This window comes from Pleurodeles waltl, chromosome 6 (assembly GCF_031143425.1).
Source record: "Pleurodeles waltl isolate 20211129_DDA chromosome 6, aPleWal1.hap1.20221129, whole genome shotgun sequence".
Classification (NCBI taxonomy): Eukaryota; Metazoa; Chordata; class Amphibia; order Caudata; family Salamandridae; genus Pleurodeles; species Pleurodeles waltl.
Window position 1 is genome coordinate 1,042,522,414 of NC_090445.1, and position 1,153,433 is coordinate 1,043,675,846.

General features: G+C 46.3%; 1 pseudogene; it reads left to right on the forward strand.

The window, feature by feature from the left end:
• Window positions 1-990,327: 990,327 nt before the first annotated feature.
• LOC138302301 (small nucleolar RNA SNORA35) lies at window positions 990,328-990,450 on the forward strand (annotated as a pseudogene).
• The last annotated feature ends 162,983 nt before the right edge of the window (window positions 990,451-1,153,433 follow it).

The window sequence follows — 1,153,433 nt, forward strand, 5'->3', positions numbered from 1 at the left end:
CGTTCGCCCCGTGCCCGCTCGCACACCAAGGCGGGCATCTCCTTCGCCCCAGGCACCTCAGGCCCTGCCCCAGTTACCCCTGCTGCCCTCAGTGAGGAGGTCATTGACCTCCTCAGGACGCTCATTGTTGGGCAGTCTACCCTTTTGAATGCCATCCAGGGGGTAGAAAGGGAGGTGCACCGGAGCAATGCATACCTGGAGGGCATTCATTCGGGTCAGGCTGCCCATCAGCGATCGTTCAACGCTCTGGCCTCAGCACTGACGGCAGCCATTATCCCTGTCTCCTGCCTCCCTCCTCCAACTTCCTCCACCCAGTCCCACTCCCCTGTTCCTCTGCCTATCCCAGACACACCTACAGACCAGCCTGCACACACCTCAACACCCAAGGGCAGCTCATCCAGACATAAGCACCACACATCACACAAGCATTCGCACAAGCAACAGCCACGTGCAGACATTCCAACAGCCACTGCCTCCTCTGTGTCCCCCTCCTCCTCGTCTCCCTCCTCCCTCCCTGTGACGTCTCCACTCACACTTGCATGCACAACATCATCAGCCACTACGTCCATCACCAGCACACCCACCAGAACACTCTGCACACGTGCAGTCACCACCCCCACTGCCATTTACACGTCCCCTGTGTCCTCTCCCAGTGTGTCTGTCACCCCCTCTTCCAAACCACACAAACGCAGGCAGCCACCCACACAACAGCCATCCACCTCACGACAGCCTCCGTCACAAGCACCTGCACCCAAAGACACCACACTTGACTCTCCTACAACCACATCCTCTTCCTCCACTCCCATACCCACTGCACCTACCCTTCCCACTGCTCCTAAAAAGTTTTTCCTGTCCCAAATTAACCTCTTTCCATCACCTGACCCACCCCCTCCATCTTGTAAGAGTCCAATCAGCACCTCAGCCACCACAACCCCTGGACCTACAAGTACCATAGTACAAGGATATTGGAGTCCACCACCTTCAAGGGCAGCTACATCGGCCAGCAGTAAAGGGCCAGCCAGCCCACCCCCTGGGAAGAAAACCAAGAAAGGCAAGGCCCGGCGCGAGAGGGCAGAGACGGCAGCCTCCAAAGGCACTACCCTGGCACCGTCAGGATGCGGGGTGCCACCTGGCACATCTACAAAGAGAGGCAAGGGCCACAGAGAATCACAGAAGGATGGCAAGGGCAGCATGGCCGACAAGTCAGTCAGCAGGCGAGCTGCCCAGGAGGGCCCCACCAGCCCCATTCCGGGTGTGAAGGAGGACACCCACGGGCCCGGGACTCCAGCACAGGAGGGCCCCGCAAGCGAGAAGTCGGATGGCGAGTGAACTCCATATATTGGCCGGATATGGTGCCCTGGAGACACATGTCAAGAACCGCTGAACAGGGCCCTTCAAGACAAGCACCGCTGAACAGGGCACCGCCGTCTCAAGAACCGCTGAACAGGGCCCTTCAAGACAGGCACCGCTGAACAGGGCACCGCCGTCTCAAGAACCGCTGAACAGGGCCCTTCAAGACAGGCACCGCTGAACAGGGCACCGCCGTCTCAAGAACCGCTGAACAGGGCCCTTCAAGACAGGCACTGCTGAACAGGGCACCGCCGTCTCAAGAACCGCTGAACAGGGCCCTTCAAGACAGGCACCGCTGAACAGGGCCCTTCAAGACAAGCACCGCTGAACAGGGCCCTTCAAAACAAGCACCGCTGAACAGGGCACCGCCATCTCAAGAACAGCTGAACAGGGCCCTTCAAGACAAGCACCGCTGAACAGGGCACCGCCGTCTCAAGAACCGCTGAACAGGGCCCTTCAAGACAAGCACCGCTGAACAGGGCCCTTCAAAACAAGCACCGCTGAACAGGGCACCGCCGTCTCAAGAACCGCTGAACAGGGCCCTTCAAGACAGGAACCGCTGAACAGGGCACCTCCGTCTCAAGAACTGCTGAACAGGGCCCTTCAAGACAGGCACCGCTGAACAGGGCACCGCCGTCTCAAGAACCGCTGAACAGGGCCCTTCAAGACAAGCACCGCTGAACAGGGCACCGCCGTCTCAAGAACCGCTGAACAGGGCCCTTCAAGACAGGCACCGCTGAACAGGGCACCGCCGTCTCAAGAACCGCTGAACAGGGCCCTTCAAGACAGGCACCGCTGAACAGGGCCCTTCAAGACTAGCACCGCTGAACAGGGCCCTTCAAAACAAGCACCGCTGAACAGGACACCGCTGTCTCAAGAACCGCTGAACAGGGCCCTTCAAGACAAGCACCGCTGAACAGGGCACCGCCGTCTCAAGAACCGCTGAACAGGGCCCTTCAAGACAAGCACCGCTGAACAGGGCCCTTCAAAACAAGCACCGCTGAACAGGGCACCACGGTTAAAGAACCGCTGAACAGGGCCCTTCAAGACAAGCACCACTGAACAGGGCACCGCGGTCTCAAGAACCGCTGAACAGGGCCCTTCAAGACAAGCACCACTGAACAGGGCACCGCCGCCTCAAGAACCGCTGAACAGGGCCCTTCAAGACAAGCACCGCTGAACAGGGTACCGCCGTCTCAAGAACCGCTGAACAGGGCCCTTCAAGACAAGCACCGCTCCGCTGGGCCCTTCATCTCAAGCACCGCTCCGCTGGGCCCTTCATCTCTGCACCGCTCCGCTGGGCCCTTCATCTCAAGCACTGCTCCGCTGGGCCCTTCATCTCTGCACCGCTCCGCTGGGCCCTTCATCTCAAGCACCGCTCCGCTGGGCCCTTCATCTCAAGCACCGCTCCGCTGGGCCCTTCATCTCTGCACCGCTCCGCTGGGCCCTTCATCTCAAGCACCGCTCCGCTGGGCACCGCCATCTCAAGAACCGCTCCGCTGGGCCCTTCATCTCTGCACCGCTCCGCTGGGCCCTTCATCTCAAGCACCGCTCCGCTGGGCACCGCCATCTCAAGCACCGCTCCGCTGGGCCCTTCATCTCAAGCACCGCTCTGCTGGGCCCTTCATCTCTGCATCGCTCCGCTGGGCCCTTCATCTCAAGCACCGCTCCGCTGGGCCCTTCATCTCAAGCACCGCTCCGCTGGGCCCTTCATCTCTGCACCGCTCCGCTGGGCCCTTCATCTCAAGCACCGCTCCGCTGGGCCCTTCATCTCAAGCACCGCTCCGCTGGGCCCTTCAAGTCAAGCACTGCTCCGCTGGGCACCGCCGTCTCAAGCACCGCTCTGCTGGGCCCTTCATCTCAAGCACCGCTCCGCTGGGCCCTTCTTCTCAAGCACCGCTCCGCTGGGCCCTTCAAGTCAAGCACCGCTGGCCCATTGGCAGAAGGGGCAGGCCCGGATCTGTGTCGGGCAGGGCTGCACGATGCACTCTGGGCACCATGCCTCCTCCAGTACCAGTGGAGTCTGTAATCCACTTGAGAGACTGTGGCTTTGCACTCCCAAGGATGTAACAGTGGGCAAGCCACCCACTGTAGAGACTTGTGAGACTGTGGCTTTGCACTCCCCAGGATGGCACAGTGGGCAAGCCACCCACTGTAGAGACTTGTGAGACTGTGGCTTTGCACTCCCCAGGATTTAACAGTGGGCAAGCCACCCACTGTAGAGACTTGTGAGACTGTGGCTTTGCACTCCCCAGGATGGGACAGTGGGCATGGAGGCCCCTCGTGGATCTGGCGTCGTGGACTCATGTGGCTGAGGTGCCTCCCCTTCCCTTCCCCTTGAGGTGCCTGTAGTTTTTCTATCTGATGCCCCTGCATCTCTAATGGATTCGGGTCTCCTGTGTGGGCTTTGCCCATGTGTTGAGGCCCATTGGCCCACTTACAATGACTGGAACCCAATTTGGACAGGACAATTTACATATGTGTATATAGTTATAGATGTTGGAATTTTTTTTTTACTTAGCCTTACAATGTATTTGAATTTCATGATCATTTTATTTTGTCTTTGCATTCTTCCGGGGGGTTTGGGGGGTGTCACTCTGAGTTGTTGCTCTGCATTGATGTGTAGGAAGTTGTGGGTGAGGGTGGGTGTGTCGCGTATGTGTGTGCCCGTAATCTTTTCTCCTCCCCCCTCCCCTGTGTCGTAGGTGCAGTACTCACCGTTGTCTTCTGCGCCGGCGTTCGTGCTCCTGGTAGAGGAGCAGGTAGACAATAGCTGGTAGGATGTGTAGTTCTGGTTCCATGCTGTCCAGATTCCTTGTGGAGTGTGTAGAGGTGAGTGTTTTCCCGTTCGTAGTTTGTTTCCGCCGTGTTTTTATCGGCGGGGCTCCCGCCCTGGAAAAGGTGGCGGATTGGTGAGTTGTGATAGGGTGGGCGGTACATTGTCTCCCGCCTATCTGTTGGCGGTGACCGCCGCGCTGTTTGTTTGTCCCACCGTGGCGGTCGGAGTGTTAAAGTGGCGGTCTGTGTTGGCGGTTTCCGCCAGGGTCAGAATTCAATTTTTTTGACCGCCTGCCTGTTGGCGGGTTGGCCTCCGCTTTAACACCGACCGCCAGGGTTGGAATGACCCCCTATGTTTGACCATGGAAGTGGGCCCACAGCTCCCCTAACGCCTGTCCTGAAGCAGGCATTGAATAATGGACCTAAGCAAGCTTAGAACCATTATTTAGGCCCACCTCCCCCGTGCACCTTTTTTGCACAGGAGGATAAATAAGGTGCTAGGGGCGTTGAGTTATTTTTTGGACGGGAACACCTACCTTGCATCTCATTGCCGCAAGATGGTTTTAGGCATCCAAAAAATGACTTTAACTCCAATATTTTGACGCTAGACAGGTCTAGCATCAAACAATAAATATGGAGTTAAGTTTGCTCTGAATTTGCATTAAAAAAATGACGCTAATTCAGCGCAAAGAAAGTATGAATATGCCCCTAAACCGTACCTTTGGATTCTGTTTCTTGAAAACAAAAACTATTTTACAGGGTCTTCCATAGACTGTGTTTTATTTTTAATTATGTATTTATTGGCAACGGATTCCAAGGGAACAATTTTGACAAAAATGTCCATCTCAAAAGCAGTCTGCCGCTAGATTGACAGAGGAAGGTCCTTCGACCCCGATTAATGTGGTGGCTTGGGCACCAAAGTTTAAATGGCCCTTATTAGTATAATACTAAACTGAGTGCTATATTATAAAGAAATGTATAGGCAAATATATAGCAGCCCTTTAGCACTTCCGGTTGGCTCACTAAGGGCAGCATCTCCAGTGGGTACTGGGCAAAGTAGTTGTGGGCCCAACAGAGCACTCTTCTTTCTGCATGCTTATTATCTTTCAGATTAGCCTTGGGATGCAGGAATCATTCATATTGCGTAACAATATAACGTCTCAACCTTTAAATCAAAAAGGCTGATCGTACAGTCACTCTTTCAAAGAATTGCAGAAGAAAAACAATAACAGTTAAATCTTACAATTGAATAAATTATCAAACCTCTGTAGCATCAAAGGGCAGTTACATCCTTCCAATTTATCCATCAAATCAAACTTTTGACAGGTACATGTTTCTATCCACAATTATGATCTTAAAATAAGGTTGGCATTCTAATAACAAAAAAACAACATATTTTACATCAACTGATCGTATTGGCATTGTCAGCTTTTGCCATAGCATCCGCCTAATGAGCCATCACCTAGCTTCGGGCCACAGAGAAGCTGATGCACATCTGTCTACAGTGGTTACAGTTGCTATGGATGAGTATATTTTTTATTATTTCAAAAGTATAAGAAAATGGCCAAACTTTCGAATGAAAAAGACAATGCGAAGAGGCAAGCAGTTTTTGTTTCCTACTTCTAACTGATCTTGCAAAGCAGCATTTTTTCGTAATGAGATGTGATTTCACTGGCACTCTATTATGACATCATTAAACGAATCACAGTGGGGGGTCATTGAAAAGATCTGCGAAACCCAATTACACAGCAGTTCAAGTCGATGAAAGTTTTATTTCGGGTTTAATTGGATACACATGGAGACTCCTTTACGCTCAGCATTCTTCGCAGCACCACTCCCACACTTGTTGTCAGTTCTGGTGAAAAAATGTGCTGGCTTTAATAAGGTCCCCACTCCTTTTTAAATCGTGACTCGTCTTGGACTTGGTAGGTTTAAGCACAACTATAACATTGCCAAAGTCGTTCTGCACTTTTTTAGACTGAAAGGTAACTAGATACCCTTGTGCGTTACTTTTAATTATCTGCAATTTACAAACTCAGGAAGCCAAACATTTTTTTAAGGTCTGATCACTTTTATTTGGTGTTTTTGCATTTTTGGTGCTCCTGTGATCCATCATATTCTTGTGCTCAAGTGTGTAAGCACCAGAAGTTCTGGGGTTCAAATGTCCAATGTAAAAGCAAAAGAGATGAACGGAGGTGAACAGATTTATTTTCATATCGAGTGGATATGTGCACATATTGCTTTACAGTAATTTAAAAAATAGCTATGAACTAGGAAACGCTGGATTTTTCATGGAACATGTCCTTTTAATAACGATTTCTATTTTCGAGATGGGACCCATAGCTGATCAGGTTCACTTGCTGTTTAGTAGCTAGCCAGCACTTTCTAGCACGATAACCTCGGTCTTACGACCCACTGAGAAGATGTAAATTGACCTGGCTTTGTAAGATGTGTGTGACACGTCTCCAAGAGTTTTGGTGAAGGGGTACCCTGCCTACGTTGTGACAGTGTGGGTGAGCTTGCCTCACCTGCCAAGGAAGGCTAGACTGCAATAGTTTTGATGAGTAAAGATGGATGTGGGACGGTACCTTGTACCTAAAAAAACATGAGACAACGGTCCAGGCCAACTCTAGGTATCATATAGGAGTGGGTGAAGAATTCTGCTCCACCAGCGGAGTTTGCTCAGTTTTGTGCACTCTGCGCCGAGCGTGAAGTTCTGAAAAACTATGCAAAGTGGATTTTTTTCTCTCACGACACTTGCCAATGGTAAGTTGGCAAGTACAAGAAATCGATGTGTTGGCGAGCACCAGCACGATTTCGGAACGTGGGCACTCACCGTAGGTCGGTACCTCCCACGTTGAGAAAGCTACCCCTCGCACTGAGGCAGCTGCCTCTTGAGTGGACAACCCTCTGGATCTCCGCATGATGCTGTTCGCACTGATTTTACAGCATAGGAGAAACTCCTTGTACTAAAAATCAGCACAAACCGCGTGACTCACTCAAACTCTGCTGCTCAAGGAACTCCGCATAGTGTGGCACAGTTTCTTCAGCACTTCACTAGTTCTGTGTAGCATAACTCTGCAAACTCAGTCCAGGCCTAGTATCAACACACTAAAAAGTGAGCAGTTGTGGTTGATGACCATGACATGCGGAGCAACAGAGGAAGCAATAAAAAATTAAGTGAATTTAATAAATTTCAACAAAACTGTTCTGCTCACTTTGTGAAAAGGTAAGGATGAACAGTGATTTTTAGTACAGATCTGTATGTATAATGTACATACAAGAATTGTTTCTTGACAGTTGATTCTAGTAGAGTGTATTTCACCACACTGCAATCATGGCTCTGTGCCTGGCAACATCTTGAGATTCTATTGGATCCTCAAGCAATGCTCCAGTCCTAAACATGGCACCAGCGCTGCTGTGTTTTCCCATCTCCTTCCCCATTTTATCTATTTTGCTGATGAGGTGGGGCATGCTCAGCACCTCAGAGAAATTTAAGGAATGCTAGGGTTCTCTGGTACATACGTAAGGGGATTTGACGTGGGATAGGGCAGCAAGTCACCTTGCTGCGATGCCCTAAGCCAAAGTGAAAGGGCAGGACTACACTGTATTTATGTAATACGGTGCATTACTTCTTCTTCCCCCCTGCGCTTGAGCCATTTCAGCAGCCTAGCAACAACACAGCCACCCTTGCACATGGAGCAAGGGTGCCTGTGTTGTTGGCTGGATTGTTTTTTGTGCAGGAAGTGTGACCTTCCTGCACAGAAATAATCCTTGGAGGCGTTTTCCTCTTTCTATGTGTGCTGCAGAATCCAGCATGCCTGGAAAGAGGACAAAACAAGGAGAAAAACAAATATTTCTCCTTGTTATGCCTACCCTGGGGAGGCATATGATTTTGATGCTTTCCCAGGTTTACAAGTCCTTGTAAATCTGGGAATTATCCAAACCCTTGGGAATTGCATGCAAAAACGCACTGCAACACCCATGGAACGCCTGTCTGGCACATAGTAAGGCAACACAGTGACTTGTGCTGCCTTGCCTTACTCCATATTTATTACGCCATTCAAAGCTACACAAAGTGGTTTAGTGTGACCGCATGGATATGGTTAAGAGATTTGTACCACCACTGAATCATTAAAAGTGAGACAATGGCAACGCAAGCCTCTCGTAAATGTGCACCTCCAGGAATAAACCTCTCCAGCCAAAACTTGACACTGTGTTAAACAGTTAAAACTAACTTTCTGACTCAAAACCGAGCCTGATTCTTACCCCTTCTTCTAACTCTTTGGCTAGCTACCTAGCCTATTCAAGCCTGTTGGGTGCTTGTGTGCAGATAAGAGCAACATGCTTCGACAGAAATCCCCTTAAGGATGTAAAAGCACATATTTGGAAATTACTGTGCATCAAGTTCTAATAATGTATTCAACAAGACGTACAGGTGATTTATTCCTCGCAATAATGTTACAAGCCTTGCATCTTTCAGTAAAAAGTGATGGGGGACAGGCTCTCTAATGATACTGTTGGAGCAGATATGCTTATAAGAGAATATTCTAATGATTTGTGTTAGAAATGGGGTTTTTGGTTGGTAGTCAGGTTGCCCTCTGTCAAAGCAAGAACCCTCACTCTAGTCAGGGTAAGTCACACACAATCCAAAATCAGCCTGTGCTCATCCTCCGGTAGCTTGGCACGAGCAGTCAGGCTTAACTTAGAAGGCAATGTGTAAAGCATTTGTGCAATAAATCATACAACACCATAGCATAACACCACAAAAATACACCACACAGTGTTTAGAAAAATATATAATATTTATCTGGGTATCTTCAGGTCAAAACGATCAAAGTTGCAATATGAATTTGTAAAGATATCACTGAAAAGTGATATAAAGGGGGTCATTCTGACCCTGGCGGCCGGTGGCCGCCAGGGCCACCGACCACGGGAGCACCGCCAACAGGCTGGCGGTGCTCCCGAGGGCATTCTGACCGCGGCGGTTCAGCCGCGGTCAGAAAGGGTAAACCGGCGGTCTCCCGCCGGTTTACCACTGCCCGTTGGAATCCTCCAAGGCGGCGCAGCTTGCTGCGCCGCCGAGGGGATTCCGACCCCCCCTACCGCCATCCAGTTCCAGGCGGTCCGCCCGCCGGGAACCGGATGGCGGTAGGGGGGGTCGCGGGTCCCCTGGGGGCCCCTGCAGTGCCCATGCCACTGGCATGGGCACTGCAGGGGCCCCCGTAAGAGGGCCCCTACAAGTATTTCACTGTCTGCTTGGCAGACAGTGAAATACGCGACGGGTGCAACAGCACCCGTCGCACCTTCCCACTCCGCCGGCTCGATTACGAGCCGGCATCCTCGTGGGAAGGGAGTTTTTCCCTGGGCTGGCGGGCGGTCTTTTGGCGACCGCCCGCCAGCCCAGGGGAAACCTCAAAATACCCACCGCGGTCTTCCGACCGCGGTACGGTATTTTGGCGGCTCCCGCCGGGCGCGCAGTGACCGCGTCCGGCGGGAGTCAGAATGACCCCCAAAGTGTCTTAAGTCTTTAGAAAGTAAACAAAGTCTCTTTCAAACACAAAGTACCTGGTTTCTGGTGGAAAATCTCATCAGAGGGCCACATGAGAAGAGGTACGTGGAAAACTGGTGTGTGCGTCAATTTCTCCTCGGCACACACGGACTTGCGTTGTTATTTTCCACGCGGGGAGTCGTGCGTCGTTTTCCGGCGCGCGGACAGTCTCCTTCTGTGGTTCGCGGGGAGTACCAGATGTCCCGGGTCTGTGGTGGATTTTCCTGCTTGTTTTCCGGCTGCGCGTCATTCTGCGGGGCTGCGCGTCGAAGTTTAGATCTCACGGCAGGCGTCGCGTCGATTTCTCCTGGGGAGTCGGGCGGCGTTGTCCTTGCGAGGCCGTGCGGCAAAGTTTCGGTCGTCCCGAAGGCGTCGCGTCGATCAGCATCGGTGTGCGGCGTTTTTCTTGCCGCGGAACAAGCTGTGCGTCTAAAATTTCGGCGCACGGAGCGTCCAAGAGGAAGAGTGAAGTCTTTTTGGTCCTGAGACTTCAGGGAACAGGAGGCAAGCTCTATCCAAGCCCTTGGAGAGCACTTTTACAGCCAGACAAGAGTTCAGCAAGGCAGCAGGCCAACAGCAAGGCAGCAGTCCTTTGTAGAAAAGCAGACAGGTGAGTCCTTTGAGCAGCCAGGCAGTTCAGCAAGGCAGCAGGCCAACAGCAAGGCAGCAGTCCTTTGTAGAAAAGCAGACAGGTGAGTCCTTTGAGCAGCCAGGCAGTTCTTCTTGGCAGGATGTAGTTTCTGGATCAGGTTTCTTCTCCAGCAAGTGTCTGATGAGGTAGGGCAGAGGCCCTGTTTTATACTAAGTTGTGCCTTTGAAGTGGGGGTGACTTCAAAGAGTGTCTAAGAAATGCACCAAGCCCCCTTTCAGTTCAATCCTGTCTGCCAGAGTCCCAGTAGGGGGTGTGGCAGTCCTTTGTGTGAGGGCAGGCCCTCCACCCTCTCAGCCCAGGAAGACCCATTCAAAATGCAGATGTATGCAAGTGAGGCTGAGTACCCTGTGTTTGGGGTGTGTCTGAGTGAATGCACAAGGAGCTGTCAACTAAACCTAGCCAGACGTGGATTGAAGGGCACAAGATTTTAGTGCAAAGAAATGCTCACTTTCTAAAAGTGGCATTTCTAGAAAAGTAATATTAAATCCGACTTCACCAGTCAGCAGGACTTTATATTACCATTCTGGCCATACTAAATATGACCTTCCTGCTCCTTTCAGATCAGCAGCTGCCACTTCAACAGTGTATGAGGGCAGCCCCAATGTTAGCCTATGAAGGGAGCAGGCCTCACAGTAGTGTAAAAACGAATTTAGGAGTTTTACACTACCAGGACATATAACTACATAGGTACATGTCCTGCCTTTTACCTACACAGCACCCTGCTCTAGGGGTTACCTAGGGCACACATTAGGGATGACTTATATGTAAAAAAAGGGGAGTTCTAGGCTTGGCAAGTACTTTTAAATGCCAAGTCGAAGTGGCAGTGAAACTGCACACACAGGCCTTGCAATGGCAGGCCTGAGACAGGGTTAAGGGGCTACTGAAGTGGGTGGCACAACCAGTGCTGCAGGCCCACTAGCAGCATTTAATCTACAGGCCCTAGGCACATATAGTGCACTCTACTAGGGACTTATAAATAAATTAAATAGCCAATCATGGATAAACCAATCAATAGTACCATTTACACAGAGAGCATATGCACTTTAGCACTGGTTAGCAGTGGTAAAGTGCCCAGAGGTCAAAAGCCAACAACAACAGGTCAGAAAAAATAGGAGGAAGGAGGCAAACATTTTGGGGATGACCCTGTCAAAAAGCCAGGTCCAACAATTTGCATATACATACAAATGAGAAATAATGACAAACAAAACTAATAATTGAAAATAACGTGTAATGAGTAAAATGTGCCCACTGGGAGTGGTCACCATGTATGTTAACAGTGCTAAACTAATGTGAAAATATAAGAATTGTGTATTAATATGTCATAATTGCTGATATAATCTATGTTTTATGATGCTTCGTATCCTTAACTTAGCCGAACTAGAGGCCTGGTAGGCGCTGGTCCTTGCTTCCTTAACTGTGGAGATGCGATGAGCTGCTGAGGACTGGAATTGGAGAAAAGGACCTTGAACTGTACAGAGTTCAGATGAGCTCTGCTAGAATTTTCTGCAATGTTCTGGATGATGTTCTCATTGACAGAAGGAGCAATCATATTAATGGCACTTGATGCGTGAATCGATGCAAACAAGTGGTAAACAAAAACTATAGGTTAGAATCATAACCCTTGATGAGGTTGACCAATTAGCAATTTGTGGGACGGACTGAAAGACCCTAATAAAAAGTCATGACACAAGAAGGGAATTCAGAGCGGAGAGGCGAAAGTTGATGACATTGGAAGACGCTGTCCGAAGTGCTGATAATTGAGCTTACTTTCTGTGAGCCTGATACTTGCTGATGACTGATGACCTGGAGACGAAGACTGACTTGTTGCTGATCTATCTTGGATAGATAGCTATAAAATGTTGACTGACCAATGTGTACTTTTTCTTCTAAGTACCAACTGCACTGTTTTTAAAATGTTTTTCTCTCTTAGATAGATTTTTCCAAATTGACAATTTTTGACTAAATTGTTTTTGCATGAAGGCCCACATGCTGATGCTAATTTGAGATAGGTAGGCTGACAAGGGTGACTTAAAGGTGACGGTTGACTGACTGACTTGCATTGCTGAATTATTCAATGTTAAAGGATGTGCTGACTTATGATGATGATCGTTTTTCGCTTATCAATAACACTTGGTGAAATTGTTGCTCATGATGCTAATAAAGTTTGATTAACAATAAAAGTCAGAATAAAGGTTTTGATTAGAATTGTAACTAATAGGGAATAAAAATGATTAACATTTTTGAGAGTGATGGTATTTTTTCTTGTTAGGTAAAGTTTCTTAATGGTGTTTATTCTTCGATTATGATGTTTATTGATGTTCCATTGGTTACTGCTTAACTAGGATACTCTATGCGATCCAAAAGATTAATCGACCTATACGGGTCCCTTTGTAAGTTTACTTACTAAGGACAAGGCGCGCTAGCAATACTAAGACACTCATTAGGAAAAGGTGAGCTAGCTTCAACCATGTGGATAACGGGGTTATCACCAGGCACAAGAGACCACCCATACAACGGTCTGTGACTGAAGGATTGTAGGAGGCTGGCCTGGCTTATAGTGGGTACCTTGTGGTACTTACACCCTGTGCCAGGTCCAGTTATCACTTATTAGTAGAATAGAGGTGTTTCTAGCAGCTTAGGCTGATAGAAGGTAGCTATGGCAAAGCACCTTAGGCTGAACTAGGAGACATGCAAAGCTCCTACTATACCACTTATATCATATAGCACAATATCATAAGAAAACACAATAATCAGAGTTACTAAAAATAATGATACTTTATTTTTATGACAATATGCCAAAAGTATCTCAGAGAATGCCCTCACTTAGGAGGTAAGTAATATACACAAATTATATGTACACAAACCCAAAACAGGTAAGTTACAGTAGGAAAAGTAGTGCAAACAATGTAGAATCACAATGGGATACAATAGGTGAACATAGGTCTAGGGGCAACACAAACCATATACTCCAAAAGAGGAATGCAAATCACGATTGGACCCCAGACCTATGGGAGGTTGTAGAGGGTCGCTAGGACTGTGAGAAAACAGTAAGGGTGTCCAAGATACCCCACCCCAAGACCCTAGAAAGTAGGAGTAAAGTTACCCCACTACCCCAGAAAGACACAATAGTCGTGATAGGGGGACTCTGCAAGAACCACAAGCACCAGCAAAACACTGATGACGGATTCCTGGACCTGACGACCTGAAAAGGAAGGGGACCAAGTCCAAGAGTCGCTATAGTGTCCAGGGGGGGCAGGAGCCCAGGAAACCCCGGATGAAGGTGCAAAAGGGCTGCCTCTGGGTGGAAGAAGCCGAAGATTCTGCAACAACGAAAAGGGCTTGGAACTTCTCCTTGGGTGCCCATCAAAGCATTTCCAGAGGCTGGGGGAGGCTACACCTCGTCAGCCCTTCACACCTATTTCCAAAGGGAGAGGGTGTAACACCCTCTCTCAGAGGAAATCCTTTGTTCTGCCTTCCAGGGCCGGGCTGCCCAGACCCCAGGAGGGCAGAATCCTGTCTGAGGTTTTGGCAGCAGCAGCAGCTGCAGTGGAAACCCCGGAAAGGCAGTTTGGCAGTACCCAGGTTCTGTGCTAGAGACCCGGGGGATCATGGAATTGTCCCCCCAGATCAATTCCATGATCTTAGACATGTTACAAGGCCATGTTCGGAGTTACCATTGTGACGCTACACATAGGTAGTGACCTATGTGCAGTGCATGCGTGTAATGGTGTCCCCGCACTCACAAAGTTCAGGGAATTTGCCCTGAACGATGTGGGGGCACCTTGGCTAGTGCCAGGGTGCCCACACACTAAGTAACTTGGCACCCAACCTTCACCAAGTGAGGTTTAGACATATAGGTGACTTATAAGTTACTTATGTGCAGTGAAAAATGGCTGTGAAATATTTCACGCAGGCTGCAGTGACAGGCCTGTGTAAGAATTGTCTGAGCTCCCTATGGGTGGCAAAAGAAATGCTGCAGCCCATAGGGATCTCCTGGAACCCCAATACCCTGGGTACCTAAGTACCATATACAAGGGCATTATATGGGTGTACCAGTGTGCCAATGAGAATTGGTAAAATTTGTCACTAGCCTGCAGTGACAATTTTAGAAAGCAGAGAGAGCATAAACCCTGAGATTCTGGTTAGCAGAGCCTCAGTGATACAGTTAGGCACCACACAGGGAACACATACAGGGCATACACTGAGCACTGGGGTCCTGCCTAGCAGGATCCCAGTGACATAAGTGCAAAAACAAACAGACATACAGTGAAAATGGGGGTAACATGCCAGGCATGATGGTACTTTTCTACAAGGATGTTTCGGGACATGGAGAAACTTCACCAGCAGAATCCTCGGCCAGACGCTTCCAGTGCGAGGGCAAAACAACATTAACATGAAGGGAATTTCAATTCAATTATGGTCCTGTCTTCTTCAATCCAAGAACCTACACAAGACTTATGGATCAAGCTGTGGAAGTCTGAAAAGTCCCAAGATGTACATCATCATTCTGTGTATCTCGAACATGGTGAAATGAACGGGAAGACCTGGTGTGTGGGCCAATGCAAGTGACAGCGGCACTGATAAGAATTAACATTCCTTAAGAATTGGCCGCATTACCCCTTTCCTGTGAATAGGCATTATTCTCACCCTCCAATTGCTGTTCAAGTGAGGTGCGGATACTGTTCGCTTGGCCATATTAACCGACCTTCCTGTCTGCCTGCCTTGCCTCAACAAAACTCAAAACCTTGAAATCAGGTTGTCCTTTTTTGTTCTCAATGAAAACCATCAGGCTTGCTTCCCAAATCATCAACCTTGCTCTTACAAACAAATACAATGATAGTAAATACTGCCAAAACTATTTAGAATTAGGGATTTTTTAAATATATTCATCTCCTGGAAACAAGCGACTACTCACCTGATAATTGTAATCACTTCCACAATTACCATTTCTTTATTCAGCCCATCAATGCTGTTAATACTTCGTTAAATTGATATCTCTGCCCCATTGCTATCTTGGAATAATGACTCATCATTCTCGCCTGACAGTTTTTTTAATTACCACTCATTGTTCCCACACAACTTTCCACGACCTCCAACTTCCACCTCTCCTGTAAACTATCTACCTCAGCAAACTCCCCACCCCAAATGAGTCATCTTCAAGGTTATTACAAGGCAGCCAAGAGGAGTTCAAGTTTGACTTTACTTGACTCAACTCCCAACCCCTCACGCTCCCAAAATGAAAGAAAAGCAAGAGAGGAAACAATACTAAGCAGCAGCATTTTTAAATTTCGACTACTAAAATAGACTGAGAATATAAATCCATCAACACTATACATATGCAGATTGTGGTTTAAGTGACTAAGCGTACTTATTCATCATGAGCCTAATTTACTTGATATTATAGAGGTAGTCACCTGCTCTCATCTGCTATCACCTCTTAAGAATTTCTTCAGAATGCAGAGGTGAAGATAATGCTTTTGTTTTGCTAAATATTTTTGACTTGTCAGGTTCTTAAAAATATACCTGAGTGTCTATTGCAAAAAAAAAGCCTTGATGAGTGTGCACCCGTGCAATCATATTGAGCAAAAGACTTGGTAAAGTCCACATTCACTGTGGAACAGAGGCGAGTGCAATCATAGGCAACTTTGTGTACTTTAAAGTTGTCCTGGGCCACACAGATGGGTCTTTTAGATTTTTGACAGGTATTGAGGAAGATGAAAGTAGCTGATTGATGAAACCAGTGCAACAACTCCAATTGAAAATCAACAAGCCAATTAGGAAAAGGCCTGATTATGAAGCTATTTGTTAAAGGGCCTGTTTCAGATTGCTTAGAAGTATCTCTCTGCTTGTCCCAAACACCAGCCTTTTGATAGGTGTGCTGTAATAAGTTGAAAAACCTCCTGGAACACACCCCACCTTTGAACTCCAAGCCCCTCAATTAGTGTACTTATCCAGCGCAGGAATTGGTAGATTATGGACCTGGAACTCTGTCAAGGGACCGATCAAGAAGGAAAAGGGTCAGTTGAATTCACTAAGGGTGTAGGTAGATTGTCAACTAAAAGATCAGGAACAGAGTATGCTGAGAGTTCATAATCAAGCTTGTTTTAGCATAGCATCGTTATGTTCTCTCCTGTGGCCTGATCTGTTCTAAAATGCTTGGATCTTTGATTTCTTCTTAAGTAGCTCTACCACAGAGCATGGCATCTCCTTAGGCATCCAGCCGCCTGAGTAGTGGTAGGGCCAGAAAACCCTGCTAGCGCATTGTGCTGCCAGGCAATCCCATTCCTTTCAAAATGAATCAATTGATGAAGGTCTGGAGCACATAAAAGGTATACTTCACGCACCATCTAGGTGAGACAGACAGGCAGAAAAGTAATAGAGTGCCACCTCCATTATCCATGGGCTCAGAGAGGCATCATAGGAGGCTACATCATTGAATGTACAACCTTTAAAATACAAAATGAGGTCCATTGCAACCTAGAAAAGATGAGTAATGCTTACTTGTTCTGTTATACCAGCCACCTTTGACAAGATAGACCATGCAGGCTGCATCATACACTGGGGAACTGCATTGGTCTTCCAGGTACGATTTTGAGATTCATTAGATCATACACTATGTAGTGAGAACTTGAGTCTTCACCTTGGGCTAAGCCAAAGTGACATGCTGGTTTCTGGCAGAACGTCATCCTAGGCCCCTCCTTACTCAATTTATATAACTAACTGCTGTCATGTTTGATTCTAAAGAATGCTGTAAAAACTGCAACAATATAATGCTTTACGGACATGAGAAAATGCCTTTCTCATGTTGTAAAACTAGATGATGCATAACATTCTATTTTTAAAACTCAAGAAAACTGAATTCCTCCTCCTTACTCCTCCTCTGAAGGGCAACTGAGTCCCTTTATAACAGGCGCCATGAAATTTGAAGGAATCATCTCTACATGTCCCTCCGTTAAAAACTCTGGAGTACACATTTGACTCTGCCATCATGTATATTACACACAAAAGCATATGGTGAAAAAGGCATACTTCCATTTTATGGCCTAAAAAAGTAATTGTCTTTTTTCCTGAGCCGCTGAAAACAGCCTTCCATTCACTGATCACTGCTAAGAAATACTTTTAGGAATGACAAAAATGTAGGTGTCTTTGCCTCACTCAAAGTGGTACTTCAACCAATTGCAAGGCATTTCACCACTGTAAGCAAAGTAAGCACCTCATCCCCATGTCGCTAATCTTCTACTGGTTCTGCATCAAACCCAGAGCATAATTTAAAAAATGCTTTTTCTACCCTAGAAAGCCACACGTGACAACACCCCTAGCCTACCTACTTTCCATTTCCAGTGGCACAGCGCGGAGGACTTACAACAAGGCTACTCTTCTTCTCAAAGTGTTTGAATTTAGAACCTCCTCTGTCTGGAGGCAATCCACCTCCCAGGCTGCTGCCATGCTCTAAAGCTCACTATCCTTAGTATTAAGAAAAGTAACATCACTCACCAATGATAAGAAAAATCTCAACACTAATCTGATCAGAAAATGTACCAATGAAAACAGTAAAATGGTTTATGTGATAGATCCTCTACCAAAGTATGGCCATTGCGTATAGACTTGTTTTTACATATGGGTGTCAAAATGGTTCAACCTGATTTCCTTTGTCTGATGAGATTTCTAATAAAATATACAAGTTACAAATACGGCCTGCACTTATTTTAACTCAACAATATTGATTACCAATATATCTCACATTCACAACCATGTGAACGTAAAAATGTAAATCTTTTCAATCTTGTGGTGTTGATACATGTGTGAGTCAATATTCTTGACCTCATTATTGTGACATACTGCTCACCCAATAGCATGATGTATAGTTTGTTGATTTTGCTACCACCTTAATTCTCAATAGCTGTGTTTGGGAGAGATGGATTCCTAACAGGGATAGTCATTAAAAGTGTGAGTGAATTGGTACCAGAACAGCTGAGGACATATCTACAGGGAACAGAATTTACAGACTGAAGCAACAGACTGGTTGAACATCTAATCTTTACTAGTGAACAGTTCAAACTTGTGTGTGATGCGCAAAGACATTTTGCAGATTTACCATACCAATCAAACACATAGGCCCTCATTACAACATTGGCGGTAAATCCCGCTTACCGCCGTGCAGAAGACCACCAACACACCGCTACGGTGGCGGAGTTCCACTACAGCTATTACGACCCACAGCCCGGAATCTGCCAAAATCCAGACACCCACACAAGTCCGCCACACCAAAGGCCAGTGATAAAAAGGCGATAACAAAACCACACCATCACGCCAACAGGAATACGCCCACACTATCACGACCCACAAATCCACGCAGCGGTCTTTCAACTGCGGTATTCCATTGGCGGTACACACTGCAGCGCTCAAAATACACACACATTTACAAAACACAACTACATTGGACAAAACGAAATACACACACCTGATACACATACACACACCACTCCCACACACTCAATACAATATAAAACACACACCCACATCACCCACAAACCCCTACGACAAAAATTGAGAAAGAAGCCCAGAGAGAGACACCACCATCAACAACACTAGCATCCACAGGCACACAACACCATCACTCACACAACATCCACGCACCTCAGACAACACACACAAAAACATCCCCTCACACATCACAACCGACACCACCTCACACATCACCCACACCACACCATGGCACCCCAGGTTCTCTGAGGAGGAACTCAGAGTCATGGTGGAGGAAATCGTCCGGGTAGAGCCACAGCTATTCGGATCACAGGTGCAGCACACATCCATAGCTAGGAAGATGGGCTATGGCGCAGAATCGTAGACAGGGTCAACGCAGTCGGACAGCATCCAAGAACACAGGATGACATCAGGAAGAGGTGGAATGACCTACGGGGGAAGGTGGGTTCTGTGGTCTCAAGACACCAGATTGCAGTTCAGAGGACTGGCGGCAGACCCCCACCTCCTCCCCCACAACTAACAACATGGGAGGAGCAGGTCTTGGCTATACTGTATCCTGAGGGCCTCGCAGGAGTAACAGGAGGAATAGACTCTGGTAAGTCAAATCTTAACTATAACATCCCCCACCCTACCTGCATGCTATCACATACCCTACCCTCACCCTGACCCCCATCACTCCAACACCTCACAAATGTCCCACTATCACAACCCACACATCCCAACACCAAGCCCTGCATGCAACACCAAAGCATGGACACCCATCACCAAAGCATGTCCACTACAGATACCCACACAGATCCCCAAACCAATCATCACACAAGGTCATACACAAGAATGCAAGCACTGGAGTACAAGGTCACCCACCCATTGCACACACAGATGCAATAATCATGCCTTTACACCCCTGCAGGACCCCTTCCCAACATCATCGGACAGGAGGTTCCAGACATGTCCATTTCCCCCACAGAAGAGGCCCACAGTGATGACAGCAGCTCTGTCCAACTGGATCAAAATGACCAGCCCGGCCCATCTGGGACCTCGGGACAGTCAGTTCCCCAGACACTGGCACAAGCCACTACAGAGCCTCCCCCCTCAGGAAACACCAGCACAGCACCCACCCAGCGGGTCCATACCTCTGTCCCCAGGACACGTCAAGCAGCAGTGTGTCCACCACTACAGGAAACCCAGTCAAACCCACCAACCCAAGAAAGTCAGGGACCTGGGGGCAGTGGGCGCACAGTTCAGGGGACAGAGGCACAGGAAAACAGGGGAACTGGGAGGACTGCTGTGCGACAGGGGGAGGACAGGCCCAGGGAATCCACTCTCCACGAGACCCTCTCCAACATCATGGGAGCGTACCATCATTCCCAGGAGACGATGGCAACGGTACTGGCCAAGTTTCAGGAGACCCAGCGGCTGCAGGAGGAACAGTATCTGGGGATCAGGGAGGAACTTAAGTCCATCAACACCACCCTGGTCACCATTGTCCGCTGGATCCCCGCCGACACTAGAAAAACCGTGACCCACGCCCTCGCCACGAGCCGCCTGGACTACGGCAACACCCTCTATGCTGGGACCACCGCCAAGCTCCAAAAACGCCTGCAACATATTCAAAACGCCTCGGCCCGCCTCATCCTCGACGTACCCCCAACAGCCACATCTCCGCACACCTGAGACACCTGCATTGGCTCCCAGTCAGCAAAAGGATCACCTTCCGACTTCTTACCCACGCACACAAAGCCCTCCACAACAAGGGACTGGATTACCTCAACCGTCGCCTCAGCTTCTACGCCCCCACCCGTCTCCTCCGTTCCTCGGGCTTCGCGCTCGCTGCCGTCCCTCGCATCCGCCGCTCCACTGCGAGTGGGAGGTCCTTCTCCTTCCTGGCAGCCAAGACCTGGAACTCCCTCCCCACCAGCCTCAGGACCACCCAGGACCACTCCGCATTCCGGAGACTCCTAAAAACCTGGCTTTTTGGAGCAGCAGTAACCCCCCTGCCCTTTTTCCCTAGCACCTTGAGACCCGCACGGGTGAGTAGCGCGCTTTATAAATGTTAATGATTTGATTTGATTGTAGGGGTACTGAAGGACATTGTGAACACCAGGAGGGACACTGTGGCACAACAAGGGGCCCCTGACACTAACCTGGATGATGAACATCCCACCACCTCCGCTGGCGCTAGTGGACAGGAGGCACCGCCACAGGACCACGACACCAGCACCCCACCCCCTGCAGATGGAGAACCACCCCGCAAACGGAACCTGAGATCCAGGACAAAGACAGAGAACAATGCCAAGACCCCCGCCAGGAAATGAGCCCCCCATTAATGTCATCCTTCTGTCCCACTTCATCACTCTGTCCATCCATCAACTGCCCTAGCTCCACTTCCTATGCCCTTTTGGAAAATTCACCTGTGAAACAAATAGACTGGACTCTGCCATGGACAATCCTCCACCATCACCCCTGCCCATTTTACAACCCCCTCTACTATTTGTGCACTGAAATAAACACCCTTGAATCACAAAACAAGCTGGAGTCAGTCTGTGCTTTCACAAATGTGTATTTGCAATAACTATGGAATATAGCAATGTCGATTGTATTGTCAACATACCGATGTAAACAGGTCTAGTCTATGAGGTAATATAGCAGAGGTCACACAGTGGGACCCACATCTGTGAAATGGACAGGCAAAGTGACAAGTCAAGGTCCATCACCCTGGGTGAAAGTGACAGACATATGATGGGTCTAACAATTGTGTGAGAGGTGTGAGGCAGTGACATCTTCTTACCTGTGTCTCACTGGAAGTATTGCTGGATAACGTTGTTTCTGTTGTCGATATCCTCTTCTTCTGCCTCCTTTTCTTCACTGTCCACAGGCTCCACAACTGCCACAGGACCCCCATCTGGACAATCCTCCTGCAGAAAAGGCACCTGTCATCGCAAAGCCAGGTTGTGCAGCATACAGCAAGCCACGATGATCTGGCACACCTTCTTTGGTGAGTAGTAGAGAGAACCACCTGTCATATGGAGCCACCGGAACCTGGCCTTCAGGAGGCCAAAGGTCCTTTTGATCACTCTCCTAGTTCGCCCATGTGCCTCATTGTAGTGTTACTCTGCCCTTGTCCTGGGATTTCTCACTGGGGTCAGTAGCCATGACAGGTTGGGGTACCCAGAGTCACCTGCAAATGTCGAGGGACAACTGTTAGACACACACTAACCCTTAGGGACAACCCCAGACCCAGACAACTAGTCACAGGGTACAGGGTCCTTGTCCTCACCTATTAGCCACACACAGTGCCTCTGGAGTTGCCCCATCACAGAAGGGATGCTGCTATTCCTCCGAATGTAAGCGTCATTCACTGATCCAGGAAACTTGGCATTAACATGGGAGATGTACTGGTCGGCCAAACACACCATCTGCACATTCATCGAATGGTAGCTCTTCCGGTTTCTGTACACCTGTTCACTCCTGCGGGGGGTACCAAGGCCACATGTGTTCCATCAATGGCACCTTTGATGTTGGGGATATGTCCCAGGGCATAGAAGTCATCTTTCACTGTAGGCAAATCCTCCACCTGAGGGAAAACGATGTAGCTGCGCATGTGTTTAAGCAGGGCAGACAACACTCTGGACAACACGTTTGAGAACATAGACTGGGACATCCCTGATGCAATGGCCACTGTTGTTTGAAAAGACCCACTTGCCAGGAAATGGAGTACTGACAGGACCTGCACTAGAGGGGGGATTCCTGTGTGATGGCAGATTGCTGACATCATGTCTGGCTCCAACTGGGCACACAGTTCATGGATTGTTGCACAATCAAAGTCTGGAGGTGACTATTACGTGTCTCTCATCCATTGTCGACAGGTCCACCAGCGGTCTGTACACCGGAGGATGCCGCCATCTCACCACCTGCCCCAGCGGACGTGCCCTATGGAGGAAAACACTGAGCAGAGAGTCAGCCAACACTGTGGTATTACTAAATGTCATTAGCAAACATTTGTAAATCTGCAACGTGCCTGTTACTGTGTGTATGCAAGCCCTAGATAGGTGTGATGCAGTTAAGATTAATGCCATGTGGCCCCCCGAAATGGCGGCTGCCTGACCTGTAAGGTTGGACAAGGGGATATGAGGTAACTGCGCTGGCGTTCTACACTGTCAAGGTAGGCGGTCGAAGACCGCAGCGCAATCCTGCATTGGTTAACATTGGACCCTGTGGGTCCCAGGAGCCAATGACGATGTACGCCGATGGTGACGGTACACACCACCGCGGACGTGACCCGCACGGGTGAGTAGCGCGCTTTATAAATGTTAATGATTTGATTTGATTGTAGGGGTACTGAAGGACATTGTGAACACCAGGAGGGACACTGTGGCACAACAAGGGGCCCCTGACACTAACCTGGATGATGAACATCCCACCACCTCCGCTGGCGCTAGTGGACAGGAGGCACCGCCACAGGACCACGACACCAGCACCCCACCCCCTGCAGATGGAGAACCACCCCGCAAACGGAACCTGAGATCCAGGACAAAGACAGAGAACAATGCCAAGACCCCCGCCAGGAAATGAGCCCCCCATTAATGTCATCTTTCTGTCCCACTTCATCACTCTGTCCATCCATCAACTGCCCTAGCTCCACTTCCTATGCCCTTTTGGAAAATTCACCTGTGAAACAAATAGACTGGACTCTGCCATGGACAATCCTCCACCATCACCCCTGCCCATTTTACAACCCCCTCTACTATTTGTGCACTGAAATAAACACCCTTGAATCACAAAACAAGCTGGAGTCAGTCTGTGCTTTCACAAATGTGTATTTGCAATAACTATGGAATATAGCAATGTTGATTGTATTGTCAACATACCGATGTAAACAGGTCTAGTCTATGAGGTAATATAGCAGAGGTCACACAGTGGGACCCACATCTGTGAAATGGACAGGCAAAGTGACAAGTCAAGGTCCATCACCCTGGGTGAAAGTGACAGACATATGATGGGTCTAACAATTGTGTGAGAGGTGTGAGGCAGTGACATCTTCTTACCTGTGTCTCACTGGAAGTATTGCTGGATAACGTTGTTTCTGTTGTCGATATCCTCTTCTTCTGCCTCCTTTTCTTCACTGTCCACAGGCTCCACAACTGCCACAGGACCCCCATCTGGACAATCCTCCTGCAGAAAAGGCACCTGTCATCGCAAAGCCAGGTTGTGCAGCATACAGCAAGCCACGATGATCTGGCACACCTTCTTTGGTGAGTAGTAGAGAGAACCACCTGTCATATGGAGCCACCGGAACCTGGCCTTCAGGAGGCCAAAGGTCCTTTTGATCACTCTCCTAGTTCGCCCATGTGCCTCATTGTAGTGTTACTCTGCCCTTGTCCTGGGATTTCTCACTGGGGTCAGTAGCCATGACAGGTTGGGGTACCCAGAGTCACCTGCAAATGTCGAGGGACAACTGTTAGACACACACTAACCCTTAGGGACAACCCCAGACCCAGGCAACTAGTCACAGGGTACAGGGACCTTGTCCTCACCTATTAGCCACACACAGTGCCTCTGGAGTTGCCCCATCACAGAAGGGATGCTGCTATTCCTCCGAATGTAAGCGTCATTCACTGATCCAGGAAACTTGGCATTCACATGGGAGATGTACTGGTCGGCCAAACACACCATCTGCACATTCATTGAATGGTAGCTCTTCCGGTTTCTGTACACCTGTTCACTCCTGCGGGGGGTACCAAGGCCACATATGTTCCATCAATGGCACCTATGATGTTGGGGATATGTCCCAGGGCATAGAAGTCATCTTTCACTGTAGGCAAATCCTCCACCTGAGGGAAAACGATGTAGCTGCGCATGTGTTTAAGCAGGGCAGACAACACTCTGGACAACACGTTTGAGAACATAGACTGGGACATCCCTGATGCAATGGCCACTGTTGTTTGAAAAGACCCACTTGCCAGGAAATGGAGTACTGACAGGACCTGCACTAGAGGGGGGATTCCTGTGTGATGGCGGATTGCTGACATCATGTCTGGCTCCAACTGGGCACACAGTTCATGGATTGTTGCACAATCAAAGTCTGCAGGTGACTATTACGTGTCTCTCATCCATTGTCTACAGGTCCACCAGCGGTCTGTACACCGGAGGATGCCGCCATCTCACCACCTGCCCCAGCGGACGTGCCCTATGGAGGAAAACACCGAGCAGAGAGTCAGCCAACACTGTGGTATTACTAAATGTCATTAGCAAACATTTGTAAATCTGCAACGTGCCTGTTACTGTGTGTATGCAAGCCCTAGATAGGTGTGATGCAGTTAAGATTAATGCCATGTGGCCCCCCGAAATGGCGGCTGCCTGACCTGTAAGGTTGGACAAGGGGATATGAGGTAACTGCGCTGGCGTTCTACACTGTCAAGGTAGGCGGTCGAAGACCGCAGACCAATCCTGCATTGGTTAACATTGGACCCTGTGGGTCCCAGGAGCCAATGACGATGTACGCCGATGGTGACGGTACACACCACCGCGGACGTGACCGCCATTTTCTGTCGGTTCACTCACTTAATACCTGACCTTCGACAGGAGAGGACCAACACTGCAAGTGCTGCTGTGACCTCAGTCTGGAAGCGACAATGGCTCATGTGTCTGGGGAAAGGGCCCCTGCCTTCACTTCGGAGGAGTTGGAGAAGTTAGTGGATGGGGTCCTCCCCCAGTACTCGCTACTCTACTGTCATCCAGTCAAACAGGTGAGTACACTGTGAGCATGCTGCATGGGCAATGCCTGGTGGTGTGGATGGAAGATACATGGGGGGGGGACTGAGGCCTGCATGTGCGGACGGTGAGTGTATGTGCGTCAGGGCAAGGGTGGGAACGTGGGTCAATGACTGTGACAGTCCGGACAGTTAAAGATTATCCTTTTCCCCTGTACTATTCCTCTAGGTCAGCGCCCACCAGAAGAAGGATATTTGGCATGCCATCGCCAAGGACGTCCGGACCCTGGGGGTCCACCATAGACGGAGCACCCATTGCCGTAAAAGATGGGAGGACATTCGCCGCTGGAGCATGAAGATGGCGGAGGCCCAGCTGGGGATGGCCTCCCAACGTGGGAGGGGTGCCCGTCGCACCATGACCCCCTTGATGTTCTGGATCCTGGCCCTGGCGTATCCGGAGTTGGATGGGCGCTTGAGGGCATCACAGCAGCCACAAGGGGGTGAGTACCGTCTCATCCATCTGACTCTGCGCGCATTACAAGGTGTCTGGGTGGGGGAGATGGGCAGTGGGTTACCCTAGGCCAGGGTGAGCTTTGTAGGCAAGGACCCTTAGTGAGGCAGGCTATGTGGCACCCCAACCCCACCAGTGGCAAGAGCCATCTACACCTAGTCAGGCTCCTGTGACTTCGATGTGTGCAGCAATTGGGCACAGGCCTTGTACCCCATGGGCATGTGATTAATCTAGGAACTCTAAGTGCATGGCGTAGTGCAGAGGGCTGCTGTGTCTGTAGTGTCCTTCAACAGTAGTGGTATTGCATGCACTTAACATGTATTTCTTCTATCTTCCCCCCACCCTTTTTGTGGTCTCCCTGTTCTTGTGTGCAATAGCATCATTAGGCAGAGGAGCAGTGGCACCGGAGCAGGAGGGAGCTGCATCCCACTTGGCCCAGGAGGGCGAGACAACGGAGTCTGAAGCCACCAGTGGGACGGAGGGTGAGGGGAGCTCCACGGCGGGGACATGAGGTGACATCAGCAACAGCGACTCCTCCTCTGATGGGAGCTCCCTTGCGGTGGTGGGCCCCTCTGTGCCCCCTGCATCAACAGGTACAGCCGCCACCCCCCCACCAGCACCGCCCTCCCAGCAGCCCCTCAGCGTGTGTCCTGTGGCTGCTCACCCAGGAGGGTGGGCATCTCCTTCGCCCCAGGCACCTCAGTCCAAGACCAGTAAGCCCTGCTGCCCTCAGTGAGGAGGCTATTGACCTCCTGAGATCCCTCACTGTTGGGCAATCTACCATTGTGAATGCCATTCAGGGTGTCGAGAGGTATTTGCAGCAAACAAATATATACCTGGAGGGCATTCATTCTGGTCAGCAGCCCAACAGAGAAAATTTCAGGCTCTAGCCTCAGCCCTGATGGCAGCCATTGTCCCTGTGTCCAGCCTCCCCCCCTCCAACTTCCTCCACCCAGACCCAATCCCCTGTACCTCAGCCTATCTCAAGCACACCATCAGACCAGCATGCACACACCTCATCACACAAGGGTGGCTCTGGCAAACATAAGCACCAGACATCCCACAGCCACTCACACAAGCATCATTCCCATGCAGACATACCAATATCCACTGCCTCCACTATGTCCCCCTCCTCCACGTCATATTCCTCCCTCCTTGTCTCATCTCCACTCACACCTGCATGCACAACATCTTCAGCCACTACCTCCGTCACCAGCACGCCCATCACCACACACCGCTCACGTGCACTCACCACCCCCACTACCATTCACACATCCCTAGTGTCCTCTCCCAGTGTGTCTGTGAGCCCTCCTCCCAAAGAACACAAACGCAGGCACACACCCACCCAACAGCCATCCACCTCACAACAGCCTCCAGCCCATGCACCTTCACCCAAATTCAGCAATCGTACACCTCCTACAACCACTACCTCTTCCTCCAATCCCAAACCCACTCCATCTACCCATCCCAGTGTGTGTAAAAATGTTTTCCTGGCTAACGTTGACCTCTTCCCTATACCTCCCCCCCGTCCGTCCCCTAGGGCCAGGCTTTCCAGGTCCCAATCCAGCACCTCAGCCACCACATCACTGGGCACAGTGGTCCCAGCAACAGCAGGCTTTTGGAGTGCGCCAAGCATCAGGGCAGCCAGTGTGCCACGGAGAAAGGGCAAGGACATTCCGCCACCTGCGAAAGTAAAAAAGTTGCCAACATCCCGGAGGGAGAAGGCGAAAACACCTGCCACCAAGGGCTCAGGGAAATCAAAAGGGGATAGTGGCAAGACAGCTGCGATACCATCCAAGGTGGGGAAGGGCCAGAAAATCAAGGGCAGGTCAGGAGAGGGCATGGTGGCACCGACTACGGGACCAGTGTCACACCTTCTGTCCACGTCGACGCTAACCGGTACGGCGGAGAAGACCGCCACCTGCACCGCAGTCCCTGAGCCCGCCACCAGCACCGCAGTCACTAAGCCCGCCACCAGCATCATCGACACTGAGCCTGCCACCACAGAGCTCGCCACCAGCACCGCCACCAGCACCGGCGCCACAGAGTCCGCCACCAGCACCGCCACCACAGAGCCCGCCGCCAGCACCGATGCCACAGAGGCCGCCACAATCACCGCTGCCACAGAGTCCACCGCCAGCACCGATGCCACAGAGGCCGAACGCAAGCACTGCGGCTACTGACACCACCACAAGCACCGCCAGCGGCCCCGCGACGTCCTGAGCCAGTGGCACCACTGCAGACATTGCTGCCATCCCCAGTGGTCAGTCGACCGAGCCTGGTTTTCAGTTCCAGGAGCCTGGGCAGCTTCCATGATGCAACACCTTCAGTGGAGAAAGGCATCCACTACCTCTGTCCCTGGCAGGATGAAGCACTCTGGACACAAAGCACCCTCCAGAACCAGTGGAGTATCACATCCACTACCTCTGTCCTTGGCAGGATGAAGCACTCTGGGCACAAAGCCCCCTCCAGAACCAGTGCAGAAAGGCATCCACTACCTCTTTCCTTGGTAGGATGAAGCACTCTGGGCACAAAGCCCCCTCCAGAACCAGTGGAGACTGTTATCCACTTGAGAGACTGTGGCTTTGCACTCCCCAGGATGAAGCAGTGGGCAAACCACCCACTGGAGCGACTTGAGAGACTGTGGCTTTGCACTCCCCAGGATAAAGCAGTGGTCAAACCACCCACTGGAGAGACTTGAGAGACTGTGGCTTTGCACTCCCCAGGATAATGCAGTGGGCAACCCACCCACTGGAGAGACTTGAGAGACTGTGGCTTTGCACTCCCCAGGATAAAGCAGTGGGCAAACCACCCACTGGAGAGACTTGAGAGACTGTGGCTTTGCACTCCCCAGGATAAAGCAGTGGGCAAACCACCCACTGGAGAGACTTGAGAGACTGTGGCTTTGCACTCCCAGGATAAAGCAGTGGGCATGAAGCCCCCTCGTGGAACAGTGACGTTGTGCACTCATTCCATTCCCCCTGAGGTGCCTGTTTCCTTTCGATCTGATGCCCCTGCAGTGTTCTCTCCGTTTGATGTCTGGTATCGAGTGTGGGCCTCACCCATGCATTTTGGGCCCAGTGGTCCACGGACAGTTATTGGTGCACTATTCGGACTTGTGTAGTTGGTGTACATAATTGTATATACTGTATTTCAAGTTTTGATTACTGTTTTTTTCATGATTACAATCAATCAACTCATTTCCTTTTGTCCTTGCGTTCTTGAAAGGGGGTGGGGGGTGTAAATGTAATGTTGCAGCATGTATTTGTGTGTATGGTGTTGTGGGTGAGGGTGGGGGTGGGGGTGTTGCATGTGTGTGTCACTCTCTTTTCCCTCCCCCCTCCCCTGTGTTGTAGGTGCAGTACTCACCGTGGTCGTCACCGCCGTCTTTGTTGCTCCTGATAGAGGAGCAGGAATACCATCGCAGGGAGTATTTGGAGTTCCGGCTCCATGGCATCCTGGTTCCTCGTGGGGTGTGGAGAGGTGAGTGTTTTCCCTTCCAAGTCCTGTTTCTGCCATATTTTTGTTCGCGTTGGTTCCGCCCCGGAAAAGGTGGCGGATTGGCCCCTCATAATAGTGTGGGCGGTACATTGTCTTCCGACTTGTCTGTTGGCGGTGACCACCGCGCTGTTTGTTTGTACCGCCGTGGCGGTCAGAGTGTTAAAGTGGCTGTCTATGTTTGTGGTTTCCACCACGGTCGTGATTCCATTTTTTTTTTCCGCCGGCCTGTTGGCGGTATTACCGCCGCTTTAACACCGACCGCCAGGGTTGTAATGAGGGCCATTTCACCAGGAAAGAGTGCCAGGATCGACAAAGAGCTGTTCTTGGATGGGGATGGCAGGTGGATTCTAAGAAGGTGGAGGAAAGTAAGGAGAAGGTGGTGATGATGTAGAATAAGAATGGTAATGTGTAGGTGATCATGTCATGTAAATGTTTTGAGGATGACCTGTAATGTGAAGCAGTAAAGGATGCTTAAGAAGTAGAGTACAAATTATTGTAAGCTCTTTTGCATTAGGAATATTGGGGAGGATGTATTGTGACCAAGAAATCACTGACTATCACAGGTTGTTGATTATAACAACAATATAATATGGGAGCATTTGAGTGACAATGATTTTACAGAAGGTGATGTGATTTCAGAGGAATGCTTTGACGAGTTGAACAAATTCCAAAAAGGACAGATGGCTAACAGTTGCTCAAAAATGTGAGACTGTCAGCATGTGCAGAATGTTTCATGTGGTGAGTCACTGTAATCATAGCCTTCGCTATGAAACAGGTCATGCCCACATTGCCAAGGCACACTTGCAGCTTAGTGGGGGAGGGCGTGCATAGGCCTTGAGACTGCAAAATATGCACCCAACACCAAAGCATCTCCTACCTCGCTACCTCGCTACCAGTGCCAATAGGGCAGTGGAAGCGAGGTGGTGATGGCCTGATCCCATATTTCTCTGCAACCTCATCTACGTTGTCTGGAAAATCAGCTTCATGAAAGCTAATGACAACAGCATTTTGCTTAGCCTGAGCCTTCTCCCCTTCTACAGGCATCACTGAATGCCACTTTATTTATAACTTTAACATAAAAAGTGTATTTTAGTTTGTTTCACTTTAGCATCTTTGACTACATCACTGCTCTGAATGGCCTTTCTGCTGTGACAATATTATTAATGACTCAAGTTATCTTGTTTTTTCTTTATACACCTTTTCTTTTGTAAAATGAGCTACATTATGGTCTTTTAACCCATACATAAAAGAAGCTGATATACACAGTACTTTCTGATCTGTTTGAAGGTGCTTGCAAATGCAAAGTTTAATTGAAAAGGAATTTCCTAGAGTCACATCATTTGCTCACACTAATAAACTGGATTTCAAACCAGGTGTCCTGATTAGACATTATGTAAGTCAGATTCTGAAAGGGTATCATATTATTTCCTCCTTCAGCCTTGATGTAAATTTTATTAGTGACTCAAATGCAAGTCGATTGTCTTGTGCTTCCTCCACAAGGCCAGTATTATTGTTATAAATGGAGCAATACTATGGCATATTATACTATAAACCTCTGAGGATGTTGTAAAGTGCACATCTGGAACAGAACTATTTCAAGGTGCTCTCAAATCTGATAACCACTAACAAGGATGCAAAGAGGAGAAAAGTAATTGTCCGGGGTCACTCAGTGTAGTCAAACTGGGAAGCTGCAATTGAAATCAGGGTCTCTGTTTCTGGGCCCCACTTCTAGTTGTGCCCTTGGTCCAATAAAAGCTTCTGACTGGCCTGAGTAGCTAATATGTGTGCTTCAAAAATATCCTTGTTTTTTATGAGATGTTCATGAGATGAAGCAACAGCTACAGCTTGGGCAGAAACAGTGCAATTTTCAAACATCTAGAGAATAGGTCCAGCTAAGGCAGCTAAGGTAGCACAAGATTTTTCCATCACAGGACAGGTCTAACTAAAGGAAGCAACAGTGCAAGGTTCTCTGACTAGCAGGGCAGGGATGTATGGCAGTTGCAAAGCAGGCTCTCACAGAAAGCAGTGAGTGCATTCTTACATTTCCTGCATTTGATAGTTGCCGATTGCAATATATCAAATTCTACCTCCCCAGGGTGTCTTCTAGCTGTGCTGGTGTCAACCTTTAGATGCAACAGGACAGGGTTGCACAAGGTTTCATCCTCTCAGAACATGCACAATTCTGGATAATGCAGAACTCTAGAGCAAGTGCTTTATTCACTGAGGAACATATAGGAGGATGAGTAAGTGAATATGCAAGTCCTGACAACCATTCTCACTTAGGTGATATTCCACATCAGAACCCTGAAAATCCTGCTGCTATCTCTCAGAGCGTGAGGGGCATATATGTAGGAGCCACTTGTGCCGCAGCTGCATCACTTTTTGTAATGCAGTGGCGGCGCATTCCTTGCAACCATATCTATGAGGCCGTGCAAAGCCACTTTGCGTAGCTTTAAGTGGCTCAAAGATATTGACTAAAGCAAGGCAGTGCAAATTGCTGCTTTGCCTTACTTTTCATTGCAGTGGGTGTTTACATGCAATTTTAATGAATTTTGACGCATTCCCCAGATTTATCAACCCTGCCAAATACGAGGATGTGATGAGACCTTACGCCACCCCAGGTGAGGCATAACAAGGAGAAATATTTGTATTTCTCCTGTTTTTCTCTATGTGTGCTGTGTTCTGCAGCACACATAGAAAGAACAAAAAGCCTCCCAGGATTGTTTTTGTGCAGGAAGGTGTCCCTTCCTGCACAAAAACAATCCTGCATGCAACACAGATACCCTTACACCATCATGCAAGGTTACCTGCGTTGGTGCTAGGCCACCCATTGTGTGCCAGTGCAGAAGGGAAGGACAGGAATGTTCCATATACCTTAAATTTGGAGCATTCCTGCCCTTCCCAAGTGATGCAGTGCAGCACAGCAAGGCGACTTCTTGCACTGTTATGTGCCACTTTTTTGTAAACCTGGCCCCTGGTGTTTGTCTTAATTCTTTGGTTTTGCATGCATTGAGACATTGCAATAACCTAGTAGGTGAGTGTTATTTGGAGCATCGTCCCCACAACTAACTATGCAGTACATAGGTACACAGGTGTCAACCTCTTTAAAAAGGTTTTAAATGCGTGTGCATCAGGTTCTGTGCAATCCCAGCCCCGCGCAGCACTTGTTTGAAGTTTTGAGGGCTGCCAGTGTGCTCAACATAATCATTTGTTTGGTTCTATTCCATGAGTTAAATGTTCTGAAAAGGCCAGAATATAACACTTTGGATACAATGGCCCTCATTACAACCCTGGTGGTCGATGTTAAAGGGCCGGTAATACCCCCAACAGGCCGGCGGTAACAAAAATTGAATCACGACCATGGCGGAAACCGCCAACACATACAGCCACTTTAACACCCCGACCGCCACGGCGGTAGCAACAAGCACCGCGGCGGTAACCACCAACAGACAGGCGGAAGCCAATGTACCACCCACTCCATTACAACCCCCCATCCGCCAGCTTTTCCGGGGCGGTACCAACGCCATCAAAAGCATGGCAGAAACAGTGCTTGGAATGGAAACAACTCACTTCTCGACACTCAAGGAAGAACCAGGATGCCATGGGGCCCGAACTACAGGTGTTACCCATGCTGGTGTATCTTCTCATCTATCAGGAGTACCAACGGCGGCGGCGACAACCACGGTGAGTACTGCACCTAGCACATAGGGGAGGGGGGAAGGAAAAAGAGAGTGACACACACACAACACCCCCCCACCCCTCACTCCCAACACATACAGACAAACACATGCAACAACATTACATATACACCCCGTAACTCGCAGGAATAACGCAAGGACAAAAGGAATGGAGTCAAATGAGTGTTATATTAGAAATTGTCAGAAATACGTTATAAATTCAAAAACACTATTTACAAAATATACAATATGTACAAAAGGTGGTACAATGTCCACTCAAAATGTCCGTGGACCACTGGGCCCAAAGTCACAGGCCAAGACCACACTTGACTCCTGCCTCAATACGGAGAGAACACTGCATGGGAATCAGGTCGAAAACACACAGGCACCTCAGGGGGACCGACAAGGGGGGAGCATCTCAGCCAGAAGATGGGACAAAGCCACTGCTTCTGGAGGGGGCTACATGCCCACAGCGATGTCCTGGGGAGCGCAAGGCCACAGTCTCTCAGGTCTCTCAAGTGGATGGTTTGCCCACTGCTTGATCCTGGGGATTGCAAGGCCACAGTCTCTCTAGTGGATGCCTTTCTCCACTGGTTCTGGAGGGGGCTTTGTGCCCAGTGTGCTTCATCCTGCCAAGGATAGGGTGAATGGATCCCTTTCTCCACTGGTTTTGCAGGGGGCTTTGTGCCCAGTGTGCTTCATCCTGCCAAGGATAGGGTGAGTAGATGCATTTCTCCACTGGTTCTGGAGGGGGCTTTGTGCCCAGTCTGCTTCATCCTGCCAAGGATAGGATGAGTGGATGCCTTTCTCCACTGGTTCTAGAGGGGGCGTTGTGAACAGTCCGCTCCATCCTGCCAAAGATAGGGTGAGTGGATGCATTTCTCCACTGGTTCTGGAGGCGGCTCTGTGCCCAGTGATGCAGCACTTGGGGGGTGGCAGGTCACAGTCCCTCACCTGGGTGTCAGAGCCACAAGCTTTCCAGGATGCATGATAGTCCATGGAGGCAGGGCTAGAGTCCATCCGGCAGTGGCTATGGCTGCACAGTGTTGGTAGTGCCAGTGCTGGTGGGGGTACTGCCAGTGGTGGGCGGACGCTCCAGTCCCTCTCCTGCAGTCTTGGACAGCTGCCCACTGGGGCTTATGCTGCTGGCAGTGGTGCTACTGTCAGCAGGCAGGGCAGGTGGCGGTGCTTGCGGCGGGGCTTGCGGCGGGGCTTGCGGCGGTGCTTGTGGCGGTGCAGGTGGCGGTGCTGGCCGCGGTGCCGGTGCTGCAAGTGGTGGGGGGAGGCTCCATCCCTTCTCCTGCAGCCTCAGACGGCTGCCCACTGAGGTTGCTGCTGCTGACAGTAGTGATACTTGCGGCAGTGCAGGTGGTAGTGCAGGGGCAGTCCTTGCGCCGGTGCTAGCAGCGGTGCAGGTGGTGGTGCAGGTGGTGGTGCTGGCTGTTGTGCTGGTAGCCACTAGGCCTTCACCTGCAGGCTTGGACGGCTGAAGTGCCTTGGCTGGTGTTTTGTGCCCCTTCCTGCCCTTGGCAGCTGGTGTTGTCACCTTGGGTCTGGTAGCTGGAGTCTTTGAGGTGGCCGTGCTGGGTGGTTGTGGCTCCTTCCCCTTGCTGGATCCTGTCCCCTTCTTCACCTTGCCAGGTGGCGAAATGGTCTTTGCCTTGGCAGGGGTTGGTGCCACACTGGCTGGGCTGACAGGTGCCCCCTTTGAGCCTCTGACACCTCCAGGAACCAGAGCGGACATGGACTTGGTGGCTGAGGTGCTAGGCTGGGTTTTGGACACCCTGGCCAGAGGGGAAAGACGGGGGAGGGGTAGGGAAGAGGTCAATGTTTGCCAGGAAAAGCTTCTTAGGGACATTGGGATGGGAAGAGGGTGAAGGTTTGGGAGTGGAGGAAGAGGCAATGGTTGTAGGAGATGTCAGTCTGTTGTGTTTGGGTGCAGGTGCATGAGCTGGATGCTGTTGTGAGGTGGATGGCTTTTGGGTGGGTGGGTGCTTGCATTTGTTAATTTTGGAGGAGGGGTCACAGACACAGTGGGAGAGGACACAAGGAACGTGTGCATGGATGTGGGGGTGGTGACTGCCATTGAGGGGTGTGCAGTGATGGGCATGCTGGTGATGGAGGTAGTGGATGAGGACATAGAGCATGCGGGTGTGAGTGGAGACGCTACTGGGAGGGAGGTGGATGACGAGGAGGAGGGGGACACAGTAGTTGCTGGTGTGTCTGCATGGGGATGGTGCTTGTGTGAGTGCCTATGAGATGAAGTGTGGTGCTTGTGTTTGCCAGAGCCACTTCTGTGTGTTGATTTGGGTGAATGCTGGTCTGAAGGTGTGCTTGGGATAGGCTGGGGTTGAGGGGATTGGGACTGGGTAGAGGAAGTTGGAGGGGGGAGGCTAGAGACAGGGACAATGGCTGCCATCAATGCGGAGGCCAGAGCCTGAAATGCTCTCTGTTGGCCTGCGTCAGAGTGAATGCCCTCCAGGTATGCATTTGTTTGTTGCAAATGCCTCTCGACACCCTGGATGGCATTCAGAATGGTTGACTGCTCAACAGTGAGGGATCTCAGGAGGTCAATAGCCTCCTCACTGAGGGCAGCAGGACTGACTGAGGCAGGGGCGAAGGAGATGCCCACCCTCCTGGGTGAGCGGGCACAGGAAACACGCTGAGGGGCTGCTGGGAGGGCGATGTTGGTAGGGGGGGTGGCGGCTGTACCTGTTGTTGGGGTGGGCACAGAGGTGTCCGCCACCACCAGGGAGCTTCCATCGGAGGAGGAGTTGCTGTCTGTAGTGTCCCCTCCTGTCTCCGTTGTGGTGCTCCCCTCACCCTCCGTCCCACTGGTGCCCTCACCGTTGTTGGATTCGGCCTCCAGGCCCATGTGAGATGCAGCTCCCTCTGTCACCGGTGCCTCTGCTCCTCTGCTAGATGATGCTAATGCACACACGGACAGGGTGACAAAACAAAAAGGGGGGGAGACAGAGGATACACTTGGTCAATGCCAGCAACAACACTACCGTTGGCATACACAACTCACAGGGAACAGCTCTATGCACTATTCCATGCACTACCAGTTACAATGTTAGTCACCAGCCCATGGGGTACAAAGCCTAACGCCATCAGCTGCACATCTGAAATAGGGTCCTGACCAGTAGTAGATGCCCACCAACACTATTGGGGTTGGAGTGCTTCAGACCCTGCCCAACAAGGGCCCTACCCTGCCATGTTCGCTCTGGCCTAGGGGCACCCACATTCCACATCCCCACCCAGGTAAAACCTTAACGCGCGCTAAGTAATGAATCTGACTTTGTACTCACAGCCATGTGGCTGCTGTGATGCCCAAAAGCGCCCATCGAACTCCGGATAGGCCACCTCCAGGATGCGGAACATCAGGGGGGCCAGGGTACGACGGGCACCCCTTCCTCATTGGGAGGCCAGCCCCAGCTGGGCCTCAGCCGTCTTCCTTGCCCAGCTGCACTGGTCCTCCCACCGTTTGCGGCAGTGGGTGCTCCGCCTGTTAAAAACCCCTAGGGTCCGCACCTCCTTGGCGATGGCACGCCAAATACCCTTTTTTTGATGTGCGCTGACCTGCAGGAAAAAGACAGCAGAAAAGGGATTAGTCATACCGTCCGGACCGTCACACTCATGGCCCACCATATCCCTCCCATCCCCTGACACACATACAATGACCACGATACATGGAGCACTCTGGCCAGGACGCCTCAGCCCCCCCCACATGTGGCTTACACACACATCACTCCAAACATTCATGGCCCACTCATCATGCTCACAGTGTACTCACCTGTTTGTCTGGAGGACCGTAGAGTAAAGTGTACTGGGGTAGGACCCCATCCACCAGTCTCTCCAACTCCTCCACAGTGAAGGCAGGGGCCCTTTCCTTAGACACATGAGCCATTGTCGCTTCCAGACACTGGTCACAGCAGCACTTGCAGTGTAGGTCCTCTCCTGTTGAAGGTCAGGTAGCAAGTGAGTGAATAGATAGAAAATGGCGGTCACATCCGCAGTGGTGCGTACTGTCACCGCCTGCGTACATCGCCATTGGCTCCTGGAACCCATAGGGCCCAAAGATAACCAATGCAAAGTTGTGCGGCGGTCATCGACCGCCTACTGCAACAGCGCACAAAGGCAGCGGAATTACCTCATTTCCACTTGTCCCTCCTCACAGGTCAGGCAGCCGCCATTTCAGGGGGGCGCAGGCCATGGCACCTAACTGCGTCACAGCAGACATTGGCACAGCAACTGACTCTCGGATAAACATACTGGTTCTGTAAATGAAGAAATGCATCATTATTGCAATAGATGTGTAAATATGACCCTCTGCTCACTGTTTTCCTCCACAGGCTTCAACCGCTGAGGATGAATATGAGATGGAGACATCCTCCAGTGTACAGACCCCTGGTGGACCTTGCGACACTGGAGGACAGACACATTGTACTAACATACAGACTTGATAGGGCCACACTCCAAGAACTGTGTGCCCAATTGGAGCCAGACCTGATGTCAGCTCTCTGCCAGCCCACAGGTATCCCCCCCTCTAGTGCAGGTCCTGTCAGTGCTCCATTTCCTGGCAAGTGGTACCTTCAAAACAACAGTGGCCATGGGATCAGGGATGTCTCAGCCAATGTTCTCCAACGTGTTGACAAGAGTGTTGTCTGCCCTGCTGAAACACATGCTCAGCTACATACTATTCACCAAGGTGGAGGATTTGGCCACAAAGAAAGCTGACTTTTATGCCCTGGGACATATCCCCAACATCATTGGTGCCATTGATGGTACACATGTAGCATTTGTTCCCCCCTCCCCCCTCGGAGAAATGAACAAGTGTTCAGGAATAGAAAAAGTCATCACTCTCTGAATGTGCAGATGTTGTGTTTGGTGGACCAGTACATCTCCCATGTGAATGGCAAGTATCCAGGCTCTGTGCATGACGCCTTTATCTTGAGGAATAGCAGCATCCCATATGTGATTGCCCAACTCCAGAGGCACTGGGTGTGGCTAATAGGTGAGCCCAAGTTCCCCACCAAGCACATGTTGGTGTCTGGGTATGGTGTTGTCCCTAAGGCTTGGTGTGTGTCTAATAGGTATCCCTTGATGTTTGCAGGTGACTCTGGTTACCCCAACCTCTCATGGTTACTGACCCCAGTGAGGAATGCCAGGACAAGGGCAGAGGAACATTACAATGAGGCACATGGTCGAACAAGGAGGATAATTGAGAGTACCTTGGGCCCCCTGAAGGCGAGGTTCCAGTGCCTCCATCTGACAGGTGGATTCCTGTACTACTCACCCAAGAAGGTGTGCCAGATCATCGTTACATGTTGCATGTTGCACAACCTGGCCTTGAGATGCCTGGTGCCTTTTCTGCAGGAGGATGAGCCTGGAGATGGTCTTGAGGCAGCGGTGGAGCCTGTGGACAGTGAGGAAGAGGAGGCAGAGGATGAAGATGTGGACAACAGAAGTACTATCATACAGCAGTACTTCCAGTGACACACAGGTAAGACACTGTAACTTCACTTATCATTTCTGTTGGACATTGGACATGGCAGCATGATTTCCCTATGTCTATGGCCACTTACTGTACCCTTTGGCATCTCTATTTTCAGATCTCTGTGCCCCACTCTGGCTCCTGGTGTGTTTACTGCTGCCCACTACAGGTCATACCAATGTATATATAACTGTACATATGAGTTGAAATGTTTTCAGATTGTTGTATTAATACATATTTAAATCAATTGACAGAATCCAGATTTGTATTTGTTCCAATGGTGTTTATTTAAGTGCTAATAAGTAGAGGGGGATGTGCAATGGGCTGGGGTGATGGTAGAGGAATGTCCAGTTAGAGTCCAGTCTCTTGGTATCACAGGTGCATTGTCAAAGGGGGCATAGGAAGGGGAGCAATGGCAGTTCAAGGTGGACAGGGTGACAGAGTGGGACACAAGGGTGACACTCAGGAGAGTCTTATTTCCTTTTGGGGGTCTTGGCAATGTTCTCTGGCTTCTGCCTGGATCGCAGGGCCTGTTTGCAGGGTGGTTCTCCTTCTGCAGGGGTTGGGGTGCTGGCGGCCTGTTGTTCCAGTGGTGGGGCCTCCTGTCCACTAGCGCCGGCGGAGGTGGAGGGCTGTTCATTGCTGTGGCTAGTGTGAGGGGCCTGTTGTTGTGCCACTGCCTCCCTCATGGTGTTGGCCATGTCAGCCAGCCCCCCTGCAATGGGGACCAGGATGGTGTGGATGTGTTTAAGGTCTTCCCTGATCCCCAGGTACTGTTCCTCCTGCAGCCGCTGGGTCTCCTGCAACTTGGCCAGTATCTGGCCCAAGGTCACCTGGGAATGTTGGTATGCTCCCAGGATCCCTGCAAGTGCCTCGTGGAGAGTGAGTTCCCTGGACCTGTCCTCCCCCTGTCGCACAGCAGTCCTCCCAGCTTCCCTGTTGTCCTGTGCCTCTGTGCCCCGAACCGTGTGCCCACTGCCACTGACCCCAGGTGCCTGATTGTCTTGAGTTTGGGGGTTGCCTGGGGTTCCTGTAGTGGTGGACACACTGCTGATTGACGTTTCCTAGGGACAGTGACATGGGCCCGCTGAGTGGGTGCTGTGCTGGTGTTTCCTGGGGGGGGAGGATCTGTGGTGGTATGGGACTGTGCTTGGATACCCGACTGTTGAGAGGTCCTTGATGAGCCAAGTTGGTCATCATGATCCAGGCATGCAGAGCTGCTGTCATCACTGTGGGCCTCTTCCGTGGGGGACTGGATGTTGGTATCACCTCCTCTCGGGTGACATTGAGTGGGGTCCTGTGGGGATGTAAATGCAGTGTTATTGTGTCTGCGTGTGCCATCTTGTGCATGGGTGTGTTTCCCTGTATGGCTGTGATACCCCTGGCAGCTTTGCCTTGTGTGCATGTTGATTTTGTGTGCTAGGTGATTCTCTCGAATGGGCATGCTTTAGTGATGGGTGTCCATGCAGGTTTGTGATGGGTGTCCATGCATAGGTGTTGCATGCAGGGCTTGCTATTGGGGTGGGTGGGTTGTGATAGTAGGGTATTTGTGAGTTGGTGAAGTGATGGGGGTGAGGGTAGGGGTAGGAGTTTGTGATGGCATGCAGGTAGGGTGGGGGATATAGTAGTAAAGATTTGACTTCCTAGAGTCCAGTCCTCCTGCTACTCCTGCGAGCCCTCAGGATGCATTATTGCCAAGACTTGCTCCTCCCATGTTGTTAGTTGTGGGGGAGGAGTTGGGGGTCCACCACCAGTCCTCTGTAGTGATACCTGGTGTATTGCAACCATGGAACGCACCTCCCCCGTAGGTCGTTCCACCTCTTTCTTATGTCATCCCTTGTTCTGGGGTGCTGTCCCACAGCGTTGACCCTGTCAACGACTCTCCGCCACAGCTCCATCTTCCTTGTAATAGACGTCTGCTGCACCTGTGATCTGAATAGCTGTGGCTCTACCCGGATGATTTCCTCCACTAAGACCCTTAGCTCCTCCTCTGAAAACCTGGGGTGTCTTTGGGATGCCATGGATGTGGTGTGAGTGGTATGTGTGAGGATGTGTGGGGTGATGTGTTGGGGTGTGTGCAGTGAGGTGCGTGGATGGTGTATGGGTGATGGCTTTTTTTTGTGGCTCTGATTGAGTGGGTGCTCCTGGCTTGTCTCTCTCTATTTGCTATCTTTTTTTTTTTTAAAGGGTTGTGGGTAATGTGTGTGTGTGTTTTATAGTGTTGTGGGTGTGTGCATGTGGTGTGTGTATGTGTGTCAGGTGTGTGTGTTTTGAATTGTTCAATGTGGTGGAGTTTTGTTAGTGTGTATGTATTATGAGTGCGGCGGTGGGTACCACCAATGGTTTACCGTGGTTGAAAGACCGCCGCGGTGATTCGTGGGTCCTGATACTGTGGGCGTATTCCTGTTGGCGTAACGGTGTGGGTTTTGGTACCGCCAGTTTATCACTGACCTTTGGTCTGGTGGACTTTTGTGGGTGTCTGTATAGTGTCGGATTTCTCTGTGTGTGTCATAATACCCATAGCGGTATACCGCCACGGTCATGGTATGTTGGCGGCCGTCAGCACGGCGGTAGGCGGCATTTACCACTAAGGTTGTAATGAGGGCCAATACAACAATCTAATAAGTGTGTCCCGTGCTTTAGCTATTATAGTTGCAGTTACTTAATAGTTCAAAATAAAAATTATGGATTTGATGGTGTACATAAGTAGCAAACTGTGCGAAATATAAAATTCCGAAATTATCACCGTAAATGCATTCCATTCACATCTACTTATCAAAAGTCCGTTGTCGTTTTAAATGATTAAATCTAACGTGGATTATTTGTGAATGTAAGGCTTGGAAACCTGAACTAATTACTCTGAATGTCTGGCCTGGAACATTATGATGAAAAAGCATACGATGTACAAGACATTTTTCACCCGACAAACAGCAGGGTCATTCTTGCTTGACATGCATTCTCAAGAGGCCCACAAAATGTAGCATTTTATGACATTAATTACATTTGTTTGATCATTTTGATTATTCTACTTACATTTTCTCTTTTACTAGAGCAAATCACTTCAATTAAGCAAGAGGAAAGTCTGGCAAAAAGAGGTATAATTACTTATTCAACGAGGTTCCCGTTTCCATGCCAAAGTATTTAGCTGAAAAGGACATTTAACGTGTATTTAGCTGTTCATCCAGAAAGTACATATGTCAATGTAAAGTAACAAAGCAACGGAATGAAAAAAGAAGACACTCAGAGAAATTTCATGAGCTAAATGTGTCACAGAAAATGTGTGACCTTTGGAGAGTGCGAGTAAGAGCGATTCGTGGAAATTAGAAATGCTTAAAGTGTAACCACTCATAGAAATTAGGGCATCACTTATATAGATAGAACAATAGCGTGACATTGGCGTCCAAAGCTGTTTCTATTATGATTTAGGTGTTGCGGCCTGAATCAAGGGATCCCAGTCCCAGGGGTCTCAGGTTTATGCTTATTGGTTGAGTTAGGGACATGGTCTGCAAGCGCTCCGGAGTCAAATAGATGCAGTGGAGACACTTTAAAGCGGACATTAGTGGTCACAGTGTGTACAAAATTAAACGAGCACTGCCATTTAATGTCAGCCTTTTCCTCACATAAACCTGCTTCCCCTGGGGCCTTGAGGGGACATAGATCTTTAGTGAGCACATAAGGTGAGCTGGGGAGTATAAGACATCCCCTGAATTGTACTGTGCTGCAAGGATTTGCCATTAGAGTGAGCAAATTCAGCACTCAAATATGTCACCTCTTGGGAGGTACTCAGTCTAGAATACTGTGCTTATCACTGCAACTGGGCTGACAAGCAGTGAGACTCAAGATCAGGAGATCTTAGGCTCCCCTCAGTACTTGAAAGTACAACGTCTCCAGTGCTACCCTGCACTATCCTGTGTTAAATATTAATTCAAGAGGGTAACGAATTGTTATAATTCTTGATAGACGGGCTTGTGAACGTTAGGAGAACGTTCGTGGAACAATAAACCAGTCTAGGAGGCATTTTTTATTTTGGAAAGAGCTACTCATTCTATCACCAACAGCAGAATTCGCTCCAAAAATGTACAGAACATTTCGTCACATTGCTTCCCAGACTCCCAAGAATAACATTATCCACATCTCTATAGATCATAGTATCCATGTATCTCAACATGAGCCATTCTAGGGTCAGACTTTGTAAAATATCTAGGTCAAATTTATTCACCGGACCCTTGGTGAGAGGAAACAGGCATGGCTAGGTTCTGTTTACCTTCAAGCCACAGACCTTCCCTCAAAGGACGTCCACAACAATGAGGTATGTGAAGAAAACGTCCTCTATTTCTAGGAGAGCAAAAGTACATTACCGCTGCACCCTCACTGAAAGTCAACTGACAAACATTGCATTTCATGGGACCAAACACGCACCACGTTCCTTGGAATGCATTGCTTCACGAAGAGATTCCAAACCCAACAATTCCAAACCTGTCTAGTTCATTTACCAATTGGAATAACCCTCGCATAGCATCTTACATAAATCAGCATAAAAGGAGATTGTTTTGTGCGTAGATAGTCACTTATGGTTATGCCAATGTGTCTGCCTCATTTTGGACACATGACATGCCAAAGGCTTCAAGACAGTAAGGGCAACAGAGAGCAGCCCTGTCGAGTGCCAATTTGGACACCACAAGTGTTAGCTTCCAGTCGACCAATTTTCATCCCTGTGTGGAATTAATTTAAAGCACTTGTATCCACCACATTACTGTGTTGTCAAATCACATGATGTAGTGCACCACATAGCAATATCTCAAATCAATCATGTCAAAAGCTTTCTGTTTATAGAGGACACTGGGAATAATGTTCCTGCTGTGTAGAAGCCCACTCTGGTCAGTGTGGGTCAGGTGTGAGAGAATATGTAGCACTCATCAGTCATAGTTCAACATGGAGGGCCGGGAATATGAACCTGTATCACCTGGGTTGCAGTCCACTTTCATTAGCATCTCTATGGTGGCCTCTATGCCTGTGGGGGGGAACACATTCGAATATTTTTGTACAGGTTAGATGCTTAATCATGCTTTTTTTTTTATTCCATTGGTAGTACGTCACAGTCCAGCATTTTTCAGGTTGCAAATTGAAAATATAAAATTCTAACTCCTCAGGATAATTTCTAGCTGTGCTGGTGACAACCTTTAGAATGCTGAACTGTGCACATACTGAATTACCTTCCTCACTATGTCTGGCCTTTATGTATTCTTGATGATCATACAGAGAGCATCTTTTGCACTTCTTTTATAAGAGCACCTCTTGCCTTAAGAACATCTGGGGCTCAATATGTTTGAGTTGCCCTTCGTGTTCAAATTTCATCTGGCCAGCTTTCAAATTAAGGTGCTTATTTACAAGCGCCGTGCGCCACTGGTTTGTCACTTTTTATATGGGAAAAAGTGACGCACCTGCAGTTCAAGGGGCTTCTAAATAAGCCCCTAAGTATTTCAAGCTGCCAACGATTCAGAATGTTTCCTAGCAGGGGATCAGGAACCTATCCAAAACCATGTTAATGACACAAATATCCTGAGGTGCGGATGCTTGGCTAAGCATCTCAAAATATGATCTAGGTGAGTGACTTGCCCAGAATTAGGAGAACACAATCCTATCATATGTAGGGTCTTGTAGACAATTTGGCCAGATATACAAACAACTCTATCCTCATGATCTACCAGCTGGCTCTTTACTCTTTAAGAGACCTCAGGGATCATCTAAATGAGAACCTAGTGTATGCAGAATAAGCCATGAAGAATATCTGCCCCATCTATCTGTGCTGTTCTGTTCTTTTTTTTGCAAGATCATTCTATGGGCACCTCTGCATTTCAAGTAGAAATTTTCTTGTTGCTATTTAGTCACATTTCCCAAGCCCCTGATGTTCCAAGTAAGCAGTGTTTATGCCCTGGTTTTACTCAGCTGAATCTATGATGGAGTTGTACCTGTTAATGTTCACCAGAAGCTGTCTCTAGTGAGTGGATCTTTTACCACTTATTCAATGTGCTTGGCATTTTTGTTTAGAGAAGGACACCCTCCTCTCTCTTTCCTGCATTCCATTATGCCTAAACTGAGTATTCTGTAGTGCGCCAAAGTGTGTTAAAATGTGCACTGCAGGAAACTGTGTTACTTGTTGAAGAGGGTGAAACGCTAGTCTGCAGCAACCACAATTTTTGACTGGGTAAAGCATGAACAAACCTCAAATTAACCTGTGCTTAACCCTCTGGTAGTTTAGTGCAAAAGCAGTCAGACTTAACTTAAATAAAGTACCTTATATCCTGGTTGCGTAGCACTGCAAGGTAAGCATCGAGGACACGTTGCACATGAGGACCAGTGTCAAGGATCCATAGTGAGGCTGTGGTTCCAAGGAGCTCTGGGGCTGCATTGAGAGGTCCTGTGTCGAGGGTGTGTCAGGCAGTGGCAGTTCCGAAGACCTGCAAGATTCTGTGTTGTGGATATGTCCGGCAGCGGTGGTTCCAAACCAATGCTGTAATGTGTTGTGCTGTGTCGGTTCTGCTTGGACCACAGCTGAGCTGACAGAGCACCTTTGACCCAACTTCCAAGGGCCCATGACTTGGGGGCAAGGGTCACAGAGTTCCAGTGTTAGGGGCAAGTGAGTTGGAGCTTTTTTCTGTCCATGAGGCTCTGAACAGGCAACCAGCCAACTAGCCCTTAGAGCTAATCTGGTGGTCTTGGGTCAAGATTCACGTTGATTCCTTTGCACTCAGGCAGCAGAGTAGCAGTCCTTCTTACAGCAGAGCAGCACAGCAATCCTTCTGATTCTTCCATAGGTCCAGAGGTGTACTGAAATGTTTTGTCTAAGGGTCCAGTATTTATACTTGTTGGTAGCTTTAAAATACAAGAAGGTTCTGGAGGTTTCCAACCCAGTGGTGTTTGTAATTTCCTGTTATTCTACCCTTGCCCCAGCTTGTCTGGGGGCACAAAAAACTAGGTGAAACATTTTGTGAGTGTGCTGAGGCAGAGCCTTTGTGATGTGTTAGTGGGTAGGTGACAGCTCCTCCCCTATTAAGTCAGAGATGGCCCATCCTGCCAACACCCACTCCCCCTTTGTCTCACTCTCCTGGAGTAATACACACAAGCCAACTACCAGCTACACCTAGTCATGTGACCCAGGCTACAAGCTGTAAAGACCAAATGGTTACCACAAGAATAAGCCAGCTTTTTAAAAGCTGCATCTACAGAATTGTAACTTAAAAGCCAACTTTACCATTAAAGAGGATTTTAAATTTGAATGTATTTGAATAAAACACAATCTTTCTACCTGTTCTCAAACAAAAGTATAATAGTAGATCATGTTATCATATTGGAGTGGTAGACCTTGCAGTCAGTAACCGGACATGTCAAACTCAAAAGTACATGTCCATTTTTAAAATACACTGTACCCTATATGTTTAGGGCCTACCTATATATGTGTATTAAAAGTGTCAGGTAAGCCTGGCAAAATATTGATTTGGACCAGTAGATTTGGCAGGTTAAAACTGCACAAAAGCTGCAAAGGCAAGCCTGACACATGTTTTAAAAGGCTAATAAATTTGATGGCTCAATAATTGTTGATGGCCTTATACTAGTGCTTAATTTACAGGCCCTGTGCACATGTGGGATCAGTTTTCAAGGAATTTAGAAGTAAACTAAATGTGCCAATCAGGTGAAGGCTAATTTACTCTGTTTTGAGAAGTGAGTGTGATAATTTTATCACTGGTCATCAATGGTATAGTGCACATAGTCGTAAAGCCAGAAAAACTAATTTCAGCAAACAGGAGGTGAGTAGGCAAAATATTTTGGGGAAGATCACTGAACTGGCTGCTCCATTATAAATGGCTTGGCTTCAACAGTAAACAGTGTACTGCATTGCCATATTTTATCATCACAATCTATGCATCTATGAGCTGTCATTTAGATTACAGCCTTCATTAGATTTAATTCAGTTTTACAAGTTTTTAATTTTGGAATGAGGTAAGCTTTTCTTGAAGAAGATTATTTTCTATGTTGCTACCCCTGATAACAGGTTTTATTTAGGCCCTGGAGTAGAACTCTGCTCTGGCAGCGGCATTTGCGTAAACCAGACATTTTGCACTACGCAGAGTAGCGCGGAGTTCCTGAATTCTGCATTTCGGCTTGGAACGGAGTTTGTTCACACACACAAGACTGGGTTTTGGCGCTCTCTTGCCTGCTACACAATACTCCTGGACCATAAGCGAGCACGTGCAAGACTTTGCATTCAATCTCAATGTTTCCGCCTGTGGGCGCGAGATTTTATGTTCACTCATGGTGCTTCCAGCCATGATGGCAGCAAAAACAGTGCTGCTCGCAAGCGCAAATGCATCTGGAGAAGATTTTCTACTCCAGATAAATCTAAATTTAGTTAAAAAGTGTTTTTTGAGTGGATTTTCTTCAATTGACCCTTCCAGTTGTTTTTTAGATTCAGAAGCCTTTTTTTCAAACAGGAAGGAAGTACCCCAGAGACTCCAACTTCCTGTTCCTGTCCAGAAGGCTCCTTCCAGTACTTTTTCCATCTCCTGGTCACTTTTAACTTGGATTTCAAGGTGGAAAGATCACCCTCTTTACCCCCTGGATCTACCTTTGGATTTAAGGGCTTTGTTTTTGTGAAACAACACAAGTAAGTTAAAAAAATTATTGAATAAGTATGTTGTCTGTTTGCTTCGGTATGTACCAGCATTTAATTGTAATTTAATTTTACAATTGTGACTGACAGCTAATTTGTGCATCCTGCCAGTGTCCGTAAGCCATAGGCTTGCATGTGTTCTTTGTCATGCCTCCCTGCTCCTTGTTGTTGTATGATTATGTGTCTGGCAGCCATTTTGTCCATCCAGCCAGTGTCCCTTTGCTATAGGCTTGCATGTGTTCTTTGTTTGCCATACATCCACTTTGGACATCCAGCCAGTGTGTGTTTGCCATAGGTTTACATTCAAACGTTGTAATTATTGATCTCTTTTTTAATTTAATTGCTTATTTCATGTCTTTATTTTGTTTTTTTATTTTATTTGTTAATTTCAATTCCTATTTTGATTTTTGATTTTAATCTTTAATTTTATTTTTATTTCTTGTTTTTGTATTTACATTTTTTATTTAGTTTTAAATAATTTTATATATTTTAATAATTATTTTAATGTTATTTAGTTCTTCCTTTTGCATTGATCCACCCATCCACATCCATTTCTCCATCCATCCACCAAAGACACACCAGCTGCACTACAGCATTCGGTTTCTTTAGGTGTATAATAACTCCACTTCCTCCTGGACATTCCGGCTGCAGAGCACTGCAGACAAATCAGCAGCATAATTCATTTTTTTATAATTATTCCATTACCCATTGGGCCACCTTGCCGCCATAGTTTTTTTAAACGATTATTCCATTTACCCATGCACCTCTCTCTAACTATCCCAGGTGTCCCCTTTAAAACAGATGGAGATAAACTAAATAGCTACATATGCATGCTGTACTGCCTGTATTGAGATTACATTTTAGGTGTGGTTTGACCTTAAAATGTTTGTTTAAATTGATATTTGTTACATAAGTACTCAACCACACTAAGATTGCATTTGTAAGTACTATTTCAACCTGCCACAATGCCATGTTTCACTAACTACGCGTTTTTCTTGCTTGGTTGCTTTTAGGTGCCTAAGAGACTGCCTGCCAAAGTACTGCCAAAGAGGAGGCTTTTCTGTTATTTTGGTCCTCCAAACTCTTCCGCTTGTGCATCTTAGTGCCACTGCTAATTTAGAGTTTAAGATGGCCCCAGATAAAGTTCCTCCCAAGAAAGTGGCCATTGAGAAGATGCAGCTTTCCACCAGTGTCATGCCAGCCACAACCTTTTTTTGGCTGATGTGTGCCTGCCCCACTCACCTCCGGGGAGGAACGTAGGAGCAGCACTCTCGCATCAACAGCATCAACAGCACTACCCCAACCTAAGCCCAAGGCTATGTCTGTCAGTGAGGCAGCCACTGAATGCAAAGTGGACAGCAGCTGCAGCCATCATAGTAGATCTTCCCGAAGTTGGACCAGAACAGGACGTTGAGGTTCCTGCTGAGTAAGAACCTCCTCTTTTAGAATCAATGGCTCCCAAATCACCAGTAAGAAAAAGGAAGGGTACTACTCTACTATTTTCTCCAAGCACCACTTCTGATGATGATGATAAGGACATGGAGTGGACCCCGGCAGAGTCTCAGATACACTAGGAGAGACCAGGAAAAATAAAATTTCCAGAGAGCCTTAGAATCATGGAAGGGGGTAATGATGAGGAGGATGTTGACGATGAGCCAGTCATTGTGGAAGCTGGCACAGAGGAGTTCTAATTTTACTATTCAACCTGCTTCTAGGGATGTGGCACAGACAGCTCCTATATTTGTATGGCCTCAGGAGAGACCCGCACCAACCCATACCTCAATAGAAGTATGCACTGGTTCTCCTTCAGGCATTGGCCCAATAAGAAATTACTTCTCCCCAGTTTGGGACTTTTTACAATTAGCAAACAGAAGCAGGACATTGCAACATGCTCCATTTGCCACGCAAGTATTCATCGAGGTAAGCTTGGTTCACACTATGGTACTGGAGGCCAGATGACCCATATGAAAAAACATGATGCAATCTGGTAGGAGGAGCACCTCAAAAAAATGCTTAATGTGGTTGCGGTGGTGAAGGTGAGGAGAGCCAGGAAGCATCAGCTACAGCTGGTCAATTCACGGTGGAAGGCGAGGAATAAGAGAGTGATATCCTTACACAAAGCAGCCTTGTCCCCAGCTGTGTGCCAGAATCACTTGCCTCAGCGATCTCACAATGGCCAAGGAAGACTTAGAGTCAGATGGAGATACCACAGTATGTGGTGACTGCACCACAATGCATATTGAGTCTGCCACCACCTACATCTCAAAAGTCATCTGCATCAGTGGCCCCACAACAGAAGAAAATCAATGCTACCATCACAGGCATGGTCAGGCAGGAAGGGCCTCATGACTGCAACCACCCAATGGCTCGTTTGTACAATGGGAAGGTGGCAAAAATGTTAGTGCTGGACCTACTCTCTTTTTCTTTTGTGGAAGAAGTTGGATTCTTAGAGTTTGTGGCAGCCCTCTGCCCGAAATGGAAGTTTCCAAGTTGGACCTATTTTGCCACAGTTGCTGTTCCAGCGCTGCATCACGATGTGCTGTAATTTGTTAGACAAACTTTGCAGCAAAGTGTTGTCCACACTATCCACCTAACGACACACATGTGGACCAGTTGTCAGGCGAATGACTACATGTTCATCACTGCACACTGGATCTCTTTTGTGGGGGTAAAGCAAAAGCTATCCACAGTTCTTGGCCCTGAAGAAATCTTTAAGAGCATTTGGCGGCATGCAACAGTAGCCAGGTTCACGATGGAGAAATCACACACAGCTGCCAACATCTTGGATGAATTTAATAGCGAGGTGTCTGAATGGCTGCACACCAGAGGTCTCTGAATCAGGTTTGTTGCAATGGGCAATGGCAGTAACATAATCAAGGCCATGGCAGACAGTGGCTATTTCAGGGTTCTCTGTTTGGCACACTGCACCAACCTGGTTGTGCAAGATTTTCTCAAAAAAGAAGACATAATCCGCAACATACTGACCACCTACAGAGGAATCTGCATTCATTTCATCCATGTTTTTAAAGTCTGGAAAAAGCTGCAGATTATTCAGCGTGGTAACAGAGTACCAGTTATAGCCCTGATACAGGAGGTGCCAACATGTTGGAACTCAACCTGTTATATGTTGCAACGTTTGTTTGAGCAGTACAGACAGTTCAATGACTATGTCATTCTAAGAGGAGGGGATGCAATTGGGAAAACTATGACCATGGATGCAGACTATTTGGGGCCTAGTCAAATGACTGATACACATGCTGCTCCCTTTTGAGGTTTTCACATGGGAAGTTAGCAAGGAGGACAGTATGAAGGGCCAAGCTATCCCCTTGTTGAATCTGCTACAGGATCAGCTAAAGAAGGTGACTGTAAGGTTCACACTTGGAGGTGTGAATGAAAACCCGAAGTGCATGCTTTGGTTGAGAGCCTAAGCTATTGCTTAACTTGTAATGCAAGGCTACAAAATGACATTATCTTGTCCAAACAGTACATATCTGAACCTTACTTGATGCACACTACAACAAAAATTCTTTCCTCTTTCATTCCTTTTTCTGAAGGGGATGTTTCAAAATACAAGAGATGGATTGTTGCGCAAGCCAGAGAACTGGAAGAATGGCTGAAACTTAGAGTCTGAGGTGCAACCTTCAACTTCCAGAGAGGGTAGTCTTGTCTCACAGAAGCCAACACCACCAACAAGAACTCCAGCAACAGTAGCATCATGAGAATTGGATGCAGCCTCTGCAATGGCTTTGTTTCAAGTAGAAGATCCTAGGTCCAGTGCAGAGGTGATGGCAAAAGAGTTTGAGCAAGTAGCAGCACCAATGACACTTTGGAGGAAGTTCCAGGGGGTATCTGCATGACCCAAAATAGGTGTATGTGAATCAAAACCCATTGGTATATTGAAATGGGAATATCTGCCAGTGGCCAGAGCTCAGCAGGCTGGCAATAAATTATCTGGGTTGTCCTGTACCCAGCATGTCTGCTGAACATGTGTTTCGTGCAGCTGGTGCAATTGTTACAGTGAGAAGGACCAGTCTCTCACCTCTAAACAGGAGAGTTTCATAATAGTCAAAAAGAATCAGCATTTTATACCACCAGATTACACTGTTCCCAAAACACCACAGGAGGATGAAGAGGCTGAACGGTCAGAATCCAGTGTCTTTTCTGACCAACTTCTGGGTGAACCACCTGAGTTGGTGGACAAACTTTACTTCCTAGAATAACTATGTCATTGTCACCATAGAACTCTTTAATTATTTTTCATTGCATTCTTTCTTTCTTTCTTTCTTTCTTTCATTCTTTCTTTCTTTCTTTCTTTCTTTCTTTCTTTCTTTCTTTTTCTTTTTTTCTTTCTTTCTTTCTTTCTTTCTTTCTTTCTTTCTTTCTTTCCAGAAAAATGCTAGTTCATCAATATGTTTGTGTCAGAGTTATGCTGCCCCACTACTTTTCAGTCACATATCATTATATGGCAGGATTAGAGTTGAGCCCGTGTGCAGTGAAGAAGCCCCCATATTCCTTTCCGGATATAGGAGACCAGTCCTGCCTCCCTCACATGCCCTTGTCTATCTTTTGTTGACATCACCTAGCAGGGCTGCCACAGGGGATCATTGATTAAAAGACTTCCAGCAACAATTCCACATTCCAATGTGTTGCTACTTGCTACCAATGAAGGAGATAATATTTTGTTCAACCGCATGCTTGGATTGGAGGGGGTAACTACTAACTATTGCACAAATGATTGTTGATACATTGATTGATTGTGAGTGATGATTGATGATGTATGTGGTGACTTACAGTGAGTGAGGGAGTTCAACAAATTAGTAAAATTGATTCTGATGATTTGCAATGTTTGTGGGCTGATGGGTGATATTTTTTCCTGAAAGTGATTGGTCTATTAAACATAGTGAAATTTACCTGAAGGGTCCACTTCTTTTTTCTGTTTCCTCAGACCTGACCAGTCACCTTAGTTACCAAACACAAATATACACAAAATAGTCTGTTCTGTTTCTCTATTTCTTCTTCAACAGCAGTGCACTTGACTACACAGATCTACCTTGCTTGGTTTGGGACTGGGACAGAGCTCCTCAGAATCATGAGGTGATGGATGGAAGGTCTCAGGGTGGGACTAACTCATCAATTAGAAAGTTATTGACTTCAAAGAGAAACCAAGAAAATGGCAAAGACGCTGAGGCTTAGTACTCACTCAGCTCTGTGGACTGGAGAGAGGGGTGTTGTTAGGAAATGTTGCTGAGTATGTGTTTGCTGCAGGCTGGCTCAAACGTCAAACTTCTCTCTTGTTCTTGCTCTGCATCTGAGACTTCTTGGTACACTCCTGACTCTTCATGCAGCTTATATTGCTTCATTTTGTCCTTCTCCTTTACTCTGTGATACAGTTACACTTATTTTCAATATGCAGGCCTTCTCCTAGTCCTTTCCTGCATGAACAAAACTTGATGAAACTCAAGACTCGTGCTCGCCTACCAGACAGGTTTACCCAGCAATCACCCAAGAGTGACGGCCATTCCAAAACGAATGGAGATGCACTGCCTAATTTGGCAATACAGTATCATTTTCCTTTTAACAATCATATTTGTTATAACTGGGTAGGTTAAATTCCGTTCTCTATAATTTATATTTTTAAAACCTAGAAGACATAACATTTAGACATGTACTATCTTGGGTTTCTCTGGAGCAGAAAAAGGGCCATTCACAATGCATTTAACTGAACGGTGTCATACTCATTCCTTCATAATTTCCTTCCACAACAGATTGATGATGGAGTGCTGCTTTGTGCCCAGATAAATATTCTCATGGTTTCTTTTGTGTAGTGTCTTTCCTATCCATTCATTAAGCGCTCTTACCTTCTTCCCCAGGCTGTGCGATTTATTGAGATGTGACTTAATTTTGCAGTATAAATGGATCACACACTTGCTGTGGCAGTTGTGGTGAAAGTGACACCAACTAACAGCATGACCTTCTATTACCTGAGCGATATCTCACAACAGCCCCATCAACATCATAACTAAGGCCTGTTATATGTTTGTTGTGTAAATGATTAACCCTGTCCAAACACTCTTGACTCTGGGCCAACTTGTCCTGGCTCCTTTATTTCATTTTTTAAGTTTAATTTTTAAATACTAGCTCTCCACCATTGCACAGAAGAAGTTGATAATGCTAGTTTGTATTATCATATCACATCTTCTTTGTTGTGTGTCAAATACTGTCATTGTGGTAGTCTGGTCTCAGTCTTCTTAAAGTTGTGATATAACATGACCCACTAACTCTCCGTTGTTTTCAATCTAGTTGACAGTGATGGATAATCCTTTAATTCATTCTGCAGTTAGAGTTCGCCTGGGTGGGAGTGGTACCTTCTTTGTTCCCTGTTAGTGTGCTATCCTGCTACTACTACTACCTACCACCCCCTTAAGATGCCACTTTAGGAAAAACCGTGCAGTTAGAAGACTCCCTCACTTCACCAATCAGGTAAGAGAAGAATTATGTTGAGTACTTAGCAATTAACTCCTACTGAAAAAGACATCTGTCTGTGTGTATCTAGGTTTTTGAAGGTAAAATAGGCAATGACAATCATCCCCTAGTGGTCAATGTAGTTGCAGAGGGGAGTAGTACAAGAGTGTAAGTGAATGACATACACTTTGTTTAGTAGATTTAAAAAACAGGCTACACTAAAAAAAAACAGTGCAAACTAAAACACCAAAATAAACATTTGAAGTATAAATCAAGTAAAATAAATTATCCCATTTTAATTTTTAACAAATACAAAAGTCTAAAGTGAAGCCCAGTCACAACTCCCCACCCTCTCTACCCTCAACAAATTCCTCCAACCAAAACCAAAAATTAAAAAAGGGCTTAGAAGAGGGCATTGTCTACAGGGGTCTGGAGCTGGTCCAGGCACTGCTCCATGCTCTGTAGTCAGCTATCAATGCGGTTGAGCCACTGCAGGACACCAACTTGGAATATCCTGTCTGAGGGGGTAGCAGCGGTGACAGTCAAGGACCCTGACAGCTGGCCACGGCATTGGCGATGTAGGGGCCAGGAGGCTATTGCTGGCATGCTGCTGGGCTGGGTCCTGGGTCTGAGACAGCTACTTTAGCTTCTTCCTCCTCCAGGACCACCAGCTGCCAGTATTTTCCCTGGATGTTCCCCAACCTCTGATGCAGCAGACAGGCCGCTATCTCCTTCCTGGTTGGTGGTTGTCCAGCAGGAGTAGCTATACCGAGATAAACAAAAATAAAAGAAAGGCAAAATGTAAATAATGGTCTGAACAAAGTCTGAAAAAAGACTTCTTCAAAAGTAGGTAGTGGGTGGCACAGTAGCACTACATGACTGATGCCCTAGGGACATTGTAATTTGATGTGATTATGATTAGGAGAGTCACAGGGCCAATTATATTTGTTTACCCACACATGCTCACATAAAAAGCACTGAAAAATAATTAAGGCAGGATAACCGCAGATTAAAAAAAACAGTGATTTCTCTTTTTTTTCTTTAAAAAAAGCTTTTCTAGTAACTAAACAAACACTTTTAGTGGAAAAATAAAAATTAATTACCTCTCATTTATGAGTAAGGCATTATGCACAATGAAGTACAAGTTGTTGTGACAAATTAATGGAGGCATGCTAGCCAGCGATTCAAATACGTTGCTACTGTCTGCAGCTGGGGCAGCTATAGTTGACAATTATCTATCTTTAATTCCAATGGCCCTGCTGTTGCCCAAATACATTTCATTTAGTCTTTACTTTAACTCCAAAGAGGCAGATGAATAAATAAGATATGTCACACGTCATGTATAAAATGCAGATATATTATTTACCCTTTCTGCTGTAAGTAGACAGTTGGCAAAACGATACCCTGCACTGCAGGGAAAGGAACAGACTATATAGATTGTATTTGACACTTTGTCACAGAGTATCCCTTACACCAAACTTAAATCAAACACTTAGTAGTCCCATTTTACTCACTGGCCTCGCCCATCGCCACAACTTTTTTCAACAAATTAATTCACTGGGCACTAAGGAAAGGAAGCTTGACTTACTCTACTGCAGAGTAAGGCAGAGGAATTAGGTGGGTAGGTAGAGCTTTTGCCATGGAATAGAAAGGTTTTAATAATCATCGATTCATCATGTGCCTAAGATTTGGCTTATTCAGTTACTTTAAAGACAAAAGGATAAGGGGAAAAATCTGAACAAACATAAAATAAATCTGTTATGGTAAACCATAAAATATATTTTGGAAACACTTTACATATTCATAAAAATGTGGCACATGCCAAGAATTGATTTTTCAGTTTGTTTGATAGGGTGCGATGAAAGATTATTAGGAAAGAATGAAGAAGTGAAGTACTAAGAAGTGAATGAGTGGGCAAAGGGAAAACAAAACACTTTTTGGGGGTCATTCTGACCCTGGCGGTAATTACCGCCATGGCGGAGGTCGGCGGTAGCACCGCCAACAGGCTGGCGGTGCACCGCTGGGCATTCTGACCGCGGCGGTTCAGCCGCGGCCAGAAACGGAAAGTCGGCGGTGTACCGCCAACTTCCCGCTGCCCTTGAGAATCCTCCATGGCGGCGGAGCACGCTCCGCCGCCATGGGGATTCTGACACACCCTACCGCCATCCGGTTCCTGGCGGTTCTCCCGCCAGGAACAGGATGGCGGTAGGGGGTGCCGTGCGTCCCCCGTAAGAGGGCCCCACGGAGAATTTCAGTGTCTGCTTTGCAACTGCACCCGTTGCACCTTCCCACTCCCTGGGAAGGGTGTTTCCCGCTGGGCTGGCGGGCGGACTTTCGGCGGTCGCCCGCCGGCCCAGTGGGAAAGCCAGAATGACCGCCGCGGTCATTTGACCGCGGAGCGGTCTTTCGGCGGGAACCGCTTGGCGGGCGGCGACCGCCGTCCGCCGCGGTCAGAATCACCCCCTTTGTGTGTTTGGTTTGCCATGCATTCAAAACTCTGTAAATGCCACATTAACTGAAGCAGAAGCACATTGCACAGCCAACACTGCAGGCAATTATTGAACCATTCTGCACTTCTTCAGTCATAGGTGACAAAATGCCATGGGCTGGAGGGAGTTGATGAATAACGATGATGGATGGGTTACATATCTGCCTGTTTTAGCAAATACAATGAGTGAATGGATAGAACATAATTAAAATATTCCACACTTTGAACCATAGCTTTGATAACCATAAAACATAAAGTGAAGTAGGTGAGCAGCATCCCCCTCTACAGAAGAGCTCCCTTGTTTATTCATCCAACCAACTATTCAATCATCCTTTCATTCTTCCCACTATATTATTGACCCATGGCCACTATGATTTAAGCTTTCACAGTGTATTATCCATCCATTCAGTATCCATTAGCCACCCTTTCTTTCAATCATCCTTTCACCCATCCATCTATTTACCCAGTACTCAACCACACATCATTTCACACACATGCATCCTTTATTTTTGCTAATTTCACCCATACTTTCTTTTAACTTTGTGTTCTATCCCGTTTCCATCAAGCCATCAGTCATATATATGGCGAGGCATAATTGTGAGTCCTCAACTGTGTTGCCTTTTTTTATGTGCTTTTAAATGTGTATTATGCTTATTTTAGTGCACTTTGAATTTTAATGTGAATACTGCTGAAATTTATATGAGGTTGAGTTTGGGCCTGTAAGAGCCCGCCCGTCCTCCATTATCCTCCATTGTCACTCCATTCTGTGGTTTGAGGGACACAGGTTAGCAGTCTAGTGCTGCCTTTCACGTGGGGGGTGCTTTCCGGGGGAAGGGGCTATAATTACTAGGAATGATGCGGGCGCGCAGTGAGGCATAATTGTGAGTCATCGACTGTGTTGCCTTTTTTTATGTGATTTTAAATGTGTATTACGCTTATTCTAGTGCACTTTGAACTTTAATGTGAATACTGCTGAAATTTATATGAGGTTGGGTTTGGGCCTGTAAGAGCCGGCCCTTCCTACATTGTCCTCCATTATCCCTCCATTCTGTGGTTTGAGGGAGACAGGTTAGCAGTCTAGTGCTGCCTGTCACGTGGGGGGCGCTTTCCGGGGGAAGGGGCTATAATTACTGGGAATGATGCGGGCGTGCAGCGAGGCATAATTGTGAGTCCTCGACTGTGTTGCATTTTTTTACGTGCTTTTAAATGTGAATTACGCTTATTTTAGTGCACTTTGAATTTTAATGTGAATACTGCTGAAATTTATATGAGGTTGGGTTTGGGCCTGTAAGAGCACGCCCTTCCTCCATTATCCTCCATTGTCGCTCCATTCTGTGGTTTGAGTGAGACAGGTTAGCAGTCTAGTGCTGCCTGTCACATGGGGGGGGCGCTTTCCGGGGGAAGGGGCTATAATTACTGGGAATGATAAGCCCGTCCACGCACGGTCGTGGACGGGAGACTGTTCTTCCTAAGAAGTCGGTGGTTACAAAACCAGAGGTTTATGCATTGATTAATGCACGGTCATTGGCAAAACATAAGACTGAAATTGCGGAGATGATTATTTCTAAACAAGTGGACTGTCTGTTTATAACTGAAACCTGGGCGAAGGCAGACTCTAACCCGGATTTTATTGAAGCCTCGCCCAGTGGTTATTCCTTTTTTAGATGGGATAGGCTAGTAGGCATGGGAGGGGGGCTTGCCATTATCTGTAAGTCTGCTCTGTCTTGCCAGTGGGAACCGGCCAGTTCTCCGCACAAGTCTTGTGAGGGCTTGTATTTCAAAATTCGCCATAATAATTGTATTTTGATTGAGGGCCTATTGATTTATAGACCACCAGGCTCAGCTACTTTATTTATGTTAGACTGGCCCTCTCTTATCGAGCCATTGATTGCAGCATCTAATTGCATTATTCTAGGAGACTTCAATTTACACTTTGATAATGTTCAGCTCCCCCATGTTAAAGAGTTGGTGAATATCATGGCTTTGTTAGATTGGATTCTCTCAGTTACCGTGGCAACTCATCAGGCAGGGCACATTCTTGATGGAATTTTTGCCCGCCCAGAGGATCTGATGACGGTGTCCAACATTCCCGTGGCCTGGTCTGATCATCACCTTCTTTTGTTTAAAAGTGTTAAGTGGTTCCCCAACCAACAGATAAAATCAGGCAACAAATCTTTGCGGTTATGGAATAAAATTACCGAGACTCAGCTGGGCCCGACACTAAAGGAAGGCTGGAAGGTAGCGGAGAATCTTCATTTGTCTGCCCTGGAGGTGTTTAATTCAGGTTTAGCCCTCGCTATGGAGAAGTTGGCCCCGGTGATAGTAAAGCCGGAGGGCAGGCCTAAGAAAACTAGCTGGCCCTGATTTAATAGTGATTTAAAGGTGCTTCAGAGGAGGTACCGTCAACAAGAAAGACGATGGAAGTTAAATCCTAGTGAGACAGAGAAGGAGAAATTAAGAACTGTTTTAAAAATGTATAAGGCAGCTTGCTTTGAGACAAAATCAGCCTTTTTTTCTACTAAAATTAAGAATGCATCTAATGCGCCTAAAGAACTATTTAAGGTAGTTCGTTCTCTAATTACACCTCCTGCTCCCCCTACCACCTCACCTAATTCTCAAGCAACTTGTAATCAAATTGCGGTGTTTTTTTAAAACAAAATCCGGCAAATGCATGTAAATTTCCCCTTGACGGATTTTTGGATAGACCCTGTGGACTCTCCTAGTCAGGGTACTCCCCTGCTTACTTGTTTTCTGCCGTTGTTGCCGGATAGGATCAAATAATTTTTAATGGGGATTAAATCTTGCTCACCCCTGGATCCCTGCCCTCCCAGCATTTTGCAGATGATTGCGGAACCTGTGGTTCAGAAATTAGCTATCATTTTTCAAGAAGTTCAATCCTTAGGGGTCTTTCCTTCTGCGTGGAAGCAGGCCACTGTTATTCCCCTCAAAAAGAAGCCCGATCAAACTGTCTTTGAGTTAAGCAACCTGTGTCCTATTTCTTTGCCACCGACATTGGCTAAGATATTTGAAAAACAGATTAATCATGAACTCGCCATGTTTCTTAACCAGGCTGGAGGCTTTGATCAGTCTTAACATGGGTTTAAAGGGCTCATAGTACGGAATCAGCGCTATTAACTACATCTGACTCCATCCGGAAGTTACTGGATGAGCGGCAAGGCGCTATTCTTGTGCTATTGGATCTTTCTGCGGCATTTGATACCATCTAACCTGCGATCTTGGTCTCTCGCCTTCATCAGGCTGGAATAAGACATTCTGCTCTTAAAATTCTGGAGTCTTTCTTAAGTGATAGATCTAATATTGTAAGCTGGGAAGGCGTCAAAGCACCAGCTTTTCATCTGCCATGTGGCGTACCTCAGGGCTCGGCGTTGAGTCCAACGCTCTTCAACATCTACGTGGCCCCCTTGGCAAGACTTATCCGATCTTATGGTTTTATCCCATCCTCTTATGCTGATGACACACAACTTATCATTCCGGTGTCTAGGATCAATTGGGAGGAAGTGGCGGATCGGTTTAATAATTGTATGCAGGATATTAATAAATGGATGAGACAGAACTGGCTTAAGCTCAATACAAATAAGACGGAGATTGTCTTCTATGGTTGCTGTAAGGAACTATGGAGTTCACGATGGTGGCCGGATGAATGTGGGCAACTACCTGTCCCGTGCGTATCTACTAGAAACTTGGGAGTGATCTTTGATGACTCTCTAAGCTTTAAACCTCAGGTTAGTGCTATAGTCAAATCTAGTTATTGGACATTGAAAGTTTTGAGAAAAATTCCTCCGTTCCTGAAGCAGGAGGAAGGTTATGTTAGCATTGATTATGTCCAGATTGGATTACTGCAACTCTCTGTTGTTGGACATTGATGAGAGTTCCTTGAGGAAACTGCAGTTAATTCAGAATAATGCAGCTCGTATGATTCTGGCACTTCCACGCTTAGCTTCGGCTTCCCATAGCTTAAAGTGTCTCCATTGGCTTCCGGTTGGCAAGAGGATTATCTTTAAAGCCCTCTGCCTAACCTTTAAAGCCCTATATGGGAATGGTGCTGAATACCTGGCCGATAGGCTTAGGTGGTATCGTCCAGGACGAGTCCTAAGATCAGACAATTCCTACCTGATTCAGGTTTGTCAAACGTGGAGAGTCAGGTGGGGAGATAAAGCTTTCACAGTGGCGGCGGCCAGATATTGGAATGCTCTTCCATTAGACATTAGGAAAGAACACAAATTTGCGATATTTAGGAAGCGAGTGAAAACTTGGCTGTTTCCACGGTAGGGTGATTGGCCCTCGGTCGCCCTCTTGTTATTTCTGACCTCGAGCGCTTCGATGCTAAGCCCGGAACACGCTATATAAATTCTCACATACATACATAGATATATATATGTGTCCTTTTCCTGAGTTGCAGATAGAAGAGGCCATAAATAACCCTGCCACCACTGTTGATGTAATGCGCAGGGTTCACGATCATGATGACACCCTTGTAGCTAGTGGGTAACAGTAATTGTCAATAAGCAGGCAAAGAGACTTACCACTGCCTGTCACTGCAACTGCAACTGCTTCTTACTCAGCTCCATCTGGTTCTGCAGCGGAACTTCAGCCGGCTCCACTGTTGTTCAGTGCGGCTAGAAAAATACTTTTTACAGTTTTTAATCAAAAAAATGCAACCACAATACATTGTTACAGGTTGATTGGCACTGCAGTACCTTCTATCAAGAATATCACTGTGGGCATTTTATTGGTCCACAATCTTAGAAAAGACAGGTAGTCAAGCCAACCGAACACTTTGCATAGTGGAGGGGCAGAACTATAGCCCATGATGATGATGACTCGGAATCATTGAAGTGCAATGAAGGGGTGGAATAAAAATTGTCAATGAAGGACAGAAATAAAGATAATGCAGGGATAATAGGATTTAATCAAAATTGGGTAGGGGAATCGGAAAAAAAGGAGACAATTAAAAAAAAGTAAACAAGGCAAAATGAAAAGTAATATAATAGGTGCAGAGGTAAAAGTTGGGGAAATAATACTAATATTAATTAATAGGACTTACTGGTATGAGCAGATCCTGGAGCACTGGCACTGTTGTTCGGCACCTCCCCAGCTCCAGCCGGACCCGTCTCTGTGATGCCCCTCTTTTTGTCCTTGGGTGCTGATGTAAGAAATAAAGAAGATTTAAAAAATTTACTAGTGGTACAGTTAATCTCAACAGAATTATTACAACAAGAAATGCAGTAACATAGTACTAGTACGATTGATTATCATTGAGTTTGCTATACTCTTAAAATCCCTATTCCAAATTTTCTTAACAAAAACTAAATTTGGAACTAATGCATTGCAATGAATGATCTTTGATTCTATTTTCATTTCTCAGTCCCCTTCATGGACCAACTCAGTTTCCCTTTTTTGCAATGCAGAGATGCATACTAGTATTACACATCGAAATTGCTTTGGACTGTACGAGCTAGATAAAGAAAGTCACAGAGAACGTTAACTCAATGATATCATTAATTCACTATGGTGAACGGAGGATAGAAGAGTATGCTTTGTGATGGCTCCTTAAATAATTAGCCAAAGCGAGCGCCAACTAATATAATTAGGTAGCGCCAAGCACTTGCCTGGCTCAAACTGGATCACATAATAATATTCTTAATGTAAACTAAACACAATTTACATATGAGTGTGAGCAGCAGGCTATTAGGAATAAAAGTAAGCATCGTAGAAACCAAACAGAACAAATAATGTAATTCATACTCACTGAGCCCTGGAATCTCAATGCCTAGCAGGTCGAGCAGATCCTGCTTGAGGTCGATGATGTCCGCCCAACACTGCATCAACTGCTGGGTGGTGCGCTGGTCCTGGGTGGTATGTCGGACCAACTGGCGCATGCTAGCCCAATGCAGCTGACGCTTCTGCAGGTGGTAACAGTCACCAGGCATGCCACCTACTGCCAGCAAGGATGAGAGGTTAGGTTACACATAAAAAAAACAGGGCTGGTACCTCCTTCTCACTAGAGATTGACTGAGACTGCACCCCTTGGCAGTGCTGCCACCCACAAAGTAGGCGGCTGCTGCTGGCTGTCTGGGGGGGCCTGGTGCTGCTGCTCCCTCTTCGCCTGTATCGCCCTGCTGTGCCATGGTGCTGGGTGGTGGGGTCAAGAAGAAATAGTTGGAGAAGGAAGGAAGAAAATAAATAAGAGAAAAATAAAAATAAAACATAAAAATAGTCAGCCACAAAAAAGACATACTATTAAAAGAAATAAAAATGAGGGGTAGATTAATTAGAAGGGTGAAGGATTTAAAAGATTAATGAGGGATGAAAAACAGGCCCAGCACCATAAACAGAGCAAAAAACAAGATGGATGTGCCTATGCGAACCACGTGGTGCCATTCACTTGCAATTTTGAAAGCAAGATCATACCTCGCATCGTATTTGACCTAAAATGCAATGCGGAACGACACGGATGAGTTTTTTTTGCTACTTCTCAGATTTACGTGTAGCGCGACTCCAACCACTCCACCCACCCCTAGTTTTATTGTAATTAACATTGTTCATTTCAAATCTCATTCATTGTAAATGCATCTACAGTAAGTGCATTGATTCTTTACCACTAAATGTTCAATGCATGTTGAATAATTCATTTTTTTATTTCTTGGTATGTATAACTTATGTATGCCAGCCCTCAATGGCAAACAATGGCATAGACTGTATGTTTTGATTCACCATTAGTAATGTTTTGAGTATTACCAACACAGAATTTAACACAAAATTTGTGGCCTGTTCTAAATTGTTTACTGACTGACCAAAACCCACAGTGGTGGGAACTTGAACTTGTTGAAGGGCTGGTGCAGTTGAGGATTTTTTTCTTCTGTTTAATTTCTGTGAGTTCATACCAGGGAATCCTAAAATGGTCTGTCTACACAGTGCTGTGATAGGTTTGATTATGGTTTCTCTAGTGTGTCCAAACTGTGCCATATCTCCTTTACTATTTTCTCCACTTGTGTTTTTCTTTCCTAGGTTTGATGATAAAGGTGAATACCTCAACGTATTCCTTGGAGTAGTCAGTGCTGCAAACATTTTTGGTGGTCCATTTCCCTCCTCCTGATTCATTGGTTTGCATACCTAATTTTTTGTTTGTCCAGCAGTTAGAGCACTGTTGCTTTTGCACGTTTTTTCATAAACGATTCACTGAAGATGCAGGGAAACATTTTTTTGTTTTGCATTTTGTATAGCTTCCGACATTTAGCCATCAACAGGAGTACAGGGTCCTTCCTGTTTCCCTTTGTTGAAGTTGGTTGATTCCTCTGTCTTTCCTCTGTGTTAATCTTCCCTGAGCTGGTTATTGCTCCCAGGGCTCACTCTCTTGTTATCCTATGACCAGTGTTTAATTTGTAAAAGAATGTGTGCCTGTGCCTGAAGCTCAGTTCAGAAGCCTGCAGGTGGTGCAGTTAAAGGTGAGAATGCCGACTGTCAAGGCTGGTAGTCTTAAAACACATGATGCCTCCTATATCACAACCAGATACTCTCTGTTCCTATATTTTACTTTTGCTGGTCCCGTCTATAACCCTCTGTGACAGGTTTTCAGTCTTTCTCTTCCTCCTTCTTTCCAATTGTGTGCTTTTTCCCAGTGCTTAACTTGTTAAATAATAAGTGCAGAGCCCAAACTTTTGCTCAGAATTTGCCACTGGTGCTGCAGAAAGTCATGGTGCTGAATACCAAGACTGCGTAGTCCTGACTTGTCCTCATGCATCTTCAATTCATCAGCAGACACTTCTGGTTCCCCAAACTCACTCCTACACATTCTATTTAGGCAATGATTTCTCCCTTGGCCACAGTTTTTTTTTTCTTCTTCTCTTCATACAACCTTTTGTGTTTTTCTCCCTCTTGTTCTGGGTCACAGTCTGCTGAGGAAAAACAAGTGATTGTGCACAAATGTAAGTGGACGTGGGCTCCACCTGCAACTACTGGTTCAAATTAAACACTTTTCCCCTCTCTTGCTCTAGTTAACTGTTAGAAATGGGGTATTTGGTTAGCAGTCAGGTTACCCCCTGTCCAAGCAAGGACCCTCACTCTAGTCAGGGCAAAGGATAATCACCCTCAGCTTACCCCCGCTCACCCCCTTGGTAGCTTGGCACGAGCAGGCAAGCCTTACTTCAGAGTCTAGGTGGAAAGTATTTGTACCCACACACACAATAACTCAGTGAAAACACTACAAAATGACACAACACAGGCTTAAAAGATAGGAAATATTTATCTGAACAAAACAAGACCAAAACGACAAACATCCAACATACGCAAGTTAAGTTATTAATTTTAAATGCAAACGAGTCTTAAATCCATTTGTAAACAGGAAAAACACTGTTAGTGTTGAAAAGTACCTGGGTAGGGTAAAAATAACGCATGGGCGAGTGTGCGTCGAAAAAGTTTAGCGATGTGTCGATTTCTCACCCGCAAGTGAGACCGTGTGTCGTTTCTCCTTCTCCGGTCGAGTCGACGTGTGTCATTTTTCCTCTCCACAGGAGAGCAAAATGTCGATCCAAGCAAGCACTCGGGTCCATGCAGGTATTGCATCGTTTTCCCACACCCTGCACAGCAAGGTTTGCGTCGAAAATCCTGCCACACGGTATCAGCAAAACCGCGCTGTGTGGGTTGCGATGTTACCAGTCTCTGTTAGCGGTGTGGTACGTCATTTCTCCAGCCGCATGCGTCGATCTTCCAGCCATGCTGCAGGTGGAGCGTCGATTTCAGATGCGAAGCCGGCGATGCATCATTTCTTCAGCTGCGTCTCGGACGTTGCGTCAGAAATTTGCCCGCACAGCGGTCTGTGTGAGGATTTTCAATTTTGGTCTGCCAGCTTCACCTGGCAAGGCCCCAGGAACTTGGCAGGGCAGGAGGCTCAGCAGAGAGCCCAAGTGCTGACAAGCGAAGTCTTTGATGGCCATGAGACTTCAACAAGAAGAGGCAAGCTCAGGACAAGCCCTTGGAGATTTCTTCACAAGCAGGAATGCACTACAAAATCCACTCTTTGTCCCCTTTCACCAGGCAGAAGCAGCAACTGCAGGATAGCTCCACAACCCACAGTCACAGGCAGTGCAGCACTTCTCCTCAGCTCTTCAGCTCTTCTCCAGGCAGAGGTTCCTCTTGATGTCCAGAAGTGATCTAAAGTCTGGTGTTTTGGCTGCTCTTTTGATACCCATTTTTGCCTTTGAAGTAGGCTTACTTCAAAGGAAAGTCTCTCTTGTTTGTGAAATCCTGCCTTGCCCAGGCCAGGACCCACACACACACCAGGGGGTTGGAGACTACATTGTGTGAGGGCAAGCACAGCCCTTTCAGGTGTGAGTGACCACTCCTCCCCTCTCTCCTAGCACAGATGGTTCATCAGGATATGCAGAGTACACCCCAGTTCCCTTTGTGTCACTGTCTAGAGAGAGGTGCAAACAGGTCAACTGTCAAACTGACTCAGACAGGGAATCCACACACAGGCAGAGTCACAGAATGGTTTAAGCAAGAAAATGCCCACTTTCTAAAAGTGGCATTTTCAAACACACAATCTCAAAATCAACTTTGCTAAAAGATGTATTTTTAAATTGTGAGTTCAGAGACCCAAACTCCACATGCCTATCCACTCCCAAAGGGAATCTACACTTTAATCAGATTCAAAGGCAGCCCCCCATGTTAACCTGTGAGAGGGATAGGCCTTGCAACAGTGAAAACCAAATTTGGCAGTATTTCACTGTTTGGATATAAAACATGTTTGTATATGTCCTACCTTAAACATACACTGCACCCTGCCCATGGGGCTACCAAGGGTCTATCTTAGGGGCGTCTTACATGTAAGAAAAGGGAAAGTGGGTACACTTGCCAAGCCGAATTGGCAGTTTAAAACTGCACACACAGACAATGCAGTGGCAGGTCTGAGCCATGTTTACAGGGCTACTATTGTGGGTGGCACAACCAGTGCTGCAGGCCCACTAGTAGAATTTGATTTACAGGCCCAGGGCACCTCCAGTGCACTTTACTAGGGACTAACTAGTAAATCAAATATACCAATCATGGATACACCAATCAACCATACAATTTACACAGAAAGCATATGCACTTTAGCACTGTTTAGCAGTGGTAAAGTGCTCAGAGTTCTAAAGCCAACAAAAACTGGTCAGAAAAGATAGGAGGCAGGAGGCAAAAAAATTGGGGATGACCCTGCATAAGGGAAAAAGTCTAACATTAACTAACTATCAGATTTAATGTGGCTATCAACTTCGCAAAAATCAACAAGAGTGGACAGATTTTCAAGGCCATGGTGCCACCGGAGGGCACTTTCAGTGGCGCTCCATTGGAGCTTTTCACTGCATCATATGTACAAGGAGGCGTTAAGCCACTTTTTATGGCTTAAAGCCTCCCTGTAAATATGGACCCCCAATGCAGTTTTTTTAATCAGAGGGGCGTGCAATGGGTGTTTCTGTGGGCGTTCCACCACTACACCCATTGTTTTTCATGCTGACCCAGCTTTACCAGAAGGTGTAAATCTGAGGCAGCGCCAAAAACTAACGCCACTCCAGGGGTGGTGTTAGCATGGCACAACGAGGAGGAATACTTTTATTTCTCCTAGTTTTTTTGCTTTTTCTATGTGTGCTATGTGCTGCATTCCACAGCACACATAGAAGGAGCAAAAGGCCATGAACGATTATCTACGTGCAGGAAGGTGTAAACTTTGGTACTTCTATGTCTGCTGCATTTTGGAGCAGAAATAGAAGTGCTATATCCCCATTATAGATTGTTAGGGACACCTTCTAGCTTAATTCAGTGCAAGCGCAGGGGGAAACACAGGGGTGCGCCATATTCCTGTAAATATGGTGCATCCCTGAATTTCAATAGTGGTGCAGCGCCGCTATTTTTGGCGCAGCACAGCACTCCACCACTTTGACGTAAATCTGGACTCAAGTACATTTCCAAGACGGCCGCTTTGTCCACAAGCGACTTGAGTTCATCTTGAAATTCTAAATAATGATGTTTTACTGGGTGATGGTAAAAATCTCTGAATGTAGGTTCCTACTGCTGAAAGAATAAAGAAAATATGTGCCACACAAGGTTTACAATTGAGAAAAGCAAGCTTCTGGGTCCTGCTTGTTTTCCTCGGTTCTGCTCCTGACCATCTGTGATGACCAGTAAGTGGGGGGTTATAGCGGCCAGAATTGTTTATTCTGGCTCCCTCCACCCTGAACTGAATGACAGCTTTGCATGAATTTGTTTTTGGATGAAATATGCATATTTAACTGTCCCACAAACCTCTGTCACCTAAGAAAGGTTACAAAAATACAGTGAGAGAAATCACATTATTTTGTGAAATAAGTAACATTTGTGAAGGCATTACAAACAGAAAGAGGGAGAGTGTGTGTGCGGTTTTGTGTGTGTGTGTAAAACGTCCTGGCGAAATCTGACAGACATCTCACCATACCCAACTGCCCAACTATTTATCTTAACCCCTTCGCTGCCAGGCCTTTTCCCCCTCCTGTGCCAGGCCTTTTTTTGCCTATTTGGGGCAGTTCGCGCTTAGGCCCTCATAACTTTTTGTCCACATAGGCTAACCAAGCCAAATTTGCGTCCTTTTTTTCCAACATCCTAGGGATTCTAGAGGTACCCAGACTTTGTGGGTTCCCCTGAAGGAGGCCAAGAAATGAGCCAAAATACAGTGATTTTTTTTTTTTTTTTTTTTAAATGGGAAACAGTGGCTGCAGAAGAAGGCTTGTGGTTTTTCCCCTGAAAATGGCATCAACAAAGGGTTTGCGGTGCTAAACTCAGCAGCTTTCCAGCTTTCAGGAACAGGCAGACTTGAATCAGAAAACCCAATTTTTCAACACAAATTTGGCATTTTACTGGGACATACCCCATTTTTGCAATTTTTTGTGCTTTCAGCCTCCTTCCAGTCAGTGACAGAAATGGGCATGAAACCAATGCTGGATACCAGAAACCTAAACAATTCTGAAAAGTAGACAAAATTCTGAATTCAGCAAGAGGTCATTTGTGTAGATCCTACAAGGGTTTCCTACAGAAAATAACAACTGAAAAAGAAAAATATTGAAATTGAGGTGAAAAAAACATAAATTTTTCTCTACGTTTTACTCTGTAACTTTTTCCTCCAATGTCAGATTATCGAAAGCAATATACCGTTACGTCTGCTGGACTCCTCTGGTTGCGGGGATATATAGGGCTTGTAGGTTCATCAAGAACCCTAGGTACCCAGAGCCAATAAATGAGCTGCACCCTGCAGTGCGTTTTCATTCTCTACCGGGTATACAGCAATTCATTTGCTGAAATATAAAGAGTAAAAAATAGCTATCAAGAAAACCTTTGTATTTCCAAAAAGGGCACAAGATAAGGTGTTGAGGAGCAGTGGTTATTTGCACATCTCTGAATTCCGGGGTGACCATACTAGCATGTGAATTACAGGGCATTTCTCAAATAGATGTCTCTTTTACACACTCTCCTATATTTGGAAGGAAAAAATGTAGAGAAAGACAAGGGGCAATAACACTTGTTTTTCTAATCTATGTTCACCCAAGTCTCCCGGTAAAAATGATACCTCACTTGTGTGGGTAGGCCTAGCGCCGGCGACAGGAAACGCCCCAAAACGCAACGTGGACACATCCCATTTTTTTTAAAGAAAACAAAGATGTTTTTTGCAAAGTGCCTACCTGTAGATTTTGGCCTCTAGCTCAGCCGTCACCTAGGGAAACATACCAAACCTGTGCATTTTTTAAAACTAGAGACCTAGGGGAATCCAAGATGGGGTGACTTGTGGGGCTCTGACCAGGTTCTGTTACCCAGAATCCTTTGCAAACCTCAAAATTTGGCTAAAAAAACACATGTTCCTCACATTTCTGTGGCAGAAAGTTCTGGAATCTGAGAGGAGCCACAAATTTCCTTACACCCAGCGTTCCCCCAAGTCTCCCGATAAAAATGATACCTCACTTGTGTGGGTAGGACTAGCGCCCACAAAAGGAAATGGCCCAAAACACAAGGTGGACACATCAAATCTTTTCATAGAAAACAGAGTCTACCTGTGGATTTTGGCCTGTAGCTCAGCCGGCACCTGGGGAAACCTAGCAAACCAGCGCATTTTTGAAAACTAGAAACCCAGGGGAATCCAAGATGGGTTTACTTGCGGGGCTCTGACCAGGTTATGTTACCCAGAATCCTTTGCAAGCATCAAAATGTGGCCAAAAAAACACTTTTTCCTCTCATTTCGGTGACAGAAAGTTCTGGAATCTGAGAGGAGCCACAAATTTCCTTACACCCAGCGTTCCCCCAAGTCTCCCGATAAAAATGATACCTCACTTGTGTGGGTAGGACTAGCGCCCACAAAAGGAAATGGCCCAAAACACAACGTGGACACATCAAATCTTTTCATAGAAAACAGTGTCTACCTGTGGATTTTGGCCTGTAGCTCAGCCGGCACCTGGGGAAACCTAGCAAACCAGCGCATTTTTGAAAACTAGAAACCCAGGGGAATCCAAGATGGGTTTACTTGCGGGGCTCTGACCAGGTTATGTTACCCAGAATCCTTTGCAAGCATCAAAATGTGGCCAAAAAAACACTTTTTCCTCTCATTTCGGTGACAGAAAGTTCTAGAATCTGAGAGGAGCCACAAATTTCCTTCCACCCAGCGTTCCCCTAAGTCTCTCGATAAAAATGGTACCTCACTTCTGTGGGTAGGCCTAGCGCCCACGAAATGAAATGGCCCAAAACACAACGTGGACACAACATATTTTTTCACAGAAAACAGAGGTGTTTTTTGCAAAGTGCCTACCTGTGGATTTTGGCCTCTAGCTCAGCCGGCCCCAGGGGGGGGCAGAAATGCCCTAAAATAAATTTGACCTCCCACCCACCCCAAACCCCCCCTGCCCGGAAGCGACCCTTGCCTACGGGGTCGCTCCCCCTGCGTGACATTGGCGCCAAAAAACAAATCCCCGGTGCCTAGTGGTTTCTGCCCCCTTGGGGGCAGATTGACCTAAAATCGTCCAATCTGCCCCCAAGGGGGGCAGACATGGTCTAAATACAATTTTCCCCCAGTGGAGCGACCCTTGCCTAATGGGTCGCTCCCCACCTCTAAAAACACAAACAAACAAAAAAAAAAAACACAAACAAAAAAAATTGGCCTGCCGCCTAGAGGTTTCTGCCCCCCTGGGGGCATATCGGCCTAATAATAGGCCGATCTGCCCCCAGGGGGGGCAGAAATGGCCTAAAATAAATTTGCCCCTCCAACCCCCACCCCCCCCCGGGAGCGACCCTTGCCTACGGGGTCGCTCCCCGGGCGTGACATTGGCGCCAAAAAACAAATCCCTGGTGCCTAGTGGTTTCTGCCCCCTTTGGGGCAGATTGACCTAAAATCGGCCAATCTGCCCCCAAGGGGGGCAGATGTGGTCTAAATACAATTTTCCCCCAGGGGAGAGACCCTTGCCTAATGGGTCGCTCCCCACCTCTGAAACAACAAACAAACAAAAAAAACAAAAAAAATAAAAAATTGCCCTGCCGCCTAGAGGTTTCTGCCCTCCCTGGTGGCAGATCGGCCTAATAATAGGCCGATCTGCCCCCAGGGGGGGCAGAAATGGCCTAAAATAAATTTGCCCCTCCAACCCCCACCCCCCCCGAGCGACCCTTGCCTACGGGGTCGCTCCCCGGGCGTGACATTGGCGCCAAAAAACAAATCCCTGGTGCCTAGTGGTTTCTGCCCCCTTTGGGGCAGATTGACCTAAAATCGGCCAATCTGCCCCCAAGGGGGGCAGACGTGGTCTAAATACAATTTTCCCACCGGGGAGAGACCCTTGCCTAATGGGTCGCTCCCCACCTCTGAAACAACAAACAAACAAAAAAAACAAAAAAAAAAAAAAATTGCCCTGCCGCCTAGAGGTTTCTGCCCTCCCTGGTGGCAGATCGGCCTAATAATAGGCCGATCTGCCCCCAGGGGGGGCAGAAATGGCCTAAAATAAATTTGCCCCTCCAACCCCCACCCCCCCCGAGCGACCCTTGCCTACTGGGTCGCTCCCCCTGCGTGACATTGGCGCCAAAAAACAAATCCCCGGTGCCTAGTGGTTTCTGCCCCCTTTGGGGCAGATTGACCTAAAATCGGCCAATCTGCCCCAAGGGGGGCAGAAATTGCCTAAATATAATTTGCCCCCTAGGGGAGTGACCCTTGCCTAAGGGGTCGCTCCCCACCTAAAAAAAAAAAAAATGATCCCTGGTGCCTAGAGGTTTCTGCCCCCCCTGGGGGCAGATCGGCCTAATAATAGGCCGATCTGCCCCCAGGGGGGATCAGAAAGGCAGGCAGAAAAGGCCTTCCCAAAAAAATGCCCCCCATGGGAGCGACCATTGCCCAAGGGGTCGCTCCCTTCTGTCAATTTCACACAAAAAAAAAATAATCCCTGGTGTCTAGTGTCTTTTGAAACCCTGGGAGAGACTTCAAAGGGAAGGAAATACATTTCCTTCCCTTTGAAGCCCCTCCGGCCTCCCCCACGTGATTGAAAGAGAAATGCTTTGCATTTCTCTTTCAATCGCGTTGGAAGCAGAGCTTCCAGCGCGATGGGGGAGGCCCCTGTGACAAATCAGCGCGCGCTCGCGTGCTGACGTCACGGGGGGGTGGGGGGGGTCGGGGGTGGAAGGGGAAGGTGTTCCCCTTCCATCCCTGCCTTGGGGGGGAGGGGGGTGCACAGGGGGGAGCCAAAGTGCAAAACCTTTGTAGGCGAATCCAAAGTAAAATTGTCAGAGTAAATTGCCAGAGGCCCACTGGGGCGGACTAGTATTTAAAGAGACTAATCATGTGCTTGTAATTAGACAAGCTGAAGCCATGCCCGTCTTTTCAGTAAGAAAGAGATGCCTGGAACACCTCCAGCACTGGCTGCACCTACGAGGGTGAAACACTTTTATATTTTTCTCTGCTGAAGAAAGGATTGACCTTGAAACACGTGTCCAGACATGATTTTATAACTTAAGGCCTGGAATAATGAAACTGCTTAAAGAATTCACTGTGAGTTGCTGGCTTGGCTTTTTCTTCCCGTTTATATAACCTGTTTGGAGTGCGCTTTCACATGAGGACAACTTCGTTTTTGACATATATATATATATATATATATATATATATATATATATATATATATATATATATGTATATATATATATATATAGAGAGAGAGAGAGAGACATACATACATACACAACATTGAAGGCCATAGGCCAGCCCAAATTCAACAAGTGCAACATGCACATATTGCACTTGTATGTTCCCCTGACTTGACTCCTGACTGCCATGTGACCTCCACAGGTAGGGGCATCCAGGGGGCAGGCAGCCACCTCAGGGATTTGGGGGGCTGGAGGGGGAGGGGTTTGGGCTTAGGATTGGCAGTGGGAAATTTGGGTTTGGGAGGGGGGCTTAGGTCGAAGCTTAGGGGAGGGTTGAGAACTCTTGGGAAGGGTAGACCACCCACCTGCGTGCCAGTGAGTGGTACACAAACCTGAGATGACTTTTGGCAGCATTTACAGCAACCCCACAGACAAGGCTGCTGTCTGCTGATGAAGGGCTTACCCTGAAACACATGTTCAAAGATTTACAGCACTTGCTGCACCTACTAAGGTGAACAACCTTAGTTTACTTTATGTATAAAAAACAAACTTGTACTGCATTTACTATGATGCACTGTGGCCGATGGCATGCTGGAGTGTGAGGCAAGGTGCTCCCTTTCTGGTTTTTCAACCAGAAGTAGATGACTGCCATCCCGCCTCCTTTCTTGCTTTATCTGTGGGGGTGTTATGGGCTCCAATGCCTATGTGTGAGTTGTGGATCCAGACTGATAGATTGTAATGTGCACAGTACAGATTTTTTCTGCTTTCTCGTGTATTGTTACAGCAGATGCTAACACACACTGCTGGTAAAGACTTTTCAGATGTGAGGTATGTTTCGTGCAATTTCCTATCGTCTTTTCCTTTCACTCACTGATTTAGCTACATCCTGTTTGGCTCTGCAACCTAGGCTTAAGGGATACTGTGTCAGAACCCAATGGGAATTGCTGACAGACATAAGAGGTGTACCTGACAGATACCTGGTAATATGAGATTAGTTTCAGTGGGGTGGTACCTTGATAGTTTATCCTTCATAAGAGTGGAGTGGTAAATGCTTAGTCCTTTTCTTTAACCTGTGGGGTTGAGGAGTATGTAAAATTGTGTATAACGTGCCAGGTGAAGTTTCTGGCACATGTGTGAAGGTTGGGTCATGGCCTCTCACTTCACAATGGGTGGAGTACTTTGTGATGGCCATGGGACCTAGCTGTGTTTGTGTTCCACCTTTGCAGTCCAAGGTGCATGCAACTTTATACTGACACAGGTGATTGACAATCCTACAGGTATGGGGCCAATGTTACTGTATGTTTTCAGTATTGGGTTCCTCTGTAATGATCTTTGTGTGTTCCATGGGACATGTGATTTAGTAGCTATGGTATTGGTATTTGAAGAGCCTATGCATAGTGATACAGAGGACCTATCTGTGTGCCACAGCTTGTAGATAGTTTACCATGTGCCTGACTTCTGTAACCGGTGTATGTGTTTTTGTTATAGCATAGCTTACATCCAGGTGGTACCCTCTGTCATACTCTATTTCCTGAATGCAATACTGACTATACAATAATGTAAACCTGGATTTCAGCCTCTTAGACATCTGTCCTGTGACATGTATGTTGTAATGTGTCTCCTGCTGAGGGAGCCTCTGTATGATGAGCATTACACTGGCTATTTGATACATGAGGCATGACCAGACCACAGTTGGCAAGCATGGCTATTGTACATGTATTGTGAAGGACACATACACAGTTGCTGTGCTCAAGTGTTATTTATTGTGCTTGTCAAAAGACTATCAGTGACATAAATACTAAATAAATGAACATTAAAGTGATGGTTGAAGTCATGGTGGATGATTACATCAGGGTAGCTGCTACACCAGTTGGTTACACAAGTCCATTGTCCTTGTTGAATGGGAAAATGGAGTTGAGTTTCAGAACAGTCAACAGGGTCAACAGGGTGTATCTGTGGCTCACTTCCTGGCAGTGGGTTTGGCCTTGGCATCTGCTCTTGCTGGATGTCTGGATGGATGTCTGTATGTATTGCCATGTTTGGTGGGGGGTGGTTCTTCAACTACAGAGGGAGGGGTGTCTGAGGCATGGCCTTCCAGTAGCAGGGCCTCCATTCTACTAGCTGCTGTAGATGTAGAAGAGCCATATGTAACATTGCTAGGTGAAGGGGACTGCTGTTGTGTTGAGAAGGTACTCATGGTGGTGTTGATGCCCCTTAGCCCCGTTGCAATGGTAGCCATGTGTGCATTTTGTGCCTGCCACTGGTGCATGACTTCCTGGTAGTGTTCCCTCTGCAGCCTTTGATTTTCCCCTAACATGCTGATGATTTGGTCCTTCCTGTCTTGGACACTTTGGTAAGCTTCTAAGACTTGGGTGATGGTTTCCTAGTCGGTTGTGCCCCTTTGAGGACCCATTCTTTGGCCCACAACATCCCTCCCACACACCCTAGCCCTACATGCCTGTGCCCCTGGCATACTGTGCCCACTGCCAGTGGTTTCAGGTCCATCATTGTCAGGAGTGGAAAGGTTAGACTCAGATACCTGTACTGTGGGGCACACAATAGATTGAACAGTCCGTGGGACACAGGTTTGGGGGTGAATGGTTGCCTATGAAGTTGATGCTACAGTGTTGGGAGGTGTCAATGTGGGCAGGGTGAGGCTGAGAGTCGTTGACTGACCAGATGTCCCAGATGGGCAAGTTTGTTCCTCAGTGTCCAGACATCCAAGAGTGTTGTCCTCACTGGAGTCTTCATCCTCAGGGGGGCTGACAGTATCAGGTATCCATGGTGGCAATGGCAAGGTTACCTATGGAGTGCGAGAGACACAGAGTTCAGGTTAGAATATGTGTTTGGTTGCTTTTGTGTACGATGCAGGCAGTGGCTTGATATGAATCCCTGCAATGACATTGGCAGCTGCTGCACATCATACCTTAGTTGTACATACAAGTCTGTGACTTGTTTCCTTTACTTTAAGTTGGGAGCGGTCATACTATTTGGGTACACATTTTAGTGCAGATGCAATCTGATATGTCTGCTATGTGACATGACTATTTGGCTATGTTGTCAAAACAGAAAAGGAGGGCTTGTGTGGTGGGACATTTTCTAATGGTTCCTGTGCACAGTACTCGCATAAAAATCATAAAAGAATGGATGCACAGTTCCACAATGGAGGTGATTGATCTCAACCCAATCTGGGGGAAATCAACCGGGTGGTGAGGAAGCATGCACGACTAGTCAATTGTGTGACATGAATGTTGTGGGTACTTACCATACTCCAGTCCCCCAGGTATTCGAGTCAGGCCCTCAGGATGCAGTATGCCCAAGACCTTCTCCTGCCAAGATGTGAACTGTGGGGGAGGAGGTTGTGGCCCACCACCAGTTTTCTGCACGGATATCTGGTGCCTGGATGCCATTGAACGCACCTTCCCCCATGGAGGACTGCCTACAGAATTGACCCTGTCAAATATCCTTTGCTACAACTCCATTTTCCTGGCAATAGATGTTTGTTGGACCTGTGCTCCAAACAGGTGTGGCTGTACCCTGACAATTTCATGCACAATGACACTCAAAGTGTCATCAGTGAAACGTGGATGTTTTTTTGGGGACATGGTAGTGGTTGTGTAGACGGTGTGTGGGGGTGTTGTGAGTGTAAGGGTGCAGTGTTGGGTAATTGGTGAGGTGTGGGTGCAGCGATGTGAGTTGGAGATGGTAGTTGCGGATTGTGTGTGCTTTTGATGTGTGTATTTTGATAGTTGTGCTAATGGGTGTGTGATGAGTGAGATATGTATGTGTGCCTATTGTGTCCAAGTAGAATTCGTTTCAGATTTGGCTTCTCAGTGGATGTGATTTGCATTCTGTTTGCAAAGGATTGTGGGTTGTGCAGGGGTGTGTTATATAGTGCAGTGAGTAGATTTATCAGGCGTGTGGATGTATGTCAAGTGTTGGGTATTCAAACTATCCAATATGGTGTGGTGTTCTGCAGTGCTTCATTTGTAAATAAAGACGTGCCGGTGCTCAAAGCCCTTCTCTTAAACACGAGGCTGCTGTAATTAAATCTCCCAGCACTGAATACTGAGGCAGCGTAATCCTGAAGGCACCTCGGGCATCTTCAATCCATTTACGGCCACCCCCGCCCCTTCAGCTCAACCTGCAACTTTTTACTTTCTCCCTTTATGACGCTTTTTAGTTTTTCCTTCTTCCGTCTTTCCCATGTGTCTTTTGCTTGCAGCAAATCCTTAAGGCAGAAGAATAAGCCCCGGCCCTCACAAATAAGTGCTGGTGCTCAGCACCGGAAACAACAAGCACAAATTAAGCACTGGTGTTCTGGCAGAAGTGAGTTGTGACCTCCGCCACCGCCAATGGTTTTCTGCCATGGAAGAACTGCTGTGTGACTCATAATCTGACAGGTGGATTTTTATCGGGCTGGCGGTGCTGGTGATGGGACTGCCTACTTTCCATCCTCTAGTGTCCTGGCGGCTTCCAAAATTTGGCTGTTTTTTGCGGGCCTTCACAATGTGAGTCGTAATACAGCAGTCAGATTACTGCCAACATGGCAGTCTTTTGGTGCCCACCACTGCACGGTCTTGCCAAAAGACCTCCAAACTCATAATGAGACCCATATTGTTTAGTGCAATAAGTCAGGTTTTGTGATAGATTTGCCAGTAAAGCATCAGAGGAAGTCACAAACATTTTAAAGGTGAAGAAAAAAGAAAGAAGTGGAAAGAGGCAGATTAAAAGAGAAAGAGAGACCCACAAACAAATATGTGAAAATGTATCATACTCCTCTGCACCCACAATTCCTCCATTTCTTTGTGCATAGTATTTTAGCACTAATGCTCCGATCAGAAGAATGGAATAACGCAAAGACTGCAACACACAATCAAGCAATTAGATTAACATTAAATTACTCTTGTTTTGAAAACAAACGCATTGCAAATGGTGTGACAATGAATCACCATAACTGTAATTGCAGGATAGTGATAGCACCAATTACCGCAAAGATTAATAACTTTTGCATCAAAGTGAAATCGCCACTTTTGGCAATTTTAATTGAATTATAATGAAAACAAGCTGCTTCGGAAAAGCCTTTTTATGGACAAAAACAAATATGTATCACAAACCCCTTGACATGGGAGAGAAATGTGTGGAATTCGAGACCATGCCGTTTAAATCAAATGCAAAGACAATGAGTTTTAAATTGGTTACACCATGTGTTGAGATTTCTACTGAATTAATCTTTGTTTTGTGTCAGCAAAATTTACATTATGTATGCTCTTTGCAATTGAACATGTTTGGAGATCGAGCTTTATGGAATCTAGCCACTTGTTTTGATCTATGCTCTATCTCAAATACAAATATAAACAAACATTCTTTAAGCCAATAAATCTAGATTAGTTAGTGAACACATAATTATATAGAACAAATTACAGGCACACATAATTAACATTACTTATGGGCATTTACTCCAGCTTTCTTCACGTGTGCACACGCACACAAAGAACATAAACAAACAACCACTGCTACCGGCATACATGCACACACATAATGGCCAAACGGAAATGTATTTCGTGGTGAACGCTTTGTAAATCAATTGAAGAAAGAACAAATAAACACGCATATCTTCTTTTTTTAGATTTGCTAGTTACCCCACATAAAACTGCTCTTCTAGTTTCAAGTTTATCAAAGATCGTTGACTTTCTAAGCTGCGAAGCAATGGCATCTGCCTGTACCTTCCACTGTGGTGTAAATTGGCCCAAGTGGGCCATACCTGTGATGGAAGTAGGTTACAAGCTCCTTCGAAAATTGTGGACACCAGCACATATTACTTTTTTTACGAATTAAGCACTGAAAATAGCAAATACATATATAAACCTGAAATAAATGAATACACACTGCAAGCAGACAAAGGGAATGACACATAGTTTTCTTGCAGGCACTGTCATGACTTGCTAATGCAGAGAAATAATGCCCCGCATATTGTGCACGCCCCTGAAATATTGAAATGTTTGATAAGTTTATTTTCAGAACTGCCCATACAAGACATGGATTTTAGCCATATTTTAAATTAAAAACTGTACTTTAAAAAGAGTCATTGGGTCGTTTTCAAAAACGTTTTTTTGGAGATCTTTCTCTCATCCTTTTTGAGAGCTTCCGTCTCGGCACTACACCCAGTTAGTGCAATTTTGTGCTGGCATGGAGACATTTTGAAGGGCTGCTTTTACTTCCTGCTCGGCCATGATTTTTGGAAATTACTTGACAACATGACTGAAGCAGAAATGTAAATGGAGAAGTAGGCAAATCAATATGTTCTGTTAGATTTTCGTTTTACTTCAACATATGGAATTTACCTTTTTTATTTGCTGAGCCTATGAACTGTGTAATGCAACATTCAATTATATTCATAATTCAAAAAGGTTATTTCTTTTTCATATGAGAGAAAAAATGCATGGCTGATATTTCTGTTCAAGCAAAATGAGAGATAAAATGGCCCACCATATACAACTTTCCCCCCAGATATTGGGACAGGATGGGCCCACTAACAATTAGGTCTCCACAGATGTTGGAATAGGATTGGCTCCACAGTGCTCTTTTGTACCCGAAGCAGCAGGACCAGACGGATCAGAAATCACTTCACTCCCAAAACATGCTGGGGCAGCAGATGCAGGAACATAATGACCCCACAATGCAATTCTGTCGACACAATAGCAAGAACAGATTTGATCTACAGTGCTCTACTGTCCCCAAAGATGCAGGGACAAACTATGGCGAGAGTGCATTTCTGTCCCCTCAGATGCTAAAACAGAATGAGACCACAACGCATTTCTATCACCAAAGATGTGAGGCTAGATTGAGACTCTACTGCACTTATGTCCCTGCAGATGGTTGCATGTGGCAGACTGTGTCTAAAATAGGCTTCTGTCCCAACAGAAGGCACTCGCAGGCAGCAGAATCAGAAATACAATGAAACTCTCACTGCATGAGGTCAAGAGGGGAATATGTACCATGCAGAAGGCCACAAGCCTGGTTGGCCTCCAAACTCCTGGAAAGTGGAGACTTAGAAGCAACCCCCAAACAAAATGACTGGAAACATCAAAAGAGCCAGAAAGAAGAGCCTGGTTTATCACAACCAGAATGATTAGACAAGAAATTACAACAAATACCTGGCCCTCTAGACCGTGGAGCTGCATTAGCCCAGAAAAGAGGCCAGGCCTCAGAGGCAATACCTGGTCATAGGAATAGCAAATAATATGCACGCCAACAGCAAATAAAATGCACACCCCTGGAAAAACCTGAACCCGAAAACAAGCAAGGTCTTCCCAGACCACCAATGAAACAAAAAAAGTCACACATAGTTGCACCTAAGTTGTTTTGCAGATTTGGGTCCTAACACAGCAGCACCTACTGCCAATCAGAAAAGCCTGCCTTGTGTTTAACAGGCTGCTCTTCGCCAAGGCAAAGAACAAGCTCCACTCTCTCTCAACGTGCTGAATGGGGACAGTGAGTGAAGTATTAGACAGTGGTTGCAGGCTACTCAGTGCACAGCACAATAGGACTGCAGATTAGGCGATAAGAAGTCCGCTTTCACACTCTGGGAAGAAAATCTGCAACTTCTGCTTCAGGACAGACAATGTGCACTCTCCACTGTCCTTGCACCTCTCCATGTGAAAGGCTGTACTGGATGGTACTATAAGTAACCAGTGCTCAAAGCTCAGAGGAATCGTTTAAGATGCAGTTTGACTTAGTTGACAATGTCTCTGTACCCCACCTGGGAATCGAACAGCTAGGATGAGCTTCCCGTTGTGCGTTCCTCTGCTTTAATGTCAGTGGAACCGATTCACCAAGATCTTTACAAATCTAAATACAAATAAAGATTGCAAATAGTACTATTTTTCAGGGCAAAATCCTACCATTGATTCACACGTAAAACTCTTCGTAAATCAGGCCAACTAAAACACATTACAGACAAGGCAACGCCTTATACTAAATACTCTTGAATGCCAAGAGGCTAGACCCATATACTGAGCATGGCATCTGGAATTGGAAAAATCTAAATCTTACATTGTACCTTTCCCTCATCCACTACATTTAGAACATGATAAAGCAAATAAGTAGAATCACTTTTGTATGAAAGTCTCCCAATATTCGTTTTCTCGGGTACTGTCTCTGCTCTGTGGCTCCTTATTTCTGTTACTTGTTCAGTCACGCAGAAACAACCTTTGTCTGAATTTTACTACAGATAGTTTCAAAGGCGTCACTAATTTGTGTATCTCCATCTCACCTGCTGCATGTTTCGCCTACCTTACACCAACAACTTCTCAACAACACTTGGGGGCATATTTATACTCCGTTTGCGCCGAATGTGCGTCACAATTTTTGACGCACAATCTGCGCAAACGTTGCCCCATATTTAAACCCTGACGCCCGAGCCCGCGGATGATAAAAATCCGCAATGTGCGTCATTTTCTGGATGCGGCAACCCGCCCTGCATTAATGATATGCAGGGTAGGCGTTCCCGTCCAAAAAACAACGCACACAGCCGTGCGCCGTATTTATGCTTCCGGGCAAAAATGACTCTCGGCCGGGAGGCGGAGCAAAAAAATGACGCAAAGCCTGATGTGCGTCAAAATTTAACGCCTGGGTCAGGGCAGGAGTTAAAATGGGGCAAACACACCTGTATTTAATCAGAACACACAGAACAAACAGCAGAGCAGCAGAGCAGCAGAGCAGCAACAGGGAGACATGGAGGTGATTTGTATCCAGCGTGCACGTAGACGCAGAGCCCTGCAGCAACAACAGCAGCTACAACAACAACAGCAGGGACCCCAAAGGCAGCGCAGAAGGCAGGAGAGGATATTCCACCCAAGAACAACCCTGCATGGCCTCAGGGAACACGACATCATACAGAGGTACCGGTTGAACTGGCAGGCCATTCAGCAGCTGCTGAGAAATATTGAACAGCAGTTGGCCCCAACTTTGGTGACACCCCACACCATCCCAACAGAAACAAAGCTGCTTGCCGTACTTCACCTGCTGGCAAGTGGCTCGTTTCAAACAACTGGTGCCCTGGTTGGTGGAATATCACAACCATCATTCTCCGCATTTCTGCCAAAAGTACTGGATGCCATCATTCGCCTGACACCCCGCCACATCTGCTTCCCTAACACACTGCAGAAGCAGCAGGAAACAAAACAGGGGTTCTACGCCATCAGTGGCTTCCCACACGTCCTTGGTGCAATCGACTGCACACACGTACGCCTTGTGCCACCTGCTGCAACAGAACACCTCTACCGCAACAGGAAGCACACACATTCAATCAACGTGCAGGCCATAGTCGATCACCAAGGATTGATCAGCAACATTGTGGCTAAATATCCTGGGAGTGTACATGACGCATTCATCTTCCGTCACTCTACCATCAACCAACACTTCCAGGATGGACGGTATGGCAATGGACTACTTGTTGGTAAGTACAAAAATCCAACTTATATACACACTGCACAGCAACCCTCTAGGACACACAACACATACACCACAATAGCAACACCTAGCCAGGAACACACTGAGGTCCTCACATCACTAGCCATATTTCTTAAGTCACCATTGAACCTGTCACACATTGGAATTTACTCTACAGCTTAATGTGAAGACATTAATGAGTGTGTTTGCCTAAATGTCACCTTGCAAATTGTAAGTGTCACAATAACCTGTACATTAATACATTGCATAAGTCTTAAGGTATGGGATGTCCAGGGTACTTTCATATGAACGTGTTAACTGCACTTTCATTTTTAACTCTGCATGGAAGTATCATCTCACCCCCAGTGAAGACACACGGACACGTGTATCACAAGTCACAATGCTAGGGAGGGCACACTGTACTGAAAATCCCAAAACATACTGCTGACAAACGGTTAGCTAACAAACACTTGCTCAGCCAAGGAAAAAACTCAATGCAAATGTTTTAGCCTACAAGTATAGGTTGTCACATTAGTACACAAAAAAATCACAGACAACACAAGACAACTACTGCCATCAAGGTCCGTACAAGAGTGCCTCCTACATCTACATGATCCCATTCTGTGTTTTTCTTTCAGCTGATCAGGGGTATGGCATCCAGCCTTGGCTAATGACACCATTTGGGAACCCGACTACTGCTGCAGAGCGGGCATACAACGACGCCCATAAGAGGACACGCAGCATTGTTGAGCGGACCTTTGGGATCCTCAAGTCAAGGTTCCGCTGCCTTGACATCACTGTCGGTAGCCTACTATATTCCCCAGAGATGGTCTGTAGGATCATACTCACTTGTGCCATATTGCACAATATTTGTGTAAAAAGGAACATTCCCCTCCTCGAACCAGACCCAGACATGCCTGAAGACTACGAAGAGGAGGATGCTGGCCTGCAACAGGAGGGGGAACAACCAAACACGGCTGCTGTAGTGCGTAGGCGCCAACAGATTGTAAATAATTTCTTTTAATAATTTCTTATATCAACACTTATTGCACAATTGTAAAGAAACACAGATAACAAACACCACATCATGGTTTGGCCTATTCATTTCTGCCCACCTTTAGTTTGAAATTGCTGAAGAAGAATGTCGTCTCATTGAGCAATAATGACATAACACTCATCACACAAAAAATATACACCACAAATGTCTGCACAGAGGCTATGATGTTTCATGATACATTACCATCCACAGAGGCCAACAGGAGTACAAATGTGGCAATGACACATGCCTGATCCAGACACCTGAGACATTCTCTCACTCAGCACAAAAATGTAGCTCATTTGAAAGTCTCATTACACGTGTTCAGTGACAGGGTGGGACCATCCATGTGTACGTGACCATGTCCTCAATGGCTTCTCTCAATTTTTGCTACAAACAATGCCCAATTGGAACAAGATTAGCTGCCACTAACTCATGAGGAGACCTTGAAGTTACAGTGACAACATACACCCAGACAGTTGATAGTGGATCTACATTGGACCACACATATAAACATATGCCATCCAGTCAACCAAATATTTGCAAGCAGCCGATCACAGTAGTGTCCCAGTTCGAACCTAGCAGGAAGAATGAAACATGCCACTAAGCCAGGTAATGCATAAAGGGCCACATACATCAACAACCTATTTGTCATCAGCACATGAGGAACGCCGAGATTTAGCAAAAAATTTCAGTGCAAAATGGTATGTCAGATTGCTCCAAATAATCAATAGGGCAAACGTCAAATGGGCAAATGGGATTATTGAATGGCTAACAGTGAATCATACCCTATGGCCTTCCATGAGCCTGCTGCTGCTGGTTTAGCATAACAGAATAAATGAAAGCCGTGGATAAATTAGCAAATCTGAAAGGGCAAACCCTAGGGTGCTGGGGGCCTAAGTCCACCTCTACCGCCCCCCAAATATACAAAAATTATGTACATGTGAAGTAAACACATGCATAAGGCGCATGTGTGGCCTACATGTCAAATGTAAAACACATATAAGATACACAAAATCATTATTAGGACATGGTTAGCCCCATAAAAAGTGTAAGTGACAATTGCACTACCTGTTTGGACTATAGATAAATGGATTACTGTGATACATGTGGACACATTTTTGCTAAGGAATACATCCTGGTATCCCATTCATCATTTGAAATTAGCCATCAGCAATTACCCAAAATATGTGTACAAATATGGGTAATAACCATTTTGAGCAATCATTAATCTTACACTGTGAATGCCTTCTATACATCCAATAAGGGACATGTGTCATAGCTAACCACAAATGTGTATCACTTAGCACCTTTTGTTCATGACAAAATTCCTTTCACAATTCGAAAAAATTAAGACATTTTTGTCAAAATGCGTCATATTTCCACGCATACAGCATGGGCGTCATCATTTTTTGACGTAAAGGAGTGCACAGAATGCAGAGTCAAAAAATATCCTATTAAAAATAATAGATTAATAAGCTGCATTACCTGGCCACCATATTTTCTATGATGCGTCATATTTCCACGCATACAGCATGGATGTCATAATTTTTTGACATACAGGAGTGCACAGAATGCAGAGTCAAAAAATATCCTATTAAAAATAATAGATTAATAAAATGCATTACATGGCCACCATATTTCCTATGATGCGTCATATTTCCACGCATACAGCATGGGCGTCATAATTTTTTGACGTACAGGAGTGCACAGAATGCAGAGTCAAAAATAATTTTCATATTTGGTTCTCATATTTGCCAGCGAATTACATTTCAACTCTAGAACTGTAAACTCAGCCTCACACAAATGTAAGGGAACAATGTAGAAATTAGTTTTGACTCTGCATTATTTGCACTGTTATGCGTCAAAAAATATGACGCACAATCTGTATGCGTGAAAATATGAAGCATAACGGAAAAATTAAAACGGCGGCCATTTTATGCAGGATGTGATGTAATAGGATATCCTGTTTACAGAATCTGTACTGTGAGTGTACTTTCACTTTCAATTTGCAGTCTCAGATTATTCTAGACTGTGTGGCTGTGTGAAAAGTGTTGTCCTGTGTTTTAGTGCTTTTGTGTCCAGTGTACCTTCTCTATTGTGCTTTTGTGATCATTGTCTTGTTGTCTAATATTGTCTGAGTCTGTTTTGTATACTTTTGTCAAATCCAGTGTTTCTTTCTTTTGTCTGTGGGAGTCTGTTCTGGGTAGTTTAAATTTGGGGTTAGTTGGGCTATTTTTCTTAAGTTTTCTTTTTCCTTCACTACTCTACCTTTCCCCATTTCCCCCTTTTCCTTTTTGTTCTAAATTTTTCACCTTTGTAATTGTAAAGATGTCAGGTAGGCCACGGCTTGCCAGGATGGGTGAGGAGGAATTGGGGGGATTTATTAGGCTTGTTTGCCATTTCCTCCCACTCATGCTGGAGGCTGGGGGCCGTGTGATACAGGGGTATCACACGGTGGCACGTAAAGTCCAGTGGGGGAAGCACCGCTGGGCTGATCTGATATCCAGGGAGCAGGATCTGCTTGACCACCTGGGAATCAGGATTGGTGGCCATGTTGGTGAGTACAAATCAATTACATGTGAATAATTGAAAGCTGTGTGGGGACATGTGATGATTGCTACCCAATCTGCTAGATAAGTAGCTGACTGTGTGTAATGCTAGGGAAACCTACTGGGTAATTGTTGCACAATGTGTAGGAAGACAAATGCTAGCAGTCAGATAGCTCATGTTTTCAACACATACCGGATGCCTGTAGCTGTATGTAATGTAGTGTTGCCTTTGTGTCAGACAAGCGACACGTTAATGCCTCTATTTGAACTCTACAGGTCATAATTGCCAGTGAAAAAGGGATGTTGAAACATCATACCTACATAATTAGACGCCATAGCTAGACAGAAATTTGTAAAACCATTATGATGCTATAAATGAGTGGTGCCTTCACGTCAATTGAAGTTAGCTATGTTGTCCACACATATGTCACATTTGTGTCTGGTTGGTGTTTGTTGAAAATGACCACATAGCCTGTTTGAGTTTGAGGGGTCATGAGTCCTCAAGTAACCAGCTTTTGGATGTCTCTCTGGGATGCACACGATGAGATGAATGCACCCCGATATTGTTGGGGCATACTAATGGAGGTGTATCTTTGACACCACATGACTGTCCTGGCCACTGCATGTGTGTAGTATGGTGTGTAACTGTAGCAGGAGACTCATCCAATGTAAATGTTGATTAAGAAATCTGCCATGCAGTATGAGCATGTGTCAAAGTGTTTCATTACGCATGTCATATTCTCACTTTGTCATTGTAACTGCAATTGTTTGTCAGTGCACGCAGTCTGAGTATATTCTTCCATCCATGCTTTACAGGTGGACCTGCACCGTACACTGTGGGAGAGGTGGCTCATTTTGAGGACCCCGACACCTACAGTGAGTGTGGCATGAGTGCTATTTTTATTGTTTGCTAGTGATGCATGATGGACTACTGTGTGTTCAACAGAATTCAAGGTTTGATGCGCTGCCCGTTCATTGGTATTGTTGCATTAGTGGGATTTCAAATATCACTTCAGTTTCTGTAGACCAATGCTTATCCATCTCTCAGATTTAGGGGCTGTAGGTCATTCCAGTCGGCCCCGCTATGGGGAGTGGGATGAGTCATGTGGAATACACTGGTTAATGTAAGAGTTGCTCTGGGACTTGGCTTGGACTGAGTCTGCATTTCAGACTGACATTCTCCCAGATAGCTTCTGCAAAAGGCTTGTCTTAAATATGCAGCTTCCTAGTTGAGGATGGACTGAGTACACTGTAGGTTGGATCTTCCGGGGGCATGTACTTCCACAAGTTGAACTAGAAGTGTGTGAGACTAGAGTGCAATGGCCTAGGTGTTCATTCTACTCATGATCATGGGTGTTCTTGCTCCTCTGTGTGTGTGTTTAAATATGCCTCAGTGGTAGTATGTGATGTTGGCCTGAGTCAGTGCATTTTGACATGCGTGGACCTTGGATAGGACAATGTTTGGCTGACTCCAAATTGTTGCTAGCCCTTCATTGGTGTTGTGTGTGGAGGCAAATACTTGTTGACCTTTCTATACACTCCTGGATGTGCATTGAATCTGGGATTGTTGGTTGTTCTTCCCACCCCACCCTCAAAGACTGCCATGTGATTGGGAATAGGGTACCTAGGACTGTAGCAACCAGTATGTTACACATACTTGTGACCTTTTGCAACTTTGTTTAGAACCTAGTGTACCCATTGGGTTATGGCACATGAGTTCAATATTTGCAAACAACAATTTACAAATGGCATTGAGTGAGGGTTGTGATAGTTATCACATAGAGTGACATATGTAGTGCAGTCAGTATGCGGAAGAGGTTCAGCCATAATGTCAGCTGCATTAGCCATTATTTGGATGAGAAGTTTAGGCAGATGTCACCCATCATGTAGAGACATGGATATGCTAGGTGTGAGATGGCCTTTTGTATGCAGGCTTCACATGTACTTCCTCTGAGACTTTCAATGAACTATGTTGTGACAATCGCTGTAACAAATACAGTACAAGTAATGTGCAATTGACCCATTGTGCTATTCCACCCAATGCATTTCCTATGGTAAATAGTTGCCATATCTCTTCACAGCTGCAAACATGAGTGCCGCAGAGAGACACCAGTTTGAACGGCGTGCAATGCGATACCGGCACATCCTGCAGGTGCAGTCGGGGTTCAGGAGGATGGCCCGCAAATACCAAGCCGATCGGGCCTCCGGGGCATGGTGGGCCTCACCACAGGGTGGCCCGACATTGCCCACAACAGCCACCACCACCACATCCACCAGGTCTCCCCAAGTGGCCCCAGCAATGGCGGGGACAGTTGACCCTGCCTCGTCAGCACGACCTGGACCCAGCCATTTCCAACACGCAGGACAGTCCAGTGGGCATACAACTACTGCCACACCGTCCACCTCGGCCAGCACACAGACTGCAGCAGCCCCTCCTGTAGACCCAGCGGCATTCCTGGCATTAAGCCGTAAAATGGACAAAGTTATTTCAAAGGTGGACAAGCTAAGCCAGGATGTGGCATATATTAAGGGTTCGGTCCATCAGGCGGACCCTACGGAGGGCCAACCTCTAGGACTTTTGGCATGTTTTACATTTACCCCTCCCCTCTCTCCTCTTTCCTTTTTGTACTGATAGTTGGGTTTTGGGGATTAGTGTTAGGTTAGTGTAGGTTGTTAGCTTAGTTAGTGTTAGGGAGGAGGGTGGGGGGTCCTTATTCTTTATATTTTTCTTTTTTGTGTGGGTGGGTGGGGGTCAATGTTGGGATTCCTGTTTGTTAATAAAAAAAAAAAATATATATATATATATATGATTGTTTAGGATAGGATAGTATGTGTGTAGGTTAGTATGTGTTGTCCTGCATGTGTCCTGTCTCATAATGGTGGGTGGGGGGTTGATGTTTAGATCGATTCGTTATATGTGTAGAGTAAGTTTAGCTTAGGTTAGTTAGGGACAGTTGTGGGTTAGGAGTAGTCAGGTTAGATCAGTGTAGGTATGACTTTTCCCTTAGTTGCCTCTGGTGTGAATACATAGGAATAAACATATAGTTAACCCTTTGCATTATGCGTTAACTGCTACTTTATCATGGCCTTGACATCAGTGTAGGTGAATGTTTGTCTATGACATTTGTGTCCTATGCTACCCACCACAGAAAATGGAGGTTTAACATGGCAGCTACCCCTGTGCTAACTTGGTAAGTATCCACCATTTGGGAGACCCACCATTGGTAGTTTACATCGATCACCAAGGATTTGTGTTGATGAGTAGGTATTCTACATCACAAAGTGTGCTTCCAGACTTGGTATTGTGGGTAATTTATTAGGTCGGACTGCAGTGTGATGTTCAGGGAGATCTTTGTAGATGAGGTGTTGTTAACACTCTTGTCTTGTTGCCTTCATTGCTGACCTAGATCATGTGTGTAATAATTCAGCATGACTTCCCTTCATGGAAGTATACTCAGAAAGGGTGATTGATGCAGTGTTTATTTGTGTTTGCTTAGATTATGCTGCATAATTTCATGTTTTAGTATTGCATGGTGCCTACATTTATCAGCCACCATTAGTTGACTTGAATTGCTATAGATGGAGCATTATTCTGTCCAACACAGCATGATTGTGTGTGGTTTGTCCCTTCATCAGTTATTCTCCTCAGGATGGTAAGTCTATGATGCAATCCTGGCCACTGCACAGATGTATCAGACTACATGATGTCAGGACAGTTGTATTGACAAGCTACATGGTTGTCACACAGGCACTTTAGAGTTATCTACTGCACAGTTGATGTGTCAAATAACACAGAGACATATTAGGTGTGCAAGTGCTATTTATTGATAGGTGCTGTAGTGCAAAATGTCCATTGTCCATGTTTGCTGAGTCGGTTCTGGTGCATTCTTACATGGTGATCCTACAGAAGGGGTGTGGATGATGCTCCTGACATGCTGGGGTGATGTCACAGACAGTGCAGAGGGACAGGATTTGGCGAATAGTAGGAGAGAGACATTCACTGACAATGGTGACAAGTAATACAGTGGTTAGCAGAACAGTCATTGAGTGTAGTTGTAGTGAGACTGGCATTTGACAAAACGTAGGACCTTGGTCAAAGTAGGCCATGGTGCAGGGACTAGTGCTTCCGGGTACTCTTGCGTGAGAATGTGATCTGTTCCATGTCTTCTTCTTCTGATGTGTGTGTTGCCTGGTTTGTCCTTGTTGTTGTTGGTTGTGAAGGGGCAACACACACCTCAGTGTTAGAAGACGTGGAGTCAGACATCCCGGCGGCTGCTCCCTGTGAAGTTCTTAAGGGCAGTACTGCTGCAAGGAGGGCCTGCTGGTTTTTGAGAGTAGCAGCCACATCACGATGGTAGGCAGCCAGTTCGGCCCTGAGGGGTTCAATGTTGCATTCGTGCACGCGTTGACTGGATTGCAGTTGTAGGTGTTGTGTCAACTGTATTACAGCTGTGCTGATTTCCTTCTGTGTTTTCGCACGTTCCTGCAAGAGAGATGTTAGGGCTTGCATAGCAGCTGCCTGATCTGCAAATGGCGTCATGCACGAACGCACCCCCTCAAGGCTGGCTGCCATATTTTGCATCCCCACCCGCACCTCCTTGGCCAGGTCCCGCTGTACACCAACTACAGTTCTTTCAAAGCTGGTGCCAGTGTCGTCAGAGTCCTCAGCTGTGTTGGAGCTGGCAGGTCTTACAATTGGGGTGGTGGGTGGGTCTTCTGTGATGGCTGCTTGTTCTGTGCTCCTCCTTGTGACTGAAGGTGGGGTCTGGAGGGTTTCAAGGGCCTTTTGGATGGTCTCCTGGGAAATATTTATTGGCTCGTCATCCATGTCATCAGGTAAATCAGGGACAGGCATATCGGCAGGAGATCCATGTTCCTCTGCACTGAAACAGGGTACAATTAGTGTGTCTGTGTTGTGACAATTTTGCCGTAACATGCAAGCCTTTTGATGACTTTACTTTGTGCTCTGATTTGGTATTGGTATCTGCTGTCCTTCATATGGGCATTGTTATAGGCCTATGGCCCACCTGTGTGTCACATGTATGATATAGAGTTATCAGACTTGTCTGCCTAATCGCCTCTAGGTGTTGCTTTGTACCAATTAGGGAATAGCCATCTTTTTGTCCTACTCGTCCCTCCGTGTATATCTATTCTTATGGTGAGACCTTTTGTCGCGTGGGCTCTCATTATCCTAAATGAGACTACTGGATTTCTAGGCAGCAGGATCGATAACGTTGAGGGGGACTGAGTCTGACCCACTTGTAAAGAACTCTGTCACCCTAAATCTGGTTTTTGCTCCGGCTAACTAGCAGTGCCTCATTTCTCCCACGGGGAAGAAATGATTAGGCAGCCGAGCGCATGACATCTTTGGAACTTCTCAGGGAAGTCGTGGTCACTCAGATCCAAACCAACTCTCTCATTTACAATATGATCTCATATACAAATGACAAAGACAGTATAAGTTTTATATAATGTTTTCATAAAACGACTGTATTTTAGATAATAAGGCGTGAGCCGCAATGACCAGAACAATACAACATAGTAGGATTGAAATAGTCACCAGGAGAGTAAAACATAAGAACAAAGCTATCATAGTGCCTAACAGTTTCTACTCTCCCTCTGCTTGTTCTATTTAGAGCACAGCATGTTAAGCTTCTAGCTTGCCTTTCCAAATCACTGGGGAGACATCAGCCCTCATACCTGAGCAAAGGCCTGTGATCTGGTTCAACATCTGCAACGAGGCAGTCAGCGTCTAGTTGTGGTTCTGTGGTCGGAATCTCCCTCTTGCGTGTATTGGGACAAGGAAGTGATTTTATAACTAACATGTCATCGTGATCACAAAATGTAACTACGCAGGAATGCCAAATCTAAACTCCTACCACGTCTATCGGCAATGTACCAGACTGTATCCTTGACTGAAGCACAGAGTGAATATGTTATGGAGAACTCCAGTGCTGAAGTAGGCAAAACAGTGTGATATGAATAAAAAACAACACCGTAGAACTGGCTATTTGAAAAATAACATTACGAAGCCTATTTAAAAGCATTTAGAGCAAAGTGCACAGAGGCTCTAAGCTGTCAGCAAATGAATAAAATACATTCAGGACAAAGTGCACAAAGGCCCAAAGCCTGAAGCTAATGCGCAAAGGATATGTAAAACTAACCACACTACACTTTAACTGGCTGTGGGTGTTGTGATTGCCCTGGCAGCACACTTGCCTTTCAGGACCTGCACCAAAATCTTTTTATTCACATTGACCTAATTGTAATTGTTATGTGGCATATCCTATGCATGGCAATGTTACGATGTGATATGGATGTAGACATTGTTGATGTTTCCAGCTGATGTTGGGTAATGTGTGTTTAATTGGATTGCCCTGTTTATCGTATCAATGTCCTATTTGGTTCTCAGACTGTGCAGGTGTGTTTCAATGACCAGTTGCATGTGTCCCCTCCTCAATGTTGTTGTCTGAGCAGTATGACATTAGTGATGTTGCCTTGTTAGCCAGGCACGTGAGGGACCCTGACGTATGCAGCATGTGTGTGTCCTTAGTGCTGTGTGGCTCCTATTGCTGTTTACTTTGGATGATGTATGTGTCAACTATGGGCATTGGCATTTGAGTGTACTGGTGCCTTTGTCTTATTTCTGGAAATAGTTGCAGATGTCATCCTCACCCCCTAATTTAGGTATGTATGTTCCATGGGGAGGTTCCTGCCATTAGCTACTATAGCTGCACAGAGATCAGAGGTGTTAGTGTCAACTGTTGTCGCAGTTACATTGCAGTTGTTGTTTTGGCTACTGGATTACTGAGAGGGACCTAGTTGATGTAGGATACATTTTGACTGACGAGTGCCTGGATGTAAGTTTGACGTAGTGGCCTTCCCACCTGTCGCGGCTTTCCCTTAGCTCCATTGTTGTCATGACAGGATGGCCCCATGGGACTGTTGTTGGTGCTGTGTTTTGTCGTGCCCCAGCTTCTGTCTATGCTGTGAATGCCCCCCTGCCGTGCCCCTTTACCCATGCCACTTCATATATATGCTGACTTACATGCATTGTGTAGTAGGTATTCCCCACCCCGGTTGCAGTTATCATTATTGCATTATAATTCCCCATGCGACTTACCCTGCATGTGCGTTGTCTTGTGGTAGTCTGCGCTGTCCTGTCCTTGAATCACTGTGACGATCTCCTCAGGGATGACGGCTGCGACCATCTCCTCCATGTGGTCCAGGGCCTCCTGGTGTGCTGGACTCCCACCTCCAGTCTGCAGTGCTGCCTTCCTGTTCCTGGCCATTTTTTCCTTTGTCCTACGTTTGCAGTCATGCCAGCGTTTCTTACACTCGGTGACTGTTCTGCATTCTTCAGCCACACTGTTGATCTTGTCCACAATTTGTTGCCATATGGCCTCTCTCCTGCTGATTGGCAACTTAGAGGTGATGAACAGTTGGTGCTGGTGTTCCGTCACCTCTTTAACCAGGATTTCCTGCTCCTCTGCACTGAAGCGACACTTTCTTTTTTTTCTATATATGTCCTGGTTCTTGTATGGATCATCCTGGCTGGTCTGCTGTCATCTTCCTGGGGTCTGTTGTGGCATCTGGGATCCATTTTGGCTCTCCTCTGCTGAAAGGGCAGTGTTCGTGGGTAAATTTGACACTATTGCGTCAAAACAAACGGCGCTTTCCGGGTTGCGCTGACGTAAATCGACCCACAGTCATTTGCGTCGCGTTAACGTTGGTTTCCTTTACGACTTGACGCCGCTGTGTGCGTCACAAAATAATGACTCCCACCTGTTGGTTGCGCCGCCGTGCATCAAAGTATAAATTTGACGCCCGCACGGCGCATCGAAATGGCATTAGCCGGCGGTAATTTTTTTGATGCAAAACTGCGCTGTCGCAGCTTTGCGTCAAAAAGTATAAATATGGCCCTTGATATCTCATCCGACACATCCCACTAACTGTGCAAGGCTAATTTACCCTGGTTCGTGATCCTCGTTGCTACAGCATGGCCGACTCATTTCACCTCATTGCAAGCACCACTCAGTACTAGTGAATGCCTTACTCAGCAGTACCTCATATTCAACCCATTCTACTGACCACCATTGCATGCCTCGCATCAACCAAGCTGGTGTCCCACTCACCCCTGTTGCAGACTTGACTGAATGTCACACTAACCATATTACATATTGAGTAAAAAAGAGGCATTGCGCCTGTGTATCTGTTCGGGGGTAGTTAGATAGTGGTGGCCTTCATCCAGGTGCAAGCATGTCAGTGAAGGGTGTGCTTCAGCCTGCCTGCACTCTGGCAGCCATGTACTATTGCTGCTTGAGGCTTGACTTGCGGGGACCCAGGCAACCGATTGTCACACAGTTCAAAGGAAATTAGAGGCTTTCTGACAGCACTGGGACATGAAATAGCCATACTTGGGCAATCAGGGCATTTGCTATTGGCATTCAGGGCAGAGCAGAGAGAACATCAGCCAGCCAGTCACATACTTACTGCATGTCACCATACCCACCACTAACTCACACTAACTTGGGCCCATCAATCACTCTCAGTTTTGGACAGTCTTGCCCTGTTCCTGAATGTCCATCACTGTCACTACCAGTCTTGTTAGTCTGAGTCACTTCCAGTTACTGTCAGTTTGTTAGTCACTGTCCATCTCACACAGAGCCATTCTCAAAAACTCAGGGGCATATTTATACTCTGTTTGCACCGAATTAGTGTCATTTTTTTTTACTCTAATTCGGTGCAAAACTAACTCCATATTTATACTTTGGTGCTAGACCCCTCTAGCACCAAATTTATGGAGTTAAAGTCATTTTTTGAAAGTGGAGACCTACTTTGCCTTAATGAGATGCAAGGTAGGCGTTCCCACGCAAAAAATGACTCTATGGCCTTAACGCCATATTTAGGGGCATATTTATACTCTGCGGCATATTTATACTCTGTTTGCACCGAATTAGTGTCATTTTATTTTACTCTAATTCGGTGCAAAACTAACTCCATATTTATACTTTGGTGCTAGACCCATCTAGCACCAAGGCCCTGATTTAAACTTTTTTTGCACCGCATTAACGACATTTTATGACACAAAAGTGGCGCAAACTTACAAAATATTGGCCCTTATTTATACTTTTTGCTGCAAAACTGCACTAACTCAGTTTTGCACCAAAAAGTTTAGCACCGGCTTGCACCATTTCTGTGCACCAGCCGGGCACTATATTTATGGAATGGTGCAATCCGGTGCAAAGGGTAGGCTAGAGTTTTAAAAAATGACTTTAGTCGGGTGGGGCTGGCAGTATAGAAGAAGAGGGTTTAGCACCAAAAAATGGCTTTAGGCAGGTTAGAGTAAAAAAAAATGACTCTAACCAGATTAGCGTCATTTTATGGTGCTAAACCTACCATGCCACATGACTCCTGCCTTAGAAAAGGCAGGAGTCATGCCCACCACCCCAGTGGCCAGCACAGAGGACAGGGGTCCCCTGGGCATGGCCATTGCACCAGGTGCCATGTATGGGGGCCCATTTCAGGGCCCCCTATGGCACTTTTAAAAATAAAATGCACTTACCTGTACTTACCTGGGATGGGGTCCCCCATCCTCGCAGTCCCTCTAGTGTGGGTGGGGGTGCCCCTAGGGCCTAGGGAGGGCACCTCTGGGCTTATTCCATGGTGTTCCACCATGGAAATAGGGCCACAGGTCCCCTAACACCTGCCCTGACCCAGGTCTTAAAAAATGGGGCAAAGCAAGCTTTGCCCCATTTTTTGACCCCTCCTCCCTCCCTTGCACCATTTTTACATGGGAGTATAAATATGGTGTTAAGGCCATAGAGTCATTTTTTTTGCACGGGAACGCCTACCTTGCATCTCATTAAGGCAACGTAGGTTTCCACTTCCAAAAAATTACTTTAACTCCATAAATTTGGTGCTAGACGGGTCTAACACCAAAGTATAAATATGGAGTTAGTTTTGCACTGAATTAGAGCAAAAAAAAAAATGACGCTAATTCAGTGCAAACAGAGTATAAATATGCCCCTAAGCGTCAAAAAATTATGCTAATCTGGTCAGAATCATTTATTTTGACTCAAAACTGCCTAACGTAATTTTTTTTTAAGCTAGCCTACCCTTTGCACCGGCTTGCACCATTCCATAAATATGGTGCCCAGCTGGTGCTAAAAAATGGTACAAGCCGGTGCAAAACTTTTTGGGGCAAAACTGCCTTAGTGCAGTTTTGCACCAAAAAGTATAAATAAGGCCCTGTTGCAGTGACATTCTTAATGCACCTCATTTGGTCTCTATCACTCTGTCAGTGTTCCTCAGTCTCAGTCAGTCTCAACCTCGGTCAGCCTGTCACTCTCAGTCTCACCCTCAGCCTGTCTGTCACTCTCAGTCTCTACAAGTTTCAATCACTCCAGTCTCGCACAAGCAGATCTCAGCCACTCTCAGTCTTTTTGTTACTCTCTTATTTTGTCATCATCACTCTGCCTGCCTCCATCACTCTCAGTGTGAGTCTCGTCAGCTGCCTCACTGTTACTCTCAGTTAGGCTTCATTACTTAGTCTCAGTATTGCTGCCACTCTCCATTTCACTCAATGTTGCCTATAGCCATACTAAGGAACTCTGTCACACTATACTGTGCCTGCTTCTCTCTATCTTTCTCGTGACATTACCCCACTAACCTCTCTATCTCACCCACCTGCTGCTCCTTCTGGCTCACCCTCAGTTTCTATGCTTCCCTTAAAACCCTTCCCTTCCCTTCCCTACATCCCCCCATAATTCTCCCACTGTCTCAACCACCTCACTTCACCTCACAACCCTCTTCTGCTTCTACCTCACCATCCTCTCTGGCCTCCCCCTCCTCTCCTCCAATTCAACCTCCTCTCCCCTGCCTTGACCTCCTCTTCTCCCTCTGCCTCGACCTTTGCCTTACCCTACACCTCGGTTCCACCACTCCCAATACCCCTTATCTCTATCCTCATCAAATCCCATGAGCTCCCCCTGCCTTGACCCCCTTCTTGTCTGATCCGCCTCTAGTCCTTCAGTAGCTTTAACTCGACTTCATGCTCCTCTCCATCTATTCTCGACTTCCATTTTGACCTCTTCCGCTGCCTCAATCCTCCCTCCATCTTGCCCACTTCTCCACATCATCCTCCTCTCCCTTCCTATCGACCCCATCTTGATCCCTTCACTTCCGGCACCTCTTGCAACCTCAGCCTTGACTTTTTTTCATTCCCTCCACCTTGACTTCCTTTTGCTTCCTATGCGTAGACCCCCTCCTCCTCGACTAGTATTCTCCTGCCTGAACCTCCACCTCCCCATCCCTCTAATTCACCTTGTTCCATTGCTCCATTCACCTACTGTCCCTTCATCTGATCCGTTGCCTTTTCTCCCTTCAACTCAAGCTTCTTCTCTCCTCCTACCTCCATCCTATCTCAATTTCACCTTGATCACCTGCTTCCTTCTGACTCTTCTCTTCCCCCACTCAATCAGACCTTTCTATTGTTCTCTCTCTCTTTCTGTCACACAGCATCATCCATCTATCTCTCTTACCTCCTCTTCACTCAAGCCTAACTCCACCTCTTCCTCTCCTCTCTTTTTCTAACCTTCCTTTCGCTCTCTGTGCCTCAGCTTCATTTGCTCTCTCCATCGCAAACTCCTCTCTCCCTCCACTTCACCATCATCTCTCTACTTTACTCTTCTTTCACCTCTGTCCCCTCACAATTGTCCCTCTCCACCTCACATCCTCCCTCCCTCACCACCCTCTATCTCTGTGTCTCTCCACCTCACAAACCTTGCCATTCTTTTTTTCTTCATCACTCTTCATGTTACTCATTTAACTTAACCCTTCTCTGTTCCTCTCCACTATGACCTCCTCACTCCTGTGCTCTCTTCTCACATCCTCCTTCTCCCTTCGTACACCTTACCATTCTCTTTCCCTCTACATCACCCTTCTATCTTTGCATGCACTCCAGCTGCCCAGTCAGTCAAATCTTCCACTTTCCATGTCTCTTACAGCCACTGATGCAGTGTGTTGGTGAGGAGGAATTAACAAGAGGCAGAGGTAGCCCCTGGGTCTGCAGCCTACCAGTGTCAAAGTTTTGCTTCATACTTGTTTCCAAGATCCTGCAGCAACAGTGCTCATAGAAGAGGAGTTTTAGACTACTTCAGGGTTATTTGTTCTGTATCTGGAATTTGGGCATCTCCAGAGAGGGCACCACTACAGTTTGCATCCAAAGACAAGGCCATCCATAGGTCCATGGAAGATCCTTGAAGTCCCGCTCCTGTCCTGTCCCTGAGCCAGACAACAGCCAGGGTGCAAGTTATTTTGGGCTAATTAGATCCCAAATATATGGGGACAATAACCTTTGTGAAGTGGTAAAGGTAGAATAAAATATGCATCCAAATTAGCTGCAAACAACTTTTAGGCATTGATCCTCTACTAACATTAGTTTTAGCAAAAATGCATTAAGAGGTGGTCTTGCCATGATCGATGATGGCTGCCTGATAGAGAGACTCCGCAAGCTGGATGGCAAATGAGGATGTTGGTGGTGCTCCATGAACTGAGGGGATACTGTGACTCACCCCCCCACATCTCCCATGACAGTGACATTACTCTGCCCACAACCTCAGGCCTGCTGTAGCCCTGTGGCTCTTGTGGTGATCTTGCCGGCCACCATCCTGAATCTGGGCCTCCGGCAGTGAAGAAGCTGCAGGCTTAATTTTCATTGTGACTGAGCAGCCCTTGCCTCGTGCTTACAGAATGTGTCCAGGGGATGTGGGTCACCCTGGTGAGAGAAGATCGCCTGTCAACTGCATCCCTTGAACGGACTGACACTAGGGCATCTTGGCGGCACCTGGCTCACCCCCTCACTCCCCCTGTTAGTAAGGAGGAGCCCCAACTGCTGAACCAGAGTCTCTGCCGATAGCGCTGCATCTGCCATGACCCCATGGACTGCCATCTGGGGCCCGGGCCACCAGCGGTGAAGGACACCACAGATTTACCCACAAACATGGCTGGAAGGCCCTAACCTGGCACCTGAAGGGTATGTCCATAATACAGACTGCAGCCATGCCAGCCTCTTGCCAGATGCAAAGGACCAACAGGAGCCATAAGCTCAACCCCCACCTTCACAAAGATTGCACCAGGGTCCATCCTGCCCCACCCTACCTCACCAACCTGCAATGTGGGCCTTAAGGATGATGGATCACTGAAAGTCACAGCAGAAGGACACTGCAGGGACACATGGAGCATGGGGGCCTCCCATCATATCCTGACACTCTGCTGAATAGCAGGTACCTAGCCCACCTGGGCCCAACGATGCATGTGTCACCTTCCTGGTACAAGATTTAGCTCTATACCCCCTTAATCATGGCCTGAAAATGGCTACTTAATGGACCCCCCCAAACTCACCCACAGCTACTAGGACACAGAAGGAGGAAAGAGGCCAGTTTATCCCTGACCTTCCAGGATGGACAAGTCATTTTGTGTTACAGCCTCCTCATCATGCCTCACCGGAGACTCTGAGATGAGTTCTGTCACACCGCAAGGGGACCCACCCCCTTGCCTTCAAATGTCCACCATAAGCCACCCCGCCACAAGTGACCCCCCACAGTGGGCCATTGTTCTGCTACCCCCACGCTACTGGGCTCAGGACCAAGACACCAATTTAGCAGGGCCCCTGCCAGTTACTCTATCATCTCTCCACTTGCTGGTTCCAACTTTCGGAACATTGGATCCCCATTGCGGTGCTGCACCTAGACCCCAGATCTCCTCAGGAAACCATCTTGGAAACTGAGACTCAGTACAATTATCCAAAAATCAGGGGCATGCCACTGTGTCTGACTAGACTATGCTCCACACTAACCACTACCAGGCAGTGTGCAACCCGCTAAGCTGCCCATGTCTCCCACATTTCACAAAGGGACAGATTACCATTGAGGCAGAATTCCAAGTTGACGATGCCGGTGGACAAACCTACTGGTAAATATGCCCCCCATCTACTTTTCTCAGAGGCCCTCTCCCAATAATGATCCAGGTCTCCCAACAGACATTAGGCAGAAAATTACAACAGCCAGCAAGCTGCTAGAGGGCATGGACACCAGAATCTCGGATCTTGCTGCAGAATCCCGATTCAATCATACTGATATTGGCGGATTGCAAGACAGGGTGACAGGAATGTAACACCGCCTCATGACCCTAGAGGACAAGCTCAACAACACCCTGGACAGAGACCTAGAACTCCAAAACCTCTGGAAGAAACTAACGGACATCAAAGATAGAAGCTGTTGAGACAATGTCTGCTTCTTCAGGTTTCCAGAGTGGGTGGAAGGTACGGACACCAGTGCCATCCTCAAAGATATCCTTTCCACCCTTACCAGTCTCACTTCCCCAACCTTGGAGTTCCAACGGGTGCACAGGATGGGCCCCACACGCAAGGATCAACCTGGGAGAACACGCTCAGTTTTAGGCTGCTTCCTAGGACACCAACAAGTGCAGCAACTTCTGACTGCTGCCCACACCCATAGACTGCATGACTATGAGGGCCTGAAATTCATATTGCCCCTGACTTCTCCTGTGGCACTAATGACAAACGGAAAGTGTTCTGGCCCTTGACCATAATTAGGGCAACTAGACATTAAGACCCTCATTACGACACCGGCGGTCAGTGATAAAGTGGTGGTAATATAGGCTGGCGGTAACTGCCGCCAAATTATGACCATGGCAGTGATATCTCCGATAGACAGCCAATGTACCACACCAACCGCCAGGACACCACGGCGGTAGTCTCCTACAGCCAGGCGGAAGACAAAGTACCGCCTACCATATTATGACCCTGCAGACCACCACTTTTTACGCCATCAAAAGCCTGCGGAAACAGAGCACAAAAGTCAAAGGACTCACCATTGGAGACACAGGGAAGAACCATACTGTAAGTTTTCCTGATGATCTTCTATGTTATGCTCCACCTGGAACACCAATGTCGGCGAATACGACGACGGTGAGTGCAGCCGCCTAGCACACAAGGGAAGGGTGGTGGAAAAAGAGAGTGACGCACAACACACACCCGACACACACCATACACACAACCATATGCATTACAAAAACAAATTGATCACGAAAATCTGCAGAATAATGCAAAGGCAACAGGAATTTATGAAAATGATTGTAATCAGTCCAACAAAAAATTCAACAATGCGATTTACACATTAAACAGATTGGCACACGTGTATAAAGCAGGGACACTGCCCAGGCCATAGTTCACAGGGCCCACATGGCCACAGGGCAAAGTCCAAGGCCCCACTTGATTCCTACCCCAATACAGAGAGAACACTGCAGGGGCATCAGTTGGCAAATAGGCAGGCACCTCAGGGGGGGGGGGCACCTCAGCCTGGTTCTGGAGGGGGCAACATGCCCTGTGCTTGGTCCTGGAGAGTGCAAGGCCACAGTCTCTCAAGTGGGTAACTTGCCTACTGGTTCTGGAGGGGGCAATATGCCCTGCGCTTGGTCCTGGAGAGTGCAACGCCACAGTCTCTTGAGTGGGTGAATACACCACTGCTTCTTGAGGGGGCAGGCTGCACAGCATCCCTTGGAGGCTGGACTATATGGCATCTGCAGGTGGTGACGGCTGCACTGTGTTTGTTGTTGTTGTAGGTTCCTGCTCAGCCCTTGCACCCTCCGATGGCTGCACTGTGGTGGTGGTTGTGGGAGACTCCTGCTCAGCCCCTGCTCCCTCCGATGGCTGCACTGTGGTGGTGGTTGTGGGAGGCTCCTGCTCAGCCCCTGCACTCTCTGATGGCTGCACAACCATGGCTGGCGGTAAGGGCTCCGTGACAGCTGCTGGTGCAGGTTCCTTCTCCTTCTTTGTAACTGGTGCATTCTCCTTTCCCCTTCTTTGTGGCTGGTGCAGGCTCCTTCCCTTCTTTGTGGCTAGTGCAGGCTCCTTCCCCTTCTTTGTGGCTTTTGCAGGCTCCTTCCCCTTCTTTGTGGCTGGTGCAGGCTCCTTCCCCTTCCTCTTCTTTTTGGCTGGTGCAGGCTCCTTCCCCTTCAGTATTTGTGGCATGGAATCCTTTCCACCATGAGTAGGTGCTGCTACCACTGGGCCCGTGGGCTGTTTGGCTGAGGTACATGGCTGGGTCCTTGCTACCCTGCCCGTACATGCAGGATGGGGGTAGGGAAGAGGTCAATCTGGGAAAGGAAAAGCTTTTTAGGGACATTGGGGTGGGGAGAGGGAGGAGTAATGGGAGTGGAGGATGAGGAAGTGGTTGTTGGAGGTGCTTGATTTGGGGGCAGGTGCATGGGCTGTATGCTGTTGTGAGGTAGATGGCTGTTAGGTGTCTGAGTGCTTGCGTTTGTGTACTTTAGGAGGGGGGACAGACACAGTGGGAGAGGACACAGGGGACGTGTGCATGGGTGTTGTGGAGGTGTCTGCCAGTGAGGTGTGTGCTCTGCTTGGTGTGGTGATGATGCTAGTAGTGGATGATGATGTAGTGCATGCAGGTATGAGTTTGGATGCAACTGGGTGGGAGGAGGAGGAGGGGGGAGACAGTGGAAATAGCGGATATTGTTGTGTCTGTAAATGAATGGTGTTTGTGCAAATGACTGTGGGATGAAGTGTGGTGCTTGTGTTTGCCTGTGCCACTCTTGAGTGTTGTCTTCTGTGAATGCTCGTCTGGCTGTGTGCTTGGGATGGGTTGGGGTTGAGGTGAATGGGACTAGGAAGTGGAAGTTGGAGGGGGGACGACTGAAACAGGGACAATGGCTGCCATCAGAGAGGAGGCTAGAGCCTGAATCGATCTCTGTTAGGCTGCCAATCCACAGTGAATGAGCTCCAGGAATGCATTAGATTGGTGAATCTGGGCTGCCAGCCCCTGGATGGCATTCACAATGATTGACTGCCCTACAGAGATGGATCTCAGGAGGTCAATAGGCTCCTCACTCAGGGCAGCAGGGCTCACTGGGGCAGGACCTGAGGTGCCTGGGGCGAAGGAGATGCCCACCCACCTGGGTGAGCGGGCACAGGCAACTCGCTGAGGGGCTACTGTGAGGGCAGTGCTGGTACAGGGGGTGGCGGCTGTACCTGCAGCAGCGGTGGTCACAGAGGTGTCCGACAACACCAGGGAGCTCCCATTGGAGAAGGTATCAGATTCTGTATTGTCCCCTCCAGTCACCTCTGTGGTGCTCCCCTCACCCTCTGTCCCACTGGTGCCCTCAGCATCGATGGACACTGTCTCCAGGGTCCTGTGGGATGCAGCTCCCTCTGTCACCGGTGCCTCTGCTCCTCCACCAGATGATGCTAATGCACATAAGGACAGGATGACAAAACAAGAAAGGGGGGAGAGAGACAAAGGATACACGGGGTCAATGAGTGCACCAACACCACAGTTGGCGTATACAGCCCCCTCACACACAGGGAACAGGCCTATGCACTATGCATTGCACTACCAGTAAAATTGCTACTCAACAAGGAAGGAGGAGGGGTACACACCTGGGAGCCACGCAGCCCTGACCAGTAGTGAATACTTGCAACCTAGGTAACCATGTAACCAGTATTCCCCCTTCAGCCACCAGAGGACCTATGCTGCAATGTCTGGCCTGGCCTAGCAGCACCCACTGACACACAATCACTACCCGGATACCACCCCTCCAGCCGTGAGCTTCAATGATGGCCACTGTACTCACCCCCTTGTGGCTGCTGTGATGCCCTTAAGTGCCCATCCAGCTCAGGATAGGACACCACCAGTATGCGGACCATCAGGGGGATCAGGGTCCAATGGGCACCCCTTCCTCATTGGGAGGCCATCCCCAGCTGGGCCTCCACAGTCTTCCATGTCCAGTGTCTCAGGTCCTCCCACCATTTCCGACAGTGGGTGTTCCACCTGCCATAGACCCCCAGGGTCCACACATCCTTAGTGATGGCACGCCATATACCCTTCTTTTGATAGGTGCTGACCTGCAGAGGTAATACAGACAGGAGAACACCATTAAACAAACAGTCCAGCCAGTAACACAAATGGCCCACCATACCCGTTTCCATCACCATTGACACACACATAGCTCTGCACACAACGTGCATACCGACAAGAGGACATCCACCCACCCCCTCACACGAGGCCTTCACACACACAACTCCATGCATTCATTCCACATGCATTGTGCCCACAGTGTACTCACCTGTTGGTCTGGAGGCTCATACAGCAGTCCGTCATGGGGTAGGACCCCATCCACCAGTCGCCCCAACTCTTCAGACATGAAGGTTGGGGCCGTTTCCCCGGTCACACGGGCCATGGCAGTTTCCAGCCACAGGTCACAGAAGCACATGCAGTGTAGGTCCTCTCTTACGGAAGGTCAGGAAACAAGTGAGGAATATGATAGAAAATGGCAGTCATGTCCGTGGCAGTGTATACCGTCACCGCCGGCGTAGATCACCATTGGCCACTGTACCCCATAGGGCCCAATTATAACCAATGAGGAATTGCACAACGTCAGCAACATTACCTCACTTCCACCTGTCCCTCCACACAGGACAGCCGGATGCCATTTTAGGGGTGGGGGGAACAGGCCTATGGATTAATGCTGCGTCACAGGATAAATAGGCACATACTTCACAAATTACACTGTCCCATAACATGTTTGCAGATTGCGGACTGCTGTTGTGGCTCCATTGTTCATTTTGTGACAGCCTTCTCACTCTTTTGTCCCTTAGGTACCTATTGCTGCAGATGAATAGGAGATGGAGACATACCCCAGTGTACAGACCCCTGGTGGACTTGGCTACACTGGGGGACAGGCACATTATCCTCACCTATAGACTGGACAGGGCCACAATCACAGAGCTGTGAGCCCAATTGGAGCCTGCCCTGATATCTGCTATCCATCAGCCCACTGGGATCCCCCCTCTTGTGCAAGTGCTATCAGTTCTCCATTTCCTGGCAACTGGTTCTTTCCAAGTGACAGTGGGCTTGGCAGCAGGATTGTCACAGTCAATGTTCTCAATAGTGCTGACAAGAGTGTTGTCTGCCCTGATAAAACACATGTGCAGCTACATTGCATTCCCCCAGGTTGAGGATTTGGCCATTGTAAAGGCCGGATTCTACGCAATGGGACATATCCCCAATATAATTGGTGCGATTGACAGAACACATATTGCATTTTTCCCTCTCCGCCAGAATGAGCAGGTGTTCAGGAATTGTAAGAGTTTCCCCTCCATGAATGTGCAGATGGTGTGCCTGGCGGACCAGTACATCTCCCACATCAATGTTAAGTATGCTGGGTCGGTGCATGATGCCTTTGTCCTGAGGAATAGTAGTATCCCAAATGTGATGTCCCAACTACAGAGGCACAAGGGGTGGCTAATAGGTGAGTCCTGGTTCCCACCCAGTATATGTTAGTGTATGCCTATGGTGTTGGCCATAGAGGATAGTGTGTGGATAAATGTTGTTCCTCAATATTGGCATGTGACTCTGGTTATCCAAACCTATCATGGCTGCTGACCCCTGTGAGAAATGCCAGAACAAGGGCAGAAGAACGTTATAATGAGGCACATGGGCGAACCAGAATGATTATTGCAAGGACCTTTGGCCTCCGGAAGGCCAGGTTCCAGAGCCTCCATCTGACAGGTGGATCCCTGTGCTACTCACCAAAGAAGGTCTGCCAGATAGTAGTGGCATGCTGCATGATGCACAACCTGGTCCTCAGACGCCATGTACCTTTTCTGCAGGAGGAGGAGACTGGTGATGCCCCTGTGGCAGCAGTGGACCCTGTGGACAGTGAGGATGAGGAGGCAGAGGATAAGGATGTGGACAACAGACCATCTGTGATCCGTCAGTACTTTCAATAACGCACAGGTGAGACAGTGCAACTGTACATCTCAATGACTTTGGTTGTATTCTGTGTGGCATTGGCATGCTGGTAGTTCCCACTTCTTTGCCCACTTACTTTTACCTCTGGATATTCATTTTGCAGATGATGGTGATTTGGCAAATACTCTTGGTGTGATCACAACAGCCAGCTACAGGTCATTAATTTTATGCTCATTCTATGTACAGTTCATTTGCAATGGTTGTAGGTGTTTCAATCAATACATATTTGAAATACATGACATACTCGAAGTTTTTATCAAAGGGTGTTTATTGTAGTGCTAATATATAGAGGAGAACGTGCAATGGGATGGGGTGATGATGGAGGAAAGTAGTATTGTTCCAGTCTGTTTGTAGCACAGGTGCATTATCCATGGGGACAAAGGAAGGGGAGCAATGGCAGTTCAAGGTGGACAATATGACTGAGTGGGACACTCAGGAAAGTCTAATTTCCTGGCGGTGGTCTTGGAAAGTGTCTCTGGCTTCTGTATGGATTGCAGGGAACGTTTGCAGGGTGGTTCACCTTCTGCAGGGGGAGGGTTGCTGGTGGCCTGTTTGTCCTGTGGTGGGGCCTCCTGGCCACTGGCGGAAGTGGAGGGCTGTTCAGATGACTGGCTAGTGGCAGGGACCTGTTGGTGTGACACTGCCTCCCTCATAATGTTAAACGAACAAGTGATGGACGGAATGCTGAACAATGTCAAACATTCACCTCCAGTACAGAGATCTGGGCCTAAATCCATCGTTTTTTTGCCAACCATGCCATTCCAGTTTGGACCCAGCTATATGCAAATCAGTCTTGACCCTGTTCCCCATGGGAACAGCCCAGCCCGAACTGTTAAGCCAGGACCTCCCTGGACTGGAAACAAGCATCCTAGGACCGGTTTCAGGGTATTACCCTTCATCAGCCAGGCTAGCTTGACTCCAGTGGCATGGGGAGCAAGGGACCTACGTTTGGGCATACCCTCCCCACTTGGGGCAGCAAATGCAAAAAGAACAAGTGATGGACGGAATGCTGAACAATGTCAAACATTCACCCCCAGTCACAAAGATCTGGGTTTAATCCATCGTTTTTTTGCCACCCATGCCATTCCAGTTTGGACCCAGCCATATCCATATCAGTCTTGACCCTGTTTGTCATGGGAACAGTCCAGCCCGAACTGTGAAGCCAGGTCCTCCCTGGACTGGAAACAAGCATTCTAGGACCGGTTTTAGGATATCACCCTTCATCAGCCAGGCTAGCTTGACTCCAGTGGCATGGGGAGCAAGGGACCCACGTCTGGGCATACCCTTCCCACTTGGGGCAGCAAATGCAAAAAGAACAGATGATGGACGGAATGCTGAACAATGTCAAACATTCACCCCCAGTACAGAGATCTGGGCCTAAATCCATCGTTTTTTTGCCACCCATGCCATTCCAGTTTGGACCCAGCCATACGCAAATCAGTCTTGACCCTGTTCTACATGAGAACAATCCAGCCAGAACTGCCAAGCCAGGTCCTCCCTGGACTGGAAACAAGTATCCTAGGACCGGTTTCAGGGTATCACCCTTCATTAGCCAGACTAACTTGATTCCAGTGGCATGGGGAGCAAGGGACCCACATCTGGGCATACCCTTCTCACCTGGGGCAACAAATGCAAAAAGAACAAGTGATGGACAGAATGCTGAACAATGTCAAACATTCACCCCAGTACAAAGATTGGGGCCTAAATCCATTGTTTTTTTGCCACCCAGGCCATTCCAGTTTGGACCCATCCATGTGCAAATCAGTCTTGACCCTGTTCCCCATGGGAACAGTCCAGCCCGAACTGCCAAGCCAGGTCCTCCCTGGACTGGAAACAAGCATACTATAACTGGTTTCAGGGTATCACCCTTCATCAGCCAGGCTAGCTTCACTCCAGTGGCATGGGGAGCAAGGGACCCAGGTCTGGGCATACCCTTCCCACTTGGGGCAGCAAATGCAAAAAGAAAAAACAGGAAAAAAAAACTGATGGATTTAGGCCCAGATTTCTGTACTGGGTGTGAATGTTTGACATTGTTCAGCATTCTGTCCATCACTTGTTCTTTGCAAGCTCACCAGTCTATAGAACGGCCCTCTTTTTCACCACATGGTAGATGGACAGGGGGTTGATGGACTCTTGGTGGACACTTCACCCAGGGGAGAGAGATTATTCCTTTTTTCAGTACTGTATGACCTACACCTTTCTTTGTACACTAGAGGTACATAACCAAATATATAACATCAAGTACCTTTCCAGGACTCTGTCAGACCATAACCCGGTTCTATTAAACCTAAACTGAGAGGACTCTTGTACTCTAATCCCAATGTGGAAACTCAAACCAGAAGTCTTGGAGGAACCTGTATACAAAGACCAGATAGATCAGAGTGTCAGACATTTTTTCGAAGAGAATGCAAGAACAGCATTCACAACGGGGAGGGAATAGGATGCCCCAAAGGCTGTGTTGCAAGGGAACTGCATCACAGAAATTATGGGCATCAGATGCATCCTATTAAATGAGGTCTCAACAGCTGAAGCAGGGGAGAGACATCCAGTACAAGATAGACCGATGGCCCTGACCTCCAACCGGCCCTCCTACTAGCTAAAGACAAAGCAGCAGAACAAATTGAGCACCTTCGCTGCTTCCCTTATTGAACATACATGATAAAAGCCTGTGCAGAGCAAAATAAATTGGGGCAGCTTCTGACATGGTTGGCTAACCGGACTAGATGAGGTACTTCTATAGTTGAGCTCGACACTGACCTACATACAAAGTTATCTAGGCAGGTAGACATTAATTGGGAATTCTACACATACTACTCAACACTTTATAGGAGCAGGTCAGTAACTGCAATGGGAATGGAGGAGTCCTACCTTACAATGTTGAACCTTCCAACCATTACCCCTGAAAAGGCTACGCAATTGGGAAGCGATATCACATTGCAGGAGATAAAGGCAGCTACAAGGCACCTCATGAGGGGGAAAGCACCGGGAACAGATGGCTTCCTAGTAGAATGTTATGCTACCTACTCCAAACTCTTATCTCCAAAACTGGTGCACGTATACAAGAAGGCCAAAGCTGTAAACATTAATACCACTCATGCTAGATACCGTCTCACTCTCAGGCGGGGGCGGCTTGAGGGGCAGGCACTGGATGTGTCTCTGGATGTTCTCCAGTGCAGTTGTTACCTGTGCCAGACCCTGCACAACATCCTGTCAGCAGTGAAACATCTCAGTTTGGATTTTGACAGGACATCTTGCCAGGCTTAAGGTAGCATTGGCCAGGCCGTTTACTGCCCTAGAGAATGTGTCTCTGCACCCAATGTATTATCTATGCCGCAAACTCTGCAGTCTGTGCTCCCGCTCCACTGTGTTTGCCACTGCTCCTTGCTCTTCTCCACTGCCTTGATCAGGCGCTGCAACTCCCTGATTACCCCACTTATTTTTTTGTTCTGCAGGTGCTGTATTCCTCTCTCCAGTCCACCATAGATGGCTGGTGCTACTGCAACTCCTGAAATGTGCATAGTGTGCAGGCCTGGACTCAGCTGTGGTGTGCTCCCTTGTGGAGGACTGGTCACCATCACTGTTGGGAAAGGTGGGCAGTAGTGAGTACCTGTCCTGCCTGTTGGGATGGAGGAGCATGGTGTAGGTGATGGTGCCATTGCTGGTTCGAGCTGGACATCACTCCCAATAGCAGGTTCTGTAACATCTGTGCTGGGATCTGTGGGACATATATGCACAGATTATTTAAACATAAATGTAATTGATGTATTTGATTTGGGCACAACAATGTAGTGATGTTTCTATATGTGTGTAAGAGGTTTTGGAGATGTGGCTGATTGTTAGATATGGCCATAAATATACAGTACAGCAGGCTGGTAGAGCACACCACAACTCCCATGGTGCATTGGCTGGGTGGGTCAGACACCTGAATGGAGTAGCTCACACTTTGATGTATGTGCTTTGGTATGACTAACAGCATGGCCTGGATGGAATATGAAGGTATATTACTTACTCTTGTTGGTGCCTGCTGTGAGGGAGGTGTTGATGCATCCAACACCAGTGACACTCACTGGTTCCGTGGACTCTTAATAAGGAACTCCATGGCAGTCAGGGGAGGGCTTTGTGGATGGTTCTCCACCTGTCGCATGCCTCTCAGACATCTAGCTGGCCAGAATTTCCTTGGTCCTGGAGTGAAGGTCATACCATCTGTTCCTCAGCTCAGGTATAGTCCGCTGGGTGACCTCAGAAGAGTCCACTTTCTCCTATATCTCCAGGCATATTTTGTTTTTTTGGGCCTCAGGAACAGAATAGGAGGCCTTGCCTAAAAGCTGGTCCATTGTGGAGACGCATTCATCATTTAGGACATCAAGCTCCCTCCCGGAAAACTTGATTTTCATTTTCCTACTGCCTCTAGCTGCCCTGCTATCCTCTACAGCCATGGTGTGGTGTGCTTTTCCTTCACTGTGCCTGCAGCAGTGTGTTTGGGCCACTCCCTGCTTCCCATAGGTATGTCAGGCCTCTGCGGAGTGTCCTCACCCTGTGAATCCCTCCCATCTGGGCTTTGAGGTTAATTTTGGGCTTAATTTCTTAAATTATGAATTCTTATTAAGAAATCGTAATTTTGCGATTTATTAAATAACAATTTCCTATTTGCGATTTCTACCCTGCAGAAATCGCTAATAAGAAATCACTAGCTACGTGCATGGGAAATAGCGACTCGCAAAAAGCCATTTCTATGGAGTTGCAAATTTAGGATTTTGTACATCTGGGCCTAAATGCTTGGATACATTGTCAAGATTCTATATGCTCATGCACTGCCTAGTATTTCTTATTTGGAACCAATAAAATCTGTTTACAAAAAAAACAGTATGGCAAGCATGTGAATCATACACCTTTGTCTTATGTAACGTTTTCAATACATTGATTTACACATGTATGATTCATTGTCTCCATCTGTGTGTGTGATGTTAAGTACTCCAACACCCTACGCTGCTAAGAGAGGCACTACAAAACAAATAAAATACATTTGACAAAGGGGCTATGGAGAGATGAGAGGCACTGTTAGAGAGAGATGGTGAGGGAATCATTGAAGAGCCCCAATACAGATTGCTGTATTCTAGTGCACTGTAGGGTCATCATTTACTATGCTTTATAAACTGCCATCAAAGAAAGTGCCTAGTTTATGAAACAAATACGTCTTCACTAGTTTTCTGAAGACAGATTCAGAAGGAGCAAGGCAGAGATAGGAAGGCAAAGAATTCCACAATTTGTCAGTCAAAAGGGAGAAAGAATGTACTCCTCTTCTTGCCCTGCTAATACTTGGTGCAAAAAGAAGTTTTTGTCCATTGGACCAAACTGATCTCTCTTGAAGATAAGGCAGCAAATCTTACCTCAGGTAGTCAGGGCATCTCTGTTCACAGTCCCTTTGGATGAAGGTGAGAATTTACTTTAACTACCAATAGGTAGCCAGTGTTGACTGTGTAGAGGAGCTGTAACTGAGGCACATATGGGAATCTTCAAGATCATTCAGCTGCCCCATTCTGAATAATCTGTAAACAATGGAGCAGATAGTCTGTTGAGCCCAAATTCAGGCTATTTGCGTATTCTAGTTTGTATGATACCAAGGCATGAATTACAGATTTGCAACAATGCTCCAAAACCAGAGGGTCAATTTTCTGACCGTTTTCAGGGTGAGGAAGCAACTGCTAGACACTGCCCAGGGTTCAAGTGATAAATTAGGATCAAATTTAACACCTATGTTTCTTACCACAGAAGCAGGGAAGGGGTGGTACCCTAATTTGGAAGGCCACAATTGCAAGAATCAGGATGATGATTAGTCCGAAACAAACAACCTCGGTTTTATCTGAGTTTAATTTGAAGCATTGTACACTCATCCAGTCTCCGACTGCCTTCAGGCAGTCCCTAAACAAAGTCAGGGCACCCAACTCCTTTTTCTGGAATGAGAGTATCAACTGCATGTTGTCTCCATAGGAGATCATTCTTATGTCCCATGCCTCCACTAGTTTGGCCAAAGTAGCAAAATAGGTATTAAAAAGCGTTGGGCTCAAGGCCGAGTTCTGAGATACCCCACAATCAAGAGGTTTGGCTGAAGCTGTAAAGGGAGGAAGAAACACCCTTTGAGAACGGTCCTCCAGGTAGGATTTCAGCCATGCTCAAGCGATACCTTGGATAATCACTTCCCAGAGTCTAGCCAAAAGGACAGAATGTGAGACCATATTGAAGGCCGCTGACAAATGACGAAGGACAACTATGGTCACCAAATCCTGGTCATGATTGACTATAATGAAGTCAGAGACCTCCAAAAGAGTGGATTCCGGGCTATAGCCTGCACAGAAACCTGACTTGGTGTCATGGAGTAAGTTGTTTTTCTCCAAGAAGCTAAAACATTTGATGGTTAATCTAATTTTCCAGAATTTTAATGGCAGCTGGAAGCAAGGAAATCAGGTGAAAATTGCTGAGCTTTTACTTTAAAAGTGGGAGAAGCATAACCTGCTTCCAGCTCTATGGCACCATTGCTGCTTCCAGTGAGGCATTCATCAGTTTAAGAAGGATAGGGTAATTAAAAGTGCAACCCAATTCAAAATATCTGGGGGACATGGGTCTAATTGAGACCCAGATTTATCACTAGTCAAATGGGTAGGCACTTCCTTAAGCATGACAGGATCAAACTTGGCTAACAAGGGGCCTGAGTGAGGGTTTCTGTTGGTGATCAGGAGTGAAGCTCGATGTGCAATAAATTTATCATAGATTAATTGAATTTCATTAGAGAAGAAATGCGAAAGTTCTTCACACATTGGAGCAGGAGTCACACAAAAATATTAAAATTAAGAAAATAATGTTGTTACGAACATCCTTTTCCTACGTTTGTTCAACTGTACAGGTGTGTTTAAACAGTGCTGGTTCTGTGCTGGTTGACCCATTGGTAGAGTTTATGGCAAAACAAGCTTAACTAAGCCCACAGCTACTAGAACATTGTATGACAGGTGTTGTAAAGGATTTCTATCTTATAATTGGCCACCTACATCTTTTTTTGCATGGCCAATTCTTCCATCTCGTTTAGCAAATGCTGGGTCTCTTTTTCTCATACCGGCTCTTTATGCCTTCTGTCAGTTGGAATAATATTATCTCATTGCACTAAAAATGTTCATATCTCAATCTCTATTATGTGATCTATTAAGCATCGGACTTGCGTTCATTTTATGGAAAGCTACAAGAAGTAGGCTTGTCCAAAAATGTTTAGGTGCAAAGTTATAGTGGTGGCTGATAAATATGATCAAACCTCACAGAAATAAGTTTAACGAGGTATGCCTACCATCTCTGTTTCTCTAATATCTAAGGGCCAGATTTAGTTTTCAGAGTACTGCATTTACTCCATCAGGGAGAAGGAGTAAAAGAATCTCGCACCATGAAGGAGATCCATCTCCTGAATGTATCTGCTGGCCCAGGAGACACCTCTAGTGATTAACAAGAACCACCATCACAGCTGCTTCTGTCAATAATTTAAAAGACTGACAGACAGATCTGTCAAACATGGTGGACACCTGTCAAACTTTGAACAAGTATTTTGTTTCTTCAAAAATAAAAACCCAAAGTGGGATTTTGTTTTTGAAAAATCAAAATGTAATCATCCCATACCATGTCCCTTTGGACCACATTTTTCATGGAATTAGGGGGGATTCAAAATTGGTGATTCTGCCTGCCATTCTAAATGGGACGGTCTGTTCAATGGTCAGACCTCTGAAGGCCCTTCCTCTTTTGGGCCATCGGAGGAGTTTGTCAGCAGACGGACCCTAGGTTTGGTGGTGAGGGTACTCCATTCCAATGGTGACAGAGTAACCTCTCTACCAAACTTTCAATCAGCTGCTGTGTGCCTTGTGTACAAACTCTTCAGCTCTATTAGGGCTGATGGTAAAAGGAATGGTGTTGTGTCACTTTGCCTACCCATACTAATACACCTTTTATAGGCTTTAATCCCAGGGCTTAAGTTATCAAGATCATGCTCTTTGGGCCTAATTATGAGTTTGCCGGTCCTCAGACCCAAATATGCGTGGTAGCTGTTGGACCGCTAAGGTTATAGTGGTCCGACCACCACATTACAAGGTTGTCAGGCAGCCCCGCCAACCTACCACCATCTCAGATGATTACTACCTGTTTCTCTGCTAGCCTTTTCATGGTGGTTTCACTGCCATGAAAAAGCTGACTGAGAACATGTGCAGGGGGCCACAGGGGTCCCCTTGTCCAGCACCCTCGTAATACACAATGTCTGCTCTGCGGGTGCTGGTGCCTCCTGCGGGTGGCAGCATTGCCGTCGGCTTGATTGCGAGCCAGTGACAATTCTGGAGCCTCTTTCCCACTGGGCTGACCGGCTAAAACCTTGGTTTCCACCGGTCAGCAAAGGGAGAAATTCTTTGGGTAGTATGTGACTGTATCCATGGTGCATTGATAATAATATTCATGATGTGTACTTGCAGGTTGTGCTTCCTTCCAATTTGTATTTTAAATTCTGATATTTCTGCCTGTTCTCAAAATGTATTATTCTCTGTTTCTCACATGATGTAATGACTATTTTTATTTTTTTACATTTTTCATAGTTTTGTTTTATAGACTGAATATTCCCTTCTCCAGTAATACCTATGCTAGCTAAAATTCACCTCTTCTTTAGAATACATAATAGGCACAAGGTAGGGGCTACATATGACTCTGGAGCAGCACAATTTTGGCTGCGTCCCTACTTGTTACAAAAGTAATCTAACAATGTAATCAATATCATATATACTTTGTGCCTTAACCTTATTAATGTAAAACAATTCAGCATCAAACTGCAATATTGAAGGTGCAGACACTTTAGAAACTAATATCATCACTGATACGTGCAATTGTGGTTCTCTTCCATACTCACACTTGTATTCTGAAGTATTGCATTTATTGAAGGATCAATGCTCATGCTTTGCGTTTATCTAATATTATGCATATGATCATAACCAAATGTTTAAAAGTGCATACTAGTTTTGGCTTGTTAAGTTAGAGAAAGCAGGCCTACATTTTAACAAGTGAAATGTGTTTTCTTTATTTTACATGATTTTCCTTTGCAGGAGCACATTATTCATGCTTAGCTAGTGATAGGAGCATTGTGTATTATAGATGGAGAGGCTGAGCGAGAAGAGCTAGGCATAACAGGATGATCTGGTGTGCCCACTATTTATTGTCGATCTGGGAATAAGAACATCATGATCGATCTCTTCATTAGTGTTCCGTGGGATGGGAGAATCACTCCATGTTGTGTGTGCTTTCTGCAAGAAGGAGAAAGAATTGGTGTTTCAATGACATGTTCAGAACATACGGATGCCCCTGGAACTTTCCACGTTAATTTAGTGTTCACACTGTTAGAGTAATGGCAGAGTTCTTTTAGACTCCGAAAGGTGCAGCCCTCTTAGACCCTGGTCCTTACATGGGATAGCTTCAGGCTAACACTAGTTTATTTAATTGTTGAAGAATTCTACTGAAGTCTTTACAATGCTGACACCTGTCTTTGCTCTGTCCTGAGACATTTAAATGTAATGCTTCATAGTCTAGAACTCAGTTAGATGTTTCTGTTTTTATTCATACTGCATTGAAGATATTTGAAATATTTCATTGATTGGCAATTCTTGTTCCTTAGTTTTTGCATTGCTGTGACTGTAATTCTTTTATTACTTATATTGAAGAGACTTAGCTTGCTTTAGCATTTCAGTTTGCCAATTCTGATGTTATACATTTATAATCTGATTTTGATATGCTTACATATTGGAATTGAATACTCATTTTTAATAAACCTACTAAATTACAATACAGATTCATGGTCCTCTTTCTGTAGCCAAATTGGCTTTACAAAATTGTAAATGTGAATTTAATGCTAACTCCTTTGTCCCCCAACACTCTGAAAAGATCCACAGGAAGACTGACCACAGTTCTCATGCATGCTGGAACAACTCTGTGGTTTTGCTGGCTGTTTGTAGCCAGATTTCGAGGATACTGCACTGCCACTGTCTTTAAACAGGATTTATCCAAATACTTATCCTGTACTTCAAACCTACCGTATCTAATTTTTTAGTGCTTCTGATTTAGACAGTTATTGGCACTGAGATTCATCAAGAGGAAGTAATTTGGTCAGAATAATGAAAGCTAGAGAAGACAAGATATGATTTCAGATCACCTAGAGAAATGGATGTGTAAATATCCTGGATGTAAATGTAGTAAAAGTGTAAAACTCTGCAACTCACCCATAGGTAAAGAATCAGGATCTTGCTTTTTGGAATCTGCTTACATAGTAAATGTTTTGCACACAACAGCTACTTATCTATTTTGAAAACAAAATCTACACGTGTCTGAAACCATTTCTTTGAGGCATTTTCTTCTATGATGTGTGCTGCAGATATTTTTCCTTGCCAAGCCGTCCCTGGGAAGGCACAGCATTCTGATGCATTCCCAGGTCTATCACTCATGGTAAATCTGGAGAAGCACCAAAATCCATAGGTGGATGTGTGGGAACATCCACAGTCCACCCACATAACACCTTCCTGAGGCAGGGTAATGCAAGGCAGCAACTTGCACTGCCTTGGCTTACTCCAGAATTTCCAGGCACTGCAGGGCACACAAGGTTGCCTTCCATGGCTTGTTAAATCTCATCTAGGTTTTGTGTCACCATTGTGTTAAATATGGCCCTTATTGCAGCCCTGTGTGCCTTCGGGAGGGTACATGCAGGAATTCACAGACTGTCAAGGAACACCACTACAAATTAGTGCAGTTACAAACTGCAACCCAAAATGTTGTATACCCCTTCTAGAAGTGGACAGGGAATGCCCCTTTTTAGAGTTTGCAGTATAGAATGAGCTATACTTTCCAGGTATTTAAGAGCGATGCCAAAAACTCTTTTAGGTTTCTTCAAATCCCCAATGAGGTAAGGTAAGATCTTGCATACATGACAACGGAGGTCTTTTTTAACCCCAATAAAGATCAGGTTGACCCGAGGCTGTATGTTTCTCTAAGTTCTGCTGTCTTCACATTCCCTACTACTGTGAGTCAGTGGCTTGAGGCTCTTTGGGGCCACATTTTCTAATATTTCTATTATTCTATACGCAAGGTGTAGCTGTGTTGCACGAAGAGAGCAAAAACAATCCATATTTACAAAGATATGTATCATTTCTGTTCTCCTTACACTGGCGCCCTACGTTAAGCCTAGCTCCAATGCAGCCAGCCTTGCACTATAGTGCAAATGTGCTTGCATTACGGGCAGGGATGTTTTGTGCAGAAAGGGTCAGCATTCTGTAGAAAACAATCCAAAGAGGCATTTTTCTGTTTCTTTGTGTGCTACAGAATGCAGTACAAATGCAAAGAGGAATTAATAAGGAGATATAAACATATTTTGTCCTGTTATACCTCTCTCTGGTAGTCACACCATTTTGGTGCAAACCCATGTTTGAAAGTCTTTGTGGCAAAAAGGACTTTATGTCAGGACTGCGCTAAAAAAGTAATGCAACACGGATGCAAAGTCATAATAATTCTGGACCTTGATTTTCGTTCAAATGGCCACTCTGCCCAGGTCTGCAGTTAGATTAAACTAACTTTTTTAACAACAAAAACGACAGTCATTTTATCTTTTAAACTATCTAAATGAATACTACCACTGTGTAAGAGATCTCTTTATGATAGAGAGCGTTCATGCACCGGTTGCAGCAATTTTTACATGACTTTCTTTTCTTGGTAAATGAACATGTTTATTGCAGAGAAAGTGGGATTCATCTACGTGCTCCAAGTAGGTTGGTAACTAAAAATTAAACAGAAATTTCTGAAAACCATGAAATAAAATAAAATAGGAAGATTGAAAGGAAACAGAAGGCAATAGGCAGATGGATTAGTGATGCGAATAAATGAGAAGAGAGAGACTGGAGTCCAAAGGCAGATGGCGAAAAGAAGTTAGGTGGATTTGCAAATGTTTCTGTTGTCATGCACTCCATCACGCACTGTACCCGGCATTTGATATGCAGTACAAAATGTGTAGGGAGCCTGCATCTCAAATGTCTCAGTAGTTCAATATATATGAGCTTGCAATTACCCATAGAATCTTATGTTTTAATATCTATGATAGCCAATTTAAAATGTTTTAAGAATTGGGGTTTAGTGATGTTGAAGCCTGATGTCACCTGCAAGTGACTGTTGCGAAAAAACATCATCAGCACTTACTACATTTAGCAAGCTTAATGCAACAAATATGCAGAACCAAAATTTGCCTGAAATATGCACAATTATCCTGCATCTGTGTTTTTTTCAGCCGTAAACATTGGTTTATGGCCAAACATTGCTAATTTATGCCTGCTAGTAATTCATAAAGTAATTATTTTTTAAAAGAACTTCCTATTGGCATTTTATCATTACATACATATGGGTGCATATTAGTCTTGGGTTCCGTGTTTTAGCATTGTTTCTTTAGACGCTAAAACGGCACTGACCTATCTCCATATTTATATTTTGATGCTAGACCCCTCTAGCGTAAAAATATTGGAGTTAGTGTCATGTTGTGGATGCTGTAAACTACCTTGTGCTAATTAGATGCAAGGTAGGCATTCCCGTCCACAACATGACGGTAACTCCCTAGCACCATAATTATCCTCCGGCACAGAAACGACACTCACAGAGGAGGCGGACCCAAATAATGGTGCTAAGCCTGCTTAGCGCCATTATTTAACGCCTGGGTCAGACCAGGTGTCAGGGTACCTGTGGATCCATTTCCATGGCCAAATACCATGGAATGGGACCACAGATGCACACCCCAAGCCCCAGCAACAACCCCACCCACACCAGAGGGACACCAGAGGATGGGGGAACCCATCCTTAGTAAGTACAGGCACTGGGTCTTATGGCCTTGCCCAGGGGACACTGGTCCCCTGTGCTGGCCATTGGGGTGGTGGGCATGAGTCCTGTCTTTACTAAGATAGGAGTCATATTTGGGTACTTATGCGTCAGGAAATGATGCTAGGCTGGTTAGCAGCATATTTATTGCCGCAAACCAGCCAAGCGTAATTTCTAACCCACTATCATTAGGTCCCTACTGCCATCTCCCCAGCTAGCGTCCTTTTTTTAAATGTTAGCCATTCCTTAGCACCAGCATGCATCAATCCAATGAAATGGTGCACGGCTGCCGCTATGGAATGGTGCTAGCAGGCGTTAAGGAATTTGACCCAAAACTGCTTTAGCGCAGTTTTGCATCAAAAAGTATAAATATGCACCATGGTACGATAGGAGAATTGCATTGTCAAAGAATTATCTATGGAAATGATCCTCTCCAAAGCCTAGCTGCTACCACATTTATTACTGGGGATTTCTTTGCCATGAGTGGCAAGGAATCTGCAGTAGTAGATACTATTCAGCAGATGGAAGTGTGCTTTAGAAGGTGTGGTTTGCCTTGAAAGTTTGGAAAAGGCTTATAAACATGGACATTTATTGGCATTCTTAATCTTCAGTCAGACGTCTACCCAGAGTTTGGACAAAATATTGGAGAAAAAATAGTGTATGGTCAAATATTGTGTCAAGAATATTGAGGACAAAAATACTGTGAAAGTAAGTTTCAATGGGTAGGCAAAGTTTTCTTACACTTAATTGCACATGTATGTACCTTGATGATATATACATCTACAAGGCACACAGATGTAAAGTAAAGAATAGTAAATCTATACTTACCAATACTTGCCTATTTGCACTTGCCTTCTCAATATTTTGATCCTCGATATTTTTAACTGGATATTCTGACCACACAATATTTTTTTCATTGACATTCTGTCAGACAACCGCATTTATCAATCCCCGGATTTGCTGACAGTGTGGTTGTAGACCCTTCCTCACTGGGGAAATGTTATGATCAGAGACCGTTTAAGGCATAAGGGAAGTGGCCATTTGTCTAGGGCCCCACTTTTCAAAGGCCCAGCTGGCAAAGTGAAAGTTCTTTCTTTCTATCTCACCTGTCTATTTCTGTGCCTCACCAGCAAGTCTAAAATTCCCGGGGGAACCGTAATCATGACAATATTCACACTCCTCGTACAAATCAAACCAACAACACATGTAATCATATACCACTAGAGAGGTTGAAAACATATATGGCTTTTATGCATTATCTTTTGTACAAAATTAAACATTTCTTCACATTTAAAATATCATATATGAAAATAACACCATTAAAATTGCAGCTCATACATAGTAAAAAATTTAATTGCCGCTTGACACCTCTACCAATTAGGTCACTGGGTTTCTATGCGTTCATTTAACATGTAGAGATCGACCAGTGCATTGTAGATCACGTTCTCAACAGTTCGTCGATGCGTTTCGGTGGACAAGTTTATTACTAATCAAACCTCATCCAAAACAAAACGCAAACATAATTGAAAATAAGGGTTAGATAATTATTGAAAATGAAACAAAACAGCAATTATAAAAAGTAAAATGCAAAACATATTAACAAATAATTAACTAACAACCTCTCTTTCAACTGTAAAATAAACAAGGGGTAACAATAAAACTATATATATTTTCTTAGCACATAAAACTAATACTACCATGTTTTCTTTTCCAATAGTTAAAAATAACACGCAGAAAACTAGAACAAACTTATGTTTCCACATATCACCAAAACATCTAATATGCAAGTAAAAATGTACAAACTAATTCCCAATTGCATACATAATTAGTAAGAACAAAGCTGGTATCAAACAATAATAAATAATTTAATATTGTATACCCCACAGATAAAATGTCAAACAGAGCCACGTACATAAGACATGAGAAAGGAGCATTATTATTATGGAAGGGTAACTACTAAACATGACATATTGAAAAATGTTAGAAAGCAAAATCAGCCCCAACATAACAGAAATTGAAGTAAGAAACAAAGTGCAGGAACTCAAGTTATCTTGTACCAGCTTACAAGAGCCTACTGGCATCATTTAAAAAATGTAATTCCCAATTATTTTTGATCACACTATATAGCAGTTTCCACGAATGCCCAGTTTAAAAAGGCTCATACCAGAACTAGGAAACCAACAAGAGAAATACCTGCAGCTCCAAAAAGTTGCAAAGTATATAAACATCCCTGAAAACCTACCCTTACCGCACACATATGATACTTTTATACTACAATGGTAAAAATGAAATAATAATATTTATATATGCCACTGAGAATAGCCTACTAAAATCTATCAATGCATGGTCCCACATGCGACCTCGGTTGGTGGCATGTTCAAACTGTGCCCTCCACGATTCACAAAATTCCAGCTAATCCATAGCAGAAAAAAATATTCCACCCTTATTCTACGCACTTTTACTAAATCAAAAAGTACAATAACTACTAAATGAAGAAAAGACTAAGGGCCAGATGTAAGAAGCAGTTTTCAAAACGCAAAGGGGCAATTCACAGAATTGGCCCGTTTGCGACTTGAAAACTGCTTTTTGGGATGTACAAAGCCCAAACTGCGATTCGGTAACTTGTTACCGAATCGTAGTATGGGTTTTGCGATTCGGTATTAGGAAGGGGCATGTCAAGGGCGTCCCTTCCTAATACCAAATCCAAATGGTATGGATGATTGTTTTGTGATCGTGAATGCGGTCGCTAAACAATTACAGTTAGCACCAGTTTCAAACTGCTGCTAACCCATTCACAAAGGGGAAGGGGTCCCAATGGGACCCCTTCCCCTAAGTGAATGGCAGCAAAATATTTTGTCAGAGAAGGCAGTGGTCCCACGGACCACTACTTGCTCAGAAAAAATAAAAAGAAAACTTTTCATTTTTGTTTTTGAAATGCATCTCGTTTTCCTTTAAGGAAAACGGGCTGCATTAAAAAAAAAAAACAGCTTTATTTAAAAGCAGTCACAGACATGGTGGTCTGCTGTCTCCAGCAGGCCACCATCCCTGTGAGGGCGGCCATTCCCAATAGGGTCGCAAAATGCGTCCTACCGCATGAATATTCATGAGGTAGGTCATTTGCGACCCCATTGTGAATCGCAAACAGTGTAAAGTACACTGTTGTACATCAGGTTTTGCAACTCGCAAATTGCGAGACTCTAAGACTTGCAGTTTGTGAGTCGCAAAACCAGATCTTTGTACGTGTGGCCCTAAAACTGGTAATTACAGTCCTAAAAAATAATTAGAAACCATTATTAAGCAAAGATTTTCATCTTTTTAAAAAACATATCAACATACAGCTATTTAAGGATGTTACTACCACTTTCCCCACATTCTAGTATCTGGAAGATCTGGAGACCCCTAAAAATCTGCATTGATAAATTAAAAAATTGTGAATTTGCCCAAGAAATTGTAAAGAAAACCCAATTGCCCTAGCATACATCCCTGTAAATGAAATAGCAAAAATATTACAACCTATTGATGAAATAGAATTATGTTACAAACAAAGGCAGGAGCAGTAGGCATCCTTATGGACTTTGAAGGTCCTTAGGTTGGAAGACGGCAATGTTCTGGTCATAGACATCAACCTAATATCACAAACCATGATGGAATATTTATGATAGTACCATGGCACAACAGACAAACCCCAACAATACAGTGAAAAGGTGCTACAACTCCTTCCAAGAAACTCCAGGGGGAACTTGCCTTACATGATATCAATTTTTAGAAATGTTAAAAAAGGAACAAAACTATGAAGAACAAAGATTGGAACAATCACAAATCCAGCTAAAACTGAAAGTCCCAAAATAAAGCAAAGAAAAGCAAAACCTGTTACAAAGGAAATTCCAGTTCTTTGACAACATTCAAGGCCCACTCTAATTAGAGCCCAAATAATCAATTAAAAAACACACTCAAAAACTACTCTAAAGAAAGGTAACAATTACTACATATGTATAAATGTTATTCTGGTCAGGGACAGAATAAATTAATCCCAGCTCAACCCTTGATAGCATGGCAATGAGCAGTTAGGCTTAAATTAAACTGTCCTAATCACGGACAGTGAAAGGCATGGCCTGTGCTGCCACACCCGATGCACTGTGACATTGCCAACGGCTTGATTAAGATCCGGTGTCAATGTTGTGGTGAGTTTACCGCTTGCCCAGCAGGAAACTCATAATAGGGCCAGCGGGCGGAGAACCGGAATGGTGTTTTCCCAACCCAGAGTATAGTGGGCAGGGAATAAGGGCCAAAATGTTTTTTTAGCGCATAGAAACTAAAAGCGCCAATCTGGACCTCTGGTCGCACTCTACCGGGGAAAAGTTCAAATTTGAGGCAGACCACAATGGAGCTCTGCTTGGCTACAGTGAGGGGCAGGCCTTGTTAAAGTTTTACCTTTGGACTTAAAGGGTCATTACGAGTTTGGCGGTCTGGCCTCTGTGGTTGTGGCCACCAAAAGACCAGAGTGTTGGCGGTCTACAAGACCGTTGTGTTACGAGCTACACAGCCAGGACCGCCAAAACCCAGCAAAAAAAACAACACTGGAAGGGCTCTGGAGGGTGGGAAATAGGAAGTCCTACAACCAACACCATCAGCCTGTCAACTAACCAATGGAACTATTACGACTCACAAATCACAATGGTAGTCCTTCCACAGCAGACATCCAATGGCAGCGATCACCACAGTAATACACAACACCCTATTGGATAGATTTAAAATCCACACAGCTGACACACATCCACACACCTGTCACACCTACAAACTGCACTATACAACTCACCCCTTCACACAACACCATCCTTTGCTTCTACATGCCACACACAGAAGCCAGAGCCCAAGATCAGAGACACAGTACCATATATTAGGCCACCCTCCAACTTTCACATAGCAACTATCCTACACCCGGACAACTCCCCCACCACACAAAATAGCAAAATAGCACCTCTACGTTTCATTTACTATCGGTCACCCCCTCACAACACAGCACCTACATCCCATCATCCTTTTTCAGTGTTGTCCACCACCACAATGTCACCACAAAAACATCCCTGTTTCACAGACAAGTTATGAGTCATGGTGTCTGAAATTATCAGATTAGAGTCGCACTTATTTGAAGACCAAGTTCAGCAGACCACAATTGAAAGGAAAATGGAAATGTGGTAAAGAGTAGTTGACAGTGTGAGCTCTGCAGGCAGCTCCCGTGCACAAGGGAGGATATCAGGAAGATGTGGAACAACGTCAGGAGGAAGGTTCATTCCATGTCAGCCAGGCACCAACTGACGGTCCTAAACCGGTCCTCAAGACTGGCAGTGGTCCCCCACCTCCACCCCCACAGTTCACATCATGGGAGGAGGTCTTGGCCATTCTCAATTTCTGCATTCATATGTCAGTTCTTCATAATTGAAAGCAGGTGTCACTGACATATAAGGAGATCAAGCAAAGTTAATCTGTACTTGGCCAAGAGCATATCTACCTGTCAAATTTGGTTGCACATGTTAGTTTACCTGTAACTGTCTGTTTCCCACCTCCAACAGGTCTACTTGCCACTGGGACCGTGGAAAGCACTCCCGAGACAGCCACTTCCCCCTAGATGAAGCACTCAGTGAGGAGAGCACTCATGGATGTGTGGATGTTGTGGATGGCTTTGGCCCATTTGGGCAACCTGGGAAGATGACAACTGTCAGCCTTACTCTGCCAACATCGCCTCCTCCCAGCCCTTTTGCAGCCACATACTGGGGTGACAACTCCAGCATTATTTCTTAGCTCACATTCTTCCTAATCTCCTGTGCACATGCAAATAAACACAACTAATACACTAGGCATGATAGTCATTTTTCATCTATGTGAGTAGTTTCATCTGAATCCTTTTCATGCTCACAATTGACTCAGCAGAAGGATATGTGAGAATGGATATGTCATAGGTAGTGTCATGCTGAGGACCAACACCATGGCAAAAGTGGACAATCACCAATCTCTATTCATTCTACTATGCAGCACAAAGGCTGACCAAATGTGTAGAGTGTCATAGTCAAGTATGTCTAAACTTGAAATTCTTCTGCCTAGGTGTCAGTAAGTAACAGCCCACAGATCACTGAAGTAAGGGAGATGTCAGACTGTGTCCCTCCAAATAGGCTCACAGATTGGTGGAAATTGTCACCAGCTAACTCTTATCACGTTTTTATACAATGCCTACCAAAGATACCCTATAATACAGACAGAGGACAGCACAACAGTCCCTAATCAGATAACCTTTCACTTACAAAGATCAGGCATCTGAAGGCATGCTACTCATCTATGTTCAGTGTTGACACACATGCACAGTGGCCTGCAATGAGGAAACACAATTAAAGCTACATAGAAGTCAAACAGGATGATTGTTAATACAATGTGAAGGTTGAGTGAATGGATTGCACAGGATGTGGCAAAGGCACATGATCACACACATGACACAAAAGGACCTATACACCATGGCAAACAAGTCTACTGTATGAAACATATTTCTGGCAACCTACTGTCCTGACAGCCTAGGCATGGGACTCATACACCCCAAAAAAATGTAACACAGTACCTGTATCAATCCACGTGCACTTCACATGTCAGACCAGCTAAAGCCACCTGCCATAGACACAACTCAGAAATGTCCACATGAGGATGGCATTGTGAAGAGACCTGGAAGAAAAAAGTGGTAAACAAAGAGTTTATGCAGCTAAAGGCTTACATGACATGGCATTTCTTTATTTGCATCCAGTCGAACTGCTAGCTCCCCCTCACCTGAGGTGTATGGTATCTGTCACATCAGGGCAAGGGTGTGAACCACCTCAGGGCAGGCCACAATGATCTGACAAGCTTTAGCAGGTGAGTAGAGGAGGGATCCACCAGACTTAATGATGCTACAGAATCTTGCCTTCAGGAGTCCAAGAACCCATTCCACGACACACCATGTCCTTTCTTGGGCCTCGTTGAAGAGGACTTCCACTGGCGTGGTTGGGTTCCTCACTGGTGTCAACAACCCGGGATGGTTTGGGGAGGCAGAGTCCCATGTAAGGAGTCATGACATGTGTGCAAACATGAGTCCAGGGCATCACCACATTTGGCAACAGACATAGCATAAAAACACACATGACATATGTAACGTAGTAACCAGCCAGGCCCTATATGAGTACAGTAATGACATCAGCTGTGGGATAGCGCTGTTCCACATGACAAAGGCATCATGGACTGAACCTTGGTACCCTGCACATACTTGGGAAATGTAGAGGTCCACCAAACAAATTTCTTGGCATTTATGGAGTAGAAATTCTTTCTATTCTGATAAATCTGTTCATGCCATGTGTGGGAACCAAGGTTACATGGGCACCATCAATGGCTCCCACTACATGTGGGATGCGTGCCAAACCATAAAACTCTGCCTTCACGTGGGCAAAATCCTTATGTTGTGGAAATCGGATGTAGCTGTCCTGGTGTTTTAACAATGCAGATTGTATAGCCTTCAAGACCAGACTGAACATAAGCTGGGGCATCCCTGCAGTTAGTGCCACTGTATTTTGGAATGAGCCTGTGGCCAGGAAGTACAGCACTGACATGACTTGTATAATGGGTGGTAAGCTATCTGGATGATGAATGGCAGGCTTCAGATCTGGCTCCAACTGGCAACAGAGATCCTTGATTGTTTGCCTATCCAGGTGCTAGATGTGAATTACATGGCTATGTTCCATGGTCTGCAAGTCTGCTAGTGGACGGTACACAGGAGGTTGTCTAACCCTTCTCATTCCATGGTAAGTATGTGAGAAAAAATAAGAAGGAAGGTCTAACACTTATTGTGGCCCTTGTAAGTGACACGACATGTCACATGAAAAAATGTGACATACCATTTGATACAGTGAAAACATGATACACAGCACATACCAATGGTAAAAGTGGCACATTACTTACATGTCATCCCCTAGCCTCAATTAAGATATGTATATATAAATGAAAGCTCCAGCAAGACTATGTGATACTGACATCAAGAAAGTCCTGTGATCAAAAGCCCAAAATATATTTTTGCCCATGGCTAAGAGGGTGGTGACTGTGCCACCAAAGATTTCTGAAACTTAGCAGGACAACGTGACAACATGTTCCTTAAATCTAGACAAATATACATCTTTGGGCAATACCAGCACAATGTTTCCTACCTTGTGAAGCATCAAAAATGTACTTTATGGACCATCGAAAGGCTTTAAAATGGCAACTGTCTGATCTACTACACTGAACAATAGGAAACGACCGCGACCACCGGCGGAAGTCGTCATGGTGGTAAGCAGATGCTACAGCGGCAGACATTGTCATTGGAACACATGGCTGTCTGTGGCGGTCTTCGGCCAATGGCAATGTCCGCAGGCTGTGACGATCATGTACGTGGCAGATGTGACTGCCATCTCCTCACTAATCTCTTACTCGACTCCTGACACTGCTGCTAGCAAGTCCTCCTCAACCTGAAATGCTATGTACTGCCTCTGGGATAAATCAAGCCACATCTTACAGGTGAGATGGCCCTTGCCTTCCCACCAGAAGAGCTGGAGAAGCTGGTAGATGAGGTCCTACCCTGTATGAAGAGCTCTATTGTGCACCAGAGGAGCAGGTAAAAGCTCCATGTGCACATATGTTTCTGTAGCTCGTCTAAGCTTTAATTTTTATTAGCCTAGGCTTTTGGGCAATATGAATGTGTCCTTAAAGCCCTGTAGGTGCTCTCAGTGTGCTTAAATGGTTGAGTTCCTGGGCATGTACCTATATGAAGTGACAGGTTTAGAGTCCTGAGACATTGTGGAGAGTGTGCAACAAGTGTTCTCTGACCCACCTTTGAACTGTTGCACATGGTTAGCTGAGGTGCAATGCCAACCATCACCAGGTAAATCCCATCATCTTATGTGCTTGATGTGTGGACATATGTACTAACGTGAGAACAGGAGGTGTTGATGCATGTTGTTTTCTGGTTTCTCACCATATTGTGCCCTCACTGTATGTACACATACATCTGTGGCCACATCTGGCATTATTGTAGTGTTGTACAGAAGCCAACTATTGGCAGTCTATGGTCCTAAGCTCTGCACATTGACAGTCATTGGGAATTGGCAATGGGATACATAAAGTATTGTGATGCATCAAACATTTTGGGACATGGTAGTTTGTGTTGATTTGTCTGGTCTGCCTGCAGAGAAAGTAGCCTTTCAATTGCCACTTTCTGTGAATATTGCCATCTGTACAGTTGTTGTATATCTTTTGCACTGCAAGTGTGAGTCTGTAGCCACATCCTGCAGCCTGTGGTGGTTGAAAATCATGCCTCACTACTATGGTCAATCTACTTCAGCCTATGCAGAGTGTTCACCAATGTTAGGGCATTGGGGTCATGGTGGAGAGCTGTTTCAGATGTGCTCATAACAACTCTGACCATTTGTGTTACATGTCCTTGTCAGGTCCAATGATCACACTGCCCTGTTGGCTCCGTAACCCAGCTCTGATGCGTACTGTGCATTCTTCTAATTTATTGGACATTGAACTTCTGCAAACAGTGTGTTGTGAACTGATGTTCTATGATATTTGACCCAGTGTATTGGACATGATGTAGGACATGTCAAATGCAAGGCTATGTGTATCTTTCTTAGACATAGTTTTTGGGTGAGCACGTAGTTTGAAAGTATAGTGTAAATTGTTTGTACTGACACAAAGACCCCTACTTTCTGAAGTAGCATGCGGGTGCATGTGTATGTGCATAAGTGTACACATATAGAGGCTTGCATGTTTGTGTGCACAACATGTGACTCCCTTGTATGTTGTCCTGGCAAAATGGGTATGTAGGGTTTCTGGATGTATGTGTGCAATTTTTGGTATTTGGTGTAGCTGTCACCTGCCATTTTGTGTGACATGTTTTATCATGTTCCTGGTCAATGTCATGCGGTTGCTCATGTCACAAAACACACTGTTCTAGTACCTGGTTAGTGCAGGGGCTGAGCTAGTGGGTGTGATGGGTACCCGTGTGGGGAGTGTTAGTAGTAAATATCCCCCTATCCAATGTCTGTTTTGTGCCACAGGTGGACAGGATAGTCAAACCAATTGTTTTTCTCTTGTTGGACTGACTTGTGGTTAACTCTGTCTGTTCTTGTGTGGTACTTGTGGACAGGTCAATGCCATCAGAAGAAGGGGATTTGGCGTGCCATTGCCAAGAAGGTGCAGAACCTGGAGGTCCACAGCCGGTGTTGTGCCCACTGTTGGAAGAGATGGGAGGACCTGAGACTCTGGGCCCAGAAGATCGCAGAGGCCCAGCTTGGGCTGTCCTCCCAACGAGGATGAGGTGCCCGTCAGACCATGATTCCCCTAAATGCCTGCATTTTGACCATGGCCTACCCTGGGTTTGATGGGCGATTGAAGGCAGCACAGCAGCCACAAGGGGGGTAAGCACAGACCAAACTCATGTTTGCCCCTTTATCCGTCAAGAATTCAGTAGCAGGAACACAGACTTACTTGTGCAAAAGACCAAAATGGCAGAGATTGACAAGAGCCCGGCGATATCCACATCAGTGGCATGGTAAGTGTTAGACCTGGCATCCTTGGCTTGGTCTTCCCAGTCTTTTTTGCCTCTGTTTCCCATGTTTTGAATGTGTCCTGGACTCTGTTTTTGCTGTTTTTGGTACTCTGGGCACTTTACTACTGCTGACCAGTGCTAAAGTGCAAGTGCTCCTGTGTAAATTGTATTGGTGATTGTTTTATCCCTGATTGATATATCTGATTTACTAGTAAATCTTTAGTAAAGTCCACTAGAGGTGCCCAGGGCCTGTAAATCAAATGATACTAGTGGGCCTGCAGCACTGGTTGTGCCACCCACATAAGTAGCCCTGTAAATATGGCTCAGACCTCCCACTGCAGTGTCTGTGTGTGCAGTTCGACTTGGCAAGTGTACCGACCTGCCAGGCCTAAACTTTTCCTTCTCATACATGTAAGGCACTCCTGACGTAGGCTGTAGGTAGCCCCATGGGCAGGGTGCAGTGTATGTTAAAGGTGGGACATATACTGATGTATTTTACATGTCCTAACAGTGAAATACTGCTAAATTCATTTTCACTGTTGCAAGGCCTACCTCTCTCATAGGTTAACATGGGGGCTGCCTTTAAATAACTTTTAAATGCAGTGTTCCTTTGGGACCAGAGGGTAATATGGAGTTTGGTGTCTCTGAACTCACAATTAAAAAAATTAATCTTTTACTGAAGTTGGTTTTTAGATAGTGTAAAAATGCCACTTTTAGAAAGTAGGTATTTCCTTCCTTAAACCATTTTGTGACTCTGACAGTTTCTGAATTCCCTGTCTGTGTCAGACTAACAGTTGGGCTGTTTGTAAATCTCCTCTAGACAGTGACACTAAGGGAGCTGGGATGCAGCCTGCATATCCTGATGAGCCAACTTAGCTGGAGAGGAGGGAAGAGTGGTCACTTACACATGGATGGGCTGTGCCTGTCCTCACACAATGCAGTCTCCAACCCCCTGGTGTGTGACTAGGGCCTGGCCTGGGCAAGGCAGGATCTTGTGAACAAAAGAGACTTTCCTTTGAAGTTAGCCTACTTCAAGGCAGAAAGTGATGTAAGTAGTGGACTCAAAACCACAGACTTTTAAATCACTTCTGGAACCAAGGGCAACCTCTGCCAAGGAGAAGAGCTGAAGAGTTGAGGAGAAGTGCTGCCCCTGCCTGTGACTGTGCTTTGTTGGGCTATCCTGCAGTTGCTTCTTCTGCCTGTGAAAGGGGACAAAGACTGGACTTTGTTGTGCATTCTTGCTTGAAGATGAATCTCCAAGGGCTTGAACTGAGCTTGCCTCCTGTTTTGAAGTATCAGGGCCATCAAAGACTTCCTCTGCCAGCACCTGTACTCTCTGCTGAGACCCCTGCCCTGCCACGTGGTGCCCTATCCAGTTCCTGGGCCTTGAAAGGTGAAATTGGCAGAACAAGAGGTAAAATCCACAGACAGAATGCCATGTAGGGAAATTTTCAATGCACCATCTGCAACACGGCTAAGAAATGACGCGCCTCCCGCTTCACGGCTGAAATCAACACTTTCCCCTACATTGCGGCTGGGAGATCGACACATCGCAGCTGTAGAAACATTGAAACACCTGCTTTTGGCTGCTGATAATGCAATCCCCATGAAGCTCTGTTTTCTAACACTGTGTGACCGGATTTCTCATGCATCGTCCCTGGGCATCAAAATCATCGTGAACCTGCCAGATTCAAGGCGCCACAACCAGAAATCGATGCACCGCTGACCCAACCAGATAAAAAACAACACACAGCCTCACTTGTGAGTAAGGAATCGATGCATCACTGACTTTTCCTATGCACACTCGCCCGTGTGGCTTTATTTTTTATGCAAACCAGGCACTTTGTGTAAAATCAATGTTTACATTGTTTTCTATGGAGTAAGACTTTTGAAAATTCATATCTTAACTTGTGTATGTTGGATTTTTGTCATTTTTGTCTTGTTTGATTTAGATAATTATTGCCTATTTTTCTAAACTGATGTGGTGTCAATTTTGTTGTGTTTTCACTGTAATACTGGGTGTGTTGGTGCAAATACTTTATACTTTGCTTCTGGGATAAGCCTTCCTGCTCGTGCCAAGCTATCAAGAGGATGAGTGGGGTTAACCAGGTGTATTTTTCCTTTGCCCTGACTAGAGTGAGGGTCCTTGCTTGGAAAGGGGGTAACCTGACTGCCAGCCAAAGACCTAACAGTAGGCCATCCACAAAACTGCTGTTGAAGGCCATCCTCCACGTGTTTGCTACACGCGCCGACTTCGAGATCTCCAAAATGGCAGATGTTCCTGGAAGGTTAGTGGTCTAGTGTTCAAACGCTAGCTGAAATCTCAGCTCGTCATGCTAGCGCTCGTCAAGAAAGGTGGCACACTTCAACTGGATTCCTCCTGAGGCGCTGGTAGCATCTCCTCAGAGCACATCTTTACCTCACAGAAGCTCCCTTGTCAGAAAGGGCAATGCTCGGCCTAGTCATGGAAAGCCGCTCACGCATCTTGGAGCAGTGACACTTCTTCTTTGTACAGCAAGTATTTCAGTTCTCTGCAGCACTCATAGTTCAAAGGGTGTTCAAGTGCTAGCTCTGCATTTAACTTCTTTGTAAAGGTCAGATAAGAGATATCTTTTCAAGTGGCATAAGGTTTTAGGAAAAATTCAAGACTTTCTACATTATGAGAAACTTTTCTCAGAGAAATCTCACAACTCATTTAATATGTTGTGAATAGTCGAAAATAAATGAACTTTGCTCATTTTCAATGCAAACTTCTATTCACATGTCATTAGGAGCACAACTGCGAAAAACAATAGATTTCTTCACTGTCGAACTGTATCCACTCACTCAAACAAATACTACAACCGCTACCCTGGCATACTGTTGCAATGTTAAAATCATATACTAATTTAGAAAAATTAAAAATCTTATTCTATTTGCAACAGGGTTTATTTGAAAGAGAGTACAAGTCTTGCTCTATAGGGGTTTGGAACATTGATGTACATGTAATAGAAATAGAGTTTAGTAACATTAGAATATGAATTGAAATGTGAATTGCATGTTTGACTTCCCTTACAGGTAACTGTCATTTATAACATCAGGCGAAAACGAAGTATAGCAGTGAAGATTCCACCACAAGGCAGTCTTGCTTATTTCTCTGTCCACTTCCCGTTCCCCCTCCTGTTAATATTTCACACTAGTAATAGTCAGAAGGTCAGCGTGGATGTTAGTGGAGGGGCATTGGGACTAGCTTCTGCTCCTGAGGAATCCAGCTGTCCAGTACTTGACACTCCTGACATTACTAGGTGATTGAGTGAGGGACAGAATGTTAACTCTGACAATGTGGTAAGTGTAAAGTGTCACAGATCCTCTGTGATCACATTGATGTACACAAGTCATATATTGGCAACAGGTGTGCAGATTATTTATTTTTTTAGACATGTTACTCAACTATGGGGACCCCTCATTTCTAAAGCACCGAATGGAGCACATATGTCTGTGTTTTTTATGTTCCAGTGATCTGCTTTTACTACCCTGGTGGGTGTTAGTTCCCACCAACAGATCAGTCCTCCCTAATGTCACAGTAGAAAGGTGGGCCGGTTCTTGCTCTTTGTCCTCTGTTATGTATTAGGGGTATGTCTGTGTGGGAATTGAAGGGAAGGTAGGGGAAATGCATCTCCAGTGTTTCTTTGTTTCTGATGTGTCACAGCATTCATATGATGCAGTGGTGTGCATCAGACATATCACATGTAATTCCCCTTGGAAAGTGAGGAATGTACATTGACATGTGTGGTGTCCCATCATACTTGACAATATGCATGTTGGTTACCACTGTGCATATGCTACATTTCCACAGGGACACATGCGTTAGTATCAGATGTAAGAATGTGATAGTCATGTTGATGTCCTGATAGCAGAAACCTGTCACATATTTTGTCAGTGGTATACATTTGTAGGTATGATACATGGGCAATGGCTTTCCACTCACAGATATGGCCCGGACAGTACTGTGTCAACATCATGTGTGTTTTGAAGACAAATTGAATGCCTCAATTTATCACTTGTACCTGCTGTAACTATGAAGGATACAACAAATAAGGCCAGGGTGTTTGGGAACTTTATGTTTGACAGTAAACGTATTTGGTGCAGTTGTGGTAGTTCATGAACATCTGTGTGTAGGTTGGTAAGTGTGACCTGGCTGTTGGCTTGCACCATGGTTGTGTTACCAGTTATGATAGCATCACTTATGCTTTGTCTCTGGGAATCCTCCACAGACACCAGATGTGCCATGTCTGATGTGTGGATAGTGATTTTTGCTACTCATTCCATGACAAATTAGTTTACTAATGTAAGTGTCTGAAAGGTCTGTTTTCCTCCTTCCTGCACAGTACAGCAGTATATGTGATACATACACAATATAGTAAACTTCTAAATGTGTGCAGGAAATTGGTGCGAGCTTACTTGGTCCTTACATGACTGATATTTTTTGTCTTCTGGAGACATTTCTCCTAGATAACTTGGACCTGAGTCCATTGTCACTCCTTGCTACATCACAATTGGTACATGTGTGTGTAACATGTGTATTACCTCCTTGACTAACATTTGGCAGATGTGAGCTGTTGATATTTCATATGATGGCATGTGTCCATAGTAATATGGTTGAATCTATTTCACTTGATGAAGGTATGGCTTGTTTGTACCAGGGTTGCATGCCTTTCCTTGGCAACATATGGTATTGTCTAGTACATGACATCAGGGTAATGTATTTGTGTGGTAAGGATTGGGTTTGTGTATTTGTTAAGCTACCTTACAATGGGAATCCATTGTTTGTCTACTGGCTGACTATGTTGTTCTCATTAGTGCACCTGTGTGAAGTGGAATAGTCACCTAGTCATGGTAGGGTCAGTGTGATTGATCTACTTCATTCATGGTATTGTAGGCTTCTGTTAGCTTGCTTTGCTGGTGTGTGATAGTTGTGAAACTGAGGAACCTGTATTGTGTTGTGGTGCTACATGATGTTGGCACTTTACTGTCACTTCATACAGGGGATCTGTTGACATGAAGGTATGTGATTTCTGTCTGATTTGTGATGGAAGTATTAACATGTATATGTGCTGACCCTACTTCACCATCTATTTGCAGCATCAGCACCGGCAGGCGAAGGAGACGGGGTACAGCCAAGTGGGGAAGCTTCTAGCCACGGGAATTCCAGTCACTACACCACAGACACTGAGGAATCCAATGGCCAAGAGGATGAGGGGAGTGCCACGGGGGAGACAGGATCTGCAACATCTTTATCTGTGTCCTCCTCCAGTGGCCACTCCTTAGTGGTGGCGGACGCATTGGGGACCACTCCAGTACCATCTCTGTCCACCTCACCCTGTTCTATCACCGCCCTCCATGTTCCACCCCACCCAGTTGGCCATGCCCATCTCACCCAAGAGGGTGGGGATCTCATTTGCCGAAGGCACCTCTGCCCCAGCCTCTGTTACCCCTGCTGCCCTCAGTGAGGAGGCTTTTGACCTCCTGAGAAGCATCTCTGAAGGTTAGCCCAGCATTGTGAATGTTCTCCAGGCACTGGCATCGCAGGTCCAACAAAGCAATTTATTCCAAGAGGGAAATCACAATACAATGGCTAGCCTACAGGGATCTTTTCAGGCTCTGGCCTCCACACTGATGGCCGCCAGTCAACTCTTGTCTACTGTCCCACCTCCATCTTTCTCTTTCCCCCCTTCCCTGACCCAGCCAAAATACACAAGCAGACTCTCAATCATCTACCTCAACAGACAAGGGAAGCACACACAAATATAAGCACCACAAGGTACACCACCAGCACACACACAAACAACATCGATCTGCAGACACAGCAACAGCCACAACTTGCTCTGATACTCCCACCGCTTCCATCATCACAGACGCAACACCTGACACACCTGCAGACATCACACCAACATTCACTGATCCAGCCACTTCACCAATCCCATTTGCAGACACCATCCCAGCAGACCCCCAGATATCCACCCCAGTTACCACACCTGCAAATGCCACAACCACTGGCACGCCTACATGCAGCACATCCACCATACCTGCAGTCACCACACAACAGACAGCCACCCCCACCACAGCATACTCCAGCACCTCCGCTCTTCCTCAGCCAAAGACACATAAACACCCTCACTCAACCACCCAACAGACACCCACCTCACACAAGCATACCTCCCACAAACATGCACCCCGGACTTAGAAACATTTTTGGAGCTTTTTCTCTCTGATGTCAAATGACTCTCCACATAAAGCAGATTTCAAGTCGACATCGTTGGATTGCCTTTCCACGAGCCCAGGGTGAAATCCTGGAAGCCAGGGGCTCCGGAGCTTTCCAGTGGGATGAACCTGCAAGTCAGGCCAGGATGCAGTCACCGTAAGCCGGCTTGACTCATGACGTCAAGTTGGTCCACTTAGGAGCTTTTTTCCAAAGTTACTCCAAACGTCTCCAAACCTCTGGATCTTCTTCCTGGAGGTCTTTGAAGGTCATTTAGGAGTTCACAACTCACATCAATGTTCCAGAAGCTCTGAGCTGCTGCTTTAGGGTTACTGATCAGCTGGTCTGTTTCTTCTGGGCTTGATGCAGGGGACTCTGGTCATCTATTGTCTACCTATAGCAAACAGGGATTCCCTTCTTAAAGCAGTAGAAGACAGCCAAAGTCTTTTTAGTGGTGAAGCCCAAGTGCGAAGCCCAAGTGTGCATCTGGTGCAGTCCTTCAGAGTACAGTGTCCATATAATGGCAAGGGGTCCAGCAGGGAAATCCTACTTCTCCTTTCTTGATCCTTGTAGGGATCTGAGGTGGGGTGCAGCTCTGCCAATTTTATCCTTGATCCTGAGGTGGAAGGCAGGGGGAGCCTCTTTCCAATCATGTGCAGGCCACCACCCTCTTGAGTGACCAATTCCTGGAAAATGTGGCAAAAATCAATCGGAGGGAGCAATTTTCTCCCAAAATCCAAGATGGCAACAATTCAATCTCAGAGGTTAGGTCTGGCTGAGCCCACCCACTGGTGTGGCTACGTTTTCCTTAAGACATCCATTTCTTTACCTTATCGGGGGCACCTGGCTGTCTGGGTGTGCAGGACATGTTGGAGGTACAGTGGCTGTCCCAAATGTAATTCCCTCCTTTGAAGACCAGTTTGGCTGCTCTCTCCCACCCTGTTCTACCATCTGTTGAGTCAGATCTCCTCCCACCAGATTCTTATTTTGTGTCAGCATAGACCACTTCACACCACATCAAGGCAGCCTGGCTCAGGCTGCCAAAGGCTGACTAATCAGAGATGGGCACTGCAGAGATGAAACTGGTAACTTTTAGAAAGAGTTGTAAAACTCTTTCTAGTTACAAGTTATATTAAATTAAACAGTGGAAAGTTGTTGGATTTATTATAACTTTTAATTTGACACTAAACATGCATATCTAGCTCCTTCCTATGGAAAATAAGACTATATTGTTTTAAAATAAAGTCTCTCTAACTTAGCCTATGGAGCCCAGTCACTACAATGGGGAAAAAGATCTTAGCTGTTTTCCCTCACCAGGGCTTATAAAACATCTTTTATAAAGTCCCTGCTTATAGTTACACTGCACCCAACCCTGGGGACACTTATGGCATACCTAGGGGTGACTTATATGGGTTTGAATTTGGGGTTAACTTTAACTTAAAACCAGCCAGAAGGCAGATCTGCCTTTAGAATGACACTGGGCACCATAGCAGTGCACCTATAGATGTACGACTTGTGCTGGGGGCCCTAAACCTACATGCCCTACAATATATCAGGGACTTAATGGAAGGTTGACACAGCCAATTATAATTAGCCTAATTTGCATAATCATTTAATGAGAGCAGAGGCCCTGGGACTGTTTAGCAGTTCCCATGACACCATCAGAGTCAGAAAAACACCAGCATAATTAAACAAGTTAGGGGAGTTCTGCAATCAGCCCAGTTTTCCCTAACACACAAAAACACACATGTGTATATTATATATGTTATATATATTATATATTGAATATTAAAGCCAAATCCAAAGGAAATGGAGCATTCATGGCAATGTAGCAGTTCATTTCTTTCTTTCACCAGACACATTTCGGCAGAAGCTGCCTTTCTCAATGATGGTGGCATGCACATAGATCAGTTTCCACTCAGTTTCCAAAAGACTTTTGTTCTTCCATTGGTTATTTAGTAATGATCCACACACACCATTTACCTACATGAATTGTGAAACGCACCATCACAACGCTTATACGAACAGTTCTCAATATATCCCACAACATGCCCGTGTGACAACTTCCCTTTAGTAGTTGTCCTGCTACAATGGCTACATGGACACTCCCATGTGATGTGCAAATTTTAAGTCTCTTGATTCCTCTGCACACCAGTTCTCAAATCAGAACATGCTGCATCCTTAAGTCATAAAAGCATAAAGTAGAATGAACAAAATTGAATAGCAAAAAGAGAACTAAAATACCAATATTAAGCTAATTAAAAATAAACAAAAGACATACCAACTTTCTAAGCCAGAAGTCATTAGACAAATAGAAGCAGATATAAAATACACACAAAAGAAACGAAAACACCATTTACAGTAAATGCCATGATAGAGAACAGTATAATAACATATACCACCCTTTGAAAATAGAGTTAGTTGCAGTTTTGTAGCTGATGAGATGAAAGTCAAGACAATCAATAAGGCAAAAATAACCCACAATTAAAAAATAAAAAGCCCCTAAAACATGGAAAAATACCAAAGAGAAAAATATAATCATGAGATGTGATAGCAAACCATAGAGCCAATCCAAAATCCCAAACAAAATTAAAATGACTACAAATGTTCCATGAAAACTGAAAAAAGAAGGAAATTAAAAATAACTTTTGTTAAAAAAGTAACCAAATATATTTGCAACAAAAAAGTATCTAGCAAAAGGCATGTCCAACAACCCAACTGTGAACAGTATCAAAGAAACAAAACACCCACCCACACAATCCATAAAACCCATAGACATAACAATGAAATACACAATATAAAAAATTACTTAGAATCAATACATAAATAAAACCACACTCTAAACCTATAATAACATTTTAATGAGGCCTGCCACTCTCGACTACCACACCTATACAATATTCTTAAACAAAGCAAACAAATTACTGAAAACCCCTATCCTAAACTAAATAAACCAATCGTATAACTTCGCCCAAATAATTTTAATGCTGCAAAAAATATTTACAAATAATCACTCACCCAGATAACAGGAACATCGAAACATGAAAGCAGGGAACCAGGTACAGCTTACGATAATGAAGATAGACTATGAAACTCATAATTCAGAGAAAATGGGTACTAATTACACATTAAAAAACCCTCTAACCGCTTGAGGAACAATACATAGTAAAGACATATTACTTATTTTTCATTTTAATTAAAATATTGAATAAACTAAAAACAGTTTTAAAAATGTTAAAAAGTAAATGTACCAAATTACAAACTATAAACATTTAAACCACGTATTACATTTCAAAATATGAAAAATGTGCCTGGAAATGCAATGTATACAAAACAAATCCATCTATACTGAAAACATATTTTACATGTGTAAAAAAATACTTAAAATATATGAATTTAATAATTAAAATTTAACATGTTCAACTTAGATGGTAAAAATGTTATGAAAAATTACAAAGAAATGCATGTGTACAGTGTTACTGTAATTAAAATGTATTTACAATATCATTATTCTAAAATATATGAAAATTATGCTGAAATGAAAATTAATACAATATGAACAAAAACATAAAAGGTATATAATTGAATACATTATTAAAATGGCTTTATGTAATAAGTAAAACTTACCTCACAAAAACATTTTGGTATTCTTGAGTTTTCACCTGAAAATGTTACTGAAACTTTGGCTGAACCATGATTTATTGTCAGTATATTGTTAATATACTCAGTATAATCAGGGCCACTGGAATTATGCGGCAGGAGGGGGTCACATTATGCAGTGGGGTTGAGTAAATGATGTGGCAAGAAAAGGCAAACTATGCGGCATAATGCGCACATTTTGTAAAAACATTACTTCATAATTTCATTATATTTTAACCTGGTAACACTGTCAGGATGTTGGCTGCACCTTATTAGTACCCGTTTAACACCCAAATATAGAAAAAGCAGCAGAAAGTTTGCTAGAGGACCTTCCATTGCACTGCAACACGTGTCACTACATTTTACTAACTTTTGAACTAGTAGTACTGGAACAATTTTTTTTATTAAAATCTACAGATAGATGATGGTTACGTGGAAAATGCGGCAAATCTATAATTTTGCGAAAATCTCCACGGCCACACAATCACAAATTTCCAGTGGCCCTGCGTAAAATCATAAATTAATACATTAATTAACAACAATACATGTATTGTTCCTTTGGTTATTCAACAATGATTGCCATTAACTGATTTTTTATTTGTTTTACAGTGTATTTAGAGATTATGTATTACTCTTTTGGACTTTCCATAAGGACTGCCGCACTGATCTGTTGGTGTCCCGAATATGTTAGCCCTTTGTTTATATGTAGTATTTCCAGTGGCCATGCGTAAAATCATAAATTAATGCATTATTTAACAACAATACATGTATTGTTCCTTTGGTTATTCAACAATGATTGCCAGTAACTGATTTATTATTTGTTTTACAGTGTATTTAGAGTTTATGTAATACACATTTGGACTTTCCATAAGTACTGCCACACTGATCTGTTGGTGTCCCGAATATGTTAGCCCTTTGTTTATATGTAGTATTTCGTAAGCTGAGCTTTTTTAAGTCTGGGGAGGGGGTGGCACTTACTCACCCGTGAACAAGCGAGTAGTCACCAAAACGCATCAGATGCTCCACAAACTTTTCCTGCACTTTGTTTCATGAAATTGAACTCAATTGGATTTTCAAGCAACTTTTGGAGTGCACACTTCCATTTTCTGTCGAGAGTATTTGGTGTATTGCTCAGGTTCAGGAAACACCACACTCCAGGATCTCAGAATATCAGCCTAATTATTTAACAGAAAATTGGACTGCAAACACCAATGCCTTTAGACTTCTTCTGAGTCTTGATCACGGTTTGTGAGTCCTTTTTTTAAATTTCAGCTAAATACAATACTGCCGGTTCTGCCATCAATGAGGCATTCTGGGTGCTGAACTCCAGGTGACTACAATGGTAAAACCTTATACAGTGATGACAATGGTTTATAGGCAAGAGAAAATCATACGTATGCAAGTTGTCAATTATTGAGACCTCAGTCTCAAGTATATCTATAACAATGTCTCAGCGGGTATAATTAACACTAAATTAAGAAAAAAGAAAAAAATAAGGTTGACACAGAGAAATATGCAAAATTAATAAATGTTTATATAATTATTTGATCAGTCATAAAAGACACTGAACAATAACCACAAAACAAAGGGCTAAATAGTGAAGGTGAACACAAAGGCAGGTATTTATACTTTTTTAGCCCTGCATTTGCGTCGTTTTTTGACGCAAAAACGGCGCAAACTTGCAAAATACCATTGTATTTTGTAGGTTTGTGCCGTTTTGCGTCAAAAAGCGGCGCAAATGCGGTGCTAAAAAAAGTATAAATATGGGCCAAAGTGCTTGAAGTGATCATGATAGTGAACGACACAACTGAAACACTAAAATTCACACATAAGAATAAATATACACATATAATACATTAAACAAAATACAGTTAATGAGCATATGCCATAAACATTCAATTCAAAAAGGTGCAAAGAAGCACTGCTTGGTATTACATTCATAGGTTCGACCAAGGAGGCCCAGATTTGGCTGTAATAACAGTTGACGTTTCAATCCTTATTCATTTAAAGATCATCATCAGGATAAACAAGCCAGAGAGTGGTACTGAGTCGGGTCAAATAACGCACCAATTAGTAGATGTATTCAACGAGTGGGGCTGCTGAAGATAGCCCCACAAAAGAAAATAAGGATGTAAGTCTTCCCAATCGTGTAATATCTAAATTTCAAGCTTGCTAACTATGAGACTTTTCTTGCACATCAATCCACAGAAAGCACAAGTTAAATTACATGTCCCATGGCATCCGGCTGCTAGGAATCAATTACTACGAGTACACTAATTTATTTCTGCTCAGTCTCAAGTAGGCAACACAATCATGACTGAGTGCCAAAATCAAAAGAGGGGTGATTATCACACTGTTATAAATATATGATTCAATATTATGTGATCATTGCCATGTAAGGATGTGTATCTCATGAACCAATAGCTGACAATCTTACATAATGAATAACAGTAGCGGGTTGATTGCCCAATGTCAAACAAGGTTGTTCAGGTCAAATAAGATTGATCATGTTTATCGGTATTATTTGTTTTTGAGAAACAGTATCTCCATAATTATTACTGGCATGGAATAACAAGTCACACCCCCCACTTGGGCAAAAATGAAAGACAAAGCACACTGTTACTTGAGCTCACTGACATCATTAGTGTCCTTCACACTCTTAAGCCACACAAAGTTATTTACAGATGTACATAGAACTCATTGTCTGCATTGAGTCCATAAGGAGCCTTAATGCTCAGTCTCATTATGTACTTTGATTCCAATCAGCATAGTTTTAGTGTCTGATCCCCTACTCTCTCATCTTTGCAGTCATGTGCAATAACATAGTACATCATGGTTCTCCAATCATTGATGTGAGCTATATTATACTGTTTGCAAATGGTACTGGAATGAAACTGGTATTCTGGTGTTGAACTGCCCTGGTATGTTCCAGTATCTGCTTTTTCAGGGAGCAGGTGGTACTTACCACAAATTTCAAGTCAACCTCACACTTGATAATGTACATCAAAAACTGCGTATTATATGTGATTAATTGATTGATGTTGATAGTCCTCCCTTTGTAATCACAAATCGACTTCATATTCTTGCCAATCCTACAAGCTTTACAGTTGTTGCACCTGGTACAATCCTTCCTTCCAAGTTCTAACCAAGAATGTGATTTTAGGGGTTATTAAGAGTTTGGCAGGCGGAAAAGGCCATTGATGCCAGCTCATAATTGAGCCGGCTGCAATGTTGCAGTGCGTAGGGTGCAACAGCAACCTTCGTGCTTTTCACTGTCTGCAATGCAGTCAGTAAAAGCGGGACAGGGCTGTCCATGGGGGCCCCTTGCACTGCCCATGCCAAGTGTATGGGCAGTGCAAGGGCAACCATGGGACCTCCTGCACCTCATCTCTACCAGCTTTTACATAGCAGTGCAACCGCCATGTAAAAGCTGACGGAGAGGTAGTCATAATCCTCAGGGTGGTGCTGCATGCAGCGCTGCCCTGGCAGATTAGGACCACAAGCACCACCAGTCCCTCCAGTGGAGGAAAACTGGCAGTGCTGACATTCCGACCATGGCCCAACAACCATAGTCATAATGTGGCGGTCTGACTGCCACCAAAGTGACAGAGCACCGCTTTGGCAGCGGTCAGACTACCACCGTGACCCTGTCTGTCTATGAAGAGGGGCCTAGTGTCTGTGAAGTGGCTTCTGACAAGTCTGTCCTTCAATGAACCTGCTCTCCTAAAAGTTACTTGTGGTCATGTACCAATTAGTTCAGAGATATCATTGTCACTATTGAGGAGATTCCAATGTTTATTGAAAGCCCTCAGAATGCTTGGCTTTCTTTGTTGTAGGTCATAATGAGACAAATGGTATTGTTCTGTTTCTCAGTAGCGCTAACCACTTTGTTGTCATTCAGAGATTGTGCACATCTTGGATTTGGGTCACATGGCATCATTCTCAATGTATTCTCCACGGTAGCCTCATTTTTTAAATCTTTTTTAACAATCTCTCATTGGTTTTCCATATCGTTGTCATTCGAGCAAGTATGTCTTAGTCTGAGACACTCACGTCATACTTTTGATAAGGGCTTTGGGATGTAAACGCGTGCAATGTAACACCCATTGGAGGCTGTTGGTTTCCAATAGATGGTGAGTTTCAGTTTGTGACTCGATGCATATACCTGTACATCAAGGTAGTCAATCTGAGTGGAATCAACATGACATGTGCATTTTAGGCCACAATCATTATTATTATGTAGATCAAAATACTGTTCCTGCCACACAATATCTCTCTCTCACCACCCCATAGTGAGATTGGTGTAGTTAGTAGAGAAAGAAACTGCCATTGCACTCCCTCAAACTTGTTGGTACTTCTGATGGCAAAAAAAATGATGAAATTTTTCAAGAACATTTAAATCATCTCTGTTAACATTTTGGAGTGTTCCATTTCTTTGCCTGGGACAGTATTCCACCACTTTCAATCCTATCTCATGTTCAATAGATGTGTACAGGAAAACTACATCAATGGTGACTAGAAGATAATTCTCATGCCAGTCTATGTCAGCAATTGTTCTCAGGAAGTCCCCGGTGTCTTTGATGTAGGAGCTGAGCTTGGTGACTATAGGAGCAAGATAATGGTCAACATACTGCAACACCTTTTCATAAATAGACCAACCCCCAGTTGGACTGGCTGGTGGGTTGATCAATGTTTTGTGTATCTTGGGAAGTTAGTAAATTGTGGGAATAATCAAGCATTGCATAGAAAATTACACTCCGCATCATTGAGTAAAGATTTATCCAACTAAGTATTGTGTTTTCTGTCCAATGTCCAGATCATGTAATTGATTGGACTGATGTCTAGTTTCTTGTAACTCCTACGGTTCAATAGTTGCCAATTGGCTTCAATGATATAGGGCTCATTAGGATTTTGGCGATCCCACCATGGGACAGCCATGTCAGTGGTTCCCCCTGCCCTATTACAGGATTTCTACTGGTCTGACCAGGCTGACCAGTGAAAACCTTTAAATAGAGCGTTCCCACCAGTGAGACTGGCGGAAACAGTGCTATGAGACAGCACTCAGCTCCCTTAAAGAAGCCAAGTGCTATCTCGTAGCACAGACTGGGCCGAACTGCACCCTTGGAATGCCCAGTGTCTGCAAAGAAGAGAATGTATATTCCCATGGTGCTGGGCAGGGGAGGACCTGCACTGCCCAGGACATGGGCAGTGCAACGGCCCCCTTGTGGTCCCCAGCACTAGTTCTCTGACAGCCTTTTCATGGCGGAGTCCCCACAATGAATAGGCTGTCTGAGAACTAGGTAGTGACCAGCCAAGCCGCGTTGAGTTTAGCGCCACCCTGGTCAACTACAACCAACTGCTGTCACCCCGTCGGAATCTGTGATACTAGTGGGGACAGCGGTCTCTAGGCTGGTCGACCCGCCCAACTCATAATTTGGCAGTTGGACCGCCACGTCCACGGTGGTCCAACCACCACTGCCAGGCTAGCGGTCCTATGACCACCAAGCCTTGTAATGAGGCTGATAGTCTTGTTTGTTCCATATGACTATAGTGCTAGTTCTTTCAGTTCTTTTTACATTTTCTTTTTTTGTTTTGTTATCTTTTGGTACCTAGTTTCTTTAATTCAGCAATTACTGTTTCACAAAAGATATCAATGTTGTTGCCCAGTGGTAGGGTGGGGCAAATTGTAGATGTAAATTTGAAGTGACTGTAATGATGTTCATTGGTTTCAATCTCCAATTGTTCCTGTAAATGTGATTCTGTACATTCAGTGTCATCAAGATCATACCTGAGATCAAAGAGTGTTTTAATGTCTGATATTTGCTCAGTGAGGAGATCTGAGATGTTGGATGTATTCTTGATTTTCCTTACTGGTGGTATGCGTTGAGCAAAATGTTTGCCCAATTTAATTTTTCATATGAATTTATAGGTATTGATTTTTGTTTTGACAAAGTCAAAGTACTGTTCAGAGCAGAATGAAAGGCCTTTCTTGAGTATACTTCTTTCCTTTTTAGTAAGTTGGAAATTGGCTAGGTTCACTTCAAGATTGTCATCATTGTCCAGCTTAGTACCAGGTTTTTATGATGGTTGGAGAGTTGGTGCATGCAATTTCAACCTGAGGTTGTCTGATGGTTGTGAAGTGGATACCTTTTACTTCCTGGTCCCTCTCTGGAGTTTTCCATGTCCCTTTGCTTGTTTTTGGCTTGTCATCTACCTTTAATACATCCTCAGCCCTTCCTTTTTTACATTGCAATTCTTCTAGTAGAGTAGTTTTGCTTCTAGTCTCTGACATCCCTTTACTCTCACTGAGGTCCATGTCAAAGCCACTGATCTCCTCACTAGGTGGTGGGAGTCCCACTGTTTGGTCTGATGTAAATTGTTTTTAAAGGCCTCAAAACATTTTGTGGAGGTATGAATCATGCTATTAGTATAGTCTCTTTCTTTCATAATCTATCACTTTCATCTTTTTTCTGAAAGACCGGACATTTGATTCTTTACTTATTGTGTGGATGGCAACAGTTCACTGACATTTATTTTAGTAGCATGTTTTTCAAGCAAAGTATATTATTCTCCCCCCAGTCAGTTAGCATTTCAGGTCTGGTGTCAAGGTGGTTCGGCATGGTAAATAGCCACAGACCTCTGGGTACTCTCCTTACCTCAATGTATTTTTCCAATGTCATTACTTCCCTGCTTTGTGGTGCATTTTGATAAAATAATTGTTGTAGAGTGGGTGCGCTCTCAGTCGCATTTGTGGCAGTACTGGTGCCAGGAACAGATTTATTAGCACTAAACAATTCAGCAGCCTTCTAAGCACACTTTGTGGCTATTGTTTCCATTGTCACATCGAAGGTTTAAACTCACAAATTGGCAGCAATATGTATATATATTTTTTCATTAAAAAAACAAAAGGTTACAGGGCTGTCACAGTGAGTCTCACATTTTAAACATACAGAACCGTGGAAATTCAGCAGTCATAGAGTTATTTCAAGTGACTATAACTCATGCCCCTGCCCTGAACAGTTTTTCTTCAATAATTATACTGCAAATGCTACATTGATATTATCAATGATGTTATCAAAGATGTCATTAGTGATGCAACATGTGGGGTAATTAGAGTGCATGGTGAGGGCGCAAGTTATAGTTGCCTTTTGGCACGAGGTATAGTTACTAGAATTAGCTCTAACTATAACTGCTGAAATCCTCTGGTTTTGTACTTTTAAAATGTGAGCCTAACTATAACATTCCTTTAAATTTTGGTTTTTAAGTGAATTTCAATTTTTTTAATTTCTATTTCCTAACTATAACATCCCTGTAACCTTTGGATTTTTCAGTGAAATTCCATGTTTTTAATGCAATTAATTTTAAATACTATACATTAATCCAACCACCACTGGGCACAGGCTTCAGCCATGCCAGGCTCTGTGGCCAACCCCCAGTAACCACACATCCACACAGAGAGTGCACAGTGGGGGTTGGCCACAGGGCCTGGCTGCAGGCCAGGCCCTGGGGCCAACCCCTATAACCACCAAACTCCGAGCCACACATGGCCTTCCCTAGTGCACAGCAGGGATGAGTTACAGACCAGGCCCTGTGGTCAATCCCCTATAGCCACCCAACCCCGTGTCATGCACGGGCTTCAACTGTCCACAGCAGGGGTTGGCTCTCAGCAGTAATTGACAAGAAAGAAACCACTTGTCATAATCAGTACTTGAGATATTGCGCTCGCAAAAGGTAATGATGCAAACACCTCGATAAAAGTTTAGAGCTAATTTTTAAGGTGAAAATACCAAGAAAAAGCACTTGCCTTGTCTTGATCATGTGGAAGAAATTAAGATGATTAGTATTTTACAAAAGTGGACCTTGAACTTGGACACTGGCTTTGTATATATTTGTAAGTGCTTCCCAGAATGAATCCTGCCCTGTGTGTTTTTCCTACAAGATGCCAGTGCAGAATATCTACCCAACTGGAGTACTTTCTACTGGGTAATTAGTAAGTGCTACCTTGTTGGGTATATGTATAGTGCATCTCCTACACTTAAGCTGGTTAAAGGATGCTGTAGTAATGTCTCTAGTGACCATGTGTGTTTAATTTTGCCAATATTATTGTGGCTCAAGTGTCTTCAGCAGATAACTTTTCAAATTGAACTGAAGATCTGCAGTTGAACATTAAAAAGACAATTATATATATTATTTTATGTTGGGGACCCTTGGTGGAAACTCAAGGCACCCGCAGTCCTAGCCAGATCCAGTCTCCTGCCGGAGTTGGCATTGCTCCCGCAAGCATAGAACGTCTTAAATAGCAGGCCTCTGCTTGCAGGAGCAATGTTTTCATCTCTTTCCTTGCATGCCTTTTAGCGTGCAGGGAAAGAAATGAAAACTCTGCTTTCAGCAAGTGGAAGCTATTTTGCTGAAAGTTGAGTTATGTTTGATTTTGTTTGGGTGGAGCTGTCAGCTCCTGTCAAGCAAAAGCAAACAGCTACCTCCCAGGTTTTGGCAACTCGGGAGGTAGCAAGAGCGAGCCCTGGGGGTATTGGTCCTCAAGGCTATGCATGGCTTCCCGAGGAGAGCCATGCGGCCCCTCATACTTCTTTTCAGTTTTGCCCCAGGGAGGTGATGGTCCCCGGGGCTGGGGGTCCACGACACACCCACTCCTTTAAAGTTATTTTAGACCCAGGGAGGTAGAGGTCCCTGAGGCGCAGGGATCTCTGCAGGACCCCTCCCCTATTAATATAAAAGTAATTTGCGCCAGGAAGTGGTAGTCTATTGGGTTCAGGGGGGCTGTGTACCCCCCCAGATACTATCAAAAGTTAGCCCTGGGCAGGTGGTGGTCCCCCGTGCCCCTGGGGGTCAGCAGGACCCCCATCCCCTATATTCATAAAAGGATTTTGACCCAGGGAGATGATGGTCCCTGGGTGTGGGGGCTGCACACATGTTTTATAAATATAGCGACTGGGAGGTGCTAGTCCCTGGGGAACCTGAAAGCCCTAGGACGGTAGTTACCAGCAGATAGTTAGGACCTTTTGCTTTCATTTAAAAAGCATTTTTTTACTTGGCTATATCTTTGATGTCTTTTGAAGAATCTCCACAGAATTTTCCCAAAAAAGTGTGCTTAAGGGTGTTGTTGTGCATGGAACAATTTGGGGTGATCGATCAAGCAGGAGCTGAGAAAAAGGGGGGATTAACAAAAGTGTGTTTCCCATGTTAATTCCCATAGCGATTTTGAACAAGACTACAGCCTGAACTGTTATACCGAATTACACCACATTTGGCAGAAAGGTAGCTTTTGGTCCAGAAAGCATGCTTTTGTTATTTGGTGTAAATCTGTTGAGTAGTTTAAGAGAACTGAAAGGAGATCTCAATGCGTATATCCAGGGTTGTGAGAAATTTGCGACGAATTTGCGATGATTCATGAATGCACCCACCAACAGGAATGCTGTGATTGGCTGGCCACAACCTGAGCAGAAAGTGGTAGCTGCCATTTTTTCTAACAGGACACAGCCTCTGGGGCTCAAAATAATTTTCCAAAGTAGTATTTGGGGTGAGGGTGGAGGTACTCTGACACCAAGGGTGAGATATAGGAGTTTTGTGAATCATATGTGTTGAAAATATTTTTTTCCCACATGCAATATTTGCGAATATGTTGCAATGCTCCCCAATGCGCCCGCATGTAACAACAAATTTGTGAATATCAGCGAAAAAGGTTGAACTCTCAGTCAGACACTAATAAACTCATTTACAGACCCACTCAAGTACTCTTGCACCCACATAAAGACTCCCTTGGGCACTCATGCACCCACTCATTGTTATCTTAGGGCACAATATATAGTTACTTGAGCTAACCATAACTATAACTGCTGAATTGCTATGGTTTTGTGCAAGTAAAATGTGAACTTTACTATAACGACCCTGTAACTTGGTTTATTTCTCTCTCTCTCTCTCTCTCTCCCTCTCTCTCACGCAATATATATATGAGATATATACCTTTACAGCAATGATTGTGACCAGTGTTCACATGTGTCCTGTAGTGAAAAGCCAAAACGGATATTTGATTTATGAGCGCAGTACCATGTTCATGCAAAAGGTCTTTAAATGTGTGTGTGTGCCGCTCACTTAAATAAAAGCATATTTAGCATCAGAGAGTGCTTGCAGTTGTGTCCACGGTCTTGGAATGTGAGAAATATGTAATAATATTACTCCAATGTTTAGTTGAGTTGGTAAACATTAGGTTTCATGTATACGTCTCTTGTCTAATATGGTGCCTACGCCAAGCACGCTGTGATGTATGTGAAGCATCTTATTCATATAGGTACGGCATTCAATGAATTATTGTTCAAATGCATGCACTGGAACTTTTGATTTTGAAGCTGCTAAAATATGTTTTGAGGTAATCACAATTAAGACAGACTACTCTTTGAATATGAGCACTGGCACTGTAAGCTAGGCATTTGTTAGAAATGTGATTTGGCATATGTGCATTATAAAACTTAGATGTATCTGAGGTCACATATGAGGTAACATATGCCATGATGGTAAATACATTTCTGCACAATAATGAAATGTACAAAACAGCTAACTAGTAATCATGAAATAGTGTGAGTTAGTAAACATGAGGTCTTATGTATATTTCTATTGTTTAATATGTTACTTAATGAAAGCGCACCAAATGTACTTCATGAATAAAATCATGTATGAGCAAGTTCCCCAATTGGAATAGGATATTTAAGAATTATTCATGACTGTTGCTATCTGCCAGCGCTGTGTCCATGCCAATATTGTGGTGATTCAATAATGATTAAAAAGTTTGTATGAATTGGATAAACTGATTGGTTGAACTGTACTTCATAGAAACATATTTTCACTGAGATGATTGCGCGTAGATTTGAAGAACAAACGATAACATATACACAAATTGTGCAAGTAAAAGCATGGACTAATCTGTTTCTATTAAGAGCTTGAACGTTCTAATCATTTTTAACAATGGAAAGCGGTTGTGGACAGTATGACCCTGTAACTTTAAATAGACTATTTGTACAGCATCCATTTTAGGACATCCTCATTCCTCACTCCTCATCCCTACTTCTAATCCCTGCTTCTCATCCATAAAACATCATCCCTACTTCTCATCCATCAAATATCATCCCTACTTCTCATCCATCATCCCTACTTCTCATCCATCATCCATGCTTCTCTTCCATCATCCCTACTTCTCATCCATTATCCCTGCTTCTCTTCTATCATCCCTACTTCTCATCCATCATACATCATCCCTACTTCTCATCCATCATACATCATCCCTACTTCTCATCCATCATCCCTACTTCTCTTCCATCATCCCTACTTCTCATCCCTGTGTCTCATCCCTGCTTCTCATCCATCATCCCTACTTCCCATCCCTGCTTCTCATCCCTGCTTCTCATCCATCATCCCTACTCCTCATCCATCATCCATACTTCTCATCCCTCATATATCATCCCTAGTTCTCATCCATCATCCCTGCTTCTCTTCCATCATCCCAAATTCTCATCCCACATCCCTGTTTCTCATCCATCATCCATCATCCCTTCTTCTCCTCCATCATCCCTGTTTCTATTCCATCATCCCTGCTTCTCATCCTTCACTTCTGCTTCTCATCCCTACTTCTCATCCATCTTCCATCATTCCTACTTCTCATGCCTCAGCCATCAACCCCACTCCTCATCCATCATCCCTACGCTTCATCCCTCAGTCATACCAACACAGTTTCAGTTTTGTGAAACACACCTTCACACTGATTGGTTGGCAACAGCCAGTCAGAGTTATGAGAGAGGCCTGCATTCTAATTCACTCAAAAACTGCCTTCTCATTGCATGTGCTGGGTGAAGACAGATGGGAGGAAATGCAATTGTGTGTGTTTCCAGTGAATTCAAGGCTGTAGAACATTTCATTTTATTTAACTCAGTGTTTTTCTGTTTACAGAGGCATCTGCAGAAAGTTATTTGGTTTGGGAAATACAAGGAGCCCGCAGCTTGGGCCATAAATCAGCTCTTGGAGAAGTCCCATATCTTGGTACTAAACAATTTGCCTGCCTTCTGCGCGCACTTCGTGGCTCTAATATCCATTGTCACATCAAAGGTTTAAACTCACAGGTTTGCAGTCATATAAGACCTGTTTTTTTAAAATCTATATGTCTATATCTCTACATACATAGTCATTTAAAAAAAAAAAAGTTACAGGGGCACTGTAGTTAGATTCTGAATTTACGCACAAAACCAGAGAAATTCAATAGTGGTAGTTAAAGTTATTTTAAGTAACTGTTATTTGCGGCCTAAGATAACTATACCTTGCGCCCCCGCCATGCACAGTTTTTTCTTCTATAATTTGACTGCAAATGTTTTGTTGATATTTTTTATTGATGTTCTAAAAGTTGTCATGCGTACTCTAATGTCTGGGGTAATTAGCAGTGCATGGTGGGGGAGCACGAGTTATAGTTTCCTTAGGACGCAAGTTATAGAGTTATAGTTACTTAAAATAACTCTAACCATAACTGCTGAATTTCTCTGAATTTGTGCGAGTAAATTCAGTACTTAACTGTAACATTGCTGTAACCTTTGGTTTTTTAAGTGAATTTCTATTTTTTTTAGTTCTATTTCCTAACTATAGAGGGCCTCATTACAACATTGGCGTGCGCCAACCGCCGCCCGCCAAGTTGTAACCGCCGTGCCCATTTTGATATCCCCACTGGGCCGTCGGCCGGAAACAGAGTTTCCGCCCGCCGGCCCAGCGGGGATGTGGGCTGCGAAATGGGAGCCGGCTCCAAATGGAGCCGGCGGTGTTGCGGCTGTGCGACGGGTGCAGCTGCACCTGTCGCGCTTTTCACTGTCTGCTGTGCAGACAGTAAAAAGCAGTGGGGGGCTGTTCCTGGGGGCCCATGCCAAGTGCATGGGCAGTGCAGGGGCCCCTAGGGGCCCCGTGACTCCTCTTCCCGCCAGCCTTTGCATGGTGGTTCCTACCCCCATGGAAAGGCTGGCGGGAAGGGGACTCGTAAACCCCTGGGCAGCGCTGGCAGATTAAAACCGCTGTGACAACCATGGCGGTAAACCGCCGGGACAACCATGCGCCGCAGTCGTAATCCGTGAGTTTGTACCGCCAGCCTGTTGGCGGCACAACCTCCAAAACCGTGAGTTTGACCGCCAGGGTTGAGGGCCATAGTCTTTGTAACTTTTATTTTTCTCAGTGAATTTCTATGTTTTTTTTACTTAAAGTAATTTTCATCACTATACGTTAATCCAACCACCACCATGATGGCCTGCAACCAGCACCCTATAACCACCCATCTCCACACCTATGGCCAACCTCCCTATCTACCCAACCCCACACTGTACACAGCCTTTGGCCATGTTCAACTGGAACTGGCCTCAGGTCCTGTGTCTTTGGGTGTGAGAATAGGTGTCAGGGGGAGTTTTTGGGTGTGAGAGGATCTATGTGGCTGTGAGAATGGGTGTGAGAGTGTCTGATTGTGCTCAAATAGACAAAAGATGTGTTCACCTCCATGAAGTATTTCAGATTCTTTTTCAATATAAAATCAGGGAAACATACTTGCTTTGCCTTTTCCAAGCTCAGGATTTAGGATCATTTGTCCTTTCCAGAAGTGGAGCTTCAACTGGGGCACCTGCTACATTCATATTTGTAAGTGCTTACTGTTGAGGTTTAATTTCTGTGAAATGAGCATCATGGCCAGAACGGAAGGACAAGGAGTCAGCAAGCACACACTGTAGGAGGCTGGCCTGGCTTATAGTGGGTACCTGATGGTACTTACACCTTGTGCCAGGTCCAGTTATCCCTTATTAGTAGATTAGTAGTGTTCTAGCAGCTTAGGCTGATAGAGGTAGCTATAGCAGAGCAGCTTAGGCTGAACTAGGAGACATGAAAAGCTCCTCCTATACCACTTATATCATATAGCACTATATCACAAGAAAACACAATGCTCAGAGTTACTAAAAATAAAGGTACTTTATTTTAGTGACAATATGCCAAAAGTATCTCAGAGGATTTACTCCCTTAGGAGTTAAGTAATATACACAAAATATACACACAAACCAAAATCAGGTAAGTAAAACACTTAGATAAGTAGTGCAAACACCGTAGAACACAATAGAATGCAATAGGGGAAAATAGGCCTAGGGGCAACACAAAACATATAGTCCAAAAGTGGAATGCGAACCACGAATGGACCCCAGGCCTAGTGTAGTGTGTAGAGGGTCACTGGGAGTGTAAGAAAACACTAAGGGTGTCCAAGATACCCCACCCCAAGACCCTGAAAAGTAGGAGTAAAGTTACCCTACTACCCCAGAAAGACAGTAAAGTAGAGATAGGGGATTCTGCAAAGACAACAACTGACTGCAAAGCACTGAAGACGGATTCCTGGACCTGCGGACCTTTAAAGGAAGGGGACCAAATCCAAGAGTCATGCAAGTGTCCAGGGGGGGCAGGAGCCCACTAAACCCCAGATGAAGGGTCAAAAGGGCTGCCTCCTTGTGGAAGAAGCTGAAGATTCTGCAACAACGGAAGGTGCCAGGAACTTCTCCTTTGGTCAGAAAATGTCCCAGGGCGTGCTGGAGGATGCAGAGTTGATTTCACGCAGAAAGCCACAAACAAGCCTTGCTAGCTGCAAGATTCGTGGTTGAAGATATTGGGTGCTGTCAGGGCCCAGGAAGGACCAGGAGGTCGCCCCTTGGAGGAGGAGACAGAGGGGCCGCTCAGCAACAGAGAGCGCCCACGCAGAAGCAGGCAGCACCTGCAGAAGCACTTGAACAAGCATTCAAGAAATCTAAGCATGGCGGTCATCTCAGCACAACAAAAGAGGGTCCCACGAAGTCAGAGGTCAACTCAACGAGTTGAGCACTGCAGTATGGAGTGCTGGGGACCTGGGCTAGGATGAGCATGAAGGAATCCTTGTAAAAGTGCACTGAAACCCTAGCAGCTGCAGATCACACAGTACACAGGATTACTGTCTCCACCAAATTTGGACAGAAGGACCACTGGACTGTTGGGTCACTTGGATCCAGCTCCTGTGTTCCTGGGACCACGCTCGTCAAGATGAAAGGGGACCCAGAGGACCGGTGATGCAGAAGTTTGGTGCCTGCGTTAGCAGGGGGAAGATTCTGTCGACCCACAGGAGATTTCTTCTTGGCTTCCAGTGCAGGGTGAAGGCAGACAGCCCTCAGAGCATGCACCACCAGGAAACAGTCGAGAAAGCCAGCAGGATTAGGCGCTACAATGTTGCTGGTAGTCTTCTTGCTACTTTGTTGCGGTTTTGCAGGCGTCCTGGAGCATCAGCGGTCGATCCTTGGCAGAAGTTGAAGAGAGAAGTGCAGAGGAACTCTGGTGAGCTCTTGCATTCGTTATCTGAAGGGAAACCCACAGGAGAGACCCTGAATAGCCCTCAGAGGAGGATTGGCTACCTAACCAGGTAAGAACCTATCAGGAGGGGTCTCTGATGTCACCTGCTGGTACTGGCCACTCAGAGGTCTCCATTGTGCCCTCACACCTCTGCATTCAAGATGGCAGAGGTCTGGGACACACTGGAGGAGTTCTGGGCACCACCCCTGGGGTGGTGATGGACAGGGGAGTGGTCACTCCCCTTTCCTTTGTCAAGTTTCGCTCCAGAGGAGGGGCTGGGGGCTCCCTGAACTGGTGTAGACTGGTTTGTGCAAGGAGGGCACCATCTGTGCCCTTCAAAGCATTTCCAGAGGCTGGGGGAGGCTACTCCTCCCCAGCCCTTTACACCTATTTCCAAAGGGAGAGGGTGTAACACCCTCTCTCAAAGGAAATCCTTTGTTCTGCGTTCCTGGGCCTGGCCTGCCCAGACCCCAGGAGGGCAGAAACCTGTCTGAGGGTTGGCAGCAGCGGTAGCTGCAGAGAAAACCCCAGAGAGCTAGTTTGGCAGTACCCGGGGTCCATGCTGGAGCCCCAGGGATACATGGGATTGGCACCCCAATACCAGATTTGGCTTGGGGGGACAATTCCATGATCTTAGACATGTTACATGACCATGTTCGGAGTTACCATTGTGAAGCTACACATAAGTATTGACCTATATGTAGTTCAGAGTGTAATGGTGTCACTGCACTCACAAAGTCCGGGGAAATTGCCCTGAACAATTTGGGGGCACTTTGGCTAATGCCAGGGTGCCCTCACACTTATTAACTTTGCACCTAACCTTCACTAAGTGAGGGTTAGACATATAGGTGACTTATAAGTTACTTAAGTGCAGTGTAAAATGGCTGTGAAATAACGTGGACGTTATTTCACTTAGGCTGCAGTGGCAGTCCTGTGTAAGAATTGTCTGAGCGCCCTATGAGTGGCAAAAGAAATGCTGCAGCCCATAGGATCTCCTGGAACCCGAATACCCTGGGTACCTAGGTACCATATACTAGGGAATTATAAGGGTGTTCCAGTGTGCCAATCAGAATTGGTAAAAATAGTCACTAGCCTGCAGTGACAATTTTAAAAGCAGAGAGAGCATAAACACTGAGGTTCTGGTTAGCAGAGCCTCAGTGATACAGTTAGGCACCACACAGGGAACACATATAGGCCACAAACTAATGAGCACTGGGGTCCTGGGTAGCATGATCCCAGTGACACATATCAAACATACTGACTACATAGGGTTTCCCCTATGAGCAGTGGGGTCCTGGCTAGCAGGATCCCAGTGAGACAGTAAAAACACCCTGACATATATTCACAAACAGGCCAAAAGAGGTGGTAACAAGGCTAGAAAGAGGCTACCTTCCTACACATACAATGGGGCAGAGAGCCCAGGGGAAGGAGTGAAAAGAAGGGGGAGGCAGGCAGCAGTCAAGCACACAGCAGGGCTGAGAGCCTGGGGAAAGCAGTGAGAAGGAGGGACGGAGATGCAGCAGGCATGCACATGACAGGGCTCAGAGCCCAGGGAAAGCAGTGAGAAAGAGGGACAGGCAGCAGGTATACACACAAGGTGGCTGAGATCCCAGAGAAATCGGTGAGAAGAAGGGGCAGGCAGGAAACAGGCACACACACAATGGAGCAGAGAGCCCGGGGAAAGCAGTGTGAAAAAGGAACAGACAGGCAGCAGGCACACACATCAAATGGCGCTGAGAGTCTGGGAAAGCAGTGAGAAAGAGGGAGATGCAGGAAGCAGGTATGCAGACAACAGAGCTGAGAGGCCAGGGAAAGTAGTGAGAAGAAGAGACAACCAAGGGAAGGCAGTGAGGAGGAGGGACAGACAGGCAGCAGACATGCACACATCGGGGCTAAAGCCCAGGGAAAACAGTGAGACGTAGGGATAGGCAGGCAGCAGGCTCACACATAAAGGGGCTGAGAGCCCGGGGAAAGCAGTGAGGAGGAGAGAGAGGCAGGCAGCAGGCACACACACAATGGGGCTGAAAGCCTGGGGAAAGTAGTGAGAAGGGGGCAGGCAGCAGGCACACACAAAAAGGGGCTGAGCGCCAAGGGAAAGCAGTGAGAAGGAGGGAGAGGCAGGCAGCAAGCATGCACACAATGGGGCTGAGAGCAAAGTCAAAGCAGTGAGAAGTAGGGAGAGGCAGGCAGCAGGCATGCACACAACAGGGTGAGAGCCAGGGGCCAGAAGTTAGGAGGAGGAGCAAGCAGGCAGCAGGCACAGACAAAATGGGGCTGACAGCTCAGGAAAGCAGTGAGAAGGAGGGAGAAGCAGGCAGCAGACATGCACACAATGAGGCTGAAGGCCAGGGGAAAGCAGTGCGAATGGGGGACAGGCAGGCAGCAGTCACACACACAAAGGGGCTGAGGCCCAGGGGAAAACAGTGAGAAGGAGGGAGACGCAGGCAGCAGGCATGCATACAATTGGACTGGGAGCAAGGACAAATCAGTGAGAAGGAGGGGCAGGCAGGCAGCAGACACACACAATGGGGCTGACAGCCCAGGGAATGCAGTGAGAAGGAGGGACAGACAGCAGGCGTGCACATGTTGGGCTGAGAGCCTAGGGAAACAGTAAGAGGAAGGGACAGGCAGGCAGCAGGCATGCACACAACACGGCAGAGGGCCCAGGGAAAGCAGTGAGAAGGAGGGATAGGCAGGCAGCAGGGAAGCACACAAAGGGGCTGAGAGGCAGGGAAAAGAAGTGAGAAGGAGGGACAGGCTATCAGCAGGCATGCACACAACTGAGCTAAGACCCCGTAGAAAGCAGTGAATCCTGCATAACAGAAATGCAGGCAGCAGGCATGCACAGAACTGGACTGCGAGTCTGGGGAAAGCAGTGAATAATCCACAAAAAAATGGGATGCAGCAGGCATGCACACAACAGGCCTGAGAGCCCTGGGAAAGCAGTGAGAAGGAGGGAAAGGCAGGCATGCACATGATGGGGCTGAGAGCCTGGGAAAATCGGTGAGAAGGAGGGAGAGGAAGGCAGCAGGCATGCACATGATGGGGCTGAAAGCCCGGGGAAAGTAGTGAATCAGTCATAACAGAAAGGCAGGCACTGTCAAAGCCCAGCTCACCTGAGTCCTTGTTCAGTTCTGATGGAGGTTGAAGACAATCCGACCCCACCCTGAAACTGCTTGTTCCAGCACACTAGTTTTTAAAACAGTGCACTAAGAACAGAAGCTCAAGGGAAGGGGGGAAGTGGATAAAATAAAATAAAGAGACAACAGCGTTCTTGCGTTTCCACTGTTGAAGTGCTGCACAAATCTGCGGCCCTCTCTGACTTCTGTAGAAACTGGTGCCTAATGAAACATAAACAAAGAACAGATAAGTACATCCTATTCCTAACTGGGTTCCTGACTATCCCTTTATTTATTAGAAATTTTCTTCTAAAAGTACCTCTTGGATCCTGGTCTCTAGTTTCCAGGTTTGGAATGTGTTACTGCTCTGGGATGTGCTTTCTATTACTCTAAAGCTTCTAAAACATTAAACAAATACCGTTATCAGAATTATCAATATCAAAAATTCATCTTAATATAACTAAAGCCTAAATTGCCAATAGCAGACTCACTTTTCCCATATTTCCAGAATCTTTTATAAAACAGATACTGTACTTTTACGTCAAAATACAGCATGTAATTTGTGCAAGTCCTTGATTTACTGTTTGCTTTGCTGTTAATGGTTTCCACGGTTCGATTCTTAAAAGTTCCATAAAAAAATGTTTGCTTCACAAAGTTCCGCAAAGTATTGTTGTAACAAAGAGTTTGAATCACAATGTTCGTGGAAGGTATCTTGTTTCAAATTGTCTATACACGAATCCAGAAATTGTAGTCAAAGTTCTTTCAGGTAATAAAAGTTTTGCACTTACTTGTTGCTGGCAAGAGATACTGATCAGTCTAACCTTGTCTTCTTTCTCTTTTGCAGTTTGCTTGTAGGAGAGAGGTTGAGGCAAGGAGGAACCGGAAATCGGAAGAAGGAAGAGCCAGCAGCTGCGCCCATTGAAGCCAATGAAAGTCTGTAGAGAGCAGGAGTGCCAGCGCCGAGGGATCTGTCCTCAGGTAAGCGGGAGGTAGACGAGCACAAGCACTGGGCGAGGCTCGGGGGCTGCCTTTTATAGACAGGGCTGGGTGTGGTCCTCACATGCTGCACATGTTCTTGAAAGGTGTGCAGAGCTGGGTGTGGTTTGAAGAGCTGGGTGTGGTTCTCACATGCTGCACATGTTCTTGAAAGGTGTGCAGAGTTTCAGTTATTATGCAAATGAGTTAAATTAACACATGGCCTAGAGAGGAGTGTTTTAAAGAAGCCTTGGTAAAAGCAAGGCCCAATGTGTAAACAAAACAGCACATTAAACAACATACACAGAAGCCTAGGGGGGGGGGGAAGGTGAGATAACAAGAAAGGCTTTCAATAGTAAGTTTAAAAGGGAGCTATTACAGAACCCACTAGTGCAGTGAGAGGGGACATGCTCTTTGCTGTGCACAAACCCTAACAGGCACACACAGGGCTGAGAGCCTGCTGAAAGGAGTGAGGAGGGACTGGCAGGCAGCAGACATGCACACGATGGGACCGAGAGCCCAGGGAAAGCAGTGAATCAGTCATTACAGAAATGCAGGCAGCAGGCATGCATACAATGGGGCTGAGAGCCTTCGGAAAGCAGTGAGAAGGAGGGACAGGCAGGCAGCAGGTATGCAGACAATAGGCTGAGAACCTTGGAAAAGCAGTGAGAAGGAGGAACAGGCAGGCAGCAGGCATGCACATGATGGAGCTGAGAGTCTGGGGAAAGCGGTGAAATGGAGGGACAAGCAGGCAGCAGGCATGCACCAATCAGGGCTGAAAGCCTGGGGAAAGCATTTATAATGTGCCACGGGGAGGCGGTGATCCACAGGGCTGCGGGGGGCACGTGGGCCCCCCACTTTGATTTCATTTCATGGTGATACACCAAATAACAAAAAGTGTGATCTACATACCAAAAGGTATCTTTCTGCCTAATTTGGTATAATTCCATCCAGCGGTTCGAGCTGCAGTTGTGTTCAAAACTCCTATGGAATCAGCATTGGAACCCCCCCCTTCTTTTTCTCTGACCCCACTTGACGGATCACCCTAAAGCTTCCCATGCACAACAAGAATCATCAGCATACTTTTTTGGGACAGGTTTGTGAAGATTAAGCAAATGGTGCCAAATATTTAGGCAATTCAAAAATGTTTTTTCTATGGTATCATAGTCCTAACTATAACTACTGGTGACCACCAGCAGGCAATTTACACATGCACAGTTTTCTCATCAATAATTTAATTGCAAATGCTGCAGTGATTATATCAATGATGCCATATAAGATCAATCAATGATGTGATATGTGGGGCAATTAGCTGTGCATGGTAAGGGTGCTATCTGTGAGTTATAGTTCAGTTGGGGCACAAGTTATATTTACTTGAAATAGATCTAGCTATAATAGCCGAATTTCTACATTTCTGTGCATGTAAATTCAGAACATAACTATACCGTCCCACTTTCAGTCAATTTCCAAGGTTTTTTAAATGTTATTTCCTAACTATAATGTCACTGTAACTTTTGCTTTTTCCGTTTACCGTTCACGGTCTATGTCATCAAACCTGCTGCATCCAGCCGCAGACAACTAACCCGCACCACATACGCCTGCAACCATCCCCCCCTTAGGCATCCTATCTGATGCCACATGTGGCCTTTAGCCATATGGACAGGGCTTCTAGATCATTTTGCACTTTTGCTTACTTGTAATAATTAAAATGGTGACTGATGTGCTCTGTTCTCAACAGGAGAAAACAAGAAAAAACCCACTTGTCACAGCCACTACAGAAGATATTGCGCTCCGAAAGAGCAACAATGTATTCACCTCCATCCAGAATTTCAGATGTTTCAATGTGGAACTGCGAACAAAACACACTTACTTTGCCTTGACCAAGAGCAAGAAGTTAGGTTGATTTGTGCTTCATGGAAACAGAGCTTCAACTGGGGTACCTGCTTTGTTTATATTTGTAAGTGCTTCCCATTGAGGTTTAATTTCTGTGAAATGAGCATCACTGGCAGAATGGATCTTGACCTGCATGGAAAGGGCCACAGTTTTGTGTAAAATGTCTACCTAGCTGGAGTACTTTCTACTGGCTAATTAGGATGTGCTACCTTGTTGCGTAAAATGTGTAGTACATATCCTACACTAAAGTTGTATGTAGAACCATGAGGTAATGTCTCAAGTCACCTTGTTTGTCTGTAATTTTGGCATGTGATTTTTCCTTGAACGTCTCCATGCAGATAACATGAATCCTAGTGTGGAGGATACGACGAGACTACACAGAGTTCAATTTCCACTAAGCAAGGATACTTCTGCTATTGTGATTGTTCCTCAAGCATCTTTAAACTGATAACATGAATCATCCTGTGGAAAAAGTGACAAGACTACAAAGAGTTTAATTTCCACTAAACAAAGGGGGCCGTAGGGTAGCCTCAATACCCCTGCAGTCCCTGCCAGCTCTCCGCCTCCAGGAGGATGCTGCTTCCTGTATACCTCAGCAATTCTTTCATGTGCTTTCCTACCTGCCTGACAGCGGGCAGGAAAACAGATGAAATGTCCACTCCCAGCGAGCCGTGACAGTTTTCCTGCTCTCGCCCGCTGGGAGTGCACTTTAAGTATGCTCTTGCTTCGCAGGAGCTGTAAAAGCTCTTGTCAAATTAAAACAAACTCCTATCATCTTAGGGTGGACTTAAGAGAAAGGGAGCTGGCCCTTGGGGGTGCCAGTCGCCAGAGCCATTAATGGCCCAAGAGGGTGGCACACAGCCCCCTCCTTTTCTAATGAACAGCTTTGCCCCAAGGAGGTGGTGGTCCTTGGGGCTCTTTAGACCCACAGGAAGATGGTTTGCATGCCCCCTCCAGAGGCAGTGGTCTCCAGGGCCCTAAGGAGCCTGAGGAGGGGGGGCACGTGTGCACCCTCCCTACTTTTAATATACTTTTGGCATGCCTCAAGATCTGGCCCATCCAGGGGCTAAACTGTAAAAAAGTTTGGTAGACCAGTGTTGTCTTTTTTTTGTCAAGATTCACAGATTGTCCACAAATTTTTCAATGAAAATTAACAGGAAAAAGGTTTTTGGGCCCAGGCGGCGTCCCTGGGAGACCCTCAGCACCATGTCTAGGAGGTGAGGGTATTCCTACCCTGCCCCCTTTTGTTTCTTTTTTATTTTATTGGGGGACTCAGCTGAATCAGAGTTCCAAAATGGCAGCCAACATTTCCTGGATAAAGTGTTGGTAGCCAGTCAGATATCAGCATGGGGACTGTCAGATCCATGGAGGATCCACACCCCTAGATATAAAAATGTGTTTTATTTTTAGCGACTCCAAAACTACTAAATAGATTCACATCAAAACACAAAAACACACTTTCTGGACCAAGACCAAGACCAAGACCAAGCTATTTGACAAATCTGGTGCAATTCCGTTCTGCAGGTCCGGCTGCAGTTGTGCCTAAAATCCCCATGAAAATGGCATGGGGATAAAGCATTTTGGAATGCTCCCTTTTTCTCAGCCCCTGCTTGACGGATCACCCTGTAACTTTAAAGACAGCATCTGATTCAGGTGGTGTACTAGTTGTGAACATTTGGTGAAGATTTGCAAACATTGCCAAACTTATAGGCAAACCAAAAAATGCTTTTCCTATGGAAACTAAGTCCTATGCCAGTAGGTAATATATATATATATATATATATAAAAAACAAAGCGTCTGCTGGTGCCAACGTTAGGATATGACCAGCATCAAATATAGATAAGCAAAACAATCAGCGCTGCATTCTCGTGAACCTCAGATTTTCCAGTAGATTTAATTAAAATCAAGCCTCCCCCAACTCGTTTTAGCCATTGCGGCCTTGATTATGGTCTCAAGTCTGTTAGTAATAACGATGTTAATGACACTCCCTTTTATCCCCCAGTGGGAATTTGGTACTTGTAGTGTCTGTTATTTTGACTAAAAGCTAAAAGTGAATCCCATTGTTAAAAAAGGCACAGTCCATGCTCAGTTAAGACTCTCTGTGCAAGCATCACTTTGACTATATTGGAATATATCTCATGTTTCTGGTTTCTCTCATAAGACAGTTTGCAATGCTATGCAAAACAGACATCATTTTCACAATGTCCACAAACCCTTCCATTGTCAGGGTTGCATCAGCTTGAGGGAAATATTAGCCAAGGTCATATGCTCACCATCTCCTGTGAGGCTGACCCTTGCATCGTTCATGTTGCAGGGAAAACACCAGGCATACATTGAAGTCCGTGTCCCTCCAGGCTGTTCTCATCTTCAATGCCTAGTACACATACAGAAAACTCTTGTCCCTTGTTTAACACTGCAGCAAACTCTAGATTACAACTATTCCTTCATGTTAGCACTGCCGATAAATGTCACATATAAAACAAAGCCATCTGAAGCAGCGCGCTAACTGCTGTTGTCAGCGTTAGGATAATCTAAAAATCAGCTCTGCAGTCTCAAGAACCTCAGATATCCAAGTGGATTTAATTAAAATCTATCCTTCACCGATGCATTTCAGCCATTGCGGCCTTGATCGCGGTGTCAAGTCTGTTAGTAATAACAATGTTAATTACACTCCTGTATAGCCCCAGTGGGAATTCTGGTACTTGTAGTGTCTTTATTATTTTGACTAAAAGTTAAATGTGAATCATATCGTTGTTTGAAAAGGCACAGTCCATGCTCAGTTAATACTCTCCTTGCAAGCATCACTTTTACTATATTGGAATATATCTCATATTTCCAGTTTCTCTCATAAGGAAGTTTGCAATGCTTTGTATAAAAGACAGAATTTCCACAAAGCCCACAAACCCTTCCATTGTCAGGGTTGCATCGGCATGAGGAAAATATTAGCTAGGGTCCTATGCTTACCATCTGCTGTGGGGCTAACCTGGCATCGTTCACGTTTCAGGGAAAACACCAGGGGACTGATGTATCAAGTTTTCCAATATCGATTACCAAACTGTGATTTTTGTGAATTGCAGTTAACTAATTGCTATCGGAATGTATGAAACTCCAGGAGTTTCATATAGCGAATCGCAAGGGCTTGCAAATGGACTGATCCCATTAATATTCATGAGGTAGGTCGCAATTTGCGACCCATTGCGAATGGCTACAAACACAGGGATGATCGCCTCCAGGCTCAGCAGACCACCATGTCTGTGATTGCTTTTCAATAAATTAATCTTTTTTTTTTTTTAAATGCACCCCATTTCCCTTAAAGGATAATGGGATGCACTTAAAAAAAAAAAATGAAAAGTTTTCTTTTCATTTTTTAAGAGTAGGCAGTGATCCGTGGGACCATTGCCTGCTATTAAAAATTGTTTTCGCATGCATTTACAATGGGGGATGGGGTTCCCCCAAGGGAAACCTTCCCCTTTGCGAATGGGTTGCCACCAATTTGAAGTTGGTGGTAACTGCAATTGTTTTTTCGACTGCATTCATGGTCACAAAACAATCATACATACCTGTGCGATTCGGTATTAGGAAGGGATGTCCTTGACACGCCTCTTCCTAATACTGAATCGGTATGTAGTCGCAAATCCAATTTGCGATTCAGTAACAAATTACCGAATCGCAAATTGGATTTGATACATATTAAAATGCAGTTTTTGTGATCGCAATCGGACCATTGGGGCGTTTGCGATCACAAAACTGTTTGATACTTCTGGCCCCAGGTGTATGTTGAAGTCTGTGCCCCTCCAGGCTGTTCTCGTCTTCAATGTCTAGCACACACGTAGGAAACTCATATCTCTTGTCTAACACTGCAGCAAACTCTAGATTACAACAATTCCTTCATGTCGGGCATTGCCGCTATATGTCACATATAAAACAATTTGCAAACCCCCAGCCAACACAGGGGCTGGGCTGACAAATCTGCCAGTGCTGCTTTGGGTTTCCAGCCATGCCCCGGCTGCCACACCGAGTGCTGCCTAGTGTGCTAAAGCAGCACTCTTGTGAAATGAGGATACAATGGTGCCATGTTACGAGGCACAGCACCTCGAATTGTTTTGTGCAGGAAGGGACACCTCCCTACACAAAACAATCTTTGGAGGCAAGGGCAACAGAATCCTTTGTTAGAGTGATATCTATGGTGCCAGTCTGGTGGGGAGGATGTAGGAGGTCAGGAAAGTAGGAGGGGAGTGGAAAACAAGTAAATGATACTGTCAGGATTCTGTTCCAGTTTGACCTAGGTGTGTGCTTGCTTAGCCTGGTTTAAGGCATGATTATCAACTCATCATGTCACTTAGTCTGGGTTATTGTGCAACTTGTGTTCTCTGTGGCATTATGTAGGTCATAGTTCCAATCTCCAGGACATGTAGAACGCAAAGGGGGGTGGACTTGACATTAAAATGGGGGTGGAGAAGCAAAGATTATTCTTTGGAATGCATGAATTGTTCAAAATTTTATTGTTTCAGCTTTAGGATTACAAAACAAGGTATAGGGTCTCTGAATTAAAAAGTGCAATGCTGTGCCTGTCACAATGTTTTTTGCAGTACCACCAATCATTGATTTTTTTTCTTCTTCCCTGGGCCAGCTGCCGTCAGTACTGCGGTGGCTGTGACCGGTACTACCACTAGCACCACCAGCTCTGTAATAGATGGTTCTGCTGCCCCTATAACTAATTTTACCCCACTACTAAAATATGCCCTTTTGTAAATCTACAAGTTTGTTTGTATTCTATGTGGTATGTTGTTTGTTATCCCTGCATTTCCCTTTGTTTTGCTTTTTCTATATTTCCTGTTTCCTGACATTCTCCTGTCTGTACCTTTCTTCTACTCCCTTTTTTGTAAGCTTTCCCTCGCCCCTCTTTTATGTATCTTGTTATGTAGTACTAAGAGGGGAAAAGATTTTTGGTAAGATAAAGAGCATTTCATAACCAGGCCTCAGTAGTATCTTAGTCACCAAACACTGATGAGGTTTTCTTGATCGAAAAGTCAAAAAGTACAGGAGCACAGATGATGTGGTCATCATGGTAAAGGACCCCAAGTTGTCTTATACTAGCAGTTTGCATGCCAGGGCAGCATTGCAGGAATGAGATACCACAGCCAGTGCCATATGATTTTTGAATTTCCTTCTATCCCTTATCCATGTGCAGCTTTACCTTATACACTTCCCTTATTCCTGAATCCTAATCCTATCCCGCCATTAGGAGAAAAAATGTTTTGGTTGACTCACTGACTACCTTGTTTTTTAAAATGCTGTCAAGCAACAAACGAAGTAATACAAACCTCCTAAGTGATTACTTTCATTAAACAAAGAAACTGAGAGATAGCTAACCTAACAGCAGTGAGGTATTACTGTTGTACCTTGTGCAAAATAAATACTTAAGTAGCTATTTGGTATCTAATGTGGATGCATTATGTTTTTCACCAGTTCCACAGCCATTGGAGGGAGTCATTCCAGTGGTGGCAGGGACAAGTGGTAAATCACTTTGCTTTCTTATTGACAATACTGAATTGGTTAGGAAGGACAGATATTGCACCTATCACCTCCAGAGTCCAGCCCCTGCCCTCGGTATCTCGTCATCTATTACTGCAGTGCATTTTAAACTGCTGCAGGCATTGAAATTATGTGCATATGCTGCGGCACAGCTGCACGAAGGCAATAGGCCTGCAATGCACAACACAAAGACAAGGTGTGTTTCCCAGAGGGGAAACAGTGTTACCTCTTAGTGCTTTAACTACTGTCCAAGCCTACTTAAAATGTAAATTCTCTCTTGGCATGTGCTGTCTGTGCCACATTTCTCTGCCCAAGTGAAGTCATATTACATGTCTTCCATTACGAATTGATTGTTGCAAGTTTAACCTCCCATCAATAAATGTAACTAAGAAGCAAAGGAGTAATATATGATCAGTGACCTCTAAACATTCCATAGCTAAACCTCTACCTAGCCCAATCATTATAACTTACCTCCCTGTGGGCTAATTTTCCCCACTGTCACATGAAGGTATTTCTTCAGAAAAATCTATGTTAGAGGCCTTGGTGTAATTTGGGACTAAGGGCCGGATTCAGAGTTTGGCAGATGGGATACTCTGTGAGAAATGAAATATCCATTGGCTGCACTACAGTTAATCATTTATATTCTTCTATGCACTCTCTACTGTAATATACACTATGGGATATCCGTTATCCGTTATCTGCCAGGTGTTTCCCATTTGCCAGACTCTGTCAGTCTAAGCCTATAACTTACATTTGGATTCAGGGTAGTAGAATTGAAGAGAGAGTTGGAGAAAATATGTGCCATTGGAGTTATATGTTAATAACATAACATGGACAGTAAGCAGACCCACCAGCATAGCTCCATTAATGTTACATAGTCAAGTATTAATTAATTGTGCAGTATATGAGATATATAGATTTCTATATACGCCCTACTTATTAATGGCAGGTAATTCATTATTAACACACATAAAGTGCCTGTTCAGTTTCACTATGAAATACTCTATCCAGATAGTCATGGACCATCCTCCAATGGTGCTATCACTTGCTAGACCTCTGTTGCCTTCTCCTCTGCACTTGACTTAATTCCTGCCACGTGAAAGCAAGCCTTTGCAGAGGTTGGGTCTGATTCTTCTGTTGCTGCAGGTATTGCTGGTGTTGCTGATGTTGGCTGCCATCTTTGGAGGTTAAAGGCTGCACGCCAGAACGTCTGCCCAGGACTCTATCTTCTAGGCGTTCTGCTTCCAGGTCTCTTGCCTGCTCAACAATCCACATCTTGTACACTAAAACATCCTCTTGAGAAAAAAGAATGAAAGCACCCAGTATTTTTTTGTACCTTAGATCAAGTATTGTGCACAGAAGTACTCTTTAGAGGATGCGATCTCTCTTTACAGCTTTGGAATAACAGCCAAGCAAAGGATTAAGTTCTGAACCAATTCATACACTTTTTCATTTACACCTGCAAAACTTTGCAACACCTTTTTTAACTGGACCTGTAGCAGATGCAACAACGGGACTGCTTGACTCAACATACTGTCCACATTGCTGACTTCCCTGTGAAAACCTCAAAAGGGAGTAGGCTTTGTGTCAGACAGTTGACTAGGCCTCATTTGTCCATCCTCATGGTCATGCTTTTCCCAGTTGCATCCCCTCCTCTTTGAAGGACATAATCAATGATTGGTCTATACTGCTCAAACAGAAGTTGCAACATGTGATAGGTTGAGTTCCAATGTGTTGACACTTTCTGTATGAGGGCTTTAATTGGTATTCCGTTAGCACAATGAATGATTCTCAACTACTTCCAGACTTTTTTTAGAAAGTCCTGCACAATCAGTGCGCCAAACACTGGACCCTGAAATATCTACCATCTGCCATGGCCTTGACTATATTACTGCCATCGTCCATGGCAATAAATCCAGTTCTGAGACCTGTGAGACACAGCCATTCAAACACCTTGCTTTTAGCGTCTTCCAAGATGCTTTCAGCTTTATGGGATTTCGCCATGTGAATATTGCTACTGTTGAATGCCTCTAAATGCCCTTAAAACTTTTTTCAGTGCTGAAACCTGCAGATAGCTGTTTCCTAAGCCCCACAAAAGAGATCCAGTGTGCAGTGGTGCATGTAAAGTGTTGCTTAGCAAATGGTTCACAAGTCTGTTTGTCAGGTGAATAGTGTGAACCATACTGTGCTGCAAAGGTTGTCCAAACAATTTCAGCACATCATGATGGAGTGCTGAAACACCAACTCTGGCAAAATAGGTTCAGCTGGGAACCTTCCATTTTGAACTGATGCCTGCCACAAATTCTAAGAATCCCACTCCTTCTGCAAAAGAAATAATGTGGAGGTCCAGCGCTAACATTTTAGCCAGCTTCCCATTGTATAAACATGCCATTGAGTGGTTGTGTTTGTAGCACCACTCTTGTATAAGCATACCCTATTAGTAGTTTGGACTGTTTTCCTTGTGGTGCCACTGATACACACGATTCCGGAGAGAACCAGGAGGTAGTGCACTTAATTTGCTTCCAGGGCCAATCATCAGTGTATACAGTGGTGTCTTTATCTGAGTCTGGTGCCTTTAGAAGATTGCTGACACAGGTGATGACGACACACTGCAGTGGACAGGGCTGCTTTACGTGAAGCTGTTATCCTCTTCTTCCTCATCACCCCCTATCACCGCGATCAGAGCTGATTCCCCTCTCTCATCACCACCACCAGCTATTTTTTAAGGTGTTGACTCCCCTCAGATTGCATGATGTTTTATCGTATGGGTCGTTTGGACTCCAATACCATAGTGAGAATCAGGCTTACCTCATCAAACACTTGTGTGGCTAATGGAGCATGTTGCACTGTTATGCTCCTGCTTGCTAATGGTAAAGAAGTCCCAAACCAGGGAGGAGCATTTTTTTAGTATTCTACTTGCAATGTCAAAAGAACAGCAGATAGTGCGTTTGTCGACGGCCTCTCTGCGGTGCGTACTTTGACTGAGGTAGTGGTGGATGCAGACCTCAATTGGGGTCTTTCAAATATGGAAACTGGCAGTGGTGGTGAGAGAACCACTGCCACATCACTTTGAGTAGGTTGAATAGGATGGGTAATCTCAGTATCCTCTGATCTGCCTTCCATTGTGACAATCACTAGGTTATCGTCATCACTGTCCATTTCCATAATTCTAATGCTTTCCGGAAATTTCATTTTCCATGGCAGGCTGGGGGTGGATGAAAAATGGAATAGTACTTAAACAAAAGTGAAGCAGGTTTGTGCCTATGGCTTAAGTGACCTATGGCAGGCAGGGGGTGCAAGGAAAAAGCAAATAATATAAAAAAGGTCATTGCTAGTATTTCATTGGGGACTAAGAGAACATCTTTTGGAGGCAAATAAGTGCAGGGGAAAATTGAAAAATGCATGTAATATTATATAATTACTGTACATACATATATTCTACAATGATTCTCAAGCACATTAAACTGGTATCAGGGAAAAAAAAAAAAAATGAACAGAAAACAAAAAAGCATAGCCCTCTTCTATTGATGCCTCTAGAAAATGGCTTTGAAAACTGGGAAAAAAGATTCTAACACACCGGCGGGCCACACAAAATGACCACTGATCACATGTTCAAGCACCAACAGGCAAGGAGGCATGGACAACAAAGAACACATGTAGGACCATGACAAAAGCATATTTTGTGACTACATAAAATGGTCACTAGCCACAAAGTCAAACAACAACAACCTAGGAGGCATGGACACCAAATACCACATGCAGTTCTATGGCAAAAACACACTAGCTGGCCTCACAATATGGCTGCCAGCCACATTTCCAAACAACATCAAACAAGGCCCATGGGCAACTAAGAATACATGAAAGTCTATGGCAAAGAACACTGGCTGATTGCCCAATGGCTGGTACTAGCTGAATATTCAGTGGGCAGGCCAGGCCACATGGTAAAATAAATATAAGGTGCAAATTTTATAAACATTGAGAAAATGTATTTTATTGTGCAAACTTTTTCCCTTGTAAAAGCTAACAAATTAAATGAAAAACTACTAGGCCCCTACTGCAATTCCAGGCCACCCACCAAACCACAATCAAATTTAAAATTAAATAAAAGTACAAAACTTTACTGGTGCATGTCATCTTTTAAACAATATGCTGTTCCAAAAGTTTGTTAACTTACTTGTGATGTCACAAAATCAAAGCACTTAAAATCCAATAGTATACATGTAGCAGGAATTGCAGACAAGGAGAGTGATATTTTCAACCCAAACTCCAAATGGAAATTGACCAACAGATGGAAAAAGCACTAGGAGGAGCCTTCTGGACAGAAAGAAAAAATTGGAGTCTCTGTGGCACTTCTTTCCTGTTGAAACATGTAAAACAAAAAAATGCTTCTCGCATTAAAAAACAACTTGAACCGTCCATTTGAGTAGAATATTGTTTTAAAAAGGTATTTTTGAGTAGATTTAGCTGCTTCTCAAGAAGAAAATTTACTCAAGAAGCAGCCGTGGGCAATCATGATCATCAGTGTCGCAAAATGGCACCAGAAAACTCTGTGGCAACTGGAAATCCTGCTAGCGGGTGACAAATCTAGCTTGTAAGTCCGCGTTATGGGACCCTGTGTTGTTCACATGAATATCATGAAGCTTGATTGGAAGAATAATTCTACCATGTGCCAGTTGGTAGAATTTGACAGGAACTCTGTGTTACACATATAACGCAGAGTTACCAAATTTCGCTAGCACCGCGAGTGCCATTAGTTTTCCACCCAGGCCTTATTTATTATTCCCACTACAAGCTAAACCTTATTAGGGAAAGGATTTAATTTTGAGGAGAAAATTCACTATTCTCGCTTTGAAGGTGGTAGACTTGCTATTCTTAATCTAATCTAAGACACATTATGGAAACCCTTGAAGAGAGAGGGGGTAAATATATTACATCCATTCCAGACTTAACCACACTGGGAAAAGCGTTGGTCTCTGAAGAGGGTAGACACACTCTTTCCACTCGAACCTACGCTGCTTTGGGTAAAGCATTGGACTTTGATGGGGATATATGTACTATTCCAACACCAACCTAAGGAAAAGCTTTGAAGTTTGTTTCATCATTCCCACTCCAAGCTACCGCACACTGGGAAAAACAGTGGTCTTTTTGTAACCTTACTATTTCCATTCCAAGCTAAACCACATTAGGGAAAGCTCTAGACATTAAGGGAAGCAAATTCACTATTCCACTGCAAGCCAAACCATTTTAAGAAAAGGGTTGGATTTTGTGGGATTGTATATTGCTATTTCAACTCCAGTCAAAGCCACATTTGGGAACGTCTTGGACATTGAGGGGTTATATTCACTATTCTCACTCCAATTAAAGTAACATTAACGAAAGCATTAGACTTTGAGGAATGTAAAAATAGTATTCCCACTTCAAGCTATACCAAGTTGGGGAACATGTTAGACTTTGAAGGGGGTAAATTTACTATTCTAATTCCAATCCAACCCACATTGGAAAAAACATAGGCATTGGCTTTGGGATTCTCACTCCAATCTAAGCCACATTGTTGAAAGTGTTGGATTGTGAGGGGATAGATTCACTATTCCCACTCCAAGCTAAACCACATAAGAAAGATGTTGGACTTTGAGGGCTAGACTCACTATTCTCACTCCAAGCTAAGCTACATTAAGAAAAGCTCTGGACTTTGAGGGAGTAGGGGCCAGATGTAGGTACAAAGCAAATTGCGACTTGCAATTTGCGAGTCCGAGCGACTCGCAAATTGCAAGTCGCAATTTGCTATGCAGAACGGTGTATTAATGAGGTGGGTCGCAATTTGCGACCCCATAGCGACTATGTGCACTCACTAACATGGAGGCCTGCCGTAGTCAGCAGACCTCCATGTCCGTGACTGCTTTTAAATAAAGCTGTTTTTTTTTTTTTAAGTGTAGCCCGGTTTTCTTAAAGGAAAACGAGCTGCACTTAAAAAAAAATCCGAAACCTTTTGTTTCGGAATTTTTTCAGGGCAGGTAGTGGTCCCTTGGACCACTACCTGCCCTGAAAAAATATTTTGGGGTCCATTCACAAAGGGGAAGGGGTCCCATCGGGACCCCTTCCAATTTGCGAGTGGGTTACCATCCACTTCAAGTGGATGGTAACTGCGACTCCATTTGCGACCGCGTACGCCGTCGCAAATGGAATTGCATACCACTGCGAGTCTCAAATAGGAAGGGAACACCCCTTCCTATTTGCGACTCTGAAATGCATTTTGCGAGTCGGTCCCGACTCGCAAAATGCATTTCTGCATAGGAAACTCCGGTTTGCGACTCGCAAACAGCAATTTTTGCTGTTTGCGAGTCGCAAACTGTTTCCTACATCTGGCCCTAGATTTACTATGCCCTCTTTAATTTAAGCCACATTAGAGAACGCACTGGACATTGATGGTGTATATCTATTATTCCTACTTCAAGCTAAACCACAATGGATACGGTGTTGGACTTTGAAGGGGATTGAATTACTATTCCCATTCCAACCTAAGCCATATTAGAAAATGAGTTGGACTTTTAGGGGGTAGGTATACTGCTCCCACTCTAATCTAAGCCATTTTAGGGAAAGTATTCCACTCCAAGATAAAATCAAATTTGTGTTAGACTTTAAAGGTGATAGACTTACTATTCCCACTCCTTGAAAAACAACATTAGGGAAAACATTGGACATTGAGGGTACTAAATCTACTATTTGGGGGAGTCGACATACTTTTCCAATTCCAAGTTAAACCACTTTGGAGGAAGTGTTGGGCTTTGAGGTAGGTAGACTTACTATTTTCACCTCCCAGCAAAGCCACATTGGGAATAACTTTGAACTTCGATGAGGGCAATTGTACTATTCCCACGCAAAACTAAACAACTTATTACTCCAATCTAAGCCACACTGGGAAAAGAGCTGAACTTTGAGGTGGTAGATTTACTATGTCCATTCCAATATGAGCCACATTGGGCAAAGGGCTGGACTTTAAAGGTATTTTTTATATTCCTACTCTCAGATAAACCACATTGGGAAGGGTTGGACATTAAGGAGGGTATATTTACTAAAATCACTCCAAGCTAAACCACGTTGTGGAAAGTGTTGTATTTTGAGGGAGCAAGACTTATTATTCACACTCCAATTTAAGCCATATTATGGAAAGTGCTTGACTTTGATTGGGGATATTTACTATTCCCGCTTAAATCTAAACAAAATTTGGCAAAACCGTTGGACTTCAAGGGTGTAGATTTACTATTCTCACTCCAATCTAAGCCACATTAAGGAAAGTGTTGGCTTTAAGTGGGCTAGATTTACTATTTCCAACCTGACCTAAACTATACTCAGGAAAGTGTTAGGCTTTGAGGGTGTACAGGTGTCATTCTCGCTCAGATGTAAGAACCATAGGGGAATGCATTGGACTTTGAGGAGGAATAGTCGCTCTTCCCGCTCCTATCTCAGCCTCATTAGGGAAAGTGTTGAACTTCAGCTGGGTAGATTTACCATTCCCTTTCCAATCTATGCCACGTACTGGAATGTGTTGGACTTTGAGGGGGTAGCATTGCTATTCCCACTCCAATCTAAGCCATATTGGGGAAAGCATTGATCCCTTAAGGGAGGTAGATTTGCTATTGCTTCTCCAAATTAAGTCACATTAGGGAAAGCTTTGAGCTTCCAGGGTGGTAGATTTAATATTCCCACACCAAACTAAACAACACTAGGGCAAGCTTTGAACTTTGAGTGGGATAGGTTACCATTCCCACTACAAGCCAAACCACACTGAGGAAAGTATTAGGCTTTGAGGGGAATATTCTTATTATACCAACTTCAATCTAAGCCAACTTTGGGGAAAACGTTGGAGTATGAGGGGAAGAGTAGATTTAATATTCCACACTGGAAAAAGAAGTGGAGTTTAAGGGGGTGGATTTATCATTCCCACTCCAAACTTAACCACATTGGAAAAAGCCATTAATTTTGGAGGGGTGTGTATTACTATTTCCACTCTAATCTAAGCCCTATTAGGGAATGTGTTGTTCCTTGAGGGAGGTAGATTTACTATTCCCTCTCCAATCTAAGCCAAATTTGAGAAAACACTGTACTTTGAGGGAGGGTATATTTACTATTCCAGCTCCAATCTAAGCTATCCTGGGGAAAAGGTTCGACCTTGAAGGAGTTGCAGTGACTACTTCCACTCTAATCTAAACTATAAATGCAAAATACCTAAACTTTATAAAATATAGAAAAAATATTTCCCATTGGATACAAAACACATTAAGAACAATACAGTGCTGTAAAACTAACCAAAAAGGTTAAAAAAGTAACAGTACACAATACGTTTAACCTCTTCGTTGTGGGCGTCGGCCACTGGCCGACGCCCACACACCCTCCCTGGTGCGGGTCACGACCAGTGGCCGACACCAGGAAGGGTATCAATAAATCCTCGGGTGCGTCGCACCCGAGGATGTATTTTTTTTTTTAAACCCCCCCCGGGAGACACGGAAGCTTCAGTGTCTCCCCCCGCCCCCCCACACGCCCCTTTGTGACGTCAGCGCGCCTCGCGGCGCGCTGACGTTGCAAAGGTGTTTTCCCCATCAAAGCAGGAAGCAGCCTTGCGGCCGCTTCCTGCTTTAATGGGGAAAACGGCCTTTCCCACGTTCGGGAAGGCCTCGTAAGAAAGGAGAGTGTCTCCCCTTTCTTACGAGGCCTTCCTGAAAGTGTTTCCTGGCCCCCGATCGCAGCACAGTCCCATTCGATAACTCCTCTTCCAGTACATTATGAGGGAGGTGATGAGGACAGTCCTGCTGTCCCTTCTCAAGCTGTTTGTGCAACTGGGTAATAGTGGGTTAGGCCAACCCAGAGAGCAGGTGAATGCGGCGGCAAGCAGAGAGAGAGTGCTCCCCAATTTAGTTCAGCCCCAAATTCCACCACCCAAATCATATTGTGGAGACATCAAAATTATCCATGGCAAAACAAACTGGTTTTGTAAGGCAGGCACCTGTGTTTTTGGTCCTGGATTCGGCGGCCATATAGAGAAACACACTAAACCCAAACATTTCTGGAAACTAGACATTCGGGGGAGTCCACAGAGGTGTGACTTGTGTGGCTTCCCCAAAGTTTTCTTACCCAGAATACCCTGCAAAACTGAAATGTTGAAAAAAAACTCAATTTTTCTCGCATTTCTGTCACACAAACTACAGGAATATGCTGGGATCCACAATATTCCTACCACCCAGTGACTCCTCACCTGTCCTGATAAAAACACTACCCCACTTGAGTGCCTACACCTAGTGTCTGTGTCAGGAATGGATCACCCCAGGGTCAACAGCTGCCTCACGTAAGGACCAACATTGACCGTTGTGTGATCTATTCCTGTCACAGGCACCAGGCCTAACCACACAAGTGAGGTATCATTTTTATCGGGAGGCTTGGGGGAACGCTGGGTGGAAGGAAATTTGTGGCTCCTCTCAGATTCCAGAGCTTTCTGTCACCGAAATGTGAGGAAAACTTGTTTTTTTAGCCACTTTTTGAGGTTTGCAAAGGATTCTGGGTAACAGAACCTGGTCAGAGCCCCGCGAGTCACCCCATCTTGGATTCCCCTAGGTCTCTAGTTTTCAAAAATGTACAGGTTTGGTAGGTTTCCCTAGGTGCCGGCTGAGCTAGAGGCCAAAATCTACAGGTAGGCACTTTGCAAAAAACAGCTCTGTTTTCTGTGATGTGTCCACGTTGTGTTTTGGGGCATTTCCTGTCGCAGGCGCTAGGCCTACCCACAAAAGTGAGGTATCATTTTTATCGGGAGACTTGGGGGGACGCTGGGTGGAAGGAAATTTGAGGCTCCTCTCCGATTCCAGAACTTTCTGTCACCGAAATGTGGGGAAAACTTGTTTTTTTAGCCACTTTTTGAGGTTTGCAAAGGATTCTGGGTAACAGAACCTGGTCAGAGCCCCGCGAGTCACCCCATCTTGGATTCCCCTAGGTCTCTAGTTTTCAAAAATGTACAGGTTTGGTAGGTTTACCTAGGTGCTGGCTGAGCTAGAGGCCAAAATCTACAGGTAGGCACTTTGCAAAAAACAGCTCTGTTTTCTGTGATGTGTCCACGTTGTGTTTTGGGGCATTTCCTGTCGCGGGCGCTAGGCCTACCCACACAAGTGAGGTATCATTTTTATCGGGAGACTTGGGGGGATGCTGGGTGGAAGGAAATTTGAGGCTCCTCTCAGATTCCAGAACTTTCTGTCACCGAAATGTGAGGAAAACTTGGTTTTTTAGCCACTTTTTGAGGTTTGCAAAGGATTCTGGGTAACAGAACCTGGTCAGAGCCCCGCGAGTCACCCCATCTTGGATTCCCCTAGGTCTCTAGTTTTCAAAAATGTACAGGTTTGGTAGGTTTCCCTAGGTGCCGGCTGAGCTAGAGGCCAAAATCTACAGGTAGGCACTTTGCAAAAAACAGCTCTGTTTTCTGTGATGTGTCCACGTTGTGTTTTGGGGCATTTCCTGTCGCGGGCGCTAGGCCTACCCACACAAGTGAGGTATCATTTTTATCGGGAGACTTGGGGGGATGCTGGGTGGAAGGAAATTTGAGGCTCCTCTCCGATTCCAGAACTTTCTGTCACCGAAATGTGAGGAAAACTTGTTTTTTTAGCCACTTTTTGAGGTTTGCAAAGGATTCTGGGTAACAGAACCTGGTTAGAGCCCCGCGAGTCACCCCATCTTGGATTCCCCTAGGTCTCTAGTTTTCAAAAATGTACAGGTTTGGTAGGTTTCCCTAGGTGCCGGCTGAGCTAGAGGCCAAAATCTACAGGTAGGCACTTTGCAAAAAACAGCTCTGTTTTCTGTGATGTGTCCACGTTGTGTTTTGGGGCATTTCCTGTCGCGGGCGCTAGGCCTACCCACACAAGTGAGGTATCATTTTTATCGGGAGACTTGGGGGGACGCTGGGTGGAAGGAAATTTGAGGCTCCTCTCCGATTCCAGAACTTTCTGTCACCGAAATGTGAGGAAAACTTGTTTTTTTAGCCACTTTTTGAGGTTTGCAAAGGATTCTGGGTAACAGAACCTGGTCAGAGCCCCGCGAGTTACCCCATCTTGGATTCCCCTAGGTCTCTAGTTTTCAAAAATGTACAGGTGTGGTAGGTTTCCCTATGTGCCGGCTGAGCTAGAGGCCATAATCTACAGGTAGGCACTTTGCAAAAAAACAGCTCTGTATTTTGTGAAAAAATGGGATGTGTCCACGTTGTGTTTTGGGGCATTTCCTGTCGCGGGCGCTAGGCCTACCCACACAAGTGAGGTATCATTTTTATCAGGAGACTTGGGGGAACATAGAATAGCAAAACAAGTGTTATTGCCCCTTATCTTTCTCTACATTTTTTCCTTCCAAATATAAGAGAGTGTGTAAAAAAGACGTCTATTTGAGAAATGCCCTGCAATTCACATGCTAGTATGGGCACCTCGGAATTCAAAGATGTGCAAATAACCACTGCTCCTCAAAACCTTATCTTGATCCCATTTTGGAAATGCAAAGGTTTTCTTGATACCTCTTTTTCACTCCTCATATTTCAGCAAATGAATTGCTGTATACCCAGTATAGAATGAAAACCAACTGCAGGGTGCACCTCATTTATTGGCTCTGGGTACCTAGGGTTCTTGATGAACCTATAAGCCCTTTATATCTCCGCAACCAGAAGAGTCCAGCAGACAAAACGGTATATTGCTTTCAGAAATCTGACATCGCAGGAAAAAGTTACAGAGTAAAACATAAAGAAAAATGGCTGTTGTTTTCAGCTCAATTTCAATATTTTTTTATTTCAGCTGTTATTTTCTGTAGGAAAACCTTGTAGGATCTACACAAATGACCCCTTGCTGAATTCAGAATTTTGTCTAGTTTTCAGAAATGTTTAGCTTTCCGGGATCCAGCATTGGTTTCACACCCATTCCTGTCACTAACTGGAAGGAGGTTGAAAGCACCAAAAATAGTAAAAATGGGGTATGTCCCAGTAAAATGCCAAATTTGTGTTGGAAAATGTGGTTTTCTGATTCAAGTCTGCCCGTTCCTGAAAGGTGGGAAGATAGTGATTTCAGCACCAGAAACCCTTTGTTGATGGCATTTTCAGGGAAAAAACCACAAGCCTTCTTCGGCAGCCCTTTTTTCCCATTTTTTGGGAAAAAACTAAATTTTCACTGTATTTTGGCTATTTTCTTGGTCTCCTCCAGGGTAAACCACAAACTCTTGGTACCATTAGAATCCCTAGGATGTTGGAAAAAAAGGACGCAAATTTGGCGTGGTTAGCTTATGTGGACAAAAAGTTATGAAGCCCTAAGCGCGAACTACCCCAAATAGCCAAAAAAGGGCTCAGCACTGGGGGGGAAAAGGCCCAGCAGCTAAGGGGTTAAAGAAAAAACATTTATAAAGCACTAGTTATTTGCAATACATACAATATTTACAAAAAATGTTCATTGATAAAAAAATACATAAAATAAACATATATTAAATAACTACCAACTTACAAAAACACATAAAATACATAAAACTAAATTAAAATATAGACTCTAAAAACGTTTATCAAAAACATAACTACACATAAAATATATTTTGTAAACATGCATTAACGTTTAATTTTAAGAATAATAAATAATAATAAATGAAAACAATTTAAAACAATTGAAATATAGTCTCAGGAATTTAATTTAAATTAACAATTTATACCTACGGAAAAATGTATGTCATCAACTCATAATTTAAAAACTATAAACAGAAATACCATAAATATGTTTCATAAGTTAACTAATTAAACAACTTAATATTAACTACATCAAACAATGAATTAAAAAATAATGAAATCATTTTTTTGAAAATAATAAAAAATGTATATAATTTGTTATTTAACTTCCTACCCAGTTTCCCAATAAACTATATGTCTCACTTCTAAAACATTTCCTAAATATAATACATTATGCCAAAAATATTTAAAAAATGCAAAAGGTAATATCACGATAATACAAAATATATCCAAATTAAAAATCTACCACAAACTACATACATTTTAAAAACAATACAAACAAAAATTATGTCTCATCATCTTCCCCTAGAATCCTCATATTCTGTTCTAAATTTTAAAGTACTTTGAAAAAAATAAAAATTATCAAAGAAACAACATAATAGCATAGAACATTGGTATTTAATATAATGATAATGTAAGCAAGGGTATTAATAACAATGTTGTCAATAAAGCACATAAAAAACTATGGGGCATATTCTTGTGCCCATTAGCACCCCCTACCGCCACCATTTGTGCGCCATATTTAAAATATAGCGCACCATGGTGCAGGGTAGGGGGCATTAGTGTCATTTTTTTTTTTATGCTATTGATGTACTCTGCAGGATTGGTGCCAAATATTTAGCACTTCTCCTGTAGAGTACATAGGAGCCCATTCTAAATAATGGTGTGCCCTCTTTTAAAGTGCAGAAAAAATGATGAAAGTAAATCTCTTAGATATCCTTGCGCCATTTTTTTGGCCCCCCTAACAGGGGAATTCCTCCTTTGCATATACTATGGCTGACACAGGCACAAGGTAGCGCAAAGGGTTACAATGTGGCACAATGCATTCACTGACACACTTTGTAACTATGGTGGAGTGTTTTTGGTCCTGTAGCGCCATATTAGCGTAATAAAATCATGCTAATATGGCATTCGAATGGCGCTAGGGGCTCTTTAATATGTCCCTATATTCTTATCTGTGATATGGAAGTCAACAATATTGTTGACATCACAATATTTTGGACACAGCACTTTTTAGCCTCTATTTTGGCAGAATGTCCTTTTAAAACTGCTTCCACTTACTGCAACTTATTCAACCTCCCACAGCAAATTCACCTGTGGAAGGAGGGACCCCTGCTTCACCTTTTGCCAGCCCATCCCCCTACAGCAACCTGCTACACTTACATTTCCATGAGAGAAGCATGCCTACCCACCCTGCCTCCTACTCTCACATTCTTCCATTACCTACACAATAATGGAAGCAGACTATTAGAGAAGAGACAGAGCACATGTGTATCACAATCTTTAAACTTTATAGTAGAATGGGACTCTTCCCACTATCCTCAAGGCCTTAAAAGAATCAAGTCACTGCCTTCTCCAGCGTGATATAGCAAACTCTATGAAGCCCTATGTACACTTTCACAGTTTATTTTTCTCTTTAAGGAGTGTATAACACATCCAGGCCTGTGTATTAGTCTGGATTCTAAGACCTGAAATCCTGCATGCTGCCTTGTTCCTGCCCTACAGCCTTCAAAAGATTCTCAGATTTGACAAAAAATAAATACCTTTCTTCCAACTTCAACAAATTGTTCTCAAACTGTCAGGGATTTCTCCATTGGCACTATCCACATAATTCAATCTAAAATGTTTTTTTCTCCTTCTTCCTTCAGGAATGCTGCAAAAAGTCCCTGCCAGTTTTTCCTGCAAGTTTTTTCTACAACAATGGATTTGACTCTGTTCTTTGGACTCCTTGGGAAGCAGGGACTTCTGAATGCATCCTGAATGCTGTTTTTCCTGCTCTCAGAGCCACGAGAATAGCAGTTAGTTTCTGAGATCAAGGGGAATCAAAAGTAAAGCATTTCAGTCTTTTTACCAGGATTCAGGAATTCTTGCAAACAGGCTATCTTGCATTTTGTTCTGTTCCGACAGCATTCTGGCTTGTAAGCAGTGGAATTAAGGTTGTATGATGCTAAACCTATAGTAATAAATATATCAAATCCAAATGTTTCCTCCCAATCCGGAAAAAACTCCCAGTCACTCAATGTCTTCAATTCAAAATAGTTTAATCGGCAAAAACACCATAATCACCCATCGCGTTTCAGGAGTCGCAGCTACCTTGCTCAGGAGTAATTTTAAGTCCATCGTTCAATTTCTATTTATTCCCTGCACCAAATCAGTGCCAGTAATAACGGACAACGAAATTACATATTTCAGCAGCGGCAATCATAAAACATGCTTTTCACTATTCAACAATCGTACTACTACACTTACTTTCATCCTTCGTGATAATGCCTGCAACTAGTTGTAATCGTTACATATTTAATATCCAATCATTACCAATTGTTATATACGCAAAATTATTTATAAAAAAATAATTATAAAAAATGTATTCATATATTTTCCCAATGTTTATAAATACAATAAATATTAATAGGTTGTTATTATTTACTCCCTGTTCATTGTTCTGTAAATACAATTTATTTATGCGCTTCTTTACAAGCACTTTTTAGGACATTACATTCATTATTGTACATTGAGTTCAAATTATATTATTCATCATTCCTCATTACTTATAATAATCAAATTTCCCAGTGGGTGAATACTGGATCTCAATATTGCAAACCTATCTCAAACATATATCATTACTATTTTAGAATACATTCAATATAATACTGAATTCACCCAACTCCAGTAGTGTAGCAATGAAAAACGGATAACGTACACTATTCATTGAGTCTATCTTCAGATAGTTTCTATTGATATAGTAGGGCCTTTGCTTTTAAGTGGCCGTCATATTTCTTCTTATCTATAAAACACAAAATCACAAAATGAAGATTTACCACCTTACATTAAAAACACATATTTGCCAAACTCCTATTAAAAATTCGTCAACTCATCATTTGCGGATCTTACTCCACACATTACTACTTACTCATGCAGACTCTCCAGACAGCCTTATTGTTCATAACAACTAGCTTATCAAATGTACTGCCAGTTCTTCATCCTTATTTAATCCCTCAGGTTCCATCGTATTACAATCAATGATTAAACGAGATTCCAATTTTCTTAATTCTAATACTCTGTTACCACCTCGTATATTGATCATAATTCTGTCCAATACCATAAACTGTAACTTATTCACATTATTCTCATGATGTTCTTTGAAATGCCAAGCTACTGGATGTGACTAATCTTCATTTTTGATTGCTCTCATATGTTGCAGGGTCCTTTTTTTAGCCATATGTACAGTGCTCCCTATATAAAATGTATTACAGGGGCATTTCAAGGCATAAACACAATGATCTGAATTACAAGTTATATGTCTTCTAATCTTAAACAATCTTCTTGTTCCCGGAAAATTAATTTCTTTACAATTTTCACTGTATCTACAAGCTTTACATTTCCCACACGTAAAGAAACCCTGAATGGGTTTTGACTTTTCTGCCACTGGTACCAAACATTGACTTAAAGTATCTTTTAACGATCTACTCCTTCTAAATGTGAATGTGGGATAATCATTAATCATTGTTGCTATATTATCATCCGTTTTCTGTACTGGCCAAAATTTGTTAAACATCCTTTTTATTTCTCTCGTCTTATTATGATATGTTGTAATAAATCTCATTTCTCTATCATCCAGTTTTCCAACTAAAGGTTTGGTTAATAACAAATCTTTTCTTTCCACCTGTCTCACTTTCTTCAAAGCCTTTTCTATAGTACTGCAGGAGTACCCTCTATCTCTAAATCTTTTGGTCATATGATTTGCTTCTTTTTCAAAAGTTACATCTAAACTGCAACTTCTCAACTTCTATGAGCCCTTAGTATTTCACCATAAGGGATAATTTGAATCAGATATTTTGGGTGATTACTCCTAGCATAAAGTAAGGTTTTGCCAGCAGTATCCTTCCTAAATAGCTCACATTCAAGTTTTTTATCTATCACACTTACTTTCACATCCAAAAATACCAATTCCGAACGATTAATTTCCTTACTAAATTTTAGATTTAGAGAGTTATCATTAAGTGTTGTCACAAATTCATTAGCGGTTGCTTTGCTACCTTTCCAAATCAAAAGATATTGTCTTTATATTTTACCCAAACAATGTCCCGTTCTTCAAAACCACTAATATCTCTGACCACCTGTTCCTCCCACCAACCCAGGTACAGACCCGCATAGCTGGGAGCAAAGCAGGTGCCCATCACAGTCCCTTTGCATTGACGATACAGCGTATTTTCAAAGATGAAGAAATTATTTGTTAAACACATATAGACCATTTCCAATAGCATTTCTGTATGTAAAAGGTATGACAAAGATCTTCCACTTAAAAAGTGCCTTAATGCTCTAAGGTATACATGTATATAGACTTGTAACATCAAGGTTCATTAGAAGATAATCCGCCTCCCATGTAATTCCATCAATTGTTCTAAAAAAAATTAATATATGAAGGTAATGCTTCAACAAAGGGACGTAGTAAGAAATATATATACTACACCTGTTCTAAGGAAATGGGTTCTGCCCATCAAATCTGCCTGGATGTTTTGCACATTAAACACATGGTAAATTGACTTTTTGTGTTTACTGCCAGTGCCTGTCTTTTATAATAAGATTGCTGCAAAGCCGCAAGGGTAAGGGGCACTTGGCTGCTTACATGTGAACATGTGTGCATACGTGTGCTCACATGTGGGGGCTGCACAAAGGAGATTCCTGTTGAGTGCAGTTCAGCAAGTGCGCACAGGTAGCCTGGCACTGAGTGTACTCTGCAGGATTGGATATTGACCTGAGTTAGGCCTCATAATTTAGTGCAGATTCATAGGGAAAGTCAGTGTGGTGTACTATCTTGTCTGCAGTGATACTCTATTATACACCAGTGGGAAGGTTGCCTTAGAGTGCAGCTTCACTTCCCTTTGTACGGAGACCAGTGACATATCGAATTGAGGTATAACTTGTGCAGGAAATTCAGTTCTACAAGTTTAAAAAAAATATCTATACTGTGTATAGGTCATCCAGGATTGTCATATTCCTCTGGCGCAGCTCAGGATCAGAGCCAAGGCCTTTGTCACCCTGCTCTGCCAAGTTAATTTGATTTATCTCCAGGTGCAGGAACAAACACCCCGCACAAAAGGAGTATTTAGCAGTACTTTCCTCCTCAGGTCTTGAGGGGACTCTCTTTGAAGTTTTGGTGGGAAAGTCCCTCACTGTGATGTCAGTGAACGGTGGCACTCAGGCCCCAGGACAGATGTTACAAGTAACACCTGGGTGATGCCATTTTCAAATGTCCCAGCAGGTTGTGCAGCAGGGGTGAGACAGGAGCAGAGAGGTGATGCGGCACCACGGGCTAGGCCAGGGGTGCCTCCTTCTAAAACCTTCTGCCCCCACTTAAATGGTCTTGTGTAAGGTTGAGAGCTCTCTCTTGGTTGTGCTTTTCTGCTGAGCACTGGGAATGAAGACAGCAGCAAAGGGCAATTGGAAGGAAGAACACCCTGATTTCCATCCGGACTAAGGACTCTAACTTCAGTTGATCTCAGGACAAGTGAAACTCTCCCAAGGGTTAGGGAAGCTTGTCCCTTTACACCCTCTAAGGACTAGTTGGGGGAAAGACTGGGCTTCTGCACCAAGAAGGAGAAAGGCTCAGAAGAAATCAAGGGTAAAGACAAGCATAGAGAGCCAGTAAAATCATCTCCCTGCAAAGTTTTTACGTTAGCTACCAGGAGGGCATGCCACCTGGGGCAAAATAAGCCCCAAAGCATGCAAAATGGCTCAAGGCTCCCAATTCTCAGGCCATGCTACACACTGGAGCCAAGATCCCATCCTCGACCCCGCAGCCAAAAGGAAATGAGTGTGCTGTTGCACTCCCACAACAAGCAAGGAGGGGCCCAGGATCCCATCCCTGGGCCCTAGCACCAGGTAGGCAAAGGGGGAGTGCTCTCTTGTTCCAACCATACTGGCTGCCCCAGCCCACTCCCTTGTCCAGGGGCACAGGAGACTGCCACAACAAGCTAATCCCTGCCCTCAGAAATGGGCGAGGCAGAAGAGACCTGCTGGCTCCTGCACCAGCATGGAAGTGTGCTGTGCATGCAGGGTGTCAGAGAGGGTAGCCAAGGGTGGGCTCCCTGGGCTGTCCCTGGGTGCTTGCGTTGGACTAGGCACCATCAAACAAAAGGAAAAGACCGGGCAGCTCAAGGCCACAAAAGTGAAGAAAGAAAGACAGCATCTTTCCCAAACCCAGCGTTAGAGGTGCTCATCAAGCATGCATGCTCCTGAAAGAGTGTCCAGTAATGCCCTGCATGGCTTGGAAATTGCCAGTCATTTGTGCCGATTGTGGTGGCCCTAGTACAGGCCAGCCACCTCCAACAACCTAAAGAAAAGACAGGGAAGCTGCAGGCATGCAGTAGCTTCCCCCAAAACAGCCACAAACCTATTTTTAAAGGTACTGACCTTAAGTGTTGAGGGCCAAAAAAAAGGACCAATCTAGGATTTAGCTTTGATTTCCATGCACTCCCTGGACTGGAGCTTTAGATCTACAGTTAGGAGTGGAGCGCCCTCAATGGTTGAAGGCTATGGTCACTGTTACTGCAGCCTGAAGGTGTTTAAAAATAGTGTACATGTTATGCAATGCCCTCGATGGTCAAAGTTTGTTGCTACATGCTGTGAAAAGCCATGTAGGGACTTCTTTGTAAGTGCATTTTCAATGGTTGATTGCGCATTGTCATCACAAGTTTTCATAAGCCTTATGTATATTTGGAAATTATTGTGTAGTATTAAGTATTGTGTGTGCAATAAATGCACAGTTCCATTTTTAAAGTAAAAGCACCCTGACTGGACAGTCATTTCATGAGTGTTATTGTTGTGTGCCAGCAAATGGTGATTATTAGCCCACACCACCTCCCTTGAGTAGGCCTTGGACTGCCCTGCTACCCTGGGAGAGCCAATTGTTACTATTAGGTGCATGGTCCCCAGTTGAGTGCAAATGTGGTCCCATTACTTGTGCAGGACATACAGCTAATGGCCCATTTCCTTACACTTATCATAGAAAAATTGCCACATAATACTCTCCTGTCTGTCTCAGCTCTTTATGGCAGGTAGAAACCACAATACACCATGTTGCAGTTATCCAAAGTTCCCACTTAGATGGTTAACTAAAAAGCTCTCTCCGTGAACCCTTCCTCCGAACTTGGTCCATTCATATCATTCATATCCTAGGCCTATGTAGGTCTAGCTTTGGAGTCAGGTGCAGAGATATCTTTATAATCCTTTTCCTTCACAGTAATGCCCATGAGCTTTTTTGTACTTTATGTGTGGCTTCTATTGAAAAATGTAGCAATTTGCTTTGTTGGGGATGACCGTTCAGAAGTGTTCTCCTTCCTCTGCTAAGTGTTTACTAAGCAGAAGGAAGGGCTAACCCACCAACCCTTTGTGTCCTAAGTCCTTTAATAAGTCATCCTCTGTTATAGCTGGTTGTGAATCAGGAATCCCATTATTCCTGACAGCCTGTCATTCAATTGGACGTTCACACCATGTCTGAGCATTATACATTAAGGGCCTTATTTATACTTTTTGGTGCAAAACTACACTAACGCAGTTTTGCACCAAAACGTTTTGCACTGGCTTGCACCATTTTTTAGCACCAGGTGGGCACCATATTTATGGAATGGTGCAAGCCGGTGCAAAGGGTAGGCTAGCTTAAAACAAAAATTGTTAGGCAGGTTTGAGTCAAAAGAAATGATTCTGACCAGATTAGCATAATTTTTTGACGCTAAGGGGCATATTTATACGCTGTTTGCACTGAATTAGCTTTTTTAACTCTAATTCAATGCAAAACTAACTCCATATTTATACTTTGATGCTAGACCCCTCTAGCGCCAAATTTATGGAGTTAAAGTCATTTTTTGGAAGTGGAAACCTACCTTGCCTTAATGAGATGTTCCTGTGCCAAAAATTACTCTATGGCCTTAATGCCATATTTATACTCCCATGCAAAAATGGTGCAAGGGAGGGAGGAGGGGTCAAAAAATGGGGCAAAGCTTGCTTTGCCCCATTTTTCAAGACCTGGGTCAGGGCAGGCGTTAGGGGACCTGTAGGCCTATTTCCATGGCGGAACACCATGGAATAAGCCCACAGGTGCCCTCCCCAGGCCCCAGGGGCACCCCCACCCACACTAGAGGGACTGCGAGGATGGGGGACCCCATCCCAGGTAAGTACAGGTAAGATTGCATTTTATTTTTGAAAGTGCCATAGGGGGCCCTGAAATGGGTCCCCATACATGTCACAGGGTGCAATGGCCATGCCCATGGGACCCCTGTCCTCTGTGCTGGCCATTGGGGTGGTGGGCATGACTCCTGCCTTTTCTAAGGCAGAAGTCATGTGGCAAGGTTGGTTTAGCACCATAAAATGACGCTAATCTGGTTAAAGTAATATTTTTTTTACTCTAACCTGCCTAAAGCCATTTTTTGGTACTAAACCCTCTTCTTCTATACTGCCAGCCCCACCAGAGTAAAGTCATTTTTTTTTTACTCTAGCCTACCCTATACACTGGCTTGCACCATTCCATGTATATGGTGCCCGGCTGGTGCACAGAAATGGTGCAAGCCGGTGCTAAACTTTTTGGTGCAAAACTGAGTTAGTGCAGTTTTGCAGCAAAAAGTATAAATAAGGGCCAATATTTTGTAAGTTTGCGCCACTTTTGCGTCAAAATATGACGTTAATGCGGCGCAAAAAAGTATAAATCAGGGCCTTGGTGCTAGACGGGCTTAGCACCAAAGTATAAATATGGAGTTAGATTTGCACCGAATTAGAGTAAAAAAAATGACGCTAATTCGGTGCAAACAGAGTATAAATATGCCACAGAGTATAATTATGCCCCTAAATATGGCATTAAGGATATAGAGTTATTTTTTGCACGGGAACGCCTACCTTGCATCTCATTAAGGCAAGGTAGGTCTCCACTTTAAAAAAATGACTTTAACTCCATAAATTTGGTGTTAGAGGGGTCTAGCATGAAAGTATAAATATGGAGTTAGTTTTGCACCGAATTAGAGTAAAAAAAAATGACACTAATTCGGTGCAAACAGAGAATAAATATGCCCCTAAATGACTTATAGTAATGTATGGCCATTGATGCTTAGGTGTGGATCATCTGAGTTTCTTCGCGTTATTGAAGGATTTCTGTTCCCACAGTCAAAAAGTCTCAAATAGTCTTTGTCGGCTGTTCAACTGGATAACATGCCAGCATTTGTAGCCCTCCTAAACATGTACTTCTTTCATCCTAACTTAATTTTACCTACAAGGCATATGACTGAAAATGATGGAATGCAAAAACTGATTTGAAATACGTCAATAGAGGCATGTCTAAAAAAAGAAATACAGGCCAGGAGACCACAGGGATCAACTGGATGGCAGATCAAGACCCCTAGAGCCAACCTGTTGTTAAGGAGTCGAAATCAGCATCACCAGAGCCGGTTGAAAGGCATCAAGAAAGTTCCATTAACATTTTCAGGATATGGCCCAAAACACTTTTCCTGATGGCTGGAGAATGTCCCAAGCTGCAAATCACAATAAACTGTGCAAACCTATGCACCAGGGAGAAAAATATTCTAAAATGGATATACTTCTTTGCAGCATAAAAAATACTAAGTGTAACTGTGAGCTTCTAACTTGTGATCCTGTGAAAAGCGCTGCCTTCAGGAAAAACTTACCCAATGTCCTTTGAAGTTTAAGAGTGAAGTTTTTTTGCTGCTAAAGCACCACAAGCAAGAATTTAATTTGACAGAAATTGGAAGCCTTTCCTTCATCGTAACAGTAGGAAGCCAACAGTATCATTTCCCCATGTATTGGGGATCCCACTACAAGACTATGCACTGGCTCCTTAAATATTTTGGGTAGTGCCATGTCTGCTTGTAGGAGGAAGGAAGAAGAAATCACCATCCTTGTTTGCCTAAGGCAATACAGTGCTGGAAGGGGTGGAGAACTAGATATCCAGTGTTACATCTGACATCCTTGGCATTGCTTCCCCCCTATCTTCTTGCCTTCAACCCTCTTGTTTTGCTGACTTAGTTTTTTCTAGCCTTAGTACTCTGCATACATTACCACTGCTAACAAGTGATAAAGTGCCTGTGCTCGCTCCTTAAAACATAGTCAATTGGCTTATATCTAATTAGAATTTTTACTTGTTAGTCTCTAGTAATGTGCCATTACCTGTATCCAGGGCTAGTACATTAAATGCTTCTAGTGGGCCTGAAGCACTGATTGTACCACCCCACCTGTAACTTGAAGATCACTGGTCTACCGATGTACATGGAGAATCATTACCATCATCCTTTGCACTTAAAAATTGACATATGCTAAATTACAGCTGCTGACTGACAGGACTACAACAGTGTTACTGATAGCACGATCCAGGGGTTTAGGAGTCATTCTGGCTGCAGCAGTCAAACCCACTGCCATCTGTTTGTCAGGTGAGCATGCCATATACTGCTGTAGACTATTGATAACCTACTCATGCACAGTAACCAAGTCATTGTGGAAGGGCATTGGGAGATATAGGTGGTCATTACAACCCTGGCGGACGGTGTTAAAGTGGCGGTAAGACCGCCAACAGGCCGGCAGTAAATATTTTGGAATTACGACTGTGGCGGAAACTGCCAACAAAGACAGCCACTTTAACACTCAGACCGCCACAGCGGTACAAACAAACAGCGCGGTGGTCACCACCAACAGACAGGCGGGAGACAATGTACCGCCCACACTATTATGACTGGCCAATCCGCCACCTTTTCCGGGGCGGATTCACCGCGGATAAAAACACGGCGGAAACAGCCATTTCAAAGTGAAAACGTTCACCTCTACACACTCCAATAGGAATGATGACACCATGGAGCCGGAACTCCATATTCTTCCTGCACTAGTCTTCCTGCTCCTGTACCAGGAGCACCAACACCGGCGGCGAAGACCACAGTGAGTACTGCACCTACGACACAGGGGAGGGGGAGGCACAATATAGGGACACACACACGCAACACCCCCACACCCACCCTCACCCACTACAACACACACACCAATGCATATCCAAACATTACAGTAACACCCCTCAACCCCCCCGGAAGAATGCAAAGACAAAAGGAAATGAGTGGAACCATTGTAATATATCAAAATAGAGTAAGCAAGTATATACATATATACTCTATTAACAAAACATACACCACGAATAGTAGTCCAGGTATTGCACTATTCATAGTCCGTGGACCACTGGGCCCAAAATGCATGGGCGAGGCCCACACAAGATACCCGAACATGATGGAGAGAACACTGCAGGGGCATCAGATAAAAATACAACAGGCACCTCAGGGGGAAGGGAGGGGGGGCACCTCAGCCGAATGAGTGCACAACGCCAGATCCACGAGGGGGCTCCATGCCCATTGATGTATCCTGGGGAGTGCAAAGCCACAGTCTCTTAAGCCTCTCCAGTGGGTGGTTTGCCCACTGCTTTATCCTGGGGAGTGCAAAGCCACAGTCTCTCAAGTCTCTACAGTGGGTGGGTTGCCCACTGTACCATCCTGGGGAGTGCAAAGCCACAGTCTCTCAAGTCTCTCCAGTGGGTGGTTTGCCCACTGTACCATCCTGGGGAGTGCAAAGCCACAGTCTCTCAAGTCTCTACAGTAGGTGGGTTGCCCACTGTACCATCCTGGGGAGTGCAAAGCCATAGTCTCTCAAGTCTCTCCAGTGGGTGGGTTGCCCACTGTACCATCCTGGGGAGTGCAAAGCCACAGTCTCTCAAGTGGATAACAGTCTCCACTGGTTCTGGAGGGGGACTGGTGCCCAGAGTGCTTCATCCTGTGCAGGACAGACGGAGTGGATGCAGGTCTCCACTGGTTCTGGAGGGGGACTGGTGCCCAGAGTGCTTCATCCTGTGCAAGACAGACGGAGTGGATGCAGGTCTCCACTGGTTCTGGAGGGGGATTGGTGCCCAGAGTGCTTCATCCTGTGCAGGACAGGCGAAGTGGATGCATGTCTCCACTGGTTCTGGAGGGGGACTGGTGCCCAGAGTGCTTCATCCTGTGCAGGACAGACGGAGTGGATGCTGGTCTCCATTGGTTCTGGAGGGGGACTGGTGCCCAGAGTGTTTCATCCTGTGCAGGACAGATGGAGTGGATGCAGGTCTCCACTGGTTCTTGAGGGGGACTGGTGCCCAGAGTGCTTCATCCTGTGCAGGACAGACGGAGTGGATGCAGGTCTCCACTGGTTCTGGAGGGGGACTGGTGCCCAGAGTGCATCACTCACCCCGTGACGGTCCCTGTTGCGTCACTGCCCCTGCCGCTCATGGGCTAGCGGTGCTTGAGTTGGCGGTGCTTGCCCTGTTCAGCGGTGCTTGCATTGGCGGTCCTTGCCCTGTTCAGCGGTGCTTGCCTTGGCGGTCCTTGCCCTGTTCAGCAGTGCTTGCCCTGTTCAGCGGTGCTTGCCTTGGCGGTCCTTGCCCTGTTCAGCGGTGCTTGCCATGTTCAGCGGTGCTTGCCTTGGCTGTCCTTGCCCTGTTCAGCGGTGCTTACCATGTTCAGCGGTGCTTGCTTTGGCGGTCCTTGCCCTGTTCAGCGGTGCTTGCCCTGTTCAGCGGTGCTTGCCTTGGCAGTCCTTGCCCTGTTCAGCTGGGCTTGCCTTGGCGGTCCTTGCCCTGTTCAGCGGTGCTTGCCATGTTCAGCGGTGCTTGCCTTGGCGGTCCTTCAATGCCCAGCTGGGCTGGGGCTGGCGGTCCTTCATTGCCCAGCTGGGCTGTGGCTGGCGGGGCCCTCCTGGGCAGCTGGGCTGTGGCTGGTGGGGCCCTCCTGGGCAGCGACGATGGGGCTGGCAGGGCCCTCCTGCCCAGCGGGGATGATGGCGGTCTTCTCTGCTGTGCTGCTCCTCCCAGGGTTTCTTCTGCCCCTTCCCCACCTTGGGAGGAGTCACAGCAGAGTCCACACTCCCCCTGGCACCCCTGTGATCGGCTTGAGTGGCTGGAGTCTTCCCCCTCTCCTGCCGGCCACTGGCCAACTTCTGGTGCTTCACAGGGGTGGGACTGGCTGTGCTCTGGCTCCGTGATACACTGGCTGGCCTGGTGGCCGGTGCACTCCACATACCTGTGACAACAGGCACCACTGGTCTCGGTAATTTTGTGGCTGAGGTGCTAGTACAGGACCTATGAGTTGGACAAGGGGGGGTGTTGGGAAATAGGTTAAGGGTGGACAGGAAAAGTTGTTTGGAGACACTGGGACAGGTAGCTGGAGGGGGTTTGGGAGTGGAGGAAGAGGAGGTGGTTGTAGGAGGTGTAACTTTTGTGGACACAGATGTTGCCGCCACCACAAGGGAGCTCCCATCGGAGGACGAATCCGTGTCGCTGGTTGCAGATCCTGTGACCGCCGTGGTGCTCCCCTCGCCCTCCGTCCCACTGGTGTATTCTGAGTCCGTAGTGTGGGCCTTCATGCCCATGTGGGATGCAGCTCTCTCGTGCTCCAGTGCCACTGCACCTCCGCCTGATGATGCTAATGCACAGGGAGACCGCAAAAAATAGGGGGGGAAACAGAAGAAAGACATGTTGAGTGCATGCATTACCGCTACCGTTAGTGGACAAGACAGACACAGCAGCCCCCTGCACTACGTCGCGCTGTTGGGCTCTACAGTGCAATTCCTGGGAAATGGCCTGCAAGGCTATGGACGACATCTGCACACATAGCTGACACAGGGGCATGAATACCTGTACTTGCCACTCTACAGAGGTGGGGTGGGGGGCCACAGGGCCATGCCTTACGAAGGGGCCTAGCCTACGGAAGTCGCCCTGGCCTAGGGAAACCCACAGCCCTCCTCCCCCACCCAGACACCTCCACTGCGCGCAAAGTCAGCAGAATGAGAGTGTACTCACCCCCTTGTGTCTGCTGTGATGCCCTCAAGCGCCCATCCAACTCAGGGTAGGCCACTGCCAGGATCCGGAACATCAGAGGGGTCATGGTTCGACGGGCACCCATACCACGTTGGGAGGCCATCCCCAGCTGAGCTTCCGCCATCTTCTTGCCCCAGCGGCGAATGTCCTCCCATCTCTTCCGGCAGTGGGTGCTCCGTCTGTGGTGGACCCCCAGGGTCCTGACATCCTTGGCGATGGCACGCCAAATATCCTTCTTCTGGTGGGCGCTGTCCTACATGAAATGTACAGAGGAAGAAGAGAAGTCATTACCAACTGCACCGTCAAAGTGAGTGGCCGCCATCCCTACCCTTGCCATGTGGCACATGCACCTACCGTCTTTCATGCACGCAGAACTCTGCCCCCTTCCTTCTTACAACCAGCCCTCTCCATACACGCATAGCCCATACAGCATGCTCCCTGTGTACTTACCTGTTGGTCTGGTGGACCGTAGAGTAGCGTGTACTGGGGGAGGACCCCGTCGACGAGCTTCTCCATCTCCTTCGCAGTGAAGGCAGGGGCCCTTTCCCCAGACGCACGAGCCATTGTCTCTTCCAGACCGAGGTCACAGCAGCACTTGCAGTGTAGGTCCTCTCCTGTCGAAGATCAGGTATCAAGTGATTCAACAGATAGAAAATGGCGGTCACGTCCGCGGCGGTGCGTACCATCACCGCCGGCATACATCGTCATTGGCTCCTGGGACCCATAGGGTCCAATGCTAACCAATGCAGCATTGCGCCGCGGTCTTTGACCGCCTACCGCGACGGTGTACAACGCCAGCGATGTTACCTCACATCCCATTGTCCCTCTTTAGAGGTCAGGCAGCCGCCATTTCAGGGGCCCACATGTCCTAATTGCCAACTGCGTCACACATACCTAGGCCTACTCTCAACACACATACAGGCCAGAATTTGTGTATGAATCGTGTTCGGTCTAGGCTTTGGGTACATACCTCTGAGTTGTTTGACTCTGTGCTCGCTGTTGTCCTTCCTAGGCACCGTCCGCTGGGACATGTGAGGAGATGGCGGAATCCTCCGGTGTACCGACCGCTGGTGGACCTGTCGACAATGGAGGAAAGAAATGTGATCATCACCTACAGGTTTGACCGTGCCACAATCCAGGAACTGTGTACCAAGTTGGAGCCAGACCTGATGTCAGCAATCTGCCATCCCACAGGAATCCCCCCTCAAGTGCAGGTGCTATCAGTGCTCCATTTCCTTGCAAGTGGGTCTTTTCAAACAACTGTGGCCATGGCATCAGGGATGTCCCAGCCTATGTTTTCCAACGTGTTGTCCAGAGTGTTGTCTGCCCTGCTGAAACACATGCGGAGCTACATCGTTTTCCCTCAGGTGGAGGACTTGCCTACAGTGAAAGGTGATTTCTATGCCCTTGGACATATCCCCAACATCATAGGTGCCATTGATGGGACCCATGTGGCTTTAGTCCCCCCCCCACAGGAGTGAACAGGTGTACAGGAACCGGAAGAGTTATCATTCCATGAATGTACAGATGGTGTGTTTGCAGACCAGTACATCTCCCATGTGAATGCCATGTTCCCTGGCTCAGTGCATGACGCCTACATCCTGTGGAATAGCAGCATCCCTTATGTGATGGGTCAACTCCAGAGGCACCGGGTGTGGCTATTAGGGGACTCTGGTTACCCCAACCTGTCATGGCTACTGACCCCAGTGAGGAATCCCAGGACCAGGGCAGAGGAACGCTACAATGAGGCCCATGGGCGAACTAGGAGGGTGATTGAACGCACCTTCAGCCTCCTGAAGGCCAGGTTTAGGTGCCTCCATATGACAGGTGGATCCCTATTCTACTCACCAAAGAAGGTGTGCCAGATCATCGTGGCCTGCTGTATGCTTCATAACTTGGCTTTGCGACGACAGGTGCCTTTTCTGCAGGAGGATGGTCCAGATGGCGGTGTTGTGGCAGCTATTGAGCCTGTGGACAGTGATGAGGAGGAAGCAGAGGAAGAAGACATTGACAACAGGGACTCAGTCATCCAGCAATATTTCCAGTGAGACACAGGTGAGAATACATTCCTGCCTACTACAAGTACTTTTACACTTCTACCTCTCTCCTGTCTGTCGATTTCACCCAGTGTATGGTCACCGAGTTGTCACTTTCCTTTACAGTTTCACAGGTGTGGATCCCAACGTGTGTCATCTGCTTAGATTCCTCATGGACTAAAGCTGTGTGACAACGGTATGTTGACATTTCTATTTCCTGGAAATGCTGTCACTGTAATTGCAAATACACTATTTTGAAATCACAGACAGACTCCAGATTGTTTTGTGCTTTAAGTGTGTTTATTTAAGTGTTCAATATTGGAGGGGGTAGTAAAATGGTGAGGGGTGATGGCGGAGGAATGTCCATGGCAGAGTCCAGTCTATTTGTCTCATAGGTGCATTGCCCATATGGGCATAGGAAGTGGAGCTGGGGCAGTTCCAATATGGACAGGGTGACAAAGTGGGACAGTGGGTTGATAATCAGGGTGGTCTCATTTCTTGGTGCAGGTCTTGGCATTGTGCTCTGTCTTGTTCCTGGATCTCAGGGACCGCTTGCGGGATGGTTCTCCCTCTGCAGGGGGTGGGGTGCTGGTGTGGTAGTCCTGTGGCGGTGCCTCCTGTCTACTAGCGCTGGCAGAGGTGGTGGGCAGTTCATCGTCCATGCTAGTGTCAGGGGCCCCTTGGAGTGCCACAGTGTCCCTCCTGGTGTTGAGTATTTCCTTCAGCACCCCTACGATGGTGCCCAGGGCAGAGCTGATGGTTCTGAGTTCCTCCCTGAACCCCAAATACTGTTCCTCCTGCATGCGCTGGGTCTCCTGAAACTTGGCCAGGACCGTTGCCATCGTCTCCTGGGAGTGGTGGTATGCTCCCATGATGGAGGAGAGGGCCTCATGGAGAGTGGGTTCCCTGGGCCTGTCCGCCCCCTGTCGCACAGCAGCCCTCCCAGTTCCCCTGTGTTCCTGTGCCTCCGTCCCCTAGACCGTGTGCCCACTACCACTGCCCCCAGGTCCCTGTTGTTGTTGGGGTGGTGGGTTATCCTGGGTTCCCTGTAGTGGTGGACACACAGCTGATTGACGTGTCCTGGGGACAGAGGTATGGGCCCGCTGGGTGGGTGCTGTGCTGGTGTTACCAGAGGGTGGAAGGTCTGTGGTGGCCTGTGCCTGTGTGAGGGGAACTGACTGTCCCGAGGCCCACAATGGTCCGGGCTGGTCATCTAGATCCAGGTGGACAGAGCTGCTGTCATCAATGTGGGCCTCTTCTGTGGGTGGGGTGGAGATGTCTGGACACTCCTGTCTGGTGACGTTGGGTAGTGGTCCTGTAGGGGTGGAAAAGCATGATTATTGTATCTGTGTGTGTCATGGTGTGCAATTGGTGGGTGACCGTGTACCCCAGTGCTGGCATTCCTGTGTGGGGGCCTGTGTGATGGTGGTTTAGGGGGTTGTATGGGTATGTGCAGTGGGCATGCTTTAGTGATGGGTGTCCATGCTTTGTTTTTGCATGCAGGGCTTGGTGTTGGGATGGGTGGTTTGTGATATTGGTACATTTGTGAGGAGTTGGTGTGATGGGGGTGAGGGTGAGGGTGGGGGTATGTGCTGGCATGCAGGTAGGGTGGGGGATGTAATAGTTAAGATTTGTCTTACCAGAGTCCATTCCTCCACCGACTCCTGCGAGGCCCTCAGGATGCAGAATCTCCAAGACCTGCTCCTCCCATTTAGTTAGTTGTGGGGGAGGAGGTGGGGGTCCGCCGCCAGTCCGCTGAGCCGCCTGCTGGTGTCTTGAGACCACAGAACGCACCTTCCCCCGTAGGTAGTTCCACCTCTTCCTGATGTCCCGATTTCTTGGGTGTTGTCCCACTGCGTTCACCCTGTCGACTATTCTTCGCCATAGCTCCATCTTCCTTGCAATTGAGGTGTGCTGCACCTGTGCTCCAAATAGCTGTGGCTCTACCCGGACGATTTCCTCCACCATGACCCTGAGCTCCTCCTCCGAGAACCTGGGCTGTCTTTGCCGTGCCATGGGGTGGTGTAGGTGATGTGTGGGGTGGAGTGTGTGGTGATAAGTGTGGTGATATGTAGTGGTGTGTGGTGTTTTGTGCGTGGAAATTGTGTGGGTGATGGTGTTGAGTGCCTGTGGATGCTAGTTTGTGGATGGTGGTGTCTCTCTCTGGCCTTCTCTCTGTAATAGTGGTCATAGGTGTTTGTGGGTGATGTGGGTGTGTGTTTTATATTGCATTGGGTGTGTGGGAGCGGTGTGTGTATGTATATCAGGTGTGTGTATTTGGAATTGTCCAATGTGGCTGTGTTTTGTAAGAGTGTGTACTTTGAGCGCAGCGGTGTGTACCGCCAATGGAATACCGCGGTTGAAAGACCGCCGCGTGGATTCGGGGGTCGTGATAGTGTGGGCGTATTTCTGTTGGCGTGATGGTGGAGGTTTTGTTTTCACCAGTTTATCACTGACCTTTGGTGTGGCGGAGTTGTGTGGGTGTCTGAAGTTTGTCGGATTCTGAGATGTGGGTCATAATAGCTGTGGCGGAATTCCGCGGCCGTGTGTTGGCGGTCTTCTGCATGGCGGTAAGCGGCTTTTACCACCAATGTTGTAATGACCACCATAGCCACTTTTGCATTGCATCTGAAGTTGGTGTGTAAAATGTCTCCAGCATACTCAGTGATGTGTGTGTCAAATGTGCATCTTGACATAATTCATGCAGAACATTAAGGTCATCATTATGACCCAGGTGGTAAATCCCGCCTACCGCCACGGGGGCAGCCTCCAAAAGACCGTCGCCGTGGCCATCTACCATCTGCCATATTATGACCGTAGCAAGAATTCCACCAGAAGGCTGGCTGAATTCTGGCTACGGTCATGGCGGCAGATGGAGGTAAGGTGGCGCAGCTGCCAGCAGCAGCGCCACGCCAGTAGAACACCGCCGACCGTATCATGACACACGATATGGCCTGGTGGTATTCCGCTGGTGGACGCTGCTGCTGGCAGGAGCGCCGCATCCTGTCTCCTGCCGGAGGACCCCCTGCAAGCAGGTAAGTCGGGTTCTCCAACAGGGGAGGGGGTTGGGGGGTATTGTGTGTGTGTGTGGGGGTGTGTGTGACTGTTTTTTTATACGTGCATGCGGGTCTGAGGTGTGTGAGATGCCTGTGTGCAGGAATGGGTGTGAGAGTACGTGTAAGCCATGTTGTGTGAATGCGTGTGTGCTCTTATGTATGTTAGTATGTGTTGCTGTGTGTGTGTATGAATGTATGAATGCATGAGTGAATGTGGGTATAAGTGTGTGTATGAATGTGCGTGTCTGTGCATGTAGGTGTGTGTATGTTGGGGGGGTCGGGAGGGAGGACTCTGGGGAGGGGGTGGGGAAGACCCCCTAGAAGTGCCACGGATAGTGCATATCGCCATGGTTTTCGTGGCGGTAAGATTGCCACAAAAACCATGGCCGTAGGCAGGGTCATAATCCAGTGGGTAGGATTGTGACGGCTGCCTGGCTGGAGACCAAAGTCTCCAGCCCGGCGGCTGTTACCGCCCTGGTGGACAGAGTGGTACATTGGCAGTTTGGTTTGGGCCAAACCTCCAAAGTCATATTTTGGGGAAAGGTACCGCCAGCCTGTTGGCAGTATCTTTCTCCCAAAAAATGCCATCTGCCAGGGTCATAATGAGGGCCTAAGTATGTTGTCACTTCCTTCACAAGCTGCTAGATCAAGGACCGTATCTTCTGCTACACACTTGAGGAGCCAGGTCCAGCAGTTGACATCAAGGGGGCTCTCAGTACTAAACAGAGCTGTGGTTCGAACTGGTGAGTTTGCTTTTGCATTGTACATCTGCAGTGAACACCTCAATGCTATAGTGTGAGCTGTCACGTAAAGGTGGACACAAAGCAGGTAATGTGTGAAACGTCCATTGATGCAAAGATCATTTTAATCCACCCTTTGTTGCACCGCATGATACTCTAAGGCAAATACTCAACCTCTTGCAATTTCTGTCTTACAGGTGCTGAGGATGATGAGTTGCTTCAGAAAGAAGGACCATTCACCAGTGGCAGGCACATGCAATACAAGGGGAGAACCCATTCCTTTTCCAAGCTGCCTTGTCAGCTGCCAGTGATGCACAAGAGGAGAAGGAGAAAGTGGAGGAGGATGAAGATCAGACACTGTTTGCAATGGTTGAAGAGGCTGATCCCTTCCCCACTATTGTTGGCCCACAGGCATAACATCTATGCCTACACCTGCTCCAGTGAGCATAGTGCCTCCTACTCTTCACCCTAGGATTGCCAATATCCCAGTGGTTTGCCAACCAGCCGCACCATTCACATACCTCAAACCAACCATCACCTCCTCACAGTTCAGATATCCAGGTCAGGCGTGTTGGTTCCCCTATACACTCCTACTCCGACAGTGCCTCCCAGGCTTTCTCTCTAACATGTGAGGGGCATGAAAGCCCTGGTTTGGAGCAGGTAGCCCCTAGGCACAAATATCTTACCTGTAACCTCCAACATGACACCCCCCCCCATGCCTGCATCAGAGGCCGTCGCAGGTAGAGAGAGCTGGCAGGTGTTTATGGTGGAGAGTGGGAGGAGGATTTCTTCCATCAGCAGTCTGATGCGAGGTAGGACATTTGTGTCATGGGGCTACTCTGTCTGACATGTCAGACTTACTGCAGGACATGCACCAACTCCCACGGTTGGTCCACAGAATGACCCAGGTATTGGAGAGGATGGATACTGTTAGACCTGACAGCTTTAGTGTGGTCATCCCCCAACATTTTGCCTGCCTCCCTAACTTGTTCTGATCCTGTTTTTGCTGGTTGTAGGACTCTGCACACTTTACTACTGCTGACCAGTGCTAGAGTGCATATGCTCTCTCCCCTAATCATGGTATCATTGGTTCCTACCCAGCTGGCATATTTATTTTACTTGTAAGTCCCTAGTAAAGTACACTACATGTGCCCAGGGCCTGTAAGTTAAATGCTACTAGTGGGCCTCAGCACTACTTGTGCCACCCACATAAATATCCCCATAACCATGTCTCAGGCCTGCCATTGTACTGCCACTTCAATTTGGCTTTTAAAACTACTTGCCAAGCCTTAAACTCCTCTTTTTCTACATATATGCCACCCTTAAGGTATGCTCTAGGTAACCCATTAGGCAGGGTGGTATAGAGGTAAAAGGCAGGGCATGTACTTATGTGTTTTACATGTCCTGGTAGTGATAAACTCAACAATTAGTTTTCCAGTACTGTGAGGCCCATTCCTCTCAAAGACTAGCATTAGAACTACCCTTATATACTTTTAAGTGGTAGATTCTTATCTGGAAGGAGTAGCCCGGTCATGTTTAGAAAATCCTGCTTACTGGTGAAGTTGGATTTATTATTACTATTTTAGAAATGCCACTAATAGAAAGTGGGCATTTCTCTGCACTTGCTGCCATCTGTGCCTTACAGCCCTGCCTGCAATCCATGTCTTGTTTGGTCTGTATGACAGCTCCCCTTGTGTATTCCACCCAGACAGCCATAAACACAGGACACTCAGTAACATCTGCATACTGAATGGGTCTTCCTGGGCAGGAAGGGTGGAGGGCCTCTCTCTTACATTTCAAATGCCAGTGATCTACCCTCACACAAAGGACTGATAACCCCCCACTGGGATCCTGGCAAACAGGACTGGTCTGAAAGGGGAACTTTTGCACTTCAAATCACTCCTTGAACTTTCCCCCACTCCAAAGGCATTTTTGGGTATGTAAACTGGGTCTCTGACCCCACCAAATCAAACCATTCTGGATCTACACCTGAACTCTGTCAGAGGAGCTGCCTGGCTGCCCAAAGCACTAATCTGGACTGCTTTGTTAAGAAGGACTGCTGCCTTGATGTTGCCCTTCTGCCTGATGGCCTCTGACTATGCTGGAAGGACTCTGCCTTCCCCGAAAGTGCTCTCCAAGGGCTTGGATTAAGCTTGCCTCCTGTTCTGAAGTCTCAGGGACAGCATGGACATCATCTACTAGCTCTCAGCTACTTTTCCAACTTCAGCAATGCCAGGAAAGACTTCAGGGATGCCTGCACCGACACTGCAGCCTGCTCCCGCTCCGTGGACATCGCTGCACACAACGACTGCAGCCTGCAATGCAAGTCCGATGTGTCCACAACACAGCTGACATCATTTAGTATCATCACAACACTGTGAAGTCGACACATCACGTCTTGACTGACTGGATCCATCGACCACGCTCGCTCCCCACTTAGACCACAGCAGCTCTCCCTGCAACCGTACGGAACCGACGCCTCGCCTCCTCTGCCTCGCAGTACAGAATCCACCCTTCATCTTCCCAGACGTCATAAGGGACTGACGCTGCACTGGCCCCAGGGTCGCCTCAGCTCCATGACGACGGGCGACATCTTTGTTTCTTTGTTTTCAAAGGTACTGTACGTAGGGGTCCATGCGACTCTGTGACTGGCACCTGTGGCGTTAGACTATTGGGAACAAATCAGTCAACGATGATGTGATAGTCCCAGTGGGAGCTATTGTGTTTCTGAGTGCTTTAGTGGGATTTAATCTTTCAAAAATTCACAATTTTGCTTGAGTAGATTGGATTTTCATGGTTCCAACCTTATTTTATTCAGATAAACATTATCTATTTTTGTAAACCTGTGTGGTGTATTTTTGAGGTGTGGTCACTGTGTTACACTATGAGTTATTGCACAAATACTTTACACATTGCCTTCTAAGTTTAGCCTGCCTGTCTTGTGTCAAGCTACCAGAGGGTGAGCACAGGATTATTTGGATTGTGTTGTGACTTTTCTGACTAGGATTGTGGTCCCTATTTGGACAAGGGTATATACCTCTGCCAACTAGAGACCCAATTTCTAACAGACACTTCTTGGCAAGACAGGAAAAAAATGTAATGACATCATGGCCATACAAAGGGAAGAGAGTGCAAGACACCATCCATTGGCTCTGAAGATGATGGAGGGCATACTCAAACTAGTAACAAGTCAACCTTTAACGTCAATACCCAGAGGGGAGCCAACACATCTACCTGCACCAAATCACACCCAGCCCCTGATAACAAAACTTGCACAGGCTGCCACCAATCTTTGAAGGCACCACTTACCTTGCACATGCCCCCACTGCACAGCCACGTCCCCCACCTGTACAACCACAATCAGTCCCTGTACAGTCACGTCCCCAACTTGTACAGCCAAAATTACCCCTTGTCCAGGCACCTTCCCCACCTGTACAGCCCCTATCAACCCCTATCCAGGTACCTCCCCCACTGTACAGCCACCAGCATCCAATATCCAGGCACATCCCTACCCTGTACAGCCACCCTTACCCCCTATCAAGGCACCTCCCCACCCTGTGCTGCCACTCTCACCCTCTGTCCAGGTACTTCCTCCACCTGTGCAGCACCCCCTCCCTCACATGCACAAGCACAGGCACCACACCCACCTGAATCTCAGAATCTCAAGAAACACACATAATCACAGTGATCCTCACACCAAAATAAAGAAAACGCAAGAGAGATCCCCCCATGACCACTGTAATATATGTTCTCAAACTTTGTATATTAAAGTCATATTCTACATTTAAATTGAGTTAAGTAATAGTTGATGATGGCCAATTGTTTAATCTGGTGTTAGGCCATGTACCTGTTGATAAATGTGTGTAAGACATATTTATTAGTAGAACCATCTGTGTACAAAGGTATCATGTTGAAAGCATAGGTATCCCACTCCATACGTACATTTCCCTTATTTTGATTCCAGCATATACAATACACTACACAAGACAGAGAGTTTTGATTAAAAAATGACTTTTTATGTAAAAAAGAGAAAAAGAATGCCATCAAATAACAGTCCATTGGAAAGGGACAAAGGAAATCAAATAATGGTTTTCATGCAGAAAGGGCAAAGGGACTTGGAGGGGTTTGGGAAAAATAAATAAAACATATCAGGAAATGTCAGGAGAATCAGTCCATACACAAGGGGTAAAAAAATGTCCTCTGTCCAAACATAGTTCTGTCACTGATCATCCTGGTCATCCTTCTTCTGCAAGATTCTGAGATCCGCTGCCTCTGTGGCCTCCTCCTTGCTGGCCAGTGTAGGACCAGACACCTCACAGGATTGTGACACATGAGGAGTACAAGGGGTATGAGGAGTACGAGGGGAACAAATGTGGGGAGACGAACAGGGAGACACGTGGAGGGTGGTATGGGAGGGATACTGTGACAAGGCAGACAACATGGCTGCACCCAAGGAAGTGATGCTGGCATTGAGGCAGGCCATGTCTTTAGCATGTTCTTCTCAGAACCTATGCAGTTCATCATAGATCCACAACTGGATTTGAGAGGGCATACCTGCTCCCTCTCAGATACCACTATCACTTCCTAGGATGCATCCACAGGGGTGACAATACAGCAAGGAGTTTGGGTCGCACATGAGCAGTGTGGGGTGTCCGGGACATTGATGTTCCTTGGGTCTACTGGGTAGACACTTGTAGGGATGTTAGTGGCAGGTCCCTGATGTACTTGAGGCCTCAAGAGGTGGATGGGGTCGGTGGCAGGCCCAGGTGATTATTGGGCCTGCTCTGGGGACACCTCAGCTGTGTCTAGTTCTTGTGTCAGGGGGAGAGTCAAATCACTCCCTCCAGCCAGAGGTGTCCTGATTGGTGCCCCCTACTGTGCCTTTAGCCTCCACCCGGTCTGTTGAAGATGTAGCCTCTCTCTAGGTGGGCGATCTGCCTCTGCCTGATGATGTTCCAGGTCCCTCCTCCTTTTCTGCAGCAGAGGAAAGAGGCAGTGCCCACCGACATCCAGAGGATGCCCTGCTCTGCCCTTGTCCTCTCCCTGGTGTTCCTGGCCAGCCGGATCTACTGAAATAGATGCAAAAACATAATGTAGTTAGTGTAAAATTCATGACAATGCACATAAGTAGTAGAAGCAAGTGCTGAATTTGTTCTCCTTTGATCTCACTAACCAATTAGATGTGACTTGGACCCAAAATGTATGTGTGCTATCACTGTGATGTCCTGAAATAACTCACACATTGAAGTTGGTCACAATTGTGGGAAGTATACACTTCTGTAGTGACCAACCCTCACCTTCCACATTATTTTAATCATTGGGCCCGATTCACAAACGTGAAAGTAGACGTTTGGTCTAATCTAAAAACAAACGTCTAAGTTTACCATTGTGACGTGGGCCCAGTGTTTCCTGACCTTGCTACATAGTCATCTTCCAAAGCCAATCTACAAGTGGAGATAGGACTCACCTAACCATGCATTTATGATCATCCTGTAATGTGCATTCTTGATCGTCTTACACTTACTATTGAATGCCATCTGATGTGTAGCATTGGTAATACCACACAAATGAAGGATTGGGTGTACATCTACAAACAAGGCCTTCAATATGAACTTTGCTAAGATGTGAATCTATGTATTGGAATATTCCTGACAACATCAGACAATCTACCTGGCAAGTGTTACATCTGGCATGTCAAGACTGCTTGTTGGTGCTGTACACTTGTAGGCACATGTGCATAGTTACTGCAGCTAGCTAGACATTACATATGACATATGAGCCACTGTAGGGAAGATGTGTGTATTCGGTCCCTCTTGGAAAGGTTGATACCTTTTTGTGTTTGACAAGTATCCTGAAGTCATCCTTTTCTCCAAGCCATATGAAATAATATTTTACACTGATAAAACACACAAAAAGGCATGCCTGATACAACAACCAAAACCCAAAGACGTCTTGTCCCCGCACAGGACATTGTCTGGCCCATTCCATTGCCATTGCACACAGCAGTTTTAAGGCCCTTGGTTCACCAGACATGGTGTTAGCATTTCTTTTATTCATTGAAATGCAAGTGTGGGGCTTATTTCCCCAGTAGTATTCAGAACACTACAAGTCCCAGGATGCACTCTGATTAGTGCATCCAATGTACTTCAATGAGGCACTGACCTTATGACTACTGTAGGAGTTGCTCAGGTTAAGTAAAAGGAGACATGAGACACACACAAAAGGCATGCATGATACAGCATTTAACACTCAAAGGCTTCTTGTCCCCACACTGGGCACTGTCTGGCCCATTCCTTTGCCATTGCACACAGTAGTTATAAGGCCCTTGGATCATCGGTCATGGTGTTGGCATTGTATTTATACATTCAAATGCAAGTGTGAGGCTAATTTCTCCAGTAGTGTTCAGAACACTACAAGTCCCAGGATGCACTCTGATTAATGCATCCAATGTGCGCCAATGAGGCATTGACCTTGTAAGTACTGCAACAATTGTTCAGATTATGTGTATAATGACATGAGATACATGATGGTACAGCTCTGTCACCGCTCACTTCATACTAACAGACACATAATGCAGACCATGCATTTACAAGGTCTCTGCTGCTCACAATCCTCCAGCTGGGCATGGAAGGTCAGCCAGGTTTCTCTCAGGACCCCCCTGTACAGTGGCATAAGGTGGGGTGTGTGCACATGGAACTAGGAGGACTGGCCCAATAACACCTGGGCGTTACTACAGGCCCAGCATTTCAGGTCCACCCATTGCTTGGGGCATGTCCTGGCCCACCAGAGGTACACGCCGACTGCACTGCAGTGCTGTGCAATGTTGGACCAGAGTCAGGCGCACGCTTCATTGTTAATCTGGTCCTCTAGAGCCCCATAAAGCTGAGGGTAATTTTTAAGCACCCCCAGCTAATATGTTCAATTCAGCTTCACTGAAGGATGGTGCCCTCTCATCAGGGCCCTCAGCCATGGTAGGGCAGTTTGGAGAAACAGAGCAGGAGGATGGCAGAGGAGCTTATGTGGAGGTGGTGATGTCTCATAATGACCATAAAATGGCTGCCTGCAACTTCCTGTCATGAACTTCCTGCCTTGTATTTCCTCTTTGTCATTATCTGTTATACATTTCCTATATAAAAATATTGGGTTTCCCGACCATTTTCAGAATCTCAGCCCCAAGTGCTGACTTTCCGCACCCGGGGCGCATTCTTTGTGCCTGAGGCATAGACTCCGCACTCGTGGCAGAGATTACGCACTTGTGGCAGAGATTACACACTCAGGATGGAAAACAAGGTCTAATAGGTATAAAATAAGAGAACAGGTGAAAGAAGGGCAGGAAGTCAAATTTAGGAAGGGAAGAGTGCAAAGGTACACACTACATCCCAGCACAGTTTGGCCCTTTGCATTATGGAACATGCGTCCCACATTCGGCACCTACGTCAAAGAAGACTGTAGTGTTTTACCAAAGTTGTGGCAGGTAGTGCTGTTTATCCCTAGACACATAGGGCCTGATTCACAAGCGGCAGGGCCAGACTAGGAACCCAAAGCAGCACTGCAATTTTCTCAGACCAGCCCCCAAATGGAAGCTGGAAATGAGAATGAGTGGATTATGCAGGATTGCTGCTTTTGTTACTGGGGGCCAATATTGCAGCACCATTTCAGAACCAACCTCAAGTAACAAAACCGTCCCTCAATCCTCCAGCCCCCAGGGGAAACGCCCAATACCGCTTCAACCATTCCAGCCCTTTAAACGGCCGCCGAACTAGTGATGGAGGTCCCTCAGTCATTGCACTTGCGGCAGATTCTCCACAATGAGATATCCAAGTGTGGGGGCCCACTGTGAATCAGGCCTGTATTTGTGTTTTTGGCTTTCATCCTTTATCAGTAGGGAGCAGCACTTCAAATCCCTTTCAATACATGGAGGGACAGACATCCATTTTATAGTCATTCAGAGTCAGCCTCACCTCCGAGCAGGATCCTCTGCTATCCTGCTGCACTGGTGAACCCACCTCACCAAACAGGGCTGAGGGACCTAAGGACAAGGCACCCACAGATTCTGTGAAACTGATATGAAGATACTCACTATGGGGTTGCCTAATAGGTAGTCTCAGCCTTATGTGGACCCAGAGGAACAGATGTGTGCTGCTGCACACAATGAGATCTAGGTCCTAGTTACACATAGGACACACTTTCTCCGTTTGCGCCACAGCAGAGCTTACAAAAGGTGTGCGATGAACAAACAGAGAAAGTGTATCCTATTACATTGAATGCACTGCCCCAGGGCAGCTGCAAACTCATGCTGTTCTGAGGCAGCGTATTCAAGTGAAAAATGAAGCAGTCTTAAAGCAGCCACTCGATGTAGCACTGCGCAGATGTCAACCTGCAAGCGCATTTGAGGGGGATTAGAGATGCCATCGCAGGCAAGTGCAGTGAGTGATTACACCCACCTGCAAACGTATGTCTATGGAGTCCATAGGACCACCTTTCTCCCCTCCAGAAGAGCTGCCATCAGGGGATGCACTGACAGTGCCCCACCTTTTATGTGGCGCACTGTCAGTGCACCTCCTGACAGCTTCTTTGCCTCTGCACCTGCATCTAATACATGGCGTGGGTGCAGTGGCAAAGGGATTTCCTCATTTACATTGGGCTATGCCTCCATGCTATTAAGTTAATGCCCACTGGTGATAGTGTGGCACTATAGTGTTCATTATGAGTCTGGCGGTGTTGGACCCCCCTCCCGGCAGTGGTGGTGCGGACATCCAACAGGGTTGCAGTGCGGACCGCCATATTATAAGTGCGGAAGTGTACTGTGAATAATACAGCCACTTCACCGCCTGTACTGCCAGTGGCCCATCCCATCCACTGTATTATGATTTACCACACCTCCACGATCTCCGGGGCGGAACAACCGCCACACAAAGCCTGGCGGAAAGGAGCAGTGTAAAAGGAAACACGCACCGTAGGGACACAGACGTGGCCGACCACAACATGGAGCGTGAACTAGAGATCTTTCCAGTGCTAATCCTTGTGCTTCATCTCTAGGACAGTGACTGCTGATGACGACGACAACGGTGAGTACAGGCACCGAGCACTCAAAGGAGGGAAGGGGACAATTACACACACCACTCGCATCCCCCACACCGACTACCACACCCACATAGACACACACCAACACCCATACACATACACCCTCTTAACCAACATCCTAAGTCACACACACACACACACACACAGGCATGTGTACTTGGGATGGGTGAGGGGACAGGGGTGCTGGAAGGGGCAGAGGTTTTGGGAGGGGAGACGGAAAGACCAGGGACACTGGCTGTGGTCAAACAGGAGGCCAGAGCCTGAAAAGATCTCTGTAGGCCAGACATGGCACCATGAATGCCTTCTAAGTAGGCACGGATTTGCTTCATCTGGGATGCCAGCCCCTGGATGGCATTCATGATGGTTGTCTGCCCTACAGAGGTGGATTTCAGGAGGTCAATAGCCTCCTCAGTGAAGGCAGCAAGACTGGCTGGGGCAGGGCCTGAGGTGCCTGGGGCAAAGGAGACGCCCACCCTTCTGGGTGAGTGGGCATGGACAACTCGGGGGAACTACTGGGAGGGCGGTGCTGGTACAGGGGTTGGCGGAAGATGTCAAAGATTGGGTACTCCCAGAAGGGTCTGCCACCACCAGGGAGCTGCCACCGGAGGAGGTATCAGAGCCACTACCAGCAGTGGTAGTCGCCTCCCGTAGTGATCCCCTCACCCTCCAACCCACAGGTCCCCTCGGCATCAGTGGTCTCTGCCTCCTGAGTCCCGTGGGCTGCAGCATCCCCACTCGCTGGTGCCCCTTCTCCTTCACCTGATGATGCTATTGCACACAAGGAGACAAGAATACAGAGAGAGTGGGGTGGAAAAAGAAATGAATGCAGGCTGTCAATAACTGTACATATATGATGTAGACACAAATGCAGTAATTCACATCCCAAAACCTATCTCTCACCATTACCAACTCCATGAAGGTAAGTACCCATGATAGGAAATCCAGCTCCCACACTACACTGACACACTGACTCTATACTGGCCAACCACATCACCATCCAGTCCCTACATCCCCATCCAGGCAGACTATGACAACCTGGGAGTGATCCAGTTCCACTACAATGTGACAAATCAAAGAGGTGGCACATCAGATCCACAGGCCTACCTATAGGACCCGTTCCATGGGCACATTTCCCACCCTTACCCAAATTACTGCCCAATCCCAGTGACTTAGGGGGCCAGCTGCATGCCCAAACCTGTCTATGACCCTGAAACTACCTGCTACCCACCCTATTGCATCCAGCTACACTGTACAAAGAACAATGAGAACAGTGGTGGTGCTCACCCCCTAGAGGCTGCTGTGCTGCCTTCAAGCGCCCGTCCAACTCCGGATTGGCCACCGCCAGAATACGGGCCATTTGGGGGGCGGGTCATGGACCGTTGTGCACTCCTTGCTCGATGGGAGGCCATCCCCATCTGGGCCTCTGTGGTCTTCCGGGCCCAGCATCCAAGGTCCTCCCACCGCTACCTGCAGTGGGTGCTCTGCGGTTGTAGACCCCCTGGGTCCACACTTCCGTGACAATGGCTCACCACATCCCCTTCTTCTGATGGGCACTAACCTGCATGGGAGACACATAGAAGAAAATTACTGTAGGTTTAGCTGCCGCATTAGCACCTGGGATACAACACAACCTGTATCTGTACCTCTAACAATGACTCCCAATCATGCCCCTACACACATTCATCCTGTCACACAACACCAATCCATTGGGACATCCAACAGTCACACTCACATGCATCTGTTGCATTGACACACACTCCTAGGATGCTAAAATGTCACTCCCCTGATCCTCTGGTCTCCCATACAGCTTGGCATACAGAGGTAGGACCCCGTCGACAAGATTCTCCAACTCCTCCGAGGTGAAAGCCAGGGCCCGTTCCCCTGTACCACATGCCATTACTTCAACCAGAGGCAGGACACAGCAGCACATGCACTGGAGTAGTGGTCATCACGAGGTGCAGGTGTCAAGTGGCAAGGGCTACACAATATGGCGGTGAGGACCGCGGTGGGTGCACCTTCACCGCCGGGGGTGATCCTGATTGGCCCCTGTTCCCTATAGATGCCAATGCTGACCAATGAGGAGCTGCACAGCGGTTCTGACCACCTACCACCATGATGACTAATGCCAGTGGAATGATGTCACTTCCAACTGTCCTCCACATGTGGGACAGGCAGCTGCCATTTTAAGTGGTAAACTTGTGGATAAATAGTACAGGGACAGTGTTAATGGCGGCATAGTGAAACCTATTAGTATCCAAATGGTGAAATTACACATGCCATGACCAATATAATGGTAGCACGGAAGCCTACAGGTGTATATGTCCCTGGCACACCAATCTGTACATGTCATATATGTTGACAATTGCTGCCCTCAACATCCTACAGTAAAATGTGTGCAGTGTTGTGTATGAATGTATGAGATACCTGTATTCAGACAGTTGACCTCTACACATCATTATGTTTTGCTCCTCCATAGCCATTGACCCATGTGGAGAGGGAGGGCTACACCAGTGTACACACCCCTTGTTGACCTGGCTACCATGGAAGAGTGCCACATTATCATCAGCTATAGACTGAACCGTTCCACAATTTGTGAGCTGTGTTCCCAACTGGAGTCTGATCTACTGCCTGCCAAACAAAACCCCTATGCTATCCCTCCCACAGCATAGGTACTATCTGTCCTACATTTTTGGCTACTCGGTCCTTTCAGGTGACTGTGGGGTTGGCATCCGGTGCGTCACAACCAATGTTCAGCAGCATCTTGGGAAATGTCCTGATTGCCTTGTTGTGACACCTCCAGAGTTACATACAATTTCCACAAAGGGTAGATTTTACCACTGTTAAGTCTGATTTTTATGCTATAGCCAAAATCCCTCATGTGAGTGGTGCATTGATGGCACACATATTCCCCTTATGCCCCCTAGAGCCACTGAGCAAGTGTATCAGAATTGCAAAAACTTTCATTTTATAAACGTGCAGCTGGTGTGTCTTGCAGATCAATACATTTCACAGGTGGCAATAAGATTCCCTGGATTATTCCATGACGCCTGCATTTTGAGGAACAGCAGTGCCCCAAAACTCATAACACAACTACAGAGAGAGAGAGCCTGGCTAGTAGGTGAGGGTGCATGTGACAGATTTGCAGTGCTACCTGACTTTCTCATGTTTGGTATTGTTCAACTGTGTGTCATGTGCTATCTTTCTCCCCTCTCCCCATGTGATTGTGGCTATACTAATGTGCAGTGGCTGCTGACATGGGGGGGGAACCGGTACAATGATGCCCATGGTCACACCAGAAGAGTGATTGAGAGGACCTTTGGGCTCCTGAAAGGCCAGATTCAGGTGCCTGCATATGCCCGGAGGATTCCTGTGCTACTCCCTAAACCAGGTGTGTCAGATCATAGTAGCCTGCTGTATGTATGCTGCACAATTTGGCCCTTAGGAGACATGTTTCATTACTGGAAGTGAAGGATGGAGCACTGCCATCTGTGGGACCCCAGGGGGTGAAGGACAGTGATGGAGAAGGAGAGGGGGGAGATGTGGACTCCAGGAATCAGCTGATCCAGCTCTACTTCCAATGACTCTCAGGTCAATGTTGCACTAGGAATCTGACTACACTGGGCAGGATTTCAGTTGCTGGTGGACATTGTACCTACACTGTAGTTTGTGGAGAGGAGTTTGTGTATGTCAGATTTTGAGGGAACCCACTGTTGGCCATCTGCTGAATGATATTTAGAGCACTTACTGTTGTTTTACACAGCAACAATTGCTGCATGAGACAGTGTGCATTATTTTACCATGTGGTTATGACAAGGGCTTTGTGTGGAGGTATCATGTATATAGTTGGTATGGATTCAATACTTGAGGTCGAGCAAAGGGTGACAGTGATATTCACTTACTAGAATGGCTAGACTGAATTGTGGTTGTTGATATGTTTCATTATCTACTGTCCTTTGTACCTGATTATATTGGACAAAGTGTAAATTAACAGGTTTTAGTAGTGAGTAGGGCTCAATTGTGAGCGTTACTACATATCTTCTAATATCAGATGCTGCAATGGTCTGTTTGTTTATGGGAGTGTGGATAGAGGCCGATGGAGCAGCACGTGTAAAGCAGAGCTCCCAGCGGCCACCGATCTTCGCACAATAATCCTGACTCCCAGACCCTGATGATGGCCAGGACAGACCTGTGGCAAACAAAGGTACCCCCTGTGCACTGAAAAATCGGAAGCCGTAAAAGATCCAGCTGTCCCCGGGAGGCTCCACGGCTCCGGAGCTGAAACAAAGTGGCAGGATAAAATGGCGGCCCTGCAGAGACGTGATAACAAACTCTGAACACAAACGGAAAGAGGAGAGGCCGCTCTGCCGTGACACGACGAGAGGGGATCGAGGCGCGGAGAGCGTGATCGGCGCCTGTGCAGACCCCGGAATAAAAGATGAAGTGAGCGGTGGGGGGAGGCGAGGAGGAGCGCCCGCGGGGAGGCCCGGGCCCGAGCGGCAACCCATGAGGGGGCCGGCAGAGGCGCAGAGGAACTCGTGAGCCTCCGTTCCGATCCCTCCTCCAGAGTGAGGAGAAGCAAGAGAAACTGGTGGGCCCCGGTCGGGGGGAGTGCAGCGGACCGGAAGGCCTGGAAATAGCGCAGAAACCCAGTGGCGCATCCGGCGAGACGAAGACCGGGTACGGGCAGTCGGAGGTCCTGGTTTGGGCCCTCTCCCCTGACAGGGGTCCCATCGTGGCAAATGCAGCTGGGGGAACAACGGACCAAGTAACACTACGAAGCGGGGGCAAGGCAGGGGCACCCCCAGGTGCACCACACACTGAATTAAAGCAAAATGAACTGTGGCAACGGCAATTTGCACTGACAGGGTGAAAGAAAGCACTGAGAACCCCCCACTACGAGAAGGAGAAAAAAAGGGGAAATCGAGGAAGCAATCAGCACAGAGGGGGAACCACATCCAGTCCGGCGAAATCAGTGCAGCAACTGAAAATGGGCAAGCCCAAAAAACAGGAAGGCCCAGGAGAAGATAACAGCTCGCAAAGAGAAGGAGCACATGGAGAGGCCGAAGGGAGTATCACACTGGAAACCCTACTGCAGGCAATTCAGGCATCTAGAGAAGCTCTGAAACTCAAAATTGACACCCTGTCTGCAGATCTGATGCTCCTAAGAGACGATCACAGGAAATTAACCGACAGAGTGGTGGGCAATGAAAAGACACTAGAACAACTCACCCCTGAATGCAAGATACTCGCTAAAACTGTGACCTCTCTGACATCCAGGGTTAAACTACTTGAGTCACGAGCGGAAGACGCCGAAAACAGGGCTCGAAGAAGCAATCTGCGTTTGGAGGGCATCCCCGAAAAATCGGAACATGAAGCGCCGGACATGGAAACCTACCTAGAGCAATGGGTACGCAAAGAAATAGCACCAGAGGGCCTATCACAATATTTTGTAATAGAAAGAGCCCACAGAGTACCAGCGAGATCCCCCCCCCCTTCCTGGTGCAAAGCCGCGTCCGATTATAGCAAAACTTCTGCATTTTAAAGATCGAGACTTCATCCTGTCGCAAGCACGAAAAAAGGGTGAGATCATTATGGAGGGACAACGAATAATGATCTTCCCGGACTTTACCAAAGACACCCAGAAGCAAAGAGCTGCCTTCTTGGAGGTCAAGCGACGTCTTAGAGAACGAGGCATCCAAAACGCCATGCTATATCCGGCCAAACTAAAGATCATCATGAAAAATGACACACTCTTTTTTACGGCACCACAGCAAGTGCGGGAATGGCTGGATGAGCTAGGCCCGACAGAGAAACAATACAAGGAAGGAATTAACAGAAAAAGAGGGGGGCCTTCTCGGCGGATAGGGAGGCACATTGCGGACATGGCCCTGCCACTCAATCAGACAATCAGGGAAAAACAAGAAGCTGTGAAGGCCGTGGCGTCCCTGGGACTTGGGGGGGCTGCATCCGCCTCCCCACGCCGGTCTGAATCCCTGTCAGAACAGGACTCGGGCCAGATGAAATCTCTTGCTCCTCACAGGACACAGCCGATGGCCTCCCACGAATCACCCCATGGACATCAGATGAGATCATCTGAAACCCCAATGAAGACACGCGCGTGTACAAGCGAAGGGCAGGAGAAACATGGACAGATGGCATGCAACGAAAGTAGAACATCAGAAACAAAGACTGGCAGAGCCGTACGGACCAGGAGTGCAGCAGTGGACAAAGACGCAACAGCACAAGTTCCACAGACATAGGACTAATCCACAGTCCACCCATAGCAAGTATAATCGGGGCATCAGGGAGAGAAACACTTAATGAAGCAAACATGCGTTGATACGGGGCCCATGGGCTAGGCACACGGTCCTTGCTCAGCCCCCCATACACAATTGTTATCAAGTTGGGGAAAGTTTGGATGGGGGAAGTTTTGACACCGGTCCTGGGGAAAGGGAGTTTGGTTTATAGAAAAGTTGTTAAGTTAGCAAGTAAGGGGCTTCAAACAAGGGAAATAGATTCATGTAGTAGAATTAACAGGCCATAACATTGTCACGTAAGAAATGGGGGTATAGGTGCAACTACACTAAAGACTCACAAACAAGGAATGATCATGGACAGACCGCTAGATTACAAACTCCTTACATGAAATATTAGGGGTTTGAACACTCCAGGTAAATGATACAGGGTATATATTAGCTTAAACGGCGAGGGGTACAAATAGTAATCCTACAGGAGACCCACCTGATAGGGAAAGAGGTAACAGCGCTGGCAAAGAGATGAAGCGGACAGATATATGCCACAGAATACTCAGCATAAGCAAGAGGGGTCCTGATATGGATACGCCCGGGGACCCCTTCCATAAAACGGAAGCACTTATAGATAGGGACGGGTGCTAAGTGCTGGTAAAGGTTCATCTAGGGGGAATGGACATCACACTGGCAGGAATTTATGCCATCAATCAGGACCAGAGCTCTTTCTACAGGTACTGTCCCATAGCTGGGGACCCCATCTAACTCAATCAACAGTAATGGGGGGAGATTTCAATTGCCTATCAAACACAGCACTAGATAGATCACACCCACCCCTGGAGTCCTCTCCTATGCACAGGACAGCCAATAGCTTCACTCACTGGCAGAGGAACTGGGGACTGATCGACTCCTGGAGGCACCTCCACCCGCTAGAGATGGACTACTCTTTCTACTCACCCATGCATGACTTACACGTCCGACTAGATGCAATCCTAACCTCCCCAGATGTAAATTGTATGGTACGCAGTGAGGAATACCTATGCCGCACAGTGTCAGACCACAATCCGCTATTGCTTATCCTGGACTGGCAGAGAGACCGCCCCCCCATACCAGACTGGTGATTGAATGTAGAATCTTTAGAAGATAGCGCTTACCGACAAACTATCCGAGAACAATTAAATTAAAGAGTTTTTCATGCATAATGCAGGCTCGACCCTCTCCCGAGCGCAGGAATGGGAGGCGTTCAAGGTGACAATCAGGGGCCAATGCATGGCAGGAACACATGGGGTTATGAGATCAACAGAAGGGGAACTCGATAAATATGAGAAAACACTGAGATCACTGGAACGCAACAGACCAGACAACCCAGATCTAGCCCCTAGCATATCCGAGACCAAGAACAAGATAGCAAGCACCCTTGAAAAACTCAGGCGATTCGATTACAAGAAATATATCAGTAGACAGCACATGGAAGGAGACAAAGCGGGGGCATTATTGGCTGGCGTCCCCACCAAGACAACAGTCACTGGTGATGGAAAGAGAGGACGCAGAGGGTGAAAGATTATTCGGCAAGGAGGAAATCAATACCAGTTTCGCCAAATACTATGCAGCACTATACGCCCCCCCACAGAACCCCTAGAGCCAGATCGGCTGGGGTGTCTTGTTAACATCTGGTTTCAAACCTTGGGAGGAGAGGATCAGCAAACACTGGGGGAGGTGATAGCCCCACGGGAGGTGTCCACAGCAGTGGAGACAATGGCCAGAGGGAAAGTCCCAGGAGAAGACGGGTTGCCAGCAGAATTCTTTAGGGAGTACACGGACCTACTAGTACCAAGACTCAGTGAGGTGTATGGAGAGGCGTTTGAGAATGGTAATCTGCCCAGATCCACAAGTGAAGCCATTGTGGTCCCACTGCCAAAACAGGATCGTCCGTCCACTGACGTGCAATCATATCGCCCACTATCCATGTTGAACATGGACTATAAAATATTAAGTCGTATCCTCGCTACCAGGCTGATGCCCCACAAGGAAAAACTAATCCACCCCGGCCAAACAGGCTTCATTCCAAACCATGACACGGCCATAAACATTAGAAGACTGATAGGAATAATGCATTCGGGTTCCCCAAATCTCTCCACTGCTGCAGTGTTAGTGGTGGACATCGAGAAAGCATTTGATAGCCTCAGATGGGACTACCTACAAATAGTGATGAGAAGAATGGGTCTAGACCCAGGGTTCCTTAGGTGGACCAGGCTGTTATACACCTCCCCTACGGCAAGAGTCCGCACCTGGCGAACAATTTCAAACTCTTATAATATAGGGAGGGGCACCAAACAAGGATGCTCGTTGTTACCATTGCTGTTCGCCTTTCCTGTAGAGCCATTGGCGCTGCTGGCCAGAACGGAAGAACACTATGAGGGAATAGTCATAGGGGAAAGAGCACACCAGATCGCACTCTACGAAGATGACATGATACTATGTTTGAAGGATCCAAACAGGAATCTCCCCAAAGTCATGGCCCTGCTGGACTGGTATGGGGACTTTTCAGATCACCACTTCAACTAGCAGAAATCCCTCCTCTTCCCACTGCAGAAGGGGACCCCCCGGATCACAACCATCCAGAATCTGGGATGGTCCCTGACAATGTTCTGATATCTGGGTGTCAAGATTTATCATGAGCTAAGACACCTGCTAGAAGGAAATGTGGATGTAAATGGGTTCGTTATCTGACATATGCAAGATATTGGAAGAATACGACAGGCACTGCTATTTGAGGGAATATTATTGTTTTATTTATATCTTGGCCAGTCCTCTCTTGTTCCTCTTCACAAGATCAGCCCTAGTTTCTATTTCCTCAAAGCCCCTTTTCTTTTCTCTTTCTAGGCTCTGGTGGTGTCTTGGCTCCGTCTTGAGGCGGTCTGGTTTCCCGTCCTCCGGTCGCCCGTATTCCCCAAAAGAAAGGAAAATAAAAATAATCAGGTAAGTGAAAATTGAAGTAGGGCTAAGGTAAGGGGTCAGATAGGGGTTAGTAGGGGTGGTGAAACAGGTAGGGCGGCGGTGCTGGTTGTGGTGGGTTTCTCTATTTATTTATTGTGCCTTCTCTCCCCTGTGTCCCGGTCAACCCCTTCTCTTCTTTCTAGGGTTTCTCCGGAGGTGTCCCAGTCCGTGGGTTAAGTAAACGGGTTTCCCCTCTCTCTGCAGGTCTATGCCCTTCCTTTGAAGAAACCTCCCCGTCCTCCCTTTTTTCCCCCCACCTCCCTCTTTTCCCTGTGAGCCAACCTGACAGAGTCTGCCAGGCAGGGTATAGTCGTACCTGGGAGGGCCACGTCCCTCCAGGGGCGCGGCCGGCAAGTAGGTGGTCCCCCGATTTCTCTTCGGTCGGGTTGGGGGTCGCCCACTGGTTCCTCCTGTCCTCGAGGCGTCCCGCCTTCCGGGTCTCTCCCTCCGTCTCGATCACGTTGCTGGCGGTGTCTTCCTCTCCCTTTAGCTCCTGGGTGAAGGTGGGTTCTCTTTTCGTGCTCTGCTCTCCTGCCCCGGTGTTCTCTCGCTCTTCCTCCGGCTCCTGGATGGTGGTGGTTTCCTCTCCTCGGCTCTTCCGCGTTCTCGGCTCCTCCTTTTCCTCCGACCTCTCTTGTCGTCCGTCTTCTCTTTTCCTCTTTATGACGCCCTCCGCGTCATACGTCATTCTAGGGGAATCCTCCTCCGTGCCCCGGGGGTATCGATTTTCTTCCCCGACGGGAGCTTCGGACCCGGGATCGGCACCTCGCCCGTTACACATCCCCTCCCTTGGATGGGGCTGTTCGAGCCCCCCAGGTCCCGGAAATCGAGACAGATAGTCCGCTTGCCCCATAAGGTCCCCAGGGAGATGACAAACCTGGAAGGAGAAAGGTTGAAGCTCCATAAACCATCTTAAAATGCGAGCGTTGGTATCTTTATACCTCGAGAGCCAGGTAAGAGGTGCGTGGTCGGTGTATAAAAGGAAGGACCTCCCTAGGAGATAATACTGAAGACTTTCCACAGCCCATTTAATGGCCAGGCACTCACGCTCTATTATGGGATAGTTCTGTTCCCGTGGAAATAGCTTGCGACTAATGAAGACCACTGGATGGCTTATCTCATTTTCATCTTTTTGAAAAAGTACTGCACCCAGGCCTACGTCCGATGCGTCCGTTTGGAGGTGGAATGGACGGCTGAACTCAGGACATTTTAATACCGGTTGCGTGGTTAGACATCGTTGTAAGGTACGATAGCTATGGGATTGTAGAATAGTTAAACTTGTGATGTTCTTAGGTTGACCTTTCCTCAACAGGTCAGTGAGAGGGGCGGCTACTGTAGAGTAGTGGGGTATGAATCTACGATAATATCCCACTAGTCCGAGGAAGGAACGGATCTCCTTTTTTGTACTGGGTGCTCTTATGCGTAAAATGGCTTCAATTTTACTCATTTGTGGTCTGATATTCCCGTTTCCAATATGATACCCCAGATAGGGAATTTCATTGAAGGCCAGTCGGCTCTTGGAAGGATTGGCGGTCAATCCGGCCGCCGCCAGTGCTTTAATGATCAGTTCTAAATGGGATAAATGGTCTTCCCAGGTTTCGCTATGAATAACGATGTCATCTAGATAGGCGGCTGCGTATCTGGTATGTGGTCGCAATATAGTATCGATCAGTCTCTGAAAAGTGGCGGGGGCCCCATGTAGTCCAAAGGGAAGTACGTTAAAGTGATATAAACCGGAAGAGGTGGAGAACGCCGTTTTTTCTTTATCTGCTTTAGCTAAAGGAATCTGCCAGTACCCCTTGGTTAGGTCCAGGGTAGACATGTATTTAGCTTTACCCAGCCGTTCTAGAAGTTCGTCTACCCTGGGAAGAGGATACGTGTCAAATTGGGACACGGCATTGACTTGTCTAAAGTCGATACAGAACCGTATAGATCCGTCCGGTTTTGGCACTAATACAACCGGGGAGCACCAGGGACTTTGGGACGGCTCTATAATACCCATGTCTAACATCCTTTTTACCTCCTCTTCAACTATGACCTTCCTTGCTTCGGGAATGCGATAGGGGCGTAACCGGATTATTTTTCCCGGTTGGGTTATAATCTGGTGGTGGATTAGATCTGTTTTACCTGGCATCGGGGAAAACATGTGGGGCTGCTTATTAAGGAGTTGGTTTAGTTGTTGGTTCTGTTGCACTGTTAACTCTGCATTTCGGAGGGGTACCTCGCCCCTTGGGGGGGGTCCGTGGGGCACCACCCTATTTCTAGCTCTTTTACTGTATTAATTAAACAGTTCATATTTTGATCCACCTGTGATTCCTCCCATCTTTTTAGTAAGTTAACATGAAAGATCTGAAATCGGTTGGGATTAGTTGTTAGTTGTAGCTTATAGGTAACGGGAGTTACTGCTGCTATTACTTTATAGGGTCCTTGCCATTTTGCCAAGAGTTTATTGTCTGAACTGGGTAAAAGCACTAATACTCGGTCTCCCTCTACAAAAGATCGCACTTGCGTGTTCCTATCATAGTATCGTTTCTGTTTCTCCTGGGCTTTTTCCATATGCCCTCTCACATCTTCCCATATTGTTTGTAGTCGAGACTTTAACTCGCTAGTGTACTCTAGGAGAGGCTTTTCCCCGTTTTCGTCTTCCTCCCATAGTTCAGCTGCCATGTCCAATAGGGTTCTAGGCTGTCGCCCAAACAGCAGTTCGAATGGACTATGCCCTGTAGAGGCTTGTTCATGGGTTCTGACCGCATATAACACTAGAGGAAGTTTCTTGTCCCAATCTTTACCTGACTCGGAAATCGTCTTTCTCAGGAGGGTCTTCAGGGTGCGATTATACCTCTCTACTAATCCGTCTGTCTGGGGATGATAAACCGCTGTCCTGAGCTGTCGTATCCCTAATATTTGACAGATCTGAGCCATTAGGTTGGACATAAACTGGGTCCCTTGGTCCGTCAATATTTCTCGGGGAAACCCTATTCGTGAGAAGAAACTTATCATGGCGTTGGCGACACTTTTGGTGCTAATACTGTTCAGGGGGATAGCTTCCGGATATCTAGAGGCGTAGTCGACCAATACTAGGATATATCGGTATCCCTTGGAAGACGGTAGAAGTGGTCCGACTAAATCCATTCCTATTCTAGAGAAAGGTACGTCAATAATGGGCAGAGGATGTAGGGGGGCTTTTTTCTGGGGTCCGGGATCGATTAACTGACATCTAGGGCATTGTTGACAGAACTTTCTGATATGAGAAAAAACCCCAGGCCAATAGAACTTCCTTAATAGGTACTCCTCGGTTTTCTCTCTCCCATAATGACCACCCCCCGGCTGACTATGGGCTAGGTGCAACACCTGCTGCCTATAGGGTTCGGGAACCAATAATTGTTTCTTTTCCCCTCTCTCGTTACTGGTGACCCGATATAGCAGATTTCTATTTATTATAAAGGAGGGACCCTTATCCTCTATGGTTCGAGGTTTGGCGCTTTTCCAGGCATGGATCAGACTGGGATCGTCTCTTTGACTACAGGGGAAGGGTGGAAGACCAACGAGGGCGAGTACCTGTGCATTAAGACTATCGTGGTTCATATCTCCTCTTTCATAGGACTTCCTGGCTTCTCGTTTCTCTCTTTTAGTGGGTTTATAGCGGATCACTGGGGTTGGTATGTTTAGTTCAGAAAAAGGGGCACTTCCCAACCAGGCATCCAGGTCATTCTTACTCTGTGTGCTGTCTAAGAGGATCGGAAAGTCTTTAAAGTCTGTTCCTATGATGGCTTCTTCCACCAAACCTTCAACTACCCCTAGCCGTATGGGGGTCTCTTTTCCTTCCCAAAAAAGGGTAGTCCATATTAGGGGGTATTCCCTTGTTTCCCCATGAATGCAGCATATGGATACCGTGAAATCCGGATCAAGGTTATGCTCAGTAATTAGGTCCGCTCTAATTACGGACTGGCTACATCCGGAGTCGATGAGCGCCAATGTATCCCTTCCATTAATGGACACTATTTTTTTGTATTGAGTTTCTTTCCCCCCGGTGTAGAATACCCGGCCTCTCGTAATCCCTATTTCCATGGGTTCGGGTTTCCCGGCCTTCAAAGGACAAAAGCGGGCAATGTGTCCCCACTCCCCACAACTAAAACATTGGGGCTGCTGCCCACATGGTTTTTCCATCCCTCGTAATCTTCCCGGTTCCTCTATTAGCCTTTTCCCTGTGGCTGCGGATTGTCCTGGGTTTTGCCTAACGGGTTGAGGTAACAACCGCGGGAGTGGTGTTTTGAATTCGAGGGAGCGGTGGAAAGCGCAGGCCAGCTCAATAGTAGTATTCGTGTCGGGGTTTGGGTGTTGCTTGATCCATTGGCGAGTATTGGTGGGTAGGGCATCTAAATATTGTTCTAGGAGGACGGCCTCGATAACGTCTTCCCTATTCGTCCCTATGGGTCCAAGCCATTTGAGCCCTAGGTCTTTGACCCGGAAATATAAGGCTCAAGGGTTCTCAGCGGGGCCCCACTTGGCCTTCCGGAAGCAAACCCGATAATGTTCTGTATCAAAACCGACCCTTTCTAGGATACTCTTCTTGATGTCCGGATAGGGCGTTGTTCCTCCTGGGTTAACCGCTTGATATGCTGCTTCAAGTGTCCCGGTTAACAAGGGAGCGATATATTGACCCCATCTGTCCTGCGGCCAGGTGGCTGAAAGGGCAACGCGTTCAAAGTTAGTAAAGAAGGCGTCGGGATCTTCGCCTTCCTGATATCTCTGCAAAACGGAACTCGGTACATTTGGATGTACCCTAGTTGCGGCAATGGTATCAGTCAAAGTTTTTATGGCGTTGTCATGTACCAACTGATTGTTGGCCATGATAGTGGCCTGACTTTTAAGTGCATTTTGCAGAGCCTCCCTTTCCACCTTGGCAGCCTTCTGTTGTTCCTCCCATACAATTTGCAGATGGCGTTGGCCCTCAGCCAGTTGCTGCATCATGTCGGCCAATGTGGGTGCACCCTCCATCTTCTAGAATTCTCCTGTCGCTTGTTCCAATAATCCCACTTCTGACACCACTGTAAATGGGTTCGTTATCTGACATATGCAAGATATTGGAAGAATACGACAGGCACTGCTATTTGAGGGAATATTATTGTTTTATTTATATCTGGGCCAGTCCTCTCTTGTTCCTCTTCACAAGATCAGCCCTAGTTTCTATTTCCTCAAAGCCCCTTTTCTTTTCTCTTTCCAGGCTCTGGTGGTGTCTTGGCTCCGTCTTGAGGCGGTCTGGTTTCCCGTCCTCCGGTCGCCCGTATTCCCCAAAAGAAAGGAAAATAAAAATAATCAGGTAAGTGAAAATTGAAGTAGGGCTAAGGTAAGGGGTCAGATAGGGGTTAGTAGGGGTGGTGAAACAGGTAGGGCGGAGGTGCTGCTTGTGGTGAGTTTCTCTATTTATTTATTGTGCCTTCTCTCCCCTGTGTCCCGGTCAACCCCTTCTCTTCTTTCTAGGGTTTCTCCGGAGGTGTCCCAGTCCGTGGGTTAAGTAAACGGGTTTCCCCTCTCTCTGCAGGTCTATGCCCTTCCTTTGAAGAAACCTCCCCGTCCTCCCTTTTTTCCCCCCACCTCCCTCTTTTCCCTGTGAGCCAACCTGACAGAGTCTGCCAGGCAGGGTATAGTCGTACCTGGGAGGGCCACGTCCCTCCAGGGGCGCGGCCGGCAAGTAGGTGGTCCCCCGATTTCTCTTCGGTCGGGTTGGGGGTCGCCCACTGGTTCCTCCTGTCCTCGAGGCGTCCCGCCTTCCGGGTCTCTCCCTCCGTCTCGATCACGTTGCTGGCGGTGTCTTCCTCTCCCTTTAGCTCCTGGGTGAAGGTGGGTTCTCTTTTCGTGCTCTGCTCTCCTGCCCCGGTGTTCTCTCGCTCTTCCTCCGGCTCCTGGATGGTGGTGGTTTCCTCTCCTCGGCTCTTCTGCGTTCTCGGCTCCTCCTTTTCCTCCGACCTCTCTTGTCGTCCGTCTTCTCTTTTCCTCTTTATGACGCCCTCCGCGTCATACGTCATTCTAGGGGAATCCTCCTCCGTGCCCCGGGGGTATCGATTTTCTTCCCCGACGGGAGCTTCGGACCCGGGATCGACACCTCGCCCGTTACAGTGGACTATGCTATACGGAAATTAAAAGCAACCACCCAATTCTGGCAGACACTGCCGTTATCAGTATCCAGCCGAGTGGCCCTGATAAAAATGGTGGCTCTGCCAAGACTGTTATATAGCTTTTCCACCCTGCCGGTGTTGATACCCCAATCAACCATCAAGGAACTTAACTCCATCCTCACCAGCCTCATCTGGGGGACGGGGCGCCATAGACTAGCCATGCACAACTCCAACGACCCACAGTAGAAGGTGGACTAGCAGCTCCAGATACGGAACTATATTATCTGTCTGGCCAGCTCCAGTGGTTGGCCAATGAATGGCACGCAGCAAAAACTGCAGAGGCAGAAGACCCAGGGAGGGAGAAAGTGGCAACAACTCTCGCAGGGATACTTTCAGCGCAAGGGGGAATGAAGGAGACAAAGGGGGTCATTCTGACCGCCAACGACCACGGAAGCACCGCCAACAGGCTGGCGGTGCTTCCTGGCCAATTCTGACCGCGGCGGTAAAGCCACGGTCAGAAAAGGGAAACCGGCGGTTTCCCGCCGGTTTTCCCCTGGCCAAAGGAATCCTCCATGGCGGCGCCGCAAGCAGGGCCGCCATGGGGATTCCGACCCCCTTCCCGCCAGCCTGTTCCTGGCGGTTTACACCGCCAGGAAGAGGCTGGTGGGAACGGGTGTCGTGGGGCCCCCTAACAGGGCCCCAGCAAGATTTTCAGTGTCTGCTTGGCAGACACTGAAAATCGTGACGGGTGCCACTGCACCCGTCGCACCTCAGCAAATCCGCCGGCTCCATTCAGAGCCGGCTTCATCTTTGCTGGGGCTTTCCCGCTGGGCCGGCGGGCGATCTTTTGCAGATCGCCCGCCGGCCGAGCGGGAAAGTCAGAATGCCCCCGCGGTCATCTGACCGCAGGGCAGTGTTTGGGCAGTTTCCGCCCGGTGGGCGGCACCCGCCGCCCGCCGGGGTCGGAATGACCTCCAAAGTCACTTAAACATCAGGTCATAAATGCATGTTGGAAGCGTAGCTTACAGCGCACACGAGTTAAGTCCCCATATTCACCGAAGATCCCCCTGAGATACCTGACCCTACTCCCCAGAGGGAGCTCCATAATGATAAAAAAACTAGAGACATATGGGATCACTACGATAGGAGAACTCTTCAGAAAAGGAGAGCTCATGACATACATAGACATGATGGCACATAGCGGAGTACCGCCCGTGATGTTCCTCATGCATAGATCCCTGACAGCTCTGATACAGCGACATTGGAAGAAAGGATTAAGGGAACCACCCACACATGCTGGATGTCACATTATCTGTACGACAGGGAGAGATAAAAAGGTAGTATCAACGATTTACAAAACACTACAAACAGACGCACTAAATCCTCTTGAAACCCTTAAAACCCTATGGCAAGTTGACATTGGGGAACACATAGATGACGAGTGATGGGGGAAACATCATAGCCCAGGTCCACAAAGTATCTAGAAATGCCCGGTTCAAATTGATAAACATATACATATACCACAGAGCATACCTTAGTCCTGCTAAAATAGCATCAATGTACAACAACACAAACAGCGCATGTCCTGGATGTGCAGAACTAGGGGCGGATTTATTACACATGCTATGGACCTGTAGAGAGTTGAAGCAATACTGGGAAAGGGTAATAAGCGACACCAAGATGATTACGGGCAGGAAGCTGGCAATCACCCCAGCAGCTGCACTGTTAGGAAGCTTTCCCAGACCCCACTCAAAAAAAGTGATTAATAAATTCATAGACTTAGCATTGATCCTAGCAAAAGGGAAATTACAATGCATTGGAAAGACCCCAAGGGACCAAGGGCACTTACATGGAGGGACACTTTAGCTAAATGGGCCGAAGCAGAGGGGGAGGCGCTATGCCTAGAACTGGCAAAAGGAGTAGGGAACGAAGATGGGATGCAGCAATGGGATAGTCTACTGGACCACCTGAGGAACCCAACAACTGACTCTCAGGAGCAAAACGCACCATCGGCGGAATCGGACTCAGCGGAGAACGACAATACAAACTAGCAAAGAGATTAGCACCATACCAGACAATTTGCAATTAACAGCTTAACCCAGAGTGGCAATGCCTGAGAAGAGGGAGCACTGAGATCCGGACTGGAACAAAATACAGAGGAGGGGGAGGGCAATGACAGAAAAGTAGTTATTTGAATGTATGGTAGAAACAAAAACAAGAAAAACATATTTAAAAAAAAATGGTCTGTGTGTTTATTTCCTACTACATATGTGGCTTATGTTGTATGAGTATAATGCAGAACATATGTGTTACATGTCTGTTGCTGACAGGTGTTGCAGTGATGCCTATCCCTTTTCCTATGGCTACATCATGAAGGAAAAGCAGATGAGATGTTTGTGGATACTCCTGGCTAAAGCTGTGACAAGAACTTACCAAACCCTTCTCTGAACATTGGATCCCTGCAACATTTACCAGGAATATGTACATAATTGATAGCGAAGTCTATGCTAGACTTGGCATCATTGGCATGGTCTCCCCTAACTTTACCACTGCTGACCAGTGCTAAAGTGTAAGTGTTCCCTAAATAAATTGTATGTGTACGTTGGCTTATCCATGATTGGCATATTTGATTTACTAGTAAGTCCCTAGTAAAGTGCACTAGAGGTGCCCAGGCCTGTAAATCAAATGCTACTAATGAGCCTGCAACACTAGTTGTGCCACCCACATTAGTAGCCCTGTAAACATGGCTCAGGCCAGCCACTGCAGTGTCACTTGCCAGGCCTAAACCTTCCCTTTTTATACATGTAAGGCACCCCTAAGGTAGGCCCTAGGGAGCCCCATGGGCAGGGTGCAGTGTATCTTGAAGGTGGGACATTTACTTATGTGTTTTCACATGTCCTGACAATGAAATACTGCCCAATTCGTTTTTCACTGTTGCAAGGCCTATATCTTTCATAGGTTAACATGAGGGCTGCCTTTGAATATGATTAAAGGACAGATTCTCGTTTGGAGCAGATAGACATATGGAGTTTGGGGTCTCTGAACTCACAATTTAAAAATACATCTTTTAGTGAAGTTGGTTTTTAAATTGTGTATTTGAAAATGCCACTTTTAGAAAGTAGGCATTTTCTTGCTTAAAACATTCTGTGACTCTGCTTGTGGATTCTCTGTCTGGGTCAGTTTAACAGTTGGGCTGTCTACACCACTCCTCTAGCCAGTGACACAAAGGGAGCTGGAGTGTAGCCTGCATATCCTGATGGACCATCTGGACTGAGGGGAGGGGAGGAGTGGTCACTTACACTTGAAAGGGCTGTGCCTGCCCTTACACAATGCAGTCTCCATCCCCCTGGTGTGTCCGGGACCTGCCCTTGGCAAACCAGGCTCTTGAAACAACAGTGACTTCTCTTTGAAGTAGGCCTACTTCAAAGGCAGAAAGGGATATAAAAGAGCACCCAAAACCCCTGAAAATCATATTACTTCTGGAACCAAGAGGAAACTCTGCCAAGGAGAAGAGCTGGAAGCTGGAGGAGGAGTACCGCCCCATAACCTGTGACTGTGCTTTTCTGGGTTGGTCTGCAGTAGCTGCTTCTGCCTGAGAGAGGACAAAGACTGACTTTTGTGTGACTTACCACTGATGAAGAATCTCCAAGGGTTTGAACTGAGCTTGACTTCTGTTGTTGAAGTCTCAGGGACATCAAATACTTCTCTCTGCCAGCACCTGGGCTTTCTGCTGACAGTCCTGCCTGCCAAGTGGTGCCCTAATCTGTCTCTGGGCCCTGGAAAGGTAAAGCTGGTGTAAAATGACAGACATCCATGCAAAGACCGCCGTGAGGGGAAACTTTTGACGCACCACCCACCTTGCGGCTGATAAACGATGTGCAGCTGGTCTCGCAGCTCTAATCAATGCTCCATTTGCATTGCGGCTGGGAGATCGACGCAATACGGCTGGAGAAATGACACAAAACACCCACAGCAGCTGCTGTTACCGACGCAAGCCCCCACCCAGCACGGTTTCTTGGCACAGTGTGACCGGATTTCAAAGCAACATCGCTGGGCACGGAAAATCAACGCAAAGCCTGCCCGGTCCTGAGGTGCCTGTCCGGATCGACGTATTGCTCTCTTGCGGGAGAGATGCTTGCCCGACCAGAGGAGGAATGATGCACTGTCTTGCTTGCGAGTGAGAAATCGGCGCAGCAATGGCCTTTTTGGATGCACACTTACCCGTGCTGCTTTATTTTGACGCTACCCAGGTACTTTGGTGCAATAACTACATTCTCACTGTTTTCTAAGGATTAAGACTCTTAGGGGGTCATTCTGACCCTGGCGGCCTCCGACCGCCAGGCCCAACGACCGCGGAAGCACCGCCAACAGGCTGGCGGTGCTTCCTGGGCCATTCTGACCGCGGCGGTAAAGCTGCGGTCAGAAAAGGGGAACCGGCGGTTTCCCGCCGGTTTTCCCCTGGCCCAGGGAATCCGCCATGGCGGCGCTGCTTGCAGCGCCGCCATGGGGATTCCGAACCCCTTCCCACCATCCCATTCCTGGCGGTTTCTACCGCCAGGAACAGGATGGTGGGAACGGGTGTTGTGGGGCCCCTGGGGGCCCCTGCACTGCCCATGCCACTGGCATAGGCAGTGCAGGGGCCCCCTAACAGGGCCCCATAATGATTTTCAGTGTCTGCTTTGCAGACACTGAAAATCGCGACGGGTGCCACTGCACCCGTCGCACCCCAGCAACTCCGCCGGCTCCATTCGGAGCCGGCTTCATCGTTGCTGGGTCTTTTGGTGGTCGCCCGTCGGCCCAGCGGGAAAGTCAGAATGACCGCCGCGGTCATTTGACCGCGGTGCGTTCTTTTGGCGGTCTCCGCCCAGCGGGCGGCGCCCGCCGCCCGCCGGGGTCGGAATGACCCCCTTAATCTTTTTAAGATTCATAACTTGACTTGTGTATATTGGACTTTTGTCATTTTGGTCTTGTTTTGTTTAGATAAATATTACCTGTTTTTTTTTAACCTGTGTTGTGCCATTTTGTAGTGGGTTCACTGGGTCACCCTGTGTGTTGGTACAAAAATTTACACCTTGCTTCTGAAGTTAAGCCTGCCTGCTCATGCTAAGCTACTAAGGGTCTGAGCAGGGGTTAACTGAGGATGATTCACCTTTACTCTGACTAGACTGACTAGAGTGAGGGTCCTTGCTTGGACAGGGAATAACCTGACTGCCAACCAAAGACCCCGTTTCTAACACTTTACAATTGCCTGCATTTTGAATAAATGACAACATCTGTTGATGTGATCAAACATGTTTATTAAAGGAGTGATACAAAAGGGATGGGACAGTGCAAGGGAGTGGGCAGATGGTGAACGATATACTTAGTTTTATTTCCACAGCTGCTAGTAGCACAGGGGCAGAGTCCATGGGGCCTTAGGAAAATGGAGATATGGCAGTGGATAGTCAACAAGGTGGCTCAGTGCCACAGAAGGGAGACAGTTCAGGGCAGAGTCGCTTCCTGGGGGGGGCTTGGTTTTGGCTACAGTGTCACTGGGTTGTCTGGCTCTCCAGCCACGTTTGTGAGGGGGTTGCTGGGCTACATGGACAGGGGTGCTGGTGGACTGTGAGTCCTCTGGCAGGGCCACCATTCCACTGGCTGCTGCTGATTTTGAGGGCTGGGCTGTATCCTGCTTAGTGGAAGGGGCCTGCTGGTGGGTGGAGGACTCAGGCATGATGTTGGGCATCCTCAGCAGCACCCCTGCAATGGAGGCCATGAAGGCATTCAGTTGTTTCCATTGCTCCATGGCCTCCTGCTGGTGTGCCACCTGCAGCCTCCGGTTCTCGTGCAACATGGCCAGGATCTGGCCCATCCTGTCCTGAGAGTGGTGGTATGCCCCCAGCACCTCTGAGATGGCCCCATGGGCAGCCGAGTCCATCCTTGACCCACCCCCCGGGACACTGATACCCTCCCAGTGGCCGTAGACCAGTGTGCCTGCGTCCCCAGCACAGGTCGCCCAGTCCCACTAGCACTGGGACCTTCATCGTCCTGCCTGGCCGCGGCTGGTGGCTCCAATCCCTATACAGGTGGGCAGACAGTCAGTGGCCTGGAGACACTGGTGTTGGGGCATAGGGCTACATCTAATATTGGTGGCTTAATGGTGGGGGTGTCAGTGGTGCCCTGGGTAGTGCTTCTGGAGGGTGACTCCCTAGGGCTGTGGGATGGGCAAAGGAGGCATCTGGGTCCAATAATCCAGCTGGACTGTCATCACTGAGGCCTTCTTCTGCTGCTGGACTGGCACTTCTTGGCACCTCCAGCCGGGTGGCATGGGCACTAGTATCTGTGTGGTAGAAAAATTACTGTTTTGTGACTCCTGCAATGTATGTGCATTGTGACTAGTGGATGATAATGTTATATTAGTGCTAGAGGGGATACGGCATTGACAGTACTGTCCCTCCATATAATAGACATGGCATATGTGTTTATGTAATAGTTGTTGGCATTTATATCTCCTGTCTTTTGCACCCTATCCTGCCAATGTCATATCCCTTCCAGCGCTTGCCACCTGTTTGATGTGCTTACATCCCCAATAATCTGCATGCAGGGGGGCTTAGGGATGGGTGTCATGCATTGTTAGTTGAGGGATTGGTGGTACATTGTGGGTAATACAGTGTAGCCTCCATTACATGCCGGGGATGTTCATTCTGCATACAGGGATGGTTTGGGGGTTAGTGCGGCTTAGTAGGGAGGTTGGGGCATGCAGGGGATATGGGTATGGGTGTATGGGAGATGTATGTAGGATAGAATGTTTAGTGGTAGTGACTGGGTTAGGGTGAGACATGCATTACAGATGACGCAAATAGTAGGGGGTGTATATGACTTACCAGAGTCCAGTCCTCCAGTGAGTCCAGTGATGCCCTCTGGGTTCAGTTTAGCCGAGACCTTCTCCTCCCAGTCGCTGATTTCGGGTGGAGGAGGGGGGACAACTGCCAGTCTTCTGTACTGTTGTGATGCCATGGAACGTACCTTCCACCGCAAGTCATTCCACCTCTTCCTTTTGTCGTCCCTAGTGCGTGGATGTTTTTCCACTGCATTGACCTTATTGATAATTCTCTGACATAGATCCATTTTCCAGGTGATGGATGTCGGCTGCACCTGTGCTCCAAACAGCTGTGGCTCAACCCTGAGTATTTCGTCCACCATGGTCTGCAGCTCCCTGTCAGTGAAGCGGGGGTGCTTAGGGGGTGCCATGGTATGTGACGTGAGTGGTGTGGTGAAGGGAAGTTAGTGGAGGTTGTGCAGTGTGTGTACATGTGGTTTCAGATTGTGGGTGTTTGGTTGTTGTGTAGAGCGTGTTGATTTGTGTGTGAGACTTTTGTGATACATGTGTGCACTTGTGTGTGATGGGTTTACGCTCTGTGGGCATAGTGAGTGTCAGGTAGTTGGCTGGCGGTAACTTGCCATTCCAAAGCATGGTGGGATGTGTGTGTGTTTTATGGTGGTGTATGTGGGTGTCGAGTGTGTGTATGTGTCTCAGGTGTGAGGGTTTCATGATGTCCTAAGTGTGCAGTTGTTGTTGGTGGGTGCCATTATTGACCGTGTCAGTCCGTACCGCCAATAGCGGACTGCCACTGAATGACTGCAGTGCTTATTTGTGGGTCATAATTTGGTGGCGGTCTGTTGTTGGAGAGGTGGTGGCAGGATGCTAACCTCTGGCTTTCCGCCGTCGTTGACCCTGGCGGTTTCAAGAAATTAGCTGATTTTGTGGCGGATTTTGTTTTTGTGCCTGATTACCGCCACCACCAATCATCTTTTGGCAGGGCCGAAATGAGGGCCTAAATGTACACCTGAGCTAGCTGTTTTACAGAAAGGGCAGGACGAGCGTGTGCTGCCCTTTCTGTACTACAGGAGTGCCTTGGGGGTGCACAGAGAAGATGCATATTCACATTGCAAACATGGGGCACTTTGTAGAATTTGGCCAATGGAGTTTATTCACTGCGTGCTGCAGAGCGGTGTGTCTTTTTGCCTGCGATGTGCCTAGATGTGCCATTATAGCAGGGCGTGTGTGCTAGTACAACATTACAAGCTCAGATAGTGGCAGCCACTCCATGTCATAGATTTTGCAAAGTACCTGTAAAGTTAACATGAGGCAGTCACATGCCACCATAGGGGTACATACAAACTGCCTAACCATTTTGGAATGTGACCAGTAGGTGTTAATCTGATTCATGAGGAAGACCTTTCAATTCACACAGCCCTGCCAAGTTTCCCAGGTCCATTCATCATGTACTGATCCAGGCCAAGTGATCAGGATGAATTCTGGGACTTGTAGTCTGTCTCATTCCATAGTGAAACAGTCCCACTTTCCATTATATTTAACCACAGGACTGGAGTGGCATATCACATGAGGACCTGCCAAACATGGCAGCTATGAGCATGGACTAGCCATGTCTTTACGCTGGTCCGCTTGTAATATGGTGTACATATGACAGCCATATAGCCACATTGCCATATGATTTGCAGCACACACACATACAAGAGGCCTGATTCACAAAGGGCCTCTGCCCTCATGGCTGAGGCTCCCCAGTTGTGGGGTGAGTCTCTGCACGTGGGGCAGCATCTCTACACTGAGAAATCTCATTGCAGCGATTCCACCTTGTGTGCAGAAACTCACCCTCTGATGTGGCACTGCTGCCCTGAGGGCAGATGCCCTTTTTGAATCAGACCCCTCTTGTGAAACTGTCCACAGAGGTCTCACACATGCAGACATTTAATCCCCTGAATCAATGGAGCCCTTAGAGACATTGTCCACATTAATCCCTGGCATATGCATATAACGTATCACATGGCCAATCTTTTGACTCATATATGGCTTACAAAGTAGTCTCAGGATGGAATTTGTCGAGTGGTAAAAGACCAACTAGCATCATTGACAACGGACTGCAAACCAGATGAAGGGCATGACACAACATGTTGCTCAGGTGAAAAAAGTGTCAACCAGCTGGTCATCCACCTGCATACCCTGCTCTCTATTTTGTTCAATGGCCCGGTTGCCCAGATTCAGACATAGATGAGGGTACAAAGCAATGATTTAACGGTATGTTGTGCAAAACACAACAGGCGACTAAAATCTTGTGCAATACTTATTGGGAGTAAAGCAGCACCCCCATACAGTCAAGACATACGAATCTAAATTTCCGGAGACCAAAACTGCGCTCAATGATAGTTTGTGTCAACTGTTTTTACTATTGTACCTCCGCTAAGGTACAGTGGTTGCACGTCTGTATGTTGTGAGCATATGCAGCATCACCTGAGGACAGAAACGGAGTAATATTTGTACATGTCTCTCTTACAGTACATGATGTTTGAAATGGTACATGCTGTGTCTTTTGGTGGCATGCATGTGGAATGAGGATTAGTGTTGTATGATGGTTGTGTATATTAAGAAACAATTATACATATCATACTTGCGTGGTGCTTGGTACTTACCCAGTAGCCACATGTTTCCAAATTCTCCCGCTGCCATCTGCTGGACAAGAGGTGACCATCAGAATACATAGCTGTCATAGGTACTGCCTGGGAACACTGCATGCACATTCAATACATCTACCACTGACATCACAGACACCCTGCACATTGATAGAGTGTCAACAGTGTCTGTTGCAGAAGATGTGTGCATTGTGGCAAGGTGTCTGAAGAGCCACTTGAGTGCAATCAATAGCACCCAGCAAACGTGGGAAGCTAACATGAAGTAGAAATCCCTAGCTACCCTTTGTCTTCTGGCCAGTGTATGGGGCATTTGGATATGATGATGGGCTCTCTTATTGATGCAGCTCAGTACCGGATGCAAGCATTGGGACTGGTTTGCCTGGGAGATGCCCACGAGGTCACATGAGACCCTCTAGAATGGCCTAGTAGCAAAATAATGGAGAGCTGCTAGGATCTTGACATAGGCTGGGGTGGTGTGGGAGCAGCAGGTCACAGACTCAAAATCCTGCTCTCACTCACAAACCATCTCCAGGATGACAGCAGGGGGAAAATGGTATCTGGCCATGACATCTTGACCGACATCCCAAAGAGGTTTATCCTATGTCTGAAACTCCTTCTCCAGACTGCAGCCGCCGCTTGCTGCACCTACGGCCGTGCGTCTTCCTGTGTGCTGGGGGCCCTGTGGCCCGGGAGCAATCTGCAGAGATCGGACAGAGATGCTCTGTGTTCCTGCCTCGCTGACGCTGATGCTGCTGACACTGGTGCTGCGTGGCTAGTTGCTCCCCGTGGCAAATGGTGGCGGATTCCCGATCACGGGGGCAGTGCGGCATGGATCCTGCCACGGAATGTGCCACTTTTCCACTGGCGGCGTTGGAGGTGTTGGTGGCGTTGGTGGCATTTCATCGGCCAGGGTGGGCTGATCCTGCTGCTGCTGGCCCCTGTGCTGGTCCCTGCTGCAGGCTTGAGACGGGGGGCCCGGCCGCTCCTTGCTGCTCCCTCATTCCTAGTCTGGTGGTGGTTTCTGTTCCGGCTGTTGCCGCTTCTTGCCGGTATGGTTGCCTGGTTGCCTGGCTGCCTGGCTGTGCAGCTGCCACTTGGCCTGCGTGGCCCACGAGACTCGTGTGGTACAAGGCGAGGCATATCCTGAGCGACGAGAGGAGGAGAGGAGTGGAGACGCCAGGCGCCAGTAGACGCAAGTAAACGTATGCAAGTAAGCAACTTCATAAATTTGCTTGATTTGCTTGATAAAGTAACTATAGACAATTGAGCTGCAGAAAGAGTGGCTGCTGAGGGGAGAAAGAAAGGAGACAGAAAAGGAGAGGAGAGGAGAAGATGTTAACGATGCCAGAGGTAAAGTTATATTTAGTATATTTTTGTAAAAACAAAAACTGCTGAAACTGTTCTAGACGGCAAGAGCCCAACAACAAAAAGTCATTCTCAAAGATCTAGCAAGGAATTAAGGTGAAGTCAGATGTTTGGAACAAGGGGAAAAAAAGAGGGCTAAGGAGGCCAATGAGGCACTAGCTCGCCCAACGAAATTCCAATGTTCAAAGCAAGAGCCTGACTTTCCGCAAGATCACAGGCTAGATCAGGATCCTGGAACAACACAGCTAGCCCAAGGGAAACTCGCAAGGCAAGTAGAGGCTGCAGCTGGGGGGACTCAACCTAGAAGGCCCGGCGATGTAAGTGAATCAGTAGAGAGGACGGGTGGGGTGCCCAATTTGGATTTGTAACCTTTGCTGCCAGTTTGCGCTGGCCCCGATGATATGGAGGACAAGTGACCCAGTGGGGGGCACGGGCGGAGCTTGACCCCAACACCGGGCGTGCAACATCGAATGTAGGAGAAACTGAGGGGGGCCCTGCAAGTCCCCGAAGTAGGAAACAATAGAACATACTGACGCACCTGGGATTAGCTGGGGACAAGGGGACAAGGAAAGCCAAATCAAAAGCAAACACTATAATCAACTACTATAACTATCTTAACTCAAGCACTGACTGGCCGCAGATGCAAAGCTCCATGACTAGTGATTCCATAGCACAGTGACTAGGGGAAAAAGGTGACACCAATGCAAGGGGAGTTGAACTGGAGCAATCGGAGACTTGGCAGCCGGATATTCCTCTATCTCCGCTACAATCATCCCAACCAATGACTGACTCTCCAAAGGGTGGTGAAGCAGAATTAAACAAGTTACCAGAGTGGAGTCATTCCTTAGGGAAGCATAGAACAAGTAATGAATTACATAGGAATTATTCCCAAGCCCAAATAGGATTACCTCGGGAACTCCTCACAAACAACCCCCGCAGAAAGCGCTCAAGCAGAGTCAATAGTACATCAGAATATAAAGGGGCCGGAAATGGAACAACATTCAACAAGGCAGACTCGTAAGCTTTCAGCACCACAGTCCTATCTTGGAAGCCAAGTAGGAAAAAACAATTCAACACTACGCAGATACAAAATTAGCTCTTTTAGTCTAGAGCTCTCCTCACTTGTTAACTCTGTAATTGGCAACATAGAGCCCCAATTAAACAGCATAACATCGGAGGACCTACATTTTTTGGATGGCAATCGAATAAAAGGCCTCAGGGGCAAGGACGACAAGATCTTGGAAGGCCAAACAATTAACAAGCAAAACGGGCAAACTTGGGAAAAAAGAAATGACTCTTTATTAGATCAACCAATTCTTAGCATCATGAAAGTTATATGTACAACATTGGACTCAATTACAACAACGATCATGGCCCAGTACCTTAAACTCGATAATCAACTTGACCTGACCAAACAAGTTACAGCTTCAATAAAGACCATAGATTATAGGATGGCCCTGGTAGAGGGTGCTGTAAGGGAAAATCTGCTGCAACAGGCTGTGGCTGACAAGGCAGATAGGAAAGCCTGTGGACCACTGCTGGAAAAACTACTGGAAGTCCCGAAGGTAATTAAAAATATAATTGAAGATTGTAAACATAGCCTCAAAAGCTCATATTTGTGCAACTGTGAGCCCACGGAAATAGAGTTAAGAACCCCAGGAATGCCAACAGACAGAGTAGGGCCGCCAAGCCCAGGTCGAGAAGGCTGCCTAGACGTGAACATTTACACAGACAAGACAGAGGGAAAGAACGGAAGCTTTGTATCAGGAACTGAAGCTTCAAGTATAGCAGGAAAGAGGGCCCAGAGCAAAAGGCTTCAACAAATACGGAAATGGAAAAACATGTGGAAAAAAGTGAGAGGGAATAATAAAGTTACTGCAAAAAAGGCACAAATTTTGATACAGCAGTCAAGCACAGCGGGGCAAATTAAAAGAATTGTCGATCAGCCTGCCCAACAGCAGTATATAGACCAAAATATCAAGACAGAGAGTCCTGGAAAAGTCTCGGACAAAGATAGTAATGTCACAAATAAATACCCAGGTTTATTGTGTGACAAAAGCTGCACCTACAATTCCCACATAAATTGCATACCCACTGGACGTAGGGGAAGCCAAGCACTTAGCCATGGTACAGGGAATAAAAAGAGGCAGGAAACAGATCCAGCAGTAAATCTAGGGTTAAGTGAAGCAAGCGATGCCTTAGTCAATGGAACGCACAAATGAGCCCAGAGACATCAAAATAAAAGTTAAGCTCCGGTAAAGACAAGGATCCCGTAATTACCAAAATAGAATATCTAGCCCAAGTACCTTACCCAAACGTTGGGGATTCAAAAAGATTTCACCATTACAAGTAACTGAAAATAAATTAATATGCTGATTACTTTATCTAGGCAATGCCACACTGATGAACGCAATAAGAATAGACCTAAAAATGAGGAAAATTGAGGACTATATTGCATTGGATAAGATTCTGGATTCGCATTTGGGCAAAAGAGGAACTTAAATCATATAAAGATGTATTGATTGACATCATGAATTTACAAAACCATCGGAAACTGCCTTGGTTTAAACACATCTCAACCACCCTGGCTGCAATCGGCCTGGAAGAACTCTGGCTTCATCCAGAAAAAGTCAGAAGGCCTAGTTTACCTGCTGTAAAAAAGGCATATTGGGACCAAAAGACACAGAACATGTGTGAGACATTTAGGGCCTCATTACAACCCTGGCAGTCTGTGTTAAAGCAGCGGTAATACCGCCAACAGGCCGGAGGTTAAGAAAATGGAATCACGACCATGGCGGAAACCGCCAACATAGACAGCCACTTTAAAACTCTGACCTCCACGGTGGTAGAAACAAACACAGCAGAGGTAACCGCCAACAGACATGCAGAACCCAATGTACCGCCCACTGTATTACAACAGGCCTATCTGCCACGAAAAGCACGGCGGAAACAGGACTTGGAACGAAAACCACTCACCTCTCGACACCCAACGAGTTACAGGTCCTGCCCATGTTGGTTTACCTCCTCTTCTACCACGAGCAGCAAAGACGCAGGCGATAACCACGGTGAGTACTGCACCTACCACACAGGGGAGGGGGGAGGAAAGAGAGAGTGACACACACACACAACACACAACACCCCCACCACCACCCTCACCCACAACAACATACACACAAATAAATGCAGCAACATGACATTTACACCCCATCACCCCCTGGAAGAATGCAAGGACAAAATGAAATGATTGTAACGAGTGTAATCATCGAAAAATCAGATAGGCCAAGATAACTTTAAATCATCAGTATATAAAAATACGTACAGCAACTACACAAGTCCGGATAGTGTTCCAATCATTGTTCGTGGACCAGTGGTCCCAAAATGCATGGGTGAAGCCCACACATGATACCTGACTCGAAACGGAGAGAACACTGCTGGGGCATCAGATCAAAAATAAACAGGCACCTCTGCGGGAGGGGGAGGGGGGCACCTCAGCCTGATGAACGGACAATGCAACTGCTCCACGAGGGGGCTCCATGCCCACAGTTTGGTCCAGGGGAGTTCAAAGCCACAGTCTCTCAAGTCTCTCAAGTGGGTGGGTTGCCCACTGATTGGTCCTGGGGAATGCAAAGCCACAGTCTCTCAAGTCTCTCAAGTGGGTGGGTTGCCCACTGATTGGTCCTGGGGAGTGCAAAGCCATAATCTCTCAAGTTGTTGACATGTGCCACTGATTCTGGAGGGGGCTTGGTGCCCAGAGTGCCTTATCCTGCCAAGGACTGTGTGAGTGGATGTTTTTCTCCACTGGTTCTGGAGGGGGCTTGGTGCCCAGAGTGCTTCATCCTGCCTTGGATTGGGGTAGTGGATGTTTTTCTCCATTGGTTCCCGAGGGGGCTTGGTGCCCAGAGTGCTTCACATGCAGTGTGGCAGGTCCCATTCCCTCACCTGGGTATGTGTGCCATGAGATTGCCTGGGATCAGGTAGGATGATACTCCATGGAGGCAGAGACAAACTCCACCCTGCTGCGACTTTGACTGCTCCCTGCTGGTACAAACAGTGCTAGGGGTCGTGCCTCATGCACGCTGTGCAGGGTCCAGGATGACTTCTGCAGCCTCAGACGGCTATCCACTGGTAATGTTAGCCATGTCGGCTGTGGTGGCACTGTCTGAGCACGTCTCAGGGTTGGTGGCGGTGGTTGCGGCAATGTCTGTGGCGGAGATGCTGCCGGTGATGAATGTGTCAGCACCTGTGGAAGGAGACAGCAGGACGTCTCCTGCAGCGTCAGACAGCTTCCCACTGGGGATGATGCTGGGGACTGTTGCTGAGGCAGCAGACGTGCAGGTGGTGGTGCAGGGGGCGGTGTCCACCGCCGTACAGGTTGCTGTTTTGGTTGCCAGAAGGGGTGACTCTAGTCTCTCAGCCAGAGGCTCCGTGCCCTGTCCTGACTTCCCCTTAGCCTTGTGTCCTTTCCCCACCTTGGATGTCGCTGCTGGTCCCTTGGCACTGTCCCCTTTTGGCTTGTAGGAGGCCTTGCTGGGTGGTTGGTGCGGCTTTTCCCTACGGCATGTGGGCACCTTCTTCACCTTGGCAGGTGGTGGAATGGGCTGATCCTTGGCCTCGCTCGGTGGCACACTGGCAGCCCTGATGGGTGCCGCCTGCGATGTGACCGGACTTGCTGAGACCACAGTGCTGGAGGATTTGGTGGCTGAGGTGCTGGGCTGGGACTTGGATATCCCGGGCCTAGGGGAAGGACGGGGGGGAAGGTGTAGGGAAGAGGTCAATGTTAGCCGGGAAAAGTTTCTTAGACACACTGGGACGGGAAGATGGAGGGGTTTGGGAGTGGAGGAAGAGGTAGTGGTTGTAGGAGGTGTACGTCTGCTGAATGTGGGTGAAGGTGCATGGGCCGGAGGCTGTTGTGAGGTGGATGCCTGTTGTGTGGGTGTGTGCCTGCGTTTGTGTACTTTGGGAGGAGGGCTCACAGACACACTGGTAGAGGACACAGGGGATGTGTGAATGGTAGTGGGGGTGGTGAGTGCACGTGAGCGGTGTGTGGTGATGGGTGTGCTGGTGATGGAGGTAGTGGCTGAAGATGTTGTGCATGCAGGTGTGAGTGGAGACGAGACAAGGAGGGAGGAGGACGACGTGGAGGAGGGGGACACAGTGGAGGCAGTGGATGTTGGTATGTCTGCATGGGAATGATGCTTGTGTGAGTGCCTGTGGTATGTGTGGTGCTTATGTTTGCCAGAGCCACCCTTGTGTAATGAGGTGTGTGCATGCTGGTCTGATGGTGTGCTTCGGATAGGCTGAGGTACGGGGATGTTTCATTAACACAGAACGATAAAATGAGGTAGGGAGAGTCAATCCAGCCTGAACGCTCACGTAAGAGGGTGACATTGGTCATGGACCCAAAAGTATGCAAACTGAGTCTAGGCAACCAAGAATAGAGTTAAACTTAAGGAACTGAGCAACCACCTCTCTTGCCCAGGGAATCATGGGTTATGGGTTATCTATTAGCTCAGACTAGCTTCAACATAATAGATCAAAAGTGATCAAAGAAAGTTCTGGTGACGGGAACATTTTGAAAGAGATATGGTTGTGTAGGAAGGATTACAATTTTTGAGAGGGCCACTCTGGAAGCCACTCACAACAATAATTTAATCCAGCGGTCCACCATGTCAGTAATGCAAGATATACACGTCCCATAGTTTCCCCTTAGTGAGAACCGACATGTCTGTGTGATAACAGATGCCAAATATATTTCACCAGCTCAGTCTGCCATTGAAGGGGTTATTGGGGCATGTACTATTGTGTAGCTGGTGTGAGGTTCATAAATATAGATTTGACCAATTTATTTGTATTTCGGACCGTTTGCCAAATTCCGTAATTTTGTATAAAAAGGGGGTCAGATTTGATGCTGAATGTTTAAATGGGAGAAGTATGTTGTCAGCCTACATCCACAGTAACAAGTGTGGTGCTCCAAACGTCAGGCCTCGGTGGTGATGAAACTCCCTAAGGATGCAAGCTAGTGGCTCCAATGCCAGGGCGAAGATGACAGGGAAAAGGGGTGCCCTTGACTGCCATTGCAAATTGGAAACTGTGTGTTTACCCTGACCCTTGGCAGTGGGTCAGAGTACAACAAAGTGAGCTAATTTAGGAACACTTTCCTCAACACCCATGTGTTCTGTCACAGTTACCAGGCAATTCTATTCGACATAGTCAAATCCATTGATGACATCAATGAACACTGCAGCCACTGGCAACTCATAGTCAATTTGGTGTGTAACTGAGAAAAGATTACGCAGATTGTCAGAGGTGGATGCAGGCAGAGTGAAATACGATTGATCAGGTCTTATCATGCAGATTAGTAGTGGGAGAATTCGATATGTAGTATTTTGGCTAATATTTTATCGTCTACGCTTTTGAGGAAAAGTGGGCGGTATGAATCACATAGATGTGGCGGGTTATCAAATTTTAAGAGTGATACAAATTATTGCCTCCCGTAGGGAATGCGACAGGGAGGCCCGCTCAAGTGAATCATTATACACCTTGAGCAGCACCAGTGCCAGTACTTCTGTATATGTTTTATGGAACTCTATGGTTCCAGGGATACCCACCAGGGGCAGAGCTGTTTCTCATGGAGCGGATGACCCCTGATCTCCTGTAATGTGATTGGCTGACACAGAGGTTCATCTGATGGAGGTCCTACTAGACCAGGATAGCCTTATTCAGATCATTAAGGATGAACTGCTTGGAACATTTTGAGGAACTGCACTCCTCGTCCATATTCCTTGTGAAATTCCACACAGCTTTACGTTAAGCATGAATTACTTAGAGGGAGGGAGCTTACCGTCAGTACATTGTTCAATGCCTAAGATTTCTGTCTCTACTGTGTTAAATTCAGCGTGGATAGATATAGGTATGCTGGGCGTTTTCAAGACGCACTCACCGTGGATCACTGCTTTGAAAGAATCCCTCAATGAAGTGACAGTTGTGATGGAATTTTTGTTTAGATTGTATGACAGTGCAGATTCCTGAGCCAAAACTGAGTCCAGGAGTTCTGTTGGTTGCAAGCACCGCAAACCTCTGCTACAGGAGTGAGTGGGGACTAGCAATGATAATATGGTCAGGGAATTGTCTGAGAGCATCCTGGGCAAGCAGGAGACAGAGTCAAGGTAGCCCCCCACGTCAGTGGAGCCCAGCCAGAAATCCAGTCTTGAGTGGGAGCCACAAACCGCAGAATACAAGGAGTAATCAGCCGTTCTGGAATTATGGATACAGAGTAAGTCTAAGAGTTGACACTGGGAGAGGGCACTCATTAACCTGTCCGTTGTGGCTTCTGCCTATCTTTTGCTGTGCCTAGGTGAGTTTGTAATATTGTGTTGAGGTCCTCCCCCCTGAGTATATGTATTTGGTTGCAACCATCATGAGGTCATGGGCAACAGATGGGAAAAACTCAGGATCATATACATACGGTCCGGATATTTTCAGTAGAATGGCATGAAGGCCATGCAGCATACACTGTACTCAGAGGTATCTACTCTGGTAGTCTGCTAAGTGGCTTAAGGGTGTAAATTGTGTACCTTTCATAATCAGAATGGTCAGTCCTCTTGCGCAGGCAGAATACGATGAGGAATACCTATTTACGCATACTGGCAAAGCTGACCTTGCGTGACCTAGCCAGATAAGTTTCCTGAAGAAACATTAGGTAAATCGCATGTCTAGTGTGATATGCCAGGAAAAAGCATGTCTTGCAGGGGTTATTGATCCCCCATATGCTCCTAGTCATCAATTTAAGTGGAATACTTTGGTTGCAAGTCTTGTGCCCTGTGACAGGCTGTGATACGTGGGCTAACTGAGTTGTGTTAACCACGTTGGAGCAGTGAAGACTGCTTGTGAAAGCCTATGTGTTTCATGATGTGGGAGTGTACTGCCTGTGAAATCCCCGTTCCCGTACTTCACTCACTTTGATCCCAAACTTCTCAATTTAGCAATTTGCCCCTGCATTCAAAACTGTGAATTGTAACAAAGAGAAATAATCACACACTGTAATAAAACAATAAACAACACAAGTGCCTGAGGTTGGCCAGAGGTACCACTGGTAAAGATGCAGCTCCAAACTGGTATACTGTGACCTTGCCCACCCTCTCCCTAGTTGGAGGCCCTGGTGTTGCCACCAGGGCCCAGGTCCTCGTGGTAGACGTGGTCCATCACAGCAGATGCCATTGAATAATGGAGTTATCACTTCCAGACCCCCATAATCCCGGGCTGTAGAGGAACTCCCTGAGGCTCCACACCAAGGTAGCATGTCTCCTAGGGAAGCAGGGCAAGGCTGATCCCCTGCCCCCCCCATAAGTATTTTTCTCTCCACATTATAAAACAGCCGGTGAGGAGTCAGAGTGTTGTCATCGGGGCACCTGCGCTGTTTGGAGAGCTATTTAACAAGTTTGTTGGCCTTGTCAACAAGATGAGTATTCCCCTTCATTCAGATGCACAGCCTAGCGGGGTACAGCATAGCATATGGTATTTCCATCTCCATCAGTCTCTTGTTAATCAGAATGAATTTCCCATGAGGTCAAGGTCGAAAGACCTCCACACCTTCATACCCTCCGTATGCTGCATTTTTGCAATGTTCAATGAGAGCTTTGCCTGTCTGCCATCAGGTTATCCCATGACGGGCAGGCAACACAGAAGTTCAGCAATGCCCAGCCTTCCTGTAGTAAGCAAAACTACAAGTATAGATAAAGGTAAGTCCTTTTATTGAAATGTAGACCGCTGTGATGTCGCAGCTACCGCCTCAACTGTCCTCTCGACTCCCAGTGTCTCGAGCTCACTCTCATGAGCTCGGGGTGTAAGACGGGAGTCGCGAGGATACGGCAACACCACATTATCCTCTTCCCTTACAGCAAACAACAATTTTTCCATTACCATTACTCATCAAGATAGCAGTCTACAAAAGAAACAATAACAACAAAAGAAAAATAAATAAAATTAAAGATACAAAGCATCAAGAAAGATGAAACACAAAATCATAACTCAAATACATGTCACAGAATTAACGGTATCTCAAAGGTTTCACCCTTTGTCTGCCACTCCTGCGTACCTAACGTTCAAAAACAACTTTATCAACATCTGTTGGATTCGTTTCATCAGTAACCGGTTCACTGTGAGATGGTTTGTTCAGACATTCCATAGAATGATCAGACTTACACATTTTGTTAGGAATTTCCTTGACTTTAACCACCCTGTCAGCATTCCACCAATTTCGCAAATTAACCCTAACAGCATTACCACATACTTTGTCAATTATCATGGGTTCTGAAAATCTCTTTTCTCCTTTCTTCTTGTGAACAGGATGTTTGATTCTAATCTTGTCCCCTACTTCAAATTGATGGGGGTAGACCCTCTTTGATGAATCAAAGTATTCCTTCTGCCTCATTTGTGCCCTCCGGACATTATTTCTGACAGCATCATCAATTACACTCAAATCACTTCATTTCACCCACTTAGACATCCAACCAGGACAGATCTTTGAAGATGGTTTCCTTCCATGCAACAGTTCAAACGGAGAAACACCTGTAGAAGAATGGGGTGTTGTGCGATAGAACCAAAGCGTAGTCCGTACAGAAATTTGAACATTTGACTTGTTAGCAATAGCCCATTGTACACAATTCCCCAATACTCGATTCATGCGCTCTACAAGGCCATTGGTTTGAGGATGATATAGTGAACTCTTTATGTGTTTGACATCACCTTCTAGTAAAAATTCTTTAAATTCCTGACTAACAAATTGCACACCATTGTCAGAAACAATGGCCGAAGGGAACCCCTCCTGTAGAAATACATCTCTCAAAAATTCAATTACATTTTTTGATGAAGGCTCACTCATAAATTTGATTTCAGGCCACTTAGAATAGTAATCAATTAAGACTACAGCAAATCTACATGGACTTGGCAAAGCATAGAAAGGACCAATAAGATCAATTCCTAGCTTTTCCCAAGGCCTAGCGGGTAGTTCAATAGGTTGTAACGGTGGAGTCCTCACCTTGAACCCCTTTTTACAACTGTTGCAAATCACACATTCATCCACAGACATCAACACATTGGTCCATTCCAGGCCACCAAAACGTTTCACGTAATCTGCGCTTAGAAAGTGTCCTGCCTAAGTGTCCCTCATGCGCAGCAGCAACTATTCTTTTCCTCAGGCTCTGCAGGGGAACAAATCTCTCACCCCTCATCAGAATGTCTTCCTCAACTGACATTTCACCTGACACCTTGACAAAAGTTTGGATTTGAATAGGCACATTTCTTTCTCTGGGCCACCTTTCTTTTATAAATTTTACAATCTGAGCCAATACCAAGTCTTTCGCCAATTCCCTCTTCTACTCACATTCACTTATCGCACACATATCTTCCAGATCAACAGCTGCTATAAAACAGTTATCAACATCATCTTCATCTTCATCCTCACCAACAACTGCATCCTCAACCAGTGGAAATCTAGATAGAAAATCTGCTCTAACATTTTTGTTACCTGGAACATAACGGACTTCAAAATCATATTGTAATAATTTTGTGACTAATCTAGAAATGCGAGGTGTTGATTCTCTGATTTTGTCTCCAGTCAAAATAGGAATAAGAGGACTGTGCACAACACAAACTTGTTTCCCCAGACATACGGATGAAACTTCCTTATAGCCCACCAACATGCCAACAATTCTTTCTCAATAACAGAAAAGTTTAATTCAGATCCTTTCAAAACTCTTGATGCATATCCCAAAGTTTTTTCTGTATCTTCTTTCGCCTGAGTCAACACAGCACCCACACCGAAACTGCTTGCATCAACAGTTATAATGCACTGCACGTCTGGATCAAAAGGTTTCAAGATTTTAGCCCAACTAGTTGCGACTTGATCCACTCAAACGCTTCCTGACAATCCTTACTCCAAACAAAAACAACATTTTTCTTTAACAAATTCGTCAAAGGTTTAGTTTTAGCAGCATAATCACTCATGAACCGTGAATAAAATTCACACTGACCAATAAAAGACTTCAATCCTGTTTTGTCTGACGGTGGAGAAGCATTCATAATCGCTTTGACTAACCCTGGTTTGGGTTCAATCCCTTGTTCAGAAACAACATGTCCTAAATATTAAACTCTATTACGCAAAAATTGGCATTTCTCACTTTTGAGAACCACTCCTTTTTCCTGCATGATTCTTAACATTTTCCTCACAATGTGATCATTTTCCTCTTTGGATGCTGCATGGATCAAAACATCATCTTGAAATACAGCTACCCCTTTTATGTCCTTTAACATCTGAGACATTACTCGCTGAAAAACAGCTGCTGCTGAGGCTAACCCAAATGGCATCCTGCAATACTGAAATGTGCCCAAAGGTGAAACAAAAGCAGTAAGATGCCTTGAGGCTGGATCTAGAACAATCTGATGATATGCCGCAGCTAGGTCCAACTTGGAAAACTACCTTGACTCACAGATAGTGGCCAGCATTTCCGTAATATTAGGTAAAGGATGCGAGTCTACCCAAATATGTTTGTTCACACTGCGCAGATCCACACAGACTCTCAAATCGCCATTTTTCTTCCTTGCAATAACCAAGGGAGACAACCACAAAGAGGAATCTATAGGTTCAATGATACCTTTCATACACAAATCCTTCAACTCCCTTTCCAATTTGTCCCTCACACTGAATGGTACACTCCTAAATTTGTGTTTCACTGGAATGGCTCCCTCCTTTACTTTTATCACATGAGAAAATCCTTCAATGGTGCCCAACTTTTCCGAAAATACCAAAGGAAAATCCTTTATCAGATTGGCTGCATAATCACCTGATTCTACAACAGATAACTGTTCCTTAGTGCCTGGCCTCAAAACCATTTGGAATAAACCTTGATGGAACCAACCTAATATGTTTAGTCCCTTTATCGCCACATAAACCTTGCCAAATATTCTCCTTCCCTTAAATTCAAGTATATCTTCGAAATAACCAGCCAATTCAATCTTTCTCCCTTCATAGGAGACAGGTGCTCTGTCAGGTGCACAAAGAGTTCTCTCTCCCCAAACCTCCTTGCACAGTTCTTGAGTAATCATTGTGATCCGAGCCCCAAAATCCACCAAACGTTTGATCACTTTGTCACCAAAACCAATTTCAACGTAAGGATCCACACAACTAGTAGGATCTCCAATCACTATCTGATCCTCTGTGACAATCATCACCATGTCTCTGAATTCTTATTGGATTCTATCTACATCACTATCACCTACTTCTGTAACATACGCTACCCCTGAACCATTTGGAAGCTTTCCTGAACCCTGTTGATAACCAACACTCATTGTGCCACTCTGACACACTTTGGCAAAGTGCCCAACTTTGTTGCACTTCCTGCATGTGGCATTCTTAGCAGGACATCCTCTGCCACTCTTAATATGGTTCAGATTACCACACCGAAAACAAATGTTGCTTTGCTTAAAAAATGGTTTGGAAAAAGTCTTAGTTGATCTTAAAATTTTTCCATCTTGAGAATTCACCAATCCTATATTTTCTGTTGTTCTGGATTCCAGTTCTTTCACAGACAATTTAGACGTCTCAATGCTCTTTGCCAGTCGTGATGTCTCATCCAGTGACGGATTGCTCAAGGAAAGAAGTTTTTGTTGGATAGTCTTGTCCGTGCATTTAGCAAAAAATTGGTCCCTGACCAGCTGGTCACTAAACGCCTGAAATTGACAATCAGCTGCAAGTTTTCTCAGTGCTGACACAAAGGTATCCACGTCTTCACCAGGATTTTGTTCTCTTTTGAAAAACGTGTGTATAATAACGACTAAACTGGGTTGTATGTCAAACCTCAGTTCCAATTTTTTTACTGTTTCGGCATACTCATCAATCTCTTCTCCTTCTTCCAATACCAAGGCAGGAAGATATTTAAAAACGGATCTCCCTTCAAACCCTAGGGAATGCAATAAAATAAATGTTTTTCTTTCAGGACGGAAGCGTGCTGCACCAATTGCTCCTAAGTACATTTCAAATGCATAAAACCAATTTTTCCATGGAATTGGAGGGTTACCCGGTGTTTCCCAAAAAAATGGAGGTGGATTCACAGACTGCATTCTTAAAGCAGTTCAAGTGCAGAAGGTAAGTAATATCACAAAGTGTGTCACGCAGAAGAAAATGAAGGCTGATGAAACCCAGCAACAATTTTTACTTAACTTTCTTTACTTTTACGCCTGTATTAATATAAGAGCCAAAGCAGATCACAAACAAAAAGCGCTGATGGTTCCTTATAATATAAGCAGGTAAGAAGTTAAAATAAGCTGTCAAAATAATTTTTCCTCTTAAAATCAAGGTGTAGTACCTCTTAGTTCCATGAGATGGCAGTGTTGGACAAAAAATCCAAAGTAACTGCTTCAGCTTCTTCTTGAAAACAAAAATAGGTAACCAATCATGAGCTTAGATTGACGTTAACAATATTAGCTGTACTTCCTGCTTGGTTTCGATGAGGAAAATGGGTCCGATGCAGCGGTCTACTCGTCGCCAAAAATACTTGTAGTAAGCAAGACTAGAAGTATAGATAAAGGTAAGTCCTTTTATTGAAATGTAGACCGCTGCGAAGTCGCAGCTACCGCCTTAACCGTCCTCTCGACTCCCAGTGTCTCGAGCTCGGGACGTAAGATGGGAGTCGCGAGGACGTGTCAACACCACACTTCCACATATCTGCGAGTCAAGAGGGCCCAACCGGACCTCCAAAGCCACGCTTTCCTCTCAGCAGACCAGACAGCAGAGCCCCAGTGAATGCACCAACACTTCCACTCCACGACAGTGTCCACTCTGAGAGCAATCATCACTAGGGGTGGAATATGCAGGAGAAGGAGTCCAGACTAGGAACTGATTGCAGGCCTTGCAGTTTTAGCAGTCTCTGTGTAAAGGGTAATGCATCCTAGATGTATCAACAGCCGAGCCCTGTGCCCCTCCACACTCTCCTGATCGGTCTGATGTGATTGTGAACCACTTCATGCAGGAGGTGCCCTAGAATGGATTGTGGGGCACTGAAGAGGGAGCTCTTGAAGCCCAGTCCCAGTGAGGGCCAGGCTTCTAGGTGCAGACGGGATCCCATCTCTTCAGCTCCGATGGGCCTGCCCACCCATCACTTCCTCCACTGTGGTATTCTGCTTAATGTCCAAAAATCTTCCAGACCTGGCTCCCAGAAGGGTTGCAGCAGTCTAATTTGGTAAGCGATGGGGCTGGTTTCAAAGGATTAATGAATAATCTTGTGCTCTGACATCAGGAACCCCTGGTTTATGATACATCTTGGTATGAGCCCTCTAGCAGCCTACCTCCAGAACAAGTTAAATTGAGAATATTCTAATCTAAAGTGAACTGACGGCATTAGGGCAAGTGAGGATATCATTGTCGGTGGAAGAAAAGGAATGGCAGTCAACGAGTGTTAGAAATGGGTGTCTTTAGTTTGCAGAGGTATACACCCTTATCCAAGTAGGGACCACAATCTTAGTCAGGGTAAGTCATAACCAAATTATCCCGTGCCCACCCTCTGGTAGCTTGGCACTGAGCAGTCAGACTTAACTTAGAAGGCAATGTGTAAAGTATTTGTGCAATAAATCATGCATTAACACAGTGAAAAACACCACAAAAATACACCACACATTTAAAAAAAATGTTATATTTATCTGGTTAAATTAAGGTCAAAATGATAAACATCCAATAAGCACAAGATGAGCTATCACTTTTTCAGGTTTAAAAAGAGACTTAAATCTTAGAAATCATCACTTGTCTCTTGTTTACACAAAGTACCTGGTATGCATCAAAAATAACGTGCATGGAGACCGCAGAAGAGGAGATGCGTGAAAAAATGGGGTGTGCTTCGGATTTTCCTACCTGGCACAGACCATGCGTTGTTTCTTTCCATGCTGCAAGGGTCTTTGCATCATTCTTCGGCACGCAGGCTTGGTTTCTCACAGCAATGCGGGGATATTTTTGATGTTCAGGGATGATGCAGGGAAATCCTGGGACTGCGGGACGAAGTCATAGATTTTGCTTCGATCTGGTATGGCAATGCATTTAATTTTCTGTCACACAGCAGGCGATGCGTCAATTTTCCACTTGGGGAATCGGCTGCGTCATTCTGGTTCAGCTCTGCATCGATCCAGTAGGGCTGTGCATCAAATGTCTGGTCGTAAGGCAGGCGCTGTGTTGAATCCACACTCTGGAAGTCAGTCTGCGTCATTTTGGCTTGACTGTGTGGCAACTTCTCGGTCGCAAAATGGCTGGACGTCATTTCCAGCAGGCTGTGCATCGATTTTTGACACACAAGGAGTTCCCTGAGGAGATGAAATCTTTTGGCCTCTGAAACTTCAGAAAACAGGAGGCAAGCTCAATCCACGCCCTTGGAGAGCACTTCTCAGCAAAGTCAGAGGTCAGCAGGGCAGCAGTCATTCTCAGCAAAGCAGTCCAGATGAGTCCTTTGGGAAGCCCGGCAGTTCCTCTTGACAGGTTGCAGGTTCAGGTACAGAAGTGTCTGAGTTGGTGAGGTCAGGGACCCTGTTTATATACCCAAAAATGCCTTTGAAGTGGGGGAGACTTCAAAGAGTGGGTTTGGAGTGCACAAGCTCCCTTTTCAGTACAGGTCTGTCTGCCAGGGTCTTAGGGGGTTTGGCAGTCCATTGTGTGAGGGCAAGCCACTAGCCTTTGAAATGTAAGTGTCAGGTCCTCCACCCTTCCAGCCCAGGAAAACTTAATCAGTATGCAGATGAGTGCAGGTGTGACTGAGTGTCCTGTGTTTGTGGTTGTCTGGGTGAAATGCATGCAGAAGCTGTCAACCAGCCCAGCCCAGACTTTGATTGGAGACAGCTGTAAGGCACAGATGGATTTTAAGTGCAGAGAAATGCTCACTTTCTAAAAGTGGCATTTTAAAAATACTAATATAAAATCAGACTTCATCAATAATCAAGTTTTCTATTACCATTCTGGCCATACTAAATATGACCTGGTTACCCCTTTCTGATCAGAATCTACCACTCAAACAGTGTATTAGGGTAGTCCTAATGCTTTCCTATGAAAAGAGCAGGCCTCACAGTAGTGGGAAATGAAATTATAAGTTTTCCACTACCAGGACATTTAAAACACACATGTACATGTCCTGCCTTTTAGGTACATAGCACCTTGCCCTATTGGTTACCTAGAGCTTCCTTAGGGGTGACTTATATGTAGAAAAAGGGGAGTTTAGGACTTGGCAAGCACTTTTAAATGCCAAGTCGAAGTGGCAGTGAAACTGCACACACAGGCCTTGCAATGGCAGGCCTGAGACATGGTTAAGGGGCTACTTATGTGGGTGGCACAACCTGTGCTGCAGGCCCATTGGTAGCATTCAATTTACAGGCCCTTGGCACATGTAGTGCACTTTACTAGGGACTTACAAGTAAATCAGATATGCCAATTGGTGATGAACCAATGTAACAACATTTAAGGAAGAGAGCATGTGCACTTTAGCACTGGTTAGCAGTGGTAAAGTGCACAGAGCCCTAAAACCAGCAAAACAGAAGAGGAGGCGGGCAAAAAGTTTGGGGTGACCCTGCAAAGAGGCTATTTCCAACATATGAGGTATTCTCTTTGCAATGTGGCCAAAGAGAACATTTCATAAATAGATGCCTTAGGCTGGTGAGAAACAGGAAGCCTCTAGCATTAGAGGAAAGAAGTAGTTTGAGCTGTGTTAGACTTGGCATCCTTTGTGTGGTCTCCCCTAAATGTATGCTTCTGCATCCCAGGTAGTTTCTGTGATCTGGACTCTGTTTTTGCTGTTTTGTTTGCTCTGGACATTGTACCACTGCTGACCAGTGCTAAAGTGTAAGTGTACCCTGTATATATTATATCTATAAATTGGCTTATCCATGATTGGCATATTTGATTTACTAGTAAGTCTCTAGTGAAGTGCACTAGAGGTACCCAGGGCCTGTAAATCAAATGCTACTAGTGGGCCTGCAGCATTGGTTGTGCCACCCTCATAAGTAGCCCTGCAAACATGGCTCAGACCTGCCACTGCAGTGTCTGTGTGTGCAGTTTTAAATTGCCAATTCGACTTGGCAAGTGTATCAATTTCCCTGGCATACACCTTGCCTTTTTATGCATGTAAGGCACCCCTATGGTAGGCCCTAGGTAGCCCCATGGGCAGGGTGGCCAGCATTTTAAACGTGGGACATGTACTGCTGTGTGTTACGTGTCCTAACAGTGTAATACTGCTAAATTCAGTCTTCACTGTTGTAAGGCATGTCTTGCTCATAGGTTAACATGTGGGGTACCTTTAAATAACTTTGAAGTGCAGAGTCCCTTTGAGAGCATGTAGAAATTTGGAGTTTAGGGTCTCCCAACTCACAATTTAAAAATACATCTTGTAGTGAAGTTGTTTTTTAGATTGTTAGTTTGAAAATGCCACTTTTAGAAAGTAAGCATGTTCTTGGTTAAACCACTCTGTGACTCTGCCTGTTTGTGGATTCCCTGCCTGGGCCAGTTTGACAATTGGTCTGTTTGCACCTCTTCTATACACAGTGAGACAAAGGGAGCTGGGGTGTAGCCTGAATATCCTGATGAGCCATCTATGCTAGAGTGGCAGGAGGAGTGGTCATTCACCCTGAAAGGGCTGTGCCTACTCTCACACAATGCAGTCTCCTACCCCCTGGTGTGTGTCTGGGCCTGTCCTGGGCAAGGCAGGATCTTGTGAACAACAGAGACTTTCCTTTGAAGTAGACCTACTTCAAAGGTAGAAAGGGGTTTAAGTAGTGGGCCAAAAACCTCTGAAAATAAGAGGAAATAAGAATTTTTCTGGAACCAAGACGTATCTCTGCCAAGGAGAAGAGCTGGTGAGCTGGAGGAGGAGTACTGCCCCTTTGCCTGTGACTGTGCTTTGCTGGGTTGGCCTGCAGTAGCTACTTCTGTCTGAAAGAGGACAAAGGCTGACTTTTGTCTGACTTTCCACTGGTGAAGAATCTCCAAGGGCTTGAACTGAGCTTGCCTCCCGTTGTTGAAGTCTCAGGAACATCAAAGACTTCTCTCTGCCAGTGCCTGGACTCTCTGCTGAGACTCCTGCCCTGCCAAGTGGTGCCCTAACCTGTCTCTGGGCCCTTGAAAGGTGAAGCTGGTGGAAAAGGACTGTAATCCATGCACAGACCGCTGTACGGGGAGCCTTCCAATGCACCAACCGCAACGCAGCTGATAAACGACGCGCTGCCGGCCTTGTGGCTAAAATTTACGCTCCACCTGCATTGCGGCTGGGAGATCGACACATCGTGGCTAGAGAAACGATGTACAACACCGGCTGCTGATAATTACACAAGCCCCACGGAGCACGGTTTCCTGACACCATGTGACTGGATTTCGAACGCAACATCGTTGGGTCTGAAAAATAAACTGAAAGCCTGCCTGGACCCGAGGTGCCCATCTGGGAATCGACGCATCACACTATTGTGGAAGAGAAGAAACCTCACACACCGACCCATCCGGAGAAGGAATGAAGTACGGTCTCACTTGCGAGTGAGAAAAAAAGCATCACTGGCCTTTTTCGACTCACGCTTGCCTGTGCAGCTTTATTTTTGACACTAACCAGGTACTTTGTTTAACAACAGCATTATCACTGTTTTCTAAGGATTAAGACTCTTATTCTTTTTAAAATTCATATCTTGACTTGTGTATGTTGGATTTTTGTCGTTCTGGTATTGTCTGATTTAGATAATCTTTTTTTCTAAACTGATGTGGTGTCCATTTTGTAGTGTTTCACTGTATTACTGTGCGTGTTGGTACAAATACTTTACGCATTGCTTCTGAAGTTAAACCTGCCTGCTCATGCCAAGCTACCAAGGGGGGGAGTGGGGGTTAACTGAAGTGTGTTTCTCCTTTACCCTGACTAGAGTGAGGGTCCTTGTTTGGACACGGGGTGACCTGACTGCCAACCAAAGACCCCATTTCTAACAAGCTTGAAGACTGAAAATGTTTCTGTCAAGTTGAAATTACATTTTAAAATGACATGGTTCTATCGTCCCAAAAGGCCCTCTGTAGATTTATGCATTACTTGACTCAGGAGCCATACGATGCGTCAAGGCTGTATAGAGTCATCAAATGAATAAGATTCCAGCAAACAATGAACCATCGCCTCAAGAAACTTAAGGGATTTATGGCGATAAGTTAGGCTATATTAAAAGAAACTCAGGCAAAGAATGTATCAACTAGTCAGGATATGTAGAACCGTCATTCTCCCTCATGCTGGATACCACCTGGCTGAGGAAACCTAACCCTAAAATTGATTGGAAACTTTCCAACATTAACTTTATGTCAGATTATTTTATGCAACATTGTGTCCCCCACAAAGCCGTGAATAGTATGCAGAATCTTATCTGTTTAAATGTACTATGCTTAATAGTAGTGAAGATTCCACAGGAATACAAAAAGTTCTAATACATCTTTAGTCAAAAGATGGCAGACACCTTACCGCTATATCATCCATATGACTGTGCCATTGATCCTGTACCTAGCACCACAATTTCTCATGCAAAAGTGTATCCCGTAACAATTGAAGAAGACACATTACTCATTCAGTACATGCAATCATCTACAAATTAGGGAATTTACATGGTTAAGGCAAATACTATCAGAAGACAAGTAGAAACTGATGCCTGTTTCTAATATCTTATCGGCCACACCACAGAAATCTCATAAAATCAACAAATATTTAAGACAGATTAAAGCCAGACAACTAAAGATAAATAAGGAGCAAAGATTACAGAAGAAATTAAGAGATAGGACGATAGAAGTATGTATATTGTATCAGAAAGATGTGATATTTGCCCCATTCAGAATTCCAGTAAGTCATGGGGTGGTACCATGATCCACCTATTGAAAGGAATCTATGGAAAAGAAAGATGAAATATTTATTGAAAAGACATTTGTGGTGTCAAACTCTATTCAACAATAGATCAGTCAATTGTCATTGTTTGCTCAGGCTAAGAAAGATAAAGCCATACCCATGGGATCATTATAACTTCCTCCTATACCCTCATCACCTTGTTCAATGTTATTTATGGATTCTTAGTGTTTTGAATTCCCCAAATCATAAGGGTTTAAAACATCATTAGAGGTGGTGGATTATGTCACTACAATGGGACATTTTATATCCCCACTTCAAAATCTCAGAGCCTCTCTTCTGCCCAAGGCCAAAATTCTGGTAGATCTGTGGCTAGTCTGAGTGTTACATGCAAACTGCATATGTTGTATTCTATTTTTCCCACAGTGTACTTTTTTGCTTTGTGTATACAAAATGTCTGAGCAATAGTTCTGCATTGATCTCAGTTACTGTGGGCATCATTCTGAACAAGTGTCTCTGTGTGATTTTCCTTTCCTCCCATTTTTCCCTGAGTTCCTAACCTAACTACTGTATGTTTGAAGTGGGGTCTCTAGTTGGCAGTTGGTTTACACACTGACCAGGTAGGGACACCCACTCTAGTCAGGATAAGGGAGATACCCAGCTCAGATAACCAATGCTCACCCCCTTCGTAGCTTGGCATGAGCAGTAAGGCTTATCTCAGAAGCAATGTGTAAAGCATTTGCACATAACACACAGTAATAAAGTGAAAATACTACAAAAGGACACCACACACCAGTTTCAGAAAAAAGCCAACATTTATCTGTGTGAGACCAAAACGAGAAAAATCCTGCATACAATGAGAAAGATATGAATTTTGCAAGAATTAACTTAAAAATACAGTTCCTTGAAGTTGATAGCTCAGTCTGGGGCAATCAAGGCGTTGTGAACAACAAATCCAACAATTCAGGCTGGCCGTGGCATCGCTGGCCAGCTACATTGTCAGGAAGACCCGCAAACAGTACCATGGAAGTGCAGGGCGTTGGGATCTTCAAAATGAGGTTTAAAGTGCGGCATCGCTGGCATTGGCAAGCATTGATTCCAGAGGTTCGTGCAGAGGTTGGCGGGCCCTTGAAGTCACATGCATTGCAGATCGAACTCCAGGCTGATGACAAAGTCAGGAGCGCTGGTGTGGATGGCATCAGGGCTGCGGTGCGAAGCGGGATGATCAGACCTGCGGTGCCCACAGGTCACGGTGCAGGCCGCAGCTCAGTGATTGTCACCAGCAGCGTTGATGAGACCAGGGCACTGGTGTGAAGAGGGGCTGTGCAAGTGCAGGGTCTGCAGGTCACTGTGCAGGCAGTGGTGGCACAGTTTCTGAAGAGCTGTCGTCGGTAGGCCCAAGGCGATGGTGTGGCACGGTGTGGGCTACCTGCAGTGCTCACAGGTCACCGTGCAGACAGGGACATCTGTTGACGATGCTGGCGTCAATGCCGCTGGTGACGGTGGACCGATTCTGCGGTGTGGGATGGGATGGTGAGTCATGTACCTCACTAGTGGTGTCCTCAGGCCATGGTAAAGGCAGCGGTGTCAACGTGGATTGGTCTTGTTGGGGATGCAAAGGCTGCGGTGTGATCAAGATGATGCGGAGTGCGGGGCCCACGGATCCCACGTGTTCCGGTGCAAGCAGAGGCTCGTTGACAGCATCCGTTGGTCACAGTGCAGTCAGCGGCATCGCTGATGATATCGCTGTGGTTTTTCTTCTGTTGCAGCACAAAACACACAGGCCCTCATTCTGACCCTGGCGGTTTGTAACCGCCAGGGCAGAGGGCAGAGGAAGCACCGCCAACAGGCTGGCGGTGCTTCCGGGGCAATTCTGACCGCGGCGGTAAAGCCGCGGTCAGAAAAGGGGAACCGGCGGTTTCCCGCCGGTTTTCCCCTGCCCCAGGGAATCCTCCATGGCGGCGCCATGGGGATTCCGACCCCCTTCCCGCCAGCCTGTTCCTGGCGGTGTAAGCTGGCGGGAACGGGTGTCGTGGGGCCCCTGGGGGCCCCTGCAGTGCCCATGCCAGGGCCCCATTAAGATTTTCAGTGTCTGCAAAGCAGACACTGAAAATCGCAACGGGTGCCACTGCACCCGTCGCACCCCAGCAAATCCGCCGGCTCCATTCGGAGCCGGCTTCATCTTTGCTGGGGCTTTCCCGCTGGGCCGGCGGGCGATCTGCTGGGCCCAGCGGGAAAGTTGTGATCACCACCGCGGTCATTTGACAGCGGTGCGGTGTTTGGGCGGTTTCCGCCCGGCGGGCGGCGCCCGACGCCCGCCGGGGTCGGAATGACCCCCACAGTTTCTAGTGCTATAGGCAGATGAACCTGAAGTGTTTGCTATCCTTGAGACTGCCAACAGGAGGCAAGCTCTACTCCCAGCCCTTGGAGGAATTTCACAAGCAGGATACACAGCAAAGTCTCTCCTCCTCCAGCTCTTCCACTCTTCTCCTTGGTAGAGGTTCCTCTTGATCCAGAGGTGTTCCAAAAGTTGGGGGTTTTGGGTCCACTACTTATACCCATTCTGACTTTGACGTAGGCAAACTTCAAAGGAAAGTCTCTGTTGTTCACAAGATCCTGCCTTGTCCAGGCCTGGCTCCAGACACATTCCAGGGGCAGGAGATTCCATTGTGTGAGGTCAGGCACAGCCCTTTCAGGTGCAGGTGTCAGCTCCTCCCTCCCCACTCTAGCCCAGGAGACTCATCAGGATATGCATGCTATACCCCAGCTCCCTTTGTGTCACTGTCTAGCGGGAATTCACATACAGCCCAACTGTCAGTATGACCCAGACATGGATTCCACAAGCAGGCAGGGGTACAGAATGGTTAAGCAAGAAAATGGCCACTTTCTAAAAGTGTCATTTTCAAACAGACAATACAAAAAAACAACTCTACCACTAGATGTATTTTTAAACTGTGAGTTAGAGACAGCAAACTCCTATCACTATCCGCTTCCAAAGGGAAACTGCACATAAAGTAATTTAAAGGTAGTTCCCATGTTAACCTATAGGAGAGATAGGCCTTGCAAAAGTTAAAAGTAAATTTGGCAGTATTTCAACATCAGGACATGTAAAACACGTAGTACATGCCCTAACTTTTAAATACACTGTTCCCTGCCCGTGGGGCTACCTAGGACCTACCTTAGGGGTGCCTTACACGTACAAAAAAGGAAGGTGTGGGCCTGGCAAGTGGGTATACTTTCCAGGTTGAATTGGCAGTGCAAGAATGCATACACAAACACTGCAGTAGCAGGTCTGAGACATGGTTACAGGGCTACTTATGTGGGTGGCACAATCACTGCTGCAGGCCCACTAGTAGCATTTGAGTTACAGGCCCTGGACACCTCTAGTGCACTTTACTAGGGAATTACTAGTATAATAAATATGCCAGTCATGGATAAACCAATCACCAATACAATTTACACAGGGATCACGTGCACTTTAGCACTGATCAGCAGTGGTAAAGTGCATAGAGACAATAAACCAGCAAAAACAGATTCCAGCACACCATAAAAATAGGCGGTCAGAAGGCAAAATGACAGTGGAAACACACCAAAAGATGCCAGTTCTAACACTGTTGTTTTAAAAATTGAGTTGGAACAGGTAGAGGATTGGCATTATTGGCTATACACCTCATTTGGATTGCATTTAACTCTTAAATCCTGGCAAGGCTATAGATCTGTTTTGAACATTGTAAACACTATTGGCAAAGCCAGGAAGTCTGACTTTAACAACTATATACCTTTGTATACGTTGCTACAGGCAAATATAGATGAATTGTTGTTTGGGGATTAGGGTGTGCTGGCACAAAAATTTATTACATTTATTCAGAACTCCAGATACTAGTCTCGGCTTAGGGGATCAGTAGCCTACTGTAACCTTTTACTACTGCACATATTCAACACTCCATGTAGGTTGCAAGGGTTCTTATGAAGTGGCTCAAACTGGTGGTGCAACCATTCCATTTTGTGCAGATTTTTAACGCTGTGTGTTGAATTTAGTTGTTTGAACTTTGTGAATGAAATTCCTGAATCAAACTTCTATGTAACTTAATGAATTATGAGGAAGCCTTGTGAATTTTTTTTTGCAAAATGTGAAAAATCACATAATTGTACAAAATACTGTGAAAAGCAATACTACAGTATCGCATATGAGAATTGAATGCAAAGGGATAACTCTCAATCAAGCTACATATAAGATAGTGTTAGGGGGTTTGGTTAGAATAGGACATGCTCATGGAAGATATTGCCCCCTCCCATCAGTTTTTCTCTGTTTAAACCGGTCTCCCACAAAATCAAATTGCCCAAATTTTGACAGCTGAAGAAACTTGGGGGCATATTTATACTCCGTTTGCGCCGAATGTGCGTCAAAAGTTTTGACGCACAATCAGCGCAAACGTTGCTCCATATTTAAACCCTGAGGCCCGAGCCCGCGGACGAAAAAAAATCGCAATGTGCGTCATTTTCTGGATGCGGCAACCCGCCCTGCGTTAATGATATGCAGGGTAGGCGTTCCCGTCCAAAAAACGACGCACACACCTGTGCGCCGTATTTATGCTTCTGGGCAAAAATTACTATTGGCCGGGAGGCGAAGCAAAAAAATTACGCAAAGCCCGATGTGCGTCAAAATTTAACAGGCGTTAAAATGGGGCAAACACACCTGTATTTAATCAGAACACACAGAACAAACAACAGAGCAGCAGAGCAGCAGAGCAGAAACAGGAAGACATGGAGGTGATTTTTATTCAGCGTGCACGTAGACGCAGAGCCCTGCAGCAACAACAGCAGCTACAACAACAACAGCAGGGACCCCAAAGGCAGCGCAGAAGGCAGGAGAGGATATTCCGCCCAAGAACAACCCTGCATGGCCTCAGGGAACACGACATCATACAGAGGTACCAGTTAAACTGGCAGGCCATTCAGCAGCTGCTGAGAAATATTGAACAGCAGTTGGCCCCCACTTTGGTGACACCCCACACCATACCAACAGAAACAAAGCTGCTTGCCGTACTTCACCTGCTGGCAAGTGGCTCTTTTCAGACAACTGGTGCCCTGGTTGGTGGAATATCACAACCATCATTCTCCGCATTCCTGCCAAAAGTACTGGATGCCATCATTCGCCTGACACCCCTCCACATCTGCTTCCCTAACACACTGCAGAAGCAGCAGGAAACAAAACAGGGGTTCTACGCCATCAGTGGCTTCCCACACGTCCTTGGTGCAATCGACTGCACACACGTACGCCTTGTGCCACCTGCTGCAAAAGAACACCTCTACCGCAACAGGAAGCACACACATTCAATCAACGTGCAGGCCATAGTCGATCACAAAGGATTGATCAGCAAGATTGTGGCAAAATATCCTGGGAGTGTACATGACGCATTCATCTTCCGTCACTCTACCATCAACCAACACTTCCAGGATGGACGATATGGCAATGGACTACTTGTTGGTAAGTATAAAAATCCAACTTATATACACACTGCACAGCAACCCTCTAGGACACACAACACATACACCACAATAGCAACACCTAGCCAGGAACACACTGAGGTCCTGACATCACTAGCCATGTTTCTGAAGTCACCATTGAACATGTCACACATTGGAATTTACTCTACAGCTTAATGTGAAGACATTAATGAGTGTGGTTGCCTAAATGTCACCTTGCAATTTTTAAGTGTTACAATAACCTGTACATTAATACATTGCATAAGTCTTAAGGTATGGGATGTCCAGGGTACTTTCATATGAACGTGTTAACTACACTTTCATGTTTTAACTCTGCATGGAACTATCATCTCACCCCCAGTGAAGACACACGGACACCTGTATCACAAGTCACAATGCTAGGGAGGGCACACTGTACTGAAAATCCAAATACATACTGCTAACAAACAGTTAGCTAACAAACACTTGCTCAGCCAAGGAAAAAACTCAATGCAAAAGTTTTCTCCTACAAGTATAGGTTGTCACATTAGTACACAAAAGAGTCACAGACAACACAAGACAACTACTGCCATCAAAGGTCTGTACAAGAGTGCCTCCTACATCTACATGATCCCATTCTGTGTTTCTCTTTCAGCTGATCAGGGGTATGGCATCCAGCCTTGGCTAATGACACCATTTGGGAACCCGACTACTGCTGCCGAGCGGGCATACAACGACGCCCATAAGAGGACACGCAGCATTGTTGAGCGGACCTTTGGGATCCTAAAGTCAAGGTTCCGCTGCCTTGACATCACTGGCGGTAGCCTACTATATTCCCCAGAGATGGTCTGTAGGATCATACTCACTTGTGCCATATTGAACAATATTTGTGTAAAAAGGAACATTCCCCTCCTTTAACCAGACCCAGACATGCCTGAAGATGACAAAGTGGAGGATGCTGGCCTGCAACAGGAGGGGGAACAACCAAACACGGCTGCTGGAGTGCGTAGGCACCAACAGCTTGTAAATAATTTATTTTCATGATTTCTTATATCAACACTTATTGCACAATTGTAAATAAACACTGATAACAAACACCACATCATGGTTTGGCCTATTCATTTCTGCCCACCTTTAGTTTGAAATTGCTGAAGAAGAATGTTGTCTCATTGAGCAATAATGACATAACACTCATCACACAAAAAATATACACCACAAATGTCTGCACCGAGGCTATGATGTTTCATGATACATTACCATCCACAGAGGCCAACAGGAGTACAAATGTGGCAATGACACATCCCTGATCCAGACACCTGAGACATTCTCTCACTCAGCACAAAAATGTAGCTCATTTGAAAGTGTCATTACACGTGTTCAGTGACAGGGTGGGACCATCCATGTGTACGTGACCATGTCCTCAATGGCTTCTCTCAATTTTTGCTACAAACAATTCCCAATTGGAACAAGATTAGCTGCCACTAACTCATGAGGAGACCTTGAAGTTACAGTGACAACATACACCCAGACTGTGGATAGTGGATCTACATTGGACCACACATATAAACATATGTCATCCAATCAACCAAATATTTGCAAGCAGCCGATCACAGTAGTGTCCCAGTTCGAACCTAGCAGGAAGAATGTAACATGCCACTAAAGCAGGTAATGCATAAAGGGCCACATACATCAACAACCTATTTGTCATCAGCACATGAGAAACGCCGAGATTTAGCAAAAAATTTCAGTGCAAAATGGTATGTCAGATTGCTCCAAATAATCAATAGGTCAAACGTCAAATGGGCAAATGGGATTATTGAATGGCTAACAGTGATTCATACCCTATGGCCTTCCATGAGCCTGCTGCTGCAGGTTTAGCATAACAGAATATATGAAAGCCATGGATAAATTAGCAAATCTGGAAGGGCATACCTAGGGTGCTGGGGGCCTAAGTCCACCTCTACCGCCCCCCAAATATACAATAATTATGTACATGTGAAGTAAACACATGCATAAGGCGCATGTGTGGCCTACATGTCAAAAGTAAAACACATATAAGATACACAAAATCATTATTAGGACATGGTTAGCCCCATAAAAAGTGTAAGTGACAATTGCACTACCTGTTTGGACTATAGATAAATGCATTACCGTGATAAATGTGGACACATTTTTGAGAAGGAATACATCCTGGTATCCCATTCATCATTTCAAAATAGCCATCAGCAATTACCCAAAATATGAGTACAAATATGGTTAATAACCATTTTGAGCAATCATTGATATTACAGTGTGAATGCCTTCTATACATCCAATAAGGGACATGTGTCATAGCTAACCACAAATGTGTATCACATAGCACCGTTTGGTCATGACAAAATTCCTTTCACAACTTGAAAAAATTAAGACATTTTTGTCAAAATGCGTCATATTTCCACGCATACAGCATGGGCGTCATAATTTTTTGGCGTACAGGAGTGCACAGAATGCAAAGTCAAAAAATTTCCTATTAAAAATAATAGATTAATAAACTGCATTACATGTCCACCTTATTTTCTATGATGCGTCATATTTCCACGCATACAGCATGGGCGTCATAATTTTTTGACGTACAGGAGTGCACAGAATGCAGAGTCAAAAAAATTCCTATTAAAAATAATAGATTAATAAGCTGCATTACATGTCCACCTTATTTTCTATAATGCGTCATATTTCCACGCATACAGCATGGGCGTCATAATTTTTTGACGTACAGGAGTGCACAGAATGCAGAGTCAAAAAAATTCCTATTAAAAATCATAGATTAACAAGCTGCATTACATGTCCACCATATTTTCTATTATGCGTCTTATTTCCACGCATACAGCATGGGAGTCATAATTTTTTGACGTACAGGAGTGCACAGAATGCAGAGTCAAAAAAAATCCTATTAAAAATCATAGATTAATAAGCTGTATTACATGTCCACCATATTTTCTATGATGCGTCATATTTCCACGCATACAGCATGGGCGTCATAATATTTTGACGTACAGGAGTGCACAGAATGCAGCGTCAAATATAATTTTCATATTTGGTTATCATATTTGCCAGCAAATTACATTTCTACTCTAGAACTGTAAACTCAGCCTCACACAAATGTAAGGGAACAATGAAGAAATTAGTTTTGACTCTGCATTATGTGCACTGTTATGCGTCAAAAAATATGACGCACAATCTGTATGCGTGAAAATATGACGCATAACAGAAAAATAAAAACGGCGGCCATTTTATGCAGGAAGTGATGTAATAGGATATCCTGTTTACAGAATCTATACTGTGAGTTTACTTTCAATTTCACTTTGCAGTCTCAGATTATTCTAGACTGTGTGGCTGTGTGAAAAGTGTTGTCCTGTGTTTTACTGCTTTTGTGTCCTGTGTACCTTGTCTATTGTACTTTTGTGATCATAGTCTTGTTGTCTAATATTGTCTTAGTCTGTTTTGTATACTTTTGTCAAATCCAGTGTTTCTTTTTTTTGTCTGTGGGAGTCTGTTCTAGGTAGTTTAAATTTGGGGTTAGTTGGGCTATTTTTCTTAAGTTTTCTTTTTCCTTCACTACTCTACCTTTCCCCATTTCCCCCTTTTACTTTTTGTTCTAATTTTTTCGCCTTTCTAATAGTAAAGATGTCAGGTAGGCCACGGCTTGCCAGGATGGGTGAGGAGGAATTGGGGGGATTCATTTGGCTTGTTTGCCATTTCCTCCCACTCATGCTGGAGGCTGGGGGCCGTGTGATACAGGGGTATCACACGGAGGCACGTAAAGTCCGGTGGGGGAAGGTGCGCCATCACTTGGTCCGGGTCTACGGTAGCATGAGGAATGACCATCAACTCAAGCACCGCTGGGCTGATCTGATATTCAGGGAGCAGGATCTGCTGGACCACCTGGGAATCAGGATTGGTGGCCATGTTGTTGAGTACAAATCATTTACATGTGAATAATTGAAAGCTGTGTGGGGACATGTGATGATTGTTACCCAATCTGCTAGATAAGTAGCTGACTGTGTGTAATACCAGAAAAAACTACTGTGTATTTGTTGCAAAATGTGTAGGAAGACCAATGCTAGCAGTCAGATGGCTCATGTTTTCAACACATACCGGATGCCTGTAGCTGTATGTAATGTAGTGTTGCCTTTGTGTCATACAAGCGACACGTTAATGCCTCTATTTGAACTCTACAGGTCATAATTGCCAGTGAAAAAGGGATGTTGAAACATCATACCTACATATGTAGACGCCATAGCTAGACAGAAATTTGTAATACCATGATGATGCTATAAATGAGTGGTGCCTTCACGTCAATTCAAGTTAGCTATGTTCTCCACACATATGTCACATGTGTGTCTGGTTGGTGTGTGTTGAAAATGACCACATAGCCTGTTTGAGTTTGAGGGGTCATGCAGTCCCAAGTAACCAGCTTTTGGATGTCTCTCTGGGATGCACATGATGAGATGAATGCACCCCGATATTGTTGGGGCATACTAATGGAGGTGTATCTTTGACACCACATGACTGTCCTGGCCACTGCATGTGTGTAGTAGGGTGTGTAACTGTAGCAGGAGACTCATCCAATGTAAATGTTGATTAAGAATTCTTCCATGCAGTATGAGCATGTGTGAAAGTGTATCATTACGCATGTCATATTCTCACATTGTCATTGTAACTGCAATTGTTTGTCAGTGCACGGAGTCTGAGTATATTCTTCCTTTCATGCTTTACAGGTGGACCTGCACTGTACACCGTGGGAGAGGTGGCTCATTTTGAGGGCCCCGACACCTACAGTGAGTGTGGCCTGAGTGCTATTTTTATTGTTTGCTAGTGATGCATGATGGACTACTGTGTATTCAACAGAATTCAAGGTTTGATGCGCTGCCCGTTCATTGGTATTGTTACATTAGTGGGATTTCAAATATCACTTCATTTTCTGTAGACCAATGCTTAGCCATCTCTCAAATTTAGGGGCTGTAGGTCATTCCGGTCGGCCCCGCTATGGGGAGTGGGATGAGTCATGTGGAATACACTGGTTAATGTAAGAGTTGCTCTGGGACTTGGCTTGGACTGAGTCTGCATTTCAGACTGACATTCTCCCAGATAGCTTCTGCAAAAGGCTTGTATTAAATATGCAGCTTCCTAGTTGAGGATGGACTGAGTACACTGTAGGTTGGATCTTCCGGGGGCATGTACTTCCACAAGTTGAACTAGAAGTGTGTGGGACTAGAGTGCAATGGCCTAGGTGTTCATTCTACTCATGTTCATGGGTGTTCTTGCTCCTCTCTGTGTGTGTTTAAATATGCCTCAGTGGTAGTATGTGATGTTGGCCTGAGTCAGTGCATTTTTACATGTGTGGACCTTGGATAGGACAATGTTTGGCTGACTCCAAATTGTTGCTAGCCCTTCATTGGTGTTGTGTGTGGAGGCAAATACTTGTTGACCTTTCTATACACTCCTGGGTGTGCATTGAATCTGGGATTGTTGGCTGTTCTTCCCACCCCACCCTCAAAGACTGCCATGTGATTGGGAATAGGGTACCTAGGACTGTAGCAACCAGTATGTTACACATACTTGTGACCTTTTGCAACTTAGTTTAGAACCTAGTGTACACATTCGGTTATGGCACATGGGTTCAATTTTTGCAAACAACAATTTACAAATGGCATTGAGTGAGGGTTGTGATAGTTATCACATAGAGTGACATATGTAGTGAAGTCAGTATGCGGAAGAGGTTCAGCCATAATGTCAGCTGCATTAGCCATTATTTGGATGAGAAGTTTAGGCTGATGTCACCCATCATGTAGAGACATGGATATGCTAGGTGTGAGATGGCCTTTTGTATGCAGGCTTCACATGTACTTCCTCTGAGACTTTCAATGAACTATGTTGTGACAATCGCTGTAACAAATACAGTACAAGTAATGTGCAAATGACCCATTGTGAATTCCACCCAATGCATTTCCTATGGTAAATAGTTGCCATATCTCTTCACAGCTGCAAACATGAGTGCCGCAGAGAGACACCAGTTTGAACGGCGTGCAATGCGATACCGGCACATCCTGCAGGTGCAGTCGGGGTACAGGAGGATGGCCCGCAAATACCAAGCAGATCGGGTCTCCGGGGCATGGTGGGCCTCACCACAGGGTGGCCCTACATTGCCCACAACAGCCACCACCACCACATCCACCAGGTCTCCCCAAGTGGCCCCCAGCAACGGCGGGGACAGTTGACCCTGCCTCGTCAGCAAGACCTGGACCCAGCCATTTCCAACACCCAGGACAGTCCAGTGGGCATACAACTACTGCCTAAGCAAGGATGTGGCATATATTAAGAAAAGGGTTCGGTCCATCAGGCGGACCCTACGGAGGGCCAACCTCTAGGACTTTTGCCATGTTTTACTTTTACCCCTCCCCTCTCTCCTCTTTCCTTTTTGTACTGATAGTTGGGTTTTGGGGATTAGTGTTAGGTTAGTGTAGGTTGTTAGCTTAGTTAGTGTTAGGGAGGAGGGTGGGGGGTCCTTATTCTTTCTATTTTTCTTTTTTGGGTGGGTGGGTGGGGGTCAATGTTGGGATTCATGTTTGTTAATAAATAAATAAATAAAAAAAATCACCAAAAAAATATCTGATTGTTTAGGATAGTATAGTATGTGTGTAGGTTAGTATGTGTTGTCCTGCATGTGTCCTGTCTCATAATGGTGGGTGGAGGGTTGATGTTTAGATCGTTTCGTTATATGTGTAGAGTAAGTTTAGCTTAGGTTAGTTAGGGACAGTTGTGGGTTAGTAGTAGTCAGGTTAGATTAGTGTAGGTATGACTTTTCCCTTAGTTGCCTCTGGTGTGAATAAATAGGAATAAACATATAGTTAACCCTTTGCATGATGCGTCAACTGCTACTTTATCATGGCCTTGACATCAGTGTAGGTGAATGTTTTTCTATGACATTAGTGTCCTATGCTACCCACCACAGAAAATGGAGGGTTAACATGCCAGCTACCCGTGTGCTAACTTGGTAAGTATCCACCATTTGGGAGACCCACCATTGGTAGTTTACATCGATCACCAAGGATTTGTGTTGATGAGTAGGTATTCTACATCACAAAGTGTGCTTCCAGACTTGTTATTGTGGGTAATTTAATAGGTCGGACTGCAGTGTGATGTTCAGGGAGATCTTTGTAGATGAGGTGTTGTTAACACTCTTGTCTTGTTGCCTTCATTGCTGACCTAGATCATGTGTGTAATAATTCAGCATGACTTCCCTTCATGGAAGTATACTCAGAAAGGGTGATTGATGCAGTGTTTTTTTTTTGTTTGCTTAGATTTTGCTGCATAATTTCATGTTTTAGTATTGCATGGTGCCTACATTTATCAGCCACCATTAGTTGACTTGAATTGCTATAGATGGAGCATTATCCTGTCCAACACAGCATGATTGTGTGTGGTTTGTCCCTTCATCAGTTATTTTCCTCAGGATGGTAAGTGCTATGATGCAATCCTGGCCACTGCACAGATGTATCAGACTACATGATGTCAGCACAGTTGTATTGACAAGCTACATGGTTGCCACACAGGCACTTTAGAGTTATCTACTGCACAGTTGATGTGTCAAATAACACAGAGACATATTAGGTGTGGAAGTGCTATTTATTGATAGGTGCTGTAGTGCAAAATGTCCATTGTCCATGTTTGCTGAGTCCGTTCTAGTGCATTCTTACATGGTGATCCTACAGAAGGGGTGTGGATGATGCTCCTGACATGCTGGGGTGATGTCACAGACAGTGCAGAGGGACAGGATTTGGCGAATAGTAGGAGAGAGACATTCACTGGCAATGGTGACAAGTCATACAGTGGTTAGCAGAACAGTCATTGAGTGTAGTTGTAGTGAGACTGGCATTTGACAAAACGTAGGACCTTGGTCAAAGTAGGCCATGGTGCAGGGACTAGTGCTTCCGGGTACTCTTCCGTGAGAATGTGATCTGTTCCATGTCTTCTTCTTCTGATGTATGTGTTGCCTGGTTTGTCCTTGTTGTTGTTGGTTGTGAAGGGGCAACACACACCTCAGTGTTAGAAGACGTGTAGTCAGACATCCCGGGGGCTGCTCCCTGTGAAGTTCTTAAGGGCAGTACTGCTGCAAGCAGGGCCTGCTGGTTTTTGAGAATAGCAGCCACATCACGATGGTAGGCAGTCAGGTCGGCCCTGAGGGGTTCAATGTTGCAGTTGTGCACGCGTTGACTAGATTGCAGTTGAAGGTGTTGTGTCAACTGGATTACAGCTGTGCTGATTTCCTTCTGTGTTTTCGCAAGTTCCTGCAAGAGAGATGTTAGGGCTTGCATAGCAGCTGCCTGATCTGCAAATGACGCCATGCACGAATGCACCCCCTCAAGGCTGGCTGCCATGTTTTGCATACCCACCCGCACCTCCTTGGCCAGCTCCCGCTGTACACCAACTACAGTTCTTTCAAAGCTGGTGCCAGTGTCGTCAGAGTCCTCAGCTGTGTTGGAGCTGGCAGGTCTTACAATTGGGGTGGTGGGTGGGTCTTCTGTGATGGCTGCTTGTTCTGTGCGCCTCCTTGTGACTGAAGGTGGGGTCTGGAGGCTTTCAAGGACCTTTTGGATGGTGTCCTGGGAAATGTTTATGGGCTCGTCATCCATGTCATCAGGGAAATCAGGGATAGGCATATCGGCAGGAGATCCATGTTCCTCTGCAATGAAACAGGGTACAATTAGTGTGTCTGTGTTGTGACAATTTTGCCATAACATGCAAGTCTTTTGATGACTTTACTTTGTGCTCTGGTTTGGTATTGGTATCTGCTGTCCTTCATATGAGCATTGTTATAGGCCTATGGCCCACCTGTGTGTCACATGTATGATATAGAGTTATCAGACTTGTCTGCCTAATCGCCTCTAGGTGTTGCTTTGTACCAATTAGGGAATAGCCATCTTTTTTTCCTACTCGTCCCTCCATGTATATCTATTCTTATGGAGAGACATTTTGTGGCGTGGGCTCTCATTATCCTAAATGAGACTACTGGATTTCTAGGCAGCAGGATCGATAACGGTGTGGGGAACTGAGTCTGACCCACTTGTAAAGAACTCTGTCACCCTAAATCTTTTTTTTTGCTCTGGCTAACTAGCAGTGCCTCATGTCTCCCACGGGGAAGAAATGATTAGGCAGCCGAGCCCATGACATCTTTGGAACTTCTCAGGGAAGTCGTGGTCACTCAGATCCAAACCAACTCTCTCATTTCCAGTATGATCTCATATACAAATGACAAAGACAGTATAAGTTTTATATGATGATTTCATAAAACAACTGTATTTTAGATAATAAGGCGTGAGCCGCAATAACCAGAACAATACAACATAGTAGAATTGAAATAGTCACCAGGAGAGTAAAACATAAGAACAAAGCTATCATAGTGCCTAACAGTTTCTACTCTCCCTCTGCTTGTTCCATTTAGAGCACAGCATGTTAAGCTTCTAGCTTGCCTTTCCGAATCACTGGGGAGACATCAGCCCTCATACCTGAGCAAAGGCCTGTGATCTGGTTCTGCATCTGCAACAAGGCAGACAGCGTCTAGTTGTGGTTCTCTGTTCGGAAACTCCCTCTTGCGTGTATTGGGACAAGGAAGTGATTTTATAACTAACATGGCATCGTGATCACAAAATGTCCCTACGCAGGAATGCCACATCTAAACTCCTACCACGTCTATCGGCAATGTACCAGACTGTATCCTTGACTGAAGCACAGAGTGAATATGTTATGGAGAACTCCAGTGCTGAAGTAGGCAAAACTGTGTGAAATGAATAAAAAACAACACCGTAGAACTGGCTATTTGAAAAATAACAGTACGAAGCCTAATAAAAAGCATTTAGTGCAAAGTGCACAGAGGCTCTAAGCTGTCAGCAAATGAATAAAATACATTCAGGGCAAAGTGCACAAAGGCCTAAAGCCTGAAGCTAATGCGCAAAGGATACGTAAAACTTACCACACTACACTTTCACTGGCTGTGGGTGTTGTGATTGCCCTGGCAGCAGACTTGCCTCTCAGGACCTGCCCCAAAATCTTTTTATTCACATTGACCTAAATGTAATTGTTATGTGGCATATCCTATGCATGGCAATGTTAGGATGTGATATGGATGTAAACATTGTTGATGTTTCCAGCTGATGTTGGGTAATGTGTGTTTAATTGGATTGCCCTGTTTATCGTATCAATGTCCTATTTGGTTCTCAGACTGTGCAGGTGTGTTTCAGTGACCAGTTGCATGTGTCCCCTCCTCAATGTTGTTGTCTGAGCAGTATGACATTAGTGATGTTGCCTTGTTAGCTAGGCACGTGAGGGACCCTGACGTATGCAGCATGTGTGTGTCCTTAGTGCTGCGTGGCTCCTATTGCTGTTTACTTTGGCTGATGTATGTGTCAACTATAGGCATTGGCATTTGAGTGCAACTAGAAATAGTTGCAGATGTCATCCTCACCTCCTAATTTAGGTAGGTATGTTCCATGGGGAGGTTCCTGCCATTTGCTACTATAGCTGCACAGAGATCAGAGGTGTTAGTGTCAACTGTTGTCGCAGTTACATCGCAGTTGTTGTTTTGGCTACTGGATTACTGATAGGGACCTAGTTGATGTAGGATACATTTTGACTGACGAGTGCCTGGATGTAAGTTTGACGTAGTGGCCTTCCCACCTGTCGCTGCTTTCCCTTAGCTCCATTGTTGTCATGACAGGATGGCCCCATGGGACTGTTGTTGGTGCTGTGTTTTGTCGTGCCCCAGCTTCTGTCTGTGCTGGGCATGCCCCCCTGCCGTGCCCCTTTACCCATGCCACTTCATATATATGCTGACTTACATGCATTGTGTAGTAGGTATTCCCCACCCCGGTTGCAGTTATCATTATTGCATTATAATTCCCCATATGACTTACCCTGCATGTGTGTTGTCTCGTGGTAGTCTGCGCTGTCCTGTCCTTGAATCCCTGTGACGATCTCCTCAGGGATGACGCCTGCAACCATCTCCTCCATGTGGTCCAGGGCCTCCTGTTGTGCTGGACTCCCCCCTCCAGTCTGCAGTGCTGCCTTCCTGTTCCTGGCCATTTTTTCCTTTGTCCTACGTTTGCAGTCATGCCAGCGTTTCTTACACTCGGTGACTGTTCTGCGTTCTTCAGCCACACTGTTGATCTTGTCCACTATTTGTTGCCATATGGCCTCTCTCCTGCTGATTGGCAACTTAGAGGTGATGAACAGTTGGTGCTGGTGTTCCGTCACCTCTTTAACCAGGATTTCCTGCTCCTCTGCACTGAAGCGACACTTTTTTTTTTTCTATAAATGTCCTGGTTCCTGTATGGATTACCCTGGCTGGTTCCTGGTCTGCTGTCATCTTCTTGGGGTCTGTTGTGGCATCTGGGATCCATTTTGGCTCTCCTCTGCTGAAAGGGCAGTGTTTGCGGGTGAATTTGACGCTATTGCGTCAAAATGAACTGCGCTTTCCTTAGCGACCCACAGTCATTTGCGTCGCGTTAACGTTGGTTTCCTTTACGACTTGACGCCGCTGTGTGCGTCACGAAATAATGACTCCCACCTGTTGTTTTTTGCGCTGCCGTGCGTCAAAGTATAAATTTGACGCCCGCACGGCGCATCGAAATGGCGTTAGCCGGCGGTAATTTTTTTTACGCAAAACTGCGACGGCGCAGCTTTGCGGCAAAAAGTATAAATATGGCCCTAGAGGAATTCAACCTAATGTGAAATTTGCAAATTTCATTAATTTTAATCATGCAATATAAATTTCTCATAGGTGTAATATTCAGGCGTTTTCTGTCATGCCTGTGCTGTAAATACCATGTGCAACTCCATTGCACAACCATGTCAGCCCTCCCATAGAGGCCCATTAAGTGATGGGGTCAGCAAATCAGGTTCAGTCCAGGGGTTCAGGAGAATTGTGAAAGATTAACAGGTGTCCACTGGCTGAATCAAATGCAATCACATCGAATCTAATCGCAATGGATTCGGAGGACAAGATCAGAGATGCGCTCTTTTACTGTACATTTTGATTTATCCATCAAGTCAACTGTGCCACTCGCACCAAAATTCAGCGTGAGCTGCCGCTTGCCTGTGTCTTCACACAGCAGCATCAAGAGCCAGTGGGGACTGCTAAAGTGACCTCCAGCCTGCCTGATCACGATGCTCGGTCTGCTCTTTGCATCACACTGACTGCCACCTGTGACTCTGCTTCTGCTCCTCGCTATCCTCTCCAACATGAACAGGACTCGTGATGCAAAACTTGAAAAGGTAACCCTTCAGTGGGACTAATCAGGATTGTATCCAACCTGCGCTTCATTGTGGCTTTCTATATTGCAGTTTATTCTATGAGAATTCATAACTCCGGTTCCTCTGATTGGATTTTTGTTGTGTTTATTTGGGGTTTGCTGGTGCCTTACCATAACTAGGATTGTGGTTGCTGCTTAACAAGGGCTCACACCCCAGTCAACCAGCAACCTGATTTCTAACATCAACCATCAACAACAATGTATGCAGTGAACCTCACATGCCACAGTAGGTGTTGCTGTAAATCATATAGTGTTTCTATATAGCTCTCAGTGCTTCATGTCTTGTCCTGGTACTCTTTCCATTACGGTGGAATTTGTAGATGCTGCAAGGGGTGATAGTGATGTTCCAGAAATGTCCAAAATTCTTGTAAGGGTACATAAGAGGATGTAGATATGGTTGCAGAGCCATGTAACTTCTCATTCCTAACAGTACTCCCTTTATTTAGGTAAATTCTCAAGGGGAATGCAAGGCATGTCTCCCTATTTGAGTGTCAGGTTTGCAACTCCAAAGGAGCTCTGCATTCCTCAGGTCACTTAAACTATAAATAATGGGACTGTGAGTTTTACCCATCCATGTGTTGACTCAGAACATCTGCTTTGATCCTGGCTAAGGTTGACAATGCAACCTAGGATCTGGAGTTGTCATTTTATGGCTGTATTTTTGGGCAATGATTGCAACCTGAAGTAGGTAAGCATGTGCTGTTGTATCATTTAGATTGTTTGATGCAAACACATTATGCATTCAGTTTCACTTTGTATACAGTTGGTCCATTTATGCTGCCATGATTCTTAGAATGTGCCTTGTTGTATTTCATTTTTTTGGCACAGTGGTACAGCATCCTTAACCCTGGGTTTAATGGTCATGCAATGTGACCTGTTTGAAGAAGCCCTGGGTGGTTGAGGTATGGAGTTACACTAAGTCATCTGTAGGTCCTCATGTATAGCTTGGAGCCTGCCCAGTTGCACCACTAGTACAAATCAAACCTCTGGAATGACAGAGCTTTTTAGTTCAAAGTGCTTCTGTGACAAGGTCGGAGATGTTCAGGAAAGAATACACTTGGCCTACCATGCAATACACTATGGGGCAGATTTAAGAAAAGTGGTGCTGCATCAAATTAAGCCCCTTTTTTTGCACCCCTTAGCACCCCCCTAATGCCACTATGTGTGCACCATATTTAATATACGGCGCACCATGGCGATAGTTAGGGAACTTGTGTCAAAATGTTTTAGGCTAGTTTGGCGCTTTGCAGGATTAGCGCCAAAAATGTTGACGCTAATCCTGCAAAACACAGTGAGGCCCATTGAAAACAATGGTGTGCCTTCTTTTTATGCATGCTCTGTGCAGGCATTAAAAATGCTGCTTAAAATAGCACAAAGAAATCTTTTAGATTTAATTGCGCCATTTCTTTGGCCCCCCTACAGGGGGAACGCCCGCTCCTTGCAAACATTTTGCCTGGCACAGGTATAATGTGGAGCATGGGGTTACAAAGTGGCACAATGCGTGCATTGTGCCACTTTATGAATATGGTGCAGTGTTTTTGCCATAATATTGCCACGTTAGCGTAAAAAAAATGACACTAATATGGCGATATATGGCACAAGGGCCTTAAATCTATGCTTATGATTGGTGTGCCAGCAGTACTTCATTTTCCAAATGCAAGCCATCACGATGGAGGTTGTTTTGTAAAATCAATGCTCTTCTTCCAGCATGCGGGAGGTATTGATTGTTTTTGCCTTTGAGCTGTGACTGCATTCTCAGTGAAGAAAACAATATGGAATTCATGGTGTTTGAAGCTCTGTCCTGCCCCTACCACTTACCTCTACATTAGGCTAATATGGGCCTGAATTAGAGCTTGGCAGAGGAGAATACTCCATCACAAACATGACGGATATCCCGTCCGGGTTATTATGAGCCAATTAAATCCTATGGAGATCAAAATATAATGGACAGTATACCCACCTTGTTTGTGACAGAATATTGCATCCGCCAAGATCTAAAGCAGGCTCTTGGTCTGTTCATTAAACAATGACAAGCCTTGAGCAGTAATGAAACTGAATGACTGAGTGAATAATTGTGCATGCCATTTATTAGTAGTCTTTTAACTCTGCTAGGAAAAACAGACAATTGAGGGTATGAAATTTCGAGTGCCATTGCTGTTGTATAGTGTTTCATTTAAAGGAGCTGGAGCTGGAACTACCAAGGGTTCCCTGCTTCCTTTTTGCATAATTGATGTGGCACTCCAAGATTGAAAGGGCAATATTTTGAATTATATTGGTTGCACCCATGTGTCTGGGCAAAGTCTTTCCTCTGTGATGAGCTCTAATAAGAGTGAAACACAGGTGAAGGGTTGTTTCTTTCATTCTAGGCTAGATTTAATGTTATTTTTCCAATAAAAAACTGTAATACTGTGACTGGAATTATAAAGCGCTTTTTTCAGCTCTTCATGGATGATCTTCATAACCCTATGCTTAAAGGCTTAGCTGCAAAAATGGCAAAAGGCTTTGTCGCTTTCTAGCTCTTTGGCAATGACATTGTGCTAATGCTGTGCTTAAAAACTCTGCCAGAAAACAGATATTTGAGGTGAGCAGATTTGGAGTGTTGGTGGTGGTGATGAGTGTTCTATATAAAAGAGCTACCTCCCTGGGATTTGCACGCACATTGTGGGAAAACATTACAGCTAAAGGCAAGACCGGAAAGTGCCAAAATGCTGATCAATATAGTGAATAACTCACTCTTTTTAATATATTGATATAATTTCAAATATGTAACAGAAAATATGCTGCATTCAAACAAAAACAAAACTGCAAGTAGACAGTGCGGTGAAATAGACATGGTGCTCACGTATGTTGGTATACTGCAGATTATAATCTTCCATGAATGAAAACTACAGCAAACGCTGTTTTCAGTGAATTAAAGTGAACAGTGCCTTAACATATGCCACAATATTTTTCATTCCAGATACATCTGCGGAACACAACAGTGACGCCTAAATATGTCGGAGGCAGTGAGCTGAAATTATTCTCTGACAACCCGAGACAGATGTAACCACCATGCACATGTTCCCAGGCTTTAAAACCTGCTGTCTAGCCCATGGGTAGACAAGCTGTTTCCAGAAAAAGCCCCATTCATTTAACAGGATCTCTTTGTAGCATGCTTTGTGTCATGTTAGTGTGTGCAAAGTTATGTCGCATTAGGCACATGAATAACTCGAGTACTGCTACAGTTTATCAATCCTCTTATAAACATGTTTCATTAAGAATCAACGATTTTAATTTAACTGGGTGCCAAATGCACTGGAGTGCTAATAATTAGGATGTGTCTGCCAAATGAGCACTGTTATATTGGCAAACAGAAAAAAGTTAATTAGGGACAGTGCACTGTTGGCTTATTCTGAATGCAGGAGGTGACCTGCCATTCTGACCAATAAAATTGGGCAGTGGCATAGAACAAATAATTAAATACGCTAATAATGTCGTTTATTTTTCACCTGACTTGGAATACAGAACGAGCCCTCTCTCTGTGTGTTAATAGGCACCAGACTCCATTGCCTCAGTGTCGTCACCTGCTCACTGGAAATTGCTAGCTATCGTTGTGTATCTCTGCGAAAATAATGTATATAATCTCAATCATATGGGCAGTATAGCAGCATGGAAGACCTAGGGGTTAGCTCAGAACTCTTTTTGTCCCAGCAAGTCATAGGTGATAAGCGAGCGGTGGAAATGGTGGGCATGGTGACTCTTATGCATCAGTATTCACTTTCTTACTTAAACATGTTCAGTTTCCTTTCCTAAGTCTGAATCCTTGTTATCTCATGTTAACCAACCCCCTCAAGGCAGACTGGAGGCTTGTTAATATTGTCTGGGGGTCTCTGAAGCTCTGGTGGTGCTGTTTAAGTCCATGCCACAAGCGTCTGTGGATCATACAGGGGTGTTGAAGGACCAACTGACGTGCTTGATAGAAATTTGTTAGGGCTTGATGACATCTTTAGGTGCTGAAAACCAGTGATATTGGTTTCTCTGAGCCTGTCTAACTTCAAAATGAGGGTGTTTATTGGCCAGCTTTGAGCGTCTGAAGGCCTCTAAGTGCCAGCTACTTGTGCCTGAAAGTGAGCTGATGATTACCAATAATAAGCATGGTGTAAGAGGGGCGGCAGAGAGGTAGTCACGAACAACACCAAAAGTTAAATGAAGTGGTGATGATTTATTTAGGTTATAAGCCAAATGATTAGCCCTACACCAACCAGCGTCCTCTTCTCTCCCCTTCAACTGTCGCTCTCACATTCCACAAGCCGCATCTCGAGCAAACACAACATTCTCACCTTCATATCGTGCCGGACACGCACGCACCCAGATTCCTAGGATACCACACCACCTTCCCCATATCAGAATAACAAAACTAAAACACAAACTACCCATGGCCCTTGAACAATTAATATTGCTTACAAACTAAGACAAATTGAACGAACATTGCATCACAAAGTCCATAAAGATGTCACAGAACACAGTTCATTTCACAGTTCACTTTACATAGTCCCTGAACCATGATGGTTTTGAAACATTCCTTTTCGGTCGAGTTTCAGCTGGGCCTCGTATTCTAGTAACACCTGGAGCGATACAGATATCTTGAGCAGGAACATCCAGTGAGATACCTTGAGAGTCATGAACTTCTACATCGGGTCCCGAACACTTAGCCACCCTACTCAGATTCCATATCCTATGATCTTCTGTTTTCACTGCATTCCTAAACAGTCTTATGACTTTAAATGGACCCTTGAACTTAGATGGTTTTCCCTCCTTCCTTGGAGATCTTATCTTAACAAAATCCCCTTCATGTAATACAGTTCTTTTAACAGCTTTTCGCTCATCATACCTCAACTTTCTTCTCTCTTTCACCTCTCTCTCTCTCTCTCTCCAACCTTCAATGCTATCAACCTGATCACTGACCTCTTGTCTTTTCTCATTAACCCATCTGGGTTCAATCTCACTGTAAGGAACTCTACCTTTGAATAACTGAAAAGGAGTCACCCCTGTAGTGGAATGTGGTGTCAAACGATACTCCCGAACCTTTTTTTTTACTTCACCCTCCCACTCAATATTATTAATAAGTGCTAATTGCATGCATTGTTTCAGCACTTTTATAATGCGCTCAACAACACCATTAGACTCTGGGTGATAAAGAGCGGTTCTTTTGTGAACCACATTCCTTTCTCTTAAAAAGGACTCTGTTTCATCAGAAACAAACTGCACTCCATTGTCGGTCAGTAAAATAGAGGGAAAGCCCTCTCTTTCGAACAGGTCATCAAGAAAATTAATTATGTCTCTTGATTCAACCGAATTCACAAATCTGACTTCTGGCCAACGGGAGAACATGTCAATGCAGACTAAAATATACCGGTCAACAGACTTCAGTTTAATTGGGCCTAAAATGTCCAAGGCTATGTCAACCCAGGGACCGGAAGATTCCTCACGTATGACCATGGGCTGAACCCTACACTTTAATACCTTATCTGAACAAGCGCACTCACAGCAGTTCCTCACTACCCTTTCCACCATGATGTCCATGGCAGGCCACCAGTAGGCGTTCCTTAATCTCTCCTTTGTTTTGGAGATGCCCAAGTGGCTTGAGTGAGCAAAATTAATAAGATTCTTTCTCAAGCTAGTTGGTGGAACCAACTTGCTGCCTCTCATCAATAACCCACCAACTACGGACAATTCATTCCTGACCTGCCAGTAACCTGTTAATTCTTCACACAGTTTCTCTTTGACACCCCAACCATTTGTAATTTTACTCACTACATCCTGCAAGATGACGTCTTTCGACAATTCATCCAACCACATTGGTTCTGAGATTGTTCCCTCAGTGACAACGCAGACCTTTATCTCCTCGTCAGCTACAATGTCCGCAAAACACCCTCTTTCAATGATCTCATCATCTTTTCCCGTGTCTGGACACAACCTCGACAGACAATCAGCCTGAACATTTAATGTCCCCGACATATAAGAGATTACAAATACAAATTCTTGCAATGCCACTACACACTTCCTGATTCTATGTGAGATCAACTCTATTCCTTTTTTTGTAAATACCTCTACCAGAGGTTTGTGGTCAGTCACAATCTGAAATCTATTTCCCCACAAAAATTTCCTCAGTTTTCTTACTGCCCAAAAGACACTAAGCGCCTCTTTTTCAACAACCGAATAATTGAATTCAGCTCCCTTCAAACATCTGGATGCAAAAAGAATAGTCCTCATTTGACCATGCTTTTTCTGTAACAAAACCGCCCCAAGACCCTTAGAACTGGCATCAGTCATCACAATAATCTCATCGTGTGCATCAAAGCTCCCTAAATCTGCTGCCTTATCCAAGCTCACCTTGATGTCCCGATACTCCTTTTCACATACCTGATCCCACTTAAATTCTGCTTTTTTCTTTAACAATTGTCTCATGTAATAAGTTCTTTCAGCAAAGCGTGGGACAAACTTATTATAAAACTCCGCCATGCCTAGGAATTTTACAAGTTCTTCTTTAGTTTGTGGACTGGGTAATTTTTTTATAGTATTGACTAAACTTTCCTTGGGGCGAATTCCTTTCACCGAAATCTCATGACCTAAGTACTCAATGTTGGGAATATTTATCTTACACTTCTCAGCTTTGAGAGTCAGGCCATTGTCTCGTAGCTTCTCTAAAACCATCCTCAGTCTCTTGTTGTGTTCTGCTAGATTAGTCCCTGTGATTAAAAGGTCATCTTGATATACTTTCACTCCTTCCATGCCTCTCAAAATCCTTTCCATGGCCCTCTGAAAAACAGATGCTGCAGAAATCAACCCAAACGGCATTCTTAAGAACTTGAATGTGCCAAAAGGTGTTATAAAAGTGGTAAGTTCCTGGGAAGAATTATGCAAATTAATTTGATGGTAAGCAGAGGTCAAATCTAGGGTTGAGAAGTGACTTGCCCCACACAGCGAACACAACAACTCTGTAATATTTGGAAGAGGATAGTGGTCTATGATGACTGACTTGTTTAGATCTCTCAAATCAACACAGAGCCTAGCTTCGCCGTTGGACCTCCTTGCCATAACAACTGGTGCCACCCATTCTGAAGCCTCAACCTCTTGAATAATCCCATTCATGATGAGCTTATCGATCTCAGCTTTCATCTTATCCCTCACCAACAGAGGTACATTTCTCACTTTCGCTGCCTTCGGCTGTGCACCAGGCTTTAGCCTAATTTTGTGTACATAGTTTTTCAGACAGCCTAATTTCTTGCTAAACACATCTGGAAACTCCTTCACCCAAACCCCCACATCTTCCGAAACAGACTGAACTGTGTAGTTATCCTTCAGCCTAACAGATGGGTCTTCATTTGGATCAAGCAAAACTCTGAGATCACGTTGATGAAACCAACTAATTAAAGAGTCCCCTTTTACAGAGACGTACACTTTTGCTGGAATGACACGCTCCCTAAACTCTACCGTTCCCCAAAAGTAACCCAACAACTTGATTGGCTCGCCACCATAACCCTTAGGTAACACATCAGGTTTTAACAAATCGACTGTCCCCTTTAAATACTGATCATAAAATATTTTAGGTATCAAAGTAAGTTTTGCCCCAGAATCAAATAACATTTTGAGGGATTTACCATTAACCAAGATTGACTCTACAGGACCATCAAAAGACCCAACACTAGTTTGTAGAACCTGAACGACATTCACTGCTTCAGCACCATCTGTGTCACTATCACACCACACCTCTCTTATTTTCTTTGTGTTATTCTTCACCCTGCAACATCTAGCAAGATGACCAACTCTACCACAGTTCCTACAGAGTATTTTCCAAGCAGGACATTCCTTGTTATTGGCCATGTGACCAACATTCCCACACCTAAAACACTTCCCAGCAAATGTTTTCTTTGACTTTACTGATTCTCCACCAACTTTACTGTCAGTGTTATTGCAATGTATTACTTTCACCGACGCTCCTTCATCTCTTGTTGTGTCAAATACAGTAGAGTCTTTTCGAAGTACCTCAACACATTTCTTGGAGTGTTCACAGGTTCTAGCCAACACTAGAACCTCATCTAGAGATGGGTTGTCCTTTTGCCACATGCTCTCCTTTGCTTTTTCCAAGGAGCAGCCAAGCATGAATTGATCCCTCAAACGTTCTTCATAAGAATTTCCAAAAGCACAGGTAGAAGCAAGCCTTCTCAGCTCAGTAATATATTGTTCCATTGTTTCACCTTGGCTTTGCATCCTTTTTCCAAATTGGTATCTTTCAAGAACTGTACTTACTTTTGGTAAGTAATGCAGGTCCAGTTTCTTTAGACAAATATCAAATTCGTTGAGGCCAGTAGAGTCTGTATCTGAAAGATCAGGAAGGTTCTCAAAGACTTCTTGGCCCTCAGTGCCTAAACAGTGCATTAAAAGTGAAGTCTTCCTTTCAGCACTTAATGAAGTTCCACACACCCTAGCATAGTTGTTAAAAACCTTTTTCCACTTTTGCCATGATATGGGTGGGTCACCAGGAGAGGTTAAAAAAAACCGTGCAGCAGGAACATTCTGCATGATGACCAGTGAAAGACAACTCCACAATCGGCAGGTTTATACAAAGTAACTTTAAATAGTTTAAAAGGGCAAGCAATTAATTAAAGCTGTTTAAACCTGAATTAAGAAGTGGCACCGAAATCAATGATGAACCCTCTATTGCAGAAACGTGACTACCTATATTGTAGAGAAATAAACAGGAACAGGAACAGATGAAGGCTATCAGAGCAGACTGGCCTCAGTAGATGACACAAAATGTCAATGAGCGTCAAAAGTTGCTGTTGTCGGGGTGCGCGTGAGTTCCTGGCGAGGTATACACCTCTAGCACGAGACACGTTATTTCTATGGCTGCTGTTGCTAGGGTTGCGCGTTTGGCTCTCGCGCGCCGAAACTCGAAGGAGAACTGAAGCCGATTAAAATAAAATAAACACGCCAGCACGAAATGAAATACCTGGGCGTGAACAAGTTGACAGAGAAGATCCCCGAAGATCCACAGACGTGTTGTCAGGGCTCTTGGCGCTAGTACAATAGAGTTTAATCCAGAGCTGCCTACCATTCCCCTTCCGCAGACTCCACTTTCAGAATCAGTTCCACTTTCACCTCGTCGCCAATGTAAGAGGGGCGGCAGAGAGGTAGTCACGAACAACACCAAAAGTTAAATGAAGTGGTGATGATTTATTTAGGTTATACGCCAAACGATTAGCCCTACACCAACCAGCGTCCTCTTCTCTCCCCTTCAACTGTCGCTCTCACATTCCACAAGCCGCATCTCGAGCAAACACAACATTCTCACCTTCATCTCGTGCCGGACACGCACGCACCCAGATTCCTAGGATACCACACATGGTCTGTCTGAAGTTAAGCTGAGGGTTTCTGGAACATTCAGTGGGACGTCAATTGCCTGCTAAAGATGTCTACCAGCACCCACGTCTTTCTAAGGGCCAGCTAGGAGAGTGTATGATCTAGCTGAGGGACTTTGAGGCCTTGGTGGTGTTTTTATAGCATGCAAGAGGTTTCTTGGGACACAGCAAACGCCTCTGAGGGCAACTCAGGGGAGTAACATCTGCAGATAACATAGGTCAATGTGATGGCCTCTGATGATGTGCCAATGGTCACTGATGGCATACTGAAGGTATACAGCACATGCTGGGTAGATATAAATATAAGCGGTGGGCCTCAAGGATGCAGCCAAAGGTATATCAGTAGTCTGCTTGGAGTGTCTAAAGGGAGGCCAACAGTTTCTTCTTGATGTCCAGGGGCTAGTTGGGGGTACCCAAAGACAGGCTGGGAAACTTTAACAGTAAAGACCAGCTGGCAGTAGTTGAAAGTGGGCAGGCGATCAACTAGAGGTATATATTGATGAAGTAGGTTAGCAGAATGCCAGATGAGTGCCTGACATTCTACAGCTAAAAGCAGCCCTTGAAAATGTGTTCATAACCACCCTCCCTTATACTGTGCCTGATTAGTGAGTGAGTCTGAGCATATCTAGGAGGATCTGAGGAGCGAGGATGGTAAAATAAAATGTGTTATCAAGAAAATCATGCATGTTTCCTCAAGGCCAGGGTTGGTGGCCAGCTAGAGTCAGCAGACCACCAAATCTGCGATAGCTTTCTATCAATAAAGTATTTTGTTTTAAATGCATCCTGTTTGCCTTCGAAGAAAACTGACTTACCTTGTTCAGGAGATGGCAGTTGTCTCCTTGACCATGCCTATTCACTAACATTTTTTTTTTTACATTCACAAAGAGCAAGGAGTCCCAACCCAGGGGGGGGGCGTCCCTTTTGCAAATGTATTATCAACCCAAATCGAGGGTCAACAATTTGTCAATGTTTCTTGAGAGGATTTCAATCATAAAACTTTGATACACTGCATTATGATTCAGTGTATGGAAGAGATGCCTAAAATACGCCTCCACCAAATACAAAATCGGAATGTTGACACAAGCACATTTTAGAAGTCAGTAAACGATTACCAATTGCTAAAATGGAATTCTTGCATTTGTAAAGGTATTTTTTGTTGGTTGGTAACTCCTAATCGATGTACTTGCAGCTGTAAAAAGGCTTTCCACAACCTGCCCTAGATGGTCATCCTGATACCTGCTAATGCCACTTGTTAATTTTGCAAGAGATGCCTTTGTTATCATTACAGGTGCAAAATGGGTTCCCCCCCTAAGTTGTAGCCTTGTAGTTGTCTAGATTGATGTGGCACATTAAAGCTTTCCAAACATTGCCACTTGGAAATACATAGCTGTTTAGATGTTCAGAAAGGGTGGTACCTATATGTAATTGTTTTCAAGCTTGTTATGATTGTAAGCAAATTCTTTTAAGTAAGGCAGCAATTTTCAGTTGCATTTGTATCCTTTACTGGGGATGGCATTGGACATTAGCTCCCATGACTTAAGGGAAAATCTATTTGCGCCTAATTTATCTGTCAGGGAAGATAGATTAGCAGCACACGCACCACAAATATTCAGGATAGAAAGTTAAAGAGAATAATTGGAAAGAAATGAGTTCTTTTTCAACTCGAATTGACTTGATTTTGAAAGATGGGCAGGAAATAAAAAATAAGCAGCCAAGGATCGGGTGTCCTACAGCATACGCTATCAAATAAGAGACTTTAGAACAGTGGTCTCCAAACTTTTTAATCCTGCGCCCCCCCAGTTGAAAAATAAAAATCATTGGGCCCCCCTCAGGATTTTTCACAATTATTTTATAAAGATGGCAATGTTTAAATATGTCTAGACCTATTTAAACATTACAGTTAAGTACTGTTACCTTTTTCAAAATACAATAACATGCTTCTGCTGAAAACAAAGGCCTGTTATCTGAATAATGCTTCTTTTGGCCTCCCCCCAACCCCTCACCCCAGATCACTTCAAGCCCCCCTAGGGGGGCCGCCCCCAATTGGAAGACCTCTGCTTTAGAACATGTGCAGCAAAGCCATGGAGTTGCTCAAATGAAACCCACTAAGGATAATTTCACAAACGTGCCTCTAGCCACACCTAGGTAATAACATAACAAGGAAAAAGCACTGGATTCAAATAAGGATCAATCAAGCTTCAGATGATTACACAGACCCATTTGAGAGACCGCTATTTTTTTAACTTAACATTTTTATGCAGCATGCTCCAAAGTTTTATATATTCTCTGGTATAATCTTTTAAAATATTTCAGTAAAATGACTTCCCCAATGTTAAGTGGTATTTTTGGACTACTATCATTACCAATGAGCAACCCACTGTAAAGTGTCCATTAAGGAAAGCCTTGTTTTTGCCGTTGTAAATTGAATGTATATACCGGAATTCAGTACATTTGAATCGACTCCTCCTGTATTGACTCTTCAAGCACCTCCACCACCCATATATCCAACACCACCAGAAAATGTTTTATAATTTGCCTCTCCCTGCCCTCCCTTACCCACTACGGTAAAGCGGACCTACATACTGCTGCTGGTCTTCTATCTTTTTGTGGGACTTGGATTTCTAAATTAGATACTGATTTCAAGAAGTGTTGTAAAGTGTAGCCCCTAAAATCATTTTATGTAATTGACAGCGATTTTTTAAAGTTTATGCTACCCTGTTGTCAACATTCAGATGATATCTCCCTTCAATTGAATTGGCTAATTGAAAAAATATTATACCCTATTTTAATTAAATGTGATGTATCCTTAGAAACTATACTGCTATTTATGATTAAATTATGTTTTGTTCGTAGTCGTATAACCAGGATGGTAGAATTATAACGCGACCTCAACTATTTTACCCATTTTCTGGAATTTGACAGAAGGCCAATAGATCGTGATCAGACAGTCTTCATACAAGTGGCCATTCTTTGAGGTTTTATGTTTTAACGTCTCACAGGATTATTTAATTGACAGAGTTTTTTCTGCATCGCCAATAAAGAGGAGCTCTGCGGGTATACTTATCTAGTTCCATGAACATTTGAAATGTTTCTAAACATTCTCTGTTTATAACCACTCTAGCTCAGAGATTTCTATAAAATCACGTTGAATTCCTTATCGGCCAAGCAAGAAATCAGATCAATTTAACAACATGCCAGATCCACTGCCAGTAAGCTCAACGGAACCCTTCTCTACGTTAAATGTTATGACCGAGAAAGGTCAGTAAAGTTTACTAGCTATATCGATAGCTACAAAACGATCTAAAACTTGACCATGCATTGTCACCATTGTCACCATTGCACAAATCCGTGTTGCGCTTCCTTCTCTACTTGAAATATAACTTTAGGTAATGTTTTGTCAAGAATAGAAAAATGGACCCTAAAACATGTGTTTAGCAAACATATTAGCTGCTACGAACCATATTTTTTGAACAACCTAATGACTTTTTATGCAGTAGTTACAGCACTGCATATACCATAACACATGATGTATTCCAGCATAGCTGAATGGTAGCGTGTAGATGAACCGTGGTAGTGTTAGTATAAAAAAGAAACCAGACTGTGGGCCTGATCCCTTGCAATGCTTAAAGACGAATGGAGTGTGGTGTGTAAATGGTTGTATGGTGACTGGGGTGGCCAATAATGCAGGGTTACTCTTGCTGCATGAGTATGCGGACGTGGCGTCGTGGTCTGCTAGCATATCACGATCACTGGTGTAACAAAGACCCCCGCAGCACCAAAGGTAGAGTGGTATACCATGTACCCAGGGACTGTAAATGAAATGTTTCTAGAGGACCTGCATCATTTATTGTGCCACCCACTCTAGTAGTCCCTTAAGACATGTCCCAACTCTGCGTTGCAGCCTGAGTGCAATTTTAAACTGTCAATTTGACTTGCCAATCCTTAAACTGCCCTTTTATTGATTATATGTTCCCCCTAATGTAGGTCCTAGGTAGCCCATAGGGCAAGGTGCAATGTAATTATAAGGTTAGACAGGAACTTTTAAGTTTTACATGTCCTGGTAGTGAAAAACTCCTAAATTCATTCATTGAAACAGTTAGGCACTTCATGTTTGGTATATATACAACTGCAATTAAAGAAAGACTTTAATTGTACAGTCAGATTTTCAAATTACAATTTTGAAAATGCTACTTTTAGAAAGTTGGAATTTTCCTACCCATCACCATTTGGTGGCTTCTGTCTGTCCTTAGTCATATGACTGGGTGTAGTTGGCAGTTAGACTTTTTGAAGTCCTCCCAAACAGTCACACAATAGAGGGATTATTTGTGACTGAATGGCAATCGTCTGGCAGGATGGGGGGGCTGAGCTGGGCACATAACCAATTGCAACTGAATAGGCTGTGCTGTGCCTTCACCCAAAGGGCTTGTCACCACCGCATTGTCTCTTTAGCCAACCTGCAGCCAGGGTAGGGGAATCAGGAAATTCCAAGCACTTAAAAGGAAAACCTCTGGAAGCTTCTAGTTCAAATAAGGCACCAGATGTAAAAACAGGGCCCTTCAGCCCACTCTTTAGGTCACGTTCTGTGGCTGCAGAAGGACTGTCAGAAGACTGCCTGCTGCTGTGGCCTACTGTGTACTTCACAAGACTGCTTTGCAACAGCTGGAAGGGATGCTTTGCTGCCTGGAGCCTGCATTGACCCTTCAAAGCCCTGAACTGCTGCTTAAAACCTAATTTATCACCCGAAGCCATGACTACCAGTGTGACTCCAAGGGCTTCTTTGCTGGCCTGTTCTGAGCCACACTAACATAACAAGCACCCACCACCTTGAATCTTCAACCTGGACTAAACCTGAGTGAGTCCTAACCCTGCAAGTGGTGTGCCTCCAGTCTCAGACCCTTGGTGGTGGTGCTAAACATGGCAAGATAGTCAAAATCCCAAACTTGGGACTTAGAAAATATTTGCCTAAATACTGCTCTGAGAACTGAGAAAAGACCGGGCCAACCTGCTCATCTAGTTGCACAAGATTTTGCTGTAGCTCCCACTACATTAATCTCTACAGCAGCAAATCCTGTTCAGCAGTCCTTCACTAAAGGGGTATCTGACCTCCTAGAATGTTCACTGGCTACAGCTTCCTACCTCATCCCTCTGTAGATTTATGACTTTTAATTAAGTGACAAAGGGGCTCTTTATGAGTTTGGCCGTCCCAACATGCGACCACCAAACTCATGGGGAGGGCGCCACTACAATGGCGGTGACGTCCCCCAAAGTGTATTACAATGTTCCCGTCAGGCTGTCCGGCAGGATCATTGTAATACACATTTCTGCCAGGCTGACCGGAGGGAACAGTGGTAAGATATTGGCTTCGGCTCCTTTCAGGGAGCCAAGGCCAATATCGTAGCACTCCAACAACCTTGAACAGTGGAGGGGACGATGGTCTTTAGGCGGGTCCGCCCGCCAAAGTTGGCAGTATTTTTCGATTTTGACTCAGTCTTGCACAACTTGATGATGTCCATGATTAGCGCTTTGGTCTTTGAGGCGCTAGAATTTACTAAAAACTTTAAAAAAATCATAAAATGCTGTTCTACTGATTTGATTTTGGTAAGTTTGTATCAAATAATTTATTAAAGTGTACTCTACTCTAAGCTAAACCTGACAGTTTTTTGTGCCATTACCCACAGTTAAGCACAGGTTAATTTTGTGACTTTTGTGGTTGACCCTGGCAGTAACTGTGGCTGTTGTTTGAATAGGGGTCACCCTCCTTCAAACAACAACCCAATTCCTCACACCCATTCTTTCTGGGCCTCTCGCTTCTACCATCTAAAAATCACATTTTACATCTTTAATATCTTTCCAACTAATGCATCACAAAGAATTTGGCATGGCTGTCATCTCCAGTTCATGACTACAATGTTTTTTTGTTTTTTTGTAACCACGTTTTATTATTTTTCCATTGAAACAACAATATGTCTCAGTTGCATAGTTGCAGAAGTCAAGCATAAAATACTTTTACCAGGTACAGCCTTTAGAGCCCAGACTATCATCAGACAACATCGAGACAACCAATAAAGCCAATATTGTCCACTGTGCTGTTCAGCGCATCTGTAATTATGACAAATCTAAACCAGACTGAATGTTCCACAGCCACTGAAACCAAATCTTAGCATGCTTCTAAGGACATCCATGGGCCCCCAATACACCTATCTTTCCATTTGGGCACACCAGTCCACCCCTCATTTCCACTGCAAGAGTGGAGGTGGCCTTCCACTGCGCTGCAGTATCTCTCTTTGCCACCAGCAGTAAGGTTCTCTCTGCGTGCGACTTCCCCAGCCCTTCCATGAGCCCTAAGATGACCATCATGGGAGTTAGGATTGATTGTGTGACCCAAAACCATGGAGAGTTCATTTAACATCTTCCTCCAATATCTTGTAATGACTGGGCAACTCCACACCACATGGAAAAAATCAGCAGGTGAGCTAGTATAATGATTACATTGAGGGGATCACTAAACTTCAGCATGGTGCAATCGTTCAGGTGTGAGGTAAGAGCAATACAAGTAATATAGTTGCACCAGTTGTAACCTGGATGAGATAGTAATTTCAAGAGAGCATTCCTCCAGTCCAACTCTTCGAATGACCCCAGCCATGCCTCCCAACGGGATCTCAGGAGTTGGAGGGGACCAGCTGAGTTGAATATTAGAGACCTACATATCTGTGTAAGTCCCTTCTTACCCAGCCCTCCTATAACCACATTTGCTTCCAGTGGGCTAAAGTCAGGCACTAAGGTGTCCCAGGGTATGTGCCTCACCAAAGTCTGTCATAGCTGTAAGAAGTTATAGATCTGTGAACCTCTTAGAGAGTGGGTTTGCTCCAGCAACTGGAAGAACATCATATGGGAAGACCAGCGTTATACCAACAGCATCTCATTATGAAAAGCCCTCCAGGGCAGCCACTTTGTGCAACCATTTCCCCTGCCACAGGGCGATGTGCAGAACATTTTTCCCCCTCCATCCTTTGCGGCACTGTGCTGCGTGCCACCCCACAAACACCTTCCTGGTGATCATCGGAATATTGTTGGAGATGGGGCAGCCTTAGAGCAGGTCCAAAAGGTGAGGAAGCCCCATTAGTGTTAGTGCTAAGCGATAGGCCGGATCGTTCAACACCCCATAAGCCATTCATTGATTATCAAAATTTAGGAGGGCAAATAATAGAAGTAGAGATTGGACATACCCATACCACCCTCAAAGGGGCAATGTTGGCATGCATCACAATTGAGACACCGTACTTTGTTCTGCCACAGAAAAGCGTTAGCAGGCCCATCCATTTCCCTGAACCAATGACTCAGGATGCTGGTGGGAAGATTCTGTAAAACATACAGAAATTTGGGAAGCACTAACATTTTGTATAGTGCAATACAGACCATAACATTTAAGGGAAGCGAGTGCCACTTCATAAGATCCGCCCCAAACCCTACACGCAATTGGGTAATATTGGAGGCCCAGGTCATAGACGGGTCAAGGGCAACCCTAATGCCTAAGTATATGAAGGTAAGATGTCGAATGGGGATAGTGGACTGGCAATCTATGACATCTTGAGATCTTGATAAAAGTACAAGAAGGGATTTCTTTGAGTTTACCTTTAGACTCAAAGCCTCTGCAAACAGACTTAGGATGTGAAGGCAAGGGGACCGCTCTCAGCTGGATTCGTCATATTCAATAATACATCATCGGCATACAGGGTGATGCAGTCTTCATCACCCATAGGCCACCTCCAGCCAGTATATAGCGGGTCACTGTGTGAGGCTCTATGACCAAGGCAAAAAGGAGGGGAGACAGGTGACAACCCTGCCGTGTTCCCCTACGGATGTTAAAAGGCTCTCAGAGCATCTCATTAACAAGGACACAGGTGGTTGGTTGCACATATGACAGTTGGACGATGTTTCGGAATTTGCCATCAACTCCCACCTTACTAAGCACCTGGTCCACTTAATCCCAGTCCACAGTATCAAATCCTTCTAAAGGTCTATCAGGAGTAAGGCCAACGCTTCGTGTATTTTATGACGGTGAGCTAATGCAACATGTAGATGCCATAGACAGTGTCTGGTACTACGAGTTGGCATAAAGCCTCAATGGTCCAAGTGAATCAAGGAGCTGAAGACCAGACGTAGCCAGTTCACCAAAACAGTGGCGTAAATTAGTATTTCCCTGTTAAGTAAAGAAATCAGATGATAGTACATGCATGAGATTGACAGGGGCTGTGTTTTTGGCAGAATCATTATCATGGCTTGATCGACATCTTGGGGGGAGGTGCCCCAAAGTCACTGTCTCTTCATATATAACGCGTGCAGACAGGCATCAAGGACATGTCTAAATTTTATGAAGAACTGAGTAGGGTATCCGTCTGGACCAGGGGTATTCCCAGTCTTGAGGGATGAGATGGCATCACCAGTCTGCTCTATAGAAATAAGCTGGTCTAGTACCAAACCCTGAGTATGGGAGAGACAAGGCACAGTGACCTTTGTGACAAGTAGGGTTTCTATTTCCGAGGCAGATCTTTGTGCCGCCTTCTACAAATTGGCATAATATTGCGATATCGTAGGATGAACTTTGGGGAGACCCTGTAAAGTCGTTGACTTCAGGGATGATCCTGTTTGCGAAAGACCTATTGGTGAGCCAATAGAGTGGTTTACAATTTTTATCTCCCCATCCATATATCTGCACCTGAGAGGCATGGCAGATCTACCTCGCCATCTCCAGCGGGTGGGCCCGGATTTCCCCTCTGATCAGTGCAAGAGCACAGTCCACACCACCGCACTCATTGCCAACAAGATGGTTTCCAGCTGCAGTGACCGGGCCTCCAAGCGGGCTATATGTGCTGGCTTGTCCATCTCCTGCTGTCTAAGAAGGGCTAACATTGTCGCATATCGTGGCTTTACGTGCGGCCCACAGTGTCACTGCTGATTGGACCATGTGGTCATTAGTTGTAAAATAGGAATAGAGCTCTGCGTGGATCTTGTCAAGAAAATGGTTATCTTCTAACAGCCATGCATTAAAGCGCCACATGGGATATCCGACTGAATCAGATGCCCCAGTACGTAAAAAGAACGGTTCATGATGCAAGAGGCTACAAGCTAATATACGGACTAGGGACATAGAAGATAGGTCAGTGGCTGGCAAAAATACCATATCAATACATGTGTGAGTATGATGTGCCACTGATGTATGTGTATATTGTCGTGTCCTGGGGTGCCATGTATGTCACAGAGACAGAGACCAGTTAGCCATTTACAGAGAGAAGTGGAGTGACGTTGTTGCACCTCAGATAGGACTCCCGTAGCATCCAGGGTAGGGACCACATTTATGTCACCACCTATAATAATGAAACCTGGAGGCATCTGGGCCACTATGTCTGTGAGTGCAATCTAACAAAGTTTTTTTTTAAATAAAATGTTTGCAATATATTACCTACTCATTCTTTCTGCCTATGTACAAATTCTTTTAAAAAGCCCCTAACTCATCTAAAATGACAGCAGTCTGTATTTTGTGCTGGCCCTTTCTGGGATTGTTTGCATACCAGATAAGATTTGTAGTAGTCTTCACATTAATATACAATGTTATTGTTTTTCAATTCTATTTTTCAGTATTCATAATGATACCCTGCATTGTATGACTATTACTAATATGCACTGTCCATTATATTTGATTTAACTGAAAATGGTTTCCTTCGATCTTGCTTACCAATATTCAGATAATGCATAACTTCCTTTTTCCTTCAACATTCTTTGCTGCCTATTTTCTGTTTAATTTCTTGGATTTTGAGTTCATCTTTCCTCCAGTTTTTGGCTTATATATATTGTTGCCAAAAGCCATATTTCCTCAACCTATGTTGTAATATGGAGTCATTAAAGAGCAAGTATTCAGCCATTTATAGCATTCATCTACAAGACTTTGTAAACAATCCATGTGTATGCGAAATTCACCCCTCACAATATCAGGCTTGCAGATGTACATTAAAGCATATTGGCTCCCAGGTTTGGTTGAATACAAATAGAATAAATGCAGAAAAAAGTTAATTGCTAGGTAATCAAAATGAGTTTCCTCCAATTTGTGTCATCAGCATCCCCAGAAGTAAGCTTGACATGCCTCATCAAATGCTGGCTTCCAGGTGGACTTCTGGGGATGCTATGTGACAATTCCTGCAGGCTCCACTTTGTAGTATGCGGACATCTATGAAGCATAAAAACCTGTACAAGAGGAACAAAGCTTTGTGTCAAAATGCATATATTTTTCTTGGCTGGGGTAACATTTTTACCCATGGAGAAAGCCTTTCCTCCCAGGTCCTGTAAATTAAATGCTACTAGTAGGCTTGAAACACTCATTGTGCTAGCCACTTAAGTTGCCATTTACACATACTTCAGGTCCCCACTGAAGCCTGTGTGTGCACATAGAAGTTGCCCCTACACAACCCATTGACTTTTACATGTCCTGGTTGTGAAATTTGTCTTTTACTGCTGCAAAAGGATAACATTAGGTTACCTTATTACATTTAGGCCCTCATTCCAACTTTGGTGGGCGGCGGTAGTCGCCCGCCAGACGGGAACCGCCAATCGGCCGGCATGCGGCCAAAAGACCGCTGCCGGCATTCCAACATTCCCGCTGGGCCGGCGGGCGCTAACCAAGTTAGCGCCCGCCGGCCCAGCGGGAATGAGGCCGCAACACAGAAGCCGGCTCCGAATGGAGCCGTCGGTGTTGCGGCCATGCGACGGGTGCAGTTGCCCTGTTAGGGGACCCCTGCACTGCCCATGCCAGTGGCATGGGCAGTGCAGGGGCCCCCAGGGGCCCCAGGACACCCCTTACCGCCAGCCTCTTCCTGGCGGTGAAAACCGCCAGAAACAGGCTGGTGGTAAGGGGGTCAGAATCCCCAGGGCAGCGGTGCTTGCACCGCTGCCCTGGCGGATTCGCCCAGCCGGGGCAAAAACGGCGGGAAACCGCTGGCCCCGGTTTTCCGACCGCGGCTTTACCGCCGCGGTCAGAATGGGCTTTGAAGCACCGCCAGCCTGTTGGCGGTGCTTCCGTCATTCTGCGCCCTGGCGGTCCAAGACCGCCAGGGTCAGAATGACCCCCTTAATAAGGAATAACTTTCAACTGGAGCAGATAGGAAGGTCAAATATGTCCTCTAAAGAATTGTAATTTAAAACCATCTTTAATAGTAAAGTTACATTTTAAGCCACAGTTCTTAAAATGCTAGTTTTAGAAATTTGTCATTTTTTGTCCCAACCATTTGGTGCTGGCAGCGTGTGTTTTCTGTCACATAGCTAGATGCAGTTGATCTTTGTATATTACTCCCAGACAGTGAGACAGAGGGGGGATAGGTGTTGGCAGAATGGGCCATCTCTGACTTGATGGGAGACGAGTTGGCAACTACCACACTTTCACATCACAAAGACTCTGCCTCAGCACACTAAGGGTTTCACAGTAGACTTTCATGCCCCCAGACAAGTTGGGGTTGGGACAGGGCATAAGGAAATTCTAGACACCTCTCCCATTTCAAAGTGGGCATCAAATATAAGTAGCGAACCCCCTGGCTCAACTCTTCAGATCACAATTGGACCTGTGAACTCTGCCAGGAAGAAGGACTCCTCAGCTGTGAAATCTGCCCTGCTGAACTGGTTGCTGACCAAGGACTTTCTTGTGGCACCAGGACTCTTCTGCTGCTGTGAGATTCCCTACTTAATCCAGCCTGCCTTTGAGGACCCAGAACTCTAGGAAAACTCCTAGAGTCAGTTGGCTAGCCCCTTTGCCAAGTCACAGGAGCATAAGAGCCTTCTTTAATATCAATGCATCTCCCTGGATCTCGACACAGAGTGACCAAGTGCACCATCGACTCTGGCCCAGCATGACATAGCCCATCCTCGACACCAATGCATCAATCCAATCCTACCTTGCATTGCATCTCATCATCAACAGCTCCTCAACACTGGCCAGTGCAGTTTGATGAAAGGACTTTGCATCTCAACACCCAGGACCACAAGATACTTTTCAGAGGACATAACTTAGTCCTGTACTCAGCCCTGTTTTTGGACCATGCTCCATGGTGAATGGGCTGAACTTGTGACTGGGACTCAGACTACAGGACCAGCTAACTAATATTGGCACCTTTTGCTTCTTAGCTCTTGATTTTCATAAAACTTTTAAAATTGCATAAATACTCCATACACCACCTATAAGTAATGAGTGACTGCTTTTGTGCCAAGCTAACAGAGGAATGAGTACAGTTTAATTTGGGGTTTGCGTGTATTTCACTCTGACAAGAATAGCATTTATTGCATGAGTACAATTTCAAACCCCTCAACCAGTAACCCAAATTCCTACAATCAATAACCATTCTAACCATATCAAGGGTGGAAAATGTCAGAGAGGAGTTTGGGAATGTCAACAAACTACAGCTTTTGATGACCATTCCCAAACTTCCATGGCAAATCACACATGAAATGTCCACTCTCACCCCTTCTGTATGAATTACTAGTGAGGATGTCTCTGCACCGTGGCAGAGAAATTCACTGTAGTAAACACATTTATGTCAAACAGGAATCCCTTTATTGTTTCCTGGCAGGAGTTAAAAGGTATATCCTACTGTTACATATACAATTTAATAATATACGTTTGTGAATAAGGATGAGAGAATTTATTTTCTGTTTCTGTGGTTCTATCAAAAAGCTATTTCGATGTTACATTAAATCTCCCAAATGAAGTATTGAAAGGGAACTGGGGGAAATTATTAAAACACGTATTATTGGTGTCCACATGATCCTGGTTTGCAGTGGCAGCGGGTGAATTTTGGAGGTGGTGGGGCACAAGGCCAACACTACAAGCTATACCCCATCTTAGTGGGACCAGATGTTTAGTTAATAAAATGTATTGCACACTTTAAATTCTCTACCCTAGTGTATCAGTTTTCAACAAGTATGTTAAATATCACCTTCTCCAGGTACTCGTAATCGATGCATAAGGTAGCCTCACTAAAATATAAGCATGTGACATTTAGGCGGTTGCAGCTCAGTAACCAACACTTAGGGCATATTTAAGAGCCCCAAGCTCCACTGGAGCATTACTTTCCGTGACCCTCTGGTGGCGCTAAGCATTGCTCCACATTTACAAGGAGGTATAACACCACTTTTTTGTGGTGTTATACCTCCTTGTCAATATGGGCCCATCTCATGCAGTTTTCTGCATCAGAGGGGTGTGCAATGGGTGTTGTGGTGGGCGTTCCACCGCAACACCCATTGCTTCTGACACTGTCTCAGATTTATGAGTTGTCGTAAATCTGAGGCAGCACCAAAAACAAATGCCACCCCAGGGGCAAAACCAGGAGGAATGCTTTTATTCCTCCTCGTTTTTTGCTTTTTGTATGTGTTCTGCAGCACACATAGATGAAGAAAAATGCCATGGACAATTGTTTACGTGCCGGAAGGGACACCTTGCTGTGCATAAACAAGCATTCAAAATGACGCTTTGGTACTTAGCACACATAGAAGTGCCAAAACACCATTATAGATTGTTTATGTGCAGAAAGGACCACCTCCCTACACATAAACAATCTATCCCCTCAACACACATAAACAATCTACCCCCAATGCAGACACCCTTGCACTATTGAGCAAGGATGCGTGCGTTGGTGTTAGGCAGCTTAATTCAGCACCAGCGCAGGGGGAAATGCAGGGGTGCACCGTATTCCTCTAAATTCTAAAGTGGCGCAGAGTGGTGCTGCTATTTTTAGTGCAGCAACGCATTGCACCACTTTCACATAAATCTGGGCCTTAATTTTATGCATAACTACACTTCCCAGAGAGAGTAAACACTAGGCTCAACACCCCCCTCATTGCTAACAAACTCACAACACATCATCTCTCAGAGGACAGTCAGAGTCTAACTGTTCAGCAGAATGGGAACTTAAAAATCGCCTTTTAATGAATGAGGTGGAAAAACAGCAGGCACTGTGTGAAGGTCTGAGGTTGTCAGAAAGTAAGGGATTGAAACAGAGAAGGGCAAGCAACTGAATGCTCGAGCCAGAGGGTTGGCTTGGCTCAGCTCGAGGTCCTTTTGGAACCTCCAAACCAAAACCAGCTGAGCTCTCACAGAAGGTTATCGGGCCTAATGGCTACAGCTGTTGTTCATATAACATAGAGACCCAGGTTAAAATCCTGGCCTGGGTTTAGCATTGTGTCACTCATAGCAAATCTCTGCGAGCCAGAAAAAAAAATCATGTTACATAGCTTGTGTCTTTTAACACTCGAAAATACACTAACCTCAACCATACCACTGTGGGAAAAATAGACTGCCATTCTGTTGATCTGATAATCATGCCCTCCTGTATGCATAGACTTGTATGTATGTATGTTGCATGAAATACAAAGACAGACAAACACATCTGATGGAATTAAATACTCCTTGGAGACAGGGACATATATACACTACACCGCATGAAGTGAAAAGTGTCAAATGAAATATTTAACAAGAAAATAATAGGTACCTGGTAGTCACACTCTAATCACCTAATTTAAGGACAAAGCATTAACCTTAAATGTCAGAAAGAGATGCACTCTAGTGGCAACTGTACAGAACAAAATTGGAAAATCCGGTATCAATCCTGGTTACCCTGCTGGACCAAAGTGTGTGACCCTAGGCAAACACTTAATTTTACCAAGTCTCCTCTTTCTTCAATGTCGAATATTAGAGCACTTTCAAATACTTGTGTTCACAATGTGCATTGTAAAAAAGTATTTTCTGTTTGTTGTAGAAGACTGCCTCCTATTTCTCTAAGCACTTTTATCAGGGAAGGGCAGGAATATTTTTCCATTCACTTCTCGATAGAGAGACATAATCTGATATACTAGGGTGCAAAACCTTCACATTTTAAAGCAGACTTTTCAAATTCTGAAGGCACCTTATCATGTTCTAAGGTGTTTACTACATGATTTACAATTCAAATGTTGCCAAGGCTGAGGTCATGCAAGGCCTGTAAGAGCCAGAGAAGTCTTTTGGCTTTCCCTGCTATTTTTAGGCTCTCCCACTACAACAAAAAATTAACTGTTTCCTTACCTAAAGTAAGACACAGAGAAGCTGGAGCAATCCTGCGAGAGACCCTGGGAGCTGCTGAGCAAGGATCAATAGATGCTGTCAAGCCGCCCAGCCCAAGGGCCGCAAGTATACACTTATCTTTGGCACGCTATCTGGACAGCAGCCCTGCCAAGTACCACGCCTCAGTTGTTAGACTAACACATTTTAGTGTGGTGGTCAGCATCACCACACTAAAATGCACTGTCAGACGTTTATAGTGCCTCCTGAAGCTGTCAAGCTGGAGTGCTATAATTAGTACTGAGCAAAGTAGCGTGCGGACACTGACTGCTGCAGGCCTTGAGGCTGGCTTAGCTGTGCTTGCTGGCTCCATTCGGCATTCACGTGACATGACGTTGTCACGGAGACTGCAACAATGTGTCCCATTATTTCATTTGCTCTATGCTGAGACAGAATTTATAATATAAGGTGGTCCGCAGGCAACATGAGTGGGGAACAGTTTCCGATATATGTTTCTCAAAGTTTGGCTAGAGTGGAGCCCGGCGCTTCTAGCACCACTATTGTGCCACAGGGTAGTATTTAGTGCGCGTCAGCAAGCCTCCCATCAAAAAGCCACTTGAGTCTGGATCACGACTGGAGAGAGTTAAGGTGCCTGCAATCTATCATGACACTGGCTCGTACTCTGTGGCTTGTTCTGCAAGCCTGTCACTAGTATCAGGTTTAAATCCTAATATACTTATTGTTAGAGTGTCATCTTCACTGATGAACCTGTTACAGCTCTTCTCATTACTTAGCTTTCTGTGTTGTGGGATGCACCTGACTAGGCCCTGTTTCAATGTCCCCATGCCCCACCAGTTCGGTCTGGGCCGGGACTCCCAGACAGAAAGGAAAAGTTTGAGATCAGACCTTCAACAGGCCTTGTTGGGCCCATTGCAGAGTGCAATGGCAGGGGTAGCCAGGTACCCGTGGCAACTGGACCCTGCCCACCCAAATCCTATCACAGCATCTACCTCCTGAAATAGAAATCTCTACTTATACTGGAGGCTTTTTCATTTTCAATGTACGAAAGCCCTGAACACCTTAATTGAGTTCAATGAACTTTAAAACTGAACTGAGCATTCTAACTCTTGTGTGCTGTGTAACAGTAAACCCAGCATTGCACCTGACTTGTACCCATATGGTCTATCATTGTTTTAATAGCAAAGAAGTTTCACATAGTGTCACACATAAACATTGAATATCACACCTAAACAATGGTAAAGTCATGCATATTGCATCTGAAACTTGGCAGCTATGTGACAGCTCTGCACGATGTCTTGTGACCAGTGTCACTTCATTGGGATGGTCTGGAGAAAGGAGCTATAATGTGCAAGACATGAACACTCAATAGTATTATACTGACTACTGGGCTACAACCTGCACCAATGTTGTCTGCTGATGTTAGTGGGAAAAGTTCTCAGGCAGTACAGGTGCCACCAAAAAACACTAAAACCACACACACAAGGCCAAGTTAAAATCAGAAAGCAGTGACCCGCTAATTTAAGGTTTCCTCCCTTGAAATGGGAAAAATATCAAACATGGTCATAGAAATAGACCAGTCTGCCAACACCTAGATTGTGCATGTTTCTATAAAACGGAAACGTGCGCTGAGTCTCTTTACAGCATGTGGCGTGGAGTCACTCATGACCCCTGTCACATTCATTGCCTCCAGTCCTGCCATCTCGTACCCAACTTGTCAGAGAGGGGAGGGGTCAGCCAGGCTTGCTGATCTTCCCACACTGTGGCGAGTTAGGAAACCTGGAACCCTTGCTGATTGACAAACTGTTTGGAGAAGGATAGGCTGCAGCCTGAAGCGCCCAAGTGCAGACAGTCAGAGGGGGTGGAGCACATCCTGGGGAGGAGTTGCCCCAATCTCCAGCAAGCCACAGAATCAAAGGCCTAAATTAGACAATCCCTGAATGTTCTGTGACATGGCACATGTGCAGTAAGTGCATGTGCTTGTCTGCTGTGAGTGTTTGACCCTCGCAGAGTGAGAGTCAGAAGCTATGAAGATTGCTGACCATAGAACATTTGCCTCAGGTAGGATTCATTAAATTAAAAGAAATGAGAGAGGCAAGAAATATGGGGGGGCTAGGCCCCACAACCTTATAAATAACCCACACCTGCTGGTTTGAATCATAAAAGCCTTAAGTAATTAGGACTTTTATAGTCACTTATGCTATAACCCAGCATCAATTTATATTATTGGCTCCCTTGATAGATTTATGTGGTAAACTAGTGGGAAACAAGCCTGACTGCATATTGAAACTTCTCTGTTTTTACTACATTGAATACCACCACTCAAGATTATTCAACAGAATCAGCAACAGTAGAGTTGACCAATCCGGCTATATGAGCTTTTTGTAGGCTCATAATGTTACACAGATTTAAATACCCTAGAAGCAAGATTAGAAAAAGAGTTGTGACCCTCTGTCCAGCCAGTTTTTTATATTGAGCCATGTATTTATTCTGATATGTTTCAAAAAATAAATCATTTCGACCTTTGCCATCACTTCTTTTATATTTCAAGAGTGTTTTCTTGGGATTTTCTGCAATGGGAAAATTAAATAACATAACTGAAAAGAAACCATACTTTGTATGGTACCATCAAGTCAAGTGGAAACAGGAGTCTAGGGTATAGCATGAGGAGTTGGTCCACAGTTATAAAAGTAGAGATAAATGTATTTGTATGCAATAATGAGGTGAGGTTAATCAGTGCATGTATTGTGACAGAGTAGTTTTTGATGTTGTGGTAAATGATTGAGATACCTCAGTTGTAGATGAATGAGCCAGAGTAAAACGGAGATGAGAGAAGAGAAGAAGAACGAGATAGGGGGTGAAAAGTTGGAAGTACATGGGGAAGATTGTAGGTAGGGAGAGGAGGAGAGGAGGAGGAAGTGGAAGAATGAGTGCATGAATGCATGAATGATGAAGTGTTCAGCTGATCATGGTTACATAGACGAGTGAGACATAAAGTTGTCTAGTTTGCACCAGAGTTTACAATTTTTCGTTGGTGTTGTCATCAAGTATAAGTCTGGTGAGTTACAGGTAGCTTTGGTGAATTGGACCCATTCCTACCATGTGTGGGGGGATAGTTTGGATGAATCTCGCCATTCATTGAGGATAACTTTAAGGCCAGTTGTGACTATGATGTCCCATAGGAGACAGTCCTCTTTGTTTAATACCTGTTTAATGTCAGTGGGGAGGATGCCCAGTGTAATAGAGGATAAAGTAGGAATCCATTTTGTTTGAAGTATTTGAGATAGTAAATTACTGATGTGCTGCCAGAACTTTTTGGTGGAGGTGCACTCCATTATCATGTGTTTTAAGTCTCTGTTTCTATCTCACAGCTCTAGCATGTGTCTGAGGACTGGAGGCCTAGTTTATACATTTTGGCCAATGTCCAGTGGGCCATATTGGAAATCCTGTATCTGCTTTGTGCTAGTCATGCAATTATTATGTTGAAAGTCAGGTTACTCCAGGTAGATGGCCAGTCCGTTGAGACATGTGGAGTGTTGCTGGCGTCTGATAGTAGAGTTTCCCACTTGTCTTGTGTTGGTTTATTTAGTGAGTTTTTTGTGAGGGATAGGAGGGAGTACAGTTTGAAAGCTAATTGGCCACCTTTGGTAATTTGTTTCTATGTGTTAGGTAGGTCAGAGGGGCTTGGAGGCTTATACATGATTTTATTTTACGGAAATGCTAAAAGTCTAGGTCGTTTATGTCAAATGTGTCTTTTATTCGAGAGAAGGATGTGGGTTCTGAAGGGGTGCTGATGTCTCTCACCAGGAGAATATCTTTTCTGCCCATTTCTCTATATACATCGTTCTGCCTTCTAGTTTTAAGTTTTCATTGTGCCATAGCGATGCTAGACATGAGTGTCTAATTTTGTTGGGTAGTTTGTTGTCTATTTTTCAGAGTGCCTGTGCTTAATATATTTTTTATAGAGTGGTGTGTTTAAGTTTTTTTGACGGTTAGAAGTGAAGTGAGGAATGTTAGAAATGGGGTCTCTGGTTTGCACTCTGTCCAAGCACAGACCCTCACTTTAGTCAGGCCAATGGAGAAACACACTTAAGATAACCCCTGCTCACCCCCTTGGTTGCTCGGCCCAAACAGCCAGACTTATCTCAAAGGCAATGTGTAAAGTATTTGTACCAAAACACACAGCAATGCAGTGAAAACACTACAAAATGGACACCACGTCAGTTTAGAAAAATAGGCAATATCTATCTAAATCAAACAAGACCAAAATGACAAACATCCAACATGCACAAGTAAAGTTATGAATTTTCAAAGTAAAAAGAGTCTTACTCCGTAGAAAACAATGGAAACGTTGTTATAAAAAGGTACCTGGTTTGCATCAAAAATAAAGACGCCCCTGCCGAGCGTGCGTCAAAAAAGTCAGCGATGTGTTGTTTTCTCCCTCGCAAGTGAGGCTGTATGTCGTTCTCTGGACGGAGCACATCGGGTCCACGAAGGTTTATGTTGAATTTGATGCCCAGGGATGATGCATGAGAAATCCAGTTGCACGGTGATGGAAAACTGAGCTGTGTGGGGATTGTGTTCATTTTAGCAGCCGCATGTGGGTGTTGCCTCATTTCCCCATCCGCGATGCAGCTGATGCGTCAATTTCAGCTACGAGGTGAGTGGCGCGTCATTTTTACAGCAGAGGTGCTGGTGGTGCAATTTTCCCTGCATGGCTCCTGTGCATGGATTTCCTTCTTGATTTTACCAGCTTCACCTTTCATGGACCCAGGGACTGAATAGGGTACCACCTGGCAGGGTAGGAGTCTGAGCAGAGAGTCCAGGTGCTGGTAGAGGAAGTCTTTGATGGCCTGAGACTTCAAAACAGGAGGCAAGCTAAGTCAAAGCTCTTGGAGACACTTCACAAGCAGGAATATACAACAAATTCCAGTCTTTGTCCTCTTTCAGGCAGAAGCAGCAACTGCAGGCCAACCCAGCAAAGCACAGTCAAAGGCAAATGGGTAGTAGTCCTCCTCCAGCTCTTCAGCTCTTCTCCTTGGCAAAGGTTTCTCTTGGTTCCAGAAGTAATCTGAAAATCTGGGGTTTTGGCTCCACTACTTATACCCCTTCCCACTTTCAATTAGGCAAACTGCAAAGGAAAGTCTCTGTTGTTCACAAAATCCTGCCTTGCCCAGGCCTGGCTCCAGACTCACACCAGGGGGTTGGAGACTGCATTGTGTGAGGCAGACACAGCCCATTCAGGTATAAGTGACCACTCCTCCCTTCACTTCAACCCAGATGGCCCATCAGGCTATGCAAGCTACACCCCAGCTCCATTTCTTTCACTGTCTAGAGGGGATTCACAAACAGCCCAAATGTCAGACTGAGTCAGACAGGGAATACACAAGGACCCAGAGTCACCGAAGCAAGAAAAGTGCAATTTTTTAAACTGACAATTCAAAAACCAACTTTACCAAAAGATGTATTTTCAAATTGTGGGTTCAGAGACTCCATACTACAAATCTCTATCTGCTCCCAAAGGGAAACTACACTTAAAATATATGTAAAGGCAGTCCCCATGTTAACCTATGAGAGAGATAGGCCTTGCAACAATAAAAACCGAATTTGTCAGTATTTCACTGTTTGGACATGTACAACACATCAGTACATGCCCCACCTTGAACACACACTGCACCCTGCCCATGGGGTTACCTAGGATCTATCTTAGGGGTGGCTCACATGTATAAAAAGGAAAGATTTGGGGTTGGCAAGTGGGTTCACTTGCCAGGTCTAATTGGCAGGTTACAACTGCACACACAGACACTGTAGTGGCAGGTCTGAGTCTTGTTTACAGGGCTACTCATGTGGGTGGCACAGCCAGTGCTGCAGGCCCATTATTATCATTTGATTTACAGGCCTTGGACACCTCTAGTGCACTTTACTAGGGACTTACTTGTAAATCAAATATGCCAATCATGGAAAAAATCCAGTTACACAGCCAAGTGCTCCCTGTTTACACAGGGAGCACTTGCACTTTAGCACTGGTCAGCAAAAATAGCAAAAAGTAAGTCCAGCACACAGTCAAAAAATGGGAAGCAGTGACAAAAAAGTTAGGGGAGACCACATCAATGATGTCAGGTCTAACAAGGGATATGGGTTTAGTGTGGGTGATTTCAATAGTGAACGATGGAGGCAAGGGGTTGGTGATGGTTAGGAGCCAGTGACTTCCCTGTTTCACTAGGAAGAAATGTCGCTATCTCCGGTAGTCGGGTAAGATTAGGCCACCAAGTTTTTTAGGCAGTCTCAGTTTTTTTAGGGCAATTCTGTGCTTTTTTGACTTCCAGAGGAATTTGGTAAGTAATGTGTCTATTTTAGTAAAAAAGGGTGTATGAGAGGTATATGGGGGACATGCTGATTAAAAAGTTAATGAGGGTGGTAATCATCATTTTGATATATTCTATTTTACCCCACCAAATCATGAACCTGGTTGACCATTTGTCTAAGCTATATTTAATGTTATCTAGCGTATTTTTCTTGTTGAGATCAATGGAGTCTTTAAGTTTATGGGTGAATCGTATACAGAGGTACTTTATCTTATCTGGGGCCCATTTGAGTTCTTAGGGGCTGATGTGTGAACTGTTACAGTATACATTGGGAGGAAGAACTTCTGTCTTTTCCTTGTTGAGGCAGTAGCCTGACATCTTAAAGTACTTGTTGATTGTAGATATGATGTGTGGTAAGGCTGAGACTGCCTGGGTGATAAAAAGGAGAATGTCATCTGTATAAGTGGCTAGTTTTTTTGGGCCTAATGAGAAAGGGATACTGGGGATGAATGGATTTTCTCTGGACAATGTAATTATGAGTTCTAGCATTAGTAGAAATAGTAGGGGGGAAAGAGGGGATCCCTGTCTCATTCCTTGTTGGAGATTAAAGGAATTAGACAACTTTCCATTGATGTTTACTCTAAATTTTGTTTTTTTGTAGAGAGAAAGGATAATTTTTGAGAGAGCTGGGCCAAAGTTGAAGGAGGTGAGTGAGGCTTGAGGAAGGTCAATGATACCTTATCAAAGGCCTTTTTTGCATCTAGTGCTATTGTGCTGGTTGGTGCAGGAGTTTGCCTATTTCAATTGCATGTCTAAAAAGTCTGACATTATCGGTGCTGTATCCCTTTGATAAATCCTGACTGAGAGGGATGTATTATGTTTTTGAGAATGGGCTCTATTCTGAGGGCTAGGATCTTTGCATACATTTTGCAGTCTGTGTTTATGAGGGATATGGGTCAGTAGTTCTTCGGTTTGGATTGGTCTTTCCCCTTTTTGGGTACAACAATTATGGTTGTCTCCACGGCGGAGCACTTAACGGAGCCAGTGGAGGAGAAGTGGGTGAATAAGTCTTCTAAAGGAGTGTTTAGGGCGTTTGAAAGAATGACACAGGTAAGCTGTCAGGGCCTGCGGCCTTCCTGGCTTTCATTGTTTTGATCGCATTTATGATTTCTTTGTGAGAAATCGGCTGTTCTAGTAATTCCTAGTTACATTCATTTTGTTGAGGTAGATTAAGCATATGTCATAGGATGTGTTATTACTTTTGGAGTATAGGGTATGGTAATATTTTTCAAAGGTATTTAGGATGTCCTTCTCGTTTATCAATGTGACGCCTTGTTTGTTGGTTATATAGGTCATTCTTGTCTTCTGACAGGTCTATTTGAAATAAGATGCAAGTATTTTGTCAGCTTTATTACATCCACATAAAATGCTGCCTTTGCATTTTTGGACTATTAGGTGGGCATTGTTACTCAGAATCTTGTTGTATTCATACTTGAGTTTATTAGATTGTTTAACTGAGTTTTATCTTTGGTGCGTTTGCGATCTTTCAATAATGCTTTTATTTTTAGTTCTAGTTGGTCTAAGGTTTTTTTGTCTAGTTTGTTTTTCTTTGACATAAGTTTAATCATGTGCCCGATGATAGTGCATTTCAAGGCTCCCCAGATGATTCGTGCATTGGAACAAGAAGACCTATTGAGTGTATGTATTCATCAATCACTTTTTTAGCTATTTCCTTGAAGGAGGGTTCGTCTGTGAGGAAGTCTTTCATTCTCCATGTTTTTGTTCCTGATGTATTGCAGGCGATATCGTAGAGTAATGAAATACAGACATGTTCTGAGACCAGGGTTGGTTCAATGGTTGAGGAAGAGGTGGCCGGGACGTGGGTTTCGTCAATTAAGATATAATCGATATGAGAAGATGTTTTGTGCGGATGGGAGGAAAAATGAGCAATCTTTCCCTATAGGATTAAATAGTCTCCATATGTCTTTAAGTTCAGGAAATTGCACATGTTTGGCCTTTGTTTATGGGATTTGTTTGGTTAAAATTGGCATGCAGAATTCCTGTCAAGGGTGGCGTCCCAGGGTGAATTGAAATCTCCTCCTAGGATAATTCTGCAATTGGGAGGGAAAGTTGAGACATTTTTATTGAGATTAATCCAAAAGATAGGGTTGTCGTTATAAGGGGCATAGATGTTCATGACTATGATTTCAATGTTGTCCCACTGATTTTAGTAAGAAGCCATCTGCCTTCGGTGTTTGCTTCTGAGGACAGAATAATGAGGCCAGAGGCTTTCATGATAAGGGTAATTAGCCAATTTTTTGTTTGTGGCTGGGGTGCATAATAAGTCACAAGCCCATGCTGTTTTCAGGAGGATTGCCTCTTTCATGGCTACCTTGGTTTCTTGAAGGAGAATGAGGACTCTCCCAAATTTTTGTGTATAGTCTAGGATTTTCTGTCATTTGGTTGGGTGATTTAGACTCTTAACATTAAGGAAGAGTATTTTTATGTTGTGCATTTTTGTGGGAGGTGGGTCAAGCCAAATGCTTGTTATTGATTGTCAGTGAGGTGGGGTGGGACGGTGACAGGAAATGGAATGAATGAGAGAGGAATGGAAGGTGTAGGAAGGAGGGAAAGGAGATAGTAGAGTAGTATAGTTTGCAACAGGGGGAAGATATGAACGGTAAAAAGAAAATGGAGAAGAAAATCATAGCATAGTGATTGATTAAATATTTATGATGAGAATCTAGATACCATGGAGAGGTATCCAACAAAATCTAACTGAGGAGAGGAAAATGAGGCCACGAGTGGCAAAGCCTATGTCTGGAGTGCAGTCTTGCCGTGCCCTGCATAGAATAAGGTGTGTACTAAGAGTCATGGCAGTGTCTAAGTATGGTATGCTTACCCACATTGTATGGTGGCTAGAGTGCCTGCTGTTGTTTCCATAGTGTGGCCTAGTGAGTTAGTTGCCTTTTAGTGGGAGTGGATAATCATGTGTATTCTGTTGTTTATATTAATGTATTTGCAGGTATAGTAGTTGTAGTATATAGAGAAAGTATAATTTTTATAGTGAGTGAAGTGGCTATTTGTGGGATGAGTGTTAGTTGGTGACAAGAGTCACTATGTTTGACGAGTTAAGTTTTTATGTCAACAGTTAAGGTTGTGAAAAATGGTACCTGATGTGTTTCGTAATTATGAGTACAATGCATAGTTTGCAGTAAATTGTCCACTTACTGTCATTCTAGGGCTAACATAATATTAACACAGGCCCTCATTCTGAGTTTGGCGGGTGGTGGAGGCCACCTGCCAAACTCAAACCACCGGCAGACCGCCATTGCGGTCTGAACACTGCCCGCCCTACTATGATTTCACCGCAGGGCCGGCAGGCGGAAACAGTGTTTCTGCCTGCTGGCCCTGCAATGAACAGGGCCTTAACATTGATGCTGGCTTGTAATCGAGCCGGCAGCAATGTGGCAGTGAACCGGGTGCATCAGCACCTGTCACGCTTTCCACTGCCTGTAATTTGGGCAGTGGAAAGCACGACGGGGCTGTCCATGGGGGCCCATGGCACCCTAATTATGCCAGCCTTTGCATGGCGGAGCTACCGCCATGCAAAGGCTGGTGGAAAAGGGACTTGTAATCCCCATGGCAGCACTGCAAGCAGCGTGCCCCTGCCGGATTGAGACCGCTGCGATCGCCAGGCTGTCTGATGGTGGCAACCTAGTGGTGACGATTGTCTGAATGTGGCAGCTCCACCACGGTCGTAATGTGATGGTCGGACCCCAACTATGGCAGTGGTCTGACCGTCACGGCGAGTCTGTCAATCATAAGACCGCCAGACTCAGAATGAGGGCAATAGTGTCAACGTAGGGCTAACAGAGTTTCAACAAGTTATCAATAAGGTGTCTACCTAGAACCAACATACTATTATCTAGTACCAGGATAATGTTTACATAGCGCCAGCATATTGTCAACACATATTCAACACATTTCGAAGTGAGTCAGTTAAGTGCCCTAGGTTACTATACTGCTGGTAGTGCAGGCAAACTTTAGTGATTTTTCTTTTGTCCAGACTGTGGGTCAAAATGCAATTTCGATAGCAATTGGACAACATTGGATGTCACTAGATTTGCATGATATTACTATCAATGTGAGGCTGGTAACAATATTAATTAATGTCAATATTAGATTCAATAAATCTAAATTATGTTGAAAGTGAGAAGATGAAACATTGCAATATATCCGTCATCGGGTTGAAGGCAATTATAATACATCCGATTTAACCAGAGAAGGTTGGAGGTCGTTACAGAGATACATTACCGGTCATTGAAGAAAAGACGACAAACCTTACCATTAGTTAGGGTTAAAAGTAGGTTGTTACGTTTATTGTTTGGTTATCAGTAGTAGTGCTAGTTAGTTTAGGTAAGGTTTTGAAGATTGCTGACCACTTTTTTATTCTGTCTAGGTTTTAAAAAGTGGAAGCAACTAAAACAAACATTTCGGCCTGTTGTGGTTATTATGGAAGAATGAGCTTGTACACCCATGTGTCGATCCCATAGGTCGATCAGAGTTCTGCAGCGTTATGGAAAGAAAGTGAATTGGGTTTTGTTTTGGCCATTTGTGGGCAGCCTTGATTTTCGTATGTTACTAAGTGAGTAGAAAGTTTGTGAAAGTTAGTAGGAAGGATTTGTCTTGTGGTGGGGGTTGATAACGTTTTAGAACAGTTGTGTTTGTGGTCTTCCAGGAGGTTTATCCATGATTCTATTTCAAAGATTCTGCCACCCAGTTGTATCATTTATTGTTTCAAAGATGGAAGGCTATTCTGTGGTAGATTTTGTCAATTGATCAAGCATGTGTGGCATGTGTTTCTGCATAATTAGGTCTAAAACTGCAAACTTCTCAGATTTAGATTTTATAGAGGAGTCTGGGGCTGGGTGCATCCTGCTTGTATCTCTTTTGTGCTGGTTTGGTATCTTTCAGACTTCCCCTCGCTTCTTTGGGGTCCTGCAGTTTGGAGCCTGACATTTTGAGAGCAGACCTCACTGTATACTTTGCATTGGGTGCACCTAGTGGGTTTTTGGTAGTCCTTGAGATGTTTGACGAAGGCATTGAATGTTGGGAGGTAGGGTGCGGTGCAGAAGTCTGTTTCCTTCCTGGGTTAGTTTTATATGGTGTAGCAATGCAGATTGTTGAATAGCAAGGTACAGCACTTTGGAGTGTCAAGGATTATTCTTAGCCCCCTCCTGTCTTTAATTGGGTTTGCTGTTGAGGTAGAGAAATTTAGAATCCTAATGTGTGTAGTTTAGAAGTAAGAATGTTTTGGAGCATGCTATAGAGAGAGTTGTATTAAATGGAGGTGGCTATCTTAGGATCAGGCATAGAAAGGGAGGGCCTGTGCCATATTTGTTACTGTTGATAGGTTAGTTCTAAATATATTACAGGTTTCTACCCTTATAGAGCATTGCAGAGTAATGCCACTAAGTGCTCACCTCAACGGATAGGATGTTGGTAGTGACGCTAGGGTAGTTGAGTAGAGATTCATCCATGTGGGGTCCTGGTGTCAGCCATTTTAGGGTCAGGGGTTGTGAGGCAGCTTCTGGAGCACTTGGTTACAAAAGATGCTTCTCTTTAAGTTTTTGTTGCCAAAAGTGAGTCACTGAAAGCACCACACCTTCCTATATGCTGGGCATTGTTTAAAGAGTCTGTGGAGGTGGTGTATCAGCAGAATGGGCCCTTTTTGTTTCTCAGCACGGCAGAGCTCTTTGATTATTTGGCCATTTTTCTCAGGCCACAGCCACGTCTCATGGCTTCTGTCAATGTAGAGGCCAAAAGACAAATGTACAACTCTCTCTCCTCCATTAATCATTACATTTTTTCATTACAATCAAAATACATGCACTCTTGTAATTAACATAATTGATTACTGTATTGTAGTATGCACTAGCCTCCCATGAAATCTCTTCACAAAAACAAAAGAGAGTAGAATCAGGCAGCCTGCATTTGTCTATAGTTACAGAAACAGACCCACAAGGTAGCATCCTTCATACCTGTCATGTGACTCACAGCCGTGCTCAGAATAAAATTAAAAATACACAATTGGTCAAGTATGCACAAATAATAGTGGAACAGATGCCCTGTCTGTCTTCAGAATTTGACGTCCCATTATGTCCCAATCAGCAATATGTTTCTATCTCAGCTCATGTGAACCAACAGCGTTCTTTTAAGAAACAAATGTATGCTGCAAGATCCTTCAGGACAGAGACTTCAGAGCAACAGTCGACTCGAAACTGAAGCATGTTACCTTGAGTTCAGGAAACTTCAGCAAATCAAACTTTTCAGATAGTCTGTCTTAAAGGCCTAATGTTGTAATAGGAGTGAACAATCACTGGTAGACATAGGTCCAGCCAAAGCATTTAACTGAGTTCTACTCCTCCTGTTTTCAAAATTGAAATTGCATAATTGACCATTTATAAACTAACAAAAAAAACTATTAAATACATTTATATTTATGGATGTTTGTAACCTATCCAATTTAAAATGCATTTGAGCATTGTCGGAAATTTGCCTTTTCTGTGTGATTACCCCATATTTTTTACTTTTTGCTGGACCCTATGTTTGCTGGTTTCAGAACTCTGTGTACTTTACCCCTGGTAAGCAGGAGAAATAAGGGTCTGTGCTCCCCCTTTAGATAAGGTTAAATTGGCTTCTTCCTCATTGGCACATTATAGTTTCCTGTAAATCCCCAGCATATGGTGCAGAAAGTGTACCCAGGGCCTGGACGTCAAATGCCACTTGTTGGACTGCAGGACCTATTGTGTCATCCACTACACTGGTAGAGTAAACCTGGCTATAAGCCTACTCTGTGTAGCCTAACTGCTGCAGTGTAAAACCTGAAGTCACCTGTAAAAATACCCTGTGTTACAGGTAAAGCCAAGTAAGTCATCCCTTTGTAGGCCTTCTACTCACAAGTTAGTGTGTATGGCATATAAAGGTAGGACAGGTAGAAAAGAATTGCTACTGTGTCACTACAAAGACAAGTTCCAAAACGCTATTTTCTCTGTGGCAGGCCTAGCTGTTTCACGTTGAAAACCAGAGTACATATTACACTAATACTGATCACTTTGGGCAGGGACCAGTTAGATAAAAAAATAAATCACAATTTTAATTGGAAATCGAATTCAATGGTGAATCTGATGTCTAATAATGTTAGGGAAAATTCCTCCTAGGAGCACGCAGTAGGCTGACCTGAATGGACAGAGAGAACACTCTGAGCTCAACAGAATTTACAGGGTGAGGGGATGTAGGCATTCTTTTGAGACCATTGTCAAATCCTCCCTGAGGGGTCTCTTGAGCAACATGTAACAGTTTGTCTCACTTGAAGGAGAGGGATCCGGATGTCACAACAAGTCTTGCGTATACCCAGTCTGGTTACTGAAGGACCCTGCTTTTCTCCTACCAGACTTCTGTCTCCTCTGGTTTCTTGTAGTACTGTGCTTGCTTCAAACTGGATTTAAGTCGTAGGTGTGGGCGTACACAGTGATTACCATAATGCATCCCCTACACTCCCCCAACCCTCAGAGGTCAAGTTTAGTTTAATTGAACACTCTTGCTATCTTGAAAGTAGCCTGACACTTGGGGGCCTATTTATGAGAAGGTGATGCAGAGCAATACAGAAAATCACCTTGCTTCTCTGCACTGCATCACAGGGAAAGGGCAGAGATGTGCCATATGTAGGGCATTATGGGCCATTCTTGCTTTTCCCCTGCACTGGTCCCCTTTTGGCAGTCTAGCAACAACGCAGACACCTTTGCTCCATAGTGCATCAACCAGTGGTCCGGGCACCTCTGGGCGTCCAAGAAACCTCCTCAGGGAGTCTGCGAATGCTTAGAAAATTAAATAATATTAGCAGATTAGGTCCTCAACTTTCATTTATGACTCAGTGGGGGGTCCTGGGTTTCGAATTATGATTCAGTGGGTGTCCCCGGGTTACAGTAATGATAAAGTGGAGGTCCACAGAACCCAAAAGGTTGGGAACTACTGACTTATAGGAATAACACTCCAGGAGAAATGCCCCTTTTACTTAAGGATTTCCTGGCCAAAGCTAACTGCACTTGCAAGAAAAAGAACACAATCAGCACACATATATGACTCCTGAAAGAAACACACTAAATGATGCACACAGACAAAGCAAATGAGCCAGCAAATGAAAAAGAGCATCTTTTGATCATTGATGGAAGCACACATGGAAAAGAAGGAACTGCCACAAGGGACAATGGTATAGTAGGGACAGGGTCACCCCAATTCACCCTGTAAGAGCAGCCTCCACCTAAACAAAACAACCCATCACACATAGGATTTCAAATGAAAACACAACTAGTGACACTATCTCAAGCAGAGAAAGAGATATGATTGACTATGGAGTGATGTACAAAAAAACACTCAATGAAAAAGATAACATCACTCCTTGCAAACTAATTACACCTCTATATCAAACCGATTTAGTATTCAGGAAAAAAACTGAAATTCCCGCAAATGAAAATGTACGAATACTGGGGAGACAGTAGCACGTGAGCTAAGATGGCCGCCCGCCTTTAAGCTTGGCGTGCCCGTTTCTCACAATGCTGATTTAATAGGGCACTTTTGGACCTTTAACTCAATTCCTCCTTATCCCCATTTGGTGAGAAGCTTGCTGTTATCTTTTTGTGGCTGTGTCTTCTGCGGGAGTCCTCAGGAAAATGTCTGAACCTGCACCAAGGCTCTTCTCTGCTTTATCCTCAGAGTTCCTGCTAGGAAAGTAGGATTTTCTTAAGGCAAGAATGCGGCTTTGGCCTTGAATTCTCCCACAGTCAGTTATAGCTGCTGCACCTGGATCATCATATCTACACTGGTTTGGCTTATTTACTTGCATTTATACTGTCCTATTATTTGATACATATATTTTTAAGATTATTTATTAACATGGAAGGCAGAACCTCAACCTCGTCAGCTTATAAGTGTAAACAAACAGTTTCTCTACCACCTACAAAGTCTTAAATTGTGGATTCTTTGGAACCCTCGCTCACTCCTATTTTGGAGGAATTGCAAGCTGTTAGGTCTAACATTGGCAATATTGCTATGAAAATTAAAAATATTCATAAACATATGACAGGTCTTTCAATGAAGGTTGTGGATACATTTTTTTACATAAATGACAATAAAGCAAACATTGAAAAGCTTGCACTACTTGTCACAAGAATTCCACCTATTAACACAAAACTAATAGATTTAGAAAATCGAAATAGGCAATACAACATGTGAATTTAATATGTATAAAAAAATAGAGGGCCATGACTGTAGATGCTATCTTGAGAATCTGCTACCGAATCTCTGATACTGAGTATTTCCAGAAATAATTGAGGTTGATTAAGCACATTGAATTCCATATCATCCTAAACTGGGCCATATCAAACCAAGACAAATTATATTTAATGTTTTTCATCACCATCATCTTCTCCACATTCAAAAAGCAGCACAAGAAGTTCCTTATGTCTTGGTTAATGGTAATAAAATCCTCATTCATCAAGATTTTTCCAAAGAGACAGTCACCATCCATAGACATATTACAGCTTAAAGACCACAGCTGAAAAGTATGGACTTGTTGACCCTTCTACCATGCACATTTGGAAAGATGACATCTCCAAATCATTTCATTATCCAGGAGATTTTCAAGCATTCTTGGATAACCATTCCCCTCTCTCAATATGTGCACAAGGCCCATTAAACTGAGGCCCTGATTTATACTTTTTCACACAAAACTGCGCTAAAGCAAAAAATGACTTTAACTCTAAAACTTTGGTGCTAGACAGGTCTAGCGCCAAAGTATAAATTTGGAGTTAGGTTTGCACCGAATTGTGAGTCAAAACAATTGATGCAAATTTGCCACAATGCAACTATAAATCTTGGCCTAACAATGCTTTGGCGATGCTGGAATCTATATCCATTCATTTTTTATTTAACTCATTAATATGTAGGACTTTATGATTGCTATGGGCATTTCTCATTTGCCTATTCTACTCAATGCACATATGTGCCTCATTCGTATTATTTAAGTTCTTTGGCCCAGATTTAAATAGGCCGAGAGACTCTTTGCACCACATTAGTGACATTTTTTATGAGGCTAATGTGGCTCAACAAGGCAAAATTCACTGTGCTAGATTTGAAAAGTGGTGCAATGCATGCATTGTAACCCCTTGCACCACATTATGCCTTGGCCAGCCATATTGTATGCAAGGGGGGAGTTCCCACGTTTGGGGACCACAAAAATGGTGCAGTGGAATCAATGAGATTCCACTGCTGCATTTTTAGCAGCTATTTTTAATGCCGCACGGAGCAGGCATTATAGGAGGGCACACCATTATTCTTAACCCCTTAGCTGCTGGGCCTTTTCCCCCCCAGTGCTGAGCCCTTTTTTGGCTATTTGGGGTAGTTCGCGCTTAGGGCTTCATAACTTTTTGTCCACATAAGCTAACCACGCCAAATTTGCGTCCTTTTTTTCCAACATCCTAGGGATTCTAATGGTACCCAGAGTTTGTGGTTACCCCTGGAGGAGACCAAGAAAATAGCCAAAATACAGTGAAAAGTTTGTTTTTTCCCAAAAAATGGGAAAAAAGGGCTGCCGAAGAAGGCTTGTGGTTTTTTCCCTGAAAATGCCATCAACAAAGGGTTTCTGGTGCTGAAATCACTATCTTCCCACCTTTCAGGAACGGGCAGACTTGAATCAGAAAACCACATTTTTCAACACAAATTTGGCATTTTACTGGGACATATCCCATTTTTACTATATTTGGTGCTTTCAGCCTCCTTCCAGTTAGTGACAGGAATGGGTGTGAAACCAATACTGGAACCCGGAATGCTAAACATTTCTGAAAACTAGACAAAATTCTGAATTCAGCAAGGGGTCATTTGTGTAGATCCTACAAGGTTTTCCTACAGAAAATAACAGCTGAAATAAAAAAATATTGAAATTGAGCTGAAAACAACAGCCATTTTTCTTTATGTTTTACTCTGTAACTTTTTCCTCCAATGTCAGATTTCTGAAAGCAATATACCGTTTTGTCTGCTGGACTCTTATGGTTGCGGGGATATAAAGGGCTTGTAGGTTCATCAAGAACCCAAGGTACCCAGAGCCAATAAATGAGCTGCACCCTGCAGTTGGTTTTCATTCTATACTGGGTATACAGCAATTCATTTGCTGAAATATGAAGAGTGAAAAAGAGGTATCAAGAAAACCTTTGCATTTCCAAAATGGGATCAAGATAAGGTTTTGAGGAGCAGTGGTTTTTTGCACATCGCTGAATTCCGAGGTGCCCATACTAGCATGTGAATTGCAGGGCATTTCTCAAATAGACGTCTTTTTTAAACACTCTCTTATATTTGGAAGGAAAACATGTAGAGAAAGATAAGGGGCAATAACACTTGTTTTGCTATTCTATGTTTCCCCAAGTCTCCAGATAAAAATGATACCTCACATGTGTGGGTAGGCCTAGTGACTGCGACAGGAAATGCCCCAAAACACAACATGGACACATCCTATTTTTTTATAGAAAACACAGCTGTTTTTTCCAAAGTGCCTACCTCTAGATTTTGGCTGCTAGCTCAGCCGGCACATAGGGAAACCTACCAAACCTGTGCATTTTTTAAAACTAGAGACCCAGGGGAATCCAAGGAGGGGTGACTTGCAGGGCTCGGACCAGGTTCTGTTACCCAGAATCCTTTGCAAACCTCAAAAAGTGGCTAAAAAAACACGTTTTTCTCACATTTCGGTGACAGAAAGTTCTGGAATCTGAGAGGAGCCACGAATTTCCTTCCACCCAGCGTTCCCCCAAGTCTCCCGATAAAAATGATACCTCACTTGTGTGGGTAGGAATAGCGCCCGCGACAGGAAACGCCCCAAAGCGCAATGTGGACACATCCAAATTTTTGGAAGAAAACAGGGGTGTTTTTTGCGAAGTGCCTACCTGTAGATTTTGGCCTCTAGCTCAGCCGGCACCTAGGGAAACCTACCAAACCTGTGCATTTCTGAAAACTAGAGACCTAGGGGAATCCAAGGAGGGGTGACTTGCGGGGCTCGGACCAGGTTCTGTTACCCAGAATCCTTTGCAAACCTCAAAAAGTGGCTAAAAAAACAAGTTTTCCTCACATTTCTGTGGCAGAAAGTGTCACGACTCACGTGCTGCTTGCGCCTGGAATCTGCAGATCTCGTGGCGTGGATCCTGAGTGTTCGGCTTTGGCCCAAAAAGGGGCGACTCTTTCTGGTAGCCACGGTGCTGTAGGCAATGGAAACGCCAAGAACAGACCGTGACCTTCAGAAAATAGCGCCAGAGGGAAAAAAAAACTTCCAAAAAAGGGGAAAAAACCTCCAACAGAATGACTCCTGAAAACAAGAACAAAAGAACAGGAATCAAAAAGAACTGAATTCAAATAGCACAGAATTGGTGAATTCCCGAACCAAAAGGCAAGGAAATCAGGAGTGAAGACACCATCTGAACAGAAAGTGTTGCAGCGCAAAGAAGAGAAGAAAACACCGCCCTTAAATACCAAAAAACAGGAAGTAACCCACAGGAAGAAAAAGGACACCATTTTAGATAGGGAAAAGTAGATAGAACAGAATAGAGTAGAAACCATAGAGACTAGGGAATGAGGAATGCTGGGAAGAAAAAGGTAACCTGGGAAGGGGGAAAAGGCATAAAGGAAAGTGCAGCAAAAACCCAAGAAAGAAGAAAGAAGAAAAAGAAGAAACAAGAACAGGTAACAGGGGTCAGGAGACCCCAAAAATGCGGAGGGAGAGAGCAGTGCGAGGCCCCATGTAAGGTCTGGGGCCTCGTAAAGAACAGAAAAGGCTCGGGGCGCGCCGCGTCTTAGAAACGCGATGCGCGGCCCGAGCCGAACGCCCGGCTTGTGCCGAACACTCGGCTCGCGCCGCACCGTGAACAGAGAGTTCTGGAATCTGAGAGGAGCCACAAATTTCCTTCCACCCAGCGTTCCCCCAAGTGTCCCGATAAAAATGATACCTCACTTGTGTGGGTAGGCCTAGCGCCCGCGACAGGAAACGCCCCAAAGCACAACGTGGACACATCCAAATTTTTGGAAGAAAACAGAGGTGTTTTTTGCGAAGTGCCTACCTGTAGATTTTGGCCTCTAGCTCAGCCGGCACCTAGGGAAACCTACCAAACCTGTGCATTTCTGAAAACTAGAGACCTAGGGGAATCCAAGGAGGGGTGACTTGCAGGGCTCGGCCCAGGTTCTGTTACCCAGAATCCTTTGCAAACCTCAAAAAGTGGCTAAAAAAACAAATTTTCCTCACATTTCGGTGACAGAAAGTTCTGGAATCTGAGAGGAGCCACAAATTTCCTTCCACCCAGCGTTCCCCCAAGTCTCCCGGTAAAAATGATACCTCACTTGTGTGGGTAGGCCTAGCGCCCGCGACAGGAAACGCCCCAAAGCGCAACGTGGACACATCCGAATTTTTGGAAGAAAACAGAGGTGTTTTTTTTGCGAAGTGCCTACCTGTAGCTTTTGGCCTCTAGCTCAGCCGGCACCTAGGGAAACCTACCAAACCTGTGCATTTCTGAAAACTAGAGACCTAGGGGAATCCAAGGAGGGGTGACTTGCAGGGCTCGGACCAGGTTCTGTTACCCAGAATCCTTTGCAAACCTCAAAAAGTGGCTAAAAAAACTAATTTTCCTCACATTTCGGTGACAGAAAGTTCTGGAATCGGAGAGGAGCCACAAATTTCCTTCCACCCAGCGTTCCCCCAAGTCTCCCGATAAAAATGATACCTCACTTGTGTGGGTAGGCCTAGCGCCCGCGACAGGAAACGCCCCAAAGCGCAACGTGGACACATCCAAATTTTTGGAAGAAAACAGAGGTGTTTTTTGCGAAGTGCCTACCTGTAGATTTTGGCCTCTAGCTCAGCCGGCACCTAGGGAAACCTACCAAACCTGTGCATTTCTGAAAACTAGAGACCTAGGGGAATCCAAGGAGGGGTGACTTGCGGGGCTCGGACCAGGTTCTGTTACCCAGAATCCTTTGCAAACCTCAAAAAGTGGCTAAAAAAATAAGTTTTCCTCACATTTCGGTGACAGAAAGTTCTGGAATCTGAGAGGAGCCACAAATTTCCTTCCACCCAGCATTCCCCCAAGTCTCCCGATAAAAATGATACCTCACTTGTGTGGGTAGGCCTAGCGCCCGCGACAGGAAATGCTCCAAAACACAACGTGGACACATCACATTTTTTCATAGAAAACAGGGCCTACCTGTGGATTTTGGCCTCTAGCTCAGCCGGCACCTGGGGAAACCTAGCAAACCAGCACATTTTTGAAAACTAGAAACCCAGGGGAATCCAAGATGAGGTGACTTGCGGGGCTCGGACTAGGTTCTGTTACCCAGAATCCTTTGCAAACCTCAAAAAGTGGCTAAAAAAACAAGTTTTCCTCACATTTCGGTGACAGAAAGTTCTGGAATCTGAGAGGAGCCACAAATTTCCTTCCACCCAGCGTTCCCCCAAGTCTCCCGATAAATATGATACCTCACTTGTATGGTTAGGCCTGGTGCCTGCGACAGGAATAGATCACACAACGGTCAATGTTGGTCCTTACGTGAGGCAGCTGTTGACCCTGGGGTGATCCATTCCTGACACAGGCACTAGGTGTAGGCACTCAAGTGGGGTAGTGTTTTTATCAGGACAGGTGAGGAGTCACTGGGTGGTAGGAATGTTGTGGATCCCAGCATATTCCTGTAGTTTGTGTGACAGATATGCGAGAAAAATTGAGTTTGTTTTCAACATTTCAGATTTGCAGGGTATTCTGGGTAAGAAAACTTTGGGGAATCCACACAAGTCACACCTCTGTGGACTCCCCCGAATGTCTAGTTTCCAGAAATGTTTGGGTTTAGTGTGTTTCTCTATATGGTCGCCGAATCCAGGACCAAAAACACAGGTGCCTGCCTTACAAAACCAGTTTGTTTTGCCATAGATAATTTTGATGTCTCCACAATATGATTTGGGTGGTGGAATTTGGGGCTGAACTAAATTGGGGAGCTCCCAAGAGAGCACTCTCTCTCTCTGCTTGCCGCCGCATTCACCTGCTCTCTGGGTTGGCCTAACCCACTATTACCCAGTTGCACGAACAGCTTGCGAAGGGACAGCAGGACTGTCCTCATCACCTCCCTCATAAGGTACTGGAAGAGGAGTTATCGAATGGGACTCCTCTGACTGAAAAATCACTCCCAGAGTCTGCGCCATTGTCCTATCCCTCAGATGCTGTCTCAGTATCTGATGTCTCAGTCTCTGATCCTATGTCAGAGCGGTCCCCTATAACCCGAGTGCAGGCAGCAGTCATCCATCAAGATGCCATCTCTGCTATTGGCTAAACTGTTGCTCTAAAACACTAGCCTACGTAGACAGTCACAAAATCGAAGGTGTGTGTGAGATACGTGCAACAGAAGAGGCCACCTTACCTGCGTTTCTTCCCTCAATCAGCACGTACTTTCAAGACACTCAAAAAAACACCTTGTCACATACCATTCGTCACAGTCTTTAGCACCTCCTGCGCCCAGTCCAACAATCATTATTGGTGCTCCCACTCCCTCCTCCTCGGATTCCCTCATTACCACCCAGCAAAAGTGCCCTTCATCTCTCCATAGCCGCCCTCCACCCCGCACATACATTTCATTGGTATTATAGCGCAGGTAATGGCTGACTTTACTAATGTACTCAGCTATTTACATAAAATACAGATTTGCTCTTTGCAGTAGGCATATAAACCTTCTGCGCTTCTTTATGGCACTAAAACTGCCACTAGACAAGTCGGACCCTTTTCCCCCCAGGGAAACCACACACATATTGACAAAAGTGATATATATATGACAGCCAACCACCTGAAACTCAACTCAAGCAAAACCGAAATAATCCTCTTTGGCCCACACAAAAACACCTGGGACCCCTCATGGTGGCCCACCACGCTAGGCCTTGCACCCACCCCCGCCAACCACGCACGCAACCTCAGCATCATCCTAGACTCCTCCCTCTCGATGACCCAACAAATCAACGCTCTCACCTCCTCATGCTTCAACACACTCCGTATACTGAAAAACATTCAAATGGATCCCCACAGAGACCAGAAAAACTGTCACTCACGCACTCATCAGCAGCAGGCTTGATTACGGAAACGCCCTCTACGCCGGCACCACTCTAAAACTCAAGCGCAACCTACACGCATCCAGAACTCAGCAGCACGACTCATCCTCGACCTCCGCCGACACGAACACATCTCTCCACACCTCAAATCCTTCCACTGGCTCCCCATTGACAAAAGGATCACCTTCAAGATCCTCATCCTCGCACACAAATCACTCCACAACACAGGCCCTGCCTACCTCAACGAGAGTCACCTTCCACACCCCACATGAAACGTCCGCTCAGCTGACCTCTCTCTCGCCTCTGTCCCCCGCATCAAACACACCACCACCGGGGGCAGATCCTTCTCCTACCTTGCACCCAAAACCTGGAACGCCCTCACAACCCACCTTCGCAAGACCCAAAACCTACTTCTTTTCAGGAAGGGCCTCAAAACCTGGCTTTTCGAACAGTGAACCTCCCATCCCCTTTCCCTCCCCCCGCCCCCTCCCCAGCGCCTTGAGACCCTCACAGGTGAGTAGCGCGCTTTATAAATCTCTTTGATTCATATAGATCTACCTCTATATATATATATATCTACATAGATATATCTATAGATATATCCATGTACATAGATATATCTATCAACATAGATATATATAGATCTATATATACATCTGTTTTTTTTTAGTTGTTGTATGGTTTCCTTGGGGGCCAAAATGGCCCCCAGGGAAACCCTACAACATCTAAAAAAAAAATATTGCCCCCACAGGGGGTCACCCTGCCCACGGGTGACCCCCTGTCATTTTACTTTATTTTTTTTATTTATTTTTTTGAAGAAAAAAAAAATTCCCTGGGGGGGCGCGATCACGCCCCCCCCAGGGGGCACCTACCTTTTTTTTTTTTAATAAAAATTATGCCAGGGGGGGCGGCCCGTTTTCCGAGGGGGCCGCCCCCCAAAGTGAAATCCCTTGCGTCTAGTGGTGTTTCCTGGCCCCCGATCGCAGCTGTGCAGCGATCGGGGGCCAGGAAACACTTTCAGAAGGCCTCGTAAGAAAGGGGAGACTCTCCCCTTTCTTACGAGGCCTTCTGAAACTGTTTCTGGCCCCCGATCACAGCACAGCTACGATCGGGGGCCAGGAAACAGTTTCAGAAGGCCTCGTAAGAAAGGGGAGAGTCTCCCCTTTCTTACGAGGCCTTTTCAAAGTGTTTCCTGGCCCCCCGATCGCAGCTGTGCTGCGTTCGGGGGGCCAGGAAACCTGAAAGTGTTTCCTGGCCCCCGATCGCAGGGGAGTGTCTCCCCTTTCTTACGAGGCCTTCCTGAAAGATTTTCCTGGCCCCCGATCGCAGCTGTGCTGCGATCGGGGGCCAGGAAACACTTTCAGGAAGCCTCGTAAGAAAGGGGAGACTCTCCCCTTTCTTACGAGGCCTTCCCGAACGTGGGAAAGGCCGTTTTCCCCATCAAAGCAGGAAGCGGCCGCAATGCTGCTTCCTGCTTTGATGGGGAAAACACCTTTGAAACGTCAGCGCGCCTCGCACCCGAGGATTTATTAATACCCTTCCTGGTGTCGGCCACTGGTCGTGACCCGCACCAGGGAGGGTGTGTGGGCGTCGGCCAGTGGCCGACACCCGCACCTAAGAGGTTAATGGGCCCCTATGTACCTTGCAGGATTAACACCAATATCTTCGGCACTAATCCTGCAATGTACTACAATGTGAAAAATGAAGGCTATTGTCCCTAACCTTCGCCATGGGGAACCATATATTTTATACAGCATACACATGGTGGCATTAGTGGGTACTAATGGGGCACAATAAAAGTGGCACTGCCTTTAAGGCAGTACCACTTTTCTTAAATTTGGGCCTTTGCTGTCTTTTATGTACAGTTTTTTTTGTGTTCCTTCTTTTGTGTTCTTATCTGTTCTCAACCTACTTCAGTGGTTTCCACTTCTTCTTCCATATCTATTTTCATACTGTTTACTGGCTATATTTCCTATTTCATATTTTGCCCTGTAGATACTGCTCATAAAATAAAATTGTTTCTTTGAAAGTTAAAGGATTATGGCATCCTGTTAAACATTTGAAAATTCTAGATTACTTATTTAGGCAAAAAGTAGATATTTGTTTATTGCAAGAAACACATATTGATGACAGAATTTTAGACTATATGGAACAAAATGGACTAAAGTATCTAATTATCACCCTATCCCCCTCATAGGTCAGGATTGAAGCATTGCAGCTACTACATTTTCCAGCATTTTATCATCACCCATACATTTAGGTCAAACTGATTTTATGAAAAAGAGATTCTATGTAAATAACTTATAACTTCTATTTCATGTAAAAGACAATATATCCACCTTTACTTCACCCTCTGGCCATCTTTCTTTAGATGCTGAAACAGTATTTGATAAAGTTCATTGGCAATTTTGTTTTCAAGTGCTGTCCGCATTTAATTTTGGAACTACTTTCAATAAAATGGCTTCAGCACTATATGATGCCCCCTCTGAGCAACTATTTATTAATGGCCAGTTTACTTCATAGAGGAACATGACAAGGATGTCCATTATCACCCCTTCTTTTTTTTTGTTAGCAATTGAACTTTTACTTTCTAATATCTGAAATTCCAATGATATCACAGAATGGGTATGACAAATATTACACTTAAAATGTCTGCTAATGCAGATGATGTCCGGCTATACCTGAGCAATCCAGCCACCTCAATGCTTGCAGTTCTAAATATCATACCCGAATGCTCTGTTGTTTCAGGGTACACCTTAAATGTTAATAAAACAGAACTCTTTCCCCAATATTGATATTATTTGTCAAAAAGAGACATTTTACTTACTAAGGTCACAGATAATCTTGGTGAGAATAACTTGAGGCCATCAAATGGTACTTGCATCTATTATTTTTTATACCTTGTCCATGATCCCATTACAATTGCCTCTCATATTCTATAAAAAACAACTAGATAGAATTATTTCCACATTGTTTTGGCAGCACAAACCACCATGTATTCGCTATACTCAGTTTAAACTTTCCAAACTTAATGGGGCATTTGGCTTACCAGATGTAATAAAGCATTCATTTTAAAACAAGGTTCTCTATGGTTTACTTGCTTCAATCCTATTCATTCCCTTAATTCAGTGGCCCACAACCTCTTGACTTCTGTGGATGCCCACTTTATCATTACTGGAACCCGAGGACACCCAGTGAAAAATTATTGGAATCCCGGAACCCCCCCGCTGAGTCTTTATTGAATCCAGGAGCCCAGGCCTATACATTGTTGATGATTTGAACCTCTAAACAATAAACAAAACATACAGAAACAAGCATTCCATTAAACATACACAAATGAGAACATTTTAATTAATTTGCAAACAAATACAATTAAAAAAAATATGTTTCTTAAATTAATGGGAAGGTTGAGACTTTTCTAGATTCAGTTGAAGCCACATATTGTGCATACTATATTATGTTTGATGCACCTGCACTGCTTGCAAAAATTAATTTGAGGATAATCATTTACTTTTCAGTCTCCAATATTAGTTAATTTTTAAGCAGTCAACGACTCCCTGAGCAGTCTTCATGGATCCCCTGGGGTTCCTAGACCCCAGGTTGGGAACCACTGCCATAAATGGCTTTTGATAAAACAACTTTTAGATTTGCCATTACATCTTCTAAAATTATTATCCATAACTAACTCAAAAAAACTTCCTATGTTATCTTTCATTATAGCCTTTACTGAATTAGTTATTTCTGGTCTTGGCTCTTCATTTGCTTCACATATTTCAGATTCTACCAAATTATCCCTTTGGCATAACCCTAAAATAAAGTTTAATCATACCATCACATTTTGGAAATTATGGATAAATTATCATGTTTTCTACCTTAATGATTCTGTGAATAACAATACAAATATGTGCCCTGATGCAGAAGGCCATAATTATGATATTATGTGCAATGTTTACTTATTTCCTTTCCAAATATGTTACCTCAGACTACTACCACGATTCAGAAATCTGTTACTGGGGATTTCTCTGCTTCAAAATATACTATCTCCAAATTGTACAAGCCACTAAATTGTACCAGTAACACCAACTTGAATTTTATAACTACACATTGGAATACAGAACTTTTTACTGATTGTAATGATTGGTGACGAACATGTCTAGCTAACATATCTGGATGGTTTCCTTTATCACTGTCACAAACTAATGCTTTCAATGTATTCAATTGCAAAATAAGGGATCTTTAAAACATGATTTCTTTTAATGTGTAGGAATGTTACAGTTTTGGAAAAATGTTTAGGAACTTAGGGGGTGATTCTGACCCCGGCGGTGCCAGGGTCGGCGGGAGCACCGCCAACAGGCCGGCGGTGCCCCGCAGGGCATTCTGACCGCAGCGGTTCGGTCGTGGTCAGATGCGGGAAACCGGCGGTCTCCCGCCGGTTTTCCGCTGCCCTTGTGAATCCTCCATGGCGGCGGAGCGCGCTCCACCGCCATGGGGATTCTGACACCCCCTACCGCCATCCTGTTCCTGGCGGGTCTCCCGCCAGGAACAGGATGGCGGTAGGGGGTGCCGCGGGGCCCCTGGGGGCCCCTGCAGTGCCCATGCCAATGGCATGGGCACTGCAGGGGCCCCCGTAAGAGGGCCCCACTTTGTATTTCAGTGTCTGCTATGCAGACACTGAAATACGCGACGGGTGCCACTGCACCCGTCGCACCTTCCCACTCCGCCGGCTCAATTCTGAGCCGGAGTCCTCGTGGGAAGGATGATTTGCCCTGGGCTGGCGGGCGGCCTTTTGGCGGTCGCCCACCAGCCCAGGGCAAATCCCAAAATACCCTCAGCGGTCTTTCGACCGCGGAGCGGTATTTTGGAGGGGGAAGTCTGGCGGGCGGCCTCCGCCGCCCGCCAGACTTAGAATGACCCCCTTATTGTTTACATACTCGCTATTACTGACACAGTCACATATAGTATGAATATTTGTAAATCGGACATATTATCTTCTATCTTATCAGATTCCCATATGAAATGATTTGATCTCCTCATTTCTATTGCCATCAAATCCATCATGTCTAATTGGAAATCTGCTGAAGCAGTGTTGATTCAAGTTTGGTGGTCTAATGTTACATTTATTAGATCTGCAGTCCAACTGTCCTTTAAGGGAACACGCAAAAAGACATCTCTCTTTCAGCAGCAATGGAGGCTCAGTGATGATTATATAGCTACATACATGTATGGTGTTTATTAATCACTGATATTATTTTTTACAGTTGTAGTTGGTAGCCTATGATATTAGATGTAGCCCTTGTTTGTTCAACATTTCTCTCTAATAAATCTAGAACAATTACATATTTAAGTATATTTACAATGCAACACGTATATTTTATAGTTATATATATGTTTATTATATATACTATTAATGTACTATTTTTTGGGTTGTCTTTTAACTTTAAAAAAACAATAAAAAATATTGAACTAAAAAAAAGAAAATTAAAGGTTACTTAAAAGATGACATAGCTTAATGTCAAATACCTCCAAATGCAACTACAGAGACATAAACATCCCTGTAGATATTGAGACACATGACAGAAAGGGAGGAGTCAGTGGGATCTTGTCTGACTTGTGCATAAATACCAGTAGTGATTAGAGTTGGTAAGGTGAGCACAGCAAAGGTGTACTCAAGTTGGGTTAAATGAGCAGAATCACATATGTTTTGGACTTGTGTAAATGCCAGTGATGAAATCCTTATCACAGTGAGCATAGATCAATGTACTTTGTTCAGGTGCAGTAATTGGTGCAAGTGCCAAGGCTGCCATGTGCACAGAGCAATGGATAAAGCTGTGTTGTGTATCCATTTTAATTATAGCTCCATGCACGTTAGTTTAATACACTAGGCCGCTGTGCACCTTGACCTAGATATATTTAATTCAGCTTTGCATTGTTATTTTTACAATAACCAGTTTTACGGTCTTGTTTTAATTTCTTCTATAAAACTGTTTTGCTTAGTTCAGCACAGTGTTCTCAAACAACGCATTCTTGATAACCCTGTCCTTCAGTCAAGGCTACAGTCTGGTACATTGCCGGTAAACGTGGTAGAAGTTTAGTCTCCAACATTTGTAGAAAATACACATCCTTACATAGGGACATTTTCTTAGAACATCTGCTGTGTCAATTATTAAAAACACTTTCTAGTCCTATTACACGTCAAGAGGGAGATTGCAGCCAGGGAACCACAACTGTATGCTGAATGCTCCGCTGCAGATGCTGACGCAGATTACAGACCTTTGCTCAGGTATGAGGGTTGATGTCCTCCCAGGGGAACCTGAAAGGCAGGATTAGAGCTTAACCTGCTGTGCTCGAAATATGATTTAGATAGGGAATAGTCCATCGATCCTAGTGGCACTATGATAGCATTATTCTTATGCTTCACTCTCATCGTCACTATTTTAATATTGTGTGTTGTGTAGTTCTGGTTATTGCAGCTCACACTTTCCTATCCAAAATCCAGTTGTTTTATTAAACCAATCTTTAACACTTATACTGCTTTTGTTGTCATTTATATATGATACCGAACTGTGTATGAGAGAACCGGTTGTAACCTGAGTGGCCACGACTTCCCTGAGAAGTACCAATATGTCATGCGATCGGCTGCCCAATTGTCTCTGCCTCTTGGGAGAGATGAGGCACTGCTAGTTAGCCGGAGCAAAGCCCGGATTTGGAGCGTCAAGTGTCATCCACCGTGGGTCAGACTCAGTCCCCCACACTGTGGACGATCTTCCTGCTCAAAATCCAGTAGTCTCATTAGAATAATGAGAGCCTACGCAACAGTATGCACACACGCTGATGTTAAGCAAGATTGCACGGAGGGTGCACAGCTCTTAACTTACTGAAAGGTGTCTACCACTGAGATTCTTCAAACCAGAACAGACACCTAGATATAGTATGCTTTTATAGTCACTTATGTAATGACATGTTTGTGCACTTTGCCACAGTATGTGCACATATCCTGAAGACCCTTTATTTGAGAGAGAGCACTCTGACACATTGGCCCTCATTACAAACCTGGCGGTAAATCCTGCTTACCACCGTGCAGAAGACCGCCAACATACCGCTGCGGCCGCAGAATTCCGCTACAGGTATTATGACCCATAGCTCGATATCCGCCACAATACAGACACCCACACAAGTCCGCCACACCAAAGGTCAGTGATAAACTGGCGATAACAAAACCGACACCATCACGCCAACAAGAATACGCCCACACTATCACGACCCACGAATCAACGCAGCAAATTTTCAACTGCGGGATACCATTGGCAGTACACACCGCCATGCTCAAAATACACACACACTTACAAAACACAACCACATTGGACAATTAGAAATACACACACCTGATACACATACACACACCACACCCACAAACTCACAACACTATCAAACACACACCCACATTACTCACAAACCCTTACAAGCAGAAATTTAAAGCAGGCCAGAGAGATACACTACCTTAAACAATAGCAGCATCCACAGACACACAACACCATCACTTACAAAACATCCACACACCTCAAACAGCACATACCAGCACATCCCCTCACACATCACAACAGGCACCACCTCACACATCACCCACACCACATCATGGCCCCTCAACGACACCCCAGGTTCTCTGAGGAGGAGCTCAGGGTCATGGTGGAGGAAATCGTCTGGGTAGAGCCACAGCTATTCGGATCACAGGTGCAGCAGACCTCCATTGCAAGGAATATGGAGCTATGGTGGAGAATTGTCAACAGGGTCAACGCAGTGGGACAGCATCCAAGAACACAGGATGACATCAGGAAGAGGTGGAACGACCTACGGGGAAGGTGCGTTCCGTGGTCTCCAGACACCAGATTGCAGTACAGAGGACTGGCAGTGGACTCCCACCTTCTCCCCCCCCCCCACAACTAACAACATGGGAGTAGCAGGAGGACTGGACTCTGGTAAGGCAAATCTTTACTACTTTATCCCCCACCCTACCTGCATGCCATCACATACCCCACCCTTACCCTCACACCCATCACCCCAACAACCCACAGATCCCCCACCAACACAACCCACACATTCCAAAAACAAGCCCTGCATGTAACACCAATGCATGGACACCCATCACCAAAGCATGTCCAGTACAGATACCCACACAGACCCCAAACCAACTATCACACAAGGACCAAGCCAAGAATGCAAGCACTGGAGTAGAGGGTCACTCACCCATTGCACACGATGGCACACACAGATGCAATAAATATGCTATTACACCCCTGCAGGACCCCTAGCCAATGTCACCCGACAGGAGGTGCCAGACATATCCAGTCCCCCCACACAAGGGACCCACAGTGATGACAGCAGCTCTGCAAGCCTGGATCAAGATGACCAGCCCGGCCCATCAGGGACCTCGGGACAGTCAGTTCCCCTGACACAATCACAAGCCAGCACAGAGCCTCCCCCCTCAGGAAACACCAGCACAGCACACACCCAGCGGGCCCATCCCTCAGTCCCCAGGACACGTCAATCAGCAGTGTGTCCACCACTACAGGGAACCCAGGCAACCCCACTAACACAGGACAATCAGGGACCTTGGGGCAGTGGCAGTGGGCACACGGTTCAGGGGACAGAGGCACAGGACAACAGGGAAGCTGGGAGGACTGCTGTGCGACAGGGGAAGGACAGGCCCAGGGAACCCACTCTCCACAAGGCCCTCTCCAACATCATGGGAGCTTACCATCATTCCTAGGAGACGATGGCAACGGTACTGGCCAAGTTTCAGGAGACCCAGCGGCTGCAGGAGGAACTCTACCTTGGGATCAGGGAGGACTTGAAGTCCATTAACAAAACCCTGGTCACCATTGCATGGGTGCTGGCAGACCTTGTCAACACCAGGAGGGACACTGTGGCACAGCAAGGGGCCCCTGATACTAGCCTGGATGATGAACAGCCCACCACCTCCGCCGGCGCTAGTGGACAGGAGGCACCACCACAGGAACAACAGGCCACCAGCACCCCACCCCCTGCAGATGGAGAACCACCCCGCAAACGGACCCTGAGATCCAGGAACAAGACAGAGAACATTGCCAAGATCCCTGCCAGGAAATGAGACCCCCCTGAATGTCACCCTTCCACTGTCCCACTATGTCACCCTGTCCACCTTGAACTGCCATTGCTCCCCTTCCCATGCCCCATTGGACAATGCACCTGTGATACAAGGAGACTGGACTCTAACTGGACATGGACAAAGCCATGGTAGGTTTTGAGTGAGCTTACTCTATAAGCTCTCCATACAAACCAGAGACCAATCGTTGGGACTCACCCCATAAACAATGATAGCGTTAAAAGGGGGAGGGCAAAAGGTTTGTTGGGAAAGGTTCAATGATGGAAAGGAGCAATGAGCAAGCTAGCAATGTTTCCAGAGGATTGCCTGTGTAAGATTGAACATCTTCTTAAGATGGGGAAAAGTGTAAGGGTGCCCTCAGCAAAGAGGTGGTCAATATGTGTAATATCATGAGTATATCATGTTGCTCAGTAGAAGGGGTAACCGACAATGAGGAGGATGGCATTATGCCACGATGTGGGGCCTCATGGAGGAGGGAATGAATCCGAAATAATTTATGGACTGTTTCCAAAGCTGCTGCCATGGTTTCCATTATCAGATTATTCTTCCAGGGTGGGAAGGACGGCAGAAGTAGCATGGCTAACCCATGGGGTGGCACTCCAGGGCTACCCATACTGGCACTTTCCCAGGGTCTCCAACTTAGGAAGCTTCCTGGGAAAATTGAATGGCCAAATACTAATAACAGATATGCTGAGGATGAGTACCTCAGGCCACTGTGTCGACCCAAAGCCTTGTGGCTTGGAGTCTCAGGCGCCTGCCACTCCAAATATAGGTACAGATGTCCGCCTCAATTTCTAGTCAGAGCACTCGAGTATCCACAGGGACATCATGGCACAGTTGTAATTAAACCTAGGACCACTGTCATCTTCACTGGTGGTGTCTGACCCCATAAAGTGAGAGTGAGATGCTTCTAGTTCAGAAACTTCCCTTGTGTTTGTTCTTGAAGTGGCAGGAAATTGTCCTCCACCATCACAGGGAGACCAGTGGTTATCCAAATGCCAGGGTACTTCAGCCCACCCACCGAACTTCACTGGTCTGCAGACAGGCTCTGTTCATCCATATGGTCTCCAGTTAATTTTGTATCCTGGGAGATGGGAGAAGCAAGTGACAATGGGCACAACAGAAGCCAATGAGGAATGTGTGTGGGGCCAGGACATGAGGAGGATAATATCATCCATGTGGTAAAAGGCTTTCACTTCTATGGCAGTCACAGTGATACCACACACCACCCTGGATAGGAGAAGAGCAGTCAAGAGGGGTTTCATCGCAATGAAAAACAGTAACAAAAAGAGGAGGGCACCCTTGTTGCATACCCCTTTAAAATGGGAAAAGTCTGAAAACAAAGCCCCCACAATGGACTTTGACATTGGAGATGAAGCCGTCTCCGACTCCCATCCATGCCAGAATTTAAAAGGGAGAAGGCCATTTCTCCTGGCAAAACGCCTGTCCGGTGTCTAAAGAGATTACTGCTCTGTCTTCCGGATCATTGCTAATTTGGCACAGGACATGAAAGAGGTTTCGGAGGTGGTCACACTAACTGTAACCTGGGACAAAACACTCTAGAGATCACTGAATCAGTGAGATGGGGGCAGTATATGGATCATTCAAGTGAGTCTTTACTCTCTTTACTCTCTTTAGCAGTGACCGTGATGGTGGCATAGTTGGAGATCAGTCCTAGGGAGCCTGCGTCTGTAGCCTCCTTGTAGGTTTGATCAGGAGGGGTCTTAGAACTAGCCTCCTCTTCCAGAGTTTACAGAAGTCAGTCACTCCGGGCTATGTGAAGTACCCTAAACTCTGCCATCAGATGGGTGGTGGAATTGTTTTGCCTTTAGTGTGCAAGAATAGTTTTTGCATTGGGATCAGGAATGCCACAATAATGTTGGGCTGCTTATGAGCATGCACAAGATGTCAGGCACACTAATGTGGCTTCCAGCCATTCTATTACAGTGCCAATCACGAGCAACCGCAGTTTCTCCATTGGAGGAGCAGCGCAATCTACCTGAAAAGACGTCTTCAAGTGGATTTTCTTCTCCTTCAGACTTTTAAAATAGTTTTTTAGTGGGAGAAGTTTTTTTATTACTTGTTTTCCAACAGGAAGGAAGAGCCCTAGAGACTACAGATTCCTGTTCCTGTCCAGCAGGCTCCTCATAGTGGTTTGTCCATCTCCTAGTCACTTTTCTCTTGGATTTCAAGGTGGAAGGATTTCCCTTTTCATCTTTTGTAAAGAGAAAATGTTGCACAGTTCAGTACATTTTCTCCATGTTTGTTACATTTGAAATATTCATTGATTTTACTTTGTGGCCTAGTCTTCCGACGGGCCATCCGGCTTGTAGGCCCAGTGCTAGTGATCAGTACATGAAAGAAATGTTTCTGTGGTAAATGTTTTTAAAAACTTAATTTAGAGCAGAACTGTAATTGGATTAAATTAGAAATGTTGGCTATTGTGTGTATTTCAAGTTTTCCTTTCTGCAAAAATTGTATTTGTGGGGTATAATTCGATGCCAAAGAAGAATGTGCGTCATTGTATAAAATGTTCTAGCTCACTTCATTTTTGTGGCTGGCATTGCTGAATTAATGAAAGTGTTTTCTTCAGTGATACCATGCCTCCTTTGTCTTGCCAGTGTGTGTGTGAGTGTGTTTGCCATAGGCCACCACTTGTCTTTGTTCTCTATGCCAAGTGGCTGGTGGCCATTCTTTGTAGCAAGCCAGTGTGCTTTGCCATAGGCGTGTATGTGTTCTTTGTTGTGGCCATTACACCTTGCTTCCTGTCATTTGCTGACCATGTGGCTGGTGGCGATTCTTTGCAGCCAGCCAGTGTGTTTTTGCCATAGGCTTGCATGTGTTCTTTGTTCTCCATGCCTTGTTGCTCAATGTTGTTTTTTGACCACGTGGCAAGTGGCCTTTTTGTGCAGCCAGCCAGTGCGTTTGCAATAGGCTTGCATGGGTGCCTTGTTCTCCATGCCTCCTTGTTCGCTGTGGTTGTTTCACCATGTGGCCAGCAGACATTAAGTGCAACCAGCCAGTGTGCTTTTGGCATAGACATGCATGCATTCTTTGTTCTTGATGGCTCCTTGTTTTCTGTTGTAGGTTTGACAGCGTGGCTGGAGGCCTTTTTGTGTTCTCAGCCAGTGTGCTTTTGCCATAGGCTTGCATGTTTTTTTTTTTTATCTCCAGGCTCCTTGTTTATTGTTGTTGGTTTGACCGTGTGGCCGTAGGTCATTTTGTGTAGCAAGCCAGTGTGCTTTTGCCCTGGGCTAACATAGGTTCATTATTCTCCATGCCTCCTTTCTCGCTGTTGTTGTTTGACTTTGAGGCCAGCTGTCACCCGGTGTCTCCTTTAGAACAGAAGCACATTAAGCAAAGAGCTATCTCTGTATGTTGTGTTATTCTGATAGGAAATTAAAGTTATTATGGTGTGATTTAACTTTAAAATGATTGGATATATTGTTGTTAAGAAGCAGCTTTCCATCACTGGTGTGCCGACCATAACCTTTTTCCGGAGACATGTACCTGCCACACCAGTCTCTGGAAGGAACCTAGGAGCAGCACTACTGCATCAACAGCACCACCCCAACCTAAACCTAGCCCATGTCTGTCAGTGAGGCAGCCATTGCAATCATGCAATCCTCGATGCCGATGAGTAGTGACGTTGAATTGGATTTGTCCCTTTTGCAAAGTAGTACCCAATCATTTCAAGAAACAGAGCAAAGTGGACAGCAGCCACAGTCAGTAATAGTAGATCTTCCTGAAGTTGGGTCAGAACAGGTGGTTGAGCTTCTTGTCAAGCAAGAACCCCCTCTTTTAGAATCATTGGCTCGCAGATCTCCAGCAAGAACAAGCATTTGCAATGCATCGGGTCTCATGTTTGCTCGCATTAGAGCAATTAGAGTTGCCACATAAACTAATAATGAAAAATAAAACAGTTTCACATATGCAAGGCGATGGCCGCCATGAGTGTGAAGGAGAAACAGAAAAGGAAACAGAAGTTCACTCGCAGAGAAACTTATTGGCAAAAGTGCAATTATCCATGTTACCAGCAAAAGTGCAATTGTCCATGTAACCAGTAAAAGTGCAATTATCCATGTAACAGGGTCGATGTCATGCAAAGCGTTCGACTTCTGCCCAGCGAGATCGCTCTGCGCAGGAAATGAAAAGATAAAGTAGTCTAGAAACCAACATAGTCATGCCTTTCACAAATGGAATCAATTGATTTTTAAAAGCCAAGCCCACGAACTAATGAAAGTAACTGGTGTGACATGGGCTGGATTAGAAGCCATAGAGAGATTACAACATGGTCCAGGGCACTTTCGCGCTCAACCCTAAAAAGGAAGGGTACTCCACCATCTTCTGCAAGCACCCCTTCTGATGTTGATGAGTTAGACAAAGATTGGACCCTGGCAGAGTCCAAGAGAAGCCAAGAGATTCAAGGGAAAATAATTATTTCTGAAAGCCTTATAAATATGGAAGGGGATGAGAATGAGTTAGGGATTGCTATGGAAACTAGCACAGAGGAGTCCAACTTTACCCCTCCTATTCATCTTGCTCCGAAGGATGTGACACAGGTGCCACAGCCAGCACCAGCTTGCATGTGTGTAAAGCCTCTGCTGAGACCTGCTGAGACCCCTACCTCAGCAGACATATGCAGAGAGGCAATCGACCTACCTACATCTTGGAAGAGTTTAACAGCCAGATATCTTAATGGCTGCGATTCAGAGATATCAGAATTGGATTTGTTGCCATGAACAATGGCATTAATATAGTCAAGGCCATGTCTGATGGTGGCTACACCAGGGTCCTGTGTTTGGTACATTGCATCCACCTGGTTGTGCATGGCTTTCTCAAAAAAGAAGACATAGGGGGTCATTACAACCCTGGCGGTCGGTGTTAAACTTACTTTGTGGAATCATGACACCGCCATGGTCATCGGCCGGTTCGCCGTTCCGCCCGCGGGGCTGGAGACCTGGGTCTCCAGCCCGGTGGCCGTCACAATACCACCGCCGGTATTTTGACCCGGCTTACCGCCGTGGATTTCCAGCGGTAGGAACTGCCATGAAATCCATGGCAGTAAGCACTATCAGTGCCAGGGAATTCATTCCCTGGCACTGGTAGGGGTTTCCCCCATCCCCCACCCCCACCCCGACTCCCTCCCCTACACCCCCCACCACCCCTGCCACCCCCCAAAGGTGGCAGGGCCCCCCTCCCCACCCGACCCCCGACATTACCTTACACATACACACCCAACACGCACGCAGGCACCACCAACACACATACACGCGCACACACCAGCATACATGCCAACATCCACACACACAGTCAGACACGTACACCCACATTCAAACATACACGTACACATCCATACAGACATACCCACAGACATACATGCACTCATTCCCAAAACACACAACACCCCCGCAAGCATACACGCACTCACACACCCCCCTACATACACAGACGCACACCCCCATGCACCCACACAACACACAACCCCCCCCACCCCCTCCCCTAATGGACAATCAACTTACCTGTTCCGTCGATCCGCCGGGAGGGGACGGGAGCCATGGGGGCAGCTCCGCCGACACCACACCGCCAACAGAACACCGCTGCGCAGAATCACAGGACGTGATTAGCTGGGCGGTGTTCTGTTGGCGTGGCGGTGGAGGTGGAGCAACCTCCACTTTCCCGCAGCCCACAAGTATGGCTGTTGGCGGCTCTCCGTCGGAAAAACGACAGAGGGCAGCCAACGGTCATAATACGCCGAGCGGCAAATCGCCACTACTGGCGGTCTTCCGCACGGCGGTCCCTCGGCAGTCTTGTTAAAAGACCACCGAGGTTGTAATGACCCCCAAAGAGCCTGATTTAGATCTTGGCAGTAACAATCATGCTGTTGAGTTTTCAGCTGAAAATCCACCCACCGCCATGACCGTTGCCTGCCATATTTAGATGTTGGAGGTGCCATTAATGAAAACCTGCATTTGAACTGTCGTCTTCATCAAGGAATCCCATCTGTAATTGGCAATAACGGCTGATAGTGGGACACCATCTACACTTACCACCGAGCAGATTTGGATCTGCCTTTACGCCAAGGAAAAAGTGGTAGTCCAAGCCTCAAGTCTTAGTTGGTGAATGGGGGAGGGTTGAAAACCCATATATTTCCCCCAGTCCACCTCCGTCTTCAACTGGACATTACTAGACAACACCCTTCATCGCTGCTGCCACAGGACCACAGAGAAAATACAATGCCCCCATCACAGGACACGTTAGTAAACCTACATTGGCTGTATATGTTGAGGGTCACTGCACATGAACACAGGAACACTGCAGACATATACATGTGAGTAATATTTTAAAGTTACTGTGACATGCATGTGTCAGGGACACAAGTGGGTCAGACAAGGGTGGGACACACTACTACACAACACATACCGCACACATACACAACTGTCATCATGGTGATAATATTCATTGACAAATGAAGACTGGCACTGCAATGATGGTACATTCATACCTGTCAACTGGGTCAAAATGTGCACATTGCCTTGGGACCTGTACCTGTCATGTTGTGCTGCAAGTTGTGTCTGTGAATCAGTGCAAGTGACTGGTTGAGGTGGAGAGAGTTGGAGTGGGTGCTGTGGTTACGTGGGTATGTGCGCCACTTGCTTAGGGCATTGATGTAGTTGTGTCTGTTGTGTTGTGGATTGTGTTGCTCAATGCAACATTCAGATGAGTGCTGTTCTCTGTTGGCTGATGTCACAATGTATGTAGTTATAATGCTGTGTGTGATTGTGTAGATGAGTGTGTTGTTGTGGCTGTACTGTGTGAGGGTGCAATGTCAATTGTTTGTTTATTTTGTACGTTGGATGTTCATCAATTTGTGTTTGCGGCAGGTACATGTTCTGTTATATTATATTGGTATGGCAATGGATATAGGTGTGTGTGCGGTGTGTTGTATCATGAGTGAGGCAGAGGGACACATATGGCAATTGTAGAGTATGTGTGATTTACCTCTCTTCCACAGCAACTGCCATCGTACAATGTCCATTGAGTCCTGTGATTTTCTCCCTCCATCAGTTAACCGTTGCCAGTACACCATCTGCAGAGCTATAACATCTAAATACAGCGGGTAGGTGAGTGTTGACTTAACAGTCTTCTCAAGTTTACCAATGACACGGCTTGGTGGTGCAACTGCCAAGACCTAAATATCATGGGCCCATAGTCAGTAACATACCGACCAACTGCAAAAAAATCTGCACTCATTTCTGCCAATCTTTTAAAGGCGTAAAGCAGTTGAGGATCATTCAACGTATTAATAGAGTACCAGTCAAACTGGAGGTGCCTAGACGTTGGAACTCAACCTATTACATGTTGCAATGCCTGTTTGAGCTGTACAGACAGATCAATTACTTTGTAATTCAAATAAGAGAGGATGCAATTGGGAAAAGTATGACGACGGATGCGAACAAATGGGCTTAGTCAAATGCCTGACACAGATGCTACTCCCTCTTGAGGTTTTCAGACTGGAAAAAATATTCTGTCTACTTTTATTCTTTTTTCTGAGGGGATTGTTCAAAATACAAGAGGTGGATTATTAAGCAAGCTGGGAACCTGGAAAGAGACCATCTGGAAATTACAGTCCTACTCTGAAGTTGTGGAGTACCACCTTCAGCTTTCAGAGAGGGCAGTCTTGTCTCACAGCAGCTAACACCAGCAACAAGAACACCAGCATAACCTTAACAACAGGAACAGAAGAACTGGCCCCAACCTCAGCACTGACTTGGTTTCAAGTGGCAGGTTTAAAGACCAGTGTAGAAGTGAAGGCAAAAGAGGTCGAGCAAGTGGCAGCACCAATGACCATTCAGAGGATGCTCCAGGAGTATCTGTATGACCCAAAAGATATCTATGTGAATCTAAACTCATTGGTGTTTTGGTGGGGGAAGATGTGCCAATGGCCAGAGCTCAGCAGGCTGGAAATAAAGTATCTGGCTTGTCTGCTGAGTGCGTGTTCAGTGTAGCTGGTGCAGTTGTCACAGTGAGAAAGATAAGTCTCTCCTCAAAATGTGATGAGATTGACCATGTTCTAAATGAACTGACATTTCATATCACACAATTACACTGTTACTGAAGCAGCACAGGAGGAGGCAGAGGATTATTGGGCAGAATGAATTGTGTTGGCTGACCAACATCTGGGCGAACCACCTGAGCTTGAGTATAAACTCTACCTCCCTGAATATGTCACCATGATACGTTTTAAATATTTATCGTCAAACTTCTTTCTTTGGCCCAAAAAATGATATAGCAATTGGAACATTATGTTTCTGTCTGATTTATGTTGTCTCACCATTTTCAGTCACATGTATGGCTGAATTGGAGTTGGACCAGTGTGCAGTGACGAAACCTCCCGATTCCCTTCAGGGTATTCTGAATAATGCCTGCCTCCTTCCCATGCCTATCCTTTTTTTCATCACCTAGCAGGGCTGCCCCAGAAGATTTATAATTCTGCCAAACTCCATTATGTTGCTTGTATCAAAGAGTAAATACTATTGCACCAATGAGTGAGGATACATTATTGGGCAATTGTGTATGATGATTTATGATTTATTTGGTGGCAGACAGTGAGGGAGGGTGTTCAACTTAGCAATCTTGATTTTGTTGATTTGCAATGTTTCAGGCCTGATGTATGAACATTTTTTCTGAAGGTGATTGGCCCTTTCAAACTTAGCCAAGTTTATCTACAGTTCCCACTTCTTTTTACTAGTTCCTCATAGACAAGACCAGTCAATTAAGGTAACAAACATAAATTTACGCAACAAAATACTCCACTTCTGTTTCTCTACTTGTTATTCAGAGTCAGGCAGAAGAAGAAATGATGCAGGGTGAGACTACCTCAACAGCCAGAAGAAGGAAGTTGTTAACTTCAAAGGGAAACTAAGATGATGATGACTCTGATGTCTAAAACTCAGCTCTGTGGACTGGAGAGAGGTGCATTGATTTGGAAAATGCTGCTGAGTGTATGTGCTGCACTGCTGGATCAAACGTGAAACTCCTCCTATGTTCTTGCTCTGCCTCTGAGTCTTCTTGGTACACTCCTCATAAAGCTTTCCTTCATTCTATATCTTCTCTTTGTCTCGACAATACAGTTTCTATTTTAAAATCAGCAGGCCTTCTCCTCTCCTGAATGAACGAAAGGCGAAAGCTCAACACTCCTGCTTACCTACACCACCGGTTCAGCCTGGCACCCAAGTGTGACCGACATTTTGAGAAGAATACAGATATACAGCCCAACTTGGGAATACATTATAATTTTATTTTACCAATCATTTTTTAGAACTGTGTGGGTTCACTTCACTCCTCCATAATTTGTATTTTTCAAACCTAGGTGACAGAACATTTGGATAGATACCAACTTGGGGTCCCGGGGCTGAAAGACTGTTTGCAATGCATTACCTGAACTGTGTCATATCCATTCCTTCATTTCCTTCCACAACAGATTGATGATGATGTGCTGCTCATCACCCTGATTAATACTGACATTTTATAGTATTTGTCTTTGACACACCTTTCCCAAATCCCCTTTCCCATCCATTAATTACACTCCTAATTCTCTACCCCCAGGCTGTTTGATTTACTGAGTTGTGACATAATTTTATACTATAAATGGATCACATACTCGGTGGAGGGGATATGGGTAAACCAACATCAATTCACTACGGGATCTTCTATTACCTAAGAAATAGCCCACATTAGCCCCATCATTCATCTATATCATCATTCAGGTCTTGTGTTGTGCTGTGAAAACGTGTAACCTTGTCCACTCCTTACTCAAGTTCACTTCTCCTGACCAGAGGATTCCAAAGGTTTAGTTTTAATTAAATACTAGCTCTTCATTGCTCAGAAGTAGTTTCTATTGCTAGTTTTGTTATCATATCAGGTCTTCTTTGTTGTGTCATGGAGGTAGTCTAATGTCAGTCTTTCTAAAGTTATGATATAAATGATATACCTGTTAACTCTGTGTTTTCTTTAAATCTAGTTGCCTGTGATGGATAATTCTTTGATAAAAACCTACTGTTGGAGTTCTCAGAGGTGGAAGTGGGACCTTGCTTGTGTTTCCTTTCCTTCCCTGTGAGCACATGGCCCTGCAACTACTGCCACACCCATAGGTTGGCACCTTGGGAAACTCTGCAGTGAGAAACCTGAGAGAGCTGGCAGACTTCACTTCTTCTATTTAGGTAAGAGAATTATGCAGTGAAATGAGCACATTTAGGGGGTCATTCTGAGAGGGAGCCGACATATGGCCGCTCCGCGGTCGAAAGACCGCGGAGGCCATTCTGGCTTTCCCGCTGGGCTGGCGGGCGACCGCCAGAAGGCCGCCCGCCAGCCCAGCGGGAAGCCCCTCCCCACGAGGAAGCCGGCTCCGAATGGAGCCGGCGGAGTGGAGGATGTGCGACGGGTGCAGTGGCACCCGTCGCGAATTCCAGTGTCTGCAAAGCAGACACTGGAATTCAAAGTGGGGCCCTCTTTCGGGGGCCCCACGACACCCCTCACCGCCATCCTGTTCCTGGCGGGCGAACCGCCAGGAACAGGATGGCGGTGAGGGGGTTGGAGGGGGGTTCCCAGGGCAGCGGAAAACCGGAGGGAGACCGCCGGTTTTCCTGGTCTGACAGCGGCCAAACCGCCGCGGTCAGAATGCCCTGAGGGGCACCGCCAGCCTGTTGGCGGTGCTCCCGCATCCCCGGCCCCGGCGGTCCTTGACCGCCGGGGTCGGAATGACCCCCTTAGTTAGTAACTTACTTCTACTGAAAATGTTGTTTGTGGTTACCTAGGTTGTTGTAGGCAAAATAGGCAATGGTAATCCCTGCCAATGGTCAATATAATTACGGAGGTTAGTAGGATAAGGGTATAACTAACTGGCATACAGATTTTAAAAAACAAGCTAAGCTAAAAGACATAAGTGCAAAGCAAAACACCAATATAAAGAAAGAAGTCATAAATAAAGTAAAATGCATAATTTCCATTGTTCCATTCCATTCCACAGTTATAAAACCCACCCTTTTTACCCATAACAAGCCTGCCACTCTTCTCAAACAAATCACCCAGTGTCCAAAGAAAGCTTAAGTGTCCAAACTAGTCCAAACCCTGGTCCCAATTCCCTCTCCCACCCTTGCCACCCAAAACAAATGTCCCTCATGCCTCCCAAATAAAATAACAAAAGGGCTAAAAGAGGGTGTTCTTGAGCCCGTTGAGGCTTCCCTTAATGTGTGTCACTCTGTGGTCCAGGTGCTCCAGATGTTGCAGGATGTGGCACTGGAACATGAGGTATGAGCAGGGGAGGGTCAGCAGAGTTCCGACGTGGACCGGCGGCTGCCAACTGGTGGTGGCACTGCCGATGTTGATACTATTGGTAGGCTGGAGGTGCTGACGGCTGGCTGAAGGAACTGAGGCTCGTGGTCAAGGCAGCTGCCTCGAAATCCTTCTCCTGCAGAGCCACTGGTACTCCAAAGGAATGGCCTTCAAGCTCTGTCACCTCTGCTGGGCTGCTACCTCATGGTGTTTAGGTGGCCCACAGAAATAGCTATATCAAGAAAGAAATAAAAGACAAATTGTAAACAGTAGCAGTACGTTGCTGGTGTTTTAGGACTATGGAATTTGATGTGACTGATTACGAATGAATCATTTGTCCGGAAAAATGTGTCATATGCCAAAAATTAATATTTCAGTTTTTTGGGTAGGCTGCAGCAATCTTAGGAAAGAATTGAGGTGTGAAGTACTAAGAGGTGAGTGAATAGGCACTGAGAGGGAATGGAAACACACCTTATTTTCAGTTTGCATTGCATTAAAAACTTTGTAAATGCTGCAATATCTGAAGTCGATACACATTGCACAGACAACACTATTGTAATGCTGAATTGAACCATGCTACAGTTAGGTCATAGCATGGGTGATTAATGCTATGGGCAGGGACGTGATGAATGATGATAGGTGGAAGGATACATATCTGCCTTGCTTAACAACTACAGCGAGTCAAGGGAATAGAGAGAACATTAAAATATTTCCCACTTCGAACCAAAGCTTTAATAACCTAAGAAAGCAAGCAAAGTAGGTGAACACATTCCTCTTCAGAAGAGCTCCCTTATTTCTTGAGCCAAGCAAGTAGCCATTTATCCTTTCATTGATCTATTCATCCTTTCATACCCACCATTTAAACTTTACATCTCCTCATCTAGTCTTTCATCATTCCAGTCTATCCATCCATATATCCACCAACCCATCCATCCATTAATCCAAGTCCCTACCCTGTTTTAATTTAGTAGCGATTAGAATAGGCATAAGCAGAAGACATCTTGTATTTAGCAACTATTGTGAACATTTCGCTGAATCCATTTTGTATTCATGGCAGCCATTATCTCTGCCACATGCTGCCATGTGCTCGCCATGTGCTCTGTCCTACCTTCCTGTTAACTACTATTGAAAATCGGTCTAGTGACAAGTTATATTTAGCATCTCCCACTTTCGCACATGCCCAGTAAGATCTGCAGCTGTTAGTAATTAGTAACAGACAGTAATGTGTCAACTAGTCCTTGAAAACTGTTAGCCCCTCCTACCAGTTGACTGTGCATTTTCATATGACCTTATATGTATACAAGTCTTGTTTCTATAATTGTACCACCTTCTTGTTAGCCCCTGTGTGGGTATAAAAGGACCATGCTCTCTTAGTTCAATGTGCTACTTCAAACATTACCGAAGGGTGCTGTTTGAACTGTAGTACCACCTCATGAGAATGTCTTTTATTTCAGTTTCTGTGCCAACTTCTTCCTATATGGTCTGAGGACTTTGTGCAGAGAAGGGCGAACCCCTTGCACTAGTAGGCCTTGCAACCATCCTTCCATTCATCCATCCATTTACCCATGCATTTGTACCCATCCTTAACCCACCTGAACATCATTTTACTCATTCATCCTTCACCCACCCAGGCATCCTTTCACCCATATAGCCTTTCACCCATTGTTATATCCACCCACACATCTCCTATCAACCACTTATGCATCCTTTCATCCACTCACACATCCTTTCACTCATATACCATTTCATCCACCCTTTCTTCTAACCATTCATCCTTCTTTCCCATTTCTATCAACCCATGATTTGTAGCGTTCATTATGAACTTTTGTCTGCTAAGTTACAGATAGAAGAGGCCATTAAGAACTCAACTACCATTGTAGCTGCTAATGTGGCAGGTTTACAACACGCTTACAGTTAGTAGATTAGTAATTGCCAATGAGCAAGGGATGTGACTTACCAGTGCTTGTCCCTGCTGCTGCTGGTTCTCCTCCTTCAACTGCTGCCACATCTGGTGCACTGGTGCTTCCGCTGACCCCGACAATGGTGGTGTGGCTGGAATTTCTTTTTACGATTTTAGATGCCAGATATGCCTTCCCTTATTATTTTTAAGAACAAATTGAACAACATACAACCACATAAGATCACTACTGTTCTATCTTCTTCTATCATTCACTAGGAATGTTGCTGGTTAACTATGTTCCAAAAGCCAGGTAGTCAAATCAAGCTAACCACAAATGTTTTGTAATGGAGAGACAGAGCTAAGTCATGGAAGTGCAATGAAGAGGTAAGGAATAATTGGTCAATCAAGGACATATGGTGAGGTCTTGATTGGCAAATGCAATGGGACTGGCCTCATACTGCTTTCCAGCCATGCACCATTGCCATTGAATCTTCTGGTATGGTATAATACTGTATAAATGAATAATAATAAATACAACAGAAGATTGGGGGGTCCACCATGGCCATGGCCACTCTCTCATTCTACCGTTTGAGCATGAGCAAGAAAAATAAAGCCTTATCAAGAAACATATGTAGAAAAGCTTACTTAGGCATGCAATCTTCATGGTAGAGTTTCTGTTCTAAAATCTGTTCTCTCAGTCTTACAGTACCAATCCACAAGATATGTAAAAGGAGAGAGACAGCTTACTAACAAAGCAGACTAATACAGACAGGAGGAAAGCAGCTACAGAAATATGAAATATAGAAACAAAAACTTGCATAATGCAGGATAACAAGAATTTTACAAACCTTAGATAGAATGAAGATGAGTAGGGAAATAAAGGAGTCAGGCACAGTAAAAAAAATAGAAAATGTATTCTAAATGAGGAGAGGTAAAAGTTAGGGGAAAAATAATATAACAGGGGGACCTACTGGGGACAGCAGATCCACCAGCTGCCGCACTGGTGGTAGCACCCCCCATCTCCCTGACCCATCTCCGAACCCCTTTTCTGGCACTTGGGTATGAGGTAAGAAATAAAGAAGATTAAAAGAAAGACTATTGGTACAGTTAATCTCCGAAAAAATATTTTGACAAGCAAAGGCAAATACAGTAACACTGTAATTTTCTTAATCAGATTGCCTATAATACTAGTATTGAGTGACCTATTCCTAGTGTCCAGAAAGAAGAGCAGCAAGGCCTCATCCTGCACCACCACCTTGCCCCAATTGGAGTCAGTACATGATGTGCACACACCCAAACACCTGCTGCTCCACGTGTTGAACAAAAATTCAGAAAACCAAATAATGGTGATACACCATCAACAAATATCCTTAACTGAAAATGTCCAAAGTATAGCTCTTCTTTTATTTGTGTCATGTCTTAACAGATTTAGGTCCTCATTAGTACCCTGGCAGTGGGTGATAAAGAGGCGGTAATACCACCAACAGGCTGGCAGTAAATACCGCCAAATTATGACCATGGAGGTGATAACTCCCATATGCAGCCAATGTACCACACCAACCACTATGGTGGAAACAAGAGCCACTACGGCAGTAGCCAACAACAGCCAGGCGGAAGACAAAGTACCGCCCACCATATTAACACACACGAAACCTCCACCTTTTCCGGGGCGATACCAATGCCAACAAAAGCCTGGCAGAAACAGAGCTCAGAAGTTAAAGGACTCACCATTGGAGACACAGGGAAGAACCAAGCCACCATGGAACCCGAACTGCATGTTTTCCCGATGATCTTCAACGTTATGCTCCACCTGGAACACCAACGCAAACGAAGATGACAACGGTGAGTACAGCCACCTAGCACTCAAGGGAGGATGGGAGGAAAACGAGAGTGACACACACATGCACCACACACACCCGACACATACACACACACACACACACCATACACACAACCAGCTGCACACGAAAATCAATTTGTCCCCCGAAAAATGGCAGAATAAGGCAAGGATAACAGGAATTGATGAAAGAGATTGTATTCAGATCAACATCAAAATTATTATTTCGATTTGTCAATGAAACAGATATGTACACATGTACACAAAGGTACACTGCCCAGTCCAATGTTCAAAGGACCCACATGCCACAGGGCACAGTTTAAGGCCCAACTCGAGTCCTGACCACATCCGGATAGTACACTGCAGGGACATCAGTTTGCAAATAGGCAGGCACCTCAGGGTGAGGGGTAGCACCTCAGCTGGATGCATAAACAAGCCCACTGGTTCTGGAGGGGGCAACATGCCCATTGCTTTGTCCTGGGGAGTGCAAGGCCACAGTCTCTCGAGTGGGTGACTTGCCCACTTGTTCTGGAGGGGGCAGCCCACACAGTAGCCCCTGGAGGGTGGCCTACATGGCGTATGCTGGCGGTGATGGCTGCACTGTGGTAGTGGTTGGAGGAGGCTCCTGGGCAGTCCCTGCACTCACTAATGTCTCCATGGTGGTGGTTGTTGGAGGAGGCTCCTGGGCAGCCCCTGCACTCACTGATGGCTGCCCACCCACAGCTGGCAGTGGGGGCCCCATGACAGCTGGTGGTGGTAGCGGTGTTTGCCTGACAGCTTCCACTAGCGTAAAGTGCCTTGTCTCCTCCTCTTCATGGGTCAGGGATCCTTTACTCTAACTGGCAGGAGTGAGTGGATGGGGTCTTCCCCTCTATGCCTGGTGATGCAGGATCCTTCCCTTTCTCCACAGCTGGTGCTGGCTCCTTCCCTTCCTCACAGCTGGCACAGGCCCCTTTCTCACAGCTGGTGCAGGACTCTTCCCTTTTATCCCTGGTGGTGGTGGCTCATTCCCCTTCAGTGTTGTAGGTCTGGTATCCTTACCAGCAGGAGATGGTGGTGCCACCACTGTCCCCGTGGACTGTTTGGCTGAGGTGCTGTGCTGTGTCCTTGGAACCCTGCCCATACGTGAAGGACAGGGGAAGGGTAGTGAAGAGGTCAAGTTGGGCAAGGAAAAGCTTTTTAGGGATGTTGGGGGGTGGAGGGAGGAGTAATTGGAGTGGTTGTTGGAGGTTTATGTCTGCTGGATTTGGGTGCAGGTGCATGGGCTGTATGCTAATGTGAGGTGGATGGCTGTTGGGTGTCTGAGTGCCTGTGTTTGTGTCCTATAGGAGGGGGACACAGACACGGTGGGAGAGGACACAGGGGATGCGTGCATGGCTGTTGTAGAGGCATCTGCCAGTGAGGTGTCTGTTCTGCTTGGTGTGGTGATGCTGGTAGTGGATGTTGATGTAGTGCATGCAGGTGTGAGTGTGGACGTGACTGGGAAGGAGATGGAGGAGGAGGCGGAGGAGTGGTAGACAGTGGAGGCTGTGGATGTTGTTGTGTCTGCAACAGTATGGTGAATGTGTGAGTGCCTGTGGATGAAGTGTGGTGCTTGTGTGTGCCTGTGCCACTCTTGTGTGTTGCCTTGTGTTCATGCTCTTCTGTTTGTGTGCTTCGGATGGGTTGGGGTTGAGGAGAATGGGACTGGGAAGTGGAAGTTGGAGGGGTGACGGTAGAAAGAGGGACAATGGCTACCTTCAGAGAGGAGGCCAGAGCCTGAATCGATCTCTGTTGAGCTGCCAAGCCACCATGAATGCACTCCGGGACTGCATTACATTGCTGCATCTGGGATGCAAGGCCCTGGATGGCATTCAAAGTGGTTGACTGCCTTACAGAGATGGATCTCAGGAGGTCAATAGCCTCTTCACTCAGGGCAGCAAGGCTCACTGAGGTGCCTGGGGTGAAGGAGATGCCCACCCTCCTGGGTGAGCGGACACGGGCAACTCGCTGAGGGGCTACTGGGAGGTTGGTGCTGGTACGGGGGTGGCGGCTATACCTGCAGCTGAGGTGGTCACAGAGGTGTCTGCCACCACCAGGGAGCTCCCATCGGAGGAGGTGTCAGAGTCTGTGTTGTCCCCTCCAGTCACCGCCGTGGTGCTCGCCTCGCCCTCCGTTCCACTTGTTCCCTCGGCGTCGGTGGACTCTGTCTCCAGGGTTCCGTGGGATGCAGCTCCCTCTGTCGCCGGTGCTTCTGCTCCTCCGCCAGATGATGCTAATGCACACAAGGACAGGATGACAAAAAAAGAAAGGGGGGAGAGAGACAGAGGATACACTGGGTCAATGACTGCACCAACACCACCGTTGGCGTACACAGCACACTCACACACAGGGAACAGGCCTACGCACTATGCATTGCACTACCAGTGAAATGGCTAGTCACCAAGGCATGAGAAGGTGCACACACCGCCAACTGCAGCACACCTGGGACCCACGATGCCCTGCCTAGAAGTGAATACTAACAAGCTAGGTTACCTGTATTTGCCATGCAGCCATTACAATTCTGAGGACCTACGCTGCTATGTCTGGCCTGGCCTTAGGGGCAACCACTAACATACAACCACCACCCAATACCACCCCACCAGCCATAAGTTGTAATGATACCCACTTTACTCACCCCCTTGTGGCTGCTGTTATTCCCTCAAGCGCCCATCCAGCTCAGGATAGGCCACCGCCAGTATGTGGGCCATCGGGGGGGTCAGGGTCCAATGGGCTCCCCTTCCTCATTGGGAAGCCATCCCCAGCTGGGCCTCCGTGGTCTTCCGAGCCCAGTAACTCAGGTCCTCCCACCGTTTGCGATAGTGGGTGCTCCGCCTTCCATAGACCTCCAGGGTCTGCACGTCCTTGGCAATGGCACGCCATAATCCCTTCTTTTGATGCACGCTGACCTGCAGAGGTAGTACATACAGGAGAACTCCATTAAACAAACAGTCCAGCATGTCACATACATGGCCCACCATACCCGATCCTATCACCATTGCAACACACATAGGTCAGCCCACAACATGTACACTGCCAACAGACAATCCCGCCACCCACCCTTACGCAATGCCTTCATACACATCTCCATACATTCATGGCACATGCATCGTGCCCACAGTGTACTCACCTGTTGGTCTGGAGGCCCATACAGCAGTCCGTACTGGGGTAGGACCCCATCCACAAGTCACTCCAACTCCGCGGTCACACGGGCCATGGTAGGTTCCAGACACAGGTCACAGCAGCACATGCAGTGTAGGTTTTCTCCTGTGGAAGGTCAGGAAACAAGTGAGGATTGAGATAGAAAATGGTGGTAACGTCCGCGGCAGTGTACACCGTCACCGCCGGGGTAGATTCCCATTGGCCACTGTACCCCATAGGACCCAATATAATCCAATGAGATACTCCACGGCGGTTCACGACCACCTACCACCACAGCGCACAACATCGGCGGAATTACCTCACTTCCACCTGTACCTCCACACAGGACAGGCGGTCGCCATTTCAAGGGGGGGGGTGAACAGGCCTATTGATAATTTCTGCGTCACAGGATAAATAGGCACATACTTTGAAATTATACTGTTGCAAAACATGATTGCACGATGTGGACTGCTGTTGTGGTATAGTTGTTCAAATTGTGACAGCCTACTCACTGTTGTGACCCTTAGTTTCCTACCGTTGCAGATGAATAGGAGATGGAGACATACCCCCGTGTACAGACCCCTGGTGGACTTAGCTACACTGGAGGACAGGCACATAATACTCACCTATAGACTGGACAGAGCCACAGAGTTGTGTGCCCAGTTGGAGCCTGACCTGAGCTCATCTATCCCTCATCCCAATGGGATCCCCCTCTTATGCAGGTTCTATCAGTGCTGCATTTCCTGGCAACAGGTTCTTTCCTAGTGACAGTGGACTTGGCAGCAGGAATGTCATAGCCAATGTTCTCATGCTAGCAGGAGTCTTGTCCGCCCTGGTAAAACACATGTGCAGCTACATTGCTTTCCCCCAGGTGGAAGATTTGGCCAATGTGAAAGCCAGATTTTATGCAATGGGACATATCCCCAATATTATTGGGGTGATTGACGGTACAAATATTGCATTTGTCCCCCCCCCAGCAGAAGGAACAGGTGTTCAGGAATCGTAAGTGTTTCCACTCCATAAATGTGCAGATGGTGTGCCTGACGAACCAGGACATCTCCTACGTCAATGCTACATATCCATGGTTGGTGCATGATGTCTTTGTCCTGAGGAATAGCAGCATTCCAAATGTGATGTCCCAACTACAGAGGCACAGGGTGTGGCTTATAGGTGAGCCTTGGTGCCCACCCAGTGTATGTTGGTGTATACCTCTGCTGTTAGTCAAATAGGCGCGGAGCCCTTTAAACTTTCTCATAGCTGGCCCGCTGCTCGGGACGCGCTGAAACATTTCTGATTGGGCAGGAGCCCTTTAAACTTTCTCATAGCGCGCCCGCTGCTCGGGACGCGCTGAAACATTTCTGATTGGGCAGGAGCCCTTTAAACTTTCTCATAGCGTGCCCGCTGCGCGGGACGCGCCCGGGCCAAGGGTGGGCCCATCCTGCGTCCGTGGGCGGCCGACAGAGGCTGGGCTGGGCCACCCCCCTGACAACTATCACCCAAGTAGGCCACATTGGAATTAGCCCCATTTGCTATTGCCAACTCTGTGACCCCAGTCAGCTGCTCTACTAAATCTGACACGTTATCGTTCCACCTTGCACCAACACCAACATCAGATGGGCAAAAGGAAAGCAATAGAGGCAGGGGCCGGGGTCGTGCTAAAAGCCAAGCGAAAAAGGCACAAGCATGCAGCTAGCAACTGCGTCATGGATAGAATCGACTCTCTCCTGGGCGAATGCAATGGAATACTAACTAGCCCCCAGGGAAATATTTCTTTTGAAACTGGGGGGGGGTCCCACTTCAATTAACAGGAAGGATGGTCCCATGAAAATCACTGAGATTTTCGTGAAACGTGGTTAACAAGTCACTGACACTACAGGGCTGGGCGAGAGTAGGAACGTTATCACCCATACCGCCCCCTCTCTAGAAGAAGACCTACCACTTGCCACCAACGATTCCATCCAGCTCAGTAACCGTTTTAATCCCTTAACCGACATCCCTGAATCACACGACGACATCAACCCAGACACCCTGGCAGATGGGCCAGCAGCCACCAATATGCATTTTCCTCATGTAACCCCACAGCATATTGAATGCATACAAGCTCTAAGGAAGGAAGTCACAGAACTCAAGCATATGGTTAACTCCTTAATTGCAATAGTAAAACAGCTAACCCACGCAAATAACATGGCCACCACTAACCTTGCCCAAAACCCAACCCTATCAGGCATCATAACAAACCCGCCCAACTTCTCAGCTTCTAGCCACGTCGGCCCTCACCCTATCGGAGATAAGACCTTGAACTCTCACCAGACACCCTTTTTCCACAATTGAGGCATAGGAAACTCACTAGACATCTATCATAAAACCCCCAAACCCATGAGCAACACTGCCTCAAAATACTCTGCACAACCTGCCACTGATCAGTCCCATTTAGGTAATATAGTTCTAATGGTTAACGTTCCCAAGTTAACCACATTGACACGCAAGGAAGGGGCAGACTCTATAAAAACAAGGCAATCCATTGGATTCGCCATGTTAGAGGCTGCCGATCCATAATACGCGAGGACCTAATTAATGTAGGACGACGGCCAGACCCGGGAACTCACTTTGATATCCTAAAACTGACACTCAAGAACAGGACCATGGTGAACAATCTGGTGGACCTAGATGCAAGAACAAGCCCACCAGCACACTCACGCATCCAGTTTAAATACCCCAGGCCACCTACGCTCCACAAGGAGTGTTCGAGTTACCACCCAGCAGAAAATGTATCCTCTCTTGATAAATATGATTGACTCACAGCCTCACCTAAAATCTATGCAGGCAAACCTTGCAACCTTCCAACATCTATCACCCCCAGATCCTCCTTTTACCCCACCACTGTTTGTCCATGAATTCTCTCCCCTACCCATGACACTAAGACCACTTCCAGTCCACTGAACAATCATGACAACGATGCTCCTTCCATCTTGCAGGCACATTGCCCGCCAAACCAAGTGCTGCTGCCTAGGCCTGCAAGCACTTCCTGGATCAGGACCAGGTCAGTTCCAACAGAGGAACATCACCAACCACCGCAAGCCTCACGGGTAAACATTGGTATCTACCCATCTCTGCCCACTCAACCACATCTGCCAGACCAACCCCCGACAGCCAACCTTACAAACCCCCAGCATTTAGACAGGATAATTCAGCCACAAACCGGGGTACGACTTGTTTCATGGAACGTGGCAGGTTTGAAATCTATTCTTCCCCTTCCATCCTTCTCCTCCTTTATTGACAAACATGACATATGTCTCCTCCAAGAGACATGGTCACTCGACCTACTTTTTCGAACAGGCTACACAAATTTCCACATTCCTGCTGTGGCCAGCACGAGAGGCAGGCCCTCAGGGGGTCTGACCATCTGGATCAAAACATCACTTAGCTGCCATATATCACAGCTACCTACTGTCTCTCCCGACCTGTTAGGCCTTCGTCTATCCTTTGGGCCTGACTCTGTGGTCAACATCTTTAATATCTACACTCGAGGGGTCAGGGGGGGTCAAGTCTACAAAACCCTCTGCGCCCTCGTAGCCCTCTTACAAAAATATCCCCGCCATCACAAAACCATTGTGGCTGGGGACTTCAACGTCACATTCGAACCCCTTGACTGGGACGATCTCAGGTCCTCCCACAAGGAAGATCAAGCCTGGTCTATCCCCGCTCTGTCAATCCCACCCATCAAGAGATGGGCGCTGGTCGATATCCAGGTCAAATCACTGACCATGGAGTTTGGGCTCAGGGCTCTAAATGGCAGAACCAATTCAGACACCAATGGCAGTCACACGTACAACAAAACCAACCACACCAGCAGAATCGACTATTGTCTATTCGATATAAGATTATGGCCTCTAGTCATCGACATGACGATCATCGAAAGGACTGAAAGTGATCACAACCCGCTCTCTCTCCACACATTAGCTCTAGGTAATCTCCCAGCCACGTCTAACGCCCCAGCAGTAGCACCCGAGGGTATTAGCCTGGCCAACAATAAAAGACACTTAAAATGGGACAAGGTCGTGGCTCGGCCCGCACTCATCAACGCTGCCAATAACACCCTAAAATCCACACTAATGAGCCTAGAGGCAGGTTCTGCAATTCCCCACCAGGAAATAAGCTCAATCCACACCTCCTGCTTTAGGGATATCGCAGCTCACTTCTCAGTACCCCCAGCCCACGACGACAAACGGCCCATAGGTAGGCACTGCTGGTTCAACAAAACATGTTGGTCCCTAAACAAGCGCCTAGTTCTAGCCATTAAATCCAAGGACCCCACCACCACCCGCGTAGCTAGGAAGTCCTATAAATCTGCAATACGCATATCTAAGCGTGACCAAGATAATAAATGGTGGACAGCACTCAGTGACGCTGTGCGCGTGAGGAACCATAGTCTGTTCTGGTCCCTGGCAGCGCGAGGCCCAGAAACCAGTGGTCTGGACATCACAACCAATATTGCCCCAAGAGACTGGATAGTTCACTTTAGTAGTCTGTACTCCCCTGATCATGATAGCCCCATCCCTGTTTGCACGGGCCCCCACCTAAATCACTCATTAGCACCCACCACCGCAGCACCCCTGTTGTTTTCCCAAAGTGACATGACCTATTCTCTAAGCACTTTAAAACGCGGCAGGGCCCCAGGATCAGACTGCATCCCAGCAGACCTGTTCTCAACAGACCTAGCATCCTGGTCAAGATACCTCACCATTCTAGCTAACGCAATAGCATCTGGGGCGCCAATTCCCGAGTCTTGGAAAGCGCTATTGTTATTCCAATCTTTAAAAAGGGCGACAGATCACTTCCCTGCAACTATAGACCTAGTAGCCTAATTGACTGTGTCCAAAAAGTCCTCTGCCACAGGAAAGATCGAAGAATGGATGACTGATCGCGATATCCTTAGCCCCCTCCAAGCCGGTTTCCGAAAGAAGATTTCCACCACTGATCAAGCCCTCAGATTCCTATTATTATATTGGAAAGCAGTGTTTATTGGTAAAGGCAGCCTTTATGTAGCTTTTGTGGACCTCAAATCTGCTTTTGACCTAGTACCTCGCAACAAACTATGGGTCACTCTCTCTCGGATGGGAGCACATCTTGCCATTTTGATACGACTACACGAGGACAACTACGCACAAGTCAGGTGGGGCAACAAGGGCCAACTAACTGATAGAATCCACGTTTCCCGGGGTGTGCGGCAAGGGTGCGTACTTGTCCCGACCCTCTTTTCCCTGTATATCAATGAAATTGTCCCCTCCCTCCTCAGACTGCAGGCTGACGCACCCTCACTTGGCACACAAAAAATCCCAGTCTTACTTTTTGCCGATGACACTCTCCTGATATCCAAGACCCCTAGTGGTCTAAGGAAACTCCTTGCGTGCTTCGAGCATTTCTGCTCATCACAGGGACTCGAAATCAACGCCTCGAAAACAAAACTAATGACCCTTAATCCCCACAGATCTTTTAAAGGGAAGTTTACTTTAGAGGGCTCCTCACTTGAGAAGATGGGCATCTTCAGCTACCTGGGCATAACATTCACTGACAACATGTCCTGGAAGCCACACATAGGAAAACAAGCCCTAAAACTAAGACAAACAACAGGGGTTCTACTAAAAAATTTCCAGCTCTCACATACAAAACCAATTCGCCCAGCATTACAGTTATACGAAGCCGAGGCAGTTTCCTCAGCGCTTTACGGGGCTGAACTTTGGGGCTATACCAAAACCCAAGACTTAACCACCGCTTAAAACAACTTCCTAAGAAACCTTGTGTCCCTTCCGCTAAGCACCCCACTCTTCCCTCTTTTCAAGGACCTCGGTATCAAACGCATTGGTCACAAAGCTCGCCTGCGACCTCTGCTGTACTGGCGGCGTCTCTGGACCACTCCGGAGCTCGACATCTTCACTGAAGCTCTACAGGTCATCCTAAAAGCCGACCATCTTCACAGAATCCCCTGACTACGATGCATCAAGGGTTCACTGTGCTCACTCGGGCTTGATGATCTCTGGAACTCACCAGCCACGTCAGTCTTTCCCTCGAAAAGCAAACTAAAGAAACTATACTGGCAAATGGCTAACTACGAAGACACAAGGGCTGCACTCCACACTACACTAACTTGTGACTTTGCCAACCTAAAAGAGTCATGCAAGTACGAAGCTTTCTGGGACCTAATCACGGCCCCAAGGGAAAGGAAACTGTACTTCCAGCTCCGCATTGGAACACTCCCATTAAGACTTTTCACCAGTAGCTGGTCACACAATGAACCAACCGTATGCCCAGCTTGCAAAGCCCCCGTCGAGAATCTCCCTCACGTCCTTTTTGCCTGCCCCGCGTACACCGCCCCCGTAGGAAATGGCTGGCCCCGGCATGCAGACTACTGGGAGTCCGCAGCTCTGTGCTAGCCCTGCGAATCCTCAGATCAGACACCAGGCCAACGCTAGTGATCGCCACCGCCAAATTCCTCGGAGCTAGTTGGCTTGTTAGAGGGAAAACTCTCCTGGATAAAGACTCCAATTAAGACTGCCCCATCGTCCTGCGTAGCACATTTTATTCCACTTTTATTCAATTTTTATTCCACTTTTTCCATTTTCTCTTATCTTTTACTCCCTTTTATCATTATACTTACCTATAATTTTCATTATGTGTATTTATTTGTATTTATTACTGCTCGTGCTTTTTTGGCTCTTGTAGCCGCAATAAAGCTCCTTTGAATTGAATTGAAATAGGCTAGAGTGTGGCTAAATGTTGTCCCTCAATAATTGCAGATGACTCTGGCTACCCAAACCTATCATGGCTGCTGACCCCTGTGAGGAATGCCAGGACAAGGGCTGAAGAAAGTTAAAATGAAGCACATGGGTGAACCAGAAGGATAATTGAGAGGACCTTCGGCCTCCTGAAGGGCAAGTTCAGGTGCCTCCATCTGACAGGTGGATCCCTGTGCTACTCACCGAGAAGGTCTGCCAGATAGTAGTGACATGTTGCATGTTGCACAACCTGGCCCTCAGACGCCATGTACCTTTTATGCAGGAGGAGGAGCCTGGAGATGCCCCTGTGGCAGCAGTGGATCCTGAGGACAGCGAGGATGAGGAGGCAGAGGATGAGGATGTGGACAACAGGACATTAGTGATCCGTCAGCACTTCCAAAGACACACAGGTGAGACAGTGCAACTTCACATTTCTATGACTATTGTTGTGTTCTGTGTGGGATTGGCATGCTGGCATTACCCACTTGTTTCCTGTACTGTCAACTATGGATTATCATTTTACAGATGTTGGTGATATGACAACAATGTTGTGATGTGATCACAAAAGCCATCAACAGGTCATTCATTCTTTTCTCTCACTATGTACAGTTCATTTGCAATGGATGAAGCTGCTTCAATCAATACAAATTTGCAATACATGAAATACTAATAGTCGAGTTTTATCCAAGGGTGTTTATTGTGGTGCTAATAAATTGAGGGGACAGTGCACTGGAATGGGGTGATGCTGGAGGAAAGTACAGGGTATTGTTCCAGTCAGTTTGTAGCACATGTTCAGTGTCCAAGGGGACATAGGAAGGGGAGCAATGGCAATTCAAGGTTGACAAGGTGACAGTGTGGGACACAAGGAGGACAATCAGGAGAGTCTAATTTCCTAGCAGTGGTCTTGGCACGTGTCTCTGGCTTCTGTCTGGGTCGCAGGGAACATTTGCGGGTTGGTTCACCTTCTGAAGGGGGAGGGATGCTGATGGCCTGTGGGTCCTGTGGCAGGGCCTTCTGGCCACTAGCGGCAGCGGAAGTGGAAGGCTGTTCAGTTGACTCACTAGTGGCAAGGGCCTGCTGGTGTGTTGTTGCCTCCCTCCTGATGTTGGCCATGTCTGCAAGCACCCCTGCAATGGAGATCAGGGTGTTGTTAATGGCCTGAAGTCCTCCCTGACCCCCTGATACTGTCCATCCTGCATCCGCCTGTTCTCCTGCACGTTGTCAAGGATCTGGCCCATCGTGTCCTGGGAATGTTGGTAGGCTCCCAGGATCTCGGAGAGTGCCTCCTGGAGAGTCGGTTCCCTGCTCCTGTCCTCTCTGTGACGCACAGCAGTCCTCCTAGTGTCCCTGTTGGCCTGTGCCCCTGTCCCCTGAATAATGTGCCCACTGCCACTGACCCCAGGTCCCTGATTGTCTTGTGGGTGAGGTGTAGCCTGGGGTCCCTGTACAGATGGGCACACTGCTGATTGACGTGTACTGGGGACAGAGGTGTGGGTATGCTGGGTGGGTGCTGTAGTGTTGATTCCTGATGGGGGAGGCTCTGTGGTGGTCTGTGAGTGGGCTTGGGTGACCGGCTGTTCAGTGGTCCCTGATGGGCCAGGTAGGTCCTCCAGATCCAGAAGTCCAGAGTTACTGTCATCACTGGGGTGCCCTTCTGTTGGGGGACTGGATAATGGTGGCACCTCCTCTCTACTGACATTGGCTGGGGTACCTGTGGGGATGTAAATGATGTATTATGCTTCAAGTGTATGTCATCTGTACTTCCGTAGTTTCCCCTCAATGGTTGATGTTGCCCTGCCAGCTTTTGCTTGAGTTTGGTGATGTATTGTGGAATTGTTAGCTTCCCTATGCTGTACATGCTTTAGTGATTGGTGTCCATGCAGGGCTGGGAGGGCTGTCCATGCATTGGTATGGTATGCAGGGCTGGGCATTGTGGTTAGTCATATGTGTAGGTGCAGTGTGTGGGATGGTGTGGAGTGATGGGAGTGAGGGTGAGGGGGTGTGACGGCACACAGGTGTAGGAAAGTACCATCTTTCTTGGAATGCTACCCCCATTTTTACCTGTATGTAAATATGTTTTCACCTGTCTTAATGGGATGCTGCTGGTCAGGACCCCAGTACTCATAGTTATGACCTAATGTGTGTGTGTATAGTGCTTGACTGTGTCACTGAGGCTCTGCTAACCAGAACCTCAGTGCTTATGCTCTCTCTGCTTTTAAATTTGTCACTATAGGCTAGTGACTTCATTTACAAATTTCAATTGGTGTACTGGACCCCTCTTATAAGTCCCTAGTATATGGTACCTAGGTACCCAGGGCATTGGGGTTTCAAGAGATCCTTATGGGCTGCAGCATTTCTTTTGCCACCCATAAGGAGCTCAGACAAACTCTTCCACAGGCTTGCCATTCCAGCCTGCGTGAAATAGTGCACACACTATTTCACAGCCATTTTCACTGCACTTAAGTAACTTATAAGTTACCTATATGTCTAACCTTCATTTAATGAAGGATAGGTGCAAAGTTACTAAGTGTGAGGGCACCTTGAACTAGCAAAGGTGCCCCCACATAGTTCAGGGACAATTCCTGGGACTTTGTGAGTGCGGGGACGCCATTACACGGATACACCACATATAGAGCAATACCCATATGTAGCTTCACAATGGTAACTCCGAATATGGCCATGTAGGGTGTCTAAGATCATGGAATTGTCCCCCCATTCCAAATCTGGTATTGGGGAGTTAATTCCATGCATCCTGGGGGCTCCACCATGGACCCCCAGTACTGCCAAACCAGCTCTCTGAGGCTTGCAATGCAGCTACATCTGCTGCCACCTCACAGACAGGGTTCTGCCCTCCTGGGGTAAGAGCAGCTCAGTCACAGGAAGGCAGAACAAAGCATTTTCTTTGGGAGCAGGGTGTTACAACCTCTCCCTTTGGAAATAGGTGTTACAGGCTTGGAAGGGGTAGCCTCCTCCAGCCTCTGGAAATGCTTTAGTTCAGGGACCCCCAGTCCCTGCTCTGGCACGAAACTGGACAAAGAAAAGGGGAGTGACCACTCCCCTGTCCATCACCACCCCAGGGGTGTTGCCCAGAGCTCCTCCAGTGTGTTCCAGACTTCAGCCATCTTGTTTTCAAAGGTGTGGGGACACTCTGGAGGCCTGTGAGTGAACAGTGCCAGCAGCTGACGTCAGAGACCCCTCCTGATAGGTCCATACCTGATAAGATAGCCAATCCCCCTCTCAGGGCTATTTAGGGTCTCTCCTGTGGGTTCTCTTCAGATTCTACTGGCAAGTTTCTATCAGGAATCCTCTGAAACTACTACTTCATCCTCTGACCTAGGATTGACCGCAGACTGCTCCAGGAACCGCTGTAACAGCAACAGAGTATCCAGACGGGCTACTTTTCCTCTGCCACTTCAGCTCCAGCCAGCAACTGCAACAGTTTTCATGGTGTGTACGCTCTGGGGATTCCCTGTCTTCACCCTGCACCAGAAGGACCAAAGAAATCTCCCATGAAGTGACGGAGTCACCTCCCTGCTCATGCAGACACCTTCTAAGTTGACAACCGGTTCTCTTGGACTCCTCTCCTCGCTAGGAGCGTGCTCCTTGAAACACAGAGGGTGAACCCCTTCTACACAGACTGTCCTCAGGTCCTGCTGTCCCAATTTGGAGGAGGTAAGACCTTGCCTTCCCCAAGAATGACAGTACCCCTGTGCATGGCGTCTTCTTCACCTCCTGAGGCCTCTGTGCACGATTTGCAAAATTCCTTTGTGCACAGCCTTAAGCAGGTCCCCAGGTCCAACCCGCTGAGTTGACCTCCTGCAACGTGGGACCCTCCTTTGTGGTGCTGCACCAACTGCATTGTGCACCTCCTTTGTCCCTGTGTCCTGGGACTCCTGTGGATGCTGTCTGGTCTTCTGAGGGCTCTCTGAAGTGCTGAGAGCCCCCTCTTCCTCCTCACACAGATTTGAGGACCCAAGGTCCCTCCTGGGTCCAGACAGTGGCACTTTGATGCAAAGCGCAACTTTGCTGGATCCAAGGCTTGTTGGAGGAATCCACTGTCAAAGCTCGCCTGCATCTAACTTCTCTTTGTGGTACATCCAGTGCATCATGCAGAAACCCGCTGAAATCTTCCTTGGGTGCATATCTGCAGTCTTCGCCCATCCGGGTACTCTTCTTTTGCACCCTCTTCAGGGTTGGCAGGGGCTCCTGTCCTTCCAGAACATCTTCCGCCTTATGGACTTTGTCTCCTTCCTTTGCAGGTCTTCAGTTCCAGGAATCCAGCAGTTGTTGGTTGCAGACTTGGTTGGTTACTGCAATAATCCATATCACAAGGTGTAGTGTGTCCTAAGGCAAATTGCAGTATGTTACTCCTGCTTTTCTGGGGTGGGGTAATTTACTTACCTTTACTGTATTCTTACTCTCCCAGTGATTCTGCACACACTACACTTGTCTAGGGGGGAATTTGTGATTTGCATTCTGGATGGGGTGTGTGTGTCTAGTTGTCTCTGTGCTCTTCGTCTCAGTCTCCTGGTAGCAGTTGGTGTTCGTAAGGAGTTGTGGGTATTGTGGGTGTGTGTTTTATAATGGTGTGGGTGTGGTGTGAGTGTGGGTGTCAGGTGGGTGCTTTTGGTATTGGCCAATGTAGTGTTGTTTTGTATGTGGATGTCCATTCTGAGCGCGGCAGTATGTACCGCCAATGGTTTACCGCCTTTGAATGTCCGCCGTTGTGATTCGTGAGTCATAATATGGTGGGTGTTGCATTGTTGGTATAACGGTGTGGGTTTTGAGACCTCCACTTTATCACTGACCTTTGGTCTGGCAGATTTGTGTATGTGGCTGAATTTTATTCGATTGGTGTGTGTGTGTCATAATATGGTGAACGGAAATCCGCCAACGTGGCGGTAAGTTGGCGGCCGTCAGCGTGGCGGTAAGCGGGATTTACCGCCAGCATCATAATGAGGGCCATAATCTTCACAGAATAGGGTATTCAGAATCTTCCTTCAAAAGGATCATGAATTTAAAAGGCAAACAGTCAACCAATGTGTTTTGTTTACTTCATGTAAGCTTCTTCAGGGCTGTAACATTAACAAACATGTAATTGTAAAACATCAATCTTAAAAAAAGCAATTTCCATAGCACACACATGTGTGTCACAAGAACATGTTGAAATCATCCAACATTAAATAAACAATCCTCCAAACCCGTACACATCCCCCAGGACAATAAAAAAGAAAAAGAGATGAAGAAATTACATAAATAACACAGAATCCTAATGGTACGATCTAATATCATTCATATAGAAAACTTCATAGAATCACCCAATATCATCCTTAGGCCTGTAGACATTATGCATACAAAAGGGACAGGAGTACTGCAAATGGTCAAAAGGTATTACTAATGAGTCATTTAGCCAGATCACCCATGGTCTTTGCCCCCAAGAAATGAATAAACAATATACTCAAGCAATAATTAACAGCTAAACTATGTTATACCTATTATCCTGATTTGCATTCTCCTCACCTAGAAAATATATAAGGAAAATGCAATGTGTGAGTTGTGTACATGCCCTTTATAAGTTCAACTAGACCAATTAGATCAAGGATGCCTAGTCCTGTCACCCACGCTCATGAGTTCGACCCTTCAAGTTCAGGGGTATGTTGTTAATTTTAACCAGTACTTAGTGGCCACATTCAAAATCTGAGTACCCTGCAAACAGCATCTATTAGAACATCACAAATCTAAATTAAGGGAACTCAATATTACAACCCATTAGGAATTACTGAACATATCTCTCACTATGATTATTCACTTGAATCTCAAGAAATATATCATACCCCCAAATCCAACTATGCAAGATGACCCAAACCAAACCAATCACCCTCAGTGATTGCAGATACAGGATTTCATAATTTGCATCCAATATCAACTCATTGCACATTCAATCATGCCCTTGGTGGTGTATGTATTTATATCAATCCTGATTCATTAGACCTATCCCCAAACACCACTGACACATTTATTGTAAATAGCTACCATTGTGACTATCCAGATCATAATATTTTCATTTGCACATAACTGGTATCGCACACTTTGCAAGTAGTCCCCAGTCAATATGAGATGGCTACCTGTGACATCATAAATGGACCCCCCAATTATTACTAATTCTGAAAGACCACTAGTCTTTACACAAACCAACTTTAACGTCAAAGCATAATTTGAATCACTGTCATTTATATTAATCAATGACCTATTTCTAATTTCTAAAACGTAAGCCCTATTCCAAGTTCCCTAAACCTAAACTACATTTGGAAATATTAATGAATTACAACAAACGATCTTTGTTTCTCAACCACCTTTGATGGGCCAACTCAGTCTCCCTTTTCAATTCATAAATGCATACTAAATATCACTGAGACTGCGATTGGGACTGTAGTAGCTACATAAAGAAAGACACAGAGATTGCTAACTCACTGATAATACTTACTAGTACTGCCACTATCTTAGTGATGGGACAGAGAACTCTGCATGGCTACCTAAATAATCAGCCCAAGATAGCATCGATGAGTATGATTAGGTAGCGCCGAACACCTGACTAGCTCAAACTGGATCAAATATCATTAGTTGTAATAAAACTTAGCTCTGAGTGTGAGCAGCATGCTGTTTGAAAAAAATAGCATTGTAGAACACAACAAGCAAATAATTACTTACTGAGCCCAGACACTTCAACACCCAGCAAATCCAGCAGGTCCTGCTCGTGGTCTAGTATGTCTGCCCATATGTCCGCCCTGCAGTGCGTTAATTGCTGCTGGGTACTGCTGGTGGCAGTTGATGCTCCCACAGGGCATACCCACACCCAGGCCTGCCATCTGCTGCCAGCACGGTTTGGAAGTGGCACTGCACATTAAAAACAAGTGCTGCCACGGCCACCTCTGAAAAAATGGCACAGCCCTACCCTGGCGGCTTTGATGACTGCAAGGTGTGGGGTTAGCAGCCGCATTGGCACTGCCACTCCCTCTCTCACTCTGCTCTGCATGGAGCTGGGTGGAAAAAAAGGGAAGAAATAGGACAAGCAGTTAAGGGAAAACCAAAAAAGTACCAAAAAGGCATGAAAAACATATAAAAGGACAAAACTGTAAAATACAAAAACACAAAGACACACACTGATACAATAAAGGAAAATGAGGGGCGGATGAATCAGATAGCGAAGGATTGAAAAGATTAATGGTGCATTCAAAACAAGGCCCAGCAACATTCACAGAACTGAAGAAACCAAAATGGCTGCACACATGGGAACCACATGCTACAGCTCGCATGCAGTTTCCAGTGCGAGAATGTGCACCACACTCAAAAACATAGGATGAATACATGCATCATGCAGCTCCACCCACTTGCAGCGTTTTTGTGCTGCTCCATTGAATTCCACTTAGAAGAACTCCATGAACGCCACCCAGGCCTACTTTTAGCAAATCTTATAAAATGTGCCAGGGACCCTGTCTGATTTTCAGATGGAAATTAGAAGGTGACTTCTGCCACTTCCTCCTCTGTGATGGCTCCTCCTACAAGAGCACCCCATATCTTTGAGCGAGGGCATGTGAAGGGGCAGTAGCTAGACATCAGTCTGCTCCAAGGAGGGGGTGGGCTCAGAGCAGTATAGTCCCAAATAAAAGGTACTGAACCTCTCCACAATGTCTTGAGAGGGGTGTCAGGAGCATATCAGAGTCATCCTGTATGGCAGGAACAGAAAGCTCATATCTCATTGTTGCAGCTGGCTCCCCAGTAAGCAGCCAGCCTTCTCACCTTGATCATATTTTCTCCACCGCAGCTTCACCAGTACTTTTTTATCTGCAGTCATAAAGAGTGCGAGTAAGCAGAGTTTGATGAGTTTGAGGGCTCTATAGTGGTCATCTGTTGGGGAGTTCATGCAATGAAGGTGAAAGGTAGACATTTCACCCTCTGCATCTCATAATGCATTCTGTGCTCGGAGTTTGGCCTCTGGAAAATACCTCATCATAACACCACACATCAAGGCCTTCCCGGCTGCTTGGGGCATGAGATCAGAGGTCATGAGCCCTCATTGTCCTGAAGAAAAGTGCAAACGTGGGCTCAAATGGATTCTATGCACTCGGTGAGGTAGGGCCCAGGTCCAGATCTAGCCAGATCATACTATGATCTGAGATGAGACTTCTGCATTGAAGATAGTGCAATCAGTAATAAAAGGGAGGGTCATCCCTTCCAATCTAAAAGTGAGTCGAAGGCTATATTCCAATCACCACCCAGTAGAACAAGGGTTGCAGCCAATAGCTAGGAGTCTACAAGAGAGAGATCAGCTAGAGAGTGCAGGTATTTGTACCATTGGGTGCATGGAATGATCCCAGGATCAGCAACCGGTCGGGAAAACGCAATTTAAAAAAACGCAATAGCTCTCAGCATCTATCCAAGACTGGAGCACCTTGCAAAGGAAATTCCACCAAATTAGGAGTGCTATGCCACATTTTTTTAGAACAGGAGCAGGAGAAGGGGGTGGGGGGGAGGACACCATTCATTTAGGAATGACTACTTTAGTTTAGTGAAGGTCAGGTGAGTTTCTTGAAGAATGGAAAAGTCCACTCCCTTTGTATGGAGATAATGGGGGACTTTCTGTCTTTTTATGAAGTGGGACAGGCCATTGGCATTTAATAAAGTGACAGTGAGGAATGATGGCATCTGTGTCAGAGTACTGGCAGGGAGTTATAGAGATGTCAGTCCCCCGCTTTCAGAGGGACAAGGGAAGGGATCCCTAAGGTCCACAGTGATGCAGATGAAAGAGGGTGGCTGGGAGTGCTGGTGGAGGAGTGGGACAGGCAGACTGGGGAGGGAAAGAGGAAAAAACTGTCTTGTGTCAGGAGCCTGAAACTGCCCTTTTGGCGCTACACTTTCCCAACACCATGGTAATTGTATTAGGAGTGGGGGTAAAGACTCCCCATGCAAGGAAGCACAGAATGTGGCTAGCGAGTTGGGGGACTAGGTAGATAATAGCAAATCCCCACAGAGAAAAGCAACCAAATGCACAGTATTAATGCTGGGGAGTGCCTAAATAGGGGAGCCCCTAGATGAGGAATGGTAGGGAGGGAGAACCATAGGGGCAAAAGAGGGCCAGCATACTCGGGTATGGGGGAGCAACAGCACAGTTATCCAGGGCTTTGGGCAAGAAAAATGCAGTAATCCCAAAGCCAAAAAATGGGGTAGAGGTACACCAGGGAGAAAGTTGTGTGAGGTGGAAGTCCAGCCCCTGGGTAGGACAAAGAGGTGATCTGTCAGAGAGAGTGGGCCAAACCACAGGACCAGAGAGCCCATTCATCATCTGCTGGGTGAACCCTTTGAGACCTGTGGGACTTGTCTAGCTTACGTTCCCTGCTAAGGGCGTCAGCCTGGTTAAAGCCACGGCAGTCCAACTCCCTGTGCCAAGAGGTCTGCAGATGATGTGATCTCTGATGAGGTGGGGGCAGAGACCCACCACCCTCTGAGCGTGGCTTGTCAGTTGTGGTATTCTGGAAAGGTCTTGTGTCTCCAAGAGAGCCTCCAGATCTTCTGGATTAAGGGAAGTCCACATTTTCTCATCTCAAGTGACTTTCATTTGCGCCTGGTCGAAGAGGTTGTATTTAAGGTACCAGAAGTGAAGTCTGGTCACAGGAACAATAATTTCTTGCAGTTAATGTTCGTAGCCTGCCAGTAGTCCACAGCAAATGTGATACAGTGGCCCTCATAGAGAAGTGGTTCTATGCTTGCTTTGCCACCTAGATGGCTTGGCCATGCTAGTGGTTCAGAAGATAAATAACAATCAGGCCAGGGGGATTGTCATTCATTGTGGCACGGGAGAAGAACCTATGTGCCCTTTGAAACTCCAAGGGTTCAGAGAAGCTGACATCAAGCATCTTAGGTATAAATCTTTCAGGAAAGCCATCATGTGGTGCCCGTCCATCCCCTCCGGGGCCCCAAAGATACAGATATTGTCCCTAGGGGACCTATCTTACAAGTCTGTAACTTTGTTGTGGAGAAATTCAATGTCCTTTCCCTAATCAGATTGGGCACTGTACTAAGAGTCCAGCTGGTCAACCTGTACCTCCAAGGTGTCCATTGAGTGTGAAGAGCAGTCATCTTACTCTGAATGGACTTCACCTCCTTTGTAAACTCCTTCATTTTGTAATTCATGGTAGGGAGGGTGGATATAATGTCACAAATCTTCATCAAGGCATTCATGGTCTTTGAGGAAAAAGGGTGTTGCTTTGATGGTAAAGCACATGTGGCCTGGGACTTAGTGTGGGCTATTGCCTCTAAGAAAAGCAGTTTACATAATGCAGGTTTATGTTGTGGCACGGAGGGGTATTAGAGCTATCTAAGTGACCCACCAGACATCTGGTTGAGAGGATAAGTGTCAAATTGATGGTGGTCACTAGGTGTTACTGCAGTAAAACTCATGGTCAGGAGCTCAGAACTCAGAGTGGCAGGGAAATGTCAAGCATCTACTGCGTGAACATCCTTCACAATATCATGTAGGTACCCGCATTATGATGTTGCATCTGCAGATGGATACTAGCATGCATGACCCTATAGCAGGTGAGCTAGCAGTAGGCAATCAGAAGTCCTAGGGATTTCTGAAGCAGTACTTTGGAAGGAGGTACAGCATTAGAGAAAGTGACTATAGACAGCAAGGAGTCATCTTCGATGAGGGGTGTGCGGACATCACTGGATGTGTGGCATGCAGAGCAGACAGGGCTAGAAAACTCACTACCTATCACCTCAGGTGCAGGGTCTGCCAGCCAGGTCTCCAGGTTGCAGCAAGTGCACATCATCTCCACTAAGGCCGACAAGGCCTCTTGATCACTAATCAGAGAGATTAACTTGCAGGTGCCACACCAGGAAAAAAGCAGGAGCCAGAAGCAGTCAACGTGGTGAGGGGGCCAAGGAGTTGGTTAAAGCTACAATGAAGCTGCAGGCCCAGGTTTCTGATTTAATTGGCGTGGTCACGAAAGAGTGCCCCTAGCATTCTCTGCAGGAGGGACAGGACAGTAGTTATGCAAGAGGTGAAGCAGGGCCTCTACATCAGGATTCCCGTCATATTATCCCATAGCAGCCAGGGAACCGCTGGGCTGCACAAGTTGAATTTGCGGCATCTTGAGGGGGCTGGGTAAGATGCAGTCTCATGGCAAACAGTGGCAAAAGATCAATCATCAAAAGCAGCTGAAAAGTTGAGGTGGCACAGCGACAGCAGCACTGCTAAGCCGAGTCCTCTCCTCGCTGGCTTAGGGAACTTGATGTTGGCTCCAGCGATTCCATCTCTCACCAGAGTGGCACAAGTGGGGCATGACCTTGTCTCCAAGGTCAGGAGCCAAAGAAGCCCCAAATTGACTATGCTCGGGGCGCGGTGCCAGGCGGGAGCTCTATCGGGATAAGCCCATATTGGTGAGCATCAAGCTCCGCCGGACTTTGTCAACAATTATTGGTTCTTGTGTTAATCCACTCAAGTTACATTCAAGTAACACTCCCTTGATGCAAATTGGTGCAGAGAAGAGCAAAGTGCTATTTGAGCTGAGAGAAGCACAAATTTCCAGCACAAAATAATTTATGTATTGGAATGTAAATACCCTTGCAAAGGTTTGCACTGCTTTGCTGGTTTAATGCCACCTTGTAAATACGGCCCCTTCACACGCAGCAGTTTGAGTGGAAGGGGCGTGCAATGGGTGATACTGTGGGCGTGCCACAGCAACACCGATTGCATTTTGGCACTGCCTCAGATTTACGAGTTTTCATAAACTTGCGGCAGCGCCACAATCTAACACCACCCCAGGGGTTAGCAGGGTGCAACGAAGAGAAATGCTTTTATTTCAACTATTTTTTGTGCTTTCTATGTGTGCTGCACTCTGCTGCACACATAGAAAGAACAAATCACCATTTAGGATTGTTTTTGTGCAGGAAGGTGTTCCTTCCTGCACAAAAACAATCTCCCCCTCAATGCAGCCATCCTTGCACTGTGGTGCACGGTTTGCTGCGTTGGTGCACTGCAGCAAATTCAGCACGGGCGCAGGGGAAAACACAGGGGTGCGCCATATTCTAATAAATACAGTGCATCCCTGTGTTTTGAAAATTACGTGTGTGACGCTACCAAAACTAACAGCGCTTTCTGTTAAATCGGGCCAACTTTGTTTACATTAAACCTGTTCAGAAGTTTAAAAATAATAGACCACAAGTTGATATATTTTTGATATATTTTAAATATTCCTTTTTATGTCTATTTTGTTCCAAAAGGAATTTGTTCACAATATCACTCACATCTTTACCTGGTTTTGGTTCCTAGTCTCAAATCTTTTTCTTTCTTATTCATGTTTTTCTACTACATTTCTAAAATATTCTTGCAGAAAGCCAAATGGCAGGCTACATATTATGCCAAACAGTATGATATTTTCAGCTTTATTAATTTATTCCGCCCACATATCTCAAAGAATGAAAAGGCCTTGAGTACAGCTAGAGACTGCATGTAACCTTTAAGACAAACAGAAGTAAGTAATGAGGTGAAAGGACTTGAAACATGACCAGATTTCCTCGGTCGTTTAATAACAGAGGTGTTATTTAAGTGTGTGCTTTGATCTGTCCTCATATTTTTACTTTTTAACAATATACCTACCTCCCTACACGTCTACTCGGTTTATATGAAATAAATTACTTTGAGAGAATGGATTTTTATTCATTGAGCCATGAATCTGAATGCTGTCGTTCTAAAAACAGGACTGCAAACATTTCTGTGTAATTCCCGAAGAGCTAATATTTATTACGCCTGAGTGAAATTTTTCATTATGCTGGAGTAAATGAAGCAATTTCAGTATTTTTCACGTTACTCTTTGATAGGGAATTACGGATGTACTACATCATTCTTCTCTAATGAAATAATGAATGAAAGCGTCATTTTCTGGCGTTGTCGATGTAAGGCACTCACTATAACTGTGTGTGTTAACGTACCGACTAGATAGTAGGCCTAATCACATTTTTAGCACCTCACTGATAGAATTGCCTGTTTGTGTAAGCAATTGAAATTCGGCTAGGAGTGGCGATATGCAATTACCAGTCATTCTCCACTAATTATTCTGAGAAAGAAAAGTGGGTCAAGAATAGCAGCATGCAGCATTTTCTTTCAATCACCTTGATGACGTGCAGCACCAGTTCCTTGTTGCACGTAAGTCAATTAAACTCCCACATATCAACACACCCTTCCAGCAGTCGGTTTCCCGACCCACTCAGCATGGGTGGCAATTCACCAAAATACCAGGGGTAGCGGAAGTGACATCATAAGCCATTTGATCTTTACTTTCACTCACACACACGCTTACACATACAGACTCACTGACTCATACACAAAACCTCTTTAAAAAAAAGCACACTCTCATCCGCAAGCATGCACACAATATGCATTTAAAAGTCTTTTTTACTTATCTCAGCTGCCAGATAGGGTCACATCCCAGCTAATTGTACACCATTTTGTATTACAATTACAATAATAATAATAATAATAATAATAATAATAATAATAATAATAATAATAACATGGCGGGATGAAACTTAAGAATGCCAGATATTGTGGTAGAACACCATAAGAATGCCATCCCAATGTATTGCAGTAATAATAATCAATGACTTTTAAGTACTGGAAGAAAGATCCCTTTACGTAAGGGTCCCTTGTGCAAAATCCAAAGGCAATCTAATTTTAGCAGTTTGTTATTGGACAAACAAATGCTGACACGTAAGCAGGGCGACTTACCAGCATTACAGACTTGACACAAGCACTTTTGCCTTGCCAGGAGGAAGACTTTCACTATAAAGATAATTGTCATCATGACGGAAATGTATGATTACCATGGGGAGTCCTCCATTAAGTGAAGGAAGGGCTTCCGCAGCACTGACAGGCTGGTCAGTAGGTCACGTGGTTCTCAAGAATTATGAGTCACCTAAAAGCCTGGCATCTTGACCATCTTCCATCGCCTCCAAAGCTAGGAGCACAAATGATCACAACTCTGAAAGATGGCGGGCCTGTATCCTTGCATCATCACCTTTACCATGCACAGAAATTGAAGGGTTTAGTGCCACTGCTGCCCGTTCCTCATAAGCAATTAGATCCACGTAAACGTGCCCAGAATTTCGAGCATTAAATGTCACTTGTGCTCTTTTCCCTCCTCCCACCTGAAGTCTGTGGCCGGGTAAGGACAGAAAATATTGCACTGTCCAGTTTATTTGACTCTCTCTATCCTAGCCCCGTGCAACACACAACAAAACTTAAAAGCTTTTGCTGTCTGCAGACCACAGTTGGACGGTAGCCCACCACTTGTTGGTTAAAGAAGTGATAGACCCCAAATGCCCCAAGGTAGCAGAGGTGGGCAGGTTCTCAGTTCTTATGGATTATGGATTATCCCTCGCCAAACCCACCCAGCAGAGTCAGGTGGAAAGAAGTGGCTAAACTGTACTAATCAGAACGTACCACAAAGAAATGAGCTGAGGACCATCACATCACCACATCACTAGTTCAAATAAGTTACTTAGTTGAGATGAAAAGTGAAACAGGAGAATACCAGCAAACGCAAGCATTAACTATGCATTGGTGCTAATAGGCCTTTTCCCTTTGGGTGCTGAAATAGTTTTTTTCGCCCTGCTTCACTCTTAGGAGTGATATGGGGCTTATCAAGGAAGTCTGTGTCAGGAGAACATATGTAAAAAGGAAACAAGAGGAACCCTCACTGGACTTTGTTCACTGTCCCCACCTTGGTATCATGCATGTGATAAAGTAGAAAAAGAAAGACTAACAAATATTCATATATCATGTCAAAATGTCAGAAAAATAATGTATGTGGGAAATTGTGCCCACAAGGTAGTTCGCCATTATTATAAACAAGCTTAATTAATCATGAAGAATCGATAAATGTAGTAATCCGTCATAATTGCAAATGTATTCTATGATTTCCTTGTTGAAACTGTTATATGCTTAGCTTAAATTTAGCAGAGGCTTTGGCCTAGTTTGCCTGGTCTTAAATTTAACTGCGTGGTTTTCACTAGTATTAACAAAAACGTATTTTCACTTTAAGGTTGTATTTTTCCAGTAGAAATGACTAATACACTTATCTCAAGGTTTTGTGCTAGGCTAGTTTAATCCCCTTTGAAGCAAGGCCAGTTTCTGCAGGTGCAGACAATAAAGTCTCTGATACAGAAATAATTGGCAAACTTTGTTGCTACTTGTGTTCCAAGGCTCCAAGGACACCTTATGCATAAATGAGTACTAAGAGAAAGACACTATTCATTGGTCAAAAGGAAGCCACCCTATGAACCCTCCAATGGAAGACCCTGAAGAATTTGGAACGTTTCTTACTTAAACCCACCGGACAAAGAGAAGTCAGCCATTTTCTTTGATGCCATTTTGTAAACAACCAGATTCAAGACACCATTTTAAATGATACTTTGATGCCTTTTCTCTGTCGCAGAGAGAGACTTTAAGAATTCTCACCCTAGAGCTTTAACTTTAATTTTGCCCCGTCTTGTCCATGCAGTAAAATTTGTCCCAACTTCCTTGCTGCCGCAAGGAAACTTGCTTTAACTTTGCCCCTTTGAAATCCGCCCCATGCTGATCGAACCGGTACCTGAAGGACGAAGACTTTTCCTTGAATGCTGATTGAATTTGGTAATTATAAAAGGATAATTGTATTATGCATTGTGTTTTCCTTCTTAGGTAGCTAATTAGAGGTTAGTTGAGGTATTCACTTGATGCACCATGCTAAATTGAAATCTTGTCATGCTGACCGATGTATGCAATTAGTCAAATTCAGTTGTTTATATTAGTGATTTGTATTGCTATAACCGAGTGCATTATAATCCAGATTTTGCGTAGATTGCGCTTCTTCCGTCGCTATGGACAGCTAGTAATGTTCGTATATGTGTACCATTTGATTTTGAGACTTACTTATATTGTGCTAGCTTTGTTAATATAGGGAAATAAACTCATTAACCTTTAATAAACAGGTGTGGTTATTCATGACTGAAAGGCCATGGTGTGTCTAATTACTGATTTTCTGTTTAACTAATTTGTTTAACTAATTTGTTGATTGATTATTAATTGAGTATTGGGTATTGATTATAATGGTTATTGATGATTGATTTGAGTGATCCGACTATTCTTGGATGAGGAGAACCCAACTCAGTCAAAAGGTTCACCGACCTCCGGCGTGTCCAAGTACAAGTAATTTATAAAGAGTGGAGGCGCTATCACGCGTGTGTCTCCGAAAAATAGTGCTTAGCTTGAGGAGTAATTTATGAGAAAAAATCAGCCAACACAAATTATAAAGACGTATAAAGGAGTTTCCCCTTCAGGTGATTCATCCTGTAGGACCAGGCATCCTTGGTGTGGTTTCCCATAACTTTTTAACCTCTGACCTCCTGTTTTGCTGACACAATTTTTGCTGGCTTTAGGACTCCTGGCACTTTACCACTGCTAACCAGTCCTAAAGTGCATATGTTCTTTGCCTAAAACATGGTAAAATTAGCATAATAACAATTGGCATATTTAATTTTTCTCTAAGTACCTACTAAAATACACTATCTGTGACCAGGGCCTGTAAATGAAATGCTACTGATAGGCCTTCAGCACTGGTTGTGCCACCCACTTTAGTAGCCCCTTAAACATAACACAGGCCCTGCCACTGCACAGCCTGTGTGTGCAGTTTTAAACTGCCATGTTGACCTGGCAAGTTAACCCTCTTGCCAGTTTCCAAACCTTCATTTTTAATGGATATACGTCACCCCTAAGGTAGGCCTTAGACAGTCCAAAGGGCAGTGTGCAGTGTATTTTAAGTGTTGGACACATACTTTTTAGTTTTACATGTCCAAATTATTTTTTCACTACTGCAATGCTTATCTCACCCCTAGGTCAACATTCGGATAGCCTCATTACATTTTATAAGTGCAATTTCCAAATGGGAAAAGATGGATATTTTGAGCTTTGTGTCTCTGGACTCACAATTTAAAACCACAACTTATGGAAAGTTGGATTTTAAGTTCTAAGTCTGAAAATGCTCCTTTTAGAAAGTTATCAAAAAGAAACAGATGATGGACGGAATGATGAACACATCCCTAGCCGGAGATCTGGGCCTATATCCATCTTTTTTTGCTCACCACGCCAATCCAGTTTGTACCCAGTTATATCCAAATCAGTCTTGACACTGACCCCTATAGCAACAGTCCAACCTGAACTGCAAGGCCAGGTCCTCCCTGGACCGGAAACATGCATCCTCAGACTGGTTTTGAGGTATCACCTCTCATCAGCCAGGCTAGCTTTATTCTGGTGGCATGGCGAACATGGAACCCACATCTGGCATAACCTTCAAATTAAGGGTGACAAATGCAAAAAGAACAGATAATGGACCTAATGCTGAACAATTCAAACATTCACTCAATTATAGATCTGGGCCTGAAGCGAGCCATCTTTTGAACCCAGGTTATGTGAATCAGTATTGACCCTGCTCCCCATGGGAACAGTCCAGCCCGACAGATAGATATGTTGAGTTTGGTGTCTCTGTACTCACAATTTAAAATTATAACTTATGGTAAAATTGCAAGTTGCAATTTTGAAAATGGCACTTTTAGAAAGTTGGCATCTTCGTACTGTAACCATTCTGTGCCTCTGACTGTCTTTGAATACATGTCTTGGGTGGCTGACAGTTGGGCTGTGCACATTCCTCTGTAAAAGAGCCACACACAAAGGGAGCTTGGGTGTGCCTGATGGGCCATCCAAATCCTGATAACGTCTTGATTTGTCATCTTACACAGGATAGGAGGGAGGAGCTGACACTTGCACCTGAATGGGCTGTGCCTGTACCCAGAAAAAAAGCTGCATACCCCCCTGCAGTGAGTCTGGAGCCAGGGCAGGGAAGGCAATTACTTTGTTCACTTCAAAGGCCTCTCTTTGAAGTCTCCCTGTGGGAAAAGGGGGATGATTGCAGAAGCCCCCTCAGATTTTGCCCCCATTTTAACTGATACTGGTGTTTTCTGACTGTGCTCCTGGGCACTTTTAACCAGTCCCAGGGCCAGTGCTCTGTTTTAAATTGTATATGCAAATTAGCACTAATTATAATTGGCTCTGACAACCTGCCTATAAGTCCCTAGTACATGGTAGGGCATGTAGTTTTAGGGACCTTAGTATAGTTGCTACAACCATAGGTGCATCGTTGTGGTGCCCAGTGTCATTGTAAAGGCAGACCTGCCTTGCTGGGTGTTTTTAAATTAAAATTAACCCCAAATTCTACTTTGGAATGAAAAGTAATCCCAAAGTCTCAAAATACCTTATTTGTGCATATAATTCACCACTAAGTTCTGCTGTAGGTGCCCGAAAGGTTGGGTGCCGTCTAAATAAAACAGGAACTTTATAAAAGATGTTCTATAAGCCCTGGTGAGAAAAAAACTGCAAAATGTGTTTTCCCAATTGTAGTCAATGGGCTCCATAGGCTCACGTCGGGAGACTTGATTTTAAATTAAGAAAGTCTTATTACTAACAGAGAGGAGCTAAATATATCACATTTGGTATCAAATTAAATGTTATAATAAATCCAACAACTTGCCAAGGTTACATTTATTACAACTAGCACAGAGAACAGGTTTTAGAACTCTTTCTGAAAGTTACCAATATCGACCATGTAGTGCCCTTTCCTGATTAGTCAGCCTCTGGCAGCCTGAGCCAAGCTACCTTAATGAGGTGTGAAGTGGCCTGTGCTGACAGAAGGGAAGCATCTGATGGGAGGAGAACTGTTGCAGCAGATGGCAGAGAAGGATGGGGGAAGAGGAGCCAAACTGGTTTTCAAAGGAGGGAAAGCCTTTTTGGACAGTGTTAGAAATGGGGTCTTTGGTTGGCAGTCAGGTTACCCCTTATCCAAGCAAGGACCCTCACTCTAGTCAGGGTAAAGGGGAAACACCCTCAGCTAACCCCCGCTCACCCCCTTGGTAGGTTGGCACGAGCAAACAGGCTTAATTTCAGAGTTCTAGGTGTAAAGTGTTTGTACCAACACACAGAGTAACCTAATGAAAGAACTACAAAATGACACAACACAGGTTTAGAAAAATAGAAAATATTTATCTAAACAAAACAAGACCAAAACGACAAAAATCCAACATACACAAGTCAAGTTATTAATTTTAAAAGCAGAAGAGTCTTCAATCCTTTTGTAAACAGGTAAAACACTGTTAGCATTGAAATGTACCTGGATAGCATCAAAATAACATGCACGGGCGAGTGTGCATCGAAAAAGGTAAGCGGTGCGTCAATTTCTCACCCGCAAGCGAGATCGTGCGTAATTTCTCCTTCTCCTAAAGGGTCGGCATGCGTCGGTTTTCCTCTCCACAGGAAAGCGATGCATCGATCCGTGCAGCACTCAGGTACGGGCAGGCGTTGTGTTGTTTTTCCGCACCCAGCTAGGTTTGCGTAAAAAATTCGGCCCCATGGTATCCGAAAAACCGCACAGTGTGGGTTGCGACCTGTCAGCCTCCGTCAGCGATATTGTGCGTCGTTCCTCCAGCCGCCTGCGTCAGTCTTCCAGACGTGCTGCCAGCGGAGCATCGTTTTCGACCGCAAAGCTGGCGGCACATCGTTTCTCAGCCGCGCTTAGGAGGTTGCATTGAAAAGTTTCCCGCACGGTGGCCTGTGCATTAAATTTCAATCTTGGTTACCTGTCAAGGCACCAGGAACTGGATAGGGCACCACTTGGCAGGGCAGGAGTCTCAGCAGAGAGTCCAGGGGCTGTCATGGGAAGTCTTTGATGGCCCAGAGACTTCAACAACAGGAGGCAAGCTCAGGACAAGCCCATTGAGATTTCTTCACAAGCAGGAATGCACAATAAAGTCCAGTCTTTGTCCCCTTTCACCAGGCAGAAGCAGCAACTAGAGGATTGCTCCACAAAGCACAGTTACAGGCAGGGCAGCACTTTTCCTCAGCCCTCCAGCTCTTCTCCAGGCAGAGGTTCCTCTTGATGTCCAGAAGTGATCTAAAGTCTGTGGTTTTGGATTCCCTTCCAATACCCATTTTGGCCTTTGAAGTAGGCTTACTTCAAAGGAAAGTCTCACTTGTTTGTGAAATCCTGCCTTGCTCAGGCCAGGTCCCAGACACACACCAGGGCATTGGAGACTGCACTGTGTGAGGGCAGGCACAGCCTTTTCTGGTGTGAGTGACCACTTCTCCCCTCCCTCCTAGCACAAATGGCTCTTCAGGATATGCAGGCTACACCCCAGCTCCCTTTGTGTCACTGTCTAAAGAGAGGTGCAAACAGAACAACTGTCAAACTGACCCAGACAGGGAATCCACAACAGGCAGAGTCACAGAATGGCTTAAGCAAAAAGTGGCATTTTCAAACACACAATCTTAAAATCAACTTTACTAAAAGATGTATTTTTAAATTGTGAGCTCAGGGACACCAAACTCCACATGTGTATCCGCTCCAAAAGGGAATCTACGCTTTAATCATATTTAAATTCAGCCCCCATGTTAACCTATGAGAGGGAAAGGCCTTGCAACAGTGAACACCGAAATTGGCAGTATTTCACTGTTAGGACATATAAAAGACAGTAGTATATGTCCTACCTTAAACATACACTGCACCCTGCCCATGGGGCTATCTAGGGCCTACCTTAGGGGTGTCTTACATGTAAGAAAAGGGAAGTTTTAGGCCTGGCAAGGGGTTATACTTGCCAAGTCGAATTGTTAGTTTAAAACTGCACACACAGACACTACAGTGGCAGGTCTGAGCCATGTTTACAGAGCTACTGATGTGAGTGGCACAACTAATGCTGCAGGCCCACTGGTAGCATTTGATTTACAGGCCCTGGCACCTCTAGTGCACTTTACTAGGGACTTACTGGTAAATCAAATATGCCAGTCATGGATAAACCAATCAACAGTACAATGCATACAGGGAGCATATGCACTTTAGCACTGGTTAGCAGTGGTAAAGTGCTCGGAGTTCTGAAGCCAACAAAAACAGGTCAGAAAAAATAGGAGGCAGGACGCAAAAAACTTGGGGATGACCCTGCATAAGGGAAAAAGTCCAACAGACAGAAACTAGACCTCCCCTATTTCCTGCTTTCCCAGACAGATGTGAGACCCAATGATAAGTTTAGGAAAGAGGATGAAGGGGGTGTGTTAGGGAGACTCAGCCACACTAGTGGGTGGACTCAGCCAGATGCAACCTCCAAGAAGGAATTTTCTCAATGTTGGATTTTTAGAGAATCCTGCTTTTTCCCCACTTCACAGGAAGTGGTCACCCCACAGAATGGTTGCCTGCCCCCCCATTGGACAGGAGCACTCCCATGCTTTGCATCCCAGGAGAAAATATAAATATGGCAAAGCTGCCCCACAATTCAGATCTCTGCTGGAAAAATATATTAGAAAAGAAGCACTGCCCTGCTGAACCCCTCGTCTGCACCTGAATAACTGCAGTCACAAGAACTGCACCAGCTGCACACTTTGGGCTTTACCAAGAAAAAAACTTTGCTTTGCTTCTGCAACTCAGAGGAGAGGACTCCCTGTAATCTACAGGTACAAAAGAGCTGACCAGAGTCCCCTGTATCAAGTCTTGCAAGAAGAGCCCAGCTAACCAGCGTCCAGTGGACATTTGACGATTCTGATCAGGTGCATTCTGGGAATTGTAGTCCCAACCCACAAAGGTGCAATTCAGAGCTTCTGTAAACCTGAATCAAGTTTGCAGACACTTCAAAGACCAAAATGACCTCTGGAAGAAGACCCAGAAGTGTGGAGCAAGTGTTGCAAAAGGCTTCATAAGTTGAAGGGGTACATTGTGGGAGTTGTAGTCCCAGACCCAAAGATCAAACCAGAGCCTTTGATCATTTGGCTGGAGTTGTGGAGCACTTTCCTGAATCAAAAGATACATCATGGTTGGCCAGAACTCTGTCCCTGTCCAGTGCAAACTTTTTATAATCCTTTGAGCGCTATTTGCTTCTAAGAGTTAGTTTTTCTCAACATTTAAAAATTCACATTTCTGGTTCCCTACATTGGATTTTTGTTGTTTTGGTGTCATTTTAAAGATAAAAATATTTTCTATTCTTGTTCATTAGTGTTGGATTTTTATTGTGTGCTGTGTTTCACTGATTCACTGTTTTGCTGATATTAAATGCTTTACACAGCTGTCTCCTAAGTTAAGCCTAGCTGCTCGTGGGTCAAGCTAACAAGTGTTGAATAAGGATTCATTTACTGAGACTTTGACTGGATCCGGTAGGGGGTTGTGTCCCTTGCCAATAATCCACTTTCCAACACCCCCACTTCAAAGGCACAGCTGGGTATAAGTAGTGGACCTCAGACCCCATCAAATCATTACACTTCTGGATCTGAAGAAATTCTGCAGGGAAGAAGGACTGCTGAGCTGCTGAAGGAGCTGTCACTCTGCTGGAATCTACTGGTCTTTGCTGCACTTGTGCTTACCCTGCTGCCTGCTACCCTCCTTGCATGAGAGTGAAAAGGACTGGACCTGCACCTCTACATCCCCAGAACTAAAGTGACTCCAAGTTCTTGATAGCTTGCCTCCTGTTCTGAAGCCTCAGTGATATCAAAGACTTTACTCCCTCCTGCAATGGATGTATGATGGAATAATGGATGGTATTACAATGAATGGATTTACAGCACAAGAGGTAAAACGAGTTGCCATTACAACGAAAGGCTTTTACAAACATTTTAAAAACAAATATGCCTTTAGAAAGAATATGTTTATTACCAAGTAAGAATAAACCCATTTTATGTAAAGAAATATATATATATATATATATATATATATATATATATATATATATATATATATCCTTGTAACATTAATCCAAATACAACTTGCCCATGCACCAATCCACGTTGAAATCCATGCATTTATTAACCTATCAGGGCAGCAAGTTGGAAAATCCTAACGTGTTTCGGCACAGCAAGCCATATATATATATATATATATATATATATATATATATATATATATATACACACATACAAAAATTACCCAGTGGCGGTCGCCACTATGTAGTTACAGCTAAGACCTAGATTCCAAAGACAGAGCATTTTTTGTTTTGCCAGTAACTTTGGCACCACTTGACGAATCTTCACAAAATTTTCAAAAGTTATATTTTAGTCAGGCAGCTGGTGCCTTAAAAGTTTTCGGGTGATCTGCTAAGCGGGGGTCAAGAAAAAGAGGGTGCCCAAAACACATTTTCCTCATTCATTTTTTCATGGGACCTTTAAGCATGCCTACAGACTAAACCACTGAATGGAATTACACCAAATCTGGCATAAAGCTAGATTCTGTTCTGCAGATTGCACCTTTTGTGGTTTGGTGCAAATCTTTTCAATAGTTTTGGAGTAATTTAAGGTCAAAAGAAATAGATATCTTCAGATGCGCATCCTCTGCAGATCAAACTGCCCATGTGCTCATATCTGATTGGCTCGCAACACTTCAACAAGGAGTGTTGCCATCTATCTTGGGACTTGGCGTCAGCCAGTCCCAGAAAAAGAAGGCAAAAGAAAAAAAAATGGGCTAGGGCAAAGTCACCCTGACCCCTTCGCCCTGGTGCTTGGTTCCCCGAAGGGACCCTGCCAGTACTAAAAAGCATTTTATTTTAATAAACATCAGAAATATCCACCAATGGATCCCCAGATTTTTCCAAGATTTAAAAAAAGAAAATGTGGTCCCAGGCGCTTTCTATGTTTTTTTTTCAGGGTGGGCCAGGTCCAGGAGACTACGGGGGGGGGCGCAGTCCCCTTCACAGCCCTGGGGACCACCACCTCCCCGAGGCAAAGATGAAAAAAAGAGTGAAAGGAGTCCATTTGGGATCCCCAAGCCCCGGGAACCAACACTTCCCGGGGCAAAATGCTTTTTTAAAGTGGGGAGTCCTGATGGCCTTCCCACAGCCTTAGGGATCACCACCTCCCTAGGGCTTTAAGTAATTGACCCGTGGGGCCACCCGGCACGCTGTTACCCTGGAGACTACCACCTTCCTGGGGATTTTAGAACTAAATAGGGGGGCCCAGTTCCCTAGCCCTGGGAACTGCAACCTCCCTGGGGATTTGTTAATATTGACTGCAGGGGGTTCCATGGGGGCCACCACGTCCCTGGGGCAAAGATGAAAAAAAGTGAAAGGGGTACCATTCCCAGGGCCAGCTCCTGCTATGTCCCAGGGTGCCCACCCCCAGGACATAGCTGTTTGCTGTGCTTGGCTGCAGCTTTCAAGCTGCAGTCAAGTCACATCAAATACTCAGGTTTCTAGTAGCAGGTACCGCTGTCAAAAAGCGAGTTTTCATCTCTGTTCCCTGCACATGTAGGGACTGCAAGGGAGCCCTTGAGGGCTTCTTCACAGTGCCAGATAGCCCATAAAGGGCTAAAACAAAGGTGTACAAAAAAAAGCTCAGTTTGAAGGTCACAGGCCTTCATGCTGAACACTGAGGGTTTGAGTCCGGCCGGACTCATTTCCCTCCTTTTTTAAAGTAGAAATGTTTAATGCTTATATGAAAGGTGATCTTACCCTTTATAAATGACAAATACATTTTTGGTTTCAAATTGTCGAGAAATATCTTTTTCTAAGTACATCATACATCAAAGTCTAAAAAGGCCTCTGTCTCTCTCTGTCTCACTCTCTTTCTCTCTCTCTTTCAATCTCTTTCTCCCACTCACACACCAACTCAAACACTTACACACCCACTCACAGATCCACTCAGACTCTCACATACCCACTCAAGAAACCACTGACACCCTCATGCACCCACTCACAGACCCACACACGCACTGACACACACAATAAAACACTGATGTATGCACTCTCACTCCCAGACAGACACTCTTGCAGCAACTCTCACCCCTATATACACCCTTGCACACTTATTCTGACACCCAGAGAGGCAGAGGCTAACATTTGCTGTGCACAGACAAAGGACTGTGGGGTTGGGTGGCTGGGGGGGTTGACCGCAGGGTTTGGATGCAGGCCAGGTTTTGCAGCAGCTTCTGATGCGTATGGGTGAGGGCCGTGTGTGTTGCATGGATAGGTACTTATAGGGAGTTGGCCTGCGGCCAGGCCCTGTTGCCAACCTCTGTTGAGCACGGCCCAAGGCCGTGCATGGCAGTGGTTGGATTTACATATAGTAATGAAAATTATTATACATTAAAAAAACATAGAAATTCACTGAAAAGACAATGGTTACAGAGATGATAAAGTTACGAAGTACAATTTAAAAAAAACATGGAAATTCACTAAAAAACAAAGACATTATAGTTAGGGACACATTTTAAACATACAAAACCATAGAAATTCACTAGTTATAGTCAGAGTTAACCTAAGCAGCTATAAAACATGCCCTAAGGTAACTATAATATGCATCCTCACTTTGGCCATGTGCAGCAGTAGTTGGCCGTGGCATCTTTGGGTGTCAGAACAGGTGTGAGAGGATGTATCTGGGTGTGAGAGTGGTTGTAAGAATGTCTGTTTGGGTGTGTGAGTGCATACATCAGTGTTTTAATGGGTGCATAAATGCGTGCCTAGGTCTGTGAGTGGGTGCCTGAGAGTGTCAGTGGGTCTGTGAGTGGGTGTGTCAGTGTCTGAGTGGGTCTATGAGTGGGTGCATAGGGGTCCTAATGGGGCTGTGAGTGGGTGCATGAGACTCTGAATGGGTCTGTGAGTGGGTGAGTGAGTGGTTGCGAGGGTATGCGAGTGGGTGCGTAGGTTTTCAGACTAGGTGTGTGACTGGGAGAAATTAAAGAGAGATAGAGAAAAAAAGTGAGAGGAATAAAGACAGAGAGTTTTTTAGGCTTTGATTTATGATTTATTTAGAAAGAGATTTTTCTACACTTTAAAAGAAAAAATGTATTTGTCATGTTTACAAATAAATCTAATTTGTCCTTTTTAAAAAGAAAAAAAAAAGATAGAGAGCACGGCTGGACACAAACCTTGACTGATCAGTGTGAAGGTCTTGTGACCTCACACTGAGCTACAGGTTTTTTTATTTTTGCTTGGACCTTTATGGGCTATATGGGACGTGGGGAGAGGGCTCCCCCACAGTGCCTCAATAGGTATTTTTATTTCTTTATTTTAATTTGTTTTAAATACCCTTAAGGGCTACCTGGCACTGCGTGGGAAGACTTAAGGCCATGCCATTGCTGAACGGAGCTGCTTTGACTGTAGTTCTGTGCTTGCTGAAGCATTTCACCTCTGTTCCCTGCATGTGTACAGCTGACAGAGATTAAAGTTTCAGATTTGACAGTCAAAACCCAAAGTGTTTGTTGTGACAAGCCACTGCAAACAGCTATGTCCCAGGAGTGGGCACCTCAGGACATAGCAGGAGCTGGCTAGAGGGGGTGGCGGACCCTGCTGCCATCTGTGGCTCCAGAAGAACATAGCCCACGGGGGTGATGGTGGTCCCCAGGGTGCATGTATGCTGTCTGGCTCCCTCTCAAAATGCAGCATAGCCCTAGGGGGTGGTGGTCCCCATGGCTCAGGGGCCACAGGCCCCAAGCAATAATTACATTCATCGCGCTGTGGAGGTGGTGTTCCCCAGGACAGCAGGAGAGGGCCGGACACCCCCCACATATTTAAGTCACAGTCCTGAGGAGGTGGTGGTCCCCGGGGCAGAGGGAGGGGGCCAGATGCCCCCACATATTAAAACACAGCCCTGGGAAGATGGCAGCCCCAAGGGCAGTGGGGGGGCTCATGCCTCCCGCTTATTATTACCTGACTCACCTGGGGAGATGGGGCTCCTTGGGGCAGTGGGAGGGAGCCGAGCAGCCCCACCTAACATTAGACAGCAGCCCTAGGGTGGTGGCAGTCTGCAGGACAGCAGGGGGGCACACGGCCCCCGCATAAAACTAATAATCCCTGGGGAGGTGGTGGTCCAGGCACAGTGGGAGGGTGCCAGAAGGCCCCCTCCGCTTCTTTAAACGTAAGCCCCCAGGACTTGGCCAACCCAGAGGCATGATAGTAACAAAGCGCAGGAGCCTGAGCTTCATTTTTTTGTATGGCGGATCCACAGATTCGCCATGACTACACTCATAAAATCAAAAAGAAATAGCTTTTTAGCCCTGGGTGGTTTCCTTGTGACCCTACCACCAGAGCAAAGGGGTCAGGGTATTCACAGCCTGGCCCCTTTTCTTCTTTTTTTATTTTTATTTTGGGACTCGGCATTAGCCGAGTCCCCAGGTGGCTGACAACCATTTAATGGCTTCTGTTGTTGAAGTGTTATCAGCCAATCAAATCTCTGCACGAGATTGGGAGGGGTTGCGAATCATTCTCGCCCCTAGGGATCCAAATTTGTTCTTCCCTTAATTTCTCAAAACAACTGAACGGAATTACACCAAAACAAATTGTTAGAAATGGGGTCTTTGGTTGACAGTCAGGTTACCCCCTGTTCAAGCAAGGACCCTCACTCTAGTTAGGATAAAAGAGAATCACCCTCAGCTAACCCCTGCTTACCCCCTTGGTAGCTTGGCAGAGCAGTAGGCTTAACCTCAGAGTGCTGGGCGTAAAGTATTTGTACCAACACACACAGTAACTTAATGAAAACACTACAAAATGACACAACACCAGTTTAGAAAAATAGGAAATATTTATCTAGACAAAACAAGACCAAAACGACAAAAATCCAACATACACAAGTCAAGTTAGGATTTTTTAAAGGTTTAAAATAAAAAGAGTCTTTAGGTAGTTGTAACAACACACTAGCGCTGCTAGCGTGTAAATGTACCTGGTTTGCGTCAAAAATAACCCCGCACGGGCGGTGTGCGTCGAAAGTAACCCTGCACGGCTGTGTGCGTCGAAAACAACTCGGCACGGCGGTGCGTGTTGAAAAAGCCAGCCACACGACGATCCGAAAGTCCCGCGGCGCAGGGTGCGATCTCTCAGCCTCCGTCAGCGATGCTGCGCGTCGTTTCTCCTGCTCCGGGCGTCGGTTTTTCGGTCGCGTTTCCTGCGGCGTCGTTTCTCAGCTGCGGAACCGGCGTCGCGTCGTTTTCTCAGCCGCGATCGGATTCGCGTCGATCTTTTCTCCGCACGGCGCTCGGTGCGTGTATTTTTGTCCTTAGGCTGCCAGCCTCTCCTTTCAGGGTCCCAGGGACTGGAAGGGCACCACAGAGCAGAGTAGGGGTCTCTCCAGAGACTCCAGGTGCTGGCAGGAAGAAGTCTTTGCTATCCCTGAGACTTCAACAACAGGAGGCAAGCTCTACATCAAGCCCTTGGAGATTTCTTCTTCAAGATGGAAGGCACACAAAGTCCAGTCTTTGCCCTCTTACTCTGGCAGAAGCAGCACTGCAGGAAAGCTCCACAAAGCACAGTCACAGGCAGGGCAGCACGTTTTCCTCAGCTATCAGCTCTTCTCCAGGCAGAGGTTCCTCTTGGTTCCAGAAGTGTTTCCAAAGTTTGTAAGTTTGGGTGCCCTTCTTATACCCATTTTAGTCTTTGAAGTCACCTTCCTTCAAAGGGGACTCACACCTTCTTGTGAAATCCTGCCTTGCCCAGGCAAGGCCTCAGACACACACCAGGGGGTTGGAGACAGCATTGTCAGAGGCAGGCACAGTCCTTTCAGATGAGAGTGACCACTCCACCCCTCCCTCCTAGCAGAGATGGCTAATCAGGAAATGCAGATTACACCCCAGCTCCCTTTGTGTCACTGTCTGGTGTGAGGTGAAAAACAACCCAACTGTCAAACTGACCCAGACAGGGAATCCACAAACAAGGCAGAGTCACAGAATGGTTTAAGCAAGAAAATGCTCACTTTCTAAAAGTGGCATTTCCAAACTCACAATCTTAAAATCAACTTTACTAAAAGATGTATTTTTAAATTGTGAGTTCAGGGATCCCAAACTCCACATGTCCATCTACTCTCTAGGGGAATCTACACTTTAATCATATTTAAAGGTAGCCCCCATATTATCCTATGAGAGAGACAGACCTTGCAACAGTGAAAACGAAATTGGCAGTATTTCACTGTTAGGACATATAAACCACATTACTATATGTCCTACCTTATCCATACACTGCACCCTGCCCTTGGGGCTACCTAGGGCCTACCTTAGGGGTGCCTTACATGTAAGGAAAGGGAAGGTTTAGACCTGGCAAGTGGGTACACTTGCCAAGTCGAATTTACAGTGTAAAAGTACACATACAGACACTGCAGTGGCAGGTCTGAGACATGATTACAGAGCTACTTATGTGGGTGGCACAACCAGTGCTGCAGGCCCACTAGTAGCATTTGATTTACAGGCCCTGGCACCTCTAGTGCACCTTACTAGGGACTTACTAGTAAATCAAATATGCCAATCATGGATAAACCACTTACACACAATTTAAACAGGAGAGCATATGCACTTTAGCACTGGTTAGCAGTGGTAAAGTGCTCAGAGTTGAAAAGCCAACAGCAACATGTCAGAAAAAAATAGGAGGCAGGAGGCGAAAAAAGACTGGGGATGACCCTGCATAAGCAAAAGTCCAACACGACCCCCTACCAGCCTAAAGCCAGGGGAGAACAATCAATACCTTGATGTACTTCCCTGATTGGGGCGATAGTACAGGGACCCAGGCCCACAACAGCAGGGGCATGTTCCAGTTCTACGCCTTCCTGACTCCAGTTGGATCCCTCTGTCTATACTCTCAGGGCCCACTAAGCTAACCCATGGGGAACCCTTCTCCACATCTACAGACACCATCTGTGCAACACCTAACTTTACTTTGCTCACAGATGTATTGCAATGGGCAGATAGTACCACCAGGGCCAACACAGTGGTGTTGCCCACTCCACCCCCGGGGTGTGACTCTCGTCCTCCCCCCCCCAGGGGCAACTCTGTCCACCAGGACAGCAAGCCACAGTGGCCCCAGACAACTGTCAGGGATGAAAGCCCGACCTCAGGCCTCTCTAACCACTGTGACTGTGGAGAGTGGGGGGTGGTAGCCCCAGGTGCCTGGCACCCTTTGACCACTCTCTCTTCCACCAGGTCAGGGATGTTAACCTGACCCTGGTCCTCTCCTCTGGGGCTCTGTACCCTTCCTGCAGAAGCGGCACCCCCAGAGTCAAAAACTGTCAGGGTGCTTGTAGAAGCAGTCCTGCACAATTCTTCCATCAGTGCAGGGATGTTAACCTGCAACTGATCCTCCAACCTGGGGTCTGTACCTTCAGGTTGGACCAGGGCCAGGGGTGAGGCTTCCCTCCCCCTGTCCTCTCTTCTGGGGTCCTGAACCACCCAACTAGGAGTGGCCCCCCCAGAAGACAACATGGTAGGGGCACTGTTAGCAGTAGCCCCTTCCTCCAGGTCAGGGGGGACACCCTTAACCTGGCCTCCCAATCCAGGGTCTGTACCCACAGACTGGATCACTGCCTGGCAAACCAGGACTTCCTGGGGGGCATACCTACCCCCTACCAGGTCAGAGTTTACCCTCTGAACCTGGTCATCCAACCTAGGGTCACCACCCTGCGGTTGAACCACTGCCTGGCACACCAGGACTTCCTTGGGAGCACACTTACCCCCCATCAGGTCAGAGTTTACCCCCTGAACCTGATCATTCAACCCAGAGTCACCACCCTGCGGTTGAACCATTGCCTGGCACACCAGGACTTCCAGGGGGGCACACTTACCCCCCTCAAGGGACACACTGTCCCGAAGGGCCACACAAGAGTCTGGCTGGCGCAGGTCCCCTGACCTCTGCCCATCTGACAGAGTCTGGATTCCCCCCAACCCAGAAATGGTCTCACCAAGGTCATTCATGGGGGGCTCTGCTCTCAGAGCTGACCCCTGACCCTCCAGGTTCTCCACTGGGGTCCGCAACCCCCTCTCAACCCTCTGTCTGGACTTCTGCACCCCCTCACTAGGAGTGGTACTGCCAGACACCAGAACTGGTGGGACGCTGGCTACAGCCGCCCCCCCAAGTTCTCCTGACACTGTGGGGTCTCCCTCAACAGATGGCCCTATGGTACAGGCTAGGCTCCCCTCCTGGTGTTCCCGCAGGGAACCCTCCAGGACCTGGGACCGGATCTCGGGCACCTTGGGCCTCAACCCATCCCCATTCCCTCTCCTCTGAGACTGGACATGGGGTCCCTCACCCATCCCACTACACTGGGACCTACCTGGGACACTACAATCCTTCCCTACCTCACCTGGTTGGGAACTACCTAGACCACTCCTCTCAGGAGCACCCCCAAATGCCTCTTCAGACTCTCTGGTACTCACCCAGAAGTCTGCCTCCATTGTAAGCTCCCTGGGGTCAGAGAACTCACACTCCACCTGGTGTTGGCATAGCTCTGGAAAATAAGGACTAGACATATGCTCTCCAGCAATTACATCACTCAGCCCCTCACATGAATTAACCAAAGTACCCTTCACCCAACCATCCAGTGACTCTGCTTTGACAAAGCACCCCACATCACCCTCCTGAGACTGGTGAGACAGTACCTGACTGTCCCTGACACTCAACCCACACTCTTCTGGGATGTCTTCACACTCCATAACCAGGACTTCTACCTGGGGGGAATCCCTCTCCCTGTCACTCTCAACTAGAGTCAGTAGAGTGTCCCTCCCACCAGTAGGAATATGACTCCCCATGCCAGTTCCCCAATCCACCTCAGGGACCCTGTGCATCACTGGAGCTACCTCATACCCCTGAACCTCCTGGCGTGTGTTAACTCCCTCCTTCAAGTAGGGCACCACCTCTCTGGGCATGTGCACTTCTGCAGCATCACTGGATATACAATTGTTGCTGCCACCATTCCAGCTGGACTCAGCCCTCATGACTTCCAGCTCTTTCAATTTAAGCTCGTAAGCATAAATCATTTTTTTAATCTCTAAGTTCCTCCTCCTTTCTTCCAACTCCCAATCGAGCTTTTTCAGCTCCCATTGGTACTCCCTCTCTGCCTGTCTGTCCTGTAACTCTTCAGGAGTCAGACCCTTGGGTGACACCCTGCCATCCCTCCTGGGGACCCTCCCCCCAGGCGTAACAGGTTCCTCCACTACACCACTGTGTATCCTCTGCACTTCCCCACCCATATTCTCCTCCTCTGTGTGCCCTCCAGCCTTCTTGATTGTCACCCAAGCCCTCTGTGCCTGTTGCAGCTCCCCCTCCCTGGTGGAGCTCTCAGTGGGACAGTCAAGATCTTTAAGGAACTGTTTCAATTGAGCAACTGAGTACTCCTTCAGTTTCTCCATTTCAAACACAGCTCCAGCTGTTGCATCTCCAGATTGAGACATGATGGTCACAAGTGCAAAGTTCCAAAGGCAGAAAATAATAATTTCCCAATGAAGTAAAAAGAATCAGTCAAGGGATCAGCAAAATCATGGAAGTAGAATAAAAAGAGTCCTTAAGAGAAAAATCAAAAGATCACCAAACAAGTAGTATGTGGTCACGTAGTGGTCTGAGATCAAAACAGTAGTGTACACTTAATTACTGTATGTCAAGTACAAATACAAGTCCAATCCCGACCGCTGGTCACCAATGTTAGAAATGGGGTCTTTGGTTGACAGTCAGGTTACCCCCTGTTCAAGCAAGGACCCTCACTCTAGTTAGGATAAAAGAGAATCACCCTCAGCTAACCCCTGCTTACCCCCTTGGTAGCTTGGCAGAGCAGTAGGCTTAACCTCAGAGTGCTGGGCGTAAAGTATTTGTACCAACACACACAGTAACTTAATGAAAACACTACAAAATGACACAACACCAGTTTAGAAAAATAGGAAATATTTATCTAGACAAAACAAGACCAAAACGACAAAAATCCAACATACACAAGTCAAGTTAGGATTTTTTAAAGGTTTAAAATAAAAAGAGTCTTTAGGTAGTTGTAACAACACACTAGCGCTGCTAGCGTGTAAATGTACCTGGTTTGCGTCAAAAATAACCCCGCACGGGCGGTGTGCGTCGAAAGTAACCCTGCACGGCTGTGTGCGTCGAAAACAACTCGGCACGGCGGTGCGTGTTGAAAAAGCCAGCCACACGACGATCCGAAAGTCCCGCGGCGCAGGGTGCGATCTCTCAGCCTCCGTCAGCGATGCTGCGCGTCGTTTCTCCTGCTCCGGGCGTCGGTTTTTCGGTCGCGTTTCCTGCGGCGTCGTTTCTCAGCTGCGGAACCGGCGTTGCGTCGTTTTCTCAGCCGCGATCGGATTCGCGTCGATCTTTTCTCCGCACGGCGCTCGGTGCGTGTATTTTTGTCCTTAGGCTGCCAGCCTCTCCTTTCAGGGTCCCAGGGACTGGAAGGGCACCACAGAGCAGAGTAGGGGTCTCTCCAGAGACTCCAGGTGCTGGCAGGAAGAAGTCTTTGCTATCCCTGAGACTTCAACAACAGGAGGCAAGCTCTACATCAAGCCCTTGGAGATTTCTTCTTCAAGATGGAAGGCACACAAAGTCCAGTCTTTGCCCTCTTACTCTGGCAGAAGCAGCACTGCAGGAAAGCTCCACAAAGCACAGTCACAGGCAGGGCAGCACGTTTTCCTCAGCTATCAGCTCTTCTCCAGGCAGAGGTTCCTCTTGGTTCCAGAAGTGTTTCCAAAGTTTGTAAGTTTGGGTGCCCTTCTTATACCCATTTTAGTCTTTGAAGTCACCTTCCTTCAAAGGGGACTCACACCTTCTTGTGAAATCCTGCCTTGCCCAGGCAAGGCCTCAGACACACACCAGGGGGTTGGAGACAGCATTGTCAGAGGCAGGCACAGTCCTTTCAGATGAGAGTGACCACTCCACCCCTCCCTCCTAGCAGAGATGGCTAATCAGGAAATGCAGATTACACCCCAGCTCCCTTTGTGTCACTGTCTGGTGTGAGGTGAAAAACAACCCAACTGTCAAACTGACCCAGACAGGGAATCCACAAACAAGGCAGAGTCACAGAATGGTTTAAGCAAGAAAATGCTCACTTTCTAAAAGTGGCATTTCCAAACTCACAATCTTAAAATCAACTTTACTAAAAGATGTATTTTTAAATTGTGAGTTCAGGGATCCCAAACTCCACATGTCCATCTACTCTCTAGGGGAATCTACACTTTAATCATATTTAAAGGTAGCCCCCATATTATCCTATGAGAGAGACAGACCTTGCAACAGTGAAAACGAAATTGGCAGTATTTCACTGTTAGGACATATAAACCACATTACTATATGTCCTACCTTATCCATACACTGCACCCTGCCCTTGGGGCTACCTAGGGCCTACCTTAGGGGTGCCTTACATGTAAGGAAAGGGAAGGTTTAGACCTGGCAAGTGGGTACACTTGCCAAGTCGAATTTACAGTGTAAAATTACACATACAGACACTGCAGTGGCAGGTCTGAGACATGATTACAGAGCTACTTATGTGGGTGGCACAACCAGTGCTGCAGGCCCACTAGTAGCATTTGATTTACAGGCCCTGGCACCTCTAGTGCACCTTACTAGGGACTTACTAGTAAATCAAATATGCCAATCATGGATAAACCACTTACACACAATTTAAACAGGAGAGCATATGCACTTTAGCACTGGTTAGCAGTGGTAAAGTGCTCAGAGTTGAAAAGCCAACAGCAACATGTCAGAAAAAAATAGGAGGCAGGAGGCGAAAAAAGACTGGGGATGACCCTGCATAAGCAAAAGTCCAACACAAATATATATATATATGCTGTTACACCGCCATTTCCTTAATTTGAAAAGTCAAATTAAGGAAATGGCGGTGTAACAGCAATCCCCTTGTAAACGTTTCAGCTGCAGCCAAAAGGGAGAACTATAAGTACCAGCATGCCACCTGTTACTCTTGATGGCAGAAACCACTTGATAAAGACGGATGCCGAAACGCGTTGTGGTGCCAAAATGCTTTACTGATTGGAATAAATATTCAGCTGATGCAATCTCTGGGAGTGCCGCGTTTCTCTTTCAATTTTACATTAGGGGCTTGGTCCTTTGCCCCAACGCAGCACCGGCAGTTAGGCACATTGCTGTCAGGACCGACCTATGGAATTTGATTATATCACATACAGCGATGGTGCCCTGCTTTTGGTTTGGAATCTTGAAGAAGGCAGAGAGATACTTATCTCTCGCGTGGTGCACAGCACCAGAGGATTATTGACAATGACTGTCTCACCTCTACAGCGCCTAGTGCTCTCTTCATGAAAGGCACTACCCCTTGGCACTAGAGGGGATGTGGCTGCCCTGAACTTTATTGCTGATGTGGCCCTGAATTTTGGGGCCCGGAGATTGACTTTCATTGTTTATTTACTTTTATAAGTTTGGCTCTGAGGCACAGGTGAGCAATAAATTATGTTATTACTTGCATACTGGAACATTTTGACTACGCAGATTAGGTGGAAATATGTTAAATGACATTGATGGAAGAATCGAGTGAAATAGCAGAGTACGAGTGAGCATACTTCACGGCTGTTTGAAAAACAAGGCTGCTATAATTAGACCGGATGCAGCGGAGACCTTTGAACTGGTTTCAATTACAAACGTGAAGGTTTTTTGAAAAAAATGCAGTCGGATTGAAATCACTCGAGGTTTGTGATCACCGTGAACATTGTGATTCAGTTTATGAGAGGGTGTTCGGGACCGCTGGCATAAGTATTTGGCAAAAAGAACAAAGTGATTTCATCAGGTGTATTTCTACTGCTGCACGTTCGTTTTTTTGATTAAGCTACTGGACCGACCTATGGAATTTGAATATATATATATATATATATATATATACATCCCGTTACAGTTCTGAATTTACTCGCACAAAATGAGAGAAATTCAGCAGTTACAGTTAGAGTGATTTCAAGTAACTATAACTCGGGGCCTTGGGGATCTATAACTCGTATTCCACGCCCTAACCTACCTATCACATCCCTGTAGCCTTTCTTTTTTTTAAGTGAATTTCCATGTTTTTTTAAATTCTATTTTCTGACTATAACATCCCTGTAACTTGTTTTTTTCTGTGAATTTGTTAACGGAAAGTATTTTTCATTACTATACATTAATCCAACCACTGCTGCACATGGCCTTTGGCTGTGCATGGCAGGGGTTGGCAGCGGGGTCTGGCCCATGGTCAGGCTCTGTGGCTAACCCCCTACAACCACCCAACTGCGCACAGCCTTTGGCGGAGTGTGGCAGGCATTGGCTGCAGGGCCTGTGTGTGAAAGTGGTTGTGAGCGTATCTGTCTGGGTCTGTGCTTGGGTGTGAGAGGTTTTGTGTGGATGTGAGAGTGGGTGTGAGAGTGTCTGGGTGTCTGGGGGTGAGAGTATTTGTAAGGGGGTGTCTCAGGGTGTGATAGTGGGTGTGAGAGTGTCTTTGTGAGTGGGTGAGTATTTATGTGACTTTGTGAGTTTATGTGTGAGAGACAGAGAGGGTCTTTGAGTGGGTGCATAAATGTCTGAGTGGATCTGTGAGTGGGTGCATGAGTGTCTGAGTAGGTCTGTGAAAGGGGGCATGAGTCTCTGAGTGGGTCTGTGTGTGGTGTGTGAGTGTCTGAGTGGGTCTCTGAGTGGGTGCATGAGTCTCTGAGTGGGTCTGTGAGTAGGTGCGTGAATCTTTGAGTGGATTTGTGAGTGGGTGCATGAGTGTGTAAGTGGGTCTGTGAGTAGTTGCGTGAGTGTTTGACTGTGTCTGGGGGTAGGTGGATGCATCTCTGAGTGGGTCTGTGAGTGGGTGGATGAGTGTTTGAGTGCTTCTGTGAGTGGGTGTGTGAGTGTCTGTGTGGGTGTGTCAGTAGTTGTGTGAGTGACTCTGTCACAAAGAAACCTAACCTCCCTTTTATCCATCAAGAGTCCACAGCTTTGCATGAAATATTTACATAAGTGGAGATCTTTCTGCCTCCTTGAGTAAATGTCTAGTATGTATTCTACATTACTGCTGCGTAATGGAGCACAAGGAAATGTCACCAGTGACCTTGTGTGTGTTTGGCAATGTGATTGTTCCTTGATAATCTTTCTCCACAATTCTGTGATAATATGAACCCTCCTGCGGAGAGAACAAGAAGATTACAAAGACATGAATCTACACCAAATTAGGCCCTTCCTCTTACCTATGTGAAGTAAGTGCTTGTAGGATGTTGGCCTGATTTATAGTGGGTACCTAAGGTACTTACACCTTATACTAGGACCAGTTATCCCTAATTGGTGAAATGTAGGCAGTGTCTATCAGCTTACGCTGTCTAGGGGTAGCTGTAGGAGAGCAGCCAAGGCTGAACTAGGGGCCATGCAAAGCTCCTGCAACACCACTATAGTTACACAGTAATTATACACAATAAAGGACAATACTCAGTGTTACCAAAAATAAAGGTACTTTATTTTAGTAACACAAGGACAAAAATATCTTAGAGGCAATCATCCTTCTGGAGATAAGTACTATACACAATATATACACTAGTAACCAAAATCAGGTAAGTAAACAGTCATGGAATAGTGCAAACAATACAAAATACAATAGTTTCAATGGGCCAAGAGGCAACACAAACCATATACTAAAATAGTGGAATGCGAATGTCAATTCCCCCCTAGCCAAGTGTAGTGTGTAGAGGGGTGCTGGGAGTGTAAGAAAACACCAAAGGTAAGTAAAGTACCCCACCACAGAGCCCAGGAAAGCAGGAGTAAAGTACAGCAAGTTTCCTCAGGACACACTACAGGTTGTGATGAAAAATTATGCAAGAACCAATCAAGACAGCAAGCAACCAATGGTGGATTCCTGGACTTGTGCAGAGAGGAGACCAAGTCCAGAAGTCGAGAAAGAGTCCAGGAAAAACAAGAGCTGCGGCCCATCTGGAAGAAGGTTCAAAAGTGGATTCTCCGGTTGGAAGAAAAGTTCAGAAATGCACCAAAGAAGATAGCTCTGGGTTCCTGCTTGGTGCAAGAGTTGTCCTACGTCAAGTTTTTGGATGCAGGCTTTTTGAATCACTGGATTCCACCAACAAGCCTTTGTTCACAAAAGTACGCTGTTTGCATCAAAGATGAGCTGCCTGAACCCAGGAGGGACCTGGGGGTCTCAACTCGGGCTGAGGAGACAGAGGGGGCTATCAGCACTTCAGAGAGCCCTCAGAAGACCAGGCAGCGCCCACAGGAGTCCCAGAAAATGGCAACAAAGGAGTTGCAAAGTGTGGCCATCGCAGCACTACACTGGAAGATCCCACGCCACCAGAGAACAACTCAGAGAGCAGTGCTTCTCAGGATGGAGTGTTGGGGTCCTGGGCTACACTGTGAATGAAGAACTTTTGGAAGAAGTGCACAGAAGCCCAACAAGCTGCAGAAGATGCAGTGCACAGGGGTACTGTTGCTGCATGGGGAGGCAAGCCCTTACCTCCACCAAATTTGGACAGCTGGACCTTTGGACAGTTTGGGTCAATTTGGTCCACCCCTTGTGTTCCTGGGATCACACTCTTAGACAGGCAAGGAGTCCCAGAGTACTGGTTGTCATCACAGAGTGGTGCCTGTAGAAGCAGGAAAGTGATGCTGTCACTCCACAGGAGTTTCCATTGGTTTTTCTGGTGCAGGGTGAAGACAGGCAGTCCTCAGAGCGTGCACACCTTGGAAACTGTTGCAATTGCTGGCTGGAGTTTAAGTTGCAGGTCACATGGGCCTTCCTGGATACTTTGTTGCAGTTACAGCGGTTCTTGGAGCAGTCTGCGGTTAATCCGATGGTCAGAAGCTGAAGCATAGGATGCAGAGGAGTCCTGGATGAATCTTGCAAACCGAATCTAGGTTAACACCCAGAGGAGAGACCTTCAGTAGCCCTGAGAGGAGGATTGGTTACCACACCCAGGTATGCACCTATCATGAGGGGTCTCTGACATCATCTGCTGGCACTGGCCAATCAGAGGTCTCCAGAGGGTTCCAACACCTTGGAATCCAAGATGGCTAACACCAGGGACACTCTGGAGGAGCTCTGGGCACCACTGCTGGGGTGGTGATGGACAGGGGAGTGGTCACTCACCCTTCCTTTGTCCAGTTTTGTGCCAGAGCAGTGACTGGTGGTCCCTGAATGGGTGTAGACTGGATTATGCAAGGAGGGCACTGCTTGTGCACTTCGAAGTCTTTCCAGAGGCTCTGGGAGGATACCCTTCCCATGCCTGTAACACCTATTTCCAATGGGAGATGGTGTAACACCCCTTTCCTAAAGGAAATGCATTGTTCTGCCTTCCTGGGATTGTGCTGCTCAATCTCCAGGAGGGCTGGAACCTCTCTGTGAGGTGGCAGCGGTTGGAACTGCAGTAGAAAGCTCAGAGAGCTTGTTTGGCAGTACTGGGGGTCCATGGTGGAGCCCCCAGGGTGCATGGAAATGGCCCCCCAATACCATATTTGGATTGGGGGTTTAATTCCATAATCTTAGACACCTCACATGGCCATATTCGGAGTTACCTTTATGAAGCCACAAATATGTATTGACATGAATGTAATGCACGCTTATAATGGTGTCCCCGCACTCATAAAGTCTGGGGAATTGGCCCTGGACAATGTGGGGGCACCTTTGCTAGTGCAAGAGTACCCTTACACACAGTAAATTTGCACCTAGGCTTCAGTAAATGAAGGTTAGATGTACAGGTGACTTATATGTTACCTGGTGCAGTGAAAAATGGCTGTGAAATAATGTGTGCACTTTTTTACTCAGGCTGCAGTGGCAGGTTTGTATGAGCTCCTTATGGGTGGCAAAAGAAATGTTGCAGTCCATAAGGACCCCCTGGAACCCCAATCTCCTGGGTACCTAGGTACCATATACTAGGGACTTATAAGGGGAGTCCAATCAGAATTGGGTTATGGAGTCACTAAAGTATAGTGACAAATTTGGTACACAGAGAGAGCATAAGCACTGGGGTTCTGGTTAGTTGAACTCCAGTGACACAGTCAAGCATACTGACAACACACATAGGCCACAAACTATGAGTACTGGGGTCCTGGCTAGCAGGATCCCATTGAGACAGTCAAAATACACTGACAAACACTGACAAGCAGGCCAAAACTGGGGGTAACCATGCTGGAAAGAGTTTACTTTCTCACAGTGCTTCTATGTTTTGTGGAGATGTCCTCATATTTCTCTGCCTCAAAAATGTGCCATCAAAATCGGTGAGAAATGCACTGGGGGTCCCTTTAGGAATCTGCCCATCATACTGGCAAAGGGGGGAAAGACATATGCATAATACTAAGGTAGACTGTGCCGGGCCAAGTGGGTGCAGCTTCTAGGTGATCTGCACATTTGAGTACTCTTACCAATTTAAATGGAGAGCCATGGTGGAGCGGGGCCCTGCACCCCCATCCCACAGTCGATTTCAGCCCTGGGGACCCCATCCCCCTGGCCCAGCCTGAACTAAATGGAGGGGGGGGCACGCAGCCCTCTCCTGTCGCTGAGTTTGGCCCCAATGACCCCATACCCTGGGACCCAACCATATCTCCTGGATGCCCCGCAGGGCACCCAGTGTGCAATGGGACCACTGGAGAGCCTAAAGATCTCCTGCAGGAGCCGGCATTGTTTTTGCACACAGGGACCTGCCAAACATGCAACTCCCTGTCTGCAGAAGTTATTGTTTCCTTTGTTTCTCTGCCTGCATCTCTACAGGCAGGGCAACAGAGAAAACCTCTAATTCCAGGGGGTGAGAGCTGTTTGACAGCTGTCTCTGCTGGAAGCAGAGAGTTTGCTATGACTTGGAGGGAGAAGTCAGCTCCTGCCAAGTCACAGCAAACAACTATGTCACTGGGTGGGCATCCTGGGACATAGAAGGAACTTGTTCTGGGGGTTGGGGTTGGCAGTCCCTAAGGCCATTATTGGCTCCACAAGGGGGGGGAGGGTGAGTGGACCTCACCAACATTTAAATAGCCCCGGAGAGGTGGTGGTCCCCAGAGCCATGAGTATGCAAAGGATCCTCTTCATTATTGCATTAGAGCCTCAGGGATGTGGCAGTCCCTGCGTGCTGCAGGGGGCACACAACCCCTTAATTGATTTCATTGCCTCGGGGAGGTGGTGGTGCCCAGGGCTGGGGGGCCATGACAGACCCACTTTATTATTTAATTTCAGGCCGGGGCTATAGGGGAGGGCGTATGGTTGTTCCCCATTTGCCCCAGGGAGTTGGTGGTTCCCACAGTGGAGCCACAGGGACCCCCCTGCTTATTTCTCCTATATTGCCCCAGGGATGTGGCAGTCCCTGGGGCTAACAGAAGCCGTATGAGAGGTTGCCCCGTGCGCCCTCCCTTTCTTAAAATCCCCCAATGCCCACCAGGTCTTGGCCCATCCCGAGGCAAAAAAAAGGTCGAGGCCTGCCTTTTTTTTTAAATGTCAGCATAATCCATCTTCCTGACATTTAAAAAAAAATGCTTTTTAGCCTTGATTAGATCTATGAGGGACCCCTAAACCAAGGCTAGGGGCTCAGGGTGACCCTACCCTGGCCCCTTTTCTATTTTTTCCAATTTTTTCTGGGACTTGGCTGAAGCTGATTTCCAAGATCACTGCCACCACTTCCTTGTTGAAGTGTTGACAGCCAATTAGATATCAGCATGGGGACAGCTGGATCTGCAGAGGATCTGAGTCCCTAAATATGTATATTTTTTACCTTTAATATCTTGAAAAACACTGAATGGATTTACATCAAAATCACAAAAACAACTCTTTCTGGACAAAGAGTTAGCTTTCTGTCAAATTTGGTGTAATTTTGTTCAGCGGGTCGGTCTGCAATTGTGTTGAAATTTTTTTAAAGTCCCATTGAAGTATAATGGGGAAAAAGTGTTTTGGGACCCTCTCTTTTTCTCGGCCCCCCAGTTGAAGGATCACCCCAAAACACAGCAGCTGAACCAACTCAAGTAAACATTTTGAAAATGTCTCGAAGATTTGTCAAAAAACGCTCTGTCTATGGAATAAACTATAATTACATACTGGCTATACAGGTATGTAAACTACTGCCAGTCACAAAAAACTCCGCCCCGCTACAAGCAGTACAGTGAGTGGGCAGAGTTGTCTGTTTCACCTGTTCGCGTCGCAACAGGAAGTATGTACTCGCATTCAAATCACGTGCAAATGGCACCACGATGTTCACATAGGCGTGGCCATCTTGTTTTTCACTCTGTTTATGGTACTGGGCCTATTTTTGCCATCCCACATCAATCTTTCTAATCCTCCATCCTTATACTTAATCTACCCCTATTTTATATGAATTGTATTAGTGTGCCTTTTTGTGTCCGATTGTTTGTAAGTTTTTAAACGTTTTTTGTGACTATTTGTATTTTTGTTCATTTTCCCTTGTTTCTTCCTTCCTTCCTTCCTTCCTTCCTTCCTTCCTTCTCCTTCTGTTTCTTATTCACTCTATCCCACCCAGAACATGGCAGAGTGGGGGAACAGTGGCTGCCTACCTTGTGGGCAGGGGTGCCATCAAGGGGTACATTCTCAACCAATCTTTAGCAAGGAGGAGATACCAACACTGTTTATTTTGTTCAGCGCAACATCCCCTCCATGCTCGCGGCAGGCAGCAAGCCTGGGAGCTGCAACCCCTTCAGAAATGTCGGTTGCGTTGGTCTCCGGTGCTCCAGTGTGTCAGGGCCACCTCCAAGGTCCAGCGCACCACCCAGCAGCTGTTGCACCGCTGTGCAGATATAATCGGCCATGAGTAGGACTTGCTAAGCATTGAGATTCCGTGTTTGGTGACCATTCTATTTTTATTGTGTTTGTGTTCTACAATGCTAGTTTTTTTTTTCAGAATAGCATGCGGCTTGCACTCAGAGTTAAGTTTCATTTAGTTTACATTAAGAATATCATTTATCATGTGATCCAGTTAGAGGTAGGCAGGTGCTCAGTACTCCATCATCGTACTCGTAGGCACTCGCTTTGGCTGATTATTTAAGAAGCCATTGCAATGCAGACTCCTCTATCCTTTCTCCATAGTGAAATAGTGATATCAGTGAGTTAGCGCTCTCTATGACTTTATTTATCTCATACAGCCCCAAGCAATTGCAAAGTGATGTGAGTATGCATTTATGCATTGCAAAAAAAATGGAGACTGAGTTGGTCCATCAAAGGGGTTGAGAAATGAGAATAGAATGAAAGATGATTCATTGCAATGCATTAATTCCAAATGTAGCTTTTGTTAAGGAAATGTTTAGAGAGATTTTATGGGTATAGCCAATTCAATAATATTAGTTTAATTTTAATGCATTTGCCTGTCATATAATAATGTTGTGGTGATTAACTGTACCACTACTGTATTATTTATCTTCTTTATTTCTTACATCAGCACCTAAGAGCAAGAAGAGTGGCACTACACTGGCGGGTCTGACAGGAGCTTATAAGGCGTTGACCATCAGCGCCGATGCTGATGGCTCTGCTCGTCCCAATAAGTCTTATTATTTAATATTATTATCATTTCCCTGACTTTGACCTCTCCCCACTTTTATATTAATTTCAATGTTGCCGCCTTTACTTTTTTTTTTATACTGTCTCCCTTTTTTCCATCTCTCCTATCCAAATTTTGTTAATTCCTCTTATCCTTGCATCTTTTTTCGGTCTTTCATTGACCATTTTGTATTTCACCCCTTTGTTGCACTTCAATGATTCAGAGAGATCATCAACCAAGGACTAGGCGAGAGCTCTGCCCCTTCATTATGCAAAGCTTTTGATTAGCTTGACTAACTGGCTTTTCTAACATTCCAACAAAATGCCCAGGGTGATATTTTTGATATAAGATACTGCAGTGCTAACCGAACTGTAACAATGTGTTGCAATTGCATTTGTTTGATTAAAAAAATTAAGAAGGGGCGGTGTATCTGGCATCTAAAACTGTATACTGTTTTTTCTACCCACACCGACCAATGGTGCTGGCTCAAGTTACACCGCTGCAGGAGCAGTTGGAGCTGGGGAAGATGTGAATTTGGGTGAAAGACTGGATGAGAGAAAGTAAAGCTTCAATCACGGTGGCTATGGGTGAATATAGTAGGAAGAATGAAAGCATGATTGAATAATTGCTTGGATCAATAAAGAAGGCAGGTCTTCTGTAGATGGGCATGCTTAGTTCTCACCTATTTTTGTTACTTTTTGTTTTTTATCATTTATGGTTATCAAAGCTATGGTTAAAAGTGTGGGGTATTTTAATTTAGGTTCTAAGCCCATGGCATTTTGCCACCCAGGACTAAATGTGTCTGTTTAGTTACAAGAAAAGCCTTTAAAGTAAAAAAAAAAAAAAATTAAGCTGGTCTTATTCTGTCTTAATTATTCTCCAAGAGACAGTCAGTGCTTTTTATGTGAGGCACATGTAGGTAAACAAATGAAAGTGGCCCTGTGATTCTCCTAATCATAATCACATCAAATTCCACCATCCATAGGGGACCAGCAATTCAGTGCTACTGTGCCACCCACTACCTATATTTTGAAGAAGTGTTTGTTCAGAGCATTGTTTACAATTTGTCTTTTTTATTCTTCTTTTTCTCAACATAGCTACTCCAGCTTGAAGACCACCTCCAACCAGGCAGGAGATAGTGGCCCACCTGTGGCAGCAAAGGCTGGGAAACATACAGACCGAATAACAACAGCTTGTGATCCTGGAGGAGGAAGAGGCCAAAACAGCTGCCTCAGACCTAGCAAAGCAGCATGCCAGCCCCACAGCTCCCAGACAGTACACCACCATACCGCCGCCAGCAGTCAGGATCTCTGAGTGCACCTGTTGCTGTATCCTCCCGCTCCAACAGTGCATTACTCCAGTTGAGCACTGCCTACTCTGAAAAAATGAAAAGAAAACTGTCCATTTAAAAAACAAAAACTGCTTTACTTAAAAAGTAGTCAGACATGGTGGTCTGCTGACTCCAGCAGGTCTCCATCTCTTTGAGTGCTGGCCATTCCCAATGCGCTGCAAATTGTGACCTACCTCATGAATATTGATGATGTAGGTCATTTGCTACCCCATTGGGAATTGCTAAATGTGCCTGAGACACTTTAGTACATTTCATTTTGCGAGTCTCTAATTGCCAATCACAAAAAATCACAATTAAAGACTCTCAAAAGGAAATGGCCACACATTTGGCCTTCGGTTCCAGATGTTTTTCTGCTTGCTCAACAGTCCACCTCTTGTATTGTGAAACATCCCCTTCAGAAAAAGGAATGAAAGTGGAAATAACTTTTTGTAGCGCTGATCAAGTAGGATGGCACAGATGTACTCTTTGGAGGAGATAAAGTCATTTGCAACCTTGCATTACAAGTCAAGCAATAGCTTAGGCTCTCAACCAGGGTATGCAATTCTGGGTTTTTGTTTGCACCTTTGAATGAAAACCTTTTAGACACCTTCTTTAGCTGTTCCTGTAGCAGATGCAATAACGGGATAGCTTTGTACATTGTACTGTCCTCCTTGTTAACTTCCAGCATGAAAACCTCAAAAGGGAGAAGCATCTGTGTGAGGCATTTGACTAGGCCCCCCTCTTTGAAAGACATAGGCCCTCATTATGAACATGGCGGTACGTTCCGCGCCGCCGGCAGTGGCGGTAAAAACCACCAACAGAGGGGCAGGCAGGACCGCCAAATAATGAACCAAACGAAAGACAGGCATCCCGAAAACCACCTACCGCCAGAAGAGGAGTGTCAAAGATGACGGCAGAGTCTGCCCACAGGCCGACGGAAAGGCCCAAGCCGCACATCAAATAATGAACCACCAGTCCGCCGCCAGTTCTGGGGCGGGAACCACCGCCACGCAAAGCCAGGCGGAAATGAACTAAATATAAGGAAACACTCACCGCAGGGATACACAATGCGCCAAAGCAGACATGGATAGAGAGCTGCAGATCATGCCAGCCCAGCTCCTTGCCATATACCTCCATGAGCGAGACCGCCGACGAAGACGATGACGGTAAGTACCGCAATCTACAAAACAAGGGAGGAAAGGGCACAGTTACATACCCAATCACCCCACCCACCCTGCTATGCCCCCCCAACCCTTCACAGCAGCACAAGTCATACACCCCACAGCAAGAGGTACTTACTCGACACAAGGCTAATCCAACTTGACCACAGCACACACAACTGCCCCACACCCATAAACAATTAAACAAAAGACCAGGGTTTAACAGCGTGCCACCAAAACACAGGCGCCACGGAAATCTTTAACATGAAGCTCACAGAGCCAAACAGTCCAAACAGGGCCAATGGCCACTCCGTATGGCTACAATTGCCATGGGCCACAACGGATCCAACCTGACTCCCACAAGTGCATGGTACTCCACCTAATGGGGCAACATATGGGCATCCAGGCACCTCACGGAACGGGGGCAGGGGGTGGTGGTGGTGGGGATTTGTGGCAGGGGTGGGCCTTGGACTTTCATTTGGAAGGAGGATGGGGGTGGGCTTGTCCTTTGAAGGGGGTGGGGGCTGTTTAGATTGGGTGGAGCCAGATGGACTCAGCTCAGTCCGGGCCTTTTTTTTATCTGGGGAAGGGGCACGGGCATGTGAAGGGCGGACAGGGGTGGGCTGTGATGTGGAAGGAGTGGAAAGGGCAAGGAGGTGAGCACGCTTGGGGAAAAGACGGGGTGGGCCAGTGGGTTGGAAGAGGTCAGCACGGGAGAGGAAAAGTTTCTTCGGAGCAATTGGGGTGGTCCTAGATGAGGGTGTGGGAGTGGAGGCAGTGGATGTATGTGGTGTAGGGGTATGTGAAGTGGGTGCAGGTGACTGGACAGTATGCTGTGGTGTGGTGGATGGCTGATGGTTGGGTGTCTTGGTACATTTGTGTGTTTTTTTTGGAGGAGAGGGGTGGACACAGTGGGAGAAGACAGACAGCTAGTGTGGATGTATGTTGTGTGGGTGTCTGCAAGTCTGGTGAGTATGCTGCATGTGTCAACTACAGTAGTTGTGGTGAGTGCAGGTGTGGTGCATGGGGTGCATGTATGGATGTCTGCTATTGTGGTGAGTGCAGTAACAGGAGCAGCAACAGTGAGTGAAGGTGTAGTGCATGAGGGTGTGGATGTAGAGGGGACAGACAGGCAGGCGGAAGAGGTGGGCACACTGGGGGAAGTGGATGTAGTTGTGTGTGCATGTTTCTGTTGGCTGTGTGAATGCTTGTGGTGGGAATTGTGGTGCTTGTGTTTTGAAGTTTGCTTCTTGTGTGTTGATGTGCTTGACTGCGTGTCTGAATGTGTGCCTTGGATGGGTGAAGGGAGTGGGGTGCTGGAAGGGGTAGAGGAGGTTGGAGGGGGGACGGAATGGCCAGGGAAACTGGGTGCTGTCCAAGAGGAGGCCAGAGCCTGAAAAGATCTCTGTAAGGCAGACATGGCACCGTGAATGCCATCCAGATAGGCATTTGTCTGCTGCACCTCTGATGCTAGCCCCTGGATGGCATTGACGAGGGTTGTCTGCCCTACAGAGATGGTTCTCAGGAGGTCAATAGCCTCCTCTGTGAGGGCAGCAGGGCTGACTGGGGCAGGGGAGGAGGTGTCTGGGGCAAAGGAGACGCCCACCTTTCTGGGTGAGCGGGCACGGGCAACTCAGTGGGGAGCAGAAGGGAGGGCGGTGATGGAATGGGGGTGGCAGAAGATGTCACGGTAGTGGTGTGGCCACTAGAGTCCGCCACCGCCGGGGAGCTCCCATCGGAGGAGGTCTCGGAGTCACTACCTCCTGTGGTAGTTACCTCCCCCGTGGAACTCCCCTCGCCCTCCCACCCACTGGTCCCCTGGGCGTCGGTTGTCTCTGCCTCCGAGGATCCGTGGGCCGCTGCTTCCCCACTTGCCTGTGCCTCAGCTCCCTCGCCAGATGTTGATGCTGTACCAAACCAACACAAGAGAACAGGGATGGGGATACAAAACAGGAGGGACAATTGTAAGTAGCTGAATGAAGGTACATAATGGTCAGACATACACCCACCCAGAAGACACACCCAACAGGCAGCACCGTTCACTATGCCCATGGCCATGCCCCTGACTACTGACCAGAATACTGCTCTACACCAATCCCCTGGACTACCTAAGGAGGCGACGTGTGGGAGACCTGACAAAGACACCCCTACACCCTTTGGGGACCATAAAGTAGATGGACACCAGTCGAAGTCCCTGCCTCTAAGCAGCATGAACCCTAACGCACACCCAGACATCCTTCCAGACTGAAGTTTGTGAAAAGAGTACTCACCCCCTTGCAACTGCTGTGCAGCCTTCAAGCGCCCATCCAGGTCTGGGTACACCACCGCCAGGATCCGTCGCATGAGGGGGGTCAGTGCCCGATGGGCACCCCTTCCACGTTGGGAGGGCTTCCCCAGCTGGGCTTCACTGATCTTACGTGCCCAGCGCCACAGGTCCTCCCACCTCTTTCTGCAGTGGGTGCTCTGCCAGTTGTAGACCCCCAGGGTCCGCACCTCCTTAGTGATGGCATACCAAAGTGCCCTCTTCTGGTGGGTGCTGACCTAAAAAGGTGACATAGAAATGGAACACAGAGGTCAGGCACTTGCACAATAGGTACAGCTGGCTATTCGTCCACTATGGGACGGACAATACTGTCAGACATACAGGACATACGCATGCAGCATGCCATGCACCATGGCCCATGCAGGCTCAGAGGTGCACACATATGTACAATCAACACCATCCATTACACGCAAACAGTGCCACCCAAACCCAGACCCACCTGTACCTTTGGCCATCCGTACAGTTTGGCGTACAGGGGCAGGTCCCCGCCCACTAGCCTCTCCAGTTCCTCCTGGGTGAAGGCCGGGGCCCTTTCCCCTACAACACGAGGCACATCCATAGCCAGAGGCAGGCCACAGCAGTACACACAGTGGAGTACCTGTGCGCACGAAATCAGGGAGTCAAGTGAATAATCGTTGACAAGCTCACGCACGTTCCGTGGGGGTGTGCACCAGGATTCCCCATTGGCATCCATGTTAACCAACGAGGGTGCGAACAGCAGTAAACACCGCCTTACGGTGTGAGGTCAACCACTAGCGGTATGAGGTAACTTCTACAACGAAAGGGCAGAATTACAGTGGGCAGACATTTTGGCATTAACTACGCATCTATAAATTAAACTTTTCACACTGCAGGCCCTACTAGCCACATGAAGCACCTAAGCCTCTGTCCATTCCGTATTCTACCACACATGAAATACTCTGTTCCCTCTTTGTGATGTACATGTATATCTGTCAGAAAGCAGTTAATGAAGAGTCACTACAATGAACCATGCAGTGCACAAATGATGACAAGTGTGCCTCTGTATGTGTCTTCATCACACCTTTTTGAAACCCCTCGTAGGTATGGACCCTTGTGACGAGGAAGGGCACCATCGGTGTACAGACCACTTGTGGATGTGAGGACCATGGTGGAGCGTCAGATCATAATCAATTACAGACTCACACGTGCAATAATTCAGGAACTTTGTTCCTTACTGGTTCCTGCACTCACTCCAGGAAATCATAATCACCATGCCATCCCAACTGAAGTGCAGGTGCTCTCCGCACTCCATTTCCAGGCCACGGGCTCATTTCAAGTGACAGTGGGCATGGGTGCTGGATTTTCACAGCCAATGTTCAACATGGTACTGACAAGATTTCTGAATGCATTTGTACGACACCTGCAGTCCTATGTGAGGTTTCCCCAAAGTACTGACCTCCCTGCCATCAAGTCTGAATTCTATGCCTTTGCCAACATACCCCATGTAATAGGTGCCATCGATGGCACCCACATACCGATCATCCCCCCAAGAGTGAGTGAACAGTTGTACAGAAACAGAAAGAACTGTTACTCCATGAACATCCAATTGGTATGTACTGCAGACCAGTACATCTCACATGTGAATGCCATGTTCCCAGGTTCAGTCCATGATTTCTTTGTGTTGAGGAACAGTAGTGTGCCACAGAAGATGGAACAACTCCAAGAGAACAGAGGGTGGATCATAGGTAAGTATGCCTGTCACTAACTGACACATAGCAGACAGCCAGGCTGTCTGACAAAGGGGCATAACAATGACAACTCTGTATCACACCTTTTTCTAGGTGATTCTGGCTATCCAAACTTGCGTTGGCTCCTGACACCAGTGAGGAATCCCAGGACGGATGCAGAGAGGAATTACAATGAGGCCCATGGAAGTACTAGGAGGGTGATAGAGCAAACTGTACGTCTCCTGAAGGTTAGATTTTGTTGTCTACATATCTCTGGGGGTTCCCTGGCCTATGGGCCTGATAAGGTGTGTAGAATAGTGGGGGCCTACTAGATGCTGCACAACATGGCAGTGAGACATTCTATCCCCCTCTTGGAGGTGGAAGGTGCTGTATGTCCTGACCAGCTTCCTCAGAGAGGGGACGGGAGTGATGCTGATGATGAGGAAGGGGAAAATGTCAATTTCAGGAACCAACTGATACAACTCTACTTCCAGTAACTGTGTGGGACTTGGGCCTGACATTGGGGTTTGTGACAAATACTGTTAGGGTACTCAGTCATATGGGGGGGTTGGTAATGATAGGTGAAACATGTTCCACTTCTGCATGGTACAGATTGAAATTGTATGCATTTAATCATTGCCACCATTTAGGCACACAGGACTCCCTTCATGCACAGAATTGACAATAAAGTAGTTATCAGCCAGTTGCAGCCATACTTCACTTTGTTCACAATTTAACACAGGGGACAGTATTACAGGTGTGATATGTGTTTTACTGGTTGGTGTGAGTGAATAGTGCTATTTACAGTGATGGCAAGTCGTAAGGGGTGGGTGTCCTCAAGACCAACATGGTGGCAGCCTTGTTGGTACTAATGATGGGTCCATCTTGTCTTACAGTAGTTCATATTGCCTCTTAGCAATGTGTGGTTGGTGATTGGGTGGGATGGTTGCTGTGCAGATTGTTGCTGAGTTACTTCTTGAAGGGGGCCTTGTTCTTTGCTGGGGTTCCAGTGCCATATCTTCGCCTGAGGGTCCGTTTGGGCGCCTGCTGTTGATCTTGAGGGGATGACATGGTAGGCCCTTGGGTTTCCTGTGAGGATAGTTCCTGGGATGTTTCTGCTGATGGGGTAATCTCATTATGGTTGTCCGGTGCTGTTGTGGGGGCCACTTGTCCTGTGCAGGTGTCAAACTGGGTTTGGACCAGCTGTAGCAGTGCTCCTGCTATGGTGGCCATTGTGGCATTGTGTTCTTTCCACTGCTCCAAGGCCTGTTGGTGGTGTTCCTGCTGCATCCTCTGACTGTGCTCAAGGGTGGACACAATCTGTGCCAACCTGTCATGGGTATGCTGGTAGGCCCCCAATACCTCTGATATCACGTTGTGGGCTGCTGCATCCAACCTGTGGCCTCCCCCCTGGCCCACTGCCACCCTTGCACTTCCCTAGCCCCCTGTGCCTGTGTCCCCTGCACAGGTCTAGCAGTACCACTGGTACTGGGGCCCTCGCCTTCCTGCATGTTAGGAGTGGGAGACTGTGGCCTCTGTACCTGTGTTCCACCAGTCTGTGACCTGGATACACTGGTGTGGGGACGCTTGCCCTGGGCTGCTGGTCTTGACTGGGTGGTAGGGGTGACAGAGGTTTCCTGGGTGGGGCTGCTGCATGGTGAGAGTCCAGAACTGTGTGAGGGGCCTGCCTGCTCATCAGTGTCCAGGGATCCTTCACCAGTGTCCTGTGAGGTGCCTCTGTCTCCCTGGGGGGCACTGGCACTCCTTGTCCCGTCCGTTAGGGTTGCATGGGTGGTAGTGATTGTTGGGGGACATAGACATGTACAGCTGCATGAACATTTGAGGTGAACAGGACTGGGCTATTTTGTGCTTGTGTTACTTTCAGTGGCCTTCCAGGGTGCCTTTGTGAGGTTGACACTGCATTTAGCACCAGTGTGGGGTTGCATTATGGTGTGGGGTGTCGCTCCATTGTGGGTACTTGCAGGGGTAGGTGACTGTGCACAGGGGGAGGGATGTGGACCTGTTAGTGGGTTTATGGTCATGCAGGGGAGGTGGATTTAGTGATGCCTGGGTGGGTGGGTGGGGTGGGGTGGTGCATGCATTACTGGTATGGTGTATATGGGGTATATGTTGATGACTTACCCAAGTCCATTCCTCCATGAGTCCAGTGAGTCCCTCAGGGTGCAGGATGGCCAGTACCTTTTCCTCCCAGTCTTTGTATTCTGGTGATGTTGGTGGCGGTCCTCCCCCAGTCTTCTGCACTGCGATGTGGTGCCTTGATGCCATGCCCCTGACCTTCCCCCGAAGGTCATTCCATCTCTTCCGGATGTCGTTCCTGGTGAGTGGATGGTGTCCCAATGCATTGACCCTGTTCACAATGGTTTGCCATAGCGCCAACTTCCTTGCGATGGGTGTGTGCTCACCTCGCCCTCGAATATTTGTGGCTCTACCTTCAAAATCTTGTCCACCATGGTCCTTAACTCCCTTTTGGTGAAGTGTGGATGTTTGGGGGGGTGACATGGTGAGTGTGGTGAATGGTGTCGGGGCTGGGAATGAGGTGAGGGTGCTCCGCTGTGGGTCGGTGTGCGTCTTCTGTATGCTGGCGTTCGCTGTCTGCCTCTGGTACTCTCAGTCTTCTTGGCCTACTTTCATTGCAAAGGATTGTGGGGTATGTCTGGGGGTGTTTTAAGGGGTTATGGATGTGTGTCAGGTGTGTGGGTTATACGCTTATCCAATGTGTGCACTTCTTGCTGTTAAGTCCACTTTCCGCCCGTGGCGGTCGCAGCCACCAATGGTCGTCCAGCCTCCACTGTCCGCCAAGGTGATTTGCGCATCATTATTTTGAGGGTGGGATGTGGGTGTGCTTGGCGGTGCTGGGGTGGGGAGGTCCGGGATTCCCGCCAACAGGGTCATGGCGGGGAGTGGTGGTCTGGTGATTTTTGGCTGGGATGGGATTTTCGTTCATTATGTGGCGGGTTTCCATTCAATGCCAACGGCGGGATTCTGTTCACCGCCGCCACGGCGGTCGGGGTGTTTCCCACCGTGTTCATAATGACCGCCATAGTCATTAATCTGTTTTTACTGCTCAAACAGACATTGCAATATATGGTTGAGTTCTAATGTATTGGTACCTCCTGTATCAGGGATTTAACTGGTACTCTGTTGTCATGCTGAATAATCCGCAACTGTTTCAGGGCTTTCAAAGAATTGTTGAAAAGAGTGCAGATGCGTAAGCAGGTGGCCAGTATGTTGCTGACTATGTCTTCTTTTTTACGAAAGTCTTGCACAACTAGGTTTGATACAGTGAGCCAAACACAGGACCCTGAAATAGCCACCGTCTACCATGGCCTTGACTATGTTAGTGCCATTGTCCATGTCAACAAATCCAATTTGAAGACCTCTGGGTTGCATCTATTCAGACACCTTGCTATTAAATGTGTCCAAGATGTTTGCAGCTGTATGTGATTTCTCCAAGGCAAACTTGGCTACTGTTGAATGCCACTGAATGCTCCTAAACCTTACTTCATGGCCAAGGCCTCTAGATAGATTTTGTTTTACCCCCACAAAAGAGATCCAGTGTGCAGTGGATGTAGATGTAATCAGCCACCTGACAACTGGTCCATATGTCTGTCCTCAGGTGGATAGTATGGACAGCACTTTCCTGCAATGCTTTTCCAACCAACTGCAGCACATCGTGATGCAGCACTGGAGCAGCAACTCTGGCAAAATAGGTTTGACTTGGAACCTTACATTCTGGGTGGATGGCTGCCACATACTCTAAGAATCCCGCTCCCTCCACAAAAGAAAAAGGGAGGAGGTCCAGCTCAAATTTTTTTGCCAGCTTCCCATTGTGCAAATGTGCCATTGGGTGGTTGCAGTCGTAGGGCTTCTCCTGCCTAAACATGCTTGCAATAGTAGCATGGATTTTCTTCTTTTTTGGGACCACTGATGCCGGTGACTTTTGAGAAGTAGTAGGTGGTGATAGACTCAATGTGCATCATGGGGAAGGTATATGCTGGGGTGTCTCACTCTCCATCTCAGTCTGAATCTTCTTGTGCCATTGTGAGCTCGTTGAGGTGGGTGATTCTGGTGCACTGCTAGGGACTGGGCTGCTTTGTGTGGGGATGATGTTACCCTCTTCTTCCTCACCTTCCACTGGGATCTGATCAGTTGTAGCTGATGTTTCCTGGCTCTCCTCATATGCACTGCAACCACGTTCAGCTGTTTTTTTAAGGTGCTCCTCCTACCGGATTGCATGATGTTTTTCATATGGGTCGTCTGACCTCCAGTACTGTAATGTGAACCCGGCTTACCTTGACAAACACTTGTGTGGCAAATGGAGCATATTGCAATGTTCTCCTTCTTTTGTCTAATAGTAAAAAAGTCCCAAACTGGGAAGGAGTACTTTTGTATTGAGCCAATGGCTGAAGAAGAACTGGAGGTAGATGGGTGTTTTGACTGCCTCTCTGCAATGCATACTTTTACTGAGATACTGGTTGGTGCAAGTCTCTTCTGGGGGCCTTACAGATATGGGAACTGACGGTGCTGCATGTGCCACATCCCTGAGAGCACGTTGAATAATGTCGTACTTCTCTGTGGCGGTTTCAGCTTTCACAATGACTGGCTCTTTGTCATTATCCTCCTCATCATCATCCCCTTCCATGATTCAAAGGCTTTCTGGAACTCTTCTTTTCCCTTGTCTCTATTGGCATCTACCCGACTCTGCTGGGGTCCACTCCATGTCCCTATCATTGTCATTAGAGTTGGTGCTTTTAGAAGATGGTGGAGTAGTACCCTTCCTTTTTCTTGCTGGAGATCTTGGAGCCAATGATTTCAAAAGAGAAGATACTAGCACAACAGAAAGCTCAACCTCGCTTTCTGCTTTAACTTATGGAAGATCTGCCATTGCTGTCTGTGGCTGCTGTCCACATAGCTCTGTTGCCTGAAACTACTGGGTACTACTTTGCAAAAGGGACAAATCCAATTCAACATCACTGCTCGTTGGCGTCATCATGATTGCAGTGGCAGCCTCACTGACAGACATGGTCTAGCACTTTGGTTAGTGTGCTATTGAAGAGGGAGTACTGCTCCCAGGTTCCTCCCCGGAGGCCGGTGTGGCAGGCACATGTCTCCTAAAAAAGGTTGTGGTTGGCATTCCACTGGTGGAAATCTGCTTCTTCTCACTGGCCACTTTCTTGGGATCAACTTTTTTTGGGCCATCTTAAGCTCTATGGGCCCAAGTCACAAAGGTAAACTTATACTTTTGGTCTAAGTTTAGACCAAAAGTGTAAGTTTATGACTTTCTGGTATTCACAAAGGTAAGTTACAAGTATCTTTATTTCCGCACTCAAGGCAGATCATCCACACTTGGGGGCGATTATCTGCACTCAGGCCAAATCATCTGCACTTGCGGTGGATCATCTGCACCCGGACCGGATCATCCGCACTCGGACCGGATCATCTGGACCACACCTGTAATCAGTGTAATCACATGCACCTCCACATTATCAAACCCACCTGCAACCCAGATTCCAAAACCAGATACAGGCATCACACAAGCAAGGCTCTGATTTCCTAAGAACCATACTGTGCCTGACTGTGCTGCATATCTTGAAGCCGTGCTGCCCACTAGGAGGAAAAAAAAACTATACAGAAGGTAGAACCATAATCCTAAAATGTATTGTGAGGAACTACAAGAGAATGCATGGTCTCCAAAGCTACAGCAGGAGTTCCTCACAGAAGGCAGCTTTATGGCAGCAGTTGACCACACCAGTCACTGTGTTGGGGAGGATATCTGGAATGTAAATGACATCAAGAAGAAGTGGCAGGATGAGAAGAGGAGGGTTAAGGAGAAGTACACCAGGATAGAGGTGGCCAGAGCTCTCCCAGGTGTACAAACTGGAGCCTGCCTCTGACTCACCCCACTTGAGAAGGATGTCCTCTCCACCATAGACCCCATGCTGCTCCATGGGCTGCTTGTGACCACACTGGGTGCCAGATAATTTATTATGTAAGTAACAATGACACCAAGGCCCATATTTATACTTTTTGACGCAAAACTGCACCAACGCAGTTTTGCGTCAAAAAAATTAGCGCCGGCTAACGCCATTCTGAAGCGCCATGCGGGCGCCGTATTTATTCAATGACGTTAGCCGTCGTTAGCCGCCGGCGCTGTCTGGTGTGCGTTGAAAAAAACGACGTACACCAGGCAGCGCCGGCGTAGGGGGAAAATGGCGTATGGGCGTCCACAAATGGTGCAAGTCAGGCTGAGGCAAAAAAATCGCCACAACCCGATTTGCGCCATTTTTTTACGACGCCCATCCCCCATTGAAATGACTCCTGTCTTAGCAAAGACAGGAGTCATGCCCCCTTGCCCAATGGCCATGCCCAGGGGACTTCTGTCCCCTGGGCATGGTCATTGGGCATAGTGGCATGTAGGGGGGCACAAATCAGGCCCCCCTATGCCACAAAAAAAAAAAAAAATACTTACCTGGACTTACCTTAATTTCCCTGGGGTGGGTCCCTCCATCCTTGGGTGTCCTCCTGGGGTGGGCAAGGGTGGCAGGGGGTGTCCCTGGGGGCAGGGGAGGGCACCTCTGGGCTCATTCTGAGCCCACAGGTCCCTTAACGCCTGCCCTGACCCAGGCGCTAAAATCCGGCGCAAATGCGGGTTTTTTAGACCCGCCCACTCCCGGGCGTCATTTTTGCCCGGGAGTATAAATACAACGCATATGCATCGCAGTCATTTTTTAAGACGGGAACGCCTACCTTGCATATCATTAACGCAAGGAAGGTGTTCACGCAAAAAAATGACGCTAACTCCATGAACTTTGGCGCTAGACACGTCTAACGCCAAAGTATAAATATGGAGTTAGTTTTGCGTCGAATTTGCGTAGAAAAAAACGACGCAAATTCGGCGCAAACGGAGTATAAATATGCCCCCAAATGACTAATGTTTATGATAGTCATTAAATATGACCATGAATGGTGTCCCACATACGTGCTATCTGCATGGTGGCTCTGCCCCGCATGTGTCTCAGCTAGTCCATTACACAGATATATTTGTGATGGCAATAGAAATTTACAAAACCTCAGTCCCAAAAAGTACAGTGAGCCATCTCTGCTGCCTCATACATGTCATAATGGTGTATGGCAATAGAAAAGGTCTCTCATACATGTACCACTGCTGTTGGCATGTAGATGCAAATGTGTTATCATTTCACAGGCTGCACATAATCAAATATCTTGGACATGTCTGATGACCTTTCTGTTCTGTTGTACATACAGCCAGAGAACAGTCACACACTGAAGCACAGGTCCCTGCACCATCAGGGAGGCAATGTTCTGCAGCAAAACAACCCATATCATCAGCACAAACTGGTAGGTAAATGTGGGTAGGGGGAGGAATTCTCAAGAAACACTGTTACCAGTCAATTCATAGGTAATGTACATCGAATGCATGAAATGTGTCAAACCTGTGAAGTGAGGTATGTGTCCTTGAGTAACAGGTGTCAACTACTATGTTAACTGAACACACACTTATCATGGTAGGCCGTGTGACATTGTCCAGAAAGGTACAGCCTGCAGTGACCTCTGCCTCATGTATGGGTGTGACTTCTGGTCAGGCACCACACACTGGGTGGATGTCAGACACTGGTAAGTGTTAGAAATGGGGTTTTTGGTTGGCGGTCAGGTTACCCTCTGTCCAAGCAAGAACCCTCACTCTAGTCAGGGTAAGTCACACACAATCCAAAATTAGCCTGTGCACACCCTCTGGTAGCTTGGCACGAGCAGTCAGGCTTAACTTAGAAGGCAATGTGTAAAGTATTTGTGCAATAAATCATACAAAAGGGCGCCCGCCGGCCCAGCAGGAAAGACCCTGCAACAATGAAGCCGGCTCCGAATGGAGCCGGCGGAGTTGCAGGGGTGCGACGGGTGCAGTTGCACCAGTCAGTGAAAATCTTTATGGGGCCCTGTTAGGGGGCCCCACGACACCCGTTCCCGCCATCCTGTTTCTGGCGGTGTAAACCGCCAGAAACAGGCTGGCGGGAAGGGGGTCGGAATTCCCATGGCGGCGCTGCAAGCAGCGCCGCCATGGAGGATTCTCCGGGCCAGGGGAAATCCGGCGGGAGACCGCCGTATCCCCTTTTCTGACCGCGGCTTTACCGCCGCGGTCAGAATGGCCCTGGAAGCACCGCCAGCCTGTTGGCGGTGCTTCCGTGTCCCTCCACCCTGGCGGTCCATGTACGCCAGGGTTGGAATGAGGGCCAAAGGGCCTGATTCTAACCTTGGCGGACGGCGGAGGCCGTCCGCCAAGGTTCCGCTGCCAAATGACCGCACCGCGGTCACAAGACCGCGGCGGCCATTCTAACATTTCCGCTGGGCCGGCGGGCGCTCTCCAAAAGAGCGCCCGCCGGCCCAGAGGAAATGCCCCTGCAACGAGGACGCCGGCTCAGAATTGAGCCGGCGTAGTTGCAGGGGTGCGACGGGTGCAGTTGCACCCGTCGCGTATTTCAGTGTCTGCATGGCCATGGGCATGGGCACTGCAGGGGCCCCCAGGGGCCCCGCGGCACCCCCTACCGCCATCCTGTTCCTGGCGGGAGACCCGCCAGGAACAGGATGGCGGTAGGGGGTGTCAGAATCCCCATGGCTGCGGAGCGCGCTCCGCAGCCATGGAGGATTCCCCCGAGCAGCGGAAAGTCGGCGGGAGACCGCCGACTTTCCGCTTCTGACCACGGCTGAACCGCCGCGGTCAGAATGCTCGTGGGAGCACCGCCAGCCTGTTGGTGGTGCTCCCGTGGTCGGTGGCCCTGGCAGCCACCGGCCGGCAGGGTCAGAATGACCCCCAAAGTGTCTTAAGACTTTAAAAAGCAAACAAAGTCTCTTTCAAGCACAAAGTACCTGGTTTGGAGTCGAAAATCTCTGCAAGGGGCCGCAGAAGAAGAGATACGTGGAAAAATGGTGTGTGCTTTGATTTCTCCCCAGCACACACGGACTTGTGTCGTTATTTTTCATGCGGGGAAGTTGTGCATTGTTTTCCGGCCCACAGACAGTCTCTTTCTGTGGATCGCGGGGATTACCAGATGTCCCGGGGTCTGTGCGTGGATTCTCCTGCTTGTTTTCCGGCTGTGCGTCGTCCGCGGGGCTGTGCGTCGAAGTTTCGCTCTCACTGCAGGCGTCGCGTCAATTTCCCCTCTGGAAGTCGGGCGGCGTTGTCCTTGCGAGGCCGTGCGTCGAAGTTCCGGTCACCCCGAAGGCATTGCGTCGATCAGCATCGGTGTGCGGCGTTTTTCTCGCCACGGAACAAGCTGTGCGTCAACATTTTCGGCGCACTAAGAGTCCAAATGAAAAAGAGAAGTCTTTTTGGTCCTGAGACTTCAGGGAACAGGAGGCAAGCTCTATCCAAGCCCTTGGAGAGCACTTTTACAGCCAGACAAGAGCTCAGCAAGGCAGCAGGCCAACAGCAAGGCAGCAGTCCTTTGTAGAAAGCAGCCAGGTGAGTCCTTTGAGCAGCCAGGCAGTTCTTCTTGGCAGGATGCAGCTTCTGGTTCAGGTTTCTTCTCCAGCAAGTGACTGATGAGGTAGGGCAGAGGCCCTGTTTTATACCCAAATGTGCCTTTGAAGTGGGGGAGACTTCAAAGAGTGGCTAAGAATTGCACCAGGTCCCCTTTCAGGTCAATACTGTCTGCCAGGGTCCCAGTAGGGGGTGAGACAGTCCTTTGTGTGAGAGCAGGCCCTCCACCCTCCCAGCCCAGGAAGACCCATTCAAAATGCAGATGTATGCAAGTGAGGCTGAGTACCCTGTGTTTGGGGTATGTCTGAGTGAATGCACAAGGAGCTGTCAACTAATCCCAGCCAGACGTGGATTGTAGGGCACAGAAAGATTTAAGTGCAAAGAAATGCTCACTTTCTAAAAGTGGCATTTCTAGAATAGTAATATTAAATCCAACGTCACCAGTCAGCAGGATTTGGTATTACCATTCTGGCCATACTAAATATGGCCTTCCTACTCCTTTCAGATCAGTAGCTACCACTTCAATACTGTATGTGGGCAGCCCCAATGTTAGCCTATGAAGAGAGCAGGCCTCACAGTAGTGCAAAAACAAATTTAGGAGTTTTACACTACCAGGGCATGTAAACTACACAGGTACATGCCCTGCCTTTCACCCACACAGCACCCTGGTCTAGGGGTTACCTAGGGCACACATTAGAGGTGACTTACATGTGGAGAAAGGGGAGGTTTAGGGTTGGCAAGTACTTTTAAATGCCAAGTCGAGGTGACAGTGAAACTGCACACACAGGCCTTGCAATGGCAGGCCTGGGACAAGGTAACGGGGCTACTTAAGTGGGTGGCACAACCAGTGCTGCAGGCCCACTAGTAGCATTTAATCTAAAGGCCCTAGGCACACATAGTGCACATTTTAGGGAGGGAGGGAGCATATGCACTTTAGCACTGGTTAGCAGTGGTAAAGTGCGCAGAGTCTAAAAGCCAGCAAAACAGAGTCCAAAAAGTGGAGGGAGGGAGGCAGAAAGTTAGGGGTGTCCACCCTAAGGCATGTCAGGTCTAACAGTAAGGATACATGAAAATGGCTTCACAAAAAGCTTTTGCTCCTAAACTGTGTTGTAAATGTCAGCAGTATGTGGTGTCTGTCTAATGTCACTGTTGTCATTCATCCCTGCATGCTCATATATGTCTCATAACAGTATGCTACACACCAACCTGACATGTTGGACAATATGTCAACCAAATATGTATGTGTATATTACCTAGCTAAGTGTTCATATGGGCCCTCCCATAGGTTGATTTTTGTATGTCAGTGCTAGAGGTCTACATGTGACAAGTCGTAGTGACTCACCTCAAGAGATGTAAGGTGTTTGTGTCTTACCAGGTATATATGGCTCTGTCACTCTCGGGAACTGTCACAAATGTTCCCATTGTTCATGGAATGTCACTCAGGTGGAGAGTAAGGCAACACAGTGATTGGTCCACCCTTGACACATCCCACGCAGGCCACTTCAAAGCACGCAATGTGGCCTGCTATGGCCTGGTAGACATGATTTACTAGTGTGTGCAGCTGGAGTTGCACAAAGAGTGATCAACCAGGGACTTGAGGGGCTCATTAAGTTGTCCCCAAGTCCAGCATGTAGAGATGGAGTCACAACCCGTTCCTAATTTCCTGACATGGATCCTTGCTGACAAGATGCCAGGAAACAACTGCTAAACTGATGTTGATGGTGAGGTATGTACTGATACCAGCAGGCCTGTATTTTGGGAGTGTGGCAGTGGGTGGCATGTTGGGTGTAGAGGGGGGAAGCCTAGACATCTTGTGGTTGAACAGCACATCATGAAAACAGTAAAGCTGGAGAACAACCCAGATTTTCCACTTGAGCAAGGTATGGGCTCCATAAATATTGTCAATCTCCCTTTGCCAGCAATACAACAAATGATTGAACCTCTGAATATAGGACTACAAGATGTGTGTTGAACATGACTGCATACAGTGTCAGGTAAAATAGAACATGAACTTGCACACATACATTTCAAACACAAGCCAAAGGGAAAGTGCACAGCAGAGATGGCTGCCCTCAAAGTCCATAATTAGCAATGTTGTCCTGTGTGTGGGGGGGTGAATAAATGTTACCCATACCTTGGTTGATAATTGTGTATCTCATACATGTACCTGTCAATGTACTGACAAATTCTGCTGTGCAAAAATCTCCCAGCTCTGCGCGTTCTAGAAAACTCTTTTTCAAATTAGCATATTGGACATCAAACTTGGTCCGATAAAGGCATGTCCAGAGGTAGCCAGTGCACAACACTCAAGTCATTCCTGTCCTATAGCTCTCAGTGACGTCCAATTACATGTTTGCATATACATGTGAAATGTGGTTGATTTGGGGCTGCTTGTCATTTGTAAATCACTGGTCCATACCTCTTCCATGTACATGTGGGATCATCACCATCATCTTTTGCTATCAGTTATGGATACGTAAGTTACATTTCAGCTGCTGCCAGGACCACATCAGTGATAAGGATTACACCATCCAGGGGTTTAGCAGACATCCTGACTGCAACAGTCAAACCCACTACCATCCGTCCACCAGGCAAGTGTGCCATATGGTGTGGTAACCTATTAATACCCCACCCTTCAACAAGAACCAATTCCTTGTGGAAGTGGATAAGCAGATATTGCCATTTTTGGATCCCTCCTGTAGTTGGTGTGCAAAATGTACCCTAAAAGATTAGTGATGCTTATGACAAATATGCATTATCACATTTAATATATGGAGGATAGTAACCATGGTGTCGCCTCTCTCTCCAAAGCTGCTAGATCACAGACCAGTTCTTCTGCTACACACTCAAAGAGCCCAGTCAGCAGTTGACATCTATTGTATCTCAATACCACACAAGCCTATGGATGGAATTGGTGAGTTTGCATAGTAATTTCACATCTGCATTGATACCTCAATGCCATAGTGTGAACTATTAAATGTAGGGGCACACAAAACAGGCCACATGTGGATCATACATTGAATTGAAGATATATTTTGACCAATACCTGTGTTGCACCGCATCATGTGGTAAGCCACATACTTAGCCTGTTGCAAACTCTGTCTCACAGGAGGTGACAATGAAGATCTGATTCCGGACGAAGGAACAACTGCCAGTGATGGGCAGCGTGCAGTTTGACTGGTGAACCAGCTCCTCTTCCAAATTGCCTTGTCAGCTGCCAGTACAGTACAAGAGGGGGAGAAGGAGGAAGTATAGGAGGAGGGAGATCAGGGGCTGAATCCAAGCCATGCAAAAGTCAATAAGTGTGGCACAATGGTTAGAGCAGCAGACCCTAAAGCAGAGATATGGCCTGGGACCAGGGTTCAATTCCTTCCTTGGTGGGTCTTGGGCTCAATTCCCTTGGACCAGATAATTATCACTTCAGTGCCTAATCTAATTAATGGGTCCCACTCTGTAACTCGGGCAATAGATTGCTTAATATCCACAACAGTGCTTGGATGACTCGCTTCACCCTGGGGGTTGCCCAGGAGTGGGTGCTTCACAGGGAAAAGCCAGGAGGGGTTCCATGGCAGTATGCATACAGCGCCTTGAGACCCTAATGGGTGAGAAGTGTGCTATACAAGTGCGAAGTTCATAGTTTTTTACCCTGACCACTCTATTTGTCCCATGCAGCTCACAAACAAAGTCCACAAATGCTGTGTTTGGCAAGGTGCCTCATTCTACAACCCAGAAGACTGCCCATTCCCCACAAACTCCAACCCACAGCTCACATCTTCACAGCCCTCACATCTAGGTCAGACATGTTGTTTCCCCCACACAGTCCTACTCTGACAGTGTCTCCCAGGCCTTCTCTCCAACATCTGAGGGACATGCCAACCCTGGTGAGAAGGAGGTAGTCCCTAGGCACAAATCTACTCCTCACAACCTCCCCCTTGGCACCACCCACCACTCGTGGACCTGCTGTTTGTATCCAAGGGTGTCCCAGGCAGAAAGGGCTGACAGATATACATGTTGAAGAGTGGAAGGAATAGTTTTTTCCAGCAGCAGTCAGATTTGAGGCAGGATATGTATGACATAAGGGCTACACTGTCTCACATGTTTGCCTCACTGCCGGACATGCTCCAACTCCCACAGCTGGTGCACAGAATGACCCAGGTGTTGAAGATAATGGTTAAATCCTGGCAAGACATGGGGAAGAAGATAAATGACATCACGGGCATACAGAGGAAATAGAGTACAAGACACCATGCAGTGGATATTAAGACGATGAAAGGGATACTCAAAATGATACCAAATCGTTCACAGTCAATGCATGGGGGAGGCAACACATCTACCTGCACCATCCCACCTCCAACCCCAGGTCAGGCAACCTGCATTAGGCCCCCTCAAATCCATGATGGTAACACTTACCTTACACCTTGTAGGAAAGTGCCCACTTTTTGGCATTTTACCCTCAATCTGCCTGGTGTCAGTGTGTTTTGACTGTGTGACTGGCATCCTGATAGTCAGGACCCCAGTGCTTCTGGTTTATGGCCTGCTTGTCAATGTGTTTCACTGCTTTCTAAATTGTCACTGGAGTCCTGCTAATCAGAACTCCAGTGCTCATGCTCTCTCTGTTTCTAAATTTGTCACTACATACTAGTGACTCAGTATTTCACTCCAAATTGGCATACTGGACCCCCCTTGTAAGTACCTAGTATATGGTACCTAGGTACCCAGGGCATTGGGGTTCCAGGTGATCCTTATGGGCTACAGCATTTCTTTTGCCACCCACAAGGAGCCCATACAAAGGCTTATACAGGACTGCCATTGCAGCCTGTGTGAAATAGTGCATGCACTATTTCACAGTCATTTTCACTGCACCAGGTCACTTATAAGTCAACTATATGTCAGGTCTTCAGACCCTGAAGTCTGGGTGCAAAGTACCTGTGTGTGAGGGCATCCCTGCACTAGCAAAGGTGCCCCCACATAGTCCAGGCCCATTTTCCCGGACTTCATAAGTGCGGAGACGCCATTTTAAGTGTGCACTGCACATAGGTCAACTCTGAATATAGCCATGTAAGATGTCTAACAACTGGGAATCGTACCCCAATACTGATTCCAATATTGGTTTTACAATTCCATGAGCCCTGGGGGCACCACTTTTACCCCCAGTACTCCCGTACCAGCCTTCTGAGGTTTTCACTGCAGCCCCAGCTGCTGCCACCTCATAGACAGGCTTCTGCCATCCTGGGGTTTGAGTAGCTAATCCCAGGAAGGCAGAACAATGCATTCCTTTAGGAGGGGGCTGTTACACCCTCTCCCTTTGGAAATATGTGTTACAGGCATGGGAGGGGTTTCTTCCCAGAGCCTCTGGAAATGCTTTGAAGGGCACAGATGGTGCGCTCCTTGCATAATCCAGTCTACACCGGTTCAGGGATCCCCATCTCCTGCTCTGGCGTGAAACTGGACAAAGGAAAGTGGAGTAACCACTCCCCTGTCCATCACCACCCTTCTGCAATCTTGTTTTCAGTACAGTCAGGCAACCCTGGGAGAAGGTGTGTGGCCAGTGCCAGCAGGTGATGTAAGCTAACTCTCCTGATAGGTGCTTACCTGGTTAGGTGTCCAATCCCCCTCTCAGGGCTATTTAGGGTCTCTCCTCTGGGTGTTTCTTCAGATTCGGATTGCAAGACTCCAAAAGGAATCCTCTGCATACTTCATCTTCTACCGACGGATCAACTGCTGACTGCTCCAGGAACTCTACAAAGCTGCAACAAAGAAGCTAAGAAGACTTCTGCAACACTGTATCTTCAGATCCTACGAGCAACTGCAACAATTTCCAGGTCGTGCATCCTCAGAGGACTGACTGTTTTCAGCCTGCACCAGAAGAACCAAAGGAATCTCCTGTGGAGTGACAGAGTCACTTCCCTGCTTCAGCAGGCACCTCTCTGCAGCGACGACTGGTGACTTGGGTCCCCTCTCCCTATGACAGACTTGGATCCGGAGACACGGGTGGCGGATTAAAGTGACTCCGACAGTCCCAACGTCCAGCTATCTACATTTGGTGGAGATAAGAGCTTGTCTCCCCACGTATGATAGTGTCCCATTGCACCATTTGACTTGCAGTTGCCAACGGCTTGTATGCGACCTTGCAAGAAGTTCTTCATGCACTGCACAGCTTAGGCTCCCAGCACTCTATTCAGTGATGCACTGCTTCCTGAGTGCTTCTCCTGTGTCGTGGGAATCCTTTGTGTCATGCTCCATGGGTCTCCATTTGCACCTTCTTTGTCCTCGTGCTACGGGACTGCTGTGCACGCTGCCTGGTATTCTTAGGGCTCTCTGAGTTGCTGAGTGCCCCCCTGTCACTCTCTCCTGCGTAGAGTTGAGCTGGTCCTCCTTGGGCACGGGCAGCGGCATTTTCTGCTAACCGCGAGCTTTGCGTTTACCAAGGCATGATGGCGGAATCCAGTGACACAAACCAGACTGCATTAATCCACCCTGCATGGGACATCTTCTGTACCAACCAGGAACCCGCATCAATCTTCTTTGGGGAAAAACAGACTTTGCCCCTCATTATAACAATGGCGGTAAAAACTGCCTACCGCTGCGGCACGGATGCCAAAAGACCGTCGCCGCGGCTACTATCCATTCGCCAAATTATGACCACAGCCGGATTTCCACCACAAGAAGGGCGGAAATCTGTCTGTGGGCATACTGGTAGATGGTGGTAAGGTGGTGCTGCTACCACTAGCAGTGCCATGACAGTAGACCGCTGTAGGAGGCTGGCCTGGCTTATAGTGGGTACCTGATGGTACTTACATCTTGTGACAGGTCCAGTTATCCATTATTAGTAGATTAGTAGTGTTCTAGCAGCTTAGGCGGAGAGAGGTAGCTATAGCAGAGCAGCTTAGGCTGAACTAGGAGACATGCAAAGCTCCTACTATACCACTCATATCATATAGAACTATATCATAAGAATCACAATACTCAGAGTTACTAAAAATAAAGGTACTTTATTTTAGTGACAATGTGCCAAAAAATATCTCAGAGGATATACTCCCTTAGGAGGTAAGTAAAATACACAAAATATACACACAAACCAGAATCAGGTAAGTAAACAGTTAGAAAAGTAGTGCAAACTGTAGAATACAATAGGATGCAATAGGCATAGGGGCAACACAAACCATATACTAAGAAAGTGGAATGCGAACCACTTAGAGACCCTACGCCTAGTGTAGTTTGTAGAGGGTCACTGGGAGTATACGAAAACACTAAGGGTGTCCAAGATACCCCACCCAAGACCATGAAAAGTAGGAGTAAAGTTACCCTACTTCGCCAGAAACACACTAAAGATGTGATAGGAGATTCTGCACAGACCACAACAGACTGCAAAGCACTGAAGACGGATTCCTGGACCTGAGGGCCTGCAAAGAAAGAGTCACGAAAGTGTCCAGTGGGGGCAGGAGCACACTAAACCGCGGATGAAGGTGCAAAATGGCTCCCTCTGGGTGGATGATGCTGAAGATTCTGCAACAACGGAAGGTGCTAGGAACTCCTCCTTTGCACAGAAGATGTCCCACGGTGTGCTGGAGGATGCAGAGTTGTTTCCATGCAGAAAGACCGCAAACAAGCCTTACTAGCTGCAAAGGTCATGGTTGGAGAGAATGGGTGCTGCCTGGGCCCGGGCAGGACCAGGAGGTCGCCCCTTGGAGGAGGAGATGGGGGGGTGATCAGCAGTACAGAGACCCCACGCAGAAGCAGGCAGCACTTGCAGAAGCACTTGAACACGGGTTCAAGAGAACTGAGCATGGCGGTCGTCTCAACACTACAAAAGAGGGTCCCACGAAGCCAGTGGTCAACTCAGTGAGTTGAGCAATGCAGGACGGAGTGCTGGGGACCTGGGCTATGCTGTGCATGAAGGATTCCTTGCAAAAGTGCACAGAAGCCATAGCAGCTGCAGTTCATGCAGTACACAGGATTACCGTCTGGCATGGGTAGGCAAGGACTTACCTCCACCAAATTTGGACAGATGGACCACCGGACTGTGGGGCTCACTTGGAGCCAGCTCCTGTATTCCAGGGACCACGGTCGTCGAGATGAGAGGGGACGAGAGGACCGGTGATGCAGAAATTTGGTGCCTGTATTGGCAGGGGGAAGATTCTGTTGACCCACGGGAGATTTCTTCTTGGCTTCCAGTGCAGGGTGAATGCAGACAGCCCTCAGAGCATGCACCACCAGGAAACAGTCAAGAAAGCCAGCAGGATTAGGCGCTACCATGTTGCTGGTAATCTTCTTGCTAGTTTGTTCCGGTTTTGCAGGCGTCCTGGAGCAGTCAGTGGTCGATCCTTGGCAGAAGTCGAAGAGGGAGATGCATAGGAACTCTGGTGAGCTCTTGCATTCGTTATCTGATGAGAAACCCATAGGAGAGACCCTAAATAGCCCTCAGAGGAGGATTGGCCACCTAACCAGGTAAGCACCTATCAGGAGGGGTCTCTGACGTCACCTGCTGGCACTGGCCCCTCAGAGGCCTCCATTGTGCCCTCACACCTCTGCATTCAAGATGGCAGAGGTCTGGTACACACTGGAGGAGCTCTGGGCACCACTCCTGGGGTGGTGATGGACAGGGGAGTGCTCACTCCCCTTTCCTTCGTCCAGTTTCATTCCAGAGCAGGGGATGGGGGATCATTGAACTGGTGTAGACTGGTTTATGCAAGGAGGCCACCATCTGTGCCCTTTAAAGCATTCCCAGAGGCCAGGAGAGGCTACTCCTCTCAGGCCCTTAACACCTATTTCCAAAGGGAGAGGGTGTAACACCCTCTCTCAGAGGAAATCCTTTGTTCTGCCTTCCTGGGGCTGGGCTGCCCAGACCCCAGGAGGGCAGAAGCCTGTCTGTCGGTTGGCAGCAGCGGTAGCTGCAGAGAAAACCCCAGAGAGCTTGTTTGGCAATACCCGGGGTCCATGCTGGAGCCCCGGGGATGCATGGGATTTGGCATGGGGGGACAATTCCATGATCTTAGACATGTTACATGGCCATATTCGGAGTTACCATTGTGAAGCTACATATGGGTATTGAATATATGTAGTGCACATGAGTAATGGTGTCCCGGCACTCACAAAGTCCAAGGAAATTGCCCTGAACTATGTGGGGGCACCTTAGCTAGTGCCAGGGTGCCCTTACACTTAGTAACTTTCCACCTAACCTTCACCAAGAGAGGGTTAGACATTTAGGTGACTTATACGTTACTTAAGTGCAGTGTAAAATGGCTGTGAAATAACGTGGATGTTATTTCACTAAGGCTGCAGTGGCAGTATTGTGTAAGAATTGTCTGAGCTCCCTATGGGTGGCAAAAGAAATGCTGCAGCCCATGGAGATCGCCTGGAACCCCAGTACCTAGGTACCATATACTAGGGAATTATAAGGGTGTTCCAGTGTGCCAATTAGAATTGGTAAAATTGGTCACTAGCCTGACAACTTTAAGGGCAGAGAGAGCATAAGCACTGAGGTTCTGATTAGCAGAGCCTCAGTGACACAGTGAACACACATTCATGCCACGATTATGAGTACTGGGGTCCTGGCTAGCAGGATCCCAGTGAGACAGGCAAAAACAAACTGACACACAAGTAAAAATGGGGGTGACATGCCAGGCAAGATGGTACTTTCCTACACAACCCCCACCCAAACAAGTCTCTGGCTGGGAGACGCTGGTGAGGGGTCGTTTGGGCAGAGCTGATGATGGTGGCTGAGTGGTAGGGGTGTCAGTGGTATCCTGGGTGGGGCTTCTGGAGGGTGACAGTCCAGGAGTGTGTGATGGGCCAGGGAGTTCCTCTGTGTCCAGATATCCCTCTGCACTCTCCTGAGTGGGGCATCCATCTTCAGGTCGAGGGCTGGCATTCCTGCATGTCTCCATCCGGGTGGCATGGGCAGTGATGCCTGTGTGTGGAGGAATAGACATGTGGGTGTCATGTACTTTTTCGGCAATTGATGCTTAAATTCCCCTGTAGTGGCATGCAAGGTCCCTTTGTGTACACTTTGTTGCATTTTATGTGGGGGTGGAGGTGCATTGTGGGTGCTGTAGTGCCACTGGGATTCCATGCAGGGGTAGGTGCCTGTGCACAGGGGGCTGGATCGAGATTCATTTGTGGGATTGTGGGCAAGCAGGGACCTTGGATGTTGGTGTTGTGGACTGGGTAGGGGATGGGGTCCTGTTGGTAGTGAGGGGTGGGGTAGTACATGCATTACAGGTGTGGTGGATATGAAGAAATTGTAGTTGACGTACCCGAGTCCAGTCCTCCAGTGAGTCCAGTGAGGACTTCCAGGTGCAGGATAGCAATGGACCTTCTCCTTCCAGTCGGTGTATTCTGGGAGAGTAGTTGGGGGACCACCACCAGTCTTCTGTATGGCGATGTTGTGCCTGGATACCATGAACCGAACTTTCCCACGTAGGTCGTTCTATCTCTTCCGGATGTCGTCCCTTGTGCGTGGATGTTTTCCCACTGTGTTGACCTTGTTGACTATCGTCTGCCATAGCTTTATCTTCCTGGCCATGGGTGTCTGCTGCACCTGTGCCCCGAATACTTGTGGCTCAACCCTGAGTATTTCGTCCACCATGGTCCTTAGCTACCTGTCTGTGAAGTGGGGTGCTTAGGGGGTGCCATAGTGTGTGTTGTGGGTAGTGTATTGTAGGTGTATTGGTGAGGGTTCTGTTGTGTGGGTGTGTGGCTTGTGATGGTGTTTGGGTTATGTATAGGTTTTGGTGGTGTATTTGTGTGATGTTGAGTTCAGTGTATGTGTGTTGTGCTGTCAATATCAGTCATGCTATTGGCATTGCAAAGGATTGTGGGTGTGTATTTGATTGTTTTATAGTGTTGTGGATGTGTGTCAGGTGTGTCAGGTGTGTGTGTTTCAAACTTGCCAATGTGTGGATTTGTTGTTGTTGGGTCTCATTGCTGGCCGTGGCTGTCCGTACCGCCAATGGTCGTTCGACATTCACTGTCCTCCAAGCTGATTAGTGCATCATTATTTGGTAGGTGGAGGACTTGTCTGCATGGTGGTGGCAGGGTGGGGTGTGGTGTACTGCCTTTCTGCTGACGTTGGTCCTGGTGGTGGATGGAGTTTGCAGGATTTTTGAAGGTTTGTCTTTTTGGCATCATTATTTGGTGGTGTGCAGTCCACCGCCATTGGCAGTCTTCTGTTTCCCGTTGGCACAGCGGTTGGTGGCCAAGTTCATAACGAGGGCCATAGTACCAAGTACACCAATGGCCAGAGGTGCAGTGTAAGACTGAGAAGCCATTGCAGTAAACTAGTTTGTCACACCAGCCCCAATACAGAAACAGTAAGTTCAAGTGTGTGTATCATGCAGGTTTGCCAATTTGTAACTGGTTACACATATTGGCATGCCAGTTCTGAAACAGAAGACCGTAATGAGACTGTAATGAGACCTGCTCCCTCTCCTTCAGTGCCCGTTACAAAGGCCTAATACCCCCTTGGCCAGTCAGGACATGCCCATGCCCATGACCTACGCACTATTGGCAGTAGCACCTCAATCATTGCACGTTGGTTGCAATCACTACACTGTTATATTGCATTGCAGGAAAATCCACCTTGGTTACAGGGACACACCCTCAGATGTGGCACCTTCACTTCAATGGGCAACGCCCTTTGTGAAGCAGAGGACTCTTGTGACACAATCTAGGAAGGTCTCCCACATGCTGAGCTTTGATCCCCAGAGCCAATGAGGCCTTAAGTGATGTTTGACACGCTAGTCCATGACACGTGCACATGATAACATCCACAGAAAATCTTTTGACTCCTGGGGACAGCTGCTATATACAGACATTATGTATGAGTCTAAAAGTAGTCTCAGGATGGCATATGCAGACAGAGGTGGTCATTCTGACCTCGGCGGTAAAAGGCGCTTACCGCCGGTCAGAAATCCTCCTTAATTTCGCAGCGGTCGCGGTAATCCGCCACGGTCATTCTGACCCGCAGCAGCCAAACCTCCGAAAATCCGACAGCCACAACAGACCGCCAGACCAGCGGTCGGCGGAAAAGTGGAGGTGACCAAACCTCCACCGTCACGCCAACAGAAATACGCCCATGCCATTCTGACCCACGAATCCACGCAGCGGTCTTTCAAACGCGGTTTCCCATTGGCGGTACACACCGCCGCGGTCAGAATACACACAAACGAACAAAACTCAGCCACATTGGACGATTTGAATTCCACACACCTGATACACATACACACACCACTCCCACACACACAATACAATATAAAACACACACCCACATCACCCACAAACCCCTTCGACCAAAATCCAAAAAGAAGCACTGAGAGACACAGCAGCGATCACAGAACACCATCACACAGAGGCACACTACACCATCACCCACACAATATCCACACACAAAACAACACACACCACCACACTCAACACACTTAACTACACATACTCCACCCCACACATCATACACACCACTCCATGGCACCCCAAAGACACCCCCGCTTCTCAGACGAAGAACTCAGGGTCATGGTGGAGGAAATCGTTCGGGTAGAGCCCCAGCTCTTCGGCACACAGGTCCAATACACCAGCATTGCCCGGAGGACGGAGCTATGGCAGAGGATTGTCGACAGGGTCAACGCTGTGGGACAGCACCCCAGAAATCGGGAAGACATCAGGAAGCGATGGAACGACCTACGGGGGAAGGTGCGTTCCATGGTATCCAGGCACAACATCGCCGTGCAGAAGACTGGCGGAGGACCCCCACCTCAACCCCCACAATTTACAACATGGGAGGAGGAAGTCTTGAACATCCTGCATCCTGACGGCCTCGCAGGAGTCGGCGGAGGAATGGATTCTAGTAAGTTGAAGCTTCAATACTGCTTCCCCCCCACCTGCATGCCAAATCATACCCCAACCCTCACCCCCATCCTCGAACCCCACCCTCACCCCCACCCCCATCCTCACCCCCACCCTCACCCCCACCACCATCCTCATCCCCACCACCATCCTCACCCCCACCCCCAGCACACCTATTCCCTGCCAATGTCTCACCATCACAACCCACACATCCCAAAACCTAGGCCTGCATGCGTCCACTAAGCATGGACACCCATCACCAAAGCATGCCCAATGCATATACACATCCCCCCCACAAGCCACCCTCACCAAAGCCCCCACACACGAAGGCCAGCACTTGGGGACACGGGAACCCACAGATACACCCATATGGCACACATTGAAACTATAACCATACCTCTATACCCCTGCAGGACCCGACCGCCAACACACCGCCACGGAGGGCCCAGAATTCTCCACACCCCCCACCCAAGAGGCCGTCAGCGATGACAGCAGCTCTGTCGACCTGGACACTGATGACCAGCCCGGACCATCGGGGACCTCTGGGCAGTCGGTTCCCCTCAGACAGCCACAGGCCACTACAGACCCAAACCCCTCTGGGAACACCAGCACAGCTCCCACCCAGCGGGCCCATGCCTCTGTCTCCAGGGCGCGTCAATCAGCGGTGTGTCTACCACTACAGGGCACCCAGGATAACCCACCACCCCAACAACAACAGGGACCTGGGGGCAGTGGTAGTGGGCACACCGGCCAGGGGGCAGAGGCCCAGGGAAACAGGGGAACTGGGAGGGCAGCTGTGCGACAGGGGGGGGACGGGCCCAGGGAACCCACTCTCCACGAGGCCCTCACCACCATCATGGGAGCATACAACCGCTCCCAGGAGACGATGGCGACGGTACTGGCCAGGTTCCAGGAGATCCAGGTACTGCAGGAGGAACACTATCGGGGGTACAGGGAGGACATCAGAGCCCTCACCTCCACCCTGGTTACCATGGTAGGGCTGCTGCAGGAACTCATCAACACCAGGACCGACACTCAACAACAACAAAGGGCCCCTGCCACTAGCCTGGACCAAGAACAGCCAACCACCTCCGCCGGCGCTAGTGGACAGGAGGCCCCCGCACAACAGCAGCCCACCAGACCCCCACCTCCTGCAGGAGAAGAACCACCCCGCAAGAGGGCCCTGAGATCTCGCAAGAAGACAGAGTAGGATGTCAAGACCCCCGCCAGCAAAGGATACCACCTGATGTCATCCCACTGTCCCACATTGTCACCCTGTCCATCCTTGAACTGCCCATGCTCCATCTCTCCACAGGCCTATGGACAATGCACCTGTGTGACTGTTACTCTGGACCCTGCCATGGACATTCCTTCACCATAGCCCCCACCCACTTGAAACCACCCATCCCATTTTGAGCACTGAAATAAACACCTATTTTGCACCAAACTATCTGGAGTCTGGCTGTGATTTCAAAATATTGTAATTGACATGACAGTGCAAATATGTCCTTGTACATAGTGAAGTCAACAAACCGCTGCCACAAAGCTGTAGTCCATGGGGAAACGAAGCACAGGACTCGTAGTGGGGACCCCAGATCTGAAATAGGGAGGGAAAAGCCACAACTCAGTCATCATACACTGGGGCAAATAGACAGGCAGCAGAGATGCAGGAGAGTAGTTTACATTTACTAAATTATGTTTGAATTGTTACCTGTGTCCTATTGGAAGTACTGTGCAATGATTCTGTCCCTGTTGTCTGTTTCAGCCCCGTCGTCTTCCTCCTCGTCACTCTCCACAGGTTCCACAGCTGCCACAACACCACCGTCTCGACCATCCTCCTGCAGGAAAGGCACCTGGCGGCGCAAAGCCAGGTTGTGAAGCATGCAGCAGGCCACGATGATGTGACACACCTTCTTAGGTGAGTACATTAGGGATCCACCTGTCATATGCAGGCACCGAAACCTGGCCTTTAGGAGGCCGAAGGTGCGTTCGATCACCCTCCTAGTACGCCCATGGGCCTCATTGTACCGTTCCTCTGCCCTGGTCCGGGGATTCCTTACTAGGGTCAGTAGCCACGACAGGTTGGGGTACCCAGAGTCCCCCAATAGCCATACACGGTGTCTCTCTAGCTGTTCCATCACGTAAGGGATGCTGCTATTCCTTAGGATGTAGGCGTCATGCACTGACCCAGGGAATTTGGCATTGACATGGGAGATGTACTGGTCAGCCAAACACACCACCTGGATGTTCATAGAATGGTAACTTTTCCTGTTCCTGTACACCTGCTCACTTCCTTGGGGGGGAACCAAAGCCACATGGGTCCCATCAATGGCACCAATGACGTTGGGAATATGTCCAAGGGCATAGAAATCACCCTTCACTGTAGCCAATTCGCCCACCTCAGGGAAAAGGATGTAGCTCCTCAACACTCTGGATAACACCTTCGAAAACATGGGCTGAGACATCCCAGAAGCAATTCCCACTGTTGTCTGAAATTACCCACTTGCCAAGAAATGGAGTACTGACAGGACCTGCACCAGAGGGGGAATCCCTGTGGGTTGGCGGATGGGGGACATCAGGTCGGGCTCCAGCTGGGCACACAGTTCATGTATAGTGGCACGGTCAAGCCGGTAGGTCAGGATATTGTGGCGTGCTTCCATTGTCGACAGGTCCACCAGCGGTCTGTACACGGGAGGATTCCTCCTTCTCCTCGCCAAACCCAGCGGACGGTGCCTAGGAAGGACAACATGGAGCACACAGTCAAGCAACCCACAGGTACGTACTCACAGCTTGCACAGTAAACGATTCTCTATGCAGTGAATGGCGTGTATGAGTGGCTATGCAAGGCCTAGGCCTGTGTGACGCAGTTGAAATTGAGCCATGTGGACCCTCGAAATGGCGGCTGCCTGACCTGTGAAGTGTGACAATGGGATGTGAGGTCAATGCGCTGGCGTGGCACACCGTGGCGGTAGGCGGTCGAAGACTGCGGCGCAAAGCCGCATTGGATAACATTGAAGCCTATGGGTATCAGGAGCCAATGGCGAAGTGCGCCGGCGGTGGCGGTACGCCCCGCCGCGGTACGCACCGCCGCGGACGTGACCGCCATTTTCTATCTACTTATTCACTCGCGACTTGAACTTTCACAGGAGAGGACCTATACTGCAAGTGTTGCTGTGACCTCGGTCTGGAAGGGACAATGGCTGCTGCGACTGGGGAAAGGGCCCCTGCCTTCACTGGAGAAGAGTTGGAGAAACTTGTGGATGGGGTCCTCCCCCAGTATGCGCTACTCTACGGTCCTCCAGACCAACAAGTGAGTTTAATTCAATATGGATTTGGGGCCACTGGCTGGCCTGGGGGCCTGGCGGGGGGCATGTTGGGCCTGGCGGGGGGCATGGCGGGGATGGGGGGCATGTTGGGCCTGGCGGGGGGCCTGGCGGGGGGCCTGGCGGGGATGGGGGGCATGTTGGGCCTGGCGGGGGGCATGGCGGGGATGGGGGGCATGTTGGGCCTGGCGGGGGGGCATGGCGGGGGGCCTGGCGGGGATGGGGGGCATGTTGGGCCTGGCGGGGGGCATGGCGGGGGCCTGGCGGGGATGGGGGGCATGTTGGGCCTGGCGGGGGGCCTGGCGGGGGGCCTGGCGGGGATGGGGGGCATGTTGGGCCTGGCGGGGGGCATGGCGGGGATGGGGGGCATGTTGGGCCTGGCGGGGGGGCATGGCGGGGGGCCTGGCGGGGATGGGGGGCATGTTGGGCCTGGCGGGGGGCCTGGCGAGGGGCCTGGCGGGGATGGGGGGCATGTTGGGCCTGGCGGGGGCATGGCGGGGATGGGGGGCATGTTGGGCCTGGCGGGGGGCATGGCGGGGGGCCTGGCGGGGATGGGGGGCATGTTGGGCCTGGCGGGGGGCATGGCGGGGGGCCTGGCGGGGATGGGGGGCATGTTGGGCCTGGCGAGGGGGCCTGGCGGGGATGGGGGGCATGTTGGGCCTGGCGGGGGGCATGGCGGGGATGGGGGGCATGTTGGGCCTGGCGGGGGCATGGCGGGGGGCCTGGCGGGGATGGGGGGCGTTGGGCCACTGGCAACGAAAATGCAGACAAACTTGAACGTGGTATTTCTCCCTCCCTGTACGTGTCACATAGGTCCGCGCCCATGAGAAGATCGGGATTTGGCATGCCATCGCCAAGGAAGTCCGGACCCTGGGGGTCCACCATCGACGGGGCACCCACTGCCGCAAGAGGTGGGAGGACATCCGCCGCGGGACCAAGAAGACCGCCGAGTCTCTGCTGGGGATGGCCTCCCAACGTAGGCGGGGTGCCTGCCGTCAACTGACCCCCCTGATGTTCCGGATCCTGGCGGTGGCCTACCCTGATTTGGATGGGCGCGTGAGGGCAGCACAGCAGACACAAGGGGGTGAGTACAAGCATAATCTACTCTGTTGTCGCGCAGTGGAGGTGTCTGGGTGGGGGAGGAGGGCTGTGGGTCCCCCTAGGCCAGGGCGATATCTGTAGGCTGGGCACCCCCGTAAGCCCCTGTGTCCCCAGCCACCACCCTCAGTAGTGTGCCAGTACAGCCATCCCTGGGCCGTGTCATCCATGGGTGCAGTTGTCAACTCTAGGCGTGTAGGGCATGTTCCACGGAATGCGTAGTGGACCCCAAGTGCGCAACTTAGTGCAGGGGGCATCTGTGTCTGTCATGTCCGCTAACTGTACCGGTGATCCATGTACTCAAAATCTCTTTATTTCTCTCTCCCCCCCCCCTTTTTGTTTGTCTTTCTGTGCTTGTGTGCATCAGCATCATCAGGCGGAGGAGAAGTGGCATCGGGGCAGGAGGGAGCTGCATCTCACATGGCCCAGGAGGGCCATGCCACAGAGTCTGACTGGACCAGTGAGACGGAGGGCGAGGGGAGCTCCACAACGGGGACGACTGGACCCTGCAGCAACACGGACACGTCCTCGGAAGGGAGCTCCCTTGCGGGGGGCAACATCCGTGCCCCCCGCCATTACAGGTACAGCCGCCACCCAGCGCACCATCTCCGCCCTCCCAGCAGCTCCTCAGCGTTCGCCCCGTGCCCGCTCTGCCAGGAAGCCGGGCATCTCCTTCGCCCCAGGCACCTCAGGCCCTGCCCCTGTTACCCCCGCTGCCCTCAGTGAGGAGGTCATTGACCTCCTCCGAACGCTCATTGTTGGGCAGACTACCCTTTTGAATGCCATCCAGGGGGTGGAGAGGGAGGTTCATCGCAGCAATGCGTACCTGGAGGGCATTCATTCGGGTCAGGCTGCCCATCAACGATCGTTCCAGGCTCTGGCCTCAGCACTGACGGCAGCCATTGTCCCTGTCTCCTGCCTCCCTCTACTAACTCCCTCCTCCCAGTCTCCTGTTCCTCTGCCTGTCCCACCCACACCATCAGACCAGCCTGCACACACCTCAACACCCAAGAGCAGCTCATCCAAACATAAGCACCACAGATCACGCAGACATTCACACAAGCAACATTCCGATGCAGACATGCCAACAGTCACTACCACCTCTGTGACCCCCACCTCCTCGTCTCCCTCCTCCCTCCCTGTGACGTCTACACTCACACCTTCATTCACCTCACCATCAGCCAGTGTTTCCATCACCAGCACACCCACCAGAACACTCCGCACACGTGCAGTCACCACCCCCACTGCCATTTACACGTCCCTTGTGTCCTCTCCCACTGTGTCTGTCACCCCCTCTTCCACACCACACAAACGCAGCCACCCACCCACCCAACAGCCATCCACCTCACGATAGCCTATCCCTCCTGCACCTGCACCCAAAGACAGCAAACGTCACTCACCTACAACCACATCCTCTCCCTCCACTCCCATTCCCACTGTACCTATCACTCTCCATTGTCCCAAGAAAATCTATCTCTCTACTGCTAACTTCTTTCCTGACCCTGAGCCCCCCCCCTCCTTCTCGTCGGGGTAAAAAGAGCACCTCAGCCACCACCAGCCCTGCAGCCCCCTTGACAAGGGTGCAGGGGTATTGGAGCCCACCAGCCCGCATGTCTGGATCTTCGCCCAGCAGCAAGGGGACAGGCAGCCCACCCCCTGGGAAGAGGAGCAGAAGGCGGAAGGGCCGCCGCAGGAGCCCGGGTTCTATATCCCCCCAGGACACTAGCCATCCACCGTCAACAGCCACAGCTCCAAAGGGAGGAAAGGGCCACAGACTCCCGACTAAGGAGGGCAAGGGCAGCAAGGCGGAGAAGTCAGGCAGCAGGCCTGCTGCCCATGGAGGACCCGTCACAGCTGCCCAGGAGGAGCCCACAACCCCCATAGCCGCTGCCCAGGGAGGAACCGTCACAGCTGCCCAGGGAGAGCCCACCACCCCCATAGCCGCTGCCCAGGGAGGAACCGTCACAGCTGCCCAGGAGGAGCCCACCACCCCCATAGCCGCTGCCCAGGGAGGAACCGTCACAGCTGCCCAGGAGGAGCCCACAACCCCCATAGCCGCTGCCCAGGGAGGAACCGTCACAGCTGCCCAGGAGGAGCCCACAACCCCCATAGCCGCTGCCCAGGGAGGAACCGTCACAGCTGCCCAGGGAGAGCCCACCACCCCCATAGCCGCTGCCCAGGGAGGACCCAGCCCAGCTGGCCAGGAGGGCCCCACCACCCACAGCCCAGGTGGGCATTGAAGGAGCACCATCCCCGCTGCCCAGGAGGGCACCACCAGGCAATGAGCAGTTGGCCATAGAATGGCCGCCGTCTCCAGCACCGCTCCGCTGGGGACCGCCGTCTCAAGAACCACTGAACTGGGCCCTTCAAGGCAAGAACCGCTGAACTGGGCCCTTCAAGGCAAGAACCGCTGAACTGGGCCCTTCAAGGCAAGAACCGCTGAACTGGGCCCTTCAAGGCAAGAACCGCTGAACTGGGCCCTTCAAGGCAAGAACCGCTGAACTGGGCCCTTCAAGGCAAGAACCGCTGAACTGGGCCCCGCCGTCTCCAGCACCGCTCCGCTGGGGACCGCCGTCTCAAGAACCGCTGAACTGGGCCCTTCAAGGCAAGAACCGCTGAACTGGGCCCTTCAAGGCAAGAACCGCTGAACTGGGCCCTTCAAGGCAAGAACCGCTGAACTGGGCCCTTCAAGGCAAGAACCGCTGAACTGGGCCCCGCCGTCTCCAGCACCGCTCCGCTGGGGACCGCCGTCTCAAGAACCGCTGAACTGGGCCCTTCAAGGCAAGAACCGCTGAACTGGGCCCTTCAAGCCAAGAACCGCTGAACTGGGCCATTCAAGGCAAGAACCGCTGAACTGGGCCCTTCAAGGCAAGAACCGCTGAACTGGGCCCTTCAAGGCAAGAACCGCTGAACTGGGCCCCGCCGTCTCCAGCACCGCTCCGCTGGGGACCGCCGTCTCAAGATCCACTGAACTGGGCCCTTCAAGGCAAGAACCGCTGAACTGGGCCCTTCAAGGCAAGAACCGCTGAACTGGGCCCTTCAAGGCAAGAACCGCTGAACTGGGCCCTTCAAGGCAAGAACCGCTGAACTGGGCCCTTCAAGGCAAGAACCGCTGAACTGGGCCCCGCCGTCTCCAGCACCGCTCCGCTGGGGACCGCCGTCTCAAGAACCGCTGAACTGGGCCCTTCAAGGCAAGAACCGCTGAACTGGGCCCTTCCAGGCAAGAACCGCAGGCCCTTTGGCAGACGTGGCAGGGCAGGATCTGTCTCGGGCAGGGCTGCAGGATGTCCTCTGGCCAACATGCCTCCTCCAGTGGCAGTGGAGTCTGTTATGGACTGTTTGGACTGTGGCTTTGCACTCCCCAGGATGGCCCAGTGGGCAGGCCACCCACTGTATGGACTGTATGGACTGTGGCTTTGCTCTCCCCAGGATGGCCCAGTGGGCAGGCCACCCACTGTATGGACTGTATGGACTGTGGCTTTGCTCTCCCCAGGATGGCCCAGTAGGCAGGCCACCCACTGTATGGACTGTATGGACTGTGGCTTTGCTCTCCCCAGGATGGCCCAGTGGGCAGGCCACCCACTGTATGGACTGTATGGACTGTGGCTTTGCTCTCCCCAGGATGGCCCAGTGGGCAGGCCACCCACTGTATGGACTGTATGGACTGTGGCTTTGCACTCCCCAGGATGGCCCAGTGGGCAGGCCACCCACTGTATGGACTGTATGGACTGTGGCTTTGCTCTCCCCAGGATGGGCCAGTGGTCATGGAGTCCCCTCGTGGATCTGGCGTCGTGTACTCAAGTGGCTGAGGTGCCCCCCCTTCCCTTCCCCCTGAGGTGCCTGTCCTTTTTTCTTTCTGATGCCCCTGCAGTGTTCTCTCCGTGGAGTTCTTGTCGTGGGACTGGGCCTTGCCCCTTTGCTCAGGACCCCTGTGGTCCACGGACAGTGGTTGGACTACATATAGTAGATGTATATATTTTGTACATAGTTTATTTATTTATTTGGATTACTGCTGTCCATTTTTCAATATATCTGCCCGTTTAAGATCTCTTCTTTTGGTCTTTGCATTATTTCGGAGGGGGGGGTTTGTGGGTTGTGACAGTGATCTGTGGGAATGCATTGATGTGTGTGTTGTAGTGGGTGTGGGTGGGTGGGTGTGTGCCGGTAATCTTTTCCCTCCCCTGTGTCGTAGGTGCAGTACTCACCGATGTCTTCCGCGCCGCCGGGCGTGCTCCTGGTACAGGAGCAGGTATAGGAGTGCGGGGATGACCTGTAACTCGGGTTCCATACTACCGGAATCTCGCGTGGAGTATGTGGAGGTCAGCGTTTTCCCGTTCGTAGTCTGTTTCCGCCGTGTTTTTATCGGCGGTGCTCCCGCCCCGGAAAAGGTGGCGGATTGGTGGGTCGTGATAGGGTGGGCGGTACATTGTCTGCCGCCTGGCTGTTGGCGGTGACCGCCGCGCTGTTTGTTTGTTCCGCCGTGGCGGTCGGAGTGTTAATGCGGCGGGCTGTGTTGGCGGTTCCCGCCAGGGTCAGAATTGCATTTTTTGGACCGCCGGCCTGATGGCGGGTTGGCTGCCGCTTTATCACCGACCGCCAGGGTCAGAATGACCCCCAGAGTGTTAAATGTCTACCAATCATCATTGGCAACAGACTGCAAAACACATGAAGGCTATGACACAACATGTTGCACAGGTGAAAAAACTGTCAAATAGCTGGTCGGGCTCCTGCATACCCTGCCCTCTATTTTGTACAATGGCCCGGTTCCCTGGATTGAGACTAGCTGTGGGTCCAGAGGTATGTGTAAGCCATGATTTAATGCTGTTTTGTGCGAAGCATAACAGGCTACTGTAATCTTGCACACAACTTGAGGGGAGTACAGGAGCACCCATGTGTGGTCTAGAAGTATGAATCTTGATTTCCGGAGCCCAAAACTACATTCAATGATGGCTTGTGTACATCTGTGTGACCTATTGTACCTCTAATGAGGTACAGTGGTTGTACATTTGTATGGTGTTAGGAGATGGGGCAGAGTGTAGATGCAGCATCACCGGAAAAGGAGTGATATTTGAAAAATGTCCCTCATGCATCTGTGTGGTATATACTGTGTTTGTTTGGGGCATGAATATGGGATGAGGATCAGCTCTTTCTGATGTTTGTGCACATGTACAGACACAATTGTACATCTCATACTTGTGTGGTGCTTGGTACTTATCCAGTAGCCTGTGACCCTCTGGAATGATCCCGTAGCAAAGAAATGTAAAGCTGCTAGGATCTTGACATAGACTGGGATGGCGTGGGAGCAGCAGGTCACTGAGTCAAGATCCTACTCTCCCTCACAAACCATCTCCAAGATTATATCAGGGGGGAAAAAGGTATCTGGACAGGATATCTTGGCTGGACAGCCAAAAAACTCTTATTCTTTGTCTAAAGACCCTTTCTACTCTCCTCCTTCTTGACTCCAGGAAGTGCACGTTTACCTCTGTGAATGGGGCCCTAGATTGGCAATGGCAATAAGATGCACAAGCAAAAGAGTCTGGAGTACCGAAGTAATGGTAAGGCCTTCTCTTTGGCAGTAGTGTGGGTGATGTGGGTTCTCTTCTCTTTTGCACCTTAAAACAACCAAGCAAGGAAAGCATGTAGTTAGTGAAACGTGTGTAGGAGGCTTGCCATCTATGTAGTGTACAAAACTAGACACACTGTGTAGAGGGTCCAGACAACCACACATTGGTTTACAGAGGCAAAAACTAGACCACCTAATGCTCTAATTGTTTTGGTAGCTTGGTTGGGCAGTTAGGCTAATCTTGGAGAAGTACAAAGCATTTGTTGTACTCAAAGTATCAATAAAGCAAGACACACATTGAAAACTTGAGACCAATTTACAAAAATACCTCAGATTATTATAAAAAATTTAAGCCCAAGATCATCAAACTCTGGTAAGTACTTTTAAGTTATGAATTTCTTAATTTTAGAAAATGCCTCAGTTCTGTACATAATTACGCACCATATGAATCAATGGAGAAATAGTTTTAAAATGCATATAAATTTAGGCAATGAGTTTATCAATGTTTCCTTTTGCAGGTATTTTGAGGACTTTGATGGTACCTACGGACAAGCTGGAGAAGTTCAGGCGGCTTCCGATTCCAGCGGGAGCAGCTGCAGAAGTCATTGGAGCTGGTGCAAGGCTACTGTGGGATACCACTTCGATAAACACTGTACAGGTGGACTTCAAGGTGATTTCAGTGGGTCCCCTTGGAGTGTTGAGGTCACAAGGAGTGCCTTAGGGCACAGATGGATTTTTGGTGAAGGGCACAGGGCAGCCGGCTGTAGAGCAAATTTGGTGAGCCAGGACCTGTGCACAAGGTGCCCTAGGAAGCAGGAGATGGGTTGTGTTGAAGATTGCTTGCAGGTCAGCAGGGGCACTCTGGTGGGACATCTCAGAATTTTCTGAAGTCCCCTCAACTGGGGCTTCCTCCTGGTGCTTTTTTTTCCTTCTGGGTGTCTGACTTGGAGTGACCAGTACCTGGGGCTACTGCACGGTTTGCCCACTGGAGGTCAAGGAACCACCAAACTTGGCACACTTGCAAGATTTGTCCTTATAGTTATCGTGTGTAGTTTGGTCTGGCTGTGGTGTCCAGTTCTCTGGTCAAAAGCCGGTCAGTGAAGTGGACTTCAATAGTTTTCTGGTCTTCGTTGCAGGGGAGTCAAGCCTTTATTCTGGAGGGAGGTCTTTGGCAGTTTTCAGAAGTGTGGAGGTCTTCTGGGGGTTTGTAGAGTTTGTCTAATGTCTAAGGGACCCCACAATAGCGAGTGTCAAGTCCTGGGTGCAGAAGGCAGGGTTTGGCGCCTTCTTCTTGGTACAGCAGGACTTCAGTTCTCGAGCCTTGGGTCTTCTTTGTTGATGGTCTCCTTTTGTCCTTGGAATCCTGTTGTCTCGTCTAGGGATGCCTGCTAAATACTCTATTTAGTGGGCGTTTTAGGGGAGTACCTAGAAGTGACCAATGGGTCATTTACCTTAGGCTGGCTACACCCACTAAGTGACCACTTCATGTGGGCAGAGGTCACTTTCCTACTCCTGATTAGCTATTTTCCTTCCATGCAAGACAGAGGAAAATGAAATGGAGGAGTCACCTCACATGCAACACCTTAGAGGGGGTGCAAGCTGAGGCTGACCACTCCTCCTGTCCTTTGCATGTCTTCCCACCATTGCTTCAACCAAAAGTTGGGGTTTGCAGTGGGGCGGCCCTCTGCTGGTAGCAGCTGGCTTGGGGGTTGAGTTTGCGGGGGCACCTCTAAGGGGACCCCTGGGTAAATTGTGGAATACATCCAATATTGGTACCAGTATAGGTTTATCATTCTGAGTGGTTTGATATAAAGCAACCTAGGGTTCGGAGTAGCCACTATGTAGCTGTGAGACCCGTTCTGACCAATGTCCAGTACATTTATTAAAATGGCTGCTCTGTTCACTTACTATGGATCAGGATTGGCAAGGACACTGTAGGGGCATATTCCTCATGCATTTATACCCACACATACAGTATAGGGCACCTTGCCTTAGGGCTGGAAGGCCTGCAAGAGGGGTGACTAACCTATATTTCATGCATTGTATTGTGGACAGCCCACACAGGCTGTGTGCCATGTCGAGTTTGCATTTTAGGATTGCACCAGGACACTCAGCCTGCAATGGCAGTGCTGGAAGCATCTTGATGCTAGGCCCTAAGGGATGCCACAATCTGTGCTGCTGTCTTCAGGAGACTACCCTTAGTACCCCAAGCCCTGGGCACCTAAGTACCATTTACTAGGGACTTACAGTGGCAGCTAAAGGTGTCATCAATTGTATCAATGCCTTTGCAATTTTTAGGGAAAGAACACTGGCACTGGGGACCTGATTAGCAGGATCCTAGTGTACTATAGTCCAAATTGCATCCAGGAACCAGGCAAAATGCAGGGGCGTACTGCAACAAGGTGCCAGTTTCCCACAACGTAGCATTGTTGTGGGTTGAAATAGTACAGACAAATGCAAATCTTAGTGCAGATGGTTACTTATGTAATAATTACCAATTCAATAAAACATTGTAAAGGCAAACCACATTGCCACACCATAAAAAATAAATTTCAAATCAGACAGCACAATAGGCAGATCTAACTCTTTGCTTTATGTCCGTCTGTTTTAAAGAAGACACATGGGATAGTCAGAGAGACGTGCAAGGGTAAATGAAATAATCCTTTAAATAACCTATAGCGGCAAGGTAGTCCAGGGGAAATTGAATAATCCTTAACAAAATGAATTATGTTGTTGATTTGTCTGCCAAGCTCTGCATGCAGGGTGTCCTGGAGGAAATTGAATTACACCTAAAGAAACTGTATGCTGTAGTGCAGCTGCGTGTCTTTGATGGATGGATGGATAGATGCATGGATGGAGGAATGGAGGAATGGATGGATGTGGATTGATGGATCAAGGCAACATACTGAATTAATTAAAAATAAAACTAAAAAAATATTAAAAAAATTAAAACTATAATATAAAAATTAAAATAAAAAATAACTAAGAAAATATAAAATTAAAAATTAAAAATTAAAATTAAAATAAAGTAATAAAATAAAACATGATAACAAATAAAATATAAAAATTAAAGAAAAAGAAAAATACATTAAAGATAAAATAAAACAAATGAAATACAAATTTAGAATAAAAAATAAAAAAGTAAAACAATTAAATAGAAAAAAAATTAAAATAACAATAGAAACTTAACAAACAAATGATCAATAATAAACAATGTTTGTATGTAAGCCTATGTCAAAGACACACTGACTGGATGGACAAAATGGCTGCGAGTCAGCCGCATGGTCAAACAACAGGGAGCAAGGAGGCATGGCAAACAAAGGACACATGCATGCCTTAGGCAAAGACACACTGGTTTGATGGACAAAATGGCTGCCAGCCAGCCACATGGTTAAACAACAACAACAAGGAGCAAGGGGGCATAGCAAAAGGACACATGCAAGCCTATGGCAAGGAATACTGGTTGGATGGACAAAATGGCCGCCAGCCAGCCACACGGTCAAACAAAAACAACAAGGACCAAGGAGGCATAGCGAACAAAGGAAGTATGCAAGCCTATGGCAAGGGACACTGACTGGATGGACAAAATGGCTGCCAGCCAGCCACATGGTCAAAAAACAAGGAACAATGAGGCATGGCAAACAAAGGACACATTCAAGCCTATGGCAAAGACGTACTGGTTGCATGCACAAAATAGCCGCCAGCCACATGTTCAAACAACAACAACAAAGAGCAACAAGGCATGGCAAACAAAAAACACATGCAAGCCTATGGCAAAGGGACACTGGTTAGATGGACAAAATGGCCGCCAGCCACATGACCAAACAACAACTACAAACAAGGAGGCATGGAGAACAAAGAACATAAGCAAGCCTATGGACAGGAAATGGCCCCTGCTCACACTGCATGGAGAGCAAAGAGAAATGGTGGAGGATGACAAAAACACACACACACTGGTCATAAGGAGGCATGGCAGTGGTAACACTGAAAAAAGTGACCAGCATTAATTCAGCAATGCAAAACATAACAATTAACTGAGCTGTACAAATTTCACAACACACATTCTCCTAAACCATCACATATTACACCAAAACATTTATACTTTTTGCAACAAGAAAAAAACATAAAAATGGCAACAATAGCCCACATTTTTTATTAATCCAGTGCCACCCCTGTCCTGAATCAAGTTTTAAATACATATACCAATGAAAATTTTATTTTATGCACTGATGATTACTAGTACTGGGCCTACTGGCTAGATGGCCCTTTGGAAATCTAGGCCACATGGTAAAATAATATTGCAAATGTTACAAACATGTATAAAAGGACAGGTACTACTGAGCTGAGCAACAATTTTTCTTTACAAAAAGTGAAAAATCAATGAAATGCTAAATAAATAACTAGGCTCATACTTAAACTCCAAGACACCCACCACTATACATTTTTAAGATCAATCTAAAGTACAAAGAAATATTGGTGCATGCCTGAGCAAACAAACCACACCCTTATTCAATAGTTTTTGAACTTACTTGTGTGATTTCACCAAAACAAAGTCCTTAAATCCAAAAGTATATCCAGGAGACAAAGAGGGTATTTCTTTCCACCCCAAAATCCAACTGAAAAGTGACCAGGAGATGGACAAAGCACTGGAAGGAGCCTGCTGAACAGGAACAAGAAGTTGGAGTCTTTGACACACTTCCTTCCTGTTTGAAAGAAAAGAATAAGGCTTCTCAATCTAAAAAACTAATTGCAAGGTCAATTGGAAAAATCTACTTTTGACTGGATTTATAGTCAATAATCTCAGTTTGAGTAGATTTAGATGCATCTGGTGTAGAAAATCTGCTCCAGAAATGAGTTTGCACTCGCGAGTAGCACTTGTTGGATGCCGAAGCCGCCGGAAGCAGTGTGAGTGAATGCAAAGTCTTGTGCATGCTCGCTAGCAGCCCGGGAGTATCATGGTGCTCGGGAGAGAGCACCAAAACCCAATCTTGCTAGCGCAAACAAACTCTGCTTCGCACCAGAGTGTGGAATTCGAGAACTCTGCACTAATCTGCATAGCGCAAAGTGCCTGAATTCTGCAAACACTGCCAGGGGAGTGAATGTCTAAGCACAGGCCTAGTTAGACCATGTTTCCCTAGTAAAAGTGTGTTTTGACTTGCCCATATCTTTAGCACCATTGACAAATCTTCATAAAATGTTCGAAAAATAGTGTACCCGTGATTCTTGCTGTGCACGGAAAGTTTTGGTGTGATGAGTGAAGTGAGGGCCGAGAAAAAGGGAAGTCAATTGACATGCGTTTCCCATGTTAATTCCCAGGGCGTTTTGAACACAACTACAGTTCGAACTACTGAACGGAATTACACCAAATTTGGCAGAAAGGTAGCTCTCGATATGCACATTGGCCCATATTTATACTTTTTTAGTACCGCATTTGCATCATTTTTTTACGCAAAAGCGGCGCAAACTTACAAAATACAAGTGCATTTTGTAAGTTTGCGCTGCTTTTGCATCAAAAAGCAGGGCAAATGTGGCGCTAAAAAAGTATAAATATGGGCCATTATGTTTCTGTTATTTGGTGAAAATCTGTTCAGTAGTTCTTGAGAAATTTAAGAAAATCCAAATATGTATATCTGTGGCCTCAACAACGTTGCAAATAATAACAAGCTCATACAGAGATCTGCAGGGCTCTGATTGGCAACCAGCACTTCAACCAGGAAGTGTTTGCAGTCGTCTTGGGACTCAGCTTTAGCTGAGTCCTAGAAAAAAACAGATTTAAAAAAGGGCCAAGGTAGGACACACTGATGGCTTGGCTCTGGTGCTGGGGTCCCAGAGGGACCCACCCACAGCAAAAAAAGCACTTTTAAAAAAACGTTTGCCACAAATTTGGGATGGCATCACGAATGTGCAGCAAAAATGAAAAAAAAAGCACATTCTTATGCCCTTGTTTTAATAAAGCCCCTTGGTGGGCCAGATCCCCGGGGCATATAAAAAATAAAGGAGGGAGCCCTCCTAGAGCTTATTTATGTCCCAGGGACCACCACCTCCCCTGGACTTATATTCAATAGTATGGAGGGGCTGCAAGGCCTCCCCCACCCTAGGGACCACCACCTCCCGTGGCAAATTGCTTGATTACAGTAGGGGGGGTCCTGCTGGCCCCTTGTGCCCCGGGGACTGCACCCCCCAGGGACGGGGGGCTGCATGGCCCCCCAGAAACCAGGGGCCCACCACTGCCCAGGGCTGAAAAAAAGTAAGATAGGGGGTGTGTTGTGGACCCCTGGCCCTGATACCACCACCTCCCTGGGGTAATATTGCTTGATTATAATAGCCCCGGGAACTGACCTTCCCAGGGCTGAAATTAAATTGAATAGGGGGTCCATTGCAGACCCCCTATCCCAGGGACCACCACCTACTAGGCTGTTTAAACTTTGGAGGTGGGCCTTGCGTGCCCCCTCACAGGGCCAATAATGGCCCTGTGGACTGCCACCCCCTAGGGCTGGCTCCTGCTATGTCCCAGGGTGCAAATCCCTGGGACATAGCTGTTAGCTCTGACTTGGTGGGAAAAGTCAGAGCAAAGACAACTCCGCTCTCAGAAAGCTAGAGTTGTCAAACAGGTCTTGCTTGCTGGGAGCAGAGGTTTCCTCTGTTTCCCTGCCTGCAAAGATGCAGGCAGGAAAACCGAGGAAACAATTGCTTCCACAAACAGAGAGCTGCATGTTTAGCAGCTTCCTGTCTGTGACAGCCATGTCGGCTCCTGTAGAATACAGGGAGCCTTGTGATTCCCCTATAGTTCCATTGCACACAGGGTGCCCTGGAGGGCACCCACAAGAGATAGCCAGGGACCGGGGAATGGGATCCTCGGGACAAATTCACCAAAGGGAGGGGGGCACATGGCTCTCTTCCATTTAATTAAGATCTGGCCCTGAGGAATGGGTTTCCTGGAACTGACATCCACCCAGGGAGGGTGGCCGCTTAGCCCTCCTATTCCATTTAATAGAGGATAAACCTGGGGGTTGAGGTCCCTGGGCTAAAATAGGCTGGGTATGTGGGGCCATATGGCCTCCGCTACCCCATTTATTAGTAGTGGGACTCGGGAAATGGGGTCACTGGGGTTGAAATCAGCAGGGGGAGAGGGCAGCACAGTCTCCCTCCTGCACACTGGATCATTCACCCAATGAGATAGTACTAACTAACTAGTAGAAAGTACTCCAGTCGGATAGACATTTTGCGCAAAACTGTGAACACTTGTTGGATAAACAAGCAGGTGAGCTTTCGTTCTGGCCATGATGCTCATTTCATAGAATTTAAACCTCAACACAAAGCACTTACAAATGTAAACATATCAGATGCCGCAGCTGAAGCTTCACTTCTGGAAAGGACAAATGACCTAACCCCTGTGTTTGATGAAGGCAATGCAAGTGTGTTTACTTCACAATTACATATTGAAAAGCGATCTGAAATCCTCCATGAGGTGACTGCATCTTTCATTTATTGAAACACCACATAGACCCTCCCACCCCTACTCACACCCAGACACTTTCACAGCCACTCTCACAACCAGAGACACCCTCTCACACCTATTCTCAGACCCAGAGAGACAGGCTCTGTGGACAACTCCTGCCGCCATGCACAGCGTGGAGTTTGGTGGTTGGCTGCAGGGATGGGCCACTGGCCAAACCCCACTGCACATGGACAAAAGACGTGTGCAGTGGTGGTTGGATTAATGTATAATAATGAAAATTACTTTAGTTTCCACAGAAAAATAGTTTTTTTACTTGCCTATAACTTTGCCATTGTTTGACAAATCTTAAAAAAACAATGCCCTCTAGTGTCTTGTTGTATATGGAAAGATTTAGGATGATCGTTCAAGTAGGGGCTGAGAAAAAGGGGACGTTTTGCATTTCAATTCTGATAGATACTTTAGATGTTTCTGCAGCCTTAACAACTAGACAGAATTGCACCAAATTTGGAAGAAAGGTAGCTTTGGTCTGCAGATTACACTTATTTTTATTTAGTGTGAATCTGTTCAGTAGTTTTTGAGATATTTAAAGGAAAAGAAATTTGTATTTTTAGGGACACCTATCAAGGGAGAATTTGTGCTGAGATCTGATTGGCTGCCAACACTTTAACAAGGAAGTTTTGGTAGCATTATGGGACTTGGCTTCAGGCAGGCAGGAGGCATGCACAAAACGGATCTGAGCACAATGAGAAAGCAAAGAGAAAGAGGGAAAGGAGCGCAGCAGGCATGCACAAAACCGAGATGAGCACAAAGTAAAAGCAATGAGAACAGGGGAAAGGCAGGCAACAGGCATGGAAAATCCTGGTTGAGTGCAAGGACAAAGCAGTAAGATGGAGGGAAAGGTGGAGAGCAGGCATGCACAAACCTAGCCTGAGAAGCAGGAGAAAGCAGTGAGACGGAGGAAGAGGCAGGCACCAGGCATGAACAAAACTGGGCTGAGTGCAGGCAGCAAGCAGGCAGATGGAGGGAGAGGCAGGCGGAGGCATGCACAAAACCGGGCTAAGCACAAGGAGAAAGCAGTGGGACGGAGGGAAAGGTGTACAATAGGCATGCACAAAACTGGGCTGAGTGCAAGGAAAAAGCAGTGAGAAGTAAATAAAGGAGGACTCCAGGCATGCACAAAAGCAGGCTGAGAGCACAGAGAAAGCAGTGAAAAGAAGGGTCATACAGGGTGCAGCCACTCACAAAACCAGACTCAGAGGAAGGAGAGGGCAGTGAGAAGGAGGTAGAGACAAGCGGCTGGGCATGCACTGCACTTGGCTGTGAGCAAGGAGAAAACAGTGAAAAGGAGGGAGAGGCAAGCACTCTGGCACACACAAAACAGGAGTGAGCTCAAACAGAAAGCAGTGAGATGGAGGGGGAGGTGGGCAGCAGGCACTCACAAAACAGTCTGAGTGCAAGGAGAAAGCAGTGAAAGGCTAGGGAGAGGCAGGCAGAAGGCATACACAAATCTGCCAAAGCACAAGGCGAAAGGGGTTAGAAGGAGGGAAATAAGGGCAGCAGGCACACACAAGACCAGGCTGAGCGAAGGCAGAAAGCAGTGGGAAGAAGGAAAGGGAGGGCAGCAGGCACACACAAAACCGGGCTAGCCCAACGAAAAAGCAATGACAAGGAGGGAAGTGCAGGGAGCTGGCATGGACAAAACAGGCCGAAGTGTAAGGAGAAAGCAGTGAGAAGGAGGGAAAGAATACAGAAAGCACACACAAACCGGGCTAAGTGCAAGGAGAAAGCACTGAGAAGTAGGTAGAGCCAGGCAAGGACAAAACTGGGCTGAGCTCAAACATAAAGCAATGAGGATGAAGATGCAGGTAGCAGGCATGCACAAAACTGGACTGAGGGCAAGCAGAAAGGAGAGAGAAGCAGAAATAGACTAAACCTGGATGATCTCGAGGAGAAAGCAATGAGAAGGATGGAGAGGCAGGCAGCAGGCATGCAGAACATAGGTCTGAGTGCAAGCAGAAAGCAATGAGAAGGAGGGAGAGGCAGGCAGCAGGCACACACAAACCTGGGCTGTGGAAAAGGAGAAAGCTGTGAGAAGGAGGGAAAGGAAGACAGTGGGCACACAAACAATGGCTGAGCACAAGGAAAAAGAGATGAGAAGAAGGGAAAGTCAGGCAGTAGGCAGAAAGCTGGGCTGAGCACAAGGACCAAACATTGAGAAGGAGGGAGTGGCAGGCACACACATAACCGGGCAGTGTTCAAGGACAAAGCAGCGAGAAGGAGAGAGAGGCAGGCAGGAGGCCTGCACAAAACTGGGCAGAAAAAGGGATGGGCAAGCAGCACGTACACACAAAACGGGGCTTAGCGCAAGGAAAAAGCAATGAGAAGGAGAGTGATGCAAGCAACATCATGGACAAAACCGAGCTGAGTGCTAAGAGAAAGCAGTGAGAAGTAGGAAAAGGAAGACAGCAAGCACTCTCAAAACCAGACTGAGATCAAGGAGAAAGCAGTGAGAAGAAGGGAGATGCAAGCAGCAGGCACTAACAAAACCGGATAGAGAGCAAGGACCAAGCAGTGAGAAGGAGGGAAAGGTGGACCGCAGGCATGAACACAACCGGGCTGACAGAAAGGACAGAGCAGTTAGAAGTAGGGCAAGGCAGTCTGAGGGCACACACAAAACTGGGATGAACAAAAGCAGAAAGCAGTGTAAAGGAGGGAGAGTCAGACAGCAGGCGCAGACATAACCGGGCTTAGCACAAGGGAAAAAGCAATGAAAAGGAGGCAGAGGCAGGCAGCAGTCATGGATATATCAGGGCTGAGCGGAAGGTGAAAGCAATTAGGAGAAGGGAAAGAAGGACAGCAGGCACAAACAAAACCGGGCAGAGAGCAATAAGAAAGCAGTAAGAAGGAGGGAGAGGAAGGCAGCAGACACAGACAAAACTGGGCTGAGCATAAGGACAAAACAGTGAGAAGGAGGAAGAGGCAGGCAGCAGGCACGTACAACACTGGGTTGAGTGCAAGCAAAAAGCAGTGAGAATGAGATAGAGGCATGCAGCAGCTACTCCCAACACTGGGCTGAGGCAGGCAGAAACAGTGAGAAGTAGTCAGAGGCAGGCAACAGGCATGCACAAAGCTGGACTGAGTGCAAGCAGAAAGCCGTGAGAAGGATGGAGAGGCAGGCAGCAGACACATACAAAAACCACACTGAGAACAAGGAGAAAGCAGGGAGAAAGAGGGAGTCAGGAAGCAGGCATGCACAATACTGGGCTGAGGGCAAGCAGAAAGCAGTGAGAAGGAGGGATAGGCAAGCAGCAGGCATTGACAAAACCAGGCTGAGTGCAAGCAGAAAGCAGTGGGAAGGAGGGAGGCAGACAGCAGGCATGCACAAAACCGGTCTGAGTACATGAAGAAAGCAGTGAGAAGGAGGGAGAGTTGGGCAGCAGGCACACAGAAACCAGGGCTGAGTGCAAGAAGAAAGCAGTGAGAAGGATAGGGAGTCAAGCATGTACAAAACAAGGATGTGCACAAGCAGAAAGTAGTCAGAAGGAGCGAGGGGCAGGCAGCAGGCTCTCACAAAACTGGGCTGAAAGCAAGCAGAGAGCAGTGGGAAGGAGAGAGAGGTAGAGCAACAGGCATGCAACAAACCTGGACTGAGCTTAAGGAGAAAGCAGTGAGAAGGAGGGAAAGGAGGGCAGCAGGCATGCACAAAAGCCAGCTGAGCACAAGGAATAAGCAATGAAAAGGAAATAAAGGCAGGAAGTAGGCATGCATAAAACTGAGCTAAGTGCAAGCAGAAAGTGCTGGGAACAAGGGAGAGGCAGGCAAAAGCCACACATAAAACCAGGCTGAGTGCAAGCAAAAAGCAATGAGAATGGGAGAGAGGCAGGCAGCAAGCAGAGGCAAAACTGGGCTGAGGCAGGCAGAAACAGTGAGAAGGTGTCAGAGACAGGCAACAGGCATGCACAAAACTGAGCTGAGTGCAAGCAGAGAGCAGTGAGAAGGAGGGAAAGGAGGGCAGCAGGCATGCACAAAAGCCAGCTGAGCACAAGGAATAAGCAATGAAAAGGAGGGAAAGGCACGCAATAAGTATGCATAAAACTGAGCTAGGCGCAAGCAGAAAGCGCTGAGGACAAGGGAGAGGCATGCACAAAACTGGGCTGAGTGCAAGGACAAAGCAGTGAGAAGGAGGGGGAGGCAGGCAGCAGGCATGTACAAAACCAGGCTGAGCGCAAGCAGAAAGCAGTCAGAAGGAGGGAGAGGCAGGCAGAAGGTACTCACAACACTGGGCTAAGAGCAAGCTAAAAGCAGTGGGAAGGAGGATGAGTGCAAGCAAAAAGCCTTGAAAAGGGGGAGAGGCAGGCAATACGCATCCGCAAAACTGGACTGACAGCAAGCAGAAAGCAGTGAGAAGAAGGGCAAGGCAGGAATGCACAAAACTGGGCTGATCACAAAGGGAAAGCATTTAGAAGGAGAGAAAGGAGGGCAGCAGTCTCACACAAAACCAGGCTGAGAATGAGCAGAAACCAGTGAGAAGGAAAGAGAGGCAGGCAGCAGACATGCACAAAACCAGGCTGAGTGCAAGCAGAAACACTGAGAAAGAGGGAGAGTCGAGGAGCAGGCAAGCACAAAACTGGGCTGACTGCAAGCAGAAAGCAGTGAGATGGAGGGGAAGGCAGACAGCAGGCACACAAAATCGGTCTTAGAGCCAGGAGAAACCAGTGAGAAGGAAGGAGATATGGAAAGCAGGCACGCACAAAACTGGGCTGAGAACCAGGAGAAAGCACTGAGAAGGAGGGAAAGGAGTGCAGCAGGCATGCTCAAAACGAAGCTGAGTGCAAGGAAAAAGCAGTGAGAAGGAGGGAGAGGCAAGTTGCAGGCATGCAAGGACCAGCATGAGCGCAAGGACAAAGCAGTGGGAAGGAGGGAAACTAAGACAGCAGGCACACAACAGAACAGGCTGAGTACAAGGAGAAATCAATGAGAAGGAGGGAAAGGCAGGTGGCAGACACAGACAATCCACCCTGAGCACATGCATAAAGCACTGACAAAAAGGGAGAGGCAGGAACCAGGGAAGGGTAGACAGAAGGCATGCACAAACCAGCCTGACAGAAAAGACAAAGCAGTGAGAAGTAGAGAGAGGGAGACTGAAGGCGCACACAAAAACTGGGTTGAGTGCAAGCAGAAAGCAGTGAAAAGGAGGGAGAGTCAGACAGCAGGCATGGACAAAACAGGGCTTAGCACAAGAAAAAGCAATGAAAAGGAGGCAGAGGCAGTAGGAGAAAGCAGTGAAAAGAAGGGAAAGGAGGACAGCAGGCGCATACAAAAGCGGGCTGAGAGCAACGAGAAAACAGTGAGAAGGAGGAATAGACAGCCAGCAGGCAGAAACAAAACTGGGATGAGCGCAAGCACAAAGCAGTAAGAAGGAGGGGGAGGCAGGCAGAAGGCAGGCACAAAAACCAGGCTGAGTGAAAACAGAAAGCAATGAGAAAGAGGGAGAGGCAGGCAGCAGGTACAGACAAAAACTGGCTGAGCGTGAGGACAAAGCAATGAGAAGGAGGGAGAGGCAGGCAGCAGGCATGTACAACAGTGTGTTGAATGCAAGCAGAAAGCATTAAGAATGAGAGAGAGACAGGCAGCAGGCACAGACAAAACTGGGCTGAGTGCAAGCAGAAAGCAGAAAGAAGGAAAGAGAGGCAGGCAGCAGGCACGCACAAAACTGAGCTGAGCGCAAGGAGAAACCAGTGAGAAGGAGGGAAAGGAGGGGATCAGTTGCACACAAAACCAGGCTGAGAATAGGCAGGAACCATTGAGAAGGATGGAGCGGCAGGCAGCAGGCATGCATAAAACCAGGCTGACCACAAGCAGAAACAGTTAGAAGGAGGGAGAGTCGGGGAGCAGGCAAGCACAAATCCAGGCTAAGCGCAAGCAGAAAGCAGTTAGATGGAGGGAGAGGCTGGCAGCAGGCATGCACAAAACTGAGCTGAGCGCAAGGAGAAACCAGTGAGAAGGAGGGAAAGGTGAGCAGCATGCACGGACAAAATCGGGCTGAGAGCCATGAGAAAGGATTGAGAGGGAGGGAAATGAGTACAGAAGGCATGCACAAAACTAAGCTGAGCACAAAGAAAAAGCAATGAGAAGGAGGGCAGACAGTAGGCACGGAAGGACCATGGTGAGTGCAAGGACAAAGCAGTGAGAAGGAGGGAAAGGAGGGCAGCAGGCATGCACAAAACCGGGCTGATTGTAAGGAAAAAGCAATGAAAAGGGGAGAAAGTCACAGATAAAACCCTGCTGAGCGCATGCAGAAAGCAGTGAGAAAACGGTGGAGGCAGGCAGCAGGCATGCATAAAACCGGGCTGAGTGCAAGGAGAAGGCAGTGAGATGGAGGGAAAGGCATGCAGCAGGTACCCACAAAACCAAGTTGAGCACCAGGAGAAAGCAGTGAGAAGTAGGGAATGTCAAGGAGCAGGCACACTAAAAATGGGAATGCACAGAAAAAACTGTGAGAATGAGTGAAAGGCAAGCACAACATCCTAATTTTTGTGAGCCTTCTCTTCGCTTTTCTCTCGAAGGCTATGCACATCATGTGTTTGGATGTACACACAGTGCTTGGATGCACGAAGATGGTTGGCCCCCTCCTTAGAAAAAAATCTTAGATATTCACTATAAAACCAAACAATACAGGCATGGTGTAGTTAGGAAATAGAATAAATGAAACCTTAGAAATTCATCAGAATAACGAAAGGTTACAAGAATGTTATAGTTAGGAAATAACTTTTTTTTTTAAATAGAAATTCACTGAAAAGAATAAAGGTTACAGGGACATTACAGTTAGGTACTGAATTTACTCGTGCGAAACCATAGAAAGTCAGAGTTTATAGTTACCAGTCCTAACTATGACTTATGCCCCCACAATGCACTTCCCCCACATATTACATCATTCATGTCATGGTCAAAGACATCACTGATGACATTTCAAATGACTTCATGGGTGACATCATCCACCTTAAGACTCTCACACCCTACTCACAGGCCCATACAAACCTCTCACACACCCACTCAAATCCAAACGCAGCTACTCAAATGCCCAATCACATATCCATACAACCACACACAAAAACACTCATTCATTGTAAAATCCACCCAACCTAAACCCGAAAAATTCCCTTACCACCCAAAAACCCATACCCACCCTAAACCCTAAAAGATCCTTTGCCACCCTAAAAATCCATACCCACCCTAAACCCTAAAAATGTCCTTACCATTCATAACACATACCCACCCTAAAAATTCCCTTACCGGCCACAAATCCATACCCACCCTAAACCATAAAAATACCCTTACCTGTATATATATATATATATATATATTTAATTGCTTATTTATGACTTGCAAAATACTTCTATTTTGCACAAATTACAGTGTAAAAGGCATCCGTTGTAGGAGTCTTGTCCACCACCCCAATGGCCATTGCACCCAGTGCCATGTTGAGGGCCCATTTCAGGGCCTCCAGCGGCACTTTAAAAAAATAAATAAAATACTTATCAGTACTTACCTATACTTACCTGGGATGGGGTAACCCATCCTCCGCTATCCCTCTGGTGTGGGTGAGGGTGTCCCTGGGGTGGGCACCTGTGGGCTTACTATGTGGTGTTCCACCACGGAAATAGGCCTACAGGTCGCCTAACACCTGCCCTGAGCCAGGCATTAAATAATGGTGCAATGCAAGCTTTGCTCTATTATTTGACCCCTCCTTCCCCCTGTGCATGATTTTAGCACTGGGGGATAAATACAGTCCTAAGGCCATTGAGTAATTTTTTGCACGGGAACGCCTACCTTGCATCTTATTGACACAAGTATAAATATGCCCCTTGGTTGTGAAGGGGTACCAGTGTACTCTGCAAGGCTCTCATTCTTGGGATCTAACTCAATAGGAACAGTGGTGTTGCTCACTATTGGCTTTCCCAAGTCTTACTATCATGAGAGAGTTAGCTTGCATTTCCACTTCTCTTGTTAGTGTATGAAGAGAATTAGGAAAACAGGGGTCCTTAGTTTGTTCTCTGGCCCTGATAACATCAGTGGGCTACTGGAACTCATAACCAATGCAAGCCAGCTTCCTTTCCAGATTCTCATATAGGGGCATAGCCTAGGTCCCTGCAGCCCCTGTTGCACAGCGGACCCCTTTTTCAGTACGAGGCCTATGAATTTTTCAGAAATGTGGAGATGGCAGGGATACATTGGCAATTACTTTCCTCCAAAGAACAGATTTTATAACTTCAGAACCGGAAAAAGAAAGCTTATGAATATAGCATAGCTCTTGTTTAGAGATTGTTGAAATATTGATATTTAAAACCCAGAAACAAGTACACAAATCGTATTTCATCTATCAGAAATGAATATAGGCACTGAGAGCCATACTAGAGGGGTCCGCAGACCGACTACATACCCGAGGCAACAGTGCAGGAGGCTGTTGACACATTTTCTGCACCTGGAGGGCCTTACATTTAAAGATCTCCTGTGCCCCTGCAGCGCGGGATGCAGTGGGCTACTGCAGGGGGAAGCAGGCTAATTACATGCCCCAGACAGCAGTGTGGGAGGCTGCTGACATGCTTTCTATGCCCACAGGTGCTTGCATTTAAGAACGCCCTGTGGCCCCACACCATTGCACGTGTTCGTGATATGCCTGGGCATGCCCCCAGGCAAAAACAGGGCCAACACCAGGCCATCGCCCCAGAAGAGGCTGAACTGGGCCACTTTTCATGATTTGCCACCCCAGAAGGTATTAGTTCTCTTTGCCAGCATTTCTCATTTTTGTGTCTAGGTGTGTTTCATTTTTGCATCATGGCCCCTAGTGGCCTAAGAGGCTTTGGTGCTTTATAACTTTTAGCCCAGCCATACTATATATAACATGGGGAAAAACAAAACAGCAAATAGTGGACTTGTCCCAACACCATCTGTTAAAGGCACCTCCATTGACCGTATGCTTGAGCAAGCTGTGAGTATTATAAATACTGAAATTGCTCTCACAGAAAGGAGGTTGCCTTTAGGTTTTGGACGCAGACTTAAACCGGGGATGGGGCTCAGTTTACCAACTCCAACATCTGTGGCCTATACTCCTATTTCTGCAACTGCCAGCTCTAGCAGTCCACTTAGTCGAACTCTTGTGCCTCCTAACCTCAGAAGTCTCCCTTTTCTCCAGGAAGTGGCACCCCTAGTTCTGTGCCCCCAAGGAAATCCAAACGAGGCACTCATCTTAAACAGACTAGCAACACTGTAACCAATACAGAGCAGGCCCCTTCACAGGCCCCCTTACTGGGTGGAGAATTGGGAGCCCAAACATTGTATTCAAAGTGCTCCTCCTTCTGCAGCAGAGGGTACTCCCCATTTGATCCATTACAGATTGGTACATATAATTGAGGGTCAATTCGAGCAATTTAGAACATGACTAAAAGCTGAACTCTCTCCTATAATCTCGTGCCTAGATGCCTTGGAAGCTAGATCAGTGTCACCCTTGCCGTGTCCTTGACAGTCTCTTTCAGCTTGTGGCAGCAATGTTGGTCAACCAATAGGACCCATGTGTACGGCCGCCAACCAGCCCTCAATATGATATAAATTCAGTCAATTAGCTCCATTGCATCTGAGGATTTAATCCCACCCAAGGAGACCTTGCCTGTGGAGCAGACCCACCAGAGTCAATCCTTGAGCCGGGCGCATGGGGCTACCCTTTGAGATCCACCCATAAGTGCAACAAAATCTAAAGGAGAGTAGTCTATTTGGATGGGTCTTCTTGGGGAAGATTTGCCCGTTGGACATTCAGGGCCTTATTTATACTTTTTGGTGTAAAACTGCACTAACGCAGTTTTGCACCAAAACGTTTTGCACCGACTTGTACCATTTTTTAGCACCAGCTGGGCATCATATTTATGGAATGGTGCAAGCTGGTGCAAAGGGTAGGCTAGCATTAAAAAAAATGACGTTAGACAGGCTAGAGTCAAAATAAATGACTCTAACCAGATTAGCGTAATTTTTTGATGCTAAGGGACATATTAATTCACTCTGTTTGCACTGAATTACCATCATTTGTTTTTACTCTAATTCGGTGCAAAACTAACTCCATATTTATACTATGGTGCTAGACCCATCTAGTGCCACATTTATGGAGTTAAAGTAATTTTTTGGAAGTGGAAACCTAGCTTGCCTTAATGAGATGCAAGGTAGGCGTTCCTGTGCAAAAAATGACTCTATGGCTCCTGCGATAGTTTTGCTGAGGAATTGCTTCCACATTTTATATTTTTGTGGCTATTTTAATTACCAATGCAGGCATTTCCTCAAACCTCTTTTAAATTCACTGGGACATTGTAGGTGCAGAGAAGCCCTGTGCCATTTGCAGCTGCTGAATACCCCATTATTTGCTTGATGGTGATCTCTTTTTCCTAAGGCCGCAGTTAGAGTAACATAATCTATGAAGGAGTAATTACTTTTGCTGGATATTTGTCTATAATCCACTGGCTGAAATTTGCAATTTAAGTGTACTTTGATGGACATGGGTAAAGGGGTACGGCAAGGGGGGCGTGGCCTGTACAGAGAAAAGCTGGGGCACACCATAACACAACACCAGCAACAGTTCCATGGGGGTATGCTGCCATGCCAACGATGTAGCAAAGGTAAAGCCACGCCAGAAGGGAAGGGCACAATGTCAAAATGACATCCCATCACACGTCAGCCACTATACCCCCTACATCAACTAGGGCCCAATTAACAACCTCTAGCCATACCGACAACTGGAATGTAACATTGACAACAGTTGCCACTACCACCTCCGCTGTGTGTGCAGCTCAAGTAGCCAATGGCAGTAACGTCCCCATGGATCATACACACCTAAATTAGAGGGTTTAGGATGACAACGTTAACAATCCCCAAAAACAAGACAAATGTTCCAGTCCTGTCAAATGTGAATGCCCATAGTTGCCGCAAACATCCGCCAATGTCATCAACATTAGGAGCTACACAGCACTAAGGTCACACCCATGCTGCATATGTCAGGGTCCATCCTGTGCCTGGGTCACAATGCAACATCCCAAATGTCATACTGCTCAGACAACAGCATTGAGGGGGAGGACACATGTAACTGGTCACTGAAATACACCTGCACAGTCAGAGGAGGAAATAGGACACTGCTACGACTATCAGGGCAATCCAATGTACCACACAATCCCCTACATCAGCTGTACACATTACCAATGCTGACATCCATATCGTGCCATAACAATGCTATGCATAGTATACGCCACATTTCAACTACATATAAGTGGATGTGAAAGATCAGAGACTGGGGCAGGTCCAGATTGTTAAGTGTGCTGCTAGCGCCATCAGAGCACCCACAGCCAGTGAAAGGTCTTACCATGCAAATGAAAGTAGACGGAGGGTTGAGTAGGACAAGAAGGTGGCAATTCACTATTTGGCCAAAACCAACACCTAGAGGAGATGATGCCGACAAGTCTAATAACTGACCACAATACATGTGACATGCTGGTGGGGGATAGGCCTGGGAGAATGCTAATATGAAAGACAGGAACAAGGAACAGGAACCAAGATCACAATGTGGAATCATCACAAGGCAGGCATGTCATATCACAAATGCCACAACACAGACACACTAATTGTACCCTATTTCATTGTAGAGGATGATGGATCTCCTGCGGATATGCCTGTCCAGGACTACCCTGATGACATGGATGACGAGCTGACAAACATCAGCCACCAGACCCTCCAAGATGTTCTTGGAACCCTCCAGACCCCACCTTCAGTTACAAGGAGGAGCACAGAACAAGCAGCCATAACAGAGGACCCGCCCACCACCCCAGTTGTAAGATCTGCCAGCTCCAATACAGCTGAGGACTCAGACGACACAGGCACCAGCTTTGAGAGAACTGTAGTCGGAGTACAGCGGGAGCTGGCCAAGGAGGTGCAGTGGGGATGCAAAATATGGCAGCCAGCCTTGAGGGGATGCGTTTGTGTATGATGTCATCTGCAGATCAGGCAGCAGCCATGCAAGCACTAACATCCATCCTGCAAGGACTACAACAAACTGTAAAGGAATTCACAACTGCAGTAAGGGAGTTGCCACAACACCTCGCACCCCAAACCTTCCACTGCATGCACAAATGTAATCATGACCCCCTCAGGGCCGACCTGGCTGCCTACCATCGTGATGTGGCTGCTATTATTAAGAACCAGCAGATCCTCCTTGCAGCAGTACTGCTCCAAAGACCCCGCACAGGTAGCAGCTTCCGGGATGTCTGACTCCACATCTACACACACTGAGGTGTGTGTTGCCCCTTCACAACCACCACCAACAAGGACAGAGGAGGCAACATACACATCAGAAGATGAAGACATGGAACAGATCACATTCACACGTAAAAGTACCCGGAAGCACTAGTCCCTGCCACATGGCCAGCTATTACCAAGGTCCTGCGCTTCTTAACATGCCAATCTTGCAACAACTGTACTCAAGCACTGTTCTTCAAACCACTGTCTAACTTGTCAGCCTGCCTTGTGATTGTCTCTCACTAACTCATTGGCAAATCCTGTCCCTCTGCACTGTCTGACACATCACCCCAGCATGTCCAATGAATTGTCCTTTAGCACTTGTGTAGGATCACAATGGAAGATGTCACTATAATGGACTCACAATCATGGACAATGTACATATAGCACTACAGCCGTATTCAATAAATAGCACTTACACAACAACATTGTCTCTGTGTAATGTGACACATCAACCGTGCAGTAGACCGCTGAATTTTGCCTCCTGTCAAATTACATAGCTTGTAAATACAACTGTCCTGAAATAATGTAGGCTGATAACTATGCACAGTGGCCTGGATTCTACCATACTCTGCCCTTCCTGAGGGTGATATCTGAGGAAAAGAGAAACTATGCACCATAATGCTGTGCTGGACAGAATAATGCTTCCTCAAGGGATATCTAAACCATAAAATAGTGCCTTCAAAATGTTGCCTCCATTCAAAACAAACACATGTAACATTGCCCACAAATCTAAGCCAACAGTCACCAAACTGCATGAATGGAGGTGTATGAGTTTACATCCAAATAATTAATCATGCTGAACAGTGTAACAAATGATCTATGTGAGTCATGTACACTATACTACAAGAGAGCTTACTACCACTCACCTTATAAAGGTTTCCTTGGCCTTCAGACTGCAGTCAGACATAACACAGTGTCCCCAATCATAAATTTGGAAGCACTGTATGTGACATTGAAAACATACTTAATGAAAAAAAACACGTTGGGATCCATAGTAACTGTGATTGGTGGTTGCAATGAATGGTCTAATCTTTGCAAGGCAGCTTTGGGATAGCTGCCAATGTTACAGCTCATTCGGGATTTGTTTGCAGCATAGGACACAAAGGGGGTCATTCTGACCCTGGCGGCCGGTGACCGCCAGGGTCACCGACCACGGGAGCACCGCCAACAGGCTGGCGGTGCTCCCGAGGGCATTCTGACCGCGGCGGTTCAGCCGCGGTCAGAAAGGGTAAACCGGCAGTCTCCCGCCGGTTTACCACTGCTCTTGTGAATCCTCCATGGCTGCGGAGCGCGCTCCGCAGCCATGGGGATTCTGACACCCCCTACCGCCGAGACGCCAGGAACAGGATGGCGGTAGGGGGTGCCGCGGGGCCCCTGGGGGCCCTGCAGTGCCCATGCCCATGGCATGGGCACTGCAGGGGCCCCCGTAAGAGGGCCCCGCAAAGTATTTCAGGGTCTGCTAAGCAGACCCTGAAATACACGACGGGTGCAACTGCACCCGTCGCACCCCTGCAACTACGCCGGCTCAATTCTGAGCCGGCGTCCTCGTTGCAGGGGCATTTCCTCTGGGCCGGCGGGCGCTCTTTTGGAGAGCGCCCGCCGACCCAGAGGAAATGTCTGAATGGCCGCCGCGGTCTTTTGACCGCGGTGCGGTCATTCAGCGGCGGTACCTTGGCGGACGGCCTCCGCCGTCCGCCAAGGTCAAAATGACCCCCAAAGTGTAATACAAAAGAAATACTGTAGACTCATGCCAAGGCCCTGATCTACAAGCATGTCACACATGCTGTAAAGGGTTTACTACATATTTATTGAACTGTAAAAACCGAAGTGAAAACTCAGGGAAAAGCCTTACCTACTCTAATCTACTCTAACTACTCATTACCCACAACTGTCCCTAACTAACCTAAGCTAAACTTACTTATCACATTTAACGAAACGTTCTAAACATCAACCCCCCACTCTGGACACATGGAGGACAACAGATATTAACCTAAACACATACTATCCTATACTAAACAAATATATATTTTTTTGTATTTTTTTATTAATTATTTTTTTTATTGTTTTTTTTAAACACACAAGAACCCCAACATTGCCCCCCACCCACACACTCAAAAAGAAACAGTAGAAATATTCAGGACCCCCCACCCACTAACACTAACTAAACTAACATCCTATACTAACCTAACACTAAGGGGGTCATTCCAACCCTGGCAGTCGGTGTTAAAGCGGCGGCCAACCCGCCAACAGGCAGTCGGTAAAAAAAATGGAATTCTGACCCTGGCGGGAACCGCCAACACAGCCCGCCACTTTAACACTCCGACTGCCACGGCGGGACAAACAAACAGCGCGGCGGTCACCGCCAACAGACAGGCGGCAGACAATGTACCGCCCACCCTATCAAGACCCACCAATCCGCCACCTTTTCCGGTGCGGGAGCCCCGCCGATAAAAACACGGCGGAAACAGACTACGAACGGGAAAATGCTCACCTCTATACACTCCACGAGGAATCTGGACAGCATGGAACCCGAATTAAACATCCTACCAGCTATTGTCTACCTGCTCCTCTACCAGGAGCATGAACGCCGGCGCAGACGACAACGGTGAGTACTGCACCTACGACACAGGGGAGGGGGGAGGAGAAAAGGTTACGGGCACACACATACGCAACACACCCACCTCCCCCCAAATCCCTACACACCAATGCAGAGCAACAAGTCAGAGTGACACCCCCTAAACCCCCCGGAAGAATGCAAAGACAAAATAAATTGATCCTTAAAATTGAAGTATAATATAGCATATTTGAAGTCAAGTGAAATATGAAATATCTAAATAAAATATATTACAACATGAACAATATATACATAGCCCAAAAGTCCGGCACATATTGGCTACCTTCCATTGTTCGTGGGCCAATGTGCATAAACACATGGGCAAAGCCCACACACGAGACCCGATTCCATTGGAGAGAACACTGCTGGGGCATCAGATAAGAAAACTACAGGCACCTCAGGGGGAAGGGAAGGGGGGGCACCTCAGCCACATGAGTCCACGACACCAGATCCACGAGGGGCCTCCATGCCCACTGTACCATCCTGGGGAGTGCAAAGCCACAGTCTCTCAAGTCTCTACAGTGGGTGGATTGCTCACTGTACCATCCTGGGGAGTGCAAAGCCACAGTCTCTCAAGTCTCTACAGTGGGTGGGTTGACCACTGTCACATCCTGGGAACTGCAAAGCCACAGTCCATCAGGTGGATTACAGACTCCACTGGTTATGGAGGAGGCATGTTGGCCAGAGTGCTTCGTGAAGCCCTGCCCCACACAGATCCGGCCCAGCCAATGGGCCAGCGGTGCTTGAGATGAAGGGCCCAGCAGAGCGGTGCTTGACAGGAAGGGCCCAGCGGAGCAGTTCAGAGACGGCGGTGCCCAGCGGAGTGGTGCTTGAGATGAAGGGCCCAGCGGAGCGGTGCTTGACAGGAAGGGCCCAGCGTAGCAGTTCAGAGACGGCGGTGCCCAGCGTAGCAGTTCAGAGACGGCGGTGCCCAGCGGAGCGGTGCTTGAGATGAAGGGCCCAGCGGAGCGGTGCTTGACAGGAAGGGCCCAGTGGAGCGGTGCTTGAGATGAAGGGCCCAGCGGAGCGGTGCTTGACAGGAAGGGCCCAGCGGAGCAGTTCAGAGACGGCGGTGCCCAGCGGAGCGTTGCTTGAGATGAAGGGCCCAGCGGAGCGGTGCTTGAGATGAAGGGCCCAGCGGAGCGGTGCTTGACAGGAAGGGCCCAGCGGAGCAGTGCTTGAGATGAAGGGCCCAGCGGAGCGTTGCTTGACAGGAAGGGCCCAGCGGAGCGGTGCTTGACAGGAAGGGCCCAGCGGAGCAGTGCTTGACAGGAAGGGCCCAGCGGAGCGGTGCTTGACAGGAAGGGCCCTGTTCAGCGGTGCTAGTCACGGCGGGGCCCTGTTCAGCGGTGCTTGTCACGGCGGGGCCCTGTTCAGCGGTGCTTGTCACGGCGGGGCCCTGTTCAGCTGTGCTTTTCTTGTGTTCCTAGGGAACCAGATCTGGCCAATAATTCCCGCTCAGTCGCCATACGACCTTTCGCTAGCGGGGCCCTCCTGTGCTGGAGTCCTGGGCCCGTGGATGTCGTCCGTCACACCCAAAATGGGGCTGGTGGGGCCCTCCTGGGCAGCTCGCCTGCCGCCGGACTTGTCCGCCCTGCTGCCCTTGCCCTCCTTCGCCGAATCTCTGGGGCCCTTGCCTCCCTTTGTGGATGTGCCAGGTGACGGTGCAAGGGTAGTGTCCTTGGGGGCAGCCGTCTCAGGCCTGTCGCGCCGGCCCTTCCCTTTTTTGGTTCTTTTCCCAGGGGGTGGGCTGGCTGTCCCCTTGCTGCTGGCCGATGTTCCGGCCCTAGGAGCTGGTGGACTCCAATATCCCTGAACTATGGTCCTAGTAGGTGCAGGGCTTGTGGTGGCTAAGGTGCTGTTTGGACTCTTACGAGATGGAGGGGGTGGGTCAGGTGATGCAAAGAAGTTAATTTTGGAGAGGAAAAACTTTTTAGGAGCAATGGGAAGGGTAGGTGCTGTGGGTATGGGAGTGGAGGAAGAGGATGTGGTTGTAGGAGAGTCAAGTGTCCTGTCTTTGGGTGCAGGTGCTTGTGACGGAGGCTGTCGTAAGGTGGATGGCTGTTGGATGGGTGGCTGCCTGCGTTTGTGTGGTTTGGAAGAGGGGGTGACAGACACACTGGGAGAGGACACAGGGGACGTGTAAATGGAAGTGGGGTGGTGACTGCACGTGTGCGGAGTGTTCTGGTGGGTGTGCTGGTGATGGACGTAGTGGCTGATGATGTTGTGCATGCATGTGTGAGTGGAGACGTCACAGGGAGGGAGGAGGGAGACGAGGAGGAGGGGGACACAGAGGAGGCAGTGGCTGTTGGCATGTCTGCATCTGGATGTTGCTTGTGTGAATGCTTGTGTGATCTGTGGTGCTTATGTCTGGATGAGCTGCCCTTGGGTGTTGATGTGTGTGCAGGCTGGTCTGTAGGTGTGTCTGGGATAGGCAGAGGTACAGGAGAGTGGGACTGGGTGGAGGGAGTTGGAGGAGGGAGGCTGGAGACAGGGACAATGGTTGCCATCAGTGCTGAGGCCAGAGCGTTGAACGATCGCTGATGGGCAGCCTGACCCGAATGAATGCCCTCCAGGTATGCATTGCTCCGATGCACCTCCCTTTCCACCCCCTGGATGGCATTCAAAAGGGTAGACTGCCCAACAATGAGCGTCTGGAGGAGGTCAATGATCTCCGCACTGAGGGCAGCAGGGGTAACTGGGGCAGGGCCTGAGGTGCCTGGGGCGAAGGAGATGCCCGGCTTCCTGGCCGAGCGGGAACGGGGCGAACGCTGACGGGCTGCTGGGAGGGCGGAGCTGGTGCGCTGGGTGGCGGCTGTACCTGTTGTTGCGATGGGCACGGATGTTGCCGCCACCACAAGGGAGCTCCCTTCCGAGGACGTGTCGGTGTCGCTGACGTCTCCACGGGTCCCCGTTGTGGAGCTCCCCTTGCCCTCCATCTCACTGGTGAACTCGGAGTTGGTTGCAGGGCCCTCCGGGGCCATGTGAGATGCAGCTCCCTCGTGCGCCGATGCCACTTCTCCTCCGCCTGATGATGCTAATGCACACATGAACAGGAAAACCAAAAAAAAGGGGGGGGAGAAGAAAGAAAGACATGTTGAGTGCATGCATTGGCGGCACCGTTGGCGGAGAGGACAGACACAGAAGCCCCCTGCACTACGCCGCACACTCGGGGTACACTACTCAATTATTGTGACTTGGCCTACAAGTCTATGGAGGACAACTGCACACATAGGTGAGTCCGGGCCATGGATAGCTGTACTTAGCACCCTACAGAGGTGGGAGGTGGGGGCACAGGGCCATGCCTAACGGAGGGGCCTAGCCTACAGAAACCGCCCTGGCCTAGAGATAGCCACAGCGCTCCTCCACCACCCAGACACCTCCACTGTTCGCTGATATAGCAGAATGTGCTGAGACTCACCCCCTTGTGTCTGCTGTGATGTCCTCACGCGCCCATCCAAATCGGGGTAGGCCACCGCCAGGATCCGGGACATCAGGGGGGTCAATTGCCGTGTGGCACCCCTCCTAGGTTGGGAGGCCATCCCCAGCAGAGCCTCGGCGGTCTTTCTACTCCCACGGCGGATGTCCTCCCACCTCTTGCGGCAGTGGGTGCCCTGTCTGTTGTGGACCCCCAGGGCCCGGACATCCTTGGCGATGGCACGCCAAATGTCGATCTTCTGATGGGCACTGACCTATGTGACATGGACAGGGTGGGAAAAGAAATATCATCACTTTTCTGCATGGTCGATGTGAGTGGCTCCCCCTCCCCAACCTTGCCATGTGGCACATGCTCTCATCTGTCGTGCGTTGCATTCCTCATTCGCTCCCCTCCCCACCATCTTACATCCACCCCACTCAACACAGGCATAGCCCATACAACGTGCTCCCTGTGTACTTACCTGTTGGTCTGGAGGACCGTAGAGTAGCGCATACTGGGGGAGGACCCCATCAACAAGTTTCTCCAATTCCTCAGATGTGAAGGCAGGGGCCCTTTCCCCAGTCGCAGCAGCCATTGTCTCTTCCAGACCGAGGTCACAGCAGCACTTGCAGTATAGGTCCTCTCCTGTAGATGATCAGGTCTCGAGTGATTAAGCAGATAGAAAATGGCGGTCACGCCCGTGGCGGTGCGTACCGCGTCCGCCGGTGCACATCGTCATTGGCTCCTGAGACCCATAGGGTTCAATGTTAACCAATGCTGCTTTGCGCCGCGGTCTTCGACCGCCTACCGCCACGGTGTGCCACGCCAGCGCATTGACCTCACATCCCATTGTCACACTTCACAGGTCAGGCAGCCGCCATTTCAAGGGCCCACATGGCTTAATTTCTACAGCGTCACACAGGCCTAGGCCTTGCATTGCCAATCATACAAGCCATTCAATGCATAGCGAATCGTGTACTGTGCAAGCTGTGTTTACGTACCTGTGGGTTGCTTGACTCTGTGCTCCATGTTGTCCTTCCTAGGCACCGTCCGCTGGGACATGCGAGGAGATGGAGGAATCCTCCTGTGTACAGACCGCTGGTGGACCTGTCGACAATGGAAGAAAGACATGTCATACTGACATACAGGCTTGACAGAGCCACTATACAGGAACTGTGTGCCCAGCTGGAGCCAGACCTGATGTCCCCCATTCGCCAACCCACAGGGATTCCCCCTCTGGTGCAGGTTCTGTCAGTACTCCATTTTTTGGCAAGTGGATCATTCCAAACAACAGTGGCCATATCATCAGGGATGTCTCAGCCTATGTTTTCTAAGGTTTTGTCCAGAGTGTTGTCTGCCCTGATGAAATACATGCGGAGCTACATTGTTTTCCCTGAGGTGGGCGATTTGGCTACAGTGAAGGGTGATTTCTATGCCCTTGGACATATCCCCAACATCATTGGTGCCATTGATGGGACTCATGTGGCTTTGGTTCCCCCCAGTGAAAGTGAGCAGGTGTACAGGAACAGAAAAAGTTAGCATTCGATGAATGTCCAGGTGGTCTGTTTGGCTGACCAGTACATCTACCATGTAAATGCCAAGTTCCCTGAGTCAGTGCATGACGCGTACATCATGCGAAATAGCAGCATCCCTTATGTGATGGAACAGCTACAGAGACACCGTGTGTGGCTAATAGGTGACTCTGGTTACCCCAACCTGTCGTGGCTACTTACCCCAGTGAGGAATCCCAGGACAAGGGCAGAGGAACGCTACAATGAGGCCCATGGGCGAACTAGGAGGATTATAGAAAGAACCTTCGGCCTCCTGAAGGCCAGGTTTAGGTGCCGGCATATGACAGGTGGATCCCTAATGTACTCACCAAAGAAGGTGTGCCATATCATCGTGGCCTGCTGTATGCTTCACAACCTGGCTTTGTGACGCCAGGTGCCTTTCCTGCAGGAGGATGGTCCAGATGGTGGTGTTGTAGCAGCTGTGGAGCCTGTGGAGAGTGAAGAGGAGGAAGAGGACGGGGACGACACAGACAACAGGGACACAGTGATACAACAGTATTTTCAGTAGCACACAGGTACGAATCAACCACGCCATTTTACATTTACTTAAAGTCTCCTGCCTCTCTACTGTCTGAGTTTCCCCCCAGTTGCTGTTAACTGAGTTGTGACTTTCCCTTCCGTTTTCAGAGCTGTGGGCCCCACTGCGTGACCTCTGCTTTGTTTGCCCATGGACTACAGCTGTGTGACAGTGGTATGTTGTCATCACAATGTGATGGAACATTATTGCACCATTATGTCTAATACATTTGTTCAAAATACAAGCAGACTCCAGATTTTTTAAGTGCAATAAGTGATTTTATTAAAGTGCTACATTTAGGAACATGATTGTAAAACGGTGATGAGTGATGGTGGAGTAATGTCCATGGCAGAGTCCAGTTTTCAGTCTCACAGGTGCATTGTCCATATGTCTGTGGAAGGATGGAGCAGGGGCAGTTCAAGGTTGGACAGGGTGACAATGTGGGAGAGTGGGATGACATCAGGGGCTATCCTTTGCTGGCGGGGGTCTTGGCATCCTACTCTGTCTTCTTGTGAGATCTCAGGTGCCGCTTGCGGGGTGGTTCTTCTTCTGCAGGAGGTGGGGTTCTGGTGGCCTGTCGTTGTGTGGGGGCCTCCTGTCCACTAGCGCCGACGGAGGTGGTAGGCTGTTCCTGGTCCAGGCTAGTGACAGGGGCCCTTTGTGGTGCCACATGGTCCCGCAATGTGGTGACTATCTGGTTAAGGGCCACGACGATGGTCCCCATTGCGGAACTAATGTTCCTCAGTTCCTCTCTGAACCCCATGTACTGTTCCTCCTGCAGTACCTGGATCTCCTGGAACCTGGCCAGTGCCGTAGCCATCGTCTCCTGGGAGCGGTGGTATGCTCCCATGATGGAGGAGAGGGCCTCTTGGAGAGTCGGTTCTCTGGGCCTGTCCCCTCCATGTCGCACAGCAGCCCTCCCAGTTCCCCTGTTTCCCTGGGCCTCTGTCCCCTGGACGGTGTGCTCACTACCATTGCCCCCAGGTCCCTGTTGTTGTTGGGGTGGTGGGTCAACCTGGGTACCCTGTAGTGGTGGACACACCGCTGATTGACGTGTCCTGGAGACAGAGGCATGGGCCCGCTGGGTGGGAGCTGTGCTGGTGTTCCCAGAGGGGGTTAGGTCTGGTGTAGCCTGTGGCTGTCTGTGGGGAACCGACTGTCCCGAGGTCCCCGATGGGCCGGGCTGGTCATCTGGGTCCAGGGAGACAGAGCTGCTGACATCACTGGGGGCCTCTTCTGGGGGTGGGATGGACATCTCTGGACCCTCCGTGGCGGTGTAGTGGCGTTCGGGTCCTGCAGGGGTATAAGAGTATGGTTATTGCTTCTGTGTGTGGCATTTCGTGTAATGGGTGGGTGGCCGTGTACCCCAGTGCTGGCATTCCCTTGTGGGGGCTTTTGTGACGGTGGCTTGTGGGGGTGATGGGTGTGTGCAGTGAGCATGCTTTGGTGATGGGTGTCCATGCTTTGGGGAGGCATGCAGGGCTAGGTTTTGGGATGGGTGGGTTGTGATGGTGAGCCATTTGCAAGGAGTTGGTGTGATGGGGGTGGGGGTGAGGGTGGGGGTATGATTTGGCATGCAGGTGGGGTGGGGGGAATGAAGTAGTGGAGATTTGACTTACCAGAGTCCATTCCTCCGCCTACTCCTGCGAGGCCCTCAGGATGCAGGATGTGCAAGACTTTCTCCTCCCATGCTGTGAATTCTGGGGGAGTAGGTGGGGGTCTGCCGCCAGTCCGCTGTACCGCGATGTTGTGCCTTGATACCATGGAACGCACCTTCCCCCGTAGGTCGTTCCACCGCTTCCTGATGTCGTCCCGATTGCGTGGATGCTGTCCCACAGCGTTGACCCTGTCCACTATTCTGCTCCTTAGCTCCATCTTCCTGGCAATGGTGGTGTGCTGCACCTGTGCACCGAAGAGCTGGGGCTCTACACAAACTATTTCCTCCACCATGACCCTGAGTTCCGCGTCAGAGAACCTGGGGTGTCTTTGGGGTGCCATGGGGTGGTGTGGATGAGGTGAGGGGTGGTGTATGTGTTGTAGAGTGTGGTGAGTGTGGTGGTGTATGGTGTTTTGTGCGTGGAAATTGTGTGGGAGATGTTGTGATTTGCCTCTGTGTGTTGGTCTACTCTATGCTGTGCTGTCTCTCTGTCCTTCAGTCGCAATTGTGGTCGTAAGGGTTTGTGGGTGATGTGGGTGTGTGTTTTATATTTAATTGGGTGTGTGGGAGTGGTGTGTGTATGTGTCTCAGGTGTGTGTATTTTGATTTGTCCAATGTGGTAGTGTTTTGTAAAGATGTGTGTATTTTGACCGCGGCGGCGTAAGCGCCTTTTACCGCCGAGGTCAGAATGACCCCCTAAGCCCCCTAAACCCACAAAGTATAAGAATCAGGAAAGAGGAGGGAGGGGAGGGAATCATGTCCGTCAACACTGCTACAGGTTGGCCCTCCGGAGGATCCTCTTGATTGACCGCACCTGCCGGTTTACATGTCGCACCTCCTGCCGCAGTCAACTCATTTTACGCAGGACACAGTCCAATTTACGCTGCATCTGTACAAAAGCAGCAGGGTCAATAGCTGCAGCAGGGGTGGTCTTGGTGCCAGCTAAGGAAGTGTGGGGCCGTGTAGTGTCCATGGCTGTGGGCTGCCCTGCAGGTGGTGCTGTGCTAGGGCCTGGAGCACTTGCTGTGGTGGTAGCCGCAACGATCCCATCTGCTGGTGGTGCCACCTGGGTGGTATTGGTGGTGGTGCTGGTGGTGGCTGTGGTGAGCAAAGAAGGGCCGCCTTGTTGGAATGCCCTCCAGGCTCCGGAGGCCCGTTTGTGCTGGTATCTGCGGGCCATTCTTCGGTACCCAGACTCTACCTGAAGTATGTGCTGATACCTCATTGCCCGCCGTTGAAACTCCCTGACCTGGATGGGTGTCATATTTGCAGCTGTGAAGACAAATAGAAAAACTAACATTAGGAACTGCATTGTGTGAAATGGCACAAGAAGTAAATCAGGCAATACATCTATTGTACTTGTAACAGCTCATATCCTCATACAGATCATTGATTGTCCCTAAGGAAGTACATGGCAAGCCAGCCTACAAAGGTTCTATCACACATAGCACATCCAAACCCTACAAGATGGGTAACAACTGGCATGATTTTGGCATTGTAGTTCTGCCAGTTGTCAGCTAACAATCATGCAGCACATCCCATGCCAATGGCAGGGCTACAAATGTCATTGTACGGGATGGAAATCTAGGGCCACATGATCTGCAAGTTGTAAATGGACTTGCTAGTATAGTACTCTTGTGGGAAAAATGAATGTGTATACTAGGTTCAGACAAAGGATTCACTGATTTACATGTCTGTGTACCAAACTTGTTTCATCAGTCCTAGGTACACTATTCACAAACCCATGCCTGTGTTTGAGGGTGGGGGGTGGACTAACAACTAACAATTTCAAACAACATGGACACCAAGGAAGCTTAGGAAAGTTGGACATGTGTTTGGCTCAACACACACACCACAGGTGAGGAGTATCTGTAAATAGGAGACAGCAAACCCATGACCAATCCCAGCGCTACACATGACTGGAAATGCAGACCTTTGTCCACATCATACACTTCTAGTAAGTTATAACTTACAACAAACACAGAGATGCAAGAACACCCCTGGCCATGAGTTGCATGCACACCTAGGCCATTGCACTCAAGTGCCACATACTCGTAGCACTACATGTGGAGCTACATGCTGCTAGGAAGTTCAACCTACAGTTTAATAAATACATTAGTGAATTGGGAAGCAGCAGTCTGTGGGTAAGCATTTAGCAGCCCCATTCTGGGAGAATGTGGGTCTGACAGGCTGACTGAATCACAAATTAGGTCCAGTGTGACTCTTTCTGATACAAGTGTTATCCACATGACTCATCCCCATTCACATTGCGGGGCCTACAGGACTGACCTAGAATCCCTAAATAAGACAATAGGACAAGGATTGGCCAACTCAAAGATGGTGATAAAATGAAATTCCACTCATGGAACAAAACAAATGATTGGCCAGCGCATCACACCTTGCTATGTGTTCAACACACAGGAGTCCATCACACATCACCAGCAAACACAACACATAACACACATATCAACACTTACTGGGGTTGTCAGGGTCCTCAAATCTAGCCACCTCGCCAACAGTGTAGGGTGCCGGTCCACCTGTAAGGCATGGAAGGGAGAAATGTGCTCAATTTCTGTGCACTGTCCAACAATTCCAAAGACGAATACTATGTGTAAGATTATATAAGTAAGTAAAGCCACTCAGACATGATGATACTGCATCCGATATAGCATGGCTAACATGCACACACCCTGGGTCTCCAGTGAGTGTTACACACATATCTGCACACATGCAGTGGCCCTAACTATCATGTGGTGGCAAACATGCTTCTTCATTAGTGAGCAGGCATAATAATGGAGTGTCATCATGTGAATCCAAGAGAGACATCCAAAGCCACTTTCCTTGAGGAGGTCATTACCAGTCAACCAACCATTGTGCCCATGACAAATTTATGACACACAGGTACAATGTACAGAGGGGCAGGGACAGTTGTTAGCCCTCATGTTGTTACAGTTTCTTCATTTGATGTGGCCCAGCTATGATGAGTTGCACCAACCATAGAGACATGAACCCCATGTGCATACCTTTGGCCAGCCATCCCTAAACGAAAGGTGGAACAACAAACACCAAATACCAGTCTAAAATTTTAGCTGAGGGCAGCTAGAACTTGTTCCCTATGTCTCCAAATCCAGATCTGACATGTATCCAAAATGAAGAAGGGCCACATTAATCCCTAAGATTTTTTTAATTTCCGTGATCGCTTTCCTTACACACTCACCAGACACACATGAGACATATGTTTGGGCCACATTGCTATCATCAATTGACGTGAACCCTGTACTCATTTTCAGCCTCATGTAGTGTTTCAAACGTCAGTCTAGCTGTTGCGTCAACAAATATTGGTAATGAATTGGAAATTTCTATTCCTCACAGGAAAATGTGACCTATATCTATACATAATTGGCTCCTGATTTGTGTTGCTGTTTGACACAAAGGCGGCATAAAATTACATAAAGCAAAAATATTCAGTAAGTTTGCAGAGCTCTTGCTTCCTAACAGCTAGCAATTGTGGTCCTTAACATAGTACACAAATGACCCTGTATGTTTCCAAAGCATTCCACACACTCAACAACATTGCTGGCAGATATTGTACAAATCATCTGATGTCACTACAGAGCATTTAATTGTGCACATTTACATGATTTGTACTCACCAACAGGGCCACCAATCACAATCCCCAGGTGGTCCAGCAGATCTTGCTCCCTGGAGATGAGGTCAGCCCAGCGGTGCTTCAGCTGGTGGTCATTCCTTGGTGTCCGATAAATGCGCTGCAGGTGATGCAAGACCTTTGCCCACCGGAGCCTCCGTGCCTAAGTGTGATACTCCTGTATCACCCGCCCACCTGCCTCAATCATAAGGGGGAGGAAAAGGCACACCAGCCATATAAAACCAACCAGCTCCTCCTCACCCATCTTGCCAAGACGAGGCCTACCCAACATCTTAGCAGCAAAAGATAAATAGGGGGTAAAGGGGAACAAAGGAGAATAGGGGGAAAGTAGAATTTGAAAAAACTAAACAACTAAAATAGCCCAACTAGACCCAAACTAACACTACCCACAACAGACTCCCAACAAAACAAAGACAATACTATACAACACAATTGTACACAAAAAAAACTCAGACAGGATACAACAACAATTTTTTATTCACAAAATGACAATAAATGGACCACACAGGAGACAAAAGCACTATTTGACCAGAAAAAACTCTCAACACAGCCACACAGTCAGGAAGTATCACAGACTGCAAAGTGAAAGTGAAAGTCAACCCACTGTACATGATCTGTAAACAGGATATTCTATTACATCACTTCCTGCCTAAAATGGCGGCTTTTTTATGTTATGCGTCAAAACATTTTGACGCATACAGTCTTTGCGTCAATTTTTTCGATGCACAAGAGTAGAAATGAGCCCGCATCCATATGTTTGGACATAGTTTAACACTTAACCAATTTTTTGAGGTACAGTGTGGAAGAGTCAATGGTGTTTTCAGGGCATTATGCGTTGGGTTTTTTCGGGCATAAGCGTCATTTTTTGACGCATATGCATCAAAATTTCAAGTCATTAACTTTGGTTTGGGTCATTTTACCATTTTAATGTTATGTTACATTCGTGACACAACTGAGATAGGCTTATTGCACCCACTTTGGTCATGACGGTGTATGGGCACATGTGAGACATCATACTACTGCGAACCATGATCCGCTACTTCATTTACAGGATTTTCACTCTTGACTGACGCACTAGATGGCCATACGTGTGGCCTACATTTATGTAATGCTCAAATTGGGCATGTTTGGCGTCAAGAGAGGATAGCAATGTGACGCACATAAGTACAATACCTCAATGCCTATGGCTCAATGTGTGTGCATTGGCTACTAATGTTGTTGTTGACCCAGTGTGTGTGCATCACAAGATGCATTTTTGCAAATATGCTTGTATGAATGCGAAGTCAATGTGTCCAACCGTCAGATGCAAGTCAGTGTGGAAATGAGAGAGGACATGTGTTAGTCATACATGTAGCAACATCTGTTGTGTGCACTTCCTAGTTTTTGGGTAACGTAAACACCACAAATGACAAAGCATGCACCGTATAGATGGCATACGCTTGTTCATGTCAATGGTCCCAAACTTGCCCATCACATGTCCTGGACTTTTGGATACTGCTTCCTAGGCACTTTTTGGTGAACCCACCGTGAGTCAGGCACATTTACAGACTATCTAAGTGGGTACCATGTTATTGACACGGAAAGCCAAAGGTGAACCACAAATGTAAAATCACGCCACAGTTGTGGTCATGTGACTGAGCCACAACTCTCCTGTGGCAGTAGTGGACCAGCAGACGAAGCAGCACGTGGCCACATATTTCCAGTGATCAATTGCACAGAGGTGTCTGGTTCCTGTGTGTGGTCCAATGTTGATCTTGTATATTTTTAGGGGTCTATGTTGTCACAGTTATGTTCAGGTCTCATCATGAGTCTGTGGCGGCTATTCCTGTATCTTCTGAGTATCCTTCGGAGATCAATCGAAGTAAAGCCAATGAGGACATAAGAACCTACATGGGGGTGGTCCCACCCTGTCACTGCAGACGTGTCATGAGACTGTCAACAGGGCAACCTTGGTGTGCTGAGTGAGATCATATCTCAGGAGTCATGTTCCGGCAGGTGTCATTACAACATTTGTACACAGGTTGGCCTGTAAAGTTCACACTGCATCTGGGAACATCATGGCCTCTGTGTTGATGTATCTTGCACTATTCAGCATGCACAGGCCATCAATATGTTGTGAGCAATGTGATTCAGTGTGTGAACTGTCAGGGTCTTAACATGTGTGGACCTTTCATGCACATTATCAGAGGTTGCTGGTTCTGCTGAAGGCACCATACCCAATCCCTGCATGCGGCCCTGGTACACTGTCACACTTTGTTGCTCATGCATTCATGAGACCCAGACAAGGGATAGGTCATGATTTGGGTATTTGGAGACAAGTTCCCAATTATGGTACAATAAAAAAGCAGATTATGCTATACAATGTATTTGAGTATGTATTGAGGAAGCACCTGACAAAATACCCCCGGAGGAATGTGAGGGTTGGGAAAGCAAGTATGCTACATATGTAGCCACAAGGAACCTTTAAGGTAATGCACAGACAGGTGCCAGTCAGGCTGACAGGATGCAGGGTCAATCAGGATCCAGCATTTTCACAAGGTACATACTCAGTGGTCAGACTAAGACTGGTCGGAGGAAGAACAAGACAGTTGACATGGAAAACTGTGTTTGTCCTGTGTTTTGGAAGGTGACACATAAACCCAAGGGCTGTGTTTCACAGCTTGTTTTTCTAGCAATGCATAACAGTGTAATCAACAAAATGGCAGCTTCTATGCTGTCCCAAGCATCTGCAAGGGCAGTGCATGTTCAAATGGGTGGTCTGCATGGAGGTGCTCACAGGTGTGTGCCTCATCAGTTTCTCACAAGTCCTGTAGGTGAGATTTGAGTTCAAATGGCCAAGAGTACCTTTCACATGGGAAGCAATCTACAGGTGATAACAGGTCTTAGAGACTACAAGCCAGTGCATTATTAAACCTGACGCCCATGTAGACAGATGTACTATGACTATGGTATACCATACGAAAGGGTGAAGCACACTGGATTACTATTGTTAGTCTGTTTGTGTGTAGAGGAGGGAATATCTGGGTACACATATTACCATTCCAGGGACCTTTTAAGACAGGTGGGGTGAGACCAGGACCATGGGTGTGTCAGGAGTTAGGACATGGGCTGACATGTACATGGAATGTCATGTGCGCAATGCTTGTCATATGTGTTGCACTTGTGCTGTCTATGTTCTGCTTCTATGGAACTCTAGTCACCGATAGTCCTTGCAAAGATAGGTGCTGCACGACTTACTGCTGTCAAGGGTCTGGTCATACATTCCTGTCACCAATGCAATAGCACATCCACTGCCTCGTGTATGAGGCTTTTTTTCCCTTTTTGACTGATGGTGTCTTAGTTGTGTGCCATATGCTGCCATGAACCATGTTGCCAACATGTATGTTTGAAATAGGTGTGGTCCTCTGCTATTGCCCTTCAAAGGTGAAATGTACAGAATTTATGTCATTTACAGTTTGTGTGAATGTGACTGTTGTATAATACGCATCACAATTGCTTTGGGAATTTCTGTGTCCTGATCGGTATGTCAGCAATGCTCCATGAGGCTACACTCTTATTCTGATAGTTAGAGATAAATGTGAGCAAAAATGATTACCCAGACCAATATATGGTGATTATTATCGGTGTTTATTTACATATGTTGATACAGTGGTGATGGTGAGTTGTTTCAAAAGAAATTGTTCACAATATGTTGGCGCCTACGCAATCCAGCAGCTGTGTTTTGTTGTTCCCCCTCATGTTGCAGGCCAGCATCCTCCTCTTCCTCCTCTTCAGGCATTTGTGGCTCTGGTTCTAATAGGGGAATGTTCCTTCATACACAAATGTTGTGCAGGAAGGCACATGTTAAAATGATCTTGCAGACCATTTCTGGTGAATATAGGAGGCTGCCACCAGTGATGTCAAGGCACCTGAATCTCGACTTGAGGCACCTGGATCCCATACCCCTGATCAGCCGAAAGAGAAAATGATTGGGATCATGGTGATGTAGCTTGCCCCAGTAATATCACCTTGCATGGCAGTAGTTGTCTTGTGTTGTCTGTGACTCTTTTGTGTTATTGTATTGATTCCTAGGCTTCTAGGATTTACCATCTGCATTGGGTTGTTTCCTTGGCTGGATGAGTGTTTGCCTGCTGACCGGTTGTCAGCAGTATGTTTTGGGATTTGCAGTACAGTGTGCACTCCCTAGCATTGTGACTTGTGATACAGGTGTTCCTGTGTCTTCACTGGGTGTGAGATGATAGTTCCATACACAGATTCAGTTTGACAGTGGTGGTAACACGTTAGCATCTATGTACCCTGGACATCCCATACCTTTAGACATGTGCAATGGATTAATTTAAACATCAATGATACACTTACATTTTGCAAGGTGACAATTAGCCAAACCTCTCCATACGTTGTGATCATTGACGTCTTGACATTAGACTGTACACTAATTTCAGATGTGTGACACGTTCACTGCAGACCTATCAAACATGCCTAGCGGTGTCACAACCTCAGTGTGTTCCTGTTCACATGTTGCTGTCGTGGTGTATGTGTTATTTGTCCTAGAGGGTTGCTGTGCAGTGTGTATATAAGTAGGTTTCTGTACTTACCAACAAGTAGTCCATTGCCATATCGTCCATCCTGGAAGTGTTGATTGATGGTACAGTGAGGGAAGATGAATGAGTCATGTACATTCCCAGGATACTTTGCCATGATATTGGTGATCAATTCTTGGTGATCCACAATGGCCTGCACATTGATGGAGTGTGTGTGCTTCTTGTTGCGGCATAGGTGTTCAGTTACAGCAGGTGGCACAAGGCGTACATGTGTGCAGTCAATGGCACCAAAGTCGTGTGGGAATCTATTAATGAGGTAAAACCCCTGTTTTGTCTCCTGCTGCTTCTGCTGTGTGTTTGGGAAGCAGGTGTGGCGGGGTGTGAGTCCGATGATGGCATCCAGTACTTTGGGCAGGAAGGCGGAGAATGATAGCTGTGATATCCCAGCAACCAGGGCGCCAGTGGTTTGAAAGGAGCCACTTGCCAACATGTGTAGTACAGCTAGCAGCTTGGTTTCTGTTGGGATGGTGCGGGGTGTCAGCAAGCTGGGTGCCACCTGTGGCTCAATGTTGCGCAGCAGCTGCTGAATGGCTTGACAGTTCAATATGTACCTCTGGATGATGTCATGTTCCCTGAGGCCATGAAGGGTTGTCCTCGTGCAGAATATCCTCTCCTGCCTTCTGCATGGCCTTTGGGGTCCCTGCTGGTGTTGTGGTAGCTGCTGTTGTTGTTGCTGTGCTCTGCGTCTGCGTGCACGCTGGATGAGAAGCACCTCCATGTCTCCCTTTTGCTGCTCTGCTGTGCTTCTGTGTGTTCTGATTAAATACAGGTGTGTTTGCCCCATTTTAACTCCTGCGCTGACCCAGGCGTTAATTTTTTATGCAAATCGGGCTGTGTCGTACTTTCCGACTCCGCCTCCTGGCCATGCAGGATTTTTGCCTGGTAGCATAAATAGAACGCACGGGCGTTTAGGTCATTTTTTGGACGGAAACGCCTACCTTGCATATGATTAACGCAAGGTGGTTTCCCGCATCTAGAAAATGACGCACGTGGCGGGATTTTGATGTCCGCGGGCTCGGGTGTCAAAGTTTAAATATGGGGCAAGGTTTGCGCCCATTTTGACGCACATTCGGCGCAGACAGAGTATAAATATGCCCCTTTGTTTGGAACTCCACAATCCTTTTACTGGCCCCAGTATCACGGGTAGATGGCTCACTATGCAGCAGTTCACCATCCCTGAATTCTCAGATATCAGCTGTAAATAGATGTGCTCATTCATCTTTGACGAAGATCGAGTGATTTGTGTAGGTGTGAATGTGCCAGCGGAGGTCGACAGTGAAATGTCTTCAGAATCACAAAGGGAGAGAGTCTGGTGGGGGGCAGGAGGGGGCAGAAATGCTTGATGGAAAAAGGAGAGAGTGGGAAGATTGAGCAGAGTGGATACAGAATGCCGGTCATAGAGGAGAGGAGTGAACCTCTAACAGGAAAACTAGTGGGCAATATTTTACTGAGACAAAAACATTTGTAATTGCTACTTTAAGGGATATGTTCTTAGCCCAGAACCATACGTCGAGTACCGGCAATTTATGAACATAATTCTCTGCTCAAATGTTTGCTAATTCTAACCACATTGAAACTTATCAGTGTTTATTTTGTAAGCCTTTCTGGCATTTAGAAATCTTAGAAGACTGACCAGTGAATTCAAAATTGAACAATTTATATTGCAAATATTACGGACATTTTAATTTGTTTTCTTTCCATAAAACATGTGCATTAAACTATTTCGAGGTCCAGGAATATTAATTAAAACATTTTAGATCTACTTTTCTTGAAAATCAATGTCTTTATTCTCTTTACATTCGGATGACCGTGTTGCAATACTCACGATGATAGAACATTTTCATAGTGCAACCTATTCTATATTGATGTCTTCTTTGAAGTTAGATCAATCAGATCACATGCAAAAATTTACTGCAGTTCTTTTCGTGCTCACTAATCTATTTTTAATGTTAGTTTGGGAAAACGATTTATTGTAAATCTATGTTTTATACTGATTAATTTAGTGAGGTGTGTGTTTATAACAGTGCTCCCTTTACAACAACTGCTAACATATTCCATGTAAATTGCAAAGTGCAAACACTGTGAAAATATTCTTAGAAATGATTGCAATGAAAAATGAGTCGGCATCGTGTTCCTTCATATACATGCTTAACATTTTTTGCACAGAAGTCAGTGTCTGATGCACCCCATTTAGAAAGAAAAATTACCACATCACACTTTCCACTTGCAGTGCAGGAATAGTGCTTTGATTTAGGAGTCAATTAAAAAGAGGCATTGTAAACACAATTGTTTTCCAAGTAACCGATTCGATAGTTTGAGAGCAAGTAGAAATGTATTAGGTTTAGTTAGTTTCAGATGTTGACAAAGTCAAAATGTCATTAATATACATCTATTAAACATGGTTTTATTTAAAAAGATGTCTGTTTCTGTACCCTGCAACAGTAAATCCTGGAATGCTTCATTAAATGAGAATAAGTGAGAAAAAAATCCTAAGTATGTAGGGGCATATTTATACTTGTTTTGCGCCGACGTTGTGTCATTTTTTAATGCATATTCAGTGCAAAACGAACTCCCTATTTATACTTTGACGCTAGACCCGTCTAGCGCCAAAGTTACGGAGTTAAAGTCATTTTGTGGACGTGGAAACCTACTTTGCTTCAATGAGATGCAAAGTAGGCGTTCCCGTGCAAAAAAATGACTCTATGGCCTTAGCAACATATTTATGTCCCAGCGCTAAGATCACGCATGGGGGGAGGAGGGGTCAAACATGGTGCAAAGCTTGCTTTGCACAATTATTTAACGCCTGGGTCAGAGCAGGCGTTAGGGGACCTGTGGGCCTATTTCTCTTGTGAAACACCATGGAATAAGCCTTCAGGTGCCTTCTCCAGGCCCCAGGGACACCCCCACCCGCACCAGAGGGACAGTGGAGGATGGAGGCCCCCATCCCAGGTAAGTATAAGTAAGTACAAGTACGTTTTTTTTTTTTTAAGTGCCATTGGGGGCTATGAAATGGGCCCCCTACATGGCACTGGGTGCAGTGGCCATGCCCAAGGGACCCTGGTCCCCTGTGCAGGCTACTGGGTGGTGGGCATGGCTCCTGTCTTTTCTAAGACAGGAGTCATGTGGTATGGATGGTTATGTGTCAGAAAATGACACTAGGCTGGTTAGAGTAATTTTTTTTTTACTCTAATCTGCCTAACGTCATTTTTTGGTGCAAAACCCTCTTCTTCCATACCGCCAGCCCTACCCTGCTAACGCCATTTTTTTTACACTAGCCTACCCTTTGCACTGGTTTGCACCATTCCATAAATATGGTGCCCAGCTGGTGCTCAGAAATGGTGAAAGCTGGTGCTAAACCTTTTGGGGCAAAAATGCGTTAGTGCAGTTCTGCACCAAAAAGTATAAATCGGGGCCTTAATATGAAACTGGTGATTGGTGACCTATGCATTAAAAGGAGTCTGTCTTCCCTCCCATCTATATTTTTTGGGTCTCACTTGCCACTGTATCAGTCTGCCTTACCTCTTCATTTCTGGCTTGTTTGGGACCATCGTCATTAGACATTGCTTTGATACTGTCAAATACATCATGGTTCAGCTTACAAGAGCGCATTTCTTACAACATAAAATTGGCTATTTTAGCATATAGTTCCACATATTAGGAAGTGTTTCCATTCCAATGTGTGGGTTGCATTTTCTCACCCTATGGTGGAGACTATTTGATGAAAGAAGCCATTTTAAAAGGAAAACTCAGTTCTCCAAAATCAACAGCAAACGCCAAATTAAAACATCTAAAAAATAAGCACATAAATGCTCTAAATTATATGTCATATGATTTTAAAGAATATAAGTATTTGGTCAGGAAAAATGCTTAAAAAACAAACAAAAAAACATTAGTTTTCTTAAAGTCACTCTCATTCCAAATGTCAGATCCGACAAATTATTTTTAATTTGTGCTTCTTTTGTTTTTCTGTCCGTTGTGTATGTCATTGCGGTCCTTCATTGATGTTGCTGTTTGTGTCTGTGCTATTGTGCTCTTTCTTCAATGTTGCTACCAATATGTGTCAATTGACTTAGTTTCCTATGCCATTGCTTGCGTGTCACAAGATGTTTCAGTTACAAGAACAAAAGAGTAACAACTTATATTTGGATCTTCACTTACATTAATCCATACTACATTTGAAATAGACTGTTACTTTCCATACAACTCAAGATGGAGATCATCACTTCATTTATGGACCTTTTTCACTCCTCCTTGAGAGTAAGGACTTTAAAACTATAAGCATTCATTATTTTAATATACAATAGATGCTAGCGAGGAAATTAAGACTTTCTCAGCAATGGGGTGTCTTGATGACCATGCATTTTCACAAATGCAATATGACAGCACAAGCAAAAAAAGCTGCATCCCTTCCCTGGTACCTAGTGCAATTTCTGAATTATTTTGTACCATTACAATGAAAAATAGGTATTTGAGATTTTAATAAATAATGTGTGTATGAGGATTTTGACTTAGTACTGTAAAGGAGCTTTTGTCCTATGAAAATAAAAAAGTAATGTTTGAGTTAGCAATACGGAGTGTGACCTTGTAGATGTTCTACCATAGCACTGGATTTTTCTGTCTTTTTCTTGTGCTTTTATTATCTCAACAAACCTCCAACACCATAGCTGATTCAGAAGCACACATTCTTCCTTGTGCTTTTATTATCTCAACAAGCATCCAACACTGTAGCTAGTTCAGAAGCAGAATCATGAAAACATTATTATTCTTTCCTTTCATACATTAAATGTAATGGAAACTACCAAGGAAAAGACATTCAAAAGAATTCTGTGTCTCTATATATTGCATAGTAGTATGCATAACTGCCAAACATTGTCTGTTTCCCTTTTTATGCTGCTGAACGAACGTCAAACGACCTTGGAAGAATGATCACACCCTTGTGCTGCTGAGTCAACAGCAGTGTACATACAAGTGATGGGCAGAGTGCTTGAATTAATCTCAGCCACTGGTAATTACTTGGACAGTATTCTTGGCTGGAGCCCTTCTCTTTTGTAAATGTTGAAAATATTTGAGGGAGAGTACACAATTTTCCACAGGACTATTGCCAGATAGCAGTGAAATATTTGGAAAAACTTTTTTTTTAAATGCTATCTTGTTTACTTTAAGGAAAATACACTGCATTTAAAAAAAAAATTCTTAATGTAAACACAAACCCAGACATGGCGGTCTGCTGAGCATTGCAAGCCACTATCTCTATGATTGTGTCTGATCAAAGGGGGTGGCACACTGAAAAACTGCCTAATGAATATCAGTTAAGCAATAGTTCTGCAACTCCCAGCGATTCTGTATTTTGTGTATAGACCTAACTGTATATAGGTTGAGATTACTTTCCATCCATAAAACGTTGGTGTGCAATCTGAGACCACTTTTTGTAAGTAAATTAATAGTACATCAGGCCTTTAATCTACCACAAGTTTAATCTAATGGCTAAAAAATCAAGTACCACCATAGGGGTAGTCTACCAGTTACCAGTCCATCCAGGGACGAACATTTAGAGGGGCCAGACAGGGTTGTAGTCTATTCCAATTACTGTTCAGTAGATCCTCTAGAGTTTAAGTTTACTAAGGATACAAGGAGGTCAAAAAATTAGGCTGCTTCTGAAAACGCATTATTTATTATTACTGTAGGCCTTAGATTTATTTCTTATGTTAAAAGGCCAGAAAAAAGAGCATCCAGATTACTTGAGAAAATTTGATTTAATAATATGTGGATATAAAAATTGGATCATATTTTGTATATCCCTGCTAGAAGAGCTAGGCATTATGCCTAGACACATCATGCTCATAGCAGTGGGATAAAAAGTGTAATTATATCATCATCATCATCATTTAACTTTATTTCAGTAAGTAAAAACATACCATAAAAGAACAATACAAGCATCATAAATTGTTAATTTTTGAAATTGGTAGAACACTAAAAAAATATCAGCACAGTAAAAATATAAAAGAGATAATAAGGAGTTAAAATTCGAACAGAATGATCACAATATATATCTCCTAAATTTAGAGCGTAGCACACAACAAGGACCCTATTCCCTAAGCCCATAGGTGTTCAATAATACAATAAAACAGTGTCTTAATATTAAAAGTTAAATACTAAAATCAGACTTCAAGAAGTCAATTAAAATGCATATATAGATCTAAAAAATAGCTACCCAGTCTTAGTCTTTAAAATTGCTAGTCTGAGGCGCCAGATTGATTCGAGGAATTTTGCCACTGGTAAAACTACCTCGGCAGATGGATCAGATTTAAAAATTCTCTCAGAATACAAATGAGACCTGGCGCCTATAGATTTGCAAAGCGGGATAATCCAACAAACTCTTTGTTTGTGATATGCATGACAAAAAAAGAGAACATGTGAAATAGACTCTTCACGTTGGCAGCCCATCGGGCAGAGCTTGAAACTATTAGTAGAACAATGCCAATTGTACCTTAGGGAACACAGAGGGAGGGACCCTATTCTGAATCTAACAAAAAGAGCTCGCACAAATGGAGATAATGCTATATCCATATAAGGCTCAAATTCATAGTGGAGTTTGAGTAATAGATAGTTATCAGACATTGACAGCGGAACAATTATATCAATATCAGGGTGTCAAGATATTGAAGAATAATGAAAAGAAATTTCAGAACAATATTGCAGACATATTGACTGAGCTAGTGAATTGGTTGAATTTTTCCTTGGAATGCCTTTTCAGTAACAGGAATTATGGGAGATCAGTGATAAACTGTAGGGGTTCGAGATGAGAGAAGCTAAAGACCTGTAGAGGGTGTGTCTTAACCCCCACATGTGTTAAACATCCTGACCACAAAAGTAACCTGTTTTAAGTGAGGAATCCCGGGAACAACCTTGGTAGGTTGACACAAGCAGAAAGGCTTTCCTCAAAGAAAACGCATGTGATATGTGCAACAACTATCTAAAGCCCCACTGATCATAAGATACACCATCACAAGTTCCTTGAGGTGACTCAGGGCCTCATTTTGAGTTTAGCAGACAGGTACTCTGTCACAAATCTGATAAATATCCTATCTGCCTTGCAATACACTTGTAATGAGACAGATGGGAACTCAGCTTTGTGATGAGTAACCCATCTGCCAAACTCTAAATCAGGCCCTGAGCTCCAATTTGTGATGAATGGCTGTCTTCCATCCCCATTTGCATGTATAAGGCAAGTAGTTTCTACACCATTAAATCAGTATGTACATGTCACTGCTTGTTGAAACAGTTTCCAGATGACTGTCCTGCATTTTTTAAATTGCATCAAAGACTTTTATTACACTAGAATTCGGTTAAAGAAATGCACTTCCCATTATAAGATTGGATAATCACTTCCTTCCCATCCATTTTGGAAAGGCACTGTGAACAAAATGAAACTATTGACTTCCTGGAAATGTTTTCAATGCATTGTCATTGAAGTGAATAATAGGTCAGCATGAAAGAATCTTAAATAATTATTCCTTATATTTGACTAATCGAGCTACAGTCTAGCTTTGAACCATTGTGGAATCTGTTTTTTGAACTGTACTATTTAATGGATTAGACATCAAGCCTATGTTAACATAAGCCATTTTCTTGCTTTCCTCATTTTTGAAAGGGACATTGTAATGCACCACATGAACCCCAATGCTACTTTTTCCCTTGCTGCATTAAAACATTGTGAGCTTTTGCACTGAAAGACTGAAGCTTTTTCAGCCACAAGTGGGGTACATAAGCAAGGACAACCTGGCTGTCCAAGGCTGCATCACATACTATATATCAACTCATGTGACCTGAACAGACTCTGAGAACACCTGAATCTAATGTCATAATATTAGGAGAGAATCGTCTGATGTAATCTGCATTAAAACGTTTCTTCTTGCTCGTTCCCCATTGGTGCACATCCTGGGAACCATCTACTTGTGTGGTGAATGTGTGAAACCCTTTGTCTAAAGATCTATCAAATACCCTACCTTTTTGCTGTTAGGGAGATCACTTTTCTCCCACCCTAGAAGGCTAATCTATGCTGGAGTTTCTATTGAACTTTACTGAGTTATGTTTACTTATGATTTAAGTACCATTTTAGAAATAGATTGATTGGCCCAGCTTACGTATTTCTGCTTTATATTTTTTAAGTAAACTCTGTCATTCTTGTGGTGAATTTTACAGCTTTATTCTAATATGCAAGATCTACTCAAGAGAGATGGGTCCAGCGGGGAGCACCAACGTCCGTATTGGAACAATCTTGGTGCAAGCCATTGGCATGCATTGGGCAAGTAAAGGATGGACAGAGTTGCACACCAACACCATAAAGAACATTTTATGGATGGGATTGATTTTAGTTACGTAGTCCTTTCCTAATGAACAATTACTGAATGAAATTACCTTAATGTGAAAGGTAGTCAGTGAATATGTGTTTTTAAGTAGTGCTTTGTATGGGTGGGAATCAACGGTGCTTCGGTATGAGTTATTTAATTCTGTTTTCCCTACTAAAACACATTTTGACTAGAATACAATTGGAAAATATGGACAAAAGGAACTGTTATTTCTATTTTCGACAGTTATGATGTGTGCAAATGAGAGCAGGAAACACAAGTCTTCCTTCAGAATTCCCTCCTGGGCCTGTAATACATATATATATATATATATATATATATATATATATATATATCACTGGGGGCATAACAGGTGTACGCACCCACTTTCTGGCCCATCACAGCACTTTGTATTAAGGAAAGAGCCACAGACGATTGTGCTGTTCCTTCTATGTTACATGAATTTCCTTCTACCTTGGGGGCAGTGCAGTACGTCTGATAGGGTGCACTGTCTATGTTTGAGTCTGGCATACCCTGTTAAATGTGCCCCGCAGTGTAAACAGGGACAGTGTGCCACAGACTTTTCATGGTTAGATCCTCAGATTACTGTACACAAACTACATAGGACATAAAGATAACTGGCCAGACTTGAAACTGCTTGGTTCTTCATGGGAGGTGAATTAATTAGCTGTTCCATGTACTTCTTAAAGCCATTGAAGTGAAAACTAGAATTATATCATAAGCACGGGATGGTATACTTCATACCAGTTTCTAAGTTCAAAGCAATTGACTGTTTCCCGAGTGCAATGGCTATGTTTTGCCAGTCAAAGCAAGTGAGAGTTTTCTGAGTGCCATAGCTATGTTTTCAGGTCAAAGAGGCACTCTAGGAACTCATGTCTACTATAGTCCTTGAGGACCACCTTTTATTGGCTTCATTGTTAAACCTGACTAAATGTACACATCCTTTTCGTGCAGCCTCTGAGCTGAAGGTGCCATCTTTACAAATGGTCAGTTGCCAATACCTCAACTCAGTGGCCACTAAAACATAAATACAAAGATTCATCAGAACCAAACAGAGATAGTGCTATTGGCTTCAGTTTCACTTGCATGCCTGCATAAGGCACCTCTAGCTTTCAAGAAGTTTACTGAGAGATTCCACTGCTAAATGATTTGAGAAATAGCTCCCTTCCATCTATTCATCTACTGTACCAGCTAACTCCACCACTAAAGAAATAGGAGATGTGTCTGTATGTTTTTGGCTGCTCGTCTTCCTCTCCCCCTCCTGGAGAATGGAATGTAACTGTTTAACTTTACTGAGTAGGGAGAGACTATTTGCTTACTTACCCTCTTGAACTATATTAATTATTTCTGTTACTATAACTTGAATTATTTCAGAGGTAACATAACTATTAATCTTTACTCCTGTTAAAGCACAGCAGATTGTATGCAGCCTTTCTACATACTATTTATTTTGCTTATTATCTGGTAATGATTGTTTGAATTGTCATGTTTCATTGAGGTGCACAGCCCACTGCCCCAACCAGGTTTAGCCTTCTGCTAAACCAACCTGCTCTGTAATGGAATGAACACTTCAGAAGGGACTATTCATTGGACAAAAGGACCACAACTTATAGAGCATCAAAATATCAAGAAGTGTTGCGAAAACTATGACTCTTCCATAGTACTACAAGATTTGCTCTCCCACCCACAGGTGACACAGGAGAACTAGGTTCAATGTACCAGAGTTGAATGTGAAAGACAAGTTATTGGAGCCTTGCAGGATTCCACCCAATACATTGCTGAAGTAGAGTCATTGCTTCTGGGTTACTGACAATCCCCAAAATAGAATCTGGGGCACCGTGGTAACGGAAACAAATGTATTTTGCTCTTCCCAATATCACCTACACAAATGGCACTAATCAAAACAAACACTTTTAACTGAAGCATTTATTGTAACGGGGTGAACCTGTTTCTCAGCATATCTAAAACAACCACAGAGCAAGTATGAACGCTGCGGACAACAAGAATAAAATGAACATTTCCAACATAGTTAAATTGTCATTTTATAGCTAACACCCTAAAACCTACTTCTATGTCCTTTGTGAGGAAAGCATAAAAAGTAGAACTTGCAATCTAGACTTCCCTAGACAGAAGCAACACACTGCATATCTTGTTGACAGCAGAAGCTATGCTCAGAGAGGTATGATGGTAGGGTTTCTGTGAAAGGAAAACACAAGCTGTGGCAGCATCCTCTTTCTCAGGGACTCAGCTAGTTACCTCCATCAGGTGCAATGTAGCATCTTCATGGTGCACTGGCAGCAGTCAAGACTTTCTCCAACAGTATCTTGTGTGATAAGCTAGGTGAAAGATCTGTCCTGATAAGTGGTCAAGTCACAGCCTTTTATACTATCTCTTATCAAGGATTGAAATGTCTGATATAAGTTCAGGAATTTCTGACACAGATTATTTTCATCAAGGTGTATGTCCCAGACATATCCTGATGATCATATAAGGTAAATGGACATACATTTAGGCTACACTGTTTGGACAATATGCCTGTGTTTGCTTTTATTTAACCTTGACATTTTGATAACAATACTTTGTCTCAAACTGATTTCCACTCACTGTCATATCTATGTCATTGTCTTAATAACTTGACTCTTTCACAGTTCTTGGAATGATAGGTCAGGCAACACCTGTGTCAATGGCAGGCATGGCAATGATTCTGAATCCCATTAGCTAAGATGGAGTTGGACCTACTCAAAAATGGAGTCGGACCTTGGGAGCTTTACTTCAAATGCACTAAGAGACTACAAAACATTTATTTGGCACTCGTTTTTATGCAAACCCCATTTTCATTTCTGTAGCCCATCCAAAGGCATTGTTAACGCGTCCTTTTATGACTAATTTATACACATTGGGACTCGTTTTAGTCCGATGAATCTTTTGACCCTGATTGAAGACACCTTAGGACGAGATAGCTAGTCAACATAATAATCAATGCGTCAATAGTGTCATCAATATTTACTATAGCAATGCAATTCACTTTAGTCAAAGACATTTAATTAGACTCAAGACACCACCATGACCTTTCAGTCATGAATAACCACACTAATTTAGTATAATTTTGTGATATTTATTCCCTATTGGTTACAATTCTAATAGCAAAGTTATTAGTCTCAAAACCAAGAAACACATTAGCATAGTCACAATATGGCAACTCTGATAAGATTTCATTAAGGCCAGAATCACAAACATCAGGACATAACAATTTGTGAACATAAGCTATCCTTAGCAGAGTATCATTAGCACGTTATTCAACAAAGCATAGATTCAGTTATTTGTCTATTTGCGTCAGTTTTGTGAATCCCTTTACTAACCTCAAATTAGCATTGGCATGTTGGGCTTCATGCAAAACAATTTAGTAACACCAATTTGGAAAACATCTAGCAATGGTCTCTGTCAAAAGAAAAGCAGTTGGTACCTAGAAAGGAAAAGCAAACAGACAATCACAATTTCATTGTCATAGTTACCCTCCAAGTTTGGGTCAGCACTCAGGTTCGGTCTTCGTCTTCAGGACATCAGTTGATTCGCCATCAGTCAGGAACTCAGCTCTCAGGAAAGGGCACTTCCCTTATATTGAGGTAAAGTGAAAATGGGCAATCTACGGGCAAGTATGGTTCTAAGCTAAAATTATCAAGTCACTAATCAAAGTGACAAAGTCTCTAGATCATAATAATTCACATCAGCTTCTCTCCTAGCTCTCCTCTCTGGTCTCCCTAGTTCTGATTTACTTCCTGGTGTCAGGGTTTTTTTATCCCCTTTTCGTTGTACATTCCCCTAAAATTTGATTGGGCAAAGGTTGCACCCCACTATCTTTAGCCAATTAACTTTGACATTATGTCATTGAATTTGTCACCCTATAACAGTTCTCAGGCATTTTATTGGTCCAAATGATTGACGTCGTTAGAGGTAGAATGTCCGGTATGATTTCATCCTTTTGTAATTCTTTGCACATCTTCAGTCAGTAGCTCCATTGTATGTACCGGTTTGGGCGACCTTGTGCATAATACTAATCTACACTGTTGCATTTAGCTAGTACATTTCTACAAGCAATATGAATTTCATGAGAACGGATCTACTATAGTTACATTCAGCTTCTAGTTTGAAGGAAAAAACAAGTTCATGTCCTTTAGCAAGTCAGCACACTGCACGTTAGAAAAACACATTTAATATGAGAGTCAGGCAGCTAGGCCTCGACTCATGCTAACTAAGGCCTAAAAGATTTACTTTAATAACATAATCATTAATAATTAGTATAAAACTATCTTCTAATATAAGAATTCATCAACATTAGTCATTTTTATTAGTCCCCGTATACATTGACGGACACTCCCCGTAGGCACAATTCAAGTGAACGCTTTAGCAAAACATAGTAATACAGCTTCTATGCGGCATTATTACACATTAGTTCATAAACATTTCATGTTAATATAGATTATATAAGCTACCCTCTCTCATTATTACAAAATAGCTAATCCCCTACTGGACCCTACATGCCTTTGCCTCTCTATAGTGCCCTCTCAGTTTCTAGGTTATTCTTGGTAAGATGTTTTTCATTATAATGTTAGAAATATTTATAATCCCCTTTTAGCCACTAGTTCATCTTGTTCTTTAGAGCTCCTTTACAAGACCCTGATTATGACCACCCTTCACTGAGTAACTTTAATATAATTTCAATTGACATGTTTATATCAGCAACCATAGAACTAAATCTGGATCTCCCCTCAATCAAATTTACAATTTTGCAATTGCCTATGCTTCTGTGCCTGAACACAAGAAACAAGCAATTGTGATACCTTTGCCAAAAAAGCTAATGCTGACCTTGCAGAGCAACTTTTACCCCATTTCACTTCTGCTGTTCCTCACTATAATCTTGAAAAACAATTATTAACACAGTTATCAGCTTTTCTTGAAGTAAAACATATTCTTAATTCATCTCGATGTGAATTTCAGCAGCTACACAGAACTAAAACAACTCTTAGTCCTACTAAACCTTTTTGCTGCTTGATATGGCCAGTTTTCATTTTGCCTGATTGATGTTCCACACAGGATCTCTTCCTAACTCTCCAATTCTCAGCAGGCAGTTCATCTTCTTTACTGAGTTGGCTACTCCAGGACCACGTGCGCTGACAATGCAAATAATTATCCGTTTATAGTGGGGTCCTTTAGATTGAAGTAGCAATTCCACCAATGTGTGACATGTTATATGGATGAGGTCTAGCTGCTTAAACATTAACACAGATACAAATAAGTTGTTAATAGTAGAGGAAAGACTACTCAGCTTGGAACATTGGATGGTGCCCAGCCAACATAGATGTTCCTCCACTTCTTGCCACTTCAGTTTAAAATCTTGGCTTCTGTTTGAGTGGCCTCCTTGGCTTGCAACTAATTTTTAACAAGGTTTCAGCATTTTGTCTTTTCTACTGAAGGCCTTGCATGAAATCATCTATTACCTTGCTTTCGTAGCTTGTCAAGCAGTATTTGAGCATGTAATTTCATCTTACCTAAACTACTACTGGTTACTCTCTTTAAGTCTTCCACATGATCATAATGACTGCTATACTCCCAGTTGCTCCTTGAGGTCTACTTAACTTCTTTTAAGCCTTCCAAAGACCCAAAGACCAAGTATTCTGGTTAGTACCTGTTTTTGCATCTGAAGCCACTGGATTCAAGCTAGCCTGGCTGATAAGGGATGATATCCTGAAACCGGCCCCAGGATGCTTGTTTCCGGTCAAGGGAGGACCTGGTCTGGCAGTTTGGGCTGGGCTGTTCCCATGGGGAACAGGGTCAAGACTGATTTGCATTTGGCTGGGTCCAAACTGGGGTTTCATGGTGGGCAAAAGAATGATGGATTAAACCCAGATCTCTGACTGGTGGTGGGTGCTGAAAAGTTTCAACACTCCGTCCATCATCCTTTTGTGCTGGTAATCTTTTTAAACATGACAGATCTCTGTCTTCACTTAGGGCCTGATTTAGATCTCAGAAGATGGGTTACTCTATCACAATGGTGATGGAAATCCCATCCACCAAAATGTAAATCTCAATATATTCTATGGGATTTATATTCCGGCAGAATGGATATATCGCCGTTGTTATTGAGTAACCCATCCACAGAGCTCTAAATATGGCTCTTAATCTGTATTAGCCTGTGGTACAGCAACATGGCCAAATCATTTGCAACACAAATTAGTTCTTAAGTGTTAGACCTGTCAGCCTCAGAGTGGTCTTTGCCTGTTCGGCTCACATTTTTGGTATATCTTTTTGTTGGCTTTAGGACTCTAAGCACTTTACCACTGTTAACCGGTGCATGTGCTTCTCCTCTAAACATGGTGACATTGATGAATCCGCAATTGGCATGTTTAATTACAAGTACATCTCTTGTCAAATGAAATATCACATACCTAGGGCCTGTAAATTAAATGCTACTCGTGAGCCAGCAGCACTGAATGTACAACCGTCTTAAGTACCCCTTTTAACATGTTTCAGGCCTGCCACTGCAGTGCCTATGTGTGCAGCTTCACTGTCACATCAACCTTGCATTTAAACCTCTTTTCCAAACCTTAAACTTCCCTTTTATTACATATAAGTCACCCCTACTGTAGGCCCTAGATAGCACATAGGGCATGGAGCCATGTAACCAAAAGGTAGGACAGGTACCTTCAAGTTTTACATGTCCTGATAGTGAAAAACTCCCAAAATCGTTTTTCACCACTGTAAGGCTTACTACTTTGATAGGCCAGCATTAGGAATTCCTTAATTTACTTTTAAGATGTAATTCATCATCAGAAAGGAGTAGCTGCATTGCGTTTCCTGCAATAGGAATGGTAATGATGACTCTTTTTTACTGGTAAAGTCAGATTTAACACAACTATTTTAGCAATACCACTGTTAGAATGTGGGCTTTTCACTGCTCTTACAGCGCTGTGTGCCTGCAGCCTGTCTCCAATACACGTCTGGGGTGAGTGACAGTTACATTTAGTTAATTCCATCTAGACAGCCACAAACACAAGAAAGTTAAGTGTGTCTGAGTACTCATCTGCATACATATGCCTCCTGATGGCTCTTCCTGGACCGGAAGGGTGGAGGGTGGAGGGGAGCTAACACTTATACCAGAGCGAGTGCCTGTTCCCACACAAAGGGTTGACTATCCCCTAATTATATATGCTGGAGTCAGGGGAGAGGAAGAAGGGACCTCTGTACATTTTGGGTATGAGTATTGGGTCTCTGACCCTACCAAATCAGTACACTACTGGACCTGTGAAGAACTCTGCCAAGAGTAAGCACTGCTGTGCTACAAAGAGTGCCACTCTGCTGGACTGCTTTCCACTAAGGACTGCTCTCTGCTTTGATGAATTGCTCTTCTGTCTGCTGATCTCTGCCCTGCTTGCTGAGGAAGGACTGGACTCCTCTAATCTGAGCCCAGAGTGACGTCAAGGGCTTGTTTGCTTTCTCCTTGCTCTCTTGCAGTCTCAGGGACATCCGAGGCTGCCTGCAATGTGCCGCCAGCACCTGGACAGTCTGCTGTGAGTCCTGCTCTAGCAAGTGGGGCCAATCCAGTCCAGGGCCCTCAAAGGAAATCAACGGAGCACCGATGTTGTCTCGATTGGAACTGGTGCATTTCCTTTCAACGCTGATGCATCACTGCTGCTGCCCCAACTGTGAACATCATATTGCCAACTGCGTGATTCAATATCCCCAGGTTCAGATGCATCTCTGACCTTGCACAGTTTGGTGCTGACGCTTCGCTACAGCCATGTGGTTAGATGACGACACATCACCTTGACAGCCAACTCTACCTGATCTTCGACGGATCCTCCATGCTTCACAACTCAGAACCAACACATTGCTACATCTCCTCGATCAACAGTGACTCATTTCCTCCTCTGCTCTACACATCAAGTCCTCAATGTCGATACTCTGTAGCTGGCTTCCTCTCCATTGCAGTCTGCCTCAACTTTGGACTTACCCTGGACTAACTCTACTTCTAGTAATCATTTAGCACTACTGACTTCCAAACACTATTTATAGTTTATTATTTAAAAAAACATGACTCTACTTCTATGGATTATATGTTTGTCATTTTGGTCTTGATTTCTCATAAAAATATAATCTATTTTTCTAGTCCTGTGTGGAGTTCTTTTTGTGGTGTTCTCATTGTGCTTCTCTGTGTGTGTATGTGGTTTGCACAAATACTTTACACTTTACCTCTTTAAATAAGCCTGACTGCTCTGTGCTAAGCCCCCTGAGGGTGAGCAAGGGTTACCTCTAAGTGTGTATCTAGCTTACCCTGACTAGAAGTGGTGATTCTTGCTTGTACAGCGTGCACACTCTGACAACAAGAAACCCCAGTTCTAACATACAGGTATTTGTGAATCAAAATGTTATAAAATATTAAGGGTATAGGGTCTGTGATCAGATAATGTACACTAAGGATATTTATACTAGCCACATATATAGGGTTCCAATGCATCATATGTTTCTCATTGGCATCTCTGTGCTTGGTTTTAGCCTGCATAAGAATTGGTCTATAGAGAAATTGGGCACAGCCCAGTCCCAGGAAATAAACAATATGTTCAGTTTTGATAGCTGGTCTGTTGGGCACTCTACTGAGAATTTGAAAGAGATGTTATAGATCACTCCACTGTGAATCAGCAGTACAATTAAGACATAAAAAAATCAAGGCACAAATCAAATCTAACTAATCAAAATGCTAAGAAAAAACTGTAGGTCCCTGCAGAATTAGGAACACATTATACGATGTCACAAAATGTCACAGCACTAGGGGCAGGACCTACTAAAGGATTTTGAGATTCTAAACCCTGTATGTTGCAAAATCACCATTTCTACAACCGCATAATGCCTTCTTGTAATTCTTGTTTTTCTGACTGGTAAAATGGGGAAAATGGATTTTGCAGTCCATATCGAATTACAATTTAGAAGCGGTATAAAAGGAATATTCTGCCCAAATTGCAATTCATTTTGCAATATATAAGTGGTTTGAGATGCAGTTCTGATCATGAAGCATTGTGCAGGTACCAACACCTCAATCGAGGCGCTTAAATTTTCTCAAACGGAAAAAGTTCCCTGGGAAATTGTGGTGTCAGTGTCTAGAAAAGTAGCCAGTAATCCACTGATTTGTCCAAACGGAAAGGTTTTATTTTTTTCAAGCCACATAGGGCCAGATGTAGCAAAGGTTTTTACCCATTCTGTGTCTATGGGAAAAAGTGTTTGTACATATGGCCCATAGTTCCTTTAAGGAACATGTGTGGCATTAAAAAAAATAGTTTTCCATTTGGAAATGCAGCGGCATGGTGATCTGTTTTGTCTGACTGGCCACGATCCATGTGTTTGTAACCCAGAGATGTTTTAAGGCAGAGGCAAAGTGGGCTCTGGCTCAAGGCCCCAGCCTTTCAGACGGCCCCCTAGTAGAAACAGCTCTGTTCTACAGGCTCTTGTTCCGGGACCTTGAATTATTCTTAAAGATGGTTTGAAACACCGTTTTCCTGTATTTTATTTGTAATGTGGGAAAGTCTATTACCTGCACTTTGTGCTTATGTTTCATGAAGCATCCATAAACAAGGATTTACAAAGCAACGGATCTCAACATAAACTAATAATGAAAAGTAAACCAGTTTTACATATGCGAGCTGATGGTCACCATGAGCGTGAAGGAGATGCAGAAAAGGAAACAGAAGTTCGCTTGAAGTGAAGCTTATCGGCAAAAGTGCAATTATCCCTGTTACCGGCAAAAGTGCAATTATCCATGTAACAAGGTCGATGTCATACATAGCGCTCGACTTCTGCCCAGTGAGATCGCACTGCACAGGAAATAAAATTATAAAGTAGTCCAGAAACCAACTGAAAACATGGAACCTTGTATGTTTTCAGTAGTTTAACGGTGTGCTCAAGGAGGGCTAAACACCGAAAAAGGCATGATGTATGCATGCCTTTCACAAATGGAATCAATCGATTTTTGAAAGGCGAGCCCACGAACTAATGAAAGTGACGGGCATGACATGGGCGTGGTTAGAAGCCCACCGAGAGAGTACAACATGGTCCAGAGCACTTGCATGCGCTCGGCCCTAAAAAGTTACTTTTAGAATGGAAAGGGACCTCAGAAATTAGAAGTGGGAGGGCATCACAGAGGTTGTTTGCAGTACTATTAATGAGCTGTGGCTGTATTACAATATTGAAAATACACACGTCACTATCCCTGAATATTAGATATAAACACATTTAGAATTTGGACAAGTGTGCCAGCGCAATGTCAGTGACCCAGGCAAAAGAGGTGAAAATGGATCATAAATTCAAAGCTATTTCCAACAGGGCCCCCAAAAATATGTTTGGCCCAGTTCCCCAAAAATCCATAAGATGTTCCTTTTGTAGCCAATTGCAAGAGGTTGCAATTTGTGCGCTGCCTAATTATTATTTACAAATTTGGTCATTCTCTTACCCCATGCAAATGGTGATTTTACAAACAACCCTATCAGTATCATGAGTAATTTGGAGTCGCTTTTTGCAACTAATATATTTGCACAGCTCATCCTAAAATTGGGTAACTCAAATCTGATGATGATTTATTTGAGTCTCTCAAGCTAAATTATATGTGGGATATGGTTGCATAGTTGATAGCTAGAGTGTGTCTAATGGTTGATATTATAGGTTGCTTCTCCAATAGCTCCTTAACAGCAACCTTCATTACCCATGATACTGAGCTGCAGCCGTCATTCTTCTTCTAGCTGGTGCAGAACACACAGGCTGAGGCGTGCACTGGAGGCTTGGCAGGTATGGCAATTGTTCCAAAGGGCTGAACTAGTCCTGACAGGCTTTTGTTGGATTAGCCACAGTATCCCCAAAGATGATGTCCATTGCTTGAACAGAAGGCCACCATGTGTCAGAAGCACCGAGGTACACCAGGTCCCAAAACTGAAGAGTGAGGTCACTGGAATCATGGACAGAGGATGGCCCCACTACTGTTGGTATTTGCAATTTGTCAGGGATGCTACCTGTTGTTTTCCTGTGGAGCATGCAACATGGAGAGGTGAACAGGCAGTGCCAATTGATTCTGGTCCCTGAATGCAGAAAGTTGATAACAGACGAGATAGGACATATGCTCAGAGAGTGGTGGCTCACTGCTCCTCTTTCAGGTGAACATTGCTGGGACCAGGCAGGTGCTGGGACCAGAGGAGAGTGGGAGGCAGGCAAGGCAAGTAGATCCAACCTGCAACATGAGCACAGAAGGCCTAGCAAGCGAGGCAAGTCAATGAGTCTACATTGAAAACTAAGCCCCTGCTCTTGGAGGACATTTCTGATGTGGATGTTAATGGCAGAAGTGTGTTATGAATAACAGGTGGGTTTATTGCAATAGTCAGCTCAGATTGAAACATCACATAAAGGAGCTGTGTGAAAGAGCAGCAATTTTAATATTAGCAACAGTCTCTAAAAAAACCTTGCAGAAAAATTGATATCTTGTACCTGGAAATGTTGCACAACTGCTTACGTTCCTCCAGAGCATGGCCATATTTGCCCACGCATGACCTCATTCTAAAGAAGATGGGAAAACCTAAACCTGCCAAACGACAGGGAATAGTCCCTGATCTTTTAACTAGATCCAACATCTGACCAAGGGCATCTGTGAAAGCCTCTGAGAGGCCTGTGACCTCTTAATAAAATGCAGGGATAAGCTGGGCAAAAACCTTTAAGAAATTGCTGAAACCAGTGAAGCCATGGAAAATAAAATACATTCAGTTTTGACCCACATAAGACTTTTGATAGACCAGAAACAAACTCACTGAATGAGTCAAAGAGAATAAAAGCCTATCAAGTCAATTACAAGCTAGTGCAGATTACTTGTGAAATCCAGCATCTGAACATACCGAGGGAGTACATTTCCTAGAGTCGTCAGACAAATGTTAGAGAAGCACGAGATTGAATAATATTTGAGTGGCTAGCTTCCCTGTAAATATTGAAGGTGCGGACGTGGTCTTATATGTGGAGCGATGGAATGTACAGGCACGTGTACCACAGGGTATTTTCAACTTTTACATAGTGGAACGAGTGTATAGAGTGCCCAGGTACCCACGACATCAGGTTCATGACTGAGACCTGTTGTACTGCAGTTACTGAAATATAAAGACCATGACTTGATTCAACAAAAAGCACAAACTGATAGAGAATTTACAGAAGGCATTTTCACATTGTGATATCTTTTCTGACTATACTGGCCCTCAATTTAATTGGCCGGTAAATATGGTGGATTTTCCTCACACACAGATTTACTGATTCTGGGTAGTACCAGTAACACTAAGGGTGGGGAAATCTGCACCATTATGATATGACCTCCAGGGTCCACTATAAAATGGGTAGCTACTGGGGAAATCCGTGGGTGACTTATATTATTTATCACAGCCACCGTGCATAAATCCAGTTATACCTCTTTTTGAAATATGCAAAACCCAGAGGGCCCTTACTGCATTACATGGAGCTGGACTTTAGGGCTATGTGAATTGCTCCGCAATTCAGTCTGAGGAGAACTGTTTTTGCAGGTGGCTCCTGTTAGTACCACCTTCTACACTGTATGATGTATGCCCTGAGGAACTAGGCACCTCTAACCTAGATAGAAAAAAGTTTGGCACATTTCTTTGTGGCTATCTGTGTGGCTTAATCCAGAAGCAAGACTGAATGAACCTATAGCAAAAGATTGTCTTTGCTTTGACAAATGTCTTGGTATACCCTGGATTGCATATGTCGAGAAAACAATAGCAGAAATAGGACAGTCCTCATTCTTTGATAATCCTCTGTACTCTGCGTGCAAGTCTGAAAAATCAATAAAAGCTACAGTTTTGTGAGGAACAGCCACACTGTGCGAAGTTAACTTAAAGGCCTATGTCGATCCCAAAAACTTGCATTGGCATGAAAACATTAATTTCGGACTCTTGACAAATGGGAAAGGTCACTGTTGTTTTCATTTAGGGTGGGTGCTATCAGATACTTGCTGTGTTTCTCGCTGGACCATCATCATGAATCATCTGCTCATACATATCCTTGTGAAGAGGAGTCGGAACATTTTATTTTTTTCTGCAGGTTTTGTGCTATTTGTATTAAAACATTCTTAATCCTGCTTTAAAGAAACATCTTTTTGTACAACGCAAAATAGCGCTCAGATCCATACAGCTATTAAATGATGAGGAAGTGTGTTTTAGGGTACGGGAGGGGAATTCTTGAAAACATCAGTTCACTTGCAGAAGTCAATGTTTTGGAATTGCTTTGTTGGGTTCGTCTTTTAATGTATTATTACATGTGGATGTATATATTGTTTGTTTAAATAGAATGTCTGCGTTTTGCATGTTGTTTTATGAGTGTCTCTGACACCAGACCAAAGATTGATATGATTTGCTTACTGGAGAAATAAGTAATTTTGAGCCGATCCTGCCGATTCTGCCAGTAGCTCATCATTTTGGGACAGATTTTCACCCTGCGATTTTAGCTTCCTTTAGCTCCAAAGCAGTTGAAGAAAAGGCAATGTAAACATTTGAAGTCAGGCCGAATTAGGAAACCGACACAGGATCAAGAACAGGTTTTAGTATCCTCCCCAACCCGGGAACATGCAAATGAGCATGCCACGCCACACACAGAGCTCCAGCTTTATTTCTCAACATAGATCATACACTGTACTCCAATTACATCAAAACCGTTAAAAAACACAGCTTAATGCCTCCCAAGCTGTCTGCCCAGAACTGTAAGGGCCCTAGTGGACATAGTTTCACATCACTACAGCTCCCCCTTTGTTAACCCCTTTGCTGCCAGGTCTTTTCCCTCTCAGGTGCCAAACCATTTTTTTGGCTATTTGGTGCAGTTCACGCTTAGGCCTCACAACTTTTCGTCCACATAAGCTACCAACACCAAATGTGCGTCCTTTTTTTCCAACATCCTAGGGATTCTAGAGGTACCCAGACTTTGTGGGTTCCCCTGAAGGAGACCAAGAAATTAGCCAAAATAAAGCAAACATTTCGTTTTTTTTTTAAACTGGGAAAAAAGGGCTGAAGAAGAAGGCTTGTGTTTTTTCCCTGAAAATGGCATCAACAAAGGGTTGCAGTGCTACAATCACCATCTTCCCAGCTTTCAGGAACAGGCAGACTTGAATCAGAAAACCCCATTTTCAACACATTTTTGGCATTTTACTGGGACATACCCCATTTTAATTATTTTTTGTGCTTTCAGCCTCCTTCCAGTTAGTGACAGAAATGGGTGTGAAACCAATGCTGGATCACAGGAAGCTAAACACTTATGAAAAGTAGACAAACATTTGAATTCAGCAAGTGGTAATTTGTGTAGGTCCTACAAGGTTTTCCTACAGAAAATAACAGCTGAAATAACAAATATTGAAATTGAGATGAAAAAAAACGCTGTTTTTCTCCATGTTTTACTCTGTAACTTTTTCCTGTGATGTTAGATTTTTTAGAGCAATTTACCGTTACATCTGCTGGACTCTTCTGGTTGTGGGGATATCTAGGGCTTGTAGGTTCATCAAGAACCCTAGGTACCCAGAACCAATAAATTAGCTGCATCTTGCAATGGGTTTTCATTCTATACTGGGGATACAGCAATTCATTTGCTGAAATATAAAGAGTGAAAAATAGGTATCAAGAAAACCATTTTATTTCCAAAATGGGCACAAGATAAGGTGTTGAGAAGCAGTTGTTATTTGCACATCTCTGAAATCTGGGGTACCCATACTAGCATGTGAATAACAGGGCATTTCTCAAGTAGACGTCTTTTTTACACACTTTGTTACATTTGGAAGGAACAAATGTAGAGAAAGACAAGGGGCAATAACACTTGTTTTACTATTCTGTGTTCCCCCAAGTCTCCCGATAGAAATGGTACCTCACTTGCGTGGGTAGGCCTAATGTTCGCGACAGGAAACGCAATATGGACACATCACATTTTTACATTGAAATCTTATGTGTTTTTTGCAAAGTGCCTAGCTGTAGATATTGGCCTCTAGCTCAGCCAGCACCTAGGGAAACCTACCAAACCTGTGCATTTTTAAACACTAGGCACCTAGGGGAATCCAGGATGGGGTGACTTGTGGGGCTCTCTCCAGGTTCTGTTACCCAGAATCCTGTACAAACCTCAACATTTGGCAAAAAAACACTTTTTCCTCATATTTCAGTGACAGAAACAGGAATCTGAGAGGAGCTACAAATTTCCATCCACCCAGCGTTTCCCCAAGTCTCCCGATAAAAATGGTACCTCACTTGTGTGGGTAGGCCTAGTTCCCGTGACAGAAAATGCCCCAAAACACAACGTGGACTCATCACATTTTCCCAAAGAAAACAGAGCTGTTTTTCACAAAGTGCCCAGCTGTGGATTTTGGCCTCTAGCTCTGCCGGAACCTAGGGAAACCTACCAAACCTGTGCATTTTTTAAAAGTAGACACATAGGGGAATCTAAGATGGGGTGACTTGTGGAGATCTCACCAGGATCTGTTACCCAGAATCCTGTGCAAACCTCAAAATTTGGCAAAAAAAAACACTTTTTTCTCACATTTTGATGAAAGAAAGATCTGGAATCTGAGAGGAGGAGCAAATTTCCTTCCACCGAGCATTCGCCCAAGTCTTGCGATAAAAATGGTACTTCACTTGTGTGGGTAGGCCTAGTGCCCGCAACGGGAAATGCCCCAAAACACAACACGGACACATCACATTTTCCCAAAAGAAAACAGAGCTTTTTTTGCAAAGTGCCTAGCTGTGGGTTTTGGCCTGCAGCTCAGCCGGCACCTAGGGAAACCTACTAAATCTGTGCATTTTTGGAAAGTAGACACCTAGGGGAATCTAACATGGGGTGACTTGTGGGGCTCCAACCAGGTTCTGCTACCCAGAATCCTGTGCAAACCTCCAGATTTGGCAAAAAAACACTTTTTCTTCACATTTCGGTGACAGAAAGTTCTAGAACCTGAGAAGAGCCACAAATTTCCTTCTACCCAGCGTTCCCCCAAGTCTCCTGATAAAAATGGTACCTCACTTGTGTGGGTGGTTCAGGTGCCTGCAATAGAAAAAGGCCAAAAACCTGTGGAGATTGAGGGGATACCACAGCAAGTTGATAAGCACATATTTTTCTTTTATACATCTTTAGGCTGACTCTGCTTTTGGAAGCCACACAAGTGAGGTATCATTTTACTTGGGATACTGAGAGGAATGCTGGGTGGTAGGAAATTTGTGCCGAAGCAGTGATCCTACAAAGAAATGTGTGGAAAAAATGCTTTTTTAAGCAAATTTTGAGGTTTGCAGAGGAGAATCAGTAAGAAAATTTTGGTGGATACACGCAAGCCACACCTCCCTGGACTCCTTTGGGTGCATAGTTTTAAAAAATGCCCGGGTTTGGTAGGTTTCCCTAGATGAAGGTCACTTCCGGGACCGAAAACATAGGTGCTCCCCCCCAAACACCGGTAGTTTTGTCAATGATCATTTTGATGTGTCTGCATACTTCTGTGATGTTCCAAACACTAAGATTGTGAAAAGAGATGCACTTAGGTTATGTTAAAAAGACCCCTCGGCCACCAACCAAGTTGTTGGCATGCTTCATCATCGGGGTCCCACCTGAGACACCTAGGGGCATATTTATACTCTGTTTGCGCTGGAATTGCGTCATTTTTTTTTTACGCAAATTCGATGCAAAACGAACTCCATATTTATACTCTGGCGTTAGATGCGTCTAGCGCCAAAGTTCATGGAGTTTGCGTCATTTTTTTGCGTGGACACCTACTTTGCGTTAATGATATGCAGGGTAGGCGTTCCCGTCTAAAAAATTACTCCGAGGCATGTGCGCCGTATTTACACTCCCGGGCAAAAATGACGCCCGGGAGTGGGCGGGTCAAAAAAAATGACGTCCAGCCGCTTTTGCGTCGTTTTTTAGCGCCTGGTCAGGGCAGGCGTTAAGGGACCTGTGGGCTCGGAAGGAGCCCAGAGGTGCCCTCCCATGCCCCCAGGGACCCCCCCTGTCACCCTTGCCCACCCCAGGAGGACACCCAAGGATGGAGGGACCCATCCTAGGGAACTTAAGGTAAGTTCAGGTAAGTATTTTTATTTATTTTTTGTGGCATGGGGGGCCTGATTTGTGCCCCCCTACATGCCACTATGCCCAATGACCATGCCCAGGGGACAGAAGTCCCCTGGGCATGGCCATTGGGCAAGGGGGCATGACTCCGGGGGTTGGGAGTCAAAACAAATTGTGCAAATCGGGTTGAGGCGAAAATTTTGCCTCAGCCTGACTTGCCCCATTTTTTGATGCCCAAGCTCCATATTCCCCTACGCCGGCGCTGCCTGGTGTACGTCATTTTTTTTTACGCACACCAGGCAGCTCCGCCGGCTAACGTCATTGAATAAATACGGCGCCCGCATGGCGCTTCAGAATGGCGTTAGCCGGCATTAGAATTTTTGACGCACAACTGCGTTGGCGCAGTTGTGCGTCGAAAAGTATAAATATGGCCCCTAGTGTGTCATGGGTGTGCTGCGACTTCTGATTACAGCGGAGCAGGTTTTGGCATTTTTACCACACATACTGGTTGGATTTGGCACAAGGGTGAGTGATGGTTCAGTAGATCAAATGTTGTTAACAAGAGATTTCACAAAAATGAAATGCACTGTTAATAACTGAAAGGCCAGTAAACTGAACCAATGACTCACAGCTCGCGAGCTGTAAAGCTGCGTCAAGGCTCCAACTGCTTTACAGTCCATTCACACACCTTTCATACATGACATGCACAACACCATTCAAGCCACCAGCCGTGGGCCCAGCACATTACAACACTCACATCAACAGACAGCGCCCTTCAAGGTCCCATCACTTTCATATGCCCACATGCCTGATACAGCAATCACACCAGCTGATGGGATTGTGTGGACTGACGTTTGTCTGGCACCGCCAGCCAAGTGCCACTGCAAGCACACCGTCAGCCAAGCGCCTCCCCACCCACACCGCCAGCCAAGCGTCACTCCACACACACTGCCAGCAAAGCACCACTTCACGCACACCACCAGCCAAGCGCCAGTCCATGCACCCTGCCATCACTTTTTTTTTTAAAACAACAAAGAAACCACTAATTATAAATGAGTAAAAAACAACAAACACAAAAGCTCTAACTGAATACATGACAGTAATGCCAACCGTGAAATTGAACATATGAAAATGTAAAACAGCAGATTACGCTCACAGTATTTCCCAATAATTCTTCTGTGTGTGGTAGCTCCTGAAACAGCCACCCACACACAACTTTTGAAGGACAATCAGGGCAGTACACCCTAGTCTCCTTCCTGATACATCTTCGAGCACAGACTCTACATCTCTTAGCAGGAAAGTATTTTTTGGCCGTGGGAGGATGTGCTCAACAAAGTGACGATCTTTCAATCTAGCCACATCCTCCACCACTGCTTCTCTAGGAACTCTTGCCTGTTCCAGCACAACAAGGCTCGCTATGGCAGACTCCTGAAATTTCCCAAATGTCATCCTTGACTCTGGACAACTATTCTTGAACACAACAAAAGCATTGAAAGTTGCCAAGTGGAACAAGTGAACCGCTAATTTCTTATACCAAATATAAGACTTACGAGCAGCAGTGAAAGGTTCCAACCTCTTATCTACTCTATCAACACCACCCATGTGCTTATTCTAAAATACACACAGGTTTGCACACTTCAGCAACTTGACTCCAAACAGCCACTGGATGATAGTTAGCATGTACACATCCCTCCTGTCTACAAATTTCAGAGCTAGCAGCTCATCATTCCACAAGGCCCTGTCCCTTCTCAAGTTTTTTACAGACAAGCACTCTTACATAGCCTTTCTGATTAGAGCGGATTTGCCACAAGCAACAGTGTCCACTCTGAACAATTCCTTGAATAACTGAACTCCAGTGCAGGCGTTATCTACACACAAATGGTGACCTTTGTTAAACAGTAGTCTACCAAGTTCCCACACAATTTTCTCACTAACTCCAAAAGTGGGCGGACAACCAGGGGGAGTCAATACTGGAATCCCTACCAGTGTAGACCCAGAAATTATAAACATATCCTGTACTACTTTCAGACAGCATATACAATTTAATTCCATACCGTGCCCTCTTGCTAGGAATGTACTTCCTAAAAACTAAACAACCCTTCTACAGATATTTCTTTGCCTGGAAAATAGATCTCTGAAAACCGATCGACAAAATGATCAAGGACAGGTCTAATCTTAAAAAGTCAGTCAGAATCAGGGTGATCTTGTGGCAAGGCTAAAGCTTTGTGAACAAAATACAACATCCGAAGAAGAAGCTCATACCGGTTACAACTCATGATTGCAGGAAATATAGCAGTTGCCATCAAGGGACTAGTAGACCAACATGAAGACAGTGATGGCTTATTTATCAGCCCCATCAAAAAAGTTAAACCCAAGAACTTCTCAGCTCTTCCAGATTTGTGGGAATCCACTGGCTAGCTCTAGAGTGTGGCCTAAGTCTGGCAGCATTGTCCCTCAAATACTGCTCTGCATACAAATTAGTCTGCTGAACAATCACTTCCAAAAATGCACTGTCCATTAACAACTCAAAGACAGGCAAAAAGTTTTCTGTATTTACTCTCCACCCTGGGAGACCAGTAAAGGCATGCAACTGTGTCTGCTCCATGTATGGTGCAATCCAGGTGTCAGGTCTTCCAATAGGAAGCCCTTCAGCTGCTGGCTGCTGCACCTTTGGGACATCACTTTCCTCCTCTAAAACAGGCACTTCATCAGCACTGAGAGTGGCTTCATCATCAGATGATTCCTCTCTGACAGAAAATTCACTTCCAGAATCTTTCACTTCCTCCTCTGCCTCAGATGCAGAGTCAGTCTCATAATCAGGGCAGGAAGATGACTCAGAAAGCAAACCAACAACCTGCTGAGTGGTCATCCTACGGCTAGCCATGATCCTCCCTACTAAAAGTAAATGGACAAATGCACCACCAACAACCATCACTGTGTAAGATAAATAATAAACAAAGTGTGGCTTTATCACCAAGAGTTAGAAACTCAAAAACTGTTTTGCTCACTTGCCTGAAAATCTAGACTCACCAGCAACTACTCTGCACAGCCATAGCAATCACCAATGATATCCCACTAAAAAGAAAAAAGAAAAGCAAATTAGACATAAGACAACACAAATATCATTGTGCATAAATCTAAGGACAATTTTGCACACAAACCTGCATTTAGTACCTCACCTACAAACTTGTCATTCATGCATGGCAACAATACTCCTTTGGAGTAAATTTATTTACTTACCTAAAACATGCAACTAGCAAAGGTGCCCCCACATGGTTCAGAGCCATTTCCCCGGACTTTGTGAGTGCGGGGACACCATTACATGCGTGCACTACATATAGGTCAATACCTATATGTAGCTTCACAATGGTAACTCCGAATATGGCCATGTAACATGTCTAAGATCATGGAATTGTCCCCCCCATGCCGAATCTGGTATTGGGGTGCCAATTCCATGCACCCCCTGGGCACCACAATGGACCCCGTGTACTGCCAAACCAGCTCTCTGGGGTTTTCTTTGCAGCTACTGCTGCTGCCACCCCACAGGCAGGGTTCTGCCCTCCTGGGGTCTGGGCAGCCTAGTCCCAGGAAGGCAGAACAAAGAATTTCCTCTGAGAGAGGGTGTTATACCATCTCCCTTTGGAAATAGGTGTTAAAGGCTGGGCAGGTTTAGCCTCTCCCAGCCTCTGGAAATGCTTTGAAGGGCACAGCTGGTGTAAACCGGTGTAGACTGACTTAGGGAACCCCCAGTCCCTGCTCTGGTGTGAAACTGGACAAAGGAAAGGGAAGTGACCACTCCCCTGTCCATCACCACCCCAGGGGTGGTGCCCAGAGCTCCTCCAGTGTGTCCCAATCCTCCTCTGAGGGCTATTTAGGGTCTCTCCAGTGGGCTTTTCCTCAGATAACAACTTGCAAGAATTTGACCGCTGACTGCTCCAGGATGCCTGTGAAACTGCAACAAAGTATCAAGAAGACTACCAGCGACATTGTAGCGCATAATCCTGCCGGCTTTCTCAGCTGTTTCCTGGTGGTGCATGATTTCGGGGCTGCCTACCTCCATCCTATACTGGAAGCCACAAAGAAATCTCTTGTGGGTTGACTGAATCTTCCCCCTGCTCCAGCAGGCACCAAACTTCAGCGTCACCGGTACTCTGGGGCCCCTCTCATCCTGACGAGCATGGCCCCTGGAACATAGGTGGTGGACCCAAGTGACCCAGACTGTCCAGTGGTCCAATTGTTCAAATTTGGAGGAGGTAAATCCTTGCCTCCCCTCTCCAGACAATAAACCTCTACACTGCGTGAACTGCAGCTACTAGGGCTCCTGCGCACATTTCCACAACATCCTTCATGCACAACCAAGCCCAGGTCCCTAGCACCCTGTCCTGCAATGCTAAGCTCCCTGAGTTGATCTCCAGCTTCGTGAGACCCTCTTTTGCAGTGTTGAGATGACGGCCATGTTCAGACTTCTCGAACCCATGTTTAAGTGCTTTTGTGGGTGCTACCTTCTTGTGCACGGACTCTCTACGTTGCTGAGGGCCACCTCTGTCTCCTCTCCCAAGTGACGACATCCTGGTCACTCCTGGGCCTGGGCAGTACCCTTTTTCTTCAATCGCAACTCTTGCAGCTAGCAAGGCTTGTTTGCAGTCTTTTGCCAAAGAAATAACTCTACGTCCTCCAGCACTCCGTGGGACATCTTCTGCATGAAGAAGAAGTTCCTAGCACTTTTCGTTGTTGGAGAATCTTCAGCTTCTTCCATCCATAGGCAGCCATTTTGCACCTTCATCCGGGGTTTAGTGGGCTCCTGCCCCCCGGACACTTTCATGACTCTTGGACTTGGTCCCCTTCCTTTGCAGGTCCTCAGGTCCAGGAATTCTTCTTCAGTGCTTTGCAGTCTGTCGTGGTCTTTGCAAAATCCTCTATCACGAGTTTAGTGTGTTCCTGGGGAAATAGTAGTAGTTTACTCCTACTTTCTAGGTTCTTGGGGTGGGGTATCTTGGACACCCTTACAGTTTTCTTACACTCCCAGAGACCCTCTATACACTACACTAGGCCTAGGGGTCCATTCGCGGTTCGCATTCCACTTTGTCAGTATATGGTTTGTGTTGCCCCTAGGCCTATTGCATCCTACTGTATTCTATAGTGTTTGCACTATTTTTCTAACTGTTTACTTACCTGATTTTGGTGTGTGTGTATATGTTGTGTATTTTACTTACCTCCAAAGGGAGTATATTCTCTGAGATATTTTTGGCACATTGTCACTAAAATAAAGTACCTTTATTTTTAGTAACTCTGAGTATTGTGATTCTCATGATATAGTGCTATATGATATAAGTGGTATAGTAGGAGTTTTGCATGTCTCCTAGTTCAGCCCAAGCTGCTCTGCTATAGCTACCTCTATCAGCCTAAGCTGCTAGAACACTACTAATCTACTAATAAGGGATAACTGGACCTGGCACAAGGTGTAAGTACCATCAGGTACCCACTATGAGCCAGGCCAGCCTCTTACAATTGGTGGTGAGACTTATCAATGTTCTTCCATTATTTCCCCTTCATTCATTGTCATATGTGGTTTACTGACGTGGGGATGCTGGTACTGTTGTTTGGTTTATCTAACAGGAAATTGATTTCCGTGTCATCTCAGGACATTTGGAATGTTTACTTCTTACCGCTTGAGAAGATATGCCAGGGGAAGTACATAGCAGATGAGCAAGAAGCAGGTCGGAGAAGATACCTGAGGGCACAGCAGGATTCGAGACAATTATGAATAATCAATCTGTACTAATTTTGATTTTTTACACTATTTGGAAAGAATGGATTGAACCCAGAATAAAGTAGGGCTCGCTATCACCCTACGTTGGCTTTCGCAAAATGTTTACTGTACCTGAGTAATCTTGCGTGATTCCCAACTTTTTCAAGATGCAAATGTGCACTATTTTTGCATTGAGAAGCCGAATTAACGTACAAAATGTGTAGCCATGTGTCATTTTCTATGCACTATTTTTGCATTGAGAAGCCGAATTAACGTACAAAGGGCCATATTTATACTCCGTTTGCGCCGAAATTGCGTCGTTTTTTTTGACGCAATTTCGACGCAAAACTAACGCCAACTAACGCCATATTTATACTATGGCGTTAGAGGCGAATAGCGCCAAAGTTCCCGGAATGTGCGTCATTTTTTAGCGTGAACCCCTTCCTTGCGTTAATGATATGCAAGGGAGGCGTTCCCGTCTAAAAAATGACTCCCAGGCCTTTACGTGGTATTTATACTCCCGGGCAAAAGAGACGCCCGGGAGTTGGCGTGGCTAAAAACGGCGCATTTGCGCCACTTTTTAACGCCTGCTCAGGGCAGGCGTTAAGGGGCCTGTGGGCTCAAAATGAGCCCACAGGTGCCCTCCCATGCCCCCAGGGACCCCCCCTGCCACCCTTGCCCACCCCAGGAGGACCCCCAAGGATGGAGGGACCCACCCCAGGGACATTCAGGTAAGTTCAGGTAAGTATAATTTTTTATTTTTTATATTTTTTTTTGGTGGCATAGGGGGGCCTTATTTGTGCCCCCCTACATGCCACTATGCCCAATGACCATGCCCAGGGGACAGAAGTCCCCTGGGCATGGCCATTGGGCAAGGGGGCATGACTCCTATCTTTACAATGATAGGAGTCATGTTGATGGGGGATGGGCGTCGAAAATAAATGGCGCAAGTCGGGTTAAGACGATTTTTTCGACGTAACCTGACTTGCCCCATTTTAAGACGCCCATGCGCCATTTTCCCCCTACGCCGGCGCTGTCTGGTCTACGTGGTTTTTTCCCACGCAAACCAGGCAGCGCCGGTCTGATTGCGCCGTCTAACGCCATTCCATAAATACGGCGCCCGCATGGCGCTTCAGAATGGCGTTAGACGGCGCAAAACTTTTTGACGCTAAACTGCGTTAGCGCAGTTTAGCGTCAAAAAGTATAAATATGGGCCAAAATGTGTAGCCATGTGTCATTTTCTCCAGAAACAAGTCTCCTGCTGGCGTCTCACTTCACTTTTACGTGCAAGATATACTCTCGCAGAAAAATGTTAATCAAGATTCCAGCAAAATCTGTTTTCCATAATTCAGAGACATTTGCAAAACGTTCTGCATATTTTTGAGAAAAAATTACATTTTCACATACCCCGGCCTGTAACCTGTACAGTATTTATTGATAAGAGCGTCATAGAGATCTGAATGTTTTGCTTAAAAATTATGCATACCTGACATGCACTTTATTTTGGCCTCAATGCTGTACAATAAAAATGCAAATAGAAGAATTTACCAACACCATACCCATCCAAATATCATTAGGATGGTTTATTTAGCACAGAATGCAATTATTATTGATTTATGCTGTTAATGGAAACCTCTGCAAATAATTGCAGTAGAACATTTTTCTTGTGAAATGTTCATCCTGTTAGTATTATGATAAATGATTAAGCATTCTGTGAATCATAACCACTGCATCACAGTTTCTGAGTTTCTGACTTCCTATTCAAATAATTATGTTCTGCAGAAAAGATAGACCATGAAAAATAATGAGTTTGGGTGCGGTAATACGGTTTACAACATTGAACTGACAACCACAATACGACAATCGTGCATTCAGTGTGTTGCCCTGGCGAAATCGTCTGCATAATGAAACCCCCTTCACACACTGCCTACCAGTTTTTGAGGAACACGCACACTATAAAAGATCTCCACATTTGAGGTTCCGGTAAATAATTTGAGAAACGCGCTTGAAATATGGCCACTGCACAAATGAGTGTTGCAGATGTGTAGGATGAATTGTAAACATACTTTAATAATGCTGCTGCGTGCACCTCTTATCGTGCACATTGGGAACGCTCTTTTATTAGCACGAGATGCTCTGGGCACGCACACTTTAAAATCCTAATTTACAATCGTACATAGATAAAATAGAAGAAAACATATGAGATGAAGAGGTTGGTGCACTCCTCACCTCACTTGTTTTCTTCTATTTCCGGATCACATGCCAAAGTTCTACACCGCTGAACTTCTCTTGTGAACCACTAGGTGTTGGTATAGAGTTGAAGATAATCCACCAAGCACGAGAATGTGACGTTTCCCTGGGAGCAGGCAAATCCCCTAAATTCATTGCTGCCCTACTGCAGATAATGGTTGAAGTTCTGTTTATTCTCCATGGCCAGATGACAACTCGCATTGTTTCAAGAACACTTTCGCAGTAGTCCCAAATAGCATTTGCAGAGATGGAGGATTTAATTTTATTAACACTGGCTGACAATAAATAAATGCATGTGGACTATACTTCATGTGGTTGGCAGAGCAGGTACAGTCTTACAAATGTTGGCTTTACCTTGGCCCTATGATTATTCCTCCTTTTTTGCATTCATTAAACAATGCAAAAATGTAGGGTATTGTACAATAAGGGGGTCATTCTGACTTTGGCGGGCGGCGGATGCCGCCCGCCAAAGTACCGCCGTCAGAATACCGCTGCGCGGTCAAAAGACTGCCACGGTAATTCTGAGTTTCCCGCTGGGCTGGCGGGCGACCGCCAGAAGGCCACCCGCCAGCCCAGCGGGAAACCCCCTTCCATGAGGATGCCGGCTCCGAATGGAGCCGGCGGAGTGGAAGGGGTGCGACGGGTGCAGTTGCACCCGTCGCGATTTTCAGTGTCTGCTTGTCAGACACTGAAAATCTTGGTGGGGCCCTGTTAGGGGGCCCCTGCAGTGCCCATGCCAGTGGCATGGGCACTGCAGGGGCCCCCAGGGGCCCCGCGACACCCGTTACCGCCAGCCAGGTTCTGGCGGTCAAGACCGCCAGAGCCAGGCTGGCGGTAAGGGGGTCGGAATCCCCATGGCGGCGCTGCCTGCAGCGCCTCCATGGAGGATTCCCCAGGGCAGCGGGAAACCGGCGGGACACCGCCGGTTTTCCGTTTCTGTACCGCCGCGGTCAGAATGCCCATGGATGCACCGCCAGCCTGTTGGCGGTGTATCCGCGGTCGTTGGCCTGGCGGTAGTCTACCGCCAGGGTCAGAATGACCCCCTAAATCTTATTGAAATTCTAGCATACTTAAGATTGAAATATAATAAATCGTTACCTGAAAATGGCACAGTTGTGCATTATAATTCTTGAAGTAAAAAAAAAAATCTGAGTTAATAACCTAATCGCCGAATTTCCACATATCCAGCAATGCCAATTGAATCTAATTATGTCATTAATCACAGTCTTCAGTGCATAATGGACAGTTGTGGGCAGCAGCGATTTCTCTATGGGGGCGTCGCCCCAGTCTATTTATTGGCCCCTGGTCCATGGCCCCTGTATTAAAAATGGTAAATTCAAATGTTAAATGCATTTAGAAGATTTATATTCCCGGCTGTGGTGCTTTTATTTCAGCCGCGCCCTGAGTGCAAGTTACAGGCAGCAGGCTTTCAATTTATAATTGGGTGGGGCTTCATCATAGACAGCAACATTGACTGGGTTTGAAGAGGTGTTACTGTGCATGTCGGAATGGACGGGTGCCTTCCTACGACCAACCCGACATGCGCACTTAAGGCCTCTCCTACCAGCACAAGGTTAGTGAGCCAGGATCACAGCTGCAGTGTCCCTGGTCTCGTAAGGAGCAAAACTTTCCCTGCTCCAGCTAATCCTGGTGCTGCTCTTACCCTGTTTGCTGGTATAAAGAGCAAAGGAGCAGGGTCTGGAATAGCTGAAGAGAGGCGATGAGCAGACCTCGATTTAAAGGCAGCATTGGGGTGGGAGGTTTAGCTTTACACAGTGCTTTAAATGGGCCGGTACTCTCCGGTACTGAGTACCTGCACTTTTTTATTTTGAGAGGGAGAGTACCGGCATATCTCAAGAAAAACGTAATACTTTTAATTGCAGAGTACCTGCACTTCTATTTTTCCACTTAAAGCACTGGCTTTACAGAAGAACATGGCCAAACACTGCATGGCTTTATTATGAAGGCAGCAGGGATTGCTCATTTTCTAGCCCTTGCAGCTGTCTTTTGTAGAGGCTGGACTGGCTTGTAGTGAGTACCAAGGGGTACTTGCACCTTGCACCAGGCCCAGTTATCCCTTATTAGTGTATAGGGTGTCTAGCAGCTTAGGCTGATAGATAATGGTAGCTTAGCAGAGCAGCTTAGACTGAACTAGGAGACGTGTGAAGCTACTACAGTACCACTTAGTGTCATATGCAAAATATCATAAGAAAACACAATACACAGTTATACTAAAAATAAAGGTACTTTATTTTTATGACAATATGCCAAAGTATCTTAGAGTGTACCCTCAGTGAGAGGATAGGAAATATACACAAGATATATATACACAATAGCAAAAATATGCAGTATAGTCTTAGAAAACAGTGCAAACAATGTATAGTTACAATAGGATGCAATGGGGAAACATAGGGATAGGGGCAACACAAACCATATACTCCAAAAGTGGAATGCGAACCACGAATGGACCCCAAACCTATGTGACCTTGTAGAGGGTCGCTGGGACTATTAGAAAATAGTGAGAGTTAGCAAAATAACCCTCCCCAAGACCCTGAAAAGTGAGTGCAAAGTGCACTAAAGTTCCCCTAAGGACAAAATAGTCGTGTTAGAGGAATAATGCAGGAAAGACACAAACCAGCAATGCAACAACTGTGGATTTCCAATCTAGGGTACCTGTGGAACAAGGGGACCAAGTCCAAAAGTCACAAGCAAGTCGGAGATGGGCAGATGCCCAGGAAATGCCAGCTGCGGGTGCACAGAAGCTTTGACTGGACAAAAGAAGCTGAGGTTTTTGCAGGAACGAAAAGGGCTAGAGACTTCCCCTTTGGTGGACGGATCCCTCTCGCCTTGGAGAGTCGTGCAGAAGTATTTTCCCGCCGAAAGAATGCCAACAAGCCTTGCTACACGCAAATCGTGCGTTTGGCGTTTTTGGACGCTGCCGGGGCCCAGGAGGGACCAGGAGGTCGCAAATTGTACCTGACGAGAGAGGGGACATCGAGCAAGACAAAGAGCCCTCACTGAAGCAGGTAGCACCCAGAGAAGTGCCAGAAACAGGCACTACGAGGATGCTTGAAACGGTGCTTGCCGAAGTTGCACAAAGGAGTCCCACGTCGCCGGAGACCAACTTAGAAAGTCGTGCAATGCAGGTTAGAGTGCTGTGGACCCAGGCTTGGCTGTGCACAAAGGATTTCCGCCGGAAGTGCACAGGGGCCGGAGTAGCTGCAAAGTCGCGGTTCCCAGCAATGCAGCCCAGCGAGGTGAGGCAAGGACTTACCTCCACCAAACTTGGGCTGAAGAGTCACTGGACTGTGGGGGTCACTTGGACAGAGTCGCTGGATTCGAGGGACCTCGCTCGTCGTGCTGAGAGGAGACCCAAGGGACCGGTGATGCAGCTTTTTGGTGCCTGCGGTTGCAGGGGGAAGATTCCGTCGACCCACGGGAGATTTCTTCGGAGCTTCTGGTGCAGAGAGGAGGCAGGCTACCCCCACAGCATGCACAAGCAGGAAAACAGTCGAGAAGGCAGCAGGATCAGCGTTACAGAGTTGCAGTAGTCGTCTTTGCTACTATGTTGCAGGTTTGCAGGTTTGCAGGCTTCCAGCGCGGTCAGCGGTCGTTTCCTTATCAGAAGGTGAAGAGAGAGATGCAGAGGAACTCGGCTGAGCTCATGCATTCGTTATCTAAAGTTTCCCCAGAGACAGAGACCCTAAATAGCCAGAAAAGAGGGTTTGGCTACCTAGGAGAGAGGAAAGGCTACTAACACCTGAAGGAGCCTATCAGCAGGAGTCTCTGACGTCACCTGGTGGCACTGGCCACTCAGAGCAGTCCAGTGTGCCAGCAGCACCTCTGTTTCCAAGATGGCAGAGGTCTGGAGCACACTGGAGGAGCTCTGGACACCTCCCAGGGGAGGTGCAGGTCAGGGGAGTGGTCACTCCCCTTTCCTTTGTCCAGTTTCGCGCCAGAGCAGGGGCTAAGGGGTCCCTGAACCGGTGTAGACTGGCTTATGCAGAATTGGGCACATCTGTGCCCAACAAAGCATTTCCAGAGGCTGGGGGAGGCTACTCCTCCCCTGCCTTCACACCATTTTCCAAAGGGAGAGGGTGTCACACCCTCTCTCAGAGGAAGTTCTTTGTTCTGCCATCCTGGGCCAGGCCTGGCTGGACCCCAGGAGGGCAGCTGCCTGTCTGAGGGGTTGGCAGCAGCAGCAGCTGCAGTGAAACCCCAGGAAGGGCAGTCTGGCAGTACCAGGGTCTGTGCTACAGACCACTGGGATCATGGAATTGTACCAACAATGCCAGGATGGCATAGAGGGGGCAATTCCATGATCATAGACATGTTACATGGCCATATTCGGAGTTACCATGGTGAAGCTACATATAGGTAGTGACCTATATGTAGTGCACGCGTGTAATGGTGTCCCCGCACTCACAAAGTTCAGTGAATTGGCTCTGAACAATGTGGGGGCACCTTGGCTAGTGCCAGGGTGCCCTCACACTAAGTAACTTTGCACCTAACCTTTACCAGGTAAAGGTTAGACATATAGGTGACTTATAAGTTACTTAAGTGCAGTGTAAAATGGCTGTGAAATAACGTGGACGTTATTTCACTCAGGCTGCAGTGGCAGGCCTGTGTAAGAATTGTCAGAGCTCCCTATGGGTGGCAAAAGGAATGCTGCAGCCCATAGGGATCTCCTGGAACCCCAATACCCTGGGTACCTCAGTACCATATACTAGGGAATTATAAGGGTGTTCCAGTAAGCCAATGTAAATTGGTAAAATTGATCACTAGCCTGTTAGTGACAATTTGAAAGTAATGAGAGAGCATAACCACTGAGGTTCTGGTTAGCAGAGCCTCAGTGAGACAGTTAGGCACCACACAGGGAACATATACATGCACACCTATGAGCACTGGGGCCCTGTGTGACAGGGTCCCAGTGACACATACATATAGGCCACAAACCTATGAGCACTGGGGTCCTGACCAGCAGGATCCCAGTGACACATAACAACCATACTGAAAACATAGTGTTTTCACTATGAGCACTGAGGCCTGGCTATCAGGATCCCAGTGAGACAGTGAAAACAGTGACAAACACCCTGACATACACTCACAAACAGGCCAAAAGTGGGGGTAACAAGGCTAGAAAGAGGCTACCTTCTCACATCTTTCTCTCAGTCCCTACTGCTCCCACCTTATTATGCCCAGGGAGAAGGAAAGGCGAGGTTAAGGAGCGTCACACTTGAGCGTAATATATACTGGAAAACATCACATTTGTGCAAACACGTTGGAAAAAAGAGCAAGCCAGCTCAAAGATGCAGCGTTATGTCCCTCTTCGAAAGGTATGGAAATTTCAAGTATACTTATAGCAAATACGCTTCAGAGGTGTTTCCTCTGGATTTAGAGCTGAGAAATAAAGGATGGCCATCAAGTAAAAATGTTGGTCACGAGGGCCAACCATGGCTATTTCCCAAATAAGACTCTGGACCTGGTCTCATGTGACCCAAGAAGTGACTTAAGTGCTGCTTGTTACCTCTTTTCGATCATTCTCTGTGCTGCAGTTACGAATCCGATTAGCAATAAGTAAACAATGAGTCCTGGCATCGGTTCAAAATTCTTCGATTCTGGGCCAATCACTTAATCACCCCATGTTAGAGCAAGCGCACTATTTTTAATTAGATTGTTTTCTTTCAACTTGTATTTCTGGGCCCTTAACACCATGCCTAAATTAAACTGAATGTGTATATAACTGTTGTTCATGTAAAGCGCTGCTCTTCATTGCTAGGACATATATAAAATGGTAGAAGACAAACATGAGGCAGCTGCCATGTTGCCAGTTTCGTTGTGGCAGGTTAGCACCTAGAGTAGTGAAGGTTGACAGCTTGTCTCTCCGTGGTTACTCTTTGCGCAGGTTTTGATCGGGCGCTCCTACACTTAGCCAGCACAGAAAGCTAGCACTGACTTCTAGGCGCTACAATATTTTCGGAAGACAGGATTTCTGCGCCTGAGAAGTTGAAGACTGTACCTCCAGGAGGCGCCGAAACTGTCCTGTGTTCAATGAAATGGAACCAGTCAGACATGTTCAGGAAGTGGGGAAAGACTGATCCAAGGCAAAGAGAACAGAGGCAGGGAGGTACAAGGAAGTGCAGGACATGATGGACGCTAGGGTGACCACCCGCCCCTAATTTTCACAGACTGTCCGTAATTTTGCCCTGCCGTTAGTTGTCCATGATGAAAGGCTTAAGGGACAGCATTTGTCCATAATTTTAGCCTTTCACATAAAGGACACAGTGTAATTAGAACAGATCAGTTTCCCCAGCTGGACTGAAAGGCAGGGAGTCTCTTGTGCTATGAGGGAGGAACAGACAGATAAGAAACAGACCTTCTTGCCAGGGTTGTCTCCTTCTCTAAAGAAATGCAAATGTGTGCAACTGGTAAATCAGCAAATGCAAAGGGGATTGGAAACATGCATTGACTTTGATCAAAGAAGTCACTTGAAGCTTTCTGTGACAAAGATGTTTTCTTTTAGAGAATTACTGTAAGGGTGTTCAATGGTGAGCTGTGGAGTGTATGGTTTTAATGGACTGTTATAAAATTTGTTAGGACTAGGTATCAAGTGTATATTATTCAAATCTACATTTCAGAAGGACTTTTTTTATTTAACCGAAATCTGTTTGCATATTTTGTAGCAGCCTAAATTATCATGTGTGTAATGCATGTTTAAAATAAGAACTTACACACTCACAGTTCTTTCAGGGACCTTGGTACCTCATAGTACTAACAAACATTGGCAAAGCCAAGAGGTCTCATCTACGCAAGAGTTATTGGCTTTGCCAATGTGTTTTAGCAATGTTATACAACAGAGTGGCTGCTGTTCAGCATGACAAAAAGTTAGTGGCATAGTGGTGTAGAGTGGCATAGGAGCAGTGGAGTAGAGACACTCTGAAGACCACCACCCCATACAAAGGCCTCAGTAATGTTTATATCACAGTCACACAATAGTCTCACAATTTCAGTATTTGAACATTTTCAATATTATTTACAACAAATCATTGTTACTCATTTATTTTAAACAGCTAACAACTACTATTGATAAAGCCAAAAGTCCTGTTGTGTTTATATTATATTTCATTTGCTGGGTTTCTCATATTTGCTTGAAAATGTTCAATTTGCCCATTATTTTTTCCACATTTTCCCAGGGTGAAAACCCCCTGAATCCCACTTATGACAGTTGGACTCAATCTCTATGCTAGCTCACCACAGGGCACTAATCCCAAACTTTTAGGCCCACCCTTACCCAAGGTCACCGGCCGCCACTGGGTGTGGGGTGCTATTTCAATTGGACAAACCTGTCTCAGATACTTTATGTAGTTAAAATTCAGTACTCATTTTGTGTTTCACATAATCTCCTATTGTTCTGCTAACAGAAATTATTGGGCCCATGGGACTTTGACTACTTCAGATCACCATGAGTTCACAGAGTTTCTTTGGAGTCTTCATTTGCTCACAGTGGCCAAAGTCCCGACGGTAAAAATTCATTCAGGGATGAAGGACAACCTGGATTATAAAACCTAAGCAAACATCAAGGCCCAGACCAGGCCCCAGACACACACCAGGGGGTTGGAGACTGCATTGTGTGAGGGCAGGCACAGCCCTTTCAGGTGTGAGTGACCACACCTCCCCTCCCTCCCAGCACAGATGGCTCATCAGGATATGCAGGCTACACCCCAGCTCCCTTTGTGTCACTGTCTAGAGGAGAGGAGCAAACAACCCAACTGTCAAACTGACCCAGACAGGGAATCCACAAACAGGCAGAGTCACAGAATGGTTTAAGTAACAAAACGCATACTTTCTAAAAGTGGCATTTTCAAACACACAATCTAAAAACAAACTTTACCAAAAGATGTATTTTTAAACTGTGAGCCCAGAAACCCTAAACGCCATATTTCTATCTGTTTCCAAAGGGAATCTGCACTGTAATAATATTTTGAAGGCAGCCTGCATATTAATCTATGAGAGAGATAGGCCTTGCACAGTGAAAACCGAATCAGGTAGTATTTCACTGTCAGGACATATAAAACACATTAGAATACGTCCTACCTTAAACATACACTGCACTCTGTCCATGGGGCTACCTAGTGCCTACCCTAAGGGGGCCTTACATGTAAGGAAATGGAAGGTTTAGGCCTGGCAAGTGGGTACACTTGCCAAGTTGAATTGGCAGTTTAAAACTGCACACACAGACACTGCAGTGGCAGGTCTGATCCATGTTTTGCAGGGCTCTTCATGTGGGTGACACAACCAGTGCTGCAGGCCTACTAGTAGCATTTGATTTACAGGCCCTGGGCACTTCTAGTGAACTGTACTAGGGACTTATAAGTAAATCAAATATGCCAATAAATGAAAGCCAATTACACATATATTTTACATAGGAACACTTGAACTCTAGCCCTGAACAGCAGTGGTAAAGTGCCCAGAGTATCGAAAACAGTAAAAACCGAGTCCAGCACACATGAACAACCTGAGAAACAGAGGCAAAAAGTTAGGGGAGGGCACCCCAAGGATGCCAAGTCTAACAGCACCACATTATAACACATGTGGAGATTATTTGAATCAGATAAAAACATCCAATGCAGCCTGATGGGTTCTTATATTCTGAGCAATAGAAAAAGGTTTAAGATAAAAGATCCTAAGTTGTACAAAAAATTTACAGAACAGCTTAAAGTGCCAGGTGCTCTGTTTAATGGACCCATCACAAGGGTAACAAACTGTTTCAGTAGGACAAGACCTCATTTTAGGGAACGCTACTAAGTGATGCACCATTCCCAGTCTAAATCTTATCAAAACAAATTGGTGCTGCATATTAGTGACAAATAACCTTTACAGCTTCCCTCAAGAGTAAGGGGGATGTATACAACAACTGTAGATTTCCTCATTTCTGTGGATATCCTGCTGTCCAACCTATGTTGCAGGATTGTATCCTTGATCAATTTTTTTGAAAGTGTCAGAACTCATTCCAGGTCCGATTTTATAGATATATTGAACATGGTATTAAAGGAAGAATCAATTTAAGCAAGCCAGGGGATATGAGAGGCATTATCCAAATTTGAGCAATCTAAGATAAGTTGTTTAGTATAGGCAGTTTTGTCTTTGGCCCAGATGCTGCACCATAATAGCAGGCTCATCCGCAGCACATCCTCCAAATACTGAAGACCTACCATGCTGAGGTAGGTAAACATAGCAACCGTTTAAAAAAACTATTTTCCTCCATTTGCAAAGGAGTGCTCTTAGTGCAACCCCATATCCCAGCCCCAGAGGCGGCCATAGGTAAGACTCTGGCCCTATAGATATCCACCATTACTCTTTTAGGATGACTACCCAGTTTGGTAGCATATCTAAAGCTGCCACACAAACTTCTATACATTTTATTTCTGCCCATGGAAATGTGCTGTTCCCAGGACCCTTTACTAAAAAATAGGACCCCCAGATAACTAAAGGAATAACTCGTGATAATTGGTGTGTTCTGAAAAAAAAGGTTCTACGTTTCTGGGCCTTTTGGCTGCAAACCATCGTAAAAGTTTTAGATTTATTTATCATCATATCCTCTAAAGTCGTGAATTCCTCAATGCCATTCATTAGTTTCTGGGGTACTAGTGGAGTCCTAGAAATCAGGACAGCATCATCTGCATACAATAACACAGATATAGGGCACCCTGCCACATGTGGTGGATTTGCTTTAATGGTCTGCAAGGAATTATCCACCCCATTAATGAATAAAGAAAATAGCAGCGGGACAAGGACACAACCTTGGTGAATGCCTCTCCTGACCTTAAAAGAAGAGGTACATTCTTCCCTTAGACCAAAATGTACTCTGCACATTAGATTTTCATACAGGAAGGCCAGAAAGCCAATGATTTCCCCTCAGGGCACCCAGTTCCAGCAATGTAGGATACAAAATGGCATGCTCTACAAAGTCAAAGGCACTGCTGAGATTCACAAGACACAAGTATAGAACCCCTGATTTAGCCCTCGTATATTTCCTAATCGGCAAGTCTACGTTTACGCATTGCTTAATGGTTCCTAATCCTTTTCTGGAGACAATTTGGACAGGATAGAATGTTAGTGTCCAACACTCACTCGTCAAACCTTGCCAATACAATCTGGCTTAATATTTTTATAGACGAGTCCAGTAGCGATATATGGTCCATGATAATGGGATCTCTCCAGTCACGACTGTATTAAAAACCTGGTAAGGATTGGGCCCCAGGGAGTAAAAGTTGATTTAAAAACATTCACAGGTACACCGTCAGGACTGGCCCTGCCCCCAGTGTTAACATAGAGTGCCATGAGAAGCTCCTCAATGGTAATATTTAGAGGAATGGGGTCCCTACACCTCAGTTCCTCCTACTCAGGTAGGTCAGCTAACCCTCGCTTATGTTTAAAAACTTCGGAGAAGTAGGCCACCCAAGCCAAGCAGCAAACACTGGAACCTATCTCAAGAAACACCTAGGGGAATATTTATACTCTGTTTGCATCAAATTTGCATCAAAAATGTTGACGCAAATTCGGCGCAAACCTAACACCATATTTATACTATGACGCCCGACCCCGCAAACATCAAAATTCCTCCGTGTGCGTCATTTTCTGGATGCAGGAAACCGCCTTGCGTTAATGACATACAAGGTAGGCGTTCCCATCCAAAAAATGACTTTAAGGCCTGTGCACCTTATTTATACTCCCGCGTAATTTTGACGCACAGGAGGGGTGGGCCTTAAAAAATGGCGCACAGCCTGACGTGCGCCGTTTTTTAACGCCTGGGTGAGGGCAGGTGTTAAGGGACCTGTGGGCTCACTTCCATGGTCTCTGGCCATGGAAGCAGTCCACAGGTGACCTGCCCCCAGGGGCACCCCCTGCCACCAACGCCTACCCCTGAAGGACACCCATGGATGGGGGGACCCATCCCAGGTAAGTAGAGGTAAGTATAATTTTTTTATTTTTTAAAGTGGCATATGAGGGCCCTAACGTGGGTCTCACTACATGCCACTGTGCCCAATGGCCATTCCCAGGGGACAAAAGTCCCCTGGGCATGGCCATTGGGCAAGGGGGCATGACTCCTGTCTTTGCTAAGACAGGAGTCATTTCAATGGGGGTTGTGCGTCAAAAAATGGCGCGAGTCCGGTTAGAGCCATGATTTTTTATTCTACCCTGACTTGCACCATTTTTTGATGCACAACCCCCATTTTTCCCTATGCCGGCGCTGCCTGGTTAGAGTCTTTTTTTTTTACTCTGACGAGCCCACAGCGCTGGCTAACGTCAATCCATAAATAAGGCGCCCGCCTGGTGCGTTGGAATGGCGTTAGCCGGAGGTGAATTTTTTGATGCAAACCAGCTCCGGCGCTGGTTTGCGTCAAAAAGTATAAATATAGGCCCTAATTGGACAAAAAGGGTTCATTCACTGTTTCCCAGAACAGTTTATTATCTTTCTTTTCTGCAGCCAGGGCTAATTTTGACCATGCCTCCTCCCGCAACAACTTCTTCCTTCTCTCCAGGGCTTCCCTATATTTACTGCAAAATGTCCTAATAGCCACTGGGTCTATATGGGGAGTTGCGGAGAGCTGACTTAAGTTCCCCAATGGCTTTTGTACATGCATGATCAAACCAGCCTCTTTTCCTCTCAGGCTGCCTGGCTTTTAATTGACATGTCAAAAGAACCTTAATACAGGAAATAATATGGTTGAAACAGCCAAGCAACCTTTTAGGGTGAATTTCCTCTTGTAAACAATGAATAAGCTCATACAGACTACCCTGCATAATATCCAGTAATAGGCCATCTGGGTCAATATCTCAACATTTTAATCTCTCCCCATTAGCCCTATATGCATCAACCTGGTTCATTGTGGTATAAGACTCTCGCTTTGGGCCCCAGAGTAAGGACGGGAGAATAATGAGGTCATGGTCACTCAATGAGTATTGGACAATGTAAGGGGTGTCACACACATTATTGGCGACTGAAGACACTAAGGGGGTTATTCTAACTTTGGAGGAGTGTTAATCCATCCCAAAAGTGACGGTAAAGTGACGGATATACCACCAGCCGTATTACGAGTTCCATAGGATATAATGGACTCGTAATACGGCTGGTGGTAAATCCGTCACTTTTCCGTCACTTTTGGGACGGATTAACACCTCCTCCAAAGTTAGAATAACCCCCTAAGATGTGATCTATAACAGATGAGGAGTTATTACCCCTGAAGGATTGGATCACTTCCCCATTAACCCCATGTTTACATCTCAATAACAGCAAATCAAATTGAATTTAGAATATCTCCATAGTTGTGGCAAAAGTGATCGTAGCCCACCACATCATGACTATTGAGCCCACAGACCTGGGATGCTGGACTAAAACAGGGTTGAATGTTAAAATCTCCGGTCATAATATAATAAAGGTTGAATGGATTGAGTGCAAGAATTTATGCAGACCATGGTCCAATGCATGGGCTACTCTGCTATTAGTGAAACTGAAGACATTATTGTAGAAATTGATTAACATCACATCCACCATACTCCTAGAAGTTAGCCACAGCAATTGAGAATTAGAGCCCGTCCAAGAGGACTTTTTAACTACAACAGGAATGGCTAGATTTAAAGAAATGTGGTGCAGCCGAGTGCTGCGCTAAAATTGGCAGCGCTGCACCACCTTTGAAATGTAGGGATGCACCGTATTGAAGGGAATACAGCACACCCATGCGTTTCCCCCTGCGCTGGTGCTAAATTTAGCTGGCAGCGCCAACGCAGGCATCCTTGCACCACCGTGCAAGGATGTCTGTGTTGAGGGGTGTGATTGTTTATGTGTGGGAAGGTGTCCCTTCCTGCACAAAACAATCACTAGTGGCGCTTTGGGACTTCTGTGTGTGCTGCACAATGCAGCACACAGAGAAGTGCCAAAGCCTCATTTTCAAATGATTGTTTATGTGCAGGAAGGGACACCTTCCGGCCCATAAACAAATAATTTCTGGCATTTTGCTTTTTCTATGTTTGTGGCAGAATGCAGCACCCATAGAAAAAGCAAAAAACGAGGAAGAATAAAAGTATTCCTCCTTGTTGCGCTCTGCTAACACCACCCCTGGGGGTGAAGTTAGATTTTGGCGCTGCCTTAGGTTTACGAAATTTCATAAATTGGAGGCAGTGTCAAAACAAAATGAGTGTTGCTGTGGCACACCCACAGCAACACCCATTGAATGCCCGTTCCACGCACAGTGTTGTGTGGGAAGGGGCTATATTTACAAGGTCACGTTAAGCCACAAAAAGTGGCTTAACGCCACCTCGTAAATACGGCGCTGTGCTTAGCGCCACAGGAGCGCCACTAAAAGTGACTAAAAGTGACGATCCTGTGGTGCTAGGGGCCTATAAATACAGCTCAAAGTTTGTTAGAAATGAGTACCTGGAGCCCGCTCTTGGCCCTCCCTGACTGGGAAGCAGTGACACACAAGAAGTGTGAGGTAAATCCATGTACATATAGAGGGGTAACACACTACGTCTCATGGGTACAGATAATATCAAGATTGTTAACAATATCATACCACTCCTCTGTCTCTATCTTATAGCGGAGGCCTCCCACATTCCATGTGGCAAATGTATAGCTCCCATCCTTACACTTGCTACACTCACTGACTCCAGATACCACCTCAGGCAAACTAGGGGTGGGCGAATTCCCCTCTATTTCTTCCCCAACAATGCTAGTAATACATGTCATACTAGCAACCTCGGCTAATCCCGGAGGAACTGTGGAGGCCCTTCCATGACCACTATTCATTATACCCCTTATAGGCCCCTCAGGAGTAAACCCCTCCACTTCTTTATCCTCCTGACCACTGTAGCTTTGTCATTCATGAGCTGATAGCGAACCAAAAATCTGATACCTTATACTTGTGGGAGCAGGCAGAATGATGAATGACAATGCAGGAATGGTCCAAGGAATACGGTTATTGCAGGTGTCAGTAAAAGATACCCAAGGGGAACAGTGACAGAGAAGTGCCAGATGGTAGACATGGAACCTCCCTGGATAGAATTCCCCTTACAAATCTAGGGCTCCAAAAGTTAACAATACACAGTCACCCCCGAAATCTTTAACTGGAGGGCCAACCCACCCCACTCTTCTGTTTAAAAGAATTTGATGTGCACTATCAGGTGAGAAGAAATTATTTAGGGCCAGCCAATGCATAACTTTATTTTTCAGAGTCTCAGGGGATTCAATCTGAACTGGCTGCAAAGAGGAGACATTAACCATTACAGTTTCATAAGGGCAACAGGCTAGTGGTAAATCAAGTGTAGTTGGTTCACCCAAGGGGGGCATAGTGACAGGCCCAGCTGTTTGGCTGTTGCAAAGCTGCATTGAGGTACTCTTAGTGGGAATTATACTAGATATTCAATTACCCACTGCTGGGACATGCTGCTTTTCTCAAAAAGTCGTACACCGCCCTGTGGCTTGTCCTACTTCACAGTCCTTCCTTAGTTGCCCGATGTCTGAGGCCCTCTGGCTGGACTCTTCAATATTACCAACTGCAGAATCTACAATCTGCTGGGTTACAATAAAGCCTTGCCCATTTTGTAACACGCCTGCTGAACAGTTAGGGGCCAAAGTAGGCAAGGGTTGCTTCTGACACAAGGCAATGATCTTCCCAACCTTCCCTTCCAATTTGTGTAATTTATCTTTAAGTGACATGAGCAAGTCACCGATAACAGTTAAAAGTTTATTCCAGGATTTATCTTCAGGGTTGGCTAAAGCAGTGGGACCCACAGGAAAAAGTTAACGTCTGTAAAGTGCAACCGGGGATCTCCGTCCCAGATGAGAAAATAAGGAGGTAATCAGGAGTGATAATTTGACAACAATATCACTTACTTCACTCCTCTTGGTACAATCTCTCATAGTGCAAACCTGCACAACAGTATTTGAAGCCCAGGGCCCGTGGCCAAGAGCCAAGAGGGCAAGCCCAGTCCAGTCTCAACAGGCCAAGGACAGGCGCAGATGGGCCCGCTCTTGGCCTGGTCTTCATCTAGGCACGTGCCTAGGGGCATGTTCCGTGCAGCGGGGATGCGGAATGAACTTTATGCGCCTCTGGGTGTGAACGGAATGACTGTGGAAGCCTCCTGCCGCAAAGACACCAGGGAGATGTAGTTCATGCAGCCCCCGGGTTCTACGACCAACAGCTGAGCGTCCCCGCAGCATGGGTGTGGTATGAACCTTATGCACCTCTGGGTGCAAACAGAATGACTGTGGCAGCTTCCTACCACAAAGATGCCAGGGATCTTTAGTTCAGGCAGCCCCCGGGCCCCCAACCAACAGCTGGGCGTCCCACACATCGGGGATGCTGAATGAACTTAAGGCGCCTCCGGGCATGAATGGAATGACTGTGTGGCCTCCTGCCGCAAAGACACCAGTGAGGAGTAGTTCAAGCAACCCCGGGGTCCCCAACGAACAGCTGAGGTCCGGCACAGCGGGGACACAGTATGAGCTTTAAGCACCTCTGGGCATGAACAGAATGACTGTGGCTGCCAGGGAGGTGTAGTTCAGGCATCCCCGGGTCCACCAACCAACAGCTGAGCGTCCTGTCAAGCAGGGGGCGCTGTATGAACTTTCTGCGCCTCCCTGAGTGAACGGAATGACTGGGGTGGCCTCCTTCCGACCGACAGCTGAGCTTCCCTCACATTGGGGGCACAGTATGAACTTTATGGAACTCTGGGTATGAACAGAATGACTGTGGCGGCCTACTGCCACAAAGACACCAGGGAAGTGTAGTTCAGGCAGCCCCCAGGTCCAACGACCAGCAGCTGAGCATCCCTTATGTGAAAAAATCCTTGCCAGAACTATACTTTGCAATACTACCAAAGTTTTACAAACTTTTGCAACACGATTTCATTTTCAAATGTACACAATATAACATGGATGGTTTCTTTAACTTGACAGAGAAAAGCAAAAATCAATGCATTTTGTTTTTACACACAGGAAATGAGACAAAGCTTTATCCCCAACAAATTCTAAAGAAATTAAAAAGACAATTTGCACAAAGAATGAAAAGCCCAGGTGTTAAATCACAATAACCTTTTCAATTCCCCAGGATTTATCACTCTGTAATAGAGTGTGCAATCGCACCTAGCAAAGGAGACGTCACTATAACATCTGCTCAGCAGAATCAGTGCTTACCTATACTTAAATGTGAACAGTATGTTTTCTATAGATCTCTGGGGTATTTCATATGAAAAATGTTTTACAAGTTCCCCTATCAAGCTTCTCATTAAGTCTTGTGCACATTAGCCACGGTCTACGGTGGACATGAAGGGACATATTTACTTAAAAGGTGGCGCAGGGCAGCGCAGCAAGTGACCTTGTTGCTCTGCCCTGCACCACAGGGAAGGGCAGAAATGCACTGTATTAATGAATTATGATACATTTCTGTCCTTTCGCCCTCCACTGATGCACATTTTGCTGCCTAGCCCCAAATGGAGGCAAAATACGAGCCAAATGCAGGCACCCTTGCACCATGGTGCAAGGGTGCCTTCATTGCAGACAAAATTGCCACTTCTTGCTCAAAGACAACCCATGGAGGCATTTTGCTCTTTCTATGTGTGCTGCAGAATACAGTATACATAGAAAGAGGAGAAAAATGAGTTGAAATAAAGATATGTCTTCTTGTTGTGCCTCACCTGTGGAGGTGTAAGATTTTGAAGCATTCCCTGGTTTACATTGAATTGTATATCTAGGAATACATCAAAATCCATGAGCTTTTTGTAGGAAAACTGACTGCTGTGCCCATAGAACACCCCACAGACGCAGTGTAAGGCAGCGCAGTGACTTGTGCTGCATTGCCTTACATGATATCTACAAGGCCACAAAAAGCCACGCAAAGTGGTTTTGCTCGGCCTAGGAGATGTGGGTCTGCACTCTGCGCTGCCAGAGCATTAAAAACAGTGACACACCAGTAGCGCAAGAGGCTTGTACGTGTGCCTCCACGGTTAGATGTATTGTGCCAACATATTTTCTTGACACTATAATGATATTTCCTTAATGGTGTTTGGATATAGGAAATATATGATAGAATAAATAAAAATAAAAAATCAACAAGAAGTTCTAGTAAAATCATGATTCTTTAATTTTTAGAGTCTGGTGGTGGTGACTCCATCACAAACATGACTGATATCCCATCTGCCCTACAAGTGCGTTTTATTCTACTTCTGTGAGGTAGTGGCCGCCCACCAGAGTTCAAATCAGTTCCTATCTGCTACGTTTGACCTCCAAAGATACCGATCGAGCAATTGTCTGCAGGTGTTCTCTTCCCCGACCTAGGTTTGATTAAAAGAGCTCACTTTAGCACATCTCAGGGCCTTGTGCATTATGCATATTTTAATGTGACAGCTCTCAACCCAGATAGGTATTAAACACATTTCAGAAGACGAGAAGTAAAGAGCCCATGCTCATAACTCCAAACGATTCAATTAGTAACCCTAATAAAAGGGCACCAGCATCACAAGTTTGTGTTAGTAAACAGGACTGTTCTACACGTATAGAGAAGACAGATTTATCCACTGCATGCATTGTCTCTCCTCTATGCAATATCCAAATTTAAGAAGAAGAACTCTGGACCAGAGTGAACTAATAAGCATATGCACTGAGCCCCACAAGTAACCAGTTGTGTTCTATGGAAATGCATTGCAATTTGGTGATCACATTTTGGAATACCATACAAAGTTGTTGAATGCTGTAACATATGACATTAAAAACCGGCCTGTAATTATTTAGGGAATTGATTTAAAACAAACCTATGTTTTCAATAATGCTAGGCAAAATTATCGTTTAGGTCGGCATAATGTCACTTAATTTTTGGCATTTGTTATTACAGTTATTACAGTTGTAAGGTGGAACGCTTAATATTATGCCTTTACATCACTTCAAGATTAAGGGCCTGATTGATACTTTTTGGTGAAAAACTGCACCAACGCAGTTGTGCACCAAAAAGTTTAGCGCAGGCTTGCACCATTTCTGAGCCCCAGCCGGCCACCATGCTTATGGAACGGTGCAAGCCGGTGCAAAGGGTAGGCTAGCATTAAAAGAAAATTGACGTTAGCTGGGCGGGGCAGACAGTATGGAAGAAGGGGATTTTGTACCAAAAAATGACATTAGGCAGGTTTGAGTAAAACAAAAAAATGACTCTAACCAGCGTAGCTTCAGTTTCTGATGCAAAACCATCATACCACATGACTCCTGTCTTAGAAAAGATAGAAGTGATACCCACTACCCCAATGGCAACCACAGGGGACCAGGGTCCCCTGGGCATGCCCATTGCACCCAGTGCCATGTAGGGGGGCCCACAATGGCACTTAAAAAAAAATACTTACATGTACTTACCTGGGATGGGGTCCCCCATCCTCTGCTGTCCCTCTGGTGTGGGTGGAGGTGTCCCTGGGGCCTGGTGCACCTGTGGGCTTATTCCATGGTGTTCCACCATGGAAATAGGTCCACTAATGCCTACCCTGACCCAGGTGTTAAATAATGGTGCAAAACAAACTTTGCACCGTTATCTGACCCCTTCTCCCTCGTGCGTGATTTTAGTACGGGGGCACAAATATGGCGCTAAGGCCATAGAATCTTTTTTTAAACAGGAATGCCTACTTTGCACCTCATTGATGCAAAGTAGGTTTCCACGTCCAAAAAATGACTTTAACTCCATAAATTTGGAGCTACAAGGGTCTAGCACCAAAGTATGAATATGGAGTTAGTTTTGCACTGAATTCGCGTAAAAAAAATGACGCAATTTTGGTACAAAACAAGTATGCCCCTTAGTTTGGGTACACATCCTATGTTGGGAGCACGGAAACAAAGCAAACAAACCAAACATGACTGACTGTAGTTTGAATTTCAGACGCTAAGTACAAAATCAAAAATGTACTTTGAGCTGAATATTTACCCGAACAAACTGCTTGGGTGACATTTTTAGTGGATATGCATTTCTTTCATTGCCGTAGAAAGTAATGCTATTTTCTTTTGTTTTTCATAAATTGCTCCTTATGGTGTTTTTCATTATGTAGCAACACATGCATTATCTTTCCTTGCTCATTCTTTTCATTGTGCAATTAACAAGTCATCAAAGCATCGCAGTATAAGAGATACACGTATAAGAAAATTCTTAACGCAACAGAAGCTGCAGCAAACTCTGAAAAAATTGGTTGCCCATTCGCTGATCGATTTTCACTACACCTCTGCTGATATCTGCATATACAAACATACTTTATACAGGTAGATGAAACAAGGAGAGCAAGGAGAAATGAACATATATCTTCTCATTACTCCTCCCCTGGAAGGCTTAAGGTTTTAATGCATTTCCAAGTTTACATGGCCTTGTAAATCTCGGAATGCCTCAAAACCAATGGGTGTTGCATGGGTATACCCACTGCAACACCCATGGAAGGACCCCTAATGCAGAGTAAGGCAACTCAGCAACCTGCGCTGCCTTGCCTTACTCCATATCTACGAGGCCATGTAAAGCCACTCAAATTGGCTTTGCCTGGCCTTCTAGATATAGGTCTACACTCTGCCCACCGGAGCATCAAAAAAGTGACACACTAGTGGTGCAGGGCTTTGTAAATATATCCCATAGTGTCTTAACCCAATACCATAGGGTCTCTTACTTTAGTAAAAGTGCTAAGGACTCCATTCTTTACATCTGTAATGCATATGGACTATTTCTTTAATTCCAGTCATCAGAGCAAGGCAGCTGGTGCATACAGTGTTCTGGTATCTAGCATCTGATATTTCAATCAACACTGAGGGCTATACAAACTTTCACCTACACCAGCATAATTTGCACAATTTTGGGGATTTTCTATTATGCTTGTTAGCATCATTCATGGAAATTTTACCATTACACCACTTGAAGGAATTCTGCACAATTTTAAAACAAAATCTACTTCAAATGTGCCATTCGCTGTAAAAACGTACTGTAAATTCTGAGGATCAGCAGAACATGAGATGTTGTTGTTCTTGGTACTTTCTATTTTTTTGCACTATTTTTAGCGCAAGATGCATTCTTTCATCAATAATGGATGCAGGATAGCACTTCACATTGTAACACTTAATGATACATTTGCAATTTGCATAGTTATGCTTAGTTTTGCGTACTTTTGATGACATTTTACATAACTACCCAGAAGCAAATTAAGCAAATTTTACACCCTTTATCAACAATATCTTGCTATCTGCAGCAGTCTCGGGTGTAGGTAGGCTTGTTTTATCTTATACAATAAAGCCTAATATAGTGTGATATCCCTTATACCCATTGTTAGTTCCAGTCATTCATGATCCTTTCTATCCCTAACCCTTCTCATTGGTCACTGAAGCTTTACGGCTTAGTAGTAGGTAGGGGCTCCTTATAGTTTCCACAGTGCCAATTGTTTTTGTTTTCTGTGTTAGCCATGTCTGAGCTGACACACTTTACTTCATTTTCTAAAGTAAAAGACTTCGGTGGACCGTTAATCTAGTAGGGATTTTGTGGATTCCTACAAAAATCTGGGAAAAATGTGTGATTTCAAGCAAATTGAAGGTTCGCAGGGCATTGTGGGTAAGAAAAGGTACAGAGTGAATGTGAAGCACACCACCCTGGACTCACCCAGATGTTTAGTTTTCAGGTATTTCTAGGTCTCGTAGATTTTTATACATGGCAGAGTCCCAAAGTCCAAAAAGTGCAGCCCTCACTATTCCAAGTGGGACGAGATGAGAGTTAGACAAGCTCTCATGGCCCAAATGTAAAACCAAAACTGAAGATAATCAAATGTCCTCCTGCTTGCTGTTGGAATAAGATCTTTTAGTGTGCGGGTGAGAGATGAAAGACTGTTACCCCCTTCAGTTGGGATGTGGGTATAACCATGCCCATACTGGTTGGTAGCCATTACCCCACTATATATAGTGAGTGGATTGGGGGGTAATTGCCCCATCTGCCCACCTGTGGGCAGAAGAACTTTGTCCCCATTTATTTGGGGTGAGGGTATGGCCATACCCCCACCCTCTTTTTTTGAAAAAAAATCTTCCATGGTGTCTGGTGGGCTTTCTGCTTCCCTTGGGAGCAGATGGGCCTTACAAAAATAGGCTGATGTGCCCCCAAGGGAGGCAGAAATGGCCAACAGTAATGTGCCCTCATGGGGAGCGACCTTTACCCAAGGGGCTGCCCCCCCAAACAAAACACATACACACCAATCACTGATACCTAAGTGGTTTCTGCCCCCCGGGGGCAGATTGGCCTAAGAAAAATAGGCCCATCTGCCCCCAAGTGGGGCAGAAATGGCCTAAAATAAATTTGCCCCCCAAAGGAGTGACCCTTGCCTAAGGGGTCGCTCCCCTCCTGTAAAAAAAAAAAAGGAAATAATCCCTGCCATTTAGCCTTAAAAAGAATGCCCCCCAAGGGAGTCACCCTTGCCCAAGGGGTCGCTCCCCTTCATTGTTTATGACAAAAAAAAAAAACTCCCTGTTGTTTAGTGGGCATTTCTACAGCCCGATCGTTATGCAATCGGGCTGCAGAAATGCCAAGAAAGACATCAAAGGAAAGGAAAAGTATTTCCTTTCCTTTGATACCTCTCTTAGGTGTCCCACCCCCGGTCGGAAAAGATCTGCTTGCATTTCTCTTCTGATTGCGCTGGAAGCTTAGCTTCCAGTGCGATGGGGACGACCTCTGTTAAGGTCAGTGCGCGATTGCGCACTGACATCATCAGACATCACTGGGAGGACTCGGGGGGTTGAAGGTGGAAGGGGAAGTGATTCCCCTTCCATCCCTGCCCAGGAGAGGGGAGTGGGAGTCCCTCAGGGACCACTAGTGTTCCCCCCGAGTGCCAGTGCCAGGATGCAATGGTTACATCCTCTGCACAGGCGTATGGTGCCATGGAACTTAACCATTACGTCCCCGGCACAGAAGGGGTTAATATATTTTTAGTTCAAAGAGATGGAAAGTTTTTAAAACATGATTTCACACTTATACCAGATAATGGTAAGGAGTGTTTTTTTTTTTTTTTTTAAATGACAACCTTGAAAGTTATACTGCCACAGAAATGTTGCAAATTCATTTATGAAAAACAATTTATTGTAATTTTCATGCAACATAATTAATTGATCTAACCAGTCCATATAGTTGTTAGACTGCTATTAAAACATATTAATAACTCCTGTATCCCTTCTATTCCAGTACAAGACCACCAACCCACCTCAACCCCTGGTCCTAATTTTCAATCAGCACAACAAATATTTTTCCTGGGTTCGGGATTGGGTAAGTGTTACTGTGTTATGTAATTTTGACTATAGGCAAGGCCTCGGCTTGGGCTATTGTAGGTTTGGTAATGGACAGGTTAATGTAAGGTAAACAATGGACTGGTGCAAGGGATTTAATAAAAATAAATTTAGAAAGAAGGGATGGAAGAAATGTGACACAAGCCATGACAGCATGAGAGGTGGCAGGGATGGGTAGGCACTGGACACTTGTCTACCTTTGGCCTTGAGGCAGAAACAGAAAAAAATAGGAAAAAACAGTAAGGTGGTCCAGTTAAAAAATATTAGGGAAAGGACAGGGCTTAGGAGCAAGGTCAAATGCCAAAACAAATACTGCTGATGTTATTGAGAAAGAAGCTTGACGGACAACTTGTTTCAGCAGGCACTTCCTTCTTTGTCCCCTAATGCCAGTTTTCTTGGTCCTCCATCCCTGAGTCTGCTAGGGCACTCTCACTTTGATTTTTTTTTACAATTTCAAAAAATAGGTTGTCATAAATTCAACACAATGAAACATTTTTAAAATTAGATAATAACTATGAGGGATTAGTAAATTAATGAAGGGAGGAAAAAGAAAACAGGAAGGGAGAGTGGAAAACTAAAAAAATAAGTCAGGGAAAGGTTGCTGTCACAGTTTGACAAGAGGGAGGCAAAGAAACATAAAAAGTTCAAAAGGAACCAGGATTAAATAGTCTAGAGAAACAAAAAAGAAAGTAAAGGTTAACACAAGGAGTTGTGCAGGTTTACTAGACATTAAAGTATACTTGAGAGGAAGTTAAGATCAATACAAAACAAATATAGAAGTTTGGGCTGTATGGGAATGGTGAGATTAATTATTTTCAAATGAAAGAAGACTAACAGAACATTACCACCACAATACACTCCTTCAGACATGCAGGAGATGGCAGCTGTGTCATTGCTCCCCGTGGATTTGACCCTGGTCATCGTGGCTGTCCTGAAAGAGAGAATGAAATGCAATTACTGAATAGTACTAGATACAATAGTAAGCAAAAAGACAATTCCTGTCTCCTCACTTACATTCCATACTAAGAAGTATTCCCTGTTCTAAAAATAAAATAACCACAAATGATATTCCTCCTCTACCTTCATACATTTTACTAATATGATAATTAGGCTAACTGCAAAGTCTCAACAATTGTGCCTCACAGAGAGACAGAGAGAGAGAGAGAGAGCGAGAGAGAGAGAGCACAGTGGTTAAGGATTCAAGGAAGAAACCTACTGCCAGTGGCAATAGACTTCTTCTTCTACCCTGTATTTGGTAAATATCGTTAGGACCAAGTTTCAATAGAAAAAGCATTTTTTGGTTTGCTAAAAACTTTGACACCGTTTGACAAATGCTAACAAAACTTTCCCAAAAAAGTTAATATACTGCTGCCTGCTGCTCCTTCCTGGGAAGTTTCAAGGTGATCTGTCAAATGGGGAATGAGAAAAGAGGGGTGGCCAAAAATGCATTTCCCCATGCAATTTATCAAAGAAAAATGGAACAGTTATACAGCAAGAATAGCTGACCCGACTTACACTAACTTTGGTAGAAAGCTCAATCTTGTTCCAGAAAGTGTGCTTTTTGTGATCTGGAGTAAATCCATTCAGTAGTTTTTCAGAAAGTAAGGTTCATAATCTTTATATATTTCATGTCACAGAGGATCCATGGAGCTGACAGATTGTAAGATGAGATCCGATTGGCTACCACCACATCAGCAAAGATGTAGCACAGCCATTTTATGATTGGGGACTCAGTCCCATGTCCTTGGAAAAAGTAAAAAAAAAACATATGGGACATAGTAGGGATATTGTACTTCCTTCTCCTTCAGGCCTACAGGGGAGGTCCCAGTGGGTCCCCATGGGGCCAAAAACCTATTTCTTAAAACAATTTACAGTGAATTCATGGAGGTTAAAAAATGCTGGCTCCTATCCTTTTTGAAAAAACTGCCCCCTGTGGTGGGCCCTTGAAAGCAAATTGATTAGTTTTTATTTTTTGGGGGTATGGAGGGCATGCAGCAGTAGCATGCTAGTTGTTTACTCCTGGCAGCACCCAGGATGCAGGCCACCCTCTGCAGCGCATTACAAAGGGTTGCGTATTAACAGCAGGTTGGGTGCAAGGCCGTGCATGCTGGTGGTTGGATTAATGTATTGTATTGTATTGTAATCGTATTTATATAACGCTTACTACCACTGACGAGGCGTCTAAGCGCTTTTAGATGAGTAGCACGCTACTCTGGAACCCAACAAGAATTAGTGATGGATTAGTATTGTTAAATAATGAGTACAGTTTTAGTATTATTATGAGTTAATTTGAGCCGCGGATATGAGAGTTTGTTAGTTAGATTGACTGGAGTAATGGAGGGGTGGAGGAGGAAAGAAATCCAGAAATGTTAATTGGGAGTATATCCTTCATTTACTCAACCTAAAGGCTTGGGATGAGTAAAGGGGGGCGGAGGGGGAAGAGTATGTGGAAGGGTTAGGGAGAGCATAGTAGCAGGGTGAGATAAATGCAGGAGAATTTAGTAGGGTTGTGTGGGAGGTCACAGTAGTAGAGTGAGGTTTGGTGAGTTAGATGTGGAAGCGGAGGGAAGAGCTTAGGCAGAGATATTTAGGAGATGTAAGTGGTAGAAGGGATTTGGGATGAGTCAGAGTGAGAATGGAGGATAGTTTGATAGAGACATGACATAAGAGTGATGAGTAGATAAGTGTGATAAGATGAGAGCAGAAATTCAGATATCTAGTATAACAACCCACCCAGGAGCCATTCAATGATCCACGAACATGCCAAGCACAGAAACAACATATATATGGAAAATGTCACTGCATGAGACGCTGCAGACCCACATGCCCCGCACATCCCGCCATCCAGTGCCGGGCTCTGAGTGCCACAAGCCGCCCCTCCCCGAAGAAGTCCCCGAGCCATGAGACCGTGGGACTCCTCTCCCCCCCGGCTCCACCGCGCATGGGCGTCCACTTCATCCCAGACTGCCTTCCCCGCAGAGGGTGAGGTAGGAGTTGTGTATTATAGTCATAGTGCCCATGCAATGGAGTAAATATGTATGTACATAATGTGGTGTAAAGCGATATATTTACAAATTTACAAATGTTCAATATCAGCTTCAAACGGCTACAGGCTCCCGGGGAGGCGGACGGGCGCATGTGAATCTGCAGCGTCTCATGCCACGAATGGATGTACACTGGGTAAGTGACATTTTCCGTTCGATGGCATGTGTAGCTGCAGATACACATGCTTTGCATAGACTAGTAAGCAGTTATCTCTTCAAAAGCAGTGGCTCAGCCTGTAGGAGTTGAAGTTGTTTGAAATAGAGTTCGTAGTACTGCCTGTCCTACTGTGGCTTGTTGTGTTGTTAACACATCCACGCAGTAATGCTTGGTAAACGTATGAGGCGTAGACCATGTGGCTGCCTTACATATTTCAGTCATTGGAATGTTTCCTAGAAAGGCCATGGTAGCACCTTTCTTTCTAGTTGAGTGTGCCTTTGGTGTTATAGGCAGTTCTCTTTTTGCTTTGAGATAACAGGTTTGAATGCATTTAACTATCCATCTGGCAATGCCTTGTTTGGATATTGGAATCCCTGTATGAGGTTTCTGGAAAGAAACAAACAGTTGTTTTGTTTTTCGAATTTGTTTTGTTCTGTCAATGTAGTACATTAATGCTCTTTTGATGTCTAATGTATGTAGTGCTCTTTCAGCTACAGAATCTGGTTCTGGAAAGAACACTGGTAGTTCTACTGTTTGATTTAAGTGGAATGGTGATATGACTTTTGGTAAGAACTTAGGATTTGTTCGTAAAACTATTTTATGCTTGTGTATCTGAATAAAGGGTTCTTGTATGGTAAATGCTTGTATCTCTCTTACTCTTCTTAGAGATGTGATGGCAATTAGAAATGCTACTTTCCATGTTAAATATTGTATCTCACATGAGTGCATAGGTTCAAACGGTGGACCCATGAGCAGTGTTAAGACAATGTTGAGGTTCCACGAAGGAACTGGTGGTGTTCTTGGTAGGATAATTCTTTTCAGGCCCTCCATAAAAGCCTTTATGACTGGGATCCTAAATAGTGAAGTTGAGTGCGTAATTTGCAGATAAGCTGAAATTGCAGTGAGATGTATTTTAATGGATGAAAAAGCTAGCTTTGACTTTTGTAAGTGCAGTAGGTAGCTGACGATGTCTTTAGCAGATGCGTGTAAGGGTTGAATTTGTTTATTATGGCAGTAATAAACAAACCTTTTCCACTTATTTGCATAGCAATGCCTTGTGGTTGGTTTTCTAGCTTGTTTTATGACCTCCATACATTCCTGTGTAAGGTCTAGGTGTCTGAATTCTAAGACTTCAGGAGCCAAATTGCTAGATTCAGCGATGCTGGATTTGGGTGTCTGATCCGTTTGTGTTGAGTTAACAGATCTGGTCTGTTTGGTAGTTTGACATGAGGGCACTACTGAGTGGTCTAGTAGTGTTGTGTACCAAGGTTGTCTTGCCCAAGTTGGTGCTATTAGTATGAGTTTGAGTTTGTTTTGACTCAATTTGTTTACTAGATATGGAAGGAGTGGGAGAGGGGGAAAAGCGTATGCAAATATCCCTGACCAACTCATCCATAACGCATTGCCCTGTGACTGATCCTGTGGGTACCTGGATGCAAAGTTTTGGCATTTTGCGTTTTCTTTTGTTGCAAATAGGTCTATTTGTGGTGTTCCCCATCTTTGGAAGTAAGTGTTTAGTATTTGGGGTTGAATCTCCCATTCGTGGATCTGTTGGTGATCCTGAGAGAGATTGTCTGCTAGCTGGTTTTGAATTCCTGGAATGAACTGCGCTTTTAGGCGAATGTGGTTGTGAATCGCCCAATGCCATATTTTCTGTGCCAGGAGACACAACTGTGTTGAGTGTGTTCCTCCCTGTTTGTTCAGATAATACATCGTTGTCATGTTGTCTGTTTTGACAAGAATGTGTTTGTGGATTATAATAGGTTGAAATGCTTTAAAGTGATTTATGTGAAACTGTCTGTTGAGTGTCCCATTGTCCCTGGATGCTCTGTTGGTAGAGGTGTGCTCCCCACCCTATCATGGAGGCATCCGTTGTTATTACGTATTGAGAGACTGGTCTTGAAAAGGCCGCCCTCTGTTTAAATTTATAGTGTTCCACCATTGAAGCGAGGTGTATGTTTGGCGGTCTATCAACACTAGATCTTGAAGTTGACCCTGTGCCTGTGACCATTGTGATGCTAGGCACTGTTGTAAGGGCCGCATGTGCAATCTTGCATTTGGGACAATGGCTATGCATGAGGACATCATGCCTAGTAGTTTCATCAATATCTTGACTTGTATCTTTTGTTTTGGGTGCATGGCCTGTATTACATTGTGAAATGCCTGTACCCTTTGTGGACTTGGAGTGGCAATCCCTTTTGTTGTGTTGATTGTCGCTCCTAAGTATTGTTGTATTTGACACGGCTGAAGGTGTGACTTGTTGTAGTTGAGTGAGAAACCTAGTTTGTGAAGAGTTTCTATGACATACTTTGTGTGTTGTGAACACCGTTCCTGCGTGTTGGTTTTTATTAACCAATCGGCTAGGTACGGGAACACATGTATTTGCTGTCTTCTGATATGAGCAGCCACTACTGCCAAGCATTTTGTAAAAACTCTTGCCGCAGTTGTTATCCCGAATGGCAACACTTTGAATTGGTAATGTACCCCTTGGAATACAAACCTTAAGTACTTTCTGTGTGAAGGATGTATCAGTATATGGAAGTACGCATCCTTTAGGTCTAGTGTTGTCATGTAGTCTTGTTGTTTGAGCAATGGGATTACGTCCTGAAGTGTCACCATGTGAAAGTGATCTGATTTGATGTAGATATTGTGGGCCAGATGTAGGAAAGGATTTGCGAGTCGCAAACGGCAAAAACTGCCGTTTGCGAGTCGCAAATCGAATTTTCCTATGCAGAAAAGCATTCTGCGAGTCGGGACCGACTCGCAAAATGCATTTCAGAATCGCAAATAGGAAGGGGTGTTCCCTTCCTATTTGCGATTCCTAGTGGTATGCAATACCATTTGCGACCGCATATGCGGTCGCAAATGGTGTCGCAGTTACCATCCACTTCAAGTGGATGGTAACCCACTCGCAAATTGGAAGGGGTCCCCATGGGACCCCTTCCTCTTTGTGAATGGACCCCAAATTATTTTTTCAGGGCAGGTAGTGGTCCAAGGGACCACTACCTGCCCTGAAAAAATACCGAAACTAAAGGTTTCGGATTTTTTTTAAGTGCAGCTCGTTTTCCTTTAAGGAAAACGGGCTACACTTAAAAAAAAGAAAACTGCTTTATTTAAAAGCAGTCACGAACATAGAGGTCTGCTGACTACAGCAGGCCTCCATGTTTGTGAGTGCCCATAGTCGGTATGGGGCCGCAATTTGCGACCCACCTCATTAATATTAATGAGGTGGGTCATTGCGACCCCATACCGACTCGCAGACGGTGAGACACCGTTCTGCACAACATTTTGCGAGTTGCAAATAGGGAGTCGCTATGACTCGCTATTTGCAAGTCGCAAAATGTTTCTTTGCTACATCTGGCCCTTAATGTTCTGAGATCTAATATAGGTCTTAGAGTTTTGTCTTTTTTGGGTATGAGAAAGTACAGTGAGTAAACTCCTCTTCCTCTCTGATGAATTGGGACCAACTCTATTGCATCTTTTTGCAACAACGCCTGGACCTCCAGTTGTAGAATATCCATGTGTTGTTTTGACATGTTGTGTGTTTTCGGTGGGACATTTGGAGGGAATTCGAGAAATTCTATGCAATACCATGCTGGATAATGGCTAGGACCCACGTGTCTGTTGTTATTTCCTCCCAGTCTTTGTAGAACTTGGTTAGTCTCCCCCCCACTGGTGTTATGTGTTGGGGATTTGTGACATCGAAGTCACTGTTTATTTTTTGGAGTCTTGGGACTTTGGAACTTCCCTCTACTCTTTGGGAACTGTCCCCCTCTATATTGTCCCCGAAAACTTCCCCGCTGGTATTGGCTCTGATAAGTGGGCCTTGTTTGTGAAGTTGTGGGTTCTGTGCTTTGTCCTCGAAACCCCCCTCTAAACTGTGATTTCCAAAATGTGCCTCTGCTCTGTGGGGAGTAGAGTGCGCCCATGGCTTTGGCCGTATCTGTGTCCTTTTTAAGTTTTTCAATAGCAGTGTCCACCTCTGACCCAAACAACTGCTGACCATTAAATGGCATATTCAGCACGGCTTGTTGTATTTCCGTCTTGAATCCAGATGTACAGAGCCATGCATGTCTCCGTATTGTTACTGCTGTATTCACAGTCCTAGCAGCTGTGTCTGCTGCATCCATTGCTGACCGTATCTGATTGTTTGAGATACTCTGTCCTTCCTCCACCACTTGTTGTGCTCTCTTTTGGAACTCCTTAGGCAAATGTTCTATAAAACAGGAGTGTATTTCCATGAAGAATGCTGTAAATTTGAAGATATGATCCAATAAACTTCTGGATTAGATTGAACTTTATAAAGACTGGCGTGGAATTTCAGATTGCGTTTCTTTTGAACTTTACTCACTTGAGTTTTGACTTACTTGATTTGTGATAAGAATACTTTGGGTGAGGGGGGCCGCATGTTATGTTAAGTACTGTTTGGTTCATTTTTGAACCTTTAAGGGATGGGTGTTTTCCCTTGTGTAGGCAACCGCTAATATGGTATTTGGCCAATGAGTTTCCTGAGCGCCATTAATCCCCTGTTATTACACCCCATTTCACTCATTGACAATTTGAGGGGGGCAGCTTGGACACGGGCCTTTACACACATATATATTCTACATTATGGATAGAACTAAAATAGCTGAGGAACTCTTTGAGAATCTAGCCAAGGGAGGTACAATTCAGAATACATCACGGAATAGCTTAAATTTACAAAATGAAGGCTTAAGGAGCAAATTTATTAGATTGGAGAAACTAAAAAAGAGTGAACTATCCAAGTGGTGGGACGGGGCAACATTAAAACAGTATAAGAAATTAAATCGCATCCCCGAGGTTTAAGATCTCAGATCTTTCCTACCTTTGATGACTTGGATAAGGATCTGTTAGCTATGTGGGACAATGAGCTAACTACCAGCTCGATGAAACTTATGGATATTTTAATTATCAATTCAGAGAGGAAAGTGATCAAATTACAGAGAGATATTGAGGTTTTAGAAAAGGAAATTGCTAATTTGAATGTCAAAGAAGCCACCGACAAAAACTACAAGATTCTGGAGGAAATATTACTTAAGTACCAGGAGGAAATCACACAAAGAAAAGCCGTAAACTGAAACGGGATGAAAAGGATTATTTGACAGGGAGAATTTTCACATTTTCTAGTAAATATGATAATTTGGTACAGACCATATCGGCCCCTAGGAGGTCCAGCGTTTCAAACATTTCTGACTCGACATCCATTAGTACCTCGATCACTAGTGACAGTGAGGGAGAAGGTGGTCAAAGTACTTTTGCACAGGCTAGTGACACTTTAGAGGGCAGTACTTTTTTACAGGAGCTAATGAGAATGAAACGGGGCAAATTTATCCAGAACAGAGGAACACCCTTCACAAAAAAACCAGGAGGGGTAACAGAGGATCAGGTAGTCAAGACAAAGGATCAGGAGGGAGTCATAACAAGATCTCGGGACAAGAAAAAGTAGATGGGGAAGAAGCTTCAACCATAAATGTGGTTAACTTGTCAAAAATTGAACTCACTTCAGGGGTGAGTAGTCTTTTAGCTAAAGGACTACATTTTTTGCCCTAAAACTTTTGGGGATCCTTGCAGATCCAAAATTTACCTATATAGGTTTGTGCGTAAACTCAAAATAAAAAGGTATTTTCAAGTAAATCAAATGCAGAGTATGGCTTCGGATATAACGGTTTCTTCACTCAGTGCTTTGTCTATCGAGGAAGTTCAAGATACAGCACTTTTACTCTCTTTAGCAGAACGGGATGAAGGTCCAGACATTTTTTCTAGGGTATTACATGATTTAGATGTTGATTTCAGCAAAAGTATTTCCAGTGGCTTAAAAAAGAAATCGTGTTGGACTCCGAAATCCTGTGGCATGAGTACATTTGACAAGTTCTTTGACCTGGTCTGTCAAGATTATGATTAGTACATGGCAAAGAACAGATACAGACAATTTTCTAAAAACCTGAATACGGACGAATTATTGGCATTGGAGAATCTCAGACAAGATAAAGATGTGATCATTAGACAAGCTGACAAAGGTGGGAATGTTGTTCTCATGAATAAGGTAGACTATGACAATGAGATCTTGTCACAACTAAATGATGTGTCATGCTATGAGAGTGTTACTGGTAACCCTACCCCCCATCTAGGGGATATGATAAACAAAAAACTTTGTATATGGCAACAAGAAGGGTTACTGAGTATAGATGAGTACTTATACTTAAAGGTTACTCATCCAAGATATCCATGTCTTTACACACTACCTAAGGTTCATAAGTGTCTGCCTTTTCCACCTGGAAGACCGATTGTTTCAGGTTTACAAGGTCCAACGGAAAGACTTTCGGAATTTGTGGATTGTTTTTTACAACCAATGGTCTGTAATCTCCCATCTTTCATTAAGGACACTACCCATATTCTTAGTATTTTGAATGATGTAGAATGGGATAAGAATATGTTGTTAGTAACGCTTGACGTAGTTTCCCTATACACTTGCATTAAACATGAGCTAGGACTAGAAGCCATTCGTTTTTTTCTAACCAAAAGATCAGCAAGTCTTTGGCAACACACTGTTATGTTATTGGAGATGATTGACTTAATCCTTGACAACAACTTCTTCCTATTTAACAATGGTTGGTATAGACAAAAACGGGGTGTCGCAATGGGCTCCAAATTCTCACCTTCCTATGCAAATCTTTTCATGGGTTGGTTCGAACATAAATGGGTTTGGGGCTCCGACTCTACCCAATGGCAAACTGATATTCTATTTTGGGGCTGCTTCATAGACGATTGCTTCCTGATTTGGACTGGTGGAGAACAAAAGTTGTTGGAGTTTTGTTCCTTTTTAAACTCCAATACCATGAATGTGAAATTTACATATCAATACAGTGCAGAGAGGATTGTCTTTCTAGACATAGAGGTTTTTATTGCAGCTAATAAGATCCAAAGCAAACTCTTCAGGAAAGCTACGGCGTGTAACTCAATCTTGCAAGCGGAAAGTGCACACCCACGACATCAAATTGCTTCTATCCCTTTTGGTGAAATGGTGAGGGTACGACGAAATTGTAGTTTGGATGATGAATTTTTGTATCATGTGAATGAGATGGGCAAAAGATTTAAAGCACGTGGCTACTCTAACAAAGTGATTAAGAAGGCAAAATCGAGAAGTAAAAATGTTAACAGGACTGACACCTTGAAAACTAAAAAACCTAAGACTATGTTAGATGAATCTAATAAGGTACGTCTTATAACAGATTTTAATGATGCTTCTTTAATTATGGTCAAATTTGTGGCTAAACATTGGCACCTATTGTCACAGGATGAGTCAATCCGAAATCTAATACCAGCAAGAGTGCCCACTACTTACCGGAGAGGGAGAACTTTAAAGAACATTTTGAGTCCCAGTTTTACTACTGGGACACCCAACATAACTTGGCTATCTGCACAAACGATGGGTTTCTTTAAATGTGGTAGCTGTGGAGTTTGTCGATGGGCTTGTCATGGAATTAAAGAATTTTCCTTGGAGGGGAAAACTTACAAAATTTGTACTATGATCAACTGTAACACCACTCATGTTGTGTACATAGTACGATGCAAATGTACCGGCATTTATGTAGGAAGTACAATACACCCACTAAAGGTTAGGATTGGAGAACATATTCGGATGCTTAAAAATGGTGATGCAAGATATCCAATAGTTGCTCATATTTTATCATGTAACTCACAACCAATTCATAAGAATTGTGAATTTTTTGGACTAGAACATGTTCCCCGCAATCCAAGAGGGGATAATAGAGAATTAATGCTACGTAGGAAGGAGGCAATATGGATAATGAGATTAAAGGCTGTGGAATCAGGCCTCAACACAGACAGGGAGCTAGAGTTCTTTTTGGGTGATCAATGACAACATAAATTGTTAACTACCAGTCATGTTGAAAAATGCTTGCTTGTTTTTTACTTCGATTTATGTACACAGGTATTATCATTATGAACCAAAATTCTCATACTTTAGATACTACTCTATTAGTGGTTACTATATAAGTCACGGGAATCACAAAATTTGCTGTTTTTTATCTATCTTATTTCTATTGTCTGTCTCCCAATCGGTTGATTTCTCTTGACATCTGTGCCAATTTATATAGCAGCTTGTTAATATTTGGCTGATCAGCCTGGAATGATTAATGTGCCTAATAAGGGTTGATGCTTTTTGGCATGTGTTTACTGATCTAGTTGGGGATTATTTGTCATGTTGTAACGGTAAACGTCAATTATTGTATTGTTTTTTTTATTTAATGTACATTTTGATGTACAAGATATGAGCCCTTTTTTTTTTTTTAGGTGGAACACGTTGGTGCTAGTTGCACCGGCGATGTTCAGCTTCATCCTATATAGACCATTAATCTGTATTTCTTGAAGTTAGATGATATGTTGTGAATGCCAGTCCGAGAGCTTATCTCGTTTGTAAAACGGGATGGTATCAGACACACCGGCAGCTTTCAATTTCGTCCTATGTGAACTGTAAAAGATTAGTTCTTGACGTTAGAAGAGAAACTGCCATTAATAGTTGGAACGCTTTATACAGCCTTCGCGCGTGAAACTGACTCACGCGTTTCTTAGTGTGATCTGATATTTCGCAACCTTTTTCTATGTTGATAACAAACAACAGTCCTTTTTTGATTTTGATCACGTGAGGTGATCGCACGCTCCGGAAATGGTTTTAACACTGGCTGAGGCGAGGCGCGCTGGTGCGTACTCGCAACGAAGCGTTTCCGTAGCGTGGAAACAATGTTCCTGGTTCATTTATGATACATGCAGGTAAGGACATTGGAGACACTGGTGTGGATTGTCTGGGCTTTTGAAATTCAAACTAATAATGTACGTGGACTTGAAACTCAGCATTTCATTTGTTTTATAGATTTGAAATACACAGCTCGTAATTACAGAGCACATGAAAACCAAGGATTTTGATGTAAGCTATATACTCTCAACTTATTGAGGTGCTGTTGAATTTGGGACTAGGGATCATTTATTGAGTTGGAGGTGGTGTTCTTCTTTATTTAATAGATATGTTGGTGCACTGATAAGTCATATTAAGAACATTACATACCGTTCGAAGCAATTTTGAATTTCTACTAACATTTCATTTGACTTTTGACTTGGTAAGTGTTCTTTTGGGTGCTGTTTGCCATTAGCATTTGGCATGTGGTTTGGTGATCGTAGGAGTGGGTTACGGTGACATATGTGACTTTAGCTGTTTGTGACACTGTAGGCTAAGCTGGTGCTTGGTAGCACTTTGTCCATCTGCACGTGGTGACTTGGTGAATCATTAATGAGGGTGTGCATTTGGTTTTATTTTGTCAAGGGGTATTTTACAACTAACGGAATCACTTTCCATCTCTTACTACTTGTGGGTCTTTTTTCTTTCTTTTTTCTTTTTTCTTTCTTCCTCTTCTTTTAGCATAAAGGGGACCTATATTTAGCATTATTATAATTTAACATTTTGCAGTTTGAGCATTTTGGTTTCTAATGTAAATCATTTACTTATAATGTAGAGCCCTGAAAAAGTCGTTGGGACTAAAAGAACTTTCCCATGACGAAACACGTGTTGGCTCGGAGTGTATTTCCATGAAGAATGCTGTAAATTTGAAGATATGATCCAATAAACTTCTGGATTAGATTGGACTTTATAAAGACTGGCGTGGAATTTCAGATTGCGTTTCTTTTGAACTTTACTCACTTGAGTTTTGACTTACTTGATTTGTGATAAGAATACTTTGGGTGAGGGGGGCCGCATGTTATGTTAAGTACTGTTGGGTTCATTTTTGAACCTTTAAGGGATGGGTGTTTTCCCTTGTGTAGGCAACCCCTAATATGGTATTTGGCCAATTAGTTTCCTGAGCGCCATTAGTCCCCTGTTTTTACACCCCATTTCACTCAAATGTTCTATAAAATGTTGCATTTCGTCCCAATGAGCCCTATCATATCTCGCCAACAAGGCCTGTGAGTTGGCAATGCGCCACTGGTTGGCTGCTTGTGCCGCTACTCTTTTCCCCGCCGCGTCGAACTTATGACTCTCTCTTGTCTGGAGGTGGTGCATCTCCTGACGTGTGTGAGTTCGCCCTCTTGCGCGCTGCCCCTACTACCAATGAGTCTGGTGATAACTGTTGTGTGATGTACACAGGGTCTGTTGGTGGCGGTTTATATTTTTTCTCCACCCTTGGAGTAATGGCCCTTCCTTTGACAGGCTCCTCAAACACTTGTTTGGAGTGTTTTAGCATTCCAGGTAGCATGGGGAGGCTCTGGTACTGGCTATGTGTGGACGAGAGTGTGTTAAATAGAAAGTCGTCTTCAATTGGTTCTGCATGCAGGCTGACATTATGTAACGCCGCTGCTCTTGACACCACCTGTGTGTAGGCGGTACTGTCCTCAGGTGGTGACGGTCTAGCTGGATAACAGTAGGGACTGTTATCTGACACTGGCGCATCATAAAGATCCCACGCGTCTGGATCATCCTGACTCATCCCTGTATGAGTTGGGGACTGGATCATTGGTGTAGTGGCTACCGGTGATGGTTGTGGAGAGCGTTGTGGAGATTGTGGCGGGGTTACTTGTCTTGCCACCTTTGCCTGTGGCTGCTTGTCTTTCTCTTGGAAGGCAAGTTTCCGTTTCATTCGTATCGGAGGGAGAGTACTGATCTTCCCTGTCTCCTTTTGAATGTGGAGCCTTCTTTGGGTGTAATGTGGCTCCATTGTCTCTAGCTCCTGTCCAAATCTATGTGTTTGCATTTGTGAGGACAGGCCTTGTTCCTCTGTGTAGGAACTTGTTTTCGGTTCCGTAACTTTTTCAGCCGCTTTTTTCGGTTCCGACAACACTTTTTTGCTCTTCGGCGTAGTGATCTCTCGGTGCAGACTTGCTTCGGTGCCGCTCTCTCAGTGCAGAGATTGCTCTGACCCGGTGTCTCGGGGTCGAGTCTGCTCTGTGCCGGTATCTCGACCGGAGTCGGATGACTTCGACACATGCATGCCCTTTTTCAGTGCCGATGCTCGGTCACCTATTTTTCGGGTTAAGCCATGGCCTGCCGGCGGTGGCGTCCCCTGGGCTTTTGTGGTCTTTGCGTGAGTTTTGTGTATCGACGTCTTACTCACGGTTTTCGGCGTCTGTTCAGGATCGACCTCTTCCGAGTCCGAATCCTCGATGGAGAAGGTTTCCTCTTCTTCCTCCATGTGTTTTTGTCCTGTCGGCACCGACGCCATCTTCTTGCTCTTCGGTCCCTTAAGGTCTTCCTGGACCGAAACGCTCGACAGGCCTCACAGGTATCCTCCTTGTGTTCTGGAGACAAACACAAATTACAGACCAGATGCTGATCTGTATAAGGATACTTGTTGTGACATTCGGGGCAAAAGCGGAATGGGGTCCGTTCCATTAGCCTTGAAGACGCATGTGGTCGGGTCGACCAGGCCCCGCCGGGGGAATCGAAAACCCCAAAGGGCCGCCGGAGCTCTTCAAAATTCGGTGTCGATCTTTTGTAACTAACCCGATACCGAACGCAAACAATACCGTCAAATTTTCCGAGATTTTCACTAACTTTCCGAACCGAAACACGGAGCGAAAAGGAACACGTCCGAACCCAATGGCGGAAAGAAAACAATCCAAGATGGAGTCGACGCCCATGCGCAATGGAGCCGAAAGGGGAGGAGCCCCCTGTTCCGGCGACTCAAAAAGACCCCCCCAAAGAAAAACAACCTGCAACACCCCGAGCCCAACACCAGACGGCGGGACGCGCAAAGCACGCGCATCCGCAGATACACATGCCATCGAACATATATATATATATATATATATATATATATATATATGGAAAATGTCACTTACCCAGTGTACATCTGTTCGTGGCATGAGACGCTGCAGACCCACATGCTCCGCACATCCCGCCACCCAGTGCCGGGCCCGGAGCAATGTATAGCAATTAAAATTAGTTTATGTTAAAAAAAAAAAAAAACATAGAAATTCACTGAAAAACAAAAGTTACAAGGATGTTGTAGTTAGGAAATAGAATTAAAAATATCATAGAAATTCACTTAAAAAAACAAAGGTACAGGGACATCATAGATAGATTCTGAATTTACTCACACAAAACCACAGAAATTCAGCTGTTATAGTAGTAGTTATTTCAAGTAACTATAACTTGCGGCTTAAAGTAGCCATGATTCGCACCCTCGCCATGCACTGCTAATTACCAAGATGTTACAGCACTCATGGCAACTTTTATAACATGAAATAAAAATATAAATTAAACATTAGCAGCAAAATTATTGAAGAAAAACTGTGCATGGCAGGGACACGAGTACCAATACTAAAATTCACTGGTTATAGTGTACTGAGATAACTATAATTTTCTCCCCTTTCATCCACTGCTTACAACTTCACACAGTGGTTCTCAACCTTTTGACATCTGTGGACCCCCACTTTATCCTTACTGGATCCTGGGGACCCCCACCGAATCATTATTGGAATCGGGGACCCCCACCCCACTGGGTCACTACTGGAAGACGGGGACCCCGAACTAAACATTGTTGATGATTAGAAACTCAAAACAAAACACCAAAAATGCATGATCAAGCACACACTCAAATGGAAGAACATCTTATTTGATTTGCATAAAAATATAAATAACAAAATATTTTTAACATGAAGATTGGAGCTTTTGTAAATTTAATTGAAGCCACACATTGTCCATACTAAATTCTGTTTGATGAACCTTCACTGCTCCCATGAATCAATCTGAGGATACAAATTTATAGTTTATCCTCCAATTTCACATTCCTTAACATTTATAGTACATTTAAAAAATTCCAATTGTACACTTAGCCACTTTATTAATTTATACTTTATTAATCTGCTCCTTCTATTCAATTTTCTAAGCAGTCGCGGACCTCCTAAGGAGACTTTGTGGGCAACCAGGGGTCCCTGGACTAGAGGTTGGGAACCTCTGACCTTTCATATTACATCACTCATGACATGTACAGTAACATTCATTGATGATATCACTGATGACTTCTCAAATTACATCTTTAATGACATCATTGATAACACAATAGTTACACGCATCATAGAGTTACTGAGAAATACCAAGAAAATAGCATAAGCCCTGGAAGCAAGCATGATTGTGCATGTCGTTACATATGTGGTGCACCATTTATAAATCACTAAGGGCCTGATTTATACTTTTTGCCGCAAAACTAGCAAATGCAGTTTTGCAGCAAAAAGTGTAGCGCCAGCTTGCGCCATTCTACAGCGCCAGCCGAGCGCCATATTAAAGGAATGGCGCAAGCCGGTACTAAACTTGGGCTAGCATTTTAAAAATGATTCTAGCCTGATGGGGGTGGTGGTAGGGAAGGAGGGGGTTGTGCGTCAGAAAATGCCTGGTTAGAAGCAAAAAAATTTGCCTCTAACCAGACTAGGCCATTTCCTGGTGCACAGCCACCAAAAACATGACTCCTGTCTTAGGAAAGACAGGAGTCATGCCCACCACCCCAGTGGCTAGCACAGGGGACAAGTGTCCCCTGGGCATGGCCATTGCACCCTGTGCCATGCATGGGGTCCCAAGTTAGGGCTCCAATGGCACTTTAAAAAAAATTAAAAATACTTACCAATACTTACCCAACTTACCCAACTTACCTGGAATTCGGTTCCCCATTCTCTGGTGTCCCTCTGGTGTCCCTCTGGTGTGGGTGTTCCTGGGATTTGGGGAGGGCGTCTGTGGACCCCTTCCATGGTGTTAAACCATGGAAATGGGTCCACAGGTCCCCTAACACCTGGTCTGATCCAGGCATTGAATAACTGTGCAGAACAAATGTTTGCACCATTATTTAGCCCCTCCTCCCACCTGTGCGTCATTTTAGCACGGTGGGGTAAATATGGGGCTATGGGGATAGCACCATTTTTTAGATGGGAATGCCTCCCTTGCATGTCATTGACGCAAAGTAGGTGCACGCATCCATTAAATGTTGCAAACGTGTCTAACATCAAAATATAAATATGGAGTTAGGTTTGTGCCGAATTTGTGTAAAAAAATAAATGACTCATATTCGGTGAAAACAGAATATAAAAATGCCCTTAACTTTTTGGGGGAAGGCATTATTCTCTGGTAAAGAAGATAAAGGCTGAGCACAACAAATGTGGGTTTCTTAGGTATGTTCGAAAGTAGTTTGAGGCTTAACGCCAAAGTCTGTTTGTTTAAAAGTACTGTCTTAAGTCTGGTATGCCCCCATATTTTTTCCTTGTATTGCTGAAAATATTTTTGTTGTGCTTTTGCTGTCCTTCTCCAACATGATAACCTCTGTATACACCTGATTTGCACATTAAGGCGCAGGCTCATTCTTTTTGCCGCAAAACTGTTCAAATGCAGTTTTGCAGCAAAAAGTATAGCGCCGGCTTGCGCTATTCCACAGCGCCAGCCAGGTGCCATATTAAAAAAATTGGACAAGCTGACACTAAAGGTGGGCTAGCATCTTTAAAAAAGATGCTAGCCTGGTGGGGGTGCAGTGGCGGTAGGGAAGGAGGGGGTTGTGCGTCAGAAACTGACACTAGCCTAGTTAGAGGAAAAAAACATGCCTCTAACCACCAGTGCCATTTCCTGGCACACTACCACCAAAAAACATGCCCACCACCCCAGTGACCAGCAAGGGGCCAATACTTAACACACTTACCTGGGATGGGGTCCCCTATCCTCTGGTGTTCCTCTGGTGTGGGTGGGGGTGTTCCTGGGGCTTGGGGAGGGCACCTGTGGACTCATTCCATGGTGTTTATCCATGAAAATGGATCCATAGGTTCCCTAATGCCTGGTCTGACCCAGGCGTTAAATAATGGTTCAAAGCAAGCTTTGCTCCATTATTTAGCCCCACCTCCCACCTGTGCGTCATTTTAGAACAGGGGATAAATATGGGGCTATGGAGATAGCACAGTTTTTTAGATTTGAACACCTACCTTGCATCTCATTGACACAAGGTAGGTTGCACGCATCCAAAAAATGGTGCAAACACCCATATTTTGACGTTAGACATGTCTAACGTCAAAATATAAATATGAAGTTAGGTTTGTGCTGAATTTCCGTAAAAACAAAATGACATAAATTAAGCGCAAACAGTACATATATGCCCCTAAATTTGTTTGTTAGTCCCTAATACATGGCACCACAGTATCCAGGGCCTGCAAATTAAATGCCACTAGTCAGATGCAGCACTCTTTGTGCCATCCATCTACTAAAGTAGCACTGTAAAACATGTTTCCAGCACTGTAGCCTGGGTGTACAGTTTTATACTGCCATTTAGACCTGGCAAAATAACCCTTATACAGGCCTCAATCTTTCTTTTTAATGCTTAAACAGAGCTAATGTAGGCTTTAAAAGCCCAGAGGGCAGAGTGTATGTTACTTAAAACTAGGACATGTATTTGTCTACAACTATTCGAATTTCTTATGCTATTCCAAACAATCTGTTAGAAAGGTAAAATATTACGTTTGCAATGAATTATCCATCAGTGAATGCTTGGTCACTTGCCCATACTAAATAGCTATAACGCACTGCTATAGACAACGGTGGTCATTATGACCTTGGCGGTCAGGTAACCGCCAGGCTTAACGTGGTGGTATCACCGCCGATCAACTGGAGGTAATGACCACCAAATAATGACCATGCCGGTGATCCCTCCCATAGACAGCCAATGTACCTCACCAACTGCCAGCATGGAATGAACACCGAACACGGCGGTAGCCACCTACAGGCAGGCAGAAGACACGGATCCGCCCACCATATTATGACATAGCACACCACCAGGCTTTCCGGGGTGGTAGCAACGACACTAAAAGCCTGGTGGAAACACATCACATAAAAGGAGACACTCACCTCCAGGGACACACAGGAGTCGGCGGCCGCCATGGAACCCAAACTGCAAGTCTTCCTGATGCTGTACCATGCCTTGGCTCTCCTGGAGCACCAACGCCGACGAAGACGACGATGGTGAGTACAGTTGCTTAGCACACAAGGGAGGGAGAGAGGGTTGGGAGAGTGACACACACACGGACAACACACACCATACACACACCACACACCAAGAACCAGCTGAAGAGTAAAACAACAGTAACAGAACCCCAGCGCGAACAAATCCAGGACACATACTCTGGTCCAACCACTGTATTCCTGGTGGATGAATACTAAAAATGCAAAAACATACACAACTTCATATATACATACATGTAGGCCTAAAGGCCAGTCCAAAGTCACACATTCCCACAGGCAAAGTCCAAGCACCCACTTGACTCCTGACAACATCGGGACTCCACCGTTCAGGGGCATTATGCTGTAGATGGGCAGGCACCTCAGGGGGGAGGGTGTGGCGGAGGGGCATAACATTGGGAGGTGGATCCCTGCTCACTGGTTCAGGAAGGTGCTCCTTGCACACTGGTTCTGGTGGGAATACTTTGCCCACTGGATCTGAAGGGGGATCCCTGGGAACTGGTTCTGGAGGGGTATTCCTGCCCACTGGTTCTGGAGGGGGCTCCTTACCCACCGGTTCTAGAGAGGGCTCCTTGCACATTGGTTCCGGAGGGGGCTCCTTGCCCACTGGTTCCAGAGGGGGCTCCCTGCCCACTGGTTACTGAGGGGGCTCCCAGGCCTCTGGATGGGGTTTCTTGGGCACAGTTTTGTGAGGTGAACTCCTTGTCCTTGGTTATGGGTGGGGCCTCCTTGTGCTCAGTTTTAGGTGGGGCCTCCTTGTCCTTGGTTTTGGGTGGGACCTCCTTGGGCTCAGTTTTGGGTGGGGCCTCGTTGTCCTTGGATTTGGGTGGGGCCTCCTTGGGCTCAGTTTTGGGTGGGGCCTTCTTGTCCTTGGATCTGGGTGGGACCTCTTTTGCCTTGGATCAGGATAGGGCCTTCTTGGCCTTGGATTTGAGTGGGGCCTCCTTGGTCTTGGATCTCAGTGGGGCCTCCCTAGCCTTGGATCTCGGTGGGGCCTCCTTAGATTTGGGTGGGGCCTCCTTGGCTTTGGATCTGGGTGGGGCCTCCTTGTCCTTGGATCTTGGTGGGGCCTCCTTGGCCTTGGATCTGGGTGGAGCCAAAGCTTTGGAGGTGGCTCCATGGTCTTGGTAGTCTGTTTAGGGGGGGGCAGCACTTTAGCCCTCTGTTTTGGGGGGTGCCCTTGGTGCAGGGGGCTGGCGTCACACTCATTTGCTCCTTAGTGGCAGGTGGAAACTTTGGAGATGGAGCAGTGTTAGACTGGGTGCTCGAGGTACTGGGCTGAGGGGGTGGGACCTTCCTCTTATAGGCAGGAGTGGCGGAGGGAAGAGGTCAAGGCAGGCAGGGAAAAGCTTCTTAGGGCCAATGGGGCAGGATGTGGGAGGAGGAATGGGAGTGGAGGTAGAGGGAGTGGTTATAGGAGGAGGAGATGTGCTGGACTTGGGTGCAGGTGAATGACAGTGTGCATGTGTGAGGTGGATGGCTGTTGGGGGTCAGACTGCGAGCGTTTGTGTGTCTGTAGAAAGGGGGTGGGAGGACAAACATGATGTGTGGATGTATGCTGTGGCGGTGTCTGCAAGTGAGGTGGGTGTGCTGCATGATGTGTTGATAGTGGTGGTGGTTACTGTGCATGAGGTGTGTGGGGTCTATGTCTGCGGGTCTACTGTTGTAATGATTGTGGGCAAGGCTGTGCAGGTGGCAGGTTCAGGGACTGTTGATGCAGTGCATGCAGGTGTCAGTGAGGAGGTGACTGTGAAGGAGGAGGAGGAGGGGGAGACAGTGGAGTCTGTGGATGATGTTGTGTGTGCATCTGGGTGTTGGCTGTGTGAGTGCTTGTGGACTGAAGTGTGCTGCCTGTGTTTGTCTGTGTGAGTCTTGTGTGTTGTTTTGGGTGCATGCTTCTCAGAATGTGTGCGTAATATGGATTCAGGGTGAGGAGACTAGGACTGGGAAGTGTTAGTTGGAGGGGGGACGGAAGAAACAAGGACACTGGCTGCCGTCAGTGAAGAGGACAGAGCCTGAAACGATCTCTGTAGGCCTGCCAAGCCACTGTGAATGCCTTCCAGGAAGGCATTGCATTGTTGCATTTGAGATGCCAGCCACAGGATGGATTTTCACTATTGTTGACTTCCCTACACGGATGGATCTCAGGAGGTCAATAGCTTCCTCACTGAGGGCCGCAGGGCTGACTGGGGCAGGGCCTGGGGTGCCTGGGGCGAAGGAGATATGCACCCTCCTGGGTGAGTGGGCACGGGCAACTCGTTGGGGGGCTACTGGGAGGGCAGTGCTTGTAAGGGGAGTGGAGATAGAAACTGTAGCTGGGGTGGTCCCAGAGGGGTCTGCCGCCACCAAGGAGCTCCCATCGGAGGAGGAATCAGAGTCAGTGGTATCACCTCCTGTCCCCACTGTGGTGCTCCCCTCGCCCTCCGTCCCACTGGTCCCCTCGGCGTCGGTGGACTCTGCCTCCTGGATCCATAGGCTGCAGCTCCCCTAGTCGCTGGTGCCCTTGCTCCTTCACCAGATGATGCCAATGCACACATGGACAGGATGACAAAAGGAGAGAAGGGGGAGAAAGAAAGGGAGCCCAGGGTCAATCACAGCACCAAGAGCACAAATGGCATACACATCACTGTCACGCACTGAGACTGAGAATGTGCAGTATGGACCACTCTGGCATGTCATTGGCTAAGTACCACAGCAGGTAGGAGCCAAACACTGCCAGCCACACACAAACTGGTACCAGCTAAGCCCTATCTGACATTGGAAGCCAGCTACCTAGCTAACAAAAACATGCATTTCACCCTATTAACCTAAGCTGAACAACACAGCAATGTCTAAACTGGCGTATTGGGGCATCCACTGACTAGCACCCTGCACCCAAATCCCATGCCAGGCAGCAGAGTCGGTTGTCAACACACACTGTACTTACCCCCGTGTGGCTGCTGTGATGCCCTCAAGTGCCCATCGAGCTCTTGGTAGGTCACTGCCCGTATGTGGGCCATCAGGGGGGTCAGGTTCGATGGGAACCCCTCCCTCATAGGGAGGCCAACCCAAGCTGGGCCTCCGCAGTCTTCGGGCCCATCTTCTCAAGTCCTCCCACCATTTCCTGCAGTGAGTGCTCCACCTGCTATAGACCCCCAGGGTCTGCACGTCCTTGGCGATGGCACGCCACAACCCCTTCTTCTGATGCCGCTGACCTGCAGAGGTAACACAAATAGTGGGACAACATTAACCAGACAATCTAGTCTGTCACGCATATGGCCAACAAAATGCATTATCCCCTCATCAGGCACACAAATGACCGTATCCCTGGATTAACCCTGCCACCAGTCATACCTCCCCTCATGACACACTGCCAGCACACACACACATCTCCATGTAGCCATGTTGCATGCAACGTATCTATAGTGTACTCACCCGTCAGTCTGGAGACCCATACAAATGCCCATACAGGGGTAGGACCCCATCCACAAGCCTCTCCAACTCCTCTGATGTGAAGGCTGGGGCCCTTTCCCCTGTTGCACGAGCCATGGCAGGTTCCAGACACAGGTCACAGCAGTACATGCAATGGAAATGTCGTCCTGTGGAAAGTCAGGAATCAAGTGAAGTGGTAGAAATAAAATGGCGGTCACGTCTGCGGTGGTGAACACCGTCACCACCGGTGTTTATCATAATTGGTTCCCATACTCCATAGAAGGCTCTGTTAGCCAATGAGGAATTGCGCGGCAGTACAGACCACCTCCCGCCATGACGCGAACGCCAGCTGAGTTAGGTCACTTCTGCCTGTCCCTGAATACAGGACAGGCTGGTGCCATTTTCTAATGCTGGTACACATGTGCAGGTTGATGAGTGCGTCATTGTAGTCGAATGTTCTCACCTATACAATTCCAGTGTCCAACATACAAGCATGCTCTGCGAACACTGCTCTAGTGTGTTCATGGTGCTTTTAGTCACTCGCTTCTTACTTTTGGGTCCCTTAGGTACCAACCACTGCAGAGGAATAGGAGGAGGAGGCAAGAAGCTGTGTACAGACCCCTTGTAGACTTGGCTACACTGGAGGACAGGCACATCATACTCACCTATTATCTGGACAGGGCCACAATCAGAGCTGTGTGCACAATTGGAGTCTGATCGGCTACCTGCTATCCACTGCACCACAGTAATGCCCCCTCTTGTGCAGGTACTCTCAGTGCTCCATTTCCTGACAACTGGCTGTTTCCAGGTGACAGTGGGCTTGTCTGCAGGAATGTCACAGCCAATCTTCTTGACTGTACTTGCAAGGGTGTTAGCAGCCTTGCTCAAACACATGTGCAGCTACATCGCATTCCCTGAGGTAGACGTTTTACCCTCTGTAAAGGCTGATTTCTATGCAATGGGACATATACCACATGTAATTGGGGCCATTGATGGGACCCATATTGCCTTGGTCCCCCCCAGGGCCAATGAACAAGTGTAGGAATCAGAAGAGTTTCCACTCACTCAATGTCCAGAAGGTGTGCCTTGCTGACCAGTACATCTCCCATGTCATTGGCAAGAATCATGGGTCGGTGCATGATGCCTTTCTCCTGAGGAATAGCAGTTTCCCACAGCTGATGCCACAACTACAGAGGCAGAGAATGTGGCTAATAGGTTAGTCCGAGTCCCCACCCAATGTATGTCAGTGTATCCCTTCAGGAATCATACCCCATGCCATTGTGCAGGAATGATGTGTGTCCCTTACTTCTTGGAGGTGATTCCGGCAACCCAAACCTGTCCTGGTTCCTGACCCCGGTTAAGAATCCGAGAACAGGGGCTGAGAATATATACAATGATGTTCATGGACGTACCAGGAGGATTGTCGAAAGGACCTTCGGGCTCCTGAAGGCTAGGTTCAGGTGCCTTCTCCCCTGAGAAGGTCTGCAAAATTGTTGTTGTGTACTGCTTGTTGCACAATTTGACCCTCAGATGGCATTTGCCCTATCTGCAGGAGGAGGGGGTGACAATGCAGCTGTGGCAGCAGTGGACACTGAGAACAGTGAGAAGGAGGAAGAGGAGGAGGATGTGGACAACAGGTCACATGTGATCCTGCAGTAGTTCCAATGACACTCAGGTAATACTGTTGAACTAAACATTTCTATATTTTAGTGTTGTGCTGTGTGACTGTAGCATAATGCAAGTCATTACCTTTGCATCCCACCTGACTATCACCTATGCCTTCCCTTATTGCAGATGTTGGGGTTGTTTCAACTGTGTATTTCTGTGATGGGTACAGACTGCCGAGACATATTTGGATGATGGGTCAACATGTTACTGGACATTTATACAGGATCATGCAGTTCATTACAATTATAAGCATTGTACATTACATGCAGATAAAGCACTATTGCTCAAGTTGTGGTCAAGGGTGTTTATTGAAAATTGTTCTACAATGGGAAGTGCAATGGAGTGGGGTGATGGTTAGGATTAGTCCAGTGTAGTGGGCCCATCTGTTTGTAGCACAGGTCCAGTGTCCAAGGAGCCATAGGAAGGGGAGCAATGGCAGTTCAAAGTGGACAAGGTAACACAGTGGAACACAAGGGGGACATTCAGGAGGGCCTCATTACCTGGTGGTGGTCTTTTTCTTGCCAGGTGTCTCTGGTGTCTGTCTGGGTCGCAGGGACAGTTTGCGGGTGGTTTATCTTCTGCAGGGGGAGGGGTGCTGGTGGCCTGTGGGTCCTAAGGCAGGACCTCCTGTCCACTAGCTGAATCAGATATGGAGGGCTGGTCAGTACACTGGCTAGGGGAAGGGGCCCGCTGGTGTGCTGTGTAGTCCCTCATGATTTTGGCCATGTTACCCAGCACCCCTGCAATGGAGACCATGGTGGTGTTCAGGGCCTGCAACTCTTGCTTGACCTCCTGGTGGTGTTCGCCCTGCAGCCACTGGATCTCCTGCATGATGTTTATCACCTGACCCATAGTGTCCTGGGATTGTTGATAAGCCCCTAGGACATTAGTAAGTACCGCCTGGGCAGTCGGTTCTGTGGGCCTGTCCTCCCCTTGGCACACAGCTCTCCTCCGGCCGTCCCTGGCCTCCTGTTCCTGTGTCCCCTTAACGGTGTGCCCACTGACATCTGGACCCTCATTGTCTTGCCTGTGAGGTGTGGACTGGGGTCCCTGTAGAGGTGGGCACACTTCTGATTGAATTGTCCTGGGAACAGAGGTCTGGAGACGTTGGGTGGCTGCTGTGGTGTTGGATACTGAGGGGGGAGGCTCTGTGGTGGAATGGTTGTGGGCTGGGGTAGCCGACTGACCACTGGTCCCTGATGGGCCAGGGAATTCATCCAGATCCAGAACTCCAGAGTTGCTGTCATCACTGGGCGCTTCTTCTGATAGGGGACTGGGGAGCCCTGGCACCTCCTCGCTGCTGAGATTTGCTGGGACACCTGTGGGGATGTAAGTGGTGTATTATGCTACAGGTCTGTGACATATTCTGCATCCCTAGCTTCCCCTACATTATTGCTCGTGCACTTCCACCTTTGTTTGTGTATGGTGATGGACTGAGGGTTGTTAGTTCTCAATGTTGTGCATGCATTGGTGGTGCGTGTACATGCAGGGGTGGAAGGGATGTGCATGCAGTGGTTATGGCATGCAGGGCTTGACATTTAGGTTTGTTGATTGTGGTTGTGCACTGTGTGGGATGGAGTGGGGTGATGGGAGTCAGGGTGGGGATCGAGTTGGCAGACAGGTATGTGATAGGTAGTAAATATTGACTCACCAGTCCAGTCCTCTGGCAACTCCAGTGAGTCCATCAGGATGCAGGATTGCCAAGGCTTGCTCCTCCCATGCTGTCAGCTGTGGGGGAGAAGGTGGGGGTCCACCGCCAGTTCTCTGGTTAGCGAGTTGGTGCCTTGCTGCTATGGAATGCACCTTCCCCTGTAGGTCATTCCACCTCTTCCTTTTGTCGTCCCTTGTTCGTAGATGCTGTCCCACAACGTTCACCCTGTCTACATTCCTCGCCATAGCTCCATATTCCTGTCAATGGATGTCTGCTGTACCTGTGCCCTGAACAGCTGTGGCTCTACGCTGACTATTTCCTCAGCCATGACCTGCAACTCCTCATTGGTGAAAGGCTAATGTTGTCTAGTTTGTTTTTTGGGTGGGCATACCCACCGCGGCTGTGTTCAATGCCAATGGTTTACCATCATTGAGTGTCCACCATGGGTCATTATTTGGAGGGCGTGGTTTTGGTGGCGTAACGGTATGGGTCTGGCGAATTTGTGGCTGTGGCTGTTTTCTGTCGGTTTTGTGTGTATGTGTCATAATGTAGCAGACGGATGTTCGCCTCCGCAGCGGTAAATTGGTCGCAGTCACCGCTGCGGAATTCAGAATTTACTGCCAATGTCATAATGAGAGCCAAAGTCTTTTTAGCAAGGATGTTCATAAAGTGTGGATGTTTTTTCTAGAACTTTGCTGAAGATATTGAGGCTTTGAAGATTCTTGAATAATGTAGAGAGTAGGAGTGTCCCATTTACAGGTGGTTGATCGCTCCCTATTGTTGTAAACAAGGCTGTGAGGCGGTATACACTATGCCCATCTCAGAAACATGTGCAGTCTATCTGTGGGGAAAATGGGCTCACTGCAGAAGCCCTCTCACTTTTTGCCCCCATTTTTAGCTGATACTTCTGACTCTGACTGTGCCCTGGGCACTGCTAGCCAGTCCCAGGGCCAGTGCTCTATGTAAAACGTACATGCAAATTAGGCCTATTTATAAATGTCTCTGACATTTACCTATAAGTCCTAGTATACGGTAGGGCATGGAGGATTAGGGTCTACAGGCTAGATAGGGCACCCCTGGGTGCACTGCTGTAGTCCCTGGTGTCAGTTTAAAGGCAGACCTGCATTGTTGGCTGCTTTTGAGTTAAAGTTAACCCCAAATTTGACTTTGGAATTAAAAGTACTTCCAAAGTCCTAGACTACCTTATTTTTTACATCTAAATCACCCCTAAGGTCTGCCCTAAGTGCCCCCAGGGATGAGTGAAGTGTAAATATGAGCAAGGACTTTATACAAGATGTTTTATAAGCCCGGGTCATGAAAAAACAACCACATTTGTCCCCATTGTAGTGCCACAATATGCCTGAACCAGACATTGGGGGTCATTACAACCCTGGCGGACGGTGTTAAAGATGCGGCAATAGCGCAAACAGGCCGGCGGACCAAAAAAGGGAATTATGACCCTGGCGGAAACCGCCAACAAAGACAGCCACTTTAACACACCGCCCGCCACGGCGGTACAGACAAGCAGCGCGGCGGTCACCGCCAACAGACAGGCGGAAGACAATGTACCGCCCATAGTATCACAACCCGCCAATCCTCCACCTTTTCCGGGGCGGATTCACCGTGGATAAAAACACGGCGGAAACAGTTACTGCAATGGGAAAACACTCACCTCAACACATCCCACGAGGACTCCATGGAGCCCAAATTACACATTCTTCCGGCCCTTGTATTCCTACTCATCTACGAAGACCAACAGCGGCGCGGCCGAAGACAACGGTGAGTACAGCACCTACGACATGGGGGAGGGGGAGGCAAAAGTTAGGGGAACACTCACGAAACACTCCAACCCCCACCCTCACATATTACAACATACACACCAATGCATCCAAAAAATCACAGTAACAACCCACAATCCCCCCTGAAGAATGCAAAGACAAAGCGAAATCAAACATTGTAATGTATCAATATACATGTCTGTCAAAAATATACAGATATATAAGAAAATCAGCCAGAAATATATACATTACGAGAAGTAGTGCAGATATGCACATAGCAATGTCAATCAATCAATCAATCAATCACATTTATAAAGCGCGCTACTCACCCATAGGGGTCTCAAGGCGCTGGGGGGGAGGGGGTCAGTGCTCGAAGAGCCAGGTCTTGAGCTGCCTTCTGAAGGGGAGGTGTTCGGGTATGGCGCGAAGGTGACTGGGCAGGGAGTTCCAGGTCTTCGCTGCCAGAAAAGAGAAGGATTTTCCTCCGGCGGTGGTTTTGCGGATGCAGGGAACGGCTGCCAAGGCCTGACCGGTGGAGCGCAGAGTGCGCGGAGGGGTGTAGAAGGAGACGCGGGAGTTGATGAGTTTGTGTCCGAGGTTGTAGAGGGCTTTGTGTGCGTGGGTGAGGAGTCTGAAGGTGATCCTCTTGTTGACCGGGAGCCAATGGAGTTTTCTCAGGTGTCCGGAGATGTGGTGGTGGCGAGGTATGTCCAGGATGAGTCGTGCTGCGGCGTTCTGGATCCGTTGAAGTTTCCTCTGCAGCTTGGTGGTGATGCCGGCGTACAGAGTGTTCCCGTAGTCCAGGCGGCTGGTGACGAGGGCGTGGGTGACGGTCTTCCTGGTGTCGATGGGGATCCAGCGGAAGATCTTGCGGAGCATGCGGAGGGTGTTGAAGCACGCTGAGGTCACCGAGTTGACCTATCTGGTCATCGAGAGGGAGGAGTCCAGGATGAAGCCGAGGTTGCGTGCGTGGTTGGTCGGTTGGGGAGTGCTGCCTAGGGCGGGGGGCCACCAGGAGTCGTCCCATGCGGAGGGGGTAGGGCCGAGGATGAGGACCTCCGTTTTATCTGTGTTCAGTTTCAGTCGGCTGTCTGTCATCCAGGTCGCTACTTCCTTCATGCCGTCGTGCAGTCTGGTCCTTGCTGATGTGGGGTTGTTGGTGAGGGATAAGATGAGCTGGGTGTCGTCGGCGTAGGATATGATGTCGAGTCCGTGTTTGCGTGCGATGTTTGCCAGGGGGGTCATGTAGACGTTGAATAGGGTGGGGCTGAGGGAGGATCCTTGGGGTACGCCGCAGATGATCTCCGTGGCTGCGGATCTGAAGGGGGGGAGGCGGACTCTCTGGGTCCTTCCGGAGAGGAAGGAGATGACCCATTCCAGGGCCTTGCCTCTGATGCCGGCGCTGCAGAGGCAGTCTATCAGGGTGCGGTGGCAGACCGTGTCGAAGGCTGCAGAGAGATCCAGGAGAATGAGGGCCACGGTTTCACCCTTGTCGGTCAGGGCTCGGATGTCGTCCGTGGCTGCGAACAGGGCGGTTTCGGTGCTGTGGTTGGCCCTGAATCCGAACTGAGTGGAGTCGAGGGAGTCGGAGGTTTCCAGGGCGGCGGTGAGTTGAGCGTTGACGATTTTCTCAATCACTTTGGCGGGGAACGGTAGGAGGGAGATAGGCCGGAAGTTTTTGAGTTCGGTGGGGTCTGCTGTAGGTTTCTTTAAGAGGGCGTTGAGTTCTGCGTGTTTCCAGCTTTCAGGGAAGGTAGCAGTGGTGAGGGAGGCGTTGATGACGTCTCGGAGGTGGGGTGCGATGATGTTGTCGGCCTTGTTGTAAATGTGGTGAGGACAGGGGTCGGAGGGTGATCCCGAGTGGATCGAGTTCATGACGCGGGTGGTTTCCTCGGTGGTGGTAGGGTTCCAGGCGAGGATGGTGGAGATGTCGTTTGCGGCTTCCGGGGGCGGGTTCATGTTGGTGGTCGTGAAGCTGTTGTAGATGTCGGCAATCTTACGGTGGAAGAAGGTCGCGAGGGAGTCGCAGAGGTCCTGTGAGGGAGGGATGGGGTTGGTTTGTGCGTCCGGGTTGGAGAGCTCTTTGACGATGCCAAATAGTTCCTTGCTGTTGTGGGTGTTGTTGTCAAATCTGTTCTGGTAGGCTGTTTTTCGTGCGGTGCGGAGGCGTTGGTGGTGTTGGCGGGTGGTGTCCTTGAGAGCTGTCAGGTTTTCCTCTGTCGGGTTGAGGCGCCATGTCTTCTCGCGGAGGCGGCATTCTTTCTTGGAGTTTTTGAGTTTGGTGGTGAACCAGGAGTTTTTCTTGTGGTTGTTGATGTTGGTTTGGGTCTTCAGAGGGGCCAGGAGGTTGGCGCAGTCGGAGATCCAGTTGGTGAGGTTGTTGGCGGCCTCGTTGGGGTTGCTGGTGCTGGTGGGTTGGTTCAGGGAGAGCATTGCTGCGAGTTGTTCTGTGGTGATTCGGTTCCAGTATCTTTTTGGTGGTTGCCGGGTGTGGTGATGCACGGTGGTTTTCTTGAAGCTGAAGTGGACGCAGCTGTGGTCCGACCATGTGAGTTCGGTGGTGTGGCTGAAGGTGATGTGTTTGCTTGAGGAGAAGATGGGGTCGAGGATGTGTCCGGCGTAGTGGGTGGGGGTGTTGACCAGTTGTTTCAGTCCCAGGTTGGCGAGGTTGTCTAGAACGGCGGTGGTGTTGTTGTCGGTGTGGTTCTCCAGGTGAAAGTTAAGGTCTCCTAGGAGGATGTAGTCGGTGGATGAGAGTGCGTGGGGGTTGACGAAGTCTGCGATGTCTTCGCTGAACTTGGTGCGGGGTCCTGGTGGTCTGTACATGAGGGTGCCTCTTAGGGTTGTCTTGGGGTCGATGTGGATCGCGAAGTGGAGGTGTTCGGCGTCGGGAAGTGAGTTGTCGGTGTGGGTCGAGATGCTGATGGAGCTTTTGTGTGCGATGGCGATGCCTCCTCCGGTGCGGTTGAAGCGGTCTCTCCGGATGATTTTGTAGCCGTCGGGGATGGCTATGGCGATGTCGGGTGCCGAGGAGGGGTTCATCCAGGTCTCGGTGAGGAAGGCGATGTCTGGGTTCGTTGAGTTGATGAGGTTCCACAGTTCGATGGCGTGCCTGTGGACGGAGCGGGTGTTGACCAGGATGCATTCGAGGTTGCTTCCGGGGGCGTCGTTCTTGGTGGTGGCGGTGTGGGTCCGTAGGCAGGTGAAGCGGCAGTTGCTGCAGGTGAAGGGTCCATGGGTTCGTTTGGGGGTGGCGCGGTAGCAGCCCGGCGCGCGGCCGGGGTTGAGGTTGGCGAGGGTGGCGGAGTTATAGGTCAAGCGGGGGGCGCGGGGGCCAGGGGTTCGGGCGCTGGGCGCGGTCCAGGCGCGGACGGGCGCAGACGGGCTTGCCTTAGGTGCGCCTTCGGCGCGACAGCGGCGCGCCCGCTGCGCGCGCCCGCTGCGCAGCCTCGCAGCGGCCGCCATTTAAGGGGTAGGTGGGGAGGCGGGAGGTGGGCGGGCAGGGGAGCAGGAAGCGGCAAAAAAGAGCGGCAAAAAAGAGTGGCAAAAAACGGCGGGAAAAGCGCGGTAGGAGCGGCGGGAAAAGCGGCAAGATGGCGAAAAGGGAACAAGAGCCTACTACAATCTACTAAAAAGGAGGGGCTGAGAGGGGAGGACGGCGCACGGCACTCGGGGGCACACGCACGGGATACAAGGAGAGAAAAGGGGGATTTCAGTCACTCGGGGGCACACGCATGGGATACAAGGAGAGAAAAGGGATTTCAGTCAGCACCAGCACAAGCTCAAGCACTCGGGGTACACGGGCAAGAAGGGGGGAGCACACTCACAGGAGAGGAAGGCAGTCAGGGACTGGAGGCGCTGCGTGAGCAGGGGAGCGACCTACCCGAGGGTCAGTGGTCGCCAATATGTCCGTGCACCAATGTCCGTGCACCAATAGTCCAAAAATGCATGGGCGAGGCCCACAAAAGATACCTTTCCTCAATCGGAAAGAACACTGCCAGGGCATCAGATAGAAATACTACAGGCACCTCAGGGGGAAGGGAAGGGGGGGCACTTCAGCCGGATGACAGCAAAGCCAGATCCACGACGGGGCTCCATGCCCATTGGTGTATCTTGGGGAGTGCAAAGCCACAGTCTCTCAAGTCTCTACAGTGGCAGGCCTTCCCACTGATCAATCCTGGGGAGTGCAAAGCCACAGTCTCTCAAGTCTCTACAGTGGGTGGCTTGCCCACTGATCAATCCTGGGGAGTACAAAGCCACAGTCTCTCAAGTCTCTACAGTGGGTGGCTTGCCCACTGTACCATCCTGGGGAGTGCAAAGCCACAGTCTCACAAGTCTCTACAGTGGGTGGCTTGCCCACTGCCATATCCTGGGGAGTGCAAAGCCACAGTCTCTCAAGTAGATAACATCCGCCAGTGGCTCTGGAGGGGGACTGGTGGCCAGACTGGATCAGTTTCCCCGTGAAAGTTCCTGTCCCGTCACTGTCCCACATGCACATGGGATAAGGATGCTTGATGTGGCGGTCTTTACATTCTTACCCGGTGCATGCCCTGTTCAGCGGTGCTTTGCCATGGCGGTGCTTGCCCTGTTCAGCGGCGCTTTTCCATGGCAGTGTCTGGACTGTTCAGCTGTGCTTTGCAATGGCGGTCTCTGGACTGTTCAGCAGTGCTTTGCCATGGCGGTCTCTGGACTGTTCAGCGGTGCTTTGCCATGGCGGTGTCTGGACTGTTCAGCGGTGCTTTGCCATGGCGGTCTCTGGACTGTTCAGCGGTGCTTTGCCATGGCGGTCTCTGGACTGTTCAGCAGTGCTTTGCCATGGTGGTTCTGGACTGTTCAGCGGTGCTTTGCCATGGCGGTGCTTGCCCTGTTCAGCGGTGCTTTGCCATGGCGGTGTCTGGACTGTTCAGGGGTGCTTTGCCATGGCAGTGTCTGGACTGTTCAGCGGTGCTTTGCCATAGCGGTCTCTAGACTGTTTAGCGGTGCTTTGCCATGGTGGTCTCTGGACTGTTCAGCGGTGCTTTGCCATGGCGGTTCTGGACTGTTCAGCGGTGCTTTGCCATGGCGGTCTCTGGAACGGGCATCGGTGTGTGGCATGATGATCCCTAGACTGAGCATTGGTGTGTGGCATGACGTTCCATGGGCTGGGCATTGGTGTGTGGCACGACGATACCCAGACTGGGCATTGGTGTGTGGCATGACGTTCCCTCATAGCTCACCGGGGCTGTGGCAGCCGGGTCCCTCCTGGGCACTGACTCCGGCGGTTGTCTCCTGACCAGTGACGATACTTGGGCCCTCCTGGGCACTGACTCCGGCGGTGGTCTCCTGACCAGTGACGATACTTGGGCCCTCCTGGGCACTGACTCCGGCGGTTGTCTCCTGACCATTGACGATACTTGGGCCCTCCTGTGCACTGACTCCGGCGGTGGTCTCCTGACCAGTGACGATACTTGGGCCCTCCTGGGCACTGACTCCGGCGGTGGCGGTGGTCTCCTGACCAGTGACGATACTTGGGCCCTCCTGGGCACTGACTCCGGCGGTGGTCTCCTGACCAGTGACGATACTTGGGCCCTCCTGGGCAATGATTCCGGCGGTGGTCTCCTGACCAGTGACGATACTTGGGCCCTCCTGGGCACTGACTCCGGTGGTGGCGGTGGTCTCCTGACCAGTGACGACGGTGCTGGCGGTGGCGTCTCGACCGCCGGGAATGATGCCGCCCTTCTCCGCCGTGAGACTCACAACAGGCTGGGCAGACTTCCTCTGGCCCTTCCCCACCTTTGGTGGAGTCCCAGCTGACTCTCCAATCCCCTTGGGACCCCTGTGAGTTATTTTCCCACCAGGAGTCTTCACACGGTCCCGTCGTCCACTCTCCAATTTCAGAGCCTTTACAGGGGGTGGGCTGCCAGTGCCTTGGCTCCGGGTCATACTGCCTGCCCGTATGATTGTCGCGGCTTGTGATGCTGGGTGTCCTGGTGCGATTCCTGGTGCCTGTAGATGTGGTGCATGCAGCTGTGTGTGTAGACGAGACTGGGAGGGAGGAGGGAGAAGAGGAGGAGGGGGACACAGTGGAGGCAGTGGATGTTGCTGTGTCTGTATGTGGGTGAGGCTTGCGTGAGTGCCTGTGGGTTGTGTGGTACCTATGTTTGCTTGAGCTACTTTTGTGTGCTGACTTGTGTGCATGCTGGTCTGTAGGTGTGCTTGGGATGGGCTGGGGTACTGGGGATTGGGTCTGGGTGGAGGAGGTTGGAGGGGGGGAGCTAGACACAGGGACATTGGCTGCCATCAGTGCTGAGGCCAGAGATTGCAGGGATCGCTGAAGGACAGCCTGACCAGAATGAATGCCCTCCAGGAATGCATTACTGTGTTGCAACTCTCGTTCTACACCCTGGATGGCATTCTCAATGGTAGAGTGCCCAACAGTGAGCGACCTGAGGAGGTCAATGGACTCCTCACTGAGGGCAGCAGGGGTGACTGGGGCAGGGCCTGAGGTGCCTGGGGCGAAGGTGATGCCCGCCCTCCTGGGTGAGCGGGCACGGGGCGAATGCTGAGGGGCTGCTGGGAGGGCGGTGCTGGTAGGGGAGGTGGCGGCTGTACCTGTAGAAGTGGGGAGCACAGATGGTGCCGCCACCACAAGGGAGCCCCCATCGGCGGACGAGTCTGTATCGCTGGCTGGTGATCCGGTGACCGACGTGAAGCTCCCCTCGGTCCCACTGGTGCATTCTGAGTCCGTGGTGTGGCCCTCCATGGCCATGTGGTATGCAGCTCCCTCGTGCTATGATGCCACTGTACCTCCGCCTGATGATGCTGATGCACAAAAGAACAGGGAGAGCACAAAAAGGGGGTGGGGGAGACAGAAGAAGAACAGGTTGAGTGCATGGCATACCGCTACCGTTGGCGGACAAGACAGACACAGCAGCCCCCTGCATTACGCCGTGCTCCTGGCCTCTGCATATGCAATTCCTGGGATATGGCCTAGATCGCTATGGTGGACATCTGCACACATGGATGCCACAGGGGCAACTATACCTGTACTTGCCACTGTATTGAGGTGGGGTAGAGTGCCACATGGGCTGCATTACAGAGGGTCCTAGTCTACGCATTTCTGGCTGGCCTAGGTACACCCACAGCCCTCCTCCCCCACCCAGACCCCTCTACTGCGCGCAAAGTCCGCAGAATGAGGTTGTACTCACCCCCTTGTGTCTGCTGTGATGCCCTCAAGCGCCCATCCAACTCCGGGTAGGCCACCGCCAGGATCCGGAACATCAGGGGGGTCATAGTGCGACAGGCACCGCTCCCACGTTGGGAGGCCATCTCCAGCTGAGCCTCCGCTGTCTTCTTGCTGCAGCGGCGAATGTCCTCCCATCTTTTATGGCAGTGGGTGCCCCGTCTCCGGTGGGCACCCAGGGTCCGGACGTCCTTGGCGATGGCACGCCAAATGTCCCTCTTCTGGTGGGCGCTGACCTACATGACATGCACAAGGGAAGAAGAGAAGTCATTACCAACTGCACCGTCGATGTGAGTGGCCCCCCTCCCTACTCTAGCCATGTGGCCCATTCATTGACATGCATTAATGTTCCCTGAACTCTGCCCCCTTCCCTCTTCCACCCAGCCCTCTCCACCCAGGCCTAGCCCATACAACGTGCTCCCTGTGTACTAACCTGTTGGTCTGGAGGACCATAGAGTAGCGTGTACTGGGGGAGGATCCCGTCTACAAGTTTCTCCAACTCCTGAGCAGTGAAGGCAGGGGCCCTTTCCCCAGACGCAGCAGCCATCGTCGCTTCCAGACCGAGGTCACAGCAGCACTTGCAGTGTAGGTCCTCTCCTGTCGAAGGTCAGGTATCTAGTGATTGAACAGATAGAAAATGGCGGTGACGTCTGCGTCGGTGACGTCTGTGGCGGTGACGTCCGCGGCGGTGCGTATCATCACCGCCGGCGCACCTGTTCATTGGCTCCTGGGACCCATAGGGTCCTATGTGAACCAATGCAGCATTGCGCCGTGGTCTACGACCGCCTACCGCGACGGTGTGCAACGCCAGCGCAGTTACCCCACAATCCCATTGTCCCAGTGTAGAAGTCAGGCAGCCGCCATTTCAGGGGCCCACATGGCTTCATTTAATTCTGCGTCACACATAGCTAGGCCTACACTCAACACACATACAGGGTTTTGTGTGTGGTGTTGTGTTCTGTGTAACTGTGGGTACATACCTGGATGAAAATTGACTTTATCGTCGCTCTTGTCCTTCGTAGGCGCCGTCAGCTGGGACATGTGAGAAGATGGTGGAATCCTCCGGTGTACTGACCGCTGATGGACCTGTTGACATTGAAAGAGCGACATGTCATCATCACCTAGAGGTTTGACCGTGCCACAATCCAGGAACTATGTACCCAGTTGGAGCCAGACCTGATGTCACCAATCCGCCATCCCACAGGAATCCCCCTGACGTGCAGGTGCTGTCAGTGCTCCATTTCCTTGCAAGTGGCTCTTTTCAGACAACAGTGGCCATGGCATCAGGGATGTCCCAGCCTATGTTTTCCAACGTCTTGTCCAGAGTGTTGTCTGCCCTGCTGAAACACGTAAGGAGATGCATCATTTTCCCTGAGGTGGAGGATTTGCCTACAGTTAAAGGTGACTTCTATGCCCTTGGACATATCCCCAACGTCATAGGTGCCATTGATGGGACCCATGTAGCTCTGGTCCCCCCCCACAGGAGTGAACAGGTGTAGAGAAACAGGAAGAGTTATCATTCTATGAATGTACAGATGGTCTGTTTGGCAGACCAGTACATCTCCCAGCTTAATGCTATGTTCCCTGGCTCTGTGCATGACGCCTACATCCTGCGGAATAGCAGCATCCCTGATATGATGGGTCAACTCCAGAGGCACCGTGTATGGCTATTAGGGGACTCTGGTTACCCCAACCTTTCCTGGCTACTGACCCCAGTGAGGAATCCCAGGACCAGGGCAGAGGAATGCTACAATGAGGCCCATGGGCGGACTAGGAGGGTTATCGAACGCACCTTCGGCCTCCTTGGGCCAGGTTCAGGTGCCTCCATATGACAGGTGGTTCCCTATTCTACTCACCGAAGAAGGTGTGCCAGATCATCATCGCCTGCTCGATGATTCATAATTTGGCTTTACGACGCCAGGTGCCTTTTCTGCAGGAGGATGGTCCAGATGATGGTGTTGCGGCAGCTGTGGAGCCTGTGGAGCCTGGGGACAGTGATGAGGAGGAAGCTGAGGAAGAAGACAACGACAACAGGGAGTCAGTCATACCGCAATATTTCCAGTGACACACAGGTGAGAACATTTTCAGATTTTACATTACATTCACTGTCACACGTCTTCCTCTATCCTGTGTGTAATTACTTTGGATTATTTGGTAATTGAGTTGTTTCTTTCCATTACGGTTTCATAGGTGTGGTTACCAACGTGTGTCATCTACTTGCATCCTTCAAGGACTTTTGATGCGTGACATTGGTATGTTGCTTTTACATCTCACAACGCATTTTCACACTGTCATTGGTATTACATTTTAACAAATCATAGACTGACTCCAGATTGTTTTGTGTTTCAAGGGTGTTTATTGCAGTGCTCAGAATTGGGAGGGGGTTGTTAAATGGTGATGGGTGATGGCGGAGGAATGTCCATGGCAGAGTCCAGTCTATTAGTCTCACAGGTGCACTGCCCATCTGGGCATAGGAAGAGGAGCTGGGGCAGTTCAAGTATGGACAGGGTAACAAAGTGGGGCAGTGGGGGGACAATCAGGGTGGTCTCATTTCCTGGCGGGGGTCTTGCCATCTTGCTCTGTTCCGTTCCTGGATCTCAGGGACCGCTTGCGGGGTGGTTGTCCGTCTGCAGGGGGTGGGGTGCTGGTGTGGTGATCTTGTGGTGGGGCGTCCTGTCCACTAGCGCCGGCGGAGGTGGTGGGCAGTTCATCGTCGATGCTAGTGTCAGGGGCCCCTTGGAGTGCCACGGTGTCCCTCAGGGTCTGCTGTATGTCCTTCAGCACCGCTACGATGGTGCCCAGGGTGGAGCTGATGGTCCTGAGCTCCTCCCTGAACCCCAAATACTGGTCCTCCTGCAGGCGCTGGGTCTCCTGAAACTTGACCAGGACCGTGGCCATTGTCTCCTGGGAGTGGTGGTATGCTCCCATGATGGAGGTGAGGGCCTCGTGGAGAGTGGGTTCCCTTGGCCTGTCCGCCCCCTATCGCACAGCAGCCCTCCCAGTTCCCCTGTGTTCCTGTGCCTCCGTCCCCTGGACCGTGTGCCCACTACCACTGCCCCCAGGTCCCTGTTGTTGTTGGGGTGGTGGGTTATCCTGGGTTCCCTGTAGTGGTGGACACGCCGCTGATTGACCTGTCCTGGGTAGGGAGGTTTGGGCCAGCTGGGTGGGTGCTGTACTGGTGTTACCAGAGGGTGGAAGGTCAGTGTTGGGCTGTGCCTGTGCGAGGGGAACCGACTGTCCCGAGGCCCACGATTGTCCGGGCTGGTCATCAGGCTCCAGTAGGGCAGAGCTGCTATCGTCACTGTGGGCCTCTTCTGGGGGTGGAGTGGTGTTGCCTGGACGCTCTGGTGTGGTGATGGTTCTTCGTGTTCCTGCAGGGGCATAAGAGCATGATTTTTGCATGTGTGTGTGTCATGGTGTGCAATGGGTGGGTGACCGTGTACCCCAGTGCTAGCATTCCTGTGTGGGGGCTTGTGTGATGATGGTTAGGGGGTTGTTCTGGGTATGTGCAGTGAGCATGCTTAGGTGATAGGTGTCCATGCTTCGTTGTGTCATGCAGGGCTTGGTGTTGGGATGTGTAGTTTGTGTTATTAGTACATTAGTGAGGATTTGGGGTGATAGGGGAGGGTGTGAGGGTGGGGGTGTGTGATAGCATGCAGGTAGGGTGGGGGATATGTTAGTTAAGATTTGACTTACCAGTGTCCCATCCTCCACCGACTCCTCCGAGGCCCTCTGGATGCATGATGGTTAAGACTTGCTCCTCCCATGTTGTTAGTTGTGGGGGAGGAGGTGGGGGTCCGCCGCCAGTCCACTGAACCGCGATGTTGTGCCTGGAGACCGTTGAACGCACCTTCCCCCGTAGGTCGTTCCACCTCTTCCTGATTTCCTCCCTATTTCTTGGGTGCTGTCCCACAGCATTGACCCTGTCCACTATTCTTCGCCATAGCTCCATCTTCCTGGCTATTGATGTGTGCTGTACCTGTGAGCCAAATAGCTGTGGCTCTACCCGGACAATTTCCTCCACCATGACCCGGAGCTCCTCATCGGAAAAGCGGGGGTGTCTTTGGCGTGCCATGGGGTGGTGTGTGTGATGTGTGGGGCGGTGTGAGTGTTGATGTGTGTGGTGATGTGTCGTGGTGTGTGGTGTTTTGTGCGTGGATGTTGTGTTGGTGATGGTGTTGTGTGCCTCTGCGTGGTGGGATTGTCTGATCTGTGCTGTGTCTCTGGCCTTCGTGATAGATTTTTGGTCGTAGGGGATTGTGGGTGATGTGGGTGTGTGTTTTATATTGCGTTGGGTGTGTGGGAGTGTTGTTTGTATGTGTGTCAGGTGTGTGTATTTTGAATTGTCCAATGTGGCAGTGTTTTGGAGATGTGTGTGTATTTTGAGCGCTTCTGTGTGTACCGCCAATGGAATCCTGCGGTTGAAAGACCGCCACGTAGATTCGTGGGTCGTAATATCATGGGCGTGTTTCTGTTGGCGTGGAGGTGGAGGTTTTGTTTTCGCCAGTTTATCACTGACCTTTGGTGTGGTGGACTTGTGTGGGTGTCTGAATTTCGGCGGTTTCCGAGATGTGTGTCATAATAGCTGTGGCGGAATTCCGCGGCGGTGTATTGGCGGTCTTCTGCACGGCGGTAAGCGCCTTTTACCGCCAATGTTGTAATGACCCCAATTATGTATTCAGGGGGCGTTTCCCTGTTAGGGGGAGCTAAAAATGGCGCAGTGAATCTAAGAGATTCCACTGTGCCATTTTTAGTGGCTATTTTTAATGCCTTCACAGAGCAGGCATTAAAAGGTGGCATAACATTGTTTTCAATGGGCCCCTATGCACTCTGGAGGATTAGCACCAAAATGTTGGCACTAATTCTGCACAGTACATTAATAGCGTCAAAATGTTTGACACTATTTCCCCTACCCTGTGCCATTGTGCGCCATATATTAAATAAGGCGCACACATGGTGGCAGTAGGGGGGGGGGGCACTAAAGGGCACAAGAAAAGTGGTGTTGCATTGGATGCAGCACCACTTTTCTTAAAGTTGAGCCTAAATGTTATTATAAATCCAGCAACTTGCCAATGTTGAATTTAAGATAACTAGCACAGGGAAAGAGTTTTAAACTCTCCTGAAAGTTACCAAATTAAGCACTGTAGTACCCTTTCCTGATAAGTCTTTGGCAGCCTCAGCTAAGCTGTCTTAATGAGGTGTGAAGTGGCCTGGGCTGACACAAAGGTAGCATCTGGGGGATGAAGAACTGCTACAGCAGATGGCAGAGTAGGGTGGGAGAGGAGTAGCCAAACTGGTCTTCAAAGGAGGGAAAGCCACATGGGACAGAAACTGGACCTCCCCCATTTCCTGCACCCCCAGACAGCTAGGAACCCACTAATTAGATTACGAGTGGGGCTAGAGGAGAAATGGCAGGGAAACATGACCACACCAGTAACTGGGCTCAGCCACATGTAATCTTGAAGGAGAGCTCTCCTCCATGTTAGATTTTTAAAGAATGTTGCTTTCTGGGATTGATTTTTTCCACACTTCATAGGAAGTGGTCACCCCAGATGGTGTTGGCCTGCACACAATTCGATAGGAGCACTCCATGCTTTCCACCCCCAGGAGCAAGAATAAATATGGCAGAGCTGCCCCACAATTCAGATCCCTGTTGAAAGAAGATACTGGAAGAAGAAGGACTGCCCTGCTGGACTCCTGGAGTGCACCTGGACACTGCAATCAGAAGGACTGCACCAGCTGTACACTTTGGGCGTCAACAAGAAAAGGACTTTGCCTTGCTTCTACATCTCCTGGATTGGACTACCTGTAAGCTACTAGTACAAAGGAGCTGATCAGAGTCCCCTGCATCAAGTCCTGCAAGAATAGCCCAGCTAGCCAGTGGTCAGTGGCCATTTAGGGAGTCTGACCAGGTGCATTTTGGGAACTGAAGTCCCTATTTCCAAGGAGAAACGCCGAGATTTTGGATCATTGGAGCAAGTTTGTGGAAACTTTGAGGACCCAAAAAGCACTTCTGGAAGAAGATCCAGAAGTCTGGAGAAGTTTGGAGCAACTTTGGAAAAAAGCTCCTTAAGTGGACTGACCGTACATCGAGAGTCAAGCTGGCTACCTTCAACCGCGACCCGGCCTGAATTTCAGATTTGTCTCACTGAAAAGCTCCAGAGCTCCAGACTTCCAGGATTTAGCTGGGGGCTTGTGGAAAGGCAATCAGATGATGTTGCATCAAAATTGGTTTGCTGAGATGAACCGCACGACATCGAGGAAGAAATGCTCCAAAAAAGTGACAAAGCTTGAAGGTAGAATTTGACTGAGGCCTTTTGCTCAATGTAGGGAAGGAGGGCTCCATCACGGTCAGCCTCAACCTTTACTTTGCCCCGGTCAAGTGAGAAACGATGTCACCGGTTTGTGCTTTGGATTTTTATTGTGTTTTGTGTTTTACTTATTTACTGTTTTGTTGATATTAAATGCTTTACACACCCATCTCCTAAGTTAAGCCTAAGTGTTCATGGGCCAAGCTACCAAGGGTTGAGCAAGGATTAATTTATTGAGACTTTGACTGGACCTAGTGGGGGGTTGTGGCCTATTGCTAAGTGCAGATACTTACCTGCTCTTACCAATAATCCACTTTACAACAGTACTTTATTAAACTATGGAGTGTAGTCCATAGATCCTAGAAGAAAATGTATTTGCAGTGGCAAAGGCATGCCTGGCAATCTCTTGAATAAAAATTGTGGGTCATTACAATTATTTAAGCAGGTAACCCCAGTAAGGCAAATAGAAAATTGTCCACAAATTACTTCACAGCCCCAGCAACAAAGGACAGTGTTACAGTATTTGTAGAATGTAATCTGTGAATTAATCAATAGTGTTATTTGGGAAGTCATGACTGATACAATATATGAAGGTCATGAGGAGTGGATGGAGGTGGCACAAATTATACTTAGCTCAGTACAGTATAAGTGGAGAGTTTCAGTGTTTTTTGGATTTTATCATATTATAAGGCTCAACTATAACGTCAATTTAACCTTTGTTATTTCTAAAGTGAGCAAAAATCTTAGGGCATATTTAAGAGCCAACACCACACTTGCGTCATTTTTTTACGCTAATGTGGCGTTAGAAGGCCACAAACACTGTGCCATATTTACAAAGTGGCGCAATGCATGCATTACACCACTTTGTATCCCTTTTTGCAATATTATGTCTGCACCAGGCATTATGTATGGAAAGGGGGTGCTTTCCCATTGGGGGGCACTTTTAACGCCTACTCAGAGCACAGATGTGCTCTTCCCCCGGAACCAATGGAATGAAGTTGATTTTACAGGACACCCAAAGCATTTTAGAACCTAGAAATGCCCACTTCCTGGAAGTGGCATTTCTAGGGTGTTAACAACAAAACCAGCTTTCCCATCAGAGGGGGTTTGTCATTCTGAATTCACTGATACTAAATATCATGAGATTGCTCCCCTGCAGTCCACTATTGCAGCCAGTCCTAATATGATTTCTTCTCCAATGTTACCTTATGGGCAGAGCAGCTTTTATGGGTAGTATTTAACACGCAAAGGTATTCTGCACTCCCTGGGCACATGTGCCCTGGTGCACAGACAAGCCTGCAGAGTCAGGCTGGACACTTACGGTAAAGCCACCACAAGGGAGTAGTGCACCTACACTGGCCTGCGCTATCAGGCTCAGTTCTTATGCTAGAATACCTGCTGCAAGAGTGCACATCCTGGCAAGTGATGCCAGATCCAGTATCTATTTAGGAAATCACCCTTGTACCAGTATGCACACACAGGCTAGTGTCACTTCCAGGTGGATAAAAGAATGGGGTTGGCACTTTTGCACTGTCCTGACAGTGGGAAAGTGCCCAGAGCTGGTAGGCCGCTTGTGAAAACCAGCAAAACCTCCTAGAGAAAAACAAAACATTTTAGGGAACCACTACCTCCACGTGTCAGGACACGTGGAGGTAGTGGTTCCTCCATGCATCCCCCAAGCCGAAAGTGGGGGGATTCTACCCAGTATCTAGGTAGTCTGCTTCACTATGGTAGAAAATCCTAAATAGAATTTCTGCATTGTAGTGGTTCGTTCCTGGGCAGTGCTCAACCTAAAAATCCATTCCATGTAAGGATATGGAGCACCTCAACAGTTTTAGGTTCTCTCTCCACACCTGCATCAGCCACTTGAGGGGGTCTATGGTCCATTTGGACGAAGAAGTGAGTACCAAACAGATACAGCCTCAATGTCATGAGGGCCCAGACTACCCCAAAGGCTTCTTTTTTGATAGTGCTCCAACGCTGTTCCCGAGGGGCAGCACCCGGGAAATGAAGGCAACCGGCTGGTTGAGGCCTTCATCATTCAACTGGGAAAAGACTGTCCTAATGCCATGTTTGGAGCTGTCCATCTGAATGATGAACTCCCTAGAATAATTGCGTGCCTGAAGCACTGGTGAGGTGTACATGGCCTGCTTGGGAGAGTCAAATGGAGCTTGGCAAGCCTCAGTCCGAATCATGTTTCAGGGCTGCTTCTTTGAGGTCAGATCAGTCAAGGGGGCCACAATAGTGCTGCAGCCCTTGATGAACCTTTAGTAGTAATCAGCGAGACCAAGGAAGGCTCTAACAACCGCCTGGGTCATAGGGGGCTCCCAGGCTAGGATAGCCTCAATCTTAGCCTGGAGGGGCTGCATCGTTCCTCGGCCCACCCAGTGCCCCTGATGTACAATTGGTCCTTGCCCTATCTGACACTTACTGGCCTTGATAGTGAGGCCCACTTCTGGTAGGGCCTGTAATACCTCCTGGAGGTGTCAAAGGTGATCCTCCTAACTGTTACTGAAGACTGCAATGTCATCTAGGTAAGCAGCTGAAAAGACCTCCACACCGGCATGGACAAAGTTAACAGCCTCTGGAATGTGGCAGGGGCATTCTTGAGTCTGAAGGGCATCGACCTGAATTGGTAATGCTTGCTCGTGCAGCAGAAGGCAGTTTTCTCCTTGTCTCCCTGGGTGAGGGCAATCTGCCAATACCCAGAGGTGGGGTCAGAGGTACCTAAATACTAGGCTGCGCCCAACCGATCGATCAACTCATCGTCCCGTGGAATCGGATGGGTATTCATTCTAGTCACCATGTTCTGCCCCGCATAGTCCACACAAAATCTTAGTTTGAGTGTGGTGCCTGCCGGGGTGGGTTTGGTACCAGCACCATCGAGCTGGAGCAGCGGCTGCTAGAGGCCTCTATGACCCCCCCCTTTCCAGCATCTTGGACACCTCCACCTGGATACTGGACCTCACCTTGTCCAACAACATGTAGGAGTTTCTCTAGACAGGGAGGTTGTCACCAATGTCCACCTCTTGGATACACAGATGGGTAGTCCCTGGGAAAAAGGAGAACAGAGAGGAGAACTGCCCCGACACGTGGCAGCAGTTGCTCTGCTGATCAAGAGTAAGGCTGGGGGACAGGATCACTCCTTCCACCGACCCATTCCTCTCTGCAGAGGTCAGAATGTAGGGTAGTAATTTTTTCTCTCCTCCTCTCCTCTATTGATCACCATGAGCATGGTGACCTTAGACCTCTCAAAGTGTGCTTTGAGGGGATTGACATGTAGCATGCAAGGGGGATGCCTCAGGGTCTTGAAATCCACTGGATAGTAGGTCTCTCCTTTCCTCTCTGTCACCTCATAAGGCCCAATCCACCAGTCCTTTGCTCCACAGCCTCTATCAGCCAAACTTTCTGCCCAGATGTCTACTCCACCAGAGTGGCATTCTTTTTGTACCACTCTTTCATGCCATCCTGATTGAGTTCCAAGTTGTTGAAAGCTTGCTTCCACAACTTGGCCATCTGGCTCCAAAAGGCTAGCTTGTAGCTTACTACATCCCTGGGCATCCCCTTTGGAGGCAGTTCCCAGCACTCCTTGACCAAACTCAGAGGTCCCTACCCACTCCCTTTTGTGGGACTTCCCAGTAGGCAAACAACAGCCTTGGTAAGAGGATATCCCACTTTTTCCTCATGGTCTCTGGTAGGCCTCTGATCATGCATTTTAGGGTCTTGTTGAATGTCTCCACAAGACCATTACATTGAGGGTGGTAAGGAGAGGTGGACTGATACATAAACCAATACTCATTCTGCCACATACCTAGCAATTCCATCACTATAACCTTTGTTTTATTCTGTGAATGTCTGGGCTTTTATCATCATAGTCACCCAATTATCTCACTAAGCATAGCTTCTGACTGTGCAAAGTTGTTATATGTTATGTTATGCAGATTTGTATGGTGTAATTTATCACCCGGTACTTCAACAGGAACATGGGCCCGGCAGTACTGGTAGTTAAACAGCCAGGTCTTTGACTTCTTGCGGAAGTTGAGGAGTGGAGTAGTGGTTCTGATGTGTTGAGGCAGTTTGTTTGAGTGTTAGGTGATGATGAAGGAGAAGGCACACCCTTCTGTCCTGCTTCTGCAGATATACAGGATTCATATGAGGGAGACAGATGTGGAGCGTAGTTGTCTGGAGGGATTGTAAAGTTGGAGTTGGTCATTCAGGTAAGCTGCTCTTGTTTTGTGGAGGAGCTTTTATGTGTGGACGGAGTGATGAGGGCAATTCTGGGGACATATAGAATGAGTCTCCTAGTAGTGTTTTAGATGCTCTGGAGTCTTTGCATGAGTTGGTTGGAGATGCCGAAGTAGAGTGCATTGCTGTAGATGAGTCTTCTGGTGATAAGGGCTTGCGCGCGTGGGTAGTCAGCAGAAGCTTTTGCAGAGCATTTCAAGGATGTGGCACCAGAATGTGATGATGGCGGTCACCTGTTTGTTCACCTTGAATTTGTCATCAATGATTATGAGGAGGTTGCTGGTGTGGCCTGTGGAAATGGGGTTGAGGAGTACAGGGTGAGTTCTTATTCCTGAAGATCAGGATCTCTATTTTGTCCATGTTGAGTTTCTCAGGTGGTGAAGTTGGTCCTTGTAGGAAAGTACCATCTTTCTTGGCATGTTACCCCCATTTCTACCTGTATGACAGTATGTTTTTGCCTGTCTCACTGGGATCCTGCTGGACAGGACCCCAGTGCTCACAGTTTGAGACCTAATGTATGTGTTATGTATAGTGCTTAACTGTGTCACTGAGGCTCTGCTAACCAGAACCTCAGTGCTTATGGTCTCTCTGCCTTTACAATTGTCACTATAGGCTAGTGACCATTTTTACCAATTCTAATTGGCACACTGGAACACCCTTATAATTCCCTAGTATATGGTACCTAGGTACCCCGGGTATTGGGATTCCAGGAGATTCTTAAGTGCTGCAGCATTTCTTTTGCCACCCATAGGGAGCTCAGACAAATCTTACACAGGACTGCCACTGCAGCCTGAATGAAATAACGCACACGTTATTTCACAGCCATTTTCACTACACTTAAGTAACTTATAAGTCACCTATATATCTAACATTCACTTTCTGAAGGTTAGGTGCAAAGTTACTAAGTGTGAGGGCACCCTTGCACTAGCAAAGGTGCCCCCATGCAGTCCAGGGCCAATTCCTTGGACTTTGTGAGTGCAGGGACGCCATTACACGCATGCGCTACATATAGGTGAATACCTATATGTAGCTTCACAATGATAACTCCGAATATGGCCATGTAAGGTGTCTAAGATCATGGAATTGTCCCCCATGCCAAATCAGGTATTGGGGTGCCAATCCCATGCATCCCTGGGACTCCACTATGGACCTCGGGTACTGCCAAACCAGCTCTCTGGGGTTTTCTCTGCAGCTACTGCTGCTGCCACCCCACAGACAGGGTTCTGCCCTACTGGGGTCTGGGCAGCCCAGTCCTAGGAAGGCAGCACAAAGCATTTCCAAAAAAACCCAACTCTGCATCCTCCAGCACTCCGTGGGACATCTTCTGCATGAAGGGAAAGTTCCTAGCACCTTTCGTTGTTGCAGAATCATCAGCTTCTTCCATCTGGAGGCAGACATTTTGCACTTTCATCTGGGGTTTATCTGGTTCCTGCCCCCCCCCCCGGACACTTTCACGACTCTTGGACTTGGTCCCCTTCATTTGCAGATCCTCAGGTCCAGGAATCCTTCTTCAGTGCTTTGCAGTCTGTTGTGGTCTTTGCAAAATCCACTATAACGAGTTTAGTGTTTTTCTGGGGAAACAGTAATGCTTTACTTCTACTTTCCAGGGTCATGGGGTGGGGAATCTTGGACACGCTTAGTGTTTTCTTACACTCCCAGCGACCCTCTACACAGTACACTAGCCTAGGGGTCCATTCGTGATTTGCATTCCACTTTCCTAGTATATGGTTTGTTTTGCCCCTAGGCTTATTGCATCCTATTGTTTTCTACAGTGTTTGCACTACTTTCTGGCTGTTTTAATTACCTAATTTTTGTTTGTGTGTATTTTACTTACCTCGTAAGGGAGTATGGGCCAGATGTAGCAAAAATAAAAATTGCGACTCGCATTTTGCGAGTTGATGCGACTCGCAAAATGCGAGTCGCAAATTGGAATGCCAGAAAAAAAAGCGATCCGATTTTGCGACTCGCAGCCGGACTCGCAACGCTGTGTGCGAGTCCGCAGTTTGCGAGGTCGCTGTTTGCGAGTGTGCAAAAACGAACTCGCAATTAGCGAGTGGGTGTCGCAAATTGCGAATACCTTCAAAATTGCTTGCAGATGCAGCAGAACACTCCAGAAAGCATACCAGAACACCCTGGAAACACTTCCTGGCACATGATGATGACATCACAGCCAGGAAGTTAACAAATACACCTCGGAGGAGGGCTCAACAGTGAGCAGTGTCTCTGCCACTCACAGTAGGGTGCTGAGGAGTGGTAGGCACAGCACCATGGACTTCAGCTAGGCCCTGCTCTTAACCTCCCACTGTGTGGTCAACACCCAAGTAAAGGAGAGAATTCCATAGGATATAATGGACTCGTAATACGGCTGGTGGTATATCCGTCACTTTACCGTCACTTTTGGGACGGATTAACATCTCCTCCAAAGTTGTAATAACCCCCTAAGTCTTAATATTAGGGATAAAGTGCCCCTTGCTGTACATTATAAGGATATTGCAAGCCATTGAGGGGTTCCTTTAGAGGTAATGGAACACTAAGGTAACGTGCAATATCTTTTTAATGTATGCCACAGGATGTGTTACCCCATATAATACATGGTCACACTGTCACCTTCCCCCCAAATCAGTGCGCCTTTTGCTGACCCTCTCTGTGTGGCCTTAGGACTCTGAGCACTTTCCCCCTGTACTGGAGTGGGAAAGTGTGTTCACTTTTCCTACGCATGCTAGGAAGTGGCGCTTACATGATTGGTTCAGGTGCTGTACCCCAGAGTGCCCTGTAAAAAGGTACACCACATACCTGGGGTGAGTACAACCCTAGCTGCTTGTGGGACATTGCACTGTGTGCAACCCACTATAATAGCCTGTTAAGCCTGTATTGGGCCTGCCAATGCAGCCCTTTGGAGGTGCAGTTGCACTTGGGCTTAGCTTGGCAATACTAACTTAGGGCCTCATTATGACTCTGGCGGTCACCGGACCGCCAGGGTCACAGTCACGGTCGGACCACCACCAAAGCAGCGGTCTGACTGCAAGATTACACCAGTGGTGCAAGCGACACTGTCAGAATGCGGCACTTCCACCTATCGGCCACCAGACGGCCTGGCGGTGCCAGCGGTCCCATTCCGCAAGGGCAGCGCTGCAAGCAGTACTGCCCTGGGGATTACGACCCCGCTCGCCACTGGCGTTTACATGGCAGTTTAGCCACCATATAAATGCTGGTGGAGACGGTGTGCTGGGGCACCAGGGAGGCCCATGCACTGCCCATGTACTTTGCATGGGCAGTGTGGGGGCCTACCTGGCCAGCCCCATCGCACAAATCACTGTCTGTTCTGCAAACAGTGATTTGCACTACAGGTGCTGGTGCACCTGACGCACAACAGCATTGCCGCCAGAGTATTATGAGCCGGCGGCAAAGTTGTTGTGTGTTTCCCGCTGGCCCAGCGGGAAACTCATATTAGGGTCAGCGGGAAGCTCATATTAGGGCCAGCGGGAAGGAGATGACACTGGTGGTCTCCTGACCTGCTGGAGTTTGGCAGGCGGCCTTTTCCACCCACCAAGCTCCTAATGAGGGCCTTAGCATCCCATCCTGAGGGACCCCTTGCTACCCCTACAGCAAGCCCCTGAGGGGCAGACAGGGTGTTGACAACTTGTAAATCTGAGGCAGCGTCAAAAGCAATGGGTGTTGTGATGGAACTCCCACCGCAACACCCATTGCACGGCCAACTGATGCAGAAAACTGTGTCAGAGGGGCCCATATTTATAAGGAGGCATAACGCCACAAAAAGTGCCATTACACCTCCTTGTAAATATGGAGCAGTGGTTAGCTCCTCCGGAGCATCACGAAAAGTGACACTTTTGTGGTGCTAGGGGCTGTTAGATCTGCCCCTAAGTTTACCTTTGTGAATCGCGCCCTTGGTGTTTTTAAACATGCGGCCAGCCTGTCATAACAGGCCTGGGTGTGAGCACTAGCACCTATGGGGTTTTTAAATATGTATCCGGCTTGCCATAACAGTCCTGGGTTTGCGCACTAGCACCTATGTTTTTTTATTTATATAATTAACCGGCCTGTCATAACTGGTCTGGATGTGGGCATTAGTACCTATGTGCTTTTTGAGTATGTCTTCTACCTGTCATAGCAGGCCCCTGTGTGTGCACTTGCACCTAAGGTGTTTTAAACATGTGTCCAGCCTGACAATGCAGGCTTGTGTGTGCGCAAGGGCACGTATAGCCAGAGAGTGAAGAATACCCATCTGTGCTTTCACTACATATGCGAGCTGCTATACCCATAGGTTAACATGGGGAAGTGTTACAATTACTCCTAGCCACAACAGTGGATTGCAGTGGAGCAGCCTCATAATGTTTACTATCATCGGATCCACTCTGACAAACCCCTTCAGTGGTAAAGGTGGTTTTGTCAATAATCATGGAGAAAAACAACTTCTAGAAAGTGGCCATTTTTCTGCCCTAAGTACTTTGTGTGCCTTTTAAATTGACCCAAGTCCATTCTGGGGGATGGAGGAGCACATATGTGCATTCCCCAGGGACAGCTATAAAATTTGGGCACACAACTGGAATGAAGACCTCTGCCATTTGTAGACCTGGCTGGATAGATTGGAGGGAAAGATTTTGAGACTTGGCCTCTCAGAGGGCCAGATATTGGCCCTGCTAAAGATTAAGATCTGCATTCCAGAGCCCCATGGCAGACAGGTCTGAAATTTAGGGGAGACACCTGTGGTTCAAAGGGAAGCCCTCCGAACCTCCCGCACCTTCAAAGGCACACTACAGTATAATTACTGGTGCCACACTGCAGCAAAGTAGAGATACACTTGCAGGAACGTGGGACAGAGGCCCTGGACCATGTGGTTCTGACTGCCAGAAGAATCTGTTGCGCAAAAGGAGTAATTACTGTCCTAGGAATGGACTGTGCACCCTTCCTCCATCGTGGCTGGCCTGGGCAAACTGGTTGCTGCTGTGTGGCACTCTGAAGTGTGATCTCCAAGGGCTTGTTGGCTTGCCCCCTCTTCTCTTGTGGAGGTATCGGGGACATCAAAGACCTCCTACGAAGGACCAACACCTTCTACCTGTGTCATTTGGAGAACAGTGACCTCTTAAGTGTCTACCTTTGCTGGATATCACCTGGTAGCAACGGTGTGAATGTGGAACTAAGGGGGTCATTCTGACCCTGGCGGTAAATACCGCCAGGGCCGGGGTCGGCGGTAGCACCGCCAACAGGCTGGCGGTGCTCCGCCGGGCATTCTGACCGCGGCGGTACAGCCGTGGCCAGAAGCGGAAAGCCGGCGGTGTACCGCCGACTTTCCGCTGCCCATGGGAATCCGCCATGGCGGCGCAGCTTGCTGCGCCGCCATGGGGATTCTGACACCCCATACCGCCATCCTGTTCCTGGCGGGTCGCCCGCCAGGAACAGGATGGCGGTATGGGGTGTCGTGCCCATGCCAATGGCATGGGCACTGCAGGGGCCCCCGTAAGAGGGCCCCCCAAAGAATTTCAGTGTCTGCTTTGCAGACACTGAAATTCGCGACGGGTGCAACTGCACCCGTCGCACCTTCCCACTCCGCCGGCTCCATTCGGAGCCGGCTTCCTCGTGGGAAGAGTGTTTCCCACTGGGCTGGCGGGCGGACTTTTGGCGGTTGCCCGCCAAGCTTAGAATCAGGCCCTAAGTGTGGTGCCTGGAGACTTGATTTGGCTGGTGCAGAGACTTCAAAGTCCTGCCCGCATTCAAGGAATGTGGCACTTCACCGTGGGCCCATGACACGCTTAAACATCTTGTTGGTAGTGAGTGGATTCACTTGTTTCAGGACCATCCATGGCCCACTTTTGTTGAACGTGCCACATTCCTCTTGTGCAACACCCAACTGGATGCTCATTGTATCCAGTGCCTGAATCACTGGTTGCGAACCCCCAAAGGTGGGAGTGTGTGGGAGGGAACCCGGAGCAGAGTCACATTCTATCTTTTGCAGCACCTCTGAACTTGCATCTGTGTTTGTGACTGGATTTGTCTGGCGTGGCTCAATTCTTCAAGCACCATACATTGTGCCTCAGTCCAGGGAGGTTTGGGTTTATAACTCTTCCTGTGTGTCCGGAATTGTCTGGTGCTACTCAAGTCATCGTGCACCAGACATTGGGGGTCATTCTGACCCTGGCGGTCATGGACCGCCAGGGTCAACGACCGCGGGAGCACCGCCAACAGGCTGGCGGTGCTCCCATGGGCATTCTGACCGCGGCGGTACAGCCGCGGTCAGATACGGGAAACCGGCGGTGTCCCGCCAGTTTCCCGCTGCCCAAGGGAATCCTCCATGGCAGCGCTGCAAGCAGCGCCGCCATGGGGATTCCGACCCCCTTACCGCCAGCCTGGTTCTGGCGGTTTTGACCGCCAGAACCTGGCTGGCGGTAACGGGTGTCGTGGGGCCCCTGGGGGCCCCTGCAGTGCCCATGCCAGTTGCATGGGCACTGCAGGGGCCCCCTAACAGGGCCCCACCAAGATTTTCAGTGTCTGCCAAGCAGACACTGAAAATCCCGACGGGTGCAACTGCACCCGTCACACCCCTTCCACTCCGCCGGCTCCATTCGGAGACGGCATCCTCATGGAAGGGGGTTTCCCGCTGGGCTGGCGGGCGGCCTTCTGGCGGTTGCCCGCCAGCCCAGCGGGAAACTCAGAATTACTGCGGCGGTCTTTTGACCGCGCAGCGGTATTCTGCCGGCGGGACTTTGGCGGGCAGCCTCCGCCGCCCTTCAAAGTCAGAATGACCCCCATTGTGCCTCGTTCCAGAGAGATATGTACTTAGTAACTTTCCATGTGTCTTCGGAATTGTCTGGTATGACTTGAACCATCGCAACCAGGCCCTAGGGACACCCAAACCCACCCACACCAGAGGAACACCACAGGATGGGGGACCCATCCCAGGTAAATCCCGGTAGGTATTTTCTTTTTTCACGCTCGGGCCCTGACTTGGGGCCCCCTGCATGGCACTGGCCCCAATGGCCATGCCCAGGGGACATTTGTCCCCTGGGCATGGCCACTGGGGTGGTGGGCATGGCTTCTGTCTTTACTAAGACAGGAGCTATGTCCATGGGGGTTGTGCGCCAGCAAATGGCGGTACACTGCTGAGAGGCATTGTTTTGCCTCTAAACAGTGTAGCACCATAATTTGGCGCACAAGCTCTGGTTTCCCCTACCCTCCCCCACCCTGTTTGCATCCTTTACAAGAACGCTAATAGGACATTAGCACCGGCTAGCACCATTCCATAAGTATGGCACTCAGCTGGCGTCTTGGAATGGCGCTTTCCGGCGCTATATTTTTTCACGCAAATATGAGCCAATGTTTTTCCACCGCATGAGGGTTCTAGGAGGGAAAGTATTGTTTTTCTCACATGTACCTAAAGCTAATGTAATTTTAACACAGTTGGGCCTGTTACTGATAGTGATATTTCTGCATGTAATTTATGCACAGATTTGCAGTGAAAAAGTATAAATATGTGCCAATGTTTTTCCACTGCATAAGGGCACTGGGAGGGAAAGTATTATTTTTCTCACATATACCTACTGCTAATGTCGTTTTAACACAGTTGGGCCTAGTACTGCTAGTGATATTTCTACATGTCATTTATGCACAGATTTACATGATGTTCCTGTTGCGTTATGTAATGTGTGTGTTGAATCCAAACTTTATTTTCATACAAGTCTCTTTTGTACTCTCAGTGTACTTGTTGTATCATGGTGCTGTTCCAATGCTTTACACATTGCCCCTGTGATAAGTCTGACTGCTCTGTGCCAAGCTACCCAAGGTTATACAGTGCGTGTAATCATCCACCCCTGAGGGGAGTGGTAGGTCCTGCCTGACCAGGGCCTTGCCTCAGCCAAGCAGAATGTGCCACTTCCAACAATGAAAAATAAAAATAAAACCGCTAGTCCAAAATTAAAAACCTGTTGGTTAGTTGTTGCAACCTGCAATTAGAAACAGTTCAAAACAAGTCAGTTTAAAAAAAAAAGCTGGTCCAGCTCGGAATTTTAAGAAACTTTCAGAAATATTCCAGCTTTTCTCTAACTAGCTACAGAGTGTAAAAGAAGTCCTCTTTGCATGTCATTGTAATCTAAAAATAGAGCAGAAGAAACAAAACCAAGGTCCGTTTTCATTGCTTTAAAAAACTGGTTCGATTGTGCTCTGTGACCTGAACTGCCTTTCAACTCAGCTGCCAGCTTAGGCATCTGGCACTGTGACATCACAAATCAACTATAATAATTTACAATAGTAGAGTTCTGATTTTGTTGCTTTGTAATTGGTGCCTTTGTGAGACACAAGGTTCTGAATGTAAAGAAATTAGTTACTCGTGTTTATACAGGGATTAAAGAACCCCAAGTATTATAACTTCATATTGAATGAAGCCAAAGCTTTCTACACCTGTTTCTCAAAATACTAATGTGACTAACTTCACAAGGCCTGATATGCTGCTGGTAGACATATTGCAGGCTTAAAAATGAGAGAGGGTCAAATGGATATTAAGACGTTTCATTGACTCCTTCTAGAAACCGTCTTGTTGAGTGGTAAGTGTTGATAGGCGCATGAGTGGTAGGTATGGATGAGGGCACGACAAGCTCGAGTGGGTGATTGAGGGAATGTGGAATACAAGAATGGGAGGCTGAAGATTGTTTCAGCAAGGAGCAGAGAAGTCTTCAGGTGCCATATGTTATGCTCTGTCTTGTTATGTGCAATACAGCTTAATAAGGGATACTTAGAAATTATGGCCCTCATTACAACCCTGGCGGACAACAGTATTATGGAGAAAAGTACTGCCAACAGGCTGGCACTACTTTGCCCCATAATATGACATTGGCGGTTTGGCTCAAGCCAAACCGCCAATGTACCACTCCGTCCGCTACGGCGGTAACAGACGCTGGGCTAGAGACTTCAATCTCCAGCTAGGCGTCCATCACTAGTCCGCCCGCGGGATTATGACCCAGCCTACCACCATGGTTTTCATGGCCTCCTTACTGCCCCGAAAACCATGGAGATAGGCACTATCAGTGACAGGGAATCCCTTCCCTGTCACTGATAGGGCTCTTCCCTACCCCCTCCCCCTACCCAGGTTTCCTCCCCACCCCTTCCCACTTCAGACCCACCCCCAACATACACGCACCTTCACGCACCATCATGCACACTCATACACACACTCATACCCACATGCGACCATGCATGCATATATCCATTCACACGCACAAACACACTGACATACATACAAGCACACATGCATTCACACAACACAACATCCACGCACTCACACATCCACACATGCACACACATACAACATGTCTCACACACCTGCATTCATGCACGCACAGACATACACACCCTCCCACAAACACACTCCCCCAAACACAACACCCCTCCACCCCCACCCCAGTCGGAGCACCCAACTTACCTGATTTCAGGGTGTCCTTGAGCAGGAGACGGAACGGGTGCTGCAGCCAGCAGCAGCATCCACCAGCAGAACACCACCAGGCCGTATCATGGGTCATGATATGGATAGGCGGTCTAATGGTGTGGGGGCTGCTGCTGGCAGCAGCACCACCTTACCTCCATCCACCTCCATGACCACAGCCGGAATTCCACCATCCTTCTGGTGGAATTCCAGCTATGGTCATAATATGGCGGATGGCTGGTAGCAGCGGCGACGGTCTTTTGGCGGCCGTCACCGCAGCGGTAGGCAGTTTTTACCGCCAATGTTATAGTGAGGGCCTATGTCTGTCAGAAAATCTTTACTCCAATGATGACAAGCAGGACCAAACAAGATGGAATGTTTCCTCCTGCTGAGTGGTGCAAGCAGGTTTGAGGAAGTTACAGATTAAGCTTCGCCAGCAGGACTATTCAGCATGTTTCACCTTATTGCTCTAGTGAGGAGGCGGAAAAGTTGGGTCGGAGAGAAGGAGGAGTAAGGAGGCAAGCTAGAGAGGAAGGAGCTGGATTTTTATGGAGTGAGCCCTACAAACTATAGAGAGTGATACCAGCTATGCTTTGAAGATCTTTGAGAACTGCCACACAGCTAGTGACGTAAAGTAATATTTTGGGGGCCATTATTAGGACTTTCCAAAGGTTTCCCTTTATAAACACAATATTGGTGGCCATACTGGATTGGGAGAACCTTTAATTTATTGGTGTTTCTATCTTCGATTGGGAAAATAAGTTTCCTTTACAAATAAAATATCAGCATCTATACTAGATTGGGAGAACATTTGAATTATTGGAGATTCCATTTTGGATGGGGAAAAGAAGCATGGATTTGTGGGTGTCAGTGACAAGCATGCCAAAATCATTTTACTCTGTAAAGGACACACCTTGCTCGAATTGGAATAGCTGGGGTTAGTCTTAACCAAAAGAATAAACATGTTGAAATTGTAACCACCACTGGCATTTCTGTCAGAGCCAGGGGAACCACCGACAGAATGGGACATGTGGATTGATCTCTTTCAGCCTATTTAGAGGTGCAGGAGGAAGGCGAATGCTCACCTGTCAGACAACTAGCATTGGTGAAACTATCTCTGGGTGCTTTAGGATTGAGGGAATTCAAGGGAATTCAAAAACCTTTCATGGTTTGAAAATGCTGGAGATGTCAATGTGTATAAAAGGGCTGTGAGGCAATTGCAAGAGAGATATGGGGAGAAAGTGAATGTGGTCTTGGAGAGGTTTAATTGGTATTCAAGGGATCCGAAAGAGTTTTGAAAGTGCTGACAAGTATGTATCAGCATTGAGAGCATTGGCAGTTTAAGAGAGCAGATTTTAATGAAAACCAAGTCAAAAAATGTTTAAGAAAGACTATGGGCTGGAACTGATACTGTTACGTTGAAAGGGGTGATACATGCTGTCAGGATGATTAAGGTATCTGAAAAATGTGTCCAGAAGGTATGTAAGGATTGTTCTGAATTGTCAGGTGTGTGTGATAGATAGGAAATACAATGGTGCAAAGAAAATGGAAAAGGAGAGCAATATACAAAAGGAGTACGAGGAAAAGAATACGGGGATTGCAAGAAAGAAAAAAGGGACAAGTCGTTATAGGTGTTGTAGTATATACCATCTAGCTAATGAGAAGCATTGCCCGGCAATTAATAAACTTTGCAAGAAATGTAAAAGGAAGGGTCATTTCAGGCGTGTCTGTAAAGCTATATATAGATTGGGTGTAAATTGTGTGGTTCCTGATGAAGAGTTGGAGTTGGATGGTGTGTGTTAGAAATGGGGTCTTTGGTTGACAGTCAGGTTAACCCCTGTTCAAGCAAGGACCCTCACTCTAGTCAGGGTAAAAGAGAATCACCCTCAGCTAACCCCTGCTTACCCCCTTGGTAGCTTGGCAGAGCAGTAGGCTTAACTTCAGAGCGCTAGGTGTAAAGTATTTGTACCAACACACACAGTAACTTAATGAAAACACTACAAAATGACACAACACCAGTTTAGAAAAATAGGAAATATTTATCTAAACAAAACAAGACCAAAACGACAAAAATCCAATATACACAAGTCAAGTTATGAATTTTTTAAGATTAAATTCAAAAATAGGGCTTAGAAGCAAAAATGCTTCGATGAGATGTTAACACGGCATTGTGACGGAGTCGTTCCCAACAAGCCGACACCAGCGGCGCTGGACACAGAGTCATGTAGACCCCCAAGTACAGTACCTTTGGTGAAGAGTAAAAACAAGCCGATGCGCAAAGTCGGGAATCGCGGCGTCTGTGCGAAATGTTGAATCCGTGCACTTTGAGTGGCGTCGGTCACGACGTGGTGCGCGACTTCCACGGAGTCGCAGACTTCAGCGGGGCTGCTGCAGCGTCGGGCCTGCGAAGAGCGTTGCGTTCCAGCGAAGGTCACGGCGTCAGGTGCAGGCGGCGTTCCCGGATTCAGCAGCAGCGTCGGTCCGAAGTCGTCCGAAGTCGATTTCCTTGGATTCCACCAGCTTTCCTTTCAAGGGCCCAGGGACTGGATAGGGCACCACTGGTCAGAGCAGGAGTCTCTCCAGAGACTCCAGGTGCTGGCAGAGAGAAGTCTTTGCTGTCCCTGAGACTTCAAACAACAGGAGGCAAGCTCTAACTCAAGCCCTTGGAGATTTCTTCACAAGATGGAAGGCACACAAAGTCCAGTCTTTGCCCTCTTACTCTGGCAGAAGCAGCACTGCAGGAAAGCTCCACAAAGCACAGTCACAGGCAGGGCAGCACTTCTTCCTCAGCTATCAGCTCTTCTCCAGGCAGAGGTTCCTCTTGGTTCCAGAAGTGTTTCTAAAGTCTGTAGATTTGGGTGCCCTTCTTATACCCATTTTAGTCTTTGAAGTCACCTTTCTTCAAAGGGGACTCACACCTACCTGTGAAATCCTGCCTTGCCCAGGCAAGGCATCAGACACACAGCAGGGGGTTGGAGCCGGCATGGTCAGAGGCAGGCACAGTCCTTTCAGATGAGAGTGACCACTCCACCCCTCCCTCCTAGCAGAGATGGCTAATCAGGAAATGCAGGTTACACCCCAGCCCCCTTTGTGTCACTGTCTAGTGCGAGGTGAAAAACAACCCAACTGTCAAACTGACCCAGACAGGGAATCCACAAACAAGGCAGAGTCACAAAATGGTTTAAGCAAGAAAATGCTCACTTTCTAAAAGTGGCATTTTCAAACGCACAATCTCAAAATCAACTTTACTAAAAGATGCATTTTTAAATTGTGAGTTCAGGGACCCCAAACTCCACATGTCCATCTACTCTCTAGGGGAATCTACGCTTTAATCATATTTAAAGGTAGCCCCCATATTATCCTATGAGAGAGACAGTCCTTGCAACAGTGAAAAACGAATTTAACAATATTTCACTGTCAGGACATATAAACCACATTACTATATGTCCTACCTTAACCATACACTGCACCCTGCCCTTGGGGCTACCTAGGGCCTACCTTAGGGGTGCCTTACATGTAAGAAAAAGGAAGGTTTAGGCCTGGCAAGTGGGTACACTTGCCAAGTCGAATTTACAGAGTAAAAATACACACACAGACACTGCAGTGGCAGGTCTGAGACATGATTACAGGGTTACTTCTGTGGGTGGCAGAACCAGTGCTGCCGGCCCACTAGTAACATTTGATTTACAGGCCCTGGGCACCTCTAGTGCACTTTACTAGGGAGTTAACAGTAAAACAAATATGCCAATCATGGAGAACCAATTACGTACATATTTTAAACAGGAGCCCTTGCACTTTAGCACTGGTTAGCAGCGGTAAAGTGCCCAGAGTAACAAAAACAGTAAAATCAGAGTCCAGCACACATCAACAACCTGGGGAACAGAGGCAAAAAGTTAAGGGAGACCACGCCAAGGATGAAAAGTCTAACAGTGTGGTATTGTGTGTGCAAGTGGATGTAAGTTGTATAAAAAGTAAAAATTTACTAAAATGTATAGTTACCATGGATGCCATTGGTGTGGATGTATTGGTAGATTTGTGTGTGTGGTATACAATTATTGTTAAGAGCTATATACCAGACCGCTGGTGGACCTGTCGAAAATGGAGGAGCGACATGTAATTATCACTTACAGACTTGATCGTACCACAATCCTGGAACTGTGTGCCCAGTTGGAGCCAGACCTGATGTCAGCTATCCGCCATCCCACAGGAATCCCCCCTCTAGTGCAAGTGCTGTCAGTACTCCATTTCCTGGCAAGTGGGTCTTTTCAGACGACAGTGGCCATAGCATCAGGGATGTCCCAGTCTATGTTTTCCAACATGTTGTCCATAGAGATGTCTGCCCTGCTGAAACACATGGGCACCTACATTGTTTTCCCTCAGGTGGAGGATTTGCCTGCGGTGAAAGGTGGCTTCTATGCCCTAGGACATATCCCCAACATCATAGGTGCCATTGATGGGACACATGTTGCCTTTTTACCCCCCCGCAGGAGTGAACAGGTGTACCGAAACCGGAAGAGTTACCATTCTATGAATGTGCAGATGGTGTGTTTGGCAGACCAGTACCTCTACCATGTGAATGCCAAATTTCCTGCCCCAGCCAGCCCTGCTGCCCTCAGTGAGGACGCCATTGACCTCCTCAGGTCCCTCACTGTTGGGCAGTCTACCATTTTGAATGCCATCCAGGGTGTAGAGAGGCAGTTGCAAAAGACCAATGCATACCTGGAGGGCATTCATTCTGGTCAGGCAGCCCATCAGCGAGCTTTTCAGACTCTGGCCTCAGCACTGATGGTAGCCATTGTCCCTGTCTCTAGCCTCCCCCCTCCAACTTCCTCCACCCAGACCCAAACCCCTGTACCTCAGCCTATCCCAAGCACACCATCAGACCAGCATGCACACACGTCAACACACAAGGGAAGCTCAGGCAAACATAAGCACCACACATCCCACAGGCACTCACGTAAGCATCATACACATGCAGACATACCAACAGCCACTGCCTCCACTGTGTCCCCCTCCTCCTCGTCTCCCTCTTCACTCCCTGTCTCGTCTCCACTCACACCTCCATGCACTACATCGTCAGCCACTACCTCCATCACCAGCACACCCACCATCACACCCCTCTCACGTGCAGTCACCACCCCCACTACCATTCACTCATCCCCTGTGTCCTCTCCCAGTGTGTCTGTGAGTCCACCTCCCAAGGTACAGAAACGCAGCCAAACATCCATCCAACAGCCATCCACCTCACGACAGTCCCCAGCCCAGGCACCTTCACCCAAAGTCTCCAAACGTACACCTCCTACAACCACTACCTCTTCCTCCACTTTCAAACCCCCTCCATCTACCCGTCCCATTGTGTCCCAAACACTTTTCCTGTCCAACGTTGACCTCTTCCCCTCACCTCCCCCACCCCTTCAGTCTCCCAGGGCCCGCCTCTCCAGGTCACCAACCCAGCGCCTCAGCCACAACATCACCGGGAACAGTGGTGCCAGTAGTAACCGGCTTCTGGAGTGCGCCAGGCAGCAGGGCAGCCAGTGTGCCGAGGAGCCAGAGCACGGACAGTCCCCCACCTCAAAAGCACAAAAGGTTTGCCAGTGCCCGGCGTGAGAGAGGAAAAAAATCTTCCACCAAAGCCTCTCCCAGGGGTACAGTTGGGAGTGTGGAGACAGCTGCACCACCATCCAAGGTGGGGAAGGGGCACAGTAAAACAGGCAAGTCTGGGAAAACCTGCATGGCGGACAAGATCGCCAAGGACACCGCCGCCACAAGCACCGCTGCCAAGGACACAGCAGCCACAAGCACCGCTGCCAAGGACTCTGCCGCCACAAGCACCGCTGAACAGGACACCGCCGCCACCAGCACCTCTGAACAGGACACTGCCACCACCAGCACCGCTGAACAGGACACCGCCGCAACAAGCACCGCAGGCCAGTGAGCGCCAAAGATTCTGACTCTACTGAGGCCGCCACGAGTAGAATGAAGCGATCTGGGCACAAAGTGCCCTCCAGAACCAATGGAGGTAGGCATCCACTACCTCTGTCCTTGGCAGGATGAAGCACTCTGGGCACAAAGCCCCCTCCAGAACCAGTGGAGATTCACATCCACTACCTCAGTCCTTGGCAGGATGAAGCGCTCTGGGCACAAAGCCCCCTCCAGAACCAGTGGAGAAAGGCATCCACTACCTCAGTCCTTGGCAGGATGAAGCACTCTGGGCACAAAGCCCCCTCCAGAACCAGTGGAGATTCACATCCACTACCTGAGTCCTTGGCAGGGTGAAGCACTCTGGGCACAAAGCCCCCTCCAGAACCATTGGAGATTCACATCCACTACCTCAGTCCTTGGCAGGATGAAGCACTCTGGGCACAAAGCCCCCTCCAGAACCAGTGGGAACTGTTATCCACTTGAGAGACTGTGGCTTTGCACTCCCCAGGATAAAGCAGTGGGCAAACCACCCACTGGAGAGTCTTGAGAGACTGTGGCTTTGCACTCCCCAGGATAAAGCAGTGGGCAATCCACCCACTGGAGAGACTTGAGAGACTGTGGCTATGCACTCCCCAGGATAAAGCAGTGGGCAAACCACCCACTGGAGAGACTTGAGAGACTGTGGCTTTGAACTCCCCAGGATAAAGCATCGGGCAAACCACCCACTGGAGAGACTTGAGAGACTGTGGCTTTGCACTCCCCAGGATAAAGCAGTGGGCAAACCACCCACTTGAGAGACTGTGGCTTTGCACTCCCCAGGATGCAGCAGTGGGCAAACCACCCACTTGAGAGACTTGAGAGAATGTGGCTTTACACTCCCCAGAATACATCAATGGGCATGGAGCCCCCTCGTGGATCTGGCGTTGTGCAATTATCCGGCTGAGGCCCCCTCTTCCCTTCCCCCTGAGGTGCCTGTTGTATTTCTATCTGATGCCCCAGCAGTGTTCTCTCCGTTTTGATCAGGTATTGAGTGTGGGCCTCGCCCATGCATTTTGGGCCCAGTCGTCCACATACTATGATGGTGGAATACCTTGGACATGTATTCTTGGTGTATATATTTGTTTCTAGTGTAAATATATGTATATGAATGTATATATTTTTGATTACTGTTTTTGAATAGATGACAAACGTTTGACTCATTTCCTTTTGTCCTTGCATTCTTCCAGGGGGAGTTAGGGGTTGTTAATGTAATGTATCTACATGTACTTGTGTGTGTGTTGTAGTGGGTGAGGGTGGGGGTGGGAGTGTTCCGTGTTGCTTGTGTGTATCACTCTTTTTACCCTCCCTGTGGCGTAGGTGCAGTACTCACCTTGGTCTTCGCTGCCGTCTTTGTTGTTCCTGGTAGAGAAGCAGGAGGATAAAGGCTGGCAGTATCTGGAGTTCCGGTTCCATGGCGTCCTGGTTCCTCGTGGGATGTGTAGAGGTGAGCGTCTTCCCTTCCAAGTCCTGTTTCTGCCGTGTTTTTGTTCATGGTGAATCCGCCCCGGGAAAGGTGGTGGATTGGACTGTTGTAATACAGTGGGCGGAACCTTGTCTTCCGTCTGTCTGTTGGCGGTTACCGCCGCAGTGTTTGTTTGTACCGCCGTCGCGGTCGGAGAGTGTTAAAGTGGCTGTCTATGTTGGCAGTTTCCACCACGGTCGTGATTCAATTTTTTTTACCGCCGGCCTGTTGGCGGTTTTACCGCCGCTTTAACACCGACCGCAAGGGTTGTAATGACCACCAAAGAAATTACTGTCAGACACAGAGGCCCTCATTATGACATTGGTGGTAACATTATCGCCACGCCGGTTATGGCGGCTGGACCATCCGCCATATTACAACCACAGCAGTCAACCCATTGAAACAAAGACAGTTTTCTGACAGTACCGCCAGTTCAGCCAGACTGCCGACGATGGCAGTTGTCACCCCCAGGCCGGAGGTAGCCACTGCACTACCCACCCTTTTACAATACTGCAGACCGCCATGATCTCCAGGGCGGGACGACCACCAACCAAAGCCTGGTGGAAACAGCAAGTAGAAAAGGACCCACTCATCTCCAGGGACATAGACTATTCTGTGGAAGCCATGGAACGCCACCTTGAAGTCTTTCCAGTGATTTTCCTTGCCTTCCTCCTCTATGACCATCAGCGCTGACACCATCGGTGAGTAAATCGGCAGAGCACACAAGGGGAGAGTTATATACCCACACACAACATACATACCATGCACGGACTCTAACGTGCACCCACGCTCACACATGCTACACAACACCCTTACTCCGGATCAAAACTACACAGGCACACCAATATCACTAGCAAGCAGAGACACACAAACCAATACAAATACACAACAATACCTACAATGGCCAAATACAAGAAAGAACAGTGAATCTGAATAACAAAATGCCTAGAAATGCCCATTGTAGAGCACGTGATAGATTTATGGAAACTCACCTGTAAACAAAAGACTCTACAAATGTATGGTAAGTAAACCAACAGGAATCCTGTTGTCCAAATTTATATCACATCAAATGTAATGCATATCTGCAACAAACACAACAAGGTCCGTAGGGCAGTCCAAACTCCAAAAGTCTTAGGTGTGCCTGGCAAATGCCCCAACTTGACTCCTGACAGCCTAACGACCCCCACAAGGTGGGGCATCAATGGGGAAGGCAGGCACCTCAAGGGTCTGCGTTTGGGGGTGGTGGTTTGGGTTTGAGAGGGGGGTCCTTGGGATTTGGCTTGGGAGGCGGGTCCTTTGGCTTTGTTTGGGGGTTTTACCTTTGATTTGGACAGAGGGGCAGGGGCTTTGGACTTAGGTTTAGGGGCAGGTGATTCTTTGGGGACAGGGGAGGCTTTTTGGTAGGTGGAGGGGCAGCAGAGCTACAAAAGGGGTTATGGGAGGACTTGGAGGTGGAGGGACTTGGCCTGGGGAAGGAACCGTGACCATGAGTGGCAATAAGGGGTGGGAAAGGCTCAGGTAAAGGTCAAGGCAGACAAGGAAAGGTTTCTTAGGACCACAGGGGATGGATTAGGAAACTGGCTTGGGAGTGAGCGGGCACAGGTAACTGGGTGGGGAGCTACTGGGAGGGTGGTGCTGGTAAGGGGGGTGGCGGACGAGGATGGTGCTGGGATGTTCCCAGAAGGTTCCGCCACCGCCAGGGAGTGTCCATCAGAGGAGGAATCTGTATCAGTGGTTTCTGCGCCAGTCTCCTCTGGGGTGCTCCCCTCGACCTCCAACCCAACCCACTTGTCCTTCTCGCTTCAGTGGTCTCTGCCTCCTGGGTCCCGTGCACTGCAGCCTTCCCACTTGCTCGAGCCCCTACTCCTTCACCTGCTGATGCTAATACACATGAATGGGATAGTACAAATTGAGGGGAGGGGGTGAAAAAGATGGAAGCATAGGGTCAATAGCAATCCCCATTGCACATTTGTACAATTCAACAACATGACCTTTTGAAAATTCCTGAATGCATTCTGTACAACATTAATAGACATTTCTCCACACCTACTGTGCATACACTCTGATGTGCATACACAATCATGATACCACTACATGGCTCTTGTATACAAGATCATTACTGTGAGAAGTCAGTCCATAAGTGACAGTTGTATATTGTCATACTTACCTGTGTCACCCATAACAGAAATGAATAGATATGTATTGGAACCAACTTAAGATCTTGTATGCACATGTCATAACCTACAATTTGTCACAGTACAAATGCCATGTCAAACTGATGCATAGATACTCACATATCACAGCTACTAATATTCACAGCACAATTGTATCCTACCTACATTAACTGTCCTAGCTACACTAGACATCCTTTATCCCGTGGCTAACACACCCTTTCCAGTCTGAAGCAAATAGTACAGGAAATGTGCTCTGTGACTCACCCCCTTGTGGCTGCTGTGTTGCCCTCAAGCGCCATCCAACTCTGGGTAGGCCACTGACAGCATGCAGGCCATCAGGGGTCAGGGTCCCATGGGCACCCCTTCCTCATTGGGAGGCCGTCCCCAACTGGGCCTCTGAGGTCTTCCAAGACCAGGGTCTCAGGTTCTCCCACCTCTTGCTTCAGTGGGTGCTCCGCCGGATATGGACCCCCAGGGTCCACACTTCTTTGGTGATGGCTTCACACAAACCTTTCTCTTGATGAGCACTGACCTGCATGGGAGACACAGAAGTAAAGGCACATTAATTTAGACCCAACAACCTACAACATTCATAGGCCTACTAACAGTACACATTATCAGCATCGAACACAACTTCACCCTTCCACAACATTCCCAGCAGTCATAGCCGTAGGTACACCCTCCACTGGAACATCCTGCATATACATACTAACACACTTACATACCCATGTAACAACAAACTTGACTATAATGCAACCTGCCTGCTGTTCTGGAGCCCCATACAGCTTTGTGTACAGGGGTAGGACCCCATTCACAAGATTCTCCAGTTCTTCTGTAGTGAAGGTGAGGGCCCTCTCCCCTGTAACATGCTCCATTGTGGCTCCGAGGAACACAACACCGCAGCACACTCAGTGGAGGTCTTGATGGGTGGAGAGTCAGGGGTCAAGTGAGATACACTGTAGAAAATGGCGATCACGGCCGCAGTGGTCTGCACCGTCAATGTCAGCAGTAATCGTCATTGGTCCCTGTATGCCATAGACATCAATGTTCACAAATAAGGATTTGTACGACGGTTCCGACCACCTACCACCATGATGGCATATGCCGGCGGAATGAGCTCACTGACATCTGTTCCCTGCATGCAGTTCAGGCAGCAGCCAATTTGCACTGTAACTGTTACGAAAACATGACTTTAAAGCATCACCACACATTTCCATCATGGACATGTGATAAGTTACGCTCTGGAACTGTGTACATTACAATCAGGCAGTATAAACTTTGAGTGTGGACAGATGCAGAAAATGACATCATGACAGATTGGAACTAAACTTACATATTGATAGTGACTATACACTAGCAATGACAGTCAACCAACTTACTGATGTAATCCTTTGAAAATCCCAGATGTATGTGCAACTAACATGAGTAGTTCAACAGCTAGGCGCTTTGAAGTCTCCTTTGCATGCAACAAGTGGTAGCAGATATGATGTTGATTCTCCATTTGTGACCATGTAATAGGATGCATGAAGTGTAATCGTTGTATTCCATGTTTAGATGCTGACCACTATGGAGGGTGAGGCATGCACCTGTGTACCAGCCCCTGGTTGACTTGGCAACAATGGAATAATGTCACATCATCTCCAACTATCGACTGAAGCGTGCTACAATCAGGGTGCAGTGTACCCAGTTGGAGTCTGATCTGCTGCCAGCCTTTTGACAACCTACAGCCATTTCTCCAACTGTGCAGGTGCTATCTGTCTTCCACTTCTTAGCCACTGGCTCATTCCATTAGGAAGTGGAAATGGCAACAGGTATGTCTAAACCAATGTTCAACAATGTGTTGAGGAATGTTGTGTCCACCTTAGTAAAACATATAGAAGCTACATTCAATTTCCCCATACTGAAGATTTGGCCAGGGTGAAGGCTGGTTTCTATGCAATGGGACATATCCCTCATGTGACTGGGGCCATAGATGGAACCCACATTGCGTTAATACCACCCAGGGTTGATGAGCAAGAGTACAGGAACCGTAAGAGCTTTAACTCTGTTAATATGCAATGCAGTGGATTACTTAGCTGACCAGTCGATCTCCCAGGTGACTGCAAGGTTTCCAGGGTCTGTCCATGATGCGTCCATCCTCAGGAATAGCAGTGTCCCACGGTTGATGGAGCTTCTACAAAGAATGAGAGTCTATCTCATCGGTGAGTGTGATCAGTGTTTATGTGATTACTGTTACCCCAACCTTCTTACTCAGTCTGTATGTGACATAGTGGATTGTAAATGTTAGTTTTCCCTATCCACAGGTCATTAATGTTATGCCATCTCTCCTGGCTACTGACACAAGTGAAGAATCAAAGGACCAGAGCTGAAGAACAGTCCAATGAGGTTCATGGGAGGACAAGAAGGATGATCAAAAGGACATTTGGTCTGTTGAAGGCAAGGTTCAGATGTCTGCATCTGGGGGTTACCTGCAATAATCACCACAGTAGGTGTGCCAGATTGTGTTGGCCTGCTGCATGCTCCACAATCTTGCACTAAGGAGGAATATCACATTGCTGGAGGAGGGAGGAGTTAGGGACAGTCCGGTGGCAAAGGAGGGTGGAAATATGGGTGACAAAGATGGGGATGAGGAAGATATAGACAAAAGGACAGAGCTCATCCAGCAGTACTTCAGCTAAGCTTCTGGTAGGTACACCTCTACATTTACCATGTCTCATGTTGGAGTACAGGTTGGGTGTACCTCCTTATCCATTCCTGATATGAGTAGGTGTTGATCTCATTTGGGTATCAGGTGAGTGCATGCATGAGTGTTCTGAAAAGTCGGTCAACACTACCACTGCAATGTTATCTATTTAATCTGTCTGTGTTGCATATACGTCAGACATACCATCTACCTTTTCACACATTTGTGACTTCTACATTCTGGTATCATATGTTCATTGGCATAGTTTGAGGCTTCTTGTGAGTCCAATTGAAGTCAATACTTGGCATCCAATGGTGTGAGCTGGGTAGTACAACTACAATAACTGTGTATAACTAAGTTCATTACTGTTAGATGCAGCAATTATCTTGTCTCATAGTACCTGAACAGGGTTGTGGTCATGTGTGCAATAGCACTGGATTGTCTGTCAATATGTAACCTACATTGTGAATCGTTTAACCATCATGATGTGCAGGTATATTCTGTGCTATCAATTGCAGAAGTGTTGTGGATGTTGTTTGACTACTCTTCCCTCTCTGCTACCTGAGGACCCAGGGATGTGTGGACACTGACTTTGCTGCAGGGAATCAGATGTCAGGATGATACATTCACATCTTCACTGTGTACTAATTCTCAATTTCTGTGACATGTCACACATGTTTTTGCACTATTACAATGAGTAAACACAAACCACCATAACTTGTGTATTTATTATGTATACCAAAGGGTGGATGGTGTTCAATAACATCAGTCTGTAAGTACCCAAGAAGTGGGTAGCACAGGTCCAGTATTCACATGATATTTGAAAATGGGGATATGGCAGTAGAGAGTCAACAAGGTGTCTCAGTGGCACACAAGGAAGGCAGTTCTGGAGAGGCTAATTTCCTGGCAGTGGGGCTGGTCTTGGTCTAAGTCTCTGCAGGATGTCTGGCTCTGCGACCACGTTTGCGTGGGGGTTCCTCAGCTACGGGGGTGGCTCAGTAGTGTCTTGTGAGTCCTCAGGCATTGCCACCATACTACTAGCTGCAGCAGATGTAGAGGGCTGGTCAGTAGGTTGGCTTTCTGGATTGCTCCACCGTGTGGCCCCTAGGTGCCCTCCCACTGACCCCAACCTCTTGTTCCTGTGTCTCCGGTACGGTGTGCCCATTCCTACTTACACCAGGACCTTCATCGTCTTGTGTGGTGGGTGTTAACTCAGGTCCCTGTACAGGTGGGCACACTATGGATTGATGTGGCCTGGAGACACTGGTTTGGGGGTGTTGGGCGACAGGTGTTGTGGTGGCAGAGGTTGTGTGGGGGCACTATGGTATCCTGGGTGAGGCTGGTGGAGGTAGACTTTCCAGAGTGACAGGATGGGCCAGGTAGGCCTTCCAGTTCCAGACAGACTATGTCGCTGTCATCACTGGAGTCTTCATCTGGTGGAGGACAGGCTGTACGTGGCACTGGTTGACTGATGACATTCTCAGTGGCACCTGTGGATAACAGGGATTGTTATTCACATCTGCCTGATGTACTTTACCGGACTGCGAGGTGAGTGCTATATGTCATGCCTCAGTACTCAGGTGTAGTTATGCAAGCGTAATGTGCATTGTTAGGTGGCTAAAGGGTGATGCATTGTAGGGGTTGTATTGCTTCATGCTGTACATGCATTGGGTGCATGTGGGTGTGTGGACCTAGGAATTGGTGTTAGTAGGGTAGAGTGGCCATGCAGGGAATGGAGATGCATGCAGTACAGGTATACTTGATACAAGGAGTTTATAGGTGAACTACCAGCTTCCAGGCCTCCGGGGATTCCTGTGAGACCCTCAGGGTACAGAATCACCAAATCAAATCAAATCAAATCATTAACATTTATAAAGCGCGCTACTCACCCGTGCGGGTCTCAAGGCGCTATGGGAAAAAGGGGGGGGTTATCGCTGTTCGAACAGCCAGGTCTTTAGGAGTCTCCGGAAAGCAGAGTGGTCCTGGGTGGTCCTGAGGCTGGTGGGGAGGGAGTTCCAGGTCTTGGCCGCCAGGAAGGAGAAAGATCTCCCACCCGCCGTGGAGCGGCGGATGCGAGGGACAGCAGCGAGTGTGAGGCCAGAGGATCGGAGGAGGCGGGTGGGGACGTAGAAGCTGAGGCGTCTGTTGAGGTATTCCGGTCCCTTGTCGTAGAGGGCTTTGTGTGCGTGGGTGAGAAGTCGGAAGGTGATCCTTTTGCTGACAGGGAGCCAATGCAGGTGTCTCAGGTGTGCGGAGATGTGGCTGCTGCGGGGTATGTCGAGGATGAGGCGGGCCGAGGCGTTTTGAATGCGTTGCAGGCGATTTTGGAGTTTGGCTGTGGTCCCGGCGTAAAGGGTGTTGGCGTAGTCCAGGCAGCTCGTGACGAGGGCGTGGGTCACGGTTTTTCTGGTGTCGGCGGGGATCCAGCGGAAGATCTTGAGGAGCATGCAGAGGGTGAGGAAGCAGGCGGAGGACACGGCGTTGACTTGCTTGGTCATGGTGAGAAGAGGGTCCAAGATGAAGCCGAGGTTGCGGGTGTGGTCTGTGGGGGTCGGTGCGGTGCCGAGGGCCGTGGGCCACCAGGAGTCATCCCAGGCGGACGGGGTGTTGCCGAGGATGAGGACTTCAGTTTTTTCAGAGTTCAGCTTTAGGCGGCTGAGCCTCATCCAATCTGCGACGTCCTTCATACCCTCTTGTAGGTTAGTCTTGGCGCTGGCGGGGTCCTTGGTGAGGGAGAGTATAAGTTGGGTGTCGTCGGCGTAGGAGGTGATGATGATGTCGTGCTTGCGTACGATGTTGGCGAGGGGGCTCATGTAGACATTGAAGAGTGTCGGGCTGAGTGATGAGCCTTGGGGTACGCCGCAGATGATCTCGGTGGGTTCTGAGCGAAACGGAGGGAGGTAAACTCTTTGGGAACGGTTTGAGAGGAAGACTTCTCCTCCTAGGATGTCATCTCCTGGGGAGGAGGTGGGGGCCCACCGCCAGTCTTCCTGAGGGTGATTTGGTGACTGGACGCCATGGACCGGACCTTACCCCTCAGGTTGTTCCACCTCTTACATATGTCATCCTTTGTGCGTAGGTGGCTTCCCACTGAGTTCACCTTGTCGATGATCCTCCGCCATAACTCCATCTCGTTGACATGGACGTTTGCTGGACTCGTGCCCAGAACAGCTGTGGCTCTACCCTTATAATTTCATCCACCTTAATTCATCATCGGTGAAACGGGGGTGCTTTTGTCGGGACATGGTGAGTGTGATGTGTGAGTGAGTGTAAAATATTTTAAGTGAGGTGTGATGTGTGAGAGGTGTGCAGGTGTCTGTGATGTCTGTGTGCAGTGCAATCTTCAGCGTGATCATGCAATGTATGTCAGTTGTTTGTCATAGCAAGGGGTTGTGGGTTGTGTGTGTGTGTTTTATAGGGGGTGTGGTGTGTGTATGTGTTTCAGGTGCGGGGTATTCAAATTGGCCAATGTGGTGTTGTGTTGTAGTGGAGGTTCTATTTTGGCTGCCGCAGTCCTGACTGCCAATGGATTACTGCTGCGCTATGACTGCTGTGCTGATATGTGGGTTGTATTGGGGAGTGCTGTCTTTTTCCGCTGTGGCGATGGCAGTGGTGGGACCGCCTCTCTGCCACTGTGGTTTGGCCTGACAGTATCTGATTTGTGGCTGTGTTCTGCTGATTTTGTTTTTGCGTGTGGTAATTGGGAGGGTGGAATACTGCCGCCACTGCGGTCTTTTGGTGGCCGCCAGAACGGCAGTCTTCAGCAAAGACCGCCAAAGTCATAATGAGGGCCAGGATCGTAGCAATGATTGGCTGAATTACACTTGTTCATACCTTTGAGATTTCAACATGTTAGACCATTACAAAGACAACCTTTCCCTAAAGATGACGATGCTTGGGGCCCATATTCTTGATTCTCTTCTTCTGACAGACCTTTGTAGGAGTGCCAAGGGGTAAAGGAAGAGTTATACTCAATACTTCAAATCAATTAAAAATGTAACCTACTTAGTCACACGTAAAATCCCGAAGACGGAGAGTAGAGTTCAAATGTTTATTACAAATTTAAGACAAAAGGTATGTAAATGAGTCTCAAGAACATGCCAAGTACTGAGTCACCAAAAGGGAAACTTGCCTAACCATTGCAAAGCTAATTTAATCTACAAAGTTTCTAGCTAAGCTCTAGGGAAACCCTAATTAGCTCCAGGAAATATATGAAATGATGGAAATAATAGGAACGTGGGAGAAACCTCAGTAGAAGTTCTGAAGGAGAAGTGTTGTATAGAGCAAAACCACCCAAAAGGATAAGAAGTAGAGAGGTATCTACCCCTCAAAGCCTTAGGGGAATCTGTCTCACAAGAGCTAAAGAGAATCTGCTTTCGCCTAAATAGGTGCATACCAATTTAAACTAACATAGCCTTTACAAAATCCACATCGCTGACACCAGTAATTTTCTATCTTCCATGCGCAGTTGAAATTGGCAACTTCCTTTAAGTTCCCATTCCACGAATTGAGCATCAGGACAATCTTGAGCATCTAGTGGATCACAATATACGAACATGGATTTGTTTTTCTCAGTTCATTGGCAATCGTTCCTCCTTGCCATTGTAACCTACTGTACCTCACTATCTCAGATACACAATATGCCTTTCACTAACTGTATTCTCAGAAAGGCGGGCCTGCAAATAAAGAATATTGCAACTTGAGCAAACTCCAAGATGAAGGTTAGACACAACAAAATCAACATTTCAGTCCTTATAGTTAAGCCAACTTAAAATGAAATTTCAATGTACATTTGAAATACATGAATATACGTGCATATTCAATTATAATTGCTACATGATTATGAGTAAGACATAATTATATGCAGGTTCACCACAGTACTTCATTCAGAGTGCATGAATCAACAGTTTAAAATCAAACATTAGAACACACACACACACACACACACACCTATATATGGGTTTATATATATATATATATATATATATGAACTACTAGCTTTCTATTATGAATATTATGAATGCACCTTCAATAATACATTTAGATACTCCACTTTACATTAGTAATGTTAAGGCACATGATATAAGTATTGTTGAATACATTATTATGTTATTCCTGTAACACATAATGACACAGCAAAAGTTACGAGTCCTAAATCCCCCCTATGATGAAGAAATAAGTCATCATAATCATGCTAAAGACCTCTAATGAGACCAACTTAAATGTTGTCGTTTTCATCAATTTCCATCATCACTCTTCCAGATGCTTCAAATCATCATGTTATGTACACTGAATCTCCTTCAGCTCAACATCCACCCTTTGCCTGTTCAATCTTTATCCTCTGATAGATTATTAACCCGCAATCAGCTCTATTGCATGTTTGAACTGTTAGGATTGGCATGGTTTCCACTGTACTTTTTGATTCTGACCTCCTGTTTTTGATCTTGTGCTGAATTGCATTTTTGGCTGGCTTTAGGACTTTGGGCACTTTACCCCTGCTGATCAGTGCTAAAGTGCCAGTGCTCTCAGTCTAAACTGGATTGGTGATTGGTTTCCCTATGATTGTCATATTTTTATTTTACTAGCAAGTCCCTAGCAAAGTGCACTATTTGGACCTAGGGCCTGTAATTCAAATGCTACTGGTGGACCCGCAGCACTGATTGTGCCGCCCACATGGGTAGCCCTGTAAACATGTCTCAGACCTGCATTGCAGTGTCTTTGTCTGCATGTTTTGTACTGCCAATTTGACCTGGCACATCTACCCACTTGCCAGGTCCAAACCTTCCCTTTTTCTACATGTAAGTCACCCCTAAGGAAGGCCCAAGGCAGTCCCATGGGCAGGGTTCAGTGTATTTAAATGGTAGGACATGTGCTGGTGTGTTTTACATGTCCTGATAGTGAAACACTGCTAAATTTGATTTTCACTATTGCAAAGATAACATGGGGATTGCCTTGAAATGTCTTTTAAGTACAGTTTCCAATTGAGAGCAGACAGAGATCTGAAGTTTGGGGTATCTGAACTCACTATTTAAAAATACATCTTTTGGTGAAGTTGTTTTTAAATTATTAAAGTTTATCAAAGTTTGAAATTTCCACTTTTAGAAAGTGGGCATTTTCTTGCTTAACCATTCTGTGCCTCTGCCTGGCTGTGGAATACACGTCTGGGTCAGACTGACAGTTGGGCTGTTTGTGAGTTCACTCTACACAGTCACACAAAGAGAGCTGAGGTTTGTCCTTCATGTGAGTGAGTCTTCCTGGGCTAAAGTGGAGGGAGGAGCTTAAACTTGCACTTGAAAAGGGCGGTGTGTGTCTTTACACAAAGCAGGTTCAATGCCCTAGAGTGTGTCTGGGGCCTGGACAGGGAGAAGGAGGGTTGTGTGCACTACAAAGACTTTCCTTTGAAGTTTGCCTACTTCAAAGGCAGAAATGAGTATAAGTATTGGACTGCTGACCCCACAACTTTGAACACTCCTGGACTGAGGACATTCTGCCAGTGAGAAGAGCTGGATACCTGAGGAGCACCTGCCACTATGCCTGTTGCTTTCTGTGCTGGCCTGCTGCTGCTGCTTCTGCCCTTGGAGAGAAAGGACTGGACTTTGCTTTCTTTATCCTGCTTTCCAAGGTTCTCCAAGGGTTTAAACTGAGCTTGCCTCCTGTTGTGAAGTCTCAGGAACATCAACAACTTCATCTGACAGTGTCTGGGCTCATCTGCTGAGAGTGATGACTTGCTAAGTGGTGCCAAATCCAGAACCTGGGCTCTTAGAAATGGAAGTTGGTAGCCTGCAGGGGAAAATCCATGCACTGCTGTGTGCGCATCAGAAAAATAGATGCAGCTTCTGTGCCCTGGCTGAAAACTTGATGCAGCACCTGGAGAATCGACACAGCGCAAGTTGTCAACATGGACCCTTTGCACAGCTAGTCATAATTTTTTCAAGTATTGGCGCCAAATCTTCAACGTTGCAGCAAGGACCTGAGGCTGTGTGTCTGCAAATCGATGCATCATTCTCCTGCGGCAAGGAGGGGAAGTCAACACACAGCCTCACGTGCCTGTAAGGAATTGATGCATCCCTTTCTTTTCTGATGCATCACTCTCCTGTGGCTTTATTCTTGACTCACACCAGGTACTTTGTGCTAAAACAACACATCCATTGACTCCTATGGATTAAGACTCTTTTTACTCTAAAAATGTATATCTTCTCTTGTCTACATTGGATTTTTATTGTTTTGGTCTTGTTTTATTTAGATACATATTAGCTATTGTTCTAAACTGGAGTGGAGTCCTTTTGTGGTGTTTTCACTGTGTTACTGTGGGTGTCAGTGCAAATACTGTACACATTGCCACTGAGATAAGCCTGATTGCTTGTGCCAAGCTACAAAGGGGGTGAGCATGGGTTATCTGAGCTGTGCATCTCCCTTCCCCTGACTAGAGAGAGGGTTTCTACTTAGACAGGTTGTAAACTGATTACCATCTAGGGACCCCATTCCCAACACTATACATGTGACAATCACCAACAATGGCTTCTAAACAAAACCCACAACTTCACTTCCTACTTTACCATCTGCCTACTCATTCACCAAAAGCCTCCCATGCACCTGTTGCTTCCAACTCCTTCTAATCCTTCCTCAACCCAGAAATGTTCTGAGTATACTTCTCCAGTTCCTTACTTTCGTCTGGGATGTAAGGACAACATTGCTGAAATTTTAGCTTTTGGTAGACTATGCCCTCGTTTTCAAGAAGAAGGTCTGATGCAAAACCATAGATCTTACCGTACCATCTTTTTATTCACAAGAAATGAGGAATCTGATTCACTAGTTTCCAATTTATCCATAATATTGGGCAGCTTTCTTACATTTAAATCATTCAGAATCATTCCTACTGGCAGAATCAATGCACCAAAAACGACCTCCTACTACCTGTGTAGCACTAACATCTCTTCTAGTTCTGGGTTTCATATCACCTACTGCATCACTGAAATGTTCCACATGGTAAATCTTGAAGAAAACGATACGAAAATAGCATGTAACATGGCATCCCTCTGGCAATTTGTAATAGGTATAATGGCCACAAATATAATGTACTCTAGGAATTACAGGATCCTTACCATCTAAAAATCAAAGGTATGATCACATTCACTCTTCCTTATCAATAACAGATCCAAATAACTCTGATCAATGCGTATGCATAGCTTTCCTTTATGCTGCCAAAAATAAATCTAATGCTGGTAGGTTTCCCCTCACTTGATGTTCAATTCCCTCTCTAGTCCACATTTGGTGTTTCTTAAGATCTTTATCTGTTTCATACTTGGACTCTAGGTCTCTCCTTCTGTTTACCACTAGATTCAAAATGTTTTTCTCCGCATCGGTCAATGAACAGGTCAAAGTATGTCTGTGTGCCTATGCAGTGTCTAGTGGCTTGAGAAATACAAACTATTTTTGTGCTATCTCTGCCCCCTTAAAATGTGGATTTTGTTTAGATGTTTGAACATAGGAACTTCTGAAAGAACTACATCATAATTTGAAAAATGTTATTGAAAACTACCCTGTCTATAAAATATATTCAACAAAAGACTACAGGAAGCTCCATATGACAAAGGAATGTGATGATAAATGATACCTTCTGAAACGGAAGCAGAGAATTGCGGACAAACATAGCACTTCCTTGCATCCAAAGTTTCAATGTATTGATAGAGCAATCTAAAATATACATTAGCAGAATAATCTCCTGTTGAATCTTCTATATGCAAAGGCTTCTCATCTAGTCTATATAAGTCAATATCTCTAGGACTCATTACGAGGCTGGCGATCTTCAGACTGCCAGCCTCCTGGTGGCGGTCAGGACTGTTACTGCTGTGGCAATCCGACCGCCACATTGTTAGAAATGGGGTCTTTGGTTGACAGTCAGGTTACCCCCTGTCAAGCAAGGAACCCTCACTCTAGTAATGGTAAAAGAGAATCACCCTCAGCTAACCCCTGTTCACCCCCTTGGTAGCTTGGCAGAGCAGTAGGCTTAACTTCAGAGTGCTAGGTGTAAAGTATATGTACCAACACGCACAGTAACTTAATGACAACCCTACAAAATGACACAACACCAGTTTAGAAAAATAAGAAATATTTATCTAAACAAAACAAGACCAAAACGACAAAAATCCACAATACACAAGTCAAGTTATCAATAAAAAGGCAAAAAGAGTCTTTAAGTAGTTTTAAACACACACTAGCGCTGCTAGCATGAAAATGTACCTGGTGCACGTCAAAAATAACCCCGCACGGGCGAGTGTGCGTCAAAAAGGATTTGCAAGGCGTTGATTCCACTCACGAGCGGGACCGTGATTCATTTCCCCCTTCGCCGGGTTGGGCGCGTCGTTTCTTCTCTCTGCGGGAAAGCGATGCGTCAATCTCGTCAGCACTCTCGGGCCCGGGCAGGCCTTCCGTTGTTTTTCCACGCACAGCGGTACTTGAGCAGGAAATCCAGCCGCACGATGATCCTGATTCGAAAACCCCGCAGCGCGGGTTGTGATCTCCCAGCCTCCGTCAGCGATGCTGCGCATAATTTCTCCTGCTCTGTGCATCGACTCTTCTGACGCGTTTCCTGCGAGTGTCGTTTTTGAGCTGCGGAGCCTGTGGTGCATCGTTTCTTCAGCTGCAGTTCAAAGTTGCGTCAATCTTTTCCCCGCATGGCGCTTTGAGCGTGGATTTCCTTGTCTTTATGCTGCCTGCTTCTCCTTTCAGGTTCCCAGGAACTGGAAGGGCACCACAGGGCAGAGTAGGAGTCTCTTCAGAGACTACAGGTGCTGGCAGAGAGAGGTCTTTGCTGTCCCTGAGACTTCAACAAAAGGAGGCAAGCTCTAAATCAAGCCCTTGGAGATTTCTTCACAAGATGGAAGGCACACAAAGTTCAGTCTTTGCCCTCTTACTCTGACAGAAGCAGCAACTGCAGGATAGCTCCACAAAGCACAGTCACAGGCAGGGCAGCACTTCTCCTCAGCTCTTTAGCTCTTCTCCAGGCAGAGGTTCCTCTTGATGTCCAGAAGTGATCTAAAGTCTGTGGTTTTGGGTCCCCTTCTTATACCCAATTTCTCCTTTGAAGTAGGCCTACTTCAAAGTAAAGTCTCTTTTGAATGTGAAATCCTGGCTTGCCCAGGCCAGGCCTCAGACACTCACCAGGGGGTTGGAGACTGTATTGTGTGAGGACAGGCACAGCCCTTTAAGGTGTAAGTGACCACTCCTCCCCTCCCTCCTAGCACAGATGGCTCATCAGGAAATGCATATTACACCCCAGCTCCTTTTGTGTCACTGTCTAGTGTGAGGTGCAACCAGCCCAACTGTCAAACTGACCCAGAAAGGGAATCCACAAACAGGCAGATTCACAGAAATGGTATAAGCAAGAAAATGCTCACTTTCTAAAAGTGGCATTTTCAAACACACAATCTTAAAATAAACTTTACTAAAAGATGTATTTTTAAATTGTGACCTCAGAGACCCCAAACTCCACATGTCCATCCGCCCCCAAAGGGAATCTACACATTAATCTGATTTAAAGTTAGCCCCTATGTTAACCTATGAAAGGGCAGACCTTACAACAGTGAAAAAAGAATTTAGCAATATTTCACTGTCAGGACACATAAAACACATTACTATGGGGGTCATTACAACATTGGCGGTAAAAGCCACTTACCGCCGTGCAGAAGACCGCCAACACACCGCCGCGGCCACAGAATTCCGCCACAGCTATTATGACCCACAGTTCGAAATCCGACAAAATCCAGACACCCACACAAGACCGCCACACCAAAAGTCAGTGATAAACTGGCGAAAACAAAACCTCCACCGTCACGCCAACAGAAATACTCCCACACTATCACGACCCACGAATCCACTCGGCGGTCTTTCAACCGCGGTATTCCATTGGCGGTACACACCGCCGCGCTCAAAATACACACACTCTTACAAAACACAACCACATTGGACAATTCCCAATACACACACCTGATACACATACACACACCACTCCCACACACCCATTACAATATAAAACACACACCCACATCACCCACAAACCCCCATGACAAATAATTCTGAAAGAAGGCCAGAGAGAGACAGCACCAGCAAGAACAACAGCATCCACAGGCACACAACACCATCACCCACACTACATCCACGCACAAAACAGCACACACCACTACACATCACCACACTTATCACCACATACACCACCCCACACATCACCTACACCACCCCATGGCACGGCAAAGACACCCCAGGTTCTCGGAGGAGGAGCTCAGGGTCATGGTCTAGGAAATCGACCGGGTAGAGCCACAGCTATTCGGATCACAGGTGCAGCACACCTCAATTGCAAGGAAGGTGGAGCTATGGAGAAGAATAGTCGACAGGGTCAACGCAGTGGGACAGCACCCAAGAAATCGGGACGACATCAGGAAGAGGTGGAACGACCTACTGGGGAAGGTGCGTTCCGTGGTCTCAAGACACCACATCGCGGTACAGCGGACTGGCGGCGGACCCCCACCTCCTCCCCCACAACTAACAACATGGGAGGAGCAGGTCTTGAAGATTCTGCATCCTGAGGGCCTCGCAGGAGTCGGTGGAGGAATGGACTCTAGTCAGTCAAATCTTAACTTTCATATCCCCCACCCTACCTGCATGCTATCACGGCCCCCCACCCTCGCCCCCTCCCCTATCACTCCAACTCCTCACAAATGTACTACTAACACAAACCACACATCCCAACACCAAGCCCTGCATGCAGCAACAAAGCATGGACACCCATCACTAAAGCATGCCCACTGCACATACCCATACACCCCCCTAAACCATCATCACACAAGCCCCCACACAGGAATGCTAGCACTGGGGTACACGGTCACCCACACATTGCACACCATGACACACACAGATGCAATAATCAAGCTTTTACACCACTGCTGGACCACTACCCAACGTTACCAGACAGGAGGGTCCAGACATCTCCACCCCACCCACTGAAGAGGCCCACAGTGATGACAGAAGCTCTGTCCAACTGGATCCAGATGACCAGCCCGGACCATCGTGGGCCTCGGGACAGTCGGTTCCCCACACCCAGTCACAGGCCACCACAGAGCTTCCACCCTCTGGTAACACCAGCACAGCACCCACCCAGCGGGCCCATACCTCCGTCCCCAGGACACGTCAATCAGCTGTGTGTCCACCACTACAGGGAACCCAGGATAACCCACCACCCCAACACCAACAGGGACCTGGGGGCAGTGGCAGCGGGCACATGGTCCAGGGGACGTAGGCCCAGGAACACAGGGGAACTGGGAGGGCTGCCATGCGACAGGGGGCGGACAGGCCTAGGGAACCCACTCTCCACGAGGCCCTCTCCTCCATCATGGGAGCCACCACTCTCAGGAGACGATGGCAACGGTACTGGCCAAGTTTCATGAGACCCAGCGCATGCATGAGGAACAGTATTTGGGGTTCAGGGAGGAACTCAGAACCATCAGCTCCGCCCTGGGCACCATCGTAGGGGTGCTGAAGGAAATACTTAACTCCAGGAGGGACACTGTGGCACTACAAGGGGCCCTTGACACTAGCATGGACGATGAACTGCCCACCATCTCCGCCGGCGCTAGTGGATAGGAGGCACCACCACAGGACCACCACACCAGCACCCTACCCCCTGCAGATGGAGAACCACCCCGCAAACGGTCCCTGAGATCCAGGAACAAGACAGAGCACAATGCCAAGACCCCTGCCAGGAAATGAGACCATCCTGATTGTCAACCCACTGTCCCACTTTGTCACCCTGTCCATATTTAAACTGCCCCAGCTCCACTTCCTATGCCCATATGGGCAATGCACCTGTGAGACTAATAGACTGGACTCCTCCATGGACATTCCTCCGCCATCACCCCTCACCATTTAACTTCCCCCTCCAATATTTTGTATTTAAATAAACACCCTTGAAGCACAAAACAATCTGAAGTCAGTCTGTGATTTTGAAAATATTATAGCAATTACAGTGTCAAAATGCTTTTTCAAATGTAATGTCAACATACCTATGTCACACATCTCAAGTCCATGAGGAATCTAAGCAGATGACACACGTTGGAAACCACACCTGTGGAACCGTAAGGGAAATGTACAACTCAATTACCATATACTGGTTGAAATCGACACACAGGATAGAGGTAGAAGTGTGAAAGTACTTGTAGTAGGCAGGAATGTGTTCTCACCTGTGTGTCACTGGAAATATTGCTGGATAACTGAGTCCCTGTTGTCAATGTCTTCTTCCTCTGCTTCCTCCTCATCACTGTCCACAGGCTCCACAGCTGCCACAACACCGTCATCTGGACCATCCTCCTGCAGAAAAGGCACCTGTCGTCGCAAAGCCAAGTTGTGAAGCATACAGCAGGCCACGATGATCTGGCACACCTTCTTTGGTGAGTAGAATAGGGATCTACCTGTCATATGGAGGCACATGAAACTGGCCTTCCGGAGGCCGAAGGTCCGTTCGATCACCCTCCTAGTCCGCCCATGTGCCTCATTGTAGCGTTCCTCTGCCCTTGTCCTGGGATTCCTCACTGGGGTCAGTAGCCATTACAGGTTGGGGTAACCAGAGTCCCCTAATAGCCACACCCAGTGCCTCTGGAGTTGACCCATCACATAAGGGATGCTGCTATTCCGCAGGATGTAGGCGTCATGCACTGAGTCAGGGAACATAGCATTTACCTGGGAGATGTACTGGTCTGCCAAACATACCATCTGTACATTCATCGAATGATAACTCTTCCGGTTCCTGTACACCTGTTCACTCCTGTGGGGGGGTCCAGAGCTACATGGGTCCCATCAATGGCACCAATGATGTTGGGGATATGTCCAAGGGCATAGAAGTCACCTTTAACTGTAGCCAAATCCTCCACCTGAGGGAAAACGATGTAACTCCGCATATGTTTCAGAAGGGCAGACAACACTCTGGACAACACGTTGGAAAACATAGGCTGGGACATCCCTGATGCCATGGCCACTGTTGTTTGAAATGACCCACTTGCAAGGAAATGGAGCACTGATAGCACCTGCACTTGAGGGGGGATCCCTGTGGGATGGCGGATTGCTGACATCAGGTCAGGCTCCAACTGGGCACACAGTTCCTGGATTGTGGCACGGTCAAACCTGTAGGTGATGATAAAATGTCTTTCCTCCATTGTCGACAGATCCACCAGCGGTCGGTACACCAGAGGATTCCGCCATCTCCTCACATGTCCCAGCAGACGGTGCCTAGGAATGACAACAGCGACCACAGAGCCAAACAACTCAGAGGTATGTACCCACAGTCTACACAGAACACCATTCATACACAAATTGTGGCCTGTATGTGTGTTGATAGTAGGCCTACGTATGTGTGACGCAGTTGGTAATTAGGCCATGTGGGCCCCTGAAATGGCGGCTGCCTGACCTCTAAAGTTTGACAATGGGATGTGAGGTAACTGCGCTGGCGTTGTACACCGTCGCGGTAGGCGGTCGAAGACCCAGGCGCAATGCTGCATTGGTTAACATTGGACCCTATGGGTCCCAGGAGCCAATGACGAAGTACGCCGGCGGTGATGTTACGCACCGCCGCGGATGTGACTGCCGCGGACGTGACCGCCATTTTCTATCTGTTGAATCACTCAATACCTGATCTTCGACAGGAGAGGACCTACACTGCAAGTGCTGCTGTGACCTCGGTCTGGAAGAGACAATGGCTCGTGCGTCTGGGGAAAGGGTTGGATAAGCTCGTCGACTGGGTCCTCCCCCAGTACACGCTACTCTACAGTCCTCCAGACCAACAGGTAAGTACACAGGGAGCATGTTGTATGGGCTATGCCTGTGTGGAGAGGGCTGGTTGTAAGAATGAAAGGGGCACAGTTCTGCGTGCATGATGGACTGTGAATGCATGTGCCTCATGGCAAGGGTAGGGATGTGGGCCACTCACTTAGACGGTGCAGTTGTTAACTTCTCTTCTTCCCCTGTACATGTCATGTAGGTCAGCGCCCACCAGAAGAAGGATATTTGGCGTGCCATCGCCAAGGATGTCCGGACCCTGGGGGTCCACCACAGACGGAGCACCCACTGCTGGAAAAGATGGGAGGACATTCGCCGCTGGAGCAAGGAGACGGCGGAGGCTCAGCTGTGGATGGCCTCCCAACGTGGGAGGGGTGCCCGTTGAACCGTGACCCCCCTGATGTTCCGGATCCTGGCAGTGGCCTACCCTGAGTTGGATGGGCGCTTGAGGGCAACACAGCAGACACAAGGGGGTGAGTACAACATCATTCAGTGGACTTTGCGCGCAGTGAAGGTGTCTGGGTGGGGGAGGAGGGCTGTGGGTTTCCCTAGGCCAGGGCGAGTTCCGTAGGCTAGGCCCCTCCGTAATGCAGGCCATGTGGCACCCCACCCCACCTCTGTAGAGTGCCAAGTACAGGTATTCATGCCCCTGTGTCATCTATGTGTGCAGATGTCGTCCATAGCCTTGTAGGCCATATCCCAGGAATTGCATCTGTAGAGCCCAACAGCGCGACGTAGTGCAGGGGGCTGCTGTGTCTGTATTGTCCGCCAACGGTAGCGGTAAGCCATGCACTCAACCTGTCTTCCTTCTGTCGCCCCCCCCCCTTTTTGTGGTCTCCCTGTTCTTGTGTGCATCAGCATCATCAGGCGGAGGTACAGTGGCACTGGAGCACGAGGGAGCTGCATCCCACATGGCCATGGAGGGCCACACCACGGACTCAGAATACACCAGTGGGACGGAGGGCGAGGGGAGCCCCACGGCGGTCACAGGATCTGCAACCAGCGACACAGACTCGTCCTCCGATGGGAGCTCCCTTGTGGTGGCGGCAAAATCTATGCCCCCCAATTCTACAGGTACAGCCACCACCCCCCCACCAGCACCACCCTCCCAGCAGCCCCTCAGCGTGTGCCCCGTGCCCGCTCACCCAGGAGGGTGGGCATCACCTTCGCCCCTCGCACCTTAGCCCCTGCCCCTGTCACCTCTGCTGCCCTCAGGCCATTGACCTCCTCAGGTCCCTCACCGTTGGGCAGTCTACCATTTTGAATGCCATCCAGGGTGTAGAAAGGGAATTGCAACACACTAATGCATTCCTGGAGGGCATTCATTCTGGTCAGGCTGCCCTTCATCGAACCCTGCAAACTCTGGCCTCAGCACTGATGGCAGCCATTGTCCCTGTGTCTAGCCTCCCCCCTCCAACTTCCTCCACCCGACCCAATCCCCTGTACCTCAGCCTATCCCAAGCACACCATCAGACCAGCCTGCACACACCTCACCACACAAGGGAAGCTCAGGCAAACATAAGCACCACACATCCCACAGGCACTCACACAAGCATCACACACATACAGACACACCAACATCCACTGCCTCCACTGTGTCCCCCTCCTCGTCGTCTCCCTCCTCCCTCCCAGTCTCGTCTACACTCACACCTGCATGCACTACCACTACAGCCACTACGTCCCGCACCAGCACACCCACCACCACACCCCGCTCACGTGCACTCACCACCCCCACTACCATTTACATGTCCCCTGTGTCCTCTCCCAGTGTGCCTGTGACGCCCCCTCCGAAGATACACAAACGCAGGCACACACCCACCCAACACCCATCCACCTCACGACAGCCTCCAGTCCATGCACCTGCACCCAAATCCACAAAACGTACACCTCCTACAACCACCACCTCTTCCTTCACTCCCAAACCCCCTCCATCTACCCGTCCCAGTGTCTCCCAAAAACTTTTCCTGGCCCCCCTTAACCTATTTCCTACCACCACCCCCTCTCCAACTCATAGGTCCCGTACTAGCACCTCAGCCCAAAAATCTCCAGGACCAGTGGTGCCTGTTGTTACAGGTATGTGGAGTGCACCGGCCACAAGGCCAACCAGTATGGCACGGAGCCACAGCACAGCCAGTCCCCCCCCTTTGAAGCACCAGAAGTTGGACAGTGCCCGGTGGGAGAGTGGGAAGACTCCAGCCAGCAAAGCTGCTCACAAGGGTCCCGGGGGGAGTGTTGACTCAGCTGTGACTCCTCCCAAAGTGGGGAAGGGGCAGAAGAAATCTCCAAAGTCTGGGAGGAGCAGCACGGCGGAGAGGACCGCCATCATCCCCGCTGCCCAGGAGGCCACCGCCAACCCCATCGTCACTGGAGGCCAGCCCCATCGTCACTATCGCCAGGAGGCCACCACCAGAGTCACTGCCCAGGAGGCCAGCAACATCGTCACCACCACCATTTGTGGCAGGGACAGTGACGCAATTGGGACTGTCACGGGGTGTGTGCTGCACCCTGGGCACCAGTCCCCCTCCAGCACCAGTGGAGACTGTTATCCACTTGAGAGACTGTGCCTTTGCACTCCTCAGGATATGGCAGTGGGCAACCCACCCACTGTAGAGACTTGAGAGACTGTGGCTTTGCACTCCCCAGGATATGGCAGTGGGCAACCCACCCACTTGTGAGACTTGAGAGACTGTGGCTTTGCACTCCCCAGGATGTAACAGTGGGCAACCCACCCACTGTAGAGACTTGAGAGACTGTGGCTTTGCACTCCCCAGGATACAACAATGGGCATGGAGCCCCCTTGTGGATCTGGCGTGGTGCACTCATCCGGCTGAGGTGCCCTCCCTTCCCTTCCCCCTGAGGTGCCTGTTGTATTTCTATCTGATGCCCCAGCAGTGTTCTCTCCATTTTGATCAGGTATCTTGTGTGGGCCTCGCCCATGCATTTTGGGCCCAGTGGTCCACGGACAATGAATGGTGCATTACCTGCACTACTAATCGTGGTGTATTTTTTGTTTAATGTGTATATATATATGTATATATTTGCTTACTGTATTTTGATATATTACAATGGTTCAACTCATTTCCTTTTGTCTTTGCATTCTTCCGGGGGGTTGGAGGGTGTTACTGTAATGTAAAGATATGCATTGGTATGTGTGTTGTAGTGGGTGAGGGTCGGGGTGGGGGTTGGGATGTTGGTTGTGTGTGTCCCTGTGTTTTTGCCTCCCCTATGTCGTGGGTGCAGTACTCACCGTGCTCTTCACCGCCGGCGTTGATGATCTCCTATAGGAGCAGGAAGACTATTGCTGGCAGAATATGGAGTTCCGGCTCCATGGTGTCCTGATTCCTCGTGGGATGTGTAGAGGTGAGCGTTTTTTCCTTTGAAATGGCTGTTTCCGTCGTGTTTTTATCTGCGGTGAATCCTCCCCAGAAAAGGTGGCGGATTGGTAGGTTGTGATACTGTGGGCGGTACATTGTCTTCCGCCTGTCTGTTGGCGGTGACCGCCACGCTTTGTCTGTACCGCCGTGGCGGTCAGAGTGTTAAAGTGGCTGTCTTTGTTGTCGGTTTCCGCCACGGTCATAATTCAAAACTTTTTACCACCGGCCTGTTGGCGGTCTTACTGCCGCTTTAACACCGTCCGCCAGGGTTGTAATGACCACCCATATGTCCTACCTTAACCATACACTGCACCCTGCCCTTGGGGCTACCTAGGGCTTACCTTAGGGGTGCCTTACATGTAAGAAAAGGGAAGGTTTAAGCCTGGCAAGTGGGTACACTTGCCAAGGCGAATTTACAGGTAAAACTGCACACACAGACACTGCAGTGGCAGGTCTGAGACATGAGTACAGAGCTACTTATGTGGTTGGCACAACCAGAGCTGAAGGCCCACTAGTGGCATTTGATTTACAGGCCCTGGCACCTCTAGTGCACTTTACTAGGGACTTACTGGTAAATCAAATACGCCAAACATTGATAAACCAATTACATACACTTTACACAGAGGGCATGCGCACTTTATCACTGGTTAGCAGTGGTAAAGTGCTCAGAGTTCAAAAGCCAACAGGTCAGAACAAATAGGAGGCAGGAGGCAAAAAGACTGGGGATGACCCTGCATATGCAAAAAAGTCCAACACACATAAAGACCCTGAACGTCAGATGATCAGCGTTCCGCCGGCACCACCAGGATCCATGATCCTGATGGCGTGGCGGTGGCAGAGATCGTTATCCACCAGGCAGTGTTGCACGCAGTGCTGCCCTGCAGATTACAACCTTGTTCTCGGGCAGGCTTTTCATGGCGGTTTCGCAGCCACGAAAAGGCTGGCGGAGAACAGGTGCAGGAGGCCACAGGGGGGCCTCTGCACTGCCCATGCACTTGCCATGGGCAGTGCAGGGACCCACCTGCCCAGCACCTACACAATATACACTGTCTGCCTTGCAAACAGTGAACATAGCGAGGGTGCAGGTGCACCCTGTGGGCTACAGCATTGCCACTGGCTCTATTGCGAGCCGGAGACAATGCTGCAGTCTATTTCCCCATAGGCCAGTGGGTTTCTGCCCGTCGGCCTAGCGAGAAACTCCAAATAGGTCCGACTGTGTGGTCGCCACAAAGGTGCACCCTCCTTTCGGGAGTTTTGCGGATGGGCTTTCCTGTCTTTCAAACTCGTAATGAGGCCCTCAGTGTTTGGGGGGAAACACTAGGTGGTAACTCATTTGTTGCATAAGGAGAAGGGAAAAATGCTCCTATAAAGGAAACAATTCGTTCTGCAAGGAAAACAAGTAATGTTGACCCTAATATGTATCGGACCTTGGTACTCTTCTTTACTTCCCTAACAAAGAATCTGCAAAGTCTCTAAAATATGCTAAAATTCAGAAAAAATCACATCCAAAATTAAATATCTCAGTCTATCCAACAGCACAGGAATCTCGAGTAGAATTCAAGCACAATGTTCAAGTCAAAGAGGTTCAGTTGGATTTGCAGGGTCATCCCAAAATGTTCTCTCTCTGTCACCCACAGCAAAGTACCTCTGACAGGACACACTAGTTCTTTTGGATCTCCTTAGTGTCAATCTTTCATTCTCACTTTTACTTACATCTGAGTTCTCAGTATCCTCAGAAACTGTCTGAGGCACACGCTCTTTAGGCAGGTTCAGCTTTTCCCTTATCATCTGGGCCAACGGTCTTCAGGTTCCACTTGTTTTCTCACAACAGTTGATCCTTTGTCAGGGTCTCAAACTAAATCTTACTCATTCACCACCACAGGACAAGCCTCTCCTGTCTCATCTTCAACCGTAGATGCTTCCAGACCCCCCTGAAGAAATAAACATGTGCTGTATCAGATTATGTTTGAACCCGCAACAGCTTGACCAATATGCTCCTGTTGTCTCTGTTACCACCAGTTCTTTGGGAAGAGGTGTTGTCACATCAAGGTGGCACTCAACTTGGAGAGTATGGGAAGAGTGCATTCAGCTAGAAAGACCTCCACATTTAACTGCTGTCCTTGTTACCAAGATGACTTGATGTGACCTAGGCTAACACGGCTTCAAACACATCTTTCTACATGTTTCTTCACCAGGAACAAATCTCCATGACTGAGTTCATGGCACTGTTTCTAATAGGAAGGGGCTGTGCCTGCTCTGACCTGACGAGACACACAATGCACCACATTAGCTAGTCTTTTTCAGTAATCAAGGGTCACATCATCTGTAATGTTCACAAGTGCTTTTGCAGGAATAGGTGGGAAACTCATAGCTCTGCCGATGAAGATCTTGTGGGGAGGGAATCCTGTTTTCTGATCAGATACACTGTGAAAATTCAATCATACAAGAGGCAAAAGCATCAAGCCATTTCAAAGATGTTGAAGCAAACACTTCTGCCAATCTGGATTTCTGTGTCTCATTCACCTGTTCGACAAGATCCGAAGCCTCAGGTCAATAGGTACAATGTAGTCTCTGTTCCGCTTGCAATGCTGCATACAACAATCACAGGACCTCATTATTTAAATGTGTCCCGTAATCTGATTCCAGAGAACTCTTAAAGCCAAACCTGGGCCTAAGCTCGCTCAACAACACTTGTGCTACAGTGAGGCTACCATTTCTTCTGGTTGGGTAAGCATCAACCTAACACGAGAAGATGCATACAATCACCAGGACATATCTCAGCCCATTATACAGAGACATCTCTACAAAGTACAACTGCATCCTGTTAAAGGGTCCTCCTGATCTTCCTATGTGACGTTTGGTTACTACAGTTCTTTTCCCAACATTATTCTGCTGGCACACAACACATCTGTGACATAATGCTTTAGCCATCATCCTGAATGTAGGATTAAAACTTGTCTGTCTAATTGCACCATTGCATCTTTACCAACATGAGCTGGACCTTGGAAATGTCTAGTCTTTGGAGACAACAAACTGTTTGGCAACACGGAACTTCCATTCATTGAAACCCATATGTCATCATCTCTATTGACACAACCTACTCTGACCCAAGTATGCTGTTCATTCTCTGACACTTATTCCTAAAGCCTCTTTATCTCTTCCCATGTGTCTGAAGTTGTTAACAAAAGGTTGTAGTTGGTCTCATCCATCCTTCATTGATACATTACCCATTAAAAGTAAAGACATTGTGAGCACAGTACTTTGCAACCTTATCAGCATAATTGTTACCCAAAGTTACACGATAATATCCACTACAGTGTGCAGGGCACTTAGCCACCTGTTCAGTCAACTGTAATGCTTCAAGGAGGTTCCTCACTTGCTTACCATTCCTGATTGGAAACCCAGAAGACGTTATGAACCTCGTCTGTGGCCATAACTGTCTGAAGTCAGAACAACACCAAAGCAGTGGTGACTATCGGTAAACATTGTCACCTTCAGCTGGTCTGAAACACAGAATGCTCTAGTAAGAGCAATCATTTAAGCCACTTGTGTGAAAATGTTCCTTGAATCTAGGAAGTGTCAACAACTTGTGAAATTGTGACAACTGCATAAGAAGCTCTCAAACTTCCTCAGTTGTCTCGTAAACACTAGGCCCGGATGTAGAACTCGATCTGCCTTTTGGAATTTGCGGAATTCCGCAATCCGGTGCAGAGTGGAATTTGTTAGTGTGCACAAGATTTGATTTTGGCACTCACAAGTGAGTGCCATGAAACTCTCGGGCAGCTAGCGAGCACGCATGACACTTTGTGTTCGCTCGCGCTGCTTCCGGCCACAGCTGTGGCCAAAACAGCCCAGCTCCCAAGCGCGAATGCACCTGGAGTAGATTTAACATTCAAGATACATTTAGATCTAGTCAAAAAGAGGTTCTTAAGTAGAGGTTTTTTTTCTCCAAAGGACTTTTCAATTTGTTTTTAGTGTGATAAACCTTTTTTTTTTCAAAGACTCCAGCTTCCTGTTCCTGTCCAGCAGGCTTCTCCAACTGCCTTGTCCATCTCCTGTTACTTTTCATTTGGATTTTGAGATGGAAGGATCATTTTCTTTGTTTCCTGGATATGCCATTAGATTTAAGGACTTTGTTTTTGTGAAATCACACAAGAAAGTAAAAAAACTTTTGTATAAGGGTGTTGTTTACTAGGGTGTCACAGTGCCCTTTCCTCGGGATCTGCACGCTGCTGAACAAAAGGCCCACCTCCTGGCATCACCAACTCAGAAAGCTATTAGAACACAGAGTTATGATGAAGCCAGGCGGGGGGAAGGGAATTAGGGTAGGGAACTGCAGGGAGAGAGATCTGAAAAGAAACAGTTAGAACAAATATGCATATACTCATTCATAACAGTATAAACTCACCAATAGACTCTTGAATAAAGGCGTCTCTGTGCTATCAGATTGAGACCCTTTGTGAATTTGGCGTAGCCCCTTCTTTGAATCATGGAACAAGAACAAACTGCAGTCTCTGAATCTAGAGATGGCAAGAGCTTTGGACTATGGTCATACTCTGAATATCAATCATGTAACAATTATGCATTCATAACATAAACGCCTAGAAATTCTCAAAGAATTAAATATGTATCTCACATATTATGCTTCCCAAAAAACAATGAAACTATACTTTGCTTATCTCCAAAACGTTTTCACATTTACTACTAAGGCCTGAAACTTTTACTCATTGAACTTGAAGCGCTTTGTTCGTTAGGCAGAAGCGCCTTGTTTGTTGTTCATGAAGCTCTTTGCTCATCATACATGGAGCGCTTTGTTCATTATGCCAGAGAGCGCTTTTACTTGCTTTGTCTGAAGCGCTATGCTCGTTGTGCTAAGGGGTGCTTTACTCATGTGGCCTCAAGCGTTTTGATCCTCGTGCCAAGACCGCTTTACTCATGTGGCCTGAAATGCTTTCATTGTCGTGCCAAGGGCGCTTTACTCTTGTGACCTCAAGCGCTTTGCTCGTTCTGCTAAGGGGGCGCTTTACTCATGTGGCATGAAGCGTTTTGACAGTCGTGGCAAGGTCGCTTTATTAATGTGGCCTGAAACGCTTTTGATTGTCATGCCAAGGGCGCTTTACTCGTGTGGCCTGAAGCGCCTTTGATTGTCTTGCCAAGGGCGCTTTACTCGTGTGGACTGAAGCGATTTGTTTATCGTGCCATGGGTGCTTTACATGTGTGGCCTGAAGCGCTTTACTTGTTGTGCTATGGCACGCTTTACTCATGTGGTCCGAAGCGATTTGATCGTTGCGCCAAGGCCGCTTTACTCGTTTGGCCTGAAGCGCTTTTATTGTCGTGTCAGGAGCGCTTTACTCTTTGGACTGAAAGCGCTTTGCTTGTTGTGCTAAGGGGCGCTTTACTTTTAGAAGTAATAACTCCCTTCAAGATTGGGCTCATCAAGACCTTACCGCTACGAGTACGACCTACTCGTATCTGAATTCACCATGGAAACGAGGATACTCCGATTTGCTGTCAATCTGCCATGCAGGAAATCTGCTCTTTTTCAGAGGAACCCCCACGAGGTCTGACTGCATTGAAGTCTTCAAAATAGTGAGCAATGTGTGTGGGTGTGGCTGGGCTTTATAGGCCTGCCACACCCCAAGATGGCCGCTGCCTCTAGAAACCTGGGAATTGTAGTCCATTCACAGAATAGCACTGATAAGTGCATCTTGTCCACCAATGTCCTGACCCTGCAGCTACATGAGCTTTACCACAGGGCAGGCGACGCTGATAACCACTTCTAGAACAAGAGGGGATGACAAGTGGTGCGAATGAAGCGCCACAAATACGCGAAGCGGAGTTTCGGGCGGGACCTAGACCGCGCACATCCTTATTGCTGACATAGGGCTTGTACCAGCATTTCTTTGTACTGTAATTTGATTTCAAAAATTTATTGTGGTGGTGGCCTGGAGTTAAAGTATGGGCCTAGTTATTATTTATTTAGCGTTTCATTGATTTTTCATCTTTTGTAAACAAACATTTTTGCACAGCTTAGAACATTTTCGACATGTTTGTAATAAATGCAATATTTTCTAACAATGTGGCCTAGATTTTCAAAGGGCTATCTAGCCGGTAGGACCAGCACTAGTAGTCATCAGTGCATGAAATAAATGTTTCAGTGGTACATGATGTAAAACTTCAATTAGTGCAGGGATGGCATTGAATGAAAATAAAAAACAATTGCATTTAATTTTTTTGCAAAAAAGAGTATATGTTGTTAGGTAATATTTGATGGCATAGGAGGATGTGTGCTGTTGTGAAATTTTTACAACTCAGTTACTTTTCGTGTTGTGCATTGCTGAATTAATGGAAGTGTTTTTTTCAGTGTTACCACCAAGACTCCTTATGGACAGTGTGTGTGTGTGTCATCATCTACCATTTGTCTTTGTTCTCTATGCTGTGTTGCCAGGGGCCTTTTTGTGTAGTCTATGTCCATGGGCTTGCATATGTTCTTTGTTTTCCATGCCTCCTTCTTTGCAGTTGTTGTTTGACCATGTGGCTGGTGGCCATTTTGTGCATCCAGCCAGTGTGTTTTTGCCATAGGCTTGCATCTGTTCTTTTTTGTTCTTGCTCCTTGGTGTTTGACCATGTGGCTGGCAGCCATTTTGTGCATCAACCCAGTATTCCCTTGCCACAGGCTTGCATGTGTCCCTTGATTGCCATGCCTCCTTGCTCCTTGTTGTTGTTTGACCTGTGGCCAGCAGCCATTTTGTGCTCGCAGCCAGTGAGTCTTTGCCATAGGCTTGCATGTGCTCCTTGTTCTCCATGCCTCCTTGCTTCTTCTTGTTGTTGTTGGACCATGTGACTGGTGGCCATTTTGTGCATCCAGGCAGTGTCCCTTTGCCGTAGGCTTGCATATGTTCTTTGTTTGCCATTCCTCCTTGCTGCTTGTCGCTGGTTGACCATGTGGCTGAAAGCCATTTTATGCATCTAGCCAATATTTCTTTGCCCTAGGCTTGCATGTAAACATCAGCAGTTATTGATCATTTATTTTATATTTTCATTTTTTTATTCTAATTTTCTATTTAAATTCTTGATTAGAATTTTTTATTTTACTTTATTTTTTAATGTTTTCTTTGTTGTTTTTTATATTTATGTTGTTAGTTTTCTATTTTATTTTTTTTATTTTTTATTTTGTTTTAATTTAAATTTTTCATTTTTTCCAATTTTTCATTTCTTTATTTGCATTTTTATTTTAGTTTTCTTAGAAATGTTTTAAGTTTTTAATTTATTTTATTTTATTCTGCATTTTGCCTTGATCCATCTGTTTATCCATCCATCAATTTCTCCATTTCTCCATCCATCCATCCACCAAAGGTGCACAGCCACGCTACAACATTTGGTTTCTTTAACTGTATAATAATTCCATTTCCTCCTGGACACCCTGGCTGCGGTGCACTGCAGACACATCGGCAGCATAAATCATTTTTTAATGATTCTTACATTTGCGCTGGAGCACCTTGCTGCCATAGTTTTTTTAAGGATTATTCCGTTTACACATTCACCTCTCTGACTACCAGGTGTCTCCTTTAAAAAAAATGGAGATTAAAAAAAGAGCTATATCTGCATTTTGTGTTACCTGATTTGAAATGAATTTTTATGATGTGGTGGTGTGGTTTGACATTAAAATGTTTTATTAAATTGGTATGTATTACATAAGTAACCAACCACACTAATATTGCATCTGTCTGTACTATTTCAGCCTGCAACAATGCCACATTTCTCCTAACTACATGTTCTTCTTGCTTGGTTGCTTTTAGGTGCACAAAAGAAAAGATGTCACATCACCCACAGTTCTGCCAAAGAGAAGGCCTGTAGAGTTATTTCAGTCATCCAATCTCTTCCGCTTGTGCAGCTTAGTGCCCCTGCTAACTGTGAGCTCTAAGGTGGCCCCAAAGAAAGGTGCTCCCAGGAAAGCAGTCAGTGAGAAGAAGTAAGTTATCACCAGTGGTGTGCTGACCACAACCTTTTTCGGAAAATGTGTGCCTGCCACACCACCCTCCAGTGAGGAACCTGGGAGCAGCACTCCTTCATCAACAGCACCACCCCAACCTAAGCCCAGGACCATGTCTGTCAGTGAGGCAGCCACTGCAATCATGGTGAAACAGATGAGCAGTGACAATGAATTGGATTTGTCCCTTTCACAAAGTAGTACCCAATTGTTTCAGAGAACAGAGCGAATTGGACAGTAGCTGCAACCAGCAATAGTAGATCTTTCAGAAGTTGAAGCAGAACAGGAGGTCGAGCTTCCTGCAGAGCAGGAACCCCCTCTTTTAAAATCAATGGCTCCTAGATCTCTGGCAAGAAAAAGGAAGGGTACTACTCCACCATTGTTTCTAAGCATCACTTCTGATGACGATGATAGGGGCATGGAGTGGACCCCAGCAGAGTGCAGGAGATGCCAGGGTAGGCAAGTGAAAAGAAGAGTTACAAAAAGCCTCAGAATTGTGAAAGTGGATGATGATGAGAAGGATGATGAAGAAGAGCCAGACACTGTGGAAGCTGGCACAGCTGAGTCTGGCATTACTCTGAGGGATGTGGCACAGGCAACACCCCCAGTTCCCGTATGTGTAAGGCCCCAGCAGAGACCTGCACCAATCCCTATCTCAGTAGATGAGATGCAATTTACACACCCACAAACCACCAATTCTACTTTAGGCTTTGGCAGTAAGTAAGTTCTCCTCCGCAGTTTGGGACTTTCCGATTTCAAACAGGAGGAGAACATTGCAATATGCTCCATTTGTCACGCAAATGTTGATCGAGGTAAGCCTGGTTCACAATATGGCATTGGAGGCCAGCTGACCCATATAAAAAAGTCACGCAAGCCAGTGGGAGGGGCACCGTAATAAATCTGGTGAACATGTTTTACAGTTGTGAAGGTGAGGAGAGCCAGGAAACATCAGTTGCAACTAGTCAAATCATGGTGGAAGGGGAGGAAATAGAGGGTGCTCTCCTTATGCAAATCACCTTGGTCACCGGAAGTGCACCAGAATCCTCTGCCTCAGTGGCCTCACAATGGCACAGGAAGACTCAGAGTTAAATGAAGACATCATGGCATATGGTGACTGCACCACAACACACATTGAGTCTACCACCACCCACATTTCAAAAGTTGCCCGCGTCAGAGGCACACAAAACATGAAAATCCACGCTACTATTAAAGGCATATTTAGACCGGAGGGCCCTACGTCCCCAGCCACTCAATGGCATATTTGTACAATTGGAAGTTGGAAACATTTTTAGCATTGTACCTCCTCCCTTTTTCTCTTGTGGAAGGAATGAGATTCTTACAGTTTGTGGCAGCCCCCTGCCAGGAAATGGAAAGTTTCAAGTCAGACCTATTTTCCTCGAGTTGCTATTCCAATACTGCATCACAATGTGCTGCAAATGGTTGGACAAGCCTTGGAGCAGACTGTTGTCCACACTATCCGCCTAATAACAGACATGTGGACCAGTTGTCAGGCTACTGATTACATGTGCATCCCTGCACACTGGATCTCTTTTGTGAAATAAAGCAAAAGCTATCTACAGGTCTTGGCCCTGAAGAAATTTTGAAGAGTGTTTGGTGGCATGCAACAGTAGGCATTTTCGGGATGGAGAAATCACACACAGCTGCAGACATCCTGGATAAATTTAATAGCAAGGTGTCTGATGACCGAGAGGTCTCCAAACTGGATTTGTTTCCATGGACAATGGCAGTAATATAGTCAAAGCCATGGCAGGTGTTAGCTATTTCAGTATCTTCTGTTTAGAGCACTGCTTCAATTTGTTTGCAACATACTGACCACCTGCATACAAATCTGCACTCATTTCAGCCATTCTTTTAAAGCCCGGAAGCAATTGCAAATTATTCAGTGTGGTAACGTAGTATCAGTTAAAGCCCTGATACAGGAGGTCCCAACATGTTGGAATTCAACCTATTACATGTTTCAACATCTGTTTGAACACTACAGACAGATCAATGACTATGTTGTTCTATGAGGAGTGAATGCCATAGGGAAAGTTGTGACCATGGATGCAGACAAATGGGGCATAGTCAAATGCCTGACACAGATGGTGCTCCCTTTTGAGGTATTCATACGAGAAGAAAACAAGGAGAACAGTGCGATGGGCCAAGCTATCCCATTGTTGCATAAGCTACAGGAGCAACTAAAGATGTCTGAAAGGTTCGCACTTGGAGGTGTGAATTAAAACTCAGAAGCACATTTATTGGTTGAGAACCAAAGACATTGCTTATAATGCAAGGCTGCAAAATGACATTATCTTGTCACGAGAGTACATCTGTGTTCCCCTAGTTGATCTCTGCTACAAAATAATTTTCAAATTTTTATTCCTTTTTCTGAAAAAGATGTTTCAAAATCGAAGAGGTAGATTGTTGAGCAAGCAGGAGAAGAGAAAGAAGAACGGCTTGAGCTTAGAATCCCACTCTGCAGTTCTGAGGTTTCACCTTCAACTTATAGAGAAGACAGTCTTGTCTCACAGCAACCTACACCAATAACAAAAACACCGGCAACAAATCCAGTGCAGAAGCAAAGGCAAAAGAGGTTACGCAAGTAGCAGCATCAATGGCACTTCAGAGGATGTTTCAGGAGTATCTGGGTGACCCAAAAGAGGTGTATGTGGATCATAATTTGTATATTTAAACCCTAAAAGACATAATATTTAGAGACATGTTATCTTGGGTCTCTCTGGGGCAGAAGTACTGTTTGCAATGCGTTTAACTGAACTGTGTCATACTTATCCCTTCATTGGTCCATTCCACAACAGATTGATGACGGTGTGCTGCTGAGGGCCCAGATAAATATGGGTGTGGTTTCTTTTGTGTACTGTTTGCCTTTGTCACACCTTTGACAAATCCCCTTTCCAATCCATTTACCAAGCCCCTAACCCTCTTCCCTCTGGCTGAGTAATGTATAGAGGTGTGACCTAATGCTACAGCATAAATGGATCTCACACTTACTGGGGCAGATGTGGTGAACTCTACATGACCTTCTATAACTTGAGAAATACTCCACACCGGCCCCATCAATATCATAATTAAAAGCCTTGTTTTGTGTGTTGCGTAAATGCTTAACTTTGTCGAATTAGGCCTGACTCTGAGTCCACTTCTCCTGACTCAAGTATTTAATTTCCTAAGTTTTGTTTTTAAATACTAGCTCCGAATTGCTCAGAAGAAGTTGATACTGATAGTCTTTATTACAATTTCAGGTCTTCTTTGTTGTCTGTCAAATATTGTCATGTGGTAGTCTGGTCTCAGTCTGCCTACAGTTATATAGTGATAAATGACCCACTAACTCTCTGTAGGAAAAATCAGAAATCCAATCAGGCTAAGCTAAAAGACAGCAGTGCAAACTAAAACACCAAAATAAACATTTGAGGCATAAATGAAGCAAAATAAAATGTTCCCTTTTATTTTTTTTAAATAAGAAAACCCACCCTTTCCATCACAAAAGGCCTACCCCCTCCTCAAACCAACGGCTCAGTCCCCAAAAGTCTAACCAAAGCTCAAAGTGAAAAACCCAGTCCCAACTCCCTTACCACCCTCTCCGCTCACAAGTCCCTTCCACCAAAATAAAAAAATTAAAAAGAGGGCATTCTCTATTTGGATATGGAGCTGGTCTAGGCTCTGCTCTATCCTGCTGAGCAGGTTTCTCCATTCTGTCAATCCACTGTAGGATACACTCAAGCAATGCCCTGTCAAAGCAGGATTGGGCAGAAACAGTTCTTGTCCGGGCCCCTGCCAACTGGTGGAGGTGGTTGTGCCGGCGATGTAATGGCCAGGACCCTAGAGGTGGAGACTGAGGTTGGAATTCTGAACTGGGGCCTGGGTCAGAGGCAGCTGTTTCTGCGTCATCATTGTCTAGTACCACCAGCTGCCAGTATTCTGCTTGGATGGTCTGCAGCCACTGCCACCACAGACGAGCCACTATCTCCTGCCTAGTATATGGTGCTGGTGGACCAGCAGGAGCAGCCATATTGAGAAAAACAAAAAGAAAATGACAGATCGTAAACAATGCTCTGTGCTAACACTTGTTTAAAATTAAGAAGTGGGTGGCATAGTAGCAGTGCTTTGCTGGTCCCCTAAAAGATTGGAATTTGATGTGATTATGATTAGGAGAGTCACAGAGCCAATTTTATTTGTTTACTCACACATGTCTCATAAGCACTGACTGACTGGCAGAAAATAATTATGACAGAATAACACCAGATTAAAAAAAACACAGACTTCATTTTATTTCTTTTAAAGGCATTTCTATTAACTACACTTTGAGTGGAAAAATAAGGCATTGTGCACTATGGAGTACATGTTGTGCTAAATTAATGAAGGCATGCTAGCCAGTATTTCAGGTAATTTGCTACTCTCTGCTGCCGGGTTAGCTGTAGTTGACAACTAGCTATCTTTAATTCTAATGGCCCTGATCTTCTTCAAATGCTATTTAATTTCTTCACTGACTCCAAAGAGGCAGATGAATAATAAATAAGATAATACGTCACCCACATCACATATAACCTGTCTGCCGTAAGTAGACGGTGGGGAAAATAATGCACCTCCCTACAGGCAAAGGATCAGACTATATAGACTGTATTTGGCATGTTCGCCACAGAGCATCCCTTACACCAAACTTAAAATCAAATTAGCCACTTAGGTGGTCATTACGAACATGGCGGTCTGGACCAGCATGCTGACGGTTGCGGTAATTTCCGACAACGTCATGACGGTCCAGACCACCTTAATATGAACATGGCAGAACTGCCACAGATGAAACGCCGCCACCGCCAGGCTCCCACCACCAGGCAGCCTGTCGGTGGTGGCGTTTCAGATCCGACAGGGCAGCGCTGCAAGCAGTGCTGGCCGCCGGATAATGAGTCTGATTCCACCAGCCTTTGGCTGGCAGAATGAGTGAATCGGGCCCCCCTGGGGGCCCCTGCACTGCTCATGCACTTGGCATGGGAAATGCAGGGGCCCATATGCAGAGCCCCTTTGTGCATTTCACTGCCTGATTTACGGGCAGTGAAATGTGCAATGGATGCTGCTGCACCCGCCGCACTGCCACATTGCCACTGGCTCCAATGTTCAGGCCCTGTTTCCCGCCTGTCCAGCTGGATGTTCATTATGTGGCCGGCAGGGGGTTCTGCACGCTGGCGGTCTTCTGTCGACCATCAGTGCCTTAGTCCCACTTTACTCACAAATTAATTTGCTGGGCAGTAAGGAAAGGAAACTTGACTTACTCCACTACAAGGTAAGGTAGAGGAATGAGGTGGGTAGGTAGAGCATTTACTAAAGAATGGGTGGTATCATTGATAATCAATTCATCGTGTGCCTTGGCATTGGCTTATTCAGTCACTGTAATAGACAAAAGTCTAAAGGGAAAAATCTGAAAAGGTGTAATATAAATCTGTTATACAAAACCATGAAATATATTTTGGAATCATTTCACATTGTCACAAAAGTGTGGCACATGCCAAGAATGGATTTTTACTTTTTTTGGTAGGCTGGAAGAACTTAAGAAAGAATAAAGGAGTGAAGTACTAAGAGGTGACTGAGTGAGCGAAGTGAAACACACCTTGGGTGCTCGGTTTGCAGTGCATCAAAAACTTCCTAAATGTTGCGTTAACTGAGGCAGACACACATTGCTCAGTCAACACTGCAGTCACAAATTGAACCATACTGCACTTTGTTCATGAGTGGTTAAAAGCCATAGGCAGGGATGGGGTTGCTGAACAATGATGGGTGGGATACATCTGCCTTGCTTAACAAATACAGTAAGTCACAGTAAGTCACAGGATTATAGCAAAAATTAAAAAACCTTCCACTTTGAACCATACTTTTGATAACAATAAAATAAAGTAGGTGAACAGCATTTCCCTCTCCAGAACAGCTCCCTTGTTTATTCATCCAAGCAATCATTCAATCATCCTAAGTACATTCACATAAATCCACCATGATTTTAGCTTTACTTTGTCTCATCCAGTCTTTCACCAACAGTTCCAATCCATTAACCATCTATTCAGTATTCACTCTTTCATTTAATCATCCTTCTTTTACCCATCCATCATTTACCCAACACTCACCCATGCATCCTTTCACCCACCCACACATCTTTTCCTTTCGCTCATTTCACCCATCCTTTTTTTAACCTTCCGTTCTTTCCTGTTTCATTAAACCATCACTTTTGGCGTACATTATGTGTGCTTTAGCTGAATTGCAGATAGAATCCATAACTCAACCACCACTGTAGCAGCTAAAGTGAACAGTTCACGATCACAAGTAACGAAAACGCCATTGTAGCTAGTGAGTATAATAATAATTGGCAAGAAGCAAACAATGTGACTTACCACCACCCATCCCTGCTGACGCTTCTTCCCCTGCTCCTTCTGCTCCTGCAGCAGCACTTAAGCCGGCAGCAATCTGTGGATAGAAAAAAACATTGTACATTTTTTAGATGCCAGATATGCCTCCCCTTAAGTTTTTAAATAAAAAAAATACAACTGCATACATCACTACAGTTCGGTTACCACTGCAGTATCTTCTATCAAAATATCACTCTGGGCATTTTGTTGGCTTACAATATTAGAAAAGCCCGGTAGTCAAGCCAACCAAAAACATTTCACAATGGAGAGGCAGAGCTATAGTCCATGATGACTCTGAATCATTGAAGCCCAATGAAGGGATGGAATAATAGTGATCAATGAAAGGCATATGGTGTTGGTAGGCAAAAACAATGGGATCTAATACTTTCCAGCCATGCCGCACTATCATGGAAACAGCTGGTAGACTGTATACATGAATTACACAGCACAACAATGGGGGTTGTAGGAGTGATCCGTGACCATGGCCACTTCCTCATTAACTGTTAGAGCATAAGCAAGAAAAAGATAGCCTTCTCAAAAAACAAACATGGTTAATATTATTTATAAAACTAGATGATTAAGGCCTGCAATCTTCGCAGTAGAGAGTTGAGTAGCAAAAATCAGTTCCAAGTCTTACGGTACCACAAGATATATAGGGGGAGGAAAAGATTACAAACAAAGCAGAAGAAATCTACAGAGTGGTAGTGACCGGAAATAGTCAGCTACCCCGAAAAAACCCCCATGAAATAAAGAAAAAAAGATAATGCAGAGATAACAAGAATTAAACAGAAATTGGATAGGAAACTTGGAAAAAATAAGACAGTAAAAAGAAATAAACAAAGCAGAATTGAAAGTTGTACAGTAGTGGGCAGAGGTAAAAGTTAGGGAAATACTAACAATAATTAAATAACAGGACTTACTGGGGTGAGCAGAGCTTCCAGCAGTATCACTGGTGGTCCGTGTCTGCTCCTCCCCCGCTCTTCCTGAACCCGCGTCATGCTGCCCCTCTTTCTGTGCTTTGGTGCTGATGAAAGAAATAAAGAAGAGAAAAAATAGATTAGTGTTACAGTTAATCTTCACAAAATTATTATAACAGGCAAATGTAGTAACATCTAAATCTGATCGCCTATGGCACTAGATCCCCTATCAATGAGTTGACTATACTAATCCTAAAATCCCTATTCCAAATATGCTTAACAAAAACGACATCTGGAACTAATTCATTGCAGTGAATGCCTTTGATTTTATTCTCATTTTTCAACCCACTTGATGGACCAACTCAGTCTCCCTATTTGGCAATGCATAGAATCACACTAGTACTAAACATCACTGTGAAATTGCTTGGGAATGTACGAGCTACATAACAAAAGTCACAGAAAATGCTAACTCACTGATATCACTAATTCACTATGGTGATAGGAGGACAGAGAAGTTTGCTTTACAATGGTTTATTAAATAACCGTCAAAGCAAGTGCCGACGAGTATGATGAGGTAGCGATGAGCACCTGCCTAGCTCAAACTTGATCACATAATATTCGTAATGTAAACTAAGCGTAACTTCCCTCTGAGTGTGAGCAGCATGCCATTCAGAAAAAAAGTTGGCATTGTAGAACACAAACACAACAAATAATATAGTTAATACTCACCTATCAAAGAATCTGGATGCCTAGCAGGTCGACTAGGTCCAGCTCCAAGTCGAGGATATCCACCCAGTGGTGCGTTAACTGCTGGGTGGTGTGCTGGACTTGGCTGGTAGACCACACACACCTGTGCACCCTCCCCCAACCCAGCTGAAACTCCTATGGGGGTACCCGCTGCCAAGCGTGCTGCCTGCTGCCTGCTGCATTCATGGAGGAGAGGTGGCACTGCACGCAAATGTACAGTGCTGCTATCGCCACCATACAAAAGATGGGCCATGGCTGCACAACTTGGAAGCGTCGCCACCTGCAATGTCAGCGGCTGCTACTGCTGGCTGTTCAGGGGGGCCTGGTGGAGTTTTTTAACCACTTCACAGAGTCACATGTAGCGCGATGCCCTGAACTCCGCTAAGGCCTAGTAAACACAAGCCATGAACATATAGCACAAAATCAGTGTCAGGAAGTGCCTCATCTCGTATCTCTGGTTTCGGCTCAGTGCACAGTTCAGTGACATCAAGACAGTCATGTTCCACTTCACAATCATCATTTTCCTTGTTAGATAAGGGCAACAGGGTGTCAGGATTTAGAACACCACAATGGTTGACAGTCACAATTTCCAACCAAGAATAACCTGTTCCTTCTTAGTTGGCGGCTGCGTATCAAATGCTGGGCTCTAGTCCTTGTTAACAGTAACTCCACTGAATGGAAAACATAAACAGTGGGTGACCCATGACTATGTTTTCACACCACTCTATGCTGACACTGACGATTATCACCACTTTGAGCCAATAGGCAGAGCAAAATCGACAAGATCAAGAGTAGCAGAGAAGTAGGCCACAGGCCTTCTGGTATTTCTGTGTAACTGTGTAAGCACTGAGAGAGTGCAGCCCTCCCTCTCACTGCAGAGAAGTGCAAATGACGTATTGTAATCAGGCATTCCCAGTGCTGGGGCATGACACTGACATTCTCCCATTTCTAGGAAGGAAATCAATAAATCATTATCGCAGGGTACTGGATCAGACACATCTTTGTGTGTCAGCCTCAGCTAATGCTTGGCAACTAGAGAAAAGTTGGGTATCCACTGGCAACTGTAGCCCACCATTCCTAAAATCATCCTGACTTTTCACTGAGTAGTGAGTATATTCATGTTCACAATTGCTGAAATCCTCTTTAGTGACACTTTCCTTGCTCCTTTCACAATATAATGTCCAAGATATTGAACCTTCTATCTGACAATATTGTAATTTTCCTGGGGACACTTTGGCCCTCATTACAACCCTGGCAGTCAGTGTTAAAGTGGCAGTAACACCGCCAACAGGCCGGCTGTAAAAAAAATTGGGTCACGACCACGGCGGAAACTGCCAACACACCCAGACACTTTAACACTCCAACCGCCACGGCGGCAGCAAAAATCACCGCAGCGGTAACCGCCAACAGACAGGCGGATGACAATGTACCGCCCACCCCATCAAAACCCGCAAATCCACCAGCTTTTCCGGGGTGGTACCAACGCCATCAAAAGCACAGCGGACACAGGATATGGAAGGGAAAACACTCACCTCTCGACATTCAACGAAGAACCAGGATGCCATGGAGCCCGAGCTGCAGGTCCTGCCCATGCTGGTCTACCTCCTCCTCTACCAGGAATATTAAAGGCGGTGGTGACGACCACGGTGAGTACTGCACCTAGTACACAGGGAATGGGGGAGGAAAAAGAGAGCGACACACACACGCAACACGCAAAACCCCCACCCTCACCCACAAAACCATACACACAAACACATGCATTAACATTACATTTACACTCTGTAACCCCCTGGAAGAACGCAAGGACCAAAGGAATTGTGTTAAACAGTGATATTTTAGAAATAGGCAGATATACATAATAAATAGAAAAAAAGTATATACAAAAATATACAATATGTATATAAAACGGTACATTGTCCATTGAAAATGTCCGTGGGTCACTGGGCCAAAAATCATGGGCCAAGCCCACACTTGACTCCTGCCTCAATACCGAGAGAACACTGCAGGAGCATCAGGTCAAAAACACACAGGCACCTCAGGGGAATGGGGAAGGGGGGGCACCTCAGCCAGAAGATGGAATAACGCCACTGCTCCTCGAGGGGGCTCCATGCCCACTGCTTGGTCCTGGGGAGTGCAAGGTCACAGTCTCTCTAGTGGGTTGTTTGCCCACAGCATGGTCCTGGGGAGTGCAAAGTCACAGTCTCCCAAGTCTCCCAAGTGGATGGTTTGGCCACTGCTTGGTCCTGGGGAATGCAAAGCCACAGTCTCACAAGTCTCCCAAGTGGGTGGTTTGCCCACTGATTGGTCCTGGGGAGTGCAAAGCCACAGTCTCACAAGTCTCCCAAGTGGGTGGTTTGCCCACTGCATGGTCCTGGGGAGTGCAAGGCCACAGTTTTCCAAGTGGATGGCTTCTTCCACTGGCCCTGGAGGGGGCTTTGTGCCCAGTGTGCTTCATCCTGCCAAGGAGAGGGTGAGTGGATGCCTTTCTCCTCCGGTTCTGGAGGGGACTTGTGCCCAGTATGCTTCATCCTGCCAAGGATAGGGTGAGTGGATGCATATTTCCACTGGTTCTGGAGGGGGCTTTGTGCCCAGTGCGCTTGATCCTGCCAAGGATAGGGTGAGTGGCTGCATATCTCCACTGGTTCTGGAGGGGGCTTTGTGCCTATTGTGCTTCATCCTGTCAAGGATAGGTTGAGTGGATGCCTTTCTCCACTGGTTCTGGAGGGGGCTTTGTGCCCAGTGTGCTTCATCCTGTCAAGGATAGGTTGAGTGGATGCCTTTCTCCACTGGTTCTGCAGGGGGCCTTGTGCCCAGTAATGCAACACTTGGGGTGTGGCAGTTTACAAGCCCTCACCTGGGTGTCTGAGGCACGAGATTTGAAGGGAACAGGTTGCATGATAGTCCATGGAGGTAGGGCTAGACTCTATCCTGCGGCGGCTAAGGCTACAAACTGGTGGTAGTGCCAGTGCTGGTGGGAGTGCTACCAGTGGTGGTGGGAGGCTCCAGTCCTTCTCCTGCAGCCTCGGACGGCTGCCCACTGGGGCTGCTGCTCCTGGTAGTGGTCCTACTGTCAGCGGTGAAGGTGGCGGTGCTAGCGGCGGGGCTGCTGGCGGTGCAGGTGGCGGGGCTGGCAGTTATGCTGGTAGCCACAAGGCCTTCACCTGCAGCCTCTGACGGAAGAAGTGCCTTGCCTGGTGTTTTCTGCCCCTTCCTCACCTTGGCAGATGGTGGTATGACCTTGGGTCTGGCAGCTGGAGTTTTTGAGGAGGCCTTGCTGGGTGGTTCGTGCTCCTTGCCCTTGCTGTCCCCCTCTTCACCATGGCAGGTGGCAGAATGGTTTTGTCCTTTGCAGGGGTTGGTGACATACTGGCTGGGATGACAGGTGCCCCATTTGAGCCTCTGTGAGTTGCAAGTACCACAGCGGACATCGACTTGGTGGCTGAGGTGCTGGCCTGGGTTCTGGACACCCTGGCCGAGGGGAATGATTGGGGGGAGGGGAAGGGAAGAGGTCAATGTTTGCCAGGAAAAGTTTCTTAGACACACTGGGGTGGGAAGAGGGAGACGGTTTGGGAGTGGAGGAAGAGGGAGTGGTTGTAGGAGGTGTCTGTCTGCTGAGTTTGGTTGCAGGTGCATGGGCTGGATGCTGTTGTGAGGTGGGTGGCTGTTGGGTGGGTGGATGCTAGCATTTGTGTACTTTGGGAGGAGGGTTCACAGACACACTGGGAGAGGACACAGGGGACTTGTGTGTGGATGTGGGGGTGGTGACTGCCCGTGAGGGGTGTGTTGCGATGGGCGTGCTGGTGATGGAGGTAGTGGATGAGGATGTAGTGCATGCAGGTGTGAGTGGAGATGCTACTGGGATGGAGATGGACGATGAGGACGAGGGGGACACAGTGGAGGCAGTGGATATTGGGGTGTCTGCATGGGGATGGTGCTTGTGTGAGTGCCTGTGAGATGAGGTGTGGTGCTTGTGTTTGCCTGAGCCACTTCTGGGTGTTGATTTGGGTGACTGCTGGTCTGAAAATGTGCTTGGGATAGGCTGTGGTTGAGGGGATTGGGTCTGGGTAGAGGAAGTTGGAGGGGGAGGCTAGAGACAGATACAAGGGCTGCCACCAGTGCTGAGGCCAGAGCCTGAAATGCTCTCTGTTGGGCCGCCACGCCAGAGTGAATGCCCTCCAGGTATGCATTTGTTTGTTGAAAATGCCTCTCAACACCCTGGATGGCATTCAGTATGGTTGACTGCCCAACAGTGAGGGATCTGAGGAGGTCAATAGCCTCCTCTCTGAGGGCAGCAGGGCTGACGGGGGCAGGGCCTGAGGTTCCTGGGGCAAAGGAGATACCCACCCACCTGGGTGAGCGGGCACGGGAAACACTCTGAGGGGCTGCTGGGAGAGTGGTGCTGGTAGGGGGGGTGGCAGCTGTACGTGTTGTTGGGGTGGGCACAGAGGTGTCTGCCACCGCCAGGGAGCTTCCATCAGAGGAGGAGTCGCTGCCTGTGGTCTCCCCTCCTGTCCCCGTTGTGATGCTCCCCTTGCCCTCCGTCCCACTGGTGCCCTCACCCGCGGTAGATTCGGCCTCCAGGCCCATATGGGATGCAGCTCCCTCCGTCACCGGTGCCTCTGCTCCTCTGCCAGATGAGGCTAATGCACACAAGGAAAGGGTGATAAAACAAAAGGGGGGGGAGAGTGGAGGATACACTTGGTCAATGCCAGCAACACCACTACCGTTGGAGTACACAACACACAGGGAGCAGCCCTATGCACTAGGCCATACACTACCAGTTACTAAGATAGTCATCAGCCAATGGGGTACAATGCCTACCGCCATTAGCTGCACACCTGAAACCCAGAGGACCCTGCCTAGTAGTAGATGCCCACTAACACTTTTGGGGTAGGAGTGGTTCAGAGCCTGCCCAACAAGGGACCTATCCTGCCATCTTTGCCCTGGCCTAGTGCACCCCTAGCCCACATCCCCCTCCCAGGTAACTCTTAGCGCGCGCAAAGTCAGGATTCAGAATCTGTACTCACCCCCTTGTGGCTGCTGTGATGCCTTCAAGTCCCCATCCAACTCTGGATAGGCCACCGCCAGGATGCGGAACATCAGGGGGGTCATGGTGTGACGGGCACCCCTTCCTCGTCGGGAGGCCAGCCCCATCTTCTTTGTCCAGGAGCGGCAGTGGGTGCTCCGTCTGTCAAAGACCCCCAGGGTCCGCACCTCCTTGGTAATGGCACGCCAAATACCCTTTTTCTGATGGGCTCTGACCTGCAGGGAAAAGACAGCAGAAAAAGGATTAGTCATACCGTCCGGACTATCATACTCATGGCCCACCATACCCCTTCCATCCCCTTACGCACATACATTGACCACCATACATGCAGCACTGTGCCCAGGAACCCTCTGCCCCCGACCCTACATCTGGCTTACACACACAGCACTCCATACATTCATGGTGCACGCATCATGCTCACAGTGTACTCACCTGTTTGTCTGGAGGACCGTAGAGTAATGTGTACTGGGGTAGGACCCTATCCACCAGTTTCTCCAACTCCTCTGCAGTGACGGCAGGGGCCCTTTCCCCAGACACATGAGCCATTGTCGCTTCCAGACACAGGTCACAGCAGCACTTACAGTGTAGGTCCTCTCTTGTTGAAGGTCAGGTAACAAGTGAGTGAACAGATGGAAAATGCCGGTCACGTCCACGGCGGTGCATACCGTCACCACCGGTGTGCATCACCATTGGCTGCTGGATCTCATAGGGCCCAATGATAACCAATGCGAAGTTGCGCGGCGGTCTTCGACTGCCTACTGCAACAGCGCACAACGCCAGTGGAATTACCACATTTCCACTTATCCCTCCTCACAGGTCAGGCAGCTGCCATTTCAGGGGGGCACAAGGCATGGCACCTAACTGCGTCACAGCAGACATTGGCACAGCAACTGACTATCGGATTCACATACTCGTTCTGCAAAGGAACAAAATCATCATTAGTGCAATAGATGTTTGAATATGACCCCATGCTCTCCGTTTTCTTCCATAGGCTTCAATCGCTGAGGCTGAATATGAGATGGCGACATCCTCCGGTGTACAGACCCCTGGTGGACCTTACGACAATGGAGGACAGACACATTATCCTATCTTCAGACTTGATTGGGCCACAATCCAAGAACTGTGTGCCCAATTGGAGCCAGACCTGATGTCAGCTATCCATAAGCCCACAGGTATCCCCCCTCTAGTGTAGTTTCTGTCAGTGCTCCATTTCCTGGCAAGTGGTTCCTTCCAAACAATAGTGGCCCAGGCATCAGGGATGTCTCAGCCAATGTCCTCCAACGTGTTGACCACAGTGTTTTCAGCCCTGCTGAAACACATGCGCAGCTACATCGTATTTCCTATGTGGAGGATTTGGCCACAGTGAAAGCTGACTTTTATGCCCTGGGACATATCCCCAACATCAGTGGTGCCATTGATGGTACACATGTGGCATTTGTCCCCCACCGAAATGAACAAGTTTTCATATAGAAAAAGCTATCACTCTATGAATGTGCAGATGGTGTGTTTGATGGACCAGTACATCTCTCATGTGAATGCCAAATATCCTGGCTCCGTGCATGACACCTTTATCTTGAGGAAAAGCAGCATCCCATGTGTGATGGGCCAACTCCAGAGGCAGCGGGTGTGGCTAATGGGTGAGCCCAAGGTCCCTACCCAGTATAAGTAGGTGTCTAGGTATGGGGTTGTCCCTAAGGGTTAGTGTGTGTCTAACAGTTGTCCCATGACATTTGCAGGTGACTCTGGTTACCCCAACCTCTCATGGCTACTGACCCCAGTGAAGAAGGCCAGGACAAGGGCAGAGGAACGTTACAATGAGGCACATGGACGTACAAGGAGGATTATTGAAAGGACCTTCGGCCTCCTAAAGGCCAGGTTCCGGTGCCTCCATCTGACAGGTGGATCCCTGTACTAATCACCCAAGAAGGTGTGCCAGATCATTGTTGCATGTTGCATGTTGCACAACCTGGCCTTGAGACGCCAGGTGCCTTTTCTGCAGGAAGATGAGCCTGGAGGTGGTCTTGTGGCAGCGGTGGAGCCTGTGGACAGTGAGGAAGAGGAGGCAGAGGAAGAAGATGTTGACAACAGAAGTAATATTATTCAGCAGTACCTCCGGTGACACACAGGTAAGACACTAACTTCTCTTAACTTTTCAGCTTTCTGTTGGACATTGTACATGGCAGCCTGATTTCCCTATGTCTATGACCACTTACTGCACCCTTTGGCATCTCTATATTCAGATATCTGAGTCCAAATATGGCTCCTGCTATGTTTGCTGCTGCCCACCAAAGGACATTCCAAAGTATATTTAACTGTACATATGACTTGCAATGCTTTGATAATGTTGAACTAATACATATTTGAATCATTTGACAGACTCCAGATTTGTGTTTGTTCCAAGGGTTAATTTAAGTTCTCATAAGTAGAGGGGAATGTGCAATGGGCTGTGGTGATGGTGGAGGAAAGTCCAGGGTAGAGTACAGTCTATTGGTATCACAGGTGCATTGTCCAATGGGGCATAGGAAAGGGGGTAATGGCAGTTCAAGGTGGACAGGGTGGACAGAGTGGGACAGAAGGGTGACAATCAGGAGAGTCCTATTTCCTGGTGAGGGTCTTGGCAATGTTCTCTGGCTTCTGCATGGATTTGCGAGGTGGTTCTCCTTCTGCAGGGGCGGGGGGTGCTGGTGGCCTGTTGGTCCTGTGGCGGGGCCTCCTGTCTACTAGTGCCAGTGAAGGTGGAGGGCTGTACTTCTGTGTGGCTATTGTTAGGTGCCCGTTGGTGTGCCACTGCCTCACTCATGGTCTTGCACACATTAGCCAGCACCCCTGCAATGGTGGACAGGATGGTGTAGATGTTTTTGAGGTCCTCCCTGATCCCCAGGTACTGTCCCTCCTGCAGCCCCTGGGTCTCCTGCAACTTGTACAGTATGTGGCCCATGGTCTCCCGGGAATGGTGGTATGCTCCCATGATGTTAGTGAGGGCCTCCTGGAGAGTCGGTTCCCTGGGCTGTCCTCCACCTGTCGCACAGCAGTCCTCCCAGCTTCCCTGTTGTCCTGTGCCTCTGTCCCCTGAACCATATGCCCACTGCCACTGACCCCAGGTCCCTGATCATCCTGTGTTTGTGGGGTTGCCTGGGGTCCCTGTAGTGGTGGACACTCTGCTGATTGACGTGTCCTGGGGACAGTGGCATGGGCCCGCTGGGTGGGTGCTGTGCTGGTGTTTCCTGACGGGGGAGGATCTGTGGTGGGTTGGGACTGTGGCAGGATAGTTGACTGTCCAGAGGTCCCTGATGGCTAGGTTGGTCATCGTGATCCAGGCGTGCAGAGCTGCTGTCATCACTGTGGGCCTCCTCTGGGGGGGGAACTAGATGTTGCTGGCGCCTCGTCTCCGGTGACGTTGAGTAGGGGTCCTGTGGGGATGAAAATGCAGTGTTATTTTACCTGTGTGTGCCATCTTGTGCATGGGTGTGTTTCCCTGTATGGTTGTGATTGCCCTGTCAGCTTTGCCTTATGTGCGTGGTGATGTTGTGGGCTAGGTGATTCTCTCTAATGGGCATGCTGTGGTGATGGGTGTGCATGCAGCCCTGCAATGAGGGTCCATGGATTGGTGTTACATGCAGGGTTTGTTTTTTGGATGGGTGGGTTGGGATAGTGGGGTATATGTGAGGTGGTTGATTGATGGTGGTGAGGGTAGGGGTAGAAGTTTGTTATGGCATGCAGGTAGGGTGGGGGATATAGTAGTAAGGATTTGACTTACCAGAGTCCAGTCCTCCTACTACTCCTACGAGGCCCTCAGGATTCATTATTGCCAAGACTTGCTCCTCCCATGTTGTTAGCTGTGGGGGAGGAGGTGGGGGCCCACCACCAGTCCTCTGTACTGCTACCTGGTGTCTTGCAAACACAGAACACACCTTCCCCGTAGGTCTTTCCACCTCTTTCTGATATTATTCCTCATTCTGGGGTGCTGTCCCACGGCATTGACCCTGTCGACGATTCTCCGCCATAGCTCCATCTTCCTAGCAATGGACATCTGCTGCACCTGTGATCGGAATAGCTGTGGCTCTCCCCAGGTGATTTCCTCCTCCATGACCCTTAGCTCCTCCTCTGAAAACCTGGGGTGTCTTTGGGGTGCATGGATGTGGTGTGAGTGGTATGTGTGAGGATGTGTGGGGTGATGTGTGGGGTGATGTGTGGGGTCTTGTGTTGTGAGGTGCATGGATGGTGTATGGGTGATGATGTATTGTGCCTCTGATTGAGTGGGTGCTCCTGGCTTTTCTCTCTCTGCTTGTTATCTTTTTTTTGCTGTAAGAGGTTGTGGGTAATGTGTGTGTGTGTTTTATAGTGGTGTGGGTGTGGTCTGTGTATGGTTGTCAGGTGTGTGTATTTTGAATTGTCCAATGTGGTGTAGTTTTGTTAGTGTGTGTATATTTTGAGTGTGGAGGTGTGTACCGCCAATGGTTTACCGCGGTTGAATGACCGCCGTGGTGATTCGTGGGTCGTGAGACTGTGGGCGTATTCCTGTTGGTGTAACGGTGTGGGTTTTGGTACCGCTAGTTTATCACTGACCTTTGGTCTGGCAGACCTGTGTGGGTGTCTGTATAGTGAGGATTTCTAAGTGTGGGTCATACTACCCGTAGCGGAATACCACCACGGTCAAGGTATGTTGGCAGCCGTCGGCACGGCGGTAGGCGGCATTCACCTCCAGGTATGTAATGAGGGTGTTTATGACCACCCGCAGCCTGGTGCTCCATCCCTGCAATGGTATCTGACTTACAGGATTCTTAACTGTTCCGCCCCACCAATAAGTGGTCAATGTATTAAATTAAGACTGAGTTACAAGGCATGACCAGAGACTTTCGATTCTTCTCGAGAATCTGGTTGAATATGAAGGGGCTCTCAGTATACTCATGTTGGACTCAGCACCATCCCAAGTCAAGATTTCCAAACTGAAATGTAGAGAGTAACTTACTGTTCTCATGTAACAGAATCAGAAAGAAAGCACGGCACAAATGAATGATTTAAAACCACTCGGCCTCACATGCAATCTGGAACAAAATTGCAGCTGGATTCAACAGGACAGGATACCAAAGAACAACATTGTCACCTTTTGCTGGGCCTGCACTGTGCCATACTTCCCATTCGTACTCTGTAAGCCAATAATGCGTGAATTGCACAGACGTCCCATAATTTCCTTCATTATTCCCTGTTGCATTATGGATTTGATTACTAGAGTAATCCCAACAATTGTTTCATGCGTCAAATTGTATTGGGGTGCTCTTGGGTATTCAGAATTTGGTTTCACTGTGATTTGAACAAGTTTAACACCTTTGATTAACCAGAACTCCTTTTCTGGAGAATCCCAAAACCTCAGACCTGACTCTATCTTTAAGGTCTGGTGGCAAATCATCAATAGTTAGCATGGTAAATAATTTTGTGTAAGATCAAGGTTCACCAATTTAAAGGTGACATCCTCATCATGAGTTTGCATCTCTATTCCTTTCTGCATACAATAGATGACTCAATTCAACTTGCAAATTATGCAGCATAATTAAGAAAAAACGGTGAGGCGCCCAGGGCAGCGCCATTTTCCTTGCACCCCTTAGAGCCCCCCAACACCACCAAGTGTGCGTTGTATTTCAAATACGGCGCACCATGACAGAAGTTAGGGGACTAACATCAGAGTTTTTTACGCTAGTCCTGTGCTTTGTTGGATTAGCGTAAACAATTCTGACGCTAATCCTGCAAAGCATTCGAAGGGGCCCACTGTAACCAATTGAAGCCTCCTTTTTCCTTTTAACGCCTGCTCTGAGCAGGCGTTAAAAGTGCCAAAATAAAATGGCGCAAGGAAATCTCTTAGATTTCTTTGCGCCATTTTTCCAGCCCTCCCCCTCAACAGGGGAGTGCCCCCTTTGCATACATTATGCCTGGTGCAGGTAGAATGTAGCGCAAAGGGTTACAAAGTGGTGCAATGCATGCATTTCGCCCACTTTGTAAATATGGAGCAGTGTTTTTGGACTTCCAACACCACATTAGCATCAAAGCAATCATATTGTTGTGGCTTTGGAATGGCGCTCACACACCCAGCGCCACACTCACACAGAAACTGACACACCCACTCACAGACCCACTAAGACACTGATGCACCCACCCTAAAATCCAGACAGACACTCTCACACCCAGATACATCCTCTCACACCCATTCTCACACCCAGAGAGAAAGGCCGCAACCAACTCCCACCACGCACAGCCAAAGGCTGTGCGCAACGTGTTGTTGGGTGGTTAGAGGGGTGGCTACCGAGTCTGGGCAAAGGCCAGGTCCTGCGGTCAACCCCCTCTGTGTACGACCTTTGGTTTGGTTTGGGTGGTTATAGGATTTGGCCTAATGGTCTGGCCTGCAAACCGTACATACAAAACCATAGAAACTCAACCGTTATATTTAGATTTATCCCAAGTAACTATAACTTGTGCCCCAAGGTAACTATTAGTTGCACACTGGTCATGCACTGCTAATTACCCCGCAACTTACAACACTCATGACATCTTTGATAATATTAATGTAATATTTTCAGCAACATTTTTGATTAAAAAATGTGCATGGCGGAGACGCCCGTGTTATAGTTACTTTAGGACAGGAGTTATAGTTACTTGAGATAGCTCTAACTATAACAAACATGTGAATGTCTCTGGTTTTGCATGTTTAAACTGTGAGCCTAATTATAACGTTCCTATAAAATACATTTATATATACACACACACATATATATATATATATATATATATATATATATACATATATATATATGTCTAGTTTTCTGTTGTGAATGCACCTCTAATAAAACCTTTAGATTCTCCACTTTACATTAGTAACTTTAAGGCTCAAGAAAGTATTGTTGATTACATTATTATGTCACTCCTGTGACGCATAATAGCACAGCCAATGTTATGCGTTCTCAAGGTGATCCTATTCTCCATTAGAAAGTACATTCCATCATGCTGAGACAAGGCAGAGGAAAACAATGACATTGAAATTAACCTCAATCTCAGAGAGGAATCAACAGTTGAAAGAATTTTCGAAAAATGCGAGCCCTCATATTGTTCGATTTCGCTTTCGCTGCCCATTGTTTCTTTCCAAACCGAATTCCTTTTAAGACCATGCCGTGATCTAAAGCCTTTGTTCCACGGTGACGGCGGTATATGAAAAGGCCTATAGTGTCGGTAATCAAAAGGAACTTGAAAGGGTTTTTGTGCGCACTTTGTCATTCGTTGCTCCAGTGAGTTTCACTCTTCAGCTGCCATCGACTTCTGCTCTTACCTTCCTTCTATGCTCTCTTTGAAAACCTGAGCCATGTTGTCAAAGGCCTGTTTTCCTTCTTCAGTTTTCGTCTCAGTTGGGCTGCAATTTCTTACTCACAGGCATGCTTATATGGAATATTTCTATCATAAATACACTGACCAAGGAGTATGAATGAGATATGTAACAAAGAGCTACTGTAGGACAAAATAATTCCTAATCTCCAAGCTCCGCATTTACTGTTCGTGTGGCATGAATTTTGGCAAATTACTAAATTCTGCTCGTAACAATACTTTGCTCTTTTTTCACAGTGAATAAAGAGAGCTTGACTTCTGCATGCCAATGACAAGCTGTAGGTTTGTTCTGATTGCATTATATAACGCTTTACTTCAACAATGTAACGAATCACACCACCTGGGCATTGCAGAAAGGAACCCGTTGCTCCCTGGCCAGTAGTGAAAAGAGACCATGGCCCATATTTATACTTTTTGACGCAAAACTGCGCACATGAAGTTTTGCGTCATAAAGTATTTTTTTTTTATATGTTTTTATTGTTTCTTCAACAGTAAAGAGGAGAGAGAAAAAAAAAAATGATTACAGTTGCACTCCAGGATAGCAGGATAATACAAAATGTTTTCTCCTTCTTCTTCCCTCCCCTCCCACGTATTCCAAAACAGATTCCTCACTTATTATAGTCCACTTAGCAATGTAGATACTTGCAATGAGTGCAATAACAGCATAACATGAAGAATAATGAACAAAAGGCTGAAAATAGAGAGAAAGACGAGAAAGATGGGGCTGTGATCGTGGCGGGCGCGCGGGGGGGAAGGGGCAAGAAGGGGAGGGGAGGTGGGCGACGCCGGCACTACCGGCTAACAATGCCCCGATGGAGACTGGATCATTACGGTATATGCTCGCATTAAGGCAACGAGCCAGGACGATCATGGGGGCCCGGTACTCGCCCATGCTCGGCGGTGGGGCAAAGGCGGGACAGTCGCCTTTGCAGGGTTAGGCCACGACAGTAGATCCGTCTGGGGTGATCAGTGTACCCATGTGTAGGAAAGTACCATCTTGCCTGGCATGTTACCCCCATTTTTCACTGTATATATGTTGTTTTAGTTGTATGTGTCACTGGGACCCTGGTAACCCAGGGCCCCAGTGCTCATAAGTGTGCCTGAATGTGTTACCTGTGTAGTGACTAACTGTCTCACTGAGGCTCTGCTAATCAGAACCTCAGTGGTTATGCTCTCTCATTTCTTTCCAAATTGTCACTAACAGGCTAGTGACCATTTTTACCAATTTACATTGGCTTACTGGAACACCCTTATAATTCCCTAGTATATGGTACTGAGGTACCCAGGGTATTGGGGTTCCAGGAGATCCCTATGAGCTGCAGCATTTCTTTTGCCACCCATAGGGAGCTCTGACAATTCTTACACAGGCCTGCCACTGCAGCCTGAGTGAAATAACGTCCACGTTATTTCACAGCCATTTTACACTGCACTTAAGTAACTTATAAGTCACCTATATGTCTAACCTTTACCTGGTAAAGGTTAGGTGCAAAGTTACTTAGTGTGAGGGCACCCTGGTACTAGCCAAGGAGCCCCCACATTGTTCAGAGCCAATTCCCTGAACTTTGTGAGTGCGGGGACACCATTACACGCGTGCATTACATGTAGGTCACTACCTATATGTAGCTTCACAATGGTAATCCCGAATATGGCCATGTAACATGTCTATGATCATGGAATTGCCCCCTCTATGCCATCCTGGCATAGTTGGCACAATCCCATGATCCCAGTGGTCTGTAGCACAGACCCTGGTACTGCCAAACTGCCCTTCCTGGGGTTTCACTGCAGCTGCTGCTGCTGCCAACCCCTCAGACAGGCAGCTGCCCTCCTGGGGTCCAGCCAGGCCTGGCCCAGGATGGCAGAACAAAGAACTTCCTCTGAGAGAGGGTGTGACACCCTCTCCCTTTGGAAAATGGTGTGAAGGCAGGGGAGGAGTAGCCTCCCCCAGCCTCTGGAAATGCTTTGTTGGGCACAGAGGTGCCCAATTCTGCATAAGCCAGTCTACACCGGTTCAGGGACCCCTTAGCCCCTGCTCTGGCGCGAAACTGGACAAAGGAAAGGGGAGTGACCACTCCCCTGACCTGCACGTCCCCTGGGAGGTGTCCAGAGCTCCTCCAGTGTGCTCCAGACCTCTGCCATCTTGGAAACAGAGGTGCTGCTGGCACACTGGACTGCTCTGAGTGGCCAGTGCCACCAGGTGACGTCAGAGACTCCTGCTGATAGGCTCCTTCAGGTGTTAGTAGCCTATCCTCTCTCCTAGGTAGCCAAACCCTCTTTTCTGGCTATTTAGGGTCTCTGTCTCTGGGGAAACTTTAGATAACGAATGCAAGAGCTCATCCGAGTTCCTCTGCATCTCCCTCTTCACCTTCTGATAAGGAAACGACCGCTGACCGCGCTGGAAGCCTGCAAACCTGCAACATAGTAGCAAAGACGACTACTGCAACTCTGTAACGCTGATCCTGCCGCCTTCTCGACTGTTTTCCTGCTTGTGCATGCTGTGGGGGTAGCCTGCCTCCTCTCTGCACCAGAAGCTCCGAAGAAATCTCCCGTGGGCCGACGGAATCTTCCCCCTGCAACCGCAGGCACCAAAAAGCTGCATTACCGGTCCCTTGGGTCTCCTCTCAGCACGACGAGCGAGGTCCCTCGAATCCAGCGACTCTGTCCAAGTGACCCCCACAGTCCAGTGACTCTTCAGTCCAAGTTTGGTGGAGGTAAGTCCTTGCCTCACCTCGCTGGGCTGCATTGCTGGGAACCGCGACTTTGCAGCTACTCCGGCCCCTGTGCACTTCTGGCGGAAATCCTTTGTGCACAGCCAAGCCTGGGTCCACGGCACTCTAACCTGCATTGCACGACTTTCTAAGTTGGTCTCCGGCGACGTGGGACTCCTTTGTGCAACTTCGGCGAGCACCGTTTCACGCATCCTCGTAGTGCCTGTTTCTGGCACTTCTCTGGGTGCTACCTGCTTCAGTGAGGGCTCTTTGTCTTGCTCGACATCCCCTCTCTCTGCAGGTCCAATTTGCGACCTCCTTGTCCCTCCTGGGCCCCAGCAGCGTCCAAAAATGCTAAACGCACGATTTGCGTGTAGCAAGGCTTGTTGGCGTCCTTCCGGCGGGAAAACACTTCTGCACGACTCTCCAAAGCGAGAGAAATCCGTCCACCAAAGGGGAAGTCTCTAGCCCTTTTCGTTCCTGCAGAAACCTCAGCTTCTTCTGTCCAGTCGAAGCTTCTTTGCACCCGCAGCTGGCATTTCCTGGGCATCTGCCCATCTCCGACTTGCTTGTGACTTTTGGACTTGGTCCCCTTGTTCCACAGGTACCCTAGATTGGAAATCCACAGTTGTTGCATTGCTGGTTTGTGTCTTTCCTGCATTATTCCTCTAACACGACTCTTTTGTCCTTAGGGGAACTTTAGTGCACTTTGCACTCACTTTTCAGGGTCTTGGGGAGGGTTATTTTTCTAACTCTCACTATTTTCTAATAGTCCCAGCGACCCTCTACAAGGTCACATAGGTTTGGGGTCCATTCGTGGTTCGCATTCCACTTTTGGAGTATATGGTTTGTGTTGCCCCTATCCCTATGTTTCCCCATTGCATCCTATTGTAACTATACATTGTTTGCACTGTTTTCTAAGACTATACTGCATATTTTTGCTATTGTGTATATATATCTTGTGTATATTTCCTATCCTCTCACTGAGGGTACACTCTAAGATACTTTGGCATATTGTCATAAAAATAAAGTACCTTTATTTTTAGTATAACTGTGTATTGTGTTTTCTTATGATATTGTGCATATGACACTAAGTGGTACTGTAGTAGCTTCACACGTCTCCTAGTTCAGCCTAAGCTGCTCTGCTAAGCTACCATTATCTATCAGCCTAAGCTGCTAGACACCCTATACACTAATAAGGGATAACTGGGCCTGGTGCAAGGTGCAAGTACCCCTTGGTACTCACCACAAGCCAGTCCAGCCTCCTACACCATGTGCATTCCCTCTTTTAATTTAGTAAATTGCCAGAAAGCTTCTATTACTAATTATGTTCTGTATGTCGTCTCCTACCAGTTATGATTGTTTCAATTATTAATTACTGGTTTACAACTTAGTTGTGTATACTGGGATAGCCAATTGGGACAATATTACAATTACAACCTGCAAATGCTGTTTATTACCTGTCCTTGCTATTTATTCAGGGAGGTCGGTTATCATCTTTGCTTTCCATGATTGTCACGAAGGAGTTCCAGGTGTCCACGCCTTTGACCTGAATCCCCTTTTCCTGGAGTGACCGCAGTGTCTGTGCCTCCGCCTTAGCCCAACGCAACAGCTCAGCTTGCCATTGATTAATACTTGGAGCGCTTGGTGCTTTCCAGTGCATGGCTATAAGACGTCTATACATCACTAGTGCTAGTGCGATGCATCTGTGTGTTTGTTTCCGTCTCTTAGAACTTACCCCTATACCCAGTAGGCATAATTCTGGTGTTGGAGACAGTGGGGTATCAGTCCATTCGGTTAGTAAGTTTATTATGTTGTTCCATGTGTTTTGAATTGGGGGGCAATCCCATGTCATTTGAAAAAAGGTTGCTTCGGTGGTTCCGCACCTGGGGCACCTCTGTGATATTTGGGGGAACATGCGTGCTAAGCGATGAGGTGATAAATATGCTTGGTGCACATAATTGAACTGGGTATAGCGGAAGCGGGGTTACGTGATACTTCATAAATCATTTTCATAGCCCGATTCTATGACTCTTGTGGGAGTGGTTCTGATAGCACCTGATTCCATCTATTTTTTGCTTGGTCCTGCCTGTGTTCAATATGTGTGGTCAGAATTCTGTATGTTCTTGATACATTTATAGAGGCAGCTATGTTGTCTAACAGATCGTGTAATATAGGGGCCACTTTTGGTTCCCTATTTCCACAATTCCAAATTAATCTTGTTAAGTGTCGTACTGCGCCCAAAGCTATGAAACTTCCTTGTCCCAGGTTGAATGTGTCAGCCAGTGCCTCATATGTTAGGAGTTGCCCTTCGCTGTAAATATCGCCCACAGTTTGAATTCCCTTCTCGGGCCATGTGTTCCGGCCTACCTTAGCTGCTATCTTGGCAATTTTCGGGATGGCCAATAGTGGGATCTTGGGGGAGTACTGCGGTTTTTTATCTTCAATTAGTGCAAAACGGCCCCAAGTCCAATGGGCTATATTTAATAAGATGTTCCTTGGGTGTTTCGGACAATCACGGTTCATAAGGTGGTGTAATATATCAGTGTGGCCTAGGTCCGACGGTGTCGTCTGTGTTTCTGCCCCCGTGGGATTCCCAAGCCATTTAAATATCCATTGCAGCTGGGCGGATGCATAGTATAATTCAAATCTTGGTGCCCCCAGCCCCCGAGTATAAGTGGTTGGAGTATTTTAGATAGCGCCACACGCCGCCGGCCCTTGCCCCATATTAAGTCTGTTAATATGCTATTCAATGGTCTAAAAAAAGAGGAGGGGATTGCCAAAGGGAGGGCTATAAAGAAGTACAATAGTCGTGGTAGTATTATCATCTTTGCTATGGCCACTCTACCCATGGGCGACAGTGGGAGAGAACAACAAAAGGGCAAGGAGCCTCTAACAGATCTAATCACTTGTCCAAGATTGCCGTCTTTGAGGTCCCGGGAATCATGATACACATTTACACCTAAATATTTAAAGGTGGTGTAACACCATTTCAGATCTCCCGGGTTGGGAGTTAAGTGGTGTATTTCCAGGACCGGGCGCATAGGGAATAGGCATGATTTTGACCAATTCACTTTTAATCCGGATACCTCGCCAAATTGTTGCAGCAGTCTCAGTAAGTCAGGCATAGATTCTGTGTGATTTCGCAGGAATATTAATGCATCATCTGCGTACAGTGATACTATACGGTGTGTGTGTCCGTCCAGGATGCCCCACGTCGGGGCCAATGTGCGAAGTCGAGCAGCCAAAGGTTCAATGGCTAGGGCAAACAACAGTGGAGATGGTGGACATCCCTGTCTGGTGCCTCTTTCTATGTCGAACTTCTCGGATATAGTGTCGCCCGTCTTGACCCTCGCTGTTGGGTTAGCATATAGGACTCTTACCCAGTCAATATATGTCTTACCAAAGCCCATGCGATTAAGAGTTTCTATCAGGAAGGGCCATCCCAGTGTATCGAACGCTTTTTCAATATCTAGTGACACTGCTACTTGGTTGTACTCGCCCTCTGGGGAGTTTGCCATAAGGCGTAATAAATTCCGTATGTTAATGAAAGTGTTGCGGCCTGGTATGAAACCGGACTGGTCTTGATGAACCAGTGCCGGTACCCATGGGAGCAAGCGATTTGCTAAAATTTGACTGTATGATTTGCAATCTGTGTTCAGCAACGATAATGGCCTGTGTGAGCGCACATCTAATGGGTCACGGCCTGCTTTAGGCAGTACTGCTATCAGCACCTCGCGTCAGGTAATTGACCGCGTTTTAAGGCTTCCGATAGCATTGCTAGCTATGGGGTTAATGTTTGAGCCGGGAAAGTGCTATAATACTCTATGGGTATGCCATCGTTACCTGGTGCTTTGCCATGTGTTAATTGTTGTAGAGCCTGTTGTATCTCTGCGAGATCAATCGGCTTCTCTAGGTCCGCCATCTGAATTGCAGACAGGCGGTTTAGTCTAATTCCATTGAAGAACTGATTAGCTGTTCTATTGAGAGAGGGGGTGCGGCCTTGTTTAATGCACTATAATTCTCACTGAAGGCACTATTTATTTCTGCTTGGGTATTTACCGTTACTCCAGTGTCAAGGCGGATGACCCCTATGGGGGAATTCCGACGTTCCTTATTAGCCATGCTAGTAGTTTTCCTGATCTATCCCCTTCCGCGTGTGCACGGGCCATGTAATGACGAAAGTCGTAGTGTCTTAGGCGCCTATCCGCCTCGTTCCATTGTGTTCGTAGACTAGTGAGCTCCACATGCGTGCCTGTGCCCTCTATTTGTTTGCTTCTGCAGTGCGAACATCCTGTTCTAATTTGCGGAGCTCTTGTGTCAGTGTTTGTCGTACTCCCACTGTCATTGATATACATGTACCCCTTATAACTACCTTGTGTGTGTCCCATTCGTTTGCTCTAGAGCCCGTTGTTCCGTCATTTAAGGAAAAGTAAGAGGAAATGTGCTTAGCTATTTCTTTTCTGAACGGGGGGTCTTGTAATAATTGGGGTTGGAGACGCCAGGTTGGGATGCAAGCACGTGGCCTACCTCATCTGATGTGAGCGATGAGTGGGAAATGGTCCGATATTACCTTTGCAGTGTATTCTGCGCCTGTAATTCTATGCGACAAATCCTGCGAGGTGAGAATTCAATCTTTACGGGTATGTAGTAAGTGCACAGGGGAGTGGTAGGAGTATTCCCTTTCTTGAGGGTGTAAGTGTCTCCAAACATCTATCAGGCAGCGGTCTGTTATCCATGTTTGTAACATCTGTGAATTTTTCGCTGCTGGGGCGGCTGCTTTTGGGGGGTGTGATCTGTCCATATCTATTTTCGGGACACAATTCATGTCCCCTCCCCAAATGCTAGGTATGGTTAAGTCATTTGATAGGTGTGAGATCGTTTTACGTAGGAATTCGCCCTGTCTAACATTCAGGACATATACCCCATTAATCGCTAGCCTTTCGCCATCCAGCGAGCCTACTAATTGTATGAACCTGCCTTCTTTGTCCTTTGTACTGCATTTCACTGTGTATGGGACCCCTGGGGCTATCCAGATCAGTACTCCTCTGGCGAAAGTCGACGTCCCAGAGCCATACATCTGTCCCGCCCATCTCCTCTCCATCTGTGTGATATCGTCTGGTGTTACATATGTTTCTTGTAGTATGGCAATGTGGATGTGATGGCGTTTTAGGTGCGCATATATCCTATTACGTTTGGACATTCCCGCCATACCCTTCACATTCCAAGTTAGTATATTATATATAGGCTCCTTGTGCATTATAGCGGGTGGTGTTATTTAAATCCACAGGACACAACCAACGGGCCGAAACTCCAATCTTGACTCCGCCGTCCGCCCACCCATCGTATGCGCACCCCAACAACCCACGCCCCGAGCCCCCGCGCGGGACAACACCGACCCTGGAGAAGGGGGATAGGCCCCGGAATAGAAAGAAAGGAATACAAAAATTCAACAAAAAAGGATATTTTGGGCGAAGCCCAGTTTCAAACTGAGTGGCACATCCGGTGCCTAAACTAGAGTCTGTACAGTTCAGTTCCATTCGGGTACCGTTCAGGTGGTGAGGGACGTGGATTGGTTGAGGTCGGGCACCTGCTTGGCCCACCTCCAAAATGCTTCCTTCCCTGTGTAGTTCTGTGTGTGATAATGCCATCTTGCACTGGCCTCCCACGGCTAACAGGATTCTCCTCGGTTCGGCCTTTAACATGGAATGACCGTGTTCATCAGTTAACACTCCGGAAAGGGAGAGAATCCGATTCGATCTATTTCAGGACCATAGGACTCACCCGGGGCTTCCCCAGCTGACGCTCATATTTTGTCGGCCAGACGCGGAGTAAGAACAGGACCCACCAGCAGTGGGGATAGGGAAGAACTGGACTCACTTTCCTGAGAGCCACCGTCATTAATGTCTGCTTCGCTCCTGTAGTCTGATAGTGATCGAGCAAATGTGCTAGTTTCCTTTAAGATATGCGCTTGATCGGCTGCCATCTGCAACTTTGTTGGGCAGGTCGTTGAGTTTGTCTTTTTCTTTCTCCTGGAACTGGGGGTGATCCATTCTTCTTTTGCTGCGTCGTCTCTGGATGAATCAACCAGGCCCTTGGCATGTATCCATGTCCATGCATCTTCAGGTGTGGGGAACATAAGAGTCTTTTCGTCGATTACTATACGGAGGAGAGCTGGGAACATGAGTGAGTAGGTGATTTTGTGTTCACGCAGTAATTGTTTAATTTTAACATATGATGCTCTTTTGCGCTGTACTTCCATAGTGTAGTCTGTGTAGGCTGTTACTTTGCTATTTTCCAGATTAATTGCTCCTGAGGTTCTGAAGTGTTGCAGAACTAAATCTCTGTCTCTATAATTTAAGAACCGCGCTATCAGAGGTCGGGGTGGAGCGCCGGGACGCAGGGGTCTGCCAGGAATCCTGTGAGCTCTCTCTGTCACTGGTGCTTTGGTGGTGTCCTGTATTTCATTATGTTTTTCAGCCAGTCCTCTATGAATTCCTCGGCTTTGAGTGACTCTGTACGTTCTGGTATGCCCAGGAATCTGATGCTGTTACGTCTAGAGCGGCCCTCCGCGTCCTCGGCTCTGCGTTGCAATTGTGTTAATTAAATTTCCATTTGTTGGATTTTAGTTCTCATGCTTGAGACCTCGGGTTGGACAGTTTTTAGTGCAGATTCTGTGTCATTAACCCTGTCCGTTAGTTTGCGATGGTCTGCACGGAGTAACGTAACCTCCAGGGCCGCAGCATACATTTTTCCTTCTAGTGATGACTTGGTGTCCATTATTGCTTGCAAGGGTTTGTCGAATTGAAGGGAGTGTGAGCGCAGTGTTTCGCTCACCTGGAGAAGTGTTGTGATTTGCGTGTCAGGGAGACTTGCAGGAGGTGGGATGCCACCATCCATGTGGGGCCCCGGTTTGGGGTGTTTTGGCTTGACCATTGCGTCCCAAGGCAGTAGTTACCACTGAGCTGCACACTGAGATTGGTTTAGGTCGGGGCTGCCAGAGGACACAGGTTGGTTTAATGACGTTGCCGACGTCTGAGTAGCAGGTGGTTGCAGGTCTACAGGGGATCCGTGCGTGCCCCCGTAGCTGCGCCCTTCTGGTGAGGAGCAGAGGACTTTTTTTTTATTATTACCAATATATGGCTTGGCGAGACCACTGAGGAGAATCTAATTCCGCTGCAGTGATTTGGTAAGAGCTAGTCCTAACGACAAGGGGGGTGGAATAACTCCCAGCAAACTCCACCGGATTCCTAGGGAGTTATTGTCGTGATGTGCTTCAGTTTTGCGTCAAAAAGTATAACGCTGGCTTGCATCATCCCAGAGTGCCAGCCAGGCGCCATATTTATGGAATGCCCCAAGCCGGCTCAAAGGGTGGGTTAGCGTGAAAAAAAATTACTTTAGCCGGGTAGTGGTGGAGATATGGGAGAAGGGGGTTTTGCACCAAAAAAGACTTTAGGCAGGTTAGAGACAAAAAGAAAATGCCTCTAACTAGCCGAGCATAGTTTTCTGACACAAAACCATCCAAACAACATGACTCCTCTCTTAGAAAAGACAGGAGTCATGCCCACCACCCCAATAGCCAGCACAGGTGACCAGTATCTTCTGTGCATGGCCATTGCACCCCGTGCACACAGGGGCCCCCAGATTGGGCCCCCGATAGCATTTTAATTTGAAAAATAAAATACTTACCTATACTTACCCTACTTTCCTGGGATGGGGTTCCCTATCCTTTGGTGTCCCTCTGGTGTGGGTGGGGGTGCTCCTGGTGCTAGGGGAGGGCACCTATAGACCCATTACATGGTGTTCAATCATGAAAATGGTTCCACAAGTCCCCTAACACCTTCTCTGACCCAGGCAAACTTTGCACCATTATTTAGCCCCTCCTTTCACCAGTGTGTCATTTTAGCACAGGGGAAATAATTTGGGGCTGTGAGGTTAACACCATTTTTTAGATGGAACACCCACCTTGCATCTTATTGATGCAAGGTAGGTTTACGCATCTAAAAAATGATGCAAACTCCAATATTTTGATGTTAGACGTGTCTAGCATCAAAATATAAATATGGAGTTAGTTTTGCACCAAATCTGCATTAAAAAATGACACAAATTTGGCACAAATGGAGTATAAATATGCCCCCATGAGACCTATTTTACATCCATACTATGCCGTTCCTAATCCTAACAGCTGCTACAGCCTCAATTAAAAGTGTCCACAGGGGAGTGTGATATTTATCGTCCTATTATAAACTGATACCATTGTGTTCGAAAATTAATGGGTGAGATAAATAACACCTTATACAAATTAAGCCCTCAAAAATGCACCATGTATTCTGCACTTTAGTAATCCATTGGATGTTTTGCAACATGTAATATAATGTCTTGATATTTACTACACTGCTTTTCCTGATGAAATTTTATAGAGGTACATATGTAAAGGTGTGGTCTTGACAACACCCGATAATTTCCAAATATAATAATAATCAAATACTTGTGATCCATGCGCAAACTGAGGTTTTCACTGGGTTCATTAACTAATGAGGAACTCTTAATTGAGGGCTGGACAGGCACAATCATGGTCCCAACTCTGACAGGAGTCAGGCTTTCCACATCTGCACAGTGTTTAGGATTGATACCTTTCCTGTCCCCATGTGCATTACCACAAGGGAGTAATCCAAATTTTGGGCCTGATTTTAAAAATGTGGTGCTGCATCCACTTCAGCACCACTTTTCTTGCACCCCTTAATGCCCTCCTAATGCCACCATGTGTGTGCAGTATCTAATATATGGCGCACCACAGTGGTAATTAGGGAACTAGCATCAACATTTTTTATGCTAGTTCAGAGCTTTGCAGGATTAGCTCAATGGGCTTTGCTGGATTAGCATAAAAATTGTTGACGCTAATCCTTCAAAGCCCATTAAGGCTCATTGTACACAATGGTGTGCCTCCTTTTAACTTTAACGCCTGCTCTAAGCAGGTACTAAAAGTGCCGAAAAAAATGACGCAAAGAAATCACTTAGATTTCTTTGGACATTTTTTTTGCCCCCTCCCCCAAGGGTGGGATGTCCCCTTTGCATACTTTATGCCTGGCACAGGCATGATGTAGTGCAAAGGGTTACAAAGTGGCACAGCGCATGCATTGCACCACTTTGTAAACGTGATGCTGTGATTTTGGCCTTGTGGGGCCACAGTAGCATAAAAAGAATGACTCTAATGTGGCGCAAGGAGGCACTACAGGTTTTTAAATCTGAAGGAAGTGGTCAAAACTGCTCCTAAGGGTAGGCTGTTCCTGGAATGTAGCTCAATTAAAATCTATGCTTCTCCCTCACCACCTGTGCCAGTCCTTCAGTTGGAAAAATAGAAGTACATTTTTCTTGAGAAGTGCCGGTCCTCTCCCTCTCAAAATAAAAAATTGCCAGTACTCAGTATCGGACGGTACGGCCCTTTTAAAGCACTGACCTATGCATAAGGAATGGTGGTGGTGAGCCACTGCTGCTGCGGACTTAGCAAACTTCCACGGTGTGATCCGTTTTGGGGCTTGGAACTGACTGGGTGCAGGAGAGGAGTGTGTCACTGCCTAAACATTTCAGAAGATTGCAGAGAGCGCTATAGCTTTAATACTCTATATAAGAACTCAACTAACCTTACCAGCAGTTCAAATTGAGACATCTGGGGCTGCCGTCCATGATTTGGAAAGGTAGCAAAACATCCAATGGATTACTAAAGTGCCGAATATCACAAACCAGCAAAGCATACCTTAAATTTCCCTTAAAATTGCATGTGTGAGAAAGTATTTACACCATGTGCCAATTTCAAGTAGACAGATAGCATGAAGCAAACGTAGGGCTTTGTGAATCGGCTGGTCGGCTAGTGGCCTACTGCCATTAGTTGCACTTTGTTACCAAAGTTTATTGCATGATTGCAAGAGTTTTAATTCCATTCTAGAAATAAAGTTAGAGGTTTTTTAATGGAAATTTAAAAAAGCGTTAAAAATGACAAAGTTAAATTGCCAGTTGCCCCATTGTCAAACATCCAAGCACAGATTTCTCTCAGCAAGTGTCGATTTTGAAATAGAGATTGCAATGTGTTTGGGATGAACTTATTCTGGTACTGTAAAAAAAAAAAAATCAAAGGATGGTCAAGTCAGAAAGCCTGTAAACACCAAAGTTACTGACTTATCGAACCAAGGGCCAGACTTCCAAGTCCCTAGCGTCACAGGAGTGTCACTTTTTGTGATACTCCAGTGGCGCTCTTTTTGTGGCTTTATGCCTCCTTGTCAATATGGGCCCCGCCAATGCAGTTTTTTTGTGTCAGAAGGGCGTGCAGTGGGTGTTGCTGTGGGAGTTCCACCGCAACGCCCATTGCTTTTGACGCTGCCCCAGATTTCCAAGAAGGCATGGTGCAAAAATGAGAAATATTTTTTTTCCTCCTCGTTTATTTTGCTTTTTATATGTGTGCTGCAGAATGTCGCACACATAGAAGAAGCAAAATGCCATGGATGATTGTGTATGCGCAGGAAGGTGTCCCTTCCTGCACATAAACAATTACACCCCTCAATGCAGGCACCTTTGCACTACGGTGCAAGTGTACCTCCTTTGGCACAGGCTGCTTAATTTAGCGCCGGTGCAGGGGGAAACGCAGGGGTGCACCATATTCTTGAAAATATGGTGCATCCCTGCGTTTCAAACTTGTGCAGCATGGCGCTGCTAAATTTGGCACAGCACCGCACCGTGCCGGTTTCTTCTAAATTTGGCCCATACAGTTTTAATGCACAAGCCACCAAGGAGCAATAAAATTTACAACAGGCATTGTGAATACAGACATAAGAACACTTTTGCATTGTAAACGAAAGTGGATGGGGATCATGCATTCCCGTCCTTTAGTTGGGACTTGCAGTGCAAGGGATATCATGTATTCAGCCGCTCAGAAAACTGCAAAGCAATAAATGAAAACACGTGTTGAGGGTGACAGGTGGACATCTTGGACATCTTCCACTCTGAATGCTGTGGCTGACAACTTCGAGGGAGCAGACTGCTATCTTGGAATCAACGTATGTTGACCAAAGGCCGAATTGAGCAAAAGCCCAGCGCCTACATTTATGGTCCTACAGTGTGTAAATTGATCCTTTTGAACTGGTATTTCTCTTATTCAGAGCTTTATTTTTGACAACACAGCTCACAAGCAGAAAGAGTCAAGCACATCTCTTTGTTTCTCAGCTGGTACGTCTGAAAATCAAGCCTTACTTAACTCAAAAAGGCATTGAAAAAGCCACATAAATTATATAATAAAAATCAATCATATATTTAAGTACAATTTATTAAAATAATTCTTATTTATTACCTAATTATTCCCCACTCTGTCCCCTCACAAGCCCAACAACCCACTAAGACACTAGAAAATTGCTGCTAAAAAATAATTACAAATTTTTGAATCACTTAAAATTACAAGCTATATCTAAAAGCAAGAAATAGTATTTATATAAACAATAGTAATACATAAAACAAATATATCAAATATATCAAATATATCAACTAAAACACTGTAGAATAATTAAAAACTGATATTTTTAACCACTATATTAGTGAAAACAATACTAAAAATATAACAGTACTTACCTCACGATATTCTTGTCAATAATATTTGCACATCACAATATTTATTTATTTGTCAAGATATTTAGGGCCTGTATCTCATTCAACGAGGCATCCAAATGGTCAAAAGCATATGTTGCCTCTCCACTGTGCAGGCTTCACTGTTGATAGGATGTCATTTTCATTCCATCATCCAAAGTACAACTGATCTGCAGCTTGAGTCAAATAGGTTAGACAAGCTACACACATGCCATATCAAATACTACAATACCATGGTAAAATGACACAAGCGGCTAACCTACAACTTAAAAATGTCCGATGTCTTTGCTTACTGTAACACAAAACCTTTGGAGGTAAATATCACACTTCAACCATTAACATTGTACTTCCTTCATCAACAAGTCGGGTTGCCACTGGGCACATGGAGGTCACAGAACCGACACTCACTAGCCCCCGGATGAAGCCCTCAGTGATGATGACACTCCTGGACTTGTGGATGTGGATGATGATCGTGGCCTATCCAGGAAACCTGGTCAGACAGCAACAGCAAGTCTCACTGTGCCCACAATGTCAACTCCCAGTCCTGCTGCATCAACATCTTAGGGAATGATGGGCCCCCCAACCTGTGCACCTAGCACAGTTTTCACAATCTTGTCCTGGGTCCTGAGGTGCACCTGGATCCCGAGGTGCAACTCGACACTCTTGACACTGAGGGTCCAGGACCCAGTTGGAGAGGGCACCATGTGCCAAGGGCACAGGCTCATAGGGGTAGGGTGCATGGAAGGGATGCTGTGGGTCAGCGGAGTGAGGCCACTGGGACTGCTGTCAGCCAGGACACCATCAGCCACATCTTCGGGGTCTATCAGGAGTCCTGAGGCATAAGGGGCCAGATGTTGTCTGAACTCTGGGAAATGAAGCAACTTCAGAGGGACATGCATAGGGAGATGTGTGAACAGATGGAGGCCCTCAATTCAAAAATAGCCTCCCTAATAGAGGTGCGGAGGGATATTCATAGAGTCCTAAACGCAGCTTTCCCAACCCAATCTTTCCCTTCCTTTGGGTCAACAATGTCAAGCCCAGGTACATCGCTGCCAGCCACAGGCCTGGTAGAGACACAGCCAACCACAGACACCCTTGCCTCTGTAGCAGCTGATCACCCCTCATAAGCGTGGACATCCATGCAAGAATGTAGGAGGTATGGATGGCACATCACCCACCATTGCCAGCAATAAACCTCTTCTTAAACATCCTCCTTTGTGTGTTATACATACACTGTGTGAACTGATCCAAAACCACATTCCATTTCCAATGGGAGGAATACTATGGACTTTGGACTTCAGTGGTGTGGCATTTACTCCAATGATTTCATCCACCATGACTGACCCCTTCACTTTACATTTTTGCTTATTTCTGTTAGAAATATTTTCTGATTGTAGTAGCATTGCAATAAATTCACCTGTCACAAACTCATTGTCTGTGGTCTTAAATTTCGCATTTAGCCATTTAGATATGTCAGACCATGTGAACCATATGATTATGATCCAAGGTACTTGTGCATGCTAGGATATGTTGCTTTTACGCAGTGACCAGCTCAGGATTACAACCATTACACACAAATGCATATATATGTGTCTTGTCGAAGAGGAAAATTCAATACATTGCTCAGCACATAGTCTATCAATATGGCAGAAACACAGCAAATCACACATGACTGAATCATACTGGGTAAATAACCAAATTTACAGGTACAGACCTCCAGATCCTGGAAGGAAGGGATTTATTAGACATTGTCCTGCAGAATAGACAGATGGCAGTACAAAAGTTTCTGATCACAGGGTCATTACAATCCAGTGGTTTGGCGTCTGTTGGTATGACACAAACAAATGTTAGTGATGTGCCATAGGCACTTTGGCCTACAATGATGAAACACATCAACAGCTCAGACAGTTCATATAAAAAGAGTGTATAGCCAATGTGAAGAGAAAATAACATGCATTTGGCCTATGATGACACACATGATGCATCAGGGCCACCACACAACAAGGAACAAGTCCAATGGAGTCTTCGGCACTTCCATCCTATCCTACACCCAAAGTCTACGACCTACATTCCCCGGAATAATCCATGTCCACTTTGCATGTCCAAACAGCATCACATACCTGCCAATGTTACAACTATGAAATGCCCACATGAAAATGTCACGGTGAAGGCACATGCACAAAGAACAAAACAGGAAGTATAGGTATGAAACAATATATATGACACAAGTCACATAGCAAGCATCTGGAGAACAAAGTACAATACAATACATTTGACATAAACAAAGCAACATCATCAAGATGTAGATGTGTTAAAAGCTACCTCACCAAACACTCTTTGGCTGATTTTGCCTGAGCATCAGCTCCATAACTATTTCCATGAATTTCCTCCACACATTATCACAACTACGCTACATTGTTCAGTCCGAGGCGTGCTATCTCATGACATACTTACACACATGATTAGATGCTGTTGATGAGATCTTGTCTCAAGTCAGTTCCTGTCTCTTCACCACTGTCTTTGTTTGGCATTTTAGGAGTCTCACCTTGTGACACGGTAGGCTCCCCCTCCTCTGGCATGTAAGGGAGATTCCTCCGCAGGGCGATGTTATGGAGCATGCAGCATGCCATAGTGATCTGTTACACTTTCCTGGGTGAGTAGAGGTGGGCTCCACCAGTCCTGTCCAGACAGTGATATCTGACCTCCAGGAGCCCAAAGCCCACTCCACTGCCTGCTGTGTTCTTTAATGGATCTCACTGAGGCAAACTTCCCTGGCATAGTTGGATTCCTCAGTGGCGTCAACAATCAAGGACAGTTTGCATATGCTAAGTCTCCTGTTTAGGAATGAGATATAAGCACAACAATGAGTCACTCACATCATGATTATAGCATCTGCCATTGCTCCCACAAAATCAGGACAGATGTGACTTACGAACCAGCTAGGCCCTCTCTGGTTGCAGTTGTGACATCAGCTGGGGCATGGTGCTGTTCCTCATTTCAAAGGAATCATGGGCTGAACCAGGGAAGTTGGCACAGATGTTTGAGATGCAGAAATCTAACAAGCAGACAACTTTCACGTTGATAGAATGGAAGTTTTTCCTGTTGTGATAAACTTGTGGGCAAAATGTGTTGCATCAATGGCTCCTGTCACATGTGGGAGGTGAGCAAAACCATAAAAGTCAGCCTTCACATTCGCTAAATCCTCACATCGGGGGAAGCAGATGTAGATGTCAATGTGTTTCATCAATGCTGATAGGACATCTCTTAACACAAGACTGAACATAGGTTGAGACATATCACCAGATATGGCCACTGCATATTGAAAGGACCCTGTGGCCAGGAAGTGTAAAGCTGCCATGAGTTGAACAATGGGTGATATGTATATTGGATTAGTGTTTTCAGGCATCAGATCTGGCTCCAACTAACAACATAAATCCACAATTGTTTGCCTATTCAGATGGTACTGTTTGATAATGCGATGTTCTTCCATGGTTTGAAGGTCTGGCAATGGCCGGTACACATTATATTGTCCCTTCCTCCCTCTCCCAGGGTACCTATGTGTGAAAATAGATGAGGCAAGGTGCAATATATTACCTGTGAGGGCATATGTGCATGAACAAATATGTCTCTACTGTGTCTTTGACAATTCTTAGACATCTCACAGTGTACAGGGAAGCTGTAGTAAATGCATGTGCTGGGCACTGCTCCCTACGAGTTCCCCAGTTATATGATGGCCTCTTTGAACCTTGTGTTGTTTGGTATCAAACAACTCAGCATAACAAATCTTCACTGGTGCCAGTGTTGGATTTATTATATAATCTACCCAGAGAGCACCTTAGAGGTGTAAGTTTGCTGCTGTCTTGTGGCCCCTCATTGCTTACCTTCTCCCCCAGAGAATAACCGTTTGCACTGCTTTTACTCACTGCCCCCCAAAACTGGCCCTTCCCCCAATCCTCTGAACACAACCTGTCATTAAAACACCCCAACCTGCCCCAGCCCCACTTACCCAGCCACCACGTTCCTTTCCCCACTGTGTGTCTGAACCACGCATATGCATGGTGCCTTTACCACGCATTTGCGTGTTCCAGGGCAAACATGGTAACGCTTGTGTGCTTACTGTCTGCGAGGCTCCGGGCCACATAATAATGTCTGTCTCTCCTACTAGATAAGCCTAGTTGCTCACCTACACTACCACAAATATAGAGCATGAGTTGTCAGTTTGTGCCTCTTGATACCAAAATGGGGTTACCAGGATTCTCTGCACAGTGCACATCATTTTCGTTGACTATAGGGAGAACTAGCCTCCTACAGTTCCAAATGCGGCAGACACAGTCATAGGCTTACATTGTTGCCTGTGATGGTCACGAGCCAATGGCTGTTGGCGATAATGACCGTGTAAGCAGCCTACATGTATGCCATGTTTCTCAAATTCATTCAATTGACTCCTGACACTGCTGCCAATAATACCTCCACCACTTCAGCTGCTGTGTGACGCCTCTGGGAGCAATAATGCCAGACAAAGCAGTTAAAAGGGCCCATGCCTTCTCTCCAGAGGAGCTGAAGAGGGTCATTGATGAGGTTCTTCCCCTGTATGATGATCTCTATGGCTCACTATAGGCATATTTGACTCTGTTCAACACCAGCCAGGACCCCAGTGCTCACAGTGAAAACCCTATTTGTCAGTGTGTTTTATTCGTCTCACTGGGACCCTGCTAGCCAGGACCCCAGTGCTCATAATTTAGGGCCTAAATGTATTCCCTGTGTGGTGCATAACTGTGTCACTTAGACTCTGTTACCAGAATCTCAGTGCTAATGCTCTCTCTACTTTTAAAATTGTTACTGCAGATTAGTGACCATTTTTACCAATTCTGATTGGCACACTGGAACACCCTTATAATTCCCTAGTATATGGGACCTAGGTACCCAGGGTATTGGGGTTCCAGGAGATCCCTATGGGCTGCTGCATTTCTTTTGCCACCCATAGGGAGATCAGATAATTCTTACACAGGACTGCCACTGCAGCCTGAGTGAAATAAAGTCCACGTTATTTCACAGCCATTTTACACTGCAATTAAGTAACTTATAAGTCACCTATATGTCTAACCCTAACTTAGTGAAGATTAGGTGCAAAGTTACGAAGTGTGAGGGCACCGTGGCACTAGCCAAGGTGCCCCCACATTGTTCAGGGCAGTTTCCCTGGACTTTGTGAGTGCGGGCCCACCATTTCACGCATGCACTACATATAGGACAAAACCTATATGTAGCTTCACAATGGTAACTCTGAATATGGCCATGTAACATGTCTAAGATCATGGAATTCTCCCCCCATGCCAAATCTGGTATTGTGGTGCCAATCCCATGCATCCCCGGGGCTCCAGCATGGACCCCAGGTACTGCCAAACTAGCTCTCTGGGGCTTTCACTGCAGCTACAGCTGCTACCAACCCACAGACAGCCTTCTGCCCTCCTGGGGTCTGGGCAGCCCAGTCCCAGGAAGGCAGAACAAAGGATTTCCTCTGAGAGAGGGTGTTACACCCTCTCTCTTTGGAAATAGGTATTAAGGGCTGGGGAGGAGTAGACTCCCCCAGCCTCTGGGAATGCTTTGAAGGGCACAGATGGTGCCCTACTTGCATAAGCCAGGGATCCCCCAGCCCGTGCTCTGGCGCGAAACTGGACAAAGGAAAGGGGAGTGACCACTCCCCTGTCCATCTCCACCCAAGGGGTGGCGCCCAGAACTCCTCCAGTGTGTCCCAGAGGCAGAGGTGTGAGGGCACAATGGAGGCCTCTGAGTAGCCAGTGCCAGCAGGTGACGTCAGAGACCCCTCCTGATAGGTGTTTACCTGGTTATGTGGCCAATCCTCCTCTGAGGGCTATTTAGGGTCTCTCCTGTGGGTTTCTCGTCAGATAACGAATGCAAGAGCTCACCAGAGTTCCTCTGCATCTCCCTTTTTGACTTCTGCCAACGATCGACAACTGACTTCTCCAGGACGCCTGCAAAACCGCAACAAAGTAGCAAGGTGACTACCGGCAACATTGTAGCGCCTAATCCTTCCAGCTTTTTCAACTTTTTCCTGGTGGTGCACGCTCTGAGGCTGTCTGCCTTCACCCTGCACTGGAAGCCAAGAAAAAATCTCCTGTGGGTTGACGGAATCTTCCCCCTGAATAACGCAGGCACCAAACTTCTTCATCACTGGCCCTCTGGGTCCCCTCTCATCTTGACGAGCGTGGTCTCTGGAACACAGGAGCTGGATCCAAGTGACCCCGACCGTCCAGTGGTCCTTCTCTCCAAATTTGGTGGAGGTAAGTCCTTGCCTCCCCAGCCAGAAAGTAATCCTGTGTACTGCGTGATCTGCAGCTGCTAGGGCTTCTGTGCACTTATGCAAGGAATTCCTCATTCACAGCATAGCCCAGGTCCCCAGCACTCAGTCCTGCATTGTTCAACTCGCTGAGTTGACCACCGGCTTCGTTGGACCCTTCTTTGTAGTGTTGAGGCGATTGCTGTGCTCAGATTTCTTGAATGCCTGTTCAAGTACTTCAGTGGGTGCTGCCTGCTTCTGCATGGGCTCTCTGTACTGTAGAGCACCCCCTCTGTCTCCTCCTCCAAGGGGCGACCTCCTGGTCCTTCCTGGTCCCAGGCAGCACCCATTTTCTTCAACTGCGACTCTTGCAGTTAGCAAGGCTTGCTTGCAGTCTTTTTGCATGGAAACAACTCTGTATCCCCCAGCACACCATGGGACATCTTCTGTGCAAAGGAGAAGATCCTGGCCTCTTCCGTTGTTGCAGAATCTTCAGCTTCTTCCACCCAGAAGCAGCCCTTATGCACCTTCATCCAGGGTTTAGTGGGCTCCTGCCCCCCTGGACACTTGCGTGACTCTTGGACTTGGTCCCATTCCTTTACAGGTCCTCAGGTCCAGGAATCCATCTTCAATGCTTTGCAGTCAGTTGTTGTCCTTGCAGAATCTCCTATCACAACTTTAGTGTGTTTCTGGGGAAGTAGGGTCACTTTACTCCTACTTTTCAGGGTCTTGAGGTGGGGTATCTTGGACACGCTTTGTGTTTGCTTGCACTCCTAGCGATCCTCTACAGTATGCCTGGGGTCCATTCGTGGTTCGCATTCCACTTTTAGAGTATATGGTTTCTGTTGCCCCTAGGCCCATTGCGTCCTATTGTATTCAACAGTGTTTGCACTACTTTTCTAACTGTTTACTTACCTGATTTTGGTTTGTGTGTATATTTTGTGTATTTTACTTACTTCCTAAGGGAGTATATCCTCTGAAATATTTCTGACACATTGACACTAAAATAAAGTACCTTTATTTGTAGTAACTCTGAATATTGTGATCCTTATGATATAGTGCCATATGATATAAGTGGTATAGTAGAAGCTTTGCATGTCTCCTAGTTCAGCCTAAGCTGCTCTGTTGTAGCTACCTCTATCAGCCTAAGCTGCTAGAACACTACTAATCTACTAATAAGGGATAACTTGCTTGACCTGGCACAAGGTGTAAGTACCATCAGGTACCCACTATAAGCCAGGCCAGCCTCCAACAGCCATAGGCTATAATGTGCTGCTATTTGATAGAGGTTTGGGTGCCTGTTGTTAAATTTGTGTGCCATACATTGGATGTACATTGTGTAGGTAGCATAGAATAATACCTATGTATTTCAGATTAATAGTGTGTTGTGTGACGTGCATTCTTATATCTAGGCTGAAGACTTTACAGCCATACAATGACATATATGTGAAAATGATGGTTGTAAATGTCAATTGACATATATATACATCACAGCATGATCTGTGTATGTATACCCTTTGAATCATTTGAGGATCTTGTTAGCAATGTGTATAGTGCTCCAGATCTGGCCTTGGCAAACCGTTGTATGAGAACCATATCAAAATCACTGTGCTCTTCAGAGTTCCACACAAGCCACAATCCACATAGAGGATGGGCACATGATGTACTGTCATGCAGGGGAGTAATGAAAATTTGAGTGTCATGTAGGTTCTGTATGACCAGCCTGCAGAGACCAGGGTCTGTGATATCTGTCTCCCAGTATGGGAAATTGGGCAGGCTGGGGTAGAGTTACTGTGGCTATACTACTGTGGCATCAGGCCTAGTCTCTGTAGACCTGCAGATGCTGGCATGGGGACACAATAAGTCTCCAGTGGGAAGACTTGGCCTGAAGACCTTTGTCCATTGACTACATTAGAGATGGTTAGTGAGGTTGCTCCCTCCATGATCCGGTACATTTGTGCATTTTGCCTCATTGTCAAATTGTGTCTATGGCGTATGAGAGGTCCCTTACTCCCACAACCTTGTTGTCACCTTAAATAAGTTATACTTGTCCAGTAGATGCGTATTGCACCAGTGCCAAACAAACAGTGCAGATAGTTGGTTGAGTCAGGGAAGGGCATTACATGTGACTCAATAGCTTAGTTACATACAACCAATCGGACCAAATTGACCTACGTATGTTGCATAACATCTCTGTAGGATTGCACATATGGCAAAAAGTATGTTCTGTGTTACGAGTACATACAACACAAACCAACCCTGAAGTTGTATGAGTTAACATTGGGTAGCCCACATGTCCCCACATGCATAGGGAAGAGACTTTCTGTGCCACCCATGGCAGCCCTTTCATTGTCACTTAAGTTTGAGGTCTGTACTATGGCAGTTGCCTGGAGACACTGTATGCATTGAGTCAATGTTGCTCTATCTGTCCAGTCTGGTCCAAGGACTTTACCCTTCAGAAGGTCACAGCGGTGTGTTGTGTGACATTGTGGCTCACATCAGAGTGCATGTTGCTTGAGCCTGGGCTAACTGATGTCAGTAGGCTTGCTAATTCAGTGTAAGCCATGGGCAGGATAGTGGGTTAGCCTCAGATGATTCCAAAAGTATGTAGTCATGTCCCCATATTTATCAACATGTGTGCTTCATAGTTGTGTCCTGTTTACAATTACAACATTTTTGATTTGTCTCTTGCATCCATACAGGTCAAAGGGGATTTGGACAACCATAGCCCAGAAGGCGCGGAAGGTGCAGATCCTAGAGGTCCAAGGCTGGTGGAGCACCCACTGTTGGAAATGTTGGGAGGACCTAAAACACTGGGCCCAAGGGATCACAGAGGTCCAGCTGGGGATGTCCTCCCAATGTGGGTTGGAACCTGACCCCCATAATACCCTGCATTGTGGCACTAACCTACCCCAAGCTTGATGGGCATTTGAGGGGAGCACAACAGCTACAAGGGGGTGAGTCCAGATCATATTTCTGCCTGTTACATTGGCAAGTTGATGTGTTACATTCTGCCCTCTCCCGCTTAAGATTGGGGATGCACCATGTGTGACACACAAGACGAGTAATTGTTGGTGCAGATATGGAAGTTGGAGCATGGTGATATGCCTTCTCTATTAACCCAGTGACCTAAAACACAACCGAGAACAGACCACAACCAATTAACTCTCACACATGCAACACATGGCTGAGTACAGTGATCAATCAGGCCAATTAGGTTGATTGTTCTGGGTGTAATTTGTACACAACAGTCCACTACTCTTCATTGTGACAGCCCAAACAACATTTAATAATAAATCACTGACCTCAGCAATGTGATTTCTCAAGTGAGTATATTGGCATCTATCCTCCATAGACCACTTTTCTTCAGTGTGTCATGAGTTCTGATGCCTCAGTACTGTATCTCGCATGAGACATCACGTATATGTGACAGAGCATAGATTGCTCTTTGAGTACAGTCACAGAGCAATACATTCCCTTGCTAAGTGGTGAATGTCCATTGACATGATTTTGGTGACAGCACTGTCGCCATCATTCCTTGTGCCTACATGTTAGTATGTGTACTTTTCACTTATGCCATATAATTTTCACTGCTGCTTCATGCACGGTCTGCCTGTCTTCATGGGGGATTGTCTGAATTCCCTCACATATGTTTGGTAGCTCACACATACCCTCACCCATCATTGTATGTAATTTGGCATGATCAAAAGCAGTAGCAATGAAGGACATGACAGGCAGGACTACAGTTTTTACCCAGAATGTACATTCCAATGCCGTTGATGTAGAAACATGCACAAAGTCCTTTGTACATGTTAAATGGGAAGATTCATTATCTAAGTGTTGACATGCATCAGGGAGTGACTTGCAGTAATATGGGGATCATATGTGGTTGTGTACAAACATTTATCCAAGGGAATCTGTGTTTGCATGTGAAAAAGAGGCAGTGATGTGGCTTCCCATTGAGCAACATATTAAGGGCCTTCTACAAGTATTCACGTATCCCTGGTCTTCTACTACATCTGGCTTCTATTGATGCAATCAGCGTATGGTATTGTCAGGAGTACCAATTAAGAGAGGTGCTATCCATGGGACTAGCTGTTTAATAGTGGTGTGGAGTTTGTAGACAAATCTCCCAGACATTATGCCCAACTTGTCTCTAGTGTACATTTCCGTGCATGATGTGTTATCTATCTGGGCAACATTAGTACAACCTCCATGAGTCCAGTTAGACATTGTACACATAGTGAAGCGACCATTTGCTTCCAATGTGACATGGGTGTTTCTATGTCACCTTTTTCTGGCTACTGTACTTCTGTCAGCAACATGGCTGGATTATTTGGCCATTGTAGGAGACTGGCCTGGCTTGTAGTGGTTACCAAGAGGTACTTACACTCTGTACCAGGGCCAGTTATCTCTTATTAGTGTAGAAGAGGTGTTTCTAGCAGCTTAGGCTGATAGAAGGTAGCTATAGCAGGGCAGCTTAGGCTGAACTAGGAGACATGCAAAGCTCCTACTATACCACTGGTATCATATGCACAATATCATAAGAAAACACAATACACAGATATACTAAAAATAAAGGTACTTTATTTTTATGACAATATGCCAAAAGTATCTCAGTGAGTACCCTCAGTGTGAGGATGCCAAATATATACAAGATATATGTACACAATGCCAAAAATATGCAGTAATAGCAAAAGGAAGTAATGCAAGCAATGCAAAGTTACAGTAGATTGCAATAGGAGCACATAGGTACAGGGGCAACACAAACCATATACTCCAAAAGTGGAATGCGAACCACGAATGGACCCCAAACCTATGTGAGCTTGTAGAGGGGCGCTGGGACTGTAAGAAAACAGTGAGGGTTAGAAAAATAGCCGACCCCAAGACCCTGAAAAGTAGGTGTAAATTGCACCTATAACCCCCAGAGAGCAGAGAAGTCGTGATAGGGGGTTTCTGCAAGGAAGACCAACACCTGCAAAGCAAACAAAGTGGATTTCTGGACTAAAGTACCTGTGGAACAAGGGGACCAAGTCCAAGAGTCGCGACAAAGTAGAGAGTGGGCAGATGCCCAGGAAATGCCAGCTGAGGGTGCAAAGAAGCTGCATGGTGCATGAACTGGATGGTAGAAGCTGTGGATTCTGCAAGAACGAAGAGGGCTAGAAACTTTCCCTTTGGAGGATGGATGTCCCACGTCGTGAAGAAGCTTGCAGAGGTGTTCCCACGCAGAAAGACCGCAAACAAGCCTTGCTAGCTGCAAGGGTTGCCGTTAGGGTTTTTGGATGCTGCTGTGGCCTAGGAGGGACCAGGATGTCGCCACTTGGATGAGGAGACAGAGGGGGCGCCCAGCAAGTCAGGGAGTCCTCAGAGAAGCAGGCTGCACCCGCAGAAGTACCAGAACAGGCACTTAGAAGAGGAGTAAACTGGAGTCCACCCGAAGACACAAAAGGGAGTCCCACAACGCCGGAGGACAACTCAGAAAGGTTGTGCACTGCAGGTTAGAGTGTCGGGACCCAGGCTTGGCTGTGCACGAAGGAAATCCTGGAAGAGTGCACAGGAGCCGGAGCAGCTGCAAATCACGCGGTACCCAGCAATGCAGTCCAGCGTGGGGAGACAAGGACTTACCTCCACCAAACTTGGACTGAAGAGGCACTGGACTGTGGGAGTCACTTGGACAGAGTTGCTGAGTTCCAGGGACCACGCTCATCGTGCTGAGAGGGGACCCAGAAGACCGGTGATGCAGTTTTTTGTTGCCTGCGGCTGCAGGGGGAGGATTCTGTCGTCCCACTGGAGATTTCTTCAGAGCTCCTGGTGCAGAGAGGAGGCAGGCTACCCCCAGAGCATGCTCCACCAGGAAACAGTCGAGAAGGCGGCAGGAGAAGCGATACAAGGTTGCAGTAGTCGTCTTTGCTACTTTGTTGTGGTTTTGCAGGCGTCCTGAGCAGTCAGCGGTCGATCCTTTGGCAGAAGGTGAAGAGAGAGATGCAGAGGAACTCGGATGAGCACTTGCATTCGTTATCTAAAGAATTCCCCAAAGCAGAGACCCTAAATGGCCAGAAAAGGAGGTTTGGCTACCTAGGAAGGAGGATAGGCTAGTAACACAGGTAAGAGCCTATCAGAAAGAGTCTCTGACATCACCTGCTGGCACTGGCCACTCTGAGCAGTCCAGTGTGCCAGCAACACCTCTGTTTCCAAGATGGCAGAGGTCTGGAGCACACTGGAGGAGCTCTGGGCACCTCCCCTGGGAGGTGCAGGTCAGGGGAGTGGTCACTCCCCTTTCCTTTGTCCAGTTTCGCGCCAGAGCAGGGCTGGGGGATCCCTGAACCGGTGTAGACTGGCTTATGCAGAGATGGGCACCATCTGTGCCCATCAAAGCATTTCCAGAGGCTGGGGGAGGCTACTCCTCCCCAGCCCTGACACCTTTTTCCAAAGGGAGAGGGTGTAACATTCACTCTCTGAGGAAGTCCTTTGTTCTGCCTTCCTGGGCCAGGCCTGGCTGGACCCCAGGAGGGCAGAAACATGTCTGAGGGGTTGTCAGCAGCAGCAGCTGCAGTGAAACCCCGGGAAAGGCAGTTTGGCAGTACCCGGGTCTGTGCTAGAGACTCGGGGGATCATGGAATTGTCTCCCCAATGCCATTCTTGGGGTGACAATTCCATGATCTTAGACATGTTACATGGCCATGTTCGGAGTTACCATTGTGACGCTATACATACACACACACCTATGTATAGTGCACACGTGAAATGGTGTCCCCACACTCACAAAGTCCGGGGATTTTGCCCTGAACGATGTGGGGGCACCTTGGCTAGTGCCAGGGTGCCCACACACTAAGTAACTTAGCACCCAACCTTCACCAGGTGAAGGTTAGACATATAGGTGACTTATAAGTTACTTAAGTGCAGTGGTAAATGGCTGTGAAATAACGTGGACGTTATTTCACTCAGTCTGCAGTGGCAGGCCTGTGTAAGAATTGTCAGAGCTCCCTATGGGTGGCAAAAAAAATGCTGCATCCCATAGGGATCTCCTGAAACCCCAATACCCTGGGTACCTCAGTACCATATACTAAGGAATTATAAGGGTGTTCCAGTATGCCAATGTGAATTGGTGAAATTGGTCACTAGCCTGTTAGTGATAATTTGGAAAGCAGAGAGAGCATAACCACTGAGGTTCTGGTTAGCAGAGCCTCAGTGAGACAGTTAGTCATCACACAGGGAACACATACAGGGCACACTTATGAGCACTGGGGCCCTGCCTGGCAGGGTCCCAGTGACACATACACTAAAACAACATATATACAGTGAAATATGGGGGTAACATGCCAGGCAAGTTGGTACTTTCCTACACAACCCCCTCCCCAAACGAAGGACAATAAGACTAGCCATGACCTGATGAGTCTTCATTGTCTAAGTGGAAATATCTGGAGAGTCCATCTGCATTGGAGTGGGTACTCCCAGGTCTATGTTCCACTGTATAGTCCATTCCCTGTAGAGATATGGACCACCTCAACAATTTAGGGTTTTCACCTTTCATTTGTTTTAGCCAAAGTAGAGGTTTGTGGTCTGTCTGAACAATGAAGTGAGTGCCAAACAGGTATGGCCTCAACTTCTTCAGTGCCCAGACCACAGCAAAGGCCTCCCTCTCTATGGCAGACCAACGCTTTTCTCTAGGGGTCAACCTCCTGCTGATAAAAGCAACAGGTTGATCCTGGCCCTCATAATTGAGTTGTGATAAGACTGCCCCTACCCCTAATTCAGATGCATCAGTTTGAACAATTGATTTCTTGGAGTAACATGGGCTTTTTAGGACAGGTACAGTGCACATGGCCTGTTTCAGCTCCTCAAAAGCTTTCTGACAGCTAGCTGTCCACAATACCTTTTTAGGCATTTTCTTGGAGGTGAGGTCATTAAGTGGGGCTGTAATGGAGCCATAGTTCTTAATGAACCTCCTGTAATACCCAGTGAGGCCTAAGAAGGCTCTCACCTGGGTCTGAGTTGTAGGGGGAACCCAATCTATGATAGTTTGGATTTTCCCCTGAAGTGGTGCAATCTGTTCTCCACCTACCAGGTGTCCCAGATAAACCACTTTCCCCTGCCCTATCTGGCACTTTGAAGCCTTGATAGTGAGGCCTGCCTTTTGCAGGGCCTCCAAAACTTTCCACAGGTGGACCAGGTGATCATCCCAGGTGGAGCTAAAGACAGCTATATTGTCCAGATCTGCTGCACTGAAAGCCTCCAACCCGTGCAGGACTGTATTCACCAACCTCTGAAAAGTGGCAGGTGCATTTTTCAAACCAAAGGGCATTACTGTGAATTGGTAGTGCCCTCCAATAGTCGAAAATGCAGTTTTTGCTTTAGCATCCTCTGATAACTTGATCTGCCAATACCCTGCAGTCAAATCAAAGGTGCTTAGATACTTGGCAGATGCCAGTGTATCTATGAGCTCATCTGCCCTGGGTATAGGGTGAGCATCAGTTTTAGTTACCTGGTTGAGACCTCTGTAATCTACACAAAACCTCATTTCTCTTTTCCCATCTTTTGAGTGAGGTTTTGGCACAAGCACCACAGGAGAGGCCCATGGGCTTTCAGAATGTTCAACCACTCCCAGTTCAAGCATTTTCTGAACCTCTTGTTTTATGCAGTCCCTGACATGGTCAGGCTGTCTATAGATTTTACTTTTGACAGGCATGCTGTCTCCAGTATCTATAGTGTGCTCACACCAAGAAGTGGTGCCTGGCACAGTAGAAAAGAGTTCAGAAAACTGTCCCAGGAGATTTATGCAGTGGTCTTTCTGCTCAGCAGTAAGACAGTCTGCCAAAACTACACCTTCCACTAGAGCATCTTGTTCTGTGGAAGAGAAGAGATCAGGGAGAGGGTCACTCTCTTCTTCCTGTCCTTCATCTGTTGCCATGAGCAGGGTGAGATCAGCCCTGTCATAGTAGGGTTTTAGGCGATTGACATGGAGCACCCTAAGGGGACTCCTGGCAGTGCCCAAGTCAACCAAGTAGGTGACTTCTCCCTTCTTTTCAACAATGATGTGGGGTCCACTCCATTTGTCTTGGAGTGCTCTTGGGGCCACAGGCTCCAAGACCCATACTTTCTGTCCTGGTTGGTACTGAATCAGAACAGCCTTCTGGTCATGCCATTGCTTTTGGAGCTCTTGGCTGGCCTGAAGGTTTTTACTGGCCTTTTTCATGTACTCAGCCATTCTGGATCTTAGGCCGAGTACATAGTCCACTATGTCTTGCTTAGGAGCTTTTAAAGGTTGTTCCCAAATCTCATTTACAAGTGTTAGAGGACCTCTTACAGGGTGTCCAAATAGGAGTTCAAAGGGGCTGAAGCCCACTCCTTTCTGGGGTACCTCCCTGTAAGCAAAAAGGAGGCAAGGTAACAGGACATCCCATCTCCTCCTGAGTTTTTCAGGGAGTCCCATTATCATTCCTTTGATAGTTTTATTAAACCTCTCTACCAGTCCATTTGTTTGTGGATGATAAGGTGTGGTGAATTTGTATGTTACACCACATTCCTTCCACATGGCCTTCAAGTATGCAGACATAAAGTTGCTACCCCTGTCTGATACCACCTCTTTTGGGAAGCCCACCCTGGAAAAGATTCCCAGGAGGGGTTTTGCCACTGCAGGAGCTGTAGTGGTCCTTAGAGGAATTGCTTCAGGATATCTTGTGGCATGGTCCTCTACCACCAACATAAACCTATTGCCTGAAGCAGTAGGAGGGTCAAGGGGGGCAACTATGTCAACCCCTACCCTTTCAAAGGGAACCCCAACCACAGGCAGGTGAATAAGGGGAGCCTTTGGAGTGCCACCAGTCTTGCCACTGGCTTGGCAGGTCACGCAGGACTTACAAAAATCCTTTGTATCCTCTGACATCCTAGGCCAGTGAAACAGGGGGACAAGCCTTTCCCATGTTTTAATCTGACCCAAATGTCCAGCCAAGGGAATGTTGTGTGCCAGAGTTAGGAGGAACTCTCTGTACTGCAGGAGAATGACCAATCTCCTGGCTGCTCCAGGTTTTGGGTCCCTTGCCTCTGTGTACAAGAGGTTGTCCTCCCAGTAAACTCTATGTGAGTCACTGACATCCCCATTTTGCTGTTTGACAGCTTGCTGTCTTAGACACTCTAATGTGGGACAGGATTGCTGTGCCACACTCAGTTCTTCCCTGGCAGGCCCCCCTTCACCCAAAAGCTCAGCAGTGTCTGCTGCCAGCTCCTCTGGTGAAGGTTCTGCACAGGGGGGAAATTCTTCTTCCTCAGAAGTAGAATCATCTGTAGAGGGAGGGATAGTGGGTAGGGATTTACACTTACTAACCCTAGCTTTATGGAGCACTTGGTCCATTGTTCCAGGATCCAAGTCACCCTGTCCTTTTTGCTTTTTGGCCTGAGCCCTTGTCAAAGCAAAAATATGCCCAGGAATGCCCAGCATTGCTGCATGAGCCTCCAACACCACTTCTGCCCAAGCTGATGTCTCTAAATCATTTCCTAGTAGACAGTCTACAGGTAAATCTGAAGCAACCACAACTTTCTTTGGACCAGTAACCCCCCCACCCCCAGTTGAGATTCACAACAGCCATGGGGTGGCTAAGAGTGTTGTCATGAGCGACTGTCACTTGGTACTGGTGACCAAGTAGGTGTTGTTCAGGGTGTACCAGTTTCTCTATTGCCATGGTAACACTGGCACCTGTGTCCCTGTAGGCCTGAACCATTGATTAGGGGAAGTTGCTTGTACTTATCCATATTAAGGGGACAAGCAACCAAGGTGGCCAAATCAATGGCACCTTCAGAGACTAACACAGCCTCTGTGGTCTCCCTAACAAGACCAACCCCAACTAAATTACCAAAAGTGAGCCCAGCTACTCCCTTGGATTGGCTATTAGTAGGTTTGCTCCCACCACCACTGCTAGTACTAGGGGCACTAGAGGTTGCAGTAGGGGTTGTGGTAGTGGGAGGCTTGGTGCTTTTCTTTAGACAACTGGCATCAGTTGTCCAATGGCCTTTTACTTTACATAAATAGCACCATGGTTTCTTTACTTGATTAGAAGAGGATTTGGACCCACCACCCCCACCAGAGTGTTTTTGTGGGCCTGATGAAGACTCATTTTTAGATTTGTCCCCACCCTTGTCTGAAGACTTACCATCTTCTTCTTGCCATCCTTGTCACCCCCTGTATGAACTTTTCTGTTCACTCTTGTTCTGACCCATTTGTCTGCCTTCTTTACCAATTCCTGGGGAGAGGTCAGATCTGAGTCCACTAGATACTGGTGTAACAAATCAGACACACCATTATTCAGAATATGCTCTCTCAAGATTAGATTGTACAGGCTTTCATAGTCAGAAACTTTACTGCAGTGTAACCACCCCTCCAAGGCTTTCACTGAATAGTCAACAAAGTCTACCCAGTCTTGTGAGGACTCTTTTCTGGTTTCTCTGAACTTAATCCTGTATTGTTCAGTGGTTAAGCCAAATCCATCCAAGAGTGCATTCTTCAAAACTGTAAAATTATTGGCATCACTTTCCTTCACAGTAAGGAGCCTATCCCTACCCTTTCCACTGAAAGATAGCCAGAGGATAGCAGCCCACTGCCTTTGAGGGACCCCCTGTACCATACAGGCCCTCTCAAGTGCAGCAAACCACTTGTTAATGTCATCCCCCTCCTTGTAAGGGGGAACTATCTTATGCAGATTACTAGAATCATGCTCTTTCACAGGATTACTATCAGGAATACTGCTGCTGCCACCATGGGGTCCTAACCCCAACCTCTGTCTCTCTTTTTCTAAGTCTAGGGATTCCCTGTCTAGAGCCAGCTGTTGCTGTTTAAGCTTCAGCCTGGACTCTTTCACTCTCAATCTATTGAGTTCCCTTTCTAACATTCTGTCATCAGGGTGGGTGGGTTGGGAATGGTTTGACACAGAAGAATGATGTGAATGAACAGAGGGAGACCTGTCCCTAACAGTTGGCACCCTAGCAACCTGGCCTGCAGGAACAAAAATATCCCTACTGTGATGGGAGCTTCCATTAGTACCAGCTATGCTAGGTGATCTGCTAAGGGGCAGGTTAGGAAGGGCACCCTCTAACACTCTTACTGGGGGCTCCCCTGAGTCTGAGTGTGAGCTATCTCCTAACTTCTCAATTGAAGTGCCAGCTAAGGCCTTATCATTTTCAATAAGCATGTTAGACAATAATTCTCTAGAGGGGTTCTTTCCTACCACTAAACCTCTATCAATGCAGAGATTCTTTAGGCCCTTAAAGTTAATGTGGTCATAAGCTGTACTGACCAAATTAAGAGGAGTTCCTACATCAGACATGATAGAAAAAGGTTTAGGGACAGAAAAAAGAGAGAAAAAGTTTCAGGACTTTTTAAGGAAACAGAAAAAAAAAACGTTTTCACCTTTTTAGAAACGTTTTGAAAGTTGAGGAGCACTTTTCAGCACTTAGCAGATAGTGTAAGAGAAGAAAAGCACAACTTTTTGGTTAGGTGTACATACACTGAACTTGTTTTGTATATTATTCTCTTATGAAAAGTACACAATGACAAAGTGGTAAGTAGTTGCAAGTACTTATCCCACCGCTGCACAACCAATGTAGGAGGCTGGCCTGGCTAGTAGTGGGTACCAAGGGGTACTTACACTCTGTACCAGGTCCAGTTATCTCTTATTAGTGTAGAAGAGGTGTTTCTAGCAGCTTAGGCTGATAGAAGGTAGCTATAGCAGAGCAGCTTAGGCTGAACTAGGAGACATGCAAAGCTCCTACTATACCACTGGTGTCATATGCACAATATCATAAGAAAACAGAATACACAGATATACTAAAAATAAAGGTCCTTTTTTTTCATGACAATATGCCAAAAGTATCTCAGTGAGTACCCTCAGTATGAGGATGCCAAATATACACAAGATATATGTACACAATGCCAAAAATATGCAGTAATAGCAAAAGGAAGTAATGCAAGCAATGTAAAGTTACAGTTGATTGCAATATGAGCACATAGGTACAGGGGCAACACAAACCATATACTCCAAAAGTGGAATGCGAACCACGAATGGACCCCAAACCTATGTGAGCTTGTAGAGGGTCGCTGGGACTGTAAGAAAACAGTGAGGGTTAGAAAAATATCCCACCCCAAGACCCTGAAAAGTAGGTGTAAAGTGCACCTATAACCCCCAGAGAGCACAGAAGTCGTGATAGGGGGTTTCTGCAAGGAAGACCAACACCAGCAAAGCAACCAAAGTGGATTTCTGGACTAGATTACCTGTGGAACAAGGGGACCAAGTCCAAGAGTCGCGACAAAGTCGAGAGTAGGCAGATGCCCAGGAAATGCCAGCTGAGGGTACAAAGTAGCTGCCACCGGATGGTAGAAGCTGTGGATTCTGCAAAAACGAAGAGGGCTAGAAACTTCCCCTTTGGAGGATGGATGTCCCACGTCGTGAAGAAGCTTGCAGAGGTGTTCCCACGCAGAAAGACCGCAAACAAGCCTTGCTAGCTGCAAGGGTCGAGGTTAGGGTTTTTGGATGCTGCTGTGCCCCAGGAGGGACCAGGATGTCGCCACTTGGATGAGGAGACAGAGGGGGTGCCCAGCAAGTCAGGGAGCCCTCACAGAAGCAGGCAGCACCCGCAGAAGTACCGGAACAGGCACTTAGAAGAGGAGTGAACCGGAGTCCACCCGAAGACACAAAAGGGAGTCCCACGACGCCGGAGAACAACTCAGAAGGTTGTGCACTGCAGGTTAGAGTGTCGGAGACCCAGGCTTGGCTGTGCACAAAGGAAATATAGAGTGCACAGGAGCCGGAGCAGCTGCAAATCACGCGGTACCCAGCAATGCAGTCTAGCGTGGGGAGGCAAGGACTTACCTCCACCAAACTTGGACTGAAGAGTCACTGGACTGTGGGAGTCACTTGGACAGAGCTGCTGAGTTCCAGGGACCACGCTCGTTGTGCTGAGAGGGGACCCAGAGGACCGGTGATGCAGTCTTTTGTTGCCTGCGGCAGCGGGGGAGGATTCCGTCATCCCATGGGAGATTTCTTCAGAGCTCTTGGTGCAGAGAGGTGGCAGGCTACCCCCAGAGCATGCACCACCAGGAAACAGTTGAGAAGGCGGCAGGAGAAGCGATACAAGGTTGCAGTAGTCGTCTTTGCTACTTTGTTGCGGTTTTGCAGGCGTCCTGAGCAGTCAGCGGTCGATCCTTTGGCAGAAGGTGAAGAGAGAGATGCAGAGGAACTCGGATGAGCACTTGCATTCGTTATCTAAAGAATTCCCCAAAGCAGAGACCCTAAATGGCCAGAAAAGGAGTTTTGGCTACCTAGGAAGGAGGATAGGCTAGTAACACAGGTAAGAGCCTATCAGAAAGAGTCTCTGACGTCACCTGCTGGCACTGGCCACTCAGAGCAGTCCAGTGTGCCAGCAACACCTCTGTTTCCAAGATGGCAGAGGTCTGGAGCACACTGGAGGAGCTCTGGGCACCTCCCCTGGGAGGTGCAGGTCAGGGGAGTGGTCACTCCCCTTTCCTTTGTCCAGTTTCGCGCCAGAGCAGGGCTGGGGGATCCCTGAACCGGTGTAGACTGGCTTATGCAGAGATGGGCACCATCTGTGCCCATCAAAGCATTTCCAGAGGCTGGGGGAGGCTACTCCTCCCCAGCCCTGACACCTTTTTCCAAAGGGAGAGGGTGTAACATTCACTCTCTGAGGAAGTCCTTTGTTCTGCCTTCCTGGGCCAGGCCTGGCTGGACCCCAGGAGGGCAGAAACATGTCTGAGGGGTTGTCAGCAGCAGCAGCTGCAGTGAAACCGCGGGAAAGGCAGTTTGGCAGTAATCAGGTCTGTGCTAGAGACTCGGGGGATCATGGAATTGTCTCCCCAATGCCATTCTTGGGGTGACAATTCCATGATCTTAGACATGTTACATGGCCATGTTCGGAGTTACCATTGTGACGCTATACATACACACACACCTATGTATAGTGCACGTGTGAAATGGTGTCCCCGCACTCACAAAGTCCGGGGAATTTGCCCTGAACGATGTGGGGGCACCTTGGCTAGTGCCAGGGTGCCCACACACTAAGTAACTTAGCACCCAACGTTCACCAGTTGAAGGTTAGACATATAGGTGACTTATAAGTTACTTAAGTGCAGTGGTAAATGGCTGTGAAATAACGTGGACATTATTTCACTCAGGCTGCAGTGGCAGGCCTGTGTAAGAATTGTTAGAGCTCCCTATGGGTGGCATGCCCATAGGGATCTCCTGGAACCCCAATACCCTGGGTACCTCAGTACCATATACTAGGGAATTATAAGGGTTTTCCAGTATGCCAATTTGAATTGGTGAAATTGGTCACTAGCCTGTTAGTGACAATTTGGAAAGCAGAGAGAGCATAACCACTGAGGTTCTGGTTAGCAGAGCCTCAGTGAGACAGTTAGTCATCACACAGGGAACACACACAGGGCACACTTATGAGCACTGGGGCCCTGGCTGGCAGGGTCCCAGTGACACATACACTAAAACAACATATACACTGTGAAATATGGGGGTAACATGCCAGGCAAGATGGTACTTTCCTGCAGCCATCATTTCTTTATGATGTGGCACTGGGTATATGAAGACAAACTCATTCCCTTGTGTGGGATCTGTGTAAATGAACTTGACATTTCCCTGTTATTGCATGACAACAGGGATCTGAGGGATGCTACTTGAGGAAAACACTGAAGGTAATAAGGTCTCCTTGTTAAAAAGGGTACTGGGATTGCACACCTTCACCCATGCAATTGGAGTTGTCTGGCACTCTGAATTTCCTGTGGGCAATTGTTGACAGTTCATGTAGCATGCATGCATATGGTGTTGCAAATTTTGAAGCAACTTTGCTGGATCTTTTGACGAGGGGTACTGCACATCATGGTAAAGTTTGCTAATTGTAGCTGTTGTTCAAGTGTGATCTGGAACATGTGTTGACACTTTTTGCCTTTGAAATTTCAGCATCATCTCAGGCAAGTGGAGGAGACAGGGCGGAACCAAGTGAAGAAGCAGTTGGCCATGATACCTCCAGTCAGGCGACAACCAACATGGAGGGACCCAGTGGCCCGGTGAGTTAAGGGAGTGCCACCTAGGACACAGGATTGACATCATTATCTTCAGAATCTTCCTCCAGTGGCCACTCCTGGTGGTGACAGACCCATCAGGACCTCCTTCTGTTCCATCCTTGTCCACTACTCCCAGTTCCATTGCCACCCTCCCTGTTGCTCCCCACCCAATTGGCCATGCCCACTTACCAAAGAGGGTGGGTGTCTTCTTCACCCTAGGCACCTTACCCCCTTGCACTCTTACGGCTTCTGCCCTGAGTGAGGAGGCTATTGACCTCCTGAGGGGTATATCTGTGCCACAGACTGCCATTCTGAATGCCATCCAGGTGCAGGGCAGGCAGCTCCAGCAGATGGTTTTGTGTCTGGAAGGCATTCATAGTGCCATGTCGGGCCTACAGAGATCTTTTCAGACTTTGGCCTCCTCACTGATGGCAACCATCCACCCTCACACTCCTTCACCACCACCTACCTGGTCCCCATCCAAATTCTCTATTCCTCTACCTGTGCCGAGCATATAGCCACATCTGCATGCACCCAACTCAACACACACAAGCAGAACACATAAACACAAGTACCACAAGACACACCAGTAGGCAAGCACTCAACAGTCACTCACATACACCACAACACTCACCATTTTTAAGGACAGCATCCCCATCCCCTTTCACCCACACACCACAATCACCATACCCACTGACACATCCACCCCAACACCCATGGACAAATCCACCACACCCACCATATCCCTAAACACCACCTCTACATCCACAGACCCACAGATCCCTCATACCATACCCCTAGATACCACCCCAGCACCCACAGAGACAGCCACAAAATCCTCCAGACCCCAGACACAACCCCAAGACCCACAAACATAGCCACCACATCCACCATACCCCCGGACACCACCACAACACACACAAATGCAGTCACCCCAACATACATGCCCACAGCCACCACTCCCACATCACCCAGCACCTCCACCTCAGACTCCCAAAAAACATAAACGTCCACATTCACACATGCAAAAGACACCACCCACGCCCAAGCATACCTCAGATAGATGCCCACCAGCAGCATGAAACACCTATAGTCAAAACAAGCAGTCCCTCTCACTCATATCTCTCCTGCAGACCCTACCCAAGTTTCCTTTCTGACTTTCCTTGCCCTTAACCCTGTAATCACCATCCCTCCCAAAACAAAGAGAACTCCACCCACATCCCAACCCATCCCCTCCATATCCAAGTCCTCCTCTGTCACATCTGTCCCCCTGCAAGGACCAATATCCTTTCCACCATGAAGAAGGAGCACACCCCTCCAAAGGAGATCGTCCCTCCTAAGAAGAAGCCCATAACCTCCAAACTCATCCATCCCAAATCTGACCGAACCCCTCCCCACACAAGAATGATCCCTGGGATATCTGCATGCCCACTTGATGCCCCTTCCTGTGGAGGTTCTCTGGCAGTGATTAGAGTCAAACTGGTGCACAATACTGTGCATGGACTAACATATGGACTGGCAAATGGCCTTTGCTCTTCATCATTCACGATCACTAAACCCAGATTGTTGTGTTTTTGGGCACACATTTGTTCTGCAATTACTTTTCTACATTTTTGTTGTTCATGAGTAATTTGTGTTGTATGCCTACAGTTGTGTGTATTGTACCCTCATTTTTGATTCATATGCTATGGTTGGCAAGGTCTGACTTTGTGGGCAGTGCTGGTACCAACCAGGACAAGGGTAGATGTTCACTGTATGGATATGTGAGTAGTAATCCAATTAGGGTGCCATTGCATTGTGTTTTTTTGTATGGTAAGTATTTCATTTTGACTTGGCTAATGTCAGCATGTATTGTGTTAGATTTGCCCCCTTGAGGTAGTTTGGGCATATGTCTCATGTGTGCAATCCAGAGTTTTATTTGTCCAAACATTAAGGGTGTTCAATTAGGCTTCCTTTCTTTCCATTTGATGACCATGTGTACATGTTGATGTATGTACCTTTCAGCTACTTCATCTCAAATTCTACATGTATAACCCATGCTGTTGCAGTTGTAGTTGGTTTCTTGACTTACACATTTTGAGGATTGGCATGTCACTTGGCTCTATCATTGGTTGATACATGAAAGGCCAATTTCTGTGCAAATGGTGTTTTAGGGGCATGTGTGTGAGAAAGTAGCCTCTTTCTAGCATGGCTACCACCATTTTTGGCCTGTTTGTGAGTGTTTATCAGTGTGTTTTTACTGTCTCACTGGGATCCTGCTAGCCAGGACCCCAGTGTTCATAGTTTAAAACCCTATTAATCATGTGTTTTGCCTGTCTCACTGGGATCCTGCTAGCCAGGACCCCAGTGTTCATAGTTTGTGGCCTATGTGTGTTGCCTGTATGCTTTGCTGTGTCACTGAAGTTCTGCTAACCAGAACTCCAGTGCTTATGCTCTCTCTACGTACCAAATTTGTCACTATAGTTTAGTGACTCCATATTCCATTTCTGATTGACACACTGGACCCCCTTATAAGTCCCTAGTATATGGTACCTATGTACCAAGGGCATTGAGTTTCCAGGAGATCCTTATGTGCTGCAGCATCTCTTTTGCCACCCTTAAGGAGCTCATTCAAACCTTTCATCAGGACTGCCACTGCAGCCTGAGTGAAATAGTACACACACTATTTCACAGCCATTTTACACTGCACTAAGTAACTTATAAGTCACCTATATTTATACCCTTCATATACTGAAGGCTAGATGCAAAGTTACTGTGTGCGAGTGCACCCTTGCACTAGCAAGGTGCCCCCACATTGTCCAAGGCCAAATACCCGGACTTCAGTGCATTATAAGCATGTACTACATATATGTCAATACATATATGTAGCTGCACAATGGTAACTCTGGATAGGGCCATGTGAGGTGTCTAAGATCATGGAATTGACCCCCAACCCAAATCTGTTGGGGGGGGCAATCCCATGCACCCTGGGGGCTCCACCATTGTCCCCTAGTACTGCCAAGCCAGCTCTCTGAGGTTTCCACTGCAGCCCCTCTGGCACCTCACAGACAGGTTTCTGCCCTCCTGGGGATTGAGCAGCTCAATCCCAGGAAGGCAGAACAATGCATTTCCTTTAGGAGAGGGATGTTACACCCTCTTCCTTTGGAAATAGGTGCTACAGTCATGGAAGGAGTAGCCTCCCAGAGCCTCTGGAAATGCTTTGAAGGGCAGAATCGGTGCCCTCCTTGCATAATCCAGTCTAAAACACTTCAGGGACCCCAGTCCCTGCTCTGGTGTGAAACTGGACAAGGAATAACCACTCCCCTGTCCATCTCCACCCCAGGGTGGTGCCCAGAGCTCCTCAAGAGTGTCCCTGGCATTAGCCATCTTGGATTCCAAGGTGTGGGGACCCTCTGGAGACCTCTGAGTGGCCGGTGCCAGCAGGTAACGTCAGAGACCCCTCCTGATAGGTGCATACCGGGGGAGGTAGCCAATCCCTCTCTCAGGGCTGTTTATGGTCTCTCCCCTGAGTGTTTCCTCAGATTCAGTTTAAAAGATTCCTCCAGGACTTCTCTGCATCCTCTGCTTCAGCTTCTGGCCATCAGATCAACCGCAGACTGCCCAGGAACTGCTGCAACTGCAACAAAGTATCCAGGACAACTCCTGTGACCTGCAACTTCAGCTCCAGCCACCATTTGCAACAGTTTCCAAGGTGTGCATGCTCTGAGGACTGCCTGTCTTCACCCTGCACCAGAAGAACCGAAGGAATCTCCCCTGAAGTGATGGAGTCACTTCCCTGCTTCTGCAGGTACCCTCCTGCGATGACAACCGGTACACTAGGACTCCTCTCCTGCTGACGAGCCTGCTCGCTGGAACACAGGTGGTTGACCAAAGTGACCCAGACTGTCCAAAGGTCCAGTTGTCCAAATTTGGTGGAAGTAAGAGCTTGCCTTCCAGTGCTGCGACAGTACCCCTGTGCACAATGTATTCTGCAGCTCCTTAGGTTTCTGTGCACTTCTTCCAAAGGTTCTTTGTGCACAGCATTGCCAAGGTCCCAAGCACTCCATTCTGAGACGCACAGCTCCCTGAGTTGTTCTCCGGTGGCATGGGACCCTCAAGTGTAGTGCTGCGATGACCGCACTTTGCATCTTCTTTGTCCCCATGTTCTGGGACTCCTGTGGTGCTGCCTGGACTTCTGAGGGCTCTCTGGAGTGCCAAGAACCCCCTCTGTATCCTCAGTCTGAGTTGAGAACCCCAGGTCCCTCCTGGGTCCAGTCAGCTCCTTTTTGATGCAAACCACGTACTTGCTTGAACCAAGGCTTGTTGGTGGAATCCAGCGACACAAACAGCCTGCATCCAACAACTCAACCTGGGACATCTCCTGCACCAAGCAGGAACCTGCAGCCATCTTCTTTGGTGCACTTCTGTACTTTTCTTCTGACTGGAGAATCCACTTTTGCACCTTCTTCTAGGTTGGCAGGGGCTCCTGTCCTTCCTGGACTCTTCTTCGACTTTTGGACTTGGTCTCCTCTCTCCACAGGTGTTCAGGTCCAGGAATCCATTGTTTGTTGCTTGCAGTCTTGCTTGGTTCTTGCATAGTCCTTTATCACGACTTGTAGTGTGTCCTGAGGAAACTTGCTGTACTTTATTTCTGCTTTTCTGGGCTCTGGGGTGGGGTACTTTACTTACCTTTGGTGTTTTCCTACACTCCCAGCACCCCTCTACACACTACACTTGCCTAGGAATTTGACATTCTCATTCCACTATTTTAGTATATGGTTTGTGTTGCCCCTAGGCCCATTACAATCAGTTGTATTTTCTACTGTTTGCACCATTCTATGACTGTTTACTTACCTGATTTTGGTTAATGGTGTATATATTGTATATCATACTTATCTCCAGAAGGAGTATTGTCTCTAAGATATTTTTGGCCTTGTGTCACTAAAGTAAAGTACCTTTATTTTGGTAACACTGAGTATTGTCTTTTATTGTGTACAAGTATTGTGTAACTATAGTGGTATTACAGGAGCTTTGCATGTCTCCTAGTTCAGCCTTCTCTGCTCTGCTACAGCTACCCCTAGACAGCCTAAGCTGCTAGAACACTGCCTACATTTCACTATTAAGCGATAACTGGACCTGGTATAAGGTGTAAGTACCTTAGGTACCCACTACAAACCAGGCCAGCCTCCTCAATGTGCAAAGTGAAATGTGTCCCAGGGCAGCATCCTTCCTGGAGTGCCCCTGTTGCACCCATCCCTATTGTGCAGGTATTGTTTATATTGTGAGCTTTGGATATTTGGCTCAGCAAATATTGTGCAGGCCATTGACCTTCCATTGTGTTGCTATGTTGGTGATATATGTGGGTCCATTACAGGGATGTTGCATGGAATGGGCATTTGTGTTAAATGACTCATCCATACATTTGTGTCTTTAGTCTCTCGAGAGTCAATGGCATGTGAGCAATGCAAGGTTGTCAGTTTAATTATGTGTGATGTTGATGTGGTGTTGCTCCTGTGTGACACATTGTTCTGTAGACTTCACTGTCCCTGATACTGGGATGAGCAGACATGTGTTTTTGTGGAGTATGTCGGTGCAGTGTCAGTGACCTGTCCAAAGGGGAAATTGAGTGTCTGTGAATGGGTCAATCATTCTGAATGACTCTGACCTGGGACACAATGACAAGTGTGCTTGATCCACGTAATATAACTCACATACCATGTGGATAGCAGCATGTCAATCTGTTATTGAGTTTATGGTCACTGGTAGGTGTGTGGTCTTACCGCTGGCTGGCTGCCTCCATGGCTGTGTGGAATTTGGGCTCCATTTATGAGCAGTGACAGGACATGTGTGATTGGCTCCATGGCAGCACAGAATGTGTGACACCTTCTGCAAGTGTGTTCCTTGCTTTAATGTCTCTGTTTCTTCGAGATGGTATGTGGTGGTTGGACCACCACAGGCACGTTGGCGGAAGTCAACATTATAATGTGTCTGGTGGAAACACTGGCGCCAACAGCTTCATTGGCCTATTTCACCACGCAGCGGTATGTGCTGGCTGGAGGTGCCAGCTTGATCAAGGTGGTCTTTCCTCTATAGGACCACATGCATCGTAATATGGTGGTCCAATCCTCAAGCTGATGGTGGTCAGACCTGTACTTATAATGGTAAGTACAAAAATACCAGATAAAAAGATCATTGACACTGATGTCATCACAAAATAGCCACAAATATAGATTTTTTAATATAAATATAAGGCTACATTTACAGCCAGGCCATACAGCACAGCAGAGCAAGTCACCTTGCTGTGCTGCACTGCATGACAGGGGAAGGCCAGTAATGTATGTATTTGAAAGAATACATTGTATTCCTGCCTTTGGTCTGACCCTGGTGCCATTTTGAATGCCTAGTGCCAACGCAGGCACCATTGCACCATGGTGGAATGGTCCCTGCATTGTAAGGAGGATTATATTTGTGTAGGGAAAAATGAGAAAAAATAAAGTTACTTCTGCTTGTTATGCCTCACCTGGGAAGGCGTAGCTTTGTAGCACATTCCCAAGTCTACCACTTTTGGTAAATCTGGGAATGTGTCAAAATCCATTGATGTTGCATTGTAAAACCCATGTAATACCCATTTGCACTGTGATACTTTACTTCAGATTCATGAAGCCACTCAGGCCCAAGCAAGTGGCCTTAAGTAGCTTCATAAATCATATATACTTATATGAATGCACAAACATATATGTATATAAACATATATATATATATATATATATATATATATATATATATATTGTTGCACTTTTTTCCTTATGCAGGGTCATCCCCAATCTTTTTGCCTCCCGCCTCCTATTTTTTTCTGACATGTCTTTGTTGGCTCTGAAACTCTGAGCACTTTACCACTGCTCACCAGTTCTAAAGTGCATATGCTCTCTGTGGAAATTGTATGTGATTAGTTTATCCATGATTGGCATATTCGATTTACTAGTAAGTCTGTAGTAAAGTGCAATAGAGGTGCCCAGAGCCTGTAAATCAAATGCTACTAGTGGGCCTGCAGCACTGGTTGTGCCACCCACTTTAGTAGCTCTGTAATCATGTCTCAGACCTGCCCCTGCAGTGTCTGTCTGGTCAGTTTTAAACTGTAAATTCAACTTGGCAAGTGTATTCACTTGCCAGGCCTAAACCTTCCCTCTTTTTACATGTAAGACACCCCTAAGGTAGGCCCTAGGTAGCCCCAAGGGCAGGGTGCAGTGTATGGTTAAGGTAGGACATATAGGCCCTCATTACAACCCTGGCGGTGGGTGATAAAGCAGCAGTAATACCCCCAACAGGCCGGCGGTAAAACAAACTGGAATTATGACCACAACGGAAACTGCTTACAGAGACAGACACTTTAACACACCGACCGCCACGGCGGAAGCAACAAGCACCACGGCGGTACCCGCCAACAGCCAGGCGGAAGTCAATGTACCACCCACACTATTACAACAGGCCTATCCACCACCCTTTCCGGGGTGGCACCAACAACATCAAAAGCACGGCAGAAACAGTGCACAGAAGGGAAACGACTCACTCCTGGAGACTTAAGGAAGAACCATGCTGCAATGGACCCTGAGTTGCAGGTGTTCCCCATGCTCGTCTATCTCCTTCTTCACCATGAATACCAATGCTGGTGAAGATGACCACGGTGAGTACAGCCACCTAGGACACAAGGGAGGGTGGAGGAAAAAGAGAGTGACAACACACAACACCCCCAGCCCCACCCCCAACTCCACACACACAAATAGATGCACAAACATTACATATCCACCCCTTACCCCTCAGGAATAATGCAAGGACAAAAGTAATTGATTAGAGTGAGTGTAATAAGAAAAGATACTAGAAATACGTCCTTCAAAATCAAAGCAGAATATACATATATAAAAATGGAGGGACACTGCCCAATTCACAATGGCCGTGGGCAACAGGACCACATCACATAGCTCAAGGCCCCACTTGACTCTTGCAACAACATGGAGAGAACACTGCAGGGGCATGAGGTCAAAAATACACAGGCACCTCAGGGGGACGGGGAATGGGGAGCACCTCAGAAGAAGATGGAACAACACCACTGGTCCTGGACGGGCCTACATGCCCATCACACTGTCCTGGGGAGTGCAAAGCCACAGTCTCTCAAGTGGGTGGTCTGCCCACTGCTTCGTCCTAAGGGAGAGTGCAAAGCCACAGTCTCTCAAGTAGGTGGTATGCCCACTGCTTGGTCCTGGGGAGTGCAAGGCCACAGTCTCTCAAGTGGGTGGTCTGCCCACTGCTTGATCCTGGGGAATGCAAAGCCACAGTCTCTCAAGTGGGTGGTCTGCCTACTGCTGCTTGGTCCTGGGGAGTGCAAGGCCACAGTCTCTCAAGTGGGTGGTCAAAGCCACAGTCTCTCAAGTGGGTGGTCTGCCCACTGCTTGGTCCTGGGGAGTGTAAGGCCAAAGTCTCTCAAGTGGGTCGTCTGCCCACTGCTTGGTCCTGGGGAGTGCAAAGCCACAGTCTCTCAAGTGGTGGTCTGCCCACTGCTTGGTCCTGGGGAGTGCAAGGCCACAGTCTCTCAAGTGGGTGGTCTGCCCACTGCTTGGTCCTTGGGAGTGCAAAGCCACAGTCTCTCAGGTGGGTGGTCTGCCCACTGCTTGGTCCTGAGGAGTGCAAGTGGTGGTTTGCCCACTGCTTGGTCCTGGGGACTGCAAGGCCACAGTCTCTCAAGTGGATGGCTCCTCCACTGGTTCTGGAGGTGGCTTTGTGCCCAGTGTGCTTCATCCTTGCAAGGAGGGGGTGAGTGGATGCCTTCTTCCACATTGTTCTGGAGCGGTCTTTGTGCCCAGTGTGCTTCATCCTGGCAAGGAGGGGGTGAGTGGATGCCTTCTTCCACTGGTTCTGGAGGTGGCTTTGTACCCTGTGATGCAGCACATGGGTGTCACACCCACAGGATTTGCAGGGGCCAGGACGCACTACAGTCCATAGAGGCAGAACTACACATTGCCTGCCGGGGGTGACGGCTGCTCAGGGGTGGCAGTGGCGGGCTGGTGTCGGGGATTCCATTTGTGGGGGGAGGCTCCTGCCTGTCCCAGGCAGCCTCGGATGGCTGCCCACTGAGGCTGCTGGCAGTGCTGGCAGTGGTGGGGGAGGCTCCTGCCCATTCCCTGCAGCCTAGGACGGCTGCGCACTCGGGCTGATGGCGGTGCTGGCAGTGGTGGGGGGAGGCTCCTGCATGTCCCCTGCAGCCTCAGATGGCTGCCCACTGGGGCTGCTGGCAGTGCTAGCAGTGGTGGTGGGAGGCTCCAGCCCGTCCCCTGCAGCCTCGGACGGCTGCCCACTGGGACTGCTGGCGGTGATGGGGGGAGGCTCCTGATCGTCCCCTGCAGCCTCAGACAGCTGCCCAATGTGGCTGCTGGCGGTGCTAGCAGTGGTGGGAGAGGCTCCAGCCCCTGTCCAGCAGCCTCGGACAGCTGCCCACTGGGGCTGCTGCTGGCACTGCTGCAGACAGTGATGCTGGCGGTGGTGCTGGTGGCGGGAATGCCATGGTGGGGGGAGGCTTCAGCCCTTCCCCTGCAGCCTTGGACAGCTGACCTGCCTTGGTTGGTGGAGGGGGCTCAGATTCAGTCCCTGCACCAGGCCACCTGATCTTCCTGCCTGCAGGGGTAGGCCACTTGCCCTGGCCCTTTCCAGCTTGTGGTTCCTCTTTGTCTTTCACCTTGACAGTTTGTGGTGCCTCCTTGCCCTTGTCCTTCACAGCTGGTGGTGACTCCTTGCCATTGCCCGTCACAGCTGGTAGTGCCTCCTTGCCCTTCACAGCTGGTGGTGCCTCCTTGCCCTTCACAGCTGATGGTGCCTCCTCGCCCTTGCCCTTCACAGGTGGTGGTGCCTCCTTGCCCTTCACAGCTGGTGGTACCTCATTGTCCTTCCCTTTGGCAGCTAGTGCAGGCACACTGTCAGTGGTTATGGCTGGTTCCCTGGAGCCTCTCCCACCTGCAGTAGCTCCCAACACTACTGTGGTCATGGACTGGGTGGCTGAGGGGCTAGCCTGGGTTCTGACCACCCTGGCCTGATGTGAAGGATGGGGGTAGGGAAGAGGTCAACGGCGGAGAGAAAAAGCTTCTTAGGGACACTAGGGCCCGTATTTATACTTTTTGACGCTAAACTGCGCTAACGCAGTTTAGCGTCAAAAACTTTTGCGCCGGCTAACGCCATTCTGAAGCGCCATGCGGGCGCCGTATTTATTGAATGGCGTTAGCTGGCGCAAGCAGACCGGCGCTGCCTGGTGTGCATGGAAAAAAACCACGTACACCAGGCAGCGCCGGCGTTGGGAAAAATGGCGTTAGGGCGTCTTAAAATGGCGCAAGTCAGGTTGACGCTAAAAAATCGTCTTAACCCGATTTGCGCCATTTGAAACGACGCCCAGACGCCATTTACATGACTCCTGTCTTAGTAAAGACAGGAGTCATGCCCCCTTGCCCAATGGCCATGCCCAGGGGACTTATGTCCCCTGGGCATGGTCATTGGGCATTGTGGCATGTAGGGGGGCACAAATCAGGCCCCCCTATGCCAAAAAAAAAATATTAATTTTTTTTTTTTATACTTACCTGAACTTACCTGAATGTCCCTGGGGTGGGTCCCTCCAGCCTTGGGTGTCCTCCTGGGGTGGGCAAGGGTGGCAGGGGGGGTCCCTGGGGGCATGGGAGGGCACCTGTGGGCTCATTTTGAGCCCACAGGCCCCTTAACGCCTACCCTGACCCAGGCGTTAAAAAGTGGCGCAAATGCGGGGTTTTTTGTCCCGCCCACTCCCGGGCGTGATTTTTGCCCGGGAGTATAAATACGACGCATTTGCGTCGCCGTCATTTTTTTAGACGGGAACGCCTTCCTTGCATCTCATTAACGCAAGGAAGGCGTTCACGCAAAAAAATGACGCTATTTGCCCATACTTTGGCGCTAGACGCGTCTAACGCCAAAGTATAAATATGGCGTTAGTTTTGCGCCGAATTTGCGTCGAAAAAAACGACGCTAATTCGGCGCAAACGGAGTATAAATATGCCCCTAGGTTGGGAAGAAGGTGAAGGTCTGGGAGTGGAAGAAGAGGGAATGGTTGTAGGAGGTGTCAGTCTGCTGTGTTTGGGTGCAGATGCATGGGCTGGATACTGTTGTGAGGTGGATGGCTGTTGGGTGTCTGAGTGCTTGCGTTTGTGTACTTTAGGAGGAGGGGGCACAGACACAGTGGGAGAGGACACAGGGGATGTGTCATGGATGTGGGGGTGGTGACTGCCAGTGAGGGGTGTGTGGTGATAGGCGTGATGTTAATGGAAGTAGTGGATGAGGATGTAGTGTATGCAGGTGTGAGTGGAGATGCTACTGGGAGGATGGTGGACGAGGAGGAGGAAGGGGACACAGTGGAGGCAGTGGATGTTGGTGTGTCTGATTCTGGATGGTGTTTGTGTGAGTGCCTGTGGGATGATGTGTGATGCTTGTGTTTACCTGAGCCACTCCTGTGTGTTGTCTTGGGTGCATGCTGGTCTGAATGTGTGCTTGGGATAGGTTGGGGTTCAGGAAAATGGGACTGGGTAGAGAAAATTGGAGGGGGGAAGCTAGAGACAAGGACAGTGCCTGCCATCAGGGAGGAGGCCATAGCCTAGATTGACCTCTGTTGGGCCGCCATGCCAGAGTGAATGCCCTCCAGGAATGCATTTGTTTGTTGCAAATGGCTTGCTAGCCCCTCGATGGCATTCACAATGGTTGACTGCCCATCAGAGTTGGATCGCAGGAGGTCAAAAGCCTCCTCACTGAGGGCAGCAGGGCTAACTGGGGCAGGGCCTGAGGTGCCTGGGGCGAAGGAGATGCCCACCCTCCTGGGTGAGTGGGTACAGGAAACTCGCTGAGGTGCTGCTGGGAGGGCGGTACTGGTATGGAGTAGCGACTGTACCTGTAGTTGGGGTGGGAACAGAGGTGTGCGCCACCAGCAGGGAGCTTCCATCGGAGGAGGTATCACTGTCAGAACTGTCCCCTCTTGTCTCCGCGGTGGTGCTCCCCTCACCCTCTGTCCCACTGGTACCCTCAACGTCAGTGGATTTGGCCTCCTGGGCCAAGTGGGATGCAGCTCCCTCGGTCGCGGTGCCTATGTTCCTCTGCCAGATGATGCTAATGCACACAAGGACAGGGTGACAAAACAAAAAGGGGGGAAGACAAAGGATACACTTGGTCAATGGCTGCACCAACTCCGCCGTTGGCGTACACAGCACTCACATAGGGAACAGGCCTATGCACTATGTAATGCACTAAAAGTCACAATGCTAGTCACCAGCCCTAGGACAGGCATACCTAAGGCCTATAGCAGCATACCTGAGACCCACAGACCCCTGTCCAGTAGTGAAGGACTACTATCTTGGTTGGAGGACTTTCACATCAGAACCCTGCCCAACATGGGACATACCATGCAGTGTCCTGTCTGGCCTAGGGGCACCCACAGGCCCACATCCCACACCCGGAGACCACCTCAGTACGCGCAATTTGCAGATTTGGAAACTGCACTCACCCCCTTGTGACTGCTATGATGCCCTCATGTGCCCATCCAGCTCCGGATAGGCCACCGCCAGTATGCAGAACATCAGGGGGGTCAGGGATCGACGGTCACCAATTCCTCGTAGGGAGGTCATCCCCAGCTGGGCCTCCGCTGTCTTCCATGCCCAGCATCTCAGGTTCTCCCACCGTTTCCGACAGTGGGTGCTCCACCTGCCAAAGACACCCAGGGTCCGCACCTCCTTGGCGATGGCCCGCCATTTACCCTTTTTCTGATGGGGGCTGACCTGCAGACAAATAAACATAGAAAAAGGTATCACCTATACCGTCCGGCCTCTTACACTCATGGCCCACCATATCCCTCACTTCCTCTTACGCACTTACATTGCCCACCATACATGCAGCACGCTGCCCAGGACCCTTCCACTCCTCCTTACACAAGGCCCTCACACACAGCACTCCATGCATTCATGCCCCATGCATCAAGCTCACAGTGTACTCAACTGTCGGTCTGGAGGCCCATACAGCATTCGGTACTGGTGTATAACCCCATCCACCAGTCTCTCCAACTCCACAGCGGTGAAGGCAGGGGCCCTTTCCCCAGCGACACGAGCCATGGTCGGTTCCAGAAACAGGTCCCAGCAGCACTTGCAGTGTAGGTCTTCTCCTGTTGAAGGTCAGGTAGCAGGTGAGAGAACAGATAGAGCATGGCAGTCACGTCCGTGGCAGTGCATACCGTCACCTCCAGAGTACATCACCATTGGTCACTGTAACCCATAGCGCCCGTAGATAACCAATGAGGAGTTTTACGGCGGTACTTGACCGCCTCCTGCAGGGGCGCACAACGTCATCGGCATTTCCTCATTTCCACCTGTCCATCCACACAGGACAGGCGGATGCTATTTCAAGGGGGGCAGGCCATGGCACCTAGCTGCGTCACAGTACTCATAGGCACCATTTGGCCCTATCCAACAACATACTGTTTTAGTCACAACATACAATGCAGTGTACAGTTTGGAAATGTGGAATACTGACCAGATGCTCATAATTTTGCCCCCTAGATTGCAACCGCTGTGGATGAATAGGAGATGGAGACTTCCCTGGTGGACTTGGCAACAAAGGAGGACAGGCACATTATCCTCACCTACAGACTTGACAGGGCTGCAATCCAAGAGCTGTGTGCCCAATTGGAGCCAGACCTGATATCTGCTATCTGTTACCCCACTGGGATCCCCCCTCTTGTGCAGGTGCTATCTGTGCTCCATTTCTTGGCAACTGGTTGTTTCCAAGTGACAGTTGGCTTGGCAGCAGGAATGTCACAGCCAGTGTTCTCAATAGTGCTAACAAGAGTGTTGTCTGCCCTGATGAAACACGTGCACAGCTACATTGTTTTCCCCCAGGTGGAGGATTTGGCCACACTGAAAGCTGACTTCTATGCAATGGGAGACATCCCCAATATTATTGGGGGCAATTGATGGTACACATATTGTCTTGGCCCCCCCCCGGAGAAATTAACAGGTGTTCAGAAATCGAAAGAGCTTTCACTCGATGAATGTTCAGATAGTGTGCCTGGCGGACCAGTACAGCTCCCATGTCAATGCAAAGTATCTTGGATCTGTGCATGATGCCTTTATCCTGACGAATAGCAGCATCCCATATGTGATGGCTCAACTCCAGATTCACCGGGTTTGGCTAATAGGTGAGCCCATGGTTCCCACCTAGTATATGTTGGTGTATGGGGTTGTCCCTAAGGGTTAGTGCTTGGCGAACAGGTATCCCTCGATATTTGCAGGTGACTCTGGTTACCCCAACCTCTCATGGCTACTGACCCCAGTGAGGAATCCCAGGACAAGGGCAGAGGAACGCTACAATGAGGCACATGGGCGAACAAGAAGGATTATAGAGAGGACATTCGGCCTCCTGAAGGCCAAGTTTCTGAGCCTCCATCTAACAGGTGGATCCCATGCTATTCAACCAAGAAGGTCTACTAGATCATTGTGGTATGTTGTATGTTGCACAACTTTGCTTTAAGCCGCCAGGTGCCCTTTCTGCAGGACGATGAGGCTGGAGATGGGTGTGTGGCAGCAGTGGATTCTGTGGACAGTGACAAATAGGAGGCAGAGGATGAGGATAACAGAACAGCAATCACACGACAGTACTTCCAGTGACACACAGGTAAGACACTGTAACTTCATCTTCCATTGACAGTTTTGTGTTGGATATTGTCACTGGCAGGCTGATTTCCCCACTACTAAGGCCACTTACTGTACCCTTTGGAATGTCTATTTTCAGATACCTGTGCCCCACTCTTGCTCCTGATGTGTTGACTGCGGCCAACTACAGCTCATACCTATGTATACGTTACTGTACAGTTGAATTGCAATGTTTACAGCTTGTTAAACAAATACAAAGTTCAATCAATTGACAGACTCCATACTAGGGGGCTGGGGTGGTGGTGGAGAAGAATCAAGGGTAAAGTTCCAGTCTATTTGTATAACAGGTGCACTGTCAAAGGGGGCATAGGAATTGGAGCAATGGCAGTTCAAGGTGGACAGGGTGACAGAGTGGTACACAAGGGTGACATTCAGGAGAGTCTCATTTCCTGGTGGGGGTCTTGGCAATATTCTCTGGCTTCTGCCTGGATTGCAGGGACCGTTTGTGGGGTGGTTCTCCTTCTGCAGGGGGAGGGGTGCTGATGGTCTGTTGTGGGGGGCCTCCTGTCCAATAGTGTCAGCGGAGGTGGAAGGCTGTTCATCGGTTTGGCTAGTGTCAGGGGCCCGTTGGTGTGCCACTGCCTCCCTCATGGTGTTGGCCACGTCTGCCAGCACCCCTGCAATGGTGACCAGGGTGGTGTGGATGTCCCTCAGGTCCTCCCTGATCCCCAGGTACTGTCCCACCTGCAGCCGCTGGGTATACTGCAACTTGGCCAGTATCTGGCCCATGGTCTCCTGGGAATAGTGGTATGCTCCCAGGATGTTGGTGAGTGCCTCGTGGAGAGTCGGTTCCCTGGTCCTGTCCTCCCCCTGTCGCACAGCAGTCTTCCCAGCTTCCCTGTTGTCCTGTACCTCTGTCCCCTGGACCGTGTGCTCACTGCCACTAACCCCAGGTCTCTGATCGTCCTGTGTTTGTGGGGTGGCCTGGGGTCCCTGTAGTGGTGGACACACTGCTGATTGACGTGGGGACAGTGGTATGGGCCTGCTGGATGGATGCTGTGGTGGTGTTTCCTGAGGGGGGAGGATTTGTGGTGGTATGGGACTGTGCCTGGGTAACCGACAGTCCGAAGGTCCCTGATGGGCCAGATTGGTCATCCAGATCCAGGTGGGCAGAGCTGCTGTCATCACTGTGGGCCTTTTCTGGGGGGGGGGACTGGATGTTGCTGGCACCTCCTCTCCAGTGACATTGTGTGGGGGACCTGTGGGGATGTAGATGCAGTGTAATTGTTTCTGCGTGTGCCATCTTGTGCATGGGTGTGTTGCCCTCTATGGTTGTAATTGCCCTGGCAGCTTTGGCTTGTGTGAGCGGTGACTTGGTGGGCTAGGTGATTGTCTCAAGTGTGCATGATTTGGTGATGGGTGTCCATGCAGGTCTGTGATGGGTATCCATGCATTGGTGTTGCATGCAGGGTTTGGTTGTGGGAGGGGTGGGTTGTGATGGTGGGGTGTGTGGGAGGTGGTGGAGTGATGGGAGTAAGGGTGAGGGTGGGAGTATCTGATGGCATGCAGGTGGGGGGGTGAAAGTAGTAAAGATTTGTCTTACCAGAGTCCAGTCCTCCTACTACTCCTGCCAGGCCCTCAAAATGCAGTATTGCCAAGACTTGCTCCTCCCATGTTGTTAGTTGTGGGGGAGGAGGTGGGGGTCCATCGCCAGTCCTCTGTACTGCTATCTGGTGTCTTGCTACCACAGAACGTACCTTTCCCACGTAGGTAGTTCCTCCTCTTCCTGATGTCATCCCTTGTTCTTGGGTGCTGTCCCACGGCGTTGACCCTGTCCACGATCCTCGCCATAGCTCCATCTTCCTGGCAATGGAAGTCTGCTGCAACTGTGATCCGAATATCTGTGGCACTACCCGGATGATTTCCTCCACCATGACCCTTAGCTCAACCTCTGAGAACCTGGGGTGTCTTTGTGGTGCCATGGGTGTGGTGTGTGTGAGGGTGTGTGGGGTGATGTGTTGGGGTGTGTGCTGTAAGGTACGTGGATGGTGTATGGGTGATGATGTTTTGTGGCTCTGGTTCTGTGGGCGCTGTTGGTCTGTCCCTCTCAGTTGGCAATTTTTTTGAGTCGTAAGAGGTTGTGGGTAGTGTGTGTGTGTGTGTGTTTTGTAGTCATATGGGAGTATGGGTGTGGTGTGTGTATGTGTGTCAGGTGTGTGTAGTTTGAATTTTCCAATGTAGTATTGTTTTGTTAGGTTGTGTGTATTTTGAGCACAGTGGTATGTACTGCCAATGGTTTACCGCGGTTGAATGTCCTCCGCAGTGACTCGTGGGTCATAATGCTGTGGGTGAAGTTCTGTTGGCGTAACTGTGTGAGTTTGGATACCGCCAGTTTATCACTGACCTTTGGGCTGGCAGACTTCTGTGTGTGTCTGTATAGTGACAGATTGCTATGTGTGGGTCATAATATGGGTAGCGGAAAACCCCAGTGGCGGCGGTATGTTAGTGGCAGTCGGCATGTCATAATGAGGGCCACAGTAATGTGTTTTATATGTCCTAACAGAGAAATATTGCCAAATTCGTTTTTCACTGTTCCAAGGCCTGACCCTCTCATTGGTTAACATGGGGGCTACCTTAAATATGATTAAAGTGTAGATTCCCTTTGGGAGCGGATAGACTTGTGGAGTTAGGGGTCTCTGAGTTCACAATTTAAAAATACATATTTTAGTAAAGTTGGTTTTAAGATTGTGTTTTTGAAAATGCCACTTTTAGAAAGTGGGCATTTTCTTGCTTAAACCATTTCTTTGACTGCCTGTTTGTGGATTCCCTGTCTGGGTCAGTTGGGCTGGTTGCACCTCTCACAAGACAGTGACACAAAGGGAGCTGGGGTTTAGTCTACATTTCCTGATGAGCCATCTGTGCTAGAAGGGAGGAGAGGAGTGGCCACTCACACCTGAAAGGGCTGTGCCTGCCCTCACACAGTTAAGTCTCCAACCCCCTGGTGTGTGTCTGAAACCTGGCCTGGGTAAGGCAGGATTTCACATTTAAGAGACACTTTGCTTTGAAGTAGGCCTACTTCAAAGGAGAAAATGGGTATAAGAAGGGCACCCAAAACCACAGACTTTAGAACACTTCTGGAAACCAAGAGGAACCTCTGCCTGGAGAAGAGCTGAAGAGCTCAGGAAGAAGAGCTGCCCTGCCTGTGACTGTGCTTTGTGGAGCTATTCTGCAGTTGCTGCTTCTGCCAGAGTAAGAGGGCAATGACTGGACTTTGTGTGCCTTCCATCTTGTGAAGATCTCCAAGGGCTTGATTTAGAGCTTGCCTCCTGTTGTTTCAGGGACAACAAAGACTTCTCTCTGCCAGCACCTGGAGTCTCTATAGAGACTCCTACTCTGCCCTGTGGTGCCCGTCCAGTTCCTGGGACCCTGAAAGGAGATGCTGGCAGCCTAAGAAGAAGAAATCCACGCGCAGAACTACGTGCGGGAAAAAGATCGACGCAAGTCTGATCTATGGCTGGGAAATCGACACTCCACCGGCTTCACGACTGAAAATCGACGCTCGCCTGTAACGAAGAATTGAAGCACGGAGCTGGAGAAATGACGGGCAGCCTCGCTGACGGAGGCTGGTGAGATCGCAACCCATGCTGCGTGGTTTTTGGATCATTGTGTGGCTGGATTTCTGGCAGAAATACCGCTGGGTTTGTAAAAATGACACATGGCCTGCCCGGACCCGAGAGTACAGACCGGATGGATGCAGCGATCTCCTGCGGAGAGAAGAAACAACACGCCCGACCCGACGAAAGGAGAAACGAAGCTAAGGTATCGCTCGTGAGTTAAATCGACGCAACGCAAGCCCTTTTTGACACACACTTGCCCGTGCGAGGTTATTTTTGATGCACCCAAGGTACATTTTTACGCTAACAGTGTTAGTGTGTGTTTAAAACTACATGACAACTCTTTTTGCTTTTTAATTGATAACTTGGCTTTTGTATGGTGGATTTTTGTCATTTTGGTCTTGTTTTGTTTAGATAAATATTCTCTATTCCTATAAAACGGTGTTGTGTCATTTTGTAGTATTTTCATTAGGTTACTGTGTGTGTTGGGACAAATACTTTACACCAAGCACTCTGAAGTGAAGCCTACTACTCGTGCCAAGCTACCAAGGGAGTAAGCAGGGGTTAGCTGAGAGTGCTTCTCTATTACCCTGACTAGAGTGAGGGCCCTTGCTTGGACAGGGGGTAACCTGACTGCCAACCAAAGACTCCATTTCTAACATATATGTTAATAAATATATATATATAAATAAATAACTATAACTATGTAAACATAACTTGCGCCTTTGCCATGCACAGTTAATTATTCCACATGTTACATGATTGATGACACTTTCTATGACGTCATAGATATTATTACAGCAACATTTGCAATAAAATTATTGATGAAAAAACTGTCTATTGTGGGGATGCAAGTTATAGTTACCTTAGAGCGCACGTTATAGTTACTTGAGTTAACCATAACTATAACTGCTGAATTCTTAAGGTTTTGTGCAAGTAAATTCAGAACCTAACTATAAAGTCCCTGTAACCTTTGTTTTTTTCAGTGACTATATGTATATATATATATATATATATATATATAAATATATATATATATGTATATACGTATGCATGTATCATTTTATTGAATCTACATTAAAATGCCATATTGAGTTATTTATATATGTATTACCTAGTGGTGGTCGCAAGTAGGTAGCACATTTTTAGGAAAATTTCATGAAGATTCGTCAAACGACGCCAACAATATAGGCAAGTCAAAAAACACTTTTTCTGTTTCCTTAGAAAAAGTATTTTTTGACTTGCCTATATCTTTGGCGTTGTTTGACGAATCTTCATGAAATTTTCCACAAAATATGCTCCTGATAATTTTGTTGTACATGGGAAGTTTCGGGGTGATATGTCACGGGGAAGGGCTGAGAAAAATGGAGAGGGGTGTCACAAAAGTGCGTTTCCCACTTAAATTCCCATAGAGATTTTAGACACGAGTACAGGATGAACTGCTGTACGGAAGAAATACTTTTTGTTATTTGAAGTAAATCTATTCAGTAGTTTTTGGAAAACTGAAAGAAAATTAAATATAGATATCTGAAGGTGTGAACAATGAACCCTCAGGCACAGTACCTTTGGAAATGAAGAAACAAAGATGTTGCCCGGAGTCATGGGGATGAAGCGTCGCTGGAGCTGGTGCAGTGTCAGTCTCTAACGGTGTCTCTGGAGGTGAGGCGTCGGTTCAGTACCGTGAGGCAGGGGAGGCGAGGATTCAGTTCTGTCCAGTTGCAGAGGGAGCAAGGGTGGCGTCAGTGGCAAGGCATTGATTCCTTGTGACCCGGAGGGGTTGATGGATCCAGTCGGTCAAGAAGTGATGTGTCAACTTCGCAGTGTCACGATCACACTGCGTGGCATCAGAGGCGTTCTGGCAATGTCAGACTTGCAATGAAGGCCACAATCGTTGCATGCAGCAAGGTCCATGGGGCGAGAGCAGCTGCGGTGTCGGTACTGGCATCACTGAAGTTGTTCTTGACATCTCTGAAGTCAGAAAACTAGCTGAAAGCTACTAGCTGTTGAATTCTTTGTTGGCCCTGTAGGAAGGTAGCCTCTTTCTAGCCTTGTTACCCCCACTTTTGGCCTGTTTGTGAGTATATGTCACAGTGTTTTTACTGTCTCACTGGGACCCTGCTAGCCAGGACCCCAGTGCTCATAGTGGAAACCCTATTTGTCAGTGTGTTTCATATGTCTCACTGGGACACTGCTAGTCAGGACCCCAGTGCTCGTAGTTTGTGGCCTCAATGTAGTGTTTGTGGCCTGTGTAGTGCCTAACTGTGCCACTGAGGCTCTGCTAATCAGAACCTCAGTGCTTATGCTCTCTCTGCTTTTAAAATTGTCACTTCAGGCTAGTGATAATTTTCACCAATTCTGATTGACACACTGGAACACCCTTATAATTCCCTAGTATATGGTACCTAGGTACCCATAGTAGTGGGGTTCCAGGATACCCCTATGGGCGGCAGCATTTCTTTTGCCACCCATAGGGAGCTCAGACAATTCTTACACAGGACCCGCTGCAGCCTGAGGGATATAACATCCACGTTATTTCACAGCCATTTTACACTGCACTTAAGTAACTTATAAGTCACCTATATGTCTAACCCTCAGTTAGTGAAGGTTAGGTGCAAAGTTACTAAGTGTGAGGGCACCCTGGCACTAGCCAAGGTGCCCCCACATTGTTCAGGGCAATTTCCCCGAACTTTGTGAGTGCGGGAACACCATTACATGCGTGACCTACATATAGGCCAATACCTATATGTAGCTTCACAATGGTAACTCCGAAAATAGCCATGTAACATGTCTAAGATCATGGAATTGTCCCCCCATGCCAAATCTGGTATTGGGGTGCCAATTCCATGCATCCTCGGGGCCCCAGCATGGACCCCGGGTACTGCCAAACTAGCTCTCTGGGGTTTTCACTGCAGCTACAGCTGCTGCCAACCCGCAGACATGCTTCTGCCCCCCTGGGGTCTGGGCAGCACAGTCCCAGAAAGACAGAACAAAGATTTCCTCTGAGAGAGGGTGTTATACCCTCTCCCTTTGGAAATAGGTGTTAGCGGCTGGGGAGGAGTAGCCTCCCCCAGCCTCTGGCAATGCTTTGAAGGGCACAGATGGTGCCCTCCTTGCATAAGACAGTCTACACCGGTTCAGGGATCCCCCAGCCCGTGCTCTGGCGCGAAACTAGACAAAGGAAAGGGGAGTGACCACTCCCCTGTCCATCATCACCCCAGGGGTGGTGCCCTGAGCTCCTCCAGTGTGTCCCAGACCTCTGCCATCTTGAATGCTAGTGCCAACAGGTGACGTCAGAGACCCCTCCTGATAGGTGCTTACCTGGTTAGGTGGCCAATCCTCCTCTGAGGGCTATTTAGGGTCTCTCCTGTGGGATTCTCGTCAGATAACAAATGCAAGAGCTCACCAGAGTTCCTCTGCACTTCTCTCTTTGACTTCTGCCAAGGATCGACCGCTGACTGTTCCATGTTCCAGGACAGCTGCAAAACCACAACAAAGTAGCAAGAAGACTACCAGCAACATTGTAGTGCCTAATCCTGACAGCTTTCTCAACTGTTTCCTGGTGGTGCATGCTCTGAGGGCTGTCTGCCTTCACCCTGCACTGGAAGCCAAGAAGAAATCTCCAGTGGGACGATGAAATCTTCCCCCTACTACCAATGCACCAAACTTCTGCATCACCAGTCCTCTGGGTCTCCTCTCATCTTGACGAGCATGGTCCCTGGAACACAGGAGCGAGATCCAAGTGACCCCGACAGTCCAGTGGTCCTTCTGTCCAAATTTGATGGAGGTAAGTCCTTGCCTCCCCATGCCAGACAGTAATCCTGTGTACTGCATGATCTGCAGCTGCTAGGGCTTCTGTGCACTTTTGCAAGACTTCCTTCATGCACAGCCCAGCCCATGTCCCCAGCACTCCGTCCTGCAGTGCTCAACTTGCTGAGTTGACCTCCGGCTTCGTGGGACCCTCTTTTGTTGTGTTGAGACGACCACTATGCTCAGATTTCTTGAACGCCTGTTCAAGTGCTTCTGCGGGTGCTGCCTACTTCTGCATGGGCTCTCTCTGTTGCTGAGTGCCCCCTCTGTCTCCTCCTCTAAGGGGTGACCACCTGGCAGCACCCATTATCTTCAACCATGACTCTTGCAGCTAGCAAGGCTTGTTTGTTGTCTTTCTGCATGTAAACAACTCTGCATCCTCCAGCACACCGTGGGACATCTTCTGACCAAAGGAGAAGTTCCTGGCACCTTCCGTTGTTGCAGAATCTTTGGCTTCTTCCACCCAGAGGCAGCCCTTTTGCACCTTCATCTGTGGTTTAATGGGCTCCTGCCCCCACCGGACACTTGCGTGACTCTTGGACTTGGTCCCCTTCCTTTGCAGGTCCTCAGGTCCAGGAATCCATCTTCAGTGCTTTGCAGTCGGTTGTGGTCTTTGCAGAATCCCCTATCACGACCTTACTGTCTTTCTGGGGTAGTAGGGTAATTTTACTCCTACTTTTCAGGGTCTTGTAGTGGGATATCTTGGACACCCTTAGTGTTTTCTTACACTCCCAGCGACCCTCTACATACTACACTAGGTCTGGGGTCCATTCGTGGTTCGCATTCCAATTTTGGAGTATATGGTTTGTGTTGCCCCTAGGCCTATTGTCTACTATTTCATTCTATTGTGTTCTACGGTGTTTGCACTACTTTTCTAAGTGTTTTACTTACCTGATTTTGGTTTGTGTGTATATTTTGTGTATTTTACTTACCTCCTAAGGGAGTATATCCTCTGAGATACTTTTGGCATATTGTCACTAAAATAAAGTACCTTTATTTTTAGTAACTCTGAGTATTTTGTTTCTTATGATAAAGTGCTATATGATATAAGTGGTATAGTAGGAGCTTTGCATGTCTCCTAGTTCAGCCTAAGCTGCTCTGCTATAGCTACCTCTATCAGCCAAAGGTGCTAGAACACTACTGATCTACTAATAAGGGATAACTGGACCTGGCACAAGGTGTAAGTACCATAAGGTACCCACTCTAAACCAGGCCAGCCTCCTACAGCCATGGAACTTCAGAATAGGAGGCAAACTTAATCTAAACACTTGAAGAGCACTTTGGGGGAAGGCAGAGTCCATCCAGCAAAGTCAGAGACCAGCAAGCAGAAGGGCAACAGCAGGGCAACTGTCCTTCTCAGCAAAACAGTTCCGATGATTTCCTTTGGGAAGCCAGGCAATTCCTCTGAAACAGTTCAGGTGTATATCCAGATGTGTCTGATTTGGTGGGGTCAGAAACCCAGTTTATATACCCAAACATGCCTTTGAAGTGGAGGAAACATCATAGAGTGGTTTTGAAGTGCAAAAGTTCCCCTTTCAGCCTAGTCCTGTCTGTCAGGATCCTTGTGGGGAGGTATCAGTCCTTTGTGTGAGGGCATGCCTCTAGCCTTTGGAATGTAAGAGAGAGTCCCTCCACCCTTCCTGTCCAGGCCCATTCAGTATGCAGATGAATGAAGATGTGACTGAGGCCCTCATTCTGACCTTGGCGGTCTTTTCGCGAGACCGCCGAGTTACCGCCGCGGTGAAGACCGCCGACCGCGGCGGTATGCCGCTGTGCGCATTCTGACCGCTGGGAGCGTTCCGCCGGAAAACCGCCAGCAGCCACACTGGCGGTCGGCGGGAAAGTGGAGACTGGTCAACCTCCACCGCCACGCCAGCAGAACACCGCCCACAGAATTACGACCCACATTTCTGTGTGGCGGCCTTCTGTTGGCGGTCTTCTGTTGGCGGTCACCTCCCCATGGCTCCTGTCACCTCCCGGAGGACCAACGCACAAGGTAAGTTGATCGTCCGTGAGGGGAGGGGGTGGGGGGGTGTTGTGTGATGTGTGCGTGCATGGGGGTGTGCGTGTGAGTGTGTAGAGGGGGTGTGTGAGTGCGTGCATGCGGGCGGGGAGTGCTGCTGTGCCTATGGGCAATGTGTGTAGTTCGGCGGGTGCGCATGTCGGCATGTATGTGTGCGGGTATGTGTCCCCGTTGTGTATGTGTGTGTGTAGGGGGTGTGTATATGTGCATGTTGGGGGTGTGTGCATGTCGGGGTGCGTGTATGTGCATGTCGGGGTGGGGTGGGGAGGGGGTTCGTACCACCTCTGGGGGGTAGCAGGGGGGTGGAGGGTGGGGGGGGAGGACTCGGGGGGGTAGTGGGGGGTGGGGGAGACCCCTATCAGTGCCAGGGAAGGAATTCCCTGGCCCCGATAGTGCCTACCGCCATGGTTCGCATGGCGGTTCCCGAACGCCAGAAACCGCGGCGGTAAGCAGGGTCATGATACCGTTGGCGGTCTTGGGTCGACCGCCGGACCGGAGTGCGCAGACTCCAGCCCCTCGGTCATGACCGCCGTGGCTGTCGGAGTGGGGAAGTGGCGGTCGGTCGCGGCGGTGACCGCCGCGGTCAGAATGCCATTTGTAATACCGCCGGTCTGTTCGCGGTCCGACCGCCGCCTCTCCGCCGACCGCCAAGGTCAGAATGAGGGCCTGAGTGTCCTCTATTTATTGCAGTCTGGGTGGAATGCATAAGGGGAGCTATCAACCTGCACAGACCAGACGTGGATTAGAGACAGGGATGTAAGGCACAGTTAAGTGCAGAGAAATGCTCACTTTCTAAAAGTGACATTTCTACAATAGTAATATTAAATCCAACTTCACCAGTAAGCAGGATTGTCTATTACCATTCTGGCAACACTACACATGACAGGGCTCCTCCTTCCAGATCAGAATCTACCTATTTAAGGTATATGAGGGTAGTTCTAATGGTAGTCTATGAGAGGAGCATGCCTCACATTAGTGGAAAGTGTATTTATGGGTTTTTCACTACCAGAACATATAAAACACATAAGTACATGTCCTGCCTTTTACGTACATAGCACCCTCCCCTGTGGGTTACCTAGGGCCTATGGTACAGGTGTCTTATATGCAGAAAAAGGGTGTTTAAGGCTTGGCAAATAATTTTTAATGCCAGGAGGAAGTGGCAGTAAAACTGAACACACAGGCCTTGCAATGGCAGGCATGAGACCTGGTTAAGGGGCTACTTATGTGGGTGGCACAATCAGTGCTGCAGGCCCACTAGTAACATTTAAGTTACAGGCCCTGGAAACATGTAGTGCACTTTACTATTGACTTGCAGGTAAAATAAATATGCTAATTGGGTAGGAACCAATGTTACCATGGTTAGGTGGGAGGGCATGTGCACTTTAGCACTGGACAGCAGTGATAAAGTGTGCAGAATCCAACCAGCAAAAACAGGGTCAGAGAAATGTAGGGAGGCAGGCAAAATGTTGGGGGATGACCAGCCTAATGCCGTCAGGTCTAACATGTGTCCCCCTCCAGCTAAAAGTGGGGAGAGCTACCCAACCCCTTGGGACCTCTCATCACTAAGGCAGAAGAATCTGGAGAGACCATCAGCATTGGTGTAGTCAGTCATTGGCCGATGCTTCACAGTAAAGTCCATACCCTGTAGGAAGATGGACCACCTCCAAAGTTTAAAATTTTCACCACTCATCTGCATGAGCCATCTGAGGGGCCTGTGGTCTGTCTGAACCCGGAAGTGAGTCCCAAACAGGTACTGTCTCAGCTTCTTTAGTTCCCATACCACACCAAATGCTTCTCTTTCAATAGCACTCCATTTCTGTCACCGTGGAAGTAACCTCCTGCTAATGAAGGCTACTGGTTGGTCTAGGCCTTCCTCATTCAGCTGTGCTAAGGCTGCCCCTATGCCATGCTCTGACGTTTCCATCTGCACTATGTATTCCCAGGAGTTATCAGGGGCCCTGAGCATAGGTGATGTGCACATGGCTTCCTTGAGGGAATCAAAGGCTTTCTGACAAGCCTCTGTTCAGATCATCAACCTGAGAGGCTTCTTAGAAGTCAGCTCACTTAGGGGGTCAACAATGGTGCCATATCCTTTAACAATGTTTCAGTAGTAACCAGTAAGGCCTAGGGGCTGCACCTTGCCACCACCTACCAGGTGTCCTAAAAACACCACAGAGCCCTACCCAATCTAGCACTTACTGGCCTTGATTGTGAGTTTTGCCTGTTGAAGGACCTGGAGCACCTCTTTGAGGTGAAGCAGGTTTTCCTCCCAGCTGGCACTGTAGGCAGCAATATTGCCTAAGTAGGTGACACAGAATGCCTCTTTACCAGCCACGACCCTGTTAACCAACTGTTGGAAGGTAGAAGGGGCATTCTTCAAGCCAAAGGGCATCACCCAGAACTGGTAATGTCCCTCAGGGGTTAAGAATGCTGGCCTCTCTTTTGCCCCTTCATTCAACGCAATCTGCCTGTACCCTGATGTCAAATCAAAGGTACTGAGGAATTTGGCAGCGCCTAGCCTGTCAATGAGCTCATCAGATCTGGGGATGGGATCTGCATCAGTCTTAATGATGGAGTTTATACCTCAGTAGTCCACAGTGAACTGCAGTTCTGGTTTGGTGCCCGGTGGGGCAGCCTTAGGTACCAACACCACTGGGCTGGACCACGGACTGTTAGAGGTTTCAATCATCCCTAAAGCTAGCATCTTGGCAACTTCCTACTTGATTCTGGCCTTCTCCTATCTGACAACCTGTAAATTTCTTCTCCTATCTGATGACCTATAAATGTCTCCCATGTCAATGTCATGAACGCACAGATGTAACAGTCTAGGGTAAGAGAAAACAGGGAGGAGAACTGTCCCAGTAACTGGTAACAGTCATCTCGCTGGTCTAGGGTCCGGGAGTCAAAGAGGTTGACACCCTCCACTGACCCATTACTTTCTTATGCAGAGAGGAGGTCAGGAAGAGATTCACTACCCTCATCCACACCCTCATCTGTCACAAGGACCATGCTGATTTCAGACCTCTCAAAGTGAGTCTTTATACATGGGGCTTTCTAGGGGTCTGGAGATCCATTAAGTAGGTGGCCTCCCTCTTACGCTTCTTTATTTCTTATGGGCCAGTCCAGCGATCATGGAGAGCTCTGGAATTTACTGGTTTCATGACCCTTACTTTGTTGCCCGGTTGAAACTCCACCAGAGTGGCCTGCTGGTCATACCAGTGTTTTATTACCTTTTGACTGGCTTCAATGTTGCTTTTGGCATTTTTCCAGAAGCTGTGCATCTGGTTTGTAGAGGGCCAACATGGAGCTGACCACACCCTGGAGGGTTTTCCTGGGAGCTTTCTCCCTCCCCTCCTTGACAATGCTTAAAGGCCCCCTAACAAGGTAGCCATAGAGGAGCTCAAAGGGACTAAACCCTACACCCTTCTGGGGCACCTATTTGTAAGCAAAGAGAAGGCATGGCAATAGAACAGCCCACTTACACCTCATGGCCTCAGGTAGGCCTGCAATCATGCCCTTCAAGGTTTTGTTGAATATCTCCACTAGACCGATGGATTGAGGGTGAGAGGGTATGGTGAACCTGTAGGATGCACTGCATGTATCCCACAAGTTCTTCATGTGCGCAGACAAGAAGTTAGTGCCTCCGTCAGACACTATCTCTTTGGGGAACCGGACCAATGCAGTTTTGCACCAAAAAGTTTAGCACCAGCTTGCACCATTTCTGAGCACCAGCCAGGCACCATATTTATGGAATGGTGCAAGCTGGTACAAAGGGTAGGCTAGCGTAAAAAAAATTACGTTAGCCGGGTGGGGCTGGCAGTATCGAAGATGGGGTTTTGCACCAAAAAATTACGTTAGGTAGGTTAGAGTAAAAAAAGTGACCCTAACCTGCCTAAAGTCATTTTCTGACAAAAAAACATCCATACCACATGACTCCTGCCTTAGAAAACACAGGAGTCATGCCCACCACCCCAATGGCAAGGACAGGGTACCAGGATCCCCTGGGCATGTCCATTGCACCCCATGTAGGGGGGCCCATTTCAGGGACCCCAATGACAGTTAAAAAAAAAAAAATACTTACCTGTACTCACCTATCCTTACCTGGGATGTGGTACCCCATCCTCCGCTGTCCCTCTGGTGTGGGTGGGGGTGTCCCTGGGGCCTGGGGAGGGCACCTATGGACTTATTCCATGGTGTTCCACCATGGAAATAGGCCCACAGGTCCCCTAACACCTGACCTGACCGAAGTGCTAAAAATGTTTTTGACCCCTCCTTCCCCCATGCGCGATTTTTGCATGGGAGGATAAATAAGGCGCTAGGGCCTTAGAGTTGTTTTTTGCCCAGGAACGCCTACCTTGCATCTCATTGACGCAAGGTAGTTTGTTGCAAGCGAAAAATGACTTTAAGGCCGCCATAATATAATATTGGAATTAAGTTTGTGTCGGATTTGCGTAAAACAAAATTACGCAAATCTAGCGCAAACAGAGTATAAATAAGCCCCACACTTGCTTATTGTAGGAGGCTGGCCTGGTTTGTAATGGGTACCTAAGGTACGTACACCTTATACCAGGTCCAGTTATCCCTTATTAGTGAAATGTAGTCAATGCCTAGACGCCAGGCTGTCTAGAGGTAGCTGTAGGCAGTGCAGCCAAGGCTGAACTAGGAGACATGCAAAGCTCTTGCAATACCACTGTACTCAAACGGTACTCACATACATGAAAGACAATACTCGGTGTTACAAAAATAAAGGTACTTTATTTTAGTAACACAATGCCAAAAATACTTAGGAGACTATGGCCCTCATTCTGACCCTGGCGGTCTTTGACCGCCAGGGCGGAGGACCGCGGGAGCACCGCCGACAAGCCGGCGGTGCTCCAATGGGGATTCCGACCGCGGCGGTAAAGCCGCGGTCGGACCGGCACCACTGGCGGGGTCCCGCCAGTGTACCGCGGCCCCATTGAATCCTCCGCGGCGGCGCAGCTTGCTGCACTGCCGCGGGGATTCTGACCCCCCCTACCGCCATCCAGATCCCGGCGGTCGGACCGCCGAGATCCGGATGGCGGTAGGGGGGGTCGCGGGGCCCCTGGGGGCCCCTGCAGTGCCCATGCCACTGGCATGGGCATTGCAGGGGCCCCCGTAAGAGGGCCCCTACATGTATTTCACTGTCTGCTGCGCAGACAGTGAAATACGCGACGGGTGCAACTGCACCCGTCGCACAGCTTCCACTCCGCCGGCTCGATTCCGAGCCGGCTTCATCGTGGAAGCCTCTTTCCCGCTGGGCTGGCTGGCGGTCTGAAGGAGACCGCCCGCCAGCCCAGCGGGAATGTCAGAATTACCGCCGCGGTCTTTCGACCGCGGAACGGTAACCTGACGGCGGGACTTTGGCGGGCGGCCTCCGCCGCCCGCCAAGGTCAGAATGAGGGCCTATGGGCCTGATTCTAACTTTGGAGGACGGTGTTAAACCGTCCCAAAAGTGGCGGATATACCACCTACCGTATTACGAGTCCATTATATCCTATGGAACTCGTAATACGGTAGGTGGTATATCCGCCACTTTTGGGACGGTTTAACACCGTCCTCCAAAGTTAGAATCAGGCCCTATATTCCCTTAGGGGGTGCGTAAATTACACAATATATACACTAGTAACCAAAAACAGGAAAGTAAATAGTCAGAAAATAGTGCAATCAGTGAAACTCACAATATGCTGCATTGGGCCTAGGGGGAACGCAAACCATATACTAAAATGGTGGAATGCGAAAGTTGGTTTCCCACCTAGGCAAATGTAGTGTGTAGAGGGGTGCTGGGAGTGTAAGAAAACACCAAAGGTAAGTAAAACACCCCCCCCCAAGAGCCCAGGAAAGCAGGAGTAAAACACAGCAAATATCCTAAAACACACTAGAAGTCTTGAAAGAAGACAGTGAAAGGAACAGAAGAGACCAATGATGGATTCCTGGACCTAAAGAGCTATGGAAGAAGGAGACCAAGTCCAAGAAGCACTGAAGAGTCCAGAGAGAACAGGAGCCCCTGCTATCCTGGATGAAGGTGCAAAAGAAGAACCACCGGTGAGAAGACAAAGTCAGGATTTGCACTAAAGGCTAGAGATGCAGGTACCTGGTTGGTGCGGAAGATGTCCCATGACGGATGGATGAATGCAGTCTGGTGTGCGTCGCTGGATTTCTCCAACAAACCTCGGCACGCACAAAGCTCGCGGTTAGTGGAAAATGCCGCTGCCCAGGACCAGGAGGGACCTGGTGGCCTCTACCCAGGAGGGGGAGACAGAGGGGGCTCCCAGTAACTCAGAGATCCATCAGAAGACCAGGCATCATGCACAGGAGTACCACAGCATGGGGATAAAGGAGGTGGAAATATAGGCCCATGCATCACAATACAAAGGATTCCCATGACGCCGGGGAACCACTCAGGAAGCTGTGCATCACAGTATGTGGTGCTGCGGGCCTAATCTGCGCTGTGCACTAAGAACTTCTTGGAAGGTTGCACACAAGCCTTTGCAACTGCAAGTCACACAGTGCACAGGGGTACTGTCTTGCGTGAGGAGGCAAGATCTTACCTCTTACAGCTAGACGTTGGGACTGTGAGAGTCACTTTAGTAAACAACCTGTGTCGCTCGATCCACGCCTGTCATCTAGAGAGGAGACCCAAGCCACTGGTCGTTGCTGCAGAGAGGTGCCTGCTGAAGCAGGGAAGTGACTCCATCACTCTACAGGAGATTCCTTCAGTTCTTCTGGTGCAGGATGAAGACAGGCAGTCCTCAGAGCATGCATGACCTGGAAACTGTTGCAGTTTTTTGGCAGGAGCTGGATTTACACCCTTGCAGTAGCCATCTTCGATACTTTGTTGCAAGTTGTAGAGTTCCTGGAACAATTCTGCGGTTGACCCGACAGTAGAAGGTGAAGTATAGGTTGCATAAGAGTCCTGCTGGAGTTTTGCAATCTGAATCTGAGGAAACACCCAGAGGAGAGACCCTAAATAGCACTGAGAGGGAGATTGGTCACCTAACCAGGTAAGCACTTATCAGGAGGGGTCTCTGACATCACCTGCTGGTACTGGCCACTCAGAATCTCCCAGAGTTCCCTGGCCATCCTGAAAACAAGATGGCAGAACCCAGGGACACTCTGGAGGAGCTCTGGGCGCCCCCTCTGGGGTGGTGATGGACAGGGGAGTGGTCACTCCCCTTTCGTTTGTCCATTTTCACCCCAAAGCAGGGACTGGGGGTCCCTCAACTGGTGTAGACTGGATTATGCAAGCATGGCACCATCTGGGCCCTTCTAAGCATTTCCATACGCCCTGGCTTGATACCACTCCTGTGCCGGTAACACCTATTTCCAAAGGGAGAAGGTGTAACACCCCTCTCCTAAAGGAAATGCATTGTTCTGCCTTCCTGGTATTGGGCTACACAAGCCCCAGGAGGAGGGCAGAAGCCTGTCTGTGAGGAGGCAGCAGCTGGGGCTGCAGTGAAAACCTCAGAAGGCTGGTATGGCAGGACTGAGGGTCCACTGTGGAGCCCCCAGAGTGTATGGAATTGTGCAACCAATACTGTAGAGGTACAATTCCTAGTTGTTAGACACCTTACTTGGCCATCTTCAGAGTTACCATTGTGAAGCTGTGCATAGGTATTGACCTTTGTACAGTGCACACTTAAAATGACATCCCCACGCTCATGAAGTCTGGGAAAATGGGCCTGGACCATGTTGGGGCACCTCTGCTAGTGCATAGGTGCCCTCACACACAGGTACTTTGCAACCAGCCTTCAGGGTTGGAAGACCTGATATATAGGTGACTTATAAGTGACCTGGTGCAGTGAAAATGGCTGTGAAACAGTGCATGCACACAGGCTGCAATGGCAGTCCTGTAGAAGCCTTTGTATGGGCTCCTTATGGGTGGCAAAAGAAATGCTGCAGCCCATAAGGATCCCCTGGAACCCCATGTCCCTGGGTACCTAGGTACCATATACAAGGGAACTGTAAGGGGGGACCAGTATGCCAATTTAAAGTGAAATACTGAGTCACTAATATGTAGTGACAAATTTAGAAACAGAGAGAGCATGAGCACTGGAGTTCTGATTAGCAGGACTCCAGAGACAAATAAAAAAACTGTGAAACACACTGACAAGCAGACCATAAACCATAAGCACTAGGGTTCTGACTAGCAGGATCCCAGTAACATAGTCAAAAACACACTGACATCAGGCAGAAATTGGAGGTAACATGCCAAAAAGAGGGTACTTTCCTCCACTTATTGCAGTACCCCATAGCGGCAGCAGCAACAGCAGTTTCAGAAATTACAGTGTCGGAGAAAACACATTTGATTTTAGAAACTTGCATAAAATTGTTCCCCCTTACAAGAAGGGGGATGACATTTAAAAGTGGGTTGTTGCACTTGAGAGGGCCTGAAAAGTTCAGAGTGTCCCTCAGGTACAGTGGGTTGCTATTCTGTGGTTGACCTTCTCTGGCAAGGGGAGAGATAGGCGCCTCACTGTCAGAGAAGATGATACAGCTAATTACAACGTTTTGAAGACAGCACTCTTGGATGGATGTGGTTTAACCACTGAACAATATAGGATAAAGGTCAGAGAAACCAGAAAAGATTCTTCACAAGATTGGATAGACTTTGTGGACTGTTCAGTGAAGGCTTTAGCAGGTTGGTTACATGTCAGCAAAATATCTGATTATGAGGGTGTGAAAAAACAGGGCTGATTGTAGAGCCCCCCTAACTTTTTGCCCCCATTTTCCACTTTTGGCTGGTGTTTTCCTGACTCTGATGGTGCCCGGGGTACTGCTAACCAGTCCCAGGATCTGTGCTCTGTGTAAAATCAATATGCAAATTAGGCTAATTATAATTGGCTAAGTCAACCTACCTATAAGTCCCTAGTATATGCTAGGGTATGTAGGTTTAGGGACCCCAGCATAGGTAGTGCACTCATAGGTGCACTGCTGAGGTGCCCAGTGTCATTTTAAAGGCAGGCCTGCCTTGCTGGCTGCTTTTAAATTAAAGTTATATGCAAATTCGACTTTGGAATTAAAAGTAGTTCCAAAGTCTTAAACTACCTTATTTTTACATAGAAGTCACCCCTAAGGTGTGCCCTATGTGCCCCTAGGGCTGGGTGCCGTTTTATAAGCCCTAGTGCAGTTAAAAACAGCCAAATTTGTTTTTCCCTCATTGTAGTGAATGGCCTTCAACGGCCACAATGGGGAAACTTTATTTTAATTTTAAAAGTCCCCTTAAGTGACAGATACAAAGAGTTTGGTATCAAATTAATTGTTATAATAAATCCCACAACTTCCAGTTGGGGTATTTAATATAACTTGTTCAGGTAAAGAGTTTTAAACTTTACCTGAAAAGTTGCCAACTTCAGCCCTGCATTGTTTTTGCTGATGTGCTCTGATTGGCCAGCCTCTGGTAGCCTGGCCAGGCTGCCTTGATGAGGTGTGAAGTGGCCTGGCTTCACACAAAGAGATGTGCCTGTGGGAGGGGATCTCCCCTCAGCAGATGGTGAGGCAGGAAGGGGGAGGGCTGCCAAATTGGTCTTCAAAGCAGCGAAGGACATTTGGAGCAACCCAGCAGCACCCCCACATCCTGCAACCCCAGACAACTAGGTGCCCCCTTGATTAGATTAGGAGAGGGCAGGAGAGGGGTGTGTTTATGATTTTTAGCCACACCAGTAGGGGGGGGCTCAGCCAGATGTAACCTCCAAAAATCACTTTCAGCCATGATGGATTTTTGAGGAATGTTGCCTCCTGGGAGTGATTTTTGCCACACTTCCCAGGAAGTGGTCATCACAGGGAGAAGGACCCTGCACCTTATTGGAGAACCAGGACCCCCATACTTTTCACCCAGGAGCAAGGATAAAACTGGCAGACCTGCACCCACACATCAGTTCCCTACCACATCCCTACGAGGAAGAACTACAGAAGAAGAAGGACTGCCCTGCTGGACCCCTAGCCTGCACCTGGAATCTGCACTCTGAAGGACTGCACCAGCTGCACACTTGGACTTCACCATAAGAAGGACTTTTCCTGGCTTCAACTGGTTCAAGGAGGGACTCCCTGTTTACTACAGGTGAACAATTGCTCACCAGAGTCCCCTGCACCCACTCCTGAAGAAATCAACCAGCTGACCACTGTCCAGTGGCCAAAAAGGAGTTTGAGCCAGGTGCATTCTGGGAGATGTAGTCCACACACCCAAGGATCATCTCAGAGCTTCTGGAACCCTGGGGTGAGCTGTGGACCCCAAATGAACCTTAAAGGAACATCTGGGAAAAGATCCAGAAGTTTGGAGAAGTTTGGAGAACTTTTGGAAAAAAGCTCCATAGTGGGACCAAACCGCTGTGGCAGCTCTAGCCGGCTTGCCTCAACCGCGACCCGGCCTGATTTGCAGGTTCGACCTGGTGAAGAAAATCTCCCAAAAAAAGACTAAGGCCCTCATTATGACCTTGGCGGGCAGCTGAAGCCGCCTGCCAAGATCGGACTGCCGGGCGGCCGCTAATGCAAGCGCACCCCCGCCGCGGCCATTTGGAGATCCCCGCTGGGCCGGCAGGCGGAAACCTGATTTCCGCCCGCCGGCTCAGCGGGGATCTCGGCCGCAACACAGGAGCCGGCTCCAAATGGAGCCGGCGGTGTTGCGGCCTTGCGACGGGTGCAGTTGCACCTGTCGCTCTTTTCACTGTCTGCATAGCAGACAGTGAAAAGCTGCACGGGGCCCTGCCAGTGGCCCTGCCAGTGGCATGGGCAGTGCAGGGGCCCCCAGGGGCCCCAAGACTCCCAGTACCACCAGCCTTTTCCTGGCGGTTCAAACCGCCAGGAAAAGGCTGCCGGTAGGGGGACTCGTAATCCATTGGGCAGCACTGCAAGCAGCGCTGCCCTGGCAAATTACAACTGCCAGGGCCATTGTGGCTTCCGCCGCGGTCGTAATTCCATGGGAAGCACCGCCAGCCTGTTGGCGGTGCTTCCTCCGAAACAGCCCTGGCGGACTTGGACCCCCAGGGTTGTAATGAGGGCCTAAGTCCGAATGTAGAAAGTTGACCAGGTCCTCCCAGCCAGCGTATCCGAGGAGGGCTCCAAGGACGTCTGATCAAGATCCAGGTTTACCCCAGTTGAAGGATTTTTACCTCGAAAAAAAGACTAAGGCCCTCATTACAACCCTGGCAATCAGTGGTAAAGCGGCGGTAATACCGCCAACAGGCCTGCGGAAAAAGCCAACATAGACAGCAACTTTAACACTCCGACTGCCAAGGCGGTACAAATAAACACTGCGGTGGTAACCACCAACAGACAGGCGGAAGACAATGTACTGCCCACATTATTACAAGCCACAAATCCATCACCTTTTCCGGGGCGGATACACCGTGAACAAAAACACAGCGGAAACAGGACTTGGAAGGGAAAACGCTCACCTCTACACATCCCACAAGGAACCAGGACGCCATGGAACCGGAACTTTAGATACTGCCAGCCCTTATCTTCCTGCTCCTCTACCAGGAGCACGAACACTGGCGGAGAAGACCACGGTGAGAATTACACCTACGACACAGGGGAGGGGGGAGGGAAAAAACAGTGACACACACACGCAACATGCAACACTCCCACCCACACCCTCACCCATGACAACACACACACTAATACATCATGATACATCACAGTTACACCCCCAGACCCTCCTGGAAGAATGCAAGGACAAAAGGAAATGAGTCAAATGATTGTAATATATACGAAGACAGTAATGAAAAATATATACATATGTTAAGATATTCACACTATAAACAAATATATACACCAAGAATACAAGTCCAAGGTATTCCACTATCATAGTCCGTAGACCACTGGGCCCAAAAGGCATGAGCAAGGCTCACACTCAATACCCGAACAAGACGGAGAGAACACTGCAGGGGCATCAGATAGAAATAAAACAGGCACCTCAGGGGGAAGGGAAGGGGGGGCACCTCAGCCAGATGAGTGCACGACGCCAGATCCACGAGGGGGCTCCATGCCCACTGTTCAATCCTGGGGAATGCAAAGCCACAGTCTCTCAAGTCTCTCCAGTGGGTGGTTTGCCCACTGCTTTATCCTGGGGATTACAAAGCCACAGTCTCTCAAGTCTCTACAGTGGGTGGGTTGCCCACTGCTTTATCCTGGGGAGTACAAAGCCACAGTCTCACAAGTCTCTCCAGTGGGTGGGTTGCCCACTGCTTCATCCTGGGGAGTGCAAAGCCACAGTCTCTCAAGTCTCTCCAGTGGGTGGGTTGCCCACTGCTTCATCCTGGGGAGTGCAAAGACACAGTCTCTCAAGTCTCTACAGTGGGTGGGTTGCCCACTGCTTTATCCCGGGGAGTGCAAAGCCACAGTCTCTCAAGTCTCTACAGTGGGTGGGTTGCCCACTGCTTTATCCTGGGGAGTGCAAAGCCACAGTCTCTCAAGTCTCTCCAGTGGGTGGTTTGCCCACTGCTTCATCCTGGGGAGCGCAAAGCCACAGTCTCTCAAGTGAATAACAGTCTCCACTGGTTCTGGAGGGGGCTTTGTGCCCAGAGTGCAGATCTTCCCAGACTTGCTGGTTTTACTGTGCCCCTTCCCCACCTTGGATGGTGGCGCAGCAGTCTACACACCCTCAACTGCACCCCTGGGAGCGGCTTTGGTGGCTGGTTTCTTTCCCCTCTCCCGCCGGGCACTGGCCAACGTTTTATGCTTTACAGGTGGGGGACTGTCCGTACTCTGGCTCCGTGCCACACTGGCTGCCATGCTGCCTGGCACACTCCAGAAGCCGGTTACTGCTGGCACCACTGGTCCCGCAGATGTTGTGGCTGAGGTGCAGGGTTTGGACCTGGAGAGTTGGGGCCTAGGAGACCGAAGGGGTGGGGGAGGTGAGGGAAAGAGGTCAAGGATGGACAGGAAAGGTTTCTTAGGAACACTGGGATGGGTAGATGGACGGGGTTTGGGAGTGAAGGAAGAGGTAGTGGTTGTAGGAGGTGTACGTTTGGTGACTTTGGGTGAAGGTGCATGGGCTGGAGGCTGTCGTTAGGTGGATGGCTGTTGGGTGGGTGTGTGGCTGCGTTTGTGTACTTTAGGAGGTGGCCTCACAGACACACTGGGAGAGGACACAGAGGACGTGTGAATGGTAGTGGGGGTGGTGAGTGCATGTGAGCGGAGTGTGGTGGTGGGTGTGCTGAGTGATGGAGGTAGTGGCTGAGGATGTAGTGCATGCAGGTGTGAGTGGAGACGAGACAGGGAGGGAGGAGGGATATGAGGAGGAGGGTGACACAGTGGAGGCAGTGGATGTTGGTGTGTCTGCATGTGTGTGATGCTTGCGTGAGTGCCTGTGGGATGTGTGGTGCTTATGTTTGCCTGAGCTTCCCTTGTGTGTTGAGGTATGTGCATGCTGGTCTGATGGTGTGCTTGGGATAGGCTGAGGTACAGGGGTTTGGGTCTGGGTGGAGGAAGTTGGAGGGGGGAGGCTAGAGACAGGGACAATGGCTGCCATCAGTGCTGAGGCCAGAGTCTGAAAAGCTTGCTGATGGACTGCCTGACCAGAGTGAATGCTCTCCAGGTATGCATTGGTTTGTTGCAACTGCCTCTCTACACCCTGGATGGAATTCAAAATGGTAGACTGCCCAACAGTGAGGGACCTGAGGAGGTCAATGGCCTCCTCACTGAGGGCAGCAGGGGTGACAGGGGCAGGGGCTGAGGTGCCTATGGCGAAGGTGATGCCCACCCTCCTGGGTGAGCGGGCAGGCGGCAAACGCTGAGGGGCTGCTGGGAGGGCGGTGCTGGTAGGGGGGGGTGGCGGCTGTAACTGTAGATGCGGTGGGCACAGAGGGGCCCACCACCGCAAGGGAGCTCCCATCAGATGAGGAGTCTGTATCGCTGGTGTCAGCTCCTGTCCCCGCCGTGGCGCTCCCCTCGCCCTCCGTCCCACTGGTAAATTCTGACTCCGTAGTGTCGCCCTCCAGAGCCATGTGGCATGCAGCTCCCTGCTGCTCCAGTGCCACTGCTCCTCCGCCTGATGATGCCAATGCACACAAGAACAGAGAGACCACAAAAAGGGGGGGAAGACAGAAGAAAGACATGTTGAGTGCATGCAACACCGCTACCGTTGGAGGACACTACAGACACAGAAGCCCCCTGCACTATGCTGCGCAGTTGGAGTTCTCTATTCAATCCCAGGGACATGGTTTACAAGGCTATGCCCGATTGCTGCACACATGGATGTCACAGGAGCCTGACTAGGTGTAGTTGGCACTGTACACAGGTGGGGTGGAGTGCCACAGGGCCTGCCTTAAGAATCCTTGCCTACTAAACTCGCCCTGGCCTAGGGGATCCCACAGCCCACCTCCCCCACCCAGACACCTACAATGCGTGATGAATCAGCAGAATGAGAGTGTACTCACCCCCTTGTGTCTGCTGTGATGCCCTCACGCTTCCATCCAAGTCCGGATACGCCACCGCCAGGATCCTGAACATCAGCTGGGCCTCCGCCGTCTTCTTGCTCCAGCGGCGAATGTCCTTCCATCTTTTCCTGCAGTGGGTGCTCCAACTGTGGTAGACCCCCAGGTCCGGACTTTCTTGGCGATGGCACGCCAAATGTCCTTCTTCTGGTGGGCGCTGACCTACAGTAATAGTACAGGGGAAAAAGATAAGTTATTACCATCCGCACCGTCACAGTCATTGGCCCGCATCCCTACCCTTGCCATGACACACATGCACTTATCGTCGTTTCATGCACGCCTCATTCTCACCCCCCCTATCTTTCATCCACACCACTCCACACAGGCATTGCCCATATAGCATGCTCACAGTGTACTTACCTGTTTGTCTGGAGGACCGTAGAGTAGCGTGTACTGGGGAAGGACCCCATCCATAAGTTTCTCCAACTCCTCCGTACTGGAGGCAGGGGCCCTTTTCCCAGACACATGAGCCATTGTCTCTTCCAGACTGAGGTCACAGCAGCACTTGCAGTGTAGGTCCTCTCCTGTCGAACATCAGGTTTCAAGTGAGTGAACAGACAGAAAATGTTGGTCACGTCCGCGGCGGTGCATACCGTCACCACCGGCGTACATCGTCTTTCGCTCCTGGGACCCATAGGTTCCAATGTTAACCAATGCAGGATTGCACCGCGGTCTTCAACCGCCTACCGCGACGGTGTACAACGCCAGCGCAGTTACCTCATATCCCCTTGTCCCACATTACAGGTCAGGCAGCCGCCATTTCAGGGGGCCACATGACATTAATTTTAAATGCGTCACACATATCTAGGCCTTGCCTAAACACTCACACAGGCATATGTCGATTTGCTAATATTTCTGAGTATGCTGTGTTTACGTACCTCAGAGTTGGTTGACTCTCTGCTCGCTGTTCTCCTCCATAGGCACTGTCCGCTGGGGCATGTGAGGAGATGGCGGCATCCTCCGGTGTACAGAACGCTGGTGGACCTGTCGACAATGGAGGAGCGACATGTGATCATCACCTACAGACTTGATCGTGCCACAATCCAGGAACTGTGTTCCCAGTTGGAGCCAGACCTGATGTCAGCTATCCGCCATCCCACAGGAATTCCCCCTCAAGTGCAGGTGCTGTCAGTACTCCATTTCCTGGCAAATGGGTCATTTCAAACTACAGTGGCCATTGCATTAGGCCTGTCCCAGCCTATGTTTTCCAACGTGTTGTCCAGAGTATTGTCTGCCCTGCTAAAACACATGCAAAGCTACATCGTTTTCCCTCAGGTGAAGGATTTGCCTACAGTAAAAGGTGATTTCTATGCCCTGGGACATATCCCCAACATCATAGGTGCCATTGATGGGACACATGTGGCCTTTGTACCCCCACGCAGGAGTGAGCAGGTGTACAGAAACCAGAAGAGTTACCATTCAATGAATGTGCAGATGGTGTGTTTGGCAGACCAGTACATCTCCCATGTGAACGCCAAATTCCCAGGCTCACTGCGTGATGCTTACATTTTCAGAAAAGCAGCATCCCTTTTGTGATGGGGCAACTCCAGAGGCACCGTGTGTGGCTATTAGGTGAGGACATGGACCCAATACAGTGTGAAGAGGTGTCTGGGTCTGGGGTTGTCCCTAAGGGTTAGTGTGTGTCTAACAGTTGTCCCTCGACATTTGCAGGTGACTCTGGCTACCCCAACCTGTCATGGCTACTGACCCCAGTGAGGAATCCCAGAACAAGGGCAGAGGAATGCTACAATGAGGCCCATGGGCTAACTAGGAGGGTTATAGAGAGGACCATAGGCCTCCTGAAGGCCAGGTTCTGGTGCCTCCATATGACTGGTGGTTCCCTATTCTACTCACGAAAGAAGGTGTGCCAGATCATCGTGGCCTGCTGTATGCTTCACAACTTGGCTTTGCGATGACAGGCGCCTTTTCTGCAGGAGGATGGTCCAGATGGTGGTGTTGTGGCAGCTGTGGAGCCTGTGGACAGTGAAGACGAGGAAGAAGAATAAGAGGACACAGACAACAGGAACACAGTGATCCTGCAATACAGTGAGACACAGGTAAGAAGACAACACAGCCTGCTACATCTGATTTAATTCTAATACCTCTCATCTGTCTATCATTTTCACCCAGTGTATGGTCACTGAGTTGTCACTTTCCCTTACGATTTCACAGATGTGGGTCCCACTGTGTGACATCTGCTTTGTTTCCGCATGGACTAGTGCTGTGTGACATAGGTATGTTGACATTCCATTTGATGTAGCATTTTGACACTGTTATTGCAAATACACATTTTCGAAAGCACAGACTGACTCCAGATTCTTTTTTGATTTAAGGGTTTTTAGTTAAGTGCTCAATAGTGGAGGGGGATGTAAAATGGTCAGGGGTGATAGTGGGGGAATGTCCATGGCAGAGTTCAGTCTATCAGTCTCACAGGTGCATTGTCCAAAGGGGCATAGGAAGTGGAGCTGGGGCAGTTTAAGTATGGACAGGGTGACAAAGTGGGACAGAAGGATGACAATCAGGGTGGTCTCATTTCTTTTGGGGAGTCTTGGCATTGTTCTCTGTCTTTGTCCTGGATCTCAGGGACAGTTTGCAGGGTGGTTCTCCATCTGCAGGCGGTGGGCTGCTGGTGTGGTGGTCCTGTGGCGGTGCATCCTGTCCACTAGCGCGGGCGGAGGTGGTGGGCAGTTCATCGTCCAGGCTAGTGCCAGGGGCCCCTTGTTGTGCCACAGTGTCCCTCCTGGTGTTGACGAGTTCCTTCAGCACCCCTACAATGGTGCCCAGGGTGGAATTGATGGATTTGAGTTCCTCCCTGAACCCCAAATACTGTTCCTCCTGCAGCCGCTGGGTCTCCTGAAACTTGGCCAGTACTGTTGCCATCGCCTCCTGGGAGTGGTGGTAGGCTCCCATGATGTTGGAGAGGGCCTCGTGGAGAGTGGGTTCCCAGGGCCAGTCCTCCCCCTGTCGCACAGCAGCCCTCCCAGTTCCCCTGTGTTCCTGGGCCTCTGTCCCCTGAACCGTGTGCCCACTACCACTGCCCCCAGGTCCCTGGTGTTGTTGGGGTGGTGGTTTACCCTGGGTTCCCTGTAGTGGTGGACACTCTGCTGATTGACGTGTCCTGGGGACAGAGGTATGGGCCCGCTAGGTGGGTGCTGTGCTAGTGTTTCCAGAGGGGGCAAGCTCTGTAGTGGCCTGTGCCAGTGTGAGGGGAACCGACTGTCCTGAGGTCCCAGATGGGCCGGGCTGGTCATCTAGATCCAGTTGGACAGATCTGCTGTCGTCACTGTGGGCCTCTTCTGTGGGTGGAGTGGACATATCTGGACCCTCCTGTCCGGTGACGTTGGGTAGGGGTCCTGCAGGGTTGTAAAGGCATGATTATTGCATCTGTGTGTGCCATGGTGTGCAATGGGTGGGTGACCGTGTACCCCAGTGCTTGCATTCCTGTGTAGGACCTTGTATGATAATGGTTTAGGGGGGTGTATGGGTATGTGTAGTGGCCATGCATTGGTGATGGGGGTCCATGCTTTGGTGTTGCATGCAGCGCTTGGTGTTTAGATGGGTGGTTTGTGATATTGGGACATACGTGAGGAGTTGGAGTAATGGGGGTGCGGGCGAGGATGGGGGTATGTGATAGCATGCAGGTGGGTGGGGGATGTAATAGTTAAAATTTGACTTACCAAAGTCCATTCCTCCAGCTACTCCTGCGAGGCCCTCAGGAAGCAGTATAGCCAAGACCTGCTCCTCCCATGTTAGTTGTGGGGGAGGAGGTGGCGGTCCGCCGCCAGTCCTATGTACTGCGATGTGGTGTCTTGAGACCACGGAACGCACCTTCCCCTGTAGGTCGTTCCACCTCTTTCTGATGTCATCCCTAGTTCTTGGGTGCTGTCCCACTGCGTTGACCCTGTCCACGATTCTTCGCCATAGCTCCATCTTCCTAGCTATGGTGGTGTGCTGCACCTGTGAACCGAATAGCTGTGGTTCTACCCGGATGATTTCCTCCACCATGACACTGAGCTCCTCCTCAGAGAACCTTGGGTGTCTTTGCGGTGCCATGGGATGGTGTGGGTGATGTGTGGGGTGGTGTGTGTTGTGATGTGTGGGGTGATATTTAGAGTTGTATGGTGTTTTGTGCATTGATGTTGTGTGAGTGAGGGGTTTGAGTGCCTATGGATGCTAGTTTGTAGATGGTGGTGTCTCTCTCTGGCCCTCAGTCGCAATTATTGTCGTAAGGGTTTGTGGGTGATGTGGGTGTGTGTTTTATATTGTATTTGATGTGTGGGAGTGGTGTGTGTATGTGTACCATGTGTGTGTATTTGGAATTGTCCAATGTGGATGTGTTTTGTAAATGTGTGTGTATTTTGAGCGCGGCGGTGTGTACTGCCAATGGAATACCGCGGTTGAAAGACCACCATGTGGATTCGTGGCTTGTGATAGTGTGGGCGTATTCCTGTTGGCATGACGGTGGAGGTTTTGTTATCGCCAGTTTATCACTGACCTTTGGTGTGGCGGACTTGTGTGGGTGTCTGGATTTTGGCAGATTCCGAGCTGTGGGTCATAATGACCGTGGCGGAATTCTGCGGCCGCAGCAGTGTATTGGCTGTCTTCTGCACGGCGGTAAGCGGCTTATACCGCCAATGTTGTAATGACCCCCAAAGTCTGAAGGTAAAAATCTCCTCGAGGGCTCCCGCAACGCGTATCCGGAGACGAGTTCCAGGAGGTCGGATTGGACTGGCAGGTTTGTCCCGCTGAAGAAAATCTTCAGAAAAACGCCTAAATGCGAAGGTAACCTTTTGACCGAGGCCTCCCGCGGCCTGTAGCCGAGCCGGGCTCCATCGCGGTCGGCCTTAAACTTGACTTTGCCCCGGTCGAAGTGCGACCAGATGACCAGATTGGCGCTTTTGTTTCTAGGTGCTAAAAAACAATAATTCTTAAAAAATTCATATCTTCGGTTGCCCTTATCCGATTTCATTCGTTTTTGTCTCATTTTAAAGATGAAAATATATTCTATTTTTATAAATTAGTTTTGGATTTTTAAACTGTTTCCTGTGTTTTATTTATTTACTGTTTTGTGATATTTGAATGCTTTACACTCTGGCCCTCATTCTGACCCTGGCGGTTCTCTAACGCCAGGGCCAACGGGGGCGGGAGCACCGCCGACAGGCCGGCGGTGCCCCCTTGGGCATTCTGACCGCGGCGCTTTGGCCGCGGTCAGAACGGGAAAACCGGCGGTCTCCCGCCGGTTTTCCACTGCCCGTAAGAATCCTCCAAGGCGGCGCAGCTCGCTGCGCCGCCGAGGGGATTCTGACAATCCCTACCGCCATCCTGTTCCTGGCGGCTCGCCCGCCAGGAACAGGATGGCGGTAGGGATTGTCGTGGGGCCCCTGGGGGCCCCTGCAGTGCCCATGCCAATGGCATGGGCACTGCAGGGGCCCCCGTAAGAGGGCCCGCTAGTATTTCACTGTCTGCGTAGCAGACAGTGAAATACGCGACGGGTGCAGTAGCACCCGTCGCACCTTCCCACTCCGCCGGCTCGATTACGAACCGGCATCCTCATGGGAAGGGAGTTTTTCCCTGAGCTGGCGGGCGGTCTTTTGGAGACCGCCCGCCAGCCCAGGGAAAAACTCATAATACCCTCCGCGGTCTTCTGACCGCGGAGCGGTATAATGGAGGGCGGAATCCTGGCGGGCGGCCTCCGCCGCCCGCCAGGGTCATAATGAGGCCCTCTGTCTCCTAAGTTAAGCCTTGTCGCTCGTTGCCAAGCTACCAATGGTTGAGCTGGGTTTAATTTACTGAGACCTAACTGGACCTAAGTGGAGGTTAGTGGCCTACTGCTAAGTGTAGGTACCTACCTGCCCTTACCAATAACCCATTTTCCAACAGAGGGTCTATATAATCTAATCTTGAGAGAGCATATTCTTAACAATTGTGTGTCTTATTTGTTACACCAGTACCTAGTGGATTCAGATCTGACCTCTCCCCAAGAATTGGGAAAGAAGGCAGACAAATGGGTCAGAACAAGGGTGAGCAGAAAAGCTCATGCAGGGGGTACAAGGACAGCAAGAAGGAGGTTGGCAAGTCACATGACAAGGGTCGGGACAAAGATAAAAAATAATCAGAGTCTTCATCAGGCTCACAAAAATTTGGGGGTGGTGTGTCTAAATCCTCTTCTAATCATCAGAAAAAAACCTTGCTGTTATTTGTGTAAAAGCAAAGGCCATTGGGCAAGTGACCCCACTTGTCCCAAGAAGAACCCTAAACCTCCAACCACCACAATGCCCACTGCTTCCTCTAGTGCCCCTAGTAATAGCAGTGGTGGTGGGAACAACTCTACAAATAGCCAATCTAAGGATGTTGCTGATCTCAGTTTAGGTAATGTAAAGCGGGTTGGTCTACTTAGGGAGACCACTGAGGCTGTTTTAGTCTCTGATGGCGGCATTGATCTTGCCACCTTGGTTGCTTGTCCCCTTAATATGGATAAGTACAAGCAACTATCCCTAATAAATGTTTTTCAGGTTAAGACCTACAGGGACACAGGTGCCAGTGTCACTATGGTATTGGAAAAACTAGTAGCCCCTGAGGAACACCTACTTGTCATCTGTACCAAGTTGCTGACGCCCATAATAACACTGTTATCCACCCCATGGCTGTTGTGAATCTCAACTGGGGGGCTTACTGGTCCTAAAAAAGTTGTAGTATCCACTGACCTACTGATAGAATGTCTATTGGGCAATGATTTGGAAACTTCAGTTTGGGCTGAAGTGGAGTTGGAGGCTCATGCAGCAATGCTGGGTATTCCAGGGCACATCTTTGCTATTACCAGAGCTCAGGCCAAGAAGCAAAGAGGACAGGGAAACTTGGATCCTGGAACAAGTGCTCCCAAAAACTAGTGGAAGAAAGGGCAAACACTTGTCCACTACCCCTCCCTCTCCAGACGATTCCCCTTTTGATGAGGAGGAGTCAACTCATTGTGCGGAACTTACACCAGAGGAGCTGCAGGCTGATACAGCTGAACTCTTGGGTGCAGTGGGGCCTGCCAGGGAGGAAATGAGTGTGGCCTAGCAGACCTGTCCCATACTAGAGGGGGGTCTAAGACAGTAAGCTGTCAAACAGGAATCTGGGGATATCAGTGATTCACATAGAGTTTATTGGGAGAACAATCTCCTTTATACTGAAATAAGGGACCCAAAACCTGGTGCTACCAGGAGACTGGCCATTCCCTTGCAGTATAGGGAATTCCTCCTAACTCTGGCACATGATGTTCCCTCTTGCTGGACATCTGGGGCAAATTAAGACCTGGGACAGACTGGTCCCTCACTTTCACTGGCCTCACAAGTCAGAAGACACAAGAGTTTTGTCGCTCTTGTGTAACTTGCCAAGTCATTGGAAAGACTGGTGGCACTGCAAAGATCCCCTTAATCCCACTGCCTGTGGTTGGGGTGCCCTTTGAAAGGGTAATGCTTGGCATTGTTGGCCCCCTTGACCCTCCAACTGCTTCTGGAAACATATTGATTTTATTGGTACTGGACCATGCCACAAGATATCCAGAAGCCATCCCCTTAAGGACCACTACATCTCCTTCAGTGGCAAATGTCTTCCTGGGAATACTTTCCAGGGTGGGCTTCACTAAAGAGGTATTATCAGACAGGTGTAGTAACTTTATGTCTGCATACTTAAAAGCAATGTGGTGTAACCTATAAATTCATCACACCCTATCATCCACAGACAAATGGACTGTTTGAGAGATTTTACAAAACTCTCAAAGGCGTGATCATGGGACTCTCTGAAAACTCAGAAGGAGATGGGATGTCCTCCTGGAATACCTAATTTTTGCCTACAGGGAGGTACCCCAGACGGGAGTGGGCTACAGACCCTTTGAGCTCCTTTTTGGTCACTCTGTTAGGGGTCCACTTGCACTTGTCAAAGAGGGTGGGAACAACCCTTGAAGCACCCTAAACAAGACATTCTGGATTATGTGCTTGGCCTAAGATCTAGAATTGCTAAGTACATGAAAAAGGCCACTAAAAACCTTCAGGCCAGCCAAGAGCTCCAAAAGTAATGGCATGACCAGAAGGCTGTCCTGACTGAGTACCTCCCAGGACAGAAGGTGTTGGTATTGGAGCCTGGGGCACCAAGAACACTCCAGGACAAATTGAGTGGTTCATATCTCATAGAGGAAAAGAAGGGGGAGGTCACTTATCTGGTGGACCTAGGCACTCCAAGATGTCCCCTAAGGGTACTTCATGTGAACCGCCTGAAACTCTACTATGATAGAGTAGACGTGACCCTACTTATGGCCACTGATGAGGGGCTGGAAGAAGAGAGTGACCCTCTCCCTGACCTCTTCTCCAACACTGCAGCTGATGGCTCATTGGAGGGGGTTTTCCTTGCAACAAAGCAAAAAGAGAACTGCAGGAACCTCATAGGCCAAGTCTCTGAACTCTTCACTCACACTTGGTCAGACTACTTGGTGTAAGCATACTATTGATACTGGAGACAGTTTGCATGTCAAAAGTACAATTTATAGGCAGCCTGACCATGTCAGATACTGTATTAAATCTGAGGTTCAGAACATATTGGACCTAAGAGTAGTTGAGCACTCAGACATCCCCTGGGCCAGTCCAGTGGTGCTTGTCGCCAAACCTCATAGTCAAAATGGAAAAAGGGAAATGAGGTTTTGTGTAGACTGCAGAGGGCTCAATATAGTTACAAAAACAGATGCTCACCCTATACCCAAGGTAGATGAGCTGATAGATACACTGACATCCGCCAAGTATCTGAGCTCCTTTAACTTGACTGCAGGGTATTGGCAGATCAAGCTATCAGAGGATGCTAAACCAAAAGCTGCATTGTCAACCATTGGAGGACATTATCAATTTACAGTTATGCCCTTTGGTCTGAAAAATGCACCTGCCACTTTCCAAAGGCTGGTGAATATAGTCCTCCAAGGTCTGGAAGCATTCAGTGCAGCATATCTGGATGATTTTGCTGTATTTAGTTCCACCTGGGATGACCACCCGGTCCACCTGTGGAAAGTTTTGGAGGCCCTGCAAAAGGAAGGTCTCACTATCAAGGCCTCAAAATGCCAGATAGGGCAGGAGAAAGTGGTTTATCTGGGACACCAAGTTGGTGGGGAACAGATTGAACCACAACAGGGGAAGATCCAGACTATTTTAGACTGCTCTCCCCCTACTACCCACACCCAGGTCAGAGCCTTTCTTGGTCTCACTAGGTATTAAAGGAGGTTTATTAGGAACTATGGCTCCATTGTTACCCTTCTTAATGACCTCACCTCTAAGGACATGGCCAAGAAGGTATTATGGACAGCCAGCTGTCAAAAACCTTTTGAGGAGCTTAAGAAAGCTATGTGTACTGCACCTGTCCTAAAAAGCCCAAATTACTCTAAAGAGTTCATTGTCCGGACAGATGCTTCTGAACTGTGGCTTGGGGCAGTGTTATCACAACTAAACTCAGAAAACCAGGATCAACCTGTTGTTTTTTTTATCACTAGGAGGTTGACCCCTAGAGAAAAGCATTGGTCAGCCATAGAGAGGGAGGCCTTTGCTGTGGTCTGGGCCCTGAAGAAGCTGAGACCATAGTTGTTTGGGGCTCACTTCATAAACCACAAACCTCTCTTATGGTTAAAACAGATGAAAGGAGAAAATCCTAAATTGTTGAGGTGGTCCATTTCCCTACAGGGGATTGCCTTCACAGTGGAACATAGCCCTGGGAGTAACCACACCTATGCAGATGTACTCTCCAGCTATTTCCACTTAGACAATGAAGACTCATCTGGGCAAGGTCAGCCTTATTGTCCCTTGTTTGGGGTGTGTGTGTAGGAAAGTACCATCTTTCTTGGCATGTTACCCACAATTTCTGCCTGATGGTCAGTGTGTTTTGACTGTGTCACTGGTATCCTGCTAGTCAGGACCCCAGTGCTTATGGTTTGTGGCCTAAATGTCAGTATGTTTTACTGTTTTGTCAGTATGCTTGACTATGTCACTAGAGTACTGCTAATCAGAACTCCAGTGCTTATGCTCTCTCTGTTTCCAAAATTGTCACTATAGTCTAGTGACTACATATTTCACTCTAGATTGGCATACTGGACCCCCTTATAGGTCCCTAGTATATGGTACCGAGGTACCCAGGGCATTGGGGTTCCAGGAGATCTTCATGGGCTACAGCAGTTTCTCTGCCACCCACAAGGAGATCATGCAAACATTACTTCAGGACTGCCATTGCAGCCTGAGTGAAATAGTATAAGCACTATTTCACAGCCATTTTCACTGCACCAGGTCACTTATAAGTCACCTATATAGACCCGAAGGCTAGGTGCATAATATCCATGTGTGAAGGCACCCTTGCATTAGCAGAGGTGCCCCGACTTCATTCAGGCCCATTTTCCCAGACTTCGTGAGTGCGGGATGCCATTATAAGTGTGCACTACATCTAGGTCAATACATATATGTTGCTTCCCAATGGTAACCCCGAATATGGCAATGTAAGGTGTCAATGAACTGGAAATTGTACCCCCATACTAATTCTGATATTGGGGGACCAATTCCATGCACCCTGGGGACTCCACCATGGACCCCCAGTACTGCCAAACCAGCTCTCTGCCACCTCACAGACAGGCTTCTGCCCTCCTGGGGCTTGAGCAGCTAAATCCCAGCAAGGCAGAACAATGCATTTCCTTTAGGAGAGGGGTGTTACACCCTCTCCTTTTGGAAATAGGTGTTACAGGCATGGGAGAGGTATCCTCCCAGAGACTCTGGAATGCTTTTAAAGGCACAGATGGTGCCCTCCTTGCATAATCCAGTCCCCAGTCCCTGCTCTGGTGTGAAACTGGACAAAGGAAAGGGGAATGGTTATTCCCCTGTCCATCACCACCCCAGGGGTGGTGCCCAGAGCTCCTCCAGAGTGTCCCTGGGTTCAGCCATCTTGTTTTCAGGATGGCCAGGGAACTCTGGGAGCATCTGAGTGGCCAGTGCCAGCAGGTGACATCAGAGACCCCTCCTGATAGATGCTTACCTGGTTAGGTGACCAATCCCCTTCTTAGGGCTATTTAGGGTCTCTTCTCTGGGTGTTTCCTCCGCTTCAAATAGCAGGACTCCAGCATGACTCCTTTGCATCCTTTGCTTCACCCTCTTCTGTCAGATCAACCGCAGAACTGCTCCAGGAACTATACAACTTGCAACAAAGAATCCAAGGTGGCTACTGCAACTCTGTAACTTCAGCTCCTGCCAACAACTGCAACAGTTTGCAGTTTGTGCACACTCTGAGGACTGCCTATCTTCATCCTGCACCAGAACAATTGAAGGATTCTCCCGTGCAGTGATGGAGTCACTTCCCTGCTTCAGCAGGCACCTCACTTCAGCGACGACCGGTACACCAGGTCACCTCTCCTGACAATGAGTGTGGATCCTGGAACACAGGTGGTAAACTGAAGTGACCCTGACTGTCGAAAGGTCCAACTGTCCAAATTTGGTGGAGGTAAGAGCTTGCCTCCTTGTGCCAGACAGTAGCCCTGTGCACCGCATGTTTTGCAGCTCCTTGGGCTTCTGTGTGCTTCTCCAAAGAATTCTTCATGCACAGCATAGCCCAGGTCCTAGATGCTCAGCTCCCTGAGTTGTTCTCCGGCGGCGTGGGATCCCTTTGTGTAGTGTGTCCTGGGACTCCTGTGGGTGATGCCTGATCTTCTGAGGGCTCTCTGAAGTGCTGAGAGCCCCCTCTGTCTCCTCGGTCTGAGTTGGGACCACCAGGTCCCTCGTGGTCCTGGGCAGCACCTTTTCCTGCCAAATACTGTTACGACTCTGTCGTCCCATTTCTAGGGGGCGCTGTATGGGGACTTTCAGAAGCCTGGGTATCCCCTTAAACACTTATCTAGAGTCCCTTGCTGACTCCTGTTTGTTTCTCTTTTCTCTATGGTACACTTGTGTAGTACTACATTTGCTTCCTGGGACTGCAAATCCCATAATGCACAGACTGGTAGTCAGGAAAGCCCGGATTCTGTTTCCCATTGTTTTCTATGGGAGAAGTCCAGTTGCTCCTTTTCACTGGATCCTCTCCTCCAGGACTTGCAAGTGTCTGAAACTACACACACCTGAGACCTCTCCTATGCAGCCCAGCTTGGAACTGCTTATAAGCAGCCATTTCCTCAAGATCCCCGTCGTGCATTGGAGTTCGATTCCTTTGTGTTACTGTCATGACCACACAAACTTGCCAAGTCAAATCAAAGAAGTGCATGAGAAAAGCAAAGAGATATCCTCAGTGGAGACAGCAAAGCCCAAACTGGAAGAAGGTTTGCAGAGTAATCTTGCGCTTATTTCAAAGGAAGAATCAAGAAGAGAAGATCCAAGATGGCCGCTGTGAGTCCTGAAGGTTAGTTACAGTTCTAGTCTTGCAATCGGTTGGTTGCTAGGTTACGAGCTCTCCAGCTGGAAGCCTTGCACTTCAACTGAGGTCTGACAGGAATCAGCTGTGTGGAAAGAGAGAGCGCTTCAGAACAGAAACTCCTGTGAGGTAAAATTACATTTGAAGATTATATTACAGAAAACTGATAAATATTGTCAAGGTTTATTCGAAGAGTTTGATAGTAGACCGTTCCCGTGGAAGTTGGCAAGGCTACAGAGTTAATGTATGAATTAACCTTATGTTTACAAGGTTCTTGTTTAAGATATTAAAGTCAAAGAAAAAACGAACTTTAAAAGAGCAAGTATCTACAAATGTTAAGGTTTTAAACAAAGGCCAAGTTTAAAGGAGAAAAGAACTGTTAACAAATAAGCATTTACAAATTCAATGGTAATAAACCAAAATAGAGTTTAAAAGAGAAACAAACTTAAATAAACAAGCATTTACAACTACAAGTTATCGGCAGATGTCGAAGTAAGGAAGGAGAAACTAACTGTAATAAACAAGCATTTACAAATACAAGTTATCAACAAATGTCGAAGTAAGAAAGGAGAAACAAACTTTAATAAACAAGCATTTACAAATACAAGTATTGACAGAAGTCACAATAAGACAGGAGAAATTAAATAACATCAGCTGATTTGAAGAACGCATTATCACCAACTATATATATATATAGCAACATAAAACCAATCTCTAACAAAGGTTGAGAAGTTCTTCCAGAATCAGTAATAAGCATTTTTTTAAGAAGAGCTATCATTTATAGAGAGAAGCAAGGCTACAGAGAACTCAGGGTGAGTGAAGAAATAATAGAATTAAAGAGAATTAAGTGTTGAGAGTAGAAAGTGAAAAACTGATGTTGTAAGTCCCTAGTAATTGCGACTGTGACTCTTGCAGGTGCTGTATCCAATCTTAGATGTGAAGAGGCAGACTGAGTACTGGCGTTCATCATCTCTGTGGCAGTCTCTCTACCATCCCATTCCCCTTTCCCCCTCCGGGGGACTCAGCACGAAGGATTATTATTCGTTGTGAGTAGCTCGGGTCGGGACTGAGGAGTTATCTTCTGCTTCTGAGGAAATCGAATTGAAGTATCCTGACAGCTACAGACCCTTTGTCGGATGGTGTTCCAGTTTTGTTCCTGCTCTGTTCCAGCTTGATCATGTTTCCTGTTTCTCTGCCCTGCTCCTGATTGTTCCAGCCAGAGTCTGCTCCCTATCTCTTAGCCTTGTACCTGTTTGTTTCTTCCAGAGCCTGCTCCCTGTTTCTCTGCCCTGCTCCTGCCTTGTTTCAGCCTGAACCTTCTCTCTGTTTCCCAGTCCTGTTTACTGCTCACTTCCTACTCCCTGTATTCCAGCCCTGTCCTTGTCTGTTCCAGCCAGAGCCTGCTCTCAGTTTCCCAGTCCTGTCTCTGTTTGTCCCAGCCAGAAGTTTGTGCCCTGTTTTCAAGTCCTAGTCCCGCCTTTGCTTCAGCCTGAGCCTGTTCCTAGTTCTTGCCTCTGCTTCTTAGTTTGTTCCCTTCTGTTTCTGTTTCTTCTTGGTTATTTGTGTCTGGTAAGTGTTCTATCAGTCTTCACCAGTGTATAAGTGTCCTCCTTTGTTCTGGGGTTGGCTCCTGGTTTCCAGGAGGCAATTCCAGCCCCCATCCTTGTCCAGTGTTATACGTTGTCTTTCGTGCCTAACAGTGACAGTGTGCTATTGCTGTTTTCTCAGGAATCGCCACTGTGTTTCCAGCTGGACCCACAAGAGCGTGTCTTGTGTATGTAAGTACTTTCCTTGTCTGTGCTCTAGGGTCCAGAGACAGAATCACTTCTGCTGCCTCCTTTCTATGGGGCTGGCAGGGTGACTATCTGTAAGAGCAAACTGCATAGAGGCATTGACATTCCCTGTCAATGTGGGAGGTTCTGCGCCTTACTCTGTGTACAACCCCAGCGTGTTTGTTCATTAGTAATCTGTTTCCTGTTTGTTCACACAAGGGTTGCTCTGCTTTTACTTTCCTGTGCCTGTTCATAGCTGTCCTTTCTGTGTATGCCTTTAGCTACTCTTCTTCCCCAGTATACTACCTCTTTAGGATATTCGGTGACCTCAAGGGGTGTCCCAACCAGAGTCCTGATCGGACCCGCCCATAACCGTGACAAATACATCTCTTGCATGAGCCAAGGCTTCTTGGCGAAATCCAATGACGAAAACCAGCCTGCATCCATCTACTCGACATGTGGCATTTCCTGCACCAAGCAGGAACCTCCACCTGTCTTCTTTGGTGCATTTCGGACTTTTCCTTCTAACCAGAGAATCCACTTTTGCACGTTCATCCAGGTTAGCAGGGGCTCCTGTAACTCCTAGATTCTTCAGCTGTTTTTGGACTTGGTCTCCTCTCTCCGCAGGTCTTCAGGTCCAGGAATCCATTGCTGGTGTCTTGCAGTCTTGCTTGGTTTTTGCATAATTCTTTATCATGACTTCTAATGTGTTCTGAGGAAACTTGCTGTACTTTACTCCTGGTTTCATGGGCTCTGGGGTGGGACACTTTACTTACTTTTGGTGTTTTCTTACACTTCCAGCACCCCTCTACACACTACTCTTGCCTTGGAGGGAAACCGACAATAGCATTCCACTATTTTAGCATATGGTTTGTGCTACCCCCAGGCCCATTGTAACCTTTGGTGATTTTCACTGTTTGCGCTATTTTATGACCTTTTTACTTACCTGATTTTGGCTACTAGTGTTTATTTTCTGTATAATACTTACCTCCTAAGGGAGTATAGCCTCTCAAATATATTTGGCCTTGTGTCCCTAACATAAAGTACCTTTATTTTTGGTAACACTGAGTATTGTTGTTTTGTGTGTAAGTACTGTGTGACTATACTGATTTTGCAAGAGCTTTGCATGTCTCCCAGTTCAGCCTTGGCTGCTCTGCCTACAGCTACCTCTAGACACCCTGGCTTCTAGACCCTGACTACATTTCACTAACAAGGGATAACTGGACCTGGTATAAGGTGTAAGTACCTGTCGTACCCACTACAAACCAGGCCAGCCTCCTACACTGATGTTCAAAGAACCCTATCTTTCTTAGCCTCAGACTGGGACAGGTTACCATTATTCCCTTGGGAATTATTTTGTGGGCTTTTAGAGAACTCCTTTTGTTTAAGTTTTTCTCTCCCCCTCTTTTGTCTGTTTGTAACGCTGACCACATTTGTGGCTGTCCCCCCAGATACCTTTTTGGCCACTCTGGTGCTAGCCCAGAGGTCCGCCTCCTCAGCAGGTTTCCTGGGATCAGTCAGCTTACTGTCAACTAAGTGCTGGCGCAACTCTAGAAAACAAATACTGAGCATGTGTTTCTCAGAAATAAATTGTACACACTAACATAATTACTGGCTTTGCTGTCCCACACCCAGGTATTCAGGCCCATATTTATACTTTCTGACTCAAAACTGCGCCGACGCAGTTTTGCATCAAAAATTTTAACACCATTTCATTGCACCACCTGGGCGTCAAATTTATACTTTGATGCAGGGCGGCGCAAACCAGTGGTGAGAGCCCCAAAATGGATTCCAGAAGATATGAGAGACCCGAGGAAGATGACAATCTACCAGGAACCAGCCAGGAGGACCCACACAAGACCCAGGAGAGGGAAAAGAAGAAAAGGAAGTGTTGGTTCAGTGCAGAGGAGCATGAAATACTGGTGAAATACGTGACGGAACACAAGCACCACATTTTTGTCACCTCTAAATTGCCAATTGGGAGGAGAGAGGCACTTTGGCAACAAATTGTCGATAAGATCAACAGTGTGGCAGAAGTACGAAGAACAGTCACTGAGTGCAAGAAACGCTGGCATGACTGCAAGTGCAGGACCAGGGAAAAAATGGGCAGGAACAGGAAGACAGGACTGCAGACTGGAGATGGGAGTCCAGCACCGCAGGAGGCCCTAGACCACATGGAGGAGATGGTGGCAGCCGTCATCCCTGAGGAGATCATCACACGGATTCAAGGACAGGACAGCGCAGACTACAAGGGTAAGTGGCATGGGGAACAAAAATGTCTAATTGTTAACTGAAAGCAGGGGGGGCAATGCATGTCAGCCATGATGAGGGCACGGGGCGTGGGCTGTGCAGGGGAATACCTAGGGCACAGCATAACACCACACCAACAACCTTTGCATGGGGGTACTCAGCCATGCCAAGGATGTTGGAAAAGCAAAACCAGTCCAGGAGGGTAGGGTACAACGTAAAACTGGCATGCTGTCACACGACAGCTGGTATTGTCACTACATGAACTAGGGCTCAATTAACAGGGTCAGGCCGTATCCACAAGTAGAATTTAACATTGACAACAGTTGCCACTACCACCTCTGCTGTGTGTGCAGGTCAAGTAGCTAATGGCAGTTACGTGCCCATGGATTAAACACACCCAAAATAGAGGGTTCAGGATGATAACATCATCAATCCCCTGTAATCAAGAAAAATTAGCAAATCCAGTCAAATGTTAATAGTTGCTACAAACATCAGGCATTGTCATAAACATTATGAGGTACACCGCAGTAATGTTATACCCATGCTGCACATGTCAGGGTCTACCCTGTGCCTGGGTCACAACAGCTGCAATGCCACCATGCAACATCTCAAGTGTCATAGTGCTAAGACAACAGCATTGGGGGGACACTCCTGCACAGTCAGAAGAGGAAATGGAACACTGCTAGGACCATCAGTGCAATCCAATGTAGCACACATTCCTCAACATCAACATTACACACTACCAATACTGACACCTGTATTTTGCCATGCCAATGCTATATATAGTACATGCTAGGTCCCAGCAACATATAGCTGGATGTGAAATATCTGAGATTGGGTCAGTTCCAAATTGTTAAGTGTGGTGCAAGTGCCATCAGAAACGCCATTGCGAGGCCACACCATGATAATGGAAGTAGAAGGAGGGTTGGATAGGACAAGAAGGTGGCAACATACAATTTGGGCAGAACCTACACCTAGAGGATGTGACGCAGACATTTCCCCAAAATGCCCACACTACATGTGACATGCAGGTGGGGCATAGGCCTGGGAGAATGCTAATATTGATGACAGTAACAATGAACATGAACCAAGATCACAATGTGCAACTAATAGGAAGTCAGGAAACTCACATTACAAATGCCACAACACAGACACACTAATTGTACAATATCTCATTGCAGAGGACGAAGGCTCTCCTGGGGATATGCCTGTCCTGGACTTCCCTGATCACATGGATGATGAGCTGACAAACATCACCCAGCAGACTCTCCAAGATGTCCTTGGAACCCTCCAGACCCCACCTTCAGTCGCAAGGAGGAGCACAGAAGTAGCAGCCATCACAGAGGAACCACCCACCACCCAATTGTACAGCCTGCCAGCTCCAACCCAGCTGAGGACACTGATTACACTGGCACCAGCTTTGAGAGGACTGTAGTTTGAGTACAGCGGGAGCTGGTCAAGGAGGTGCGGGTGGGGATGCAAAATATGGCAGCCAGCCTAGAGGGGGTGCGTTTGTGCATGATATCATCTGCAGAACAGGCAGCAGCCATGCAAGGGTGAACATCTATCTTGCAAGAACTTCAACAACGTGTGAAGGAAATCAGCACAGCACTAAGGGAGTTGCCACAACACCTCGCACACCAAACCTTTCACTGCATGCACAAATGCAATATTTACCCCCTCAGGGCCGACCTGGCTGCCTACCACAGTGATGTAGCTACTATACTTGAGAACCAGCAGCTCCTCCTTGCTGCAGTACTGCCCTTAATAGTCCCACAGTTGACTGCTACCGGGATTTCTGACTCAACGTCTTCAAACACTGAAGTGTGTGTTGCCCCTTCAAACCCACCACCACCAAGGGCAGAGGAGACGACACACACATCAGAAGATGAAGACGTGGAACAGATCACCTTCAGCCGTAAGAGTACCCAGTAGCATAAGTTCATGTCAAATCGGCACTTATATCCAAGTTCCTGTGCTTCATAACATGCCAGCCTTGCAACAGCTGCTCACATGCACTGTTCTCCAGCCCACTGTTTACCTTAACACTATGCTCTGTGATTGTCTCTCACTACCTCATTGGCAATTCATGTTCCTCTGCACTGTATGACACCTCACCCCAGCATGTCCAATGACATGCCCTTTTGCACTTGTGTAGTATCACAATAGAAGGCGTCACACTAATGGACTATGTAAATATAGCACTACAGCACTTTAAAATAAATAGCACTTACACAACCACTTTATCTCTGTGTAATGTGACACATCAACCGTGTAGGAGATTAGTGATGTTTGCCTCATGTCAATGGCCATAGAATGTCAATACAACTGCCTTGAAAGATTATGGGCTGGTAACTATGCACTGGGGTCTGGATTGTACCATCATCTGCCCTTCCTGAGGGTTAATTCTGAAGTAAATAGAAGAATTACAGTATAATGCTGTGCTGGACAGAATAAGTCTGCTTCAAGGGTATGTCTAAGCAAAAAATCAATGTCTTCAATTTTTTCGTCTAGACAATCTTTAGGTATTAGACACCTGACTCTAAAATGTCATCACACACACACCATACAGCAGTAATGGATGTGTACAAGTGTACAGACAAATATGTAACCTGGCAGTACAATGTAAGAAATTACATGTGTGAGTTAGGTATACAGAACTACATAAGATTATACCATCACTCACCTTATCAGGGTTCACATGAACATCAGGCTGCAGGCAGACGTACCACAGTACCCAAGATTCCAAATCTGGTCTCAAAGTGTGACAGATTGAAAACATACATCCAAATTTAACAACACATTGGGAACCATATTAATTGAGTGGTGGGTGCAATGGATGGCAGATGCATAGAGAAGTAGCTTTGGTGTATCTGGCAATGTGACAGCTCAATTGGGATTTGGATGCAGGATGGAACACAAATGCAAATACTCAATTGACACTGTTCACCCATGGCAAGGCCCTGATCCCCAACCATATGAGACATACTGTAAAGGAGTACCTAAATAATTATTTAACTGTAAAAAAGGATAATAAAACTAATAGAAACACCTTAACTAACCTAACCTATCCTAACTACACATTACCCACAACTGGCCCTAACTACCCTAAGCTAAACTTACTTATCACATTTAACTAAACAATCTAAACATCAACCCCCCACCCCACTATATGACAGGACACATGGAGGACAACATATACTAACCTAAACACATACTATCTTATCCTAGACAATTACATATGTATATTTGTTTTAAATATTTTTTTTGTATTTGATTATTTTTTAATACACAAAAACCCCAACATCATCACACACCCTCCCACCCACAAAAGAAACCATGCAAAAATATCATACCCCAACCTACTTATACTAACTAAACTAACAGCCTATTCTAACCTAACACTAAACCCCCTAAACCCACTAAATATAAGAACCAAGAAAGAGGAGGGAAGGGAGGGAATCATGGCTGAGGGTCCAACAGTTATAAGTTTGCTCTCCACAGGATCTTTTTTATCCCACACACTCTCTTGTTAATCTGGGACACCTCTTGCTGCAGCCGGTCCATTCTGCGCAACATCCGTTGCATGTCACGTTGCATGTTCCAAAATTCAACATTGTCAATGACTGCAGCAGGGGTGGTCTGTGTGCCAGTTGTGGAAGGTTGTGGTGTTGCCGGTGCCATGCTTGGAGGGGGAGGTGAAGGGGCTGCTGTCAGTGGTACAGCAGCGGATGATTTTGAGGGACCTGCTGTGGTGACTGTCATCCTTGGTGCCACCTGGGTCGGAGAAGTGGTGCTGGTGGTGGCGGATGTTGTGGACAAGGTTGGGCCCCCTTGGACAAATGCCCTCCAGACCCCTGTAGCTCTCTCATGGCGATGACACCGTGCCATGTGGCAGAACCCAGACTCAACATCCAGAATGTGGCAGTAATGCATTGCCCTCCTCTGGAATTCGCGGATCTGTTTGGCATCCATATTGGCTTCTGTTAAAAAAGATAAAGCCAAACATTAGTTACATCATTGTGTGATACAGCCACTGATGATATTTAAAAAATCCATCAAAATTAGCTTAAACAGGCCAAATCACAGTACAGATCACAGATTGTCCCTGAGGAAGTACATGTCAAGGCAGCCTACACATGTCCTATCTAAGAGCACAGCAATTCTCTTAAAGATGTGTACCTACTTAAATGATCTAAGCATCATTGTTCTGCCATTAGTCACATAACAAATGCTGCAATTCCTCTACATGTGGCAGGACAACTAATGACTATCTTCTGGATGACAATCAAGGGCCACAAGATCTGTGATTTGTAAATAGAATTGCCAGGATGGTATGCAGTTGCTAATCATGAGTGGGTATCCCAGGTTGGAGCAAATTAATTTCAGAATTACATGTCTGTGTACTACACTTGGATCCTCACACCTAGGTACACATATTTCATAACCCTAAGCCTGTGCCTCAGGGAGGGATGGACATGCAACACATACTTTCAAACATCAAGGACAGCCAGGAAGCTTTGGACAGCTGTCCATGGGTTAGTCCACCACAGGTAAGGAGGGTGTCCAACTAGGATAGGCAAAAACATTGTACAATCACATCCACATTTATGTTTCTAATTGAGAACAATTGTCAACATCATTTGATATCACCAATACCTGTCCTACAACAAGCTCATAGATGCAAGCACCCATCTCGGCTTGAGCTGCATGCACACCTATGACATTGTACTCAAGTGCCACAAAAATGTAGCACACCATGTGGAGCTAGATGCTGCTAGGAATTCAACCATACAGTCCTACATGTTTATTAGTTAACAGGGAGGCTCAAGTCTGTAGGTCAAACTCCGGCATCCCTGCTCTGTGTAATTCAGGGTATGACTTGCTGACTAAATAATTAAACGGCTACCTCTACAGTTTTCATGACAAGAAATGTAACAACAAATGTCACCCTATTCATATGGCCATGCCTACAGCACTGCACTACAGTCCCAAATGATGACTCCACGCCACTACTTGTCCAACTCAAATATGGAAAAAAAAGGTCAAACTCCAGTCAAGTCACATATCAGATCATGTGCTAGCACATCATACCTTGCTATGTGCCCAACACACAAGAGTCAATCACACAACAGCTGCAAACACAACACAGAACTGTAATATTAACACTTACTGGATATGTCTGGTTCTGCAAATTGAGCCACTTCACTCTTCCCTGTAAGGGGCAGGTCCACCTGTAAAGCATGGAAGGGTGAAATGTGCTCAATGTCTGTGCACTGTACAACACTTTGAAGAAAAAATTACTGTGTGTGAAATAATATCTGATAGTCCAGCCCCTCAGGCATGATAACACTCCAACATACACACCACTGCAAACATGTATTGACCCTGTCACTCCAGTGAGTGATACACACACACATGCACACATGCAGTGGCCCCAACAATCATGTCGTGACAAACATGATTCCTCAGTTGGTTGCAGATTCATTTATAGAGTGTACTCCATTTATTAATTTGTTGTTATGAGAGACATGCCAAGCCATGTTCCTGGTGCACTGCAATACCAGTCACTCAGGTATTATGGTTTGTGCATCAAGGGACAATCAGTTACTGTGTGATGCTCATGTGGGTTGAGTTCAGCTCATGAATTATTATGCTTTCTATGGTCCATTACATGTGGGCCTGTGTTATCTGTAGGTTACATATGCTACATTGACAATGTACCCAGAGCCAGATACGCCCCCTATGACACCATAATGGCATGGATCCTGTGTGTTACTTGATGACAATCTGATGCTAAACATGGATTGGCCATTTATCTAAATTAATACAACAAAGAAATATATGCTGACAGTGTCTATTTTGGTCATCCGTGATAGAATGCATGGGCACAGGTGTAGTCATTGCACCTTAAATGTGTAACTCATTGCCCTGTGTACCTATATCGGGTATTGGAATTCACAGTTAGCCACATTCATCATCTTACATTAGCCAAGATGGGTGATCTACGGGTATACAACAAACTGACACTGTCCCATTATTGAAACATGGTTTAGCAAATGTCCTACTGTGGCAATCGTGATGATGTAGGTTTCAATTTGTATGCACCTTGGAAATGGCAGCAGTCACAGGAATGCTCGTCTTCTGATCTTAGCATACACCCATGTCTGTGATAGCCTTCATACAGGGAAGTTAACTTTTGTACATATGCTGCACTAGATCAGCAGGAGTGTACCAAACGTAAAGTAGTAAAGTATTTGGGCACTTTATATGTATGATGGAATCGGTCAAGGGTCCCTTGCACAACATCATGCAAGTAATAAATTGTGAGCATGCAATCACCAACTTCAGGTATCTCATGATGACCCAATAACTTATGAGAATTGTATGGCTATAAAGTGACACAGATGGTAAATGCATAAGCTCTGTTCCAGCTATTGTGCCCAAGGCAAATTAAAACACACAGGAACAATGAACAGAGGGACAGATATATTTTTTATTCCTCAATTTGTAGCATTTGGTTCATGTTTTACTCTACAGCTATGGAAAGTATCACCAAACATTTAGATATGAACCTGTGTGCATTACTTTGGCATCCATTTCTAATTTAAATGCTGCACAAACCAAGTCAAAGTATCAGCCTAAGGTATTACCTAAGGTTAGGAAGAACTTTGTACGTATGGTCAGGAATACAGTTCAGACATGTATTCCAAATAATTGGGGACCACATTAATTCCTTGCTTTAGCTTGTGAAATACATCTCTTTCCTGGTAGACTCACAGACCATGAATGAAACACATGTTTGAGCCGCATTACTATCATGTATTGACGTCAAAACAGCACTAATTTACAAGATCAAGTTGTGTTTTGTACATTTGTGCAGCTGTTGTATCAACAAATGACGGCAATGTCTAGCAAATATTTAATAAATCAGGGCCTCTGTATATTTAACTTGCATTCCACATGTCCAAAAACAGAGCCTGCAGCATATCAACACATCTCCTACTGTCACCACAGAGTATTCAAATGTGCACATTACTCTGAATTGTACTCACCAACAGGGCCACCAATCACCACACCCAGGTGGTCCAGCAGGTCTTGCTCTCTGGCAACAAGGTCAACCCAACGATGCTTGAGTTGGTGGTCACTGCGCAGTGTGTTGAACATTCTCCTCAGATGGTACAGCACCTTGTACCACCTGAGCCTCCTTGCCTCCATATGATACCCCTGTATCACCCTGCCACCAGCCTCAATCATAAGGGGAAGGAAGTGGCACACAAGCCAAATTAATGCCCCCAGCTCCTCCTCACTCATTCTCCCCAGACGTGGCCTACCCAACATGACCGAAATAATAGTTATCGGAAAGGGTACAGAGGAAAATACAGGGAATGGAGGGAGGAAAATGAAAGTAAAGGAACCCACAAACAGCCCAACAATCCCCAAACTAACAATACCCACTACACACTCCCAAAAGTACAAAGACAAAATTAGACACCAAATATGACAAAAACACACTTACTCTGAACAACTGAGACAATTACTAAAACAACAGATGACAAATAGGATGGCACACAGGAGACAAAAGCACAATTTGGACAGACAAAACTCTCAGCACAGCCACACAGTCTAGAAAAATGGCAGACTGCAAAGTGAAAGTGAAAGTACACCCACTGTACCATTTCTGTAAACGGGATATCCTATTACATCACTTCCTATCTTAAATGCAGTGCATTTTTATTATGAATCATGAAAATTTTATGACGCTTACGGGCTTTGCGTCAAAAGTTTTTGACGCAAATGCTTAAAAATCCCCCCCATTCATAGTTCCATATATTTTTCATTGGTAACCAATTTCATGGGGTACAGTGTAGGAATTACATCTCAGCCCCAATGAATGTATAATGGCTGTGAGCATCATTTTTCAATGCATATGCAGCAAATTTTGACGTATATGTGTCTTGTGTGAAAATATCTGTCTTTAACTGTGTTTGTGTCATTTCTCTCATTTTTAACGTACATGAAAGCTGTAACTCTACAGAGGTAGGCTGTCTGCGCCTGCATTGTGTGTTCCAGAGTTTGGGCACATGTGACAAACCACACTACTGCGGACCATAATACTCATGTTGTTGTACCGGATGAGCACTCTTAACTGAAGCAACAGCTACCCAAACATTTTGAATAAAAATTGGTATTACCTAGTTTGAGCAGGTGGTGCGTCAATAGAGGATAGCAAGACTACGCAACTTAATACATTCGCTCATGGCCTGTGTGTTTATGTCTGTGAATTGGCTATTTCAATTGTTGTTGTGCCTCTGTGTGGACATCACAAGACGTGCTTTCATTAATGTGCTTGCATGCATGTGTTGTAAAGGGGGATAACCATCAGATGCTATTCAGTGTAGAAATAAGTCAGGATATGTGTTTGTCATACACGTACCATCTAATGCTGTGTGAACTTCCTCGACTTTTGGGACAGAATATCTCCCATGACAAACCATGCACAGGATAGATGGAGGACGGTTGATAATGGCCATGTTACAAGAGTAAGCCATCACATATACTGGAATGTTGGATACCACTTCCTGGTCACTTGTTTGTATACTACCCATGAGTCAAGCATTTGAAAATGCTATGTAGGTACAGTGTGTGTGACACAGAGTCCCAAAACGAATCCAAAAAGGTAATGTCACTCCACATTTTGAGTCATTTAAATGACCTATGTTTCTCTTGTGACAGTGAAGAACCAGCAGACCAAGCTGCACGTGTTCACATATTTGCAGTGGTTAATTGCACAAAGGTATCCAGTTTAAGTGTGTGGCCATGTGTACCCTGTGTCATTTTTGGCCTCCATGTTGTCACAGTTACGTGCAGGTCTAGTCATGAGTCTGTGGAGCCATTCTCTGCATTAACAAAGTATCCTTCAAAGCAGAATTGACTGAAAGCCAAAGAGGAATTGACAACACACATGGGGATAGTCCAGCTATGACACTGCAGAAGTCTTATGAGCCTGACAACAGGGCAACCTTGGTGTGCTGACAAAGTTAATGGATCAGTAAATGGAAACCAGCAGGTTTCATCACAACATTTGTACACAGGGTGACCTCTAAAATTCCTACTGCAACAGGGAACATCAGTGCCTCTGTGCTGATTAATCTCACTGCTAGTCACCACGCAAGCACCATCACTAGGTTGCGGCCAATGTGAATCTGTGTGTGGACCGTCATGTCACATACATGTTTTGTCCTTTCATGCTCATTAGCAAACGTTGTTTGTTGTGCTGGAGATACCATACCCAATCCATGCATACAGCCATAGTACACTGTCACTGTTTGTCACTCATGCATACATGAAACCCAGACAAGGGATAGGGCTTCGGATTAGGCTATTTGAATATACGTCCCAGACCATGATACGATAAGTAAACTGATTACACTATACAATCTATTTGAGGATTCATCGTAGACCTACCAGACACAATACCCCAGGGGGAAAGTGAGGGAATGAAAATCAACTATGTTACAAATGTAGCCACAGGAAACGTCTATGGTAACACAAAGACAGGAACCAATCAGGCTAACAGGATGCAGGCTCTGTCAGGAACTAACATGAACAAGGCAAATGCACAGTGAGCAGACTCTGACTGGGAAAAGCTGGAACAACACTGTGGAAAATAAAAACTGTATTTGTGCTGTGGGCTGCAATGTTACACAGTAACCTAAGGCCTGTGTTAAACAAGTGATTTATACGGCAATGCACAATAAGGATATACATAAGATGGCAGCTTTTAAGCCGTTCCAGGCAGCAGCAATGGCAGTGCAGGTTCAAATGGCTGGTCTGCATGGAAGTGCTCACAGGTGTGAGCAGCTTCAGTCTCTCACAAGTCCCGTAGGTGAGAATCAAGTTCAAAGGGCCAGCAGTCCCTTTCACATGGGAAGCAATGGACAGGTGATTACAGGTCCTACAGACTACCAGGCAGTGCATTATCGGACATGAAGTCCATGCAGACGGATGAACTAGGACTATGGCCTCCATACTAAAGAGGGAAGCACACTGGAGTCAGAATTTGAGTCTGGGTGTATGTAGATGAAGGATTATCAGGGTACAAATAGTCCAGTTACAGGGCCCCCTAGAGAAGAGTGGGGAGAAAATGAAAACATGCCTGTGGCAGGACTTATAACCTGGGACGGCATGCGCAGGGCATGTCTTGTGAGCAATGCTTGTCATACTTGGGGCACTCATGCTATCCATTTGCAGCTTACATGGACTTCTTGTCACACATGCTCCTTGCAGAGATAGCTGATGTCACACTTACTTCTGTCAAGGGTCTGGTCATACATTCCTGTTACCAATGCAATAGCACATCCACTGCCTCATGTATGAAGCAGTTTTTTAACTTATGATTGATGGTGTCTTAGTTGTGTGCCATATGCAGCAATGAACCATGTTGCCAACATGGATGTGTGCCATAGCTGTGCTACTCTGATATTGCCATTCATACCCATCAAATGTGATGTGGCTTTTTCAGTATCCTAATCTGTATATCTGCAATGATCCATGAGGCTAAACTCTGATAATGATCCTAGGGATCATGTGATGCATACATAATTACCCAGACCATGATTTAGTGATGAATTGAGGTGTTTAATGACATATGGTAAGACAGTGGTGATGGTGACTATAGTTAAAATAAGTTTTGTACAATGTGTTGTTTCCGACGCAATCCTGCTGCAGTGTTTGGGTGGTCCCCCTCGTGTTGATGGAGAGCATCCTCCTCTTCCTCCTTTTCAGGCATTTGTGGGTCTGGTTCATAGAGGGGAATGTTCCTCCTTACACATATGTTGTGCAGGATGGCACAGGTCAAAATGATCTTGCAGACCATTTCAGGTGAATATAGGAGGCTGCCTCTGGTGATGTCGAGGCACCTGAATCGTGACTTCAGGATGCCAAAAGTCCTCTCTACTATGGTGCATGTCCTCCGATGTGCCTCATTTTTGGCACGCTCTGATGCTGTGCTTGGGTTGGCAAATGGGGTCATCATCCATGGCTGGGTCCCATACCCCTGATCATCTGAAAGAGAAAAATAGTGAATTTTTTTTGATGTAGCTTGCACCATGATTATCACTTTGCATGGCAGTTATTATCTTGTGTTGTCTGTGACTCATCTGTGTTTGTGTTATTGTGTGGAATCCTGGGCTTCTAGGATGTACCATCAGCATTGGATTATTTAATTATCTAAGCTGGTGTTTGGCTGATGGACCAGATATCAGCGGTATTTTTGTACACTTGCAGTACATTGTGTCTTCACTGGGGCGACATGATACTTCCACTCACAGAATCGATTCCACAGTGGTGGTAACACGGTTGCACTATGTGGCCTGAAGATCCCATCCAATTCAACATATGTAATAGCATGTGAAAAACAACTGAGGACCTTTGATTTGGCTAGGAGACTATGTACAACACATCTCCATAAGTTGGCAGTACTGAAGTGTTGACAATTGACAATGCAAAAATAATCAATTTCTAATCAAACTTATGTTTGTGCCCTCACTGAGTTTGCTCATGTGCAAACGTGTACCTACACTTTTGAACCTGCTCCAAGTAAGCTGGCTAACTTGGTTGTGGTGGTGAAGGTTTAATTGTCAGAAGGTCCATATGCCTCTACATCTGTTGTGAATATGTTTAATTGTCTCAATCCGTATGTGTAGGAATGTGCACTTTGCAATAATGCCACAGCAATATGTGTTCTTAGCACAGTCCACTTGCTTATTAGTAGCGCAGCAATGTCACCCCAGGAGTGATGTGAGATTTTGGTACTGCCTCAATGATTCCATGTCACCTTCATTAGAGTCATCATCATCATGCTATGTGTCTCATGGTGTTTGACCTGCAGCGAAACACATTACACACCACTTACACAGTATGTATTGCTTGGAAGGGTGTGTGATTGAGTGTTATTGATGTGATATTGAAAGATTCATCTTCCAAGTTGTACTGGCAGTTAAGGCCATGTCATTGTCACTGTGTGGTTTTAAATTGGTCCCTTGTGGCTCTGGAGTGGCATCTATTGTTATTTGCATCTTTCATTTGTCCATAGGTGTGTATCCCATTGGGTCAGGATATCAAACATGACTAGCAGTGTCACAACCTCAGTGTCTTCCTGGCCACGTGTCAATGTAGTGATATATGTGTTTTGTGTCTTATAGGGTTGCTGTGCAGTGTGTATATAACTGGGTTTTTGTACTTACCAACAAGTAGGCCATTTCATATCGTCTCTTCTGGAAGTGTTGATTGATGGTGCAGTGGCGGAAGATGAATGAATCATGTACACTCCCAGGATACTTTGCCACGATGTTGGTGATCAATCGGCAGTGATCCACAATGGCCTGCACATTGATGGTGTTTGCGTGCTTCCTGTTGCGGTATAGATGCTCGGTTGCAGCAGGTGGCACTATCCGTACATGTGTGCAGTCAATGGCACCAAGCATGTGTGGGAAGCCGTTGATTTGGTAGAAGCCCTGTTTGGTCTCATGCTGCTTCAGCTGTGTGTTGGGAAAGCTGATGTGGCGGGGTGTGAGGGAGATGATGGCATCCAGTACCTTGGATAGGAAGGCAGAGAATGAGGGCTGTGAGATGCTGGCAACCAGGGCACCAGTTATTTGAAAAGAGCCACTTGCCAACATGTGGAGGACAGCTAGCAGCTTTGTCTCTGGTGGAATGGTGTGGGGTGTCTGCAAGCTGGGTGCCAACTGTGGCTCAACGTTGCGCAGCAGCTGCTGTATGGCTTGCCAGTTTAGTCTGTATCTCTGGATGATGTCATATTCCCTGAGGCCCAGAAGAGTTGTCCTGGTGTGGAATATCCTCTCCTGCCTTCTGCGTTGCCTTTGGGGTCCCTGTTGGTGTGGCAGAAGCTGCCGCTGTTGGTCCTGTGCTCTTGGTCTTCGTGCATGCTGGATGAATAGCACGCCCAAGTCTTCCTTTTGGAGCTCTCATGTCGCTTCTGTGTGTTTTCCTTACGTATTGCTGTGTTTGCCCCATATTAACGCCTTCCCTGACCCAGGCGTAAAATTTTGATGCAAATCGGGCTGTGCGTCATTTTTGGACTTTGCATCCCAGCCGTGCGGGATTTTTGTGGGGTTGGATAAAGATGGCGTACGGGTGTTTAAGTCCTTTTTGGACGGGAATGCCTACCTTGCATGTCATTAACGCAAGGCGGTTTCACACACCCCAAAAATGACTCACACGTCGGAATTTTGACGTTCGCAGGGTCGGGCTTCAAAGTATAAATATGGTGTTAGGTTTGCGCCGAATTTGCGGAAAAAAAAATTACGCAAATCCTGCGCAAGCAGAGTATAAATATGCCCCTCAGTGCCTTACTTAAAAAATTAATGAAGTCTACCCAGGACTAGTTGGGTAGCTTGTTATTGTCTCTGAATCTTTGGCAATATTTTTCAGGGGTCAGTCCAAATTTGGCAATTAAAATGGTTTTCATGGGAGCATACTTGCTCTGGTTTCCAAACTGTGATGTCAGAAGTATGTCCCTCCAAGTGTAGGCATGGGTTTCCACAGACCAGCCCCCCAGTGCTCTTCAGGAACCCCATTTTCCCTCAGTGCAACTTCATAAGCGGAAACCTACTTGGCAATGTCATCTCCCACCACATAACTGGGCACCAAATCTTTGGGTAAATGTACCTTCTTGTCTCCAGCTGGTCCTGAATGTATGCTGCCACCATCACTGTTCGACTCAAACTGCCTAGCCTTGAGGTCCATCTCTTTCAGACTCAGTTCATGAGCCAGAAGTAATTTATTTTCTGCCAAAGCTCTCTCTGCCTCTTTCTCCACCCTCCTCTCTTCTGCCTCCATTTTTAACCCAGCCAACTGCAGCCCAAATTCTCTCGCCTCTCTCCCTTCCTCAGTGGTCGGGCCATGACACGAGACACTGCTCCCTGGTCTCGGAGGAGGCATAAATCCAGGGGTGTTATCCCCCACTGCTGTTGACAGCTTTTCGGGAGAGCCATTCTCATGCTCCCCACACTCATCATTCTCTTGTGTGAGGAACCCTGCCCAGGCCCCCAGTGCCTCTAGAAATTATCCCTTTTTGGAAGCTCCATGGGCAGGAACCCCATAGCTTTGTAAAAGCCCTTGAGCTGGGGACCATGTAATCCTCCAGCTTAGCCAGGTCAAACTCTCCAGCTTCACTTGTGAAACCAGACAGAGACATGATTATAGGATTGATTAAAAAATGTTGAGAAGGGAAAGTTGCCCAAAAAAGAAAACAAATCACATTGACCTTTAACTGTGTGTAGGTAGTGTACACTAAGCTATTGTATGACACTACACAAACACAAGACCGATCCTCACAGCTGATCACCAATGTTAGAAATTGGGGTCTGCAGTTTGCAGAGGTATACAGCCTTGTCCGAGTAGGGACTACAATCCTAGTCAGGGTAAGTTACAACACAATCCAACTTATTCTGTGCCCACACTCTGGCAGCTTGGCACTGAGCAGTCAAGCTTAACTTATAAGGCAATGTGTAAAGTATTTGTGCAACAAATCATACACTAACTCAGTGAAAATACCACAAAAATACCTCACACAAGTTTAGAAAAATAGATAATACTTATCTGAGTAATATAAGGTAAAAACAATGAAAACCCAATGTACACAAGCAAAGTTATGATTTTTTAAAGATTAAGGGCCAGATGTAGCAAAGTTTTGCGAGTCTCAAATGGCCCGATTCGCAATTTGCGACCTTGCCAAATCTGAAATGGGATGCACCAATCCCATTTCCAAAGTGCAAATAGAGATGCGAGCCAATACCGACTCGCAAAAATAGCGACCTGATTTTGCGACCCGCAAGGAGGAAGTTGCAATTTGTGAGTCGCAAATCATATGAAAAAGCCAGTCGCAAATTGTGACTAATCGCAAAAAGCCCATTTTGCACACCCAGATTACCACTGATTCAGAGCAGGTGGTAACCAGAACCAAAGTATAAAAGGAGACCCAGAAGGCATCTGGGTTACTCAAAATGGCTGAACTGTATGTGATAGCATGGAGGAGGAGAGTCCACGCCACCCAGCAGAGGAGGAGGAGGAGCCAGAGACAGGAGAGGATATACCGAACCAGGCAGACAGTTTTCCAACAAACTGAGGAGGAGATTTATGACAAATATAGACTGAGCAGTGCAGCAATGTTAGAATTAATTGAACTACTCAATCTGCAGCCTCAACGACAGACAATGCGCGGCAGCGCCATCCCTACACATGTGCAAGTGCTATGCTCACTGCACCTCTTGGCCTCGGGTAGCTATCAGGGGGTGATTGCTGTGGCAGGTGGGGTATCCCAAAGTGCACTCTCCGTATTCTTCAGATGTTTCCAGGATGCCATACTCACACACATGTCCAGATACATATACCTACCAGGAATGAGGCAGAAATTAACAGCACCAAATTGGACTTCTACAGAATTGCCAGCTTCCCCCATGTAATAGGGTGTTTGGACAGGACACATATACAAATCTGCCCTCCTGCAAATTTGGAATGTGTGTTCCGCAATAGGAAATGTACCCACTCACTAAACATCCAGGTGGTATGCGACGCCCATAATGTCATTACTGACATTGTAGCCAAATTTCCAGGGAGTACACATGACTCATACATATTCAGGCACAGTGGGATACACCAACGCCTAGAACGTGGGGAGTTTGGAGACGGATATCTCTTAGGTATTGCTGAATACACCCTGAAGCCATACATACAGGTCACTGTAGAAACCATCCATACCCTGCTAACATTGCTTATTTTTGCCAAACAGGTGTTAGTGCATATGCTCTAAGACCATGGATACTTACCCCGTACCTGGGAATGAGAACGAGAGGCGATATAACAGTGCCCATCGGTGGACCAGAACTGTCATCGAGAGGACCTTTGGATTGTTAAAGGCAAGATTCAGATGCCTCCACAAAAGTGGAGGTGCGCTCCAGTATGCCCCAGAAACAGCATTCAAGATCGTTGCCGCATGTGCAATCCTACACAACATTGCCACCAGACGTGGGCTACATCTCACCCCTGAAGACACAGATTCGGAGGATGAGGAGCAAGAGCTACCACACCGACAGCCTGGGGATAGAAGCATTGCAAATAAAGGCAGACAGAGACGGAACCACATTGCAACCCAATACTTTGGCAGGTACGTGGCACACTCACTGATGTCAGACAAACAGAGCCCAGTTGTGTAGTGGAACAAACAAAACCTTTTTATTTGTAAACTAAATGATGAAAGAAAAGTGCTGTCCATTAAAGACTGTACATGTCCTAATGTAATGAGGACACATTAACATCATGTGCCTCATGACTCATGCTGTCTGATGGCTCACACCCTCCTCTTTGTGCGCCCAGCATGGCTCATCCCAGGTGGGTCAGCTGACCCCTGCCGTACACTTGCACTCCTTAGCACACGGGAGTCACTGGCAGACACACTACTTATTGTGGACCCCTCCTCACTGTCCTGAGGGGTCTCACCTGTGCCCCTTGCCCCCTGCCTAGCTTCCATCAAGTCCACTGCATGGCTGATGCGGCCAAGTCCACGTGCCATATCCCCCGCAAAGTTTCCAAGTTCCACCTGTAAACTCACTGTCCGTCTAGACAGGCCAGTTGTGTTTGTTGCAAGATGCCCAATTGAAGCTGCCATGGGGTCGAAGGATGCCACTGTGTGGCGCTCCCTGCGCCTTGCGCTCTGTCTCTCTGCCACCAGTTCCGTCACAAGTTGGCGGATGGCCTGGGTGAGATCCCCACATTTTCATTCAGTCTAGTGAACTGCGTGTTCACTTCAGCTAGGCCAGTGATCATGTTGCTCTCCATCCTGTGCAATGTACTTGAGATTGACCTCAATTGTCTGTTTTGCAGGTGCTGACCGTTAAGGAGGGATGCCTCTATTCCTGCAAATCCTGCCTCCCCATCTCCTCCTGGGGCACCGCCAGAACTCTGCGTCTGTATCTGCGCCTTTGTCCTGCTGCTGGCTCAGAACGACTTGCTGTGGGGCTGGGGCCAGGTGTCGTATCAACTTCCCCCATTTCCTGCTCTTGTTCCTGATAGGACTCTGGTGGTGTCCTGCTGGGCCCAGGAATTTCTGCAGCAGCCTCCTGCACTGTCTCTGGCCCGTGGTCTCCTCCCTGCCTGTTGTCGCTGCTGGGGGTGTCTTTTGGGAGACCTGTGGGACATAGGGAATACACTGTCAGTCTCTCACATCTGTTTTACGCCTCATAATAAACATTTGCCTATATGCTGACTACTGTACTACATTGCCCATAATGCACTATTCTAGTGGTTGCTAGACTGGAATGGAGCTAGTCTGGTGGTGCCTCCTGCTGTGTACTGGGAGAGTGTGGATACTGCATTTGTAGGTGTGAATGCATATCTCATGGTACTCACTTTTGGATGTCCTTGCGCAGAACTGTCCACTTCTCCCATTCCGAGTACAGCCTCAGTCTCCAGGGTCTGCTCCACCATTGCTTCCATGGTTGTGGGTGTTGGGACGGTGGATGGGCCTCTTCTGGTGCCCCTCAGTTCTCTCAGCCGCTCTCCTTTGTCCTGGAGTGCAGGTCAAACCACCTTTTCTTGATTTCCTCCAGGGTGTGGTGGCTCACCGCTATGGCATTAATCCAGTCCTGGATTTGCTGGCAAATCTTCTTTTTTTCTGTGCCTGGGACACTCAGGGCTGCCTTCCCAAACAGTTTGTCGTGGTGCTGGCAGCATTCCTCTGTGAGCACCTCCAGTTCTTTGTCAGAAAACTTCAGTTTTCTTCTTCTCCAGCACTGCCTGTTTCCTCCATTGTACCAGCAGGTCCTCTCTCCTGGGTGTTGCACAGCTGTTTGGAAAGGGTGTGGTCCTCCCTCCTCCCAGGTGTATTTGATGACTTCATGTCATCACCAAGAGCCAGGAAGTGAATTTCCAAACTGTTGTGCTGCACCTGCAGGCAATTTGCGGGCCAGTCGCAATTTGCAACACCCTACTCGCAAATTGCGACCTCGCTTTTAGCGAGGTCAGAAAAAGCGACCTCGCTAGAAGCGAACTCACAAAATGCAGTGCGACATCATTTGCGAGTTGTAAATTGGTGTCGCACTTTTTTCTTGGATTCCATTTTGCAAGTCCGAAATCGCGAATCGCAATTTCCGACTCGCTATTTTTTTGCTACCTACATCTGGCCCTAAATCTCACTAAAAGCACTTACAAACTCAATAGCTCCAAATGGGGCTAACACAGCATTTTTGATCGAGTCTTCCCAATAACCTGACGTTACAGGTACTGACCATGGAATTGCATGGACCCTCAGGCACAGTACCTTTTGGAAATGAAGAAACAAAGACGTTGCCCAAAAATGTGCAGATGAAGCGTCGCTGGAGCTGGTGCAGCGTCAGTCCCTTACGGTGTCTGGGGAGGTGAGGCATTGGTTCCATACTGGGAGTCAGGGGAGGTGAGGCGTCGGTTCTGTCCATTTGTAGTGGGAGCGGGTGCAGCGTTGGTGCAAGGCCTCAGTTCCTTGTGACCCAGGGGGGTCGATGGATCCAGTCAGTCAAGATGTGATGATTCGACATTGCGTTGTCGTGATCACCCTGCATGACATCAGAGGCTTTGTGGCAACATCAGACTTGCGCTGCAGGCTGTGGTTGTTGCGAGCAGTGAGGTCCACGGGGCGGGAGCAGCTGTGGCAGCGGTGCTGACATCGCTGAAGTCGTTCTTGGCATCACTGAAGTTGGAAAACTAGTTAAAAGATAGCTGGTGAAGTCTTTGTTGGCCTTAAGACTTTGGAACAGGAGGCAATCTCAATCCAAGCCCTCAGAGAGCACTTTTGTGGAGGCAGAGACCTTCCAGCAAAGTCAGAGGCCAGCAGGCAGAAGGGCAACAGAAGGGCAGCAGTCCTTCTCAGCAAAGCAGTCCAGATGAGTCCTTTGGGCAGCCAGGCAGTTCCTCTGACAGCATTCAGGTGTAGATCTAGAAGTGTCTGATTTGGTGGGGTTTATATACCCAAAAATGCCTTTGAAGTGGAAGAAACGTCAAAGAGCGGTTTTGAAGTGCAAATGTTCCCATTTCAACCCAGTCCTGTCTTTCAGGATCCCTGTGTGGGGTTATCAGTCCTTTATGTGAAGGCAGGTCACTGGCATTTGGAATGTAAAAGAGAGCCCCTCCAACTTTCCTGCCGAGGGAGACCCATTCAGTATGCAGATGAATGCAGATGTGACTGAGTGTCCTGCGTTTATGCCTCTTTGAGTGGAATGCAGGAGGGGAGCTTTCAACCAGCACAGACCAGACATGGATTGGAGAGAGGGTCGTAAGGCACAGATTGCAGTAAGTGCAGAGAAATGCCCACTTTGTAAAAATGGCATTTTTAAAATAGTTATATTAAATCCAAATTCACCATGAAGCAGGATTTTCTATTGCCATTCTGGCAAAACTAAACATGACAGGGCTACACCTTCCAGATCAAAATCTACCACCAAAATGTATTTGAGGGTGATTCTAATGCTAGTCTATGAGAGGAGCAGGCTTCACAGTAGTGGAAAACAAATGTATGAGTTTTTCACTACCAGGACATGTAAACACAAAACTACATGTTCTGCCTTTTACATACATAGCACCCTGCCCTGTGGGTTACCTAGGGCCTACCTTAGGGCTGACTTACATGGAGAGAAATGGGAGTTTAAGGCTTGGCAAGTAGTTTTAAATGTCAAGTGGAGGTTGCAGTGAAATTGTACACACAGATCTTGCAATGGAAGGCCTGAGACCTGGTTAAGGGGCTACTTATGTGGGTGGCACAATCAGTGCTGCAGGCCTACTACTAACATTTAATTTACAGGCCCTGGGCACATGTAGTGCACTTTACTAGGGACTTACAGCTAAATTAAGTATGCCAATTGAGTAGGAACCAATGTTACCATGTATAAGTGAGAGGGAATGTGCACTTTAGCACTGGACAGCAGTGGCAAAGTGCAAAGAGTCCTAAAACCAGCAAAAACAGGGTCAGAAAAATGGGGGAGGCAGACAAAAAGTTGCTAGATGACCACCCTAAGGCTGGCAGGTCTAACAGTTATGTTTTTTTTTAAATGGTAAGATATTTTTTTTCACAATGTGGATACTCACGAATCTGCCACGACACCCAGCATGGGCCCAATGTTTAACCCTTGCGGAGAATTTGCGAATGTTGAAAAAACACAAAAAAAACAAATTGCCATCCTCATACATCCACACACTCTCTCACAGAGCTACTCACAGACCCACTCAGACACTCATGTACCCACTCACACACTCACTCAGGCACTCACACACCCACTCATAGACCCACTCATACACTGACACACCCACTGACTGACCTACACAGACACTGACTCACCATTAACAGATTCAATCAGACACCCACTCACAGACTCACTCAGATAGTTATGCACCCACTCACAAACCCATTCACACACTCACCGACCCACTCACAGGTCCACTCTGACACTCACACACACACTCACATACCCACTAAGTCACTCACAGACCCCGACAAACACCCACACAGCCACTCAGAGACCCACACAAGCACTCACACACCCACTCACAGACCAACCTAGACACCCACACACTTCATTCACCCACTCAGAGAGTCACTGACAGAGGCATCTAGATATCAATTATCTCATTGTGGTGTACTGTGAAGTGTGCAATGAATGTGTGCTTTTATTTTAAGTATTCACGAAGGATTCACTGATTTTGAAATGGTGGGAAAAAATGTTAAAATAAAATGACTTAATGTTTGAGAAATAAAGTGTCTCTATGAAGACCCTTTGTGCTCATTGTGTAGAGGATGATAACTACATATCATATAGGATGCAGTGTTACAAGTTGGTGGGAAACACCCTTTGTCTGTGAAGTGAACACCATTACTGCTATGAATTCCATTCTTGCCAAAGTAGAGGATGTTATTGTAGATAGAGCCCATGGTATGTTTCTCACGAATGCTGAAACAGTTTTATTAAAATGTTTCCTGGCTTTGTCTATCTTTGGACAGAATTCAGTAGACCATTTCTAATTCTGCCTTTGTCATATATTGGAAAATACCAAGGTAGTGTGAGGAAAACGCTCCAATAATTTGGCACAAGTATCTTTCATTCGGATTCCCAGGCACAGTAAGTGTGTCCAGGTCTTTACCACCACAATGCACAATCATAAGGGGAGGAGGTTGGGAATAGCTAATGCTTTTTACCAAAGGAAGCAACTGATGGCACTTTAAACTTCTCTGGCCAAACCATTGTATCTCCACATTTGAAAATTCCCTGCCAATGCCACTCTAATTAGCAAACTCACTTGCCCAAAACACAAAGTTGTGCCCTACAATCCACACTCTGACCATTGTGAAGAGAAGGATAAATACTGAGGAAAACAAAGGTTGCAGGGAAGTTATAGTTAGGAAATAGATTGAAAAGAAATCTTGAAAATTTACTGAAAACACCAAAGGCTACACTGACGTTATAGTTAGGAAATACAATTAAAAAAAAACCTTAGAAATTCACTCAAAAAAAGCAGAGGTTACAGGGACGTTACCTGAGCTAACTATACCTTATGCTACTTCAATGCATTGCTCATGACCTCACATATTACATCACTCATGACATGGTCAGTGGCATCACTCATGACGTTATCCACCAGGGCACTCACACACCCACTCACATTCCTATACAACCTCTCATACACCCACTCACACACCCAAACAACCACTCACATGTCCATTCACAGACTTGTACAAGTACTCACACAGTCACTCACGTAGAGTCACTTACTCACCCACCCATACAGGAACTCACACAACCACTCACTCACCCATACAGCTACTCAGGCAACCCCTCATTCACCCATACAGCCCCTCACAAAGCCAACACTCACACACACAGTTACTTACACAACCACTAATGCACCTATACAGCCACTCGCACACCCTCTCACTCACCCATGCAGCCTCTCAACACAGCTATTCACTCGCCTATACAAGCACTCACACACTAACTCACACACCCACACAACCTTTAGATACCCATTCCAACATCCATACAAGAACTCACACATCTGCTCAGTCACCCATACATCGATTCACACAGACTCTTAATCTATAATATAGTCACTCAAAACCAACTCACTTAACCAAATAGCCACTCAGACAGCCACTCTCTCACCCATACAACCACTTACACAGCCAGTCATTCACTCATACAGACAGACACCCACTCATTCACCCATACAGTCACTAACACTGTCACCCACCCACCCATACAGCCACTCACTCCCCAATACAGCCACTGAAACACCCATTCACTCACCAATATAGTCACTCACACAGCCACTCACTCACCCACACAGCTACCCACATACCTACTTATATACCCATACAGGCAGTCACACAACCACTCACACACAGATACACACATTCACACAGTCACTTGCATAATATATGCTAGAAATAGTTCTACTCATCAGTTGTACAGAAAGCATATTATTTTAACTTTTGAAGTACCTTGGTATATATGGCAAACACTCAAACATTTAGACAAGCCTCTCACTCACTGAATGATGTCATCAGTGATGTCATCAGCTATGTCATTTGAGATGTCATCAGTGACATTATCAGTGATGTCACTGACCATGTCATGAGTGATCTAATATTTGAGGTAATGTGCAGTTCATTGTAGGGGTGTAGGTTATAGTTAGCTCAGGTACCTATAACTGCTGAATTTATGAGTGAAATGTGAGCCTAAATATAATGTTCCTGTAACCTTAGTTTTTTCAGTGAATATATACATACACACACACATACATGTAGAGCCACATAAATAATCAAATATGTATTTTACATTGTTAGACCTGGCATCCTTGGCCTGGTTTCCCCCGACTTTCTGTCTTCATACCTCCTGGCTTGCTGACCTCTTTTTTGCTAGCTTTAGGACTCTGGGCACTTTATCACTGCTAACAACTGCTGAAGTAGAGGTGTGCTCTGCTTAAAAAATGGCAACATTGGCTTATACACAATTTGCATAATTAATTTACTTATAAGTCCTCAGTAAAGTGCACTACCTGTGCCAAGGGCCTGTAAAGTAAGTGCTACTGGTGGGCCAGCAGTACTGATTGTTCCAAGCACTTCAGTAGTCCTTCAAACATGACTCAGGCCTGACACTGCAGAGCCTGTGGTGTGTGCAATTTTAAACTGTCAGTCTACACCGGTTCAGGGACCACAAGTCCCTACTCTGGCACCAAACTGGACAAAGGAAAGGGGAGTGACCACTCCCCTGTCCATCACCGCCCCAGGGGTGGTGCCCAGAGCTCCTCCAGTCTGTCCCAGACTTCAGCCATCTTGTTTTCCAAGGTGTGGGGACACTCTGGAGATCTCTGAGTGGCCAGTGCCAGCATGTGAAGTCAGTGACCCCTCCTGATAGGTGCATACCTGGTTAGGTAGCCAATCCCCCTCTCAGGGCTATTTAGGGTCTCTCCTGTGGGTTCCTGTTCAGATTCTGCTTGCAAGTTTCCATCAGGAATCCTCTGCAACTACAGCTTCATCCTCTGACCTCGGATGAACTGCAGACTGCTCCAGGAACTGCTGTAACTGCAACAAAGTATCCAGAAGGGCTACTTTGACTCTGCAACTTCAGCTCCAGCCAGCAACTGCAACAGTTTCCATGGTGTGCACACTTCACCCTGCACCAGAAGGACCAAAGAAATCTCCTGTGGAGTGACAGAGTAATTTCCCTGCTCCAGTAGGCACCTTCTAAGATGTCAACCAGTTCTCTTGGACTCCTCTCCTAGTGGCGAGAATGCACCTTGGAACACAGGTGGTGGACCCCTTCAACACAGACTGTCCTAAGTTCCTGCTGTCCAAATTTGGAGGAGGTAAGAGCTTGCCCCTGTGCACCGCGTCATCTTCACCTCCTGAGGCCTCTGTGCACTATTTGCAATAATCCTTCATGCACAGCCTGGCCCTGGTCACCTGCACTCTATTCTGCAACGCTCAACTCGCTGATTTGTTCTCCGACACAGTGGGACCTTCTTTTGTAGTGCCTCAACAACTGCAATTTGCACCTTCTTTGTCCCAGTGTCCTGGGGCCTCTGTGCATGCTGCCTGGTCATCTGTGGATGCCTTCCAGTTGGGAGCCCCCTCTGCCTCCTCAGTCCGCGTTGAGGCCCCTGGTCCCTCCTGGGTCCAGGCAGTGCCACTCTGACGGAATCTGGGACATTGCTTGCACCAAGGCTTGTTGGACGAATCCAGTGCTGCAACTCACCTGCATCCAACATCTCCACGTGGGACATCCTTTGCATCATGCAGGAACCCGCAGCCATCTTCTTTGGTGATCTTCTGCAGACTTCTTCCAACCGGAGAATCCTCTTTTGCACCATCCTCTGGGTTGGCAGGGGCTCCTTTCCTTCCTGGAATCTTCTGCAACTTCTGGACTTTGTTTCCTCTCTTTGCAGTTCTTCAGGTCCAGGAATCCACCATATGTTGCTTGCAGTTTTGCTTGGTTCTTGCAATAACTCTAATCACGACTTGCAGTGTATCCTAAGGAAACTTGCAGTTCTTTACTCCTACTTTCCTGGGCTTTGGGGTTGGGTATTTTACTCACCTTTGTGGTTTGCTTATTCTCCCAGCGATTCTCTACACACTACACTAGTCTAGGGGGGAATTTGTGATTCACATTCCACTTTCTTAGTATATGGTTTGTGTTGCCCCTAGACCTATTTCTTCCTATTGCATTCTATAATACTTTCTATTATTTGCCCTTTCCTATGACTATTTACTTACCTTATTTTGGTTTCTAGTGTATATGTTGTGTATTATACTTACCTCCAGAAGGAGTATTGCCTCTAAGGTATTTTTGGCCTTCTGTCACTAAAATAAAGCACCTTTATTTTTGATAACACTAAGTATTGTATTTTATTGTGTATAAGTACCGTGTAACTATAGTGGTATTGCAGGCGCTTTGCATGTCTCCTAGTTCAGCCTAAGCTGCTCTGCTACAGCTACTTCTGTCAGCCTAAGCTGCTAGAACACTGCCTACATTTCACTAAAAAGGGATAACTGGACCTGGTATAAGGTGTAAATACCCAAGGTACCCACTACAAACCAGGCCAGCCTCCTACATGGGACCAGGGCTGCTTCCTGTATCCGACCCATGCTCCATTGTGGTCAGCCTGACTTTTTAGATTTGACCTGGTTTATCATGACCAGATAGTCCCAGTTGGCACTCTATGTTTCTATGCACTACAACTGAAGTTATTCTTTACAAAGTAATATCTAAAATTCTACTTATTTTGATTTTTTTGTTTTGCCTTTGTTTTGTTCATTAAATTATGCTCTCTTTTTCTAATTGGGTATGGTATCTTTTTGTGTGGTGTTTTCACTGTTTTACTGTTTGAAGTGGTGCACAAATACTGCACACCTTGCCTCTTAAGTTTAGCCTGACACCTCTGTGCCAAGCACCTGGAGCGTGAGCACAGGTTAATTTTGGGTGTGTATCTGACCTACCCTAACTAGGATTGTGGTTCCTGCTGGACAGGATACATAGCTCTTCCCACCAGAAACCCGATTTCTAAATACATGATCTTCATTTTTTACATTTTTAAATTATTACTACTGAAATATATATAATAAAAGAAATAAAATATGAATTTGTTAATATTTATATATATATATATATATATATATATATATATATATATATATATATATACATTTAAAATATTCATAAAAAGTATTTACAATTGATACTACAGATATGTTTATTAATTATCTTGCATATATATGTAAATATAAATACATACACAACAAACAATAAAAATAATAATAATTGAATATGAAAATTATTTAATTTATGCAATCAATAAATATAATATTAAAAATATCAGTGAGGGATATGATGAGTTGTGTGTCATCAGTGTATGAGACGATTTTCATTTTGTGGTCTTTGGTGATGGATGCAAGTGGGCCATGTATATTTTGAAGAGCGTTGGGCTGAGGGGGGATCCCTGAAGGACTCCGAGGGTGTGAGCCTGACTTTCTGTGTTTTCTAGTGAGGAAAGAGTGAATCCATTGCAAGGCTTTTCTGTGGATTTCTGCGTCATGGAGTCTGGTGCATAAGGTGCTATGGGAGACCGTGTCAAAGGCTGCTGAGAGGTCAAGGAGTATGAGTGTGCAGATGTTAGCGGTGGCTGCAAAAAGAGCTGTATCTGTGCTGTGGTTACTGCGGAATCTAGACTGAGAGGTATCCAGAGGGTTGTTGTCTTTGAGGAATTGTCACAGCTATTGGTTTTACTTTTTCCAGGATTTTGGCTGGGTAGGGTGGCAGCAAGATGGGTCGGAAGTTCTTGAGCTCTGATGAGTTGGCTGTGGGTTTCTTCAGGAGGGGCGGACTTTGGCGTGTTTCCAATCTTTGGGGAAGGTGGCTGTTGTGAAGGAACAGTTTAGCGTCTTGCAGATTTCAGGGCCGATGGATGCACTGGCTCTGTTGTAGATATGGTGAGGACAGGGGTCTGTTGGACCTCTGGAGTGAATGCTGTTTATGATGATTTCATTCTCTTCTATGGTGAGCGTGGACCAGCTGTAGATGGTTTGGGTGGGTTCCGGGGGGGCTGGGTCGGTCATAGGTTCTGACGCTGGGTCTGTTCTGTGGCAGGAAGCTGTCACAGATGTCTTTAATCTTGCGTTGGAAGAAAGTGGCCAGTTTGTCACAGAGGCCTTTCGATGGGGGAATGTTGGTGGCTTCGGAGGGAGGATTAGTGAATTTGTTGAATACCGTGATGAGTTCTCTTGTGTTGTGCGGCAAGGTGTTGATGCATTCAAGGAGTGCAGTTTTTTTTGCATTCTTGATGCATTAGTGATGGGTGGCAATGGCGACTCTGAAAGAGGTGAGGTCTTTAATGGTTTTGCTTTTTCTCTAGGCACCTGCAGGTGCGTTTGGATTCTTGGAGTTCGGCGTTGAACCAGCTGGCTTTTTCTGGGACGTGCTTGAACCTAAGTTGATCAGAGGGGGGGTAAGGAGTTAGTGCATTCGGTGATTCAGGAGTTGAGGTTGTGTGCTGCGGTGTTGGCGTCTATGGTGGGGTGGCCGGTGTGATTTAGCGAGGGTCGTGGTGAGGTGCTAGTCGGTGACTCTGCTCCATTTCCTGTGGGGGAGCTCCGGGGACGCGGACGCAGCTGTTGGGTGAGGTGATAGTGAAGTGTATGCAGTGATGGTTGGTCCAGTCCGTAGTGGAGGTATTCGTGAAGGTGATCCAATTGCTTGAGGCAACAATGGGGTTTGGTGTGTGTCCTGCGGCATGTGTAGGCACTGTGATCAGTTGCTTAAGGCCGAGGGTGACAAGATTGTCGGGTAGCGAAGTCGTTGCAGTTCTCGAGGTGGAAATTCAAGTTGCCCAGGAGGAGGTATTCGGTGAACGCCAGTAGGTGGGGGCTGGCAATGTCTACAATGATGCCGATGAAGGCTGGGCAGGGCCAACAGTGCAGTACAGACCCCCGGGTCGTTAAGTACAACTAGCTTGCCCAACTGGAGCCCATCAATACAAAATATCGGGGTTGAAATCACGAATATAAAGGCAACAGGTTTGGCAGCAATTGATAATCTTCAGAATGAGGAGAAGGAAAAACTCCATGATCAATCTCCAGCTCAACTTAGGTGCCACTAGATAATGGACTATTTTGGCATCCTGAGTAAGTAGGTGGCAAGAGGACTTCACCTGGCCCTGAGCAGCAAGCCTTTGAGGAGTCCCTTTCTTCTGCCCAGGCCTCTGAATTTAGAGGGGGGTTGGAAGACAGAGGAGAATCCCCTCCACCAGTCTCACTTTCGCCAATAATTATGATCACAGGAAATCAACTCATGTATGGTAGGCCCTCTGCAGTTGTCTCTGTGGAGGCTTCTATAAAGGTTTGAGACGGTGAAGTAATAGGGGAGGTAGGGATGTTGGATATCCAGGTAGATCTGTTAAATACATTAGCCGTGTTTGTGTCTGGAATTGATGGTAAGCTAGAAGAATTAAATTAATTGATAACAAGGATACAAACAAACTAACTTAATGATTTTACCATCTGTTCATGCAAGGAGGTAGTGGATAGATTAGCTCACCTGCTGGCAACCCTGGAAGGAATATTGAGAGATGTTCGTACCTGACATGTAAAGGAGTCAACAGAGGTTATTCTGCCATATGATAGGTCTTCAGCACCTCCATCGGCAGTGATCATGTAGTTGAACCAACACACAGGACCGGGAGCTCTAGCTGGAAGAAGAGTTCTCAAAGAGAAAAGTGACAATAGGCCAGTTTCCACAATCAATTAAGTACGCGCCATGGAAGTCTCTGATGCTTCGGCCTATCTACCAGACTTAAGGGATTCAGAAGAGCACCGTGCCCCGCAATTGACAAAGAGAGAACAAAAATGTGTAAGGAAGGGCAGGAAGAATACCCAGTGTGCCCTAAGGCACTAAAGAGACAACAGTAGCCATATTAAAGGAAGATAATAAAGGGGATAAATTATCATGGACAATGCAAAAGGCAGGTGGCTCTCTGCGGCATTCCCCCTTTGTATTGGCGATTAAAATACCTGAGTTAGAAAGCATAAAGATCCAAATGATCTGGACCAAGGACGTCAGTTACTTTGGATTCCAGAATTTAAATCAAGAGGTCCTCAAGATGTGCTTAACCGCTCTAGTATCTTAAAACTAATAAATGCCCTCCCTGGCCTGGAGCATATGTCCGCTGACGATATCACTACTATAAGATTTACTCAAGCAATAGGCAGTCAGCAATCAGATCCAACTCTAGTTATATTTGTGACTCCGGATCTCCCTACGCAAGTCCTAGAATGGAAAAAGTTCCTGAAAGCTTGGGTCATTGAAGTAACTATATATCAAGGAGATAGATAGCCATATCCAATACTAGAGGAGTGTAATCTTAAAAAGAAAAATGAGGCCCCCTGGTCTGGTTTACAAGGAACAAATGGGAAGCCCAACACCAGAGAAGCCGAGAAAGGAGACGTTAATGAAGGAGCTGTAGCCCACTCCAATCTGAGAATCCACATCTGGAAAATGGAGGGGCAAAGAAGGTTCCTGACAAGTTGCGACCCCCAGGACAAGTGGACTTGGTTGACCACAGTTTTATCTTCAAGAATGCCACAAAAAAGCTGAATAGCAGCACAACAGACAAACTCCCACAAGGACCATTGAACATTTGTTCTTGGACTATAGGGGGCTTGAAGGCGAAATTGGAAGATCCGGTAGTCACTCATTTTTTAAGCCCATTTGATATCCTAATGATCCAGGAATCCTGGGCACAACTGTGTCTACGTTTAATTGGGTATGAAGAATTCAACAAGCCGGCAGAGAAAACCAGCATGTTTGGAAGGGCAAAAGGTTGCCTAGTGACTTACATGAGAACAAATATATCTTCTAAGACCTCAGAACTCCATACAGAGGGCTAGCCCTTTCAGTTGGTCTGACTGGATGGTTGGGCAAAGAACATACATGATCCTTTGATTTTAATCAGTGTATATGTCAACCCAAAAGAAAAGCTACTGAAGCTAATAAACTTGCAGAACATTTGCTTCATATAAAAAACCTAACTAGCCCAACTTATGGGCTAGTCTCGGGTGACTTCAACCTTAACTTATTCCATTGTTCAAGTGAGGAGCATGTACAAACAACGGTACCGATGCCAAGTCAAAGTATGCCACAGCAGGTAAAGAAAGACAAAACTGGAGAGAAGCGAATTAAGAGCAGTGAGTTAGCTGGTTTATTTGCCCTGAATGGGTGTTACCTGGCTGATATCCCTCCTGCCTGGACAAAAGCCTTCAGAAAAGTGGTGTCATACCTAGATTACACCCTGGAAAATTTTCCATTGTTCAAGTATGTGACCGACTTCAGAATTTTAGACCACACGGAAAGTGACCATAATCCCCAAATAATTACGATGCAGAGTACAGTATGTAAGCAGGTGAAAACAACACTCCTAAAGGGGGAGCTCAGTACTGAAAACCTCAGTGAACATTGCATGGGTGCTGGGCAGGGGGGCCCCTGCACTGCTCATGGCAAGCACATGGATGGTGCAGGACACCCTGTGGCCCCTGCACCTGTTCTGTGCCAGCCTTTTCATGGCAGTGAAACCGCCCTGAAATGGCTTGCGGAGAACTTGGTCATAATCCTCAGGACAGCGCTGCATGTAGCGCTGCCCTGGTGGATTATAATTTCCACCTGCTGGCAACCTCTAGGTATCACCTATCCCGGCGAAGATGGCAGAACCCTTGTGATCTGACCGCCAGGGTCTTAATCTGGCAGTTGGACAACCACAACAGCTGTGGTCCTGACCACCACCACGAGGCTGGCAGTCTTAAGGCCTCCTACCTCATAATGAGGGTGTTAATTTCCAAGATTTCTGTCTCCCAATATTTTTAAAACAATATTTTGTCCAAACACCATTTTAGAAAAATAGTGAACTTTTTTCCACATCATTTTATAACAGTAACATTTTTTAAGATTTCAAGTCAAAGATGTTCAATTTCCTTAAACGTTCCTAGGCCCTACCCCTCATTTCTTGGAAAATTTAGTAACTATGGGCCAGATGTAGGTAGGAAAAAATTAGCGAGTCGGAAATTGCGAGTCGTTGCGACTCTCAATTTCCGACTCGCTAAATGGTATCCTAGAAGAAAAAGCGACTTAATTTTGCGACTCCCAAATGAAGTTGCACCGCATATTGCGAGTCCGCTGTTTGCGTGGTCGCTTTTTGCGACCGCGCTAAAAACAAAAACGAAAATTGAGAGTGGGTGTCGCAAATTGCAACTGTGCCGCAAATTGAACGCAGGTGCAGCAGAACACTCTGGAAAACACTTCCTGGCTCCTGATGATAACATCACAGCCGGGAAGTTTACAAATACACCTGGGAGGAGGGAGGACCACACCCATTTTAAACTGCTGAACAGCCAACAGGAGGAACAGCAGCTACAATGGCAGAAACTCCTAGAAAGAGGAAATTGAAATTTGCTGAAAAAGAACTGAAGGTGCTGACTGAGGAATGCTGCCAACACCACGAACAACTTTTTGGGAGGGCTGCCCTCAGTGTGCTAGAGGTGGAAAAAAGACGGATTTGGACTGAAATACAGGACAAAGTCAACTCAATGGGTGTGAGCCACCGGAGTATCGAGGAACTGAAGAAACAGTGGTATGACCTGCGCTCCCGGACCAAAGAGAGGGTGGCATAGCAGCTCCGGGAGATGAGGGGCACTGGAGGGGGACCATTCACCTTACCACCACCCACACCCTTGGAGGAAAGAGTGGAGGAGACCTTGGAGACAGAGGCAGTGTCCGGGATAGGAGAGCTGGACATGTCAGCGCCAGGACCATCAACCGGTGAGTACCATGAGACATGCATGTACACCCATATCTGCCATACCCCCACCCACCTAGCACACAGCAGCATGCACAACCAAAATTCCTCCATTTTAGAGTAGCAACCCCCTGCATGGTGCATTATGGGCAATGTAGTCAAGTAGGCAGTTGATAGGCAACAGTTTATTAGGAAGCATATAACAGATGGTAGATACTGACAGTGTGTTCCCTATGTCCCACAGGTCTCCCACACAACAGCACCTCCAGCCACAGCGTCCAGGGGCCACAGGTCAGCCACCAGCCAGCACAGGACTCAGGACCAGCCACCACAGGGACCTGCACCACCCAAACACAGTCCCCTCCTGATGCACCAGTGGCCATACTGGAGAGTGAGCCAGCACCCGGTCCCAGCCACAGTGCCGGTGTACAGGACACAGAGCCTCCACCGCGTCGCAGGCGACGTCTCAATGTTCCTCCAGTGCCACAGGGTGAGGCAGGGGACACCTCCATGTCCGCCGCCGAGGCTGCACTCCTACGTGGTCAGCGCCTGCAGACAAGAGAGATAAGAATCATATCAGGGGCCATGCGGCGCATGGAACGCAACCAGACCACAGGACTGCAACTGGTCCACACTGAGCTGCAACAGCTAAATACCCATGTTGGTGACCTTGCGCTCTCAATGAGACATCTGGTGTCAGAACTTATCACTGAGAGAGAGGGTGCAAGGCGCTGTGACCAGCAGCTCATTCACCGGCTGGACCGCATGTCTGCCTCCATCGTCCGGCTGGCTGTTAACACCACTGGGCTGTCACGGCGCACGGTCAGCCTCCAGGTGGACATGGGCCACTTTGCCAGTGATGTGGCACGTGGACTGGGACATATCAGCCATGCAGTAGATCTTATGGAGGCACGACAGGTGGCTAGGGGCGCGCAGACACGCCGCAGGAAAGTGAGGAGGGCTCTACCGTTAGCAGTGTCTCAGCCACAGACACCAGAGTGTTGCGCAGTGGTAGCGCATGGCAGGGCACTGCAGACGCACCAGGAACCAACCATTCTGGGCGAGCACGGCGTAGAGTGTGAGCTACGCACTATCCTTGACTGGAGGCACATGAGGTTAATGTGTCCTCATGCCAGGTGGACTTTTACAGCCCCTGAACTGTAATTTATGTAAATAGTTTTTTGGTGCACATTATTAAATTCCTTATTTGTTCCACTTCACACCTGGACTCTTTGTGTGTGACATTAGTGAGTGTGGTGTCAGTTGCCACGTACCTTCCAAAGTATTGGTTTGCAATGTGGTCCTGTCTCTGTCTGCCTTGATTTGCAATGCTTCTATCCCCATGATGGCGATGTGGTAGCTCTTGCTCGTCATCCTCCGAATCTGGGTCTTCTGGGGTGAGAGGTAGCCCACGTCTGGTGGCAATGTTGTGCAGTATATTGCATGCGCCAACGATCTTGAAGGCTGTTATTGGGGCATACTGGAGGGCACCTCCACTTCTGTGGAGGATTCTGAATCTTGCCTTCAGCAGTCCAAAGGTCCTTTCTATAATATTTTGGGTCCTCCGATGTGCACTGTTGTATCGCCTCTCTGTCTCATTGCTGGGTGTTAAGAACGGGGTAAGTATCCATGGTCGCAGGCGCACTGTCACCTGTTTGGCACAAAATGTACAATGTTAGCTGGGCATAGATGGGTTTCACATTGACCTGTGTGTATGTCTTCAAGGTGTATTCAGCTATACCTAGGAGGTATCCGTCTCCAAACTCCCCACGTTCTAGGCGTTGGTATATCCCACTGTGCCTGAAAATGTAGGAGTCATGTGTACTCCCTGGAAATTTGGCAAGCATGTCAGTAATAACATAATGGGCGTCACATACCACCTGGATGTTTAGTGAGTGGGTACACTTCTGGTTGCGGAACAGATATTCCAGATTTGCAGGAGGGCATATTTGTATATGTGTCCCGTCTACACACCCTATTACATGGGGGAAGTTGGCAATCCTGTAGAATTCCAACTTGGTGCTGTTGATTTCTGCCTCATTCCTGGGTAGGTAGGTATATGTATCTGGACATGTGTGTGAGTATGGCATCTAGGAATGCTCTGAAGAACCGTGAGAGTGCACTTTGGGATACCCCACCTGCCACGGCAATGACCCCCTGTTAGCTACCCGAGGCCAAGAGGTGCAGTGAGCATAGCACTTGCACATGTGTGGGGATGGCGCTGCCGCGCACAGTCTGGCGTTGAAGCTGCGGATTGAGTAGGTCTATTAAATCTAGGATTGCTGCACTGCTAAGTCTGTATTTATCATATATCTCCTCCTCAGTTTGTTGGAAAAGTGTCTGCCTGGTTTTGTACATCTTCTCCTGTCTCTGGCTCCTCCACCTCATCTGCTGTGCGGCGTGGGCTCTCCTCCTTCTTGCTATGACATATATCTCCGCCATCTTGAGTAACCCAGGTGCCTTCTGGGTCTCCTTTTATACTTTGGTTCTGGTTACCACCTGCTCTGAGTTAGTGGTAAATTGGAAGTGCAAAATGGGCTTTTTGCTACTAGTCGCAATTTGCGAGTGGCTATTGCATATGGTTTGCGACTCGCAAATAGCGACTTCCTATTTCCGACTCGCAAAATGGGGTCGCTATTTTTGCGAGTCGGTAATGGCTCGCGTCGCATTTTGCGAGTCGGAAATGGGATTTTTGCATCCCATTTCCGATTTTGCGGAGTCGCAAATTGCGATTCGGGCCATTTGCGACTCTCAAAAGTTTGCTACATCTGGCCCTAAATTCTCAGAAGCACAAAGTTATTTGTGCTGTGAGTTTGACTTACAAGTGTAAAAAAAAATTTTGTCTGATTACTCTATTAGTTTTAAAGGTGGTGTCTACAATATACTAAATAGGAGTACAAAAATGCATGTTGAATTTCCTGATTTTTCTTTTTTAGCCATTCGGCGGGTGGGAAACCTGTCCATTTTTGGAGGACTCCATGGAAATAGGTGAATGTCAAAATGCACTTAACTTTAAAAATGACATTGAATATGTTATTTTTTTAACAGGTACTTCTTGATGTTTTGAATGGGGGTATCATGTGCAAAATACAGAAAGGCACTGAGGTTCAGTTTAAAGAAGGTCTGCTCCATCATAATCCAATGTATATCCCATACACATAAGTACAAGCCCTCTAGTATATAATGCACTTGTAAAAAGGTGGACATTGTAACTGTCATGTTATTCTTGAGTAACATGTCCAAGAAAGTACAAAATCAGTCTCAGAGTGTGGTAGTAATTGGCTTCAAACAGCATTGATGGCTTATTTAAAAATATATATACATTTAACAACAATCATAAAACGCAACAATAAGTCTGATTTTGAGGTTGTTTGATAATTACTCTGTTACAATGTTATGAATATCCTGTCTACTTTTTCACAAACTAAATATTATAGCATGCACTTGTAATAAGGTGGACTGCATATTTGTCACTTTTTTGATAGAGCAAAACATCTAACTCAAAATCAAACCCAATGTAAACATAATACAATGTTGATCCTATATACATAGTCATGTCATACAAATTGTGATGTTCATCAAAACATTGTTAGAAATAGATTTATTTTTTTGCTTTCTTATCTCCATCTGGGTAGGTTAGCCTCCATCATAAGAAAAGGATTAGGTGGGTCATTGCTGGACAAGTGTATCAGAACTGGTTTTTACATGCTGCAGCATCCACTGCTGGAAACATTGAGAGGAAATTCAGCTCTGGACCTACCTCATCACCTAAAACAAATTTGGAAGGTCCTCTCTGCAGAAAAAAAGGGTACCACAGTCTCTGACCTGTTAATGTGGTGTAGACTGAAAGCAGCCTACCCTGACATGGATGGGGGTCATATAGCAAAAACAAGGGGTAAGTTTATTAAAATGAAAAAATATGAATGTTGCTTTAAATCCGTCTTTACCACTTTCTGGTTGTAATATTACATCACAAACTTAAAAAAATGTATAATGTTCCTATTACACGTGCCGTAGAATATAATAGACTTTTAATTCAGAGGATGGTATATTAGTTACATCAGTCAATGTGTAAGCATAAAAGGCAAGTACATCATGCCCTGTGTGTCTCCCCGGTAGTTTCACTGTTTCAAATACCAATGCTTTAAAACATATCAGCCTGTGGCTTTGAATCCTAGCATGTGTGGACATGAACATGTATAGTGACATTTGTATGTGTAGCCAACATAACAAGCATGTTTTTACACATAAGCAATTTTATTTACGGTTACACCTTCATAAATGTGACAGGTATAAAGTCTGCCTTACTAAAAGTGCTATAGAATGTAATTCACTGGTAATAACAGAGGCATGATATGTGTCACTTTTGTGATGGAGTAACACATCTACCAAACTACAGTCAGGCCTTAGATATCAGTTGATTAGTTCTTGAAATATGAAAACGTGAAGCAGATCCATTACGATGTCTTTGAAGTAACCTAGACAATAGATTCATTGTAAGACTACAAATAGGATATATAACATTCCTGATGGAATATATCCTCAAAAAAATGGAAAAGAGTCCTTTCCTTAAGTGGTTAATGAGAACCACACTCTAATGGTCCACATATAAACTGCTAGGCATATTCATATTTCAGTTACTCATAATATACGCTACAAATAATGTTTTGAAACATGGACAGTATAATTTGCCCAATTCTTCAGGGCATTTTGTATTGGCCACCCAGTTCCTGGGCAAATGTACAAACATAGTATTGTCACAAAGGCATTTGTGGCCTTCACACACAGAGTGTTTGTTTGATTTTGGGGCCATATAGTCCTGAAAGTGTGATAGCAGATATTTTATTTTAGCAGATGGGCTACTCCTTCACAAATATGTCAAAACACACATACACCATTTGTCAAGTGTAGTAAAGAAATCTAATTTGCGTGGTATTAGGCAAAATTTATGTCACATTTGCTGTGGTGTCTCCTGGCCATCACACTCTATAGATCTGACACAGTGTTTTAAATTGGTGGATGTTGGGAAGGAAAGGTTCCCCCCCCCCTATCTGGTAACAGACATGCACCCCATGTCCTAAGAGCCCAGCTTCAAAGATATCTGGATTCCTGATACTGATTTTCAGTCATGGTTGAATGCGGATCATACATGTGCATCATTACCTGGTTCTGTCTAGCAGATTGTGGTCTTGTAAGACCAGATGGGGTGTTTTGAGCACTACGCTTGTACTATTAAATGCCTACTGCCCTTCCCAAGAGTTAAGCAGAACGAGTGCTGTGTGGCAGCATACCCTGTTTTTGTAACAATGATCAGTGGACTGAATAGGTCTTTTTATGTGTGTCACTGGAGTGAGGCCTACTGGCCTACTCAAAGTTCTGCTGCTGTGTGCGTAATTTGCCCCAGGCCTACATCACATTAGGATGTAGCGAAATACAGCCTGGCAGTTCAAGAAGAACTGTTCACATGAGGAGCAGGGTCAGTACTGATTTGAATAATGTGAGTTTCTGTCCAGAATGGCACAGTGGGTACAAAATGATAGGTTGAAATAATATCCAAAAGGTGCCATGGTTTTAGAGGCATTCCTCTGATCACCTGTGTGTTTGATGTAACAAACTCCTTGCAAGTATGCCACAAATATAATACTTTGTCAGGAGAATAGATTGCATGGTCTGCTTTTTTAGTTAGCATTTTTTTGCCATTAAGTGTTAAGAGCGTACTCTTCATTTCCATTAGAGAGAGCTACTGACAGAGCTAAATGGTATACTTGATGGTATTAGATGGAAGTAGAAACAGGCACAGAATGGCGGTATGATAACAGAGTGCGTTACACTAAACTGAGAGGTGGACATTTTCATCAATCATAACATATGGTTGTTATATTCAACACCAGCTAAATGTATTAAAATATCTTGTCTATAATCTTCAAGATGTATTTAAAATATAACTGCAAAAGAAACTTATGTTTTGGGAATATATGGATTTAACAGAGTTTTGGAATCAATTACTTAGGTCGATTAGGAAGGAAATTGGACATATAAACCAACGACATCCAGTAATATTCTACTTCGGCCGACAGATCAGGCTGCCCAATGCAATAATAACAGTCAATCTATCTCTCTCCTTATTTCCACTTCCTTCATTATCACCCATTCCAAATTATTTAAATGTTCTAATTTTACGAAATTGTGAACAAGATGGTGAACAAATGGATAAAGGCAACAAATATGAATTTTGTTCTAATTCTTTCATAAATCAGCTAGAAATATTAGGAAGGGTATGTGCAAGATGAAGAGTTATATGCACAATTTATTGTAATCTAGGAGTAAATGTAATATAGATCCATTAGATTTATTCAAAAGAATGGAGGGCCAAGTTTTCACCTGTGCTTACCACTTTGCATGGCTTTTCTTGGCCTTGTAGATATGGTGTAGGTATGGTATTTATGTGGTTCCATAGGCATTGTGATGGGTTTTCCCATGCAACACTCATGGGTTTGGCTCATTCACAGATTGAAAAAGCCTTTGTAAACCTAGAAATGCATCAAATGATTACACCTTTCCAGGGGAGGTGCAACAAGGAGTAATATCTTTAATTCTTCTTGTCTTTTCCTCTCTCTATATGTGCTGCATTCCACAGCACACATAGAAAGATGAAAAAGCCTCCATGGATTCTTTTTGTGCAAAAAGGTGTAGGAAAGTACCCTCTTTCTTGGGATATTTACACCTGTTTTCTATCTGATGTCAGTGTGTTGGACTGTGTTCACTGGGATCTTGCTAACCAGGACCACAGTGATTACACTCTTGCTCCAAAAATATGTATTCCATCCCACAATTGGCATACTGGTTCCCCCATGTAAACCCCTATTATATGGCACCCAGGTACCCAGGGCATTGGGATTCCAGGGGATCCCTATGGGCTGCAGCAGTTATTCTGCCACCCATAGGGAGCCCGTGCCAAAGGTTTCACAGGACTGCTATTGCAGTCTGCATGAACAGGGTACATGCACCCGTTTTCACTACAGGTCACTGCACCAGGTCACTGTAAGTCACCCCATGGTAGGCCCTCCCAGCCCAGAAGGCAGGCTACAGGGTACAGGTACTTGTGTGTAAGGACACCCCTGAACTAGCAGAGGTGTCCCCACAAACTCCATATCCATTTTCCTGGACTTTGTAAGTGCGGGTACGCCATTTTACGCATGTACTTGACATAGGTCACTACCTATGTCCAACTACATAATGTTAACTCCGAACCTAGGCATGTTTGGTATCAAACATGTTGGAATAATACCCCAATATTTTGCACTTTTGCAAGTATTGGTTGTATGCCTTGACTCTGGGCGCCCCTTAGAGGACTCACAACATTTCTCCAACAGCCTTCTGAGGTTTTCCAGGCAGCCCAAGCTGCTGCCACCTCACAGACAGCAGCTCAAGCCCAGGAAGGCAGAACAAAGGATTTCCTTTGAGAGAGGGGTGTTACACCCTCTCCCTTTGGAAACAGGTGTTACTGGGCTTGGGAGGGGTAGCCTCCCCAGGCCACTGGTATGCTTTGAAGGGCACATTTGGTGCCTTCCATGCATAAACCAGTCTACACCGGGTTAGGGACCTCCAGTCCCTGATCTGGTGCAAAACTGGGCATTGGAAAGGGAAGTAACCACTCCCCTGTCCATCACCACCTCAAGGGTGGTGCCCAGAGCTCCTCCAGAGGGTCCCTGGGATTTGCCATCTTGAATACAAGGTTGGCAGGGAACGCTGGGAGAATCTGAGTGGCCAGATCAGGCAGGTGACATCAAAGCCCCCTCCTGGTAGGTGGTCACCCAGCTTGGTGACAAATCCCCCTTTCAGTGCCATTTAGAGTCTCTCTTTTGGGTGGTTCCTCAGATTTGGCTTGCAAGATTCCAGCAGGATTCCTCTGCAACCTCCACTAAAACTTCTGACCAAAGAAATGGCATCTGGACTCTCCAGGACCCAACAATCTTCAACAAAGACGAAGCCTTGGCCTGCAACGGTATTTCCATGGCTCCTTCCAGCTTCTGCAACATTTCCCTGGTCTGCATCCTCTGAGGACAGCCCGTCTTCAGTCTGCACAGGAAAGAAGAAAGAATCTCCCTTTCAGTGAAGGAGTCACACCCCTGCATCTGCAGGCACCAACAGCAATGATGACTGGCTGAGTAGATCCCCTCTCCTGCTGAGCTGTGTGGATCCTGCATCACGGACTAGATTTAATACTGTTGTATAACTGTATCCAACATCACAACTGCCAAGGTCCATCACATATCATATGTGCAAATGGTACCTGGAAATTTCACAATAACAAAAGCACATTCCAGGATTCACGGTATGTCCCAAAATGTAAACTTATGTACAAACCTAAATGCAGACTGCATACAGATATGTAATACCAAACATTTGTAAAATGTGTTGGGAAGTAGATGGAGTGACCTGACTACAATTCCTAGCAGGCCCTGTTTCTGTACCTCCAACCACTAGCAAGGTGGTCCATTATTCAAAAACCCCTTTTTGTGAACTCCCAAATGATGTGTACTCGCCTAGAAGGATACCATTTGTATAGTGTGTATAGCAGATGGTTGTCAATGTTCCTGTTGGTCTTCTCTACCAGCGTTTCCACTTGGGTTGAAGTATGCACTTGCCTTTCCATGCAGGGCAGTACCCCCAATCAACTGCGTTTTTTGCAGCTGTCAAGGCTTGTTGGCACTTCCTCCTAGGGGCTTCAGGCATCGTGTAGCTTCAGCCCCCATCACTCCTTCTTGTGATGCACAGCTCCCTGAGTGGCTCTCCTGCGGCGTGGGACTCCTTTTCGTAGTGCTGCATGGGCTTCATTTGCAATTTCTGTGTCCCCGTCCTTTGGGACTCCTGTGAGTGCTGCCTGTGCTTCTGTGGGCTCTTTGTAATGCTGAGGGCCCCCTCTGGCTTCCCCTCCGGAGGTTGAGTCCTCCTGGGCCTAGCTGCTGCCCGGCAGCACCACTTTCTACCTACCGCAAGTTTTGCCTGTGCCAAGGCTTGTTGGTGGAATCTGAACACATAAACCTGACTGCAATCTTCCTTCTGGCATCCTCCAGGAACTCAACTCCGACTCCAGGGCTGCAGGGCTGACTCTCCTTCCTCACCATCAACCAACTCCTGCATCCTCAGCTTGGTGGGTAGGGGCTCCTGCCCCCACCTGACTATGATGTGATTTCTGGACTTGGTCCCCTCTCGCCACAGGTCTTCCTCTTCAGGAATCCACCATGGGTTTCTTGCAGTCATCTCTGGGTTTTGCAATTCTCTTCCTTTTTTCTAAGTGGGTGTTCTGGGGAAATTCTAGTGATTTACTCCTGCTTTCCTGGTCGGTGGGGGCTGTTATGGTACTTACCTTTGTGCTTTTCTGGTACCCCCAGTGCCCCTCTAAACACTCCACTTACCTAGGTGGTGGTCCAATTCTCACATTCAATTATTTTAAGAATATGGTTTGTGCTCCCCCTAGGGTCACTATTCTCTATTGTGTTTTACACTGTTTTGCACTGTTTTCTAACTATTTGTATGCCTATTTCTGAATACTAATGTATATATCTTGTGTATTACGTACCTCTTAAGGGAGTATTGCCTCTAAAGTATTTTTGATGCGGTGTTACCATAATAATGTACCTTTATTTTTGTAACACTGAGTGTTTTATTTCAAATTTGGCAAGTGTTGTGTGACTTCAGTGATATTGCATGAGCTTTGCACGTCTCCTAGATAAGCCTTGGCTGCTCATCCATAGCTACCTCTAGAGAGCCTGCCTTCTAGACACTGCCTGCACTACACTAATAGGGGATACCTGGACCTGGTAAAAGGTTTAAGCACCTTAGGCACCCACCACATTCCAGGCTAGCTTCCTACATTGGTGGTGCAGCAGTGGGATAAGCACTTGCAATGGCCTTATCACTCTGTCACCTGGTACTTTCCACAGGAAAGACCACTCCTTACTTAAAGGTACACATTTTACCTAGTGTCAGGGATCTAGTCTCTGGGTTTGGGTAAGCTAGGGATCTAGACATAGCCCTTGCTCCAAACCTCTTAATAGAGACTAGAAGTTAGGGAGGTTAGGCACACCCAACACCACTCTAACACATAGCATGTCTATAACTGGGCACACTTCTGAGGCCATGGGTTCTCCTTATGAGAACCTGACCTTCAAGTAGTTGAAAGGGATGCCTTTGAAAGGAAGCTATACATTGGGAGGAATCCTAATAATAGCCTGCTCCTCGGCCTCCTCCTCCAGGATGAGCAGGAAGAAGCTGGTGACCAGGAGGAGGAAGGAGTAGATTCTAACCCCTCAGAGCTAGGAAAATACATCTTAGATCCTGGGGGGGATCAACAGGATAACTCAGAGGGTCACAAGGTTGCTAGCAGACCCACTAGCATAGCTGGATGCACTGCAAGAAGTGGGAGGGGAAGCCATACTAGAAGGGCTCTCTTTACACCCAGAGGGCCAGTGGAAAGGGTCAGTAAGCCAGGGACCGATCCTCTTCTATCCATTCCCATGTTACCTCAGTGTCTGAGGGGACCAACTGCTCAACTCCAGAGGGAGACTATCTAGACATGGAGCCCAGGAAACTGAGACTGGAAGACGCCAGGCTGAGGCTGCAGCAGCAACAGCTAGCCCCCTAGATAGGGAGGCCTTAGCAGTTGGGAGGGAAAGGCAGGGGTTAGGGCTAATACCCCATGGTGGCAGCAACTCAGGTTTCAGGGAGCACAGGGTCAGGGAAGACTCTTTTGACTATAGAAACCTGGACAAAATTGTTCCCTCCTGCAAGGGAGGGGATGTTATTTATAAGTGGTTTGCTGCACTTGAGAGGGCCTGTAAAGGTCAGAGGGCCCCTCAAGGGCAGTGGGCTGCTCTCCTCTTGTTGTCCTTCTCCGACAAGAGGAGGGATATACTTCTCAATGTGAGAGAAGAGGATGCAGACAACTACAATATCCTTAAGTCTGCACTCTTAGATGTTTTTAGTCTCACCACTGAGCAATAAAGAATAAAGTTCAGGGAAACCAGAAAAGAGTCCTTCGAAGATTGGATAGACTTTGTGGACTGTTCTGTTGAAGCTTTGGAAGGTTGGTTACATGGCAGCAAAGTGTTTGATTATGAGGGCCTATATAATTTGATTCTGAGAGCATATACTAAATAATTATGTGTCTGATTTGTTGCACCAGTATCTAGAGTACACAGAGCTGACTCTCCCCAAGAATTGGGTAGGAAGGCAGACAAACAGATAAATACTAGGGTGAGCAGAAAAGCTCATACAAGGAGTGACAAAGAGAAGAAAAAAAAGCAGGTAAGTCACATGACAAAGGTGGGGACAAAGATAAAAAAGAGTCTTATCAGGCCCGCAAAAATTCCTCTGGGGTGGGTCTAAAACCTCTTCCTTTAACAATCAGGTGAAAAAGCCTTGGTGGTATGTGTGTAAGAACAAAGTTCATAGGCCAGGATACAGCTCCTGCCCTAAGGAAAACGCTGAGCCACCCGCCACTACAACTCCCACTCATACCTCTAATGTCCCTAGCATTAGCAGTAGTGGTGGGAATAATAACAATAAACAATCCAAGGTTGTATTAGGGCTAACTCCGGGAAGTGTAGTGGGGGCTGGTTTAGTCAGGGAAACAACTGAGGCTGTGTTAGTCTCTGATGGGGGTATAGACTTTGCCACCCTGCCTGCTCGTCCCCTTAACATGGATAAGTACAAGCAACAACCCTTGATAAAAGGTGTTCAGCCAGAGGCCTACAGGGACACAGGTGCCAGTGTCACCATGATGACTGAAAAACTGGTGTACCCTGGGAAACACCTACTTGGTTATCAGTACTAAGTGACTGACGCCAACAATACTGTGAGCCACACCATGGCAGTTGTTGATCTTAGCTGGGGTAGGGGTTACTGGTCCTGAAAAGGGTGTAGTGTCCACAGACCTACCTGTAGAGTGTCTACTACAGAATGATTTTGAGACTTCTGCTTGGGCTAAAGTAGAGTTGGAAGCCCATGCAGCAATGCTGGGTATTCCAGGGCACCTCTTTGCTTTGACAAGGGCTCTGGCTAAAAAGCAAAGGGAACAGTTAAACTTGGATCCTGAAACCATGGATCAAGAACTTCCTAAAAACAAGGGTAGAAATGGTAATACATTTTTCCCTACTCCACCCTCCACTGAGGATTTCCCTTTTGAGGAGAAGGAATACATTCCCTGGATAGACCCTACACCTGAGGAACTCAAAGCTGATACAGCTGAGCTCTTAGATGCTGGGGGGCCTGCCAGGGAGTAGTAAAGTGTGGCTCAAACGACTTGTCCCACACTAGAGGATTAAAGACAGCAAGCTGTCACACAGGAGAAAGGGGATGTCAATGGCGCCCAAAGGCTGTACTGGGAAGATAACCTCCTATATTCAGAGCCAATGGAACCCACACCTGATGCCACCAGGAGATGGGTAGTACCTCTGCATTACAGAGAGTTTATATTGACCCTGGCATATGACATTCCCCTAGCAGGTCACCTGGTGCAAAGTAAGATTTGCAACAGACTAGTCCCTCACTTTCACTGACTCCATATGTCTGAAGAAACAAAGGAATTGTGTCAGTCCTGTGTCACCTGTCAAGCCAGTGGCAAGACAGGAGGCACCCCAAAGGCCCCCTTAATTCTACTACCAGTAGTTGGGATACCCTTTGAGAGGGTAGGGGGTTGATATTTTTGCTCCCTAGATCCTCCCACAGCTTCTGGAAAGAGGTTTATACTGGTGGTGGTGGGCCATGCCACCAGTTATCCAGAAGCCATACCTCTAAGTACCACTACAGCTCCTGTAGTGGCCAAAGCCCTCCTGGATATTTTCTTCAGAGTGGGCTTCCCAAAAGAATTAGTATCAGACAGAGGTAGCAACTTCATGTCTGCATACTTGAAAGCTATGTGGAAAGAGTGTGGTGTAACTTATAAGTTCACCACCCCTTACTATCCCCAGACAAATAGGTTCGTTGAGAGGCTTAACAAAACTCTCATAGGCATGATAATGGGACTCTCTGAAAAGCTCAGGAGGAGATGGGATGTCCTATTACCTGGCCTCCTTTTTGCCTATAGGGAGGTCCCTCAGAAGGGAGTGGGCTACAGCCCCTTTGAGCTTCTCTTTGGGCACCCTGTTAGGGGTCCACTTTCACTTGTGAAGGAGGATTGGGAGCAACTCATAAAACCCCCTAAACAAGATATTGTAGAATATGTACTTGACCTCAGATCAAGAATGGATGAGTACATGAAAAAGGCCACTAAAAACCTTAAGGCCAGCTAGGAACTGCAAAAGCAGTGGCATGACCCGAAGGCTGTTCTGACTGCTTACCAGCCAGGGCAGAAAGTGTGGGTCCTAGAGCCTGTGGCTCCCAGGGCACTCCAGGACAAGTGGAGTGGCCCCCCACTATATTGTAAAAGAAGGGTGAGGTCACCTATTTAGTTGACCTGGGTACTCCTAGAAGTCCCCTTAGGGTGCTTCATGTGAACCGCCCAAAGCCAAACTTTGACAGGGCTGACTTAAGCCTGCTCATGGCCACTGATGAGGGACAAGAAAAGGTAAGTGATCCTGTCCCTGATCTCTTCTCCAACTCTGCAGCTGATGGCTCAGTTGAGGGAATAGTCCTTGCTGACTGCCTCTCTGAGTCCCCCAAACAAGACTGCAGAAATCTCCTAGTACAGTTCTCTGAACTGGTTTCCCTTACACCTGGTCAAACCACAGGAAGAGAACACACCATTGACACTGTGGATAATTTACCTGCAAAGAGTGAAATCTACAGGCAACCTGACCATGTACCGGACTGCATCAAAGTTGAAGTACAAAATATCCTAGATCAAGGAGTGATTGAGCACTCTGACAGTCCCTGGGCTAGCCCAGTGGTCTTAGTCCCAAAACCACACTCTCAAAATTGGAAAAGAGAGATGAGGTTTTGTGTTGATTACGGAGGGCTCAACACAGTGACAAAAACTGATGCTCCTCCTATCCGTAGGGCAGAGGAGCTCATAGTTTCACTGTCATCTGCCAAGTATCTTAGCACATTTGCTCTTACCGCTAGCTATTGGCAGATAAAGTTATCAAAAACTGCATTGTCAACCATTGGAGGACACTACCAATTCACAGGAATGCCCTTTGGTTTGAAAAATGCACCTGCCACTTTTGAGAGGTTGGTGAACACAGTCCTCCAAGGTTTGACAGCATATAGTGCAACATATCTAGATGATATAACTCTCTTTAGCTGCACCTGGGATGATCGTAGGCCACCAAAATCATCTGCGGCGTATCCCAGGGTTCGTCTCTCAGCCCAACCCTCTTCAACGTCTACATGACCCCGCTCGCTAACATCACCCAATCCTACAACCTCAACATCATCTCATACACCAGCAACACCCAACTGATCCTCTCCCTCACCAAAGACTCTGCTAAGACCAACCTCCACAAAGGAATGAAGGCCATCGCCGAATGGATGAAGAGCAGCTGCCTCAAACTCAATTCCGATAAGACGGAAGTCCCCATCTTCGACTCCACCCTCCGCATGCGATGACTCCTGGTGGCCTGCCACGCTCAGAGCTGCCCCAACTCCCAGCGACCACGCACGCAACCTAGGATTCATCTTGGACTCCTCATTATCTATGACCCAGCAGGTCAATGCCATCTCCTCCTCCTGCTTCAAAACGCTCTGCATGCTCCGAAAGATCTACAAATGGATACCCACTGAAACCAGAAAAACAGTCATCCAAGCCCTCATAAGCAGCAAACTGGACTATGGCAATGCCCTCTATGCAGGAACTATGGCCAAACTCCAGAAGAGGCTGCAATGCATCCAGAACGCCTCCTCACGCCTCATCCTGGACATCCCCGCCACTGCCACATCACAGGCCATCTGAGAGACCTGCACTGGCTTCCAGTCAACAAGAGAATCACCTTCAAACTCCTCAACCATGCTCACAAAGCACTGCACAACACCGGTCCAGAATACCTCAACAGACGTCTCTCCTTCTTCACCCCGACCTGGCATCTCCGTCGACCTCGCTCTGACAACAGTCCCAGTGCAGAATGACAACTGGCGGTAGATCATTCTCACACCCCGCTGCCAAAATGTGGAACACTCTTCCCACCCACCTGCACCATACCAAATACCTCCTTACCTTCAGGAAAATTCTCAAGACCTGGCTTTTCAAGCAGTAGCAGCACCTCCCCCACTTCTCCCTGCCCTCCTCAGCGCCCTGAGACCCTCACGGGTGAGTAGTGCGCCTTACAAATTTCTGATTGATTGATTGATCACCTGGTCCACCTCTGGAATGTTTTGGGGGCTCGGCAAAAAGCAGGCCTCACTATCAAGGCTTCAAAGTGCCAGATAGGCCAGGGGAAAGTGGTTTATCTGGGACATCTGGTAGGTGGAGAACAGATTCAGCCACTACAGGGGAAAATCCTAACCATTTTGGATTGGACTCCCCCTACCTCACAAACCTAAGTAAGAGCCTTCTTGGGCCTAACTGGGTACTGCAGGAGGTTCATTAAGAGCTATGGCTCCATTGTAGCCCCTCTTAATGACCTCACATCCAAGATGCTTAACCAGTCGGGTGCCTTGGACAAGGTGACCTCGTCCAAGGCACGGGAACTGCGCTCCCCCCCTGTGCTCGTGGCAGGGATGGAAGAGGAAGCCCTTCCACTTCCACCCCTGACCCCCCCCTGTGACGTCAGCGAGCGAGCGTGCGCTGATTTTTCACAGGGCCTCCCCCATCGCGCTGGAAGCTCAGCAGAAACCACTAGGCACCAGGGCTTTTTTTTGGGGCGCCAATGTCACGCGGGGGAGCGATCCCGTAGGCAAGGGTCGCTCCTGGGGTGGGCGTTTGGGGGGGTCAGGGGGTCAAATTTATTTTAGGCCATTCCTGCCCCCCCTGGGGCCGGCTGAGCTAGAGGCCAAAATCCACAGGTAGGCACTTTGCAAAAAACACCTCTGTTTTCTGTGAAAAAATGTGATGTGTCCACGTTGTGTTTTGGGCCATTTCCTTTCGTGGGCGCTAGGCCTAACGACACAAGTGAGGTACCATTTTTATCGAGAGACTTGGGGGAATGCTGGGTGGAAGGAAATTTGTGGCTCCTCTCAGATTCCAGAACTTTCTGTCACTGAAATGAGAGGAAAAAGTGTTTTCTGGGCCAAATTCTGATGTTTGCAAAGGATTCAGGGTAGCAGAACCTGGTCAGAGCCCCACAAGTCACCCCATCTTGGATTCCCCTGGGTTTCTAGTTTTCGAAAATGCGCTGGTTTGCTAGGTTTCCCCAGGTGCCGGCTGAGCTAGAGGCCAAAATCCACAGGTAGGCAATGTTTTGGGCCATTTCCTTTCGTGGGCGCTAGGCCTACCCACACAAGTGAGGTACCATTTTTATCAGGAGACTTGGGGGAATCCTGGGTGGAAGGAAATTTGTGGCTCCTCTCAGATTCCACAACTTGATGTCACCGAAATATGAGGAAAATGTGTTTTTTTAGCCAAATTTTGCGGTTTGCAAAGGATTCTGGGTAACAGAACCTTTTCAGAGCCCCACAGGTCACCCCATCTTGGATTCCCTAGGTCTCTAGTTTTAAAAAATGCACAGGTTTGGTAGGTTTCCCTACGTGCCGGCTGAGCTAGAGGCCAAAATCTACAGGTAGGCACTTTGCAAAAAACACCTCTGTTTTCTTACAAAAAATGTGATGTGTCCACGTTGCGTTTTGGGGCATTTTCTGTCAGGCGCTAGGCCTACCCACACATGTGAGGTATCATTTTTATCGGGAGACTTGGGGGAACGCTGGGTGGAAGGAAATTTGTGGCTCCTCTCTGATTCCAGAACTTTCTGTCACCAAAATGTGAGGAAAATGTGTTTTTTTAGCCAAATTTTGAGGTTTGCAAAGGATTCTGGGTAAAACCTGGTCAGAGCCCCACAAGTCACCCCATCTTGGATTCCCCTAGGTCTCTAGTTTCCATAAATGCACAGGTTTGGTAGGGTTCCTTAGGTCCCGGCTGAGCTAGAGGCCAAAATCTACAGGTAGGTACTTTGCAAAAAACACCTCTGTTTTCTCTCAAAAAATGTGATGTGTCCACGTTGCGTTTTGGGGCATCTCCTGTCACGGGCGCTAGGCCTACCCACACAAGTGAGGTATCATTTTTATCAGGAGACTTGGGGGAACGCTGGGTGGAAGGAAATTTGTGGCTCCTCTCTGATTCCAGAACTTTCTGTAACCAAAATTTGAGGAAAATGTGTTTTTTAGCCAAATTTTGAGGTTTGCAAAGGATTCTGGGTAACAGAACCTGGTCAGAGCCCCCCAATTTTGGATTCCCCTAGGTCTCTAGTTTTCAAAAATGCACAGGTTTGGTAGGTTTCCCTAGATGACAGCTGAGCTAGAGGCCAAAATCTACAAGTAGGCACTTTGCAAAAAACATCTCTGTTTTCTTTAAAAAAATTTGATGTGTCCACGTTACGTTTTGGGGCGTTTCCTGTCGCGGGCGCTAGGCCTACCCACACAAGTGAGGTATCATTTTTATTGGGAGACTTGGGGGAACATAGATTAGCAAAACAAGTGTTATTGCCCCTTGTCTTTCTCTACATTTTTTCCTTCCAAATATAAGAGAGTGTGTAAAAAAGACATCTATTTGAGAAATGGCCTGTAATTCACATGCTAGTATGGTCACCCCGGAATTCAGAGATGTGCAAATAACCACTGCTCCTCAACACCTTATTTTGTGCCCATTTTGGAAATACAAAGGCTTTCTTGATAGCTATTTTTCACTCTTAATATTTCAGCAAATTAATTGCTTTATACCCGGTATAGAATGAAAACGCACTGCAGGGTGCAGCTCATTTATTGGCTCTGGGTACCTAGCGTTCTTGATGAACCTACAAGCCCTATATATCCCCGCAACCAGAGGAGTCCAGCAGATGTAACGGTATATTGCTTTCGAAAATCTGACATTGCAGGAAAAAGTTACAGAGTAAAACGTAGAGAAAAATTGATGTTTTTTAACCTCAATTTCAATATTTTTCTTTTTCAGTTGTTATTTTCTGTAGGAAACCCTTGTAGGATCTACACAAATGACCCCTTGCTAAGAATTTTGTCTACGTTTCAGAAATGTTTAGGTTTCTGGGATCCAGCATTGGTTTCACTCCCATTTCTGTCACTGACTGGAAGGAGGCTGAAAGCACAACACATTTTAAAAATGGGGTATGTCCCAGTAAAATGCCAAATTTGTGTTGAAAAATTGGGTTTTCTGATTCAAGTCTGCCTGTTCCTGAAAGCTGGGAAGCTGGTGATTTTAGCACCGCAAACCCTTTGTTGATGCCATTTTCAGGGAAAAAACCACAAGCCTTCTTCTGCAACCACTTTTTCCCATTTTTTTGAAAAAAAAGAAATTTTCACTGTATTTTGGCTAATTTCTTGGCCTCCTTCAGGGGAACCCACAAAGTCTGGGTACCTCTACAATCCCTAGGATGTTGAAAAAAAAGGACGCAAATTTGGCTTGGCTAGCTTATGTGGACAAAAAGTTATGAGGGCCTAAGCGCGAACTGCCCCAAATAGTCAAAAAAGGCCTGACACAGGAGGGGGAAAAGGCCTGGCAGCGAAGGGGTTAAAAAGATATTATGAACACACAGATGTCAAAAAGCTTTTGAGGAACTCAAACAGGCCATGTGCTCTGCACCTGTTCCAAAAAGCCCTAATTGCTCCAAGACGTTCACAGTACAAACTGATGTTTCAGAGGTAGGTGATGGGGCAGTTCTTTCACAGTTCAATACAGAAGGCCAGGATCAACCAATAAGGTTGACCCCCAAAGAAAAGTGTTGGTCAGCCAGAGAGAGGGAGGCCTTTTCTGTGGTCTGGGCCCTGAAGAAGTTTAGACCATACCTATTTGATACTCACTTCATTATGTAGACAGACCACAAACCTCTCTTATGGTTAAAACAAATGAAAGGAGAAAACCCCAAATTGTTAAATTAGTCCATTTCCCTACAAAGTATGGACTATATGGAACATAGAGCTGAGAGTAACCACTCCAACATAGATGGGTTCTCCAGATATTTCCACTTAGACAATGAAGACTCATCTGGGCAACTTTAGCCTTCTTGTCCTTCGTTTGAGGGGGGGGGGGTGGAGAAAAGTACCCTCTTTTTGGCATGGTTACCCCCTTTTTCTGCCTGATGTCAGTGTGTTTGATTGTGTTCACTGGGATCCTGCTATCAGGACCCTAGTGATTACGCTCTCTCTGCCAAAATTCTGTATTTCATCCCACAATTGGCATACGGGTGCCTGCATGTAAGCCTCTAGTATATGGTACTCAGGTACCCAGAGCATTGGGGTTCCAGGGGATCTCTATGGGCTGCAGCGGTTATTCTGCCACCCATAGGGAGCCCATGCAAAGGGCTCTGCAGGCCTGCGATTGCAGTTGATGCTGGACAGCCCACTGTGCCGCAGCGCTTGAAAAGAGTTTTGGATATACACTGCATTTATGCACTTGCTGTGCTGTGCTTCCTATGCTTCGCTGCACCACGGGGCCTGTAAATAAGTGTTGGACTGGCCCTTTTTGCAGGGTCATCCCCAAGCTTTTTGCCTCCTTCATCTTATTTTTTTGGACCTCTTGCTGTTGGCTCCAGCCTTCAGAGCACTTTGTCACTGCTGATCAGTGCTAAAGTGCAGGTGCTCTCCCGTCTAAAGTTGGTTGATTACCCCTATTTGGCACATTTAATCTACCTGTAGGTCCCTTGTACACTGGTATCCCTATATCCAGGGCCTGTAAATTAAATGCTAGTTGGCCTGCAGCACTCCTTGCGCCAACCACTGAAGTAGCCTTTCAAACCTCTCTCAGGCTTGCTAGGACAGGGCCTGCATGCGCAGTTAACTGCCACAGGGACCTTGCATCTCAATTTACTTGCCAGGCCCAGATGTCCTTTTTACTACATGTAAGTCACCCCTTGGTATAATAATGTTGTGTACAATACAGTTTATTTTTATAGAATGTGGTGTTGTGTTTCCTTTTTGGTGGGGAGAGTGTTGTACGTGTGTTGTGCAAACGCTTTACACATTGCCTCTGGGATTGGCCTGACTGCTTGTGCCAAAGGGGATGTGCAGGGGTTATTTGGGTGTGTATCTCTCTATGGTCTAAACTAGAGTGGGTGGATTCTGCCTGGCTTACGTGCATACCCTAGCCAACCAGAAACCCTATTTCTACCAATAAGCCCCTGCATTTAGAACCTTCCTGAAAAAACTGACAGTAGGGCATTTAAGAGCTGAGCGTGACATGTGCGCAGTCACTAAATAGCAAATCCATGCTGGCTCAAAGAAGCTACCATTCTTGCTCCATATCGTTGAACTAGAGTAATGAATATTAAAAGCCAGAGGTAGGCAGAGCTTCCTTGTGCCGGTTCATTAGCTAGTAGTATCCAGAAAATTGTATGGTAGAGGTATACCAAATCGACGTGTCTTTTGTGAGTTAGGGAAATTGCATTTTAGGAGAATTGTACAGGCAAGGTAGAATTTTCGTCTCATTACTTGCAAAAGTGAAATTAGATGATATTCCCTGCCCTGAAAATATGACACTAAAATGAAGCAGGCAGTTTTATATTTTTGCAAACTAAACACTCATTTGTTTGTAGTCGACGAATTTTACGAAATGCATACAAACCATTTTGAGAAGGTCAGGGACAAGAAACTCACGAATTAAAAATCAAATCAATTAAAGATCTAATTGTACACTTGTTTTGTCTAATATGTATCATGGGATTGTTCCTTCAGTGTCTTTTGTAGCCCAGAAATGTTTCATAGGCTTGGGCCACTATGGTCTCTGACAATGGACTTGATTAATCAGACTTTTATTCTTCCAATAAAAAGTCATTAGGCCCAGATGTTTCCCATTGTACATTACAAATGTTAATTATCTTCTAATTACTTATGAGCAGAGGCTTAACTGGTGCACGACTCCACTGAAACCAAGCCAAATTAGTTTAGAGACTCCAAAGCGAGATTAGCGAACAATTACTTCTGTCAGGAGTTTACGAACAATATTATTGCAATATTTCAAGCACTTTTAATAGGGAGTATAATCTCCCAAATTTGTGAAGCAATGTTACTCTTGCTTTGGAATATCTGTTGCTTCAAACGTTTATCATTCTAAAACAGAAATCAGCCTTGTAGGGCAAGATGTACAACACATTTTTGTGATGGCAAACACTTTGATTCGGTTTTTGCAAAAAAAGTTATTTGCAATATAAGAAATTCATTTTCCTAATATCTGTATTCGAAAAGCTGTGAAATCAAAACTTGGGATGTGCATGTTGTGGGAGTCCCGTCCTGTTAGATCTGACATTGCTGGTGTAGTATTTCTCCAAACGTTTTGCCTTTGCATCTCCTGTTTACTGAATTTGTTTTTGTTGGCTTTAGGACTCTGCTCTCTTCTTCGCACATGGTAAAATTGCCCTACTCCTAATCAACACATTTAGGCCCATATTTATACTTTTTAGCGCAGCATTTGCGTCATTTTTTGATGCAATATCAGTGCAAAATTACAAAATACAATTGTATTTTGTAAGTTTGCACCGCTTTTGCGTCTAAAAATGACGCAAATGCGGCGCTAAAAATGTATAATAATAAGGGCCTTAATTAACTTTTTGGTCTCTAGTAAATGGTACTATATGTACCCAAGACAAGTAAATTAGTTGCTACTAGTAGGCCTGTATCCCTCATTGAAATGGTGCTGGAGCAAATTTCAAAGGGGGGGGGACACTATCAATGTACAACTCAGGGATTGGGAAATATCCAAGCATCACACAAAGTGTCGAAAATAAACAATGCTTATTTAGCCAGAGAGTGGTAAGGTTGTGCAGTATGTAGCTGGTGGTGCATTTTGGAGCACACTGTTACAGATATATTACCACATCATCGTATGATAATGCACTGTCATGAACAGACAGAACGCTCTCCACTGAAATGGGCATTTAATTTGCACAGACTTATTTCACTGATAAAACTATATTGTGTGTAGACAATAATGTGTCAAGATCAGGTTTAAGCAAATATTTGTCATTTGCGTATCACTAAGTAAACTGTCTTGCTTTGTTTTGATCTTATTAAAATCTTTGTTTAATCACATGTTGGAATTACAAGGAAAGCGCTGATCTTCTGCTTATTATTGATAGATTTTTAAATATTTGCACAGTTCATTAGTAGACATTTAAATGTTGTTACATGTTTGAAAGCAAATAACATTTTAGAGTCTTTCTTTTCACACCAGCAAGATTGTTGTATATTCACGCTACAAAATCCTGCCATTTTGCAGTGAGAGGAAGAAAAGTAAAAAACAATCACCAAGTTCAGAGAATAAGTTGCAATTGGTCAGAAGACAATCTGACATTTGATCCCTGTCTTGAATGCACTGCAAATATGACTAGATAAAAATACCATTTAAATGTATTTTTACTGTTCATTCACCTTCGGACTCCAGCATGGTTGTTTTGAGGGTGCTGCAGCACCCAATAAAACGCATTACTATCAGTGTTTATGACTCACTGTGTCACACACTAAAGTAAGCTTTTTAAACATGTCTCAGCCCCTAGTGCAGTCTTAAGCTTCCAATTCAACCTGGCAAAATAAACTGTTTACCAGGCCTAAACATCCATTTTTAGTACATATCAGCCACCTCTAAAGTAGACTCAAAAACTCTCATAAGGCAGGGAGCATTGTATTTAAAAAGTAGGACATTTAAGTTTTACATGTGCTGGGAGTGAAATAATCCTTATGTTGTTTTTTCAATGTTGTAAAGCCTATCTCTTCAATTGAACACTGTTTTATCTCACTACATGCAAAAGGTGATATCTTTTGATTAGTAGCATATGGAAATGCAATGCTTACGCTCAAGTAATTGTTATTTAAAATTATCTTTATCATTAAAGTTGGATTTTACTTTACAATTCTGAAAATGCCACTTTTGGAAAGTTGACATATTCTTGTCCTAACCATTCTCCCTTCTGCCAGTTTCCTGGGTTACATGACTATGAATGGCTCTGCTGTTGGGGTTTATGTAATCCTCCTGGACAGTGACACAAAAGGAGACTAGGGGCCTGATTTAGATATTGCCAGACGAGTTACTGTCACAACGGTGATGGATGTTCTGTCTGCCCAAAATCTAAATCCCATTATACCCTATGAGATTTTGATTTCTGCGGACGGGATATTAAAATCAAAATCTAAATCAGGCTCTAGGTGTGGATAGATGAGTCATCCTGCTAGGATGGCTAGGCATGGATGTACCTTGCCTCACTTACACTTCAGAGGGCTTGCCTCCAGCACACACATAGGAACCTGACTCTTGTCTTTTTTCACCCAAACATCTTGGAGCATTGACAGAGGAAGGGAAGAACTTTCCAGAACCAGTTGTGGTACTTCTGTACACTCCTGGACCTCTGGCCATTACAGAAGAAAGACTGCCTTGCCCCCCCCCCAATGACTTTCCTGCTGCTACCAGAGGACTGTTCTGCTGCTACCAGAGTACTGTTCTATTGGTTGAGGACTGACTTGCTGTCTCAGAAGGAAGACTGGACATTCTTCCTTCATCCCAGACTACTTTAGTGAGTACAGTGCTATCTGTTTCACAGGGACACAAGAAAGTCCAGAGACCTCCCTGTAATGACTCAGCTGACCTGCTGCACTGGACCTGTGTGCACCTGCAAGTGGGCCTGGTTGAGCCCACCTGGCCTCTGATGGAGGGAGATCTTGATCCTTTAGAGGTGCCTCCCCAGGCTATGGACCCTTGGCTGGCATCAGCCAATAACCTAATTTCTTGAACCTGGAAACTGCGATTCTGCTCAATATATGTCAATGGAAATCCATTCACACATGATTGAAAAGTTCTAACTTGGGGGTAATCTATTTGTGAAAGGGGCCTCTTTTGTGATTTAGGCTAATTATCTTCTCTTTGTGAACTAGGCTAATGCTTTCATTGGAGCAGGCATTGGTAAATAGGGACCACTGCCAACTTCCAATGAAATTTTGAAACATTCTAAACTTTGTTTATAAAAAATAGCTGTTACCATTTAAGGGGCATATTTATACTCTGCGCCAAATTAGCAGCAACATTTTTGACGCAAATTCGGCGCAAACCTAACACCATATTTATACTTTGACGCCCGACCCCACAAACGTCAAAATTGAGCAGTGTGCTTCATTTTCTGGATACGTGAAACCGCCTTGCGTTAATGACATTCAAGGTAGGCATTCCCGTCCAAAAAATGACTTTAAGGCCTGTGCGTCTTATTTATACTCCTGCGTCATTTTGACACACAGGAGGGGGCGGGCCTTAAAAAATGGCGCCCAGCCTGATTTGCACTGTTTTTTAACGTCTGGGTGAGGGAAGGCGTTAAGGGACCTGTGGGCTCATTTCCATGGTCTCTGGCCATGGAAGCAGTCCACAGGTGCCCTTCCCTGCCCCCAGGGACACCCATGGATGGGGGGACCCATCCCAGGTAAGTACAGGTAAGGAGAGGTAAATATTTTTTTATTTTTTTATGTAGCATGGGGGGACCCCCTACATGCCACTGTCCCCTGGGCATGGCCATTGGGCAGGGGGGCATGACTCCTGTCTTTGCTAAGACAGGAGTCATTTCAATGGGGTTGTGCTTCAGAAAATGGCGCAAGTCCGGTTAGAGCCATGATTTTTTTCCTCTAACCTGACTTGCACCATTTTTTGACGCATAACCCCCATTCTTCCCTACGCCTGCGCTGCCCGGTTAGAGTCTTTTTTTTTTTACTCTAACCAGCCCGTAGCGCCGGCTACCGGCAATCCATAAATAAGGAGCCCGCCTTGCGTGTTGGAATGGCGTTAGCCGGCAGTACATTTTTGGACGCAAACCAGCGCTGGCGCTGTTTTGCGACAAAAAGTATAAATATGGCCCTAAATTGCTTAAAACATTTTATTTAATTCAATCACAGACATGGAGATCTGCTGATCCTTCATAGTCACCATTTCTGTGATATTTTGGAATCAGAATGAGTTGCAAATTGCAACCTGTTTAATGAATACTAATTAGGTAGGTCAGATTCTGACTCATTCCAACTGCTCATTTTTCAAACCAACCTATTAATATATAGGTCTGGTCACAAAAAGACTGGTCGCAAGTTGTGGTCACTTTTGTGACCTAAACAATAGCACATCTTTCCCTAATTTGTAAATGATATTAATGGAAAATTGTCCGAGATATCATTCCCACCCTACATCTGCATATGACACATGCTGACTCAAACCAAGGTGTTGAAGGAATCCATCTATGATCATGGTGATTTGGAACCATTTCTATCAATATTCTCATGTAGTTCAGACCCTTCACCTGTTAAGCACCATTACAAAAGTCAAATGCCACATTGGATGCTGCCAAGTATTGAGAAACCTAAGAAGGATGAATCATAGCTGCACCATATTGCCACAATTCTCATGACTCCTTTCCATGTATATTTTTATTTCACAGCAGCAGTCACCGCGGTCTAGTGATAGTTAGGTCAGAGTTCCATAGGAAAAGCATTTTTTGTTTGGCTAATAACTTTTATGCCATGAAAAATCTTCACAAATCATTTTTTAAAAATCATCCACCTCAGTTCCTTCTTTAAAAGGTGTGTGGTGATATGTCAAGAGGGGCTGAGAAAGTGGAGGGGTGGTTCCAGAGCTCAATCGGATGGGTCTGGCATAACAAGCCAACCTTGCAGGATAGACAAGAGAGGCTGTGGCCACACAACAAACCATGGAAGGCAGGAGGTAGTGGCAGTGGCAGCACAGTAGGGTAGGGTAGCAGGACAGTAGGGACAAGCTGACCACACAGGGCAGGTAGAAGTGGTGGTGTCAACTCAAAAGACCCCACAGGGCAGACAGGTGCAGTGGCAGCACTAAAGAAAATGGAGAGCAGAAGTGAGGAGCAGGGGCACACATACAGAGAAGGAAGGGCATGGAAAAGGTGGGCAGTAGTAGGGATAGTCAGTTGACCACTTAAGGCAGATTTGTTGCAGGATCAGTAATCTACCCACAAAGGATTAATGGGCTGGGGCTGTGGCACACAGATTGTGAATGGTGAGCTGGCAGAAGGAGGGCTGAAAACAATCCAAAGTGAGAAGGCCTGCATGGGCAGGATCAAGACAATGGACCTTGCAGGGCAGGAGAGAGGGGTGGGGAGTTTACAGGTAGAATGAAGGGCATGGTGGCAGGGACATCTCAATGGACCACCTGAAGCAAGCGAGAGGGGCCCGGGGCCTGCCCATGAAAAATGCAGGGCAAGGGGGAGGAGGGCAGGGGCAAGAAGCTGACTATGAAGGGCAGGGACGATCGTTTTAGTTGTGCAGGCAGAGAACAAAGGGCAGGCATGAGGCGGACAGGGGGTGAAACCTGGCCTGTGCCAACACCCTGTTGTGAATGGCCAAAAGCTGTGCGCAGTGGAGGTGTTGACTGAATATATTCAAAATACCCTTGAAAACAAAAGTCATGAAAACCCAAATGTTAAATAGAAGTTATAGTCAAGAATAGCAATATGATCTTCCCTAACATTAAAAAACCTCAGAAAGTCACTGAATAAAACAATGGTTAAAGTTACATTGTGATTAGGTATGGTAGTACGATCTTAACTTAAGTTAAAAATGCTAGAAATTCACTGAAAATAAACAAAGATCACAATAACAATATAGTTAAGTGTGGAAAAGAGCAAAAAACTAATGCTTAAAAACAAAAAAAACTACAGAAATTGGCCTGTTATTGTTTAGTGAGCTACCTATAACTTGCACTCCTGCCATGCACTGCCTACGACCGTTTTGAACTTAAAAAACATAGAAATTCACCAGTTATAGTTATCAGAGCTAACTATAGCTTGCGCCCCATCATGCAATGCTTGTGATCTCATATATTACATCACTCATGACATGTTAAATGACATTATTGGTGACATCACTTGTAATATTTGAAGGCCATGCATAGTGGGGGTTTACTTCATGTAGCAAGTTGATCGCAGTATCTGGCCAGAGCACAGGCTCCGTTGCAAGCCCCGTCTAAGCGCAGTTGAAGGCTTTGTGCAGCAGGGCTTGGCCACCAGAAACAGGTTGGGTGTAGGGCCTAGCTGGTGGCCAAGCATTGCAGCCAAACCTCAATGCCTTCGGACATGTGCGGTAAGAGTTGGCTGCTTGCAGTGTGACCAACCACTGTTGCAAATGGCCACACATTGTTGAGGCCACCTGCAACAGGGGCTGGCTGCCCTTGGTAGGATAGGTGAAGGCATTGACCTCACACCATCAAGGTAAAGTGCAGCAGAGGTTGATTGGACATCATGGGATGGGCACCTATGACCAAGTGCTCCAGCCGTTTACTGCTCCACACGGGCAAAGGAGGTGCGCAGTGAGGGCTGACCATAAGGGACATGTTGGAAGCCAGACCTTTCTGGAGCTCAAGCTTTGCAGCAAAACAACTATCCGTAGCAGAAGACAATGTACAATGAGGGTTAACCACAGGCAGCATGTTGGATGGAGCGCTGCAGTTGTTGACTTTTTGCTGCTGGTTTGACCCAGGTCCTGAGGCCAACGACTACAGCACATGAACGAAGGCTATCCTCAGTAGTTTGGATGCCCGTGGTGGAATGGGCCTGGATGGGCATCTGCAGCAGGATTTGCCCAATGTTAGTAGGAGAGAGTTGCATGCAACAGGTTGCTCAGAAGGCCAAATATGAGGCCAAGCACCTCAGCTACCCTTATTGTGTGTGGCCTTTGGTCATGTGGAGAGGGAAATTCCTTGTTACAGTGGTTTGAGCCCACACCTTGTAGCTAAACACCACTGCACCTAGCTAAAGGTCATGCACAGTGGGGGTGGCTATATGGAGTGGGTTGAATGTAAAACCTGCCTAGAAGGCTGACCAAGGATCCAATCCCCATACATTCTGCTAAAGGCTGTGTATTGCCCATTGTGGAATGCCCAAATGATCTGGTCTCTAACCAGGCCCTACAGCCAACTCTCACCTACCTTGGCTAGAGGCCTTGCACAGCGGAGGTGTGATGCTTGTGGTGCATTGTTTGACATGTTGGGCGAAGGGCAATCTCGGATGTACATAGCCGAAAGCTGTGTGCAGAGAGGCTTGGCTGCCTGCAGAGTAATTAGGTAAGGCGGTGCTGCAGTCCCCACTGCATATGGCTGAAGGCCATGCAAAGTAGAGGTTGGCTGTCCATGGTAGACTGATCAAAAGGCCTGGTAGGAGACTAGGCCCTTCAGCCAACCTCATCTGTGCACAGTCAAAGGCCATGCACAGCTGGTGGTAGCTTTGCATAGTTGAGGATGGCCAAATGCGATGTCCTTTGGCCAACATGTCACATGGTATGCACCCTCTACTAATTATGGTGTGGCTGTCATCCCTTGGTGGGATTGGGTGCAGGACAGTCCCTTCAGCACCCAGCTGCTGCTCAATCCCTCTCACTTACACCCTAACTTTAAAAGAATCTCTCACTCACTGTTTCACTCATCCATCAACCCTTCTGACTATCATTTTCACTTACTTACCCTCGTTAACTTACAAAGGAATAGGAAATTAGCCATATTATTATTTTTTTTAAGTTGCAAATCATGGACCAGTCTCTTCTTGTTCCTTTTTGTAGGACATTTTCAGTGTTACATTGCTGAAGAAGAAATATCCTCCTCTTTGGTGTCCCTCTTCATCTTTTCAACATTCAACTGCTGTTCATGCCAAGCATTATGGGACTTGAGCATTGAAGATATTCCAAAGATGTATCTTCCTGGCCAACATTGCTCTGCTTCTAGTTGTGCAAAGTAGAAATCAAAAAGTTGATAGACTTATTTTCCCAGTGGCATGGAAACAAGTTTCCAGACAACAGATTCGGGCACACATCTTAGGCCCTCAGGGTGAACATCCGCCAGTTCTATAGTTTTCTCCTCTCTCTGTTTCTTTGGATTTCCCATCCCCTGTTCTTCTTGTTCAGAGGTCATTGCACAGGAACAAACAATATAGGTCCCCCCTAATTTAAAAGCACAACAAAAGTATACAGTCACCTTTGCTACAGAGCACTCCTATAGCAAAGAGTGTAATGATCTGTACAAGAAAATCAAGAACTATTTGAATGTGGAGCAATACACTCCGTGATCAAGCCAAACCTCTGTAGTGGGTTGAATAGGATTTGCGGATCCTCCAAAGTTTAGAGGAAATAGGCATGAGTGCATCCAGCAAGCCCTCATTTTGCAGTTCTGGGTAAAGCGAATTCCAGAAGGTTTAAAACATGGAAAAATTGAAAACTATGACAGTTTTGGCTTTGTAGCTGCACTTATATTACCCTTAGCTTTAAACTAGTTACCTCATTTCATTTTCATGCTTACCACTACGCTTAGAAAATTGATGGGGCATGCAGAATTTGTATTCAGAGTGTTGGGACTAAGAATGGAAGTTCTTCCTCTGCAATTGTACGAGACTCACAGTCTCAGAAAAGGACGTGTGGGACTGTATTGAAGGAACTGTGGAGGATTCTCAAATCCTGACAGAGCTCAAAAATTAATGTCAGCTCATATTTGACTCCAGACAAAATATTGTAAAAAAAAAACTCATAGCCTATAGAAAAGAGAAGCCTACCCTTTGGAGTGCACCATTTAATATCCAAAAATCGTGAATCTGTGGCCGAGCCAAAAATTAATGCCAACCCAGGGGTGGCGTTAGCATAGCTCAAACAGGAGGAATACCTTCATTCTGCCTCGTTTTTGCATTTTCTATGTGTGTTGCATTCAGCAGCACAAATAGAAAAAGCAAAAGGCCATGAATGATTGTTTATGTGCAGGAAGGTGTCCCTTCCTGCATATAAACAATCATTTAAAAATTACGATTTGGTACTTTTATGTGTGCTGCATCCTAAAGCACACATAGAAGTGCTGTGTCCTGCACATAAACAATCACACCCCTCAACGCAGACACCCTGGCACTATGGTGCACGGATGCATGCATTTGCGCTGGCTGCTAAATTTAGCACCAGGACAGGGGGAACACAGGGGTACGACGTATTTTTGCAAATACAGCGCATCCCTGCATTTCAAAAGTGGTGCAGCACTGCAAACTTTTTTGCAGCTCCTCACCATTTTTTTGTAAATCTTAGCCGTAGTGTTTTGTTTTTGTACATGACGTCTTGATTTATGGCTTTTGTTGAGTGTTTTATCTCCTTATATTTTACTCTGTCTTATTTCAGTGCCATTTTTAGAGTGAACAGGACCTGGAATAGCTATCATAGCGCTCTGGTCACAGGGAATTCTCTATCAGGAAACAACTGTCCTATTCATCTTGCCCTGTTCACCTTGCTCACTTTAATTTGTGGACCAAGGAAGATAATATGAACAGACATCTGCCCCGGCAGAGTGTTATCATTTGCACACATTACAATATTGTAGCTACGACCTGCAAGAGAATAATTGTAATGTTATGACAGACTCTCTGCCATTGTGCAAGGCTGGAAGAAAAAATAACATTCAAAAATTCCTTTCTCAAGGCTGGGAGGAGTGGGACAATATGTACACATGGGCATAATAGGCCCCGTTGACATAAAAAAACTCCTCCCTCGAGCCTGAAAGACTGCAAAATATTTTTAATGGAAAACTATTTTCTTTAATTTCTCATTATTCACAATGATAGATAGGTATTAAAATGCTATGCAACTTGAATAAGAGATCCTCTCTGCCTCTAAATTATTTAACACCAGTGGGTCCCAACCTTTTGACTCCTGTGGACCCTCACGTTTTCATTACTGGAACCTGGGGACCCCACTGAATCATTATTTGAATCCAGGAACCCCCACTGAGTTAATACTGAAAGATGGGGACCATGTATGTCCCTCAGGATTCTGACCATGTTTTCGTGATTTTTCCATGCTGAACTTTCAAAGCAACAAGTCTATGATCACAAATAATTTTCATGGCTGTGGTTGTTTTGGGTATTCTGGAGTCAAGTGCTGTGAAGTTAGCCCTGTGCTCTGTGATATATAGTTTGTCTCCACCCTACTTCTCCACATCTCCTTTGTTCGGGGAAGATGCAAATATCTGAGTACATCGATTCCAGAAAAGTATGAGCCCTTTATTCCTTAAGTTCTTTAAGTAAAGAATATTAGGATGTGTGCATATACTAACTTGTAGCTAGCTTTCCATAGAAAACATGCAAAGGGTAGTTTTGGTACTTTTCTGTATTCTTTTGAAATGGTCCTGCATGCAGTCAAAGGATGTAAATCTTCCCTTGTGTGGCCTTATAAATTTCTATGGACATTTTGGGTCATGACTGTCCTACAAAAGTGGCGCAACCACAACACAAAATGTAATAAATCTTGACTGGGGAAACAACGTCAAGTTTGCTAAGAGCCAGATTTATTAAGGTTTGGCTTTTCCCTTGTACTGTGTAAAGGTGTTGTAGTTGGACTCATTTTGGACTCATTTTCAGATATGTTCAGCTTTTCGGGATCCAGCATTGGTTTCACACCTATTTCTGTCACTAACTGGAAGGAGGCTCAAAGCACAAAAAATAGTAAAAATGGGGTACGTCCCAGTAAAATGCCAGAATTATGTTGAAAAATGTGTTTTTCTGATTCAAGTCTGCCTGTTCCTGAAAGCTGGGAAGCTGGTGATTTTAGCACCGAAAACCCTTTGTTGATGTCATTTTCAGGGGAAAAACCAGAAGCCTTCTTCTGAAGCCCTTTTTTCAAATTTTTTTGAAAAATCAAACTTTTTGCTGTATTTTGTCTAATTTCCTGGTCTCCTTCAGGGGAACCCACAAACTCTGGTTACCTCTAGAATCTGTATGATGTTGGAAAAAAAAGATGCAAATATGGCATCGGTAGCTTATGTGGACAAAAAGTTATGAGAGCCTAAGCGCGAACTACCCCAAATAGCCAAAAAAAGGCATGGCACCTGAGGGGGAAAGGCCTGGCAGTGAAGGGGTTAAATGAGGCCCATTGTTCTTACACAGGTTTTGTGGTGTGTAAGCATTTTGTAATTTGATTTATGTGCATGCTAAAAAAGTATAGCTTCCTGTATGCACATGGTGGACACATACATGCGCACTTTATGTGTGCAGAGAGAAGGCCTGTGACTAGAGTGCCCTTTGGTTTACTTTTTGCTTGACTTGCATCCACACACAGCGCCTCAGATTCACTGTTTGTGTGTGACCGCACTGCTAAGTACATACATTTTTGTACAGAACTAGGAAGTTTTCTGTATCAAACTGTATCTAGGTAATGCAGTATTTATTATGATTGAGCTCTTATCCCTTTATTGATACATATGAGTCACGACAAAGGGTATGCAATACTCGAAAGAGAAACAATATAATGATATTGTGATAATGCCAGTTGGCTCGCATGACACTGAAGGGGCGGGGCAGTGAGCGGGGGGGGGGTTAACGGATGGAGGGCGGGGGGAATTAAATAAAAAAATAGTTTTTTTAATAAAACACTTACCTGTGCCGCTGCCTTCACCACCACGCTGCTCCTCTCCTCTTCTCTCCCTGGAGTCACAGGCTCCCAGCCTGCCCTGTGCCAATCCAGACACTGCTTAGAGCATTTGGTTTATGTGATGCAGCCATTTCCGCCCAATCACTGCAGATACAAAATCGTAGATGCAGTGCAGTCAGGGCTGGTCATGCAACTCTACTGCAAAATATTTCTCAAAATGCTCAGAAATTACTAAATATTTTTTACGCATTTCATCAACATCATTTTGGTTAAACATTGTTAGGCCTGTAGCACAAGTTATGACTTTATTGAACCTTTTGACACATGCATTTTGCACTTAAACCAGGATTCGGTTCATGTGGGTGACTAGGCAAGTTGTTTGCCATACAATTTGACTGCATGTGATATTATGCCTCACCACAAAGTTACAGTATCACATAAAAAGTCTATCTTCAGTTAAATATTTTCCTACTTGGCTAATGTAATCTGGGATCATCTCACTGATGTATTTGCCACGCTGATTCCCAAGTTTAACAAGGGAGTGTGCAAAGCCGTAATCAAGCCCATATTTATGAAAAGTGGCGCACAACTGCGCTAACGCAGTTGCGCTTCATTTTTCTTCATGCCAGCTAATGCCATTCCATAAAGCCACGGCTTTATGGAATGATGCACAATGGTGCTAAGGAATGGCTAGTGTAATAAAAAAAAAGGCGCTAGCCAGGGGGTGATGTCGTAGGTAGAATGGTGCTAGTGGGACACAAATGATGTCAGGCTGGTTAGCAAGAAAGGTTTTGCCGCTAGTCAGCCTAGCATTATTTACTGACGCACAAACAGCCAAAAATATGACTCCTGTCTAAGTTTAGACAGGAGTCATGACAGTCACCCCATTGCCCACCATAGGTGACCAGTGTCCCCTGGGCAAGCCCAAAATAACCAGTGCGAGGCAGGGGTCCCATGTGGGGAGCTCCCAATGGCACTTTATAAATACACTCACCTAAACTTACCTGGGATGGGGTCCCCCTCCTGTATCGTCCCTGTGGTGTGGGTGGTGCTGTTGCTGGGGCTTGGGGTGGGCATCTCTGTGCCTCTTCCATGGTGTTTCACTCTGGAAATGGGCCTACCTGCACTCTAACGCCTGATCTGACCCTGGTGTTAAATAATTGGGCTAAGTGGGCTTAGCGCCATTATTTAGATCTGCCTCCCACCCGCACGTTGTTTCTGCTCTGGGAGTTAAACATGGCGCTGGGGGGCTAGTGTCATGTTTAGGATGGGAATGCCTACTTTGCATTTCATTGACGCAAGGTGGGTTTGGGCATCCTAAACATGGCGCTAACTACAATATTTTGTTGCTAGACAGGTCTAGCGTCAAAATATAAATATGGAGTTAGGTTAGCACCATTTTAGTTGCAAAATAAATGGAGCTAAGGCAATGCTAACCATCCATAAATATCGGCCATAATGTACTGATGGATTCACTCGCATATTGGAGTGGTTGTACCTTTTGAAGTACCTTCTGAGGGGAAACAGCAGAATGGCTCAGTAATGGCCAGCTCAAGGGCTGCTATAGCAATCTGATTATAACCCATCAATACACTTCTAAAAAGATTTTCGATGAAACATTTACTGGAGCTTTTAAAATTATATTCGAATTGTATATGAAAAAGAAAAACAATCAGAACGATTCAAATTGGGTAACCCTTGATTTGTGCTGTAATTGTTGCTTATTTAAGCAACCAGTGGATGCTAATTTATACTTAAACTGAATATGTGGTACTGTACTTTTCTTTAGTGATTGGGTGACTGCCAGTGGAGAAATGACTATATTTGAGTTATAGTGTTTGGCTTACCTAAAATAGTTTTTTTTTAAATGTATGTATTCATAAGAAGCATGGCCACTGGTATCAAAGTGACAGGAAAGGACCAAATTATAAGGCACGGTTGACTAAATTAGATGGCAAGAAGAGTACAATTATGTGGTGCAATGTGGCACATTTCATGATATTGTTACTTCATTATTTTGTTATTTTTACACAGCGTTGTAAAGTGTCATTACGTTTTTAGTATCTTTTCATCCCTTTGAGCTAGATTTCTTTTAAAGCCTGCAGATTATGTGGCAGCTGATGAATAATGTGGGAAATATGTCAAATCCATATTTGTGGAAAAAGGTGCAGCTGCAAAATCACATAATGTGAGTAGCCCTGATCGCAGGGAACTGTCAGAGTAGAACATAGACATATTGGCCCTCATTACGACTTTGGCAGTCTTATTACAAGACCGGCAAAGCTGGGGGCGCTGAAAGACCACCAGTGCTGGCAGTCTTAAGACCGGTGAATTATGACTGCTGTTGGATTTCTGCTCAAAATCGGGCAGAAATCCGACAGCAATCGTGCTGGCGGTCAGTGGGAAGAGGAGGTTCCACCGCTGGCACCGTCAAGCAAAAAGGACTCCACACTCCGTATTATGACTTGTAATACAGTGTGGCAGTGTCCTGATGGTGGGGCGCTGCCTGCAGTGGATGCACCGGGACCCGTCCCCTCCTGGATGACCTCCTCAATGGACAAGGTAAGTGATCATCCAACAGGGGACGGGGTGGTGGGTATGTGTGCTTGTGTGAGTGTGTGAGTGCGTGTGAGTGTAGTGAATGCAGGGGAAGGTGGGTGCGTGTATATTGGTGAATGCAAATGGATGGGGTGAGTGCATGCGTGCGGTGCGGAAGGGGGGGGAGTGTGGTGTGGAGGGGGCATGAATGGATGCATGAAGGTGAGGGGGAGAGGAGAGTGAATGTGGGTATGCGCTGAACACCATGTCCCAGGGTAGGGGCACTACCATCAACATTTTTGACGCTATCGGTGTACTGTGCAGGATTAGCGCCCAAATTTTGGCGCTAATTCTGCGGAGTACATAGGGGAAGATTGAAAACAAATGTAGGCCCCCTTTCAATGCCTGCTCTGTGCAGGCATTAAAAATAGCTGCAAAAAATAAGAGATTGCACTGCACCCTTTTTGCGCCCCCTCTAACGGGGGAACAGCCCCCTTGCATACATTATGCCTGGCACAAGCATAATGTGGCAAAAGGGGTTATAAAGTGGCGTTACAAAGTGGTTACAAAGTGGTAACAAATGGTGCAATGCATGCATTGCACCACTTTGTAAATATGGCCTAGTGAAATTGGGCATGTTGGGCCACATTAGCATCAGAAAAAACAACACTAATGTGGAGCAAGGAGGAGCTATACCCCCTTAAATCTGGGCCGTATTAATGAGGGCTGGGCATTTTCGGCTGAATCACAAGTCATGTAAGATTGCATAAAAAGTACTCCTGTAGTGCTACCCCTGAAAATCATAAATGCTTTTGGGAGTCAGACCCACAGAAACATCAAAGCCAGATTAAAGGGCAAAGCTTTAACAGTTTAAACATTGAGAGCTGATCCTTCCTATGTCAATATAATGAACTAGGGTGGCTGAAAAAGTTAAAAACTTCTTGACTGCCACATGTCGTTCGGAATGTGGTACAACAGTACTCCATGTCCTAAAAAATGTACAACATTCCAAGACCCTGCACTCAGCACATTGCCTTCTAATGAGAAAACTAAACCAGTTCAAGCATAAAAAGTCTCCAACTACAGCAGTGAAACATTCTTCAAAGCTCAACAGGCTGTGATGCTGGAAAGATTCAGAGAGAATACACTGAGTGAATCCTGTAAAGGGCAATACAAAGAGTGGAGGATAAATCCAGGGACGAGATATTATGTGGTGATACTACTGCAGCAAGACCAAAGAAGAAAACAAAGAGATTAGATTCAACAATCAGTTTTGCAAAATGAATGGATTCCTCAGAGGCAGTGAGGTATTTTGAAGTGTGAAGATGTCATATGTGATACTATTAGCACATAATATAATTAGCAACACACTTAAGGTTATAATCAGAATAAGGGCCTGATTTAGATATTGGCGGACATGTTACTCCGTCACAATGGTGATGGAAATCCTTTCCACAAAAATCTAAATCTCATTATGTCCTATGGGATTTAGATTTCGGCGGACAGGATACCCGTCACAGTTGTGGCAGACCTGTCCTCCAATATACAGATCAGGCCCTCAGTCATTTACTCAGAAACAGACTGATGAAGAATAACATTTTGGCAATCTGAGTACTACAACTCATTTGAAATTATTTTTTTTCTGCAAGGCTTCTAAAGGAGCAATACCATAAGTGAGAATGATGTGCCCTTTGGTAGTGGTAAGAATAAAATATGACAACTTCTAACATATGGCTCTGACTATAAAGAATATATTTTGATGTGCCCATATTGGAAGAAATATGAGGGGAGTCCTATAAACCTGGTAAGAAGAAGCCTACCTGAACATATGTGAGCAATCAAACATAGTGACAAACACCATCCAGTTGCAAGAATATTTTACCGGCCATCATTTGGCGGATAAAAATCTGCCACAATTTTAGGAAGTGAAAGAATTCCATATAATAAATGGGGTGGTTGTAGAAATTGGGTTACTGGTTGAATGAGGTGTGAGCCCTGGTCAAGCAGCAACCACAATTCTAATCAGAGCAAGACACACATAAACCTTAAATTAACCAGTGGTCATCCACTGGTAGAGTGGCACAGAGCAGTCAACTTAAAGGCAATGTGTAAATTGTTTATGCAACTCTTCAAACAGTAAAACAGTGACAACACCACACAAAAAGATCCCACATTTGGTTAGAAAAATAGATATGAATTTAATAAATTCAACAAGACCAAAAAAACAAACATCCAATCAGTAGAACTGGAGCTATGAATTTTAAAGAATAAATTGCAAAATTGTGCTTAAAAATGAAAGCCTCAACTGCAACTATCTGGTTGTGTCAAAAGTTCAGCCCAACCGTGATGGAGCAGAGGTTGGTTGCAGTCCCAGATCAGTCCTGGTGATGTTTTACGTTCTCCAATTTTGTACCAAAATTTCACATTGGAGAGGATCAAAAGGAGGAAGGAGAGCATTTCAGGTGGGTGTCAGCATGGTACAACGAGCAGGCCAGATGTCCCGGAATGGCAGGCAGGAGTTTCGAATTGGAGGTCTCCCAAGGGCTGTCAATTCTGCTGTGTGAAGAGATAGGCTGGCTGCAGCTAATACGAGATTTGGTTGCAAGTGGCGCTGTCTTGTGTGAACAGGCCTGTTTGCAGTCATGAAGAGGTCAAAAGCTTGACATAAAGAGTGCTGAACCACTCCAAGGGTCCAAGACCCAAGGGGCACTACTTGGGGATAAGGAGCTCACTGCAGGGGTGTCCAAAACCTTGGTGTGGAGCCTTTCATGTCTCTGAAGCTCAGATCAGGAGGCCAGCAGACTAGGCCTTGGAGTCACTCTGGGTTCTTGGGTTCAAGATGAAGTTGCAGGTCCAGTTCTCCTCCTCCAGGCAACAGCAGAAAAGGGCAACCATTCCTTTAGAGCAGCAGTCCAGTAGAGTGTCCTTGTAGCACCACAGCAGTCCTTCTTCCACGCAGAATATCCACAGGTCCACAAGTGTACTGAAGAGTTGGTGTCTGTTGTTCTTCTTTTATACCCTAGTGCCCTGGTTATCAAAGGTGGGAGAAGCTTCCTGACAGATGCTTAGAAGTGCATGGAATTTTCTGCCTCCCCTGCCCTGGCTTCGAGCTGGCTGAAGTGACAATGCAGGGTTTTTAGGCCCTTTGAGTGAAGGCAGAGCGTAGGCTACTCAGATGTAAGTGAGGCTGTGCTCAGCTCTGCCCCTCCCCATCCTGACTGCAGATGGCCCATTCAGGCTTTACCTTATCCCTCCATTGTGTGACTGTCTGGGAGGAATTTACAAAGCTTAACTGTCAGTGACTCCCGGTCATGTGACCTAGATCAGGCTATAGGCACAAAAGGGCTAAGGGCAGAAATGTGCCAACTTTCTAAAAGTACTGAATTGGGGATTAGGCCTATTTACTCAATAAAGGTGGCCCACTTAAAAATCATACAACAGTAGATACCTAGGCTGGTGATTATTTAGTCCACGTAGTTTTTGAGAGTGATCAAGTTTTTAATTTTCTTGACTTCATAGTTATTTAGTTAAATCTTTAGATATTTTAATTAACACAATGACACAGCAAAGCTTAAAGAAGGCTGATTTTTTTAAAATATATATGTGTGATAAACTGAATGTTTGAAGCAAGATGTGAACAAACCTAGAATGAGATGGGATTTCAATGTTTTACTCACTTTCTCTGCTTGAAAAGAACAGTGACTGCAAACTAAAATTCAAAACTGAGGTAAAGAAACAGAGGAAGAAAGCTCATGGATGACCTGAAGTACTTAATGCAATCTTTTGACATAACATTCCTTTAATAAGGGAAAAAAGAGAGGTAAATGTAAAACATGAACTGGCAAATATAAGACATTGCCCCATTCTTTGAAATAACATTGTTTACAAAAATGTTTTTACCAATTCTTTTGTAGTTCAACACTGGCATCCATCTAGAAACCAGTCTTGGTCCTAAGAATAACTCATAATAAGGGGAATTTGAAACGCGTTGACTGTGTTGACAAGGGAGTTGGCAACAATTTATAACCACACAAAGGTAATCCAAAAGGAACATTGGATACCTTTCTCTATCCAAACAAAATGGTGGCACAACCCCTCTAATTGTGTTCAAATAAGAAGTGTGCTTGAAAATAGAGCAGAATAGGACAAGTCCACTCACTTCTAGAATTAATGACTGGTATACTTTAATTGTGTTTACACTACTGTGTTTGGTATTGGTTTGCTGTATGATATATGATTCATGTCCTTTGTTTTTTGAGTTTGTGGGCTTAACATATTGTCAAAAATGCAGAATTTGTCTTACGAATATGGAAAGTGTACAAATGTGCTGTTTACAATAACTAAAGGTTTAACTAAATAACTATGAGGTCAATAAAATTAAATACGTGATCACTCTCAAAAACTGGATGGGTATAATAATTCTCAGCATACGTACTGTTGTTGTTTGAACTTTCTATCAGTGGCATTTTTAAAACGGTGATCAAAAACCTGACTTCTGTATTCCAAGGACACCAAATATGAACTGGATATCTCTTTCAGTTTAGGAATTACATTTATAAAATGTAATAAGCCAACTTCTGTGTTATCCTGTTGGAGAGATGGGCCTTAAAGTAGGGAAAAATGAATGTAAGGGTTTTTCAATACAGGACATGTAAAACTTAAAAGGACACGTGCTACTTTTTAATTACATTGCACCAAGCTCACTAGGCTGTTCAGGGCCTACCCTGGGGGTGACATATATGTGTTAAAAAAAAGATTTGGGTCAAGCAAAAGGTTTATTTTGCCAGCTTGTAATGACAGTTGCAAACTACACACACAGTCCTGAGACATGTTTAAAGGACTAGTTAAATGGGTGGCACAATCAGTGCTGCAGGGACACTAGAAGCATTTAATTTACAGGCCCTAAGTACATGCAGTACCACTTTACTAGGGACTTACAAGCAAATTAGATTCAGAAGGTGGATGTAAGTCAATCAAACATGTTTTAGAGAAAGAGCACTTTAGCACTGGTTAGCAGTGGTGAAGTGCCCGGAGTCCTAAGACTAACAAAAAATAGGTTCAGCAAAATGGAGCAGGAGAGGCAAAAAGTCTGGAGAAAGACCACCTTAAGGCTGACAGGTCTCACAGAGGCCATAAGGAACTCCAACTTCAATGCCGTCCACCTTGGTAAATAGTTGATTTGTAGACAATCCACTTGTGCCACTTCAGAGCCTCCATGGCATAATTGTTTTGTTGCTAAGGTGGCTTTTCTGCCACGCCATATTTACAAAGTTGCGCAATGCATGCATTGCATCACTTTGTAAACCCTTGCGTCATATTAAGCCTGCGTCAGACATAATGGGGGTCATTCTGACCCCGGCGGGCGGCGGGAGCCGCCCGCATGGAGGGAACCGCCAGAATACCGCTGCGCGGTCAAAAGACCGCCGCGGTTATTATGGGTTTCCCACTGGGCTGGCGGGCGACCGCCAAAAGGCCGCCCGCCAGCCCAGTGGGAAACACCCCTCCATGAGGATGCCGGCTCCGAATGGAGCCGGCGGAGTGGAGGATGTGCGACGGGTGCAGTGGCACCCGTCGCGTATTTTAGTGTCTGCAAAGCAGACACTGAAATACAAAGTGGGGCCCTCTTACAGGGGCCCCTGCAGTGCCCATGCCATTGGCATGGGCACTGCAGGGGCCCCCAGGGGCTCCACGACACCTCTCACCGCCATCCTGTTCCTGGCGGGCGGAACCGCCAGAAACAGGATGGCGGTGAGGGGGTCGGAATCCCCATGGCGGTGCAGCAAGCTGCGCCGCCATGGCGGATTCCCATGGGCAGCGGAAAGTCGGCGGTACACCGCCGGCTTTCCGCTTCTGGCCGCGGCTGTACCGCCGCGGTCAGAATGCCCGGCGGAGCACCGCCAGCCTGTTGGCGGTGCTACCGCCGACCCCGGCCCCGGTGGTTTTTACCGCCGGGGTCAGAATGACCCCCAATGTGTGCAAGTGGAGCGTTACAGTGCAGGGAGGCCAGAAACAATGGCACATTGAAATTTACAACATTTCACTGCACCATTTTCCCACCATTTTTAATGCCTGACCAGAGCAGGTTTTAAAATGACACACCCATTATATTCAATGGGCCTCCCTCTCCTTTGCTGTACTAACGTGAAATTTTTTATGCTATTGTAGCAAAGCGCTTCAATGACATAAAAAATGTTGGTGCAATTGTGCTAATGGCCACCATGGTGCGCCATGCTATAAATACTGCGCAAGAAAGGCGTTGTTAGATGTCGTAAGGGGCACTATAAAAGTGTGCATCATCTATTCTGCACCACTTTCTTGTAAATATGCCCCCTATGTGTCCTATGAGACTCAACATAGCAGAAAAGATACATACATTTAGGTGGGGGAGACTTGTTTTAATGATGTGTAATGATCTATGAAACGTACACCCAAGTTTACAATTTTTATTCTGTTTTATCATATATTTTTTGGCATAGGGGAATGAAAAGGATTCTTTTGACTGTCCGAGTGAGTGAATTGGAACTGATGCCTCCACCATGATCTTGACTATTTAGCTTAGTCTGATGTCTTATAACTACAGTTTATAAGGAGTTTACAAATTAATCTCATCCATTTAGACCTGATTGTTAACATGCATTTAATTGTAATTATTGTTTGACCAGGCATCCTTGGCATGGTTTCCCCTGATGTTTTTCCTTTGGACCTCCTATTTTGCTGACCTCACTTTTGCTGGCTTTAATACTTTGCTAACCAGTGCTAAAGTGTATGTGCTCTCTGCTAAAATGTGGTAACATTGGCTTATCCACAATTGGCACAATTAATTTACTTATAAGTCCCTAGTAAAGTGCACTACCTGTGTCCAGGGCCTATAAACTAAATGCTACTAGTGGGCCTGCAGCACTGATTGTGCCACCCAGTTCAGTAGCACTTCAAACACGCCTCAGGCCTGCCACTGCAGAGCCTGTGTAAGTAATTTTAAACTACCTTGTCGATCTGGCAAATCAACCCTATTGCCAGGCCCAAACCTTCCTTTTAATACATGTGTCACACTTACCATAGGCCCTGGACAGGGCAAGGGCAGTGTGCAGTGTATTTAAAAAGCAGGACATGTAGTTTTACATTTTTCATGTCCTAGTTGTAAAACACCCTTAAATATGGATTTAAGTACAGCTAGTTGGATTTTTTTTTTTTTATAATCAAATTTTTATTGTTTTCAGAAAAATATAATTCTAAACAATTGGTACAGACAGAGCAAATCATTTCAGTTTTATGTGTTGTTAACATTTGCACATGTGACATTTGAGGGAGAATATATGTTGCTTTAACTAGGCACAACCATGGGAAGGTTGTATCAGTCCAGTCCATGACAACGACCCTAGCCAGGGACCCCATATCTTATAAAATTTCCGGGGGCATCCCCTCAATTCGTACACTCTCTTCTGCTGATTTGCACACCAATCCATTCCTGTTCTCCATTTTTGTAGGGACGGTCCAGAGGACGAGGTCCAAGCCGCGCCAATGTCTCGTTTTGCCCCTAGCAGGGCAACACCGATGAGGGCTCGCTTTGTCCGCGACCTCACTGCGTCCTCCATTACCCCCAGCAGTACCATACCTGCGGAGAGCTGCAGTTCTGTTCCCAATATCTTGTTTAGGTCATTTAGTACCTCCTCCCAGTAGGTCCGCACAACCGGGCAGGACCATACCATGTGAAAGAAATCAGCTGGGTCTCCCACGCAGCGAGGGCATTGGCCATCTGGCCATCTGGCCTCAACCCGGCTCTGTGAAGTCTAGCAGGTCATGCTTTGTGGAGGTAGAAGAACTGTATGGTGCGCAGTTTTGCCGATATGGCTAGTGTCCTAGAGGCTTTCAATGCTTCTTCCCACTCCGAGTCTTCCAGGGCACCCACCCGGGCCTCCCATCCCCTCCTAGTCAGATCCAAGCACTCTGGTGTGTTGCCAATTAATATTTTGTAGATCTGTGAGACCCCCTTTCCACCCAGGTTTCCCATAAGTAATTTGGCTTCGAGCAGACTAAAATCTGGCAGTGGGTTCCTCGTAATATGTGTTCCTATGGCGTGTCTAAGTTGGAGGTATCTAAAGAACTGTGTTCGGGTGAGCCGGAAGTCTGACTGAAGTTCCTGGAAGGTCTTTAGTGGCTCTCCCTTCCACATGTCCCCAACCAAGGAAATACCTAGTAAGTCCCATTCTGAAAAGCCCTCCAGCGCAGATGTGGCTCCTGGCTCATCCACCTCCCCCTCCATAGCGGAGTCTGCAGAGTGATGACAGTGTTCCAGCGGGTGTGCCTTTGCGCCGCTCTCCAAGCCAGAAAAACTACCTTGGTAGTCGCTTCCATGGAGTGTAGGAGGGGTGTACCATATAGCATATCAAGGATGCGCTGGAAGCCCAGAATTCCTAGCTCCACCTGGTATGCCGGGTCCGACCAGCCCCGTTAAACCAATCATGTATTACCAGTAACTGTGTCGCCAGATAGTACAAGTATGGGTCAGAAGCTCCTAGTCCCCCTTCATATATCCCTTTCCTACAGTATCTTGCTGCCACTCAGTGTCTGGCTCCCCCCCCAGAGAAATATTCCAGGGACCGGAACCACGATCGGGGGACTGGAAAGGGGAAGTTCTGGAAAGCATATAGTAATCTGGGTAAAATCATCATCTTATATAAGGCAACCCGTCCCATTACATTCAGCGGCAGTGTCTGTCATCTCTGCAGGTCTGTCTTAACCCGCATCAACAGCGAATCTAGGTTCTTTGCCAATGTCAGTTCTGGTAGGAGAGTCACCCAGACCCCCAGGTATTTGAAGCTCAATCTACGAAGGGGTTTAATGTCTTGCCAGTCAAAACAATCGCGGGCGTTTACCAGCGGGACTAGTATTGACTTTGTGGGGTTCAGTTTCAAGCCTGATGCCAGTGCGGAGCTTTTGAGGAGTAGGAGACTGCGTCGGCCCGATACACTTGGTGTGCGCATATATAGCAGCACATCGTCTGTGTGAAGAACTATTCTGTCCTCTCTGGCGTGACTCCATTCCCAGCCACAATATTCCAGATTCAACCGAAACAGCTGAGCTAAAGGCTCTATAACTAGGGCGAAGAGAAGGGGGGAGAGTGGGCAACCCTGCCTCCTGCCCCGCCTGATTTGGAATGTTGAAGACATAGTTCCGTTGACCTGTACCTGGGCAGAGGGGACAGCATACAGCGCTCGGACTAAGCAGCAGAACCTAGGTCCAATGCCTGCCCGTGGGAGCACCATGAAAAGGAATTCCCAATCTACTGGGTCGAAGGCTTTCTCAAAATCTATGAAGAGCAGCGCCAAGTCTCGTGTCAACCGGTGACGCTTGGTGAGAGCCAGGTGTAGTAGACGAATACAATGACAGGGACTTCTGGTTGCCATGAACCCGCATTGGTCGGAGTGGACCAGCTGCAGCAGAACTCTCTTACGACGTGCCGCAAGAATGGTGGCGAGGATCTTGACCTCGCAGTTAATCAAAGATATCGTCTATAGTCCGCACATTGTATCAATGTGGGTTGGGACTTGGAAATCACTACGATAGTTGCTTCGTCTAGCCCTCTCTGGAAGGATTTCCGTTGTTCCACCTCTGCAAAGAGAGTCACTATATGGGGCATCAGTTCCTTTCTGTATTTCTTATAGTATTCTGATGGGTATCCATCTGGACCGGGAGTCTTTCCAGCTCCCAGTTCCGAGATGGCTCCGTCTATCTCTTCCTCGCTCAAAGGCTCATCTAAATTTCGTACTTCCGAAGGGGGCAGCCGGGGCAGAGAGATAGCGTCTAGTAGCCTGCGGGCATGGGCTGGATCTACCGAGTCTGAGGCTCTATATAACTCTTTATAATAGCGGGCAAAGGCCTCTGCTATATCTTGGTGCCTCTCCGCCTTACCATGTTCTCCATCTCAAATCTCGGGGATAATGCTCGAGATCAGCCAGTGCAACAGTTTTCCGGTCTTATCCCCCCACCCATATATTTTCACCATGCTCGCCCGCCACAGGGCCTTCGCTGCCTCTAGTGATCGGTCTTTGATTTCGTCACGTACTAGGGAGAGCTGTTGTGTCACTTTCTCGAAGGGTTTCCCTTCTTGTGTGTGTTCGAGTGCTGCTGCCCATTCTTCTAGTATTACGATATCGTGGGCTCTTTGGTGTTCTATCTTGCGTATTAAGCCCTTGGCCGCTCCCCTCAATACAACCTTGCTTGTGGCCCATAAGGTACCAGGAGAGGATACCGACCCATGATTGAGGGTAAAGAATTCAAGCTGCGCCTTTTGCAATTGCTCCCCAAACCTTTCATCCTGTAAGTACCAGGCATTTAGCCTCCACATGGGGCGATTCATGGATCGAGCATGTCCTATCGCGAATCGGAGTGGTGCTTGGTCAGATATGCCTCTAGCTAGAATTTCGATGTGAGTCAGGGCGTTGCAGTCAGTGCTGGGTAGCAATAGTAGGTCAGTTCGGGACTGTGAGCCATGTGCCGCTGAGGTGTGGGTAAACTGCCTGTGCCTCGGGTGCCACAGCCGCCGCATGTCGTGGAGCCCCGCCGCTGTCAGCCAGTTCGTGAGGCATGTCGCCATTTTGTGCCTCTGAGTTGTTATTGGGCCATTTACATCTGCTACAGGATCAGGAACCACGTTAAAACCCCCTCCCATTACCGTGAGTCCCGGGGGTATTCCCATGAGAAGCTGTGTCAGCTCCCTCCTTGGTTGTCCCACGTTGTAGCGTTGGGGGAATGTATACACCAATGATATTGACCGTCACTCCCTCCAATCTACTGGTGATGGCCACAAACCTTCCCTGACTGTCCTTCAAGACCTGTACCACTGTCAAAGGAAAGGAGCGATGTAATAGAATCGCGATCCCTCGCGAGCCTCGTGTGAACCCAGCATGGTAAATTCTATTGAATCCTCTTCGCGCCAGGAAGGGGCATCGTTCCCCTGTCAGGTGCGTCTCTTGAGGTACGAGTACTTCAGGTCTGTATCTATGTATGTATGTGAATACTGCTGTGCATTTGATTTTGTCTAGCAGCCCATTAACGTTCCAAGAGATAGCCTGTATTGGGTTCATCTGAATCTGTGTGTAAGATTGTCGCTGCTCCATCTCTCTGGTATGTTTGCCCTGGGTTCGAGTCTCCTCCCCTCCTACTTCCCCAATATATATGAGCTTTTGGATATCATGTAAGTCTGTCTGCTGTCTGTCTCGCCCCTCAGCCCAACGTCGTAAACATGTCAACATGACATTGAACAAAATTAGGCCCCTTCCCATAGGACTTGGCCTCCCCCCCCAACTCCCACCCCACCCCATACTTCCCCCCAGAAGCATCTGTTGCCCTTACCCTTAAACATCTCGCCTACAAACCTGAACTAAGTGAGCAGTGGTGGACCCCTCCATAACGACGGATCATTAAAATAGAAACAGTTGGTAATGATGAAATAGATATGTGTCTTTGACATTTCACCGTGATGAAAGTCTCCCCTCTCCGAGGCCCTCTCTGGCCTTCAATTTATATTGTCGGGCTGCGAGATAAATCCGTTATCTCGGATGAGACCGAGCCAGTTTGTTGTGGGCTTTGTGTCCCCAAGACTTTCTCATCTTCCCTAAGTCTCGGTGGCTGTTGGTGGTCTTTCATGTTGTCAGCTGTGACCAGCGGTGGGGAGTTTGAGCGGGAGCTGCCGCGTCCCCTGCGCCTCCACGACCGTGTACATTTTTTTATTTTATTTATTCGCTTCAATTGGGAGTTGGATCGATTTACGCTCTGTGTCAAGCCAGAGCACTAGCCGGTCAGTGGTAGTTTTTCCGTCAGCCATGCCCACGCCATTTGGCTGCTCAAAGAAGTGTGTTCTGTTCTCATAAACCACTCGTAGTTTCACGGGGAACAGCAGGCGGTATTGAATATTCATTGCTCTCAGTTTTTGTTTGACTTCAAGAAATGAGCATCTTTGTTGCTGAACATCTCGTGTGTAGTCGGGAAAAAGGAGGATTTTAGTCCTGTTACCGGAGAGGTCTCCCTTGGAGCGGGCCTCTTGTAGGATCAGGTCCCTATCCTTGGAGTTAAAAAGGCGGAGTATTACCGGTCGCGGCGGAGATCCCGGCGGGAGTTTCATCTGCAGAGCTCTGTGGGCATGTTCGATGGCGAACCATGGGGTGAGGCGTTTCACCGGTATCCAGGAACAAAACCACTCCTCTAAGAACGTGGCTAGGGACGTTGCCGCCGTGGCCTCTGGGAGGCCGACCACCCTGAGTTTTTTCGTCTTGATCTGTTCTCTGTGTCTTCGGCTCTGCAGTAGAGCTCTGATGTACGTGTCGTGAGTGCGGATACTTGCTTCTTAGGAGCGTTTACTTCGTCCTCCACCGTGGATATTCTGGTCTCTGTCTCTGTGATAGGGGCTGCGGCTTTTCGAAGGTCCTGGCGAACCAAGGTCATTTCTTCTCTAACTTCTCCTATCTTGGCCTCCACCGCTTCCTGGGACGTGTTTATGGCTCGAAGAATCATCTCCCGGTTCCACCGACTGGTCTGTCTTTTCCCCCGGGGGTCGGGACTCCACTCAGAAACCATTTGCACTCGTAGTAAATTGTTCTATTCGAATCTGGGCTGCTGACTGCTGTGTCGCCTTGTCCTTGCCCATGGTTCTCCTGCAATACCCCGTCAATTTCTAGGTCGGAGTCTGTTGGGAAGTTCCCTTTGTGTGCTGTGCCAGATCGTGGGTGTCTAGCATTCCAGCGGCAGTCCGATCCAATCAGCACCCCCTGCCTCCCATCCCAGCGGCCAACGTCCGCGACTCAGGGGGGCAAGATCCGTCTGCGCCAGGCCGAGGCTCTGCGCAGGTTCTAGGGGCCTGCCGGTCCTCCTAGTCTCTGTCTCTGCATTGGGGGGGGTCGGCCCCGCCACAACCCCGGTCACTACGGGACCCCCGGGTCTTCCCGCACCTCGATCCGAGCCTCCAACTCGAGATGTGTCGACCAGTGAGGGGGTAGGAGAGGCCGAAGAAGCAGGAGGACAACGAGGGGGGAAGAGGCAGGGGTGGGGGGGCAATACCCCCAAGGCTCCTCACCCCCAGTCCCAATGTTCACCAGAGGGCTCCCTCGTCTTCGCCCCTGGAGGGGGAATCAGCAGAGGCTGGGGAACCAGAAAAAGGACCAGCCACTGGGGGAAGGCCTGTCTCCCACCTCCGTCAGCGCTGCTCCCTCCGCTGCATCCCAGACCCCAGGGGGGAGTTCTCAGCTCCTGTTGGCCATGATCACAGCCGCTCCGGCAGCGCGTCCCACTCGCTCGATCCAGCGCCACGTCCGGCAGTCCCTGCACTCCTGGTCCGCCGCTGCTGCCCGAGCAGGCCCTCCCAACTGGAGTTTCTTCATGCGTCTGTCGTTCCGTCCGCCATCTTGGGTGAGGCATTGGTCTCACCCCATCGGGAATTCGGACTGGCTGCAAGTCCGTCGGCAAGGGAAGGGGGAGGGGGGCCCACAGAGAGGGAAGGAGGCGATTCCCACCCCCACCTCCGAAGCTATCTCTAGCCCTCCAGGGCTGCCCCCTCAAATCTTTGATTATCCCGGCGCCTCCAGACGGTTTCGTCTGCCGGCACCGAGACCGTCGAGCACTCGGGCCCTGTTGCATCTCGCCGCTCGGCTCAGGCTCTCATCTCCATCACCAACCCATCAAGGGAAGAGTGTCGAGGCATCTCCAACAGTAGGATGACACTGGTGGTTTCAGATTCTGGGTGGATTCCAAGGTGGGTGATGGAGGGGTCCGGAGCACTACAAAAGTGCGTCTGCCATCTTGACGCCTTGGCCACGCCCTCGGTGAAGTTGGATTTTAAATTGTAATATTGAAAATGCCACTTTTAGAAAACTGGCATTTTCTTACTTTAGCCATTTGTTGCCTTCTGTCTGTCTTTTAATACACATCTGGGGTGGGTTACAGCTGGGTTTGTGAATTCCCCCTAGAAACCTACACACAAAGGAAGCCTATGTATGACTGATGGGCCATCCACAGATAGAAGGGTAACCCTCGCAGGAGGGAGGGAGGAGCTGACACTTACACCTGAGTGAGCTGTGTCCTGCTCCCCCCAAAGGGCTGCATATCCCCTTTTGTGAGACTGAAGCCAGGGCAGGAAGACCAGAGACTCTGTGTACTTCAAAGGCATGTTTTTGAAGTCTCCCCCACTTCAAATGCACAACTGGGGATAAGTACTGGACTTCAGACACCCTCAACTCAGTACTCTTCTGGACCTGTTCTTGTGGATGACCTGCTGCCTGCTTCCCTCCTTACCTGGTAGTGAGAAAGACTGGACCTGGGTGTCTCCAACACAGAACCAAAGTTACTCCAAGGGCTTTCTGCCTTCCTCCTATTTTCTGAAGTCTCAAGGAAACAGAAGACTTCCATCTCACCAATTGCAGCACCTGGACTCTGACAACTGTGAGTCATGCCCTGTCAAGTAGTACCAGTCTAGTCCTGAGTCCTTGGAGGTGAATATTAAGTGCTGACCTAGTCAGAACTGATGCATCGCCACCACTGCTTATATCGAAACCAGCACATCGTCCCATTGCATGGATCCGAATGGGCACATCGGCACCATTGAGCGGATCAAATTTAGTTCATCGCTTTCAGAACTCCTAATTTCAGACCTGACGCATCACTGATGCTGCTCAGAAAAAAATCAATGCATCTTTCCCACTGCATGGGAAGGATTGATGTATGACCTTCAGAGTGGAGATCACACTAACTCATCACTTCAGCCTGCTCCCCCATGTTCAACACCAATGCAACCAAGATTAAGGTACTTTTGTTCTGCTGGCCTCACTAGGTCCCTGTAGCTGGCCCGTGCTCTAAAATGATCGGCCTCAACTTTTGATTTTGTCCAGATCTGGCACACCAGATTTCACTGGTTGCACTTCTTGTTTCTAAGTGCTATTTCACAGTTCAGTATTTAGAAATGTATGTCTCAACTTCTACTTATTGGATTTTGTCTTGTTTTATTTATTAAATCAAGTTATATTTTTATAACCAATTATGGTATCTTTTTATGTGGTCTTTTTACAGTTTAACTGTTTGAAGTGGTGCACAAATGCTTAAAACATTGCCTCCTAAGTTAAGCCTGACTACTCTGTGCCAAGCTACCAGGCGGTGAGCACTGGTTATTTTAGGGTGTGTTAGTGACTTACACTTATTAGGTTTGTAGTTCCTGCTTGGACAGGGTACATACCTCTGCTAACCAGAATCTCAGGCCCAGATTTAAGAGGGCCTAGTGCCATCCAATGACACATTAGCATACCTTTCTTTACGTTAATATTGCGCTGGATGGCCAAAAAATGCTGCACCAGATTTACAAAGTGGCGCCAGGCATAGTGTATGCAAGAGGGGTGTTCCGACATTAGGGGGGGGGGTGAAATAATGACACAAAGAAATCTAAGAGATTTCATTGTGTCATTTTTTTGGCATTTTTAACGCCTGCTCGGAGCAGACATTAAAAGGAGGCTTCTATTGGTTTTGATGGGCCTCTGGGTGCAAACTTTTTGATGCTTATCATGCAAAGCACAGAACTAGTGTCAAATATTTTCAGGCTTGTTCCCTAACTACTGCTATGGTGTGCCATATATTAAATACAGCACACACATGATGGCTTTAGGAGGGTGCTGGGGGGCGCTAAGATGTGCAAGAAAAGTGGCGCCGCACTAAGTGCAACACACTTTTCATTATTCTGCACCTCAATTTCTAACAGTTATGCTATAGAGATATTTACAGATGTATAACTTGTGCATTTCAGTATTTTTTTCAGTTTAAATGTTATGTTGTAAGTAACATTTTCACCTAAATATCAGTTCCCTTTAAACATTATTTTTTTCAGTGAATTACTAAGGTTTTTTTTAAACAAAAATTAAGATAGCATATCTGGCATGGGGTTAACCACGGGATCTGGCCTCCCATCCCCCCTACTTGTGCACAGCTCCCCACATTCCAAACCAGCCCCAAAGCCGCTACACTGGCAGGTGCAGGACACTTTTTCATTTATTTGGTGGGTGCTCCAGTACCCAACCGGGGCACTCACAAACTAAAATTTATTGAGGACTCCTGACAGTTTTCTGGTGGGAGCAGTAATTTATTTTTTTATTTTTGGTAGATGCCCTGGTGCTCACCTGGATCACCAACAAGCCTGCCTGTTTGGGTCTACAGGGTAGCTGCACCCGCCAGCATGATACTGAGGGGCATATTTATACTCCGTTTGCACCGAATTTGCGTCGTTTTTTTCGACGCAAATTCGGCGCAAAACTATACTTTGGCGTTAGACGCGTCTAGCGCCAAAGTATGAGGAATGAGCGTCATTTTTTGGCGTGAACGCCTTCCTTGCGTTAATGAGATGCAAGGTAGGCGTTCCCGTCTAAAAAAATGACTGCGACGCAAATGCGTCGTATTTATACTCCCGGGCAAAAATCACGCCCGGGAGTGGGCGGGGCAAAAAACCCCGCATTTGCGCCTCTTTTTAACGCCTGGGTCAGGGCAGGCGTTAAGGGACCTGTGGGCTCAAAATGAGCCCACAGCTGCCCTCCCATGCCCCCAGGGACCCCCCCTGCCACCCTTGCCCACCCCAGGAGGACCTCCAAGGATGGAGGGACCCATCCCAGGGACATTCAGGTAAGTTCAGGTAAGTATAATTTTCTTTTTTTTTTCAAATTTCTTTTGGCATAGGGGGGCCTGATTTGTGCCCCCCTACATGCCACAATGCCCAATGACCATGCCCAGGGGACATAAGTCCCCTGGGCATGGCCATTGGGCAAGGGGGCATGACTCCTGTCTTTACTAAGACAGGAGTCATGTAAATGGCGTCTGGGCGTCGTTAAAAATGGCGCAAATCGGGTGGAGGCGACTTTTTGGCCTCTACCTGACTTGCACCATTTTAAGACGCCCTAACGCCATTTTCCCCAACGCCGGCGCTGCCTGGTGTACGTGGTTTTTTCCCACGCACACCAGGCAGCGCCGGTCTGCTAGCGCCGGCTAACGCCATTGAATAAATACGGCGCCCGCATGGCGCTTCAGAATGGCGTTAGCCGGTGCTAATTTTTTTGACGCAAAACTGCGATAGCGCAGTTTTGCGTCAAAAAGTATAAATATGGCCCTGAGTGCTGATGGAAGCTAACACCATTCCTTTGCTCCCACCTACCCAACATTTTTTACTGCTCCCTCCGGGCAAGAGCAAAGTTCTCTTTTCTGCCCATGAGGTTATGCCTGCACTCTTTTGGGCTGAAAACAGCAGTGTCCCGGGGGATGGCTAGCGTGCCTGGAACTCTCAGCCCTATCAGGCCACAGAGTTTGACTTCCTAGAGAAGAGCGTCAACTCTGCGAGGGGTCCCGCATCCTCCCCTCCGCTTTTGTCAATTATCAGTACTGAATATGGAGGATATTAACAATTATATATATTCATTTAAAAAACAAAGGTAACAGAGACATTATAGTTAGGATCTGATGTTACTGGTACAATGCCTTAGAAATGCATTGGTTACATTTTGAGTTATTTCAAGTAACTATAACTTGTGCCCTAAGTACCTATAACTTGCACCCCACCACTCAGTTTTTTCTTCAATAATTTGACTTCTTGTGTTTCATTGATATTTTTATTGACAGTATAAAAGTTGTCATGAATGCTGTAATATCTGGGGGAATTAATAGTGCATGTAAAGGCTCAAGTTATAGTTACCTTATGCCGAGGGTTACAGTTACATGAAATAATTCTAACTATAACTGCTGAATTTCTCTAGTTTTGTGTGAGGAAATTCAGAACCTAACTATAACGTCTCTTTAAACGTTGATTTTTTAATTGAAAAGATTTTTAAAATTCTATTTCCGAACTATAACATCCCTGTAACTTTATTTTTTTTCAATTTCTTTTAATGAAAAGTCATTTTCAATACTATACATTCATCCAACCACCGTCGCACAGGGCCTAGAGCTGTGTGTGGTGGGGGTTGGCTGCAGGACTTGTCCTACAGCCAGTCCCTGTGGCTTACCTCACTAACCACTCAAACCCACACTGGGCATGGCCTTTGGCCATGCACCGGGGAAGTTGGCCACAGGACCTGTCTCCTTAGTGTGAGAATAGGTGTGAAAGGGTGGCTCTGAGTTTGACAGTGCTTGTGAGAGTGTCTGCCTGGGTGTGAGATTGGGTGTGAGAGTGTCTGACTGCACTCCAATAGATGAAAGATACATTCACCTCCACAACAGATTTCAGATCAGTTTTCAATATGGAATTGCGGAGTAAACATTCTTGCTTTGCCTTCGTTAAACCCAAGAGTTAGGATCATTTGTCCTTTCCAGAAATGGAGCTTCATCTGGCGCACCTGAAATGTTTATATTTGTAAGTGCTTCCTGTTGAGGTTTAATTTCTGTGAAATCAACATCATGGCCAGAACGGAAGTTCACCCGCTTGTGTAGCCAACAAGAGTCCACAGTTTTGAACAAAATATCTATCGAACTAGAGCACTTTCTCTTGGTTATTTAGTAAGTGCTATCTTGTTGGGTTAATGGCCAGTGTGGGGTAGAGGTGGCAGCATGGCCCCTCTCCCCTGGCTGATTTACACCCCAAGCACCCCAACCCCAGAGACCCACTACAGTTTAATGGTTTGCATTGTTGTCACAGCCAGGAGCTTCTAAACATGTATCTCCCTGTCTGTGAGAACAATAGTTTTCTCGGTTTGCCTGTCCACATGTATGCAGGTAGTGAAACAGAGGAAACCTCCCCTCCCAGCAAGCAAGAGCTATTTGACAGCTCTTGATTGCTGTGAGCAAAGTTTGTTTGCTCTGACATGGCAGGAGCTGTCAAAGCTCCCACCAAGTTAGAGCAAACAGCTATGCCCTGGCATGGGCACCATGGGACATAGCTGGAGCTGGCCCTGGAGGGTGCCGGTCTCTAAGGCCATTATTGGCTCCTTGAGGCAGGCTACACAGTCCTTCTCCAAAGTTTGTATTTAGGCCCAGTGAGATGGTGAGCACTGATGCTGCAGGGGCGTGTGCCCCCCCACATTGACTGTTTTGCCCTGAGGAGGTGGCTGTTCTCAGGACTGCAGGGGGGTCTGCATGAACCCCTACTATAAAAAGGGAATTTTGCCTCAAAAGGTGGTGGTCCCTTGGGTTCAGGGGGCCACGTCGCCCCCTGCATGCTAATAAATATAGTGCCGGGGAGTTGGCAGCCCCCGGGGCCTGAAGAAACCCATAGAGGACAATCAGATCATTACGACAATGTTTAGAAAAGCAACAAACAGATTTTACATGGGACGAGTTTCCATCCTAAACCTCTACTGAAAAGTATCCCATTTGGAGAATTTCTACGAACAAGACAAAATTGTTCTAATGATAAGGAAATGGCAAGTCAATTTGCTAAAGTTAAAAAACAATTTAATCATTGAGGTTATCCAAGAGTAAACATTGAATTGGGTGAAAGGAGAGCAAAAGGGGTACCCCAATATGAAACCTTGATAGACAAATCATTAGTGATAAAGACAATGGATGAGAATGTATCTCCACGTTTGATTCTTACCTATAGTAAGGAGAGTAAAGACATAGAACAAATTTTCAGGAAACATTGGAAAATATTGAGGAGTGATCAAGATATTGCACACAAAATAGGCTCTAGACCACTAGTAACTTACAGAAGATCACGATCACTGAAGGACATGTTGGTGAATAGTCATTATGTAGCACCAACAGTAAGTAATTTGTTGAGTAGTAAAACTCTGGGCTCCTATAAATGTAATAAGTGTAAAGTGTACCAAATTGCGAGAAATACAAAAACATTTAGAGATCATAACGGAAAAGATAAATGTATTACTCAGAGATTCAAGTGTAATAGCAAATATATAGTTGATATGCTTGAATGTGAATGTGGTCTGATACATAGGCAGTACAATTTGCCCATTAAAGAAAAAGATTTTTGAACACATTAGGGCCATAACAAATCAGGACCTGAGATATGCTGTGACAAAACATTTTTTTTAATTTTTAAATGGCACACAAAGGACTGGAGTGAAATACTGTTTGTAGGCATAGCACAGATTAATAAAAATGATGTAGGAGGTGACAGGACTGAGGAACTTCGACGCTTTGAAAGTAAATGTATCATTCAGCTTCACACTAAAATCTAAATATGGACAACGAATTACATGTTCATTTATGATTTACAATCACTAGAGAAAGTATTGAGGGTGTATCTTATCATTATATACAAAGGAGGCACTTAGCCTTGATTGGGTTATTTGGCTGAGCACAGTATTACACTGATAGTCTCACAATATTTGTGAGGTTAATGCATTACTTAATATGATAGTCTTTAGTTCAGTCAATGACCATTATGAATAAATAAGACTCTTCTTATAAAGGAATAGACTGTTGTGCTTGTATGACATTTTAATATTTAAGTTGGCTTATATAATGCACTCAGAGAATTAAGAATTAAGACACCATGAGACATATAATTTGGATTTAAAAAAAGAGATTTTTTTCATAGAGTGATAATTAGAGGTTAATATGCATTGTGATAAATAACCAGAGAGTAATTAACAGTTGATTGTTTAGAATAAGTGTGGTTTTTAATCAAGTTCGGGGTGTTCTAAGTTTGTTTTAGATTAACTACACTATCCAGAATGTATTGTAACGGTTGGAAGGGATATTGAGTATAAAGGGGGAAAGAACGAAAGGGCTCATTTATTGTGAATAAGACTCCTTGAGAGTCAAAACGCATAGGTGGTTGTTGCTTGCAATAAATATATGTTAATTTTGGATCCCATGGAGTGCGGTGAATTTCTTTGTTTTACAATATAAATATCTATCTATATATATAACTATATATATATATATATGGAAAACACTGCAGTAACATAGGTTTGTGATGCACTCTGGCTGTTGGTGCCATGGTAGGGGATAGACCCCACATCATTATCAGGCACAAATTAGAAGAAAAACCACTGCACGTCAATCGCTCCATACTTTGCATCACTTTAATTACATATTGAGCAAACACAGACGTGTTTCAACTCAAATAGAGTCTTGTTCATGGACCTTTTTTTCTCCATAGTGTAGACCACTTTTATTGTATATTGAACAAACACCAATGTGTTTCTACTCAAATAAAGAGAAGACTAGGGAAGGGGGACACTTGCCCTCACCTTATTAAAAGAGTGAGCGAATGTGCTACCCCTGGCCCACCATACCGGATTTTTTTAAAAAAGTGGGAGACTGCTTTTTTATCCTTGCCACAAATCATTAGATCCTCCATGGGTGTGGGGTACCGATTAAAAACAAACGCCATGTTTTGCCCCCCAGGGCAATACCTCCCTCTCATCAAGCCTAACAAGTCAAGGTATCTCCAACCCAGCCCTAATATGTTTTTTTTTAACTTTCTTGTAGGTCACGTAAACGGGGTCCCCAAATCCTAAAAATGCTATCATCACATTTTTGTTGATATGGTGGCAGCCAATCTGATCTCATCTTGAGAATTATTGGCTCCACAGACTCTCTGCTGTGTGAAGTATCTATATAATTGGCAAAAATCTAATTTATGTTCAGAAACTGTGCTTTTTTTATTTTGTATAAATATTTTCAGTAGTTTTTGTGAAAGAAGATTTACAATTTATGTATATTTCACAAGACAGAGGATTTGCAGAGCTGATAGATCTAAGTATATGATCACATTGGCTGCCACGACATGAACAAAGATGTGGGACAGTCATTTTAGAACTTGGGGACTCAACCCCCTGTCCTGAGGATACAAAAGTCAAATATCATATAGTGGACAGCTCAATGATACCCTGCTCCCCCGGCCCGTTGGAGGGTCCCAGTGGGCCCCCCCAAGTTGGCAAAAAATATATTTTTTAATTGGTACAGCAGATCCACAAAAGATGTGCAATGCCAATTTAAACAAAAATATGGTGAGCTCCCTTACTTATATTCTGTAAGCCTCCCTGAGTCAGCTAAATATTTATTGAGTAGCAGAGCATGCAATCCCCCTCCAAGGCCTATAATAGGCCAGTGGGATCCATTCCCCATGGCTTTTTTGTTATTTAATGGGGAGTAGGCCATGTAGCCCCTTTCCCATGCCACACAATGGCTCCAGGGGCCCCATCCCGAGGGCAGACATGTTCATTAATAGGAAGGGAGCCATGTGTCCCCCCTCTGTTTGCCACCAATGTGCCCGCGGGACCCCATCATCAGGAGAGAACCAAATTCAGTTCTGTGGGTACCCTGGGTCCCACATGGAACACCTATATCAATATGAACCCATCAGGGAGCAGGGGAGCCCAGTGCCCTAAAAACCTAAAGTTGCAGGGATGTTATAGTTGGGTTCTGCATTTACTAGTACAAAAACCTTAGAAATTCACAAGTTATAGGGTTATTTCAAATGACTATAACTCGTGCCTTGAGGTAACTAGCTTGCACCCCTTTGGCTGTGAGTGGTGGGGTGGCAAAGCCCTGTGGCCAACCCCTCTAATCAGCCAACCCCACACTGAGCACAGCCTTTGGCTATGCGCAGAGGAAGTGGCTGCAGGTCTGCATGGCCCCTGGCCAATGTCATACCGGTGGACCCCATCCTCCAGAGCCTGGCCTTCTAAAAATGTTTTTGGGAGGGAGGGCAGCCACGCCACAGCCTTCCCTACTCCAGCCAATCTCGGCCTCAGAGAATAAGGTAAATGACCACAGACACACATACAGTTCAACCCTCAACCTTAAATGTACAGGTCTGATACCTTAAAGCAAAAGTGACTCCTTAGCATGCGGTGTCCAGACTTAGTTATGAAATTGATTTTGAGTGGAAAAAGATGTCAATGTTACATTATTAGGAATGTTTCATAGTCAAAACACTGGAAAATAAACAGACGCACTGCCATGAGATACAATGATTTTAACCTTTCATCTACTGACAGTGCAAGAGTTTTACGATAGGGCTAGAATTGACCTTGTTCTGCTATGCCTCAAATTGTAGGTATAGCATTCCAGCCAAACATTTTGCTGAAGTGACGCTTTGAAGTCTTCGCATGGAGTGACCTTTGCAAGAATATTCTTTCTCTCCTTCTCTCTCTTTTCCATCCGATTATGGATGACAGCTGTTTGACAGCTCTCACTTGCAGAAAGTAAAATGTTTGCTCTGACTTGGTGGGAGCAGTCAAAGCACCAGCCAAGTAAGAGTAGGCAGCTATATCCCAGGGGTGCGCACCCCTGCACATAACACCAGCCAGCACTTGGGGAGAGTGGTGGTCCCCAGGTTAATCTATGGCTCCTTGAGGGGGGCTGCATGACCCCCATTGAATGTTCTATTTGCCACAGGGAGGTGGTGGTCCTCAGGGCTGGTGGTCCACAACAGACCCCCTTTATTTTTTTATTGTAGCCCCGAGGAGGTGGTGGTACCTGGGGTTGTGGGGGGCCATGCAGCCCTCCTGCCCACAATTGTATATTTGCCCTTGGGAGATGGGGATTCCTGAGGCTGAGGGGGGTTCATGGACGACCACATACATAGTGTATTTAGCCCCAGGGAGGTGGTGGTCCTTGGGGTTGTGGGGGTCCACATGATCCCCGCATAAAATTGTATCTTGGCTCCAGGGAGGTGGTGGCCCCCGGGGCTAATAGAACTCCTAGCAGAGGGGCCCTGTGCACCCCCTCCTTTTAAAATCCCCCAATGCCCCTGGGACCTGGCCCACCCAGGGGCACATTAAAAAAAGGAAGGAGGCCGCCCTTTTAAAAAAAATATATAGATATGTCAGGAAAGTCTGCATATCCAGATCTGCACATTTTCCTAACATTTAAAAAAAAAGGCTTTTTAGCCTTGGTGGGGTCCCCGAAGGCTTGGGGCTCAAGGTGTCCCTACCCTGGTCCCTTTTCTTTTTTTTTCAATTTGTTTGTGAGTCTAAGCTGAATCTGAGTCCCAAGATGGCTGCCAACACTTCCTGTTTGAAGTACTGGCAGCCAATCAGATTTAGGCTTTAGAAGCTCCCTCTCTGTGACAGTAATGCTGGCTCCTACATGAGGTAGGGAGCCAGCTGGGAATGTGAGGTCCTTAAGACTCTCCCCATGGTCCACAGCATTGTGACTGGGTGCCCTGGGGGGCATGTAGGCCACATAGCGGGGCCCCAGGGGCAGAGATCAGCTCGGTGAAGGGGGGGCACAAGGTTCCCCTCACAAAGAAGAACAAAATAAAATAAATAAAAATGATGCTAGGTCTCGGGGGATGGGGTCCCCAGTGCTGAGATCAGCCTTGTGGGGGAGGCTCCGTGTCTCCCCCAAAAAATACAAAATGTAGGCCGGACCCCAGGGGATGGGGGTCTCTGGGGCCGAGATCATCATGGGGGGCGAGTTTGTGTCCCCTTCTCAAAAACAAAAAGAATAATGATTAGGCTGGGCCCCAGGGGATTGGGTCCATGGGGCCAAGATCAGCAATGAGGAGGGGAGCCATGTGCCCCACCAAAAAAGTAATAATTAGGCCAGGCCCTTGGGGATAGAGTACCGGGGACTGAGATCAGCCAGGGAAGGGGACTCGTCTCGCCTCCCTCCTCCAAAAGAAAAAAAGAATTAGTCTGGGCCCAGGCGAATGGGGTCCAGGGATGGAGATCAGCCAAGGGAGGGGGGCTGCGCAGCCCACCACCCCCAAAAAAATGCAATGTAATGTTTGGGTTGGGCCCTGGGGTTCCCAGTGCCGAGATCAGCCTGGGGACAGGGGGCTTGCAGGGTTTGGTTGGTATATGGTTTGGCCACAGGTCAGATCCTGCGGCAAACACCCGCTGCACATGGCCAAAGAAAATTAGCAGCGCATCAAGCCCTCGCGATGCACTGCTAATTACCCTACAAATTACGGCACCCATGACATCTTTGATAACATCATTGATAATATCAATGTAATATTTGCAGAACAATTTTTGATGAAAAAACTTTGCATGGCAAGGGTGCGAGCTGTAGTTACCTTAGGGCAAGAGTTAAAGTTACTTGAGGTAACTACATTTGTTGAATTCCTATGGTTTCGCACGTTTAAAATGTGATTCTAACTATAACTTCTCTGTAACCTTTGTTTTTTAAGAAAACTAAAACAAACAAAAAAAAAAATATATATATATATATATATATATATATATATATAAACACACACACACATAATGACTTTGAAGCATGGAGCCACAAGTGACTCTCCATAAGCATTCCCCAAAACCGTGTTCTCAATGCTGAGCTTATAAAGATTTTTAAAAGATGCAAATAGCAGTATTGCTCCCATTCGATCACTGAAATTCCGTATGCACGCAATAGAAATATTAATAATTCAACATGTCCTGGATGATGGTAGAATACCTCACAACATACAAACTTAGATTTACGTTTCAACACGTAAGCTAAGAATGAATATGCAAATCTTCATTCCAACGTTCATGTATTTTTTTAATGGGTATATTATGGAGTCTATTCACCTCACACGTATTTATAAAGAGTCGATTATGAATTCTGTAGGCAGAGAAAATCTATGTTTTCTGCCACCATTGTGTCCTTTCGAGAGACAGCCCTGAAGTAGATTACCAAGTGCAGATTCTTGCATCACTTACTTAGGATCAGTGATGCACTTCGACATCCCTAATGCAACCTAGAGCACAAAAAGTATACTCTTGCTGTTGATCTAGCACATGTGCAATCAGCAGTTTTGTTGAGTTACACTATTTGTTTCTGAAAAATCCCACTGCAAATAAATAGACTCAAAAGCCACTGGGTACAATGCACTATGTATGGCTCCAACGAAAGTGCGAACTTCAGAAAAGTAAAAAACAGGGTTGACAGTCAACATTGCACAAATTATTTTTGAACTACCTAATGTTCAAAATGTGCATTCTCCGATTTGCATTAGCAAAGACTGGGGGAAAATCTCATTTGAGTCAGGCCCGTCATGTACAGCTAATGTATTAACTTCATTTGTAGTGTATTACAAATCTCTCTGTGAATGCCCTAGAGTGCTCATATTCTGTTGGTGGGCTTCCTAGGTAGTCAATTGTCTTTAATAAAATGGGGCAATCGCTGCATTCTTGAGATACTATGGCCCAGATTTAAAAGAATGTGAACGAACGTAATGTTGCACCACATTTAGCAGCTCTGAGTTCCATCATTTTCAAAACGCAGGGATGTGCCATAATCAATTGAATATTGCGCACCCATGTGTTGCACCCTGTGCCCGCACCAATTTTTCTGCTGTGTGTCAATGCTGCCATCCTTGTGCCATAGCGCAAGGATGACTGCGCTGCAGGGGAGATTGTTTTTGTGGAGGAAGGGACACCTTCCTGCACAAAACCCATTTTAATTGACGATTTGCTCTTTCCATGTGTGCTGCAGGATGCAGCATACATGGAAAGAGCAAAAAACGAGGAGAAATTAAAGCATTTTTCCTTGTTGCCCCATGCTAATGCCACCCCTGGGGTGTCGTTAGATTTTGGTACTGCTTCAGGTTTACAAAAACTCATGAATCTGGGGCAGCGTAAAAATGCAATGGATGTTGCTGTGGCACTCCCACAGAAACACCCATTTCATTCCCCTTCCACGCAATGTGCTGTGTGTGAATGGGCTGTATTTACAGGGTTGGGTTAAGCCACACAAATTTCCTTAACACCACCTTGTAAATATGGCGCAGTGCATAGCTCCACGGAGCACCACTAAAAGTAACACTCCGGTGGTGATACAGCCTTTTAAATCTGGCCCTATGTCTTCAGTGGCACAGGACCAACGCCTCTTTGCCCGGTATCTCATTTTTTAATTTTGGTATTAGCCAATATGATTTTGATTTTAGTAAAATTACATTTATGGTGTACTACGCATTCTGTTCATCCATTAGCTTAATGTTCTGTCATATATCAGGTATATAACATGGGAAAACGGGTCAGCCCACTTCAGACATGGGCTAACTTCACTGTACATGTTGGCACACAAGTGAAGAATACATGCATGAAAGAAATTATTTCGCTTCAGAGGCAGGGGTTACAGGGTGTGCTTTTAGAGATTAAAAATGTTTACACTGATTTTTTTAATGAATATTCATGTATTTCAAGTGTTGAATTTGCATAGAAATAGTATTAACTTAGAGGAAAAATGCACATATTTGAAAGTGTGACGAAGTGAGTGGCCGTCAATATTCACGAACTGTAATTATTAATGGCTTATTTATATGAAACATTGAGCTTATGTTTGATTAACCTAGTAATATGGCATGTTAAGGGTTATGTATTATGTATTAGCTTTATTAATTGTAGGCTTTAACTTAGCGGAGGTCTTGGCCTAGTTGCACGGCCTTATGTCAAGCTGTATTTCTTAGGCGTTTAATAAAATGTCTGCTTAGAGAATTAAATTGTGATTTTCCAATGTATTGTCCATGTGCTCGAGGCTCAAGTTCTTTCTCACGAGAACAGCTTGCTAGAAGATGCTGTACTTGGTAATGCAACATTGTTAATGTAATGTAAGACTGACTTTCTCAGAAGACTACAATGCAGAGTCTGACTGGAGTATAAGCTGCAACAATATTGTTACCTCACAAGCCGAATGATAAGAACAGGACGAAAGGAGACAATCATCGAAATGTGAACCATGCACTAGTAGAAATGTAGATTTGGAGTTTTAGTTTTATTGGACAAAGTGTGAACATGCGATCCCTTGACCAATAGGGACTTGAGAAGTAGTTTTAGGAAATGTAACTTAGTAGGACTGCACTGAGAAAGAGACACCATTTGCCCATTTTCTATCTTGTTGTAAGGCCATTACTTTCCTGACTGTCGTGAGAATAGACACGCTTAACTTTACTGCTTAAAGACTTTGCCTTTTCTGAACTTTGATGCTGAATCTTGATGCCTCGCTGACCAGGCTGATGTCCTGAGGACGAAGACTGTCACAGATAGCTGATCCAAACTGAGGATTGGTATAATGACTATGATATGGTTTGCTATGTCTATTTGCTTTTGTTTCTAGGTACCAACCGAGCTATTTTGATAAGAGCCATAGCTAGATGTTTTTCCAAATTTGTGTTGACTAAATTGTTTTGCGTGAAGCCCAAACATCCTAATTCTAATTTGGTGTTAGTTAAGGAGTTCACTGATAAAGTTCGCTATATGAAATAACAGCTGATGTCTTTTCTTTGCTATATCTAAATGTATGCAATGTCATTTGCACATTTATTCTTGCTATTGATTTGCATGGGTAACTTTGGAATGTGTAGTAGTTCAAGCACTGATTAAATTGTGTTTCTTTCACTGCTTTGGACATCCAGTGTTGTTTCTATATGTTTATCAATTGATTTTAAGATTATCCTACATTACCTTAGCATTGTTAATATAGGGAAATGAATATTCTAATTCTTACATAATGGTGTGGTTATTCATGATAATTACTGACTCTTATTGATTTATTTTTCTTTTCTTTTTTATTTCCTTTTTTTTTCAGAAATCACAATATATATAACTAAAGAACATTTAGCCACATATACAATGCCATCATAGAATCATTACTTATTGGCAAGCCATTTGCCCAAAAAAACCCATATTTCTTGCCCTTTTTGTCTCCCTTTTTTCCTTTTTCACTCATGCAGGGCCTTTTCCAGCTGATATACTCCGAGAAGGCGATCTAACCAATTTTGATATTTAGGGGGCATTTGATCAAGCCATACAGAAGAAATACACAATCGATATACTGACATCTTGGGCAATACACTCCTTGTTCCCAACCCCATTGTGCTAATTTCCTGGGCGTGATGTACAGATCAAATATTGTATTGTAATGTTGTGCCTGAAGAGATGCTGAAATCAAGGAGGTCCGACCTAACTCAAGAGATTCATAGAAAACCTCCTCTTCCACGTTCAGCTTAACACTCCATTTTTTACTATACTTTGCCAAATCATAGATGGTACGTTATCAGTCAATTTTGCATATATTGATCGTATCATACTCTTATCAGATGAAATCATAATTTCTACTAAAGAATTCTTAACAAACCCTGCTGCACCACCAGTTTTCCGAAGGATGAAATCCCTTACTTGCAAATATTTGAAAAAGCCCATTTGGGCCAGTCCAAGTTTCCCATGAAGGCTTCCAAATGAAGTGATTGCAGAGCCCTCAATAAAATCACCTAACCTTTGTATTCCCTGTTGATTCCACCTTTCCATAATATTATCGTGGAAAATCTCAGGAAGGAACATAGGCCCTCATTCTGACCTTGGCGGTCTTTTCGCAAGACCGCCGAGTTACCGCCGCGGTAAAGACCGCCGACCGCGGCGGTATGCCGCTGCGCGTATTCCGACCGCTGGGAGCGTTCCGCCGGAATACCGCCAGCAGCCACACTGGCGGTCGGCGGGAAAGTGGAGACTGGTCAACCTCCACCGCCACGCCAGCAGAACACCGCCCCCAGAATTACGACCCACATTTCTGTGTGGCGGTCTTCTGTTGGCGGTCTTCTGTTGGCGGTCACGTCCCTATGGCTCCCGTCGCCTCCCGGAGGACCAACTCACAAGGTAAGTTGATCGTCCGTGAGGGGAGGGGGTGGGGGGGTGTTGTGTGATGTGTGCGTGCATGGGGGTGTGCGTGTGAGTGTGTAGAGGGGGTGTGTGAGTGCGTGCATGCGGGCGGGGAGTGCTGCTGTGCCTATGGGCAATGTGTTTAGTTCGGCGGGTGTGCATGTCGGCATGTATGTGTGCGGGTATGTGTCCCCGTTGTGTATGTGTGTGTAGGGGGTGTGTATATGTGCATGTTGGGGGTGTGTGCATGTCGGGGTGCATGTATGTGCATGTCGGGGTGGGGGTGGGGAGGGGGTTCGTACCACCTCTGGGGGGTGGCAGGGGGGTGGAGGGTGTGGGGGGAGGACTCGGGTGGGTAGTGGGGGGTGGGGGAGACCCCTATCAGTGCCAGGGAAGGAATTCCCTGGCCCCGATAGTGCTTACCGCCATGGTTCGCACGGCGGTTCCCGCCCGCAAGAAACCGCGGCGGTAGGCAGGGTCATAATACCCTTGGCGGTCTTGGGACGACCGCCGGGCCGGAGTGCGCAAACTCCAGCCCCGCGGTCATGACCGCCGCGGCGGTCGGAGTGGAGAAGTGGCGGTCGGTCGCGGCGGGGACCGCTGCGGTCAGAATGCCATTTTTAATACCGCCGGTCTGTTCGCGGTCCGACCGCCGTCTCTCCGCCGACCGCCAGGGTCAGAATGAGGGCCATATTGTCCTTGATCAAGGTATAATAATTGTACCATCCCAACCCGCATTTCTTTTGCCACAGACCCCAAACTTTGAAAGCTGCCTGGAGAACTTTAAACCGAGCTTTCTTAAAATAGCTGGGTTCCAAGAGCTTAAGCATTGCCCCTTTTGCAGCAGGACCAATTAATACCTCATAGATAGTAGGGTCGTATTCCCCATCATTTGCCAGCCCAACTGCATTGTGGCTGCCGTCTGATACAATTTAAAGTTGGGGAGGAACCATCCGCCCTTTTCCCTTGATAGTGTCATATATTTGCTTGCTCTGCGTATCTTACCATATGACCAAACAAACCGCATTATCAGCTGATCCAATTTCCTAAACCAAGATTTCTCAAATTCTAATGGAATCGCACGGAATGGATATAATACTTTAGGTAGAAACATCATTTTTATCATATTACACTGCCCCATAATTGTCATATGCAAGTTGTTCCATCTGCTAAAATTATACCTAGCATTATCTATAATAGGCCAAAGATTAGACCCGACGATCTCCTCCACCTGGGGTCGAATATCAATCCCTAAATACACTGCATGTTCTACTTTTCGTGTATCCGTTGATCTACAGTATTCATTCAAAACTATATGTGTCTTGTCTCTGTTAAGGAGATAGCCCGAAATTGCCCCGAACTTTTCTGCCGCACCCTCAATCTCTTTCAGGGCAAGATCCGGGTTTGCGGTTATGACTGCAACATCATCTGCATAAGCCAGAATTTTTGTTCCCCACCCATAGCGAATAACTGGCTGAACGTTAGCACTCATTTCCAAAAAGCGCAAAAAAGGGATCTAGATATAACGCAAATAATAAGGGTGAGCATGGACATCCTTGCGGTGTACCCCGTTTAATCCTAAAGGGATGGGAATATTCTCCCCCAATCTGTACGCTAGCTCTCGGCTCCTTATATAACACTTTAACAGCTGTAATGAATCTTTCTCCCAAACCATATGTCTTTAATATATCCCACAAATACTCCCAGTTAACTCTGTCGAACGCTTTCTCAGCATCCAGTAAAATCATAGCCATGGGCTCTGCTGCCACATGCGTAGCATCGAACAATGCTATGACCCTCCTTATATGCTCAGTTGTGTCCCTACCGGGGACAAATCCATGTTGGATGCAGCTAACCAGTTTACGAATGCATCCAGACAATCGAGTCACTAATATTTGGAATACATTTTTGCATCACTATTAATAAGGGTGATAGGACGGTACAAACTTAAACTAACCGGGTTCCTCCCTTTCTTTAAAAATACTACGATGTTAGCAGAACCCCAGGATGGAGGGGGATTGCCCCACAGCTGCACAACAAGACTGGTAAGAGCACATTCTTGAAATATTTATATAACTCTAATGGTATGCCATCTGGCCCCACAGCCTTCCCGTTTGGAAGTGCCTCAAGCGCCTCTGACAATTCCTCCATTGTCACCTCCTGCCCCAGTGTTATTTGGTCTTCCACTGTAATCTGACTATCCCGAATCGGCGACAGCCAATGTCTATCAATGTGTTCCTGACCAATATTAGCCACGTCATATAAATCTATGTAATATTCCCGGAAGGCTTCCCTAATGGAGTCGGGTCTCATAACTGTCAGCCCTGCCTTATTTTGCACTTGCACAATTGAGTCTGAGGATGCCCTCTGGCGAGTCCGCATTGCTAAAATATGCCCTGCTTTCTCGCTGCATTCATAGCATTCCCTTTGTTTTGTTAAAGAAAATTCTGCTGTCCTCTCAGTTGAGTATTTCCCTAATGTCATTTTTGCAATTGATACCTGATGAAGGGCGTCCTCAACCCCAACATCATTCCTAATAGCCCAGATAAGCTGCTCTTCCGCTGTCTGTAATTCCCCCATGAGTACCTAAAGCTGGGCTGCTGCTTGTTTCTGTGGCTTTACGCTGTACCCAAGAGTTTCCCCCCATATAACTGCCTTTAATATATCCCAGACTATTTCTATTGGGGCTGTTCCAATATTCAAATCCAAAAATTCCTTCAACTGCATACTCATGTGCTTTATATACAGAGGATCATTCAGCAGAGCCCGCTTGAATGTCCAGTTCTTCTGAAATCTCTGCCGGTCTCTATCCCTAATCTCTAATACTAATGGGTTGTGGTCCGCCATAAAGCGAGGGTATAGCTGAATCTCTGATTCGTCTAAAAATATCAGAGAGACAAAAAAATAATCCAATCAAGCAAATTTCTTGTGTGGTGCAGAAAAATAGGTATATCCTGGTTTGGGACCTTCCGCCCTGGATATTTATTCCTTCTAATATCTCTTAAACTCTGTGCACCGTCCCATGATCCATTAAAGTTGAAATCACCACATACAATGTACGGTGCAGGCCAAAGTGTCAGTTCTGCAGATATAAAATCAAATAAGGAGGGGTCGTCATCCACTGAGCCATATAATGAACATAACGTAAATCTAACATTGCCAAATGAACACTCCATTATTACCCACCTACCAATTACATCTACTTTCTTCCGAATAACCATGCAGCTAGTATTAGCTGCCAAAATCGCAACCCCCTTTGTTTTAGACATCTGTTCAGTACACCCTGACAGACGCAAACCCAAACTTTCTAATTTCCTATCTGCCTTTTCTATATGCGTTTCTTGCAAGCAATAAATATCCACCTTTAATGTTCTCAAATCATCTGCAGTTTTCTTCCACTTACGGGGGTATTTAACCCACATATATTTATAGTTGCTATCCTAATAACTGACATATGTACAAATTTAATTGATTAGACTTGACTGACTCGACTTGAGTGACTCGACTGGCTCGACCTTACTCCCTACCAATGACCACCTTGCATTTGTACAAACATACATAATTCTGCACACCCAATCCTGCATTGCCACTTCTGTAACACAAATACCTAAAAATGAAATAGTTTGCGCTTGCAGGCCATGACTGAATTTCTTTGGGTACGAATTTTCTCCTTCCCCCCGTGATGGGTTGCCCCCGCTCCCCCCACCACTCCACCCCCACCTCCCCTTCCACCCCCGGACCCCAACTCTCCCTCTCCCTCTCCCTCCCCCTCTACCCCACCCTCCCCCCTTAGAGGCAGTCAGACCACTGTTGGCCTGAAGGTTGGTGTCACCTAGGTACCTGGTGCAGTCCACTGCCCCAACCCAGGCTGTCCGGCCTCTTGAGCTTCACTTGAGACCAACAAGGCTCCCCTTTAAATTCCTTACTATTTAAAGCCCAAGTAAGTATTCTTTAGCCTGAACCTCTCAATTAAACACTCGAACTTTCCCATTAAACACAGTCTTGAGGCGAGCGGGAGCCAGTAAGTACGCTTCTCCCCCTTTATCTTGAAAGGGTTTGATCAGCTCTCCACCTTCGCTCCACAGTGACGTGACAGTAATCGGGTCGAGTGAAAAAAGTTGTCCCCCCTCCACTGCGCGGAGCATCGGGATGGTCTTTTTCACATATAGTCTGTCTTAAGAGATAGTTCCCAAAATAGACCAAAATAGCTCTAGGGTGTTTAGCCTCCTCTCTGCGGCCCTCCTGGTGTACTACTGGGTACCAGTGTACCCTTTGGACTTCAGCCTCCCAGTCCCAGTTAGTAAGCTCTGGAAATGCCTCCTGCAGCGTTTTAATCATATAAGCCCTAATGTTATTGCCTTCTGCTTCTTCTTTAATGCCAAGGAAGCGTAGATTGTTCCTCCTCTTCCTATTTTCATGATCTTCCAATTTCCACATAATGTCAGTTAATTGTCCATCATGCGTTGCGGTTTGCGCTCTTAAAGCCTCAATATCCACTTCCACTGCTGTCGTCCTCGCTTCCATCAAACTTAGTTTCCCTTCAATTTCTGCACAGGATTTGACCACCTTGCATGTGACCACCTTGCATTTGACTGTTCCTTGTAGGTGTTTTGTAGCCATCCTTGCTCTGCGACTTTCTGCTCTTGTTGTTCGTAGCTCCTTTATCGAATCATAAATAGACTGTAACATTTCTGAGCCTGTATGTCGATCACCAATGTTAGAGGCAGAGCCACATACCAATTCATCAGCCCTCTTCGCTGCATTATCCTGGGCCTCAAAAGTATGGGCGTCTACTGATAATAAGATTAGTGCCTAAATAATCCCATTTGGGTGCTTTCCGGGTCTGGGCTGAGGGCTCCACACCATCTCCACCAGGGGCCGGCCCCTTACTTTTCCGCCGCCGCTGTCGTACAGTAGACTCTGCGAGGGATAGGAAACTTACGGATTCTGAAGAAATGCTGTCTCTATTTTCACTTGACCCTTGATCGCTGTTAGTGGAGTCTGAGTCCTCTGTTAAAGAGTAAACTTTATCCCCTCCATCCTTCGACCACTCTGGCCCCTCTTTCTTTGCTTCGATTATTTCAAGTCCTTGACTAAATGCCTGGGCCATCTAAGCTGAATTCCCTGCAGAGTCCTTCAATACGCTAATAGCTTCTTTGGTAACTTGAGATGGGGCACAAATTTCTTGCTCCTTGAATCCTAACTGATGATTCCCCTCTGGGAGTGTAAATGTTTCTGTATCCTTTGAAGGCCTTGCAGGCTCCTTTTCCCCCTTAAGCACCTCAATCTCAGAGACTTCCAAAGCTCCAGAAGCTTGCTGCCAGTCCAAAAGGAAGTCTTTTCCCTGACTTACAACCTCAGGAACCGCCTTTCCTTAACTATCGGCCCCCTGTTTCCTGCTTGGTATTGTTTGCATGCCGACTTGAGGAGGGGTAATATGCACAAGATTGTCCTCTTGCGTGCCCCCTTCCAAAAACCCATAATCATAGGCTGTGTCTTCTTTCCCCCAGGGGAAGACAATAGAGGGGCATTGCTTTTAGCTTCCCTACTTGTTCCAGTAGCCTGTTTCCCACTTATTTTCCCAAGCGTTAGGGTTTGCCGTTTAGTACCGGGGGCCATTTCACCACTAGATTTTTAAGCCCATGCGGCTCGTGCACCTTCTCCTTTCTCCCCAGGATTTCGGCTATTTTTTGGTGCCATAATATTAGTAAGATCGCTGATCATTGAATCACAGGTTTTCCCAAAATGCGCTAACCAGGATTGTGGACTCCACAGCGAAACACCAAAAATTTTCAACGAGCAAAAATTAGCTAATTTCAAAAGAGCCTGGCTGTGCATATCTGAATTGTCTGACCAAGTTCACTTCCTCCATATGCTCTGTGTACTCCCAAGTATCGGCCATCCACCTTCATCATAAAGAAGACGCCTTATTGCTGCTATGAGCTTTTGATTAAATTCTGCTACTGCTTTCTAACTCACTCCAGCCCATATACTATGTATAAGCCAGTTAAAAAAAACAGGTCAATAGTCAGTAGTCAATTGGCTTAGACAATAAAACCACGTCATGTCCTATAATTGCTCCTCACCAAACAATAATTTTGCCACTGTGGAGCCCCTTGCCTCAGACCCGGTACCTGTTTATGCTTGTACTGCCTTGTTTAGAAATTCTGGCCGCTTCTGGCCGTACTCAAGCTCGCAAAGTCCGATGCGAGAAGAGGCTCCCGTCAGAAGATTCAGGCCGGGACGCGCCCAATCTCCCGACACGTCCTCAGCCTGTAGCGTTCAAAGCTGGCAGCACTGGTGTGGCGTCTCTGCATCCTCCGCGTTCTATCGGGGGAAAAGGGGTGCAGGGGACTCCGATCCAGGGGCCCCCTGCAAACTCCAACGCGGGAAAAGGCTTCACCAAACCAGGCTGGGACGCGTCCAGTCCTACCCGTCCTCAGCCTGTGCTCGAAGCTGCCGGCGTCTTAGGTGGGCGTGGCCTGCCCGCCGTAACTACGCGGACGCCATCTCACTCCGAATGTCAGAACCGACTCCTATTGATTTCTAATGTTATTGATTGTTATTGATTACTGGTCTGCATGTACGGGATATATGGTGGGAATATCTTAAGCGTAGTCAAAAGGTTCATTGACCTATTCACAGAGAAGGGTAGCAGCTTGATGGTTTGTTTCCTTAAGAGCCCATCATAGAGGCCCAGTACTTGGTTTTGTCTTTCAAGAGCTCATCATCAGTGAGATTTGGATTTATTTTTTCAATGATACAAATTGGAGAGAAAATGTGCCCCTAAGTACCTAGAATCTTGAAGCTTGCTAATGATTGTTTGAAGATGTTCTCGGCGTTCTAGTGATAGTGTAAATGAAGTGAATGAAGCAGGTTTTGCACCTGCACAGCTTATGCAAATCGCATGTGAACTGTGATGTTTGTGAGGGTCTAGGGAGGTTGCTTACTCCAAATTAAGTTGGAAAAAGAGTGTGCGTAGTCCAAAGTATGTGAGTTGGAGAAATCGTCAAACTTCACATGCTTGTGGCGCTTTGTGCTAAAGAATTGTCCATATGGTTGTTGATGTACGGACCCTGTGTGGTCTAAGACTCCGGTGTATATTGAAAAGTATGTGAAATACTTGGGCCCTCATTATGAACTTGGCGGCAATCACCGTCGACCGCCGTGTTGACGGTGAACAAAAAAACCGCCAGTGGTGGTGAACTGCCTACCGCCGTATAATGATGCCAAAAAGACAAACCTCCAAAAATCTTGTAACCTCCACCCACTGCCAGGTGCCCACAACAGTGGAAAGGCAGGACACCGCACCACTCCACCGCCATGCGGACAAATCCCGAGCCTACCAAATATTGATGCAAATATCAGATCGGCGGACAGTGAATGTTGAACGACCATTGGCAGTACGGACCGCCACGGCCAGCAATGGGACCCGCCAACAAACAAATGCACACATTGGCAAGTTTAAAAAGCACAGACCTGACACACATCCACAACACTTTAAAAAACCACACACACACACACCCCACAATCCTTTGCAATGCCAATAGCACAACAGATATTGACACCACAACATGCATACACTGAACTAACCATCACCCAAGTCACACACACAAAAACACTACTAAAACTCATACATTGCACACCCACCATCAATCACAAGCCACACACCCAACCACACAACAGCACTCACACCAATACACCTACAACACACCACCCACAACACACACCATGGCACCCCCTAAGCACCACCGCTTCACAGACAGGGAGCTAAGGTCCATGGTGGACGAAACACTCAGGGTCGAGCCACACCAATTCGGGGCAGAGGTGCAGCAGACACCCTTGGCCAGGAAGATGGAGCTATGACAGAGGATGGTCAACAAGGTCAATGCCGTGGGAAACCATCCATGCGCAAGTGATGACATTAGGGAGAGATGGAACAACCTGCGCGGGAAGGTGTGTTCCATGACATCCAGGCAGAACATCGCTGGAGAAGGTCCTGGCTATCCAGCACCCGAGTGGCCTCACTGGACTCACTGGAGGACTGGACTCAGGTAAGTCAACTACAATAACTTAACAGTCACCACACCTGTAACGTGTGTATCGCCCCATCCATCCCACTACCACCATGCCCCCATCCCCTACCCAGCCCACATCACCCACACACTCACATCCAAGTCACAAAGAGCAGGACACCCACATCTCTATTCTCTCACACACAGGCACCACCACCTATTACGTCAAGGAGTGCCAGTCCTCCACCTGAAGACCAATGCCCCACTCAGGAGAGTGCAGAGGGATGTCTGGACACAGAGGAAATCTCTGGTCCACCCCACAGCCCTTGACAGTCACCCTCCACAAGCCCTACCCAGGACACCACTGACACCCCTACCACTCAGCCACCACCATCAGTTCTGGCCAAACGACACCCCACCAGTGTCACCAGGCCACGGAATGGCTGCCCACATGTACAGAGGCCTGAGTCTCCACCTACCACCAGGAAGGATGATGAAGGTCCAACTGCAAGTGGGACTGCCAGTTCTGTGCAGGGGACACAGGCACAGGGTGCTAGGGCCAGTGGGAGGGTGTCAGTGGCCCCTGGGGGAGGCCCAAGAATGGATGCTGCTGCCCAGGAGGTCATTGCTGAGGTCCTGGGATCATGCCAACATTCCCAGGACAGGATGGGCCAGATCCTGGCCACGTTGGAGCAGAATCAGAGGCTGCAGGTAGCACACCACCAGACAGCCATGGAGCAATGGAAACAGCTCAATGTTACCATGGCCTCCATTGCAGGGGTGCAGCAGTGCCAGACAAAAATCCAGCCTGAGTCCTCCATCCACCTTCAGGCCCCTTGCACTAGCTAGGACACTGCCCTGCCATCTACATCTGCAGTAGCTACTGGACTGGTGGCACTGCCAGAGGACTCACAGGACACCAGCACACCTACCCCTGCAGCCCAGCTTCACCTTCGCTAACATGCCCTCAGACCCAGACATCCCACTGAAACACCAGCCAAGACCAAGCCTAGCATCAGGAAGTGACTCTGCCATGAACTGTCTCCCTTGTGTGCCACTGAGCTACATCGTTGACATGGCACTGCCATCTTACCATCTTCCAGTGGCCCATACCCCTGTGCTACAAACAGCTGAGCATATGTACCTGAGTATGTTGTTCACCATGTGCCCACTCCTTTCCACTGTTCCAACACTCATGGATGTTTTGACTTGGAATAAATACACCTGGGCATTCAAAATATCTGTCCTTCATCAATGTAAGCAATCAATTGTGAATGTGAATGCATTAGCCAGTTACCCTTATAATGCCACTTTTATTGCAGGAGGGGATCTAACAGACTGTAGTGTCTGAAGTATGCTACACTGTACATTCCATAGCGTTAACACTGGCACTTCAGTCATGGTTTTGCCATATCACTGGTAAAGGACACCACAGCGCTTACTACATGAGTCACCTTGAAACAATGCAGTGAAACCATCAGCATCATAGGATATGTACCTGAGAGTCACTGGAAGTATAGCCGGATTAGCTCATCCTGGAGTTGATGTCTTCCCCCACTTCTTCACCATCACTCTCATCCGTCCTCTGAGGTGGCAGGGCTGGTTGGACAGCATCCTCCTCTTCCAGAAGTGGAATAGCTTTCCTCACAGCCAGGTTGTGCAGCATGCAACAGGCCACCACTATCTTACACACCTTGTCAGGGACCTAGCACAGGGATCCTCCAGAGAGATGGAAGCAACAAAATATTGAGTTTAGGAGTCCTATGGTCCACTCAATCACCCTCCTAGTATGACCATGTGACTCATTATAATTCCTTACTGCATCTGTACTGGGATTCCTCACAGGTGTCAGGAGTCATTGCATGTTGGGGTAGCCAGAATCCCCTGCAAAAGTGGGCTAAAGAGGGTTGAAACACACACAAGTTGAGCGTTTTCGCGATCACTGCCGATTTTTACCCATTCTAGCCTAAAGGTTCCCTTTATCTTGCCGCTTTTTATTGCTATGTTTGAATTTGAATCTGCTTTCATTAATCTGTCTATTTTTTAATAGGAAAGAGAATTACTGCATGCTTGTTTTTATAAATAAGTTATTTTTAGTACTTGGACTTATTTAAATGTACATCAATTTTAATTCTTGGGATAAACACCTCAAGTTGGGCCGGTTAGAGCCCACTTCCTGTTTCTGGGCAGAAACCGCGGTTTGCGGTCTAGTGGATCTGCCTCATCAAGGGGGGTTAAAAGACGGCTCAAATACGGCCACGCAGCGGACGCGCACCGCTGGCGCGCCAAAGGCAAGCCCGTCTGCGCCCGTCCGCGCCGGAACGGGCCAGAGGGCCAGGAATCTTGCATCTTGCACTGGAAAAATTAGATACACCATAGCAGAACTCAAGAATCTGGCAGGCCCCCGGTGCATTCACACACTTATCCCTGACATTACTTATGCCTGGAGGTGTGCGCGGTGTAATTGGATGGTGCCTATACCATCTATGATGGGAAAGCAGAAAACCCAGGGAGTTCGGGGAGCAGGAGGGAACAATTCAGAACATGTTTTGGGTGGAGTTGTAAGGGACGGTAGAGCGGTGGGCTCTTTCGCTCTTATAAATGTTAGATCCCTCCCAAAACAAAAATTTGAAATCAATGAACTTATTCTTACTCTCAACATAGACTGTCTCTTCCTAACAGAAACATGGGCGAGGCCTGATTCAGACCCCGATTTTATTGAGGCGGCCCCTACCGGCTTCTCCTTTCATAGGGTTGACAGGAATACAGGCAGAGGAGGAGGCTTGGCCATTATTTGCATGTCTGAGTTTACTTGCACCTGCAATAGTGCTAGCCACATACCAGAGGTCTGTGAAGCTATGGCCTTTAAACTACTCCTTGACAAATCTCTAGTCTTTGAAGGCCTGTTAATTTACCGGCCCCCCGGCCCCGTCTCTAAGTTCCTCTCGATATGGACTTCATTATTGGAACCTTTAATTATGGCCCCTAAAGCAATTATCTTGGGAGATTTTAACATCCATTTTGATAATACGAGTGACTTGCTGGTTGCGGAATTCCTCAACCTTATGGTGGTTCTGGATTGGGTCCTAAAGGATGGGATGGCCACTCATAGAGCTGGCCATACCCTAGATGGGATTTTCACCCACCCCGAGGAAGAATTGTATCTCTCAACGACCCCGTTAGAGTGGACGGATCACACTCTCCTGACGTTTAAATTTCTGGCCAGGCAGCAGCCTATAATACCTATTCCCCAGAAAAAACTGACAAGATCCTGGAGAAATATTGAAGCAGAACCACTGAAAGTAACACTAACACATAATTGGAATGATCTAAAGGCATCCACGTTGTCACCACTTGCTAGATTCAATCTGGGCATTAAACAGGCAATGGACTCGCTAGCACCGGCGAGGATCTCTGTTCCCAGTACTAGGAAAAAAACCAATCAACCTTGGTTCTCTCAAGCCCTCAAAATTTTACAGAGGAAATACCGGCAGAAGGAGCGCTGCTGGAAACTCAGCCCTCGAGAAGCCGAGAGGGTGGAGCTAAAGCTCGCACTAAACATTTACAAAGAAGCCTGTCGGGCTGCCAAATCGGACTATTTTACATGTAAAATTAGCGAAGCAGCCAACTCTTCTAGAGAGTTATTTAGAACCGTTAATGATCTTACCACTCCCTTAGGCACTCCCAAAGTAGAAAATTCCCAAGACTTCTGCAATAAAGTAGCTAAATTTTTTTAATGTAAAGTCCTTGACATCTACTCCAGCTTTAGGTTGGACAAGGAACAAGCCAACCCTTTCCCCTGGTTAACTACACATCTGCACCCTGTGGTGACAATAAACGGGTTGCCAGACAAGCCACTCTTACTCTCAAGGTTTAAGATGCCCTCTCAAGAGGTTTTGTGTAAACTGCTCTTGGAAGTTAAATCAGGTTCCCCTATGGATCCCTGCCCCCCTGCCCCCCTGCTATCCTCCAATTAGTACCAGAGTTAGCGGTTTCTATGCTGGCCCCTATTTTTCAGGAAGTTCTTGCAACTGGCTTGTATCCTAGGGCATGGAAAGAAACCACTATTATTCCGCTAAAAAAGAAGGCAGCTGGTAAACCCGATGACCTGACGAACTTACGCCCAAATAGCCCTTCTCCCCTATGCGGCCAAAATCTTGGAAAAACATCTTAATAAAGAATTGGTTGATTTCCTGTCTGCCACTAAGGGCTTAGACAGCTCGCAACATGGCTTTCGGAAATCTCACAGCACTGAATCAGCTCTCATTGCATCATCTGACACCATACGCAGATTGGTGGATAAGGGGCAGGGGGTCTTTCTGGTGCTATTGGACCTGTCGGCAGCTTTTGACACCATTGCTCCCCACATCCTGCTAGACCGTCTTTATCAGGCAGGTATTAGAGACCAGGCTCTTAAGCTGATTGAATCTTTTTTATCAGACAGGTGGGCCAAAGTTAGTAGTGGTGACTTTAGATCCTCTGCCTACCTCTTGCCGTGTGGGTTCCCTCTGGGGTCGTCTCTAAGCCAGACGCTATTTAACGTGTACGTGGCACCGCTGGCAGAGCTGGTTCGCTCTTTCGGCTTTATTCCTACTTCATACGCAGACGATACTCAAATTATCATCCCTATTAATAAAGATCTGGAAGAAGTGGCCATCCGCTTCAACGCCTGTATGACAGCAGTGAATCACTGGATGAAGACCAACTGGTTGAAACTCAATTGTGAAAAAACTGAGATTTTGTGCTTTGGAATTGGAAGGGAACATTGGTCTTCTAGCTGGTGGCCTGAAGAATGTGGGACGCTTCCTGTTCCACGGTCTACCTCTAGAAACTTAGGATTAGTGTTCGATGAGCAATTGTCATTCAAACCTCAGGTCAATCTGATAGTCAAGACCTGTATGTGGACTATGAAGAAATTAAAAAAAATTATTCCTTTTATTCCACAAACTTGCAGAACTACTGTCATTTTGGCTTTAGTCATTTCCAGATTGGATTATGGAAATGCGCTTTTGCTCAATCTGGATAAAGAATCTTTGAACAAGTTACAGTTGATGCAGAACACTGCTGCCAGGCTTTTATTAAAATTGCCTCACGGGGCCTCTGCTAAGAGGTGCCTTAAAGATCTACACTGGCTTCCGGTAATCCAGTGGCTCTCTTTTAAGGCTCTCTGCATCACCCATAAGGCTGTCCATGGGATTGGGCCTAAGGCTTTAACCACCAAGCTGCAATGGTACAGGCCTAATCGGCTGTTGCGCTCGGCTGGTGCCTATCAAATTCAAACATCCCGCACTAAGAAAGTAAAGTGGGGAGACAAAGCATTTACTATTGCGGCTGCTAATTTCTGGAACTCTTTACCATTGGACATAAGGCAAGAACATAACTATCTAAGATTTAGGAAACTGGTCAAGACTTTGCTTTTTCCGCAATAAGTCTCGGAGTCTCCTTGTTAAGTCTACCCGCCTCACCCAGTTAGCGCTTCGATGCCCTTGGGCCGGAATGCGCTTTATAAATACCCAATACAACATACATACATACAAGTTACTTGCATACAGCCTGCCTGTCAGCTATGTAACTGATCCAGTGTAATACACACTCACTTATGAGCCAAGCTCTGTCCCCCTGTAGTTGTTTCATCATGTGTGGCACACTGCTGTTTCTCAGGACAAATGAATCATGGACTGATCCTGGGAACCTTGCATTGACATGTGAAATGTACTGATCAGCAGTACACCAATTGGACATTCATGTAGTGATAGTTTTTAGATTCCGAACACCTGTTCATTTACTCTTGGGGGTATGGGGGCTATGTGGGTACCATCAATGGCACCTTTCACATGGGGGATATTTGCAAAGGCATAGAATCATGATTTGATGATGGTGAGATCAGCCGTTTGGGGAAACTGGACATAACTTTGCAGGTGTTGAACAAATGCATTCAGGAAATTGGACAGGATGTGACTGAACCAGCCATGCCCACTGTCACTTGGAATGAGCCTGTGGCCAAATATGTAGCACAGATAGTACCTGCACAGTTGTAGGTATGGCATGGTGATTCCTCTTAGCCGGCTTCAAAACAGGTCCCTTTTCTGCACAGAGGTCAAGGATTGTAGCTCCATTAAGTCGGTAAGTTATGATGATGTGTCTTTCCTTCATGGTGGCCAGATCTAGCAGGGGTCTGTAAACAGATGGGGCCCTCCCTCGCAACATGGGTCTGTACCTAGATCTTTTCAGACTCTGGCCTCCTCTTTGAAGGCAGCCAGTGTCCCTGGTATTTCCATCCCCCCTCCCACCACCTCTACCTCTTCCAGCACCCGACTCCCTTCACCCATCCATGGAAGGAAGACACATTGAGTTTGGACATATACTTGCATCACATGATGACAGAATTAATGTTTTACATATGTAACGCACACAGACACAAAGAAGGAGGTAATCCTGTCAGGCTAATGTGTGGTGAGGTGTCTCAGTCATAATGGCATCACAGTGTAGACACACTTCCCACCATGATTACATTTTGGGGACCACTACTCATGTCAGTACTCAATGAAGGGAAGAGGGAATGGAGCCATGGATGAGGCCCCTGGCCAGGCTAAGGAGGTGTGGTGGATACAAAATGACAGCCTCCTGCCATACAGGTAGTGTAGTGTGGAAGTGACTTCATTTCGCTGGTGTAACTTGTCATGGCGATAAGTGGTGTTCACTGGCGTGCACCTGATCATTGGATAACATGGTTGTCAATGGGGAACCTAGGCCAATCATGATCCCCGCCGGAGGTGTCCTAGGTAGTTTTGGCTGGGTCTGTAGGCCTGTAAAGGGTTTCCTGTTTGGGCCATTGTATTAAATGTAGCCTCATGTACTTGCAGATGGGTTGGTTTGGCATCGTCTCTCATAGGTTCACTTCACAAAGTGTATCAGAGTAGTGGGGCAGGATGGGAATGTAGTGTACTGTGGGGTCATGCCTACCAGTTAGGGGCACATTCATAACATGTGCTGTGCATGCTGAGGGTTTGTGCATGTGCTGGTCGGAGTGTATGTGTCACACCATGGACATATTTCCTCGAATTAACATACTTGTGGTGGCGGACCCTACTGGGCCCACCCATTCTTTGCCATCTACCCCAACCACCCCCATACCATCACCTCCCTCCCAGTTGCTCCCCAACGAGTTACCCATGCACACTCACCCAGGAGCGTCTCCTTCGCCCCAGGCACCTCATCCCCTGCGCCAGTCAGCCCTGCTGCCCTCACTGAGGAGGCTATTGTCCTCCTATTGTCCTCCTGAGAACCATCTCTGTAGGGCAAACAACCATTGTGAATGCCATCCAGGGGCTAGCATCCTAGATGCAGCAATGCATAACTGGAAGGCATTCACAGTGCTATGTCTGGCCTACAGAGATCTTTTCAGACTCTGGCCTCCTCTTTGAAGGCAGACAGTGTCCCTGGTATTTCCATCCCCCTCCCACCACCTCTACCTCTTCCAGCACCCCACTCCCTTCACCCATCCAAAGCACACATACAGACAGCCATGCACACAGGTCAACACACAAGAAGTACAAAGAGAAACACAAGCACCACATTTACCACCACAGGCAGGCACACACCCAACATACCAAAGCACACACAACAACATCCACCTCCCCCAATGTGTCAACCCCCGCCTCCCTGTCTGTCACCTCACCATGCACACCCACATGCACTGCACCCTCAGTCACTGCTGCTGCCCCCATTCTTGTAGTTACCACAAAAGCTAAAATCCAGTCATGCACCCCAAACACCACACCTGCACTCACCACAACTACATTCACAGACACTTGCAGCACACTCACCAGACCTGCAGACACCCACACAACATCCATATACACTGGCAGCCTGTCTTCTCCAACTGTGTCTGCCCCCCTCCCAAAACACTTTAACGCTCACACTCATCCACACCACACACATCCACCATCCATAAGCAGACTAAACAGGCACCTGCATCCACATCCCGCACACCTACACCTTGTGCCACTACTCCCTCAACCTCCACTCTCAGGCCTGCTCCAAATCCCCTCCAACTGCACCTAAGAAGGTTTTCTTCTCCTGTGTTTACCTGTTTGAACCCACTGGCCCACTCCGTCTTATCCCTAAACATTCCCATGCCCTAGCCCAGTCCACTCCTTCCTATTCAAAGTCCTCAAAAGTCCACCCTTCCTATTCCTGTGCCCCTTTCCAGAGAGGAAGAAGCCCTGTGTTGCCCTAGGTCCCTCTGCCACCCCTCGGTCCAGTCCCACTCTCCCTCCTTCCAAAGGTAAGCCCAAACCCTCTCCACTTCCACCTCCACCTCCTAAACCTAAGACGAAGCCCCCCCTTTCAAAACCTAACTCTCCACCCCTGCCAACCCCTGCCTCTGATCCCTGAGGTGCCTGGCTGCCCCAGAGATGCCTCTTCTCAGTGGACTTTCCTTTGCCATCGTAGGAGTCAAGTGTAGCCTATATTTGCCCTTCTGGAACTTGAATATGGACTGGCCTATGGCCTTGTCTGAACATTTATTATTATTTCTTCTTATTAAATTTGAGTGCCCAGCAGACCTGTTGGTGCTATATTAAGCCATTGTGCAGTCTTTCACTGTGGGGGTGTTTTGTGCGCAGGTGTGTGCATCGGTGCAGGTATTTGTTGGCTTGTGTCTGGTAAGTACATCTTGTTATGGTATGTATTGCTTGGGATGGTGGCAGGGTTGGGAGTGCGTTGCACTGTTGTGTAACTGTGCCCTTTCCTCCCATGTGTAGTAGGCTGCGGTACTTACCGTCATCGTCTTCGTCGTCAGTCACAGTACTGAAGAAATATGGCAAGAAGAAGCACTTGGATTATTTCCAACTCTCGCTCCATGTCTGCATCGGCATGTTCTGTGTGCCTCCGGTGACTGTTTCCCTTTATATGGGTCATATGCACCACGTTTCGTGTGGTGGTGGTTCCTTCCCCGGAACTGATGGAGGTGTGGTATTTCATAATTTGGTTGGCGGGTACAGTCTTTCCGCTTGGCTGAGGGTGTTCTCCCCCGTCATCCGGGGGACTACCAAAATGGCAGTGGGTGGATGGCCCACTCCCTGTTTCTCATGTCCTTCATTATTTGGTGGTCCCGATCGCCAGACTGATGGCGGTATTTACTGCCACTGCTGGCAGTGCAGTGTTTACTGCCATGTTCATAATGACCACCTTGGTTTTTATTGTAATGTGTCTGGTTTAATAGGTCGATCTAGGGTGGTCAACAAGTCAGAGTGTGAGTCAAAGTGAATGAAAGAAATAATTTTTTTTTACTGAGATCTGGTGAGTCCTATGTGCACCAGAACAGTCCCACTAATCAGTTGAGAGTGAAATTTGTGGGTGGTATTTCACTAGCAAATCAGGGAAACTGAGAAAGAAGGAGTAGCTGCTAGAGAAAAACACTGTTAGTGAAAAATCCGTAAAGTTTCTTAAGCGATTGTGTTACCCTACCTGCAGTAAATGGAAAATTGGGTTTTGATTTTGTTTAGTGCTCACAATAATTTTGCATTAGTTTAGTGTGAATCTGAATTTGGGAGGACAAGCCACAATACTTTGTCATCCATAGTACGTGTGAGTGTGACGTCATTGGAGCTGCGCTGGGATAGGTTGTAGTGAGAATTGACAGCCGCCTGTGAAGCGCAATTGGGTGAGAAGGTGAGTGAAGAGAATTCTGGGATTAAAAGTCACTTCCTAATTTGATTTTAATTAACAAAGGTCAAAGAGATAACATTTTTCAAAGCTTTAAAGAGTGCGTTAAGAGGAGATACATACATTACAATGAGTATAGGGGATATTGCACCACCAGAAGGTACACCAGCTTACATTGTAATTGAAGTAAAGGGTGTTGCGCCATGTCTTAGGTTAAGGCAATGGTGAAAAGTGACAGGAAAGGATGGGAATTTAGTGCTTCCTGCCAAAGGAACATTTTATTTGAGGAGTTTAGAGCATTTGAGGAGGGTATTGTATGATCTGAAACCCCCCACAAGACCAGCACAGTTTGAGGCACAAGCAGTCTGGGAATTAGGCTCCGGACAGCAACATCAACAGAAATTTGAGAGGAGAATGAGGAATAAAAAGATGAAACTAGCAGAGGCTAGGTGGGACCATGCTCAGAAATTTTAGAGAACCGAGATTTTGCAGGGGATTAAGTAATTCCCAGCGATTATAGGGAACAGTGAGAGAGAAGGAAAGCTACCAGAAAAACAAAAAGGAGCCCTTCCAAGAGTAGGGAGGGGAGACCAAAAGAGTCTAGAGGATCAATATCATTTGAGGCAGAGTCAGACGATGATGAGTTTATTTTACAGTTATTGAGGAATCGTCCTCCACCGTATGCAGCACAAGAGAGTGGTCCGAGGACTAGTATAAATGCTTCAGCTCTGACACAGGTTAACGTGACAATGAGTCCGGTACAGGTTAATCCTAGCCCGACATAGAGCCCAATAAAGAGCAGTCATAATGCACCAACTATTCCAGTAGTCCAAAATCAGGTGCCACAGACAAATCTCCGGAGAATTTATCCTGATGTGCCCATTGTGAAAACTGCCACAAACCTAATAGTGCCAACAGGACAAGCTGAGACCGATGTTGGTTCAGACAGAACCAACCACACTTTTACTACCTCAAGTGTAGCCACTGACAATATAGTCCGATAACAGGGACCCAGACAGATATGTGTCTACTAATGAGCCAGAATATGGGAACTATGCAACCACAGAACTCATGTGTTAGACCAAGTCCAGATTCTGTATCTGTACCTGTTACCATTGGTCCGATTTTGCCTCTGTTCGTGCAAGGGAAGACCAGGACAAATGGACAGGGAGGCCTGAGTCAGAATTCAATGGGAGGAGGACTTAATGAGAATATTCAAGTAGTCTCTCCTGTGGGACAGACCTTTGACAGATCAAGATGGTTGCTAGACCTTAGTTCATTCAGATTCTGGATACTGTCATAGGGTCGAATGTTAGTCAGAACCTGAAATTACTGACACTGCAGACCCCAAATACAGTTGTACAACAGGCAGTACCGGCACAGGCCAACAATATTTCATTGCAGGGTTTGAATGCCCAGCAATTGACTGAATGGTTAGACAAACTGAATACCTGCAGAGTGCTCTCACGGGAGAGGAGTACTTGAACTACAGAAGGCAAGGAATGGAAACAGGTGAGCTCATTGAGGGAACTATGGGTGTAAACAGGTTAAAGTCCTACACAGAAGCAGAGTTAAGATATCTGTGCCCAAAGATTATGAGGGATGTGAGAAATGTGCATCAAAAGCTAGCAGACCTGGCAGAGAAGTACAGCATAGAAATGGAGAAAACAAGGCATTTGAAAAGGAGCTACAGATTAGATTTTGAGACTAAAGATTTTGAACACAAGAGATCTGCTGGTATGAAGGCACACCTTAGAGAGTTGCTTCAAAGTGCCCAGACTTGGGAGCATTAGACAAATGGGAAGGCAGATGGGTAAAGAAAAGAGATAAGAGAAAAAGGGATTCTGCGGAGTTGACAGCAAATGTGCAGCAGGACAAGGATCCGGTGAAAACATTACCAATGAGGGAGATTCCGAGAGGGAATTTTGTTCACGTCCCTTGGAGCAGAAGTTACCTTCTATCCCTTACCAATGATTATCCCAGGTTGAGAGAGAAGCCAGTAGAATGGTACCAGCAGACAGACAGGTTTGTGAAACTTGCAAAGTGCCTATGGGAGGACCTAAACACTCTATTGGAGATAGTAGTTCCAGCTGATTTGTGGATGGAGTGTAAGAGGAGTATAGATTGGCCGACAAAAGAACAGGAGAGAGATCAGGTTACAGGTGCACCCTCTCCTTTGGTAATGAAATATTATTACAAGGTGATTGAATTTCTGAAGATGAGAATTTCATCCAAAAACATTGTCTGGTAGAGAATAGACAGGACAGCTCAGGAAGTAAAGGAGTCAATACATGTGTATTATGAGAGATTGTTGCAGGTGTTTAAGCATTACAGCGGTACAGAGACCATTGAGCCAAAAAACATGATTCATTTTGTGTTCATATTTGTGGAAGGATTGAGGCCTGAATTTAGCCAGATGATTAAGAGTTATTTGATTTGCTGACAAGCAAAGCCGATTGATGAGGTGTTGCAGTATGCAAAGTACTGTAGTGACGAGACTAAATTGAAGCAGAGAAAGCTGAAGGAAAAGGCGATGGTGATGCAGATTGAAGTTGCACAAACAGGGATGCAGGGACATTTTCCACAACAGCTACCACAGCAGCAGCATTGAAACATGGTATTTCAAAATCAGATGAGAGGTAGAGGTCGCATAGGTAATGTGAATCGAAGTCCCGATTTGAATACTGTAGTGGTTCAGAATGATGTACAGGGAATGAAAAAATTGTTGCCTTATCAGGCTTGTTGAGTGGTTGGACATTGGAAACTGGAGTGTCCGATGCTGGTGTAGGAAGGTGTCGTTAAGCAAACTAATGACATCAGTTTGTTTCAAAACATGAGAGGACTGAGAATGAGAGGTCATAACCCAAATTTTCAGAATAATGTGAATCAAATTTTCAACCCATGAAGCAGGTGCAAATGCCACATGTACAAATGACACAGTTGCAGCCAATGCAACAGCAGCTTCCCAGGTACCTAAACAGCAAATTCAAATACCTTAAGCCCTAATGGAACAGCAGTAGGTGATGCTTCATCAACAGGTCACAGATCAGAAGTTCAACCAAAGTAATAACACAGTACTCCAATTCCCATTACACAGTGAGATTGGAATAAACAATGATTGGGTGAATGAGAGTTCGGATGAAGAGGAATGTGTGCTTGCAGCTTCCTTAGAAGTAGATCAGAAAGGACTCTATGGGCCTGATTCTAACTTTGGAGGACGGTGTTAAACCGTCCCAAAAGTGGCGGATATACCACCTACCGTATTACGAGTTCCATAGGATATAATGGACTCGTAATACGGTAGGTGGTATATCCGCCACTTTTGGGACGGTTTAACACCGTCCTCCAAAGTTAGAATCAGGCCCTATGTGAAGGGAAAAGTCATGGGTCACAGAGTATCATTCTTAGTTGACACAGGAGCTACACGCTCTACAGTAAGATCTGCAGAGGTTGAAATTTGCCCCTTTCAGGAAAGACAGTCCAGATTGTAGGAGTAACAAATCAGTATTTGACCAACCCGATCACAATCCAGTTCAGGTTAAAATTGGCTACTTTAAAGGATTGCACAAATTTGTGGTTTGTGATTCAAGTCCGGTATCCCTACTGGGAAGAGACTTGGGCCCGTATTTATACTTTTTGACGCTAAACTGCGCTAACGCAGTTTAGCGTCAAAAAATTTTGCGCCGGCTAACGTCATTCTGAAGCGCCATGCGGGCGCAGTATTTATTGAATGGCATTAGCCGGCGCAAGCAGACCGGCGCTGCCTGGTGTGCGTGGAAAAAAACCACGTACACGAGGCAGCGCCGGCATTGGGAAAAGTGGCGCTAGGGCGTCTTAAAAATGGTGCAAGTCAGGTTGACGCAAAAAATCGCCTCCACCCGATTTGCGCCATTTTTAACGACGCCCAGACGCCATTTACATGACTCCTGTCTTAGTAAAGACAGGAGTCATGCCCCCTTGCCCAATGGCCATGCCCAGGGGACTTATGTCCCCTGGGCATGGTCATTGGGCATAGTGGCATGTAGGGGGGCACAAATAAGGCCCCCCTATGCCACCCAAAAAAAAAAAAATTATACTTACCTGAACTTACCTGAATGTCCCTGGGATGGGTCCCTCCATCCTTGGGTGTCCTCCTGGGGTGGGCAAGGGTGGCAGGGGGGGTCCCTGGGGGCAGGGGAGGGCACCTGTGGGCTCATTTTGAGCCCACAGGCCCCTTAACGCCTACCCTGACCCAGGCGTTAAAAAGTGGCGCAAATGCAGGGTTTTTTGACCCGACCACTCCCGGGCGTGATTTTTGCCCGGGAGTATAAATACGACGCATTTGCGTCGCCGTCATTTTTTTAGACGGGAACGCCTTCCTTGCATCTCATTAACGCAAGGAAGGCGTTCACGCAAAAAAATGACGCTATTTGCCCATACTTTGGCGCTAGACGCGTCTAACGGCAAAGTATAAATATGGCGTTAGTTTTGCGCCGAATTTGCATCGAAAAAAACGACGTACATTCAGCGCAAACGGAGTATAAATATGCCGGTTGATGTATGAAACCAGGTGCTCGATTACTTACTCAAGTGATGGAATAGAGATGCAGATAAATAGTGATGATGAGGATGCCCCAGCTCCAGGGACTGAGTGTGAGACAATAAGACAGGAATATCCTCTGATTAATTTCTTCCAGTGTTAACAATGAAGGAGCTTCCTGATGATTTACAGGGAACGTTTAAGGAGAAAGTGTGGGATCTGACAGGAAAAGAAATTGTGACGCCGCGGTCCCTTTTGCGGGCCGCGGTCAGGCCCTAGCATCTTGGGACGCCAGAACCATTGTGGCCCATTTTTTCTTGTCTGCCTGGCTTTTCATGCCACTATGCGTCCTAAGAGCCTCGTTTCAAGCTCTGGGTCAGGCAATGGCCCCTGGCAACCTCCCTGATCTCCCCCCACCACTTGCCTACTCAGTTCTTTTTAATTCTTTTTCTTCTTTTTCTTCTTTCTTCTCGTCTTCTTTCTTCTTGGGTCTCCATATTGTCTTGGCTGTCTTCCCAGCATGCATTGTGTCTTTCCTATTTTACTTGGTTTTTCTTCCCATTCATTTCTATGTAGCCTTTCCCAATCCAAGATGGTGTCATTCGTCTTCCTGGTTTGTCACTTCCTGTTGAATAGTATATAAGCACTGCAAGTCCTTCTTTCTTTGCATTGCAAACACTTCTGTCTTGGCGGTGATCATCGCTCCTGTTTCCAGTTTTTCTACCCACACCTGCTTTTTTCCCTTGGAATTGACTTCTATTTTTTGCCTTTTTCATTGTTTTTTTTCCTTCTCTTTTTCAGGAGTTCCTGTGATAGAGTTTTTTTTCCCATTACTTGGGTTTTTCCTCTGGGACTTCTTCTGAAGGATACGGTCTGCCTTGGCATTTTTTCTAGTAAGCAGCACTGTTGCTACTAGAAGGGGTCGCCCTTATCCTGGCCAGTCCAGAACCAGTAAGAAACCAGGCATCCCTCCTAGCACTGAAGCCTACGACGGTAAGAGACGTGCAGACCGTGACAGATTGCTACGGCAAAAGAACAAGCTTTGAGTGACAACAATGGAGGAACCACATGATGATAACATAGAGAATGCACAATCCCTGCTTCATACTGTGCAACAACAGGCCCAAGAATTACAACAACTTTGCGCTGAGAATGCCGCACTACGGTTAGCTTTGACTTCCCGACCTATGGATATACCTCCTGTGTCCACCTCGACACCACGATATTCCGGAGATCCTCATAAAGTAAAGGAATTTCTTGACTCTTTGACAGTCTTCTTTGCCTTTCAACCCTTCCAATTTTCATCTGAGAAAGCCAAGGTGGTTATTTGATCAGTGCCTTGTCTGGTCCCGCACTAGCTTGGCGCAACACCCTTGGTATCTGCTGAGGATCCTGTATTATCCATTTATCCTGCCTTTTTTAAACTCTCTAAACAGATGTTTGAACGACCCAGGCTGAAGGTTGCTACTGAAGAAGCATTATGCGATATACAGGAAGGCAATCAGGATGTATTGCAATACACAACCCGATTTCAATAGTTAGCACCTGAGACCACTTGGGTGGAATGCACTTTTGTAACACCGTTTCGTTGTGGACTTCGAGAAGAGAGAAAGGATGAATTGGTGCATTCTACTCAATTAGAATCCCTGAAAGAACTGATAGATCAAGCATTGAACATAGAGTATTGGTTGCAGGAACGCAAGATGGAAAGATGAAAGGCTCCATTACAGTATCAGTCCGGACTACCCCGTTCCACAGCCCGTCGATCTGACAAAGTCCTTCCTGAGGCAAATAAGTCTACAGAAGAAGAACCAATGCAGATAGACCTAATCTGTGGTCCTTTATCTGCAACAGAAAGAGAAGTTAGTTGACAATACGGTCTTTATATTTATTGTGGCAAGGCTGGTCACTTGATCCTGATGTGTTCTGTCTGTCCTTCCAGACCTATGGGAAATGCCAGCTCCCACCCCCTGTGAGGAGGAAGGGGACGGGAGGAGTAGACTTACCTTCAATATGTTCCTCCAAAGAGAATACCACAGCTCTGTTTATACTGTCCGTTACCGTACAGTGTTCCCAGAATCAAGAAGCGCAGGTATTTGCATTATTGGATTGTGGAGCAAGCAGTATATATTTGGATGAGACATGGACTAAAGAAAGAGGTAAACCACGAGTTCCTAAAGAGATGCTGGGAAAAGTCCATCAGCAGACGGCTCCCCGCTAACCTCAGAACAAGTGGTGGGTACTACACCCACCCTCTGTCTGCGTTTTGGAAAACATCAGGAACACATTTATTTTGACCTAATTTCCTCTCCTAATCATACCATGATACTAGGAATTCCTTGGCTAACTCAGCACAACTCATACATTAATTGGAAGAGAAGAACAATATCTTTATCTTCACAATTTTGCCAACAGAACTGTTACTCCACAAACTCTCATTGGTCCTCTAAAGGTGTAATCCTTCCTTCCAAAGATACAAAATGTTTTATTAACATGATACAGGGGAGTACCAAGTTGTTATCAAGAATATGGTGATGTATTCCAGAAGCCTAGCAAACCCATTTTACCTCCACATCGGGTTTATGACTGCAGCATTCTTTTGATTCCGGGTGAAGTGGTTTTGTTTGGACGGATGTATCTGTTGACCAAACAAGAAAATAAAGTACTTCAAGAATACCAAGATGATAATCTACAGAATGGTTTAATCGCCCCCTCTTAATCTTCTGCTGGGGCTCCTCTTTTTTTCATTCCAAAGAAATCAAAAGGTCTGCGAACCAGTGTTAACTTTCGTGGAGTGAACAAGATAACCATCAAGGATCAATATCTCTTACCCCTTATTAGGTATATATTTGATGAAGTCCAAGGTGACAAAAGGGTTACAAAATTGGATCTGAGGGGTGCCTATCATCTCTTACATATCAAAGGAGACGAATGGAAAAAAGCTTTTTCGTACTCCACTTGGCCATTATGAATTCTGAGTAATGCCTTTCGGTTTAACAAATGCACCCTCAATATGCCAACGATTCGTGATTCTCCCGTGGCTGGACATTGTGGAATCAAGAAGACACAGGAGTTGCTCCTACATTCTTTTTGGTGGCCTACACTTAAGACTGATGCCAAATCCTATGTAACATCATGCCCTATATGTGCTCAAACCAAGACACCTCAGAACAAACCAGCCAGATTATTGATGCCTTTGCCTGTTCCCTCTGCTCCATGGCATACCCTGTCTACAGATTTCATATGTTCTTTACCATCCTCTTCAGGGAATCATGTCATTATGGTAACCGTTGATTCATTTACCAAGATGGAGCATTTCGCAGCCTTAAAGAAACTGCCTACAGCCAAAAGAATGAGTCATTTTTTCATGCAAGATATCTTTCGTCTACATAGTCTTCCACATGTAATCATTTCAAATAGGGGCCCCCAATATGTACCAATGTTTTTGGAAGGCTTTTTGTACCTCATTACACATTGATGTATCCCTTTCATCTGGATTTCATCCATAGATGAACAGCCAAACTGAACGCTTGAGTCAGGAACTCCAACAGTATTTACGTTGCTTCTGTAATGCCACACAAAGTAACTGGTCTAATTTCCTTTCTTTAGCTGAGTTTTCATATAATAATATTGTGCATAGTGCAACAGGATCAACACCTTTTTTTGCACCTATGGCTTCCATCCAAAGACCTTCCCAACCATTTCTCGTGTGCTACCACCTCTTCCTGTGGTTACATCATTTGATTGGCGACTCCACCATATTCAGGACCTGATCCGTACTACACTTTTGGCTTCTAAACAAACTATGAAAAGAAGGGCTGATAGCCGATGTTGGTCGGCACCATCTTACCAGCTAGGAGACAAAGGGGGTGATTCTAAGATTGGCGGGCGGCGGGAGCCGCCCGCCAAGCGGGAACCGCCAGAAGACCGTACCGCGGTCAAAAGACCGCAGCGGTCATTCTGGGTTTCCCACTGGGCTGGCGGGCGACCGCCAAAAGGACGCCCGCCAGCCCAGTGGGAAACACCCTTCCACGAGGAAGCCGGCTCCGAATGGAGCCGGCGGAGTGGAAGGGGTGCGACAGGTGCAGTAGCACCCGTCGCGAATTTCAGTGTCTGCTAAGCAGACACTGAAATTCTAAGAGGGGCCCTGTTAGGGGGCCCCTGCAGTGCCCATGCCATTGGCATGGGCACTGCAGGGGCCCCCAGGGGCCCCACGACACCCGTTCCCGACAGCCTGGTTCTGGCGGTCAAAACCGCCAGAACCAGGCTGGCGGGAAGGGGGTCAGAATCCCCATGGCGGCGCTGCCTGCTGCGCCGCCATGGAGGATTCTGCAGCCCAGGGGAAAAACGTCGGGAAACCGCCGGTTTCCCTTTTCTGACCGCGGCTTTACCGCCGCGGTCAGAATGGGCCTGGATGCACCGCAAGCCTGTTGGCGGTGCATCCGCGGTCCCCTACCCTGGTGGTCTCGGACCGCCAGGGTAGGAATGACCCCCAAAGTATGTCTTTCTTCCAAATTTCTGCCACTTTGTTTTTCTGAGAACAAATTCAAACCCCGCTTTTATGGTCCTTTTTGAATACTACACTTTTTTAATCCAGTTGCTGTTTGACTACGTTTACCTCAGACTTGGAAGGTTCATCCAGTGTTTCATGTTTCACAACAAGCCTTTTGTTCCTGATCTTTACCATAGGCATTTTTAATGTCCTCCTCCTCATTCTGTTGATGGCCATCCTGAATATGAGGCACAGGAGATCTGTGATTCATGCATTTTTCGGACCAAGCTTCAATTCTTGATTCACTGGAAAGGTTATCCCCTCAATGACTGTTCTTTGGAAGATGCTTCTTCAGTCCATGCTCCCTATTTGATTCGCAGTTTCTTTTCTCTTTTCCAGGAGAAGCCTGAGGCCTCGGGGAGGGGACCTACTGTGATGCCTCAAACTACAGCGGCATCCCTTTTGCAGGCCGCAGTGAGGCCGGCAGTCCGCATCTTAGGATGCCGGAACTGTTGATTTCCGTCTTTTGTTGTCTGCCTGGCCTTTCATGTTGTGATGTGGCCCAGGAGTCTCGTTTCGAGCTCCGGGTCATGCAATGGCCCCTGGCAGCCTCCCTGACCTCCCCCCATTTACCTACTCAGTTTTTTTTCCTTCTTTGTCTTATTTTCTTCCTTTTCTTCTTTCTTCTTGTCTTCTTACTTCTTGGGTCTCTATATTGTCTTCTTCTGTCTTGGTTGTCTTCACCAGCATGCATTGTGTCTTTGCTTTTCTACTTGGTTTTTCTTCCCATTCATTTCTAAGTAGTCTTTCCCAATCCAAGATGGTGTCATTTGTTTTCCTGTTCTGTCACTTCCTATTGAATGGCATATAAGCACTGCAGTTACTTCTTTCCTTGCATTGCAAACACTTCTGTCTTGGTGGTGATCCTTGCTCCTATTTCCAGTTTTTCTACTCGCTCCTGCTATTTCCCTGTGGAATTGACTTCTATTTTTTGCCTTTTTCATTGTTTTTTTTCTCTTTTTCAGGAGTTCCTGTGATAGAGGTTTTTTACCATTCCTTGGGGTTTTCCTCTGGGACTCCTTCCGGAGGGTACGGTCTGCCTTGGCATTTGTTTCTAGTCAGCAGCACTATGACTACTGGAAGGGGTCACCTTTATCTTCTTGGCCAGTCCAGAACAAGTAAAAAACAAGGCGTCCCCAATAGCACTGCAGCATACGTCGGTAAGAGACGGGCAGACCGTGACAGAAGAGACAGAAATAGGACTGATAAAGGGAGTTGAGCCAGTTAAAGTTCCTGTAAAGCTGAATACAGTTTTTCCTCAGATTCCCCAGTATCATATGCCACAGGATGTCCTTATAAAAGTTGCCCAAATAATTGCAGAATTTGTGAAGCAAGGGGTCCTGAAAGAAGTGTTGAGCAACCCATGTAAATCACCGATAATGGGATTGAAAAAGCCCTTTGGGAAAGTTCGAATTGTCCAGGATTTAAGAAAATTAAATGACATTGTGATCAAATGTTGCCCAGTGGTACTAAATCCAGCTGTGATAATGTTTCAGATTCCATGTGATGCTGAGTGGTTCACTGTCATAAACTTGTCACAAGCCTTCTTTTCTGTGCCTCTTCACGACGACAGCCAATCTCTCTTTGTTTCAAATTTTTGGACCAAGTTTACTGTTGGTGTCGAATTCCGCAAGGGTTTTCAGAGTCACCTTCCATATTCAATCAGATCTTGAAAATGAATTTGGAGTCATTGGAATTGCCTTTCCAATCGACCTTGGTACAGTACATTGATGACCTACTGATTGCGTCCAAGACAGGAGACGAGTGCAAGTATGACACGATTGCCTTACTGAATCATTTGGGAAAGAATGATCATAAAGTGTCTCCACTTACATTGCAATACTGTCCGAGAGAAGTGAAATATTTGGGTCAGCAGATTGAGAAAGGATCAAGGAAAATATCCAGAGAAAGGGTCACAACCATATTACAGATGAATCCCCTGACAACACAGAGATATGTCAGGATGTTCTTAGGGGTGGTAGCCTACTGCCTCCAATGGAGTCCCAATTTTTCAGTCATTTCCAAGCCACTGCAGAAGCTAACCCACAAGGAGGTCACCGACCCCATAGTGTTAGACCAGGCTTGCATAAAAGCATTTTCTGAGTTGAGAGAGAGTCTGTGCATAGCTCCAGCTTTGGCTATGCCTGATTACATGAACTCTTTCACATTGTTTTGTCATGAGCATGATGCATGTTCATTGTCTTTCTTGACGCAGGTCCCTGGAGGTGCATATTTTTCAGCTACTTAAGACCCAGTCACAGCAGCTTTACCAGGCTGTTTGGGTGCAGTTGCAGCAGTTGGACAGAGCCTCACACAGTGTGAAGGCATTGTGACGGGACATCCTTTAACTATCATGGTCCCTCACTCCATTGAAATACTACTTACCAAGATGAAAACCCAGTATGTAAGATGTGCAAGATTGACTCTCTATGAGACGAGTTTTCTAGTGTCACCAAATGTGTCATTGAAAAGATGTACAGTGCTGAAAATGAAAATGTTGAAATTGAAAAGGTGAAAGACATTGAGCATGATTGTCTTGAAGTAACTGTTCTGTGCACAAAACTGAGACCTGATATTAGAGATACCTGATTGGAAGAAAATCAACAAATTATCTTTGTTGATGGTTCTTTTCTGAGAGACAATACTGGAACACTGAGAGCAGGATATGCTGTGTGCACTATTTCTGGTATAGTGGATGCGTCCTGGCTTCAAGAAGTATATTCTGCACAAGTAGCGGAACTGGTAGCCCTTAGTAGAGCTTGCCATGTCTCTTCTCAACTAGAAGTTACCATCTATACGGATAGCCAATATGGATTTGGAATAGTTCATGATTTTGGCCAATTGTGGTCACGGAGAGGTTTCATGACCTCTTCTGGTTCACCAGTAAGAAATGGTGAGAGAATTAAAGAATTGTTACATGCTATCCAAATGCCTGAAATGATTGCCGTGGTGAAATGCAGTGCACATCTGAATTCTCAAGATTTTGTGTTAATGGGAACTGGATATGCAGATCAAGTTGCAAGGTTTTGCGCACTGAACTGTATATCGTTCAAAGATAATCGTTAACTGTTACCTGAAGAAGATGAAGCTTGTCCAAGTTATGCATTGAAAGTAATAGGTACATTGGAAGAATTGAAAACAACGCAGAACAATGTTGACAGGAAGGAAAAACGTTCATGAAGCAAAATGAAATGTGTACAGAGACAGGATGAATTTTGGGTTTCAGAAGAGGGTCAGTTGGTTTTGCCTAATAGTGTGTCAAGCACATGTTGGGAGGGATGCCATGATTCGTCTGTTTAAGCATAATTGGTTCAATCCAAGGTTTAGACAAGTTACTGAAGCAGTTTGCCATTGTTCCGTCAGTTGCCAGCAAATGAACACAGAAAAAGGGACAGTGGTTAAGTTGAGTCACTTTGGATGAGCAGGAGGTCCATTCATCAGAATGCAAATGGATTGAGATGCCTGTGTGTGGAGGTTTGAGATATGTGTTGGTGATTGTCTGCATTTTCAGACACTGGATTGAAGCGTACCCTACACTAAGAAATGACAGCCTCACAGTAGTGAAACAACTGCTTAGGGAACTGGTACCACATTTTAGGTTTCCGAGCTCTTTAGAATCAAAGAGGGAAAGTCACTTCAACAATGAAGTAATTAAATTACTGTGTGCAGCATTAAACATTAAGCAGAAGTTGCATTGTAGTTACCGCCCTGAAGTGTCAGGACTAGTGAACAGGCAAATGTTACCTTGAAGTCAAGAGTTGCAAAGATGTGTGCGTCCACAAATCTAAAGGGGCCTGATGCACTGCTGTTAGTACTGATGACAATGAGAAACACACCCTACAGGAAGACAGGATTGTCACTGCATGAAATCCTCATGGGCCGAGCAATGAGGTTGCCAGCTGTACCTGCAAATGTGCTTGTGAGCATTACAGATGATATGGTGTTGGACTACTGCAAAGGTCTGGCTGATGTGAGTTGCTCTTTCTCTCAGCAGGTGGAAGCTACCACATTGCCACTGATCCATGACCCAGGGCACAACCTGAGAGATGGTGACTGGGTTTTGGGCCAGAAGCACGTGAGGAAAATGAGTTTGAAGCCTCGGTGGAAATGCCAGTTCCAGGTAGTTGTGACCACTACCATAGCTGTGAAGTGTGGTGGAGTTCTGAACTGGATCCATGCCAGTCACATGAAGAAAGTGGCATGTCCTTTGGACGACGAAGAAGAGTTGTTGAGGGTATCAACAATGACCAAACAAGCCTCAGAGCTGGGAGGGAAAGAAAGAGGAACTGAGATCGGATCCAAGCCCATTGAGGACGGTTCAGTCACTCCTGTGAGAAACTAAGGAGAAGACCTCCATGAGGGTGACAGTGAGCCAATCTCAATTGAGGCAGCAGGAGAGCCTATTCAGAGGAGGTCTTTCCCAGAAGCAGACAATTTTGAGAGACAAAAAGAGCAAATGCCAGACCCCGAGGGGGAAGGAATTGAGGAGGATCAAAGTCAATGTGGTCCAACTCCTGAACCAGTTGCATATCCATCAAGAGAAAATCCTGCAGAACAAGAAGAAGTTTCGAGCTCAACACTGAAAAGAGCATTGACCAAGGATCCACTGAAGGGAGATGAGTGGCTGGAGTCGCAAGCAAAAAGAAAGGAAGCAGTTGTTGAAACAACAATTGTTTAAGAAGTAGATACGACTAGAAGAGAAGACCTGAGTGAAGGAGAATTGAATGGAGATTGAAAGTTAAAAGGAAAGAGAATAGCAAGTCGCAGGTACGCAGTTCCTGAATGGGGGTATGCAACTACAAGTGAATGGCAGAAAGGATTTTTGTCTTTTTGTTTTGATCGAGACATTCCAGGTCAACATTTTGGCACTTGAAGGATGCTGATGAACTGGATGAACTGTTGAAACAACCTGAGAAAAGTGCAAAGAGAAAGAGACTGTTGAAAGTTACCTGATAAGACTTTTGAAAACCTGATTATAACAAGCTTGCCGATTTTTGGAAGTGAGACTGAAAGGTGTAAATAACTGCTGAATGAAGATTTTTGTTTTTGATTTTTGCTTGCATTGAAATGATGCATGCGAAGAATTGTTAAGTGTGTACGCAGATTCCTTCATCAGTCGAAGAGGGAGTTACCTGTCATAGTTTGCCTCTGACTTATGGGATGCATTGTAGTCTGTTACTAACAAGATTCTATAACCAGGAGTACATTCAGTACTTCTGTTCCAACCACAATATGGGGTTTTTGGTTTTCCCTATAATTAGGTATTTCAGTAGAGTAGCTAAGGATAATGACATAGTATTAGTGAGAGGTTTCTTTCAGCCTACATTAACGTTTGGCACAGCGTATGCGCACAGAAACAATCTGACATGCTTGCTCACACCTTCAGAAAAGAACTTCTTAGATCACACAGATGACAGGAGTAAGGCATTGAAGGTGAAATTAGAGAAGGGTTTAGAGAAAAGGACTTACACACTTGCTTATAGTGCAATAAAAACACAAGGGAAATTAGCTTTAGATGTGCAAAACTTAGGGAAGCTTTGTTTATATAGGCCTAAATCTCGCACTGACACTTGTCACTGTTTGTGGGAATGAGTGAATGTAGACGTGCTTTTGTTTCAAAGTAAATAGACAATTTTGTTGAATTGACATGATCCAGCGATTCCTGGTATATATTACATTCGTGGTCCTAATGCTTATTACCATCTTCCAAGAGGATGGTATGGTTCATGTTATTTGGGGATAGTTTTCCCAAAGATTTTTTAACTTGGTGACTTAAAGAAATTTCCGAAAGTGACAGAATTACATCAAAATAGAGAAAGAAGAGAGTCTCCTTCTAGAATAGTGGGAGATATATTTGGAGCACTGATTCCTTCAGTTGAAGTTGTTCTGAATTCGATAAAGATTCAAAAGTTATCTACTATTGTGGATAACATGCTGACAAATTTTTACGGAGCCATACTCCTGAAAGATATTGAATTAGCTGCTGAAAGAGCTATGACTCTTCAGAACCACCTTGCGTTTGTGGAGTTTGCAAAATGCTTAATTCTAGGCATTGCTGCTCATTTATTCCTGATAATAGTGAAGAAATTAGAAGCTGGTTTACTAATCTGACTGATGACAGTGCTGATTTAAAGGAATTGAAAGAGCCAGGTGTTTGGGAGAAAGTTGGCAGAGGAATGTTGGCAGAGGATTTTCTTCAGTGGGAAATTGGCTCAGCAACATTGGGAAAGAGATATTATTGAAAATTATACAGGGGATATTGATTGTCGTGATTTGCTTAATTGGAATATGGGGAATATGCAAATTGTGTAAAAGGATTAAATTGGAGAAAAAAACGAAAAATGATCACAGGAGGGAATAAAAGAAATGGGAACATTTGTTCAGGGAAAACTTGAAAAGAGGACAAAGATTTGAAGGTGCTGATGCAAAAATTTGTGAGTGAAGGTTTAGTGTGATGACACATTTAGTCATCAGAGGATGGATTGTTAACGTTGATTTTATTAATGAATATTCATGTATGTTGAGTGCTGAATTTGCATTGAAATAGTATTAAATGAGAGGAAATAATGTAAGTGTAGTGAAGTTGTCATCCAAGGAGAGATTCAAGTTGACACGAGTAGATTGATTTGATGTAAGTTTATTTCCAGTTTGATGCATAAAGGAAACTTCATCCGCCACCAAGTAAAGATCCTCCAATCTCACCACTCTGCCTCCCAGACTCCCCTGCATTCCAAATTCCAGAGAGTCTAAGAACATAAAGGAAAGTAGGGGAAGCAGTGGGAGAAACCAACTAAGAGAAATACATAACTAAAAGAAACACAATACATATAAAGAGAAGCCATGCTGAGATAAACACAATAAAGAAATAGAGAGAACACCACACTATCTTCCCCCCTAAATTATAAAAGAAAAAAAAAAAATATATATATATATATATATATATATATTTTTTTTTTTTACATCTTCACAACTCTATTCAAATTCCAAATACGCCCATCATCCACTTTGATAGCACCTTTGAACACCTTGGTAACTTTAAAGATTTTACTGTAATGAGAAAAAGTTGCACAATTTCTTTTCGGTAACTTAGTTTTAACAGAATCACCGACTGCAACAACAAGAGGTTTGACTGCTTTACGAAGATCATATGTCAACTTCCTTTTTTCCTGTAAAATCTTATCATTGGTTACAGCTAGTTCTTTAATTTTCTCGTGGTTCAACTCTTTACCAACATATTTATTCACCCATGAAGGATTTATGCTTGTATTAGGCACTCTTTTCTTGAACAATACAAATGGAGATTGGCCAGTACTGGAATGCGGTGTATACCTATAACTCCCAACTTTAGATTTAACAGCTTCTATCCAACTACGCCCTGTTAATCTTGCCACTTGAATAGTTTCCTTCAACGTCCTGTTAAAACGCTCAACCATTCCATTGGTTTCAGGATGATATAGAGCACTTTTCCTATGTAATATAACTCTAGATGCTAAAAACTCTCACATGTGCTTAGAGGTGAATTGGACACCATTATCCGCTATAATGCATTTGGGATATCCTTCTCTAGAAAATACCCCTGAAAGAAAATTAGTAATTGACTGAGAAGTTATGTCTGAGGTAATCAAAATTCCCGGCCAACGAGACAACATGTCCATTACAACAACAATGTACTTAGAAACTGAACCGCACACAACAGGACCCAAAATATCCATTGCAACATCCTCCCACACTTCATTAGGAATTTTCCTGATTTCTAATGGACGTGACCTACACTTGAGAGTTTTATCAGCAAATTTGCATTCCACACAGTCGCGAACAACTCTTTCCAACGCTAAATCTGTTCTCGGCCACCAATAAAATTCTCTCAACCTTTCTTTTGTCTTGCAAATACCATGGTGACCCAAATGAGCTAGATGTAACAACCTTTCTCGTAAACCAGATGGAGGTACTAATCTTCCACTCCTAAAAACCAAACCATTTTCAACTGAAAGTTCATTCCAAATTTTTTTATACACATTCTCTTCATCACAGTCAGCAGGAACACGATTAGATTCAATCAAATCCTTTACCCGTTTTAAACTAGTATCATTACTAAACTCCGTTAACCACTCATCTTCCGTGATACAACCATCAGTCAAAATGCACACTTTCACATTCTCGTCCACCCACCATGTGCTACAATCTGTATCTTGGTCCCAGCCAAAAGAGCTTAGCCTTGACAAACAGTCGGCTGTGCGATTCTCACATCCAGGGACATATCTGACAGAAAATTGAAAGTCTTGGAGACCAACAAACCACTTGCAAATACGTGAAGAAATACAGTATAGCCCCTTCTTATCAAAAATCTCTTGTAGAGGCTTATGATCAGATTGCACAACAAACCTAGATCCCCACAAAAACTGTTTAAATTTCTTTATAGCCCAGTAGATAGCTAGTGCTTCTTTTTCAATGGTGGAATATCTTGACTCCGCTCCCCTTAACGCTCTGGAAGCAAATGCAATCGTAACATCCTTACCATCATACTTTTGCTTAAGAACACTTCCTAAACCCTTATCCGAAGCATCAGTTATAATACAACAGGGAAACCCTGGGCGAAAGCTGTTGAGACATTGAGCAGAGGATAGAGCATTCTTTAAATCCTCAAATTCTTTCTTGCAGGCCTCAGACCATACAAAATCAACACCTTTCTTAAGTAACTCTCTAATGCAGCAAGACCTATTGGCAAAATTGGGAACATATTTGGAATAAAATTCCGCCATGCCTAAAAAGACTTGCACATCTTCTCTTTTAACAGGATCCGCAAAATTAACAACAGTTTTAACTAGATCCTCTTTAGGTTTAACACCTTGAGAAGAAATTACATGCCCTAAATACGTGATATCTGACCACGCAAACTTGCATTTTTCTCCCTTGAGTGTGATTCCCTTACCATGAAAAATGTTCAAGACTTCCCTAACTTTGGAAAGATGTTGCTCAAGAGTGTTAGAAAAAACGAGAACATCATCTTGAAAAAATCTAACACCATCAATTTTCCCAAGAATATGATACATTAGTCTGTGGAATACAGAAGCAGCAGAGCACAAACCAAATGGCATCCTATTAAACTTGAACACACCAAAGGGAGTGATGAATGATGTCAGCAATTTTGATTCTTCACACAATTGAACTTGGTGATAGGTTGAACTCAAATTTAATGTTGTAAAAAATGTATCCTCTCCTAAAAGACAGACCATTTCATTGATGTTAGGTAATGGAAATCTGTCTTCAATCACAGCTTTGTTGAGGTGTCTAAGGTCCACACAAAGCCTAATATCCCCGATATCTTCTCAGCAACAACAATGGGGGCGACCCATTGTGCAGCCTCAACTTCTTCAATGATGCCTTCAGATTGTAACCTTTGCAATTCAGACTTAACCTTGTCTTGCAGGGTGAAAGGAATTTTCCTTACTTTGCACGCTACAGGCCTGACACCCTCCTTAAGACAAATGCGATGTTTGTATCCTGTAATGCACCCTACTTTAGAAGTAAATACATCAGAAAATTCACCAATGATGTCGTCTTTGATACTGCAAACATTTTGAACTAACACCTGAGGAATAGAATTGGGATTTAATATAATCCCAAGCAACTTCTGATGTGGCCAACTCAGAATTGTGTCACCAATAACTGGAACATATATTTTCCCTGTAATTGTGTTCCCTTTAAAGGTTGTGGTGGCTTCAAAGTAACCCTTGAGCTCAATAGGTTTTCCGCCATAACTGTAAGGAATGATATCAGGATTCAGTAGAGAAACTTTTCCCATAAAATGCTTATTGAAATCCGAAACTGATACCAAGGAAAGTTTCGCGCCCGAATCCATCATCATAGAAATAGATGTCCCGTTGACATCCACAAAATCCGTAGGGTACTGACAACTATTATTGGCGACACAATTAACATCATAAATAATCTGAAGAACAAAATCTCGATCATCATTGCAATCAATTTCCTGAACTTTGACTTTAGACTTAGAAAATGATTTGCAACACTTAGCAAAATGTCCCTTCTTGGAACACTTGTTACAAGTAACATGAATAGCAGGACAGTCTTTGCTATTAGCTAAGTGAGTTGTAGAACCACACCTAAAACACATAAGTTTTGCTCTAATATTTGCTTGAAACTTGTTATTAATTTTTGTATCTAGAGCTTGAACTTCTATAGAAACACCTTTGGATTTCCTCAAATTTTCAATACAAGACATCGAGTGTTCAACTTGCTTAGCAATGAATAACACTTCATCTAGTGATGGATCATTTTTGACCCATAATGCTTCTCTTACTTTGTCGCATTTACATTCAAGCATAAATTGATCTCTAATACGCTCTTCTAGATTATCTCCGAAGTTACATGATGAAGCTAGTTTGCGTAGAGCTGTGACAAAATCTTCAATAGATTCCTCATCCATCTGCTTCCGTTTCCCAAAATAGTAACGTTGTAAAATAATAGAAACTTCAGGAAGAAAGTGATTGTCCAGTCTAAATAGAGTAGAATCAAATTCATTCAGAGAGTTATCACCTTCCGCACCATCTGATGTTGTTATTGCAGGAAAAGTTTCCAAGATTTCCTGACCCTCCGCACCAAGACAATGTTGTAAAACAGAAGTCTTTCTTTCAGAGGAAAGATTGCTGCCACAGACGCGCATGTAGGTCAGAAAAACCTTTTTCCATTTTTGCCACGGTATAGGAGGTTCTCCAGGAAGAGCAAGAAAAAATGGTGGAGGTGTAATGTTCTGCATTATTGCAGAGGAAAAGAAGAAAAAAAATATATATATATATGACAAAGAAAAATGAAGTGCCACTTAAATGAAATAAAATATCCTGGAAACATTAAACCGTAACAATGACCAAAGTAGAGCAGTCCAACATTGTTTCCAAGAAAATAAACATTGTAAAATAGAAGTTTTAACAGACAGTTTAAAACTATACTCTTTGTTTATTAGTTGAAATTGTTCGCATTAAGAAAAAGAGAAAATAAAAATATGCGCGTCTTCAACACATAGGTACAACTCAAAACGGAGTTTCGTATTCCCCTGTGGAGCGTATTTCCCTTGAGTGCGGCCGGGTAGACAGACAGCATGTGTTTCCCTTGAGCGCGGCCGGGAAAGAAAAGCATGCGTACACGTTGCTGTGGCAACAAAGTCAAAACAGCAAATGCAGAGCGCGCGTCTCCAGAAGCACGAGATAAGGAGACAGTTGGCACACGCTTTTGTTTATAAATAAACACGAACCGAAGAGGAGAGCTATGTGACTCAAGAAACAGGTTGAAAAGAAATAATAAAAAAAAATATGAGCCACAGAAAACGAAAAAAAAAAATGACAGTACCTTTTTTTTTTTAACGCTAGAGACCAAATAAATGAAGGTGTTGAAGTTTCCAAGGTAACAGTTTCAGAGGTCACGATCCCACCTTCGTCGCCAAAAATGTAGTTAAGTTGTCATCCAAGGAGAGATTCAAGTTGACACGAGTAGATTGATTTGATGTAAGTTTATTTCCAGTTTGATGCATAAAGGAAACTTCATCCACCACCAAGTAAAGATCCTCCAATGTCACCACTCTGCTTCCCAGACTCCCCTGCATTCCAAATTCCAGAGAGTCTAAGAACATAAAGGAAAGCAGGGGAAGCAGTGGGAGAAACCAACTAAGAGAAATACATAACTAAAAGAAACACAATACATATAAAGAGAAGCCATGCTGAGATAAACACAATAAAGAAATAGAGAGAACACCACAGTAAGCATTTGAAAGTGTGACCACGTGAGTGGCCATCAATGTTCACGAAGTGCACATATTAATGGCTTATTAATATGAAATGTTGAGCTTATGTTTGATTAACATAATAACTTGTCATATTAAGGGTTATGTATTATGTATTAGCTTTATTAATTGTAGGCCTTAACATAGCAGAAGTCTTCACCTAGTTGCACGGCCTCATGTCAAGCTGTATTTCTTAGGCGTTTAATAAAATGTCTGCTTACAGAATTAAATTGTGATTTTCCATTGTATTGTCCATGTGCTCGGCACTGAAGTTCTTTCTCATGAGAACTGCTTGCTAGAAGATGCTGTACTTGCTAATGCAACATTGCTAATGTAATGTGTGTAAGACTGACTTTCTCAGGAGAATACAATGGAGACTGACAGGAGTATAAGCTGCAACAATATTGTTACCTGACAAGCCGGATGATGAGAACAGGATGAAGGGAGCCAATCATCGACATGTGAACCATGTACTAGTAGAAATGTATATTTGGAGTTTTAGTTTTATTGGATGAAGTGTGAACATGTGATCCTTTGACCAATAGGAACTTGGGAAGTAGTTTTAGGAAATCTAACTTAGTAGGACTGCCCTGAGAAGAAGACACCATTTGCCCATTTTCTATTTTGCCCTAAGGCCATTACTTTCTTGACTGTCCTGAGAAAAGATGTGCTTAACTTTACTGCTTAAAGACTTTGGGCCTCATTATGACATTGGCAATAAATCCCACTTATCCCCATGCCGACTGCCGCCAATATACCGCCGCCGCGGATATCCGCTAACCATATTATTATACACTCACACCAATCCGTCACTATTCAGACACACACACAAATCCACCAGCCCAAAGGTCAGTGATAAAGTGGTAGTAACAAAACCTACACCATTACGCCAACAGAACAATGCCCACAACATTATGATGCACGAATCACCACGGTGGACATTCAATGGCGGTAAACTATTGGCGGTACATGCTGCCGCGCTCAAAATATACACACACTAACAAAACAGCACCACATTGGAAAATTCAAACTACACACACCTGACACCCATAAACACACCACACACACAAACCACTATAAAACACACACCCACAGTACCCACAAACCTTTATGACTACAAACCATTGCCAACAGACTGACTTCACGACTACTGACAAGACCAGACTCACACACCACCATCACCTATACACCACCCACGCACCTTACAACACACACCCCAACACATCACCCTACACACTCTCACACACACCACTCACACTACACTCATGGCACCACAACGACACCCCAGATTCTCTGAGGAGGAGCTGAGGGTCATGGTGGAGGAAATCATCCGGGTAGAGCCACAGCTATTTGGATTACAGGTGCAGCAGATATCCATTGCTAGGAAGATGGAGCTATGGCAGAGAATCGTGGACAGGGTCACGCCGTGGGACAGCACCCCAGAACAAGAGATGATAACAGTAAAATGTGGAATGACCTACGGGGGAAGTACATTCCATTGCAGCAAGACACCAACTCGCTGTACAGAGGACTGGCGGTGGACCCCCACCTCCTCCACTTTCAACATGGGAGGAGCAAGTCTTGGCAAATATGCATCCTGAGGGCCTGGCAGGAGTAGCACAAGGACTGGACTCTGGTAAGTCAACTCTCTATTTCTATCAACCCCCTACCTGCATGCCATGCATGCCATCACATACCCCCACCCTCACCCTCACTCCCATCACTCCACCACTTCCAACACACCTCACCATCACCTCTCACTCATCCTAATGCCAAGCCCTGCATGCTCTACCAATGTATGAACACCACTCACAGCCCTGCATGGACACTCATCACTAGAGCATGCACACTAGAGACAATCAGCTAGCCCACCAAATAACAACTCACACAAGGCAAAGCTGCCAGGGCAATAACAACCATAGAGGGCAACCCACCCATGCACAAGATGTCACACACAGAAACCATAACACTGCCTTTACATTCCCACAGGTATCCCAGCCAATGTCACCAGAGAAGAGGTGCCATCAACATCCAGTCCCCCCACAGAAGAGGCCCACAGTGATGACAGCAGCTCTGCTCGCCTGGATCTGGATGACGAACCCAGCCCATCAGGGACCTCCGGACAGTCAGATACCCAGCCACAGTCTCACACCACCACAGAGCTACCCTACTCAGGAAACACCACCAAAGCTCCCACCCAGCGGGCCCACACCTCCATCCCCAGGACAAGTAAATCAACAGTGTGTCCACCACTACAGGGACCCCAGGGCACCCCACAAACCCAGGACAATCAGGGACCTTGGGTCACTGGCAGTGGGCGCACGGTTCAGGGGACAGAGGCACAGGACAACAGGGAAGCTGGGAGGGCTGCTGTGCGACAGGGGGAGGACAGGCCCAGGGAACCAACCCTCCTGTAGGCACTCACCATGATCCTGGGAGCCTACCAACATTCCCAGGATATGCTGGGCCAGATTCTGGACAAGATGCATGAGAACATGCAGCTGCTGGAGGGACAGTACCTGGGGATCAGGGAGGACTTGAAGTCCATTAACATCACCCTGGTCTTCATTCCAGGGGTGCTGGTTGATATGGCCAACAGTATGAGGGAGGCATGCCACCGGGCCCCTGACACTAGCCTGAATACTGAACAGCCCTCCACCCCTGCTGCCGCTAGTGGATAGGAGGCCTCTCCACAGGACCAACAGGCCACCAGCCACCGTCCCCCTGCAGAGGGTGAACCACCCCGCAAATGTTCGCTGCGATCCAGGCAGAAGCCAGAGACTATTGCCAAGACCCCTGCCAGGAAATAAGACTCTCCTGATTGTCACCCTTGTGTCCCACTGTGTCAATTTGTCCACCTTGAACTGCCATTGCTCCCCCTCCTATGCCCCCTTGGACACTGCGCCTGTGATACAAATAGACTGGACTTTCCTCCATTATCAACCCAGCCCATTGCACTAAACACACTTTGAAAAAATACAAGTATGGTGTATGTCAAATGATTTAAAAATGGATTTGTTTAACAAGGTTCAAACATTACAATTCAACTGTACAGTAATGTTTACATAGGAAAGACCTGTAGTTGGCTGCACTGAACACACCAGGAGCAATAGTGGGACACCAACATCTGCAAACAGAGATGCCAAAGGGTACAGTGAGTGGGCATAGAAGTAGGAATTCACAGCCTGCCTGTGACAATGTTACACATCAAATTGTAAATTAAGTGCCAAGTTACACTGTCTTACCTGTGTGTCATTGGAAGTATTGACAAATGACTGCACTTCTGTTGTCCTCATCCTCATCCTCTGCCTCCTCATCTTCACTGTCCACAGGGTCCACTTCTGCCACACCGCCATCTCCAGCTTCCTCCTCATGCAGAAAAGGCACATTGCGGTGCAGGGCAAGGTTGTGCAACATACAGCATGCCACGATGATCTGGCAGACCTTCTTGGGTGAGTAGCACAGGGATCCACCAGTTAAATGGAGGCAACAAAACCTGGCCTTCAGGAGGCCAAATGCCCTTTCTATTATCCTTCTTGTTCGCCCCTCTGCCTCATTGTAACGTTCCTCTGCCCTTGTCCTCGGATTCCTCACAGGGGTCAGTAGCCATGAGAGGTTGGGGTAACCAGAGTCACCTGAAATATAGAGGGACAACTGTTAGTCACACACTCACCCTTAGGGCCCACAACATACCCATACACCAACATCCACTGGGTGGGAACCACGGCTCACCTATAAGCCACACCCTGTGCCTCTGGAGTTGGGCCATCACATTTGGGAAGCTGCTATTCCTCAGGATTAACACATTATGCACAGACCCAGGATACTTAGCATTGGCATGGGAGATGTACTGGTCCGCTAGGCACACCATCTGGACATTCATGGAATGAAAACTCTTTTGATTTCTAAAGACTTGTTTATTCTGCCGGGGGGGATAAATGCAATATGTGTTCCAACAATTGCCCCAATGATGTTGGGGATATGTCCCATTGCATAAAAGTCAGCTTTCACTGTGACTAAATCCTCCACCTGGGGGAAAACGATGTAGCTGCACATGTGTTTATTCAGGACAGCCAACACTCTGGTTAGCACTATTGAGAACATTGACTGTGACATTCCTGCTACCAGCCCACTGTCACTTGGAGAGAACCAGTTGCCAGCAAATGGAGCACAGATAGCACTTGCACAAGAGGGGGGGATGCAGGTGGGGTGACGGATAGCAGATATTAGGTGAGGCTCCAATTGGATACACAGCTCCGTGACTGTGGCCCTGTCAAGCCTATAGGTAGGAATAATGTGCTTGTCCTCCATTGTTGCCAAGTCCACCAGAGGTCTGTACACTGGGGGATGTCTCCATCTCCTATTCATCCGCAGCGGTTGCAATCTATCTGGCAAAAGAGTGAGCAACTGGTCATTATCTGTATAGCAACCACTACAGTTCCATGCATATTGTGATTGTTACATTATTTAGGTGTGATAGGTCAAAAATGTGAATTTGTTTAATGTGACACTGTTAGGATCCATGGCCTGCACCCACCCCCTGAAATGGCGTCTGCCTGCCCAGTATAGAGGAACAGGTGGAAGTGAGGTAATTCTGCTGACGTTGTGTGTCGTTGTGGGAGGCAGTCGAGAACTGCCGTGCAACTCCTCATTGGTTGTCATTGGACCCTATAGGGTACAGTGGCCAATGGTGATGTATGCCGGCGGTGAGGGTACACACCGCCGCAGACGTGACTGCCATTTTCTAACTGTTCACTCACTTACTACCTAACCTTTAACAGGAGAGGACCTACACTGCATGTGCTGCTGTGACCTGTGTCTGTAACCGAACATAGCTCATGTGTCTGGGGAAAGGGCCCCTGCCTTCACCTCAGCGGAGTTGGAGAGACTGGTGGATGGGGTCCTACCCCAGTACCGATTGCTGTATGGAGGCTAGCCTGGCTTATAGTGGGTACCAATGGTACTTACACCTTGTGCCAGGTCCAGTTATCCCTTATTAGTAGATTAGTAGTGTTCTAGCAGCTTCGGCTGATAGAGGTAGATATAGCAGAACTAGGAGACAAGCAAAGCTCCCACTATACCACTTTTATCATATAGGTACTATATCATAAGAAACACAATACTCAGGGTTACTAAAAATAAAGGTACTTTATTTTAGTGACAATGTGCCTAAAATATCTCAGAGGATATACTCCCTTAGGAGGTAAGTAAAATACACAAAATATACACACACCAAAATCAGGTAAGTAAAACAGTCAGAAAGTAGTGCAAACACTGTAGAATACAATAGGATGCAATAGGCCTAGGGGCAACACAAACCATATACTAAGAAAGTAGAATGCGAACCACAAATGGACCCCTAGGCTAGTGTCATGTGTAGAGGGTCGCTGGGAGTGTAAAAAAACACTAAGGATGTCCAAGATACCCCACCCCAAGACCCTGAAAAGTAGGAGTAAAGTACTACTCTTTCCCCAGAAACACACTAAACTTGTGATAGAGGATTCTGCAAAGACCACAACATACTGCAAAACACTGAAGACTGATTCCTGGACCTGAGGACCTGCAAAGGAAGGGGACCAAGTCCAAGAGTCGTGAAAGTGTCCAGGGGGGCAGGACCACGCTAAACCCCGGATGAAGGTGCAAAATGGCTGCCTCCGGATGGAAGAAGCTGAAGATTGTGCAACAACAAAAGGTGCTAGAAACTCTCCTTTGTACAGAAGATGTCACACGGAGGGCTAGAGGATGCAGAGTTGTTTCTTTGGATAAAGACTGCAAACAAGTCTTGCTAGCTGCAAAGGTCACATTTAAAGAAAAAGGGTGCTGCTCAGGCCCAGGAAGGACCAGGATGTCGCCACTTGGGAGAGGAGACAGAGGGGACCCTCAGCAGTACAGAGAGCCCACACACAAGAAGGTAGCACCCACAGAAGTCCTTGAACATGGGTTCAAGAAGACTGAACACAGCAGTCATCTCAACACTACAAAAGAGAGTTCCACGAAGCTGGAGGTCAACTTAGGGAGTTGACCAATGCAGGACGGAGTGCTGGGGACCTGGGCTAGTCTGTGCACGAAGGATTCCTTGCAAAAGTGCACAGAAGCCCTAGCAGCTGTAGTTAACATGGTGCACAGGATTACTGTCTGGAGAGGGGAGGCAGGGACTTACCTCCTCCAAATTTGGACAGTAGGACCACTGGACAGTCTGGGTCACTTGGGTCTACCACCTGTGATTCAGGGGCCATGCTCATCAGGATGAAAGGGGTCCCAGAGTACCGGTGACACTGAAGTTTGGTGCCTGCTGGAGCAGGGGGAAGATTCGGTCAACCCACGGGAGATTTCTTCGTGGCTTCCAGTGCAGGATGAAGGCAGGCAGCCCCCAAAGCATGCACCACCAGGAAATAGTCAAGAAAGCCAGCAGGATTAGGCACTACAGTGTCGCTGGTAGTCTTCTTGCTACTTTGTTGCAGTTTTGCAAGCGTCCTGGAGCAGTCAGCAGTCGATCCTTGGCAGAAGCCGAAGAGAGAGAGGTGCAGAGGAACTCTGATGAATTCTTGCAAGTCGTTATCTGAGGAAAAGCCCATTGGAGAGACCCTAAATAGCCCTCAGAGTAGGAATGGCCACCTAGTGAGGTAAGCACCTATCAGGAGGGATCTCTGACGTCACCTGCTGGCACTGGCCACTCAGAGGCCTCCATTGTGCCCTCACACTTCTGGATTCAAGATGACAGAGGTCTGAGACACATTGCTGGAGCTCTGGGCACCACCCCTGGGGTGGTGATGGACAGGGGAGTGGTCACTCCACTTTCCTTTGTCCAGTTTCGAGCCAGATCAGGGACTTGGGGTTCCCTAAACTGGTGTAGACTGGTTTATGCAAGGAGGGCACCGTCTGTGCCCTTCAAAGTATTTCCAGAGGCTGAGACAGCCTACACCTCCCCAGCCTTTAACACCTATTTCCAAAGGGAGAGGGTGTAACACCCTCTCTCAGAAGAAATCCTTTGTTCTGCCTTCCTGGGACTGGGCTGCCCAGACCCTAGGAGGGCAGAACCCTGTCTGTGGAGTGGCAGCAGCAGTAGCTGCAGAGAAAACCCCAGAGAGCTGGTTTGGCATTACCTGGGGTCCATATTGGAGCCCCAGGGATGCATGGGATTTGCACCCCAATACCAGATTTGGCATGGAAGACAATTCCATGATCTTAGACATGTTACATGGCCATAGTCGGAGTTACCATTGTGAAGCTACATATAGGTATTGACCTATATGTAGTGGACACGTTTGATGGTGCCCCCGCACTCACAAAGTCCGGGTAAATTACCCTGAACTATGAGGGCACCTTTGCTAGTGCAAGGGTGCCCTCACACTTAGGGGGTGATTCTAAGCTTGGCAGGCGGCGGTAGCCGCCCGCCAAGCGGGAACCGCCAGAAGACCGTAGCGCGGTCAAAAGACCGCCGCGGTCATTCTGGGTTTCCCACTGGGCTGGCGGGTGACCGCCGAAAGCCCGACCGACGGGCCAGCGGGAAACACCCTTCCCACGAGGACGCCGGCTCAGAATGGAGCCGGCGGAGTGGGAAGGTGCGACGGGTGCAGTTGCACCCGTCGCGAATTTCAGTGTCTGCAAAGCAGACACTGAAATTCTTTGTGGGGCCCTCTTATGGGGGCCCCTGCAGTGCCCATGCCATTGGCATGGGCACTGCAGGGGCCCCCAGGGGCCCCACGGCACCCCATACCGCCATCCTGTTCCTGGTGGGCGAACCGCCAGGAACAGGATGGCGGTATGCGGTGTCAGAATCCCCATGGCGGCGCAGCTGGGCAGCGGGAAGTCGGCGGTACACCGCCGGCTTTCCGCTTCTGGCCGCGGCTGTACCGCCACGGTCAGAATGCCCGGCAGAGCACCGCCAGCCTGTTGGCGGTGCTACCGCCAACCTCCGCCATGGCGGTAATTACCGCCAGGGTCAGAATGACCCCCTTAGTAACTTTGCACCTAACCTTCACTAAGTGATAATTAGACATATAGGTGACTTATAAGTTACTTAAGTGCAGTGTAAACTGGCTGTGAAATAACGTGTGCGTTATTTCACTCAGACTGCAGTGGCATTCCTGTGTAAGATTTGTCTGAGCTCCCTATGGCTGGCAAAAGAAATGCTGCAGCCCATAGGGATCTCCTGGAACCCCAATACCCTTGGTACCTAGGTACCATGTGCTAGGGAATTATAAGGGTGTTCCAGTGTGCCAATTAGAATTGGTGAACATGGTCAGTAGCCTATAGTGACAATTTCAAAGGCAGATAGAGCATAAGCACTGAGGTTCTGATTAGCAGAGCCTCAGTGACACAATTAGTCACTACACAGCTACACACATTCAGGCCACAAACTATGACCACTGGGTTTCTGGCTAGCATGATCCCAGTGAGACAGGCAAAACACACTGATAAATAGGGTTTTCACTATGACCACTGGGGCCCTGGCTAGCAGGATCCCAGTGAGACAGTAAAAACACCCTGACATATACTCACAAACAGAACAAAAGTGGGGGTAACAATGCTAGAAAGAGGCTACCTTCTCATACCCACTGTCGGAAACGGTGGGAGGACCTGAGACGCTGGCACGGAAGGCAGTGGATGCCTGGCTGGGGATGCCCTCCCAACGAGGAAGAGGTGCCCGTTGAACCCTGACCCCACTGATGGCCCGCATACTGGCAGTGGCCTATCCAGAGCTCGATGGGCGCTTGGGGGCATCACAGTAGCAACAACGGGATGAGTACAGTGCCCTTCATTACAAACCACGTCTGGTGGGGTGGTATCCGGGTGGGGGGTGAGGGCCTTTTGGGTGCCCCTAGGCCAGGCCTGATATTGTAGAGTAGGTCCCATGTTGGGCAGTGTTCTGATTTGAATGTCCTCTAACCAAGCTAGTAGGCATCCACTACTGGGCAGGGGTCTGTGGGTCTCAGGGATGCTGCAATTGGCGTTAGGTGTCCCTATCCATGGGCTGGTGACTAGCATTGTGACTGGTAGTGCATAGCCCAGTGCGTAAGGCTGTTCCCTGTGTGTTGTGTACGCCAGCGGTAGTGTTGGTGCTGCCATTGACCAAGTGTATCCTTTGTCTCTTTGCCCCCCTTTTTGTTTTGTCATCCTGTCCTTATGTGCATTAGCATCATTTGGCGGAGGAGCAGAGGCACCGGTGACGGAGGGAGATGCATCACACAGGACCCAGGAGGCCGAATCCACTGACGGTGAGGGCACCAGTGGGACGGAGGGTGAGGGGAGCACCACGTGGGGACTGGAGGGGACAGTTCGGACACGGATACCTCCTCCGATGGAAGCTCCCTGGTGGTGGTGGACACCTCTGTGCCCACCCCAGCTACAGGTACAGCCACCACCCCCCATACCAGCACCGCTCTCCCAGCAGCCCCTCAGCGAGTTGCCCGTGCCCGCTCACCCAGGAGGGTGGGCATCTCCTTTGCCCCAGACACATCAGGCACTGTCCCAGTCAACCCTGCTGCACTGATTTAGGAGGTTATTGACCTCCTGTGATTCATCTCTGTTGGGCAGTCAACCATTGTGAATGCCATCCAGGGGCTGGCAGCCCAAGTGCAACAGACCAATGCATTTCTGGAGGCTATTCACACTGGCTTGGCAGTCCAACAGAGATCAATCCACGCTCTGGTCTCCTCTCTGATGGCAGCCATTGTCCCTGTTTCCACCCTCCAACTTCCTCCACGCAATCCCATTCCCCTCAACCCCAACCTATCCCAAGCACACAGGCAGATGAGCATGCACACAGGACAACACACAAGAGTGGACCTAGAAAACACAAGCACCACACTTCATCCCACAGGCACTCACACAAACACCATCCAGATGCAGACATACCAACATTCACTGCCTCCACTGTGGCCCCCTCCTCCTCCTCGTCCACCTCCCTCCCAGTAGCATCTCCACTCACTCCTGCATGCACTACATCCTCATCCATTACCACTATCACCAGCACACCTATCAGTACACACCCCTCACTGACAGTCACAACCCCCACATCCATGCACACGTCCCCTGTGTCCTCTCCTACTGTGTCTGTGCCCCCTCCTCCCAAATTAAACAAACACAAGCACTCAGACACCCAACACACATCCACCTCACAACAGCATCCAGCCCATGCACCTGCACCAAAACACAGCAGACTGACATCTCCTACAACCACTCCCTCTTCCTCCACTCCCAAACCTTCTCCCTCTTACCACCCCAGTGTCCCTAAGAAGCTTTTCCTCTCCACCATTGACCTCTTCCCTACCCCCATCCCTAACGTCAGGCCAAGGTGGTAAAAACCCAGGCAAGCACCTCAGTCACCCAGTCCACGGGCACAGTAGTGTCCCTAGCTACTCCAGGTGGGAAAGGATCCCGGCCACCAGCCAGCAAGACAGAAAGGGTGCCTGCCCCAAGTGCTTCAAGGAAGGGCAAGGAGCCAGCCCCAGCTGCAGGAAGGAAGGCCAAGGAGCCAGCCCCATCTGCATGAAGGAAAGGCAAGGAGCCAGCTCCAGCTGCAGGAAGGAAGGGGAAGGAGCCAGCCCCAGCTTCTACCAAAAGGGGCAAGTAGCCATCCCCAGCTTCTGCCAGAAAGGGCAAGGGTCCTGCACCCGCAGGCAGTAAGGACAAGAGGCCTGGTCCTGGGACTCAGTCGGAGCCCCCACCACCAACCATGGTGGTGCAGCCGTCCGAGGCTGCAGGGGATGGGCTGGAGCCTCGCCCCACCACCACCACCAGCAGCACTACCACCACCACCTGCAGCAGCCCCATTGGGAAGCCGTCTGAGGCTGCAGTGGATGGTCTGGAGCCTCCCCCCACCACCACCACCAGCACCGCTACCACCACCAGTAGCAGCAGCCCCAGAGGGTAGCCGTCCAAGGCTGCAGGTGATGGGCTGGAACCTCCCCCCACCACTACCAGCAGCTCCGCCACCACCACCACCAGCAGTCCCAGTGAGCAGCCTATCCGAGGCAGCATGGGATGGGCTGGATCCTCCCCCACCACCACCAGCAGCACCGCCACCACCACCAGGAGCAGCAGCTCCAGTGGGCAGCCGTCCGAGGCTGCAGAGGATGAGCTAGAGCCTCCCCCCAGCACTACCAGCTGCAGCACCACCACTGCCACCACTGAACAGCCATCTCTGCCGGCGGACAGTGTGTAGTCCTGCATCCATGGGCTATTGTGCGGCCTGGCCACTGCAAATGCTATGGGTATGACACCCAGCTGAGAGACTGTGACCTTGTACTCCCCAAGATCTGAATCACTGGGCACAATGCCCCCTCCAGAACCAGTGGAGAAGTCATCCACTCGAGAGACTGTGGCCTTGCACTCCCCAGGACAGGCATTAGGCGTGTTGCCCTCTCCAGAGCCTCCTCCCCCCGTGTGCTAGGCAGCTGTACTCACCGTGGTCGTCTTCGTCGTCATTGGTGTTCGTAGTGGAGCAGCACGTAGGAGAGCATGGGGAAGACATGCAACTAAGGTTCCATGGCAGCGTGGTTCTTCCCAGAGTCTCCACAGGTAAGTTGTTTCCCTTCTGTGCAGTGTTTCCGCCAGGCTTTTGATGTTGTTGGTACTGCCCCAGAAAAGATGGTGGATTGGCATGTCTTAATACAGTGGGCGGAATATTGTCTTCCACCTGGCTGTAGGCGGTTACTGCCGTGGTGCCTGTTGTTTCCGCCCTGGTGGTCGGTGTGTTAAAGTGTCTGTCTGTCTGAGCTGTTTCCGCTGTGGTCATAATTGGTTCTAATTATCGCCAGCCTGTTGGCGGTATTAACGTCACTTTATAACCGACTGCCAGGGTTGTAATGAGGGCCTTTGTCTTTTCTGAACTTTGATGCTGAATCTTGATGCCTCGCTGACCAGACTGATGTCCTGAGGAGGAAGATATATGGTGGGAACATCTTAAGTGTAGTCAAAAGGGGTTCATCGACCTATTCACGTCCCCTTGTCAGTTTACTTATGAAGGTCAGGCACGCTAACACTTAACCTTTTCATTTTGGTGAGAACGCGGCAGCTCCATCAACAATGGAGTTTTTACCAAAAAAAATTAGAAAGTAAAGCAAGTGTTGAGAAAAAACAAAGAGGCTGATGGTTACCACCAAAACAAATGGGTTTGTCAAAGCTTGTTCAGCGAAGGAATCCAGCAAAGATGTGAGAGTAGGAACCCTTTGAGCTACTAGTAAGTACATATTAAATAGTATGAGTAGCTCACGTAAATTCATGGTGAAAGCAGCGATACAATTTGCGGCATATGCGGAAACACCGCTTCACTTTAATGTACAAAAATCACAATGTGGAGGTCTGACCAATATCACAGAAAGCGGGCATTTGCCATTGGACTTTAGGAATCAACCCATTAAAATAAAAACAAGAGTTCTTATTTTGCCCGGGAATAAATTGTGAGTTCCTTCATCAAGCTGAAAAAACGCAATTATAAGCGTATTAGTTTGGCTGGGGAAATGTATACGTGTATAATTTATACTTTTATGGAGCAAAGTGACAACTTGCCTACTATTCCCCTCAATACCCCAGTCAATGACAATAACTTATGGAGATGTCTCACATATTATTATTTGGAGGCGCCATAATGTTTTAGCTTTAAGAACTTTCTCGTAAACTAAATCGAAAACTTGATGATAATTTCATTGTACTTTTATTGCAAATCTGGCGAAATAAATATCTGTGTGCACAGATGGGAGACGAGAACTCAGCTGCCAAGAAACACTGTGATAAAGCTCAGTGAATATTTTGCCTATTAAAATATACCGCTGGCAGCCACTCGGATATTAGTTGAAAAAAATATATTTTCCTGTTTGCCATCGTGTGACAACACAGTTTAATTCTTCACCCCTAGAGAGTTTTTATTTGCATTATCATCAGGAAAACTGTCATCAAACACCTACGCAGCCAGTAGCTGAAAAGATGTTTTTCTATCCTAGCTAACTCCAGATAACTAATTATAAAAACACAGTTCGATTGGGAAACATTCTTTCGTTTGTAGGTTGGAGATCCCACATGTCTAAGAACAGATAGTCGTTAATTTTCTTTATTTAGTGTAATGTTATTTTAGTGAATGTGCGGTATTTAGAATACAGTTTATTCTGCAGTTGTGGTTTCACTGCTGTTTTTAATCTGGCACAGCCACTACTCGCCTACCACTTGGCTAACTCCTATACATTGATCTTGGCCCTGTTAATATGCAAAATATGTACATTAAGCAATTTAAACGTTTTGTCACTTTCATATAAATGTTTACCTTATGCACTGTTCATTATTCTTGTCATCTATTCATAGTATATATTTAATAGTCATATCTGTTGTGCTCTGCCAATTGCGAAATGTCTTGTTGTACGATTTTCTACGCTTTCTATATGCAGAATTTGTGGTCAAGCTCTACAATCTCCTTTCTAAATTAATTATGTAAAAATAGATTGTCAGAAGCAATATCCCTTGCCCCGGGTCCCTAAACCAAACAGACTAGTACCTTAGTCACAACTCCTTCTTCTATTTCATGTGGAAGCACACATTGCCCTAGACCTGGCATCTTTCATTAGTGTTATGTTTGTTTTGCACCTCTCTCTGGCGACCTTGGTGACGTGTGCTAGGGCCCGTAAATTGATTTGGTGATATTACTGAGAGTGAGGAAGTCATCTTTTTTGCCTAGTTTAAGAGGCTTAAGCCCTTATTTATACTTTTTTACCGCCGCATTTGCGTCATTTTCTGATGCAAAAACGCGCAAACTTACAAAATACCATTGTATTTTGTAAGTTTGCGCAGCTTTTGCGTCAAAAAGTATAAGTATGGGCCGTAGAGCTTTTTCTTCTCTGTTTTTACCTCTTACTGGTGTGATGAACTGTACAGACCTATCAGATGTAATCGGATCTCATGTTTTAATGTATACATTGGTCATTCTTGGTTGTTAAGAACAAAAAATCAAAAGTTAAAACCACATGTACGATTAAAAACGTCTTCTCACAGGCGATAATCAAAATAATCCATTAACTGTGATGCACATATGCCTTCGTATAGTATTTTTGTGCATTTTAACCTTTAGGACCGTGTGCATAGGGACATCAACTTCCACCTCTTGCTATTAAAAACTGCTATTTTGCTATAATATGCTCAAAAGACAGATGTGGGATTGCCTCAAGACTAATAGGCACCTTTCAAGATTCATTAACATGGAATTAAGGAAACTATTCTATCTCTGTCTCATCAGGGAAAACTCAAACCTTAAGTCTGTCTGGTCCTTTTTCTTTCACATTTATAAAAGTTAAGGACCGGTGGGGAACTTTAAAAAAACATTTTGATCATAGAAAGAGTGTCTCAAATATGAAGTGCTATAGATAGAATAGTGTTGCTCACAATTGATTTATGTAAACTAAAATGAAAAAAGGTGAGTTTGGAAAATATAACAGTAGAACGACATCCAGTGTGAGTCAAAGGTGAGTGACGCAGAAGCACACACTATCCTGCCAAGTGCTGAAGCCAAGTTTAGAATCCCAGATTCCACTTATGAGCAACCTATCTACAAGACAGCATCTTCTCCAATAGATTATTATTTTGCTCCCAATCAGTTGCATTAAGAACAACCATGCGACTAAGAGGATGTTTGTAATGATAGGGTACGCTGTTGATGGCAAAGTAGCCATGCTGGTCCTTCTGATTCGCCATACCTAATTCTATAGATCACGCCATTCCTTCATGACATCTGTCAGTCTAAGGCTAAACGTTTCTAAAACACTTGTTTTCCACCTTTCTGAGTTCTCAATTTACCAGGATTATGTTGGTACATTTACTTATCTATTTCTTACTTTTGACATGCCACAGGAGTCTCCCCTCTTACCTCGATATTCATTTGCTATAAAGCCCCTCTCTTAAGATCATACAAGCTATGCAATTGGTGCATTATTTCGGTGGAGTTTGTCAGGTGTGACTGAGATAAAATGTATTTTGAATATGACCAACAAGCCACATTTTGTGACAGTGATGAGTCATAGTTCTGTTGCCTCTGTCTCTTGCATGTGTTTGTCAGGCTGATATTGTATTTTGTATTAGCACACAAACCATGCAAGGGAGTGTGTGCACTGGAATTGTGCACCATTTTGTACACCTACAACAACTATGTCAATGATGGTCAATAAACCACCAGAATATAGTTCAGCACTTTAATGACCACTGTGCATTATTTAGGGCCGTAATTCTCTTAGAAGGTCAGTGAAGACTGTAAATAAAAGTGTGGGGATACTCATACTGTTAATAGCTAAGTTGTGGTGCTGACATTTGTATTTCATCCTACTTCTCTTAAATTGCTTTTGAACATTTGTGGACACAGTTGTGGCATGCCCACATGTGCTTTTAATGTGTTGAGAAGTTTGTTCTATGTCGTATAATGGGGCAGTATTTCTGATCCCACCAAATTATTAATGCAGTAAATTACTAGGCCAAAACATCGGTTCAATGGCAAAACTTGGACTTAACTGTTGGAAGCAATGACATGAAGCAGCAGGGTTGCCCCAAAAGAAATGCGTATTTAAAAAGGCCCAAACTGAGAATAAAGTAAAAAAAAAAAAAAACGATATAATTGCCAGAATAATTCAGTAAAACAGGATACATAATTTATAAGAAAAATTACACAATAATGGTAAAAAGTCAAACTAAGGAAACTGGAAATATAATGGCCCGTGGCTTACGCTGCTAAAGTGGCAGCCACACTGCGTGCCCCATTATACACCCTTTATCCTGTTCCCCCATGCAATCTAAATGCTGGAAGTCACTGGTGCCAGCACTTGGACAGCAGCGGCCCACCTAAGCTATCACCTGCAGCTAATGAGTCAGTGGCAAAATCGGAGAGCTGGAGTTATGACAAGCGCCCGGTGAGATGCCACAGGATCAGCCTTCACTAGATGCTACGTGCCCCAGTGTGACTGGTCTAGCATGGGCTGTGTGACCTCCTACAGGCCCCCCTACTGAGGTCTGCTGTGTGGCCTTCTCTCTCTGGCAGACTCAAACCCTGACATGCGGTGGCACAACTATGTTGTGACATGTTGTATACCTTGGGGCCACAATGCACCTCAGCAGCGTTGCAGATGCCTGGCCCATGGCCCATGAACAGTGTGATTGGACCACATCACATGTGAAGACTCACCTTTCATGCCTAAGTGCTTCATTTGCACTTAAGCCAGAGGTTATATGCTTTGCCTTTCTACTATCTCTCCTGGCCCTGGTTCTCACCCTACCACCCAGCTTTGTCCCTCGGCGTAAGCCTACAAAGCCTTTGGAAACCAGATATTCGACCTGCCTATTGACCTGAACTGTAGCCCTATACATGGCAGTAGTGTCCGCTGCCTCTTTTGTCTCTGTTATGACTTTCGGTGCAGCCTCAGTGTGCCCCCTATACTCTCCCCCATTGGCTACTAAATCTCTGTTCAGTTGTACATCACCTACTGCGCCACCAAGTTGTTAACCCACTGAACTCCCTGGGTCATCTTGTGACATCCTTGGACTGGTTTTGCAGGGCTGCTCGTGCTGCAAACTCCCCAGACACTGGAGGTGCAAGCAGGTGCTGATTGTCGACTTCCCATATGAATGTGGTGGGCATTCACCCTTAAGCGTACTCTGGAATTTATGCCCCACATCACACGTTCCACTGCAGTGCAGTGGAGCTGCAGACTGGGCTGCTTCTGCTACGTTGTCTCGCTTTGACTGGCTGACATATGTAAGCGGTTTCAGAGCCTTCGAATACTCCAGATCCCCACCATCACACACGCAGCTCGCTGTTTGCCATTGGTCATCTACACTATAGCACCCAGAACACACTTGCCACACCAAAAGACCCCTTCACCTACAAATGTGTGCTCCAATCCTCAGGTCTGCGAAACTGACACTGCATCTATAGACAGCAAGCTAAAAGTGCTCTTGGTGGTTTTTGAAAAGTTTGCACTTCAATGGAACATAGGATAGACACAGTGGCAGCAAATCCAACCCTGCTACGCATGGATCACCGTAATCTAGCCGACAAAGTTCGAAACGCTGAGCATACCTTTTCCACAATACAACCCCAGGCAAAGGAGACTGAGAAAGGATTACACGCCCTGTGCAAACAGGTCCTTATCCTAGAGGGAGGAATTGAAGATGTGTGGGGGGTGGTCCCACAGGAATAACTTTCACATTGTTGGCCTACCAGAAAAAGTGGTGAGTCTGAACCTGGTCTCCCTTGCAGAGGAGTGGCTATGCAGTATTGGTACTGCTCCCCGAGACTGTATAACACCCCTGACCTGGAGCAGATGATCCAAGAACGTTGCATGGGCCTTCATGCATCGTCACAATCTGGGCCCCACCGACATTAGCAGACCTCAATGAAGAGCTATCAAAGTCATCCAATGATGATGGCTCATAATCTACCTGGCCTTCCATAACAGGACCTGTCATGCCTCCCCAGGTGATGCCTCAAACTGCTGCAGACTTTGGCTGAACATTATTGCGCATTGTATAGTACACTTTTCTCTATTTGTTGAAATCCATGTCCAGACATCATGGTGTAGTTGAAACAGATGGAGTTAGATGAAGCCCCTCCCACCTTTTCCTCCTCCCTCCTCATCTAATCTTCCTCTTCCCATTCTACCTCCCCTTCCCCCTCCCCTCATCTTCCTTTCATTGCCCTCTTCCACCAGTGCCACTTGGAATGTGGTGCTCACCTGCATCACCACTGTGCAACATTGTAATGTGTACATTTTCTTGCATTACAGTCTACTTTACTGTTGTGTTTAGCTCCTTGCCTGGGTACAGTGTTTGGCTTACCGTAGGTCTGTGGCCTGTGCCCTTTCACCCAGATAATATGCTCTGTCTTCATTTATTCAATTTCGTTCATTTTAGCGCATCTTGTTTTCATAGTGACGTTTTATTTTCATAACAACTTGCAATTTTGCAAAAGCGTCATCATCATTGTTATGCAAGACATATTTTCATTGTGTTCTTTGACAAGAATAGAATGAAAAGTACACAGGATAATATTTTGCATTGCCGTCACAAAACTGTGCAAACATTCTAACACTTGGTGCATACTCACATCATACTTATTTTGCAAGAACAAAACATGTCCATTCTGTAATCACCTTGTAGGACAAAGAGCATTAGAGGAGGTTCCAGCCAGGAATTTCCATCCATACTGCATACCGGTTTGCAGCTGACCTCAGGCTTTGTGTCTTCACAAAGCCTGATATGGAGACTGGAGGCCTGACCATGTACCCGGTAACAGGGGTGGGGTGTGCTTCTCATTGACACTGCACGGACATATTTGGCTTACACTGTCATGCTCTTGCTCGGGTTAGACATTAGTTTCTAGGTAAGAATTATATATTCATGTCAGTACAATATGTTGGGATTGTTTAAATTCACATCTCTGATTTTCACAATCCTGATTTTGTTATTCCTCATCATTCTAATCATTGCAGCTCATGCATTTTATTGTAGATTGCATTCTTCGTAATAAATGTATTGAAAACTATTCTGCATGTCTTTTCTTGCGAATGTGTGTGTGCAAGAGACTTCTATGTGGAGAGAAAAGGTTAAGGATTGTTCACCACAATTTTCATGAGCTGTTTTCAGATTTCCATGTGCTAGGCTGCCACAAGTCACACTGGTGGTCATTACAACCCTGGCGGTCGGTGTTAAAGCGGCGGTAATACCGCTAACAGGCCGGTGGTAAAAAAAATGGAATCACGACCATGGCGGAAACCGCCAACATAGACAGCCACTTTAACACTCCGACCGCCAAGGCGGTACAAACAAACACCGCAGCAGTAACCGCCAACAGATAGGAGGAAGACAATGTACCATCCACATTATTACAAGCCACCAATCCGCCACCTTTTCCGGGGCGGATTCACCGTGAACAAAAAAAGGCGGAAAGAGGACTTGGAAGGGAAAACGCCCACCTCTGCACACCCCACGAGGAACCAGGATGCCATGGAACCCGAGCTCCAGATTCTTCCAGCCTTTATCTTCCTGCTCCTCTACCAGGAACAACAAAGACGGCGGCGAAGACCACGGTGAGTACTGCACCTATGACACAGGGGAGGAAAAAAACAGTGACACACACAAGCAACATGCAACACCCCCACCCACTACAATACACACACAAGCACATGTTGATACATTACATTAACCACCCCCAAACCCCCCTGGAAGAATGCAAGGACAAAAGGAAAAGAGTTGAACGATTGTAATATATTCAAATACATTAATCAAAAATATATACATATATAAAGATATTCACACTCTAAACTAATATATACACCAAGAATACAAGTCCAAGGTATTCCACCATCATAGTCCGTGGACCACTGGGCCCAAAATGCATGGGTGAGGCCCACACTCAATACCCGAACAAGACGGAGAGAACACTGCTGGGGCATCAGATAGAAATAAAACAGGCACCTCAGGGGGAAGGGAAGAGGGGGCACCATAGCCGGATGAGTGCACGACGCCAGATCCACGAGGCGGCTCCATGCCCATTGATGTATCCTGGGGAGTGTAAAGCCACAGTCTCTTAAGTCTCTCCAGTGGGTGGTTTGCCCACTGCTTTATTCTGGGGAGTGCAAAGCCACAGTCTCTCAAGTCTTACAAGTGGGTGGGTTGCCCACTGCCTTATCCTGGAGAGGGGAAAGCCACAGTGTCTCAAGTCTCTCCAGTGGGTGGCTTGCCCACTGCTTTATCATGGGTAGTGCAAAGCCACAGTCTCTCAAGTCTTACAAGTGGGTGGGTTGCCCACTGCATTATCCTGGGGAGTGTAAAGCCACAGCCTCTCAAGTCTCTCCAGTGGGTGGTTTGCCCACTGCTTTATCCTGGGGAGTGCAAAGCCACAGTCTCTCAAGTGGATAACAGTCTCCACTGGTTCTGGAGGGGGCTTGGTGCCCAGAGTGCTTCATCCTGCCAAGGACTGAGGTAGTGGATGCCTTTCTCCACTGGTTCTGGAGGGGGCTTTGTGCCCAGAGTGCTTCATCCTGCCAAGGACTGAGGTAGTGGATGCCTTTCTCCATTGGTTCTGGAGGGGTTTTTGTGCCCAGAGTGCTTCATCCTGCCAAGGACTGAGGTAGTGGATGTGAACCTCCACTGGTTCTGGAGGGGGCTTTGTGCCCAGAGTGCTTAATCCTGCCAAGGACTCAGGTAGTGGATGTCTTTCACCACTGGTTCTGGAGGGGGCTTTGTGCCCAGAGTGCTTCATCCTGCCAAGGACTTAGGTAGTGGATGTGAATCTCCACTGGTTCTGGAGGAGGGTTTGTGCCCAGAGTGCTTCATTCTGACAAGGACTCAGGTAGTGGATGCCTTTCTCCACTGGTTCTGGAAGGGGCTTTGTGCCCAGAGTGCTTCATCCTGACAAGGACTGAGGTAGTGGATGTGCATCTCCACTGGCTCTGGAGGGGGTTTTGTGTCCAGAGTGCTTCATCCTGTCAAGGACTCAGGTAGTGGATGTGAATCTCCACTGGTTCTGGAGGGGGCTTTGTGCCAAGAGTGCTTCATCCTGCTAAGGACTGAGGTAGTGGATGCCTTTCTCCACTGGTTATGGAGGGGGCTTGGTGCCCAGAGTGCTTTATCCTGCCAAGGACTGAGGTAGTGGATGTGAATCTCCACTGGTTCTGGAGGAGGATTTGTGCCCAGAGTGCTTCATCCTGCCAAGAACTGAGGTAGTGGATGCCTTTCTCCACTGGTTCTGGAGGAGGCTTTGTGCCCAGAGTGCTTCATCCTGCAAGGACAGAGGTAGTGGATGCCTTTCTCCACTGGTTCTGGAGGGGGCTTTGTGTCCAGAGTGCTTCATCCTTCCAAGGACTGAGGTAGTGGATGTGATCCTCCACTGTTTCTGGAGGGGGCTTTGTGCCCAGAGTGCTTCATCCTGCCAAGGACTCAGGTAGTGGATGCCTTTCTCCACTGGTTGTGGAGGTGGCTTTGTGCCCAGAGTGCTTCATCATGCCAAGGACTCGGGTAGTGGATGTGAATCTCCCTGGTTCTGGAGGGGGCTTGGTACCCAGAGTGCTTCATCCTGCTCGTGGCGGCCTCAGTAGTGTCGGAATCTTTGGCGCTCACTGGCCTGCGGTGCTTGTTGCGGCGGAGTCCTTGGCAGCGGTGCTTGTGGCTGCGGTGTCCTTGGCAGCGGTGCTTGTGGCGGCGGTGTCCTTGGCAGCGGTGCTGGTGGTGGCGGTGTCCTGTTCACCGGTACTGGTGGCGGCGGTGTCCTGTTCAGCGGTGCTGATGGCGGCGGTGTCCTTAGCAGCGGTGCTTGTGTCGGCGGTGTCCTTAGCAGCGGTCCTGGTGGCGGCGGTGTCCTTGGCTTATGTGCTTGTGGCGGCGGTGTCCTTGGCAGCGGTGCTTGTGGCGGTGGTGTCCTTGGCATCGCTGCTGGTGACGGCGGAGTCCTTGGCAGGTGTGGCGGTGTCCTTGGCAGTGTTGCTAGTGGCGGCGGTGTCCTTGGCAGCAATGCTTGTGGCGGCGGTGTCCTTGGCAGCGGTGCTTGTTGCAGTCTTGTCCACCATGCAGGTTTTCCCAGACTTGCCTGTTTTACTGTGCCCCTTCCCCACTTTGGATGGTGGCGCAGCTGGCTCCACACTCCCAACTGTACCCCTGGGAGCGGCTTTGGTGGAATATTTTTTTCCTCTCTCCCGCCAGGCATTGGCCAACTTTTTGTGCTTTTGAGGTGGGGGACTGTTCGTGCTCTGGCTCCTTGGTGCACTGGCTGCCCTGCTGCCTGGTGCACTCCAGAAGCCGGTTACTACTGGCACCACTGTTCCCGCTGATGTTGTGGATGAGGCTCTGGGTTGGGACCTGGAGAGGTGGGCTCTAGGAGACTGAACGGGTGGGGGAGGTGAGGGGAAGAGGTCAAGGTTGGACAGGAAAAGTTTTTGGGACACACTGGGACGGGTAGATGGAGGGGGTTTGGGAGTGGAGGAAGAGGTAATGGTTGTAGGAGGTGTACGTTTGCTGACTTTGGGTGAAGGTGCATGGGCTGGAGGCTGTCGTGAGGTGGATGGCTGTTGGGTGGGTATGTGGCTGCGTTTGTGTACCTTGGGAGGTGGGCTCACAGACACACTGGGAGAGGACACAGGGCATGTGTGAATGGTAGTAGGGGTGGTGAGTGCAAGTGAGCGGGGTGTGGTGGTGGGTGTGGTGGTGATGGAGGTAGTGGCTGACGATGTAGTGCATGCAGGTGTGAGTGGAGACGAGACAGGGAGGGAGGAGGGAGACGAGGAGGAGGGGGACACAGTGGAGGCAGTGGCTGTTGGTATGTATGCATGGGTATGATGCTTGCATGAGTGCCTGTGGGATGTGTGGTGCTTATGTTTGCCTGAGTTTCCCTTGTGTGTTGACGTGTGTGCATGCTGGTCTGATGGTGTGCTTGGGATAGGCTGAGGTACAGGGGTTTGGGTCTGTGTGGAGGAAGTTGGAGGGGGGAGGCTAGAGACAGGGACAATAGCTGCCATCAGTGCTGAGGCCAGAGTCTGAAAAGTTTGCTGATGGGCTGCCTGACCAGAATGAATGCCCACCAGGTCCGCATTGGTCAGTTGCAACTGCTTCTCTACACCCTGGATGGCATTCAAAATGGTAGACTGCCCAACTGTGAGGGACCTGAGGAGGTCAATGGCCTCCTCACTGAGGGCAGCAGGGGAGGCAGGGGCTGAGGTACCTGGGGCGAAGGAGATGCCCACCCTCCTGGGTGAGCGGCCATGGGGCAAATGCTGACATTCTGCTGGGAGGGCGGTGCTGGTAGGGGGGGTGGCGGCTGTACCTGTAGATGCGGTGGGAACAGATGGGCCCGCAACCGCAAGGGTGTTCCCATCAGAGGAGGAGTCCATTTCGCTGGTGTCTGCTCCTGTCCCCGCCGTGGAGCTCCCCTCGCCCTCCATCTCACTGGTGGCTTCAGACTCCGTTGTCTCGCCCTCCAGGGCCATGTGGGATGCGGCTCCCTCCTGCTCCGGTGCCACTGCTCCTCCGCCTGATGATGCTAATGCACACAAGCACAGGGAGACCACAAAAAGGGGGGGGAGACAGAAGAAAGACATGTTGAGTGCATGCAATACCGCTACTGGTGGCGGACACTACAGACACAGAAGCCCCCTGCACTACGCCGTGCACTTGGAGTTCCCTAATCAATCACAGGGACATGGGTTACAAGGCTGTGGCCGAGTGCTGCACACATGGAAGTCACAGGAGCCTGCGTAGGTGTAGTTGGCTCTGTAGACAGGTGGGGTGGAGTGCCACAGGGCCTGCCTTAAGAAGAGACCTTGCCTACTAAACTCGCCCTGGCCTAGGGGAACCCACAGCCCACCTCCCCCACCCAGACACCTACAATGTGGGCTGAATCAGCTGAATGAGAGTGTACTCACCCCCTTGTGGCTGCTGTTATGCCCTCAAGCGCCCATCCAACTCCGGGTGCGCCACCGCCAGGATCCGGAAAATCAGGGGGGTCATGGTGCGACGGGCACCACTCCCACGTTGGGAGACCATCCCCAGCTGGGCCTCCGCCGTCTTCTTGCTCCGGCTGCGAAGGTCCTCCCATCTTTTACGGCAGTGGGTGCTCCATCTGTTGTAGACCCCCAGGGTCCGGACTTCTTTGGCGATGGCACGCCAAATATCCTTCTTCTGGTGGGCTCTGACCTACAGGAATAGTACAGGGGAAAAGGAGAAGACATAACTGTCCGCACTGCCACATCCATTGGCCCGCATCCCTACCCTTGCCATGATGCACATGCACTCACCGTCGTTTCATGCACGCCTCATTCCCCCCCATCTGTCATCCACACCACTCCAAGCAGCCATTGCCCATACAGCCTGCTCACAGTGTACTCACCTGTTTGTCTGGAAGACCGTAGAGTGGCGTATACTGGGGGAGGACCCCATCCACTAGTTTCTCCAACTCCTCCGTGCTGAAGGTAGGGGCCCTTTCCCCAGACACACAAGCCATTGTCTCTTCCAGACTGAGGTCACAGCAGCACTTGCAGTGTAGGTCCTCTCCTGTGGAAGATCAGGTGTCAAGTGAGAGAACAGAGAGAAAATGGCAGTGACGTCCGCCCAGGTGCCTACCGTCACCGCCGGCGTACATCGTCATTGGCTCCTGCGACCCATAGGGTCCAATGTTAACCAATGCTGGATTGCGCCGCGGTCTTCGACCGCCTACCGCAACGGTGTACAACGCCAGCGCAGTTACCTCATATCCCCTTGTCCCACATTACAGGTCAGACAGACGCCATTTCAGGGGGCCACATGGCATAAATTTTGACTGTGTTACACATGTCTAGGCCTTACTTAAACACTAATCCAGCCATATGTCTATTTGAAAACATTTTACGATTAAGTTGTGTTTACGTACCACTTAGTTGGTTGACTCTCTGCTCGCTGTTCTCCTCCATAGAGCACGTCTGCTGTGGCAGGTGAGGAGGTGGCGGCATCCTCCGGTGTACAGACCACTGGTGAACCTGTTGACGATGGACGAGCGACATGCAATCATCACCTACAGACTTGATTGTACCAAAGTCCTGGAACTGTGTGCCCAGTTGGAGCCAGACCTGATGTCAGCTATCTGCCATCCCACAGGAATCCCCCCTCAAGTGCAGGTGCTGTCAGTACTCCATTTCCTAGCAAGTGGGTCTTTTCAAACAATAGTGGCCATAGCATCAGGGATGTCCCAGCCTATGTTTTCCAACGTGTTGTCCAGAGTGTTGTCTGCCCTGCTGAAGCACATGCGGAGCTACATTGTTTTCCCTCAGGTGGAGGATTTTCCTACAGTGAAAGTTGACTTCTATGCCCTGGGGCATGTCCCCAACATCATAGGTGCCATTGATGGGACACATGTGGCCTTGGTCCCCCCCACCAGGAGTGAACAGGTGTACAGAAACCGGAAGAGTTACCATTCGATGAATGTGCAGATGGTGTATTTGGCAGACCAGTACATCTCCCATGTGAATGCCAAATTTCCTGGCTCAGTACATGACGCTTACATTCTGAGGAATAGCAGCATCCCTTATGTGATGGGGCAACTCCAGAGGCACCGTGTGTGGCTATTAGGTGAGGACATGGACCCAATACAGTGTGACTAGGTTTCTGGGTCTGGGGATGTCACTGAGAGTTATTGTGTGTCTAACAGTTGTCGCTCGCCATTTGCAGGTGACTCTGGTTACCCCAATCTGTCATGGCTACTGACCCCAGTGAGAAATCCCAGGACAAGGGCAAAGGAACGCTACAATGAGGCCCATGGGCGAACTAGCAGGGTTATAGAGAGGACCTTCGGCCTCCTGAAGGCAAAGTTCAGGTGCCTCCATATGACAGGTGGTTCCCTATTCTACTCACCAAAGAAGATGTGCCAGATCATCGTGGCCTGCTGTATGCTTCACAACTTGGCTTTGCGACGACAGGTGCCTTTTCTGCAGGAGGGTGGTCTAGATAGAGGTGTTGTGGCTGCTGTGGAGCCTGTGGACAGTGAAGACGAGGAAGCAGAAGAAGAGGACATCGACAACAGGAACACAGTGATCCAGCAATACTTCCTGTGAGACACAGGTAAGAAGACAACACTGCCTGCTACATCTGATCTAATTGTTCTAACTCTCCTCTGTCTGTCACTTTCACCCAGTGTATGGACCCTGAGTTGTCACTTTCCCTTTCAGTTTCACAGATGTGGGTCCCACTGTGTGACCTCTGCTATGTTACCTCGTGGACTAGAGCTGTGTGACATAGATATGTTGAGAATAGAATGGACATTGCTATTTTCCTCAGTTATTGAAAATACACATTTGTGAAAGCACAGACTGACTCCAGATTGTTTTGAGATTCAAGGGTGTTTATTTAAGTGCTAAATATTGGAGGGATTGTGAAATGGTCAGGGGTGATGGTGGAGTCCAGTCTATTAGTCTCACAGGTACATTGTCCAAAGGGGCATAGGACGTGGAGCTGGGGCAGTTTAAGTATGGACAGGGTGACAAAGTGGGACAAAAGGAGGACAATCAGGGTAGTCTCATTTCCTGGCGGGGGTCTTGGCATTGTTCTCTGTCTTTATACTGGATCTCAGTGACCGTTTGCGGGATGGTTCTCCATCTGCAGGGGGTGGGGTGCTGGTGTGGTGGTCCTGTGGCGGTGCCTCCTGTCCACTAGCGCCGCAGAGGTGGTGGGCAGTTCATCGTCCAGGTTAGTGTCAGGGGCCCCTTGTTGTGCCACAGTGTCCCTCCTGGTGTTGACGAGTTCTCTCAGAACCCCTACAATGGTGCCCAGGGTGGAATTGATGGATTTGAGTTCCTCCCTGAACCCCAAATACTGTTCCTCCTGCAGCCGCTGGGTCTCCTGAAACTTGGCCAGTACCGTTGCCATCGTCTCCTGGGAATGGTGGTATGCTCCCATGATGTTGGAGAGGGCCTCGTGGAGAGTGGGTTCCCTGGGCCTGTCCTCTCCCTGTCGCACAGCAGCCCTCCCGGTTCCCCTGTGTCCCTGGGCCTCTGTCCCCTGAACCGTGTGCCCACTACCACTGCCCCCAGGTCCCTGGGGTTGTTGGGGTGGTGGGTTAGCCTGGGTTCCCTGTAGTGGTGGACACACTTCTGCTTGATGTGTCCTGGGGACAGAGGTATGGGCCCGCTGGGTGGGTGCTGTGCTGGTGTGTCCAGAGGGGGGAAGCTCTGTAGTGGCCTGTGACTGTGTGATGGGAACCAACTGTCCCGAGGTCCCAGATGGGGCGGGTCATCTAGATCCAGTTGGACAGAGCTGCTGTCACAGTGGGCCTCTTCTGTGGGTGCTGTGGACATGTCTGGACCCTCCTGTCTGGTGACATTGGGTAGGGGTCCTGCAGTGGTGTAAAAGCATGATTATTGCATCTTTGTGTGCCATGGTGTGCAATGGGTGGGTGGCCCTGAAGCCCAGTGCTTGCATTCTTGAGTGGGACCTTGTGTGATAATGGTTTAGGGGGGTGTATGGGGATGTGCAGTGGACATGCTTTGGTGATGGGTGTCCATGCTTTAGTGTTACATGCAGGGCTTGGGTTTGGGATGTGTGGTTTGTGATATTGGGACATACGTGAGGAGTTGGAGTGATGGGGTGAGGGCGAGGGTGGGTGTATGTGATAGCATGCAGGTAGGGTGGGGGATGTAATAGTTAAGAGTTGACTTACCAGAGTCCATTCCTCCAGCTACTCCTGCGAGGCCCTCAGGATGCAGTATAGCCAAGACCTGCTCCTCCCATGTTGTGAGTTCTGAGGGAGGAGGTGGGGTCTGCCGCCAGTCCTCTGAACCGCAATCTGGTGTCTTGAGACCACGGAACGCACCTTCCCCCGTAGGTCGTTCCACCTCTTCCTGATGTCATCCCTAGTTCTTTGGTGCTGTCCCACTGCGTTGACCCTGTCCACGATTCTTCATCATAGCTCCATCTTCCTAGCTATGGTAGTGTGCTGCACCTGTGATCCGAATAGCTGTGGCTCTACCCGGATGATTTCCTCTACCATGACCCTGAGCTCCTCCTTAGAAAACCTGTGGTGTCTTTACGGTGCCATGGGGTGGTGTGGGTGATGTGTGGGGTGGTGTGTGTTGTGATGTGTGGGGTGATATGTAGAGGTGTGTTGTGTGAGGTGCGTGGATGTTGTGTGAGTGATGGTGTTGAGTGCCTGTGGATGCTATTGTTCTTTCTGGTGGTGTCTCTCTCTGGCCTTCAGTCGCAATTGTTTTCGTAAGGGTTTGTGGGTGATGTGGGTGTGTGTTTTATATTGTATTGGATGTGTGGGAGTGGTGTGTGTATGTGTATCAGGTGTGTGAATTTGGAATTGTCCAATGTGGTGGTGTGTACTGCCAATGGAATACCACGGTTGAAAGACCGCCACGTGGATTCGTGGGTCGTGATAGTGTGGACGTATTCCTGTTGGCGTGACGGTGGAGGTTTTGTTATCGCCAGTTTATCACTGACCTTTGGTATGGCGGACTTGTGTGGGTGTCGGGATTTTGGTGGATTCCGAGCTGTGGGTCATAATGGCAGTGGCGGTATTCTGCGTCCGCGACGGTGTGTTGGCGGCCTTCTGCACGACGGTAAGCGGCTTTTACCGCCAATGTTGTAATGACCCCCATTCACTGTTTGAGTTTGGTGAGTGCTGCTAGAGAACTGAGAGGGTTGGGCCGACAGCTGTCAACTGGTGTGGGAGCAACTCAGTCACCTACATGCAGAGGTGCTGTGGCCCAAAACCCAGAAATCTCATAATGTGCAAGTCCTTATGACATGCTGCCACCAATGATGGTATAGGCCAGGGTTCTGCAAAGTCGGTCCTGGAGAGCCGGGTCCATGCCAGATTTTTAGCATATCCATATTTAGAAAAAAAATGTTTCAGAAATCTACATTTTTCTAAATGTGGATATGCTAAAAATCTGGCATGGACCCGGCCCTCCAGGACCAACTTTGCAGAACCCTGGTATAGGCACAAATTTTACAAGTCTCCTGAGTATCTCTGTCTCACACACACTGAAAGTACACTAAGCAGCATTATATGGAGACATCTGTGACCTTAGGGGCAATCCTCCTCAGCTGAATTAGGAGCACCAATCTAGGCTGCAGGTTCTTCAAGCTTGAACCTCAAAAGGTTTTTCCCTGTTGGGGATTCCCAACCTTAATACCTATTCTTTAATAAGGCAAATGCAATGAACATTCAGGAGAACTGCTGAAATCTGCTCGTGAGGTTTCTTTTAGCTCCTGGCTTAACAGAAGAGGTTTGGGATGTTATATTTGTTGTGGAAGCCCACAATGCATATAGAGCAGAAACATTCTACTCCTGGGTCACCTTTCCTGACACAAATTCAAATACACATACATTTTACCCATACAGAATAGCAAAGATACCAAAACAGAACCAAGCTTATCAATACTAGAAATACCTCTTTCTTATTAATAGCATCAAAACATGTTCAATGATGCCTTACCACATGTAATATAACACAAGCGATTAGGTATTTTAAGTAATGATGGACTGACATGGCCAACACTTGGTACGTACACACCACATCCCAATGTGCAGGCTATGCCAGTAGTTGCAATGAGCTAGTAGCAATATATAGATGTGTAATACAATTTGTAATGTGGTCTTTGAACACCGAGCAGCAAGGGCTGCTCTAGCTGTTCATCAATTGGCCATTCCAGCAATTAATCCACAAACAGTCCACTCAATAATGGGAAAAGCCCCCACAGAGTGGGAGAAGATTCTGTTCTTGATTACACAAAAAATATATCAGCTGTAAGCAGTCTTATCCCTATTGGAACCCCAAGACAAACATAGAATTCTCACAATGCGCTTGTCATTTGGTATGGTTCTCTCAATAGTGAACTGCAACACTTGAGGTACAGTCTTTGCTGCAATTTACACTGCCACACGTGGTACCTCGACACTTGCCAATTTACCAGAAATGAACACAGGGCTTTCCCAGCCCTAAACCTGGGGATGAAACTGATGCATAATTTCAACACAGAGTCCTCAATTATTTTAAGTAACATTAAAGGGGAAGAAGCAGCATTGGTCATTCGGAAATGGCTCTGGTATGTTTTAACAGGAACAGGAGCGCAAGCTGGCAAAGATTTTCTCCGAAACCTATACGATATAGGATGGGACAGTCGGAGAGCCAGGCCAACTAAAACACAAATTCAGAGTACCACCCTTAAGGAAGGTAATAAACAAGCACAAGAGGGTTCTACAAATTGCTAGGATAAACAAAAACAAAACAAAGATAAAAGAAGACCTCTGAGAGAAGATTTCTGAAACTTTAAAAACCCATGCTACATACCAATATACTAATGCACATCCCTCTTGTCCCTTTCAGGGCACACCGGATAAGCAGAGTGAGAGAGTGGGAGGATCAGAAAGGTGAAGTGGCTGCGCAAAGCCGAATGACTCACAATGTTCCTCAGAAGCTTCCATTAAAAAAGAGGACAAAACTCCTCAACAAAATCCCCAATTTAAAAAAAAAGGAGGCTACAATTTCAATAAAAAATGCCAGCCATCCTGAGAACTTTGTTGAAGAACAGGACGTCGGTAGTGACTATGCTAGACAGTGCCGCAATTGCCACAATATGTTGCCAGAAACTTATAGATTGATGTGACCTCAACCAACAACTTTCTCTTAATTTAGACAACGAACAGTCGTGTCTCCCGCTTGACAGGGTTGATGAATTAAATATGGGAATCAAGGGGGACATAGAGTGCATTTAGGGAATCTTTAAACTGTGCTATACAATTGGCAGAAAAATTTGGCCACCTGAATTTGTCTGCACGCTCCCACATGGGGAAGATATAATTTTGCCTTCTTTCTCAGTGCTGGCTCAAGCCATGGTAAAGAAAGCCTATGCCGCTGACTGGGCTCTGGCACAGGCTCCCACGCTGCCCCACAAAAATGTAGGGGGGGATAAAACTTCCCCTTACCATGTAATACCCATTAGGTCCTCACCACAGCCTTCAAACCAATATCCTATTAAACATGAGGCTAAAGCTCAAGTGAGAGAGATTCTCACGCAGCTTGAGTACCAGAGAGTAATTGAGCCCTGTGCCTCTGCAATGAACAATCCATTATTTCCCTGTTTCAATACCAGACCATTCATATAGAATAGTCTTAGACTACAGACACTTGAACAGTCACACATGCACTTATGCAATACAAAATGCACACAGCAAAGCACCAATTAACAACAAAGGGGGTCATTACAACATTGGCAGTAAATGCTGCTTACCGCCGTGCAGAGGACCGCCAACACATCGCCGCGGAATTACGCCACAGCTAATACGACCAACAGATCGGAATCCGCCAAAATCCAGACACCCACACAAGTCCGCCACACCAAAGGTCAGTGATAAACTGGCAATAACAAAACCTCCACCGTCACGCCAACAGGAATACGCCCACACTATCACGACCCACGAATCCATGCGGTGTTCTTTCAACCGCGGTAAACCATTGGCGGTACACACTGCTGCGCTCAAAATACACACACATTTACAAAACACTACCACATTGGACAATTCCAAATACACACACCTGATACACATACACACACCACTCCCACACACCCAATACAATATAAAACACCCACCCTCATCACCCAGAAACCCTTACTACCCAAAATTTTGGCGAAGGCCAGAGAGACAGCAAAGACAACACCAGCATACAGAGGCACACAACACCATCACACATACACATCCACGCACAAAACACCACACACCCCTAAACATCACCCCACATATCACAACACACACCACCTCACACATCACCCACAGCACCCCATGGCACCGCAAAGACACCCCAGGTTTTCAGAGGAGGAGCTCAGGGTCATGGTGGAGGAAATCATCCGGGAAGAGCCACAGCTATTCAGATCACAGGTGCAGCACACCACCACAGCTAGGAAGATGGAGCTATGGCGCAGAATCGTGGACAGGGTCAATGCAGTGGGACAGCACCGAAGTACACGGATGACATCAGGAAGAGGTGGAACGACCTATGGGGGAAGGTGCGTTCCGTGGTCTCAAGACATCACATTGCAGTTCAGAGGACTGGCGGCGGACCCCCGCCTCCTCCCCCACAACTAACAACATGGGAGGAGCAGGTCTTGGCTATACTGCATCCTGAGGGCCTCGAAGGAGTAGCTGGAGGAATGGAGTCTGGTAAGTCAAATCTTAACTATTGCATCCCCCACCCTACCTGCATGCTATCACATACCCCCATCCTCGCCCTCACCCCATCACTCCAACTCCTCACATATGTCCTACTATCACAAACCACACATCCCCATACCAAGCCCTGCATGCAACAACAAAGCATGGACACCCATCATCAATGCATGGCCACTACACATACCCACACAGACCCCTAAACAATTAGCACACCAGGTCCTACACAGGAATGCAAGCACTGGGGTATAGGGTCACCCACCCATTGCACACCATGGCACACACAGATGCAATATTCATGCCTTTACACCCCTGCAGGACCCTACCCAACGTCACTGGACAGTAGGTTCCAGACATGTCCACTTCACCCACAGAAGAGGCCCACAGTGATGACAGCAGCTCTATCCAACCGGATCTAGATGACCAGCCCGGCCCATCTGGGACCTTGGGACAGTCGGTTCCCCTCACACTGGCACAAGCCACAACAGAGCCTCCCCCCCTGGAAACACCAGCACAGCACCCACCCAGCGGGCCCATACCTCTGTCCCCAGGACACGTCAAGCAGCAGTGTGTCCACCACTACAGGGAACCCAGGCTAACCCACCACCCCAACAACAGCAGGGACCTGGGGGCAGTGGTAGTAGGCACATGGTTTAGGGGACAGAGGCCCAGGAACACAGGGGAACTGGGAGGGCTACTGTGCGACAAAGGGAGGACAGGCCCAGGGAACCCACTCTCCAAGAGGCCCTCTCCAACATCATGGGAGCCTACCACCATTCCCAGGAGATGATGGCAACGGTACTGGCCAAGTTTCAGGAGACCCAGCGGCTGCAGGAGGTACAGTATTTGGGGTTCAGGGAGGAACTCAAATCCATCAATTCCACCCTGGGCACCATTGTAGGGGTGCTGAAGGAACTCGTCAACACCAGGAGGGACACTGTGGCACAACAAGGGGCCCCTGACACTAGCCTGGACGATGAACTGCCCACTACCTCTGCCAGCGCTAGTGGACAGAAGGACCACGACACCAGCACCCCACCCCCTGCAGATGGAGAACCACTCCACAAGAGGTCCCTGAGATCCAGGACAAAGACAGAGAACAATGCCAAGACACCCGCCAAGAAATGAGACCACCCTGATTGTCATCCTTCTGTCCCACTTTGTCACACTGTCCATCCTTAAACTGCCCCAGCTCCACTTCCTATGCCCCTTTGGACAATGCACCTGTGAGACTAATAGACTGGACTCTGCCATGGACATTCCTCCACCATCACCCCTGACCATTTTACAACCCCGTCCATTATTTAGCACTTAAATAAACAGCCTTAAATCACAAAACTATCTGGAGTCTGTCTGTGCTTTCACAGATGTGTATTTGCAATAACTGAGGGAAATAACAAAGTCCATTGTATTGTCAACATACCTATGTCACACAGCTCTAGTCCATGAGGTAACATAACAGAGGTCACACAGTGGGACCCACATCTGTGAAATCAAAAGGCAAAGTGACAAATCAGGGTCCATACACTGGGTGAAAGTGACAGACAGATGAGAGGTAGAACAAGTGTATCAGATGTCGGAGGCAGTGATGTCTTCTCACCTGTGTCTCATTGGAAGTATTGATGAATCACGGTGTTTCTGTTGTCGATATCCTCTTCTTCTGCCTCCTCTTCTTCACTGTCCACAGGCTCCACAGCAGCCACAACACCTCCTTCAGGACCATCCCCCTGCAGAAAAGGCACCTGTCATCGCAAAGCCAAGTTGTGCAGCATACAGCAGGCCACGATGATCTGGCACACCTTTGGTGAGTAGAATAGGGAACCACCTGTCATATGGAGGCACCTGAACCTGGCCTTCAGGAGGCTGAAGGTCCTCTCTATAATCCTCCTAGTTCGCCCATGTGCCTCATTGTGGCGTTCCTCTGCCCTTGTCCTGGGATTCCTCACTGGGGTCAGTAGCCATGACAGGTTGGGGTAGCCAGAGTCACCTGCAAATGTCGAGGGACAACTGTTAGACACACACTAACCCTTAGGGACAACCCCAGACAAATATTCACACTGTATAGGGTCCATGTCCTCACCTAATTGCCACACACGGTGCCTCTGGAGTTGCCCCATCACATAAGGGATGCTGCTATTCCTCAGAATGTAAGCACCATGCACTGAGCCAGGGAACTTGGCATTCACATGGGAGATGTACTGGTCGGCCCAGCAAACTATCTGCACATTCATCGAATGGTAACTCTTCCGGTTTCTGTACACCTGTTCACTCCTACGGGGGGACCAAGGCCACATGTGTCCCATCAATGGCACCTATGATGTTGGGGATATGTCCCAAAGCATAGAAGTCACCTTTCACTGTAGGCAAATCCTCCACCTGAGGGAAAACGATGTAGCTGCGCATGTGTTTCAGCAGGGCAGACAACACTCTGGACAACACGTTGGAGAACATAGGCTGGGACATCCCTGATGCTATGGCCACTGTTGTTTGAAAATACCTTCTTGCCAGGAAATGGAGTACTGACAGGACCAGCACTAGAGGGGGGATACCTGTGGGATGGCGGAGAGCTGACATCAGGTCTGGCTCCAACTGGGCACACAGTTAATGGATTGTGGCACGGTCAAGTCTGTAGGTGACAATTACATTTCGCTCTTCCATTGTCGACAGGTCCACCAGCGGTCTGTACACCGGAGGATGCCGCCATCTCCTCACCTGCCCCAGCGGACGTGCTCTATGGATGAGAACAGCGAGCAGAGGGTGAGCCAACACTGAGGTACGAAATAAGCAACTTTATTCCACACATTTGTCAATCTGCTATGTGCCTGTCTTAGTGTGTATGCAAGGCCTAGATATGTGTGTCGCATTTAAAAATAATGCCATGGGGCCCCTGAAATGGCGGCTGCCTGACCTGTAAGGTGGGACAAGGGGATATGAGGTAACATCGCTAGCATTGTACACGGTCGCGGAAGGCGGTCGAAGACCGCGGCGCAATCCTGCATTGGTTAACATTGGACCCTATGGGTCCCAGGAGCCGATGACGATGTACGCCGGCAGTGAGGGTACGCACCGCCGCAGACGTGACTGCCATTTTCTCTCTGTTCACTCACTTGATACCTGATCTTCGACAGGAGAGGACCCACACTGCAAGTGCTGCTATGACCTCAGTCTGGAAGCGACAATGGCTCAAGTGTCTGGGGAAAGGGCCCCTGCCTTCACATCGGAGGAGTTGGACAAACTAGTGGATGGGGTCCTCCCCCACTACACGCTATTCTACGGTCCTCCAGACAAACAGGTGAGTACATTGTGAGCATTCTGTATGGGCAATGCCTGTGTGGAGTAGTGTGGATGGGAGATTGGGGGGGCGGAATGAGGCGTGCATGAAACGACGGTGAGTGTATGTGCGTCATGGCAAGGGTAGGAACGTGGGCCAATGACTGTGACGGTCAGGACGGTTATATCTTCTCCTTTTCCCCTGTACTATTCCTGTAGGTCAGCGCCCACCAGAAGAAAGATATTTGGCGTGCCATCACCAAGGAAGTCTGGACCCTGGGGGTCCACCACAGACGGAGCACCCACTGCTGTAAAAGATGGGAGGACATTCGCCGCTGGAGCAAGAAGACGGCAGAGGCCCAGCTGGGTATGGCCTCCCAACATGGGAGGGGTGCCCGTCGCACCATGACCCCCCTGATGTTCCGGATCCTGGCGGTGGCGTATCCAGAGTTGGATGGGCACTTGAGGGCATCACAGCAGCCACAAGGGGGTGAGTACAGTCACATTTATCTTATTCAGCGCGCATGGGAGGTGTCTGGGTGGGGGAGGTGGGCTGTGGGTACCCCTAGGGCAGGGCGAGTTTTGTAGGCAAGGTCACTTCGTAAGGCAGGCCATGTGGCACCCCACCAGTGTTCAGAGCCATCTACCCCTAGTGAGGCTCCTGTGACTTCCATTTAGGGAACTCTAAGTGCATGGCGTAGTGCAGAGGGCTTCTGTGTCTGTAGTGTCCGCCAACAGTAGAGGTATTGCATGCACTGAGCATGTCTTTCTACTTTCTTTCCCCCCCTTTTGTGGTCTCCCTGTTCTTGTGTGCATTAGCATCATCACGCGGAGGAGCAGTGCCACCGGAGCAGGAGGGAGCTGCATCCCACATGGCCCTGGAGGGTGATACTACGGACTCCGAATACACCAGTAGGATGGAGGGCGAGGGGAGATCCACGGCGGGGACAGGAGCTGAGACCAGCGACAGTGACTCCTCCTCTGATGGGAGCTCCCTTGCGGTGGCAGGCCCCTCTGTGTACACCGCATCTACAGGTACAGCCGCCACCCCCACTACCAGCACCGCCCTCCCAGCAGCCCCTCAGCGTGTGCCCAGTTGCCTCTCACCCAGGAGGGTGGGCATCTCCTTCGCCCCAGGCACCTCCGCCCCTGCCCCTGTCAGCCCTGCTGCCCTCAGTGAGGAAGCCATTGACCTCCTCAGATCCCTCACTGTTGGGCAGTCTACCATTCTGAATGCCATCCAAGGTGTAGAGAGGCAGTTGCAACAGACGAATACATACCTGGAGGGCATTCATTCTGGTCAGGCAGCACAACAGCGAGCTTTTCAGACTCTGGCCTCAGCACTGATGGCAGCCATTGTCCCTGTGTCCAGCCTCCCCCCTCCAACTTCATCCACCCAACCCCAATCCCCAATACCTCAGCCTATCCCAAGCACACCATCAGACCAGTATGCACACACCTCAACACACAAGGGTAGCTGTGGCAAACATAAGCACCACACATCCCACAGGCACTTACACAAGCATCATACCCATGCACACATATGAACATCCACTGCCTCCACTGTGTCCCCCTCCTGCCTCACTGTCACATCTCCACTCTCACCTGCATGCACTACATCTTCGGCCACTACGTCCATCACCAGCATGCCCATCACCACACACCGCTCATGTGCACTCACCACCCCCACTACCATTCACACATCCCCTCTGTCCTCTACCAGTGTGTCTGTGAGCCCACCTCCCAAACTACACCACCGCAGTCACACACCCAGCCAACAGCCATCCACCTCATGACAGCCTACAGCCCATGCACCTTCACCCAAAGTCAGAAAACGAACACCTCCTACACCACTACCTCTTCCTCCACTCCCAAACCCACTCCATCTACCCGTCCCAGTGTGTCCAGCTTCTGGAGTGCGCCAAGCAGCAGGGCAGCCAGTGTGTCAAGGAGCCAGGCAAAGGACAGTCCCCCACCTCAGAAACATAAGAAGTGGGCCACAGCCCAGAGGGAGAAGGGCAAAACACCTGCCACCAAGGGCTCTCCCAGGACTACAGTTGGGAGTGGCAAGACAGCTGCGCCACCATCCAAGGTGGTGAAGGGGCAGAGAATGAAAGGGAAGTCGCCGCCAACCTGCACGGCGGTCAAGACCACCACCGGCACCGCCACATGCACCGCCGCCACCAGCACTGCTTCCCAGGACACCACCCCCACCAGCACCGCTTCCCAGGACACCGCCGCCACCAGCACCGCTGCCCAGGATTCCGCTGTCAGCAGCACGCTCACTGAGCCGCCCACCGGCACCGCTAGCCCACCGCTTCCCAGGACACTGCCGCCACCAGCACCGCTGCCCAGGACACCGCCGCCAGCAGCACGCTTACTGAGCCACCCACCAGCACCGCTGGCCAATGAGTGCCGCAAGCACCGCCGCTACTGAGGACACCGTAAGCACCGCCAGCGGCCACGCCACATCATGTGCCAGTGGCACCACCGCAGACATGACTGCCATCCCCAGTGGTCAGTCGTATGAAGCTGGTGGTCAGTTCCAGGGGCCTGAACAGCTTCCATGTAGGCCCACCGTCAGTGGAGTGTCACATCCACTACCTCAGTCCTTGGCAGGATGAAGCACTCTGGGCACCAAGCCCCCTCCAGAACCAGTGGAGTATCACATCCACTACCTCAGTCCTTGGCAGGATGAAGCACTCTGGGCACAAACCTCCAGAAACAGTGGAGTATCACATCCACTACCTCAGTCCTTGGCAGGATGAAGCACTCTGGGCACAAAGCCCCCTCCAGAACCAGTGGAGAAAGGCATCCACTACCTCAGTCCTTGGCAGGATGAAGCACTCTGGGCAGAAAGCCCAGTCCAGAACCAGTGGAGTATCACATCCACTACCTCAGTCCTTGGCAGGATGAAGCACTCTGGGCACAAAGCCCCCTCCAGAAACAGTGGAGAAAGGCATCCACTACCTCATTCCTTGGCAGGTTGAAGCACTCTGGGCACCAAGCCCCCTCCAGAACCAGTGGAGTATCACATCCACTACCTCAGTCCTTGGCAGGATGAAGCACTCTGTACACAAACCCCCCTCCAGAACCAGTGGAGAACTGTTTTCCACTTGAGAGACTGCGGCTTTGCACTCCCCAGGATGCAGCAGTGGGCAAACCACCCACTGGAGAGACTTGAGAGACTGTGGTTTTGCACTCCCCAGGATGCAGCAGTGGGCAAACCACCCACTGGAGAGACTTGAGTGACTGTGGCTTTGCACTCCCCATGATGCAGCAGTGGGCAAACCACCCACTGGAGAGTCTTGAGAGACTGTGGCTTTGCACTCCCCAGGATAAAGCAGTGGGCAAACCACCCACTGTAAAGACTTGAGAGACTGTGGCTCTGCACTCCCCAGGATGCAGCAGTGGGCAAACCACCCACTTGAGAAACTTGAGAGACTGTGGTTTTGCACTCCCCAGGATACCTCAATGGGCATGGTCCCCCCTCGTGGAGCAGGCATTGTGCACTCATCCGGCTGAGGCGCCCCCCTTCCCTTCCCCCTGAGGTGCCTGTTTTATTTCAATCTGATGCCCCTGCAGTGTTCTCTCCATTTTGATCGGGTATCTTGTGTGGGCCTCGCCCATGCATTTTGGGCCCAGTGGTCCACGGACTATGTAGGTGCAGTACATGGACTTGAATTCTTGGTGTATATATTTGTTAATAGTGTGTATATATTTTTGAGTAATGGATTTTTATTGATTACAATCGTTCAACTCATTTCCTTTTGTCCTTGTGTTCTTCCAGGGGGGGTTGGGGGGTGTAAATGTAATGTATCAACATGTATTAGTGTGTGTGTTGTAGTGGGTGAGGGTGGGGGTGGGAGTTTTGCGTGTTGCGTGTGTGTGTCACTCTCTTTTCCCTCCCCCCTCCCCTGTGTCATAGGTGCAGTACTCACCGTGGTGGTCGCCACCGGCATTCGTGCTCCTGATAGAAGAGCAGGAAGACAATGGCAGGTAGAATTTGGAGTTCCGGCTCCATGGCATCCTGGTTCCTCGTGGGGTGTGTAGAGGTGAGCGTTTTCCCTTCCAAGTCCTGTTTCCGCCGTGTTTTTGTTTGCGGTGAATCGGCCCCGGAAAAGGTGGCGGATTGGCCTCTCATGATACTGTGGGCGGTACATTGTCTTCCGCCTGTCTGTTGGTGGTGACCGCCAAGCTGTTTGTTTGTACCGCCGTGGCGGTCAGAGTGTTAAAGTGGCTGTCTATGTTGGCGGTTTCCGCCACGGTCGTGATTAAATTTTTTTTACCACTGGCCTGTTTGCGGTTTTACCGCCGCTTTAACACTGACAGCCAGGGATGTAATGAGGGCCATAGTGCATAGAAAATACAAAACAATCTTGAATATTTCCAGTGGTATTTTCTGCCAAAATCTAGCAGCTGAAAGTCAGGATCTTAAAGCCTTTAGTTCATTAGGCACGCAACTGAGCTTTTGTCAATTACCTCGAGGGTGTAAGAACAGGGGTTGTTTTTCAGCCCGAATATCATTAATACTACATGAGATTGATCCTGAGGTATTATCCGATGTGAATGATATTAATCTTACACATGACGACCTCAACATGCATCTGGTCAGGGTTGATCAGATCGTGTTAGGATTCGCTGCTCAGGGCTGCAAATTAAATTTTATGGAAACTAAAATGGCTTTCTTCAGTGTTCTCTTTCTGAGATATGAGCTATCAGATGAAAGCAGGAGCCTGGCTCTGCACTTTCCAGAAAAATGTGCTCAACTTCAACCTCCAAATACACTTAGGAGATTGCAGTCATTGCTGGGTTTCTTTAACTTTGGCAGAACATACACATCCGATTTGCCTGAACCACTACTGCTAAACAACTAAAAAGTCTCTACAACTAAGTACTGAACAACTACTGTCTAAACAACAATTGTGCCTGAATAACAATTGCCTGAACAACTAATTTTAAGGTAAGGTTTTCTTTTTGGTTTTTATGGTTTATTAGTTGTTTAGAATATATATATATATATATATTAGTTGTTCAGGCAATTGTTATTCAGGCACAATTGTTGTTTAGACAGTAGTTGTTCAGTACTTAGTTGTAGATACTTTTTAGTTGTTTAGCAGTAGTGGTTTAGGCTATGGTTGTTTAGGACCTAGTTGTTCTGTCACATATTCAAATTCTATTTGTACTCAAACACAGAACAACATTTTGCACCGACAGAAAAAATACTGACTGCTGTACAGATGGCTGTCATCAAGGAGAGGCATTTACCCAAGGGAAGCACATTATTGATACTACCCAAGTGCCAGCCTTTGAGGCGGTCACCAAAGCTGGCGTTCTGAATGCCATAGTACTACATCCACGTTGGATTCAATGGGCAACCTTCCTTACTGCCACCGATGTTGATTACATCTGTGCCCGAAAACTTTAGACACAAGAATTCCTTCAATTTGAATAAGAGAACACCAAACCTACTAATATATTTCCACTTGACCAATACCGAACTATCATTTGCACTGATGGTTCAGCACAATCAGCTATACTATGTACTAAACATCAATACTCAGCCTCTTGTGCAGCCGTAAGCGGGGTGATGAGGGACGGTACCTTACACCCACAAAACACCTATACACAAACCCTAGAGGACTGCACTGCACAATTGGCAGAGCTTAAAGCTCTTTTCTTGGCACAGGAACATATGGACCGAGACCAACCAACACTAATTGTGTGTGATCTGCACTATTGAGTCCAGTCCTATAACGATTACCTAAATCACTGACCAACATCAGAGATTCCAAAGGGAACAATATCAAACACAGAAACTTGTGGGGGAAGGTACCTGACCTTCGGGATAGACTACCAAAGGCTCATGTAATACATACATTGGGCTATCAACATGTAGGAATACATGTTGTAGGAGATAGTGTGGCTGATGAAGGTGCAAAATCTGCAGTAGCTACAGCTTCTGCTGCTGCAATAACTCATTCTCATATGAGGTTTGGCTAAAGAGATGCTGGCTGCTGTGAAAGCTTCAGCTGACAGCAAGCCTTTACCAAAAGTATATACTGTAAAATATTCCTACCATCATAGTGCCCAAAACATTGCAGTTGCAGCCATTCCAGGAGTGGGAGATTGTGTGATCCCCAACCAAGACCAGAGATTAGATTTCATCAAAGCAGTGCATGAGGGTATTGCTTCTGCTCACGCCAGTGTGGAGGCTACAATAACTCTACTGCAAAAATGGTTTTGGTGGCCAGGTCTTTACAAACAGGCCAAGCAATATGTCCTTTGTTGTGACATTTGCCAACTAATTAAAAGGTCTACCATCAAACGCCCACCACAGACATCCTTCCGAACTTCCATCAAACCACTACAATGTGTGTATCTTGACCATTGTTGTCCCTTACAACCTGATGGTGCATACAAATACATCTTAGTTGGTCTTGATTCCTGTTCTAGATTCCTGTGGGTATGGCCTCAACAGATGGCTGATGACCATACTGTTATTAAACATTTTCAAGTCTTTATTGGACAAATGCAGTTGCAGCATTCCACTCGGACCAGTGCCCTGCCTTTGCCTCTAGTGCATTCAGTGACACCATGGGAACGATGGGTGTTCAGCTCCATTACCCCTCACCCTGTCATCCTGAGGGAAACAGCATAGTGGAGAGGAGGAACTGAGACTTAAAGTAGTCCTTAACAGCTAGAGTTTTAGGTTTAGGTTTAGGCTGTAGTTGGCTTCATCACCTAAATGGGGTCTGGAGAGCACTAAATATTCTGCCCAAAAGTTCCTTGGGAAGTTTCCCCCTGTATAATGTCCTATTTGGAATGCCTATGTATATCCCTGATCTTGATGGCCCTGGTAGGGTGGCGGCAGACATACCGTTTGACATAAATTAACGTACCGCTGTTTTGATAGGAGCTACAACAATTCTGTGATGAGAGTTCATCTGCCTGTGCTGCCACCTTGGGAATAAGGGATTTGCCAACAACATCTACAGTCAGGGATTTAGTGTGTGAAAAGATTGCTATGAAAAAAGAAGGTCCAACTACAGAGCACTGTATGAAGTTCTAGATACCAGAACTGTCATAATACTACTGCTGCCTAGTTCTAGAGAGAACAGATTTGTTTCCACTGATAAAATCAAATCGCACCATGTGGACAATTCTGCACAGTAGCGCAAGAGGTCCTTCAGGTAGTACCTGTTGCCCTCTCACTACCTGACAGGATTTAAGTCTACAAGCAGTAAATGTTTCTGCAAGTACCAATGCTACAATTGCCTCCCCAAGTATGGGGAGGGTGGAGAATAAGCTTCTGCTGATTTCTGTTACCATTTTATTGACAAGAAGCTTCAGAGATGTGGCACTTCATTATTCCAATTCAACACAGACAGATGACATCATCTACTATGAACAACACCAAATGGGTCCATCCACCAGCTCTGCACCAGCTTCTGTGTTTGCACAGATTGCTTCTGGTTATTTCAATAACGCTGATGACTTTCTAACTCATTTGCTTCTGAAACTGAAACTGTATCAAAGACATGTAAGTTGTACATGTGGCTTAAATATAATTACTTGATTTATCGATGGTATCATCTGTGGATACCGTTGACATTGCTTGTCTTCCTGTTTTGACTTGGTTTCATTATTGTTTCGTTTCTCTTTATAAATGATCATTATCTACCTGAACGCTCTGCCCTCAAACCAGTGACTGAGGTTTTGACACCTTACCTATCTTCCCATAAGGTCCGAAGGGACTTGTCCCTCAGCAGTTCCAATTCCAGATGGTATTATTTGGGATAAATTACCATTTGATATATATGTTCCTACTGAGATCATTCAAATTCCATATGTGTGTAAAATTGTTTTTGAGTGATGTTATTACAACTGGTATTGTTTCTGATGACTGGGATGTTAAAACAGTTGATTCCATGCTTTGTGAGCTTGAATATTATACTGTATTTGAAAGTGAAGATCTGCATATGAATAGCACATTATGGGGAAATCTTCTGTTATCACCATTACAGACATTACTTTCTGAACCAAGCTAGTACTCCAAGATTATTTTTTAATTACACACAGTGGGGACTTTGTTCAGTTCCACCTGTGGGGAGTTACAAAACATATGTAGATAAGTTTGCACATTTTACTAGGCATGACACTAGAAATGCTGAATCTTACACTTTCAAATTGATGGCTTCTAGAATGAGGAAAATATTGCTAACCAACACAAAATGTATCTATTCAGATTCCTTTGTTTCCCGGCTTGCTGTTGAAGTATATGAGTTTTGGAAATACTATTGAGTTGACGAGTTATGGGCAATAAAAGATTGGCAGATGCAATGTAGGGAAACTTCGTTTAGAGCATGCCTTATTCCTCTACAAATTGTATTTTTAAATGACACGATCCAACAAACAACCTGTTTCGAGGTTAGCATAAATAAAATACCTAGGTGCACCCAGTGTCCCCACACCAGCTAACTGAATGCTTGGGTTCAGAATGGTACTTTTAATTCCTCATTTTCATGTCCCGGTGGATGGTTATTGGGGTCAAAGGACACAAATGGGTGCCAGGCACGTTTTGTTAATTCCTCAGGAGATTTAAGAGCAAGCTGGCCAGACCATCACTATGTGTCGGCTCAACATTTAGGTATTGTTACGACATAAAATGTGGGTAAACTGTGCAAACAATGGTTATGTTCTTCCACCTTAGCAGCTGTCAAACAGCACCTTAGTGTCCTTTCAGAGAAAGTTGGTTTACAAGATTTCTTGTTAGGACCCAGGAAGACATGCCCAAAACCTTTCCTATATGCCGTACATAACAAGATCTAGAAATTTCCCAGATGGAAGCTTCTGCACGGTTAAGGCGGACTGATAAGGAAAACATGAAAGAGGCTTTAGCTGTTGTCAATAATTGCATGAACACTTTGCCCAACATAATTAACACATTAAATAAAATTGTGTCACCTTAGTTTGATGTTATTCAGCCTGACATGTCCTTTTTACAACATAGACAAAGCCAACTGCATTCCATCATGCAATTAAGTTGGACACTGTAGGTTCTCAAAAGTGGCCATGTGCCTTGGAAGCACGTTAATGGTACTCCATTGTTGCTGCTTTTAAGTTGTCCAGACAACAACAGATAACGGATAAAAAAACTAATTACATCATGCTTAACATTGAGAAGCTGGAAGAGTTGCATTTTTTTACTTTAGCAGAAATCCCCTTGCCAGTATGGTTACTGCAAGGAGTAATAAATTTGCCCAATTCCACCTTTTGTTTCACGAAATTCTTAACCCCTTCGCTGCCAGGCCTTTTCCCACTCAAGTGTCAGGCCTTTTTTTGGCTATTTGGGGCAGTTTGCGCTTAGGCCCTCATAACTTTTTGTCCCCATAAGCTACCCATGCCAAATTTGCCTTCTTTTTTTTCCAACATTCAAGGGGTACCCAGAGTTTGTGAGTTCCTCTGAATGAGACCAAGAAATTAACCAAATTACAGCAAAAATGTTGTCTTTCAACGAAAAATGGGAAAAGGGGCTGCAGAAGAAAGCTTGTGGATTTTTCCCTGAAAATGGCATCAACAAGGAGTTTACTGTGCTAAAATCACCATCTTCCCAGCTTTCAGGAACAGGTAGACTTGAATCAGAAATTTTGGCATTTTACTGGGACATGAACCGTTTTTACTATTTTTGTGCTTTTGGCCTCCTTCCAGTTAGTGACAGAAACCAGTGCTGGATCCTCGACAGATAACATTTCTGAAAAGTAGGCACAATTCTGATTCGGAAGGGGTCATTTGTATAGATCCTTCAAGGTTTTCCTAAAGAAAATAATAGCTGAAATAAAACAATATTGAAATGTAGGTGAAAAAACAGCCATTTCTCTCCACATTTTACTCTGTAACATTTTCCTGAGATGTCAGATTTTCAAAAGCAATATACCGTTACATCTGCTGGACTTCTCTGGTTGCGGGAATATATAGGGCTTCTAGGTTCATCAGGAACCCTAGGTACCCAGAGCCAATAAATGAGGTGCACTTTGCAATTGCCTTTTATTGTATACCAGGTATACAACAAATTATTTGGTAAAATATAAAGAGTCAAAAATAGGTATCAAAGAAACCTTTGTATTTCCAAAATGGGAACAAGATAAGGTGTTGAGAAGCAGTGGTTATTTGCACATATCTGAATTCCAGGTCCCCATACTAGCATGTGAATTACAGGGCATTTCTCAAATAGACGTCTTTTTTACACACTGTCTTACATTTGGAAGGAAAAAATGTAGAGAAGACAAAGGGCAATAACACCTTCTCAATGTTGTGTTCCCCCAGGTCCCCCAATAAAAATGGTACCTCACTTGTGTGGGTAGGCCATGTGTCTGCGACAGGAAACACAACATGGACACAGCACATTTTTACATTGAAATCAGATGTGTTTTTTAGAAAGTGCCTAACTGTGGATCTTGGATTCTAGCTCAGCACCTAGCGAAACCTACCAAACCTGTGCATTTTTTAAAACTAGACACCTAAGGGAATCCAGGATGGGATGACTTGTGGGGCTCTCACCAGGTTCTGTTACCCTGAATCCTATGCAAACCTCAACATTTGGAAAAAAACACTTTTTCCTCACATTTTGGTGATGGAAAGTTCTGGAATCTAAGTGGAGCTACAAATTTCCTTCTACCCAGAATTCCCAGAAGTCTCCTGATAAAAATGGTACCTCACTGGTGTGGGTAGGCCTAGTGCCCATGACAGGAAATGCCCGCTACATAGGAAAACCAAGCAAATCTACACATTTCTGAGAAATAGACACCTGGCGGAATTCACAATGAGGGATAACGCGGTGGTCTCACCAGGTTCTGTAACCCAGTATTCTTTGCAAACCTCAAAATTTGGCAAAAAAAACTAACTTTGTTCCTCACATTTCGGTAATGGAAAGTTCTGGAATCTAAGAGGAGCCGCAAATTTCCTTCCACTCAGCATTCCCCCAAGTCTCCCGATAAAAATGGTACCTCACCTGTGTGGGTAGACCCAGTGCCCGCCCTAGGAATTACCCCAAAACACAATGTGGACACATCAAAATGATCTATTACAAAACTACCTGTATTTGCAGGGGGGCACCTGCATTTTTGGTCCCAGTTGCGGCTGTCATCTAGGGAAATATTAGACTTTTCATCCTTGGTGTGGTCTCCCTTAACTTTTTGCCTCCTTTTCCCAGGTTGTTGATGTGTGCTGGACTCTGTTTTTGCTGTTTTTGTTACTCTGGGCACTTTACCACTGCTAACCAGTGCTGAAGTGCAAGTGCACCTATTCAAAATGTGTATGTTATTGGTTCATCCATGAATGGCATATATGGTTTACTGGTAAGTCCCTAGTACAGTGCACTAGAAGTGCTCAGGGCCTGTAAATCAAATGCTACTAGTGGGCCTGCAGCACTGGTTGTGCCACCCACATTAGTAGCCCTGTAATCATGTCTCAGACCTGCCATTGCAGTGTCTGTGTGTGCAGTTTTAAACTGCCAATTCGACTTGGCAAGTGAACACACTTGCCAGGCATAAACATTCCCTTTTCTTACATGTAAGACACCCCCAAGGTAGCCCAATGGGCAACATGCTATGTATGTTTAAGGTAGGGCATATGTCCTAACTGTGAAATACTGCCAAATTCGTTTTTCACTGTTGCAAGGCCTATCCCTCTCATAGGTTAACATGGGGGCTGCCTTTAAAGATGATTAAAGTTTAGAAGCAGATAGACATGTGGAGTTTGGAGTCTCTGAGCTCACAATTTACAAATACATATTTTAGTAACGTTGATTTTAAGATTGTGTGTTTGAAAATGCCACTTTTAAGAGAACATGAAGACTTGTTTTGCATTTTAAAAAATAACTTGACTTATGTATGGTGGATTTTTGTCATTTTGGTCTTGTTTTATTTAAAAAAATATTTTCTATCTTTCTAAACCTGTGTTTTGTCATTTTGTAGTGTTTTCATTAAGTTACTGTGTGTGCTGGTACAAATATATTACACCTAGCACTCTGAAGTTAAGCCTGCCTGCTCGTGCCAAGCTACCAAGGAGGTGAACGAGGGTTAGCTGCAGGTGATTCTCTTTTATCCTGACTAGAGTGAGGGTCCTTGCTTGGACGGGGGTAACCTGACTGTCAACCAAAGACCCCATTTCTAAAAGGAAACCTATCAAACCCAGACATTTTTGAAAACTAGAAACCCTGTGGAGTCCAGGGAGGTGTGGCTTGTGTGGATCCCCCAACTTTTTCTTACCCAGACTCCTCTGCAAACCTAAAAAAAAGCTAAAAAAATCACATTTTCCAGACTTTTCTTTGTAGGATCACTGTGTCAGTACAAATTTCCTACCACCCAATATTCCCCTCGGTCTTCCGATAAAAATGATACCTCACTTGTGTGGGTGGCCCAGGTGCCTGCAACAGCAAGAGGCCAAAAACGTGCAGAGATTGAGGGGACAGCACAGCAAGTTGATAAGCACAATTTTTTAAAATACATTTTTAGGCTGACTCTGCTTTGAAGACCCACACAAGTGAGGTATAATTTTACTTGGGAGACTGAGGGGAACGCTGGATGGTAGGAAATTTGTGCCGCCACTGTGATCCTACAAATAAAAGTGAGGAAAATATGTTTTTTTAAGCAAATCTTGATGTTTCCAGGTAGTATGGGTAAGAACATTTTGGGGGATACACGCAAGCCACACCTCCCTGGACTCCACCTGGTGTCTAGTTTTCAAAAATATCTGGGTTTAGTAGGTTGCCCTAGATAACCGCTGCACCCGGGACCAAAAACTCTGGTGCCCCCCCTGGAAAAAGAGGTAGCTTTGTAATAGATCATTTTGATGTATCCACATCTTTCTCTGATGTTCCAAACACTAAAATTGTGAAAAGAAAGACACTTAGGTTATGTTAAGAAGACCCCTCATCCACCAACCAAGTTGATGCCATGCTTTATCATCGGGGTCCCACCCGAGACACCTATTATGTCACAGGTGTGCTTCAACGCCTGATTACAGCAGAACAGGTTTTGTCATTTTTACCACACATACTGGTTAGATTTGGCACGAGGATGAGTGATGGTTCAGTAGATAACATTTTATTAAGAAGAGATTTCACAAAAAAGAAATGCACTGTTAATACATGAAAGGCCAAAAAACTGAGCCAGTGACTCACAGCCTGTGAGCTGCAAAGCTGCTTCAAGATACAAACTGCTTTACAGCCCATTCACACACCTTTCATACATGACATGCACAAGACCATTCATGCGGCCAGCCGTGGACCCAGCACAGCGCAAAACTCGCACAACAGACAGCGCCATTCAAGGGCCCATCATTTTCATATGCCCACATGTCTGATACAGCAGTCACCCCAGCTGATGGGAGTGTGTGGACTGGCGTTTGGCTAGCAGTGTGTTGCAGTGGCCAACAGCAAATCACTGTTTATACTGCCAGCCAAGTGCCACTGCACGCACACTGCCAGCCAAGCACGACTCCATGCACACCACCAGCCAACCGCCACTCCATGCACTCCACTATCACTTTTTTTTAAACAACAAGGAAACCACTAACTAATTATAATTTAGTACAAAACTACAAACACAAAAGCTCTAACTAAATACATGACAGTAATGCCAACCGTGAAACTGAACATATGAAAATATGAAACAGGCAGTTCACACTCACAGTAGTTCCCAGTAATTCTTCTGGGTGTGGTAACTCCTGAAACACCCAGCCACACACAGCCCAGGCTTTGAAGGACACCTCTTCGGGTACAGACTCTACTTTTCTCAGTGGGCAAGTCTTTTTTGGGAGTGGGAGGAATGTGATCAAGAAAGTGGCGATCTTTTAATCTAGCCACATCCTCCATTACTGCTTCTCTAGAAGCTCTTGCCTGTTCCACCACAAAGGCTCTCTATCACTGACTCCTGAAATGTAACAAATTTCATCCTTGACTCAGGGGGACAATCCTTGAACACAATAAGAGCATTAAAAGTTGCTAAATTAAACAAATGGATGGCCAACCTTTTAAGACTTACAAACAGCAGTGTAAAGTTCCAACCTCGGGTCTACTCTATCAACTCCACCCATGTGCTTGTTGTAGTCCAAAATGCACGCAGTTTTACGCATTTTTGCAACCTGACCCCAAACAGTCACAAGGAAAGTACTCTCATCATGGATGGTAGTTAGCATGAACACGTTCCTCCTGTCTGCAAATTTCAGAGCTAGCAGCTCATTATTGCGCAAGGCACTGCACTGTCCCCTCTCAAGTTTTTTACAGACAAGCTCCCTTGGATAGCCTTTCTGGTTAGAACGGTGTGTGCCACAAGCAACAGCGTCCACGCTGAACAATTTCTTAAAAAACTGCACTCCAGTGTAGATGTTATCTACATACAAATGGTGACCTTTGTTAAACAGTTGTCTACCAAGTTCCCACACAATTTTCTCTCTAATTCCAAAGCTGGGCAGACAACCAAGGGGGTCAGTACTGGAATCCCTACCAGTGTAGACCCAGAAATTATACACATATCCTGTACTACTTTCAGACAGCATACACACATTAATTCCTACACCGTGCCCTCTTGCTAGAAATGTACTGCTTGAATACCAAAAGCCCCTTGAACAGGACCAAAGACTCATCTACAGATATTTCTTTCCCTGGAACATAGACCTCTGAAAATAGATCTACAAAATGATCAAGGACAGGCCTAATCTTGAAAAGACGGTCACAAACAGGGTGATCTCATGGCATGCCTAAAGCATTGTCAACAAAATGCAGCATCCGAATAAGAAGCAAATACCGATTACGAGTCGTGGTTGCAGGATATATAGCCATTGCCATCAAGGGACTTGTAGACCAATAAGAAGCCAGTGACAGCTTTCTTATCAGCCCCAACAAAAATGTCAGCAGGTTGCCAGGGGGAGTTGAGTGTGAAAGGGGAAGTGATTCCCTTTCCATCCCTGACGGGGGTATCCGTGGGAGGCCCACGGGGGAGTGCTAGGGCCCCCCCGGGGGCCTAGTGCAGGGCGAGTTGGTCTCATCCTCGGTACACTGCAAACGTGGCAGAGGACGAGACCAGCTAGCCCCGGACACCCGAGGGATTAAAGCATTTTGCAGTACACATGTTCGAGCGGCTAGGAGACAGTCACATACACAAAGTGTGGGAGTTGTCTTTCAATTACAAGTGTCTGAAAGGTGAAACAAATGTCTTTCTTAGCAGAAGCATATGTGAGACTACTGTTAGTCATTCTATGATCTGTAAGCAGGTGTCCATGCACAGCCTTTGAGATGTGGAGGTTGTGAATTTGGCATGCTATCTGAAGGGTACTATCACCTCTTTGATGCATACAGTATTTCAGATACTTTCTAATGGAAGTTATGTAGTCCTGAATGATCAAAGCTGCTGTGGAATGAAACCAGGAATTGCTTATGATTTCAGTTACTTATATAGTAACTTGCTGCGGCTATGTTTTATTCCCCCCATGCAAGAGATATATGTGGCCGACTTGTGGCCCCACATTGCTATTTCTAATGTAAATTTTGACAAGCTGAGCAGACTGAAGGTGCCACTGTTCAGCCAAGGAGACCTAGGAGCTCCAGATCACAAGGTCATCAGCTGAGATACAGTCCCTATTAAATACCAACTTCCCCAAACTATTTGGATAATTGACAACAAGAAATTTCAACACATCAGATACTGCAGGGGTTGTGCACTTTTTAAGGTTGTTGGTTCTAGATTTGTTAGTACCTTCCAGACCATGTTTGAAGCCATACCCTCAGCCATACATTCACTCTTTCAGAGTGCCTTTGGCGGATTCCCTATAACCTTGTTGTTAATTGGAGGAATTCTGCTGTTGTTATTTTTGATACTCTATGGCTGTCGTATCTCAGCAAAGCGGAGTGATAGAGCTACCACCAACCCAGCTGTGGCGTGACAGCATGATGCTGTGTCTTGCTGTGCAGCCTGTGCCTCATATGGACAAGGATCTGTTAATGTTCTCAATGAGGGTTCATTCACTGGCATACCCCTTGAGACTGAGGTTGATTCGCGGGCATCCTATGAACCACAACTGGTGGATCTACTGGTTCCAATGATATCTGGAAAAATAGACAGCCCAACATTTGCGGTTCACTCTGCACCTGAAGCTTCCGCACACTTCTGCTTTGTGGATCCCTCTGCCAATACATTGATCAATCTGTCACCTGACGAAGTGGAGTCCCTCTTGGTCTCAATCTCCCTTGATGACTTGGGAGCTTTCCTGCAAGGCGATAATTGCAGGTAGAATTTGACCACTGGCTTTTTCAAAGTGTAAAATGTTAGACCCAAATTGCCTTTTAATTTAGCCTGTCTTCTGGCCTGCTTTGCTTGTCAACTTAGACATTTTGGCCCTCATTATGACATTGGCAGTAAATGCTGCTTACCGCCGCAGTGACGGCCACCAACATACCGCCCCACTGGCGAAAATCCATTCTCCATCTTATGACACACACACACACCAAACCGACAGAATATTGCCACATACACAAATCCGCCAGCCCAAAGGTCAGTGGTAAAGGGTCAATACGAACACCCATACCGTTATGCCAGCAAAACAATGCCCACCACATTGTGACCCACGAATCACCACGGCGGACATTCAATGGCGGTAAACAGTTGGCGGTACACACTGGCGCAGTCAGAATGGCCACTCAAATACAAAACAACACAATAGTGGCCCAAACTAAAATAACACGCCTGATACTCATACACACACCACACCCACCCATCCATAGCACTATAAAACACGCACCCACATTACACACCACCCTTTACGAATACCAATAAGCGCCACAAGACTAACCTGAAGACCACTGAGACAACTCCACACACACACCACAAACACCCACCCATCCGTCACACACCCCACCACATCACTTAACACCCTCTGCACAACACACACCACACAACACCCATGTCCCTACCAAGACACCCCTGTTTTACAGATGAGGAGTGGAGGGTCATGGTTGAGGATATAGTCAGGGTAGAGCCTCAGCTGTTTGGAGCACAGGTATAGCAAATGTCCATTGCCAGGAAGATGGAGCTAATGCTGAGAATTGTGGAAGGGGTAAACGGCGTGGGACAGCATCCAAGAACAAAGTATGACATCAGGAAGTGGTGGAACGACCTACGGGGGAAGGTACATTCCGTGGCAGCAAGGCACCAGCTCGCCATTCAGAGGACTGGCAGTGGATCCCCACCTCCTCCTCCATAGCTGACAGCATGGGAGGAGCAAGTCTTGCCAATCATGCATCCTGAGGGACTCAATGGAGTAGCCAATGGACTGGACACTGGTGAGTCAATATTTACTACTTATCACCTCCCATACCTGCATGCCATCCCACCCTCTCACCCTCGTTCCTGTCACTCCACTCAATCCCTCACACTGCACCTACACATCTGACTAATCCCAATGCCAAGCCCTGCATGCTATACCAATGCGTGGACAGCCCTCCCAGCCCTGCATGGACACCCATCACCAAAGCATGCACAGGATGGAGAACTAACAATCATACAATCCATCACCATACACAAGAAAAGGTGGCAGGGCAACAGTAACAATAGAGGGGAAGCAAAGGATGTACAATATGTCACAGACATGAAGTATAATACATCATTTACATCCCCGCAGGTGCTCCAGACAATCTCAGCGGCGAGGAGGTACAAACGACTAACCAGTCCCCCAACAGAAGATTCACCTAGTGATGACAGTAACTCTGGGTTTCTGGATCTGGATGAACTACCTGGCCCATCAGGGACCACTGGTCAGTCGGCCTCCCCAGCCCATTCACAGTCCACCACAGAGCCTTCCCCATCAGTATCCAACACCACAGCACCCACCCAACGTCCCCACATCTTTGTCCCCAGCACACGTCAATCAGCAGTGTGCCCACCTGTACAGGGACCCCAGTCCAAATCTCACACCCAAGACAATCAGGGACATGGGGTCAGTGGGCACACCATTCAGGGGACAGAGGCATAGGGGAACAGGGACACTGGGAGGACAGATGTGTGCCAGGGGGAGGACAGGCCCAGGGAACTGACTCTCCAGGAGGCACTCAGTAATGTCCTGGGGGCTCACCAACAATCCCAGGACAAGATGAGCCAGATCCTTACCAACATGCAGGAGAATGAGTGGCTGCAGGAGGTACACCATCAAGAGATCAGGGAAGATTTGCAGGCCCTCAACACCACCATGGTCTCCATAGCAGCGGTGCTGGCAGATATGGCCAACATCATTAGGGAATATACAGCACATCAGCGGGCCCCTACCACTAGCCAGTCTACTGAGCATCCCACCACTTCCGCTGCAGCCAGTAGGCAGGAGGCCCTGCCATAGGACCCACAGGCCACCAGCACCCCTCCTCCTGCAGAAGGTGAACCACCCCACAAACATTCCCTGTGACCCAGACATAAGCCAGAGACACTTGCCAAGACCAAAATCACTGCCAGGAAATGAGACCCTCCTGAATGTCCCCCTTGTGTCCCACCTTGTCCACTTTGAACTGCCTTTGGTCCCCTTCCTATGGCCTCCCTGAACACTGGAACTGAGCTACAAACAGATTGGAACAATACCTTGGACTTTGCTCAACCATCACCCCATTCCATTGCACTTTTCCATAAATGATTTGCACTACAATAAACACCTTTGAGCACAACCTGAGTGAAAGTGTTTTATGTTATAAAAATGTTCATATATGGAAACAGTTACATCATGTGCAAATGATTTGAACACTGTGATAGCATACATTTAATGCTCTATATCTGTATACAGTTGTCATATCACCAACATCTATAAAATGAGAAGCCATAGGTGACAGTAAGTAGAGATGCAAAGTATGTGAATGCCATCATGCTACAGCCACACAGAAAACATCAATAATCAGAGGTCTGGTCAGTTCCACTGTCTCACCTGTGTGTCACTGGAAGATTTGACATATAGCTGATGTTCGGTTGTCCACATCCGCATCCTCTGCCTCCTCATTCTCACTGTCCTCAGGGTCCACTGCTGCCACAGGGGCATTTCCAGTCTCTTCCTTCAGATAAGGCACATGTCTCCGGAGGGCCAGTTTGTGCAACATGCAGCATGTCACTACTATCTGGCAGATCTTCTCGGGTGAGTAGCACAGGGATCCACTAGTTAGATGGAGGCATCTGAACCTGCCTTTCAGGAGGCCGAAGGTCCATTCAATAATTCTCCTGGTTCGCACACGTGCATCATTATGATGATTCTCAGCCCCTTTCCTGGCATTCCTCACAGGGGTCAGGAGCCACGATAGGTTTGGGTAGCCCGAATCACCTGCAAGTATTGATGGACAAACATTAGCCGTACACAATGGTATGGGGTTAACACCAGAAGGCATACACTGACATACATTGGGTGGGGGGTCAGGCTCACCAATTAGCCCCCCCGTGTCTCTAGTTGTGCCATTACATTCGGGATGCTGCTATTCCTCAGGATGAAGGCATCATGCACTGACACAGGATACTTGGCAGTGACGTGGGAGATGTACTGGTCAGCCAGGCACAACATTTGCACATTGAGTGAGTGGAAACTCTTCTGATTCCTGAACACCTGTTCATTCTAGCGGGGGGACAAACGCAACATGTGTACTGTCAATTGCCCCAATAATGTTGGGTATATGCCCCATTGCATAGATTCCACCTGGGGGAAAACAATGTAGCTGCACATGTGTTTCACGAGGGCAGACAAAACCCTTACCAGCACGACTGAGAACATTGGCTGTGACATTCCTGCTGCCAAGCCCACTGTCACTTGGAAAGAACCAGTTGCCAGGAAATGGAGCACTGATAGAACCTGCACTAGAGGGGGGATCCCAGTGGGATGATGGATAGCTGATATCAGATCACGCTACAATTGAGCACTCAGCTATGTGATTGTGGCCCTGTCCAGTCTATAGGTGAGTATTATGGGCCTGTCCTCCAGTGTAGCCAAGTCCACAAGGGGTCTGTACATGGGGTCTTGTCTCCTCCTCTGATTCCTCTGCAGTGGCAGTTATTGAAGGGACACAAGAGTGAGTAGGCTGTCACAATTTGAACAATGGAACCCCCACCTCAGTGTACATAGAGCAGTAGCGTGATGGGACATTGGGAATGGCAATGTATGTGCAAATGATAGAAATGACTCAGTTCTCGATTATCTGAATAAAGTCCACCACCATAAAATGGTGACCGCCTGTCCTGTATGTAGGGACAGTTGGAAGTGAGGTAACTCCGCCGACATTGCTTGTCATGGCGGAAGGCGGTCTTGCACTACTGTGCTATTCCTCATTGGATAACATGGGGATCTATGTAGTACAGTGACCAACGGGAATCAAGGGCGATGGTGAAGGTGTACACCGCCGCAGACGGGACCACCATTTTCTGTCCATAACCTCACTTGATTCCTGACTTTCCACAGGACAACACCGACACTGCGTGTGCGGCTGTGACCTGTGTCTGGATCCTGCCATGGCCTGTGTGACTGGGGAAAGGGCCCCTGCCTTCACTTCGGAGGAGTTGGAGCGTTTGGTGGATGGGGTCCTACCCCAGTATGGGCAGCTGTATGGGCCTCCAGACCAACAGCTGAGTATACCTTGGGCACGAGGCATGTGACAAGGTTGCTTGGAGATGTGTGTGCAAGCATCGTGTCATTTGGGAGGTTGTATGTCTGGTGGTAGTGTACATGGTGGGCACTGGGTGTGTGTGTGCCAATGGGGATGAAAAGGGATTTTGGGGCCATATCTGTGACAGGCTGGATACTGTGTGTAATGGTGTCCTCCTGTCTGTGTTTCACCTGCAGGTGAGCAGCCATCAGAAGAAGGGATTGTGGCGTGCCATTGCCAAGGACATGCTGACCCTGGGGGTCTACAGCAGGTGGAGCACCCACTGTAGGAAGAGGTGGGAGGACCTGAGACGCTGGGCCCGGAAGACTGCGGAGTCCCAGCTGGGGATGACCTCCCAACGAGGGTAGGGTGCCCCTCGGAACCTGACCACACTGATGGTCTGCATACTGGCGGTGGCCTACACAGAGCTGAATGGGCACTTGAAGGCATCACAGCAGCCACAAGGGGATGAGTACAGTGTGCGTTACAACTATGATTGGTAGGTGGCATGGGATCTTGTTGGTGGGTGCCAGTTAGTGTGTGCCCCTTAATTCCAGCTCAGAAATCGCAGCGTGATCCAGCTCAAGGGTAATGGTTGTATTGCTAAATAAATAAATCTGGTTGCATTCCATGTCAGACAGGGCTTACTGACTCCCAGGAGGGGTGAAGTTGGCAGGGGCTGGCTCACATTTTGCTGTGGTACCTAGCCAATGTAATGCCAGTCTGATGCATTGTGCTCAATCCTGATCCCTCTGTGTGACGGCAATGTGTATGCCATCTGTGGTGTTGGTGCTGCAATTGACCCAGTGCTCCCTTTCTCCCCCCTTTTTTTTCTGTCATCCTGTCCATGTGTTCATTAGCATCATCTGGTGGAGTATCAGGGGGACCGGCAACAGATGGAGCTGCATCCCATGGGACCCAGGAGGCAGAGTCCACCAATGCCAATGGGACCAGTGAGATGGAGAGCGAGGGGAGCATCACAGTGGAGACAGGAGGTGACAACACTGACTCAGATACCTCCTTCAATGGAAGCTCCCTGGTGATGGTGGACACCTCTGCGACCACCCCAGCTACAGCCGCCATCCCCATACTAGCACCGCCCTCCCAGTAGCCCCTCACCGAGTTGCCTGTGCCTGCTCACCCAGTAGGGTGGGCATCTCCTTTGCCCCATGCACCTCAAGCCCTGCCCCAGTCAGCCCTGCTGCCCTCAGTGAGGAGGCTATTGACTTCTTGAGATCAATCTCTGTAGGGCAGTCAGCCATTACCTATGCAATCCAGCAGCTGGCATCCCAGATGCAGCAATGTAATGCATTCCTGGAGGGCATTCATGGTGTATTGGCATCAACAGATACCACCACCATCACCGCACCAAGCAGCATACACAACTCACTTACAGACACTTCCACAACATCCATGTGACATTTTCCCTGTGACCTCTCCCACCGTGTCTGTCCCCCCTCGTAAGAGACACAAATGGATGCACTCAGACACCCAACAGCCATCCACCTCTCATCAGCACACTGCCAATGTACCTGCACCCAAGTCCAGCAGACATACATCTCCAACAACCACTCCCTCATCCGGCCACACTGTCCCTAAAAGGTTTTTCCTTGCCCAACTTGACCTCTTCCCTCCCCTTCACCCCTCCCTGCCCGTAAGAGCAGGGTCACAATGATCCAGCCCTGCAACAAAGCCAAACAGTCCATGGGGACAGTGGAGGCACCTCCTAGTTGTGGAAGAAATTAAAGGGTCCCACTCCACCACCCAAGAGGTGGAAGGGTCCAACTCCACCACCCAAGAGAGGGAAGGATCCTACTTTACCACCCAAGAGAGGGAAGGATCCCACTCCTCCACCCACAAAAGGGAAGGAGTCCACTCCACCACCCAAGAGAGGGAAGGATCCCACTCTACCATCCAAGCGTGGGAAGGATCCCACTCAACCACCCAGGAAAGGGAAGGTTCCCACTCCACCAACTAAGAGAGGCAAGAGGCCCCCTCCAACAGCAGTGGGCAAGGTGCCCTCACCTCCAGCAGGGACTGGCTGGGTTTACCCTCCAGCAGCAGTGGGCAGGGAACCTTCACCTCAAAGCAGAGGCTAGCAGGGTCTCCCCTCCAACAGCAGTGGGCAAGGAGCCCTCACCTCCAGCTGGGACACAGCAGCCCTCACCTCAGACTTGTGACCTTGCACTCCCCAGAAAATTTAAATGGGCATGGAGCCCCCTCTAGCCAGTGGGCAAGTTCCCCAAATCAGGTACTGTGCTCTTGCACTCCTCAGCAAAGTGAAATGGGCATAGAGCCCCCTCCAGAACCAGTGGGCAAGTTCCCCAACTCAGGGACTGTGACCTTACACTCCCCAGCAAATTGAAATGGGCATGGAGCTCGCTACAGAACCAGTGGGCAAGTTTCACAGTTCAGCTGAGGTGCCCCCCACCACCCTTTCCCCTGAGGTGCCTGGCCATTCCCAACATGATGGCCCTGCAGAGTGTAGTGCGGATTACGTCAGGGAACGAGTCAGGCCTTGAACTGTGCCCTGTGGCCATGTGGGACTTTTATACTTTAGACTAGCCATTGGCCCTTTCTGAACAGTGACTCATTTATTTCTTGTCACATGGACAAGATGGTGGCTGTTAGCATCAAGTTACACTATCAGTAATGGATGAATGTAGTCCTTTCATTATTATGACGTGTGTCCTGTGAGGCTGGTTTTCCTCTGCAGCTGGTTGTGTGTGAATGGTGTGTGTTGTGCATGTGTGTATCACTCTCCTTTTCCTCTCTTCCTTCCTTGTGTGCTAGGCAGCTGTATTCACCATTGTTGTCTTCATCGGCATTGGTGTTCCAGGTGGAGCATGACGTAAAAGAGCATCGGGAAGACTTGAAGTTCTGGTTCCATGCGGCGTTGAACTTCTCTGTGTCTCTGTTGGTGAGTCTTTTGTCTTCTGTGTTCTGTTTCCGCAAGGTTTTTGATGGCGTTGGTACTGCCCTGGAAATCGTGGCGGTTTGCTTTGTCTTAATATGGTGGGCGGTGCCTTGTCTTCCGCCTGGCTTTTGCTGGCTACCACCGTGGTCAGTGATGTCAAAGCCCTGGCAGTTGGTGTGGTACATTGGCTGTCTAAGGGAGTTATCACCGGCATGGTCATAATTTGGCAGTAATTACTGCCAGCCTATTGTCGGAATTACCGCCACTTTAACAGTCACTGTCAATGTCATAATGACCACCTTTATATCTTATGTATGATTTTATATATGTTTTAAGGTTTTTAGTTAGACCATTTTTAGGCTTTGGACTTTGCACCTTTGTTTTGGCAATAGGGGAAGGTGTTTTGGGTCCATTTTAGCTCCTTGTCTGGGTATAGTATTTGGTTTAGCTTAGGCTTGCGGCCTGTGCCCTTTCACCCAAATACTATGCACTGATTCCATTTATTCAAAATTGTTCATTTTAGCACAGCATGTTTTAGTAGTGATGTATTGTTTTCATAATCACTTGCAATTTTGAAAGAGCCTCATTGTCAGTGGTATGCATCATTATCAGTATTTTCATTTTGATCTTTGCCCCGGGATTGACAAAAAACAGAATGAGAAGAACACAGGACAATATTTTGGTATTGCTGCCACAAAACTGCGCAAACAGTCTAACATTTAGGTACATACCCATGTCAGGCTTCTTTTACAAGAACTAAACATGTCCTTTATATAAACACCTTGAAGGACAAAGCGCATTAGTGGAGGTTCCAACCAGGATTTTCCTCCATACTGCATGCCAGTTTGTGGCTGACCTCGGCCTTTGTGTCACTTTGGAGCATGATCTGGAGACTGGGGTTGGATTGTGCTTCCCATTGAAATTACACATACAAATTTGGCTTACACCACCATGCGCTTGCTAGGAGATAGAAATTAGCTTCTAGGTAGGCATTATGGGGGTCATTCCGACCCCGGCGGTCCTTGACCGCCGGGGTCGGCGGGAGCACCGCCAACAGGCTGGCGGTGCTCCTGAGGGCATTCTGACCGCGGCGGTATGGCCGCGGTCAGAACCGGAAAACCGGCGGTGTCCCGCCGGTTTTCCGCTGCCCTGAGGAATCCCCCATGGCGGCGCAGCTTGCTGCGCCGCCATGGGGGATTCCGACCCCCTCACCGCCATCCTGTTCCTGGCGGTTTCGACCGCCAGGAACAGGATGGCGGTGAGGGGTGTCGTGGGGCCCCTGGGGGCCCCTGCAGTGCCCATGCCAATGGCATGGGCACTGCAGGGGCCCCCGTAAGAGGGCCCCACTTTGAATTTCAGTGTCTGCTTAGCAGACACTGAAATTCGCGACGGGTGCTACTGCACCCGTCGCACACCTTCCACTCCGCCGGCTCCATTCGGAGCCGGCTTCCTCGTGGAAGGGTGTTTCCCACTGAGCTGGCGGGCGGCCTTTTGGCAGTCGCCCGCCAGCCCAGTGGGAAACCCAGAATGACCGCCGCGGTCTTTTGACCGCGGGACGGTCTTCTGGCGGTCCCAGCCAGGCCGCCGGCTACCGCCGTCGGCCGGGGTTAGAATGACCCCCTATATATTCATGTCATTACAATGCGTTTGGGTTGTTTACATTTGCATCTCTGATTTTCACAATCCTTGATTTTGTTATTCCTCATTTACCTAATAATTGCAACTCATACATTTTATCGTAGATTGCAGTCTTTTCAATAAATGAATTGACAACTATTCTGCATCTCTTTTCTTGCCTGTGTGTGGGTGTGTAAGACACTTGTATGCAGAAAGAGAAGGGTAAGGCTTGTTCGCCATTATTTCCCTGAGGGATTTTCAGAGTTACATGTGCTGGGCTGCCACAAATAACCTTCTTCATTTAGGTCTTGGTGAGATGCTGCTAGAGAGCTGGGACGGTTGGCCTGACAGCTGCCAACAGGTGTGTGAGTGACTCAGTCGCCTACAAGCAGAGTTGCTGCAACCAGCAGTCTTGTTATTATAGGGGAGTTCTTAGGATATTATATTATGCATGGTGTGGGATTGGTTGTACTGGTATTAACCTGCATGAGGGGTTTCTTTACCTTTCTTCTGTTGCTTGGGTAACATCCCCCCAGGACACTTGTCCACTATTAACACATGCATTCACAGGTTTGGGCGCCCTTATGGTATTGGCAGTTTGCTAATTCCCTGTTAGAATGGTTTTAGTTATTGCTTCCTTCATTTGCATGCCTTTTCCTAGCTTGCACCATGAAGTGGTTAACATGTTTCCCCTAGTTGCTGCACCCTTCCCCGACCTACAATGCTCAAAGCCATGGTTAACATGAATATACTCACATGAAATGTTAGGGGGATGCATATCCCCTCGTGGGGATACCCTTATGCTGCTGCTACTCACATTGCTTTGTCCCAAGAATCCCACTTGACACTGGCTGAAGCTTCAAAACTGTAACATCACTGGTGTGGGCAAGCGTTTTCCACAAACTACTCCACGTACCCCAGAGGCAGCCTGGTATGGATTAAAGCTAATGTCCCATTGGTTGTGAATGTAAATCTTGTAGATACAGAGGGTCATTATGTTCTGGTGGAGTGGCACCTTGAGGGGAAATATATACTTATTTGTTCCATCTATGCACCCTAACTCTGACCAACACAGGTTCCCTACCAGATTATCAGGGGCACTTTCACACTGGGAATGGACACCATGGCCTCTGGGTGGAGACTTCAATAATGTATTAGCTGCTAATAGACAGCTCCTGCCCTCCCCTGTATGGTCGTCACATCCAACACCCAGGCACTGGCCACCTGACTCGAACACTGGTGACTGTCAGACATATGAAGACTCTGCAATGCTCACACTAAAGTCTATTTGTAGGAGGCTGGCCTGGTTTGTAGTGGGTACCTAAGGTACTTACACCTTATACCAGGTCCAGTTATCCCTTACTAGCGAAATGTAGTCAGTGTCTAGAAGACGGGCTGTCTAGAAGTAGCTGTAGGCAGAGCAGCCATGGGTGAACTAGGAGACATGCAAAACTCTAGCAATACCACTGTAGACACACAGTACTGACGCACATGAAAGACAATATTCAGTGTTACCAAAAATAAAAGTACTTTATTTTAGTGACCCAGGGCCAAAAATGTCTTAGAGGCTATACTCCCTCAGGAGGTAAATATTATACACAAAATATACACTGGGAACCAAAATCAGGTAAGTAAACTTTCATAGAATTGTGCAAATAGTGAAAATCACCATAGGTTACAATGGGCCTAGAGAGAACACACACCAAATGCAAAAACTGGGGAATGCGAATGTCGGTTTCCCACCCAGGCAAGAGTAGTGTTTAGAGTGACACTGGGAGTGTAAGAAAACACCAAAGGTAAGTAAAGTACCCTACCCCAGAGCCCAGGAAAGCAGGAGTAAAGTACAGCAAGTTTCCTCAGAACACACTAGAAGTTGTGATAAAGAATTATGCAAAAACCAAGCAAGACTACAAGACACCAACAATGGATTCCTGGACCTGAAGACCTGTGGAGAGAGGAGATCAAGTCCGAGAACAGCTGAAGAGTCCAAGAGCAACAGGAGCCCCTGCTCACCCAGATGAAGGTGCAAAAGTGGATTCTCCGGTTAGAAGAAAAAGTCAGAATTGCACCAAAGAAGACAGCTGCGGTTTCCTGCTTGGTGCAAGAGATGTCCCACATCGAGTAGAAGAATGCAGGCTGGTTTTCATTGTTGGATTCCACCAAGAAGCCTTGGCTCACGCAAAAAGACATGTTTGGCAGGAGAAGGCAGTACCTGGACCCAGGAGGGACCTGGGGGTCTCAACTCAGACTGCGAAGACAGAGGGTTCTCTCAGCCCTTCAGAGAGCCCTCAGAAGACCGGGCAGCACCCACAGGAGTCCCAGGACACTGGGACAAAGCAGTTGCAAATTGCTTGGCAATGCAGCACTACACAAAGGGATCCCACGCTGCCAGAGACCAACTCAGGGAGCTGAGCATCGCAGGACAGAGTGCTGGGTACCTGGGCTATGCTGTGCATGAAGGATTCCTTGGAGAAGTGCACAGAAACCCTATGAGCTGCAACAATGCAGTTCACAGGTGTACTGTCTGGCTCAGGGAGGCAAGCTCTTACCTCCACCAAATTTGGACAGTTGGACCTTTGGACAGTTTGGGTCACTTCAGTCCACCACCTGTAATCCAGATCCACACTCATCATCAGGAGGGGGGACCCAGATTACTTGTCGTAGCTGCAGAGAGGTGCCTGCTAAAGCAGGGAAGTAACTCCTTTATTCCACTGGAGCTTCCGGTGCAGGATGAAGACAGGCAGTCATCTCAGTGTGCACAACCCTGAAACTGTTGTAGTTGCTGGCAGGAGCTGAAGTTACAGAGTTGCAATAGCCTTCTTGGATAATTTGTTGCAGTTGTAGAGTTGCTGGAGCAGCTCTGCGGTTGATCCAATGGTAGAAAGTGAAGTAGAGGTTGCAGAGGATTCCTGCTGGAGTCTTGCAAAACCGAATCTGAGGAAACACCCAGAGGAGAGTCCCTATATAGCCCTCCCTGAGAGGGGGCTTTGGTCACCTAACCATGTAAGCACCTATCAGGAGGGGTCTCTAACATCACCTGATGGCACTGGCCACTCAGATGCTCCCAGAGTTCCCTGACAATCCTGAAAACAAGATGGCAGAACCCAGGGACACTCTGGAGGAGCTCTGAGTACACCCCTGAGGTGGAGATGGACAGGGAAGTGGTCACTCCCCTTTCCTTTGACCACTTTCGCAACAGAGCAGGGACTGGGGGTCCCTGAACCGGTGTAGACTGGCTTATGCAAGGAGGGCACCATTTGTGCCCTTCAAAGCATTTCCAGTGGCTCTGGGAGGAAACCCCTCCCAAGCCTGTAACACCTATTTTCAAACGGAGATGGTGTAACACCCCTCTGCCAAAGGAAATATATTGTTCTGCCTTCCTGGGATTGAGCTGCTCAAGCCCCAGGAGGGCAGAAGCCTGTCTGTGAGGTGGCAGCAGCTGGGGGTGCAGTGGAAACAACAGAGAGCTGGTTTGGCAGTACTGGGGGTCCATGGTGGAGTCCCCAGGGTGCATGGAGTTAGCCCCCCAATACCAGAATCAGATTGGGGGTACAATTTCTCATTCTTAGGCACCTCACATGGCCATATTCGGGGTTACCATTGTGAAGCTACATATATACACATATATATTGACCTACATGTAGTGCACACTTATAATGGTGTCCCCACACTCACGAAGTCCAGTAAATTGGGCCTGGACAACCTGGAGACTTCTCTGCTAGTGCAAGGGTGCCCTCACACACAGGTACTATGCACCTAGCCTTCAGGGTCTGAGGTGTGGATATATAGGTGACTTATAAGTGACCTGGTGCAGTGAAAAATGGATGTGAAATAGTGCTTACACTATTTCACTCAGGCTGTAATGGCAGTCCTGAAGAAGTGTCTGCATGAGCTCCTTATGGGTGGCAAAAGAAATGCTGCAGCCCATTAGGATCTCCTGCAACCCCAATGCCCTGGGTCCCAGGTACCATATACTAGGGACTTATAAGGGGGGTCCAGTATGCCAATTTGGAGTGGAATACTGGGTTATCAGTATGTAAGAACTAATTTGGAATCAGAGAGAGCATAAGCACTGGAGTTCTGGTTGACAGAACTCCAGTGACACAGTCAAGCATACTGACAAAACAGTAAAACATACTGACATGTAGGCTACAAACTATGAGCAATGGGGTCCTGACTAGCAGGATCTGAGTGAGACAGTAAAAACACACTGACAAATACTGATAAACAGGCCAAAAATGAGGGTAACTATGCTAGAAAGAGGTGACTTTCTCACACTATTCCTTTTATTCCAACTTGCATGTCCTTATAGATAGACTATTTGACACACCGGACATCCTTCCCCACATAACACACATAGTTTACCTAGGCTGCACTCGCTCTGATCATAATCCCCAACTTTTATGCCTGAATTGGGATGCTGAGCCTCCCCGAATCCTCACATGTTGGCTGCAGCCCACAGCACTAGACGGCCCTGTTTTTAACTCCTTGCTAGCTAGCAACATTTTGCCTCTATCCTAATATGGCTTTGCCCCATCTTCTTGAATTGGGTGCCTTTAATGCTGTTATTAGGGGCCACTGTTTGAGAGATGCTCAGAATGTTAGGCAAATTCTCGCTAGCTATCCTGTCACCAGAGCACAAGGATAGGCTCTTACTGACACAGCGTGAACACGTCATTGTTGTCTTAATTACACCTCTCACACCACCCTGACACACACAGAGGCAAATAAATTGAGCTCCCTGTTGACATGGCTTGTTCACTACAAACAACCCAGGTGTCACATACTGATGCTCCATTCAACTACTGGCTCCCTCCTTCAGACACAGAAGCCATACACACTGGAATGATAAGCTACCATTCCGCCATGTACACCTCATCTCTATCTGCAGACCCAGACATTGTTGACTTATTCTTAGCCCCCTTAACCTTACCCAGTATACCCACAGACCAGCGGCTCAAACTGGATGATACTGTTACCCCCACTCGAGATCCAGGAGGCTATACAAGCACTGGCCACAGGGAAGGCCCTGGGTCTGGATGGTCTGGATGGTCCAGATTGTCTCCTGACCAAATTGTATAAGGCATACTGCCCAATGCTGGACCCCACTTCACTCCCCCTGCCTACAGACACTATACAAAAAGACTCTTCAGGCTGCCACCTATGCTTTGTGAAGCATTACTTATCTCCCTGCCCAAGCCAGACCATGATCCCTCAGTGTTATGTTCATACCACCTTCTTGCATTACGCAATACAGATTACAAAATACTTGCCAAAATATTAGCAGACCTCTTGGCTCCTCTGGTACCTGCACTGATACATTCTGATAAAAATGGGTTTGTCCTAGCCAGGAGAATATTGCTTAATTTGTGGAGATTCTTTTGAGTGCAGGAGCATGCTCCCGGGTTTGGGCGCACTCTGGCTGCCTGGTACTGTGCCTGGAAATAGCATTTGGCTCCTTGGAATGGGATTTTCTGTTAGCAGTTCTGGATAGGCCTGGGTGTGGAACTCTGCTCCACCGGCGGGGTTTGCAGAATTTGTGCACTACCCGCTATGCGGAGTTCCTGAATTCCACAATCCGGTGCAATACTGTTGAGCTGCAAGTGAGTGTATGCAAGACTGTGGGTTCACTCTTGCTGCTTCTGGCCTTGTGCGCAAGACTTTGCATTACCTCACTCTACTTCTGGGCCTGACGGTGGCCAATCGAATGTGCAAATGCACCTGGAGTAGATTTCCTACTCAAGATGCATCTAAATCTAGTCAAAAATAGGTTTCTTCTCCAATTGACCTTTCAATCTGTTTTTAAGTCTGATAAGCTTTTTTATTTTTTTCCTATAAGAAGGAAAGTGCCCCATAGATTCCAGCTTCCTGTCTAGCAGGCTTCTCTCAGTGCTTTGTCCATCTACTGGTCACCATTCACTTGGATTTCAAGGTGTCTTTTGGATATTTCTTTGGACTTTGTTTTTGTGAAATCATACAAGTAAGTAAAAAAAACTATTGTGAAAGGGTGTTGTTTGCTTGGGCATGCACCAGTATTTCTTTGTACTTTTACAGTGGTGGGTAGTCTGTAGTTTAAGTATTGGTTTATTTATGTCAACACCAGGACAGTGCGCGAATGCAGGAATGCAAAAACCCAACACTCGCAAGATAATGTAATTTATGCATTGTGATGATATGTTATTGTTTAACCTTTTGCATTGCAGAATTCCATCCAAAAGATTCATTTTTAAGGTGCTTATAAATACTGTACATTTGCAATGTATTGCTGCAGACATTCAGAGTGTGTTAGGGTGTGGTCCCTTTCCAGGGCCTTCTAGAGACTTTCCCTGCAACATGCCTGGGCGTGGTTCTAGGCTGGGCCAAGACTCTATAAAAGAGAGTCAGCCCAACTTCCAGTGCTCACTATTCAGAGGTCCGGGTGCAGAGCAGCAGCTTCTTCCTGAGCTCCTGTCCCGGCGGCCTATTTGGATTTTCCAGTCTTCTGCACTCATCTCTCATTGGTGATCACTGTTTCCAGGCGGTAAGACGGTGTTTGGACATTTCCCAACACCGTAATTGAGAATTTTCATATTCTTGATTTTAATTCTTAAATGAATAACAGATTACTTGTGTGCTGCCATTTTTTGACATGTGTATGGTGGTTTGCAAATAGGGAGGACGCGCAATTTATTCCATAAAGATTTGACTTCGTTATTACATTGTTGTTCATTGCGCGCTGATATTTCTTGACATTTACATGATGTTTTACGAGTTGGCAAGACGTGCAACTCGTTTCATGAGCATTTAACTTTGTTGTTCATTGCACGCTACCATTTTCTGGCATTTACATGGTGGCATTCGAATCGGCATCACGCGCGATTCTTTCCTTGAGTGTTTTTTCATGTTATTCATTGTGCGCTACCATTTCTTGGTATTTGCATGGTGGCATTTGAATCGACAAGACGCGCGATTCTTTCCCTGAGTGCTTTTCATGTTGTTCATTGTGCGCTACCATTTCTTGGCATTTGTATGGTGGCATTTGAATCGGCAAGACGCGCAATTCTTTCCTCGTGCATAAATAATGCAAATTACTGTGCTCTACTATTCTAAGACATTTTCTTGGTAGCATTTCAAGTTGACACTTTGCGTGATTTATTCCTTGAATCTACGTTGTGTGATTTCATGGTGCACAATCCTTTATGGTGTTTAATACTCATATAAAAATCTGCAATGTGCGCAATTCACTTCCCAATGTTTTTTCTGAGATGAACACAACAATACCAGAGTTCTAGATGTAATGCTGTGTGTTCCTGATATATATTCTTAAAAGGAGATTCATATGGTTGTTTAGAAATTGCTCAGAGTGTTTCCTGATTCTCATGCTAAAGAAAGTACTCGAATCAGAAAGTCCTATTTAACTTTTCCTGTTTCCTCCTCTGGCATTTGCTCATCTAAAGCCTAGTCAGTTTTAGGACTATTCTAGGGTTGTTCATGTTTTTTCGGAAAAGACGAAGTTTAGGGTTGTAGCATGGTACTGATTTCATGAGATATAATTTTTATGTTGTGTTTTAACCTTTTGCTTCCTACAGATCTCCTTCCCAGCTGTTCCCGTCCTAATCCCCTTTTCCCCACTCGGACTCTCTTAGACTCTGTGATAAATCTAATCAGAGTATTGGAGCTGTCTTGTAGTGGAAGTGTTGGGAACGTGCACAGACCCCGAGGATCTGGTGACTCTGACAGAATAGTGAGCCCACAAATTATTATCCTCCTGGTTTGTGTATGTTCTCAGCATGGCCACACTGGATGAGCTAGTCAAGACTATCACCCAGCTCCAGTCAGAAGTGGTATCATCAAAGGATTTGACAAATAGTCTAGCTGAGAGGGTGAGTCAGTTACAGAATAAGGTTGAGAAGAAAGAACAAAGTCCCACAGGTGTGTCTTGGCCAGGTACTTCTTCTCAGACTTCTGGAGGTAATCCGACTAACATTTCCCTCAATGTTCCTTCAGCCATTCCTTTAGCTCCCCCAGAACGCTTCTCAGGTGATCCCTTGAAAGCGCAATCTTTTCTGGTTCAAGTGGAACTTCACTTCACCTGCAAACCACATACTTTCCCCTATGCCCAGTCTAAAGTAGCTATCTTGTTGTCATATCTTTCTGGAGATGCAGCTACCTGGGCTATTCCTCTTGTGCGTAAAAATAGTCCCCTGTTGTACAACTGGAAAAATTTTGTTCGTGAATTTGAGAGAGTTTTCGATCGTAGAACTGTAACACAGTCAGCAGATCGTGAATTATTAGACTTACGCCAAGGGAATCAGGACTTAGGCCCTGATTCTAACTTTGGAGGACGGTGTTAAACCGTCCCAAAAGTGGCGGATATACCACCTACTGTATTACGAGTCCATTATATCCTATGGAACTCGTAATACGGTAGGTGGTATATCTGCCACTTTTGGGACGGTTTAACACCGTCCTCCAAAGTTAGAATCAGGCCCTTAGTGTCATATTTAGCCAACTTTAATCGGCTGGTCGCTGAGACATGTTGGCCTGAAGAAAAACAAGCGGCCTTGTTTTACAGAGGACTCAAAGAGGAGCTAAAAGACATCTTAGCGCAAATCGACCCACAACCTGCAAACTGTCAAGATTTAATAAACCTTGTCTTGAGGCTTGATCATCGTTTAAATGAACGAAAAGGAACGCGTAAAAAGACTAAAAAACATTCTTGGCATGCTCATGATAACAAAGACTCAAAAACTCCGAGAGAAAGAACGCCGGAACCGATGGAAATTGGAACCATCAGGAGACCTTTGACCAAAGATGAAAAGGACCTACGCAGAAAAAATGGGCAATGTCTCTATTGTGGGCGGAAAGGTCATTTCGCCAAAGATTGTCCAATCAAAACAAAGAGCAAGCGAGGCCCAGTTCAAAAAGTTGCAACCAATGCATCAGTCGAGTCGGAAAATCTAAAGCACCCAAGTTGCAGAGAAGGGTTGCTCCTGGGTGTCACCGTGGATCCTTCACAATCCAAACATCTAAAATTGGGAATAAGAGTTCAGGTCAAGAAAAAGACCTATTTCAAGAAGGCTCTAGTCGACTCTGGGGCTACTGGAAACTTTATTGACGCCCAATTGGTTCGTGCACGGGGGATCCGATTCATTGAAAAGAAGACCCCAGAAACCATCCAGGCAGTTGATGGAAAACTCTTGACTGGAGGTCCGATAACTCCTCAGACTGTCCCCTTGACAATAATTTGTGAAGGTAAAAATCAAAGAAAGAAACATAAAGAGGAACTTATCCTTGACGTGATCCATGCTCCCCAGTTTGGGATCATCCTTGGTTTGCCATGGTTAACTCATCACAATCCAGAGATTAATTGGGCAGAACAAAAGATCGTGTTCTCATCAGTGCTATGTAAAGAACATTGTCTCCAAAGGACTCAAGAATCGGAAGTTTGCCATTCTTACATAGCTACCGCCGCAGAGAAAGAAGTTCAGTTGCCCAAACAGTATTCGTCTTATGAAGATGTATTTGATGAGAAGGAAGCAGAGAACTTACCTCCTCATAGATCTTATGACTGTCAAATTGATCTAGTCCCAGGGGGGATACTTCCCAACTGTCGTGTGTATGCCCTGTCAGAACATGAAAATCAACATTTACGAAAATACTTGGATCAATTCTTAGAGAATGGTTTCATCCGCCCCTCTAAATCTCCCACAGCTTCTCCTTTATTTTTTGTTCCAAAAGCGAACGGAGAGCTTTGAACTTTTATCGACTATAGGGGCTTGAATAAAATCACCATCAAGAACAAATATCCTTTGCCTCTAATTCCGGTCTTACTGGAACAAGTAAAGAAAGCAAAAATCTACACTAAGCTTGATCTTCGAGGTGCTTACCATTTGGTCAGAATGAGAGAGGGTGACGAATGGAAAATGGCATTCAAAACAAGATATGGCCTTTTTGAATACACCGTCATGCCTTTTGGTCTGTGCAATGCTCCAGTAGCATTTCAATTTTTCTTAAATGGCGTTCTTAGAGAGTACCTCGATATCTTTGCCTTAGTTTACATTGATGACATTTTGATCTACTCAGACAATGAGAATGAACATGTTCAACATGTCAAGAAAATTTTGGCAGCCCTTCGTAAACACCATTTATATTGCAAGCTAACCAAGTGTGAGTTTCATGTTACCACAGTTGAGTTTTTAGGGGTTATCCTTACCCCTCAAGGTATGGTGATGGCAGAAAGGAAAGTAAAAGCCGTATCTGAATGGCCCATCCCAAAGACTGTTCGTGATGTACAATGTTTCCTGGGCTTTGCAAATTTTTACCGGAGGTTCATCAATCATTTCTCCTAGACAGTGGCTCCAATTACTAAGTTATTAAGAAAGAAAGAAAAATTTGTATGGTCCCCAGAAGCAGACCAAGCCTTTTCAACTTTGAAAGAAGCTTTCTCCACTGCCCCAGTCTTGACTCATCCAGATGCGGATCGACCTTTCACAGTGGAAGCTGATTCTTCAGATGTGGCGATAGGAGCAGTCTTGTCACAACGAAACAAAGACACTGGTCAGCTTCATCCTGTAGCTTACATGTCTCGGAAGTTGAACGAAGCTGAACAGAACTATGTCATTGCTGAAAAAGAGCTTCTTGCGAGTCGTGACGCCTTTAAAGAATGGAGACATCATTTGTTGGGAGCTAAATATACTGTCACAGTATATACTGATCATCGCAATCTTCAATTCATGAGTTCTGCCAGACTTTTGACTCCTCGGCAATTACGCTGGATGCTGTTTTTTGCCGAGTTTGATTTTGTGGTAACCTTCCGGCCTGGTAAAGATAATTGCAAAGCTGACGCCTTGTCCCACCAAGAGTCTACCAAATTGCCTGCAGTTCAAACCTCCAGAACTATCATTGCTCCTGACAAGGTCCTATGTATCATAAAAACAGAAGATTTCTTTGAAGACATCCGCAATTCATTCACTGTTGAAAAATGGCAGGCGTGGGCCCAAGCAGATCCGAAAAGATCAATCAAGCAAGGATTACCCTTTCACGATGCTCGTTTGTTCGTGGCACACTACCAAACTTCGCAAGATAGTGTTTCATTGGTTGCATGTTATACCTACAGCAGGTCACCCTGGTACTCCTAAAACTCTTCAATTAATCCAATGCTATTTTTGGTGGCCTACCTTAACAAAGGATGTAAAAACAATGGAAAACAACTCCCAAGTCTGTGCTCGCACTAAATCAAGTCATTCAAAACCGAAAGGGTTGTTACACCCACTCCCAACCCCAAGTCGTCCGTGGGAACACATCTCTTTAGACTTTATTACAGGTCTGCCAGTGGTTCAACAACATTCAGTAATTCTGGTGGTAGTAGATAGTCTCACGAAATATGGACATTTCATTGCCTGTAAGAAATTGCCCACCTCTAGTGAACTGGCAACTATCTTACTGAATAGAGTGGTTCGTTATCATGGACTGCCAAATGTGATCCTCTCCGATCGGTGATCGCAATTTGCCTCCAACTTCTGGAAGACATGGTATAAAACACTCCAAGTGACATCTACCCTATCTACTAGCCACCATCCTCAAACAGATGGTCAAACGGAGAGACTAAATCAGACTTTGAAGCAATACCTCCGTGCTTACGCTGAAAAAGCACTTAATTCATGGACATCAATGCTCTGGTTAGCTGAATTAGCCTACAACAACTCCTTCCACACTTCTACTGGCGTTACACCCTTCTTTGGTTTGTTTGGCTATCATCCTGACACCTTGCCCATCACAATTCCTCAAGAAAGTTCTCTCACTCCAGCTGTGTCGGAAATCATTCAACATTTGCATCAAACTCAGAAATCGATTCAACAACATTTAGAAAAAGCCATACAAAAATACAAAAAGCATTATGACAAGAAACATTGTGAGGGACCGCAGTATCAATCTGGTGACAAAATGTGGCTTTCCACAAAACATATAGACTTCAAGAAGAAGCATGTTCAACCCCAAATGTATAGGTCCTTACACTGTTCTTCAGCAAATCAATCCTGTGACCTATAAACTACAATTGCCAAAATCATTACGGATTCATCCAGTGTTCCATACTTCCCTCTTAAAAAAGGCAGTCCAAAAGGTCCACCCTCATCCAGCTCCTGTTCTAGTACAGGGGGAAGAAGAATATGAAGTCAAGAAAGTGTTGGACTCTAAACTGAGAGGGCGTAACCTATGGTACTTAATCTCATGGAAAGGTTATGGCCCTGAAAGTAATTCATGGGTTTCCGCATCTGATGTTCATGCTCCAGTACTTGTGAGATGCTTTCATCGTCTCAATCCAGATAAACCAGGCCCTAGAGCGCGCCTGGGAGAGGGGAGTACTGTCAACACCAGGACAGTGCGCGCTCTACGGGCATCTAGAATGCAAAAAGCCAACACTCGCAAGATAATGTAATTTATGCATTGTGATGACATGTTATTGTTTAACCTTTTGCATTGCAGAATTCCATCCAAAAGATTCATTTTTAAGGTGCTTATAAATACTGTACATTTGCAATGTATTGCTGTAGACATTCAGAGTGTGTTAGGGTGTGGTCCCTTTCCAGGGCCTTCTAGAGACTTTCCCTGCAACATGCCTGGGCGTGGTTCTAGGCTGGGCCAAGACTCTATAAAAGAGAGTCAGCCCAACTTCCAGTGCTCACTATTGAGAGGTCCCGGTGCAGAGCAGCAGCTTCTTCCTGAGCTCCTGTCCCGGCGGCCTATTTGGATTTTCCAGTCTTCTGCACTCATCTCTCATTGGTGATCACTGTTTCCAGGCGGTAAGACGGTGTTTGGACATTTCCCAACACCGTAATTGAGAATTTTAATATTCTTGATTTTAAGTCTTAAATGAATAACAGATTACTTGTGTGCTGCCATTTTTTGACATGTGTATGGTGGTTTGCAAATAGGGAGGATGCGCAATTTATTCCATAAAGATTTGACTTCGTTATTACATTGTTGTTCATTGCGCGCTGATATTTCTTGACATTTACATGATGTTTTACAAGTTGGCAAGACGTGCAACTCGTTTCATGAGCATTTAACTTTGTTGTTCATTGCGCGCTACCATTTTGTGGCATTTACATGGTGGCATTCGAATCGGCAACACGCGCAATTCTTTCCTTGAGTGTTTTTTCATGTTATTCATTGTGCGCTACCATTTCTTGGCATTTGCATGGTGGCATTTGAATCGACAAGACGCGCAATTCTTTCCCTGAGTGCTTTTCATGTTGTTCATTGTGAGCTACCATTTCTTGGCATTTGTATGGTGGCATTTGAATCGGCAAGATGCGCAATTCTTTCCTCGTGTATAAATAATGCAAATTACTGTGCGCTACTATTCTAAGACATTTTCTTGGTAGCATTTCAAGTTGACACATTGCGTGATTTATTCCTTGAATCTACGTTGTGTGATTTCATGGTGCACAATCCTTTATGGTGTTTAATACTCATATAAAAATCTGCAATGTGCGCAATTCACTTCCCAATGTTTTTTCTGAGATGAACACAACAATACCAGAGTTCTAGATGTAATGCTGTGTGTTCCTGATATATATTCTTAAAAGGAGATTCATATGGTTGTTTAGAAATTGCTCAGAGTGTTTCCTGATTCTCATGCTAAAGAAAGTACTCGAATCTGAAAGTCCTATTTAACTTTTCCTGTTTCCTCCTCAGGCATTCGGTCATCTAAAGCCTAGTCAGTTTTAGGACTATTCTAGGGTTGTTCATGTTTTTTCGGAAAAGACGAAGCTTAGAGTTGTAGCATGGTACTGATTTCATGAGATATAATTTTGATGTTGTGTTTTAACCTTTTGCTTCCTACAGATCTCCTTCCCAGCTGTTCCCGTCCTAATCCCCTTTTCCCCACTTGGACTCTCTTAGACTCTGTGATAAATATAATCAGAGTATTGGAGCTGTCTTGTGGTGGAAGTATTGGGAACGTGCACAGACCCCGAGGATCTGGTGACTCTGACAATTTATTATTTATTTTGCATTTCATTGATTTTTCATCTTTTGTAAACAAAATCACTGCAGAGCTCAGTACCTTTTCTACATGCTTGTAACATTTTCAATATTATGTTACTGTGTGGCCAAGATTTCCAAAGGGCCATCTGGCCAGTAGGTCTCGCACTAGTAACATCAGTGCATGAAATACATGTTTCGGTGGTATATGTTTTTAAAACTTAATTTAGGGCAGGGACGGTATTTGATTAAATTAAACATGTTGGCTATCGTAGGAATTTCATTTTTTCTTGCAAAAAGTGTATGTGTTGTGGGGTAATATTTGATGGCATAGGTAGATGTGTGTTGTGAAATTTCTGTAGCTCAGTTAATTTTCGTGTTTTTCCATTAATGAATGAATGTTAATGTTTCCTTTAGTGGTACCACCATACCTCGTTAGGCCCAGTGTGTGTGTGTTTGTGTGGGTGTGTGCGTGTGTTTGAGTTTGTCATCGTCTAGCTTTTGTCTTTGTTCTCCATGCCATATGGCCATTTTTGTAGTCTATATCCATAGGGTTGCATACGTTCTATGTTCCTTTTTCTCCCTGCTTCCTTATTGGCAGCTGTTGTTTGACCATGTGGCTGGCAGCTATTTTGTGCATCCAGCCAGAGTATCATTGCCATAGACTTACATGTGTTCTTTCTTCTCCTTGTTCCTTGTTGTTGTTGTTTGACCGTGTGCCCATTCTGTTTATGCAACACATGTGTCTTTGCCATAGGCTTGCATGTGCTCTTTTGGAATGGAAGGAGCTTGTGGAGTTCCCCTACTCGGAACTGCGCAAAGTGGTCATAAAGTTCTGCCACACTATACTGAGTTCTGGGGGTGGGCGAAGTTTCCCAGTCGCTCTCTTTTGCATTGTGTTTTATGTCAAACACAACGTGAAGTACGCTCTTGTGTTCACAATCATGCACGAATGGCACCACACGGTTCACATGGATGAGGCCATCTGTTTTACTCTGTTCATGAAGCTGTGCAAGTTTGAATCCTTTTATTATCTTTTCAATCCTCCACCCCTTAATTAATCTACACCTCATTTTTATTTATAGTATTAGTGTGTGTTTTTGTGTCTGTGTACTTTATGTTTTTTTGTAATTTGTTTCGCATTTTTGCAGCTCCACCAAGGGGTTCATCCCTGGCCCATCTTTCATGAGGTGGAGGTGGCAGCGCTTGTTTTTTATGTTTAGCACCTCTTCCCCTCTATGCTGGAAGCAGGCACCAGCCCTGGCAGCGGGTCTCTCCTGTTGGAACATCGGCTGCATTGGGGGAGCTTGCACTGGTGTGGGCGGTGCACCAACCAGGTACAGTGCACCACCAAGCAGCTGGCGTACCACTGGGCAGATATCATCGACCGTGAGCAGGACATGCTCGACCTGCTAGGCATAGAAATTTCTGGGCTCAGTCAGTATAATTATATTATTGAGTTTGTGCTCCACAATGCTAATCTTTTTTTTCTGAATAGCATGCTGCTCACACTCAGAGGTAAGTTACATTTAGTTTGCATTGAGATTATTATTATATGATGCAGCTTGAGCTAACCAGGTGATGGGAGCTCCTTCATCATACTTGTCGGCACTAGCTTTGGATGAGTATTTAAGAAGCCATTGCAATGCAGAATTCTCTGTCGTTATGTCACCACAGTGAATTAGTGATATCAGTGAGTTGGCGTTCTTTGTGATTTTTCTTATCTAGTTCGAACAGACCTAAGCAATTTCACACTGTGTTGTACTAGTTTGCATTTATTCTTTGCAAAAAAGGGAGACTGAGTTGGCCCATCAAGATCCTTCATTGCAATGTATTAGTTCCAAATATAGGTTTGGGTAAGGAAATTAGAACTAGGGATTTTAAGACTGTAGTCAGCTCAACAATAGTTAATACTAGTACCATTGGTGATCTGATTTAGATAAGTACAATATTACTGTGTTTGCCTGTTATAATAATTTTGTGCAGATCAACTGTACCGCTAATCTATTTTTAAATCTTATTTATTTCTTAAATCAGCACCGAAGGCCAAGAAGTGGGGCACCACAGAGGCAGATCCAGCAAGAGCTGGGGAGGAGGTGGCAACCAGCAGCACCATTGCCGAGGGCTGTGCTCATCCCAGTAAGCCCTATTATGCATTATTATTATTTCCCTAACTTTTACCTCTGCCCACTATTACACTATTTTTGCCTTGTTTAGTTTTTTTTTACTGTCTCTTTACTTTCCAACTCCCCTATCCATTTTTGTTTAATTCCTACTAACCCAGCATTATCTTTTTTTCTGCCTTTCATTGACCATTTTATTCCACCCCTTCATTGCGCTTCAATGAATCCGAGTAATCATCATCATCATAGGCTATAGCTCTGCCCCACCAATTAGTTGGATTGACTACCTGGCTTTTATGTGAACCAATAAAATGCACAGCATGATATTTGTTATAGAAGATACTGCAGTGCTAACTAAGCTGTAGATATGTATTGCAGTTGCATTTTTTTAATTAAAAATTTAAAAACGGTATAATTTTTTTTAACCACACCGACCACCACTGCCACTGGCTGAAGTGCCCCTGCAGGAGGAGATGGAGCAGGTGGAAGCGGAGCCAGGAACGGGTAGTGGTAGTGCTTATTGACAATTACTATTATAATCACTAGCTACAAGGGTGTCGTCATGAACTGAACCCCTGCATTACCAGCTACCGCACTGGTGGGTTATGGCCTTGTCTATTTGCAACTCAGCAAAAGCACACATATAGCATGCTAAAAATGATGGCTTGATGCAAATGGGAAAGAACAGAAGGTTAAAAGAAGGGATGGGTGAAATGATTGAAATTAAAGAATGAGTGGGTGGGTGAAAGGATGCCTGGGTGAGTATTGGGTAAATGGATGGATAGGTGAATAGATGATTAAAACAAAGGGTGGATAGTGGATACTGAATGGATGGATAATGGATTGTAAATTTTGGTGAAAGACTGAATGAGAGAAAGTAAAGCTCAAATCAAGGTGGAAATGAGTGAATACAATAGGAAGAATGAAAGGTAGATTAAATAGTTGCTTGGATGAGTAAAGAAGGAAGCTCTTCTGGAGAGGGAAATGCTTTTCACCTACTTCACTTACCTTATTTTATGGTTATCAAAGCTATGGTTCGAAGAAGGAGGTATCTAAACTTGTGTTCTAATCCCTTGACTCAATGTATTTGTTAAGTGAGGCAGGTATACATCTACACATCATCATTTATCAATCCCATCTCTGTCTATGGCATTTCACTACCCATGACCAAAGAAGTGCAGTATAATTAATTTTGTGAATGCAGTGCTGGATGTGCAATGTGCACCAGCTTCAGTTAACGAGGCATTTACAAAGTTTTCAGTACATGGTAAACCGAACACACAAGGTGTGTTTCCCTTCAACCACTCTGTCATCTCTTAGTACTTCACTCCTTCATTCTTTCCTAAGATCTTCTCTCCCAGCCGACCATAAAAATTGAAAAGTACATTCTTGCCATGTGCCACACCTTTATTGCCATGTGAAGTGTTTCTGAAATATATTTCATGGATTCCCATGGCAGATTTATTTTAAGCCCGTTCAGATTTTTCCCTTGATACATTCATCTAAACAGTGACTGAATAAGGCACAGTTTAGGCAAATGATGAAACGCAAATCAGTGACACCTCACTAATCTATAGCAAAACCTCTACCTTCCCACCTAATCCCTCTGCCTTAGCCTGCAGTAAAATAAGTTAAGTTTTCTTTCCTTTCTGTTCAGTGAAAGAATTTATTGTAAATAATTTGTGGTGATGGGTGAGGCCAGTGAGTAAAGTGTGAGTAGTAAGTACCTGTTTTGATTTCTAGTTTGCCACAAGGTATACTTAGGGGCATATTTATACTCCGTTTGCGCCGGAATTGCGTCGTTTTTTTTGACGCAATTCCGACGCAAAACTAACTCCATATTTATACTTTGGCGTTAGACGCGTCTAGCGCCAAAGTCCATGGAGTTTGCATCATTTTTTTGCGTGGACACCTACTTTGCGTTAATGAGATGCAAGGTAGGCGTTCCCGTCGAAAAAATTGACTCCGAGGCATGTGCGCCGTATTTACACTCCCGGGCAAAATTCACGCCTGGGAGTGGGCGGGTCAAAAAAAATGACATACGGCCGCTTTTGCGCCGTTTTTTAGCGCCTGGAAAAGGCAGGCGTTAAGGGACCTGTGGGCTCGGAAGGAGCCCAGAGGTGCCCTCCCATCCCCCCAGGGACACCCCTTGTCACCCTTGCCCACCCCAGGAGGACACCCAAGGCTGGAGGGACCCATCCCAGGGACATTAAGGTAAGTTCAGGTAAGTCATTTTTTTTTTTTTTTTGGGGCATAGGGGGGCCTGATTTGTGCCCCCCTACATGCCACTATGCCCAATGACCATGCCCAGGGGACAGAAGTCCCCTGGGCATGGCCATTGGGCAAGGGGGCATGACTCCTGTCTTTGCTAAGACAGGAGTCATTTCTGTGGGGGTTGGGAGTTGAAAAAAATGGCGCAAATCAGGATGAGGCGAAAAATTTGCCTCAACCTGACTTGCCCCATTTTTTGACGCCCAAGCTCCATATCCCCCTATGCCAGCGCTGCCTGGTGTACGTCGTTTTTTTCCACGCACACCAGGCAGCGCCGGCAGCTAACGCCGGCTAACGTCATTGATTAAATACAACGCCCGCATGGCGCTTCAGAATGGCGTTAGCCGGCGCTAATTTTTTTGACGCAAAACTGCGTTACCGCAGTTTTGCGTCAAAAAGTATAAATATGGCCCTTAGTGACTTAACTGCAAAATACACTGTATACACCTCGTTCCTTTCCCTGCAGGGCAGTACATCCTTTTTCCCACTGCCTACACAGGGCAGACAGGATAAATTATCTGCATTTTATATGCGATGAGTGTGAGATAGTATCTTATTTATTATTTATCTTCCTCTTTGGAGTCAGGGCAGAAACTAGGTAAAAGGCATTTGGAGAATAGCAAGTCCATAGGGAAATTAAAGATACATAATTGTCAGCTACAGCTGCCCCAGCTGCAGACAGTAGAAAAGTTGGTACCTGAAGCACTGGCTAGCACACTTCCATTAATTTGGCACAACAACTTGTAATCCATAGCACATAATGCCTTACTCATAAATGAGAGGTAATTAATTTTTATTTTTCCACTAAGAGTGTCTGTTTAGTTACTAGAAACTTCTTTAAAAAAAATTACTGTTTTTAATTTGGTGGTATTCTGCCTTAATTCTTTTGTATGAGATAGTCAATGCTTTTTATTTGAGCCATGTGTGGGTAAACCAAAAACGTGGCCCCCTTGACTCTCCTAATCATAATCACATCAAATTCCAATCTCCCTAGTAGACCAGCAATGTACTGTTATTGTGCTACCCACGACTTACTTTGAAAGAAGCGTTTACTCAGAATACTGTTTACAATTTGTCTTTTTTATTTTTGTTTTTCTCCATAAAGCTACTCCTGCTGGTTGACCAGCACCACTCACCAGGCAGGAGATAGATGTCCGTCTGTGGTACCAGAGGCTGGAAACTATTCAAGCCAAACACCGTCTCTCGGTGGTCCTGGAGGATGAAGAGGCGGAAATAGCTGCCTCTGACCCAGGACCCAGTTCAACAGCATGCTAGAGCCAGCCTCCTGGCTATTATATTACCAGCACCACCGCCAGCTGTCAGGGGCCCTGATTGCCACTGCTGCCACCCCCTCTTGCTTGGACAGGCAATTTGACGTTTGTGTTCTCACGCAGCTTGACTAAATTGAATGTCGGCTAGGGAACATAGACAGAGCCTGAACCAGTCACAGACCCATATGGACAATTTCCTCTTATAAGCCCTTTTTTATTTTTTTTATTTTGGTGGGTGGGTCTTGTTGTGGGTGGAGAGGGTGGCGAGGGAATTGGGACTGGGTTTCAGTTTGGATTTTAACTGGACTTTTTGGGGAAGGGGCTATTTGTTTGAGGAGAGGTGTGGGCCTGTTGTGGGCAGAAAGGGTGTGTTTTCTATTTGTTGAAAATAAAAGGGGATATTTTACTTCATTGGTGCCTCAAATGTTTATTTTGATGTTTTAGTTTGCTCTGCTGTCTTTTATTGTAGCCTGTTTTTCAAATCTGCTAAAAAAGTGCATGTTATTCAATTATGCCCTTGCTCTACTGTACATCTGTAACTGTATTGACCACTAGGGGATGATTGCCGTTGACTGTTTTGCTTACAAAAACCTAGATACACACAAACAACATTTTCTTCAGAAGAAGGTGATCACTAATTAAACAAATTCACTTCAATCCATTGTTCTCCTCTTACCTGAATAGATGATGCAAGGGCTAATACCTTAGTCTTATTACTAGAGGGTTTTTCAACCAGGTAGCATTTGAAGTGGGTGGTAGTCGTAGTAACAGGCTAGCGTAGTGCAGACAAACCAGCAGCATAAATCCTTTTTTAATGATTATTCCATTTCTCCTGGACTACCTTGCAGCCATAGGTTTTTTTAAGGATTATGGGGCAGATGTATCAAGAATGCATTTTACGAGTCAAAAGTAGCGATTTTTAAGAAATCGCTATTTCTGATTCGCAAAATGCAATGCGTCATATTTGTGATTCGTAATAGCGATTTCCTAAAAATCGCAAATGCTATTACCGAATCGCAAATTGCGATACAGCCCCCATTCGCATCTATGGGCCTGTAGGCCCATATTTGCAAATATTTTGCATGTCCCAAATTGCGAATTCCTAACTGGAATTCTAAATTTTTGGAAATGCAAAGTCCAGGGTGATAGGGGCCTTAGGCCCCCTCTCCTGCACCCCAAAATATTTTTTTACAACATGTAAGGTGCACACATGCCAAAAGGGCAGGTGTGCTTTACATGTACATTTTAAAAATGCATCTTAAATGCATTTTTAAAATTTGCACATGGTTACCACCAAGTTCAACTAAATAGAGATTCCTTAATGGCCAATTCACATTAAGGAATTGCTTCTTACATGTGCTTTAGAAATCGCAAATAAGGATTCCTTATTTGCGATTTTTTATTTAGAGAGTGGCAATTTGCGACTCTCTAAACCGGGTCGCAATTTTAAGGATTCGCTATTTTAGCGATTCCTTAAAATTGCACTCAGAAGGCCTTTGATACATTCCAAAATGGCTTTTTGCATTCGCAAACGGGCATTCGCACCGTTTGCGAATGCAAAAAGCTTTGATACATCTGGCCCTATACCATTTACCCATACACCTCTCTCTGACAAAGCATCTCCTTCAAAACACATGAAGATAAAGCAAACAGCCATATCTTCATGTTATGCTGCCTGATTTGAAATGAAATTGTATGGTGTGATGGTGTGTTTTGACTTCACAATGTTTGATCAATTTGTATTTATTTCATAATTAACCGACCACACTTATATTGCATTTGGCTGTACTATATCAACCTACAACAATTCCATATTTCACTAGCTACAAGTTTTTTTTTGCTTGGTTACTTTTAGGTGCATAAGAGAAGAGATGTCACATCACCCGCAGTACTGCCAAAGAGATGGCCTGTACAATTTTTTCGGGAGACATGTGCCTGCCACACCAGCCTCCAAGGAGGAACCTCGGAGTACCATTCCCACATCGACAGCCCCACTCCAACCTAAGCCCAAGACCCTGTCTGTCAGTGAGGCAGCCATTGCAATCATGGTGACACGAACAAGCGGTGATGTTAAATTGGATTTGTCCCTTTCACAAAGTAGTACCCTTCCATTTCAGGAAACAGTGCAAAGTGGACAGCAGCCGCAGCCAGCATCAGTAGATCTTACCAAAGAAGGAATTGAACAGGGGGTCAAGCTTCCTGCTGAGAAAGAACCTCCTCTTTCAGAATCAATTGCTCCCCAGATCTTCAGCAACAAAAAGGAAGGGTACTATTCCATCATCTTCTCCAAGCACCACTTCTGATAACGATGATAGGGACATGGAGGGGACCCTGGCAGAGTCCAGGAGATGCAAAGAGAGGCTAGGGGAAAAAAAAGTTCTAGAAAGCTTTAGAATCATGGAAGGGGATTATGATGAGGAGTATGATGATGACAAGCCAGCCATTGTGGAAGCTGTCACAGAGCAGTCCGACATTACTATCCGACCTTCTCCAAGGAATGTGGCACAGGCAGCCCCACCAGCTCCCATATTTGTAAGGCCCCAGCAGAGACCTGCACCAACCCATACTTTAGTAGAAATATGCACTGCAGAGAGGTAATCAATATACCCACCTGCCTCAAGTTCTTCTTCAGGCATTGGCAGTGGCCCAGTACGAAAGTATTCCTCCCTAGTTTGGGACTTTGTAAATAGGAGGGAAACTTTGGAATATGCTCAATTTGCCACACAAGTGTTTGTTGAGGCAAGCCTGGTTCACATTATGGTACTGGAGGCTAGAAGACCTATATGAAAAAACATCACACAATCCGGTGGGAGGAGCACCTTAGAAATTTGCTTTAATGTGGTTGTGGTTGTGGTGGTGAGGATGAGGAGAACTGGAAAACATCAGCTACAACAGTTCAAATCACAGTAGAAGGTAAGGAAGAAGAAGGTGTCATACTCACACTAAGCAGCCTTGTCCCAAGAAGTGCGCCAGAATCACCCCGCTCAGTGATCTCACAATGGTACAGGAAGTCTACCACCACCTACATCTCAAAATTGACCTGTGTTAGTGGCCCCGGAAAAGAAGAAAATCCAGGCTACTATTACATGCATGTTGAGCCAGGAGGGGCCCTATGACTGCAACCACCCAAAGGCACATTTATACAATGGCCAAGCTGGAAAAAATGTTAACGCTAGACCTCTTCCCTTTTATCTTTTGTGAAAGGAGTAAGATTCTTAGAGTGTGTGGCACCCATCTGCCCAAAATGGAAGGTTCTAAGTTGCCAGAGTTACTGTTCCGGCACAGCATCATAATGTGCTGCAATTGGTTGGACAAGCTTTGCAGCAAAATGTTGTTCACAGTATCCACCTGACAACAACACAACCAAACTTGGAACAAAGCTTGTGTCCCTAAGAGCAGACAATTTGAGTTCAGATCAGAAAGTCCTACCCACAGGCTGGGTATAGGAACTCCAAACACCCAAAATACCAAACCCCCAGAGGAAACTCGACTTGGCAACAAATCCAACCTGACAACTCCGGTGGTAAAAACACAAGCCAGGAGGAAAGAATGAAAAAGAGTATTTTCTATCTCAACCACTTAGTGGTAAATTTTTCACAAGTGGAACTGAACTCTGCTGAATTACGACTTCTTGATCACAATCTGACTTTTTGCCCTACAGCAACCTATTTAAATTCACCCTTCAACTCAAACTGCAGACTTTCTTTTACAATAGACCTGTTCAACCATCAACTCAATACAGACCTCACCCAGCGTCTATATCCACACAAAATCCAGAAGATATTAATTAACTTTCTAATCTTTCAGAAAGGGAGGAGACTTACAGCTCAACATTGGCACAGCTATGGAACTGGGAAAGACACTGGCACAACAGAACAGAGGAATATGAGATCCAAATCTACTTTTTGCCCACAACTACCTCCATGGAACAAAATTGATGCTTTTCAGCAAGCAGTATGGTGTGAACTGGTGAAAGAACGTAAGAAATACCTCAAAACATTTAAATTCTTTCCTAACAATGTACTTTGATCCCAACAACGTGCAGTTAAGACACCTGAACACAAAATGGATTTCATTGTCATAGAGGCAGATAAAGGAGGCTAAGTGGCAATTCAGCATATGGACCAATACTTAAAGGAAACTTCACAACAACTATCGGATCATGAATGCTATCAGATAATCCAATGGGACCCGACTCCTGAGATCCAAGCACAGCTTTGCACATTCTTACAACAGTGGCATGAGAAGGGCCTTTTAAATAACGATGAGAAGGAATATATGTACATAGCGCACCAAACCATGCCTACCTTTTATATGTTAACTAACATCCATAAAAAAGGCATACCGCTACCTGGAAGACCCACTATTGCAGGGATCAATTTGGTCTGCTCAAGAATAGGAAAATTAATTGACAAACATCTGCAAAGACCCATGAAAGATGTTCCATCATATATTTAAGATGCCAGGGATGTTTTGAGGAAACTTGACAATATCAGATGGGAAGATGATTTCAAACTAATTACTATAGATATAGTTAGCCTCTATACCTCAAATCAACATTCTGATGGTAAAGAAGCAGCATGCAAAGCACTGTGGACCAAAACAGCAAATGTCTTGGAAACCAGTCAGATGATCTTTTATATGTTGGAGGTTTGCCTCACAAATACATATTTTGATTTAATAACAAGTTCTACTGCCAAGTGCGTGTGACAGCAATGTGTGCAGAATTTGTGCCACCATATGCCTCTATTTTCATCAGCATGGTCAAAAGATTCTGGCTTTGGGATGATGTACTTACAACATATGCCCTACATATCAACTTTTGGGGACACTACATAGATGATATTCTGTGTATTTGGCAAGGTGACACCAATCTGTTGAAAGCCTTTCTGGATAAACTTGATTACAACATCTGAAACATCAAGACAACCTCTCACTATTCCCAACAAGAGGTGAATTTTTTATCTATTTACATACATAATAATGAAATGCATACTAAATTATTCTGAGAGGAGACTGCAGCTAATGCCATATTACACATGGAGAGCTGCCACCCCAAGCACCATATTCAAAATATCCCAAAGGCGGAACTCCTCCACATCAGAAGAAATTGCAGTGAAGTGAACACCCTTAGACTAAACAGGCAAGAGCTCCTTAACCACTTAGAACAACACGGCTATCACCCAACTAAACTCAAAAAAGATCTGGTGGAGGTCTCAAAGCGAAATCATATTGACATATTACGGTCCAAAACCCACCCTTCCTACCAAAAGGACACTCTCCAGTTTATTACAAATTGTCACCAGGGACATAATAAAATCAGAAGGATACTATAAAGGCATTGGTATCTTCTGCTTACTAACCCAAGTATCAATGAGTATATTTAAGAATTTCCAGAAATGGGTTTCCATAGAGCACCAAATTTGAAACAACTTTTGACCAAATCTACTATTGAGGATAAAAGAACATCACAAACCAACTTTTTGACTCGACCAGCTGGTTTTCATATCTGTCACAATTGCACCAACTGCAAATTTGGTGTAGATCAAACACTGCTAATCACTCTGCAAACAGGGCATCTACTGTGACTCTGAGAATGCATCACTTGCAATAGCAAATTTGTTATCTACATCATAAATGCCCTTTCAACAGATGGTACATTGGTAGTACCATCAGACTACTGCGAACTCGCAGTCAAGAATACTACTGAAACACATACACTCATCCGGTTATTGTACACTGTCTATCTCTATTTTCGTATTGTGTGTTGTCTGATATGATATGGTCTCTACCCTTACTAGTTTTGGATTTGTTGTGGACCAGTGATGTAACATGTTGTTAACTAATGATTTGCTTTACATTGCATGTTCTGCATATTATTGTGGTGAAATTACAAATGTTATAATTTTATTATGTTTTTCTTTTCCCTTGTTTCTTTCTGCCTTCATTTTTCTTTTTCCTTCTTTTTATTTTACTCCTCCTTTTCCTTACATTTGATTCTCCTTTACGATTTGTCTTCATGGAACAACGATTGCCTTTTGGGTGAAGACATGCTGTGTACACACTTGGGTGAATTATAAATTTGATTATCACTAGCCTCTCAGCCTTGAGAAAGCTGTAGGCTTGTATGCCATAGGGGGCAAATTATGTGTCGCCTGGTTTACCCTAAACGTACGCATCAAAAATAAATGGACAATATAGAACCTCAATGACTCACATTATTCCTTCTGATTGGTAATAACCTGGGATTCTGAAAAATATTTTACATCCAATTCAATCATGTACCTTCCAAAAGTTAATTAGTTGATGGTGCTAGGGTCACCCATCCTACAAGAAGAAGTACTTTCTGACGTATCCCATTAAACTGGGGTAGTGATCTTAGGGTGATTAACCCTTTTCTTATTTCTTTGGTGGACAAACATGTGGACCAGTTGTCAGGCTATTGATTACATGTGCATCACTGCATAGTGGATCTCTGTTGCAGGGGTAAAACAAAAGCTATCTACAGGTTTTGGCCCTGAAGAAACTTTTAAGCGACAGCATGCAACAGTAACCTTGAAATCACTTACAGCTACAAACATCTTGGAAAAATGTAATATCAAGGTGTCTGATTGGCTATGACCCAGAGGTTGCAGAATTGGATTTGTTGCCTCGGACAATGGCAGTAATATAGTCAAGGCCATTGCAGACGGTGGCTATTTCAGGGTCATGTGTTTGGCGCACTGCATCAAGACTGCAAGACTGTCTAAAAAAATAAGACATAGTCATAAACATACTGACCATCTGCAGACAAACAATCACTCCTTTCAGAGTTCTTTTAAAGCCCAGAAGCATTATTCAGCATGGTAACAGGGTACCAGTTAAAGCCCTGATACAGAAGATGCCAACACGTTGGAACTCAACATATTATATGTTGCAAAGTCTGTTTGAGCAGTACAGACAGATCAATGACTATGTTATTCTAAGATGAGGAGATGCAATAGGGAAAGCTATGACCATGGATCAGGACCAATGAGGCCTAATCAATTGCCTGATGTTAGGACTCACACTCACACATGCACGCTTCTTGCTGCACCCTCACAAAATAAATCAGCATTTATGAAGAACAATGAAACGTCATGAATGTGTTTACAGCACAGCACTTCCCTGTAACTTGTGAGGAACACTACACTGCATGTTTCTTTATATTGAATAAGGCAAGTGTTGTTCCATTTGTGAACTGTGTGCCAAGTGGTTTATGGAGACATCAAATTCCTTCATATAAATCATCAGAAGTGTTTGATGACTCATCACCAGCAGGTGTCTGATGACTCTTCACCAGAATTCCTTCCTATGAATCATCAGAAGTGATTGATGACTCATCACCAGCATGTGTCTGATGACTCATAACCAGTCTATAAATAGAACTGGTGTTCCCGGTTCAGCTGGAGTTCCATGATTCTTTCAGGAGTCATCTTTTCAGTGCGAGGCTTCATGAGAGCTTCTCTCTCTGGAGCAGACTACTTTTGCAGTGGCTAGAGAATTTACAAGGAGTATTCTATCTTCCTCAAATTATAGAAACATTCCAGGAGAAGTCAATTTATGAGTAATTCCCCTCTTGTCTCCCTGTTTTTTGCCTTCTTGAGGTTAGTGGCCTTTTGGTGCATTATGAAAGACATTCGTCGATGCTGAGAAACCCATGATACAAGACTATTTTCCAAAGACAGCTTGAGAAGTATTTTTAAAAGCAGCATTGAAGTTAAGTGTTGTGAACTCCTGAAAGCATCACTTGATATCTATGTGAACTTAAACGTTTATTCTGATTGTTTTGGAGCGAGTCTATTGTGTGAAAACGAATAGCAAAAGACAAAATTCCTAAGTTTGATTTTATAACGATTTTGTTGTGAGTTACAAAAGCGTGCTTGAATAGTTGAGCAATCGAGCATTAATAATTATTGTGACCTTTCTGAAAGACTCGGTGATTGCCCAATCAAATGGTAATAATTATTGTTATTTTGCTGAAAGACTCTGTGATATTTGTAGTTCTTTTGTTTTTTATTTGTTTTTGGTCTTAGAATTCCTACACCAGGCCCTGAGGCAACTTTCTTAGTGACGCTCCCTTGTGAACCAGTGTTTTGTTTCTCTTCCCTTCCCACATCCCTGTTCTCTATCCTTTTCCCCTGGAGGCTATTTGCTCATCCCCTGTTCATTTCAGATACAGTACAGAGAGTAGTGTTTAGGGTGAGGGTTTTATTCTCTTCCCTCCCATGGAACCTGAAATTCAGTTGAGTGGACATGGTCTTGTCACTTGACACCGATACTGCTTTCTTTTGAGGTTTTCACACTGGAGTTAGCAAGGAGGACAGTACGATGGGCAAAGCTATCCCTTTGTTGCATGTATTACAGGAGCAGCTATAAACGGTGTCTGAAAGGTTTGCACTCGGAGGTGTGAACACAAACTTAGAAATGCATGTTCATTCTTTTTCCTGAAGGGAATATTTCAAAATCAAGAGGTGGATTGTTGAGCAAGCCGGAGAACTGGAAGAAGAATGAATGGAACTTAGAGTCCCACTCCGCAGTTCTATCATGCCATCTTCAACTTCCAGAAATGGCAGTCTTGTCTCATAGCAGCCAACACCAGCAACAAAAACACAGGCAACAATAGCATCAGAAGAATCGGACTCAACCTCTGCATTAGCTTGGTTTCAAGTGGCAGCTCTTAAGTCCAGTGCAGAAGCAAAGGAAAAAGAGGTTGAGCAAGTGGCAGCACCAATGACACTTCAGAGAATGTTCCAGAAGTACCGAGATGGCCCAACAGAGGAATATGTAGATCAAAACCTATTGGTTTATTAGGGTGGGAAGATGCACCAATGGCCACAGGTCAGAAGGCTGGGAATAGAGTATCTGACATCCTGCAGCCAGTATGTCTACAGAATGTGAGTCCAGTGCAGCTGGCGCAGTTGAGAAGGACCAGTCTCTCACCGAAAAACTTGGAGAAATTAAAGATGATCGAAAGGAACCAGCCTTTTATACCACCTGATTACACTGTTCCTGAAACATCACAGGAGAAGGAAGAGGATGACTGATCAGAATCAAGTGTATTTGCTGACCAACATCTGGGTGAACCACCTGAGTCTGAACTCTACTTCCCAGACTGAGTATGCCAATGTCACCAGAGACCTTTTACATTATTTCTTGTTGAACTTCTTCCTTTCTTTCTGTTGGTGGTTCCCCGGGAAAAAGAAAGATGCCAAGCCTCTTTGTTCGCTTACAAACTCTCAGGAGTACTTTATTTTATCTTAATTCTTCTATTGTATTCTCATCCAATACCTATATATTCACTGTTCCCTTCTTTTCTTTGTATTAAATCTCTTTAATGTTCCTCTTGTTAGTTGAGTTAAGTTTTCCAGGCTGTCTCTTTTAAGTAGCGTCTTCTTTTCTTTGTTTTCTAGGTCTATAATCTTCAAGACTTCGTCCCGCATGGTTACAGCGCCATGGGAGGAGGGAAGGAGAACCAGGGACACACGTTAAGTGGATTTTATTTTTATCTGCAATCTTTTATATTTAGTGACTAGGGAGGAAGGGAGGGTGGTCCAAGGACTGTGAGAGGTAGTGCACGGGGAAAATTACAATAAACACACCAAAACAAAAAAATAACTCCTGAAAGTAAGCCGTGGTTCATGCTCAACACCCTACCGCACTACTGAGTGTCCGAAAGTCTTTCTGGCTTCGCCCTTTAATGTCACTCGTCCCTTCTCCCCCTTCCCTATGTCCACCAATACCCCCAAGTGCCGGGGATGCATGTGCGCACCTGGAATAACCATGTCCCTTCGGGGACGTGACTGGGTTTGTCGGCGTCTTCGATGCAAGGTGTTGACTCGTCACGCTCCTCTGGACCCAGACGCGCAGCTAACGCCTCTCTCACCGCTGACAACTCTGGCTCCTCTCTCACTCCACTTGTCTCTCCTCCGCTCGTCTTGCTGCTCGTCTCTCCACTCATCTCTCCTCTGCTTGTCTCTCCGCTCGTCTCTCCTCTGCACACACCTCCTTTTCTCTTCCGGTCCCTCTCGATCCGATATTCGGTTGAACGATTCACTCCTTGGTATACTCCAAGGTACCCCTGGGGCATGGGCCTGTTGGCCCGAAGGACTCTCGGAAGACAGGGATATGGCGACCCTGTCACACTTTCTTTCTCTGCCAAAAACCAAAAAGAAAGAAATAGCAAGTGGAACATTGTTTGTGTCAGACGTCTGCTGCCCCACACTTTTTTAGTCAGATGTATGGTCTGATTGGAGTTGGGCCCACGTGCAGGAAACACTGCTATGCCAGAGGAGTTCACAGAGTTTTTCACACTCCACACTTCACTTAAAGCACAGAGTAAGGCAAACTGCTGCGTAGCACAGTTTACCGGTGCCTAGCATTTGTTACCTGACATTCCAATGGCTAAAGCATGCACCAATCACAAAGATGATATTAAAAACACCACACAAAATAAGGCACAAAACACTACTGCCCCAGAAATGCTAAGAGTAGGCACCTCTGTCGTGTACATCAAAATGGTGGAAGTGCAAATATCACTGCAACAGATACTTTGCATACACCCGCTGATTGTGTCCTGATGTTGATCAGGGTTGCATGTAGATAAAGGCCCAAAAACAAAACTTACAGAGTTGCCCTTAATGCAGGTAATTTAAGCAGTTTGGGCTGACGTGTTGCCCAATCCTATGTGCTTAAAGCAATGTGTAGGTAGTGCTAAGCAAGTGGTTGATACTTGCAAAGCTGGGTGCACATATGCCCAGGACGCACCACATGGTGTGTGTATGCAGAGCTATATTCATGTGTTCCCTTGCATCCCTCTAGGGTACACCATTCAGGGAGTCTCAGGGACTCTCTCAACATACTGTACGAGTGCATTGGGCTACTGTCCAGGTCACGCCAGGTGCTAGATACATGCAGTACACTATACAGGACACCACACACAGTGGAGTCACAGTGTCTAAAAGACGTAGCGCCAACCCGGGTAAGAAGAGGCCATGTGAGTTCACGGAATGAGGAATAAGGATAGTTAGGGGGTGACAGGGAAGCCTTTGGCTTTGACAAATGCAGACATGCTAAGTGGTACAAGATACTATAATGTTTTACCTATGCAATTAATCCTGCCAGTATTCTCCTACAGCTATTGATAAATGTACACATTTGTAATTGCTAACATAAAGCTGTTCTTTAGTCACACCAAACTTGTGGAGGATGAATGTGTCAAGCCCCACTGCTTGATAAAGATGCTGATAAATGACTTGTACAAGGTATGAGCAGAATTTAGCATCTGGTAGAACTCCACAGATGTCCACTTAGTTTTTACCTAACTGCAGAATTCTGCATGGTAAAAAGCCAGGAGTTCCTCCCACCATCAAATTAAAAGACGGCCAGTGCCAATGCCAAGTTCTAATGTGTTGCTACTGTAAAAGAGGAGATGATATTTTGTTTCAACTACTGTGCTTGGATTGGAAAAGGTAACTTCTATCTATTGCACCAATGAATGGTGATATATTGAGTGATTGTGAGTGATGTTTGATGATGTATATGGTGGCTGACAGTGATCGAGGGAGATCAGCAAGTTTGTAAACTTCATTTTAATAATTTGAAATGTTTAGGGGCTGATGGTGATATTTTTTTCCTGAGAGTGATTGGCCTTCCAAACTTACTGAAATGTACCTGCAGGGTACACTCCCTTATTTGGTTCTTTAGAGACCAGACCAGTCAGTTTAGTTACCAAACACAAATTTACACAAAATACTCCAATTCTGTTTCTCTCTTTGTACTTCAGCAGCAGTGCACTACACAGGCCTACCTTGCTCTGTTTGGGACTGCGATAGAGTTAGTCAGAATCAGGAGAAGGTGATTTATTGAGGTAAGACCTAATTTTACACCTTAAATACATCACAAACTTGTTGGGCAGATGTGGTGAAAGCGACAACAGCTCACTGCATGACCTTCTAATAGCAATATTTAATACCGGCCCAAACAACATCATTAAGACCTTGTGTTGTGTGTGGCATAAACGCTTAACCTTGTACAACCACACCTGACTCTGATTCCCCTTCTCCTGATTCAAGGATTTCATTTCCTAAGTTCAGTTTATGAATATTAGCTCCCGATTGCTCAGAAGCACTTGATATTGCTAGTTTTAACTATCATATCGGGTCTTCTTTGTTGAATGTCAAATACTGTCATTGTGGTAGTACGGTCTTAGTCTTCCGAAAATTATCATATAATATATGATACACTAACTCCCTAATTTCTTTCAATCTAGTTGACACTGATGGATAACCATTTGATAAATCCTGCAGTTGAAGTTTGCATAGGTGGAAATGGTACCTTCTGTCTTCCCTGTTAGTGAGCTAGGCTGCTACTATTACTACCACCCCATTCAGTTAAGATAAGATGCTACCTTGGGAAAACCCTGCAGTTAGAAGACTGAGGTATCAGCCCTCGCTTCATCTATTCACGTAAGAGAAGAACTATGGCTTGAACTGAACTTGTTTAGTTAGTAACTAACTTCTACTGAAAAAGATGTTGTTTGTGTGTAGCTACCTTTTTGTAGACAAAATAGGCAATGCAATTATCCCCTGGTGGTCAACATAGTCACAGAGGTCAGTAGAGGGATAAAAAAAAAATGATATACTTTGTTTTAGGAGATTTAGCAAACAGGTTACACTAAAAGACAGCAGTGCAAACTAAAACACCAAGATAAACATTGTAAGCATAAATGAATTAAAAGAAAGTATCCGTTTTATTTTTTATGAATATGAAATCCCACCGTTTCCACCCAGAAGAGGCCCACCCCTCTCCCCAAATGGCCCTGTCCCCAAAAGTCTAACAAAACTCCAAAGTATAAAACTGTGTTGCAACACCCTTCAAACCCTCTCCACCCAGAGAAAGTTCCTTCAAGCAAAACAAAAAACTGAAAAAGGGTCCAGAAGATGGCATTCTCTATTTGGGTCAAGAGCTGGTCCAGACTCCGCTCTATCCTGCCAAGCTGACTCTACATTCTGTCCATCTGCTGAAGGATACATTTGAGTAATGCCTGGTCAGAGTGGGATAGAGCCACAGCAGTTCTTGTCAGGACCCCTGACAGCTGGGATGCTTATCTAGGGCCCGGATCAGAGGCAGCGATTTCTGCCTCTTCATCCTCCGAGACCACCAGTGACCAATATTATGCCCAGATGGTCTCCAGCCTCTGCCACCGCAGACAGGTAGCCATCTTCTGCTTGGTGAATGGTGCTGGTGCTAGTGGAATAGCAGGAGTAGCTATACTGAGAAAAAAAGACAGATTTTAAACAATGCTCTGTGCAAACACTTTAAGAAGTGGGTAGCACAATAGCCCTACATTGCAGGTCCCCTAGGAACATTGGAATTTGATGTGATTAGGATTAGGCGAGTCATAGGGCCAATTCTATTTATTTACCTACACATGTCTCACAAGCACTGACTGTCTGGCAGAAAAGAATTAAGGCAGAAATAACACCAGATTAAATAAACAGTGTTTTTAGTCTTTTTCTTTTAAAGGCTTTTCTAGTAATTACATTTTGAGTGGAAAAGGAACAGGCTATGTCGATTGCATTTAGCATGTTCGTCACAGAGTATCCCTTCTGCCAAACTTGAAATCAAATCAGGCACTTAATCCTACTTTATTTGCTGATCTCATCCACCCCCACAATATATTTCTAAAAAATGCATTCACTGGGCAGTAAGAAAATGAAACTTAACTTACTGTACTGCAGGGTAAGGTAGAGTGATGAGGCAGGTAGGTAGAAGTGTTGCTATACACTAGAGAGGTGTCACTGATCATCGATTCAACATGTGCCCTAGCTTTGGCTTATTCAGTAACTTTAACAGACAAAAGTCTAAAGGGGAAAATCTGATTGGGCATAAAATAAATCTGTTATGGGAAACCATGAAATATATTCTGGAATCAATTCATGTGTTCATAAAAATGTGGCACATGGTAAGAATGGATTTTTCTAATTTTTTGGTAGGTTGGGATGGAAGAACTTAGAAAAGAATAATCAAGTGAAGTTCTAAGAGGTGACCAGGTGAGCAAAGGGAAACACACCTTGTGTGTTTGATTTGCAATGCATTGAAAACTTTGTAAATGACACATTAACTGAAGCAGATACACAATGCACAGCCAACACTGTATTCATGAATTGAACCATACTGCACTTCATTCATGAGTGGTGAAATGCCGTGGGCAGGAAGAAAGTTGATAGTTAATGATGAGTGGTATTTATCTGCCCCTTTAACACATACAGTGAGTCAGGAAATTAGACCAAAAATGAAACTCCCCCCACCTTTGAACCATAGCTTTGATGACCATAAAAACAAATGAGTGAAGTAGGTGAGCAGCATGCCCCTCTCCAGAAGATCTCCATTATTTATTTATACAAAAAATCATTCAATCAGCCTTTCATTCTTCCTAAGGATATTCACCCATAGCCACCATTATTTAAGATTTACTTTCTCCCATCCAGTCTTTCACCAAATTTTCAATCCATTATCCATTCTTTCCATATCCACCATTTCTTTAAATCGTCCTTCTTTCACCCATCCATCCATTTACCCAACACTCACCCATGAATCCTTTCACCCACCCACACAATCCTTTCACTCATTTCACCCATCCTTTTTCATAACTTTCTGTTATTTCCTACTTCCACAAAGCCATCATTTTGTATTGTTCATTATGTGACCTTTTGTTGAGTTGCAGATAGAAGAGGCCATAATTCAACCATCACTGTAGTTGGTAATGTGGGAGGTTCACAATACTGAGTAACGAGGATTCCCTTGCAGGTAGTGAGTATAATAGGAATTGTCAATAAGCAAGAAATGTGATTTACCACCACTCATCCCTGCTGCCAGTTCTCCCTCTGCTCCTTCTGCTCCTGCATCAGCACTTCAGCCAACAGCACTTTGTATGGCTAGGTAAAACTATTATTCATTTTGTAGATGCCAGATAATCCTCTCCTAATTGTTTTAATCAGAAAAATACAACTGCAATATATACATACAGTTTGGTTAGCAATACAATATCTTCTATCAAAAATATCACTCTGGGCACTTTGTGGGTTCACAATGTTCGAAAATCCAGCTAGTCAAGCAAACCAAAAACCTTCGTACTGGAGGGGCAGAGCTATAGCCTATGAAGATGACTCTGAATCATTGAAGCACAATGAAGAGGTAGAATAATAATGGTCAATGAAATACATATGGTGTTAGTTGCTAAATGCAATGGGACCTCATTCATAGTGAACTGTCATAGGAACTGCTGCTATACTGTATAAATGAAGTACACAGCACAACATTGGGGTTTGGGGGACGGTTCATGACCATGGCCACTCTCTTGTTAACTGTTAGAGCACAAGCAAGAAAAAGAAAGCCTTCTTAACAAACATACATGATGAATATTATTTCTGATACCAGCTTACTTGGGCTTGCCATCTTCACAGTAGACAGTAGAGTGCCAAGAATCTGTTCTTAGTGTAACATTACCACAAGATTTAGAGGAGATAGGGAAAGATTACCAACAAGGCAGAAGCAGAAGAAATCTACTGACTAGTACAGACAAGAAAAAGTCAGCTACTAAAAAAAAAAACATGGAATAAGGAAAAAACAGATAATGCAGGGATAACAGGAATTAAACAAAAATTGGATAGGGGAATTGGAAAAAAATTAGATAGTATAAAACAAAATGGCAAAATGAAAAGTAGCATAATAGTGGGGAGAAGAAAACGTTAGGGAAATACGAATAATAATTAAATATTAGGACTTACTAAGGTGAGCAGAGCCCTCAGCAGTGGCGCTGGTGGTTGGCATCTCCTCCTTTCTAGCTTTCCCGGACCCGCCTTGGTGCTGCCCCTCTCCTTGCTCTTGGGTGCTGATGTAAGAAATAAAGAAAATATAAAATATAGATTAGTGGTATAGCTAACATCCACAAAATTATTATAACAGGCAAACTCAGTAACACTGTGTTTATTTAAATCAGATCGCCTATGGTACTAGTATCAACTATCATTGTGTTGGCAATACTAATCGTGAAAACTCTTGTTCCAAATTTCCTTAACAAAAACTAAATTTGAAACTTATGAATTGCAGTGAATGATCTTTGATTCCATTCTTATTTCTCAACCCCCTTGATGGAAAAACTCAGTCTCCCTTTTTTGCAATGCATAGATGCATACTAGTACTACACATCACTGTGAAAGTGCTTGAGACTGTACGAGCTACATAAAGAATGTCACAGAGAACGATAACTCACTGATATCGCTAATTTGCTATGGTGGCAGGAGGACAGAGGCGTCTGCATTTCAATGGCTGCTCTAATCATCAGCCTTTGAGTACGATGAGTTAGTGCCAAGCACCTGCCTAGCTCAAACTTGATCACATTATAATTTTCTTAACAGAATCTAAACGTAACTTACCTCTGATTGATATACAGAAAAAAAAGTTAGCATTGTAGAACACAAACACAACAAATAATATAGTTAATACTCACAGAGCCATGGAATCTCAATGCCTAGCAAGTCAAGCAGGACCTGCCTCCCGTCGTGGATATCTACCCGATGGTGCATCAGCTGCTTTGTGGTAGGCTGAAGGTGCATTGTGCACACCTGGAAACCCTCCCCCAATGCAACTGATGCTCCCACAGAGGTTACCAGCTGCAAGATTTGCTTCCTGCTGCCAGCATGGAGGGGAGGTGCCACTGTATGTAACAAAACAATACCTCCACCTCACAAAAAAATGGAGTGGGGTTGCACCCCTTGGTGGTGCTGCCCCACAAGGTCGCAGGCTGCTCCTGGTGGCTATTTGAGCAGGGCCTGGTGCCATCACTCCCCATTTAACTGCCCTTCTCTGTCATGGCGCTGGGTGGGCTGGAGAAAAGAAACAAGAAAAGGAAGGAAGGAAGAAATAACTAAGGAAGTAAAGGAAAAATAAACAAAAACACAAAAAGTCACAAAAAGCACAACATAAAAGAAAAAACGCAAAATACATACTGCTATGTGATGGGCTACACTTGGGCTCCATTAATGCTGATGACCTACTCCTGCACCTGCATGATGTACACTCAATTACTTGGCCCCCTCGCTCAAGTGGCCCGACAACACAACCTCAACATTCTCACCTACGCTGACGACACCCAGGTCATCCTCTCACTCACCAAAGACCTCCACACCGCCAAAACCAACCTCCACGAGGGAATGAAATCCATCGCCGAATGGATGAGAAACAGCCGTCTGAAACTGAACTCGGACAAGAAGGAGGTCCTCATCCTCGGACCCACCCCCTCCACCTGGGACGACTCCTGGTGGCCCACCGCACTAGGAACCCCGCCGACACCGTCCGACCATGCTCGCAACCTGGGCTTCATCCTCAACTCCTCCCTCACCTTGTCTAAACAGGTCAACGCAGTTTCCTCCTCCTGCTACAACACACTCCACATGCTCCGCAGAATCTACAAGTGGATCCCGACAGAAACAAGAAGAACAGTGACACAGGCCCTCGTCAGCAGCAGGCTGGACTACGGCAACGCACTCTATACAGGCATCCCAGCAAAAGACCTACTATGCCTCCAACATATCCAAAACGCCTCCGCCAGGCTGATCCTCAAGGTACCCCGCCACAGCCACATCTCCCACCACCTGAGAAACCTTCACTGGCTCCCCGTGGACAAAAGGATCACTTTCAAGCTTCTTACCCACGCTCACAAATGACATGACACCGGACCAGCCTACCTAAACAACAGACTCAGCTTCTACACCCCCACCTGTCAGATCCGCTCCACTAACCTCGCCCTCGCCATCGTCCCCCGCATCCGAAGAAAGACCTCCGGCAGCAGATCCTTCTCATACCTCACCACCAAAACCTGGAACACCCTCCCCACCAACCTATGACAGACTCAAGACCTACTCACCTTCAGAAGACTCCCCAAGACCTGGCTCTTCGACCAGTAACACCAGCTCTCCCCTCCCAGCGCCTTGAAACCCTCATGGGTACATAGCGTGCTTTATAAATTCAATGATTGATTGATTGATTGATTGAATTACCCCAGACATAGCACCCATATTTGACATGTTTGCCTCGATCTCCGGTCTCAAAGTTAACTTGTCAAAATCATGCCTTTACTCTTATAGTGTCACCATTCCGGAACCTGTTTATCATCTACGGGGCACGTGTTTGACCTGGCAACCCATGAGGTTTTGCTATTTAGGCATCCATGTTTATCATGACTCCATTGATCTGTTTGGTGGTAACCTTACCCAAACTGTGTCCTTGATACGGGCACAATCAGCATTTTGGAAATCACTTCCGCTCTCTCAGTTGGTGGGAGGATAGCTCTTGTCAAGATGATGATGCAACCCCACTTACTTTACTTTTTTGTCAACCTACCACTTTATGTCCCTAAATCTTTCTTTCAACCTATTGATAAATTCACGAGGAATATCCTCTGGCACAATAAGCATTGTAGGGTGGCACTGTTAAATTCACTGGTCGACCACTGAAGGGGGGGTTAGCTGTACCCAACTTTGAGCACAGTTAATTGGTCTCACAGCTGCAGTGGGTGGCTAGATGGCTGGAAGCACTCCATTTTTCCGACGTGACCACACCGGTCCCCATCTAGAGTCAATACCCAGCCAAATGCCCCTGCAAGTCCACTGGCATTCACAGGGTGGTCTGGATTGCTACTGAGAAGGAACTTGTTACCTGGCATGAGGCAGGCCTACACACACTAGGGAATCTTTACCACAAGGATCCCTTTTACCTGAAAAGTCAAACGGGACTCTTGTCAGGTCACTTCTTATTACACAACTCCATAATTAAGGCACACAATGCATGTTAGGGCAGCATGCAGCAGGAATGCCCCATTCAACTCACTGTACAATATCTACATGTTGTGGGCTTGGGCCACCATCTGACACGGTTGTTGGCTGCGTACATATGATACAAATAAATTGATCTGCTCATGCCATGAATGGGAAACAGAATTGTACCGTCCTTTCACAGATAAAGAATGGAAGGCCATAGTAGGTTATTCAGCGCTTGTTCCACGCAACACCCAATTCCATTTTATACAATACTACATAATCCACAGGGCTTATTTTACTCCTGATAAGATAACTCACTATTACTTGTACACCATTGTCCCCTGCTCTTGCTGCTGCCCCCTTGATTCTGGACTAGTGCATATGCTATAGGAATGCCCCTCTATATACCAGTCTGACTAGGTGTGACTTCTTGTTTTGCAGGTTGCACAGAAAGATCTGTGCCCCATACCTTAAAGGCATGCTTGTTGGGCCATAACATAGACAATAAAACACAGGGCCACCACCAGATTGATAGATCAGGTCTGCTCCTAGCATAACATTTAATCACTGGAAGTCATCTACAGCACCTGTGATCACTGCTTGGGAACTTTCCATGCAAGCCTGGGCCCGAGCAGAGGGTGCCCCTTTGCTTAGGGAGTATGCACAGGGCTTACAAAAATATTCATTTGCTACTGGTTGGGATACCATCCTGGTTGCCTTCCAAGCTTCCCTAAAGTGTCTTCATCTTCAACACCTACAACATTTCCCCTAGTCAGCAACTTATTGCGTGACATGACTAGCTGCTCGTCCCTAACTATGCTCCACCACTAAACAATCACAGAGGTTACCTCCCTCACTACAACTGACCCTCTATAACGGTGCTTCGCCATTCCTCTTCCCTGTTCCAGATTGGTGTTAACTCCAATGTGAAAAATGAAATGTATCTCCCTGTGTGGGGAGCAATCCTTTCATCTCTTTTCCTGCCTACATGACAGCAGGTAGGGAAATAGATGAAAAACTCTCCCTGCAAGCGGGAGACGTTTTCCTGCTCTCTCTTCCTGAGAGCGGAGTTAATGTTTGTTTTGCTTGGTGGGAGTTGTCACAACCTCCACCAAGCCAAGTAAAAGCAAACATCTATCTTCAGAGGGTGGGCACTTCTGGAGATAGCTGCAGCTGACCCTGGGGGCTGGTGTTCCAGAGGGCCATTAATGGCTCTGGGGGGCTGAGATGCTCACTCCTTTAATTGGCACAGGCTGGCCCTGGGGAGGTGTGGTCCCTGGGGCCATATATGGCACTGGAGGGGGAGCGCTATCCCCTTCCCTCTTGTAAAAATGCAGATGGCCCCTGGGAGGTGGTGGTCTCCAGGGTGTGGGTGGTCTTTTTGCCTCAGGGAGGTGGTGGTCCCTGGGGCCTCAAACAACTCCCGGTAGGGGTGTCCTTGTGGTCCCCCTCCGTTAAATTAAGCGCCGGAGGTCGTGGTCCCTGGGGCTCAATTGTGCCCATGGAGGAGGGGCAGGCGTGGCCCACCTTCAGAATTAGAATTAAACCCCCTGAAGGTGGTGGTCCCTGGGTCCCTAAGGAGCCCTAGGAGTGGGCCCTGCACACCTCCCTCCTTTTCTACTACTTATTTTGATATGTCCCCGGGACCTGGGCCAGCCAGGGGCTTTCTTTGAAAACAAGTACTGAAGCCTGTGCTTCTTTTAAAAAAACATTTTGCAATGAATTCACAAATTCACCAAAATTGCCAGAGGGACACCAGCATCAAGGTTAGGGAGTAAGGGTATTTATACCCTTCCAGTTTGTCTTTATTTTTTATGTTTTTGGTAGGAACTCAGCTGAGTCCAATTTCTAAAATGCTGCCAACACTTCTTGGTTGAAGTGTTGACAGACAATCAGATCTCTGCATGAGATAGGGAAAATGTTTGAATTATTCATGCACCTAGATATACAAATTTGGATTTCCTTCAATATCTCAAAAACTACTGGATGGATTTACACCGACGACGAAAGCGGCATATTTAAGAAAAGTCCCACTTTTCCTGCGCCTTTTAGCACCCCTTTACCACCGCTATGTGTGGGCTGTATTTAAAATACGGCACACCATGGTGCAGGGTAGGGGGCAATAGCATAATTTTTAAGCTATTTGATGCTATTGATGTACTCAGCAGGAGTAGTGCCTAAATTTTGGCACTTCTCCAGCAGAGTACACAGGGGCCTATTGTATTCAATGACATGCCTCCTTTTAACACCTGCTCTGAACAGACGTTAAGAGTGCAAATAAAATGACGCAAAGAAATCTCTTAGAATTCTTTGTGCCATTTTTTGGGCTCCCCCTAACAGGGAAACACCCCCTTTGCATACATTATGCCTGGTGCAGGCATAATGTAGCGCAAAGGTTTACAAAGGGGAACAATACAAACACAGCACCACTTTGTAAATATGGTGTGGCATTTTTGGCCTTCTAACGCCACAGTAGCATAAAAGAATGCTGCTAATGTGGCATTAAAATGGAGCTAGGAGATCTTAAATATGCCCCAAAAAGTGTGCTTTCTGTACCAAGAGCTACCTTTCTGCCAAATTTGGTGTATTTCCATCCAGTGGTTCGGGCTGCAGTGGTGTCTAAAATCCCCCGAGGAATTAAAATTGGATACACGCTTTCTTTGACTCCTCCCTTTTTCTCAGTCCCCACTTAACGGGTTGCTCTGAAATTTTCTATGTACAACAAGACTCTAAAGGACACTTTATTTGGAACATTTCATGAAGATTCATCAAGCGGTATCAAAGATATAGCCAAGTCAAAAAACACTTTTGCTATGGAAGCTAGGGGCCTGATTTAGAGGTGCATGTGGTGTCCCCACCCAGCCCACTAAAAGGTTTCCACTGGTCTGATCAGCAGGAACCTCCATATTCAGAGGTTCACACCGGTCAGCCCAGTGGAAAGTGCATGGTGGCAATGGACTTAATCAATCAATCAAACATTTGTAAAGTGTGGTACTCACCAGCTAGGGTCTCAAGGCCCTTCCTCTTTCCTTGAACAGTTAGCTTGCTGCCCCATCCACCTCCTCCTTACCATCTGCTATCCGAGTTCATGCACCAGACCCCTCCCTTCCTCTCTTCATGGTCCAATATGCTGTAAATGTCTCTCCTGTCTGTCCGGTATGGTCAGCTTGCTGCCCTTGCATCCTTCCCTTCAGCTCTCTTTTGTCAATGTGCATGACCCTGTCCTCTCCCTATTGCTTTCCATGGTCCCTTGTGCTGCACTGTTTTACATATGTCTAGGTCCAAACTGGGGTGGCATGGTGAGCAAAAGAATGATGGATTAAACCCAGATCTGTGACTGGGGTGAGTGTTTGCATTGTTCAGCACTCCGTCCATCATCCTTTTGTGTTGCTAAAGGTGCCCTAAGTGGGAATGGTATGCCCAGACATTGGTCTCTTGCTCACTGTGCCAGTGGATTCAAGCTATCCTGTCTGATGAAGGGTGATACCCTGAAACCGGTCCCAGGATGCTTGTTTCCGGTCCAAGGAGGACCTGGCTTGGCAGTTCGGGCTGGACTGTTCCCATGAGGAACAGGGTCAAGACTGATTTGAATATGGCTGAGTCCAAACTGGGATGGTATGGTGAGCAAAAGAATGATGGATTAAACCCAGATCTGTGACTGGGGGTGTTTGCATTGTTCAGCACTCTGTCCATTATCCTTTTGTGTTGCCCTTGTGCTGCACTGCCATCACGCTTGCCCTGTGTGATGTATTATGTTGCTGCAACCCCCCTCGCTTGCTCAGTAAGGTCAGTTTGGTGCTCCTGCCCATATCCTTCCTGCCATCTGCTATCCGTGTCCATGTCCCTACCTCACTTCTCCTGCCCTCCGTGATCCAATGTATCAAACTTGCCAACATTTTGAACTTGGTGAGAGGGAGATTTTGAAAACAAAAACCTTGGGAATTGATTTTCCCAATTGACTAACATTGAAAAAAGGAGATTTTAGGCAGAAAGCAGATAAAATACAACCCCTTTGGGCTTAAAAACATTGTGAGTCTCCTGCCTGAATCAGGTCTCTTGTGATGTATAGTTGTACTGCCACTGCCTCTTCTTTCTGCCCTCAAAGGTCTGTTATATTGCCACAGACTCTCTTGCCTGTCCTGCATGGTTGGTTTGTTGCCCTTGCCCTCCAAGGTCCACTGTACTGCCACTGCTCCTCACCCTGCCCAGCTTGGTCATCTTGTTGCTGCTGCACCATCCTCCCTGCCCTCCATTATCTGAGTCTATGCCCCTGATCTCATCCTCTCCACAATATTCGAATGAACAAATAGATTACTAACATTCTATATTTATTACAAAAAGTGTGGCACGCTGACGCCATCTTGATGTAATGAACACTACAATACATAAATCATTTCCTTTAGAAATTATAAAAATGAGAGGGTATTATTTCCATAGAAAGTATGGTTAGTGCTTTAAAAAATTAAACTTAGGACATATTTTCTGAGTTCTCTAATAGCAACAAAGCACTTTTAAATTATTTGCTATCTTTATGTTTTTTCATCCCCTTGATCACTTAATTATGTGTTACGCTTAGGGGGGAGGATGTGGCGTTACAGCCCAAGCTGCAGACTTTGCACCTGGGGTACCAGGTTTGAGTTTTGACGTCAGCTCGATATCCTGTGATTCTGGGCAAATCCGTTAGGCCCTCATTACGACTTCGGGGGTCTTACTAAAAGACCGCCAAAGCTGTGGCGCCACTATACCGCCAGTGCTGGCGATTTATGTGGCTCCCTATTATGACTTTTCTGCTGGGCCAGCGGGCGGAAACAGCGTTTCCGTCCGTTGGCTCAGTGGAAAAGTCACATCAACATTGCAGCTAGCTCATAATAGAGCCGGTGGCAATGTTGATGTGCAGCGGGTGCAGCAGCACCCGTCGCGCATTTCACTGCCCGAAATTCGGCAGTGAAATGTGAGATGGGGCTGTGCCTGGGAGCCCCTGCACTGCCCATGCCAAGTGCATGGGCAGTGCAGGGGCCCCTAAGAGCATCCCGAGTCCCCCTTACTACCAGCCTTTCCATGGCAGTGTTGACCGCCATGTACAGGCTGGTGGCTGGGGACTCATAACCCCCAGGGCAGCAGTGCATGCACCGCTGCCCTGGGGATTATGACCACCTGGCGGAAGCCTGGCGGTCAGTTGGAGGGGTCGGCGGTATGGCCGTGGCTAATGCGCCACGGTCATAATTCACTGCCGGTATACCGCCAGCCTGTTGGCGGTGTTACTGCCAGTGTACCGCCAGCCGCCAGGGCCGTAATGAGGCCCTAAATGTCCCCATGCCCAAAACCAAAATGAATGTGTCCTTGACTAATGTAACAGATGCTCATGTAAAGCACTCCAGTATCTTTGGGTCAAGTCTGAGTTATATACAAATTGAAAATAAGATAAAATATTAAGGCCCTGATTACGACATTGGTGGAGGGGATTATCCCATCCGCCATTATACAAGTTCAATAGGATCTATACGAACATGTAATACGGCAGGCAGGATATCAGTCATGTTTGTGACAGAGTAATCCCCTTCGTCAAGGTCGTAATCAGGACCTATTGGGCTATACTTGGGCTACAATTGGGTGAATGTGTGCAACATTTGGGCTCTTTTTTCTCTGGGGACCATCTTGGGAGACTAATTTGTTATAAAGCTCCCTCATTTCATTATTTAATGCAATAGCCTCAGTAGAAAATGCTTTCAGGTTTCCACTTTGATTCCACCAAGATGACATTCAGAAGTGTAAAATTTTTGACATACATTCAGAATGTTAGCCCTCTGGTTGCTCATTAGAATACTGTAGGCTGCTGATCACCAGGGAGTTAACTGCCAGTGTGCTGCTGATGTTGAAAGTGCATGCTTCAGTCCTCCTGTCAGAATGTTTTAATGAAATAGAAGAGAAAGATAGTTGAGAACTCACTTAAAACATGTTCTAATTTTTCTTTCAACAGCACTAACCATAATTTCTATGACAAAATGTACACCCTCATTTTGTTACTTTCTAAATTATGTGTTTTACGTTTTACCAGTTCGATTCAATCAAAATAGCTTCAGGTGTGCCACACTGTTGTCAGAAGAAAGACTGTTAGCGCTCTAGTTGTTCCTTAGAGCACTCTGGGAAGTTGCAGTAGAACACAAGGGACTCAACTGACAGGTTGCTACTGCTGGAAGTAAATGTATTACTGAGAATGTCAGACTTAGTTCTTAAATGGCTGAGATAGACAGTATGCATTTACAGAGAACAAGCCTTCATTTTAACTTCTGGAGCACCTTCCATCACTTCTATGAAAAAAGCATGAGAAAGCAGTTTTCTCTCAAACATGATTCATGAAATCCCAGCAGAAGGCTTTTTCACAAGCTAGAATTACCTTAGAAAACACCACAATTCCTAAAATTAGTATGGTGCCATCAACAAATGATTTATATTGTAACTAATACCTGGTATCACCCTTTAAATATACTCATTTTTGTGACCATCAAAACCTGCTATTCACTACTATGCATTTCAATGGGGTGCTATCATGTATATTAGTCCCAAAATGGCTGCCAGCACTCTCTAGTTGAAGTGCTGTTCAATCAATCATCTCCCACCATGGGATTTGTGCTTAGACACTGCACAGGTATACAAATTTGGTATTCTTTAAATATCTTGAAAAGTACTGAATAGATTTATACCAAAAAGGGCACTTCCTGGACCAAGAGCTACCTTTCTGCCAAATTTAATGTAATTCCATCCAGCAGTTCAGGCTGTTGTCGTGTCTAAAACCTCTATGGAGTTTACATGGGAAATGCACTTTTTTTTACCCTTTTACCCCCTCACCCATTTTTTTCGGCCTGTTCTTGACGGTTCACCACAAACCATTTCATGCACAACAAAACACAACTTTACACTTTTTTGGAACATTTCATGAAGATTCATCAAACAGCTCCAAAAATATAGCCAAGTCGAAAAATGCTTTTCCTATGGAAATTAGGTCCTAACGATAACTACCTACTGGCAACTGCCAATAGTCTTGCCGGAATATATTTATGTTCATGATCGTCAATATTTTGGTTGATAATAAAACCTTCATATTCTGGAGGAGAATATCAAACTAATAAACTAGGAATCTCCTTGATCATTAGATGTCTGGGATGCAATGCATATAATAATAAAGATAAAAATTATATTGACAACAAACAGGCAAGAGTGCATCACAGTAACAGAAAAACAACTAACCAACCTTTTCTAACAGCAAAATATTGAGGGACTTACATTTTCTACATTCATATGAGGGAAAGAGAGACCGGTGACAACAAGGGCTGAGTCCTCCTGTGGGCCCTATGTAGCCCTAATTAGAAGCAACACATGTACAGTGAACAATATTTTCCAAAACATTTACTTAGGTCCTTGTCAATATGTAACAAATTTGTTGTCAATAGCTGTTAAATCAATGCTACTAACACCTTACATTGCTGCATTATCAGTGTATTGAGCACCGCTGTACATGTATAGGAAGTACATGGAACATGACAGAAAAGTAAATATGTAAAACAAGTATGATCATGAACAAGAGGTGACATCCTTGCAGAATTTTACAAAATATGTTGAAAACAAATTACACAATGAGATGCATAAGTGAGTTTTGAAAATAACTTAAAATGGAAATAATTAGATGGGCGCTGCATTAAAATTCTGGCTATGAAGTTAAGTAAAAGTTGCCAAATTTTAACATTTGGTGAATTTGCAGAATGTTTGACCTTCCCACCAATTTATCTCTTGGTAAAGTTTCCCAAGCATAGAGACGTTGTGAGAGATGTCTCAAAAAACAACCTATTTGAAAGAGAATTTGAAGCTGAACTATTTTTGCTTTATCTTTAATAACTTCTTAGCATTTGGGAAAGTCAGGAACCTTGGAAAACTTAACAAGAATCTCCTGAAATATAGGTATATAATTTTGTTGCTGATACAATGATATGATTGATCTTAATACCTCACAAATGCAACATAAAATGTGATAGGCACAGTTTGGACTCTCTCATGAATTGAAGGGCTTAAATACTGATAAAAGTCCTGCCAGACATATTGAACACTGTAGTGCTCTCTATAGGAGCCTCATTGCAAGTAATCCGGTAAACATGGGGCAGTAATACAGAACCTTATAACACTGCTAATGGGTGGTAGTATCTCCCCCATTATAAGGCGATTACGAATTTTGGCCCAACAATAGGGAATAACAAACATCATCCAGAGAACTTAGAATTGTACAGAGTGATATTTCTGCATAAATACAGGTGGAAACAACACTTCAAGGGCCATATGTACTAAAGCATTTTCTTATAGACACTGAATGGGTAAAATCCTTTGGTACATCTGGCCCCAAGTAACTCCTAATGAGGGCATAAGTGGCAAAATACATACTAGCCTCATGCTAGGAATTTTCTAATACCACTTAGAATTTTACTGCATCTTCTCTGAATACTATCAACAGCACAAATACAGAAATTGTGCAGACAAAGTATTAGATTGCTTAGATTTGTACTATGTATTAAGAATACTAGACAGAGAAGAAGGATGCACCAAGTTTATTTACATAAAAAGATGACTAAATCACACTCTCAACCCTCAAATCATTCATGGTTTATCAATATGCAGACATCTTTAACATAAGCAGAAGGTTCACAACATGTTCCTTTCTTTTGCATCTACATTTCGTATAGGCATTGGAACAAAGGAAAGTGTCCATTTGTCATAACCATTTAGAGATAGGTAGAGAAACAGAAGCAAATAAGATGAAAATAAATCAATATGCCCACAACATACTTCTAATACCTCAGACCGGCAAGAAATGTGTGATAGATGCCTCAAAGATGGGGATTTCTCAAAAAGGTCTGAACACAAATTAACAGGACCTAGAGCGAAGTCATCAATGACTAGAAACACTATACTGAAATAATGGGTAATAAAGAATTTACATTCGGAAGTAATTTCCTCAGCTGCCTGAGAGTCTAAGTAGTGATTTGGAAAATAGATACAATTCAAATGATTAATAGAAATTATACCACAGAGATGGCACAGTTGCCATACTACAATTATCAAGGTGGGGAAAATAACACATGGTAAGATTTGTTCTAGAACTTTTTGGAATGTTAGCTTTTCTAAATGTTCACAAAACCTTTTGAATATAGACACTTTAGGTGCCATCACCCCAAGAAAAAAAATTAACCAAACTATGCACTCATGATATCGGATCACCCAACAGCTGCTGTCAATGAGCAGCACTAAAGGATTTACCAACTTTCTCAACTATATATTTTCCTTTGAAAAATGACTACCTTCATCTATGACTACTGATAGAAAGAATAATTGCTAACGGTTATCTTCAGGTAATTTGTCTATTCCAATATTTTCAAAGGTGAAATGGCCAAGTTGACCAAGACTTTACTTTTTAATGGGCCTTATATTTTATCAAAAATATCATTGCTATATTTCACTGTGTTACAGACTATCTGCCAAGAAATATAAGGTGCCAAGTTAAGACCTGCATGTCATTCCTGTAAGTTTTGATTTAGCTTAAATATGTATTTGTAGCTTTGTGGCTACATGTTGGCCATGCTCAGGTGATTGTACATAGATACAAATCTCCACAAATCATATTTTGTGAACTATGGGGCTTATTTACAAGCCCCTTGCGCCACTGGAGCATCAATTTTTACGATGCTCTGGTGGCGCTGTATCCTGCTCCATATTTACAAAGCAGTTTTAGGCCACTTTTCGTGGCTTAATGTGGTCTTGTAAATATGGGCCACCCTTATGCAGTTTTCTTTGGCAAAGGGGCGTGCAATGGGTTTTGCTGTGGGCGTACCCATCCAACACCCATTGCTTTTTGACACTACCCCAGATTTACAGGCTAAGCCTCCCCAGGGGTGGTGCTAGAGTGGCACAACAAGGAGAAACACTTTTATTTCTCCTTGTTTGTTGTTCTTTCTATGTGTGCTGCATTCTTCATCACTCATAAAAGGAACAAGACGCCAATAATGATTGTTTTTGTGCAGGAAGGTTTCCCTTCCTGCACAAAAACAATCACCCCTGCAACCCAGGAATCCTTGCAGCATGATGCAAGGGTGCCTGCATTGGCGCTAGGCAGCTGATTTAGCGACGATGCAGGAGAAAACGGAAGGATGAACCATATTCTGGTAACTATGGTGTAACCTTGCATTTCGGAAATTATGCAGTTCGGTGCAGCAAAATTGCTTACGGCACCACGCTGCAACATTTCCTCGTAAATGAGGCCCTATGCCTGCAATTTTCACATTAAAATAGTGAATGGTGATGGGTAGAATGCTTGAAAAATCTCGCCCACTTTCCAGTGCATCATTTATTGTCCACCCTGCTGCTTCAGAAGTGAGCAACCATATCAGTATTGTTCCTGCTCCAATAGGCATAGTACGGCGCAACATGCCTGGCCACATCTTCTCAGAATTGGAAAACAAGCAACCCCCAGTTTGTTTTTTTCCGTGCTAGAATACAGTGATCAAATGGTCAATTACAGTAAGGTGGCACAGATTCACTACGCTCTTTCAATAACATGTCCACACCGAAGGAAGCTATACATTTTTCTTCTGCCTTCCTGTTGTGGCATTCACTCACGACAGTAGTTCCTTTTTTTTTTTTTTTTTTTTTTTATTCATTTATTTGTGGCTGGGGCGATTGCATATAGAGATGCTTTTTCAGAATTTCCAGAAATAGAACACGGTATATAGAACTCTGATGTAGAGAAGCATATGCTCCTGAAAGACGTTGGAGGCGGCTATTTTGCACTTGTTACTAGAAAGAATGATGCTTACTGCATGTTTAACATTCTGCCAACATAAATATATGGAGCTAGGGAGAAAAAACTGTTCTGCTTTGGATTAGTCAATTTTGGAGTTAAATAGGGATTTTGTGGGGATTTGCTTTGAGGGTTAAAGAGATCAAATGAAAAGTGCATCCATGTTGCCTTATTTTAAATATGTTCCCATAGTAACCTCAGATTGGCTGCCAGCAAGGGTAGCCCTTGACATCTTCAAAGAATGCACTTTAAGGCCGCTGCCTACATGCAGTTTATTATATGCAAACTTCAGCTGCCTACTGTGATGGGAAACCTTGGGTTTGTCTTCCAGACGGGTTCTGAAGTCAAAATGGGAGAGGAAGAAGACAGAGGTGAGTCTTCCATCCTCTGCCTTGCACCTATTACTTTCCCAAATATAAAGATGTTTGTAGTCAGGAATGTTGAACATGATTGCAGATGCACTGCTAGTGATTTCAAACTATCTCCTGGGCATACTTTTTCATATCTGTGCTACCATTATTGCAAACATTTACAATCGCACCAAAAATAAAGAATAAGGGACCCATCTTTCCCATGCCACTGGACTTAATTTAAAAGTAAACGGCAGTAAGATCATCCTTCGTTGCGGCATCGGAATAACCCTTAACTGTCAACCAGGGCAAGTGCAGATGGGGTCGAGGGAGGCTACAGCCTGGAGAATACATGTGAGAACCCAATGGAGTGTCCTGACATCTCCTGTTACTAAACGGAGTCGCTAAAGAGCACAAGTTCTGCAGGTTGAGAGAATCCCCTTGGAGTAAGGGGTCCATGTTTGATGGTAAAAGAAAAACACTGGGGAACATTTCAGGATAACGAACGAAAAATTCGCCAGAAATGTAATGACTCTACAGGCAGTTTTGTGCATGCTGCCTTACAAAAGGTGTGAGCCTTCAGTGGCTCCAGTCTTTTGCTACGAGTCTCTGGATAACTTGCAACTTAGGAAGCTATGCACTAAGTGCAACGTGTCTTGCATGTAGCTCAGCATGTGGTAACTTCTTGATAAAGTTGCGATGTTTCAACAAAGAGAAAGGAAGAGCTATAATTTTGCAGATATGACATTCTAAGGTGACATATTGGGGCCTAGTCATAATGGTACATATATATGTGTTGATTTACTATAAGTAAATTTAGTCTTACACTTTTGAGTAACTTTACTACTTTGGGCTATTCACCATTTACGAGTGTAAAGGTAAAAGTATCAGAAAGTGTTGTATATATAAAATTAAATGTAATGCAGTTATTTTTAATGAAAGTTAATGTTATTTCTCAAAATAATTAAATTATTAATATATTTAAAGGTAAAATAATACATATATTTTAAAAATTCTATCTCCATTATATATCCATCATATCTTTAAATAGTTTAACTAATTTAATTTAATTTTACAGTATCTCCAATTAAACTCTGTACCCCATTATTTCCTATGGGAGTGTGTCCCAGTAGTTGTCAATGGGTGGTGCAGGACTTAGATCGGAGCTAAAGTACATTTATTAGGTCTTTTTTTGGCTGTAGTAACTATAGAAGGGTAGTTTATTAATACAAATTAGCTTAGTCTTTTGTGAGTTTGTGAACTTTCCTCCCTAACCACCACATTCCTTCTAAAACTGCTTCTTATCCTTACTCAACTACTCCAGTTTAATCATAAATATTCCTTATTTTCCAGTAACTCACCCTGTGCCTCACCCAATTACTACTAAAACATATGCTTAAATGTACAAAGGCGGAGTTCACCACACATAAAAGGTAGTAGAGGAAGAGTAGACCAACACATAACTGTGTGAATAGCATTTTATAATACGTTTGTAATACTATTTATTAAACATACTACAACATGCAGCATGTAAATAAGCTCTTTTAGTTGTCAGTTATTCAGTCGTGAAATGTCCTAAGAAATGTTTGTGCCAATTTAAATATTATTTGGAGGATAGGTTGTCGGCAGATTGCTACATCTAAGATGGCTTAAAATAATGTTTTGTTGGAAACGGTGCCATATTACAAATATCTGGGTGCAGATTTAGACGCTCGAGGCACCTTCAGTCAACCCAAAAAATGTATAGATCACAAAGCAGCAGCTTTAATTTCTGCCTTTTCTCTTTAGGCAAAACGGCTAGAAGGTACCTCATCCTATTTGTTGTTAACTGTTATTTCTTCTAGATTGCTACTTACACTAACCTATGCCAGAGTGGCAATATGCGGTTTGGAAGCAACACTTATGGACAAAATTCAGCTTAAGGTATACAGGCGAGTTTTTAAATTACCACAATCAGCCTCGCTAGCGCAGCTTCGTTTGGAATTTGGGTTAGTCCGGCAAGATCTGGCAGCAAAAGCTGAATCGGTAAAGGCTTTGTATAAAATCACTCATTCGGCTGATAAATTAAACAGTGCCCTTAGGTTGGCTTTGGCAGTCAGCCTACAATAAATATCTACAGTCAGCTATCAGCCAACTACATCTGCAGGAGCTGTGGGAGGCAGCACCATTATATGATTCATTCAAAAGAGGCACTAACAAGGCTAGTCCATCCTTGTCTTTCATGCAAGATAAAACTAAACTTAGCGCCCACTCCCTCACAAGCCACTAAGTGAAACTAGAGCTGGCTACATATCTCTCCATACCCTACTTGCTGTTAATGAAACACCAACTAATGATAATGCGATTGGGCCATTTACCAACTACAGCAAACTTTCTATTATGGTGGAATCCAATACGGAGCAATGCAGGTATTGCACACGCCATAAGAAAGACCTCATTCAAATAACTTGTGTTTGTCCTGGGCTGTACGACCTTCTGAGAAGGCTTAAGAGAACATTGAATGATAGAGGTATCCGAAATTGTAGAGCTGCCATGGTAGCTTGTTTGAGTCCACACAATGCGCAGTAAAACTGCAAGTTTGTTAGGTTCATGGTTTCAGTGCTGTGGTACAACTGTTGCACATGTTCTTAGTATAGTGGATTGTTTACTAAAATAGCTCAATACTTAATCCCTTTTAACTAAATAGCCACTAGCACTTTAAGTTGACTTAATGTTTAATAGACAAAAACGTGATGTGTTGTAGTACAGATGTCGGGGTGATTAGTAAATCAAGCACATTAACCTGATTAAACTTTTCGAAGTTTTAAGAGCAATGCTTGGACTGTTTTAATCTTTAGGCAATTAATGAATGGCACCTGCACTTTTGGCCTCTAGAGCCTAGGAAGTCTGCAGACAGTTAAAAGGTAAATTTGCTGTGCACACTCCGCTCTAAAAGAATCGCAAAGATGTTAATATTCAGAAAATCTTTTAATCTTAAGGTGTTTATTTTTGTAAATGAATTTTAATTGTATCATAATGTATTTAATTAATATGTAAAATGCACAATTGTTATGGTTTTAATTAACTGAAGCAATAAATCAAATCAATCAATCCTTCTTTACTATGTCTTCATTCCTCTGCCATTGCAGCAGTGCCTACACTCTTGCTGTAACCACATGAGCATCCTAAAGGACTTTTTCAGCAGCGGAGGTTACTGGTAAGTCTCTGGTGGATTTGGACTTAGTAGTGACAATGTGAGGGTCAGTGTGGGCTGGTTGGATGGTGGCTTGTGGTCCTGCAGCTGAAGGGGCAATCAGCAGCAGGATAACATGTTGATATAAGGTGAGTTGGTAGCTGGAGGTCTCCTGAAACCTTCAGGAAGTTTACAGAGCTCATAATGCACCTAGAGTTGTTAAAATAAAATAATAGCTGAAGTGACTAATTTAAGACTTATATGACTCACAAAGTGCACACAGGAATCCTGTAAGACTGAGAATTAAAAAAAATAGTTTTGAACCTGATATACTCAGTTATTATTGTAGCGGCACAATGGATTAGCATGCTCATGCCCCTTCTCTCTGAAAATATGGTGGGTCAGGCCTACCAGGAAAGGTGATGAGACGCTTGATACTCTGACCTTCATGGATTACCAAACAAACCATACAGGATCCTAAACAAACAAATGTGGCTGCTCCTGGTTGCTATCATAACTCCTGGACATACATATTAGGCTACATTTATTCCCAGTGCTGTCATAACTGTCTGAAAGAAGAATTAAGTGGTCTAGGGATTAAGGCCCTCATTACGACCCTGGCAGACAGGGGAGAAGTGGCGGTAATACCGCCAACAGGCCGGCAGAAAACAAAATGGAATTATGACCATGGAGGTTACCGCCATGATCATCCGCCACTTCTCCACTCTGACCGCCAGGGCGGTGACCACTGCTGGGCTGGAGACTTCGGTATCAGGACCCTGCATACCGCCATGGATTTCGTGTGGTTTGGAACCGCCACAAAATCCATGGCTGTAGGCACTATCAGTGCCAGGGAGTTCCTTCCTTGGCACTGATAGGGGTCTCCCCTGCCACCCTCCCCCGCCACCCTCGCCCACCCCGAGTCCTCCCCCCACACCCCTGACCCCCGTACAACCGCCCAAAGGAGGTAGTACCTCACTCCTCACCCCCCCACATCGACACAAACCCCCCCCTTCATGCACACAGACACCACCATCACACATGCCCACACACATACTATCAAGCATCCCAGCAGACACACACAGACATACACGCACACATACATACAGACATACACGCACACATACATACAGACATACACGCACACATACTCACAGTCAAACATACAGACATCCATGCACACATACATACAGACATACACAAACACACATTCTCACAGTCAAACATACAGACAGACACACACACATTTCCAAACACACAACACCCCCGAATGCAAACATGCACTCACACACTCCCACTCACACCCCCATGCACGCACACACCGCACAGCACACAACAACCCCCCACCCCCCTCCCCTAATGGACGATCATCTTACCTTGTCCGGTGATCCTCCGGGAGGGGACGGGATCCATGGGGCTGCTCCGCCGCCAGCACCCCATCACCAGAATACCGCCACGTTGAATCATGGGACGTGATTCGGTGAGCGGTGTTTTGATGACGGGGCGTTGGAGGTGGAGCAGCCTCCACTTCCCCGCCAATCGCCAGTATGGCTGCTGGCGGGTCTCCATCTGAAAAAGGATGGAGGGCTGCCAGCAGTCATAATACGCTGCGCGGAAGACCACCTGCACTGGCAGTCTTCAGCGCGGCGGTACCTCAGCGGTCTTTCCAAAAGACCGCTGAGGTCGAAAGGAGGGCCTAAGTGTTTTTGTCTCTGAAGAAGTGGATACCACAGAACCAGCAAAGTGTGATAGAACCAGTAGATTCTAGAGGTTAACTGAGGCCTTAAAAGGTCTTGAATGGTCCTAAACGAGTTAGAGTCCCAGAAACAAGTTTGAATAGGGCATTCAATTGTGCCAAACAAGTGTCAGTACTAGGCTTCAGTAAAGAAGGTCACAAGCCCTAGGAAAGAACTCCAGCTGGGACAGGAAATGAAAAGGTAATCAATACCCATGACTTTGGAGTCAAAGGTATTCAACATTACTTGATCAAGGAGGACTCACTGGAGAATCAAGATAACCCCAGAAGCCTTAAGTGGGGATGATAAATTATGCAAGTTCTTAGATGTATATAATGCTCGGTCCCTCAAGAACTGTTATGATGACTGCTTTGGGCTTAACAAAAAATCTAATGAAGATCACCTGTTAATAGTGGTCAAATCATCACCTGAGCACTCGAACAGTCATGTTTTAGTAGAGGTTATGAATATTATTTGTGAGCCTTTTTCATTATTAGAAGTAGGTCCAACTAGGCAACTTAGTTTGGATAAGGCTGCAGTAAACACTCCTGGTGGTATATCTAGGCCCGGGGGAAATTTTTAATTCTTCTTGCGGAATTGAAGGATTTTGGTGACTCCACGTTGCTCTTTTAATGCAGAGTTCAGACCAAATCCTGCCAATCACCACGAAGAGACATTCCCCTTAAAGGATTGCAAAGACACCCAGAAAAATACGAGGCCCAAGCAAGAAAGCTAGCACATGCAAGTGTGATTTGGCATCCCCTAGCACAGTTTCCAGTTGCTAAGGAGCCTTCAGGTGTGATTTTCTAACCTGAGCGGGTGCTGGATCAATCGCAGTCAGACAGAAGGCTGCTTCTCAATTAGATTTTCTACTTGAGTGGCAGAAAATTAACTAAAAATTTCGTGCATTATTGAGCACCACGTTTTGTCATTCAAGCTGAATATTCAGTACAGAACACACTACCAGCACTAAATTGCAGTGAAAGCAGTGCAAAGTCCTTTCTTTCTGCATGTTGGTGGAACTTTGTGCAATCTCGTGGAGTTTTTCTGTCACTCCATGGAAATCTATTGAATGAAATTTGTCAATATGTGCCCACCTCTAGTTATACCTTCAAATGCATATTGCTGCAATTTTTTGTCTGATTTACTGATTAGAGACAACTCACAGAATATGTGGATGGATTATCAGTTGTCTACTGAATGAGGTGTTTCTAATAACTGCCATCCCAATGAGAAATTGTGTGAAATCACTACCCGCACAAATAACTTATCATTTCAATCCTGCAGAATCAGCTTCCTGGATCAAGGGAGTAGTATAGACCCAGCAGTAGTAGATATAAAATAAGAAACTGCAGGATAGCTCCACAAACCACAGTCACAGGCAGGGCAGCACTTCTCCTCAGTTCTTCAGCTCTTCTCCAGGCAGAGGTTCCTCTTGATGTCTAGAAGTGATCTAAAGTCTGTGGTTTTGGGTGCTCTTCTTATACCCATTTTGCCCTTTGAAGTAGGCTTACTTCAAAGGAAAGTCTCACTTGTTTGTGAAATTCTGCCTCGCCCAGGCCAGGCCCCAGACACACACCAGGGGGTTGGAGACTGCATTGTGTGAAGGCAGGCACAGCCCTTTCAGGTGTGAATGATCACTCCTCCCCTCCCTCCTAACGCAGTTAGCTCATCAGGATATGCAGGCTACACCCCAGATCCCTTTGTGTCACTGTCTATATAGAGGTGCAAACAGCCCAACTGTCAAACTGACCCAGATAGGTAATCCACAAACTGGCAGAGTCACAGAATGGGTAAAGCAAGAAAATGCCCACTTTCTAAAAGAGGCATTTTCAAACACACAATTTCAAAACCAACTTTACTAAAATATGTATTTTTAAATTGTGAGTTCAGAGATCCCAAACTCCACATGTATATCCGCTCCCAAAGGGAATCTATGCTTTAATCATATTTAAAGGCAGCTCCCAAGTTAACCCATGAGAGGGATAGGCCTTGCAACAGTGAAAACGAATTTGGCAGTATTTCACTGTTAGGACATATAAAACACATTAGTATATATACCTTAAACATACACTGCACCCTGCCCATGGGGGTACCAAGGGCCTACCTTAGGGGTGTCTTCCTTGTAAGAAAAGGGAAGGTTTAGGCTTGGTGTGTGGGTACACTTGCCAAGTTGAATTGGCAGTTTAAAACTGCACACACAGACACTTCAGTGACAGGTCTGAGCCATATTTACAGAGCTACTATTGTGGTTGGCACAACCAGTGCGGTAGGCCCACTAGTAGCATTTGATTTACAGGCCCTGTGCACCTCTAGTGCATTGTACTAGGGACTTACCAATAAATCGAATAGGCAATCATGGAAAAACCAATCAACAGTACAATTTACACAGAGAGCATATGCACTTTAGGCTAAAGTGTTCAGAGTCCTAAAGCCAACAAAAACAGGTCAGAATAAATAGGAGATAGGAAGCAAAAAGATTGGGGATGAACCTGCAAAAGGGAAAAAAGTCCAACAGACGTCAACAAAGGCTTTGTGGTGCTAAAATCACCATCATCCCAGCTTTCAGGAACAGGCAGACTTGAATCGGAAAACCACATTTTTCAACACAATTGTGGCATTTTTCTGTGACATAACCCATTTTTACTATGTTTTGTGCTTTCAGCCTCCTTCCAGTTAGTGACAGAAATGGGTGTAAAGCCAATGCTGGATCCCAGACAACTAAACATTTCTGAAAAGTAGACAAAACTCTGAATTCAGCAAGGGGTCAGTTGTGTAGATCCTTCAAGGTTTTCCTACAGAAAGTAACAAAAAGAGCCATTTCTGTCCATGTTTTCTTCTCTAACATTTTCCAGCTAAATACCGTTATTTTTACAGGACTCCTCTGGTTGTGGGGATATATAAGGCTTGTAGGTTCATCAAGAACCCTAGTTACCCAGAGCCAATAAAGGAGCTGCACCTTGTAATGGGTTTTCGTTGTATACCAGGTATACAGCAATTCCATTGGTGAAATATAGAGAGTGAAAAACAGGTATCAAGGAAAACTTTGTATTTCCAAAATGGGCACAAGGTAAAGTGTTGAGAAGCAGTGGGTATTTACACATCTCTGAATTCCGGGGTCCCCATACTAGCATGTGAATTACAGGGCACTTCTCAAAAAGACATCTTTTTTACACACTGTCTTACATTTGGAAGGAAAAAATGTAGAGAAAGACAAGGGGTAATACCAGTTGTTCTCCTATTCTGTGTTCCCCCAAGTCTCCCGATAAAGATGGTATCTCACTTGTGTGGGTAGGCCTAATGCCCGCAGCAGGAAACACAACATGGACACATCACATTTTTACATTGAAATCTGACATGTTCTTTGGAAAGTGCCGGCACCTAGGGAAACCTACCAAACCTATGCATATTTGAAAACTAGACACCTAGGGGAATCCAGTATGGGGTGACTTGTGAGGCCCTCACTAGGTTCTGTTACCCAGAATACTTTGCAAACCTCACAATATAGCAAAAAACACTTTTTTCCTCACATTTCGGTGATAGAAAGTTCTGGAATCTGAGAGGAGCCACAAATTCCTTCTACCCAGCATTTCCCCAAGTCTCCCGGTAAAAATGGTACCTCACTTGTGTGGGTAGGCCTAGTGCCTGTGACAGGGAAGAGACATCACTGGGGGAGTTCAGAGGGGCTTCGGGGGGCAGGGGAAGCACTTCCCTGCCATCCCTGATCCAGAGAGGGGGGTGGGCGACCCACAGGGGGAGCCCTGTGGGCTAGGTACAGGATGAACTGGTCTTGCCCTTGGCACAGCAGCGCTGCAGCCAACGGCGAGACCAGCTCGTCCACGGCCCTGTAAGGGTTAGCAATGCATTATTTTGCTTGTGGGTGTTTGTTCCACCCGCATACTAGCTCCCTAAGAAGCCAGAGACTGCTCGCATCACTACCACTGAGAGTCAGGCCTAAAGGGGCTGTACTTGGCCTCGTTTGAAGAGCCGTAGTAAGATGGATCCAATGACCCCAACCCCACTGCTATGATTAAGAAGCCCTTGCTTGGCGATGCCCCCAAATGGGAGCTAATCCCCATTCCTGATAAAATTCACTGTTGTACCATTTAAATCACTGAATTGTGTTTGTTTTAACTAAATAGTAAACTTTCTTTTTTACATATAATGTTCATTTTGGTGTTTTCTGGGTATTCAGAGCTACCGATGGTAGGATCTAGATCCCTCATAGAAACTGACTTTTAATTTTAGGTACTACATTAATTGATTATGTGAGAGCTCAGCCACAGTTCATATCAAGACAGGATCCTAGATTTACTAACAACTTGAATTGTCCTTGCCTAGGCAATATAAGTCCAAAAGTGATATTTACTGAACCATGTAAGGGGTGATTTGCACCGCCTTGCTTGACGTTTTAAAGAAATAATTCAATTTAGTGGCTGATGCTGAGTAGTATTACATTTCATAATGGTAGTCATTCCACGGGTGGAACTTTGGGGTTCCAGTTGCTCCACTCATGTAATGTGTCACAATCCCAGATTAACTATAATCAGTAAAACTGAGATTGTGTCAAAATGGTGTGCCACTCTAGGATAGTGCAAAAACAAGAAATATTTTTATTGCTCTGCATTACTTCCTCTTTGTATGCGTGATATATTCTGCATCACACACAGAAACAAGAAATGGTCACTTACACATTGGTTGTGCAAGAAGGTATTGCACAAAACAATCCTGCCTGTAACACAGGCACCCTTGCTCTATGGCGCAAGGGACCCTGCATTGGAGATAGGCAGCACACAGTACTCCAGCACCTGGAGGGAGCAGAAGTACACCATATCATAGAAGATTTGGGGGCATATTTATGAGAGGCTTGCGTCAGCATTACATCATGATTTGTAATGCAACAGCAGTGTAAGCAGTAAGTCATATATGTAAAAAGATGCATTTGCAAAAATGTGGATTTTTGTTAAGGGTTGCGTGTGGCAAAATATATGTTGAAACTAGTTGCAATGTAGGGGTTCCCCCACAAAATCTGATGCAAATGAAACACAGCGATATTTATGGATTTACAAATGCATCAAATAGTTGGGAAGATCAAAACAACGCCTCATATGTGCCAGAGTTGCTGCGCATCAGCAAACAAGGGGTAGAAAATGATGATGTGGCTGTGGTAAAAATAGAGCAACCCCACAAAATAATTTGACAAGTTCAACTATGCCTTGGAGGCTGTCATACTGCAACTTGGAGTATCTAGGAGACTACCACCACCATAACAAGCACCTAGGCAGCGAAGGGGGAGGGAGCGTGTGATCTGGCAGCTCATATCCCTCATTGACCTCAGGGAGGAGGAGGTCATACAGTTCTACAGATTCAGGAGAGACTCTTTCATTGAATTGCTGTATAAGATTGGGCCAAGTCTCCAGCCACCAACTGCAAGTCCCAATAATGTTCCCTCAAATGTGAAACCTATATCTGTGCTTCACATGTTGCCATCCAGTTCCTTCAAGGTCACATCACGCAGAATCTCACAAGGATCATGTTCCACGTTCCTCCCCTCTGTCGTGGATGCCATAATCAAACTCACATCCCAGTACCTCCTCTTCTTCAAAACTCAACAACAACTTGACACCAAGCAAGGAGTCCACAAACAAGCGTAGCTGGATTCCCATATGCCCTTGGTGCGATTGACTGCACACATGTGCAATTTGTGCCCCCTGCTGCAACATCCCACCTCTACAGAAACCGAAAGCAGACATTTTCAATCAATGTCTAGGCCATAGGGGATCATCAGGGGATGTTCATCAATGTGTTGGCCAAATTTCCAGGGAGTGCACATGATGCGTTAATTTTCTACCACAGTATGATAAATGAGTGGTTTTAGAATGGTAGATATGGGAATGGCTGACTCATTGCTGAGGAAACCAGAAATATACATCATACTAACTAAGATGTTGTAATGTATGACATAATAGTCATATATGTGTGTATGGATCCCATGTCACATGCATATAGTGGGAATAACATACTCCAGCAAGTAGACAATGATATTCCTTTGTGTCATTCCCTCACTAATGCTGCAATTGTAGTAGCAAAAAATTAACTGTGAGAAGTATTGTGTCATCTTACACTGAGCGAGTGGACAGAACCACATTTTCTACACTGTTAACAAATCAACACACAAATCATCTGGCACACAAGTAAAGTCAATACGAGTAGAAAGGATACATATTAGCAGGAGTGACTCACTATACATTTTAGGGGCGGGAGGCGTGGCACACAGGGATGGAGGGATATTATTTAATAAAAAAACACTCACCTGGATTGTCGCCACTGCTGCTACCACCACGCCTCTCGTCTGCTGCAAGCACAAGCTCCCAGCCGGTCCTGTGGCCAATCCTCATGCTACTCAGAGCAGTGTTAGGATTGGCTGGGAGTGCCCAGCCAGGGCGATTCCAGGCAGACTGGGAGCCTGTGCCTGCTCTCTCCTGCCCGGCAACACAGTGCTGGGCTGGAGAGACCACAGTGCGCATGTGTGTTTGGCCGGCCCGAGACGGCCGGCCAAAAAACATGTGCAATGAGGCACTACCCTTCAGAACTCATCACCAATGCCCCATCCCTTTCTCTACAAAACAATAATAAACATTGTTCAATATTGTTTTATAGTAAAAGGTTTGCAGGTGCTGCTGCTGGCAGGGGGCAACACTCCTCAGCCCTAATGGATGAGCCGAGCCTGCATATTAGCTACTTGTTGATGTGTGTGTGTTCAATGGTGTATCTAGTCTTAGTAATTAGTTAGAGTTCCACTAAAATAATAGGGGTTTAACAAATCATGTGTTTTTAAGTAAATGTGTCACACATGGCAGTAAACTTGTATGATGACCAAAGTATCAGGATCAATGGAAGAAGTATGTAAATGTCAACTACAGACATATGTGATAGCAACAGTACAAAGTATGTCTATGTCTCAGCCATTCATGCAGTCTAGGTCCAAACATACACATAGACCCTCATTACAACATTGGCGGTAACTATCAGTTTGTCCCATATAAAAATGGCCTACATTGCCATAACTATGTGTCAATCTAAGTTCGCCATGACACCTTGCCATACAAAAAACATTAGCTGTTAGTTGACATATAACTATCCGTGTCACATGCTGGGAACTCACTACATGTACTAAGCAAATAGCCATGCTAAATTTAGGTAACAAACCAAAGGGTGTGCTAATGTGTAGGCAACTAAGGACATCGGAGGTGTCAAAAGGACACATGTATGTGTGAGTGTCAAACATGTTGCTACTTTCACTACCTACCTAGGGCTGAATATATGCCAGAGAATCTGATCATAGGTTTGTCACTTTGGACGTATAGTGAGCGCAAATAACATAGAAATGTTGGAACATTCCAAAATACCTATCATAGTAATTTATTGCAAACATTACAGTCAACGTACAGAAGTGTTCCATTTATCAGGACATTGGCAACATTTGCAATGCCACTTAGGGCCAGATGTAGGAAGCCTTTTGCTTGTCGCAAACTGCGAAAAACGCAGTTTGCGACGCGCAAAAGGCTTAACGCGATGCACAACCTCAAATTGCGAGTCGGTACCGACTCGCAATTTGAGGCTGCGACTCGCAAATAGGAAGGGGTGTTCCCTTCCTATTTGCGACCGCATCGCCATGCTGAGTTGGTTTGTGACCGGGAATGCTGTCGCAAACCAACTCGCAGTTACCATCCACTTGAAGTGGATGGTAACACATTCGCAAAAGGGAAGGGATCCCCATGTGACCCCTTCCCCTTTGTGAATGCCAAAGAAAATATTTTTTCAGAGCAGGCAGTGGTCCTGTGGACCACTGCCTACTCTGAAAAAAACGAAACCAAATGGTTTCGGTATTTTTTTCGTTTTGCAGCTCGTTTTCCTTTAAGGAAAACGGGCTGCAAAAAGAAAAAAAAAAAAACAGCTTTATTTAAAAGCAGTCACAGACATGGTGGTCTGCTGTCTCCAGCAGGCCACCATGTCCGTGAGTGCATTGACTCGCTATGGGGTCGCAATTTGCGACCCACCTCATTAATATTCATGAGGTGGGTCTTTGCGACCCCATAGCGAGTCGCAGAAGGTGTCTGAGACACCTTTCTTCATAATATTTTGCGAGTTGCAAATTGCGAGTCGCTATGACTCGCAATTTGCAAGTCGCAAAATATTTTTTTGCTACATCTGGCCTTTAGAACTTGAAGATGCATGTATAAACCAATGGTCAACAGTATCTAACACATATAGTTTAAATTTGTAAGACGTGTGTGAGTTTGCCAGCATACCTAACACACATGGACAGTTATGTCTCAGTAATAATGTGCATAATCATTTACTGTTTTATTTTTGTACTTTCAGCTGACCAACGATATGGGCTGCAGCCATGGGTCATGGCTCCATTTACTCATCTCCAGAGGGAGGATGAAAAATGATTTAAAACAGCAAGACAAGGAATGTTTGACTCACCCCCTATGGTGTGCAAAGTAATCCTCGTATATTCTATGTTGCACAACATCTGTGTAAAAACAAATGTCTGATGGTACTATGAGCCACTACATATAGAGGAACTGGACAAGGATGAAGACAATGAAGGAGAGATCCACTACACATTGGCTGGTCAGCAGAGATGCAACCAGATTGCAGCTAATTTCTTAAGTTAAACTATATCACCTGATGGTAATTCTGACAGAAATTATGTATATTTATCATCCTATAAAACAATTTTGAACTCACTCATGATGTTGTGTATATGTGAAAGTCAATGTAGAGATTGAGTCACTCATACCTTTTCAGCTATACGTAGGCCTCAACATGTAACAAACATGTTGACTGAGTTGTTGATCAACATGGGGCCATACCACCAAAAAATAACTTAACCAACGCAGCAAGCAAATGTCAATCAATCAATCAATCAGTAATTTGTTAAGCTCAGTACTCACCCGGTAGGGTCTCAAGGCGCTGGGAGGGGAGGTACTAGTGCTCGAAGTGCCAGGTCTTGAGGCACTTCCTGAAGGTCAGGAGGTCCTGGGTCAGACGTAGGTTGACAGGAAGGGAGTTCCAGGTTTTGGCGGCAAGGTAGGAGAACGATCTGCTGCCGTTTGTGGTCCGGTGGATGCGGGGGACGGTTGCGCGGGTAAGGTTGGTGGAGGGGAGCTGGCATGTCGGGATGTGGAAGTTGAGACGCTTGTTGAGGTAGGCAGGTCCGGCGTCACGGAGAGCCTTGTGAGCGTGGATCAGGAGTTTGAAGATGATCCTTTTGATGACGGGGAGCCAGTGGAGGTCTCTGAGGTCGGCTGAGATGTGTTCATGTTGAGGGAGGTTGAGGATGAGTTGTGCTGAGGCGTTCTGGATGAGCTGAAGTTTCCCCTGGAGGTTGGCCCTTGTTCCCACGTAGTGAGCGTTGCTGTAGTCCAGTCTGCTGCTAACGAGAGCGTGGGTGATCGTTCTTCTGGTTTCAACGGGGATCCACCTTAAGGTCCTGCGAAGCATGCAAATGGTGTTAACTTGCTGGGTCATAGAGAGCGATGAGTCCAGTATGAAGCCGAGGTTGCGTGAGTGGGTGGTGGAGCAAAGATGATGATCTCGGTCTTCTCTGAGTTCAGTTTGAGGCAGCTTGGTTCCATCCAGTCTTAGCGGTCGTGGGGTCCTTCGTGAGAGAGAAAATGAGGTGAAAATGAGCTGAGTGTCGTCTGCGTAGAAGACGATGTTGAGGCCGTGGGATCGGACGATGTTGGCGAACGGTGCCATGTAGACATTGAAGAGGGTGGGGCTGAGTGAGGATCCCTGGGGGACCCCGCAGATGGTCTTAGTGGCTTTTTACAGGAACGGGGGAGGTGGACTCTTTGGGTTCTGCCAGAGAGGAAGGATGTGAGCCAATCCAGGGCTCTGTGGCGGATTCTGGCGTCTTGGAGGCGTGTGCGAAGGGTGTGGTGACAGACAGTGTCGAAGGCTGAGGAAAGGTCAAGGAGGATGAGGGCAATGGTTTCACCTTTGTCGAGCCTGAGGAAGTGGGACTGGGAGATGTTGAGTAGGCATTTGTCCTCCAAGAAGCAAGATAGTTGGTTGTTGACTATCTTCTCGATGACCTTCGCAGGGAAGGGGAGTAGGGGGATGGGACAGTAGTTTTTGAGGTCTTCGACATCGGCTTTGGGCTTTTTGAGCAGGGCGTTGACTTCAGCGTGTTTCCAGCTCTCCGTGAAGATGGCAGTCTGATGATGGTCTGGAGCTTGGGAGCGATTATTTGGCTGGCTTTAATGAAGACATGGTGAGGGCAGAGGTCGTTGGGAGAGCCAGAGTGGATGGTGCTCATGGTCTTGGTGGGGGTCCAGGCACTCAGGATGTTGGTGTGGATGAGTGTGTTGGTGTCGGCCTTGGCAGTGGTGGTGGTGGGGGACGGCGGTGCAAAGCTGCCATGGATGTCTGTGATCATGCGGTGAAAAAGGATGGCGAGCGAGTCGCAGAGGTCTTGCAAGTAGGTGGGTCGGCAGAGCAGGCCGTTGGTGAGTTCCTTGATGATGCTGAAGAGCTCCTTGCTGTTGTCTGCGTTGTTGTCAATTTGTTCCTTGTAGAAAGATCTTTTGGTGGTCTGGATGAGCTGATGATGTTTGCGGATGGCAGATTTGAGGGCGGCGTGGTTGCTTTCTGTTTGTTCTAGGTGCCAGATCTTCCTGGCTTTTCAACATTCCCATTTGGAGGCCTCAAGGTCTGCGGTGAACCAGGGAGCTTTTTTGTTGGTGCGGGTGTTGGTGGTTTTCCTGAGTTGAGGGAGGGTGTTGGCGTCGAGCCATTGCTCGAGGGCAGCGGTGTTGGGGGTCGCTGGTGTTGGGTGGTGGGGCGTGGGCGAGGTTGGAGATCAGTTGGTCCTAGGAGATCTTGTTCCACTTGCGGTGGGGTATCCGATGCTGTTGGTGGTGGGCGGTGGGATTCTGGAAGGAAAAATAGACACAGCGGTGGTCGGTCCAGTGGAGTTCGGTGGTGTGAGTGAAGGTGACAAGGCAGCTGGAGGAGAAGATGGAGTCGAGTGTGTGACCATCTGAGTGGGTGGGCGTGGTGACAAGTTGCTTGAGGCCGAGGTTGGCGAGGTTGTCCAGTAGGGCTGAGGATTTGCTGTCGCCGGTGTTCTCCAGGTGAAAATTCAGGTCGCCTAGGAGCATGTAGTCCATGGAGGCGAGGGCGTGGGTTCTGATTGTATCGGTGATGGCATTGCAGAATTGTGGGTGGGTGCCTAGGGGTCTGTATACAAGGGTTCTTTTCAGGTGGTGTTGGTGTTGACGTATATCTGGAAGTGCAGGTGTTCAGCGGCATCTAGGGCGTCGTGGGTGTCGGTTGAGATCCTGATGGAGCTTCTGTGGACTATGTTGATTCCTCCTCCTGGTTTGTGGGTGCAGTCTCTTTGGGTGATTTTATAGCCCTCAGGGATGGCTATGGCGATGTCGGGTTCTGATGAGGCGTTTATCCAGGTTTCGGTGAGGAAGGCAGTGTCTGGGAAGGTTGATGTGAGCAGGTCGCAGAGTTCGACGGCGTGCTTGTGAACCGAGCGGGTGTTGAGGAGGATGTAACTGAGGTGGTTGAGGTGGGTGGCGTTGTTGTGCTTGGTGGCTTGAGCGCAGGTGAAGTGGCACGTTCGGCATGAGAAGGGTCTGTGGGTGTGCCTAGGGGAGGTCTGGACGAAGGCGGTGGGGTGGCCGGGGTTGAGCATGGAGTTCTTCTGCGGTGTAGTGTACTGCATAAAAGGGACAGGGAATGATTGCCACATATGTAAATACTAATGGTCAATTCCTGTCCTCGTGCATTTCAACAGTGCAGTGCAGCAAAGCTAGCAGTCTTATTGTGTTCTGCAGCAAGAAAGTGTGTTTCCAATGGGACACACTGAATGATAGAGCACAAATCTCCCAAAATGTCAGTACCCGGTGTTAGAACTGGGGTCTTTGGTTGGCAGTCAGGTTACCCCCTGTCCAAGTAAGGACCCTCACTCTAGTCAGGGCAAGTCATGCACAATCCAAATTATACTGTGCCCACCCTCTAGTAGTTTGGCACTGAGCAGTCAGGCTTAACTTAGAAGGCAATGTGTAAAGTATTTGTGCAATAAAGCATGCAATAACACAGTATGACACCACAAAAATACACCACACAGTGATTAGAAAAACATATAATATTTATCTGGTAAAATACAGGTCAAAACAATCAAGATTTAATAAGTACATGTTGAAATATCACTTTAGAAAATGATAAAATGATAAAAAAGAGTCTTTAGTCTTTAAAAAGCAACAAGTGTCTCTTGCAATCTCAAAGTACCTGGTTTGCATTATAATTCTCCGCAAGGGGCCGCAGAGGAGGAGATGCGTGGAAAACAGGAAGGGGTGCGTCAGTTCCTCCGGGCCCACACAGACGATGCATACATAATTTTCCATGCAGGTAAGGCTTTGCGTCGCTTTCTGGCACAATGTCTTGGATCCTCTTCGGGTTGCGGGGTATTCGGACACTCCAGGGATGATGCAGAGAAATCCTGGGCGTGCAGGAAAAAGTAATCAGGAGCTGCATCAATCCGGTGGGCAATGCAGGGAAATTTCTGTTGTATGGCAGGCGCTGTATTGATTCTTCTTGTAGGAAGTCGGGCTGCTCGTTCTAGCTCAGATATGCGTCGATCTACTCAAAGTTCTGTGAAAGTTCCAGTCGCAACGCTGGCACTGCATCGATCTCCTCTCGGGGAGCGTTGCTGTGTCGTTCCGGTTCGGCGTGCGGTGAATTTCTCACCGCAATGCAGGCTGTGCATTGTTTCTGACAAACTGTGCGTTGAATTTTCACCCCACAAGGAGTTCTTTGCAGGAGGAAGTCTTTTTGGTCTTGAGACTTCAAGGAACAGGAGGCAAGCTCTATCCAAGCCTTTGGAGAGCACTTCTCAGCAGAGCCAGAGGGCAGCAAGGCAGCAGGGCAACAACACGGCAGCAGTCCTTTGCAGAAAATCAGTCAGGCGAGTCCTTTGGACAGCCAGGCAGTTCCTCTTGGCAGGATGCAGGGTCTGGTTCAGAGTTTCTTCACCAGTGGTATCTTGTCCAGATGTGTCTGATTTGGTAGGGTCAGATGCCCTTTTTAAATACTCAAATGTGCCTTTGAAGTGGGGGAGAAATCAAAGAGTGGCATAGAAGTACAGCAGGACCTTTTTCAGTTCCATCCTGTCTGCCAGGGTCCCAGTATGGGGTTTGGCAGTCCATTGTGTGAGGGCAGGCCACTGTCCTTTCGAATGTAAGTGTCAGGCCCTCCACCCTCTCAACCCAGGATGACCCATTCAGTATGCAGATGTGTGCAGGTGTGACTGAGTATTCTGTGTTTTGGGTTGTCTGAGTGAAATGCATAAGGGAGCTGTCAAGTAACCTAACCAGATGTGGATTGTAAGGCACAGAAGGATTTAAGTGCAGAGAAATGCTCACTTTCTAAAAGTGGCATTTCTAAAATAGTAATATTAAATCCAACTTCACCAGTCAGTATGATTTTGTATTACCATTCTGGCCATACTAAATATGACCTTGTTACTCCTTTGAGATCAGAATCTACCACTCAAACAGTGAATGAGGGTAACCCTAATGTTAACCTATAGAAGAAGCAGGCCTCACAGCAGTGTAAAATGAATTCAGGAGTTCTACACTACCAGGACATATAAACTACACAGGTATATGTCCTGCCTTTTACCTACATAGCACCCTGCCCCTTAGGGGTGACTTATATGTAGAAAAAAGGGGAGTTTAAGGCTTGGCAGGTACTTTTACATGCCAAGTCAAAGTGGCAGTGAAACTGCACGAACAGGCCTTGCAATGGCAGGCCAGAGGCATGGTTAAGGGGCTACTTATGTGGGTGGCGCAATCAGTGCTGCAGGCCCACTAGTAGCATTTAATCTATAGGCCCTGGGCACATGTTGTGCACTTTACTGGGGACTTACACGTAGATTAAATAAGCCAATTGGGTATGAACCAATGTCACCATGTTTTAGGAGAGAGAGCAAATGCACTTTAGCACTGGTTAGCAGTGGTAAAGTGCATAGAGTCCTAAAACCCGCAAAAACCGTGTCCAAAAAGTGGAGGGAGGCAGGCAAAAAGTTAGGTGTGACCACCCTAAGACTGTCAGTTCTAACACCGAGGCAAATCCCTGATTGTAGTGTGTCTCACTAATGGATTAGTTTGCAGAATACAGCACTTTGCAGTAGTAAATGTTATTGCAGATACCATCACAGATCATGAGTGACAGTTTTAATGGACAAAGGCCTAGTACCCGGCGTGGATGTTAAAATTTAATTTTTAAAGAAGGCATACATGCATGGGTGGGGATTCCCAATACACTTCACATGTCACACCTTTCCTGGGCAGCTGGTTGATTGGGAAATGGGAGCATGACAAAACCTTGTGCAGAATGCATGGACCTGTTTAAGACAAACACAACAAATAGGTTGAAATGTTAAGCAGTGTGCACATGGGTAATGTGTGGTTGCTTTGTGTTCTATGTGGCGCAATCTAGTAGAGTTCAACTATAGTGTAGAACTAAACAGGTGGTGAAGATTAACACATTTTGTCACGCAGTGCAGCAGGTTATCTTGCTGAGCTGCACGACGTGACAGGGAAAGGGCAGGAATGTGCTGCATTTAATATGGTGCATTCCTGCTTTTTCCTCTGCAGTGGTGCAATTTTGGCTGCATAGCGCAAATACAGACACCCTTGCACCATGGTGCAAAGATGCTTGTTTTACATGCAGAATTGCTTTTTGTTCATGAAGGGGTACCTTCAAACACATAACTCCTGAGAGGTATATTCCTCAAACTATGTGGGCTGCAGAATGCAGCATACATTGAAAGAGGAAGTAACTAGGATAATTCAATGTATTACTCCTTGTTAACGTGTCTTCTGGAAAGGCGTATCCTTCTGGAGTCTAAAGCCATGGGAGTTGTCTAGGAACACCCAGACAACACCCATGGAACTCTTTCACAAGGAAGAGTAAGGTAATGCAGTGATTTGTGCTGCGTTGACTTACTCGTGATTTATGGCGCTCTCATGACCATGAAAAAGTGGGCTTGTGTGGATTCAGATACCTCATTTAGAACTTTCACCAATATTACACCACCTTGCATGGTGGAAGAGTGATGCAACTCCACTTGTACATAGTCCCCTAAGTGCCAGGGACATGAAGGACTACCAACCACCCTGCTTCAGGACCTGGATACTGCCTTCTGTCACTCTGACCTTCAAGGTGGGGCCACCCCAGTCCACTATGGAAGTCGGCCTATGGTTTTTGATCCAGCAGAAGCCATGCTTCTACTGTATATTCATTGCATTCTCCCTGTTGCACAGTTCAGAGCTCACATATTGCAGCTGGTGTGTGGCTCAGAGCCCATGCATCACCTCTGTTGTTTGATTTTGAACCTGCGCATCCCTACCATTATGTGAAATTGATTGTACTGCAGAAATGCTACTGTGCAATCCATCAGAAAAAGTGACACAAATGTTGGAAAAGTGCTGAACACACCCAGGAAATAACTCATTGGTGTGACAGATGGTCTACTAGGAAATGTGAAAGTTAGAGCCTGATTTAAGAAAAATGGGGCCTGATTACAACTTTGGTGGAGGGTGTTAATCCGTCCCAAATGTGACAGATATCCGGCCCATCGTATTATGAGTTCCACAGGATATAATGGACTTGTGATATGGCAGGCGGGATACCCGTCACATTTGGGATGGATTAACCCCCTCCACCAAAGTTGTAATCTGATCCATGGTGCTTCATCCACTGCAGTGCCACTTTTCTTCACCCCTTAGTGACCGCCTAATGCCACCATGTGTGCGCTGTTTTTAATATACGGTGCACCATGGTGGTAGTTAGGGAACTAGCATCAAAATGTTTGACGCTAGTTTGCCACTTTGCAGGATTAGCGGCAAAAATGTTGACACTAATCCTACAGAGCACATTGAGGCCCATTATAAATAATTGTGTGCCTCCTTTTAATGCCTGCTCTGTGCAGGTGTTAAAAATGCTGCAAAAAATGGTGCAAAGAAATCCATTTTCTGAGCCCCACTAACAGGGGAACGCCCTCTTGCATACATTATGTCTGGCTCTGGCATAATGTGGCGCAAGGGGTTGCAAAGTGGCACAATGCATGCGTCACTTTGTAAGTCTTGTGCTGCAATTTTGGTATAATTGGGACACAATAACGTTAAAAAAAGATGACGCTAATGTGGCACAAGGAGGTGCTAGGCCCTCTTAAATCTGTGCCTTAGTTTCTCTTACAGTCTCTTAGTTTGTTCTGCATGTTGGAGGTGTTTGTGAGAATGTCTGGGATTTTGGAGCAATTTTTGGTCATGTCCGTGTCTGGTCTGACCCCTGTCTTGTGTGAATTGTGTACCTTTTGAGTCTTTTTATAGTGTATTGTATTACCATTTGTCTGTGCATTGTTGGCAATTTGCCTATTTAGAGATTTTACATGTTTGGGGTAGGCATAATTTTAAGGGGTGTTTGTTTGGGGGTGTTATATGTCAAGAAGGGGTAGGGGCATGTCTGAAAGGGGGAGGTGTTGGAATTTTTCAGAGGGAGAGGTGGGGTCGTCCTATGGCTTATTTTGCACTACCTGCTCCACATTGTTGCCTGGGCTATCCTCCCAAGGATTGAAAGGGAGAGATGGGATTGTGTGCATTGGCACATGGATGGAATCTTTGGAGGTGATCGCACTGTCTCACAAATAAAACATTGTTGGGCTGACATAGTGGCATGGGAGGCTTATCTGGAAGACATGCTGGGACTGGAGATCCAAGGCCCCTATGTATATATGGATGTACCATCTGTGTGTAGTAATGTAGCTATAGAAGTCATACAAGACCTAAACATTAAAGGGGCACTATTTAAAATGCGGTAGTGTTACATTACACAACACATCTTGCATCATGTGCATGGTAATGACTAAAGTGAAATTATTGATGGAACACATAGGCAATTTGTGTGCTACATAAAGCCAGAATGAAGCAACCAAGGGCCAACAGATGTGCTGCCCTACCCTGGCCCAGAGGGCTATTCAAGGAGTTGTGGGTGTTTGTTTACATTGAGCACACATTGAGTTATGAGCATTCCCTGATTGAATATACATGAACAACCAGGGAATGCTCTAAAAATACCAGACCTCCACAGTTGATGGATAAGGATCTCAATTTATGTTAATGTTATTTGTGTGCTGCATTGTGCAGCACATGTAGAGAGATTAATATTCCCCAGGCAAACATAAATGTGCAGTAATGTGGGCCTTACAGGACAAAACAATACAAGCCTTCTTCCAAGACATGCACCGTCGCTCCATGTTGCAAAGTAGCATGCACTGTCGCTAGTCAGCACTCTGTGCACCAGTGCCATGATAACTCTGATAGGACTTTTACAATGTCACATATGGTGTATACCTGTCATTTCCCATTGCAGCACTACTTTGGTCTGTCCAGGGCCAGTAGTTTCACCCATGTGTTATGGTGCAAGGCAGTCTGAGATAATGCTGATCAGTAGTACTGAAAACATCACATGCCTTCTCTGCCCTTCAACATCCAGTGCTCAGCTTGCAAGGTGACTGGCTGCATCCCATAGTAACCCCAATGGATGTAGCCCTGGATGTAACGGTTATGTCCTGGGCAGCACCGCTCGGGTGCCCAGGACATAACCCTTACATCCAGATAGGGGCCCTTGGGGAAAGTACAAGCACTCCCCTTGGGGGCCTTGCACCCCCCTCCCCTGGGCAGGGATGGAAAGGGAATCACTTCTCCTTCGACCCCCGCACCCTCCTGACTCCCTCGTAGCGTCTGATGATGTCACCTTGCGATCGTACGCTAACCTCATCAGAGGCCTACGGATCAGAGGTGAAATTCAAAAGCATTTCTCCTCAGATCATGTGGAGGGGTAAGAGAGGCATGAAAGGAGATGAAAGGCCTTTCCTCTCCTTTCCGGTGTCTCTCAACATTTCTGCTGCCCGATCATGATGCGATCGGGCAGCAGAAATGCTGCTAGACACCAGGGAGTTTGTTATTTTTTTTAGTTATTGATTAAGGGGACTGGCCCCTTGGGCAAGGCCCGCTCCCCAGGTGGACAATTTATTTTTCGTTTTTGTCTGTCCCCGTGTGTCAATTTCACGCAAGGGGGGGGAACATTTATTTTAGGCCCTTCCTGCCCCTATAGGGGCAGATCGGCCTATTTTTTTTTAAGGCCGATCTGACCTGGGGGGCAGAAACCACTTAGGCACCAGGGATTGGTGTGTGTGTGTTTTGTTTGGGGGGCAGCCCCTTGGGCAAGGGTCTCTCCCCATAGGGGCACATTACTGTTGGCCATATCTGCCCCCCTTGAGGGCAGATCATCCTATTTTTGGAAGGCCCCTCTGCCCCCAAGGGAGCGGAAGGCCCACCAGAGACAAGGGAAGATTTTTTTTTTTCAAAATAAGAGGTTGGGGGTATGGACATACCCCCTCCCCAAATAAATGGGGCCAAAGGTGTTCTGTGCACCAGTGGGCAGCTGGGGCAATTACTCCCGATCCACACTGTGGGGGGGCAGAAAGTCTACTAGATGCCAGGGAATTAAAAATAAAAACAAATAGTATGGTGGTGGCTACCAACAAGTATGGGCATGGTTATGCCCCTACCCCAACTGAAGGGGGTAACACAGTAAAGCGTCTTATCCCATGGCAAGCAAGAGGACATTTGATTATTTTGGATTTTGGTTTTACATTTGGGCCATGAGAGCTTGCCTAACTCTCAAAATCTCCCCACTTGGAATGGTGAGGGCTGCACTTTTTGGACTTTGGGATGCTGCCATGTAGAAAAATGCAGAAGAGCTAAACACATATGAAAACTAAACATCTTGTTGAGTCCAGGACGGTGTGTGTCACATGCACCGCACAATTTTCTTACCCATAATGCCCTGCAAACCTTCAACTTTGCACATTTTGTTCACATTTTTGTGATGGAACCTTCCAGATTCTGCAGGAATCCACAAAGTTCCTACCACCCAACATTGTCTCATCTATATTGATAATAATTCTGCTCCACTTGTCAGCCTAGAATTTCTTTTTTCCAAACTGCCCTTTGGACCCGCCTTGGTTCCTCCTCAATTTTGACATGTTTTTGTTTTTTTCCTGTCACAGGCACTTGGCCCAGCTACACAAGTTAGGTATCATTTTTACCGGGAGACTGAGGGGAACGTTGGGTGGTAGAACATTTTTAAATTGTCCTGGTGCAGTGATCCCACAAAGAAATGTGGGGAAAATGTGATTTTTTAGCTAATTTTGAGGTTTGCTGAGGATTCTGGGTAAGAAAACACTGGGGGATCCAAGCAAGTCACACCTCCCTGGACTCCCTCAGGTGTCTAGTTTTCAGAAATGTCTGAGTTTGGTAGGTTTCCCTGTATGGGTGCTGAGCCCAGGACCAAGAATGCAGGTGCCTCACCCCGGCAAAAACAGGTAGTTTTGTGTTTGATAATTTTTATGTGTCCAGAAAGTGTTTTGGGGCATTTTCTTTTGCGGGCACTAGGCCTACCCACACAAGTGAGGTACCATTTGTATCAAGAGACTTGGGGGAACGCTGGGTGGAAGGTAATTTGTGGCTCCTCTCAGATTCCAGAACTTTCAAACTTTCACCAAAATGTGAGAAAAATGTGTTTTTTTGCTAAATTTTGAGGTTTGCAAAGGATTCTGGGTAACAGAATCTGGTGAGAGCCCCACAAGTCACCCCATCCTGGATTCCCACAGGCATGTAGTTTTAAACAATGCACAGGTTAGGGAGGTGTCCCTAGGTGCTGGCTGAGCTAGAAGCCAAAATTCACAGCTTGGCACTTTGCAAAAAACAGCTCTGTTTTCTTTGGGAAAATGTGATTTGTCCATGTTGTGTTTTGGGGCATTTCCTGTCGCGAGCACTAGGCCTACCCACACAAGTGAGGTACCATTTTTATGAGGAGACTTGGGGGAATGCTGGATGGAAGGAAATGTGTGGCTCCTATTAGATTCCATAACTTTCTGTCATCGAAATATGAGGAACAAGTGTTTTTTTGGCTAAATTTTGAGGTTTGCAAAGGATTCCAGGTAACAGAACCTGGTGAGAACCCCACAAGTCACCCCATCCTGGATTCCCCTAGGTGTGTAGTTTTGAAAAATTCACTGGTTTAGTAGGCTTCCTTAGATTCCAGCTGAGCCAGAGGCCAAAATCCACAGCTAGGCACTTTCCAAAAAACACGTCAGTTTTCTTTGGGAAAATGTGATTTGTCCATGTTGTGTTTTGGGGCATTTCTTGCCGTGGGCACTAGGCCTACACACATGAGTGAGGTACCATTTTTATTGGGAGATTTGGGGGAACACAGAATAGCAGAACAAGTGTTCTTGCCGCTTGTCTTTCTCTACATTTTTCCTTCCAGATATAAGACAGTGTGTAAAAAAGACATCTATTTGAGAAATGCCCTGTACTTCACATGCTAGTATGGGGACCGCAGAAATCAGAGATGTGCAAATAACCACTGCTTCTCAACACCGTATCATGTGCCCATTTTGGAAATACAATGGTTTTGTTGATACCTATTTTTCACTCTTTATATTTCACCAAATGAATTGCTGTATACCGGTATAGAATGAAAACCCATCGCAAGGTGCAGCTCATTTATTGGCTCTGGGTACCTAGGGTTCTTGATAAACTTACAAGCTCTATATATCCTCGCAACCAGACGAGTCCAGCAGAAGTAACAGTATATTGCTTTCACAAATTTGACATCACAGAAAAAAGTTACAGAGTAAAACGTGGAGAAAAATGGCTGTTTTTTTCAGCTCAATTTCAATATTTTTTAATTCCAGCTGTAATTTTCTGTAGAAAAAACTGTAGAAATGACCCCTTGCTGAATTTAGAATTATGTCTACTTTTTGGAAATGTTTAGCTTTCTGGGATCCAGCATTGGTTTCATACCCATTTCTGTCACTAAGTGGAAGGAGGCTAAAAGCACAAAAATAGTAAAAATGGGGTATGTCTCAGTAAAATGCCAACATTGTGTTGAAAAATGTGGTTGTTGATGCCATTTTCAGTGAAAAAATCACAAGCCTTCTTCTGCAGCCCTTTTTTCCTATTTAAAAAACAAATCACTGTATTTTGGCTAAATTCTTGATCTCCTTCAGGGGAACCCACAAACTCTGGGTATCTCTAGAGTTCCAATGATGTTGGAAAAAAAGGACACAAATTTGGCGTGGGTAGCTTATGTGGACAAAACGTTCTGAAGGCCTAAGGCTGAACTGCCCCATATAGCCAAAAAAGGGCTGGCACCTGAGGAAGAAAAGGCCTGGCAGCGAAGGGGTTAATACAATGCATACATAGGTGTGTAAAGAGTGTTGAAAAATTCTGAAACACTGGGATGACACACCATTTATAATGGAATTTGGACCATGAGTAGCTGCGTTATTTAAAATGCAATGTCGAAAACGTTATCTTCTGTGAGGACATGTCCCATTCAACCAGGGTGGGATCGCCAACTTCTGGGTGCCCAATGCAACCAGCTAGTGTAATATGTACATGGATGAAGCTTTTAAAAACTCTGTGTGATCCATGTGATTTGTAACATTGTGATCATGAAGGTATTATTGAAATCAGAGTAATACAAAATGTCTGTTGATATGCCACACGCACTCCTTCATCCTGCAGCATACTATGATCATACATGCTGCATACATTTGACCTGCTACATAATTTCTGTGTGACTGACTATAAGTGTGGTTAAAGATTCCTGCTGATCAACACTTAAAATGTTTGGTGACACATACCTGTCCCTGTAGCTGTGTGTCAAATCAAAAGTCTAATTGTTGATTTATGTAGGACAGTGTCAGCAGGGTAGCCATCACAATCAAACCATTTTTCTTATGATAGATGCTGCGAATGTTGTTGTGATAGGGCAACATTATATCAAATCAAAGATTTGACCCATGCCAGAAAACAAATGACATCTCAACATGTGTTTCTGTAAGGGTGTTAGTACATTTTCATAAGCATTTACTTAGGATGAGGCATGGTTGTTGTAATCCAGCCTTAGGGGTACCTGAGCCTCTCTCAGAGTAATGCATGTCATCACTGTGTGAAATGGAGTGACAGAGGAACATTTACACTGATGCCCTGGAGGCTATAGTGATGTAGGCCTGCTACTCTAGGTAACAATGGTCCTGTACAAATCATTACCAGATTGCCTGTCTGATGCACAGTGTGAGTGTGGATGTACACATGGCAGGGTTCTAGTCTTATGACTTTGCAGGTCTTAACTGGATCTCAGCCTTCATATCTCTGTGAAATGTGTATATTTTGAGCACATTGTGCAAATGTAATTGCTGTTAAACCTAAGGAACACCAGTAGGTCTCAAAGCATGGATACATGCATTGCCATGATGTGGCCAGCTGGACAAATGCACCAGTCTGCACATAGATTAGTATTGAAATGCCAAACTCATGCCCTGTATATCCCTTATGTTCCATTTTCTGAAGGCATTCATACAATGCAAGGTATTAAGTAATGTTGCTGCACTGTGTTAAAGTTCACATGCAGGAGTGCCCTGTGTTAGCAGCATACAGCCCATTACACTGCTCACTTCCTGGTGGGGTACGTTAGACTGGCTAGCACCAACACAGTCACCATTGCAACATGGTGCACGATTCCCAGCATTAAATGCCACAACACTGTTGAACAGATCGGTGCACACACTCCTTAGATGCATCTTAAAATGTGATGAACCCTGGGAGAATGAGAGTACAGAAATATGTTTATGTAATGATCATCGTGGTATTGCTTCAATTGTGCACCAGAAGTCATATGTCAGATTTCACTGTATTTGCCTGAGGGTACATTGGTGAATCTAATCTTGCAGGAAGTTACCGACAACTAATTTCCTAGCAATAAATCATCATGAGTGTGACTCACTGTCCTGAACAACATGGTTGTAATCATATTATTACTACATTTCCATTTTGTGCACCTACGCTGACCACACTTGACTAATTTTGTCTTGTTTTATTAGGAGACGTCTTTGTACCGAAACTATAGTGTCCGTATCTCTATCTCAAATGTTGGTGTTTTTCTGGACAGCCACATATGATTGTATGACAATATCAGCCCATTTTCACACATGTTATGTTCATTTACTACTTGAGCTAATACACTTTCCCTTTACTTCCCTAGATAACATGACAGCTGACAAAGCTAAAACCTTTGGTTTGAGGAAATATCACTACTTCCACATCAACCACACAGTGGATGCTTTCTGGAAGATGGGCATTTTGTATTAAAATGCCAAAGCATCGGGTACATGTAAGTCTGGAAGGCCGATGGACATAGCACAATCCGGTGGGGAAAAACATCAGAAGGGTGTAGCAGCAGCCTGTCTAAACACAGGCCACATCAGGTTCATCTACTGCCTCACAGCAGCCAACTACATGTGCCAGGGGGCTCAGACATTCCAGGGGTTCCCTCTTCATGTACTTTTTTCTCAGGGAGTTGTGGAAGATTCACAGGCAAATGCATGGAATTGAACAAGAGAAGGCTAGCCTGCGTGAAATCATGTTAACTTTGCAGGAGGCCATTGAGCAGATTTCCGCATAAATCTGACTCTTCCTCTGGACATTCCCTTTCCCTTTCTTATTATGTTGGTTATATTTTCCCATTTTTAGGGATAGTGTTAGTTAGGGTGTGTGAGAAAACAGGGCTGATTGCAGAGGCCCCATAACTTTTTGCCCCCATTTTCCTCTTTTTGCTGGTGTTTTCCTGACTTTGATGGTGCCCTGGGTACTGCTAACCAGTCTCAGGGCATGTGCTCTGTGTAAAATGGATATGCAATTAGGCTAATTATAATTGGCTAAGTTAACCTACCTATAAGTCCCTAGTATATGGTAGGGCATGTAGGTTTAGGGACCACAGCATAGGTGGTGCACACCTAGGTGCACTGCTGAGGTGCCCAGTGTCATTTTAAAAGCAAGCCTGCCTTGCTGGCTGCTTTTAAATTAAAGTTATATGCAAATTCGACTTTGGAATTAAAGGTACTTCCAAAGTCTTAAACTACCTTATTTTTACATATAAGTCACCCCTAAGGTGTGCCCTATGTGCCTCTAGGGCTGGGTGCCATGTAACTATAAGCAGGGACTTTATAAAAATAGATTTATAAGCCCTGGTGAGGTAAAAACAGCCAAATTCGTTTTTCCCTCATTGAAGTAAATGGCCTTCATAGGCTAGAATGGGCAGACTTTATTTTAAATTTTAAAGTCTCCTTAAATGTTGCATACCAAGAATTTGGTATCAAATTAATTGTTGTAATAAATCCTACAACTTCCAGTTGTTGGATTTAATATAACTAGTTCAGGTAAAAAGTTTAGACTTTACCTAAAAAGTTGCCAATTTCAGCTCTGCATTGTTTTTGCTGCTGTGCTCTGATTGGCCAGCCTGCAGCAGCTTCTGCCAGGCTGCCTTGATGAGATGTGAAGTGGCCTGGCTTCACACAAAGGAATGTGCTTGGGGGAGAGAATCTCCCCTCAGCAGATGGTGAGGCAGGAAGGGGGAGGGCTGCCAAACTGGTCTTCAAAGGCAGAGAAGGACATTTGCAGCACCCAGCAACACCCCCACATCCTGCAACCCCAGACAATTAGGTGCCCCCTTGATTAGATTAGGAGAGGGCAGAAGAGGGGTGTGTTTATGATTATTAGCCACACCAGTGGGTGGGCTCAGCCAGATGTAACCTCCAAAAATCAGATTCATCCATGTTGGATTTTTAGAGACTGTTGCCTTCTGGGATGGATTCTTGCCACACTTCCCAGGAAGTGGTCATCACAGGGGGACGACCCTGTCCCTGATTGGAGAACCAGGGCCCCCCTGCTTTTCACCCAGGAGCAAGGATAAAACTGGCAGACCTGCACCCACACCTCAGATCCCCACCAAATTTCAAGAAGAAAGAACTTAAGGAGAAGAAGGACTGCCCTGCTGGACCCCTGGCCTGCACCTGGAACCTGCACTCAGAAGGACTGCACCAACTGCACACTTGGGCTTCACCACAAGAAGGACTTTGCCTGGCTTCAACTGGTTCAAGGAGGGACTCCCTGTTTGCTACAGGTGAAAAATTGCTAACCAGAGTCCCCTGCACCAACTCCTGAAGAAAGCGACCAGCTGACCACTGTCCAGTGGCCAAAAAGGAGTTTGCGCCAGGTGCATTCTGGGAGTTGAAGTCCGCACCCCCCAAGGACCATCACAGAACTTCTGGACCCTTGGGGTGAGCTGTGGACCCCAAAAGAACCTTAAAAGAACATCTGGGTGAAGCCCCAGAAGTTTGGAAAAGATTTGAGAATTTTTGTAAAAAAGCTCCAGAGAGGGACCGACCCGCCGCGGAAATTCTAGCCGGCTTGCCTCAACCGCGACCCGGCCTGACTTCGTGGTTCGTCCCGGTAAAGAAAAACATCCAAAAAAGAGACTAAGTCCGAAGGTAAAAAGTTGACCGGGACCTCCCAGCCATCGTATCCGAGAAGGGCTCCATGGGCGTCGGATCAAGATCCAGGTTTACCCCGGTCGAAGGATTTTCATCTCGAAAAAACGACTAAGTCCGAAGGTAAAAGTCTCCACCGAGGAAACCCACATTGCGTATCCGGACAAGGGCTCCAGGAGGTCGGATTCAACTGGCAGGTTCGTCCCGGTGAAGAAAAACTTCAAAATAAAGACTAAGTCAGAAGGTAATTTTTTAACCGAGGCCTCCCGCGACCTGTAGCCGAGCAGGGCTCCATCGCGGTCGGCCTGAAAGTTTGACTTTGCCCCGGTCGAGGTGCAACCAGATGACCCGATTGGCGCTTTTTGTTTCTAAGCGCTAGAAAAGTAATAATTCTTTAAAAATTCATATCTCCGGTTCCCCTGAACCGATTTTAATCGTTTTTGTGTCATTTTAAAGATAAAAATATAAACTATTTTTATAAATTGGTTTTGGATTTTTAAACTGTTTCCTGTGTTTTATTTAATTACTGTTTTGTGATATTTGAATGCTTTACACTTTGTCTCCTAAGTTAAGCCTTGACGCTCGTTGCCAAGCTACCAAGGGTTGAGCTGGGATTAATTTACTGAGACCTAACTGTACTTAGGTGGAGGTTAGTGGCTTGTTGCTAGGTGTAGGTACCTACCTGCCCTACCAATAACCCATTTTCCAACAGAGTGGTTTAGTATCGGTATAGTGTAGTTAAGAGTGAGTATTTAGATATTTTAGTAGGTGCACTTTCACTAGACCTAAAATATAAACTACATTGGTTTACCATAGAACTGTGCTAACCACCATGTTTTGGTGGTAAATCTATTTTTAGACGTGTAGAAATTATTTGCCAAGGGCCACATTTTTCGTCCTTTATGGCATGAACAAGATGCATTTTAAACTTTATATATTTTATGCTAATTGCATTAACTCTAGAGGAATTGAGAGAAACTCCATGAGTGAGATGCTGCTATCTGTCCTCAGCTTTTTATTTGTTTTAGATTTATGAGATATGATGTTGTTTCTATTCGTACATGGCACTTTAATGAACTTAATTGTCTAAATAATGAACATTTTGACTTGACTAATAGGTAGTATTTTTAAGTCCGTTTTTTAACTATTAGGTTTTTAAGTGGATCGGAGGAATGAGTTATGTGTGTGGAATAAATATTAAAATCAAAAGTACCAAAAAATATGTTTTTTTAGGTTTACATATACAGGTAGTATATGTTTAGGTGCAGTCACTTTTTGTATTGTATCGACCTTTGTGTATTAAGTGGGATGGGGGCTGATGTTTAACTTATCATTTGTGTATAGCACTTAAGATAGTTTAGGATAAATTAAGATAGTTTAGGCTAGTGCTAAGGTTAGTGTAGGCTAGGTAGGTGTAGGTAGTTTAAAATAAGTTAAGATAATGTAATGTATTGTTAAGGTTAGCTAGTGTGGCCTAGGTAGGTGTAGATAGTTTAGATATTTGTAGGATTACATTCTTTCTACTTTCACTAGTTTTTCATCATTTTATATTTAGGAGTTGGTACCATAGAGTACTTTGAGTTGAGCATATGATATAACTGTTGAACTGCAGTCTTTGAAGGTATATGTTGCTTTGTCAGAAGCCTAAGGACACCTGTTAGTGTACCACACATTTGTGTCAAGTATGGGACATTTTCCATACATTAGACACTGTAAGTGGGCCTCATTTGATGATTTTACACACAGCACACCACACGTAGACTCTTACTGTAGCACTCTGTGTGAAAGTGATAGGGCAGGCATAGTTTGGATTGTGTTTTCACTACAGATCTGTTGCTGTGCTGGGACACACACTGGTGCCTGGCACTACAGCACACACCTTTGCACCATTGTGCGAGTGGGTCATTGTTGGCTGGTTACAAATTATGAATGTATCCACACCTGCCTGGAGAATGTGTGTCATCATTGCCATTGACTGCTTGCTAAGTATGGCACATCATACAGCTCACTTTGGTTAGCTACTTTCAAAGTTTCATGCCCATAAATCTCCCATTTCCTCATCTCCTGGGAAGGTGGGAGTTGTTTCTGGTTCTGGCTCTTATGCTAAAATATGTGTGTACAATACATAATAGATGTAATGTGTGGTTGCACTCATACTCAACACATATGAGACCTCTCAGGGGCAGAGGGATACATTTACCCTACTTATCCAAGTGTAGCATTATTCACCATTTATCAGTTGACACAGGGCTTAACAAGAAGCCCTTGCATGTCATGCTTACTGACATTCAAGGTATTGGATTGGCCTTGTGCATCCTTGTGTGGCACAGCTATGGTGCTAATTCATCAGGAGTATGGGCATGAGTGTCTGGCTATAATTAGTAAAACCCTGCAAATCTATGTCTGTAGAATCTCTTCAGTGTGAGCAGTGAGGTTGTCATATTAGATTGATCACGTTGTCATGTTCACTGAGCAACATATATGTGGATGGGTGGAACAGTGTTATGGCCTCACATGCCTCACACATCTCATGTATAGGTGGTAAGTATTTGTGTGTTTAGAAGCAGATTCTCACTGTGTGTCATTCAAGAAACTGCAGCTTGTTTTCAGACTATGATGATTCATTGGGAGACAACACACTGATGTACTTGTTGCAGGTGCATATCCAAAGACTGCATGTGCAACTGACTTGAGCTCACTCTTCTTGAGAGCCAAACAAGTGGGTTATAATTTTACAGTTCCACCATGATATTTATAGTCTGTTCAGCAAACACCATACAATACTCTTTGTGATTTAGAACACATTGATATTTAAGAGTTAATTTAATTCAAGATTGTAGGTCCCACACACAATGTTTATATGGAGTATAATTGTTTAATTTTGGGCAGCACCAACAGTTATTTAAAGCTGAGATGACCAGACAGAGTCCAATTGTGAGACATTTCTTGCAACATGCTGAGGTGAGGAGTATCTTAGTGAGGATGTACAAATTGTGATAAAGGAAGGTAGGGGTGTTTAAATGTACACAGATTGATGAGAGCGACTGGTGCACAAACAGTACAATATTGGGTGACAAAGTAGGTGGCATGATGTTAAGCACAGGACCACTTAGAAACTGGCCAGGAGGCACTGACAAAGTTATCTTGTAGAACTCTGACGGAAACTTGGGAACACCACATCTTTCCCCTCTGATGGGTGTTGTGCCTCCTTGTAGTTGGTGGTGTTTGTATGGAAAACAGCTGAAGCACAAACACACATTAGAGTCAGAAGATATAGGGGGTCATTCCAACCCTGGCGGTCATCGACCGCCAGGGTGGAGGACCACGGAAGCACCGGCAACAGGCTGGTGGTGCTTCCCTGCCCATTCTGACCGCGGCGGTAAAGCCGCAGTCAGAAAAGGGGATCCGGCGGTTTCCCGCCGGATTTCCCCTGTCTGGGCTGAATCTCCATGGCGGCGCTGCAAGCAGCGCCGCCATGGAGATTCCGACCCCCTTCCCGCCACCCTGTTTCTGGCGGTTTTTATCACCAGGAACAGGATGGCGGGAACGGGTGTCGTGGGGCCCCTAGGGGCCCCAGCATGATTTTCACTGTCTGCTTAGCAGACAGTGAAAATCGCGACGGGTGCAACTGCACCCGTCGCACCCCTACAACACCGCCGGCTCCATTCGGAGCCGGCTTCTATGTTGCAGGGCCTTTCCCGCTGGGCCGGTGGGCGCTCCTTTGGCGGGCGCCCGCCGGCCAAGCGGGAAAGCCAGAATGGCCTCCGCGGTCTTTTGACCGCGGAGCGGCCAATTGGCGGTGACCGCATGGCGCCATAGTGTCCCTATCCTCACCAGCATTTGTCTTTACCAGTAAGGTAGCTAGCAAATTCTTGACAAGGTTCTGGGGGCTTGCCAACAAAGCAACAATGTTGAAATTGAGGTCACCCATTGTTGTAATGCATGACTCCAACTTGAGCTCCATGAATTTCATGATGTTACGGATGGGCCCCAGCTGCGTGGCAACTTCACTTGTGTCAGAAGTGGAGAGCGGTTGGTGTCCCCTCTGCATCATGACACCAGTGATGTCACATATGGACTCATCAATAAAATGGAGCCAAGTGTGGGCAAGTGTGGGTATCTGTATTACTCTTTCTATCACCCTTATTAGGTCTCAGATATCTATGAACTCCATCTAGGGTGGCTGGGGTGGCTGCTGTGGTCACGATCCCCACCCACACCTCATCAGGCATTCGCTGTTGGACTCCCACCATTCAAATTATGGTCTGCGCTGGAATTGTACATCTAGGTGGGGCAGGTTCTGTGGATGGTGGTTCCTCTGGAATTCCTGCAACATTGGCTTCACTTGTCAAGACTGGAGGAGGTGAAGGAATATAGTCCAGGAGTTGTTAGAAGGTATCATCTCCATGGGTGGCAGGATGGTGTCCTGAACAGATTGGTCATCAAGGACAGGCTGCTCTACAAGAGGTGTTGTTTTCCGTATGGAAAGAGATATAAATATGTCACCATGATAGATGTAGACATAAGTGATTTTGGTGACATTCAAATTGAAGTTTTCACTTTTAAGTACACACATATATGTGAAACATATGTTACTAGTTATAGATGAGGCCATAGTACACTGTTGTTACCTTTCATATGGCAAAACCTTTACAATGTTCACACAACCTCTGTATGTACAGTGGTACTATTGGTGTAATGACACACAAACTTAACACATCTGGACAGCTTGCTGGCCTGCTATGCCTGAAAGAGTAAGTGCAGGCCAGGGATCTATTTTAGGTTTTATGTTGTGTTTCTGGTTTGTGCCTGTACTGATGTCATATTATCTTCTTTACACCATTGCTGAGACCATTGCGCCATGTCACCAGGGTGCCTGCATTCCACTTAGCCATCAGTTAACACCACAGCAGTGATCAAGTCATGTTATTTTGTTATGCTTTACAAATTATCCTGAACTCTGTCTTTTTCACAGTAAAACACACCAATCTACCTTGCTACATGGTCTTAAATGCAATTGTACAAAAACATGTGGCCTGGGGTCATATTTGACATATATCCATGCAACTCTATGCAGTACGAAAACTTGCTACACTGCATGGATGGACAAAGACATTTATATACCACTCTTCCCTTTTTACTGGAATCCAATAGTTTCCTAGTACACACACACATTCCTTGTCAGAACAGTAGACACTGACAATCATATCTAAAAAGGATAATCACTATCAAACTCATAAATATTCAACAGTTCAAGCTCAATCCATTTACTCAAACCCCAAGATACTCATCTGCAGAGTCCTGCTAATCTCTTCAATCTGCTCCACTCTTTTTCACTTGTACATGGCTCCTGTGGCAAACATCATTTAGACCCAGTGACACTACTTAATCTCACACACGGATGACACCTATATCATACATTGACTCTCAGAAGAAACAAACACCATCATGTGTTACATTTTTCTATTGACCTCCATGCTTACCTGTATGTGAGAGTAACGGGTCACACTAAACCTCAATTGATGTTATTGAGGATATTCTGCAACATGTACGTACCCTGGTTGCCCACATGACTAGGCCCAAAGCCCTCACTCATCAACCATCCCAGACATCTGCACAGCTGCAACGCAAGTGGCAAACTATGATACACAGCAGTGCCTGACTATAACTCAGCCTACCTTGTGGCACACACATCGCCCTTCAGCTCCTAGAGATACAATGGGGCCTATTTAGGAGCAGATTTGCATTGCTCGTGCACCACACAACATGGTGCAAGAGTGACACAAACCTTAAGTAAGATTTTATCAGCCACGCAAAGCCACTTTGCATGGCTGTGAGTGATTCCACAAATCTGGAGTAATGCAATGCAGCTCAAATCACTGCACTGTGTTACTCTGCCCTGGGAAGGAGTTCCATGGGCATTCTGTGTGTGTTTCAACACAACTCGCATGGTTTTTGATAGTTCCCAGATTTACAAGAAATTGTGCACTTGGGAATGCGCCAAAATCTTACGCATTTCGAGGGAAGCTGTAATGTGGAGAAATAAGTAATTCACCTCATGTCTTCTTCTTTCTATGTGTGCTACATTCTGCAGCACACATAGAAAGAGGAATATGACTCCCGGGATTGTGTCTGTGAAGGAAGGTGCCCCTTCCTGCACAAAAATAACTCTGTATGTAAAGTAGGCACCCTTGCTCCTTGATGCAAGGGTGCCTGCGTGGGTGCTAGGCAGCCAAAAGGGTGCCAGTGTAAGGGAAAGGACCGGAATGCACCATATTGCTCTTGGTAAGCACATTCCTGCCCTTTCCCTGGCATGCAGTGAAGCACAGCAAGGTGACTTGCTGTGCTGCACTGTGTGAGTTCTGTGTGAGTTCCCCATAAATAGACCCAATGTCTTCCCATTCAGACACAGTGCCAGTTTAATATGCTCTGCCACACCTATAAGGCACTACACTATCTAGGACCCACCTACTTTACACACAATCTATACTTCCAGCAAACAGTGAATGACCTCTGCTGTGTATTAGTTGTATTAACCCACACGTCCAGTATCCATATGAGCAAGGCAGGAGGCAGGGTGGTGTCTTACATGACAGTCAAAACCTTAACAAACCTCACCCAGCACATCAGAACACCTGCATGTAATATGGTTTAGTGCTAGTGACTGTACACCTAGCTCTTCAGGTGCTTCTACTTTGAGAGCTGGCACATACGCAGCACATGGATACACTTTCAGGTGAGAAGTTAACGCTCTGGCAAACCACATTACTTTATATTACCCACCTAGCCCCAAGCGAAGCACACTTGCTCATGGTGCAAAAGGGCCGGCATTAGCACTGACATATCTGCACAGTTTCCAGTGTCTATTCATAATGTGTTGCTCCAGTCCCAGTTTTTTGCTTTGTATTGTGAGACTTGTAGCAGAGGACCGGCATTAGCACTGACATATCTGCACAGTTTCCAAGGTCTGGTCATAATGTACTGCTCCAATCCCAGTTTTTTGCTTTGTATTGTGGGACGTGTAGTCCTAGTTTATCATGTTGTAGATCACACTACAAGTCCTATGATTCAATGGACAACTTGGACCAGGCCAACACATCACACATTGATCAGAGAAGCTTGGTTGGGCTGGACAATCAATTCACAGTTATGTAATGCATGCATTCATATGTGAGACACTCCTGCCCTTTTACTTGCTCACATGGCAGCACAGCACAGAAAAGTGCCTTGCTGTCCTTCACTGTATGAGAGTTGTAACCATATGATCTCTTGTTTTAACTTGCTCTGTAGTTTTTCTTGGTCTTTGACCCCAGCATTGTCCTGTCTGGCAACTCCGACCACAAAGTCTGTGGGATGAGTGATGCCACCTGCTCCTCAAATGGATCCAAAATCCTCCTGGACATTATGTCCTCTTCCGGTCCTCGTGGTTGCCCTAAGGCTCCTGGCCAGTTTCTCTTTGGTCCTGGGCTTAAAATCATGCCATCTTTTCTTCACCACCACCTCTTCCCTTTTTGTTTACCCTACACTGTTGACTTTGTCTAGTACGGAATGCCAAATGGCTTTCTTCTCCCCTAATGGCGATTTAGGAGTGACCAAGAGAAGGTGCTTATTCTTTGTCACCTGAGATATTAATATTTTGTTCTCTTCCTCACTAAAACTGGTCTTCCTCTTCCTCCTTCCCTGATGCTGTCTGGTCATCTTGGCTGGGGTTGGGGCTGTTGCCCTCCTGCCTGGTAGAAGGTGCTTCCTCCATTTTTTAAATTATTTTTGGTCTGCTGTTCTGTGTTTTGAGATGTGTCTTTTTTTAGGCTTCCTGCCACGCAATGCACTCCTAAGTGAAGCAATGCTGATTTGTGACATGTAAAAGTGCTTTACAACACACAAATCAGCTGTGTGTCACATAGTAGGCAGTTACGCTACTACACATTGCATCTTTTTTTTTACAATATTTTTTGACACACCTATGGAACTTGCGACATGGACATAAAAATCTGCTGCCTCTCCTGCAAAACAGGCTTCACAAAAAGCAACCATTTATCACTCACAATTCAAACCTCTACTCTTCTGCAACAAATGCCACTTCCATGGCAAACAGAAGAGATCCTTGCTTTTTTGAGAATTAGCTAACTGTGACGGTGGAGGAATGATAATGGTGGGGCTGCAGTTGTTTCCAGCTCTTCCAAAACTCAGGGACTGTAGACCACCTGAATGTAATAGAAGGTCAAAATTTAAACGCAAGCTGGGGCATTCTTACAAAGTTCATGGATGACCTATGAACAAACAACTGGATAGGTCAGTACAATCTTCCCGGGTGGAAGCTAAGTGTACGTTGGGAGAAGAATTTCACCAGTGCAATTGGAGACAAAGTGCTCACTGTTCAGTGACAGAACCTCATTTGTCAGTGTCCTGAGGATATCTCTTTAGAAATAAGATGATCATGCTTTGGAACAATATATTTGTCCAAGATGGTGAGGCATGGTGGTATGCATAGAAAATAGAAGAGTCTCATATCAGAATGAAATGAGCTAAATACAATTAAAAATGTGGGAATATGTAATCAAAATTGGTAATGGAAAATACAAAAAGTGTACAGAAATGTGCCAGTGTGTTAAAAGAATAAAAATAACTCAAGGATGAGTCATCACTCTGGTAAGCAGATGTCCAGACTAGACAAGACCAGAGTTTCTGAACAGAAATGCATTCTATTTTAATTATTTCAGCAGATAGTCGACTGTACTCCTGAATGTCAACACCAATATTAGTGTGGTATACTTATATAGAGGACAGAATATCACAGGACAACACATTGAAATGTAAGTGTTTATAGAGAAGTATGGGCTTACTATTCCTAGCTCCATAACTAAGTACTTTGGAGACTAATGTGCCATGTAGGTACATGTATGTGGCATTAGGTACAGAAAATGTTGATTTACTTACCAGTCAATATTTTATTTTTGATATCCTGCCTTGTCTCATTGATATTGTAGATTCTGCATTCATAGTGCACAACATATAGTGACATTTGCACAACAAAAAAGGAAACCATTCAGTTACAGTAACATCCCTTAATTGTACATCCAGTATGTGGAAATTGATACATTATAAAAGTTACAAAATAGTAAATTAGTTACAAAATAGTGTTTGCTCTTGGACAATACTATGTAGTAATACATATATAAGGTGAATCATTTGACATATATGATGCTATGATAGAGCACCTAGTTTAAAGACACCTCATGTGTTATGAACATTTGTGTTTAACCAATGTTTTAATAAGTGATTTAAGTTATTTTCGAAACAATATAAACATACACAGAATATAGATCAAATTTGTTTAACAGTGACCAAAGTATTAATTCTGCGAGTGGTCTATAGCAAACAAATTGTGGAGTTTAGAGCGCCATAAGAGTTATGTATGGTACCCAAGTATGTATCATTATACCTTAGGAGTACATAATATTAACTACAAAATCAGAAATTGACCAACTGATATTGAGGAAAACTGTGCAAGTATTATAGAGTTAATTTCCTGTATTGGGTTTGAACCATTTTCAATGCTGTTGCATTTCGAAGTCAGCTGGCATTTTGATTTTGTGAGCTTTAGTTAAACGAGGGAAAGCTTTTTGTCGATATCACTTACCTTCCATTCCAAATCTTTTCATGTGTGGTTGATTTTGACAAAATGGTTAACAAGGGGTTCTGATATAACCTTACACCTACCTCTCCACTAATGCTGACATAGTCTGACATTCACTTTTTCAGTTATTATGTATGAATACATTTCCATAGACTCTGGATAGTCTAAATTACAATGTTAAAATCACAATTTGAATATTGCTTGAGTGTGTGTCTCATTTCCTCATGTTTAAATTATTTGCAATTTTGTGAATATTTGCACATAATTCAATTGTCACAATGCCAGTGATACAATTTAGATTTTGTTGGCACCAAAGTATTTCTAGGTCTGATTTGTTTTTGCTGTTGGGGACTGGCATGGGCTAAATGGTTACATAGGGTCTTACCATTACAAAAACAAAAGCATAGGTGTGTCTTTCATTAGGACTACAGATTGTTTTAATGGTCAATATTTTGGGATAGCTTGATCAAGGTTTCGCTTTGTCTATAAAAGAGTAGTCAAACAGACTGTGTGCTCAGTTAAATGCTTCTCCTTAGGTGTGAGTAGGTTTTCAAATAGTGAGTAGCAGGCTCTCTTCACTTTCCTTTGATATCCTCTAATCAGAGGTTGTTTACTCAAGATTTCTTTCTCTCTAAAGTAATGTCATTTCTATTTATAATTTGTGCAAATACACAGGAATCATCAAATGATAAGCCATACTTTAGTGCCTTAGGATGGGTACTAGCATACTGGAGTAGGGTATTATGCTCGTAGAGTTTGTAGCATAATCTAGTTCTTACCAGACTATCAACAATAAGTATTGTAAAATCAATGGAGGACTTACTAAAGCTGGAAGTAAATTGTAAGTCCCGAAAAAGGATGTTGATCCAAGTTAGGAATTCAAAGAGTATGCTCTATACACCTTTTCAAATTAGATTTACATCATCTATAAATCTCTTCCTCAGGAGAATGTGTTAGTAGAAGGGGTTAGTTGCTTCATTATAAATTAATTTGAATTCAAAATCGTTAACACAGACAGTTGCAAAATTAAGGGCAAAAGAAGCCCCTGTCAAAGTGCCTTTTGTCTGTAGATAGGAAGAACCATCAAAGTCAAAATGTTAATTTCTGAGTGAAAGAATTTATTGGGATATGATACATTTCTTGGGAAGCTCTAAGAAGGGTGTACAGTAATTCAGAAATGACCTCAAAACCGAGAGGAAAACAATGACTCAAAGTCTAGACATAACAGTATTTTTGTGTCACTATCCATGTCTGTGTCTTCAGTCTTGTTAATGAAATCTCACCTATCCTGGATGTATGAAGCCATCAAGTTTGGTTTAATGGTAATGTCTTTAATGATTTGTTGAATCTGGAAAAGGGGTTCATAGACAGTGGGATATAGTGCTCAATGATGTTTATTTGTCTACATATTTCTTGCTTGCATAATAGTGCTTCTTGAATTATGATCCCTCCCCGTTTGTCTGAAGGTTATATGATGATAGAATCATTATTTTGGAGATTGTGGAGGGTCTATTATCAAAACTGCAATTGTAATGAACACACTCATCGCTATTGTTGACTTTGGAAATTTCTTTAAGGACCACACTATCAAGGACCAGGGCCTGATTTAATGAAAGTGGTGCTGTACGCAGTGCAGCGTCACTTTCCTTGCGCCCCTTAGCGCCCCCAGACTGCCACCATGTGTGCGCAGTATTTAAAATATGTCACACCATGGTGCACTGTAGGGGGCAATAGCATCATTATTTTTGACTCTATTAATTTACTCTGCAGGATATGTGCCAAAATGTTGGCGATACTCCTGCAGAGTACATATGGGCACATTGTACTCAATAAAATGCCCCTTTTTAACGTGTGCTCTGAGCCGGCATTTAAAGTTCCAAAAAAAAGCGCAAGTAAATATTTCCTTGCGCCATTTTTTCATCCTCCCAAACAGTGGAAGGCCCCATTGGCATACATTATGCCTGGCTCTGGCATAATGTAGCGCAAAGGGTTACAAAGTGGTGCAATGCATGCACTGCGCCACTTTGTAAATATGCTGCAGCATATTGGGCCATCTAACGCCACATTAACGTAAAAAGAGATGACGCTAATATGTCATTAGGATGGCGCTAGAAGCTCTTAAATCAGCCCCCAAGAGTTCTGTGGGTAATTTGGCACTGTGTGTGGGAGGGTAAAGGAAGAAGCAGATCTGAACCTAGTGGGTTCAAAGTTTCTATGTATGGGTTTACTGAAACAAATACTATAATAATTATAATTGCATGTTAAGCAAATTGATTTTTTCAATAAGGACAAAATATAGTCCTGTGTTAGTGAGCAACTCTCAGCAAAAGATAACACAACATTAGACATAATAACAATTGGGATTGTCATGAAAATTGTTGGTCAAAGTGTCCCTTGTGGGATTACTCATCTTATTTATTGTTGTGGACGCAACCTATAAAATGTGTTTCTTGTTCGTCTCTTGCCTAGTTAGAAGTTCTGCAACTGAGCTCTTCCTTGTGCTCTCCACAGACTTGGATTGTTTGTTTTTGCCTAAAAAGAAGCAGTGATAGCCCAGTGGGGTGGCTTGATCTATAATGATGCCTCCTATCGGCCGGACTAGCAGTAACAGGCATTGGGCATTTCCCTGGAAAGGTGGGGTTTTGCAGCATTTGGGGGCGGTTTTGTTAATGGGACACTTTTATAGCAGTGCTGCAATATGGGTTCCTAGTAACAAAAGCAGCAAGCAAGCATTTCCAGGGCCAAGCATTGCTTCCCAATTGGCCAGGCAATGCTCCCCCCACTCACCCCTTGTGCCAACGTCCCCCACTCTTCCTCCCCCCAGGGCTGTTCCGAGACAATGGCCAGGGCTGCTTTGGGTTTCCAGTCCCACTCTGACTTCCATTTGATCTGAGTCTTCTGATTTTCTTTCCAAAATCAGAAATTGCTTTCGATTCCTTTTTTATCGTGCTCTAGTGCACTGTTGATTCTAAGCACCAACAATGTCTAGCGTAATTAGTAGCAATATGATTAAATCCGTTGTAGAATTATGGGTCATTGGTGAAAATTACAGAGACACGTGGAATGACATTAGATATTTATACTCTGTTTGCGCCGGATTTGCGTCGTTTTTTTTACGCAAATCCGACGCAAAGCTAACTCCATATTTATACTTTGGCGTTAGACCCGTCTAGCGCCAAAGATCTTGGAGTTTGCATCATTTTTTAGCGTGGACACCTACCTTGCGTTAATGATACGCAAGGTAGGTGTTCCCTTCTAAAAAATGACTCTAAGGCATGTGCGCCTTATTTAAACTCCCGTGCAAAAATGATGCAGGGAGTGGGCGGGCCTGAAAAAATGACGTCCAGCTGCTTTTGCGTCATTTTTTAACGCCTGGTCAGGGCAGGCGTTAAGGGACCAGTGTGCTCGGAAGGAGCCCAGAGGTGCCCTCCCATACCCCCAGGGACACCCCCTGCCACCCTTGCCCACCCCAGGAGGACGCCCAAGGATGGAGGGACCCATCCCAGGGAACTTAAGGTAAGTTCAGGTAAGTATTATTATTATTATTTTTTTGTAGCATAGGGGGGCCTGATTTGTGCCCCCCTACATGCCAATATGCCTAATGACCATGCCCAGGGGACATAAGTCCCCTGGGCATGGCCATTGGGCAAGGGGGCATGACTCCTGTCTGTGCTAAGACAGGAGTCATTTCAATGGGGGTTGGGAGTAAAAAAAAATGGCGCAAATCGGGTTGAGGCCAATATTTTGCCTCAGACCTGACTTGCCCCATTTTTTGACGCCCAAGCTCCATTGTCCCCTACGCCGGCGCTGCCTGGTGTGGGTCATTTTTTTTGACGCACACCAGTCAGCTGCGCCGGCTAACGTCATTCAATAAATAAGGTGCCCGCATGGCGCTTTGGAATGGCGTTAGCCGGCATTACATTTTTTGACGCACAACTGCGTTGGCGCAGTTGTGCGTCAAAAAGTATAAATATGGCCCTAAATACTAGATCACCATCCGTGCACATCAGAGGGTGAGGACGTCTTTTCGTGAGCCATGGTTCTAATATGTCAAGGTGATATTGCACCTTAATAACTACCAGTGAGGGGGCTGAATGCCCTAATACAGGCGGAACACTTATGATTTTCGCAATGTATTCCTCAGAATATGCAGGAATATCCCAGTCATTCATTCAAAATCGAGCAGCAGAGACCATTGGAAAGCTCACGCAGATTAGTGGATGATATAGTGTAGCTTAATAGAAACAGGGGTTGCCTTAAGAAAACAAGCATTGGCAATGTCAAAGGGCCTCGCCTATATAATATCTGTTGAGTTTGTCATTTTTTTGTACTTTGTAGCGCAGCAGCTGTATAACACAGCTGAACGTATGAAAAAGTAAATAAAAGTGGTATTAAGCAGTCAACACATGCCACAACATAGTGCTTTTATTCGTTTACTTTCAGCCATGCTGCAGGGTGGCCAAGTTGCTATGAAACTTGGCAAAAAAATATTGACAAAGCCAATAGATCTTGTATAGGTGAGACTTTTGGGCTTGGTTAATGGTTTTTATTTTTCCTGCACTTCTCCTAGCCTTTTGGAGTAACTTTATGAGAGCAAAAAACACCACAAAATAGGCATCATCATTTAAACATGCCCACACACTGCACGTATCACTGAATGTCAGCAATGCCGACAAAACTGGGTTGTTCGAAATCTACAACTAAGGGTAACATGGCACTACTAATGAGGCATATATGGTGCAACCAGGCCAGTGCTAATATCCGAACTGTAAAAATCTTAATATGAAATCAAATGAAATGTGTTAGACCTGACATGCCTTAGGGTGGTCACCCCTAACTTTTTGCCTGCCTCCCTCCACTTTTTGGACCCTGTTTTGCTGGCTTTAGACTCTGCGCACTTTACCACTGCTAACCACTGCTAAAGTGCATATGCTCTCTCCCTTTTTAAACATGGTAACTTTGGATCATACCTGATTGGACTATTTAATTTACTTATAAGTCCCTAGTAATGTGCACTATATGTGCCTAGGGCCTGTAGATTAAATGCTACTAGTGGACCTGCAGCACTGGTTGTGCCACCCACTTAAGTAGCCCCCCTTAACCTTGTCTCAGGCTTGACATTGCAAGGACTGTGTGTGCAGTTTCACTGCCACTTCCACTTAGCATTTAAAAGTACTTGCCAAGCCTAGAACTCCCCTTTTTCTACATATAAGTCACCCCTAATGTGTGCCCTAGGTAACCCCTAGAGCAGGGTGCTGTGTAGGTAAAAGGCAGGACATGTACCTGTGTAATTATATGTCCTGGTAGTGTAACACTCCTAAATTCGTTTTTACACTACTGTGAGGCCTGCTCCCTTCATAGGCTAACATTGGGGCTGCCCTCATACATTGTTGAAGTGGCAGCTGCTGATCTGAAAGGAGCAGGAAAGTCATATTTAGTATGGCCAGAATGGTAATACAAAATCCTGCTGACTGGTGAAGTCCGATTTAATATTACTATTCTAGAAATGCCACTTTTAGAAAGTGAGCATTTCTTTGCACTTAAATCTTTCTGTGCCTTACAATCCATGTCTGGCTGGGCTTGGTTGACAGCTCCTTGTGCATTCACTCAGACACACCCCAAACACAGAGTACTCAGCCTCACTTGCATACATCTGCATTTTGAATGGGTCTTCCTGGGCTGGGAGGGTGGAGGGCCTTCTCTCGCACAAAGGACTGCCACACCCCCTACTGGGACCCTGGTAGACAGGATTGAACTGAAAGGGGACCTGGTGCACTTCTTAGCCACTCTTTGAAGTCTCCCCCACTTCAAAGGCACATTTGGGTATAAAACAGGGCCTCTGCCCTACCTCATCAGACACTTGCTGGAGAAGAAACCTGAACCAGAAACTACATCCTGCCAAGAAGAACTGCCTGGCTGCTCAAAGGACTCACCTGTCTGCTTTCTACAAAGGACTGCTGCCTTGCTGTTGGCCTGCTGCCTTGCTGAACTCTTGCCTGGCTGTGAAAGTGCTCTCCAATGGCTTGGATAGAGCTTGCCTCCTGTTCCCTGAAGTCTCAGGACCAAAAAGACTTCTCTTTTTCACTTGGGCGCTCCGTGCACCGAAATTTTCGACGCACAGCTTGTTCTGCGGCGAGAAAACCGCTGCACACCGACGCTGATCGACGCGACGCCTTCGAGACGACTGGAACTTCGACGCACGGCTCCGCAAGGACAACGCCGCCCGACCTCCGGAGGAGAAATCGACGCGACGTCTGCCGTGAGATCGAAATTTCAGCGCGCAGCCCCGCAGAACGACGCGCAGCCGGAAAACAAGCAGGAAAATCCACGCACACACCCGGGACATCTGGTAATCCCCGCGATCCACAGAAAGAGACTGTCCGCGTGCCGGAAAACGACGCACGACTTCCCCGCGTGGAAAATAACGACGCAAGTCCGTGTGTGCTGGGGATAAATCGAAGCACACACCATTTTTCCACGTATATCTTCTTCTGTGGCCCTCTGAGGAGATTTTCCACTCCAAAACCAGGTACTTTGTGCTTGAAAGAGACTTTGTTTGCTTTTTAAAGACTTAAGACATTTCATATCACTTTTCAGTGATATCTCTACAAATTCACATTGCAACTTTATTCGTTATGACCTACAATTATCCTGATAAATATTATATATTTTTCTAAACACTGTGTGGTGTATTTTTGTGGTGCTATATGGTGGTATTGTATGATTTATTGCACAAATACTTTACACATTGCCTTCTAAGTTAAGCCTGACTGCTCGTGCCAAGCTACCAGAGGGTGGGCACAGGCTAATTTTGGATTGTGTGTGACTTACCCTGACTAGAGTGAGGGTTCTTGCTTGGACAGAGGGTAACCTGACTGCCAACCAAAAACCCCATTTCTAATAAAATGGGACAAAAGTAGAATAATTTTGAACTGACAATATAAGCACATTCTGCAAAAATATTGTTGAAACAATGTAATAATGAGTTCCGCCTTTTTTGACGCATGTGGGTAGATTAATATGGATGGACTGTCCAACAAAAATATGTCTCCATTTGAACTGAAATTGCCTTGCGATCTTTCTGCCTGAGTATGTCAACATTTGTAGCTTTCCTGAGCATATCAAACGCATTTACATTACACAAGTGGAGGTAAAGGGGATGCAGTTTACACCCAACCATTTCAGCAATTCTCTGTGATTTCCTACTAAGTTGCTGTGTGGGCGGCTTTGCCTTGCTTTTAGAGCCCCAATTAAACCTCTTCAGAGTTTCCATGCAGGACTGGATGATGAGAACGGTACTGTGACCAGATTGCAAAGGACCCTGGTGATGCGTGGGGACTCTCCACATTATGAGACATTTCCGAATTAAATAGTTTGTAAATATAATTACGCTCTCTACACAATGTATATGGACAGAGTATGATCTAGTTGTAAGATTAGCTAATGTGTAGGTGACCAGCATTTTCATCCCGTCATCCACACATTGTGTGATCCTCTGCAAGTGATTTACAGCTGGTGATCTGATATTGCTCCATTGTGAGGTGTGTCATACCTTGCACTGAAAGCCTTACAGGTATCCTTTTCTCATCATATATACACGCCTACAACAGCTGAGGTGCAAAAGCAACAATCACCCTTTTGAACATCTAACATACATGAAACAACTTGAGTGCCCTGTGCCACCGATTTGCATTCTGCTAAAAACTGAGATCCTTCAATGCAGATCAAACCAGAGAGCTCAGTCTTTTCCAACATTTGTACATGGCTCACTACTCCAGATTTATTAGTCTCATCGGTGATTTATAATGGAAAAACAACTACAACTACCATAATGCAGCTGAGTTGATGACTTCGGAACCTGCACACCTTGGTTGCCGGGACTTGATCAAAAAACTGCATGACCGTTGAAAATGCAGATATACTAATTAGAAATGTATTAATGAATGTTAATATAGTTTTAATATTTTTCAGCTACCTTGGACCCAGTTCCTGCAGCCTTATCGGGTTGTCTGCATGCAGTTGCTGCAGTTGGTCAAAGCCTTTCACAGTGTGAAGGAGTAGTGATGGGATACCCTCTGACGGTAATGGTACCTCACTATGTTGAGATCTTACTGCCAAGGACAGAAACACAGTATTTGACTGGTGCCAGACTGACAAGGTATGAGACTAGCATTGTAGGTGCTGCAAATGTAACATTGAAAAGATGTACATTGCTGAACCCGGCAACATTACTTCCAAGTGGTACTATTAAAATTGAAAAAGAGGAAGACATTGAGCATGATTGTCTTGAGGTAACTGAGTTGTGCACAAAACCCAGACCTGATATTAGAGATTCACAATTGGAAGAAAATGATCAAATTGTCTTTGTTGATGGCTCGTGTCTCAGAGATGGTACAGGAACATTGACAGCAGGATATGCTCTGTGCACAATTACAGGTACTTTAGAAGCTTCTTAGCTGTGAGGCGTATATTCTGCACAAGTAGCAGAATTGGTTGCTCTTACTAGAGCGTGCACGCATCTCCATGGTTGAGAGTTACAATCTATACAGATAGCCAATATGGATTTGGAATTTTCCATGATTTTGGTCAGTTGTGGTTTCAAAGAGGTTTCCTGACCTCTACTGGTACATCAGTAAGAAAGGGTGACAGAATAAAAGAGCTGCTGTATGTAATACAGTTACCTGAAGAAATTGCTGTGGTGAAATGCAGTGCGCATCTGAAAACACAGGACTACGTGTCACTGGGAAATGGGTATGCGGATCAAGTCGCAAGGTTTTGCGCATTGAACTGTATATTATTCAAAGACAAGTGGGAACTGATGTCAGAAGAAGATAATACATGTACAAGTTTTGCATTGAAAGTGATTGATACTTTGGAAGAATTGAAAACACTACAGAGTAATGTCGACAAAGAAGCGAAACTACTTTGGTCCAAATTAAAATGTGTTCAAAGGCCTGATGAGATATGGGTTTCCGAGGAAGGTCAGATGGTCCTGCCAAATAGTTTATTGTCACAAATGGTCAGGTACTACCATGGTCAGGCACACATTGGGAGGAATGCCATGGTATGTCTGTTTAAAATTGACTGGTTCAATCCTAAGTTTAGGCAAGCAGCAGAGGCAGTATGTCATCGCTGTATAATTTGTCAACAGTTAAACGTGGGAAAAGGGGCAGTGGTGAATTTGAGCCACATTGGAAGAGCAGGAAGTCCATTCAGCAGAATGCATTGGATTTCATTGAGATGCCTGCGTGTGGAGGTTTGAAGTATGTCTTGGTGATTGTATGTGTTTTTAGTCACTGGATTGAAGCATTCCCCACAAAAAGAAATGACAGTATCACAGTAGCAAAGTTGTTGGTTAGGGAGTTGATACCACGTTTCGGGTTTCCGATCTCTTTATAATCAGATAGGTGAACCCACTTCAATAACGAGATGATTCAACTCTTGTGTGCAGCACTAAACATTGAGCAGAAGTTGCATTGCAGCTATCGCCCTGAAGCATCAGGACTAGTGGAACAGATGAATGGTACATGGAAATCATGAATTGCTAAGATGTGTGCAGCTATGAATCTGAATTGGGCAGATGCATTGCCTTTGGTATTGATGTTGATGAGAAATACACCTGACAGGAAGATAGGGCTGTCACCCCACAAGATCCTCATGGGCAGAACAATGAGATTAATAGCAGTTCCAGCCAATGCACTTGTGAATATTACAGATGGTATGGTGTTGGACTACTGCAAGGGTCTGGCTGATGTCGTACGCTCTTTCTCTCAGCAGGTGCAGGCCACTACCCTGCCACCCTTCCACAATCCAGGGCACAATCTAAGAACCAGCAACTGGGTCGTTGTCCAAAAACATGTTAGCAAGATGTGTTTGGAGCCATGCTGGAAAGGGCCTTACCAGGTGGTCCTAGCGACTACGTTAGCTGTGAAGTGTGCAGGACTCCCAAACTGGATTCACACGAGTCATACGAAGAAAGTGGCATGCCCACTGGATCATGAAGAAGCGTTGTTGAGAGCACCAACAACAGTGAAACAAGTTGCAGCATCTGAACCAGAAAAAGAACTAAGAGAGTTTGAAATTGAACCAGAGCTTGGGGAAGATGGTTCTATTACCCCTGTAAGAGACGAAGGAGAAGAATTACAAGAGGGTGCGGAAGAATCAATCTCAATGGATACAGCAGGAGAGCCTAGCTCAGCAGGGGTTCTCCCAGAAGCAGACAGAGCAAGTGCCAGACCAGGAATGGGAGGGAGTTGAGATGGATCAAAGTCAAAGTGATCCGACTCCTCCTGAGCCTGTTGCAGGTCCATCAAGAAAAAACACCATAGAGAAAGAAAAGGAGAAGAGTCCAATTCTGAGAAGAATATTAACAGAAGGATCGAGAAAAGGAGATAATTGGCCTGAATCGCAAGTAGAGAAAAGAAAGGAAGTGGTTATAAATGAAACAATAGAGGAAGAAGTAGATACCACAAGGAAAGAAGAATTGAGTGAAGGAGAACTAAGTGGTGATCGAAAGTTTAAGAGAATAGCAAGTCGGCGTTACGCAGGTCCTGAATGGGCTACGCCACTACTAATGAATGGCAGCACAAGTTTATGTCCTTTTGTTTTGATGGAGAGGTTCCGAGTCAATATTTTGATGTAACCTGAAGGTGAATAAGGAGCTGAATTGTTGGACCAATCTGAATTACCTTAAAGAGACTGTTGAACATAACCGAAAGAGACATTGATAAACTGATCTGACATAAAAAATCCAGATCTGACAAGCTGCTAATCGATTTTGACAAAGGAAAAGGGTTCCTAAATGTGAGACTGGACTATGAGAGAATCCATTTTTCCTTATTTTTAATTTTATGACACTTATGTAAGAGTTGCTTCTCCTTTCTGATTCTTTACAGATCATGGTTGAGTTAAATAACCAAGTAAGGAATGCTAGGCGCCGTAAATATATGAGTGTTGGATTGGTGATTATGTGTGGAATTTTGTTCATAATAGTAATTGTGGGAATGTCTGTTCTTGATGTGAAAGGAGCCAATCGTACTTCTGCTTCTGAGACTACTACACTAACAGCTTTAGAGAGGTTTAAGTTAGATGACAAATATTTGCATGACTATACTAATGATCAAGGAGAGCGTTCCTATAATGTTTTCTATCGCTTGTTGAGTGAATATGTTGAGACAATGGATGCAAAGGATTGTCTTGTGTGTACGCAAATTCCTTCATCAGTAGAGGAGGAAGTTACATACCACAGCCTTCCACTAACCTACGGAATAAGCTGTAGCATGCTGCTAACAAGGTTCTATAATCAAGAGTATATACAGTATTTCTATTCTAACTATGATTTGGTGTTTTCGTTTGTTCCTTTTATTAGGTATTTGAGTAGAGTAGCTAAGGATCATGATATAGTATTAGTTAGAGTATTCTTTGAGCCTACACTGACATTTGGAACTGCTTACACACATAGAAATAACCTCACATGATTGCTAACACCTTTAGAGAAGAGCTTTATAGAGCATACTGATGACAGGAGAAAGGCATTAAAGGAGAAATTAGAAAAAGGCTTAGATAAAAGGACTTATAAGAATGATTATGCCTACACTGCAATTTAAATGCAAGGGAAATTAGCACCAGATGCATTACACGTAGGAAAGCTTTGTATGTATAGGCCAAAATTACGCACTGACACTTTATTTGTGGGAACGAGCTGCATGTGTTTTTGTTTCTGACTAAATGGACTTTTATGCTGAATGGTCAGGACCCTGTGATTCCTGGTATCTATTATATTTGCGGACCTAATGGTTATTACCGTCTTCCAAGAGGATGGTATGGAACATGTTATTTGGGGATAGTTTTCCCAAAGATTTATCAGATAGATGACTAGAAAACGTTTCTGAAATTGACTGAATTACATCATAAGCGACAGAGGAGGGAATCCTCTTCTGCAGTTGCGGGAGATATATTCGGTGCTGTGATTCCTACACTAGAGGGGCATCCTGAATTCAATCAAAATATGAAAGTTGTCTACTATTGTGATTAACATGCTGACAAATTTAACAGGGGCAATACTCCTGATAGATACTGAATTGGCTGCGGATAGAGCTATGACTCTTCACAATCACCTTGCTAGACATCCTTCTAGCGAAAGACAGCGGAGTCTGTAAAATGATTAACTCTAGGCATTGTTGTTCTTATATACCTAACAATAGTAAGGAGATAAGAGACTTACTTGCTAACCTGACTAACTCAAGCGAAGATTTAAAGGAATTGAAGGAATCAGGTGTTTGGTAAAAGGTTGGAAAGGGATTTGCATCAGTGGAAAATTGGCTTAGGAACATTTGGAATGGGGTATTATTGAAAATAATCCAGGGAATATTAATTGTGATTGCTTGCATATTAGGATTATTGGGTTTATGTAAATTGTGTCAAAAGATTACATTGAAAAGCTCTAAAAATAATCAGAGGAGGGAAAAACGAAACAGAGAAAGAATTTATAGGGAAGATTTGAGGAGAAGGCAAAATGCTGAAGAGATGGAATATCGAAAGCTGTTGAGGGTAAAAGTAGTGTGATGACATATTTAGTCATCAGAGGAGGCACTGATAATGCAGATATACTAATTAGAAATGTATTCATGAATTTTTATATAGTTTGAATAATTAATGTAGAAAAATAATGTGTACATTTGAATATGTGCCCCGTGAAGAGTGGCTGCAATAATTCACGAATTATATTAAAAAGTGACAAAAAATATGTGAAATGCATAAAAATAATGTAGTAGTGTGTCATATTGAGATATATAACATATGTTTTGCATTAAATTATAGAGCTAACTTAGCTGAAGATGTGGCCTAGTTTTGCCAGGCCTTGTGCAGAAGCTGAGTGTTAACACGCAATGTAGAAAATGCTGATGTGCTGAACTGACCATGAACCGCTCATTGGTTAATAAAATCAGCTTAGTTCTCTGGGATGAACCAATGAACAGGAGATGGGGGAATCAATTTTGTAACAAGGACTGTGTGAAGCAGACGGGGTGTACTTTCCCAGGACTCGAACAATGGAGACAATGACTGGAGAAGAAGATGCAACATTTTCGAGACCTGACGAGCCAGATGATGAGGACATTGTACAAGTGAACCAATCAACACCTCGAGAAGTGTGTAATATTTGAATTCATAGATTTGGAAAACGAAGACCTTTGGATAGAGTCATAACTGGTGATTAACTGACCAATTACGAATTGGGGGATAGTCTGGGTGACTTTTATATAATGACATGACAGAAGGGGAGAGTTCAGACGTTAGGCGGATGTCCAGAGAGAGAGAGACGAGATCAAAGAGATTTGAGATTCTGTCATTGGGCTCAAGCTCTTGAGAGCCTGATGTGATGCTGATCAATTGATGGCCTGAAGATGAAGACTGACTTTGTTGCTGATCCATACCGTGGATAGGTAGCTATGACAATGAGAATGAATTGCCTTGTGCCTTTTCTTTCTAGGTGCCAACTGCGCTGTCTAATTAGTTTTTCTTTTAGCTAGATGTTTTTTTTCCAAATTCATGTTCTAAACTGTTTTCGCATGAAGTGCCACATGCTAATGCTAATCTGGGTTAGATGAGGTTCCTATTCTAGATATTGACAACTACAGTGACAAATGATTTGGCCGAATGATTTGCTGAACTCTGCTACTCATGTTGACGTATTCTTGTTTGATTCATATTGTGGCTTATGCTGAAGCATTAGAATGTATTTTGTTCCAAGTTCTGATTAGATTATGTTATTGGTGGTCACTAACGAATTAATCTTGATTTGACTGAATACAGTTTGAATTAATTCCATTACTTAATAATGTAACTAATAGGGAATAAAATTGATAAAACGTAAATTGAGTTGTAGTTATTCATGACTGAATGCCATGGTGTGGTGTTATTAACTGTTGATTAATATTATTGTTTTTGCTTAATGGTATTGATTTGTGTATCGATTATTGATGAACCTTGTTAACCTCGTAGCTAGGATACTCCATGCAAATCAAAAGGTTCATCGACCTATACGCGTCCCCTTTTAAGTTTACTTATTAAGGAACAGGCGCGCTAACACCATGCTCTCATCCTTTTATTTTCCTGGACCTCAAATTGAAAAAGGTGTCGCAAAAGTCATAGAAACAAATGAATATGTCCCAGACCATAAAAATTACTGTGGTGTGCTGTCCAAAATACACTCATGCACAACACCCTAATATTTTTGTACAGCATCTTATTAGAAACAGTCTATAAAATTCTCGGCACTTCAGTGAGCTATTTCAGCATAACATCAGATGGTTAAAATAAATGCATACTGAACAAAGTACTCCCGGCGGACATGAACCAGTGTGAACCTCTGGCTCCACACCAGGATAAAGTGTTACATTGTATATTAAATACCAAGTGTATACAGCGCCAAGAGGTGAAACAACTAACACTGCACTTTGCAAACACCCAATAACCTAAGAGCAAATGTTGGCTTTATTTATACTGCGAGTGGCGCAGACACCATCCATTATACTCCAAGACCTTGTTTGTATGATTTTGCAGTCCCTGGTAGGTACGTCTAAGCAGAGAGCTATCGAAATAGGAAGACTTGCCTCTTCCCTCCTTACAATCCCCTGCTCCTGCTGCTGCCCTGCTCACTATGTGTGAGCTGGTGAGCCAGTTCAGGTACTGCTCAAGTAGCCGTGCAATTGCAATCAGCTTCACTTAGCATGATTACTTAATGTAATCGAGTGATGGCGAAGCCCCCACCACATGCACGTTGAGACTGGCCCATTGAGTGTCCCTGGACACCAGGAAAGAAAAACAAGGAACACTGCTTAAAGTAAAAAAATAAAGCATATTGGCGTGGCCGTCATTGACGGCGTCAGAGCACATTCTATTGTTTATTTAGGCTCATATTTATACTTTTTGATGCAAACCTGCATTAGCCCAGGTTTGCATCAAAAAGTATAACCCCATTCCAGGACGTCAGCCGGGCACCATATTTGAGGAATGGCACAAGCCGGCGCAAAGGCCCAGTTAGCGTCAAAATACGTGACGCTAACAGGGTAGGGGAGGTGGAGTGAAAACTGGAGGTTGTGTGGGAAAGAATGGCGCTAGTCAGGTTAGAGTAAAAAAAGTGACTCTAACACACAACCCCCATGGACATGACTCCTATCTTAGTAAAGACAGGAGTCATGCCCCCCAGCCCAATGGCCATGCCCAGGGGACGTATGTCCCCTGGCCATGGCCACTGGGCAAAGTGCCATGCAGGGGGGGCCAAAGTTAGGCCCTTTAAAAAAAAATTAAAAATACTTACCTGGACTTACCTGGGATGGGTCCCCCATCCTTAGGTGATCCCCAGGTGTGGGTGCCAGTGGGTGGGGGTGTCCCTAGAGGCAGGGAAGGGCACCTGTGGGCTCTGACCATGGAAAAAGGCCCACGGGTCCCCTAACGCCTGCCCTGACCCAGGCGTTAAATAATGGTGCTAAGCAGGCTTAGCGCCATTATTTAAGGCCCTACTTCTCCCGTGTGTGCTTTTTGCATGTGAGGATAAATAAGGCCCTAGGGACTTTGAGTCATTTTTTGCCTGGAAACACCTACCTTGCATCTGATTGATGCAAGGTAGTTTTCCGCAGGCAAAAGATTACGTTAGCTCCAATATTTTGGCGCTAGACATGTCTAGCACCACAATATAACTATGGAGTAAAGTTTGCCCCGGATTCACATAAAAAAATTATGCAAATCTTGTGCAACAGAGTATAAATATGCCCCTTAGTTTTATAAAGCTGAATGTGTTCCACATCAGCTCATGCTGCAATGCAATAGGGTAAAAAAAAACAGTAGGGTGTATAGGATAATAAACAAAATGAGGGAGGCAATGCGGGGTGCAGAAGGGAATGAGGGGGGTGGTTGTTTAAAATAAATAGTACCTCTATTCCGTTTGGAGCAGCAGACGAGCATTAAATTAAAATTGATCAATCTGGGCCTGGTCCCTGCTCCCAGAGATGAAAGGAAGTGACGTATGGCGTACATTGGCCACTTACAAGGCAACAAAGAAGAGTGAAACAAAAGCCAACATATGGTTAGCAATAGGAGGGCTGCAAGCCCTTTAATGAACACAATAGTGTTTCACAAGCGAGTGCATGTGCCAACCCATGCACTCGCAGGCTCGACCCTAAAAACAGTGGGAAAAAGGGGCAAAACAGACACATGTAGAACACCGGTTCCACGTGGAAACATATATATGAATATACATCAATAATCATGATATAGCGAAAAAATATGAATGGAAAGAAAAACAACAAATTTTTACTGTTTCACAAAAGTACTCAGGGCCATATTTATACTTTGTGACGCAAAACTGCGCTAACGCAGTTTTGCGCCAAAAAAATTAGCGCCGGCTAACGCCATTCTGAAGCGCCATGCGGGTGCCATATTTATTGAATGGCATTAGCCGGCGTTAGCCGACCGGCGCTGCCAGGTGTGCGTGAAAAAAAACGACGTACACCAGGCAGCGCCGGCGTAGGGAAAAATGGCGTTTGGGCGTCCCAAAATGGGGCAAGTCAGGCTGAGGCAAAAAAATCGTCTTAACCCGATTTGCACCATTTTTTGGGGGCGCCCAGACGCCATTAACATGACTCCTGTCTTAGCAAAGACAGGAGTCATGCCCCCTTGCCCAATGGCCATGCCCAGGTGACTTCTGTCCCCTGGGCATGGTCATTGGGCATAGTGGCATGTAGCAGGGCACAAATCAGGCCCCCCTATGCCACAATTTTTTTTAAAAAAAATACTTACCACAACTTACCTTTTCTTCCCTGGGATGGGTCCCTCCATCCTTGGGTGTCCTCCTGGGGTGGGCAAGGGTGGCAGGGGGTGTCCCTGGGGGCAGGGGAGGGCACCTCTGGGCTCATTCTGAGCCCACAGGTCCCTTAACGCCTGCCCTGACCCAGGCGTTAAAAAGAGGCGCAAATGCGGGGTCTTTTGCCCCGCCCACTCCCGGGCGTCATTTTTGCCCGGGAGTATAAATACCACGCACATGCCTGGGAGTCATTTTTTAAGACGGGAACGCCTACCTTGCATCTCATTAACGCAAGGAAGGTGTTCACGCCAAAAAATGACGCTGACTCCATGAACTTTGGCGCTAGACGCGTCTAACGCCAAAGTATAAATATGGAGTTAGTTTTGCGTCGAATTTGCGTCGAAAAAAACGACGCAAATTCGGCGCAAACGGAGTATAAATATGCCCCTCAGTGCGCAATCACACAGTAAATGAATAAAAAGACAATAAAATGTGCTTTTAACAACCTGCAACGGAACAGTCATCATTAATTAGGAGAATAAACTGTTTCTCATCAGACAGTGAGTCAGTGTAAGAATCTATAAGTAACACGCAGAATTTTCATGTTTGTCGACAGAGTTTTAACCCATTGGGGAGAATGGGTCATGTTCAGAACATGAAAATATGCTGAAGAGAGAATCCATTTACTGTGAACAAAAAGTGGCAGGTAATCATATGTATTGTAATGCAAAATTTGTAGCGAGAAGAAAATATGCCATGACATTTCTGGCTACTTACTGAATTAATGTGAGCACATTGAATCTGAAAGACTTGGGAAATGTCAGTAAAAGTGCACCAAAGCTTTGGACAATGGATGTCATATAGTCCTACATATTGAGTGCATATGTTTTTCATATTTTTCCAATGTTTGTGACTGGTTGTGAATGGCTGTTGGGCCCAAGTATAACATTTTTTAAATGGCCAACACATGCTGGGTGACAGGGTCAGGTTTAGCACTGTGGTGCCTCGATTGATAGTCTGTTTTGATGTCTCTTCGCCACCCCCAAACCCACAACCTACTCCCTGGATTCTTTCACTATCACCCAGAAAAAGTGAACCTCATCTCTCCTTAGTCCCTCTCTCACCTACATTCCATTTGTTTTAAAGTGCTGGCTTTACTACTCTACTCAGCTATCCACATCAAATAGAGATCTGTTCTTTGCAGCAGGCATATTAACCCTCTACGCTACTTTATGGCAAGTCAAAATTGCCACTAGACAAAACTCTTACCTCTCTCTAGCAGGAACATTAATCAAAAGATAAATCCTTACATTGTTATTGCTGCCTGAAAGCTGGACGGGCAAGGAACTTCTGAGCATGTGCTTTTAAATGTCAGTTATTGATAAACACAGCAGCCTCCTCCTGCCCCCCCCCAGGTCAATGCCCTCCCGTCTGGTCAAAGCTCAATGCAGCTGCACTGGTCACACTGCCCTAAAGTTGCAATTATTAAGTATTCTAAAAATGTATTTTGAAAAAACAAACATTGTTATAATTAATATATTTATGTTTGTACTGATGAAATAGCAATGTGTATTAGAGCAAATCTAATGCAATAATACTTTTTAATCTGTATGGGCAACACTAAGGCAACATGTCCACTCTACTGTCCACACTGTCAATGGAAGAAACACCACATGTGTTCAGTGTGAGCACATCCAAAGGCCCAAGAGTGGATTGGCACCACTTGGGAGGTCAAGACTTGTAGCAAGCAAAGTCAATTAAGACAGTCAAGATGAAACACAAGAACCATGACACTTCTCTGGCATGCCCTCAATTACTCCGACAGGCACAACAAACTACTGCATTTCATATTGTCCTGCCTTCAACTCGAGCCACCACCTTTAGGCCAATGCCATTGCTTTGGTCAATGACCACCACCATCTGTACTGTGATCAAAACCCTTCTTGCCTTGTTTTACAACAAGACAGACCACAACATCGTTGGTGGCAAGACAAAGTAAATATTTGGCCACAACTGAATGGTCACAGTGCCTTTCACGGGCTGCTGACACAGAACCCACTGTTGAGAGGGAGCAGCAAGGCACACTGAAAAATGTAAATTAAATATGGCAAACCCTGAATGATGTGGCAATGTTGCAGGGAAAGCAACCTGATATAATCATTTTTATTACTACATACACAGATTAACCTCAGATAGAGGAGATTTGATATGTGGATGCAGTTTACTATCATACCTTACATCTGCAATTCACGGCCAAACACCATCTTCTGCCACCATTGCTCCTTAAACATCTGAGGGTGACAGGATCATAGAGAGCACAACAGTGACACTCATTGCTCCGCATGACAAGCACATCCCTGTTCAAGATCCTGTAATTCAACAGTGACTAAGCAGGAGTCATTCTAAAGAATTAGATGATGCCAACATTGGAAAACTCTCCACCAGCAAATCCATAAGCTGATGCCATCCTGTGAACCATGATCTCCTTTATTAATATCACACTATCCAAGTGATGGCTAACATTCCCTTTGCTTCTATAGAATTTGCTGAATGTCCTTTGAGGGTAAGCAACTATTAACTCTCTTCAGACACACATGATTTCTTTTTCCTCATTTTCACAAAATGCTAAAACATATAAAATGTAAATACTAGTAATACATTTAAATAAATAACACAATTAGAATGTCTTCATATGGGTTGAAAAACATTGGTGTTGACTGACCTTTATTTACCTTATGATAAAATGATTGCCCATATCAGAATATGTTTTTCTTATGATTTCTTAACATGACTGCTAGAAATTAGGTTTCTGGTTGGCAGAGATACTCACTCTGGCCAAGCAGGAACCACAATCCTAGTCAGCATAAGTCAGGTACACAACCATACATTAACCTGTGCTCACCCTTTGGTAGTTTGGTACAAAGCAGGCAGGCTTAACATAGGAGGCAATGTGTTGTACAACATTTCAAACAGTAAGACAGTGAATACACCACATCAGAAAGATAGATTATATTGTTATGAAGGAAACAGGACCAAAACGACAACAATCCAATTAGTAGAAGTTGAGATATTAATTGATGAAGAATAAATTAAATTGTAGCATTCAAATTCATAAAGCTCCAACCAGGGCTATCTGGTCGCGATAGCCAGGGCCAAAGTGAAGAGTTCAGGCCAACTGTAATAGAGTGCAGGCTGGCTACAGGGACTATGCAAGGCCCTCTGAATAAAAGTACATTGATCCTGGTCCCAGCAGTGAGATATGGGGTGTAGCCGATGCATTGATGCTGATCCTGCAGTCGAGGTGATGCGTAGATCTTAACCATGGAACGAAGATGATGCATCAGTTATGAAGACAATGGCTGGTTCTGAGATGCAGCGTTCCGAGAACAATGCGTCGGGTTTCTCCACAGAGTGGAGGGGATGCGTTGCTCATCTCCCCTCAGTGATGGCAATGCGGTGGTTCTGATGCAGAAGTTCAGATGGCGTTGTTCTGGTTCTGAGTGCAATGCACCAGGTAAAATCCTCACCATGGTAAAAATGCATTGGTTCTGATGAAAATGCTAGAGTTCTAGCATTTGCAGCACTTTATACCCACTTCCAAGGGCCCAAAACTGGATGGCACCACTAGGAAGGGCAAGACTTGCAGCAAACAAAATCCAGGTGCTGGAGATTATGATGTGACAAAGTCATTTATGTTCCTGAGTCTTCAGAAGAACAGGAGGCAACCCAGCAAGCCATTGAAGTCACTATGGGTTCAAGTGGGATGGGTCATGTCCTACCTCAGCAGGGCATGGGGCAGCAGTCAGCAGGCCGGCACAAAAAAAAAGCAGTTCTTGCAGAGCAGAAGTCCAGAGTGGCACTCATTGTAGCAGCACAGCAGTCCTTCTTCCTGACAGAGTTCTTCATTCTTCAATAAAAAAGTGGAGTTTATTAATATTTGGATTTATGAGGAGAATAAACAACTGCAGGTATCTTTGTACACCAAGCATACTGCTTGTAACACTTTTCTTCATTTTGAAAGTTTGCATCCTCGATGCCAAAAGCAAGGGGTACCGTTCATCCAATCTCTACTATCCATTGAAACAGCAGTACCCTAACTGACTAAGACTATAATGCAGCAATTCTGAAAGAAAAGTTCCTGCAGTGAGGATACCTGAGGAGAATGATACGAGATGCATGTTCTCTAATAGAGTGAGGGAGAATTAAGATAAATTGGTATGTGTGATCAGACATTCCAATATAAATAACAAGATCAGACCCATTGTGATTGTCCAATGGCACATTTTGAATAGTAGTGATGATGGGCTTTACCTAACTCCCCCTGAGTTTGCGTTTAGGAGGAATAACAATCTTCGGGACAAGCCAGTTAAAGCAAGAACAGTTAATCAACCACGGTTTATACAAAAATCAATTGTGGGTAATACCCCTTTGGTGGGTAATCACCGATGTGGATGATGCTATGCTTGTGAACAGGCTATAGTTTTGGAGCCTCAGTGTTACAAAAAAAAAAATACATTTTAAAACCATGACCACTTTCAGATGCAGCAATATTATTTTTTTCATCATTTGTCCCTGCAATTTGGGCTATGTAGGAGAGACAGGGAGAGAGTTTAGGACTAGATGTAGTGAATACAAGTGAGCCATACATAATTATAAAGTACAAGCCCCTTTGGTGGAACATTGTCTTGACCAAGGACATACAGTGAATTACCCTATATAGGCCATTTTGGAGAAAGTGGTACATGAGTACACCAATGAAGCATCAGTGTACCGTAAAAAGAGGGAGGTGTTTTGGATGTTTTATTTGGACACGGTCACTGAGGGCCTAAATGAACTGGATTCCTTGGAAAAATGCTTTTTAACTTGCCATTTGTCTGGGGTCATAGTGTTTATTAGTTGACCTCTGGGGGGCCCATAGTTTGTCCCAAGTTTCAGGACTGATTTGGGAGAGCAGGCTACATACTAATTTAGTGAGCTTTCCAGATATTTGCAGGAAAAAATTTTCAATGTAAATTTCACCTTCTCTAGTATGAGTTATCTTTAAGGGCTGAGATGTTTTTCAATTTCTTATATCCCCAGGGTGAGGGCTCATCACTCAATGATGTTTGACATGTGCACTATGGACATGTGTCTCTTGTCTGTATCCGGACGCATACCTTATTCAAGGGTCAATGTTGTGGATGGCTCCATTGCAGGGATTTGTTTGTGGGTATAAGTGTCATTTATGGGTTCTTGTTCCCTTCCAATATGGCCTCCATGGTTTTTCTGAAGAGAGCCAGGTGACCTGGCACATCAGTAGGACACTGGTATGTCCAATTGAGGTGTGGATAGGCTGGTGAGGACCGATTCACGTATATAACCTGTTTTTTCCACCCGACAGTCGGGATCTCTGTAAAGACTACATTGCCTCTTTCCCGGCTGGAGTTATTACCATAGTGATCGAGATTTTGAAGTATGAGCATGCAAGGTGACATGTGTCTCTCATTGTTTGTATCCAGACACATACCTTATTCTAAGTTTAAGATTGTGGATGGCTCCATTGCAGGGATTTTTTTGTGTGGGTACGCGTGTCATCTATGGGTTCTTTTTCCCTTCCAATATGGCCACCATGATTTTTCTGAAGAGAGCCAGGTGACCTGGTGCATCAGTATGACATCATTACGGTCAATTGCGCTGTGGATAGGCTGATGAGGACCGTTTGGCATATATAATTTGTTTGATCCCCCTGACGGTTTGGACCTCTGTAAGGTCTACATTCTGCTTCTGCCAGACGGCGTTATTATCATCTTAATCGAGACTTTGAGGTATGAGCATTTAAGGTGATGCAAAGTTTGACTTTGGTGTTGGTGATATTCTGACTTATCTGTGTCGGACTGACACTAAAAAGTTGGACTTATTTTATGCTTCCTTTCTGTTTTTTAGTAGTCAGATTACCTCCACAATCTTGTGGGCCATGCTGGTCTATCTCATGCAAGTGAAAATGCTTAGTACAGTATTGCCGACTGGGGAACACTAATGCGATTAGGTACAATGGTATTTCTTGTGACAAGTTTGGAAATTGTACTAGGTGAAGGCATGTAATGTGTAGTAATTGTTTCTTCTATCTCTTTGATGCAGTGATCATAGGTAGACTACTGACCCATGGCTATTTATGGACTAGTTGCGAGGCATCTGGGGACAGTTCTGAATATGAAGATATATTTTAAGTTTTATTGTGCAAGCTTTTCTTAAGGGTTTTTTCTATTTCTTGCGTGATAAGAGATTTTCTATATGTAAGAACAAGCATGTTCACATTGGAGTCTATGGGGGTCATTCCGACCCTGGCGGTCCATGACCGCCAGGGCGGAGGGCAGCGGAAGCACCGCCAACAGGCTGGCGGTGCTTCCTGGGCTATTCTGACCGCGGCGGTAAAGCCGCGGTCAGAAAAGGGGAACCGGCGGTTTCCTGCCGGTTTTCCCCTGGCCCAGGGAATCCTCCACGGGGATTCCGACCCCCTTCCCGCCAGCCTGTTTCTGGCGGTCTTCCCCGCCAGAACCAGGATGGCGGGAACGGGTGTCGTGGGGCCCCTGGGGGCCCCTGCACTGCCCATGCCACTGGCATGGGCAGTGCAGGGGCCTCCTCACAGGGCCCCATACAGATTTTCACTGTCTGCTTAGCAGACAGTGAAAACCGCGACGGGTGCCACTGCACCCGTCGCACCCCTGCAACTCCGCCGGCTCCATTCGGAGCCGGCTTCCTCGTTGCAGGGGCTTTCCCGCTGGGCCGGCAGACGGCCTTTTGGCGGTCACCCGCCGGCCCAGCGGGAAAGTTGGAATGACCGCTGCGGTCTTTTGACCGCGGGGCGGTCATTCGGCGGTAACCGCATGGCGGGCGGCGACCGCTGCCCGCTGCGGTCAGAATGACCGCCTATATTCCCTCTTCACCTTGGTTTCTGGGTGGTGGTTAAATAGGTGAGTAAGTATTTTTTATGTGTATGAACATGCATCTCCACATTGGATTCTATCTTTTCTCCTCACTTTTGTCTGAGTAGTAGTTAAAATTCCCTATTGGTTGCTCCATGAGGTTTTTATGCTAACCTAGTATTTTTGGGGTTTGCTTACTCTTCACCTTTAGGCCCGTATTTATACTTTTTTAGCGCCGCATTTGCGCCTCTTTTTGATGCAAAAACGGCACAAATTTACAAAATACTGTTGTATTTTGTAAGTTTGCGCTGATTGTGCATCAAAAAACGACGCAAATGCGGCGCTAAAAAAGTATAAATATGGGCCTTAGTCTTTGATGAACTAAAGGCCAGCATGAAGTATGACCACCAGTATATAGCTTTTTTAATGTTTGGTTATCCTCCTTATATTATTTTCTTCCTTTTGGTAGAAATTTGAACAAAGGATTGCCACCCCCTGTTTTGATTCTGTGGACTTTTAAGCTTCTGCTGATTGTATCCTGAAGCTGGTGCGTGGCCCTTGAGCCAAGTGGCGTCAACACCATATCTACAGTTTGGGGCCTGATTACTGGTTATTATATTGAGTTTAACAGTTCATAGGATTTTTACTATTGAATTTGAGAATTGCTGTAATTATTTTATTCAAATGTTGTTAACTAAAATTATATCTGTGATAAATAATGACACAACATGCAATTTTGACATCATCGTGTTACTTGGAGGATATTCTTGCTGTTTTCATTAAGTTTTTGTTAATTTTGATTGAGAACGGTCCAACGATTAGCTATTTTAGTCAAGTGAGTGGTGTATTTATATGAGGTGAGGTTGGTTTGGAGACAAGGTATGATGATGTTGGCATGAATGTGATGGTATGAATGTTTTCTCTAATATTAGAAGGGTGGCTGCAATGTAATAGGAAACTTTATAGGAGATCTGAGGGAACAATTATTTAGTTTAATAAAAATCATATGAGTCTTTTGTGGTTAAACTTTATTTAGAACTTTGTTTGGAGGTGGGGGTTTTGTTATTGTTTCTTTGAGACTTTCCCTGCCCCACTCTGATATCCCTTTAGTTAGCAAGCCTTCTATTCATTATAGAGTTCTTTATAGGTCCAGCAGTGTACTGAATTGGCAGGGTTAGAGATCCAGTGATTATACCAAGTTGTGTCTTTGAAGTGGGGTGACTTCAAAGAAGAGTGTTTAAAGTGCACTGTGGTCCTTTGTTCCTGCCATTGCTCCAAACTCACTGCAGGGAGCTATGCAGACATTTGTGTTGAAGCAGGACACTGCCAATGCAGGTTTAGGTGTAAGCTCCTCCTTCCCATCCTGCCTGTTAGAAATGGGGTCTCTAGTTGGCAGTCAGTTTGCATCCTGCCCAAGTAGGGACATTCACTCTTGTCAGGGTAAGGGAGTCACACTCCTAAGATAACCCCTGCTAACCCCTCTTGGTGACTTGGCACGGGCAGTCAGGCTTATCTCAGAGACAACGTGTTAAGCATTTGTACCCACATGCAGTAACACAGCGAAAACACTACAAATAGACACCACACCAGTTTAGAAAAGTAGCCAATATCTACCTAAGCAAAGAAGACCAAAATAACAAAAATCCAACATACACAAGCAAAGATAAAAAATGTTAAAGGTTAGACCTCCATGAAGCACTCAGAAACAAAATAGCTCCAACTGGTGTAATCAAGGTGTTGAGACGGAGTCATTCCCAACAGTCTAACGCCACTCGCGAGGGAGTGCGGTGCCTGGTTACAGAGTTACACGGACCCCAGGTATAGTACCTTAGAAATGAGTCAGAGTCAAAGACATGGCACAGAGTGGGGAAGGTGAGGCGTTGCTTGAACACGTGCACTATCGGTTTTGTACTGCTACAAAGGAGGTGAGGTGTTGGTTCCTTACTGCTTCACAGGGGGGTGAAGGGTTGGTTCCTCACTGAGGCAGCGGAGGTGAGGCGGTGTTGGCGGTGAGGTCTCAGTTCTTTACGATCTGGTGGGGTTGATGAGTCCTGCGGGTGAAGTCGCAATGAGGTGACTTTGCAGTGTTGTGGTCACACCACGGGGCCATAGGCACCGTGGCGTAGTCAGGTGTCACAGACATCAGTGACACCGCACTCGGGACTCACAATATTGCAGGACTTCAGAGGCACTGTGGCAGCATCGGGCCTGTGGTATCGATCATCGCACTTTAGCGGGGACCATGGTTTTGGGTGGAGGTAGCGGAGTCAGGCAGCGGCACTGTATGGAGTCATCCAGAGTCAGTGTGCCTGCTTCTTCTGCTTTTTAGGACAGCTTTCACTCCCAAGGGCCCAGGAACTGGAGTGGGCACCACTTGGCAAGTCAGGGTCACAGCAGGAGAATCCAGAGGCTGGCAGGTGAAGTCTTTGCTGTCCCTGAGACTTCTTAACAGGAGGCAATCTCAGTCCAAGCCCTTGGAGAAACTTCAGAAGCAGGATACACAGCAAAGTCCAGTCTTTGTCCTCTCCAAAGCAGAAGCAGCAACTGCAGACCAACCCAGAAAAGCACACACAACAAAGGGGTAGTACTCCTCCACACAGTTCTTAAGCTCTTCTCCTTGGCAGAGGTTCCCCTTAATTGACAAGTGTTCTAAACATCTGGGGTTTCAGGTCCAAGACGTATACTCATTTCTACCTTTGAAGTAGGCAAAATTCAAAGGATGGTCTTTGTAGTGCAAAATACCCGGCCTTCCCTGCCCTGGTTCCAGACACACTCATTAGGTTGGAGACTGTATTGTGTAAGGACAGGCACAACCCTATTCAGGTGCAAGTGTCAGCTCCTCCCACCACTGTAGTCAAGGAAGACCCATCAGGATATGCAGAGCACTCCTCACTTCCCTTTGTGTGACTGTCTAAAGTGAATTCACAACCAGCCCAACTGTCATCCTATCCCAGACGTGTATTCCACAGCCAGGCAGAGGCACAGAATGGTTGAGAAAATGCCCACTCTCTAAAAGTGGCTTTTTAAAAACCACCTTCACTAAAATATGCATTCTTAAATTGTGAGTTCAGAGATCCTAAACTCCATATCTCTATCTGCTCCCAATGCGAAATTACACTTAAAATATATTTTACGGCAAGCCCCATGTTACCCTGTGGGAGAGATAGGCCTTGCATTAGTGAAAAACGAATTTGGCAGTATTTCACTATCAGGACATGTGAAACATACCAGTGCATACCCTACCTTTTAAGTACACTGCACGCTTCCCATGGGTCTACCTTGCACCTACCATAGGGTGGCTTTAAATGCACTAAAAGGGAAGCTTTGTGCCTGGAAAGTGGGTGCACTTGCCAGGTCGACATGACACTTTATAACTGCACACAAAGACACTGCAATGGCAGTTCTGAGATGTTTTCAGGGCTACTCATGTAGGTGGCATAATCAGTGCTGCAGGCCCAGTAGTAGCATAAGAATTACTGCCCTGGGCAAACATGGTGAACTGTGCTAGGGACTTACTAGTTAATCAAATATGCCAATCATATATAACCAATCATAATCACAACTTACACAGAGACAATATTCACTTTAGCACTGGTCAGCAGTGGTGAAGTGCCCACAGTCTTATAACCAACAAAAGGAGGGTCAGAAAAATAAAAGGCCAAAGGCAAAAAGTCTGGGGATGAACCTGCAAAAAGAACTAGGGGCCAGATGTAGGAAGCCGTTTGCATGTTGCAAACTGCGAAAATCGCAGTTTGCGCCATGCAAACAGCCTTATGCGATGCTCATTCACAATTTGTGAGTCCGTACCGACTCGCAAATTGTGAATGCCACTCGAAAATAGGAAGGGGTGTTCCCGTCCTATTTGCGACTCGCATCGCAATGCAGAATTGCTTTGTGACCGTGAATGCGGTCGCAAAGCAATTCGCAGTTACCCCTTCCCCTTTGTGAATGTGGGCAAAAAGTTTTTTTCAGAGCAGGCAGTGGTCCAATGGACCACTGCCTACACTAAAAAAAAAAAAAAAAATGGTTTTGTTAATTTTTTATAGTGCAACTCGTTTTCCTTTAAGGAAAACGGGCTGCAAAATAAAAAAAAATAAAACTGCTTTATTGAAAAAGCAGTCACAGACATGGAGGTCTGCTGACTTCAGCAGGCCACCATCCCTGTGAGTGCAGGGACTCGCTATGGGATCGCAAAAAGTGACCCACCTCATTAATATTAATGAGGTGGGTCTTTGCGACCCCATAGCGAGTCGCAGACGGTGTCTAAGACACTGTTCTGCATCCGAATTTGCGATTCGGACCTTACTACATCTGGCCCTAAGACCAACACTGCCCATGATGGCCCATCGGAATATTGATGGCCTATCAGTCACACCTAAGCTCCCTTTGTATGTGGCTGTCTAGAGGGAATGCACAAAGTCCAGCTGTCACCCAGCTCAGATGTTTATTAGAGACAGGCTGCAGGCACACAAGGAATTAAGAGCAAGAAAATGCCAACTTTATAAAAGTGACATTTTCAAAGTTGTAACAATAAATCCGGCTTTACCATCACAGAGGATTTATTAATACAATTCCGTAGGCACTAAACATGACACATTGACTCCTTCTCAATTAGGAATTTCAGCTTATTAAATGTAATGAGGAATCTCCAATGTTAACGTTTGAGAAGGGTAAGCCTCAGTGTAGTGAAAATGAACGTAGGATTTTTTTACTACCAGGACATGTGAAATTTAAAAGTATATGTCCCACATTTAGTTACATAGCACGCTGTCCTATGGGCTACCAAGGGCCTAACTTAGGGGTGACCTATGTGTAATAAAAGGGGAGCTCAAGACTTCACATGAGGTTTAAGTGTCATGCTGAGATGCCAGTGGATATTGCCCACACAGGCTCTGCACTGGCAGATCTGGGACATGTTTAAGGGCTATTTGAGTGGGTGGCACAAGCAGTGCTGCAGTCCTACTACAAGCATGTAATTCAGAGGCCTGGGGTGCAGATCTGCCCTGAGTGTGGGCATAAAGGTACTACTCATGAATGCCCTTTGTGAATTTCCAAAGTCGTGAACTTAGATGTTTGGTCTAAGTTTAGACCAAACATCTAAGTTCACCTTTTTGAATCAGGTCCATAGTTGGGAGAAACTAGAATGTTCAGAATGGGTGAGAAGGTGTCATTGAGCCACGTTTGAGTTGAGAACACGCCATCAAGGTCTTGTGTAAGTATGAGAACAGCAGTGTCAGCTGTATATCTTACTGCTGACCTGCAGTTGAGAAGTATGATTTGATTTACAATTTGGTCACGACTACCTTTTGGTGTGATATCAGGACATGTAATAAACTATACTTGTTCATAGTTCTAAAGATGAGACTGAGTTCTCTAAGTGGGTTGGAGGGAATAATTTGGATATTGACTGCAAGAGTCATGAGTCCTTATGTGTGTTGTTGTATGATAGCAGAAAGGAGTGAATGTCAGAACCAGATAGATGGTTAGTAAGCCACTGGGGTCTGGAGTAGTGATTGAGATGGATTCATCATCTCCAAAGCAAAATCTTCATGGTCGATGTCTCATGCCAGAATTGTATTCCCCTTGTCGGAGGATTGAATTGTTTACCATCTATGGGTATGTTAGTCTCAGAAGTCAGGTTGGGATTCTAAAGCTTCTCAAGCTTTTAGGTGATGTGTATAAGGTTCTTAGGTCAGCTTTAACTAGTTGAAGTTCATGTGTAAGATCCGCAAGCTTATCTTCAAGAGAAGGAGAGTCTACAATATAGATGAGAGTATAGAATGGCCTAGGGATACACAGCCTGTATGGACGCTCAAAGGTGGGGGGGGGGTGGACAAAAGTACAGATTGCTTGAAGGTGGGAATGGAAGTAGTTGTGGAGGTAATTCGAAGATGAGGGCAAGTAGATGGTGTACTAGAGGTGATGATTGAAGATGGGGAGAAAGAAGTCTCAAATGAGTGCTATCAATGGGCAGCTTGTGTTGTCAAGCAGTCGCTGCAGTGGGTTGGAGGTTGAAGTAGTCAAGTGGGGCGCCTATTGTATCACAGATGCTATAGAAGAACGAATGTAGTTGCTTGAACTAGGGTAATTAGCAGACCTGCAGCTCTCCAGGTTCCAGTTGTTGATAATTCATAAGTAGTGGGCATTATTTCCCAATCTACTGAGAGCCGAGGGAGGCTGCAGGTCAGACAAGTGGATTGGTAGGGAAGGGCAGAAGTCATTATTTGCAATAAATGGTCAAGGTCCAGCAGCGATTGTTCCAGTGTTAGAGTGAAGGTAATGGTGGTGCAGAGGCAGAGGTGATGAGGTAGAGGTGGGACTAGATGAAGCATGTGTTTTAGTCGTGGAGGAGGAGGAGAGTTGGTGATTTGGAGAGGCAGTGAGAACATCGTTTGATATCATATTTTTGAACCTCATGAAGAGTTCACCAAGCCACTCTAGATTTTGGTCAGATAATTGTATGAGAACATTACTGTTGTTGCATAGGGAGATGGTTGCCTCAGCCTTGAAGTCTGGTGAGGGCATTATGGAGATTCGTAAACCATGGAGTGTTTTTCTAGTTGTGTGAATCCGGAGCATAGAAGTTATAGCTCTCCTCTGTTAAGCTCTCTAGGCCGGATTGAGAGTTTTGTGGAGGGAATTAACCCACTTTAAACGTGACGAAAATCCTGCCTGCCCTATTACAATTCCATTGTAGTCTATGGAATTTTTAAAACAGCAAAAGGGATATCCATCACATGACGGAGTAACTCCTTTTTCAAGATCTAAATCAAGCCCCAAGTCATTAACCAAAACTCCTTTTGAAGTTCAAAAGTAGGCATCAGATAAGAGCATGTTTTTTTATAGGTTTGGTGGAGTATTCAATCTTGAACTCAGTATGTCCCACCAGTGATAGCAGGCTATCGCTACAATTAAAGTTGGTTGAAGCCATGGTGATTATCGGTACACCAGTCTAAGGGCTAGCGGAGATCTTTAGTAGTCTTACGATAGTCTCAGTAACATTACAAGATGGCTGTCCCATTAGAGATGCTGTCGAGTTGTTGTGCATCAATTCTTTTTTTCGGTTCCATGCCTTGTAGTGTCTTCAGTCCTATGTCAACTATGTTTCAGGAGAAAGGGCAGCCATTTTAGGAAGGGGCCTTCATGTGGGGAAAGGGAGAAGGAGAACCTTAAAATTGAGGGCCAAACAAATCAAGCAGGACCCCATTAATTAATTCAGTTTAATCAGGTGCAGTCAGCATCAGGCGTGGTCAACAACACAATGAAAGGGAGACTTCTAAAGTCGGAGGCATGCTGCTTCAAGAGCACATCAGACACATTAGTAAAAACACATGTCACAAGCACAAGCACAATAATCATCAGTGAAAGAAGAGGGCTCCAAAGTTGGAGAAGAACGACTCCTGAAACAGGATGGCTGTAATCAATCTATTGCCAAAACAGAGTGAAGGCAAGAGCAGAGCCCTGTTGGGTACTTCTTTTGTGCCCTGCAGAACTCCTTCCTGGTGGGCCTCCCTTTTACTTGCCATTCAGAAAGTCCATGTAGGTCACCAAGGGAGGCAATACATTCCTCGGTGGGCTCTGGGGTGGCCTCCTCTGGCACGTCATCCACCTCAGCTGGGAGACATTCAGGGACTGGTTTCCTATGCCCCTTACCCTTCCCTCTTTGGGCAGCTGTCTGGGCTATTCTTCCTGGCTCCAAACCTTTTTGAATCCCTTCCTGGGCAGCCATGGACCTGGTGGAAGTACATATCCACTCAAGCAAACATATCATCTCCAGGTGTGCCTTAAGCTCTACTTCCTTTGTAGGAGTGTTCTTGAAGTCAAACCCTAACAAGCAGTTCACAAGTATGGTAGGGCTCATAGCAGGTTTCAGAGGACCTGAGTCCGCCTCTCACTCAAATGGAACATAGGCCACTGGGTAGTGACCCTCCTGGTTGTTAGACACCACAACCTGGTGGAAGGGATTAGGTCAATAATTTGCTCTGGGGTCAACAGCTGAATCCTTACCATAGTCATGTTGGCTCCCATGTCCCTCGGAGCTTCAAAATCTTGTCCATTGATGGTAACCCATTGCCAATACTTTGCAGTATTAGAGGGCCCATACATTTTAAGAACCATCTTCTCATCACCCAGGGACACTAGGGTAAGCTATTTGAGTTCCCCCCCCATTCACTGGGACAAACTCCTCCCTGAGCACTATGCTCACCACCTCTGGTTTCTTTCTTCAGTGGTGCTCTTTCTGGGTACTTGGAATCTCCCTTGTAGTGCCTATACTCGAAACTGTCATAGCATCTGGGAGTTTTTGTTTGACTCTTGTCACGGAAACAGTTTTTTACACTGGCCAGATTGGGAATGGGGCCTTTTCCCCTGTGAACCATTTTGAGATCCTTGAGATAACTCTTTTTTTTTTTATCTCCCTCCTCATTTTTTTTTGGTGGCAACATTGACCACTCTTTTGGGAGCCCCCCCCATATACCTTGTTGGATACTCTGGTGCTGACCCAGATTACCGCCTCATCAGCAAGCTTCCTGGGGTCAGTCAGCTTGCTATCAACCAGGTGTTGACGCAGTGCTGGAAAACATATATCAAGCATGCGCTCATTTGAAAAAATTAAGTTTTTCAGTCCTGAATAAACATCAATCTTGGTGCCCTTCACCCAGCACTTCTGTTCATTGCTGGCATAGTCAAGGAAATCCACCCATGTTTGTGAAGAAATTTTGTTGCTACCCCTGAATCCCTGCCTATATTTTGCAGGGGTCAGACCAAAGTTGCTGATAAGAATGGCCTTCATTGCAGTGTAGTGTGTTTGTTCCTCTACTTCTAGTGTTAAGAGTGTGTCCCTCCCCACTGTTGGCATATACCTCCAAAAGCTACCACCCAGCCTCCTCGGAACCTTGTGCACCCTTTGAGCTACTTCATGGGCTGCAAATCCTTTATCTATGTCACCCCCCACCACATAACTAGCTACCAAATCTTTTAGAATGTGGACATTTACTTCACCAGTGGACACCGCAGGTACACTGCCATCATTGCTGCTGGACTCCTCTTGTAGCAGCAGCTCATTGGACATTCACTTTTCCTCCATGGCCAGCCACTTTTCTTCCACAGATTGTTCCCTCTCCTTTTTCAATTTGGCAAGCTCCAGTTTCTATTTTCTCTCTTCAGTCTGGTCCTTCAGCTCCTCTGGGAACAAGTTAATGGATCGCACACTGCTCTCTATAAGTGGATTAACTGCAAGTCCTAGGCGGATGTTCCCTTCTTCCCCACCAGGAAGCATGCTCAGACACTCCTGGTTTGGTTCTGATTCTTCCTCAGATCCTGCTCCTTCCTCATTATCTATGTTGATCTGGTGGGCTTCTGTCCATGCTCTTGAAGCTTTTTGGAGCTCTGTTTTCTTAGAGCTTCCTTTAGGAAATACCCCCTTCTCTTGGCAGAATCCTTTGAGCTGGGCCAAAGAGTAGCTCTCATGGTTGGCCACCTCAAATTCCATCCTGTCAGGTGAGGTCACAGAGACAACAGAAAATGGGAATAGGGAAAACTTTGGAAACAATTTAAATTAGGGAGAATTTGCTTGAATTGGTTGAGATAAGGAGTAGTAGTGTACACAAATTCACTGTATGGTACTGCACAAACACACATCCTATCCTCACCACTGATCATCAATTAGAAATTGGTTTTCTGGTTGGCAGAGGTATGCACCCTGGCCAAGCAGGAACCACAATCCTAAACATGGTAAGTCAGATACACACCATAAATTGACCTGTGATCACCCTGTTGTGGTTTGGTACAGTGAAGACAGGCTTAACTTAAGAAGCAATGTGTAAAGTACTTGTGTACAACTTCAAGCAGTAACACAGTAAAACATTACAAAAATACTCCACACCAAGTTAGAAAAATAGATGATGCTTTTATGAATAAACCAAGACCAAAACTCCAAAACCCAATTAGTAGAAGTTGAGGTATGAATTTTTAAAGAATAAATAAAATTGTAGTGTTTATAAGCATAAAGTGCCAAGAGGGCATGGGTAACCGCCCAAAATGGCGGTCGTCTAATTGCGGAGCTCCTGGTCCGGGCCCGCCGATATTGAAATATCCATACCAAAATGGGGCCATCTATCGAGGGAGAAACGGCAGCCACCCTCGACTGACAAGCATGTACTAAATGGAGCAAATATAAGCTCTCGTCCATCATTGTGCTGGCAAAGACAAGCTGTGGAGAGAGGCAGGCCTGGTGAGCGGCCGATCGCGCTTGGATGCGACGGCCTGGAGACGAGAAGAACATTGCATTGGGTCAGGGTGGACCACAGGGGTCTGGGGGGGAGGTGCGGTGGAGATCGGCATCGACCAGGAAGAGCTTGGGCTGTGTCGCGGGGGCATCCTGCCGCTTCCAGGTGCCCGACCCCCACGCGTGGAGAAGAACGAATGCGCCCAGGGGCGGAAGACGCTAGAGGCCTCGAGTTGAGAGGAGCGCAGTTAGTGGGGAAATGCTGTGGAGTGGCCTCGCTTCTACTGGCAGTGAGTGACACTCACTGAATGGCCTTGACTGAGGGGCAGCCAAAGCATGAGTGAAGTCAATGAGGGCTGAAACAGGCAGCGAACGAAGGGCCCAATGGGTGTCCACTTCTGGACCCCAAAACTGACACTGTGACAGACTGGTGAGAGCGAGAGCCGCCAGCCTGTGAGAGATGATGTGAGGGTCGGGGACTACATTGGAGAAAGCCCCTCGCTGGATTAACTATTGGGGTTGGAGTACTGACCTCTCGGGTCAGGCACACTGCGTGGGCAAGATCGTTAGCCACACAAAGGGCAAACACTTGGATGGCACCGAGAACCCGGCCTCAGGGAATAATGTGCTGACCACAGCAACAGACACTCCAATGGATAAACTGGACGTTATATTACAGGAAATTAGAGAATCACGGCTGGCAATAGAAAAAAAGGCTAGGCTCTATCACGACTGAACTTGGTATCCTGAAAGATAATTTAAAAAAACTAATGGACCGAATAAAACAAGCAGAAACAGATGTCGCTACTCTCCTCCCTGCCCACAAAGAAAGTGAGAGCGCAATTCAACACCTACAACAACGGGTGGAAGCCCTGCAAGAGAGAGTCAAAGATGCAGAAGGAAGATCACGCCATAATAATGTCCGTATAGTGGCCTCCCAGAGGGAAAAGAAGGGTGAGATGCCACACAATATGTAGAGACATGGCTGAAAACGATGGCAACGGATGGACTATCGACTCACTTCACGATAGAAAGAGCGCACAAGTCCCCGGTAGGAGGCCTCCACCAGGGGCGCCACCGCGGCCCATGATACCCCGGGTATTGAACTACAGGGATTGTGACGCCATGCTAAAAGCAGCGAGAGAAACATACCCTATCATTGTAGATAATGCTCGAGGATCCTTATACCCGGACTACACGTTGGCAGTCCAGAGGCGTAGGGCTTCCTTCCAGTCAGTAAAAAATGACTACGAGCGGAGGGGCTATCATATGCCCTACTGTTTCTGGCCCGATTGCGCATCACGCACAATCAAAAAGCTCACTTCTTCTAAACACCTGAATTGGTGCGTGACTGGTTGGACATGATCTTCCCGCACTCGAGCCACAAAGAACAAAGTGTTACCCTACTACCAAAACAGACCCGCCGGCCACGCAATGACAGGCAAGCCCGATAACACCCAACACAAAGAAATACTGGACCAAAATTGTCGCAAGTTTTGGAAAGTAAGAGAGAAGATCTACAGACAGCATACTCCATACAAAGAGAAGGATCTCCTCCTCCCAGCATTGCCTCCTCTTTGGACAGAACTGTAGTGTCTGACTCAGAAGGAAGCATAGCATTATTCCATTCCATTACTCCACAGACGGCACATGAGCTCTAACGAAACAACTGTGTGAAAGTGATCTCCTGTTTGGTTATTCCCAGGGGCTAAAGTAAAAGATCTGCGGAATATTACTGATTGCCCACCCAGACCAGAAAGTAACTCAGAGCGAACAGACCTAGTTTTGACACATCGCCTCACTATGAGAGTAAATTTGCGGCTGATAAAGGGAGGAAGGATCAGCTGTGAAAATTGAGCACTGATATGCATAGGCGGAGAGTGATCCCCTCTGTTAGTAGATGAGACCCCACCTCCTGTGGAGATTATAACTCCCATTGTAAGTGGTGGGCCCGGAGGATCGATCTCTGTAATTCCTATCTCATATCAGAGAAACCGTCAAACACAGAGGAGACGCACATAGCCTATATCTTGTACAACCCCCATAGCGTAGGCTTGTTTGTTTACATAATAATGGTTATAAACTTGTTACGTTCCTATTATGTAATGGTTTGGCGGAGACAGTTTTGGCTCTGCCTAGTATTGTGCACAGTTGGGGGAAATGTTTATTAAATCAAAGTTATGACATCAGCACGTGTACTACAAAAAATACGTATAGAGAACACAGGTTGGTATGGATTGGGAGAGGGAATGGCACACTAATGCTATATCATGTTGTCAGCACGTGATTACAATATTATCACTTGGAATGTACGTTGAATGTGGTCTATCCACAAATAGCACAAAATATTGGCCCAATTAAACCGCCGTAAAGCACACATAGTATATCTACAGGAAACGCATCTCACCACCCATGAGGCGGGGAAACTCCGCAAAAAGTGCAGGGGGCAACTGCTCCACACCTCGTTCTCTGCGTTCGCTCAAGGAGCGGCTATATGAATACGATCTGGTGTCCCTTTCGAGGCACTAGACACAAAAGTGGAGAAAGATGGCAGATACACTTTGGTCAGAGGTAAGTTAGATGGGAAGCCTGTGGTGCTGGGAAGTCTTTATGCCCCAAATTGTGGTCAGGATGCTTTCCTAGAACACCTATTGAGTGTTCTCTCGCAGTGGGCGCACATACCCTGGATCCTGGGATGGGATTTTAATGCAGTGTTAGATACATCCCTTGATCGCTCTACCCCACCATTGTCAGGCACAAATGTGCAGAGACAGGCAGAGGCACTAAGGAATTGGTTACAAGGCTGGGCTCTCATAGATATATGGCGGGCGAGAAATAAGTGGATGAGGGAGTACTCCTTCTACTCACACCCACACAAAGTGCACGTACGACTCAATCATATCTTATGCACCAATACACTACAGACCCAGATGACCCATGCTACATACTTAGGGAAAACACTATCAGGTCATAATCCACTAGAATTGACAGTGAACTGGGGAAGGGCGTCCACACCGATTCCAATGTGGCGATTACAACCATTCCTCCTTGAGGATGCAATGTTGAAAGAGGAAATAGCTCAAATAATAACTAACTTCTTTATTGACAACACAGGAACTGTGTCCTCTCCATTGGTAGAATGGGAGGCATTCAAGGTGGTAATAAGAGGAGCGATGATGGAAGCAATGATGGGAGCATTAGCGGTTACACTAAGAGAGTTAAAACAAGTAGAAAAAAAATTGGGACCCCTAGAAAGGGAAGCAGTGTTTCAGACCTCCTAGGCCCGGATGCTGCAAGAAGCCAGGGCCGAACACGCCGAACTCCTCAAACGACTACGAAAGGTACTATACAAAATATAAGGAATGGGCACACAGTGATGGGGATAAGGCGGGCGCGCTTTTGGTGCACCTTATAAAAGATGAGCTGTCTCCCACTCCTATACTACACATCTATACTCCACAACTAACTAGTATAAACACACAGGTGGAGATTAACACGGCATTTCAAGACTACTACACAACCCTGTGTTCTGCCCTACCAACACTAGATCAGGTACAGCTCAGTTCCTTCCTATCTGACATTACCCTACCAACACTTAACGACACTCCCAAGCAAATCCTAGGAGCACAGATAACACAAGGGGAGATCCGTAAGACTATTAAGGATATGGCAAGTAATAAATCACCAGGATCGGATGGTCTCCCGACCGAATTTGACTCCTTATATAGCTCGAAACTGGCCCCTCAATTGAAGAAATTATACCACGCCTCATGGACTGTTGGCCACCTCCCTGATACAACCAAACAGGCAATAGTGACCTCACTACTAAAACCTGGCAAACTTGCAACAGCTATATCATCCTATAGGCCCTTATCATTACTGAACACAGAATATAAAATACTAGCTAAATTGTTAGCACAGAGACTCCTCTCCTTCATAGGCATCTTGATCCAAACAGATCAGTGTGGATTCATACCAACTCGTAATACCTCCTTAAATATACGCCGACTATATCATATTATAGATTATACAAGAGAGAGATATCCCCAAGCGGGTTGTCTTTCCCTGGATCTGCGCCAGGAATTTGATACCTTAAATTGGGATAATATATTCGAAGTACTGGAGCGATTTGGACTCCCTCATGACTACATACGCTGGGTGTGACTGTTATATGCTGATTCCACAGCAAGAGCTTGCACTGGGCAGAAAATTTCAAACCCCACCCACATTTATAGAGGTACTAGGCAGGGATGCCCACTGTCCCCCCTGTTGTTCGTCTTGGCTGTGGAACCCCTAGCACACCAACTCCGACAAGACGCAAGTCGTGGGGAATTGATATAGGCAGTACAGTGCACTCAATATCACTCGATGCTGACAACATTATACTATATGTGAAAGATCTATGCCACAACCTAAACTCTGCTGCGCAGATATTCCCCGATTTCGCACCATTGTCAGGACTAGAAATCAACTGTAATAAATCCATAGCATTCTTTTTTTGCAAAATGGACATGGGCAACACAATTGCCTTTGGTAATAAACCACTACAGGTGGCCATGGACACTTTCCGATACCTAGGAATCCAAATATATCAAACCCCATTGAATCTGTTAGAGGGTATCCTACAGAGAGTGATGGCTTCACTTAAATCACAGATCCAGTTCTGGGTAACACTACCACTGTCCATTACGGGCCGACTAGCGCTGGCAAAGATGGTGCAAAGATGGTGATGTTGCCCTGTATCTTGTACTATTTTATGAACCTGCCGGTGAGGGTACCTGATACCTACTTTAAAGCACTCCATTCTATGTTTGTGGACCTCGTTTGGGGGAGGGGGAGATGCCAGATTAGCTTAGTAAAACTACAAATGCAGCGGACAAGGGAGGCATGGGTGCGCCTGACTTTAAAGCCTACTGTGTAGCTGGCCAGCTTCAATGGCTTGCATACTGGTTGGCTGGATGAAATTTGCACGAGATAGAGTTCACCCAATCAATGTTAGATAGGGGTTGTCTACTCTCGCTGATCTGTCCCGGATCCCGTCCCCCCGGGGGGCTACCACTTTTGTTGCGGGTGGCCCTGCAGTACTGGAAGCTTTCTCTCAGATACACCTCCGACACGATTCCCTACGCCCCCAATATTCCATTGCTGGGGCTACCCGTGAAAGTTGGAATACTGACTCAAAGTAAGATACAGAGGTGGACACAGGAGGGAGTAGATACAATTGGGATGCTATTCAAGGACCGTCATTTGCTCGCACATATTGATTTCATTCATGAACACAACTTGCCTACCTCACTATTTTTGCTATACGCAAACATAGTACACTATATTACAGACCACTGGGCTCTAGATGGTATAGAGCTCCTCTAGGCACGATTTCATTCATACGTTGTACATCATGGGGCACGGGAAACACCTAATCAAATGGCTTAATGGAGGGCTTAAAGTACATTTACAACAGCCCCTACACAGCTAAGAACTAAATTGGGAGCAGACATGGGCAGGGAACTCTCAGATAAAGAGTGGTCTTTCATTCTGGAGTACCCAAAACAGGTATCCCGAAATACGAGGTTCAAGTTTATACAATATACCATACTACACAGAGCGTATCTTACACCACATAGACTACACATACTATTCCAAACGCTCTCGCCGGCATGTCCAAGATGCAGGACGGACGATGCAGAGTTGCTGCATATGCTTTGCAGCTGCCCTAGTATCACTCAATACTGGCACAACGTGGGTACCATGTTGGAGAAGGTGACTGGAAGCTGTGTCTGGAGGACAGCAGAGGCGTGCTTGATCACTCTAATCCCCCACACAAAAAAAGGGAAGGTGTCATCACGGTTTGCAGACTTGGCCCTGCTGTTGGCCAAACGCCTGCAAAGTAGGTGCTGGAAAGCTACAATAGCACCCTCAATACTACAGTGGAGTGCAGAGGTGATGGAATGGGGCACAGCGGAGAGTACCACCCTCAGAAGAGAGGAGAGTAGGGAACTGAGAAGACACCCTATAGCATTAGACTGGGATGAGTTGTTAGAAGCTTTTAAAATAGCATGCAAGGCTGAGAGAGAGACTGGCTGAAGACATAAAGATTACTCATAATAGACTACTGTGATTATCAAAGCCCACCTGTAAGAACTGAAAATTGTAGACTATAGCGACGGGCTACGGGATTACTATCCCCGGGTCACAAATACACTGCAAGATCTCTTCCGAGCTAGAACTATGGTGTGGTCACGTATTGAGCAGAGAATGGTTGAAATGAGACACATCACTGCTGTGATTAATATATGAGAATATGATGTTGAGTTTAAAGGGGAGAGGGGAGGGGATTGTTATGTGTTATAAGTTATTAAAATAACACATTATCAATTGTCAGAGTTAAATATACAATGCTCATGCTACATAACTATGCATAGGACTAGAACAAGCCTTATAGTCGAGCCTTGACATAAGATTGGATGTTAGAACTATAACATACGAATGTATACTACTGAGACAAAGATGATAAATAATATGCAAAACATGCCACAATGTACAACATAAATGATATTGTATATTATATGCTGAAAACAATAAAAATGTGTTTAAAAAAAAGCATAAAGTGCCAACTGGGGCTATCTGGTCATGCAAGAAGGGGCAAAGCCAATAGTTCAGCTGACCATGAAGGAGCACAGTCTGGGTTCAAGGACCATGGAAGACCACCACAACAAAAGTACTTTGTTCCTGGTCGCAACAGCAAGATGCAGGGTGCAGTCTAGTGATGCATTTGTATTAATCCAGCAGTCAAGGTGATGTGTCAATTTTATCCATGCAACAAGAGTGATGCATCATTTCCAAAGATGAAGCACCAGTTCTGTGATGCATCTCCTCCGAGGCTGATGCACCAGGTTTCTCCAGGGAGTCAAGGGGATGCATTGCTTGTCTCCCTACAGTGGCTTCAATCCAGTGGTTCCAATGTGGTAGTTCAGATGGAGTTTTGCTGGCTCTGAGTGGTAACATTGGTATCAATCCCCACAACAAAGAGGATGTGCAGTCTAGACCCACGCAACGATGAAGATTTGCCGGTTCCAATGAAGAAGCATGGGTTCTGGCAGTCGTAGCACTTCAAACCCACTTCCAATGGCCCAGAACTGGATTGGCACCACTTGGCAAGGCAAGACCTGCAGCAAGCAAATTACAGATGTTTGAGGTGATGGTGAGTCAATGTCCTTTATGTCCCTGAGACTTTAAAAGAACAGGAGGCAAGCCGGCAAGTCCTTAGAGTCATTTTGGGTTCAAGTGAGATTGGTCCAGTCCTGCCTCACCTGGGAGGAGGGAAGCAGACAGCAGGGCAGCAAGGTTGAAAAGCAGTTCTTCCAGAATAGCAATGCAGAGTGACAGTCCCTGTAACAGCACAACAGTCCATTTTTCTAGCATAGTTCTTCAAAGGTTCAGCAGTGTACTGAGTTGGTAGGGTTATAGGTCCAGTATTTGTAGCCAGTTGTGCCTTTTAAGTGGGGATGACTTCAAAGAAGGGTTTTTGAAGTGCAGAGAAGACCTCTCTTCCTGCCCTGGCTCTAGACTCATTACAGGAGGGTATGCTGGCCTTCGTGTTGAAGTAGCATATTGCCTATTCAGGTGTAAGTGTCACCTCCTCTCTCCAATCCTTCCCATGATGGCCCATCAAGATATTGATGGCCATCAGTCACACCTAAGCTTCTTTTGTGTGTGGCTGTCTAGAGGGAATGCACAAAGTCTAGCTGTCACCAAGTAAAGATGTTTATTGAAGACAGGCTGCAGGCACACAGAACTTAAAAGCATGAAAATGGCAACTTTCTAAAAGTGTCATTTTCAAAATTATAACAATAAATTCCTTACCATTAAAGAGGATTTATTATTACAGTTCCATAGGTACTAGAAATGACATATCTACTCCTTCTTAATTAGGAAATACAGCTTATTAAATGTAATAATAAATCCCTGATGCTAACCTATGAGAGGGATTGTGCCCTCCAAGTGAAAAATGACTTTGGAAATTTTCACCTGCAGGACTTGTAAAACCTGAAAGTACATGTCCTACCTTGGTGGTTTCATAGCACCCTGTCCTAGGGGTGACGTATGAGGAAATAAGGGAGCCTGAAGCTTAACAAGAGGTTTTAATTGCCAAGTTGACTTGGAAACATAAACTGATCACACAGGCTCCACAATGGCAGGTCTGCAACATGTTTAAGGGCTACTTGAGTGGGTTGCACAAGCAGTGCTGCAGTCCTACTAATGCCATTTAATTTACAGGCCCTGGACACATGTAGTGCACTTTTCTAGGGACTTATAAGCAAATTAAATATTCCAATCGTGGATTTACCAATCAAACCATGTCTAGGGCTGAGAGAATATGCACTTTAGCACTGGTCAGCAGTTGTAAAGTCCTGAGAGTCCTAAGGCCAACAAAATGAAATCAGCAGAAGGGTGAGGGAAACAGTGTGGACCTCTGCAAGGATGTCAGGTCTAACAATGATTTTAATGCATGTGTTCATATTGAAAATACAATACCCAAAGTACTGAAATATTTTATTTCAGTAAGCATTGTAATTAAAAACACAACAGGCATGACTTTTATAATCATTGATTAGTTCATTCTAATATTTTTATTTAGGCATACTGCATTTCCACATATAATCTGCTCATGCATCCTGAGCAAAATGCATTTGTGGAAAGTGTTTCAAGATGACACAATAAATAAATTGTATGTCAGCTGTTTTTTACAACCATAGTGCTAAAAGTTATAAAATTGAAAAATCATTTCAAACTATTCTTTTCCTAATCGTACCAACTATTGAACAAAGTAGTGTTGGCTAAACATCAAATTTGCAGTTTTAATATGTGATACTCACAAAATAATGGTATTATTTATGCAACATTTACGTGTCGAACAATTGAAAACACTATCCTTATCACCAATGTTAAATGAGTAATATTCCATGTGTTGGATGAGGTGTACAGGCCACAATGTTCACCAACACTACAGAAACACTACACAGTATTGAGAACAATGTATTAGACTCCAACAAAATAATGACGTTTTCAAAATGAAAATAATTATATCAGCATATATTTGAAATACTTTTGGATATTTCTGTAAAATAATACACACACAAATTCATGCTGTCAAAATCTATTTCCTGCAGAATGTCCCTCTACACTTAAAGTCATCTATTCCCATGTGGGCTTTGGGTTGTTTATTGGCACAAATGTCAAGTTGAATTTTTACAGAATAACCACACCTTTGTTATGCATATTTTACAGACACCTTGATTCAGGAGTCATAATGAATTAGCCCATGAAACAATATCATAATTATGCATACCATGTTTCAAAATGCATATTAAGTCACCTACAATGATTTTAAAGGAAGTGACAACAATTCTAACTTTAAATTTAACAAAATATCTACACATAAGTCAAGATTTGCAATAAAGTGAATAGACAAACTAATCAAGTCACAATAATCAACACAGCACAAAAATAAATACAGAGTATAACCTTAACCATTATGAGAGATGAATGTAAAGGTATAATTGTTCTAACTAAAGCATGTGTCCTTGAAATATCCCTCACACAGTTACATACAAAAACTCATTGTTTGTTTCACATTGCATTTTCTATTTAAAAATAAAAATGTTCACACAAAGTGACACAATAAGGACAATCCTTAATCTTGGTCATTATCAAGATCTCATATGTACAAAAGATTACTAAAATTCAAGCCACCCGGACTGAGATTTATAACAAATCTACTTAATTGGTGGGCACTAAGAATAAAGTAATATTGCTGGAATTTCCTGAAACTTGCTTTTTCTCATAATGTATTATTATGCATGAATAGCTGGCTGTTGACATTAAAAAGCAAAGCCAGACTGCAACCAGGATGGTTAAAAGCAATATAATTTTTTTGTAATGAGAGTGTAATTTGTGTCCCTTCTATGAAATAGGTCTTCTCTCACATAAATATTTTGTGGTCTGACCTTACTATTGTTGTGTAGACTTTCTATCTTTCATTTCAAGCTTCAAGCATAGAGTGTGAAAATATTTGCCTTTGAACTTTTCAACTAAATCATATTTAACATAGGAAATACATTCTATCAAAAAAGAATAATAAGGGGGTCATTCAATTATACAATCTCAGGGCATTTATAAACCTTTTTCTTCCCAACTCATTAAATAATGGAAAGAAAGCCATTGCAGATGTAACAGCTTTCATGATTAAGGGCCTATTTACGATTCTGGCAGTAGTTTTGATAGTCGGACTTAAGAGTTTGGTGCTCAGACCGCCAAAAGAACACAATCTCCGCCAAGATCAGTGATCCTGGATGAATGAAGGTGGTTGTGGTTGTAATCAGCCACAGCAGTGCTGAAGTCAACCTTGTTCTCAACCAGTCTTTTCATGGTGGTCTGACCACCCTGTGCCAATGGCATGGGCAGTGCAGGGGTCCCTCTGCCCAGCACCCTTGAAATGCACACTGTCTGCTGTGCAGGCAGTGTACATTTCAAGGATGCTGGTGCATCCTGCGTGCAGCAGCATTTCCGCCGGCTCAATTATGAGCTGGGAACAATGCTGCCACACTTTTCCCCTTGGTTTCAGCTGGTCAGTTCAGTGGGAAAGTTGCAACAGGGCCGGTGGGGAGACCACCAGCACCGTGGCAGTCTCTTTAGAGTTTGGCAGACAGATGTTTCTGCCCGCCAAACTCCTAATGACCCCCTTAATGGTGAATATGAGTGGTAGCTTTCAAGATATAATAACTCAAGTATTTAAACTAGGGTCAACATTCAAGGAAGGTCTAATTAAGTTTGCATTTAAACTTACAGATTTTCCATGCAACCTTATTAAACACCATTACTTTGATTTTTTTAAATTAATTGTTAGGCAATGTATTTGAGAGTGAGAGCCTGATTTCAAAAGCAGAATACGATATTTACTCCACAAGGTTGATGGATTCTTTACTTGACAGAGTATCTGTAATGTCCATTAAGAGATGTCATGTGGCCCTGCAACCATCTCCTAACACTGCTGTTATGGCAATTCCTGTCAATGCAGTAAACATTGATGGGTGGCTTTGTCAAACATGATGGCGGCCCGTCAAACTATTATTTGCTTCTTTAAAAAAAAATGCCATTGTGGTATTTATTTAAGAAAGCAAAAAGGAAAGAACCCCACCCCCACACATCACAGGAGTTGTTTCCCATGGTCTGGGCATCATTATTATTTTTTGTTCCCGTCCTTCACCCCAAGGTTTTACAAGCATAAAAAACATACATCATCTTCCACTCTAAACTGGGCAGACTGTGATTGATGTTAACCTCTGTACTTCACTGGCCCGACAGGAAGACTATGTCAGGGATGGAGATGGTGTAGGATTTGCTGCTAACATACTTAGGGGCATATTTAAGAGCCCCTACCAACACTTTTTCACCACCATAGCATCATTTTCATAACACAAAAGTGGTGCTAATGTGCCTTTTTCCACACAACATTTTTACAAAGAGGTGCAATGTATACCAGGAGGACGTTCTCCCATTTGGGGGGGGGGCGAAAAAATGGCTCAAACAAATCTAAAGAATTTAATTGCCATTTTTTTCAGTATTTTTATGCCTGCACAGAGCAGGTGTTAAAATGCGCCTCCCATTGTTTTCAATGGGCCGCCAGGTGCCTTGCAGGACAGCGTCAACAGTTTTGTCACTAATCTGGCAAAGTGGTGAGCTAGCATCAAAAATTTTGACGCTAGTTCCCTAACTACCGCCATGGTGCACCATATGGTAAATATGGTGCACACATGGTGGCGTTAGGGGGGCGCTAAGGGGCGCAAGGAAAGTGGTGCTGTACTGGGTGCAGTGCCACTTTTCCTAAATAGGCCCCTTAAGGCCCACCTGGATATAAATTAGTCAGGTGGCCCGGGGATTTGGCAGAGAGGATACAAACAGAAGCCTCTGAATCAGGCCATAATTATTTAAAACATTTGGACCCTCCCTGCAACTTTGGCAGTCCGAGGACCACTAAAGCCATAGTGGCAGTCCGCCTGCCAGATTATGACCCTGGCAGTCAGACCACCAGGGGACTGATGCCACTACCAGGATCATGGAACCTGGCGGGGTGGCAGTGGTCAAAGTCATAGTCAGCCAAAGCGATGCTGAGTTCAGCACCACCGTGCTGATCATGAGTCTCCTTTCTGCCAGCCATTTCATGGAAGGGTCACCGCCATTAAAAGGCTGGCAAAAAGGCAGTGCTGGGGGCCCCTGCACTGTCCACTACCATGTCACTACAATGTGCACTGTCTGCTACGGCAGATATTGTGCATTCTGAGGGTTCGGGCCCCCTCTGTGTGACATAGGCTGAGGCCAATGCTACCGCACTGTTTCTAATAAGCAGGTTTCTGCTGGTCTGCCCAATGTAAACATCGGAATAGGGCCAGGAGAGGGGAGACCGCCAGCTCCACAAACCAGAGTGTAAACTTAGACTTAAGTCTAACTTTACTACAAATAAAGTTAGACTTGCGGTCTAAGTTTACACTTTTGGTCTAAACTTAGACTTTTCGTATAAGTTTACCTTTGTGAATTGGGTCGTTTGCGTTTAAGTAAGGTTCTTTAGTATAAACCGCAGATATATCAATCTCTGTCATATTGAAATGATGTTGCTCAGTGAGGTTTGTTTGTATTTCTGCCATAAAGGGAAATACACCCTTGCTATTGGAATATCCCCTGAGAGGGTAACCATTAGAATATATATGTTTAGTATTAGGAAATCACAAAAACGAAATTCAGAAATAGGTCTACATTGTTTATTGTGCAAGATTCTCTGTTTTCTTTATGTGGAACCGGTTTATTATTATTAGATTATTTTTTAAAGACCGGGGGGCATTTGTAAGAAAAGTGGTGCTGCTCACAGTGTAGCACCACTTTTCTTTCACCACTTAGCAACCCCCAAACGCCACTATGTGTGTGCCTTATTTAAAATATGGTGCACCATGGCAGTAGTTACAGGACTAGCATTATAGTTTTTTACACTAGTCCAGCTCGTTGCAGGATTAGCTAAAACAAAATTGACGCTAATCCTGCAAAGCACCCGGTGGCCCATGGTAACCAATGATAGCCTCCTTTTAACGCATGCTCTGAGCAGACGTTAAAAGTGCCGGACAAAAATTACGCAAAGAAATCTGTTAGATTTCTTTGTGACATTTTGTCGGCCCCCCTCATGGGGGAACGCCCCCTTTGCATACATTATGCCTGGGGCAGGCATAATGTAGCGCCAAGGGTTACAAAGTGGTGCAATGTATGTATTGGGCCACTTTGTGAACATGGTGCGGCTTTCTAACACCACATTAGCATTAAAAAATTAAGCCAATGTGGCATGAGAATGGCGCTCGGATGCTTAAATATGACCTTGGATTCTGGAAAGCGGACCTTGAGGTAGGAAAGTTGGCACTATTGGATTTGATGTCAACCTCGCTTTTAAAGAATGTGAATCAGACAGGCTAGGGTTCATGTTAGTAACTGGAACCTGCTAATGATTCATACCGATATCGTTGGTGAGGGTATGCATGACTCAAATTTATGTAATTTATATAACAATAATTATTCTTCGTGATTCTAAAACGTTTCACGTGTTTCTTCTTTACCTGTGAAGCTTTTGTGACCCTTTCACTTTGTTTCGTTGAATCCCTTTAAAAATAGGAAATACGTATCCTAAAGATGAATATGAGTCATCATTCAGAACTTCCCTCTTCCGTGTGGCAATGAGTGGTATGTTTCACCTCAGAGCACTGCAATTTTGCAGACTTTGCCACAACAGTACATTCCACATGAGAGCTGCTTTGGAAATGTGCTTCATTTTTTCAGTCCACACCTGCTGTTGCAGAGTCTATTAAAAGTGTTAAAACTCATAATAAACTGGTATATGCTGAATCTCCTGCAATAAAATGTAAAAGATCATTAGGATTCTAAAGGCGTAACACATGTCTATAATAATTAACAATCTTACCAATACTCCTAAAACTCTTTGGTGCTAAGTTGGTTATTTGTTTGTGGTACACTGTACCACTGAGTCATGTATTGAATCTGGGAAACTTCCAACTATGCAGGAAATTACGAGGTCTGAAGTACAAACCACCAGCACAGTGATTGAGTGCAAGTATGTTAGTCTGTGGTACCCATGCTCCTGATAATGAGGTGGAACTAAGGCCATCTAGGTTCAACCAATACCAGCAGACACATATGTAATTCCTCCTGAGACTTAGAACTCTGCATTTATGTTGTTTATTGTTTCCACCTCAACAGGGAAGTAGACATGCTCTTATAAATGCAAAATATAACTTCCAGAAAATGTATCAGAACACCAAAAATGTTGCTTGTGAAATTCCCTTCTCTTCAGCAACATTTCCTTGAAATTATCCATTTAAACAGAAGTGTAACACTACCATGATCTTAACAAGTAGTGAGATTTCAGTTGTTAAATTAGTATCTGACACAAGTTCTGTTTCCATGATGATTTCCCAGGCAGGCTAATATTGTGATGTAGTCTTATCTGCATTTACCAACTTTATTGCAAGGTTTGATGATCAGTTGCCTGGAGACCTGGTAACACTGTTCATGACAAAGGTGGTCATTATGAGTTTGGCGGGCACATGCCCCCTACACCGGTGGTGGTGATCCGATCACCAACAGGCTGGTGGTGCAGACTGCCGTAATATGACTGTGGCGGTGAACAGGCCAGCACACATCCAGTACACCGCCTGTACCGCCAGTGCGGGCCGACCACCGATGACGGCGGATGCCATCTACAGGGCGGCAGAAAGGACCTTACTGCCCAACGTATTACGGATCAGCACACCGCCACGATTTCCAGGGCAGGCCAACATCCACTCAAAGCATGGCGGAAAGGAATAGTATAAAAGGAAACACTCACTGTAGGGACACAGAGCAGTTCGTCGACAACATAGAGCATGAACTGGAGATCTTCCCGATGCTGGTACTTGCTATCTACCTCCAGGACATACAGCGCCGACGAAGACGACAACAGTGAGTACTCCACCTACCACACAAGGAAGGGAATCGGAAAATTACACACCCACACGCCACACACACACCCGCCATCAACTGCCACACCCACACACAAACACACACACAGCAACGCCCCTACCCATAGACACACACACACACACATGCACTCACAATACACACTCACAACCAGAACACCCACAGTGCCCCACACACACAACACACACCGAAAACTCTACCCATAAACACGTCACGACACACATACCCAGCCACACACAAACTGATCACAAAACCACAGCCAACACAGACATCAGGCAGAGGACAGCATACTAGACACAGATACGGCACACAACCACAAGTGCCAACCACACATACACTGGTACCATACCATGACACTATCATTGATACTACTCACTCCACCCCCACCATGCACAACAACTGAACACAGATCACAAACTAATACCCACACACATACCATCCACACCAAATTCCAAAACTATCACCACACAAGCAGCATTGCACACACAAATACAGACAGGGGCAACATTTAAAAATAAGTGTGATGCACCCACACAAGCAAAGTTCACATGCACAGATGGGGACAACGATGCACATACCTGTGCCTATGAGGCAGCCATAGTGAAACACAGGACAACTTGATCAAAGTGCACCAACTGTGCAGGTTGGCCAGATATGTTAAATTAAAGTTGGCAATCATGAACTATTTACAAATGAGCCCATTGGCAGTTCTGAGGTCCATGACCATGTGGTCAAACAGGCACAACAAGGCTCCAACTTGATTCCTGATACAACCATTGTCTGCACAGGGCAGGGGCATCAATGGGGCAGGCACCACAGGGTGCAGGGGGAGGGGTTGGGACTCAGGTCATGAAGGGGGTGGCTTGGGCCTTGGCTTTCGTGGGGGTGGCTTGAGCTTGGGCTTTCGTGGGCTGGCTTGGGCTTCGGCTTGGGAGAGAGTGGCTTTGTCATCGGCCTGGGACAGAGGGACTTGGCCTTAATACCTGAAGGAGAAGGGTGGGTGGTAGCACGATCAGGGTTCTTGCCAGGTGTCTTCTTGGACGAGGAAGGGACAAGGGAACTGGAAGGAAAGACCAGGAAGGAACATAAAGCGGAGGTACTGGGTTTGGGGAGGCCACAGGAACGCCCAGGGACAAAACAGCGTGGGCCAGGAGGTTCAAAAAGGTTGATACGGGAAAGGAAACGCTTCTTAAGAGCAAGGGGAGGGGCTAAGGAAACAGGAATGGGAGTAGAGGTAGAGGGAAGGGCCGTAGGACGAGTAGGTGTGCTGGATGTGGATGCAGGTGGGTTCTCAGTCTGCTTGTGTTTGGTGGATGAATGTGGGGTGATTGAGTGGGTGCGTTTACATGTGTTGGGAAGAGATGGGTGAAAAAAGGGTGGGAGAGGACAAACAGGTTGTGTGAATGTAAGTTGTGGTGGTGTCTGCATGTCTCGTGTGTGTACTGCAGGTGTCTGTAATGGTTGATGTGGTGAGTGCAGGTGTGGTGTCTGGGGTGCATGTCTGGGTGACTACTGTTGTGGTGACTGTGTCAATGGGGGCAGGATCTGGGAGTGAGAATGCAGTCCTTGCAGGTGTGTGTGGTAAGGTCACTCTAGGGGAGGATGGGGGGGAGACAGTGGAGGACGTGGCTGTTGTGTTTGCATCTGTATGTTGAGTTTGTACATGGCTGTGGTGTGACTTGTGGTGCTTGTGTGTGTCCTTGTGTGGGATGTGTGTTGTTCTGTGTGCATGCTGTCTGGCTTGTTTGCTTGGGATGGGTATGATGAGAGGTGTTCTGGATGGGGTGGTTGGAGGAGGGACGGACGATGCCAGAGCCTGGAACGGTCTCTGGAGGCCAGACAAGGCACTGTGAATGCCTTTCAGATAAGCATTGCTCTGCTGCATCTGGGATGCCAGCCCCTGGATGGCATTCACAATGGTTGTATGTCCCACAGAGATGGTCCTCAGGAGGTCAAGCGCCTCCTCATTGAGGGCAGCAGGGATGACTGGGGCAAAGGCTGAGGTGCCTGCGGCGAAGGAGACACCCACCCTCCTGGGTGATAGGGCACGGGCAACTCGGTGGGGAGCTACTGGGAGGACAGTGCTTGTACAGGGTGGTGGACAAAGATGTTGCTGGGGTGGTCCGAGAGGGGTCCGCCATCACCAGGGAGATACCATTGAGGAGGAATCCGAGTCTGATGTTGCAGTGGTAGTATGCTCCCCCGTGGTGCTCCCCTTGCCCTCCAACTCACTGGTTCCCTCAGCGTCAGTGGACTGTGTCTCCTGGGTCCTGCGGGCTGCAGCATCTGCCTGATGATGCTGTTGCACACAAGGACAAAAGAAAACAGAGAGGGAGGAGGGAGGTAAAGAAAGGGATGCAAGCTGTGAGCAAATCAACTATGATGCAGGTAGGCACACATCCAGTACACTTCAGTCAAAGAGCTCCCCTTACAATAGCTTTTGCACTACAGAAATGAACCACTGATAGGGAGTACACCTGCCTCTTTGGAGTACACTGCAGTGACAGTGGTGCCCTACAGATTCAATGCACATGTCCTGCAACTCCAACTGAGGTGTCAATTTAATGCTCAGATGTTATGAGTACCACTACGTCACTTGGCAAGACAACTGGAGCACTACCTGACTGACTGTACTATACAATTTCCACCTTACCTGGGTACACATGCCACCTACACAACAAGGTAACATAACCTGATCAGGAAGCTGAACACCTTCCTACTCTGACACCTATGAGTTACTGTAACAGCAACTTTTCCCCTCATTGCCTACCATCCCCCCAATACAGTTGACATGCAGGACAGGGAGAAATTTTGTCCCATTGCGTCTGATGTGATGCGTTCAAGCACCCATCCCAGGCTGGGTAGGCCCCCGCCAGTGTGCGGGAAATTTGGGGGGTCAGGGTCTGACGTGCACCCCTCCCTCATTGTGAGGCCTTCCACAGCTGAGCCTCAGCGATGTTCCAGGCCCAGCATCTCAGGTTCTCCCACCGTTTCCTGCAGTGGGTGCTTTGCTGGGTATAGACCCCCAGGGTCCGCACGTCCTTGGCGTTGGCTCACCATAACCCCTTCTTCTGATGGACGCTGACCTGCATGGGAGAAATTTGGAATACACATTAATGTAGACTGACCACATACATACTGACATAGGATACAATCGCACTGACAGTTGACAACATCCATCATCTTCCTACAGGTACACAGAGATGGCCTACTCCACTACTCATACACACTTGGTAATACTACATTCACACACACCTGCACCCAAGCAATCACACTCACTGCTAGGACACTGTTCATCCACTCACCTGCTCCTCAGGTCACCCTTGCAACTTTGCACACAGGGGTGGGACACCCATCCATGCCTCGTCAGCTCCTCCTGGGTGAATGCTGGGGCCCTCTCTCCTGTAGCATGTGCCATTTTCGTTACCAGAAGAAGGACACAGCAGCACACGCAGTGGAGTGGTGGTTGTGGTGAGTGCGGTAGTCGAGTGGCTAAGGGAAATCAAAATGGCCGACAGCGATTGTGATTGGCCTGTGCTCCCCATAGGCACCCATAATAACCAATGGGGAATTGCACAGCGGTACAGAATGCCTCACGTAATGACGACTTACGTCAGCGGAGTCATGTCACTTCCATCTATCTTCAGCATATAGGACAGGTGACCACCATTTGAAGTGTAAAATGTAATAGAATTAAATCTCTACTTGCCCTCCATGCTGTCATACACAGCAATACACGCCAAATGTGATGTGTAGTATCAGTTATCTGCATTTGTAGGTTGTATGGCACTGTGTAAACACGTCGATTGTCACAGTGTTAGCTGCATGTAACCCTTCCATGATGTGAAGGCTACATTTTTGTGCAGTTGTGTGTGCATTGACATCATCCGTAATGTGTTGGTGTGGTGAAATATGTGTGTTGTCCCTCCCTTAGTACCAACCCACTGAAGAGATAGAAGAATGCGCTGGTGTATCGGCCCTAGTTGACCTGGCAACCATGGAGGAACGACACATCATACTGACCTAATGTCTGAACCGGATGACCATACGTGAACTATGTGCCCAATTGGCAGGTCTACGTAATCCCTATGCTATTCCAGCTACGGTGCATGTACTATCTGCACTACATTTCTTGGCCAGTGGGTCATTTCAGGTGACAGTCATCTTGGCAGCAGGTGTGTCATAGGCAATGTTCAGTAACAGCTTAAGGGATGTCCTGACTGCCTTTCTGAAACTCCACACCTACATCAAATTTCCCCAAACTGCTGACTTGCCCACTGTGAAATCAGATGTCTATGCTATTGCTCTGATTCCACATGTGATTGGGGCCATAGATGGTACCCATATTCCCTTGATCCCTCCCAGGGTAAATGAACAAGTGTACAGGAATAGGCAAAGTTATAACTCCATTAATGTACAGTTGGTGTGTCTTGCAGACCAGTACATCTCTCAAGTAATTGCCAAATTCCCTGAATCTGTGCATGACTATTGCATTTTGAGGAACAGCAAGGTCCATCACCTGATGGCACACCTACAAGGAGAGAGATCCTGGCTTGTGGGTTAATGAGATGTGAGAGTGCAGTAGCTAACAATCTGCCTTTCTAACTCTTTGTCCTCTACACAATTCTGACATGTGCTATGTATTCCCACTCTTCCCAGGTGATCGTGGCTATCCAGACCTGTCCTGGCTTTTGACACCAGTGAGGTATCCCAGGTCAGGGAGTGACATTCGCTACAATGAGTCACATGGCAAGACAAGAAGAGTTATCGAAAGGACCTTTGGCCTCCTGAAGGCAAGATTCTGGTGCCTGCATTGGTCAGGTGGATCCCTGTTCTACTCCCCAAACAAGGTTTGCCAGATCATTGTGGCCTGTTTTATGCTTCACAACTTGGCACTAAGGAGACATGTACCTCTACTGGAAGATGAGGAACAACGTGATCCACCGGTGGCAGCTGAGGGGATAGAGGACAGCGATGAAGAAGGGGAGAATGATCTGTACTCCAGAACTCAGCTCATTCAGCTATATTTCCAATGAGTTGAAGGTACATTTAGCCTAATGTTTCCTACAACATTTCCTACGTAGAGGTGTGTACAGTTGTAAGATTGTACAACCAGTTCTGGAGACACAGCAGTGTGTGTGTGGTGCAATGTGTGTACTGTCACAGACCCCTTATTGCTTCATGTGTTTGATGACTCCCAAAGGTAGTTCACAGACAGGAGTTTTGTTTTCCTAGATGTGTTTCCTGCCTTCACATGTATGGACTGTTTGGCCTACAGTTGTACTAATTTTGAAAGCTGCATATGTATGAGCATAACTGGTGTGTAGTGCAACTGGCAAGTGGTAATACTGGTCAGTGAATAAGTGACAGTACTCTGGCAATGATGTTCAACTTTGGACACAAAGCAGGTACATGTGTTGTTGAACAAACTGTACCTAATTGTATGCTACATATCTGTTCCTCGCAGGTCTTACTATGGTGGGATACCCTTTGCCATGCCGTGTTCAAGGAGGATTGTGACATTTGTGGTGCAAGTATGAGGAAGCCATTTCTCAGATTTAGAATGTTACATGCCTGCAGACATTCGCCCTTGCCAATTTCTGGTACTGTTTAACATTTGACATAGAGAAAGTAATACGTCACATGCATGCATTAGGAATAACGCACAAATACATTGGGTATGAATGTACAACTTTTAATTAAGTGCAGAAAAATAAGGGATGGTGAAATACAATGGAGTGGGCAGATGGTGGATGAAATAGACTGCTTCTTGTTCACAGCTGTTGGTAGTACAGGTCCAGAGTCCAAGGGGACATTGGGAAATGAAGCACAGACAGCAGATGGTCCACAAGATGTGTCAGTGACACACAAGGGAGACAGTACAAGAAGGGATCACTTCCTGGTGGTGGGTTTGGTCATGGCTACAATGTCTGAGGTATGTCTGGTTGGACTGCCACTTTTGCGAGGGAGTTCTTGGGCAGCAGAAGAAGGGGTGTTGGTGTCATGTGAGTTCCCTGGCAGGGCCACCAGTCCACTACCAGCAGCAGATGTAGAGGTCTGGAGTGTCTCGTGTCTTGTGGACGGGGCCTGCATGCAGGTGGAGATCCCAAACAGTACTCAAGTCATGTCCTGTAGTACCACTTTGATGGAGGCCATGGTGGCATTGTGGGCATGCCATTGCTCCATGGCCTCCTGATGGTGTTCACTCTGCAGCCTCTGAATGTCTTGCAAAGGGGTCAGAATCTGAACCATCCTGTCCTGGGTGTGCTGGTATGCTGACAGGATTTGGGAAATGGCCCCCTGGCCTGTCTATACCCTTGTTTGGCTCCCCACTTGTCCCACAGATGTCCTCCCACAGACCCATGCCCCCTGTGCCAGTGACCCCATTACAGTCACCCCACTCCCACTTGCACCAGGACCTTCGTCTTGCCTGGTGACAGGTGGTGACTCCGGTCTCTGTAAAGGTGGGCACACATTGGCTGAGCCAGGGACATTGGTTTGGGGGCATTGGGCCACAGCTTTTGGTGGTGGCTGTGTAGTGGGGGGGGGGGGGGTCTGTCTGGTGGGCTGGGTGGGGTTTCTGGGGGGTCACTTACCAGAGGTTACCGATGGGCCAGGCTGCTCATCCAGATCCAGACATCCCGCTGTAGTGTCATCACTGGGGCCTTCTGCTGTGGGACTGGCACTTCCTGGCACCTCCTGGTGGCTGCCAAGGGCAGTGTCACCTGTGGAGTAAACCAAATCAAGTTGATTGTGTGCCCTGCAGAGTGTTTGACTGTGTGTTAGCTGGGTGGCTGTAGTGTTCAACAGCTACAGGGGATATGGCATTGACAGTCACTTAGATGGTAGACACTGCACATATGCAGTGCTTGCACACATCTGCAGTGGCATTTGTTTCCTTCTGTTTCTGTCCTCTGTCCTGTCATTGCCATTTCCCTGCCAGCATCTTCCACCAGTTGATTGTGCTTACAGCCCCATACATGTGCATGCAGGACTCCCATTGGGATGGGTGCAGTGTATGGAATTAGTGGGATGGGTGATGCATTGTGGGACTTGTTGTGTTTCAAGCATTACCAGCAGGGACTGGTGGCTGTGTGCACATTGGTTGGGTAGGTGTTAGTGGGGTGCGTGTCATGCAGGGGATGGGTGTGGGTGGTGATGGGGTGTGATGGATATGGGATAGGGTGTCTTGAGTTCCGTACAGGGGGAGGAGTGAATAGTAAGTACTAAAAAGGAAGGTTAAGATCTGGCAAGGGTTTTATAGAAGGTCAAATTTGTAGTTTTAATTGAACAATCGCATGCTTTGCATTGTCACTTTAGTGCTGGCGCAATATATGATGCAGTCCACTAGCTTAGCTTAACTTACAGGCACTGGGTAGCGCAGAGTATCATATACTAGGGACTTACAGATAAATGAAATATACCAATCAGGGATTAGTCAATTCAACATGTTTTTATGGGTAAGAGTGCATACACTGGGTGCTGAACGGCAGTGCCCCAGTGTCCAGAGTCCATACATCAGCAGTAAAATCCAGCAAAAAGAGGAGTGACCACACAAAAATAGGCATTTTCTTGCAAAATATGTTTAATTAACAAATTGTTCGACATAATTGGGGCTATTCATCTGCTCCTTTCTAAATATTATGACATTGTAGGGACATGAATCCTTGCCAATATTGTTGTGCTTTGCAGAAGCTATAACATTTTGAATTACAAGCAGACTTTTTTTTTAGCCCTGCATTCTAAGGTATCTGAAATGTGATGCTGGGAGCATGCTCACAACTGCTTTTTTGCACTTTTTGCCTTACTACACAAAGTTGGTGTTGCTATTGGGTTGATAATCATAGCTGTCAAATGCTCCCATGGCAAATGTCTCACTTCAAGTCAGGTATGACCTTTTGACAGAGATCACATTGATTTTTGGGACTTGACATTTTGCTGTTAACATTGTATGTATGAACTCGAAATCCTCAGCTGTAAAGCGCAGTTAGGTAAAAAGCCGAGACTACCTGAAGGTATTATAAATTATAAAAGGACAACATCCAGCTATGAATTTTGTTGCTATGTGGAAAGTCTTGTGACGTGATTTCACCACTATTCCATGTATGCGATGAGAGCACTTGTGTCACAGTTATTTCTCTCTACACCTAGCCTAGCAATGAATGTTTAAAGCCTGTGGTGTTTGCAGTTGACCTGTATTAATAATGACATGTTAGAAAAGTGGTCTGATTCATAAAATAGTTTCATTCATTCTGTGTCTGTGTGTAATTGTGATAATGCATATTGGGCAAAATTATTTTTTACCAATCAGTGAAAGAATTAAGTACTGCCAAATGACCACATTTGATTGTAATATTCCCAGATTCTCTACAGTGCATAAAAGAAATAGATCAGACATAAACTTAGCTTCTACAACATGCACCTTTAATCCAAGCACATAAATTAAAGAAACACAAGGAAGAAACAATATTTTAGAGGCATCCACAAACAGCAAGATTCAAGCATTATAATGTTAGATCAGTGTTTTTCGTTACTACCTTGTTTAATAAATGTACAGCCTTTTTGTTGCTTCATGAAGAAATAACAATTGCACATTTTGTCTCACTTTCTCTCCTTTGAGTGGAAGTTTAGATTGTGGCTGTGCAGGTGTTTATCAATGTTTATAGATTACACTGATAAGGGTTGTTTCTTTTTCAGTAGGGTTTTTTTATTTAATATTTAACAGGATAGCCTGTGGCTGTGCAGGTGTTTATCAATGTTTATAGATTACAATGATAAGGGTTGTTTCTTTTTCAGTAGGGCTTTTTTATTTAATATTTAACAGGATAGCCTAAACATAATACATTTTAAATATGTTTAAATAAGTTCGCATATAGATTTCTTTAAACACTCTTTTTTGCGTTCTTGCATCTAAAGAAAAAAATATTGTTAAAGAAATAATTATGTTATTTTGATAGCTTAATAGAAATAGAATGTTAATAAAATGCAATAAAAGTTTCTTTTCATTGCAAAACGTTTTTGTAGAATATAGGGGCATATTTATACTTTTTGATGCAAAACTGCGCTAACGCAGTTTTGCGTCAAGAAAATTCGCGCCGGCTAACGCCATTCTGAAGCGCCATGCGGGCGCCGTATTTATTCAATGACGTTAGCCGGCGTTAGCCGCCGGCGCTGCCTGGTGTGCGTGAAAAAAAATGACGTACACCAGGCAGCGCCGGCGTAGGGGAATATGGAGCTTGGGCGCCAAAAAATGGGGCAAGTCAGGCTGAGGCAAATTTTTCGCCTCAACCCGATTTGCGCCATTTTTTTTGACTCCCAACCCACCATTGAAATGACTCCTGTCTTAGCAAAGACAGGAGTCATGCCCCCTTGCCCAATGGCCATGCCCAGGGGACTTCTGTCCCCTGGGCATGGTTATTGGGCATAGTGGCATGTAGGGGGGCACAAATCAGGCCCCCCTATGCCACAAAAAAAAAAAAGAAAATACTTGCCTGAACTTACCTTAATGTCCCTGGGATGGGTCCCTCCAGCCTTGGATGTCCTCCTGGGGTGGGCAAGGGTGGCAGGGGGTGTCCCTGGGGGCATGGGAGGGCACCTCTGGGCTCCTTCCGAGCCCACAGGTCCCTTAACGCCTGCCACGACCAGGCGCTAAAAAATGGCGCAAAAGCGGCTGGACGTCTTTTTTTTTGACCCGCCCACTCCCGGGCGTGAATTTTGCCGGGGAGTGTAAATACGGCGCACATGCCTCGGAGTCAATTTTTTAGACGGGAACGCCTACCTTGCATATCATTAACGCAAAGTAGGTGTCCACGCTAAAAAATTACGCAAACTCCATGGACTTTGGCGCTAGACGCATCTAACGCCAAAGTATAAATATGGAGTTAGTTTTGCGTCAGAATTGCGTCCAAAAAAATGACGCAATTCCGGCGCAAACAGAGTATAAATATGCCCCATAATTTTTAAACACTATAGGCAATTTCCAGGACCCTAATATGCTTTCTCAGCTGTTGCCCGACATTTTTTGACATACATATCCTGACTGATAACATATTGGGATGCAAGCAATTGATGGATATTTTGATGATGGCGGACTTTCACTATAGTATTTGTTACTGTTAGTGTAGAAGATGCAGGGTATCATGGCAGATGAGACCATTCAATATGATAGAAATGACACAGCGGATGCCAGCTGTGCCAGTTAATGATAAATTTCCTGTCTGCCGTTTTGTGATGTATTTTATATTTATGGCAATAACTGATCGAGAAATTAGACACACCACATCAGCAGATTACTCATCCACCATGGATGGATGGTGCCTTACTCAATGAAGTGCAATCCCATCATGCAAGTAAGCCTCATCATTGGTGAACTTTATGGAAGTACACAATCTGCTAAGTACCATCCATTGGTGGAAATCTGTTACGTTGGCAGAGTCAACCGTGGTTCTTTAAAACGTTTTTGCCTTGTCACGACTAACCTGAAAATACGTACTTGATTGTTGCTGTCAGATTGTTCTCCTGGCAATAGGTTATGAGAGATCACCCATTTCACCTGAAAAGAGCTGTAGTCAGTGACAGAGGGTATACTGCTTGCCCTGACTTGTATGGCCCAGCAGACTAATAGGGCAGTAGACAGATCATTAGGGGTGAAATGTGGGCCTATGAAATAACGGGCTTAGTGTTATCAATACAATGTGCTTACATAATTTATAAATGTATTCTATGAGTGCATACAAGCTGAATTAATGTAAGTCAGCATTTCTGTTTTATAGAAAATGTTTTAGTACTGCTTTTTCTGTGGACTTACCTTGTATGCCTTGTACAGCAGCAGCCTTTTGTTCAACAGACTTTAAGTAGCATGGACGTCTTCCCTGTGTTGATTGTGGAGTGCCTATATGCGGAGCTTGACTGTTTAAAATATTTTTCCTTCATACCAGATATGGAGTATTTTCCTTCATGGATTTCCAAATGGACAACTGACGCTAGGTGGGAGAGGTAGATGTAAGGGAACACAGGTTCACAACTGAAAATACGTTCAGCAGACACAATACATGGTTGTGTAGTCAACTACCTAATTTTATGAAAAAGTGAGTATTTATTTAGTACCACAGAGGAAATTGTGACATTCACAAACAATACACACAGTTTCCTGAGGTCAGGGCTCTAGTGTTTGTTAGTGAGTCCCTGAATCTCACTCCCCTCCCGATAGCAGTAGTGGTTATTCCCAAGTCACTATCGACAACATTCAAATTAAATCATAGTCTGAAGTCAGCATGCTCCAGTGCCAAAGAGATGTAGGACAGGCAAGTTCCCCCCGGGGTTGTCTGAACTGTAAATCAATCTTACTCACACCAATAGGGTAGGAACGTATGGTGTCTTTTAGTGCATCCCTTTCATGGGCACTGAAGCTGGAGTGGCTGTCTCCGATAAGATCCTCACACATTGGCCTAGCAGGGGCAGAGGTTGGGTGATCTCAAGTTCCTCACACCCGGTCCAGCAGAAGCAGTGGTTGGGCAGTCCTCAATGCTACTCCATTGCTTGATAAGTCTCTTGAGATTCTCCCCATAGGTACGGGTGGGGGGTTGTGATGCTTCTGATGCTGAACCTCCGTCGGGACCTGGGTCTGCTTGGGTCACAATGGCAGTCTCCTCCTCTCGAAGACCATCTCGATCAGACCACGGTCATTGCCTTGTCCCAGTGGCCTTCTCTGGCATACAGGTTCACTGACTCCATTCTGTACATGGACTATGGGCCAATTGGCACAGCAGCAGTCTTCAAAGCAGTCAAAATTGGTACACTGGGTTACAGATTTAGTTTAGCACACAAGCTACACCCAATCACATGGCAGCACTATTTACAGTGGCCCCAACTGCCATACATGGTCTCCGATCTTAAATATCACATGAGTGATGGCCATATCGCTTCAGCAACAGTCACTGCTCACTTTCCTCCAGCATACGGGGCTCATCGACTTTTCCCTACACAGGGGTAATGGCCTGATTGGTATAGCAACTGTCTCCTCACATTTCGCTGAAGTGATCTGATTGACAGGATCTCCAACTGAAGCTTGCTCCCTCTCACACTCTCCTGTTCCTCACAGGGCACACTGGTCTTGGCAAGCAGGCAGGCAGGCAGTGGTGCTGCAGACTCCGGAGGCGGAAATCTTTAAGTCTCTGGGTAATGCCCTATCACCCAGCTGGGAGACTGGCCTTGTCCCCCAGTCCTAGTGACAGGCAGGAATTTTACAGAGCTTATCCTCCTCATACAGTCTAATTGACTGCTTGACAGTTGACAATGTTCGGGGTCTTAAGCGCCTTTTCTTATAGTCCATATCTAGACACTAAGGCCCTAATTATGTCATTGGGGGTAAAAACCACCTACCGCCGGGGTGAAGGCTGCCAAAAGACCATCACTGTGGCTACCATCTGTCTGCCAGATTATGACAAGAAGGGTGGAAATCCGGTAGTGATCATAGTGGCAGATAGTGGTAAGGTAGCGCTGCTATCACCAGCACCGCCACACCAGTAGCCCGCCACCAGCCGTATCATGATCTGTGATACGGCCTGGTGGTGTTCTGCTGGCAGGCACTGCTGGAAGTAGTAGCGCCCCTTCCCATTTCCTGCTAGAAGACCACCTGGAAGAAGGTAAGTTGGGCTTCCAACAGGGGAGGGGGGTGGGGGCGTGTTGTGTGTCTGTGGGGTTGTGTGCATGAATGTGTGAGTCTGTGTGTGAATGCATCTGTGTGTGTGGTGTTGTTTGCATGGGTGTATGCATTTGCGTGAATGCATATAAGAATGTTAATGTGAGTGTGTGTCTGAATGTCAGTGTGAATGTGTGTACGAATGTGTGCAAACATGACTGGATGTATGCATGTATGAATGCGTGTATGCCAGTATGTGTGAGTGGGTGTATGCGTGGTGCGTGTGTGCGTGTATGAGGGGGTGAGGGGACCGGAAGGGGGAGGGGTGTAGATGGAGGAGGAGAGGGGGGCATCTCTGGAGTGTTGGGTGGATCGCTGAAGGAATTCCCTGTCACTGGTAGGGCTTACCACCATGGTTTTTGTGGCGTTGCTAACAGCACGAAAAGCATGGTGGTAGGTGCTGCCAGCGGTACTACTGTATAGTGGCCGCCGGGCTGGAAATTGACATCTCCGGCGGCTGCTACTGCCATGGCGGTCTGAGTGGAGAAGTGGCGGGTTGACTGCAGCCAACCTGCCATTCTCATAATGTGGTGGTATGTACCGCCAGCCTGTTGGCGGTACTGCCGCCACATTACCACTTACCTCCGGGGTCATAATGACCCCCTAAATGTGATTTAGAGTCTGAACCTTTGAATTTATGTTGGGGGTCTGCTTTGTCCTCCCCAGCTCTACCCTTCCTCCAGAAAGCAGTCTATCACTACAAAAACAACTCTGAATCTGATGGCTATGGAAGTGACTAGAGAGTCACATCTGGATGTCAGTCACAGTGATATCTGTATCAAAATGTTAATGTATCCCAGAGCCTCACTGCTACTCCATATGATTATCTTATGAGCCCCATTCCCTTCCTGAGATGTGGCTAGACCTTCTCCTATAAACATCTCTCTAAATCAAAAAGAACAGTTTGAAGTGTAGTGGAGAGCCTGGCTCTTTCTTCCTCCGGGGTGTCCCACCCAGCTCACATGAATGCAAAAATCCACAAATCTGCCTGGTGGAATTCCTCTACATCCCCATGTTTCTCCAGCTAGCCCTTGGTCTCCTAAAATTGGAACTCTGAATATTCCATGTATTGTACTATTCTCTGGCACACATATATGTAGCACATGCATATAACATAAACGCACTGCAGAGCAATGAACTATCCCTGTAATGTACCATTCACACATACATCCAGCACATGTATAACACACATGTGCTGAGCAGCACTGTGCACCAAACTGATGTAAGCCAAGGGTGAGTTAAGCGCACACAATGAAACTTTAAATTAATTGCTCTGTAGGCCCCATTCCAGTGACACAGGTAAAAAAGCATGTGAATTCCTACTGATCACTAGAGGCTATGTTGCCAACAGTGTGCTTGTGCTGCTTAACTTCTAGTAAAAACAGTAGCTTTCCACCACTATGAAGGAAGCACTTTAGGCACTCCTCCTGCTCTAAAAAGACAACATTCATGAGACAGGCCTATGTCATGGTGCACATGCATGGTCCGTGGTCACCAATGACTCCGCATCAGAGAGCCAGACATAGGGGGTCATTCCAACCCTGGCAGTCGGTGATAAAGCGGCTGCCAACCCGCCAACAGGCAGGCGGTCGAAAAAATGGAATTCTGACCCTGGCGGGAACCGCCAGCACAGCCCGCCACTTTAACACTCCGACCGCCACGGCGGGACAGACAAACAGCGCGGCCAACAGGCAGGCGGCAGACAATGTACCGCCCACCCTATCACAACTCACCAATCCGCCACCTTTTCCGGGGCGGGAGCCCCGCCGATAAAAACACGGCGGAAACAGACTACGAACGGGAAAACGCTCACCTCTACACACTCCACGAGGAAGGAGGACAGCATGGAACCCAAATTAAACATCCTACCAGCTATTGTCTACCTGCTCATCTACCAGGAGTACGAACGCCGGCGCAGACGACAACGGTGAGTACTGCACCTACGACACAGGGGAGGGGGGAGGAGGAAAGCTTACGGGCACACACATACGCCATACACCCACCCCCTCACCCCAAATACCTACACCCCAATGCAGAGCAACAAGTCAGAGTGACACCCCCCAAACCCACCGGAATAATGCAAAGACACAATTAAAATGATCTATAAAATATATGTATAAATAGCTCCATTGAAGTTATGGGAAATATGCAATATGAAAGATACAAAATAAGGAATGAACATAGTTGAAAATATATACATAGGCAATAAGTCCTGCCCATTCTGTCAAAGTTCCATAGTCCGTGGGCCAATGTGCACAAACACATGGGCAAAGCCCACACAGGAGACCAGATACCATTGGAGAGAACACTGCTGGGGCATCAGATGATAAAACTACAGGCACCTCAGGGGGAAGGGAAGGGGGGGCACCTCAGCCACATGAGTCCACGACGCCAGATCCACGAGGGGCCTCCATGCCTACTGTCCCATCCTGGGGAGTGCAAAGCCACAGTCTCACAAGTCTCTACAGTGGGTGGCTTGCCCACTGTGCCATCCTGGGGAGTGCAAAGCCACAGTCTCTCAAGTCTCTACAGTGTGTGGCTTGCCCACTGTTCCATCCTGGGAAGTGCAAAGCCACAGTCTCTCAAGTCTCTACAGTGCGTGGCTTGCCCACTGTTCCATCCTGGGAAGTGCCAAGCCACAGTCCATCAGATGGATTACCGACTCCACTGTTAATGGAGGAGGCATGGTGCCCAAAGTGCTTCGTGAAGCCCTGCTCGACACAGAGCCGGCACTGTCAATGGGCCAGCGGTGCTTGAGACGGCGGTGCCCAGCGGAGCGGTGCTTGACAGGAAGGGCCCAGCGGAGCGGTGCTTGACAGGAAGGGCCCAGTGGAGCGGTGCTTGACAGGAAGGGCCCAGCGGAGCGGTGCTTGAGACGGCGGTGCCCAGCGGAGCAGTGCTTGACAGGAAGGGCCCAGCGGAGCGGGCCTTGACAGGAAGGGCCCAGGGAAGCGGTGCTTGACAGGAAGGGCCCAGCGGAGCGGTGCTTGACAGGAAGGGCCCAGCGGAGCGGTGCTTGACAGGAAGGGCCCAGCGGAGCGGGCCTTGACAGGATGGGCCCAGCGGAGCGGTGCTTGAGACGGCGGTGCCCAGCGGAGCAGTGCTTGACAGGAAGGGCCCAGCGGAGCGGGCCTTGACAGGAAGGGCCCAGCGGAGCGGTGCTTGACAGGAAGGGCCCAGCGGAGCGGGCCTTGACAGGAAGGGCCCAGCGGAGCGGTGCTTGACAGGAAGGGCCCAGCGGAGCAGTGCTTGACAGGAGGGGCCCAGTGGAGCGGGCCTTGACAGGAAGGGCCCAGCGGAGCGGTGCTTGAGACGGCGGTGCCCAGCGGAGCGGTGCTTGAGACGGCGGTGCCCAGCGGAGCGGTTCTTGTCACGGCGGGCCCCTGTTCAGCGGTTCTTCTCATGGCGGGCCCCTGTTCAGCGGTTCGTCTCACGACGGGCCCCTGTTCAGCGGTTCTTCTCACGGCGGGCCCCTGTTCAGCAGTGCTTCTCACGGCGGGGTCCTGTTCAGCGGTTCTTCTCACGGCGGGCCCCTGTTCAGCGGTTCTTCTCACGCCGGGGCCCTGTTCAGCGGTGCTTGTCCTGTGTTTCTAGGGAGCCAGACCTGGCCAAGACTTCCCGCTCAGTCGCCATCCGACCTTGCGGTTGCAGGGCCCTCCTGTGATGGAGTCCTGGGCCCGTGGGTGTCATCCGTCACAACCGGAATGGGGCTGGTGGGGCCCTCCTGGGCAAGGCTATTGTCCTTGGTGGCAGCCGTCTCAGGCTTGTCGCGCCGGCCCTTAGTTTTTTTTGTCCTCTTCCCAGGGGGTGGGCTGGCTGTCCCCTTGCTGCTGGCCGATGTTCCTGCCCTAGGAGCTGGTGGACTCCAATAGCCCTGCACTATGGTCATAGTAGATGCAGGGCTGGTGGTGGCTGAGGTGCTTTTTTTACTCTTACCAGATGGAGGGGGTGGGTCTGTGATTGGAACGAGCTCAAGGTTGGAAAGGAAAAGCACTTGGGAAGGACAGGGACGGGTAGGTGTAGTGGGTATGGGAGTGGAGGAAGAGGATGTGGTTGTAGAAGAGTCAAGTGTGCTGTCTTTGGTTGCAGCTGTTTGTGACGGAGGCTGTCGTGAGGTGGATGGCTGTTGGGTGGGTGGCTGCCTGCGTTTGTGTGGTTTGGAAGAGGGGGTGACAGACACACTGGGAGAGGACACAGGGGACGTGTAAATGGCAGTGGGGGTGGTGACTGCACGTGTGCGGACTGTAATGGAGGGTGTGCTGGTGATGGAAGTACTGGCTGATGGTGGTGTGCATGCAGGTGTGAGTGGAGACGTCACAGGGAGGGAGGAGGGAGATGAGGAGGTGGGGGACACAGAGGTGGTAGTGACTGTTGGCATGTCTGCATCTGGATGTTGCTTGGGTGACTGCTTGTGGGATCTGTGGTGCTTATGTCTGGATGAGCTGCCCTTGGGTGTAGAGGTGTGTGCAGGCTGGTCTGATGGTGTGGATGGGATAGGCAGAGGAACAGGAGACTGGGACTGGGTGGAGGGAGTCAGAAGAGGGAGGCTGGAGACAGGGACAATGGCTGCCGTCAGTGCTGAGGCCAGAGCATTGAACGATCGCTGATGGGCAGCCTGACCCGAATGAATGCCCTGCAGGTATGCATTGCTCCAATGCACCTCCCTTTCTACACCCTGGATGGCATTCAAAAGGGTAGACTGCCCAACAATGAGCGTCCGCAGGAGGTCAATGACCTCCTCACTGAGGGCAGCAGGGGTAACTGGGGCAGGGCCTGAGGTGCCTGGGGCGAAGGAGATGCCTGGCTTCCTGGCCGAGCGGGCACGGGGCGAAGGCTGAGGGGCTGCTGGGAGGGTGGGGCTGGTGCGCTGGGTGGCGGCTGTACCTGTTGTGGCGGTGGGCACGGATGTTGCCACCACCGCAAGGGAGCTCCCTTCCGAGGACGTGTCGGTGTCGCTGACGTCTCCACGGGTCCCCGTTGTGGAGCTCCACTCGTCCTTCGTCTCACTGGTGTACTCGGAGTCTGTTGCATGGCCCTCCGGGGCCATGTGAGATGCAGCTCCCTCGTGCGCCGATGCCACTTCTCCTCCGTCTGATGATGCTATTGCACACATGAACAGGAAGACAAAGAAAATGGGTGGGGGGGGAGAAATGAAGACAGGTTGAGTGCATGCATTGGCAACACCGTTGTCGGAGAGGACAGACACAGAAGCCCCCTGCACTAGGCCGCGCAATCGGGGTACACTACTCAGTTATTGTGACTAGGCCTACAGGTCTATGGACGACAAATGCACACATGGGTGAGGCCGGACCATGGATAGCTGTACTTGGCACCCTACAGAGGTGGGGGGCGGGGGCACAGGGCCATGCCTAACGGAGAGGCCTAGCCTACAGAATGCGCCCTGGCCTAGAGATAGCCACAGCCCTCCTCCCCCACCCAGACACCTTCACTGCGCGCAAAGATAGCAGAATGTGCTGATACTCACCCCCTTGTGTCTGCTGTGATGTCCTCACGCGCCCATCCAAATCGGGGTAGGCCACCGCCAGGATCCGGGACATCAGGGGGGTCAATTGGCGGCTGGCACCCCTCCTACGTTGGGAGACTATCCCCAGCAGAGACTCGGCGGTCTTTCTGGTCCCGCGGCGGATGTCCTCCCACCTCTTTCGGCAGTGGGTGCCCCGTCTGTTGTGGACCCCCAGGGCCCGGACGTCCTTGGCGATGGCACGCCAAATGTCGATCTTCTGATGGGCGCTGACCTATGTGACATGTACAGGGTGATAAAGGAAATCTCATTACTTTTCTGCCTGGTCAATGTGAGTGGCCCCCCCTCCCCAACATTGTCATGAGGCACATGCTCTCATCTTTCGTGCGTTGCACTCCTCATTGGCTCCCCTCCCCACCATCTTACATACACCCCACTCAACACAGGCATAGCCCATTCAACGTGCACCCTGTGTACTAACCTGTTGGTCTGGAGGACCGTAGAGTAGCGCATACTGGGGGAGGACCACATCAACAAGTTTCTCCAATTCTTCAGAAGTGAAGGCAGGGGCCCTTTCCCCAGTCGCAGCAGCCATTGTATCTCCCAGACCGAGGTCACAGCAGCACTTGCAGTATCGGTCCTCTCCTGTGGATGATCAGGTCTCGAGTGATTAATCAGATAGAAAATGGCGGTCACGCCCGCGGCGGTGCGTACCGCGACCGCAGGCGCACATCCTCATTGGCTACTGAAGCCCATAGGGTGCAATGTTAACCAATGCGGCTTAGCACCGCGGTCTTCGACCGCCTACCACCGCGGTGTGCCACGCCAGCGCATTGACCTCACATCCCACTGTCACACTTCACAGGTCAGGCAGCCGCCATTTCAAGGGCCCACATGGCTGAAATTCTACTGCGTCACACAGGCCTAGGCCTTGCCACTCATACAAGCCTTTCAATGCATAGCAATTCGTGTACTGTGCAAGCTGTGTGAACGAACCTGTGGGTTGCTTGACTCTGTGCTCCATGTTGTCCTTCCTAGGCACCGTCCGCTGGGACTTGCGAGGAGAAGGGTGAATCCTCCCGTGTACCGACCGCTGGTGGACCTGTCGACAATGGAAGAACGACATATCATACTTACATACAGGCTTGACAGAGCAACTATACATGAACTATGTGCCCAGCTGGAGCCAGACCTGATGTCCCCCATCCGCCAACCCACATGGATTCCCCCTCTGGTGCAGGTTCTGTCAGTACTCCATTTTTTGGCAAGTGGGTCTTTTCAGACAACAGTGGCCATATCATCTGGGATGTCTCAGCCTATGTTTTCTATGGTTTTGTCCAGAGTGCTGTCTGCCCTGATGAAATACATGCGGAGCTACATTATTTTCCCTGAGGTGGGCGATTTGGCTACAGTGGAGGGTGATTTCTATGCCCTTGGACATATCCCCAACATCATTGGTGCCATTGATGGGACCCATGTGGCTTTGGTTCCCCCCAAAGAAAGTGAGCAGGTGTACAGAAACAGAAAAAGTTATCATTCGGTGAATGTCCAGGTGGTCTGCTTGGCTGACCAGTACATCTCCCATGTAAATGCCAAGTTCCCTGGGTCAGTACATGACGCATATGTCATGCGAAATAGCAGCATCCCTTATGTGATGGAACAGCTACAGAGACACCGTGTGTGGCTAATTGGTGACTCTGGTTACCCCAACCTGTCGTGGCTACTGACCCCAGTGAGGAATCCCCGGACCAGGGCTGAGGAACGGTACAATGAGGCCCATGGGCGAACTAGGAGGATCATAGAAAGGACCTTCGGCCTCCTGAAGGCCAGGTTTAGGTGCCTGCATATGACAGGGGGATCCCTAATGTACTCACCAAAGAAGGTGTGCCATATCATCGTGGCCTGCTGTATGCTTCACAATCTTGCTTTGCGACGCCAGGTGCCTTTTCTGTAGGAGGATGGTCCAGATGGTGGTGTTGTAGCAGCTGTGGAGCCTGTGGAGAGTGAAGAGGAGGAAGACGACGGGGACGACACGGACAACAGGGAGACAGTCATACAACAATACTTTCAGTAGCACACAGGTAAGAATCACCCACGCCATTTTACATTTACTTAAGGCCTCATGTGTCTCCACTGTCTGTGTTTCCCCCCAGTTCCTGTTAACTGATTTGTGACTTTCCCTTCCCTTTTCAGAGCTGTATGACCCACTGCGTGACTTCTGCTTTGCTTGCCAATGGACTAAAGCTTATTGAAATTGGTATGTTGTCATCACAAAGTAACTGGACATTATTGCACCGTTATGTGTAATACATTTGTTAAGAATACAAGCAGACTCCTGTTATTTTAAGTGCAATAAGTGATTTATTTTAAGTGCTACATATAGGTACATGATTGTAAAACGGTGATGGGTGGGGGTGGAGTAATGTCCATGGCAGAGTCCAATTCTCAGTCGCACAGGTGCATTGTCCATATGCCTGTGGAAGGATGGAGCAGGGGCAGTTAAAGGTTGGACAGGGTGACAATGTGGGACAGTGGGATGACATCAGGGGGTATCTTAGGCTGGCGGGGGTCTTGCAATCCTACTCTGTCTTCTTGTGAGATCTCAGGTTCCGCTTGCGGGGTGGTTCTTCTTCTGCAGGAGGTGGGGTTCTGGTGGCCTGTTGTGTGGGGGCCTCCTGTCCACTAGCGCCGGCGGAGGTGGTAGGCTGTTCCTGGCCTGGGCTAGTGACAGGGGCCCTTTGGGGTGCCACATGGTCCCGCAATGTGGTGACTATCTGGTTAAGGGCCACGACGATGGTCCCCATTGCGGAACCGATGTTCCTCAGTTCTTCTCTGAACCCCATGTACCGTTCCTCCTGCAGTGCCTGGATCTCCTGGAACCTGGCCAGTACCGTCGCCATCGTCTCCTGGGAGTGGTGGTAAGCTCCCATGATGGAGGAGAGGGCCTCTTGGAGAGTCGGTTCCCTGGGCCTGTCCCCTCCCTGTCGCACAGCAGCGCTCCCAGTTCCCCTGTGTTCCTGGGCCTCTGTCCCCTGGACGGTGTGCCCACTACCACTGCCCCCAGGTCCCTGTTGTTGTTGGGGTGGTGGGTCAACCTGGGTGCCCTGTAGTGGTGGACACACCACTGATCGACGTGTCCTGGAGACAGAGGCATGGGCCCGCTGGGTGGGAGCTGTGCTGGTGTTCCCAGAGGGGGTTGGGTCTGGTGTAGCCTGTGGCTGTCTGTGGGGAACCGACTGTCCAGAGGTCCCCGATGGGCCGGGCTGGTCATCTGGGTCCAGGGAGACAGAGCTGCTGTCATCGCTGGGGGCCTCTTCTGGGGGTGGGATGGACATCTCTGTACCCTCCGTGGCGGTGTGGTGGCGTTCGGGTCCTGCAGGGGTATAAAGGTATGGTTATTGCTTCTGTGTGTGGCATTTCGTGTGATGGGTGGGTGTCCGTGTACCCAAGTGCAGGCATTCCCTTGTGGGGGCTTTTGTGAGGGTGGCTTGTGGGGGTGATGTGTGTGTGCAGTGGGCATGCTTTGGTGATGGGTGTCCATGCTTTGTGGTCGCATGCAGGGCTTGGTGTTGGGATGGGTGGGTTGTGATGGTGAGCCATTTGCAAGGAGTTGGTGTGACGGGGGTGGGGGTGAGGGTGGGGGTATGATTTGGCATGCAGGTGGGGTGGGGGTGGGAAGCAGTAGTGAAGATTTGACTTACCAGAGTCCATTCCTCCGCCTACTCCTGCGAGGCCCTCAGGATGCAGGATGTGCAAGACTTCCTCCTCCCATGCTGTAAATTCTGGGGGAGTAGGTGGGGGTCCGCCGCCAGTCTTCTGCACCGCAATGTTGTGCCTTGATACCATGGAATGCACCTTCCCCCGTAGGTCGTTCCAGCTCTTCCTTATGTCATCCCGATTGTGGGGTGGCGTTTATGGTGATGAGTGTGGTGCGTGTGGTGGTGTGTGGTGTTTGGTGCGTGGATTCTGTGTGGGTGATGGTGTTGTGTGCCTCTGTGTTGTGGGATTGTCTATTCTGTGCTCTCTCTCTAGCCTTCGTGAATAATTTCGGGTCGTAGGGGTTTGTGGGTAATGTGGGTGTGTGTTTTATATTGTGTTGGGTGTGTGGGAGTGATGTTAGTATGTGTATCAGGTGTGTGTGTTTCAAACTGACCAATGTGGCTGAGTTTTCTATGTGTGTGTGTATTTTGACCGCGGCGGTGTGTACCGCCAATGGAATACCGCGGTTGAAAGACCGCTGCGGGGATTTGTGGGTCGGAATGGAATGGGCGTATTTCTGTTGGCGTGACGGTGGAGGTTTGGTCATCGCCATTTTTTCGCTGACCTTTGGTGTGGCGGACTTTTGTGGATGTCGGATTTTTGGCGGTTTGCAAGTTGCGGGTCAGAATGACCGTGGCGGTTTGCCGCAGCGGTGTTCTGGCGGTCTTCTGACCGGCGGTAAGCGCCTAACAATGGACATTGGAAATAGAATGTTTAGGTTTTATTTCCCTTTCATAAATATATTGTTGCTAAAACAATTAAATTGGTAAAGACCAGTGGATTTATGTAATTCTGCGGCTGCAACAAATACTGCATACTTATAGATGTAACATAGTCCCTCATAAGTTGCAACATAATCTGCAGATTTAACAAAAAATAATTGTTTTGACTTCAAATATCTTAAATTAATAATGCCAGAAAATGTGCCACATGATTCAATTTTTGTCACAATAACTAGATGACATTGCCACATATTTTGGTCCTCCATGGCTCAATATCCTACTAGCCCAGATACTGGTAAAGCTCTACAGGGTATTTGGTGGCTGTCATTATGATGTCAAAAATCTGTGTTTCACAGGAAACAGTGAAACATTTTCCATATTTCACAGTTCTCTGTGAAATATTGTTTTCATACTACTCTATATACTACTACATTTTGTGCAATAAAAGCAATAATAGCAAGCAAAAGCAATAATGCCCACAGTTCCGCAGGACTCAAGCTCAACACACAACAAGGCCCAAACAGGCCCAAACTGGTATGAGAATGCCTGTGTTCCTGTTCAGTAGGGATCTGGCCTGCCAACTAAAGCATACCTTTTCCTATTGAGACATATGTCTGTTCCTGTCTGAGGTGGCATGGTAGGCAAAAAACATTAAATTGAATTGCGCCCAGACTAATTTCCTGTGGCTGAGAGCCCGCATTAGGTATAAAAACGGACAGACAAACTCACCGAAAATGTGACTATAGGCGTCAACCCCCCCCCCGGATCCATGTTGCCCTAATCGGTAGCAATATTAATACAACAAGCATCTGGGTGAAGATCGCAAGTTAAAAAATTACCAGTTTGTAGATGCATGTGTGTGTGTGTTCACAACTTAGGGCTTTTTTTGCCCTTACACTTTGGTCCTTAAGAAAGCCATTGTGACTTTATTAGCACATACCATTGGCTGAAACATGTCGACCAATCCCTGGGATGATTGTGAGATCACTGACTTCTCACTGTACATCCACCACTGTTTTTAATCCTGCCTCAGGGTTCCATTATTAAAATATACCCTCCTTGGGTGGAAATCCTGGAAGTAGTTTTAAAACCATCACTTACACATTCACCTCTTCCTAAAGTGAACTGGTACTAAATAATCAACACAAATGAAAGAATAAATAATACATATTCTATTCAGACCCATTGGAGTTTGTTTTGTTCACTTTGATTTTAGTTTATTATATTAATGGTTTCTGCCTAGTTAGAAAGGGGAATTGGATGGAGTTTTAAGCATGATAAGCATTGATATTATAGTATTTCTGTAATGGTGTATCGAATGAGTGAATACAATGGTCCTGATTTTGAGTACCACTGAGCAGGGGTGCCTGGGTTACCAGTCTTGGAACTAATGGCCCATTCCCACATATTTACATTTAATTCTAGCTGTTTTTTCATGCACAGACTCCTAATTGCAGCAAAAGCAATCAGTGGGAGGAGACACAGTTAGTGAACCTAAGGACCTGATTCACAAAGGTAACTTACGTTGCGTAAGGTAACACTTTGAAGTAAGTTTAATACTTTCGGTATTCACAAACATAGGGCTTGATTCACAACGATAAACTTACACTTTTGTATGTTTACTATTGTTTACTATTCACAAAGGTATTTTACTAGTAGTATATTTGAGACTTCAGAGTCTCCACACATAAAAAGATAGGACTACCCTTCTTTGGATGGGTGACGTCCCTCCCTAAACCCTGCCTAATCCTCTCTTATTCCCCCCTAGTCCCATCCCCTTTTATGGTAAATCTGCCCCTTTTCCCATCAACTCTCTCATCCATGGTCATACTGAAATGTAGACTTAAGGGTGCAGAAACTCCACAGTCAGAGCAGAGAGCTCTGCACTCATAAGCATAGCTAATGTGGAAGTGTGAAACTCGCACTTAGTTTGTGAATTGCAATTTGGAGTACTACAAAACGTACTGCAAAGTGCAGTTTGTAGTACTGATGTGGTCTGTAGTGGAAAACTGGGTGCTAGTGGGCTCCACCCGCAACCACCGGGTCAAATTAGGTTCTGGACATTACTGCCCTAAAAAATACTTAAATTAAATTATCGGTCTTGCATGCAGCCTGCCAGCTAACACGTTTATTTTCTCAACTATACAGATGATAATGATCTATTATACTTCATTGCAATATATTGTTATTATTAATTTTCTTCTAAAATATGCATGCGTTACGTTGTCATTTCCTTGGCTCGGAGATTTGAATCCAGTGCCTAATCAAATATTTGACTTTAAACTAATCATAAACAGCACTATATATCAATGCGTGCACTTTACTGGCAGTCAGGCGCGAACATAAGGTTCCTGAGATCAGAAGTGTACTAAGCAAGTATAAACCATCTATCACCTATCACACTGGGCATGTGTTGACCATTTGCTTCCAAGAGACATCCGATGTCCAATATATTTTATATAAACAGATTCAGATTGGAGCACTATATTGTTACCACGTCTAAAGCGAGTGCATCGCCACTGAAAATTTACAAAAGCGAAAGATCTAGCTGCAGTTATACATGCAAATAAATGTTCAGCGTTGCTATAGCAACAACAGGTCTAGGGCAAATTAATGTGATAAATAGACGTACACACGCAGTAAGGGATTAACTGTGAGGTGCAAAGTTATAATGGCTTCTTTTATCATTCTGTTGTGTAAATCCTTGAAAAAAATATATAATGCATCAAAATCTCTCTCAATGACTTTCAAGTTCTCCAGTTTCCTGTTCCTGTTTTTAAAGAAATTTGACCTTTCATAATGATATATAAATGTGACCGTCTAGCAGAACTGAAAAAAATGCTGTGAGGCATGTAGAAAATGTCCTATATTTGTCAACATAAGAGGCTATAATAATGTTTCATCCCTTTTTGAAGAGCTACGATTTAGGAAAATGGAATTTAGGTGCAGTATGCTGGATCGCTTCGATGTATATGGTAAATGACATCAAATACAGCTTATTGTGATAAACACAAAAATAATACATCAGCGATATATATAAAAACTGATTAAATAGTAGGAACCTGACATAGAATACTACTAGAACCTTTCATTAGAATGTGTTCAGATAACAAAAACATTTCTATTTCACCATACCCCTTCTCAGACTACGCCTAAATTGCCTCTCTAAACACAAATTCAACCAATCATAGTTCTATCTGGTATTCTGTAGTTGATTATCTATGAGCTTTGTCTTGGTTGTGGGCCCTTCAATTCCAGGTTATGTCCTGAAACTAGAACATGGCAACAGCTACTATGGAGTCGTCTTTTCACAGGTAATGTGCATGGTTTGAACAGTCTCCCTTGCCAGTTTTTGCATAGTGAATTCTTAACGTAAAGTACTTTAAGCCTCTCCCACTATATAAATAAATGTCTATCAATGGACTGAGAGAGATCAAATTTTCTTAATAAATTAGTGGCCTAAAAGTAAGCATATGGTGATGAATTCATATGCATTTAAAAGCAACAGAGAAAGTAACGAGTTGTAAAATGTGCACGTTTGAAATATGGTGAAACAGGTGGCCCCCATTCATATTATATACCACGTTGTACGAGAGTTTTACATTTTATTAAATAAAGTAATAAATTGAGCTAATGTTAAGAATGTTTTAGTAAATGTAGATTAATAATTCTAGTGTCAAATGGATACTAATGTAATCACATTCATATTGAATTAATGAGTTTCATAATATGAGTTATATGTATTCAGAAAAAAATAAATGCACGTTTAAAATTATTCTAACGTTATAATAATGTTTTCGCTTAAATTGTTTCCTCTGCATATAAGAATTGTAAGGTGAGCTTTTTAGCCTGACTAGGCCTGAGAAGAGATTCATTTTGCAACAGTAATGGAAAAATCACTTGTTTATTCTGTCCCTTCTGATGTGAATTCTTTCATAGGTTGTAAATGTGAATATTGAATGTCTTACTGTATTGAAGCCAAGAAACATGTTTTAAGAATAACATTGTTGCTTTATTTGTTCTGGCTGCAGAAAAGTACAGGAAATGTGTAGTTCTCATGTGAAATGTATTGGTTTAGTTTATAGTGTGTAGTGAGAAAAGATCTCAAGTAACAAATAATTAAAAATGTAATCATTTGTTAGCAATGTGTGAAATTACTTGATGACAACTCAGTTTTGCTGAGAAGATTTCAAAATGTTGCAAACTTGGTGGCACCACCGCTAGCTTTTGGATGCTGAAACTGAGTCCCAGAGTGGGCCCACCTCAAGGACCAATAAAAGGAATTAAGGTTATTTTAATATTTCAGTTTTCAGTCAGCCTATGCTTGTCTCGAAAATTGTCCAGAACTCTGTCCACTTCTGTTTTACGTCTGCTGTCAAATTCCTTTCTCTAAGTTCCCTCTTGAGTGTCTTCATCAAAGTCTTAACTGCCCTATTTTGTTATGTGATTCAGTACTAATAAGGCCAACTAATTCTAAACTGCTGATTCTGTCCTATGTGCAGCTCACGTTCTGCACTGTCCTGATGCTGCTGTCAAATGATGCCGGAAGAAAGTGACTGTCCTGCCTGAAGAACTGCTCCTGTCTGCTGTCCCATGAGGAGAGGTATAACTGAACGTGGTTTTCTTGTTTTTCTTTAGTTAGTTACTTACTCCAGTGTACTTTTAGTGAATTGCCTTAGTTAGATGTTTTTCTAAATTGTTTTTGCCTTTGTTTTTCTTTTGTTTTGTTTGCATGTGTTAGCCCGTTCCCACACATGCAAGTCAAATTTGTGTTAGTGATAGAAATAACCTAGCCCTGAAACATGTAATCTGAAATGTAATGTTAAACTGTATTTTGATGATTTACTGATGTCACCTTCATCTGATTTGAATTCTTACAATAATGTGCATATAGTGTTATTGCTAATCTATATTTTTTTTTTGAGTGTCTACTAGTATTGATGTTTAGTAGGTTAAATCTTTTAAGATGTTTTGGTCAACCTATGGTTTTCATGTATGTTTAAAAATGAGTTTGCACACCAGATATGTGACATTAATTTTGGGACTGTAATAAATCTTTAAAACTTTTTTCGGTTTGGAGTTTGATTAGTGTTAAATTGTCAATGGTGTCTGGAATTGTTTTATAATATAATGTCATTGATTTGTCTTTGAATGATACTGACTACTATACTCTTCGCCAAGTCCAAAGATTCAGTCGACCTCAAGAGGTGAGATTATTAATGGTGTTCACCTGCGCATCTGTGGTTGTTAAACCAGAACAGGAGAGAAAACTGTTCCTGGACCGTTGCGTGCTAACACGACCCAAATATGATGACGCCATTCATGCAAATTGTTTCAGTCTATATTTTTCTCCAGCGTTCTACCAAGGAACAAAATAACAGGAAACAAACGCGAGTCTCTATCACCCACTCCCAAAAAAGGCAGTCTTAAAGGGAATTCATCTTCTTTTTCTCCACTTTGTTGCCATTTGTAAGCTGACCCACCTAAAATTAGGCGACCCTGTAAGCAAGGCTTAGTTCTCAAAGCTGCTTGATGAGTTGAGGTAATTTAGAATGTGTTGGTAGTGGGACAACAGCCAAACATGTGTAGATGTCCTCTTCACACCACTCTTGATTCCCCTACCTTATGTAGAGACACTAAACTTATTGTTTTCTGCTTCAGCTGGCTCTGCCATTGGAAACCATTTTCAATCAATCTGCTGCTGGGCTACTATTTCAACAAGTTGAGAGTCATAGTTATTGAAATAGAGGACACTTTATGATTTATGATCTGAGATCTGTGAAACATGGTAATTTCCATCCATAAAAAGAGGGGAATCGGATCATTGCAATGAAAAGGGCACCCTCTGGTCTATAGTTTCAGATGTAGAACTTATCTTCTCACTCTCTTTGACAATGAAACTCTTACCAGCTAATGAGTGGTTAATACATCAAGTATTTATGTGGGCAGGGAGATGAGGATGGGAAACAGGCATCTCCAAAGCTGTACAATTTGGCAGTATGTTATAACCTAATAAAGTTTGAGATAAAGAGATCACATTGGAAATAAAGTTGGTACGGCATAATGTCTGAGGACCTGCCTTAATATTAGTCACTGTGGCCATATTATTTAAATGTCCTGATTCTCCAATGAGAGTTTTATTAACACTTAACGATTAGCAAAGAGAATAGGTCTGGTGTTAATAGGTTAACAGATGGAACATCAACACATTCAGCCAAACAAAAAAAGTATACTGAAGGCTTACTTATTTTCAAAACAGTCCTGTTTTGTTTCTCTTTCTAAGAAGGGTTCAATAGTGAGAGATCCTCCATTTTAATTCTTCTCTAGTTACAATGATATAGAATGAACCGGATACTCAAATGAAGGACTCCTAGCCAGCCAGCCACCGTTCTTTTGACAAAGAAACACAAAGATGAAGGTATTGAAGGCAAGGGAGCCTTTACTGTAACCCACAATTAATTTCCATGAAATTGATAAATAAGTTTGTATTCCATGCATGCCTTTTCTGCATGGCCACCTCAAATTGTTCCTCTACATCTGGATCATACATTTGCTGGTATTAAGACCCTGTGCACTGTGACACTGCTGTCTAGTGCCACAGTGGATGTGCTCAATCCCTAAAATTACCTTCAGTCAGTTGGTCTTCTTAACTTTTCTGTAAAACCATAGCAGATGCTGCAGAAGATGCACCAATGGCATTGGTTAAATAGCATATTTCAGCTGCAGTTTATATTTACACCACTCATAAATATGAACAAATAAATGGCTGCCAGGAGCACCATTGTTTTGTGGCTGAGCAGCAGTTTAAAGGCTCCGCAGAAGAACATAGAAAGGAAACGTGCCTTTGATATATTAGAAACCTTCTTTTATAAAGTAAATGAAGATTTCTAAGTTTGCCTTGTAAACCCACAAGACAAGGTGACAAATAAATAAATGTGACACACTATGTATTTAAAATGCGTGCCCTCACAGTAACTGCATGCCTATGGGTTTGTCTATAATTTATATAGGATAGGCCTCAGTGTGATTGCAAAATTCAATTGTAAATCTCTGCCTGGAAAAATGCTAGCAAAGCATTTCAAAGTTATTTTCTACTTAGTTTTGGAAATTATCTTTAATGCTGAAATCAGATTTGTGATATCTTGGATAGAAAAGTAGCATGAAACATGAAAAATCTACTTTAGATGCACAGAGGAAGAACTGATTTAAAGTTCTGGCATTCAACTTTCTTCCACATCTGAAATATACATTCATAGCTGGGAGAGTTACCTAATCTGGCTCAGAAGGAAATGTCCTGACTTTGAGCCCAGGACAGACAGGGTGATGGCCACATAGCATGGATTAGCTACTTGAGAGTAAACAGAAACAGATGGCAGAACAAAGGACATCCTTAACACTTCCTTTTTTGAAGTTGCCAGACATTGTTTCTACTGTTCATTCTCAAACTTGTCCTAAGCTACAGCTAGAGGAGGAGAGAGAATCACTTTGGACCCTGTCAGATAGGATGAGAGCTCATCTACATAGAGGAGGGACTGTTGTGTTCTAGAAAGGACTATCTGGTGGCAGGAAGGATTATGCCATATTGAAACAGGGGTTGCTGAGTAATTGCACAGTAAGGCAAAGTTGAAGCACTACAAAAAGAGTTGAGCTACTGTTAGAAAATAGGGTTGGGTAGCGAAATTTCTCCACTCACTATTTAGTGCACTTGATCAATCTGGCACCTTATCCACCATCTCTTCAGAACATTTCTGGACCTAGGATGACTTCACCTGTAAAAAGCTCTTCTGGAAGAAGACTCCTGACACCCGACTAATGCTGTACTAAGAAGACTCAGGCAAGGGATTAAGGACTCCTGACTCCTGCTGGCATATAGGGACTGGACTTGCTCTGAAAGTGTCTCATATTTTCCTTCTGCTTCAGAGACACAAGAAATAGAAGGTCTTTTGAATTTGAGAGGGCCTAGCTGAACATAGAGGACCAGACCTGCAGGTGACCTGACTGAAAAGAGACCTGGTGACTAGATGCCTGCCTCAAGGAGATGGAAGCTGCAAGATTGACCAGAAAGAACATTTCTAAAATTTAGCTTACAAACACCAGAGACATAGTGAATTAGGCCATAACCAGTATGAAAAAATCAATTCTGCAAATGCCACATACACACTTTTGTACAGCCTATGGGTCATCCAGGAATGTTCTATTTCTCTGGCTTAGCTCAGGATCAGAGCCCAGGTTTTTAATAACCCTTCTGTGATAAGTTAATTACCTTTCTCTCCAGCAGTAGGAACAAAGGCCTCCCCACACAAAGGGAGCAATTAACAGTGCTTAACTCAACTCCTGCGGAGTAAAGGGATGTGCGGAATGTTCTGCATCAATCAGCCAGCTAAACATGGGGGGAGGCCCAGACCACAGGAGCCAACCAAGGAGGAGGCTCTATGTGAATAGTTTCTGCTAAAGGCTCTGGCAGTGATGTCAGAGAGGGGCAGAGCTGACGTCCCCAGGACAGATGAGAAAACTGACTCCTGAGTGATGCCATTTTGAAATGTCCCTATATGTATATGGTAAGGAGTTTTGGTGGGGACTAATTATTTAAAAAGTCTGATGTCAAAAACAGAGTATACTGATTACTCTGAGGCCACCAAAACATTATTATTTAAGCAAACAAATTCATTACAAAGATACCTCAAAGGGTAAATAATCCACATTCTCGATTACCATCTAATCCTGGTGTATTTATGTCAAAAACATAGTAATGTGTGTTTATAGCATACAAGCAATTATACTGCAAACTTCTGGAGCAGTATCATAGGACAAACCATTGTCCTCTAGTGTTTCCGATAAATATGTGCCCCCTTACAATGCTTCAACTGCGAGAATGTGGATTATTCACTCTTTGAGGTAACTTTGTATTGAATTTGTTAGCTTACCTAATAATGTTCTTGGGTGCCTCGGAGTAGTTAGTAATTAGAAGACAATACTCTGTTTTGGCATTAGGTTTTTCAGATAATTACTCCCCACTAACACTCCTAACCATATACATGTATTACAGCCCAGTCTTAGTGGGGTAATGTTGGCACACCCCTGATTTTCAAACACATTTTGAAATGTACCAGATGGCTGTGCAAAAAGGTTGGGACGGGGCAAAGAGCTAATGTGGCACCCCAGAATAAGCCAGAGGTGCCTGTATGCTGAAACCTCCCACCCCCACTTAAAAGGTCTTGCTAAGCAGGAGAGAGCTCTCTCTGGATTGTGACCTTCCTCTGGACACTGAGGCTGTTCGCAGCTGCCATGGTCAATTGAAAGGAAGAACCCCTGATAGCCATCTGGACTAAGGAATCTAACTTTAGTTGGGCTCTCTCCAGGACCAGGAAGCTGGTCCTATCACACTCTACCAGGAGCAAAACACAATCAAGATCAAGCAAGACCACCATAATAAAAAAGAAAGAGGCTACATGGCAGAAGCAAAAACAAGAGAAAATAAAGATCGCAGCTCTCCCTGGCTCAGTGAGAAAGCAGCTAATTATATATTCACAGCTTGCAATGAGTGCCCCATAATGCCCTTTGGGGTCTGGTCACACAAAAAGCATTTCCGCTGCTTGGGGTCCCCCAGATGATATGGCCACCACCCACCACATAAAAGAGAACCTGAGGGAGCTGCAGAAGTGCCACAGCTCGCCAACAAGATCCAAAAAGATGTTTGTGAAAATGCTGACCCCCCCAGTTGGAGGGGTCTCACAAAGGATGACTACTGCAGGATTTCTTGCCAGTGTTTAAACACTCTTTAGGCTGGAGCATGTGCTCTACAGCTGGGACTGCAGTGCCCTCTAGGGGTGACGTTTATAGTTAGAGGTGTTGTGATCAAAATGTGAAGTTCTCTTGGGGCTATGTTTATAATTGTGTTTTCCATGAATACACAAACCATGAAGACACACACACACATGCATATATATATATGTATATATATATATATATATATATATATATATATATACACACACACACACACATATGTCTGCTTTCTTGAAATAATGGTGTTGACAGCCACAGCCACTCCTGATTAAAGTACATATGCTTTATTGCCAGTAATCAGTGCATTTGTTCATGGTTATATTCAATTATTACATTTAAGTACTTGGTAATGTAATGACATGTGGTTTGTTGAATTGGACCCCCTTTGGAGGGTCAGAAGTGATTACGCAATGCCATCAAAATGTACTTCCATCAGCCTTATATATATTTGTAAATTACTGTGTAATATTGAGTAGTGTATGTGTAATAAATGTACTTTTCCTTTTACAAAACAAGGCAAGGCACAAACTGGACAATAATTCATTCAGTGTTATTCTTGCTTGCCTGCAAATGGTGATTACTATCCCACACCGCCTCCCTTGAGTAGGCCTCAGACTTCACTACCCTGAAAGAGTCAAGAGCTCAGTATGGTCTTTTGTTCCCAGCGGGGGACAAATATAGTCCCATTACAAGTATTGGCCTCACAGCTAATGGCCCACTTCCTTATAGTTGCTTTCAAAGTGTTCGAAAATTTTAAACACCTTGATGGGCATAAATAATTATAGGTTTGAAAGGTGTAGTCTAGTATTTTTCAGTTGTATTTAGTTATTCTGGTTTTGTTAGCTGGTATGTTTTCCTGAAATCTTCCACTGAGGCAACGGACCGCTATAGAGATGGAAAATGATTTGTACAATTCCTGCAAAAACTAAAAACATTTTGGCATGGAAAGATCCAGACCAGAATTCCATCTATTGAGTCATGGAGTTCTGATGTCTCATAATTTGAAATGTCTTGTAGACAGTACATTGTTGAGTCCCTTGTTAGCAATAGCTTGGCTGCAATGTAAGGACATTTTAACTTAGTAGTTCTAAAATTCTTGATGCTTTTTGCTACTTTAATTTGGTTGCTGGGTTAATTTAAAGATTTATTATTAAAAGTAAAGCTAGCTGGTTTTTGAATTTGTGAGGGGTGATTACCATTGTTTATAAGAAAGGTTGATTGGTCACGATGTCAATGGAGTCTACATCCAGTGTGATGGATATATAAGTAGCAAAGCTGCCTACTGGATGCCCAGATTTAACTGACCTTGGTGCTGTTGAGTGAGTTTAGTGAAATCTGTTAGTGAACTCCAAGGAGACACAGCAAGCTTCAGGGCATCAGGAAAAGTTGTGACCTTTCATAATTTCAAACTCTTTGCTTTTGTTTATTAGCGTTTGAAGTAGTTCAACAGACCAGGATTCAAATGGGATATCATTTGGATGATTTGAAAAGAAGCTAGGAATGATGGTTAATGGTGGTGTTCACCTTTGCCCAATGATTAATGCTGGAGGAGCCTAGCCGAGCTTAAGTCCTTGGTGATCCAAAGTTCCAATTAACTTGTATGGTCACACATTGTATGGGTATAAAGGCATGGGTATACTGTTGATGACTCCGTTAGTAGATTTTAGGAAACTGATAGGACGTCAACAAGTGTTTTTATTGTTTATGAAGATTTCTGTCATACCAGTGGGGGTTGAGTATTGTTCCTAGGCTAGATTGTAATTTTTTTCCCTCCATTGTGTGAACGGTTCTCTGTTTTACAAGATCATATCTTCTATCCATTGCTTAATTCCTAAGTAACCATTCATTGGGAATGAGGAAAAGACAATTTTTTTGATGTCATCTGACTTTATGAAACTGAGGCCCAGATTTATACTTTTTGACGCAAAACTGTATTGGCTCAGTTTTGCGGCCGAAAGTATAGTGCCGGCTTGCCCATTCCTGGATGACAACCGGGTTCCAAATTTATAGAATGGCACAATCTGGCGCAAAGGTTGGGCTAACGTCATGGAAAATGAAGCTAGCCGGGTGGGGGTAGCAGTATGGGAGAATGGTGTTTTGCACCAAAATATAATATTAGGCTGGTTAGAGTAAAAAAAGATGACTCTAGCCAACCTAGCATAATTTCTTGATGAAAAACCATCAATAACACATGACTCCTGTCTTAGAAAAGACAGGAGTCATGCCCAGACAATGGTCCCCTGGGCATGGGCATTGCACCTTGTACCATGTAGGGGGATCCAATTCAGGGCCCCCAATGGCACTTTAATGTTTTTTTAATACTTACTTCTTCTTACCTATACTTACCTGGGATGGAGTCCCCCCATCCTGTGGTGTCCCTCTGGTGTGGGTGTTCCTAAGGCTTGGGGAGGGCACCGGTGGGTTCTTACCATGGTGTTTGACCATGGAAATGGATCCACAGGTCCCCTAACACCTGGCAAGACTCAGGCGTTAAATAATGGCGCTAAGCAGGCTTAGCGCCATTATTTAGGCCCTCCTCCCTCCCGTGCACCATTTTTGCACAGGAGGATAAATAAGGCGCTAGGACCTTAGAGTCATTTTTTCCAAGGGAACACCCTCCTTACATCTCTTTGACCCAAGATGGTTTCACGCATCCAAAAAATGAATTTAACTCCAATATTTTGGCGCTAGACTAGTCTAGCATCAAAATATAAAAATGGAGTTAGGTTTGCGCTGAATTAGCATTAAAAAAAAAAAAAAAGACATCACTTCAGCGCAAATAGAGTAAAAAATCTTAGCCTGGAGTTAGAGGAGTGAGCCGAAAGCAAATGCCCCTATTCAGAAAAGCTTCCTTTTCAATGATATCAAAGATAAAAAAAGAAATGCCTGCCTAGTGTGCAGTATTACAGTGTTTTGTGGGACATAATGTAGGCCGCTCTGGATGTGATTGGCCTTGAGAGGCTGTACAATGGTCAAAGCATTCTTTTATCTCGCTGCACGTATTAGGACTGTAATTATGTGTGATGGAGTGTAAACGATCCTGCTGAGAGGTTGGGTTTAGTCCTTGATAAAACTGGGTTGTGTCCTTATCAACGTATCCAGGTTTGTAAGTTTGAAAGGCTTGATTTGTTTTAGATCTGAGTGATTATGAGGGATTTTGGGAGGTTGTGTTGTGCCTTGGGTTCTAGTCTGCTGGAAAAGACAGAAGATTTGAGGGTCAAGAGAATTGGGCTCATTTGGTTTTTGCAAGTGCTCTCATAGCCTTGACAGCCCACATTGCTTAGTTGCTGAGATGTACAAAGTTTAAGGATTACAGGGTCCGAAAGTGCCCCATTCTGTGCCTTTTTGGCTTCTGTTTCTGATGGCGATATTGTCTGCCAGCTCAGGCAAGGCTCCGAGGAGGGACCTGAGGGATTGCTGGCCTTGCAAGAAGCTGAATCAGCAGGTCAATTGCTAAGTTTTCTCTTTATCTGATAAAAATTGTCTTTGGCATTTTACTCCTTTTCATGAGGTTCAAAAATGATGGCTGGGATTCTGCCCAGATGTTATTTGAGGCCCTGTTTTGTTACTTCAGAGTAAGATCTTTGTTGTGCCTGCAGGGGATTGTTTGTGGGTCAAAATGGTTCACAGGCATGGGCAAAACATCTGGTAGTGACCCTTGTGGGTCAATATCTGAGTTATGACGCCTGCCAACAGGGCTTCAGACTAGATCATTTTTGAAGGTGCTTCTTTGGGTTTTGTTGGCAGTCCCTTATCTTAAAATATTAGTTTATTTTGTTTGGTGTAATCTATTTAAGTGTTTTACAATTCTTTTAGAGGTAACAACTTCATAATTTTAGAATTTGGCCAGAATGGCAGGTTTAGAATTTTCTTTTGGGTTGGTTAGTTCATCCCAGGTGATGATCTCAAAGTTGAGCTCAATGGATGGCTTTAGCTTAGTAGAAATAGTAGGCTGCTCCTTTGCTTCAGTTTCATCATGGCACAGTTGCTGGTAGGATTTGATGAAGTGACTGCTCTACATTTTTGGGGGACAGGATTCTACTTAGTTCCCCATGGACAGGGCTCATGGTGATTTTTGTTGTGGCATTTGACACGTGACCCCCTAATGGTTTGGTGATTAGGTATAAGCAATTACACAAATAAAAGGGGGGAACCTGAGCTGTCTCACTTGGGTTGTAGAGGGAATATGACATGGTTCAGGTCACTGATCAGAATTTGTAGTGTGGGGCAAAGTTTGAAGTTTGTCCAAGATGGGTGAACATAAGCACTCAGGCCCAAGTTTATACTTTTTGAAGTAAAACTGTGCTAAAGCAGTTTTGCGTCAAAAGTTTAGTGCTGACTAGCACCATTTTTTAACACCACCCGTGCATCATATTTATACTGTGACGCTGGGTGGCACTAAAAATAGGGTAGAGTAGATTTTTTTTACGTTAACCATTGCCCCTTGCCATAAGGCAAAATGACTTTAGCTCCGTAAAAATGACTCTAAGCCGTTTTACGTCACATAAACATGTAGCAAAATGGAAATGCACCATATTTACGCACATTAGCGTCAAATATAGATGCTAATGGAGAAAACAGTGCAAAGAAGAGGCAAAACGGACCCAGAAAGCCAGGAGAGACCCAAGGTGGACCCCAATCAACCAGGAACAAGCCAGGGGGACACAGACAAGACTCAGGGGAGGGACAAGAAAAAGAGAAATTGTTGTTTCAATGCGGATGAGCATGAAATACTGGAGAGAGAGGTGATGGAGCATCAATATAAACTCTTTGTCACCTCTAAATTACCAATTGGCAGGAGAGAGGCAATTTGGCAGCAGATAGTAGACAAGATTAACAGTGTGGCAGAGGTCAGGAGAATCATAACTGAGTGCAGGAAATGCTGGCATGATTGTAAGCGAAGGACAAAGGAAAGAATGGCAAGGAACAGGAAGGCAGCACTTCAAACTGGAGGTGGCATTCCAGCACCAGAAGAGGACTTGGACGAGATGAAGGAGATGGTTGCAGTGGTCATCCTGGAGGAACTGGTCACTGGAGTCATAGGACAAATCAGCTCAGACTACAAGGAAACACCACAAATGCAGGATAAGCTGCATGGGGGAATTTAATGTCAAATGGTCACGTGCTAGAATGGGGAGGCACATAGGACTCACACAATGCATGTCAAAGGAATGCAGAGGGACACATTGCACATTTAACAAGTTGCACTATGCGGACGTAAGCAACACATGTACCTACGCCATGGTAGTGCCATGTTCCATAACACATATACAACCTGGATATATGTCAATCACCATGCCTTAAGACATACATGTACATATGTAGCACATGGGATGGATGACATGTATAATGACTGTACCTCTGGTTGTGTCATCACAACATCCCTTGCATATAGTCATATTAGCCCTACCAACATGACCAAGACTTGGGGTCATGTCATGGTGGTGTCCCTTGCAATAACACCTTGCAACTGCTTTGCCTTCATGCTCAAACACGTGTGCTGCATCTTACAACACACAATTCATTGCAACTGTCCTACACATGTTCCCGTAGCACCACCACCACGCAAATTGACAACACATCCTCCAAAAGCAGACACCACTCCGTCATGCAGTGAGGATGCCCCCTGGGTGCAGGTAATAATCATCAGAGCAGGTGCTGGAGAAAAGAAGGGTGGTCTTGTATCACTTGAAGCATGCCACCACCCAGACCAACTAAACTGGTGTAGTGTGGAACCACACATCTTGATGCTGAACAGAAATGTGCCACTACAAAAAATATGTACCACAGATGGCAAACTGTAGGTCACAACAGTTACAGGCTGAGCCCACAACTACTCTGACACAACCATGTGAGACACATAGGAATGGGGAAATAAACACTCACATACAACACATGAGGTATGACTGAGAACATAATGGTGTATAATTCCACTTTAAAGGGTGGGGGATGGTGCATAGCTAAGTCTGGTGTTGGAAAGACTGCCATTGCAGTGTACTCTTTGCGGTTGGCATGATTAGTCACACGTTGGGATTGTGGGTGGAAATCTGTCTGCCCATGGTAGCTCTGTGGGGCACTTTTCACAACATTGTTGATGGATTAAATGGACTCAGTGTGCCAGTCTTGGGGTGCATTGGGTGTGACAGGACAAGCTGCACTTAGCACTGCAAATCAGGCAAATCAGGCAGTGAAAAGGGCAAAGGGGGAGGGCATGGGACACCCTGCACTGCCCATTCCAGGTGCATGGGCTGTGCGGGGACACCCAAGGGCACACCACATCACCACCAACCTTTGCATGGGGGTTTCACCGCCATGAAAATGCTGGTGGAAATGCAGGAACATACCTGGAGTGTAAAGTTGAATGTAATACTGGTCTGGTGTCACAAGACAGGTTTCTTTGCCAGTCTGTGAGATGCTGGAAACCTGCCAGTGATCGCCAATTGGCCGATGGGGCATTCCCCATTGACAACAGTTGCCCCTACCAACTGCGCTATTGGGGGGGTGGTCTTATAGACAATGACAGTCAGGTGGTCATAGGACTGCTGCACTTGAAATGTGGGACCAGTATGACTACCTGCAGAATCACCATTAAACTAGCTTGAGGCTTTAACCTAAGTTCAACTCAGTTAATTGTCCATGTCCATAAACTCATTTACCATCAGGCACTGTCACATGCAGAATGATGTACACAGCTAAAATATTATACCCATGCTGGCCATCCCTAGGTCCACCCCTGTGCTTGTGTCAAATTAGCTGAACTGCCACCATGCTGCATCTAATGGATCATGGTGAAAGGATGCTGCATTTAGGGGGAGATAATAGGTGTGTAGGAAAGCACACCTACCTGCACAGACAGAAGATGAAATTGAACTCAGCTAGGTCAATGTGTGCTCTGCAATGTAGCACACATACACATACTTCAACATGAGGCACTATCAATGGTAGCAAGAGCACAGTTTCCTGGCAATTCCAACCCTGGGGTGGTGCAAGGCCACAGTACCACCTGGGTGTAAGTGAAACATGTGATACTGGGACAGTGGCATATTGTCATGTGTGTTGATGTGGCTTGAGCAGTGCAACACCTATTGCCAGGCTTCACCATGCAAATGGATACATAGGGACAGTTGAGAATGATAAGATGGTGTCAAGTCACAGAAAGGATATAGATCACACTGAATAGATATGACACAGCAAACTGCCCCACTTAAGCTTCTCCTCATGTGATACTCAGGTGGGGCAAACGGCTGATAGACTGCAACCATGAAGTACAGGAACAATGTTTGGGAACTAAGACAACAATGAGCTACCAATAGCAAGTCATTGATGTGACATAGCAACTGCCACAACACAGAAAGATTGATTTGAACAATCTCATTCCAGAGGATGATGGCTCACCTGCTGATCTGCCTGTCCTGGAGTACCCTGATGACCTGGATGACCAGCTGACAACCCTCAGCCAAGAGACCCTCCAAGAAGTCCTTGTATCCCTCCAGACACCACCTCCAGCCGCAAGGAGGAGTAAGAATGTAGCAGCCATCCCAGATGCCCCACCCAACACCCCAATAGTACGACCTGCCAGCACCAACACAGCTGAGGACTCCAAGGACCCAGGGACCAGCTTTGAGAGGACAGTGATAGGAGTCCAGTCAGAGCTGGCCAAGGAGGTGCGGGTGGGGATGCAGACTATGGCAGCCAGTCTACAGGGTATGTGCACGTGCCTCCTTACGGCTACTGAACAGACTGCAGCCAAACGAGGCACACACTCTCCAATGTATGGAGTCTAGCCGTGTCTGAGGGAAATAGCTGCTGCCATCAGGGAGAGGCCAAAACAACTCCCCTACCAAACCGACCTTCATGCACCAGGAACTGGCTTCCCTCAGGGCAGACATGGCTACCTACCACAGGGATGTTAGTGCTATTCTAAAAAATCAGCAGTTCCTCCTTACTGCAGTGATGCCATATGTTGTTCAACAGATGGCACCTGCCGGGACTTGGGAGTCCACATCTCCAACCACTGAAGTGTGTGTGACCCCCTCTACCTCCCCAACACCATCAAGAGCAGAGGAGATACTACACACATCGGAGGATGAAGATGTGGAACAGATCATCTTCACACATAGGAGTTCCTGGTAGCACTAGCCCATGCCACATGGCCAGAGTTTTCCTTTGTCCTGTGTTTGAAATCATGCCAGTGTCAGCACAGTTGGATATGTGCACTCTTCAAAGACACACTGTTGACCTTTCTGCTATGGACTGTCATTGTCTCTCACCTAAAAATTGGCAAATCATGTTCTTCCACACTTAACAACACTTCACCCAAGCATGTCCCTCAACCCTGGACGTGTGCTGTGTCACAGTTGTATGGATTTCACTAATAGGATCACAGACCTGGACTCTGTAAATATTGCACTACAACACTTGTAAATAAACACCTCCTACACAACCAGCATGTCTTTGCGTATTGTGACACATCCACTACGCTTAGGAATTGTGATGTGTGTAACCATGTCTTCAGTCACAGAGTGTCAGTACAAGAGTGCAGGAATATGGGGCACACATCAAGGCACAAGGGTCCTACATGATGAACGACAATGCTGATCTCATCCCCAACAAGCAATTCACTGAGTATGTCAAAAATGTAGAACACATGTATGCTTCACCCACTACAAACGGCAGGAATGGCTGTGAAAGAGTTCTCAGGCAATGTCATCAGCCGGGGAGTACCAGTAGAACACAGTGGTGTGAAACAGAGGTGCTCAACCTCATCTGTAATTGGTACTGATCAGTTTTGCAGGATAGATATTAAATGTATGCTGTTGTCAGATGTGCCACAGTGCCCAACATTACTACACAGGACCCTAACACTGACAGCCAAATAACCACACCTATCTGTCCAATACAAAGTAAACATAGTCACCTTGAGTGGTGGGCACACTGGATGACAGATGCATAGAAAAGTACATGTGTTGTAGCTGCCAATGTGACAGCTCAGTTCTAAACATGTGATGAACATGTCAAGAAGGGGATTTGGAGGCGGAACGGAATACCTAGGCCAACACACAATTTTCACTGTGCCCTCATGGGAGGACCCTGAGACTCAAGCATATGATATATGAAGTAAGGGAGTGCCCACCTTTTTTTAATAACAATGAAACTGAACTAAAAAAATCAAGAAAACCTATCCTAACCTAACCTAACCTAACCTATTTTAACTATACTTAACCAACAATTAACCCTAACCACCCTATGCTAAACTAACACATTTAACAACACACTCTAAACATTAACCTTCAACCCCCTTATGTTAAGAGACACATGCAGGACAACATATTCTAAAATATACATATACTAACTATAGCTAAACAAATATATATTTTGGGGGTATTTTTTTAAATTATTATTAACATTTTTTTAAACACATATATACCACAACATTACAAGACAAAGTACCCACCCACAAAGTAACATGTAAATAGTAGAAAACCCACTTATCCTAACTAAACTACATACCTACTCTAACCTAACCCCCTAAAACCCACTATAAAACATGAATACAAATGAGGAGTGAGGGGACGGAACTGGGAGTGAGAGTACCAAAGCCAATCACAGTTTTGCCTTCTTGAGTTTTTTTTTAATGTACTTTAGTCTCTTCGTATTGGCTGCCACCTCCTTCTCCAAACTGTCCAACCTTTTCAAGATTAGTGTCATGCTCCTCCGCAAATCTAGCAGCTTTTTCTGGTGCATGGCAGCAGGTGGTGTTGGTTGAAGCACAGATGTGGAAGGTGTTGCAGCTGGGGCTGTAGTTGTGGTGGCAGATGTGCCCCCCTGCACAGCTGTGGAGCTTGATCTCCTCTGTGTGGCCACTGCCAGTGTGAGCCCCCCTAGGGTGAATGCCCACCATTCCCCGGTTGATCTCTCTGCGCAAGAGCGGCGTGCCATCCTCTGAAACCCAGATCGTACTGCCAGGATATGACTGTAGCAGACTGCCCTCTTCTGGAATGCTCGCAGTTCCTCATTGCTCATGTTTCAGCTGTGCAGAATATGTACAGATTATTGGCTTACACACTACATCTAATTACACATGCATTCCAACTCACATTCCGGAAAAGACAATGGTCCTGATAAATGCAACGAAAACGCTGCCTTAGTATCATTTCATTGACACCAAATCAATGCAAAACAAGATTATGAGCCAAACCAAATGAGGTGTGCATTGCTTTTGTGCAAAATGTAATGATGCAAAGGCAGAGTAAACTTCACGTAGATCAGGCCCGAATTTCCTCTTCTTTGTCAATTTTCATCCATACATCACTGGTAACTTGAGTATGTTATTGGGAGGATGGGATGCAGTTGGTAACCATAAAGGGTCATTACTGATAGGTACACATGCAAGTCTGATCAATATGACTGTCACCTACACTGTGAGCATCACATCTACCTACACATTTGGTATTCCTCTCCCCCTGTGCCTAAGGGGAGATGGCCATGCAATCCATCATCTCAACTGTCCTTGTCATCTACCAAGGCACGCCAACTCATACATGTAGTCAGGGAGTGGACCTTATGTTAGGAGGGCTGACAACTAGGAAGCTGGTATCCATAGGTCTATTACATCTACATTCATGTGTCCAAGTGTAGACACCCGTCAATACCTGATCTACCAATACTATTCCTTCCACACCCATATCCATGCCAGCACACGTTTGGCCTTGACCTGCATGCAGGCCCATTACGTTCCATATACGTGGTACGTATATGGAGTGCAAAATATGGAGCGCCATGCTGGGGGACAATTGCCAGCCCAGTCCTCCATATTCATTACAATACAGGGATGCACCAAAATGGCTTCAAAATGGTATATCCCTGTGCTGTGAGAATGACGGAATGCCCCTAGGCCAATATTTTCTCAGTGTTGCCCTTCTTGGTCACATATGGCCCTACATGTGGCTTGTCATCACCTTGTTTACACGATGCTGCCCATTGAGCACCATGAGCCTCACAAGATATGACCCTTTGGTGGTGCATGGGGAACCTTTAAATGAGACATAATGTCACCATCCAGCCTACTTTGATATCTGATCATTTGACAGCTTATGACATGACTCACTCAAACCAAACCCTGGATTACTTCACAGGACACACATTATCACACTTACTGGATACATCTGGGTCCTCAAATCTTGTCACTTCGCTGATTGTGTTGGGGGCAGGCCCACCTGTAAGATATGAATGGGAAACCATGCTTAGGGTCATATCACTGTCACTACTAGTGGACAACAATTTACAGTGTGTACTATTTTAGAGGAGTGAGCTAGTTGTCCTAGTGTAAAACAATACAACAGACACAGCACTACAAACACACAATGACACTGACACTGGGGGAAGCGCTGTGTGCAGAGGAGGAGAGGCAGGAGCCCTTTAAACATTGTTCGCGCTCCCGCCGTCGCGGGAAGCGCTGTGTGCAGAGGAGGAGGGGCAGGAGCCCTTTAAACATTGTTTGCGCTCCCGCCGCACAGGATGCGCACGGGCGGAGCCCGGGCAAAGCCCGGGTCAAGGGCGGGCCCGTCCTTGCCCATCATTGCCAGGAAGAGGCAGGGCAGGGCCACCCCCCTGACATCCATCCAAAGACATCTGGACCAGACAGCCCAAACGTACATGGCTACCTAAAGGTACTGTACCGGTGATCATTCTCTAAAATAAAATAGGGTCTTCAGGAAGTGCGTTTTTGGTGCCCGTGTGAAGGAGTACTGATTTCTAAATTGAAGGACGCGCCCCCCCTCACAAAGGCGAATTACGCGCAAGGCGTAAGTCAGGCCCATCCCTCCACAACTGCAGGGGACTCGGTGTGCCAAAAGGCTGTGACTGGACATTTGAACTAAGTAGGGTCTGAGTACAGTTTGGTTCTATTTTTTTCCCAAATCAGGGGACCTGAGTCTGATATACCCGTTAAAAATGACGGCGCCCTATGTTGGATAAAAGGGATTAGCGTGTCAAAATGGGAAAACGTAAGGGAGACAACAGGGGAAGGGAACCCACTCAGGAGGCCCCCCCACCTAGGCTAATAACAAGTTACCTAACGTCTGTAATGGGTGCCATTGAAACAGAGATAGGGAGGGTAGAAGCTACTTTAGAGTCGTCTCTTGAGAAAGCAGGAAAGGCTGGGGACGGGGGACGGAATCCGCTGGCAACACAGCTGCCGAGTAAGACCAAGATAAGAAACCCTTGTGTAATAACAGAAATTGACTTAATTGATTTAATTACTCCTACAACTCCAGAGAGCCCACCCTAAAAAAAAAGCAGGCAAATAATTCCCCCCCCTTCGGCAGTAACCCCCATATATCAAGTGGGATCTCCTGTAGATAGGGACGGCTCTGGAGAGTCCTCATCAGGAACTAAGAAGATCAAGAGCAAATGCCCTTCTAAAACCCAAAAAATAAAACAAACTATAGGGAAACAACCAAAGACTGTAAAAATTCAGATCCAATTAAAATTTGTTTCTTGCAAATTGAAGACCAACTCAGAGACATCAAAAAGTTATGCTCATCAGTTCTGGAGAGAGTGGCCGCTCTCGAGCAGAAGGTTGAATCTATAACGAATATAAAACCTAAACCACCGAAGGCAGAATCTCAGAACATTCACCCCACTCCTGAATGCCTACCAGCTCCACCCACTCATCAGCATCAGAACTTTAGAATATCACCTGCCCAGAACCCAACCCAAAAACCCCTGAACGTAGAGGCCTCACAGTACTCTACAAACTTACAGCATCAGTGGGGCACAAACAAACGGGAAGGCTGGCTGGTCCAGGAGACTTTAATTACTCAGGCAGCCTGTCCAAGGAAACCACTGGCATGTGCCCCCTATGTTTTAATCTTGGAAAATGCCCCTATATTGGAAAGCACCCTCCCCGAGTCCCATATGTCACTGCTGAATAAGGTGACTCACTGGGTAGGAAAACACACGGGAGAGCGGGTTGACTTCCACAGGGACATTCTAACTGTACGAAGGGTACCCAGGGTTGGCTCGTCCCCTAAAACATCACCTGGGGACTGTATTATAATAAACTTTAGGACCCCCAGGACTCTTAATGCCTTGTATCACCACCTCTCAACTATGAGATTATCTGTAGGGCCTATAAGAGTCCAACGTCTGACTACGTTTATCCCTCCGTTATCAAACCCATGCTATTCTGATTCAACCTACTCTGGGAATCAGAATCCCAACAACCCTGGTCTCTCCAACCCCTCTGACATTGTTTTGACATTATCTAATAGGTATGAGACCCTGACCTCACTAGAGCAGTTAGATTGACCATTACTAACTGAGCCACCTATGCATGGCCCCCTGGAGACAAATGTACTCCCACAGTCCCCCTTAGTATCTAAAGGAGTCCCTGATACACGTGATATACAGGGTCTGACACCCTCAGGGTTTATTTCATGGAATGTTGCAGGTCTAAAATAAAAAATTGGAAACCCGGATTGGATAGATTTTGTGATGGGATACCTCATTATTTGTTGTCAGGAGACCTGGCTCACAGAATCACCACATATTAATGGCTATACCACATATTATGTTCCTGCAACCAAGGCCCTTGCAGGTAGAGCTAAGGGTGGTCTGGCCATATTCCTTTCTGTGGAGGCTGGAGGGATGGAAGGATGGAAGCATGTGTTGTAGGCATATCGCCTTTTTTTCTGGCTCTATTTTTGAAACTAGAAGAACCATTCGATATACTACTGATCAACTACTATAACAAAACCTTTGATAACTCGGACATTAGTGTGGTCAGCAGTCTGGAGACCTTAATACATAAGGTAACAGTATCCAGTAAAAAGGATATAAGAATAGTCTGGGTTGGTGATTTTAATGTCCACCTCTGCGAGCCAGAGTTCCTTGACAGCTGTGGACTCCTGGACGAGAATGACAACCCCATTCAACACTTCAAGCATTCCCCATATGGGAACGCTCTTAATTCTTTGATAACAGTAAATTCTCTTTCCTTTCCCACACCCGCTATTAGAGGGATACCAACATTCACACCAGTATTGACTATATTATTTACTCTAGAGAATTGTCCCCTATTACAGGACAACTCAGGGTTACCCCGACCTGATTTAGCGATCATAATCCCCTGTCCATTGTGATTAATTTAGATCTGACAAATGATTCAAGAAGAGGGAAGCGGCACCATGCCATGAAGCTCTCATCCCAAAAAGGGCTTACAATTAAATGGGGGAAGATAAACAGTAATATCTTTTTTAGAGATTTAGGGGGTCATTCCGACCCCGGCGGATCTTCAAAAGATCGCCCGCCGGCCCAGCGGGAAAGCCCCAGCAAAGATGAAGCCGGCTCCGAATGGAGCCGGCGGATTTGCTGGGGTGCGACGGGTGCAGTTGCACCCGTCACGATTTTCAGTGTCTCCTGCAGTGGCATGGGCACTGCAGGGGCCCCCAGGGGCCCCACAACACCCGTTCCCGCCAGCCTCTTCCTGGTGGTGTAAACCGCCAGGAACAGGCTGGCGGGAACGGGGTCGGAATCCCCATGGCGGCGCTGCATGCAGCGCCGCCATGGAGGATTCCCTGGGGCAGGGGAAAACCGGCGGGAAACCGCCGGTTCCCCTTTTCTGACCACGGCTTTACCGCCACGGTCAGAATTGCCCCGGAAGCACCGCCAGCCTGTTGGCGGTGCTTCCTCTGCCCTCTGCCCTGGCGGTTACAAACCGCCAGGGTCAGAATGAGGGCCTTATTCTTGAATAAATGGCCAGATGTTATGACATCCCTGGATGAAAATAAGGCCCGCATGAAATTATCCGTGCATTCTCCTCTCTGACAAAATATATGGCGGAGAAACTACAGCCTCAACGAGCTAATAAAGCCCACAGCCCAAGCTAAAAAAAACAATCAATGCATCTCCCAAAGATCTACAAGCAATTAAGATTGCCAGGAAAAACTATAAAGAAGTTCTTGCCAAAAGGAAAGTTGAACTAAGTGAATCTGCGTGGGAGGAATTGATGGCTGCAAGCAAAATTAAAGAAACAACTGCATTCTGGCGTGTGGTTAACTCTCCACTATTGAGCGATAAACATGAGACACCCATGGACACTGTCATCCCAGCCAAGACCTGGGTGAACTATTTTAAAAAAACTCTTGCCATAGAGACAAATGCCCAATCAGAAATGCTAAACTGTCTAAAACCTGCAGGAAATGATCAGCCAAGTTTGGCTTTTAGTAATATTATAAGCGTGGATGACGTTAAACAAGCAATTCAAGATAGTCCATCTGAGAAAGCCCCGGGTCCAGACAGAATTCCTGCTGACTTATATAAAGCACTCCCAGACTTCTGGGGTCCACTGCTAACCAATGTCTTGAGATCGGTTGTGGTGGGCCCTTTAGTAGACTCTTGGAAAGAAGCAATCATCGTCCCGATTTTCAAGAAGGGAGATAGGGCAGACCCCTGTGCTATCGCCCAATCTCTTTGCTGGACAGTTCAGTCAAAATTTTAGGCTGAGTAATTTTAAATAAGCTAGAAGAATGGGCGACTGATACTCACTCCCTCTCGGAAATACAATTTGGCTTTCGCCCAGGGGTGGGCACAGTCTAACAAACTCTTAATTTGACACTTATAGTCCAGAAATATACTAAAGCCAAAAGGGGCTGTATACACTTAGCAATTATGGATCTCTCCTGCGCTTTTGATACAGTCAGCAGGGAGAAATTGTGGAAGGTAATGCTGGGTATGGGCGTGGATAAAGACATAGTTATATTACTTAGTAAACTTCATGCCTGTACAGAGGCTCGGGTCCGCTACTCCCGGGAGGGAGGCCTGACAGAGAAATTCCCCTCACAAAAAGGGGTCAGACAGGGAAGTGTTCTTGCCCCTTTCCTCTTTCTCCTATATATAAATGGGCTGGAGAAATTTCTTTGCGAATTAGGGAAAGACTCCGCAGTTATCAATAAATCTCCAATCCCTGTACTTTTATATGCAGATGATGCAGTACTAATTTCAAGGACAGCAAATGGCCTCCAGATTTTATTGAATGCTTTTAATACCTTTATGAGGAACCTTGATCTTAAAATTAATAGAACCAAGTCATTTGTTATGAAGTGCGGTCCTAAATTAGCAAAAAACGAAAAAATGTACTTTAAATGGGCATGAGATACTTAAGGTCCCACATTTTACGTATCTAGGGGTCCCTATTGACGTTGATTTTAACTGGAAGTTTTTAGTTAATATACGCTCAATACAATTCCAAAAAACCATTGAAGCTGTTTTTAGGTTTGCTAGAAGTCTTCGGCATAAACCTGTTAAGGAAATGATGACTGTCTTCACTTCTAAATGCCTCTCTTTCGCGACATTTGGAGCTGGAGTCTGGGGGCTCGCAGAATGTACAGGGCTCCAGATTATAGAAAATAAATTTCTAAGAAGACTATTATTTTGCCATAAAGAAGTAGGTTTAAGATACATATCCAGCTATATAAAACTTCAACCCCTTATATTGTGGGTAAAAATCTGGACTAAGCCTGAAGCGCTTCTATGTAGAAAGGTGATACAAGACTGTCTACTTCTGTCTCGATCTCTAGATATACCCTGGCTTAGATATGTTTATCTTTCTCTCCTATCATTAGGATTAGGAGACTTTTTCCTCAAACCAGACACTTTCACAAGACAGGACATTAAGAAGGTTAAAGACATATTCTGGCAGAAAAACCAGGACTTGGACCCAGCCCCGAGTTCAATGAGACCATGGATAAGCTATGAGACACAACAACTTCAACCAAAGCTGTATCTCACATCACTAATCATGAGCAACAAAGGTTTTTACTCACAAGACTACGTCTGAATACCTTACACTATCAGGTAGCATTCCCAGTTGCTGGAACCTGGTCTAAGAACCTCCCTCCCTGTTGCTGCGATGGAAAGACATTTCAAAGTACATTACATTTTATGCTTTTTTGCACTTTATATACTGTTCCAAGAAAAAGATTTTTACGTCCGCTATTTCAGTCTAACAGTATTAGAACTAGCCAGCTTGCTTACTCCCACTTACAGGATTTAGGAAATATGGACATAATCCAGGCCGTGCTAAATTTTACACATGGTGCTATTGGTGTTCGGAAAATGTATTAACAACGTTTTTAGAAATTTTAATGACTGTGAAATCTGTATGTTATTTCTTTATTTTATCTCTTTTATGGTCTTTTTGCACCGAATAAAGTAAACTATGATGATGACACTGACACTCAGGTGAGTGAGAGCCACACATCTGCACACTTACACTGGGCCTGAGACTAATATAGTGCTACACCCTGCAACAACCAAATGTGGGCAATCAATAGAAGATTGACCTTCATGGTATAAGGGGGAGTTGTGTAACAAATACATGACACTACCCAGGTGCTTTGCAAGGCAATTGACTCAGGTATTCAAGCTTGTCCTGCAAGGCACCCAGAGGCACTTTGTAATGGACATGTGGCTCAATTATTAGTCTGCAATGATCATGCATTTAGTAATCCATGACTGATGTGGCAAAGTTGTCTGATGGTATCAAATGCCCCATTTACATTGCCTCCTAAGGCGGGTAAGCCTCCTTTGCTAACAAAATGGCAGGGATCATATGGGTGAAATGATGACAAAGTAGCGCTATACATGCATTACCCTACTTTGTTGACACAATGCAGGTAAATATGGTAGGCTGGCGGTTTCTTGGCGTGTCATACATGACACTATGCCGGGGCAAAGGGGTCGCCATGGTCCCTGAAATGTGCGATGTGATGGTTGTGCAGGACTCACCAGACATCTGACCTGTATTGGCATAATGATAGGACATGTGAACTCCATGTCTAGACTGGCGCAGTTACACTTCATTCTGGTTGCATGCAACCTGTCCACAAGCATTGCATGCAGCACTCCAACACATCTGCTACTGTTGCTCAAGAGCGGTGAAGAGTAAATAGTATGCCAGCGGGAGACTCACCAACAGGGCCACCGATCTCCATACCAAGATGATAGAGCAGATCCTGCTCCCTGGTCACCAGATCTGCCCAGTGATGCTTCAGCTGGTGCTCATTCCTGGTGCTCTGAAATACCCTCTTCAGGTGGTAGAGCACTTTGCCCCACTGCAGCCGCCTCGCCTCTGTCCAGTAACCTGTATGACCCGGCCCCCCCATCTCCAACATCAATGGCAGGTAGTGGTAAACCAGCCATACAAAGCCACTAAACTCTTCCTTTCCCATCCTGGTCCACCTCCCCCTACCAGACATATTATGACTGTACAGGTTAACCACAACTAGTTTGAAAAAAAAAATGAAATTAATATAAAGGAAACTTAAGCCCATTAACTAATCCTAACGATCCCAACTTAACAACTATCCAGGACAGACACCCCACAGTACAAATACAATTATACACAAACAACACACATATTTACAAACACTAGGACAAAATACAGACAATAATTAACAAAACACAACAGGAGGAACACCACAAGATAGAATATGCAGGGAAGTCACACCACAACTCCAGAACACAACCACGCAGTCACAAGAGGCACAGACTGTAAAGAGAAAGTGAAAGTACACCCACTGTACCATGCTTGTGAACAGGATTTCCTATTACACCACTTCCTGTCACTGTGTGTCACATTTTCTGTTATGCGTGTATTTATATGGCACATGTAATATTTGCATTGGTATTTTAGATGCATGATGTACATGCGTCGTTTTTATTGACGCATTACCTTTATGTGTCGAATTCACTGAAAATCAGCATTGAGAAGAGTGCAAAGGTGGAATTCAAGCTAAGGGCGCATGTGTCATATACGTTGCGTTTGTGGATGTTTTAGATGCATTTGCATCAATTTTTTTGACTAAATTCCTGATTGTGTGATTTTTGTTCCATTGTCTATAGATGCACCCTATATCAACATACAAATTACATGGGCTGTGCTGCAGTGTGGCATATTGTGTGTGGCCACATGTGGTAGTTCATGCAACAATATGATGAGAGTGTGATTGATCTGTTACACCTATGTGTGTGTTACAGAGTCAGCAGCATGCAAATAGTTGCACATCATGCATATGTATTCATGTGTGACAACAGTGTATCCACCTATGTATGGCAGTCAGTACAATGCAATAATTCTGGTTTGTGAATGTGAATTGTGTTTTCTTATGTGATGTGTGAAGTTGTCTTACAGAGCATAATATTTCAGAGGACATACACAGCTCAGGTATTGTTGATGATGGCTGAACAATGCTACCTAGGAAATGCTACCCAACAACTGTCTCCGTATGTAGATTTGGAGTTTATGGTGATTTGTGTGTGGCCTATCCATATGTCTGACATGTGCACATCTTTGGTACATACTATGTATGACACACTCTGCCTACATTCCACCCAGATTATGTTTTGACCACAAATGTTTGATTAAACTCATTACATTTAGCAATGGTTGTTGTGTTTGTGTGGTGGACCACATGTTGTAGTTGTGTATGATGAGCTATTGATGAACAAGTTGGCAACGTGCTTGTAATATATATGTTGTGGTCCATAGATTGTGTCCTTCACTTGTCACATACCAGTGATGAGGCTATTAGTGATGTGTGTGATATTGGCAGTACAATCTTACGCATCACATGTGATGTTGCAACAGTACTTTTCAGATTAGAATTTGTAACATGCTCCCTGAGGTTTGACTCACAATCCTAAGGTATATGTTGTTGAAATTGAAGAGACCAAAGCAGGATTGTTTGAATAAGTGAGGTGTTTATTTACAAAATGCACATGTGAGTTAAGTGATTTATAAGTGAAGAAGTTATTAACTATGTGTTGTCTGTGGCGTATCCCAGCAGCTGTGTTGTGCTGTTCCCCATCCATTTCTCCACCACCATTCTCCTCCTCCTCCTCAGGCAGGACATCAACCTGCTCATACAAGGGGACTTTCATCAGAACACATATGTTGTGCAGGATAGCACATGTCATTATGATCTTGCAGACAATGTTTGGGGCATATAGGAGGCTGCCTCCTGTGAGGTCCAGGCACCTGAATCTTGACTTCAGGATGCCAAATGTCCTCTCCATGAAATTCTGTGTCTTCTGATGTCCCTCATTATATGAACGCTCTGCTGTTGTGCATGGGTTGGCAAATGGGGTTGTTATCCATGGCTGTATGCCATAACCCTGATCCTCTGCAAAAGATAAATGGAGTAAGTTGTTGTTAAGGCTTGCAACAGGTTTGTCATGTAGCATGGCAGTTGATATTTTGAGTTGGTTATGACTCATATGTGTTTGTGGTATGGTGTCAGTTCCTGGACTTGTACAAGGTTTTATCAGCACTGTGTTGTTGGACATGACAACCTTGAGTTTGGCTCAAGAACCTGGGACATATGATTTGGAATCCTAACTGATGGTCAGTATGTATGTACCATGTGTTGTGTAGTGCACCTTTGTATCAGTGTGCTTTCACTAGAGGGGACATGCCACATCCTCACAACACAATGGGGTCAGATGTGGTGGCACCATGGTAGCACTACAGAGCCTAGACATCCCATCAATTTTGACATGTATCATTACAGATGATGTGCCACACTTAGGCCCTCATTATCACCCTGGCGATCGGTGTTAAAGTGGCAGTAATACCGGCAACAGGCCGGTGGTAAAAAAAATGGGATCACGACCATGGCGGAAACCGCCAACACAAACATTCACTTTAACACTCTGACCCCCACGGCGGTAGCAACAAACACCGCGGCGGTCACCACCAACAGACAGGCAGAAGACAATGTACCACCCACAGTATTACAAGGCACAAATCCGCCAGCTTTTCCGGGGCGGTACCAACGACATCAAAAGCACGGCGGAAACAGTCTTTGGAAGGGAAACCACTCACCATTCGTCACTCAACGAAGAACCAGGACGCCATGGAGCCCGAACTACAGGTCCTGCCGATGCTGGTGTATCTGCTAATACACCAGGAACATCAAAGAAGGTGGCGTGACAACCACGGTGAGTACTGCACCTACCACACAGGGGAGGCTCGGAGGAAAAGAGAGTGACACACATGTGCCCCACGCAACACCCCCACCCTCACCCACAACACCATACACAAAAACACATGCAGCAACATTACATGTACACCCTGTAAACCCCTGGAAGAACGCACGGACAAAAGGAATTGAGTTAAATCAGAAATATTTAGAAAATGCAGATGAAGTTAATGATTGTAAACAACAGTATATACAAATATTTACAGTATGTACAGAGGGCCGTACACTGTCCTTTGCAAATGTCCGTGGACCAGTGGGCCAAAAAAACAGGGGCGAAGCCCACACTTGACTCCTGCCTCCAAACAGAGAGAACACTGCAGGGGCATTAGGTAGAAAACACACAGGCACCTCAGGGGGAAGGGGAGGAGGGGCACCTCAGACGGAAGATGGTGCTACGCCACTGCTCCTGGAGGGGGCAACATGACCACTGCTTGGTCCTAGGGAGTGCAAGGCCACAGTCTCTCAAGTGGGTGGGTTGCCCACTGCTTGGTCCTGGGGAGTGCAAGGCCAAAGTCTCTCAAGTGGGGGGTTTGCCCACTGCTTAGTCCTGGGGAGTGCAAGGCCACAGTCTCTCTAGTGGGTGGTTTGCCCACTGCTTGGACCTGGGGAGTGCAAGTCCACAGTCTCTCAAGTGGGTGACATGTTCCAATGGTTCTGGAGGAGGCTTAGAACCCAATGTGCCTCATCCTGTCAAGGAAAGTGATAGTGGATGCATGTCTCCACTGGTTCTGGAGGGGGCTTTGTGCCCAGTGTGCTTCACCCTGCCAAGGAAAGTGATAGTGGATGCATATCTCCACTGGTTCTGGAGGGGGCCTTGGGCCCAGTGTGCTTTATCCTGCAAAGAAAGTGAGAGTGGATGCATATCTCCACTGGTTCTGGAGGGGGCCTTGTGCCCAGTGATGCTGCACCTGGGGTGTGGCAGTACCCATTCCCTCACCTGGGTGTCTGCGCCACGAGATGTGCAGGGGACAGACAGCATGATACTCCATAGAGGCAGAACCACACTCCATCCTGCGGCGACTTAGGCTGCAAACTGCTGGTAGTGCCAGTGCAGGGGGGGTGCTTCAAGTAGTGGGTGGAGGGTCCAGGCCGCCTCCTGCATCCCCGGACACCTGCCCATTGGGGATGCTGCTGATGACAGATGTAGTGGCACTGCCTGGGCATGTGGCGGTGCAGATGGCGGCACAGGTGGTGGTGCTTGCGGCGGTGTCTGCGGCAGAGATGCTGCTGGTGCAGGGCGGGGTGCAGGTGCTGGTAGTAGTGGAGGGAGACACCAGGCTGTCTCCTGCAGCCTCAGATGCTTGCCCACTGGGGATGATGCTGCTGACTGTTGTTGTGGCAGCGGCTGTGCATGTGGCGGTGCATGTGGTGGGGCAGATGGTGGTGTAGGTGGTGGTACCTTCCGTGGTACAGGTTGCTCGGCTGTCAGTACTTATGGTGGGCGCCAGTCCCTCTCCTGGAGGGTTTGAGGCCTGAAGTGCTTTGCCCTTGGTTTTCTTGCCCTTCCCCACCGTGCCAGATGCTGCTGGGACCTTGGCACTGGCAGATGCAGTTTTGGAGGATGCCTTGCTGGTTGGGTCCTGCTTTTTGGCCGTGCTGCTTGCTGGCACCCTCTTCACCTTGGCAGGTGGCGGAATGGGTTGGTCCTTTGCAGGGGTCGCTGGCACACTGGCAGCCCTGACGGGTGCCCCCTTTCATCCCCTGGGACTTGCAGGTACCACCACGGACACCGACTTGGTGGCTGAGGTGCTGGCCTGGGATCTTGACACCCTGGCCCAAGGGGAAGGACGGGGGGAGGAGTAGGGAAGAGGTCAAAGTTAGCAAGGAAAAGTTTTTTAGACACACTGGGATGGGAAGATGGAGAGGATTTGGGAGTGGAGGAAGTGGGAGTGGTTGTAGGAGGTGTCTTTCTGCTGAGTTTGGGTGAAGATGCTTGGGCTGGATGTTGTTGTGAGGTGGATGGCTGTTGGGTGGGTCGGAGCTTGCGTTTGTGTACTTTGGGTCACAGACACACTGGGAGAGGACACAGGGGATGTGTGTATGGTTGTGGGGGTGGTGACTGCTCGTGAGGGGTGTGTAGTGATGGGCGTGCTGGTGATGGAGGTAATGGATGAGGATGTAGTGCATGCAGGTGTGAGTGGAGATGAGATTGGGAGGGGGTGGACGAAGAGGAGGTGGGGGACACCGTGGAGGCAGTGGATGTTGCTGTGTCTGCATGGGCATGGTGCTTGTGTGAGTGCCTGTGAGATGAGGTGTGGTGCTTATGTTTGCCTGAGCCCTTTGTGTGTTGATTTGGATGAATGCCAGTCTGAAGGTGTGCTTTAGATAGGTTGGTGTTGAGGGGATTGGGACTGGGTAGAAAAAGTTGGAGGGGGGAGGCTAGACACAGGGACAATGGCTTCCATCAGTGCTGAGGCCAGAGCCTGAAATGCTCTCTGTTGGGCTGCCATGCCAGAGTGAATGCCCTCCAGGTATGCATTTGTTTGTTTCAAAGGCCTCTAGACACCCTGGATGACATTCAAAATGGTTGACTGCCCAACAGTGAGGGATCTCAGGAGGTCAATAGCCTCCTCACTGAGGGCAGCAGGGCTGACTGGGGCAGTGCCTGAGGTGCCTGGGCCAAAGGAGATGCCCACCCTCCTGGGTGAGCGGGCATGGGAAACACGCTGAAGGACTCCTGTGTGGGTGGTGCTGGTAGGGGGGTGGCGGCTGTAGCTGTTGTTGGGGCGGGCACAGAGGTGTCCGCCACCACCAGGGAGCTTCCATCGGAGGAGGAGTCGATGTCACTGGTACACCTCCTGTCTCTGTTGTGGTGCTCCCCTCGCCCTCCATCCCACTGGTGCCTTCACCCTCAGTGGATTTGCCCTCATGGGCAATGTGGGATGCAGCTTCCTCCATCACTGGTGCCTCTGCTCCTCCACCAGATGATGCTAATGCACACAAGGACAGGGTGACAAAACAAAAAGGGGGGAGAGAGACAGAGGATACACTTGGTCAGTGCCAGCAACACCACTACCATTGGCGTACACAACACACAGGGATCAGCCCTATGCACTCTAGGCCATGCCTAACCAGTCACTAAGGTAGTCACAAGCCCATGGGGTACAACGGCTAATGCCAGCATCTGCACACCTGACACCCACAGGACCCTGCCCAGTAGTATATACCCACTTACACCATTGGGTTTGGAGTGCTTCAGAGCCTGCACACAAGTGACCTACCCTGCCATGATCGCCCTTGCCTAGGGTCACACACAGCCCACATACCCAACCTAGCTTCCTGCTAAGCGCCCAAAGTCAGGAATCAGAATCTGTACTCACCCCCTTGTGGCTGCTGTGATGCCCTCAAGCGCCCATCCAACTCCGGATAGCCCACCGCCAGGATGTGGAACATCAGGGTGGTCATGGTACAACGGGCACCCCATCCACGTTGGGAGGACAGTCCCAGCTTCGTCCAGCGGCGCAGGTCCTCCCATCTCTTGCGGCAGTGGGTGCTCTGCCTGTGATAGACCCCCAGGGTCCGCACCTCCTTGGCGATGGCATGACAAATACCCTTTTTCTGGTGGGTGCTGACCTAGAGGGAAAAGACTGGAGGAAAGGAAATTACTCACCCATCCGGACCGGCATACTCATTGCCCACCAGTTCCCACCCATGCCCTGACGCACATACACTGACCACCTCTCATGCAGCACTCAGGCCAGGATGCCTCAGCATCCCCCAACATGTGGCTTACATCCACACCACTCAAAACATGCATTGCCCACACATCATGCTCTCAGTGTACTCACCTGTTTGTCTGGAGGACCGTAGAGTGATGTGTACTGAGGTAGGACCCCATCCACCAGTTTCTCCAACTCCTCTGCAGTGAAGGCAGGGGCCCTTTCCCCAGACACTGTAGCCATTGTCGCTTCCAGACTCAGATCACAGCAGCACTTGCAGTGTATGTCATCTCCTGTTGACTGTCAGGTAGCAAGTGAGTGAGTTGTTAGAAAATGGTGGTCACGTCTGCGGCGGTGCATACCTTCACCGCCGGCATACATCGGCATTTGCTCCTGGAACCCATAGGGCCCAATGATAACCAATGCAAAGTTGCGCTGCGGTCACCGACCGCCTACCGCTATGGCGCACAATGCCAGCGCACTTACCTCATTTCCACTTGTTCTTCCTCATAGGTCAGGCAGCCGGCATTTCAGGGGGGCACATGGCATGGCACCTAACTGCGTCACAGCAGACATTGGCCCATCAACTGACTCTCAACTTCACATTCTGCTTCTGTGACCTAATATCAGCAACAGTTGAGCATTTTATGTGGAAATATGACCATCTGCTCACCGTTGTCCTCCATAGGCTACAACCGCTGAGGCAGATGATGAGATGGCAGCATCCTTCGGTGTACATACCCCTGGTGGACCTGTCGGCAATGGAGGACAGACACATTATCATCACTTACAGACTTGATTGTGCCACAATTCAAGAGCTGTGTGCCCAATTGGAGCCAGACCTGATGTCAGCTATCTGCCAGCCCATTGAAATCCCCCCTCTAGTGCAGGTTCTGTCAGTGCCTCAATTCCTGGCAAATGGTTTATTTCAAACTACACTGGCCATGGCCTCAGGAATGTCTCAGCCAATGTTCTCCAACGTGTTGACCACAGTTTTTTCTGCTCTGCTGAAACACATGTGCAGCTACATCGTTTTCCCCCAGGTGGAGGATTTGGCCACAGTGAAAACTGACGTCTATGCCCTAGGACATATCCCCAACATTACTGGTGCCATTAATGGTACACATGTGGCATTTGTTCCCCCCTGGAGAAATGAAGAGGTTTACAGGAATAGAAAAAGCTATCACTCGATGAATGTGCAGATGGTGTGTTTGGCAGACCAGTACATCTCCCATGTGAATGCCAAATATCCTGGCTCTGTGCATGACGCCTATATCGTGAGGAATAGCAGCATCCCTTATGTGATGGGCCAATTCCAGAGGGACCAGGTGTGGCTAATAGGTGAGCCCAAGGTCCCCACCCACTATAGGAAGGTGTCAGGGTATGGGGTTGTTCCTAAGGGTTACCGCTTGTCTAACAGTTGTCCCTCGATATTTACAGGTGACTCTGGTTACCCCAACCTCTCATGGCTACTGACCCCAGTGAGGAATCCCAGGACAAGGGCAGAGGAACATCACAATGAGGCACATGGGCACACAAGGAGGATTTTTGCGAGAACCTCCGGCCGCCTGGAGGCCAGGTTCTGGTGCATCTGGCTGGTGGATCCCTGCACTACTTACCCAAGAAGGTGTGCCCGATCATCGTGGCTTCCTATATGTTGCACAACCTGGCCTTGAGACATCAGGTGCCTTTTCTGGAGGAGGATGAGCCTGGAGATGGTCTTGTGGCAGCGGTGGAGCCTGTGGACAGTGAGGAAGAGGAGGCAGATGAAGAAGATGTGGACAACAGCAGTACTTCCAGTGACACACAGGTAAGAGACTGTAACTCAAATTTACATTACAGTAAACTTTTGGACATTGTACATGGCATCCTCTTACCGTCTGTCTATGGACACTGACTGTTCCCTTTCGAATCACTATTTTCAGATCTGTGTACCCCATTCTGGCTACTGCTAGATGTACTGCTGCCCACCAAAGGTCATCCTGTGGTATATTTCACTGAACATAGATGTTGCAATCCTTTGATAATGTTGTAATAACAAATCTTTATAATCATTCCACTGACTCCAGAATGGTTTCAGTTTCAAGGGTGTTTATTTTCTGTGAAAAATAGTATGGGGTAAGTGCAAGCTGCTGGGGTAATGGTGGAGGAATGTCCAGTTAGAGTCCAGTCTATTGGTATCACAGGTGCATTGTCCAATGGGGCATTGGAAGTGGAGCAATGACAGTTCAAGGTGGACAGGGTGACATAGTAGGACAGAAGGGTCTTGGCAATGTTCTCTGTCTTCTGCCTGAATTGCAGGGACCGTTTGCGGGGTGGTTCTCCTTCTGCAGGGGGTGGGGTGCAGGTGGCCTGTTGGTCCTGTGGTGGGGCCTCCTGTCCACTAGCATCGGGGGAGGTGGAAGGCTGTTCCTCAGTTTGGCTAGTGTCAGGGATGTTTGTTGTGCCACTGCCTCCCTCATGGTCTTGCCCATGTCAGCCAGCACCCCTGCAGTGGTGACCAGGATGGTGTATATTAGTTAGGTCCTCCCTGATCCCCAGGTACTGTCCCTCCTGAAGCCGCTGGGTCTCCTGTAATTTGGCCAGTACCTGGCCCATGGTATCCTGGAAATGGTGGCATGCTCCCAGGATGCTGGAGAATGCCTCGTGGAGGGTTGGTTCCCTGGGCCTGTCCTCCTCCTGTTGCACATCAGTCCTCCCAGCTTCCCTGTTGTCCTGTGCCTCTGTCCCCTGACCCATGTGCCCACTGCCACTGACCCCAGGTCCCTGAACGTCCTGTGTTTATGAAGTTGCCTGGGGTCCCTGTAGTGGTGGACACACTGCTGATTGACGTGTCCTGGGGACAGTGGCATGGGCCGGCTGGGTGGGTGCTGTGGTGGTGTTTCCTGAGGGGGAGGCTCTGTGGTGGGTTGGGACTGTGGCAGGGTAACCGACTGTCCAGAGGTCTCTGATGGGCCAGGTTGGTCATCGTGATCCAGGCGTGCAGAGCTGCTGTCATCACTGTAGGCCTCTTCTGAGGGGGCTGGATGTAGCTGGCACCTCTTCTAAGGTGAAGTTGGGTAGGGGTCCTATTGTGATGCAAATGCATTGTTAATGTATTTGTGTGTGCCATCTTGTGCAATGGGTGTGTTTCCCTGTATGATTGTGCTTTCCCTGTCGGCTTGGCCTTGTGTGAGTGGTGATTTTGTGGGCTGGGTGAGTCTCTCTATTGGGCATGCTGGGATGATGGGTGTCCATGCAGGTCTGTGATGGGGGTCCATGTGTTGTTGCATGCAGGGCTTGGTATTGGGATGGGTGGGTTGTGATGGTGGTGTATATGTGAGGTGTTGGAGTGATAGGGGTGAGGGTAGGGATAGGGGTTTGTGATGGCATGAAGGTAGGGTGGGGGATATAATAATTAAGATTTGACTTACCAGACTCCAGTCCTCCTGCTACTCTTGCGAGGCCCTCAGGATGCATGATTGCCATGACTTGCTCCTCCCATGTTGTTAGTTGTGGGGGAGGAGGTGGGGGTCCACCGCCAGTCCTCTATACAGCAATCTGGTGTCTTGAAACCACGGAACGTACCTTCCCCAGTAGGTCATTCCAGCTCTTCCTGATCCCATCCCTGGTTCTTGGGTGCTGTCCCATGGCGTTGACCCTGTCCACGATTCTCTGCCATAGCTCCATCTTCTTTGCAATGGACGTCTGCTGCACCTGTGATCCGAATAGCTGTGGCTCTACCCGGATGATTTCCTCCACCATGACCCTTATCTCCTCCTCTGAAAACCTGGGGTGTCTTTAGGGTGCCATGGATGTGGTGTGAGTGATATCTGTGAGGTGATGTGTGGGGTGTATACTGTGATGTGCGTCGATGGTGTATGGGTGATGGTGTTCTGTACCTATGAGTGAGTGTGTGCTCTTTGCTTGTCTCTCTGTGCTTGGTCTCTATTTTCTTCATTGTAAGGGGTTGTGGGCAATGTGGGTGTGTATTTTATAGTGGTATGAGTGTGAGGGTGTGGTGTGTGTATGTGTTTCAGGTATGTGTATTTTGAATTGTCTAATGTCGTGTGGTTTTGTAAGTGTGAATGCATTTTGAGCACGGCGGTGTGTACCGCCAATGGTTTACCACGGTTGAAAGAGCACTGCATTGATTCGTGGGTCATGATACTGTGGGCATATTCCTGTTGGTGTAACGGTGTGGGTTTTGCTATTGCCAGTTTATCACTGACCTTTGGTGATGCGGACTTGTGTGGGTGTCTGCATTGTGGAGGATTTCTATGTTTGGGTCATAATACCTGTGGTGGATTACCGCCACGGTCACGGTATCTTGGCGGCCATCAGCACAGCGATAGACGGCATTTACCGCCAGGGTTGTAATGAGGGCCTTAGTCCCATTGAAATGAGTAAGTGACAATGCACAACACGTCTCCAACATTGGCAGCACTGTCCTGCAACATTTTGACTATGCAAGAATGCCCCATGTGTGAAAAGTTACTAGGCAACCCTCTGTTGTCCCCTGCACCAGTGGGTAATATGCAGCCGTGTACCTACACTACCAACCTTGTACCAGGGTGCTTGGCTAGCTGCCCTGTGGAGGTGGATGTATTTGTGCAGGAAGGGACACCGCCCTATACATATGCTGTTTTAATGGACAATTGACTCTTTCTGTGTGTGCAGTGGTATGCAGCATGCATTGGTAGCACATTCATATGAGTTCAAAGCACAGTCTACCTCCTTATTGCAACCTGCAAACGGCACCCCTGAGGTTGTGTTTGATGTTGGCACTGCCTCAGGTTTTAGGTGACACCTACATCTGAGTCAGCATCATCATGCTATGTATCTTGTGGTGATTGGCTGCATCAACACACATTGCACACCCCTTCCATGCTACATACTTATTTGGAGGGTGGCCGATTTACAATGTGCCATCAAGTATAAAAAAGAGTGGCCATCTGCCAAGTTGTACAGTTGTACAGTGCAGGCCATGATAATGGCACTGGTGGCTTTTACATAGGTCCTTTGGTGATCCTGAGTGGAAGCTAATGTCTGTGGCAGCCATTAAGGCCCTCATTCCAACCCTGGCGGTCTATGACCACCAGGGTGGAGGGCAACGGAAGCACCGCCAACAGGCTGGCGGTGCTTCCAGGGCCATTCTGACCGCGGCGGTAAAGCCGCAGTCAGAAAAGGGGAACCGGCGGTTTCCCGCCGGTTTTCCCCTGGCCCAGGGAATCCTCCATGGCGGCTCTGCTTGCAGCGCCGCCATGGGGATTCTGACGCCCTTCCCGCCAGCCTGTTTCTGGCGGTTTACACCGCCAGAACCAGGATGGCGGGAACGGGTGTCGTGGGGCCCCTGGGGGCCCCTGCACTGCCCATGCCACTGGCATGGGCAGTGCAGGGGCCCCCTAACAGGGCCCCATGAAGATTTTCACTGTCTGCTTTGCAGACAGTGAAAATCGCGACGGGTGTTACTGCACCCGTCGCACCCCTGCAACACCGCCGGCTCCATTCGGAGCCGGCTTCTATGTTGCAGGGGCTTTCCAGCTGGGCCGGCGGGCGGCCTTTTGGCGGTCGCCCGCTGGCCCAGCGGGAAAGCCAGAATGGCATTCGCGGTCTCCTGAACGCGGAGCGGCCATTCGGCGGTGACCGCATGGCGGGCGGCGACTGCCGCCCGCCGCGGTCAGAATGACCGCCTAAGTGTCCAAGGGTGTGTATCCCATTGTTTCAGGATAATCAACATTACTACCAATGTCTCTCCTATCTTCCAACACGTGATTCAGCATTTATACTGTCAACACATGCACAGTGCAGGCTGTAGGATGGAGCTCAGCTACTTAGCAAATGTGTCCCTTGGCACAGTGCATGTGACGTCAGTGAGGTCCTGTATTCTCCTACAGGGTCCCACTATGGCATCCATGAACTGCACTGTCTAACAGTGACTCTGCCCTATGGTGGGCCATTTATTGTTTATGCTACTGACATGTTGGTGTTGTGGGTCAGTAAGTGGTGCATGTGAGGTGGCACTACAGTAGGTGTGGTACTACTTATCACACATCTGGCACATGGTATGTGATGGGCATTGATTTTGTTTTCCTATGTGTGTGACCCAATGCATCAGGCAGATGCCTATGCACACTACAGGTTAAGTCAGGTATGTGTTGATGAGATGTAGTTGGGATTGGCAGCAGTTGTCTGGCATTTTATGTTTGTTCTGGCAGTGACTTGCATGGCATGATTTGAGGGATCTGTGCCTATATGAGACTTACGTAACATGAGTATGGTGTATGCCATTGACATGGCTGTGCTATTCTTTGTTTGGTGTACTGTATTTGAAGTGTACGTAGTAGGCAACCTGTGGGCACCTGTGGTGGTCTGTGTAGTTTTTCTGTTAGCAAAAGGTACATATCTGCACCTGTCCTTCACATGGTGTGCCTGTCAAGTTGTGGGTGTGTTATGTACATTTGGGTGTATGTGTTTGTGGTGTGCACTGATTGTGCTGTACTGCAGCACAATGCATTTGTGTTCTTACCTGCACATCTGTGTTACCCTGGCCATGTGTTTATGTAGTGGTGTATGTCTTGTGTGTCCTACAGGGTTGGTGTGTTGTGTGTATATTGCTAGGTTTGTTGACTTACCCACCAGTAGGCCATTTCCATATTGTTCATCCTGGAAGTGTTCATTGATCCTGCTGTGCCGGAATACGAAGGCGTTATGGACACTCCCAGGATACTTGGCAAAGATGTTTATGAACAGTTCCCGGTGGTCCACTATGCCGTGCACATTAATGCAATGTGTGTGCTTGCGTTACTGCCATAAGTGCTCTGTTGCTGCAGGTGGGACGAGCCGGACATGGGTGCAGTCAATTTCACCGAGCACATGCGGGAAACCATGGATTTGGTAGATCCCCTGTTTTGTCTCCTGCTGCTTTTCCTGGGTGTTGGGGAAGCTGATGTGGTGGCTTGTCAGGGAGATTATAGCATCTCACACCTTTGGCAGGAACACAGAGAAGGATGGCTATGAGACAACAACAACCAGGGCACCCGTTTTTTGGAATGACCCACTTGCCAGCATGTGCAGGACAGCTAGCAGCTTTGTCACAGGTGATATGTTGTGTGGGGTCTGCAGGCTGGCTGTGATTAGTGGCTCAATGTGATGCAGAAGGTGTAGTATGGCTTACCAGTTCAGTCTGTAGGTCCTTATGATGTCCTTGTCCCTGAGGCCAAGGAGGGTTGTCCTGGTTCTGAAGACCCTCTCCTGACTTCTGCATTTCCCTTGTCAGCCGTATTGTGGTGGTGGTGATTGCTGTAGTTTTTGCTGTCCTGTGCTTCATCTCGCAAGCTAGATCAGTAGCACCTCCATCTTCTCCTGTTGGTTGGTAATGTTGCTTCTGTGTGGTTTCCTTAAGTAGTGATGAGTTTGACTAATTTTAAAGCCTGGTTGGACCTAGGTGTTAAAATTGGATGCAACTCGGAGTTAATGTAATTTTTTGGCTCCGCCTTCCAACTGTGCGTCATTTTTGCCTGGGTGCTTTAGAGTCATTTTTTGGACAGGAACATTTTGCATCTCATTGACGCAAGGAGGTTTCACGCATCCAAAAAATAACGGTAACTCCAATATTTTGACACTAGACTGGTTTAGCGTCAAAATTTGAATATGGAGTTATGTTTGCACTGCATTAGCTTAAAAAAATTACGCTAATTCACCGCAAACAGAGTATAAATATGCCCCTCAGAGTGCAAGATTTTAAAATTAAGGGCCAGGTGGATAAGGATATTGGACATTGCTGCTACCTTATTGTCTAGTTGAACGAATACTGAGTCCATGGCTTGTAGAAGATCCAGCTGAATGTCCATATTATGGGTATGTGTTTTTAGATCTCTGATAATTCAGTCAAAGATTTAAAAAAATGTCTTGTAGCTGGGTCAGACGATCCCGGGAGTGACAGTGGGGAGGGAGTCTCTGTTGATTTGAGAGTCTAGCATAGTTTTAAAAAGGTTGGAAAGCTGAGAGTTTTTTGAGTGGAGAGGGCTGTTTCCAAAGTAACTTACTGATGCAGTGGAACTGATTTCTAGCATGATTTCCAGCCCAGTTTCTGGCTAACAGGTGATTACTGAATAGGAGTGGAAGGCCCGTCAGCAGGAATGAAGCAGGTCTCCCAACCATTAAATGCGGATGTTAAGCAATGCCGGCTGAGGAATGTCTGGATCTGTAATTTCAGTGAGAGACACATCTGGAGCTCCACCATTTACATTTAGACCACAGTGACCAGTTGTCACTGAGGAGTGATTTGTTTGGAAATTTGGCTTTGCGATCTCCGCCAGAAAACATCTTTCCAAATGAAAATGATGGACAGAGTGTTGAAACTTTTTAGACTCTCACCCTCAGTCACAGATCTGGGTTTAATTCATCGTTATTTTGCCTGCCACATCACCCAGGTTTGCGCCCAACTATATGCAAATCAGTCTTGACCCTGCTCCCAAAGGAAGCAGTCCAGCTCGAACTGTCAAGCCAGGTCCTACCTGGATAGGAATCAAGCATCCTGAGACCGGTTTCAGGGTATTACCCTTCATCAGCCAGGCTAGCTTGAATCCTGAGGCACATCAAGCAAGGGACCCACGTCTGGGCATACCCTAGCCACTTTAGGTTGCACAAGGCAATATCACAAAATAAAATGACATTAATGCTCCCATGGCAAACAGGGTCAAGACTGATTTCCATATGGCTGGGTCCAAACTGTTGTTGTGTGGTGAGCAAAAGAACGATGGATTAAACCCAGATCTGTGATTGGGGGTGAGTGTTTGAAAAGTTTCAAGACTCCGTCCATCATCCTTTTGTTTTGCTAAAGTCACCCTAAGTGGGAAGGGTATCTCTAGACGTGGGTCCCTTGCTCAACGTGCCACTAGATTCAAGCTAGCCTGGCAGATGAAGGGTGAGATCCTGAAAACAGTCCCAGGATGCATGGTTTTGGTCCAAGGAAGACCTGGCCTGGCAGTTTGTGCTGGACTGTTCCCATGGTCAACAGGGTCAAGACTGTTTTGCATATGGGTGGGTCCAAATTGGGGTGTTATGGTGAGCAAAATAACGATGGATTAAACCCAGATCTGTGACTGGGGGTGAGTGGTTGAAAAATGTTAACACTCTGCCCATCATCCTTTTGTTTTGCTAAAGTTGCTCTAAGTGGGAAAGGTATGCCCAGACATGAGTCCCTTGCTCACTGTGCCACTAGATTCAAGGTAGCCTGGTTAATGATGTCTTTTACCCTAAAATTGGTCCCAGGATGCTTGTTTCCAGTCCAGGGAGGACCTGGCTTGGTAGTTTGGTCTGAACTGTTCCCATGGTGAACAGGGTCAGGACTGATTTGCACACGGCTGGGTCCAAAGTGGGGTGGTATGTTGAACAAAAGAACAATGGATTAAACCCAGATCTGTGACTGGGGTTGAGTGTTTGAAAAGTTTCAACACTCTGTCCATCATCCTTTTGTGTTGCTAAAGAAAACTTCTTTTACCTGTTCATGATCAGAATTAGAGTTTCCAAGAAATCACATGAGATTTGGTAAAAAATGAAAGCAGCAATCAAATAGAGTAGGTTGAAGACTGCCAGCTGCTACTTCTATTCCTGTTGGCCACTGGCTACCAGGGTGAGGACTTCAAGATATTGGGGCTACAAAAGAAGAACTGCTGCCCATTATAGCAGCTAGCTTACTAATTGCAGCTTTCTGATTGCTATCTGCTGTCAATTACCTCTGCCTATTAGACTACTAGCAGGGGTATAATCAAGACTATTGTCCTCATTACAAGTTTAGTGGTCTCAGGACCACCATGTTGGTGGTCGTACTGCCTACAGGCTGGCGGAGAGACCACCAAATTGTGACCATGGCGGTATTCATAACAAAATACAGCCAAAGCACCACACTAAGGTCAGACCGCAACGGATGACTGAAGGCACCTGCAGTTTCCGCTGGACAGATTACGAGGCAGCACATCGCCAAGGTTTCTGCCACAGTCTTTGTAAGAGGAGGCCTCTTTTTGCATGGTTAGACCCCTCTTTTTGCCTGATGTTAATGTGTCCTAGAAGTAGTAGTAACCAGGGCCTCTGCTAACCAGGTTCCCTGGGCCAGAGCTCTTTCCCTAAATCTGTTGTGATGCTTGGCACAATTGGATACACTCTTAAATATCACTGTAAGACCCTAGCAAATGGGTATCCCAGTACCCAGTGCATGGGATAGTATGAGTAGGCCCCTGAGGGCAGCCTCACTGATTGTGCCACCCTCTAGGGAGCTGCACCCAGATGGACCCAGCACTGCCAGTGCAGGCTAAGTATACTGGGGTAAACCTAAAAAGGCAAACTCGACTTGGCACACTCCCTGTGTGCCCTGTACACCCTACACTGCACATGATATGGGTAAGTCATCCCTCTGGTAGGGCTTACAGCCCTAAGGCAGGGTGCACCATAGTATATGTGATGGCAAAATTGAATGAGCAATATGCCCCCACTGTGTCCTTGCCAAACCTGGGACATAGTGAGTGAACAGAGCAGCCATTTTAAGTACATGTACTGGACACTGGTCAGACACAAGTTCCCCAGCTACATGATGACCCTCCTGCACCCTGGTTTGTCTGGTATCATACAGCTCAGGATGATAAATCCAAACTGGTATCAGTATAGGATTTAACCCCAAAAGTACCCAGGCGTCACCTTAGAGGTGCCCCCTGTAAAAGCTAACGTAACTGGCATAGTTGCTGACTGGTTCCATCCAGCTTGCCACTTCCAGACAGCCAATATACAAAAATTGCCTTTCCTGGGTGGAGGAGCTAACACCCCCTCCGTCAGGAATGTGCACTCTCCTGGTAGTGAGCTTCGAATGGTAGGTTCATCTGGAAGAGAAGAAGTCAGCACCAAAGAACCTAACAGGATGAGAACAGAGGACCTGGTGCACCAGAAGAGGCTCCAAGACCCCTGCTTGCTGCACCAGAGTCCTGACAATCGCTGCTGCGGAGGAGATGACCACTGGACCGACCTCAAAAGACCCTAAGGACCTCCAAGCTTCACAAATACCCCAAGTACTCTGTCCTGAGTGGAGGTTCCACTTAAGAAACCAAAGGAACCTGAAAGGAACCTGCAAACTGGTGAGGGACATTTCACCAAGAGGACAATATCTACACAACCAGAAGCTGCAGCTGGACAAGACAACACACCAATGACACCCCAGATGATACCTGAAAGTGTGTCAAATTTGGTGGCACAGTGCCCACCAGTGGTTGAGTTGTGCTAATACCCCAGGTTCTGGTCAGTGCACATTGGACAACCCCACAAACAGCTCACCCAGAGCTGCAACTGGACCAGGAGGAAGCCCCAGTCAAAGGACTTCTGTGACACCCTGGACCTTCCACCAGAGCACCCACGACATCATGCAAGGCCCATGGAAGAAAACTTACCTCCAGCTCCAAAGTGTCCCTTTGCTGACAACATCCAAGACCTTCAACTCGCCCTGCACCCGGCCACCTGAGCCCTGCATCACGGGATCTGCTCTGTGCCCAAGGTCCCCAACCCCTTGCAACCTCAACAGCCCAAGTGTACCCTAAGGCACCACCTTTAAATTTGCAAACCAGCTCATTTTCCAAGTGGGCCCTCCAGGTAGCTTTGTGCCTGTGCCAAGAGGCATTCCAATGCTACTCCCGCCGGAATCAGGAGCCACCCGAGTCTCTCCAGGTGGCACTGGGTGCCCACTGACTACTACGACCACCCTGCACAAAAAGAAACTGGTTACTCAAATGTACGGTTTTTCATGCATTTTTAAAAGTGACTACCTATTGATTCCTATAGAGCATAATTACGCACAGAAAGACTAACTTCATTAAAACTTTGAAAATGTATCTTAAAGATCTAGGTCTAAAAAAATGATATAAAAGTCTGAAGTATTTTTATAATTTCTGGTCTTGAGATATTCATTTTGTGTGTGTGGTGCATGATTGGATTTGTGAGTACAGCAAATACTTAGCATGTCTCCTGGATTTACCTAACTGCTCAACCACCTACCTTAAAAATTTGAACATTGGGTGGTATAATTTGTTCCTCTGGAAACCAATGTGTGGTTGCATGGACCCTCTGCACAGTGTGCCTAGTTTTGCACACTACATAGAGGACCAGTCTCCCACATTTGCACCACCATGGAAACCCAGGCAGAACCGAACTGCATTAAAGAAGACACTCACCTTCAGGAAGCCATATGCATCGGAAGCTGCCATGGAACTAGAACTAGACATCATCCAGCTGCTCCTTCTTACACAAAGACTCCAGAATCTTCATTGCTGACTATGAAAGAAACCATAAGTGCATACTTACCTGTAACTGTTGTATATTGTCAATGTTTGTACACTCACCCAATATGCCATCGGGAAGGGGGTGCGAGGGTGACAACCACACAGTACTGCACACTGACACGCACACTAAAATACAGCCACACACGCCCACACATGCACAGTATACACACGAAGACCAATACACACAAAAACACAGGTCAAAAACACCCACATGAGCACGGAAACAGAGCACCGGCCCAGTCACACACAATACCAAACAACACCACAACATGTCACAATAACACCACAACCACACCATTGTCAATATTTTGGCAAGCACTCACAATAGACACTACCCAGGGACACATCACATATACAACACAACCTCAAACCAACAGGGAATGAACACACACAATCACCCAACCATACAACGTACCAAATGATATACACATAACACACAGCACATTGTATCTATAATATCATGGATTAAATAAGCACATGCACACAGTCAAAGCACACAAAGCCACACAACACAGCAACAAACACATGTCAGCACAAACACCAATCGATAGCATGAGAACAAAATGTTTCGAACACACACATGCCCATCCACAACATACACTCTATCACTGTGGGACAGACGCACTGCACACAAACTCACATACTGCCCAAACAATACAGCTAGCACAAGCACCACACACACAAAACCTGACACACATCCAATGTCAGACAGGAACAACTCTATACAAGAAAAAGACATGCATGACAAAGATGTAACCCCAAAACCGACAACAGTTGGTTCTTATATATTAAGAATTGAGTAATGTTAAAGTCAAAGGTCATAAGCCAGTCCATAGGCAAAAGTCTATGTTCACACAATGTACATATGTGTGCCCCGAACTTGACTCCTGATTGCCATGTAACATCCACAGGTAGGAGCTTATGTCTATCTGAGCTACCCTTGGATGTTGAGGTGGATGCATACCTGTCTATTCGTGTGCTTTGGCTGCGTCTGGGAAGATGGGTTTGGGATTTAGAAGAGGAAGTTGGAGGGTGGGATGGTAGACAAAGGGTTACACTGTGGAGGCTAGAGCGTAAAAGGATCTCTGTAGGCTAGCCAGTGCACTGTGAATTCCCTGCAGGAATTTAATACTCTGTTGGATTTGAGGAGCCAGTCCCTGAATGGCATTCACAATGGTCATCTGACCCACAGAGATGAACCTCAGGAGGTCAATAGCCTCCTCACTGAGAGCTGCATGGCTAACAGGGGCTGGGGAAGAGATGGCTGCGGCAAAGGAGATGCCCACCCTCATGGATGAGCAGGCACAGCCAACTGGGTAGGGAGCTACAGGGAGAGCGGTGGTAGAAAGTGGGGTGCCAGACAGAGAAGGTGCTCGGGTGGTCCCAGATGGGTCTGCCACTGCCAGGGAGTGCCCACTGGAGGAGGATGATGACATGGATCCTGTCTCCCCCGTTGTACTCCCCTTACCCTCCAGGCCACTGGGTCACTCAGTGTTGGTGTTATCATGACTTGAGGTCCTGTGGCCAGCAGCTTCCCCACTCAGCTGTGCCCGTCTACTTCACCTGCCAATGCTGATGCTGGAAAACAGAAAGAGAGGTAGGGTCATCATATTATTTTCAAACACTAACATCGCACTGTACACATCAATCACATTACAACCCCTTGTACTACACCCGCAGATAGAACCAGGTTAGTGTCAACATCATGTCACTGCTTGATACTATCTACATCCCTGAATTACAACACACCAGCTAAGCCACCTATCGCACACCTAGTATACCATCATTTCAGTAGAGCTATCACAATACCACTCCATGACAACCTGACTTGCCAACATGATTCTGAGTCCCTATCCACAGAAACAGAGTCAAACAACAACCAAGCAATGGGAAATGGTGGTAACATTCATTTTAACATATCACATAACCAAAATCCACACATACCAGCATTATTAGCTGATGTAATGTACCAGGAAAGGAACCGTATCATATGCCAAACACAAGACAGTATATTGCATACAAGCCAAAACCATTTTATGTCACAGAATCAACAACCTTCACAATTGACATTTGAAACATGCAACTACTACACTTGCCTTTTCAAACGCTGGAGTATGATAGTCTAAACACGTCACCCACACATGTCCCAATAGTCATGTAGGAAACAATTATACATACTTTGTTGAACTACTCATCTTAGTCATTCTCCACCTGTAAACAAAGTCATGTACACTTATATGGGCCTTATTATCCTACAGGAGTTAACCACAGAAAACCCTAGGCACCATACCAACACCTTAAATATAATGGACACCTGTCATGTGCATGAAGGCCACATACGGCATAACTAATCATGATGGGCGGCAACATCAATAGCCCATCATGTCATTGGCAACATCACTATCCACACTTCAGACATGAGCAATCTTACATCTGACTGTGAATATTACAATGCCATTACACACTTCTGAGCTTAACATGATAGAGACATACACCTTGGGACAAGCCAATTGACTGACTAGACATATAATTCCATCAACATGTGAAGATGAACTACCACACCTGCAATTCAATCAAGTCAGTACAAATAATAGGATTCCGCACAAAACGCCTTCAAAACATATCCACAATAGCAAAAGTGAGTATGTTTAAGTTGCATCACAATGTTAATATATGGCAGAATCTAACAATGTATACATGATGTTAGCAAAAGCCAGTGTTGATTGTAGCTATTAATAAGATGTTGTGGCCTATTTAGCATGCCCACAACACATTGTAATAGGAAATTGCTGTTTAGCCACTTACCATCCGAAAAGCATGCACATGGTACTAATATTCTGAACTCTCTTATCAATGATATGTGTTGCACTAGGAGTCTATACCACCATGGTTCCCAACATGCAGGATGTCTGTTCTGATGACATATCACAGGTTCCAATGTTCCTCACTTACCAATGAGGAAACCTCCTAACAGGTTTGAGTAAGTGTAGCAAATGTAGCATGTGAAATGTCAGATTGAGATCACAGCCTCACAAGTTCACACTCATTTAAAACCTCCAGAAAAGTAGGACTGTATTCAACTTCTCAGACTCTATGTTGCACATAGAGATAGATCAAGGAGCATTGAAATGGACAGAGGGCAAAGACCAGGACAACTTACCATCAGGATATTGGGAGTATGGATCTGTAGGTGGCAATGATCAACCAGTAGGATATTAACAGCAGTATAGTGGTAGACATATGACAGTCACATATGCATCATTATATGCTATTGTATAGAAGGGATGATATAGGTGAGTAGCATGCCCCTATTCACAATACTATGTGCACACCTATATACCAATGTTGAGGACTGTACATCTAGGTGTTCCTGGGAGACATATTACCTTTTGCACTTACCACATTGTCACAGTTTAGGATCTTTCACATCATACACTGACCTGGCAGAGGGATGTAAAGGAGTGTAGTCAGCACTTACCCCCTTGTTGCTGCTGTACTGCCCTCAAATGCCCATTCAATGCAGGGCAGACCACCACCAATATGCGGACCACAAGGGGGACCAAGGTCTGATTGGCACTCCTTCCTCCTTGGGAGGACATCCCCAGCTGGCCCTCTAAGGTCTTCTGGGCCCAGCATCTGAGGTCCTCCCACAGCTTCCTACAGTGTGTGCTCTTCTGGCTGTGGACCCCCGGGGTCCACACTTTCTTGGTAATGGAATGCCAGATCCCCTTTTTCTGATGAACATTGACCTGCATGGATAACACAGACAAGAGGAGAAAGTCATGTCTACATGCTGTATCCCAAAAAGAGTAGGGTGAAAGATCAGGTTAGTGCAAGTAGCCAAACATACCCATCCTCAAACTTCAAAATATTTTTTTAAGTCAGTATCTGCAGTCAGGCCATGTGTGAAGTGGAGTCAGGCATACAACATGCATAACCAGTACCAGGTTCTGGCTAGAAACATAACACCAGACCACAAGAATGTGCTTAAAATTATATATTTCAACACCTATTTGTCACACCAACATTGATGTTAATACTTTAATGAACATTTGTGGATCAGGGTACATATATCACATACTACTTACTATGTATCAGGGGTAACAGTCTTTTCATGCACATGTGCACATGTTCATTTACCCACACATGGTAGCTCAATCCTTCATTCCTGCACGTGTCATCTACAACATCATACACCCAACCTTTAACCCATTGGTATTGCATTGGACTCACCTGCGCCTCTAGTGCACCATATAGCGTTTCATACAGGGGTAGGGCCTCCTCCACAAGCTTGTCCAGCTCTTTTGGAGAAAAGGGAGGGGCCCTTTCACCTGAGGATGTGACATGATTTCTCCCAGAGGCAGTACACAGCAGTTCAGGTCGTACAGGTCTTACTGGCAGTAGTGTCAGGAGTGAAGTGAGGAAATGTGTTGAAAATGATGGTCACGTCCACCACGTACAGGACCGTCAAAGCGGCGGATGTCGCCATTGGCCTAAGTCTGCCAAAGGCAGCAATGTGTTCCAATGGCAGTGTCCACAGTGGTTGTAACCGCCTACCACCATGACAACGTTCATCAGCGGAGTCAGGTCACTTCCTGATGTCCTGTACAGTAGGCCAGGAAGCTGCCATTTTAGGGATCATATATGTACAACGAAGTAATGAAAGTTGTGTCATTAACTGAAAACTCATGTATATGATAAGTGCTGCCTAACTGTTTACAAGTATCAATGTGCATGTCATTAGTAGAGGAAGTGAAAAGAGGTATTTTGGGTTATGTACATGAAACAGTGTTTTCAACATACTAACAACAATCTGAAGATAGTATAGGTGCAACAAATATGTGTTACATGTCAACTTAATTGAAGTAACCGTTACTGTCAGTGATATGTATCTCCCTTTAGAGAACATGCAAGGGTTTAGGGGATTTGAATGCAGTACACTTTCATAAGTTGCCAAGCTATGTGCTGAATACCACATATTCTCTGTTTCATGTGACATGATTTAGATATATGCGTGACGTTGGTGATCATTCTTATGATGTATTGACTGAGTCATTCACATACATTCTGGTGTTGTCCCACATAGTTACCCTGGCCTGAGGAGAGCAAGACAACCTCCAATGTACCATCCACTAACAGGCCTGTTGACCATGGAGGAGCGACATGTCATCCAAATATATTGCCTGGATAGGCATACAATTAGAGAGCTATGTTGTCAGTTGGAGCCAGATCTGATGCCTGCCATTTGCAATCCCAATAGCTTACCTCCCATCATTCAAGTCATGTCAGTGCTGCACTTCCTGGCCACTAGATCCTTTGCAGTGGCCTTAACTGCAGGGATGTCTCAGCCCATGTTCAATCTGGTTTTGAAGGCTGTACTGTCTGCATTTTTAAAACACCTAGGGGCATATTTATACTCCGTCTGCGCCGATTGTGCGGGAAAATTTTTTGACGCACAATCAGCGCAAACGTTGCCCCATATTTAAACTTTGAAGCCCGCGGACGACAAAATTTCGCTGTGTGCGTCATTTTTTGGATGCGGCAACCCGCCTTGCGTTAATTATATGCAAGATAGGCGTTCCCGTCCAGAAAAAATGGCTTAAACGAGCGTGCGTCGTATATATGCTTTCGGGCAAAAATGACGCACGGCCGGGAGGCGGAGCCAGAAAATGACGCACAGCCCGATTTGCGTCAAAAATTAACGCCTGGGTCAGGGCAGGCGTTAAAATGGGGCAAACACACCTGTATATAATCAGAACACACAGAACAAACAGCAGAGCAGCAGAGCAGCAACAGGGAGCCATGGAGGTGATTCTAATCCAGCATGCACGCAGACGCAGAGCCCAGCAACAACAACAGCAGCTACAACAACAACAGCAGGGACCCCAAAGGCAGCGCAGAAGGCAGGAGAGGATATTCCGCCCAAGAACAACCCTTCAGGGCCTCAGGGAACACGACATCATACAGAGGTACCGGTTGAACTGGGAGGCCATTCAGCAGCTGTTGCAAAACATTGAACAGCAGTTGGCCCCCACTTTGGTGACACCCCGCACCATCCCAACAGAAACAAAGCTGCTTGCCGTACTTCATATGCTGGCAAGTGGCTCTTTTCAAACAACTGGTGCCCTGGTTGGCGGAATATGACAACCATCATTCTCCGCCTTTTTCCCAAAGTACTGGATGCCATCATTCAACTGACACCCCGCCACATCTGCTTCCCTAACACACTGCAGAAGCAGCAGGAAACTAAAAAGGGGTTCTACGCAATCAGTGGCTTCCCACACGTCCTTGGTGCAATCGACTGCACACATGTACGCCTTGTGCCACCTGCTGCAACTGAACACCTCTACCGCAACAGGAAGCACACACATTCCATCAACGTGCAGGCCATTGTCGATCACCAAGGATTAATCACCAACATCGTGGCTAAATATCCTGGGAGTGTACATGACTCCTTCATCTTCCGTCACTGCACCATCAATCAACACTTCCAGGATGGACGGTATGGCAATGAACTAATTGTTGGTAAGTACAAAAACCTACATATATATACACTGCACAGCAACCCTCTAGGACACACAACACATACACCACAACAGCAACATGTCAACAGGAACACACTGAGGTCCTGACATCACTAGTCATGTTTCTTAAGTCACCATTGAACTTGTCACACATCTGATTTTACTGTACAGCCTAATGTTAAGACATTAATGAGTGTGGTTGCCTAAATGTCACCTTGCAAATTGTAAGTGTCCCAATGACCTTTACATTGAGAAATTGCCTGAGTCTAAAGGTATGGGATGTCCAGGGTACTTTGATATGAACGTGTTAACAACACTTTCAATTTTAACTCTGCATGGAACTATCATCTCACCCCCAGTGAAGACACACGGACACCTGTATCACAAGTCACAAGTATAGGGAGGGCACACTGTACTGAAAATCCCAAAACATACTGCTGACAAAAGGTTAGCAGACAAACACTTGTTCAGCCAAGGAAACAATACAATGCAGATGGTATAGCCTACAAACATAGGGTGTCACATTAGTACACAAAAGAGTCACAGACAACACAAGACAACTACTGCCATTAAAGGTCTTTTCAATAGTGCCATCTACAACAACATGATCCCATTCATTTTCTCTTGCAGCTGATCAGGGGTATGGCATCCAGCCATGGATTATGACACCATTTGGCAACCCGAGTACAGCTGCAGAGCGTGCATACAACGAGGCCCATAGGAGGACATGCAGCATTGTCAAGCGGACCTTTGGCATCCTCCAGTCAAGGTTCTGCTGCCTCGACATCACTGGTGGTAGCCTCCTATATTCCCCTGAGATGGTCTGTAGGATCATCCTCACATGTGCAATATTGCACAACATTTGTGTCAGAAGAAACATTCCCCTCCTGGAACCAGAGCCACACATGCCTGAAGAGGAGGGGGAACTACAGAACACAGCTGCTGGCATACGCAGGCGGCAACAGATTGTAAATAATTTCTTCTGAATATGATCACCTTCACCACTTTAGTTAACTAATGTAAATAAACACCTATTATAATCACCATATCATGGTCTGGCTATTCCTTTTTACACACCTTCATCTCTACTTATCAGAATAAGAGTGTTGCCTCATGGAGCATTGCTGAGATACTGAGTAGGACACGGAACATCCCAGAGCTTATGTGATGCCTAACATACAATGGTCACATACACACACACTCTTAATGACATATATCATGTACATATCTCGTTTGAAGGCCTATAGCAGGGGACCACAACTATTTCACACATACATGTTGAAAGCATGGTCCAACGCAGCATATGGCACACAACTATGACACCATCACTCAATAAGGGAAAACAAGCCTCATACATGAGGCATTCAATGTGCTTTGGCATCACTAACAGGAATGTCTGACAAGACCCTTGACAGCAGTTAGTCCAACTGCATCCAATATTTGCAAGGAATATCTGTGACTAGAGTTCCCTAGAAGCAGAACATAGACAGCACAAGTGCCACACATATGACATGCATTGCGCACATGACATTCCATGTACATGTCAGCCCATTTCCGAACTCATCACACACCCATGCACCTGGTCTCAACCCACCTGTCGGAAGGGGTCCCTGGAATATAAAGATGTGTACCCTGATAATACCTCCTCTACAAACACTGACCAACATTAGCAAACCAGTGTGCTACACCCTTTACTAAGGTATGCCATTGTCAAAGAACATCTGACTGCATGGACGTCAGGTCAATTTATACACTGTCTTCTAGTTTAAAAGCCCTGTTAGCACATGTAGATTGCTTCCCCTTGTGAAACTGTCTGTTGGCCTTAAGAATGCAAGTCTCACATACAGGACTGGTGAGAAACAGATGCAGCCCACACCTGTGAATACCTCCATGCACACCACCCATTACAAAAAGCACTGTCCCTGATGATGCCTGGAACAGCATTGTAGTAGCCATTATGTCAAATACATCGTCAACCATTGATAGTAATTAAGCCGTGTAACACAGCCCTTGGGTTCATTTGTCACCTTCAAAAACACAGGACATACACAGATTGACATGTCAACTGTCTAGTTTGTCCTCCAAACAGTCTCAGTCAGACCACTGATTATGTAACTTGTCCAGTAGCTGGCTCCTGAATCCTCTTGCTTTCTGTCAGCCTGACTGGCAACTGTCTGTGCGTCACACTAAAGTATCCCTGTGTCTACATATGTACCACACTTGCGTTAGCAAACCTCCCATTCATCAGGGGGCATTGGGCATGGGCTTCTACCATGCATACACAAATACATTGTATAGCATCATCTGCCTTTTAACTGTACCATTTGAGTTAAATCCTCTTTGAAATGCAAAATTCATGGCCCATCCCTTTTCTGGGTTGCATTTATGCATGAATGACAAAGTGTGACAGTGTCCCAGTGTCATAGGCAGGGCTTAGGTACGGGGCATTCAGCACAACCAGCAACCTCTGATGATGTACATGACTAATACACAAATGTCAGAACCATGACAGTTCACACACAGCATCACAGTGCGCACAACATAGTGATGGGCCGTATGTGCTGAATAGCTGCTAGAATAAACACCACAGAGGCTATGATGTTCCCAGATGCAGTGGGAAGTGCAGAGGCCAACCTGTGTACAAATGTTGTAATGACACCTGCCGGAACATGACAATTGAGACATTATCTCACTCAGCACACCAAGGTTGCCCTGTTGACTGTCTCATTACACGTCTTTAGTGACAGGGTGGGACCATCCACATGTTGGTTCACATGTCCACATCTACTTTACTCACATTGATCAACAAAGGATACTCAGTAGTTACAGGAATAGCTGCCACTGACTCATGATGAGTCCTGGTCCGAACTGTGACAAATTACATCCCAAAAAATCTACAGGATCATCATTGGACCACACACATGAACAAGACACCTATGTGCAAATGATCACTGGAAATATGTGGAGATGTGCTGTCTTGTATGCTGGTCCACCACAGCCACTTGATAGTTGGGGCTTACTTCTATGGCCTCAACTGTGGTGTCATCATACATATGAGATTGACCCTTGTCTGTCTGTGCAAACAACATGGTACCCACTTCCTCAATGCATGTGTATGACTCACTGTGGGATTCATCAACTAGTGCCTAGGAAGCTCTTACCAGTACTCTAGGACATAGGATGTAGAAATTGTGGACCTTTGACATGAACATGTGTCTGCCATCCATCTGGTGCCTGCTATGTCACATGTGGTGTCTATGTGACCCTAAAACTTGGAAGTATACTTTGCGGGTGTTGTTACATGTATGACTAACACACGCCCTTGCTCATTCCAATTTTTACTTGCATCTTAGGGTTGGACACATGGACGTCACATTCATACAACCAAATGTACAATAATGCTTCATGTGATGTACACACACACCTGGTCAACCAACAAATTAGTTGTCAAAGCACACACTTTGAGCAAAAGGCAATTAGGTATTGTACATATGTTCGTCACATTGCTATCCTCTCCTTATGGTAAACATGCACAATTTGTGCCATACATATATGTGGGCCACACATATGACCATCTATGACGTCGGCAAACTGTAAACATACTGTGAAGGGTGTAGTGGATGATGTTCCGCTGCAGTATGATGTCACACATGTGAACATACACCATCAACACCATACTGTCTTCAATTAGCCAATCTCTGATGTGTTCCAAATGTAAATTAACCAAAAAACATGTAAAAATGCCCCAAACCAGTTAATGCACTGTAATTTTGACGTCCCTAGCGGTGTGCGTCATTTTTTGTTGCACAAAACTGTATTTGCGTCGGTTTTTTTGACGCACAGGAGTGAAATATAGCCCGCATCCAGATATTTGTACAGTCCATGTATCATTATGTGGATGCAGGTTAATATTCACGTCTGTGGTCAAAAAAAATGACGCAAATACAGTTTTGTGCAACAAAAAATGACGCATATCGCGAAAAAGGCAGGACTTTTCATTCAGGAAGTGATGTAATAGGATATCCTGTTTACAGATCTTGTACAGTGGGTGTACTTTCACTTTCACTTTGCAGTCTATGATCCTTCTAGACTGTGTGGCTGTGTAGAGAGTGTTGTCCAGAGATTTTGTGCTGTATTTGTCCTGTGTGCTATCTGTAAAGTCCTTTTGTGAATTAAATAATGTTTGTGTATACTGTAGTACTGTGTTTTGTCTACATTTGTCCATTTATCTTGTGTATTTCTTGTTTGTGGGAGTCTGTTGTGGGTAGTGTTAATTTGGGGATAGTTGGGCTCTTTTAGTGTTTAGGTTTACTTTTTTTCTGTCTTTTTACCCCTACTTTCACCCATTTCCCCTTTCTATTTCTTTTACCCCTATTCCTTCTCTTCAATTAGAACTATGGCCCTCATTCTGACCCTGGCGGTCTTTGACCGCCAGGGCGGAGGACCGCGGGAGCACCGCCGACAAGCCGGCGGTGCTTCAATGGGGATTCCGACCGCGGCGGTAAAGCCGCGGTCGGACCGGCACCACTGGCGGGGTCCCGCCAGTATACCACGGCCCCATTGAATCCTCCGCGGCGGCGCAGCTTGCTGCACCGCCGCGGGGATTCTGACCCCCCCTACCGCCATCCAGATCCCGGCGGTCGGACCGCCGAGATCCGGATGGCGGTAGGGGGGGTTGCGGGGCCCCTGGGGGCCCCTGCAGTGCCCATGCCACTGGCATGGGCATTGCAGGGGCCCCCGTAAGAGGGCCCCTACATGTATTTCACTGTCTGCTGCGCAGACAGTGAAATACGCGACGGGTGCAACTGCACCCGTCGCACAGCTTCCACTCCGCCGGCTCGATTCCGAGCCGGCTTCATCGTGGAGGCCTCTTTCCCGCTGGGCTGGCTGGCGGTCTGAAGGAGACCGCCCGCCAGCCCAGCGGGAAAGTCAGAATTACCGCCGCGGTCTTTCGACCGCGGAACGGTAACCTGACGGCGGGACTTTGGCGGGCGGCCTCCGCCGCCCGCCAAGGTCAGAATGAGGGCCTATGTCTGGTAGGCCACGTCTTGGCAGGATGGGGGAAGAGGAGTTGGGGAGCTTCATCTGGCTGGTGACACATTTCTTGCCGCTCATGATCTAGGCAGGAGGCAGGGTCATACAGGGCTACCCGACAGAGGCGCGCAGAATCCGGTGGGGAAAGGTTCTGCATCACCTGCAGCGTGTGTATGCCAGCCAGAGGAGTGACCACCAGCTGAAGCACCGGTGGGCTGACCTCATCACCAGGGAGCAGGATCTCTTGGACCACCTGGGAATCATGATTGGTGGCACTGTTGGTGAGTACGACTATTGTTATTGTGCACAAATGAATGCTGTGTTGTGACATCAGTGGATTAGTGCAATGTCTTCCAGCTAACTTGATGACTGTGTGTAATTTTGGGGACATATAAGGGGATCATTGATGCACTATGGCAAGGATCACAATTGCTAGCTGTCAGGTAGCACGTGCTCAGCAAACTTCCAGGTAGCTTTACCATGAAGGAAATTGGTGCAGCCTTTCTGTCAGCACAGCTAACAAAATAGGAGTCAATCATATCTATATAGGGTATTATTGACAGAGAAGTACAGTTGTACCAACATTTAGGCCAACTATGTTGACGCAAATTGCTAGACTGACTTTAGAATCACTACATGATGCTGAAAATGAGTGCTGCCTTCACGACAATTTATAATAGCAAAGTGGCTCAAACATTGGTCTCATGTGAGTCTGGTGAGTGTGGAAGGAAAGCGTTCACAGAAGTACTATGAATGTGTGGGATTATTGTGTTTCTTAATCTTTTAGGATAAATGTCAGTTCATGATTTGAATACATCGTGTAAAGGTGTAAGGTGCCCTCAGCTAACATCGTAAGATGTTTGTTGAAATCGATTGAGCCACAATCCAAATATGGATGGCAGACCAAGTGTGTGCACATGGCTTTACATCTCCATGGTTGTGCAAATCACCATAGCTGGGCCACATCAATTGACTACACTGTAACAACAGGATGGCTTACTGGAGTCCCTGCCCCTCCCTCTGTACATTGGGCCTATGTGCACTAAATGTGTCATGTCCACAAGGCATGTTTGACTAGTAATGCAGTCCTCAAGTAACCAGGCGTTGGATGTTTCTCTTGGATGCACATGATGAGACGATTACACTCCATATTTTTTCATGCTCACCAATTATGGGTCAAGTTTGCAACCACATGATAGTTAGGGCCAATGTATGTGTACAGATATGTATGTAACTGTCACAGGAGACCCATGCAATGTACAAGTTGGGCGTGAAATATCAGATGCAGTTCCATCATGTCTGAATGGCTGCCATTTACTTATTCAGCCTACACATTGTAAATGATACTGAAAATGTTGCACTGTGCACAGATTTTTAGCACATTTCTTCCTTCCATACCTTACAGGTGGACCGGTGCCCTACACTGTGGGAGAGGTGGCGACATTTGAGGACCCCGACCACTAAAGTAAGAGTTGATATGTCTGTTATGTGTTGTGTTTGCTGGTTATGGACTCGTGTGAGTTGGACGCATAGCAAGGTGTGATGCTGTGGTCAAGTTTTTCACTTGTTCCATGAGTGGGAATGCAGTTTTCACATGTTTTGAGTTAGCCAATGCGTATCCAATGGTATCATGTAGGGATTGTAGGACATCCCTGTAGGCCCCACTGTGAGTACAGGGGATAGTCATGTCTCTGCCACTTGTATCACCGAGAGTCGCAATGGAAGTTAGCCCCTATTTAGTCAGCCTGTCAGACCCACATTCTCTAAGATTGGTGGAGCTAATAGCTTCCCAATAGACATCTGCTTCCCTATTTACCTACATAAGTTTGAAACAGTAGGTAGAACCTCCTAGCATCATGTACATCCACATGTAGTGCATCTAGTCTGTGGAACCTGAGTGTAATGGCCTAGGTGTGCATGCAATTCATGATCAAGTGTGTTCTAGCAACTCTGTGTCTGATGTAAGTCAGGCCTCACTGGAAGTATATTTTGTGTACTAAGTTCTGATTTTCCTGACATGTCTGACCCTATGAGTGCTCTAGGGTTTGCTGACTCTAAAATGTAGATAGACCTTACGTGTGGTGTGTCTGTAGAGACAAACATGTGTGGATTAGCCTATACACTCCTCGGTGTACATGTTGTTGGCAAATTATAGTTGTATATCCACCGCCCCCCCTCAAACACGGCCATGGGTTTTTGAACGGGGTACCTAGTAGTGATGCTACCAGTATGTTACACATACCAGTGAATAAGTGACGGTTTGGTTGCACACTAGTATACAAACTCAGGTTTGGCACTTGGTACCATACTGGAAAGTCCAGTTACAACTTGCAGACCATGTGCCTTTAGTTTTGCTTTCCGTACACTGACATTTGTAGCCCAGCTCTTGGTGGAGGATATGCAGCATGATTCTTAGATGTTAACTGTCAGAACTCAGATTGCAAGTCAAGGCCAGTTGTTACCCATCTTGTGGGTTATGAATGTGCTTTGTGTGATGTGACCTTTGTTGTCTGGCCTGCCATGTACTTCCTCAGGGACATTCGATGCTCTGTATCGTGATATGAGCTGTTAGAAGTACAGTAGATGTATTGTCTGATTAACTTGCTGTGCTGTTTCACACAATGCAATTACTAATGTGGCATATCTGCATTTGTCTTCACAGCAGCTAACATGACTCCAGACCAGGTCCGTGAATGTCAGCGTCAGGCCATGTGATACCAGCACATCCTGCTGGTGGAGCCGGGGTTCCGGAGGATGGCCCGGCGATATCGCCATGAACGTGCCTCCGGGGCATGGCGAGCCTTCCCACAGGGTGGGCCTACTGTGCCCACCACAGCCACCACAGAAACAACCACCAATGAGAGCCAGGTGGCCCCACCCACAGCTGCCTCTGTTCAATCTACATCTGCTGGACTTCCTGGCCCAAGCATTGCCACAGGTGCAGGACAGCCCACACAGACCTCCTCCACCAGTACCCAGACTGCCACTGCTCCAGCTGTTGACCCTGACGCCTTCAATAGAGTTGAAAACAAGATGGACAAAGTGCTGCGCAAGGTGAGCCACCTGAGCCGGGACATGCAGCACATTAAACGGCGGGTCAAGGATATCAAGAGGACCCTCCGGAGGGCCAACCTCTAGACAGTTGAATAGATGGACATGATACCCTCCCCTCCCTCCTCTTTCCTTGTTCTTATACTTAGTGGGGTTAGGGGGCTTAGTTTAGGTTAGTATAGGTTGTTAGTTTAGTCAGTGTTAGTGGGTGGGGGGTAGGGGGTCCTGCTTGTTTCTTTTTTGACTTATTACATGTGTGGGTGGGTGGGTGGGTGGGTGGGGGGCTATGATGGGGTTCTTGTGTGTAAAACTAAATTAAAAAAAAGCAAAAAACATAAAAATAACAATTTACCAACAAAATATATATTTGTTTCGGATAGTTTAGTATGTGTTTAGGTTAGTATGTGTTGTCCTCAATGTGTCCCGTCTCATAAGGGGGGGTAGATGTTTAGAACGTTTCGTTATATGTGATAAGTAAGTGTAGCTTAGGTTAGTTAGGGACAGTTGTGGGTAATGAGTAGTCAGGGTAGATTAGGGTAGGTAAGTTTTTTCCCTCAGTTTCCTCATCTATGGTTAGCTTTTAATAAATATTTGGTTACCCCTTAATAGTATGTGTTGAATGGTACTTGATTGTGGGTTTGGATTGCGTGTACATCTCTTTTGTTCTATAACATCATCAACACATCGCTTTATTCGGTTAATTTAAACCATCAAAGCATAAATCACACAATACAAGAATAAAATTTAAAATCATAGATATCTGGCATTCCAAAAATACATAAGAGAGTAAAACATAAATACTAAACTCAAAGAGATATTCCTCTTCACACAGTGCATAACTACCTAGCCCTTATTCCTCAGGATAGCCAAAATATCATTCAACGAGCTAATACCCTAATCATAGACCTCATAATGATCAAGAATAATTTTATAACTGGCAGATTCGTGTATGCCATGCAGCCGCAAGGAACTTGCTAACTGCACAGAACAGGGTGCAGGATGTGTCCCTCATCATTATCCTTAAAGCATCTATATAGCATCTGATCCCCATATTCTTACAAACTGGACGTAGCCACCTCTGACGAGCAATCCTATATGTTGGGCATATGAACATGAAATGCACAATGGTTTCCAGAGAAATACTACAACTCTGGCATAGATCAGTACTCAGAGCAGAATCCCGCCAATTGCCAAAAGATTTAAGGGGTAGGCATCCATATCTGAACTGAATATACAAACTCTTGCTTAATGGATCAGTAATAAGATCCATAAACAGTTCAAAACGCGGATGCCACTTAGTGTCAAGAAATTGAGAAGTCAATCTGCCATGAGACAAATGAAGTAAGTAATTTCCCCTGACATACGCCCAGTAAGCTGTTTTTAGATGATTCTTCTGCTCTTTCCTTAAATTATGAGGATGGCTCCAGTAATTACTCAGACCCAGAGTGCAAAACCATTTAGATATGTGTTTAAACCAAGGGATAGTAAGCACATTAGGTCTCTCTAAGATATCTTGGATGGATTCCTTATATATGAGTAGCTCAGGAGTAGACCAAACACGTACCCAGAAAAGCAGCGGTCTTAGAGCAATAATGTCTGAGATACGTGCAAGTCCAAGGTCCCAAAACATTGGTAACAAAGGAGTATTACGTGGACACGCCAAGAGTGATCTTACAAAGTTGTTTTCACCTATTGAAAGTTTACCAGCATTTGAGTATCCCCAGATTTCTGCCCCATAGGCCACAGCACTCTGGGCCTTTGCCCGATAAATTTTTAGTGCTGGGGTAACTACTCTCTCGACGGTCGACTTGTGGAAGCCCAAAATTGCCCCAGATCTATGTGCCAGAAGGGCTAAGCTTTTATTAATCTGGGCCTCCCACTGCATGTACTTACTAATTCTGACCCCAGGTAATCAATGGAGCAAACCTTGCTCAACGGAGTCCCTTTATAAAGGATGGTATATCCTTTAGGTGGACCACGTCCCATGGTGATGATTTTAGTTTTGGTATGATTAAGCTCCAGCCCAAAGTCGTCACAAAACGAGCTAAACCGATCCATTAAGACCTGTAGCCCCATCGGTGTTCGGGAGATCAAGAGAGAATCGTCTGCGAATAGCAGAATCAGGATTTTTGTATTATTCAGAGAGGGCGCATCATTTTGGCAATTGGTAATAACTTGCACTACCTCGTTGATAAACAAGATGAAAAGAGTCGGAGCAAGAACGCAACCCTGTCGTACCCCTCTCCTGATCTCTATTCTGTCAGTGAATTCCCCTTGGTTACCCCATCTTACTTGAGCGTAAGTATTCTCGTGCAGTCTTTGGATTAGGTGCACTAGATTCTCTGGGATACCAATTTTCCTCAGAACTCCCCACAGTTTCTCTCTAGGCACAAGATCAAAAGCAGATCTCAGGTCTACAAAGGCCACATATAATTTCTGTCTGGCTAAAGTGATGTACTTCCAGAATAATAGTGACAACCTAAAGACTTGGTCCATAGTATTAGTTTTTGAACGAAATCCAGCCTGTAAGGGAGATAATATCTGATTATTCAAAACCCATTCTGTGAGTCTGGCCAAGATTTGTTTTGCAAAGATCTTTTGAAGAATATCAATAAGGCTAATAGGTCGATAGTTCGCAGGCAGACCTACATCGCCTTTCTTGAA